The following is a 1,153,433-nucleotide window of genomic DNA, read 5'->3' as shown; positions in this document are numbered from 1 at the left end:
GAAGTATACTTAAAAGTATGTAAGAGGTCGTATGCTTGCATTTGACCTAAAAAGTAGCTCCCTATTAAGAGAGCAGTGGAAGGACACAAGTTCTTGGGCCATGATCCCCGAGAGACACGTACATAAGAAGTGGAGTGACAGTGAAGCCAGCAAACAGTAGCCAACTAGAAGCCTCTAGGCCCGCTGCAAGTAAACAAAATGTCTCACAAGCTACTGCACAGGGGCTTTCTGAGTGGCCGGGGGAGCTTTTCCTCCTGTCAGTTATTTTTGTGTGCACGTTACTAATACCGGTAATGCGGGACTGAGTAATCTTATAGACAAGCAGCAAATCTATTCTAAAGAAAATGTTGTTGTGACCATTACTGGACTTTGTGACTGCCTAGATTTCTTGAAAAAAAGAGCAGATGACAGGGTAGGAATATCCAGATCATCAGGAAGTTGTGAGGGGACCACCCCCAAGTGATTAAATTTTTTTTTTTTTTTTTTTTCGGCTCATGGAGATTGTGGTAATCCTGCGGGGCCCAGCATTGACTTCTTGTGAGGTACCGCAGCAGCTACAGTACAAACCTCCACTCCATGGTGCACACAGGAGGTTGGACATAGGACCTGGCTGAAGGCAAGCCCTGCAGCCAACGCCCCCCCCCCCTTTGAATGGCCGAGCAGGGAATCTCCTTGGCAAGTTGATCTATGCATTCAATCGCTTTGCATTCCACCACCGACTCGAGAACTGTTGCTGTAGCTGGAGGAATACTTTCAGAGGTGTGTGCTTACTAAAGGAGGTGGAGCAGAAAGATGCCAGTTCTTCAGAGCTGGTTTGACTCCTGCCCATGGTGCAAGCAAATCATGAAAATTGGGTGCGATGTTCAAAAATACATCACAAGAGCAGCCATTTCTAGTCTTATGTCAAACGTAGATTTGCAGCATTTAAACACGAAGACCTTTAGGATCAGGTTTCCTTAAAAGCTTGCAACAATGCTCACAAATGCTGAAAGCACTCGACGGGATCTCATGAGGGTAATTATGAAAAGCATAAAGAAACTTAAGGAGAGGCATCATATTGGCGAGGGTAGTTCTGATCATCCCCACTGGAAGGGATCCACAGAGATCAAACTCTTGAACCAGCAAGTCAGAATGGACATAATGTACACACCCCAAACAACCCAAGATAGTAAAAGCAGGAGGTTTCTATCCTCAGCCTGGGAGGCCTATTTAGTCCCTGCTCTACCACTGCACCAAATGGGTAAAAATGTGCCACTGACCCATATTCTGACTACATAGCAGAATGATCCATACTTCAGAAACATAGATCCAATGTTCATTTTCTGGACAGCCACAAATAAGAAGTCCCACGCAAGAGGATCAAATGATTTCTAAATAGCTAAATAGCTATGAACCCTCCACCATTGAGCTAATGCCAATGTATTCTTAAGTAGCTTGAAGTTATGGTGGGTCACTCACCCCAGTACAACCCCACCGATTTTAGTGCGCCACACAACTGATTACACCAAGAAGAAAGCAAACACCTTGGCTTTGGAATTTATAAGGGAGGTGGGCCAATAAGAAGCACTGGATAATCAGGTTTGGGGTGCACTGTAAACATTGCCTCACACAAGTCAGGAGGGAGTTCCCCTGCCACTAGCAATCAAGTTACAGCAGGCCCGGTGGCCTCTTGTGAAAGGTTTTTAAACAGTGCCACATGAACCTGTTATGGGCCAGGGTCTAGTCACAAAGGAATTGACAGAGATAGGACCCTTTAGGAAGTCACTTTCAGCCTGAGTTAAATGCCTCATAGGGTGGCTGAATATAAAAACGTGCAAATTAATAAGGTGCTCTCGACCACTGCACGTCGTCTGTGAACAGATCGCCTGTACCATTTAACAACCGTCGCATATGTCAGCTGTGCTACTCACCAGTGAAACAGTGCATCATTGTTACAACAAGGAAATCATCTACATTGTCCTGCCCTCAGCTAATATGGCCTGTCCTAAGGTTAACTTATCCTACTCCAATTCCCACAGCGTTCCGTCATATCCTGAATCGTGGTTCTATTTCTCAACTTCATAAACTAGCAACTACAGTTTTCCTTAACCTAGAAAGGTACCACGTGGACCTCAGGACCAGGCTTCTAAGCCTCCCATAAGGTATCATTTGCTTGAAGGGGGGGGGGGGGGGGGGGGGGGTTGATGTGGCCACAAATATGCAAAAGCAAACCAACTCCCCTTTAGCCCTTAAGCATGTGTCACCCACTAACCACCCTTGCAATGTCCTTTAAGGGCAGCTGAAACTGGAAATTACAAAAGGGTGTATTCCCCGCCTCCAGGGTTAGAATTCACAACACCGAAGTGATGTTAGAAAATATTAAATAACCAAGAAGCACAATTGTAACAGTAGCCCTTCCCCCTCCCAAAAAGCACCCATTATCAGGACTCCAAATATCATGAGAATCAGACTGAAGCACCACAGGTCAATAGGGATTATCGGTCTGCATGTGTTCTGGGTCTCAACTATTTCGAGATGTTTAAGAGTTCAAATCCATTGCTCCCAAGATTATCTTCAGGGGGTCATGGGGTTTGCTGAATGTGGTTGCCTCTATCTTCGCTTATAGATTCTCTGGGAGGGTTGTAATAAACATCCTTATTGGCTAACCACGTAAAGTCCAAGGCACCAGTGTTCTGTGTGCCCACTCCACCACAAACATATCACAACACCTTCGGCCGAGATTCAAGTGAGGAATGCACAAACAGTGTTACCAAGTTTACAAATGACGAAATAATGAAGTATTACTACTACAAAATGTGCTGCATTATGCCACATAATTTGGCTTTTCGTGCAGCATAATTTACTCAGCCCAGCTGTATGATTTGGCCCTCTCCTGCACATATTTCCAGTGGCTCTGGCAAAAGCAGATCCTCTAAAACCGCTAGCGCCCTGCTTAGACTAATGTTAGAGGTTGTGAGCTTGAGAACTCACCAGCATCTGCTAGGACCTACAGTTTAACAACCAGCATAATAATAATAATAAAAAACAGTCACATATACAACTAACCCCACTACACTCTGCTCTAACTACATAAGCTCCGATAATCCTCCAATTACCGTTTTAACAATAATAACGCAGTCTCATGAATTGAAAAACAGTCCTAGGACAGCATAAGTTGTCTAAAATACACTAATTAACCTTACAGAATGAATTAAATCAATTTTCAACTCCATTCAAGAGCATCCATAAGCAATCAGGCTCAAGCACGGTGCTCACCTGCGCATGAGCAGCAACAAAGAAGGAAGACGGCTTCAGGCTCTGAGTATTTGTGTGGGTCAACAACGTTGATTGTTCTAATTCTAATTCAGTGCTCCAAGCTTGTTGCTTCTGTGTATGGGAGCAATATTGGAACACGGCAGAATACTGGCCACTGAGCTTTGCCATAAAACTGTGTTAGTATAGGTGTTATTTAGTGGAAAGACGATTCATCATGAAAGTACATAAGAACAATTATGTGCAATGTTCTCACTTGGAATGCTGGCTCTTATTCAAAGTCAAATAATTGACTGCTTTTGTGTTCTGTGTGCAGGGAGCTGCGAAGGACTAAATGCTACGTGAACCCGCTTTCTAAGGAAAGCCCGGCCACAGCGAGCTTTGCGTGCTAGCCAAAAGTGGAATAATGTTAAGCATTTACATAACCTAGACAGACTTCCATATACTAGGCCAGTGTCACGGGACAAAAGATGCTGATTAAAAGGAAGGATGCGCATATTTCATTTTACCTAAGTTCTGTAAACCTCACCCCCCCCAAACAAACAAAAAAAAAAAAATACCAACGAATTTGTGTCTAAACTTAATCCAGTTAAAACAAATGGTTTGCAACAAAACGAAGACCCTTGATTGTATGAACTGAAAAAAATCCTGTCGCTCGGCAACCAGAACACATTGTCTGTGGTTATGTTTATTTTGTCCACTGGACAAGTAGACCCAAATCCTTGTACAAATGTAATACCATTTCTCTGTGATATAGTTTAGTAAAATGTGTTTGATGCATATCAATATTATTAAAAAAGAAGTCTGGTAATGGAGAAACAGCGCTAAACGTTTTTGGCCTTCAATATATACGATATTAAAATAAATTAGAGGCCAGATGCTGAAAGAAAGTACAAAAAAATAAAAAAAATAAAGTGCACCTGCAAATATATATATGTGGGTGTGTATATACATTGGCACAAATATACGACTTTCAGGAACTCAAAACAAATACAGAAGTAGGCCTGAAAAACATACTCCTGGCAAATTTTCAAATGAGCCAACATACAGGGAGTGCAGAATTATTAGGCAAATGAGTATTTTGACCACATCATCCTCTTTATGCATGTTGTCTTACTCCAAGCTGTATAGGCTTGAAAGCCTACTACCAATTAAGCATATTAGGTGATGTGCATCTCTGTAATGAGAAGGGGTGTGGTCTAATGACATCAACACCCTATATCAGGTGTGCATAATTATTAGGCAACTTCCTTTCCTTTGGCAAAATGGGTCAAAAGAAGGACTTGACAGGCTCAGAAAAGTCAAAATAGTGAGATATCTTGCAGAGGGATGCAGCACTCTTAAAATTGCAAAGCTTCTGAAGCGTGATCATCGAACAATCAAGCGTTTCATTCAAAATAGTCAACAGGGTCGCAAGAAGCGTGTGGAAAAACCAAGGCGCAAAATAACTGCCCATGAACTGAGAAAAGTCAAGCGTGCAGCTGCCACGATGCCACTTGCCACCAGTTTGGCCATATTTCAGAGCTGCAACATCACTGGAGTGCCCAAAAGCACAAGGTGTGCAATACTCAGAGACATGGCCAAGGTAAGAAAGGCTGAAAGACGACCACCACTGAACAAGACACACAAGCTGAAACGTCAAGACTGGGCCAAGAAATATCTCAAGACTGATTTTTCTAAGGTTTTATGGACTGATGAAATGAGAGTGAGTCTTGATGGGCCAGATGGATGGGCCCGTGGCTGGATTGGTAAAGGGCAGAGAGCTCCAGTCCGACTCAGACGCCAGCAAGGTGGAGGTGGAGTACTGGTTTGGGCTGGTATCATCAAAGATGAGCTTGTGGGGCCTTTTCGGGTTGAGGATGGAGTCAAGCTCAACTCCCAGTCCTACTGCCAGTTCCTGGAAGACACCTTCTTCAAGCAGTGGTACAGGAAGAAGTCTGCATCCTTCAAGAAAAACATGATTTTCATGCAGGACAATGCTCCATCACACGCGTCCAAGTACTCCACAGCGTGGCTGGCAAGAAAGGGTATAAAAGAAGGAAATCTAATGACATGGCCTCCTTGTTCACCTGATCTGAACCCCATTGAGAACCTGTGGTCCATCATCAAATGTGAGATTTACAAGGAGGGAAAACAGTACACCTCTCTGAACAGTGTCTGGGAGGCTGTGGTTGCTGCTGCACGCAATGTTGATGGTGAACAGATCAAAACACTGACAGAATCCATGGATGGCAGGCTTTTGAGTGTCCTTGCAAAGAAAGGTGGCTATATTGGTCACTGATCTGTTTTTGTTTTGTTTTTGAATGTCAGAAATGTATATTTGTGAATGTTGAGATGTTATATTGGTTTCACTGGTAATAATAAATAATTGAAATGGGTATATATTTTTTTTTTGTTAAGTTGCCTAATAATTATGCACAGTAATAATCACCTGCACACATAGATATCCCCCTAACATAGCTAAAACTAAAAACAAACTAAAAACTACTTCCAAAAATATTCAGCTTTGATATTAATGAGTTTTTTGGGTTCATTGAGAACATGGTTGTTGTTCAATAATAAAATTAATCCTCAAAAATACAACTTGTCTAATAATTCTGCACTCCCTGTACATTTGTATTTTTTGCTCAGGTTAAAATCTGCAGATCAATACAAGTACACTTTGCTATACCTCCTTTTTCCCAAACCTTGGAAAAATGTTTTCCTCCTGCTATTGTCGGAGTAAATTTCGAACTTTCTCCTTTATAGAGGTATATTGAAGAAGAGTTGTTAAAATTTTTTAGACATGTTAGCTTGTAGGCGTGCAGAGACTCACTGTGCATTTCAATCCTGGAACTACTGCCATATGAGCCATAACACAAGCAGAGGGGCTCCACTGACAAGGTTTTTTCTTTCTGCAGAACAAGTACATTTCTGAAGCATCCCAATCTTTGCACACGCAGAGGGGCTCCACTGACAAGGTTTTTTCTTTCTGCAGAACAAGTACATTTCTGAAGCATCCCAATCTTTGCACACGCTGAGATTTTTTATAAAAGTGCACCCCTGTGAAACATAAATGTGCTTTAAAAATAGTAGTTATCCTGGTGCGCTTCAGAAACATATCACACTACCGTCAATATGCAGCATGCATGTATAACCCCTCATGTACTCCAACTGCCCAAAACGAAAACAAGGTGTCTATTCAAGCAAAGCCACAATATTTAATTTCATCAACAAGCCCACCTTGAAGTCTGGACACCACAGACTGGGGTCGGGATTTTACAGCGAATAACATAAAAGAATGCAATGTTTTTCTTCTAAGCGAGGAACCAGAAGATTCAGACATAAACGAGCTGGCAAGCAGCTCCTAAGCTAGGATTCAAACGATTAGCTCAGCAAACCAACTACAAAGCAGCTGCTTTATGTTGGGTGTATTTCCAAACACCATTTTTCACGTCCTCTTGTGGCATTCGAGGTCAGAGGAACCCGTGACAGGCATGGAACACGTCTCCAAGTCAACATTCACTGTTTCAAGGCTGCAGGCGGCTACCACCACCAGCTGGCTTTCGCCCCGCCCCCTGCCACTGAGCAGCACATTATCTTTGTCACACTTCAATGACGTGTCCTAACTTCATCCGAGAGGCGTGAGGGGCAGCAGCACGTACTAACGTCAGCATCTCAGTCTCTCAAGCAGACGCTGCATTCGGGCACAAGTTTACCGCGACACAGTGTGTGTTCTCTCTCGAAAAAAGAAAATACACTGATGTTCATCCGTTTATATAAAAAGTCACTACTCTACATAAATAGGCTAAACACAATACCACAAGTTAAATGATTGCACGGTTTATAAACAATGATATAATCAGTTTACATAAATAATGTATAACTTTTACAATTCATAATTTACTAAATATACATTTGTATTAATCAAGCAAAATTATGATTGTACAAACAATGAGAAGTTCATTCATTTAGATTATTCTCCGATTTACTAAATGAATGTATTAAACAACAAATATTGCACAACTGTGATATCAAGGAATAACCAACACTTTCTTGCCAGGAAGGACATGAAACGCCATTCAATTGCCTTGAGCAGTGAAAACAATTAAACGTAAAGACGTTTTCCTTGCCATATCGAATCCTCCTGTGGAGGATCAAGAGCACTGCCACATGCACAATTTCTCGAAGTATAGGAGTAGGAATTATTTCAGTGGAGGTTTGGGTATTAAAAAGTGTTCTAGTAAGAAGGCAACAGGACTATTCAGAAGTAATAAAGTTCTTGGTATGCAAAGCACAGCATGAATAATTAACAGACTTCGGAAAAGCTAGCAAGGAAATGTACACAAACTATTGGATCAAAGACAAAGCTGGAGACATAGTAATGAAAATTTACAAAAACCAGGTAACTTGAAACGTAAAGTTATAACGGTCTTCACCTGCTAGGAATATCTATGCAGGTGAGTAACAGCTACCCTCCTGTTTTCACATAAAGCCCTGTTTGCATTAATCTAAATAGCAATTGTACTTGAAGGACACTGGACAACTGCTATCTTTTGGGTTCACTTATGCCTTCTAGACTTTGGCCCATAATCCAACATAGCAAACAGTGTGTCAGTGCGGACCTGATGGACGTTTATATAGTATAAGTATGCCTCGAGAATTTCGCCTCTATTAGCTCCCCACTGCTCATTACAAGACAAGAAGCAAGAATATGCATATTCTTAGCACTTCTTGGGTAGAGAAAACCTAGAATCTTTCGGCATGTTTCTACACTTCCAATTAGTTTGGCAGTTTTTTTTTTTTTTTTTTTTTTTAAAGAGTTGAGCGCACAAGCGCTCCATCCCTGTTGTAATATCTCTGGGCTTTTAACCACCCCCATGTCACACAAGTCACTTTCATTGGTTTGCAGGCTTGATTTCATTAAAGGAATGCATATGTCATGCCTTTTCTGGTGTTTAGCCCTCCTCGAGCACACCGGCCAACTACTGAAAACATACGAAACTCCAGGTTTTGAACCTGGTTTCTGCACTACTTTATCTTTTTATTTTCCAAGCAGCGTGATTGCGCTGGGATTTACATAGTGCGATTGCGCTCGTTTTTTCTGGTTTTCAATTTCAGCAAATCTTAGCACTGCCATCAATAGTAAGAGTGTCTCTAACTAAGGTGGCCAGGAGAGACAACTGAGACATTGCAATTCCCATCAACAGCTGTGTCCTCTTCATAAGTGGTGGATTAGACTATGGCACCCCCATCAGGAAACCCACAATACAATATACTGTCTATGATAGCACCCTTTCATAAAGGCCGGACTAAGTTTGCCACCTTAAGGCCCATCAACTCATGAACTTAACAAATGGTGGTGGTCACCCTTACTAAAGACCAGCATAAACTGCTGCTATTCTTTTCGGGGTGTTCCATGGATTGGCTACCTATTCACTCTTGCAAATAATACCCACCGCTGGTTTCCATTGTTCCACAGCAAAGCTTTCAGGTTTGAGAATTTAGACATGAAAATTAATTACCATACGTGATGACTTAAGAGGAAGTGATGCCACACCAACAATCTTCAAACAAATCAAAATAAATGCAACAAGAATACCATTACAGCAAAAGCAGTGTTCTGTGCAAAACATGCTCCCCATCAACAAGGATGTTCTGCACAAAGGAGCCCGCGGTAAAAGCCTCTTTAAGGTTCAGATTCTGGCTCTTCTCACCAGGCATAACGTTTTTTTTTACTGTGGAAACTGAATCAAAGCTCCAAAGTGCAACCTGTGAGACTTGGGGGTCTCGGCCACAATACTCATCAAAGGATACTGCAGTTTTTTCCACCTACCAATGACAACCCTTAATTGTAGAACCCAATGATGATACCTGTGCATCAGCATCATCAACAGTTTTAGCTTACCAATGCAAGCCTTAGAAAACAAGCTCAGGTAATAAGAAGACATGAATCAAAACTGTACGAAGTAGTGCAATAGCATAAGGTTATTTTTCTTCGATTACAGCTGCTTGGCCATCCGTAAACTTCCCTAAACTGTTTACACAATATCCCAAAACAGTGTGACACAACACAAATGTCCAACAAACTGCTATTCCCATATAAAATCCACTATAATCCTAGGCACAGACCGGAATTCCATGCCACGTAATGGCCTCAGTGCCCTCGAAGGACGCAGTCAACTATCTATACTTTTAAGGAAGGGTGTTCATTATGGATTATCATACCCACCAGACAGTACCAGTCATATGCAGTACCCATAACAGTGCCACCCCTTATAACGTCTAGCACCTCACAATGCCTTAAACATCACCCCTGCGTGATGACAATGGTGAGAGTCTTTGAATTTCATTGCCCGCAAAGAAGAATCACTGCCCTCCCACAAACACATGGGGTGTCCCTGCCACGCCCACGTGGCGTCGCTCACCTGTGACGTCAGCAGCCAGCTCCCTCCAAATGGGCGCGTAGTTGACGCAGTGGCCGCACCAAGAGGAGTAGAACTCGACGAGCCAAGCGCTCGAGCTGTTGGACAGCGCGCGCCGCACGCTGCCTTCGTCCAGGAGGTAGAGGGGGTCGGAGGGTGAGTAGAGCTGACCAGCCAGGGCTGCCCCGGGGAACAGCAGGGCGGGGAGGAAGAGCAGCGCCCAGCACAGCCACCCGCCTGCCATACTAGAGCTTACTGAGTATCCCGAGCAGGGGGGAGGAGCGACGTGACCATTCACACGTGACGTCACACCAGTGGTCCTCACAGGGGAGGGGCGCGGGGACGCCGCGCATGCGCACTGGGAGGCAGGCGTCCACAGGTGTCACAGGCACTACGAGTCTACCTGTGTGTTTATCACCGATAAGCATTGGAGCGCTTTTCACTGGAAAGAAGTTGGTCGGGAGTCTGAATATCAGGGCGAACTTCACACCTTGATGTACGAAGAGGCTGGTAATCTTATTTCCTTCTACTCTCGAGAAACCCTGGGGGATAAATGATGCGAACGTGAAGGGCACAAGGTGTTTGGGCAGTAGAGTTTGAACTCGTGGAGGATAGGAAAAGGTTGCATGTTAGAAACATCTGGATGCTGTATATGCAATAGGGATCAAAAGCGAGTTTGGACAGGAGGACCATACCCATATTTGGATACTTAAAAAACAAAATTACAGTAAAGAATATATATTTTTATGCAGTTTTATATAGTGTGAACTCTATCCGAAGGCATTGCAGCGCTGTAAATGACCACCAGTTACATTACACAAGGGCACAGTTTTTGTTGTTGTTAGGCACCATACATGGATGCTGTGAGAAAACAGGGCTGATTGCAGAGGCCCCATAACTTTTTGCCCCCATTTTCCACTTTTTGCTGGTGTTTTCCTGACTTTAAAGGTGCCCTGGGTACTGCTAACCAGTCCCAGGGCCTGTGTTCTGTGTAAAATGGATATGCAAATTAGGCTAATTATAAGTGGCTAAGTTAACCTACCTATAAGTCCCTAGTATATGGTAGGGCATGTAGGTTTAGGGACCACAGCATAGGTGGTGCACACCTAGGTGCATTGCGGAGGTGCCCAGTGTCATTTTAAAAGCAAGCCTGCCTTGCTGGCTGCTTTTAAATTAAAGTTATATGCAAATTCGACTTTGGAATTAAAGGTACTTCCAAAGTCTTAAACTACCTTATTTTTACATATAAGTCACCCCTAAGGTGTGCCCTATGTGCCCCTAGGGCTGGGTGCCATGTAACTATAAGCAGGGACTTTATAAAAATAGATTTATAAGCCCTGGTGAGGTAAAAACAGCCAAATTCGTTTTTCCCTCATTGAAGTAAATGGCCTTCATAGGCTAGAATGGGCAGACTTTATTTTAAATTTTAAAGTCTCCTTAAATGTTGCATACCAAGAATTTGGTATCAAATTACAGGGAGTGCAGAATTATTAGGCAAGTTGTATTTTTGAGGATTCATTTTATTATTGAACAACAACCATGTTCTCAATGAACCCAAAAAACTCATTAATATCAAAGCTGAATATTTTTGGAAGTAGTTTTTAGTTTGTTTTTTGTTTTAGCTATGTTAGGGGGATATCTGTGTGTGCAGGTGACTATTACTGTGCATAATTATTAGGCAACTTAACAAAAAAAAATATATACCCATTTCAATTATTTATTATTACCAGTGAAACCAATATAACATCTCAACATTCACAAATATACATTTCTGACATTCAAAAACAAAACAAAAACAAATCAGTGACCAATATAGCCACCTTTCTTTGCAAGGACACTCAAAAGCCTGCCATCCATGGATTCTGTCAGTGTTTTGATCTGTTCACCGTCAACATTGCGTGCAGCAGCAACCACAGCCTCCCAGACACTGTTCAGAGAGGTGTACGGTTTTCCCTCCTTGTAAATCTCACATTTGATGATGGACCACAGGTTCTCAATGGGGTTCAGATCAGGTGAACAAGGAGGCCATGTCATTAGATTTCCTTCTTTTATACCCTTTCTTGCCAGCCATGCTGTGGAGTACTTGGACGCGTGTGATGGAGCATTGTCCTGCATGAAAACCATGTTTTTCTTGAAGGATGCAGACTTCTTCCTGTACCACTGCTTGAAGAAGGTGTCTTCCAGGAACTGGCAGTAGGATTGGGAGTTGAGCTTGACTCCATCCTCAACCCGAAAAGGCCCGACAAGCTCATCTTTGATGATACCAGCCCAAACCAGTACTCCATCTCCACCTTGCTGGCGTCTGAGTCGGACTGGAGCTCTCTGCCCTTTACCAATCCAGCCACGGGCCCATCCATCTGGCCCATCAAGACTCACTCTCATTTCATCAGTCCATAAAACCTTAGAAAAATCAGTCTTGAGATATTTCTTGGCCCACTCTTGACGTTTCAGCTTGTGTGTCTTGTTCAGTGGTGGTCGTCTTTCAGCCTTTCTTACCTTGGCCATGTCTCTGAGTATTGCACACCTTGTGCTTTTGGGCACTCCAGTGATGTTGCAGCTCTGAAATATGGCCAAACTGGTGGCAAGTGGCATCGTGACAGCTGCACGCTTGACTTTTCTCAGTTCATGGGCAGTTATTTTGCGCCTTGGTTTTTCCACACGCTTCTTGCGACCCTGTTGACTATTTTGAATGAAACGCTTGATTGTTCGATAATCACGCTTCAGAAGCTTTTCAATTTTAAGAGTGCTGCATCCCTCTGCAAGATATCTCACTATTTTTGACTTTTCTGAGCCTGTCAAGTCCTTCTTTTGACCCATTTTGCCAAAGGAAAGGAAGTTGCCTAATAATTATGCACACCTGATATAGGGTGTTGATGTCATTAGACCACACCCCTTCTCATTACAGAGATGCACATCACCTAATATGCTTAATTGGTAGTAGGCTTTCGAGCCTATACAGCTTGGAGTAAGACAACATGCATAAAGAAGATGATGTGGTCAAAATACTCATTTGCCTAATAATTCTGCACTCCCTGTAATTGTTGTAATAAATCCTACAACTTCCAGTTGTTGGATTTAATATAACTAGTTCAGGTAAAAAGTTTAGACTTTACCTAAAAAGTTGCCAATTTCAGCTCTGCATTGTTTTTGCTGCTGTGCTCTGATTGGCCAGCCTGCAGCAGCTTCTGCCAGGCTGCCTTGATGAGGTGTGAAGTGGCCAGGCTTCACACAAAGGAATGTGCTTGGGGGGAGAGAATCTCCCCTCAGCAGATGGTGAGGCAGGAAGGGGGAGGGCTGCCAAACTGGTCTTCAAAGGCAGAGAAGGACATTTGCAGCACCCAGCAACACCCCCACATCCTGCAACCCCAGACAGCTAGGTGCCCCCTTGATTAGATTAGGAGAGGGCAGGAGAGGGGTGTGTTTATGATTTTTAGCCACACCAGTGGGTGGGCTCAGCCAGATGTAACCTCCAAAAATCAGATTCATCCATGTTGGATTTTTAGAGACTGTTGCCTTCTGGGATGGATTTTTGCCACACTTCCCAGGAAGTGGTCATCACAGGGGGACGACCCTGTCCCTGATTGGAGAACCAGGGCCCCCCTGCTTTTCACCCAGGAGCAAGGATAAAACTGGCAGACCTGCACCCACACCTCAGATCCCCTCCAGAATTCAACAAGAAAGGAACTTAAGGAGAAGAAGGACTGCCCTGCTGGACCCCAGGCCTGCACCTGGACCCTGCACTCAGAAGGACTGCACCAGCTGCACACTTGGGCTTCACCACAAGAAGGACTTTGCCTGGCTTCAACTGGTTCAAGGAGGGACTCCCTGTTTGCTACAGGTGAAAAATTGCTAACCAGAGTCCCCTGCACCAACTCCTGAAGAAAGCAACCAGCTGACCACTGTCCAGTGGCCAAAAAGGAGTTTGCGCCAGGTGCATTCTGGGAGTTGAAGTCCGCACCCCCCAAGGACCATCACAGAACTTCTGGACCCTTGGGGTGAGCTGTGGACCCCAAAAGAACCTTAAAAGAACATCTGGGTGAAGCCCCAGAAGTTTGGAAAAGATTTGAGAATTTTTGGAAAAAAGCTCCAGAGAGGGACCGACCCGCCGCGGAAATTCTAGCCAGCTTGCCTCAACCGCGACCCGGCCTGACTTCGTGGTTCGTCCCGGTAAAGAAAAACATCCAAAAAAGAGACTAAGTCCGAAGGTAACTTTTTGACCGGGACCTCCCAGCCATCGAATCCGAGAAGGGCTCCATGGACGTCGGATCAAGATCCAGGTTTACCCCGGTCGAAGGATTTTCATCTCGAAAAAACGACTAAGTCCGAAGGTAAAAGTCTCCACCGAGGAAACCCACATCGCGTATCCGGACAAGGGCTCCAGGAGGTCGGATTCAACTGGCAGGTTCGTCCTGGTGAAGAAAAACTTCAAAATAAAGACTAAGTCAGAAGGTAACTTTTTAACCGAGGCCTCCCGCGACCTGTAGCCGAGCAGGGCTCCATCGCGGTCGGCCTGAAAGTTTGACTTTGCCCCGGTCGAGGTGCAACCAGATGACCCGATTGGCGCTTTTTGTTTCTAAGCGCTAGAAAAGTAATAATTCTTTAAAAATTCATATCTCCGGTTCCCCTGAACCGATTTTAATCATTTTTGTGTAATTTTAAAGATAAAAATATAAACTATTTTTATAAATTGGTTTTGGATTTTTAAACTGTTTCCTGTGTTTTATTTAATTACTGTTTTGTGATATTTGAATGCTTTACACTTTGTCTCCTAAGTTAAGCCTTGACGCTCGTTGCCAAGCTACCAAGGGTTGAGCTGGGATTAATTTACTGAGACCTAACTGTACCTATGTGGAGGTTAGTGGCTTGTTGCTAGGTGTAGGTACCTACCTGCCCTACCAATAACCCATTTTCCAACAGATGCCCTAAAACATGAATTGCATTGAGACTGTTTCACTGTAAAATTAAAGCATAGTTGGTATTTCAGAGTAAATTGAGCCAAGCATTTCTTTGAATAGTTTGTACATATGATGGAGGGGGCATTTGATATGCTGACAGAGGGGTGCCGGTGTGCTTAAGAGTGGGGCTTTTGAGAGGCCGACAGCGATGGGGAGATATATTTGGGGAATGATGCTAAAGCACACAAAATGTAATGGAATTTCTAGCGTTTGTTCGGTTGCATGTGTGTGACTGTTTGCTGTGCCAGTGGATTTATTGTTGTGCTTTTTACATGTGCAAAAATGACAATTTAACATTCTCTTAAGTTTACCTCCACTCAAGGAGGCTCCATGCCAAGCATTCATCTTGCCTCGGCCTATCTGTCCCCCTACTCCTTCATGTAGTGCTGTGAAGCTTAGTGCACTAGTTATGCAGTTCTAGCTGACTCAAGGAAGAACTGCGTAACTTGTTGGGAGGTGTAAAGCTGTGGTAATTAATGGTTATGACGTGATCTGGGAATAGTGTGTTATCGCATGCTGAGGAAGAAAGACATCTGTTACAGAGCTGTGTGTGTGTGATATGGTCATTTATGTGATCCCGGGCTAGGGAGGGTGCTAAAACTGATGACAACGGGATACATGCCCTGAAGAACAGAGACTGCTCTCCATGACAGTTTGCAACGACATAGCAAACTGCTTGCGTGTGCCACAGGCCCCTAAATCGACAAGCAATTCAAAGTTGGCGTGTGTGTAGTTGATGCCCCACTCCAGCCCACATACAGCCCTCAAAGAAGTGGAAGGCCCTGAGGATGAGAGCTTTCGAAAAGCGTACCAGAATCGGTTGGCAAGGTTGAAAGAAGAAATACTGAGGCATGCCATAACACGGAACCATCATTGATACGGAACAAAATGCTAAAGTCAGTGACAACCAGGAATTATGAAAAAACAAAACAAATGCAACAATGATCAAGAAGAAGAATTGTTGCAGTCAGAAAGAAAATGACGATCTGTGACCTTCGATCAGGCATGATGTCCCAGGTGCGAGCACACAGCCAGTGCTTGCAGAGGTTTCCGGTCCAGAAGAACAGCAGCAGTCACCTGAACAGCACATGCTCTCAAACATGGTAGAAAAGAGTGCAAGGTATGATGGCTGTGTTTCTGAAACAAACACCGCCAACAAGCAAAATATTGGTGCTAGATCGACCTCATAGGTCGAGGCATTTGATGACTTCATAGATGCCTGAGAAGACGATACAACAAGGCCATCTTTAGCTGACTAGATTGTAGTTAAGGCCTAGTGAATAACTCACCAAGAGTGTGTCTATTTCTTTGTAATATGGGACTTATGGCCCTATATTTTAAAATAAAAATACTAGTACCAGAGTGCAAAGAGATTCCAGAGCGGAGCCATGTCATTACTTATTTCCGCACTGAGACCGCTTGAAGACTTTCAGCAACACTTATTCTGGCTTTATCCTACAATGGCCTACAAGCCCTCTGACAGACATGATTTTTACACAACACCTCTTTACTGTCCTGTTGTATGCCTTTGTGAAAAAGTATTGTGATATCAAATTGCACCTCCACCCTGATTTTTCAGAGCGCCAGTGCAATCACAAAATGAAGACGTTCACAATCCCTTCACATTGCACCTTGATCCTCACTTTCATCGTGCACTGGTATGTGTTAGTACTGGTACACTTGCAGAAGTCCTGCAAACCTGTGTTCTAATTCTCACCTTGTCCTGGATTGCCAGTCCTCAGATACTCATGGTATTATTCTATTTTAATTGGCAATGTGCGCCTCATTATGACAAATGTAGCAAATCACTCTTTCTGGAAAACACCTTCATAGAGTTAATGCACCTGCTGCTGAGGGTTTGCTCTCTCCGTAGTCACACATTTTTAATTCACAGAGAGGCTACCACAGCCTGTCATTCTTTGATGTGAATAGAATGAGTACAGTTGAATATAGTAATGCCACCTGCTGTTGTGTACCTCATTGTAATTTAATTTACAAACATTCTGTGTCCCTCTTACATTAACATATTTACCACTTTTTGGAGTGTGCTATAACAAAAACTTAATTCCTGCGAGCATTTCGTTCTATGTGTAATACAGGCAGCAAAAGAAAATAATATATCTGTGAATTAAGTAGATGACAGTAAAAGCGTAACCTGAAGCTTATTGGTACTAACTCGAATTATATAGCTCTTCAGCTTAAACCATTTAAACAGCAGTCTGTGTATAACTTGCAGGTGCTGCATTCCAATACTAGATAGATTACTTGCTAGTGAATGCCCTGACTGCAGAAATGTTTAATCTGAAGATCACATGTTCCATTTAATACACTGGTGCAAATAGTTTTCTATATTTGTAGGTAACATGTTATAGTCCAAATAAGATGACGTAGAGGTGTGGCTTGTTGTACTGATCTATGTGTAGGTTGCGGATCACAGAATTGAGTCTCAGAATTGAGCTTTTGGTTTCAGAAGGGTTAATAAATTGCACCGTTTAAGTAGGGTAATAATAACATCCGTTTCTCAGATTGAGAGTTAATGTTCTGGTGCTTGTAGGCATAAATCCTGCCCAGTGTTTCCCCATACCTCCAACAATAGAAATGCATCTTCCAATCCATGGCAGAATTGAAAAATATATAAGTAAAATAAATATACTTTGCCAAATACTGGTCTAAAATTCCGGGCGCTGTTCCTAAAGATAGACCCACGGCGTGTATCAACAGAAATGTGGAGGTCTTTTGGCATGTTATTATTTTTTGTAAAAATAACCAAAAATACGTGAGTTGTTTTGTTTGTGTGTGTGTGTGTGTGTGTGCGTTTGTTTGTATGTATATATATCAAGAGAAAAAACAAAGAAGAAAGAATGCACAGGCTCACTAAGGTACTGGAAAAGAATGACAGACACAATGTAGGTACTTGCAGGCTCCCGGGGGACTGAGGTACCCAAATTACATTCAGCAGGCCAGGAAGACTGGGAGTGGGGAAACTGCAAACAGGACATTTAAGGTATGGAGAAAATAAGAAACCCAAGCTTTGAACCTGGTGTACCTGAAAGGTCCTAAATGGGGAAACAGAATGCCTCCATTATCTATTTTTTAGGGCAGTGCTTCACAAACAATTTAGAACCACAATACACTTTTTAGAACAACAAACTTTCATGACCCATTTAGCTTTAAATGGACATGAGACAGTCAATTTTTTAATGTAACTATAGCTTAGTGTGGCAGTGCCCCATCATTTAAAGACAGCACACTTTCCAATGAAATGGCCACTACATTTTCACAGACTTACAGTTTTACTGATACAACTAAATTGCACTCACGATAATGTGTGTAAATTGGATTTCATTGAATTATCACTTGTGCATCACCAAGTAAAGTTGTTCTGATCCTATTAACATCTTTGCTTCTATCACATTTCAGAATTACAGTAAAATAAGCTCCATTTTTGCTATCCTAACTGCTGAATGTGTACAGTTCATTTACAAGTATTTACATTTTGTTGTGGGATATAAAAATGACATCCTACAACCTTTCCTTTCACACTCTGTACCACAAGGTTGTCACAACTCACTTTACTTTTCTTTTTCTGATTGCAAAGTGAGAGGAGTTTGTAAACACCAATTTCCAACTTAAAAAAATAATTATGCAGGACTTTGTCAGACATAGTCTGACATTTGACCTCTGTCTTAGAGGCGCAGAACAGGTTACAAGATAAATACAGGGTTTAAAGACATCTTTATTTATTGCTTATACTTTATGACCTATCAAAAATCTCCTCTTGACCTACAGCTGTGTCACTACTCACAGCTTTGGAAACACTGCTCTAGGGTATATTTTGCTCAGGGCCTACATCCTGACAGAAGACTCCATGCACAAGCACCAATATGGCAGAATGGGGAGATACTCAAATATGGAAAATCTATGGCCTGGAACATATCAAAAGACAGGGTGGTTACTCCACTTAATGATTTGCTATCTGAAAGCCTTTTAAATCGTTTTTAGACTTGAAGCTCAATTTTGTCCTCACACACTTTCAAAAATGAAGACACAGACAACTGCCCAGTTGTACATGTTTTTGCACGTTTGTCTTGGTCAGTCGCACGAAGACATAAATCAGTGTGCTATCTCTAAACATGTACACTCGTGGATTCGTAGATGAGACACTTTTCAAACATACATTTTCACAGCACACACGTTTATACATTGGTGGAAACACAGACTCTCCATCAAATATTCTGTAGAGGAGTGAGAAGATCTACTTCAGCTTCCTTACAGGGGCTGAGGGAGTCTAGACTGAAGCTGAGCAATTTTAAAGTACCGCACCAGTGGCATTGGTTGGTACTCAAGCTACAAACAGCATGATTGAGCCGTCACATCGGCATCCAGAGGCAGATAACCAAAGTTTGACATTGTACATATACTGTGGTAATGCGTCAGACTAGTGGTAATGCGTCAGACTAGGTGCCATCTGAGGCCTGGACATGACGACAGCCTCCGTGGAGGAAGTGCACGATGGAGGGTCTGATGTCCCAGCCTGGGTGACCTGCATGCAATATACTGCCCTGGATTAGTCCCCCTCGCCCCCCGCGGGGCCACCCCCTCCAATGTCCCACCGGCAGCAAGAGGGCAACGCTCTGCACACAGGCAACCTAAATGGGGCTCCCTTCTCCTTGTCCGGGCTCTTCCACCACTGTTCTTATCCAGGACCGCTTTGCACCTCTACTTGGCGCAGTCGCCGTATTGAGGTACTCCACCGGCACCAGTCCAAGGCCCGGGCCCCAGCTATCACTACAGGACGACCACTGTTCCTCAACCACCTCTGGGATCACTCAGCTCAGGTGTCTCATTTGCAGGTCCCTGTATCGGGAGGTACAATTTGTGATTCCTGACTGCACTTTGTGAAGCCTACAATGCTGCGCTATATTGCTTTAGCTACTATCCAGTCTGGGCGGGTGTCCGTGCATGGCACAGTGAATTCCCCCCCAACCCCCCAACAGTATTCCAGGCTTTGGATCGGCTACATTCTTCCCAGCACCTAGACGGCTTGTTACTTGACTGTATGCAACCATGCAGGATGATGCCCCATCTACAAAACCGCATGCCAGATCGCAATGGGCGCATGATTTGGGTATGCCCTTATCAAATGATGTTTGGAAATACTTCTGTGCACAGATGCATGCTCTCTCCCCCAACTATCAGCTGCGATTGTTATATTTTACGTTTGTAAATAGACACTAATACACTCTCCAGCAGCTCTGCCAGATGGGATTGCACCCAGGCACAGGGTGCCCCAAACGTGCAGCAGAAAGTGCGGGTTTCCTGCACTCCGCTTGGAGCTGCAGGGCGATCCACACCTTTTGGTACGGGTTGTTTGATGTAATTGCAGAGATATCTCTCATGCCGATACCGTGCACGCTGTTAATAGCACTCCTGGGGTATGTTAAGGACATACAGTCAGATTACAGGAAGCTAGTGGGAATGCTACTTATTTTAGTGAAGCACAGTATTGCGATGCACTGAGACCGAAGTTGCAGCCCACTTTGGTTGGACTGGCTGAAAGATATGACATACTGCCAGGAGCAATTGAATCTCTATTCGGACTCAATGGCAGCAAATTCGAGAACTGCAGATATATGGGCCCCCCTTCAGGCATATCTCTGAGCGCAGGCTGGAACGCTTTGGACGTAGGCACAGAGATGCCCTCGTACTATGTTGGAACCAACTGAGGTGCTGAGTAATCCTCCCCCCCGCCCCTCGCCCCCCCACCCCCGTAGGTTGCACATGAACCATATGGACGTGTCCTTGCATTTTGTCTTTGGGAGTGCATGTCTTCTCCCCCATTCACCCCCCCTTCCTTTCTTGAAGTTATCCACTCTATGGGGAATTCTTCGTCATTGCTAATACTTTGTAATACGAGTGGTTCCCAACCTGTGGTCCGGGGACCTCTAGGGGTCCGGGAAGCCTGCTTAGAGGGTCCACGACTGCTTAGAAAATTAAATATTAACAGATTAGGTCCCCAGCTTTCAGGAGTGACTTAGTAGGGGGTCCCCAGATTCCAATAATGATTCAGTGGGGGTCCCTGGGTTCCAGTAGTGATAAACTGGGGGGTCCACAAAAGTCAAAAGGTTGGGAACCACTGTGTTGTACGATGTAATTCTGCCAAATTATTTAACCTGTTTGAGATTTTTTTTAAAGTTACGCTATATCCCTAGAGTTGAAAAACAACATTGCATTGTATCAGAGGGACAGAAGAAAACTAAGGTAAATGTCTCGATTTAAGTTCCTCCTTAGGTTCTGCAGCAGAGAATGACCACCATTTGACCCAGCATAACAAATATTTAACCCAGACCTTACATTGGAATGGGTCATTTATAAGGTCGCGAGATGCAGAGCACAATGGTGTTCTCAATAAAAAGCCATTTAAAAGTACATTTTCAAGTGCTGCTATTTTAGAGGTGTTTGCATGACCCCACAGTTTGTCTCAATGTAATCTGTAGTTCAAGTAAGCAACTAATTTGGACAATATGGTAACATCAGCAATACACACACTAGATTCATTATCTAATGGCATACTAATGTAGTTCTGTCAGTGTTTATACTGGCTACAAAAGATTATGTTCTGGCAGTGTTTGCATTAGGCATATATTGGATGACTCAATACCAGCACCACCATTACTGGTTCTGGGAGCTATGACATATTATCAGTAGGGCTCCCGGTTGTAATGTACTTATTTTTTTGACATTTCCATCTGTATTTATCCATATTTATGTTTTGCTCATTTTTTCTGTATTTGTCCATTTTTATTTTATGTTTACTATATAAAGGAAGCTGCAATTGGTATTTTTCCACATTTATTTAACTGATAAATGTATACTCGCATTTGAATTTCCAAAAGGTCTCAGTAGTATACAGTTCAATAGGGTTAGCTGAAAACACTTCCATTGTAGAATAGCATAAATAACTGTACAACTGCTCTTAATTAAGCTTTATTAGGGAATCTATTGTCTTTTCATCTTCCCTGCCTCTCAGTCTGCGTACCCTACTGACCTGGCATTCATGACTGAGAGTAGAAAAAAAGTCATCCAAAGGAGGCCTATTTTCTGTATTGACAAATAAATACAGACAGGAGAATGAATCGTTTTCTGTCTGTATTTATCTGTAAAAATCAGTAAAAACGAAAACGAAGGCCTAATTATCAGGTGCTAAGTTTTGTGGTCAGACCTGGTTGCTATTAAGGTGTTCTTTGTAGGATGTGGTTTAAGTCCGTTTGACAGCACCTTCTCAATAAACATCTAGATTTTTTTATTTTTCAATAAACATCTAGATTTTTTTTCATTTTTCTCCTCCTCACTGGGGGCAGAGACTTCCATTAACTTGGTAGGCCTGCCAATGCCCAAATCTCCAATAACATTAATAAGCAGGATTATTTGTTTGGGAGCGAGGTTTTGTTCAGCTGAATGTCTTAGGAGCTTCAGCAAAATGTCTGACAAAAACTCTAGAAAAAGACAGAAATACCATTCTTCAGTAATGGAAAAATACTCAATGGTTCAGTTCTCAGGCAAGACAAACGGTTGCTCGTTCATTATTAGTGTATCAGTGTAAGAACGCTTTGCTGGTACATTTGATTACATTTGTTAAACCGTGCGTTCTTCCCACTGCAGATTCAACTGTAAAAAGCACTTGGAAATGGCAAAACGATAACATAATCTCTTAATCCTCGGTCTTCCCAAACTATCTGAAGCGAAGCTCTGCATATTTCCTTAAATATTAATTGTTGAAGCTCAAACATGTATTAGTGCTGTAGCAGTATGTTCATGAAACACAAAGAAGAAGTAGTTGGTTCAGTTATTGCGATTGCAGCTCATGCACTCGCATATTTAAAAGTCTGCTTGTATAGCAAACACTCATCCACGGTCCAGATCAATAAATCAGGGTGATAAATGGAAGCACAAAAAAATCCCATACCTCACAGCATTTCATATTATTACAATTGAAGGGAAAAATATATAGTTGACACTTATCAACCATAGCTGCATTTCCTAAAACGTGATTGAACTGAAGTTGGTAGCCTGTCTAGGGAACTGAGTACACCGCTCTTTTATACAGTAAGATTCGATCTGAGGCCCCCAGCAGTGCAGAATCACACCCTATTGTGACTATAGCTGGTGATCTTGCACCTCTCGCCTGGTCATTATTCATTGTCAGATCTTTCCCCTAAGGAGGAAAGCCACTGTCATCACCCCAAAGCATTTCTCTTCATGAGACCCCACTGGTGTTCCTTGACTCGGTTGATGGTGGCTTTGAGATTAATGGACCGTGCACTTGATACCCTTGATCATTCATGCATCCTAACTTCTTACAGTTACCCTCTACCATCAGGCATGCTTTGTGTTGCCAGCCACAAAATTCCACCTGTGGTGGCCACCATCTTGTGTTTCGACTGATGATCAAAGAGTTGGTGTGGTCTACTGTGGCAGCATCCACCAGGATATTGAGGAGAAGCAAGTGGTGAAGTTGTAATCATTCCTAACTTTTTTTTTTTAGTAGGTATAGGATTTTTGTATACAAATATTAAACATATAACCATTACAATAAAAGCCATTAGATAAAATAGGTGTTAATTCCTTCTCCATAATAAATCCCAAAATTAAATCACCAGATCATATGCCATTAAAATGGCTATAAGAAAGGTCTAAAAATTGTGTCTATTTCCCAATTAATTGGGCATCTGTAGTAGGAAAACATTAACCAATAACATCCCGGATAGTTCTGCTGTTGGAAGTAATAAATGCAGGCGTCAAATATTTCCTCCATAAGTCAAGTAGAGCCAGGCATATACAAATAATGTGTTCTACTGTTTCTTCCTTATAACCACATGAATGACAATTCTTTGGCGACAGACACTTTGGATTCCAAGAGCCTTCACATTGTCACAGTGGTATAAGCAGGAGATGGAATAGTAAATACTGTAATTTGCAGCTGGGCACCAAATTATAAGTAAAGTATTTTTGTTTTGTACTAATATCGGAGTCAGTTGTGTAATGTGCATGCTTATATTTTGTTGCAGTTGACAATATCAATAGCTCTCACATTTATCTTCAGGATACTCTTTATTAGATTCCTCATTCAAGCTGAGGCACATTTTTGAGGTGTTAGTGAAGGTAGGTTGTGTTCTATAATTACCCTGCTGATCTTAGCAAGATGGGGATACAAGGAAGAATGACTCTTTGTTGTCACTTCTTTGAATGTCCAGGATCTCAGGGAGTCTTTGTCCGCTCCGATACATTCACACAGATAGTTTACCACAACAGAAAGATGTTGAGAAATTAACGAAATCAATGACAGTTCCAGTCTTATCTTACACCGTGGAACTAAGGAGCGTAAATTTATCAGAAATGTAGTCTTTTTTTTTTTTTTATATATATATATCTATATATATATATATATCACTATTTAAAAGGTTGATAATGTCCAGAAGAACTATGGCTCCGTACAGCAAGGAGGGTACTATTTACACATCTGTTATTTCTAATGTATGACTTATTGCGCACCCCGCAAATACATCTGAGAATCTTTTGATTGTGTGCGTGGTTGCATGGACGCTGGATTTTAAAATGGCAATTAATTCAATTAAACTTGTTGTCCACAAGATAATTGTATGTGGTAACCTCCTCAAGAATGTGGTCATTGATTATTATACTTAGCTGATACCTCGATTTGCAAAATACCGTTTGTTTTGTTTTTCCTAAATTGACTTTTAGATCATTTGCTGAATTAAATTTCTGTAAACCTGATAATTGTGTTTGTAAGTTTGTTGGCATCAGAGAAAATATGATTGTCATCTGCATAGGCTAAGCGCTGATAGCTCATCCTCCTAACCTAGGGGGACAGAGCCTCGCTATGGTTTAGGTATGAGGACAGATCAGCTGTATATAATGAAAAAAGCAGCAGAGCTAGCGCACAGCCCTGTTTAAGCCTGTTAGCAGTAGGAATTTCTGCTCTTAGAGATTTGATTCTTAACTTGTCTTGTAGCCCAGTGTTATCATGCAGTGGTATTAAAATATGTAATAAAGTCCAGTTAACTCCTCACTTTTTAACTTCTCCCATAGTTTGCTCCGATTTACTTTATCAAATGCAGATGAATGTTCTACATAGCAAACGTACAGGCAAAGATTCTTCCTTCAAGTATCATTTTTTTATTATTTAAGAGCAATGATGTTATCTACTGTTGAGCATCCTGATCTGAAGCCAGATTGATTAAAAGATATTACATTTAGATTGGATATGCATATGTATAGAATTCTTCCACTGTTAATTTTGTGAAGAGTTTGCCCTTGCCATCTAAAAGAGCATTGAGGCGAGAATCATTCAGATCTTTCTTTGAGCCTTTCTTATGTAGAGGTTGAATAACGGCTCCTTTCCAGGAAGGCCAAATGACGTCCGATTTTAAATCCTGCGTGAATAGGGCTTCCAACATCTCACTTCACAGAGGAACGTCTGCTTTAATAACACCTATTTTTATACCGTTTGGTCCTAGGACTCTAGAAGAGCGCAGCTTTTTAATTAAAGGCACTATTTCTTCCCTAGTGATTCGTCGCTCAGATTTTAAGAACTGAGGGAGTTCAGTAGACCCAGTCCTTCAGCCAGCATAAAGACTATCAATGTGTGCTTTCCTTACCTCAAATGAAATAAAATGATCATTAGCAACTCTGTGATCCAGTGCCACTCCCTACTAAGGTCTAAAATAAGTTAACATTGGCCGTTTTGATGTAATAAAATAATTTTGTCCATGCAGCATCTTGAGTTCCTGACATGGATTGTATCTTTCTAGGTATTTAAGACCAACACTCCTGCTGTTGACCCAAGTTACATCCTGTTTGAAGATTTTTGAATAATTTTACTTTGTGTAGGTGGTGGTAAACCTTGGTTGTGGATTCTATTTTAGGTTGTATGTGGAGACGGATGACGACGATCATCTTGGCCTGCTTGCTTTGTGGACTGATCATTATTCATTACTCTTGGGCATCAGTGGTCAGATTGTGATGGATCAATGTTTATTGCTTCTTTGGTTAGTATTAGGTATTCATTTGGAATGATGTATAAAGTTGCAAGTTTAATGGATCTTAAGATGCTGGTCTACGCTCTACCTGTCTTGTGGAGTGTGCAGGTGGGGTGAACTTTTAATAACAGGTGATCACTAAAGGTTCCTAAACTCTGTATGTGTCCTATATTCAGCAATAGGGTTGAATGCAGAAAATCATTTGGTTTAATTCGGGGCTCAAAAAATCCACGGGACCACTCGCATTGGCGAGTCTTATTTGCTCAGGTTGAGCCATTTTTAGGGTCGAGCCTGCCTTGCATGCGTATCGCAGCGAGACGCTTTAGTATTTAGAAAAGGGCTTGGAGCCCTGTCCACTTCACGTCAGTGTTTTTGATTGGTTCGTGGGCTTGCCCAATAAAATCTGCTTGCTTTCATTAGTTGAAGGCACGCATACGTCATGCCTTTTCCGCTAGCTAGCCCTCCTCGAGCGCAGCGACCAAGTACAGAAAACATGCGAGGCTCGCTGTTTTCCATCGGGCTCGTGGACTTCTTTTTCTCTAATTTACGAGCATGATCTCGCTTGGCAGAAGTCGAGCGCTTTACATACTTGATTTCACTTTTTCGGGTTATGTACATAAATGTGCTTTTGCCCGATAGGTGAAAAGTCGGGTTAGGAGTTTACAATGCGATCAGCTCTAACACGAGCAAACGCGAGACCCGTTGCATTGTAAATGCTTGTTAATACTTACTCTCCATTTTGGCGAGTTGACACTGAACAGGTGTTCAGTTCAGTTGAAAGGTGGAGGGGCAATAAAAGATGCCTTTAAATCTTGCCCTTATGTCACATTTGCTCTGTGTTCACATACAAAGGTCGAAAGTCAGTTTTTGGTACAATTAATTTTCCTTCTGACTGCAGAGTTCCAGGACATTGTATGGTGAACTGTGTGACCTGCCAAATGTAAAATAAAAGTATAAAGGGTGTCAGGTTTTTCCTAACACACAACATTTAAATGACTAAGTCAACTGTGCAAATATTTCAAAATATATTTCAGTAGTTGTGAAAGCCCTTTTTTACATTTGTGTGATATTTTAATAGGTTGAAAACAAATCAGAATACTTTACATGTTGATATGCAAAGGATATGTTTTCTGAAACCCAATTTTCACAGATTGTTAATATAATATATAGTTTTATCAGTAAAGCTGCAAGTTAGTGGAGAGATATTCGCACATTTCTTGGAAAGTTACTGTGTGTAGATTCCAATATGTTACCACATCATGGTTTAGTAACATATTTATTAAAATTGAGTGTTTAAACAAACTGAGAAACACTCCTGCCCTGATGGCAATGTTGTTAGTAAACTAAAGGAAGTCCTAGGTTATGTGGGCTGGACCTCCATGGGTATGTGGGCTAGATTCTTGTGATGCATGCAGCAAACTGTAGTCTACATAATCAAACAAAAGATTATTTTTTTGTACTGCAGAAATGCTGAGCTCACTTTGAAGGTGCAATCACATGTGAGAATTAAGAAAAAGGCGACCCTGTAAACTATTTGCCTTTTATCACACAATTTGAGGCCCGTTTATGGGTCATGTACATTATAGTTAGGTCGAGTAGATTATTTTAGTTACTCGACCTGCAGGTCTAGTAACATTTTTATGATTTTTCAAGCTCTGTTTATATTTGTCGTAATTTCATGCTACTTCAAGACACCACGAAGAAGAGACTATTAAAAACTGTATTCTATTTTTCCAAAAGGTACCAACACCATATCTGCAAGCAACTGTTCACCAAGGAGTCGACCGTGCTGGTGGCAAGAACTGTGCAGGAGCTGAGCGGAGCAGACCCGCGGAATGATTACTTCCATGACACCTGCAATGCCTTCCTAGTCAATTCCCTGTTTTATTACCTAACCACCCATGTGCCTGACTAAGTTGTTGCACATAATCTTGTCAGCGTACTGAGAAAACCTTTCCAAGGCTGCTTTGCTATTTAGAGAGACTGCCTCATTTCTAGACGCACAGAAACCATTACAGACTACTTGTACCCATTCCCCTCTTGCCAGGCTTCTGACTGTTAATGTGACTCTGCCCTGCCAGCTGACAATGTTCCACTCTGCAGGGCACATGAATAGTCTGAAAGCTGCATCTATGTGGGGCAGGCTGAGGAAATGGAAATTCTCTGATTTAGCCCTTGAGGTGCTGGTCGACTCAGTCCTTAACAACCACGAGAGGCTGTATGGAGCACTGAGTGCAAGCACCTCTTTGGGCCAGAAGACTAAAATCTGGAAGGACATAAGTGAAAAGGTCAATGCTGTGGACGTTGTACAGCGCAGTGTGCCAGACCTCAAGAAGCGCTGGTATGACTTCAAGAGGAAGGTCAAGCAGACGGTGGCAGCGAACCAATCACAGGGGCTTCAAAGTGGCACAAGCAAGGAAGCATGTCTCACAGCGCTTCAAGCTAGAGTCTACGCTGTGATGCTTTCAACAACCGCACGAAGCTCTGATAGACCAGACAAACGGCACAGCCAGGAGCCATACACTGGTAGGTAATGCAAAAGCACAAATCTCAACACCTAACACTATGATCCTAGTTCAGAAAAAGTCATAGTCCTGTGATGTGCATTGGACCATGCAGGCGAGTCATCTCTAACTCATTGCTTTCACACATCTTGTCTGCCTCTCTTCCTTGTCACTCTCTCTATATCTCATTACAAAATTGCATTCGCAGAGAGGGAGCATGAAACCAGAGTAAGATCCGTAAGAACAGATACAGAGAAAGAAAATAAACCGAAGAGAGTATAGTGTGGAATGCAGAGCAATGAGGGAGGTGGGAGCAGAAATGTGGGGTTCGTATGTAATGTCCGCTTTAAGATCTCATATACCAAACCACTGCATAGGCATTCACAGAGAAAGGCGTTCCTCTGTAACGCATAATTATAGCTCTTGGTTTTATTGGATTTGTTTTTTTAACATTTTCCGTCTGTATTTTTCCATATTTATTTTTTGGTCATCTTTTCAGTCTTTTTCAAAATTAATTTTGTACTTTGTGAATACATTAAACAGTAATGAGTATATTTCCACATTTATTTAACCAAAACAAATCCACTAATGCTTTGATGGCTGTAGAGTTTTAGCATATTGAAGGCCAAATATAATAAAGCAATAAACTCAAATGAAAACCTTGCATAATAGCACAAATGTATCTTGAAGTCAGAAGTTACTGAGGGAAATCTCATGCCTTTTTAAAACTCCACATACTCTCAACCAGCATGACTGTTGATTGGGATTCATGAACAACATGTAAAGACATTGAAAAAATGACACATTTTAAATATCTTTCCACTTTTCAAAATAAAGGCTATAGATTGTTTTCGGTCTGTATTTATCTGTAAAAATCATTAAAAACGGAAAACTGGGAGCCTTACTCATAATGAGTGTCTGGTGTGTGAATTAGCTATGTACACCATCCTTGTGGATGTGGTCCTTCAGCAGCTAAGTCGGTCTCTCGCTAGTTGAAAGACTACAACGGGCATTTCATGCCTTAAACATATTGTGTATTTGAGCACCTTTGAGGTTGGAGCAGGCTCAATGAAATGCGAAGGTGTTCCCCTAGAGTGCCGCCTATGTAGTTGGCCTCTTAGGTCCACAGATAGATTGAAATTTTATTATGCATCTATTCCTTTTTCCTCAGTAATAGTCAGCGGCAGTGCAAAACTCAAGCAGAGCCCTATTCTGGGCCCCATATGCCATTCAGACCCTTTCTTTTGGAAATGGTTTTGACAAACCTTCTTTTGTGACAATCACCTTAACGTGTATGTTCGACATCACTGTATTACAAATCTTAAGTCTGTTATGGGGAAAAAAAGACATAATGCCCCAGGGTTGGGTAAGGCACGAATTATAAAAATATCAGATCTACCAATGTTTTTGTCTGGGTGTGTGTCCCCTCTACTGTTCTTCAGTCTTGCCTTCCTCTCTTTCACAAATCCATACCACTGCAGCCCGCCACTTACCAATGAATATGTAAGTCTAGCACAAGTGCACAAATACTTGGTGCATGTTGAAGTGTTGGGGCCTGTCATGCATAACAGACTATACACTTACCCCTACCATGTTTTCTTCTTGCAGGTATACCAGTTAAAATAGAGGTGAAGTCTGAAGAGTGGGATTTGGGATATACCAGCTCCCTTGACGAGGATAAACTCAAATTAGCATCAGGTATCACTCTGGAGGGAAAGCAAACCAGCAGTGTTCAGCCGTCTGCAAGGGTACTACCTACCCCAGTCCAGGCATCATCAGGAAAATCCATCACTCTCAGATCACATTCCCAAGTGAGCATGCCACCACAGCGCCATAACTCCCACCCAGAAGAAGATAGCTCAGTAGCTGGGCCGCCACCAATACTGTCATTGGATTTCATTGGAGCACACCACCCTCTGGCCACAACAACAGCCTGGGTCCAGCCAACTATGGCTTCCAAGGAGGCAGGATCAAATTATTCTGCATCCCCCATCAGCATGCATGAAGAAGAAGAGGAGGATGAGGAGATAGATTATATGGCATCAGTTGACCCTTCCCAGCACACCAGTAGCCAGCATCAGCACCAGCATGGGCATTCTCCTCCGGTACAGTGGCTTGCAGTTGCACAACGCCAAGCTGATGCACTAGAACGTACAGCAGCTGCACAGGAACGCCAGGCTGCTGCAACGGAGCGAGCAGCACAAGCCCAGGAACGCATGGCAGCGGCACAGGAATCTGCAGCAACAGCACACGAACGCACCCTCCTGGCAGTTGGAGAAGTAGCCCGAGCTGTGCGCCTCACATATGCCCAGGTGAAGAACATTAACGTGCGCCTAGGCAAGACAAATCGGCATGCCATTCACCACACCAAGATTCTGGAGGAGTTGCAAGCAGATGTAGGGGCGCAGAGCAAGACTCTCAAAAAGCAGTGTGCATTGATGAGAAAACTTTCAAACATGGCCCAGACCGCGGTTGCTACCAGTCAGCATCACATGGTGGCCACAAGTCAGAGTCTACAAAAACCTGTTAAGAGTATGGAAAGTAAGGAGCAAGTCTGCAATGACTTATTCACACATGTATGCAGTGATGACAGCACTGCGACTACCTCCATTCCATCCATTCTCCCCCTATCATTGGAACCATCACACCAGACACCAGAAACCCTTCTGGTCAGTAACTCCCAGGCACCAACACATGGCAGCTGTGTCTCACCAACCAGCACAAGGATCTAGTGCACTTAAAGAAGGGTGGGAGTGCATACTCGGTGCTCCCTACACCACTGGTCTCAGAACCCAAACAAACTTGTCTGGAGGCAGCCTTTTTGACTAAAAGAAATCAAAAGGACCAACTAAGACTTGCACTGAAATTTACCGTTCTGCACTTATACTCTCAAAGTGTTCTCATTTTCTTTAGAACCGCCTTCTGCAACCTGTGAAGGACAGCAGTGAATTTTATAAATTAATTTCTTATACATATCTGCATTTTGCAACAGACTGGGAAAACGTGGAATTTCTTTAGTAATTATGTCTCATGCACACCTTCTTCCAGGTGCATCCAAACAGGGCTGCTTGGAATTTGTTTAATGTAATGCAGTACACTTTTCCCCTGTGCAGCACACTGGGTCTGCCAAGGACTGATCTCATTTTCTGTACTTCGCCATTGCTATGGCTGTCGTTATGTTAATCAATGTTTTTCTTTTGCCCCAGAAGTCATAAAGCACTGTTGACTAAAGATGATTGTGTGTGGCATGTAAGATGACCTGTCTGTTTGTCCCTTTATACGCACTGCATGGTATGGTGATCTTCCAACATCATTCGCATAGTCTGAATTGTTATTCCTGCCTTTTTTTGACTAGTATTCGTGGGTAATTCATGCAGTCTTTAGAATTGCTGAACAAAGGTATAACTATCCACCAACCAGTTAAAACTGGCAAATTGTCAAGGTGAGTGTTAAGAGCTTGTCCCAGTGGCAAGATTCAGCTGGAAGCACATCTCAGTTTTTGGCCACAGTGGTTAGAAAAATCATCTTGCTCCATGTTTCTATTAAACCACTAAGGGCCCAATTTAGGTCTTGGTTGCGGGAATACTCCGTCACAAATGTGATAAATATCCCGTCCGCCGTATTACGATCCACATAGGAGATAATGGAATCGTAATACGGTGGACGGGATGTCTGTCGCGTTTGTGACCCAGTATTTCCCTCTGCCAAGACCTAAATCAGGCTCAAAGTCTTCACACTGTCCATTAATAATTAGTCAAAACTTTTAATTACTTTCTTATTTGTGTGCCCAAACACTCATTGAAGTTACTGTTAAAAAGTGTTAATATGTTCTAACAAGCATATTTTTATTTCAGCAGACAGGCAGCGGTAGATTGCTTCTCACTACACATATGGCATGAATTCACCCCCTTTCACTACATCTTTTGAGACTCCAATCCTTGCAGACTATGCTGACTCGACCCCCTTATCCTCCCCACTCTCATCATTCAAAGTCATGACCAAAGCAGAAGACACCAGGGGCACGGGCCTTTAGGCATCAGCCTCATCACACTAGAGATTAGGATCTTCTTTTAGTTTATAAACCTTACCTCTTGGTCAAGAGGTGAATGTGCTCACAGTTTCTTTTGTTACACAGTAGAAATCATTAATACCCAAGCACCACAAAAAAGAGCAAGAACACAAATCAAAATATTGGCAGTGGCACATTAAATGAGAAAGGGAAAGTCCTGAGAGTGGTTGAACAAGCTTGGTATGAAGTTCCCTCTCCAGAGATCCTGGATATACTAATAGAGGAAGAGAAAAATTACAAAAAAAGGCATTGACTGTGAAAGAGAACACTAAACCCCTCTCCAAGGATAATTATCAATAATCCCACCACAAACGCTTTGAGACGATTTCTAACCTTTTTTGAAAAAGGGTTACAAAAAAAAAAAAAAAAAAAGACTGAACGTACCCTTTGTCAACCACATGAAAGTCAGACTAGTTATGAAGAGGTTCATAAATCTAAAATGATTTGGTAATTCTTCATAGAAGTCTTACCCACTGAAATACTGAATACCGTTGCCTAAAGGCCACCGATTGTATAAAAGGATTCAGTTCTAAAGAAGAAAAATGCAGATAATGAGGATTCGAAAGTGTTAAAAATTGTGTGATAATAAATCGGACAATTTTGCGCCAGTGGCCTTCTTGATGTATGTTATCTTTTGGTCAGGTTGTAGCAGAGTATGTTGTACTTCTAACGTTCGATGATGGTAAGTTCATACCAGGATTATATATGTATTGGAATTTTTGCAGAGTGCAGCAGCAAATGCTTGCCTAACCGCCCGGGTTCAGCAACAGCAGAAGCTTTTCTTGTGGATCTCATCTGTGCACTATCAACCTCTGCACTCGGGTTGCTGCTGAGTGTCCTCATTGCATGGGTTGTGCAGGTGCTTCCAGGGTCTCAGTGACCCGTGTTTCTGCAAGTTGCAAGGAGCACCAAGGGAGTATGCGGCTCGGCAATTCTACTCTGGATGTCAGACTTGGGCCTCTTCTTTATAGTTGAACAAATGCGATGAGCTCCTGGAAAGGGATGGAAGCCAATCTTAAAATATGGTGGCTACAGATTCCCAGTACAGTTTCCCACCTGGCTAACACCAGTCCTAGTAAAGCACATCTATGCTTCATCTTCCCCCCCCCCCCCCCTTTTTTGGGAATCGACAGAAGGCCAAGGAGGCAATGGTGAGCCGTTAGCTCCAGCCTATCAGCCCCCTATGGAGTGTTCACACCACCCCAGCGAAATAGGCCTCGAGTTTGTGGCACCCCCATGCCACATGAAGAAAAAAACCTGGCGCACCCATTTTCACTGTCTGGGAATATTTTGTGCAAACACTGGCGTGAGATAAGCTAAGTGTAGATGATAGAACTGTGAGCTTCAAACAAGCTTTACTACTGCTGTCTTTCACTTGGGCAAAATCATATTTCCATTCGGCATCTGTAAGCGGGTGATCCAGATCTGCGCTCCAGCGATTGCAGACAGACTCCTTGTCAATGTGTTTGTCCTCTTCCAGAGCTGCATATAGTCAGCAGATGAGACCCCTGCTAAAATGGATTTATACTTAACTAGTGTTGTTCTTACCTGAAAAAAACAGGGATTGAAAAATGTCAATCTACCATTTCCCTGCTGAATCACAGTTTCATTCATGTTCATTCTCTACATCAAATACCTGGCCTCTCTTCAAAACTTCATATCGCCTCGACAGTAATAATATTGCTTCCCAGAATGGCATGTTAGTCCTTGTTCATACTCTGTGAATATGGGGTTTGATGATCCACCACCGCCCCCAAAATAGACCCCTTTGAAACAGAGTTTCTTCCTGATAAGTTCTCCTGCGTCATTTCTGTACAAAACTGGCTCAACGCTGACATTACAAGCCTGCAAGCCACATAATGGAGTCTACGCAAAGTCGAATAAATTTTTCAGTGACAAGAACTTACATTTTCAAGTATGTATCAAAGGGGCTTATTGAAAGAACATACTGTCAGCTGAGATCTCTGCAAGCAATATACTCCTTTTCATTAAAGAAGACTTCAAACAAATAATTAAAATAATGGCAATATAGTGAATGGTCTATGGCAGCTCTGTTCTAATGGGAATCCCTAGAATCCATCTAGCTCTGTTCAAAGCTACTATACACGATGTTGCCGGACTAGCCACTGTTGCAGGGAAATCTGATCACATCTCATCCCTTGTCATCACCATCAAATCGCTTCCTCCAGCCTGCAGTTTGCAGAGTGGGCTTCCATTTCTACTGGAAAGCCACATGTTTACGAAAGAACAAGGTCTAGAATTCAACACCAGTTATTGGGGCAGTAACTTCAATTGAATCCTACAAAAATAACTAAAGCTTACTGCCCCGCTATTCAACTTTCTTTCTTACTGTAAAAGGATCTTCTCTTCCAAGGTGAGTTTTGAATCTGATCCCAGCAACTCTGAGCTTTCTTGCATTAGGTGTTTCAGCTTAATTATTTCATTTTTGTTCGCTAGGATGGCCTCTCAGTGTGTGCAATGTGGTATCTAAATTAGCTCATACCAGTTTTTTATTTCCCCAATATATTTTCCTTGTATTGCACTTTGTAAAGTGTTGTCACCTCTTTAGATCCAGTGCATAGTATATAAAACTGTTAATAAATAATATCGAGCAAAGGGACATACAGATGTAAAAAAAAAAGAAGAAATCACAAGTGCAATCTTTCAGCTATTTCTGTAAATCCTTCCTTAAAACAGCATACATATCTAGTGAATATCATGGATTTTGTCTCGCAGTGTGAAGCAAAACAAAATAAAAATACCCCAGGGAAAGTAGGGTATGTAGTAATGCAATAAAGGCTATTAAGATATGTATATGGAGTATGGCGAAAAAGTCAAGTCTGCAGCTAACAGCACACAAGAGGAGGCAGTCCAAGGAAGTGATAAAATACAAGTTAGATAGTAATTAATTCCCATGATATTCATGGAGGCCTTTCCCCTAACCTCTCAGTATTCCTCCAGGAAGTCAAAACCCCATAGAGAGCAAACACTAGGGCCACCCTTTAACTCACTTGCTGCACATACCTTCCAACCCAAAGTTTTTCCAATGAGATCCCTTTCACATCCTTGCTGTATTGAATTTTGATAGCAAGGAACTTCAGGTGTTGGTGGGCTGCCATTTTTATTGGTAACAATACCAACAAACATAGTGTCTCCTTTCTCATCAGTTTACAGCCCAAGCACTGAGCTAGATGGGACATCTAACTGAAAATCTACTAACAACCTATCATATTTTCCGATAGTCAAAACCTGTTACACCATATCTGGGGCAGCTAAGTACAACTGCTGCACTCGTGTTAAGTTAGCGGTATTTGTGGGTCCTCATAAAGCATTTTTAGTGGCCTTGAGTGTACTCCAAAGGCATTTGTAGTGAGCAAGTTTACATCAATTGTTCATAGGACCCAAATGTTGCATATTCACTTGCACACAGCCATTTAGGATTTGAGAAGTGCTACTTCTTCAATTGATAGATCAGAAGTTGGTCTCAAGACACTATAAATGACAGGCGTCCTTTACCTCTGAAATGCCAGTGCAGCAAGGGTCATGTTCATCTGATGAGATTCTAGCATCTTTGGGAACTTGAGCCATGCATGTCTGGTGCTCGCTGTCAAGTCTGCAAATCGAAGGCCCCCTGTCCTGGTAAAGAAGGGTTCATTCCTGAAGGCGTTGTAATATACGTGCTTTGATCATATCATTTTCACACAGAAAAGGATGTCTCTGTTAGGCAGATTTCTCACGAAAACATCACCAATATCCTTAAGATCTAGAGATGAGCCAGAAAGATGCCCTCTATAAGCGTTGCTTTACTTTGTAGTGGAAGATGCGCTTTTCTAAAGACCTTATGTTCAGCTTCATTTGGACCTTAGGCTGACTAGCAGTTCAGTATTTTCCAAGGCTTGGTTCGTCATCTTGGACACTGAATCCAAGTATCTTGCCACCGCCAGTCCACCATTTTCTGTAGAGTGGCCACTCTTTAATAGGATTTGGATGTGGTTTCACCAAGGCACCGCCCAAATACAGTAAATTGAGCTTTAATATTGATGTTCTCACCTGCCTGTCATTCCCATATAATGAAGCAACATATTGAAAACATTGAAGTATGCTCTAAGAATGCACCTAGGCACCACTGAGCAATGTATAATAATCTGGGTAGTACAGTCATTTTTGCCAGTGCAATTCTATCCAGCAGGGAAACTTTGAGTCTGCCTTAAAATTCCACTGATTTCCCCTACATGTCTTGGCTGCAGTGACATTGCTATCATAGTGGTTTACCTCATTTGCACTGATTCAAATGCTATGGTGTCCAAACGAATCCTTTACAGCCCCAATGGGGAAAAACAGATAAGTCTTCAATGGGAATTGCAGGTAAGGCAGAGAATGCCAATTTGTGGCAGATACCTTTCAAACCAGAGATGACTCTGGATTATTCTCTGAGAGTTAGGAACATGAGAAACCCAACTTCACGGTTTGAGATGTATACCAGTGTGTTACCTCCAAGCTGTGATACACGCGAGATCTCAGTGTACTAATATTATTCATGGCCTTCTTCCATCTCCTCTCCCATGACAGAGGTTTCACTGCCAAGGAAAGCATCACTGGGGAAAACTGACAGGCCTGCCCATGCCCCTGCAAAGCTGGTAACATGGGGATATGATCCCGTTAGACAATGTACCTTTAGCAGTTATTATATACTTACTTTTACCCAGTACAGTAAATCACCACTTAATCGTAAATCTCCAAGGCGGTGTTCAAGTCCTCCAATTCTAAGATGTTGAGCACCTTCTATGTATCCAAGCAGGCAATTGCTTCATGTTACTTTCTACCTGTTGGTCATCAGGTTGAAACGGTCTCCTAAAGATCAATGTTGTATTTTTAATTGGAATTCAATACATATGGACTGAGTGTACCCGATCTTGGCATCACTGTTTAAGAGAGATTGGCCTATATCAGGGTTCTGCAAAGTCAGTCCTGGAGAGCTGGGTCCATGCCAGGTTTTTAGCTTATCCACATTTAGAAAAAAGATGTTTCAGAAATCTACATTTTTCTAAATGTGGATATGCTAAAAATCTGGCATGGACCCGGCTCTAAAGGACCGACTTTGCAGAATTCTCGCCTATATGATCCACACTTCAATTTTTGCCTGGCTTTGGGAATATCATCACTAATGCATCATACATTGGACTGTGTCAGGTAAAAAGACTGTCCAATGCCTCTTCAGACTTTTCTTCGGGGGCAAGTAATATTGCATATGCTAAATACATTTCCACTATGAGGCCACCAGTGCCCAGTGTTTTACCAATGCATGTCAACCTCATAGAATTGGCCACTTCATACCTAGTGATGGCCCAAGACAGTGACTCCCTATCATTGCTGGTGAAGACTGAACAGCTTGCATCTCCTAAATAGAGATAAAAGTCTGTCAGCACGGCTAGCGTGCACAAATATAGTAACATAATAGTTATCAAGCAATTTATTAATGCCAGTCTGTTCTGCTACCCATGTTGCTGTTACAATCATAATAGAAAAAAAGAGTCTACAATTCCCTCTCTCTATTAATCTGTGATACCAGAGTCCTACAACCTTTCTTCTACCTTGTTATGTTGCCAAGCTGAATAATACATTAAATCAAAGTTAATCAGGTAGACCTGTCTGCTAATTTTCATAAATCTTATTGTCCCATTGTTAGTGGGGTGGCCAGATGTATGGCAGCATCGCTGTCTTCAAATGGCACAGCACTAAGAAATGCCCTGTTGAAATATTGGATGATGTCTACTTCATGGTGGGTAAATTCAATACTGGTCTCCTGATTCTTCTTGCCATCTCTATGTCTTTCAATAGAGATGATCAGCTGAGGTTTCAACAGATTCTGAAGACATGAGGTACAAGGGCAGCATTCTAGATTGATTCTCCTAATTCTTAACCATATGCAAACAGAATGGGGCACTTCTCAGACCCAGCTCTTGTCGCAAGTGGGGTTCCTCAAGGTCTCAGTTTTAGCATCAAAATTGTTCATTTTGTATGGGACCCCTGAAGGTCCTGGAGAAGTCCAGCATCTCCTCTTGCTATTATGTAGAGAGAACTCAAATATGTTTTATTTTTTTGTTCTTGCAAAGACATATGTTTTGCCCGTTGTTACAAAATCCACAATTAATTATTAAAAAATTTCCAGATAAAATTCCAAAGTCATGTTAATTTGAAACTGCTGTTTGTCACTACTGGGAAAAAACAAGATCAAGTATTGTGCTTTTATTTCGCCATAATGCCTGATGTTAAATTTGCTTTATTGTAGATGCAGTCCAGTGTTTGGCCTATATTTAACCTTTACTGCGCCTTGGACATTCTCTTGCTTAGGAGCCCTTTATGCAATTTAAATTATGCCTTTGCAAAGAATGTTACTTCTAATTTCTTTTGGATATATGAGTAAATACTGTTCTTTTTTTGTACTTTGTAATTCTTTATTGAGTAAATAAAACATGAATACAGTGATACGTAACAGGAGATTATGCAAATAAGAAGACATTGCAGCATAATGTACCAAATGGAATTAACCAACTAACTAGGACAAGGGGAGGTGGAGGCAGGAAAGTAGAGGGAGAGAGGAGGGGTGGAGCTGGGTTTGATCTAGGGATACGCATGAGGAGGGCATAATTGCATTGGTAGTCGGTGGTGAAAGAAAAGGAGTAGACATTAATGTCTCCTGATCAATAAAAGAGTGGACTGCCTGGTAGCGAGAAGACTTTGAGTAGCATATGGTATTATGGTATGAACTGAAACAATAGGGAATAGCACAGGACAGTGTGGCAGATCAGAAAAAGTCATGCAGGTACAGATGCAATCTGAAGGAGGAAGCGAGAGTAGAGGAGGGGGGAGATGATGTGTTGGGAGCCCATTGGCTGTGCTTAATAGGTTATAGGGTGGCACTGGGATGTAGAGTGACAAGGATTGTCGTGAAGGAATGACGCCCATACTTGTAGAAAGATTTCTGACTGATCCTGGAAATTATAGATGGAACGTTTGTTGGCTGATGTCTGGATCATCCCCACCTTCCAGTCGTCCAATGAGGGTTGGATAGTGGTGCGCCATTGGCGAAGGATGCAAATTTTAGCTGTGGCTAAGGCCATGTGCAAGAGTTGTTTTTGCAGCTGGGAGAGGGTCGGTCAGTCTCCTGTATCATGGAGGAGTATCAGGACGTGGGGCAAGAGCATTGGCAGTGGCATCATGGTCTCCTCCACTGCTCACCAGAAGGGTTGTAGTGAGGGACATTCACAGAGTACGTGGGTTATGTTACAACAGGTGGCCGGACATCTCCAGCAATTCGCGTGCAGTAGAAGGCCAGCTCTATGCATTTTAGCTGGTTTCCAATCCCAATCGTGGAGTGACTTAAAATGACAGAATTTCAGTTGGGCTTCCCGTGTGCCCCAGTCTAGGGCTTCCATGATATCAGCCCAGTCTTCCTCCTCTATTTCAATCTGGTATCCGAGTTGCCACTTGGTTCAGAGAGTGGAGAGGAGGGGCTGTGAGTAAAGGTGTTGTATTAGGAGGTCATAGAAGCCTGACATAACGCCCTTACAGCTAACCCATGTGCTGAGGTAGGACAGTACTGGGAAGGCCTGTAGCATCCACGGTTTCGGCCCTAGGCAGTGCTGTAGTCAGTGCTGCAGTTGTAGGCGCTGCCATTCCTGGTGGGGCCGTAGCCCTAAATCCTCTTGCAATTGCCTAAAGGATTAGAGGTCGCCGTTGGCCAGGATTTAGTCCAGACTGATGATCCCTGCTGTGCACCCTTGGTCCCATTATAAGGTCTTCCCTCGAATGCATAGGCCACTATTATCCCACAAGGAAGCACGCTTGTGTAGGCGTGGAGGGACACCGAGGAGTTGAGTGCTTTGTTCCACGCTTTGTGCATGGCAAGGAGCATCGGCTTTGGAAGGTGCATGTGGGACGGGTCTCCCTTGTAGAGAGGACTGGGGCCCACAGGAGAGAATTGATTGTTCACTAAGTACCCATTGGGGTGGATCCGGGGTTTCTGGCATCATGTATGACAGCTGCGACAAGTGGAGGGCCAGGGCGTAGTGTTCCACTAAAGGGAGTCATAGGACCCCGTATGAGCGACGTGCTAGAAGTTAGGCATAGGCTAAGCGTGGGTGGGAGGAACCCCAGACAAAGGATCGTATCCGCTCATCAATGCAGTGTAGCGTCTGTAAGGGAACCTGGAGGGGAAGCATGCCCAGTACATACGTAAAGCATGGAATTGTGACCATTCTTATTCTTGTACCCTGCTCCACATCAAGAGCCCTAGGTGTGACCACTTGTCGTAGTCTGTCGCCATTCAGGCAATGAGGAGGTCTAGGTTGTCCGGTATCATGCGCTATAATCCCTGGTTGACTAGGATTCCTAAATATTTGAGGTGCAATGGTACACACTGAAAAGGGCAGTCTTGAATAGTAGCTTGTGTGGTGATACAGGATAGGGGTGGAGCTTCACACTTGCCCCAGTTCACCCTGAAGCCAGACAGGACTGCAAAGTTATCAATAATCTCCATTAAGACTGGCAGGGAGCAGGTCAGGTTCACCAAAGTTAAGAGGATATCGTCCGCGTACCAATAGATCCTGGACTCCCCTCGACTAAGGGGTAGCCCTGTTAGATGAGGTGAATGGTGGATCATTGCCAGCAGTGGTTCCAACGCTGGTAGGAATAGGAGGGGTGAGAGCAGACAACCCTGCTGTGTCCCCCTTTGAATCAGAAAGCACAGGAAGCCTCTGCAGTTGACCTGAGCTGTGGGGTTGTCGTACATCAATTGGACCTTGGCAATGAACTGTTCACCCAATCCAAATCTCCGTAGTGTTGCAAAGAGATATCCCCATTCAATGTGGTCAAATGCCTTTTCGGCGTCAAGGGACAGAGCCAAGGCTTCATCTGGCACATCTTTGGCTGTCGACAAGTTGTGGGACAGGGTACAGAGGTGATTCCTAGAGGTGCGCCCTGGCATAAATCCCTCTTTGGTATTGTGTATCAGGGAGGGGATGACTTTGCGGAGACGGGCCGGCAGTACACTGGCAAGGATCTTAATTTCCACGTTAAGGAGCAAAATTGGTCTGTAATTACTGCACTGAAGGAGTCCCTCCCTGGTTTGGGGAAGTCCGATATTACCGCTCTGTTGGAAATAGAGCCTAAGGAGGCAATTGTTTGGCCTCTTGGAATGTACTATGAAAGGTGTCCACTATCTCTTCCCCTGTCCACTTATATCAAATATATTTTTAAAAGCCTCCACCAACGATACTTACCTTCTGAAAACTTGCCTGCAAAACCTTAAGAATTGCATGTTAGCTAACTTTGGCTGCCTCAGCCCTGACATAAAAACTATTTATTTTCCTATTAGACAAACCAGCTCAAATCTCAGTGGAGGATGGCTCACTAAACTTAAAGTCGGCAGATTTGCACCAAATAGCTTCCAAAATGATTTGCTAGGATTTTGTATGAACCAGCATATTATAATAGTCTTAAACCCCTTTGCTCTGGTCAGTCTATATAATTTTCACAATTGGACCCTGAAAGTGCAGACAGATCAGGCTCCCAAAAACTTCACTATCACATCTTAAGGCTGTGCTGCACCCTACCACGAGGCATCTGTTGAGGATGAGGAAGTGTGGTCATATCCCGCGAGTGCTGATAGATCTCCATTGGGTACCAATTGAAGCATGAACAAAGTTTCAATTGACTTGCATCATATTCAAGTTTCCTGCAACCCCATCAAAAGATTGCTCCAGTCTTCACAAGCCTATTGAATGGCTAAATGTTCCTTCTGTTGGACGTAGTATTTTTGTGCACAAACGTAGAGATGTAAAACACCAACAAAATCATCATCTAACCTAAGTTGAAGCACGACCGCTCCCCCATCAATTTCAGTAGCATCCGTCTCTACAACTTATTGTAGAGACGGATCTGGATGTCTTTAAACATGTACTGCTGTAAAGGCTTTCTTTGTTTGTAAGAACGCCCTCTCTGCTCTTTCGTCCCACTGGAACTTTTGTTATACATTTTCTTTTTTTAACAGTCAAGAAATTTCAGAGGTCGTCTGAGCAAATCCATGAATACATTGATGATGCAAATTCCAAGAAAGCACTGCGCTCGGGTGAAAGCCAATCCAAGATAGTTGCAACCGTTTATCAGATCCAAAGCCAATCCAGTGGAACTCAAGCATTGACCTAGGTCTTCACCCTGGGGTTTCTCAAGATCCATTTTCGCATTTTTTCCATGTGGTTTGGAGCCCAAAGATCTTAGTCTGTTGTAGGAAGTTGGCTCTGTATGTGCTATTTCAAAGTAAGGAATAGCATGCACAGAGTCCAAGGGTTCCCCTTAGAGGTAAAATAGTGGTAAAAATAGATAATACTAATGCTCTATTTTGTGGTAGTGTGGTCGAGCAGTAGGCTTATCCAAGGAGTAGTGTTAAGCATTTGTTGTACATACACATAGACAATAAATGAGGTACACACACTCAGAGACAAATCCAGCCAATAGGTTTTTATATAGAAAAATATCTTTTCTTAGTTTATTTTAAGAACCACAGGTTCAAATTCTACATGTAATATCTCATTCGAAAGGTATTGCAGGTAAGTACTTTAGGAACTTCAAATCATCAAAATTGCATGTATACTTTTCAAGTTATTCACAAATAGCTGTTTTAAAAGTGGACACTTAGTGCAATTTTCACAGTTCCTAGGGGAGGTAAGTATTTGTTAGGTTAACCAGGTAAGTAAGACACTTACAGGGCTTAGTTCTTGGTCCAAGGTAGCCCACCGTTGGGGGTTCAGAGCAACCCCAAAGTCACCACACCAGCAGCTCAGGGCCGGTCAGGTGCAGAGTTCAAAGTGGTGCCCAAAACACAGGCTAGAATGGAGAGAAGGGGGTGCCCCGGTTCCGGTCTGCTGGCAGGTAAGTACCCGCGTCTTCGGAGGGCAGACCAGGGGGGTTTTGTAGGGCACCGGGGGGGACACAAGCCCACACAGAAATTTCACCCTCAGCAGCGCGGGGGCGGCCGGGTGCAGTGTAGAAACAAGCGTCGGGTTTGTAATGGAAGTCAATGGGAGATCTAGGGATCTCTTCAGCGCTGCAGGCAGGCAAGGGGGGGGTTCCTCGGGGAAACCTCCACTTGGTCAAGGGAGAGGGACTCCTGGGGGTCACTCCTCCAGTGAAAGTCCGGTCCTTCAGGTCCTGGGGGCTGCGGGTGCAGGGTCTCTCCCAGGTGTCGGGACTTAGGATTCAAAGAGTCGCGGTCAGGGGAAGCCTCGGGATTCCCTCTGCAGGCGGCGCTGTGGGGGCTCAGGGGGGACAGGTCTTTGTACTCACAGTCTTAGAGTAGTCCTGGGGTCCCTCCTGAGGTGTTGGATCGCCACCAGCCGAGTCGGGGTCGCCGGGTGCAGTGTTGCAAGTCTCACGCTTCTTGCGGGGAGCTTGCAGGGTTCTTTAAAGCTGCTGGAAACAAAGTTGCAGCTTTTCTTGGAGCAGGTCCGCTGTCCTCGGGAGTTTCTTGTCTTTTCGAAGCAGGGGCAGTCCTCAGAGGATGTCGAGGTCGCTGGTCCCTTTGGAAGGCGTCGCTGGAGCAGGATCTTTGGAAGGCAGGAGACAGGCCGGTGAGTTTCTGGAGCCAAGGCAGTTGTCGTCTTCTGGTCTTCCTCTGCAGGGGTTTTCAGCTAGGCAGTCCTTCTTCTTGTAGTTGCAGGAATCTAATTTTCTAGGGTTCAGGATAGCCCTTAAATACTAAATTTAAGGGCATGTTTAGGTCTGGGGGGTTAGTAGCCAATGGCTACTAGCCCTGAGGGTGGGTACACCCTCTTTGTGCCTCCTCCCAAGGGGAGGGGGTCACAATCCTAACCCTATTGGGGGAATCCTCCATCTGCAAGATGGAGGATTTCTAAAAGTCAGAGTCACCTCAGCTCAGGACACCTTAGGGGCTGTCCTGACTGGCCAGTGACTCCTCCTTGTTGCTTTCTTTGTTCCCTCCAGCCTTGCCGCCAAAAGTGGGGGCCGTGGCCGGAGGGGGCGGGCAACTCCACTAAGCTGGAGTGCCCTGCTGGGCTGTGACAAAGGGGAGAGCCTTTGAGGCTCACCGCCAGGTGTCACAGCTCCTGCCTGGGGGAGGTGTTAGCATCTCCACCCAGTGCAGGCTTTGTTACTGGCCTCAGAGTGACAAAGGCGCTCTCCCCATGGGGCCAGCAACATGTCTCTGGTGTGGCAGGCTGCTGGAACTAGTCAGCCTACACAGACAGTCGGTTAAGTTTCAGGGGGCACCTCTAAGGTGCCCTCTGTGGTGTATTTTACAATAAAATGTACACTGGCATCAGTGTGCATTTATTGTGCTGAGAAGTTTGATACCAAACTTCCCAGTTTTCAGTGTAGCCATTATGGTGCTGTGGAGTTCGTGTTTGACAGACTCCCAGACCATATACTCTTATGGCTACCCTGCACTTACAATGTCTAAGGTTTTGTTTAGACACTGTAGGGGTACCATGCTCATGCACTGGTACCCTCACCTATGGTATAGTGCACCCTGCCTTAGGGCTGTAAGGCCTGCTAGAGGGGTGTCTTACCTATACTGCATAGGCAGTGAGAGGCTGGCATGGCACCCTGAGGGGAGTGCCATGTCGACTTACTCGTTTTGTCCTCACTAGCACACACAAGCTGGCAAGCAGTGTGTCTGTGCTGAGTGAGAGGTCTCCAGGGTGGCATAAGACATGCTGCAGCCCTTAGAGACCTTCCTTGGCATCAGGGCCCTTGGTACTAGAAGTACCAGTTACAAGGGACTTATCTGGATGCCAGGGTCTGCCAATTGTGGATACAAAAGTACAGGTTAGGGAAAGAACACTGGTGCTGGGGCCTGGTTAGCAGGCCTCAGCACACTTTCAATTGTAAACATAGCATCAGCAAAGGCAAAAAGTCAGGAGGCAACCATGCCAAGGAGGCATTTCCTTACATCTGTTCTGTACAACAATGATGTTTAATAAACATCAGGCACTGGCATATTTGCAGGTCCCGTCTCACAGCAAGATGTTCTCCTCCCTAAAGATAAATGCAGCTCCTTCGTCACGAGGCAGCTGGGCTCATGATCCACAAAACAGGCTCTCTTCTGGTGGATGCAGTCAGTAGTCCTGTTTCTGTGGCAGGCACTGCTAAGCTCTTGTTGCAGCTTCATAGCTAAGTTGTCCCTTCTTGAAAGGAAGCCAGCAATCAAGGATCCTTGTGCTGGAGCTCAACTATTTCTCATCATCACTGCTGTGGGTCCTAGTGTTTGTCAGTGAGATGCAAACTGACCTAGTTTTCTGCTCTTTATTTATCGTAGTTTTACATATGTAAATATGGATACCAAATATCCACATGGGGCTGATTTTGACAGTACCTGACATTCTGTTTACTAACCTCAGACAGATAAGCTAAAGTCTTTTGTCAATCAAACATAGTAGGAAGATGGGTGAACATGCACATGGCCAGATGGGGGAATCTGTGACAGAGGCACCAAAGAGGATGGGGACTTCTACTCACCTACTACACAAAACTGCCTGAAGTAACACTTCTGAGGAATAAAGAAGCATGAAAGGGGCAGGAACAGACCATACACTTAAAAGAGGCATCTGTCTCCCAGCTTCATTGGCCATTGGACCTCAGCCATGTCTGTACAATTTACATCCAAGTCTGGGAGGATCTCTCCATACTACAGTGTGTGTACAGTCCACAAAAAGAAGATCCAGAATGAATCCCTGTCCACATACAGTACACACACAACACAAAAAGAAAAGTGTTTGATAAGACCGAACACTGCCTTTGTTGATTTGTCCTCTACATTTGATCATGGTGGTAATTAAACACTTTGTATAAAACTGAGGCACCTTCTTAGGTTATTGGAGATATTTGACAAACATACTTGATTATGGCCCTTCTTGGTAGCACTGGCGAGCACATTGGGAGGATCCCTGTGGGAAATGGGCTACAGCAACGGTGTGTCTTATCACATCTGCTCTTTTCACTCTATCTGGCAGACTTTCCAGAACAATGATATACACTAGAATCACTGCCCTCCCAAATTATAGCTGGGTGGTGGGAGGATGCATTTGTTGATGGATGCTCATGATGTTGTGATAATAGATCTAACGCCTAAGCAGCCTCAAAACAAAATATTCATGTTCCAGTATTATCTAAAAAACATTCTGCACCTGATGATCAGTGTGATAAAAACTTAAATGATGGTATTTGGTCGACAAACACGTTGCAAACATTTGACATATCTTTATGTAATCAGACTCTTTAAGTAATGACTATACCTACCTATTGCACACCTTTGACAATAATCATTCCACCACAGGGTTTGTAAACAGGGAGGCTGCAAAGACCATTTATTTGTTGGCGTTTGTTTGTTACTTTTTTTACTTCCATGGGAGACAAAACATTGAGGCACTGCTTATTGTATATATGTCTACAATCCAATTAATATTGTGCTATGTGTTAGACCGTTGGATGTGAAAAAAGAGCTGCTCCATCGAGGCTCTGCGGTTGGACTTGGTCATGGTAGAAATATTATATCGTGGCTATGAGCAAATTGTGAGGATGGGGTTCCTTTTGAAAACCAATGACCTCGACTCATTGAAATATTTTATCTACAAGGAATTATTCTCATTGAACCGCCACTCACTGTTCTAATCAGCTGGTCAAAATATCTCTAATTGTGACATTAAACTCTGGCCTTCTGTATTACACCATGTTCTAGAATTTGTTTTAATAGGTGGCAAGGTAAATGAATTAGATTTAAAGGTCATGGTTCTGATTATAACCACTCCATTAAATTCAAAGATAAGATTTACTCTTTCATAGTTAATTTAGATGTGTATGTTCCTTGATTTGTAAATACATTTTCCATGAAGGGGTGTTCAGATTGCAGATAATCTGTGGACACATTTATTGGCATCAGTAAAGAGAAATTGCTAGTTCAGTACTTGTCCACTACAAAACACAATTCATGTAGTATTTTTTTGGACAGAATTAATTAAAGCCTGACAAAGTAATATATTGCCAATTTTAGCAAAACGTGGTTTCCAACATCATCCAAGGCAATGGCTTAACCTTATCCACCTAAACCATGAATAGGTAATTGTTTGTTTACAAGTTTGAATACCTCTTATTGTTAATATTTGTATTTTCTATAGAGTATGTCATAAAATAAGCATTACAATATCAAAAAATTAACCTCCTCCCTAAAGGGCCATCCAGAAAAAAGTTCCCTTTAGCCAGTCCTTTATAACTAGCAATCAGAAAAATAAGGATTTTAGGGCCTTATGTACGAACCCATTTTCCCTTAGAGACAGACTGGGTAAAACGGTTTGCTACATCTGGCCCTTAGAATGTTGCTTGGTGACTTCTGTTGGGCTAGAAGATATATTGTGACACCATTCCCTGAATGGCCTCTTTAATGCCAGACACGTTTGCCATTCCAGAAAACGTGTGCCATGGCTTTAAAAGCTTTCCATGTGGTTCGATTACCAGAGGAAGTAACATTTGTTGCTTTAAAGAATAATTTTACCATGTGCAGTATTCCCTTCTAAAAGAGTCGTAGGCCCTTAATCGAGCATAGATCCTATTTATCGCACCTGATAAATAAAAATACCAAGGGGTACATTATTTATTGGGCGCGATAATTAGCGCCTATTAAAAGTTTGTGGGCAATAACGTCGATTTTAGTGCTAAACATGCCAAAATCCACATGATATGTTAAATACTGTAACTTTTTTCTGACATTAAATTCCATCTGATATGGTTAATGCTGTATGCTTTTCCCTCATTACATTTTGACAGGTTTGACCCACCAAAACAATTAAGAAAGGTTGAGGTGTTTAATGCATGTGATAATTATCAAATAAGTTAAATACCTACCAGCTCGTCATTCTGACCCGTGCATGAACAGGAGTTTACACACGGGTCGGAATGCACCGACCAACCTGTAATCACCATTTAACTATACATTTTGGTAGGGACCGGCATACAGTGGCGGTTAATCAGCATCGTACATGGTCAGAGAGACATGTCCAGATATTTTTTCTCGTAAAAGGAGTAAAAAACGTCAGTATCAGTAAAAACGTGTTTTACCGTATGTTTATGAACAAATTAATAGAGGAACCCCACCATCTTACCATGTTGAACTTCAACCAATCCATTGTTCATCAAGTTAGCAATACACTAGCAGCAGTAGTATGTGGCCTCGCAGAAAATCCAGACCTCTCACTAACTGGGTGTTTCATGCAATTATACTCAGTCAAACAAGAAGTATTTACACACAGTCTTCCAGTATTTTAACCAAATTATGGAAAATTACAGGATAATTTACATTGCGGTAGTAGTTACACAAAACAAATATAGTATTTATATCTCCTACATTTCCCACATATCGTAATCAATCACCCTTAAGCACTGTATGGGTTACACAAATCAACATTCTGCGATACCAGTTATATACCTGGTCCCAAAATTCATAGAACGCTGATTGATTTGCCAGGATGACTGATTATTTCCATCATGGACTTCCAATTACAATATTTGGCCATTTATCTTGATAATGTTCTAAACCTATTGTTCAAAATGTCTGGCACCAACATAGAAGAAAGCATCAACTATATTAGAGAGTTACAGAAATTCCTAAGCCAACGATTGACAAAATACTTTTCACTCTAAAATGCTTCACATAGCCCCCCTAAACCAACTTATTTCTCTCTACTGATCAAGGACTGAATCTAGAAACACATGTCTAGAGATACACAGCACAGGCTGCACCAATAAGGGTGAAAAATGAGACTACTACTGAAGTAAGTGTTATCATGCCCTGCATTTACCATGATGCGTTGGTGAAAACTGAGTGCTAGTATGTGAGGCCGTGTGCTCCCACCCCCTTCTGTTTGAAAAGGCTTTCTTGAGCTACTCGGCCGATGAGCTTGTTGTGATGCTCCTGGGCCAATGAGTGGTACAGAGGCCTGAGAAGATATTGGGCAGCATTTCCAGCACCCCTAAACTGACTTGTTTCTTTCTACTGATGAAGGAATGGCTTTCAAAACATATGTCTAGAGTTACATAGCACATGCTCCACCAACAATGGTGAAAAATTAAAGACTACTACTGAAGTAAGTGGTATCATACACTGAATTTACCATGATGCACTGGGGCAAATTCAGTGCTGGGATGTGAGACCGTGTGCTCCTCAGCCCAATCCTACTATCACTCCAATTCTGTGGAATTGCAATGCGTTATAAAGTTCAACCTCTTGTAATGCCCGCGGGGTAACGCATGCATGGTATCGTCTTCTTTTCCTTCTGAACTGTGCCCACTTTATTAAGTAAAGGGAGCGGGTTGATAAACACTTCCCCAACTGAGCCACAGAGACCTTTTTTGCAGCAGCCTTAAGTTTGCACATATCATGCACCAAGTGGCCTGATAACTGGCTAGTACTACACTGTACAGAAACAATACAGCAAAACATAATATGTGTATACCCACAAACTTGTGTGTGTGTGGATTTTTTGCTCTGCTTAGGAGAGCAGGGACCAGGTATTTCATGTACCTCATTACTCTCAGCCTTGACTCCCCTCAAATGACTTCCGGTGGAGTGGGTGGATCTGTGTTTGTGCACATGGCGTCCTAAGGCATCTGATGGTTGCTTGGTAGAATCAGTCTCATCTGACGTTATCACATTAGTTTTATTCAATTCTTTCCTAAACATCATTGGTGAATTTAACACTCTTCGTACTGCTTTGTTGAGTTTCGGCAGCTCCACTACACATTTTGCAAATGTTCATAAAGATACATACGTCACAAAGTGGAGAGCTATTTAAATGCAGCTTTAGGTGTTTAAGTGGTTAATTCTTGACAGTTTCGAGGGGCCGCTGACAGACACTTCTTTGAACGCATGAAATGTCTGGCTCGTTCCAAACATGCTGTGTCTCCATTATCTGCACATCCTGAATTGGCTAAAGGCAGAACTACAAAATCTGTAATTATTCTTAGACTGTTTCTCCTCCAATGCCCAGAGTAGGTACATTACGTTAGAGGCCAGGTTCATAATTGTCCCGCTCTCCATTGTCGACGCTTTATAGTGCCTAGATAGCTACGTGAGACTGAATGCAGCTCGACGACTGCAGCAAATATGCATTTAAGACTTAAGGGCGATACCTAATGTGCATGAGTACCAAGCCCCCCCCCCCCACACACACACACACGAGGGGATCCTCATACATGTGTCTTAGCTCCGTACCAGTGAAGCTTGCACGTTTACTGGGAGGCCAAGAGTCCTTGCATGCAGTGCTTAATTTGTGCTTGTTGTTTCCGGTGCTGAGCACCGGCACTTATTTTTGAGGGCCGGGGCTTGCTCTTCTGCCTCAAGCAGCATTTGCTGCTAGCAAAAGACACATATGGGAATGACGGATGAAGGGAAAAACAAAAAAGCGTCCCAAAGGGAGAAAGCAGAAAGCTGCAAGAGTGAGCTGAAGGGGCATGGAGTGGCTGTAAATCGATTGAAGAGGCCCGCAATGGCTTCAGGATTACGCCGCCTCAGTATTCCGTGTTCACAAATGTAATTGTAGCAGCTGCTTGTTTAAGAGGAGGGCTTTGAGCTCCGGCACCTCTTTATTTACAAATTAAACACTGCTTGCATGGATCGTGTGCCACCCACAGGGACGCTTCTAATTAGCATGCACTCCCGTGGCCCTCTGGGAGGAGTCATTCAGTGTTTCCTGCGTGCCCTTTGGTTTCTTCCAAAAATCGATCCGAGTTGTGTTGAAACAGACATTTGCAATGAGGCAGGGGCTTTTCTGTACCTGCACAGGGCTGCCCTTGCCCTGAGAGAGCCCTGAGGGCCACGCGAGGTTGGGAGACTGCACCTACCCCATGGAGAGGCCTCCACCGCCCCCTAGTGGACTGTGAGGGCCCCTGCACAGAGACACAGAACAGAACATGTCTGTGAGCTTCACACACTGCTGCCAATCAACGTGTGTGCGTGTGAAGTGTGGCTTCTACGCCCTGTTGCAGGCGTGCTCTTCCCTTTGCTAATTAGGCTCCAGAGTAACAGCTTCGTTTCTTGTTCGACCTCTTCAGGAAGCTCCCGGCAGCCTCCCTCCTCACAGATGGATTTCCCCTTCTAGACAGGGGAGGCTACGTTTCCCTAATAGTTGGAGCGGTCGCCACTTCTCGAGTTTCTGGCTAGGATTGGGGATTCCCCGCCTGCTGCTTTCCATGGCTTTCTCTTGAAGAATCCCCTGTCTAGCTGTATGTTTTTGCACCCTCAGTTAGCAGTCCTCGCTCCCTTTATGCTCCCATATGGGACTCGGCTACCTTTTCTAATTCTTTCTCAGCAGTGTGGTTTGGTTTCCCACGAACTTTGTTCCACCAGATCTGCGAATTTAATCTCACAGACAGTTGCTGCTTCGGGCACCAACCCTCACTTTGTGATTCCATCTGGACTTTGGCAGACCAGGTATATTGTTAAATCTGAATGAAGCATGTTTACACCTCTTCAGTGTACTTTTTTAATGCATCTAACCGTGTCTCCACAACATTGAAGTTAGTTTCTCATTCCTGACTCCCTATTTTCTAGGCCTGCAGGGAGGTCTCTAGTGGACACCAGGGGGTCAGTCTATTCAATGCTTATATGAAAGGTCTTGTGAGATGGCCTTTTCTCCCTTTTCTACTCCTGATCGTTCAGATCCAGCCATCTCTACCTTCTCTATGAACCCACGTGGGCTCCTTCAGTGGGGTCTTAAACATTCCAGCCCTAGTGTGTGTTTTTTCCGAGGTCTTTTTACCCATAAACCAACCCAACTACTCGAGTCTCCACATGATCAGCAGACTCTGCTGTTCTCTTCTGCATTTGTTTTTCCTTGGGCTATTAATTAGTAGAGTCTATGGCAAAAAAAATGTCAGCACCCCTCTGGACCTCTGTGATGGTATATTCTTTGACCCTGCCACACCCATGCTATGGCGTATGATTTAAACATTGCATCATTTCACTGGGATTCCTCCAGCACTATGGCCCATATTTATGGGAAAATGACAGAGCGCAACGCTGCACCAAAATTGTCAGCACGCGCTCCATCATTTTCACAACGCAGGGATGCACCGTATTTAATTGATTATTGCGCACCCCTGTGTTGCCCCCTGCATTGGTGATAAATTTAGCAGCCACGCCAACGTGGGCATCCTTGCACCATCGTGCAAGGATGTCTGCATTGAGGGGTGTGATTGTTTATGTGCGGAAAGGTGTCCCTTCCCGTACATAAACAATCACTAATGGCATTTTGCTCTTTCTATGCGTGCTGCAAAATGCAGCACGCATAGAAAGAGCAAAAAATGAGGAAGAATAAAAGTATTCCCCCTTGTTGTGCCTGGCTAACGCCATCCTTGGGCGTGGCATTAGATTTTGGCACTGCCTCAGGTTTACGAAATCTTGTAAATCTGAGGCGGTGTCAAAATGCAATGGGTGTTGCTGTGGCAACCCCACAGCAACCCCCATTGCACAGCCTTTTGACTCAGATAACTGCGTCGGAGGGGGCCATATTTACAAGGAGGTGTAACACCACAAAAAGTGGCGTTACACCTCCTTGTAGATATGGAGCAGAGGTTAGCCTCCACTGGAGCGTCACTTACAGTGACGCTCCACTGGCGCTAGGGGCTCATAAGTATGCCCCTATATGACCCCCTCAGCTTCCAGATTGGAGCGGCATTATTGCATTGAAATAATCACATCTGCCTCGGGACTGTGGCCCCGGGCCCATATACGACAGCAGAGTACAGCAACAAATACTTTATCCCAATGTTCCTTACAGGGAGTATGTGGGTCACACATTGGATGTGTGAGGCCAGGGACATCTTAAGGATTTTGGGGCCCCTGGGCCAAGCAGATGTTAGAGGCCCCTATTAGGAACATTTTTGAATTTATGATTCAATTTCCCCTCTTCCATGCCCTCCTTGGCCGAGTCACTGACAGACACACTCGTCCAAATTTTAAATGTGTTTACATCTAATCTTCAGGGAAAATGATGTGCTTTTTCAACATTCATCAGTATTATTGCAAACAATCTCTGTGACACCCTCCCATTTCTCATATGTGATGGCCTCTTTTGGTCTAAAAGAAACCTTTTTTTATGGATGGTGCATGTAATAAACACATCATTTCTCTGCACAACGTTTGTAATAGACCCACACATCAACCACATTAAAAATAAAAGCAAAGGAAAACAGTATTTAAAGCAATCTGTTTAAGAATTTTTCAAGGTCCTAAGGGCAAAGCTCTACAGACAGAGCTGGCTCTATCAGGGGGGTCCTTCTGAGACGGGGCCCTGGGCCAGAGCCCAATTTACCCATGCCATAGAACGTCTCTGTGTAAGGCAGCGGAATTGGAAAGCACGCGCTCCCAACTGAGACTGAAAGTAAAACAAAATATCCCCTGCTAATAATTCAGAGTTGGGATGTGTGAAGTACAGATTGAGGGCTGGCGACATCTCTACAGCGACAGATGGTCGAACCTGCAGCACAGGAGCAGGACAAAAAACAGGGAAATGAAATGCAGCGATGAGCAGAGAAGTGATGGCTTCCACCGCAGTGGAGCTGCCTCCCCAGAGGTCACTCCATGGATTTATTAACGCAAGAGCTTCGTATTGATCAGCACAAAGCCAAGTGAAATCGCAGGCCTTGAAGTAGAGTCCTCTTGGCGGTGAAGTCCTCCTGCCGCCAGAGTGGGTCAATAGGTGCCCTTGTCCAGCTTTGTCGCCTTGTTTGATGGGATTAAGGGACTAGCGCCACCATGCACCACATTAATGTAATTTATTCTGACCTTAATGTGACCCTACGAGACCATAATCCCCGGGCCGTATTTACAGGGTGGCGCAATGCATGCATTGCGCCACTCTGTAACCCTTTGCGCTACATTATGCCTGTGCCAGGCATAATGTATGCAAAAGGGGCGTTCCCCCATTAGGGGAGCCGCGAAAATGGCCTACCAGGAAGAAGGAAATTTACGCCAATTTTTACGACACTTTTATCACCTGCTCAAGACCAGGTGTTAAAAGGGGCCTTCCACTCTTTAGAATGGGGCCCTATGACCGCTGCAGGAGTAGCACCAATATTTTTGCGCTACTCCTGCAGAGTACAAAATTAGCGTTATGTAAGATGACGCTATTGTCCCCTACCCTGCACCATGGTGCACCGTATTTTAAATAGGGCACACACATGGTGGCGGTAGGAGGGTGCTAAGGGGCACAGGGAAAGTGGCGCTATACTCAGTGCAGCGCCACTTTCCATAAATCTGCCCCTCAGTGCCTCTGGTATGGTGTTGGGAGACACCAGTCACTAAGGCGCTTCACACATGGTGTTCTTTTTCAGTCCTTCGCCAAGTTCTGTGTGCCAAGCTCCTGGCTTGCCTCACAGCGGTGAACTCACCAAAGTGTCAGGGTAGGAAGCAGAAAGCAGGTCACACGCCATGTGATGCCAAAACAGGGTGGTCCACTGGCCCTCAGTTAAGCTCCTCAGCTGTTCCCACAGAGGAAGGGCAAGAAGTAAGAACTACCGAAGCAAACCAGACTGCACTTCTTGCTGGTAATCTCTTACTCCCTGAGACCAGGAGTAGCAAGGGCAATACCAGTGGTTCCGAAGGGAAACTCAGAGTTTGCAACTTCTATCCCTGGCTAGCACAGTTGACACACATGTTCTCCTGCCATGACTGCAGGCCACTCTTGTGTGTGCAACAAAATGAATGGACATCATTGAGTTGAAATGGCATTGTCACTGTTTTCAATGGTATTGGCCAGATATGCAGTGCTGAAACCTGTGTCCTACTAAATCTGCCATGTAACGAATGGCAAAGCTTATTGCCCAGAATGAGCAATCTAACTTGGTGGAGTCGCCTCCAGGCACTAATTTCTCAAGTTTTAAGTTGTAACATACCAGCTGTGAGTAGCTCTTCCATTTCTGCTTTTTATTAGAATTTTTGGTACAAATAATTCTGGATTTTTAATCCAAAAATAAATGACAAGTTCCAGAATGAAAACAGAAATCAGGTCAGGATGAATTGTTTAGAGTTACTTCCATGCCATACTTTAAAAATGGAATTTTCAAAGCAGCCAGCACTGCACACCTCAGAGCCCTGAGGATTAAGGAAGGGAAGTGGAGATTAATGCATTAAGTACTATCAGTTATCGTCAATCAATCAATCAATCAGGATTTATAAATCACGGCTAATCACCCAATAGGGTATCCAGGCGTGAGCAGGTCCCTGAGGCTTATTCGGACAGCCAGGTCTAGAGGGCCATTCAGGACTCTGGAAGTGAGATGATAGTCCAGAGGTGGATAGGGAGGATGTTCCAGGTTTTTGCTGCAATGCCAGAGAAGATGCTTCGGTAGATGTGGGGAGTATGGGCAAGTGAAAGGTAGGCAGAGTGTAGTCTTCTTGACGGTTGGTGAAAGGTCAGGCGGTGGTTAATGTACATGGGTCCTCGGTTGTATAGAGCCTTGTGTGCATGCCCTGGTCTTTCTTGTCACAACCATTACATTAGAAAGGTTGATCAGGGAAACAGACTGGTGCATTAGCCCTCTAAATTTTACAACACACATTTACTCCCTCCACTTTACTATGACATCATAAACACCTGAGCTTCCACCCGGATGTTATATTTATAATTTTCAAGCAATGCCACGGAATGCGAAAACAGACTGCACAGGAGGATTTGAGTGAGAGAACCTGGGCCCGTAACAAGGAAGAGTTGGCCTCAGTGTAATGAAGATTACCTGTAAGTAAGCAGAGCATTACCACTTCATCCCTCTTCCTCCTCACTGTCATGACATTAAAAGGCTTTAATAAGTGGCCCAAGCCCTTTGACAGACAATCCTTGGCAATTACCCTCAGATAATGAACCACTCAAGATTCTCGCGGGATGCAGGATACAAAACACCCCCTAGGAAGGAAGGCAACTGTCCAAGAAACAAATAAGGAAATGGCTAAAAATACTGTCACAGTTGCCAGTTACACAGTGGAGTTAGCTATGTATATGAAGTTATTGGGAACACAAACACCTCAAGGAAAATGCTGTCATCAGATCATATAAAATTCGGAAATAAACAAGGCCAAAAAAACATATGCTCAACCAAGCCGCAGGGAACGGCAGGCCACTTCTGACAGAACTGCACAAAATAAGAACAATCATATCCAGTGTCCACACTCAAAAAGGACTTGAAGGGGATCAAGTACAGAACTATTGCACTTGAGAGAATCAAGTGTAGAGAGAGATTAACTAGTTATGCAATTACAGTGCGGTAGTATCTAAGGCACCAATGGTAAATGGTGCTACCCAATCACTGCCCCAGAACCTACAGAAAAGGCCTTGACGAGTTGGTTTGTGATTTCAAAGTGAGGTCAGTGTCCAAGTGGACACTTCGATTTTTGGTGGAGGAATGGTCCGGAGATGCGCATGAAGGAGGAAGAGGAGGAGGGCTGTGTTGGGAGAGTTTAGCATGGCGATGGGGGGAAATGGGACTTAAATGAGGATATGTCTGGCTATATTGAGGCCGAGTCACTTATTTCAGTGTAGTCCTCAATGGCAGTGAGTCTTTTGGCTTTTTAGGTGAAGTGGTCCAAGAAGATGGTGACGTTGAGATAGATCTGGATATCATTCATATTAAGGTAGAAGGGTTCTTGTTGGATGTCCCAAGAAAAGGGTGTGAATTCCTTTATTTTACGTGTTGGTCTCTGCATAGGACACCTCGAGGTCTCTACAAGTAAACTCTATGTTCAGTGGTACTTGTGAGGACAATGGACTTGTCCTTCCTCATCTGCAAAAGAGAAAATGTTGTCCACAGTAAATTAGTGTAAGACGATTCCTGCATCTCAATCTAGTGGTGATCCACAGGTGATGTGAGTAGAGGGAGCATGATCAGCACATGTATCAGTCAATAAGAGAACGTATTGAAAAAATCCAAACAAAACATCAAATTAATCATTGATACTCTCCTCAGCTTCACTGGAGCACAAGGCAGAGGAAGCTTGACTCAGGCTACTCTCCAGGAGTCTCATACTTTGACATGTTCCACAGTAGACTAATTTACCAGAGGAGCCAACTTATAATCTATAAACATAAGGTATAAGCACTCTGATACAATTCACACTATTCCCATGAGAATTTCAAGGCACCCAGAAAATTGATGCAGTTTTTTGTAAAATTGTTATGCATTTTATAATGACTACTAAAAGGACACATCATTGTCCCACAGAAGGCACTAGCTGCCCTCCAAAGGTTGCACACCACTAACCATGTAACCGTCTTGTGCGGCGATAGTGTGAGATGGGGCAGAAATTTTATCCTACTCTCAGATGTGCCTTTTATACAGCTGTTTTGTTACCCCCATGAACACTCAAAGTCATTTTTTGAGCTGATTGTGAAGACAGTCACTGAGTTTACATCCAACATTTTACACGGTGATGTACCGAAGTATCTAGTACAGCCTAGAGCCAGCAATGAGGCAGGAGTAAGGAGTTGAGATTTCTTTTACCACTGTGTTATGACATATAAATAATAATAAAACGCCCGAGACTCCAGGTGGACTATCTTTCTGGAGGAGGTCTGTGGGAGTCGCTCCATTGCAATTATGTTCTTCTACAGGGCTGTTTTGATCTTTTTTTCTGGAGTTTAAGAAGTTCTGTTGTTCACTTTTAAGGCTGAGCTTAGTTTTTCACTAACGTTCGGTTTGACCATAGGCTTGCATTTTGAAGGTGACGGGCATCACAACTCGGTAGGTTTAGGTTTTGTTTACCAGGCAGCGCATGTGCTGTCTGTTGCAAGACATCTTGTCAGCCTACATTGAGCTTAGAGCCAGTCCATTGCATTCCATTGGTTGCCTTTATTGTCACTATTACTCTTTTTCCTTTTTGTTACTATATATGGGCTTCCTCTTTGGGCGTCCCCCTCCCCCAGGATACAACATACACATTATTTGTGCACTTCCACTTCTCACTTTTCAGGTGTTACCTTTTTATTGTTTAGGCACTCCACGAGAATGCATGTGTGGTCCAGCTCTCTCCCTTGTGTACTTCCCCTACTCCGCCACGCTTATATCTTTCTATGCCCCTGTGCTTCTCCCCCACGTTTCTTTCTCACCTGTGGGCTTCTCCTTCCCAGCTCCATGCTGCGTTCTCCTGTGCATTTGTTTTCTTTCCGCGCTCCACGTTCCCCTTTCCCCATTGGTCTTATGTGTTGCTTTCCCCACCAGTTCCTCTGTGTTGCCTCCATCCACTCTCTGTGTTGCGTCTCCCCGCCCTACTGTTGCTTCCCCACGCACACCATTTCTGATTACAATCCATCCTCCATGTTGCTTCCCCTCCCCACATGACATCTCTCCACCCATTCACTCTACTTTTTTCTTTAATTGAGCCAACTCTGATTGGTGAACAAAAAGAAAAAAAACACTCACATAATTTTATAGGCACATGCATGCTTTAGGCTCGTGCATGCAAATGATGCAGCCAAGCCAACCTGTCATAGGCTTCGTATTGATCAGCACAAAGCCATCATGTAAACATGTATATATATCTATCTATATATCTATCTCTAGATATATATAAAGCTGTAAAGCATGGCTCAAATCACTGGCAAAGCAAATAGGTCCCAAAGTGAGACCTATTGGCTTTGCCAGTGCTTGTTTCTTTCAGGAGTGGAAGCATGTAGGTCTTCCTCTTGGCGTGGGCTACTCTCCTGGCTGTTGTGTTCTTCATGTTTTGCAGGTGGCCTGTTCCACTTCTGGTGCTGTCTACACACACTGTGATCTTGTTCCCAACACTTCCTGCCTATGCTTCAGGTCTCCAGGTGTGCTTGTCTCAATGTGAAACCTGCCTTCTGTAAATCAACGTGATGACTACTCTGTCGTAAATTGGTGGCACTTAGGATAGTCCAGGGCCTTGTAAGTACTAAATAAACAACACACATCCACAAATCTGCTTGTATGACACAATTAACACAAATTAAACAGCCAGACACAGATGAATTAGAAATAATGTTTATAAATGTCATTAAAAAAATAAAAATTCCATTATGAAAGAGTGTGTAATTAACATTTGTGGTCATAAATACACATGCAAATTCAGATTTACAGTTTTGTATGAGAAAAAGCACAATGTAAGTCGGTAGACAGTGACAAAAGTTACACCTATTTCTCAATTATGGCATGTAGTTTGAACAATTTTGCAATAGTGAGATTGCATAATAATTTTGAGAAATTTTGGAAAGGGATGCATTTTATGGGCTCAGATAAATAACATTTTAAGGTAAAGGTTACTGTACATCAAACATATAAGGAAGCAGTTGCCTGAAATGTTTTGTTTACTCACTGGTACAGCATCCATTTTAGGACATCCTCATTCCTCACTCCTCATCCCTACTTCTCATCCCTCCTTCTCATCCATCATCCCTACTTGTCATCCATCATCCATCATCCTTACTTCTCATCCATCATCCCTATTTGTCATCCATCATACATCATCCCTACTTCTCATCCATCATCCCTACTTCTCATCCATCATCCCTACTTCTCATCCTTCATCCCTACTTCTCATCCATCATACATTATCCCTACTTCTCATCCCTACTATTAATCCATCATATCTACTTCTCATCCATCATCCTTACTTTTCTTCCATCATCCTTACTTCTCATCCATCATCCGTCATCCCTATTTCTCTTCCATCATCCCTGCTTCTCATCCATACTTCTTTTTCACCATCCCTGATTCTTTTCCCTCATTTCTACTTCTCATCCCTCATCCCTGCTTCTCATCCTTCTTCCATCAATTCTACTTATCATACCTCATCCATCATCCCTACTCCTCATTTCTCATCCCTCAGTCATACCAAAACATTTTCACACTGATTGGTTAGCAACAGCCAATCAGAGTTATGAGAGAGAGAGCTGCATTCTATTTCACTGAAAAACAGCCTTCTCATTGCATGTGCTAGGTGAAGATGGAGGAGAGGAAATACAACTGTGTTTTTTGTTTCCATTGAATTCAAGGCTGTACAATGTTTCATTTTATTTAACTAAGTGTTTTTCTGTTTACACAGGCCTCTGCTGAAAGCTCTACTGGTTTGGGAAATACAAGAAGCCCACAGCTTAGGCCATAAATCAGCTCTTGGAAAAATGGTTATACAGTTCATCTACAGTTCAACCAAAAACCTTTCTGGTTTCAGTTTCATATGTAGTAAGAAAATGTTTAAGAAAAAAACAGCTCTCAGGGATAAAAGCAGCATCAGATTTAAACACTTTATTTGTGACAAATAAAAACTAAACCAGAAACGGTTTGGATGAATTGGATTGCACTGTCACCAGAGTTGATTTTTAAAATGTTCTTACTACATATGAAACTAAGCTGCGGGCCCCTTGTATTTCCCAAACCAGCAGAGCTTTCAGCAGAGGCCTGTGTAAACAGAAAAACACTTAGTTAAATAAAATGAAATGTTGTACAGCCTTGAATTCACTGGAAACAAACACACAGTTGCATTTTCTCTCCCCCATCTTCACCCAGCACATGCTATGAGAAGGCTGTTTTTCGGTGAAATAGAATGCAGGCCCCTCTCATAACTCTAATTGGCTGTTGCCAACCAATCAGTGTGAAGGTGTGTTTCACAAAACTGAAAATATGCTGGTATGACTGAGGGATGAGGATAGAGGAGTAGGGATAGTGGATGAGGAGTAGGGGTGATGAATGAGGTATGAGAAGTAGGAATGATAGAATATGGATGAGAAGTATGGATGATAAGCAGGGATGAAAAGTAGGAGTGATGGAAGAGAAGCAGGGATGATGGACGAGAAGTAGGGATGAGAAGCACAGATGGGGGATGAGAAGTAGGGATGATGTATGATGGATGAGAAGTAGGGATGATGGATAAGAAGTAGGGATGTGGAAGAGAAGTAGGGATGATGTATGATGGATGAGAAGCAGGGATGATGGATGAGAAGTAGGGATGATTTATGATGGATGAGAAGTAAGGATGATGGATGAGAGGTAGGAATGATGTTTGATGGATGAGAATTAGGGATGATGTTTGATGGATATGTCACACCGCGGCGCTCGCCGCGGCCGCGGGCTCAGGTTGCCGCGGCACGTTAATTTTGCCGCGGCCGATGCCCGGGCCGCGGTAGACGCCGAGGCAGACACCCAGGTCACGGGGGTCGCCGCGGCTCCGGCGAGGGCCATGAAGGCTCCAGGGAGCCGGTCTGGGGGTCACGGCGCTCGCCGCTCCCCCTTTTTCAAGTTCTGCCTTAAAGGCAGACGCGGCAGAGCCTGAAACCCCGAGGGGGTTTCAGGCATGGCCGCACACAGCGCATTATGCGCTTAACATTTATTTTTCTTGCATGTATTCACCTGCCCACCACCACTTACCGATGTTCCTAGGACAAACCGAACCCTTACACTGGGGGTTCTTTATACTTGCCTTTTTTCTCTTCCCAGCATGCTTACCACTTCCTCTCTACCCAGCATGCATTGTTTAACACACATACCTAATTCATTACTGTTTTCTTTTCCCCAATCCAAGATGGCGGTGTTCTACTTCCTGTTTCCTGTTTCCTGTCCAGGGGTATTTAAGGGGATTCCAACTGCCTGTTCATTGCGTTGCAACACTCCTTGGTGATAGTCACGCTCCTATTTGATATCCTTCTGCGAATCCTGTCTGTTCCTGATTGCTTTGTTTTCCTGCCTTCCTGAACTGCGGTCCTAATACCCTGGTGTCCTCCTTTTCGTTTCAGGGAGTTCCTGTGGAGGTTTTTTACCCTACTGGGGTTTTTCCTCTGGGACTCCTTCTGGAGGGCACGGACTGTAGTGGTTCGCTCATACCAAACAGCACCGTGGCTACCGGAAGGGGTCGCCCCTACCTCGGCCAGAGCAGAACCCGTCGGAACAAGGACCGTTCCCCTACGCCTCTCCGCTGCGAGGGTAAGACCGTTGAGAACCGCGACAGATTGCAACGCCCACAATTCCTGTTGCAGTCCGGAACTATGGATAACCCAGTGGTAACACGGAACCTACTAACCAGGACCTACTGGCGACGATACAACAACAGGCTCAAGAACTCCAGCAATTACGTACTGAGAATACTGTTTATCGACAAGCCTTTGCCTCCAGGACCACAGATGTCCCTGCAGTAGCCGCCTCTACACCTCGATTTTCCGGGGATCCCACCATATTAAAAGAATTCCTGGATGCCTTAACGGTGTACTTTGCCTTTCGCCCCTCGCAATTTGTACAAGATAAGACCAAGGTGGGGTATTTGATTAGTGCCTTATCAGGACCAGCCTTGGCCTGGGCCACACCTCTAGTAACCAGAAACGATCCCTGTCTATCTAATTATTCCACCTTTATCACTACTTTTAAACAGATGTTTGAACGCCCTGGACTCGAGGCGTCAGCAGAAGAGGCTCTTTGCGAAGTCCAACAAGGGAGTCAGGATGTATTACAATACATCACCCGTTTCAGACAATTAGCTGCAGAAACAACCTGGGTGGAACGTACCTTGGTGACACTCTTCCGTAGAGGTCTAAGAGAGGACATCAAAGATGAACTAGTACATTCTGCCAGGATAGAAAACCTCAAAGGGTTGATGGACCAAGCACTAACTATAGAGTATCGGTTAAATGAACGACGAATGGAGAAAAAGAAGAGTCGTTTGCCTTTTCACTCAGTACCATCTCGTCCCTTCACCCATCGTTCCGAGGAAGCCCGCCCTGAATCCAAAGGGAATACCGAGGAAGAGCCCATGCAGATTGACACAGCTCGCGGACCTCTATCCGCCAGCGAAAGGGAACATAGACGAAGGAAGGGGCTTTGCCTATATTGTGGTGCAGCTGGTCACCTAATTCGCGCCTGCCCCATTCGTCCAACCAAGCCCTTGGGAAACGCCAACTCCCGTCCCCAATAAGAAGGGTGAGGACGGGATATCGTGATATACCTTCTATTTGCTCTTCCAGGGAGGAAGGAACTGCTCTTTTTCTCTTACCAGTTACCCTCCATTTAACTGATGGCCGTGAAGCAAGAACTTTGGCTTTATTGGATTGCGGAGCCAGTGGCCTATATTTAGATGAAACCTGGGCCAAAGAACAACAAATAACACAAATACCCAAAGAAATACCAGAACAGGTACATACTGTTGATGGGTCACTCTTGGCCTCTGGACCGGTACAATACACCACCCCTACTTTCTGTTTACAGTTCGGTAAACATCAGGAAATTCTCTCGTTTGACTTAATCTCATCACCACACCATGTCATGATCCTGGGAATTCCATGGCTTACACGGCACAATCCTTACATCAACTGGGAAACAAAAACCATTTAGTTATCCTCCCATTTTTGTCAACACCATTGCTATCCGGCCGGGGATTATTGGTCCCCAAAAAGTCTCTCAACAGCACCTGCCCAGGTGGGAGGATCCATTAATGTTCTACAGGGAGTTCCCAGACAGTATCAGGACTATATTGATGTATTCCAGAAGCCAGAAAGACCTGAATTGCCACCCCACAGAGAATACGACTGTGCCATTTCTTTAGAGCCAGACACTGTAGTCCCTTTTGGGCGGATGTACTCCCTCACCGAACCAGAGAAACAAATTCTGAAGGAGTACTTAGATGAGAATCTACAAAGTGGGTTAATAACTCCCTCCTCTTCACCCCCAGGGGCTCCTCTTTTCTTTGTACCAAAGAAAACCAAAGACCTGCGTCCCTGTATCGACTTCAGAGGGTTAAACAGGATCACTATCAAAGACCGGTATCCGCTACCCCTCATCAAAGACATCTTAGAAGCAGTCAGAGGAGCCAAGAGGTTCACTAAGCTGGATCTCCGAGGAGCCTATCATCTGCTAAGAGTCAGAGAAGGTGATGAGTGGAAGACCGCCTTTAGAACACCTTTTGGTCACTACGAATATAGAGTAATGCCCTTCGGACTCACTAATGCCCCGTCCATCTTTCAAAGATTCATGGATTCTATCTTTTCTGATCTTTTGCAACAAACAGTGGTAGTGTATCTTGACGATATCCTAATTTATTCGGTTCACCCAAAGGAACATTCCAAACACGTCCGCCAAGTCTTAGAAAGACTCCGACAACATCATTTGTTCTGTAAGCCTGAAAAATGCGAATTTGATCAGATAGAAGTGAAATATTTGGGATACTGTATAGACCAAACCGGAATTGCCATGGACTCAGACAAAGTACAGGCTATATTGAACTGGCCATCTCCTTCTTCCATCAAGGAGACTCAATGTTTTCTGGGACTAGCCAACTTCTAACGGCAGTTCATAGCAGATTTTGCCCAGAGAACCAGCTTCATTACTCAAACCCTCAAAAAGGAACACCTAAAGAAAGGTTTTTGTTGGACACCAGGCGCTGAGTCAGCTTTTCAGGACTTAAAGAAAGCCTTTAGTCAAGCCCCTATTCTTCGACACCCAGACACTAGCAAACAATTCATTGTTGTCACAGACGCCTCAGAAAGAGCCATTGGGGCTGCCTTGTTACAAAGACAAGACGATGATGACCTAGAACACCCTGTATTCTATCTATCCCACATTCTATCTGATTCTGAGCGAAACTATTCCGTGCTAGAACGCGAATTACTCGCCTTAAAGGTCGCGTGCACTGAATGGAGACACTTTTTGATGGGATCAAAGGAGCCCTTCGAAGCCCGGACCGATCATAGAAATCTACAGTGTTTAAGAAATTTCCAGTGCCAAAATAGCCGGCAAGCTCGATGGGCCTTCTTCTTCAGCCAGTATGATTTCTATATCACCTACATCCCTGGTTCTCAGAACATCCTGGCGGATGCCCTGTCCCGACGTTATCCTGGGTGCGGTGATTCCGCGGTTCAAAACTTATTCGACAACAATAAAATCATAGGGGTAGCACAGACCTTTTTAGATCAAGTTAAGTCTGAATATGCCCGTCTACACGAAACAGAACTAAAGAGGTTACGTCCACAGCTGCACATAGATCATGACTACTATTATCATGATAAGGCCCTGTTTTTACCCACTAAAACAGTGCAAATCGAAGCCTTACACATGTGCCATGATTCTCCTATTGCGGGTCATCGAGGAGTGAAAGCGACTCAAGATCTTTTGCTTCGCTCTTTCTGGTGGCCAACTCTCAAGGCTGACACTGAGGCAAATGTGTTATCCTGTCCTACATGTGCTCAAGCCAAGACACCCCGAACCAGACCTGTGGGCTTACTCCGCCCATTACCTGTTCCCCCAGGCCCATGGCTTACCATATCCACCGATTTTATGTGCGCCTTACCTTCCTCAATGGGAAACCACGTCATAATGGTAACTGTGGACTCCTTCACCAAGATGGCCCACTTCACGGCCTTGAGAAAGTTACCCACGGCAAAGGAGTTAAGTCAGGTCTTTACTCAAGAAATTTTCAGGCTACATGGGCTACCCCAAGTTATTATATCAGACAGAGGTCCCCAATATATCTCCCGTTTCTGGAACCAATTCTGCAAGATCTTGGGGATCCAGGTGGCCTTGTCATCCGGGTTCCACCCTCAAACCAATGGACAAACAGAACGACTCAATCAGGGTCTCGAGCAGTACTTACGTAGCTTCTGTAACGCTACACAAAGTAATTGGGCTCCCTACTTACCGCTTGCCGAATTCTCCTATAATAACTCTCTACACAGTGCCTCTAAAGTCTCTCCTTTCTATGGCTCCTATGGTTTCCATCCCAGGGCTTTCCCAACTCCCCTGAGAGACAACTCCAACCTTCCCGCCATCTCCTCTTTCGTTCGACAGCTACGGGGTATACAGCGAATTATCCATTCTAACCTTGTGTCCGCCAAGTCCCGCATGAAGACAATAGCAGATAGGAGACGCTGTGCGGCTCCTCTATATCAAGTCCATGATAAGGTCTGGCTCTCCTCTAGATTCCTACCTCTCCGACTCACCCAAAACAAATTCAAGCCCCGCTTTTATGGTCCCTTTCTCATTCTCAAGAAGATCAACCCAGTGTCCATGCGTCTTCGCCTACCTCGGACATGGAAGATCCACCCAGTATTCCATGTCTCGCAACTGAAACCTTACCGTCCTGATCTCTTTCATAGGCAGTTGCCCTGTCCCCCTCCTTTGTTGGTTGACAATGTGCCTGAATACGAAGTGCAGGAGGTCTGTGACTCTCGATTTTTCCATGGGCACCTCCAATACCTTATTCATTGGAAGGGATACCCTTTGAGTGAGTGTTCCTGGGAGGATGCCTCTTCAGTCCATGCTCCTCTTTTAATCCGCCGCTTTTTTCGGCTCTTTCCTCACAAACCCGGGGCCTCGGGGAGGGGGCATACTGATACACCGCGGCGCTCGCCGCGGCCGCGGGCTCAGGTTGCCGCGGCGCGGCACGTTAATTTTGCCGCGGCCGACGCCCGGGCCGCGGTAGACGCCGAGGCAGACACCCAGGTCGCGGGGGTCGCCGCGGCTCCGGCGAGGGCCATGAAGGCTCCAGGGAGCCGGTCTGGGGGTCACGGCGCTCGCCGCTCCCCCTTTTTCAAGTTCTGCCTTAAAGGCAGAGGCGGCAGAGCCTGAAACCCCGAGGGGGTTTCAGGCATGGCCGCACACAGCGCATTATGCGCTTAACATTTATTTTTCTTGCATGTATTCACCTGCCCACCACCACTTACCGATGTTCCTAGGACAAACCGAACCCTTACACTGGGGGTTCTTTATACTTGCCTTTTTTCTCTTCCCAGCATGCTTACCACTTCCTCTCTACCCAGCATGCATTGTTTAACACACATACCTAATTCATTACTGTTTTCTTTTCCCCAATCCAAGATGGCGGTGTTCTACTTCCTGTTTCCTGTTTCCTGTCCAGGGGTATTTAAGGGGATTCCAACTGCCTGTTCATTGCGTTGCAACACTCCTTGGTGATAGTCACGCTCCTATTTGATATCCTTCTGCGAATCCTGTCTTTTCCTGATTGCTTTATTTTCCTGCCTTCCTGAACTGCGATCCTAATACCCTGGTGTCCTCCTTTTCGTTTCAGGGAGTTCCTGTGGAGGTTTTTTACCCTACTGGGGTTTTTCCTCTGGGACTCCTTCTGGAGGGCACGGACTGTAGTGGTTCGCTCATACCAAACAGCACCGTGGCTACCGGAAGGGGTCGCCCCTACCTCGGCCAGAGCAGAACCCGTCGGAACAAGGACCGTTCCCCTACGCCTCTCCGCTGCGAGGGTAAGACCGCTGAGAACCGCGACAGGATAAGAAGTAGGGATGATGTTTGATGGATGAGAAGTAGGGATGATGGATGAGAAGTAGAGATAATGAATGATGGATGAGAAGTAGGGATGATGAAGAGAAGCAGGGATGATGGAAGAGAAGCAGGGATGATGGAAGAGAAGTAGGGATGATGTCTGATGGACGAGAAGAAGGGATGATGGATGAAAAGCAGGGATGAGAAGTGAGGAATGAGGATGCCCTAAAATGGATGCTGTACACTGGTTACTATTTTCTCTGTCTTACCCTTCCTCAGCTATTTGGTGTCATGGTGTATGCTCCGAAAGTGTAGATAAGGTTTTGGAAAAGTATAGAAATTTGATAACTGAAGATCAGGGGTAATGTCATAATAAAAAGAGAAAGAGATTGATGGCCGTCTAATATTAGTGGGACGATCAGTTTATGGGGATGCTGCCGTTTTTTATGTGGCGTGATAGAGAGGTGAAAGTTATTGCATGACTGGTAGGTTATCAACCAGTAGTGGAATCCCTAATAGCCAGCATCTAGACTAGCCATTCTCTTCTTAAATCTTAAACTCCTCTAAATGACGCTGAACATATGGCAGATTTTTCCAGCAGGACATCTGACTAGCCTCTAGATATCTGACGAGCCAAACAGCTTATGCGAGTAGCCAATACCTTGTACTGCCCTTTTACAACCTGCTTAAGCAGTCATTATCCATTGCCCTTTCTCCATCCTTCAAGGGGGCAGTTGCTAGTCCCTTCTTCAAGAATCCTTGTTTGGATACCAAGCCTCCAACCAGCAGTGAGCATGTTTCATTGGCCAATCTCTTCGAAACTGCCACCCCCAGTCAAGTTTCCGCTTTCTAGGAGGAATCTCAAGGAGTCAAGTTTCCACCCCACTGGTGGCACAGGTTTTGTGCTCACTACCATCTTTCGTGAGCTGCGATTAACCCTGGATATTAGTTGTGCCGCTGACCTCATTACACACTACCCTATGAGGTAACCACCAGGCTCTTGCACCCAGCATCCGGGCTATGCATCCAGACACAGCCCTCTGTCAGATGTCTTCCTTTGTAGATCAAAGTGCACATTCAGTCACCCTTGCATGTCTTCCATCTCCTGAACCAATAGCTTAAACGTGCCCTATGGTAATCAGCAAACATGTTCACTAGCTTGTGAAATACACTTCCCCTGTCACGCCTTGCCTCAAAATAGTGGGACTGCAGAATTGCATTATGTGCTTAACAGCGCTTCAGCCCCTGGGGATCAGCTAGATCTGGACTACACTGGTGGCATTCCACCCCAGCCAGTCAAAGTTTAGTGCACTGGTTTATTACATTTGTATTGAAACTTAATTAGATCATGGCTGTTCAGAAATTAGTCCATCAGGCTGTTCATAGGAAATCAAAAAGGTCTCACAGCTAAATTGTGGACTTTGGGAAGAGGAGACTAAAGGCCTGGTTTAGATTTTGGGGGGCATCAGCCAAAAAGTGGCGATGTTCTGTCCATTCTATTTAGTCTCTATCTAATCTTTCAATATGATGGACAGAACATCCATTATTTTTGATGGGTATCTCTAATTCACCAAGCTCTAAATCAGACACTCAGTTATAATCTTGGAATCTCCATTTACATTGCCTGATCCTAGGAGACTTACGATTCTCAGTGTTGTAGTGCACATAGTTGGCAAGATTAGGAGAGCTAATAAAGAATGTACCTTAAATATTTACATTTTTGATTTTTGTGTGTGCAAGTTTTCATTTTAATATGTTTTCCTTTTGGGGGGTTTAATTGCACACCATCTCCTTTTTTGGTTTTAAATATGCTGTCCTTACTTGAATAACCACACAGTTTCATTTTTAGCTCTCACCCCTCGTTCTCTTCTTTCCTTTTATTTTTTCTCAGCTGTCTTTTTTATTGTTGATTTCTGTTTACCATTTTATTTCTACGAAATAGCTAAACCCTATTCCCTCATTTATCCCTTTTCTCTTCTTTTTTTCCTTTTTTTCTCCTCCCTTCCTATGTATCCTATTTGTTGAAGTCTGAAAAGTGTAGAGTATTTCAAAGTTACATTTGTGAATGATCTCTTTACAGGATGCTGAATTTCTAAATTACAATTTCTCAATGTTGAGGTAATACGGTAATAAACACACTGAGTGCCTGCATAGGACACTATATAGGAACTGGGAATTTCCATCACGACATGTTGGGCAAGTTAAAAGCAGGCAGGGCTCGACTTGTCCCACGCTTACAGGTAAGATACAGTAGACTGGTGAGAAGGGAGGATCCTTTCAGGACTGGATAGACTGGACAATCCACAATCTCTTTAGTCGAAAAGTAGCACTAAGGGAGCCGCACCATTTTAATCCAGTCACTCATAATTTACAACTGCAGAGAAATAATGATCCTGGGTACCGTACCAGACCCTGAGTTACTGCAAAACCTGGTACTTTTTTTCTTTAAAGTCTTCTCTGTCTCTTTAGCTAATGTATTAGGAAAACTGTCCTGGAGAGTGAATAGTTTTCCCTGTTTTTTCTAAACATAATTCTTGCCATCTTCTCCAAACCATTCTGGGCAGGTTCTGAGATGCTCAATGCACTTGCTTGCTCAGGCTCATATTAACCCGCGGGGAAAGAGTGGATTTGAATCACCAGCTTGGAATGTGAGCGTTGGGTGAGTCGGTGAGTGATAGCTGAAAGTAGGGTGACCGGGTGGATCCATGTGGATCCATGTCACTGCAGTGCAATCATGGTAGTCATCAGCTTTGCAGTCATTGCCATCAGGTGTGTAACTCTAACTTTTTAGCCCACCAAGGCTGGCACTTCCATAAGGTGCAAGAGGGCAACAGCCATATAGCGGCAACTAGGGTGGCTCCAAATTTTTGTAAAGGCCCTAAAAACTGCCTTCTTTCAGCATATGGTGTGTGTGCCCCAGAAGGCAAATACATATTTTGCAGGGAGCCCTAAAAATAAATCCTTGGAGCCCTGCTGCATATTAAGGGAACATAGACTGCAAGTTTGAGGATGGGCTATTTTATAAATGAAAGTCAGGACCAGAAAAATGGTTTTCCAGTGACATTGGGTATTATGAATAGGGGATGCCTCTGCTTTTAAGGGAGAATTATTGTTTAGTTATAATTAAAATGCTTAACACCATATGAGCATTAAAGGATGGTAGAACAAAACACGTCTCAAAGGGCACATTATTAAGGATTTATATATAGAATACACACATAAAAATTGACACACACCTGCTACGCATGATTGTCAATGTGATTGAGTGCACACAGAAAGTTATTGCTCAGCATGGACAAATGTAGTGAAAACACAATTCGGTGCTAATATCTCTTAAGTGCTTAAACAGTGCAAACAAATTTATAAGATCAGGTACAATTTTCACATTTTTCAAACATATAAACTAACATACATATATTTTGGTAAATTGCAGCATTTAAAGCCCATAACACCACAGCACAATGCAAGAACTTGGGTAACATAAAAACATACTCTTATATGAGTAAAATTGAAAGACTGTCACGTCACCTGATCTGCCTGCTTATTCATATATAAGGTTCACAGTTTTCAATTTTTACAGATTTTTTTACAGAGAAATACAGACATAAACCATCTATTTATATTTTCATATTTTTTTTCAAATGTGGAAAAACATGGCAAATAGGTAATCTTTTGAGTGATGTTTGAGGGTGTGAGTTATGCAGCTAGGCCAATAGCTATGTAGAATTTCACGCAGAGTAGTTAAAAGAAAAGGGACAGGTTTTCCTAATAAAGCTTTAACCTGTTGCAGATGTGCATTGTACGAAATGCTAATGGCATGTGAGTGTATTGCATTTAAATGATGCATTATATATGTCTTCTTGTAGCACTAAAACCGATGATGCATCCAATTGCAAATGAACCTTGATCGGATATACTAGTTTCAGATTAATCTTTTCACAAAAGATAAACTAAATACGGATAAATACAGACAAAAGAGCAAAAAATAAATATTAATTATTCAATATGGAAATGTCTGAAAAATAAGGGGCATATTTATACTCTGTTTGCGCCGAATGTGCGTCAAAATTTTTGACGCACAATCTGCGCAAACCCTGCCCCATATTTATACTTTTACGTCCGACCCCACGGGCGTCAAAGTTCCACCATGTGAGTCATTTTTTGGAAGGGGGAACCAGCCTTGCGTTAATTATATGCAAGGTAGGCGTTCCCTTCCAAAAAATGACTTTAAGGCCTGTGCCCCATATTTATACTGTGACGTCATTTTGACGCACAGGAGGGGGCAGGCCTTAAAAAACGGCGCCCAGCTTGATGGGCACCGTTTTTTAACGCCTGGGTCAGGGCAGGCGTTAAGGGACCTGTGGGCTCAGAAGGAGCCCAGAGGTGCCCTCCCATGCCCCCAGTGACACCCCCTGCCATCCTTGCCCACCCCAGGAGGACACACCCAAGGATGGAGGGACGCATCCCAGGGAAGTAGAGGTAAGTTGGGGTAAGTATTTTTTTCGTATTTTTTTTGTGACATGGGGGGCCTGGTTTGGGCCCCCCTAGATGCCACTATGCCCAATGACCATGCCCAGGGGACATAAGTTCCCTGGGCATGGCCATTGGGCAAGGGGGCATGACTCCTGTCTTTGCTAAGACAGGAGTCATTTCAATGGGGGTTGGGCGTCAAAATAAATGGCGCAAATCGGGTTGAGGCCTGAATTTTGCCTCAGACCTGACTTGCCCCATTTTTTGACGCCCAACCTCCATTTTCGCCTACGCCGGCGCTGCCTGGTGTGAGTCATTTTTTTTGACGCACACCAGTCCGCAGCGCCGGCTAACGTCATTCAATAAATAAGGCGCCCGCATGGCGCTTTGGAATGGCGTTAGCCGGCGTCAAAAAGTATAAATATGGGCCTAAATATCATAACACTGGAAGCCCTATTCACGTTAAACATATTAAACATTGACTAATCAGTGAACCATAATTTAAAGTCAGTTTTACTTATTTTGGTGATCACGTTGTACTGTTTAGTGCATCCTGCTAGAAGCAACAGATCTCTAGCACATTTGTTCCTACATTTCTGGATAATACTGTGAAATCTCCCAGACTCGTTTGTTTCAGATTTAGAGGTAACAGTACTGACAGCACAGCTTTAGCAAGGTGGTTCCCTGCAGAACGCAAGTGTACTAGCCCTTTAAGTTAAAATTATCTTTTACCCTAGATTAGTGGATGCTTTCATTTTAACACTGTGCTTTGTCTTACCTACCTACCTACCTGTAGAAAGAGATTGTAAAATGTTTTTTTTTAATTCTGTGATCAATTGCTGTAAATAACAAGATTCTTCCTGCCTTAATTACAGATCCAGAATAAGTATCGGACAACGGGGAGTAGGTCTCAGCATACACAAGCACCGAGAAGGCAAGACCACTGTGGATGAAACACTTGCCATAATACCAAAAGTAACTTACTCTATTAAGGATCAAGCTTCCCCCACCAGACAACCACCAGTGACACAACCTTTGCAGTACTGGGCATTTGCAATGCAGATCCCTCTCTCGAGCATCTCAGTCCAGTTGGTTGAGTTGAACTGAACCACCACTAGAATAAACAGGAACATTATTTTTTTTCCCAAAAGCCCAGAACACTAATCAATGTTCTCCAGACACACCCACCTCTAGCTGCTGGCAAAGAACATGCCCATGAGATTTTGCACCAATAGATCTATACCTTAGGTAGTGAATATAAGTCTAGTTATTCATTCATTCATTCAATAAATACACATCGTCTTTTCCCGCTGTCGTATGCAAATTAGATTTATAGACTGAACGTCCCTCTCTTGAGAACCATTGGCGTAACAAAACTAGAGGAGGCCCCTCTTCAAAGTACATGGAGCCCCCCGCACACACCTCCAGACTTACTTAGGAGCTCTCTGGCCCGAGTACTGTGCTGAGGTTGCCCCCTGGAGCTTTGGACCTCCCCCGCACCACGGGGGCTGCGGGTGCCTTTGTTACATAACTGTTGAGATCTACAGAGCACAGAAGGCCTTTCAATTTTTCTTTCCTGCACCCATACCAGTGAATGCAGAGTACTAACACCAGTGCGTCTGGAGTAGTAATGAAGTCCATAATCTGTGATTCTGAATACTGTGCATATGGGGCAAGATTTACAAAACATTTCGCCCAGAGATCTGTCACTTCAGTGCACCTCAAGTATCATCTTTGGGTGCTAACTAACCATATTGAACAACGTGCTATTGCGCATCAGAGATGCCTCCTCGACTCTAGACTTCCACAAGTTGAAGACGTAGCTCTTTAAATAGCTTCCTTAATACCTAGCCCTCGACATGACATAACATATAACATAACGTAGCATAGCATTGCATAGCATAGCATAGCATAGCATACCAAAGCATAACGCAACATAACATTGATGGAATCAGCTTTTATGGAAATTCAAACTCACATAGATGTTATCGCTATACAATGTGCCTGATTGGTGGATTCTAGGTGACAAAGATACCGTTGGTCGGAACAGACAAGACTGGGCATTGTGACGAGGCACCGCTCTGGATACCTCAACTCAAATTACACCTGCTCAACAAATCAGCAGTGTGGAACATCCACTTTTATGAGGGTGCTGCTAGGGTGGATTTTGTTAAATAAACAGTCAACCACAGAAATAAAGATCAGCGCAATAATTCCAAATTCTCCACTTGATCAAATCGGGAGATCTTGCTGCATCAAATTTCCTCTGATCTGCACATATTTGGGGCACTCAGGCACAGGTAAGTTTCCAGTATGAAGATATTTAAATTTTCAATAAAAGTGCTGATTTCAAGTGTGATTGCCCTCCAGTTTGTTCTTTGAAAGCCTCAGTCACCATGATCTTGATTGAATTGTTCATTTTAAGCTGACATTTCATGAATGCCTTTCTGAAGGTTGCCTCATGATCCAGGTAGAAGGAGGCCTTCACTGGTGAATTCTTCTGATGCAGATAGTATTAAGAACCCCAATGGTGTCCTGCAGCAGGCAGTCCAAGATGTCAGCGCTGAGTTTCACCTTCACCGCTTGCTCATCTTCTGTGTAGTCAGTCCACTGCTGTTCCTCTTGGTGGAGCTCTTGTATCTAAAAAGACAAGCAGAGACTCACAATGGCAATGTCTGCAACTAGCCTCAAATATGGAATATTCTTGAAAGTATCAGAGGTGCAAGCACATTAAGGGTGTCATTACAAGTCTGGCTGTCACTAGACCGCCAGGCTCGCGGATGGCGGTCAGATCGCCGCCAATGCAGCAGTCCGAGCGCCACATTACAACCCTGGCAGTCAGGCCACCAGGGAACTGCCAGATCAGCCAGGATTGGAGATCCCGGAGGTCTGGAGGTGGTGGCAGTCCTAATCTGCCAGGGGAGCGTTGCAAGCAGCACTGCCCTGGGGATTACGACCCCTTTCTCCATCAGCAGTAGAGAACAGGTGCAGGGGCTCCCAGGGGGGCCCCTCCACTGCCCATGTATTTGGCATGGCCAGTGCAGCAGTCCCCCTGGCCAGCTCTATCCCAGTGTTTAATGTCTGCCCTGCAGGCTACAGCATTGCTGCTGGCTCGATTACGAGCCGGAGACAATGCTGTAGCCTGTTTCCCGCTAGGCCAGCAGGCGAAAACTCAGGTTTTCTCCCGCTGACCTAGTGGGAAACTCTTAATGGGGCCGGCAGGGAGGTAGCCTGTGTGGCGGCAACCTCACCGTCAGAACTTCAGCAGATCCCCTAAGTCTCTGTTTTTGACTTGCATACAAGAACTCAAACAACTTCCAAAACATTTAGGCCAACAACAAGCTTTGTGCATTTGCTGTGCATTCCAATTAAACTAAATTCTATATTTCACAATTTTTTATTGAAAAGTTTAAGTATACAAAACAAAAGGTCAGTGTGCGAACAACAGCAGAGCATCTTTAATACATGTTGATAAGGAATACAATTTACATATGATTTCAGGATTGGGGAGATAATGGATCGCTAGTTCAGCTATACAAGGGCATAATAGTTGCACAACCATGTGATGGGAACTGAAATAAACGAAAAGTAAAAAAGTTAAAAATTTAGGAGAAGAGGAGGAGGGTGGAGAAAGGTGTGGTGATTGACCCTTGACGTTAGGATGGGGTGTGAGTGTGGGCGCACTACGCTAGAGAGTCTCAGCAGGGCATTGTGAAGTAGGGGAGTTATAAGGACTGGGTACTGAATCTAAGTGCATGATCGTATGTGTTTGGAAGAACCAAAGGTAATGTTCATGGGGGGTTGATCATTCCAAATATTTATCGAGTTTGTCCCATATGACCTTTTGGCCGAACTCCAGGGGTATTGTGTTGAAAGAATGGGGGGGGGGGGTGTCTAATGTATCTTAGCCACTCCCACCAGGTGTTGCTAGAGGCACTCCCCAGTGATTCCCAGGTAGCAAAGATAGTTTTGTGTGCAAGAGTAAATAGTAGGTGAGCTAAGAATAGGCAACAGCGGCTCCTCCGCTAAGGCAGAGGAGCATCACCCTGCTGCTTTGTGCAGTGCAAAAAAAAGGAAAAATAAAATGATGATGATGCAATGTTGTTATCATTTTATTTTTCCTCGTGAGGCAGGTTTGGGTGGAGCGGGGCAGGCCTGGGCGAGGCTACCTCACAGGGAGGAGGGATATATGCACAATAAGTGTGCATGACCGTTTGGCCAGCCAAACAAGGGTGCTCACTTAGCATTTCTCCACCCGTCTATATTGCACAGCCGGGAGGAGACCGTGCACAGGCTCCCACTCCCTATTACAGCCGAACCAGGCTGCTCAGACCAGTCATGACACTGCTGTCTTGCTGGTGACAGCAGCATTGTGATTGGCTTAGGGGATTCTAAGAGCCTGTGTGTTTCCATGTTGCTGGAAGGAAGGGAAGAGAAGAGGACGAAGGAGAGACAGAACCGTCTCTCTCGATGAAAAAGGTGTTATTTTTAATTATCTTTTTTTATATCCCCTCACCCCGCCACCTCCTTTGAATAGCAGACGCTACTGAGAAAAGGTCCTCTTTTTTCAGGTCTAGACTGTATGTGGGATGATATAAGTCACATACAGAGAATGAGAAGGTCCAGGGAAGATTGTTTGGTAGGATATTGTAAATGATGTCATAGATTTTGGTCCAAAACTCATGCAGAAGGGGACAGTCATATAACATGTGTCGTAAGTCTGCATGTAGATTATTGCAGCTGCAGCAGTTATCATTGTCGGAGATGCCTAGAGTTGCAAGTCGGTGCAGGGTAAAGTATGTTCTATGTAAAATATGTAGTTTGTTGGAGCGAGGTTTGGGGTTATTTTTTTGGTAAATGTGGAGGACCATCGTTTGTGCAATTTGATCTTTGTGGGGGTCACATAATCCATCCGGAATCCAGTCGTTCTGCCATTTCTATTTTGAGTTTTGCATAGTGAATTGAAGTTAGGTTTAAGTTTAGCATACATTTTGGAAGTTATATGTCCACCTTTCTGGAGGAGTGTTAGTAGAAAGGCGAGGGAGGCTTGTTTAAAGGCGAATGCCAGTTGTTTGGGATTGCAACCTTCAATTTGAGAAAGTTATAAAAATCAGAGCGGGGAAGTTCTCATTTCCTGGAAATTTCCGAGTATGATTGGGCATGTGATCTGGAACCCACGTCATTTATTAGTGCAATTCCTTTTGATTTCCAAGAACTGGTAATGGGTAATTTTGGGTCTAGCTTAATGTATTTATTACACCAAATTGAGGACTGTAGGGAATGTCTGATCTTTATTACTGAAAGGCGATGGTCAAGTAGAAGTAGGTTATGTCTAGTGTGGTTTAGGATTAGGTTGCCCAAGGCAGGGTGGTTTTTACAGACGGTTAGTAGGCTCATCAGAGGGAGGCTGTCTGTTAGTTGACGTTCCAGGATGAGCCATGGTGGTGTGAAATCAAGGTTGTTGGTGAGCCATTTCACTCCTTGAGCAGTTAAAAAGGCTAATTGGTATTTCCTGAAGTCTGCAGGATTTGCCCTGCCCAGATGTTTATTTAAAGAGATGCAAGGTCTCTTTGATTTCCAAAGAAACGTATTGATGACGAGATCTAGATTTTGAAAAATAATTGTCTGAGCATAGAATGGGGGACATGTTGAGTAGGTAGTTACCTATTGGGGTGATGACCATTTTAATTGATTCTAACTTGTCCCACCAAGTCAGGAATTTTGGAGACCAGCTCTCTAGACAGCTCTGTACTTTTTGGAGAACTAAGGATTCATGGTGGCAGATAGATCCACAAAGGCTGTCATTAAACTCAAGTACTAGGTATTTAAGGTATTGAGGTTGCTAGGCGAGGCCGGACGTACCCAATACATCTTTGGTACATAAGACATTTAGTGGGTGGGCCTCCGACCTATCTTTATTGAATGTGTATCAAGACGCAGCCGCATAGTCAGCAATTTTGGTCATCATTTCAGTAATGGCAGTGTCTTAATTTTCAGTAATTATTAGAATGTTGTCAGCGTATGCTGCTGCCTTGAAAGATACTTCCCCACCGTTTATGCCCATGAAATTAGTTTTGTTGTTGAGTGAGTGTAGGAGCGGTTCGATGGCTGACAGGAAGAGAGCTGGGGAGAGTGGGCAGCCTTGCCTCGTACCTTGCTTAGGTAAGAATGGCTTGGACAAAACTGCATTAGACCTTATTCTGGCACTGGGATTGGAATAAAGGGCCATTAACATTTTAATAAATGGCTCACCTAGATTGAAGGGATTGAAGCTCTCAGGAAGGGTCAAGCAACCTTATTGAATGCTTTTTCAGCATCTAGTGCTATGTCGGCTACGGTGACATTTTCGGATTTAGCTATTTGCAGGATATGCCCCAAAAAATTCTAATGTTGTCATTGGAGAGTCTGTCTTTGAGGAAGCTGGCTTGGTATGGGCCGATCAGTATTGGGAATATTCTTTCAATACGTTTAGCCAGAATCTTAGCATATAGTTTACAGTCAAAAATAATATGTGAGATTGGTGCATAATTTTGGGGTGGGTGAGGTCTTTTCCCTCTTTACGGAATAGTGTCATAATGGTCTTGGTTGTGGTGCCTCCTATGTGACCTGTCTCTGTGAAGTCGTGGAGGTGTAACAGGGGGTTATGTAATTCCTCATTAAAGGTTTATAAAATTGTGCAGCCAGGCCATCCAGACCAGGTGCCTTCCCTATTTTGAGGGATTTGAATGCTGTTAGTACTTCGGAGTTGACAATGTGTTGGGTCAGTGAGGAATGAATAGGAGATGTCTAGGTTGGGTAGGTTTAATTTGTTGAGATAGGTCAGGCTGTCTGGTTGGTTTATGTTGGGATTTTCACTGTCACTAGACCACCAGGCCCACTATGCAGCGGTAGACGATTTTAAATCTGGCATGACCTGAGGACGAAGAGGGAATGTTCATGTTCCGTAGTCTGGTTCTGAGGGAACGGAAGCCTTTCCTAGTTTGTACTGTAGATCTGGAGTAGTCTTGTGATATGGTGATTCGGTTGCCCTCCCAGGAGATGTGCTTGTGTTTGCAGATGAAATCCAAAATCTGCTCAACGTGCTGCTATCTGAGGGGTTTGCAGATTATCAGTCTCAGTGAACCGGATGGTTTTATATGGTCAGCATGACGGGTTGGGATGCAGTGCGCTCTTTCAAGTTTGAATCTTTTATCGAAAATAATATTGGTGTTTCGAGGGATTCAATCTTTTACGAATGAGATACAGGAGCCATGATGTTTTTCACAGTTCTGAGGAAATCCAAAGAGTCTCATATTGTCCCTCCTACTTCTGTCTTCCAGTTCTGCAATGGAGTGCTGCATCAAGATTGAGGTTTTGTGAAGGGAGCTGATGTCCTTTTTTGTAGAGCGTGATTTGTTTTCTAAGTCACTGATGCGCTGTTCAGCTGTCGTTAGTTTATCTGTAATCTGTCTGATGTCAGATCTTATGCCAGCCACATCTTGTTGCATTATGTCCATGCTCACTTTTGTTCGTTTGAGCAAGCTGGAGAACATTGGAGAGTTTTTTTAAGGATGGAGTCTATGTTTCCTTGAGCTCAGCTTTACCTTTGACAGAGGACTCTGGGGCAGGTGGCTCATTTTTAGTCATTTTCGTTGCAGATTTCGAGTCCTTTTCAGCCATCTTGGTGAACAGTTGGATCTTGTGTTTTTTAATCGTATCAGTTGTGTGGAGCAGAACTCGGGTCTGCGCTTTTTGGGAAAACCAAGTGGCAGAGAGTGGTGTCATTACTTCAACAATGCCAGCTGTGTGTAATCTGCAATATATAATTTCAGTTCTGTCATTGGCTGTAGTTGTCTGTATAGGCTTGTAGTAGGCTACTACCAAGGAGTTTCCTTAGCTGTAGGAGAACATCGTGTATACTGATGGCCTCAGTTTAAGCCCCTTTGTGGTTACCAGATTCACATGCGTACTTTCCTGAGAAACGTGTATAATCCTACACTCTCTTAATTTTCTTTGGCGTTGCCGTAGAGTGCGATGTAGTAAATATTGAGGCTGAAATACATGATGGTCTCCCTGTTTATGGGATTGTAAAATGGGGAAGCGTGTCAGGGGCTGCTAAATGGTCCTGCCCAGGTCAGATAGTTTGTGACAACTTTCACTGATGGTAGCTCACAGCGGTGGTTTTCAGTGCTGGTGTAGTACTGGTTGTTGGCCCCAAAACTGGTTTTCACAAGGCTGGTTTTCTCGTTAATGGTTTTCTCAGTGCTCAGTGCTTCCTCCATTTTCTCTGTGCTGGTACAGAACTGGTTGTTGGCTATTGTATGAGGCTTCTCTATGTCAGCCGAGCACTATAATGTCGGTCGGGAGCACGGAGCCACCCAACCAAAGCTGCTGGTACACTGCAGTCTGACTGGAGTGCTAGTCCGTTACATGTATTCTCTTTTTCCCTCTTTTAATCAGTGAGGGTTTTCCCCTTTTATATACGAGGACTACTATGGCAGCCAGGTGCGCGGATCAGCCTCACCGGAGTGGGAGGCGATCACCGCCGCAATAAGGTCAGACTGTCAAAGGGCATCCCCCTGCACTAGGCAGTACACAGCGGCGGGTGCGGGCAGCGGATGGCACACACACTAAGGCAGGTATGTTCCAACAGTCAGTGTTTGGAGATTTGACTTGTCGCTAAGGCAAGACTGGATTGGACTGCATTATCGTTGACCTGAGGTGTGGAGAAGGGCCGGTGGCGGTGGGCTGATTATTTATTTAATGGGAGCTTTCATGTCACGATGCGTGACACACTGTTTGTATAACGGGGGCACTCACTTGTATTAGATATAGTAGGGAGGTGATGCCTCTTGTGTGTTATTGAGCTTGAAGATTGCCGTGGATCTTGGAATTCGGGCTTGGCCTCATTGTGCGATTGAGCGAGGCCATGATGGTGTGGGGCAGCCTCCGAGTCCGAACACAGAATAGCGGTTCCGTAGAGCTCGAAGAGGCTCGGTAGGGGCACACTTTCACTCCCACATGGTCAGGGATCTGTCTTCATGTTTCAGGAGTCGGTGAAACTCTCAGCTCTCTGTTATTAGATGATTTGTGGCATCCGGGACATGAAGGTCTAGGCTTAGGCAGCCATATTTTCTCGTGTAAGGCCATGCCCCCCAACTAAACTAAGGGCCATATTTATACTTTTTGACGCAAAACTGCGCTAATGCAGTTTTGCGTCAAAAAAATTAGCGCCGGCTAACGCCATTCTGAAGCGCCATGCGGGCGCCGTATTTAATCAATGACGTTAGCCGGCGTTAGCCGCCGGCGCTGCCTGGTGTGCGTGGAAAAAAACGACGTACACCAGGCAGCGCCGGCGTAGGGGGATATGGGGCTTGGGCGTCAAGAAATGGGGCAAGTCAGGTTGAGGCAATTTTTTCGCCTCAACCCGATTTGCGCCATTTTTTCTGACTCCCAACCCCCATAGAAATGACTCCTGTCTTAGCAAAGACAGAAGTCATGCCCCCTTGCCCAATGGCCATGCCCCGGGGACTTCTGTCCCCTGGGCATGGTCATTGGGCATAGTGGCATGTAGGGGGGCACAAATCAGGCCCCCCTATGCCACAAAAAAAAAACAAAAAAAACACTTACCTGAACTTACCTTAATGTCCCTGGGATGGGTCCCTCCAGCCTTGGGTGTCCTCCTGGGGTGGGCAAGGGTGACAGTGGGTGTCCCTGGGGGCATGGGAGGGCACCTCTGGGCTCCTTCAGAGCCCACAGGTCCCTTAACGCCTGCCTTTTGCAGGCACTAAAAAACAGCGCAAAAGCGGCCGTACGTCATTTTTTTGGACCCGCCCACTCCCGGGCGTGAATTTTGCCCGGGAGTATAAATCCGACGCACATGCCTCGGAGTCGATTTTTTTAGACGTGAACGCCTACCTTGCATCTCATTAACGCAAAGTAGGTGTCCACGCTAAAAAATGACACAAACTCCATGGACTTTGGCGCTAGATGCATCTAAAGCCAAAGTATAAATATGGAGTTAGTATTGCGTCGGAATTGCGTAAAAAAAAACTACGCAATTCCGGCGCAAACGGAGTATAAATATGCCCCTAAATTCTAAGGTCCTGATTGACAAAAAGTAGTAAATAGTCTTCCCTAAGAAAACTGATATGAATGGGTTTAGACTTACAAATGTTTTCAATTTGCGCACTACTGAAAATGCCACGCAGTGTTTTCGTTCATTGCTATTTTTCCTTCGTGCAACTGTACACACAGCACACTATCCTGCATTAGAGCAAGAATCCCACCACTATGCAAAAGTGCAACAGGGAAAGAATTCTCCCCATGAAGGTTATCTCTTCTCTACACCCAAGCAAAGTGTGGGGCTGTTCAGTTCCCCTTCCCATAGTATAAGAAGATTTATTGCAACCCTTTGCTGGAGCAACTTTCTGGCCATTTCCAGAGTGTGAAGAGGTCAGGGATGAGTGTGTGAATATCCAGAAGCTCAAACTTTTGTGGAGGTTCACAAACTGACAAGCCAGGTCTTGATACCCCCAAGGTGCACACCCTAAATGAGGCTTACTACTGTGTAATTGTATTTTGGTTGTGACATACAACTACTTAGGAGTAAATATATTTAAATCTACTGGGTAAACGTTTGGGGACACCTGATAGATGTAAATGAAGACCTTTTGGGCAGTAAACATATATTTACTGCTGTCTTTCCCCTCAAGGAATTAAGGGTGACTTGGCATTCCACGGCAGTGACAAAAATTACTTTTCAGTAGCCTACACACCCTGGAAAAGAGCCAGAGCTGTGTAGAAGTACAGATACGGTGTTCTTCCTAGACACTGTAATCAGGATTTACTCCTCTCTAAGCTTCCAGTGACATGTAGCTATTACTCCTGATACTAACTGTTTTTGGTTCTGGGGTGCTAACTGACTTGTTGCCCTACACACATCACATCACACTGGTGACATTACTTTCTACCCCACAGGACCGTACACTTGTTGCCCTACCTGCAAGTCAAAACATTATGAGTTCTCATGAGTCCTCAGGCCCATTGCCTTATTAACAGCCATTATTGCTTGTAGGTGGAAACAATGATGCTTAATTACTTTTGTTCTTGTTAAGTTAAGAAATATGTTTAAAAATAGTTTTATGTGTGAATCTAAGACCAGAGATCTAGCTGCTGTCCTTATTCTCAAAAGTGAATTGTTTTTCTCCTTTTGGGCTTTCAAGCAGAAATCTGATAATATGAAGCATGGAAAATGGAGCGTAAAATCCCAAACTACTCAAGTTTATGAGATAAACCACAAGCATAAAAAAGTGGAAGTTTTTGCAAACAATGTCAAAGGGCAAATACATAGGGAAACCAATGGTCCACCGTCCTGCTTTCTCTTGACCAGATGCCTAAGGCCAGGTGTCCACAATGGACTATTGCTCTGTCAGAATTTTACCTTTTTAGTTTTTGAACTACTCAACTGATAAATCTTCTTCCTTCTTCTCTGTAATTCTATCTCCCCCTTTCCTCATTTCTGGGCTCTCTTTTTAATCTCATCTTTCCCATTCAGTGTTGAAGGTGACCTTAAGATGGCCTAAAGCAGTATGGAACTAAATCAACATAACATCATTTTTGTTACATTAATACTGATTACAAAAGTACCCCAAGATCCTTCCAAAGGGAATTTCTCCTTTTCATCAACAGTTTTTTCTCTCAACCACACTCAGTAGTAGAAATGGCTCCTCCTATTCTTGATGGTAAATGCATCCTAATGTACTATATTGTCAGGACCAAACCTTTCCGCAAAATGCAGAAACTTTTAGTTGCGTTTGTGAAACCCTTACAAATGCCATCCTTCATGCCATCCTTTATCAAAAGTTGGTGAGCCAGGTTGATTGTCATGTGCTTCCAAACCAGTTACTTAAAGCCAAGAGAAATTTGTAAGGCAGCTAAATGATTCTCTCCACATACATTTGCCAAATACTATTGTGTGAATGTCCTAACAAGCCACCATGTTAGAGTTGTTCAGACTATCTTAAGGGCTTTGTTTCAAACATCTGTACCATCTACTGGCTGACTGCTGCTTAAGACAACACTGTTTTAAACTCTATGCAGACCATGTGTATCTACAGCCACACAAGCTGCAAATGGATAATGTTACTTACCCTATAAGCGTCTGTTCATATTACGTAGTGCTGTAGATTCACATACCCCTACCCGCCTGCCCTGAAGCCTGTGTTTGCTGCAGATATTCTTCTTTTTTCATTTACATAGGCAAACTGATATACACAACGTTACGCATGGTCACCAAAACTGTCCTAGCTACAGCTCCATCACTACACTCACTGACTGTGTGAAAACAATCTAATAATGGAGACGATGCCCATGAGCATTGCCAAGTAAGGGAGGAGTCACTATATGTCATGATTCTAAAGACTTCTTCAAAGAAAAACAAGATACAATTTTTTTAGCCCAAAACTAGATGGCAGGAGTATTTCAGAGCATGTGGATCTACAACACTACATGCTTCAAATGGATGCTAAGTAACATTTTCCTTATTAATGTACAACTCTTGCCCATATTAACTGTTGTAATTAATAAAAACAGGTAAGAATTCCATAATATTGTTTCACCATGGAACATGCATACAGGCTAGTCCATGTTAACTTGCCACTTGCCTTGACTGCAATAGTAATAAGACCACCAAGCCTTACCAGAAGAATGTCAACTCGATCTCTTTTTGGGCTTCCAACCTTCAGCATCCTGCAGAGTTTTCTTTTAATTTCTAGGTCATTCTGTTCTAGATTCAAGAGACGAAGAATCTCTGCCTGTACAGAAGACTAAAGAAGAGAATTTAATGAACCTCTTGATCATCAGAACAAACTCTCTTCAGTCCCTTTTCTGTGTTGCTGCCTCAACTTGGCTCATGCTGGTCTTTGATATACTGTAACACTGTCTCTTGATGTGTGGCGGATAAAGGGACAGAACAGGATTAATGAAATTACAAATGCCACACTGGTGGCATTACTTTCATCCCCACAGGGCCCTACGCTCAGCCCAGCTCTCTCTCGCAGAAGTACCCCGCATCAATAAACCCAGAACAGGAGGACGCTCCTTCTCCTACCTCGCAGCCACCGCCCGGAACGCCCTACCCATCCACATCAGACAAAACACCTCCCTCCCCAGCTTCACAAAGGAACTGAAGACATGGCTTTTTTAAACCACCTCACCGGTACACGCTACACTCCCACCCCTAGCGCCTTGAGACCCTAGCAGATGAGTAGCTGCGCTTTACAAACACTGATTGATTGATTGATTGATTACTTTAAGTGTAGGGATCTGATACCTTGAACACAGGGATGAATGCAGCTGGGAGAAACTACATGAGGACACATACAAATGAAAAAGTGTGTGGGGCTCAATAAATTATCACATACGGAGGACTAAATTGATAAAGTAACTGTGGCGGGTCATTAATCTCATTTGGACCCTTAATTTACCCCTTCATACCTCAGGAGCAAGGCCACATATATAAGGTCACCTTCCCTGTAGTGTATTTTTATGTATGAATTCAGAGTTGCACCAGGTGCAAAGTTCTGCAAATTCCAGGGCTAGCCACAATTTAAAAACGTCATACGAAAGCTAAAGTGCACATCTTCCTTACGATGGAAGGAATAGGTAACCTAAGCAGTATAGGTGAGTATGACTCACTCAGAGTGCTGGATATGACTGCTGAATTTTACAGAAAAATAAGTTTATGTGAAATGTGAGCTTTTCCAGGGAGCAGAGTTCTCCCAGATAATTGAAGAGGAAGGAGTGTTAGGGGCAAGGTGTCGTGCACAGTCTTCAACCCGTTAAGCTTGGTATGAATGGCACGAGAGATCGCCCATTTAGAAGGACGCTAGAGACAGATGAGCGACCCCCCTCCAGGAGAACAAACCGGACACTTTGAGACTCAGGGTACGGAAGACCTGAGTAAGTCACCTTGCAGGAGGCATTTTTGATGAGGCTCTCTAAACTAGACACCCACCTTCTCAAGGCACAGATGGAAACAGAGAAAGGAGAAGGCATACCAGAACTAAGACCTACTGATTCCGGAGTAGGCAAAAACTAGGTTAGGAGATGCAAGTCACCACTAGAGGGCTAAACGCCCATCTTAACAAATTCAGGGCATTGGTTAGGACTCTATTCCACTGTATAAGGGAATAGTACTTCTTCAAAGACTTAAGCCCACAGCCTTTACCACAGAACCCGTGCTATGGAATGGGAAATTCAAGGATCGACATATGCAAAAGGTGGACTTAACAAGGCCTGACCCCCAATGCTGCTTACATGTGCTTGTGGCAGCATTACTGTTTTTGCATTACGGTCCAAGATTTGGCGTAGGACACTTTTTGGTAGTTCTGTCAGGGTGTGGTTGGCCCTTCCCATAATAGAAGAGAGAATGAGCTTTACTTCACATGAGTTTGTGCAAGCTGCAAGGATTTATGATTGAGAGCCACAGTCTGATTATATATTTCTTTGAATGAATGTAAATGTTATCCAACTTTCCAGAAAGCAGTTGCCTGTGAATAGTTATGTTTTGCCCTGGTGCGACAGGGGACATGGATACCTAGTGACATCACAGAAAAGCTCTCTTCCAGTTTAAGATATTCTGTTTTTCACATGCATGTGGTATCCAATGTTGAGAGTGTTCATTGTTATGATGCTAACAGCTGTTCACTAATGTACAAGTCTTGTTTTCGGGCACAAAATTTATAATAATCCGTGCAGTACAGCACAGCAAATTACCTTGCTGCGCTATGCTGTGTGGCAGAGAAAGGGCGGGAATGCACCATATCTAACATTATATGCCACACCCCTGCCTTTTTCCAGTGCAGGGGCAGAATGTGCTGACTAGCACCTATGCAGGCACTCTTGCTCCATGGTGCAATGGTGCCTGCTTTGTAAGCAGGATTGCTTTTGTGCAGGAAGGGACACCTTCCTGCACAAAAACAATCCTCTGAGGCATTTTCCCTTTTCTATGTGTGTTGCAGAATGCAGCACGCATAGAAAGAGGAAAAAACAAGGAGAAATAAAGATATTTCTCCTTGTTACGCCTCACCTGGGGAGACAGCGGGTTTGGCACATTCCTAGGTCTACCACTTATGGTAAATCTTGGAATGCGTTAAAATCCATGGGTGTTGCGTGGGAACACACATGCACCACCCATGGAATGTCTCCCTGGGACAGAGGAACGCTGCGATTTGCCCTGTGTTGCACTACTCTGGGTTTATTAAGCCACTCAGGGCCATGCAAGTGGGCCTTGCATGGCTTGATAATCAAATTTTAAGGGTTGTGTCGCTTTTGCACCCTGTTGGGTGGTGCAAAAGCAACACAAAAAAGCAACACAACCCTTTAATAAATTTGCCCCTTTATCTCCACTTACTGACACATTTAAGAAATAGTCATGATCTGTGGCATTGTTTTTAATGGGAGAGACAATTTCTAAATCCTTTACTGTCTCCCAGAAATACACCCTTAATATGTCTGAGCTCAGTAGGAAAAATACTTTGGATATTTGCCTGTCCCAGGTCATTCACATAATATTAATTGTGACTGTGGGCCGATTCGGCAAACGATTTGCATTTGTAAGATCAACTTGCGTGCATAAATGGGCCCATTTATGAGAGCAAATTTGATTTTTTTAATTTACAATTATACAAAAAAGGGATGGATAGAATGCTAGAATTAATCTTAGCCACTGGTATTTACTCAGGCTGCATCCCAGTCCATCATTATGTTGCACACAATGCCACATCAGTTTGGACCCAGCCATATGCAAATCTGTCTTGACCCTGCTCCAGTCAGAACAGTCCCGCCCGAGCTGCTAGGTCAGGTCCTCCTTGAACTGCAACACAAGCAACCCAAGACCAGTTTTGGATTAATCTCAGCCACTGATAAATACTCAGGGTTACATCCGAGTCCAACTTTATTTTTCACATCATGCCACCTCAGTTTGGACCCAGCCATATGAAAATCATTCTTGACCCTGCTCCGATAGGAACAGTTCATCCCAAGCTGCATGGCCCTCCCTTAAGCTCAACACAAGCAGCCCAAAACCAGTTTTGCCCTTATTACAGCTCATCAATCGGGTATAGCTTGGTTCCAGAATGGAACCTACACTGTATACCCTGGGCTTGCAAGCTGTGGCATGGTGTTCAAAATGACAATGGAACGAGATGCTGCACACTCAAATGATGAACAAGGTAATGTTTTTTTAGAGGAATTATTTTGAAGATGCACTAGTCGTTATAGCTAATGTCATAAATGCAAAGTATTTCCCAATTTTAGCACATTCATGCTTGTATTCTATTGCTTAAAATAGACACTACAGTGTGTTTCTTTCACCAGTGCCCTTTGCTGAGCTTATCCGATTAGAGACAATTTTGAAAGGGGAGAATACATTTGTCTCTTGTATGTCTCATTCCTGGTGCAGTGTTTATTAGGGGTGACAAGTATTTTACAGTATCCTAACTTCTGGCACAGACTCTCTAAAAGTGGATCTTTTCGGATGAGGAATAAAGCTCTTGTTCTTATGGGGCAGACACTACTGTACCTTGACTTCATTCACATCTGGTTTTCTATGTAAACACCTGTAGAACTTAGGGACTGCCTTCTCTTTTTCCCATGGATGAATCATAGTATGCTTTATAAATGGACATTTGGCTTCTAGAACCTCCTGTGCCAAATCGAATATCACCTGAAGAAGAGAAAGAAGAGCTCACACCGATTCTGCTAGTAGGATTCTTTGCATTACAACTTGCGCCTAACCAGGAAACATATAACAAGGTAACTATTCTCACGCCTCTTTCACCCATGTAAAAATGGTTCCAACTGCTGACCGTAGTGTATTAGTGTATGTTGTCCTGCTCCAATCTCATCAGTATATGTAGCGCTGTTTGCTCCTCCTCTGTCCCTTTTTTCAAATTTGGGGAAATATTGGGAGAAAAAAACCGATCTCACTTATAGCATCACTCAGCTTTTTCTACCATATAAAAAGCTGACTCCTACAGTAGTTGTATTGCTATTGCAACAAGGAGTCTGGACTCAAATACTGTACCTGATTATACATTCTCTTGCTCTCTGCATTCAGATGGTTCCCTTCTAATGTATCACACTCAGGTACCCGTGTTTTGGTAGGCCGGTAAGGAAGAGGTGAGTGGTCCCGCGTCACCCATAGTTCATCCACCACATGGGTAACCAGTTCATTTACATAGGCGGCATTATGTGGCACTACTAGAGGAAGCTCCTTTGGACTTTTCCATTGAGATGTACACCAGCGGTCCAACGCATAGAGTTCCACATTTGGCACCCGGGACTCCTCAGTAGGCTGGGTGACAGATTGATCAAGAAAGTCAGAGCCTCCGAAAACACCAGCATCGAGAACTCTCTTGAGGAACTAAAGTGAAAATTGAAAAGGAGGTTTTATCATGATTTTACACTGTATGTTATCTGCAGTTTTAATACAATGGTATCATAAGAATTGGAAAATATGAGTGACTAGAATGACAGCATTTGAACTTCAAGATTAATTATATTCATGATGTTGTTGAGAAGTTGTGGGTTGGTTATTTAAATTTCCCCTTTTATCGCATTATGTATTTAATGATGGATGAATCATTACGATCCAGTTTGCTATCAGCCAAAGGACACGTAATTTAATAGGGAGCTATTCTACAAAATTTGATTTTCCTTCAGATCTGTCTTTCTTTATTTACAGTCGATGTGCCTTCTTTTAAATAATCTGAACAAATGTTGAGAAGCATCCTGGGCGACACTCTTGATAAAGGCTTACATAATGCAGTTGTATGCCAAATATATAGTGAACGTTGTGCAGGGACAAAAGTAACTTGCATTCCGAAGAATGGTTTCAGCCTCTGGAAATATACTTTAATACATGAAACATCTGTTAAAGGTCAGTGATAAACCTGGGAAGGCATGTAACAATTGCTGGGAGAGATGAAATGCTAGACTGAGACAACTGATAGGCAATTTGCTGCTCTGAAAAGCAGATTAGTTTAAAAATCGGCCCCGATTCCCAAAATATGATATTTTACCATCACATCTTGCAGGCATTATATTGGAACATATGTGAGAGGGCCTTGTTGGAAGAGGACAAGTGTGATATCTCTGTTGTAATGTATCAGAGAGAAAGTGTCCCTGTCTCTGTCTTTCAGTCTTTCTTCTCTTTCTACCCCTCTAACTCCCTCTGTCTTTCTCTTTCAAGAAAATAACATCAAAACCAGGGGGAACTGAAGAGCGTTATAAAACCTCCTGAATGAAAATTATTAAATCATTAGGAGTAGGATGAAAGAAACAACCACAAATGGTAAGCAATTGCAGAAGATGCTAGAAATACAAAGGAAACACAAAGATATTCAGGACAAGATTTTTCAAACTGGAAACAAGGAAACACAGAGGATACCAATAACCTCTTTAAAATGTGGTTAAAGCAAATAAAAATCTAGAATATTTTCTTATTCAACATTTAGATACATAGTAAGAACTTTTATTGGTGATATTACGGATTTTAGGGAAATTCACTTGCATCCATTTTAGAAATGTATAGATAATTTTAATAGGGTAGCTGTCAGGGAGATAGCTATCCAATCGGAATTGTATAATTTGAGGAACTGGCTACAAAATGCAACCAGAAATGCCTGGTAGCGGGGAAGCATCCCGAACAACGACTCCTGAACAAGGAAGTCGTGGAAAACGAAAGCAGAACAACACTTTCGTTTTCCACGACTTCCTTGTTCTGGGCCTTAACCAGGCATGTGCTGAACCACGTACATGCATGGTTAAGGCACAGAAGAAGGGAGTCGGATGAGGAGGATGACGCCATCAAGGAGGAGGTAAGTTGGGCTGGGACTAGGGCTGTTTTAAGGGTAGGGGGTCGGGGTATTTTTAGTTTTAGGGGGTGGGGGTCGGGGTGGTTTAGGGGCAGGGATGGGGAGTCGGGAATTTTTAGTTTTAGGGGTGGGGCGGGGTGGGGAGTTGGGGTAGTTTTAGTTTTTGGGAGTGGGGTGGGGGCTCGGGGTGATTATGGTTTAGGGGCAGGGGTCAGGGTTTAGGTTTTAGGGGTGGGGGGTTGGTGTGCTTTAGGTTTTAGGGGAGGGGGGTTGGGGTGGTTTTAGGGGCGGGGTGAGGGGTTTCGGTAATTTTGGGGGTAAGGGGTTGGAGTGGTTGTGGGGGTGGAGGGGTCGCGGTAATTTTTAGGGGTGGGGGGCCCAGGGGGACGCATGCTGGAACCATGCATGCCGTACACTAATGCCTTTACCAGGAATACCTTTACAACGAAAAATCGTTGTTAAGGCATTCGTGGTAAATGCATTAGTGGTAACAACGAGGTCATTGTCCCGACCTCGTTGTTCAGGCATGCGTGGTTCCAGCATGCGTTGCTCCGACGTATAACCCTTGTAGAGGGTTCTAGAATAGGTCTTACCACAAGACCCACTTGAACCTGTTTCCCTGAAAATACAAGTGAGATGTAAACAGTGGATATTTGAAATTGGACCTTGAAAGCCCAGTTTGGTGGCATAAAAGCTATTTCGTGTACAGTGGAAAACAAGCCTGCTGCACATTACAGGTTTTGACGAGGATAAATCCTTCATAAGTGACAAGAGTCTACATCTGTCGGACAAGCTCATGCTTTTTCTACAACGATGATGCAAGGCTAACAATATATTAACTCTGCATCACCTTGTCAGCCTCTAGCCACTTTGAAGTAAAGAATCTACAAATGAACAAGGCCACCTACACCACTACCTAAAATTACTTTGACACTGATCCTTCAGACACTCTTAAAGTTGATTATCCTTGGTTGGGATGTGAGCTTCTGGTCAGAAAAGGAAGTCATCAATTAAACATACATTTTAGCATTAAGCCTCTTTAAGCACTTTTACAAAGAAGCCTCATTGATGAACAGAGAACATTCCTAAAACATAGGCGACAAAAGATTGGAAGACTGCATTTAAGAACCTGAGGATGTGAATAAATGGACTCTCTGGGGATTAAATGCCATATCAAGTCAGGGAGGAGATAATCAGACTGAGATCCAAATCTGGACCAGTAATACTCGTACTGAAGAGAAATTCTGAACTAAAATGGGAACATAATGTAAGCATTCCTTGGTAACTCATTTTCTGGAACACATCAGCAATTAGAGAGTGAACAGATATACACATGTATATTTGCCTTTGTTTATTGGGCCATATATATTCAAGAAACACAGTGCATAAGTGTAAGAAATCAGATTATTGTCTGAGGCAGATGGAAATCCCACTCAGGCAACAACACAAATCCTTGTCAGGCTGAACCTCAAAAGTCACTAAATTAACCTGTGCTCAACCCTCTGGTAGCTTGCCACAAATAAGTCAGGCTTAACCTAGAGGCAAAGTGCAAAGTATTTAGCAGCACACAAACAGTGATAAAGTGAAAGCACACAACAAGACAAATCCCAAACAAATATACAAAACGATACCAGAATGACGCCAATCCAACAAGTGGAACCATAGATATTCAGTTTTAAAGCTATAGCAGATATAGTGCTAAAAGCACAAAGCACCACTGACGGTCATCTGGTCAACACTTCTTATGCTCAATACAATAGCTTTTCAGGAAATGCACAACTTCTATGAAGCAGAACTGCACGACTTTGACAGTTAACATGGCTTTTGGGAATCCCTCTTTCTGTAATATTTCCTCCCAAAAAAATGATTACACCTTGGAATATATGTCTCTCACGTATGACCACTTAGGTTACTGTAAGAATAAAGCAGGTGAAAAAATAAAGAATACCAAAATGAATAGCAAAGATTATAATCAATAAATGGGGAAGAAAGAGTGTTGAATAACGAGCCAAAGAAGAACCTTCCTAACAAGAAGGCACACAAAATGGTATTATGTTTGGGGGAAAAACCTACTAATGAGATAATCATGTGTAGCATATTCGTGTTAGAGACAACTAGATTTAAGAAAAGAGTGACAACTTTAATGGGTAGCCGAAGAGGTATCTGTCTCACAAATTACATCACCTTCATCGTGTAACAAGGACCGGGCCGGCCAAACACACATGCGCACTAGGCTCTCTCCAACCCGGCACTGTGTTGCTGGGCTGGAGACAGCAGGCAGAGACTTCCACTCTGCTTCAGAGCACCCAGCCAGGGTGCTCTGTCAATTCCTAACGCTGCTTTCATGCTTCCAGCAGCATGAAAGCAGAGTTAGGATTGGCCGCAGGGCAGGATGAGAGCCAGTGCCTCCAACTTCTGACAGCCAGAGGAGCGGATCGGAACGTCACAGTGAGAAAGGTACTTTATTTTGTTTTTTTTGTCGTTTCCCCCTCCCCCACACCCCTGCCACACACCGCCCCGCTCCGCACCTTTCCCTCCCACGAGCCGTGACTGTGAGGAAAATTTACAGAATTGACTAAGGTGCAGTGCCCAATTGATCACAGATATGTATGGATGTAGAGGACCTTTGCATGGTACAAATAAAATGCATGAAGATGAAGTTAGACATAAAGAGTCTGTGCTGCACAACTGAATGATCTGCAGCTACACATCTGTTTCTTGTTTACATTCAGTATTATATTGCAGTATCTTGTACTTACTGGCAAAGAGGCCTTAGAAGATCCCAATACACCATCATCATTCCCTCCTTGTTTTCTTTTAATTTTCTTGTATTCCTTTACAGCATCATCTATAAATTTAGCAACAATGCTTTCTTCTATGTGCGCAGCTGATTTTGGCCTTACAAATTCATAAGTTTCATTAGGATTTGTAAAAGTGCCAGCATCCCACACCAATGAATTAAGAGATGCTGCTTCTGATTGTGGGCTGTGAACATTTGCTTCCTGGATAAACACTTTTGTGCTGTTCAGAGTCAAGGCTGGCTCCAAAGGAACTCCTTCAATGGCACATTTATGTTTGAGTTGAGATATTTCAGATAAAACATTGAATGCATCACATAGGAGTTCCCTGAGAATCTGAGTGCTGAGTTCATCAGCAAGCTTCTCTTTCCTGCCTGCTAACACATTCAAACACACTTGGTTATTTGTCATTTTACCCAAGCCTTTTTCGTAATTCATCTGCAGAGTGGCATCTTTTGAAACCTGTTCTGCTGTTCCATTGTCCTGACGATCAAATGATTCATGCACAGATGATATCAACCCTGAGAACTCCAAAGCTGAAGCCTCATTAGTAGAATGTGTGGCATCCTGGCAAAGCGATGTGTTGTTTGTAATTCCTGTTGCCATGGACTTTTGTGATCTGAACATCTTTTCGTTGGATGATGAAGTGTCTTCAGCTCCCTGCTCACTCTCCTTTGTTTTGTCTGCACTAAACATGGCCCACGAATAGTCCATCTTGTTACTGCTCCCTGGTGCTGGTCCATCAAAAAAGGAATCTTCATCCTCACTGTCTGCAAAACTTTTATCTTCGTCCCCCAAAAGGCGTGAGATTTGATGAGGTTGAACAAAAACACCACAGCCTTTCATACACTCAAAGTATTTGACACCTTCATATGTCCCATCATGGTCTCCATCTGGTTTATCAAGGCACACACCAGCCCACAGCCCTTCATCAAAATGTAGCATCCCTTTAAACTTCAAGGTGCCGGGCTGTGTATGTTTCACAAGCACGCGGTCACCAATTTCAAAGGATGACAGCATATCACCATCATCTTGCTCTGTAGATAATATTAGGAATGGCTTCTTCTTGGTACGTGACATTCTGTGGCTTGGGTTTTTTTGGCTTCGGAAACCAGAGTCTCTTGAGTAAGTGGTGGGAGATTGTAAAGAAGAGGAAACACCTTCCTCCCCCTGCCTAGTTGAGTTTTCATTCTTTTGTGAAACATACTCTTGTTTAAAAGGATTGCTTTCAGAATTCTCATCTTCGAACTGAGTAATTTGAGAGCTCACCATAAGTTTTGAGGGCACATTATCTCCTGGCTCCTTTGGAAATGAGAATAGAGGTTTCCTCAACCCTTCATTATCCAAAGTAGTGCATTCATCTTTAATTAGTGTTACGTCTTCTGGAGGAGAGGGAAAGTCCTCATGGCTCAGATCGTCATTTTCTTCTGAAATTTCATCCGGAAAAGACGGCAGGTCATCGCTGGGGCCTGATACATCCTTCTTTGTGGAAGGAAACTCTGAGCTTCCGTAGGAAAGCACTTCATCCAAGGGGGACAATATTTCTGACAATGTATCTGCATCAATAGGAAGAAGTACTTCATCAGTGATAAAAGTTATGTCTTCTTTACTCTGCTGTGGTAGGTTTTTAAGATGAGGAAACAAATCTTCTGAAGACTTGTGAGGCACTGGCTTATTCTCCCTCTCAGTTGATGCTTGGTGTAATGTAGGATGGTATTTTTCAGATTTCAGGGTCTTGGTTTGAGGGTTTTCAATGGCTGATGAAGCTCTTTCAACTTGAGACATCTCTATTTCTGCAACAGCCACTTCAATGGCCTTGCCGGAATCCGGCTTATTAATTAAATATTCCCAATCAGTAGATTTGTCATCTGATAAGGACAGGTCTTCAGGGTCTGATGCAATTGGAGCCATTTTTGACTCTGGGGTTTTAGGTTGAGGGGTGATTGTATGTTCAGGTCTTTTGAAGTCTGGCTCTAAAGATCTGATAACCTTATCCAAAATATGGCTTCTACTTTCAATCGTGGCTTGATTGTCAGATGATAAAACTTTATCTTCACAATTATATTCACCTTTGTCAATTAGAGGTGTAGATGCTTGCCGTTCTAAATTCTCAAACGTTTCTGAAAAGTCACTGCTATAAAGCAAGGAACCCGCTGGGGAAGCCACATTTTCGACATAGTCATCTTTTAAGTAGGGTGAATGCTCCTCTCCTTGAGAGCACCTCTTGAAATCTTCTGAGGACTTGGAACACTGTCCCTCTATCATTCCATCTTTCAGCGGCTCATGTGGTTGATTAATGTTGTCTAATGAGACATCCAAATAAAGTTTGGGAGGAGGTGTGTTTCTATATGAAGGATCTTGAACTTTAGGAATTTCCTTCACAGCTAATGAGGTTCTATCTTTGCATTTATGGGATGTTGTTGTTGCAGATTTGTTAGGAGGCAATAATTCATTTTCTGATTTAATCTGTGTTTTTGATAATTGTTCACATGATTTCTGTTCATTGTTAAACACCTCCGAATCACTGATGTCTGTATCCTCTGCATTATCCAGCCCTGAGAGTGAAGCAGAGCTCCCAGAAATATCAATGCGAATGGCTGACACTTTTTGAAATTCAGACAAAGACGGACAGAATATCATATTTTCTGATTTAGAAGACAAACTATTTGAGATGCTGTCTGATGAGGAACAAGGTTCTGAAGGAACTGTCAGAGAAGACCCAGGGCATTCATTGTCATTTGTAATCAAATGCATAATCGCCTTCTCACTGTCTGAAAACTTTGCATCATCCTTTTCAAATCCATCTGTGACCACCACCACATCTGGAAAAGAAAGAATTTCTCATGAGTATTCATGTTTTTGACTTGGTTGTGTAGAGTGATAAACAAGACTGATGGTAACAATTCATGGAAGCAATTACTTGTTTGAAGTTTAAATATCCTTAAATCATAACATCTCACCACAGGATCACGATCTCAAGCAAACGCGGAAAGTTCTAGAGAACTTTGGAACTCATTATGACATTGGCGGTACCACCACGGGACCACCAATGCCGCGGGGAGGACACCACCACCATGCTGCTTGCATCTCCCCACTTTTGTATTACAATGTTTCCACAGTGCTAACGGGTGGGAACGTTGTAATACGATGTTGCCATGGCATTGGTCTCAGCTCCCTCAAGGTATCTGTAGCCAATACCGTAGCACCACAGCACCCTCAGAATGCGCACCGTCTGCAAAGCAGACAGTGATCATTCCGACGGTGCTGGGCAGTGGGGCCCATGCACAGGCTTTCCACCAGCCTTTCCATGGCAGGGTGACCACAATGGAAAGGCTGGTGGAAAGCTGACTTGTAATCAGAGTGGCGGGGCTGAGTTTAACGCCGCCATGGCTGAGCCCAACTCAGACGGCCGTCTACCTGTCGGGAACCATGTTCCTGGGGGTGACAACGGTCTTTAGGAGGTCCCGCCTGCCAAGGTTGTAATGTGGAGGTGGTCCCATCACCACCACCACTGTGGCGGTCTGAAGACAGCCACACCTGTAATGAGGCCCTTTCTTTTTAACGAATTACCCACATGAAAATACATGTTTTTTGCCTAATTTCAATATCAAAACATATTTGTATAAAGATTTTAAACTTTTTATAACATTTTGTAATGACTAGTGCTGCCGGCCATTTTGTGAATAGCCTTTAATTAATTGAATGAGGGATGTCTATGGGTATAGTCTGGCGATTCTTTATAGCAGCAAACGGGTACAATAAAAAGTTGCATTTTATTTTATTTCAACATGTTTTTCAACTTGCAACCCTATTGACCCCTTAAAGCAGGCACGGAAACAATGAGACAAAAAGCAACATATTTTATATATTTTGTGTTTAAAGGGTGCATACTATTTGTAACTTTAATGAGATTAGAGTCAAAACACATTTTGTTGTGATGACTGTAACTGAAACTCTGAACCCAAGACAAACGACAATTTTGCATCGAGCAGATGTAACTTTTGAAGAAATACATGTGGTTTTGAATCCAGAATCACAGCACGCCTTTATGACATCAAAGTAATTGTGGCGAGTTTGTAATTAAGCGAACCAATGAGAGGGTAATACATCAGTCCCAGGGGCCCTATTAAAACATACTAACTCAGTAGAGGCCAACGAGGAGACTGGTCCCTACTTGGAGTGAGACATGAACCTGAGAAATCTCATCTTGGACAGATTAGACAGAAGTCTGAGGCCGGTGGACAAAATGGGAAGGTTCCCATTCCAGAACAACAAGAGAGTGGCTCAAATGGCTGCTGTGACAAAGGCGTTCTCTGTCTGTAAAGTGAAAAAGAGGGGCTTTTGCCCAACTGTGCTATGGAAACTTCTGTTATATTTTGGTCATATTTACAAAGTACATCGCAAACCAAATGACCTTTGGCATCCCTTCAGAATACAAATTTGGAATGGTAAGTATTAATGTTTTGCAAGCAAAATCTGGTTGCAAAACATTAATGCTTTACCAATTTCGCACATTTAGTGATAAGTCATTTGCAAATGGGGTTTTCTCATGGGAATCCTTCCTCTTTGAGAATTTTGAAAAAATAAAAATGTTAGTTACAATGTTCAGTTTTTTTCAAACATCCCTTTTTCCTTTAAGGGAAACAAGTTGCATTTTTTATTTAAAAAATGATTTACTTAAAAGAAATCACAAACATAGTGGTCTGCTGACCTCAACAGTCCTCCATCGCTGTGATGAAAGCAATTCACAGCGAGTTGCAATTTTCTGCTCAAAGCTTCAATACACTATATAGTAGGAGGAAGGAACTGACCCAGTGTCAACACTATCTGCTGGTCATGTGCTATCGGCATGTCAATCAGAGTGGACTTCTAAACAATATGTATAATGGTTAATGCACAAGGTCACATAAAAAATGGTACAAGGTTTTCAGTACTAAGGCAGAAGTGCATTTGTATCCCCTTCAGGAGATATTTATTTCTAGCTCTCAGCTTCCATGCAGCTCCCTTTGTTGCCCTCTGCTGATGGTGTTTAAAGGCATTACCTCGCCTCATGAATGCATCAGCCCAGCATCCCATAGGCCTAGAATTATATGTTCTAAACACAGTACACAGGCTTTCAACTGCAACCAAGTCTTCTTCTGTGGGGTGACTCTATACGGCAGTGCACATAGAGACAAACAGGGACATAGTGGCCCTAAACCTCTTTTGATTCTGCTTTATACAATTCAAGTATCCATAGCAAGCCTATATGACAGCCCTCCATATGTGGACAGTGGGCCTCACTGAATCCCCAGCATTCCACAGGTGTAGAAATCCTAAGGGGGTTTCTTCCATGTTGTATGGAAGTGCCCACTGATACGGGTCTATGCCATCCTTGATGTCCTTTCGGCTGTGGTGGGCACAGCCATTGACGCTCACCAAAGGATTGTTTTGCTTGATATCCTAGATGATGTAGCAGGGCCTAGGGGGGCTAGAACACTGGTGGGTCTAGTTATGTTAATTGCCAAAAGGGACATAGACCGCAACTGGACCTCTCGTGCGGCCCCCTCGGTTGAGGCTTGGACTCGAAGTATGGACTGGTGCAGCAAGCTGGAGGAAATTATCTACGAGGTCAAGGGATGTCCCAGTAAATATGACAACATATGGAGAAAATGATGGGACTACCACAGACCGGCTGTTTAGATGAAACCCGGGGAGCTACTCGGACCGTTTGGAGGAACACCACGCTGAAGCAGCTCTGGGAAAGTGGGACGACGGAGGAGCAAAATGAACAAGTATCCATACTAAGCAAAGCAAACATTTTGTCGTTAACATGGAAAATGGTAACTAAATGTTACTATAATTAGTTGTAGGTGTTTTTCCAGAGGTCTTCTCTGCACAGAGGGCTCGATTTAGTCAAAAGTCAAAACCTGGTCCTATAGGTTTCCTCCCTCATTAGGAATATATTTCCGACCTTTTGGCAATTCAAAACCATACCCCAGAGTGGTCCTGAAGTCCACAACAGTCATAAACTTCTAAACATATTCTTACTCATCAATATCTACTTGTTTAGAATTTCCATCAGAGGGACAATCTGCCTAATAAAGTAGGGATGAAATAAGTATTGCAAATTTGTTATTATTTTTTATTTTCTTGAGAACGGAAATGTGTTTCTCTGTGGAGAAACCCCTTCTTCTCTGTCCCCAAAGACATTGGGTCTGTTCCTCATCCTTACCCAATCTCGAAACAGAGCTAATCCAACATTTTTAGGAGGAACATTACACTACAATTGTTTTCATGGTCGAATGACCATGCGCAATGTTTGGAAAACCCACAAACTGTCCTCTTTGTGGATATGCCATATATTTCGTGTGCCCACCCATTACCAAACCTGGTCACACACGCCCACATGGAGTTCGGACACTTCACCCATAACATGTTCAAGAGTTGATTCCTTGCTGTGTACCTTAGGTAACCCGGCCTCTTCCTAATGGCAAAGGAAGGGGTGCCTAAGCACTTGTGTTTTTATCCCCCCCAAGACTTTTACTGCCATGCACCCCCTGAATGCTATACTTTCAAGGGACCCCACTCACAAACTTTTTTTTGTACGCAAGCTAGCCTAAAATGAGCAAAAAATGAATTCCACATTCTCATTCACATAATCATGAACTGTGGAAATTTACTAAAAAGTTGATTTTTTAACAATCGAAAAGTGCCAGTGTGGGTCAGGGAAAATATCATGCTGGGGACAGTCAGAGGTAGGTGAACACCCATTAATTCATAACTTTGTGTGTATCACATACCTCTCGCAGATTGTGTTTTACCCCGGAAGTACATACACATTCACTCGTCCCCAAGACAGGAGTATGTTCCTTTGCAGGGGTGATAAAAGGGAATGCGTCCACCTCATCTTTAATGGCAGGGCACGTAAAGGGGTTTCTCCACAAGAGAGTAAAGCTTTTCAGCGAGAGAAACGCAGGAGAATTGACCTATTTCGCAATTCCAGGTGTGTTACTCTATCAACATGAATTTAAGTTTGTCCTTTTGGGTTTTCCTGTACTTCTTTGCAGAAATCTGGGAGTAGACTCGTGAAATGTACTTGCAGAACAGTGTGACTCAGGCACTTTGTGTCTGGGTGAACTGTAGCTGTGGATGTAATACTCTTGAAACAAAGTACATTAGGGCCACCTCGACTGTCTGAAATGGGAACGGGCAGTACATGCGACGTTTGGTTGTCTTGGAAAGGCCCAGAGACGAGCTATCCCTAGCCCTGTTGACATTCCTGGCTCTGTTACCACTTCACACAAGAGAGTGTGCCTGTTCAAACATTGCCTGTCGGTGATCTAGGCGTGTAAACTGAAAGAGTAAATATCACAGTGCCTTTGGGGCTTTAAAAAAAAACAGAATATGATTAGTCATTGAGAATGCCAATTCAGACTCTTTGAAAGCAGAAATGCCATTGCTTCCGTGTTTTGATAATTAAAATGCTCCCAGCACTATTCTGACTCTTCACAAACCAGCAGTTTTCCACCAGTGAGGTCCACTGATGTCCTTGCCACGCAGAGATAACTGGGTAGGTTGAGCAAAGGCTGCAGCCAATCCCGTGTAACCTGCAGTTCATGGACATGAAGCACCGAAATTCGCGAGGGCCTTGAGGAAAGGGGGTTGCTCCACAGCAATTACATACTTTGTCAATGTCGGGGGAAAATAAAAGTAGCAAATGGACTTTTATTAAGCATTTCCACTGGCACATATGCACATCTGTACACTTTATGCATGTGTAAGGGTCATTATGGAGAAAACTCCTGGAAAAGCTCACCAGTTACAGCTGTCCATGACTACTCACAATTATTTGTGAATTCCAAAAATGAATGCAGCGACCCCCAAACAGAGTAAAATCCTAACAGTTTAGATTTACACCTTTTTTGTGACTTGGGCCCCAAACAGGGAGTTTCAGGTATAGTCCTGTGTTACATTTGTGAATTTGGGCCTGATTTAGAGTTTCGTGGGTGGGGTTACGCCGTCATAAACATGGCGTAGATCGCGCCCGCGTAACACGATTCCATGATATCCAATGGAAACTGTAATACAGCGGACGGGATATCTGTCACATTTGTGATGGAATAACCGAACCACCAAAGTCTAAGTCAGGCCCTTTGTTGGTTTTCACAAACCTTTTGTTCTCACACGCATGTTAACTTGAAATCTAGATCAGTCATAGAATTCCAGAAGTACACCTGGAAACCCCAACCTTCTGCCACTTCCAAACTAAAAGAAAGTCATTTGCTCTCTGCCTTTTCCCATTTTTCCAGCAAAGGACACTTGTTTGATGCTGCACCACATTAGGCATGCTGTGCAGCATGGCTAGAACTCAGTGGCAGAAGCCAATGGGTCCAAAAGCGAATAGGTCAGTAAATTCAAAAAATGAAATTTGAGTAGTGTCAAAGCATTTTTTGTGAGGTGAAAGGGCCAGCATTAACTTGATGTTGTGCCCTCCAATAAATAAATAAATAAACATATATTTAAAAGGAACAACTGAATTTTCTCTTATCGGCCTCAGTCATTTACAAATGGGGGCATGTGATGGCCATTTATCAAAAGCAAAATGTTTGTATTTCTGCTTTATGAATCTTCAATTTTTTAGCGAATTGTGTTACTTTGTGAATATGTTACCTTGCATCTATAAACGCCCCACCGCCTCTCACTTAACACTCTGTCCTCCAAATTGAAAGTGTTTTTGCTGTTTCCCTCCTTTTTCCCATCACTGTCTTCCACCCACTCGCAGCGAGAGCATGTGCAACTAATACAAACTCAACTACATTTTACTTCGGGCGCATATTCACCTTAAAGCAACCAGAGCCAGAATAGTTGCACTTCATAAGGAAGAAAGCAAATTAAGGTAAACGAATATCTGAAGAAACTATACAATCGCAATGGCACCGGTGCACTCTCCATAGGCTTCACAAATACAAACAGCCATTTGCAATAGCCAGGACTGCTCTGCAGTTCATCATCGTCATTCAGAATGCTGATGCACTCACTGGAAACCTTTGCAAGTTGCAAGGGACATACAAGGTGGTAGGTTGCAATCCCCACGCCGTACAACGCACACTGCAATGTATCGATGCTTTGCAACCTCTCATATGATCTCAAAGCAGTTTTTGACCGGAAGCTGTCTGCTGTGGCAGGCTTTCCTGTGCAATCGGGTGTTGCTCCAGCAACGCAAAATGTTTCTGCCTATATGACCCATGACCCTTTATGGGACAACAGTTTCAATGGTTGTGCACTGCAAAAAGGTGAACAGATACTAATGTCTGCCATCTGTTGCAAGCCTCCATGCCTCAACAGAAAGCATGTGCAAGTAGCTGACTGCTGCCTCATTTTTTTTTTTTTTTGTTAAATATATTTTTATTAACATTTTGTTTTTACACAGTTTCACATTTGTTCATTTTACATGCATTTTTTGCTTATATTATTATATTCTTCTTTTTTCCCATTGTTTGCACTTTTTATTATCATTGATCTTAATGTTTTTTATTCAATAAATTGTGCACATTTACTTGTTAAAGCATATTTCCTTTCTACAATTCGCTGCTCTGTGTAATCAACAATCAAACAACAAACTTGGACCCCTTCTTCCTTATAACTTGGGAGAATAGAAGAAAGAGGTGAGGGGGAAGGGGAACACCAGGTATGCGATGTTCAGGTTTCTGTTAACAATCGTATTGAGTTAATTGGAGGTAGGGAAAGGAAGAAGGGGAGAAAAAAGAAACCAAAGGACTCCAAACGGTCAACTTTACGGCTTTGTGAAAATGGCTTTTGTGGTTGCTAGCTTGAAGGTGCTATTGAGTGCCCATTTTTGGGTGAGGGAAGATGGCTATCCAGGGCGCACCGGCGCACAGTGGGGGTGGCGGGTCGTTCACGTTCTGACTGCTGCCTCATGAATATTAATGAGGCAGGCGATCTGTGTCTAAGGTGCAGAACAAAGGCCTCTAGTTGTTGCTGCCCTATGCAAATTTACATCATCACTGCTATATGGCTAGGTAGTGCACCAGAATCAAGGTCGTATTTTATTCTTTTACAGAATGCCGGGGAGAGTATATGGGATAACGGCCAGAGTTGCCAACTTTGGAGCTGGGGAACCAGGTGTGAGTCTCAGCGTCGGCTCAGCATCCTGAGGTTCTGGGCAAATCACTTAGGGCCAGAAGTATTAGGCAATTTTGCATTCGCAAATGGTGCAAATCGCAAAATTCTAACATTTGCGAATGCAAAAATGCCTTTCAAGATGTATCAAAGGCATTCGCTGCGCAATTTTAAGAAATCGCAAAAATAGTGATTCCTTAAAATTGCGACCCCATTTAGAGAATCTCAAATTTGAGCTTCGATAAATAGGAAATCGCAAATAGGGAATTCCTATTTGCGATTTCCAAAGCACATGTATCAAGCATTTCCTAAATGTGAATTGAGCATTTAGGAATATATTATCACCAAATCCAAGTTGATGGTATGCATGTGCAATTTTTAAAAATGCATTTTAAATGCATTTTTAAAAATGACATGTAGCGCACACATGCCCTTGGGGCATGTGTGTGCTCCACATTGCCGCAAATATTTTTTTGGGGTGCATTAGAGGTGGCCTTAGGCCCCCAGCACCCTGGGGTTTGCATTACCTAATTTGCAAATTCCTAACTGGAATTCGCAAATTGGGAAATGCAAAACCCTTCACACCTATGGGCCTACAGGTTCATAGGGATGAATGGAGTCCCATTCCCTAATTGCGATTAGGTAATAGCGTTTGTGAATTTTAAGAAATTGCTATTACTGATTAGCAAATTTCATACATCCCATTTTGCATTTCTTAAATAGCAATTTCTTAAAATTCGCTATTTAAGACAGGCAAACCGGGAACTTGATACATCTGGCCCCAAATCTCCCCGTGCCTACAAAAACATGAATCCTTGTGTAACGTAACTGGTGCTCAGGTAAAGCACTCCAATACCTTCGGGTCGAGTTCACGCTATATAAAACTGCAAAACTAAACAAAACAAAAATCTAGGAGCCTAGAGATGAAGGTCATTGGGTGCCATACAAAACTTAATACAGACAACAAAAAACAGCTTTATAAGTCTTCAGAAAAGATATGGTGCCTGCATCTCCATGCTAGCAGCGCTTTGATATTACAAGGCCAGTATCGGAATACTGTTGGTGCGTAATCATTACAAATGTTCCAGAGTTTTGACGGATTAAAGTAAATGTCTACCTTGAAGAGGAGCAGGTTCATGTTTTGTGATTTCCTTTACATCTCCACGGTGGAGCTCAGATTCTTTGTTGACATGCTCTTCAGTATCCCTGCAAATATAGATGGAATGCAGAATTAGTGGACAAAGCAGGTAACAGAACATGAACAGATTCCTTCTTGAGAATTCTATTAAAACTTTGGTCTAACAGTACAAAACACCACTGATTGTCTAACCCATTCTGAAGAGTAAAATAGATTTAACCAACAGTGGTATGTGCAGCAAAAATGTATCTTGTGCCTTCGATATGTTCAAATGCTTGCAATATTCTGATTTTATCCATCATTATGGAAATATGTTTTATTCCAAGATTGAAAACATTCCCACCACAACTTTAAACCATACGCATGGCTCAGCAAGTGCAATTAATAATAATTACAGGAATAACAGAAAAACTATTCTTTATTATTTCTGAACCAGAACAACATAAAATTCCTGAAGTCCAGTTAGAAATCAAAGATCAGAGTGAAGAGCTGTTACAGTGTGATGAGTCACAGCAAGAAGAAGTAATCTCTGATGAAAACCATGAAAAGTTGCAATTAAAATCAAAGTTGCAAGTTCACCCAAAAGAAAGGAGTTCACAGTGAACAGAGCAGACAAAGTTGTTCAATGTTCCGGTTCAAGTTTAAAACAACATTTGTTGGAGAAAAAAAGAGATAAAGACTAATGCTAAACAGAGAATAGCTGAAGAATATATTCCACAAAAGAAATTGCAAATGGAAACACTGTGAACCAGCAGGGAAACCTTAGAGATAGATTCCAGGACTAGTGGTTGTGGTAGTGTTTTAGAGATGAATAGTTTTAGTAAATGATTTTTAAGATACTTTAATAGAGCTACTAAAATAAAATGAATATAATTGAAAATAATGTAAATGTGATGTGCAGACGTAGGTTTATTAATGTAGTTTAGTTGTGCCACATTTTCATACATTTGCCATATTAGGCAGTATGAATGCTGGTTGATGCTGCTCATTTCACTCCCCCCCTTCCCCTCCCATCCTCTTCCCCTGCGATGTCTTCTCTCCCCACAGGCTCCGCAGAACAAGAGACAAGCTGATATCAAAGTGTATTTTTCAAATGTGCATGTATTGTGAATTAACTGTCTAGTGTTTGTTAACAATCTGAAACAATTCAACGTGTTTCCGCTCTTCCATTGTACTGTTGCTGGTCCTAGCACTTTTCTGGTGTATAAGTTATTGTTTTAAAAATGTTGCATTTATCCGTACCTTCCATGATGAAATGTTGCTAAAGCTGCTCATTGTTTTCTTAGAAAATGGGATAGTGCGGGGGCATGGCTGAGGCAAGGACCTGAGATGGCATGCCTCACCTGATCTCAAAAGTTGGACCTCCAGTTGATGCCCGGTACCACCATCTAATCTACCTTGTGGGGACGGAGGGTGGCCGAGATCGCGCCGGAGTGGAGCTCAAATCCGATGCTGCGATGGGCATGGCGGAGATCTCGCTGATGAGTGTGCAACTGCAGCGCATCCAAGATGGCCACTCGCAGGGCCACGGAAGATCTCGCAACAGGTGGCTGGGCTTGAGCATTTTCGCCCGGCCTCCCTTCCAAATCTAGGCCGGGGCAGAGAGGCCTATCCTGCACACTACTCCACTGGGTTGGAGCATTCGACACTCCTGCTCTACTGTGGCACTAGCACGGTCATATGCGGAGCCCAGGGGACAGCACTCCACTCCCTGGGGGGTCCACATGGCCCCTTCCTCCCATTTGAACATTGCAAGCACTTTCTACTTGTGGTGTCACCAACTCCAGTCCTCGGCCAGCGGAACCTCTGAGGGAGCGAGCCCCAGAGGGTATAATCCCGAGGGGCATTAAAGACATGCTAAAACAGTGCAAAGAGCACTAAACCTGGTGGCTCAGCGGAGACTGTTTAAGAAGAGCCACTGGGAAACAAGGCTTTCATGGGTGATCTCTCCTCGCCCGCATCAAAAGGGCACATATAGGCCCTCCTACAGGAAATGAGGGATGTCATCGCAGTCATACGTGCGAACTTCACGAAAGCCCTCCCTGAGCTTGATCAATCAGTGCAGGGAGTTAAGACCCACCTGGATCTGGTGGAGGTGACAGTGGCACGGCAAGATCAGGAACAGGACGATTTAGCCAAGAGGGTCTCAGCACTAGAAACCCAACAGCAAACTTCGACTGACACACTAGAGGATTATGAAAATCGCACTGCTAAACTTTGACGTTAAAATAATTACTTCTATCTTAGTCTTCCACCTGCACTCGGTTTGGCCATTACTGCTGTCTAGTTGTCGGTCTGGTTTCGTACGGGACAGACAGGCTAGGGACAATGTGCGATTAGCAGTAAATGTTGTGGATGTGGCAGAATGCACCAACACCACGACCATCCTTCTCTCTCTGGACTTAGACAAATCCTTTGATTCGGTGGGCTGGCAGGTTCTTCTGGCGGTCCCCTAATGAGTGAGATAGGTTCACAAATGTCACCCTAGGTGTTAGCCGATTACATAGCCAAAAACTATTGGAAACAAATTAATGTATCCTTTCAGCTTGGATTCCCTTTCACAGGGGCACTAGACAAGGGTGCCTCAGTCCCCACTTATATTAGCACTTACACTAGAGCCCATAATTCTCCGTTCAGAATCTATCCCAAAGATCCGAGGGATCGAGGTGGATGGCAAACATTACAAACTAGCTCTCTTCACTGATGATATCTTGTTCTTTCTGACATGCCATGCCACATTCCTCCCTCTTTTGCTAGATGAGCTGAAACAAATTGAAGTTGCCTCTGGCTTTTGTGTTAACTATGCGAAGGCCGCAGTCATGGGGGTGCCAGGTCCCATCAATACTCCCTGGCATCTTCTTTCCGCTTCTGACTTGATATGTCACACCACTTCCCTATGCTTGTTGGGAATCTTCCTCACAGGTTCCTTCTGCACAGTCTATGACAGTAACATACCAGCTTCAGTGGATACCTAGAGAGACCATTCTTGTTACGTTGATTTGTATAGTGTACTAATCACCCAAGAGGGTATCCAGGTGCTTGGACAAAGTGTGTAGGTGTGTGGTACGGAAGTGTTTATATCAATAGCCAGGTCTTCAGCTTCTTGCAGAACTCAAGAGGTAACGAAGAGGCTCTGAGGTGTTGAGGGAGGTCGTACCATGTCTTGGGTGCTTCTTCAAACCCAAAGACATCTGCTCCAATTCGCATGGCGCAACTCTACACCCAGAGACCCAAAGCTACTCTTTACAAGCAAATGGCTGATGGTCTGTTGGAGTTTCCTAATATAGAATATTATGTCCATGCTTCTCAACTTTAGTTGGCTTTGGACTGGCACCACCCTCCCTACACTAAAGCTTGGGTGCTTTTCGAACAAGAATGCACCACCATTCCCTTAACATTTCCCAGCCCTGCAAGCACTACTGTACGCCACTGCCACCCTCCTAAAATATTGGAATAGAATCAACCACCACAGACGGCCACCACATATCCCTCCCCACTTTGCCCTATCAGACGGAATCCTGAATTCCCACCGGGTACGATGGATACACATTTTGAGGACTGGAGAGGGGGAGCAACCCCAGCTACTAGGAGATCTCCATCATGATGGGGCCTACACAGGCACACATACAGACAGCTCTTTCAACTGACCGCAGCAGAAGAATTCCACTGTAACCAACTCCTCCACTGGGTGAACACACAAACAGTGAAGGACAAGGGTAGCTGGGCTTCCTCACTCCTCTTTACATGGTCCTTTGTAGCCTTTCACAACCGCAAAAAACAACCCCACCAGTCGAGATGGATGGATTTAGTGACTCTGCTGCTGGTGCTTTTGTTGGGTGCGGCTGGGGAGAACTTGGTCTCTCCTTACACCGCTTCCAGGGGAAGGCTATTTACTTTCCTTTACTTAGCAGCATGGCTAACAATAGCCCACACCTGGAAGAATCCTCTCCCTCCGAGTTTTGCATTAAGGTGTACCAAGATGTGGCATTTTTACACCATGGAATGCTTGACTGCGATAATTAATGACAGGATGTATACGTTTGAAAAGATATGGTTACTATTTAAAACCTACACTAAGTTTAGACAGGACTCGAATGGATCCGGCAACCACAATGCTGGACATCCTACAATGAGTTCGACTATGAGGACTCTCTTCGTCAGATAGTGCGTCTGAGGGGGCTGTCAATAATCTTTTGTAAATTGTGTTTGACTTTATGCTAATGCAAAATCGAGGCTTTTTGCTATATGACTTTTAAGCCTATATTGTGAGATTCTGTATTAGGCCCATGCACCAAAACCTTTACTCTCTTAAATATGGGATAGTCCTAATGTGTAATGTTATTACATGGATTCCTCCGATTGAATGGAAACGGTATATGGGATCACACCATGCTGAAACTGTGTTTTTAATCATTGTATTTGCAGAATTTGGGTATAAGAACCCCGTGATTCTGGGGATGAGCCACAGATTTTTCTGCACATCTATTATCCGGTGATACTGTCTGTTCCTCTTATGATTTTTGCTGTTCATTTGGACTTGAAATGGTTTTGATTTCTTGACTATGTACTCTGTATCTGAGCCTCCACGGCATATATTTTGAATTTGTTTGTACTGCTTAATTGAAATCTTGTAATAAAACCCTTTAACTTTTCCCCTGATATGGAACTTTTGAATGGAACTAGTTACTTATTTTGGTTAGCTTTTCTGTGCATTTTGTCCTGCTAATCTTGGTGTTAGTTTACTGATACTGTCAATTTCAGCCTGTACCAAACACCAGGTTTCGGCCTGTACTCTTCAGAATGCAAATTGTAAACTATACAATCACCACTTGGTTATGTTTTCTTATTTTATTTTTAGAATACCGATTATACCAGAGTCCTCCTGTGATCTTGGTATGGAGGGCTTCCTGTGGGGCTTTGATATCTTCAGTGATTTAGTTGAACATGAAAACAACCACCTGCATTTAAACTAGTGTACAGAAAGACTACATCTAGCTTGTGGCCTGCTATAGCTGTAGGACTTTCATCAGAAGGCTGAAGCCATGCGTTTCCATATACTTTTATTTTGAAGCATGTACACCTAAGGTACACCTAAAGGTTTAGCCCACAGCACTGGGACATTTTTGGGCTAATATTTCTGGACAGAGACATGTTGAGGTCCTTGTCCAGAAAGGAGCTGTTCACACTTAGTGGGCAAGGCATCACTGATGCTATGAAGGAAATTATTGGGTTGGGTGGGCAATGATAGGTCAAAAACCTGCATGCTTTCCACTGTGATATCTTGATGTATAGCAGCTTTTCTGCATCAAAATATTCTAAATATAATTTACAAAAATATGACAATAAAACTAATAGATAATCTGTACCCAATGGAGCAATATTGAGTAAACTATATATCGGCCACAATATTTATGTAAGACAATGTTTTTTGTTACCAACATTTGTCGTAGTTGGACTTTTGCTCTGGGGGCGAGACTGCAGGTTTAAGGATGACAGTACTTATGTTTGTAGGTGACTATGCCTATCCTACAACAAGTCCCAACTGTAGTCCCAACCCTTCTGGCTCACTAGCAGCACCTCACCAAAACCCAAACAGTTAAAGGTGATTTGTGGCAGCCTTTATGCATGGACTCAGAAGTATAACATCTCAGGGAGTGTCGTGGTTAAACGGAGATTACCCCTTTCTCACAGATACATCATGTCTCAATCAAACACAGGCAATGTCGAAGATGCAGTAAGGATTTAATAGTTTTTATTTAACACAACTGCAATCTGCGATAAGTTATATGGGCTGCAATGATTAGGATAACGAACAGTGCAAGGAACAGAATGGTAAAGACAAGAGTCATTATTATAAAGACCCCCACCATCTTGCAATAATATAGAAAGACATGAAGTGTGTAATATGTCCTAATACCCTATAATGATAGGCCTAACCTTCTACCTAAAGGAGAGCTTGGTATGTTAAACCTAATCTGCCAATGCCATGTCCCTGAAAGGAGCCCCCCACCCTCATTACCTTGGAATGAGGTCTCTAGCTCAGACTCCGTAGGGACGCGAAGTCCATTTCAGCGTCAAGGCGACGTGCAGCATCGATAGCAGCACTGGTATCTGGTCAGAATCCCTCTGATTATCTGTCTCAAGTGTGATGTATCTATACAGATCTACTTGGACCCCTGACGTAGATTGTTCCCAAACAATAGATAATACCGCATGCTTGGGACGGTAATTAATATAAACAATTCCTTCGAAAGGGTGAAGAGGGAAAGCACCTAATGTGAACACCTACAGGTTGTTTGTCTTTGTCGCTTGATTTGACGCCTTAGCGCGGTGGCACTGATAACATAAAGCTAAACAAAATGGCCTAACTATAAACAAGGCAGCCATCTTAGAAGAATTAGTTAAATAAATGGGCTAAGACAGAGAAAGCTAAGTAGGTTAAAAGTCACTAGGTGACGGGGCCCGAGTCTGCAAGCCAAAGGCTAAGCTAACTCCTGTTTTCCCATTAAAACAAACTAGCATTCACTACACATTCTGATATACAACCAAGTACATGGTTGTCGAATGAGTATAACTGAGAGTAATCGAGCAGAGGGATGATCCAGGAGACGATATGCTCACACATGCCTTTTTATGTCTATGTTTAATGCAGTTCAAGTGTTTGTTAAATTAGATCAATGCGTCATTTACACATTGATTGTCCCCTGTGAATATTGTTTAACTCTGGAGTGCACAGCTGCAATTAGTTATCTCACCAATGTGACAACCACAACTACAGAGTTCTCAAAGTATTCTCACCAACTAAAAATAATATCCAATCACATTGTGAGCCTTATATATTCTGAATATTTCCCTAGGTAAATGTTTCATACTACACAGTACACTGACTGCATACCTCTCAGAGCTTTGTGAGGTGTTTTCTTTTGCATCCAGTTGAACAGATGTATTCAGAAGAGGATTTAAAGTACTTTCTTTTTCATAGACATCATTAGCCTGCAAAAACATCAATTAACAGTTTAATAACTTATTTGCACATTATCAACTTGAGCAGTACAGTAACAAATTCAATGCAGATGATATCAATATTTACAGAATAAATCACTCCACATATAGTCAACTGTATATTGTAAACAATTTTCTAGGATGGAATGCTAACTTTAGAATAATCACTGTGTAGGTGACTGGACAAAGCAAAATCCTACCAGTATAATAATGTAAACTAACACCAGTCCTTAAATATATTTAGAATTTACTTTTTGTGTGCTTTCTAAATGTACTGTCATTTTTCTTGGCAATACTTAATTATGTAGATTGTTTTATAAACCTTTTTATTTTGGATCTACTTGATAGAGAATATCTAGTAAGATTTTTTAAGAACAGCAAACCTATATATAAGTGATATTCTATAGCTTCTGAAAAAAAAGTGAACTGCCTGAAGCTAATCATATTTAAAAATTGCAAAAGACACAAACCAGATCCCAGTAGGCAACAGAGTACAGTGTTAGTTACCACGCACATTCCAGAATCCAACAGACAGAAACATAAAAAGTGTTCAAAAACTAAAGACAGAATTCCTTAGTGTAGGAAGCTGGCTCTATATATACCATATCAAAATGAGGTATAGTGTGCACAGAATCCAGGGGTACCCCAGAGGTAATACTAGATAATACTAATGCTCTATTTGTGGAAGCAGTTAGGCTTATCAGAGGGTAGTGTTAAGCATTTGTTGTACACACACAAGCAATAGAGGAAACACACACTCAATGACTTAACTCCAGACCAATAGGATTTTTTTTATGGAAAAATATTCTTTCTTAATTTATTCTAGAACCACAAGATTCATTTAGCAGGTAAGTACATAAAATGTAAGGTACTTTGCATAGTAATACTTAGAACTTTGAATGGAATCAACAATGTATACAGTTTTCTTTAAAATTGCAAAAAGCTATTTTGAAAGTAGACAGTGCAATTGTCAACAGTTCCCGGGGGAGGTAAGTAAAGTACAGTGTTTGAAGTAAGTAACAAACTTACAGGTTCAGTCTCTGGGGCATAGGTAGCCCACTGTTGGGGGTTCAAGATAACCCAAACACCCAGCACCAGCAACATAGGGCTGGTTAGGTGCAGAGGTCAAATAGGGGTCAAAATAACATGGGCGCCTAAGGAGACAGGGGGTACTCCGGTTCCGATCTGCTTGCAGGTAAGTACCCGCGTTGTCAGAGGGCAAATCAGGGGGGTTTAGAGGAGCACTGGGGGGTCCCAAGTAGGCACCAAACACGCACCCTCAGTGGCACGGGGGCGGCCGGGTGCAGGGTGCAAACAGGGTGTTGTGTTCCCAATGGAACTCAATGGGTAGACCCGGGGGTCACTTAGGCACTGCAGGCAGGGCACAGGGGGGCTTCTTGGGCAAGCCACCCACTGGACAGGGAGAGGGCAGCCTGCTGGGCACTGCTCCACCAGTGGTCAGTTTCTCTCAAGTCTGGGGGATGCGGGTGCAGTGCTTCTCTAGGCGTCAGATATCTTCGTCGCGGTCAGGGGGGTCCTCGGGATGCCCTCTGCAGGCGTCGTCGTGGCGGGGTGGAGAGGTCAGCCCAGGGTGGACACTTGGTCTGAATCGCCTGGGGGTCCTCTCTAGCTGGTTGGTTCCTCTGGACACAGGCCAGGGGCATCAGGTGCAGAGTAGTTTTGGACTCACGCTTCTGGAGTGAGGTGGGAGTCCCTTTATAGATGGTTGCTTTTTCTTCTTGTTGGACAGGTCCGCTGTCCACGGGAGTTTCTTGGTCCACGGTGATGCAGGCAGTCCCCTGGAGGTTTTTCAGGGGTCGCTGGTCCTGTAGTACGCATTGCTTCTTCGCCTGCAGCTTTTTGAAGCAGGAGACGAGCCGGTAGGGCTGGGGCCGAGTCAGTTGTTGTCTCCTTTTCTTCTCTGCAGGGTAGTCAGCTCAGCAGTCCTTCTTCTCCTCTTGAGTTCATCAGGAATCTGCCGAGCTGGGTTCAGGGTCACCCCTAAATACAAAATTTAAGGGTGTGTTAGGGTCAGGGGGCAGTAGCCAATGGCTACTGTCCCTGAGGGTGGCTACACCCTCCCTGTGTCCACTCCCTTTGGGGAGGGTGCACATCCTTATCCCTATTGGTCCTAATCCTCCCACGCAAGATGGAGGATTTCTCCAGGAGGGGTCACTTCAGCTCTGGACACCTTAGGGGTGGTCCTGGCTGAAAGGGTGACTCCTCCTTGTTTTTCCTCATTATCCCTCTGGACTTGCCGCCAAAAAGTGGTGGCTTGTCCGGGGAGCGGGCATCTCCACTAGCTGAAGTGCCCTGGGGCACTGTAACACGAGGGCTGAGCCTTTGAGACTCACCACCAGGTGCTACAGTTCCTGTAGGGGGAGGTGTGAAGCACCTCCACCCATGACAGGCTTTGTTTCTGACCACAGAGTGCACAAAGGCACTCACCCCATGTGGTCAGAATCCCGTCTGAAAGTGGCAGGCTGGCACGGACCAGTCAGTCTCACACTAGCAGTTTGGCTAACACATAGGGGGCATCTCTAAGATGCCCTCTGTGTGCATTTTTCAATAAATCCCACACTGGCATCAGTGTGGGTTTATTGTGCTGAGAAGTTTGATACCAAACTTCCCAGTATTCAGTGTAGCCAATATGGTGCTGTGGAGTTCGTAATGACAAACTCCCAGACCATATACTCAGAATGGCTACCCTGCACTTACAATGTCTAAGAATTGACTTAGACACTGTAGGGGTATATTGCTCATGCAGCTATGCCCTCACCTGTGGTATAGTGCACCCTGCTTTAGGGCTGTAAGGCCTGCTAGAGGGGTGACTTACCTGTGCCACAGGCAGTGGTTTAGGGACAGGGCACCCTGAGGGGAGTGCCATGTTGACTTTGTCCTTTCTCCCCACCAGCACACTAAGCTGGCAGGCAGTGTGCATGCGCTGAGTGAGGGGTCACTTAGGGTGGCATAATACATGCTGCAGCCCATAGGGATCTTGCCTGGCCACAGGGCCCTTGATACCTGGGTACCTTTTACAAGGGACTTAACTGTGGGCCAGGGATGTGCCAATTGGGTAAACAAAGGGACAGGTTTAGGGAAAGAACACTGCTGCTGGGGTCTGGTTAGCAGGGTCCCAGCACACTTTCAATCAAAGTTGGCATCAACACAAGGCAAAAAGTTGGGGGTAACCATGCCAGCAGTGACATTTTCCTACACTTAGCTATCATAATCATGCATTCAAATATTTCATAAACAGAGTCATATTAAAATGTTTTCTACAAATCAAAGCAGTAATATCCTAAAGTTTTGAGATAGTCAATTCCATGTTGCCAAGAAATAATCAGAAAAAGTGCTCTTTATATTTCTAAAACTCCGACCTTCTTCACTATAACTTTAAAGTTTTTGTATCATTTGTGTAAATCATGAAGCTTCAGAGTCCAGGAACCACCTAATTTGGATTATCACAGAACACACTTTCTTTGGCTTGCCAATAAAATGCCTTTCTTTTTACTAGATGGTGTAACACATTCACAAAATCGATGCCTGGCGTCAGAGTACCACCAGATTTAACATTTACTATCCTGAATCATGAAACAAAGACTTCTGTTTAGAAAATTACCAGAAGTAAAAAGCTACTTTACAGTACGTAGTGAAAATAGCTTTATGATCCTGTCACTGTAGGAACATACTTAAGTAAATATTAAGCATTTCCTGCTTTTGCACAGTATGTCCCGAAAGCCCACATGCTTATGGATGACTTAGCTGATATTAAATGTAGGTTCTGAAACATGCAATTATGCTTTCCTTTGACATGAGGTTGCTGTAGCATTGCACAGCAGTTCATAGCTGCACTGCCAGGCCTGACATCAAACTTTGTAAGTCACTCATGCCCAGTACTTAATTTGTGATTGTTGTTTCCAGTTCGGAGCACTGGCATTTATTTTTGAGGGCCGGTGCTTATTTTTCTGCCTTAAGCATTTACTGCGAGCAAAAGACACATATGCGAAAGACTGAGGAAGAGAAAAACGAAAAAGGGTTACACAGGGAGAAAGCAGAAAGCTGCAGGAGTGAGCTGAAGGGGCAGGGATTGTCTGTAAATGGATTGAAGAGGCCTGAGATGGCTTCAGGATTACGCTGCCTCAGTATTCTGTGTTCCCACATTTATTTGCAGCAGCCGCGTGTTTAAGAGGAGGGCTTTGGGGCCCGGCACGGGTTTCTTTACAAATTAAGCATTGCTCACGCTGATGGTGTATTGAGACTGATGCATGCGCTTGCACCAATGTACTGTGCCCGTACTTAAAAGTTAAATATGCCAATTGGGGTACGCCAATCCGTTCACTATGCACCAAAGGATGGATTGCAGTTTACCAGTGCTCAGAGCCAAAAAGTCAGTACAAGTCCAGCAACAGTGCAAAAAGCTACATTGCGCAGTTTGGAGACTAATGGGCTGATTTACAGTCCAGTGGGTGTCCCGAAGGCCCTGCACATAGGCAGATGCTGTGTCCCTTGCACTCCTGGTGGAGGATCGCTCACCAGACTTAGAGAACTCTGCCAAATATGTGGCGATGCTTGTGCCTTGAGCAGAGCCCCTGCTGCAATGGCCCCTTGAAGACATTTATCCTTTGCTGATTGGGTATCTTGTTTGATATGCCAAATTGTTTTGTTTTCGGAAAACAAACAACAAACATCCAAAGTTAGAGTTTTATTTATGGTGGTGCTCCCACTCTTACAAACTCAAAATGACCTTATATGTGCCTGATTCACAAAGTCATTTGCATATGTAAGTTCAGCTTCCACATGCAAAAGGTTTGATGACGATTATTCACCAAAGATGACATTGCACTCAAAATTCTATTTACTCATGCACAATTTTACCTCACTAGGCCAATAATGCTGCACATGAGTAAATCCTTCTCTAGTGTCAAGAAGTGAGCATTTTAGGATGGAGATGACCTGGAAGGTTTGGCAACACCACACACCCTTAGGATTTACAAACAGTTCTCCGACTGATTTCTACTCTAGAATATTTACTATTGTGAAGAAAAGGAGTATATTTCTTTGAAAGCGGGGAAGGGAAAGGGTAAACCCCAAAAAGTCAGCAGGGATTTGGTATGGATTTAGATGATGGCATTTATTCATTAGTAAAACATTTCTCCATGGAGAAATAAAAACAAGGAAATTAAAAGGACTGCCATTGTACAATGTGTTGCCAGTTCCCCATGCACAATTGTACCCTATGCACACTTGTGCACCCACATTGTTGCAACAGGTAAAGCCTTTTAATAATGTAATGTTTTGTTCCACTTTTTCATTCCTATCAGTAAAACCTGGTGACCACAATAAACACTGCTCTACTTGGAAAAAAGGTTTAGATCTATCTGTTTCTTGTACTCCTCTCAGGAGTACGAAGTCTTCTCACAGGGATGTTAGGATAAGCCATAGCAGAAGGAATAGCATGGGTGTAAGGGAAAGGAAATGAGCTTATTTAAGTCTTGATCTCCCAAGACCTGTCAAATAATGAATATCTAAAACATATGGCAAATGTGTATATCCACTCCCATCTTCCCTAGAGTAAAGTTTTACCTTTTTAATTTTCTTACTGTTGTTCTCCAATTTTAAAAATACAATTTATGCAATCTTTGTGGTACAAATTAATATATACTTCAAACTCTCTATTTGTATGGTTTGTAAGTGGAAAGTGGGTAGTGGTCCTGTCCCTATATATAATTCACTCTTATATGTCATGTTAGAAAAAAAAAGTCCCTTGAAAGAAATAACAGGCTCCAAAACCAACCAGTTGAACTTGTCTCTTATTATTCACCATCAATTTCTCAGATTCACTGGTGAGGAAAGTAGAGCGTCGCCCAATAAATAGGTAAAAATCTCAGTCATAGAAAGTCAGTGCAATTAAGATCATTGTTGGAATGGCGCGATCCAATCTCATGACATACACCTCCATTTTAGTTTATACCACATGAAGGATTCTACATAAATATTAGTGGTTATTCCTCTGCAGAACAAAAGAGTAAAAACTGAATCCCCCTACTTCCTCCAATATAATCAATTTCACTTGCCTTCAGCTGATCACGCAGATTTTCAATTGACTCTGGGAAGCCAGGAGGTTTGCCAGGCACGCTGTACTCAACTTCGATAGTCGGAGAGTTAGCTTCCTTTATTGACCATTGGGAGTCTTCGGCTTGCTGAACTGCAGTACATAATAAACAACAGTGAAATATGCTGTTCTTTGTAAAATTCTCAGGTACTATCTTATAGAGCGTGACCAAGTTAACTGTTGTGACAACTATGAGTGATATGATTATTTCATTCAGTGACACTGCAGATAACACAATGTAGTCAACTATTAAAAAACAGCAGCATCTATGACTTGTAGGTGTATGACTATGGGGGGTCATTACGACCTTGGCGGGCGGCATCAGCCGCCTGCCAAGATCTGACCGCCATGCGGCCGCCAATACGGCCGCACCCCCGACGCGGCCATTTGGAGATCCCCGCTGGGCCGGCGGGCGGAAACCTGGTTTCCGCCCGCCGGCCCAGCGGGGATCACGGCCGCAACATAGGAGCCGGCTCCAAATGGAGCCGGCGGTGTTGCGGCCGTCCGACGGGTGCAGTTGCGGCCGTGCAACAGGTGCAGTTGCACCCGTCGTGCTTTTCACTATCTGCACAGCAGACAGTGGAAAGCCGCATGGTGCCCTGTCAGGGGGCCCCTGCACTGCCCATGCAAGTGGCATGGGCAGTGCAGGGGCCCCCAGGGGCCCCACGACTCCCCGTACCGCCAGCCTTTTCCTGGCGGTTCAGACCACCAGAAAAAGGCTAGCGGTCGGGGACTAGTAATCCCCTGGGCCTGGCGGATTACATCCGCCGGGGCCATTGTGGCGGAAAACCGCCGGCCCCGGCGGTGCGACCGCGGCGCTACCGCGGCGGTCAAAATAAGCCGGGAGGCACCGCCAGCCTGTTGGCGGTGCTCCCGTCGTTTTGGCCCTGCGGTTGTAATACCGCCAGGGTCATAATGACCACCTATGTTTTGTAAATTTATGCATGTTTGGGATGCACAAAAATACCCAGGACAATGACCAGCAATCTATAAAAATAACAGATTTCCACCAGTAAATCTGCTAGTCGGACTTATGCAGATTATCTGTAGATGGACAAACTGTCAATTTAGAGTTAGGAGAAAATGTAAGACTGCTCATTCCCTAACCCCCAATTTTTCTATATACCTCAAAGATTGTCCATGTTGCCTAATCCATTCACCTTACACTCCCTGAAAATATGAATGCGTAACTTTCTCACTATAAATGCACACGAACTCCAACACTTTTTGAAGTAGTTTTAGGATGGGGATATGTGTTGGGAAAGTTTGTAAATACACCTTCGTTTTTTACTTTCTAGGCATTCCCAGTGGCCTCCTGCTCTTTCCTCGGAATTCTCAATTTCACAACATTTTCTCAAATGTGAACTGTAGTCAACTGGTGGATTTTATTGCCTGAACTTCCACTTCAGTTTCTAAATGACTGCAGGTTTTGATTATGTTTTTCAGGGTCTGGCATATTTGTGCACTGATAACACTGTGTGTGTGACAAATTCAAACTTATATATAACTTATAACTTATATATAAGTTTCCTGAGAATCGGGCATACTGCATGCTCAGCCAATTCTAAGCATGTCTAGGCCCCTGAACACAATGGGATACCAGAATATCTTTGTGAACACTTTAAGAATAGTCTGGTTCTAAGTTCTTTCAGGATTTCTTGCAAATTAAATTTTTGTTTAAATGGTACATACAAAGTCAGTCATACAAGTTCTATTTTTGCCAATAGCCCTTCCAATGGACATTTTTGTAACAATACTATAGACATATTACAAACAAGATGGATTAAAACTTCAAAGTTATCACAGTACTTTTTTTTAGATATTTCAAAATCAACTTAACTATACATATCTAGAAAAGATAACAAAATGATTTCAACCTTAATCAAGGCATCTCTGAATTATGGTAGGGCTTTCGTGTGATAATAATGCATATTTCATGCAAGACAGGCCTGACTGCATGTAAAAATGTGTGTTTAATATTGGAGAAGCATGTAACTGACACAGGGCCCTGAACCCTCGGACTAACTGTTTGAATTGTAATTCTAAGAAGCCCTGTTTTCAGTTTAGAAGCTCCATATTTTCTGACACTGCTCATACTAACAAGACAAAGGTGGAAAACCTTCCACTTATCTGGTGTACGCACTGCAATTGTAGCTGGAGGGAAGATGACCATGTAAAGACCTGCCTTTGAAGGAAGAAGAGAGAATTAGCATTAACTTCCACTGCTGAATAAACTTATGCAAAGGGGCACTGTTTAAACATTTTTGTAGCAAAGCTGGAGCCGAAACAAAAGTGACTTCTCCTTGATCCTTAAGTCATCACTGGTGCTAGAGGTATGTAGCGTACCATTGCAGAAGTAGGGTTAGGTTTGAAACACAGACTGGTTGCTGAGGGGAGATGCTGAAGGACTGAATTCTGACCTGATGATGACATAGGGTTTGCAGCGAAACTACATATAGCCCGGCATAAAAGACGCTTAGTAAACTGATATAGCTATATATGTACGATAGTTGACAGTATCTAAACACTTTCGGTGGGAATAACCTATGAGGTTAGGGATGTTTAATTGGGCCCTAGCTAATATTCACCCTAATAAGCATATTATTATCTGTTGTGTTGCCTATAATAATTATGACCAATATGACACAAATGATTTGTGGACAAACACTGCAAAATAAATGATCATATATTAGTAAAATACCAATCAATGTGTGTGTGTACTGATTCTGGGGTACAATGGTAGGGCTTCATTTATCTTCATCTGCAGAGAAGAGATTCTCTGAAAGGTCTGACTGACTCCTAGCACTCCCTATCTAATAGACCATAACTCGCTAGAGAGGACGTGAGAGACATCTGCCAGGTGCACTTCCTTCCTGGGGCTCAGTGCGCCTTATAGGTGTGACACAATCAACATTGGGGTGAACATGAAAATACATGTTCTATCGTAGCTTGTCTACTTATAACATAACTATTAAATGAATGCCAATTTTCATTGTAAGTAGGTACTTGCAGTGGCGAAGGATAGTCTGTCTTCTTCCCAGAAGTGTAGAAAGCTCCCATCCAACCAGAGTGAAAAGCAATTTCTAAAAGGAACCAGTAAATATTTCCCTACATTTATGGGTGGAATGGGTGGTCTCTGGGTGAGGAGTCACAAGACTATGGAGGGTCAGAAATTGTGAACAAGCTGGAGGAAGAAGTTGGGGAGTGCCACTGAAAGCTAAGATTACTGAGGTCAAGTCACACTTTCTGGCTGCAGGTGGTGCATACCGTTTAAAAAGTTGAATACATGATAGGAGTTTCCAAATCCTGATTTTAAGAATTAAAAGTTGCTGAATGTTCTATACCTACATTCCACTTAATTTAATGGGAAATCCAATAGTTTAGCAAATGTTTTCATGACATGTATAGTAAAAGGATGGTTCTATGGTGTGACCTTTGAGCCTGTTGGGACCTTCCAATCTTAACAACATATTTTCTTTTACAAAAATGATGGAGTGCAAGTGCATTTAGAGTCGCAAAGCAACCCAACCATCCACATTCTCTGTATGGTGTAGAATTCGAGAACAACAATCGAAAAATAATCCTATCAAGAACCAGAGACAAAAACATGTACTATCATATTTCCCCTAGTGCACAAGATTTAGACTGTCTGCCACTGGACAGTTCAAAGGAAGAAGACATCTACAACTTTTATAGACTTTTGAATGTACATAATGGTATTGTTGTGGACCCCAAATCGGGAATATGTATAACATTTTGTAAGCACAATCCTTCAAATCATAGGTGCATTTTAATTTATAAATCCTGGGCAACAAAAAAGAGAATGCAGTGAGGTAACACTAAAAAACTCACATTTGCCCATGCAAGGAGATTGATGGTCCCACAAAAGCTACTTGAAAAATTGTGAACATTGGCAATTGTCTTTGTAACTATTGTTTGGCTGCAAATGCTGGGTGTCTTATGCCATTTTTAAAGACATATTAGTAAGACTCTAACAGAGGGCAGCCACTGTGCAGAGTATGTGTCCTCTAAGATGAAAGGTTCCTCTGTGGACCAAGGCACCAGTAAAGGGACCCAGCATCTTGTGGTTTGTCTTGTTACATAGTGTAATGGGTTTCTGGTCTCAGCTCTGTTCCTCCAAACTTGCTGTCAAAACATGAATCTCAGCCTACTGCTCAGATGCAACCGATGGATTTGTTTGCACTGTTATGGAACAATACCTAGTTTGAAAAACAAGTAAACCGTGAAAAATAAGGGTGCTTACCTTGCAAAACAGAGACCGGATCTTTCTGTTTTTCGAATGAATGGTACCCTGGAACAGTGCAATGAGACAAACGCTCTCCTGTTTCATGCTGTGCCCTGGACACAGGCTCCTTCCATCCGCTGCCAGCCTCCTAAGGTGCCAAGACACACAAACATGTGCAATTTTAACAAGAAACAACAAATGAGAGAGGGAGAACAGCCAGTTTTGCTCTTGTAGCGCATTTCAAACAGGCATGTGGTATCTAAAGCAAGGATAAATTTGTTTTTACATATTTAAGAGCCCCTAGTGCCATTCTAATGCCACTGTGACATTAGAAGGCCAAAAACGCCACACCATATTTACAAAGTGGTGCAATGCATGCATTGCACCACTTTGTAACCCTGTGCCCCACATTATGCCTGTTCCAGGCATAATGTATGCAAATGCGGCGTTCTCCCGTTAGGGGGAGCAGAAAACATGTCGCAAGGAAATCAAACAGATTTCCTTGTGCCATTTTTTTGGCACTTTTAACGCCTGCTCAGAGCAGACGTGAAAAGGGGCCATGCCATTATTTACAACAGGCCCCTATGTACTCTGCAGGAGTAGCGCCAATATTTTGGAGCTACTCCTGCAGAGTACATCAGTAGCGTCATAAAAAACTTACGTTATTGCCCCCTACTGGGCGCCATGGTGCTCCGTTTTTTTAAATGCGGAGTACACATGGTGGCGATAGGGGGGCGCTAAGGGGCATGAGAAAAGTGGCGCTGCACTGTGTGCAGTGCCACTTTTCCTAAATATGTCCCAAAGTCTATCAATAAGTGCAAGTTCATGCCATTTGAACATGTGTAGAGAACATGGGCTCTGTGGAAAATGTAAAGGAAAGAGCCTTTAAAATGCTTTAGAAAAACACCAAAGTAAATTGTGAGAAAGATTTCACAAGATCCAGGATAACACTTAAATAGAGTCAAAAATGATTGTAAGAAAGTGCTCATGTTTGTAATGTATATCATTTCACTCTACATAGACAGCAGTCTACATAAAGGTAACTAACCAATGGAAGATCATCAGTATGCACAGCATATAATTAAGAATACAAAATCAAAGATAACATCTGTAGTCAATATAAGCATGAATATTGTGCTCTGTGTGAGACAGTTATGAACTTAGCTGAGATTTGCTAATGACAGGCACTATTTGGTGGACATACAGAAAAACCTCAAACTCTAGATTGGACCTAACTTTCTAACAGTTTATAGCATTGGCTGGCTCTACAGGTGACTGGATGCAAGGGCCAGAGAGCTAACGCACACTTCGAAAGACTAATGGCCATATAAAGACATGGTTCCTCAAATGCTGGGTTGTCCAATAAGGCCAAAAAGGTGTGAGTCATCACCTGATGCACAGCACTGAAGGTCATGAACTGCAGGGAGCTGGCCACTCATGAAATAGAAGACAGGGCATAGCCACAGGTAAGGCCCGGTTCAAGACAGAAGGGCATACATTGCAGGAACTGGACTCATGCTGGCTTGGAAGCAGACGACTCCAGAGTCCAACCCCTGAAGGGGCCTAAGGCTCTATAAAGAGGGAGATTTCTGGGAGTTTGGCGAGATGGGCCTTTCTTTGCATCAAGGGGGCTGTTTGCACAGAATTGTATATCCATGTCAGGAGAAGGTGAGACGAAAAGTGTACAGAAAAACTGAACCACAGAACATTTCTGGTCTTCATATTAATACAATTCCTTAAGACAGTGACCATCAGCACGGTAAGCATAAGCATAGTTTATTCCATGGATGTGTGCTGCCGAAGTGAGCATTTGCACATGTAAATTTTCAACTCCTTTTGCCGCCAGTCTGCAGATGCCCTGTCCTGACTCTGGCATAGGTCATTGATTAACAAATGAGGAAGTCATCATGTGAGAAGACAAAAGAAAAGGAATATCTATACAAGAATGCACATCGATAAGGATATGGTCAAGAGAGCCCAAAGTGATGATGATGATTCTTCTGCAGATGCTTGAAGATAATGAAGCAGCTCATCATGCAAATCTGTTAATTTCCAGAGATGCATGGCAACTATTTTGCTTTCCTCGTTAAGAGTCTGGCAGGGAAACCAACCATATTAGTACAGGGACATCTTTTTCTGAATCACTGATTGACTTTGTGAAGCATGCATTTAATTTGTGCCTTAGTAGACATAGGCCTCAAGCCCTATGTGAGCTTATGTTTTGTACTACCATATTAAAAAGTTGTCAGGGGATGCAATGTAATTATGACAGGAGTGATCTTTATGAGATGTTCTATCTTCTGTAGAAATAACATTTATTTTTTACATCTACTTTGTCTATTTTTATTGGTGAATTGTCAAATTAGAAAGATTTTTATTAACGAATAACAAGTTATCAATCAACCAATTCTTCTGTATCGAAATACGCACGGTGCTACTACATATCAAACCATATTTTTCAGGTGTCTTTAAGGATGCACATGAGGTGGTCACAATGGTAAGTGTACCTCTAAAACAAGGCACAGTGGCAATGTTTTCAAGTAGCAAACCGAAGCAAGAATACCATAGGTCTGGACTCAATGACTATTTACTATAAATGTGTGGATCAAGTAGTAGTGCATTTAACATTAATACGTGACTTATTTTTCAAAAGTATCCAAATGAACTTAAGTTGCAAATTCAACAGCCAGATGCCTTGCTCAAGTTATTGGAAGATCTACACTCTGTGTCAAAATAGTAAAAGATGTGATCTTACTGTATGCTCTTGGTGATTAACTTCTTTTATTACTTGCACCATTTTAGGAATATTTTCATCCACAGCAGCAGATTTTGACGCCTCTGTTTTGTCCATAGAAACATAAAACTCCTCAGGTATTTCTATAAACAGAAAGAAAAAAAAGTGGGTGGTTTGACAGAATAACCTGTGCATCCTTTTGTAAATCCTAAATACTAACTGATACTTACTAAACATGCAAAAGATACTTCAAGCCAATGAAATTAAGACATTAAATTATTTTTGCATATGGACAGCAGGGTTGTGAACTGAAAGGTATTAGATGGGCAGCACTAAAACCTGCTTCCTTGCACATCGCAAAGGGTGGATCAACAGAAGCACTATAAGTGCTATGATCCTTAATGACATACAGCTCTACCTCCAGATTGTTGGGCCAGGAAGCACCTAATGTATAGGGTAGGCACCAAAAAGTGTCACTAAGCTCAGGATGACCAACAATCATCTAAAGTTGAATACCAGTACGAGCAAGATGCTTAAATAAGTCTCCCACAGTGACCCGTGGTCCAAGAAATCCTGCCCTCCTGTGATGATCTACTGCTTAATTTCTAACAAATACATTGGATAAAGGCTCTTTGTTTCTACTTTGTTTTTACTGCATGTTACTGAACTTCTTCAGAACCTCTGGTCCTAGTTTAGATTACTTTGCAGGGTTTTCAAATACACTGACTTCTCCCACAGGGTCACTGCCTCTTCGGCGCAGTTGTGTCCTGACTGATCTATGCTAACAGAAACCACCTCAGTCTTTCCAAATATACTTTGACCATGCTTTTCGGAATACAGAAAGAGTTGTAATGAGGCCCCTAGTTTGGAATTTTAAGTGACTTTGAATTTTTAATTTCATTGTTATTGGTAATTTATAGTGTTGTAGTGTGTTGTTGGGTTTGAAAGGGGATAGGGTGGAAAGTTAATTAAACAATAATTAACAATAAATTGATAATTAATTATGTAACTGATTATTAATTACTTACATTGTTTAATACTGTTCATATTAGTTATATTTTGGGTGTGTGCTGCTTGGGTTGTAGGGGTATAGGGTGGGAAGTTAATTAAGTACTAATTAATTAGCAATTAATTAATAATGAATTATTTAATTAATTATTAATTATTATGTAAATAGTTTAGTACTGATTTATTTTAGCTATATTTTAAGTGCAGACTGCTGAGTTTGTAAAGGTATACGTGGGAAGTCAAATAAGAAATTAATTTGCAATTATTTATTAGCTGTTAATTAATTAATGAATTGAATATTAATTGTGCAAATTGTTTAATACTGATGAAATACGCTTTGTTAGATGTAGGCTGCTTGGTTCATAGGGTTATAGGAAGGGAAGTTACATAAAATTAAAAGTATTTTCATTTAATGTTTATTCCTTTACATCATGTTATTTTATTTAAAAAAGTAAAGTTAATTAAGTTATCAATATTTGTGTAATTATTTCACTGTTTAATTTATTTTTCTATGTTTTTTAGTATGTGTGTATTATACATGAATTATTCAATATTGTATTTTACTTTTTTGGATGAGTTTTTTGGGAAGAAAATAAATATATATATATTTATCTATAATATTTGATATGTATATGTAATGTATTAATTGGTAATTAATTATATATAACTTTTAATTTATTATTTTAATTTATATATTTTTTAAACATTTTAATTTATTTTATGGTAAATGTTTGTGAAAGTTTGTGCTATGATACTTGTAATTCCATTTTATATGTTTTAATTGAAATTAAATCTATTACTAATTATTTTATATTCTTTTTGGTAGTTAGGGAAGTTGAGTTTATTATATGTAATTTGATATTTTCCTATATTTCTTTTTTATTTGTTTATTTAATTGTTTTTATTTGTTATGCATATTTGTATAATTTTTAAATTTAGAATTTAATATCTTTTCTATATTAGCATGCTAATTCATGTGTATAATAATGCAAGTAAAGTGAAACACTTTCTCTACTGTTGCTTAGAATGGAGAAGGAAAAGTAAATTGAACTCCTCCAAAGTCCAACACTTTCCCTACTGTTGCACTGACTGAAGCAGGAGTAGTAGATCTAACTGGTCTGACCCCCAACACTTTCTTACTGTAGTGCTGTTTGGAGTGGGAATAATAAATGTAACACATGCAGAGTCCAACACTTTCCCTACTGATGTGCTGACCGGAGTAGAAATAGCAAATGTAACTCCTTTGAAGTCTAACGCTTTCCCTACTGGTGCTAAGACTGGAGTGGGAATAGTACATTTAACCCCTCCAAAGTCCAACACTTTCACTACTGTTGCATAAACTGAAGTGGGAATAGTATATCAAATATTAACAGACTCCACTAGTTTTCCTAATATTGGTTAACTATATTTTATAGTACTCTTTCTTTACTTTTCATATTTTATATCATTTTTTAAAATGTTTCTAGTATTTTGGTAAATGTGTTTTGGTCGTTTTAATTTGTTTTATGTTTTACAAAATTAATATAAAATATATATTTTAATACTTGTGTTACACTATACACACACACCCATATAGGTAGGTGTGTGTGTTTTGTAGACATATACATACCTATTCAGTGGTATTTATTTAATTCACATTACATTCATGTTCTATATTAAATATATTTAAGATGAGCTAGTTTAAACTGTATGTATGTATTCAAAAATAAAAAATATTTTAAAATATTTTTGGATGATATTAAGTTGAATGATATATTTTTTGCAATATTTTTGTACTTACCATTACAAGTAAAGTAACACATTTTTGTTGTATGGAATATTTTTGGCACAATATTTTTGTCAATGATATTTTTTAACCACACTATTGTGTCAGTAATTCCAGTTTAGAAAGAACTGAAAGTCCTCAAATGTTTAGAGGAAACCCTAGAGGGATTATTCACAAAGGAAATTATACACATGTGAATTTACTCAGGAGTAAATGCATAAAATTATTTTATGCTGTTCACCAATTCTAAGTGTGGATTTACACCCAAGTGTACACATGCTTGTCCCTACTCTTTGGTAGAGCTCCTTACAACAGGATTTATGAATGAAAAGTCACTACAAGCAATTTTCGAATGTTTGTGGAGATGGCCGCCTTCGTAGTGGTGCTCTGTCCATAGGAAAGTGTAGGTAAAAAAATTAAACTTTAATATTCTTTAAAACAATTGTTAAAATGTTTAAATATGATATATAAATGTAATAACCTAAAAAATCCATATTAAACCTACAATAAACTAAAAGGTTGCAGCACACTAGCTTATTACTTTAAAGGTGAATTAAATAAATACACTTATTTAATGTATAACACTATTTTTCAAAGAATAATTTTAAAAAATGATACACTCATGAACTTTTTTTTTGTTATCATGTATAATTTGTTTTTAAAGTTAAGTGTAGATTTAATTTAAATGATGCTTATTTTGTTTTACCAAAAGGTTAACATTTTAATTCTGTTTTTAAATTAAGTTTATTATACATTACAACAATACAATAATTATGTGATACATATATATATATATATATATATATATATATATATATATATATATATATATATATATGTGAAACTGCTTCATTTACTTAATGTTTGGGGTGTTAGTGTAAGTCATTGCCTTTATTATTTTCTATAGAGGTGTTTTGCAGTACCAATAAGTGGCCATATGCGGTGCACGAGGTACTGCAAGGCTGGGCATTTGCTACTGTTTTGTCACCTTTAAGTGTAGTTCCAGAATAACAATGAGCTTACTCTTGCTTAGGTGGGTGTTTGTAGTAGTAATGTGACTCCCTAAATCCCTCCCTATTTTTCTCTAAACCCCTTCTATTTTGTAGATAGTATTTCTCATTTTCCAGCTACTTACCTTTGTCCTCACACATTTACTACAGAAACGTAGGATTAAGAGTGCAGCAATCTGTGCAATTAAGGTGGAGTTCTCTACACAGAAAAGGAGAGGTGAGTCAGAGTTCTCCACTCGTAGGTTAGTAAATAGAATTGTGTAGTGCATCAGTAGTGCTATGGTAGATGTTCTTCATATACTACAAAATGCAGTTTTTGAATATGTCCCTCAATATGGAACACAATTCACCTCCCAAATTCCTTCCACAATAATATCACTAAGGTGGGAGTAAGCTGGTGTGTTGTAGTCAGTAATTTGAGTGTCCTCTAGAATATGGAGTGTTTTCCACTACTTCCAAAGACTGCTTCATGTGCACCTTTAAAAGACTGAGTTGTATGGGCTACTATATGACTCCTTTGGCTAACTTGGCTTTTAGTTTACTCCATAAGGAGCCCTTAGAAACTAAATGAGAGAGGTGAGAAAGCAATGTTAGGGTTGAGCCGGGCTCAGTCTGAAAGTTGTGCCACTAGCCCAGCCCTTATCCCATGAGGACCTGGAAACCAAAATAGATCCAAGCCAAGCATCCCAGGCACTGCCCATCCCCATACATACTAAACACAGGACAGGTGAGTGCATGAAATACTTTTATGCTGTGTATGTCAGCAGCCACGCTGAGCTGCAATGCACACATGTCTCATTAAAGACCTGCAATCTGAGAGCAACCTCTGCAGAAAGAGAATCCTCTTAGTTTTGCTACTTGCACTAGCATAGGTCATGAAATAATTGAACACGAAGAATTGTCCTTTGGTGGTGAAAGGGTGAGAGCAGCAGATATTCTTAGAGTAGTTGAATTGCATGATGTATTAAAAGCAATTCTGGGTTGAAGTCAAGGCTTCCCTGATTGACCAAACTGTTTGATCCTCTGCAAATCACTCTACTACACTTTTTTTACTTATTTTAATTGAGTGTCACAACTGAAAGTACCTTGAATCAGTACAGGACGTGCATTACATAAAATCTGCACTTACTTGTGGTATATTAGACAGGCATGTTGCTCCACAGAGAATAACAGTATTGCCCATACTTACAGTGCACGACAAACAGACATCTCTTGATTCACTCATGGTGGTGGCACCAGGGCAATGAGGGTGGGGAGAACCGCATGTTTAAAAAGTATTTATTTTAACACGTCAATGTAATAATAGAATCTAATGTACTGAAGTAAAACACAAATATTAAAAAAAGAATCTTTTTTTTGTGAAAGAGTCTTTATCTAATGTTTACATGGCATATGCTGCATCATGCTAAATGTTTGATGGTTCATGTATGAGTTCCTTGCATCAATTGCCCATTGAGACTTCAGGCTCTGCTTTGGCTCAGTGCTCTGTCTAAATCTGAGGGCTTGCCCACTCTTCTAAATTAACACGCATTATCATTAAGAAGGTTTACTACAACCACTCTGTTCTTATTTAAGGATTGAATCAATTGATTGGCTATGCTGCATTGACTGACTGGACGTCAGCTTTACATTTGGGTAACTGGACTGAAGGGTGAAACAGATTGAGTTTTCCTTAAGCTATGTATAAAGATGTGTCTTGAGATAAACTGGTTGGCAGTCATCATCCTCTGTTCCAGAGGTGCGCAGAAAAGGTAGAGTACTTATAGGTCACCTTTCGACCAGATCTGAACCAATGATCTCTAATATGTGCAAATGGAGACACCACAGACATGTTGTACGCTCTGGACAGCATAAGACCAAATGGCCTAGACCGGGCTGATATTGTCACTCATTCCACAGCTAGCAGGAGTTTCTCAGGTGACCCATTAAGTTTAATGATGTCCTTAAGACATAGGAACACAGTACCTTGATCTTCAGCAGATGCCTCTTCTTCAGCCAGACCTGTGAGTCCTTTGGCAGAGTCATGTGGCATTGTGGCCACTGTGTTAAGCACATTTGAATTGTGTGCCTCCTCTGCCTTTGGCTTCCACTCCTGCAGCTCTTCTGTGCCCACTCTGTGCCTTGGTGCTCCGGTGTCCTTCTTTAGTGGGTGACTGCTAAGAGAGGAAGACTATCAGATCTCATCTTCTAACATGCTTAAAAGCAGTTCCATAGACTCAGCAAGGCAAACACAACCTCCAGGAAGTAGGAATAAGGACACATGGGTTACATGAATGGATTACAAACATGGCAGGAGTCTGTCTAAGGGAACACCTATCTGGCCTGTGGAGTTGTTTCTCTCCTTCAGTCCTTTTTCATATGCTGGCTGCAGCTCTAGATGGTTAACATATAATAAATTCGGTTTATGATCTTAAAGTTTGTTCAATTACTCATAAAATAGCTCTATTATTCTACAAGAGCATAAGTGTTCATTCTTTTAATTCTATAAATGAAAATGAGAGTGGATACATAACTGATAACCTTGCCTGATCCTATAAAGCCAATGAGGGGTTCTTGTGACAAATTTAAAATAATACTTGCTTTAGTATGGCATGAAAAAGTGATCGTATGTCTCAGAAATTAAATTTCTCAATACAAATCATCAAATAGAATAATGTAATAAAAATGATATAAAATATGTAATTTATGTTACTGAGATGGTGTGGTTTTGGGAAATCCATTTTGTTGTCTGTCAGCTGCTAGCTAAAAGTATATGTTGTATGCAGGAGGTGTGGATATCACAGCTGCTCTCCCTTAAAAAACAGTTCTTATTTGTTTTTCACTAACCTACGCCTACAGCTTGATACAACATAAAGAGATTTCCAGGTGAAAAAGAAATAATACAAACACACTGTAACACAGTAAAGGTTCAAGTGGCGATCTTCACATCACTTAGGCCCTCCTTTTTAGTTTGGTGGATGGAAAAGCCCATCCGCCGAAATCCATGGGTCAGGTTACTGCCAGTGCAGTGACCTTCCCTTGGCTCCTATTATGAGTTTCCTGCTGGGTCAGCAGGTGGAAACAGAGTTTTCGCCCACTTGCTAGGCATGAAACAGCCCACAACATTGACGCCGACTCATAATTGAGCCGGCGGCAATATTGCGGTGCGTTGGTTGCACAAGCACCCGTCGCTCTTTTTACTGTCTGCAAAGCAGACAATGAAAAGTGCATTGGGGCTGGCCATTGGGGCCCCTGCACTGCCATGGCAAGTGCATGGGCGGTGCAAAGGCCCCCATGGGGCCGCCTGCACCCTGTCTCCACCAGCATTTACATGGCGGTGCAACCGCCATGTAAAAGCTGGTGGAGAGAGGGGTCGTAATCCCCAGGTCAGCACTGCCCCGGCGGATTAAGACCGCCACCACCACCTAGGACGTTGGCCGGTGGAAACGTGGCTGCACCAGCGGTCCGACCATGGCGCGTTCGCCACTGTCATAATTTGGAGGCCGGACTGCCAAATTGGCGGTGGGCCGACCGTCACCGCGACCCTGACGGTCTCAAGACCAGTTATATCTCGGAACAACGAGTGCTTGAACCACTCATGCCTGAACAACGAGGTCTGAACAATAAACTCATTGTTACCACTAATGCCTTTACCACGAATGCCTTAACAACGACTTTTCATTGTAAAGGCATTCCTGGTAAAGGCATTAGTGAACGGCATGTATGGTTCCAGCATGTGTCCCCCTTGGACCTCCACCCCTAAAAATGACTTCGACCCCTGCACAACCACCCCAACCTCCCACCCCCAAAATTACCGCAACCCCAACCCCCTCCCCTAAAACCTAAAGCACCCCAACCCCCCACCCCACCCCTAAAACCGAAACCCTGACACTCCCGCCCCTAAACCTTAATCACCCCGAGCCCCCCACCCCACCCCCAAAAACAAAAAATACCCCAACTCCCCACCCCGCCCCTAAAGCCTAATGTACCCCAACTCCCCACCCCTAAAACCTAGACCCTGACGCCCCCACCCCTAAACCTTAATCACCCCAAGCCCCCCCACCCACCCCCAAAAAAACTGCCCCAGCCCAACTTACATCCTCCTTGATCGCGTCGACTCCCTTCTTCTGTGCCTTAACCACGCATGTACGTGGTTCAGCACATGCGTGGTTAAGGCCCTGAACAAGGAAGTCGTGGAAAACAAAAGCGTTGTTCCGTTTTCGTTTTCCACAACTTCGTTGTTCAGGACTCGTTGTTTGGGATGCTTCCACTCAAGACCACCAAGTCGTAATTAAGCCCTTAGTTTTGCTTGAGGGCGCTTTACGTTATTTGTCCTTAAGGCTGTGTCTGCCATATAGATGTTTGTATTTTATTCATTTTGGGTGGGGTGTATCACTAAGTTACAAACAGGAACTCTCTTTCTCATTATATTCCCTTGTATCAGAGACTAGGGCATTACTCAGTGCTATCCTATTGTGTCTTTGTTGTTCAAAGAACCTTTATTCATCTCTGTCAGATTACAGAAGTCTATGTGGTCTACTGCTGTCAATTTCTAGTAAAGTTCCCTTCACTCAAATAGATCTCTGTCACTTTATCATCTGTACATACTATTTGTACTGGTACTTTGTATTTGTACTTGAGCTCTTCTAACAGAAGTGCCTCCAAACTTTACGCCAGTCATCAAACAACTTTCCTGTATCCCATAGCCAATGTACGGTAATACACCTATTAGCTAGGAATTGTGACAGCGCTTCGGATGTAGACTCAATAAACACTGCTGGGGCAGTAACCTCAAAGCTTTGTCTCACCACACCCCGTACAGCGGTTCTCAAATGTGCCACTACCATTTCATAGATGTGTTGCACTATTCTGCGTAGCCACACCATATGGATGAAGTCTTCATTTGGGGCAGTCCTCCAGGGTAATTACCTCTGTGGTTGGGGTGTATTCTAGCCAATTTATTTGGGATGAGATCTGATCCATATATGAATTTATACTGGGTAAATCAAAGAGCAGCACTACTAGTGACTTGTTTATTATAGAACACCTCCCTTTGCCACTCTGTCTATCCAATTGGGTGTCTGAGATCACTTGCCCACTTATTCCTAGCCCCAAGCATATGTGATGGTCGGTCCGTAGACAGAGACCTATACATTTCTGAAATAAGCTTAGGCTTTCAATCATCTATAAAATTCTGTGAGTGCTTGTCTTCCTGTGTTTTACCCAGGAATCATTCCCATGCGTGTCTGAGTGTACCTGACAACTAAGCACATAGAAGGAGTTAGCCCAGTCATACCCCCAACAGGGTAATTGTTCCTGAATTAATGTTAAAACACTTTTCGCTAGCCAGATCTCCCATTTTGTTACAACCTCCCACTCTCCATTTCCTTACTCTGGAGTGAGGACCTTGGAATTTGGAGAGACCCATATTTCGCCCTCCGCACCAAACAGGTTTTTGCAAATCACCACTCCCTCTACTGTTACAGATTTCAGATATCAAGGGGATAGATAAATGTAGAGACAAGGGCCTCTGGACTGAATACCTGCCATGCGTGAGTGCTGTTGGCTGTGTATCCAACCACTGTGGAAGGAACTGTAGCTGAGCTGGTATGTAGTAATATTCAAGGTAGGGAGCAGATAGGCCTCCTTGTTCTTAGGATAACCTTAATGTAGCTTTTTATATTTTCAGGCTATATAAGAGCAATAACCTCACAGTCGAGTTCTCTAAATGCTTTTCTTGGTACAAGAGATGTCAGACCCTGGAATGCACACAGCTATCAGGAAAGGACCACAATCTTTAATAGTGTTACACATCCCATCAGCAATAATGTGAGTGTTGTCTTGAACTCCACAGTCCCTCAGATGGCCTCCACGTCTCTAGAGATGTTCAGTTTGATATCATTTTGCTCTGTATGTAGCACTTGGAGGCCTAAATATTACAGCCTCTGAGACTGCCACACGATGCGTAAGTCAAGAAGGCTATTGCTTCTACAATGTTTCACCGTGCCTAGAGGGAAAAGGCAAACTTTGGTCCAGTTTGTTTTCAGTCTTGAAACTTTGCTAAAGTCTTCCAGTTATTGGAGGAGGCACGTTACTGCCCTTGTAGGCTGGGACAACTATACAATTTCATCTGGATAGATGGAAACCATGTGTTGTGTCCCCAATTCGGTCACCTGACACCTACATTTCAGATGTAAGAATGCAAGTCAATGGTTCAAACACTGGTGCAAAAAGAAGGTTGAGTACCTCATGACCAAGCTCCCATTTGTCAGAGACATTACTGTTAATTTTGACTCTGGCACAGACATGTGGGTACAGAACTCTTCTCCATCTTAGGTATGAAGCCAAACCCCATATGCCTTCAGCACCTCAAATAGGTGCAGAGATTTTCAGGCTTGAGAAGCATTAAATGAAAATACCCTGCCACCCATTCTGGCCTTTGTGAAATCATGAATCTGAGCCTGAAACAAACTGAGAAATAAAGTATATTTTTCCTCAGTGAAGCAGGGCTATTGAAGTGTAGGTCTTTGTAAACTATCTATCCTCTACAGAGGTAAACAATTCAACTTCCATTTATTAGAGAGATTCTCCTATTTCTTAGGATTTCGCAGTTCTCAAAATACTGCATTATCTAGTCTTTACAGCTGGCAGAACAAGTATTCACAAGTTACAGCATAGTCCCATTTGCATAGCCAAAGGGCGTGCATTCTTGACCCTTCAATGTCATCTTGATGGTAACTTGATAGAGCAAGCTGCCTTTTTGATAAAGGTAATCTGAGGCTCAAGCGAACGATCTGGATCCATCAGAAAGCCAAAGGTGGTGATGGCCTGAAAGCCTGCCAGGTCATCAGATGCCTTAGCCTTCCCTTACCGAACCGCAAAGGACTGTCCACCTCATTTAGAGATCCCCGATTGCCTGCCAGCAATCTTACTGCTGGGAGAGCATCTGATGGTGGTATGAATGCTTTGGAACCAAAGCACCATTTTTTTGCCCTGATCGGACAACGTTTTTGCTTTTCTAAAACAAACTTCCAAAGTATGCTTAGAAAAACAATAAAAGAATGACACTGACTATTAAGGAAGTTTTCTCACTGTACATCTGAATCGGTGACTGGTTTCCCTGCCTGGGTCAACCATGCTTTGCATGTTAGTCCCGGTCACAGAAATCAGGTGATGATTGCTTTGTGTTAATATGCTGGGGCAACCGTCACTGTGACCAGGCAGCCCAGCATCAGATGGACTGCCAGATCAAAGCTTCCCGCTGGCTGAATCTACCAATGGAAAAACTTTGTCATCCTCAGTTTGGCAAGTGGGGTATCTGTTGTTTTTGCCAGATGGTCAGTGTCTGTCAACCTCAATACAGCCCCTGAAGTCCTGTAGTTAAGGCGGTTGGTTGTGGGCTGGATCCAGAGGTGCTGAATTATTGAGTCCAATAAGTGTTTGGGACCCCACCATCAAAATCTAAATTTTTTATATAGAGAGAGTGAGGCCGTTCTCACTCATCAACAAGTCAGTGGTTAAAAGGCACTTTCTAAGGCTTTTTTAAGCAGTGTGTTTTTAGGTAGTGGCACCTAATACATAATCATTAAGGTTTGTAGATATAGTTATATCAGAGTTTCCATTGGAAGAATATTTTATGTTTTGCTAATAGATTTGGTGCTGTTTGACGAATCTTTATGAAACTTTGCCAAAAAAGTGCAACTACCTCAGCTCCTTCCTGAAAAGTTTCGGAGTGATCCATCAAGTGGGGACCAAGAAAATCAGCTGTCCTAAGTCATTGCTTTCCCAATTTAATTCCAATAGGAAACTTCGGTAGCAGCTATAGAAAAAGCAGCTCAACATAATTACACCAAACCTGGCAAAAAGTTTGAATTTTACTTCTAAAGTGTGCTTTTCTTTAGTTGGTGTAAATCCGTTCTGCTGTTTTTTGAGAAATTTGCATTTAAAGAGGTGCTTTGGGTGGACCAAAGAACTAAGAAATAGGTATATCTAGACAGTTGGTCCCACTGGATCCTGCAGAACTGTAATTAAACATATAAGGTCCTCTGACTGACGAGAAAGCTTTTTGTCCCACGGTACCACTTCCCAGTGCATCCTACTGGATTTTTTCTGTTTTCTTTACAACTTTTCATTGTTACATCCAACTTTTTTTGTGATAGTTCTCTTGTCTCAATCGTTTTAACCAACTGGGCTTAGATACATAGGTGATTTATTTCTTAACTATATTAACTTTTAACTAAATAGTATTCAGACATAGCTCGTTCACTAGTTTGAGAGTTAACAGATTTATTGGATGCTTAATCTATATAACATAACGTTCATAAAGAAAGGATTTCTTGTAACATTTAGAGGATGTTGAAAACATAATTATTTATTTTTTAGCCAATTCTCTCTCAGCAATAAATACAGTAACACATGTTCTACACTATTCAATAAATAAAATAAATAAGCAAAGTAAGGTATATTCAAGAAGCAGTCTCAGAATAGCAAGCAAACAGAAAGCTCAGTTTGATAAAATATGCAGTGCTAAACTAGGATTTGAATTTACAGGACTCCTACATAGAATGGGTTGTCCTCTATCCTATCAGCAATGCAGAATATAAACACATAATTAAATGTGTCGTGGCATTACATATGTATATCAAATAAATGATTATATAATAAACAGGGAAAACAACATTTAGAATAAAGTCCTGGCTGGTTCTCAATGCATGACAGATTCTCCCTGCAGAATACCACACTTGTGCAATCCCTGCAGCTCTGCCCATCTTTTGTTGTTTTAATGCAATGGCTGCCACCTCTATGCTGTAGCATAGGAGCCATCTACAGCAGGAAAACCTCTTCACTGTCTGTCTTAGACTTCAACAAACAGTCTAAATGGGTCATACCTGCTATGTATATTTATAAAGCCATGCTGTAATGAAATAATGTTAATCTCCCCCACATTTTGCTACTGAGCATCCATGCAATATGCAGCTATTTACATACCTGCAGAAGTGAGAAGGCATCATTGTGTCTGTACTGTGTAGCATAGATGATCTAAACAGAATACAGCAAAGGCAATAGATTCTGCACTGCATCATAATCTTTTGCTGGCTCAATGTAGCCTTAACATCCTCCTACGTGAGTAAACCATTCAGAAGTAAGAAGGAGAACAGCGGCCAAGAAACCTTTTAGGGGAGTGTGCCAGAGCTGAGATCAATAGCAGAACAAACCCCTCCATCATTGTCACTCAGGGATGCAGAGCGGCCTGCGATGGGTGGTCTCCAGAGGAAGAGCCAGAGTAAATGCAGTAGATGCTCTGACCGGATAGACAGGAGTTGGATCTTTTTATTCATATTTTGGTAAAATTAAGTTGTTATATTTTGGAAACAGCAGTGTGATCTAGAAGGAGGAGGTCTGGGGGGGACTTGTAGTTCTTGAGACCTTTGAATTTAATCCCTTGCTCACTGAGCCACATCCACCCCCACCCCCACCATTATAGGGTCTCATACTCCAGTTTTCTTGCTTGATTAAGCTCCAATCTTAGGATCTCCTGCTACACGAAGACCTATGACTTACTCTACTCTCAGGTCCCACTGAGGAGTCTCCAGCTCATGTATTGCTGTGCACCCAGAGGTAAGGGCCAAGAAGGGTCATCTGGGATCCAAGATATGAGAAAATGACAGGTCGATGTTGGAGAGAGGGTGGTTATATGTGCTCAAATTCTGACATGTTCTGCTGTTGTTGTGGGTCTCTTTTATATGCCCACTAGCTAGTCTCTGGGGCATGTGTGGTGTCCCTCCTGCCATGTAGCATCAGAACAGATACATGTTTTATGGTACAGCATTGATATTGTATTCATTGCCACTTGTTTTTACACTTAGCCTGCTTATGGAGAGAGTTGCTTCTGCCTATGCTATCCACCAACCTTCTTCCTTCCCTGGCCCCTTCTCTTCCCTTTTCACTCTTCCTCTTTCCAATGGTAGTGCAACTTTGATGTCCACCTCCTTTTGGTGGAGGATGTCACTCCACTAAGATGTGAGAAGAAGCCTAGCAGAAAGCTGTAAGAGTTAATATCTATGACGGGCTCCATTAGCAAAGGAGGATGCAGGGCTTAGACAGAGACAGTCACAACAGTACCTGCCAACAACTACTCCGCTCTACAACAACAGTGGGGATAAGGAGCCCCAAAGGCTGGTCCTTTGTGAAAACACACAATAAGGAAAATACAACCGAATTGCCAAATAGATAAATTAGAAAGCAGGTTACGAGCCTAGGAGGGCAACAGGCCTCTCCAGCCCATGTGAAAACAAAAGTCATACTAAGGGATGGTACCATAAGCCTGGTGGTAAAGTGTCTGCTCTTTGTTTACCTCTTAATGCAGCCACTGTGTTTCTGGGTATATCAGCTACCCTATGTGATGGTGACTACCACAATTATCAGTCAACTGTACCATTGCTGGTCAAATAACACGGCACAAAGACAAAACCAAGCAAATAGAAGGCCTCTTTTATATCAGCCTGAGAGACCCATCGGAGGAAGTGTTACACGATGCACCCTCCAAGGCATGGCTCAAGTAATATATGAAGAACAAAGGGAAGTCTGTACCAAAGGTGGAGACAAAACTGTTGAAAACGGAACTAGAGTGAGACAAGGGTGGGTATGTTCACATCCACCATGCTATACTCTTAAATGCTATAGGTCTGAGAATGTCATACACCTAAGTACTTTTACCTCCATTAACAATTTAAAAGACAGACAGAATACAGGACTGCATAAGGGTAATCTTATTGAACTAAGTGGTAGAGCCACACGAGTTCCTAAGGGGAGTTGTTTGTATTTGTTGGTTCTCCGGGACCCCTTTCCTCCACACTCATAGGTGGACTTCAAAGCATCCAAAAAGTTAATGAGTGGTACTCAGCTGTTAATTTAGAAAACACTGAGGCTAATGTATTCTTCACAATAGCTTTACTTCACAATAGCTTTACTAAGCAGAGCATTCTGTGTCATCCATGTATCTGTTCAAAATTATGTGTAAAGGAATATTGTACTGGAAGGACATCGTGGCCGCCTTTGCCCTACAGAAACCATATGAAAGTCTACTGCAGGAGGGATGCTCCGAGAGCTGTGGGGGTCATGCTTCCACAAGACAAGATGTCTGATGTCTTTGCTATGATACAAATAGAACTTAATTGACCATGTCACATCTAAGTTGTGGAGCATCCTGTCCACCTCAGAGGAAGGGTTCAACGAAAGAAAAACAAGGGCCAAAAATACATCTGAGTGCCCTATCTTGGAGTGTGAAAGGCCAGCATGTTTGGGGAAATCCATGCAAGATAAGGTTCTGAGACATCCAGGTTGAAGTTTTTTAGAAAAATGGATGATATGATTGTACTAATCTTGGGAGACCACAGGTTGTAAACACAGATAATGCAACATTGGTATCTGTCCATCATTCGGTAAATACATCATGATTGAATATTTAGCTCTTTGCCAGGAATGAACTCCTTGACAAAGGTTCGGCTATGAAGACTATCACAGAATATCTTTCTTGACCACTGGTTAAATATGCACCATCATGGACTGATGGTTTTCCTCTGGGCTCCAATGTGACACAAACTTGTGTCTGCCACATCTGGAGCAGAGCATTAGATACCACCTGGACAAAGAACATTATTATACCTAAGGAATCCACCAGGCTCAGTGTAGGATAGTTTTTGAAAGTGATATATTTTTGGCGCAGACACTTCAACATTTGCTGTGGAAGAGCCTTGCCAATAACTATGTTCAGAAATGACCCAAAGAAAGTAAGAAAATGAAATATCATCAACAAAAACCCTGGCTTATTGACTGACCCACAAAACAAGAGACAGAATTGGATGCCAGAAGTCAGACAGTTCTTGAGAATAAGATTCTTTCATTACTGCTCATTTTAATTTGCTTTCACCAATCATTCCAATATTTTTATAGTAATTATCCAAATTATTCAAGAATGTTAATGTTGCCTTGGTGAAAAACCTGGAACTGATGTCAGGTCAAAGGGAAAGCTTTGGAAGTATACTGAACTACTTCTGCTTTAATCCTTACAGACTGCTGTGTGGACCCATAATAGAAACATAGATATTTTTTAAAGCATTTGCTGTTTTCCAAAAGTGCAAAGAGTCGGCTGTTATTGATGCCTAAGGAGATGCAAGGGTGCATGGTCAAAGGTTATAGTCTTGCATGATTCCTTGCTGCACGTATGAAATGTAAAAAAAAAGCCATGATTGTGAAGTCAGTGAGCTCCACTAAAGCAATTGTCAGGCTCTTTATAGATAATGAGGAAGGCTTTGCACAAGTCTGTGATGCCCCTGCTGAGTAAACTGTGTGGAAGAAGGCCTCATCTCAAACACTGGTGATGCAGAGGTGAGTCTTTGAACTTCTGCAAAAGCTGTAGATGTGTTCTTCAAGTCTAAGAAGCCATGGGAAAGTGCCCATAGCATTGATCCCTGGACATGTAGTGATCTGCCTTCATAGCAAATGTATTACATGGATCCTAAGGCAAGGATATTTTGAGGGATCAATGTTAAGTTGTAGATTGTTTGGCACTTGTGTATACCTGAATCTTTTGCCATCCAGTCAGTCTATTTGTGGCAGGCTGATATACTATGAACAAGTGTCACCATCCTGAATGATCTGAACAGTATAAACTGATAGGAGAGATCAGGAATCCTGCACGGGCCTTTCTTTCTCTTCAAAAGCATTGGGAACAAAATGTTTAGCCTCTAACTCGTGCGATAATGTATTAGGACAGAGAATGTAGGGACAAAGAGGTGAGTTAATACCCTTAGCACCGGTTCCAACTGATTGAGGGATGAGATCAACACGAACAGGAAACCTAGTTTATAGCTTGATAGAATCTGGCAGCAGATGTCTCCTCACAGCCTGGGGGAAGATTATTTTTCGAAAGATGGTGATCTATATCCACATCTTAAGGATGAGACCCTCTAAAATGGTTCTGAATAAATCTGATAAAATATGTAATTTCTTCCCAATGAAGTCAAGAAATTTAGCATCTTTGTTTAATGTCTACATGATAAAAGATGGGTCTTCTACCACAATATCAACCAACGAGAATATCAACCACTGCTATATCATTGAGGAAAGCATATATATGTAAACATAGATTTGCTACTTACCTTGATCTACCTACTCTGACAGTGTATGAACTTCACCCCAACACATTCTTTATATGGATGGCATCATACGTTTCTACACCAATCAGACCCATTTTTAAAAGACTAAATTCATGTACCACACTGTGACAAAGAATAGCCTCAAATAAGCAGCAGGTTCACTGGTAAAAGGGTTGAACCCTAATTTGGCTGTTTTATGCTACTGCAAATAAAAGGCTATCCCAGGCTACTATAAATTAATCCCTGGACAACACAGTAAGGGAGCACTGAATAAAGCACCTTGGAAAGTATATCAGTGAATGATTGCCAATGACGAATCACTGCACAGCATGTAAGTGGATTAACAAGCGACCAAAAGAGATAATGGAATGTAATCCTGCAGAGAGTCAAGAAAAAGTTAACAAAGGTATTAAACAAATAAAGAGGAAGAATGAAGGTGATTTTAATATCTGAAAACACAACCAGAATGTGAGTTTAAAAGTATACTTGATTATAAATGTTATAAATGCTTATTTGAAATTTTTGTGCACTTGATTTATTCCTAAAGGGCTGTAACCCTACATATGCCTATGTTCTCCCCTAAACTAAAGTATATTGCTGATGTATTTGTATATGTTTATCAGTATTTACTGGTTGCATAATTTGCACCTGGGATTGTGCACAACGTCTTGAGGGCCAATGTGTTCTCATTACAAAAGACAGAGGGTGGGGAGAAGGCAGACTTGAAAATTAATCTCCCTGTGGGCAGTGCCATCAGAAACAATGCCAACACTTCTGTGGTTCGGATAGAAAAGCATTTTGCAGTTAGAGAGCCTATCTGCTACCCAATCTTTGGACCATTCCTGTAATTTAGCACACAAAGCCTGCAGTCTTACCCAGCTGCGGCCGCTGCAAATCTCAAGGGGAGGGGCGTGGGGAGGAATGGAGGGGGTACTGAGGGGTGATAAATAAAAATATAATAATAATTTTGAAAAAGTATCTTTTTCCCTTTGTCGCCACCTCCTGCCGCATTGCTCCTCTGGTCTTCTTGTGGTGTCCCAGCATTCGCTGGAACACTAGCACAGGCTCCCCTGCAATCCTGGTGCTATTTTCATGCTAAACATAGCATGTATGCAGCATCATGATTAGACCAAGCCTGGGGTCTGTGCTGTTCCTCCAACCCGGCTGTGCATACAGCCAGGCTGGGGAAACCTAAGGGGCAGGTTTAAGGAAAGTGGCTCTGCACCCAGTGCAGGGCCACTTTCCTTGCGCCCCTTATCGCCTCTCCTACCACCGTATTTAAAATATGGCACACCATGGCGCAGGGTAGGAGGCAATAGCGTCATTTTTTGTGACTCTATTGATGTACTCTGCAAGAGTAGCGCCAAAATGTTGGCCCTACTCCTGCAGAGTACATACGGGCCCATTATAAATAATGGCATGCCCCCTTTTAACACCTGTTCTGAGCAGGCATTAAAAGTGCTGAAAAAAATGGCAAGCATTGCACCACTTTGTAAATATGGCACGTGGGAAATGCCACCTTAAAGCCACATTCGCGCCAAAATAAATACTGCAAATGTGGAGCAAGCTGGCGCTAGGGGCTTATAAATATGCCCCTAAGTGCGCATGTGTGTTTGGCCGGCCTGAGAGAGCCGGCCCAACACGCATGCGCACTTAGTGCACTCTCCCCTCCAACCCCCCATCTCCCACAGCCCAGCCGCGCCCCACCCTGCTGAGCCAGCAGATAAAAGATAAAACGATAATTAAATATTGTTTTATCTTTCATCTCCTGTCTTAGCCAGGGGGGGGCGACGCTCTTTTGCTATTATGGAAGAGCCGCCCATGGTCTTACCTCATTTGTTGGAAGCAAGGGCTGAGTGTACGCAGCACACAGTTGCTTCGAAGTGCTGAGACATCAACTTCATAATAGTGAAACCAACAGAACTTGTATCCCTGCAGGTCTATGAATGCATGAATAGAAAGACAGGGAGTTCTACAAGAAATATGTGAAGAGTGACTGGTCAGGTAGCACATGGGGGTAGTTGCCAAAGGGCAAAACAAATGTGAAGGAAGGCTGTGAAGTGGGGGGCACAAGAGGATCTGGATGGGAAGGGAGCATAAGTATGATTCTGGGAAAACACAGAGGAAGGAGAAAAAATACACCATCAGGCAAGTGAACGTCGACATTTAGCAATGACTTATGTCTTGACATTGAAACATAAAGCCATCACTAATGAGCGAAAGGGGGTTCCAGAGTTATGTGGATTAAATGTAGGAGGACCAGACTCCTGGCCTCTATATCAGACATCGAGGTGGAATGAATGAAAGATCAGTGGATGACGATAGGTCCCTTCAGATACAGCTAGGAAATAAAGTATGCTGATTAAACTGTTTCAAAATACTTTGTAGGCAACTGTTATGCTTTCAGATCGTACCTGTCCGCTGAGTGTGTGCCAGTGAGAGTGGGAAAGCTGGTGGCACATGGCCTCTGGTCTTGGGGCTGCAGCTAGCCCATGACACTCTATTTTGTATGCACTGATATTTATTTAAAAGCTGGTTTTGAATATCAGTGTATTGGAGGTTTCTGCAGTCCACGAGTGAGGCAACAAGGGCATGATGAAGAACACAAACCTAAGAAAACATTTATATTTTTTAAAGGCATTCAGTTGAACACTCCATGTTTAACTACCGTAAGGATCTGTGCTCACTGGAGACATTGAAGCCGAAGATGACTACAAATCAATTGACAGGCTGCATGGGGTCAAGAACATTTCATCTGTGATGGACCAGGTCAATGGCAGGTCAATGGCACTGTCACATGTAGGTTACTGTTCCTGGCACATTTATAGAAAGATTACTGGCTCACATCAAGCTGAGGGTATCCTCAGGAGACGTGGCGAAGGAAATGGGACTGTGGTGTCTCAGGTGTCTTCTCTCCCAATTACCACTCAATGCATGTACATAGAGTTGCATTTAACAACTAACAGATGAACATGCACAGATGATATCATCAAAGCCTCTCATGTAGGCACTGAAGAGGACAGGAAAGAGGAAGTACTTTCAAGTTACTTCCCAAAACAATGAACCTTTTCACAACTACAAGTCTCACATGGTACACTGCTGTGTGCAGTTTTCTACGATACATCTACGCAGAGAGGGCATGTGATGTCATCTCTTCACACTAACAGAGACAATTCTTGAGACACGAGAACCCCTCGGAGCCCCATCATTTTCGGACATTGCCACAATAACTGTGCAGGTTTCAATAACATTATTTTGTATATTTTGACATCATTAGATAAAACAGAAAACACCTACCTTCTAACCTCCTTGTCCTCCCTCTTTTCCTTGTTTCTATGACCAATTTCAGTCTCAGACACCGGTATAATGTCCAACTGGATTTCACACTTTGGAAGAATGGGAGTCGTCCAACGTCGAAACGGGTTCTCGCTGATTAAAGATGTTGCTTCCTGTTCCGCTGGAATCTACAAAAAACAGCCCAATCAAACTGCGAGATTTAAAATGACAAATGTAAAAAAATCAAACAGTCAAGATGGTAGTTTTAAATTCTTTTCCCTGACCTGAGTTCTGCCAGCTAAAGCTTGCAGCTTCTGCTGTAGGTGAGCCGTTGACTGCTGCATGTGCAGAAGCTCTTTCTGATGCTTGAGTAACAGTTTTCTTTCCTGGTGGGCAGATTTGTAGATGTTCTGCAGGTGACTGATCTCAGTCTGCATGAAGCCAAAGGAGAAAAAGAGAATCAAATCAATGTACTTTACTATAATACATTGCTATTAAATTTTAACCAATTTACACCAGTTCTGATTCTCGAGACCTACACAGGTGTTTGGTTAGAAGTTTATTTGAAAGATTGTCCTTGATAACGTATAGCTATTGACAGGTTTTACATTAATGGAAATGACATAAACATCAAAATAATTATAGTACCATTTGTAATTGTCTTCTTAACAATACAATTGACACCCCTGTAGGTACCTGTGAGTATAGAATTTGACAGCAAACTTGTACCACTAGACTATTCTACCATGCCATTTCCACACCTCTTTAGGCCTCCCAGATCCTACATGGCCTTTAGTTTTATGCTGTAAATCAAACTCTCTCTGCATCTTGTTTTTCATTATGTAGGCTACCTCACTGAAACAATGCATCCGTTTCAGAGGACTGAGTGTATCACACCAGCCTTGCCTTATTTTATGGCTGAGAAAATGTGTACCTTTTTGCTGCATAATAATAATAATATGTCATCAGCACCATGAGCCAATTCCAAATGTAGAGTATGTTTTATATGTTTTTGAACACAATCTACTCTGCAAGCAAAGCTATCCTCACTGCTAGGTGTTATTATTTTTACTATTATCACCTGTTAGCTATAAGTAACATTGAAGTAGTCAAGGTGCAACAGCCATCTTGTCTATGGGGCCAGAAATACCGATTTAGAGTTGCATTATTTAAGTTGGCACCCTTGAAAGAAGATTCTAGTGTTTAGTTTTATATTAATGGTGTGAACTCAGCTGGCCACCTCTTTCACCTGCTCAATTTCCCAAACTCATTCACCACCACCATCATACATATACCCACAAACCTAAACAAATTGCCTGCTCCACTATATGTTGCATATCAAGAATAACAGTTTGAGTATGGTGTCTACAACACCCACAACATCACCACATGTAGTCTTTGCTCCACAATGACATGGTTAACAACTCCAAGAGGCGTTGCTGAACTTATATTTAGTTCAACTAGATCCTAGTGGACAAAAGTGACACTGGTTTGATGCAAATTGAAAGTGGGAGGTTATCTTCATTTGGAATTAAACATATGGTAAAGGTGAATTGTTCCTATATTATATCTAATGTCCTAGACAACTTCCTTAGGATAAATTGTTTTTCAAGAATGTCAAGCCTCACAACATTATCAGCATGAATAGACCTCATTTTAAGTAAAATATTTCATGACATAAAAATTACATGGGCTGAAGGAGTTAGAATTACATTTTCATGATAATGATTATTTTCTGCAGATTTTATATTTAGAACACCATGGTTGCACAGATGCTGTGGTTTCTAACACAAATATATATCAGAACTACAAATATCCAATCAAGATGGCTGCCCTGAGTCACACAGAACATTATTTTTACTGGACTTCCAGGGGCAGAGTCTGTTCCTTCGTTTTTACATTGATGTTTTAACAGGTTAACTTTATTTTTGATTCTTCAGTTAATGGATCGTTGTCCTTTGTATTGCTGGTTATTATGGGCATATGAATGTCACCAGGAAACCTTCTAAACAATTCTTACTGCGAACGTTAATTGCAGCTAAGAGGTTTATCATCATTCTACGTAAGTCTAGGCATATGTTGCATATACATGAATGGATTAATAAAATTAGGGGTTTTCCAGTGACAATTTGAGGTTTAAGAAGGAGGTATTGTCTCTACAGATTTGATAAGATTTGGAGTGATTTCTTTAACATAAATTTGGGATTGGTTAAGCTATTAGGTTTTTTATACTATTAAAGAGACTGTCTGTCTCCCATGTGACAGTCTGCTCTTCTCTTCCCCAGCCCCTTTTATGGACATCTGCTGCTCTTATATATTAATTTTACCATGTTATAGCTACCACATATTTCAGTTTGTATGAAGATTTGAGTTATGGTACCAGAATTTCATGAAGTAAATATCCTCTGAAAATATTGAATTTGAAATATAATTTACAAAATATTGCTCCATTGACATTAATTAAAGAGAATCTACATCTAGTGGGGAAATATTTTTGTTAACAATATTTAGGCCACAATGTTTATGTGAGGCAATATTTTTGTTATTGATATTCTGACACACAACCGGTTTTGAGTTCATGTAGTACTGTTACTGAAAGCATCCTTCAGTTGGATGCCCTTTCGTATATAATTGTGTGCTTTTTCTTTCTATTTATATTTTTAATGACATAGGGGGTCATTACGACCTCGGCGGTCTTTTCGCAAGACCGCCGAGGTACCGCCGTGCTGAAGACCGCCAGTGGTGGCGGTCTTCCGCGTATTATGACCGCTGGCAGGCCACCGTCCTTTTTCGTACTGAAAGCCGCCAGCATCCTAACTGGCGGACGGCGGGAAAGTGTAGGTTGCTCAACCTCCACCGCCATGTCAACAGAAAACCGCCCACTGAATCACGTCCCATGATTCGGTGTGGCGGTGTTCTGTTGACGGTGTTCTGGTGGCGGAGCTGCCCCCATGGATCCCGTCCCCTCCCGGAGGATCAACGGACAAGGTAAGTTGATTGTCCGTTAGGGAAGGGGGTGGAGGGGTGTTGTGTGTTGTGTACGTGCATGGGGATGTGCGTGTGAGAGTGTAGAGGGGAAGAGTGAGTGAGTGTATGCGTGCGGGGGGTGCTGTGTGTATGGGAAATGTGTGCGGGTCGGACGGTGTGCATGTCTGTTTGTATGTGTGCAGGTATGTGTTGTCGGGGTGTATGTGTGCGTGTAGGGGTGTGTATATGTGCATGTTGGGGGGGTGCGTGTAGGGGTGTGTATATGTGCATGTTCGGGGTGGGGAGGGGGGTTGTGCCACCTTTGGGGGTGGCCGGGGGATGGGGGGTGTCGGGAGAGGATTCGTGGGGGTTAACGGGGGTGGGGGAGACCCCTATCAGTGCCAGGGAAGGAATTCCCTGGCACTGATAGTGCCTACCACCATGGATCTCATGGCGGTTCCCAACCACCCGAGATCCATGGCGGTATGCAGGGTCCTGATACCGTCGGCGCTCTAGTGACGACCGCCGGGCTGGAGACCGCAATCTCCAGCCCAGCAGTCTTCACCGCCATGGCGGTCGGAATGGTGAAGTGGCGGATGACCGCGGCGTCATAATTCAATTTTTTTTCCGCCGGCCTGTTTGCGGTCTTACCGCCGCTTTACCACGGACCGGCAGGGTCGTAATTACCCCCATAATGTATTCAAATAGTAAAAATAAATGCAAACAATTTTATGGTAGTTGTGTTGGTGGTGTTGGTACAATGATGTCTTTGACAACGGTCTGAGACAACACCATTGTTTTGTTGTTCTGTCACATTGTCAAGGGTAGGATTTGAACTGGTCAGCTCAGGTGAATGGCCATACTATGCGGTAAAACTACTGAATCCGTTTGTGCATTTGGCTTACCTGCTCCTGCTGCAGCTGGGTCAGGATCTCCTGCTGTTTTTTAACAATGTCAGAAACTTTTCTGTAGTCTCCTTTGTCCTCATAGCGTCTGAAAATCAGGTAAATAAATATCAAAGAAATAAAAAAGATACCTCTAATAGGGATTATCAGACATTCTGATCCTCATAGGCATGTAAAGCTCCACTTTAAAATCACTGACACACAGAATCTTTATTAAGAAGGCATGCTGGTGAGAAGTTAAGACACACATGTAGTAGTTGGGAAAGATGTCTGATGACACCTGATGGAAAAGTATGTTGAGAAAAGATTATATCATACTATTTTGGTGAAAGTAAAGGCTGCCATAAGGACCTATGTTAGGCTACTGCCCACGACTCCCTTCTGTAATACCTATGTGCGGTGTCAAAACTGTTAGTATTGTGTCACATTTGCGCTTGTTGCATTTTTTTTAATTACAGACCCATATCTCCTGCTTCCCAGTGATCCACAATGCTGCAGACAAACTGATAACGGGAAAGATGTCCTGGGACACCATCTCCTAAAAGTCACTCAACTGACTTCTCTCAGCACGTTATTCTCAAGAAACTCTTTCTCACCACGCATGGATGCAACAGATCCATATTAAAATGAATAACTTTAAAAACAAACCACTAAGGAGATCAATAATATCCACAAGTTTGTAAAGTTGACATTCACTTCTACCAATTCCTTTACAATGAAAACATATTTAATTTACATGTTCATACTCACATATTTCAGCAATCCTCTTCTAAAATTATTGTAACTTAAACCCTAACTGCCTCTATCTCTGAACTGAACACTAAAGGCATCATTGTGAGCCTTTAGTGTTTCATAATCAATGATGTAATTTCACATATAATGAGTGATATAATACGTGACACCTGCATAATGCTCTGAACTATAACTTGCAAATTTCAGTGGTTTTGAGGTTCGTTTTGTAACATTCACTGCATTTCAGCAATGTTTTCCTGTGAATTCTTGACATTTTTCAATGGTGTTTTTTCAATGGATTTCTGTGCTTTTTTCTGGACCTCATCACTGTTTATGGCTAATGTCTGGCCAGGCCCTTTGCCCAAACCTCCTGGGTGGCAACCCTCTGTGAGTGGCCAACACCCACTGTACACGGTTGTGGAAAATTACAATATTTGAATCTACCCCCTTTCATTGTTGCCCCCCGCTCCATGGATCTGTGTGAAATCTATCATGAAGGATCCAATTGGCATGAGTTTTTTAGGGGGGAAATTTCCAGCAGATTCAGCAAACAACGCAAAAAGTATCCGGAAAACCAAAAAGGATTTTCTTATGGAAACAGACTATGGCCCTTGTTACAAGCCTGGCGGTCAAAGACCGCCAGGGCTGTTTTGGCGATTGCACCGCCAACAGGCTGGCAGTGCAATCTTGTGTATTTTGACCGCGGCGGAACCGCCGCAGTCGCACCGCCGGGGCCGGTGGTTTCCCGCCACATTTGCCCCGGCGGTGATAATCCACCTGGGCAGCGCTGCTTGTAGCGCTGCCCAGGGGATTAAGAGTCCCCGACCGCCAGCCTTTTCCTGGCGGTTTGAACCGCCAGGAAAAGGCTGGCGGTACGGGGAGTCGCGGGGCCCCTGGCATGGGCAGTGCAGGGGCCCCCTGACAGGGCCCCATGCAGCTTTTCACTGTCTGCTATGCAGACAGTAAAAAACGTGACGGGTGCAACTGCACCCGTCGCACGGCCACAACACCGCAGGCTCCATTTGGAGCCGGCTCCTGTGTTGCGGCCGAGATCCCCGCCGGCCCAGCGGGGATCTCATGATGACCGCGGCGGGAGTCATCTGTAGCCGCCCGCCAAGGTCATAATGAAGGCCAATGTCTGCATTGGCACTATCACTGCCAGTAAAATGTAACACACATATATATATATATATATATATATATATATATATATATATATATATATATATATATATATATATGTGTGTGTGTGTGTCGTGTGTTCATCAACATATATATAAATATATGTATATGTGTGTATAAATATATATATATATCACACACAAATATATATGCATGTGACACTTAATTTACCAAACAATTTGCATATCTGCAGATGTCACAAAACCGTTTCTAGCTGAAATTGGTGACAATAGTACTGCCAGAGAATGTGCCACATAGTTTGCTCTTTTTCCAAATAATTTTGATAACTTTGTAGCACAGTCTGGCCGTCACTGCCATAGAATCCTAGTTGCCCTGATGATAGTCAAGCTATGAATTGAGGTTTGGGGGCTGGCATTATAATGATGAAATCCCTATTTAACACAGAACACAAAATCAATGTGGTGAGCTGAACTATGAATCATCAATCATTTTGTAACTTCAGCCCTACCACAAAGAATCAGATGTTTTTGTAAAGGGTTTGAATCCACGATCCCTTTGAAAGGTCTATCAGAAGGTTTACGCTATGGTCTTAGTCGTCTACTAGGAAATAAAAAGAGAGAAACTTGCAGAACATGGCCACTCAGCTACACCAGTTCACTTACTGAATATTGATGCTCCCTGTTGCCTACTGCATGAGTCTTTAGAGTTGGTTTGCAGGAGGCAGATCGTTGTCAGAGTTGCAGGATAATCACTGATCATGTAAATTTTTGTGGTTTGTGTAATTTCTCTAACTTCCTAAATAGAAACCCTATATGCATATGTAAAGAGAAGACGTATTTTCCTGTTCATACTTTCCCCATAAATTTTTAATATATAGGGGTGTCCTGTGACTTCTCTCACAATTAACTGCACCTCCTACATCCGTTACAGTACATTAAGAACATCGTGGAAAAGTCCTCAGGAGTGTTAGCGAAAGCCCAGAAAGTTATCGCTTATGAAGAAAAATACACATCTAAGGCGAAGCCTGTTTCACAATTGCCCAACAAGAACCTGTGACTGGCAGATTCACAGGCTGGTTACTGTGTTTCAAAGTGCTTTTGTAGCTGTAGGTAATGACCATTACAGATGCAGGCAGGTGCATGTAAATCACAATTTACATGCTAATCTTGTAGCAGACATATAGATGTATAGGATGCAAGGGGGATACACCTCTATGGGCTTCATGCTTCTCAATTAGGCACCAGGCAGCTTCTGCAAGATTTCCCAGCTTAAAATCTTGAATCCAGAGATGGACCCTTATGTGTCACTAGTAGTATGATGACAAGCTACAGCATCAGGACAAGAGAAGGAAAGAGTGGCCATGAAAAAAAAAAAATTACAACACATCTACATTATGTTAATACACACTCAGAAGGTCATGCGACTGAAGATGCCTCAACACCAATCTGCTATTTAAACCTACTGCAAATCAAAAACACTCATATACAATAACAACCTAACTCCCAAAAAGATAGCTACTATCTGCATCCTCCATGCGCTACTTTGAACAAGAGAGGAAGCATTATTAGAAGAAGTGGCTTGGATGCAAACAGAAAGTCTCAAGAAAATTCCCTTGGATAAGAAAAATACCACTCATCTGGATGGTGCCAGTGGCTCTCGATCAACAAAAGAATCACCTTCAAACTCCTCATGCACGCCTACAAGGCTCTCCACAACAACGGACCCGGATACCTCAACCACCACCTGACTGTCCACATGCCCACCAGACACCTCTGCTCTGCCCATTTGGTTCACACCACAACCCCACGGATACGCAAAAACTCAGCTAGAGGAATATCCTTCTCTTACCTCGCAGCAAAGACCTTAAATTCTCTCCAGCTACACCTCAGGCAATCACTCTCACTACCCCAATTGAGGAAGGACCTCAAGACCTGCCTCTTCGACTGAACTCCTACTCCCCCCCAGCACCTTAAGACCCTGATGGGTGATTAGCCGCGCTCTACAAGAACCTGACTGATTGACTGAGTGACGCATAATGTTGCACAGCCTAGTGAACTCCTACTCCCCCCCAGCACCGTAAGACCCTTATGGGTGATTAGTCGCACTCTACAAGAACCTGACTGATTGACTAAGTGATGCACAATGTTGCACAACCTAATGAACACATCACACAGTGCATGAGCACTGCTTGTCTGCAGTGCTCAGTGATGCAGAAGTTACAATGACTCACGTTTTTTGGTGTTCCAACCAGGCCAACTCGGCCAGGGTTTTCTCCTTGAGGGCCTCTTCCCGGAGGCGTAGAAGGGCAGTCTGGTGTCGAGCCCTCAACTCTTCGTCCCTCAGGTACTGCTGGGCCATCTGTAGTGTGAACCGGCTAAACATGTGGGGTCCTCCGTAGTACTGGCAAATGTCGCTCCACTAAAAGGAACGCACTGGGTCAAGATCAACACACTATCAAGGAGTTTTGAATTAAAAGATTCTGTTGTAGCAAACTTTGGAGCCTCATCATTGCCATATAGAATGAAGTGCAAGAATTGTTAGTTCTGCACATATATAAAGGATTTTACTTATAAAACACAATGGAAGATTGCCATACCCTACGGAAATATATAAGTTGTTGACATTTTTGTCCATTCCTGTTTTAAAATTAAAAATGTGCAAGATTTGGTTTTACACTCAACTACACACGTACACACTAATATAGCACTGTTGTCTTTTAAACACGTTTCCACTGACCACACACCCTTTCATCACCCCTTCATCCCTCAAATCCTCCAGCATCACAGAGCTGGACTGTAGAGCCATTTATTTATCAAACTTTGCATTTTGAGGAGTCTCTGCCCCAGGTCAGGTCATTTCTCACGAGGGGTTGTACCACTGGATGCAAGCAGCTAGATCCACCTCCAGCTATGACCCTGGCATTCCTGCCCCAGAAGCTATTTCCCCCATTTACTATGACATGGTCCCATATGATGCCCAGGACAGATTAGGGTCAAGGATGTGGATCACAAGTGCTTAATAAACTGGTGCACAAGGATTGCTTATGTGGCATTCCGGACCGCCTCATAAAGTTTGGGCCCATATTTCACAAGGACAGAATATTTAAGCTAGACAGGACCTTCATTTAAATACATACACTCTTCAATGTCCTGCACCTTGGAGGCAAAGGGGAGTGCAAAGAACTCCAGGGTCTTTGTCACACTGGTTCAAGTTTTCATCTCTTTTAGGCACTTTCAGCCTGTTACCAACACAGGTATGACCTACTGCATTCTTTTCGAAATTCTGCCTTTTATTTAAAAGTCAGACGTTTATTTTAATTCTCACAAAGCTTAATAGCGTAGTGATTTGATGTTTTTGATCAGCCGGCACGTTTCTCTCCACTGTAGCTTTTTCAAGGCCTGAGTTTTGTTTTCTAATACTAAAGTTTAATTTAAGGCAGCATGTACGTTTATATGTTTGTTTATATATCTTGTACTGTCATACATATTGTCTTTTCAATAGTTTAGCTTCCTTTAACTTTCAAATTATTGTTCTGTAGAAATTTAAATGGATGCAAGTATAGTGGAGCAAACTGTTATCGATTCCTGCCTGTTTATTAGGCTATATTATTATAAATCAGGTTCTCACAATAATGTTCAAGGAAGTGGGCTCCATGTACTTGTGTTTAGCAGTGTCATGTAATTCATAAATATGCATGTCTGACCCTAATTTGACATCACTGGTCAGAGGTTACCTTGGAAAGGTATGTCCCTCCACTGGGGACATTATTGGGAGGGGTCTTGCTCTAAGACATACATAGCAACGCAAGCTCTGCTCTGGTCAGTAATACCCAACGAAGACAAGGTACGTGTTCACTTGAATACCTAATGGCATTGTAATTGTTGTTATTGAGCCTGTGACTTTCACAGTTGTTTCCCTTGTGTGGATTTGGGACCTTTTATTTTATTACCATTAGTGCTGCACCGGGGTAATGCAGTATCAAAGCTACCTAGGGTTTTTCCTTTCTTTAAATAACACTGATTTTTAACATTCGTGTAATAAGTTGCGCCCCAACTATTACTCTAAAAATGTGTTATTTTTGGCCATTTTGGGGGATGGTTCTGTTCACAGCTCAGTTGATCAAAGATTTATAAAGTGCCAAAAAGCATAAAATAGCAATTTTTGAGAACCCAATCTAGGTTTCCAAGTGGATGCCATGTTGACAGATGGTAGTTAATGGAACACGGGTTGATCGAAATCTTGAAACATATGTACAATGTCATCATGTGTCAATTCCCTCCCTAAATAGATTGGATGGTCTAGAGACAACTGGCTAGAAGAGGCTGAAACACTGTAACTCAGGCTCCAGGATAAATCCAGACTGTCACAAACCAAAGTGTCTTTCGATCATCAACAACATCCCAAGATAAGCTCTTGGGCCATTGACCGCAAAGTCAATTTTATATAATTTAATTTATACACAGCCAGCATGTCAACAGACCATCTTCGACCTGTTCAGATACATTTTTTATGAGGGGTGCCAGATCTATGGTACGTATTTTGTTTATTACAGATAAGATGACATAACACAACAGAAGGATATATTCGCATTTTAAACTGCACTACTGTACTTTGCTGCTGGTATCTGTGGTGGGTTCGCTGCTGTCTCCCGAGTCTTCTGTCACCAAGATTTCACTTCCTGGGTCATCAGCAGAAAGAGGAGGAAAGGGAAGCAGTGATTAGCGTCTGATATCCCAGAATGCACAGCTCTGCCATATACACAGAGAGCATAAAGTAGTTAAAAACACACAAAGCACTATGAGAACTAACTTTGTCAAGATTGATCCTTTCTTTTCGTGGTGAAACCCTCACAAACCTATTTCTCACCTTACATACCTGTGTAAGGTCACGCTTGGTCCATTCCTCCTCCCCAAAAAATGTTTTTTCTTGGTCGTTTTTTCAATGATATGGATTTTTGGGTTCTGGATTTAAACTTTCACATAATGGCCTCTACAACACACACACAAATGTATTGTAAATACACTTGCACAGACAATGTAGAGTTTGTATGTTCTTTGGAAAAACAGAATGTTGTTGTGTTTTTGGCCGCGCCGCAAACCTTGTCACAGCCAACACAAGTGCAAAGATCTGTTGGCACCGCGATGGAAACTGAAAGGTTTGAACTACCTGAGTCTGTCATTTCTCAGTGTCCTCTGTCTACTCCAGGCCTCCAAAAGTTACACTCTTTCTCTGCACATCTCAAAAGTGCAAGCAACCACTGTCATACATTATGGTTCACTCACAGCGCATTACTTAACAAAGGAACACTAAGTGCAACCACACACTCTACAACTCCAAGACTTAGGGCCTGATTACAAGTAGACCCTCTTGGATGCAACAACTACCGCATTTGATAGAAATCCTACACCGTGGTGTTCAAAATGTATTGGATAAAATAATTATCAAATATTCCAAGTTTTGGGGGATTTAACGTGGATTTTGGTACTTCCAGCACCATAATTCTCATGTCAAAGTAAATCTTGGGCCTTTTCCTCTTAGTAAATTCCAGTAGGTTTGACCTCCTGAAATTGAACGTAGGGTGCGATCTATATCCCTCCTGGTAAGGGTATTTACCACGTGTGATAAATACCTCTCCCTATTCCATCTAAATTTTCATAAGGGCATAAGTTAGTGCGTCACTACTTTAGGTGCAGTTTATATGCTGATGGCAGGCTTTGCACCAAAAAGTAATGTCTCTTAGAGTCGGGTGTTATACTGGAGAAATCTTTTAGAGCCAGATACATCATGCATTTTTGCGATCGCAAACGGCCCAACGGGGTTGCGCCTAAAGGCATTCCTGGAGTGCCACCCAGGTCACCCAACCACTATAAAAAAGAATGAGCCGCCTCTGCTAAAATGATAAAAGTCCAAAAATGTACATGACACATGCACTCCAGAAATAAACTTTCTCAAGACAGCGATATGGAGAGAGGGGTCAACAGCCACAGGGACAGAGGGTGGACAGAAGCGGTGGGGGGCAAAGGCAACCGGGTAGGAGGGAAGGCAAGTGAGAGGAAGGGTGCAACAACAACAACATGAGAGAACGTGCCTGTCTTACAACAAAAACAACAAAATTAAGAAAAATATATTGAACACTCACAGTCTGAAAATAGACTTTCTCTGCCACAGTGAAGCATGTTTGGAGCAGGGAAGGGAGAGGGATGGAAATAGACAGCCTTAAAACAGATGCAGCACTATGAAGTACATCCTCACAGATGCAGCATTATGGGATTCTTCCTCACAGATGCAGCATTATGGAGTGCATCCTCGCAGATGCAGCATAAAGGAGTGCATTCCTACATATGCAGCATTATGGAATACATCCTCACAGATGCAACATTATGGAGTGCATCCTCACAGATGCAACATTATGGAGTGCATCCTCACAGATGCAGCATAAAGGAGTGCATTCCTACATATGCAGCATTATGGAGTGCTTCCTCACAGATGCAGCTTCAGCATTATGGAGTGCTTCCCCACAGATGCAGCAATATGTAATGCTTCCTCACAGATGCAGCATTATGGAGTGCTTCCTCACAGATGCAGCATTATGGAGTGTACCCTCACAGATGCAGCATTATGGAGCGCACCTTCACAGATGCAACATTATGGGGCACTTTATGGAGTGCATCCCCACAGATGCAGCATTATGGAGTGCACCCTCAAAGATGCAGCATTATGGAGTGCACCCTCACAGATGCAGCATTATGGGGTGCACCCTCGCAGATGCAGCATTATGGAGCGCACCCTCACAGATGCAACATTATGGGGCACATTATGGAGTGCATCCTCACAGATGCAGCATTATGGAGTGCATCCTCACAGATTCAACATTATGGAGTGCTTCCTCACAGATGCAGCTTTATGGAGTGCATCCTCACAGATGCAGCATTATGGAGTGTGTAGGAAGTTGGCTCTGTATGTGCTATTTCAAAGTAAGGAATAGCATGCACAGAGTCCAAGGGTTCCCCTTAGAGGTAAAATAGTGGTAAAAATAGATAATACTAATGCTCTATTTTGTGGTAGTGTGGTCGAGCAGTAGGCTTATCCAAGGAGTAGTGTTAAGCATTTGTTGTACATACACATAGACAATAAATGAGGTACACACACTCAGAGACAAATCCAGCCAATAGGTTTTTATATAGAAAAATATCTTTTCTTAGTTTATTTTAAGAACCACAGGTTCAAATTCTACATGTAATATCTCATTCGAAAGGTATTGCAGGTAAGTACTTTAGGAACTTCAAATCATAAAAATTGCATGTATACTTTTCAAGTTATTGACAAATAGCTGTTTTAAAAGTGGACACAGTGCAATTTTCACAGTTCCTAGGGGAGGTAAGTATTTGTTAGGTTAACCAGGTAAGTAAGACACTTACAGGGCTTAGTTCTTGGTCCAAGGTAGCCCACCGTTGGGGGTTCAGAGCAACCCCAAAGTCACCACACCAGCAGCTCAGGGCCGGTCAGGTGCAGAGTTCAAAGTGGTGCCCAAAACGCATAGGCTAGAATGGAGAGAAGGGGGTGCCCCGGTTCCGGTCTGCTTGCAGGTAAGTACCCGCGTCTTCGGAGGGCAGACCAGGGGGGTTTTGTAGGGCACCGGGGGGGACACAAGTCCACACAGAAATTTCACCCTCAGCGGCGCGGGGGCGGCCGGGTGCAGTGTAGAAACAAGCGTCGGGTTCGCAATGTTAGTCTATGAGAGATCTCGGGATCTCTTCAGCGCTGCAGGCAGGCAAGGGGGGGATTCCTCGGGGAAACCTCCACTTGGGCAAGGGAGAGGGTCTCCTGGGGGTCACTTCTCCAGTGAAAGTCCGGTCCTTCAGGTCCTGGGGGCTGCGGGTGCAGGGTCTCTCCCAGGCGTCGGGACTTTAGGTTCAAAGAGTCGCGGTCAGGGGAAGCCTCGGGATTCCCTCTGCAGGCGGCGCTGTGGGGGCTCAGGGGGGACAGGTTTTGGTACTCACAGTATCAGAGTAGTCCTGGGGTCCCTCCTGAGGTGTCGGATCTCCACCAGCCGAGTCGGGGTCGCCGGGTGCAGTGTTGCAAGTCTCACGCTTCTTGCGGGGAGCTTGCAGGGTTCTTTAAAGCTGCTGGAAACAAAGTTGCAGCTTTTCTTGGAGCAGGTCCGCTGTCCTCGGGAGTTTCTTGTCTTTTCGAAGCAGGGGCAGTCCTCAGAGGATGTCGAGGTCGCTGGTCCCTTTGGAAGGCGTCGCTGGAGCAGGATCTTTGGAAGGCAGGAGACAGGCCGGTGAGTTTCTGGAGCCAAGGCAGTTGTCGTCTTCTGGTCTTCCTCTGCAGGGGTTTTCAGCTAGGCAGTCCTTCTTCTTGTAGTTACAGGAATCTAATTTTCTAGGGTTCAGGGTAGCCCTTAAATACTAAATTTAAGGGCGTGTTTAGGTCTGGGGGGTTAGTAGCCAATGGCTACTAGCCCTGAGGGTGGGTACACCCTCTTTGTGCCTCCTCCCAAGGGGAGGGGGACACAATCCTAACCCTATTGGGGGAATCCTCCATCTGCAAGATGGAGGATTTCTAAAAGTTAGAGTCACCTCAGCTCAGGACACCTTAGGGGCTGTCCTGACTGGCCAGTGACTCCTCCTTGTTTTTCTCATTATTTTCTCCGGCCTTGCCGCCAAAAGTGGGGCCTGGCCGGAGGGGGCGGGCAACTCCACTAGCTGGAGTGTCCTGCTGGGTTGGCACAAAGGAGGTGAGCCTTTGAGGCTCACCGCCAGGTGTGACAATTCCTGCCTGGGGGAGGTGTTAGCATCTCCACCCAGTGCAGGCTTTGTTACTGGCCTCAGAGTGACAAAGGCACTCTCCCCATGGGGCCAGCAACATGTCTCGGTTTGTGGCAGGCTGCTAAAACTAGTCAGCCTACACAGATAGTCGGTTAAGTTTCAGGGGGCACCTCTAAGGTGCCCTCTGGGGTGTATTTTACAATAAAATGTACACTGGCATCAGTGTGCATTTATTGTGCTGAGAAGTTTGATACCAAACTTCCCAGTTTTCAGTGTAGCCATTATGGTGCTGTGGAGTTCGTGTTTGACAAACTCCCAGACCATATACTCCTATGGCTACCCTGCACTTACAATGTCTAAGGTTTTGTTTAGACACTGTAGGGGTACCATGCTCATGCACTGGTACCCTCACCTATGGTATAGTGCACCCTGCCTTAGGGCTGTAAGGCCTGCTAGAGGGGTGTCTTACCTATACTGCATAGGCAGTGAGAGGCTGGCATGGCACCCTGAGGGGAGTGCCATGTCGACTTACTCGTTTTGTCCTCACTAGCACACACAAGCTGGCAAGCAGGGTGTCTGTGCTGAGTGAGAGGTCTCCAGGGTGGCATAAGACATGCTGCAGCCCTTAGAGACCTTCCTTGGCATCAGGGCCCTTGGTACTAGAAGTACCAGTTACAAGGGACTTATCTGGATGCCAGGGTCTGCCAATTGTGGATACAAAAGTACAGGTTAGGGAAAGAACACTGGTGCTGGGGCCTGGTTAGCAGGCCTCAGCACACTTTCAATTGTAAACATAGCATCAGCAAAGGCAAAAAGTCAGGGGGCAACCATGCCAAGGAGGCATTTCCTTACACAACCCCCCCCCAAACGAAAGAGGATGAGACTAACCTTTCCCAAGAGAGTCTTCATTTTCTAAGTGGAAGAACCTGGAAAGGCCATCTGCATTGGCATGGGCAGTCCCAGGTCTGTGTTCCACTATAAAGTCCATTCCCTGTAGGGAGATGGACCACCTCAACAGTTTAGGATTTTCACCTTTCATTTGCATCAGCCATTTGAGAGGTCTGTGGTCAGTTTGAACTAGGAAGTGAGTCCCAAAGAGGTATGGTCTCAGCTTCTTCAGGGACCAAACCACAGCAAAGGCCTCCCTCTCAATGGCACTCCAACGCTGCTCCCTGGGGAGTAACCTCCTGCTAATGAAAGCAACAGGCTGGTCAAGGCCATCATCATTTGTTTGGGACAAAACTGCCCCTATCCCATGTTCAGAGGCATCAGTCTGAACAATGAACTGCTTAGAATAATCTGGAGCTTTGAGAACTGGTGCTGAGCACATTGCTTGTTTCAGGGTGTCAAAGGCCTGTTGGCATTCCACAGTCCAGTTCACTTTCTTGGGCATTTTCTTGGAGGTGAGTTCAGTGAGGGCTGTCACAATGGATCCATATCCCTTCACAAACCTCCTGTAATACCCAGTCAAGCCAAGGAATGCCCTGACTTGAGTCTGGGTTTTTGGAGCTACCCAGTCCAGAATAGTCTGGATCTTGGGTTGGAGTGGCTGAACTTGGCCTCCGCCTACAAGGTGTCCCAAGTAAACCACAGTTCCCTGCCCTATCTGGCATTTGGATGCCTTGATAGAGAGGCCTGCAGATTGCAGAGCCTTCAAAACCTTCCTCAGGTGGACCAGGTGATCCTGCCAGGTGGAGCTAAAGACAGCAATATCATCAAGATAAGCTGTGCTAAAGGACTCCAAGCCAGCAAGGACTTGATTCACCAACCTTTGGAAGGTGGCAGGGGCATTCTTTAAACCAAAGGGCATAACAGTAAACTGATAATGCCCATCAGGTGTGGAGAATGCTGTCTTTTCTTTTGCTCCAGGTGCTATTTTTATTTGCCAGTACCCTGCTGTCAAGTCAAAGGTACTTAGAAATTTGGCAGCACCTAATTTATCAATGAGCTCATCAGCTCTTGGAATTGGATGGGCATCTGTCTTGGTGACAGAATTGAGCCCTCTGTAGTCCACACAAAACCTCATCTCTTTCTTTCCATCTTTGGTGTGAGGTTTGGGGACTAAGACCACTGGGCTAGCCCAGGGGCTGTCAGAGCGCTCAATTACTCCCAATTCCAGCATCTTGTGGACTTCCACCTTGATGCTTTCTTTAACATGGTCAGATTGTCTAAAGATTTTGTTCTTGACAGGCATGCTGTCTCCTGTGTCCACATCATGGGTACACAGGTGTGTCTGACCAGGGGTTAAGGAGAAGAGTTCAGGAAACTGTTGTAGGACTCTCCTACAATCAGCTTGCTGTTGGCCAGAGAGGGTGTCTGAGTAGATCACTCCATCTACTGTGCCATCTTTTGGGTCTGATGACAGAAGATCAGGGAGAGGTTCACTCTCTGCCTCCTGATCCTCATCTGTTACCATCAACAGATTGACATCAGCCCTGTCGTGGAAGAGCTTAAGGCGGTTTACATGGATCACCCTCTTGGGGCTCCTGCTTGTGCCCAGGTCCACCAGGTAGGTGACCTGACTCTTCCTTTCTAGTACTGGGTAAGGCCACTCCATTTGTCCTGGAGTGCCCTGGGAGCCACAGGCTCCAGAACCCAGACTTTCTGCCCTGGTTGGAACTCAACCAGTGCAGCCTTTTGGTCATACCAAAACTTCTGGAGCTGTTGGCTGGCCTCAAGGTTTTTGGTTGCCTTTTCCATGTACTCTGCCATTCTAGAGCGAAGGCCAAGTACATAGTCCACTATGTCCTGTTTAGGCTCATGGAGAGGTCTCTCCCAGCCTTCTTTAACAAGGGCAAGTGGTCCCCTTACAGGATGACCAAACAGAAGTTCAAAGGGTGAGAATCCTACTCCCTTCTGTGGCACCTCTCTGTAAGCGAAAAGCAGACATGGCAAGAGGACATCCCATCTCCTTTTGAGCTTTTCTGGGAGCCCCATGATCATGCCTTTTAATGTCTTGTTGAATCTCTCAACCAAGCCATTAGTTTGTGGATGGTATGGTGTAGTGAATTTATAAGTCACTCCACACTCATTCCACATGTGCTTTAGGTATGCTGACATGAAGTTGGTACCTCTGTCAGACACCACCTCCTTAGGGAAACCCACTCTGGTAAAGATACCAATGAGGGCCTTGGCTACTGCAGGGGCAGTAGTCGACCTAAGGGGAATAGCTTCAGGATACCTGGTAGCATGATCCACTACTACCAGGATATACATATTTCCTGAGGCTGTGGGAGGTTCCAGTGGACCAACTATGTCCACACCCACTCTTTCAAAGGGAACCCCCACCACTGGAAGTGGAATGAGGGGGGCCTTTGGATGCCCACCTGTCTTACCACTGGCTTGACAGGTGGGGCAGGAGAGGCAAAACTCCTTAACCATGTTGGACATATTGGGCCAGTAGAAGTGGTTGACTAACCTCTCCCACGTCTTGGTTTGTCCCAAATGTCCAGCAAGGGGAATGTCATGGGCCAATGTTAGGATGAACTTCCTGAACAGCTGAGGCACTACCACTCTCCTAGTGGCACCAGGTTTGGGGTCTCTGGCCTCAGTGTACAGGAGTCCATCTTCCCAATAGACCCTATGCGTTCCATTTTTCTTGCCTTTGGACTCTTCAGCAGCTTGCTGCCTAAGGCCTTCAAGAGAGGGACAGGTTTCTTGTCCCTTACACAGCTCCTCCCTTGAGGGTCCCCCTGGGCCTAAGAGCTCAACCTGATAAGGTTCAAGCTCCAAAGGCTCAGTTCCCTCAGAGGGCAGAACTTCTTCCTGAGAAGAGAGGTTCCCTTTCTTTTGCTGTGTTGTAGTTGGTTTCCCAACTGACTTTCCTGTTCTCTTGGTAGGCTGGGCCATTCTTCCAGACTCCAGCTCTACTTGTTCACCCTGTGCCTTGCACTGTGCTCTTGTTTTCACACACACCAGTTCAGGGATACCCAGCATTGCTGCATGGGTTTTTAGTTCTACCTCAGCCCATGCTGAGGACTCCAGGTCATTTCCAAGCAGACAGTCCACTGGGATATTTGAGGAGACCACCACCTGTTTCAGGCCATTGACCCCTCCCCATTCTAAAGTAACCATTGCCATGGGATGTACTTTTCTCTGATTGTCAGCGTTGGTGACTGTGTAAGTTTTTCCAGTCAGGTATTGGCCAGGGGAAACCAGTTTCTCTGTCACCATGGTGACACTGGCACCTGTATCCCTCAGGCCCTCTATTCTAGTCCCATTAATTAAGAGTTGCTGTCTGTATTTTTGCATGTTAGGCGGCCAGACAGCTAGTGTGGCCAAATCCACCCCACCCTCAGAAACTAGAATAGCTTCAGTGTGGACCCTGATTTGCTCTGGGCACACTGTTGATCCCACTTGGAGACTAGCCATACCAGTGTTACCTGGATGGGAGTTTGGAGTGGAACCTTTCTTGGGACAGGCCTTGTCTCCAGTTTGGTGTCCATGCTGTTTACAGCTATGACACCAGGCCTTTTTGGGATCAAAGTTTTTACCCTTGTACCCATTGTTTTGTGAAGAGGCTCTGGGCCCACCCTCCTGTGCAGGTTTTTGGGGGCCTGTAGAAGACTCTTTACTATTTTTAGTTTTGGTTGTCTCATCACCCTTCCCCTGGGGAGTCTTTGTGACCCCTTTCTTTTGGTCACCCCCTGTTGAAGTCTTGGACACCCTTGTCTTGACCCAATGGTCCGCCTTCTTTCCCAATTCTTGGGGAGAAATTGGTCCTAGGTCTACCAGATGCTGATGCAGTTTATCATTGAAACAATTACTTAACAGGTGTTCTTTCACAAATAAATTGTACAGCCCATCATAATTACTTACACCACTGCCTTGAATCCAACCATCTAGTGTTTTCACTGAGTAGTCAACAAAGTCAACCCAGGTCTGGCTCGAGGATTTTTGAGCCCCCCTGAATCTAATCCTATACTCCTCAGTGGAGAATCCAAAGCCCTCAATCAGGGTACCCTTCATGAGGTCATAAGATTCTGCATCTTGTCCAGAGAGTGTGAGGAGTCTATCCCTACACTTTCCTGTGAACATTTCCCAAAGGAGAGCACCCCAGTGAGATCTGTTCACTTTTCTGGTTACACAAGCCCTCTCAAAAGCTGTGAACCATTTGGTGATGTCATCACCATCTTCATATTTAGTTACAATCCCTTTAGGGATTTTCAACATGTCAGGAGAATCTCTGACCCTATTTATGTTGCTGCCACCATTGATGGGTCCTAGGCCCATCTCTTGTCTTTCCCTCTCTATGGCTAGGATCTGTCTTTCCAAAGCCAGTCTTTTGGCCATCCTGGCTAACTGGATGTCCTCTTCACTGGGGCTATCCTCAGTGATTTCAGAGGTGTTGGTCTCTCCTGTGAGGGAACCAGCATCTCTGACTATTATTTTAGGAGTCAGGGTTTGAGGGACCCTGTTCTCCCTAGATAGGACTGGTAGGGGGGAATTTTCCTCCAAGTCACTATCCTCTTCCTCTGAGTTGCCACCCTCAGAGGGGTTGGCCTTTTCAAACTCTGCCAAAAGCTCCTGGAGCTGTATTTTGGTAGGTTTGGGGCCCATTGTTATTTTCTTTATTTTACAGAGTGACCTTAGCTCCCTCATCTTAAGATGGAGGTAAGGTGTGGTGTCGAGTTCCACCACAGTCACATCTGTGCTAGACATTTTGCTTCTAAAAGTTGGAATACTTTTTAAGAATCTACAACTGGTTCTAGAATCTAATTCAAACTTTTACAAACTTTTAAACTCTAAAAGAAATGCTAAACAGGATCTAACACAAGGCCCTAGCAGGTCTTTTAAGAATTTAGAACACTTTTCAAATTGCAAAAATCAATTTCTAATGACAATTTTGGAATTTGTCGTGTGATCAGGTATTGGCTGAGTAGTCCAGCAAATGCAAAGTCTTGTACCCCACCGCTGATCCACCAATGTAGGAAGTTGGCTCTGTATGTGCTATTTCAAAGTAAGGAATAGCATGCACAGAGTCCAAGGGTTCCCCTTAGAGGTAAAATAGTGGTAAAAATAGATAATACTAATGCTCTATTTTGTGGTAGTGTGGTCGAGCAGTAGGCTTATCCAAGGAGTAGTGTTAAGCATTTGTTGTACATACACATAGACAATAAATGAGGTACACACACTCAGAGACAAATCCAGCCAATAGGTTTTTATATAGAAAAATATCTTTTCTTAGTTTATTTTAAGAACCACAGGTTCAAATTCTACATGTAATATCTCATTCGAAAGGTATTGCAGGTAAGTACTTTAGGAACTTCAAATCATAAAAATTGCATGTATACTTTTCAAGTTATTGACAAATAGCTGTTTTAAAAGTGGACACAGTGCAATTTTCACAGTTCCTAGGGGAGGTAAGTATTTGTTAGGTTAACCAGGTAAGTAAGACACTTACAGGGCTTAGTTCTTGGTCCAAGGTAGCCCACCGTTGGGGGTTCAGAGCAACCCCAAAGTCACCACACCAGCAGCTCAGGGCCGGTCAGGTGCAGAGTTCAAAGTGGTGCCCAAAACGCATAGGCTAGAATGGAGAGAAGGGGGTGCCCCGGTTCCGGTCTGCTTGCAGGTAAGTACCCGCGTCTTCGGAGGGCAGACCAGGGGGGTTTTGTAGGGCACCGGGGGGGACACAAGTCCACACAGAAATTTCACCCTCAGCGGCGCGGGGGCGGCCGGGTGCAGTGTAGAAACAAGCGTCGGGTTCGCAATGTTAGTCTATGAGAGATCTCGGGATCTCTTCAGCGCTGCAGGCAGGCAAGGGGGGGATTCCTCGGGGAAACCTCCACTTGGGCAAGGGAGAGGGACTCCTGGGGGTCACTTCTCCAGTGAAAGTCCGGTCCTTCAGGTCCTGGGGGCTGCGGGTGCAGGGTCTCTCCCAGGCGTCGGGACTTTAGGTTCAAAGAGTCGCGGTCAGGGGAAGCCTCGGGATTCCCTCTGCAGGCGGCGCTGTGGGGGCTCAGGGGGGACAGGTTTTGGTACTCACAGTATCAGAGTAGTCCTGGGGTCCCTCCTGAGGTGTCGGATCTCCACCAGCCGAGTCGGGGTCGCCGGGTGCAGTGTTGCAAGTCTCACGCTTCTTGCGGGGAGCTTGCAGGGTTCTTTAAAGCTGCTGGAAACAAAGTTGCAGCTTTTCTTGGAGCAGGTCCGCTGTCCTCGGGAGTTTCTTGTCTTTTCGAAGCAGGGGCAGTCCTCAGAGGATGTCGAGGTCGCTGGTCCCTTTGGAAGGCGTCGCTGGAGCAGGATCTTTGGAAGGCAGGAGACAGGCCGGTGAGTTTCTGGAGCCAAGGCAGTTGTCGTCTTCTGGTCTTCCTCTGCAGGGGTTTTCAGCTAGGCAGTCCTTCTTCTTGTAGTTACAGGAATCTAATTTTCTAGGGTTCAGGGTAGCCCTTAAATACTAAATTTAAGGGCGTGTTTAGGTCTGGGGGGTTAGTAGCCAATGGCTACTAGCCCTGAGGGTGGGTACACCCTCTTTGTGCCTCCTCCCAAGGGGAGGGGGACACAATCCTAACCCTATTGGGGGAATCCTCCATCTGCAAGATGGAGGATTTCTAAAAGTTAGAGTCACCTCAGCTCAGGACACCTTAGGGGCTGTCCTGACTGGCCAGTGACTCCTCCTTGTTTTTCTCATTATTTTCTCCGGCCTTGCCGCCAAAAGTGGGGCCTGGCCGGAGGGGGCGGGCAACTCCACTAGCTGGAGTGTCCTGCTGGGTTGGCACAAAGGAGGTGAGCCTTTGAGGCTCACCGCCAGGTGTGACAATTCCTGCCTGGGGGAGGTGTTAGCATCTCCACCCAGTGCAGGCTTTGTTACTGGCCTCAGAGTGACAAAGGCACTCTCCCCATGGGGCCAGCAACATGTCTCGGTTTGTGGCAGGCTGCTAAAACTAGTCAGCCTACACAGATAGTCGGTTAAGTTTCAGGGGGCACCTCTAAGGTGCCCTCTGGGGTGTATTTTACAATAAAATGTACACTGGCATCAGTGTGCATTTATTGTGCTGAGAAGTTTGATACCAAACTTCCCAGTTTTCAGTGTAGCCATTATGGTGCTGTGGAGTTCGTGTTTGACAAACTCCCAGACCATATACTCCTATGGCTACCCTGCACTTACAATGTCTAAGGTTTTGTTTAGACACTGTAGGGGTACCATGCTCATGCACTGGTACCCTCACCTATGGTATAGTGCACCCTGCCTTAGGGCTGTAAGGCCTGCTAGAGGGGTGTCTTACCTATACTGCATAGGCAGTGAGAGGCTGGCATGGCACCCTGAGGGGAGTGCCATGTCGACTTACTCGTTTTGTCCTCACTAGCACACACAAGCTGGCAAGCAGGGTGTCTGTGCTGAGTGAGAGGTCTCCAGGGTGGCATAAGACATGCTGCAGCCCTTAGAGACCTTCCTTGGCATCAGGGCCCTTGGTACTAGAAGTACCAGTTACAAGGGACTTATCTGGATGCCAGGGTCTGCCAATTGTGGATACAAAAGTACAGGTTAGGGAAAGAACACTGGTGCTGGGGCCTGGTTAGCAGGCCTCAGCACACTTTCAATTGTAAACATAGCATCAGCAAAGGCAAAAAGTCAGGGGGCAACCATGCCAAGGAGGCATTTCCTTACAGAGTGCATCCTCACAGATGCGGCATTATGGAGTGCATCCTCACAGATGCAACATTATGGAGTGCATCCTCACAGATGCAGTGTTATGGAATGCTTCCTCACAGATGCAGCATTATGGAGTGCATCCTCACAGATGCAGCATTATGAAGCACACCCTCACAGATGCAACATTATGCGGCACATTATGGAGTGCATCCCCACAGATGCAGCATTATGGAAAGCACCCTCAAAGATGCAGCATTATGGAGTGCTTCCTTACAGATGCAGCTTTATGGAGTGCATCCTCACAGATGCAGCATTATGATGTACTTCCTCACAGATGCAGCAATATGGAGTGCATCCTCACAGATGCAGCTTTATGGAGTGCATCCTAACAGATGCAGCATTATGGAGTGCTTCCTCACAGATGCAGCATTACGGGGTGCACCCTCACAGATGCTGCATTATGGAGTGCATCCTCACAGATGCAACTTTATGGAGTGCATCCTCACAGATGCAGCATTATGAAGTACTTCCTCACAGATGCAGCAATATGGAGTGCATCCTCACAGATGCAGCTTTATGGAGTGCATCCCAAAGATGCAGCATTATGGAGTGGCTCCTCACAGATGCAGCTTTATGGAGTGCATCCTCACAGATGCAGCATTATGAAGTACTTCCTCACAGATGCAGCAATATGGAGTGCATCCTCACAGATGCAGCTTTATGGAGTGCATCCTAACAGATGCAGCATTATGGAGTGCTTCCTCACAGATGCAGCATTATGGAGTGCTTCCTCACAGATGCAACATTATGGAGTGCATCCTCACAGATGCAGTGTTATGGAATGCTTCCTCACAGATGCAGCATTATGGAGTGCATCCTCACAGATGCAGCATTATGAAGCACACCCTCACAGATGCAACATTATGCGGCACAATATGGAGTGCATCCCCACAGGTGCAGCATTATGGAATGCACCCTCAAAGATGCATTATGGAGTGCATCCTCACAGATGCAGTTTTATGGAGTGCTTCCTTACAGATGCAGCTTTATGGAGTACATCCTCACAGATGCAGCATTATGAAGTACTTCCTCACAGATGCAGCAATATGGAGTGCATCCTCACAGATGCAGCTTTATGGAGTGCATCCTAACAGATGCAGCATTATGGAGTGCTTCCTCACAGATGCAGCATTACAGGGTGCACCCTCACAGATGCTGCATTATGGAGTGCATCCTCACAGATGCAGCATTATGGAGTGCTTCTTCACAGATGCAGCAATATGGAGTGCATCCCCACAGATGCAACATTATGGAGTGCACCCTCACAGATGCAACATTATGGAGTGCATCCCAAAGATGCAGCATTATGGAGTGGCTCCTCACAGATGCAGCTTTATGGAGTGCATCCTCACAGATGCAGCATTATGAAGTACTTCCTCACAGATGCAGCAATATGGAGTGCACCCTCACAGATGCAGCTTTATGGAGTGCATCCTAACAGATGCAGCATTATGGAGTGCTTCCTCACAGATGCAGCATTATGGAGTGCTTCCTCACAGATGCAACATTATGGAGTGCATCCTCACAGATGCAGTGTTATGGAATGCTTCCTCACAGATGCAGCATTATGGAGTGCATCCTCACAGATGCAGCATTATGAAGCACACCCTCACAGATGCAACATTATGCGGTACATTATGGAGTGCATCCCCACAGATGCAGCGTTATGGAATGCACCCTCAAAGATGCAGCATTATGGAGTGCATCCTCACAGATGCAGTATTATGGAGTGCTTCCTTACAGATGCAGCTTTATGGAGTACATCCTCACAGATGCAGCATTATGGAGTGCATCCTCACAAATGCAGTAATATGGAGTGCATCCTCACAGATGCAGATTTATGAAGTACTTCCTCACAGATGCAGCAATATGGAGTGCATCCTCACAGATGCAGCTTTATGGAGTGCATCCTAACAGATGCAGCATTATGGAGTGCTTCCTCACAGATGCAGCAGTATGGAGCGCCTTCTCATAGAGTAAAAAATATGGCAGGTTTCAAAGCTCAAACAGCAGAAGGACGCTTCGAGGGAATAAAAGCAACACTTTAGCCATGCACCATGGGAGGGACAAACATAGAAAGAGGAAATAAAACCAGCAAAAAGGAAATAAAACCAGCATGCACTAGCCAAAGCAAAGTACGGAAATAAGACTGATGATGAAGCCAGTCAGTGGTAAGGAAAGGATGGCTCTAAGCCCTTTAAGTTAACAAAATGTTTCACAAGTGAGCACGCATGTGCTGTCTCAGGTGAGACCTAAACAGGAACCTGCAGCAGAGCTACCACTTTTTTCAGGGAAAGACCTGCTATACATGCCCAGATTTGTAGTTAAATAATAGTTAGGTTCCCAAAGAAGCCTTGTAATCAGAGGCACATCTTGTCATTTTGATAATTTACAAAGTAAATATCTGGACCGACTCGCTCACCATTTCTGACAAATACGTTTTAGGAATGTCTTTTGCTTTACCTTTCTTGTCGACAGGTCTAGTGGGCTCCTTGTGGCCATCCACAAGAGGCTGATGAAGCTTGGATGAGGTTTTGCTTGTCTCTTCTGCTGTCAGGACATGCAACTCCCTAATTTATGCAGAAAAACATGAAAAACAATTATGCACCATTATGTACTCTGTGCACCACGGATGCCTATCCAAGCGGGCGAGATCCATGCAAGATTTTCAGGATACCCTATAAGTATAATCTTGAACTTTAATGGAAATCAGTTAGATAATCAGTGGTAGCTGTGAAAAAGTTGATCAGGGGATATTTGCTGGACCTCCCGCTAGCCTCACATTTGTCAGTCCTTCTCCATTGTTTTCAATGGGCTGATGCCTGCCTTGCCTGTATCTTGATGTCAGCTGTGGCACTCAATATGAGGCCCCAACAGTATTGCAGTTTAAGCAGAAGGGTAGGCGCAGTTATTCAAGTGATGCATTTCTTCACAATTGCAACATAGTTGGAGGTTACCCCTAGTCACTGGCCATGGACACAGGTTGATACGCCATTGTCGGTTTAACATTAGAGGCTCTTGGTCATCTTCAGAGAGACCCATAAAACCTGACACTGATGCCAATCCTGACCTTCTCTCATTGACATTTAGCCCCACCTACTGGCAATCATTGTGTTTCTTCTATAACTTGCAGGTCCCCTGGCAAAGTATTTATTCTGAAATGCTGCAAACATCTATTGAAGTGTACATATTAGTTTTTCAAAAGCGAAAACTCAAAGTAATTTGCCCAGTATCATACAAATAAGTCAAGTAGAGCAAACCAGGAGTAGAAGCTGTGTCTCCTGGTTTCATTATCAAATGTTTAGCAACCAGCCTCAATCTTTGGTATAGCATGATAAGCAATGTCAATAAAAGATCTACTGGCGAAATATAACATTTTTGTTTGACTAAGTTCACAATTCTTGCAGTGCTTTTTTACATATATCTTAAGTCCCTGCAAGTAGCCACAAAGGTCAATGGGCAGGATTTCCCTTCCGGGGTTGGGTCGTTTCAGTGTCATATAATGGGAATGGATTTACCAATCACCTAAAGAAACTCCAGGGTGTGTCTGGCTCTAGGACGCACTGTCTTGTGCACAGTCCTTTGACAGCAGAAAGACTAGTCCTCACACATTTGCCACAGGGCATTCTCTCCTTGGATGTGGCAATGTCATAAGTGAGACCTGGCTGCCAAGAATGAGACATTACTATATCCTGGACGCCATGAGTAAGGCCTCACTCACTTCTGAAACAGGGTGTCAGTCTTGACTATATCCTGGCTGCCATGCGCAAAACCTATCCCTGAATCTGAGTTGGACCTCACTTCATTCGGACTGCTATTAGTGAGACCAGATCATATCTCTGATGCCATTAGAGAGACCTCACTCCATCAAGCAATGAGGTGTGGGAAATCATTAGAATGCACAGCCAAATCCTTACTGCCATAAATGAGAATTTGTTACTTTCCAGAGCCCAGAAGAGAGACCTCACTCTATCCTGGAACGAGGTGTGAGAGCTCACTATAGCTTGACTGCCATGAGTGAAATCTCACTTCATAGTGGCTGCAACGGGCGAGACCTGACTATATCCCGGATCCTGATCAGTCAACCCTGGAACAAGGTGTGAGACCTCATTCTAGTCCACCACCCAAGAAGGATAGTGCACTGTATTCTAGATGCTATGACTGAGACCTCACTCTACGCACCTCCCAGCTGTGATACTCGACTCAATTCTGGCTACGACGACTGGATGCTTGTTCTATCATGGCCAATGGCGAGGGAGAGACTTCATTCTTTCATAGTTGGTAAGGGAGAGCATTGCCTGTTTAACAGCTGCTGTGAATGGGATTTCACTTTATTCTGGTTGCCATTAGTGAGACTGGACTCTTGGAGACCCCCTATCAAGAGGGAGCATTAATTCTGTATTATTTCCATGAGTAATACCTTGCACTAGTCTGACCTCCATGAGTGAGTTGTCTCCCTGCAGCCTGCAAGAAGTGAATCTTGGTTCTCTCCAGACCGTGGAATGAGGCTTTCTATCCGTGCTGCCATGAAGGAAATCTCACTCCATCCTGGCTTCCATTAGTGAAACTTGACTCTATCTTTGCTGCCACACGAGTGAGACTTCTTATTCTTGCTGCAGCGAGTGACACCTTGCTTTGTCCTTGCTGCCATAAGACAGGCGTTACATTGGCATTGCAACTGTCAGTGAGACTTGACTGTGTTCTTGGTGCCATGAGTGAGACTATGGATGTTCTACTAAATATCGACCCCCGCCCCCACAATATTGTGTCCCAAAAATATTGAAGGCAGAATACTGAAGGTCAAAATATTGAAAGGTAAGAGCGTATATAGAGGAGGTATAGATTTACTAATCCTTACTCCAATGCTACATACCTTTAAGGTGTATATATATATATATATATATATATATATATATATATATATATATATATATATATATACACACACATACCTACATATATATACATACACACACACATATATATATATATACATACACACACACACACACACACACATATATATATATATATATATATATATATATATATATATATATATATATATATATATATATACACATATATATACATATATTTATACCTCACATAGGTACATATATGCGGAGTTAGGAGTAGTAAATTTACACTTACTTCCCTGTCAATATATTGGGTTTAATATTTTGTCCTCAATATTCTGTGCCATCGATATTCTGGTTTGGATAGTCAGGGTGCACACCGGAGATTTCCTATCCTTGTTGCCATGAGTGACACCCTGCTCTGCCTTTGCTGCCATGTGGCAGGCTTTACACTGAGTCTTTGAAGTACACAGAGGTCCTCCCTTCCTGCCCTGGATCTAGACACACTACAAGAGTATATGTAGCCATTTGTGTGGGTACAGGACACAGCGTATTCAGGTGTAAGTCAGGCAGTATCCAGCTCCACCCTCCCCCATCAGCCATTTAAAGGCCCATTGAGGCCCATCAAGTATTTTTGTATGCAAGGTGGGGGCTCGCTTAAGAAAAGTCCTAAGATACCTAAGATACACTGGCAAACCACACTTCCCCATGAAACCGTAATTGCATGACATTTCATTGAATTTAGCAAAATTGTGATGTAAAATCCTGATTTTTGTGAGAAATAATTATGAGATTTCTCACATCCATCGTCGATGTTTGTGCAGGGCTGTATAAGAGACAAACTACTATTGTATAAAACCAGGTATTATAATCTAGTGTTGTAGTCTACTTAGTTCAATTGAAGTGAAACAACAATATGATCTCAGAAACCACAGACGAGTACGAGAGACCAGGACAGGTAGTCATGTGGTCTCTCTACACGTAAACACTCTGTGGAAGTTGCATCCTTTGTTCCTGTAAGGCAACAGTATGAATCTTTGTCATAGCATGATTCGCTGCTGACACTCACCAGAAGTAAACTGCTTTGTGGCAGACAAGCAGTAGTCCCAGCCCTCACCTACAGCAGAAGTGATGGATGGTCCGATCTTGTGGTCTATCTTACATCTTAGTGGGTCCTTCAGTCAGACCACATCCATTGTCTTCAGACAGCTTCTTTCTCTATACTTGGATTTAGTTGTTTGTTGACTCTGCCTTCAGCACCTGTCGTGTGTCAAAGATTACTTGGGTGCTGTCTCAGCCATTTATTTGGAGGTCCACCTTCAGAGTCCTTCTCAAATGGCACATCTTTATCTTAATTTCTCTCAGACTGTCTTTCTTCCACCTTCTTAAATAACATGAATACTAAAGGGGAAGATTTCGGACTTTTATACTTGTGAGTAGTAATTCAACACTTCTTTTGATGGTGTGGTGTTGGAGGATGGAATTAGTTTAGAGAAGGGTCTACACGCACAAGTTTGATTTGTTGCGGAGGACCTTGAGGAGTATGTAGTGGGGGGTGGGATAAATGATGGAACTATTATCTCTGCAGTAGGGAGACACTTGAAACAGTAGCATTGCAGGAATGACTTGGGCCCTGTTGAAGCCAAAGAAAATGGCCCATTTGACTGTTGTTGGGTAATAAAACACATCAATTATCATGGTAAATAATAGGGTCTGAAATTGAAGCCTTCCACCTATCATATTTCTGTTTTCCACATTCACACAACATCACCTTCTGGGCTAAGGTAAATTACCCACTTGCTGACGGTAAAGAACCTAACACACTCTTACCAGGAATACTTATTGGGCTTTTCATACTCGATTTGCATGCTTATCTTAAGTGCTAAAATTGCTGGTGTGATTGTGTAAATTCGGTTTCAGAGTTTCTGCAACACTGCATATTTTAGAGGACAGTAAGGGAAAGAGAAAAGCGTGTAAACAAGCATTTCTGATGTACTATACTTGTGGAATGATAGCAGAATGTCTGGAAATCTATGCCTTCTATAGATTTCTTGGGCTAACCATAGGGACTCATGTCATCTGAAAATCCCCACTAGTGAGCAAGTCTTAAATGTATGCCTTTGATACAAAGCTATTCACATTATTTGTTACGTATCCTCATAAGGATAAAGGTTCCCGTCCGTAGTAGGGATCTGCATTGGTGCTGAGCACTAGTTCTGAAAAGGTGCATCAGAAGATGCGCATTGAACATCACCACTTGTGCACAATACCTTGGCTGTGCAGCCTCATTGATTATTGTACTATCCGCATCCCCACTGATTACTGTACTATCCCCTGCTCTCTTTCCGGGTGTCCCATCCATACCTTGAACAGATAAGCAATGCCTCGACAATCTGCGTTACTCAAAAAACAGCTAACAGTATGATCCTTCCAGGGGTGTTCAAGGTAGGCCTAAGAGTGATAAATATTGCTGGTTTCTCAGGATATCTGAAAAATAAATGTATATATATAGAACTTAAATGGAACTGATTTAGATACTCAGTGGTTATCCAGGAAATCTTTCATCAGTCTGGCCCATACTGTGGATACCTCTGATCCATACAATAACCTCCTCACCCCTTTCCAAATCAATAAATATGAGTGCATAAATGCATAGGTTGCGCCAAACAAAGACCATTTCTGTACACACGCCGATGAAGCCGGGTTGGTACTGGAATGAACACATTTGCACCAGTACCACTTACCTTTCCATATTTAGATCACAGGGGGAAGGCCTCATGTGCTTTGCAGTGCCTGGAAACTTTTGCACTGTCAGTTTCTCACCACCATCTCTCATTTCCCTTTTTTTAGGTTCATCCAAACTCTGGTGAAAAGGAGGGAAGAAAGAGACTCAATTAGTATTGCGCTTTTCTGTTTTGTAAATTTAAATTTCTACTACATACAGGATGGTACCCACAATTCACAGCTTTTTGTTTATTGAACCATGCTTAACTTAGCTCTGAGTGACAGTGCCATCACTGACATATTCACTCGAAATCAGCACCTTTATGATACTTGCGCTTACGGAGAGAACAACACTAACAAGCATTTACAATGCAATAGGTCTCACATTTTCTTGAGTTGGGGCTTTTGGCATTGTAAATTCAGAACTGGACTTTTCTTGCCACATAAATTGGTCAACCCCATCTCATAATTTTTTCTTTTTCTGCCATGTTTTGGTGGTCACTGGCAGCTACTGACATCAAAAATCACAAGCCCTTGAGGAGAGACGAGATGACTGCAGTACTGAAATTTTTTATTTTTTTATTTTAACAGAATGAAAAGTCTTGCAAGCCTTCTTGTCTGCATTTTAACAATCAGAGCAGCCTGAGAAGATGTATGGCCCTAATAAAGGAGATAAGCAATGCCCTGTGTGCCATGCCTCTGAGGGCTGTAAGGGAGGGATCCTAGAGAGAGAGAGACTCCAGATGCAATGCTAAGCAAGTTTCACATCATTGCTTCTAGGTTTAGCTACATTATACCAGAAAGGGTATATTATGGCTTTCATGAGCAGTGAACAACCGGGTGTTTCTTTTGTAAAATAAGCTTATTTTAGGAGCAAGAGGTGAACGTGCAAAGCACTGGAATAAAGCCAAAACAAATGTCAGCGACATGGGAGGAGGTCGGAGGAATGGAATGCTGCAATAAAACGCAGGAGGAACACGCCTTAAACACCCACAGTGAAAGGGGAGCACCAAAGAAATAACAAAAATAGTCACAGAAACAGATAAAGAAACAAGAGTGGAATAATACAGTAGTTTGTCACTGCTCTGAAACAGAAAAAGGAGGGAGAAAAAGGCTGAACTGACCACTAGCGAACAAGAATTTTTAAAGAACACTGCAACCCTCAAATGAAATTGCTTTAAGCCATAAGAAGTATACTAAAAGTATACACGATGTCGAACGTCTGGGTTTGACCTAAAAACTGAAAGATGGGCGGTGTTCTACATCTAAAACTTCTTCATCCTGAGGTGAAATAATGGATCCCGTAATAATACATGCTGCAGTTTTACCATTTTTAAGGGCTCTAAATAACAGGTGCTGCTATCACCCAGTTTAATAGATCTTAATGTACCGACCCGGGAATGATGAAATGTTATGTTAGTTCTAATAGGATTCCTACTCATGACCTGCACACCACACACAGATGTCACCATTGAGGGCTTAACTAGCTGAGCAATCATCTTTTTTTATAATACTCAACAATACTGCACTATGGAAGTGATATCTAACATTCCTCCAAGAGGGGCAGTTCTGTTCCAGATTTTGAGGATATTGAGATAAAATATATTAACATGTAATCTAAATGAGAATAATTTACCCAGTCAATGCTTGCCATGTACATGTGGACCTCGTTTAAATACCCTGCACTAAGACATGCTTGATCTTAGCCAGAAAGATTTCTGCCAATGATTTTCCTTAGTATAAACGTCCGCATCAGCTTAGTCTTAGAAGGGTAAGGTTTTCTGGAGATGTTCTGAGGGTGGACCTGTTTTCTTGAACTCTACAAAACGCAGCCTTCTGAATTCTGCGAAAGGTGAAAACACTACTTCTTCAGAGGTTCATTTCTACCTTGCTGCTTCCCTCTCTGGGGTTGCCTAATTGGCATCAAATCAAACCACTGAATGTTGTGTCTGTCGAGTGTGAATTGGACCATTGACTCATGTACACACAGCTGCACGTTTTATAACTCTGCCAGTGTTGACCCAAACCAATGTGCATTTTTACCTTAGAAGTTAACAAAAACAGAGATGTAAACTCCTGTACACAGTACTGAATCGTGTTTGAAATGTAGAAAACGCAGCAGACGATATAATGAGTCCAGCAAGAAATAAAGCAGTTAAGGATCTCTAGAACAACTTGCATAGCATTACTATATGAATCCATGCACAAGAAGGCCATGTTTGTAACCGTCCAGGCCAGGTTTCCCACGATGTGCTGCTCCAGTACAGGTTTTTTCTTTATTTATTTTTTGTGTTGTAATTTTTTATTGACATTTCAGGGAAGAACAATGCCAACAGCAACCAACAGGGTTACAACAATCCAGGAAAACAGAAATACAATAAACAGGTATGTCTGTCAATGGTAACATAAGGATTCCAGGTGGGAAACACAGCCAAACAATCAAGTAGGTAACGATGAGGGTGGAGGATGGCTGAATGCAAAAATAAGGAATCTGCATGAAGGGGGGATGGGACCAGAAGGGGAAGGCGACAGCAGAGGTGTACGTCCAGCCAGGATACCAGAGTGGAGGAAATGGAGGAGGCAGAGTAGGAAGGCAAAAGTGAGGGCAGGAGTGTAGAGCAGAAGACAGAGGGAGGGGGGTGGGGAAGAGGAGAACAGGAGAGGAAAGAGAGGGGGCTGGGGACTAGGAGTCTTCTGTTGGACCAGGTCGAGAACACTACCGCCGAGGCAGGCACAAAGCTCACATCAGCCCTCCCTCAAGAAATAAGGACCAGATAAGGAGAAACTTGTTGGTTTTATCCAGCCAATAATTTGAGTAATATCTCGTAGGAGGCGGTTCTGTACACTAACTCCTCGTGTGTTTACAACTGCAAGGAATGGCAGTGATGTAGGATACAAATCTTAGCCGCTGTCAGAGTGGTGGTGAACAACCTAAGGCCATGATGGGTCAGCTGGGAAGAGTCCACAGGTTGTGAAGTAGGACCAGCGGGCCTGGCAATAGGATGAGCATGGCTACTGGCTCCCTCAACATAGATCCCTCCCATACCCAGAAGATGCAAATGTCTGGGCATTTGAAGGGCAGATGAACAATGTTGCAATGTATGTGTCCGCACCTCCAGCAGGTACAGTGGGGCAACAGACTTTCCAACTTGAGCCTCACAAGTATCTAGTGCCACACCTGCAGGATTTTGAAAAGTTAGAATTTCATCTGGGCCTCCCATGCGCCCTGACCCAGGCCCTCTAGGAGCTCCACCCCGTCCTGCTCCTCGTACTCCAGTTGGAGGCAAGCCTGTCAGGTTGCCTTCAGATGCACTGCCTGCGGCTGGGAGTAGCAATGGAGAATCAGAGGGTTATACACCTCGGATATCACTCCCTTAGACTGACCCCATGTATGGAGATAGTTGAGAACTGCAGAGGAAGGGATGGGCCAGGGTTGGGGCCCAGTCTGAGTGTTAGGCAATGGCAAAGTTGTGTATTTCACCAGTGTTGGTTATGAGGAAGGCTGAATTATTCTTGTAGCATGGCGTAGGATTTGAGTTCACCCTGCGAGATCAGATGTCTGAGAGTATGAATCCCCACATCCCACCAGGGGCCCCAATTGAGCATGTCCCCCAAGCGGATTGCATCATTATACCAAATGGGCACCTTATCACTATGGTGAACATCCACAGAGAGGAGCTTGGGTTCTGGACATCGTCAGTAGCATGGGGTTTGCCAGCCTGGCCTTTGTGACAATGGCATATATAGGGAACGGAGCCCTGCTGGACTCACCTTGATTCAGTTCCCTAATGCAACCCAAAACTTGGGGTCATGGACCTGGGCGCTCAAATACATCAGTTGTGCCAAGTGCAGGACAATGCAGTAATGCTCAGCCGAGGGGAGGCCAAGGCATCCAGAGGCCAATAAGTTTACCGATGGCAAAGCGAGATCTAATCAGCCCCCAAATGAATGACTTGGTGCCCTTGTCAATCTGCATTAGCACCTTAAAGGGGTGTCAACAGGGGTAGCATGCCCAGTTCACAGGTGAACCTTCGCTATTAGCATCCTCACCCACCGTGACAGATTCAAGCGGGTCCACTTTTTGAAATCAAGCTGCATCTGCACCAGGAGCGGTCCCCGGTTATCCTCCACCATGCGCACCAAATCCCTGCTGACGTAGATGCCTAGGTATTTGAGATGAGAGGTGCTCCACTGGAACCCATCTATGGCAGCACAGGTGGTTAGCCTTGAGAGCCACAAAGCCTCGTTCATACCCCAATTAACACTGTAGCCAGATTTGGCCACAAAAGCATTGATAGTCTCCAGCAATGCTAGGATGGAGGAGGATAGTACAGAGAGTGTGAGCAGGATTTCATCTGCATACAAAAAGAGCGTCAAGGGTCTGCTTGGCCTGAGGATGACCATAATCCATCCCTACTAAAGTATTGCCGCCGCTAGGGGCTCCATAGTAAGGAGGAACAGCAGAGGGGACAACAGGCACCCCCGTTGCCTTCCCCGGTGGGGACCTCAGTCTTGGTCCACTTGTAAAATTCAGCCGTGAAGCTGTCCTGCCCAGGGGCTTTGTGGTAGGTTAGAGATGGCTTGTACAATCTCCTGTTTGGTGATCTCTCCCTTGAGTAATTCCTTACATCTCTAGGAGAGGCAGGGCAGTTGGACGCTGTCAAGAAAGGAAAGGAACTGTGCCAGGTCAGGCACCATTTCAGTGGAGTAGAGAACCTGGTAACAGGAAGGCTAAAAAGTCCCCCAGAGTCAGTGGTGATGGCAGGGATAGCCATTCTCACTTCACTTTGCAGCAGTTGTCCCACCAGGAGCATGCCCACCTTCTCTCCCTGCTCATAATGCCTGTACCTCAATTTCTGGAGTGCATATTCAGCTGTGGATGTAAAGAGGGCGTTGAGTTTCCCGCACACCTTCTCTAGGCCTTAACTAGTGGCGTCAGAGGGGCTGGCTGTGTAGGGACTCATGAGGCTTGTAATGTCTTCCTCCAGCATTTTCTACCACAATTCTCTAAGTTTGGTGGGTAAGGCTGCATCCCTCATCAGCTGGCCTCTGATGGTCGCCTTCTTCGCCACCCACAGAGTCAGAGCAGAGTCCACCAATCCCTTGTTATGTTCCAGGTAGGTGTGAATGTGGGATTTGAGTCATTCCTTACCTGCAGGCTTGTTAAAGCAGAATAGATTAAGGCGTCAGGGCTTGCGGTGTGGCCACGAAAGACCTAGATCAGACAACAAGTAGGGGAAAGAGTGGTCCCAGTGCACGCTCTCCAGTATGGACGCATCACACACAAGAGGGTGCATGGGCTGAGTCATGAGGAAGGAGTACAACCTTGACTGGGTGCAGTGCACTGGTGACAAATAGGTGTATTCCTTGTCCATGGGGGTGCAAGAGGCGCCATATGTCTAAGAGGCCATGACCCACCCTGAGGTCGCCAATAAGAACCCGATCCACATTATTGACCACATCAGTTGGGCTCATATGGTCAAAGATCATATCCCAAGCCAGATTCCAGTCGCCCCCAGTAGCAAATTTGCAGTGTCTATCTCAATCAGCAATTGGGCTAAGCAGAGGAGAAAATAAGCTTTTTGGCCCCATCAGCACATAAATGGAGCCTACACAGAGCACTTTGCCACCAATCTTCAGTTTGGCAAACGTGTACCTCCCTCAGGGTCTATCCAGCACTTGAGCACAGTGTACGGGATAATCTTGTAAATTAGGATGGCCAGATCTCAGTTCTGGGGTGCCGATGGCCACCGACCTGCCGTGAGGAGCAGCAACCATGGCTCTCCTTACCCACCCAGTCCCTCTGCAGCTTCTCCCCCTCTGCACCTCTGAGGCTATATGGATGTGTTTAGAGTTAAGGTATGTAAGCACCTTCTTACACTTGACATAGTGTGTGAGGCCATTCATGTTCCAAGAGATGAAAGTTACTGCTGCCTGTGGAGGCATCTCAAGCACTGGAACACAGGGGGGAGACATGGATACAGGACAAAATGGTGGTTGGCACAGTCCACTAAGCACAGTGTGCAGGCCCCCCAAAAGCTGGGCAGGGAAGGGGGCTGCCTGCAGATGTGGAGTAGGGGTCTCGATCTGGAGCTGGAAGAAGAGGCAGGAAAGGCGGGCAAGTAACAGGGAGGGGTGAAAAAAGTCTAAACATGAGGGAGAAGAAAAAAGAAGGAGGAATAAGAGGCAGAAACAGATGACCAAAAAGTAAAACTATCAGAACTGGTAACACTTGTTACAACTCTTGGCCACACACTGTAAACTGTAAAACGCCAAGCCCAGGGAGGTCCAAGAAGAGTGTGGGATGGGGGAAGCATCCAGCTGTGAACCTAGGAAAAGCACTGAAAATGGCAAACAACGCGTGGACGGGTGAGTGAAGGAAGCCTGGAGAGGGGGATTTTGGGGGGGACGCCGGCCAAGAGGGAAGAGATAGATCACCCCTCATATCACTATCCCAGGCAACAGCGAGGGCGGTAGGCAGAAACGAAAATAATAAGACTAGGTGGAACGGAGAGAGGGAGGTGTGGCCGGCCCAGGTTCCAAGGTAACATAGGAGCATGCAGAGGCATGGGCACAGGGCACCTCAGCGAGGGCAGGATGCCTCTGGGGAAGGGGGGGAGGACCCCCCCTGGAGGTTGGGGCAGCACTAGTAACAGTGAGTCAGCAGAGAGCATGGCCTGGGCACAACAAGAACAATAAACAGGAAACTCTAAAAATCAAACGTTAAACCAACAACAGTGTGCAGCCATGCCAATCTCAGCCTTCATGCTCAAGGGTCCAATGAGCCGTGGACTTCAGTGCCCTCCACCTTCTCTTGGATGCCAAAGAAGTGGACATCTTGTCGTGCATGACCCTGAGTTCCTGGTCCCTATCCAGAATGAGATTGACTCTGTCTTTTAAAGATAAGAGGCAGTGATCCAGACCCTCCGCCTTGTCATAGAAGCTGGTGTTATCTGCCGCCAAGAGGTCGGTCATCTTCATGTTCATGACCTCCAGCCTGTGTACCACTGCAGTGATTTCTTTGAGGATCAGGTCCATTGTGGCCTCCAAGTTGTCCAGTGGAGGGGGCGTCAATTTGGTCTGAGAGACAACCTCTGTGAAAATATGTCTTGTCGACTTCCCAGATGCCATGGTGGTCAGTGCAAAGTGTCCGATGAGGGAAAGATGTGTGTGTCGACAGCAGGCGACCAGTCAAAGAGAGACCCCCCAGCAGGAAAGCAAAGATGAGCCAAATGGAAGGGCTGGAATTGAGGTGGTTGGACAGCCCCTCAAATGCCTTTGTTCAGCCCTCACATGCTTCAGAGAGAAGATGAAGAGGGAAGGGGGAGACGAATGGCTCCTCTGAAGGTACTCGCTCATCCTTAGCTTGCTGCAATCACAAAGGTGGAAAAAGGAGTGGGAGGCCCAACACACACGTGGCAGCGGAGAAGGTGCAAAAGCCAGAGGGTAGAAGTTGAGAGTTGAGTAGCTGCCAGAGTCCAGACCGCCTCTAAACCTCCCCCAGACCACCTTCGCCACCCTCAGGATACTCCGAGGTGGTCTTTGGTGAGCGACACCAGCAGGAACCTCAGGAAGTTGCTGGCTGGTGTCCAGGTGAATGGGCCAACTCTGGCCTGGAGCTCCTGCCATATCTGGTGCTGCCACTGTATCAGGACCATGCCAGTGGGCTCCACCAGCCCCATGGTCCTGCCCAACTGTTTCACCAGTGCCCTGAGCTCATGGGGCCAATCAGGGTCCTCCAGCTTGATGAAAGATGGCTGGCGGGGGGTAGGGGGCAATGAGCCCTATGGCCAGCAGTGCCTCCAGGGTGAGGAAATTGATAGGTCTCCCCTCTACTCACCCTTCACCCCACCTCACTGCTGTCCTGCATTGGTTCCTCAGAGGCCATCTGCGTCTGTATGGCTAGGGGGCCTCTGGAATGGGGGTGGGGGGACTAGGTGTAGAGGGTGCGTTCCCCATTCCCTGCTGATGTGCAGGGCCCTGCAGGTCTGGAAGCCAGGCCAGGGGCAATGGGCAGGATGCGGTGCACCCAGCGGCCTAGCAATGTCTAATGTGCTGAGCGCACCAGTTGCTTCTCTTGGTGCAGCCAGCAATGTGTCTTGTGGGTTGGAGCAGGCCACACACTCAACCGGGAAGCAGGAACACTGCTATATTAGTTGTGTGGGGAGGGACGGGGTACGTTATTTCTCAGGCACCCCTCGCCCTGTGATTTTGCCAGCTAGCAGGCGAGCAGGAAAGTATGCTGCGCCTAGGCCCTTCCTGCAGGCCAGCGTGACTTCTCAGCCAACTGGGGCCGCCATGATGCTCAGAGTCTCTGAAGCCGGAGCTGTCCTGCTGCTATCTGCCCAGTGCCACAAGACCTCTGGAGCAGAGCTTCAACTGCACACGCTTGTCACCACAGCCCCACGGGCCCCCTCCATTGTCAGGGCAGCTGGATGTCGCCTGGTGCTGATGCGACATCCCCCGAGGTCTCCCTGCTCAGCAGAGCTCAAGGTTCAAGCAGCCATCACTGTCAGTGGCCAGGCTCTGTACCCCAGGCATTTCTGGTACTTGTAGTCTTGTTTATTCCATTATAAAAATGGACTACAAGTCACAGGATTTAAAGGAAAAAACCTGGACTGAGGCAGCACATCACACATGGATGTAGGAAACTTTCCAGCTATGCTTTGCAGGGTTTTTTGCCACATCAATGCATCCTGGGAATTGTATACTTAGTTTTTTAAGAGAAACCCCTGAACTATCACACCTAAAAAAAATGATTTAAAAAAAGGAAAGTTTAGGCTATTTGATAGCCTCATCCACCTCGTCCTAACAATACTCAAATTCTGCACAACTGCATACACCGGTTCCTCTCCACGAGTAAAATTAATCAATGTTGGTATTGTATTGGATAATTTATATTGTGCTTTAGGGCCATGACGAGGACTCGAACAGCTGTAATTCACTTTCTTGAGAGCATGCTTGAGGGGTGCTAATTTAGTCAGGCCTTTGTTGGAGGTGTTTAGTAAAACGTGTGAGGTCAGAGATGTGCTCTGTTCGTGGCATGGCCAACAGGTAACTGATCATAGGCAGGAGGTGTCGCAGAAACGTGAGAGGAAAGTCACAGTTATGCATGTGAACACCTACTACATCATTTATTTTTCAATGGATGTTGCTGGGGAAAAAGGCAGCCACCACACCCAATACCCACAAATTCATTGCAGTGTGTGAGGGAGCATGCAGAGCGATGACATAAATAATAAATATTACCTTCATCCTGCTCCTGCGCAGTACATCCAGAGACCTCTGTGTCTCCTGGGTCTCCAGCTCCACTTTCTGTCTTATGAGTGCAATCTCTCGCTCTTGTTGGAGTTCACGGGCCTAAACATGACAGAAAATACTGTGAGATGTAAATCTACTTCATATGAGCATCGTGGACCATCATAAATGATGTCATTTGAGATGTCATAAATGATGTTACAGAACATGTCATGACTGATGTAATACGTGAGGTCGTAAGCATTGCATACCCGGAGCACAAGTTATAGTTAGCTTTCCTGACTATAGCTTGTGAAATTCTGTATATTTTTAGCTCCAAACGTTAATGTTGTCACTGACATATTCACCGAACTACATTACTTTAACCTTTGTTTTTTCAGTGAATATATATAGGAGTCCAGGAGACACCTTAACAAGTGAACAGTTGTGGGGATATGTGTTCCAAAAGTGTTTTATCCAATATTATGCTTTTATCTACTATTTATAAAATTAAAGTTTTTCTTATTAGGATGATTGATATATTTTTGACTAACTATCCATAAATTTGATTATGTCACTTATGGGCTGCACTTCTGGATGTATTCCTTAATATGCCTTTCTCAGCAACAAGGTACCATTTTGCTTACATCTTGAGTAGGACACTCTTGGTTTACATAGATTTGGCAAGGTTGCTTCAGGTGGTACACCTGTTTGTCCCGGTCAGAGATATATAGGGGATGTTATCATGGTGTTTATGGGGACTTGAACTTTGTTCCTGTCAGGATTTAGCAATAAAGTCAACAATGGAATCCAACGGACAGTTAAAAACTATCTCTATGTGCTGAGTTTTCAAACCATTTCTTTTCCTAAATGCTCAACTTGCTAGCAATGTTTTGAATTATAATCTTAAGGTGTTTATGCTTGGCCAAGTCCAACAAGTACACCGACTATGAATGCAACAATCATAAAACATTGCTGATGACCTTGTATAACAGCATAGCTCTGGTCAGTGGTATGTGAGTGCCCGCCACCCACCTGGCTCACTTGCTAAAAAGTTGGGGTCACAGAAGTTTAAATTGTCTTCATTAAACATCTAAAATGTACAGTTTCCAAATTCAGGCATCAGTACATGGTTTGAGTTCCAAAAGTGCACCTACCTTTAATTTCTCAACAAATTGAAGGCTTGTTTGGTTGCCACAGACAATTTGGTCATCATCGCTCTCCCTTAGATAAGCAAGGCTTGTGTCCTCCTTTTCTGCGAAGGAATTGAAGGGGCACAACAAAATAAGTCATGGTACGTCACACCATATCATAACTACAGCTACATCTTGTCATCTAATACTATTTTGGTCCTATATTACCCTCTTGGGGTTCAGGTGACGTGTGGAAAGAAGCACTTTGCTTTCGTCATATATATATATATATACACACACACACACACACACATGGGCGGCTCCTCCACTGTGTTTATTATCGTTGTTTGGTAAAAGGGCGGGCCATGGGGCTGACGAGCACTTGAGGGGACTGCACAGAGCACTCCCCTCAGAGCGCATGTGTGTCTGACTGCTGTCTCGGGACGGCCAAACACACATGCGCTGTAGTCTCTCTCCAGCACAGGCGTGCCCCAAGCCAATCCTGACGCTGCTTTGAGCAGAAACGAAGGGCCACAGGGCAGGCTGGGAGCCTGTGCCTACAGCGATGAGAAGAAGGAGCGGAGCGGCGCGCTGCAGTAAAGGTACGCTTTTTTTTGTTTTTGTTTTTAATTTTATTTCAATCCCCCCGGGGCCCTCCCCTGTGCGCCACCCTGCCCCTTCTACTTGCTGAGAGCCCCTCCTGTGTGTGTATATGTATATATAAAATCACTAGGAGTGATTCTAACATGTCACTTGAAACCGTAGATGGCAATATAGGACCATATTACACCTGTTTCTTGGTATTAGTTTTAGTACTAGAAAGAGTAGAGCATTTGATCCTCATCCTGTAGTATTCTTTGGTTGCCTGACACTGCAGATAACTGTCAGTGTTCTAAGAAATGTGTGTTTTTGTTGGGGATAATGTGTTAATATTTAAAATGTGTTTCAGGCAACAATGTCTGTTATTATAAATCACATTTTAAATGTAAAGTGCATTGGAAGGAAATTAAAACCGAGCATTCCAAAATGTGCTTTAGTGCAAATATATGTAACTCGTGCTCTAAGGTAACTATAACTTGCACCCTGCCATGCAATGCTAAATACCCACATATTATGGCACCCATGACATCTTTGATAACATGATTGATAATATCAATGTAATATTCGCAGTAAAAGTTTTGACGAAAAACTGTGCACGAGTTTTAGTTACCTTAAGGCACTAGTTATAATTAGTTGAGATACCTCTAACCATAACGGGAACATTTCTAAGGTTTTGTACGCTTAAAATGGGAGCCTAACTATAACGTCCCTGTAACCTTTGTTTTTTTACAGTGATTTTATATATAGATATATGTATATATATACATATTGGGTATAAGGTACGAATGATAAGAAAGTGCTCCTCCAATATTTGCACAGCTACTGTGCAACCATAGTAAAATGTGAAAAATTAGGTGCACAACTGCCCCAGCAGTTATGTTTAGCAATATGTGTTGTAACTGAGAAAAAAAATCATATGGGACTTTGGATGGGAAATGCACCTTTTGGGCCTTGGCCCTGAAAGCAACTAGATGTCCTTGCAGAGATTATATATAAAGGGAAGACAGCAGGAATCCCACTCTCAAGTAACTTTGTTGCAGAAACTAATTTCAATTGTAAGGCAGCAGTGTTAGTCTCAGCAGCAAGCACACTGAAAGAGGTGCTCCTGTCTGCCTAGGGCCTCTGGCTATATCCTTTGCAAACTACCCAACGGTGGCCAGAAGCCATGTCCTGTGGTCATTCAGCATAGAGTGGGGACCTTAGCCTCATCATGTGCCCAGTACCACAGCTTCCAGTACCAGCAGGGCGTGTCCTTCTTCTACAAGCAACATCGATGGGGCACAAGAGATGGCTTATGCCAACTACTCCTTACCATATCAACTGCAGACTTTTCCGCTTTACTTGAACCTCGACAAGTATCACTGATCACATAATCTCTGACGTCATAAATTAGATCATGTGCAACACATAAGGAGGCTATGGTTTTGCAGCCAAACATAACTGGCCAAAATCTGATATCTTTAGGTTTTGGCTCAGAATACTCACACACACACACCTGAGACAGCTGATAAGAAATTCATTTATCGCTGTTAGTAAAGATAACCCGATGGCATTTTTATAACCTAAGGCGTTACTAACAGTCCAAAAACTGGATCAAATCCAAAGATAAATCATGAGCTATCTGGTAATAAGCTACATTTGTACGTTAAAAAGGCACGACATCTCTTATTGCATCTCCCAAACCACCCTTTACCTGTGAAATATTTTCAGTTGCTTACCCTTCTACCTATGCCTAAACAAACTGAATCAAAAGAATTCTTTCATGTCACAAGTCTATTCTGTCTATATTTAGATCCGTGTGCTAAGGGTGGATTCCAAACTAGGCACTGCTTCTCCAAAGATGCACCTTCAAAGTGCCAATTCCACAGGAACGTGAACATGCAAAACCTGAATGACAAGGAGGGCAAACATCCACATTCAGAGAGAAAGCAAGACAAATTTTCAAACCTTGGTGGACTCCTATGTGCAGCGAACTGTAAGTGTCCATTTCTCCTTCTTCTTTATATGCGGCAGGTCTTGGGGTTTACTCATGATATAGACGGCTGTAGGGTTTAGAAATAACTTCCTATGCTGTGCCTTCTGTTTTCTTTTAACTTACTATCGCTAGGGTGCCTGACCTGCTTCCTTGTTGATGCGTCCCTCTTTTACGTTGTCGCAGGCGTAAAAGGTGATGTAATGTTTACCAGCGCACGCTGATGTTTACACGCTGCTATGATCATGCTGAGCAAACACTGAGATTCTTAACTACATGGCAAGTCACTGTCACCTGACAAAACCTTTATTTGCTTATATCCAAGGTTGACTCATGCACACAGGAACTGGTGTATGACTTGCCACTGATAGTATCAAACTAGTACTAGAAAAGATCCATGGATTGCCGTTCCAAAACAATGAATTTTAAATGTACTTTCAATGTATATGTATATGTACATATGTTCATATCTGCGATACTTAGTTTTTTAACAAAACTTACATGGTCGATCCTTTTTGTAGTTTATATTAAATGTTTGTACTAATTCTTACCTGTACATTTTTATCTTTTAAATTATAAACAAACCTACTTTATAGATGTAGCTCACTCTACACACTTAGGTTCTGGGACATTTTGAATATTCAAGCTTCAAAGCACTAGATTCAATAAACATCCGAGGGTGGAAAACCATGGATGGTGACCAGTAATTGTGTGATGTCCACTACGCTGTTCGGCTCAAATTCATACCTTTGCATGTGCAAATCTGTATGCAGACCTACCCATTAATATGCAACATATTTTCACTACTATAATGCCAAAGCCCTGAAGGATGTGCCATAGTAGTGTCCCTCCGTTGATAAGAAGTAAACAGTGAGTGAACTGAGTGTTACCAAACTGTTTAAAAAAAATCCTGTTTCAGAAATGCAAACAATAATAGGACATTACTCAAATGTTTACGCCAATAGATACCTAAAAAATACTGCAAGTCCTGGATATCGAAGATATTGTGGATATCTGTCACGCAACTGCTGGGCAAAAGAGATATAACGCTCCATAAACCATTAAGGAAGTTGATCTCAGCAATTTATTTAATTGAATTAACACTCCTACAAGTTATACGCCATTATCTTAATAGATTGGCCAGGAAATAGACATGCCTTAAGTGATACCGATAGCTTTATTGGTAAAATTATGTGGATTCACTGACTATGACTACTTGGTCATTGGATGTTAAGGGTAGGTGTAACTGCATCATCAGGAGCAGAGACAGTGGTGAGTATTCAATAGTGGCAAGGAGCCTTGGGTACCATTTTGTTGGGATGTGGTCATGTGGCAATTACTTGCAGAGCAGCAGTCTCTCTATAGGCACTTTCTGTCAGTCGTCATACTTTAAGCTCAGGAAATGCACAACTTCACACAATAATGCTTCTTTAATATGGTTAGGGTGGTATAACCTCCAAATCATTTGCCTCAAAATGACTGATTTCAGTGCACTCAAAACAACCTGCCTCAAAATGACTCTATTTTAGGAGGAAAAATTGAAAATTTGGCTTAATGGAGGCTGTGCTTGTCCTGTCCACTTGCTCTCTATGTTCCCAACCTGGGGCTTCCTGCCATCTGGTGACAGTACTGGACACTCTCAATGCTGTTTGTGCACAGATTTCAACAGCTGGTACCAAAGTTGAAGTTGAGTGTGTACTCATACATGCCCCGGAGAGCACATTCCACTTTGGGGCTCATGTTCGTTGGGGTGTTTGGATGTTGCGGTGTGCTTGGCTGTATTGTAACTTTGCTTTATGCAGCAGTGCCATAGGTTCGACCGGCGGCCATCCAAACTAAGATGTATTAAAGAGCGGGTAGCAAGTGGTGGAGCATCCGCTCAAACAGTGGTCTGATTCGCTCTTGGGCACAATTTACATCACCTTAGGGGCCGAAAGGGCGTGATGGCACCGTGTGAGTTGCACAGAGGGTGTCACTGTCATGCCGTGTGGCTAGAAAAGCCAAGAAGCAAGGGCCAGCAAGGCTACCAGATTAAGTTCTGATAAGGCAGATCCATTTTCTCTTTAATGCAACTTAATTTTGAACAGTGCCCATGGTAATACACAGGGGGGGCTGCTTCGCTATGGCGAAGGAGCGTCGCCCCCCTGGCCAAGAGCCAGGAGATTAAAAATGAAACGATTGCTTTCTATCGTTCATTTCTCATCTGCTGGCTCAGCCGGCAGTACAGGGATGGGGCGGGGCTGGGTGACGGGAGGTGGGAGGAGTGCACTAAGTGCGCACGTGTTTTTGGCCGGTCGTCTGAGGCCGATCAAACACACATGCGCACTTAGGTTTCTCCCACCCGGTTGTATACATAGCCAGATTGGAGACACTGCACAGACCCCAGGCTTGTGTCTGAGCAGCAGTGACCCGCTCAGACCAATCCTGACACTGCTTACATGCTATGTTTAGCATGTAAGCAGCACCAGGATTTCTGAGGAGCCTGTGCTGGTGTCCCAGTGAATCCTGGGACACCACATGGAAGGAAGAGGAGCTCGAGCCTGCAGGAGATGGCGACAGCGGTAAGGTACATTTTTTTTTTTAAATTTATTTTCCCCCTTCCGTCTAGGTCCCCTTCCCTCCTGTTCTCCCCCTGCCCCTCCCGTTGAGATTTGCAGCAGCGGCCGCTGTAATACATACATTACGAAGAAGACCATTTTGAATGAGAATACAAAAAGTGGATGTATCTAGGAGAGTGTTAGGGGACTGACTTCCAAAGAAAGACAGTTAAAATTAGTTGGCCCTGAGAACTTTAGAGCAGCGGTTCTTAACCTTTCGACTTCTGTAAATCCCCAGTGAATCACTATAGGAAGCCAGGGATCCCAGTGTATGTAATTTCAACTATTTAAGTGGCAAGACAATACACAAAAATACAGAAACAAAGAGGAATCAATCACATACACAAATTAAGAAATCTATTTCATCATCATCATCATTATCACTTTATTCGGTATAAAGAGACCATAAAAGACATCCAATAAATAAAACATACAGGTTTCTTAATCATAAAATTACTAAAAAACGTTATTAATACATATTTCAAATCCCATAAGCAGCATATATAAAATTTAACACAGCCTGAATTATATCAGCATTTCCCAGGTTATATAAGTATAAATAAGCAAGCTGACTAGTTCTAATACTTTTAGATAAAAATAGCGGGCGTAAAAACCTTTTTCTCGGAACAGCATAAAAAGTGCAAAAGAGCATAAAGTGCAATGTACTCTGGGGTGTCTTTCCATCACAGCAACAAGGAGGAGAAATGCTACCAAGTAATGTAATGTATTTAAATGTAGCCTTGTGAGTAGAAACCTTTGTCGCTCGTGGCTAATGGTAGTCAAATATAGCTTTGGTTGCAGTTGTTGTATCTCATTCCTCACCAGTAATCTATTTGCCCCCGAGGCTGGCTCCATGTCCTGGCTTTTCTGCCAATACATATCTTTCACCTTTTTAATGTTCCGTTTTGTTAAAATATCCGGTTAAAGAAAAAATTCTCCTAATCCTAAAGATAGTAGGGAGAGATGAACATATCTAAGCCAAGGTATATCCAGAGATCGTGATAAAAGGAGGCAATCCTGTATCACCTTTCTGCATAGGGATGCTTCTGGCTTAGTCCAAATTTTTAACCATAATAATACAGGTTGAAGCTTTATATAACTAGATATGTATCTCAAACCTACTTCTTCATGACAGAACGTTACTGATGTGGATTGGGGGACTGCTAGTAGCCTTCTTAAAAATGTATTTTCTACAATCTGGAGGCCCGAACATTCTGCATATCCCCAAATCCCGGCTCCAAATGTCGCAATAGAAAGACATTTTGAGGAAAAAACAGACATCATTTCTTTAACAGGTTTGTGTCGCAGTCTTTTCGCAAACCTGAAAACTGCTTCTATGGCTTTTTGAAATTGTATTGAGCATATATTTACTAATAATTTCCAATTGAAATCTACATCAATGGGGACCCCCAGATACGTAAAATGTGAGACCTTAAGTATCTCATGCCCATCTAGAGCGAATTTTTTTGTTTTTGCTAATTTGGGCCCGGTCTTCATCACAAATGACTTAGTTCTATTAATTTTGAGTCCAAGATTCCTCATAAAAGTGTTAAAAGCATTCAATAAAATCTGGAGGCCATTTGCTGTCCTTGAAATGAGTACAGCGTCGTCCGCATACAATAATACAAGAATTGGGGAATTATTAATGACTGGAGAATCCTTCCCCGATTCACAGAGGAATTTCTCTAACCCATTTATATATAAAAGAAAAAGAAAAGGGGCCAGGACGCAACCCTGTCTAACCCCCTTCAATGAGGGAAACTTCTCTGTCAGACCACCCTCCCGAGAATAGCGGACCCGAGCCTCTGTGCAGGCGTGGAGTTTACTGAGTAAAATGATTATGTCTTTGTCCACGCCCATATTCAACATGACCATCCACAGTTTCTCCCTGTTAACTGTGTCAAAAGCGCAGGACAGATCCATAAATGCTAGGTGTATGCACCCCCTTTTAACTTTGGTATATTTTTGTACAATAAGGGTCAAATTGAGAGTTTGTTCTACTGTGCCCACACCGGGCCGAAAGCCAAATTGAACTTCTGAAAGGGAATGAGATTCAGTCGCCCAATTTTCCAACTTGTTTAGGATCACTCGGCCTAAGATTTTAACTGAGCTATCTAATAAAGAAATTGGCCGATAGCATAAAGGATCTGCCCTGTCCCCCTTCTTAAAAATCAGGACAATGATCGCCTCTTTCCAAGTATCTACTAAAGGGCCCGTCACAGCCGACCTCAGGACATTAGTAAGCAGTGGCCCCCAGAAATCTGGAAGCGCTTTATATACATCAGCAGGAATTCTGTCTGGGCCAGGAGCTTTTTCTGAGGGGCAATCTTGAATAGCTTGTTTTACATCATCCTCGCTTATGGTATTACTGAAAGCCAGACTTGACTGATAATTTCCTCTTAACTTCAAACAATTTGTCTTTTCTAGTTGAACATTAGTCTCTATTGCAAAAGTTTTTTTTAAATAGTCCACCCAAATTTGGGCTGGAATAACAGTATCCATGGACATCTCATATTTGTCATTCAGCAATGAAGAATTAACCACACGCCAGAACGCAGTTGTATCTTTAGTTTTGCTTGCTTCCATCAATTCCTCCCAGGCAGACTCACTTAATTCGGCTTTCCTCTTGGCAAGTGCTTCCTTATAATTTTTCCTAGCAACTTTAACTGCTTGTCGATCTTGGGGAGATGCGTTGGTTATTTTCTTTAGGTTACTTAAGGATACGGTACATGTGTGGTTAAACCATCTCGGGCCATGTGCTTTGTTAGTGCCAGAGGGCTGTAATTTCTCAGCCATATACTTTGTCAGAGAGGAAAATGCACAGACAATTTCGTGGGGGGCCCTGTCTTCACCCAAGGATATCATAACATCTGATCGTTTATTCAACATTAAATCTTTAAAGAAGCTATTACTATCTATCTTTCCCCATTTGGTTGTAAGTCCTTTTTGGCCTGAAAACTTCATATCGGGTGTCACTCATCAAGTCCAAATTAATTACAATGGATAAAGGGTTGTGATCGCTAATACAGGTCGGGGTCACCCTAAACTGCCCGACAAGAGAGGATAGTTCTCTAGAGTAGATAATATAGTCAATAATAGTATGAGTATCTCCTCTTATAAACGTTGGTACCCCTCTAATAGCTAGTATGGGAAAAAGTAGAGAATTAGCTGTTATCAAAGAATTAAGAGCATTCCCATATAAAGAGTGTTTAAAATGCTGAATGGGGTTATCATTTTCGTCCAAAAGTCCGCAGCAGTCCAAATACTCTGGCTCACACAAATGAGTATTAAAGTCGCCGACCCAAATTATTCTTAAGTCTTTTCTACTAATGTTTGTTGCCTTATATATTAACATCTCCAAGCTACCAACCACACTGGTGTCTGAGTTATCAAATGTATTATTATAATAATTAATCAGTAGTATATCAAATGGCTCTGCTAATTTCAGAAATAAAGCCAAAAAGAAAGGGGATGTGCCGACAACACGTGCATCCATCCCCCCGGCCTTTACTGATAAGAAAGTAACCAGACCACCCTTAGCCCTACCTGCAGAGGCCTTAATTGCAGGGACACTATGGGGGTCATTCTGACCCTGGCGGCCGGTGGCCGCCAGGGCCACCGACTACGGGAGCACCGCCAACAGGCTGGCGGTGCTCCCACGAGCATTCTGACCGCGGCCGTTCAGCCGCGGTCAGAAGCGGAAAGTCGGCGGTCTCCCGCCGACTTTCCGCTGCTCGGGGGAATCCTCCATGGCGGCGGAGCGCGCTCCGCCGCCATGGGGATTCAGACACCCCCTACCGCCATCCTGTTCATGGCGGGAAACCCGCCATGAACAGGATGGCGGTAGGGGGTGCCGCGGGGCCCCTGGGGGCCCCTGCAGTGCCCATGCCAATGGCATGGGCACTGCAGGGGCCTCCGTAAGAGGGCCCCGCAAAGTATTTCAGTGTCTGCCTTGCAGACACTGAAATACGCGACGGGTGCAACTGCACCCGTCGCACCCCTGCAACTACGCCGGCTCAATTCTGAGCCGGCGTCCTCGTTGCAGGGGCATTTCCTCTGGGCCGGCGGGCGCTCTTTTGGAGAGCGCCCGCCGGCCCAGAGGAAATGTCTGAATGGCCGCCGCGGTCTTCTGACCGCGGTGCGGTCATTTGGCGGCTCCCTCCAGGCGGGCGGCTCCCGCCGCCCGCCGGGCTCAGAATGAGCCCCTATGTGTGGTGTAGCCATTAATATGATGGGTTCTACAAGCCAAGTCTCCTGGCAGCAGATAAAAAGATTTTCCGTCACTAATTTTAACCAGTCGGGGTTTCCAATTTTTGATTTTAAGCCTGCCACGTTCCAAGAAATGATCCCTAAGGCTGTCGTACCCTGTGTGTCATGTATGTCAAAAACTCCCTTAGACTGCGAGAGGGGCTGGTGCGGTATATTTATCTCCAAGGGGCCTTGCAAAGAGAAATCTATTTGATTTGATTTACAAACAGTAAAAATTACAGAAATCGAAATTGTAATTTTTAACGGGAAGTTTAGAGCTTTCCAAAATTTGACTTTATTTCTAAAAGACAAAGTTATATGCTAAATTATAGCACATCACCTTCTCTTCTTGTTGTTAATACTTGTTCTCTTTTTGTTAGTGCATACCAGTGCTTTTATTGAGACCCCAATCATCTATACTAGATTCTGTTTGCTGCACTTACGCAGCTACCATTAATCAAGCTAAGAATACTAGCATACTTTTTTGCCTCTAATTTCAAATCCCTTCACATATACAGAGCATTTTAAAACTTCCAATTTTACACTTTGCTTCTTTAAATAAGTATGTAAATTTATATATATATATATATATATATATATATATATATATATATATATATATATATATATATATATATATATATATATATATATCATTCCACAAAAGCTGCTAATGTTACCGAACAACTTTCAGATGGGTGCCTCCTTCGTGCAAGCAGCAAGCACGTGAAATACAAACACCAAACAGGCTCCACTTCCGAGCCTCCCGGAGCACTCTTGGAATTCACAGCCACATTAATTTCATCTCCCCAGCATGTCGCGTTTCGGCAACCTGCCTTTCTCAAATGCCAGTAGTGAAAAGGACATTTAAACACAGGTGCTTAAATACGTTTTTTTCATTGCTCTTTAATCATGGTACTTGTAAGTGAAAAAGGACTTGCGTTCCCCATTGAAAACATAGCTAAGAGCGCCGCCATCATATTGTGTCTTAAAAGTTGTTTACATAGTCCCAGTCATGATTTTACTCCAGTGGATTATAATACCAAAGTGGTTTCTGGGCACATTCCTTCAACCTTTGTATCCGGTGCACTCTCAGTTTAAACACTGTTGTTAAATATCGTATCTTTCAAAGCATGTCAATGTCCCTTCATAAATAAATATGCTGTGCCTTTTCATCAAACCGTGTTTTTGCCCATAATTTCTCTCCATGCCTGAAAGCGTTTGTTTAGTAACTTACGCTAATCCATGTAGTCATGTCCTGAATTAACAGCAAGCATTTTTAGAGTTGCCAGGGCTACGGTGGTTCTGGTAACAACAATTATTTCATTCCACAAAAGCTGCTAATGTTACCGAACAACTTTCAGATGGGTGCCTCCTTCGTGCAAGCAGCAAGCACGTGAAATACAAACACCAAACAGGCTCCACTTCCGAGCCTCCCGGAGCACTCTTGGAATTCACAGCCACATATATATATAGGTAATGTGCTAATATTGAAGTTTCTAAACAGTCACGGGCCCCCTGACTAGCTGTTGTGGAACCCCAGGAGTTTGCAGTTCGCAGGTTATGAACCATTGCTTTAGAATGTTCCGAAACAGGTAGCACTTCAGTTCACCCGCTGCGCGCACTACAGGCATATCAAACTGATCAGCTGTATCTAGTGCAGAAAGTGTAGTCACACATGCCTATTTGTCCAATTTTTAAAGTATGTTTATAGAAAAGTGCATAGTGTATAAGAAAAAAATAATTATAATATAGGAACAAATGAATTTCGCTTTTTTCCTCAATCAAAAAGGGGTCAGCTACTCACGCACTTTATGAACAGGGCCCAAAGTGTTCTGTGTGCACCTGATCTTTTGAACACTGAATACAGTAAAGGGTCCACTGTTTTCTCTATGCACCTAAGGTCCTGATTCACTGCTCCAATATAAGTAGATTCTTTCATTGTCCACGTATTTAGGATCCACAGGTACTGGATAGATCCAAGGCCAACCATCAACCATGATCAATCATCACAAATTACTGTGGCCAAGGGAGTCTCTACCTTGGTCCTTCTAGGTTTATCTGCAGAATCAATATGGTATCACCCTCCATCTTGAATGCTCGCCTTTGCAAAATCGGTATCAGTACTTAAAATGGTTTCAGTTGTTTCTTTTTGATCGCTCACGGGCTGTCTCGCTTCAATGCTTCAGGTCAAATTTCACTTCTATTAAATTACGGTGTTACTGAAGGCTTCTTACTGAATGCCACTCTCTTCAGTCTTTATGCCTTTCCTAGCACCGCTTGTTCTCGATTATGTCTGTGGCTTTGTCTCCTCCTATGATGTTCAGATGCTAATAAAATGCTAATTCTTGTCCCTACAGTTGTTTTTATTACTCAAGCGCAGCTGAAGAACTGCATGGAGGATGCTGCCAGGTGACTGAATACAAACTATCTCAAATTTAACACAGACAACACCAAGGTCTTTATATTTGATAGGGAGAAATTGATATGGCCCTTGGCCTAGTGGCCTGCTGCACTTGGACAATGCCCCACTCCCATTACAAGGGCCAAAATCCTGGGCTTTATCTTGGACAACAATTGTTCCTTTCAAAGTCAAATGAATCAATTGTCATTTCTGTCTTGTAATTTATTCAGAATGCTATAAGATCTTCTTTCCCCGTATTGCATCACGTAAAACGGTCATGAAAGCCCTTTTCTCCACCAGGTTAGATTATGGAAATGCCCTTTATTTGGAAGCCCCTCAATATATTCCATAGCGCCTTCAAATTGTTCAAAATTCGAGTGTTTGCCTTCTCTTGAATCTCCTTTCTCATGCTTCTATCACTCATCAGCTGGCAGACCTATAACAGTTGCCCAACTGCAAGGGAATATTCTTCAAACTGTATACTTTGATTTCTACGCTATCAACAATTCTGGCGCTCGCTAACTCAGGAAAAGATTCACTTACAGTCACCCTGCTCGTCTTCTTCATTCAACCTTGAGGAATAACCTACAATCCTTCAGGATGAACAGACAAAGGCAAGAAGGATGCTGCTTCTCTTGCTTGACAACACTGGAATTCTCTCCTGGATGATATTAGGAGCTTGTCATCTCTCAGTCCTTTTCACAAGAAGTCAAAAACTTAGTTATTTCAACAGCCATAAACTCTACTCCCGGCTGCCTACTAGCACCTGGAAACCATTTTAGTATCGGTACTCTCTACAAAGCATTTCATCATCATCGTCACCAAACTTGCGAATGCCCTTTCACCCTGCACCTCAGTCTTTAAACCCCATAACTTATTCAAGCGGGGTCTACAGACGTATTTTGTCTTCAAATGCTGTCTGCTAATTTAAGTGGATTAGCAGCAATAATTTCGTGGGATTGCAGCACTGCTCTCCTCTGATCACCTCACTGGCTTATTCTCACCATCAGCGTCTCCAAAAGAGTGAAATGCACTCCCTAATTTAGTGTCTCAAATAGTCTATATGTCTTGAAAAAACATGGCTTTGTTGGTTCCTTTTGCCCTTCTTTTTCTCCTAGAAATATGATGTTGGCCTTTAACTTTCTCCACCTCTGCCTCAGTCCCGGTTGGGCTACAATTGATAGTGTTCCTGATGTTGGTGTACTTACCTGTCCATAGCTCTTGCGGCTTGGGATCTGCTGGGTCACAGACCTGTGTGAGGTCATACATGATGCGGGGGAACCAGGAAGCAGCTCAAGGGAAGCAGCTGCCCTGCCTAGATCTTGGTGTAGGCCGGGTGAAATTCGCAAACCCATCTACTGGAACTTTTATAGCTGTTGCTTCATTTTTGGCAGAACACCTTGAATTTAAAAAGAGCGCTCTGGCTTAAAGTGTTCATGTGTAAGTAACTTGTTGAATTTTCTTTGCATTCTGGTACATGTAGTCCTGTTTATAAATATTATTACAGCCGATGTTTACATAAGGTGCAGGAGGGCAGAAAGATAACTTTGGCCACCAACCTGCTGTGGCGCCAAATTACTAATAATAAAAAATGAGACATGCATATGACCTTTTTCCGTAGGCAAAAAGTGCTCTATCTGAAAAATGTTATTTTGCTATAGCAGTGAAAACCCTTGCACTGTTCCTGAAAGCTGCAGAATGCTAATTAAACAAGCATTTGTAATGCAATGGGTCTCGCATTTGCTAGAGTTAGTTATTAGCGTTGTAAACTCCTAACCGGACTTTTTGTGCCGCATAAACTGAAAATTAAAAGTAAAACAGTTTTGCATAAGCGAGTCGATTCACAGCGCCATGGCCGCCATGAGCATCAGTGTGAAGAGACAGGGAAAAGGAAAAAAGAAGTTCGCTTGCAGTCAAACTTATCAGCAAAAATGCAATTAGCCATGTAACAGGGGCGATGGCCAAGGCGGTAACAAAACCTCCCCAAGGCGGACAAACATAAAGCAGTTACCAGAGTCATCAAAGGATTTTTGAAGGGCAAACCCAGGAACAAGTGATAGTGATGGGCGTGAGGTGGGCGTGGTTCACAGCCCAGATAGAAAGCAACACGTCGGAAAAGTAGCGCTTGCGCGCTGCTATGCTCGACTTAAAAACGTGGGCTGGATGAGCTACTCACAGACAGTCCCAGGAAGCTTGGGAGCTCTGGTTGTGAGTTTGCCCTGACTTGTTGACAGTAGTGTGACCCCCGACCTCATCCTGCGATGCCTCAGCCATTCATCTTGTTCACATTTTATAACGGTTCAATAATGTGACACTGATGCGATTCACTGAATGAAAAGGCCTCCTCTACCTACTCCATGTGCAGAAGAGTGGTCTCGCCCATTTCTCAATGGTCTCCCAGAAGCACAGAGGGAACAATGGCCCATCTGTCCCGGTTGGTGAAGCCACAGACGCTGGGTGAGTCAGGCAAGCTGCCCATTGTTTCTGGAACAGCCTTTGCAACAGAATGCACGAGGCCTTTTATTGACCTGTTCCGGTCGGTCTCACGGACACGAGCGTCACAAGCCACAGTGGCTACCACTGGCCCAGCCGTTGTGAGTTACAGCAGAAGGTCTTGAACTTCCGGTGTATCCCTGCAACTCAAGCACGCGTGGAGGGTTAGTGCACAGATGCAAATAAAAAAAAGATTCCGGGAACCGGAAATTTATACCGGAGGATAAGTGCACAGATGCAAAGAAAAATAGGATTCTGGGAACAGGAAATATATACCGGAGGATAAGTGCACAGATGCAAAGAAAAAAAAGATTCTGGAAACAGGAAATACATAACGGAGGGTAAGTGCACAGATGCAAAGAAAAAACATATTCTGGGAACAGGAAATATATACCGGAGGATAAGTGCACAGATGCAAAGAAAAATAGGATTCTGGGAACAGGAAATAGATACCGGAGGATAAGTGCACAGATGCAACGAAAAAAAAGATTCTGGGAACCGAAAATATGTACCAGAGGATAAGTGCACAGATGCAAAGAAAAAAAAAGATTCTCGAAACAAGAAATGTATCCCGGAGATAAGTGCACGGATGCAAAGAAAAAAAGATTCTGGGCACCGGAGGAGGAGGATAAGTGCACAGATGCAAAGAAAAAAAAATCTGAAAACAGGAAATGTGTCCCAGAGAGAATGCCATTGTATACTTAAAATACCTGAGGACAAAATGTGACAGAACTACTTTGACATGTGGGAGCATAGCCCTGAGCACAAGCAGGCATCTAAAAAGCCCTTCGGATACACAAAAGCAAATATTAACAATTTCTTTATAGGACTTCTCACGAAAACGTTCGATTTTTTCAGGTTTCTCGTAAAATTCCGAAAATATATATTTTAGCAACCGTGCGTGGGTGCAGTTTTAATTATGGTTTTGTGTATCGATAACCTTGTTTCAAAACCAGGGCTTTCCTTTTGCAAATAATTGTTTAGGTGTGTTTGTCCATCTGGTTAAAGTGAAGAGAAGATAAATGAAACCTTAAGAGTAGTAAATTGGTGTCCTGATTACCTGAAGCTGTCCCTCAGCTCCGCGCAAAGTGCAGGTGTCATGTGGCCTGTAGCCACCGAATGTCCGTTTTGGTGACATTCCCCTGACCACTGTTCGTGACATGTATGTGATAAAAATCATGGGACACAATAGTGCAGGAAACCGAATTAATGGATAGAACTAGGACTTTCCTGTGTTCATCATTTTCAAAATTGTGATCGTCCATTGGTATGTTGACTATGGCCTGGAGATGTGATTTGAGAATAATGGGAATAAATTAGAAATTAAATTCTCTCTCAATCTAGTGTGGGCATATACTTAGGGAGATGGAGTGCAAAATACTAGACAAATTAGTTCGTTCAGTTTTAATGCATCGAAGGGACTCTTAAAAGTTCCTCCGAATTAACTAAGCAAGTTAACACTGATTAATTTGTTCTTGGTATGTTACTGGTTGTTTAGGATCAAACTTTATAAATAAATTTAAATAAATAGCGTAGGGGGCGACAGGGGGAGATGGAGCCAAGAACAATTTTCATTCAGGAATCTGATGACTTAATAGTTGAACATAAATGTCCTAGTGGACCTAGAGCGCTGAGGGGTTGGGTGTCACCTGCTCAGGGTACACCCGTTCCATCAAAACTGAGATCTGGACAGTTCCCCAGTACTCTACCTTGGGATAGGTAGATGGGGAACATATACATGCCTGGGCTTCGATCTGTCACAATCAGAGCCTGCAACAGGTTTGTTTATAATTTCTAATGCTCTGGGAAATGCGAGCTTACATTTCTTATCAAAAAAGCAAGGGGTGGAACCAGGCACAGTGCGGCAGGTGCACCACCAACCCCCAGGAGCCATTTTTAAATCACCATGGCCTGAACAATGCACCTGCTCTTGTTGCGCCATCTAATACTAGGGGAGGAAAAGGGGGAGGTGCTAATAGACTTATTGCCCTTATCTACAGCTCAGTAACAAAACTGTAGGGAAGGGCAACTAACAGCCTTCATTGTCCCAGATGTGGGCGACAATGCTCAATTAGGATGCTGCGAGCTCCATCAACAAAAGTGATGTAGAAGAGGTTAATACTTGGCTCTTCACTACATTCAAAATTCTCTTTCCATTTCTCCCTATTTCATTTTAAGCATTTACTTATTTATTTAAATTCTTTATTTATTACGTTCAGGATGTCCTGTGGCAACATATTCTAAACCCAAGTAGATAGAATGTTCTAATAGCATTACAGTTTTTCTACCAAGGGTTATATTGGCCATTAAATGTCGATTGTCTCTTGGGCACATAGGCGAAGCGCCAGCTTATAGCATTTAACAACCAGTATTGTCTTTGGTAGGAGGCTGTAAATTTACAGGCGCAGGGGAGGAACAGGACAATAGTCTTGGATATTGACACACTAACTAGGGCCAAGGGGATGGTTCCTAAGATGTATGCAACCTTTACTGATCTAGCACTTCCTGCAATATGTCTATATTACAATTGTGCACCTCTGGCCAATTTTTTAACCATCCAAGTTATGACATACAAGCGACTCTGTATCTTTTTATGCTTAAGGTAAATGTTTATGCCTGGAATAAATAGCGATCCCATTACTGGAAAAATACAAATGAAACATAATCCGTTCTTACCAGCATCATCTGTGACGTCACACACCATGATCTCGCTTCCAGCTTCAAGGAGATGCGAGCTCTTCTGATCAGTGAAAACTGCAGATTTGTTTAGACGTGAAGATAACTCGACATCCCCAACATTGTGTATGTCAGGAGATGCATCCATCAGTCCATGCTCACGGTTTCTATCTGCTTTTCTTAGAGGACTTCTAAACAATAAAATCAATTTAATTACATACATAAATACACAACATATTGTAGATAACAATTAGGCAGTGCACACCTCCTCCCGCATCACTTACCTATTTTGACCTATCAAACGACAGGGACAGCGGAGGGTGTAACTTAAAAAAAAAAATTATGAGCATTTTTTTCAATTCCTAACTGGTAGTTGGTATCCTGAGAAATGCCAAAGCAAAGGCTACATCAGGTATTTGTTCCAATGTGTTTATTTTAACACAATTCCCACTTATGCACAAGTTTTAAGGGCTATAAATTGATAAAAATGTACCTCACACTACTATGTTGTGGGGTCAGAAGGGGGGACGGCCAACCAAATGCATAAGAATGTTTGATGCAGGTTTGTTGAATTAAGGACATATTGAGGTTGATGGCATCAAACCACAGAGGTCTGAACTTTTGTCACCCTGGTCTTTGCTAAAGGAATATGTTCACTGTTGTTACATGAATAAGGCTATAGACGCCCTCTACCATACTCTGGGGGGTATCCAGAAATCCCAGATTTCGTTACACGCAATTCAATTACACACACCAAGCATACCTATCTCCAGCCAGGATTCACCACATGTTCCCTGGCTCGACGTCGGCCTGCCCGCGGTGTGATGCTTCAGAAGCACACTTCTACCATATGATATGGGAGTGTGCGCACATATATAGGGAATGGAGAGGAGTGGTAGAAGAGGTAGCGGAACTAACAGGTCTGACACTTGCAGCAGACCCCAAATCCTGCTTGCTAGGGCTGAGAACTAGAGAAAAGAAGCATAGATATTTACATACGTTTGTAGACCGAGCATTTGTGATGTACAAAAGGTTGATTGCGATGAACTGGAAGGCGCCCAGGGCACCCGACCTGAAAGCCTGGCACTCCCTCACACTGTGCTGGACTCAGACAGAATCTCAAGTACTGAGGAAATTAGCACGGGCGGGACAAAAACACACGGGAAAGGAAACCTGGGAAACACTGGCAGCCCGACTAGAGGCAAAAACCGATGAGAGGCCGCCTTGAACCAGATAGAGTCATGGCTCGGGTGTCGACCCGACCAGCACTCACTCAGCGGCAGCTTACCTAAATAACACCCACAGAACATCATGCGGAAGCACTGGGAGCCCACACCCGCTTATCAGAGGTCAGTGACATTCATAATTAGCACTCAGGGTAGAGCACACAAGCAGCACGTGCACAACGTATGCTACCACGCCACATTGAACAATCAGAAATAAGCTCGAGTCCCCTCCCTCACAATACAACCAATAAGTGTTATCAGGATATAACATCAATCAGGGGCCCTATGACGGGACCATTAGGCGCCACAAAGAACGCTTCTTCAATCTTGCACGGCAGTTAAATATATATACTGTAAGTAATAATAAAACCTAAGCTATGTTATATGTAGAGTGGGATTTTCGTTTGTTTTTTGTATTGCATATGTATTTTTCTTTCTTTTTCTTGATCTTGCTGTATTCTTCTCTTCTTTTTTGTTATCAGGCGAGAAAGCAGAGATACAACAGATCCACAAAATCCTTTCAATGTAATTACATATTCATGTAGTATGGATTTGCATTAAAAATTTAATAAAAAATATTTTAAAAAAATAAAAAAATGAATAAGGCTATAGACAAAGTCCAGCTCTCCTAAGTAAGTGATTCTTATGTTCCTTCCTTTCGCTTTTATACCAGATTTTTAGCATATCCACATTTAGAAACAAAATGTTTCAGAAATCTACATTTTTCTAAATGTGGATATGCTAAAAATCTGGCATGGACCTGGCTCTCCAGGACCGACCTTGCAGAACCCCGCACTAGGCATTTTCGACTGAGTTTGTCCGCTCTGGTGTTCAGAGATCCCACTAGAGGCTGAACCACCAGGGATATGTCCTGTTGTTCCAGCCATATCTAGAGGAGCAAAGGCTCCTGACAAAGGGTCCATGACCCCACCCCGCCCTGCTTGTAGCAATACCACATAGCGGTGGTGTTGTCCATGAACACCTGCACCATGTTTCCCTTGATAGCGGGAAGAAATGCTTTTAATGCTAGCCGGATCGCACACAGCTCCAACAGGTTGCTGTGGAGTACGGATTCAACCAGAGACCAGATGCATCCGATCACCCCCCTTTCCCAGGTGGCTGCCCACTTCCAGGAGTGACACATCTGTAACTACTGTCAGATCTGGTTGGGGAAGGAAGAGGGATGTGCTCCTGACCCAATTACGCTTCATTAACCACCACTGCAGATCTTTCACAGTTCCTTCTGTGATCTGGACCTTGTCGGAGATATTTTCCTGCTGCTGCGACCTCTGGAAATTCAGGTCCAACTGCAGAGCCTGCATATGCCATCTGGCATGTGTCACCAGCAGGATGCAGGAGGCCATGAGGCTCAGCAGCCTCAGAGTCATTCTCATCAAAATCCAGGATAGAGTCTGAAACATTGGTATCATAGCCTGAATATCCTGGACTCATAGCTCAGGAGGATAAGCCCTAAATTTGACTGTCTCCAGAACAGCTGCAATGAAAGGGAGTTTCTGAGAGGGAGTCAGGTGTGACTTTGGCACATGTATAGTAAACCACGGTGAACGCAGAAGGTTCACCATAGTCTGGAGGTGGAGGCAATAGCCTGGGGTGAGTCCTTCTTCAAAAGCCATTCATCGAGACAGGTGAAAATGTAAACCCCAGATCTCTGCAGATGAGCCGCAACCGCCACCATCCACTTGGTGAACACCAGAGGGATGCTGGCAAGGCCAAAGGGGAACCCAGTAAACTGGAAGTGCTCGTGGCCTATTGTGAACTGCAAGTAAAGTCTGCGGGCAGGCAGGATGGAGGTATGAAAATAAGCATCCTGCATGTTTAACGCTACCATCCAGGCTCCTGTGTCTAGGGCAGATAGGACCTGAGCAAAAGTGAGCATCTTGAACTTCTCCTTCTTGAAAATAGAGATTGAGGAATCATAGTTCTAGGATATGACGCAGGCCTTTGTCCTTTTTGGGAACCATAAACTAGTGGGAATAGGAACCACAGCCTATTTCAGGCACAGGAACCCTCTCTATGGCTCCCTTGGCCAAGAGATCCTAACTTCCTCACGGAAAAGGGCCAAGTGATCCTCTGTCATCCTATTGTAGGATGGTGGCATGAATAGAGGGGTAGTCTTGAAGAGGAGGGAGTAGCCCCTTCGGAATATATGCATAACTTATCTGTCTGATGTGATGAAATGCCAGCGGAGCAGATGATCCTGCCATCTGGCCCATGGTGGGAGAGAGTCAGACTATGAAGGCTTAGAGGCTACTGCAGGAGGGGGGGCAGTGGACTGTCCAGCCCACTGGCCACCTGATCTATGAGGTCAGTGGATCCGGCGTCCTCGCCCACGCAGAGACTGGGCAGCATGCGCAGCACAGTGGCTGGCTGGGAATGGACATAGTTGGAGGCACCTTCCGTAGCCACGAAAGGGGCAAAAGGCCAACTGAGGAGGATGTGGGGCTGCCGCGAGGCCCAAGGACCTGACCATAGCCTGAGAATCCTTGAAGGGCTTGAGTGCCGTGTCTGCTTTGTCTTCAAAGAGAAGAGTGCCATCAAAGGGCATGTCCATTCAGGAAGCTTGAAAAGCCAGATGTCCTCACCCAGGCGTGGCGTCTCAGGGCCACTGTCGATTAAACCGTTCTGCCCTGAAAGTCAGTTGTATCAAGTCTGCAACGGATTGTGAACTTCGAGGCATCTGTCCCATCAACAACAGCCTGAGAGAGATTACAGCCCAGGCCTTCTTCTGGACTTATGTCAGCACTTGCACAACTGTGTCCCACAGCGTGTGAGAATAACGGCCCAAAAGACATGCAGTGTTCACAGACCGCAATGCAAGGCTGGTGGAAGAAAACATCTTCTTATCAAGTGAGTCCAACCTTTTGGATTCCTTATCTGGGGGAGCAGAAGGGAACACACCCTAGGAGGTAGAGGCTTGGACCATTAAGCTCCCAGCGATGGGATGTTGCATTAAGATAATAGGGTCCCCCGGTGCTGGGCGATGGCAGTAGGCAATGATCCTGTTTACAGGAGCCCCTGTGCTGGGTTTGGACCAGGTACCCCTTAGGACGTCAGTGAGGGCCTCATTCAATAGGAGCAGGGGTTCTGAGGCGGAAGCTCCCGGTTGAACCACCTCTGTCAAGAGGTTAATCTTGATGGTCACCAGAGGCAGTTGAAATTCCAGGACCTCAGCCTCTCTTCTCACCACCATAGCATGACCACGGCAGGGGGAGAAAGCATGCAGGTATCTGGAGAAGTATCCAGTCCGCTGGCCTCACCAAGTCTTCACGCCAGTCCATAGCTCCATAGGGCCTGTATTCAAAAGGGTCCAGTGCCCCCTCCCATTCATCCCCCAGGCCTAACTCACAATAAAAGTGTTTAGGATCTGATCTAGGAGGCAAGGCTCCTGCCGGCATTAGAATCGGTGTCGTACGACGCCCATCAGGCTCCTTGTTGGAGTCGGGGATCACAATGTGGATGGCGTCACCCATGGGCAAGGACGGTGCCGAGAGCGCCCGTGTCAGGACCAGCGTCATAGAAGGTCAGGATGGTATGACAGATGCTGGTCTGGATCCAGGACTGGATCCTTGGGTATGCCGAGACTGAAGCCGCCGGCACTGAGCCCAAAGGGGCCCCTTCTGACTCTGTAGGGACTGAATGTGCTCCAGCAGTGTCAGGTTGCCCACAAATGAGGCGCATGGCCTTGTAAAACTGTCTGAGTTGGGCATGTGTCACTCTGGCTTCCAGAAACTCGGGGAGGCACAGAGTTGGCCCAGGAGCAGGCTTCGCAGAGTGTGGCCTAGAAAGTCAATGCTCCCTTGTCTCATCAGCCGACGGACAAAGAGAAGTTGAAGAACACTTCAACTTCATGGACTTCTTCTTATGCCTCGACTTACCCAATCGCCCCGAGGACTTGGAGTGGGACGATGATGATGGAGGACTCCGTGACTGATCCCGGGACCTTCCTCTCGACTGAGATCTCGACTCGCACAAAGTCGAGCGTCGGGCTGCCATCAGCTTTAGGGACCGATCCCTCAAAGCCTTCGAATGCATGACCTGACACTCAGAGCACGACTTCGGGGCAAGGTTGCACTCCATGCACCAAAGTCACATGAGATGCGGATCAGTCACGAACATCACCCAATGACAGGATCCAAAGGGCTTGAAGCTGGTCTTCCTGGGTGACATTCTCGACACATCAGGAGCAGAACACTCGAAAAATTATTGACAAAAAGTTGAAAAAAGCCAGTCAAAAACTGACTGAGTGGTGGCGCTCTTCGAATCTGTGCTTGCCAGCGCAGAAAGAAAAGAACTGACGTCAGTACGCTGGGGTGGTGCCTCATATTCAGATGGGTGAAGAGCTGATCAACGCCACCTAATGGCGCACAGATGTACTGCTCACGAAAATCTTCTGTATCCAGTCTGACGCCTGGGGGAAATTCAAAGGTAAGGAATCTGCAACTTGATGTCTCTATCAGATAAATGCAGCAGCCACGTTTAACTCGGTATTCTGTCTAATGGACAAAAAGCACAAAATAGGTTCCTGATTTGAGATAGTCTGTGCAGTTATTGTAAATATCAGACTGGCTCATAGAAAAGCTCTATATGTATCTTACAATTCTACCCCTTCACAATTGATCTATCCCTCGTCAAAGAAGAGCTGCACCAGCACTCAGAAGCCACTGAGAGCCACTGAGAGTAATTCTGGATAGTTTTCTGCCATTTCTCTGAAACACAAGACATTTTGTTAGGATTTTGAGAGCTAATACAGCATCTCAGCCAGTCTGCATACCTGGGATGTGAACAGGCTGGATGTTGAGAAACCACAGCAGTGAATAGGAACACTTCCCTGGAGACTAGAATTAATCTGACACTAAGATTCATTCTGTTTTGCTCCCCCATTTCCAGGCATACTGAGTACTGCCTCAATGGAGGAATGCACAAACGATGGGGTGAATGTTGGAATTTATTTCATAGATCAGACGCTTGGTCTCTCATACGCCAATGGCCCAGAGATATCAGCCCTTAAAAGAGCAAATTGATCAGGGCCACTAAATATTCCAACATATCACAGACTAAAGCCAGTTTAGGGAGAAATTAAAAAGGCACCACCAGAACCTGGGCTCCAGTGAGAATGAAACTCAAGTAGATTTTAGGCTAATGATTGCGAGGGCTCATTGCTGGTGTTTGTCATTTCTACAGAGATGATACGACCTGGGCATATCCCATCCCCAACCTTTTCCTTTTTTGATAGGCCTATCTATATTATGAATCAGTGACATCAATTTACCCAACAAGGTCCTTTAATAATCATCTTCACACTGGTGCCGTTTGAGTTTAGAGAACACTTCACTGTCACCTCACTGTCTCACAGAGGCAGACACTGAATATAAGGGTAACTGTGCAGACTTTATTTATGAGGTCCCTTAGGTAAGATACAATATCTCTGACGTAACAGCAAGTCGACAAAACTAGTGAAAAGACACAATCGTCAACATACAAGGGGCGCAACCCTTGTGGCAGGTGTGATTTGAAGGCACTATCTCTCTGAATAATACAGTGTGTTTTCAGGCATGACTTCACCATTTACATACAAAGGCACTGAATTGCTCAATCATATGCCTGAGAGAGTTGCCGCTTTGCCCACTCAGAGTGCCAATCAAACATCTCCTAAATGAAGGCATGCTTGAATGATTCCGCAAGGAACACCCACACTTCGGTACTGAGAAGGCTGCACAATTCCATGGGACTCTCAGAGTTCCTGGGAGCAAGAAACATATTTTGGAAATTGAGGTTAAGACCTCATACACAGGGCTGGTTCCATATCAGCATGAACACCATGTTCCAGACCTCAGGCATTATGCAACAGCTGAATGCATCCGGGAGATTCAACCTTGGTACACTTCATATGAAATTAATAAACTGAAACACAAGTTAACAGCGGGTGATAAAGGCTTAGCATCAATCCTTCCCATGTAAGGAACCTAGAATCTAGAAGCTTTCCTTTTTTACCTGAAACAGTCCTTTTTCTTTCTGACTTCAAATCACTCTTATGGAAATGACTCTTTGAAACACAGACTCAGTTGATTTTGTAAATCCTTGTCTTTCTTCCAGGTGCCTGCTTCTTATGACAACTGCCTTTACTTCTGTTACCACTCCTCATTATGACATGGCCATAGTAAGACTTTGTCCAGTATTTCCTTTTTTGCTATTTATTATGTATTATGTTTTAATTCTTGGGGGTCTGCCATCTTCTGCCCTTGTTCTCTCTCGGTTAGTTCTAGCTCTTTCACTGTCGGAGAGTGCAGCTAGGCCTTTCTGCTACAAACCCTCGCCCACACCCTGAGCCTGCTGCTGCATTGTACCTGCCCTATCCACTGTGTCTCTGCTATGACCTTGACATTACTTCTCTACTTCCAGCTTACACTTCTAAGGTTCTCTCTCCAGACATGAACTGGAACAGCAGTTAAGCTTTATGTACCTACTCTTCATAGTCTCTTCTGTAAATTATAGACTTCTGTGTGCACACCTGACGCAACTACTCTATCTCAACTACTCTTATTTCATTCATTTTGCTGCACGTTTCAAACATGCCTAACCCACTTTAACATAAATTACCTATATAAAGAAGGACTAATTTATTCTGAATGTTGCTATCTGCCAATATTCAAAAGACCTCTTGCATCAAGATGCAATTGGTCCCCTAGCCCAATTCATTTAGGGCCTGATTCACAAGGGTAAAATTACTGGTTTGTGTACGTGTATGCTTTTTCAGTATTCACAAAATAGCATTTTAATAGTAAGTTTAGAAGAACAGGCCTATCTTTTTATGTGCAGAGTTCTCCACTCCAAATGGGGATTCTCCACACTCGTAAACTCAGTGCTTAATTTGAGCCAGAGGTTTCTGGTGCGGGGCACCTGCACTTAATTTTGAGGACCAGCATTTATTTTTGTGCCTCAAGCACTTACCGGAAGCATAAGAACCATATGGTGACCGACAGAGGAAGAGAAAAACGAAAAAGAGTCACAAAGGAAGAAAGCTGCAAAAGAGAGCTGAAGGGGCAGGGAGGTGCTGTAAATGGATTAAAGAGGCCCGAGATGGCAGGAAAGGTAAAGAAATAAATAAAACCAAAGCTAAGAAAAAAACACCATGCTCTCTGTCAGTATCAGCAACCAGAGGAGGTAGATTACAAGATAACAAAACAAGGCCTATCCACCTAAAGTACATTCACAAACAATGAATGAATCTACATGGAACTCATTTACGCATTCAGGCCATATTTATACTTTTTAGTGCCGCATTTGCGTCATTTTTCAACGCAAAAGTGGTGCAAACTTGCAAAATACAATTATATTTTGTAAGTTTTTGCCTCTTTTGCGTCAAAAAATGATGCAAATGCGGCGCTAAAAAAGTATAAATATGGGTCTCAGTACTTACCACGAAAATATTGCCTGGATGTAAACTTCCTGGATCTGCGTAGGACAGCGCCGATTCACACAGTGAGATCACAAAAATAACTTGTCTCTTGGTTGGCAAATAAATTTTTTTTTATCAATCACCCAAATGAGAAGTGCTCCTTTCATCTTCGTCTAAAAAAAAGAGGAAACCCTTAGTAATCCTGCTGGCACTTGAACCCTTTGCTCCAACAGATCTACAGGTCATTGCAGTGAACGCTCAACCCACTGAGTCGCCTCACATGACTCGATGTCCTTCAAAGTGCTTTAAAGCAGCCGACGCCCTTATGCACACTTTTGCTGAAAGCATTAACCAAACAAATATATATATATAAATCGGCTTTGTTATCTCACTGTGCTACAATGTTTGAAAGGAACTCATACAAACATCCACAGGGTTTTATTTACTCAATTGGTAAAAAAAAAAAAAACGTATTACATGTTTAGTTTTTAAAATACCACTTCATTTCATTTAAAAATTGATTGAAGTGCCTGGAAAGTACAAAAATGCTAATCGATCTTTGAAAAGCTAAATCTTGGCCAGCACAGCAATCATATTTCTTTTGTAGTGTAAAGCAGGTCACAACAATTACTTAAATAAATGTAATCCGGGCCAAAGTCAGAGTTTAATCCTCTCGAGGAGAGATCAGTGGGTTTAACTAGGCACTCATCGCCTGTTACCATGATAAGCAATTTGTTCTTCCATGGCATGTTTAAGCAGTGCCGAGCTGTGTCTTAATACCAAAGGCAGGCCCAAAGAGGGCACAAACACAAGAAAGAGACCTAAACCTGTAAATATTCACGAAAATCCAAAACCCATTATTTGAGATGTTTAGGAAAAGTGGTTTATTGCATTATCTGATTGGGCTTTAAGTCCAGGGTAAAGGTCACTGCCTCCATCATACGATTAAACAGCCATATGATGATGCAGGTGCACTCAGTGAACTCTGCATTAACGTTAATAATTTTCTTTATTTTATTTTAACCTATTTTTAAGTGTGAAATCTAAACCCAAGTGGGCGGATGAAGGCGTTGGCGCAATAATGCTACCATACACATGGAAACAAACAAGACAAAAAAAATAGAATAAAACTAAGAAACCAAGACTCAGACATCACAAAAATCTAAAAAAACACAGTTTTCAAAATAAAATAACTATGCAGAATAATATAGTATTACTGGGGCAAAAACAGATAAGCAAAATTGTCAAAAATGACTAAAATGCAGACAACGATGACATAATAGAATATATGTAAAGGCAATAGGTCTGACTTTAAACTGCTGACACATGAAAACACATGAATGCTCAAATGTGCACCGACTATGTGTGCTCTGTATCTATGTAACCTGCCTCTTTCTTGCATTCTTTGTTTGTGTCCTGTTTTTTTTGCTCACCAATCTTAGATATAGGAGGCACAAAAAGGGACATGTTGCAGAGAGACATGCCACAAATAATCAGTGTCATTTGTGAAACATGCGTGTGAGACATTTTCAGAAGCCTAAATGTGCCTCTGTTGCAGTGCATGGACACTTAGCTTCCTTTCACCGTCCACCTATCCATCTAACCAGTGCAATGGGAGGCACTCTTTAGACAGGCGTAGTAATATTTGTGACTCAGCGCATAGTGTGAGTGGCAATGGCTGAAGCGGGTGACGAGTAGGATTATCAATACGCTATGAAGAGAATAGTCGAGTTATAACTGTTTAGTGACTCGGCTGGACCTGCTATTGCCTGATGCTCTGATCGGTGGAACGGGAAGTGTGGATGACGTGTGGAGGAAGTATGTCTGGAATATGATAATATATGAGAAATGATTTATAGTGTGGTGGTATTAGAAACCCAGAAGAGATCTGTATTATTATTGTTTGACTTCTGTGATAAATTGTAAGCATATGAGTTGTGATATGAAAATAACAAAAATGGCGAATATGTTGGCTGCAAATATTAAAACAGAATATTATTAATATATGTTTTGCATTGTTACTATAGTGGTGTGTGTTAGTGTTACTTGCGGCTCCAATACACTACAGTACAGATGCATTTGACGTGTCTGAGGCTGCAGAGCTTGATTGTGTTGTTGGTTTCCTCCCCTGGTCTGCAGCTCTACATTCCAATTTCCAGGGGCCTCTTGTGTCTCGCAGAGAGTGAAGGTGACAGCTATGGTAGTGATGAGTTAGAGGACGTTGACTGTGGCGGAAGTGCTAGAGGTGGATGAAGAAGATGTGGTGTCGGAGAATACTATGGAGACGGTGGTGATAACTATGGTGGTGGTGATGGAGTGAGATCACAGGAGAGTTAAGAAGGTTCAAAACCACAATGTGGGAAACGTGTTCAGCTCCCAAGGGTTTGTCCAGGTAATAAATGTCAGAGAGGGGGGTCAAGCACAGGATGCAAAAGGATGGATTTATGAGGAAGGCTGTGTGTTAGTAAAGTTGTTGGCAAGTTAATATGTGGGGAAAATGTGTGAAGTGTCAGTACAACTCATCCGCCCAGCTCAAAGGAGGAGCAAATGCAGTCTGTTCAAGGCGCTGCCCCAGGCCCTCTTACCGTCTGCCGTCAGCCCAGAAGGTTCTTGTTTTCCAGCTAAAATGACCTCTTGAGTCCTTGATATGGTTCTTGTGCTTGGTTTTGTAAGGTGATAGGGGGCGAGCTGGTCAGGCAGTTCTGCAGATGCACACTACATGCTGGTGCAACCAGCGTGAGTCCAACACCATTCTAGTCTGCCGGAGCCTATGGACACTGAGGCCACCAGGCTTCTTTGAAAGCAATCCACTGTCCTACCCTATCTGCCTTGCTGGAGACCTACCAGGGTTTTTTCTGTGGTCACTAAAGGCCAGCCAGGCCTGAAAGGCTATGCCCTCCCCTCAGAAATACTTATACATACCATCCACTTGGACTTATCATGGTCAATGTTAGGACTTGGGTTGCAATTATAAAATATTTATTTTATGGTGTTCTTATCATTATCGACCAATGGACTCTTCCAGTCCCATTGGCAGTGGTGGTTGAAGGCCCTGCTCACTATATCCATGTCAGTTTGGTGCTGGCTGAACCTAAGGGTGTCCTGCATTGGTCCGGGGACCAATGCGAGACATTCAATATAGCTATTAAGTTGTTGATTTATATTCATTCGGCCTGATTCGTAACAAATTTGCAAATGTGCATCTGTAGGTTTACTCCTTTGCATGAGTGCAGATATAAAAATTATTTATTTAGTTTCCAAGAGGAGAGTCCTAGGAGCCTAGAGAAGGTGTACTTTTTCACGAAAACATCTGGAATTTTTGTGAATGTTAAAATACACCCAACTAAAGGCAACTACACATGAATAATTGTCCGTAGTGTACAATGCTGCATGTAAAAATGATTTTGCATGAACTTAAATCCAATTTCACTCATTGATTAAAACGTTATCCACAGTGAAAGTGAATTCCACTGTTCCCACGCCAATTATGGGAGTGTGCCTAACTAATTTCACGTTAGAAATACTGGTACTCCTGCTCTTTAAGGCAGCAAATCTTTTGTGTAAATCTTCAATTAATTTGTGGGTGCGCACAATCTTTTCAGGGCACCACCATCCTGAAAAGGCCACTTTTCTTCTAGGGTTGAGGCTTTGCTGATGTGAAACATTATACTGTGCTGGAGTAATATTATGCAGGAGTAAATGAGATTTAAAAAACAAATCCACCTTTTGTAAACTGTAAAATTGACTCCGCACTTATAAATCATGCTGCGTGCAAGTCTTTGTGAATCGGCCCTGTTTATGTCTCATGCCACCTAGTTACTCCAAGCTCTCTTGCATCATTCTTTGCTAATTTGTAATTTCTCTAATTATGTATTCTGTAATTAATAGGTACGTTGTGAATAAGTAACTCTTGGCATGAGTAACCGTAATAGCTTTTCATTTTGGCCCCTATTACTCTCGATTTCTCTTGTAAGGTTCTTTGTTCTATTTTAAAGAGCTCTGACACCTGTGGGAAATGTCCGCACTATATAAAATTAAATTAAATTAATAAATAAATGTGTCAAATTTAACTGGGGGTCACCTGAAAATCTGGCACGGACTCCGTCGTGGATCTGCCATGCACACACGCATTAAAGGCACCGGCGCAGCGAGTGCTCCCTGGACCTTGATGCGAGCAAGGAAGATACCCAACACCCTGGATTGCAAAGTACCTTCTAACAGAGTGAAATAAGCCTCTCACTCCCCTGGGCCACGGTGCCACTGCACCCGCTGAATTACTGATAGACATGCCTCTGATTTATGTCATGAAGTTGTTTTCAATTACCGCTAACACAGCCCTACAGACACCACTGAGTTGCTTCTCAATATTGCAGTGCTAAAAAACTCCCTCAGAAATAGAATTACTGTGGCAGTAAAATGTGATGAATCTTAAACAAAGTTTCATTTTGTTTTATCCCAGCTGGATAATAATCTCTCAATGCCATGTAGTTAAATGTGCCTGTACCAGGATAGAAGATACAGTACAGTCAACCGTGTAAACCCACGAATAACAAAGACTAACTCCAAAAGGTTAACAGTGCCACCCAGAGGACACGTAGTGAACTTTTTACTTAAGCACACAGCTGAGCCTTAATGCACTGCCTCGGCGAACAGCCGAGCGCCTTTGAGGTGTCTGAACTCATCTCTGCCCAGTTTCTGACTTTCCCTGCCTGCAATTAATGCATTAAATCAGAGAAGTTCCGAGTTATATCTATGAATTTCAGACACCTCCGACACAAAAAGACAGGTGCCTGTCTTTACGATGAGACAGCACGACCCTCCATGATGTGGCCAGAGACGTTTTAAGTAACAATGGACAAAGTGGGCTTTGGCCCAGGGCCCCAGTCTTTCAAGGGGTCCCCTGATACAGCCAGCTGTTCTACACAGTCTTGCCCTGATGACCTTGAGTTATTCTTAAACAACTTGTTTTAAATACCCTTTACCTTTAATTATTTTTTAATGTGGCTGGTGTGTGAATATATTATTGGCGTTTTACAGGGACATGCCGTGTTTATGTTTCAACATCCATTAAAACTTTTCTCAGAAATAGGAGGGCGTCACAGAGATTGCTTGCAGTAGCATTAGTGAACTGCTGTGTTGGATATTAAAAACACAAATCACTATAAAAGAATCATAGATTGAAACACACTTGAAATTTGGAGGAGTGTACCCGATCATTGTCAGTGACCTGGCCAAAGAGGGCATGAAACAGCTGAAACTACATCATAAATTCCAAGCTGTTCTGAACAGCGGCCCCAAAAATCCATTTGGCCCAAGGCCCCCAAAATCCTTGTATGGCCCTTGGAGATAACACCAATGCTTGGGTCCAGATTTAAAAGGCCGTTGTGCCCCTTAGTGCCGCATTTGCAGCAAAAATTGTTCTGCAAATGTGATGCTAACGGGCCACCATTATAGCACCATATTTACAAGGTGGTGCAAACTAGGTTTGCCCAACCTTGTAAACACTTTGTGCCACATCATCCATAATATACACATGATGTATGCAAAGGGGGCGCTCCCTCGTTTGAGGGTCGCTAATCATGGCGCAATGGAATCTACAAGATTCCATAGCGCCATTCCTAGCTTAATTTTTAACGCCTGCTTAAAGCAGGTGTTAAAATGAGGCTCCCATTGATTTCAATTAGTCTCTTAACACTATACTGGATTAGCGTCATTTTTTTTCACACTAATCCAGTATAGCGTGAAAATAGCGTCTAAAAATGACGCTATTGCCCCTAACATGCGCCATGGTGTACCGTATTGTAATTACGGCGCTACCATGGTGGCGTTAGGGGACTCACCACTTTCTTGTAAATATGGCCCTTGGTCTCTTTGAAGAATTTTGCAGCTGCTGCTTTTCTGCGGATGAAAGTATGTTTGTCTGCTGCAGGGTGGATCAATAAATGTTACAATTACTGATGCGCACAATCAACTTTGTAAAGATTTTGTAAACTTGAGGTCACAAGGTTCTTACAGTCTGGGGTGGAGAAATATGCATAAGAAATTGTCTACAGAGAGAAAAAGTCAGCCTAAAATCGCTGTGAGCAGAAGAGTTCAATCCTGAACCAGATAAAGTTGGGTGATGTTCGAAAATTCGGTGCCCATCGGAGAACGGTGCACATCGCAAACAGCACGAAACGTGAACTTTCCCACCAGCGGAGTTTGAAACTGCAACCATTCGGAGAACAGAATGCCTTTCATCTGACCAACGGGCTCCAAGTAAACACCATCTTGAAGTGTAGTGCTTCAAAGGTATGAACTAGACAGGATTTGCAGGAAAAGGTGACCTGATCAGGTAATAACCCAACACAAGGACTACCCCGTGGGCCTCCCGGACTAGGGTCAACATATAATGACCACACAGCTGGCCCGTGGGACTCCTTCAAGGTGGAAGACATCTTCGTGATTTAGAGGAATCCAATAATTCATAAACACCACATGTCTCCATACAAGTGTTTGTTTGGCACTAGAGACCAGATGGAGTAAAAAATCAACGACTCCTGTTATTTGTGTCAGTTGTATGTATTAGTGAGTGATTCACCCAAACAATCTGGAGTTGTAGATACATCCGCGTCACAATATGATCCCTGCATCCTGCGCGCGTAGACTACGGATTCTGTCGCTGGGTGGATCCGGGCCGGGATGGCAACGAACTATATTGACGGTCACATTGTTGAGTTTATTGGGTACTAAGAATATTACTGCTAATTGTTGTCAGAGGCTCATCTAACTTACATGCCGGTTGAAGAGTCAGATGAATTGGTCCTGATGAGACCCCTTAATTTGTATGAGGTCAAAACGTCGACAAACCCTCCCCTCGGTTTTTGTTGAACGAACTCTTTGTAACAGGAGGGAGTGCGGTGTATTTCACAGCATCCCGATGTTTGTAACAAAGCATACGATGTAAAACCAGGGGTTTGCACAGTGTCTTTGTGCATATGTACTCAATATTGTTTCACGGTTGAGCACTGAGTAGTCTGCACTTGGCTCTCCTTTGAGCATCAACGTCATTTAGGGGTTGCCAGAGGTCGCAGCTGCGACCCCTGGCTTGCCCCTTGCGACCCCTGGCCTCAGATGTGGCAAAATCAGTTCCAGGAACACAAGGGTAGCTGGTGCTTATGGACTTCCGATGGAGCTCTACTTTCCATGTTTTTTTGTAAAATTTTTATTGCACTAATAGTAAATAATGCTACATTCTTTTTCACTAATAGTGTAATAAATAATGGACCACAGTTAGTTGGAATACGACCCTCCCTGGCAGCTGAGGTGAGTAAAAAATGCTTTTAAATGTATGATGTGTGGGTGCTTACGCGTGTGTTTATGTGAGCGACAGTGTGTGTGTGTGTGTGTGAATGCGCGGGAGTATTTAAGTGTGTGCGGGAGTGAAAGTAAAGGTCATGTGGCGCGTGATGTCCCTTCCGCAACCCCTTGCGTTTTGGTGAATTGACGTTTATGCCTTTGACTGCATATGAATTAGCATTATGTAAACTCTCTAAATATGCAATAACAGAAATAATAGGAGTCGTCGATTTTCATTCTGTGTGGGCTCTAGTACTACACAAACACTTGTTGCATGGAGAAATGTGTTGTTTATTCATTATTGGATGCCTCTAAATCGCGAAGCGGTCTTCCATCTTGAATGCGCTCCACGGAACCGCTGTGTATTTATGAAATATAGATCATCCCAGCATATATTTTGCACTTGTGCGATCAGTATTACAGAAGGAGCCACAAAAGCCTCTCTGCCCCACTCTAGAATCCCACAGCGCCCAGTGGTGCAAGAAGTGGATACAAATACCCGGGGCACCCTCTGAGAACTTTCTGTTACGTGGCCTCAGGTTTCTTCCACACAGACTCCACCTTCGAAAAGTAGAGAAATAATGGGAGGAAGAGAACAGGAAAAGACAAAAAAATACCAATTCTTCTAGTAAATGTTCATTTCTAATGGACCTTAAGGGTCCTATATCCATTACCCGGTGCCTCTAGTCCTCCTGTAGTTATTGATGCCCCATATGGATAAAATCGGGTGGCAAAGATAACTGGCATACTTTCAGGGGCCTGGAAATGAGGCCTTAATGATTCCATAGGTGCCAAGAGTATGCTATGGGAAGTATACATTTGAATAATAAATAATTGCACTGTGAAAAACAAAGTTCTGGATATAATTGCAGAACACGTAAAGGGGACCAGGGGTCACTCAACAGTGGCAGAAGAAATATATTCAACGCCTTGAAGATGGACCTGTGCAGCATTGCTTGCGCGATATAAATCAATAAACAACATGAATAAAAAGTGAAAACTGAGCCATGATGTGTGAGTTGAGGTGGTACGGTGACAAGTTGACATACAGATATTTTGTCAGCCTATTACACCCCAGTGACCAAATGCTCTCACAAATCATATACTATGCTAATTGGTGAACCGCAAAAATAAAATAAAAAAATAAGGTGATGGCCCTCAGAAGAGTTGACTGAGTAGAGGATGGCCAAAGGTCATGCCCCGTGTGACGAGGCTACTGCATGGAGAGAAACTAGGCTAAGGTTGAGCAGTAGAATACAGGATGTAGCCAAAGCCATACTTTGTTCCCAAAGGTGTTGTCTTGGCAGCAGGCAATGACCAGCAGGTCCTTTATTGCTGGTGCTGGACAAAGCTTTGGGCTAGGGTAATGGGCAATGCATGTGGCCAAAGACTACACCTTCTGGCAGACTCTGTTTTGCCATGCCTAGCAGCCAAAGCAAATGGGTGCAGTTGTGTTCAAAACCACATCACGATTCTGCTAGGAATAGCAGAAAACTATGACCAGTGGGCACTACAAGCAGGGATAGTGGGCATGGCCATAGGCAATTCCCGGTAGATACTGGGTGCATCAATACCAAGTGCCCGGTGTGACTGAAGGGCACAGCCAGATCCCACTGGAAATGGTAACAGGCGTTAATGTCTAAGTGTGGAACCCATTTGGGAATTTTACTTGGGTGCTGATGGCAGGGAACCAAGTATATAATTGCAAAACTCAATAAATTCAATAAACAAATGTTAAAGTTATATAGTTTACTAAGATCATAAGCTAACATAAATATTTAAAAAACCCTTAAAAACATCAATTTAAGGATCATTATATTTATAATCTAAATTGTTCATACAACAAAATTGAAGAGTTGTGGATACCTTGGTAACCATATTTGTCCTTCAAAGAATACCTTCAGCTATGGCTATGCCATCTTCCACACGTCTCTGAACATTGGGAATGACCCTACTAATGGATAATGGAGATGGCCTGTGCCCATTCCCACTGCTCGTACAGCAAGCTGGGCATGGCCTTTAGACTTGCCCTGAAGGATCTGGACAAAAGGTATGGGCTATGGGATAGAGCTGTTCCCACTCCATCTGTCTCCATCCGTGCCCAAAAGGCTCTGAGCGTGGTAGTCGCCTGTGCCCATGCACAATGCCCACTCCCACTGCCAACAGATACCAGGGACAAGGCCTCGGCCAAGTTGGTTGTGGTCTGACCACAAAGGGAGGCTGTAAAGAAATGACTCCCTGTTGCAGTTACCCCCCACTTTTTGCCTGATACTGATGCTGACTTGACTGAGAAGTGTGCTGGGACCCTGCTAACCAGGCCCCAGCACCAGTGTTCTTTCACCTAAAATGTACCATTGCCTCCACAATTGGCACAACCCTGGCACCCAGGTAAGTCCCTTGTAACTGGTACCCCTGGTACCAAGGGCCCTGATGCCAGGGAAGGTCTCTAAGGGCTGCAGCATGTCTTATGCCACCCTAGGGACCCCTCACTCAGCACAGACACACTGCTTGCCAGCTTGTGTGTGCTGATGGGGAGAAAATGACTAAGTCGACATGGCACTCCCCTCAGGGTGCCATGCCAACCTCCCACTGCCTGTGGCATAGGTAAGTCACCCCTCTAGTAGGCCTTACAGCCCTAAGGCAGGGTGCACTATACCACAGGTGAGGGCATAGGTGCATGAGCACTATGCCCCTACAGTGTCTAAGCAAAACCTTAGACATTGTAAGTGCAGGGTAGCCATAAGAGTATATGGTCTGGGAGTCTGTCAAACACGAACTCCACAGCACCATAATGGCTACACTGAAAACTGGGAAGTTTGGTATCAAACTTCTCAGCACAATAAATGCACACTGATGCCAGTGTACATTTTATTGCAAAATACACCCCAGAGGGCACCTTAGAGGTGCCCCCTGAAACTTAACCGACTGTCTGTGTAGGCTGACTAGTTCCAGCAGCCTGCCACACTAGAGACATGTTGCTGGCCCCATGGGGAGAGTGCCTTTGTCACTCTGAGGCCAGTAACAAAGCCTGCACTGGGTGGAGATGCTAACACCTCCCCCAGGCAGGAGCTGTAACACCTGGCGGTGAGCCTCAAAGGCTCACCCCTTTGTCACAGCCCAGCAGGGCACTCCAGCTTAGTGGAGTTGCCCGCCCCCTCCGGCCACGGCCCCCACTTTTGGCGGCAAGGCTGGAGGGAACAAAGAAAGCAACAAGGAGGAGTCACTGGCCAGTCAGGACAGCCCCTAAGGTGTCCTGAGCTGAGGTGACTCTGACTTTTAGAAATCCTCCATCTTGTAGAAGGAGGATTCCCCCAATAGGGTTAGGATTGTGACCCCCTCCCCTTGGGAGGAGGCACAAAGAGGGTGTACCCACCCTCAGGGCTAGTAGCCATTGGCTACTAACCCCCCAGACCTAAACACGCCCTTAAATTTAGTATTTAAGGGCTACCCTGAACCCTAGAAAATTAGATTCCTGCAAACAACAAGAAGAAGGACTGCCTAGCTGAAAACCCCTGCAGAGGAAGACCAGAAGACAACAACTGCCTTGGCTCCAGAAACTCACCGGCCTGTCTCCTGCCTTCCAAAGAACTCTGCTCCAGCGACGCCTTCCAAGGGACCAGCGACCTCTGAATCCTCTGAGGACTGCCCTGCTTCGAAAAAGACAAGAAACTCCTGAGGACAGCGGACCTGCTCCAAAAAGACTGCAACTTTGTTTCAAGGAGCAGCTTTAAAGACCCTGCAATCTCCCCGCAAGAAGCGTGAGACTTGCAACACTGCACCCGGCGACCCCGACTCGGCTGGTGGAGAACCAACACCTCAGGGAGGACCCCCGGACTACTCTCCGACTGTGAGTACCAAAACCTGTCCCCCCTGAGCCCCCACAGCGCCGCCTGCAGAGGGAATCCCGAGGCTTCCCCTGACCGCGACTCTCTGAAACCTAAGTCCCGACGCCTGGAAAAGACCCTGCACCCGCAGCCCCCAGGACCTGAAGGACCGGACTTTCACTGGAGAAGTGGCCCCCAGGAGTCCCTCTCCCTTGCCCAAGTGGAGGTTTCCCCGAGGAAGCCCCCCCTTGCCTGCCTGCAGCGCTGAAGAGATCCCTTGATCTCTCATAGACTAACCTTGCAAACCCGACGCTTGTTTCTACACTGCACCAGGCCGCCCCCGCGCTGCTGAGGGTGAAATTTCTGTGTGGGCTTGTGTCCCCCCCGGTGCCCTACAAAACCCCCCTGGTCTGCCCTCCGAAGACGCGGGTACTTACCTGCAAGCAGACCGGAACCGGGGCACCCCCTTCTCTCCATTCTAGCCTATGCGTTTTGGGCACCACTTTGAACTCTGCACCTAACCGGCCCTGAGCTGCTGGTGTGGTGACTTTGGGGTTGCTCTGAACCCCCAACGGTGGGCTACCTTGGACCAAGAACTGAACCCTGTAAGTGTCTTACTTACCTGGTAAAACTAACAAAAACTTACCTCCCCCAGGAACTGTGAAAATTGCACTGTGTCCACTTTTAAAATAGCTATTTGTGAATAACTTGAAAAGTATACATGCAATTGAAATGATTCAAAGTTCCTAATGTACTTACCTGCAATACCTTTCAAACAAGATATTACATGTTAAATTTGAACCTGTGGTTCTTAAAATAAACTAAGAAAAGATATTTTTCTATAACAAAACCTATTGGCTGGATTTGTCTCTGAGTGTGTGTACCTCATTTATTGTCTATGTGTATGTACAACAAGTGCTTAACACTACTCCTTGGATAAGCCTACTGCTCGACCACACTACCACAAAATAGAGCATTAGTATTATCTATTTTTACCACTATTTTACCTCTAAGGGGAACCCTTGGACTCTGTGCATGCTATTCCTTACTTTGAAATAGCACATACAGAGCCAACTTCCTACATTGGTGGATCAGCGGTGGGGTACAAGACTTTGCATTTGCTGGACTACTCAGCCAATACCTGATCACACGACAAATTCCAAAATTGTCATTAGAAATTGATTTTTGCAATTTGAAAGTTTTCTAAATTCTTAAAAGACCTGCTAGGGCCTTGTGTTAGATCCTGTTTAGCATTTCTTTTAGAGTTTAAAAGTTTGTTAAAAGTTTGAATTAGATTCTAGAACCAGTTTTAGTTTCTTAAAAAGTATTCCAACTTTTAGAAGCATAATGTCTAGTACAGATGTGAATGTGGTGGAACTCGACACCACACCTTACCTCCATCTTAAGATGAGGGAGCTAAGGTCACTCTGTAAAATAAAGAAAATAACAATGGGCCCCAGACCTTCCAAACTACAGCTCCAGGAGCTGTTGGCAGAGTTTGCAAAGGCCAACCCCTCTGAGGATGGCAACTCAGAGGATGAAGATAGTGACTTGGAGGGAAATTCCCCTCCTCCAGTCCTACTTAGGGAGAGCAGGGCTTCTCAAGCCCTGACTCCACTAATAATAGTCAGAGATGCTGGTTCCCTCACAGGAGGGACCAACAACTCTGAAATCACTGAGGACAACTCCAGTGAAGAGGACATCCAGTTAGCCAGGATGGCCAAAAGATTGGCTTTGGAAAGACAGATCCTAGCCATAGAAAGGGAAAGAAAAGAGATGGGCCTAGGACCCATCAATGGTGGCAGCAACATAAATAGGGTCAGAGATTCTCCTGACATGTTGAAAATCCCTAAAGGGATTGTAACTAAATATGAAGAGGGTGATGACATCACCAAATGGTTCACAGCTTTTGAGAGGGCTTGTGTAACCAGAAAAGTGAACAAATCTCACTGGGGTGCTCTCCTTTGGGAAATGTTCACAGGAAAGTGTAGGGATAGACTCCTCACACTCTCTGGAAAAGATGCAGAATCTTATGACCTCATGAAGGGTACCCTGATTGACGGCTTTGGATTCTCCACTGAGGAGTATAGAATTAGATTCAGGGGGGCTCAAAAATCCTCGAGCCAGACCTGGGTTGATTATGTTGACTACTCAGTGAAAACACTGGATGGTTGGGTAACTGGAAATGAAGTGTATGACTATGTTGGGCTTTATAATTTGTTTATGAAAGAACACATTTTAAGTAACTGCTTCAATGAAAAGTTGCATCAGTATCTGGTAGACCTAGGTCCAATTTCTCCCCAAGAATTGGGAAAGAAGGCAGACCACTGGGTCAAGACTAGGGTAACCAAAACTTCCACTGGGGGTGACCAAAAGAAAGGGGTTACAAAACCTCCCCAGGAGAAAGTGGGTGACACTAGAAACAAAGAAAAAGAGTCTCCTGTAGGCCCCCAAAAACCAGACCAGGTGGGTGGGCCCAGAGACACAACCCAAAACAAAGGTGGGTACCAGGGTAAGAGCTGGGATGCCACTAAGGCATGGTGCCATAACTGTAAACAGACAGGGCACCACACCAAGGACACTTCTTGTCCCAAAAACAAACCCCCTAGCAAAATCCCAGGGGTAACCAGTGTAGCCATTGGAGATGACTCCTCAGATGAGGAGGTCTTCATAGCCTTCAACTGGAAAAAGGGCCCAACAGGTGAGTTGGAGATTCCAGAGGGAAGTAGACACTTCCACCACCTACAGGTGAATGGAATCCCAGCCACTGCCCTGAGAGACACTTGTGCCAGTCACACTATTGTGCATGACAGGCTGGTGCTCTCAAACCAGTACATCCCAGGGGAGATGGCCAGAGTAAGAGTTAGCCCAGACAGGGTCACTAATAGGCCTGTGGCTCTTGTGCCCATAGAAGTGGGTGGAACTTTTAACTGGAGAAGGGTGATAGTCAGTACAGACCTCCCCCTTGATTGTCTCCTTGGAAATGACTACCCAGAGGTTAGTCAGAGCCTAAGGGAAGAACTGGTCCAGGGCCAGTCCTCTCCCAAGGATTCTGGAGTGCCTGCCTCTGCAGTAAATGCAAGTAGGCCCCAGAAGAAAAAGAAAAGGAAACAGAGTAGGAAAGGTGGACAACCTTTAGCCAAGGTTCATCAAGCCAAGGAGATTCTGCTCCAGTAGGGGAGAACTCCAAAAATGGCTCTGATAAAGTCCAACCTGACCCACAAGAAGTCCTGGCTAGTCAGGCAAAAGCCTGAGTGGGTGGCTCCTCAGCTAACAGAAGAAAGAGTGGAAGAAGGGTGTTTACTACAAGATGTGGTAACCCCCCACTCTAATACAGCAGACAGGCACCCTGAACCCAAAGAAGCCTGTAACTTAGCCCCTTCCCTTGTAGGTGAAGAGCTAAAGGTGTGGTTCTGGGCACTGACAGCTGTCAGTGGCCTCTGCTGGGTGTTAGCCTTTATGGCTGCACTATCCTTGGCCTGGTGGTCTGACCCCATGCCAAATAACAAGTTAGGCCCCCTGACCCTGTTGGTCATGGTGGGGTTACTCCAGCTCTGGGTAACCTCTTTGGGTAAGCTAGGGGTGACCCTGGCTAAGATAAGATTAGCAGAGGTGGATACCTCTGACCTCAAAATAGAGAGAATGGGTAAAGACATAAAAAGCCCAGACAAGAGGCAGTTCAGACTAGGTCCTATCACTGTGGAAGTGGGTCAGTTCCCCAGAGGGAATGACCTGAACAGGAGGATGTAAGGCAGAGTAGGCCCTGCAACAAACCAGCCATTTCCTCTACTCTTCCTCTCCTGACAGACTAGGAAGACTCTCCCAGCTTTGGCTGAGTCTCCTGGCCTGTGGGCTGGGGGGGGCTTGTGTAAAGAAATGGCTCCCTGTTGCAGTTACCCCCCACTTTTTGCCTGATACTGATGCTGACTTGACTGAGAAGTGTGCTGGGACCCTGCTAACCAGGCCCCAGCACCAGTGTTCTTTCACCTAAAATGTACCATTGCCTCCACAATTGGCACAACCCTGGCACCCAGGTAAGTCCCTTGTAACTGGTACCCCTGGTACCAAGGGCCCTGATGCCAGGGAAGGTCTCTAAGGGCTGCAGCATGTCTTATGCCACCCTAGGGACCCCTCACTCAGCACAGACACACTGCTTGCCAGCTTGTGTGTGCTGATGGGGAGAAAATGACTAAGTCGACGTGGCACTCCCCTCAGGGTGCCATGCCAACCTCCCACTGCCTGTGGCATAGGTAAGTCACCCCTCTAGTAGGCCTTACAGCCCTAAGGCAGGGTGCACTATACCACAGGTGAGGGCATATGTGCATGAGCACTATGCCCCTACAGTGTCTAAGCAAAACCTTAGACATTGTAAGTGCAGGGTAGCCATAAGAGTATATGGTCTGGGAGTTTGTCAAACACGAACTCCACAGCACCATAATGGCTACACTGAAAACTGGGAAGTTTGGTATCAAACTTCTCAGCACAATAAATGCACACTGATGCCAGTGTACATTTTATTGCAAAATACACCCCAGAGGGCACCTTAGAGGTGCCCCCTGAAACTTAACCGACTGTCTGTGTAGGCTGACTAGTTCCAGCAGCCTGCCACACTAGAGACATGTTGCTGGCCCCATGGGGAGAGTGCCTTTGTCACTCTGAGGCCAGTAACAAAGCCTGCACTGGGTGGAGATGCTAACACCTCCCCCAGGCAGGAGCTGTAACACCTGGCGGTGAGCCTCAAAGGCTCACCCCTTTGTCACAGCCCAGCAGGGCACTCCAGCTTAGTGGAGTTGCCCGCCCCCTCCGGCCACGGCCCCCACTTTTGGCGGCAAGGCTGGAGGGAACAAAGAAAGCAACAAGGAGGAGTCACTGGCCAGTCAGGACAGCCCCTAAGGTGTCCTGAGCTGAGGTGACTCTGACTTTTAGAAATCCTCCATCTTGTAGAAGGAGGATTCCCCCAATAGGGTTAGGATTGTGACCCCCTCCCCTTGGGAGGAGGCACAAAGAGGGTGTACCCACCCTCAGGGCTAGTAGCCATTGGCTACTAACCCCCCAGACCTAAACACGCCCTTAAATTTAGTATTTAAGGGCTACCCTGAACCCTAGAAAATTAGATTCCTGCAAACAACAAGAAGAAGGACTGCCTAGCTGAAAACCCCTGCAGAGGAAGACCAGAAGACAACAACTGCCTTGGCTCCAGAAACTCACCGGCCTGTCTCCTGCCTTCCAAAGAACTCTGCTCCAGCGACGCCTTCCAAGGGACCAGCGACCTCTGAATCCTCTGAGGACTGCCCTGCTTCGAAAAAGACAAGAAACTCCTGAGGACAGCGGACCTGCTCCAAAAAGACTGCAACTTTGTTTCAAGGAGCAGCTTTAAAGACCCTGCAATCTCCCCGCAAGAAGCGTGAGACTTGCAACACTGCACCCGGCGACCCCGACTCGGCTGGTGGAGAACCAACACCTCAGGGAGGACCCCCGGACTACTCTCCGACTGTGAGTACCAAAACCTGTCCCCCCTGAGCCCCCACAGCGCCGCCTGCAGAGGGAATCCCGAGGCTTCCCCTGACCGCGACTCTCTGAAACCTAAGTCCCGACGCCTGGAAAAGACCCTGCACCCGCAGCCCCCAGGACCTGAAGGACCGGACTTTCACTGGAGAAGTGGCCCCCAGGAGTCCCTCTCCCTTGCCCAAGTGGAGGTTTCCCCGAGGAAGCCCCCCCTTGCCTGCCTGCAGCGCTGAAGAGATCCCTTGATCTCTCATAGACTAACCTTGCAAACCCGACGCTTGTTTCTACACTGCACCCGGCCGCCCCCGCGCTGCTGAGGGTGAAATTTCTGTGTGGGCTTGTGTCCCCCCCGGTGCCCTACAAAACCCCCCTGGTCTGCCCTCCGAAGACGCGGGTACTTACCTGCAAGCAGACCGGAACCGGGGCACCCCCTTCTCTCCATTCTAGCCTATGCGTTTTGGGCACCACTTTGAACTCTGCACCTAACCGGCCCTGAGCTGCTGGTGTGGTGACTTTGGGGTTGCTCTGAACCCCCAACGGTGGGCTACCTTGGACCAAGAACTGAACCCTGTAAGTGTCTTACTTACCTGGTAAAACTAACAAAAACTTACCTCCCCCAGGAACTGTGAAAATTGCAGTGTCCACTTTTAAAATAGCTATTTGTGAATAACTTGAAAAGTATACATGCAATTGAAATGATTCAAAGTTCCTAATGTACTTACCTGCAATACCTTTCAAACAAGATATTACATGTTAAATTTGAACCTGTGGTTCTTAAAATAAACTAAGAAAAGATATTTTTCTATAACAAAACCTATTGGCTGGATTTGTCTCTGAGTGTGTGTACCTCATTTATTGTCTATGTGTATGTACAACAAGTGCTTAACACTACTCCTTGGATAAGCCTACTGCTCGACCACACTACCACAAAATAGAGCATTAGTATTATCTATTTTTACCACTATTTTACCTCTAAGGGGAACCCTTGGACTCTGTGCATGCTATTCCTTACTTTGAAATAGCACATACAGAGCCAACTTCCTACAGAGGCCTTCACCTATGCCCAGTACCTAGCACTACTGCTTCAGTACCCAGTGAGCATGGATTTTTACAATACCCAGCAGGCCCATTACACATGACATAGTGATGGTAGTACACAGGATAGGCCTTCCGTGCAGTTCTTTTCACCAGAAGGCCCCTAATAACCTTTTCTAGAGATGCCACAACTGGAGATATTTGGAGTGAGTGTTAGCTGCACAGATCAGTAAAATGTTGTCTATTTGCAGGGCATCTCCTTCGCAATGGTGAAGGAGCGTCACCCTCCTGGCTAAGCCAGGAGCTGAAAGACAGAAAGATATTTAATTATCGTTTTATCTTTCAGCTGCTGGCTCAGCCAGCAGCATGTTCAGGGAGGGGTGGGCTAGGCCCTAGGAGGTGGGAGGGGGGATGAGGAGAGAGTGCACCTAAGTGCGCATGTGTATTTGGCCAGCCGTCTCTGGCTAGCCAAACACACATGCGCACTTAGGTTTCTCCAGCCTGGCTGTGTTGAACAGCGAGGCTGGAGAAAGTGCACAGACCCAAGGGCAGAGTCTGAGCGGCAGTCCAAGCAGCTAAGAACAGTCCTGGCACTGCTTTAATGCTAGCTTTAGTATGAAAACAGCACCAGGATTGATGGGGAGCCTGTGGAGGTGCCTCAGTAAATGCTGGGACACCACATCGAGGTAAGAGGAGCAACGCAGCAGGAGGTGGCGGCGAAGGCAAAAGGTATGTTTTTCTTTTTTTTATTCCCCCGTCCCCGCCCTTCCCCTTGAGATTTGCAGCGGCCACTGCTGTCTATTTGGTAATAGTTTGCAAGTACTCAGCACCCTAACTACAAACAATTCTTGTAAAAGTACACGTTGACTACTGGAGTTTACCTTCCAAGGGAGTGGCTGCCCGGTGAAGAGACAGGGGGTGGCTCCTGGCTCCAGGCTTTCTGTAATGATGGTTCCTGGGCACTGATCTTCAGGTCTTTAAAAAGAGAAAGGGATAACTGGTATAAATGCTATAAGATGTCAGAATTTAAACATAAATACATTAACACATTTACATTTTATGTCACCTAAACAAGCATTAAATACGTTGAGTTTAGATGATGGATACAATAGAAGCTTGCCGAGCGAACTGCAGTTTGTGATTCCGTGAAAACTTACTATTTTTCAAAATTCATTCAAATGAAGACCTGTGGTCTCTGGATTGGTGGCATGAATAGTGTTATAGTTTTGTCCAGAAGTAAAGAGAAATATTTTTTCCTAATTGTATAAAACATCTGCCTAAAACGGATTCCACCGAGTTACACCTCAGCTGGGGTTTGGCCAGCTGAGAACTAAGATGTTTCCGTCGCATCCAAGCAAGGAGTAAAGCCAGCTGGTTCACACTTAGAGGCTACCCTGCCCCTCCCCCAGATCTGCCTCTGTTCCCCATGCTCTGCCGGACGCCATAAGTGCATCGAGGCACCCCCAGCAGCACGAGCCATTCCAAACACACACAGTTATAAATAAATACACAGATCTAAACTTTAAAAGATTTCCATTTTTGGAGATTGTGAGAATGATTCAATCAAACGATCAGTAATTGTAAAGCGCACTAATCACCACGGGGGTATCCAGGTGCTGCTATGACTACGGGTTTCACTCCACAAAACTGGCGCTATACGTTCTACAATACATAGTAAATTGGTGTCTGTGTCTACAAAGGTAGCCAGAAAAAAACGTCAAAAGCTCCAATAAATCGGGAGCCCACAAGTTACGAGAGAGCGCCCAGGACACCAGAAGGATGAAATGAACTTTTAACGAGGCACATTATCCGAGCACGTACTTGTCCTGGAACCAGGTGCACCATCCTGTTCTTATCATACAGAAACTAACTTGGAGGCAAACATTTACACCCTGGTTAGTAGTGCACCTTCAATCACAGGCTGTGCACCTTTGCTTGTGTTGCAAAGACTACAACAGGAGTGCAGTCTGCAAAAAAAAAAGTTAACCCCATGTTTTAGAAATGTTTCTGGTGTGATCCTGAGCGTCAGTAATGGGTCACGTGGCTTCATGTTTACATTCATTAATAGCGCTGAAGATGCTCATTGAAGTTTGCACACATCAATGCTCTCCGTTGATGACTTTTACATAGCACTTGTTCATTAAGTTTGCTTATGATGGTAGATTATGCTGTGATTGATTTTATGTGTTTTGTCTATATATCGATGTGCTCATTGATCAAGTGCAATCATCAGTTTCACTAGAGATAAGAGGGTCCTTTTCAATGAAAATTGAAGACAGACGACCTGAGTCACAAAGAAAAACCCAGAAAGTCAAAAATCTGTACATCATAGATCAACACCACTAATTTATATAGATCTCAGACTTTCAAGGATTCACACAGTGCCCCCGGATTGTACATAGCAAAGTGTATTTTAACAATCCTTCCTTATACGTTTTTCAGAAATGTACGTTAGCACATAAACTCTCTTTTTTCTTCAGTTGGATTTTGTTTTCCAAGTGTGGAAACACTTTCTTGTAAAACATGGAGGTGTTTGCATATCCAATTCACACACCTAATCCACCATTATATGGAACTAAATCTAGAGGCATCAAGTGGGTGTCAAAACGATGGGAACACCAAAAAAAGAAACGACCTTCTAGGTATTTACTACCTTCCCAGAGGCCAGCCCACCTGCCTCAACAGGAACACCAGTAATCCCACCTTCACCCTATACCAACTACCCTGAAACTCCTTCATAGTTGCAGATTTTCCTTACGACTAGTGGATTCGGTAGCCGGAAAGACCCACCAATATTTTTCACCTACAAATCCAAGATTTGGCTTCCAATATAGTATGGAGTTCTGGAAAAACATATGGGCAATAGTACCAATAGGCTTATTTTTGTTGTTGTAGATGAGTAAACTTAGGGATACTTTTGAAACTGCTATTTGCAGTGAAATAAAAGATCCTCTTAACTTTCAACTCATTTTGCCTTGCCAAGAAGTGTCAGTGTCAAGGCCAGAAGAGGCAGGGCTAAGAGTGGGAGATGGAAGGAGGGAGACAGGAGGGGCCAAAGACAAGAATGTCAGTGTGGAGGAAGGAAACATTTCTAGAGGGGAGAACTGGATGGAGAATGCGGAGGAAAATATGGGCAACAGGTGGAAGGTGAATATTGAGATATGGTTTGGATAAAGCAGAAAAAGAAGGTAGAAATGAAAATAGGCGTATACTTAGCAATGTAATAAAAATGTAGAAAGCGGAAATAGGAGGCAGGAATGATCTCCTAGCCTTTCTTCTCTGCCCTTCAGTGTAATTACTGAGGTCTTCATTGAGATAGGATGTGATATCATCGTAGAATATTAAATGTTGCCTAAAGGTTGTGCAATCAATCTACTTTATCTACCTGGCATGTGAAATTTTTTATTTGAATACATGGAATACTGTGCAGTGCCTGCCATGTGTAGACTACAAAGGTGCTTTCAGTTTACAAGTTTCACAAAAAATTAGAACATCAGCAGGGCGTCTCACAACTGCTTCCATATACCATTGCCTTATATGTGCAAGTTTGGCGCTATGCAATCTGATTTATGATAGGAAGATTGGGTTACCTTGTGGATTTGGTGGCTCATTTGTACAAAGCATAAAAGTATGCAATATGGCAGATGGTAGGTGGTCTACCCATTCATACTGTACTGCATGATGAAATGAATAGATAACAGAGAGGCTAACCATATATCATCATGGTAACAGGGGGCAACTCTAGCTTACCCACATTTACCTTGTGTGTGTAACAGAAATTAAATAATCTGTTCACAATACCTGGGAACAGGTGACTTGCTTAAACATGATTAAAAGGATGTGTAGAACACTGGATAACTGTGAAGCCAACTGCCACAAACCCCACCAACCAGGGTTTATCCCTGATGCAAGATTACCAGCTGTGATCACCTCAGTGCATCAGGTACGGTTGGTAGTAGTAACATAAACAATGATTTGTCAATCTGGAATGCCTCTAAGTGGGTAATACATAACAGCCATAACTACAACGCCCCTGGCAACAAGTTAATAATGTGATGACTAAATCTCCCCAACGCTGCATGATGTATTACTCACATATCAGCTGTAAACAGATTTTGAAATGCAACAATTTTTCTCCAAACATCAGCTTAAGAGTTCTGAAAAGACACACATTTTTACACTGACACACACTTTTCACTGTGGTACACATTTTCTAATTCCACCAAGCAAAAGCTTCATAATTTAGTAGGCTACGCTGCACCCATTACAGCTACTTACACAGCTGGAGAGCTATCTGTGGCTCACAAGATACTTAGAAAAGACAGGTGTAAGTTATGTCTGCATAGTTGTACTAAGGTCCTATGACTCTGTGGTGCAGTCTGGCTCCCAGCGTGTTCCCCTTCATCTACACTCTGTTTGGTGGGCGGGATGGCACTTACTATGAAAGGCAAGTGCTTTCCTAAGATCCTTAGATCAATTCTCTCACAGTTTTGAGCCATTCACATACAGTTCCTTCTGAGGATGAGAGTACGTAAGCTGAGGTTACTTATCTCGTTGAATTTACTCATTGAAATCAAGATAAGTCCTCACTAGGCAAAGCTCTATCACCTCCCATAGTAGGATGCTAAATGTGTCCAATTAATACATACTAGAAAGCTGCCCACAACTGAAACCACAAACACATATGCTGAACAAGCACTCAATGCACTCTATGCGTAACAGACACAATCTACAGTTCAGTGATTCCAGCTCCCTTAGCCATGATGTCAAAATGCCCTACCTTTTAATTTATCCTGGAGGATATCCTGTGCTTCGTGTTTATCACTTCCGTTTTCCAGCTGTTCAGGAACATCATTCCAGGACAATTGGTCACTGGACAAGGCAGACATGGATGTGTGTGTAAAGGACTCCATTTGTTGCATGTCTGGAGTATCTTTCCCAATGGTACGGTGGGCTCTTCTACGTGAAGGGCTGAAGCCTGGACTGCCAATTTTCCCTTGAACTGGATTTGAAGATGCTTCTAAGCATTCTACGCCAGGGAAGAGGAGAGGTGAATTTTGGCTCAACATTCTGCTTAGTTCATTTTGGAATTTGTCTGGCTTTAGTAAGGAATTATGAAGACTGTCTAGTTCATTGGCCATCACTGATTTGTCACTTTGGTGCTGATGGTCCTTGGCCAGCCTCATTCGAATCGCTTCAACCTGAATTCTCTCCTCCAGTTCTTTAGCCACGGCGTGGATGGCTAGAATGCGATCTTCTTTGCTTCTGTACAGGGGGTCCTCTGAATTTCCTTCCGGGGTTATGGATTTGGTGTTAGTCTTCATGAGGAATGTGACATTTTTGGGTGGGGAGTATTTACGAATATCCAGGTCATTAAGTTTCAGAGGACTGGAGTCAGGTGGCACCACAGAAGGAAACCCAGGCCCGGTTTTAATATCTTTGGCTAATACTTTCCCACTCTTCTTTGCATTCAGGTCTCTAGAAAACAGTAAAAAAAAAAACTATGAAAGTTAAACCCAAAAATGAGCCACAGTGGCAAAATACATTCAGCTCTAAATAAATTGAGAGTTGGTGCCCAAAAAGAAATACAATATAACCAGGGGCTACAGAGCAACACAAAGCACATGCATGTTCAATAGGTCATTAAAATGAAAAAATAAAATAAAATGGCAAAATAAGTAAGTAGTAAGGACGAAGTTAGAAGTCACAGGCATTTTATTTGTAAACAGGATTAAAAACTCTATGACGAAACACCCATAATAATTAGAGTACTAAGGTGAGAAATTTGCAAAAGTGGCTTTTGTCAATTAGATAAAGCTTTTTTTTAGGCTTTCCAATTTTACAAAGGTGTCACAATAATTAATATAGACCTGGTGCAAAGTTCGTCATAAAAATAGGCTTAGTGGGAAAAAGGTCATACAAAAACAAAGATGTCACTGAAGATTAAACATTTCAAGGAATGCTTTTTCGCCAGAAATTGCTATTGCATGAAAGGTTTTGTAGAGGAGACAACTTCTGAAGTGCGAACTATGTCTGCTTCAAAAACATTTGCCAGTGGGAGTAAAGTTTTGCATACCCCTAACGATAATCATCAATGAATAATGTCTGTTCTAGGCTAAAAATGTTAGAAACATACTAAAAACTGGCAACATTGCACTGGTACAGTGTAATGGCCTCTGCTGTGCCCAAACGACAAGAGACCATCATTTGAAATGTTATTTCTTTCACAACATAGCAGATATATTATACATGAAATTCAGAAAAGTGTCAGAAACTATGGAAATGATGAAAGTGAAAGAGAAGTGCGACACAGGGACAGGACATTGCGTAGAAATGTTGATAAAGGCTGTTTTCTGTTGTGATATTGGAAAAAAACCAGACTGTGCCAGCTCGAGTAAAAAGCCTTTGAAATTCCACTATGGTGTTTTTAAACTTTGCAGAATTGCTCTGTCATGTGTGTTCAATGGTGCTCAGATATGACATTTCACAGACCCTGGTTTGGGGCATGCTATTTCACGTACGGTTTGTGACATTGTGCCCATATAGTCTATTACACAAGAAGTAACAACAAAACTACAAAATGAAACATTTTTTATTAAAATCTGAAACAGGACAAAGTTGCATCTCCAAAGATGATGGTGCATCAGATGGGGACAACGTTGACAGTGCAGCCCCAGAAAGGAAGGTGTGTCAGGTGCAAGAAGAAATACAACACTGAGGTCTAGTCTTGCCTGTGTTGGGCTGCACTGGAGGACATGGGTGCACCCACAGTCGTGGTCATGTCCACCACAGGGTGTAATGACGATAGGGGTGCGCGCAATCACTGTATCGTCACAGATTGGATCAACCTCAGTGCACAAGTGGGATAGACACAGGGATGTTCTTATGCATAAAGACCCAAAAAAACATGTTTCACGAGGTGTAACCTAAGGGGTGTGAGCTTTCTTGCTGTTCTTAGCCGTGCTGCTGTGTGTTTAATAACACTCTTGCGACAGCACCAAAAGGGTGTAAAGTAAAAGAGGACTTGTGCAACAGTGGGTCAAGGTAAAGGCAGGACAGAGGGAAAGTGATGCAGTGTGAATGTAATCAGGGGACCTCACGGCTGACCCACTAAGTGCATGTGCAATGCCAGATTTGTAGAGCTGCTGTTGGTGGGATACATTTATATACAATGGATCTAAATGCGACTCATTTATATAGTTTTAAAAGTTGGGCAAGGATATGCCACTCATGGACCAATGCTGGACATCCTCCTTATGTAATAAAATGGCTGTGCAAAAGAAACCAAACTTTTCCCAAGATAATACACACTTCACAAAGTTGCTGTATCAGAAATGTCAATCGTAGGCCCAGAAGAATTGGGTCATGCCAGAATTTCAGGATGTCCACCCAAGATAAATTTACAAACAATTAAACTAAATAGGGTTGGCCTTAGCCCTGGTAGAACTGGGTGTGACAGTCTTTTTTGGCGCCCCCCCAATGACCTTCTTTTCATTGAATTCCCTCACTACCACTCTCCGACAGTCATGTCATCTCTCCATAGCCTCTCTCTGACATACATTTCATTTTTTTATAGCGCTACTCATAGATCTTCAAGGAAGTTCATGTGCTTTTAAACCAATAGTTATTTTTAAACACAGCGCCAACCTCGCCCCACCAAAGCCTGCTCTAGGCACGGTTGCACTGGCACCACCCTAAAGCTGTCCCGAACCTAAATTTGACACATATCCGTGCCTTACGGATGAACGTTGGACACCTCTGCAGTACAGCCATTAACAAGATCTTAGCTGCCGAGCTTCTGTATTGTACGGACCCTTCTAACTTTTCGCAGGCTCTCTTAGGTTCAGCATCTTCTCATTACAATCTGTGATGGGTGTGTGATGTATACAAGACATATGAATGAGTATGTGAAGCACTGTAGGATTTTAGTGCCTCCTAATCTAGATCTGGCAGAAAGTATTTACTAACCAATGATTAATATGACGGCTGGATGGAATCCTACGTATCCTCGTAGCGCATGCTGCCGCATGTAGAATGACTTTCGTGATAAATGTTCAGCCCAGCACTGCCTCCACCGATGTGAGAGAATACAAGATGTTGGATGATAGCTTTGAAATCGTCTTCAAAGTGGAATGGTTTATTTTTTAAGAGGGGGAGCTGGTACCAAGTTATTGTTGTCTTCTTGGTGGTGAGTCCCTTGAAGAAGCTGTCAATGTAGAGAATGTACAAGAGAGCTGGCACTGAAGTTCTTCAGGTCATGCTGGCAAGCCTGTTTTAGTTTAGTTGTTGTTGCTGCTGAATAAGAGGAATTCAGGTCCTGATTTAGAACTTGGCGGATGGAATACTCTGTCATAAACGTGACGGATAAGGAACATTCCCCCAGCTGCTCTATCCGGACAGATGTTTGTTTGTTATGCAAAGTTGCAATGTTATTTGATGACATTATTGTTGTAATTCGATTTCTTTAATTGGCAGATCCTGTGACTAGCTTGCTGTGTCGAGACCTTTCTTTCCCCAGGTTCACGTATGGCCACTTCGTAATAGTGGCCTTGGACTCATGTTCACCATCCGTTGCGATGCCGGCTGTACTTCGTGTGATTTGCAATGTTATGTTGCCTACTGACTATGGCCTTCGTACTACTCCTCTATATGTGTATATAAACCAAAATAACAATAAAGAAATATAAAAAAAGAAATAAACGTGATGGATATCCCATCCGCCGTATTACGATTCCCTTAGGATATAATGGGATCATTTGTGGTGGAGTATTCCCCTCAGCCAGGTTCTACATCAGGCCATTACTCTTGGTGGGGTTGAGTTTCAGGCAGATATTGAACATCCAGATCTGAATGAGTTGGCAGCACTGTCTAAGCTGCTACAGGTTAAAAACTGAGGAGATTTTTATGTAGTGTTCAGTGTCCTCGGCATGTAAGTGTATTTTCATGGTGCTGTCACTAACTACGGTTTCAAGGGCCTCCATGAAGGGAATGAAGATTCTGAAGGACAGAACAGAGCCCTGGGTTGTGGTACAGGTGATGGGGAGCTCATGTGATCTTGGGTTTGAATCTGTATTAACTGGTGGCGGCTGGATATGTTAGAGGAGAACCAGTGTAGGACAGTTCTTCCAAATTCAGTTTAGGAGGCCAGACAACGGATGAGAGCTGGGCAGTTGGCTGTGCCAAAGGCAGAGGAGAGGTCACATCATTTCAGGAGGAGAGGGAGGCATCATTCTTCTTTAGCATGGAATCCAAAATGTGTTTATGTCTGTATTAGTACTTCATTGTGTCCAGGTGCCTCACTTATAGCCTTGAAGGAGATGATTGGCTTTGAAGTGATTCTAAAGCTGAATGTACATTTTTAGAAAATTTTGATAATAAATGGTGGACAACAGGACTCTAGTTGGCTGGGTGAAAGGTGGGTTTCTTTAGGATGGGGGAATGTGCCCAGTCTTGTGGTCTTCCTAGAGGATACCCTGATCTCAAGTAGTGATGAGATAGCTTCTCTGAACCTGGCGTTGATGACGGATAATGGTACAACGCTGTCTTCACAGGAGGTTGTTTTGAGGGAGTAGAGGACAGTGTTGATAGGCAAGCATGAGGCAGACGAAGGATAAGCACAGAGGAATGTTTCTCGTGGAATAGGAGGTGAGGTGGATCTAGATTTGGTGCTATTGATGAGTTATTGGATTTTCTGAGTTTTCCCTGCCACATTTAGATTACTGTTTCTCATCTATACGGTGTTGTACTGAGACACAGAAACATAACCTTAAAGAGGACTGGCATTGTTTTCTTGAGTAATGACCTGCTCTATGTGGGTTAGTTTTTCAAAGTTTTTTTTGCATGAGTAAGAATCATTTACCTCAGGAGTAAACACACTGAAACTAAGTTACCAACAGCCACAGAAAGAATCTTTGTAAATGATGTAATAATAATAACAGCAGCAAATTAATAATAATATTAATAATAACAGTGATGATTATGGTGATATTTATAATAACAATAGCATAGTATTATCATTATGCCAATAATTATAATGCTAGTAATAACATATTGTTATTATCACTCATAATAATAAAAATAACAATAATAAGAATAGTAGTAATAGTAGCAGGGACATAGGCCCTGATTACGAGTTTGTCGGACAGGAACACCCGTCCGCCAAACTCCCAGCAGGTTGGCCCCCACTGTAGAGGTGACCTCCCCGCCGGCCCCATTATGACTTTCCTGCTGAGCTGACGCATGGAAACCAAGGTTTCCACCGGTCTGCCCAGCGGGAAAGTGGCAGCAGCATTGTCGCAATGCTGCCGTCCGCAGGGGACACCAGCACCCATGTAATGCACACTGTCTACATAGAAGACAATGTGCATTACGAGGGTGCTGGGCAGGGGGACCCCTACACTGCCCATGCCACAGGCATGGATACTGCAGGGGCCCTGCTTTGGCCCCCTGGACCGCCATGAAAAGGCTGGCCAAGAACCAGGTTGTAATCAGCACAGCGGTGCTGCGTCGAGCTCTGCCCTGGCTGATTCCAACCTGCACCCGCTGTTAGCCCGTCAGGATCACCGATCTCGGCGGAGATGGCGGTCCCCTGACGGTTGGACCGCCCAGGTCCTAATGTGGCGGTTGGACCACCAGAGCAGTGGCGGTCTGACCGCCACCATGGGTCTGGCAGTCCGAGGACCGCCAGACTCGTAATTAGGCCCATAGTTTGGTCAGTAAGGTTGGGGGTGTGAGTTTCACATTTTTCAACAATCATGCTGGCATATAATGTTAAAATACATGACGCAACAGACAGGGTGCATAAGATAGACCTAAGGGGCAGTAGAAATAGAGATGATTGCGTATTGGTAGGAGTACTAAGTGAGAGAAAGCACATTAATTTGTTAAATAGCCAACATTTTTGAGGACCTTCAAAACAGAGAGGGAGTGTGTGTGCGCTTTTTGTCTGTGTGTACGTAAAAATTCCTGGTGAAATTCATCAGATTCCTCTCTATACCAGACTGAAAGCAGCTGTACCACAATATTTATCAGAAATTACATTTATTAGGGTGGGTGTAACCCCCCCCCCGAAATACACCCCTGAATAGTAGTAGTAGTAATAATACTTTTAATAACAGTAAGAAAATATACCACACTATTACATATACTTTGTTGTAAAGATGTGTAGACAAAAAATGTTGTTCATCATTATTATTATTATTAGTAGAAGTATAGTAGTGGTGGTAGTAGTGTAAGTAGTAGCAGTAGTAGTAGTATTAGTAGTATAAAGAAGAAGCAGAAGGTGAACAAGAAAATGAAGAAGGAAAAGGATGCTCTGGCCATGTTTCCAAAATCTGCATGTAGCGTGAGGCTTTGCACCGCTCGTGTCCAGGATTTGCACCTACATACCTGCTTTCACTGCCTTCGCTTTTCAGGAGCGCTCGTGATGTCAGCTCTACCCATTCAGAAATGTGATTCTTCATACTTCTGGCACAGTTGTTAGCCTGAATGAAGAATAAAGCAGACCCATAAGGCCTTTCTAAGTAGAAAATATTTTCTACATCATTAAAATAGAATCTCTAAAATATTGTATTCTTTAAACGCTTCTTGGCTACGCACACTGCTATTGAAAAATCATTAGAATAGCAGACATTACAATATAATGAAAACTACATTTTGAGATGAAACACATTAGCAATGTCTCATACACAAGACCTAAAAACGAGTGTCTCATCATACAAACCACAATCATTATATTGTGCTGACAGGGTGTCTACCGCAGTGGCATATGAACCAAAGGCACAGACAAATGTCCAGACAGTGCTACGTTTGTTCTTTATTTTTCTGAAACAGACTCCCAAAGTGGGTTTTTATTTCAGGAAAACAAAACCTCAATGACATTGACATGCAGGGAGTCTTCTCTCTGCACATTATGGACATTATTTATTTTTCCTGACTTGCACAGGACACCCAGCAATGGAAATCAGAGATGTAGCCCGTCCTTCGTTCTTCACTGTGACCTGGCAACCCTGTGGTAGATGGTGTCCAGGTCAAGGGTTTGGAATAGTGAAGCCAGTTGAAGCTCTGTTCTAAAATCAACCATAATGAGGTTGGGGAGCCAGGAGTTTGGTGGAGCAAGAACCCTTCCGATTTGCGGTAGAGCTCTTCGTCCACGAAAATCTATGAGAGTCCCTTGGTCTTTACGGTAGATCCTGGATAGATGTGTTTGTAAACATGTTTGATCTAATGGATATTAACAAACCTGCTACTGTTTCCTTATCTATCAGCAAGGACCCAATGTCCAAGCTAGAACAAATTCCCATTCTTCTAAGGAAAGTGCATGTTCTACAAAGTGCAGTATAGAGTGTGGTAGGTCCATTGTTATGTCCATGAGAGTCTGTCTAAAGAGAAATCCTCTTTTGTTACATAACTCCATTGTTTTACATGTTCTTTTGACCCTTGCAGGCCCACTAGCACATGAATATTAAAGCAGCGCTAAGAACGTCAACCACTAGACTAACCTTGTGGGTCACCTCTTAAGGTTTGGCATAGGCGAGAAATTGTGGTATAAGTTGCCAACTTAGGAACCTGGAGACGACAAGACTAAACACTCTGTACCAGCAAGTGGTTTCATCAAACAATAAATAAGGACTTACAAGGAGGCAGTAGCAAAAAAACTGTACTTGGAAGACGATAAGATCAGTAGGATTTTGACCTTTTCTGGGTTTTGATGGGCAAGGACTGTGTGTGGTGGAGTGAAAACATCTGGTCTTCCGATAACATCTTCAGTTTTAATATGTCATAAATTTGCAACCATCACACACTAAAACATTACGGAACCTCCAAAACCTCGCAGAATGGGCTCAAAGAAGAAAGGAAATATATTTCCAACCCAATATGACAACCCATCACTTTAGTAAGTCTCATAATTCAGGGGAAATATGAGCTAAAATACATAGTATTGGTGCCTACTTACTTTATCTGTCCAAATATCAACAATATCCCCAAAAAACATAAAACTTGGAAATGATAGACACCTGGTAGCAACTGTGATATCATATTTGCAGGATTCTTGGAATTTGCCAATTGGATGGCAAGTAAAATATTTTCCCCATAGAAAGAAAGGAAGCCATCTTGTCACAAACTGGTCTGTTTACGCTATCACAGTGTGGAGGCTTAGACAGGCACATTTTAAATTGGACCAAATTGAAGACCTCTCGAAGCAGAAGCATATTTCATTAATCCCAACACATACTACACTGATGATTAACTGTCATCTAACATATAATACACTAACAGAGATTCTTATATAATAGCTTTAGGTTTGCTTATATTACTTTTATAATTTTTAGCACATTTAAGTTCCCCTATCATTAATATCAGGGATTGAAAATGGTCTCAAACCTTTTTACCCAGGTGTTGTCATTAATAGAGACAGTTCTGTATAATATCAGGATTAAAGAAATCACAAATAAACGAAGATGACTTTGATTGGACTCAAAATCACCTAGTGCTTATGCTTTAGAATCTGCTTGGTTTAAAAGAGGAGAATATTTTCTGAAAGATCGGCAGATGGTAAATTAGTCCAGCTTTTGCTGCGTGAAGGGGTTGCTTTGTCCTATGCTGCAGAAAGCAAAACTTCATACTGGAATTCCATGGAAATATAAAAGGAAATTAAACAATCAAACATCATAGAACACACCTTTAGAGTGCTACCAGATGACAACTTTAAAAAGATGATCAAGAATGCTAGTGGCCACGGTTGTACCACGGAACACCGATTTCCTAAACAACTACTGCCTTAACAACGAGGTCGGAACACCGACCTCGTTGCTACTACTAATGATTTTACCACGAATGCCTTAACAACGATTTTCGTTGTAAAGGCATTCCTGATAAAAACATTACTAATAGGCACAATTGACCCTACATCCCTCACCCCACCTCCTCACCCCCTCCCCAAAACCAAAAACGCCCCACCCCCCCAACCCCGCCCCAAAACCTAAAACCCCCTGACCCCCCCACCCCCTCCCCAAAACCAAAAACGCCCCACCCCCAACCCCACCCCAAAACCTAAAACCCCCTGACCCCCAACCCCTCCCCAAAACCAAAAACGTCCCACCCCAAAACCTAAAACCCCCTGACCCACCACCGCCTCCCCAAAACCAAAAATGCCCCACCCCCCCAACCCCACCCCAAAACCTAAAACCCCCTGACCCCCCTCCCCCTCCCCAAATCCAAAAATGCCCCACCCCCCCAACCCCGCCCCAAAACCTAAAACCCCCTGACCCCCTCCCCAAAACTAAAAACGCCCCAACCCCGCCCCAAAACCTAAAACCCCTTGACCCCCCACCCCCTCCCCAAAACCAAAAACGCCCCACCCCCCCAACCCCACCCCAAAACCTAAAACCCCCTGACCCCCCACCCCCGCCCCAAAACCTAAAAACCCCACTTACCTTAGTCGACCCCTTGTCACCTGCGTCCTCTTCCTTCGCCAACTCCCTTCTTTGTACCTTAACCACGCATGTTCGTAGTTCAGAACATACGTAGTTAAGGCACAAAATAACGGAGTCGTGGTTAAAAAAAGCGTTGTTGCGCTTTCGTTAACCACGACTTCGTTAAAAAGACTTTGTAATAAAGGATGTTTCCCAGTAGCCACATTGTTGACAATGGAACGAGAAAATCTAGGCAGATGCAGGTTTCTTCACTTGACCAAAAGTTGGCATCCTACTAAATCCATGTTATATTATTTTTTTAAGTGTTATATTCAGAGCGTAAATATAGCTGGTAAGTACAGCGGGGGCCCACTGACACTAATTTTGCCATTTATTTTCCCTCAACATACTTTGATCCAGAGCAAGACAGAGAAAAACACAATAAGGGAAAAGAAGAATGGAGAGAAAAATGGATAAACAGTGACAAATGAAGAAACCAGGGATGAACACGAATCTGCATGAGACAAAGAGGCAGAGAGTGACTTGTAGTGATTGGAATAGGCACGAGGAAGAATCAAGACTACACAGACCTGGTATTCGGTACCGACCTTTGGTAGCACCGGCCACAGGCTTCTGAGCAAGGCTCTGGACCCTGGCACCACTTCTTTTAGAAATTAAGCACTGGTTATATTCCTACTGACTGTTCAGTGCCTTAGTTCCCTCACCTTAAGAGGAGAGGTATGCTTTCAAATTGTGCAACAACAGCTTTTGCGCACCGTATGAAACTGAACAACGAAGTTAATAACCAAGAGTCAAATAAAGAGTGTCAGCATCCTATATTAACAAAGTAGAGGAAAGCCAAGAAAGAGACCACTAGCTACATTTTACACATAATAGCAATTGGAGGAGTGAGCAGAGAAAAAAAAGAATCTGATGGAAATGGAAATTGCCCACGTAGATGCATTAGTAGTGTAATATTAATGACATAGTAAAGTAGCAATTACTCTTAATTAAACATTATCATAACTACTTTTATAGCTTAAAGGTATGCATTAACAAAAGGCAGCAACAAATTAGAGAACATTTGCTTGTAGACTTGAATGGGTTATTACTTGTTACAGTACCTACATTTAATTGGTCTTTATTAGGTCCTAAAAAGTCCTTTTTAGTTATGGCTGGTTTGATCGGCACATGTTCTCTTGCACTCGGTCTCACAGGCACAGCATCCTTCTGCTTTTTAAACAATTCCTCCATCCTTTTATTTTTCAATTCAATGGCCTTCTTCCTATCCCTTTTAGCCTCCATTTCTTTCTGAAGTCTTTCAGCTGCCTTTCTGTTCATATACTCACGCACTTCTTCGACACTGTAACTGCGAACCTTAGTAGGGTTTCTCCTAATCTCCGTAGATTGAAGATTTTCCTTGTCCACTTGTTTTCCTACTGGGCTAGATGATGCTGACCGATGTCCTTTAGGAGGTGCACTTGTCGCTCTTCTGTCTCTATTTGTTCTTGGATTCTGTCTGACTCCTATCTTTGAACCTTCACATCCTTCCAAGCTTCCGACGTCCTCTTCAGCTCTCCTGGAGTTATTTGCAAGGGGTTCTGGGATTCGACTCGTGCCATGTATGATGCTTTGATTCTGAGAATGGAGCGCTTTAAGCACCTGCCTTGGGTCCTTACTCTGTTTACTACCTGTAGGCAGAACTGTCTTGTCTTGTAGTGCTGGACTGACCTTGGGATTAGTCCCTGGTTTGAGGTTCCGCATATTTAAGGTGTTTGACTCGTTCTGTACTGTGAGTGGATCATCCATAACAGGTGCTGTAAAATAATGGAACATAAAGCAGTGTTTACAGGCATGCCTGATTCTCCTGTCATAGCATTTTCTCTTGGCATTGTCTTTCTAGGGGTACATAAAACTTCAGCTGATGCTATGTTATGGTTACTGTTCAAAACCAAAAAAAGAATAATAAAATTCACCAATTGTGACCTGTCAAGCAACCATAGCTTGCTTCACTGCTCATGGCTTCGTATATGATCTCTCTGATGACATTATCAATGACACCATGGTTACATCACTGCCAACACCACATCACGCTTAATATCATCAAACACATCACTACCTTAAACATAGTTATAAAGATGGAATACTACTTGTTAGAACTAGATATCCATAAAAACTTCTGTTGAAGCATTTTATGGTTAAAATTAAATACTTAAAAAAACAAATTCTCCAGTTATGTCCAAATACATAATCACAACTCACCTCACTGCACTACTCATTTCTTCAAACAATTTCTCTGATGACATTACCAGTGACAACGTCACTGCTAGCGTACAAGTTACTTACCTTTGGTAACGCATTATCTGGTAGAGACAATACCTAGCTGCAGATTCCTTAACTTTGAATTTCCCGGGCATCAGACTGGATGTGGAAGATTTTTGCATGAGCAGTACCCCTGCACGCCGTCGGGTGGCTTTGTGCAGTTCTGCGCATCGTTGGCACCAGAAGTGACGTCGCAGTCACCTACACAGGTGTCACCCATGTGTGTAGATGCCAGTTACTTTTCACAACTTTTCACACCAGGAGCTCAGTATCATGAAGTGCACTGACATTTGTGTGTCCAAACAAGGGCTCTGAAACAGATCATACCTAACACCGGAAATCTGTCAGCCAAGTGCGGAAGCTTGGGTGGGTGAATTATTCAAATATTTATAAAGCGTGACTTATCACCAGGGGGGTGTCAAGGTGCTGGAAGGGGGACTTGGATCAGCCAAAGAGCCAGGTCCTGAGGTCCTTCCTGAACTGAGCCAGCCAAGCGGACTGCCTAAATTGGAGCAGCATCTAGTTCCAGCTCTGCAGGGCGAGGTAGGAGAAGGATCTTCTTCCAGCCGTGCTCTTACGGATCCTGGGGATGGTGGCGAGGGCCAGTTGAGCACAGTGCAGTTGTCTGAAAGGTGTGTAGAAGGAGAGGCAGTGGTTAAAGTAGGTGTAAGGAAATGCCTCCTTGGCATGGTTACCCCCTGACTTTTTGCCTTTGCTGATGCTATGTTTTGAATTGAAAGTGTGCTGAGGCCTGCTAACCAGGCCCCAGCACAAGTGTTCTTTCCCTAACCTGTACTTTTGATTCCCCAATTGGCACACCCTGGCATCCAGATAAGTCCCTTGTAAGTGGTACCCCTGGTACCAAGGGCCCTGATGCCAAGGAAGGTCTCTAAGGGCTGCAGCATGTCTTATGCCACCCTGGAGACCCCTCACTCAGCACAGACACACTGCTTGCCAGCTTGTGTGTGCTGGTGAGAACAAAACGAGTAAGTCGACATGGCACTCCCCTCAGGGTGCCATGCCAGCCTCTCACTGCCTATGCAGATATAGATAAGTCACCCCTCTAGTAGGCCTTACAGCCCTAAGGCAGGGTGCACTATACCATAGGTGAGGGCACCAGTGCATGAGCACTGTGCCCCTACAGTGTCTAAGCAATACCTTAGACATTGTAAGAGCAGGGTAGCCATAAGAGTATATGGTCTGGGAGTCTGTTTTACACGAACTCCACAGCACCATAATGGCTACACTGAAAACTGGGAAGTTTGGTATCAAACTTCTCAGCACAATAAATGCACACTGATGCCAGTTTACATTTTATTGGAAACTACACCCCAGAGGGCACCTTAGAGGTGCCCCCTGAAACCTTAACCGACTATCTGTGTAGGCTGACTGGTTCCAGCAGCCTGCCACACTAGAGACATGTTGCTGGCCCCATGGGGAGAGTGCCTTTGTCACTCTGAGGCCAGTAACAAAGCCTGCACTGGGTGGAGATGCTAACACCTCCCCCAGGCAGGAGCTGTAACACCTGGCGGTGAGCCTCAAAGGCTCACCCCTTTGTCACAGCACCGCAGGACACTCCAGCTAGTGGAGTTGCCCGCCCCCTCCGGCCACGGCCCCCACTTTTGGCAGCAAGGCCGGAGGAAACAAAGAAAACAACAAGGAGGAGTCACTGGCCAGTCAGGACAGCCCCTAAGGTGTCCTGAGCTGAGGTGACTCTAACTTTTAGAAATCCTCCATCTTGCAGATGGAGGATTCCCCCAATAGGATTAGGGATGTGACCCCCTCCCCTTGGGAGGAGGCACAAAGAGGGTGTACCCACCCTCAGGGCTAGTAGCCATTGGCTACTAACCCCCCAGACCTAAACACGCCCTTAAATTTAGTATTTAAGGGCTCCCCTGAACCTAAAGATTTAGATTCCTGAAACTACAAGAAGAAGAAGACTGCTGAGCTGAAAAACCCCTGCAGAGGAAGAGCAGAAGACACCAACTGCTTTGGCCCCAGACTTACCGGCCTGTCTCCTGCCTTCCAAAGAAACCTGCTCCAGCGACGCTTTCCAAGGAACCAGCGACCTCTGAATCCTCTGAGGACTGCCCTGCTTCAAGAAAGACAAGAAACTCCCGAGGACAGCGACACTGCTCCAAAAGAACTGCAACTTTGTTACAGAGGAGCAGATTTAAAGACCCCTACAACTCCCCGCAAGAAGCGTGAGACTTGCAACACTGCACCCGGCGACCCCGACTCGACTGGTGGAGAACCACACCTCAGGGAGGACCCTCCGGCGACTCAGAGTCCGTGAGTAACCAAAGTTGTCCCCCCTGAGCCCCCACAGCGACGCCTGCAGAGGGAATCCCGAGGCTCCCTCTGACCGCGACTGCCTGAACCTAAAGTCCCGACGGCTGGAAAAGACCCTGCACCCGCAGCCCCCAGCACCTGAAGGAACGGAACTTCTGTGCAGGAGCGACCCCCAGGAGTCCCTCTCCCTTGCCCAGGTGGTGGCTACCCCGAGGAGCCCCCCCCTTGCCTGCCTGCACCGCTGAAGAGACCCCTTGGTCTCCCATTGAAATCTACAGAGAACCCAACGCTTGTTTGCACACTGCACCCGGCCGCCCCCGCGCTGCTGAGGGTGTACTTTCTGTGTGGACTTGTGTCCCCCCCGGTGCCCTACAAAACCCCCCTGGTCTGCCCTCCGAAGACGCAGGTACTTACCTGCTGTCGGACTGGAACCGGGGCACCCCCTTCTCTCCATTGAAGCCTATGTGTTTTGGGCACCTCTTTGACCTCTGCACCTGACCGGCCCTGAGCTGCTGGTGTGGTAACTGGGGTTGCTCTGAACCCCCAACGGTGGGCTACCTTGGACCCAAACCTAAGACTTGTAAGTGATTTACTTACCTGACAAAACTAACAAAAACTTACCTCCCCCAGGAACTGTGAAAATTGCACTGTGTCCACTTTTAAAACAGCTTATTGTGTTTTATGTAAAAAGTATACATGCTAATGTAATGATTCAAAGTTCCTAAAGTACTTACCTGCAGTACCTTTCAAATGAGATATTACATGTAGAATTTGAACCTGTGGTTCTTAAAATAAACTAAGAAAAGATATTTTTCTATAACAAAACCTATTGGCCTGGATTTGTCTCTGAGTGTGTGTTCCTCATTTATTGCCTGTGTGTATGTACAACAAATGCTTAACACTACTCCTTGGATAAGCCTACTGCTCGACCACACTATCACAAAATAGAGCATTAGTATTATCTCTTTTTGCCACTATCTTACCTCTAAGGGGAACCCTTGGACTCTGTGCATACTATTCCTTACTTTGAAATAGTGCATACAGAGCCAACTTCCTACATTGGTGGCAGCGGTGGGATACAAGACTTTGCATTTGCTGGACTACTCAGCCAATACCTGATCACACGACAAATTCCAAAAATTGTCATTAGAAATTGATTTTTGCAATTTGAAATTTTTCTAAATTCTTTAAAGTCATGCTAGGGCCTTGTGTTAGTCCTTGTTAGCATTGCTTTTAGAGTTTAAAAGTTTGGTAAAAGTTTGAATTAGATTCTAGAACTAGTTTTGGATTCTTAAAAAGTATTCCAACTTTTAGAGGCATAATGTCTAGTCCAGAGATGAATGTGGTGGAACTCGACACCACACCTTACCTCCATCTTAAGATGAGGGAGCTAAGGTCACTCTGTAAAATAAAGAAAATAGTAATGGGCCCCAGACCTTCCAAACTACAGCTCCAGGAGCTGTTGGCAGAGTTTGAAAAGGCCAACCCCTCTGAGGATGGCAACTCAGAGGATGATGATAGTGACTTGGAGGGTGATTCCCCCCTACCAGTCCTATCTAGGGAGGACAGGGCCTCTCAAGCCCTGACTCCAAGCATAATAGTCAGAGATGCTGGCTCCCTCACAGGAGGGACCAACCTCTCTGAAATCACTGAGGATAACTCCAGTGAAGAGGACATCCAGTTAGCCAGGATGGCCAAAAGATTGGCTTTGGAAAGACAGATCCTAGCCATAGAAAGGGAAAGACAAGAGATGGGCCTAGGACCCATGAATGGTGGCAGCAACATAAATAGGGTCAGAGATTCTCCTGACATGTTGAAAATCCCTAAAGGGATTGTAACTAAATATGAAGATGGTGATGACATCACCAAATGGTTCACAGCTTTTGAGAGGGCTTGTGTAACCAGAAAAGTGAACAAATCTCACTGGGGTGCTCTCCTTTGGGAAATGTTCACAGGAAAGTGTAGGGATAGACTCCTCACACTCTCTGGAAAAGATGCAGAATCTTATGACCTCATGAAGGGTACCCTGATTGAGGGCTTTGGATTCTCCACTGAGGAGTATAGGATTAGATTCAGGGGGGCTCAAAAATCCTCGAGCCAGACCTGGGTTGACTTTGTAGACTACTCAGTAAAAACACTAGATGGTTGGATTCAAGGCAGTGGTGTAAGTAATTATGATGGGCTGTACAGTTTATTTGTGAAAAAACACCTATTAAGTAATTGTTTCAATGATAAACTGCATCCACATCTGGTAGACCTAGGACCAATTTCTCCCCAAGAATTGGGAAAGAAGGCGGACCATTGTGGTCAAGACTAGGGTGTCCGAAACTTCCACAGGGGGTGACCAAAAGAAAGGGGTCACAAAACCTCCCCAGGGGAAGGGTGGTGAGACAGCCAAAAACAAAAATAGTAAAGAGTCTTCTACAGGCCCCCAAAAACCTGCACAGGAGGGTGGGCCCAGAACCTCTTCACAAAACAATTCTGGGTACAAGGGTAAAAACTTTGATCCCAAAAAGGCCTGGTGTCGTAGCTGTAGTCAGTCTGGACACCAAACTGGAGACAAGGCCTGTCCCAAGAAAGATACCACTTCTAACTCCCATCCAGCTAAAACTGGAATGGCCAGTCTCCAAGTGGGATCAACAGTGTGCCCAGAGCAAATCAGGTGTCACACTGAAGCTACATTAGTCTCTGAGGGTGGGGTGGATTTAGCCACACTGGCTGCCTGGCCCCCTAACATGCAAAAATACAGGCAGCAGCTCTTAATTAATGGGACAAGTGTAGAGGGCCTGAGGGATACAGGTGCCAGTGTCACTATGGTGACAGAGAAACTGGTTTCCCCTGGCCAATACCTGGCTGGACAAACTTATCCAGTCACCAACGCTGACAATCAGACTAAAGTACATCCCATGGCTATGGTAACTTTAGAGTGGGGAGGGGTCAATGGCCTGAAACAGGTGGTGGTCTCCTCAAATATCCCAGTAGACTGTTTGCTTGGAAATGACCTGGAGTCCTCAGCATGGGCTGAGGTAGAACTGAAAACCCATGCAGCCATGCTGGGTATCCCTGAACTGGTGTGTGTCAAGACAAGGGCACAGTGCAAGGCTCAGGGTGAAAAAGTAGAGCTGGAGTCTGGAAGAAAGGCCCAGCCTACCAAGAGGAAAGGAAAGTCAGCTGGGAAACCAGCTGCAACACAGCAAGAAAAAGAGAACCTCTCTTCTCAGGAAGAAGTTCTGCCCTCTGAGGGAACTGAGCCTATGGAGCTGGAACCTTATCAGGTTGAGCTCTTAGGCCCAGGGGGACCCTCAAGGGAAGAGTTGTGTAAGGGACAAGAAACCTGTCCCTCTCTTGAAGGCCTTAGGCAGCAAGCTGCTGAAGAGTCCAATGGCAAGAAAAATGGAACACATAGGGTCTATTGGGAAGATGGACTCCCGTACACTGAGGCAAGAGATCCCAAACTTGGTGCCACTAGGAGAGTGGTAGTGCCTCAGGGTTTCAGAGAGTTTATTCTGACCTTAGCCCATGATATTCCCCTTGCTGGGCATTTGGGACAAACCAAGACGTGGGAGAGGTTAGTCAACTACTTCTACTGGCCCAATATGTCCCAGAAGGTTAAGGAGTTTTGCCTCTCCTGCCCCACCTGTCAAGCCAGTGGTAAGACAGGTGGGCATCCAAAGCCCCCCTCATTCCACTTCCAGTGGTGGGGTCCCCTTTGAAAGAGTGGGTGTGGACATAGTTGGTCCACTAGAACCTCCCACAGCCTCAGGAAATATGTACATCCTAGTAGTAGTGGATCATGCTACTAGGTATCCTGAAGCTATTCCCCTTAGGTCGACTACTGCCCCTGCAGTAGCCAAAGCCCTCATTGGTGTCTTTACCAGAGTGGGCTTCCCTAAGGAGGTGGTGTCTGACAGAGGTACCAACTTCATGTCAGCATACCTAAAACACATGTGGAATGAGTGTGGGGTGACTTATAAATTCACTACACCATATCATCCACAAACTAATGGCCTTGTTGAGAGATTCAACAAGACATTAAAGGGCATGATCATGGGGCTCCCAGAAAAACTCAAAAGGAGATGGGATGTCCTCCTGCCATGTCTGCTTTTCGCTTACAGAGAGGTGCCTCAGAAGGGAGTAGGATTCTCACCCTTTGAACTTCTGTTTGGCCACCCTGTAAGGGGACCACTTGCTCTTGTTAAAGAAGGCTGGGAGAGACCTCTTCATGAGCCTAAACAAGACATAGTGGACTATGTACTTGGCCTTCGCTCAAGGATGGCAGAGTACATGGAAAAGGCAAGTAAAAACCTTGAGGCCAGCCAACAACTCTAGAAGTTGTGGTATGACCAAAAGGCTGCACTGGTTGAATTTCAACCAGGGCAGAAAGTCTGGGTTCTGGAGCCTGTGGCTCCCAAGGCACTTCAGGACAAATGGAGTGGCCCTTACCCAGTACTAGAGAGGAAGAGTCAGGTCACCTACCTGGTGGACCTGGGCACAAGCAGGAGCCCCAAGAGGGTGATCCATGTGAACCGCCTTAAGCTCTTCCATGACAGGGCTGATGTAAATCTGTTGATGGTGACAGATGAGGACCAGGAAGCTGAGAGTGAACCTCTCCCTGATCTCCTCTCATCAGACCCTAAAGATGGCTCAGTGGATGGAGTGATCTACTCAGACACCCTCTCTAGCCAACAGCAGTCTGACTGTAGGAAGGTCCTGCAGCAGTTTGCTGAACTCTTTTCCCTAACCCCTGGTCAGACACACCTGTGTACCCATGATGTGGACACAGGAGACAGCATGCCTGTCAAAAACAAAATATTTACACAGTCTGACCAAGTTAAGGAAAGCATCAAGGCGGAAGTCCACAAGATGCTGGAATTGGGAGTAATTGAGTACTCTGACAGCCCCTGGGCTAGCCCAGTGGTCTTAGTCCCCAAACCTCACACCAAAGAAGGAAAGAGAGAGATTAGGTTTTGTGTGGACTACAGAGGTCTCAACTCTGTCACCAAGACAGATGCTCATCCCATTCCTAGAGCTGATGAGCTAATAGACAAATTAGGGGCTGCCAAATTCTTAAGTACCTTTGACTTAACAGCAGGGTACTGGCAAATCAAAATGGCCCCTGGAGCAAAAGAAAAGACAGCATTCTCCACACCTGATGGGCATTATCAGTTCACTGTTATGCCCTTTGGTTTAAAGAATGCCCCTGCCACCTTCCAAAGGTTGGTGAATCAAGTCCTTGCTGGGTTGGAATCCTTTAATGCAGCTTATCTTGATGATATTGCTGTCTTCAGCTCCACCTGGCAGGATCACCTGGTCCACCTGAAGAAGGTTTTGAAGGCCCTGCACTCTGCAGGCCTCTCTATCAAGGCATCCAAATGCCAGATAGGGCAGGGAACTGTGGTTTACTTGGGACACCTTGTAGGTGGAGGCCAAGTTCAGCCACTCCAGCCTAAGATCCAGACTATTCTGGACTGGGCAGCTCCAAAAACCCAGACTCAAGTCAGGGCATTCCTTGGCTTGACTGGGTACTATAGGAGGTTTGTGAAGGGATATGGATCCATTGTGACAGCCCTCACAGAACTCACCTCCAAGAAAATGCCCAAGAAAGTAAACTGGACTGTAGAATGCCAACAGGCCTTTGACACCCTGAAGCAAGCTATGTGCACAGCACCAGTTCTAAAAGCTCCAGATTACTCCAAGCAATTCATTGTGCAAACAGATGCCTCTGAACATGGGATAGGGGCAGTTTTGTCCCAAACAAATGATGATGGCCTTGACCAGCCTGTTGCTTTCATTAGCAGGAGGTTACTCCCCAGGGAGCAGCGTTGGAGTGCCATTGAGAGGGAGGCCTTTGCTGTGGTTTGGTCCCTGAAGAAGTTGAGACCATACCTCTTTGGTACTCACTTCCTAGTTCAAACTGACCACAGACCTCTCAGATGGCTGATGCAAATGAAAGGTGAAAATCCAAAACTGTTGAGGTGGTCCATCTCCCTACAGGGAATGGACTTTATAGTGGAACACAGACCTGGGACTGCCCATGCCAATGCAGATGGCCTTTCCAGGTTCTTCCACTTAGAAAATGAAGACTCTCTTGGGAAAGGTTAGTCTCATCCTCTTTCGTTTGGGGGGGGGTTGTGTAAGGAAATGCCTCCTTGGCATGGTTACCCCCTGACTTTTTGCCTTTGCTGATGCTATGTTTTGAATTGAAAGTGTGCTGAGGCCTGCTAACCAGGCCCCAGCACCAGTGTTCTTTCCCTAACCTGTACTTTTGATTCCCCAATTGGCACACCCTGGCATCCAGATAAGTCCCTTGTAAGTGGTACCCCTGGTACCAAGGGCCCTGATGCCAAGGAAGGTCTCTAAGGGCTGCAGCATGTCTTATGCCACCCTGGAGACCCCTCACTCAGCACAGACACACTGCTTGCCAGCTTGTGTGTGCTGGTGAGAACAAAACGAGTAAGTCGACATGGCACTCCCCTCAGGGTGCCATGCCAGCCTCTCACTGCCTATGCAGATATTGATAAGTCACCCCTCTAGTAGGCCTTACAGCCCTAAGGCAGGGTGCACTATACCATAGGTGAGGGCACCAGTGCATGAGCACTGTGCCCCTACAGTGTCTAAGCAATACCTTAGACATTGTAAGAGCAGGGTAGCCATAAGAGTATATGGTCAGGGAGTCTGTTTTACACGAACTCCACAGCACCATAATGGCTACACTGAAAACTGGGAAGTTTGGTATCAAACTTCTCAGCACAATAAATGCACACTGATGCCAGTGTACATTTTATTGTAAACTACACCCCAGAGGGCACCTTAGAGGTGCCCCCTGAAACCTTAACCGACTATCTGTGTAGGCTGACTGGTTCCAGCAGCCTGCCACACTAGAGACATGTTGCTGGCCCCATGGGGAGAGTGCCTTTGTCACTCTGAGGCCAGTAACAAAGCCTGCACTGGGTGGAGATGCTAACACCTCCCCCAGGCAGGAGCTGTAACACCTGGCGGTGAGCCTCAAAGGCTCACCCCTTTCTCACAGCACCGCAGGACACTCCAGCTAGTGGAGTTGCCCGCCCCCTCTGGCCACGGCCCCCACGTTTGGCGGCAAGGCCGGAGGAAACAAAGAAAACAACAAGGAGGAGTCACTGGCCAGTCAGGACAGCCCCTAAGGTGTCCTGAGCTGAGGTGACTCTAACTTTTAGAAATCCTCCATCTTGCAGATGGAGGATTCCCCCAATAGGATTAGGGATGTGACCCCCTCCCCTTGGGAGGAGGCACAAAGAGGGTGTACCCACCCTCAGGGCTAGCAGCCATTGGCTACTAACCCCCAGACCTAAACACGCCCTTAAATTTAGTATTTAAGGGCTCCCCTGAACCTAAAGATTTAGATTCCTGAAACTACAAGAAGAAGAAGACTGCTGAGCTGAAAAACCCCTGCAGAGGAAGAGCAGAAGACACCAACTGCTTTGGCCCCAGACTTACCGGCCTGTCTCCTGCCTTCCAAAGAAACCTGCTCCAGCGACGCTTTCCAAGGAACCAGCGACCTCTGAATCCTCTGAGGACTGCCCTGCTTCAAGAAAGACAAGAAACTCCCGAGGACAGCGACACTGCTCCAAAAGAACTGCAACTTTGTTACAGAGGAGCAGATTTAAAGACCCCTACAACTCCCCGCAAGAAGCGTGAGACTTGCAACACTGCACCCGGCGACCCCGACTCGACTGGTGGAGAACCAACACCTCAGGGAGGACCCTCCGGCGACTCCGAGTCCGTGAGTAACCAAAGTTGTCCCCCCTGAGCCCCCACAGCGACGCCTGCAGAGGGAATCCCGAGGCTCCCTCTGACCGCGACTGCCTGAACCTAAAGTCCCGACGGCTGGAAAAGACCCTGCACCCGCAGCCCCCAGCACCTGAAGGAACGGAACTTCTGTGCAGGAGCGACCCCCAGGAGGCCCTCTCCCTTGCCCAGGTGGTGGCTACCCCGAGGAGCCCCCCCCTTGCCTGCCTGCACCGCTGAAGAGACCCCTTGGTCTCCCATTGAAATCTACAGAGAACCCGACGCTTGTTTGCACACTGCACCCGGCCGCCCCGCGCTGCTGAGGGTGTACTTTCTGTGTGGACTTGTGTCCCCCCCGGTGCCCTACAAAACCCCCCTGGTCTGCCCTCCGAAGACGCGGGTACTTACCTGCTGGCGGACTGGAACCGGGGCACCCCCTTCTCTCCATTGAAGCCTATGTGTTTTGGGCACCTCTTTGACCTCTGCACCTGACCGGCCCTGAGCTGCTGGTGTGGTAACTGGGGTTGCTCTGAACCCCCAACGGTGGGCTACCTTGGACCCAAACCTAAGACTTGTAAGTGATTTACTTACCTGACAAAACTAACAAAAACTTACCTCCCCCAGGAACTGTGAAAATTGCACTGTGTCCACTTTTAAAACAGCTTATTGTGTTTTATGTAAAAAGTATACATGCTAATGTAATAATTCAAAGTTCCTAAAGTACTTACCTGCAATACCTTTCAAATGAGATATTACATGTAGAATTTGAACCTGTGGTTCTTAAAATAAACTAAGAAAATATATTTTTCTATAACAAAACCTATTGGCCTGGATTTGTCTCTGAGTGTGTGTTCCTCATTTATTGCCTGTGTGTATGTACAACAAATGCTTAACACTACTCCTTGGATAAGCCTACTGCTCGACCACACTACCACAAAATAGAGCATTAGTATTATCTCTTTTTGCCACTATCTTACCTCTAAGGGGAACCCTTGGACTCTGTGCATACTATTCCTTACTTTGAAATAGTGCATACAGAGCCAACTTCCTACAGTAGGGAAGTCCGATGTTGTGAAGGGCCTTGTACGTGTGTGGCAGGAGTTTGAAAGTGATGTGTTCATTGACGGGGAGCCAGTGTGAGTTTCTCAAGTGGGCAGGGATGTGGCTGTGGCCGGGGGGGGCTGTACAGGATCAGTCTTGTTTTGAGTTTCTTGTTGATTCTGGAATAGAGTGCATTGCCTTAGTCGAGTTTAATGCCTGGTTGGCTGTTCTTCTCAAATCAATGGCAATCTACTTGAAGATTTTCCGGAGCATGCGGAGAGTGGGGAAGAATGAAGATGAAATGGCGTTGAGTTGGCGGCCCATAGACAGTGAGGAGTTGAGAATGATTGTGAGGTTGCGTGAGTGGTCGGTAGGAGATAGGGCAGTTCCGAGGGCACTTGGCCACCAGGAGTCATCACAGGCAGTAGGGGTGGGGTCCAAGATGAGGACCTCATCCTCTGTAAGCAATCTGCAGCTAGATATTGCCTCTACCAGATAATGCGTTGTCAAAAGTCAAAAACTTGTTCATTTGATAGAGACATCCTAGATGCAGATTCCTTACCTTTGAATAGATACCCAAGCAATACCATCCCAGTAGTGGGCTGTGGACAAATTTGACTAGACTAAATAGTTCTGTAGGACCAAACGGGGAAATGCCCATCTTTTCACACCTGATTGTCCAGGTAGTAGTGTTTGGCAAATATGTGCAGGGATGCCCACGTTCCTGCCTGACAGATGTCCAGGACTGGAACTTCACGTGCCAACACCATGGTTGTAACCTTTCCTCTGGTGGAATGGGCCTGTATGCCCTACAGAAACTGTTTCCCGGCAACGGTGTAGCAAATTATCATACAGTGAATGACCCAGCATGCAATGGTTCACTTCTGTACAGCCTGATCTTTCTTTGCTCCAACATAGCCCACAAACAGTTAGTTGTCTACCTGGGACTCTGTTGTGTGGTCAAGGGAGAGCAATACGCTCTTTTTGGGTCCAGATGAGGAGTCACTCCTATTCTTTGGACAAATGTAGAGAAGCATAAAATGTGGGCAGGGTGACAGATTGTCCCAAATGAAATGGGGTCAGCATCTTTGGAAGGAAGGGGGCCCTAGTGTGAAGCATCGCTTTTTCTGGAAACACAGTCAAATAGGGAGGCTTGGATGACAAAAACTGCAGCTCACACACACTCCGGGCAGATGTTATTGCCACTAGAAAGGCTGTCTTTCTGGTAAGCACCCGGAGGGGATAATTGTGCACTGGCTTGAATGCAGCACACATGAGGAAGGTGATAACCAAATTAAGGTCCCACTGAAGAATGATAAAGGGCAATGGGGGAAATATGCGTACAAGCACACTGAGAAACCTATTTACATTAGAGGATATAAATAAAGAGGGTTGCTCTGGCAACTGCAGGAAGATGGATGGAGCAGAGAGATAACCCTCAAGAGTATCCAGAGCATAGTCCTGCGGGGCAAGGGTAAGAATGAAGAATAATATCAGAAAGAGAGGCAGAAGGAGGGCCGATAGACTTGCCTGAATAATATAATACAAACTTTCACCATCAGCAGGCGTACACTGTCTTGGTGGGGGGATGCCTGGCTGTCAAAATAACATTAAAAACTTTGGGAGGAAGGTCAAAACGGTTGCCACTCAATCTCCATGCAAGAAGTCATAGAGTTGACAGGTTCAGGTGGAGGACCCTCCCCTGCTGCTGCAGCAGCAGATCCTCCTGAAGGGGCAACCTGATCACTGGATCAATGCTCATTTTCAGAAGCTCCGGATACCAGACTCTCCATGCCCAGTCCTGTACCACAAGAATAACATCTTGTTCCTGATCTACTTGAGAACTCTGGGCAGAAGTGGTATGAGCAGAAAGGCGTACAGGAGGCCTGAATTCCACTCAGGATTAACAGTGTCTCCGAGCGATAGCCACCTTGGAAACTTCAATGTGCAAAACTGTTGATATGGCGCATTCTCTTCGGAGGTGAACAGATATAACTAAGGCTCTCCCCACTGCGGAAAGAGTCCTTGTGCCACCTTTGAACGGAGATGCCACTCGTGATCTGCTAGGCATCAACGGCTGAGTTTGTCCGCCTTGGTGTTTAGTGAACCTGCCAAGTGTTGAACCAACAGGGAAATGTTCTGCTCTTCTAGCCATCTCCAGGGATGCCAGACCTATCAACAAAGGGTGCATGAACCTACCCTGCCCTGCTTGTTGCAGTACCACATTATAGTGGTGTTGTACATGAACACCTGCACTAACTTCCCCTTGACAGTGGGAAGAAATGCTTTCAATGGTAGCTGGATTGCACGGAGCTCCAACAAGTTGATGTGGAGTCCAGGTTCCACCGGAGACCAGAGTCCTCTGATCTCTACCTCTCGCACCTGGCTGCCCCTCCCCAGGAGTGGTGCATCTTTCACTACTGTCAGATCTGGTGGGGGAAGGGAGAAGAAACTGCCTTTGATCTAATCGCGGTTCGTCACTGACCACTGAAGGTCTTTTGGAGTTCCCTCTGAGATCTAGACAATGTCGGAGAGATTCCCCTGATGTGGCACCCACTGGAACTACAGTTCCCACTGTAGAGTCTGCATTTGCCATCTGGCATGATTCACCAACAGGATGCAGGAGTCCATGAGCCCCAACAGCCTCAGAGTCATTCTCACCAACAGGGGCTGAAAACATCAGTATCATAGCCTGAATATCCTGGACTCGCTGCTCGGGAGGAAAAGACCAGAACTACAGTGTCCAGAACTGCTCCTATGGAAGGGAGCATCTAAGAATGAGTCAGGTGTGACTTCAACACATTTATAGTGAACCCCAGTGAATGCAGGAGATACCCTGTAGTCTAAAGGTGGGAGACAATACCCTGGGGTGAGCCGACCTTCAACAGCCGGTCTTTGAGATAAGGGTAGATTGATGCCTCTAATCTCAGCAGAAGAGCTTTGGCCACCGCCATCAACTTGGTGAACACTCGAGGGGTGCTGGTAAAGACAAAGTGGACCTACCTTCCCTGAACCACAGGTAACTCCTATGGGTAGGCAGGATGGAGCTGTGCAAATATGCATCCTGCAAGTCCAATGTTACCAGACAGTCTCCTTGGTCTAGGGCAGCCAAAACCATGAGCTAAAGTGAGCATCTTGAATTTCTCCTTTTTTTAGGAATAGATTGACTGTTAGTAGGTCTAGAATAAGACAAAGACCCTGGTTGGGGGGTTGGTGGCAGATGACTTGGAAGACCACTTCTGGCTACGTGACCCACAAGGTCGTAATTCATCACATCCACGCTCTTGCACAGCTTGGGAAGCTCACGCAGGATCGTGGCTGACACAGGGAAGGTGCAATGGCATGCCCCTCCCGCAGCCACGAAAGAGGCAAAAGGCAGACTATGGATGAGGGTCACTAAGAGGCCCAAGGACTTGGCCATAGACCACAAGACCTTAAATCGCTCCAGTACTGAGTCCGCCTTTTCTCCGTAGAGATGAGTCCTGTTAAAGAGCATGTCCATATGATTGGCCGGGATATTATCAGCCACCCGTGGCACCTCAAGGCCACTGTTGACGAAACTCCTCTGCCCAGCAAATCAGACATGTCCAATCCGCACCTAAAGTTAAACTTTGCTGCATCTCTCCCATCTTTCACTGCTTGGGAGAGGATGGCCCAATCCTCCTCCGGGACCTGTAGCAGTACTTGTGCAACTGAATCCCACAGTGTGTGGGAATAACAGCCCAAAGGGCATGCAGTGTTCACCGACCGCAATGCTAAGCTGGCTGAAGAAAACATCTTCTTTCCTAAGGTATCCAGCACTTTTGGATTTTCGTCCGGGGAGCAGCAGGGAACGCGCCATGGGGAGTTGAGGCCTGCACCGCTAGGCTCTCAGGAATGGGATGTTGGCTGAGGAAACTTGGGTCACCTGGGGTAGGGCGATAGCTGCGGGCAATTGTCCTTTTCACAGAAACCACTATGCTGGGCTTGGACCGGGTTCCCAGCAGGACATCAGTCAGTGCTTTGTTGAAGGAGAGCAGGGTTTCTGAAGAGGAAGCTCCAGGTTGAAGAACTTCTGTCAAGAGATTAGTCTTGACCACCACCGAGGGAAGACTGAGGTCAAGGACCTCCGCTGCCCTTTTCACCACCATCACATATGATGCTCCCTCCTCTGTAGGCATGGTAGGAGGAAAAAAACAAACCAGTATCTGAAGATGTGTCCAGTCCACTGGTATCGCCAAGTTCCTTATACAAGTCCAAAGATGTTCCCAACTGGCATTCTAAATGGTCTAGTGACCCCTACCACTTCTTCCCCTATGCCTGGCTGCTCTGAAAAATGCTCAGGGAATGACCTAGGACCAATGGGCCCTGAGAGATGCCATTCCGACTTCGATTTGTCAGGGGTGAGAATGTGGCTGCCGGCACAGGAAGCATAGGTGTCGAGACTGGTGCCGGAGAAGGTCATGTTAGCATGACCAGTGCCGGCATGGATCCATGATCGGATCCAACGGGGCCCATTGGAGCCGAATTCATGGAACCTAATGTGCCCCCTCTGACCACATGGGGCCCGAAGGTGCACCCATGTGCCTGGCTCACCGAAAAATGTGGTATATGGCCTGGACATACTCTCTCACTGAGCAGGGGTTGCTTCAGCTCCCGGAAATGGGGGAAGGCTCAAAGTCGGACCTGGTAACACCTCCATTGAACCTTGCCTGGAACGCCGATGTTCGGAAGTTGTCACGTCAGCCGAATGATGAGGAGATGCTTCTTGTGCCTCTTCTCTAAGTGTTCCGATGATCTGGAGTATGACGAAGAGGACTTGGTGCTCCTGGAGTGGTCCCGCAACTTTCTCCTCATTCAGGACCATGACCTTCGAGAAGTCATGCTAAGTGACGTCTACTGCCGGATCGCAAGCAGCCTTAGGGATCGCACCATCAAAGCCTTCAGTGCCATGGCCCAGCAATCCGAGCATGACTTGGAGACGTGGTCATGCTTATGGCACCACAAACAGACCAAATGGGGGTGTAACATGATTGGAAACTTGCCTTCTTCAAATACATTACCTCAACACACTTCGAAATATAGTTGACAAAAAGTATTTTTTTTAAACTGTGAAAAAGAGACAGAGGGTTAGCTCTTCTCCGGATCAGCGCTAACTGGTGCAGAAAGAAAAGAACTGAGGTCTGTTTGCCTGGGTGGTGCCTCTATAGGTGACCGCAACCTCACTTCCGGTGCCAATGACACCAATGACTTGTGGAACCGAAGAAAGCCACCTGATGGCACGCAGGAGTACTGCTCATGCAAAAACCTTCTGGATCCAGACTGACGCCTGGGAAATTAAAAGGTAAGGAATCTGCAGCTAGATGTCTTCATAAGATATCTCATATCATCTCACACATGACATCACCATTAAGGTTACTACGGTAAATGTAAGTTGGTTGGGTGAATTTATGATTTTATTTTACATTCTACAAAAATTCCAAGCCTACTTCTGGGAAACTGGGACAGCAGCAGCTTTCCAGGAGACACCACATCTGTAAACATTGTTATATGTGTAAATGCGCATAGTGTGCATTAACAATTGAAAATGCTTGGAACGTGTGCATTTCTACTTGCTAATATTTATTTCCTTTTTTCTGCATGTTAAAATCTCTTTTCTCCACGGAGAAGTCCATTCTGCCACACTTCTGCCAGATTTTAGAGTAGTTCAGTCTCCATTTCTACCTTGGACATTGGTTTACGCCTGCCCTTACTGAGGTACATTTCTGGTGTTAGTGAGGGCAAGTTGAGATGTGAAAACCTTTGTGAGTACCCACAAACCCACAAGCTTGGGTCCATAAACATTTCAAGGAAATCCAACAGTGGAGCGCCTCCTGGCATAACTGTATGTACCATAAAATCTGTTGAGAAGTGTAAATTCCCCTCTACGAATCCAAAACATAAATTTACACTCATAAATGATGCCATTTGACCAACATGCTATACTTATGCACTGAACTAACTTTCTGACTCAGGCTTTCAGTCTCCTGATAGTGGCAATATAATGTTCCATATGTCTAAAAGAGCAATTGTTTACAGCTTTAGTAATGCTGTAGCTGTATATATGATATGCGACGTCACCAATGATAATTTCACTTACGTCCTTTCTGATGTAACCTGTCTTCATAGATAATAAAGGCTGAGGCAATTAAGCTCAGTTTAATAACTACTCACTGTAGTAAGTTTACTTGCAGTAATAACTTGCAGTCCTAATTTAAACGACCAGATGTCCTCACAAGTCTGAACCCGACTGTTAGAGGAACAGATGTGGAAAAAAGCAATCCTGTTCCGTTCGTTATCATGGTTGTCAATCGTGATATGACACGTCTCCCTAAACTCAGAGGTGTGTAACCTATTAGAATGTGTTATTAGTGGCGTGCTGTCATATCATGTTATTTAATGAGATGATATGTCATGTTATTTAATGAGGTGATCTGCTCTGCTAAGTTTGTAATGTGACGCGATGTTATAGGGCTGAAATAACAAAGTTGAAACAATTCAAGCAAGCATGAGAGGGAGCGAGGATGTATTTATTGAAAGATTTGGGGGGGTTCTATGCGATGGCCATCATCCACAATTGAGTGTCTGGAGCACTTCAGTCAGGTTGGTTGTCTGGATGTACTTTTACAGTAATGGATCACAGCAAAAGGAATAAAGGACAGCAGGGCAAGGGGATCCTAAAGGGTATTCATCTTGGAGATCAACTGTTGAAGTCATAGATTGGTAATTTGGGAAGTAGATGCGAAAAGGCTTGAATCTATATCGGATTTGCTGAGGGTGGTCGGTAGTTCCTAGTTCTAATCAGGAGAACGCTATGCCCCATACTGCCTGACTGCAGTAATGGATCAGGGCTTGATTTTTATTTTGGGTGCAACCCACTATATCGACTACACTTCATTAGTACACTGCTATAGAAACACTATAACATCAGCACTTACCTACCCCTCACCTAGATTGACACACCACTACACAGAAGTGACTGCATCAAAACTGCTAGGGTTAGTGTTCGGCTTAGTTTAGGGTTGGGTTAGGGTTGTGGTTAAAGGTAGATTACGGTTTAGGATTAAGTTTAGGATAGGTGTCAGGATCACATTTTAAGTGAACTTAATAGAGGCGGAGTGTTAGGCTTGGAGTAAGATGTAAGCTTAGGTTTAGAGTTAGGTTACTGGCTAGTGTAAATTTAGGGTTAGGCTCAGATGAAAGCATATGACTAGTGCAGATGTTTTGATGATGTAGTGTCCAATTACATTACATACATACTGACTCTTTGTATCAATAGGTAGTAATAATTATGTGCATGTAGTGGTACTTGAGGTAGTAACACACCACTGTATTTTATGGGATTATGTGGGACTATGAGAGTGCCACCTTTAATTTGTGGATTGTGCTGCTCCTAAGGTACTAGGCTTTATGGAAATTGCAAAAGAGGATGATCCATATAAAATAGCTCACATTTCTACATATTTGACTCAATATCTCATGTTGCTACATAGTAGATTCATTGTCTCACATTGCTACATATTCAATTCATCTCACATTGCTACATATCTGATTCAATATCTCAAACTGCTACATATTCGATTCAATATCTCACACTGCTACATACCTGACTCGTCATCAGGGGTCCCAAGTGCATTTTTAGGCAACGAAATCAACTGTGAGCGAGAAACAGGAGGACCGAGGAGCTTTCGGACCAGTTTTTGCCCTTCCCGCCATGCCGAAGCACCATACAATTTAGACACTGGAAAGAAACAAAATAAAAATTAAATCAACTCTCTAATTATTTGCACACTGTAAAGGCGCGGTTGTATGTTTTTATGCTATTTGAGCTTGAACCTCTAAGCGACCTCTCACTCCAATCAGTCATTCATTGTCTTTACCTTTTGAGGAAGCAATAGGAGGGAGTCCCTCTTCTATGTCTTGAAAATACCCAGTCATTAGTCTGAACACAGCTGGCTGTGCTTACTCTCAGATCTTAGCAGGCGTGTAGCTAAGATTTTCAGTCTGTGCACTCGTTTACCCTCCCTCCATGCACGTCTGACAATCCCCCTGTGTTTTTGACATTTTGTCATCCTTACAATGGTCTGTAAAATCCGTCATTTCCGTTTACTATTATCAGCCACAAATTGTTTTAACCCATCTTGTGTTCCCAGCAGAGCTATCCATTGCCAGGGAACAAACTGAGTCGCCTTCTAAGGCATAAATGCCCAACGTAGGTTGAGGAGGGCCAGATCCCTGGCAGATCTTTGTAATATCCACATTAAGTAGATGTACACACAGTGAATCTAAGTGAAATATTTTACTTAGTCAGTAGTTATCTTGTAAATCTGGCATAGATCCAGCCATACTGACCTTTGGCTGGACACCGCTAGCCTAAGGGCTCAGACCGGGTCACCCCTCCAGTGTGAGTCCTTAACACTTTCATGAGAAGTGGATGCAGCCAAGGGCTGTGAAGACCCTATGTCATTCCAAACTGCGCTTAAATGTGCAATAGCCCACTCTGTGTTTTTTTCAAAATCATTAATTTGTCCATCGGTGAGTCTCTCCACCAACACCCACTGGTATCATCATATTTCTGTGATGTTAAAATCTCTCTCACTGTTAAACGAAGCTCATCTAGCCTGAAAAGTTGCTTAGGTGACCCACCCGCCAACTTGAATAAAATGTTGGTGATGCGGATGGCAACTAGAATGGCTGGATGTAAAACTATCTTGAATTTACAAAGTCACAGATGCAAGAACAAGCTTACTCTTTTAATACCATTTCCTGGGTATAGTATAAATATTTCCAACTCTCTCTCTTTAAATCTCGGTAACAGATTCAACTTCCCCTCCTTTGAGACAAACCTGGAGTGTGGCCTTCTTAAAGGCATGCATATTGTTGCAATCCACTTGAATTGCTATTATAATATTATTGATGAGATAATACCTTTGCTCCACTTTTTCCTACCAGCCCCAGCATGGTCAAATTAGTTCTTCATTATTCTCAGGTTGAGCAATTGATTACCATTGATCAAGGTAATATTTAAACCTTTTATATACTACTTCAGTTCACAGTGATATAAAACAGAAAAACTGTGCAAGCAAACACTTAATAACAAAATATACTTATTATTACTGTTAAGCCTGCTCATGGGTCCGGTTCTCCTCCAGTGCAACAGATAATCTGCTGAACTCAACAAAGGCATCACTTTGAAACTCCTGACACATGCTTACAAGGCTCTACACAACATCGGACCTGCCTACCTCAACCACCGCCTCTACTTCTACACACCCCGCAGGCAACTCCGCTCTGCTCAGCCGGCCCTCGCCACCACCCCTACGATCCGTAAGAAGACAGCTGGAAATCACGGTGCATGAGGCTGCTGACTCCTTTGGGTCACCCCTTCCGGATGACATTGTAGCTTCCAAGCTTGGACTGATGTCAAGGAGGATGGTGGATCCAGAATGATTTACCATCATTCTTTTCCACATGGTTATTTACTCAATCACATCTTCTAGAGAGTCTTATCCAGTATCACATATGGTCTGGGCTCTGCAGTGCAGCAGTATTAGAGCTAGGATCAGCCCAGGGCGACTCTTAGCCAACACCACTAAAACTGCATTTAAGTTGCTTCCTGAGCACCCGGATAGACATCAGCCTCTAGGATGTAGAGCGGTGGAATACATGAAGCAACAGAGAATGAAAGGAAAGAAAGACTGGGTGGATGGATGGATGAATGGATGGATAAAGTGATGGAAAACAGGTGGCTGGACGGATGGATGGATAGGAGGACGGCTCAATGGTGGACAGAATGAAAGAAGGGAGGATGGGTGAAGAGAGGAAGGATTTTCACCCTGGACAAGGCTTCTCATCGGGATACTATATCATGTTCTGTCTTTGGACACATAAAATAAGAGATCAGGTCTATCTCTCACCTGCATGCCAATGCCTATGTTCCTTCTGATGTTTATATTCCTTTTTTATATCCTCACAGTCTGCTCCAGTGCAATGATTTTTGGATCCCAGGCAAAATTATATTTTGCCTTTGAACACTTCCATTAACCCCAACAAGAAGACTATTTTGAGACAATTGTTGAATGTATCGCCTACGGTGGTGCCATAAGGTGGTTGCCTACAGTGGCCTTAATGTGGCACCGGACCTGCTCACAGTCTTTTCCCGAATTATAGCACCAAATCCAGTTAAAGTTCGTGACCAATTAGGCGCTATGGTGTAAATAACAGACATGTCTATGGAGACCAGCGGCACTCACACTTTTTATCTAGTGTCATTCTATGTATGTGTGGTTGGGCAGTGTAAAGGCTGAATAAACAGCACCAGCTAAATTACGTTCTCTGTGTGGTGGGTGACGAAAGGCGCACATTGTTATGAAAATGCCGTCTAATAATATGTGAAATCTATAGTAATTGTGGCCTGCTTCGTGTTTTTTTCCCTTAATTTTAATGGATTTTGTGAAAAATGGCCCGGTTTTCCCTCTGAGACCCAGCCATAAGCCCCTGCCACGTGCACACATTCATCACTGTGGCTGCTGGTGTCAAAGCGCCCTTCTCGGCCATTAGTTTCTGTCAGAGATTATGTCAGGGCGGGGCTTAAAGGAAGAGATAAATCCGAGTTCAGAGGTCACCGACACAGCACTTGAAAATTTGATGAATTGAAAACGTGACGCCGTTAACCAAAAATTAATTTGCAATACCTGGGAAATAGCAGTTCATATATTGTGAATTAAAGCGAGTGCACGCGGCCTGAATGGGGCTTATTGAAAATACTGTTCATTATAGCCCGATGAAAGCTTTATTGGCGACTGGCGACGACGTGTTCGACACTGCTATTCACACTCGAGTATTAAAATCCTGAAGATTTCTCCTGCGTCTATAGCATAAATGTGACCCTCCCGGTCTTTCTGACAGGTGGCCTTATAGGTTTGCCTCTTGCATTCTGAAAGTTAATCATTACACAAAGAGAGCACATTTGTAATGTGCAAAAGGCTCTGCTTGTTCTTTATTGGAAGTAATGCACTGCCCTTACATTAGCAAGGTACAGAGAGAGGCTCTGTCCACCCCTTGAGCAGATCATAACCTGGGAGGAGGAGTTTGAGCTTTCGGTGTCCTCACCAGGAGCGAACCTGTTCCTTCCACGCTGAGGATTTTGGACTTTCAGAGCCTTAAGGCCTGATTTACAGTTTGGTCGATGGGTTACTCCATCACAAACTTGATGGATATCCCGTTTGCCCAATTATGATTCCATTATATACTATGGACATCGTAATACAGCGGACAGGATATCCAACTTGACGGAGTAACGCGTTCGTCAAGATCTAAATCAGGCCCTACGTCAGAAGGTAAAACCTCTAACCGGAACAAACCTGGTTTATGTATCTGAAAGCGCTACATCTCGGTCATTCTTAAATCACTCTGAGGTCCCAATAACGAGCAACATGATGACTGGAATTGCTGCTTAACGCTTTTTGGCGCTCATGTGCTATATACCTAGTTCCACCATTGTTAGATTTCCTTGATTATATGTATAGTAATTTACATGAATGTGAATAAGGAGGCTATACTCAGCCACACCATCTAATCAAAGCCATTCTTTTATTCCTTTTACTGAAAATGTACAAAAACGTACCTAACAATTTATACCATACAAAAAGAGCAATTGTATCCCTAGTTAAAATCTGCAAAAATCACTCTGGCTTCTAAAAAACACAAAGAGACACAGTAGTATAGAATTCATATTTAGGCCGGGCATATCTCTGGAATACATTCTACTTTCCTAGTTCAATAAAATGATCATGCATTTTCCCGATTCTTTTTTTTTTTCTAAAATAGGTTACTAAAATGGTAGCAATACTCTAGTTTGTGAACTGTAGCCAGTGTACACCACCAAACTCTAAAAACTGGAGGTTCCTTTAATTTCTAATTTGTAGTAATTAAGGAGAATTCCAAAAGCACTTGTATTAAAAAAAACTTCAAAGGTGCTCTTTGAAGGAAACAAGTTTTTCTAGCCAAGTGCTCCCAAATAAACATGTAATATAAAAACAGAATAGTAACGTGTAAAATATGGCCCTTTGTTGCCATCTTGGGGTTCTGATGACATTAACAAACCACGCCCTTCAGCCTCATGGTTTATCATGTCACCAGAACCTAAATTGAATAATATTACATGATTACCCACCATGTATCGATGAAAGTCCTTCCATCGTAAGCAGCTGCACCAAAGCAAAGGCTCACAGCATTACGGACCCATAGTTAGGCAACTGGACAAAACGGGAATAATTCATCCATTTACTTTTGCAAGAGTGCTTCACCCATAACAAAACACCAACGCGTTTCAGCTAGACGCTTTCCACTGGACAATCCCACACAGCAAAAACATCACAATATAAATGTGCCCTCTGTCATCTCTTCCCACATCCCCCGTACCCCAGCCTATACATCGCAATGCCTAATCACCTAATCCAAAATTGGCGCCATCTTTAAATGCCAAAATACTCCTAAAGTAAAATCACATAGTATGTATTGCGCACATTTTAATGGTGTACGTCGATTTACAGAAGTAGGGGGTCATTCTGACCCTGGCGGTCGGCGGTGAAGCGGCAGTAAGACCGCCAACAGGCTGGCGGTCTTTTTTCATGTATTCTGACCATGGCGGTTACCGCCATGGTCAGCCGCCGATTCACCGTTCCGACCGCCACGGCGGTAACGACCGCGGGCTGGAGACCTGGGTCTCCAGCCCGGCGGTCGTCACATACCGCCGGCGGTATTCCAACCCGCCTGACCCCGGCTTACCGCCATGGATTTCATGCGGTTGGGGACCGCCATTCAATCCATGGCGGTAAGCACTATCAGTGCCAGGGAATCCCTTCCCTGGCACTGATAGGGGTCTCCCCCACCCCCAGCCCCCACCCCGACTCCCTCCCCTACCCCCCCACCACCCCTGCCACCCCCAAAAGGTTGCAGGACCCCCGTCCCCCACCCCGATCCCCAACATATACACACACATACACACATACAGGCATGCATTCATGCACATACACACCCCCCCGCATTCATGCACGCATTCATGCACATACACCCCCCCCCCGCATTCATGCACGCATTCACACGCCCCCTCAATATACACACACGCACACCCCCATGCACGCACACAACTCACAACACCCCCCCACCCCCCTTCCCTAGTGGACGATCACCTTACCTGTTCCTGGTGATCCTCCGGGAGGGAACGGGCAGCTCCGCCGACACCGCGACGCCAACAGAACACCGCCACAGCGAATCACAGGTCGTGATTCGCTGGACGGTGTTCTGTTGGCGTGGCGGTGGAGGTGGAGCTACCTCCACTTCCCCGCCTGCCGCCAGTATGGCTGTTGGCGGCTCTTCGTCCGGAAACGGGCGGAGCGCTGCCAACAGTCAGAATGGCCCATGCGGAAGACCGCCAGCACTGGCGGTATTCCGTACGGCGGTCCCTCGGCGGTCTATTGAAAAGACCGCCGAGGTCAGAATGACCCCCGTAATCTCCACACACCAATAGGTAATTTTCTTCTCAAAGAGTATGCATAACAGATATTTAATAAAAAATAATAACATTATACAATGTTCTATTCAATAAAATCTAAGACACAGCTTTAAAACAAACAATATTCCTATTCTTCAAAGAAAATCCCCCCCTCAGTTGCTACTGACATTTAGGGGGTCATTCTGACCCTGGCGGTCGGCGGTGAAGCGGCAGTAAGACCGCCAACAGGCTGGCGGTCTTTTTTCATGTATTCTGACCATGGCGGTTACCGCCATGGTCAGCCGCCGATTCACCGTTCCGACCGCCACGGCGGTAACGACCGCCGGGCTGGAGACCTGGGTCTCCAGCCCGGCGGTCTTCACATACCGCCGGCGGTATTCCAACCCGCCTGACCCCGGCTTACCGCCATGGATTTCATGCGGTTGGGGACCGCCATTCAATCCACGGCGGTAAGCACTATCAGTGCCAGGGAATCCCTTCCCTGGCACTGATAGGGGTCTCCCCCACCCCCAACCCAACTCCCTCCCCTACCCCCCCCACCACCCCTGCCACCCCCAAAAGGTTGCAGGACCCCCGTCCCCCACCCCGATCCCCAACATATACACACACATACACACATACAGGCACGCATTCATGCACATACACACACCCCCCGCATTCATGCACGCATTCATGCACATACACACACCCCCGCATTCATGCACGCATTCACACGCCCCCTCAATATACACACACGCACACCCCCATGCACGCACACAACTCACAACACCCCCCCACCCCCCTTCCCTAGCGGACGATCACCTTACCTGTTCCTGGTGATCCTCCGGGAGGGAACGGGCAGCTCCGCCGACACCGTGACGCCAACAGAACACCGCCACAGCGAATCACAGGTCGTGATTCGCTGGGCGGTGTTCTGTTGGCGTGGCGGTGGAGGTGGAGCTACCTCCACTTCCCCGCCTGCCGCCAGTATGGCTGTTGGCGGCTCTTCGTCCGGAAACGTGCGGAGAGCTGCCAACAGTCAGAATGGCCCATGCGGAAGACCGCCAGCACTGGCGGTATTCCGTACAGCGGTCCCTCAGCGGTCTATTGAAAAGACCGCCGAGGTCGGAATGACCCCCTTAGTGTTTATGCCCCATACATCACAGAACGACCGACATAATATGCAAATGTGTACCATCGCTGATCCCATAGTCTTAATGCAGTCAACTAGGCAGAAAAATATACAAAATGCAAATCATCACATACATTATATATATATATATATATATATATATATATATATTTTTTTTTTTCCCCTGCCTAGAAAATATATATATATATATATATATATATATATATATATATATATATATATATATATATAAAATATATATGTTATTGATGGTTGAAAGCAACAGCTGGCCTGAGATGGCATGCAGCGACGTGGGAGACTAAAGGTTGAGCAGTATTTAAGATGCTATAATTAAACGCTGCCTACCAGTAGATACCAGGTTAAAGGCTAATGTTCGCTGGACTGACATTGATTTATGGCATGAAGTGACATGTGAGTGCGAGGGCTTGTAAAAGAGGCGTCAGCCTAGCAATGCTGGTCACCTGGGCTCCTTTCACGGAGGGCTCATTTAGCGCGGAGGGCGGCAGGCTGCACGGGGTCCCGCTTTCCATAGTGCAGACTTATGCTTAGAGCGCCCCGGCCAACGAGAAAGCGCCAGAGGAAGACAGAACTAGAAGAACACAGAGAGCAGGAGAGAGAAGAGAGTGGGAGAGACAGACAGCGTCATTAGACTTATTCACAAGGGCGTCATGTAGCCCTCACTCTAGCAGCATCAGGGGCGGGGGCGGAGCCGTCACCGGGCTTGTGTGTAACTCAGTCCTTTACAATGTTGTTTAGGGATCCAAAGATGCTGAATGGCAACACTGGTCCCCAAAACACAAGGTTATACTTTGCAACAGAAAAATGTGATGGAGAAGGATTGCATGAACCAGTGGAGGATGAAAGGAAAGAAAGATAGAAGGAATATATGGATGGATGGATGAATGGATGGATGGATGGTTGGGTGGATAAAGGGACGATGGATGGAGAAAGGAAGGATTGATGGGGAGAAAGGGTGGATGAGTAGATTGAAAGTCACATAGATGAAGATAAACAAGGATGTTAGAAGAAGAATGAAAGATGGAGATATGAATGGATGGATGAGCAACTCCCGTAAGAACTTAGGAGTGAAAGGGCAACACTTGGCGACACTGATTTCATAATTTCTTCACAGAAGCAACGAGGGCATTGTCCTCACTCGCTCAGTCAGTGTCATTCAGAATATGGTTCAAAGCGGAGGCTATTTTGTTTTTCTAGCTACTCCTTTGCAGATTCATCACTGCATTTTTACAATATTTTGTGTTGTGTCAAAATTGTATTTGCTCTTTTATAGTTCTCTTCTTCTTTTTATGAAAAATGTACATTTTTATACTTTTGGAATTGTTGGCTGATTTTTATTAATTTTCGTAACATAGCAACGACTTTCAGTAGTGAGCCACATTACCACGACCACGAAGACATCTTCTTTAATTAACACATTTGCACAATTGTACTCGTATTTTGATAAAGCAATTGTAGTGAGAAATGCTTTATGGCACTTTCGAGAAGTTTATAGTTTATAGATACTGTTCAACTTTTGTTTTTTGTAAAACACTGCAACGCAGGATCACTTGGAACAGTTTTAGCAATCAGTAAAATGATAAACACGGAATGTGTAAGATACTAAGCACCATTGACTTTATGAAGTAACGATGGTGCCCTGAATACAGTTCTACTATCTTTATCTTAATACAGGCATGACACTTCCACACTTCATTTCATATATATCAATTCATGTTAAATACATTTAGTAACTTTACCACTACGTACTGATGTGGATTATACACACACACCAACCTTCCACACTTCTATTCATATATGTCAATTTAGGTTTCACACACTTTATCAATTAAGTGACATTTTGTTTAACTCCACATGCCCTTGTGCGGTCGCACAAATGCCTACACCACAAAGAGCATCACAGAAGCTCTAAATCAAACCAAGAAGTGTTTCACAATCTTCCCTGAGATGACAAACCCAGAATCTACATAAAGTTCTCCTGCCACCACTCATGACCTCTGAGAAGAGAAACTCAAGTTGTTCATGGCTAAGAATGTAAGGAAGAGACTAATGTTTCAGGATATTAAACCCAGTCCCCATTAAACCCAAATAACACACCAGAAAGTTCTGCATTCACTCAGGTGCGCCATCAGCAGGTTCAGCAAGAAGAGGAGATAATGACAGCGTATAGCCTGAAAGCCATCTCCTACTCGCTGCGTTCATCAAAGGTTGACAATGGATAACAAACAGTCTTCACACCTTTCAAGGGCACAAATAACAACTTGGTTGGATTTTGGGAGGGCACCCTTTCATCGCTGACTGCAAACTAGCCAGACAATCTCATCATCCTTGACTTACTTGGTGCATACAACATGGTTGCAGAAGCATTGTGCACCTCCCCTGCTTTCCCAACTTAAACAGGGGGTAGTGTTGACACTGCAGCTCTGCAGACAAAAGCTCTTAAAAACAAAGTAACAGAGGTCAGGGGTGTGAAGCCAATCATAGTAAGAGGATCAAAAGTTGAAATGATGCGAGAAAGAGAGGGGAAGTGTGTGTAGAGGCGTAACCTTCATTGGTGCTGTGCAGATGCATTGGCACCGGGGCCCAGAGGCCTCGGGGGTACTGAATATTGATTATTTGCTGTATTGTGTACTTCAAGGAGAGCTTGGGCCTATTTCCTTCCTTGTATTAAGGTCGGCGATACACCGCCTAGCAACTAAGAGAGAGAGGGGGGCTGCGAGGAAGAGTGAAGTGAAGGACATATGAAAAGTAGAAAGAAACTATGACAAGAAGGAAGGACCAAAAGCATGAGAAGATGTCCGCAAGGGTGAAAGGACTGATGGAGAGATGTGTAAAATACGATTTGCATAGATAGGTGAAATAAACAATGGCTGGAATGATGGAAGGATAGATGAATGGGTGGATGGATGAAGGAAGTCTGGGCAGACGGGTGAATTGCTGAATGGAGGGTGAAATAATGAATAGATGAAAAAGAATGGGTACATGGATGGCAAAAAAAATTGATGAATGGCTGGAACTGTGACTGGAAGGATAGAATAATGATTGGATGAGTGTAATTAGGAAATCTGGATAGACAGAATGGTAATGCAAGGATGGGTGGAATGGTGAAAGATGGGCGGATAGAAACAAAAGAGATGGATACGTGGGAGGATGCATGGGATGCTTAAAGGATGGAGAAATAGATGGATGGAAGATGGGATAAATTTACTTCATCTAGGGTGCATATGGCCCTCTTTCTTCGCTCCCCCTATGTCACTCAAAGTATGGGTCAAGTGGGGGTATTTTAATTTTCCAGTGACTCCCTTGATGTTGGATCATTAAATAGGCCTGCACATCTAGAAAAATGGGGCGGATCAGCTGTAAAATAGAACCAAGCCTTCTTAGAAGGCTGTAGCCAACCGATTCAACAGTGCTATCTCATCAATCAAACGTGTTACATGTGGGATAGTGAAGGATTCTGACATTTTCATACCACCTTACAGCATTAATGAGCGGCATTTGGCAGATGTGATAACACAGCATCAGCCACTTATTGAAATGTATCAGATGACACACAAATCTGCATCAAATCAAGAAGAAACAAAGGCCAACTGGTTAGGATCGCAAACTGTCTAAGACGTATCCACTTCTGGAAAGAGAATTACATTTGTGTCAATGGTTTCAACTCGGAGATCATATTTAAGGGTCTTTCAGCTGCATCATCCTTTCGGTTTGCTTTGCCAATAGCCTGTTGTCACACATTCTCATAGTAAAAAAATCCTAGGAGTTTGTTTCGATTCAAAGCTTGTCTATGGCTAACAGATCACCATAGTGTGTAAAAAAAGCTCCCAGCTCATGATCTATCAAACGGCACTAAAGTTTGCATCAACTGAACCACAGAGTTGAACTGAAGCTGCTAGATTCTGCCTGACCCCAGCTCTGAAAGAACACTTGTCTCCTAGCGCTACAGTAGATCCTATTTAAAGCTCCCTATACTCGCTCCATGCTCTCTGCAAATTCATCAGAGGAACAGGGCTTGAATTCCTCAAAAATTGACTCCTCCGTACAACCATGGTTGAAAAGGGGTTGAGCAATGAAAGTCTGATCAGCCAACTCTGATATAAGAGAAAGAAAAGTTGTGGAAAGGTTTAGGGTCCTCACCTCTGGAACTCATCAGATCCCCACCTGAGAGAGCTGTCTAGGTTATACAAAGGAAACCAACTTATTCCCCATCCACCAGAGTTTCCTGCAAATTTTCTCCCAGCTGGAAATACAGTGTGAGGTCTTGATATACCTACTAACCTCATGGTTGAAAACAAGACCAATTCAGCCTGGTGAAGTGGCTTTCTGTTAAATGTACATTCAATATAAGTAAATAAAAATACATCTCTGCTCCTGTTCCTCAGAACCAAGACACCATGTTCCTCATCATCACTGTGTTTCAGAATTTAAAGAACTAATTTATATGCAGTTTTGCAGGAGTCCGGCATGCATGTGACTGATTTGATCTCAGATGCTCTGTATAGATTACTGTGGAAGAGTCACTAGAGTATATCCTACCTCACTTAGACTGAGTTGAAGTCATGGGAGGAGGGCTGCTTTATACAATGAGCTACTTGATCATGTCCAACGTCTCTCCTGTCTAGGAGCCTGGCAGTGTAGGGTCACTGTCATCATCTATTTCATCCAGTGACCAGTTACCACCCTGCTTGACTAACACCTAGTACTTATTGGCCTCATCGAGTGCAAGCTAATTTGTTTAGATAGGGTGACCTGCTGGAAGGAGGTCTGTATCTGTACATTCAGCATATGTCCAGAGAACTCAGTCCACACCTAGTAAACACACTACATATGTTTGTTTTATTACAAATGCCACCAGCATGTCATGTTTCTCTTTATTATGTTGCTGTTGTATAGTTCTTTCTGTTTTAATTCCATTGGCATGATGCTTATTCACATGTTTGTGCATAATTCAGCTCTCCCTTGGAATGTATATTTTGTTTAGAACTGAATAATTGGTAAATCACTTTTGGAGACCTGCAGAAGACCTTTTGTGTAGGAGTTACTCCAGCTTGCTTCGTGAGAGGATTGTCCTGAAAAAAATCTTCAGTTGCTTCTACAATCACCACCAGAGGTCATGCTTTGCAGCGGTTACCTGAATCTTTCTCTTTTTTGTTGTCGGTTCGGAGTTTGGACGAACTCATTTGCGAGCCACAGCTCCATTGTTTTCTGTTTTCAATGCTCTGTTTTTGGTCTTTAACTGCAAAAAGAATAAAACTGGTTTAGTTGGATTCTTTTGCATCAATCATAGTTTAATACCTGTGTATGTTGTGCGGGCTAACCCTAGAGTGCCTGGACCTACATCACACACTTAGAGGTTTTCATGCTCACGTATCAACCAGATTAACTATGGTTAATTTATAATCATCAATGGAGAACCATAGGTTTGACCACTTTGACATTCTGTCAGAGATAACATTGGTGGCACTACCATTCCTTTGGCGCACCCTTCAGTAACATAGTGGTTCTGTGTGATGGTGCCTCTTAGAAGGCACTAGGCCAACACTCGAGTAGTGGAAAAATAGCACACTCACTATTTGTGATGCTAATTGTTTGGTTTTTCTTAATTCCACGCTTGTTGCATTTGATGTGGCCTCTTGATGTGGCCACGGAGTGCAACCAGAAGTGGTCCTACCCAAAAAAATAGAGAAACTGAAGGGGAATTTTCAGGAACTGAGAGCATCAGTTCTGAGATGAGATCATATAGCTTTTGCATGTTTGTGTAAATCATGTTTATGTTCCAACAGAATTTGTTTTTACTGGGAATGGGGTATTTCAGATAGAACTGCAGTGAACAGTATCAGTAAGGCACCATTGATCATCAGAACTCAATCATTCCTGCTGAAGGTGAGTGGTTGTTTGCGGGCCAATACAGTGAGAGTTCTTCTCATTACAAATATTGCTACTGATGCTGGAGATGCAAGAGAGAGGAGAGAGATGGTGACCATGGGATAGATAGGGGCACCAGTAAGTGGGTCAGTGGCTTGGGTCCTCAAGGACTGCAAGGTTGGCCTTCAGAACACGCAAATTGTATGTTTGGAAAGTAGGTTGCCCAAGGGGGTTGGCTATATGTTTAAGTTTCAATATGACAACAAAAAACGAAATTTGCTGCCAAATAAAGGTTAAAGTGATGTTACGGTTAGGTATGGTAATAGGATCTAGTTTACACAAAAAAGAACCCCAGAAATTCACTGAAAAAAAGGAAAAGGATAAATGAAATTACAGTTAGGTGTTGAAATACAATAAAACTTAGGGCCTCAGTTAGGGTTAAGCGTACACAGTACGTACTGTCAGCATGGAGATGTTCTTTACTACCGACATGCTGAGAGTACTCTGCCTGCCGAATTTAGAGATGTCCGCTTGTCCAGCAGGCATCTCTTGCACTGAGAGGAACCGCCGTCACAGCAGTTCCAGTCAATACACTGAAAGCTTGACAGACAGCTCCATCACCATGAGGAAGTATTGAAAAATTTCAATTTTTTTGTCATTTTCAAAAAGAAAATTCCTAAAGCAGGATTTTGTTTTTAAAAATAAAAAAGTGAATGACCCCCCTCTCCATGGGTGTTTTCTCCTGTGGCATGAGAGTAATTTTGCAGTTTTCGTTGCCCCTCACCGCCAGGTATTAGCTGACAATAATGGCTGTGAACACTTGTCTTTTATTCACCCACTCTAAATATGGCAGGCAGACAAATAGCAAATCCCCCGACAGTCCTTACCCTGTTGGGCTGTCGGAGGTGTATGTTGGTGGCGGAGAGGGAGTAGTCTTCACCTATGACACAGTAAGAGTCTACCCGACTCTAAATCAGGTGTGTGGCACTACAGTTTGGTGGAGAAGGCACTCTCTCCTCTTTCCTACAGAGCACCCTCTCCATCACACTCTACATTGGGCTCAAAACGTTAAAAACCCAAAATATGCAGGAAATTCACTAGTTCATACTTTGCTGAGCTAACTATAACTTGCAACCCAACATGCTTTGTTTTTGACCTAGCAAATTACTGTGGTCCCTGTTCCCCCCGAAATTCAGTTCTAGAGCCATAGCCACTCAATATGTACCCACCTCCTGTCTGGGCTTTAAGTTCTCTGTATCGAAGGTTCTGTGGTCCAGGTGCACCACAACATTCTGTTCCTGGTTTTCTAACCTCCTCGTCTGTGGGAAATGTGCTCAGACTCCCATTCACAGAACTGAAGCCTATAAAGCAAAAGAAGATGTGCATTAATGGATAAGTGTGGAATAACAAATTAGTAACAAAAAAGACACCCTTAAAAAGCGCCATTCACAATGATCAGTAAAATAACTAGCGGCCCCTTTAATAAAATATATCTTTTTGGAAGCCTGTATTGTGTAATCATGGCTGGGATATACCCAAATCTTTCTCGGTTTAGTAGGTATCCCTTTTTTCACAGCTTTATAAGGCTTAATTTGTTTTATTTAATTACCCATGTTTTGTGAAACATCTTGAATACCATTTACAACTTTCTACCCTGATCCCTGCACATGTATTTAATAGAAATGGTGACATGACCTTGAGTAAAGCGCTCTGACAACCCCTGGAACTAGTCCACGCTGGACAGAGCTGCTAAAGAATAAACACAAATAATTAAATAGATCCCTTTCTATCACAGGCAGGAGCTGCAATTAGTCAATTCAAAAGGTTTTGATCAACCACCAGGGTTTAGTGACTCTGGTCACTCTGTGTTAATAGTTTGACAAATTACTTTCTTAGAATTTTCTTCATTTTGTTAAGTTCTTTACAGGACAAACGTGGCCTTTGGGCACTACAGAGGTATATGTTACACATTTTTAAGCACATAGAGACTATGGGCCCAATTACGACCTTGGCGGATGGGATACTCCTTCACAAACGTGACGGATATCCCGCGCGCTGTTTTACAAGTTCCATAGGATTTAATGGAACTTGTAATATGGCAGACGGGATATCTGTCACGTCTGTGACGGAGTATCCCATCGCCAAGGTCGTAATTGGGCCCTAAATGATACGGCAAGAATTACAGGATGCTGAGCCGAGACCTGGACTCTATCTCTGTTCCTAAAGGTCTATGATTGGCAGCTCTATCCATTAGGCCATATCTCCTCCAGCCTCTATGTCAGTGCTTTAAGTGGTACTATAGAAGTGCACGTACATACTCTTTAGAGTATCCTTTTCTTCCTGAGAAGTGCTCACCCATTAATTGTATTGCGGCAGCGCCTAGAAGTGCACTTACTCTCGCTTTCAAATTAAAGAAGAGCTGGTCCTCAGTACCCGACAGTACCGGCCCATTTAAAGCACCGCCCTTTGTAATTAAATGTCTCAACAATGCAGTTTTGTAATTAAAAGGTTTTTGGTTACAGTCACTTGATTCAAACTGACATATCACCCCAGGGCACCTTGTTAGGAGGCTCCATTAACCCTTGCCCCATCGTTACCCATCCCTTTTTACCTCTCGTCTCATTGCTCCTCGGGCAAGTTTCTGCTTTTTCTCTTTAATTTTACTATTCTTTATTTCCACTCTAGGTAGTTGCTTTCACAGGAAATTACTTTGTAATCTGTTGATTTGCCTTTTTTTTTTATTGTAAATTAACATTAAATCTAATCAAGGGTTTCTGTGCACTACAGTGGCATAACTCACTCAGGATAGGTGCTGTTCTGCGGGGGGGGCCCTGGAGCTGGGGGGCCCACTCGCACAGCGGGGGCTATGCGGGCCTTTGTTACGCCACTAAGGCAATATGAACCTCTAAGATCTCAAAATTCTGGCAGAATTAGAAGCATATTTTTGCATAGAAAGAGAGCATTTGAGCTGATCTAGCCAGTTGTAACCTCAATTGATTTATTTAACTCAAAAGACTCAATCCTGGACAAGAGGCTTCTGCAGATTTCAGGACAACCTGAAGAAGGCAGAGCAGTCTGGGAAAATCATATGTGGTTTCACTGTTTTAACACATCCACCCGGTCAAGTCTGAGTATTTCTGGCCTTCAAAGATATGAGAAGAGAGAAAATCCACTTTGGTTAATCGACAGAGATGGAACAGTTACTAAACTGTGCATAGCTTTGCTGATCAAATAGCTTAGTTGGATCTTTAAAAGACCACAATGGTTAGTAACCTAGCTACTATGAATTCAACAACCTTCATCCTCACGAGGAGGAAAATCCTAAGGCATAGAAATCCTGGCTGACGAGACTTGCTCCAGCGAAGTATTTCCCCTGAGGTGTGTGCTCCAACCTTGTGGGACAAGCCCCATGCAAGGCATGGCATGCGCAGTAGCTCCTGGTCCCATATATAAGTTTCCTTTTGGAGCCATGGAATAGCTGCTGTCTAGCAATGAGTCCCATTCATAGACAACAGTTACAGTGTCAATCACCAGGAGCATCAAGACCAGGGACCACCATGTCCCTATGCCAGTAAAAGTAACAACTAGTATTTCTGTTTTGTAACAAATTACTTCAATTTGTTTCTCTTTGGCGACAGTGGCTCCTTCTATCCACCCGTCTCTCTAGCGGTTTCAAATGCACCAAGCGTACTGAACTCTTAAACCGGAAAATGTTGTGGAATTGAACAGTGGTCATGTAGCGTTTGTGTCTGCAGTCGGTGTTGTCATTTGCGGACCACAATTTGAGGCTTGGATTGGAAATTAACCAAAAGCTACAATGATCCCATTTCTTTTAACACAGAGAAGCCAGACTTGATATACACGCGACTTACATGCATGTCCATTCATGTGTGCTGATTCTCAGCAAGTAACCTCTAATCACAAACCTCTTTCAAATGTGAATTACCGATCAGGCAAATGGGTTCTGAGATTTACAAAAGCCAATAGTCACCCTGGGGTCAAAAACAATATACTGCTCTGTCATATTCCAGCACCATTGATCATCAAAGGAATTCAATATTTCCAGTTATGCATCCATCATTGGGCGCACAGAAAAATATATGGATGGGAGGCTCTTAAAAGGCAACTACTTCTGGCCAGTGAAGAGAATGTAGCTTTTAGAATATTACACATAAATTAGAGGTTGCACAATACACCACAGGGTAATGAAAACTGACGTTCAAAAGCATTTGGGTTATGAGAGCGATAAGTAAACAAGCACCCTGTGGACCACTAAATGCAAAATACAATATTACTGAATACGTAACTGACCTCTATAAACCGGCGGAGGAGGGGCAAATGTCACCTTGCGCACTTTTCGTCCGAAAGAGCTTTTATTGACAGTCTCTCTGAGTTGCCAGAGGTTGGAACCATGTTGTCCCACAGGAGCGCCAATAAGCCGTCGCCGCTGCTGTCTGATGAGGTCTTTGAGCTTCTCCAGCTTTCTCTCTGGGGATTTACTTTTGAGACATTCTAGCTTTTGGATGTAGGAGCCGACGGGCGTGCCAAGTGGGACGACCGGGTGAGACTCTGATTGGCAGGGTGGGGACCGCTTGCAAGTGGTGCTGCGCAGCGAAAAGGTCCGGTGGTTTCCATATGCAGAACATGAAAGTTCCTCCATTGTTGCAACAAAACTCTTCTCATTTGTCCTATTGGTGACCTTTTCCCTGGAACAATCCCTCTTGTTTAGTGAGCCAGGGCTTCTGAGATAGGAAGAGTCACTGGGCTCAGTTACGTCCTTTCTCTCTGCCAGTGTATGTTCTTTCTTCAGGGTTACATCTGATTCTCCCCTCTCACACAAGTGCCTCTCTGCATTGGTCCATGAATTTTGCTCTAAAGACTTCTCAGAAGAATAGTCCTCTTTTGAGACTAATGAAATGCTTCCATGATCGCCCCTTTTAAAAGAGAAAAACATTAAAGAGCATTATCACCACTTAGTGATGTAACATAATAGTTACATCAAACTTTAACAATATGTTTTAACCACAGCATCCTTCCCAAAATGTTCACAAGCTAAGAGTCATACAGTTCTACATTTCCATTTGGGCATCATTTCAACACAACTTCATTACTACGTCTTACCAACATACCTTACAGTAGGACCATGTTCACATATCAGGCCTAATTTTGTATTTTTATCTAAAAAGCCACTGGGGATGTCAGTGGCACCAGGGAGTGCAAGCCATTCTGAAGGGAGAACAGATATTGTAGGAGTAGACATTGTGTTGTCTCACACGGGGTATAAGGAGAACATCACATGTGAACGTCTTCTTTATGGCAACATAACTAAGAGGTTTGTTGAACATTTAAGGAGGGAAGGCAAGAAATGTAGTGGAGAGTACAGTGCAACCCATGAGACGCTTAAACCTCTTGTCTCATGAATGGGAGAGGGAGCCGCCACCACAAATAATAGGAGGGAGAAGTCCGACACAGGTGAATCTCTGGCACAAGGACACAGCTGTTTAGAGGTTTCCATTGACTTTGGTACCCCAAGTCCCTGTAGCCCACCAAGAACTCACAACAATGCCTTCCAATCATATGGCTGCAAATAAAGATATTAATTGCAGTATTCTAGAGCTGTGCTGAGTATTCAGACAGAAGGACAGATACAGAGTTGCAACATCCATTGTCCAAAGGCAAGCGGATGAACAAAGTGATGAGTACGTAGCCTCAGCGTAGACTAAGGGCTTGAGTTAGATCTTGGCGGATGGAATACTCTGTCACAAATGTGATGGATATCCCGTCCGCCGTATTATGATCTCCATAGGATATGATGGGATCGTAATACGGCGCATGGGATATCTGTCATGTTTGTGACTGAGAGATCCCCTCTGCCAAGATCTAACTCAGGTCCTTAGAGCCTGATTTGTGGTTTGATGGTAAATGAAAACTATCCACTTTTTAGATGAAATGTCAAATATGGAGGAGAATCCACCGGCTGAATTTCCTCTATGCTTGAGATAACAAGGTGGAGAAATTCAGGCAGTCAGTTCGAGCCCATATTTGGCATTTCCTCCAGAATTTGGATGATGTTTAGTTATCACAAATCTTCGATTCAGGTCCTAACTTAGAAGGTTGATCTTAATATTTACTTCAAAGTACAGTGATAGTGGGATTTTCAATAAAACATGCAATTAAATTACAAATAAATCTATTTACACTGTGCCTGTGGTCCTGATTATACTTGTGAGGTTACATTTCAATGGCTGCACAAATTTCAAGCGCCGGGTGTTTGTCCTGCGCTGAAAAATCAGTGCTAATGGCATCACAGACAGCGCAAGATGGCGCTGCTTCTTTTCTGCCGCTTGAGTAGATTTTCTATCTCTAACCTCCTCAATGTGAATGGAAGAACGTGGGCGGTAGCGACAATCTGTGACCACCTGCATAAAGAAATCTCGCTGTGAGGTGGAGATTTTCCTTGCTCACTCTCGCCAGCTTAACGTTGGCGAGCGTGAACGAGGAAAAAATCTCCGCTCCACTACGCAGAGTTTTTCGGAACTCCGTGCGCTAAGGGGAGCACAGAGTGGGGAAAAACTCTAAAAACTCCACACGGAGTTCACCGCTCACCCCAGCTACTTTCCAGGCTCAAAACTCAGAAAAAGGAGATATTTAGTGGACCTAGTCTTGAATATTGCATCCCAGGATATTGTTATTTACTTTGTGTAGTAAGCATCACCCTCTATTCTGAACACAGTATTATCAGAATTGTAATGTTTCCGAGGGTTCAGATCCTACAAGTAATGCAGTACGTGCAACAGACAAATTAAAGTCATTGGTCATTATTTTGTTTAAATATTCTTGTAGACGCTAAGGGAAGCACATCATTATAATACACACCCACCCCGCATTCCCAGCTATGCAGAACCACAAACTGTGTTAAAAGTTCCTGAGAAAAAGGAGGTCTGTAATGATCCCATTGGAATCCACCTCCCGACCTGTCATGACATGAAATACACCCTGAGCTCCCGACAGGTCCCACCATAATTACACACTCTCGCTTAACCCACCACTCCATATATTTTACCTGCTAGTTCCAACTCTCACCCCTTTCTGCATCAGTGACATGCCTAAGGAAAGCAGGAAGACCACAGTGAGGTGACTGGAAGAACCCTCCAGATGTTGAGCATGACATCATGTGCTTCCGACAGAGGTCACACTTTAGTTACACACCACACTCTCCCATCCATGCATTATAAGAAGGGCTCCAGCTCGCGTGAACAATTATCCCACGCCCTTTTGCGTCACTGACAAGCCTAGCAGTACCAAACTCACAGGGACATGTGTGGAACAACCCTTGGTCCCATACTAACAACAACCAATGCTTCTTACGTAGTTCACATTAAAAGCACTGTGCCAGACGCTCATGTCAGGCAGTGTGGCCTCATACATGCCAGGGGGCAGTGCTACAGGGCCACACCAACTCTGTGATCCGGTTCTATATAATTTGTTAAAATAAATACTCTAAAAAACTAAAGTTAACATGAAGTTAGGTTGACTACCCCACAAAACCTCACAGACATAAGTTCCAGAGTCGAGGTGGGCCATCAGAGCCATATCTAAACAGCCACATAATCACTTAACCTTCCAGGACTTTGTCTCAGCTCTCAGGAACAGATGGACGGAAATTCAAACCAAAAAACACAAGCACCAGCACCGAATGATGGAAAGGACGCCAGAACTTGTGAACTTTTATCCAGCTGATTCTATTTGCTGAGGGGAAACCCATGTCAAATGTCAAAGGGAGAAGTTTGGTAACATCCATTGTAGTTTTGTAACTGATTCCCCGATAAATCTTCGTCATGATTGTGCTCTTGCCTGAGTTTTGAATTCCATTTTCCCACGTTTGGTTCAGATTGGGCAAGGGAGACAAAGGTGTTCGGTGCAAAAATGTGGAGTTGTTCAATGTGGAGCTAGCTGTCAACCTCAATTAATGCAACACAAAACAACAGAACTCAGACAAGCAGTAACCAGCTCTCAAAGTATCTTCTGCACATTAGCTTGGGTTTCATAGCTTCAGTGTATGCTGACATGGCCCTTGTCCCTTACAACAGGGACACGAATTAAAGGCCCCACAGACTCAGACAGCAGGCGAAGTGCCCACAGCCAGGTGTAAATCATCAGCCCCCACTAAAAGCCTTCCACAGAGGAGAGGTGGGGGGGGAGGGTTAATTGGAAAGTCGAAGGGGTGGCTGCAGAAATAATGTCTCTGTCTGAAAGGCCCTTTCCCGTCCTAGATGAGACATATTTACGTCGCAGGAGTCCAAAGGGGTTAGCGAGGACTTTTATCCAGTTCATCTAACATGGCTGGGAAATGAGAGATCACAAGAAACACTCCTGGAGCTGGGAGGAAAAGCATAGACCCCACAAGAAACCAGTTCTGGAGCAGGGGAAACAAACAGACCTCACAAGAAAACTGCCCAGAAACAGGAAGAACAAACAGACCTCACAAGAAAACTGCCCGGGAGCAGGCAAAACAAACAGATCTCACAAAAAAACTGCCCTGGAACAGGGAAAACAAGCAGACCTCACAAAAAAACAGTCCTGGAGCAGGAAGAACAAACAGACCTCACAAGAAAACAGTCCTGGAGCAGGAAGAACAAACAGACCTCACAAGAAAACAGTCCTGGAGCAGGGAGAACACATAGACCTCACAAGAAAACAGTCCTGGAGCAGGGAGAAAACACAGGTATCTCAAGAAAGCAGCCCTGGAACAGGAAGAACAAACAGACTTCATGTGAAAAAAACCCTGGAGCAGGTAGAACAAACTGACCTCACTAGAAAACAGTCCTGAAACAGGAAGAACAAACAGACCTCACAAGAAAACAATCCTGGAGCAGGGAGAACAAACAGACCTCACAAGAAAACAATCCTGGAGCAGGGAGAACAAACAGACCTCACAAGAAAACAATCCTGGCATGCGGAGAACAAACTGAGTTCACAAGAAAACAGCCTTTGAGTAGTGAGATATCTCAAAAGAAAAAGAGGCTTGGAGAAGGAAGAACAAGCAGGCCTCTATGGACTTAACAGAACCCAGAATCTAATAATGACGAACGCATCAAAAGAATGTCTCAACCCAGTGTCCTATCTTTGTCACTGATTGTGTCTGCCTAGTAGTGACTTAAGGACAATTCCTGTAGGACCTTCTGCATGACAACGTCAAGCAGCTGAGTTCAATTCTTCTTTGTGTCATTTCTCAAGTGAACACAAAAAGGGAAAGAGTTCCTCTGTAACATTAAATGACATGATCTTGACACAGAACGTCATCCTAAAGTCTGGACAAGGTCACAAAATGTGGCCATTTTGGGGGGTTAAGACTAGAACGCATTTTCCTGCCTTCATGCCAATAACGTATGGTCAGATTTATATTTAGGCGGGTGGCCTGTAGCTGTGACTGAGCAATGGAGTGAATTACTCAATCACCCTGATGGAGATACCGCCTGCCTAATTTATAAATTACCACCAAGCTGGTGATCATTTCTAAAGCATTGCCTGGATCCATCATCTTGGGGGCTCATGTCAATGCAGTTTAAAGTTTGGTGCAGGGCTCTGTTATTATGACAAAGCCCTGAACTAAACAGTTTTTTGTTTTGCATTTCCCAAAAGATAATCCTGAAGTTGATCTTCTTTATTAAAATACAAATAATGCACCCCTTGCTATGGAAGTCATCCCCATCCTCCATGGCCAGGGAACCATTAAGCAGTTTTCTCTGCCCCTTCTTGCCAGGGTTTTCGTGGTGTTAACGAGCAATGAAAACTGATCTGGTAATGAGCAATGAGAACTGATCTCTAACCACCCATCTAAATCAGGTGGGTAAAGTTGCAGGTCAGCCTTCGATGGCCCTTACTCCGCAGGGCCTTCAGAGGGGTTTAATCATGACAGAGATGGAATAGTCTCTGCCATGATGAAACATTTGGTCCACCTGCATCTAAATCAGGTGAGTGGACCACATTCTTGGTGGTAAGGATACTCCATCACTGCAGTGCTTAATTTGTAAAAAAAATAGTGCCAGGGCCCTCATCAGGAGGCCACTTCTGCTTGCCCTGCCCATTGCTGCTGTCAGCTTTATCAATTACAGTAACAACACAACTACTAACCATCACACACCTACAAGTCAAGTGTGACAATTGTGACTCCAAACCTATAGGAATACCTTTGGTGACAGGGGCCAGTCATTCTTTATGTATATTAAATTAATACACAAATATTGTTGTGCTTGTCTCTAAATTAGACGAACAGCGCCACCAGGTAGAAAACTGCCATAAGTGTTGGTGTAGACAATTAAGTGCCGGTGCCTAGTACCGAAAACCACTGGCTCAAATTAAGCACTGTGTCACTGTTGCTATTGAGGTTTCTTACCACCAATAATTAAGTCAAGCCCTTAGTCACTACACTACATGGTATCCATGTGTGTTATGGCCATTGTTCCTGCTGTGTTTGTTTGTTAATGGCTAACACCAATGTGAACTTGTTGTGGTGTGCTGTAAACACTGTTTATCCAGCACATGCTACAACTGCATTGTGTCCAATGATTAGGAATTTATAGGGCCTCATTACGAGTTTGGCGGGCTGACCATCGGCCCTCCAGACCTGTGGGGAGGAGACTACAGCGAACCTGGAGGTCTCCCTCCCGGCCCTATTACGATGTTTCCACCGGGCTGACCGGCGGAAACCTCCATTTTAGGAGGTTTCCGCCGGTCAGCCAGTGGAAACAGGGGCAGCATTGGCCTCGGCTCCCAATGGAGCCGAGGCCAATGCTGTAGCATAAAGGGTGCCCCCAGCACCCTCGGAATGCGCACTGTCTGGTATAGCAGGGGGGCCCCCAGCACTGCCTTTCTGACAGCCTTTTCACGGCACAGGGCCCATCATGAAAAGGGGGGTGGAAAGCGAAGTCGTGATCAGCATAGTGGCGCTGAACTCAGCACCACCGTGGCTGACCACAACTCTGACCGCTGTCACCCCATCAGGATCTGTGATCCTAGCGTGGTCCCCTGGCAATCTGACCACCAGGATTGTAATCTGGCTGACGGACCGCCAGGAATGTGGCGGTCCAACCACCACCTCGAGTTTTGCAGTCGCAAAACTGCCAAACTCATAATAGGGCCCTTAGTCTTTGTCCGAGTGGTCCTACTTCCGGTAAAGTATATAGGAAGTTCCTGTTTGGGTGATTAGCCACACAAGCTCCAGGCAGGATGTGATCAACACAGTGCTAGACGAAGGCTTGTTTTCCTTTTATTGTACCAGCTCCTACTACCAGGCACAACCTACTTAAGTTGACCATCACACATACAAAGCCACCCACAGGACCACTGGCTAAATTTGCAGACACAAACCCTCTTAAAAACATATACAACCACACACACTGAAATGCATATGCACACACCGAAACCATTGTGTGCACACACACATGCACACACACTTACTTGTGTGGACACACAGATACACAACCACACACTCTCACTTGCATCGACAGAGGTGCAGTTATATATGCATGAACATATGCAGGTGCCCACTATGCTAGGTCCAAATCTGGTGTGGGGATAAGCACATTTCTCCTTCCTATGTTGAAACATACCACGCAAGAGGCCCAATTTTAGAATTATAACGGTGCTGATATTTTTTCTAACCTGCCATAAGCATATACTCAACCATCAGTCACCCTTGTGCTGTCCTACTATAAGGCTTTCTCCTCTGACGTATGAAAGGCTTGGTATAGAGAGACAGAGGGCCCAGCCCTCCCCAACAGTTTAAAAGGTTCTATGATTCTCTAATTGTGACCCTAAAAAACCTTCTAGGGTCAGTGGATTTGCTCACATGAGCCGAATGTATACTTGCAGTAATGACTACTCAGTAGTAATAATAAGGTAAGACATTCCACAGTATCATAGTTACAAACAAAAACAAAATTAATCTAGTTGAGAGTTGAATTACTCGCTGATCAATTTAGCACTTAAACAATAATTTGTAAGGTGTTGGTTATAGAAGGCAAGGTATGAAAGAAAAGTGAGCAGGATATGTGTGCATATGCCACAGCAGGCAAAGGAAAATAATTGCTGGTAGAATTTCCCCCACTATAGGTATTAGGCTCCTGTAGAATATTTATTTTTTGTTCATAAAACACAAAAGCAAAAAAATTGCAACAAGCTGCTTTTTTTCGCATGTGCAAAATTTAGATGCTTCGTGCTCGTTTGTGCGAGTACATGTCTGGGTGACATTCTGCGAAAACTGCATCATTTCACAAATTCCACCCTCTGGAACCAATCTGCAAAGAATTACAAATTTATTCGGTAGCGAAATTTCTCTATATGTTAATTTCAAAGAATTTGCATTTCTTCAAAAACATCCACCTACTACTAATAGCAGTGTTAATCTCCTCTGTATTTAGCACTTCCTGCAGAAATAAAACCATTTATCATTGCCATCTAACACTTAATCAGTGCCCAAATCCTTTAAAAATCAAGATATTGGTCTAAGTTTCTGCAAATTTCTCTTTTGTTCTTTATCATACAACAGTTGTTTCCAGCCTTTTGACTTCTGTGGACCCCCACTTTATCCTTAATGGAATCTGGGGACCCCCCACTAAGTCATTACAAGAAGTTGGGGACCCCGGCCTAAACATTGTCGATGATTTGAAATATAAAACAATACACAAAAAATACATAAACAAACATTCATCAAACACATACACAAACAAGAACACATTTTATTTAATTTTAAAACAAATATAAAATTAAAAAAATTAGAAATATATTTTTAATAGGAAGGTTGGAGCCTTTCTAAATTCAATTAACGCCACACATGGGCTACACTATATTCTGTTTGATGCACCTGCACTGTTCCCACGAATCAATATGAGGATACTAATTTAATTTTTAGCCTACATTTTAAAATGTCTTGACATTTACAGTACGTTTTACAATTTTCAATTGTCATTTAGCCATTTTATTTATATACATTTATTAATCTTTTATTATTATTTAATTTTCTAAGCAGTCGCGGACCCCCTAAGGAGGCTTCCCGGACTCCCACGAGTCCCCGGACCACACGTTGGGAACTACTGCCATACAAGATACTTTGTCGAAGGAGAGGCAATCAACATCTATGAGACCGAGGTGTCACTTTAGAAAAATTAACAGGAAAAACATTAAAATAAAAATACTGAAAAAATAACATGCCACATTTTCTTTTCTGAATTTTTAGGGTAAACATTTTTCTGATTGATAGGAGAAATACCTCTGGAAGGGCAGGAAAACCGTGAAAAATAAAAAAGAGAACATGAAAAATCTTAAAAACTTATATAAAATTTAAATGCTAATGCATCTTGTTGTTTGCACTATTACGATACCACATGTGATGCACTTTCGGAAATGTTTCTTTTGTTCAGAAGGACTTGCACAGTTGGAAAGCTCTATGAATCCGATACTGCCTCTGAGGCTTTGCTATTAGCTAATAAGCAAAGTACATTTTATGTGTTGTTCTTACCTTTCCCATCCTCTGGACAATAGCTTAATAACTGTTATGATGTCCCACGTTGTTTTTCATCAGGATCTGGCTGATTGCCTCCAGGCACCGGCATTTTCTTGTACTTTGCTCATCCTGCCATTGCACTATTCACTTTATCATGGTTTGCTAGCGCAATGTTTTTTGCATGTGGGGTTTGTAAACTAGGAAGGTTCTCTGAATTTGGGAGTGCACTAATGGTTTGCTTTTGATTATTTATGTATTGTATTCTGCTCCCCTTGCTCCTCTCTCATTTGTTTTTAAATTCAAATAAAAATTAAAAAAATTACAAATCAATTAAAAAAAAAATCATTATTTTCACATATCGAAAACAAGTGCTTGTTCAGTCATTTCTGATTTTACTAAGCATTTTTTTTTGGTTTTGTTTACAATTTTGGATTGTCAGATGATGTTCAGAATAACAAGTTCTTTCCTATTAATGATTTGGGTATTCGTCGGCAATCAATACTAATAAATATTTCTTACTAGCATGATGAGACTTTGTGGCAATTTCCCAGAAGATAGACATGGTATCTATGGGAGGGTAATCAATTTCTAGCAAGTACCTGCACTGATTAACCAGGCTTTGTGCCTCTTGGTCAGACTCCAGTACATTTACCGAAAAAGGTGCTCACAGGTTTTACTAAAGCTTAACATCAGAACTGATTCTCTAACAAAAGGCTAAAAGACTGAACCACAATTGTTTATTATTCCTGAACTTAAATCAAAATCCCACCCATGCATTTTTTTCAGCCATGAATGGATGTCATGCTTGGTGGTATGGGTTCTAGTATATTTATGATGTTGTTACCATTCAAGAATTGCGCCACAATAGCCTAGTAGAGAAGACATTTGAAGAAGTGGATTTAAGTGAGACACAGGGGACATGAGAGTTGGTGCAAATCAAATTTGTTTGGATAAAAAGTTCCACATTCGAAGTGCTAGCAGTCAATAAGAATGGTTTCTGGTTCTTGCATTCTTTTTTATGGGCCCTCCAGTCCCAAAGCATCGGTGAGGGGATGCTTACTACATGTTTTTCTATTTCCCCTAACTGTAACAGCTGATCTTCCAGGAAGCTGGGTTGTGATATGTTGACAGTCCTCTATAGCGCTGGGAGGCCTTTGGGTAGCCATGTGCTATATAAGCAACTTAACATAACATATGTTATGCAAGACAAGTTGAGGCAAACTATTCCTCAATGGGGAGCCAGTGGAGAGAGATGCACATGATGGGATGTGCTCCAACTTATAGGCACTGAGGCGAGCAGTGGAGTGAAGTATTGATCTCAAAGGAGCAATTGTAGACTTGGGACCTCAGCAAGGATAGAGCTACCAACATCAATAACTGAGAGGGTTAGCGACTGAACTGATCTGTGAAAGTCTTCATAAGAATTAAAAGCTTACATCTGCGAGCATATGAAGATGATAAGAGGTGGATTAAATTATTTCAGACACCTTTCCTTGTACAGTATGTTACCTTATTCTATGAAGCCTTAATATTTGGTGAAAAGTGGGTTGTTGGTGTTAATTTTAATAAGATGCGTTGAAAGAAACAATGTTGGCTGTGAATAGCAATTCCTCCGGTTGCAGTACTAAGAAGTCTGTCTTTGATACGTTGGGTTTTAGAAAAATGGAGGCCACCCACTGCTTGATATGAGACAGGCAGATTTGGGGGTTTAAAATGTTCTCATTAGATAGTAACTTAAGCTAAAGTAGCGTGCTATCCGTATATCGATGGACAAACACACGCGAGTGCTAGTCCACTGCACTCATTGATTATTATTATATGTTTTCAAATTAGAGTTAAAAAAATCTGATTTAAGAAGCGCTTGCAGTTTTGATGTGTGGTGAATACTCTGTATTTTTAAAATGCCAATTAAAAAGTATTCAATATTTTCAACCTCAGTAAGAAGAAAGGACAATGGGCCCTCTGGGGTTTAACTGTGTGGCTTGCACGTTGCAGCTAGATCTCAGAAGCAGGCAATTAACCCACCGACCATTCTGCAGTAAGAAAAAATAATGAAACTGGAATGTAATTTACTCTTACTATATGCTAGGGCAATGGTACCTTTAAAACAGAGGTTTCTGTGGGCTGTGGGTAGTTGACACAGAATTCAGCATTTGAAGAAAGGGGCTATCTGAGAGGAGCCATGCAGTTATCATGATAAGGTGCTGAATGATCTCCGGTTTTGTTTATTGTCCAAGGGTTATAAGATATTCCAATCATTTTGTTGTGCGCATGGCCAGGCTTACATTCCCTAAAAAGGTTGGACCTCAACCTCTCCAAGAATATTTGAAAAGAAATTTGGCAAGCATACAGCACAATTTCCATAAATAGTAAGAAACGAGCTAAATGTGCTACATATGGTTAAAGATCAGAATTTGCAATGCCGTGTGGCTTATCATTTTTCAAAATGCATAAATCATCTTCCTTCACTTTGTTTTTCATCCTAACCCTATCAGTTGTGCAGTCATACGTTATGCCTGAGAATCCACTTGAGAGAAGCAGGGTGGAAAAATCAATTAGTACACAAATCTCAAAGTACTCGGCCATAGACATTGGAGCCACAGACATCTTCCAGGCTGATACAGAAATGCTACCGCTCAATTATTTGGAGGTTGCGGAAGCAGAGAGCAGACAGACACATAGGGGGCCATTCTGACCCTGGCGGTCGTTGACCGCCAGGGTCAACGACCACGGGAGCACCGCCAACAGGCTGGCGGTGCTCCCAAGGGCATTCTGACCGCGGCGGTTCAGCTGCGGCCAGAAAGGGAAAACCGGCGGTCTCCCGCCGGTTTTCCGCTGCCCTTAGGAATCCTCCATGGCGGCGCAGCTCGCTGCGCCGCCATGGGGATTCTGACACCCCATACCGCCATCCTGTTCCTGGCGGTTCTGCCGCCAGGAACAGGATGGCGGTATGGGGTGTCGTGGGGCCCCCGTAAGAGAACCCCACAAAGAATTTCAGTGTCTGCTTAGCAGACACTGAAATTCGCGACGGGTGCAACTGCACCCGTCGCACACTTCCCACTCATCCTCGTGGGAAGTGGTTTCCCGCTTGGCTGGCGGGCGGCCTTCTGGCGGTCGCCCGCCAGCCCAGCGGGAAACACAGAATCACCGCGGCGGTCTTCTGACCGCGGAGCGGTGTTCTGGAGGGGGAACTTTGGCAGGCGGCCTCCGCCGCCCGCCAAAGTTAGAATCACCCCCATAGTGCTTAATTTGTGTTGGTTGTTTCCGGTGCGGAGCACCGGCACTCATTTTGAGGGCAGGCACTTATTTTTTTGCCTCAAGCATTTACTACGAGCAAAAGACACGCATGGGAAAGACGGAGGAAGAGAAAAACGAAAAAGCGTCACAAAGGGAGAAAGCAGAAAGCTGCAAGAGTGAGCTGAAGGGGCAGGGAGTGGCTGTAAATGGATTGAAGAGGCCCGAGATGGCTTCAGGATTACGTGGCCTCAGTATTCTGTGTTTGCACATTTAATTGCAGCAGCCGTGTGTTTAAGAGGAGGGCTTTGGCCATGGGCATATTTTTATTTACAAATTAAGCACTGCAGACACCAATAATGGATGCCTAGGTTCCAGGCAGTACAGGAGTTCTGATAGCATCATAGAAGGTTTTATGAATGTAAATGTTGAAATACCCCCACACAAATCATGAAATAACAGCCATAGCAGTAAGTGTCCTCTGGTTCCAAGGAACCAAAGTCAGCAATATACCTTCCAATCTCAGCATGAATAAATCATCCCTAAAATACCAGCTTAAATATATTTTTGATATGCAAACATTTTGTCCGAAACACCAGGTTTCCGGTTTCTGAAAATACAGAGATTTCACCAGGAAGTTCAAAATATGTATTTTAGATAAAGAAGTTGAGATTCCACATAAAACTGTATATTCGTCCCAAACTATAGGATTACCATTTAAATAGTTACACGTTTGATCACCAAACATCACCTTCTCTACATATGCAACTGTCAACCAAGGACAGCGTCTGCCTTCCTTTCCCTTTATCATCCTCAAATGACAGTGTTTTTCACCACCTGTGTGGCAGGGATGTCAAAGTTATATCAAGAACTGTCCCAGTAAATCATTTCGAGGGATAGCCATAATGTCATTAAGAAGACCCACAAGTGAAGGATAAGCCAATGTCAGGCCACAAATAGCCGGAATACCAACAAGAATTCCCACATCACGCCAGGTACAGGAATGCCTAGAATATTTAAAGGCTAGGGCATCATGCAGAAATAGCCAAAAGTTACCTGGAATGCCCAATACATGATACAAATAGGTCACTATTAAGCCAGTGGCAGCTAGAAGAGTGACATAAATGTCAACTACATGCCACATATTGATCAGTAGTATATATATTAATCAATATATCCAAGAATGCCCTCAATATGCCAAGTGTGGGCTACTATTATTCGAGGGATAAGCAGAAAGTTGCCAATGATGCCCTAAGGTGAAGATAGACAAAATGCTATCAAGAAAGGGCCATTATGTGAGATATGGGCAGTCCCAGAAGCATTAGGCCAAGCTGGGCTCCTGATCTCCTGTCCATACACCTGAATTATCCCCTACTCCCCTAAACAGACACAGGCATGTACTTATGTCCCTTATGCGCTCATCACACTCATGCATGTACACACCCACCCTTCTTCCATCCGACTTACTTCCTCCTTTCACTAGCACCTCAGGCATCCCTCTGGTCCTTCTCCCACTCAACACTGAGGCCTCATGCTTTTGGAATAGCCGGCGGTAGGGAGAGGTGGAAGCCGCAGTAACTGGGAGGGTGAGGTTTGGAGCGACTGGTGCTTGCACCGCCCCTCACTCAGACAAAACTGCAGGGTTTTTGTCCATGCAGGCTGCATGACGCTGAAGGGGGGCTACGGCTCAGCATGCAGGCTGCATGATGCTGAAGGGGGCTATGGCTCAGGCTGCAGGCTGCCTGCTGAAAGGGGGCTACGGCTCAGGATGCAGGCATGCTGAAGGGGGCTATGGCTCAGCATGCAGGCTGCAGGCTGCATGCTGAAGGGGCTATAGCTCAGGCTGCATGCTGAAGGGGGCTATGGTTCAGGCTACAGGCCGCATGCTGAAGGGGGCTCCGGCTCAGGCTGCAGGCTGAATGCTGAAGGGGGCTGCAGCTCAGGCGGCAGGCTGCAGTCTGCATGCTGAAGGGGCTATAGCTCGGGCTGCATGCTGAAGGGGGCTACGGCTCTGGCTGCAGGCTGCATGCTGAAGGGGCTATAGCTCAGGCTGCATGCTGAAGGGGGCTACGGCTCTGGCTGCAGGCTGCATACTGATGGGCGGCTATGGCTCAGGATGCAGGAAGCATACTCATGGGGAGCTATGGCTCAGGATGCAGGTTGCATGCTGAAGGGGGCTACGGGTCTGCATGCGGGCTGCATGTGCAATGGAACCATTAGAAAAGCTGTTGCCCTGTATTCAAACCCTTGGCTTAGCTAATAATTCACTCCACTGGCAGCTGGCTCCATCCAAAATTCCCGAATAGGACAATCACAACAGACACCGTCAGTACTAATAAGTACACTAGTAGCAGGAAAAGCAGCACTGTTAGGACTATTAGAAGTTCTAGTTTCAATAATAACACTGGTAATGGTAAACATAAGAACAGTAGTGTTGTAGTAATACGACCTGTATTAACAACAGTAGCAATATTTGTAATAATTGCAGGGATATCAGTTGTAACAATAGTAACATTAGCAATACCTGTAAGTGGAACAGAAGAAGGAAAAGTAATAGCAGCAGTAACAGGAGTATTAGTGAACACAGTTACACAAGTACCCATGGGAGTACTATGGTGTCCATAGCCGCAGCAGTAGTAGTGACAGTCATGATCTTTACAGTAGCGACGGTATTAGTGTAACTCAGGTGTCCAGGCGTCCCCAGTGCACTACCCCCAGCACACACACCTAGTCACAACAGACGTCACTACAGCATTATCTCCCCCTACCAGGATCCACATGTCACGAGAGTGCCTACCTGCCCCTACCCAGGAGACACACGTCACTAGAGCATTTATCTGCCCCTACCCAGGAGACACACGTCACTAGAGCATTTATCTGCCCCTACCCAGTAGACACACGTCACTAGAGCATTTATCTGCCACTACCCAGGAGTCTGACCCTACCCGGAGACACACATCACTAGAGCATTCATCTCCCCTACCCAGGAGACACACGTCACTAGAGCATGTATTTCCCTTTACCCAGGAGACACACGTCACTAGAGCATTTATCTGCCCCTACCAAGGAGACACACGTCACTAGAGCATTTATCTGCCCCTACCCAGGAGACACACATCACTAGAGCATTTATCTGCCCCTACCCAGGAGACACACGTCACTAGAGCATTTATCTGCCCCTACCCAGGAGACACACGTCACTAGTGCATTCATGTGCCGCTACCCAGGAGACACACGTCACTAGAGCATTCATCTCCCCCTACCCAGAAGGCACACGTCACTAGAGCATGTATCTGCCCCTACCCAGAAGACACACGTCACTAGAGCATGTATCTGCCCCTGCCCAGGAGACACACATCACTGGAGCATTCACCTGCCCCAACCCAGGAGACACACGTCACTAGAGCATTTATCTGTCCCTACCCAGGAGACACACGTCACTAGAGCATTTATCTGCCACTACCCAGGAGACACACGTCACTAGAGCATTTATCTGCCACTACCCAGGAGTCTGACCCTACCCGGAGACACACATCACTAGAGCCTTCATCTCCCCTACCCAGGAGACACACGTCACTAGAGCATGTATTTCCCTTTACCCAGGAGACACACGTCACTAGAGCATTTATCTGCCCCTACCAAGGAGACACACGTCACTAGAGCATTTATCTGCCCCTACCAAAGAGACACAAGTCACTAGAGCATTAACCTGCCTCTACCCAGGAGACACACGTCACTAGAGCATTTATCTGCCCCTACCCAGGAGACACACGTCACTAGAGCATTTATTTGCCCCTACCCAGGAGACACACGTCACTAGAGCATTTATCTGCCACTACCCAGGAGTCTGACCCTACCCCGGAGACACACATCCTTAGAGCATGTATCTCCCTCTACCCAGGAGACACACGTCACTAGAGCATTTAACTGCCCCTACCCAGGAGACACAAGTCACTAGAGCATTTATCTGCCCCTACCCAGGAGACACACGTCACTAGAGCATTTATCTGCCACTACCCAGGAGTCTGACCCTACCCCGGAGACACACATCATTAGAGCATGTATCTCCCTCTACCCAGGAGACACACGTCACTAGAGCATTTATCAGCCCCTACCAAGGAGACACACGTCACTAGAGTATTTATCTCCCCCTACCCAGGAGACACACGCCACTAGAGCATTTAACTGCCCCTACCCAGGAGACACATGTCACTAGAGTATTTATCTCCCCCTACCCAGGAGACACACGTCACTAGAGCATTTAACTGCCCCTACCCAGGAGACACACGTCACTAGAGCATTTATCTGCCCCTACCCAGGAGACACACGTCATAAGAGCAGTTAACTGCCCCTACCCAGGAGACACACGTCACTAGAGCATTTATCTCCCCCTACCCAGGAGATACACGCAGGAGCTACATGTGCCTAGAGCGCTTACCTTCCCTGCCCAGGAGCTGCACCTCACTAGAGCGCTTACCTGCCCCCACCCAGGAGCTAAACCTCACAAGAGTGCTTACCTGCCCCCACCCAGGAGCTGCACCTCACTAAAGTGCTTACCTGCTTCTACGCAGGAGCTACATGTGACTAGAGCGTTTACCTTCCGTACCCAGGAGCTGCACCCTCACTGGAGCGCTTACCTGCCCCAACCCAGGAGCTACACCTCACTAGAGCCCTTACCTTCCCCTACCCAGGAGCTGCACGTCTAGAGTGCTTACCTGCCTCTACCCAGGAGCTACACCTCACTAGAGCCCTTACCTTCCCCTACCCAGGAGCTGCACGTCTAGAGTGCTTACCTGCCCCAACCCAGGAGCTACACCTCACTAGAGCCCTTACCTTCCCCTACCCAGGAGCTGCACGTCTAGAGTGCTTACCTGCCTCTACCCAGGAGCTACACCTCACTAGAGCCCTTACCTTCCCCTACCCAGGAGCTGCACGTCTAGAGTGCTTACCTGCCCCAACCCAGGAGCTACACCTCACTAGAGCCCTTACCTTCCCCTACCCAGGAGCTGCACGTCTAGAGTGCTTACCTGCCTCTACCCAGGAGCTACACGTGACTAGAGTGCTTACCATCCGCTACCCAGGAGTAGCACCTCACTAGAGCCCTTACCTGCCTCTACCCAGGAGCTGCACCTCAATAAAGCGCTTACCTTCCCCTGCCCAGGAGCTGCACCTCACTAGAGCGCTTACCTTCCCCTGCCAGGAGCCAGACGTCACTAGAGCACTTACCTGCTTCTACCCAGGATTTACACGTCACAAGAGCGCTTACCTGCCCTTACCCACCAGCTACACCTCACTAGACCCCTTACCTTCCCCTACCCAGGAGCTAGACGTCACTAGAGCGCTTACCTACCCCTACCCAGGAGCTAGACGTCACTACAGCGCTTACCGTCCCCTACCTAGGAGCTAGATGTCACTACAGCGCTTACCTGCCCGGCGGAGACCCTCGGCTCAGCTTCTCTCGAAGGACGGCTCTCTCGACGGGCGATGCTGCTCTCCGGGGAGGTGGCGGTGTGGCGCCCCCTCTCCACATCCACTTGATCTCCTCTGCTGAGTTTTCTGCAAAATTTCACAACACGCCAGCTCTATGTTACGTTGCAACAACAGGGAGTCACACCCACCATGCCCTTTCAATGCCGTTTTCTGTGCTCAACAGTGTGATTAGGATGCCACGGGCACCGGGCAGGTCTCAACATGCCCCATGCAAGGCGTTTCTTGTTGGCCAGGCTCCCTTTAAACAGACTTCTACCCAAGGGGCACCGCACAAGCTCGGAATTGACTAAAAATGCCATTGAGAAATCACTGCCATTCGGACAACCTTCAAAAATAAACTAGCAAAATTCAATATACAGAATTTCAGGGATTGGCATCAGTGTGCCTTCTAGTATCTCTGAACCTTCCAAATCCTGATCGGCCATGACGGAAGAGAAGCGCAGGTGGGCACAGTGCTATGCCCACGATCATGCAATTAGGTCGAATAGGGAAGCCAAGATTGGAACTCCAGTGCCCTGGGTTTAAATCCAGAACTGGGACATTGAATCAAAATCCTAAAAAAAGCACCGGCAAAGCCTCAAGGGCTTGCTTCGATGTATCAATAAATGTAAACACGGGAATTCAGAAATGCAGTTTACAAGCATAGTATGCACAAATGTTTTCATCACATTAGATTAAGCCTGCCCTACTGGCTTTGTCAATGCTGCAAAACAGTAACAAAATATTGCTTTCTGTGAAGAATGCACGTAGGAGAAAAATAACTGAATGTGAGAAATAGCTTGAGTTAATATTCAGATTTAAAGTACTCCCTCATTTATTCTAATTTACACATTTCCTTGAAAGTAGTTATTCATCACCAACTGATAACATGAGGTGGGAGACGTATACTCCTCTGGGCAGAGCCAAGCCAAAACCCACTCTATGTATATTTTAAAGAATTAACAAATATGTCATCCGGATAACTGCACTGCCAAGCCAGACCTAAGAAGCATTGGCAAAGCCAATAAGTCTCTGCAATCCAAGAACTATTGGCGTTGTCAATGTCTATTAGCCATGTGTTATGGAGTGGAGTGGATGTATGTGTTGTGGAGTTGAAATATGTGTAGTGTAAATTTGTGACATGGTGTGGAGTGTAATTATGGGAAGTGTAATTATGTTGCATGGTGTGCATTGATGTGGAGCGGCATTGTTTGGTGTGGAGTGGCACGTATTGAAGTTGAATTATGTGGAATGATGTTGAATTATCTTGTGTGGATTGCAATTATGTGGTGTGAAATTATGTGGGTTGGAGTGAACTTGTGTGTTGCGGAATTGTGTAGTATTGAGTGGAGTTATGTGTAGTGGAATTATGTGGCATGGTGTGCAGTGGAATTATGTGGATAGTACTTATGTTGTATTAAGTGCAGTGGAAATATGTGTAGTGGCAATGTGTGTCGTGGAGTGGTATGTATTGAGTATAATTATGCGGTATGGTGTTGAATTCTGTGGCATTATGTGGAATTCTGTGGTGTGGTTTGGATGTATGTGGTGTGTAGTGCAATTGTGAGTTTTGGAGTGGAATTGTGTGGTGTGGAATGGAATTTTGTGGAGCTGAATTATCTTGTGTGGAATTCTGTGGCGTTTAGTGAAATTATATTGAGTGAAATTATGTGGCATGGTGTGGAGTGTTTTTATGTGCTGTGTTGCTCTGTGGTGTGAAGCGGATTTATGTGGAGTGCAATTATATGGTATGGAGTAGAGCGTAATTCTGTTATGTGGTGCAGAATTGTGTGGTGTGGCGCTGTGTGGAATTGTGTGGCCTGGTGTGGAATTATGTGGAGTGTAAATATGTGTCACTTGTGGAGTTGAACTTTGTGGAGCGTAAATATGTGTTTTGGAGCTGAGTGCGTATATGTGGAATGTAATTATGTGGCATGAAGCGTAATTATGCAGGTTGGAGTGCAATTATGTAAAGTGGAATTATCTGGAGTTGAATTGTGTTGAATGGAGTGTAATGGAATTATGCTGTATGGAGTGGTATTATGTGAAGTGGAATTATGTGTCATGGAGTGGAAATTTGTGGAATTGAATTTGTTGGATTGCCATTATGTGGAATGTAGTGGAATGGTGTGGAGTTGAACTTTGTGGTGTGGAATTATGAGACACTTAAATGTGTTGTTTGTAGTGGAATTATGTGGTGTGGATTTGTGTGCTGTGGAATTGCATGGCACTTAATTGTTTGGCATTGTGTTGATTTATGTAGAGTTGTACACTTGTTGTCTTGATAGGCCAGCTGAATGCAGGGCCCAGTCTGCATCAGTCAAAAGCGCTGCTTGTGGAAATTTGCAGTTGCGGCAAGCTCCTTAGACCGGATTGCTTAGGTTAAAGGGCTGGGCTGTGCATTGTTTACATAATGAAGAGGGGGAAGGCGCTACAACATACACTTCTGCAGGCGATGACTCACAGCACAGGGAATAGATATAGGCTATATAAGGTGTCGAAATTTTGTGAAAAATTCATGATTACCCATGCGTATATTGAATTTGTAAAGTACGCTTTTGGTAAATGTCCAAGCAAAGATGCACAAAACTTTTCGAGGAGCTGTATTTTGAAACGGTCTTTTAAAAGCGCTTCAAGTCATCACCTTTTGCATTTCGAACACGAGCCCTCGGGGGACCAGATGAAAGCCAATTATGGAGCTGCGGAAACCCTCACCAAAGAACCCGGACAAAAAGGTCAATTAAGCCGAGCACGTCAACACGTTTTAAAGGAGAACAGAAATGTACTCCGGCGGCTAGTTGCGTGCAAATTAAATATCTTACATTTTTCCTCTGAAATTCGGTTGATAGAAAACCTTTCAAGTAATGCAGTGTTGTGATGTTGTGTTGTTGTGCTGAGGGGGGGCATTAACCAAATTACCACGCACTGCTCCATGCCCTTGAATGGCACACAAAAGATCTGTCTGCAGTAGTACCGGTGGGGGCTGTGGGCACAGATCACACTCCCCGCGGCTGCAGGAGGAGGGCCTGCCAGAGACCTGAGCAGTGGGGCTCGTAGAGGTGCAGAGGCCCTGTCATAGGATCAAATAACAACCTGCTGGGAGAGGAAAAGGGGAGGGGGAGGCAGGATGGGAGAAAAAGAACTGACTGAGAAACAGCTTCAGATTATTTTCAGATTTAGAATACTCCCCCATTTATTCTCATGTAAGCACTTTCTCGAAGGTGGAATTATATATGCATCGCCAAATGATAACATGAGGTGAGCGACTAATATTCCTCTGGGCGGAGCCAAAACCCACTCTATGCTTCTTACACAGATAGGCTAAAATTACGCACAATTTAGAACAGTCGTAAACTATTATTTGGTGTATTTTCTAATTCATGGATATACTACTATATGTATGTATGTATGTCGTATTTGTAAAGCGCATTCCGACTCACGAAGAGCATCAAAGCGCTAATGTAGAAGGAGAGAAAAGAGGGAGATAGCAAGGATCCAAGGAACCCACCCAAGAGACAGCTAAAAGTAAAAGAGAAAAAAAGGAATTACTTGAAGGTACAAACCGGGGTGCAAAATGGATACTATCGGGAGAAGAGCCATGTTTTAACCAGTTTCCTGAACCTTAGGTAACAGGGTTCTTGCCTGATATCAAGGGGAGCGAGTTCCAACTTTTGGCAGCCGCCAAGGTGAAAGCTTTATCCCCCCATTTGACTTTATAAGTGCGGGGAACCTGAATTCGATAGGCTTTGGAGGACCTCAGGTTTCTCTTGGGAGTATGCCAGCAGAGCCTGGTGGTGAGGTAGCGAGGACCAATCCCGTGAGTAGCTTTATACGTCAGACAGAGTGATTTAAAAATGATGCGCTGAGCCACCGGAAGCCAGTGCAATTGTTTAAGGCACTCTCTGACAGATACCCGCCGTGAGAGGTTGAGAACCACTCTAGCGGCTGCATTCTGGACCAATTGCAAACTATAGGGGTCATTTAAAGTAAGTGGGAAGTTGTAAAAATCTGGTGAAGTGTTTGGAAAGTGGTTTTGAGGTCAGTTAATACCATTTCTGCTTATACAGAAACATACTGAATTCTGTGCCTATTAGTCTTAAGAAAAAAGCTGGTGATAATCTTACAACAATAGTTGCTGAATACCAGACATACACAATGGTTGCCCATTTCTCTCTAAATTTGCGATAATGCCGTTATTACAGGTTGTGGTAACAACATTAAGGAATTGTGGTATAAAAGTAAAAAATCTGACATTTTGTAAATGAGTTCCTTTGCGGTTCTTCATTTTGCCCAAATGGAAATGCAGTACAGCTCCAGTGTTCCTTAATAGTAGAATCTATTCCATGAGTCCTAAAAGTGCTTCCGCTGTTGCCCTAAAACATTCTTCTAACTCATGGGTCTTGCAAACATTTTCACAGGAAGAGCAAAAATTATAGGATGTAGGGTGACCAAGGGCAGTGTTGATGCTAGAAGGGTGGGCTCAGGTGAGGTGTGTTGTAAGTTGGGCATAGGTGGAGAGAAGAATATATATAATGTGGACTGTGAATTGTGGAGTTATTTTGAGTTTTTTTTTTTTATAATGGCTTCTAAAGTAAGCCCCTGGTCTCCAGAAAGACACTTAGGTCCTGATTTAAAGTTTGGCGGTCAGAGTACCGTCAGACAGGGCAGCAGTGGACATTATGGCCCTCATTATAAGATCAGCGGTAAAAACCTCCTACAGCTGCGGCGATGGCCGCCAAAAGACCATTGCCGCGGCTACCAGCTGTCTGCCTAATTATGACCACAGCTGGATTTCTGCCACAACAAGGGCGGGAATCCGGCTGTGGCCATCCTGGCAGATGGCGGTAAGGTGGCGGTGCTACCACCAGCAGTGCTACGCCAGTAGACCACTGCCTGCCATATTATGACAAATAATACGACCTGGCGGTGTTCTGCTAGCGGGTGCCACTGGCAGTAGCAGTGCCCCATCCCGTCTCCTGCTGGAAGACCCCGTGGATCCAGGTAAGTCAAGTCTCCAACAGGGGAGGGGGCTGGGGGGTGTTGTGTGTGTATGTGGGGGGGTGTGCATGTATGTGTGTGCGTGAATGCGGGTGTGTGTTGACTGTTAATTGTGTGTGTGCATGTATGGAAGTGTAATTGTGCTTATGTTTGAAATCGTAATGTGTGCCTGTGTGTATGTTTGGAAGTGTGTGCAATGTATGCATGCATGTATGTATGTGTGAATGAGTGTGTGTCCGTGTGTGAAGGGGGGCGTGGATGTAGGGGGGCTGGGGAGTGTTTTGGGAGGTGGGGGGGTCTATGGAAAGGTAGGAGGGGCTCCTATCAGTGACAGGAAACAAATTCCCTGTCAGTGATAGGGTGTACCTCCATGGTTTTCATGGCTTTATGAATGCCACAAAGGCGATAGGTGGGGTTATAATCCCACAGGGGCACAATGGCGGCCGTCGGGCTGGAGATGGATATCTTCAGCCCAGCGGCTGATACTGCCATGGCGGTTGGAGTGGTACATTGGCAGATTGGCTTCAGCCAACCCGCCAATGTCATAATGTGGTGGTAAGTACCGCCAGCCTGTTGGCGGGACTAGTGCCACATTATCACCGACCGCCGGGGTCATAATGACCGCCTATGTCTGACACCATGACAGACTTTTGTGGACAGACATCCACAAAAACTAGAGATCAACGCCAGCCCAGATGTGATCTCTGCAGCTTGACAGGAACTGTTTTCATGTGATCCTGGAGTAGTAATCTTTGTTATTCACCTACAGGTAAGTTTGCAGTGTTAATATCTGCAGATGGACAGTGGGCAGAAATTTCTGAGTGATGTGGTCTCCTCTCACTGTAGAGGCCATAGCAGTAATCAGTGAAAGTTGTGGTTTTCACCTTCAGGTGAGCAGTTTTATTGTAATCTTTGATTAATTTACTATCCGCCAACAGGTTACATTATCTTATCAGCATTTGTATAGCATGCTCTACCATTAGCATGGCACAACAGAGCTTTCATATTCTGAGTGTCCTTTTCATACAGACCTGGGATTTCCATAGAATGGTTGTGTTTGTTGGTTGTGTCTGTCATTGGTACAGTAGTCATTTCTGATGAATAAGCAATTCTCCCATAGGGGAGCTCTATAATGATAAACACTTAGGGATGTGATTTATTTTACATGTCAGCACTGGAGGGGTATCTCTGAAGGATGTGGTATTCTCAAACAGGGAAAACCCTGACTACTAATCTAGGGGTGATGTGGTATTCACCTACATGTGAACATTTCACTGGTAATCAATGATTTATGTGGTGTATGCCTACAGGTGAATAATGTGATTCTTGCCCATTTTGCATCATTTTAGTCATTAGACAGCATTTCTGTATTGCACAGCTTGCCACATAGATTACTGGACCTTCTCTGTTTATCCCCTTATTTGGGTGTACAAGCACAGTAGCTGCCTATATGCTGTATTCTTGCAAGCCTATCTCATCCACCTCATCCACCATCACAGCGCTAGGTGCTATCCTCCCAATACATGATAAAAGCACCTCTCTAGTCAATAATGTATGGCCCAATCATGCATGACCCAGAAAGCTTCTTTCATATGTTCACAACAAATACAACACTGCCAAGCCTCACAGTGTAATGTGCTACCTGTCCGAAAATGTGCTTCAGCATCCTCATACGGGTATAAAGTGCTATATTCTACCTTCCCCCAGGTAACCACAAGAACAGTAATCTCTAAGTATAGTGTATCTCACCACAGGTGTAATGGTATTAGACCTGGCATCCTTGGCATGGTTTTGCCCCTACCATTTTGCCTTCAGATCTCCTGTTTAGAGGACTTCAATTTTGCTGGCCTTAGGACTCTGCGCAGTTTACCACAGTTAACCAGTGCTAAAGTGCTTGTGCTCTCCTTCAAACATTGTTGAATTTGCTTATACCCAATTGGCACATTTAATTTACTTTTTAATACCTAGTAGAGAGGCACTACCTGTGCCAAGGGCCTGTAAAGTAAATGCTACTAGTGGGCCTGTAACACATATTGTGCCACCCACTTAAGTAGCACTTTAAATATGTCTCAGGCCTGCCATTTTAGCCTGTGTGTGCAGTTTTAAACTACCATTTTTTCCTGGCAAAAGAACTTTTAAGTTTTCTATGTCCTGGTAGTGAAAAACTCTTACATTCATTTGTCACTACTGCAAGACCTACCTTTCCCATAGGATAACAATGGAGTTACCATACTACATTTAATAAGTTGTAATGTCCAAATGGGAACAGGTAGCCAATTCACATTTGGTGTCTTTGGAAGTATATTGAAAAATCCTTAATTATGGTGGTCGGATTTTAAATTACAATTTTGAAAATACCACTTTTAGAAAGTTGGCATTTTCCTGCCTTAGTCTTTTAGTGCCTGCAGCCTATCTCTGGGTGACATGACTGGGTGAAGTTGACCTTTGTGTTTTGTGTATTCCACCTAGACAGCCATGCACAATAGGGAGCGTAGGTGTGACTGGATGGGCAATCACTGACCAGATACAAGGGAGGAAGGCAGGGCACCTATACACTTCAAAGGCATGCCTCTAAAAGCTTCTCCCCATTTCAAATGCACAAGTGGGTATAAATACTGAACTCCTGACACCAACCCTTCTGGACATGGGGATACTCTGCCAGGGAGAAGGACTACTGTGCTGCTGGATGGACTCTCCCTCTGCTCAACTGCCACACTGAATTACTTCTGCCCTGCTGTGCTGACCTGCTGCACTCTTGCCTGGTTGAGAAGGACTGGTTTTGCATCTCTTGAACACAGAGTGACTCCAAGGACAAATTGGCTGGCCTCCTGATCTGAAGCCTCATGGACCCAACAGGTTCCAACAACCTTGCACCTGCACCTAGACTCTACCATCTGTGAGCCTACCCTGAAAGTGGTGCCATTCCAGTCCTGAAACCTTGGAAGTCAGATTAAGGTGCTCTGCCAGTCTCTGGATCCAGCGGAACCAACACATCTCCTCTACTGCGCAGCACAAACCCACACATTGCCGCTGCTGCGTGGATTAGACTCATCACAGAGACCCCCCATCACGTCTGCAGCCTCATCGGAACCACCACTGTGCAATGCCTCCTTGGCGCAGGCCCTCGTATCCCTCGTCGACTGAGGGCTCCTCATCTCAGCCTTGCAGCTCCTCGAAAAAGATGCATTGTCCCATCTGAGCACTGCATCCTTGATGCTAGAATTCACATCACACACCCAGTCAACAGGATCCTGGATGACGACACAGAAACTCACATCGCAACCTTAGAGCATCTTGTATCGGACGCATCGCTTCGGCTGCGTGACACATCTTCAATGGGGATCCTTGCAACACTGCAAACCAGGATTTAAATAATCTGTTCAGTAAGACTAACCAGGTCCCCACAGCTGCCTCCCGATCCATTGTGGTTGGCCTGAACTTGTGACTTTGTCCCGGCCCAGCGAGACCAGATATCTACAGTTGACGCTTTGTACTTTTTAAAGCTATTTTCACCAAAATCTTTAAAACTGAATATCCCCAGTTCTCCTGATTAGACTTTTGTTGTTTTGGTCTTGTTTTATTTATTAAAAAGTCCTTTATTTTCTAACTTGATGAGGGATCCTTTTTGTGTGGAGCTTTCACAATATTACTGTTTGAAGAGTTGCACAAATACTGGTGTACACATTGCCTCTAAGTTAAGCCTGACTACTCTGTGGCAAGGTACCAGAGGGGTGAGCACAGGTTAATATAAATTCGCTTGTGCCACACCCTGACAAGGACTGTAGTTGTTGCTTGATGACAGCTCATCCCCAGTCAACCAACAACCCATTTTTTTACAAATGAGGTTGCCATTTCTGCTGACTCTGTTTTCTCCTAACAAAAAACACATTCATCATTTCTTATTGACGTGTCACCTTGAAGAGTTAAACATTGTTGGAGTGGTAAAACGAGTGAAGTGCCCCTCCTCCTCACCAGTAAACATTGGAGTGTACTGTTTTAATGAGGGGATGTCTGCTTACAGGTAAGCATACTGGAGTGCCAGTTTCTAAGTGAAATCATCTCCCAAACAGGTAGATTATGAGTAAGCACTGCAGTGATGACCTTTAACCGAAGTACTGTCTCCTGTAGACAAGCCGTGCAGTGGTGAACTCCTACAAGTAATGCACTGTCCTCCTGTTGGTAAGTACTGCAGCGGTGACCTCCAGAACCTTATTCACTACACTCATATAGGTGAGTGATGTAGTCTAATCTACTGAAACTGATACATTGTCATATGGGTAAGCACCGCAGCAGTGACTCCTGCAGATGATGCACAGTCCACCTTAAATGAGATCCGCTTTAGTGATCACCTGCCATTGGTGCACTGTCCTCCTATATTTAAAGGCTGCAGCAGTGATCTCCCGTAGATCACTGATGCATTGCCCAACTACGTAACAGTGCATTACTTGCTGTAGTGATTTCTGTGATGGGAGGTAAGCAGAACACCAGGGATCTCTTGCAAGCGATGTTCTGTCCTCTTACAGGTTAGGACAGCAGTGGTGATCTCCTGCGGGGTCTTCCTAGTCCTCCTATAAATTAGCGATGCAGTGATGACCTCCTGTAAGTGAAGCATTGACCTATTATAGAAGAGTGCAGCAGGCATGATCTCTTGCAAGCAATGCACAGTCCTCCAGTAGGTAACCGCAGCAATGATGACCTCCTACAAGTGAACCTTTGACCTATTTTATGTAAGCAATTGCAGTGGTGATCTCTTGCAAGAAATGCACTGTCCTTCTCTAGGTGAGCACAGCAGTGGTGATTTACAAGCCATTCTCTGCCCTCCTATAGGTTAGTGCTGCAGTCGTGACCATGTACAAGTGATGTACTCTCTCTGTTATACCTCCTATTTACCTGGTGCAGTGGTAAATGCCTTCATACAGGTAAGCGTAGTTGAGGTGATCCATGAAAGTGATTAATTATCACTCTATTTGTAAGCACTTTAGTGGCCACCTCCTGCAAGTGATGCATTCCCCTATAGGTGACACTACAGAGTACATGCTATGCATTGTAGGAACTCCACCTTTTTCGGCATGGTCACAGCGGATCTTTTGCCTTTTGTTGGACTCCATATTTTTGCTGGCTTTTGAGCACTGTGCACGTTACCCCTGCTAACCTGTGCTCTCCGTTAACCGAGGATAGATTGGCTTAGTCATGATTAGTATACTAAACTTGCCTACATGTCCCTAGTATAAGGTGTACAAAGTGTACCTAGGCTAGGAAGTTAAATGACACTAGTATACTGCAGTACCTATTGTGCTATTCACCACAGAGACACTGCACACATGGTGTCATGCTTATCCTGTGTAGTCTTACTGCTGCAGTGTAGAGTCTGCCATCCCATCTGTCAAAAATAGCTTTGTGACAGATAAAAACCTTCCCCGATGTAAGCATTGTAGCCACAAGACAGGGTGCATGGCATTTAAAAATGGTACATGCAGAAAGTTAATATTACCATTACCCTACAGTAAAAAGGCCAAATAGATATGTTCACTGTGGCAGGCCTAGCTGTCCAAATTAGAAAACCAAAGAACAGATTAAAATACTAATACTATTTCTTGTAAATGGGACCAGCTAGAAAAATGATTGAACAACTATGTTTAACTATTATTAAACATGAAACTAAATTGGGAAGTTGGATTTACCTGCCTGGAGCTCTGGGAGGCTAATTTGCATTGGCTCTTCTGGAGTAGCCAAGAAGCCCAGTGAGTAATTTGTCCTGATGAGGTGTGAAAACTGCTCTCAGAGCAGAGTTAAAGGCTGGATGTGGTGTGGTTGTTTTGTTTCTCTAGCAGGAAGACCACTTACAGCAGACCAATGAATTTTATTTAGTCCAAAGAGGCCTCCTCAGTTACTAGCAAATGTTGGCTGACACCTGGACTGGCTCCTTCTTTTGTAGTTCCAGTAGGGCTGCCATCACACTCTATGTGGGGAGAGCTGCCCCCAGAACTGGTCTGGAGTGACAGTAGAGGAGGGGCTACTCATTACACTGGCCACACTTCTGGGTGGGCACACATGCTTTGCACCAGGGAAAGGGTTTCTCCATCTTGGATTTTGAGAGCGAGGGGCACTCTTTGATTGTTTACAGTAGGGCAAACAGGATCTGTGGCAAATGTGTGTAGTGTTACCTTTGACAACTTTTACCTGATTGGCTAGAGAGGGACCATGAGTCAGCCCCATCCACTCGCTAGTGCCAGGCATAACTATGGCATCCATGTGAAATTTCCATCAAGTGATGACCTGTCTTCCTGCAGGCAAGTGCTGCAGTGCAGGAGGAAAGCAGTGGTGATCTCCTGCAAATGATGTACTGTCCACTGATTGGTGAGCAGAAGAGTGTTGATCTCCTGCAAGTATCACACTGTACTTGTGATGAACATAGCAGCAGTGATCTCCTGCAAGTGATGCACTGTCCTTGAATAGGTGGCTGTTCCAGTGGTGACCTCCTGCAAGCGACACATTATAGGTAAGTGAAGCAGTGATTTCTTAAAAGCAATGTGCTACCATCTTGCAGGTGAGTGCAGCTGTCGTGGCCTTCCACATGTGAAGCATCGATCTATTTTAGAGAACCAAAGCAGTAGTGATCTCTTGCAAGTAATGCACTGCCCTCCTATATGTGAGCACGGCAGTGGTGATGTACAATTTGTGCCCTGCCCTCCAATAGGCTAGTGCTGCAGCAGTGATCTTCTATGAGTGATGCTCTCTCTCCTATAGCTCCTATAAGTAGCATCTGCAGCAGTAACTACTTTCTTATGTGTAAGTACAACACTTGTGATGTCCTGCAAGTGATAAGTTATCCTTCTACATGTAAGCCCTTCAGAAGTCATCTCCTGGAAGTGATGCACTCTCCTGTAGGTGAGCACTACAGCTGTGATCTCTTTCATCTGATGGCCTATCCTTCTATAGGTGAAACCAGCAGTTGTGAGCTGTTCTCCAACAGGCAGGAGCTGCAGCAGGGCAACTGTAGGACTGACCTGCTTTATGTGACAACTGCAGAGGTGAGTTCCTGCAAGTGAAGCACTGTCCTCCTAAAGGTGTGTGCTGCAGGGGTGCTGTCCTTCAAGCACTGCACTGCCCTTCAGGAGGTGAGCACAGCACTAGTGATCTCCTGCCAGTGATGCATTGTTGTCCTACAGATGAGAGCTGCAGGAGTAACCTCCTGTAAGTGATGTAGTGTCCTCCTGCGGTTGATCAGCTGCAAGTGATCACTTTCCAGTTATAGGTGGAAGCTGCAGGGGCGATCACAGATAAGTGATTCGTTGTCCTCCTACAGATGAGTGCTGCTCTAGTAATCGCTTGCAAGTGATATACTGCCCTCCTATGGCTTATCTGCTGCAAGTGATCACTTTCCAGCTATAGATGGACATGGCAGCGGTGATCTCCTGCAGGTGAACGGTGTCCTTCCACAGGTGAGAGCTGTAGTGATGAAACTTCTGCAGGTGGATTTCTGTCTTATAAGTAAATGCTACAACTATGAGTTACTGCAAGTGATCACTGTCCACTAACAGGTGACCGCTGCAGTGGTGATCCCCTGCAAGTGATCATGGTCCCCCTACAGGTGACTGCTTCAGCAGCGATCTCCTGCAAGGGATCATGGTCCGCCTACAGTTGATCATTGCAGTGGTGATCTCCCACAAGTGATCATGGTCCACCTACAGGTGACCACTTCAGCAACAATCTACTGCAAGGGATCACGGTCCTCTTAAAGGTGACTGCTGCAGTGGTGATCTCCCGCAAGTGATCATGGTCCACCTACAGGTGATCATTGCAGTGGTGATCTCCTGCAAGTGATCATGGTCCCCCTACAGGTGACTGCTTCAGCAGCGATCTCCTGCAAGGGATCATGGTCCGCCTACAGGTGATCATTGCAGTGGTGATCTCCCACAAGTGATCATGGTCCACCTACAGGTGACCACTTCAGCAACAATCTACTGCAAGGGATCACGGTCCTCTTAAAGGTGACTGCTGCAGTGGTGATCTCCCGCAAGTGATCATGGTCCACCTACAGGTGATCATTGCAGTGGTGATCTCCTGCAAGTGATCGTGGTTCACCTACAGGTGACTGCTTCAGCAGCGATCTCCTGAAAGGGATCATGGTCCTCCTACAGGTGATCATTGCAGCGGTGATCTCCCGCAAGTGATCATGGTCCACCTACAGGTAACTGCCGCAGCGGTGATCTCCTGCAAGGGATGCACTGTCCTCCAACAGGTGAGCACTGCAGTAATGGCTTCAACGCGGCACACAACAGCTGCAAACAGGGTGCTGGGGCAAGAGAGCCACAACCGACTCTTAGAACCTTGCCCGACTTGTGCCCCGTGGACCACCACTTTGCTATACAAGCTTTTCTGCTGCTCAAATGTGCAAAACTGAGAGGTACCAGTACTCAGAGCATTCATACTCAACAAACAGGGCCAGCCTATACTCTCAGCCGGACAGAACCGGCCGTTTAAAAAGAATTAACCAATAAAGGGGAGTATTCTAGTGACCAGACACCCCAAAAAAAGACCACCATGAACAAGTATGAGGAGTCCCGCCCGTCCCAACTCAGTGTGCTATCTGTGCCGAGAGCCCCGCACAGTAATGACCCGCAGAGTAGAGAAGCGAACAATAAAGAACTGCACCAGCACCAAAGTAGGGTGAGGGCATCTGTTTGTAATCCTTCTGCTCGTGGCTCAACACCTCTTGTTATACGGCGGCCTGTCTAGCACACCACCAATGCCGAAGGCCTCACCGCGGTGACTGCAAAAAAATAACAAACAGAACAGAACTCGTATACATGTTTTTACCCATGGGGTCGAGTTCAAGTTTAAAAAGAAAAGGTTTTACCAGTTGAAGAAATGTAGCATCGATTATTTTGCGGATTCAATGTAACAGGCTCCTGTAAGGAGAAAGGGAAATTGTGGTTATTCCCTTTATTTTTGGAACTTGCATAACCTAGACTTAGGGTGACCTCAACAGTGTAAAGATTGGATGATGATAAGTTTCACCGACAGACAAGGGTTCGGTTTGATTAAAGGCCAGATGTGCATTGCACAACACCTTGAAATCTACACCCTCCGCGTGCAACCACTGTAGGAAGTCAAGAAATTGAACCTTTAACTTCTCTGTAGGTCAAGGGTCATCGTTCTGCAATTTCTTGGGCTCTTTCTAGTTGCTGGATTAAATGTCTCAGGACCCAATGTATATCCTTTGAACATGAGCACTTCATGAGAGAACCCAATGTACTTCGTGAGAGAACCCAATGTATATCCTTTGAACATGAGCTCTTCATGAAAGAACCCAGTGTGCATCCTTTGAACATCAGCACTTCATGAGAGAACCCAATCTATATCCTTTGAACATGAGCACTCCATGAGAGAACCCAATCTATATCCTTTGAACATGAGTACTTCATGAGAGAACCCAATGTGTATCCTTTGAACACGAGCACTTCATGAGAGAACCCAATGTGTATCCTTTGAACATCAGCACTCCATGAGAGAACCCAATCTATATCCTTTGAACACGAGCACTTCATGAGAGAACCCAATGTGTATCCTTTGAACACGAGCACTTCATGAGAGAACCCAAGTATATCCTTTGAACATGAGCACTTCATGAGAGAACCCAATGTATATCCTTTGAACATGAGCACTTCATGAGAGAACCCAATGTGTATCCTTTGAACAGGAGCACTTCATGAGAGAACCCAATGTGTATCCTTTGAACATGAGCACTCCATGAGAGAACCCAATGTGTATCCTTTGAACATGAGCACTCCATGAGAGAACCCAATGTGTATCCTTTGAACATGAGCACTCCATGAGAGAACCCAATGTGTATCCTTTGAACATGAGCACTCCATGAGAGAACCCAATGTGTATCCTTTGAACATGAGCACTCCATGAGAGAACCCAATGTGTATCCTTTGAACATGAGCACTTCATGAGAGAACCCAATGTATATCCTTTGAACATGAGCACTTCATGAGAGAACCCAATGTATATCCTTTGAACATGAGCACTTCGTGAGAGAACCAGTACCAATAATTGGTCAAATATGTTTCATAGAAAGAAAAGGAAGCACATGACAGAGCAGCATTAGGCGAAGAATGCAAGAACTAAGAGCTACTGCAGTTTGTGGGACCATGGTCAGGCCAACCTCAAACAGAACTTATGCTGTATTTGGTTGCTTTGGTTGCCAGAGCTGTAATCCTGCAAACTTGGAGGTATGCAGTGGCCCCAACCTTCGAACTCTGGGGACTAAAATGTCGAAGATAAGGGTTTGGAGGGTTGTTATACATTACTGTCTGTCACATGCTCCAAGTATCTGAGGCTGTGGGAGGGGCTAGGACCACTGTGATGTTTTGTGAAGTTGACTATGTTTTCCTGCATGAGTTGAAAAGATTGTGCTAATACTATAGTTTGGATTTTGGATTTAGGAAGGATTGTGTAGGGGTTGATGTGTTCTTTCCTGTATGAATATGATGCATTTTATGTGAACACTCCCAATAAGTATATAAATAAAAATAGAAACAGAACTGCATTCTTTACCTTTCTTGCCGGGCAGGACAGTTTCCCTTTGGGAAGGTCACCTCGAAGAAGGCCAAGTGTATGAGTGGCTCCCCACCACCGCATTCTAACGTTTCCTAATGTTTAGCTTTAGGTTGGTTGTCACCAACCATTCTTCAGTCACTGGTAGACATTTCATAAAACTCTCAAGATTCTAAGTCTTCCCTGGGTGAAGTTAGCACCAGCCAAAATGTAACCCCAAAGGATGGGGTTAAAAGCACCAAACGTGATGGATGGATATTAGGGAAGGTGGTAAAGGGACAGAACCTTGGGGTACATCACAAAATATATTTTCAAACTTGGAACAGGTAGCAGGGATGCTAGTTGCACGTTCTCTTTTCCAGAAGAAAGGGTTATCAATGTGACATCCAAATCTCCAATATCCCTTAGCTCGATTAAGATGATCTGACGATTGACGCATCAAAGACAGGCGACAGATTGAAAATGAAGACCCACAACACCACCAGCATCCACCTGAGATCATCCAGCATAGCTGTGATAACAGATGCTGCAGGGCTTAATGAAGGGCATCAGTGTGGCATGATGTCGGCTTCGTGAAACCCTTGCAGCTGTCCAGTTACAGTCCGCACCATCACCTTAGCCCTGTAGCGCAGACTGGACAGAGGGCAGAGAATGGACAGCATCCTAGGACCTGCTGAGGCTTCCCAAGCACTGGATTCATTAGGAATGTTCTTAACAAGAAAAGGAACAACATCTCTTTCAAACAATGTACACATCCCCCCAGAAGTCTCTCTTGTATCCACGCATCAGGATCTATGTTGAGCTGACCTGGTTACTCAGAGATGGAGCACCATACAGCAGGCATGGTGGGATATTAAGGTAGGAAGGGGTGGGGACAGGGTGTGGGGTTGAAGTGAGTGTGTAAGGAGGTAGAGGGATGAGGCGTGGCTGGTGGGTACCCAGCAGCTGGGGTGCTGGTGTAGGGTTGGGCCGGCGGATTTATGGGGGCTGAGGGGTACATGTATCGGCATCCTGTCAGATAGCTTGCTGATGAAGGAGATGCATGGATGGGGGAAGCATGGAGAGAAATTATGCAAATAGTAAGGAGGCTATCATCTGGAGGGAGGGAGTGGACAGACACTGAGATTAAAATCGGAAGTTTAACTGCCTGCAGTTATCTCCGAGAATGACATCGCTTCAACTCATTAACAACTTCAGAGCGAGTCCCTGAACTGAGGTGTGTTCACTTGTACAAGCAGCATCTTATCTCTTGCTTTAATTATGGTTATCAGATCAAAGTTATCATAAACTTTCTAGATTTCGCACAGAAGACAAGTAGCAGTGAGTTAACAATGCTTAGGAAGGGATCATTCTCGTTTGTCAAATCTGTGGGCCACTGAATTAATTGACAGTGGGGAACAAATCAATTTAGAAAGAAATTGAATTATTGATCATATTTTGATAATAAAACACTTCTACATTTTAATTTGTGTTTTGCTTATTTTAACAGATTTAAGGTACTTTACCTTACACGCACAGTAGGCAGTAGGCAAGGCCCACTGCAAGCAGTTGTGTTAGAAAACAAATGACCACAAGAGGGTGCCAAATTGCAACAAATGCCCTGAAAAGTCCTTGTTGGCACGTGAAAGGGAGCACCCGAACATCAAATTGTCTGTCTTTTCTGTGAAAATACCTGCACTGGAACTAATAGTTCTAGACCCGAACTGTTTCCAGTCTTCGTTTTTGCTGAATAACTACTACAAGGTCTCTTTTTTTAATCTGAGAGCTGACAGGTTTTTGAGCAGAAACATTTATCTGTGAGATTAAAGTTTAGGGTTGTTTCTGACTTTTTTTTTCGTCGTGACGCGCATTTATGATAGTCAAGACCACTTGTGCGTTTACCAGGCGTTTATCAGGGCCACCCAGTAAGAACGGGTGGTTTTCAGCTGTGGGTACCGAGTAATTATTGAAAATCAACCCAGGGAACGTATGGCCTCGTCGAGGTCCATGATGGATGCTCACCGACGGAGCTCAGGTCCACCATTGTGGTGGCAGACACTAACAAGCATTTGTAATGCAATGTGTCTCGCGTGTGCTCAAGTTAGAGCTATTAGCGTAATAAATTACTAACTGGACTTTTTTGCCACATAATTTGAAAATGAAAAGTAAAACAGTTGACAGAAGCGAGCCGATTCAGAGCGTCACGGCTGCCTTGAGTGCAAGAGTTATTGGCTCCCTGCGTGAACGTCTATAAAGGATCACGGCTGGGACTAAAGGGAAACCGAAACCGGAGGAGGGGCCATCACTCACTGTAACAGGAGGAAGCGTGACCTAGTGTGATGGCCAACAGAAATGTTCACTTACTGAAATCGCCTGGGAGGGAACTCGGAACACAAAGGAGGGACATTTCACAAAGTGCTCCAATAAAAATGAAGCATTTAAAACAAGCACAACAAACAATTTATAGCAAGAATGGGCGTGGTTAAAAGCCCACAGAGAGATTACAACAAGCGAGGGGCTTGCGCTCGACCCTAAAAACGTCCACATTCAGACATTAACCGTCACAACAAAAGGTTGCCGCCCTAAAACATATACTTTATCATGTTTACTGGGGTAGAATGTTTTAAACAGGGATAGTATGAGGTAGGATTACAAATAACAAAAGGTGCAGCCAACAAACTTGGAAAACACCATATGTCCATCGGGGGCCGTTGCACAAGCCAGGCAATGTAAAAGCTGTCACTTAAAAGTGGTATACAAAAGTAAAACATTTTTATTTCTGTATATTGGAAGGTAATAAGGTAACGCAAACTGTATTTCCTGCTCAGTTACTTTCTGGCACCCCTACGCTGTATTTAAGTTCATCAGTGAGCTAGCTAAGTGGTGAAGTGCATTCTACATGGTAGGTGCAGCTTTTCATCCTTCTTGCGTTGATTAAAACTAGGCGTGGGCGGAGTTCGCGGAGTTCTGCTATCCGTAACTCCACGAAGTGATGGAAAAACTCCACTGTGCTACGCGGAGTTCCGGGTGCTGCGGAGTTTTGGTACGTCGTGCTGTTCGCTCTCATTTTCACCACCAGGAGTTTCTCTTGTGCTGTAAAATCAGTGGCAACAGCATCACGCTGAGCACCAGAGAGTGCTAACTTCTTTCTGCCGCTCAAGTAGATTTTGTACTCAAGCGGCAGCTTCCTCAACGCGAGCAGCAGCTTTCTCAACGTGCGCGGTTGTGACCAGCCGCAACCGCCCACATTCAGAAATCTTGCTCGTGCTTGCCAACATAGGGATTTCTCTCTCTCACCAACTTAACGTTGGTGAGCCGTGAGAGGGAAAAATTTCGGAACTCCACGCTGAGTAGGCAAAACTCTGCAAACTCCACTGAGGGAGCGGAATTCTTCACCCAGCCCTAATAAAAAACAGCTGCCTGAGGAGGGCTTCTATAGCTGTGCATGGATACAGTGTTTGTGTAATTGGAGTCAGGGGTGGGTCGGTGACCTATGACCAGCAGAAAATAACCTGCAAAGAGTCGGAATCAAGTTAAGATGCTGCGCGGTCCGCGCCTTGCTGCACCCGTCTCACGGACAAGTCTTTGCCTCCAGAATTCTCCAGCAGGGTGCCGACTCTATCCTAGGAGTATGTGCGACCCTCCACCCCTGGGGTCAGAGGTCGTGATAAAAGAGGCAGGAATGGAAGGAAGTCCTTACAAGTTGAGTAGTTTCCACTTCTTGCCATGACAATGTCAAAGAAAAGCAAATAGGGGGCTGTTCAAGAGCGAAAGATGGGCCAATGAGTCAGACTTGTGATGTCATCATGGAGGTCAAAGAGTATGGAATTTCACTTCCTCTACCCCATGCACCCTTGACGTACAAAGAGATCGGTAAGACCTTTTTTTTTAACGCCCACGAAACACATACGTTTGTTGCAACCCTGTAATAATGGCCAATTTCAACATTATAATTTTGGGGAAACACCTTTGTCAACATTTATTGCAAACTATCTGACATACTTCAAAAAAGACAGACAAAAAAACACGAACCACTGAAGCCTTATCATTTGCCATTTATTTCTAAAGCGTAAAACTAGCTTAAATGTACGCACACAACACAGCTGCTGTGCGCCACCGGAAAGGTCGCAAATACAAGGCACTTGCATGTCATTTACAAACAACTCACTTGCCAATTACCAAGAACTCACCTGCCAGTTCACTTCTGTCCAGCTCCAGCTTCCGCCTGACCCTCAGGGCCTCGGCCCGGCGCCGGCCCTCTGCGTCAATTCTGCTCTCCACCTTCTGGAACTGGGCAAACAGGAGAGACTTTAGGGCGGGCCTCGGACCTACCGTGTGGCTTTATCACACTGCTCCAGCGAGGCTCGCTCGTGATTGGTCGGCAGCCCATGCCTGAACAGCCACTGGCGTGCCTGGCCCTGCAGGGCTGTCTGCCCAATCCAGGGTGACATGGGCACAAAAGTTAATCATGACAAGTTGACAGACAGAGGTGGGCGGGCCAACCAATGAACAGGGCGAGCGGAGCCGAGCCAATATTCTGGTTTGGCTCTGAGACCCCGCACGAGCGAGCCCAGACAAAGTTTGCCATGTAAATCATACAAATAACATCACAGGGAATATGATGAAGTCTCTTCAAAATTTTGAACAAGTGTATTTCTTTTAGAGGGGGAAGCTTTGACATTAATATGTCACATATTAATAGGTCACATTATAGCACTACACTGAGAAGTGTTAATTTATAAACACGAACAGAGAGCCATTCCTACCTCGCCCAGGTGACAGAGGTATTAGTGATTTAAGAGGCAAGACAATTGTCATGTGAACCCAGTATGTGCCCCAGGTTCTCACAGATAAACATTATAGCCTATTAAGTCAAACACAATAGGTTTTTGTACAGTTGGGATACTGAACTCACCTATCTGCAGGTGATGAACTAAAAGGAGGATCGGTGAAAGAAAATATTTGCCTAAAGTCACACAATTTGATTAAGTGGGGAAGCCACGACTAATTCAGATTTTCTGGTTTCACTCTAGGAATCAGTGACTAAATGGACATCTATTTGTCTCTCCTTGTTACTTATAACGTTAATCCTGTGTTTTTACCACTGTGCATAAGAGTAGAGTGAGGGCGAGAGGCAGAAGGCACATGAAAGCGTGGCTCATTATGGGCTCTTGGTTCAAAAGGGACCTCGAGCCGAGGCCGAGCCAGGCTTCAGACTCGACTCAGCCTCAAACTTTAACTGGTTCGCCACCTCTGACAAATATGGCATCATGGCAGGCCCAGCGCCTGCATGTTACCTCTAAGAGGGTCGTAAACATGTACGGATGGGGCAAGAAGATGTATGGATGAGTACCCAAAAATTAATAAAGATTTTTGGGAAGAATTGCTGTTTTAGATACAATTTTAACATATTGAAAAAGCAAAGCTTACATATTTTTTGTAATGTTCGGTCTAAAGAGTTGGTCATGTCCTGTGCCCACTTTGTACTACAAGTAGAGGTATTGGGTACAAAGAATCATTGCAAACCATGCCCACTACCAAATGGGCAATGCCACAGGTCGTTCCCAACAGCTACTGGCTGCATGGCACACACTGCACAGCCAGGCCCAGAGATTACCACATGCATGGGTGGTTTGGCTAGAGGGTGTAGTTTAAGTGAATAAGGGCCAGATGTAGGTAGCCTTTTGCGCCTCGCAAACGGCGAAAAACACCGTTTGCGAGGCGCAAAAGGCCTCACACGATGCAGAAACAAATTTTGCGAGTCGGTACCGACTCGGAAAATGTGTTTCAGACTCGCAAATAGGAAGGGGTGTTCCCTTCCTATTTGCGATTCGCACCGCGATGTAGAGTAGATTTGTGACCGCGAAAGCGGTCGCAAATCAACTCGCAGTTACCATCCACTTGAAGTGGATGGTAACTCATTCGCAAATGGGAAGGGGTCCCCATGGGACCCCTTCCCCTTTGTGAATGCTCAGAAAATTATTTTTTCAGAGCAGGCAGTGGTCCTATGGACCGTTGCCTACTCTGAAAAAAACCGAAACAAAAAGGTTTCGGTATTTTTTCTATTTGCAGCTCGTTTCCTTTAAGGAAAACGGGCTGCAAAGAGAAAAAAAAAAACTGTTTATTTGAAAGCAGTCACGGACATGGTGGTCTGCTGTCTCCAGCAGGCCAACATCCCCGTGAGTGCCTAGACTCGCGATGGGGTCGGAAACTGCGACCCACCTCATAAATATTCATGAGGTGGGTCTTTGCGACCCCATAGCGAGTCGCAGAAGGTGTCTGAGACACCTTTCTGCATTTCCTTTTGCGAGTTGCAAATTGCGAGTTGCTGGGACTCGCAAAAGGAAACCTACCTACATCTGGCCCCAAATGTTGGATTCAGAGGTGCTGTGATGCCCTAGCTAACATTAAAGAGTGAAAAATTAGGTTTCAGATTAAAATTATCCCTTTACCACTGATTTCAAACTATGGGGCAGATTTATGAAAAGTGTCGCTGCACATAGTGCAGCGAAACTTTTCTTGCGCCCCTTAGGACCCGCCTAACACCACCATGGTAGCATCGCATTTAAAATACAGTACACCATAGTGGTAGTTAGGATAACTAGCGTCATCAGTTTTGACTCTAGTCTGGCGCTTTCCAGGATTAGCATCAATAATGATGACGCTAATTCTGCAAAGCACCCAGAGGCCTATTGTATTCAATAGGAGCCTCTGTTTAACACCTGCAGTTAGCAGGTGTTAAAAAAGGCCACTAAAAATGGCGAAAAGGGATCTCATAGATTCCTTTGAGCCATTTTTACGGCCCCACCTCGTGTAGGAACGCCCCCCCCTTGCATATATTATGCCTGGCTCAGGCATAATGTGGCGCAAGGGGTTATAAAGTGGCACAATGCAAGCATTGCAACACTTTGTAAATATTGGGCAACATTTTTGGCCACGTTGGGCCACATTTGCTAAAAAAAAAATGAAACAAATGTGGCGCAAGGAGGCGCTAGGGGCTCTTAAATATGCCCCTATATTTTGCCGGACTTTGGATGTTACACTATCCTTGAGTGTTTTGGGATTTCCCTAAGTGAAAGGCTGAAAAGTGATATTATGCACTGCTGCTTGCCATGGTAACGTGGTGTACATTTTAATGCACATTCACTAGTCTAAAAAATGTAATTGCTTAAGTGTATAACAGTTAATATTGTCTGAAATGATGGTGATACTTGCAGAGTACTCTCCCCTCCTGGTTGATTATCATGTGAAGATAACCGCAAATGGCATTAAATACCTGGGACAAGGGGGTTTGAGGCACACACGTGACTCATGTGTGTTCTGTAGCTACAACTCACAATAATTCAAAAAGTACTAAAATACACACAAAAAAGATAGAATTGTGAGATGCGAGATTATTGGTAATTCTGTTTGATCACTAGTATTCAACAAATATAATCCCCGCATTAGTCAGGAATAGTCATTATATTTGTATAGTGCTCTTTTAATGAAAAAAACACAGTAACGGGTGCCTTGTAATACTTTTGAAATCTGTTATTTTTTAAGCGCTGTAATGTACTCCAACTGCAAATCTAGCCGCTTGCCTGTCCTGTATAGAATTAACATTAAAAAGTGTACAAAATATGCCCTTATGACATATGTAGGTCATTGACACCAGTCACGTTACTCACCCCTCTGTGCATGCACGATCGGTGCAAACACTGGAGTAACTGTCCGAATCAGGAGTGAGCAGACACATGGGCAGTCAATGTGGTAACCTCTTCTGAGACCTCGGCCTTTTTTCATTAAACAAATATATCATAACTCGTTTTATGTAGGCTTTCTAAAGAATATTTTAGAAGTGCAAATAACAAGAGTGCCTACAAGTCAATTTAGTGACACGTTTTTATCACTTTTGTGAAAGATAAAATGGTGAGAGGTCCCCCCAGTGTCCCACAGGTTACACACAATCTCTGTAGAAGGTGCGTATACCCATCTGCCTGCACAGACGTAGGCAAATTAATATTATGGTCTAGGGGGTTTTATTTTTTTTAACCCCATATTTAAGGTCTAACATTATTTTTGTTCAGTTGTTAGGTCCTGTTTGACAGTACAGCTGTTGTCAGACCTTATGTGATAAAGAAAAGCTTTCTGGAGTACTACAGAGTGCGATGGTGGCTCCTTCCAGATGTTGGTTCACCCAAGTACAGCTTTGCGTTTGGCAAAGGCGCTGTGCTTTCACAGAAATGGTGTTTACCCTGCATGCATGTGTGATCTGTGTTTTTTATTTATCAAGCTGCTTGGGGTAGCCTGTTCTCTTACCCACACACTGGAGCCTTCTCTTTAGGTCAGACACACACCCTGCTGATGCTGACATGTCCTAGATAATTAGATAATTATGGCATTTATTGTTCTCTGGCAGCATCAAAGACGGGAGAATTGCAGTCAGGAGGAATGTGTTGCTATATTGAAGACTCGGGGCCTGAGTTACAACTCTAGGGACAGGTTATTCTGTCACAACGGTGACAGATATCCCGTCCGCTGAAATCTAAATCCCATTGTGTTGCATATGGGACACTCGTCACCGTTGTGACCGAGTATCCGTGCGCCAAATTCTAAATTCAGGCCCTTAGCCTCCTTCCCCACTCCCATCAACGTCAGAGTGCAGTTGTGTGCTTGAGATCAGTATGACATGCCCACACTAATCCACATGCGTTTTTGCATACCTAAGATGGCACACCTTAAGAGAATGATGCTTTTTCTTTCTGATTCCCAGAATGAACGTGTGTCCACAAACTTTCATCCCTTATGGCTGCTGCGAGCAGAGACAGAACCTTTTCAAGCCCTCCGTGCTGGGCTACAGTACCAGGCACGTTCAGGGATGGGGCACCTCTTCTGATCTGGCCGAGGCAGAGGGGGGTCTGTAGCTCCCTTTCCTACGGCTATATTCCTGTGAAAAACCACTCTCTTCATCTCAGGATGAGTGACTGCAAGGGTCGGTTGACTGACCTCCTGTGTGAGCTGCAGGGGCATAACAAGTTTCCTGGGTCCTCCCGGCAACTGCCTAGCTGACGTGCTGCACGGGACCTGCCTCGACCTGTAACTGGACCTGCCTAAGCCCTGCTGGACTCAGCAAGAGTGAGTTCCTGATCCCAAGTGGTGCTTCCCCAAGTCCTGGGACCTTGGCTGGCATCTGAGACAGCTCCTCCTGGCCTAATTGAAGGTTCCACTAAATTAGACGTGAAGCGATAAGAAGCACCGCATAGCCTCAACGCACAGCTGCAAGATTCATCACAACCGATGCCGAGCGAGGCGAAGCCCCGCAAAGCCTCACAGCACAGCTGCCAGCCTCATCAGAATCAACACTGAGCTACACACAGTCCCTCAAATTGTTGGCACACAGGTGTCAGCTTCATTGGAACAAACATAGAGCGAGCGACACCAAGGACAGCAATGCCTTGCCGCGCAGCTCCTGGGAACTGACGCCAGACAATGTGAAGCCTCGCAAAGGAACATCACGCAGACGGCACACCCCACACATAAAGTACAATCCTCAGTGGGCCAAACATGTTCCGGAGTCTGGCCTATTGTCAACACCAGGACAGTGCACGCTCTACGGGCGTCTAGAATGCAAAAACCCAACACTCTCAAGATAATGTAATTTATGCATTGTGATGATGTGTTATTGTTTAACCTTTTGCATTGCAGAATTCAATCCAGAAGATTCATTCTTAAGGTGCTTATAAATACTGTTCATTTGCAATGTATTGCTGCAGGCTTTCAGAGTGAGTCAGGGTGTGGTCCCTTTCCAGGGCCTTCTAGAAGCTTTCCCTGCAGCATGCCTGGGTGTGGTTGTGGGCTGGGCCAAGACTCTATAAAAGGGAGTCAGCCCAGCTCCACGTGCTCACTATTCAGAGGTCCCAGTGCAGAGCAGCAACAATTTCCTGAGCTCCTGTTCCGGTGGCCTACCTTGACCTTCCAGGCCTCTGTGCTTTATTCTTCAGTGGTGATTCTTGGTCAGGGCGGTAAGGCTGAGGTTGGGCTGGGCCCCCGACCCCGTATTCAATGACGCTCTAATTCTTGGGTCTAATTCCTGATGTTAATAACATTTTGCTCATGCACGTGTAATTGTGTATTCAGACTTTTCATGGCATTTGTATGCACGCATTCGAATCGGCAAGATGCGCAATTCCTTCCTTGAGATTAATTCATGTTATTCATTGTGCGCTACCATTCCTTGACAGTTTCATGGTAGCATTCGAATCGGCAACGTGTGCGATTCTTTCCTAGTGTGTAATTCTTGATATTCACTGTACGCTACCATTTTCTTGGCAGTTTCATGGTGACATTCGAATCGGCAACATGCGCGATTCTATCCTTGTGTGAAATTCTTGGTATTCATTGTACGCTACCATTTCCGAAGCATTTTCATGGTGACATTTGAATCGGCAAGACGCGCGATTCTTTCCTTGAGTGCTTTTCATGTTATTCATTGTGCTTACCATTTCTTGGCAGTTTCACAGTGGCATTCGAATCAGCAACACGCGCGATTCTTTCCTTGTGTGTGATTCTTGATATTCATTGTACGCTACCATTTCCGAGGCATTTTAATGGTGGCATTTGAATCGGCAAGACGCGCGATTCTTTCCTTGAGTGCTTTTCATGTTATTCATGGTGCGCTACCAATCCTTGGCATTTTCATGGTGGCATTCGAATCGGCAAGATGCGCGATTCTTTCTTTGTGGTTAATTCATGATATTCATTGCCCGCTACCATTTCTCGGCAGTGTCATGGTGGCGTTCGAATCGGCAAGACGCGCAATTCTTTTCTCATGTATAAATAATGTAAATTACTGTGCGCTACCATTCTAAGACATTTCCTTGGTAGCATTTCGAGTTGACAAGTCGCGTGATTTATTCCTTGATTCTACATTGTGTGATTTCATGGTGCACAATCCTTTATGGTGTTTAATACACATATAAAAACCTGCAATGTGCGCAATTCACTTTCCAATGTTTTTGAGAAGAACACAACAAGACCAGAGTTCTAGATGTAATGCTGTGTGTTCCTGATATGTATTCTTAAATGGAGATTCATATGATTGTTTAGAAATTGCTCAGAATGTTTCCTGATTCTCATGCTAAAGAAAGTACTTGAATCTGAAAGTTCTATTGAACTTTTCTTGTTTCCTCCTCAGGTATTCGGCCATCTAAAGCCTAGTCAGTTTTAGGACTATTCTAGGGTTGTTCATGTTTTCAGAAATGACAAAGCTTAGAGTTGTAGCATGGTACTGATTTCATAAGATGTAATTTTGATGTGGTGTTTTAACCTTTTGCTTTCTACAGGTCTCCTTCCCAGCTGTTCCCTTCCTAATCCCCTTTTCCCCACTTGGACTCTCTTAGACTCTGTGACAAATCTAATCAGAGTATTGGAGCTGTCTTGTGGTGGAAGTGTTGGGAACGTGCACAGACCCTGAGGATCTATTGACTCTGACACCTATGCTCCATCACAGTCGGCCTGAACTTGTGACTTTGCCCCAGTCCAGTACAACCAGATACCCTCAGTTGCCATTTTGTGCCTTTTGGAGCTATTTTTAACTAAACCTTTCAATGGTCTCAAATAATTTATTCAAGTTTACTCTATTTTTCAAAATCGGTGTAGGAGTTTTTTCTTGTGTTGTGTTTTCACTTGATTACTGTTTGCGTGTTGCATAAAATCTTTCCACATTGCCTCTAAGTTAAGCCTGACTGATTTTGTGCAAAGGTACCAGAAGGTTCAGAACAGGTTCATTTGGGGTTTGCTTGTGTTTCATTGTGACAAGAATTGCAGTTGCTGGTTGATTAGGCTTTCACCTTCCTCAACCTTTAACCCCATTTCTTACACAGACCACCTAAAGGAAAGCAAGCAGGGAACTGCATACCTTAAGAGACAGTGTAGGTTGCAGAACCAGTTAAAGCGAGTGTGCATGGTGAAGGTGTCCTACCACTTTAAAGAAACCGTGTAGGGCAGTGGTTCCCAAACTGTGGTCCGGGGACCCCCGGGGGTCCGCAAAGCCTCCTCAGGGGGTACCCGACTGCTTAGAAAATTAAATAATATTATCAGATTAGGTCCCCAGCTTTCAGTAATGACTCAGTGGGGGTCCCCAGCTTTCAGTAATAACTCAGTGGGGGGGTCCAGATTTCAATAATGATTCAATAGGGGTCCACGGGTTCCAGTAATGATAAAGTGGGGGTTCACGGAAGTCAAAAGGTTGGGAACCACTGGTGCTGGGTACAGACAATGTCACAGAGGGTGCGCAGGTCTAGAGACCACCGTCAAGGGCACATGTAAAGTGCAGCACGCAAGGAAGTGTATACACATTTTGCACTGGATTTCTCAGCATCACTGAATGAAGGAAGGAGGGAGGGAACCGAGGAGGTGCAGGCAGGGCCGCACACAGAGCTGAGGATTGAAAGGTAAATGAACTGATCAAGACTCTGAGGGTTTCTGGGCATGTTATAACTGTAGAGGTGACTGGCAGGCACTGCACTTGTCCTGGCACAACACTGCTGCACTTTTTGACTCTCATGAATAAATCAGCGTTTAATACTCTGGTAAACAGTGCTCCAGGTCTGAGGCTGCTGCGCTCAAGTCCTGACCCAATGCTCTTCTGACCTCGTTTGTTCCATTTGCAAGACACGGAGCTGCTCGTGTGTTAAACTCCTGTAATGTTCCGGTCCATGCACAGGCGTGGCTGCTGCAGGTAATGAAATGCATTCTAGCGTCAGAGATTGGAATGCGAAGGAGCCGCAGCCAATCAAAACACTTGCTGGGCCAATGACTAAAACATGCAGAAAATGTTGCTCGGTATTTCTGGCGATCGGATGTAAGTGCACGAGTATTTGTGAATAACTTTTTATAAATTGCTTATTGTTGCATTATTATCAGCTCGAAGTACTTTACAGTAACGTGTCACAATTATTCAAAATAATGATACTCAATTTATCAACCCTCGAAGAATAAAATCCCGAGCCAACGTTGTCGGGATTCAACCTTGGTGAGCGTTCGACTGACTGAAAAATTGCGACCATATTACCCACTGAGCCATCCCAACATAGAATGCTATGAGAAAAAACAAATAATAAATGTCACTTCCACGAGTTCACTAAACGCACTCACCACTCGCTTGGCTCGATGCAGACTGTCCCAGGCCAGAGAAACATCTGGGGGGAAAATGTGTACAGAATGTAATACGAATATACCGGTTAAACTTTGCATCACGTTAATATAGACGTTAAATAGTTCCCCTGCTTTTAAACTATTGGTACCATAGACGTCTCTTTTGTTCTGCCGCCCCCTCAGCCTTCCGCCCTGATGCTCCTCTCTACTGAATGGGGCTAAAGCTGGCTCTCGGAAGTAACCGCGAGGCAACAGTTCACACTATATAAAATACATATATAGAATAAATCAATATATGGATCGTGTATCTGGTTTCATTTCTCTGAACTGCATGCGTTAAAGCTCTCACACACGTAGAGAAGTACACAAGTGTGCCACGACACGCCATACCACCACTCTATCACTCTATGGAAGTACCATCCCACGCGCCTTCCCCACTCACACCCCCCGACGCGGGAATGCCGCTCTGCACTTCCACGCCTCGCAGCAGTACGGCTGAAGCACAGTCCCAGAAATGCTAGATAAACTTTCTTCCTCTGATAGGCTACATGAACTTTCTGCACGTCCGGCGTCGCGTGCACCCTGCATGCATTTGAAGTAACAGCACTTCCGGTCCACACCGGCGGTCGTAATGTGCTACAAAACTGCAAAGGCAATGGGTGTTTCCGTCATTTACCATCACTCTTCCTACACAACCTAGAGCTATGCATCCAGCACTCTACTATTCTCAGCTCTATAAATACTATGCCAATGTGCCCTGTCCATGGTTCTGAAGGCGCGCGCGCGCACGCACGCACACTCACACAGAGCTGAGTGCATTCACCTGAACTTTTAGGGACACACATACATATATATGTTAAAATGTTGCGAGGAGTGTCCCTTAGCTTTCCACGGTCCTGCAGATAGGTACAAATAAATAGATCTGACCAGACAAAGACGTCTACATGCACGAGCCAAAGTGGGAATAGAGAATTGGACCTGCTCGGATAGAAAGATGGGCGTATGCCCCTGTCCATGGTGCTGATGACAGAGAGGTGCGTATACCCGGTGATATATAAATACATGGATCTGTTCCTTGGTGCTAACGAGAATGGATCCTAGTCCAGTTTACTGATGGGTGCGTATCCACTGTCCATGGTGCTGATGACAGAGAGGTGCGTATACCCGGTGATATATAAATACGCGGATCTGTTCCTTGGTGCTAACGAGAATGGATTCTGGTCCAGTTTACAGATGGGTGCGTATCCACTGTCCATGGTGCTGAAGACAAACACACATGCATATGTCTGGTTAAAGACGTGTCCACGTGCTTGGTCCATTTACTGACACACATAAATATATGTTTATACATAGTCACCCAGTCCATACTGCTGGAGAAAGGGAAACGTGCCTATATCCGGTTAAACAGAAATGTGTGCACAATGTGGAAACAGAGGGCTGTACCTAGTGAGATATGGAGAGGGGTGCACGCTCCGTTCCAGTGAGATCAGAACAGATTCCTACAGATATAAGTGATCTGTGACTGCACCTGATGCATGGGTGGCCTGTACAGCCACACCCACAGCACTTTTCTCATTACTATTGTTCCCTCTGGGCTGAGACCATCACTCATGAGGGGGAAAGTAATGGGTCATGACGCACCCCTAACCTCCTTTCAGTTTCCCCTCGGGTACCTGTGGTTTTCTAGAAATGGAATTCAGTGAATCTTTACGATGAGATCCCAACAGTCTATAGGATTGGATTTCGTCAGTCAAGATTCTGTGCATTTTTTAAGAATATGACTATGTGCATCTGTAATAGTGGGGTTCTGTGAACTTTTAGGTACGACATTCTGTCAGCCTATAGGAACAGGACTCAGTCTCAGACGGGAGTCTGTGAGTCCTGATGAACTACGTTCTGTGAGTTTTCAGGAACAGGATTCCGTGAGTCTTTAGAAACGGGATTCTGAGAGTTTCTAGGAACGGGATTCTGTGAGTCTTTAAGAACAGGAATCTCTGAGTCTTTAGGAACGGGATCTGTGAGTCTTTAGGAACGGGACTCTGTAAGTCTTTAGGAACGGGATCTGTGAGTCTTTAGGAACGGGATTCTGTAAGTCTTTAGGAACGGGATCTGTGAGTCTTTAGGAACGGGATTCTGTAAGTCTTTAAGAACGGGACTCTGTAAGTCTTTAAGAACGGGACTCTGTAAGTCTTTAAGAACGGGAATCTCTGAGTCTTTAGGAACGGGATCTGTGAGTCTTTTGGAACGGGATCTGTGAGTCTTTTGGAACGGGATCTGTGAGTCTTTTGGAACGGGATCTGTGAGTCTTTAGGAACGAGATTCTGTGAGTCTTTAAGAACGGGACTCTGTGAGTCTTTAGGAATGGGACTCTGACACTCTTTAGGAACGGGACTCTGTGAGTCTTTAGGAAAGGGAGTCTGTGAGCCTTTAGGAAAGAGATTCTGACACTCTTTAGGAACGGGACTCTGTGAGTCTTTAGGAAAGGGAGTCTGTGAGTCTTTAGGAACGGGATCTGTGAGTCTTTTGGAACGGGATCTGTGAGTCTTTTGGAACGGGATTCTGTGAGTCTTTAAGAACGGGAATCTGTGAGTCTTTAAGAACGGGAATCTGTGAGTCTTTAGGAACGGGATCTGTGAGTCTTTTGGAACGGGATCTGTGAGTCTTTTGGAACGGGATCTGTGAGTCTTTTGGAACGGGATTCTGTGAGTCTTTAAGAACGGGAATCTGTGAGTCTTTAAGAACGGGAATCTGTGAGTCTTTAGGAACGGGATCTGTGAGTCTTTAAGAACGGGACTCTGTGAGTCTTTAGGAACGGGAATCTGTGAGTCTTTTGGAACGGGACTCTGTGAGTCTTTAGGAACGAGATTCTGTGAGTCTTTAAGAACGGGACTCTGTGAGTCTTTAGGAACGGGACTCTGACACTCTTTAGGAACGGGACTCTGGGTCTTTAGGAATGGGATTCTGACACTCTAGGAACGGGATTCTGTAAGTCTTTAAGAACGGGACTCAGTGAGTCTTTAAGAACGGGAGTCTGTGAGTATTTAGGAAAGGGAGTCTGTGACTCTTTAGGAATGAGATTCTGACACTCTTTAGGAACGGGACTCTGTGAGTATTTAGGAAATGGAGTCTGTGAGTCTTTAGGAACGAGATTCTGACACTCTTTAGGAACGGGACTCTGTGAGTCTTTAGGAACGGGATTCTGTGATTCGTTAGGAATGTGATTCTGTGAGGCTTTAGGAACGGGATTCTCTGGGTTTTTAGAAACATGATCCTTTGGGTCTCTAGGAACGGAATTCTTTCAGTCTTTAGGAGCAGGTCTATGAGAGTCTTTGAGAACTGGAGTCTGTGAATTTGTAGGAACGGGTCTCTATGGGTCTCTAGGAAAGGGATTCTGTGAGTCTTTAAGAACGGGGCTCAGTGACTCTTCAGGAACAGATTCGGTGAGTCTTTATGAATGGGATTCTTTGAGTCTTTAGGAACGGGATTCTGCAAAAATTCAGGAACGGGATTCTATGGGTCTCTAGGAACGGGATTCTCCGAGTGTTTAGGAACTGGACCCTGTGAGTCTTTATGAATGGATTTTTTGAGTCTTTAGGAATGGGATTCTGTGATTCTTTAGGAATGTGATTCTGTGAGGCTTTAGGAACGGGATTCTGTGGGTTTTTAGGAACGGAATTCTTTGAGTCTTTAGGAGCAGGTCTATGAGAGTCTTTGAGAACTGGAGTCTGTGGATTTGTAGGAACGGGTCTCTGGGTCTCTAGGAAAGGGATTCTGTGAGTGTTTAGAAACTGGACCCTGTGAGTCTTTATGAATGGATTTTTTGAGTCTTTAGGAACGGGATTCTTTGAGTCTTTAGGAATGGGATTCTGTGAGTCTTTAGGGACAGGATTCAGTGAGTTTTTAGGAACAGGATTCTGTGAGTCTTTAGGAACCCGATTCTTAGGGGGCTTTGGATCAGGATTCTATAGATCTTTGGTAATGTGATTCTGTAAGTCTTTAGGAATGGGATTCCATGGGTCTTTATGAACGGGATTCTGTGAGTCTTTTTGAACGGGATTCAAAGGCTCTGTAGAAATGGAACTGTGTGTGTCTTTAGGAACAGGATTCTATGCGTCTTTATGAATGAAATTCTGTGAGTCTTTAAGAACAGGATTCTATGGGTCTATAGGAACAGGATTTTACGGGTCTTTAGGAAGAGCATTCTGTGAGTCTTCAGGAGCGAGGTTCTATGGTTCTTTAGGTACCCTATTCTCCGAGCCTTTAGGAACGGAATTCTATGGGTCTTTAGGAACGGAATTCCATGGGTCTTTAGGAACGGAATTCCATGGGTCTTTAGGAACGGGAGTTGATGGGTCTTTAGGAACGGAATTCCATGGGTCTTTAGGAACGGGAGTTGATGGGTCTTTAGGAACGGGAGTTGATGGGTCTTTAGGAACGGAATTCTATGGGTCTTTAGGAACGGGAGTTGATGGGTCTTTAGGAATGGGAGTCTGTGAGTCTTGTGGAACGACATTTTGTGTGTCTTTAGGAACAGGATTCTATGGGTCTTAAGGAACGGGATTCTGTGAGTGTTTAGGAACGATATTCTATAGGTCTTTAGGAACATGATTTTATGGGTCTTTAGGAACAGTATCTGTGAGTCTTTAGAAATGGAATTCTTTGGGGCTTTAGGAACCGACCCCTGTGAGTCCTTAGGCACTGGATCCCAAGAGTCTTTGGGAATGGGGTTCTGTGGGTGTTTGGGATCGGGACTATGTGAGTCTTTAGGAATAGGATTCTGTGGGTGTTTGGGATCGGGACTATGTGAGTCTTTAGGAATAGGATTCTGTGGGTGTTTGGGATCGGGACTATGTGAGTCTTTAGGAACGGGATTCTGTGGGTGTTTGGGATCGGGACTATGTGAGTCTTTAGGAATGGGGTTCTGTGGGTGTTTGGGATCGGGACTATGTGAGTCTTTAGGAACGGGATTCTGTGGGTGTTTGGGATCGGGACTATGTGAGTCTTTAGGAACGGGATTCTGTGGGTGTTTGGGAACGGGACTATGTGAGTCTTTAGGAACAGGATTCTGTGGGTGTTTGGGATCGGGACTATGTGAGTCTTTAGGAATGGGATTCTGTGGGTGTTTGGGATCGGGACTATGTGAGTCTTTAGGAACGGGATTCCATTGGCCTTTAGGAATGGGATTCTGTGAAGCTTTGAAGTGAATTCTGTTAGGTTTTATAAACTGCATTCTGTCAGTATTAAGGAATGGGATTATGTGAGTCTTACACAACTGTATTATGTAAGCCTTTATAAAAGGATTGTGTGAGTCTTTAAGAATGAAATGTTATCAGTCTTTAAAAACTTGATTGTGTGAGTCTAGCTACTGGACTCTATAAGTCTAGAGGAAATGTATTCTACGAGTTGTTGAAACCGTATTCTTTGAGTGTTTATAAAAAGGAAACTCAGAGTCTTTGGGAATGGGATTTTGTGAGTGTTTGGGACTCTGTGAGTCTTTAGGAAAGGGATTCTACGAGTCTTCGAAACCTTATTCTGTGAGTGTTTGATGAAAAGGAAACTGTGAGTCTTTGGGAATGGGATTTTGTGAGTGTTTGGGACTCTGTGAGTCTTCAGGAACGGGATTCCATGAGCCTTTCAGGATGGTGTTCTGTGAGTCTTTATGAACAGGGAAATGGGAGTCTTTGTTAATGAGATTTTGTGAGCCTTTCAGAACTGGCTTATGTGGGGCCTTAAAACAGGATTCCGTGAGTCGTTATGAATGTGGTTTTGAGCATGGAATGGGGCTCAATGAACTTTAAATACCAGTTTCCCTCGAGCTCTGAGGCCAGGATTCTGTCAGGGTTTCTGAATTTGAATTCCAATTACTGTAGGTGGTATATGCAAGTGTTCACTGTTCATCCTCATGCACGTGTGGGAACCTGGAGGACTGAAACTAATGCAACAAACACTCTTCTTTAGGAAGCAAATTCTGTGGGTGGTTGGAGCAGGATTCTGTGGGTGTTAGGACAGGAATGTGGGAGAGGTTAGGGCAGGGTTATATGAGATTTTAGGATCTGATTCCAAGAGTACCTAAGAAAGGATTCTGTGAGCTTTTGCAACATGATTCTTTCACTATTTAGAAAGTAGACTCCGTTTTTTTAGGAATAGGTTTATATCATTATGTAGCGCAGGATCATGCCAGGCTCTAGTACTGCAATGTGCCAGTCTTTAGCAGAGGATTTTGCCACTCTTCTCCAAGCAGAAGTTTGTGAGTTCTGAGGACTGGAATCTGTGAGTCTTCTATAACAGGATTTCCAATTACTGAAAGTTGATGTATTAGGACGAAAATTATATTTATGAGGATATGGGGATCTGTATGATACCGTTTAGTGTAATATATCAAACATGCGGAAGGTAGTTTCCTAAGTCACTTACCATCCCAACGGCTTGACTTGTTCTTTGACAAAGTGGCCGAGTACACTTCAGAGGACATTTTCCAGTTTTATTCTTTTACAGTGCTTGCAGCAGTCCCTAAAAAAGAAACAAGAGTAGGCATTTTATTCTCTTTCATGGCTTTAATACTAATTTCAGAAACTGTTCAAAGCAGAAACTATAGCTTAATACAGAAAATAATAAATGTGTAAGAACTTGTGTACACATGAAAATGGAGAAAGGGCTCTTACTTTGAAAGATTATTAACCACAGTATTATTGGAAGATAAACTGATTAAAGTTGTCTCCCCGACAATTTAGTCTGGCTATGACAGCCATAACTGTCTAATGTGATTCCCTGACACAATATTGTTGTACAAATATAATTGACAAAAACATTGTATCAAAAATATAATTTACCACAATATTGTGGTCCTAGCCACATAGTGGAAATTACAGAATATCTGCTCAAAAATAGATGGAAGGAATTTTCAAGCAAAAACAGGTAAAAATATGGCAAAGACGTCAGTTCCAAACTGCAATACAATTAAAAAAAAAAATAACAATAAATATGCAATTAAAAGAAATGGCATTTAAAATATTATGAGTTAAAAAAAGAAATAGCACACATATATACAAGCAAAAAAATGCCAAATGTAATTATTTACATAAACATAGAAAAATAATGGTATTAAATATTTAAAAGTCAATATGCAAAGTAAACATTAAATAAAATGCACATATACTATAAAATATACACATTATGTAGATGATTAAAGAACTGTATAGATAATATAAACAGTAAAAAAATAAACTGTAAACATTTCTATTACAAAATGTAATATGAATTAGCCTTATATATTAAATAGTAAATTATTAAACATCCTAAAATACATGTTAGTGAAAATGATAAACATTGCTAAAACAAAATTGAAAAAATAAAACAAACAATATTAAAAATAAACAAATAAATAAATAATAATATAAATCAAGTTTCACCAGCAGCAGGGAAAGTGTTTGAGTTCAGGCAGCTTAGATTTACTTTTCGGATTCCACCCTAAGCAACACAAAGGAAAGTGTTGGACTTCTGAGACATGAGTACTATTCCCACTCCAGACCAAGCAACAGTAGTGAACAATATGGAAAGTGTTGGACTTCCGAGGGGTTATATTTACTATTCTGACTTCAAACTAAGCAAAAGTAGGGAACGAGTGGGACTTCTGATGGGTTAGATTTATTGTTCCCACTCCAATCCAAGCAACAATAGGGAAAGTGTTGGACTTCAAAGGTATTACAGATAAGATTACAAGCCCTAATTATTTTCAAAAAATATTTTAATACCAAATAAAAATTATTAAGTTATAGCACAAAGAAAAAATTAGCCTTATATTTTTAAAGACAGACAAAAGACATTTTCAAAATATAAAATAACATTTTGAAATAATATTATAATAACATTCACTTGCCTAACTACAAAAAACACAAGTACAACACTATCAAATTATTTTATTTAAATTAATACTAAACAAGGAAATAAAATTAAAAAAAGAAAACTCCTTACACATACAAAATTTCAAAAGCACTTACCATTAAAGTAATAAAAAAGGCAAATAAAAATAATTAACATATACATGTATTCAAAATTCTAAATTATAATTATCAATTAACCAATTGCATTTAAATAACAATATAAAAAATATGATAACTTTAGTATCTTTAATATCTTCCCACCTTATTCCCCAACAAAAATAATACGATAAAACATACATACATACATATACAACATAAAAAACACAAAAAAGAAATAAAACCCTTCAAATTAAACAGCAATGAAACAATTAAGTAATTTACATAATTAATATTCAAATACATATTTAATTAACATAAAAATAATAATGAATTGAAATACATTTTAATTAACTTTTTATTAAACTTTCCACTCTATTCCCAGACAAAGCCAATGACCCCTACTGAAATATACTAACAATTAAAATACAAGTTAAAATTAACAAATTAAACTGAAACATATAATTTAACAATTAACCAATTTACATATTATTCAATTAAAAATATGTTACAATAAACATTACGGTTACATATAAATTATTTCCCCTACAAATCCAACAATCTGCTAATACACACTAAATTAATAATTACATTTAAAAATAAATTACTAAAACATCTAAAAACAAAAATGATGCTCCGGTGGCCAAAGTGCCGCTAGGGCCTTGTAAATGAGGCCCTAAGTATTTTGTTCAAACCACAGTATTTGGCTCTATGGACATTAGGCTTAAAGTCAGTGAAGCTGGGTGTAGGGGTGCCGGGTAACAATGCACGAGTTGCTTGGCCTTCAGTAGCACACAATGATTTCCACTGATCATAACTAGCTCTCGCTACAGAAAAGGTAGGAGACCCCTACACTAACGATCTGAAGCTCTATTTGTGGTCATACATATCATGTTTCAGCTGCCAATAAGACTTTCCCAGCTTTGAGAAAAAAAGTACAAAATTAACCTCAGTGAGGATAAAAACACTTAGGCCCATATTTATACTTTACTCCAAAATCAAAACAAGGCAAGTAAGCAAAATTCAGAAGTCTGTACACACATCTAGCACACAAGCTCCCCTCGCTGCCCCAGAAGTCAATGCCAAGCGCATCATCATTCATATGATCAGGGTTGGGGAATTCCTTATTGGAAGGAAATCAGACCAATCTATAATAGATTGCTTCCCATGGTTTTATGAACTCTGTAATTGAAAAACAGGCTCTTTCCTCCTTCAAAATTCCACACATATCATAACTCTTGACAGAGCTTTCGGGAGAGTGGAACCTGGGTCCATAAGATTTGCAAAATCCAGAAACAGGTACTGTTTTACCACTGGTAGATCTAGAAGTCAGGGGTTGCTGAGCCCTACAATATTCATGAAGACTGTGAGGAAAAAATAAACAAAAAGTAGACCAGTGTGAAACCAAGGCTATGCTAAAAAAAGGCTCATCCCTACTGGCCAAGACTTGGGGCCCTCTTAGGCTGGGTGTTTACAGAATTAAACTCCCTAGGCCATGTGAAGGGGCCCAGGAAGAATTTGTGGCCCCACCCCTGGCTTGGCCAAGGGTAGAGGTGAAGAGAGGAAGGGTTTATTTAAAGTCCCAACCCCTTCCTGGCATTGCCTATGGGGCTGAGATGGCGAGAGTGAACGAGGGGGATACAATCCACTTTGCCCCGGCGAGGAGGGCCTCCAAAGAATTCTCCCTTGCCTTGCCAAAACATGAGGGGGTGAATAGAAACCCACCACACTGCCTAGGTGGGAGGGGTTCCAAATCAATCCACTCACTTGACCTTACTCGGGGGTAAGGGAGAAAAAATGCATCCTCCTCCCACATTTAACAACTTTTAAGGCAGAGGAGGAGATAGGCACTGCCTGCTGCTCACCATGCACCCAAGGATACGGGTGTGCAGCAAAGAGTCTCAAAGCATCTGTGAGGTGCTCAGCTGCCATCTTCACATTTTGGAGAACAAACCTGAGGAGTTGCACTCTGGGTTTAGACCCTTGTATCCTGCTGACTGTTGTAGAAAATGCAAAGAGTTCCAAAACTTGAAGACATTATTTAGCAAGAGTGTGTTGGCCTGGTGCTCTGTCCCGTTCAGCATTAAGATGGTCACTGATGGATGGGCCAGAAGACTGGTGCTCCAGTGCCACCTTCCAGAAGTTGAGGACGGTAGCAGAGCAGCAACTTACTGGTCAGGCATCCTCCCCATCCCCGTGCATATCAGCACTATGCAAGGCATTGTGGACCAGGCCAGCACAGTCCTCCTTTCGTGCTGTTTTAACATTTGCATTTTTTGCTTTCCTCTTCCCCCTTCAGCATGTATGACTATGCGAGTAGAACAACCCAACCCTGCTGTTGTGCAAGGCGGGTCAGTGATGGTTGTTTGCTCCCACTCACCCATGAGCAGGGCAAGGCGATGGGGAGAGCACACACCCCAGTATACCCCCACTACCTCCAGGTCAGTTCGGGGGGAGGGGGAGTAATAGAGTCTCTTGGGTATTCTTTCTAAATGTCTGATGTTTTGCAACCATGGGAGATATTAAAAACCTTTGAAAATATATGTACCTTCGGGCAAGACATGGGTGACACAAAACATCACACTTGGCTTTCTCCTTTACCACTACCACTACCACCACCATTATCATGACCACTCTTGGCAAAAATCATTACCACCACAACCAATACTATAACCACCACTTTAATCACTGCCAACGTTACCAAAACTATTACCACCATCACCATTATTATCACCAACACCCTAATAACCACAATTGTCAACACCATTATCACCATTACTATCACCAACAACATTAATAACACCACCATCACCAATAGGACAACCACCTAACATCACCATCACTACAATCCCCACCATCATTGTCACCATTAGCGTTTCATCACCACCACATTAGCTACACCACCATCACCACCAATATTACCATTACAACTACTACCATCTCCACTGCCACCATTACTACCATTACCAAACACACAACACATCCACCATATTACGTCAACACAATTAGCATCATACAACAATACACTGACCACTATACATTCAAACAACCAACAACATTTGCCAATGCACCCATCATCATACCCAACAGACCCACTATCATAGGTTGACGCATCCAAGATCACAGACCAAGACAAGCATCATTACACTCCAAAAAATATTTGAGTTCCTTTTGAGTGCCAGAAAGCAGGTGCCCTTGCAGACAATGGTTCTCCTGTTAGAAACTTTAATTAATGTAACAGCTCCACCGTCAGAGCTCACAACAAACTGAATTACCGCTTGCGCTTACAATGGGTGGTTTCATCACTAAAGCAAATCAGGCTGCTTCATCGACCCCAGAAAGATAAAAAGGGCTGAGATGCATAGGAGCCCATTCTGTGGCCCACAGGTTAAACGTAGATGTTGGCAGCAGGTGCTCTACCCAACAATGCAGATGCATTTCATAATTATCCAGACCACTGCTAGATATGGATTATTGAACCCTGTCTATTCTGGTCCATCGCAAGAACACTCTGGCTTAACTTTTCACAGGTGAGGATGCTGCAGCGATCCCGGAGTAAGCAAGACAGAACAAGTATATGTTTACGCAAAGTCATCAAAGACTCAAAGCAGGTACCAAACATCATTATTATCCAACTGAAAGATACTTATTTTACCGGCTTGGATTAGGGAACAAAACACGTTATGTACACTGGCTTGGAATAACAAAATGTCAATTTAAAACATTGCATGAAAAAAGTAATAAGAATAAGAATCAGAATAAGAATAAGAATTTAGGGTCTCATTACGAGTCTGGTGGTCTTAGGACCACCAGACTCTCGGTGCCGGTTGGACCCACGCACGCCAGGCAGTTCAACTACCTAATTATGACCCTGCTGCTCGGACGGACAGGGGACCACCATCACCGCCAAGAACTTATTTCTCGATTGGGTGAAGGCAGTGAAAGTCGTGCTCAGCCAAGGCAGCGCTGAGTTAAGCGCCGCTGTGCTTATCACAACTTCACTTTCCACCAGCCTTTTCATTGCAGGGTCCCCACCATGAAAAGGCTGGCGGAAAGCCAGTGTTGGGGGCCCCTGCACTGCCCACGACCATGTTGTGGACAGTGCTGGGCCCCCCTTCCTAGCACCCTCACAATGCATACTGTCTGCTACGACAGGCAGTGTGTATTCCAAGGTCCTCTGTGTGACAGCATTGGTCTCCGCTCCAGGAGGAGCAGAGGCCAATGCTGCCACACGGTTTCCACTGGGCTGACCGATGGAAACCGCAGATTTCTGAGGTTTCTGCCGGTCAGCCCAGTGGAAACCTTGGAATCAGTTTGGGGTATAGACCACCAGCTCCACAGCGGTCTCCTCTCCACGGGGCTGGCAGGCTAGCGGTCAGACCGCCAACCTCATAATGAAGCCCACAATCTTGAAATCACAAAGGCTGAATCAGGGATGCCAGATTTTTCAACTTGATAAGCTTAAGCTGGCACAAAATTTTGTTCCTGACATATAAAGTCACTAAGCTATGTCTCCAGCTTAGCTCCTCGTGCTGCAAGTCTGCATTCTCAGATATATGATGTTAGTTCAATATTTATTTTTAGAACCATAAAAACATGTGGTGTGCTAAATCACATGGTGCTTAAATAGCAAACCAAACTTTTCATACAGGTTGTTTTATTTGTACAACATTGGAGCAACAGGACATGTGGCTTCACCAGATGAGATTGAAACTCGTCCTAAAAAGATTTAAACCCCAAGTGATAACTTTGTTTGAAACTGTACAAGGGACACCCGTATAAGTTATGAGAGGAAAACAAGTTCAGAATGTAAAAAATTCTAGCTAGTAATGCTGTATACGTGGCTTTAAGACTAACTCTAAAGAAAACTGATGCATTCTAAATATATACTTAAATGAGCACAAAGCATTGTATGTTCCCTTCTTGTACACAAAGTAAAGTAGGAAGTTGGCTCTGTATATACTATTTCAAAGTTAGAAATAGTGTGCACAGAGTCCAAGGGTTCCCCTTAGAGGTAAGATAGTGGCAAAATTAGATAATTCTAATGCTCTATTTTGTGGTAGTGTGGTCGAGCAGTAGGCTTATCAGAGGGTAGTGTTTAGCAATTGTTGTACACACACAGGCAATAAAAGAGGAACACACACTCAAAGTCTTACTCCAGGCCAAATGTAAGGTACTTCACTTAGATACTTTAGGAACTTTGAATAAAAGCAATATCATATACAGTCTTTGTAAAAATGGCAATAAGCTATTTTCAAAGTGGACACAGTGCAAAAATCAACTGTTCCTGGGGGAGGTAAGTAAAACACTTATAAGTCTCAGTTCTGGGGCATAGGCAGCCCACCATTGGGGGTTCAAGGCAACCCCAAAGTTACCACACCAGCAGCTCAGGGCCGGTCAGGTGCAGAGGTCAAAGAGGTGCCCAAAACACATAGGCACCTATGGAGAACAGGGGTGCTCTGGTTCCAGTCTTCCAGCAGGTAATTACCTGCATCCTCAGGGGGCAGACCAGGGGGGTTTTGTAGAGCACTGGGGGGGACACAAGTAGGCACACAAAATACATCCTCAGCGACAAAGGGGTGGCCGGGTGCAGTGTGCAAAGCAGGCATCAGGTTTTAGGTAGGAAACAATGGAAGGACCCGGGGGTCACCTTAGCGGTGCAGGCAGGTAAAGGGGGGGGCTTCTCGGGACAGCCACCACCTGAGCCAGGCAGAGGGTCGCCTGGGGGTCACTCCTGAGTTGAAGTTTGGTTCCTTCAGGTCCTGGGGGCTGCGGGTGCAGTGTTGGTTCCAGGCGTCGGGTCCCTTGTTAAAGGCAGTCGCGGTCAGGTGGAGCCTCTGGATTCTCTCTGCAGGCGTCGCTGTGGGGGCTCAGAGGGGTTGTCACTGGTTACTGACAGGATCGCAGTCGCATGGGAGTCCTCCCTGTGGTGTTTGTTCTTTAGATCTTGAGCCGAGGGCGTTGGGTGCAGAGTGTGAAGTCTCACGCTTCCGGCGGGAAACGTGCAGTGTTTGAAAGTTGCTTCTTTGTTGCAAAGAAGTAGCTGGTTTTGAACAGGGCCACTGTTCACGAGAGTTTCTTGGTCCTTTAGTCCAGGGCAGTCCTCTGAGGCTTCAGAGGTCGCTGGTCCCTGTTGGATGCGTCGCTGGAGCAGGTTTTCAAAGTTGGAGACAGGCCGGTAGAGCTGGGGCCAAAGCAGTTGTTGTCTTCCTCCTTCTCTGCAGGCTTGTAGGTCAGCAGTCCTTCTTGTTTCTTCAGGTTGCAGGAATCTGATTTCCTGGGATCTGGGGTGCCCCTAAATACTGAATTTAGGGGTGTGTTTAGGTCTGGGAGGGCAGTAGCCAATGGCTACTGTCCTTGAGGGTGGCTACACCCTCTTTGTGCCACCTCCCTGTGGGGAGGGGGCACATCCATAATCCTATTTGGGGGAATCCTCCAAACTCAAGATGGAGGATTTCTAAAGGCAGGGGTCACCTCAGCTCAGGACACCTTAGGGGCTGTCCTGACTGGTGGGTGACTCCTCCTTGTTTTTCTCATTATCTCCTCCAGCCTTGCCGCCAAAAGTGGGGGCAGTGGCCGGAGGGGCGGGCATATCCACTAGCTGGGACGCCCTGGGGTGCTGTAACAAAAGGGGTGAGCCTTTGAGGCTCACTGCCAGGTGTTACAGTTCCTGCAGGGGGAGGGGAGAAGCACCTCCACCCAGCATAGGCTTTGTTCCTGGCCACAGAGTGACAAAGGCACTCTCCCCATGTGGCCAGCAACATGTCTGGTGTGTGACAGGCTAGCAGAAACTGGTCAGCCTACACTAGAAGTCGGATTGATATTCAGGGTGCATCTCTAAGATGCCCTCTGGGTGTATGTTACAATAAATTGCACTCTGGCATCAGTGTGCATTTATTGTGCTGAGAAGTTTGATACCAAACTTCAAAGTTTTCAGTGTAGCCATTATGGATCTGTGGAGTTCGTGCTTCACAAACTCCCAGACCATATACACTTACGGCTACCCTACACTTACAATGTCTAAGGTTTTGCTTAGACAGTGTAGGGGCATAGTGCTCATGCACATATGCCCTCACCTGTGGTATAGTGCACCCTGCCTTAGGGCTGTAAGGCCTGCTAGAGAGGTGACTTACCTATGCCATAGGCAGTGTGAGGTTGGCATGGCACTCTGAGGGGAGTGCCATGTCGACTTAGTCATTTTCTCCCCACCAGCACACACAAACTGTGAAGCAGTGTGCATGTGGTGAGTGAGGGGTCCCAAGGGTGGCATAAGACATGCTGCAGCCATTAGAGACCTTCCCTGGCATCAGGGCCCTTGGTACCAGGGGTACCAGTTACAAGGGACTTACCTGAGTGCCAGGGTTGTGCCAATTGTGGAGACAAAGGTACAGTTTAGGGAAAGAACACTGGTGCTGGGGCCTGATTAGCAGGGTCCCAGCAGACTTTCAAATCATAACTTAGCATCAGCAAAGGCAAGAAGTTAGGGGGTAACCATGCCAAGGAGGCATTTCCTTACACAAAGTTTACATACCGTTGACAGTGTTACATTCCCAGGTAAGACACAGAAACACCCTTGTTCAGGTCAAAACTAAAGGCCTTCATCTAGGCATGACTTTGGAGCTGTGGAACCAGGCTTGAGGACCGGCGTCGGCTTAGTATACTGTGATTCTGGGCACAGGACTTGATCTCGCCATGCATAAAATAAAAAAATAATAATGTGACTGTACGAGGATGGCTGTTATAGAGATCAGACTGTGCGGGTTTTCCTTATTGTAGAAGGTTTAATTTATTTGGTTGAATGAGTATTATATAGAAATCAGTTTTATATAAGTCTTTTTTTTAGGGCAGATAGATTGTGGCGTCTTCTCCTTCTTGATACCAGCTTGCGTCCTCTTCCTCTTCTCTCTCTCTCTCTCTCTCTCTCAGGACCTCAAGCGTGTGGAAAAAGAAGAATATAGTACTGGTAAGTGTGGGGTTGGGGTTTCGTGGGTTTTCTTCCCTTTCTTTCCTTCACTAAGTATCCTTCTCTTGTCTTTTCCTTTTTACTCCCTTATTCTTCCCTGGCTCTCTTTTGGTGCTGTTCTGTTCCTGTCCTTGTTGTCTTTTCCTTCCTTTCTTATCGTTTTCTTGTTTTCCCCTTTGTCTCTGTTTCTCTGGGTTCATATATATATATATATATATATATATATATATATATATATATATATCTCCTTGCTGTTTTTCTCCTTCTCGCTCTCCCGTCTGTCTTCTTTTCTTCCCAGTGCTCCCCGTTTCATGCCCCCCCTTTTGATTTCCCTTCCTCCCAGTGCTCCCCGTGCCGTTCCTTTTTTGTTGCCCCTTTCCTGCCCCTTTTCGTACCCCTTTCCGTACCCCTTTCTGTATCTCCCGCCTCCCGTCTCCCGCCCGGTTCCCCTTGTTCCGCACACCGTACCTGGAGAGGCCACGATTCTCCTGAAGCATGGCGGCTCTTTCGTTCGGCTCCCCGGGGTCAGCGGCCGTCTTCCAGGGTTTCTGGCGGTCCCGATTCCGGCGGCGTTCCGTTCCTCCACGAAGCGGCATCTTCGTTGGTCGTCTCGGCGTCTTTTCCCTCCACGAACTCCGGTGCCTCCCAGCTCCTGTTCCCGGCGCTCCCCTTTCGAAGGGAAGTAAGCTGTCTTTTAAATCCCCTCAGCTCCCGCAGTGGTGTGCGGCATCCAATGCCAGCGCTGTGATCCTGGGCTAGCTCCGGTGCAACAACGGCAGAGTCAGCACAAGTCCGGGAAGAGTGTGGGTCGGAGTGGAGAGACCCATCACAAACACTCCCCCTAGAGAGCGTCTGCCGATGACACTCAGGAACGGGATGACGAGAGAGAAAATCGGCATTGACCAGGGCCCGGCCAGGAGAATGAAGCACCTGGAAAGAAAAAGGTTGCAGAGAAAGAAACCATCTCAGGATTCTAGGGTTGGTATCCTTAAGACGAGCGAGCCAGGTGAGAGGAGCATGATCGGTCACGAGAGTAAAGGAGCGGCCACTGAGATAATAACGGAGGGATTCAATGGCCCACTTAATAGCCAGACACTCCTTCTCAATAGTCGGATAGTGTAGTTCCCGGGGAAGTAACTTTCTACTTATGTAAAGGACAGGACGGGTAGAACCATCAGGCTGTGGTTGGGACAACACAGCACCTAACCCCACTCAGTTTGTAAACAGAAGGGTTTATGGAAGTCGGGACAACATAAAACGGGGTCCGTAGAAAGGGCATGTTTGAGTTGGAGAAAGCTACGCATACAAGCCCCTGACAAAGTAGTAAAGGTTTTTGGGGATGTATTTTTTAGGAGGTTAGTAAGGGGCTCAGCAATGGTAGAAAACCCGGGTATAAATCGTCGGTAGTACCCGACGAGGCCTAAAAAGGCACAAACGTCTTTTTTTGACGAAGGAATTGGTATATGTTGTATAGCCTCCACTTTCTCTATTTGGGGACGGACCTGCCCCTGTCCTAAGATGTATCCCAGATATCGTATAGTCGTACACCCCAGTTTGCATTTCCCTGGATTGGCGGTCAAGTGGGCTTCTCGTAATGCCTGTAAGGCCGCGGCTATGTGTTGGAGGTGGTCGGACCATGTTTCACTAAATATTACAATGTCATCTAAGTATGCGGCTGCATACTGGAAATGGGGTCGTAAGACCACGTCCATCAATCTCTGGAAGGTGGCGGGAGCTCCATGTAACCCAAAGGGTAGTACAGTAAATTGATATAACCCGGAAGATGTTGCAAAGGCAGTTTTCTCTCGGTCTGTTTTAGCTAAAGGATCTGCCAATACCCCTTGGTTAGATCTAGGGTAGACATAAATTTGCCATGTCCAATCCTCTCTAATAGTTTGTCTATTCGTGGCATAGGATGTGCGTCGAAATAAGTAAGTTCGTTGACTCTTCGGTAGTCTACACAAAACCTGGTAGTCCCATCCGGCTTGGGTACCATTACCACCGGGGAGCACCAGGGACTGTTGGAAGGTTCAATAATACCTGTCCGTAACATGTTTTGCACTTCTTGTTCTATGACTGCTTTCTTGGCCTCGGGGATTCTGTAAGGCCTTTGTCTTGCTATTGCCTCACTTTTTGTGCGGATGCTATGCTCAGTTAAAGTAGTATGGCCAGGTTGCTGGGAAAAAACATCAGTGTAGGATTTAACCATCTGAACGAGGGTCTCTTTATATGGGTGTAACAAGGTGGCGTTGATCTGGGGTAAGTCTAACTCTGGGGTCCGGGAGGGGAAAAAGGAGGGAAATGGAATGTCGTCCCTATGATCGGTTGTGATATATTGGAGTTTTTGTACGTCTTCTGTCTCCTGCCATTTTTTTAACAGGTTGATGTGATAAATCTGATCTCGATGTGGTCTGTGTGGAAGGGCCAATCTATATGTTGTGGGGTTGATCCGTTCAAGTACTTCATAGGGTCCTTGCCATCGGGCCAGCAATTTATTTTCGCTACTGGGGAGGAGGACCAGCGCCTTGTCCCCAACATCAAGAGTACGAAGTACGCTTCTAGTATCATGGTATTTTTTTTGTCTTTCCTGTGCTTCTCGAAGGTTATCATGTGCCCTATCCCAAACTGACTGTAAATTTTCTTTTGTGTACGTCAGAAGATCCTTTGTTTCCTCACCTGTCTCTTCCCACTGTTCTACTAACATGTCTAGGAGAGTACGAGGGGTTCGTCCAAACAATAGCTCATAGGGACTATGTCCAAGGGAGGATTGAGTGTGGGTTCGTATTGCGTATAATACAAGGGGCAACTTTTTCTCCCAATCCTTTCCGTCCTCCGCAACACTTTTCCTAAGCAACGACTTAATGGTTTGATTATAGCGTTCCACCAGACCATCGGTTTTGGGGTGATAAACGGAGGTTCTAATTTGTTTTATTCCCAATAATTTACATACCTCACCCATAAGTCGGGACATGAAAGGGGTACCTTGATCAGTCAAGATCTCTTTAGGGAACCCGACCTGTGAAAAGAACTCAATCATAGCCTGAGCAACTACTTTGGTGTGCATACTCGGGAGGGGCATTGCCTCAGGGTATCGAGTGGCATAGTCAACTAGTACTAGGATATATTGCCTCCCCCGAGTGGATGAAATGAGGGGGCGAATAATGTCCATTCCCACCCGAGAAAATTGGGTTTCTATGATAGGGAGGGGCTGTAACGGGGCTGGGGGTTGGGAGACTGGATTATAAAGCTGGCATTTCTGACAACTTTGACAGAAACTGCGTATTTCCCCATAGATGCCGGGCCAGTAAAACCATTTTAGGACCGCCTCCTCAGTCTTATCACGTCCGAGATGTCCTTCTCCTGCTCCCCCATGTGCTACCTGCAGTACCTGTATTCGATGGCTGTTCGGGACTACCAATTGTCGTTGTAGATTGTCACCTGCCTGGGGTTTCCTATACAACAGATTATTATGAATGAGAAATGAGGGTCCTGCTCCTGTATTCTCGTTACTAAGTGCTTTTTCCCACACATTTTTCAGTGTGGGATCCTCTCTCTGACTTCGTCTAAAGTCACTCGCTACAGTATATACCTTTCTCGTGACTTCTGATTCATCTTTGTTCCCACAGTTCTCTTCCCAGTGTAATTGTCTTTGATTTCTTTTCTGTCTTCTACTCAGGTGGGGTTTGAGGGGACAAGTTTCGGCCATCTCCGTATCATGCGCTATTTCGTCCCACCATTTCCTCATGGAGTGTTCCTCCCCAGCTTTATTCAACAGTTGTGTAAAGGCCGTGTAATTAGTCCCAATGATAATGTCTTCTTCGAGATGTGGTAACACCCCGACCCTGAGGGGTTCTTCCTCACCCCTCCACTGAAATGTAATCATAGCGACGGGTGTAGGAGGCTGGACTGGCTTGTAGTGAGTACCTAGGGGTACTTGCACCTTGCACCAGGCCCAGTTATCCCTTATTAGTGTATAGGGTGTCTAGCAGCATAGGCTGATAGATAATGGTAGCTTAGCAGAGCAGCTTAGGCTGAACTAGGAGACGAGTGAAGCTCCTACAGTACCACTAGTGTCATATGCACAATATCATAAGAAAACACAATACACAGATATACTAAAAATAAAGGTACTTTATTTTTATGACAATATGCCAAAAGTATCTCAGTGAGTACCCTCAGTATGAGGATAGCAAATATACACAAGATATATGTACACAATACCAAAATATGCAGTAATAGTATTAGAAAACAGTGCAAACAATGTATAGTTACAATAGGATGCAATGGGGACACATAGGGATAGGGGCAACACAAACCATATACTCCAAAAGTGGAATGCGAACCACGAATGGACCCCAAACCTATGTGACCTTGTAGAGGGTCGCTGGGACTATTAGAAAATAGTAAGGGTTAGAAAAATAGCCCACCCCAAGACCCTGAAAAGTGAGTGCAAAGTGCACTAAAGTTCCCCAAAGGACATAGAAGTCGTGATAGGGGAATTCTGCAGGAAAGACACAAACCAACAATGCAACAACGATGGATTTCCAGTCGAGGGTACCTGTGGAACAAGGGGACCAAGTCCAAAAGTCACAAGCAAGTCGGAGATGGGCAGATGCCCAGGAAATGCCAGCTGTGGGTGCAAAGATGCTGCTACTGGACAGTAGAAGCGTAGGTTTCTGCAAGAACGACAAGGGCTAGAGACTTCCCCTTTGGAGGACGGATCACTCACACCGTGGAGAGTCGTGCAGAAGTGTTTTCCCGCCGAAAGACCGCCAACAAGCCTTGCTAGCTGCAAATCGTGCAGTTAGTGTTTTTGGATGCTGCTGTGGCCCAGGAGGGACCAGGATGTCGCCAATTGCGTCAGGGGACAGAGGGGGCGTCGAGCAAGAAAAGGAGCCCTCTCAGCAGCAGGCAGCACCCGCAGAAGTCCCAGAAACAGGCACTACGAGGATGCGGGAAATGGTGCTCACCCGAAGTTGCACAAAGGAGTCCCACGTCGCCGGAGAACAACTTAGGAGGTCGTGCAATGCAGGTTAGAGTGCCGTGGACCCAGGCTGGACTGTGCACAAAGGATTTCCGCCGGAAGTGCACGGAGGCCGGAGTAGCTGCAAAAGTCACGGTTCCCAGCAATGCAGTCTGGCGTGGGGAGGCAAGGACTTACCTCCACCAAACTTGGACTGAAGAGTCACTGGACTGTGGGAGTCACTTGGACAGAGTTGCTGGATTCAAGGGACCTCGCTCGTCGTGCTGAGAGGAGACCCAAGGTACCGGTGATGCAGTTCTTTGGTGCCTGCGGTTGCAGGGGGACGATTCCGTCGACCCACAGGAGATTTCTTCGGAGCTTCTAGTGCAGAGAGGAGGCAGACTACCCCCACAGCATGCACCACCAGGAAAGCAGTCGAGAAGGCGGCAGGATCAGCGTTACAGAGTTGCAGTAGTCGTCTTCGCTACTATGTTGCAGTTTTGCAGGCTTCCAGCGCGGTCAGCAGTCGATTCCTTGGCAGAAGGTGAAGAGAGAGATGCAGAGGAACTCGGATGAGCTCTTGCATTCGTTATCTAAGGAATCCCAAGAGACAGAGACCCTAAATAGCCAGAAAAGAGCGTTTGGCTACCTAGGAGAGAGGATAGGCTAGCAACACCTGAAGGAGCCTATCAGAAGGAGTCTCTGACGTCACCTGATGGCACTTGCCACTCAGAACAGTCCAGTGTGCCAGCAGCACCTCTGTTTCCAAGATGGCAGAGGTCTGGAGCACACTGGAGGAGCTCTGGGCACCTCCCAGGGGAGGTTTAGGTCAGGGGAGTGGTCACTCCCCTTCCCTTTGTCCAGTTTTGCGCCAGAGTAGGGCTAAGGGGTCCCTGAACCGGTGTAGACTGGCTTAAGCAGAAATGGGCACCATGTGTGCCCATGAAAGCATTTCCAGAGGCTGGGGGAGGCTACTCCTCCCCTGCCTTCACACCATTTTCCAAAGGGAGAGGGTGTAACACCCTCTCTCAGAGGAAGTCCTTTGTTCTGCCATCCTGGGCCAGGCCTGGCTGGACCCCAGGAGGGCAGAAGCCTGTCTCAGGGGTTGGCAGCAGCAGCAGCTGCAGTGAAACCCCGGGAAAGGCAGTTTGGCAGTACCAGGGTCTGTGCTACAGACCACTGGGATCATGGAATTGTGCCAACTATGCCAGGATGGCATAGAGGGGGCAATTCCATGATCATAGACATATTACATGGCCATATTCGGAGTTACCATTGTGAAGCTACATATAGGTAGTGACCTATATGTAGTGCACGCGTGTAATGGTGTCCCCGCACTCACAAAGTCCGGGGAATTGGCCCTGAACAATGTGGGGGCACCTTGGCTAGTGCCAGGGTGCCCTCACACTAAGTAACTTAGCACCCAACCTTTACCAGGTAAAGGTTAGACATATAGGTGACTTATAAGTTACTTAAGTGCAGTGTAAAATGGCTGTGAAATAACGTGGACGTTATTTCACTCAGGCTGCAGTGGCAGGCCTGTGTAAGAATTGTCAGAGCTCCCTATGGGTGACAAAAGAAATGCTGCAGCCCGTAGGGATCTCCTGGAACCCCAATACCCTGGGTACCTCAGTACCATATACTAGGGAATTATAAGGGTGTTCCAGTAGGCCAATGTAAATTGGTAAAATTGGTCACTAGCCTGTTAGTGACAATTTGAAAGAAATGAGAGAGCATAACCACTGAGGTTCTGATTAGCAGAGCCTCAGTGAGACAGTTAGTCATAACACAGGTAACACATTCAGGCACACTTATGAGCACTGGGGCCCTGACTAGCAGGGTCCCAGTGACACATACAACTAAAACAACATATATACAGTGAAAAATGGGGGTAACATGCCAGGCAAGATGGTACTTTCCTACAACGGGATAATAGGATTGGTCCCCATGGACGCAGGCAATTAACACATGGGCCTGGGACACGGTTTGTCTTGGGCTCACCAGATCTTGTCTTATCACACTCTGACTGCAACCCGAATCAACCAGAGCCACCCTCTCCTGCCCGTTCAAAAGGATGGGTAAAGTATATGTGGGCTTGGTCTCCCCAGCCCAGAATACCCTTCCTTTAGTAACTCCGAATTCCATTGGCTCCTCTACATCCTTCTTTTGTGGACAGAACCGTGCAATGTGACCCCATTCCGAGCAATTATAACATTGTGGACCATTTGTGGGATATGAGACAGGATTTGGATGTGGCATTCGACTTCGTTCCGTTTCATGAGAAACCGGAGGGCGAGGAAGTAGTCCCTTCCCCTGTCCTGGGCGCATAGCGGCTGGTACAGGATTCCTGCTGGGAGTGGCTTTAAACTCTGGGCTCCTGTGAAAAGCACATGCTAACTCAATGGCCGTTTCATTGTTTAGCCCGGGATGCTGGCGAACCCAGTTTCTTGTAGAAGAAGGCAGGGCATCCAGGAATTGTTCCAGTACTACGACATCAAACATCTCTTCCCGGGTTCTTTCTGTGGGTCGCAGCCATCGCCCTGCAGCGTGTTGAACCCGATAATATAAGGTACGAGGGCTCTCTTGTACCATCCATTTCATATGTCTAAACTTATGTCTGTAACTTTCACTGTCCAAGCCCACTCTTTCCAGTATAGTCTTTTTAATGTCCTTATACGGTAAGGTACCCGTAGGGTTTATTGCCTGATACGTTGCCTGTAATTGTCCGGTCAATAGGGGAGCAATATATTGACCCCATTTGTCTTCGGGCCAATTGGCGGAGCTGGCCACCCTCTCAAAATTCAGAAAGAAGGAGTCAGGATCCTCCTGTTCCTGATATTTTTGGAGTACGCTGCTGAGCACGTTGGGGTGTACCTTCGTGTGAGCAATGGTTTCTGTTAACTTACTTAGAGCAGTTTCGTGAACGAGTTGATTGTTGGCCATAATTGTGGCCTGACTCTTAAGCGCGGTTTGCAATGCATCTCTCTCCTCCTTGGCCTCCTTCATTTGTTGCTCCCACATCAACTGAAGATGCCGTTGCCCTTCTGCAAGTTGTGCGATAACATCAGCCATAGTTTCTTTTTCCTCCATGATCCCACTTCTGACACCACTTTGTACGAGGATGGCTGTTATAGAGATCAGACTGTGCGGGTTTTTCTTATTGTAGAACGTTTAATTTATTTGGTTGAATGAGTATTATATAGAAATCAGTTTTATATAAGAGTCTTTTTTTTAGGGCTGATAGATTGTGGCGTCTTCTCCTTCATGATACCAGCTTGCGTCCTCTTCCTCTTCTCTCTCTCTCTCTCTCTCTCTCTCTCTCTCTCTCTCTCAGAACCTCGCGGGAAGCGTGTGGAAAAAGAAGAATATAGTACTGGTAAGTGTGGGGTTTGGGTTTCGTGGGTTTTCTTCCCTTTCTTTCCTTCACTAAGTATCATTCTCTTGTCTTTTCCTTTTTACTCCCTTATTCTTCCCTGGCTCTCTTTTAGTGCTGTTCTGTTCCTGTCCTTGTTGTCTTTTCCTTCCTTTCTTATCGTTTTCTTGTTTTCCCCTTTGTCTCTGTTTCTCTGGGTTCATATATATATATATATATATCCTTGCTGTTTTTCTCCTTCGCGCTCTCCCGTCTGTCTTCTTTTCTTCCCAGTGCTCCCCGTTTCGTGCCCCCCCTTTTGTTTTCCCTTCCTCCCAGTGCTCCCCGTGCCGTTCCTTTTTTGTTGCCCCTTTCCTGCCCCTTTTCGTACCCCTTTCCGTACCCCTTTCCGTATCTCCCGCCTCCCGTCTCCCGCCCGGTTCCCCTTGTTCCGCACCCCGTACCTGGAGAGGCCACGCTTCTACTGAAGCGTGGCGGCTCTTTCGTTCGGCTCCCCGGGGTCAGCGGCCGTCTTCCAGGGTTTCTGGCGGACCCGATTCCGGCGGCGTTCCGTTCCTCCATGAAGCGGCGTCTTCATTGGTCGTCTCAGCGTCTTTTCCCTCCATGAACTCCGGTGCCTCCCAGCTCCTGTTCCCGGCGCTCCCCTTTCGAAGGGAAGTAAGCTGTCTTTGAAATCCCCTCAGCTCCCGCGGTGGTGTGCGGCATCCAATGCCAGCGCTGTAATCCTGGGCTAGCTCCGGTGCAACAACGGCAGAGTCAGCACAAGTCCGGGAAGAGTGTGGGTCGGAGTGGAGAGACACATCACAGTGACCTTGTGTAATGTAACTGGTGTTCATATACCCCACTCCAATGCTCTTGGGTGGAGTTTGTGCTTTTTGAAACCTCAGAAAAGTCCTTCTACACTAGAAAGGGAGCCCAATTGTTTCACTATTTTAAGAAATTCTCAAACTCTTCAAAAGGTTCATGGTTACATCAGAGTGCTGTGAATTGACTGGTTTGACAGCTCAACATTTGAGTCTGGGTTAGGAAGGCAATGGTCAGCCTTAATACACTAGTTAATCTATCTCTCTGGTGGCAACATTATTGAATTTAGAAACAAAAGTCCTGATTTAAAGTTTGGTGGATGGCTACACTGTCAAAAATGTGACGGATATCCCGCCCACCTCATCACATGTGACCTAGGATATAATCTATCTAACTCTTGTGATAATGCTCAGTGCATCATGCTTTTGGTAGTTTCATATTTCCCTTTTGCGTACCTGTTAACTCTCCCTCGTTTGTGTGGGTCACCCTAGTTTCATTCATATTTCTACACTTTACAAACAAAACACCTGCATGGAATTTCAGTGGTCACCCTCTTTTCAAACCTATATCAACCTCCAAAAAAGTGTGTGTTCCCTATTCACCTTAATGAGATCACTCTCTTAAATGTCTGAATTCACCATCATTTTAGAGTCCACAGGTTAACAGTTATATTCCTAGTGGGACTGGTATATGCTCTATGAACATTGGTTAGTCACTAGTGAGGTATTGACAGCCATTAATCAATGAGCAATTTTTATAGTATGGTCTGTACTTTCACGACCTCACACAAGCCTGTAATATTATTTTGTTTCTAATCAATTTTGAGCCCTCTATCCAGAATTCTCTTTTCTCTACATTATGCATGAGGGCAAACATACCAAAAAAGCCACATATGTAGTGGGCGATGGGAAAATGTAGTTAATTTCTCAAATTAACCACATGATTGGACTGATACTTCCCAACAAATATATATTGTATCACTAGTGTCAGCTCTAGGGCAGTACAAATGGGGCCACTGCGCCGGGCGCCATGCTCTTTATGACAGGCTGAACTTAGATAAGAGCATTCTGCAGCGATCTTTGTGCACACATCATTTTCCAGGAGATATTACAACGTCTTAACGTTGGTGGTTAATGCACTTGATGGAGATCAATGATTTGTCTAGTCACAGCTTTCAATCGTGATATAGTAGCATACAGAGTAAATGTTCCAGCTCCAAAGCGCAACGTGTGACATGAAGGTCTCTGATTAGTATTTTATGTTGATAGCTCAGTGGGTTACTGCTTTTGTCACAGAGATTCTTTTGTTACATAGGGTTCATAGGTTACAATCCTTCTAATTAGCACATTGAGCTATGAACTGGCATCAAAGTGCTGTTTGCAAATTGAAAAGCAGAGGTTTAGAGCCTTATTGCTTTTCCCTCCATCTTCCATCTTTCTAAGGTTGCTAAAAAGGTATCCTTTGGGTAGAAATAACATTTTATTAGTATGACACCCCATCATTGTGTTGCATTTATGGGGTGGATTCACTAACACGTTGCCCCTGGTTTGAGTGTGTTGTTTTGGGGTTTACTTTCCAGGAACAATCCTGAATTGTATTGTACAGTAGCACTATACGCTACTTTACACCAAAGAGCCATACCAATTGCAGCCACCCATGGATTTTGACACTAGTCCCTATCTACCAACTTTGAAAGCAATTGGCATCAAAAAAAATTACGGCTCCTTCAGGCAGGAATAAAATTGGAGAAAAACGTTATATTCTTCAAACTTTTCCAACTTTGCATGTGTGCTGCACCGTACAGCAGACATACAAAGTGGTAAAGTGGTAAACTTCGTCAAAGCATAGAATTTTGGGCTGGCAGAGCACTCTTCCAGTATAAAACCTTAGCTTGACATCAAACAACCATGGTGCAAGGGTGTGTGCATTGCTTCAAGGCAGCCTAAGACATGCCAGCAATAGAGCAACTTTGGTTACTGCGCATCGTAAAAACTTACTTTATCTGCCTTTTCATTTTTCCAGATCAAACAGCCTTTATATGTAACACCCACCAGTATGGATGACGTGACTCCTACACCTTGTAGCCCTCAATATCTTAACTAACATTTCCTGTTCGTTGATGTACACACTTGTTTGCTACATTGTCTCTCTATATCAATTTTGTGATATCAAGCGCTATATGACAGTCTCCATTGGGAGGAGTAGAGCTATAAGACACATAAATGTGAGAGGGGCCAAGGAGTGATTAGGGGTGCAACCGGAGAGTGGTAGTGAGGGAATCCCTGAAGAAAGAGATCATTGGGGTGGGCGCCAACAAATATTGTCGCACTAGGCATCACCAACGCTAAAGCCGGCTCATATTTATCCTAGTGGTTTAAAATCTATACTACTCCGACATGTCCGCTACACTGGCATATAATAACAAGGTATTTTACTCTTTGTATTAAACCTCATGTCACAGTTAAGATCCATCTCAGCTTGGAGCCATTTTATAGTGATTTTTATATTCGTGTCAATGACACCTACTTATGCTGGAAACCAGTGCTTTAAATGGGCAGGTGCTGTCCGGTACTCAGTACCTGCAGTTCTTCCATTTGAAGGGTAGAGTGTCTGCACTTCTCGGCACTGCTGCAATACATTACAATGGATGCGTACTGGCACTTCTCAGAAGCAAACAGGAACTATTTAAAGCACTGCTGGAAACCAACAATTTACTTTCAAATTAACCTGAAAAATGTCAAATATATGAATTACGGCAAATACTGCAGCCACCTAAAGTAGATTTGATAACTAATACAATTTGATATCTAAAAACGATTTGGGTAAACTATTTACATCCCGCGCCAATGTATTTCTCATTAGAGGAAGTAAAGCTCGATTACCTCTCTTTTATGATGAGAGTGTAAAGCGTTCTTGGAAACCGAGCAGAGGGTTTAATTTCTCAAGATGGGCGCCGCGCGGACGTGAACGGTGCTGGGCGCATCCCATGCCCACCGCCCCGCTTCCCCTCCGTTATCCTGGTGCTCGGTGGCTGGCGGTGGCCGCAGGGCGCGCGTGATGCCCGCGCGCACTTACCCCGTAGGATGATTTCTCCCCGAGCCCGTCAGTGCGAGCCCAGCTCCTTAGGCACCGCGCGGCCCCTCATGCCCGGCTCCGGGGGCTCTTCGCTCCTCCAGGCCGGAGCCGCTGTGTGTCCCTGGCCGTTTCCTGGGAGCTGTGAGGCGGCCTCGCCCTGGGCGCTGCGGGCCGGGCTCTCCATGGCGGCACCAGAGGCGGGAAAACCGGTCCTGCTACCCGTCCTTGCAAACAGACGTTTCACAACCACTGCAGGCTGATGCCGGCCACCAAACATCACGCTTTATTTCAGCATCGAGTGGCTGCTTAACTACACAACACACTGCCGCAGAAATAATACGGAATATTTTGTAAAACTGAAGGCAGAAAGAAATTGTTGGTTATCTCATGCTCTGATGGCGCGGCCTCGCAGAGCTGGCCACTTTTGTTCAACAACAACTTACTATTAAATAGGTAACTTTTTTAAAGAACCACGCGTTTTTTTAGTGCAGACAAAGATTTAGAACAAGGCTAATGATGTCTTCTTGCTTATTTCTGCAAAGAAAGGATACACCCACGCCTTTTAAATAAGTAAAACCTCTTTAGTTTTCTACAAACGTACTATTTTTCAACAAAATGCGGAGCTATGATCTAGAACAGTGGTTTCCAGCCTTTTGACTTCTGTGGACCCCCACTTTATAATTACTGGAAACCGGGGACCCCCACTGAGTCATTATTGAAATGTGGGGACCCCCAGCTGAGTCAATACTGTACACTGGGGACATAATCTATTAGTAATATTTAATTTTCTAATCAGTTGCAGACCCCCTGAGGTTGCTTAGTGGACCCCTAGGGGTCCCTGGACCACAGGTTGGGAACCACTGATCTAGAATATTTTTTAACACAAATATGCTTTCCAGTAGATGTCAACCTGGCTGTTCACCATTTGGCACTTTTTCAAAAACGTTCTTGTAAACAGGTTTGGGAAAATAACTCATGATTTTTCAGAGGTAATGGGTAGCTGTTAGTTTGTTGACGCACTGTTCTCAATTCAATTCGGTTTTATTTAATGTTTAAGTAGGTAGCCATAACATGATCTTATAATAAATAAATAAAAAATAGAAAAAAGTAACTTGTACAAATCCGAACCAAGATACGTATTCTAATATATAAAACTAAAAACAATCCTTCTAACTATATGTAGAAAATTCATTCCATAGCTTAGCTGATTTTATCAGATGTACAAAACATTAAAACATAATGAATTTTTTTTTTTTTTAACCTGCAAGGGATAGAAACAATTCCAATATTGACCATTATGCCAAGTGATTATAAAAATAGCCGTCTTGTGCTAGGCGAGCAATAAACTACAATTCATTCTGGTAGCTGCGATTTGCAATTCCGGTTATTCATAAAGAATTCAATCCAATCCTTTTTGGAAGATAAGCTATGCAGACCAAATATAAGAGGCCACAGAGCATACAATATCAAGATTGTATGTCCTGTAGCCTAGTGAAAGAACGTCTTAATAGGCTCTTATCCATCGATTTTTATAAAGGGGAGGAGCCAGTTCTGTCTTGGGCCAGAAGGTTTTGTGCAAAAGAGCACAAACTGCGTTATCAAATCTTTACCAATGCACATGTGCAAAATTGAAACAAATGAGCATCCCATTTGGCACGATGCAATTGACGGGAAGGTCTCTAATCTGAGCTTTATATATAGTGAGCGCTTCATCCCTGGATATAATGTATCAAGGTGTTGCAATTGACCTTTGTTATAGCACTCCAAGTAGTTAGCAGTCAAGGGCCTAGCAGTACGTTTTGTAATGGCGGACTTTGATTGGCCAGTTGGCATACTTGACAGACTTTGAACTCCCAGCATTGAACAGGCAAGTCCTCACATAGATAGTTTAAGCACAATGGCTCCCAAACCTTTTTGACCAGTGGCTCCCTTGACCTATTGGCCTTTGGCCAGGGCTCCCCAATATGTTACTTTTTTTTGGCGGGTGGGGGGTTGTAAGCCTGACCTTGGGAGTACATCAATTTTTCACCATGCAAATAATTGGGATGAAGCTGACAAAGGTATTATAATCATAGATGTAATCCTATCCTATCCACTGTGGAGCCCGATGCAATGTCAACAACTCATTGAAGAGACTTCGGTCTTCTCGGAAAAGTGAACTATTGAGGAATGCCAGATGCTAGGCCACACCTCTAGCAATACTTCTTTTTAAAAGCTGCTGGGAAACTGTTTTGTGTGGCAGATGCTGGAATAATGGGAGGAGATTTACGCACATTTTGTTCAGTCAGATTAGTGAGCCTGCTTTTCCAGAGGGGTGGTGTGGTGGGTTTGGCTTAGGATTCGGTTAGGGCGATGTATAAAGGATCCAGTAAACAAGGTATCATGCGTAAGTGCTCTTTATTATTCTTCTGCATGTGATTTTAACACTTTCTGTCTCTTTATTTCTTCGGGGAAGTCCCAAGGACTTCTCCTCGTTGGTTCCCGGAATAATACTTAGTTCTCCTTTTCTTCTTACAGGCTCGTCTCCCCAGGATGTCGGGAAAAGGGTTGGACTGTGGCCGAGATGACCCGGGATGTCTCAGTTCCCGGTGTTGGTGGTTGTCCCCAAGAAAAACAGAAAAAAGGAGGTAAGTGTGGGTTTTCTGGGGTTTCTCATAAGATATGGTTAGTAGGCGGGGGAAGTGAGACAGAAAGGGGTTGGTTTGGACCGTGCAGAGGGTGATAGGTGATCGGGTCAGAGCGGGTACGTGCACCCAATACCTCAAGTGTTCTTAGTGTACTATCAATTCATGTAATAGTTCTATAGTTCTGTTACTGGGCTGTTTTTTCTCACAGCCCCTCCCCGTGGGTTGTTAACGTTTACATGCACTCTTGTCAGTTGTCTTCGAGACCCTTTCCTCCCGGTCCCTCCCCTGCAAAACCCCTCTCACTCCCATTCCGGGCCCACAGTGGGAAATAATTAACACAAAGGAACGATGTACCTGGGATAGCCACGCCCCTCTAGGGACGTGGCATGTCCGGCCGTCTATCTCATCTGGTTGGATCGGCGTCTCTGTACTCAGGTCTTTCCTCCGGTTCTTGACGGGATCGTCTTCTTCATCCTCCGGCTTCGCATTTCTCCTCTCCTCCGGCTCCCTGGAGTTGCACGCCTCTTCCCTCTCCGTCGGCCCTTTATTTTCCTCTTCCGATGCTGTTATCACCCGGATATCCGGGTTCGGAACTGCTTCCGGGTGGTTGTCATCCTGAACCATACCCCCGGGGAACCACTCGGACGGTTCAGGGGCTTGTATTGTAGCAGTGGCTGTGACGGCCCGGCTACAGATGGTTTTGGGGCTGATCACCGTTTGAAGATTTCGTTTTCACTCCTCACCAAGACCCACATGGCTTATCTTGTCACTAGGCATTATCGTCAGAAAACTCAACCACTGAGAGTCACTCTCACTTTCATCACATTAGATTCCAATACAACAGATAATGAAATATTTTGAAGCCAATGCATTATAAAATGTGTTAGAAATGGGGTCTTTGGTTGGCAATCAGGTTAAGGTTTCTTCTCTCCGCAGGACAGCGATGCGTCGATCTAGTCAGCACTCTCAGTCCCGGGCAGGCATCGCGTTGTTTTTACATGCCCAGCGGTGCTTGCGTCGGAAATCCAGCCGCACGATGATCCAAAAATCACGCAGCGCGTGTTGCGAGTTCCCAGCCTCCATCAGCGATGCTGCGAGTCGTTTCTCCAGCTCCGTGCATCGATTCTTCAGTCACGTTACAGGCGAGCGCCGATTTTCAGCCGCGAAGCCGGTGGCGTGTCGATTTTCCAGCCACAGACCGGAGTCGCGTCGATCTTTTCCCCGCACGGCGTTCTGTGCTTAGATTTCTTCCTCTTAGGTTGCCAGCTTCTTCTTTTAGGGTCCCAGGAACTGGATGGGCACCACAGGGCACAGTAGGAGTCTCTCCAGAGACTCCAGGTGCTGGCAGAGAGAAGTCTTTGCTGTCCTTGTCAAACAACAGGAGGCAAGCTCTAAATCAAGCCCTTGGAGATCTTCACAAGATGGAAGGCACACAAAGTCCAGTCTTTGCCCTCTTACTCTGGCAGAAGCAACAACTGCAGGATAGCTCCACAAAGCACAGTCACAGGCAGGGCAGCACTTCTTCCTAAGCTCTTCAGCTCTTCTACAGGCAGAGGGTCCTCTTGGTTTCCAGAAGTGTTCTAAAGACTGTGGGTTTGGATGCCCTTCTTATACCCAATTTCTCCTTTGAAGTAGGCCTTCTTCAAAGTAAAGTCTCTTTTGAATGTGAAATCCTGCCATGCCCAGGCCAGGCCCAGACACTCACCAGGGGGTTGGAGACTGCATTGTGTGAGGGCAGGCACAGCCCTTTCAGGTGTGAGTGACCACTCCTCCCCTCCCTCCTAGCTCAGATGGCTCATCAGGAAATGCAGACTACGCCCCAGCTCCCTTTGTGTCACTGTCTAGTGTGAGGTGCAACCAGCCCAACTGTCAAACTGACCCAGACAGGGAATCCACAAACAGGCAGTCACAGAAATGGTATAAGCAAGAAAATGCTCCCTTTCTAAAATTGGCATTTTCAAACATACAATCTTAAAATCAACTTCACTATAAGATGTATTTTTAAATTGTGAGCCCAGAGACCCCAAACTCCACATGTCCCTCCGCTCCCAAAGGGAATCTACACGTTAATCATATTTAAAGGTAGCCCCCATGTTAACCTATGAGAGGGGCAGGCCTTGCAACAGTGAAAAACGAATTAAGCAATATTTCACTGTCAGGACATATAAAACACATTACTATATGTCCTACCTTATCCATACACTGCACCCTGCCCTTGGGGCTACCTAGGGCCTACCTTAGGGGTGTCTGACATGTAAGAAAAGGGAAGGTTTAGGCCTGGCAAGTGGGTACACTTGCCAAGTCGAATTTACAGTTAAAACTGCACACACAGACACTGCAGTGGCAGGTCTGAGACATGATTACAGAGCTACTTATGTGGGTGGCACAACCAGTGCTGCAGGCCCACTAGTAGCATTTGATTTACAGGCCCTGGGCACCTCTAGTGCACTGTACTAGGGACTTACTAATAAATCAAATATGCCAATCATGGATAAGCCAATTACACACACATTTTGTACAGGAGCACTTGCACTTGCACTTTAGCACTGGTTAGCAGTGGTAAAGTGCCCAGAGTAAAAAAACAGCAAAATAAGAGTCCAGCACACATCAACAACCTGGGAAACAGAGGCAAAAAGTTAAGAGAGACCACGCCAAGGATGAAAAGTAAAGTCTAACAACATGCTACTTATTTACCACAATATGTAGGAGGCCAGCCACAAAGCACCTATATGCTGAATACCCCCTTCGCCTTGTGTAAAATTTATTGTGTCACAGCACTGATGCTGTAATCAGGTACTTCCTTTACCAGCAACAGATACTCACCTTACCTTCACTTTTTACTCCAGGCTTTGAAGCCTCAACCCATGCGTTTTCACAATCAAAGCATCTTGGCAGCAGGTTGCATCAAACTTTGCATATCACAGAATGAAATGGAATGCATATCCCTGCCAACCCTTAGCAACAAATATGACACACCTAATGAGCTTATGCAGTCAATTTAAACATTTATTTCCTTTAGAATTCTGGCATTAACATCAGCAATCTGAAAAGGGCTAAAAAAAGCCCCTCCAATACAAGTTCAACAGAGACAACATCTTCCCTGGATTTTGTTCTAAACTTCTCTCTTCTCAAATACTGGCATGTATGGTACACATTATGGATGTGAACTTTATAATCAGATTAACCAGCAGTTCCACCTGCCTTCTTTGTAAAAGAAACAGAAGAGAACAAAAAATAAAAGCAGATATTTCCTAAGAAGTCAGCGGTTTCAGCAGATTCCAAAACCTGTGCACCCCTCCACCCTGCCTCCCATACCACACCTCAGTTTGTGGATTGGGAAATTGTCCATTATTTACCATATATGGCATATCTTCGTCTTCAAGTCAAAAGGTGGTCTGTGGCATTAAACTGTCGATTCTACCTTTGTGCATCTTGAACAGGTCCGGCAGGCAGATGATAAACATAATAACTTCTGCAGTGAGGAGTTTAGTGGGCGTGGACGTGGCGCCGGCTCTGCACATGTCACACAGTAAGATTGTTTTTAAACGCTTCCTGGTTCAGCATGTGTTTTAAGTGAAGTTGAAGTTGCCTGCGCTTTGTTCGAAGTCATTTCCTTTTTGGGAGAAACTTTTATATACATCTAAGAATGTTTCTTGCATTGAGCTCCATCGGCTCACTGTGGTTCCAAAACTGTATGCTTTGTGCTTGGCGCCCCTGGCTAGTTTTCAGAGCACACTGTGGGGCCGCATCGCACAGATTGGGAACCCCTGATTTAAGCCCAAGTCTTCTAGGGCCTGATTTAAATCTTGGCGGACAGGTTACTCTGTCACAAATGTGACGGTTGTTCCATCCACTTCATTACAATTTCCATAGGGTATAATGGAATCGTAATACCGGGGATGGGATATCCTTCACGTTTGTGACGGATTAACCCCATCCGCCAAGTTCTAGATCAGGCCTTAAGTATCTTGCTTACATGCCCAATCCAACTGTAGTCTTTCCAGCACCCTAGAGCTAGTACTTCTTTGGCTGGTTCAAGTTATACTGTCACCAAGTGATTTCTGTTCAGCCAAATTCATTATAGGACTGGGCAGAGAGCAGCAATATTGGAGACAGGCTATATTCCCAGCTCTGCATACCAGGGAATTAATAGTGTGCCAGGACCAAGTTTTAACAAGATGTATATGACTACTTTATGCACCCTAGCTTTATGGCAGCCTCAGATCTCAGCGCTGTTAACTGCTGTTGCCATTGCGTTCTGTCTGTATACTTTCAGCATGCAGTTATTGGTTTGCTGTCTATTCTCTTAGCAAGTCTTAATGCAGCGTTACAACATTCTGTAAACTTAACTATACATTTTTCTAAGTGATCACTTTAGTTGAGGTTACGTAGAAGTGCTTGGATATCAAACTGAGCTACCTTTTCTAATGGCTATCAATCTATTTTGAGTGATCTCTTTACTGGTGGTCCTGATTTCATCACCATGATCTTGTTTTTCCCATACTAATGGACAGACATTTTGACCTACAGTTCCAGAGATTCTCTCAATTATGGCATGCTTAGAGTTTTCCATCAGCGACAGCAATAATGCATCATGTGAATATAAGAGAATAGGGACAGCGCATCAAGCAACTTGGGAGAATCCAAGCCAGGACCCTCCAGACAGACGGTAATGTTGTTTATAAGTTAAGTAAATAGGAGAGTGGAAGGCATGACCTTATTATACTCTTTGGAGATGGAGAGGGGAGGGCTACATTCTCCCTTCAGGCCAGAGTGGACCCTCACTGTATTATGGTACCAGAGACTTCTGATGGCTGACAGCAAAGATGGGACAACGCTCAACTGTTGAAGACGCCTTAAAGCCTTGATCTGCATTTTAGGACAAAAGCAGGCCCTAGAACAATGAAAGTAAGGTATAACAGGAATTTCTTAATTATAACATATTTGTCACATATTAGGCACTACCGAAAAGCTTCCTCTGGAATTCCTATCCTCTTTCTAATGCCTGCCTGGCAATTAGTATTTGATGGGCATCTGCCCATCTCAGTAGGCTATTTAAAAACACCCTTCCTAATATGTTCCCAGACCCATCCAAAGGGGAGAGAGGACTATAAATAGCGGTGTTGATATGGGTACCTTTTTTGTGTAGGGGAACCAAGATGATGGATCACCACGGTTACCGAAGTTGGTGCGCCTTAACTGCTGCCTCATAAACCCTAACCAAAAGACCTGCCCAGTATATGGGGTGGACCCAAAATAAATCTAAAGGGATCAGGCCAGGGCCGGGAGCTTTGTTAACTTTCTGTTGCTAAATGGCTCTTATCACCTCAGGACATAGAATGCGCAGAATGGCTTAAAATAACCCAAAAGACCACCTTTGACATGTGTCTCTCAAAACCTTCAAAAGTTATTCCTTCCGTAAGCCTCCAGTCATCCTTATGAAAACTGTTACTGGCCTCTTTGACTGGAAAAATTCAACCAATGCAAAACCCATTCCAATTATGTTGATCAATCCCTTTAGGAGGTCGGACATCCTGCTCAAGAAATCACCAGTTAAATTATTTGTCCCAGGAATGTGGTAAACATCATAAAAGAAGTCTTGCAAACGTATAGAAAGACTTGCAATTCTAGCAAAACCTCTGAATAATCCTGCTGTGGTTAACAATTTCACCAAAGGCTTGTGGCCAGATCTTAAAAGAAACTTTCTGCCCCACAAGAATTTGTGGAAATGCTGTAAAGCCACACACAAGACAGCGTTTCTCTCAATAACAGAGTACTTCTCCTCTGTATGCAATGGCGATCTAAAAGCCAATGTAACAAGCACTTCTATTCAAAACTCATTTTTTGCATAAGTACACTACCTACACCTTTGCCACTGGCATCTGTGGTGACACTAGTAGTGGTTAATGGATCAAAACCCTGTAAAGTGGGAGCTTTACTGATTGCAGATTTATGCCCTGATTTATACTTTTTGGTGCAAAACTGCACTAATGCAGTTTTGCACCAAAATGTTTAGCACCAGCTTGCACCATTTCTGTGCACTAGCCGGGCACCATATTTATGGAATGGTGCAAGCCGGTGCAAAGGGTAGGCTAGCGTAAAAAAAAAAATGTCGTTAGTCAGGTGGGGCTGGCCGTATGGAAGAAGGGGGTTTTGCACCAACAAATGACATAAGGCAGTGTGGTCGGACCGAGCCAAACTCACCTCTCGTACCGGCAACAGTCTCTGGAACGGATGAATCCGAGACGTCACTTCCGCGTCTTCAGGTTGCCTTGGGAACGCCCTCGACATTGCTGACGCGTTTCCCTGTTGCCAGGGAAACGTCAGAACACATCCGGGACGCCGAGTACGGTAAAAGGGAACCCCGCGGACAGCCCAGGGAGAGAGAAGTAGGAGAGACAGAGGACGTACAGAGCAAGGAGACAGAGGACGTGTGGAGCGAGGCGAAAGAGGTTGTACCACGGACGGAGACGGAGGAGCGGAGTGTCGAGTTCCTGGAGGAAGGAGCCGAAGGAGGAGCCACGGAGAGGAAAAGACCGGAGCAGGAACACCCAGAAGCCAGCCACGGCCCCGGAGGGTCGTGGCTTACAAAGGTACGGTCCATTCTAGGAACGGGGGAATTTAAAGTAAAGAAGACAGGGGGGAAGGGAACCGGGCAGTTGGGGAAGGCAATAAAGGAGGGGCCCCTGGGCATGGCCACTGCACCCAGTGCCATGTAGGGGGGCCCATTTCAGGGCCCCCAATGGCACTTAGAAAATATTTCAAAAATACTTACCTATACTTACCCTACTTACCTGGGATGGGGTACCCCATCCTCCGCTGTCCCTCTGGTATGGGTGGCCATGTCCCTGGGGCATGGGGAGGGCACCTGTAGGCTTATTCCATGGTTTTCCACCATGGAAATAGGCCCACAGGTACCCTAATGCCTGTCCTGACCCAGGTGTTAAAAAATGGTGCAAAGCAAGTTTGCACCATTTTTTGACCCCTCCTCCCCCGTGCGTGATTTTTGCACAGGACGATAAATAAGGTGCTAGGGCCTTAGAGTCATTTTTTGCACGGGAACGCCTACCTTGCATCTCATTGACGCAAGGTACTTTTCCACAGGCAAAAAATGACTTTAACTCCAATATTTTGGCGCTAGACAGGTCTACCGCCAAAATCTAAATATGGAGTTAAGTTTGCGCCGGATTTGCGTCAAAATAAATGACGCAAATCCGGTGCAAACAGAGTATAAATATGCCCCTTAATCTCCTCAAATGACTTCTGAAAATTATCAGATCACCCAAATTTAGATTTGTCTTTCAGAATTGCACGCATAGTTTAATACAAAAATTCTCTACAGACTTTTAGTAAAACTCCACAAAAAACAAAAAAGATCTAAGATCATCCTTCAATTGAGGTAAAGGAGCTTTAATCATAGCGTAAATTAGTTTTTCCTGGGGATCAATACTAGAAGTGGGCAGAATGTACTGTTCAGCCTGCGGAATTGATGAAATATTGGCCACGCCGTGTTACTCTTTAATGCAGCGTTCTGGCGAAATTCCGCCAATCACCACAGGGTGGAATTTTTCTCCCGCGAGGCTACAGAATATGCAAGCTGGTGAGTGCCGTGAGATTTGGCGTCACCTAGCATGATTTTCTAATGTGGGCAGTCACCAGCTTGTGAGCTGTTGCAGTCAGAGGGCTGCTGTTCAAGTAGATTTGCTATCGTTCGATTAGATTTTGTACTCAAGTGGAAGCAAAATCAACTTGAATGGCCGTGCACTCTTGTGCATCACCTGGTGCAGTTCTTGCTTATTTTCAGCACTGTTGGCGCTACTGGAGCTAACTTGCAATGCGAGCAGCGTGAGCTGCATATTTTTCACGCATTGGCAGAATTCTGTGGAATCTTGCTGGGTTTTTTCTGTAACTCAGTGGAATTCGCGAGTTCTGCCCAACCCTATTTAATACTACAATCACTTATCTCATGAGCAAAATCAGTAACTTTTCTTTTAGCAAATTTACACTTGGTCATGTTATCTGTTAAACCCTTTCCTTGAAGGATTTATTTTCATTACATTTCTTAAAGTCTTGTCATGTTCTTTCTTGTTACATCCCATTATCAAAAAGACATCCTGCCACACCAGGCATAGCACCAAAAATCTACATCATAAGCCTTTGAATTACCTCAGCAGCAGACGCTAATCCAAAAGATATATGACAAAACTGGAAAAACCCAAACAGGGTACAAAAATGTGGTAAGATGTGCACAAGAAGGGTGTAGATAAATTTGGTGATGTGTCAATGATAATTTAATGTAGAAAACCACTTGGCATTTCTGGTAAGTGAAAGCATCTCATCAATTCTAGGTAAAGGAAATTGATCAAGAATTATATTGTTTTTCAATCATCTTAATTTCACACATAAATGGACTTTCCCATTTGCACGTCTGGCTACCACTAAAGGAGAAATCTACTCCAATACTTCAATGGGCTCAATAATTTGGGCTTCTTGTATTTCTCAAGCTCCCTTTCTACCTCCAAATAATTGCCAATAACAGGTACATTTTTCCCCAAACAGATTGGGCCACCTGCAAAATCTGTGGCCACCTGCAAAGTAATCCCACCCCCACCAAGTGATACCCCACATAGTGGTTTTCACTGCCCTTCATTTTTAACACCATCCTTTTTTTTTAAGTTGCACTTTAAATTTACATCTTCCAAGGTATTCTGACGAAGAATCCGTTTCTTTTTTTACACAGACGCTATACTACTCTTTTTCCTAGATTTTTATTACATACTTGAGCAAAATGAAGAACAATCTCCCACTCTAAAATCTTGGCTGTCTTGGCTGGACATTTGTCATATCTAGCAGAGTGTGACTTGCTTCCGCAATGACAATACCCCAATGTTTAAAGATTTCCCTTGGTTGAATGTGCTCCCCTTGCGAGTCTCTTCTCTTTGACTTTCATGATTTTCTCGCCAAACTTTTTGAAGATGACACTTAGGGCCTAATTACGTGTGGTGGTCCTTGGACTGCCACTCTTGCAGTGACTGTCGGCCCGCTGTGCTTGTGGCGGTCTGACCGCCACATTACGAGGTTGTCGGGCAGCCCTGCCAACTTATCGCTATCTCCTCCAGGATCGGCGATCCCAACGGGCTGATGGCGGTGCAGTTTGGAATCAATCAGGGTGGCGCTGAACTCAGCGCCACCCAGCTGATTACAACCTGTTTCTCCGCCATCCTTTTCACCGCCATGAAAAGTCTGGCGGAGGACAGGTGCAGGAGGCCACAGGGGGGGCCCTGCCTTGCCCATGGCATGGGCAGTGCAGGGGTCCTCCTGCCCAGCACCCTCGTAATGCGCTCTGTCTGCTGTGCAGACGTGTGCAATACGAGGGTGCTGATGCCCCCTGCGGGCTGCTGCATTGCCGCTGGCTCGATCAGGAGCCAGCGACAATGCTGCCGCCACTTTCCCACTGGGCTGACCCGCCAGTCAGCCCAGCTGGACAGTCTTAAAGGGGCCAGCGGGGAGGTGGCCAGCACAGTAGCAACCACCCCGTCTGGAGTTTGTCGGACGGGTGTTCCCATCTGCCAAACTCATAATCGAGCCCATAGTCTTGAATGGTTTCACACGTCTCCTGTTTTAGTCGAAAAATACGTGCGTCGTCACGGCAATACAAACAATTGGATGAAAATGTATCATCTAAATCTAAATTGACATTTTTGAAAACATCAACATCACCAGAACTTCTCTCCTCTTTCTGTAACTGGTTGTAAATGCTGAGACCTTCAGGGCCCAGACAGAGCATTAAAATTATTATTTTTCTTTCTGCAGATAATGCACTGCCATTATCCTTAAGAGATGCAATATGATTAAGGAAATCTTCTTTCTACTCTACCCATTTAACTGAGGGTTCACTTGGCACTGAAAGAAATCCCTTGGGTGTGTTGAGATTTAAGGTTAGTAGAGCAAAAGCAGTCGCCCTAAACCAGAGACAGAAACAGTTTTGCCAACGTAAATGATGCCAGGATATGTTTGCAACAAAATAGATATTTAAAATATGTACCCTTCTCTCCTCTAGAGCACCCCTCAATCAGTGAGAAAATTGCAAGAGGATAAAACAAAAATGTAAGTGTGTCATTTCAAAGACAACCCACAACCGATGAGTGAACTGCAAGAAGATTAAGCATGAAATGTGAATGGAGGAAACTGAACAAAAGCTGCCACACATAAATGTTCTTGCAAGACGTTGATTCATAAGTGTTACGTAGCATGATCCTGCTTGATGACGATGCTGCGTACAATCGTCAACGCCATGAAGCACGGGAAGAAGATCGTCATTGAGTTGCAACAGAATTCCACATGCGCGGCTCATCCTTTGAAAAATGCAGAGAACTGCCACGTTCACAAGATCACACAAGTCAATGGTAAGGGCAGCTCTGAATGAATCAACAACCAAGAGTGAAGACAAAAACACCTGTAATGTTTCACCAATAAGATAAAAAGCAGATATATCCAGAATAATAGTTCAAGATTTATATCTTAAATAAAGAACCATAGAAGACATCACTAGAAGCCGACACACAATATGTAGAAACTTGCGCTCTGGATGCTGTTCAAAGACTGTCGCCAAATTCTGTATTATTGACTCTTGCAGATATGAAGTATATGAGTTTCCTTTATTATAGAACAGCCTCCGGTCTGCAGTTCCTTCCCATCAGGACACTGTAGCTTTTAATTCACTACTGCCCCAGTCTAATACTCCCCTAAGGCTTCAACCCACCAACATAAACACCAAGAGCATATAACACTGCCACGTATACATTCTATATGAATTATTCTACACTATACCACACATTTACTACTCAACTCTACACATTCCCTTTCCTTTAAAATAAATACATTCATCAATAAATAAATACATCATGGATATAAATGTACATCTACTTACAATCACATACTTTTACATTTTTAGGCTTTCTACGACTGGGTATTACACCCAACCTGGCTTTTCACCATTTGGCAGACATTTTTAAAAGTTGTTGTAACAGCTTTAGCAACATAACTGGTCATTTTTCAGAGGTAATGAGGAGCTGTCAGTTTGTTAGCACACCGTTTTCGTTTTTAGGACGGCTACGACTTGGGTAATAGTTATTTACAGCAAGATGATTGGCAAATCCATGATAATGGGGCAAATTAGCTGGATGATGCAATCACCACAATGATGCAGTTCACACTGGAACGCTAAAGTTGCATTGATGGGATGCCAGTGCGGCAATCATTGTCGCGCCCTTTTCGTTTAGTGCTTCATGCCCCACCTGTACCAGTTCTGTATCATATGCACACGTACCGGTGGTAATGATGTTGTAATAGGTTGGTCCCTCATTACGAGCGGCCGTGTAACTGCAATATGAGTGGTAACTCCTGCTATGACACATACTGCAATTAGAAGTTGTCGACTAACACAGTCCTGCTGATTTCACTGATGCATTTTGCAGATCAAACTTGCCAAGATGTATCTGGGAAAAGGGACAGAGAATCAAAAGGACATGTTCTGGGTTAAGAAGCAAAATCTGTTTGTTATGCTGCTTAATCTGGGGGCAAACTCGTAATTGGGAATTAAATATAGGACCTAATACATTCTGACCCAGCGGAATAAGGCCACTCATAATGAGGGCCTTGATGTTACCTTCTCACAATTTAAAGGCACTCAATTTACCCACTTTGGAAGAATGAGGGGCTGAAATGACCTTGTCTGGATTTGAACTTGTGACCCATTGATTACATTAGCGGCAGACTTTAATCGACAGGAACATGTTTCTGGCAATGCTCTATGTTCTCTGTTTAACTTATTGAAAAATAAATATAGATGGCAAAATATAGACTGTGAAAGAACAGACCTCATATATTAACCTACAAAATGTATTTTAATATATTAATCTACAAAATTTTAGATGTGTTTTAAATTCCTAAATCTAATTAAAACATATGTCATTCAATAGTATTTTTTACGTGTCTTCCACTCATAGCTCATTTACGAGCAATTGCTTCAAAGTACATTTAGATGCAGACGAGTATTTCTGAAATTACATTATTGCATCGTCGATATTTTCCAGTCTGTTTTTTGGGGCTATGTTTTTGCAGATTAGGGCTACATTTACCATGTGACATGCAACCCAGCACGGACATCTGCATACTAAGTTGTGCAAATGGCCAAAATAGCTCAGTTGCATATTTCTGGGTGTCACAAGCTGATGACGCCATTGTCAATGCTCAAATAAAAAGTGCTTTGATAGAGCAACACTAGATGCAGTTTAGCAGGAACAGGGATGCACAACCTTGCAAATCAAGACTTTTACCAGCTCTGCCAACTGTCCCAACCAGCTCTACCATGGCAAAAGAAAATTTCAGAATACACCAGTAACATGGATGTAAGGATTTGTCTCAGCATCCACATCACATAAGAGAAGATCACTCAATTTAGCACTTCACCTTCTTTTACACTAATACAATATCCTTAAACAATGCTACAGTTCTCTTCACTTATACTTAACAAGGTACAATCATTGTCACAAAATTAAATACTACAATACTCCCTTACATTTAACATCAACGTACTCATTCTAGAACATCAAACTTTCCATCTTCGAACTCATCCATAAGAATACGTACAGAGTAGGATTCGCTGCGGCCAGGCCCTTTGGCAAACCCGTGCCGCGCATGACCGAAGGCTCCGCATAGCATGTTGTTGACTACCTTTGGAGGGGTGGTCACAGGGCCTGGCCGCAGCCTCCGGAGTGGGACATGCACAAGAATAGGGAGAAAACCATCCAGCAGGAGCAGGTAAGTGACTTTGAAAACAAAGCCACCCATTTAGGAAAGAGATGCTGGCCCAAAGCCCACTCTAAGTATATGTAATATATTGTAAACAGTAGGTCTTGGCTACAGTCAGCTAAACCATTCTATAGTCAAAACCCAGAAATGATAGCCCATGGCCGAAGGAACCCTCGAATAATATCTCAGTCCGTGTCTACTGTCACAGTGTGGCGGCTGTTAGATTCAGAAAGTGGGCATGGTCAATCACATTAGCGGGGAAAGTTCAGCAGAGGTGGTGGGACTGGGGCCACAGAAAATAACTCATCTGAAAAATGAGTGCCTTCTAGTGTCAGAGCTTCTTCAATTGGACTACTGTTTAATTAAAACCCTGCTAATGAGAAAGAATAAATCATTTTTCATTCTTTTTTTAATCTCTTTAAAAATGTAGATTTCTGTTCCGCCTGAAATCAAAACACAAACCCGCTTCCTCGTTCGTCAGATGCTGGGAGCCATTAGCCCTATAAGAAACATTATAATCTCTTCAATGCCTGAATACAGTAATCAACAAATTCCAGGGTTAGAAACTGCATTGAATGTCAAATGCTTAATTTTCATCAGTCTGGACTGCAAACGCTTGGTTTTGCTGAAATCTGCAGATTACTCAGCAGATGATGAATTAGGTTGCAAATGCAACTGAGGCTGAGGAGTTGCACAATTCCAGTTGCCATGAATAAAAAGAACATGCTGTTTAGTTCAGCATCTCTGGTGTGTCTCAGGGGTATTAACACACTGGCCACAAATTGTGAGAACCCTAGATACTTTGGTACACGGGTACTTCAACACAAATGTGATGGATATCCTGTCCGCCTTATTACTAGTGCCAATGGATGTAATGTACTTGTAAGAAGTAGGGGTGGGCAGTGATCTCTGCTCTGCTCACAGAGTTTGCAGGGTTTTTCCCACTCTGCACTCTGCTTAAATTGAGGAGTTCTGAAAAACTTTGCCTAGTGTAGCGGAGCAGAGTTTTTTCCTCGCTCGCCAACGTTGAGTTGGAGAGCAACGAAAATGTTACCCAGGGCCACCTCCTGGTGAGATTTCTCAGTGCGGGCAGTCGTGGATGAATGTGACCACTCGCATTGAGAAACCTTCCGTTCGCGTTGAGAAAGCTGCCGCTCGAGTAGAAAATCCACTCGAGTAGCAGAAAAGAAGCAGCGCCCTCTTGCGCTGTGTGTAGATTAGTTTACGCTGATTTTTCAGCGTGGGCTAAAGACCCGGCCCTAAAAATCAGCGTGAACGGCACGACCTAACGCACTCCATTGCTTGCAGAACTCCACGTAGCACGACAATGTTTTTTGGTCACTTCGCGGAGTTCCGCATAGTGGAACTCTGCCCAGGCCTAGTAATAAGGTGGACAGGATATCTGTCACGTCTGTGGCGGGAGACCCATTATTGTTAAACAAGTATAAGGAAAGAAGCCATGCGAAATAAACACATATCTTATTGTCATCTTTGCCATTCTACAATGCCATTGACTAAAGAATGTGGTATATGTATACTTTTCTACATAGACACTTCTCCAGGAAATAAAACATAAATTATGTATCTAATACACAAATTAAATTTCCATGGATATAAGTGTGCAAGTAGCAAATGAGAGCTAATTGTGAAAACCCTGTGGACAGTGGTGTGTGCACATCAACATCAGCCGTTGGGGTAAACACAGAGGTTGCACATTTATACAATCTGTGGCTGGCTTATCGGGTATACCCAACATATAGGTTTGTGTATCCCAAATTTACATTAGTATCTATCTGTACAGTGTAACAACACTGACACATTGTTATGCTGCAGAACAAGCCCGTATTAACCTATTTGCAGTGAACAGCCCTGTCTGAGACTGCAGATTGAGGGAATACCTCTGTGTTGCTGGGGCCACAAGGAACCCGTCTGTCTGTCTGATGTGATCTCTCTGTTCCTCAGCCTCACCCCTACACTTCTCATGAGTGGTGGTTACCGCATGCACACTGGAACAACAGTGTCTTCATCATTGCATTATGGTTTCATTGTTGTCAACAAAATTACATCTATCGCTTACATGGCTTGCAACCCACCTCAATCAGTCCATGTCTGTGATGAGTCGTCCAGGGTGCTCTATGTGACGATGGGCGGGAACTGGGTGTTGGAGGTGGAGTGGGGTTTCTCCTGGATCAGTGTCCTCATTTTCCAGTGACAACAGGATTCAGTGTCCAGAAATATAAAAAGAGTTCCTAGTCATGGTGGGCCATCCCTCTATACCGTGATCTTTGATTCCTTCACATTAGTGAGCAGGTATGGGAAAAGGTCGAATAGTGAATCATTTTTATGAGACCTTTTCAATGTATCCAGGAACTCCTCTCAAGTAACTATTTCGAAGATACTTTACATCCCATTGTACTACTAATGGATTAGAAAGCATTTTCCTTAAGAGCCCAGTAGGACTGCCTTCACTCTAAGAGTTTGTACACATTTCCTTGTAATTTTGTCCTGATGAGGTCTCAATTTGATATGCCAAAATGCATATTCCCCTTATTTTCTGAGTTCACATTGGAAATGAATGTTTAAAAACATTCACATTGATTGCTCATTACAAAGCACAGTGGCCTGCAAATGGGATTGGCCAATAGACTGTACTTTTTGCCATGAAATATCCCAGAATGTATTCACAGGCACTTGAAATATGTGTGTACACCCAAATCAATGTTTGCAAGGATTGTGCCACTTTATGCAGTATCAAAATGTATTTTTCTTGGCATGTCTTTTTCAACAAGACAAGGTACATTGCACTTTAAAACTAACCACATGCACAATATGCATATTCCAGCACAGTATGTGTTTTGGAGATTCATGACATGATACAGTATATTTATAATAGATGCCAAGGACTGATCATTGAATTGTGTTAAAGATTGTTGTAAAGGCCATACGGCCTCAATTATCTCCTAAGGAACCGTTATACGAGACACATTTGAGCCCAAATTCTAGGGGGTTATTTGGGCTGCCCCTGTTGTCCATGTTTTCAATTTGGACAACACTGTTTCCCCTTGGCCTAGGTGAGATGATTTTTTTTTTCTCTCCCCCTCTTTCTGTACATTCTTTCCTGTGTCTGTTTTTGTGGGTGTCTCACTGCAGTAATTGTTCTTGATTCGAAGGATCGGCAGATGAAGCCTGAGGTATGTGGTTGCAAATCTTTCTCGTAAACAGTAGCATCACAGGAGATCTTCAACTCTGACTGGAGTCTCCCTATGGTAAAAGATAGAGAAACGTTTACAAGTTTATTTCACTAAAAAAAGAAAAGTAAAAATATTTTATGTTAAATATTAATGTAACTTAATTTTATTTTTATATTTTACATGCAGAACACACTAAGAAGTTCTATAGTTCTATTAAATTAGTATTCAATGGAATTTTTAATTTATTTAAATATATTAAACTAAATACAAACTACTTTTTTAAGTTTAAATTAAAAAATAAATTTCAACCTAAAGAAAAAATATTTTTATTATGCATTAATAATTATTAAAAGTTGTGTATACAACTAATTAAATGTAATTTAAATAATTAAAAAATTTTACATTATTTTATACATTCAAAACAATTGTTAAAATATGTTCTAATTAAATCCTAAATACATTTTATTTGTAGATGTTTTAAACATTGAATGAAATTTCTTTATATTTTTAACTATTTTAAGTAATCTCATTTAATTTAGCATTATGTCCTATGTGTTTTATTTACAGTGCCTACCTCTATTATTTTTATGGGAGGGTGATGCAGTACCAGTGGTTGCCCTTGTATGGTGCTGGACTTATTCCAGTCCTGAGCTGGAGTAATTTCCTACTTTTATGGGTCTCTATTTGGCTATGGTAACTTTAGAAGTGCAGTTTGTGAATAGCAATTAGCTTGCTCTTTTGTGGGTTGGTGCATGGTCCTCCCTAAACTCCTCCTGAACCCTTATTCAACCCCTCCTTACTCTTCTCTAGACCATCTTGTCTAGTGGGCCCCTTTTTTCCAGCCATTTTCCCTGGAATCTCCTGCATTTACTACTTCGTAGTAAATACATTTACAGGTGTGAGGATCTCCCCATAGAAAAGATGGGAGAGGTTGAGGTCGAGTTTTACACTTGTGAGTTTGTGAATAGCTTTTTGTACCATTTTAGTATTTTTGCTTTAGTAATACTAAAGGCACTACAAAGTGCAGTTTGTGAACAGGTACCTAAGATGGCACTGCTGTAACTCACGCAGTTTAGGACGTCTTGAATGACTTTGCAAATTTTCTCTTGAAATAGTCTGCAACCGATGAAATGCAGAACATGTGCTATTTTTATCAATAGAGGCTGCTGCATGTAGAGAATTCTTATATTTCTAACGGATGATAGCCTTTGTTCAAATCCACTTTTGGTAGGACCTGTTCCCATTTATGTCAAAAGGTGTCAGAATGCCTAGGGACATAGCATCGGAGGGAGAAGGAAAAGCAGCTTTGCAGTATCACTGCTTCCGCTTCACACCACTGGAACTTGTCAGTGCAGGTTCCCATTTGACACCAGAATCACTTGAGACAGCTTTCAACTGGCAGATAGAAATGTAGTGGCAGATACCACCTTGTTGGCAGTGTACAGTCCAACAACTCTGATAATTTAGTATACTGCAGAACCAACCTTTCATAAACTATTTACAGCAAACAGCCCTGTCTGAAATAGCAAACTAGTGGTTTCAGCTTTGCATTGCAGGATCTACGGAGAACCACATCTGTCTAGCTGGTCAGGTTTCTCTATTATTCCCTTGTCCATAGGCGTGTACTTCTGATGTGTACTGGCTATAGCACCTGCACTGGAATTGTGTGTTGTCATAGGTGTGCCATGATCTCACTGTTGATGACAACACAACAGTCTCTGCCCACATATGCACAAACCCAGCCTTTCATTCTCCTAATTACAACCCCATGGATGGAGCTCCTTGGAACTACACCTCTGGACTCCAAGAGTGCAGCAATTTTACATTTTTGGGTCTGGCTTGACAGCACACCTGTTAGCAGTTGTTAAAAAAATACATAGAGTAGGTTTTAGCTCCACATAGGGAAATATTATTTTCTCATTTGAAGCTATCGCTTGGTGTATCATTCTCCCTTCCTTGAAGGTCTTCCATAAGCACACATGAGGGACTAATTCACCACTAAAAGTACACTTGGTCATCACGTTGTTTGTCCTACATGCATTCTATACAGAAGGTGATTTTTTGCTACTTTTTCCTAGCATTGGCAAAGCCAACAATGCAAGCTTTAATGTAATAAATATAATTACTTCATGCAGCAAATGTAAGCAGCATTTTAGAATGTCTTTTTTTTTTTTTAAAGGTGTTTTTTATTCAGTCAAATACAAGAACATTAACTTAACATTGCCAGGACAGAGATATGCAGTTGTGAATATATATGCATAAGGAATATTGTACTTATAAATGCATATTAAACATGTACATGAATTAGGCATATACAGCAATATAGTATCAAAGACTCCAAGTTTGAATAAAGAAAGAAGAAAGAGAGAGGGAGAGGGAGAAGAGCTATAGGGATAGAAAAGGGAATCAAGTGATAGTCATGTGGAGAGAGAGGTAATAGACATTAGTTACAGCGAATGTAAGATGAAATAAGTATATATAAGAAGAAAAACAGGAAATATATTGACATTTTTTAAAAAGGAGGAGAAAAATCAATTTCCATTGCAGTGCGTGAGAGATAGTTACTTAATGGCAACCATAGCTGATGACGTTTGAAGAAAGTTCCTGTTGAATCAAGCTTGTAGCTGTCAAGTCTATGATGATAACATACAGAATTCCACCACTGTCTGAGAGTAATGTTCTCAGAAGATTTCCAGTTAGAAGTAATAATAGAGATTGCAATAGAAAGCAAAAAGTCCACCAATTTTCCAAGTGGCCTGAATGAACTCCAGATATCGTGTATGGCACCCGAAAACAGTAATTCATATGACATTGGTAAGGAGATCTGAGCTATTGCTGAAATGCGAGACCATATTGAGGACCAAAAAGTAGATAGGGATGGACAGGAAAAAAACATGTGAAAGTCAGTACCCTGCTGAGTGTGGCAGTGCCAACAATTGTCATTTTGTGCAAGTTTGAGTTTTTAAAGGCGTACAGGAGTGTAGAAAAGTCTATTATAAAAAAAATATAGGGTCTGTGTGAGGCTTGCAGTACGTGCAGTGGAATGTATCTTATACCATATTCTATCCCATAAAGAAGTTGGCCAAACAACACCAAGATCTGATTCCCACAATGTCTCAATAGGTGATTAGACGTTCTTAAAAGTTTATAAATTCCAGCTGCCCTAGGATAATTAGAAGTTACAATCGGGTGAGGAGATGACGCAAGAGAAGAATGATTATGATGTATAAGTTTATTGTGGGCCTCTTGGACTAGAGTAGAAAGAATGATATATTGGTATTTCATGCAAATAGGGAGATTATAAATTGTTGAGAGAGTAGTAAAAGGGATGATAGAGTCTTTATGATATAATTGGGAAAAGAGAAAAATACCTTTAGTCATCCAAGCCTTCTAACACAAGGTTTTACCTTGTTTCCTAAGCGAACTATTGTGCCAAATAGGACTGTTAAAGAATTGATTAATGGGGGTAAGATGCGAAATAAAAAAAGGTTTCAGTAAGTTGACTGAATGGGAGATAGTGCTGGGCAACCAGAATTTTGGGGGGTTAGACATAAATATAATGTGTTTATGGGAAAAGGGAGAAATAAATGTTTCTTCCAAAGAGAACCATAGCTTTTGAGGGGCATCATTGAGTGTAGATAAATAGGGATGTATTTGCTTAATGCCAAAAGATTTGTGATAAGTTATAAAGTCAGGGAAATTAACTCCACCTTGTACTTTAGGAAGTTTTAATTTCGAGAGAGAGATTCGGGATTGTTTACCATTACACGGGAACTTGGATAGAATTTTATCAATTGAACTAAAAAATAGTTTACATATCTTAATAGGAAGCATCATAAGGAAGAAGTAAATGATAGGGAGAAGCATCATCTTAATGGTGTCCAAGCGGCCCCACCACGTGAGATATAACGGAGACCATTTCTGTGTGAAATCTACAAGCTTTGCAGATAAGATTTCTAAATTAGTCCTTAATATATCCTTGATAGTAGTGCAGTACCATACCCCCAGGCATTTAATCTTAGAAGAATTCCAAGATAATCCTGCATCAAGGAATACAGAGCCAGTGCAATGAGCATTAAGTGGTAAGACCACTGCTTTGTCTATATTAAGTTTATAGCCAGATACATCAGAATATAAGTTGAGCTCATGCAGGAAGAGAAGTGTCAGGTGAGACATGAACAAAAGAATATCATCAGCATATGCCATAAATTTGATGTGTGCATTATTCATTTGAAACCCCGTAAATTGTTCAGACGTTTTTAATTGGTATAGAAAAGGTTCGCGAGCCAAAATAAATAGTAAAGGAGATAATGGGCATCCATGACGAGTACCCCTTTTAAGAGGGAAAAAAGGAGATCGGATACCGTTTGTTATAACCGAGGAACATGGTGAGGAATAAAGAATGGATATAAAATGTCGGAATTTAGTACCTAGTCCATGCCATTCCAATGCTTTCGACAAGAAACCCCAGTAGACCCTATCAAAGGCCTTTTCCGCATCCAATGATAAAGCTGCCAGAGGAATCTTAAGTTTAGATGCCTTGTTAATAATATTTAAAAAAGTACAGGAATTATCTGCTACATTTCTATTAGGGATAAAACCATATTGATGAGAATCAATAAGGTCAGGTATATATGGGAGTAAACAGAGAGCTAAAACTTTGGCATAGAGTTTACAATCAGTATTAATTAAAGATATGGGTCTATAACTTTTACAGTCAGTCGCATCCCGATCTTTTTTGGGAATAAGACAAATCATGGCCTCTGTAAATGAGCCAGATGCAGAACCTGACATTATAAAGTGATTAAATAATTGAAAGAGTTTGGGGAAGAGAGACTTAGGAAACTGAATAAAGAATTCTACTGTGAAGCCATCTGGGCCTGGAGCCTTACCCTTGGGGAGAGATTGTAAAGCTGTATATAGTTCGGTAAGTTGTAGGGGTTGGTCTAAAGATGAGAGTTCAATCTGCAATGGGTCTCTTGGTTTGAGATTTGAGAAATATTGGTTGAGAGATTCAACTGTTGGTATGTGTTCTGGAGTGTAAATGTCCTTATAGTAAGAAGCGAAACACAATGCTATATCTTTATCTCTAAAGTGTTTAACACAATTGTTATCTGTGATAGATTTAATAGTTGTTTTTTCTTTTCTTTGTTTCAAATATCGAGCTAGAAGAGAACTAGCTTTATTGTTACCACCATAATATCTGGCATTTATTTTCAGGAGGGTGCTGCATGCTTGTTCAATGGTATATTGGTTAAACTCCATTTTAGCTGAGACTAGTGCTTCAAGATGTGATTTACTAGTTTTGTGAGTGTAGTATTCATGTTCTAGGGACTTTATATTTTCAAGGATGGAAGTCGATTTTTGTTGAGCAGACATTTTTTTTTGAGTGAGCGTAACTTATGTGAAATCCCTAGAGGCTGTTTGAATGCACCCCACACAAAATGAAATGATAGTTGATCACTATCGTTGATGTGTAAGTATTCTTCTATAAACTTACTGTAGGAAGCGATGAAAGTAGCATCTGAAATTAGAGAGTTATTAAACCTCCATGAAGATGTTTTAGAACCATTAAGAAAAAGATCAAGGTCAGTAATCACAGGTGCGTGATCTGAGATCAAAATAGCACCGATTTCAGAGTTGCCCATATGTTGCAATAAACCTTTACTCAGAGAGATATAATCAAGCCTAGAATGGGAATGGTGGGTAGGAGAATAAAAAGAGCATTCCAAGAGGTCGGGATTGCATACTCTCTAGGAATCAGAGAGAGAATGCTGTAAAATAAAGTTTTTAAAAGCTTTGTGGGAGGCATGTGGAATGAAACGTGACGTGGAACGTCTGTCCAAAAATGGATCGAGAATTTGGTTGCAGTCACCACCTATTATAAAATTGTTTGACAAATGTTCAGAGACAATATGTGAAAGATTCTTCCAAAAATTTGGATCTGGATGTGTGGGGCCGTATATATTTAGGATAGTAAGAGAAATATTGTCAATTGTAAATGTAACAAGTACCCAGCGACCTTCTGTATCTTGATGCTGTGAAATTATGGTAGGTTTGAGAGATTTATGACAGAGTATAATTACCCCATTTATGTTTGTGATGGAAGGGGAGTAGAAAATGTCCCCCACCCATTGTATTTAAGCTTAATTGCCTCAGAGTTGTTGAGGTGAGTCTCTTGCAACAAAGCAATGTGGCATTTCAAACGACCTAGGTGAGATAAAACACGCTGACGTTTAATGGGGTGTTTAAGCCCCTTAACATATCAAGTAACAGTTCTAAGTTGCATAAAAAGAAGTATTAATAAACAACTGCTGTAACAAGGAAAAAACTAGGCATATCAATTTTGCAAAAGCAAAGAAATGCGAAAGAAACAAGATAGTAAAGAAAAAGAAAAGGAGGAAGATGACCTCCAGAAGTTGTATATACATGGATGTGGCAATACAGGGACTAAAGTCCACGAAAGCTAAAGAAAACAAGATAGAAAGTGAATACCCCGAAAGGTAGAGGGACAGCGGAGAACCTGAAAAGAAAGGCAGGAGTGGCTTCAGCACAAGAAAAGTGATATTAGATATTAAAACATATGAAGGCGAGTTTCATGGAAGAAAAAAAAAACATACTAATGAAAAATGTACCATTCAGGAGACCAAATAACGTAATAACTACAGTAAAGGACTGTGACATGAAAAACAATAAAAATCAAAGCTTACCAGTGGAACGTGTAGGAGAACAGTTTGGATGGTGAGAAAGGGATACAGTTGGGAAAGGAACATGAGGATTGCACAAAGAACACTATCTAAAAAAATATATATATATTTAAGAAAATAAGAAGATGCAGAGAAGGAAAACCATGGATATAAATATTAAACATAACCATTACTATTAAACTGTCCAGAAAAAACAAAGAAAGGACATTAAAGACAAATTAAATTATTTCTTCAAGTAATTGCAGATGATCCTAGTTCCATTGCTTCTGTTTTGTGTTGGTTAATAAACGTTTGTAGTGCTGAAGGTTCCTCAAACGAGTAAGATTTGTCCTTGAATATAATTTTGAAAAGGCATGGGTGAAGAAGACCATATCGAATATTCAAGGATTTGAGTTGTGGACGTAAGTCCAAAAACTGTTTGCGACGTGCAGCTGTAGCAAGAGAGAAGTCTTGTGTGAAAAACACTTTATGACCAGATCATAGCAAAGAGCCCATCTTTTTGGCTTCCGAGAGTATTTGTATCAAGTCAATAAACTGGAGAAAGAGAATAATAATTCCTCTAGGATGTGCACGAGGGCCAGTTGAAGTCTGTGGACCTAAAAGATGTGCCCGTTGGATAGAGAGGGGAGAGATAGGAGGCAAGCAAAGAATTGAAGGTATTGCTGTTTGAAGGAATGCAATCATGTTAGAGCCTTCCGAACCTTCTGGAATCCCAAAAAGGCGAAGATTATTTCTCCTATTTCTGTTGTCTAAGTTTTCAGTAAGACTTTTAAGTTGAGCTATGTCTTTAGAGATCTGAGGATTGACAGTGTTACAATCTTCAAGGTTACTGACTCTCTGTTCCAGAGTATAAATTTGTTGTTCGTGTTGGGACCATTGCTCCTCAATACGTTGCAAAGAGGCATTAGTGTCCATTATAAAGGGCTTTAGTGCACGCAATTCCTCCATGACATCATCTAGAGTAAGATGTGTAGGTGACAGAGGGAGAATCAATGTCTTTTTTGGGGCGCTCTGACGGAGGAGGTGTTAGATGTTTTTTTCGCAATTGCGCCAGCAGCATGAGATGAAGAGGCGCTATCCTTTAAAAAGACTGCAGCACTATCCATTGTTAAAGCTGATGGTAGAGAAGATTTAGTTATATGTGTGCACACCACTCGAAGAGGATTATTAGACTTGGAGAAAGATGATGACTGGCAACTCTGAGAATTATGTGGTCTCCGCATAAAAGCCAGCAGCAATTTGGTAATAGGAAGCCAGCAATGTGAGGTGTTGATGAAATTATATTAGATGAGAAGCTGCTGCCAGAAGTTTCCAACAACAGAGCAAAATATGATAAAAAATATATAAATAGAAAACCCTAAATTATTATCTCATACCAAGCATGACAGAATACCACAAGAGCAAAGCACTTTACTGCACATAGTCAAACAATTGGTGACTAGTTTTAAGGGAACCTTCTGAAAAGGAAAAAATCCCCTCCTTCAAAGGAAAGCATTTACCATGTTATGAAGAGCAATTTGAAAGAGCTCTTTGACAAGAGCTGCCAGTGAATACTGAAAGTTGAAAACCTCAGCTAAATGTGTTTGAAGAGAGAGGTCAAAAATTTAGCTGGCTGTCAGAAGGTAATAAATATTCCATTGCAGAGGAAACTAGGGGGCATATTTATACTCTGTTTGCGTCGGAATTGCGTCGTTTTTTTTTACGCAATTCCGACGCAAAACTAACTCTATAATTATACTTTGGCGTTAGACGCGTCTAGCGCCAAAGTCCATGGAGTTTGCGTCATTTTTTTGCGTGGACACCTACTTTGCGTTAATGATATGCAAGGTAGGCGTTCCCGTCTAAAAAATTGACTCCGCGGCATGTGCGCCGTATTTACACTCCCGGGCAAAATTCACGCCCGGGAGTGGGCGGGTCAAAAAAAATGACGTACGGCCGCTTTTGCGCCGTTTTTTTGCGCCTGGACAAGGCAGGCGATAAGGGACCTGTGGGCTCGGAAGGAGCCCAGAGGTGCCCTCCCATGCCCCCAGGGACACCCCCTGTCACCCTTGCCCACCCCAGGAGGACACCCAAGGCTGGAGGGACCCATCCCAGGGACATTAAGGTAAGTTCAGGTAAGTACTTTTTTTTTTTTTTTTGTGGCATAGGGGGGCCTGATTTGTGCCCCCCTACATGCCACTATGCCCAATGACCATGCCCAGGGGACAGAAGTCCCCTGGGCATGGCCATTGGGCAAGGGGGCATGACTCCTGTCTTTGCTAAGACAGGAGTCATTTCTATGGCGGTTGGGAGTCGAAAAAAATGGCGCAAATCGGGTTGAGGCGAAAAATTTGCCTCAGCCTGACTTGCCCCATTTTTTGACGCCCAAGCTCCATATCCCCCTACGCCGGCGCTGCCTGGTGTACGTCGTTTTTTTTCACGCACACCAGGCAGCGCCGGCGGCTAACGCCGGCTAACGTCATTGAATAAATACAGCGCCCGCATGGTGCTTCAGAATGGCGTTAGCCGGCGCTAATTTTTTTGACGCAAAACTGCGTTAGCGCAGTTTTGCGTCAAAAAGTATAAATATGGCCCTAGATTTGTAGAATCACATCCAGGCAAGCAGTTAAAAGTCAAATAGAAACATCTCTGTGAAAGTTTAGGTTTGTGCAGAGGCTTATGGAGTGAAACGCAAATGACGCAGATAAATAATTACCTCAGGCCCTCACATGAAGTCTCTGAAATGACTTCAAAACTCGATGTCTCTGTAAGATAAAGGCATATTTATGTAGCGGCAGAGCTCCGGTGCTCAAAAATGCTGAAGAAATTAATCATTTTGATGTGAAAACATCTCCTTCTTTGCAGGAAGTGCTGAAGCCTCACGGAGCTCTAAAGAGCAGCGGCCCTCTTGCGTGACCTCTAGCCACGCCCCCCTCAGAATGCCTGTTTTTGATGCTGTTTTTCTTTCACTAATGACCGAGCTGACAAAAATCTCTGGAATGCACTTCTTAGTTTAAAGAACACATTTATTATTACTTCGCCACAAGGTTCCCGAGAAAGGAGATTAGTAGGTTGGAGGCACACGTTTAAAAATAGTCACAGCAATGAAAGGAAAATATATCAAAGTAATTCTCAACTGCAATGAACACAGCAAATATATGTGAGTATATTATAGCATAATTGCAAAGCAAAGATTAAAGTCAAAATTCATCACCGTAGGGCATGTCAATGCTCTTCATCTTTCTCATGCCAGCAAGTTGATGACCTCTGTTCAACTGTGAGAAAGAGTTTTCCACCTTCACTGGAAAAGTGTTGTCAGGCATTAGACGTCCAATCCTGAATGAAGTCTCGGAAAAGTCCTCTCGCTGCTGCCCAGGGACACCTTTTATAGGTTAAATAATCATGGGAAAAAGTCTTCTGAAGGCCCTTCCCTCTCAGATGTGAATTATTATAAAATGCTGGCTTGTTTAGGTAAACCTTGACAGGAATGTGTTGAAAGCTGGCCATCGTTCTGAGACAAGCCTTTCAAGGTCAAACTGTTTTCTGCACTAAAGAAAAACACAAAATATGCACTTCCTTATCATGCTATCGTGTTCGGTAAGAGAAAATACGAAAAACCCAGGCTTAGTTTACCATGTGGAAAAACAGAGCTCGTCTGCAATGTCTCAACTGCAATGTCTCACGCCACGATAAAGCCAATAGGCAGCTAAACTGAATACAAAATGTAATGTCTAACGCCACGATAAAGCCAATAGGCAGCTAAACTGAATACCAAATGTAATCTGCAACTGGTGAACATTGAACAACTAATATGCACAGTGGTGAAACACAAAGTCAGTGGTCAAACATACTTATTTTCACTACAGATGCTTTGGCTGAGAAAGCCAAACCTACTGGTTTTGCAAATTCTAGATCCATCTGCACCCTTTTATTACAAATGGAAAAGCGGATTGGAGAGGAGGGTGCTTTTAAAGGCTGTCCTCTGCACTGGCCTACCTCACCCACCTGGCCTGAGGGCGACTGAAGTGCTAACAAAATGTAGGCCTCTGTCACTCCTCGCCCACACCAACGAATGCAATAGGAGCCAATGAACAAGTGAGTTTGCAAAATACTCAGTTACTCATGGAGGTCCAGGACTAACAATGGTAACAGTGGTCCTGTTCACAGCACAGCCTTCGTGCAGCCCTCCCACAACATGCAGGTCCACGTTTTGAATTCAGAAACTGTTCTGCTACCCCGGTGGCAATGTTAAGACAGCATTATGCATATCAGTCTTGTGGCAAGGCCTTTTGTGAATCAGGCCTATGCCTCAGTTGTATTATTGTGGTCTTGGCATGCAAAACCTGTGCAGGAGAAAATGGGGGTTGTGAGTGGTGGGGGTGATAAATATGATGAGGGAGACTGTCTTGTGGTTTTTTAGGTCAAGTTGAAATAGTGTGGATCAAACTTCAATGGCCAGTAGGGGAGCTTTACTGAGAAAATTACTGAAGCGAACTTAAAAATATGGTTTGAAGGGAGTGAGTGAATGTACCAAGGAAACTACAAAACAACACTTCAGTTAGGTTTTTACATTAAATATATTTTTGCATTTAATAATTTTACTTGCAAATTCACATAACAATGAATAAACAGAATTACAATTGTTTAGAGTAATAAACTTTTTTAAAGAATGGAAGGAATCTTTTATTTTTAAGAAAGGAAAAGAGAAAGACTAAAGAGGATAAGGGAAACAAAATAGTAAGGGAATGGAGCGAAGGAGAGAGAGAAAATGAAAAGGACAATACAGGGAAATAGTAACAGAGCAAGAGAAATATGAGTGCTGAGAAAGAAAATTAAGAGGTAGCCAAAATAGATTAATCATAATCTTTTGTGAAAGACTAAAAAAGAGGCAATGTGTATTACAAACAAAATGTCACCAAGTGAAAACAGATAAATGGGAAACGTCATTCCAACAGGAGAGTATTAGTTTAAAGGTGAGTGCAATTGGTATGAATTCAGATATACTCGTCTTGTAGGGACATCTTGCAGTGTTTTCCAACTTGCTGTACCAGAATCCACCTCCCAAAAGGAATTCACTGTTGTCACGGTAGAATGCCGGGGGAAGGGGATTTGGATAGAGAAAAAAGACAGCTGGCTCAGGTGTATGTCTCACTGGAGTGCTGATTTTCTAGTCTCTCTTCAGTGGTAATCTAAAATAGAAGAACAGTATTTTACTAAACATGCTATTGTAACTTGGAAAGTTCTCTCACTTGGAAAAGTGCTATACCTGTTGATTTCTGTGTTATGTTATGTTACGCAATTTGTAAAGCGCATGGCTGCCCGGAGGCTTCCCAGTGCTCAAAGGACCGGATCAGGGGATCAAGATTGACATGACGAACAATCGCTTCTAAAACAGCCACGTTTTAATTTCCTTATGGAAACTGAGTTCCTGGCTTATAAGCCGGAGCCTGAGGGGAAGGGAGTTCCACAGTTTGGCCCCCAAGTAGGACATAGTTGCCCCACCCCATCTAACTTTTTTAAATCTGGGTCGGGAGGCCAAGGCTAAAGAAGTTGATCTGAGCGTCCTATTCGGCCTATGAAAAGATGCAAGAGATCTTAAAATCGGAGGCCCACAGTTGTGAAGGGACCTGTGAATACAGCATAAAGCTTTAAATTTGATCCTCTGTTTCATTGGCAGCCAGTGCAGGGAGGCTAATGCTGGTTTTGCCGATACATGTCTAGGGATATCTAGCAAAAGGCGTGCTGCTGCATTTTGTACACGCTGCAGCTTCTTTGTCACATAAAGAGGTGAGCCAAGAAATATGCCATTACAATAGTCGAGTCTCAAAAGAATGGTAGCTTGGATGATCAATCATTTTGCCAATAAGGGAAGGATAGTAAACACCTTCCTCAAAAGTCTCAGTATGCCAAAACAAGAAGCCGATGCACGCCTGGCATGCTGATCCAACGTAAGCCAGGGATCCAGCCATATCCGTAAGCTCTTAATGCATTTCTTTGGGGGTGGAAAGTCACCTAAAGCCCTAGGGCACGAGTGACTTATTCGGGCCTGGGTCGTATCCCAGGATCATCAGTTCTGTTTTTCCCCATTAAGTTGGAGTCTACTGTCCATCATCCAACCTGTAACTGCCTGTAGACAAGAAGTCAGAGAGGAACCCTCCCTATTGGTGTCATCAGCGAAAGACACCACCAGTTGGGTGTCATCCGCGTAGGACACCATAGATATGGCAAAAGATTCAATTAAGTCTGCCAGGGGAGCCATATATATATTAAAAAGCGCAGGGCTGAGTGACGAACCCTGGGGGACCCCGCACCTGGAAAAAAGCTTGTGTGAATAATAAGATCAATCAAGGACCTGGAAAGTTCTCCCCTCCAGAAAGGAGGTCAGCCATGCATAAGCTTGCCCTTCTATTCCCATATTCCTCATCCTCATACACAACACTTGGTGGTCTACGGTGTCGAAGGCTGCGCTCAAATCCAAAAGTATGACTGCAGTTATCTGGCCAAGGTCCATGGCTTTCCTTGCCGCTTCCATAAATGTAATCAATGCAGTTTCTGTACTATGCCGGGATCTGAAGCCCGTTTGTGTAGAATGAAGACAATTATATGTTTCCAGAAAGGTGGAGAGTTGGGTTTTAATATGCTTATCTAGTATTTTAGCCGATGTCGGTAATAGAGATATCGGTCTATAGTTCTTTAAGTCTGCCGTATCTAGAGATGGCTTCTTTAGTAGTGGTTTAACCACAGCGTGTTTCCATTGATCCGGGACCAAGCCTCTGGATACTGAGGCGTTCAACATATCGGTCAGAGTAGGACCTATCACTGACCAACCCTGCACAATTATCTGCGGGGGATGGATCCAAGGGGGATCCTGACTTAAGTGATTTGAGCAAAGTATCCACTTGCTCCGGGAGAAGGGGGGTGAACTGGGCTACAATAGCTGAGCCCTTCCTTGTGCTAGAAATTCCCTCTTCTGGTGAAATGATCTTCTCCGGGAAATTAGAGTAGATATCCATAATTTTTTGTGGGAAAAAAATAGCAAACTGATTGCTATATACTGTAGACGCTTTAATAGGGTTGTCTTCTACCGGGGCTTGAAGGATTTCTTTTAGCACCTGGAACACCTCTCTAGGAGAGCTAGCGGCATCTCCAATTCTGTCAGCATATAAGAGCTCTGAGCTACTTTTATCTCCTTCTGATACGCTCTAATGGCTTTCCTATAACTATCCCTACCTTCTAAGGCATAAGATTTACATCTATTTTATCAGCTATCTCTTTTCTGTTGTTTTCTCAAATATGGCAATCTGCAAAATAAACATATCCCTATAATATGTGAACAGAATTAAATACACTTACATCCACTTCTATGCCTGGAATACCTGAGAGAAAAGAAAGGTTCATAACACAAAATCTGTTAAACAAATAATTCTCTCATCACACTGAAACTGCTAAGAATTAGCTCTGAATATTTTTAAAGAAACCTCTGAATACTTTAAGTTCATTCAGTGTCCTTCCAACTGCTATGATTTATGTCTTGCAGTCCTTTCACAAAAACTAATCACAAATTAAACAAAGTTCATATGCAAGTTCATAGAGTATTTCTCCAGATGTCAAAATTTAAATTACACACCAAACTAAATACAGTTTTTTAAAAATATATATTTTTATTAACATTTTGTTGTCATACATTTGTATGTCTGTTCAAAGTAACATCTTGTACTCATTATACATGACTATTGAATAATTCGTATTTGTGGTATACATCACTTGTGGATTGTTGCTTATTTCTTTGGTACTGTTAATGTTCTTTATGCGTTCATTTGATCTTGCCACTAATAACCTTATACCACTGACAAACTATGCTATGTTCCTCGCCATACTATGATATCGTTTTGAGTCACGTGCATAAACGACCAATTTAAACCCGTTCTAAGCTATATCTTGAAGTAGAGAATGGCAAACGAAAAAGAGGGGGGGGAGAAAGTAAATAAGCAAAACAAAAGGTCAACTTTACGGCACTGCGTGGGTGGGATTTGTAGCTGGTAATATTTAAGGCACTAAAGCATAACAACCTAAGAGGGGAGGCCAGGCCCTAGACGCACCAGTGTACAGGGGGGCGGCAGCCCACTCGCTCTACCTCCCGTCTCTGATGGTGATGTGGCACTTAGCGGCTTGTCCGTTTCCATATTATGTTACTCGGTGCGGTCTATTTATAAGTTCGGTCACCTTCGGGCACCTGTATGGGAGCCTTTCCCCCTGAGTCAACCTCATAGAATCTGCTAATCATCTCCTACTTCTACTACGGGATCTGCTGATCTCTTGAGTAGACCATCCCAACTCATCACTAAATCTTCCCACTCCGGGGCGATAGGAACCTGCCGGGTGCCCCTGGCCTCCTCCGACTTCAGGACCTGCAGTTCAGCCCAAGACCACTTCATAACATCCCCTTTCTAAACAGTCAGTGAGGGGTGGCCTGAGGCTTTCCAGCCCTTTGAGATTAGTCTTTTATAAAGGGCCAGGCTCAGGTCCAGGAAACGCCCTCTTACCTTCCCACTTAGCACAGCCGGTCTGAGACAATTCCAACCCAAACAACTCAGATAGGATAGACAGTATCTCCCTCCAACCAGACTGAAGTACCGGGCACCCCCACACCATATGGTCAAAGTCCGCGTCACCTCCCCAACATCTCGGGCATGTCCTGGGGGGCCCCTGTATATACGGAATAGACGGTGAGGTGTAAGGTACGTCCTGTGTAGGTAATTGTATTGAATGTATTTTAACCGCGTGTTACGCAAGATCAACCGGGGGTAAGCCAGAGTTTTGTTCCATTCTGAGTCAGACAAATCCCGCCCGATCGTGTACTCCCATCGTTCTCTCAAGGATTGTAATGGATCTAACACTGCCTCAACCTGGGCCCGGTATATTTTGGTGATCAAATGAGATTCCTCCCCGGAAGTCATTAGTAGGTGCAGCACCCCGTGGGCAGCGGGCTCCGCGTTTATCGTGTTCCAGTGATCTTTCAGAGTATGCACCAGCCTCCCGAAGAGCAAAAACTGACCCCGGGGAACACCCACGCCTGATAATTCAGCGAATCCCCTCAGCACTCCCCCCTCAAAGAGCCCACCCACTGTCTCAATCCCCGCACTAGTCCAGGGACCAAGCCCCAGACTTCCCGGTCCCTTCCCCCCAGACTCCAGAGCCAGTGTCGACAGCGGCAAAGCCGGGGAATATGGCGGGCCCACTCCTACTCTTTTCGTACACCTTTTCCAGCATGCCATCGCAACACTCATCATTATGTTGTTTCCAGGTAGGGCTATTTTCCTGTCTACCATGCGTGTCGCAATCCATGCCGTATCCACTACCCCCTGGGTGGTACACAAGTCCAGGTGTCCACTGCCCCCCAGCCAGCCGGACACCCACTGTAGTTGGGATGCCAAGTAGTATGCCTCGAAGTCAGGGGCACCGAGTCCACCCATGCGGGTCGGCCTACAGAGGGTCGTGAGTGCAGTGCGTCTACGTCCATCGTCCCATATTAGCTCCCTGAGCAACACGTTCAAATCGCGGAACCATGCCGGGGGGATCAGCAATGGTAAGTTGGCGAAGTAATAAAGAAGTCGGGGAAGCATACTCATTTTGGACAGCGCCACTCTGGCCATTATTGATAATTTCAAAGAGCGCCAAAACCCAACCGAGGACCTCAGGGATCGAAGCGCCTTGCCAAGATTACCATCTCTAATATCTCCCAACTCGTGGAATATTTGAATACCCAGGTACTTGAAGGTCCATGGGGCCCAGTTCACGTCTATCGGACATACTGCTGGGCGCGTGCAACCAGGTGTCAAGGGAAACACATACGTTTTGCTGCGGTTAAGGCGCAGTCCCGATACTTCCCCAAAGTCCTCCAAAACCCTTAGGGCCCAGGGGAGACCACCAGCACCGTCCCTAAGATAAATTAATATATCGTCTGCATACAGGGAGACAATGTGCTCAGTTAGACCCTATTCAACCCCTTTACACATACCCTCCCCCCGCAACCGGGCCGCCAGCAGCTCAATCGCCAGGGCGAACAGCAGTGGGGACAGGGGGCACCCCTGTCTGGTTCCACGAAACACCAGATACGCTCTAGAGATTGTACTGCCCGTCATCACTCTTGCGAGTGGGGAAAAGTACAACAGGTCCACCCATCTAACCCAGCTCTCCCCCAGGCCCATTTTTAACATCACCGCCCTCAAATAGTCCCACCTAATCGAGTCAAAAGCCTTCTCGAAATCCTTGCCAACAGGATCCCCGCTGGTGATTTCAACTCTTCGGGCGTGTGTAAGATAGAGAAGATTCGCCTAAGATTCAGGGAGGTGCTGCGGCCAGGGATAAAGCCATTCTGGTCAGCATGTATCAGTGTGGACAGGTGGGGAAGCAGTCGGCCAGCCAAGATCCTGCTAAGGATCTTGAAGTCGCTGTTTAACATCGATAACGGGCGGAAGTCGGCCACCAATGCTTCCCTATTGGTTGTCTTGGGGAGTGGCACCACCAGTGCCTCGCGCATTGTGCGTGGCAGCTCTCCACACTGTATTGCCTCCGCGTACATCTCCGCCAGATTGGGAGCCAGTAAGGATTTATATTTTTTGTAAAAGTCCATAGGAAGACCGTCCGTTCCAGGGGGCTTCCCAGGGGCCAGCTGTGCTATGGCATCGTTTATCTCTTCCGTAGTCACCGGCCCCCCTAGGCCGTCCCTATCATCTAGACACAGCGCCGGCAGCGGGATCTTCATCAAATATTTGTCAAATGTCGCCGACTCTAGGCTGTTAGGTCTCCCATATAGGTGCGTATAGTAATCTCTGAATGCGTCATTGATGGGGCCTGGACTAAGTCTACGATTTCCCCCACTGTCTAATACACTTGTGATGGGTTCGCTGTCCCCACCCGGGCGCACAAGCCTTGCTAGAAGTTTACCCGACCACCCCTCCTCTGATTGTAGGGATGCCATGTATTTTTGCATGTTGTGACATCTGAGCCGCTCTTCAGCCTGTGAGTGTTCTCTGCGGGCGCGGTCATATTCTTCCTCTCCCTGCGCTACAAGGCTCTGCCTCAATTCCCCCTCGTGTATGATCTTCTCCAGGGCAGTTAATTCCCTCTCTAGTGTACGCCTCACCCCCGCTGACTGCCCAAGACAGAAACCCCTCGTTACCACCTTGAGCGTCTCCCATTCCACGGCCCTGGAAGGGGTTGATCCCTTGTTAGTTTCAATGTGTTCTGTCAGATGGAAGCGCAGCGCCTCTCTGTACGCCTGATCCTCAAGCGCCGCGGGGGCCAGCCTCCACGACGGTATGGGGGGTCTGTCCTGTGATACCCTCAACGTTAACAATAGTGGATTATGATCCGATATTGTGCGGGCAAGGTATTCAGAATGGGTCACCCCTCGAGTCAGCCTTGGAGTGCAAGCCACCCTGTCTATTCTGGTGTGCACCCGGTGGAGGCCCGAGTAAAACGAGTAGTCCCTGGCGGTCGGGTGCTGCACCCGCCAGACATCCACTAATCCCCAAGCGCCCATCCACTTGGCTAGGCTTTGTGCTATCTTAATTGATATTGCCCCTTGTAGTGGTGGGGTGGACCTTTCCAAGTGTATATCTAATACTGCGTTAAAGTCCCCTCCTATTAGTACTTCCCCTGTGCGTTGGCGGGTAAGGTGTCTTGATAAGCTCGTCAAGAATGAAACCTGGTCTTAATTAGGGGCATAAATGCAACTCAAAACCAACGGGGTCCCATGTAGCTTCCCCTCCAGTATCACAAACCTGCCCTCCTTGTCTGTGTTGGAGGAATCAATTGTCAGGGGGACCCCTGCCCTAATCCAAATCAGTACGCCTCTTGCATAAGCTGAATATTCTGTAGCAAACACCTGCCCCCTCCACCTCCGTCTTAGCTTCACTCCCTCCCCCGGTGCCAGGTGGGTCTCCTGTAACATTGCTACCTGCACCCCCCTTCTCTTTAGAAAGGAAAGAATTCTATGTCTTTTGGCCGGAGTGCCCATCCCCTTGACATTCCAGGTTATAAAGTTGTAGTCTGCCATCTTGTTCTTAGAGCCTGGTAAAAACGGACCTGGTGCGCTCGGGATTCTAATTGGCCCCCCGTATGTTCGTACCTTTACTGTGGTCGGATTTCTTCACCCATGTTGCTGATTTAACTCGTAACTGCAAACCCCAACTCCCCATCCCCAGGGCACCTCCAAAACTGTAGGTTGCCCAGTAAACTGTGCAACAGTGCAACTTGTTCAAACACATAACTGCAGTACTCGCCAGCCAAGTCGGACAGGTGAGAATCAGGTCAGGGGGGGCCGCCAGGTCCGGAGGGGCCGTACGTTCATACAGCATGCCATGCCTCCGGGCGCCACCACGGGTCCAGGCTATCCAAGATCGTCTGCTGTTTGTGGGGTCACCTTCGGTGCTCGAGACAAGCTCCCTGAGTCCCCAGCGGAGGACATCATCGTGTCATCGGACTCTTCTTCCGAACCCTCTGGGAGGGACACCTCACCACCTACTCGGGCCGCCACCTCCAGGGCCGCCCTCCTGCCCTTTTCTCTCTGTGTTTGCGTTGGCGCTAGCCGTGGGCGATCTCTGGACCTCTTCCTCCTCAGTGCCCGGTGGGTCCTGCTCGCTCCAGGGTTCTCATGCGCAGGTCGCGCCGTCTGGGACCCGTGTCTCTCGAGCCATTCCCATGCCTGCTCCGAGGATTAGAAGAACGTGGTCTTCCCCTCCACAATCACTCTTAGTCTTGCTGGGTATAGTAGCGAGTACTGAATCCCTTAGATTCGCAAGGCCCAGGCGTTCTCGAGTGCACTCCTTCTGATTTGCCCCTTCGTTAGGACTCCGCAGCTTTAACTGCTGCTCCCGGGCAGTCCAGGCTGAGTTCCAGGTGCCACGCCGGTCGTCCCCGGCGTCCAGTTCCAGAGGCAGGAGGCACTGCGGTAGCCGAACGTGGCCGATTGCCACCTGCTACTTTTCTAGCCCCTCTGCTCGTTCCTCCCACCGGGCCCCTTCCCACTAACCGGGATCAGGTATATGCCGTAAACCCGGTTGGGCGTCCCCCCACGCGGGGCACTCACCCACTCTCCAGCACCTCTTCCGTGCCCATGGCTACTCTTCTGGTCGTCCTCGGTGTCCTCGCTCAGTGGTCGATGGCGCCCCAGGACGTCCTGCAGCTCCATGGTTTCCCCATGTCGGGCAGCTGATCAGCACCTCCCCGCTGGGTGCGCTTTCCCCGAAGAATGACTCTTGGGGTCCCATGCCCTCTCTCAGCGATTCTTCAGGTGGTCTCCCCTGGAGGCCTGCAGTCTGTGTCTCTCTCTCGGTTCCCTGGTGCTCCGGCTGGTTAAGAATCCATGCACTTGGGTCAGCCCCAGCAACATCAGGGCCGCACCCGCTCTATCAGCACCAAGGAGAGGCGTTCGTCGGGGCGGGGACCCACCAGGGCCCCAGCCCCTGCCAGACGCTCTGGGTCCCTCGATCCAGTAAAGAGAACCGGGCGCGGCCGCCACCGCACGCGGGCCGCTCACTCTGTTTTCGCCGCGGCCGCTTCCCCACTCGAGGCCGCGGCTCCAAGCGAGAGGAGGGGCCGCAAGCCTCCTCTTGCGCTGAACGGCTCACCACGGTCCGCAGCTCGCCTCAGGCCCGCGACGGGGGCTCGGCCGTGCCGTCCGATGTTCTGCCTCGCAGCGCCCGCGCTCCGAGAAGGGACGGCCCAGGCTGGTGCGTTTGTCAGTCGTTTTACGGCCGGCCCCTCCGGAGCTGGCTATTTAGGCGTGCGCCATGTTCCAGATCCTGGCCACACCCCCTCACCAAACTAAATACAGTTCAGAACCAAAGATGCACTTGCAGTTCCTTATCAACGTAATTATACAGAAAATGAAGTTTTAGGAGCATCAGGAATGTTTTGTCCAACTTATTTAACTTTTGGACAGTGTTGTTCAAACAGTTTGTATTTTAAACAAAGACTTAATGGAATCAGAAATCTTCAGTTTAATTGTCTTGAACCAAGTGCCGAACGTCAACACATTTAACTCCTTGCCAAAAGGAATTCAAAACAATTCTACCATGCGTCAACGTTACATACAAAGATATCACAAAATTATATCTTCTATTTGAAAGTTCTTCTGAAGCATGCAGACAGACTGACTATGATCTTGACGGATGGGGTTACTCGGTCACAAATTTGATGGATAACTCAGCTGCCATATTACAATTCCATTATATCCTATGGAAATCACAATTTGGGGGATGGAATATACGTCATGGTTGTGACGGAGTATTCCATCTGCCAAGATCGTAATCAGGCACAGAGACAACAGTCTGAGGAAATTAAACTGCCAAACTGTTCTCGACTGCCCACGACTGCAAAGAACTCTTCGGCATCGTGAAGGAACTCTCCAATCCGAAAGCCAACTCCAACGACATCCCGCCCTCCCAGAAACTCTGCGACGACCTCTCCACCTTCTTCCACCAGAAAATCACCACCATCCACGACAGCTTCATCACCGGTCCACCGCCAGACCCCACCCCCGACGTCTCCTCCCGCGACTGCCGCCTCACCGCCTGGACCCACGTGGACGAGGCAGAAACCATAGCAACCATGAACACCATCCACTCAGGCTCCCCCACGGACCCCTGCCCCCATCATGTTTTCAACTCAGCCAACGCCACCATCGCCCCCGAACTCCGCAAGATCATCAACCTCTCCTTCACTTCTGCCACCTTCCCGGACAGCTGGAAACACGCAGAAATCCAACCCCTCCTCAAAAAACCCAAGGCTGACCCCAACGACCTCAAAAACTTCCGTCCGATCTCTCTCCTCCCTTTTCCAGCGAAAGTCATCGAGAAGATCGTCAACACTCAGCTCACCCACTTCCTCGAAGACAATTCCATCCTGGACCCCTCACAATCCGGATTCAGACGAAACCACAGCACTGAGACCGCCCTCCTCGCCGCCACAGATGACATCAGACATCAATTAGACAACGGCGAAACCTCAGCCCTCATCCTCCTCGACCTATCAGCCGCTTTTGACACCGTCTGCCACCGCACCCTACTGACCCGCCTCCAGGAAGCCGGCATCCAAGACAAAGCCCTCCACTGGATCTCATCCTTCCTCTCCGACAGAACGCAGAGAGTCCGTCTCTCCCCTTTCCGCTCCAAAGCCACCAACCTCATCTGCGGCGTCCCCCAAGGATCCTCCCTCAGCCCCACGTTGTTCAACGTCTACATGGCCCCCCTCGCTCAACTGGCCCGCCAACATCATCTCAGCATCATCTCCTACGCCGACGATACCCAGCTCGTCCTCTCCCTGACCAAAGACCCGCTCACCGCCAAAACAAACCTCCACGAGGGACTAAAATCCATCGTCGATTGGATGAACAACAGTCGCCTGAAACTCAACTCCGACAAGACGGAAGTCCTCATCCTCGGACGCACTCCCTCGGCCTGGAACGACTCATGGTGGCCCTCCGTCCTCGGACCCCCACCCACCCCTGCCAGCCACGCAAGAAACCTCGGCTTCATCCTGGACTCCGCCCTCACCATGTCCAAACAGGTCAGCGCCGTCTCCTCCTCCTGTTTCAACACCCTTCGAATGCTCCGCAGAATCTTCAAGTGGATTCCAACAGAAACCAGAAAGACGGTGACCCAGGCCCTCGTCAGCAGCAGACTTGACTACGGCAACGCACTCTACACAGGCATCCCAACCAAAGACATCAAACGCCTCCAACGTATCCAAAATGCCTCCGCCCGACTGATCCTCAACATACCCCGCCGAAGTCACATCTCCCCTCACCTAAAGGAACTCCACTGGCTCCCGGTAGACAAGAGGATCACCTTCAAACTCCTGACCCACGCTCACAAGGCACTTCACAACACCGGACCCTCCTACCTCAACACCAGACTCAACTTCTACACTCCAACACGTCAACTCCGATCCGCCAACCTCGCCCTCGCCATCGTACCCCGAATCCAGCGCAAGACATCCGGCGGCAGATCCTTCTCCTTCCTCGCCGCCAAGACCTGGAACTCTCTCCCCGCATCTCTTCGCCAGACCCAGGACCTCCTTGCATTCAGAAGGCTCCTCAAGACCTGGCTCTTCGACCGCTAAACCAGCAGCGCTCCCCCCCCTCAGCGCCTCGAAACCCTGACGGGTACATAGCGCGCTTTATAAATACTATGATTGATTGATTGATTGATCTTAATATAACTCTCAAGTGGACTACTCCCTCCAACATCTCATGAGACAAATCTGACTTCCTTAAAAACGTGTATGCGGCTTGTCTCACCACCTTGTCATCTTTTGGGCACCATGTTGAAAGTATTCTCCTTCCGCATGTTATTAAGGAAATCAACTTTCATTTTGTCAAATGTCACAACACCTCTGTATTTTTACATAGACAGCGTATGATTATTTGCTGTGACAGCCACACTATGCATATCTGCATCTTTATTAACAATATACACAGCAATTAAGAGGTCTAAAGCGTGAGATCTACTGTTGAGGTAATTAAAATCAGTTGATTAAGGAACCTAAGAAAAGATTCATAAAATAGGAGGCATATTATAATTGAATTGAAAATGTTTAAATTTAGACTAAATAGAGGTCCACAAAATTTTAAGAAGGTGACAATCAAATAGCATGCAAGCTAACAGACCTGTGTGAACAGTGCAAGACCAAAAACAAAGGTGAAGAAGAATTATCAAATTTAGTAATGTATTCATGTGTAAAAACAGCTGTATTACAAAGTAAAGCGATTGAGTGTGCCACTGTAGAGATTTGAAATAATTTAAGCCATATCTTACACATAGCTGAATAGAAAATAAAATATTTAAATCTGCTTCCCATAGATGGTCCAAGTACTTTTAGTTCTAGTTGAATTAAGAGACAACAAGGTTTTATACAAAAAAGCAGCTTTGTGGAGAGATCCAGAGTGAATAAGAGTAAGAACAAACAATAAATTACAGGTGACTTGGAGACAAAATGTTGGAGAGAATTAGAAATTAGATTATGCTCAGTTATAAATGATTTAGGTAGCGGATATTTCTGCTGCAAAAAATCGAAAGTACCAATATTATTTTCATTCTAGAATTGGTAAACATGCGTAATGCCTATTTCTTTCCAATGCCTAAAGTAAAATGATCTGTTACAAACTTTAAGAAACTTATTATGCTAAATGAATGCATTAAAAAAACATTATTTGTGTGAGAATTTATCAAATAATATTCTATTTAACAGGAAGTAAGAGTATTTTAAAATGCAGAAGAAAAATCATTAAGTAAAAATGTTTTAAAGTAATCCAGGTGGATATAGGTAGATCATGAAAATCATGTGTCACAGCAGAATATTGTCTAATAAAAAAAGAGTAGCATAATTGAAAATCTGTGAATCTAACACCATCTTCAGAGTTAGGCCTTCTTTTTTTTTTTTCTTTTTTTTTTTTTTTCAGCAGGTGTAATATTAGCATAGCATGAATATAAACATCCAACTTTCCTCATTGCATACATGGCTGTTGTGACATAGTACCGTACAATGACATCTTTCATATAGTTCAAAGTTCAGAATTCAGAATTAAAAAATTGAGTTGCTTATTCTCCTTCTACAACTGCCCCTGGCCTCCACCTGAACTTTCGCCTGATCTACCGCTGGCTTGCTCATTCTGTCCCAAATCGCGTGATATCTTTTCATGGCTCCTATCCTCTGAGCATACAACTTTTCTTTAACCCTTGTGGATTGCATTTTCGCCTCCCATAGTTCGTATGTCGGGGGGCCTGGTGATTTCCATACCTATAAGATAAGTGATAAGGCTACCACTGTACCTACAACTACCATTTGTCTGGATGCATTAGAAAGATTTATATCCTGCGTCATGCCCCGAAGTGCGACTAAAGGACTAGGATTAATCACCTGGCCCATCACAAGCTTAGCTTATGAAAAATCTGCTGCCAGTACCTTGCCAAGGATACGCAACTAAAACAGATATGTATCCAATCCCCCTGGAAGTATTGACAACGTGGGCAGGAACCAGATGACTCGATGCATATCCCTTACAACAGCAGGAGTATAGTACATCAGCCACTTGGAAAACAGAGCGATCTTTTTAAAATTAGCCCCTCTAAGTGCTTTGTACGACACCTCGTTATGTTTTCTCCAATACTGTAGCTCTACCTTGCATCCTGTCATGTTGGTTATTCGCACCAGAATTTGGGCGGTCAACTTCGATGTCCCTGTATCCTGAAGTAGTTTATACCATTTCCCAATACCTATTTGGTTATTATAGAAGGCCTGAGCAATATGGCTATTTGCGTAATTCAGTGGTTGTCGCACTGGATGCAAAATGTGTTGGATTTGACAAAATGAAAATTTGAACTTATCTGGGATATTGCTTACACCCATTACACACTGAGCCCATGTTTTCAAACGATCAACTACGTAGAAATCCTCTAGGGCAGTGGTTCCAGATATCAGTAATGACTGAGTGGGGGTCCCCGGGTTCCAATAATGATTCAGTGGGGGTCCCCGGGCTCCAGTATTGATAAAATGGGGGTCCACAGAAGTCAAAAGGTTGGGAACCACTGCTCTAGGGTTTGAAAACCCAGCTCTTCCCATTGCCGTATCATGGTTTGACTTAATTCTACTCCTAAGCAGCCAATATCCCTTACTCGAAGGAACGAAATCGCCTCGTCTATTTGATATTTACGCTTTAACTGTATCATAGTTGTCTGGATCATAACTGGTAATTTATACCTCACCCTTTTTGGTAGATGAGGAAATTTCAAAAAATGCGAAAGACGGGTATTCATTTCTAACATCATCTGATTAAGATAGAAATTACTTTTTGGCATTTGTGCTACCCCTGACACCCAATCGAGTACTGCTTCTTCGTAATATGTTGCCATATTGGGAAGAGCTAACCCTCCGTCTTCTACTGACAGAGATAACTTAGCCAATTGGAGCCTGGGTTTCTTGTGATTCCAGATACATTGTCTAATTAGTACATCTAAATTATCGAAAAACGTTTTCGGAACTCGCAAAATCACGCTTGAAAAGACAAACAACAATAACGTAAGGATCGACATTTTACCCAAGGCAACTCTTCCTATAATAGACATAGGAGACTCCTGCCATTTAAGTAGCAATCCTTGTATTTTTTTGAAGACATTCAAATGATTCAGTTGGAACAAGTCTGCCGGGCTCGGAGATACGTATATACCAAGATATCTAATGGGATGCGAAGAATAAGATGCAACGCGAATACCTTGCGGCAACACCGACATCTCCGTATTAAATAACAAAGCTTCTGATTTGGATTGATTGATTTTATAACCCCCTAGCTCAGAAAATGCCCTAATTTTGACATCTCCGTATTAAATAACAAAGCTTCTGATTTGGATTGATTGATTTTATAACCCCCTAGCTCAGAAAATGCCCTAATTTTTGCGAGTGCTCTATCAATATTCTGATGTTCTGCCTTAAGATAAAGGATCATATCATCCACAAATATTTTACTTTGGGTGCTAGGGGTAAAGGGGATAGAATATTTGAGTCCTGTTTAATTGCTGCAGCTAGCGGCTCGATGAATAGTGCAAACAGAACTGGAGAAAGAGGGCAGCCCTGTCTCGTACCTCGAGGTATTTGAACGGATCCTACTGTCCGGGCATTAACTGAAATTATTGCTTGAGCCCCTGCATAAATAGTCTGCATAATCTGGAAACATTTCCCAGGAAACCCAAATTTTGCAAGCACCATGAATAACACTTGCCAATGTACTAGGTCAAACGCCTTCTCGGCATCGAGCCTCATGATTATCGCCGGATGATGACTATGTAATAGATAATCTATAGTTTGTATTAAAAAAATTGTATTGGTGGATAGTAGCCTACCCGGTAGAAACCCGCACTGATCCTCATGTATCAATACTTGAGCAACCTGGGCTACACGACCTGCCAGAATCTTAGTAAACAATTTGTAATCCTGATTCAGCAAACTAATTGGACGATATGAACCAGGATATTCCGGTGGTTGGCTTTTTTGATGAAACTGACCACAATTGCTCTTGTAAATTTGAGGGGAACCTCGGTTCCTTCTAGTATTGCATAGAATAAATTTGTTAGTATCTCAGCAATTTGGTCTTCTAATATTTTGTAAATTTCTGCAGGGAGGCCATCTTCTCCTGAAGCTTTGCCATTGGAGGCTGCCCTTATTACTCTAATAACTTCTTGAATGGTGATAGGAGATAATAATAAAATCTGAGCCTCCGTATCTAACCTGGGTAGAAGTATTGTGTTGAATTTGTTTTTTGAATTTGTGAGTTATGTACTTGTTTTTCCTCTAAATATACCTTAGCATAATGTGAAAGAAATACTTTTTTCAATCTCATTAGATTGCATAACCATCCTGCCCTGTTCTTCACTGAAGATGGCTTTTACCAAATTAATACTAGTGCGCTTTTTGATTGATTGACCAGGCTAAAAATCTACCGGCATGCTGGTTTTCTTCGTATTGGCATTGGTAACTAGTATGTCTGTTAAGTATTTCCTTAGAAACAAAAACATTTTTTAGATTAGCCTGAGCCCTTGCCAACCCTTGAATTGTCTCCGGACTAAAAAGTAGTTGTTTTTTCCCTAATGCCTGTTCTAAATCGTTTTGCAGTTTGGAGCTCTCTTCACAAGCTATTCTAGCTAGATGGGCTTTGAATGAGATAGCCTCGCCTCGTATGAAAGCCTTGACTGCCCCCCAAATATAAAAAATAGGAACGGATCCCTTATTTAACTTCAAGAAGTCAGTTACTAGTACTTTGAGAGTAGTTACGCAACCTTCCTCTGCCAGAAGTGACCTATTGAGGCGCCATTGAGAACAACACTGCTGGTTAGCCAAGTCCTTGAAATCGTCAATATCGATCCAAGGAACTGAATGGTCTGAAAAAGGGTTTGCAAATATTCCTGTTCTATGCCATTCTAATCTGAACGAGATCAGAATGAAGTCTATTCTTGACGCCGTATTAAACCTTTTCGAAAAACATGTATACTCTTTAACGTGCAGATGATCAGCTCGCCACGCATCTACTAAACCTAGCTCTTGAATCAGTCTTGCAAATAATTGAGAGGTTTTGGTTTTTGCTGTGCTTTATTCTTGCGTGATGCGTCCCACATGGTATTTAGCATAACATTAAAGTCCCCACCTATTATAAAATACCCTTGAAGAAGAGAAAGATGCGTATATAGTGTCTGGGTTGGCTTTATATCATCTTCTTTCGGACCGTAATAGCTTATGAAATGGGCCTCTTTATCTGCTTTGCTTGTGGAGACTATTATCCATCTTGCCTGTGGGTCTCGAATAACCCTGTTTATTTTCCCTGTGAATCTCCTGGAGAATAGAATTGCTACACCTCGTACTGCAGCATCTACTGAAGCGTAAAAATAGTTGGCAATATACGGCGGAGGTCTTGGTAACTTTGTGTTGAGCTTTAAGTGTGTCTCCTGTACCAAAGGCACTTGACCCTGGGCTGTTGCCAGCCAACTAATCGCGGCACGGAATTTCCCATTATTATTGGCCCCATTCAAATTACAAGAGGCTACTCTTAATTTAGATTCCATCCTTGCGCAATGTTGTGTTCCTTCCTGGCATGTCCCATCGCCTTTATACTGCAAAATTCGACCAGGCTTTTATCTTGTATCTTTTCCTGGGGCTAGCAATTTAGTTGGATGACTAGCACCTGCATTTTTCGTTCTGCCCCTCCAGCCCCCTGTGAAGCTTTACCCCCCTCCCCACGCTACCCTGACCGATCCAGCCTGTCATGAACCCGTCGGGCAGTTCCCCACCATCATCCCTATGCCCAAAAATCCCAACATTGGGGTGCATTGACATGGCACCTGATAGAGCCTTCGCTCAAGGAGCAGCAAGGCGGAGGATTCGCGCTGACATCGGTGTATCAAATCTAGTTGTGCAATCCGAGAGAAAAAAAAAAGAATTGCACTACTCCGGCGCTTACCCCCCATCCTCTCCCCCCGACCCCCTCCCTAGTGCATTTCCCAACCCCTGCACCTCCCGTCCATACCTACTATCCTTTACCTGATTAATGAGGGGAAACGGATATCGGTTACTACTAAACCATGAAAGACATATACTATTGACATGCACTATTGAGACATTAAAATATCTATACATCATATGCAAGAAGCTGGCCTATTACATTAAACATGGAGAGTTCTGCCATCTATTTCCTTGTTCTTTTAGATGCGACAGAAAGTTCCTTGCTTCCTGAACATTTTGAAAAACATTCGCCTGACCCTTGTACAACACTTTCAATTTTGCTAATTGCACTATACCAGCAGGGGCCCCCAATTTTTTGAAATCATCAATTAGTCCGACAAACTCCCGGCGCCGATGGGCTGCTGCCACTGACATGTCTGAAAACACACAAAATCTAGAACCATCGTCCAATTTAAATTCACGTGCTTTCCTGGCTTGAGAGAGAATTTGCTCCTTTATTCTAAAATCGCCAAAATTAACCAGAATAGTACGTGGATATTTTGAGTTGGCCGGGCGCACGAAGGGTACCCTGTGAGCCCTCATGATGGATAAATCTCCCTCTGGGTTTACCCTATCCAGAAGAATACTTTTGTTGATGAGTTCAGTCACCATCTTGACAACGGATGACCCAGCGTCCATCTCCTCCGGTACCCCTACAAATCGAAGATTGGAACGCCGTGATCTGTTTTCGATCTCCTCCAGTTTGTTTTGTAAATCTTCTAGTTCGGATTGAATCTGAGATGTTGCTATCTCCGCTTTAATATTAATGTCCTCTAGATCCAAAACCTTTTGCTCCACCTGTGATACTCTAGTTAAAAGAAGGGTTAAATGAGTGTTGAGTTGGCTGAGCTATTCCCTTGTTTCCCTACGTGTTTCTTCCTGCAAGACTTTTATGGCTCGAAGTTCGATTAGGATCTGGCCCATCAGCTCCTCCATTGTTGCTGTACCTTTTGCGGTGCCCTCTATATTTCCCGTAGTGGGGGGCTCCACATGGAACCGGGTGTTGAGGGCAGAGTATTGGTTGCTAGGTTCTCTGGAGTAGAATTAGGTGTCCTTGATCCGCTTGGCACCCCATCGACGAGATCCATGGAAGGTGCTGCATTACTACTTCCAGTTGCTAGTTCTTCTGGCCGAATTGTGCTCTCAGATCCCCTTCTCTAGATGAACCTCCTGTGATGGCTTTAGGTGATGAGAGCTATGCCTAGCCCGGGCCAAGGCAGGGGACAATAGCTTAGATTTTGCTCCTCTTGAATGCTTTGACACTGTTCGTGCTTTAAAGCCACCATCCCGGGTCATACGTTTCAGCGTGCTCTGGGGGGGGGTAAGTCGAAATGAGATGAAGACGGAGGTGTAGTGGCAGCCAAATAGAAAACTTGATAGGCAACTTGAATGACTTAGGTGTGAGGAGTTTAGGACACATAAAAAAAAAAAAATCAGCGGCAGGGGTGGCAAGAGCGGCAGGGCAGCTGGGCAGCAGGGCAGCAGGGACTACCAAGAAAACTCCGTCACCTCCGCAAACACTTCCATCATACCCCCCGGACCCCTACTAATTTTGGAGGAACCTCTGATGACTGATGACTGACGGCTGTAAAAAAAACGTCTTATGCCACCACCCTTGTTCCCCTAAGCCTCATGCCCCATTCCAGCGTTCCACTTGTCTGACTGATGACGATGTTGTAGTCCATGTTGTAGTCCATGTCATTCGCCTCCTCTCTGTTGCTATTTGTAGAATAGCAAATTTGCCTCTCTCCTCTCCTCTCCTCTGTTTTACTGCAAGTCCATGCCTCGGTGCCTCCTGCTTCCTACTCCAGGTATGCCCTCAAGATGTACGATAATTTAAAAGATAATTGACATGACCAACTTTAAGGCCAGGTGGCCAGGAGGTTCCCAGCCTGCGCCCTTTGATGTGTTGTGCTCCACCTGCTCTGCTTGTAATTTTATTATTATATATTTTTTTTCCCCCTCTATCTTCCTACACCAGGGCTGGAGACCGCTATTTTGTAGACTGGTTCATACTGCGAGGTGCCCTACTGTTTGCCTTCCTTGCTCGCAGGACACTCTGAGCGGTTACCTGTAGAGGAAGGTGCCTTTCCTTGCTTCCGTTACACCCCCTTTGTGCTGTCAACACCAGAATCAAACGAGCTCTGGTTTCCCACAGTACTGTGCCCAGTCAGACAACGTGACCCGCCTCTCATCACTCACATAGTGTTATTCATTGTATGTAAAGTGGTGCCTCTGCTGAGAAAAATCGGGCACGGAGTCCGCATTCAGCCTCCCGAGCCACCTGGTGCCAGCCGTGCTGTCAGTTGCTACACACAGGCCATTCCAGAAAAAAAAAAAGCCTCCGCGACGCAGAACCAAATGGGGCTGGGAAGCAAAGTCAAGCCGGTTGACAGAAGCGAAGCGCGGTCGAGGAAACGTTCCCCTCGTGCTCCGATGCAGCTGATTAAAAACAGGACCCGCCGGGCACGGAAAAAACTTGCCTCAAGGGATCCTGGACTGTAGAGCAAGGCAAGGGGGTGGGGGTGCTCCATCATCCGCTTACTTTTCTTCGGCTCTAGTCACGGAGCATGACGGGAGCTCCACGTGACTCTCTTCCAGTACAGTTAGGCCTTCTGAGATTGGAAAAAGCAATGCACAGAGGTTGGTAATTCCATAGAAATTTCAGACAAATAAGTCAATTTGCCTAAAATAGTACTTAGTCATTTTCAAAAGGAAAATGGGACTAGTATATAAAATATGAGGTACTATCATCATTTTAATAGTAACTAATCTGCTCCATCAAATGTAAATAACTTGAAGGACACGGAAACAGTGTGAGTACAAATGGGGGGGTGGACAAGTCACTAAAGCTCAAGCCTGACGCCCGGCTCTGGCTCACCTCGAGGTCTGGTTGGAAGCTCGAGCCCATAATAATCCAAGCTTTCAAGTGGCGTCTCTACCACTCTACCCTAATACACAACAATGTGAAAACAAATCATTAACATTTGAGGTAACCGGGAGAAACAAACAGAGATACATTACGCGGCTGATTAGACAAAGTGAAAGCAGAAAACCTGGATTAATCTGCTTCAGCGCTTAACCAAACTGTGTGATCTCAGGCAAATATTTTTATTGCAAATGAAAGTGCTTTCAAATACATGAGTTCAGAATATCAGCTGTACAAAAACCTATTGTGTCTGATATAAGTTTAAAGAGGCTTTATCATATTTTACATGATGTTTGTTCTGTGATTTATATGGCAAACATTTTCAGGGCTCAGCTGGCGCACGGGCTCCAAGAACCTTAAAATATTGTTATTCGTATTATTATTAATAGAAGTAGTTTCATTACTACTACAGCTGCTACTACTACTAGTAATAATAATAATAATTATTATTATTATTATAATTTCAGTTCCTTGGCTTTCAAAGCAAAATGAGTCTTTGTAAATTGTGCAGATAGTGTATATATGTGGACTCTGCCTCCGTGTTTGATTTGGGGGCAGTCTGCAGGGATCTGGATAGCATCCGTTATCTAGAGAGTGACATAGTGGAAGCTTGAGTGAAGAGTAATCGGCAGAGGGCCAAACTCAGACACTGCATTGTAGTTTCACACCTCGGATCCACAGAGATTCCAGCAAGTTTGTTTTTTTGAATCACTGATTTCCAAGGGGTGTACCTCGGACGTCTGTGACGTCACAGATTTACAGGCATATTCACAATGTCCTACACTTACCCCCAGTGCTTTAAATGGGCAGGTACTGTCCAGTACTGAGTACCTGCACTTCTTTCATTTGGAAGGGAGAGTACCTGCACTTTTCAGCACTGCTGCAATACATTTAATGGGAGAGTACCGGCACTTCTCAAGAGCAAACAGGTACATAGAAGAGTGAGTACCTGCACTTCGACATTTCCATTTAAAGCACTGCTTGCTCCTGCAGATTATCTGTAAGGTGGAAACATCTCTGCACATTTTATCAGTTGCCAGGTTTTTTGCTAGATGTAGGAAACACTTATCCACCTGAAGAAAAGAAAATACGCACACACACATGCATGCACTCACACACAGTGGCGGCTCCTTCTCTGGAGCGTTTGAGGGTCGCTCCCCCCAGTGGAGGCAACAGTGTTATACTTATAAAATTAAGTGCTATCCAAGGACTATTCAGTGCTCTGCGCTGCTCTGTGCAGTGTTAGGTGATAGAAGTATGGAGTCTGTGGGGGCAGAGCGTTAACGTTGGCCAATCCAGTTGATTGGCATACCATGACAATGCTTAGCAGACATGTGGAGTCTAGTGTGCATGTCAGGTTGGACAGGTCTTTGGCCCACCCAACATGCGCACTTCAGGCTCCTTGAACCACCGCTCTGTTAGGAGCATTGAGGAACACAGCGCAGTTCCCCTGGTCTCCTCAGGAGCGCTGGGTTTGCCAGCTTTAACCAATCCAGGTTTCGCTATTGGGTTCAAGTCCCGGCATGCCTGGGGTGGCCTGAAGGCATGAACTCCAGATGTGCGTCCAGGGGCCCAGCATGCGTAAGAAGAGCACTGTGGTCCAGGCAGGGATACCCCAGCTTCTTTTACAGGCTAGGCCCAGGCCGTGGAAGCCCAACACGCCCACTCATGGGTCTGGCCTAGCACCTAGCAAATACCCAGCTCCCTGGGGACAGTAAGCGCTATCTTTCTCTTCTTGAGTGTATTCATTTGTAGGCCTCTGCATAGCAGTCCAGTTGCACCTGTGTGACTATTGATTTTATACTGTAAATCACTTTTTACATAAACCATTGTTTGTAAACTGCCACGTAGCACTACATTTAAACCGATGAGTTGTATTCGCCTCATTAGCTTATATTACGTTACACTGCGCATTGTAAATCAGTGTTTTCTTCCCAGTGGTCCTTAGCACTAGATTATAAATCCATGTTTATCATCTACCTATAGGATTACATTCTAAATAATTGTTTTTCATGCGGCACGTTCTCAACCTGGTGGTGCCACCAGGCGACCGTGCCTGTTCTTGGCTGAGTGAGGCTTGTTGTGAACATTGTTTTAATGCGCCCCATAGTGTCACATACTAAAAGTGAGCTTTTACTTAAAACATAGCGTGACACTATACACACATACTTTTCATGGGCCTCAGTTTATTGGTGTGTTTTTTTATCACCCTTAAATGTACTTTATAAATCTGCATTGTAATGTTTTCTGTGAGACTGTATTGTACATGGGAGACCTTTTCTTGTACCTCACTTGGCGCACTATACTGTCCGCACAACTGTGGAGAGACCGGATGTCAACGCCACGGGACAACATATTGGGTAAAGTGTTGGCTCCCGTGATTTGACACCCCATGTAACCTGAGAAGAAGGGAATCTCAGGTGATTGCCATGGGTTAAAAATATTTCGTCTTTCAGAGGCCAAATCCACCACCTCCCCCCCCCCCCCCACACACACACCCCCCCTCCAAAAGCGCTTCAAGGCTCCATCAAGAATAGTAACCGCTATTTACATGTGAATGTAACACAATAGAAGTAAGTTGGCCAACGCGAGCACCCAACACTGAAAATGCCCCCCCCCCCATCCAGAATATATCGAGGAGCCCATGATTTTGCATAACTGTGCATCCATTAGTGCGTGATGCCCAAACCATCTTTGTTTAATGACAACGCACTTCTGGCTTGTTACATTTCAAGTTTGGGCTCTAAAGCCGTTAGTATGAAGATGCGAGCAGACCTAGATAGACTAGAAAGGGCTTTGCATGAACTCCAGTAAAATAAGAAGTGCATTGCACATTCTTGGAAAGACTTTGGGCGCTGGCTGAGAGCCCCGCTGTGATGGCTAGCTGAGGTGATGTCGGCACCCCGAGGAAAGAGTGTTGTCTCCCTTCCACACCACTTCTCCCATCTCCCTTGCCCCTTTTCTTCCATCATAAGGAGCTGCGATTGTGTGCTGGCACCAATATGGACCCCATGTGAACCGGAAGTTGAAGGGGGTTATCGCCGAAGGTTGCATTGTGGAATGAGGTGAAGTACTACCGAGTGACGTTTGTGGAGCATACTTTATGCCTGTGGTAGGTATCCTGGGGGTGGGGTAAGTTGTGTTCATGCAATGGGGATAGTAACATTGAAATATTTCTTTGCAACCAATGTTTCCTTTGTTATACTGAATACTGTCATGGTGGAAAAATACCTCTCTACATTGTTTTTTTTATTTATATAAAAGTATAAGGGATACTGTTGGCTCTCAGACTTCAAGGCATACAGGAGCATCAGAGGGAAAGCTCATTTCCCACAGTTCAATAAAACATGCATGTAAATTGTATGACCTGCGAGAACAATAATTTATGTAGGATGTTAACATCGTAAAAAAATATCATTTTCCTTACAAATAAGGGAGTGTGCAATTTTGATGACATTTATTTGGAAAGGGGCTCTGCCTGTTTTGGTGAAACTTCTGTTTGGATTACTTGTGGACATACTTTTTCAAGGAGATGAAAACCAACATAAAATAAAAATTTGCTTTTTTGTGCATTTCATGGGTGTTTGTGGCTGTTCTTGACACCGTTTAAATGAGTATTGTGCTGATCCGTTTCAGCCCTTCTGCTTTGACTAACAGGTATGCCCCATTCCAGACCAGCATTAATCAGGCTCTGTGTTTGCAAGTCCAGGAACAGCCAAGTGAAATGGCTGATCTGTGCAGAGTGAGGCAACTTCTTGATGAACAACAAATGAAGTAAGTCTTCTTCTGACAATGGATGTATTGTACTTAATGGCACCTGTACAAGTGCTTGTTGTGGTTGAAGAGGAAGCATGACCATCGTACTCTTCAACATTATAATGGTAAATGCGGAACCAATCACATATGAACCTGTGGTATACTTACAGTTTATAAGAACATTTTTAAAAAAACAACAACAAAAAACAATCAATGGTCTATATAGGAGCATACACGAGTGAGTAATATTCACTTTTCGGGACACAGAATGATACAGAAGCTTGTGCTTTCTACAAAAACATTTAATTTGTTTCAGTAATACCAGATCATACTTCAGTCTAACGGAGTTCCATCAGGATGGGGGTGATGTGATCATATTTCTTCGACCCCTGAATGAGACTTAGAGTGTCTTGTAGAGTACCCTACTGCCTTTTAATGTTTATTCCTTGCTGTCTCATTGTGTCAAGTCTGCCAAATCACACTAACTTGTATTTTCTCAGTAGATTTAATTTGTAAAGATATATCAATAAATAAAGCAATCTGTGCGGTACTCAGCGTTGTTATCTCAAAGTCCGTTATGAAGTTCTGTGGTTATACTGAAGAAGCAGCTACCTTTGTTATTATCATATGAAATCTCTTTATTGATGTCATAACTTCAATTTCACAATTGCTTTATTAACCTTCTTGCTTTCTCAAATTTGCTTGAAAATGCACCATTTGCCCACTCTCTTTTCAAAAGGTTCAACAAATGTGACGGCAGGGCATGCTTGCTACGCATGCTCGCCCTCCACAGGCCACTCATCCCAAACTTTTACGCCCCACCAGTTTCTAATGCCACCAGCCGCCACTGCTCACACCCATATGCACGCATGTACACATACACCAATATCTACACACACAGGCACACACGCATGTCTTTAAGAAATGGTTCAATTCTACTTACACTCTTACTGCAAATATTATTAGTAATAAAGTTAAATATGCAACAAGGTGAGAATATTTATTAAGAATGTATATGCAGCATTGTAGGTGTTCAGCTGAGCCCTAAACAAAGAACTCCTGCCTCTCACCTGGTGACATTCATCTTCAGCCCTAATAGTGCGCTACAATTGAGCATCATCCGTTACACTGACAGACTGTCGCAGAGTATGAGGAATCTAAGATTGCAAAAGCCTACATATCCCAAATAAGACCTCAAATAAAAATTTCTGTGTATTTTACAAGGGAAAAAGTTTCACGTGAGGCCCGAAATGACCTTTTTAAGGTATGTGTGCAGTCCTGCGCTCAGGTGGAGAAGGTTGCAAGGTCCTTTGCAATAGTCACCATAAGGCAAATGGACAATCACCATGTGTAACATGTGCTGTTTTTAAAGACATAATGACTTTATATAAGGAAATTGGAATGAATCAATAAAACTAATGACAACTTCAGTAACATTTTTGCCTGTGGAAGCTATAGTGCACATCAAAGTGGATAACAAAATCCGGACATCCTTTGGTGAACAAGTGCACAGAGAGACAAATCATGGGAACATCTTTACAGATTACATGCAAATCTGAAAATGTTTGGAACAAATGGCCCATCTGCCCGGCTTACAAGGACTGCTCAGAAATGTATCTGTTCAGCAGTCACTATGGATAGCAGTTTAATGCTACATTTCTTATACAACTCAAGTCTAGTGGGTGACCAATAATGGCAAAAATTATTGGACTTCTGAAGTCTAAAAAAGTATATCTTCAGGAAACGTCATAACACCAATCACAGGAATTTTCTAGGACACGTTCGGTACATTAGACAAACCGCATATTCAGAATTCATGTATGCTAAAGGAATAAGGAAGAAACATGAAGGCCCAAATTTATAATTTTTTTTGTGCCGCATTTGCTCCGCTTTTTGACGCAAAAGCGGTTCAAACGTACAAAATACAATTGTATTTTGTAAGTATGCGCCACCTTTGCATCAAAAAATGACGCAAATGCGGCACTAAAAAAGTATAAATATGGGCCTAAGCCGCCTTGTTCCAAAGGGGCGTGAAACAATGCCAAGGAGCGCACATGACTCAAAGCAGCACAAAATTGCAGTATTGATCAACTTTGATGCATCAAAGGATTTTTACATCAAAAGGTGACATGCAGGGCTGAAACAGCAATGAAAAGTGGATGTGGTGAGTTGGGAACAGGGCAAGCAACCCAGAGGGTCCTCGCAAACCATAGTGTTTTGCCCGTGGTCAGGCATTCCCATGTGGGGTCCATTGAGAGGGGGATATTGCCACCACCCCTCTCCATGTACTTTAGATGGTTGGGCTGACATGGCTTCAGAAGAGGAACGGGTAAACAGCCGGTGACATAAACAGGCGGGATCTTTATGAAAGTACGGCTCTCTAAAATAAAGTTCTGACCTGCACACCTGGCTCATTGTTGTCATTTGGGGCCTAGGCTACACAAATCACAAAACAAAATCAAGTAGCGTAGGGTGATCCTGCCATGCATGGTACTACAGCGCCAAAGGGCACCAGGAGCAAACTCTGAGCAGGCCGAAAATCACTGGATATGTCGATGCATGATGTGAATACTCCACAAAATTATACACTTTATAAGGCTTGCCCTCGTGCGAGTGTGTGCACGAGTCGAGTACAAATGTCACGCATTCGCTGCTTGTTCCCCTTTGTGGCATAATGCAATGCTTCAGCTTTATAGCATTTTTAGAAGAACATGGCTGATGACTTATGTCCATGCAACTTTTAGTGAATACAGCGCTGCACAATTGTCTCCTGCAGCACTCTATGATTTCACACAGCGCTGTGCTACCATATTTTTTTTGTAAATCTGGAGCATTGTTTTATTTTTTCCCTTCCATTGTCTTCTCTGTCCATGCGTAGATCATTAACAGGATAGGGTCCAGTTGCAGCTTGTGGTGTGCTGGAGGGGCGGGGCAGCACGCGGGGGGAATAAAATGAAATAAAAATAATTGTAAAAAAACACCTCAATAATCCCCGCCGCTGACTCCACCGCGCAGTTCCTCTCCTGCATGCAGGCTGCATGCACAGGCTCCCAGCAAGCCCTGCGTCAAATCCTGACGCTGCTCAGTGCAGCGTTAGGATTGGCTGGAAGCACCCAGCCAGGGCGCTCCCAAGCAGACTGGGAGTCTGTGCATGCTCTCTCCAGCCCGGCAGCACAGTGCCGGCCTGGAGAGAGCCTACTGCGCATGTGTGTTAGGCTGGCCCGAGATAGCCAGCCAAACATAGATGCGCAGTGAGTGGGAGCGCTGTGCACTCCCCCTCAGTGCGCATGAGGGAACGTGGCCCCACCCCTTTACAAGAAAACAATAATAAACACAGTTTATTATTGTTTTCTTGTAAAGGTTTTGCAGCGCCGCTGCTGGCGGAGGGGCAAGGATCCCAGCGAATACATAAATGGTGGTCGCCTGGGCCAATCAACGCTCTTGTTTATAAGGACGTTCAGCTGCCGCCAGCATTTCTCTCTCTCCGGGTTCGAATCTTGTGATAAGACTCTCCACCTGCAATGGCTGCGAGCAGGGACAGGTCAGCTTTATGTAACTGACTTCAGAATATGGTATGAAGAGTAAACAATAGAAACGTGCATTTTTTTAAACATATCGTTCAGTACTTTTTAGACATTCTCAATTTTCCCTGAGACGGAGAGAAATAAAGTGACTGGCCCGAGCAGCAAGGCCATAAACTCAGAGATCGGGCTTCCTAGTCCGCAGTTAACAATGTAGCCACTGGACTGCATCATTTTTGCATCCATTCGTTCGGTTATTTAGAGAAGGCCAGTCTGCCTACGATCTTGGTGAATAAGAACTCGGCAACGGCAACAGTTTATCCAACTTTGTAAATAAAAGTTAACGTACAGGCAGAATGCTAGTAAGCGGTATACTTATTTATGAACAGCAGAGGGCGCGCATAGATCATGTTACAGATTCAGTACCAATTTAAAATGTTGGTGGGAATTTTGTGAGTAAAATCGATCAGCAACAAAAACACGGCTCCCACGTGTTTTGTACCCTTGTAATCTTTGTCAAGAGATGTCGAGTCGTCGACAGATTGGAGGATTAAGGCCCTCATTTTGACACTGGCTGTAGAAACCACCTACCGCCGCGGTGACAGGCGCCAAAATACCGCCACTGCGGCTACCATCCGTCCGCCAAATTATGAGCACTGCCGGACTTCTGCCACAAGAAAGGCGGAAATCCGGCAGTGTTCATGGTAGCGGACGGTGGTAAATTGGAGCTGCTACCACCAGCACCGCCACGCCAGTAGAACGCCACCAGCTGTATCATGACCCGTGATACGGCCTGACGGTGTTCAGCTGGTGGGCGCTGCTGGCGGTAGCAGGGCCCCTTCCCGTTCCCTGCCAGAAGACCTCCTCGCCCAAGGTAAGTTGGGCTTCCGACAGGGGAGTCTGGTGTGTGTGTCTGGTTGTGTGCATGAATGTGTGAGTTTGTGTGTGAATGTGTCTGTGTGTGTTGTGTTGTTTGCATGGGTGTATGCGTGTGAGTGAATGCATGTAAGAATGGTGAAATGAGTGCATGTCTGCATGTCAGTGTGATTGTGTGTAAGAATGTGTGAGAGCATGTCTGTAAGTATGCGTGTATGAATGCGTGTATGCCAGTGTGAGTGATTGGGTGTTTGTCTGCAGGTGTGTGCGTGTATGGGGGTAGGGGTGTGTGTGTTAGGATCGGAGGGGTGGTGGGGGGCTTTGGATGGAGGGGGTGGGGGACATCTGGTGTGTGTTGGTGGGTGGGGGAGCCACCTACCAGTGACAGGGAAGGAATTCCCTCTCAACGGTAGGGCCTACCGCCATGGTTTTCGTGGGGTTGCTAATGCCACGAAAACCATGGTGGTAGGCAGGCTCATAATGCCACCGCCGGTACTGTGCCGGCACCCGGGCTGGAGATTGATATCTCCGGCCCAGCGGCTGATACTACCATGGCGGTATGAGTGGAGAAGTGGGGGGTTGGCTGCAGCCAACCCGTCATTCTCATAATGTGGCAGTATGTACCGCCAGGTTGTTGGCGGTACTACCACCACATTAACACTCTCCGCCGGGGTCATAATGACGCACACTGTCGCCAAATAAACACCCAGAAAAATAAAGTTAAAATACATCTTTAAATTTTCTGTAGTAATTTCCTAGATGCCCACAAGCATGACTGATTTTCTATGCAAGTGTGCAAGGTACAATTATGCATGTACACACCCTACATGCCTCATTATTCTGGACCTATACTCTGTTGAGTCACCATGCATGTGCAAATGGTTAATGCAGCGTGAGACGCGCTTATAAAGGATGCACCAGGCCTTTTCCAAGACAACTTAAAGGTCACCCAGCAGTGTCAAATGTGAGACTGCGTATGATCCCCACAGCAAGGGGTGGTGGGTGCTTGGCCAGAGACAGTATCTCACACTTACCAAACCTCCTTCCCTCACGGTAGCAGCTTCTTTAAAAGACAATGCATAGCTCAAGGCCTGCCTTAACCATGATGCTAGTCTGTTAGAGAATTAACCAAATAACCACTGAATCCATCCTCTGGACTCCACCACCCTGCCCAGCACAGTACAACTCCTCCATAGCCCACCACTAATGTGTAGACCCCATTCAGCGAAAGTCCAGCCAGCATCTGTTTGTTCACTGCTTCTATTGATGTCCAGCTTCAGTCATTCTCCCCATTAATGCTGTGTCTTCCATGGCCAACTCTGCTGGCTCTAAATATGGGCTGCCTAATTGTCAAATGTCTTTTTTGGACCTGTTGGAGCCGTACATTTTGGCACATTGGCCGACTCTTGACCTCTTATCCCTGGAAGGACAAATCACTTTACATGCAAAGGAGAGAGCTACCAACAAGGTGCAGCTCACTTTCAGCAAGAAACATCCTGGCCCAGATTTATTAGGAATGCGAATTGCCCCTTCATGACACAAGCCATCACAAGGCAACACAAGTCCTTAAGTGGGATTTACAAAGCCAAGCAAGGGGCGACTTGCTCCGCCTTGTAAGGCTTTGTAAAGTAATGTAATGCAATCTAGCAGATTGCTCTGTGTTACATCATATTTCCAACTGGGAGGCGTTCCAAGGGTGGAGCATGGGCGTTCCCATTCATTCACCCATGGATTTAATACATTTCCTGATGTACAAAGAGTTGTAAACTTAGGACTGCATCAAATCAGTATGTCGCCCAGCGGATGGTTTAACAAGGAGAAAAAACATATTTTTTCTCATTGTTATTTCCTCTACGTATGGTGCATTCTGCGTCACACACAGAAACATGAAAATGCCTCTTTGGATTGTTTTTGTGCAGGAAGGTATTACTTCTTGCACAATGCAACCCTGCCCATAGCACAGGCATCCAAGCACTATGGTGGAAGGATCTCTGCTTTGGCACTTGGCAGCACACACAGTGCAGCAGTAGAAGGAGAGAGCAGAAATGCTCCATCTTTGTAAATATGGAATATTTGTGGTCTCACCCTTTCACACAATGCAAGGTCCCTTGCTGTGCCATATTGCACAAAATAATAATAAATATGCTGCCCATGTGGACAGCACAATGACTGCAGGATAAAGTGGTAGATGGAAGGTAGGACAAACATAGTCAAATCTCTTTTTCAGATATAGTACATGCAGAAAATACTCAGGTCCTTGGAAGAAGCTATGGGAAATCCATGCGACGGCCTTAACTTTGGTGCAGCTAAGCAAAATACAGCACTTCAAATCCAAAGGGCGCTTAACTGAGTAACAGTTGTGGATTAAATGCAATGTGTAGTGCCACAGTAGCCACTTAAAGGTGGTGACACACTGGCTGTTGCCAGTACCACCTGCCATCATATTCTGTGTGTCAGCCAACCTCCTCGCATTCACATGAAGACAAATGCAGATCTGCATCACTGAAGCAATGCAGGCAGAGGTCAACGTCCAAAGCAGTATGTTTAGCACATAAAGCTCTACCCATGGTCATAGGCCAGAGTTCTTTAGAAAGGAGTGTAGATAGTATTGGCCAAAAAGAGCTCTACGAGCAGCATCAACAGGATCTGTGCCTGTTTCCAGGTTTAAGAAAGCTAGCTGGGGTGGTCGGAGTTTTGTTCATTCTACCAGTACGCTCTGGAATAGGATGCCACTTGCTCTTAAGACACAAGATAATTTCTCCTGTTCCCATAAGATGTAAAAGAACTGGTTGTTCTCAACATCTATTTAATATCTGGTGATACACGAATCATCAACTTTCTGGTAGGACACAAGAGAAAGGCTTCAGCTTATGTTAGTGCCAAGATGCCTTAGGGCATTCACGTGCTCTATAAGTTTCCAAATCAAATGAAATCAAAACGATGCTTAATATCTCTCAACACAGGGGACAGCACAGAAAAGGACACATGCAACTTGCTGATATTGAGACTCAGAGAGACAGCACATGCAACACACATCAGCAGACCAAGCACACATGCTCCCACACCGCTGACACACCGAGGCACACATACACACATAGCTGTGGACACACACACACCCTCCAGATGGCATGCACACATGATTAAATATTAAAGGCAGCTGCAAGCAGCATCCGACACAATGATGCAGTGAATGTGTAAATATCTTTGATGCAGCACAACCCCCGTGAGACTTATGCTCAGAAGCACCTAGAAAGACATTGTAGTATAAAAAAGGAAGGTTCTGACAGTGTATTTGTATTTGTAATTTATAAAGCGCATTGTACCAAGAAGGTATCCAAGAGCTAATCAGGAAGAGACCCCTGAGGGGAGACAACAAGAGAGAAAATATTTAGGCAAAGGAGCCTCCCATAGCAGGCAAGCCATAGCAACAAATCCGGAAGGATCCAATTTTATGGACTATTCAGATGCAAAAACCCACGTCTTCACCTGTTTACGGAACAGCCTATGAGCACATACATGTCTAAGGTAGGAAGCAAGGAATTCCAAAGCCTAGCAGCGGCAACAGTGAAGGACGAGCGCCCAGCTAGTTTTTCCTGCACCGTTGGACTGTTACTTTGAACTGGCCTGCAGATCTCAATGCTCTGCTCAGTACATACCAACGTAGAGCTGACCTGAGATCATGCAAAACTTGTCCATAAAGAGCCTTATGGGCAAAACACAGAGCCTTAAAAATCACCCTCTTTTTTACTGGAAGCCAATGCAGGGATTTAAGCCTTTCCCTCAGTGAGCAGTGTATGGGAAGTCCTAGCATCAGCCAAGTAGCTGCATTTTGAATTATTTGAAGCTTCTTCCAGTATCTTGGAAGAAGGACCGAGACCTTCTTCAACATGCTAATCAACCAAAACAGCTCACAATATTGTTTACCTGGCCCTCAAAAGATAAAAATATCATCAAACGGAATGCCTAGGTATTTGGCAGCTTTCACAGGTACCAGTAAGGTACCACAATTGGCTGGCCTCCACCAATCATTCCAAATAGTGCTGTCCATTCCGAACAGAATAATCTCTGTTTTCTCAGCATTCATTTTCAACCAGTTCATTCTCATCCAACAGCTAACATCCACCATACACAGCCTAATACAGTCAGCCACCTCTGAAGTCTCCACAGCTGACAGTGACAATCCCATCTGAAAGGAAAGTCTCCAGCAGCTCCAGGATCTTACCTCTCAAATCAACCTGTTGTAGCATTTGCGCCTTCGAAGCAGATGAAATGGTGTCAAACGCCGCCGATAGGTCTAGCAACACCAATATTGCTGACCCCCCCGGATCTACTTGCCTCCGGATCTGATCCGTCATAGAAATAAGGGCGGATTCTGTACTATGATATTCCCGAAAGCCATATTGTGATGGCTACATGGCATTAGTATCAAGCAGGAACTCAGACAGTTCCTTATTGATGTGTCGTTCCAAACTTTTTGCTGGCAAAGGCAACAGAGAAATGGGGCGCAAATTATTCAGCTTCTTTGGACTTGCGTCTGGGATAACAACTGCCTTTTCACAGTCCGAGGGATATTCTACGGAGTCAAGGATCTCCTAATAGATCCTCTCAAGCCCTTCTGAAATCGGATCTGATGGTAACTGAAAGACTTTAGAAGGACAGGGGTCATCAGGTGAACCAGAATTGCAGCTGCCCAACAAGGACTTGATCCTAATGGCAGGGAGAGGTGTGAAATTGTCCAGACATTTACTTTCCGACAAAACAGCCAGCTCAGCCCGCTCCTTGCATGGGGAAATCAATTCAGTGGCCCCAGCATCTGTCTCTACCGTCTGACCAGAGGGCTCAAACATTTCAAAATTCTTCAGCATCTTTTTCTTAAAAAACGTAGCCACTTCCTTACAGAATACTTGAGAATTTTCAATTCCCTGTAAAGGCCGCGGAGCGCTCAGCAACCGCACTGTGTTGAATAGTTCTCGTGGGGCATTAATAGCTGACTCAATTTTGTGAACAAAATAGTTGGACTTGGATATTTTAGCCCTTTCATAACTGACCATTAGCTCTCTCAATTTAACTGTTTCCTCCTGACTAGGGTCCAGTCTCCACCTCCGCTCCTGTCTTCGGCGTTGCCTCTGAAGTTCTTTAAGCTCTGCAGAGAACCAATGTGCAGAGGTTGTCGACCTGCGCCTAAGCCCCAACTTCATTACAGGGGTTACTACTTCTACTGCCTCATACACCCAGTTGTAAATTTTCTCAGCAGGGCAACCATGTTCAATCAACACTTTTTCCTTATTACCCTCCAACCTTTGACAAAATTCCCTTGCATTACTCCTTCCCCAATTCCCGGCTTTTTATTAAGACACCCTGCCTACTCTCCCTTCCCTGAACCCCCACATTAAAAGAAATAGGAAAATGGTCAGACCAGTCCAGCTGCAGACAGTCCCTTATTGTTAATGTATCCAAGGAGGTAAAAATCCCATCTAGAGTGCATCACAAAACACACATGCACACTACAAATACCTTTCTCGGGTCTGCAGATAAAGAGCACCAGCCAGGGTGATGGACACCAGCAGCTCCTGGGAGGATGGAAAGTGTGGAGCTAATGATGCTGTGGTACAACACTCACCTCAAAGAGGAGAGCACGTCTAGCTCGGGTAAAGATGGAAGTGAGGAGGGCTATTGGCTGCACTCCAGACATGATTACCACATCAGCCTCCAGCAAAGCTTTTCCTGCACTGTACAGTCCAGCCAGTACCTGGAGAGTACAATGAAATAGCAGCACTGACATGGAAGAACCCTGCTGGCCCATGACCCATGCTGCATCTTCACTGCAGTTGCTAGTAACAGCCATCACTCTCCAAACCTTCACATCTTCCATGCACGACCAAGCCCTGCAGGGACCTGGTCCCCAGCCATAAAACTCCAGCATGGCAGCAGGCTCTCTCTCTTTCTCTCTCTCTCTCGTCTTTGGGCACAGACCCAATAAATGTCTTGACAGACACAAATACCATGGCCCTAATACATAAAGGTAAACTTACACTTTTGTGTGATTTTACTATTTTTTGGGTATTCAGAAACTACAAGTTTAATTTTAATAACCATAATTTTACGACAGCTGAGTAATTACTAATATAAATTTTATGACAGTGGGGACTCCTACACAGATAGGACAGGCCTATCTTTTTATGTGCGGAGTCTCCACCACAAGTGCAGTTGTAAATTTTACATTAGTAAAATTAAACTTGTAGCTTGTGAACAGCCAAAACAAACAGTAAACTTAACAGCAGTGTAAGTTTACCTTTGTGAATCAGGCCCTAAGTATATCTTCAAGCTATGTAGATGTGAATGTAGGAATAGTAAATCTACACTTACCTATACATACTTACCTTCATGATCTTTTGCCACTCGATATTCCGACTATGATGTTTTTGTTGCACAATATTTCTTTCCTAAAAATTCTGACATAGAACCTTCTGGAAAAGGACGACTCAACATGTGAACATCTGTCTTGACCTACAGCTGGCTATAGGTTGGAATGTAGTATGTACAGCCACAGACATCCCCTCCAGGTTACAAATATGAATAGAAACATCATGTTACCAACAACTTATAATCACAAGCTACTTATCAGCCTCAACCCAAAGGAACCTTCAAAGGATACCTCTAACCCCCCTCCTACACCCTCCTATGACCCCACCTGCATATGTTGCAACCCTTGCAGCCCAACTCACTCTCTACTGGTAGTTGTATTCATCCACTGTACACAGAGGACTCTTCTTCTTCCTCACATGGACGTCCATCAAAATCCCCTTAATGTAGGTAAGGGTGGCTCTCAGGGTACCATGTGTAGAACGCGCTAGACTTAAACAACCTGAGAACTGCCGCACCCAAATGGAACCCTTTGTAATGAGAACAATGTAAAACGTTTGACCTTTATCATTGTTATTAATAATTGCAAACCTCAATAAGTTTCATTAAAAATTACATAACACACACAAACTTCCAACAAAACAGAGAGAGCACCCTTTACAGGCCACCCTTCATACACCTAACACCAATCTGGCTGTGACAGACAGCTACGTGCATGAGGCTCTCAACACCATTAAACACTTGGAATCAACGCTTACTAAATGCTAAGAGAACACATTAGACTGAATACCTCACATCATTTCAACAACTTGCAGATATGGCTTGTGCTTGGCTATCACAATACATGCAAGAACATTTTCCACCACGACCCCCCACTAATTTCCCGGACAACGCACTGGAGTGAACACAAAAAGATGACCCACATTTTTATCGGTCAAACACCTTGGACGTCATACAATTCAAGTATAATAACCAGGACAACTAAATCATTGCAACTAAAAACCTCAAAGGTAAGTGTTAGTGATGGAGTGGCTTCAGTGTGTATTAAGATGAGGTCTGGAGTTTCAGTTGAGTTAACGTAAAAGCTTAGAGGTGCGGTATGAGTTAGAAGTAGGTTTGGAGGAGGGGAGCTGGCGGTTTAGGAAAGGGTTAGGCTTTGGTTTGAATCAAATCAAATCAGGGTTTATAAAGCGCAACTACTCACCTATAAGGGTCTCAAGGCGCTAAGGGAGATTGTCCTCTGAGCATCAGTCGAAGAGCCAGGTTTTAAGGTTCTTCCTGAATTGGGGTAGCGATGGTGCCTGCCTGAGGTGCAGGGGCAGGGTGTTCCAGCTCTTTTCCGCAAGGTAGGCGACAGATCTCCCACCAATTGAGGTCTTCCGAATGTGGAGTACGGTGGCGAGTGTTTGTTGAGCGCAGCAGAGAGGTCTGGTGGGGGAGTAGAAGGTGATGCAGTGGTTGACGTAGGCGGGTCCTAGGTCATGGAGGGCCTTCTCAGCAAGGATAATGAGCTTGAAGTTAACTCTCTTCTCGACAGGGAGCCAGTGGAGGTCTCTTAGGTGATTAGAGATATGTTTGTGGTGGGGAATGTCCAGTATGAGTCTGACGGAGGGGTTTTGGATGTGCTGTAATTTCTTGAGGTTCTTCTGGGTGGTATCGCTGTATAAGTCATTGCCATAGTCGAGTCTGCTGGTAACCAGGGCATGGGTTACGGTTCTGTGGCAGTCTTTTGGGATCCATTTGTATATCTTACGGCGCAGTTGGAGAGTGTGAAAGCAGGAGGATGTTGGCGGGTCATGGTGAGCGATGAGTCCAGGATGAGACCGAGGTTGTGTGCGTAGTTTGTTGGGGTGGAGGCGGGTGCTGTGGGTCGATGGCCACCAGGAGTCATCCAAGGCTGATGTGGATGTTCCCAGGATGAGGACCTCTGTTTTGTTTCCGTTTAGGGGTAGGATTAGGGTTAGTGTGATGAGTAGGAGAAGAATAGGTTTAGTGCCATTTCTATGATGAAGCTTTTGGGCAGGGTACATTTTTTGTTAAGAGTTTCAGTAAGGGGTGGGTTTAGTGTATGAGTGAGTGTGTTCAAGGGATAAGACCAATGTGAGTGTTACAGTGCATGTCAAGGTCAGGGAGGTCGTATGCATATGTTAGCAAAAAAAAAGGTAAAAACGGTATTCAAGATTTTTCCAGGAAATCCTCAGCCTACAGCTTGAAGCTATTGTAAAAATAAGAATAGTGGGAGGTCCTCGAAATTAATCTCTCAAAAATTAATCTTCTGAGGTTTATCTCAAAGCGGATAAAGGGCCCAAAAATAGTAGGTAACCCTCCTAATACATCCAACAAAACCAAAATGCAAAATATAGTCAGCCTTAGTACTCAATCAGCACCCACTGTTAGGGTGACCACCATACTCAAGGTCAAAAGAGAGACTGGTTCCAGTCCTGAACTTTCTCCTACAAATCATTGCTATGGGGTGTGTCTTTCTAATTAGTTAAATGGAAGAATACGTAGACTACAACACCGAGAATGCACTAGGTTGGTACACAAAGGCCCAGGGCTGGAAACAATGTCCCTAATGACTTGCAGTGAGGTGGTCAACGACCACACCATCAAGAAACACCACACACAGACATCTTCCACTGACGATAGGCATTTCTATTGACTTAGAAAATGTGTAAATAACTGTTAAAGCCCCCTGAACAAAGCCCCTTTGTCCCATGACTGAGAACATGGCCAGAACACAATACCCATAATGTTTCTTCAAAAGTGTAATGAGACCCAGAATCACGTGGAAAGTAATCGGACTACAGAAAGCTCTATAATGCTGCATCAGCTTTTAAAATGCCAATATCATAACGTAGAATGCAAGCTTTAATTATGAAACATTTGTCAATTGACCCCTTTTTCCACATGTTTCAAGGTGAAGAAAGGAATTCACCAGAATGCTTGACACTTAGAAAGAAGTGACGTAAACATCCAGCATCAGTTCTGAGAAAGAGATCACCATGGAGGCCTTTGCATGAATAAAGCATTGCTCGATTGATCATGACAAAAGCAGAGTTATTTTGGTTTAGGCGATGTCAGATCGATAGTCCTCATTTTGTTTCGCCGTACGCATCGCAAACATACATTCTTCCAATGCAAATGAAGGACCTGGATGATCTCCCAGATGCAGTTTTGTGTTACTATGACAACATCTTTCAGCAGTCTTCAATTGTCAAAAAGCTAGCATTAAAATTCAATAACCTGGCAACAGTATGCTGCCTGCTCCAAGAAGCTATTATTTCAAATATAGAGATTTATGTGAAGGTCTCTGCTTTCCTTGTGAGATTAATGACTGTCATTAATTATCTACAGAGGCTGATCAATGCACTTTGTTTCACAAAGATGGCTTAACCATTTCACGTGACGTCAAGGTCTAACTCGGTAGCTGACTGTACAGACCATAAAGCAGGCAAGAAACTGAACCAAGGCAGAAGAGAGCTGGGAAAGGACTTTCTGGAATTTGTTGTGAGCCCGACCCTCACAACACTTCCTGCAAGACACAACATTTAACATACGCTATACACATACTTGGATCAAGGGCAAGAGAATTCTTACATGTTTTACGACTCTGACATGAATCAAAAACAACTCCAATGAAATCTCTAATTTGAAAAATTTTAATCAAATTGTGGCTGGAAAAAACAGGCAAAAGTAGGTTTGGCCGTAGAAAAAACAGGCATCAACCTGCTTTTAGATGCACTTATTGCACAAAAGAAATCTTTTTTCTGGAAGAGTGCCTCATTTTTGACTGCAGTTTCTCCCGGGCATAATGAATGCGTCTAGCAGTCATTCTGTCCTTGTGAAAAATTCCACAGTAGAGTTGTTTCAGCAAATCTTGATGGGGCCGCTAGCTCCAGTTTGAGACCCCACTGGGGTTCGTGGAGCCCCACAAAGAGAGTGTGGGCATATAACCACCCTAGCATTCTATTTAGTCACAAACAGTGTAAAAACCACACAAACGTGTGGGTAGACCTCGCATCCTACCAGCTCTTGAAGGAGGTGGAAGTGGGTGGAGCTGGCTTGATACCCTACTGTAGAGAGTCATGATGGCTCTACAATACTTTGTTGCCCCGCTAGGTCGCAGGGGCAGGCTTTGGCCCGAGTCATTATATAAAGAAGAGGTCTGCTGACCCGGCAGTCCTCAAGTGGCGAACTGAGTGTCCTGTCTTGGTGTCCACGAGCGCGTACGCTACAGTGGCGACGAGGTGGGATACGTACACTGCAGAGATTCGAGAGTCCGCAGAAACACAATGGGCATCCACGGGGGCTGCAAAGCGCACATTTGCTCTTCTGCGCTAAGCGCCATGCGAGGACGGAGTTGGCGGCGGCTTACCACGTTGCAGCACCGTGCATGAGAAGTGCACCCGGATTGCGGGCGAAAGGCTGTCTCGGCCCGCTGCTGGTGGTCGGATAGCCCGGGAGGAGCAGAAACGCCCCTATCCTCTGGAGGCCCTGCTTACTAGGACCCGGTAAGGAGCCCTGCTCCATGCCAGTCTGAATACTGGATGCACGTGGTGAAAGATGTTTTGGCTCTGAGGAGGGTTTTCTTCTTTTATCTCCTCTGTGTCTGCCCTGGGCGGGAACTCACTGTTTAATTGCCCACAAGGGCTGCCTCCTACTCCATCCACTGCCTCTCGGCCCTGTGTTTCCTGAAGACACGTGTCTCCCAGGCCAGGGTGGGCTGAGACAGTGCAGGCTGCATTGCAGTGAGGACCATGTTCTTCCAGAGGTGTATCTGCGTTGTCCTGTTCGAAGGCCCGATGGGGGCAGCACACTCCCAAGTGTCCTGAAGGGGGAGAGACACCAGGAAGGGGACGCATCTACTATATACCCTACGAAAGGAAAAATAAAGTACACAAGAACTAAAGGGTAAGAGACACCACAGACAATGAGTGCGGCAGAGCAACAGCCCGCACCTGTTCCAGCTGGAGTTCACTCGTCGATGACGGCACTGCCCCCTTTCAACCAGCTAGCTGACCCAGCCACGGCTGCGCCACGGTGGCGCCTCTGGCTTGGCCGCCTAGAGAAATACTTTTGTGCCAGAGGGGAAAAAGACGGCTCCCTGCGCAGATCGCTAATGCTACACATGGGAGGTGATGAGCTCCATGAGTTGTTTGACTCCTTACCTGACACGGGAGACCCAGCGGATTTCAATGCCGCGGGAACAGCGCTGAATAAGCATTTCGATCCTCAACTTAATCCAGATTGTTCAAGATTCAAACTGCGCCAGGCCCAGCAGATGAAGACGGAGTCGGTCAATATGTTCTACGCTAGCCTGCGAAAACTGGCCAGAACGTGCGTAGGACTGAACCAGCACGAGGAAATAAGGGCACAAATAATTCAAGGATGCCATTCCAACATGTTGCGCAAATTTATTATGCTGCAGCTTGGGATATCCCTTGACGAGATCCTCATCCTAGCGTGCTCTCATGAGCTCTCTGCTGTCCGGGCGGATGCTATGGCAGCGGTAAGGGGACAAACTATGTCGGCGGCACCATCCCCCGCGGCAGGTAGCCGTCAAAGAGGGGCAGGTGGATGCCGTTCACACTCGCCAAGACCCGGGCGGCAACCAAGCACCTCCAGACAAGGAGAGGGGGTCTGTGGCAGCTATGGGTATGAACATAAGACACTGGGCGGCTGTCCAGCGAGGGGCAAAGTGTGCAACAAATGCAGGAAGGGGAACCATTTTGCCAAAGTGTGCAGGATGGGGAAAGGCAGACAACGAGATTCCAGAGGGAAGACTGCCACAGTCAAGAACATAGAGAAAGAGGAATGCACACTCCAAAAAACAAGGGGACACTAAGTTGCCAGCATACGAGGAAGAAGAAGAGGAAGATGTGTTTGTCATATCGTTCACAGGAGAAAGTCAGCATAAACGACGACCTCCCCCTATGAGTATGGTCAGGATCAACAACACCCAGGCCACCATTCTCATTGACACGGGCACCTCAGTCAACGTGATGGACAATACACTATACCAGCAAATGTCTCCCAAACCACCGCTATCACCCAGCAACACAAAAATGTATACGTATGGAGGACGAGACCCACTTCCACTGCAGGGTACGATAGAAGTACCTGTCACTAACGAAGGGCACAGCACCCAAGCAAAGTTCTATGTAGTGAAGGGAGACCACGGATCTCTGCTGGGATGCCATACAGCAGAAGACCTAGAGCTTGTCTTTTTTACACGCCAAGTGTACAAGTCACATGCAGAATCTCTCCTAAAAGATTTTCCCCAACTGTTCACAGGGCTGAAAAGCTCAAAGGCAAGCAATTGAAGCTAGATATCAACGGGGCTGTGATGCCTTTAGCACTGCGACACTGAAGAGTGCCTTTCCATCTGCGGCCGGCTGTCGAGAAGGAATTACTGATGTTGGAGAGCCAAGGGGTAATCGAGAAAGTGGACGGACCCACTCCTGGGTCTCGCCGCTGGTGATCGCGCCGAAGCCGAAACAACCAGGGGCCATCCGCCTCTGTATGGATATGCACCTACCCAATCAGGTGATTAAGCGTGAGCGCCATATCATGCCCACGATGGAAGATATTATTGCAGACCTGAAGGGTTCACAATGGTTCTCAAACAAAGCTAGATTTGAATTCTGGCTACCACCAACTAGAATTGGACCCCGACAGTCGGAATATCTCCACCCATGTGGGACGTCGACAATTCAAAATGCTGAGTTTTGGGGTGTCATCAGCAGCAGAAGTGTTCCAAAATGCCATCAGAGAGACACTGTCTGGGTTGGCGGGGGTGATTAACCTGAGCGACGACATCCTGATCTTCTCGGAGACGAGGGAAGAACATCATCTCCGCCTTAGGGCCACCCTACAGAGACTCTCAGATGCAGGCCTAACACTTCATAAGAACAAATGCGCTTTCTACAGCACATCCATTGACTTCTTTGGGTACATCTTTTCGAAGGATGGGTTGCAGGTGGATCCCAAGAAAGTGGAAGCCATTCGCCAAGCAACGACTCCACAAAATGCCACAGAAGTCAGGAGTTTCCTAGGAATGGCAACTTACTGTGGCCATATCATCCCCCAACTAGCCACGATGGCAGAACCACTAAGACAGCTGACGAAGGTCAACCGCAAGTGGGAGTGGACTTCCGAAGCAGACAAAGCTTCCAGGAAATAAAAGGGGCGCTGTTGGACAAAGTAACCATGGCGTACTTTCACCCGGAGAAGAGGTGGTGGTGGATGCAAGCCCTGTGGGGCTGGGAGCGGTACTCATGCAAGAGCAGAGTCACCAAAGAATGGGCCCCGGTTGCGTACGCCAGCAGAGCTCTGTCGGCAGTAGAGATGCGGTACGCTCAGGTAGAACGTGAGGCGCTAGCAATCAGGTGGGCGTGCAAACATTTTCATCTGTACCTGTATGGCCAGGAATTTCAAGTTGTCACAGACCACAAGCCGTTGGTGTCCATATTTGCTGGATCTATGAGGCTAGCCCCTTGAGAATCAAGAGGTGGGCGGTCTTACTACAGCTGCATCTCTTCACGGTCGTCTATCGCCCAGGGCCGAGTAACCTGCAGACTACCTGTCAAGGCATCCACAAACAACACCCTTGGGGGTGCTGGAGGGCGATGACGAAGAGAAGATGGAAAGTTTTGTTAACCTGGTAATACAGGCAGCATGTCCGGTGGCCTTAGCAGTGGCATAGCTAGCGTAGGAGTCAAGCAAAGACCGTGTCATCACCCGAGTAAAAGAGGCCCTGAGTCAGAACCGGTGGAAGCATTTCCTGTAGGGGGTTAAAGCCTATGATTCTGAAGAGAGAGTAGCCATGTAAGGAATGTGGAAAGTCAAAGAGGAGATGTCCATCTGAGGTGATGCTCTTCTTCTGCGAGGTCAAAAAATAGTAATTCACCACAGCCTGTGGGATAGAGTGGTGAAGTTGGCTCATCAAGGCCATTAAGGAGCGGCAAAAACAAAGGCGCGTCTGTGCGCTAAGGTGTGGTTCCCGTCTATGGACACGAGGGTAGACTCGTTTGTAGGGAACTGCCACTCGTGTATTATAACATCTATTGAACCAACCACCAGCACTGTGATTACTGAACCGCCCTGCTGCCAGCCGTGGTCTAAGTTAAGCATGGACTTTGGGAGCTTCCCAGATGGCAAACTAACAGTGGTTCTGATTTTAATCATTCACAAAATTCCCTGAAGTGGAGACCTGCGTTTCCACCTTGTTTGGGAGCCTGAGACCAGTCCTGGAGTGAGCGTTTGCAACATTTAGCCTTCCGGGTGAGATTCGAACGGACAATGGTCCTCCATTCCAGGGGCAGGACTTTAGGACTTTCCTGGACGAACTGGCTATACAACATCGCAAAATAATGCCATACTGGCTGCAGGCCAATGGCGAAGTGGAAAGGTTCATGCGCACTCTGAATCGAATGCTGAGAATAGCGGTGGAAAGGGGCGAAGTCCTGGAAAGTAGCCTGCAACAATTTTTGCGTGCCTATCGCCAAACACCTCACAGCACCACGGGGTGTGCACCAGCCGCCCTACTGTTCAAAGTCGCCCCGCATGATTGCATCCCAGCGGGCGCTCCATGGGAACCGCCTGCACTGGATGTGGCTGCCACGCAACCACAGAGGAGGCAAGTCAACAACCAAGCCACGGCCCGAAGACGAACGCGACGCCGGGACTTTCAAATAGGTGACAGGATTGTTGTGAGACAGACAGCCGGGAAGAAAGTTTTTGATACCTTTTGAGCCCGAGGTTTGGTGCGAACCCAGGGGTCCATGGTAACAGCCCACCGTGGCAAGAGGCAGGTGACAAGGAACATTTGCACTTTAGATGAACGGGAGTGCCCGTGGATGACCGCCAAGAAGCAGAAGAAGAAGATGTGGCCAGAGAGGCTGGGGGGGAGATCAACGATGGGTCGGGAGGCCAACCGGCATCCAATCATACTCTACATCAGCCCGTAAAGGATAGGGAGACGAGGTTGAGTAGTCGGAGTGAGAGGTATCATCTTCGGCCCAACCCGGCTCCCAGCCAGCGCCTCTGAGATTTTGCATGCCACGAGACACCAAAATGAATAGGTGGAAGGTGCCCAGGAAAAGGTGACGTCGAAACAGAAGGCGAGGGCTGCATATAATGGAGTGACCTGAAAGGAAGCCGGCCGGCTGCTACGACCGGCCCGAGGATAAGCTGCGTGCAGAACATTTATCCTTTGGTATATGTCCCTCTCTCTCTCTTTCTTTCTCTCTCTTCATTGCTCTTTTCATCTTTACACACCTCTCTGTTTTTCCTCTCTGCACCTGTTTTCCGTCCTCACATCTCACCTTATTGCTCCCTACGACAGTCTGTGTTTAATGACTGGTTCAGTTCTGTTTGTTGGGTTTTGGAATAAAGTCCTGGAGGGATGTAGAGAGCCATGTGGGCTCTACAATACTTTGTTGCCCCGCGAGGTCGCGGGGACGGGCTTCGGCCGAGTCATTAAATAAAGAAGAGGTCTGCTGACCCGACAGTCCTCGAGTGGCAAACTGAGTGTCCTGTCTTGGTGTCCACGAGCGCATACGCTACACCTACCAGGTGAGTGAGGGGAGAGTGAGCCCAGTGTATTTCTTCATCACTTTATGAAAGGGTGTGTATTAGAAGGTGTGCTGCCACCCAGCAGGCTGGCAGGGCACCATTTTTTGCATTGAAAAGGCTGGTGCTGGTGTCTCAGGTGTGCGGAGAGGCTTTAAAGGCACAGTCTCCTTACCCGGGCCCACCCCTGGGGTAACAAAGGCACCTGGGTGCCTCCAATGTCCTGGGGCGGTAGCAAAACTCGGAACGGATTTAGTCAGTTAAGGACCTCCTCGTGACCCCGTAAGCAAACTCGCAGTTACATTGGGTTCCCTGTATGACACTGAGGGTCCAGTTTTCAGACAGGATTTACTGCCTTACTCTGGTGTAGATGAATGTGTGACTCCAAATCCCATACTCCAGGAACAGTTTTGTGAAGTTTTTCAAGGGAAAATATACGTGTATATTTGCCTTTGGTAAAAAAAGAACAAGCAGAATACACTTGTTAACTCCTTCCTACCCCACCACCCGTTGAAATTCCTTCTAATTTGGGGAGTGTTCCCTTTCCTATACTAGAAAGACATTTCATCCCTGCCAAGTGTCCTAGGTCCATGGGTGATGTGCTGCTCCAGTCCAGATTTTTTTTACTGTGAATTCTGGGACTTCTATGTTTCATTATAAAACAGAACTACAAGTCCCAGAATTCCAAGGAAAAAAATTTGAACTGAAGCAGCACATCACGCATGGACCTGGGAAATTTGGCATCTATGAGATGTACCACATGCAGCCTTAGTTAGGATGAAATCTGTGACTGTTTCCAGAGCAGGGGGTGCTGAGAGAGGAGTTTCTAACCACAAACCTAGAGGGGATTCCTGTACTGCAACCTCCACGCTCCTCCGCAGGGGGGAGATTTGTTCACATTAAACCCTATGTCTGAGTAACTTTTTTTCTGCAAGCGCAAAAACGACGTTTGTGAATTGCGATATCTTTTTAGCACTTGTAAAAACAGCCATTGCAGGAGTAAGACCGACTGACATCATGTGCATGTAGATTGAAGAATGGAAACTAGTGGCATACAGTGGTAAGTGTCAGTTTCTACTAAGCCCCCTTACAGATTCAAATTTTATCTCATGTTGATGCGCGTGTTTCCATTAAAAGGGAGCAGTTTTGATAGTTCGAGATATAATTAATTAGTAATGTAAAATTAATCTCTGCATGACTCTGCAAACCTGTTTGTAGGATTGTTAGATATGATCCCCGCCCCCAATCATAATTTTTCTGGATTCTGGGCTTCCATTTGCAGCTGGTTTTGTGGGCGTTGTGATGTAATCATGTGCCGTTATTGTTATTGGACGTTGACTATTCTCTAGCCCACATATGCAAATGAACATGCAGGGATCTAAACAGAAGCTGATACTGTGATACAAAAGTAGGACTTCATATTCATTTGCGGGCTCTGATTGGACAGAAGCAAAATCTAAAGGCTGAGGGAATGGGATGAGAAAGTTGGGATGCTCATCCCTAGCTTTCAAGGATACTTTTAAAAGAGGCTGGTATCTTTTTTCTACTTTGAAGGCTGGCAGTAATGAGCTGAGAGTCAGGAACTCATTGCATGTATGCTAATGATTGCGTGATGCCTCCATTTTGGCTATTTGATTTGCCTATTCCTGGGGGCCAGATTTAAGAGCCCCTAGCGCCACCTTGGCGCCGCCATAGCATCATTTGTTGGATTCCACGGTCCATATTTACAAAGTGGCGCAATGCATGCATTGTCTACAGGTGTAGTTCTGATGTATTTAGGTACAGCAGATCTACACCTTAAGTATACCAATAAACCACGACTCAGTCTACCCAATAGTTTTGAATGTTCCGTACTGATGTCTTTTATGTTTCCTGTAAACGAATAATATCATACGCATTCAAAAAGCTTCAAAGTTCCTGATAATGTTTTTTTTTCCTTGCCTGTCCCAGCCAGCAATATCCCAAGAACAAATCTCCAACAAATATTTAACACAACTTGAATCTTCTTTGCCTCTGTCAAGTATGCTGATGTTGCTGATCTCATAAGTATGACTTCTGGGCGGTTAGTGATGCAAAACGGACAGATCTTTTTGTCTTGCTATTATTATTACAGCCTTCAGTTATTGCCCAAGTTGTTGACGGCCATGATGCTTTTATTTTTGGGTCCTTAAAATAAGTCAAGTTGGTCAAGGTGGTGTTAGGAGAGCACCTAGTGGAATAACTGGTTACTTATTTCAGGAAGTAAGGATATTTCCTCTCCTCTGCCATTTTTATGCTTATCCCCCAGTATGATAGTGTGTTTGCTTCCTCAAGTATAGTTTTATAGAGATGACGGTTGGATCAGTTGTATCTGTACATCCTCTTTGAGCCTTACTATTACTCAGTAATTGAATGGACAAAGATCTTCCAAATCAGGGAAGCGATGCAAGACCGTGAGAATATTTTGGTGGTTAAAGATGTCAAACAGACCATCAGATACATAACATGGACAGACGTCGATTTGCATCAGAGTGTCCGTCTCCCTGGTTTGAGATCTTCAAAAATAATAGAGCTCCTGGTTATTGTTCCGAAGTTTTTGCCTTGTATTGTTGTTAATAGTATCCGTTGAGACATCAGTTTGTCCATTCATAACCAGGGAAGACACACTGTTAATGTATAAGTTCTGCTCTTGAGGAACAGGATCCCTACTCATGGAAATTACATTGGGGGACATTACAACATTGGCAGTAAAAGCCGCTTACCACCGTGCAGAAGACCGCCAATACACCGCCGCGGCCGCGGAATTCCGCCACAGCTATTATGACCCACAGCTCGGAATCCGCCGAAATTCAGACACCCACACAAGTCCGCCACACCAAAGGTCAGTGATAAACTGGCGAAAACAAAACCTCCACCGTCACACCAACAGAAACACGCCCATGCTATCACGACCCACGAATCCACGCAGCGGTCTTTCAACCGCGGTATTCCATTGGCGGTACACACCGCCGCGCTCAAAATACACACACATCTCCAAAACACTGCCACATTGGACAATTCGAATTACACACACCTGAGACACATACAAACACCACTCCCACACACTCAATACAATATAAAACACACACCCACATCACCCACAAACCACTACGACCAAAAATTAGAGACAAAGGCGATAGAGAGATAGGACAGCAATAGACAACCCCACCACACAGAGGCACACAACACCATCACCCATACAACATCCACGCACAAAACACCCCACATCACTACACTCATCAACACATACACCACCCCACACATCACCTACACCACCCCATGTCACGCCAAAGACACCCCAGGTTTACCAAGGAGGAGCTCAGGGTCATGGTGGAGGAAATCCTACGGGTAGAGCCACAGCTATTTGGAGCACAGGTGCAGCTCACCTCCATAGCCAGGAAGATGGAGCTATGGCGAAGAATCGTCGACAGGGTCAACGCTGTGGGACAGCACCCAAGAAATCGGGAGGACATCAGGAAGAGGTGGAACGACCTACGGGGGAAGGTGCGTTCAGTGGTCTCCAGGCACAACATCGCGATTCAGCGGACTGGCGGCGGACCCCCACTTCCTCCCCCACAACTAACAACATGGGAGGAGCAGGTCTTGACCATAATGCATCCAGAGGGCCTCGGAGGAGTCGGTGGAGGAATGGACACTGGTAAGTCAAATCTTAACTATCATATCCCCCACCCTACCTGCATGCTATCACACACCCCCACCCTCACCCCCTCCCCTATCACTCCAACTCCTCACTAATGTACTAATAACACAAACCACACATCCCAACACCAAGCCCTGCATGACACAACTAAGCATGGACACACAGCACTAAAGCATGCACACTGCACATACCCATAACAACCCCCCTAACCATCATCATACAAGCCCCCACACAGGAATGCTTGCACAGGGGGACATGCACACCCACCCATTGTACACCATGACACACACACATGCAATAATCATGCTCTTATACCCCTGCAGGACCACTACGTAACGTCACCACACAGGAGGGTCCAGACATCTCCACCCCACCCACAGAAGAGGCCCACAGTGACGACAGCAGCTCTGGCCAACTGGATCCAGATGACCAGCCCAGACCATGGTGGGCCTCTGGACAGTTGGTTCCACTTGCACAGGCACAGCCCAACACTGACCTTCCACCCTCTGGTAACACCAGCACAGCACCCACCCAGCGGGCCCATACCTCCGTACCCAGGACACGTCAATCAGCGGTGTGTCCACCACTACAGGGAACCCAGGGTAACCCACCACCCCAACAACAACAGGGACCTGGGGGCAGTGGGAGTGGGCACACGGTCCAGGGGATGGAGGCACAGGAACACAGGGGAACTGGGAGGGTTGCTGTGCGACAGGGGACAGACAGGCCAAGGGAACCCACCCTCTACGAGGCCCTCTCCTCCATCATGGGAGCCTACCACCACTCCCAGGAGACAATGGCTACGGTCCTGGCCAAGTTTCAGGAGACCCAGCGCCTGCAGGACGAACAGTATTTGGGGTTCAGGGAGGAGCTCAGAACCATCAGCTCCGCCCTGGGCACCATCGTAGAGGTGCTGAAGGACATACAAAAGACCATGAGGGACACCGTGGCACTCCAAGGGGCCCCTGACACTAGCATGGACGATGAACTGCCCACCACCTCCGCCGGCGCTAGTGGACAGTACGCCCCGCCACAGGACCACCACACCAGCACCCCACCCCCTGCAGACGGACAATGTAGGAAAGTACCATCTTGCCTGGCATGTTACCCCCATTTTTCACTGTATATATGTTGTTTTAGTTGTATGTGTCACTGGGACCCTGGTAACCCAGGGCCCCAGTGCTCATAAGTGTGCCTGAATGTGTTACCTGTGTAGTGACTAACTGTCTCACCGAGGCTCTGCTAATCAGAACCTCAGTGGTTATGCTCTCTCATTTCTTTCCAAATTGTCACTAACAGGCTAGTGACCATTTTTACCAATTTACATTGGCTTACTGGAACACCCTTATAATTCCCTAGTATATGGTACTGAGGTACCCAGGGTATTGGGGTTCCAGGAGATCCCTATGGGCTGCAGCATTTCTTTTGCCACCCATAGGGAGCTCTGACAATTCTTACACAGGCCTGCCACTGCAGCCTGAGTGAAATAACGTCCACGTTATTTCACAGCCATTTTACACTGCACTTAAGTAACTTATAAGTCACCTATATGTCTAACCTTTACCTGGTAAAGGTTAGGTGCAAAGTTACTTAGTGTGAGGGCACCCTGGCACTAGCCAAGGTGCCCCCACATTGTTCAGAGCCAATTCCCTGAACTTTGTGAGTGCGGGGACACCATTACACGCGTGCACTACATATGGGTCACTACCTATATGTAGCTTCACAATGGTAACTCCGAATATGGCCATGTAACATGTCTATGATCATGGAATTGCCCCCTCTATGCCATCCTGGCATAGTTGGCACAATACCATGATCCCAGTGGTCTGTAGCACAGACCCTGGTACTGCCAAACTGCCCTTCCTGGGGTTTCACTGCAGCTGCTGCTGCTGCCAACCCCTCAGACAGGCATCTGCCCTCCTGGGGTCCAGCCAGGCCTGGCCCAGGATGGCAGAACAAAGAACTTCCTCTGAGAGAGGGTGTGACACCCTCTCCCTTTGGAAAATGGTGTGAAGGCAGGGGAGGAGTAGCCTCCCCCAGCCTCTGGAAATGCTTTGTTGGGCACAGATGTGCCCAATTCTGCATAAGCCAGTCTACACCGGTTCAGGGACCCCTTAGCCCCTGCTCTGGCGCGAAACTGGACAAAGGAAAGGGGAGTGACCACTCCCCTGACCTGCACCTCCCCTGGGAGGTGTCCAGAGCTCCTCCAGTGTGCTCCAGACCTCTGCCATCTTGGAAACAGAGGTGCTGCTGGCACACTGGACTGCTCTGAGTGGCCAGTGCCACCAGGTGACGTCAGAGACTCCTGCTGATAGGCTCCTTCAGGTGTTAGTAGCCTATCCTCTCTCCTAGGTAGCCAAACCCTCTTTTCTGGCTATTTAGGGTCTCTGTCTCTGGGGAAACTGGAGATAACGAATGCATGAGCTCAGCCGAGTTCTTCTGCATCTCTCTCTTCACCTTCTGATAAGGAATCGACTGCTGACCGCGCTGGAAGCCTGCAAACCTGCAACATAGTAGCAAAGACGACTACTGCAACTCTGTAACGCTGATCCTGCCGCCTTCTCGACTGTTTTCCTGCTTGTGCATGCTGTGGGGGTAGCCTGCCTCCTCTCTGCACCAGAAGCTCCGAAGAAATCTCCCGTGGGTCGACGGAATCTTCCCCCTGCAACCGCAGGCACCAAAAAGCTGCATCACCGGTCCCTTGGGTCTCCTCTCAGCACGACGAGCGAGGTCCCTCGAATCCAGCGACTCTGTCCAAGTGACCCCCACAGTCCAGTGACTCTTCAGCCCAAGTTTGGTGGAGGTAAGTCCTTGCCTCACCTCGCTGGGCTGCATTGCTGGGAACCGCGACTTTGCAGCTACTCCGGCCCCTGTGCACTTCCGGCGGAAATCCTTTGTGCACAGCCAAGCCTGGGTCCACGGCACTCTAACCTGCATTGCACGACTTTCTAAGTTGGTCTCCGGCGACGTGGGACTCCTTTGTGCAACTTCGGCGAGCACTGTTTCACGCATCCTCGTAGTGCCTGTTTCTGGCACTTCTCCGGGTGCAACCTGCTTTAGTGAGGGCTCTTTGTCTTGCTCGACATCCCCTCTCTCGTCAGGTCCAATTTGCGACCTCCTGGTCCCTCCTGGGCCCCAGCAGCGTCCAAAAACGCCAAATGCACGATTTGCGTCTAGAAAGGCTTGTTGGCGTCCTTTTGGCGGGAAAACACTTCTGCACGACTCTCCAAGGCGAGAGGGATCCGTCCACCAAAAGGGAAGTCTCTAGCCCTTTTCGTTCCTGCAGAAACCTCAGCTTCTTCTGTCCAGTCGAAGCTTCTTTGCACCCGCAGCTGGCATTTCCTGGGCATCTGCCCATCTCCGACTTGCTTGTGACTTTTGGACTTGGTCCCCTTGTTCCACAGGTATCCTAGATTGGAAATCCACAGTTGTTGCATTGCTGGTTTGTGTCTTTCCTGCATTATTCCTCTAACACAACTCTTTTGTCCTTAGGGGAACTTTAGTGCACTTTGCACTCACTTTTCAGGGTCTTGGGGAGGGTTATTTTTCTAACTCTCACTATTTTCTAATAGTCCCAGCGACCCTCTACAAGGTCACATAGGTTTGGGGTCCATTCGTGGTTCGCATTCCACTTCTGGAGTATATGGTTTGTGTTGCCCCTATCCCTATGTTTCCCCATTGCATCCTATTGTAACTATACATTGTTTGCACTGTTTTCTAAGACTATACTGCATATTTTTGCTATTGTGTATATATATCTTGTGTATATTTCCTATCCTCTCACTGAGGGTACACTCTAAGATACTTTGGCATATTGTCATAAAAATAAAGTACCTTTATTTTTAGTATAACTGTGTATTGTGTTTTCTTATGATATTGTGCATATGACACTAAGTGGTACTGTAGTAGCTTCACACGTCTCCTAGTTCAGCCTAAGCTGCTCTGCTAAGCTACCATTATCTATCAGCCTAAGCTGCTAGACACCCTATACACTAATAAGGGATAACTGGGCCTGGTGCAAGGTGCAAGTACCCCTTGGTACTCACTACAAGCCAGTCCAGCCTCCTACATTGGTTGTGCAGTGGTGGGATAAGTGCTTGAGACTACTTACCACTCTTGTCATTGTACTTTTCATAAGAGAAAAATATACAAAACAAGGTCAGTGTATATACACATAGCCAAAAAGTTTTGCATTTCCTCTTTTCACTCTTTTCTAAGTGCTGAAAAGTACTTCTAAACTTTCAAAAAGTTCTTAAAAGTTAAAAAAGTTTTTTTCTGTCTTTCCAAAAAGTTCTGAAAACTTTTTCTCTTTTTCTATCACTTTAACTCTCTCTAAAAATGTCTGGCACAGGCCAAAGTGTTGATCTGTCCAAACTTGCATATGACAACCTTAGCTGGAAAAGAGCAAGGAGTCTCTGTATAGAGAGAGGTTTGAGTGTAGGGAAGAATCCTGCCTTGGAACTGTTACTTAACATGCTTAGAGAACAGGATAAGGCCATAGGTGCCCCATCTGTTGAAAAAGTACCTAATAGTTCCCAATCTGATTCAGGGACTCCCCCAGGAAAAGATTCAGGAAAGAAACTTCCTAGCCTGCCCATTACTAGACAATCTAGCATAGATGGTAATGATGATGAGCCACACCAAATAAATAGTGTTGTCTCACATCATAGCAAAAGCATTTATTCTCACCATACTGGTAGTAATGTTTCTGTAAACCAAGCTGTTAAGTTGGCTTCTGTAAGGGACAGGTCTCCTTCTGTTCATTCCCATCATAGCTCTGTTTCTAGAAATGTCCCTCCCACCAACCCTGATGACAGAATGTTAGAGAGGGAACTCAATAAGTTGAGGGTGGAACAAACCAGACTGAAGCTTAAAAAGCAACAGCTGGATTTGGATAGACAGTCTTTTGAATTAGAGAAGGAAAGACAGAAGTTGGGTTTAGATACCCATGGTGGCAGCAGCAGTATTCCCCATAGTCATCCTGCAAAAAAGCATGATTCCAGGAATCTGCACAAGATAGTTCCCCCTTATAAGGAGGGGGATGACATTAACAAGTGGTTTGCTGCACTTGAGAGGGCCTGTGTTGTACAGGATGTCCCTCAAAGGCAGTGGGCTGCTATCCTATGGCTATCATTTAGTGGAAAAGGTAGGGATAGGCTCCTTACTGTGAAAGAAAATGATGCTAATAATTTCCAAGTTCTTAAGAATGCACTCCTGGATGGTTATGGCTTAACCACTGAACAGTACAGGATAAAGTTCAGAGAGACCAAAAAGGAGTCTTCACAAGACTGGGTTGATTTCATTGACCAGGCAGTGAAGGCCTTGGAGGGGTGGTTACATGGCAGTAAAGTTACTGATTATGACAGCCTGTATAACTTAATCCTGAGAGAGTATATTCTTAATAATTGTGTTTCTGATTTGTTGCACCAGTACTTGGTGGACTCTGATCTGACCTCTCACCAAGAATTGGGAAAGAAGGCAGACAAATGGGTCAGAACAAGAGTGAACAGAAAAGTTCATACAGGGGGTGACAAAGATGGCAACAAAAAGAAGGATGGTAAGTCTTCTGACAAGGGTGGGGACAAATCTAAAAATGAGTCTTCATCAGGCCCACAAAAACACTCTGGTGGGGGTGGTGGGTCCAAATCCTCCTTTAATCAGAACAAGGAAAAGAAACCATGGTGCTATTTATGTAAAATAAAAGGCCATTGGACAACAGATCCCAGTTGTCCAAAGAAAGGCACCACAGCTCCTACCACTACAACCCCTACTGCTACACCTAGTGTCCCTACTAATAGCAGTGGTGGTGGGAGCAAACCTACTAATAGCCAATCCAAGGGAGTAGCTGGGCTCACTTTTGGTAATTTAGTTGGGGTTGGTCTGATTAGGGAGACCACAGAGGCTACTTTAGTCTCTGAAGGGGCTATTGATTTAGCCACTTTGGTTGCTTGCCCCCATAACTTGGAGAAGTACAAGCAACTAACCCTAATAAATGGTGTTGAGGTCCAGGCCTACAGGGACACAGGTGCCAGTGTCACAATGGTGATTGAGAAACTGGTGCACCCTGAACAACACATACTTGGACACCAGTACCAAGTAACCGATGCTCACAACATAACACAAAGCCACCCCATGGCTGTTGTAAATCTCAACTGGGGGGGGGTAACTGGTCCAAAGAAAGTTGTGGTAGCTACAGATTTACCTGTAGACTGTCTATTAGGGAATGATTTGGAGACATCAGCTTGGTCAGATGTGGAGTTGGAGGCCCATGCAGCAATGCTGGGCATCCCAGGGCATATTTTTGCTTTGACAAGGGCTCAGGCCAAAAAGCAAAAAGGACAGGGAAGCTTGGATCCTGGAACAATGGACCAAGTGCTCCCTAAAGCTAGGGCTAGTAGAAGCAAACCACTTCCTACTATCCCTCCCTCTACAGTGGATTCAACTTCTGAGGAAGAAGAATTCCCTCCCTGTGCAGAACCTACACCAGAGGAGCTGGAAGCAGACACTGCTGAGCTTTTGGGTGAAGGGGGGCCTGCCAGAGAGGAGCTGAGTGTGGCACAGCAAACCTGTCCCACATTAGAGGGTCTCAGACAGCAAGCTGTCAAACAGGCTAATGGGGATGTCAGTGACTCTCACAGAGTTTACTGGGAGGACAACCTCTTGTACACTGAGCATAGGGATCCTAAACCTGGAGCTGCCAGGAGATTAGTGATTCCTCAGGAGTACAGAAAGTTCCTCCTAACACTGGCACATGACATTCCCCTAGCTGGGCACCTGGGTCAAATGAAAACTTGGGACAGATTGGTTCCATTGTTTCATTGGCCTAGGATGTCAGAGGACACAAAGGAATTTTGTAAGTCCTGTGAAACCTGTCAAGCCAGTGGCAAAACAGGTGGCACTCCAAAGGCACCCCTTATCCCACTGCCTGTGGTTGGGGTTCCCTTTGAAAGGGTAGGGGTTGACATAGTTGGCCCCCTTGACCCTCCTACTGCTTCAGGCAATAGGTTTATCTTGGTGGTAGTGGACCATGCCACAAGATACCCTGAAGCAATTCCTTTAAGGACCACTACAGCTCCTGCAGTGGCAAAGGCCCTCCTGGGAATATTTTCCAGGGTGGGCTTCCCAAAGGAAGTAGTATCTGACAGAGGAAGCAATTTCATGTCTGCATACTTAAAGGCCATGTGGAAGGAGTGTGGTGTAACGTACATGTTCACAACACCCTATCATCCACAAACAAATGGACTGGTGGAGAGATTTAATAAAACTCTCAAAGGCATGATTATGGGACTCCCTGAAAAACTCCGCAGGAGATGGGATATCCTTCTACCATGCCTCCTTTTTGCCTACAGGGAGGTACCCCAGAAAGGAGTGGGCTTCAGCCCCTTTGAACTTCTTTTTGTACACCCTGTTAGGGGTCTACTCACACTTGTAAAGGAGGGTTGGGAACAACCTTTAAAAGCTCCTAAGCAGGATATTGTGGATTATGTACTTGGCCTCAGATCAAGGATGGCTGAGTACATGAAAAAGGCCAGTAAAAACCTTCAGGCCAGCCAAGAACTCCAGAAGCAATGGCATGATCAGAAGGCTGTTTTGGTTCAGTACCAACCAGGGCAGAAAGTGTGGGTCTTGGAGCCTGTGGCCCCAAGAGCACTCCAAGATAAATGGAGTGGACCCCACACAATTGTTGAAAAGAAGGGTGAAGTCACCTACTTGGTTGACTTAGGCACTGCCAGGAGTCCCCTTAGGGTACTCCATGTCAACCGCCTGAAACCCTACTATGACAGGGCTGATCTCACCCTGCTCATGGCAACAGATGAGGGACAGGAAGAAGACAGTGATCCTCTACCTGATCTCTTCTCTTCCACAGAACAAGATGCTCTTGTGGAAGGTGTAGTTTTGGCTGATTGTCTTACTGCTGAGCAGAAAGATAATTGCATAAATCTCCTAGGACAATTTTCAGAACTCTTCTCTACTGTGTCAGGCACCACTTCTTGGTGTGAGCACACTATAGATACTGGAGACAGTTTACCTGTCAAAAGTAAGATCTATAGGCAGCCTGACCATGTCAGGGACTGCATAAAGCAAGAAGTTCAGAAAATGTTGGAACTAGGAGTGGTTGAGCACTCTGACAGTCCATGGGCTTCTCCTGTGGTACTGGTACCAAAACCCAATTCTAAAGATGGAAAGAAGGAAATGAGGTTTTGTGTAGACTATAGATGTCTCAACTTGGTAACCAAAACTGATGCTCACCCTATACCCAGGGCAGATGAGCTCATAGATACACTGGCATCTGCCAAGTATCTAAGCACTTTTGATTTGACTGCAGGGTATTGGCAGATCAAATTGTCAGAAGATGCTAAACCTAAGACTGCATTTTCTACCATTGGAGGACATTACCAGTTTACTGTAATGCCTTTTGGTTTGAAAAATGCACCTGCCACTTTTCAGAGGTTGGTGAACACAGTCCTGCAAGGGCTGGAAGCTTTCAGTGCAGCATATTTGGACGATATAGCTGTCTTTAGCTCCAGCTGGGATGATCACCTGGTCCACCTATGGAAAGTTTTGGAGGCTCTGCAAAAGGCAGGCCTCACTATCAAGGCTTCAAAGTGCCAGATAGGGCAGGGTAAGGTGGTTTATCTGGGACACCTTGTTGGTGGGGAACAGATTGCACCACTTCAGGGGAAAATCCAAACTATTATTGATTGGGTTCCCCCTACCACTCAGACTCAGGTGAGAGCCTTCCTAGGCCTCACTGGGTATTACAGGAGGTTCATTAAGAACTATGGCTCCATTGCAGCCCCTCTTAATGACCTCACATCCAAGAAAATGCCTAAAAAGGTATTATGGACAGCAAGCTGTCAGAAAGCTTTTGAGGAGCTGAAGCAGGCCATGTGCTCTGCACCTGTCCTGAAAAGCCCTTGTTACTCTAAAAAATTCTATGTCCAAACTGATGCATCTGAATTAGGAGTAGGGGCAGTCCTATCACAACTTAATTCTGAGGGCCAGGATCAACCTGTTGCTTTTATTAGTAGAAGGTTGACCCCTAGAGAAAAGCGTTGGTCTGCCATTGAGAGGGAGGCCTTTGCTGTGGTCTGGGCTCTGAAGAAGTTGAGGCCATACCTGTTTGGCACTCACTTCATTGTTCAGACAGACCACAAACCTCTACTTTGGCTAAAACAAATGAAAGGTGAAAATCCAAAATTGTTGAGGTGGTCCATATCCCTACAGGGAATGGACTATACAGTGGAACATAGACCTGGGAGTAGCCACTCCAATGCAGATGGACTCTCCAGATATTTCCACTTAGACAATGAAGACTCATCAGGTCATGGCTAGTCTTATTGTCCTTCGTTTGGGGGGGGGTTGTGTAGGAAAGTACCATCTTGCCTGGCATGTTACCCCCATTTTTCACTGTATATATGTTGTTTTAGTTGTATGTGTCACTGGGACCCTGGTAACCCAGGGCCCCAGTGCTCATAAGTGTGCCTGAATGTGTTACCTGTGTAGTGACTAACTGTCTCACTGAGGCTCTGCTAATCAGAACCTCAGTGGTTATGCTCTCTCATTTCTTTCCAAATTGTCACTAACAGGCTAGTGACCATTTTTACCAATTTACATTGGCTTACTGGAACACCCTTATAATTCCCTAGTATATGGTACTGAGGTACTCAGGGTATTGGGGTTCCAGGAGATCCCTATGGGCTGCAGCATTTCTTTTGCCACCCATAGGGAGCTCTGTCAATTCTTACACAGGCCTGCCACTGCAGCCTGAGTGAAATAACGTCCACGTTATTTCACAGCCATTTTACACTGCACTTAAGTAACTTATAAGTCACCTATATGTCTAACCTTTACCTGGTAAAGGTTAGGTGCAAAGTTACTTAGTGTGAGGGCACCCTGGCACTAGCCAAGGTGCCCCCACATTGTTCAGAGCCAATTCCCTGAACTTTGTGAGTGCGGGGACACCATTACACGCGTGCACTACATATAGGTCACTACCTATATGTAGCTTCACAATGGTAACTCCGAATATGGCAATGTAACATGTCTAGTATCATGGAATTGCCCCCTCTATGCCATCCTGGCATAGTTGGCACAATACCATGATCCCAGTGGTCTGTAGCACAGACCCTGGTACTGCCAAACTGCCCTTCCTGGGGTTTCACTGCAGCTGCTGCTGCTGCCAACCCCTCAGACAGGCATCTGCCCTCCTGGGGTCCAGCCAGGCCTGGCCCAGGATGGCAGAACAAAGAACTTCCTCTGAGAGAGGGTGTGGAAAATGGTGTGAAGGCAGGGGAGGAGTAGCCTCCCCCAGCCTCTGGAAATGCTTTGTTGGGCACAGATGTGCCCAATTCTGCATAAGCCAGTCTACACCGGTTCAGGGACCCCTTAGCCCCTGCTCTGGTGCGAAACTGGACAAAGGAAAGGGGAGTGACCACTCCCCTGACCTGCACCTCCCCTGGGAGGTGTCCAGAGCTCCTCCAGTGTGCTCCAGACCTCTGCCATCTTGGAAACAGAGGTGCTGCTGGCACACTGGACTGCTCTGAGTGGCCAGTGCCACCAGGTGATGTCAGAGACTCCTGCTGATAGGCTCCTTCAAGTGTTAGTAGCCTATCCTCTCTCCTAGGTAGCCAAACCCTCTTTTCTGGCTATTTAGGGTCTCTGTCTCTGGGGAAACTGGAGATAACGAATGCATGAGCTCAGCTGAGTTCCTCTGCATCTCTCTCTTCACCTTCTGATAAGGAATCGACTGCTGACCGCGCTGGAAGCCTGCAAACCTGCAACATAGTAGCAAAGACGACTACTGCAACTCTGTAACGCTGATCCTGCCGCCTTCTCGACTGTTTTCCTGCTTGTGCATGCTGTGGGGGTAGCCTGCCTCCTCTCTGCACCAGAAGCTCCGAAGAAATCTCCCGTGGGTCGACGGAATCTTCCCCCTGCAACCGCAGGCACCAAAAAGCTGCATCACCGGTCCCTTGGGTCTCCTCTCAGCACGACGAGCGAGGTCCCTCGAATCCAGCGACTCTGTCCAAGTGACCCCCACAGTCCAGTGACTCTTCAGCCCAAGTTTGGTGGAGGTAAGTCCTTGCCTTACCTCGCTGGGCTGCATTGCTGGGAACCGCGACTTTGCAGCTACTCCGGCCCCTGTGCACTTCCGGCGGAAATCCTTTGTGCACAGCCAAGCCTGGGTCCACGGCACTCTAACCTGCATTGCACGACTTTCTAAGTTGGTCTCCGGCGACGTGGGACTCCTTTGTGCAACTTCGGCGAGCACCGTTTCACGCATCCTCGTAGTGCCTGTTTCTGGCACTTCTCCAGGTGCAACCTTCTTCAGTGAGGGCTCTTTGTCTTGCTCGACGTCCCCTCTCTCGTCAGGTCCAATTTGCGACCTCCTGGTCCCTCCTGGGCCCCAGCAGCGTCCAAAAACGCCAAACGCACGATTTGCGTCTAGAAAGGCTTGTTGGCGTCCTTTCGGCGGGAAAACACTTCTGCACGACTCTCCAAGGCGAGAGGGATCCGTCCACCAAAGGGGAAGTCTCTAGCCCTTTTCGTTCCTGCAGAAACCTCAGCTTCTTCTGTCCAGTCGAAGCTTCTTTGCACCCGCAGCTGGCATTTCCTGGGCATCTGCCCATCTCCGACTTGCTTGTGACTTTTGGACTTGGTCCCCTTGTTCCACAGGTATCCTAGATTGGAAATCCACAGTTGTTGCATTGCTGGTTTGTGTCTTTCCTGCATTATTCCTCTAACACGACTTTAGTGCACTTTGCACTCACTTTTCAGGGTCTTGGGGAGGGTTATTTTTCTAACTCTCACTATTTTCTAATAGTCCCAGCGACCCTCTACAAGGTCACATAGGTTTGGGGTCCATTCGTGGTTCGCATTCCACTTCTGGAGTATATGGTTTGTGTTGCCCCTATCCCTATGTTTCCCCATTGCATCCTATTGTAACTATACATTGTTTGCACTGTTTTCTAAGACCATACTGCATATTTTTGCTATTGTGTATATATATCTTGTGTATATTCCTATCCTCTCACTGAGGGTACACTCTAAGATACTTTGGCATATTGTCATAAAAATAAAGTACCTTTATTTTTAGTATAACTGTGTATTGTGTTTTCTTATGATATTGTGCATATGACACTAAGTGGTACTGTAGTAGCTTCACACGTCTCCTAGTTCAGCCTAAGCTGCTCTGCTAAGCTACCATTATCTATCAGCCTAAGCTGCTAGACACCCTATACACTAATAAGGGATAACTGGGCCTGGTGCAAGGTGCAAGTACCCCTTGGTACTCACTACAAGCCAGTCCAGCCTCCTACAGACAACCACCCCGCAAGCGGTCCCTGAGATCCAGGAACAGGACAGAGCAAGATGGCAAGACCCCCGCCAGGAAATGAGACCACCCTGATTGTCCTCCCACTGTCTCACTTTGTTACCCTGTCCAGATTGGAACTGCCCCAGCTCCACTTCCTATGCCCATATGGGCAGTGCACCTGTGAGACTAACAGACTGGACTCTGCCATGGACATTCCTCCACCATCACCCATCACCATTTTACCACCCCCTCCAATAATTAGCAGCTCAATAAACACCCTTGAGCCACAAAACAATCTGGAGTCAGTCTGTGATTTTGAAAATGTGTATTAGCAATGACAGTGACAAAATGCGTTTTCAAATGTAATGCCAACATACCTATGTCACACATCACAAGTCCATGAAGGATGCAAGCAGATGACACACGTTGGTAACCACACCTGTGAAACCGTAATGGAAATGTGCAACTCAGTTACCATATACTGGTTGAAATCGACAGACAGGATAGAGGTAGAAGTGCGAAAGTGAATGTAATAGTAAAAAAATTGTTCTCACTTGTGTGTCACTGGAAATATTGCTGTATGACTGACTCCCTGTTGTCTATGTCTTCTTCCTCAGCTTCCTCCTCATCACTGTCCACAGGCTCCAGAGGCTCCACAGCTGCCACAACACCGTCATCTGGACCATCCTCCTGCAGAAAAGGCACCTGGCGTTGCAAGCAAGATTGTGAAGCATTGAGCAGGCGATGATGATCTGGCACACCTTCCTTGGTGAGTAGAATAGGGAACCACCTGTCATATGGAGGCACCTGAACCTGGCCTTCAGGAGGCCGAAGGTGCGTTTGATCACCCTCCTAGTCCGCCCATGGGCCTCATTGTAGCGTTCCTCTGCCCTGGTCCTGGGATTCCTCACTGGGGTCAATAGCCATGACAGGTTGGGGTAACCAGAGTCCCCTAATAGCCACACACGGTGCCTCTGGAGTTGACCCATCACATACGGGATGCTGCTATTCCGCAGGATGTAGGCGTCATGCACTGAGCCAGGGAACATAGCATTTACCTGCGAGATGTACTGGTCTGCCAAACATACCATCTGTACATTCATGGAATGATAACTCTTCCGGTTCCTGTACACCTGTTCACTCCTGCGTGGGGGGACCAGAGCAACATGGGTGCCATCAATAGCACCTATGATGTTGGGGATATGTCCCAGGGCATAGAAGTCACCTTTCACTGTAGCCAAATCCTCCACCTGAGGGAAAACGATGTAGCTCCTTACGTGTTTCAGCAGGGCAGACCTCACTCTGGACAACACGTTGGAAAACATAGGCTGGGACATCCCTGATGCCATGGCCACAGTTGTTTGAAATGAGCCACTTGCAAGGAAATGGAGCACTGATAGCACCTGCACTTCAGGGGGTATTCCTGTGGGATGGCGGATTGGTGAGATCAGGTCTGGCTCCAACTGGGTACACAGTTCCTGGATTGTGGCACGGTCAAACCTGTAGGTGATGATCAAATGTCGCTCCTCCATTGTTAACAGGTCCACCAGCGGTCGGTACACCGGAGGATTCCGCCATCTCCTCAAATGTCCCAGCTGACGGTGCCTAAGAAGGACAACAGCGACCACAGATTCAACAAATTCTCAGGTATGTACCCACAGCTACACAGAACACGACACCAAATACTAAACTCCTCCTGTATGTGTGTTGAGTGTAGGCCTAGGTATGTGTGACGCAGTAGTAAATGAAGCCATGTGGGCCCCTGAAATGGCGGCTGCCTGACCTCTAAACTGGGACAACGGGATGTGAGGTAACTGCGCTGGCGTTGTACACCGTCGCGGTAGGCGGTCGTAGACCACGGCGCAATGCTGCATTGGTTAACATTGGACCCTACGGGTCCCAGGAGCCAATGATGAATTGCGCCGGCGGTGATGATAAGCACCGCCGCGGACGTCACCGCCGCGGACGTGACCGCCATTTTCTATCTGTTTAATCACTCGATACCTGATCTTCGACAGGAGAGGACCTACACTGCAAGTGCTGCTGTGACCTCGGTCTGGAAGAGACAATGGCTGCTGCGTCTGGGGAAAGGGCCCCTGCCTTCACTGCTCAGGAGTTGGAGAAGCTCGTGGACGGGGTCCTCCCCCAGTACACGCTACTCTACGGTCCTCCAGACCAACAGGTAAGTACACAGGGAGCACGTTGTATGGGCTATGCTGGGTGGAGAGGGCTGGATGTCAGTAGGAAGGGGGCAGATTTCTGCAACCATTAAGGACTGTGAATGCATGTGCCACCTGGCAAGGGTAGGGATGGGGGCCAGTCACTTCGACGGTGCAGTTGGTAATGACTTCTCTTCTTCCCCTGTACATGTCATGTAGGTCAGCACCCACCAGAAGAAGGACATTTGGCGTGCCATCGCCAAGGACGTCCGGACCCTGGGGGTCCACCAGAGACGGGGCACCCACTGCCGTAAAAGATGGGAGGACATTCGCCGCTGGAGCAATAAGGTTGCGGAGGCTCAGCTGGGGATGGCCTCCCAACGTGGGAGGGGTGCCCGTCGCACCATGACCCCCCTGATGTTCCGGATCCTTGCGGTGGCCTACCCTGAGTTGGATGGGCGCTTGAGGGCATCACAGCAGACACAAGGGGGTGAGTACACTCTCATTCTGCGGACTTAGCACGCAGTGGAGGGGTCTGGGTGGGGGAGGAGGGCTGTGGGTTTCCCTAGGCCAGGGCGAGTTCCGTAGGCTAGGCCCCTTCATAAGGCATGGCCCTGTGGCCCCCCCACCCCACCTCTGTAGAGTGCCAAGTACAGGTATACATGCCCCTGTGTCATCTATGTGGACAGATGACACTTATAGCCATGTAGGCCATATCCCAGAAATTGCATCTGTAGAGGCCAAGAGCACGGCGTAGTGCAGGGGAATGTTGTGTCTGTATTGTCCGCCACCGGTAGCGGTAAGCCATGCACTCAACCTGTCTTTCTTCTGTTTCCCCACCCCTTTTTGTGCTCTCCCTGTTCTTCTGTGCATCAGCATCATCAGGCGGAGGTACAGTGGCACCGGAGCACGAGGGAGCTGCATCCCACATGGCCATGGAGGGCCAAACCACGGACTCCGAATACACCAGTGGGACGGAGGGCGAGGGGAGCTTCACGTCGGTCACCGGATCAGCAACCAGCGACACGGACTCGTCCTCCGATGGGAGCTCCCTTGTGGTGGCGGCACCATCTGTGCCCCCCACTTCTACAGGTACAGTCGCCACCCCCCCCCTACCAGCACCGCCCTCCCAGCAGCCCCTCAGCCTTCGCTCCGTGCCCGCTCACCCAGGGGGTGGGCATCACCTTCGCCCCAGGCACCTCAGACCCTGCCCCAGTCACCCCTGCTGTCCTCAGTGAGGAGGCCATTGACCTCCTCAGGTCACTCACTGTTGGGCAGTCTACCATTGTAATGCCATCCAGGGTGTAGAAAGGGAGTTGCAACACAGTAATGCATTCCTGGAGGGCATTCATTCTGGTCAGGCTGCCCTTCATCGAACCCAGCAATCTCTGGCCTCAGCACTGATGGCAGCCTTTGTCCCTGTGTCTAGCCTCCCCCCTCCAACTTCCTCCACCCAGACCCAATCCCCTGTACCCCAGCCTATCCCAAGCACAGCATCAGCCCAGCATGCACACACCTCAACACCCAAAAGTGGCTCTGGCACACATAGGCACCACACATCCCACAGGCACTCACACAAGCATCACCCACATACAGACACAGCAACATCCACTGCCTCCACTGTGTCCCCCTCCTCGTCATCTCCCTCCTCCCTCCCAGTGTCGTCTACACTCTCACCTGCATGCACTACATCTACAGGCACTAGGACTCGCACCAGGACACCCAGCACCACACCCCGCTCACCTGCACTCACCACCCCCACTACCATTTACACGTCCCCTGTGTCCACTCCCAGTGTGTCTGTGACGCCCCCTCCCAAAGTACACAAACGCGGGCACCCACACACCCAACATCCATCCACCTCACGACAGCCTCCAGTACATGCACCTGCACCCAAATCACCTAAAGTTACACCTCCTACAACCACCTCCTCTTCCTCCACTCCCAGACCCCCTCCAGCTCCCATCCCAGTGTTCGTCAGAGACTCTTCCTGAGCAACGTTGACCTCTTTCCCACCCCCCCCCCTCCAATTCATAGGTCCCGTAGTAGCACCTGAGCCAAAAAAAGTCCGGTACCAGTGGTGCGTGTTAAAGGTCTGTGGAGTGCACCGTCCACCAGGGCAGCCAGTGTGACACGGAGCCAAAGCACTGCCAGTCCACCCCCTGTAAAGCACCTTAAGTTGGAAAGTGCCCGACGGGAGAGGGCGAAGACTCCTGCCGGCAAAACAGCTCACAAGGGTCCCGGGGGGAGTGCCAAGTCAGCTGTGACTCCTCCCAAGGTGGTGAAGGGGCAGAAGAAGTCTCCAAGGTCTGGTAAGAGCAGCACGGCGGAGAAGGCCGCCATCCTCCCCGCCGGCCGGGACGCCACCGCCAGCAGTATTGTCACTGGTCCGGAGACCAGCGCCAGAGTCAGTGCCCTGGAGAGCAGCAGTATCGTCACTGGTCCGGAGACCACCGCCAGAGTCAGTGCCCTGGAGGGCAGCAGTATCGTCACTGGTCCGGAGACCACCGCCAGCGTCAGTGCCCTGGAGGGCCCCGGCAGCCACAGCCCTGCTTGGCACTGAGGGACCGTCATGCCACACACCGCTGCACAGGTCAGAGACAGCTAAGTCAAGCACCGCTGAACAGGGCAAAGACCGCCATGGTGAAGACCGCTGAACAGGGCAAAGACCGCCATGGTGAAGACCGCTGAACAGGGCAAAGACCGCCATGGCACTGCACCGCTGAACAGGTCAGAGACAGCAAAGGCAAGCACCGCTGAACAGGGCAAAGACCGCCATGGCAATGCACCGCTGAACAGGTCAGAGACAGCAAAGGCAAGCACCGCTGAACAGGGCAAAGACCGCCATGGTGAAGACCGCTGAACAGGGCAAAGACTGCCATGGCACTGCACCGCTGAACAGGTCAGAGACAGCACAGGCAAGCACCGCTGAACAGGGCAAAGACCGCCATGGCAAAGCACCGCTGAACAGGTCAGAGACAGCAAAGGCAAGCACCGCTGAACAGGGCAAAGACCTCCATGGTGAAGACCGCTGAACAGGGCAAAGACCGTCAAATCAAGCATCGTTAGCCCATGTGCTGCTGGGACAGTGACGGAACTGGGACCGTCACGGGGAGCGTGATGCACTCTGGGCACCAGTCCCCCTCCAGAACCAGTGGAGACCTGCATCCACTCTGTCTGTCCTGCACAGGATGAAGCACTTTGGGCACCAGTCCCCCTCCAGAACCAGTGGAGACCTGCATCCACTCCGTCTGTCCTGCACAGGATGAAGCACTCTGGGCACCAGTCCCCCTCCAGAACCAGTGGAGACCTGCATCCACTCCGTCTGTCCTGCACAGGATGAAGCACTCTGGGCACCAGTCACCCTCCTGAACCAGTGGAGACTGTGATCCACTTGAGAGACTGTGGCTTTGCACTCCCCAGGATGGTACAGTGGGCAAACCACCCACTGAAAAGACTTGTGAGACTGTGGCTTTGCACTCCCCAGGATGGTACAGTGGGCAACCCACCCACTGTAGAGACTTGAGAGACTGTGGCTTTGCACTCCCCAGGATGGTACAGTGGGCAACCCACCCACTGTAGAGACTTGAGAGACTGTGGCTTTGCACTCCCCAGGATGGTACAGTGGGCAACCCACCCACTGAAAAGACTTGTGAGACTGTGGCTTTGCACTCCCCAGGATGGTACAGTGGGCAATCCACCCACTGTAGAGACTTGGGAGACTGTGGCTTTGCACTCCCCAGGATAAAGCAGTGGGCAAACCACCCACTGAAAAGACTTGAGAGACTGTGGCTTTGCACTCCCCAGGATGGTACAATGGGCAACCCACCCACTGTAGAGACTTGAGAGACTGTGGCTTTGCACTCCCCAGGATACATCAATGGGCATGGAGCCCCGTCGTGGATCTGGCGTGGTGCAGTAATGCGGCAGAGGTGCCCCCCCGTTCCCTTCCCCCTGAGGTGCCTGTTGTATTTCTATCTGATGCCCCTGCAGTGTTCTCTCTGTTTGTGGTCAGGTATCTAGTGTGGGCCTCGCCCATGCATTGTGGGCCCAGTGGTCCACGGACATTGATATGTGCATACCTGCAGTACTAATCATGATGTATGATTTTTATAATGTTGATATATATTTGTATATCATTGGTTACTGTATTTTGATACATTACTAAGTTTGAACTGATTTCCTTTTGTCTTTGCATTCATCCGGGGGGGTTGTGGGTTGTTACTGTGCTGTTTGGAAATGCATTGGTGTGTGTGTTGTAGTCGGTGAGGGTCGGGTTGGGGGTGGGGGTGTTGCATGGGTGTGCCCGTGACTTTTACCTCCCCCCTCCCCTATGTCGTAGGTGCAGTACTCACCGTTGTCTTCGGCGCCTATGTTGCTGGTGTTCCTAGAGGAGCAGGAAGACTAGAGCAGGGAGTATTTGTAGTTCCGGCTCCATGGTGTCCTCCTTCCTCGTGGAGTGTGTAGAGGTGAGCGTTTTCCCTTTGAAATGGCTGTTTCCGCCGTGTTTTTATCCACGGTGAATCCGCCCCGGAAAAGGTGGCGGATTGGCGGGTTGTGATACTGTGGGTGGTACATTGTCTTCCGCCTGTCTGTTGGCGGTGAGCGCCGCGCTGCTTGTCTGTACCGCCGTGGCGGTCGGAGTGTTAAAGTGGCTGTCTATGTTGGCGGTTTCCGCCACGGTCATAATTCCCTTTTTTTTCCGCCGGCCTGTTTGCGGTATTACCGCAGCTTTAACACCGTCCGCCAGGGTTGTAATTACCCCCATTGTCTTTAACAATTGAGGAATTCAATATCACGTTTATTTCTTGGTGTTGACAGGACCTTTAGTATTTGTTAAATTCCTTCCATAGTTTTCAATATCTCTTCCACCGCATCTTCCATGGCCACGTGCTTATTCAGTGGGCCTGCCATGTGAACCGGGTCAATCCCTCTGTTTCTATAATTTTCACAATTGAAAAGCATATTGGTCCCACTAGTATTGAGCTCCTTCGTGCCACGGAAATAGTTGCCACCTTCCCTAATTCAGGAGGTTGTGTTATTTACCTGAATTTGTATGATTGTTTGTGGTACTCCCGGCTCCTACAGCAGTAGTTGAATTGTCGGGTTTTGTCCTCTGTTGGCATTAAGTGGTACTATTACCAGCATGACTTTTTTAGTTTCGTGGTTTCACAAAAATGGCATCGTTTTTTTGTCCGTTGGCTGCTTGATGAAGAGCTGTCTGCTTGTTTTGGTTCCTAAGATTTTTTATTTAATTTAAGCAATTTCTTCAGAATCTGTTTGCTTACATAAGGCTTAAAAGTCTCTGGTTTCCTTCCTGACCTGTGGTGTTACTAGGTACTGCGGAAGTGAGATGCCCTTCCCGTTATGTTTCTCAGCCATTGGTAAATAGTTGCCTAGATGTGTCTATGCTAGTGTGTTGTGGGGCTGTTGATGCCATGAAGGCGTCATCTGTGAAATGGCTATGTAGTGTTTTCTCAGTGCTAGAGCCTGGTATTAAATCAATAATGTCACCAATACGCAAAAGTTCATGTGTTTTTGTCATTGTCTCTTTTGAAAAAATTCCATGCATTAGCGATCTCTGTAGGTTTCTTAATGGGATTGTAGGGTTGGGAGACTCTCCTTTAGTAATATGGTTTGATTGGCCATTGTGGTGGCCTTTTCAACCAGAGATGCCGTCATTTTAGCTAAAGTTTTGCTAATTGCGGGTAAGACTGGATAGGTCGGAGGCACCAAGTCTCCCCTTCAGTTCCCATCGAGTTTGAGAGGTGCTGCTTGGGAATAGATGCCCGGGGGACCATGAACATCTTTTTTGTGAATCGGGAAATCTGTCTAAGATGGTCTCCTCTTGTTGTAGCTGCTCCAGGAAAGTTAGTAGAAGGCCTTCTGATGACCATTTCTTTGAACTAGTCAGAATGTTCATTGAATTCAGGTCATCTAATGAGTTGCAAATGATGCCCTTTGCATTAACATCTGAAATAGGGGTAAAGTTTTCTCCCGGCAATGCCTAAACATCATATACAGATCCATTGATTAGTTTGTTCAGCTGAATTCACCTTTGGTTTCCTCCCACCACAGCACAGAGTAATGGGGGAGCTCACTTCAGCCAATACCTCTCTTGCATTATGAGTGGTGGCATTTTCTTGATGACATGTACAGACCCACCTAAAAAGTAGCGCACTATTGAGCCAGGACACCACTTTACTTTGCACATGTTTTTTCCTTTCCATTCTTTATTCTTTTTGTAAATTTCTTAGTCATCCTCTTGTGTTTAAACTATGCCTTTACTTTGCAGTAATTCAAAGCTAACAGTACCTTTTCTTAAGAGACATATGTCCTGTGATGTGCCTTCAAACAGAAGAGGGTTTCATCAGCTGGTCTACGTACACACACTGGCTAGAACACTCCTCTACTAGTCAAACAAAAGTATATGGTTATTCTTTTTTTAAGTTTAAAATTGTTATTGTAGGGCAATGGCTGCGATGTGTAGGCGTCAGTATATTTTTAAAATATTTTTATGGCATTCTTTTTTATTCATTTAATTTTATGGCATATAATTCCAAAAATAATAAAACAATCTCCCACAGTTTGCCAGGGACACTTGTATTTGTTTTTGCCAATGCTTGTTTTCATTGGAATTGGAGTGATGACGTTTAAATGCTGACAAGTGTTTCCATTCTGGGTGCCTTCATGCTGAGCAGTGAGAGCGATGAAAGAAATACCACCAGGAGTAAATTACTACTCCAGCAAGATTAACACTTTGTTGGCGGGTAATTTAGGCATTTCCAGTACTCCATATTACTGCTGGTGGTTGGCATTACTGCCAGTGGTAAATATCACCTGAGCAAATGACAGCCTGGGTTTCAAATACCACCAATAGAGCACATAGGTGACTGGAGTATGGAAATTTAGACCACAGGGGTCTTAGTTTATGCTCCGGTTATTAAAGGCCAACGTTGAGTTAATGGCAGTCCCACTATTGGCCTGTAAGGTGATGATAAATCACCCAGGAGTAAAATGATCCATCATGGTGGATAGATTGAGAGATGCTGCAGCCACCTGCAAGAGAGGCAGGGAAGGACTGGGGATACAGGACAACCATAGAAAATGTTTAATACCTGCCCCAAAATGCAAAGATTGAGGAAGCGTACCAGTGGCATGGCCTCCTCAAAAGGGAGATTGGGGATTATGCTGTACGCCCCAGAAAACTTCAGAATGGGATGGAATGGTGAATGTTACAGCACAATTAAGCAAATATGAACAAAGAAAAATATTTTACAAACAGTTCTGGAGAAGAAGTAAAGAGAAATTAATATATTTCCAGTATGTAAAACGCCATGAAAGGGCCAGTGTGCAGTTCTCCTGCATGTATAGCACAATCATCAGCCAAGTGGTTGCAAACCACCAGCATGTGCCGTGCCATAGCCAGGCAGTTTCCACAATGTTCCATTCTGCAAAGAACCATAGGCAGGCAGTTTCTACTATGTCCTGGAATGTGAAGAACCATAGCCAGGCAGTTTCTACTATGTCCTGGAATGTGAAGAACCATAGGCAGGCAGCTTCTACTATGTCCAAGTATGTGAAGAACCATAGGCAGGCAGCTTCTACCATGTCCAAGTATGTGAAGAACCATAGGCAGGCAGCTTCTACCATGTCCAAGTATGTGAAGAACCATAGGCAGGCAGCTTCTACCATGTCCAAGTATGTGAAAAACCATAGGCAGGCAGCTTCTACCATGTCCAAGTATGTGAAGAACCATAGGCAGGCAGCTTCTACCATGTCCAAGTATGTGAAGAACCATAGGCAGGCAGCTTCTACCATGTCCAAGTATGTGAAGAACCCTAGCCAGGTCAGTTGTCACAATCTTATAGTTTGCAAACCATCAAACCTACGGCAGTTTTCACACTGCTTTAGGTAACAAAGCACAAACAACAGGCATGCATTTCCTATAACAGGTCAGTGGTTCTCCAGTATGTAAATCAGCATGGCCAGCCACTTTCAACGATGCTCGTGCATGTACATGATCACAGTCATGCAAGTTTCCATGGTACATCACTAGGTAAAGAGCAATAACCAAATTGGTATTGTTCCTGAATGTACAAAGCTTATCCAGACTTGTTTTCACAAAGCCTCTGGAAGGAAAGCACAGTAGGGAAGCCAGTATTTCCCCAGCATGTAATTAATGTATCTAAGTCAGTTTGAGCAGTTACAATGCATTAGTATGTAAAGCACAGTTAGACCCAGGGATGCGCTCCTGTGCTTGAGTCCGCCACTGCAGTGAATGACAGCAGCACAAACAGACTGTGGGCACCACATGGTGTAAGGCTTCACAGCTTCGACGATTGTACTACATGAAATATACAAGTGGAGTCTAAACACACTACATGTCCCAGAGCGCCACTCAACACTCATAAGACTTGCAGTGGTGGTGGCTTCAGATCCATAGAATATAAGATCCTCATGGTTCAGACTGTTTCTTGTCAAGCAGTCATGATACTTAGTTGGTACAGAGGGAACCTTGTTGCTAGAAGATTGGAGCTCATTGCAGTATCATCTGGAGATATCAATGATAGGTGTATGTCTTTACAACACGTGCCATTACCACACATGCCTCTAACATGCATGTAATATAACATGCTGCATTACATCATGGACCTTCCCCATGCATTTCTGTGGCGTTAACTATACATTTGTGTGCGTTTGTGTGTATACTACATATATATGATATATGCACACATGTATATGAATGTGTGTGTGCCCACACACACACACATATACAAATAAATATGTGTGTGTGCACAAACACACACATATGTACGTATATACACACATACATATATTTAGCATATTAATCTATAGCTCTTGGGGTTTTCATTGTGTCGTGTGCAGAGTATGAGCAGCAATTGTTATCATTGTCTACAGGGGATGTGCTACAATGGTTGAGTTGCAAGGGCTAACATTGTCTGCAGTGGATGAGTAGATGAGCTGCTGGGTATCAGTCTGCAGTGGATACGGTGCAAAGGTCATCCTTATCTGCAGCGGATGCACTTCAATGGTCATATTTTTCTGCAGACGATGAGCTGCAAGTGTTGACTTGATGAGTTATCTTTCTCTGCGGTGGATGAGCTCCAAGAGTTATCATTGTCTGCAGTGGGTGAGCTCCAAGGGTTATCATTGTCTACAGTGGGTGAGCTCCAAGGGTTATAACCATAGGCAGGCAGCTTCTACTATGTCCAAGTATGTGAAGAACCATAGGCAGGCAGCTTCTACCATGTCCAAGTATGTGAAGAACCATAGGCAGGCAGCTTCTACCATGTCCAAGTATGTGAAAAACCATAGGCAGGCAGCTTCTACCATGTCCAAGTATGTGAAGAACCATAGGCAGGCAGCTTCTACCATGTCCAAGTATGTGAAGAACCATAGGCAGGCAGCTTCTACCATGTCCAAGTATGTGAAGAACCCTAGCCAGGTCAGTTGTCACAATCTTATAGTTTGCAAACCATCAAACCTACGGCAGTTTTCACACTGCTTTAGGTAACAAAGCACAAACAACAGGCATGCATTTCCTATAACAGGTCAGTGGTACTCCAGTATGTAAATCAGCATGGCCAGCCACTTTCAACGATGCTCGTGCATGTACATGATCACAGTCATGCAAGTTTCCATGGTACATCACTAGGTAAAGAGCAATAACCAAATTGGTATTGTTCCTGAATGTACAAAGCTTATCCAGACTTGTTTTCACAAAGCCTCTGGAAGGAAAGCACAGTAGGGAAGCCAGTATTTCCCCAGCATGTAATTAATGTATCTAAGTCAGTTTGAGCAGTTACAATGCATTAGTATGTAAAGCACAGTTAGACCCAGGGATGCGCTCCTGTGCTTGAGTCCGCCACTGCAGTGAATGACAGCAGCACAAACAGACTGTGGGCACCACATGGTGTAAGGCTTCACAGCTTCGACGATTGTACTACATGAAATATACAAGTGGAGTCTAAACACACTACATGTCCCAGAGCGCCACTCAACACTCATAAGACTTGCAGTGGTGGTGGCTTCAGATCCATAGAATATAAGATCCTCATGGTTCAGACTGTTTCTTGTCAAGCAGTCATGATACTTAGTTGGTACAGAGGGAACCTTGTTGCTAGAAGATTGGAGCTCATTGCAGTATCATCTGGAGATATCAATGATAGGTGTATGTCTTTACAACACGTGCCATTACCACACATGCCTCTAACATGCATGTAATATAACATGCTGCATTACATCATGGACCTTCCCCATGCATTTCTGTGGCGTTAACTATACATTTGTGTGCGTTTGTGTGTATACTACATATATATGATATATGCACACATGTATATGAATGTGTGTGTGCCCACACACACACACATATACAAATAAATATGTGTGTGTGCACAAACACACACATATGTACGTATATACACACATACATATATTTAGCATATTAATCTATAGCTCTTGGGGTTTTCATTGTGTCGTGTGCAGAGTATGAGCAGCAATTGTTATCATTGTCTACAGGGGATGTGCTACAATGGTTGAGTTGCAAGGGCTAACATTGTCTGCAGTGGATGAGTAGATGAGCTGCTGGGTATCAGTCTGCAGTGGATACGGTGCAAAGGTCATCCTTATCTGCAGCGGATGCACTTCAATGGTCATATTTTTCTGCAGACGATGAGCTGCAAGTGTTGACTTGATGAGTTATCTTTCTCTGCGGTGGATGAGCTCCAAGAGTTATCATTGTCTGCAGTGGGTGAGCTCCAAGGGTTATCATTGTCTACAGTGGGTGAGCTCCAAGGGTTATAATTGTCTACAGTGGGTGAGCTCCAAGGGCTATCATTGTCTACAGTGGGTGAGCTCCAAGGGTTTTCATTGACTGCAGAGGATAAGCTGCAATGGTTATCATTGTCTATTATGGGTGAGCTCCAAGAGTTATCATTGTCTGCAGTGAGTGAACTCCAAGGGTTATCATTGTCTACAGTGGGTGAGCTCCCATGGTTATCATTGACTTCAGAGGATGAGCTCCAGGGCTTATCATTGTCTATTGTGGATGAGCTCCAAAAATTATCATTGTCCTCAGTGGGTGAGCTCCAAGGGTTATCATTGCCTACAGTGGGTGAGCCCCAAGGGTTATCATTGTCTGCAGTGGGTGAACTCCAAGGGTTATTGTTGACTGCAGTGGGTGAGCTCCAAGGGCTATCATTGTCTAGAGTGAGTGAGCTCCAAGGGTTATCATTGTCTGCAAAGGATGAGCGTCAAGGGTTATCATTGTCTGCAGAGGATAAGCTCCAAATGTTATCATTGTCTACAGTGGGTGAGATCCAAGGGTTATTATCTACAGTGGATTAGAGCCCAGGATTATCATTGTCTACAGTGGGTGAGCTCTGAGGCTTATCATTGTCTACAGTGGGTGAGCTCCGAGGGTTATCATTGTCTACAGTGGGTGGGATCCAAGAGTTATCAATGTCTGCAGTGGGTGAGCTCCAAGAGTTATCATTGTTTGCAGTGGGTGAGCTCCGAGGGTTGTCATTGTCTACAGTGGGTGAGATCCAACAGTTATCATTGTCTGCAGTGGGTGAGCTCCAAGGGTTATCATTGTCTACAGTGCGTGAGATCCAAGAGTTATCATTGTCTGCAGTGGGTGAGCTCCAAGGGTTATCATTGTCTACAGTGGGTGAGCTTCGAGGGTTATCATTGTCTACAGTGGGTTTAGGTAAAGTATGCAACAAATACTCAAATTCACTTGATCAATGTCTACTTTCACCTTTAGAACCCTGGGATAGGAAGAAACTACCAACTATCCTGAAAGGATAGGAAGCTACACTCGGTTCCATTCCAAATTCTAAGATCGTACTGGCAGGTGACTTTAACAATAACCTATTCCAACCAGGGCATAAAGCTCCCCAGGCAGATGGTATAGACCAACAATTATTTGCCCCAATTCTGATCTTTAACCCTAAGAAGTTCACTTGTCTGGGTAGATTGGTTAGTTCCACGCTAATGGACCTGGGGCTTTGTCGTTTAAATGGTAGATATGTGAATTATCAACCTGCTTAAACCTAATCTCAAACAACTGGAAAAAAATCAGTCATTGATTATACATTTTTGCACATTAACAACTTTGATATTTTCCAGGATTTTAAAATAAACCCCAGACCAGAGAGTGAACACAACCCACAACATATCATCTTAAGTATTGACACTGTGGAATTTAAGGCAGGTAAATATTTAGGCAAGGAAGATCTCACAGTGAGGAAATGGAAAAGACTAGTTTGGAATCATGGATTTAATCAGCTACAACATAAGATCATGGACCAATTATTTTTATTAGCTTCCTGTCAATTATAAAAACCCGAATGGCAGCATGTAAAAGAGATACTGATTTCTGCATCGCTCTTCTTGCCCAACTTTTTGACTTCCTAGCTCCAGCTCCCTTACCACACGCCCATAAGGAGAAACGCAAAAGTTCAAAAGAGTTCAAAATAAAACACCCAATACATGGTACAGAAAGGAACTAAAGCAGCTGCTGAAGGTAGGAGGGAATTTGTGTATTGTACCCACCATAAAAAAATCTAAGCTAAGAACTAAAATCCATCATAATAAAAAAATTTAAAAATTGGTCCAAGGTTAGTAAGGGTACTAAAACCTATAAAGCTCGGTGTGATTATGGTATGGCAAATGAGCAATGGGAAGAGCATCTGATGGCATTACTAGGAGCTTTGGAAACAGGTGTTAAATTTAAGATGTGCACAGAAGACAGTTCACAACTTAGAACCAGTGCACCTGTCTTGAAAGTTATTAAAACCTGTAAAACTTTACATGCACCTCGACCTAATGGGCTCCCCGTTGCCCTAATGAAGCTCATTCCAGATAGCTGGAGTCTTTTTCTAACTCCTCTGAATAACACAGCCATACAGATGGGCCTGTTATTAACTTCATGGAAAGAATCAATTCTGCATCCTATCTACAAAAGAGGCCTGAAACATTCTCCAAGTAGTTACTGCCTTCTAGCCCTACTGGATGCAAATGGGAAACTATTTGCTAAACATCTCTTATCACATCTGCAAGCATGGGTTGAACAATCTAACTTATATACTAATAAATGTGCATGGTCCAATAGGTACACGTTGAAAAGAAGCAGGGCTAGAATGCATTCCTGCTTCAGACTGCTGTGAGTAGGGATTTCTGAGAACATGTGACAAACTGACTGTAACCCAAGTATTACTGTGGAGTTGTGTTATCAGCTGTAAATGACTGGGTGGGATACCCTCCTCCCGAAACTTCCCCTGAAACCGGGTTCCAGCCACCCTATCAAAGGCTGTCGAAAAATCTATAAAACAAGCAATGGGATTGTTTTTCTGGGTACAGGTTTTCTGTCGGATCATTGTTAAAGCAATGATATTATCAGCTGTGCTACATTTGGGGTGGAAGCCTGACCAGTGGAAGGTTAATCTATTTGATTATACCTCCAAATTTGGGGGGAACAGAGTTCTCTTTTTAGCTTATGCTGATGATATGGTCATTTTGGTGACTATTCAGACTGGCCTACGAAGGCAACTGTATCGAATGCAGCCATACAATGTAGAAAATAACCTTTGCATTAATAGTTATAAAACTAAGGTAATGTCCTCTGGTCTAAAAAGTTCTAAGATTATCTGGAAGATAGGTAGTATTAGGTCCAAGGAATACACATACTTGTGTGTTACAATAGATACACATTTAGGGCCTGATTCCCAAATGTAAACTTACACTTTAAGTTTACGATTGTTTGCTACTCACAAAGGGATTTACGAGTAATATCTTCATGAGCGCAGAGTCTCCGCACATAAGATAGGTCTCTTTACGTGCGGAAATGAACTACTCATAAATCCCTTTCTGAAGAGCAAACACAAGTAAACTTACACAAAAAAGTAAGTTTACCTTTGTGAACTAGGCCCATAAATTGGGAACGTCATGCTGACAAATTAAGGTGCAGAATTATTAGTACTATTGGAGCATTAAAAAGATTTTACACGGGTGGAAAGGCCCTTTGTTGGATGTTAAAAAAGCAAAGAATATTCCTGTTCTTTTATACGACTCATTAACTTGGATGTGTACAACTCACCAAAAGCTAGACTCAATATTTCTAAGTTGGATTCGAAAACTTCTACATCTAAGGCAGTCTACCCCTTTGTTCCTTTTTAGGACTAGAACTTGACTCCTTTGTCAGCTATGGCTGATATTAACTGAATTGTCTACTTTTTTAGATTCTAACGAGGAAGGAATTAATACTGCAAGAGCACTTATTAACGAGGTTTTACCCGCACCTATTTTTCTCCGAAAAGCCAGTCGCAAATTTGCTGGTAGATTACAATCTCCCCTTATGGCGACATTAGCAAGCATTTCTAGAACAGCTCCGAAGTTAGTGGTGAAAAAGGAAGTCAAAACCTGGAGTCTGCTCTGGGACATTGAGGCTGCAGCAAGATATAAGCATAATAAGTACATCATCAAAACATTTACTCCTTCAAGGCAATCTTACCTTGATTTCAATATGTAGCCTTGGGAGAAGATTGCCTTCTTCTGTTGTCAGGCTTTTTTATATCCCCTTCAAGGATTTCAAAGGTGTTTGAAACCCAAAGGGTCAAACTGACAGTATATACCGGATGTGTAGGTTACCTTAGGAGTCCATCGAACACATGGGGCCAGATTTACAAGGACCTAGCGCCACCTTGTGCCACATTAGCATATTTTTTTTTAAAGCAAGACAAGGCAAAAATTGCAGCATCCTATTTACGAAGTGGCCCCTTGTACCAGGCATAATGTATGCAAGAGGGGCATTCCGGCATTAGGAGGCCCCGAAAGATGGTGCAATGAAATCTACAGGATTTCATTGTGTCATTTTTGGCGTCATTTTTAACGCCTGCTCAAAGCAGGCGTTAAAAGGACGCACCCATTAAAATCAATGGACCTCCTTGCACTTTGCTCCACTAGGGTCAAATTTGTTGACGCTAGTGGAGCAAGGCGCCAAAATAGTGTCAAAAATGTAGACACTATTGGCCCAGCGTGCGCCATGGTGTGCTGTATTGCAAATAGGTGGTAGGGGGTACAAAAGATCTGGCGCATCATTACTTTACACCAAAATTAGTGGGTAATACTGTAAAATGTTTTAATCTGGCCCTTAAACTCTGGGAGGAAACAGTCAGCCCGACTGAGTAACACCGGCCTGACGTACTAGTATCGATATAAATCCTGTTTCTAACATGAAATGTACTAGTTTTAAACTTTTTTATTGCTGTTTTAATTATTTATTACATGTGGATTTTATAGGTTTTATAGGTTTATGTAAACTTAAACAAATAACCTTTCAAACTTTCAGCCACAGAGCAGCTAGAAGCAATTGCAGCTGTGCAGACAGTCAAAAGATTTATCAAATAAAAAGCCATCAAGGAAAGAATACCAGTGCCGTCACTTGCTTGTTGCATTTCATTGGCCAAGGGCGGAATAACTCTGTGGAAGGACTGTATAGTATAATTTGGTTATGTTGTGAGTTGTATGCCAAAGTTTGAGGCAGGGTAAGTCAATTTAAGCACTACTTCCACCCTGTTATGAGCCACATGCCACAGAAATGCATCCTCTGATTACAAAGGATCTATGGAAAGAAAATTCAGCCATCAAGGAATCCATTTGCACCACCAATGGAAACCATCTATTAAAAAGCTCCAGAAGATAACATTTCGATAACAATTCTGGAAAGACAGGGCATTTCATCTCTTTCTATCCCCTAGATAGCAGCTTACAGACACACTGTGTAGGAGAAATTTCTCTGTTTTCTATCTTTGATAAAGAAGAATAAAACATCCTACTTGAACAGGGTGATGTAAGGCTAAGCTGGACCTTATGTGTTGTGAGACCTTACTGAAGTCCCTTAGATCAAATGCAAAAAGACTCCTCCCTCGTTCAACAGGGAAATTACTATTTAACTCCCCTGGACCACTGGGTGGAGAACAGATGACCGATGATCCCAGTGCCTACCCAAGATAGTAATATGAAATAGGTAAAGGCTGTAGGGCAGAACGAGGAGCAGATCAAAGCTCTCTAAGTTAGAGCCCTTTTGCTGCAGTTTTATCAAAAAGAAATAAAATTTTCTCCCCGGTTCCAGTTAACTCACACCAAGTAGGGAAAAAGAATAAGTAAATGGATTATTTTTTTAATGATAAATTAACTGCTAGAAAGGGAATATTCATGCATAGTATATGGGCATACATTCCAGCCTGAGTGCCCCAACTGCATGTGGAAATGGTAGTCTGGCTTTTTAATAGCAGAGCTAAAATGTTAATCTATTGTGTGCTGTGGCCTGGGCCTATCAGTGGTACTGCCAAGGTCCAGACCTGTTTCTGTGACTTGGGAGGCTCATCAGCCATGCCCTTTTTGTCAACATGGACTACTGTCCATATTCTGTGAGGTTGACTAGAAGTAGTGGTGGCAGCATCCAGATTTCCTGTGGAATATTAGTCGTGTACATACCTTTTTCAGTGTCTAAGAGGAGTGTGGCCTACTGACCCATTCAATTAAATTTCCATTTCAGTATAGAGCTCAGACCCTTGCACTGACATTCTGTGTGTGCTTCAAGTGCACGCATACATTTTGCATATGGACCCATTGATGGCAATAAATCCCTATACTCAATGTTAGTTTGTTTGCTGTGACCAGTGGAATCCATGTTGGATGGACCCTGGTTTAGCATGGCAGAAGATGAAGGGTGGATACATCTACCACAGACAGTGGATGCCTATTGAAGGCATTTCTGTGGCAAGATGTTGGCGGCCCAGACACTGATGTGAGGACACAATTGTATGAGGCCCTTTTATCAAGGAATTGATGATTAGAATTTCCTGAGCAGTGCCATTTTGTGGATAGTGGGGGAGGGAGTGAGTCAGTAGAATATGTTGCTAAAATTGGGGGTTTATCGAGCAAGAACGTGTCCTTCAATCTGTCTTTGACTGCTACTTCAGGAAGACTGATGACAGCCAGGTGAAGAGACTTCACACTTCAGTGTGCTCATGTTTTGGATACTCCTGCTTACAGGCTGCATCATTACTACCTGCTGTAAGAGCCATCACTTTGCACAAATGTTGTGTCAGTACTACTGCCAGAAAATGGCATTTGAAAAGGAACTAACACACACTGGTTCCAGGACCCCACCCCCTATCTAGAAAGTGATTTTAATAATGGCACCCAAGCTACCACACTTAGTTCTGATTCCAAGTTCTTCTTGACCTAGAAAGGGAATGCTCTGCAGAGTAGTTGAAGAGCTGCCCTGTGATCAAGGGTTATGTTTGCATGACTTCCAGTCTCCCAGAGGTGAGGGGATATTCCTCGAGGTCACTATGTTCTGCTGGAGGAGATGAGAAGATGTGGGACTGTCAGAAGAAGCCTAGAAGCCTGCTTACCTTCTTAGAAAGGGAAGGAGTGTTTCAGGCCCTGCAGGATGAGAGACTGTCTAGGAGGGAGATGCCTGTGTGTTCCTGGCATGAGACCCACCCAGAAGAAGTCGGTGAACTTCAGAGATCGATGCAGGATTGACCCATGGTGAGAGGGGATTGCCTAGTTTCTCTTTGCAGTATTGGTGAAAGTTTGCTTAAAACTCTGCCTAGAAATATTCTACTGTGAAATGATACAGCAGTCTGTCCTCAAAGCAGCAAGAAAGACCCACATAAGGCTGATGGCTGCAACTGGTTTGTCACACAAAAATGACTCAGCCTGGAGGCAATAACCCCTGCAAGCTGATGTGCAGATTCAAAGCAAAACCCAGACCACTGCTATTCAGGACTGGTACCATTGTGGCAGCTTTCCGGAGACACATCCACAGTACAGCCCCCACTTCTGTGGAGTCTGAACTAAATGCGCATGAACACCCTTGCTGCAGAACCTGGACAGCCACTAGGCAAATTCAGGTATCCCTAGTAGACAGGACAGTAATAGAAGCATCCCTGGCTCAGTGGGAGGGAAGATTGTCACCAGGGAAGAGAGGTGGTACCTCTAGTTCAGTGCACTTTACAACAACCCTGCATAGTGGATTAGCTGAACTGTCTACTGTTTCGTTTTGCTAAGATGAAAACAAGCATAGTTTTCCAAAAAGATAAGAACTGCTTTTCACAGTATATTAGTAACCCTGCTGTATGATTGTTGAGTTCTAAGCTATTGCCCCACACACTACCTGCCTGATAAGCCTGGGACTGCTTGCCCTCACTACCCTAGGAGTCAAGTGCGGATGGGTTGTACTTGGCCCAAGGACGCCATCAGGGGTAAATAAACACCACATTAGGGGTCCAGTAGCCCCTGTCTAGCCTGTGGCCCCCAAACAATGTGTGATCATTTCACTGTGGTTGTCCCGGTATGCAACCCCATCTGGTGACTAAATCTGATGAATAGTTTGCAGTTGTTGCAGGATCTCAGGGGTGTACCCATGATCACTGTGTTGATTTGTGGGAAGAATTATATGTTTGCATCAGGGATCACTCATAATTTAAGTTTTTGTACTTGAGCCAAGTGTCCCCCATATCTCTAGTACTAATGACTTTGTTTTAGTGCGTTTAGTCAAAAAGTAGTTTTCCTTTTCCAGTAGCAAAAGTGGTCTAAGCAGTCAGTGATGCTTGCCCCAGCTCATGTTATGTTACCCTCTTGAGGGTGGATTTGGGCGTTTGTTAGCATACAACCTCAAAAGCAGAGGTTGCTGTTCAATACCCTGGGCCAGTAGGAGCGCACACATGCAAAACAGCTAGGAGCTTTCTGAAAGAGCCAACTGACCCAATTGGTTTGCACCAGATCTGCAGAAACTCTAGCGAGACCCTAGGATTCGTCGCCAGCTGTTGCTCATTTCTCGCGCGCGCACAGTGTTTGGGCCCGGAAGTGGCTGCAAGCTGACCCTGAAAGCGGCGGGTTGGCTTTCGCTCTGTCAGCGTTTCCAGCACTACAATTTAACCGCTATGAGAGCACATCCAAGCTTGCAGTACTGCGAAGTTCTCGCTTTTCTTAAAGTCAAACCGCTGGAATACGAAATATGAGAATTCAGTGGCCGCGGAGGGTAAACCGTTGCTAAGAAAACTTCACCGTACTGGGGCAGATGGCGCCAGTGTGGTTGCTGGGGCAACCCGGTGGTATCTGTGCCACAGAGCCCTGAGATTAACAGACCCCCCATACACTACCGCACATGTGCTGTACAATGGAGGCAGAATTCTGAGATAAAACTTTTAACATACAAACCTGCTCGGCTTCGGGGGTAGGGAGGCCACAGGTTGCAAAAAGCTCGCTCCACCCACCAAAAGAGAGTCATTCCAAAAACGTAGTCAAACTCTATCTCTGGATGCCCCCATTCCCCTATGACACCCCTGTTTTCTTATAACGTACCTGTGTCCTACTCTTGCATGTGCTCATCGGTCTTTATTACAAGTCAAGCGATACCTTAGTAAGTGCCTTATATAGGTTAGCCAATTGGAAACTGTCACAACCGTGACATCCTGTTATACGTGCATTATAGCCAGGGCCACTGGAATTATCAGGCCTGAGAGGGCCCAATTATGCAACAGGGTTTAGTAAATTATGCAGCAGGAAAAGGCAAATTATGCGGCATGACGGGGCACACTTGGTAAATATTAGTTCATTATTTCAACATTTTTAAACTTGATAACACTGGGCATTGGTTGCCCCTCATTAGTACCATTTTAATCCATAAACGTAGCAATAAGCAACAAAAAATGGTGACCAGTCAAGTTTTGGAAATGGCCTTTTACTGCTCGGCAACACATGTCGCTGCACTTTTAGTAACTTTTGAACCATTTGAGCTACAAACTTTTTTGGGGTAAAATCTGCAGATTATGCAACAGATGATGGATTATGTGGCAAATGTGGCAAATCTGTAGTTGTGTGAAAATCACCACGGCCGCACAATCGAAAAATTCCAGGGGTCCTGATTACAGCCTATACCACTTGTAATGCAAGAAATTTGTCACGTTTTAATGGATATTCCATCCACCAAACTCTAAATAAGGCCCCAAGTTATATTCAACATACAGACCTTCATCTGTCCTCTACCTTCTTTCCTCCATGAGACTGCCTACAATTGGGCCAGAATTGCGTCTTCTTGCTTAAATCTTTTTTTTAATCTATAAACTTTTAACAAACCATGTTCTTCCTCTTATCTATTTCTCACCAACCAGATAATCCCACCCCATAAGTGTTATTTCTGCCTGCACCTCCGGACCACCCCCCAATTGTGCATTCTCATGAGTCCACCATGTGTTACTAATTTGTTCAGAGTTAAATACACATTTTTTACTTTTCCCTATACTTTAACATAGGGAAACTGCACAGTTTGGGTGGAAATTACCCTGTGGTAAAGTATAGGGAAATTTAAAAAAGTTTATTAACCCTTATAATAAATTAGTAAAAATCGTTTTTATGTTAATTATTTTTGCAAATTAAATTTATATCTTCATTTTAAATATGGAACAACAGAAAAATCCTACAGCACTATCAACATAATTTTCAATTAAATCTTTACTTAATTTAAATATATTACATTAAATTAAATGTATTTATCTGAAGTTTAAATTAAAATGTAAACTCCCACACAAAGTAAAAAATTTAAAACAAGTTTAATGCATTAATACTTATTAAAAAGTGAAGTATAGAAATTATTACAAGTGGTTTAATTACATAGTAATAAAAATGAAAGCTATATTGATTTATAATTTGAAAAAAAGTTGGTAAAATGTTTTATAATTAAATAATAATTGGATTATTTTCAGATTTTTTAAACTAAATTATATTTATTTGTTATTATAAGCTACTTTAACTCATTTAATTTGATTTACCAATATCTCCTGCTTGGTTTTATTTTAGGTCCCTGTCTCCATTATTTTCATAGCATAGAAACATTTAAGTCCACACTTTTGAGTAATTTTACACTATGATTTTGTGAACAGCCAAAAGTAGTAAAGTTACTCAAAAGTGCAAGAGTAAATTACACGTGTAAATTATGCACAAGTGTATGTTACCTTTGTGAATAGCCTAGTTAGAAAGACAGCAGATGCACAGCGTTAGAAACTGAGTCTCTAGTTGGTAGAGGTATGCACCTTGTCCAAGTAGGGGCCACAATCCTTGTCAGGGCAAGTCAGATACACACCCTAAATTAACCTGTGCTCACCCTCGGGTAGCTTGGCACACAGCAGTTAGGCTTAACTCAAGAGGCAATGAGTAAAGTACTTGTGCAACACATAATTGCAGTAACACAAAGAAAGACACCACAAAAAGACTCAACACCGGTTTAGAAAAATAGATAACATTTATCTGATTAAAAAAAGACCAAACTGAGAAAAATCCAACAAGCAAAAGTCGAGATATGAATTTCTAAAGATTAAATGTGAAAACAGTGCTTAGAAGTCAATAGCGGTCAAAAGGTTACTTCAAGTCACGAGGGACTGGTGCAAATCAAAAATGAAGGGTACGTCAGCTGCAGAGTGTTGTCGTCACACCTTGCAGTCTGTGATCTGCTGTTGCAGATGCAATGCACCAATTTTTCTGCCACATTTGGGGCGATGCATTGCCTTCTGAAGCTTGTAGCTGCAAAGCCCACTTCTGAAGCGCAGGACTGAAGGCGGTACCTCAGGTCAGGGTAGGATTCACAGGGCCAGAGCCCAGCAGCACCAGGAGAGTTGCAAGCTGTCTTTGATGTCCATGAGACTGCAGAGAACAGGGGGCAAGCCAACAAGCCCTTGGTGAATTTTAGTTGCAAAGATGTAGAGAGCAAGACCAGTCCTTCTTATTGCAGGATAGAAGCAGCAGGCCAACAAAGCAGAGCAAGTAGCAAAGTGGCAGTACCTCCAGACAACACAGCAGTCCTTCTTCCTGGCAGAGTGTCCTTGGTTCCAGTAGAGACCTGATCTGGTGGGGTTTGGGGTCCATTATTTATACTGTGGTGCCCTGGTTCTGGGAGAAACGTACTGGCATTCCTTTGAAGTCCACAAGGTCCCTGTCCTATGCTCCTTGGCTCCAGGCACTCTATAGGGGGTTATGCAGTCATTTCTGTGGGGAGAGGTACAGCCCTATTCAGGTGTAAGTGAGGCAGTGCTAAGCTCCGCCCCCATCAAGCCATTTAATGGGCCAATAAGGCTAATTAAGTCACACCTAAGCTCCCATTATGTGACTGTTTAGAGGGAATGCACAATGCCCAGCTGTCATCTACCCCAGATGTGTATTCAGAGACAGAATGGTTAACATAATTTTAAAAGTGCCATTTTCAGACCTATAATTTAAAATCTGATCTCACCATAGTTTATGATTTTTCCATTGTGAGTCCAGGGACACCAAACTCCATTATTCTGTTTTTTCCATTGTGAAATTACACTTGAAAGATTTTTTTAAGTTAATCTCAATATTATCCTATGGGAGAGATAGATCTTACAGTAATGAAAAAATAATTTAAGAGCGTTTCACTATCTGGACATGTTAAACTTAAAAGTACAAGTCCATCTTTTTAAATAGACTTCACCCTGCCCTTGGAGCTAACTAGGGCCTACCGTAGGGGTGACTTACATGTAATAAAAAGGATGGTTGGGGCTAGGCAAGTGGGCACACTTTCCAGGTCGAAACAGCAGTTTAAAATTGCACACACAGACTCTGCAGTGACAGGTCTGAGATATGTTGGAAGGCACAATTAGTGCTGCAGGTCCACTAGTAGCCTTTAATTTACAGGCCCTGGGCACAGGTAGTGCAGGTTACTATGGAAGTACAAGTAAATTAAATATGCCAATTGTGGAAAAGCCAATGTTGCCATGTTTAGAGTACAGAGCACCTGCACTTTAGCACTGGACAGCAGTCTAAGTGCCCAGAATCCTAAAAGTCTGCAAAAATGAGTCAGAAAATCAGGTGGAAGAAGGGAAAAGGTTTGGGGGTGTATCCTAAACTATTGCGCCAAAGGAGCAAATATTCGCCACCAAGAAAATAATCTCACCATACCATAAAGTCAGCCTATCTGATGGTACATGGCGAGTCTCACATTAGCTAAAATAGGGAATGCCCATTGCTTTTCTAACATCACTTGACATTCACTTTATTGTTTTCAGCTTTGCTTTCTTGAAAAACATAGACTGATTATTTAAAAAGAAGACCAAGCTCACCTACACAGCAGTCACTAATGGTTTGACTATACTATTTGTTACGACCACATAGTCCTATTTTCTTATGCAATCTCCTCTACTTCATCTAGGCCACGCAAAAACCTTTTGGCACTCAGGTAATGCTATTGACTGTTACCTGAATTTTAGTATTTTCAGTTATGTAGGATCAATATCTTTTGCAAACTGACTCTAATATAAATTGCAAGAAGAAGATGAGTATACCATTTCAATCTTTTTTGTCATTTTTCCTAAGATTAAAGGAGAATAGGGTGTTTAGCTATCTTGTGATCTCATTACCTCGGATCTATATTGAATTTGTTCTTATTAACTGAGTAGTCTGGGGCTGAATATAATGACCAGTTATCTCATTTATTCAGAGGATGTTGTTTAAAGAGAAGGAGGAATAAACCATTTAGTAATTAGAGGTGGTGGTGATGTATGTTTTGTTGATGCAGTGGTGCGGATGTTGAGGGGGAATAACATTGTGCATCCAAGCGAAAGCTCTCGTCATAAGAAAGCCATACCACCCCACCAAAGGTTGCTTTTGGTTTCCATGTCACATCAACTCATCTGAATGGCCACATGTTCTTGCCTAGGAATGCTCACAGTACATGCTAGCATATATTACGTATGTTGTCAGTCATATTTTTGATGCTCAGAGCACCCTGAGCCGACCTGCCAACTTTCATTCTTCTTCCTTTTGCACCCTTCACATCTCACTTCTCTTTGACTATATCCACATTCTCACTCTCTCAGAGTTTTTTTTGGCGAACCTCATTCCATGTGCTCTCCCTGACTTTGCATCCAATATGCACAAGCTCCTCATTACCACCTCACTGTCTCCCCTTTCCAGTTGTTACCTTTGTACTTGCCTATGTGGTTCCTTACCCATTCCCTCATCATCCTGCTCACTGTTGGTAAGGTGACAGGTGGTTGTTAGGCTTTTCTGTTGCTCTGTCTGCTGGACCTGCTGCTTGTCCTTCTTCTGGCTCTCAGTTCTCTTCCTGCTGTGTGCTGTGCTTCTGGTGATCAGACTCTTACAGCTGCTTATGCCCATCCTCTATGTTCTAGATATTTCTCCTATGTATCCAACCACATTCTTTGGCATTCTTTTCTGCTTCTCACACCACCTTAACCCAGGGTTCTGCAAAGTCGGTCCTGGAGAGCTGGGTCCATGCCAGATTTTTAGCATATTCACATTTAGAAAAATGTAGATTTCTGAAACATCTTTTTTCTAAATGTGGATATGCTAAAAATCTGGCATGGACCCGGCTCTCCAGGACCGACTTTGCAGAACCCTGCCTTAACCTATTGGGTCCCTTTCTGGCTTTGCTTCCTTACCTCCCACCAATCATTCATCTTTCTCTTCCCAAATCAGCTGCTACTCATCTGTCACTTGGCTGTCAACTGTTGTCCCCATTCATCTGTTCTCCCTGTCCAACTCAACTTATCTTCTTCAGATGCCTCTCGATCTTCTTTGCAATCAACAATGTGACTGGCTTATGTTTCGGGTGGCTCTACTACAGCAATGCCCCTCTTGTCTGGAAACAGACTGAAGTAGAATTTAGATTTAACTACTCAACAAGAGTACAATGTGAGAACAATCTGACTCTTTGTTGATGAATGGCCCAAGTTAGTACAGTTTTGGGGTTGGGCATACATACCATCAAAGTAGAACAGTTGTAGAATCGAGGGTACTCTGCTCTGTACATCATTCTGCAGAATAGAAGACATTGGCCCAAGTTTAAGGATGGCCTTGTGCCATCTAATGTCACATTAGCGTCATTTTTCTTACACTAGTGTGGTGTTAAATTGCCAAAAACACTGCACCATATCTACAAAGTGGCGCAATGCATGCATTGCACCACTTCGCGACCCTTTGCACCACATTACGCATGCACCATGCATAACGTATGCAAAGGGGGCATTCTGGCGCAAAGAGGTCCACAAAAATGGTGCAATGAAACCTACAAGATTTCATTGCGCCATTTTTGGCATCATTTAAATGAATGGGTGTACCCATTGGCAATGGGGCTCCTTGCACTTTACTCCACTAGCGTCAGAATGTTTGGCGCTAGTGGAGCAAAGCGCCACAATAACGTAAAAAATGTGGATGCTATTGTTCCTAATACCGCCATGGTGCGCTGTATCTTAAATACAGCGCACACATGGTGGCGTTAGGGGGCACAAAAAAAGTGGCGCTTCACACACTTTTCTTAAGTCTGGGCCATTCTACCTATTGTCTTTTGCCCCTCCCCTACCAAGTGTGTGACAAATGAGGACTGCTTTTGGTACCCGCCTTTCCACTTCTAATTGTTCATTGGCTAGTGAGCCCCCCAGGGGAGGAAGACCACCAAATGGGAAGAATAGCACTCTGTTCCTTTGTTCACATGAGTTCTGTTCTCTGCTTTTGAGTTAGCGCTCTTGGATTTCCTGCTCCCAGGTTTGCCTCAAAGTACTCAGCGGAAAGATGGCCATTTTTTATTAATGAATTTATAAATATATCACTACGGCATCATGGCTCTCGCCTATTCCCAAGCAAAGCTTACCCTGCACATATTGGTATGCCTGTTAACAACTTCTGAAAGATGTCAAAATGACATCCGCTCACATTGTGTGCCAAGTCTCCATGTGTGTCTGTATAGGGCTCATGGCCAACTTCCCCTCCCCTACAAGACTGTGAACATTTGCTGGCTCCCTGTTTTTTCAGCTAGATTGGAAGCTGCTTCCAATATGTTCATCGTTTCATTACTGAAGGGCAAGCTCTCTGTCGATTTTTAATTTTTTTTATCTTTCTTCATTTCTTTTCCTTGCTCCAGATCAGTCTAGAATACTTCAGGTTCAAGCCACGCATTCTGTGCCACATGTGATTTGCGCAGTTGACTCTCATGTCCTGCCTGGGGAGTGGTGCGTGACCACTGGTGCATGTCTGCTTCTTGTATACTGACGTCATGACAGAGAATCTCCCGCCATTTATGCAGAGCCAAGATGCAACAATGCTGCAGCGGAAGCTCAGTTTTACTTTTAAGAGGAAGGATCATGGGGTGAGTTTAGGGGCTCAGAAACTGAGCATGGTACGAAGCTCCTCCACTCCCAGTGAGGTCCTAAGAAAAATCTTCTAGGGATCCCGCTCCACCCACATGGAGACCAAATGTAGCTGCTGCACGATCCCGAGGGGTTGAAAGCAACCAACCTCCACAAGTATCAAACCAGGGGTACTGCCTAAGGTCTGAGGAAAGTATATTTGGTACCTAGGAATTAGAAAGGTACCTAAGGGTGTCATCCTCAATGAGTCCCTTTCCGGCCTATCTTTGCCAGAATCCGCCTGGTTGTGATATCTTTAGTTCACCAGTTTGCAAGCTCTTCACCTAAGGAACTAAAGGAAGAGCATCAGTCCTCACAAGCTTCTTAGATCTTAGTGGGGGTGCCATTTGCACAGTAGAGGGTGAAGCCTTGTGGACTCTATGTCCACAGGGTGATGGTGGCCCAGTAAATGCTGGCCCAGGAGTGCCAGATTCCCACGATCTGCACTTTGTAAGTAGCTCCTTTATGGACTGATTATACGTAAACATATCCCATAAATCTGAACCAAAGGAACACACAGTTTATTTGGTGACATGAAAAAGTGACACGTGTTTGGTCTGAGGCAAACATCTTCTTGATAGAGCAACACAACTACATTTTTACTTGCGTCAATCTACAAAATGTGTTATGCTCTTTACGCCCAAAATGGCCAACAAGGTACATTCTGTTAAGCACGGTCTTCCTCTTATGTTGATGAAAAAGGAATGAGTGCATTTATGTAACATAATTACATAACCCTTTGATCGTCATCAGGCAGCGCACACACTGCAGGCGACTGTTAAAGGTCAACTTTGTCCTACATCGGGAGTCAGTTGTTGCCTTTTTGCCACCTCACGGTGGGACCAGTAAATGTGCGAGGTCCCGGATACAGCCCCCTCCCCCTCCACGCGCCGTCCTCATGTACTCCAACACCTTCATTGTCTGTCCCCCTTGCTACATGACGTGCAGATCAATGTCCACCAGTCATTGGCCACAGGTCAGCCCAGTTCTTGCTCATCGGTCCTATGACAGAGCTGCTGCTCCTGGTTGGCTGCAGACTTTGCACACTGAGGTGGGATTTAACTCAGACAAAAAGACTCTCTGGCAGCGGCATCTGTAATTAAGTGTCTCGTGCATGCAGGTGACAGGCTGGTGTGTTGGTGCAGGTGATGTATATATCTTTGGGATGTGAGGGTTTGTTGTTATAAAGTGGGGCGGAGGAGGGTGGGTGTTGAAAAGACAGAGATTAATGTATTTACTTTAAACAACGGGCTGCTAGCAATTTAAAGAAAATGTCTTGCTGCTGTTCATATGACAATTTATCTTTACCATCTGGCTCTATAGGTCACCGTTTACCTGGAATCCGAGTTTAACGTTTACATAATTCATATTTCTAGGGACTGGGAGGGAGGGGGGCTGAGCTTTATTTTTTTGCACAGAAGTAGTATAACCGCATTATATGATGAACACCCCTTTCTATAAATAGAAAAAAGTGTTAAATATGCAAAAAATGTGCCTACTGTACGTTTAACAAGATTTTGTCCATTGCTGATAACATTTACTTCAGGGAAAAGAGTGGAAGTGTATGGACAATACGCTTGTACTTCGTGGGCTACAGCATAGATGCAACAGGTACATGTCAGTGCTACCAGGTGTACGTGGGCCAGAGTTTGAGAGGAACTGAAAACAGGGCGGCACAAAAAATTTAAATGGCCCCATTATCGAATCAGATAGCTGAAAAAAAAGTGGCCCCATCATCAAATCAGATAGCTAAAAAAAAGTGGCCCATTATCGAATCAGAGAGTTAAAAAAAAGTGCCACTATTATCGAGTCAGATAGCTAAAAAAAAGTGACAATATTATCGAATAAGATAGCTAAAAAAAAGTGGCACTATTATCGAATCAGATAGCTAAAAAAAAGTGGCCCCATTATCAAATCAGATAGCTAAAAAAAGTGGCACCATTATCGAATCAGATAGCTAAAAAAAAGTGGCACTATTATCGAATCAGATAGCTAAAAAAAAAAAAGTGGCCCCATCATCGAATCAGATAACTGAAAAAAGTTCCTATTATCGATTTAGATAGCTAAAAATAAGTGGCCCCATTATCAAATCAGATAGCTGAAAAAAAGTGTCCTATTATCGAATCAAATAGCTAGAACCGTGGCCCCATTATCGAATCAGATAGCTAAAAAAGTGTCCTATTATCGAATCAGAGAGCTAGAACCGTGGCCCCATTATCGAATCAGATAGCTAAAACAGTGGCCTCATTATCGAATCAGAGAGCTAGAACCGTGGCCCATGTCTGCCATCGGGCAGTTTTGCACGTGTACAGACTCGCTGTGTGAGTGTTTTGCAGGGTTTGAAGACTGCAGGGACCTGAGCTGCCGCAGGCGATGTTTGTGGTAACGTCAGTGAAACACTGAACACTGGCCCACCAGGCCCACACACTGACTTATCAGGCAGCCCTCCTGGCACTGCAGGACTGCCATATTGACCAGTCATCCCCCACTGGCACCTTAAAACTGGCACATACGGAAGTGCCAAACTGCACAAAAGGTCAGTCCCTAAACCTGGAAACAAGCTGAACACAAACACTGCCCACAAAGGTGTAACAATAAAACACGGTTTGGCCATGAAGTGCCCCTTCTTCATTCTAGGTGAATGCATGTTTCATGCCCAAACATCAGTTTGCCGTTTTCATCAAGTATTCACTATTTATCACTATCACATATTACCAGGCCCCATCATGCATGCGCAGGTATCATCTTTTCATGCCATAGATGCTCAAAATATATAATGAATTACCGTGATTATGCCAGGGAGGAGCATCGTTCCCAAGATTGACTAATATTAATCCAGAGCCAGCATTATCCCTGGCAGCAGCATCGTCCCATTGGTGCCCATAATATAACACAAGTTATGACCATTATGTCAGGGCCGGCATTATCCCAGTGACTGGCATCACCATGCCATGTATGCCGGAAATATGTTGATATGATAATGGAAAGGCTTGTTTTAGACACCAAAATGTGTGTGTTCCCATAAGTAGCGAAACAGGTTCGGGGAAAAATAATGGTATTTTCAAACATGTGTATATATGAAAATGATTTTTAGCTGTTACCATGGCTGATGGAGATCCTACCTTGTTCGACTGCAGTATCTCATCTGCTGTTCCAGTCTGTAAGCCTGCATAACCATAAACTCTAAAGGATGAACTTGTGAAATTCGGAGCCTTCCACCTAGAGCCGGAGTTTATTAAATGTTTTTCACAGTGCTCCTGCCAATTAGATTCGTGACTATAACAACTGATTGAGAATCCCTTTGGAAGGCACACCGTGAAAAAATGAGAGGAAATACAATGTGTTGTGAAAAATGATTGGTTGTGGGAATGGCCATTTCCTGAAATTCTGAATCTGAATCAACCATTACATTTTAGATATTTTAGGGAACTTGTGCAGAAAATTTCCCAATTTCTTTACAATGTATTCACAAGTTTTTTTAGGGCTGTTGAAATCCAAGATCCTTAGTTATAATCCCTTTTGTTTGCTAAACTACTAAATGAGTGGGTTATTTCACACATGTCCATTCAAAACGTATGGCCTTTGAGCAAATTTGTATGAAAAATATGAATGTATATGCCCTTTTTGCTCTGATTGTTCAACGTTTTGTTGGAAGGTGGCTTCATTACAATCAAGGCTGGATTACAGAAACATCACCTATTTTCAATCACCAAAGAAACTTTATAGAAGGCTGCAGCTTCAGCAAAATGCAGCTGCCCAATTACTGACAGGGGTTTGATGCAGAAACCACTGCTACTCTATTCTCAGGTGGCCTCAGTGGCATCCTATAAAGGAAAAACACAGTTTAAAGCCTTGGTCATGGTACATTAGATCCTCCCGAAATCCCCCCCTCTTTCCCTGGCTTCCAGGTTTAAACTCTGCATTCCAAGGTGCACTCTGGGTTGTTTGCAGGCCCTGCTGGTCACTTTATACTGGAAATACCCAAAAGCAAATCGGTTTACTTTGGGGACAGAGCCTCTTCGGTGGCTGCTGCAGTCAAATTGAATAAGCCTCCTTTGGAATTATGAGCAAATCCTTCAATTCCTCATTCACAAACAAATGAGCTCTTTGCTTTTTTGAAGTTTGAAAATGTTTTATTACAATATCAGAAAAATGAACAACAATGAACTTACAAAAGACCAGCATGGGTACTGTAATAAAATACAAGGAATCACTACCTGCAACAGATCTGGTTATGTCAGAGATATCATATCACTATTACGAAAATTAGTGCTCCAATCAACAACAAACTGATGAAACGTAGCATTTTATATTTTTTATGTTTTGAAAAGAATAGAGAGAAGAAGGTGAGAAAGGAAGAAGGAGAGAGGAAGACTAGACTATTTTGAAAAGGAAGAAGACAAAAAAACTTTACATAAACATTTATGATTATCAATGAAAACAGAATGAAGGGCAGTCATAGAGGATCAAGGATCACATTTACATCATGAGTGGTATTCTGTTGTCTAGACAGGAAGGAATAAAGGGCAGCCATAACAAATCTTGTTTAATTCGTTTTTTTGTGTAGAGCTTAGATTAGCACAATCCAATCTATGATGACGACAGTGCAAATTCCACAATCTAATTAAGGTAATTTCCTCAGCATTCTTCCAAGGAGATGTGATAATCTGTAATGCAATTGGCTTGCCAACAAGCCTTCTCAGCATGACCTTATTGTGCCATATTGGAGAAGAACCAGCAAGGAAGATGTGAAGTTTGTCAAATGTCAAATTTTAGTATCACTTTCTGCGGACCTTAGAGTTCACTTTGTCGCAGCTCCCTCAAACCCTTCATTTTTATCACTCCTACACGAGAAGGACAAGTGACAATGATGACTCCTTCACTCAGGTTCCTCTGATGGAGTTCCTGTGTCCAAGGTAATACCTAGAGGGCTATTGTTCTGGTGGATTTTTACAAACACTGCATATTGAAATGGGTTTAATTTAAATTAATCATATGTAAATGTTATCTTGTGTGGATATTCAGAAAATCAATTCACCCTACATGACCGACTTGGACACTCCTGTGTCAAATCAATCAAAACTGGGTCAGGAAGAGATTTCATAATATTTGTTGATAGTGGTGCAAGTATTGTAAACTATACCTCACTGTCACAGATATGCAGATCCTTTTCATTAGGGCTTCACTCTATCCAAACTATGGGATGGAAACAGCACATTTGTTCACATTTAGGGCATCCAGTGGGAAGAACCAGCATATTGGGATCTTGATAGACTTGCCACTGTCCCGAATGAAATCCACTCCACGTCACATCAAATATTAACCCGCCCAAAGCTACATACACAAACATAGAACTAGACTCAAGAATCTGAATTTGAAATTAGGAGGTGTAAGCAGGGATATTTTATGGATTTTAGGGCTCTAGGCCAAACGTATTTTGGGGTTCCTCTGTTCGAAACAGCTTTAAATGTATGACCCTATTTAGCCCTCTCATGCCTTCTAAGGCCAGGTCACCGACAGTGCAAAGGAACGTCCAGATTCTAGATATGTTTGCATCTAGTATTCAGGAATAATGACATGCTCTTTAAATATTCTAACACAGCTCACTAGTATTACTGCAAATAAAGTCCTCGTATGCGAGGTCCCCTGTTTTGAACTAAAATAAACTTTTTTATAGATGTTGAACAAAAATAAACTGAACATTTCTCTGCAAAATGTCTGTAATAGGCTCTCACATTACCCAAATCAAAAATAAATACAAGGAAACCAGTATTTTCAACAGCGCAATATTCTGCATAACAGGGCTGGCTGTATCGGGGGGGGGGGGCTAAAAGGTTGGGGCTTTCGACCACAGCCCACTCTGCCAATGCCTTAAAACGTCTCTTGGTGCAAGGCCAGATTAGAGTACAGACTTCCCTAATAAAAAAGCAATACATGTAAAACCACTGACTCCAGAAACAGAAAACTTCAGAAAATGTATTACAACTTGAAAGACAAAATACTACAAATACTACTAATAGTAATAATAAAAATAATAATGGTAATACGCTAATGCCATGAGAAAGTTAATAAGTCTCCTCGAAAAACAAATAAAATACCTCAGCTGAAGCTTTAACATATATATATATATATATATATATATATATATATATATATATATAAGCACAATTGAGCCCACACAGAAAGGTATTCTCTGCAGTAAATGTAAGTTCACATCCTAAAATACCTCGTTTACACCTGTCAGAAATTCAAGAAGAGGTTCCTTTGGGTGTAAATGCATCTACTACTGGGGATTTCTCGGCCACATAGCATTTGTAATTTCCAGTCAAGCGGCAGTTGTGGGCCTTCTAAGCATGGGTTGCCTTGGACGTTTGAGACACCCACAAGCCCACAAACTATTGTCCAACTGCTTGCTTCCCTAGAAATGGTTGATAATTTACTTCGCCATTGGCTGGAGTCACTTCCTTCCAAGATGGGACCTAGTGCAGATCACTCTGAGATGTTTCAGTGGTGAAGGCAAAAGGGGAACATGTTTTTCCCATGGAGAAAAACAAGACGGAAACAGTGTCGTCACGCTGGAGTCTCCACTTCCCCGCTGCAGGCTTCTACATTTTGTAGATTTCCAGGTAGAGAAGGAGCTGTAATTGTCACATGTCGTTCTTAATAGTACATATAAGAGTGCTTAATTTGTAAAAATGTAATGCCAGGGCCTTGCTCTTGAGGCTACTACAGTGTGCTCCTCCTATTGCCCTTGTCAGCACTGCCAGTGATGGTACTAACATTACTAGTAACCATTGCACTCATGTGTGTGACAATTCAGACTATCCCAGGCCATCCGGAACTACAGGAACAGTGTGGCCGGCAGGTATTTTTTTTTATTTTTATGTATACTGACTTATTAAACATTGTTGCATTTCAAAATTAGACAGACAGCACTACCAAGTGGTGGACTGTCATTATTGCTGGTGTTGAGAATTAAGTACCTGTGCTGAGCACTGGAAACCACTGGCTCAAATGAAGCAATGACACCTGAAAACCTGTGCGTGTCACTGAGAATGCTGGTAAACTTCAAAAAATGTAAAAATAAGTTCAGGCCGAGATCCAAATCTCCACCCATACTTTTATGTTTTTATTAGTGAATGGGACCAAAAGTGAACATCGAGGGAATTTTTTCATATGCAGAATCAATAATAAAGATTATTTAGAGAGCTATACTCATAATACAATATGTAGCAAAATGCCCAATTTATAAATTGAAGTTGCTTAACATAATAGCTCAGAGTGTTCACAGAAAACATCTGCAGCTATGTAGCTCCAGATCATGCATGTGGTGAATTTCTGGAATGTCTTCTCAGGCATAGTAATTCCCAGCACAAATAAAAGGACTGTAAAAAACATGTTTGTTTGTGTAAAATGAGCAATTGGGTATATGCTAAATATAAACAAAACACAGTGCACACTTTAAAACCAATAAACTTTACTTATAATATTATATATCGGATATGAAACAGACATTTGGGCCCATGTTGTGTCGAACCTTGCTGGCACAAATTTGTTTACTCGAGTTTGCAAACTATGACGTCTACCCTACAGATTATGCACCCAGGTGTGATTCAATCTTTTGTTGTATGTTGTCACCTGCCCAGACATGCGATTTTCCTTCTAGCTAACCCACCAATTATCCATATGTCCTTTTATTCTATAGAAAATATCACAAGAGTCCCCTGACGTTGTGTGACTAGGATAACAAAGGTAACGAAAAACAATCCTACTTCTTATTTAAGAGATTCATATTTTTTCCAAGGTATTTGCCAGATATTCTTCTCGTTTCATAAGGATAAAAGATACACCATATTTTGACAGTATGTGGTGTAAGCATCACACAACAGCTGATCAACAACGGCACATTTACTGTTAAACTGCAATTACTGTGCAAGCAAAAGACCCTGCTCTGCTCAAACCACATCAAAACAGCCACCTTCAAGGTGGCTTATTGCAGGCTCCACCCCTGCAACCCACTGTATGTGGAGCACTGAGAAGCCAGTCTCCATGCCTTCAGTGTGGTCCAGAATGCAGACCCGTGACTGTACCTATGATCCTAACCACATCACACACTGCACCATCTGCCCTGTATGTGTTTGAAATCAGTTCACATTACCTGTGCATCACCTGCAAAGAAATCCGCAATGTAAGTGGAAAACCAACTTAATCAGGAGTTGACACCAAACCAGCATTTCCACCTTAGTTCTGTTAGCAGTCCCAAAGCTGTAATATGGCCACCCTCATCTCTACAACTTTACAACGTTATACCCCAGCATGCCATAAACACTAAAGAAATACTTTTTATTCCTGGAACATTTAAAAGTGGACCTGATCTCATAGGCCCTGATTCCCTTTCACAAATCCTGAACCATAACCTGTGTGGACAAGATTGTCTGAACAACTCTGTGCACAACCCCGAAACCCCTCTGCCCGGCTACAGGCACAACGACCCTCACTGCAAGTGGACCAAAAATCCCTACTATCTCACTGTAATGATGTATGTGTTATAGTTCAATGTGATCCATGAGCGTGGGCAGAAGGGTGGGCAAGGATTTTAATAGCAACCCGCAGTGGCAGTCGGGATCCAAGCCGCCCTGACGCTTCACGTTGTGGGTGCTGTATATTTTAATAAAGCTTTTTTTCATCTACAGCCTGGTGTTCAGCACTATTTACTACATTTGGTGACAGAATTCAGCTCTCAGCAGTCGCCCACTCTATTGCATTGTCTTCTTGAACCAACGTAGTACTTCAGCCTCCTTCTCCATCCTGTCGTTGTGCTGGTCCAACGTTGTGGTTTTCCCGACACAGCATTTTGGCCTCTCTCTTGCCCAACTCTCCCTTTGACGTACACATTTGGATTTTAACCCAGGTCCACACTGCATTGCATACTGTATCATGCAGCGCATTCGCGAGCTCTTGCGACACACACCAGCCGTGCACACCCTAGTCAAATGACAGTGGTTCCAAGCCTCATCCATAGTGAGCGTGCGCAACACCAGACGTGGCGGCCATCTTGAGTTGAGAAGCAGCACATATATGAGCCTTAGAAATGCAAGCAGTACCATTTTTTGGTCGAGCGCATCTTGGCATCGACCCTGTTACATGGATAATTGCACGTTTGCCAATACGTTTGACTGCGAGCAAACTTATTTTTCCTTTTCTGTCTCTCCTTCACGCTCATGGCGGCCATGGCGCTTTGAATCGTATCACTTATGTCAACTCTTTTACTTTTCATTTTCAATTTATGTGGCAAGAAAAGTCCAGTTAGGAATTTACAACGTTAACTGCTCTAAATCGAGCAAACGCAAGACCCACTGAATTGCAAATGCTTGTTTTTTGTGTTTTCTCACCCTTGCCACGACTAACTGCTTCCTGAAACAGTGTACTTCACACACACAAGCAGTGTCATTCCTGGCGTGCTTGCAACAACTGGGTGCTTTGTTAATGGAGCAGCAATTCTTTAGTTGAAACACAGTTGCACATTTGTTTGGTTTATATGCATGACTATTGTAACATTTTAATGATACAAGAGTAGCAGTTCTTCTAGGTTTCCTTGGATGCACTGCAATTAATAATTGTCAAGATGTCTATGTCTTATCCAATTAAGCAGCCACCTTCGTTTTTGGCTCGTCCTGAAACCACCCACTAAATGGTCACAATGGCTGAGACTTTTCGAAAATGCTTTAATTGCCATTGATGCTGCTAGTTCTAGCCCTGCAGACAAATTTGCACTTTTGTTTAGCAGCCCTGGCCACACTGCTCAGCAAATTTGTGGCAATTTGCCAGTGGTACCTGCTCCTTAAGGTCAGTCCGGAGGTGTTCAGTGGACTATTTATATTGAAGCTGTCGAGAGACTACACAAGCAATTCTCTGATAAGACAAGCATCATGCTGGAGAAGCACAACTTTTATAAAAGTAAACAATTTGCTGAGGGAGCAGCAGAGAAATATGTGTCTGCTCTCAGAATCTTGGCTGCAGCGTGTGAATTTGGTGCAAATTTAAATACATACATTTGTGATCAATTTGTATTTTACTGTTTTTAGAGGAAGATCCCAAAAAGGTTGTTAAGCTGTAGTATTCCTACGCTTACACAGGTCACTGACGTAGCCAAAAGTCCCGAGTGATCCTTGATGGTATTAAATGCATAAACTACAGTTAATGCTTTCTGCAAACAGAGTCTGTGTGTGTAGCTGACACACGTAGAAAAACTGCAAAGAACACCAATAAGAGATCTATAGGCACTTGTTACCGGTGTGGTTCAAAAACTCACAATTACAATTTTACAATGTTTATTGTGGAAAAAACAGGTCACTTTCAGGTTGCATGCAAGAGTGGTAAAAAAGCAAAAGAGAACTGGGAGAACTGGATTTGAGGTGAACTCTTGCCCTGAAATTCTCAGCAATGTAGTTATCACTATTGAATGTAATTCTGATGCACACCTGTTAAATGTCGACTTTGTGATGCAATCATTGACAACATTCCTTTACAGGTGATGGCTGGTTCGGGTTCCCATATCACCATTCTGAGAAATACCACTTTCTAAAACAAGTGGGGCAAGAAAATGTCATTGAAACCTACTGATGTGAATCCCAAAGCGTTTCTGGAAAAGATATTGAGATGTTAGGGTATTTCACATCCAAAATAGAATGCCTTAGGTAGATAAACTAACACCAAGATGTATGCAGCCAATAAGGGTAAGGACAGGGTTTGTATTTTGTACCAGATGCAGACAACCCAGTGGTTGTCGGTGAGTTACTGATAGCCTATGTCGGTGGAGTCAACGATTGAGGACATCTTCTCTGAGTTTGGAGAGCTGTTTTATGAGCAGGTGGGTGTAGTCAAAGGGACTGAACCCCAGATTAGACTCAAACCCCAGGCACAACCTGTAGTACACAAGGTTCACCCTGTTTCACTTAGCGTAAGAGAAGAACTTAAACTAACACTTAAGGATTTGTGTTCCAAAGGCGTCACTGAGCCTAATGATTTTTCACAGTGGGTTGCTGTTGTGGTGGTGGCACAGAAAACGTTGGCGGAATTCAGATAATGTGCTGATTTATACACTCTCAACAGGAACATAGTGGTAGACTGTCATCCCCTTCCCAAGATACACAATCTGTTAGCAAATTTGGGTGGGACGAAGTGGTTTTCTATCGTACACTTAGCATCATCTTATCATCTGGTTGCACTGACCACTTCTAAAGAACTGACAACCATTGTAACTCCGTTTGACACTTCTAAATATCTCAGTTGTCATTTGGTTTAGAGTCAGACACCAGCCTATTTCAGAAACTAATCTACAATCTGCTCAGGGATTTAAAGGGAGTGCAGGTATATCAGGATATCTTGTTTTTGGCTGATAGTCTGGAGGCACATAATCAGATTTTAAGGAAAGTTCTATCAGTTCTATTGCACAGGGGCAGGACCCCCAGATGAGACAAATGAACGTTTGCTGCTGGGAATTGGAGTACTTTGGTCACACTATATCCTCTGCAGGCATAAAAACTAAATTTCCTCTGATTAAGGCCATCGAAGAAGCCAAACCACCTTTGGATAGAGATGCTCTATGCTTCTTTAGGGCTAGCAGAGTATTACACATCATTTGTACTAGGATGCGCTCAGGCTGTTGAACCGTGAAGAGTGTTGCTCAGAAGAGGTTAAAATTGTGGACATGGGAGTGAGAGGCTACACTTGACAACTTCACAAAACTGATTGAAAAAGAACCAGAATTAAATGCATTTCATGAGGGTTGCACTTCTGTAATTACGGTGGATGCCGGTTTACATGGGTTGTTTACTGTTCTGAGCCAGTGGGTGGTAGGAAGGGAACAGATGTGGCTTTTGCATCTAGGTCACTAAAACAATGTGAGAGTCAGTACAGTACCATAGAGCGTGAAGCACTAGCGTGCGTATGGGTGGTGCAAACATTTAAGATGTATGTGTGGAGCTGTAAATTCGAGTTACACACATCACAAACCGCTGGTGCGTACCCTCAATGTAGTAATCTGGACAATGTTTCAGCTAGATTGACTAGGCTGGTTTCTAAGTTGCAAGAGTACAATTTTGTGGTCAAACACCTGTCTGTCGGAAAAAAAATCCATGTGGATTGCTTGCCACACATGCCACTGGTGGATACTGGTAAAGAGTGTTATGTGGATGATACTCAATGCGTTACAGCCTTCAAGGATGAAGTAAACTAATATGAGACTGTTGACAGAAAACGACTGGGTGGAGGAATATTAAGATGATGACGTTCTAAAAAAACTAAAAAATCATGAAATGTATAGCATGTGGTTGGCCTGAAAGTAGGTGCTTGTCAGGGGAGTTGAAAACTTTCTCAGAAGTTTCAGGGAAAATCTCCGGGAAACTCTCCGGGACAGTGGTATGATTTTGAGGGGTGACCAATACGTTCCACCAGTGAAGTTGCATAACAGCATCATATCCAAGGCTCACCAGGGACAGTGGGGCGTGACGAAGACTTGCATGAGAATTAAACAACGCCATTGGTGGCCAGCCCTAGACAGCCAGATCAGGTTTGTTATAGACAAATGTTCTGAATGTTTGCTCTCAGATAATCACTGGAAGAGTACTCAGCCAGTCTTGCACTCTGTTTGTTTCCCCAATGGAACATGGGGTCCAACTAGTACTTCTGTGGTCTGTATTCAACCTTTGCAAGCAATATGAGATACCTGATCCTTGGAGTCGATTTAATTTCAATGTGGATGCATTTTTCTTGTGTTGTTGCCATAAACGTTCTTGAACAAGTGTTGTATTGGAAGGCTCCTCAAAGATGATAGTTACCAACAGTGGCACGTATTCCATGTCAGGCCGCATGTGCAAGTTTTTGTCACTTGGGATATCAAACATTTGAGGGTGGCTCTGTACTCACCATCATCTACCGGTTTTGTGGAGAGGAGGAATAAGCTTAGAAATGCAAACAAACTGCCATTGTATCAGGCCAAGACGTTTGTAACTTCAATAAACAGAAAGTACAGGTGTTACTCGTTTTTCCCTACTTAGGGAAAGGGAAGTTCACACTGCGTTGTTTCCTAAGTGGTTGAAGGAACAAAAGAAAATGTCAGCATACACAAAAACATTGAAAATCTGGCTTCAAAAGTGATTCTTTGCCAAGCTAAAATTAAATGTGACTTTGTTAAAAAACATACTGTGTGCGATAAAATTATGGCGATAAGGTGCTCATCAAAAATCCAAAAGTGAATCAAAATTTTCGTTACCTGTGAGAGTATGTGAAGTTGGTAAAAGTGCAGTCTTGCTTGAAGGTAAAGGATGGTGGAATAAGAGACAACTGGTAACCCTCACTTAGCAACAAGCTAATAACATTTGTATGAGAACTGGTTGCAATGCTGACTCTGATGGTCATGTTGGTTACACAGGAGAAGTTGTGGGCAAAGACCGAGGACATTGATTCTGATTTGAGAGATTATGTTGGCGATTCTGCAGCTTCAGCATTAGCAGCGGCCCAAGGCCCTGAGGGTGGTGTCAGGAGATGCGCCGGGTCTCACGAAATAAAGGTGCCTAGTACGTTTAGTGACTATTCAATGAATTAGCAAGGGTTTACAATTAGGCTTGCATAATTGTGTTTGTTTTTTGTTTATGTTATTGGTTTAAAAGGAGGGAAGGTGATGTATGTGCATGTATATTTGAATAAATCCTGTTCTCGTCTACTTCCTGGTGTTCAGAACCACTTACTACACTCACCCCCTTGAAATTACTGTTAACAGTCGTGGATATAACACCAAGGGCAGAGGACAAACTTTGGAAATTGAATTTACAGTGCCATTTTTTTGATGGTTTACCTCCGGTACTCAGTATGTGAAATCTCCAGGTGGAATACCACTGAGAAAATGACATTTCTGCCATTCTCTGTTATACCATTGGAGTCAAGGGGTCACTTGTAATGAGGCTTCTGTGCACTCTAAGTAAAAACCAGCTTCAAAGCACTTACGTCACACTGTCGGACAACTTCGACTGATAGTCTTTGTTGAATAGTCACTTTATAACTGGCACAGAAAGTTATTTGTTCTAGCAGTAGCATGGACCATGGGGGTGTATTGGTGACCGGTAAGACTTTTCTACCCATGTGACAAGGAATGCCTCGTCCTTTGAATGTATCTCTCATCACAGGACAATGTTTTTTGGACATTATGGTGTTTTGGGTTTGGACTCCCACAGTGTTTTGGCCTCCAACGTGGCAGCTGTTTTTAAAAAAGTTTGAAGAACCAGGTTAAGACCCGGACTATTGGTATTCTCCAGTTCTATAGGACATTATTCTGGACTACTTCTAGGTTATTGCAAGCTGAGCTAGCATAATTAGACATCCTAACTTCAGAAACATTGACAGTTGTACCAGCTAGCCTCACCAATCACTCCAGTTCATTGGTACATATGTTCTTTTTCTTGTGTGCCCTTTCATTTACCTTTAACTCTTCTGAAGACATATTGACTCCCTTCCTACACCACTGAGCCAAGATTTCTTTGGACTTCTGGTGCTGTGGATGGCTTCCCGGGCATCTGGCAAGCTACATTTATTTGGGCAACTAAGAGGGATTTGTTGATTTATCTATCTTTGTGTACTATTGCTGTGCTCTATGCCCAGTGTGGTTCCAGAGCTCCAGTGTCTCTTTCCCTACCCCTAGTATTTCCACCTAATCTTCCTATGTTGAACACACTGCTCTCTCTGTCTTCTCTGTGGGTCTCGATTGCAAATTTCTTGGATGCTAACCATTCACCATGCGTGTGTTAAAACTGAAGATACCTCCTAGTAAGCAGAAGTCAGGTAGGCATCTCACGTACATAAACCGGTTCACATTGTAAATCAGAACACATGTATCAATGGTTTGAAACCATGTGGGGCTTCCCAGAAACATTTTTGTTGTAGCTGCCAATACCCAACATCGTGCACCGTGTATGAAAAATAAACCAAAAGTGCAAGTTTTATGTTGTTCCCAGCGCAGAGAGTGGTCCCGTTCAACAAGGGCATGCAAAACAATTTTCTGGGTGCTGATTGGCAGCTGTTTGAACATCCTACTTAGCATATTCACTGTATGGAAGCATGAGGGGGTGACAGCATTGACTTTGGCAGCTATGTCGAGGTTGCTTTCAATGATGATCCTGAGGTTCTTGGAGTGGATGGTAGGGGTGAGTGTTGGCCCTAGCTCTGTTGACCACCAGAAGGATTCAAGACAGTTGATTGTCATCCAGTGGGTGATTTCAGTCATGCAGGCATTGAGCTCTACATGGGTACTGAGAATCTTGCCTGTGAGGGAGAGAATGAGTTGCGGGTCATCGGCATAAGAGACAATGTTGATGTGAGAGCGGGTGATGCTTGCTAAAAAAAAAAAATGTTATGATAGGATCGGGGGGAAGAAACTGGTCACTGCACATAAGAAAGTTACTAACTGATTTGCAGTTGGGGTTTTTATAGGGGGGATCTAAGCCAAGGTGGCCCAGATACACTGGAAATGGTGAAACAACACTATTAGATGTCAAAGTGGGATTCCAAGCTCACCAAAAAGAGGCAGTTTATTTTGATCATCAGATGGATCTTGGGTTCAAACATTATCTGGACCAGATCATTCTTGAACAGAAACGTACCTATATATTAAGCATACAATGAGGAATTGCCCTACCAGAGAATATCTCTTAAGATGCTCAAGGCTTACTGAAGGATGTGAATTTTTCAACTGTATGTTTGAGGAGGAAGATAGCATCATGCAACATGTTCTATTTTGTACTGCGGTTGGAAGAGCTCTCGAACATTGTTTTTTGCCCTTGTTTCAATCCTATGGGATACGCTCAACGGGAAAGCTTTAAAGCCTTCTGTCATAGTACAGATGACAGGTGAAGATATTTTTTTCTGTAGCTTCTTATTAATGGGCAGTATACCACTAGTCAGACATACATTGGTAACTAGAAACAATCACTATAGCACTGTAGTCATAAATTGATAAGAAGGCAGAGGCCATATCTAACTGAATAACAGTTGCTAGCATTAGTCAGCATCCTTTGTTGATATTTCTGCAGCACGAGATTTTATTGTTAGGTGCATTAGGCTGGAATAATAGCTGCCATATTTTATTTGTTGTAATGATAAAACGATGAGAGAACATGTTTTTTATTAACTTGCTAAGCTGTTATACCTTAATGAAAACTGCCTTGGACATCGTGAAAAATTATGGATTTTGTTACCTTGCACAAATATCAACACATTATTGAGCTTTGCACTTTTGCACTAGTACTGGCGAGCACTTCTCTATCGCTTTAAATGATGAGAAATTATGGATCTTGTCATTTTGCACCAACATCAGTACTTTACTGAGTTCTGAACTTTTGGAGTAGCACTGGCAAGCACATCCTCATTATTACTATACATTTAGGGTCAACTGCTAAGTGTAGGAACACTATGAGTTTTCTCTTGGTACTTTAATAGCTTTCATTGTATGATTTTAATTGAACATGTAAATGTACTGTTTATGTACTGTTCGTGTTTTCAAGTGTAAGCCAAATTGCTAAAACAGTAAAGAATGTTGTTGATGTATGAGCTGAAGAGGGTTGGGCTCAGGGAGCATGCTTGCGGAACTCCTCAATGAGGGTTAGTTGCATCTGCAGTTTACAGTGCCAGTCTGACTGACTGGGCCCTAACCAGTCAGAAGGAGAAGATCCATCAGAGAGCATCAGGGGCGGCTCCTCCGCAATGGTGGAAGGGCGTCGCCCCCCTGGATGAGCCAGCAGGAGAAAAATAAAACAATAGAGGGAGGAGGGGAGAGTGCACTGAGTGTGCAAGTGTATTTGGCCGGCCTTTACAGGCTGGCTAAATACACATGCGCACTTAGGTTTCTCCAGCCCGACGCATACACAGTCGAGCTCGAGCAACTGCACAGACCCCAGGCTTGTGTCTGAGCGGTACTGACTGCCGCTCAGACCAATCCTAGTGCTGCTTACATGCTATGTATAGCATGTACGCAGCGCTAGGATTGCTGGGGATCCTCTGCTGGTGTCCCAGTGGATGCTGGGACACCATCAGGACCAGAGGAGCGAGGAAGCAGGAGACGGTGACAGGAGACGGGTGGCGAAAGTTATGTATTTTCTTTGTTTCTTTATTTAAATGTTTCCCCCGTCGTCCGATCCCACCCGCCTCCTTGACATATGGGGCGGCCGTTGCTGGAGAGCATGTCCTTGGATTCTGAAGTTGTGTAGGTGTTTGATGAGCATGGTGTGGGAGACCATGTCAACGTCTATAGAGAAGTCCAGGAGGATGAGGGCTGCCATGTCTCCTGCATCCACAGTCATGCGGAGGTCATCCGTGTTGCATATGTGGGCAGTTGCAGCTGGGTCTGAAACCAAACTGAGTGGTGTTGAGATGTTAATCACCACAGTTCATATTTTTCTCTTTTTCTCTTTTCATTGCCGGTGAGGGCAACCCAGAGTGTTTTTAAAAGGGCATTCCCCTACTGCGGGTTAAGAATGTGGTGCCACCTGAAATATGTAGTGTCTTGTACTAGCAGTATTAAACATTAACTTACATCACTCAGCCCCGAGCCACATCGGAGATCGGGGCAGCTATGTTTAGAGTCATTCTAGGTATAACACTCTTTGCATTTTGATTCACCTGTTCTCTACCTGCCCCTCACACCGTGGACAGATACATTTTCATGGTCTGGGGAGGTCAGCACCAACAACATTTTTTTGCTAAGGCTTACAAAGGTGCTCATTGTTATCGGGGAGCCAATTTCATAGAGCACTTGGTTAGTCAATTTGAATACAATTGAGTTGGGTAACAAGAAACATATTTTTTCAGTGCCAAGATGCCCAAAGTGGTAGGTATATTATGTTATATTTTTTAAGTTATGTTACGTTACATTACATTATGTTCAACGGCACGCATCCATCCCTATCATCGGTGTACTTGTATGGATTCCCGCAGTGCACCGAAAGGAGGCAGTTAACGAATAAGAGAGATGGATCACCTCAAGCCTGGTCCAATCCTACTACAAAATTTGAGGTGGCTTAGAACTTACTGCTTCTCGTGTCCTTCTTCCTCCTGGTGAGTAAACGTTGTAAATATAACTGTTGTTTGTATAAGACCCATATGTGCTGTCTAATACATGAGTGCCCAAAATCCAAACTTGATCCAAGAGGGCCATATCCGTGCCATCATGTATCTTCAGCCTTCAAGTAACTGTGCACCATACAAATAAATAATATAAAACAAGAAATAAACAAGACTATCGAATAAGATGTGTTTAGACCCACTGTTATCTAAATCTAAATCAAACGTATTTACTTAGTTAACTCTTACCCTGAAGATCTAACAAGGGAGCAGCCCTCTTCGGTCTATGTTGGACACCTTTGGACCTTTGCTCCTCCTACAAGTCCTCTGAAGTTACCATTTGGCAGCATGTTTAGTGCTACATAAATACTTCTAATAAAATAACTAGGATTACTAGTGTCATGCTTCATCATAGCGCCATTGTCCAGATACCTTACATTGTTATTCTTAAGCGATCAGAGAGAAAACATATCTGTAGTGTCCTAATACTGGGCTAGAACACCCCCTTCACATGTAAAAAAAACACAAGAAGCAATGCTATTGGAGAGCATGAGTATCTCCAACAGCTGCTGGTCATGAATGGAAAAAAGCACCACGAGTAGTGCAGTGTGGAATTGCACAATAATAGTAATAATAAGAGAACCTGATTAGGTAAACTTAGGGATCCATAATGGGTACAGAAGAAAGGCAATTCACACTTAAAGGCAAGGTACATTGGCTGAAACACGTTGACCTGCAGATGCATCCTACAACTCTCCAACAGCGTTGCCACCTGTGTTCCTAACATTGTGAAGGGCCCTTCGATGAAACCAGTAATAGGGCACCGTAGATAATTTTACTCCAGGATCCCTTAAAAATAACACAGAGCAACCCCCCTTGAGGCTCAAGGTTGAACCTGTTCAGATACAGAAGGTATCTGGACGAGGTCTATATGATGAAGCACTCCACTAGCAACCCCAGTGGGTGAGAGCCCTTTTAAAATACAATTGGGGAGCCCCCTACAGGTCAGGGAAAGAGAGAAGGATGAACTGTTGTTAGTGGGTCCCCTCTTGGTTGACTTGATGCTTGCACAAAATTTGGAAGCTGAGGCAATCCCCTTGAATGCCTCTCCCTCCCTCATTTTTGACTTAAGAGTAGTCAGACAACAGACGATGATGGTTGGTACCAGAAGCTACACAGATGAAATGCTTGGTGGTCCATGCGATGCTAATCAGAGATTCAGATAATGGTTCTAGCTAATGTTTACCTGCATTAGGCAGCAAAGCAGGGATAAACTATGTCACAGTTTCTGACCTGAAGATGAATCTATGTAAGTACTATATTGCTATGCCTGTCAGGCTCTTTCTGGAAGCTGGGATTTATAATTTTTCTTGGCTGTCCAAAAACCTGTGATCCTCAAAGCCTTGAATAAAGCCACAGCTCATAATATATTTTTATTTTGTACTAAGCATTCATCACTTCATAAGATAGTATCTAAAGAAAAAATGTGGTAGGAAAGAAAAGGTACTAAGGAATCAGAGTTTAGTTATTGGGTTCGTTGGGTCTCTCTAACTTTTGAATTACCCATAATGGCAGGTAAGTCTGAGGGCATTTATTTTAATATGTTTTTTTTTAACTGTCATACAACTGGAAGCAAAACAGAGAGAGAAATTCAATCATCAGTAGCGGCTGCTGCCGGAAAGGGGTGAGGAGGTAGGGGGCAGCGCGCAAAGTGGGGGGGGGGGATATAATTTACAAAAAACATACCTGCCGCCTCAGTGTACCGCTGCTCCCCCCGCCTCGTTTCTTCCTATCTTCTTCCTCCCTGCCCAATCCTGACGCTTCTCTCATGCTTTTACCCAGCATGAAAGAACCGCTGGGATTGGCCTGAGAGGGCTGAAATGCCACTCAGGGAGCGAGTAAGAGGCTGCGCTTGGTCTCCACCCGGCTGTGCAACAAGAACCAAGTGGAGAGTTCTAAGTGCGCATGTCAGTTTGGCCGGCCTCAGACGCCCGGCTAAACTGACATGCACACTTAGAAGTACACATACCACTCCACCTGCTCACCTGCTGACATGGAGGATGCTGGCCCCACCCTGCCCTAAGTGGAAAAATAAAGTGATAATAAAATACTTTTATTATCACTTTATTGTTCTGCTTTCAGCAGCAATGTGACGCTCCTCCACCACAGCGAAGGGGCCGCCCCTGTACATAATAAGAATGGCCTGCCAATTCTAGTTTCACATTCCTCCCGAAAAAAGCAGAACCCCCCATGTGTGGCCGTGGCAAATGCACTGAACCTTCCCCCAGTATGCACGACAATCATGTGTGCTGACTGAGGGTTGTCCTGTTAAAATGGACAACGACTGTAAAGCAGTACTCTGGAGTCTCCCCTCTTTGAGGCAGTGACTACAGTTCTTTTGAACCAGGCTTTACAGGTAAGACAGTGTTGGCAACATAACTGTTATTGAAATGACAAGCCCTTTACTTGTCTGCTACAGGAGGTGATGCCCGCTGGACTCCTATTTCTACCAGTCTCCCTTTCCTGGGACTTTCCTTTTTAAACAATTCAGATATGTGTAGAAAAGTGGATGTGCACTTTTATATGGCATGGGTTGAATATGTGGACTCTGGACAGATCTGGAAAAGTGTAGAGAGGAATCAGTTTTGGGTTCCATATGAGGAAGACTAAAATGCCTTGCTTTGCGCAGGGCTTTGTGTGAGGCTGCACAGGTCAGTACTGACCTGGAAGCCTGGTCTTGTGCACGCCATCCTTTCACCCTATCCTGGGACACAGTGTCAAGTGGGTGGGCGTGACATGCTACCATGCCTGTTCCAGAGCACCACCGGCCCCCCTCTTCCTGCCTGATCTGTATTTACAAGAAATATGACCTGCAGCATCTACAAGAGCTATGCTGTTTGGGCCCAATAATCATTACTACAGGGGCTGTTGAAACAACCCCAGAGAAGGCTCCTGTTGTCAGCGACCTTGGCACAATCTTGGCATGAGCCATGCAAGGTTTGATTGGAGGAGCCCCCAGAATTTGAACTATGCTCAATAGATCTGTGGGTGGCTCTGATGATAAATATTGTCCAGTTTGAGAGTTTCTAAATTCAAAGGAAGGGGCTGTGCACTGAGGACACAGTTCCACTATCTGCTTGACTGCTTCCCCCTGGGAGACTAGGACAAAGTCTGGGGCAAGAATTGGGCTAACATTGCTGCTGTAACTGCCAGCTTCTTGTGAAAGTGGGTGGAGGACTGCTGTATCCAGAGGAGATCTTGCTAGTAAAAAAATCAGTTTGTCAGTCCAGATGTCTCTCACTAACATCTGTGAGCCATTGTGAGGTCTGCACCGCTCCAGGACATAAGGTCATCCAGCTACAATGCAGGAGGAAAAGAGATCATGTGCCTACATTGCCTGTGGCCGAGGAGAAGCATCTTTTCCTCTCTCTTGGTCATTGAACCTTCTTTGCCCCAACACCGTCTGCTGTACGCAGTGGTTAATTTGTAAAAAAAACACACACATATATATATATACATATATATATATATATCTATATATCTATATATATATATAGATATATATATAGATAGATATAGATACAAGGGCCCTCATCAAAGGGCCACTGCAGCTTGTACCACCCAATGCCCCTGACAGTGCTGCCAATTACATTACTCACACTACTAACCAACACACTCCTACAAATGTCACCGTTCAGCCTATTCCAGGCCCCTCAAGCTGTAAGAATGGCTTTGGCGTCCGGATTTAATACTCTTTAATGTATATTGAATTATTACCAACTGTTGTTAGGCTCAACTCTAACCTAAACAGACAGCGACACCATGTGGCAGATTGTCATAATTGCTGGAGTTCACAATTAAGTGCTGGTGCTGAGTACTGGAAATCACCAGCTCAAATTAAATAATGGCTGGCAATACCTGGTAAACTATCTTGTGCAGCCTTGGAGTGATTACAGGATGAAAATGTCATGCAAAGAAATTAATAACACATTCTGCATAACAGGGAAACTGATACAAATAATAAAACGTAGCCACTAAAATGAAGCCCTGCTAAAATAATAAGAGGAATAAAATCACAAATGAGTAGGTGAGATGGCACAGACCCTAACTCAAATAATAAATGTGCCTACATAAAACCTAAAATAACCTCATGATGCTTCATGTTGTATTATTTTATTGTGTTCTGTTGTGCTCTGTATTTACTTTAGAGATGTCTACAAATCCTGCTACTTTTCCAGCCAAAAGCAACAGAATCTTTTAAAGATTTAATGAGAAAAAACATTTACTTCTTTCCAAGTTCTCCTGCTGTTCAGCCACATTAGGCACCAGTGTACCTAAAACTGTGGCAGAGGCCATGTATAGAATCACCACTTCCAGTGCTCCCTTTATGTGATGCGATCACAGAGGCAATTGGAGAGTAGGTGCCCATAAATCTCACTTCTGCTTCAGTGTGACCTTTACCTCACCTTGTCCTTGTAACTCTTGTTGGTGTCTGTCTCCTGACTGAATTTCCTGTTAATTGCTCGTTCTGCCCCAGACTCTGTAACTTCTCTTTGTTTAAGCCCTCTGTTCTATCTTCCCCATCTCTGTTTAACTGCTCCTTTTAGCATCCTCTGTTTATCACAACTGCCCTTATTGCATCCTTTGCTCCTATGGCTCCGTTTTGCATCTTGGCCTTTTCTGTCAGTTCAACCCCGCCCGCTTGCTCTGCCGGTCATATTTTCCCACCTGGCTGCTCCTGGCAGACTTTCCTACTCTTGCTGAGCCTGTCCACCCAACCCCTGGGGTCCTCCCACTCTCCGAGGCCCTACTTCAGTGGTTCCCAACCTTTTGATTTCTGTGGACCCCCACTTTAACATTAATGGAATCCAGGGACCCCCACTGAATCATCATTGGAATCCGGGGACCCCCACCTAAGTCATTACTGGAAGCTGGGGACCTTATTTGTCAATATTGATTAATATTTTTTAATTTCCTAGGCTCTCGCGGACCCCCTGAGAAGGCTTCACGGACCCCCAGGGGTCCCTGGACCACAGGTTGGGAACCACTGCCCTACTTAATGGAGGGCAAAGCGTGGGCATGCAGCGGATGCATGCAGCAGACGCGCCAAAGGCATGCCCACCTGAGCTCATCCACACCTAGTGCTAGAACCCTGGTCTAAACAGCTCCTGCAGCTACACCACTGATGAACTCCACCTGCCCAACCCTTGACGCTGCCACAAACCCTGCTCCTGAGCTGTACTTCAGTCCACGGTGGGCTCCACTGCCTGCTCGCATTGCCATTTCACATGCCATCGCCCACACACACATGCCCCTCACCAAGCCAGAGCTCAAGACCCACACTCATGCAGCACCACACACCCACCCCGCAAAACAATACGCACTCGCATGCATGCTTCTCAGCACATACTCACTCAGCAAGCATTCCAGCGAGATTTGAGATCTCATCAACTCCAACACACCGGACTAGCTGTTCCTCACCGAAACCTGGCTCAACGCCACTTCAGTGCCAGGCATTGCCACAGCCATCTCTACTGGATACAAAATCCTGCACAAGGACTCACCCCATAAACTAGGAGGAGGACGTGCCATCATCCACAGAGACACCATCAAGTGGACCTCTTACACTGATCCACAAGCCACTTTTATGGAGCACATGCACTTCAAGCTTCAGACAGACAATAAAACAACTATCAAAGGCAACCTCATCTGCCGGCCCCCAGGACTTCGTTCCCACTTCAGCAAACTCTTCACTGACCTCACAAGACCCTCGCCATGGACACCAAAGACATAATGCTCCTAGACTATCTCAAGTTTCATCTTGACAAGCCCACAGACTTCTACTCCACAGACTTGCTCAAAAGTCTACAGAACATCGGCATCACCCAGCTCGAACAAGGCCCTCCCACAGCACCGGACGCACCCTGGACCCCATATTCTCCTACAGCGACAAGGTTAAAGTCAGCCACATCACTCCACTCACATGGACGGACCACTCCATCTTTCACTTCCATTTAACAGGGCCATCAACCACCCCTATGGAGTCTAGCAACACCTTCGGCCGCTACTGGAAGAAAGTTAAAAAAATGAAATGGCTCAATGCCCTCCAACTAAATTACCCAGACCCCACCAATGACCTCATCAGCACCACAAACAACTGCTGGATCATCACCTGCGCCAATATTCTGGCACCCCTGAGAAACACCAAACCCAAAAGATCCAACAAACAAGCTAGCTGGTACAACGCGGACTTCAGAGAGTCTAATAGAGTTTGCAAACAACTCAAAAGGAAAAAGAGAACCACCACAAGAAACACCTACAAGGCTGCACTTAGACACTGTCACCATCAAGTGAAAGTGACCAAGAAATAGGCCTTGACCTTGAGAATTGAATTTATCTTCAACAACTGCAAAGAACTTTTCACCATTGTCAAGGAATTCACCAACTCAACCAGCACCATTACGCCTCCACAAGAACTCTGCAACAATCTCTTCAACTTCTTCCATGAAAAATCAACAAGATATACAGCAACTTCAAACTCCAGCCACCTTCATCAACATTCCCAGCCTGCTAAGCTCATCAACCAAAGACTGCTAACTAATAGCGTGGAACCCTCTATCTATTAAGGACCCTGCAGCAATAATAAAGACAGTCCACTCAGGGGTGCCCACAGACCCCTGCCCTCACTCTATATACAACCTGGGAAGAGCCACGGTCAGTGCTGCACTCACTTACATCATAAACACCTTCCTCAAGACATCCACCTTACCAAATAGCTAAAAACATGCCAAAGTCACCGCCCGCCTCAAAAAACAACCCAGCCAACCCTGAAGTATTCAACAACTACTGACCTATCTTGCTGCTTCCCTTCCCAGCCAAAGTCATCCAAAAGACCATCAACAGACAACTCTCTGCCCACCTAGAACTCCACAAACTCATGAACAACTAGCAATTAGGATTCCAAAACAGCAACAGTACCTAAACATCCCTCATCGCTGCCACAGACGAGATGCACACCATCCTCGATTGTGGATAGACCACTGTCCTCATTCTCCTCGAACTCTGCGCCACTTTTGGTGCCATCTCCCACCACAGACTCATCACCAGACTATAAACAGTGGGGATACAAGAACCAGCACTCAAATGGATAGCTTCCTTCCTCTCCAGAAGAACACGAGTTAGGCTCACGCTATTCAGATCAGAACCCAAAGACATCATCCGCAGAGTCCCACAGGGATCATCACACAGCCCCATACTTTTCAACATGTACATGACTCCTTTGGCTAAACATCATCATCATCCCTTACACTAATGACACCTCGCTTGTTTTTTCCCTCTCCGATGATACCCTCACCACCAAAACAAATTTCAAACAATACATGACAAGCACGACCAACTGGATAAAAGAAAACTGCCTCAAGCTCAGCATCCAAAAACTGAAGTGCTGATCTATGGGAATAAGAGCTCACCCTGGGACTCAATCTTGTGACCCTCCCCCAAAACTCAGACTCACACCCAACCGACCATGCTAGCAACCTTGGTCTCATCCTGGACACCAACCTCACCATATAGTCCCAGGTCAACACCGCCACCTCCTCATGCTTCCACATCCACATCCTCCGCATGTTAGGTAAAATCTTCAAGCAGCTCCCACTGAACACCAGATGTACCATCACCCAGGCCCTAATCACAAGCTCATTGGACAATGGCAATGCACTCTATGCCGGCATCCAACCCATCTTCTTCACAGACTTCAAACCATCCAAAATGCTCCCACGCCGATTCCAAACCACACCACTCCTTTCCTCAGAGATCTTCAGTCTCCCTATCCAAAAGCGCTGCCAGTTCAAACTTCCCACACACACATTCAACTCACTATACAACATTGGACCCACATACCTCAATCACTGACTTCACTTCCAACCCAACAGATAACTTTGCTCAGCATCAATCTCACTCGCACACACACACACGCACACACACACACCCACCCACCCCACATCTACAGAAGCAGAACAGGAAGTCATCATTCTCCTATTGAACTGCTAAATCCTGAAATGACCTCCCCCAACACATCAACACCTCCTCCTCACTTCTTGAATTCTGCAAGGAGCTGCAGACCTGACTTTTCAATTAGTCTTCATGTGGGCCCATCAAGACTTCCTATTCTCAAGCCCAACCTCACCACATGCCTGCTCTCACCTACTCAGCCCCTGGCTACTCTCCCAGTTGACAGACAACCTCTACTAATCCACCTTTCATTACGTGGATTGAGTATCAGAACCACTTTTAGTCCTCCAACAAACTCTGTGAGCTAGTGAAGATTCCAATGACTCATGCCTCCATCATGGAACACTAGACAGAGCTTCTGCATTCCTGTTTGGGTGACAGCATGTTTGCCAGGCTTTTGAATATATACTCTATCACTTTTTTAGGAGTTGAGTCTGTGACTAATTCAGTGGGTCTGGAGAAGTTTCAGAAGTTTATCAAAACTTTGTAAGACTCTGGAACACTCTAAGTAGGTGAATAAAGCTCAACCAGTACCAAGTGTAGCAACTAGGACTGCTGACTGCAGAGGGGTAGCAAAAGGAAGGCTGAGATTGTGTGTCTGTATGTAACTGTGAAGACCACAGACTGTGGACCTGGGGCTGGTGAGCATGCACCATTTAACAACACTGTTCATAGACTCAAGAGTTGAAAATAACTTTAGTGCTTAGCACATATGGCCTACAATAACATTATAACCAAGGTTGTCCAATGTAGGTTCTGGAAGGCCAGATCTATGCCAGATTTTCAGAATAGCCAGAGAAGATCCATTTACATACAAATTTTAACGATAGGCAGTTACCGTTAAACTCTACATCCTACCCTCCAGGGCCTGCATTGGATACACCAGATGTAGGGTCTGGGTAGTAAAATGAATTGCCCAGGGACTGTGTGAAACCTCAAGATGAATTCAAACACGAGCGGCCAACAAAACAGCCAACTTGGGATTGTGGCTTTAAGGGGTTAAACCCTCTGGTTCTCTGTATGTCTGTAGGTTTTAGCGACCAAGTCCACGTGATTCATTCATACACCCTAGATGCTTCTTCAACAGATCTGAACCTCGTGCTTGGTCCTGGTATTTATGATGTGTTTTTCTCAGTCCATTTGCCTTCAGATAAGACCAAGGGAACATTATAACTTAAGGCAAAGGCTATCTTTAAAATAAAAATGGAAAAGGATAGGTAAGGGTAAGTAGGAAATCTAAAGGGGCTTCCTAGTAAGAAAAAGAACCAGGAAGTAAAAATTAACAGAAATAGGAAAAAAGATACAAATGTTAAAAAAAGCATGCCAGTCCGTGGCCACCTGGCCGTAGAAAATAAAAGAAAAAATTGCAAAAATGATATGTGAAATCTAAGATTTACACTGGCTGTTCTGAAAAAATGGACCAGGATTTATAAATCTGTTAAAAACAAAAACTGAACTCCAAGATTAATCACCAAATAATCTTGAAGTATGCGGCCCTCAAAGAATCCTGCCTTTTCCCACATGGTGAAACTAAGGGCCAGATTTAGAGTTTGATGATGGATGGATATCCCGTCTGCTTTGTTATAACTGCCATGGGATATATTGCATTCAAATTACAGCAGAAGGGAAATCTGTCACATTTTTAGTGGAGTACCCTCTCTGTGAAACTCTAAATCAGGCACCAAAGAGCCCAAGTCTCACAAAAATGTAAAAGTACACACAGAAACTTACATTTCTATATGAACATGTTTGATGGTTGTTGTTCCTTTGAGTTTACAAGCATTACCAGTAGTACCCCTGAAATCCTGTGGCAGGTGCAGGATTCATGCTGTACTAATTGGAATGACAAGTTACATCTTCCACCAGCTCCTATTCCCCCGTAAAAAAATCTCCATCCTTCTGATTTAAGCACAAACGTTATTGAGCCCTCTGTGCAAAAACACACTTCTTTTCTGTTTCTGCCTACCAGACAAAAAGCCTTTCCCCTACACCCACACCAAATCTGAGGGTGATCCATTCAACTTCCCATCACGGAAGAGTGTTGTAGTCTAAATCTTCAGGTAGATGTCAATAAAGATCTCCCCACAAATCATTTTGAGTTCACAAATCCAGTGAGAGTAGAATGTTCTATTCTGACAGCTGACTCAGAGGGGGAAACCATTTACAGGAAAAAAAGGAGGGGGAAAAGAAAGGAGAGAGCAAAGAATGGTAAATGCCTGTGGATGGAAACCCAGATTACAATACACCTCCTGGCATAGTAACAAAAGTCAACAAAGGAGGGAAGCCAAAAGAAGACAATATAACCATATGAAATAACAACGATGGGTGCAAGGGATATGTACTCATATATATATGAGTATAACTGAAAGAGACCTAAGAGCACTACCGGTAGAGTGTAACATAACATGCCCAAACTGTTATTGAAAAATAGATAACAAATTTATGAGACATTCACTGTAACATATACATTGCTTGAGTGCAGCCATTCCAAAAATGCACTGATGTAGTATGTATATTCACCCCATCATATAATCCTTCTGCCACGCCGGAGTTACACGTTGTCTCACAGTGTGCCCAAAACGTTCATCCTCTTCCACCATGTTTGGAATAGGTTCTCTTACTGAGTAGTTTTGGGGATCACACTTGACAAACTGTATCCATTCCCCACTCCTGCCATTCTCCAGTGTCACCACGTTCCTGCCAACCGTGAAGACAACCTACTACCATAAATTTTCTTTCCTTTTTGTAATTCAACTTGAACCCAATCTCCTTTAAGGAAAAATGATTTCAATACACCCTTCATTCTGTTGTACATTTCCTTGAACGTAGCTTGCTGGTTAGATATGTTCTCTGCAATGCCAGAATAGTTCAATACAGCTGATCTTGCTCTGTTTACCCAAGAGGCTGTGATTTTAGTGCATGGAACCCTCCCTTCAAGATATACAAAAGGAGATAGTCCTGTCACACTATTCAGTGTGGTACAATACATCCAAAGAGTTTCTTCCAAAACTTTTTCAGCAGGCACACCCAACGTCTTGGTTCATTGCAAACATTCTTGTACTATCCTGTTCATCCTTTCCACAGTCTCATGTGCACGCATGCAGTAAAGAGCAGTCTTGAGATGTCCATTCATCCAGGAACTTATTCATTTGGTCAGAAGTACACTGCACCATGTTGGGGGTAATTATTACCTCTGGGGTACCCTCCATATAAAAAGGGTCTCTCAAGAAGGTGATAATACTTGACCTATTCACTTGATATACACATTTGGCACTTACCCAATGTGAATGGTAATCAACAAGAACAATAATACATTTTTCATGCAGTGTATTAAGATTGAGTGGACATATAATGTCTAAAGCCACCTTAATCCAGAGCTTGTCTGGTACACTCACAGGAGAAAATTGAGGTTTCCTTAACTAGATTGCTTTACCACTGTTACTGCAACTCATACAATGCTTCACTGTTTCTTCCACCATAGCATCCATGGCGGTTCTGCCAATACTCAGAACTTAATTTACTCCTTGGGAGATTCTGGCTTAACTGACCCTCATGGGCCAGATTACTAATCCTTTGTCTCATGACTTCAGGAGGAATGATCCTGCCTCCATGACACACTACAGAGTTAATGATGCTTAGTTCCCACCTAACTTCCCAAAAGTTCACTAGTTCACTAGGAAGATGCTGGCACACTTTGGACCATCCTTCCTATATTTGTCTAATGAGTCCTTCCATTTCTTTATCTTCCTCCATTTTTTCTGTCCGCCCCCTTTCCTTCACCCCTTATTTGTATGATGCTAACACTACTTCTGTCTCTAGCAATTCTTCTTCTGTTGTGATTGTGCTGTGACAGGTAGTTGGCAACCACATTCTGTGGATCAGGTATATATTGAATTTTGAAACTGTAAACCTCTAGTACTAACAACCAGCAGGAAATGCTAACACAGCATTCTCTTTCTCGATAGTAAGTTCTGCTTTTTTTGAGTCTCTCTAAAACTTCTCTTAGGGTTTTGTTGTGTTCCTCCTCATTTGTGCCATAAATCAGTACGTCATCTTGGAAGCAAAACGTGTTCAACCCCACCAAAACATTTTGCGTAATTCTCTGGAGAGCTGCTGCCATGGAGGCTAGTCCAAATGGCATGCGTATATATCGGAACACTCCTAAAGGGGTCACAAACAAAGTGAGGTGTCTTGAAGAGGGTTGCAGCTTCCACTTGGTGGTAAATTGATGAGAGATCTAGGACACTAAAACAACTGGCATCTATTGTCAACTTGATGATCTAATTTATGCGAGGGAACAGGTATCTACCCACCCAAATATTAGTGTTCAAATCTCTGAGATCCACACATACCCTTATCTCTTCTCCTGAAGACTTAGTGGAAATCACCACTGGAGCTACCCACTGTGAACTCTCAATCGGTTATATGACTCCTGACTCTAAAGGCCCATCTAATTCCTCCCTGAGAGGTTTGTATTGACAGTGGGGGGTGGCTTTGTTTGTTATAGGTTTGGCATGGGCTTAACTTAGGCACCTTCAGATCACTTCACTACACTTCGGCACTTTCGCTAAACCTCTTGCATCCAAATGAGATTTAGAAACAAAGATGCCCCACAACTGAATGAAAACCAAAGATGGCTGCTGATGGTCAGTCAGGTATATGGTGCAAACAATATCTCTCACAACTCCACGATGATGTAAATTTGACTGGAAACTACCTGGGGGTGATGGCAGCACCAGCCCCACCCGGCTCAAGTCATTGCAAAAATGTTGTAGTCTAACTCTTTAGATAGGTGTAATAAAGATCACCACACAAATCACTTTGAGATAGCCTCCTTCATCATCACAAATCCAGTAAGAGTAGAATGTTCAATTCTGACAGTAGAAGCCAGTGGGAACCATTTACAGGAAAGAAGGGGGGAAGAAAGAAGAGTGCAAAGAATGGTAAATGCCTGTGGATGGAGAACGAGGTTACAACACAGAGTTACTCCAGGTCTTCTCTAGAGTACATTTCTGACCATTTCCAGTGCAAGAAGGGGTCATATCAGGTTTTGCAAATGCACAAAAGGCACATGTTTATGGATGTTCACAAACGTACAAGGAAAACATTTACTTGTAATGTACACTTTCCACCCCATGCGCAGGATTTACCAATACAGATAACTGCACACTCCTGGCAGCGAAATCTATAGAGGTAAATCCATTTGCAACTGAAGAGAATTCTTTTATAAAATGATGGCAGGGTTACAAATAGGTATTTTGGGCTATCTGGATCATCTGGGGTTATTATTTGGTGAATACATTTAGATTGTCTTTGGGAGGTACCATTAAATCCCAGATGGGCTTTTTTTTAATTTGTAGGATTTGAACTTTATTAAATCTTCTTTTTAGATCTGGCTTGACAGCACAGCAAATGTTGACTGTAAGAAATTGGGTATTAGTTATATGGCCTGTGTTAGAAATGGGGTCTTTGGTTGGCAGTCAGGTTACCCCCTGTCCAAGCAAGGACCCTCACTCTAGTCAGGGTAAAAGAGAATCACCCTCAGCTAACCCTTGCTTACCCCGTTGGTAGCTTGGCACGAGCAGTAGGCTTAACTTCACAGTGCTAGGTGTAAAGTATTTGTACCAACACACACAGTAACTTAATGAAAACACTACAAAATGACACAACAAAAGTTTAGAAAAATAGGAAATATTAATCTAAACAAAACAAGACCAAAACAACAAAAATACTTAATACACAAGTCAAGTTATCAATTAAAAAGCAAAAAGAGTCTTCATGGAATTTTAAACACACACTAACACTGTTAGCATGAAAATGTACCTTGGGTGCGTCAAAAATAACCACGTCTGGGCTAGTGTGCGTCACAAAGGGCTTGCGATGCATCAATTTCACTCATGAGCGTGACCTTCCGTCGTTTCTCCTTTCGTCAGGTCGGGCGCGTTGTTTCTTCTCTCCGCAGAACAGCGATGTGTCGATCCAGTCAGCACTCTCGAGACCGGGCAGGCCTTGCGTTGTTTTTACACGCCCAGCGGTGTTTGTGTCGGAAATCCAGCCGCACAATGATCCGAAAACCATGCAGCGCGGGTTGCGATGTCACCAACCTCCGGTTTGGCATGCTGTGCGTCGTATCTCCAGCTCCGTGCGTCGATTCTTCAGTCGCATTACAGGCGAGTGTCAATTTTCAGCTGCGAAGCCGGCGGCTCATCGATTTCCCAGCCGCAGATCAGAATTGCGTAGATCTTTTCCCCGCATGGCATTCTGTGTGTGGATTTCTTCCTCTTAGGCTGACAGCTTCTCCTTTCAGGGTCCCAGGAACTGGATGGGCACCAAAGGGCAGAGTAGGAGTCTCTCCAGAGACTCCAGGTGCTGGCAGAGAGAAGTCTTTGCTATCCCTGAGACTTCAAACAAGAGGCAAGCTCTAAATCAAGCCCTTGGAGATCTTCACAAGATGGAAGGCACACAAAGTCCAGTCTTTGCCCTCTTACTCTAGCAGAAGCAGCAACTGCAGGATAGCTCCACAAAGCCCAGTCACAGGCAGGGCAGCTCTTCTTCCTCGGCTCTTCAGCTCTTCTCCAGGCAGAGGTTCCTCTTGGTTTCCAGAAGTGTTCTAAAGTCTGTGGTTTTAAGTGCCCTTCTTATACCCATTTTCTCCTTTGAAGTAGGCCTACTTCAAAGCAAAGTCTCTCTTGATTGTGAAATCCTGCCTTGCCCAGGCCAGGCCGGAGACACTCACCAGGGGGTTGGAGATTGCATTGTGTGAGGGCAGGTACAGCCCTTTCAGGTGTAAGTGACCACTCCTCCCTGCCTCCTAGCACAGATGGCTCATCAGGAAAACTGTCTAGAGAGAGGTGCAAACAGCCCAACTGTCAAACTGACCCAGACAGGGAATCCACAAACAGGCAGAGTCACAGAAATGGTTTAAGCAAGAAAATGCCACTTTCTAAAAGTGGCATTTTCAAACACACAATCTTAAAATCAACTTTACTAAAAGAAGTATTTTTAAATTGTGAGCTCAGAGACCCCAAACTCCACATGTCTATCCGCTCCCAAAGGGAATCTACACTTTAATCATATTTAAAGGTACGCCCATGGTAACCTGTGAGAGGGACAGGCCTTGCAACAGTGAAAAATGAATTTAGCAATATTTCACTGTCAGGACATATAAAACACATTACTATATGTCCTACCTTAACATACACTGCACCCTGCCATTGGGGATACCTAGGGCCTACCTTAGGGGTGCTTTACATGTAAGAAAAGGGAAGGTTTAGGCCTGGCAAGTGGGTGCACTTGCCAAGTCGAATTTACAGTTAAAACTGCACACACACACTGTAGTGGCATGTCAGAGACAGCATTACAGAGCTACTAATGTGGGTGGCACTACCAGTGCTGCAGGCCCACTAGTAGCATTTGATTTACAGGTCCTGGGCACCTCTAGTGCACTTTACTAGGGACTTACTAGTTATCAAATATGCCAATCATGGATAAACCAATAAACCATACAATTTACACAGAGAGCATATGCACTTTAGCACTGGTCAGCAGTGGTAAAGTGCTCAGAGTTCAAACGCCAACAACAACAGGTCAGAAAAAATAGGAGGCAAAAAGATTGGGGATGACCCTGCAAAAGGGCAAAAGTCCAACAGCCTTCACAAGTAATAGGTCCACAGTTCCACTTACTGGGAACCAAGCACTCCACTGTAGCTCTTGACTCTCTCAGCATACCGAGGCAGAACAATCCATGGCGTACTCAGGGGAGGTGGTCTGGGCTAGTAATCACTATTCACTGGCATGCAATAATAACACTCAATAAATTATTGTCCAGTCAGTACTTTCTTTAGAAAAAGAAGAAGTATTTTTATTACACACACACACTACTAAATGCTATGCAGTAATTTACAAATATGTACATTGGCAGATGGAAAATACCATAGATGGCATCGCATAGTGACTACTGACCCCTAAAGAGGTCATGCAAACATATCAACTAAGTCTATTGGCTTTGTCAAGTGTCAAGAGTAGCACACCTCATGTTAAAATCATCATTTTGTATTTCACTTAAATGCAATCACCAAAAATAATAATGTGTAAATGGACTTATTAATGTTACTAATGCTTATTCAGTGTGATCAATATTCATTGTTAACATTGTTAAATCAATAAACCATTTAAAGTGAGCAATACATGTTTCTGTATTTTTTTATAAGTTTTCCAATCATAAAAGTGCAATTATAAAACCAGCCCCTGGTGAGCCTCACATTTTTGCATTATGTGCAGTCATAGACTTGGCCCCAGAGGGTGTTTCCTTACTGTACTGTTTTTTTATACATTTTAGGTGACAATAGCTGCAATCATAAGATAAGCTAAAATAAGCCTAGAGCCTGTGACATAAAAGATCCAAAAATACACTGTGGAGATATTGACATTTCCTGTAAACAAAAATTATTATTTTTGGCAATTGGGTTAGCTGTGGTATTTGGGCTCTGGCTCGGCCGCCATTGAGGGAAATCTACCAAACCTAAACATTTCTGAAAACTAGACACCTGTGGGAATTCAGGGTGGTATATCTTGCGTGGTGGTTGAAAGTGTCCTTACCTACAATGTCCTACAAACCTCACCTTTACCTAAATCATGCATTTCCCTAATATTTCAGTCATAGAAACTTCTGCAATGTGTGGGGATCCACAAAATTCCTACCATGTGGAGTTCCTACACGTGTCCTGATAAACACACTACACCATTTGCCTGGCTTGGTCTAACGTTTGCGAAACAAAAGACCCCAAAGTGTAACATGGAGACAACAACATTTCCTGTCAGAAAATGACCTTTTTTGGCCATGGGGTAGCTATGGTATTTGAGCCAGGGCTCAGACGCCACAAAGTCAGACATTTTTTTAAAACTAGACACCCAGGGATCCCACAAAGTTTTCTTACCCACAATTCCCTGAAAACCTTGAACTTTGCCTGTGTATGCTCTGTGTCCCAGGTGGTCAAAAAGATTGTAGTGGTTTTTGGGGTGGGGCATAACCCTAACGCCACGGTGGCCCTAAAACAAAAAATGTATCTTTGATATGAAGTCTGCTTTTTGCCCCACCAAAGAGGGTAAAATTGTGGTGGTCCCCCAATCAAGGGGGAGGGGACTGAAACTATGTTTGGCCCAATCTAATTTGAGAGCAGCCTGATGCATGATTGGGTGCGACCCCTACCCTTTTTTTTCTGACCATATTTTCCTGGTCTCTAGCGAGCTTTTATGGGAGGGGGGGTAAAAAAACGTTTATAGCCCATAGAGGTGCAGAAATAATCGTATGCCAAGTGGTGGGAGGTGGAGCACAAGCTCATGTGAGGCGGAAGGCACTGTTCCCTAAAATAATAAATCTAAAATATTCCCTGGTCATCTAGTGGACTTTTTGGACCCCAAGTGCTGGTGAGGAAGAATTGGGTAAACACTCCCTATTCACCCCTCAGGCGGCAGAAAGACTCTTGTGACTGGGGTTTGGGGGAAATACAGGCCTATACTGAGCGGGCTTCTGACCACGCTACCCAAAATACTAAAGTAATAGCTTCCCTAGTGCCAAGTGAGCTTTTTGCCTACTGGATAGGGCCAGATTGTGGGTAAACACCCTCTTTGCATTCCCTGGGGAGTATGTGGGCAGAAAGCCTTATTTGCTTAGGATAGGGTGAAGCACAGGCCCATGCCAAGGGGGTCTCTCTCCCTCCTAAAAAAACAGTAACGTTTTTAATTGCCTAGTGGGCTTTCTGTCCCCTGGGAGGACAAAATGGGGATAAACACCCCCCTTATCTGGCCACCAGTGGGACAGAAAGATTGATTTGACCATGGGCTGGAATGAGCACAACCCCATGCAGCTACTCACCCACAAAAAACACAGCGAAGGGCCTAATTTCTTGGTGCTTAGTGGGCTTTCTGCCCCTGGGGAGGGCACATTGGGGGTAAACACCCCATATAAGGCCTGGTTTGTCCCAGGGATTGGGGTGCACAGGCCTTTGCCCAAATAGACTGTCCCTCTGCATAAATATGTTCCTGGTGCCTGGTGAGATGGATACCTACTTGGTTATCATGTGCTCAGAGTGACCCCAGGCAGGGATCCACTAGGGAGGGACAGCGTTGGAAAGGGAAAATCTGTCCCAGTGATTTGTAAACCGTGTACCATATAACTATGCAGTACATAGCTATGGTGTTACCAGTGATGTCATCAATGATTTAATGTGAAATGTCATCAGTGATGTCATCAATCACGTCAATTAACATGTTATGAGTGATGTAATATATGAGGTGATAAGCAGTGCATGGCAGGAAGCAAGTTAACGTTTGGTCAGTAAACTCTGGGTGAATTTAAGTTTTTTTTGTATTTTAACGTTAGTTTGTATGTTATTTCAACACCTAACTATATTCTTTTTACATGAGCTAAAATCTTATTACCATCCCTAACTATATGGTAACTTTAATCTTTTTGTTTTTTCAGTGAAAAAAATCCATATCTTTACATAGCTATGTATTTATCTAAATCTATATCATATATGATGTCAGTTTCATCTGTGGCCCAAAAGTGCACTCTTAAAATTCACTTCTAGAGATGCCAATGCTCTTAACAAAATGTATCTGATGATATGTGAACATCGGTCTAAAATGAATGCACTTCAGTGCTAGGGCTGGTGGGCTAGTCCTTTGCTTTACAATACCTCCTGTTTAAAGTTTCTCTTTCATCTCTACCCTTATTCATTTTTTATTTTCATTTTTAGAGCAGACTATAGCTCCCCAGACAGTGCTAACAGATAGCTTGCTTACTAGCCGCACCTTGCGTGGCCACTGCCTTTAAAAAAGTGGTCATCAGGGAATTAAATTGCCCATAGTGTATCATTGTTCTACCATTCCAAGATGACCAACATGTTCGTTCTAAACCTGGCAGACATGCTGGAACTTTAAATCAATGATACACTATGCACAATACCATTGCAAGATTGCCATTTGCTGCTATGTATAATTTTATTTGTTATTAAAAGAATATAATCACCATGAATATGTTGTTGAGTTTGCATGATTTTTATTGTGGTTGTGAAAGTGGGTGGAGTCAAGTATGGGTCAGTGGGTGGATGAATGTATGCATGAGTGCAAGGATTCGTGAGAGGTTCAACTATGATGACTTACTGAGTGCCTAAACCCATCAATGACTGAAGAGGCAGTGTAATTTATAAGACAGACCTATTGGCAATGCCAATGCCTGTTCTTTTTTAAATGGGCTGCCTGGGCATTCTCTATTTTGGCCATATTATGTTTACCTCCCCAGCATCTTCAGTTATGCCATGCACACAGATTCAGGAGATTGGCTTTGCTAATAATCCTCTACCAGAGAGCCAGTGTACTATTTTGAACTATTATTCCATGTATGGTTGGATAGACGTATCCCATTTATCTTCATCTGGAAAATTCCGAAAGGTGGTTATGAGTATGTGTAGTGGTAATGTTGTAGTCCTACTTCACTTACTCATAAATGCAATTCCCAAAGGTGCAGTCACAGATCTATGTACGCTGGCCCTATCGCTTATGTGCAGAGTTCTTTGACAAGAGTACCAAGAACTATGCATAGATAGTTCTACATTCTGTGTGTTAATGTGGTGTGGCAAAGAGAAGTGGTTGCAAAATTAGGACTATATACGAGAAGTGGGAAGAGGAAAGGGACTATTATGGACAGGCACAAGGAGGGGCATGCAAAAACACATCTACAAACAGGGATGTGGAATTCATATAGCCCGACACCTAGGTCATCCTGTTTGGGGTAAAGGGCAACAAATTTCCATGTTTATTTTGTCCTTAGGACAAGTAGGCCCAACCTCCTACACCACAAACCCTTTGGCTGCCAGTTTACAGTACCACATTATGCATTAGGGAAGGGCACTGTGTGCAGTAATAGTAATATTTGTGTTTATATGTTGATGCTGTTCAAACTTGCATTTATGGTTCATTATTGCAAAGCCTTTATTATTGGGTTGAGCGCTCCAAGGAAATGTTGTAAGCCTCGGACTGCACTACTGACAGTGGTTCTAGTATAAAAATGTATACACCCATTTGCAAAGTTTAACAATAGGAGGCTACATATAATGCTCCCATAATGCTCTGTGATTAGCTGCAAATATTTGCAGACTCTTGAAAGCAAGATTGATGATTCTTTGCTTTCAAAATCAATTGCTCACAAAAAAATGCAACTAGGGAAAAAAATGTTTTGCTAAACTAAGGTGAAATTTTAGGAACCATTTTTTGATGCATCATCTAGTAAAATGTGTTGATGCATGCTAGAATTTTTAAAAAAATATATTCGTAGTTGGAAAATCAGAGTAACATTTTCAACAGGGTTATAGGAAACATGAAAATAAACAGGCACTGGCAGTTTAGTCCATGCATGTCTTGTTTTGCACAACGTTATGGTTGTGAAAGCTGCCCGGCACTCACCATTATAACAAACATTGGCAACATTAAAAATGTGTTTTTGTTTTCAAAAAGCACACATTTCCACAAGGTTCCTGACACTGAATAAAACTACTTTGTGTGTTGATGTACTCCTTGGGAAAGAACAGAATGCTCCCACTTCAAGTGAAGCCAAGTCAATAGATAAATAGAAAGATAGAATTTTAATAAAAACAAAATGTCTTGGATAATACGGACCTAATTAGGGGCACAATTTTTAAAGAAACTCACAAAAGTGCACCATGTCATTGCATTAGTGCAGATGTACATTTTGAATGAATTCACAAGAGTTTATAGAAGTAGGTCAGGAAATCGCACTCCTAGAAAATATTTGTGAACTGTATTTTAACACGACCAAATAAGCATGTATAGATTTGCTCATGTGAAAATCTTTGAGAGTTTACAAATTCACTTTCCCTCCAATCACTTTTTTCCCAACCCTGAAAGAAATTATACTTCTGCCCTTGTCAGGAGTAAATTTCCAACCTTTTTCATTATGGGAAAAGATTAGAGACGAGCTGGTAAAAACCTATAAAACATGCAAGTTAGTAGGTTTGCACAGACTCAAAGGTTTGCACAGACTTAACTATTGGTTACCACTACCTCCAGCCCCAGTATGTAGATCTTCAGGAAGGTGGCAATAGATGAGAATTTCTGGTATTCATACCCTACTATATTATGAGCCTTGGCATAATCAGAAAGGCTATAATCAGATTGATTATATAATGAAATTGCTTCCATAATTTGTTGCCAAACTACAAGGTACAACAGGACAAGTGGATTTTTTTACAGGACATGTAGATCTATGAAGCAACTTGTCCCATGAACAAGTAGATATTTTATTAAATTCAACACCCCTGTAGAAAAGGGTAAGTCAGTTGCAAGTCATTAAAGGTGCGCCCACCTCTACCCCATCAGTACAACAGCCTAAAGAGGTTCAAACATACTCCTGTGATGCCTTTGAGTAGGTCACTCACTACCCATCACCACTCTCATGCAGGCAACAGAACCACAGTGAAACCAATGGAGGCAGGAAAAACAATGCGAGCACAAAGTCCAAAACCATAAAAACAAAAAGAAATACATTTTTCAAATAATTTTACACATGCAGACATCCATCCAAATCACATTGAAAGGTACGTTGGAAATAAGTTAAACAAATACAAGAAGTAAAATTACATTTACAAATTGTCATATAACTTTAGACATTGCAGATCCCTATTCAACAATTTTAAACATAACAGATGCACATACTTGGACAGTTAACAATATACACTATTGATAATAAAAATTAAATATATATATATTTTTTTTAAACGCTACTCATGTCACATGTAACACCATTGTGCAGAAACTCAGAACAGGTCATAACACACTGCATGTACCAAAACATGCAATGCACATGCACACATGCAATGACACTCAACACAACCACCTGATGTATAGTTCCATGATGCCTTGTAGCACAAGGGGAGAAGGCAGAATCCAGGATATGGGTTGTACTTGAGAGGTGTGTCAGGTGTGTGTTACTTTCCTCGGATGATGCCTGGTCTCTACTCTTTTCAATTTGTAGTTGTACGTAGCATGGAAGGAGATCTCCTAAACTATGTAGGGCTAGATTTGGCCGATTTATACTTAACATGACTGTAAATTTATGACTAGTATTTTTACAGTCACTTTTGAGTCAATCACGTAAGGAGTAGCAACATGTATCCCTACAACTAGGCGTACATCGCTGCCTGCTGTTTGTGAGTTTCATCTAGATGGAAATTTACACCCAGGCATAGGTGGAAATATACATGTGCTGAGATCACCCCAAAAAATCTATTTTTTTAATTCCCCCCAGTTGTGCATGAATACATCTTATGTGGCTATTCAGAAAAACTGGCATGGACCTGGCACTCCTGTTTATTTATTACTTTGCACTCATTACAAGAGGAGCATAAATACCAGTCATTTCTGGTTTTGTGAGAGCAATTTCCCTCCAAGTATGATCTGTAGGAAAGTACGGACAGGACATGTCAAAGATGCCTCTGCATAAATCATGGGCCCAAGTTGTGGAACGTACTCCAAGCTACAATTAGGCCTTGGTGAAATTGTCATTACACCGTCATAATCTCAAGTAATTTCCAAACTCTGCATTATGCTTGCTATGCAAAATTTCTGAAATTACACCATTACGCCATGTGGCATGTGGCATAATTCTGCTGCATGCAGCAACATTTTAATGCGAAGCATGGGAAAACACAAACGACCAGATCACGAGTGGCTGTTAGTTGCGGCACCTGTTTTTTTTGTTTTTTTGCATTATTTATTTTATCACAAAATGCGTAATTGTATCCAAAATGGACGAGAGGATGCATTTTGCACTAAAATATATTGCTAAATGTTTGTTGCGCAATTCATGTGATTTTGCAGAATTTTGAGTAATTACACAAAAGCAAATTACACAAATTTCACACACTACTAGCCACCATCCACTCTGAGCCACATCACCAGGCTTTCAGGAAGAAAGTGATGAAGAACCTTTTATAACTTTTTAGCATTGCTGTCTCATCATTTACAGTATGCCTGGTGGAAACCCAGTGTACAGTGTTGATTATATAAACAAAGCTCAATGGACTCCCCCATCTCTCTGCCCACACAGTCACAGCAGAAGGATGCAGATGGCCCCAACCCTCAGGTCACCAATGCTGAGCTGCAGTGGTGAGTGAGCTATGCAGGTGAGTGAAGGTCCCAAAGCTGGAATCTTGGCATATTTAGGCAGCGTCTTTGGCACACTGAACTTCATTCCAGGCACTTAGCCAAACTTCTAGCACATGAGTGGCAGTTCTGGCCAGTAAGCTGAACCTTCAGATCATTAAGCAGCACCCCTTGCATGTAAGCACTAGAGGCACATATAAATCAGTGTCACACTAGCTCAGAGCAGTACTCTTGACACACTCAAATGAGTGTCACACTAGCTGATTAGCAGCACTCTTGGCACACTCACATCATTGTCACACAAGCTTATGAGCAGCACTCTTTGCACATTTATGTGAGTGTCACGTTAGCTTATGAGCAGCACCGTTGTCACATTCACATCAGTGTCACACTAGCTCATGAGCAGTACTCTTGGCACACACATCAGTGCCACACTAGCTTATGAGCAGCTCTCTTGGCACATTCATGTGTGTGTCACACTGACTCGTGAGCAGCACATTAAATATGAGTGGCACTCTTGTCATATAAGTAGCACAGTTGGCACATCCACGTCAGTGTCACACTAACTTAAGAACAGCACTATTGACACACTCACATCTGTGTCACTCTAGCTCATGATCAGTACTCTTAGCACACTCACAAGTGTCACACTGGCTCATATGCAGCACTGTTGGCACATTTACGTGAGTGGAACTCCTAGCACATGTGCAGCACTTTTGGCATTTTGCACGTTAGCACTCCTGGCACATGAGTACGACCCATCAAAGATTGAGCGGCACTTCTGCCACACTGCATATGAATGGCACGCCTGGCAAACTGAGAAGCAATATTAGTACACTGCACATGAATGCCACTTGTGTCACATGAGCAGCACTGTTGGCACACTGCATAACAGGCATACCAGGAGAAATATCTATGGCACATAGGCATCATGCCTGACACATGGGTAGCACTGCTGGAATATGGAGACACACCCTTGGCATGTTATGTAATACCCATTTCACTCAATCGACAAACTTGACATATTGAGAAGCTCTCTTGGCACAGTGAGAAGGTCCCTTGACAAGCATGGCAAACTAAGCTGCAACCATGAAAATTAGGCTGCACTTCTAACTTTTGGTAAGAAAGAGCACACTTAGCACTTGAGCAGCACACTGGCTTATGGTGCATGCATTGGCACGCAAGCTACACTCTTGTCACACTGCCTAGCAACCCAGGACCTTTGGACAGCAGCTTTGGCACTCTGAGGGTCACCCACTTAGATGACACATTTAAGGGAATTTCTAACATATTCTTCAACTCCCCATGCACGTGTGGGGGCACCATCGCAGATCTAAAATGGTATAGTGAACAGCACCTCTGGTTCCCTGGCACAGTGAGCAGCCCAACGCACATTGAAAAGCACCTAAAGACACCATATCAACATTAACAATGGGGCATTCAGTAGCTCCCTTAGGGACACCGAGTGGCATCTCTGGCACACTGGCCCTTCCCTCTGCCACATTAGGCACCATCCTTGGCACTGTCATAGGACTTTTATCATGGGGGTAAGACTGATGGTTTTGGGCAGCAGCGCCACCGTGTGTGGGTGACTGAGTTGATCCCACACTGTCTGGAAGCTGCTGGCCTAACACTTTCGGCTAGCTAGCAGCATCTCACCCAAACTTAGATAGTAAAGGTGATTAGTGGCAGCTTGACCCATGATACTCGGACTCCTCAAGGAAGTTGTGGTAGAACAGATTTTACCCCTTTCACTCAGTTAGATAAGTCTCATACTGCCAAACATACAAAGAAATGCAGAACACGTTTCAATATGTTTTATTGAAACAACTACATTCTACGTAAAAAAGCAGGAGCTGTGATTATTAGGAAAATAAAACACAGTACAGTTATTATTGTGACCATGAGCGTGAAACAGATGATACTTCCCAGCATCCTGGTACACTAGTGAATCTAAAATTCCTACCTATACTTCTAGCATCTACGTGAGAAAATAGCAGTGATAGCCCTTCTCTTCCCGTACTAGTAACGGGAAGGAAACCCTGACTCCATACCTGAATAATCAAGCAAGGGTTTTTGCCTGTGGTCTGCTGGAAGTCCTCCCAAGTGACTGGAGCAAATAGGCCAAATTCAGCAGAGCTGCAACAATATGGTACAGCATAAGATGGAGGGCTGGAATGTCCCCTCTAACCTTATTTTGCCAATGTGGTGTTTTTTTTTTTTTTTTTTAAATAAAATGTATTGTTTTCTAAGAACTGGCTTGATGTGATAAAGTGTCTTTCTGTATTAGGTTGACTTTGTACTCTTGGACAGGCGATACTTGGTAAACTATCATGTACATTGGCAGATGCACAAGATGAAATTTTGTGCAAAGGAACTAATAACAATGCCTGCATGGAAAGACAGATGGTAAAAATAATAAAACATCACCACTAAAATGAAGCCATGCTTAAATAATAAAAAGGAATAAATGAAATGACCTAGGTAAAAGGGCACAGGCTGCAGGCCTGAAGCTAAAATAAGTGTACCCAAGCAAAACGCTAAAATGACCCCACAACAGCGCACTGAGGGGAATGCTGGCGCATTAAGAAGCACACGGTTCATTTGAAATATTGTACACCGAGCACCAGCAATGGGACATGAGTGACATCTTCGCACATTGGGCAGCATCCTTCGAACGTGAGTGGCACCTTCTTATTTTGAAAAGCATCACTGGAACATGAGTGATAATGCTGCACAGTGATTGGCAGCACTGGCACTTGGAGCTACACCAGTAGCACTTTGAGTGACACACTGGTACACTGACTATCATCTCCCAAACATGAGCGACACTCAGGTACATGGACCAAAACCTGTGGTACACCCAGCAGCAACATGGCACACTGACTCATATCCCTGGAACATGGAGCATCTATGACACAGAGAGGGGCATCCTTGCATATGGAGCAGCATTCCTGAATACCACTGACACTATGACATTGATTTGAAAATATGTTCCTTAAAGAAGCACTTGTTATACATTTAGTGGCACCCTGAGCAGCACAAGTGGCATACAGACCAGCACCACGGGAGAATGACCTGATTCACAGAAGATTGAGCAGCATCCTTAAGACTATATGAAGTATCATAGTGCACTGAGCAGCATCCCTGGTCCAGACGTGGCACATTGATAGGCATAGCTTGCACACTGAGATGCACCTGTTGCATACAGAGCAGCACCATGGCAGAGTGATCTGCTCCAAGGCAGATTGTGCAGCATCCTTAAGACTATATGAAGTATCGTGGTAATCTGAGCAGCATCCCTGGTCCAGATGTGGCGCATTGATAAGCATAGCTTGCACTCTAAGCAGCACAGTGGCAGAGCGACCTGCTCCATGGCAGTCTAAGCAGCATCCTTAAGACTGTTTGAACCATTGTGGTATTCTGAGCAGCATCCCTGGTCCAGATGTGGCACTGTAGCACATTGATAAGTATAGCTTGAACACTGAGCAGCACCAGTGGCATACAGAGCAGCACCATGGTACAGTTACCTGCTCCATGGCAGACTGAGCAGCATCCTAAATACTACATGAATCATCAAAGTGCACTGAGCATCATCCCTGATCCAGACGTGGCACTGTGGCACAGTAAAAAGCATACATTGCACACTGAGGAGGACCAGTGTCATACAGAGCAGCACAATGGGAGAGTGCCCTTCTTGATAGATTGAGCAGCATCCTTAAGGCATTATGAAGCATCATAGTACACTGAGCAGCATCCCTGGTCCAGATGTGGTACTGCGATAAGCATACCTTGCACACTGAGCAGGACCAGTGTCATAGAGAGCAGCACCACGGCACAGTGATCTGCTCCATGGGAGACTGAGCAGCATCCTTTAGACTATATGAAGCATCACAGTACACTGAGCATCTTTCCTGGTCCAGATGTGGCCCTGTGGCACAATGGTAATGATAGCTTGCATACTGAGCAGCCCTAGTGGCATACAGATCAGCACCATGGAATAGTGACCTGCTCCACAGAAGATTGAGCAGCATCCTTAAGACTAAATGAAGCATCATGGTACGCTGGGCAGCATCTCTGGTCCGGACGTGTCACATTGATATGCATATAGCTTGCACAATGTGCAGCACCAGTTGCATACAGAGTACACCATGGCCCAGTGACATGCTCCATGGCAGATTGAGCAGCATCCTTAAGAGTATATGAAACATCATGGTGCTCTGAGCTGCATCACTGGCCCAGACATGGCACAGTGATAAGCATACATTACACACTGAGTAGCACCAGTGGCATACAGAGCAGCACCATCGGAGTGTGACCTGCAGGATGGCAGACTGAGCTAAATCGTTAAGAGTATATGAAACATCATGGTGCTATGAGCAGCATCCGTGGCCCAGGCGCGGTACTGTAGCACTTTGATAAGCTTACATTGCACACTGAGCAGGACAGGTGTCATAGAGAGCAGCACCAAGGGAGAGTGGCCTGCTCCATGGCAGATTGTGCAGCACCCTAAAATTATATAGAGCATTATGGTACACTGAGGAGCATCCCTGGTCCAAACGTGGCACTTCGATAAGCATAGGTTGCACACCGAGCAGCACCAGTGGCATACAGAGCAGCACCATCAAATCAAATCAAATCATTAGCATTTATAAAGCGCACTACTCACCCGTGCGGGTCTCAAGGCGCTAGGGACAAAGGGGGGTGGTTATCGCTGCTCGAACAGCCAGGTCTTTAGGAGTCTCCGGAAAGCGGAGTGGTCCTGGGTGGTCCTGAGGCTGGTGGGGAGGGAGTTCCAGGTCTTGGCCGCCAGGAAGGAGAAAGATCTCCCACCCGCCGTGGAGCGTCGGATGCGAGGGACGGCGGCGAGTGCGAGGCCAGAGGAGCGGAGGGGGCGGGTGGGGACGTAGAAGTTGAAGCGTCTGTTGAGGTATTCCGGTCCCTTGTCGTGGAGGGCTTTGTGTGCGTGGGTGAGAAGTCGGAAGGTGATCCTTTTGCTGACTGGGAGCCAATGCAGGTGTCTCAGGTGTGCGGAGATGTGGCTGTTGCGGGGTACGTCGAGGATGAGGCGGGCTGAGGCGTTTTGAATGCGTTGCAGGCGATTTTGGAGTTTGGCGGTGGTCCCAGCGTAGAGGGTGTTGCCGTAATCCAGGCGGCTCGTGACGAGGGCGTGGGTCACGGTTTTTCTGGTGTCGGCGGGGATCCAGCGGAAGATCTTGCGGAGCATGCGGAGGGTGAGGAAGCAGGCGGAGGACACGGCGTTGACTTGCTTGGTCATGGTGAGAAGGGGGTCCAAGATGAAGCCGAGGTTGCGGGCGTGGTCTGCGGGGGTCGGTGCGGTGCCGAGGGCCGTGGGCCACCAGGAGTCGTCCCAGGCGGACGGGGTGTTGCCGAGGATGAGGACTTCAGTTTTTTCAGAGTTCAGCTTTAGGCGGCTGAGCCTCATCCAATCTGCGACGTCCTTCATACCCTCTTGTAGGTTGGTCTTGGCGCTGGCGGGGTCCTTGGTGAGGAAGAGTATAAGTTGGGTGTCGTCGGCGTAGGAGGTGATGATGATGTCATGCTTGCGTACGATGTTAGCGAGGGGGCTCATGTAGACATTGAAGAGTGTCGGGCTGAGTGATGAGCCTTGAGGTACGCCGCAGATGATCTCAGTGGGTTCTGAGCGAAACGGAGGGAGGTAGACTCTTTGGGAGCGGTTTACGAGGAAGGAGGCGATCCAGTCCAGGGCCTGGTCTTGGATCCCGGTGGAGCGGAGGCGGGTGATTAGGGTGCGGTGACAGACGGTGTCAAAGGCAGCCGAGAGGTCGAGAAGAATGAGGGCGACTGTTTCACCGTTGTCCATCAGGGTTCTGATGTCGTCTGTGACTGAGATGAGGGCGGTTTCAGTGCTGTGGTTGGTTCGGAATCCGGTCTGTGAGGGCTCGAGCAGGTTGTTGTCTTCCAGGAAGGTGGTCAGCTGTTTGTTGACGGTCTTCTCTATTACTTTGGCTGGAAAAGGCAGAAGGGAGATGGGGCGGAAGTTTTTCAGGTCGCTCGGGTCAGCCGTAGGTTTCTTTAGTAGGGCGTTGACTTCGGCGTGTTTCCAGCATTCGGGGAAGGTAGCAGAAGAAAAAGAAGAGTTGATGACGGTCTGGAGGTGCGGGGCGATGATGTTGTCGGCTTTGTTAAAGATGAAGTGCGGGCAGGGGTCCGAAGGGGCGCCGGAGTGGATAGAGTTCATGATGGATTTGGTTTCTTCCGTGCTGATGTGGGTCCAGTTGTTGAGGGTGATGGTCGGGGATGTGGGTTCGGTGGTGTTAGGTTGGGTCTGGTGTCCGAAGCTGTCGTGGAGGTCGCTGATCTTGCGATGGAAGAAAGTGGCGAGGGATTCGCATAGATCCTGTGAGGGCGTGACGGCGTTGGCGCTGGGGTTGGAGAACTCCTTGACGATGCTGAAGAGTTCTCTGCTGTTGTGGCTGTTTTTGTCCAGTCTGTCGGTGAAAAAATTCCTTTTGGCAGTGCGGATCAGGTGGTGGTGTTTGCGGGTAGCGTTCTTGAGGGCGGTCATGTTGTCAGCGGTGCGGTCCTTGCGCCAGGCTTTCTCAAGTGCGCGACAAGTTTTCTTTGATTCTTTGAGGGTGTCAGAGAACCAGAGGGGTTTCTTGGTGTTGTTCTGTCGCTGCGAGCGTTTGAGGGGAGCAAGGTTGTCTGCGCAGTTGGAGATCCAGTTTGTGAGGTTGAGGGCTGCGACGTTGGGGTCGGTGGTGAGGGTGGGTTGGTTGGCGGCGAGTGCGGCGAAGAGTTGCTCTTCAGGGATCTTGTTCCACTGTCGGCGAGGGATGGGTTGAGTGCGGAGGTGGCGGGTCTCGCGTCGGAATGTGAAGTGGACGCAGCTGTGGTCGGTCCAATGAAGGGCGGAGGCGTGGCTGAAGAAGACGTGTTTGCTGGCGGAGAAGATAGGGTCGAGTGTGTGTCCGGCGATGTGGGTGGCAGTGTTCACCAGTTGTTTGAGGCCGAGGTTGGCGAGGTTGTCGAGCAGGGTGTTGGGGTCGTTGTTTTGTTCCAGATGGAAGTTGAGGTCGCCTAGGAGGATGTAGTCCGGTGAGGCGAGGGCGTGCGGGGAGATGAAGTCGGCGATGGTGTCGCTGAAAGGGGCGCGAGGTCCGGGAGGACGGTAGACGAGGGATCCTCTGAGGGTGGTCTTCGGGTCGGTGCGAATCTGAAAATGCAGGTGTTCAGCGGCAAGAGGGGAGTCTTCAGTGGAGGTGGTGACGCTGATGGAGTCTTTGAAGACGATGGCGATACCTCCTCCTACTTGGTTGGTGCGGTCTTTCCTGGAGATCTTGTAGCCTTCGGGGATGGCGGTGGCGATGTCTGGAGCAGAGGAGGCGTTCATCCAGGTCTCCGTGATGAAGGCGACGTCCGGTGCTGTGGAGTCTAGGAGGTCCCAGAGTTCAACGGCGTGTTTGTGAACGGAGCGAGCGTTGACTAGGATGCACTTGAGGTGGTTGATGGCGCGTGGGCTTGTGGTCGTAGTTGTTGCGTGGTGGAAGATGCGTTTGCAGGAGTTGCAGGCGAAGGGTCCATGGGTGCGTTTGGGGTGAGCTTGGAAGCAGGTGTTGGAGCGTCCTGGGTTGAGGGCATGGAGGGTGGTGGGGTCATAGCGGATCATCGGGGCTTGGGAGCGCTGGGGACAAGGGGTCATGGCGCTGGGCGCGGGCCAGGCGCGGACGGGCGCAGACGGGCCAGCGGCGCAGTCGCGCAGCGGCCGCCATATGAGGTAGGAGGGGGGGGAGGGGTCAGCTGGGGGTGAATGGGAGCTGGGGGGCGGGGCGTGCAGGAGGTTGCGGCGGGAAAGCGCGAGGGGGGGGGACAGGTAGAGTGAGAAGAGCTGGGGGAGGGGGGTTTAAGGGTGGAGGGGGAGAGTGTTAGGAGGTTTAGGACATTAGGGAGAAAGATAGGTGTAGGGTTGTGAAGATAGGGGAGGGGGGTTGTAGAGGTGGGTGAGAGGTAGAGTGAGGGGATAGGAAGATAGGTAATAGAGGGGGGGGTGGGAGGGGGGGAGAGATAGAGAAATAGGTAGAGAGAAAAGGTAGATAGAGAAATCGATAGATAGGGAAAAAGATAGAGAGATAGGAAGATAGGAGGAGGTGGAGAGTGAGGGAGTTGGATAGTGGGATAGAGATATGGAGAGATAGGTAGATAGGAGGAGTGAGGGAGGTAGAAAGTGAACGGGTTAGATAGGGGAGATAGAGGGGGGGATGCGAGTGGGGGAGGGGGATGAGGCAGGAGCAGGAGGGCAGGCGCGGGGAGAAGAGGACGGAGGAGGCAGAAGAGCCGAAGGCAGAAGACAAGAAGAAAAGAAGAACAGAAGAAAAGAAGAACAGAAGAGCAGAAGACCGGAAGGACTGAAGACCGGAAGAGCAGAAGACCGGAAGAGCAGAAGACACACAGAAGAACACAGAAGAACAGAGAGGAGTACAGAAGAACAGAGAAGAATACAGAAGAACACAAAGGAAGACAGGAGAAGACAGAGGAAGACAGAAGAACAGAGAAGAATACAGAAGAACACAGAGGGAGACAGAAGAACACCGAGGAAGACAGAAAAACACAGAGGAAGACAGAAGAAGACAGAGGAAGACAGAAGAAGACAGAAGAAGACAGAAGAAGACAGAAGAAGACAGAGGAACACAGAAGAACACAGAAGAACACAGAAGAACACAGAAGAACACGGAGGGAGATACAAAAAACGAAGAAACAGAGTGCAGAATACCACAGCAGAAGATGAGGAAGAAGAGAAGAGGAGAGAAGACGGGGAGAAGAGGAGTACAGAAGAAGAATACAGACGAGGAGCGAGGAGGAAGAACAGAGAAGAAGGAAAGAGGAAAAGAAGCAGGAGCAGGAGAGAGGGTGAGTAGCGCGGGGCAGAACGAGGGGTTGGGAGGTGGGGGGTACTTACTGTGGGGTGGGTCTCAGGAACTCAGGAACCTGGAGGAGCTGCAGCGGCAGGGGGAGCGACCTACCCTTGGGTCAAGGGTCGCTACCACTGTCGCGCAGCGGCCGCCATATGAGGTAGGAGGGGGGGGAGGGGTCAGCTGGGGGCGAATGGGAGCTGGGGGCGTGCAGGAGGTCGCGGTGGGAAAGCGCGAGGGGGGGGGACAGGTAGAGTGAGAAGAGCTGGGGGAGGGGGGTTTAAGGGTGGAGGGGGGAGAGTGTTAGGAGGTTTAGGAGATTAGGGAGAAAGATAGGTGTAGGGTTGTGAAGATAGGGGAGGGGGTTGTAGAGGTGAGTGAGGGTGAGAGGTAGAGTGAGGGGATAGGAAGATACGTAATAGAGGGGGTGGCGGGAGGGGGGGAGAGATAGAGAAATAGGTAGAGAGAAAGGGTAGATAGAGAAATCGATAGATAGGGAAAAGATAGAGAGATAGGAGGAGGTGGAGAGTGAGGGAGTTGGATAGTGGGATAGAGAGATGGAGAGATAGGTAGATAGGAGGAGTGAGGGAGGGAGGTAGAAAGTGAACGGGTTAGATAGGGGAAATAGAGGGGGGGATGCGAGTGGGGGAGGGGGATGAGGCAGGAGCAGGAGGGCAGGCGCGGGGAGAAGAGGACGGAGGAGGCAGAAGACAAGAAGACAAGAAGAAAAGAAGAACAGAAGAAAAGAAGAACAGAAGAGCAGAAGACCGGAAGGACTGAAGACCGGAAAAGCAGAAGACCGGAAGAGCAGAAGACACACAGAAGAACACAGAAGAACACAGAAGAACAGAGAGGAGTACAGAAGAACAGAGAAGAATACAGAAGAACACAGAGGAAGACAGAAGAAGACAGAGGAAGACAGAGGAAGACAGAAGAACAGAGAAGAATACAGAAGAACACAGAGGGAGACAGAAGAACACCGAGGAAGACAGAAGAACACCGAGGAAGACAGAAGAACACCGAGGAAGACAGAAGAAGACAGAGGAAGACAGAAGAAGACAGAGGAACACAGAGGGAGATACAAAAAACGAAGAAACAGAGTGCAGAATACCACAGCAGAAGATGAGGAAGAAGAGAAGAGGAGAGAAGACGGGGAGAAGAGGAGTACAGAAGAAGAATACAGACGAGGAGCGAGGAGGAAGAACAGAGAAGAAGGAAAGAGGAAAAGAAGCAGGAGCAGGAGAGAGGGTGAGTAGCGCGGGGCAGAACGAGGGGCTGGGAGGTGGGGGGTACTTACTGTGGGGTGGGTCTCAGGAACTCAGGAACCTGGAGGAGCTGCAGCGGCAGGGGGAGCGACCTACCCTTGGGTCAAGGGTCGCTACCACTCCTTGTGACCTGCTGTATGGCAGACTGAGCTGCATCCTTACGATTATATGAAGAATCATTGTGCACTAAGCATCATCCCTGGTCCACGCGTGGCACTGTGGCACAGTGATAAGCATAGCTTGCACACTGAGCAGGGCCAGTGGCACACAGAGCAGCACCATGGGAGAGTGACCTGCTCGATGACAGATTGTGCAGCACCCTAAAACTATATAGAGCATTATGGTACACTGAGGAGCATCCCTGGTCCAAACGTGGCACTTCGATAAGCATAGGTTGCACACCGAGCAGCACCAGTGGCATACAGAGCAGCACCATGGGAGAGTGACCTGCTTGATGACAGATTGTGCAGCATCCTTAACACTATATAAAGTATCATGGTACTCAGAGTAGCATCCCTGGTCCAGACACGGCACTGTGGCACAGTGATAAGCATAGCTTGCACACTGAGCAGGGCCAAGCCACATTGACTCATACACCAGGGGACCCCGAGCAGCGTCCGTTTTAAAGTGAGTGGAATGCTGCCACTTCAAGCAGTACCACTTGCGTACCACGGCATGTTAGGCAACACCATGGCACGTTTGGCAGCAGTCCTGTAACAAGAGAGCATGTCGTTTAGCCGTGTTCGCCCACTGCTTGCCATCTGAGCAGCACCCATGCCATACTCTGAGTTGAGATGCCGCACACTGAGTCATATGGCTGGCACAACGAGCAATCTTGGCATGGTAGACTTCACCACTGTGGCTACCTCTATGCCCGAAGTTTGGAGTTGGGGAAACCAGGCTCATCATCCTGTGATTCTGGGCAAATCGCGTAATCTCCCCCGTACCCACCAAGAAAAGAATGTTTCCTTGTGTGCAATGTGCCTGTTGCTCATGTAAAGCGCCGAGATACCTTCGGGCGAGGTCGGGCAGTAGTAACTTTCAAAAAGGGGGCTGGGAGATGAGAAGAATGAGGATGCCCAGTGCGCAAGTAAATGCCTAGTCTTTGGGGTACGGGATGTATATAAACCAGCACCACTGGTGCACTGTGCCATACCTACAGAGGCAGGCGTCTTGGCATCATGAGCAGATGTTGATTGCACTGGTAGCAATCTGTATCGTTCTGGAGGTCCCACCTACTACTGCCACACATAGCGCTTTAGACAAACGAAGGAAGCGCTAGAAATGTTTTTTTTAATTTTCTGCCTTGTAAGTTGTGCGTATTTCCCAGGCGCACTGAGGGCATTATAAAATCTGCTGAAAATCTCAGTATTGCGGCACCGGTGCTGGTTGTGCAGGCAGCTTTAGCACGAGGATGGGAGGGCGGGCTGGTGGGTGTCCGTCCGTCCGGTGGTCACGTCAGACGGGCACAGATGAGGTCCTTCTGGGGAGAGATAAAGAGGACGGAGGAGCCCGGCCCCCTTGACGGTGTGAGCTGTGGTGACGTCACAGGCGCGGGGCGGGGCCTGCTGCAGTTTGTGTGTACTACACACCCCACTTCCTAGCTGCCATAGCATGAACAGTTAGACTAGGGACCAGGAACTGGGCGCCTGGCACGCTCCCTCCCTCCCCGGGCTGTCTGCTGGGGCTGGATTCTGCCTCCTCGGCTGGCCAGTGCCTGGAAGGCTGTCAGCTGCTTTGTGTTTCCTCCTCCAGTTTATGGCTCTCCTCCTGCACAGCGAGCACCCGGACCCCGGCGCCAGGAGGCTGCACTCGAGGTAAGGCAGCCATGGCCCTTGCACCCCTTCCCGTTGTGGGTCTGGCTCTTCCGGGGATCGCGAGGTGCCCTGCGTCATGTCATAACAGCTCATACGGCCGTGATTCCGCATTGCATTCTGGTACTTGTAGTAACAGCTACAAGGGCCAAAATGCAAATAGACGTCCATGATTGAAGTACCTCCGAAGAACAACTTAAGATTTACGAGGGTCTCAATTATTAAGCCATTCATTCTAGGAGAAGGGGTCGTGGGAAAGTAGGAGCATAGCTACTAAAGTTGGTAGTGTATCCGCACTGGTAATGGGTTTTCGGACGGTGTGTTCATTTCTTTACAGTTTTTGTCGTTTGTTCAAGAGGAGGGATGTGGAGCGCAATCATGCGGATTTATAATGAGCCCGTGCCACCCTAGCCCAGTGGGGCAAAGCGCCTGCTGCTAATTTGTTTCAAAGTGGCGTTTGGAAGCTTCAATCCCAGTGAGACTCACCCAGTTTTTCATCCTTTTGCGTTGGTTAAAAAATGCCGTTAACCACAACGCCTAGCTGCGGTTCAGATTGAAGTAGGAGCTATATATGGTATTCATTATAATAGAGAATAGATACAACACGGGACTCACCATCACTATGAAAATGCGGTTCGTTGTGTATGTTGTTATTATAAAATGCTCAGCTGGGTGTGCAGAGATGCTGCCCAGGGTTGGATGTGTGAAACTGTGCCTGGCTTTCTGTCGGTGCGCCATACCTTTCATTCTTCACTCATATTGCCACCTTATGTTTCTAGAACTCTGGTTTTCTGGGAGAACATCTTGTCAGTAGCCGTCTTCTTTCAACAGAATCTGCTTTTTCCGGTGCACCTTGCACGACTTGTCACACAGCGTCGCGCTACGTCTTCCGCGGCAGTTTTGCGAGCATTCATTTATTTCATGACGTTTCCTGGTGATACAGTCTCACACAGGCCATGTACTCAGAGCCCACGAGCACTCCACGTCTGCCAAGCGTCTTGGTTTCAGTCCTAAGCTACAGTATTCAAATAGGTGCATTCTGGGAGTCGTAGTCTTGGTGTGTTTACATCAAACTGATGAAAATATTGTCCTGTCAACTTGTAGTTATCCGGAAAGCCTTAAAAAAAGTGCTACTGTTGCCCAGCTCAGCGCTACCGACTCCAAGGTTCTCAAAAGGATGAAAGATGAAGTTGCACTGACGAATGTGGGAACACAGATCTCCGAAACAGTAACACAACCCACCGAGCTACTATGTGAGAAATGCTGTTCCTCTTCCTAAAAACTATTTGAATGCATCTGAAGTTGGGGGTTGGGGTGGGGGAGGATTCCAATAGTCTGTCCAACAAAACTCCCACTTTTTCCGGTCCATGCGTGAGTAGCTTATCCAGTCAAGGTGTTTTACTCTGCATTCTGGAACTTGTCATCCTGATTTTTATTCTGGGATACGCAGGAGTACAGGTATAAGAATGTAATGCAAACCCTGGACTGGGGGAGTTATGCGTGTAGGGCCCGGGAGACCGGAGGACTTTGACTGAATACTTCTGGCAACAGTTTGTTTTTGTAGATGCCATTGTCTGGACCTCTCAGCATCTGCAAGAAACCCCTGTATCCCTGTTGCTACGGGTAACTGACTGTGTTTTCCAAAGAGTGGGGTCATGACTAGTTTCTCCATTTTTGAAGCGTGGTCCTCGTTGTTATAATCCACTGTGATCCTCTCACATCACTAAAGACCAACGGTGCTGTCACTTCCATTGTCTGACCTCAGACTGGGGGTGCCCACGAACGGACTAAGTGCTGTTATGATGCGCCCTATGTAAACAATCCTGGACAATGTCACTAAGTAGAAATAACTCAACACCTTCTGTTCCCCTGCCCTCTCAATACTCTTCCCACTCCCTCGATCCCTGCCAGGCGCCTAGGGCTGCCCCCTATAGCCCTCTGTCCGGTGTGGTATTAGTGTTTTGGGGCGACCACGTCACCCACAAAGCACCTTCCTCCTTATATCGTGCCGCCTCCTTTCCTCTCCCCTGTTTCCTCGTTTCTGTCTCTCCCGCCCCTGCTTACCTGTTCAGCACCTTGAAGAGATCTTCTGGGAGTGTCAAGCGCTATTTACATAAGCGACATACCCCTAACAGAGCATAACATACCACAACACTCACCTGTGGAGTGTCAGGCCTGCCCTACCCCAGCCTCCCTTCAAGCCTGCAGAGCTCTTGCCTATTCATCACACACAATGCTGCCCTTGAAGGGGACATGACCCTGGGATGCCGTGTGAGGGTTTGTGAGCATCCAGCGCTGTCCTTGTTGGGGGGAAAAAAAAACCTAGCTAAGCATAAGAGACGTGTCAAGGTGCCCTGCCTGACTGTGCATCGTGTTCCAGCCAGGCATCGCCCACTCCAGCTCCCTCCAGAAACACACAGCGGAGAAGGCACATCACCCAGTGTCTATTGTTTGTGTGTGTCAGGTGCACTCTGGAGAGATGAGTGGCCAGTGGCACATGGGGATAAAGTGGTTTATATTTGGATACCTGGTTAAGCCGTTATTGGCACTCGGATGCTTGCTTCCACTAAAACTAACATAACCAAAAGGACACATTCTGTACCTTCTATGAAATGTAGCTGATAGGATGCTGTGAGTGAGGGTCCAGGGGAAGGTCGTTTAACACTCGATGAAACAAATTCCACTCTTTACCCTGGAGGCCAGGGGACACTGCATACGAAACAAGCACAGGCAATGCCAACAGGCCTGGCTTATAACTAAAAGTGTCTCTTTAATCACGGTGAGTTTAGGCATACGAGCACTGCCAATAATCTTCGCACTCGTATATTCATTCATCCACCCACCGACTCATTCTTGCATTCGCCCACTTACCCACCCACAATAGAACAGGCACACAAAGTAAACAAGCAAATAAAGCCTAAATTAAAAGAAGAAAAGTTGGAAGAAGAAAACATGGTGTTGCCTAAACTTGGTGGGGACTTGTTTGCTCTACCCAGAATGCAATGAAACAAAGCATTGAGTGGCTGCCTTGCAATGATATATATTGTATATAGTGTATTATTGATTTAAAGTTCCATAACAGCAGCCACGTTTACAAGATGTTGACCATCTTAGAACAATGTTTCACCGTGCACAACATCCCAAGATGGTCAGTCAGTAAACTGCGGCCATCTTTAAATGCTAAAGTGAATATTGTTTCACTGTTGCATTGATCCAAAGTGACCAAAATAATGCTTCTAAACACGATGGCAATCTTGGAACAGTAATAGTGATTTACTATGAACAATACTTTTCCACGATGGCCACCCAGTTTAGAAATAGTGGCCACACAAGATGTTATATGCTACAGATGACACTTCATGCATAGTCCGGGCCTCTGTTGGTGATTCATCCACCGCCTGGGTCTCCAATGTGCTTCATCCATGGTCTGTATCCCTTGTATCTTCTGGAGCGTGGAGTAGATGTTGGTGGTTGCGCTGAATGAGTATCTGGGCGCACAGTGCCTAGTGGCTGGGGATCGTCAGTAGAAACATTTATGGGTGAAGTTGTCAGAGTGGGTTTGAGCATTTGAAATGCAAAGGGTCTCGCGTTTGCCCAAGATAGAGCTATTAGCGTTGTAAATTCCTAACTGGACTTTTCCTGACACACAAGCTAAAAATAAAAATGTAAACATTTGACAAAAGTAAGCCGATTCAAAGCGCCACAGCCGCCATGAGCGTGAGCCAGTGTTTAATTTGAAAATAAAAATGTGCTGGTGCCCAAAGCCCTCCTCTTAAACACGCGGCTGATGCAATTGAATGTGCGATCTCAGAATACTGCCATAGCGTAATTCTGAAGCCATCTCGGACCTCTTCAATCCATTTACAGCCACTCCCTGCCTCTTCAGCTCACTCTTGCAGCTTTCTGTTTTCTCCTATTGTGACACTCTTTTGTTTTTTTCTTCCTCCTTCTTTCCCATATGGTGTGAGGGCAAAGAAGAGACACAAAAGGAAAAAGAAGTCGGCGCGCAAAGTTTTCTGCAAAAGTGCAATTATCCATGTAAAAGGGTCGGTCCGCAAGGTGGTAACAAAACTGCCCCAAGGAGGGACAAACGTAAAGCATTTACCAATGATAACAAAGGATTTTTGAAAGGCAAGCCCATGAACGAGTGATAGTGATGGGCGTGTGGTGGGAGTGGTCAAAAGCCCAGATACATACCAACACGTTGGAAAAGCAGCGCTTGCGCACAGCTATGCCCATACTAAAAATGGAAAACTAAAGACGCGGTCACCAGCCCAGGCAGTGACGTACCCTCATTTCAGACAAACTGCTGTTGCTCACTGGGCAAGAGAGCCAATGGCAGAAATAGGCTAATCCTTTGTCCCATGTAGTATGCTGTCAGGAGAAGCAGAACGTGAGCAACACTCAAGCAGAATAAAAGAGTTGACCCAAAAACCCTCTAATTGAGTCTCTATACGTAGATTATTATTTTTTTTTTTTTTCTTAAAGGGGCCCTGCAGACAATTACACCTGCCAGGTCCCCTGAAAAGGTTATAGAAGGGGTGATCACAGTGCAGATCTTCTACCCCAGGGTTTGTCATACGAAGTAACTAACACAACCCTTGCTTACTACAGTAGTATGTGAGATTCTATGTAGGAGAGTGCCCACCAAATGCACCATTAAATCCCTCTTGGTTTTAACAGATAATTTTCACAACATATGTCAGGCCTTCTGCCTTTTGTCATTTTCTATACTAAACAGGTTAGACTTAGGGTATCTGACATAACTTTCCCCAATAAACCTATCAACCCTCTAGCCTTTATTGCTGGCTAGTCACCCTAAACAAGAGTAATTGTACTGAGCATAGACTTTCCTACTAGGCGTCCATCAGGCATAAAGTCATTAAATTACAAGTGTTCGCAAAAATATACAACTTCCACAAGCCCTCCTAAAAGGGCCTAAAAGGATTAGCACAGTGCAAATATTCTAACCCTAATGTTTGTCAAAGTGGGTAACCAGCACCAAACCCTCAACCACTAATTACTCTTGTAGATTCCCTGTAACAAAACAACTCTCTACAGGCTTTAACTCAGTGAGATAACAATCCACCCTCTAAGACCTTCTGTATTTAACATATGATTTTCACAATAAATATTACAACCCTACTGCTTTTGCCATACATTTTCATAACAAACAGATCAGACCCTGCTGTGCTTCATCCAGCATCACCTATAGTCTGACCCCCCCCCCCCCCCCCCGGCGGTGCTTCATGTATAGTCTGACCCCCCTGGCGGCGCTTCATGTATAGTCTGACCCCCCTGGCGGCGCTTCATGTATAGTCTGACCCCCCTGGCGGCGCTTCATGTATAGTCTGCCCCCCCCTGGCGGTGCTTCATGTATAGTCTGACCCCCCGGGCGGTGCTTCATGTATAGTCTGCCCCCCCTGGCGGTGCTTCATGTATAGTCTGCCCCCCCTGGCGGTGCTTCATGTATAGTCTGCCCCCCCTGGCGGTGCTTCATGTATAGTCTGCCCCCCCTGGCAGTGCTTCATGTATAGTCTGCCCCCCTGGCGGTGCTTCATGTATAGTCTGCCCCCCCGGGCGGTGCTTCATGTATAGTCTGCCCCCCCGGGCGGTGCTTCATGTATAGTCTGCCCCCCCGGGCGGTGCTTCATGTATAGTCTGCCCCCCCCGGGCGGTGCTTCATGTATAGTCTGCCCCCCCCCGGGCGGTGCTTCATGTATAGTCTGCCCCCCCGGGCGGTGCTTCATGTATAGTCTGACCCCCCTGGCGGTGCTTCATGTATAGTCTGACCCCCCTGGCGGTGCTTCATGTATAGTCTGACCCCCCTGGCGGTGCTTCATGTATAGTCTGACCCCCCGGGCGGTGCTTCATGTATAGTCTGGGCACTTGTTGCTGCATCAGCCATATTCTGGGCTCCGGTGGTGCTTCATCTGTATTCTGGGCCCCTGATGGCTCTTCTTCCGTAGTCCCGGCTCCTATTGGTGCTACTTCTAGTTTTATCCCATGGGGGCACTTCTTCCGAAGTGTCCATTCCCCTTTTAGTTCTCCATCCATATATGGCCTCACTGTGGCACTTTTCCATAGACTGCGACCAAGGTGGCACTTCTTCCATACACTGTGCCCCTTGTGGCAATTCTTCCATAGTCTTAACATGTGGTGGCACTTCTTCCACAGTCTCGGCCCATAGTGGTACTTCTTTCATAGTGTGGCCCTCTGTTGGTGCTCCATCCATATTCTGGGCATCAGTTGGGTTTTACTCCATAGTCTGGCCCTCTGTTGGTTCTTACTCCATAGCCTGGACCCATGGTGGTACGTTTTCCATAGTCTGGGCACAGGGTACCACTTCTTCCATTGTCTGGGCCCCTGTTAGAGCATTATCAACAGTCTGGCCCATGGCAGCACTTCAATAGTTTTTACCTGTGGTGGCATTTCTTCCATAGTCTGGGCTGGGTGTTGGTGCTTAATCCTGGGCCCCTGTTGGTCCTTCTTCCACAGTCTATGTCCCTGTTGTTTCTTCATCCATAGTCTGTGCCCAGGGTGGCATTTTTTCCATAGTCTGCACCCATGATGGTATATTTTGCATAATCTGGGCCCCTGTTTGATCTTCATTCATAGTCTGGGCCCACTGTGGCACTTCTTTCAAATTCTGGGCCCATGTTGGTGCTTCATCCATAGTCACTTGTGGTGGTATCTCTTTCACAGTCTGGGCACAGGGTGACACATCTTTCACGGTCTAGGCCCATGTTGGTGCTCCATCTGTAGTCTGGGCCCATGTTGGTTTTTCATCCATAGTCCTGGCTCGTGGTGGCTTCATCCATAGTCTAGGCCCCTGCTGGTGATTCACCTATTGCCTAGGTCACTAATGTGCTTTATCCACGGTCTGTATCGCTTGTATCTTCTGGAATGTGGAGTAGATGTTGGTGGTTGAGCTGAATGAGTATCCGGACGCACAGTGTCTAGTGGCTGGGGATCATCAGGAGATATATTTATGGGTGGAGTTGTCAGGGTGGTTTTGAGCAGTTTCAATGCTTTCATCCCAGATATCCCTTTCCTGTGCTAATTGACAAACTCTTGTTATCTATGGTTTCTCCACAGTTGACCCTGGATGGCCATGGTTGACCAAGGTTACAGTGTATCAGTCTAACTGCAGAATTTTGGCAGACCTCAGAACAGGTGAACTGGTAAAGAGGCAAAAGTTGGCACAGCGAAGTTCAGATGGTGGTTGCCACTACTGTCATCTCGTCTTCCGTACTTTAGGGAGGCGGGTGGCATCAGGCATGTCTGAAGAGGGATGACGCGACGGGGGGCTAGCCAAAATATAGAATAGACTCTGTTTGCACCCTGCATCAAACATTGTTTTTCAGACTGTGCACCCTCCCAGCCTCCGTGGCACAAAACCCACCCCTGGCACCCCGGAGCCATCCAGGGCCATTTCTGGCACTTCCCTTTTATTGAGATTCTGCGCCTCCTTTGCCGGGTGCCTCCCCCTGCGCCTCGGTGTAATTTGAATAAATGAATCCATTATTCATTGTGCAGCGCGCTAGGACTGAGCATGCTGCTATGAGGCACACAGACGCATTTTTGTAATAAGCGAATCCTAATTGGGTTTTGTGCTGGCCGGCCGGTGGGGGGGTGGGGGAGGGGTGGGTTACTAAATTACTGCAAGGCTCTCTCGAGAGGGCAGAGAAGGAAGCATTGTTATTAAAAAAATAAAAATAAACTTTTGTGTGCGGAGGGAGAAGGGCTGCTTTGAAAAGTGGTCTTCAGCTTCTGCAGAAAGCATTTTATATGTAAATAAGCGCCTCTTCGGGAAGGCAGTGCCAGCTTCGCCTACTGCGGATGGAAGGTTCAACCCAGGGTGATGGGCAGCTCCCCTAGTGCACTGGGAATCATTGTTGGAAGAGACACGAGCCCCTCACATACAGAATGATGGGCCAGGGGCACCCGCCCCAATGATAGGGCAAGCTTCTCCGACACACACACTAAAGGTATATCATGGGTAACAGCAGCATTGAAAGATTCTCATCTGGTACATCATTAGCAGCAATGGCAGGGCAAGCGTCTCTAGCATACACATCAATGGGTACATCATGGGCAGCAGTGGCATTGCAAGCTTCTCTAGCACACATTCATCTAGTACATCAAGAGCAGCAATTACATTGCAAGCTTCTCTAGATTACACATGAATCTGGTACATCATGGACAGCAGTGGCATTGCAAGCTTCTCTAGCACACATTCATCTACTACATCAAAAGCAGCAATTACATTGCAAGCTTCTCTAGATTACACATGAATCTGGTACATCAAGGGCAGCAGTGACTGAGCAAGATTCTCTATCACACACACTCAATGGGCACATCAGGGACAACAGTGGCAGAGCAACCTTCTCCAGCACACACATTCAGAGGGTACATCAAGGGGCAGCAGTGGCACTGCAAGCTTCTCCAGCGTGCACATTAATCTGGTATTTTCTCTCTAACATATAACCTCTACATCTTAACCAGTATCAGGGCGCATTCTTTATTTCTAACATATAACCTCTACATCTCAACCAGCAGCAGGGCAAGCTTCTTTCTCTCTAGCTTATAACCTCTACATCTTAACCAGCAGCAGGACAAGCTTCTTTCTCTCTAGCATATAACTTCCGCATCTCAACCAGCAGCAGGGTAAACTTCTTTCTCTCTAGCATATAATCTTAACCAGCAGCAGGACAAGCTTCTTTCTCTCTAGCATACAACCTCTGTATATTAACCAGCATCAGGGCAAGCTTCTTTCTCTCTAGCACATAACCTCTGCATCTCAACCAGCTGCAGGGCAAGCTTCTTTCTCTGTAGCATATAACCTCTGCATCTCAACTAGCAGCAGGGCAAGCTTCTTTCTCTCTAGCATAAAATCTCTGCATCTCAACCAACAGCAGGGCATACTTCTTTATTTATAGCATATAACCTCTGCATCTCAACCAGCAGCAGGGCAAGCTTCTTTCTCTGTTGCATATAAGCTCAGCATCTTAACCAGCAGCAGAACAAGCTTCTTTCTCTCTAGCATACAACCGCTGCATCTTAACCAGCAGCAGGACAAGCTTCTTTCTCTCTAGCATACAACCTCTGCATCTTAACCAGCAGCAGGACAAACTTCTTTCTCTCTAGCATACAACCTCTGCATCTTAACCAGCAGCAGGACAAACTTCTTTCTCTCTAGCATACAACCTCTGCATCTTAACCAGCAGCAGGGCAAGCTTCTTTCTTGGCAGCATATAAACTCTGCATCTCAACCAGCAGCAGGGCAAGCTTCATTCTCTCTAGCACATAACCTCTACATCTTAACCAGCAGCAGGGCAAGCTTCTTTCTCTCTAGGATTTAACCTCTGCATTTTCACCAGCAGCATAACACCTGTGCATCTCAACCAGTAGCTGGGCACGCTTCATTCTCTCTAGCATGTAACCTCTGCATCTTAACCAGCAGCAGGGCAAGCTTCTTTCTCTCTAGCATATAACCTCTACATCTTAGCCAGCAGCAGGGCAAGCTTCTTTATCTCTAGCATATAACCTCTGTATATTAACCAGCATCAGGGCAAGCTTCTTTATCTCTAGCACATAACCTCTCCATCTCAACCAGCAGCAGGGCAATCTTCTTTCTCTCTAGCACATAACCACTGCATCTCAACCAGCTGCAGGGCAAGCTTCTTTCTCTGCAGCATTTAACTTCTGCATCTCAACCAGCAGCACTAGCAGCAGGGCAAGCTTCTTTCTCTCTAGCATAAAATCTCTGCATCTTAACCAACAGCAGTGCATACTTCTTTATTTATAGCATATAACCTCTGCATCTCAACCAGCAGCAGGGCAAGCTTCTTTCTCTGTTGCATATAAGCTCAGCATTTCAACCAGCTGCAGGGCAATCTTCTTTCTCTGTAATTTATAACCTCTGCATCTTAACCAGCAGCAAGGCAAGTTTCTTTCTTTGTAGCACATAACCGCTGCATCTTAACCCACAGCACAGCAGGCTTCTCTATTTCTAGAACATAACCTCTACATCTTAACCAGCAGCAGGACAAGCTTCTTTCTCTCTAGCATATAACCTCTGAATATTAACCAGCAGCAGGACAAACTTCTTTATTTCTAGCATATAACCTCTGTATATTAACCAGCAGCAGGGAAAGCTTCTTTATTTCTAGCATATAACCTCTGTATATTAACCAGCAGCAGGGAAAGCTTCTTTATTTCTAGCATATAACCTCTGTATATTAACCAGCAGCAGGGCACTCTTCTTTATTTCTAGCATATAACCTCTGTATATTAACCAGCAGCAGGGCACTCATCTTTATTTCTAGCATATAACCTCTGTATATTAACCAGCAGCAGGGCAAAGTTCTTTATATCTAGCATATAACCTCTGTATATTAACCAGCAGCAGGTCACACTTCTTTATATCTAGCATATAACCTCTACATCTTAACCAGCAGCAGGGCAAGCTTCTTTCTCTCTAGCATATGACCTCTGCATCTTATCCAGCAGCAGGGCAAGCTTCTTTCTCTCTAGCATATAACCTCTACATCTTAACCAGCAGCAGGGCAAGCTTCTTTCTCTCTAGCATATGACCTCTGCATCTTATCCAGCAGCAGGGCAAGCTTCTTTCTCTCTAGCATATAACCTCTACATCTTAACCAGCAGCAGGGCAAGCTTCTTTCTCTCTAGCATATAACCTCTACATCTTAACCAGCAGCAGGGCAAGCTTCTTTCTCTCTAGCATATGACCTCTGCATCTTATCCAGCAGCAGGGCAAGCTTCTTTCTCTCTAGCATATAACCTCTGCATCTTAACCAGCAGCAAGGCAAGTTTCTTTCTTTGTAGCACATAACCGCTGCATCTTAACCCACAGCACAGCAGGCTTCTCTATTTCTAGAACATAACCTCTACATCTTAACCAGCAGCAGGACAAGCTTCTTTCTCTCTAGCATATAACCTCTGAATATTAACCAGCAGCAGGACAAACTTCTTTATTTCTAGCATATAACCTCTGTATATTAACCAGCAGCAGGGAAAGCTTCTTTATTTCTAGCATATAACCTCTGTATATTAACCAGCAGCAGGGAAAGCTTCTTTATTTCTAGCATATAACCTCTGTATATTAACCAGCAGCAGGGCACTCTTCTTTATTTCTAGCATATAACCTCTGTATATTAACCAGCAGCAGGGCACTCTTCTTTATTTCTAGCATATAACCTCTGTATATTAACCAGCAGCAGGGCAAAGTTCTTTATATCTAGCATATAACCTCTGTATATTAACCAGCAGCAGGTCACACTTCTTTATATCTAGCATATAACCTCTACATCTTAACCAGCAGCAGGGCAAGCTTCTTTCTCTCTAGCATATGACCTCTGCATCTTATCCAGCAGCAGGGCAAGCTTCTTTCTCTCTAGCATATAACCTCTACATCTTAACCAGCAGCAGGGCAAGCTTCTTTCTCTCTAGCATATGACCTCTGCATCTTATCCAGCAGCAGGGCAAGCTTCTTTCTCTCTAGCATATAACCTCTACATCTTAACCAGCAGCAGGGCAAGCTTCTTTCTCTCTAGCATATAACCTCTACATCTTAACCAGCAGCAGGGCAAGCTTCTTTCTCTCTAGCATATGACCTCTGCATCTTATCCAGCAGCAGGGCAAGCTTCTTTCTCTCTAGCATATAACCTCTGCATCTTAACCAGCAGCAAGGCAAGTTTCTTTCTTTGTAGCACATAACCGCTGCATCTTAACCCACAGCACAGCAGGCTTCTCTATTTCTAGAACATAACCTCTACATCTTAACCAGCAGCAGGACAAGCTTCTTTCTCTCTAGCATATAACCTCTGAATATTAACCAGCAGCAGGACAAACTTCTTTATTTCTAGCATATAACCTCTGTATATTAACCAGCAGCAGGGAAAGCTTCTTTATTTCTAGCATATAACCTCTGTATATTAACCAGCAGCAGGGAAAGCTTCTTTATTTCTAGCATATAACCTCTGTATATTAACCAGCAGCAGGGCACTCTTCTTTATTTCTAGCATATAACCTCTGTATATTAACCAGCAGCAGGGCACTCTTCTTTATTTCTAGCATATAACCTCTGTATATTAACCAGCAGCAGGGCAAAGTTCTTTATATCTAGCATATAACCTCTGTATATTAACCAGCAGCAGGTCACACTTCTTTATATCTAGCATATAACCTCTACATCTTAACCAGCAGCAGGGCAAGCTTCTTTCTCTCTAGCATATGACCTCTGCATCTTATCCAGCAGCAGGGCAAGCTTCTTTCTCTCTAGCATATAACCTCTACATCTTAACCAGCAGCAGGGCAAGCTTCTTTCTCTCTAGCATATGACCTATGCATCTTATCCAGCAGCAGGGCAAGCTTCTTTCTCTCTAGCATATAACCTCTACATCTTAACCAGCAGCAGGGCAAGCTTCTTTCTCTCTAGCATATAACCTCTACATCTTAACCAGCAGCAGGGCAAGCTTCTTTCTCTCTAGCATATAACTTCTGCATCTTATCCAGCAGCAGGGCAAGCTTCTTTCTCTCTAGCATGTAACCTGTGCATCTCAACTAGCAGCAGAGCACGCTTCTTTCTCTCTAGCATGTAACCTATGCATCTTATCCAGCAGCAGGGCAAGCTTCTTTCTCTCTAGCATATAACCTCTACATCTTAACCAGCAGCAGGGCAAGCTTCTTTCTCTCTAGCATATAACCTCTACATCTTAACCAGCAGCAGGGCAAGCTTCTTTCTCTCTAGCATATAACTTCTGCATCTTATCCAGCAGCAGGGCAAGCTTCTTTCTCTCTAGCATGTAACCTGTGCATCTCAACTAGCAGCAGAGCACGCTTCTTTCTCTCTAGCATGTAACCTATGCATCTTATCCAGCAGCAGGGCAAGCTTCTTTCTCTCTAGCATGTAATCTCTGTATATTAACCAGCAGCAGGGCACGCTTTTTTATCCCCTTTCATGCACATACCCTCTACAACTTAGGCAGGAGAGGGGTAGCTCCTGTACATCCTACACCCAACCTCTACATCCCAACCAGCATTTGGACAAGCTTCTTTCTCTCTAGCATATAAGCTCTACATCCCAACCAGCAGCAGGGCAAGCTTCTTTCTTTGTTGCATAACCTCTACATCTTATCCCGCAGCAGCCATGGCAAGCTTCTTTATACCTCAAAAGTAACGTCTACATCTTAACCAGAACAGGGGCAAGCGTCTTTATCTCTCACACGTAACCTCTACATTTTAGCCACCAACAGGGCAAGCTTCTTTGTTTCTCGCATAATACGTACATTTTAAGCAGCAGCTGGGCAAGTTTCTTTAGCTCATGAGCATAGTTTCTACATATTAGCCAGCACAATAGGGCAAACTTCTTTCCCTCTCGCACATGCCCTCTACATCTTCGCCAGAAGAAGGACCAGCTTCTTTCTCTCTCACATAACCTCTGTAGTTTAGTCAGCAGCAAGGCAAGTTTCTCTCCCTCACAAACACACAGAGTATAGACAACATCGAAAGCAGCAATGCAAGCTTCCCGTTTCCATACATAAACTGTTCATCTTCTGCAGGCAAAACTTTACAAACCTCACACGTGTACAAAGAGAAGGCCATGCTTCTCTCTCACATACATGGAAAGGTACAGAATAGGCCTCTGAGATGTGAGAGTTTGTCCAGTACAGTCAGCCAATTCTCTTTCCTCTTGGTACTTTTGCTTTGCCTGCTTGGCTGAAGGAGGCTTGTTCGAGTGGCCATCTGAACAGACATGATATTAAGATGTCACAAGATGCAATATATCTTGCCTCTGTAGGCCAGATATCACAACTCACTGTGTACACAGCGAGGAACGATTAGATTTAAGAGCAAATGTTACAGCCTTTACTGCAAGTTTGTTGTGTATCCTTGGAGCACAGAAGTAGTCTGATGATTTTCCTATTGACTCTACTGCGTAAATCCCAGGACCTTGAATTTGGTTAGTGACCAGGATTGTAGTTAGTGGAAGCATCTTATCGTAGAAGTTATGTGATGCCAAGTTTTTACTTTTCCTGTGAGGTTTACCAGCCATATTTAGTAGTGTTTGGAAATGAGAGAAAGGTGTGAAGTAGAAGCCGGTGTAGAGTTGCTCTGACCACATCTACTCCGCTCAGACATACTTACTACAGGTTTATTCGTGGAGATGTGTCTTCGTGGGGTAACTGAAAGACCATGCAAAAGCTCAGCTATTCAAACAAGTATGAACCCCTTATGCAGAGCAAATCCTGGGTTTTCTTCCAATTGGCTGTGGACTACAAAGTTTCCCAGTAAAGGCAGGAAGCTGGATATAAGATATGTTTGACTATCATGCTATGGGTTCAGCCTTTGATTTATTTAGGTTTAGAAAACTCTATCTGCCATCCAGGTCTGGATTACAAAAAGATATTTCGCATTTTGAAATGAATTTCTACACTGCCTAACTTTGAAATACAGTGTCATATTATCTACATAGGAAAGCGGGTGGGTTTTACATGATCATATATAACTGCAGAAGGGCTCTAACACGCTCACAACTAAGGTTAAGTCACAGCAGCGAAACCTGAGTCTGAACCGGGGTTGTTCAGAAAGGAGTTGGCCAATGTGGATCTCTGTTGCCCATTTCTTTTGAACGACTACATCTAGGTCCATCTATTAAGGGGGATTATCCAACTCTGCTTGAATAGAATGAGAAAATCAAGTGGTCCACATTGTTGATCGGGGGCATGCTGCCGAACTTTCCCTGCCTAGTTAAGGGCACGTTGTCCCCAGATGTGCAGCCGACCACTTTCTTTCTTCTGGAATGGTTTAAATCCCGGCTTAAGAGAGTGAATGAGCTATGGGCGTGCCTGCCTTGGTCTAACTACCAATTTCCAATTCTCTCTGCCAATTATTCACAGTTTCCACATGGTATAGTATTCAAGTCGTTCTTTTCTCAGGGCTCCTTGTGCAAATAAAGACTTGAAATCAAAAATATAAACCGCATGCAAAACATCTACCTCTCCCCATCCTCACTTAGCTCTGCCTTATTGTCGTGCTTGGAGTGTGTTAGTTTAATTGCACATAACATTTAATTTGCATATCACGTTTGTTTGTATATTCATTGCTAAATATATGCTAGACGTCACACAGGGCTATCTGTAAGACAAATATATTGTTGCAGTGAAAGAATCTGATACAATTTGTACGCCCTAATATATATACATTTTTTTTTTTTTTAAACCTCCAAAATATTTGAGCCTAAGGAAAACTTCAGAATTCTGCCAAATGCACTTCTCATTGACTGTGGGACTGAGTTAAATGACACTTGAAACACCACCTACCCTGAGTGTGCTGGTTTAGGTGCATGCCATTATTTGTATGTATGGACTTTACTTCTTGACTCATTATTGTTGTAATCTGTGCTTGATGGTCTGTACTTAAACATGCTGCCAGTTTGAGAACAGGTGTGATTATGGCTATTTTAACTGAGCTCGCCACTGTCTTCTGATTAGAGAAGAGTTGATGATAAAGTTGATCGCAGAAGGATGCACAGACCTCAAAAACTTGTGACAGTGCTAATAGTGGACGGTGGAGGGGCTCTGGGATTCAGAGATATGCAAAGGGGTAACAAGAAAGATTGCATCTGTGGATATCTGAGTATTGACGTAGCACATTATGTAACAAACACAATCTTTCTACTGACCAGGTTCTGTTTCCGGTGGTTTCAATCAGAACTAAGGATAAGTCGGTCATTTTGGCACAAAATCCAGACTCAAAAAATCCTCCCTAGTCATATGTGGTTGGCTAATTATAGGGCTGCATGTAAAAGTTCTATTTGGCTGTATATTGTCCTGGTATTCATATTTAAAACGTAATATTATGAGGATACATCTGTAAAATGTGGTGCTAAATGTGTCACATAATTAAATAGTAACTGCACTAGGAAAATGCTCAAACATTAGTAGGCCATACTGAAAATGTGTGTACACACACACACACACACACACACCCCAACAAATCATACCAGTGACCTCCACACTATGATTAAACTACATTGGAGGCGGACAGGACCCAGTGGCAGGTTAGAGCTTCCTGCTTCTACACAGAGGAGGCGGGGCATAGAGAAGAGTGCTGCAAGCTTCCCACAATCACACAGTAGGTACATCAAGCAGAGTACTGGGGCAGGTTCACTTTCAAATAGAAAATGCACAACCAGGGCACTGGTATTGCAAGCTTCACTCGCACACCAGGGTACATCGTGGCGAAGGGTAGAAGCAGAGTATGCTCCATTTGCACTCACATTTGCACCATTAGTAGTGTTTTGGCAATCGTTTTCACATTTAACTACTATGAAATGTGTAGTGGTATGGCAAGCTTCCCTCACACGCAGATCTGGTACAACAGAGCATGGTTGGTGGCCAACAAAAGTCACACCGATCCACACACACGTGTAAAAGCAAAGTAGAACGGGACGTGCTCACAAACATATGTAAATGTCAATCTTTTGAAGACACCATTACCCTGCAAAGCAAAAGTATATAGTATATCACAGGAACCTGGGTCTCCTGGGTCCGGCCTCATATTTACTACAGGAATCCAATCAGTAATTGTATTTGTAAATGGTATTTATATAGCGCTTACTACCCCTGATGAGGAGTTTAAGCGCTTTGCAGTGAGTAGCACACTCCTCCTCAGCTCACAATTTGAATTTAATAGCAGATTACTACTAACAGAACTATTTAAAATAATAGTAAAATAAAAATAGACGGAATTGACTCTCAAGAGAATACGTTCTTTGTGTGAGTGAAAGACCTCCTCAAAGTCAATGGTTTGAACAAAGCATTTCGAGATTCTGACCCATCCTGGGTCACACTTTGGTGGTCTGTCCCCACGATTTGAGCAGTGTGCCTCCTGTAACTGAGGTCCTATCAGGGTCAGATCACATTGACATTAACCTTGCACTGCACAAATATCATCTGAACCACTGGAGTTTCCTTCAGCAAAAGAGAATAACCAACAGGATCTAAAAAACACAATGGAAATATTTTGCAACTTTCCTAGTCAAGTTGACACGAATGCAATTCAAGGACCATACAACTACACTGTTAGTAATATTTACATTACATTTGCAAACTCTGTATCGGTCTTAAAATTCGATCAAGTCAATTTGGAACAAGCTACACAAATGATCCATGTGCCAAAGCTAACTTCTTTACCATGTGACATCAGAAACTAAAGCATGCATTAGAACACTACAACATGATTTGCAACATTATCAGTCTTTTGTGTCCTACCCTTCCAGAGAAACTCAACCATAATTACTTCTACCGGTGATTTAGCCCCATAATAACTCCACAGCAAGACCTTTAGAGCAGCAACCGTTCGAACTACAAGAAGTCGTGTTAAGTCCCAAGAAGGGAGCTGAGTCCCCTGTTTAGACTTTCAGAAATAGTCACAAAAGCTTTAGGTGAAGACAATGTATACATTCTCGTTTAGCTCAACATTTTGGCAGACTTTAATTCTGTCCATCATTACATAGGTCGTTTGGAAAGCTCTGAAGGAATCTTTGATTTTGCTCTCAGCTGGATCAGACTGTTCCTCTTGGCCTGCACCAAACTAGTGAAAATAGAGGAAATTTACTACTAACTTTTAAAAGAGCGACCATTGGCTGAAATCACTGGGTGTCGCACTGGCACCTTCCAGATGTACGCTGACATCACAGAGTGAGCGGTAAGTGTCAAGAGGGAGTCTTTTCACAAAGCTGAGGGGAACCGTACCAAGACTGACATTTCATGTGCTCCAGCTGATGTCCAGAACTGAAAGCACCAAAATGTGCTTACACTAAATATCTCACTGACCGGGATCATGATCTGTTTCTAATATCACAGTGAATTTGTATTCAGAATTTGTATATTATTCATGAGTGACACTTTCAGGGCAATTATGATACTCTGAAACAAAACTGAAAAATGTGTATATAGTTCAGTATATACTTCTTGACAGGTGACGTAATTTACAAAATCAACACTCCTAACCGGAATTCTGCTGAAGGTTTCAGGGATTCATGAGCTTCAATACTAATATAGCCTTTACAGCCTGCCTTAGCGGGCTATACCGGCCATTAAAGGCCTGCTCCAGCATTAAACAAGGGAGCTGGACTTTACTGCAGGTATAGCCCAGATATGGAGGGCTATAAGGCTATTAGAACACTCTGCCACGAGAGAGCAGAACGCCCTAATAATAAAACAAAGGCCTCAGGGAGCCCGAGGGGATTCAAATCCCCTGTCTCCCTGAGGTCTTTGTTCACAGCAATAGCTGTGGAACAAAACATTGGAATGTTGGCGCTCCGGACTTCTACCTGCCATTGGAAGCGCAGAGCACTCCACTATTTTCAATGGCGCTCCCAACATTCCAGTACAGAATAATAAAACCTTAGTAAGTTTTATTGAGCACACCCACCCCCATTCCCTGGTGGGCAGGTAGTTCAGTTGTGTTCCTCAGACAGATCCCAGCAAAGCACTCTGCTGACAGGCCTCTGGGCCACCCACTCCCAAATGCCCCCGAATTACACAAGCCTCTTCCACATCATACTTGTCCCTCTCCCTCCTTTCTCAAGACTCCTTCCACGAAACTAGGTGGTATTTTGTTTTTAACCAGGTGGTAATGCTCACTGTAACTTTCCTCAACTCTATCCTACAACCTACAGTCTTACTTCCTGTATTCCCTCCTCACTGTGTTGAGGTTTGGAGGTTCTGCATTTTCCTAATGATGCAGTCTTCTCATGTTTCAAGTATTTGCCTCCACTTGCTCAGTTCTTTATCTTAACATCAGACACTCTCATCTGGTCCTCTTTGGTTTCTAAAGCCACCGTCCTCTTTTCCACATTGTCACTCTTGTCGTCCATCATTAGCAGTGATGTTATGTTTGCCTTTTCGTCCTTTGTCAGACCAGGCCCATTGTCTGCCTATTGGACAGCTTCTCATTGATGTTACCTCGAGGTGGTGAACATCCATTAGAGAAGTGTTCTGGAGAAGCTTTGATTCAGACCATTACAGAGCAAGCCCTTCCTCATTCAGCCATTTGTGAATCACAAGCATAGTTGTAATGAGTCTCTATGCATGGCAATTTAAACATCAAACAATATCCCACCACCAGTCCCCAGGAAGAGCCTCGGTTCAGCCTCTTGAGGTACCTGCAGAAGATCCCACCCTAGGAAATAGGTACTGAGATAACTACACCCTCAATGCTTTAGGGTCATGTTCTCTGTGTGTGTCCTTCCTCATCCCTGAGAAGTGCAGTCTAACAGTGCTGATTCAGTTGTGTGTCTCATGCTTTGTTTCTTCTGCACTGGATCGCCAACACCCTCGTCGGCCTCTTCACTTCTGCAGAAGTTGAACACTACCATTTTTATCTAAAGGTGGCAGCGTGCCGTTATTAATCCTACACATAGCTTGGAGGAGCTTTAACGCCTCTGGCGGAGTTCTCTGGATCTGCACCATTAGGAACACTTCCAAGACAAATGATGGGTGCCTGGCCAGATTGTAAGACCTCGAAGGTCACAGCATCCAGAAAGTCTATTTCAGCTTTGGACTAACGGGGGTAAGCAAGGAACACACAAAGGTCAGGCCCCATCCTACTGCTTTTGCAGACACACGTGTTGGAGGCATGATCGTAAGCCCTCCCTGTCTCGAGGATCTTCCATTGCTTTGGTTTGCTTCATTAGGAGAGACTCCATCACCTGTGGATAGATTGAAAACAAACTCAAATTCACAATAGGCAAAATCAGTCCAACGATGAAAACAAAATCAGCCTCCAACTAAAAGAGACAAGAAATATAACACATTTTGCTTTCTCCACCATACACAAAAACTCCCTAGTTACAGTCCTAGTTCAAACAAGGCTGAACTGTGGAAAAGCTATGTACGCGGGTCCATATGCTGAGCACACACATGTAAATTTCAAAGCAACCAGAAACAAGCATTTGCAATGCAACGGGTCTCGCGTTTGCTCATGTTAGAGCTGATCGCGTTGTAAACTCCTAACCGGACTTTTCACCTATCGGGCAAAAGTGCATTTATGTACATAACCCGAAAAAGTGAAATCAAGTACCTAAAGCGCTCGACTTCTGCCAAGCGAGATCGGGCTCGTAAATTAGAGAAAAAAAAGTCCACGAGCCGGACAGAAAACAGCAAGCCTCGCATGTTTTCTGTACTTGGTCGCTGCGCTGGAGGAGGGCTAACCACCGGAAAAGGCATGCCATATGCGTGCCTTCGACTAATGAAAGCAAGCAGATTTTATTAGGGAAGCCCACCAACCAATAAAAAACACTGATGTGAAGTTGACAGGGCTCCGAGCCCTTTTATAAATACAAAAGAGTCTCCCTGCAAAACGCATTCGCGAGCGCATGCAACGCAGGCTCAACCCTAAAAAAGCAGCTCAGCTCATCCCTCAGCAGTCCGCTAACCACGTACACCTGGCATATACAAGGCATGTCATGTTTGAGATGCTTCGATTGGTGCAACAGTAGCCCAATGTACATCTGATCCCGCTCCTCAAAACACCAACCATAAACAAAACTTAGGTAGAGCGAGGGCTTCAGGATAAATCATCAGAGAAGACTGTTGCAGTTTCTTTTCGCTAGCCATCCTGTAGGCCCCACCAATATCTCAAAACATTAGGAAGGAGCTCAGATTGCACTCATTCAATCAAGCATCCAAAAACTAGGATACATCAGATGCCCATAATGGATCTTTCAATTTTATAGTTTTTCCAGAAATAGCTTCATATCCTTCTAACGCCTTTCTTGAGTTTAACGTCTACTGAGTGTAGTGGTCACTGACTGTATGCACTAATAAATTCTGTTTTTAAATCCTATATATAACGTGGTGACATAAAAAGTTATTTTCTTTAGCAAGTTTCAGTATGAATTTAGTGTAACGTAACTCTGTAGGACGAATAAGAAGATTATACTGCGTACAAAAATAAAATGTAGCAAAACATACAAATACTATAACACAATGGCATAACAAAACATTTAAAAAAAAGGTAACGTAGAAGCGCCACAAAGCATGCAATAGTGTGATGCAGCATGACAACATAATATATTGTATGACATTGCAAAAGATACTATAGTTTGCATACAATAATGTAATGCAGGACAACATAACATATAATGAGCAAAAAGTACAATTAAGGAAACTGAGCATGACCGTATTTCGCATGTTGGATAATACAGCATAACAAACCATAGGACAGCGACATACCTTAAGGCAACATAACATAAGACAGCCAAATGTGACCTGCCATACCACAAACAGAATAAAATGTTTCACATGACATAGCAGAGGTCCCAGTGCGTGTCATCTGTGCCCGCGCTTCCTAATAACCAACGCGAGTACAGATGTTTAATTCCTAGAATTTGCCATTTCCTGTGTATTCTTCAGCGCGCACATTTAAAAATAAACCTTTGCTCTTCCTGGCGCACAGCGCGCGCCCCCGCCCATTATCTGCGTTGACATGTGTGGTGCGCGCGAGCACAGGAAGGATGCTTTACGATAGCACACTACACACACATTAATGGAGCATGAAATGGAATGCGTCATTATTGCTTTTAACCCCTCGGTTGACCTGCCAGGCCCAACAGGCGGCCTGGCACAGCGGCGGCAGCACGCAGGGCCTGTTATCAGCGCTCGTGGTGATATAGATCCTTTTTGGCCTCCTAGTGAAGCCCGCGGCCTCCCCTGGTTGTTATGGTTCCCATAAGCCTCTGGCCGGCTGCTTCCCTGCATTATCCCCTCCATCGCTCCTTTTCATTGGGGCACGGATGCGCCTACGTAATGGCTGGGTCCACCGTTCCCTTCCCAGAACCCTCCTGGGCAGCACCCGTGCGCAGGCGCGGGCAGGGACATAGCTTCTGGGAGAGGGTGTGTGGGGGTGGGGGGTGGGTGAGAGTTACACCCCCTAACAAATGCACCTTGTGATAAATAGTTGGGTAAAGGCGCTTTTTAGTCGGGTATGGCGGGGTGTCTGTCGGATTTCACCATGAATTTTACACACACAAACTAGAATGCTCACACACTCTCTCCCTCAATCTGTTTGGGAATACTTCACAAAATGCTGTTATTTCACAAAATATTGTGCTTTCTCTCACTTACTGCCTCTACCAATCTTCATTCCTCTCCCTTCACGCTGCCCCAAGCCCCTCTTGTGCACCATGCTTGTGTTATAATGTATTTTAACTTTGTGTGCCAGCGCAGTTGTTGGGAAATCTCAAGCTGAGTCAATGGGAAGGGGGGACCTGCAGCGTGCACGCGCAGTAGACGTGGGTGGGGGGTGGACAAGAAGGGAGAGGGTTGCTAATCCTCCGAGGCCAGAGACACATAAGCACCAGTGCCTATCTGTAGGGGCTGACATGTCTCCTATAGGTACAATAGCCTGTACCCCTGCCTTGAGTGACCCAACTGCATGTGATAACTGGTGTTTTGACAGCTTGTGTTCCACCTCACATCCCAATCCAGCGTGCGTGCTGAGGCCTAGGACTGTCTTTTGATCCGGAGGTCCACATCCTGATTCTGAGATTTGGAAGGCCTGAACCAAGCATGTCCTATACTTGACACACGGCTGCTGTCCATGTCCTGGGTTGTTAACATTAAGCCGTTGTGGTAGTGTGCCTTCTTGTTATAATGATGACAATGCTGAGCAGACCCATTTCTCTGATTGACAAGTAGTGTAACACCTACCTACCACAACTTTTGAAAAGTTCCATTTGTGTGAGGCTCCCAGGCCCTTGTGCTGAGATGTGTGCATGTTGAGTGTGTGTTCTGTAAAGCGTGCATGGTTGCAGAACTCCAGGTGCATGTGAGATGTAAGATTGCAGAGACAGGTGGCTCCATTTTGGATTGCCCCTGATGTTACATGGCATTAGACAGTGGTTGGTGTGCAGCCCCAGAAAGTGGAAGTGCAACCACAGACACTGAAGTGTGGGAGGATGGAGACAAGGACGCCTTTAGAAGTTCTATGGTGACCTTTTAGGGGGGCGTGCTGATTAACTCTTGCTTAGCACTGACATATGGGTTAATAATGGGGTAACGTGGTGAGTCAGCAGATTGCTATTAGAAGGTGGGAAGCTTTTAGACAAGGCACACCCCCTTTGTCCCTCCCGGAGTGCTGCTTCTAGGATGCTGATATCCGCCAGGTGCAGAGGTTTCGCACGACATTGTGCTCCTGCTGTGTGTAATCCTGCCCAAAGAGAGCTGTGTCACTACCTGGTCTAAAAGTCATCGCCTTTTATAAAGACTGTTCGTACTGCAGAAAGAACATTAAATATAAGAAAAAGGAATCACCCCAAGCCAGTTCCTGGGCATTGACACTGGGCTCAAGAACTCTTGTCTGGGAAGTGCATATAAATGTGGCACCCACACTTCTCCACTTGTGATTCCTTTTCTTTAAGACCAAGAGAGGGAGTGCTGCACAGAGTACGCAAACAGCTGCTGAAATCCAGGGCTGATGTCTGCATAGCTTGCTGGAAGAGCTGTGGGACTTCCTGTGTCCTGGGAGCCATCCTCACCTACTGCGAAGAGGGAGCAGTGACAATGACGGAAAAGGAGATGACTGAGCGTCACAAGGGGTTCTACTTGTTGGACAGCATATTTATCTTGAAATTTCATATAGCGCGTGCAAGGGTTATGGTTGACAGAGCTCTCTGCACAGTACATTAATTCTAAGAAGTGTAATGCAGGGTAACAGATACATTATGCATATACTTTACGGGAATAAAATAAAGCAGTAATAGAACCTAAATAGAAGGGGTTAAGGAAGACCTGGGATCTACTGGACATTAGAATCTGCAGCATTTGCTGTGAAGCATCACGCCTGGCGTGCTAGCGTGGTGGACCAGGAGGATTGGGACGTGTGGGACAGCAGCGGCCAAGGGTGGGCGGTGGACGAGAGGAAGTGGCGATAGCACAACTACTCTTTTCACAAGTTTGGCTGTTTCACAAAGGGTTGTGTGCTAAGTGTTTGTGTCGGCAGTGAATTTACCATGTAAGTGTTCAGCAATCTATAACAAAAACGTAATCAATCAATTTGTTGATCATATTAATCAATTAGGAAAGGACCTTAATTTTGTATGATTGTGCATTGAATTAATTTGGATGCCAACAGTTTGACATGGAAGGACTGGTGCTTTTCTACCTGCATTTAACAAATTACTTATTTTTTTCAAAACTCAGCATTATGGATCCTGATTGTAATTACAGTGAATGTCTATTATGTCACACCTGGGAGCTTTGTAAGACTTTTATCTCCATTTAGCATTGTCCGGGATGCTTGTGTCCTGCTTGGTACGCTTTGTTTCGACCACGAGTGAGCATAGCTCCCTCTGGAGTGAATGTGAAATGTCTGTCATAGACATACTACCTTTCTTATCACCAAAAGTATTTAGCTTTAAAAAAAATATTTCTAGTCTTTGAATATATCACTCTAATAAGTGGATGTTATTGATACTCCCAACATTGGTTTCAAGGGTTAAGGCGCCTAATTTTGGTAACATTATGGTGAATCATTTACTTAGAGGTTTATAGAACGTAACTACTGAACTCTACAACTGATTGTGATGAGCTAATGCATCATGATAACTTTTAATATTTGTTTATATTGATCTGTGACCAACGAAATGTGTACCTAATTATGATAAACTGATGTATTATGAGAACTATCAACAATGTTTTTATTTATGCATGTCTGTGTTTACACTCCATATGCCAATTTAGATTTTTGCAAGCTTGCTTTAGTAAAAATTTAAAAAGGACTAGTTAATAAAGGAAGTGGGAGTGTGAAAAGAGGAAGTTGTTGCGTCATGTGTGCCTTTGCCATGGTTGGGTCTTGTGGGTGATTGTGGAGGGCAAAGGATGCCCTTGGATCTACATGACGTGATTGATGTAGCCTTACACTGGGCTACTCTCATCTTCTCCCTTCAGTACATTTTGTAATACCAAACTCCTGCTGCCCCCTAAATTCGAGCATAGTGAACAAATTAGAGCACTAGTGGGGCTCGTGACACAAACAAATTTGGAGAAAATTTGGCCCTTTCTTGAGGGTCCATCATGATATAAGGCAGTGATACTCAAAGTATGGTTTCGGAGCGGCATGCGACCCTCATGACATTTACATACGTCCTCCTGGTACTGGGCTGCTGTTTACTTGACTCAGCACTAACATTAAAAAGATGTTTAAAAGGACAGGCAAGCATTTACTTAAAGGTTAATTGAAATTAAAGAAGGGGTGTAATTAAGTTGTCCTGCACCACCTAATTTCACCTTTATTCATAAAGACATTTTGCAGAAAAAAGTGTACAAGTATGATAAAGTCTGTTAATAATCCAATTGGTGTATTTCATTAGCATGCAGAACCGTTTCACCTGAGTACATCGGGTTATCAGTGCATTGAGCAGTATTTTTTTAAAGTGATAGTTTTTAAACATGAATTGAGAAACATTCATTCTTTCCCCCACCCTGATAACAATGCCAATAGTGTACTAAGAGGTAAGTCTGTTGGGGCACTCTTTGGGGGTCGGGGTTTCTATTATGCATGAACAACATATAGGGGGTCATTACGACCTTGGCGGGCAGCATCAGCCACCCGCCAAGATCTGACCGCCGTGCGGCCACCAATGCGGCCGCACCCCCGCCACGGCCATTTGGAGATCCCCGCCGGCCCAGCGGGGATCACAGCCGCAACATAGGAGCCGGCTCCAAATGGAGCCGGCGGTGTTGCGGCCGTGCGACGGGTGCAGTTGCACCCGTCGCGCTTTTCACTGTCTGCATAGCAGACCGTGAAAAGCTGCATGGGGCCCTGTCGACTCCCCGTTCCGCCAGCCTTTTCCTGGCGGTGCAAACCACCAGAAAAGGTTGGCGGTCGGGGACTCGTAATCCCCTGGGCAGCCCTGCAAGCAGCGCTGCCCTGGCGGATTATCACCGCCGGGGCAAAAGTGGCGGAATACCGCCGGCCCCGGCGGTGCGACCGCGGCGGCAGCACCGCCAGCCTGTTGGCGGTGCTTCCGTCATTTTAGCCCTGGCGGTCTCGTACCACCAGGGTCAAAATGACCCCCATAATTTAGTGTATCAAACACCGGAGAAGGTTTTGTACAGCTCGCATCCCTGAAGTCATGTATTTCGAGGTCCTCATATGTGTTAATGAAGAAGAAGGAGGGAAAGTGAAATAAAACAATTGCCTAGAACCACACAATTTGGTAAAGTGGAGAAGCCGGGATTAATCCCAAGTTTTTCGTTTCACATTGTGCAGTTCAGATACTAGATGTATATGCCTCACTTCCCTTACAACCCTTCTTACCTGCAACCTCTTCCCAACCCCTGATCACCACCCTTCTGGTATCAGTGCGGCCATCAGTTACATCACAGAGAAACTTTTGTGGCACCTGGGAAAATGTTTGCGAGTACCCATGATCTAAAGCTACATTATTCCTCTGCAGCGCAAAGCAGGCCCATAATTGCATAAATTCACTGGGACGCTTCCCGCTTCCCCGTGCCCTAGTACGGCAGTGCTAGGTGGCCAACCCCTGGAGGCTTCCCTTCCTCCCTGTGGCATTGCAGCTTTCTATAACTCAACAATAGCATTTCAGCTGCCTCGGCCCTGACCTAGATGCCAGGGGGTAATTAGCCAGCAGAGCTGTCGAGGCACCTGGCAGCATCTGTAAGACTCCATGCTGGACAACGGAGCCCAGCAGGCCACCTTTCTGCGCCCAGCACTGATCTGTCTGCAGGCAGTGGAATCACTGTCACCCCCATCAATTATGCATCCAGGAAGTCTGAGCTGCTACAAGGGCTTCCGAAATGCATTAAAGGGGAAAATAATCGCAGTGCCAGGAAACCGCCATGATGAGCCAGGCTGGGGCCGGGGACGTGAGCAGGACATGCTGGAGAGTGGAGCAAATGCAGTGAACTGGCAGTGCGCGCGACGAACAGTAACTTGGTGCAGTGAACATACAGTGGACATGGTGAGCACCGGCAGGGGCGTAGTGAACAAACATTGGTTGCTGTGAACAGGCGGTGGGCGAGGTGAACAGGCGGTGGCTGAGGTGAAGAAGCAGCAGGCAGGGTGAACCAGCTGTGGGCAAGGTGAACAGGCAGAGGGTGAGGTGAACAAGCAGCAGGAAGATGAACAGGCAGTGGGTGAGTTGATCAAACATTGGGTGCTGCAAACAGGCAGTAGGTGAGGTGAACAAGCAGCAGGCAAGGTGAACAGGCAGTGGGTGACTTGATCAAACATTGGGTGCTGCAAACAGGCAGTAGGTGAGGTGAACAAGCAGCAAGCAAGGTGAACAGGCAGAGGATAAGGTGAAGAACCAGCAGGCAATGTGAACAATCAGTGGGTGAGCTGAACAACCAGCAGGTAATGTGAACAGTCAGTGGGTGAGCTGAACAACCAGCAGGTAATGTGAACAGGCAGTCCAGGAGGCAGACAAGCAGCAGGCAGTGTGAACAAACATTGTGTGCAGTGAAGAGGCAGTTGGTGATGCTAACAAGCAGCAGGCAATGTGAACAGGTAGTTAGTGAGGTGAACAAACATTGGGTGCAGTGAAGAGGCAGTGGGTGAGGTGAACAAGCAGCAGGCAAGGTGAATAGTCAGTGGGTGAAGTGGACAGGCAGGAGGTGAGGTGAACAACCAGCAGGTAATGTGAACAGGTAGTCCAGGAGGCAGACAAGCAGTAGGCAGTGTGAACAAACATTGTGTGCAGTGAACAGGCAATGGATGAGGTGGACAAGCAGCAGGCAAGGTGAACAGTCAGTGGGTGAAGTGAACAGGCAGGAGGTGAGGTGAACAAGCAGCAGGCAAGGTGAACAAACATTAGGTGCAGTGAACAGGCAGTGGGTGATGTTAACAAGCAGCAGGCGAGGTGAACAGGCAGTGAGTGAGGTGAACAAGCAGCAGCGAGGTGAACAGGCAGTGGGTGAGGTGAACAGTCAGTGGGTTGAATAAATTAGCCGTGGGTGAGGTGCCCCGCAGGATGTGTGGTGACAGTATGCAAAGGCAGGATGTGTGGTGAACAGTATTGGGGTGCGGTGAACGTGGTGTGGGAAACATGCGGGGGTGCAGTGACCAGCCACACCCTTTAAGATTCACCTGCCCCTGGCATCTTTGAGCCCCTCTGTTGAAGGGCGGAAAACTAAGGGTCATGTCTTGAGCATCCGCTGTTGCTCTTTCTTTTCAAAATGTATTAGGCTAATGAACTGTTAGAGGAAGTTGAGGGCACTGGAAATGTACATCCTTGGCTTCAGAGAATATATGCTCTGGCCAGGTGGAGGATGGATACAAAAAGCACTTGCCAACATTGATTCACCAAAGTGCCAGTGGTAGCAGAAGTGACATCATATGCTTTACCCTTTATGACAACACAGAGTTAACCCTTTAGGTCTTACCCCTTTTTCAAATAGGTCTCTTAAAGAGCGTTCACAGGCCTCTTTACTTTCTGTTTCTGCCTTCATAACCACTGTGACTATCAGAGGCAAAGGCGATGCCAGTGGTACCAAACGGAGATTATACGATGACTCCATGTCATTATGGACCCCACTTTAGCCACTTGTGGTGGGAAACAGAAAGATGGGTCTCCAAAGACTCCTTCAGTCTCTGAAGAGCGTGGTCTAGCTAGCGTTGACGCCTCACTCGAGATGTAGTGTGAAACAGAAAGACTGGTCTCCAAAGACTCCTTCAGTCTTGAAGAGCGTGGTCTAGCTAGCGCTGACGCCTCACTCGAGATGTAGTGTGAAACAGAAAGACTGGTCTCCAAAGACTCCTTCAGTCTCTGAAGAGCGTGGTCTAGCTAGCGTTGACGCCTCACTCGAGATGTAGTGTGAAACAGAAAGACTGGTCTCCAAGGACTCCTTCAGTCTCTGAAGAGCGTGGTCTAGCTAGCGTTGACGCCTCACTCGAGATGTAGTGTGAAACAGAAAGACAGGTCTCCAAAGACTCCTTCAGTCTTGAAGAGCGTGGTCTAGCTAGCGTTGACGCCTCACTCGAGATGTAGTGTGAAACAGAAAGACAGGTCTCCAAAGACTCCTTCAGTCTTGAAGAGCGTGGTCTAGCTAGCGTTGACGCCTCACTCAAGAGATGTAGTGTGAAACAGAAAGCCGGGCCTTCTAAGACTTCTTGGGACATCTAGGGTTGTGTGTACTTTCTCAAGTGTTTTTTTTTTTTTTTTTTTAATCCGTTGAGAACTAAGCTAAGTTTTTTAAAAAAATACACTGAAAAATCATACAAAATAAATATTTTGCAATACAGAAACCTAATTTTAGTGAGGAGAATTCTTCTGCAAAAAAAGCTTTTTTTTGATGAATAACTTCATCACTCTTCTGAAGTTGGCAATAATTCTGAATTTAAATGTACAAAATTCAGAAATATTCGTTACAGAACTCCACTGACAATATAAAACCCACATACCCCAAGTATTTACCTAAGCTGAACGTCGGAACAGCCCCTACTGTCATCTGAGTAAAGTTTAGCTGATTCAAAAAAATATGTTTAGCAAACATTAAATACCGTGTACGTTCAGAACATGCAGGTGGGAGCTGGTCCCGGACTGTGTGACTGTGTGACTGGTGGCGTTAGTGGTGCTGTTAGGTTCTGGCTAACAAATTCTTCTTTGTATGCATGGCTTACAGTACACCAGTCTGCATGGCCTATTGCCTCCGGTTTTTAAGAGTACACTTCGTTGGCTTTGGCCCCACTAGAGGACCATTTATCCTCCATTGATGCTATTTGCTCGTTGGTGTATCATTCCACCTTCTATGGCGTGCTTCCTTTGCCTTGCACGAGGGGCTATTTTACATCTCAAAAGTACACTGAGTCATCACATACTAAATTACCTTATAGATGCATTGTGTACAGAAATCAGTCATTTTGTTTCTTCACTGTAGCATTCTATTTCCTATTTTTTAGTCAGCACTCAAAATTCAGGCCGGCTATACTGGATTTTGGTTTTGCCAGTGCTTCTTTTTCAAAACGCACCTCTCTACTTAAATCTTTTTTTAGCAAGTGAACTGGAGAGGCAACAGAGCTGGTGGCCTGAGCCAGCATAAAAAATAACATATTGTGACTTTGATTGTTTTTTTAAACCAGTTACACTATAGATGATTGGAAACACATTCTGAAACCCTGCTCTGGCATCACAAGCTTCTCAATACCTCTCCTCCTTAACTAGTAGAGCATGTTCCCTACCCATCATTTCTAGTTCTTTGATGTCCTACTCTACTCCTCGCCTCGTCATTGCTGTCGCTATAAATCTGAGGTGTGTCCGCATTGTGGAGCTAAGATCCCACTATCATGTGGCTAACCCTCCTTTTGTATAACAATGTTATAGCCCCAACCTAGAGTTCTCCAGTTTGCTGAATCCATGCTTCAGCAGCTTATCCAGGCTTCTTCTTTGGATTCTGGTTCTTGTAGTCCAACAACAAGTACCACAGTGCAGATAAAGACCCCGGTCTGGTGAGCTTAACTTGTGTCCAGATGACCCATCTCCCCTATTCATAAACATCTCCAGACAATAAGTGCTATCGTTTCCGTACCCATGGGTAATGTCCCGGTAATTTAAATATGTGGTCAGTAGGGTGCACCTACATTTCAGAGCAAAAGCATTAACCCACTAAGCTACAGCTCCACTTTTGCAAATAATCCACACCTCTCAAATAACATCCTTTCTTTCCCATTCCCTTTCACGTCTCATATGAACAATTACCTGCTTCAGTGGCAGATCCACAGATGCATTTGTAATTGTTATTTCGAAATGAACAGTTCTCCTCTACCACTGATTTGCTTCTGCAGCCTGTAGTTGGTAGCTGGTTGGTGCACGGATAGGTGGGTGCGTATGCCAAGGTTGGTCTATACGAGAATCGTTTACCCTTCCATGCAAGGTGCCTAGTATACGTGGGTCATGTACATAGATGCTGCTTATAAGTTCACTCATGTTAAAAAGAAGTTAAGCAAATAGGTTGCTTCCATACATATAACAAGCATTTGCAATGGAATGGGTCTCGCGTTTGTACGAATTAGAGTTATTAGTGTTGTAAACTCCTAACTGGACTCTTCTTGCCACATAAATTGAAAATGAAAAGTGAACAGTTGACATAAGCAGGTCAATTCAAAGCACCATGACCACTCGTACAAAGTCAACCAAAGTTCAGGAACAATTTGAAACTTATGCTCATTTTCTTATAGACATAAAATTGGTAAAACCCTTTGATACATCTGGCCCCTAGTTCTTAAAATGTTATCTAGCTGGGTGATATTCCAATATCCTATCCAGGAGTGTGAGAGTTACATGGAAGCTGCAGCATGGGCCTCACTCATCCTCCCTCTATTTAACATGGGCCAAACAGTACTGTTGTGCAGCTGTGAAGTAAACGATTCCATCATGGACTAAAAATCAATATAGTGACGAGGTTATAATGTCAGTGTGTAACTCTAACTCTTCGGAACTTCATTGACTACCAAAAACACCCTCCAATTTGTGGAGTTGATTTACAATTTTGTTGACAGGTTATTCATTCACAAATGTGATGGATATCCCATCCATTACTGCACGTTCCATGGGATATCATTCACCTATAATTTGTGATGGGGTAACCTGTCCATCAAACTCTAAATCAGACTCTCAGTCTCTGTGCATCGACTGCCAAAACAAAGAATCCAGACTAAGGCCCTGCTTTAAGTATTGGCAGATGAGTTACTGAGTTACTCAGTCACCACGGTGATGGATATCCCATCCGCCGAAACCTAAATAACAGGATATAATGGGATTTAGATTTCAGCGGATGGGATAGCCATCACCATTATGAAGGAGCAACACACCCACCAATATCTAAATAAGGCCCTTTGTTTGGCGAGGTTCTCCACCACATGGAACGCCACCGTGAACAGACCACAGATCCAAGACAAGGTCCATGTAAAGCAAAAAGTAAGGACAAGGAGGCGGGACTCCTCCCGCTACGCCCTGGATTCTGGAACAAGCTCTCCTGAGACAACTAACGGTTCAACAAAGAGACAAGGACTCTTCTTTTGCGTGAGCACCTGCTCCTAGTTTGCATGTCCATTTTCATCATCAGTGACCCCGTCCCTTACCCACCCCTTCGTAGCCTATGCATAGCGTATATATGCAACCGTATGTGCGCTCTGTAACTAGTCACTGCCAGGACTTCTGAGGTGCAATGGCGCCAAATTCACCATATTTGAAGCTTCTGCCAACCGGCCCCCACCCCGGTGCAACACTTCTCGCCCAGACCACATGCGGGAATGGAAGGGCTTCCTTCCTGCTCAGTGGAGCGGAAATCCTACCTATCCTGAAGCTGATCTCATGCTGGTTTCAGCATAAGAGCAGCTCCAGGATAGGTGGGAGCAGGCTAACCAGGTGTTCATTTTGAGGCTAGGGCCTGTGCCAGCAATCCCCCAGGCAGTTTTACAACCCTGGGATTCCTGGGTCTACAGTGCGCATGTCGGGCTGGCCGTAGCAAGACACCCTGCAAAACCTAAATGCACACTGAAAGGCGCAGCAGTCATCGTGCAATTGCAGGCTTCAGCCTCGTCCTATTCACTCATGCTGTACACAGCACAAGCTGGTGGCATTATTATGCTATTTTATTTATTTGTGTTTGTCTGCTGCGCTCGCAGCAGGCGGGTCGACGTATTCTGCTCTTAAGGAGGAACCGCCCCGGGCCTTTCCCTTGCAAGGATGGATTTACCACACTTAAAATGGTTTCTAGCTCAAACTTGTAAATGTTACTTAATTAAATGCTTTCAAAGCTTACCTGTTCACCATTTCGTTTTTTTAATTGTCTATTCAGGAATTACGTAGGTACTAATGAGGTAAAACCCTTGTCTGGACGATGTGAATGTCCTCATTTGATGAGCTGAGATAGGGCTATTGTGTGCAGCATGGAAAAGGCTGTGGAAATAATGATTTCTGCTTCTTCGTAAACAAATTGCTATATGATTCATAGAAAATAATTTGACACCAGAACACTGTTCTCAAAGGAAAAAGAAATATTTAAAACATTTTTCATGACAGAATTCATAAAGTCATTATTTAATGGCGAATAACACTTTCAATAGGCCCTGGTAAGTAAATGTGATTTTCTTTCTTAAGAAGTCTTTGCCTTTTACATAGTGTTGGCATGCCTTTTGCACCAATTTATATTAAATGTAACATAATACAAGTGCAGAATGTGCCACATAATTTGCCTTTTCTTGTTGCATAAATTAGTCACACCTGCCTCATAAATGCAGGAGCCACGACTCAACACACCTGTAAGGCTGTTTTCCAGTATGTCTGCACCAAATCTCACAAGGTGTTTGGAGCGTGATTGTGGCTACATTTCCTCCCTGAGGTTCTAATAGAGGGTTCTGGTCCACTGCAGTGTAAATCAAGGTTGCAAGGGATAACGTGAATAAGACAATAGAGGGTGAAAGGCACTCGTTCATCCTTCTTTGGGTGCCTTCTAGCACTGATGGCCTGTCCAGCTTTTCTGGAAGGTAATTTGCACTGTGGCAGGTCCCCACTTCACCAGATGCACTCCAGTCATCTGCCTTGGGTGCATCTAGGGGCCTCTTTTACCATCCTCCACAGTAGTACCTTGGCCGGACTTGGTATTCTTGCGTAGGTGGTGTTTGACCTTCTAACCACGCCAAGGGCATGCAGTAGATTGCAGTTTTTTGGACGGCCCAGAACTTTCAGGCAATATACAAATCCTGTTCTACTTCCTCTAGTCTGACATCTTCCCATTCAGTCTCATGTTGACGCCTAGAACATTCACCTTAATGGAGGTCTTGGAAGGCTTTTGGGATGAAATTGTTTGCCTAAGACAGGACAGCTTTGCATGCTGCGGTGGTGGATTTTCTTTTATTTTCCTGGAGTGTCTGCCTATACTTTGGAAGCTTAGGATAGAACCTGTCCTCTCCTAGTAGACATTTGGATTTGCTTCCAGGCAGTAATAGTCACCCAAAATCTATAGCTATTGGTTGGCTTCCTTCTGGATTCTCCACTGCAGAGAAATATTACCTAAGCTGGCAACACTCATTAACGTATTTGGAAACAACGTTAATGAGACTTTCCTCACGTTCTGTAGTATTCCTGGGGTATGGCCCACATTGTTGACTGTATGGAATTGCAACCGCAGTGTTGGTTCGTAGAATATTTAAACATGTTTCTCTTGGCATGGCTTTGGTAGTGTGAGGAACAGTTAGGTCCAGGGGCAGCTCCTCCACTAGGAAAGAGGAGCGTTGCCTCCCCCTCCGCCAGCAGCGGCAGCTGCAAAACCTTTAAACCTTGTTTATTATCCTTTTCTTTTAAAGGGGCGGGGCCACGGGGTGAAGAGCAGCGTGAGGGAGTGCTCAGTCCACCTCAGTGCGCATGTATGTTTGGCCGGCCATCATAGGCCGGCCAAACACACATGCGCAGTAGGCTCTCTCGAGCCTGGCAACACAGTTGCTGGGCTCGAGAGAGCCTGCACAGGCTCCCAGTCTGCCTGGGAGAGCCCTGGTCAATCCTGACGCTGCTTTGAGCCTGCCTGCCTGCCTGGTCTGGAGCAACGACTGACAGAGGAGTCGCACGCAGCGGAGAAGGTAAGTGTTTTTATTTTTATGTTTTTAATTTCATTTTTATTTACATCCCCGCCTCCCCCGTGTGCGCCCTCCCCTTCTTGTTATCGGGGCCCGCGACTGGTTAGGTCACCAAGCGTTTTCTGCACTTGCCAAAAACAGTGTTCCAAGTCTCTACTAATTCTGTTTTCCAGTCAAGGTGTTGTCCCTCTTTCCAGTGCTTTCACTATCACACATGGATGACAACTCCTCGGAGGAAAACTGAAGGACAGGATACTACCACTGCCCTTCCCACGCCCCCCCCCCCAATATTCATGATGGATGCTTATTATGAGACCAGAAAGGGAGGGGCTCGAGACATTTTAACTTGGTTCTTTTTTAAATCCGTTGTCTTGGCCCCACTCATGACGCAGGTACTCAGTAATAGTCATTGGAGAGAGACTTTCCACAAGTATCCACTCCTCTCAGTTCACGGCCTTCCACATTCCCTGTGCATGCTACATATGCGATGGTGGAGTACAACCGTATGGAGGGTCAAAGGACAGAGCCCTGTGATAACTACATACAGGGATATTGGGCACCCAGGGCATGTCTGCTGCCCAGTACACATAACAGTACTTCATTTATGCTTGTTGTTTCCGGTGCTGACCACCAGCACTTATTTTTGAGGGCTGGGGTTTGCTCTTCTGCCTCAAGCATTTGCTGCAAGCAAAAGACACAAATGGGAAAGACGGAGGAAGGAAAAAACTAAAAAGCATCACAAAGGGAGTAAGCAGAAAGCTTCAAGAGTGAGGTGAAGGGACAGGAGTGGTTGTAAATGTATTAAAGAGGCCAGAGATGGCTTCAGGATTACACTGCCTCAGTATTCCGTGCTAGTACATTTAATTGCAGCAGCCACGTGTTTAAGAGGAGAGGTTTGGGCACTGGCACGTTTTTATTTACAAATAAAAATAATTCTAGCTTACGTGTCAAGAATTTTCAATTCTATTAAGGACACGGAGGCGAGGATTATGCTTTCTCTTTCTTTTACTGTTCCAAACAGAAGCCAATAAGATAACAGTAAACAAAAAACTTCAATACCCATGATGCACAGGTATATTTACATGGTCGAATCATATCTCAGGACCTACACACATAAAAGACATGACCTCGACAGCCACTTCCTCTTTCTTTGTAACAGTCAGATAATAACCAAACACAGAAGGAAACGAAACTCCTTACAGAGTAACAGTCCATGGAAAAACCCATCTGCAGTCCAACAACACGGTCCCAGCTCCACCAGCAAAAAGAAAAAACTGCATCTTCAACCAGGTCCTCCGGAAACAGGAAGTTCAAGAACTAGCCTTCCTTCAGCTCATGAGATGAACAAACCAAAAATCACAGAGTCTTCTGCAAGTAATATCTTTGTTGGAGATAACATCCACTCAGAATCACTATATTGCCATTATACTCTAGGGCGGGATATACAAAACATAACAAAATATCCTTTGAATGATACCATTTACATTAAATAAAACACCAATGATGCATACTAGAATAAGGGTAGGATAATCCTCGCCTCTGTGTCCTTATTAGAATTGAAAATTCTTGACGCGTAAGCTAGAATTTTTTTTTAATTCTATGTCAGGACCGGAGGCTCCGATTATGCTTGTTTAAAGCTGACCAACCACCACAGTCACCACATCAACTACCGGTTTGTGATAGAATTTTCTAAATGTAGATTCTGAAGACCAATCTGCGGCACTCATAATGTCCTCCAGCCGAGAACCTAGCGCAAAGGTCTTGGAAGCCATTGCTCCTCTAACTGAATGAGCTTCATATTTAGAGGTGTCTATTCCTGCCTCATTCATCAACCACCTCATCCATCTAGCCAAAGTAGCAGCTTAAACCGGTTTAAATGTTTCTTGCAATTATATGAACAACTGACCTTTAACATCTTGTCCAATGTCAACTGTAGCAATTTCATAAGCCTTCAAACATTGAACTACACACAGTTGTTGATTATCAGGAAACCTAGGATATGTTACCAACCTGCAATTGGTCTTTGTTCTTCTGGTGAAACTAAATGTAACTCCTTCTGGCAAATAAGTGCTGCCCGCCAAGTCCAAAGCTCTAACGTCTGAAACACGTTTACAAGAAAAAGGCAAAGTAACATAGTAAATTTTGCTGAAATTTGTTTCCTAGACAGATAACGTTAGAAGGCCATTTATCCAAAAAAAATAAAATTACATCCACATCCCAAAGAGAAGTATATCTTTATTGAGAAGGAGACGTCCTGCGAATCCCTTTCATCACCTTACAGACTAGAGGATGTTCCCCTACTGGTTTGCCTTCTACCTGAGTATGTCCTGCAGAAATAGCTGACCTAAAATTATTCACGGTGCGATAGGCAAGGCCCGAACTCGCAAGTTCTGCCAGAAAGTTCACAATCATGTCAACAACCAACCCCCATGGGATTGATACTCCATCCGTCACACCAACTGGACCATCTCCGCCAGGCTGAAGCATACCGCTTATGCGTGCCCGAAGACCAGGCTTGTTTAATGAAGTCTGTAGCCTGGTGCGAAATGCCTGGGGAACTCCATCTCACCCTGAAACCATCCAAACCATCAACCAAAGTTGGTTTGACAGAACCAAGGGATGTTGAAGGCCCTCCAGACACATCAGAAGATTTCGACAAGGCGGAGTGAGAAGAGGAGGAGAGCAAGCTAACTGCAGAGCTACAGGGAACCAGGGTTGAGCCCTCCAAATAGGGGTTAGAAGCACAATCTCCACTTTTTGTCTTCTCAACTGCGCTAACACCCTGGGAATCATCACAAATGGCGGAAAAGCATACCCCCGAAATTGACTCCAAACCTGAAGGAAGGCGTCTGTCACCAGAGCCATCGGATCTGGACACCAGCTGAAGAAAATCGGAATCTGGAAATTGAGACATGAGGCAAAGAGATCTATGTCGCAAGGACCCTATTCCAGAATAATCTGGTGAAAGAGATCCTGATTCAACCTCCAATTGCTGGCGTCCCTCAAATATCTGGAGTTCCAGTCCGAAATGGTGTTCTGAGCCCCCGGGAGATACACTGCCGTGACACTCAGGCGGCGAAGAAGGCAATAATGCCAAAATTCCTTCGCTATCTCCGCTAAAATTTTGGACTGAGTTCCCCCCAGTTTGTTGACATATCTCACTGCTGAGATGTTGTCCATCCCCAATAAGCTACAACAATCCCCCTTCTGGGAGAGAGACTCTTTATGGCAAAAGAACCCGCTAGCAGTTCTAGACAATTTATGTGAAGTCCCATCTCCATCTGGGACCAGCGACCTCCCACCCCCCCCCCCATCATAATCGATCCACAACGTGCCTCCCAGCCCCACTGGCTGGCATCCGATTCTGTTACTACGTCTGGGAGAGAACCGAATATGGTTCTGCCATTCCAGGATTCCATATGGTTCATCCCCCAAAGGATCTCTGACCTCACCTCCTCAGTTAAAGGAATCTGTTCTGAGTAGGAAAGGCCCTTATGCAGATGTTGCATTTTTAACCTCTGGAGAGCACAGTAATGAAGGGGAGCTGGAAAAATGGCTTGAATGGAAGAGGACAGGAGCCCCACTATCCTGGCAATTGCTCTCAAGGTCTGGTTGGCCTAAGCTGACCTTGGCTCCTTCTTGATATTGCGAATCTTGGGAGAGGGCAGAATGAGTTGGGCTCGCACTGAGTCTATCTGAAAACCCAGAAAATCTATCACCCGGAAAGGATTCATCAATGACTTCTGCACATTGATAATGAATCCCAGATCCTGCAACAGCTGAATAGTCCACGATAAATGACTCAGGAGAGTCTGAGGATCCTGAGCCATCAGCAATAGATTATCAACCGGACCCCTTTGGCTCGAAGCGTCTCAACCACTGGTCTCAATAGCTTTGTGAAGCACCAAGGGGCAGACGACAGGCCGAATGGAAGAGCTTTGAACTTTAGACAGTGACCCCTCCGCAGAAACTGGAGGAATCATCTGTGAGGTGCAAAAATAGGTATTGAAAGGTAAGCGTCCTTCAGATCCAGACGAACCATCCAATTGCCTTCTAACAGAATGTCCCTCAACATGTGAATCCCTTCCATCTTGAAGTGTCTGTATAAAATCCAGGCATTGAACTCTTTGAGATTTAAGACAAGGCGGTGACCTCCCCCCTTTTTGTCCACAAGGAAAATAGGGCTGATGAAACCACCTGGATGAGGGGTAGAAAACTCCACAGCTCCCTTTTCTAACAGGGATTGCACTTCTTGATCTATAATGGACAGATCTGCTAGGAAAAAAAACATTGGAGCAGGAGAGTGAGTTTGCTTCGGGGTACTGAAAACCTCCAGTCTGAAACCAGTCACTGTTTGAAGAACCCAAGGGTCCCCAGAAATCAGCTTCCAATTGTTTAGGAACGAACTGACCCTGCTCCCCCAAAGTCACTTGTGAAGAGGGAATAACACTTGCCAGAATATCCTGCGTCCTGAATTGCACCTTGTTGCCCCCGTCTGGGACCCCTGTAGAATCTGGCCTGCCCGCCACGAGAACAGGTGGGATAGAAGGTGGTCTCCGCAGGTTCTTCATACCAGTCTCCTCTACCTCCTGAGTAGTAGACACGAGGGCTCGTGAATGCTCCTCGGCCGGGCATATGCCCCCCGTAACGACCGGCCCTGAGAAAAAGGCTGCGCTTAAATACCTTTTTGAGGGACATCTGGGCTTTGTCAAGTGAGGAATAGGTAGAGCAAAATCTTGATAATTCCTTCACGAAAGGTGCTCCAAATAGCATCCCATCCACAGCAGGACATGCTTCAGAAGTAGACAGATCATTAAGCTTGGGGTCAATGCGCATCAAAAAAGTCTGTCTGCGCTCAGTAGAAATAACAGTTAGTATTGCCAAGCCGGCAAATAGCCCTCTGTGCCCATCCAATAAGGATGTTAGTGTCCACCCGAGGCTAATTCAAGAATTTTAGTAAGAGGACCAGACATGTCCAAAAGTTTATCTTGGCAATTACGGCAAGCTCTGTCTAGACCCTTTTTAGGATCTTTTGAAAAAAAATTCATAACATCACCATTGTGCGATCCACTGCCAATTTCCCATCTAGGTCGGGTCTAGGACATTCAGCCCGGAGACAAGCGCGAACCTCCTTGTCAAAATCTTTACTCAAATGGGATTGCACGTAATTGGCCACCTCAGGAGGAGGAACCCAGTTGGATTCCCTCGGGTGAACGTTATCAGTGGGATCAAAATCTAGAACCTTGGGAGGAGACGACTGTCTTTTGGATTTTTTGCTGGGCCCTGGCACATCAGGGTCATCTGAATCAGAAGAGGCGTTGTTATTAGAGGAAGAAGGGGTATCAGCATCCATTTTATTGCTGTAGTTGTGTTCGCTGCTTCTTTTGCAGCATAGTTTTTCAAAGGCATCAGCCTGATCATTAGGGGTTGTGGAATCACTCTGTTTCCCCTTGTCCTTGTGTTTAGGATGATCACTAGGGGCTGGAAGTCCCGGCATCCAACCTTGATTACGAGCGTAATCAAGCAACTGACCAGAAAAAGGTCCTAATGCCTTCACAAGGGCGTCAATAACTGATTGTTGTAACCTAGTGTCAAGGGCTTCGACCAGATTCATTTCCAGATGGTCAAAATTATCTTCAGGATAATATCCTGATTCTTCACCATGCCATTGATCCATTCTCCTGAATCAAGAGTAATATTCTTGTTGAGTAAATGAAATATAATATATAATATACTACATAATCAGGAGTTCAAAGCAGGAGTGCAAAAAACCCTGCCAGGCCAAAACAAAAAGTTTTTGAATAGAGTGTCAACTCAGCAGTGTAGCAGTTTCCTCCTCCTGCTACAACACCCTCCGCATGCTCCGTAGAATCTACAAATGGATCCCAACGGAAACCAGAAGCATGGTGACCCAGGCCCTCGTCAGCAGTAGACTAGACTACGGCAACGCTCTCTACACAGGCATCCCAGCAAAAGACATCCGGCGCCTCCAACACATCCAAAACGCCTCTGCCCGACTGGTCCTCGACGTACCCCGCCGATGCCACATCTCCCACCACCTAAAAGACCTCCACTGGCTCCCCGTGGACAAGAGGATCACCTTCAAGCTCCTCAGCCACGCTCACAAGGCACTCCATGGCGCCGGACCAGCCTACCTAAACAACAGACTCAACTTCTACGTCCCCTCACGCCATCTCCGCTCCACCAACCTCGCCCTCGCCATCGTTCCCCGCTTCCAACGCAAGACCTCCGGCGGCAGATCCTTCTCCTACCTTGCCGCCAAGACCTGGAACACCCTCCCGACCCCCCTGCGGCAGACCCAAGACCTTCTCACCTTCAGGAGACTCCTCAAGACCTGGCTCTTCGAACAGTAGCAGCACCCCACATCCCCCCTCAGCGCCTTGAAACCCTAGCGGGTATGTAGTGCGTTCTATAAATATTGTGATTGATTGATTGATTGAGTGTGGAGGGAGGAGCCTGGAGAAAAAAGCACTCTAGGCAGAGCCTATTGATTTCTACAACCCTAAGCAATGCATTTGGGGAGCACAGTATGGGGCCACAATGGAGAGGCAGCAAGCACTGTCGTGTCGCAGCAACGAGTCTGCTCCTCACAGAAAGTGAAAGGGAAAGAGCCGGCTCGCACGTGTGACATGACGCGATCACCGAAATAGAAAAAGGACTATTCGATTAGCACATAGTCCGCCCGGTTGCTCCACTGAAAACGTACGGCGCGGGTAAAGAAACACACGCGCGCTGAAAGCGCCAAAATCAATTAAGCCAAAAGCGTCTTACAACAATGCTAAAACAGAATAAGCAATAGAGAAATACAAGTTGTACTTATCTGCTGCGGAGCAGCAAAGAAAGGGGAAGTGACTGTCTAGGTCATGGCTTTTATGGGTGTAGGTCCTGAGATATGATTAGACCTTGTGCCTATAACTGTGCATCATAGGAATTTAAGTTTTTTGTTTACTATTATCTTATTGGCTGCTGTTTGGAGCAGTAAAAGAAAGAGAAAGCATAATCGGAGCCTCCGGTCCTGACATATGTTATGCGTCAGTGCTTAATTCTATCTGCACCTAGATTTAAAATTCTAACCATAACATCTCTTCATCATAGGTTTTAAAAAAAAAAAATCAGTAAGATATCTTACAAAGTAGTATTTGATCTCAGCAAGAGTCATAATATCAGAAAAAGTGTTTTAGTGAATTTCTAAGGTTTGGAATGATGATGTACTTTGCCCACTGCCGACGTGGTGAGAGTGACATGTTGGTACTGGCCACAGAAGTGATGGTGGGTGACTATGCTGTTTGTCCAGTTGCATGCCAAAGGTTTCTTGGTGGAATTGTGGGTTTGGGAGAAGAGGCATTTGTGTGTGATGTGTGCTTGTGTACATGGTTGTTGGTTGTGTAAGTTAACTATATTTTGTATGAATGGGTCTGTCTTTCAGGGATATTGCATCAGGGTGTCTTTGTGGGGTCCAAGAGATCGAATGTTGGGATTTTTGAGTCTGGTGTTTTGGTGTGTTCACTTTTGAAAGGCAGTGTTTGGTTGTGTGACTTTGATTGCTGATGTGCCTGCAAAAGATGCATGTCACCTTTAAACCATTGCATTGCTTGTGCCAAGTAATCAAGAATTTGTTTATTGAGAGTGTAAAGAAGGATAGGGTGGAGAAATGTTTATAGTGGAGCCACTGATTTTTGGTGGGGGTGTGTTATCGTTGCAGTGAAGTCGAAATTTTCCATTTTGGGCTGTCCTTACAAGTGCGGATGCTTTTTCACTTGCACTGTTTATTTGTTATCATGTTTCTAGAGCATGGCCGCCCCATCAGCCTAAATCACCTTTTATTCACCCCAGTGGTTAGCATTTTAGGGTTTGCAATTTTCTAACCGTTACCATAGCAACAGAAAGAAAAGTCTTAATTGGCGGCTTGGCTGTGGTGTTCAGCTGAAGGAGAGCGGCTGCCTGAAGGGCAAGGAACGCCCATTTGCGTAGAGAATTATACGTCTTGCTGTTCCAAAGGGCTCAGCAAGCTTCTTTATTGATCAGTTCCACCCAAGGTTATGGGTGCTCCATCTCTAATGACATTGGGCCGGTTGTCCAGGTCTCTCTTCGGTAAAAGTTGAGTTTCGTGACCAAGGGTCTCATTAAGGGTTTGACGGTGGGTTACTCTGCCATAAACGTGACAGACATCTCACCTGCCTTATCACAAGTACCATAGGATATAATGCACTTGTAATGAAGCGCACAGGATATCAGCCACGTTTGTGCCAAACTCTAAACCAGTCCCTTAGTCGGCAAAGCAGGAAACCATAAGGAGGTGCGCTGCACATTATTGATTCATTTTTCTACCAATGTTTACTTGTATTTGCCGTTTGATTGACAAACACATGTAATCACAGAATTGAAAGGACTTAACAGAAAAACTAGAAACAATTCTATATTTATAAGCGCTGGTTTCTTCAGTTGTGTCCTTCGAAGAGTAAACTCTGTAACCAGTAGGTCTTACCACTACTCAGTTTAACGGTATTCAGTTCGTGAACCTCACTAGTTTGAAAAGTTGAGTTAAACCCGCGGGGATACAAATTTTGGATTAGTAAACTATGTTCATATATCAGAAGTTTGAGCTTAACTCAATGAGATATATCAGCGGCAAGAAAGCCATCGGTGACCATTGAAAAGATATACGGTTTTAGAAAGCCTAGGTGGATGCACAGTGAGAGAAATCGGAATTTAATATATTGCAGGTTGGTTCAGATCAAGGTATATGCTGCAATATTTGTATTATTCCAGCAACACAACTTTCCCATACACGATATGCGCTTATGAATAACAAAACAATGTAATTTCTGCTTGTGCCTGTCCTGAGAGTGTTAATGTGGTAGAAAGAGAAGGAAGGTTCCAGAAAATGATGTATTAGTGGATGTTCTTACACTTTTGAGTGACAAGTAGAGTCTCCACTCACAATCGGTCTTTCAGCCCACTTCTTTGAGATGGGGATTCAGCTGAACCTGGGCTCTTGCGAGGCACAGTGCCCAACATCTATCGACATGAGGAAATCTTTAATAAGCAAAATGAAGGTGTTGCATAGTGAAGTGCCACAAAGAATTACTGTTTCCTGTTCTGTTGTGCTGTGTATATTTGTCCTGTATTGGCTTCTGCTGGTTATTGAGGGTTGTTAATGGGGGCCTGCATGGGATCCGTACAGAATGCATGGGTGAACTACTACACCCATCATCTCAGAACAACATTAATGAGCCCACCATGCAGACAGCAGCAACTCCCTCCTCCAGTGCCATCAAAAGTGGCAAAGCTGAACCCTGTCCCTAAATTCAAAGTCTCCAGGACATCGTAATGCACATGGGTATGTACTTCTTTGAAGAGACAGAACCGAATACCTGTCACAGACTGACAGATACTGCCTGAACCTTGAGTAATGATAATACTGAAAGCCAATTGGCTGGCTCCCCTTTAAGAATCCTCGGCTACTGACTGGATAACCTTGTGGTGCTTCGTGTAGCATGGGAGCAGCAATGCCCAGAAAATGGGTGTGGAATCAGGTCAAAACACAGAATTTAAAACCAGGTCCAAGACAACACCTGGAGGTCTAGCTCAAATCTGGTTTGTAGTTAGCCAATGGCAATTCATTACTGACTGTTCCGGGTTGCCTACACGTCAAACCAATCTTCTATTAAATAGCTGTGCATCAAAAATTGCCATTTGTAAATAAAATTGGTGTGGATTTTATGTGTTTGAGGACAATGTTGTTAATTAGGGTAAGACTGAGAGGTGTTCTGGCTGTGATGTAGCAGTGCTGTGCAACAAGGTCCTGACAACCAGCATTCCCCTGGTGAAAATAGATAAGGATATCAAATTTGATTGCTCCCTTTGGTATTTTATAGACTACACATAAATACACCCTTTCAGATGGCCTAGCACCTCCACCATCCAGTTCTGAGAATAATATAAATCATCCCTTTTCCCTGTGTCCTGCACAGTAACCTAGTCTTGATTTTTAGCCACACCCTCCCATTGGCTCGCCCCAACATATGTGGTTATATAACATTACCACATTGATTGCCTTCTTCAGTAATGAAGTCCGATTACTTACTGGGGCTAATATGGCTGACAAATCTCCCCCATCTTTACGGTTTACACTGGTACCAGATGAAGCATTGTTCCTTAGCACAGTCACACAGTAAACACCCATACAATCATTGACCTGTCACTGTTGCACAAAATACACTGTAATTTAGAACCTCTTAATGCCTTCCTAAGAAATAATAACCCCCTTCCTTCACCACACAGGGGATCATTATGAGTTTGGTGGATGGAAAAGACCGTTTGCCAAACCCCCTCGGTCAGGTTGCGGCCAGTGCAGCCGCCTTCCTGGAGGCCCCATTACGAGTGTTTCCTCCCGCTGGTCCAGCAGGAAACAGCCTACAACATTGATGCTGGTTCATAATTGAGCCGGCGACAATGCTGCAGTGCGTTGGGTGCCTCGGCACCCGTCGTGCTGTTCACTGTCTGCAGTGCAACATGGCTGGCCATGTAAAATCTGGTGGAGGGGGGGGGTCATAATCCCCAGGGTTTCGCTGCATGCAGTGCTGCCCTGGCGGATCAGGACCGCCCCCACCGCCAGTCCCTTCTGTGGAGGAGAACTGGCAGTCAGACCGCCGCCAAAGCTCAAGACCGCCAGGGTCGTAATGACCCCCACAGTGTGATTCTTGCAAGAAGTGCACACGATCCACCAGAGAATACATCTTATGCCCACAACAGATCTGTCCACTAACTGTTACTTATAATCTCTGAAATAATGAATTTTGGTAAGAACATGCCAAACAAATGAAATACCCAGATATACAACCAACCACCCACCTTCTTCAGCAATGAGCATGTGCACCCCTGAGATGTCCTTCCCTTTAAGTTGTCATATTCTAATAATGATAAATACAAAAATCTGTGCCATGAATGTGCAAGGCAGAGAGACATAGTACAGTGTCCAGTGCAAACTCAGGAATACGGTATTGGCTGCCAGCTTTTTGGCTTTGTCAGTGTCTGTTTTATTTATTGAGTGGTAATCGCTGGGCCCTTGATAATATAAAAATAAAAAGCATTGGCTTTGATCTCAAAAAGCACACATTGCCATAGCAGTCCCTGACATTGAAGGGTGCTGCTTACTGTGCAGATGTGCTCCTATTGAAAGAGCAGACTGCTGTCACTTCCAATCAAGTTAGCCAATAGCAGAAGTGGGCTGACCCTTTGCTCCATGATGTATTCTTTGGTGGGTGGCAGAAGAATGCAAATGGTATTACAGACCAGTGGATTAAGGGGACTTGCTGAAAAACACTGTAGAAATACTATATATATAATTTTAGTAAAACCAAAATGTTTTGGCGAAAGCCAGACCTAACAATCAGCCAAATCCAATGTGGGCACATGCAATATGGGGTTTGCACTAAAAAATATTCAAAGTGTTTATTATTAGTTCTAAATAGTATCATGCTTGGCAAACTCTGCAAGCCATCACCACTCAGTGTGAAAGATGGGAAACTGCACAAAATCTGTCACGACCAAACACATAGAGCATTCAAAATGGATTGTGTCACAGAGAAATACCTTCAAATATGGCACCGCTGTCTTACCATTCAGGGTTTAATAAGGCACCGTGGCTAAGAGGATATGAAATCCTTTTCCTAGTTTACAAGATAGCCCAGGGAAGAGTTACTTTTCCACCTGAAGTGCAATTTAACTGGCACTTTATTCATTGTTTGGGGTTAAGGGTACCCGCAGCACAAGACCTTTCAGTTTACAGCACCGCAGCATAGATCTTTAAAGGAGTATTCAGGGTTGGCTGCTTCCAGGAAGGGCTGGTGGGGCGGCGCACGGACTGGAGAGGGCCAATAACAAAAAAAATGAGAAATGTACTTAACTGCCGCCTCACGTAATCTCCGCCTGTCCCGCTGCTTCTGTGCGTGCCTTGCTTCCCCCCCGACCCCCAATCCAGATGCTTCTCTCATGTTGTTACACAGCATAAGAGAAGCACTGGGATTGGCCTGAGCGAGCTGAAATTCCATGAAGGGTGGGAGTGGAGCCTGCACCTGATCTCCAACCAGCTGTGAAATACAGCCGGGTGGAGAGTTCTAAGTGCACTTAACAGTTTGGCCAGCCTTACACGGCTGGACAAACTGACATGCACCACTACTCCTCCTCCATTATGACGAGGATGATGGCGCTGCCCCGCTCTAGACTCAGCAGAAAAATAAAATGATAATTTATTAGCATTTTATTTTTCGGCTGCCTTTTAGCAGTGGGGCGGCGCTCCTCCACCATAGCGGAGGGGCCGCACCTGGGAGTATTGCCTGAGACTAAAAGAAAGATTTGAATATATTTGTGTGAGTTACATAAACCTGTATATATTGGTAAGCAAAGCCGTCCATGGTATCACGGTGCACTTTTACTGATGGTCCTTCAACTTGAAAAGTCTTTTTCATAGTACGTGAGTCTGTCTTTCATGTCGTTTATATACCAATTGGTGTTTGCCACATTTTGCTTCTAATAAACTAATTTACCTGGAGTTCCTGGAGTGTGGCGTAATAATTTTTTTTGTGATAAACCTATATATATATATATATATATTTAATACTAAATACTTTATTATTATGTTGAGCTCTCTAAGGAAATGCTACAAGCCAGTGGTTCCCAGCCTGTGGTCCGGAGACCCCTTGAGGTCCGTGAAGCCTACTCAGAGGGTCCGCGACTGCTTAGAAAATTAAATAATATTAACAGATTAGGTCCCCAGCTTTCAGTAATGACTTAGTGGGGGGGTCCCCGTATTCCAATAATGATTCAGTGGGGGTCCCTGGGTTCCAGTAATAATAAGGTGGGGGTTCAGAGAAGTCAAAAGGATGGGAACCACTGCTGTAAGCTATGCTTGCATCACTAATGATGGATCCAGTTCAAAAATGTGTTCACGTTTGCAACATTTAACAGTTTGAGACAGCACACAGTGCTCCCATAGTGATCTCTGAATATATGCAGACAGGTGCAGAAGCATGAAAGCTATTGCCAATTTATTGCTTTCAAAAGCAAATGTACATTAAATACATGAAACTTGCAGCTTGGAAAAAAAACTGTTAATCTGTTGTGCAACTTTAGATACCAGAAAACGAGATTGATGCTTGCTAATATTTTTTGTTTAAAAATAATGGAAAATCTGTGTAAACCCATTATGGGTAACAGAAACATAAGCTGGGGTCCAGATTTTAAAAGCAGTCACAAGAATGCACCTGTAGGCATATGTCAATGCACTGGGGCAGAGTTACTACATGCAAGAATTCACACGTGTTTACAGAAGAAGGCCTAGAAAGTGTACACCTTGCAAAATGCTGTGATTTTCGTTTTCACCTGAGCAAATATAGACATGTATATTTTCTAGAGTGGCAGCTGGTAATTTTAGGAAGGAGGGGGAAGACGGGACACACATACAGACTCACACATTCATTCACACACATGCACGCAAGCACCACCAAAAAAAAAAAAAATCACACACACTTACCTACAGCTTAGCCTCGGAGGTCCCTGAAGGGTTTTCTCATTGGTTAACCAGTGAGGGAAGAGAGCAGTCCTACCTTGTCACAGAGTGGGATGGGGTCATTGGGACTGCTCACCCCACCCCACTCTGTGACAATGTGTCACTGATTGACCTTGAGTCAATGAGTAGCACTACCCCTTGTCACCGAAGAGGAGGGCCTCCAGGACCTTAGCTGATCTGCAAAAGTCATGCCCACAGGAGGCATCCAAGAGCCTGGGCAAATAGTGCATGTCTCGCTCCTGGCTGCCTGACCTCAAAATGAAGAGTCTGTCAGGCTGACCTTTGCTCAGCCTGACAGACACTCTTCCTGAAGGGCAAAACGCAAGGGGGCGTAGCTCCTCAGCCCCAAAGGACAGGCCGACTGAATTTTTATTTACACAAACTCACTATTACTACTCTACCTTTTCTCAGTGCTGGAAAAAGTTTGACCCCTAACCTTGCCAAGAGTACATTTTCAAGCTTTTCCATTGTGGAAGAGATTGGCGGGAAGTTAGTGATTACCCTTAAGCATGTATGTCTGCGGCTGTGCACAGACTCCCAAGGCTTTCCAGTCCTGGAACTGCTGATTCCTGCCCACTTGCAGCCCCTGTCTATCAATTTGTTTAATGGTGGGAAAATCTTACACTTTGTAGATCCAAATCCTGCTATCTTGCGAGACCTGGCTCAGAGAGGTTGTTATCAGAGCTGTGATATAATGAGAATGCTGCTATAATTTGTCACCTCACTACATGGCACCATTGGGAAAAGTGGATTTTTTTACAGGACTAATTGACTTCTGAAGCGTTCTTCCACTTGGAAAAGTGTATATTTTATAAAAGTCCACTCCTCTGTGAAGGTTCTGCACCCTACACTTAGTGCCTCTTTTTTCAGTCTTGCAGGCTTTTTTGCACCCTCGCTTGTTGTCTTTCTTTCTCTTCGTCTTTTCCATCCTTGATCTCTCTTGATCTGGGTCAAATTCTGTTATGAAAACTAATACTTGGTCCCAAAAAATGATAACTAGTGCTACATACCTAACTTCGCAAGCACAAATTAAGCATTGATTTAAACCCATTCTACCAGACCTCTACTCTCTACAGTTTCCATCTTCAAACTCCCTCCTGCATGCCACCTGCAGAGTTGGTGAATTCCAAGCTGGATTACGGTTGCGCCCTCTGAAGGGGTCTTTCCCACTTCCGGGTATGGCTGTCGCTCATGTGATTTCTTCAATTGGAATTTCTTGCGGGGATGACAGATTTTCTAGGCCCAGACTCTGGAGCAGACTCTCCCTTCTCATTAAGAAGATCATTACTTAGATTCATTTAGGAAAGGATTAGAAATCTGACTTTTCTGGTGACTTTTTTCTGTGTTCGTGATAGCCTGCGCCGCATATGAGTTATTCTGCGCAATTTAATCTGTTAGACATAATTAAATAAAATCTTCTATGGTACTGCCATAACAAAAAAAACACTCCTGTGCGATTTAAGGGCCCACAATCATGAAAGGAACTTATTAAAAAGTTTGTCTTCCAGTTGCTATTTAGTCAGAACTAGTCTCTTGTTTTAATTCGTAGAATACTGACTTGCAAGGTTTTACCTCTAACTTTTTTTGGTTTTTTTTATCTTCGAAGTCTGCACACATTTCCTGAAGTTTGCAACAATTTTTGTAAATCTAATGCCCGGAGAAGACTTTCAGTGATAAGTGGTTGGTGGAAGAAAATACTGCATAAAACACTTTGGGAATTGTTTTGGGTGGGGGAGAGAATTGATCTTACAAACTAAGTTGGAAACCTCGCCAGTCTTTGCAAATCTCTCGAAGTGGGACAGTTTTGTACAACTCGACTTTGCCCACCTATAGTTTTACAATATGTGTGTGTATAATTATAGGGGTTGAAACCCTTTGCCACAACCATCTAATCTTTATTCAGTCATCCGTAAGAACTTCTGGCCGTATTATGTCCTCTGTGCAATTAATTAATTCACTGTGGAAATTCCAGACAGCCTTGGGATACCGAGGTCACCAGAAAAGCACATATTTTAAAACAAGCACCCAATTTTTGCAGCATCAAAATTCGCATTTTATTGCTTGGCTCCTGAATTCTATGGCATAACTCTGTTATTTAGTGACCAAATCATATATTGATTTGAACATCATAGTTGGCTAAATATATTTATGTACAAGATACCTGAGAACCTCGGAATATTTAATGGCTCTCAAATGTGACTTAAGATTTTACGTATTGTTTTCCTTTGCTATGTTGCCACTGGCATTCCCATTTGATTGTATTTTTTGAAATTCAAATGCTTTATATGATTGTAGTGGTATGTAGGTCGCAGTTCTTCCTCTCTCCTTGTACAGTCCTGCTTCATATCATCTCACTCTCAGATAAACTTGTATGCCATCCTCTTCACAGTACCTTGATTTGCAGGTGGAAACTGCATAACACTACCGTATGCCGAATAGACGGTGTAGGAAGTTGGCTCTGTATGCACTATTTCAAAGTAAGGAATAGAATGTACAGAGTCCAAGGGTTCCCCTTAGAGGTAAGATAGTGGCAAAAAGAGATAATACTAATGCTCTATTTTGTGGTAGTGTGGTCGAGCAGTAGGCTTATCAAAGGAGTAGTGTTAAGCATTTGTTGTACATACACACAGGCAATAAATGAGGAACACACACTCGGAGACAATTCCAGGCCAACAGGTTTTTGTATAGAAAAATATATTTTCTTAATTTATTTTAAGAACCACAGGTTCAAATTCTACATGTAATACTTTGCATGAAAGGTATTGCAGGTAAGTACTTTAGGAACTTTGAATAATCACAATAGCATATATACTTTTCAAATAAAACACATATAGCTATTTTAAAACTAGACAGTGCAATTTTCACAGTTCCTAGGGGAGGTAAGTTATTGTTAGTTCTTGCAGGTAAGTAAACCACCTACGGGGTTCAAATTGGGGTCCAAGGTAGCCCACCGTTGGGGGTTCAATGCAACCCCAAAGTTACCACACCAGCAGCTCAGGGCCGGTCAGGTGCAGAGTTCAAAGTGGTGCCCAAAACGCATAGGCTTCAATGGAGAAGGGGGTGCCCCGGTTCCAGTCTGCCAGCAGGTAAGTACCCGCGTCTTCGGAGGGCAGACCAGGGGGGTTTTGTAGGGCACCGGGGGGGACACAAGTAAGCACTGAAAGTACACCCTCAGCAGCACGGGGGCGGCCGGGTGCAGTGTGCAAACACGCGTCGGGTTTGTAATAGGAATCAATGGGAGACCAAGGGGTCTCTTCAGCGATGCAGGCAAGGGGGTGGATCCTCTGGGTAGCCACCACCTGGGCAACGGAGAGGGCCTCCTGGGGGTCACGCCTGTACTGGGGTTCCGATCCTTCAGGTCCTGGGGGCTGCGGGTGCAGGGTCTTTTCCAGGCGTCAGCATTTTGGATTCAGTCAGTCGCGGTCAGGGGGAGCCTCGGGATTCCCTCTGCAGGCGTCGCTGTGGGGGCTCGGGGGGGGACAACTTTGGTTACTCACAGTCTTGGAGTCGCCGGGGGGTCCTCCCTGTGACGTTGTTTCTACACCAGTCGAGTCGGGGTCGTCGGGCGCAGTGTTGCAAGTCTCACGCTTCTGGCGGGAATTGCAGGGGTCTTTAAAGTTGCTCCTCTGGAAACAAAGTTGCAGTCTTTGTTGAACAGGGCCGCTGTTCTCTGGAGTTTCTTGGTCCTTTTAGAGCAGGGCAGTCCTCTGAGGATTCAGAGGTCGCTGGTCCTGGGGAAAGCGTCGCTGGAGCAGTTTTCTTCCGAAGGGGGGAGGCAGGCCGGTAGGGCTGGGGCCAAAGCAGTTGGTGTCTCCGTCTTCTCTGCAGGGTTTTTCAGCTCAGCAGTCCTCTTCTTCTTAGGTTGCAGGAATCTGATTTCCTAGGTTCAGGGGAGCCCCTAAATACGGAATTTAGGGGTGTGTTTAGGTCAGGGAGGGCAGTAGCCAATGGCTACTAGCCCTGAGGGTGGCCACACCCTCTTTGTGCCTCCTCCCAAGGGGAGGGGGTCACATTCCTATCCCTATTGGGGGGGATGCAGATGGAGGATTCCTAAAAGTCAGAGTCACTTCAGCTCAGGTTGCCTTAGGGGCTGTCCTGACTGGTCAGTGACTCCTCCTTGTTTTTCTCATTATCTCCTCCGGCCTTGCCGCCAAAAGTGGGGCCGTGGCCGGAGGGGGTGGGCAACTCCACTAGCTGGAATGCCCTGTGGTGCTGGAACAAAGGGGGTGAGCCTTTGAGGCTCACCGCCAGGTGTTACAGCTCCTGCCTGGGGGAGGTGATACCATCTCCACCCAGTGCAGGCTTTGTTACTAGCCACAGAGTGACAAAGGCACTCTCCCCATGTGGCCAGCAACATGTCTCGAGTGTGGCAGGCTGCTAGAACCAGTCAGCCTACACGGGTAGTTGGTTAAAGTTTCAGGGGGCACCTCTAAGGTGCCCTCTGGGGTGTATTTTACAATAAAATGTACACTGGCATCAGTGTGCATTTATTGTGCGGAGAAGTTTGATACTAAACTTCTCAGTTTTCAGTGTAGCCATTATGGTGCTGTGGAGTTCGTGTTTGACAGACTCCCAGACCATATACTCTTATGGCTACCCTGCACTTACAATGTCTAAGGTTTGGCTTAGACACTGTAGGGGCACAGTGCTCATGCACTGGTGCCCTCACCTATGGTATAGTGCACCCTGCCTTAGGGCTGTAAGGCCTGCTAGAGGGGTGACTTATCTATACTGCATAGGCAGTGTGAGGTTGGCATGGCACCCTGAGGGGAGTGCCATGTCGACTTACTCGTTTTGTCCTCACCAGCACACACAAGCTGGCAAGCAGTGTGTCTGTGCTGAGTGTGCTGAGTGAGGGGTCCCCAGTGTGGCATAAGATATGCTGCAGCCCTTAGAGACCTTCCCTGGCATCAGGGCCCTTGGTACCAGGGGTACCAGTTACAAGGGACTTACCTGGATGCCAGGGTGTGCCAATTGTGTAAAACAAAAGTACAGGTTAGGGAAAGAACACTGGTGCTGGGGCCTGGTTAGCAGGCCTCAGCACACTTTTAATTCAAAACATAGCATCAGCAAAGGCAAAAAGTCAGGGGGTAACCATGCCAAGGAGGCATTTCCTTACAGACGGTAAAGAGACTGTGGGTCTTATAAATGTATTTGTTGCCTAGTCGCCACTGTAGCAGACGCAGAACCTGATTAGACCTTGGCGGATGGGATCCTCTGCCACAAACATGGCAGATATCCCACCCACTGTTTTACAAGTTTCATGGGATATAATAACACTTGTAATATGGCAGACGGGATATCCGTCATGGTTGTGACGGAGTATCCCTTCCGCCAAGGTCTTAATTAGGCTCATAGTGTCTCTACCATACCGGCAGTTGCTGGGCCACCACATCTACAGGTGTCACATGGATGGGTAAACAAGTCATCATGGCTGCAGGTCATCCATGCCAGCATGGTGTTCTTGTCATCACTCGTGATTCCTGAATGTAGACCTCCCAAAGCAGAAGGTGGTGAGCCCCAACTAAACTAACGTCTCCCATGCTCTGGTAGTGTTCTTCCTTGGCATGGTGTTTTTCTGCCTTGGACCACCATGGTTACAATGGTAGTTCTGCTCAGAAGGAATAGAGAAACTACCTAAATTGGGCAGATCCACCCAAACTAATTGCCTCACCTTTGTGCCTGCTGAAAGGGTTTTCCCGATGCCAGTGCGGCCGTGCCATTGGCAGCTCCTCCTACATCCGCATTCTAGATGAGGCCACAAAATAAAGAAAGGGGGGACAAAGGCAGGTGTCCCATTACCATCTTCTTCTTAATGAAGTCTTTTGTGCCTGAAGATTCCACCAACTTTACTGGACATTTTGAAAACAGTTTCACTATATTGCATAGGGGCAGTCATCAGTAACAGCTCTGTTTCGTTGATTTGGGAGTATTTCATTGTAGTAAACCTTGTGGTTTGTTTCTAATAGCTTGAAGTCCCCAAAGGATGTCTGGAATTGTGGGGGTCCAATGACTGTCATAAATTCCAGCTATCAGATTTGTCATTTGTGTTTCTGTTTTGTTGCAACTACAGGACTTTTTGTGTAATGACACATCTCCGATGAATGATCTTCCAAAAACCTGGCTTGGCCTAAGGAACATGCAGCTGCCCCATTTTGGCCTTCATGTTGCATTGCAATTGCATTTTGGAAGTGTTTCCTACCCCAGATAAGGTGCTGGAGCGTATTAGTGCATGGATAGCAAGTCAATAATGGGATAGTGCTTGCTTGTAAGAGTGTTGGCTATCAGTGGACCTATCTTGGAAGTGTTTTGTTGCTGTGTGTGAGTGGCACATTTATCCTGCCTTATCTCACAGACTCTATGTACATAGCGATGCTTAAGAGTGAGAAAAAGGACTCAAGCAGACTTCATTAACTGATTGTTGAGAATGGTTGAACTATGTCGGCACAAAATGACAGTGGAACAGCTTATTCCTCGTACTGGATACAAGCAGTCATGGCACAAGATCTATACTACCTAGATTGATAGGAAAGTGACCAGCAGGCATACAAAGTAACCCACACGAGAAATGCAATACTAGTAAATGATATTTTGGGACTAACCAGGAGCACGTGAGGAGCTTCCTAATGAGTGCACTGCTAGCAAGCAGCAGCAATAAATCCTGCATAAGGTCCACCCAGGAGCCATGGGATGGTGACCTTGGGAAGGCACACTCTACCGGTCGACAGCATATCTTCCACATAGGGTCCACCCAAGAGTGAAAGCTCAAGGCATATACTGCGTAGGAAAGAGGATTATTATTTGGGATGGATAGTCGCCCAACTTAAGAAGTAATAACTTTATCCCTAAATTTTCAGAAGTCTCTAAATTTATCTTAGCTCATCCCCCTGTTAACTATAGCACAGAGCAAACAGGCTTAATTAAGGGAAATGTGTAAAGTATTTATGCAGTAATAAAGACAAAACACCAAATAATAAAAATCTCAAACCAAATTAGAAAAATAAAGTATTTTTATGAACAAAATGACACCAAAACAACAATTCACTCAGGAGTACCGGAGGCATGAGTTTTTAAAGTTTGATGCTGAAATTGTTAACGTTCCCATTCATTAAAACCACAAAAACATACAAAATGTAATAAACGACAGTTTAATTTTAACCACACTACACAGAGCATCCCAAACAACTGTATGTATGTGACTTACAGATAGTAAGCCCTGCTAAAAAGAACTGAACAAGCTCAAGGTCTTACAGATGCTGTAGGCAAAGGAGCTAAGACCCAGTAATAATAACTGTAATGTATTGTAGTATTTGTTCAGCTACAGCGTGTGGGAGTGTGTGATTGGGATGGTGCAGGTTTTGTGCCTGTGCTGGAAGTGTTTTCAGTTGTACCAAATTACCTCCAAGGTGTGGTCATGTTATGGAAACCATCGCCTGACAGTGTGATTGGGGGGGGGAGAATGTGAGAGATAGGCATTCAAATTATATTTATAATATAATAAGTTCTGATCAGCTTAACCCCAGGGGTAATGTGATGCTGTGTGACCATAAACAAAAAAGGTGGAGGGGTAATCTGATAAGGCCCAGTAATCCTTACAGCGACTCGTGCCAGGCTGAGATACTGTCAAATGAGTAAATGGATACCAAAAGTTTAAGGATGAGGATTGGCAGTGGCCGTGCACTATTTTATCATATTTATTTATTTTTCTCCTGCTGAAATACATCCCATGGAAGAGAAATGATGGGGATCAGTAATTAAAGCTGGCAATATGAGCAGAAGCTAAACGCACTTTAAAAGGCCCAGATTTCACCTACTCCTGCCAGGGAGTAGGAAGTCAACATTTTGAGCAGGGGTTCACACCCCAAGACCGTATCTGACTCTCGGAAGGTTATCAAAGAGGCATGGGCCCCATTTGAATGACCCCAGTCGGGCTATAGCTCCAACCTCAGCTAGATGGGCACTGTGCACATGCGAGAGACAGACAAAGCCCTTTGGTAGGTTGATGCTCTAACCATGCAAGAGTGAATCTGCCTCGGGTGGCCCTGCTGGTGTCCCCTTTCCACAGAGCCCGATATTTTGAGTGGATCCCAGAGACACTTGTTCTTTCTGGTTTACGTAACCAGGCATCCTCCTCACCGTCTAAAGTTTCCTCCCAGAACAACTTCCACTTTCAATGTTAGTACTGAATGACAATGCAGGGTAAAAAATTAACAATGAGGTGAAAGGGGACTTTGAGCCTGATTTAGAGTTTGACGGACAGGCTACTCTGTTACAAACATGACTGATATCCCGTCCGCCGAATTCCGATTCCCATAGGATATAATGGAATCGTAATACAGCAGACGGGATATGTGTCAGAGGTAATCCTATCCACCAAACTAGATCAGGCTCCGAGCCTGAATCCATTTTTTTTGCTAGTACAGCAGGATGTTAATGATTTGGTAATTCTCAGTTGTTTGTTGATAGCCCGGCTCTTCTCTGACCTGTACGGCTTGTGAACAATTTGTGGGTTTTTTTGTGTAGTGTATAGTAAACATTATGTTGTTATTTCGCAATTCAACTGTTTTTAGTTTACCTACGAAGTTCCTGATGCTGAGTTAGCATTTCTGGGATTCGAATTACTGTAACCCACTGCATGTTTCAGCAGCGAGCCACACTACAAGGGCGAAGGGATGAGAAGTGGGATGAGATTTACAGGGAGAGGTTGGACAGCCTGTGGGGGTTCAAAGCTGGCAGTGGAAGAAGGGGAGGGACATTTTCAGGGGTGTTCCTGCTTAGCGACCAAGCAGGGCTGTGGAATAACGTCACCAGGACGCACCAGGTACGTGCGGAAAATGCCTCTTCAAACCACTTAAAAATGACCTTGTAAAAATGTCAGGTCTTTTGATGCTGCTCAGCCCTGCTGCGCCATCTCTGCTCAGAACACACTGCGCTTTAATAATTCTCGCGCATACAAATCATGAACAGAGCTGAGGCAACCAAGACATGCCCTTGAAGCGGAAACAAAAAAACGCGATTGAAAACGACCAAGAAAAAAACTAATGTTTTGGGCCTGTGCGTCTAATTTTTTTTTTTTTTTGGTTTAAGACTTCTAAAGGGCGGGTAAAGGCCGTGCGGTAGAAAGTGGTTTACGTGCAGGTGGGTGAGAAAAGAGCGTCTCGAAGCATGGTGGGGCCTGAAGAGGGGATTCCGTGCCAAGGACCAGGGCGAGCCTCCGCCTGGGCGTGACGGTGACTCAGAGGCCCTGGCCCCGTCCCAGCTTGCTGCTCTCCAGCGGTTACCAGATTTGAAAATGGGCTCTGCGCTCGGCCATGCCTCGGAGTGCGACCTGCAGGAGATCCCCGCACTTCAGGGCGCTATGGAGGCTGTGGCAGTGCTTTCTCAGGCCCAAGAGGCATCATGGCGCTGGACGCGGCCGAGGAAGGTAAGCGCTGGCTGCGCGGAGCCTGAGGGAAATGGCGGGAATTCTAGAAGTCACCCTGGGACTAAAACTGTGAAACATGCAGAGTGGGCGAGGGATGCTCGCAGGAAGCTTGACGCGCCAATGCCGTTGGAAAAAGTTGTGGAATAATTTTACGGGTTTGTTGCTAAACACGAAAAGCATGTGGATTAAGGGTGCACCTGATGCATGCATTCAGGAAAAAGAGGTGGTTTAAATACTGTACCCCCGCGGAAACGCTTATTAAACGGGGTTCCCCTGTTGGAGCACAGTGTTTTTGTAGACTACAACTCTAGCAATGAAAAGGTACACTTTGAAACGTGTCTAGCGCCTCATGGAGGCTCGATGTGCTCTGTGGCGCTAGGAATTTCATAGCCAAACTGAAATCACAGCCAATTCGAACTGCGGTGCCATGAGGCACCTTGTAGCCACTAGTAGCGATGGGGTACATCAGTTACTGAGTGTGAGACATCTAAGCTTTTAATTGGTAACTCAGATTGGACTATCCGTTTCTTTTACAGATGAGTCACCAACCCGGTTGGTTGTCCAACTAGGCAACTTTCAACCTTGTATACAACTCAGTCTTTAAAATGTTCTTACGAACCTGCCTTGTGAGAGTGAACTTCATTTTCCATTATCCATCCATACGACTGAAAGACCAGCTTTGCCGTGCTTAGTAATAAATGGTAAATTTCCATATCTCCTCATTTTATGAAGCCACTGGCAAATGTACAATGATACACGTCAACCAGAAGGCAGAGGAAGCTCAGACCAACCCTGCATTTAAAATTTGAAACTCAGATTTCAAAGGAAGTCTTCCAGGACTGGAAATGTCCTTACTTCTAACTAGTTGGCCACCAATTCACCCAGTTAAGAGAAATTCATCAGTCCTCTTTCAGGAGACCTTTTTCCTCTATGATGGTCTATGTCAATTTCTAGTACCGAAGAATTTTACTTCTTGGCGGCCACCAATGTTCCATTCACATGTAGACTACTTTTTGGGACTAGCTGTGCTAACGTATCCCTCCAGTTCGGCTTTACTCCCACTAGCTAAATCCTCTTCAAGCCATATTTTATCTCTCGTAGATACCTTTAACAAGACTGATTCAGCATATCTAATGCCCAAGTGTAAGTGGTATATCCCAGAATGAATTGTCAGACATGTTGGGGTAATTTCATGGTGGTCCTGTGATTCCGGTGGAACAGACCCTGAAAAAGTGCCTTCTCATTGGCTTCCGCTTCCCCCTCAAATGATATTTTACAAAACATACACACTGTATGTATTTGATTATAATCAACTCCCGCCTTTTTTATCACAATTCTCTCGATCTGGTTTGGGTTATAGGTTTAATATCAAAAGGCTACTTAATTAAGTATAATCTCCTTGTAAATACTAATAGGTTCTGAGACCTTGCATTCTGGAAGCATAACAATTTTATACAGAAAATCAAATATTACGTTTTAAACTAAATTTGTAAGAAAAAAAACATATGTAAAATTTAAATGATGCTTGACACACAATCGAAAAAACATGGCTGCGAGGTGAGTTGTAAGGATAAAATGGGAATGTGATAGGTTAAGAATATATGTGTCAAGAGTGGACAGAAAGAGACCCGAGATGCAGTGCAAGGGATATTAGAGCTGATGGCATGAAAATGAACACAAACTACTAAAGGGAGACATAGAACAAGCCATACAAGAGAAGTCTGATGGGTGACGAGGGATGTCAAAGCCATTGACACATTTTAAAAGTCACTCTAAGGAAATATAGGAAGTGAGGCAGATGGCAGAGTGAGCCGGGGTAAAAGCAGAGGGCGGACAGATCAGAGGACTTAGGAGTGGCAAGGAGCTGAGCTAGATTGCCCAAGCAGAGTTTAGAGAAGACTGTTGTAAGAGAGGATTGAGGCTCAAAGATCAAGCAAGTGGAGCAGACAATAGACAAAATGGAAGATCGTTAAAACTGGAATTCTCATTAGTGGAAGAGGAAGCAGGGAAAGTTCCCATTTTGCATAAATTGTATAGCGGCAGGTTTTCCACTTGAGAAAGGTTAAATGATCAGTGATTCAACCTGCAGTGGGTGGAGAGCAGAAAATTCACTGTGGAACAAAGATGTTGACTTATTAGAGCTTGCATGATTATCTCACTGTTTCAAACAAGTCAAGACCTAATGTCGGAAGTTCATGTTGATGTCTATTTTCAAACATTTAAAGGTCTTTTAGTTCAATCAGTTTGGGATCAGTTGTACTTTGGAGTACTCTACTGATTTTTAGAGCAGTATCTTCTTTTTGTCTTTTTCAATTATACTCTGTAGGTAAATTCACCCTTCTATGGTCTACCTAGATTTTTTGCTTATATGCGTCTGGGTTTACTGGCCTGTTTTGACTCTGAATACTGTCAGGCTGCTAAACTCCGTCATTTCCTGTGCTTAAAACATAGGCCAGCGGTTAATGGAAAAGCCACAGAATACGGCACAGAAAATGCACCAGTGGCAGAAAGGTACACCACTGACATGAGTGACTGTAAAAGCTAATAACAAAACAAAAAATAAAAAACTTTTATGAAATGTGGGAAAACTCCTTTATCCATTAGGTAAGTCACCCATGAGTAGCGCATTGGGGGGCTACAGGGCCTGGGTACAAAATGTTAAAGGGGAGACATGCATGGGATTGGCATGTCCCAAACACAATGGCATGATCAAACATGCTACTTCAATGGAAAGGCTGCAGTGGCATTTCTCTACTGTAAAAGCCTGCATAGGAATAAAAGTCATTTTTGTACTGATTGAGTGGGGAAAGGTCTAGGAAACAACTGACGTAGAGTTGTAACATTATCAAAGATCCCATACAGTGGTAACACTGGATGTTTAATAAGCTGGCCAGAGATGGTTTTATTAAATGCTGTCCTTTGGCTGAATCTTTGATAGTAAATCAGATCCAGTTCACCCATCCCCCAGTGGCATTACTGAACTCTCCCAGGCTGCAAAGTAGGTGTGAAATTACTTCCTGGTAAGAACAAAATGCCCCGGTCTTCCAGCTGCTCTCTGGCAGCAAGGAAGGGGAAGGTTAATTGTGGAATGTCCTCTCCTAGTTATTAAAGAGTGCAGGGGACAGACAAGGGCAACAGATGGACCACACAAAGGGACACGTAGTAACTCCAAAAGAAACATGTGTATAGTAAATAGGGTTCTGCCACACTTTTGATGATGGTCTGCTTCCATACCAGCTGTCTCCCTTCATCCCATTATGTGGCTTGAGTTCTGAACAATACTGGGTTGATTGTTAAGGATAGATTCCTCACTTTACTAGGACCACTTTTCGATGGGGATGTGCAGCTACTGGCAGTGGCCCTGCCAACTATAAAATCCTCATTAGCAGATTTTGTTTTGGTTGAAATTATGGTAAAATGGCAGGCAGGACTTAAAAACAAGCTGAAGTGACCATGGGACCTCTCACAACACCTGGTCAGTGACCAAAGGTGTCCATCTGCTAGCACATCAGAACACAAGCTGGAGTCCAAGAGGAAGAATTTGTTGCTATGGGCTCTCCATTGTACCCAAACCTTGAAGTGCTTCCCAGGGGACAGCCTGGTCCCTCTGTTCCTCTAAGGGCTAAAATGACAAGAAGGACATCTTTTCTCTGATAATCAGCAGATCTGTGGGCACTGATAACTATGCTGGAGCAGTGGCTGAAATGAGTGCTCAAGTTTTCCTCCTGCTGCTGTCTGAGATATCATTCCTTAGAGGCTGCCCTTGAGAATTGGGAACCTTGGGGGGAGGGGTGTGGAGTGGAGTCGGGGTGAACAAGAGAAAGAACATCTGCGTCCAAAAATATGTTGGCATATACCAAAAATGTCGACATCAGTGGATCAGTCCATGGTGTCAGGTGTGTCCAGAAAAAGTCACGACCTCGGAGAGAGGATTTCCAGGTTTCCAATGCTCTGATAATTTTTCCGCAAGAAATAAAACTTCAGTGGGACTTTGCACAGAAGGTATCCAGTCTTGTGGAGCATTGCCCGGCTGTGGCTTTCAACCTTGTCTGCTGGAGGTATTTGAGCTCTATAGTTTCTTCCAAGTCCAAAACGTAGGACTCGAGAGTGTGGAAAGGTGGGCTAAGTCATCCTGGCATTGTTCTTCAAGTTTTCCTCGCTGTGAAAGTTTGGTCTAAATGCTCAAGACTAAAACAGGACCACACGTTCAATATATCCAACTTTTTCTATGCCTCGCTGGCTTCTCTGGCCACAACGTCCTGTGTTGCCCCATTGGAACATTTTGACTACCATATTTTTTAGGTGACACAGTAAAACGGCAGACCAGGGCGAACTACTGGGTTTTATCCCTCCCCTCTGCGGGTGTGTGCAGTGTGTGACTGCACCTACCTGTAGGTGGTGGTATTCCCTGAACGACTTCTGGGACCCTCTTGCCTCCCCACAAAGATACCCCCTCAGGAGGTTACACAAATTGTGCTCTCCAATAACCTGCTTCCCCGTGCACCCACATATGCAATATGGTGCAGGGATGACGGTGTTGCCTTTTTTTCTCTGGGCCCTCACCCACATGCAAATGAGTGAATGGAATGCTTCTGTAATAAGAATTGATAATTTTGCTGAGTGCAGCAGAACCTGCACCCATGGGTCACAGTTATGTCTGGTAGCCACCATGCAAGTGCCAAGAGGTTTAAACTAAACAATGGTTCATCTCCATTCTCCACACAGTGCATTCTGCAACATTTACTCATGCCTCTTCCATTGTATATGGACTTTACTACCCACACAATTAATCAGTGGTGGGCGGTAATTTTAAGAAGGAGGGCGGGATGTTACACCTGCACATGTACACCTCACTAAACACCCAATCATTCACACACGCACTCACACACCCATTCACAACACTCATTAACAAATACATTCATACACACATGCACCAAATATTACAAAAAATAATAAAATTTACCTCAGCAACTCTGACCGGGAAGCCTCGGAGGTCCCAGTAGGGTTGGGAATGCTGCCTTCCCTCGTTGGCTGACCTAAGCTCAGCCAATGAGGGAAGGCAGCAATCCCAACTCGTCACAGAGTGGGATGGGGTCAGTGAGACTGCTGACTCCACTCCACTCTGTGACGAGGTATCACTGATTGACACTTGGCCCTGGGCGCTTCAGGGCTTAAAACTGAAGCGCCCAGATCCGAAGCAATCCGTGGCGTTCCCCCCTCGTCATGAGGGGGAGGGCCTTGAGGCACCTTTGCAAGGCTGAAGAGGTCACACCCACTGGGCTGTGACTTCTTCAGCCCAGCAAAGTTCAGCACAGGCAGCCAGGACTCTGCGCACTTAGCGCATGCCCAGCTCCTGGCTGTCTGACCTGAACCAGAAGAGTGTCTGTCAGGCTGACTTTTGTTCAGCATGACAAATACTCTTCACTTCAGGAAAAAGGTGAGGGGGCGTGGCCCCTCAGCCTGTATGTACGGGCTGCTGCTGCAATTAATTGGTTGGGAGAAAAAGGCCTGTGCTAGTCACCATGGGAACATGTATAACCTTGTGATTTTCCCCAAATCTGCCCTGCATTAAAAGCTGAAAGGATTTCATAGAGTGGTTTCTGAATGCTCACAAAAGGCAGCTAGGCTTTCTTGGTCCCCCTACAGTAATATTCTCTGCTCTCTTTTAGTGCTACTGTGCAATTAACCAAGTATATTTTTAACAAATATTCAAAATGTATGTCTATATGCAATATTCATTTTAACTGATGTCAATGACCTCTCCTTTGGCAGTGCAGAAAATGTAACAAAGAAGTTTACTTTCTGTACAGAGTTGTGGTTCAGAAAGTCATTCAAAGAATCAAAGGTTCTGTTGGTGTTATTTTTTGTTTAAATAATATTAGTTTAGTGACATGAACATTTAAAATTGAAATTACAATTCTATTATGACGCACAGCTCTGTATTTTCTTAATATAGGCCTACCGAGACCTCGACTACATCTTGGTTTTAGAAATAGCCATGTTTTAATTTCTCATTGTCATTGCACACTTTAAAATGTGCATTGATGATTTGTGCTGATACACTGTTCTTGGAAAGCAATCTTTGCTCTCCAGGGTCTCCTCCTTGTCTGTTCACTGTGGGCCTATTCATTCACAAGACTTTTATTGTTTATGTAATCAGATTTGTGTTAACAAGTCAGATGACATTAGGTCAGTGAAGACTCATTATTATTCGTTTAGGGAGATGGGGCTAGGACAATGGTATTTTATGCTATTTGTTATTGCTTTAATATGATTTTATTATATTTTGTAACATTTGCTTACACTATGGTGAACCAGTTCTTGTGTGCCATGTTCTCTAGGAGTGTTGCCATATTTTCTATTGATTTGCTGCATATTCTGAAATTGGACTATTTCTCAGATTTTGCTGGTGCTGCATCTATTTTAAATGTTTAGCCTGATGGCGAATGATTTCTGATCTTTATGCTTATGACTAAGTATTGTGAATTTCAATTGGCTTTCATATATGTTTGTCTTCTGTAGTGCACTTTAATATTTTAATAAACCTCCATAGTTTTTCAAATTACTGATCTTGAGCCCCTTTTGAGTCCAGGCTAATTTGTAGTGACTATTATTTGAAACACCTTTTTCAGATCGCATCTTTAGGGACAGCTTTCCTCATCTATTCTTGAGGACAACAATGTCCCAGACCCTGTTTTAAGTGCTTTATTTCTATTATAGTGACTATGAGAAATAGCGCCAACAGTCTACACCTGAGATTCAAAAAATAGAGAGCTCAAAAACCACAGGGAGCTGTTATTAAGACACTGTCATACATAGTCAAGAAGAAATTAGAGTCAATCTGTGGGCCTTCTGGGAGGTATGACATTTGGTATGACTTCAGTCTGATGGCCACTAGGATGAAGCAAGGTGTAGGGCCAGTCAGGTAGCCAGTGAGGTGAAACAGGGTGTGTGACCAATCAGATGGCCAGTTAAAGGAAGCAGGGTAAAAGACCAGTCAGAGGGCCAGTGAGATGAAGCAGGGTATGTGACCAGTCAGAGGGCCAGTGAGATGAAGCAGGGTATGTGACCAGTCAGAGGGCCAGTGAGATGAGTTGGGGTGAGGGACCAGTCAGAGGGCCAGTTACGTGAAGCAGGGTGGTGGTGCCAGTCAGAGGGCAGGCTAGATGAAGTATACTGTGAGAGAGCAGTCAGAAGGCCAGTGGGATAAAGTGGGGTGTGAGATAGGTCAGAGTCCATGTGATGAAGCAGGATGCCTACACGACTGATAGAATGACAGGTCGCTGACACGGGGTATGCGGGAACATGGAACTGACACCAGGCCTACATTAACATGTTACTTCCACCGAATCTGTAGTCACGGCTGACACCAGGCCAACCGTAATACAACATTGACACCAGTAACTGCATGGACATATCACAGACTTACAAGGGGTAGCTTCAGGGTGGCTTTTGGGTGTTACACACCCTAATGTATTCTGTAATAAATAGTTGAGTACAGCTGGTTTAAGTCGGGTTATGGTAAGATGTTTGTTGGATTTCACTTGGGACTTTTACATACACATTGAGACAAACGCACACACATTTGTCTCTGTTTTAAAGGGCTGAAAAAATTGATATTTTACTAAATATAATTTTTTGAAGTACCTCTCTTAAAATCCGCTCTCCTCTCCCGCCCTACTGCTCGGTAAGCATCACTCCTGCCTTGCTTCTCATACAATGTATTTTAATCAGCCTGATTGTTGGGAAATCTGAAGCTGCTACACCCCTTCCCTGATCCACCCCCCTCCAGTCTTACTGACCAAGCTGCGCCCCTGCAGATATCAGACCTTTAGTGGCATGTCACTGACATTGGTTCAAGAGTAACATTTTATAGACACTGGCTCTGCAGTGACTGGGCCTTGACAAGAGAAGTAACGAGAAGTCTTGCAAACGAACTGCAGACATTCAGTCTTCCCAAGCCAGGTAAGGAAGGGGCCTCTTTTTTTTTTTTTTATACATCCGCCTCAACCATTGTGCACTGTAAACGATCAAAGGAGGAGTGAAAAAAGAATTTACAGAAGTAGAGGGGCCAAAAGAGATACTACTCTGTTTCATTTAAAAAATATATATTTTGGGTTGCTGGTATCGCAGTACCAGCACCTGCTTCCACGATACCCAGCATGGCCAACCTTCTGGTACAAAGGTACCTGTAACTGTACTGCAGTACCAAAAAAAAGTTTAACATAAAAAAACTCAAGCACTGCAAGTAGCCCCTCAAATTCTGGTTGTTTCCTACTTTACTGTGCACTAAATAGTTACTGTGAACTGCTTGACTTGGTGTAAGAGCATGATATTGGGAATATTGGCATAACAACAGAGATGTGGAATTTAACAAACTATCTACTTGTCCATGGGACAGGTTGCTTCATAAATCTACTTGTCCATTTGGTGCCATGCAGCGCAGCAACAAATTATGGCAGCAATACCATTATTTAAGGGCTCTGATAATAGCTTCTCTGATTATGCCATGGCTCATACTGTAGTAGGGTTTGAATACTAGCAAACCCCTTATTTTGCCACCTTCCGACAGATGTACATACTGAGACTGTAGGTAACAATAAGCAGTAGTTCCACGTTTAGAATGCCTTTTTGAGTCTCTGCAAACCTATGAACCTGCATGTTTTAGTGATTTTTACCTGCTCTTCTCTATTTGTTTTCCATACTGAGAAAGCTTGTAAATTTATTCCTGGCAGTTGGCGAAAAAAGTAATTGGAGGGAAAGTGAACTTGTAAATGCTCAACAGATTTTCGCATGAGCATGTCCAGACATAGATATATGCTTGAGCTAAAATGTGGTTCACAATTATTCTTTTCCTAGGAGTACCATTTCCTGGCCTATTTCTATAAATTCTTGGTCATTCATTAGTCATAAATCTGAGCTAATGCAAGGACATATACCATGGGTTCCCTTTTGTGACTTCCTTTAAGAATTGGGCCCCTAATTATGTCTGGCGTTAACCAAGACATTTTGTTTTTATAACAGTTCTGTCTCTCTCTCCGTCTATAGGCTGACTTCACTGTGAGTGGCAGCATTGTGTTCTTTCACAAGGAGCATATTGGCACACAAAGTAGTTTTGTTCAGTTCCAGAAACTACTGTGGCAATGTGTGCTTTTTGAGACCAAGAAATATTTTTCCTTTCCAAATGTTTGTTTTAATAGTGAGGGCCCAGCAGCTCCCACAACAATAAACTTTTCCAAAAAACATGCCAAAACAAGACTTGCCTTAAAGAAACCAAAAGGCTGACAACCAATGTTGAATCTACTGACTTTGACAATGCTCGTTCATTTTCATGTTTCCTATAATCTTTTTGAAACTGGTTACACTGATTTTTCCATTATGGATATATCTTTTAGAACTACCAGCAAGCATCAACACATTTTACTAAATGATGCTCCAACTAGCAGCTTTTAGCTAAACATTTTTCCCTCACTGTAGTTTCTTAATGAACGTTTTGATTTGCATCTAATTAGAGAGCATTCTGGGGGCATTATATGTAGCCTCATATTGTTTAATTTTGCAAATGAATGTTCACATTTTTATACTGGAACTACTATCAGTAGTGCTGCCCCAGCTTACATTTCCTTAGCGCACGAGCTCACCCTAATAATAAAGGCTTTGCATTAATGAACCATAAATACAAGTTCAAACAGCATTAACATACAGACATAAATGTTACCTTTACTGTAGACAATGCCCTTCCTTGATCTGTAATGTGATATGCTAAACTGGCAGCCAAAGGGTTTGTGCTACAGGGGGTTGGGGCCTACTTGTCCCAAGGACAAAATAAATATGTAAACTTGTTGTCCATGACCAATATGTCCGGGGCATCAGGAGATTGGAATTCCACACCCCTGAGGGGTTTGGGCCTACTTGTCCCAAGGGCAAAATAAATATGAAAAATTCTCCTTGACCCCCAAATAATACATCCAGGGCATCGGGCGATAGGAATTCCACACCCCTGAACAAGCGAGAATTTTGCTGGGAGAAGGAAATTGTGCATGGGCCAGACTGTAACATGCATATTTGTGAGGCAGTAAACAATGATTTTCTGTGTGAATTTAAAGTGTCTGTTGAAAAAATGGGAATTTGACCTTTGTACTGCTGTACATATGCTTGAATCTGAGTTTATTAGTAGAGTTTTTCTGCATTACATGTTATTCATACACCTCTAAGTCTCATGACATGAGAGGCGGAGGAGTATGTGTAAGGGTCCGGCAGAGTGAGAGGCAGACAGAGGTGATGAGTGAATGGCATACAAGCAGAGAGAGTGTCAGAGAGGGAGAGAGAGAGGGAGTATTTAAAGGAAGAGCGCTAGAGAGCGAGGAAGAGAGGGCTGGATAAAGACTACTTCTTGGTGAGTCAGAGGTGATCAAAAGAGAAATTGATAAAAAAAAAGGGAACATGGGTGGGTAGGGCATGGAGAACTAGAGCGACAGAGGAAGACCGTGTGAGAGACTGGAAAGTAAGAGAAAGGATGGAGAGAGCGAGCAGCAGAGAGGTCTGATAGACAGCGAGAGAGAGGCGACCGGCCTGGTTTAGTCATTGGTGGCATGGAGGGTTCCCTGGTTTCTGGAGGAAACGCTTAGTTCAAAGGAGAGTTTGCAGGTGGAGTTCCCCTCGCCATTGTGAGGAATAGTCTCCTCGCGGGCCTTGCCTCCCCGATAAATAGAGGATTAGCAGTTACTTTCTGGTCTAGGCCAGACCCAGTATAGATTCTTTGTCGCGTGTTGGCTAACCATCATGCTTACTTTCCCTGCGTTGGGTAAGTTATCCAATCTCCTCTTTCTTGTCTGGTACCAATGAAGTTCCTTTCATAATCGTATTGGCCTCACGTTACTGATCTTTTCCCGCCCAAAAAAACCCAAAACTTTTCATCGTGGAATTTAAGACAAGCAGGTTTATGCGGGTACAGCCAAGGGATAACTAGTCCTTTAATCCGAGAATGAGCCTCTCCCAGGCCTCCAGACTCCTGGACTGGCACTGCCCGCGCCTCTGCCCCGTGGAGAGCCCGTTCCCACCACATGCCAGTGAACTGAGGGGCGGGGCGCCTATAAATAGCTTCCTGTGTTTAGCAGCGCTGGCCGCGGCCACGAGGGCGGATGCATTTATTTTCGTTTGTCAGCAGAAAAACCTGCAGACTTGTTGCCTCGGTGCTCGTGGGCTACAGGCCCCGAAGCAGCCGCCTCCCCGGACGCCTGCTGCCCTTTCAGTGTGTAATGTGACAAACCACACCTGTGGGTTCTGGGGTTCTGTCGGTGTCGCACCGTCTGCCTCACTGAGATGGCCACAGGAGGGCTCCTGGGTAACGTGTGGCAAACCAGTGCCCTGGGTGTGTGTGGGTGTGTGTGGGTGTGTCGGTGTGTCGGTGTGTTGGCTGTGATATGCATTGCTGCACGGCACAGGGCTGTCTGGACTGTGATTTCTTCTGTCTCTCTCTGAGCTGTCTGTATTGGGCATCAACAACACTAAGTCTATCGGCTGTCTATGTTGTGTGTTGATGCACACTTCTGGATAGTCTACATTGTGTGTCGCTCTGTCTCTGAGCTGTCTGTATGGGGCACTACTATAAGTCTCTCTGCTGTCTAGGTTGTGTGTGGCTGCACAGGTCTGCATTGTGTGTCGCTCTGTCTGTATTGGTAGCTACCATAAGTGTCTGGGCTGTCTAGGTTGTGTATTCAGGCTTCAGAAGTCCAGACTGTCTGGATTGTGTGTTCCTGTGCGCATCTGGACTGTCTGTACTTGGCGTGCTGCGAGGCTCTGGGCTGTATGAGTTGTGCGTTGCTGCAAGGTTATGGACTGCCTGGGTCGTGTGTTGGATCTGGGCTTCCTTGATGTGCACTAATGCCCAGCGCTGCACTGATTGGGTTGTGTGTTGCAGTTCGGGGCTGGTCTGTCTGGGCTGTGTTTTGCTGTATCTCTGAGTTGTTTGTATGGGGCGTTACTGCATGGTTCTGTACTGTCTGGGTCGTGTGTTGGATCTGGGCTTCCTTGATGTGCACTGCTGCCCAGCGCTCCACTGAGTGGGTTGTGTGTTGCAGTTCGATGCTGGTCTGTTTGGGTTGTGTGTTTGCTGTGCACCTCTTAGCTGCCTGGGTTGTGTGTTTGCTGTATGCCTCTTGGCTGCCTGGGTTGTGTGTTTGCTTGCTGTATGCCTCTTGGCTGCCTGGGTTGTGTGTTTGCTGGCTGTATGCCTCTTAGCTGTCTGGGTTGTGTGTTTGCTGTATGCCTCTTGGCTGCGTGGGCTGTGTGTTTGCTGTATGTCTCTTGGCTGCCTGGGTTGCGTGTTTGCTGTATGCCTCTTAGCTGCCTGGGTTGTGTGTTTGCTGAATGCCTCTTGGCTGCCTGGGTTGTGTGTTTGCTGGCTGTATGCCACTTAGCTGCCTGGGTTGTGTGTTTGCTGTATGCCTCTTAGCTGCCTAGGTTTTGTGTTTGCTGTATGCCTCTTGGCTGCCTGGGTTGTGTGTTTGCTGGCTGTATGCCTCTTAGCTGCCTGGGTTGTGTGTGTTTGCTGTATGCCTCTGGGCTGTCTGGGTTGTGCCTTCCTGCACTCCTTTGGCCCCTCTGATTTGTGCATCCTACGAAACTCTGGTCTGTCTCTGTTGTGCATTGCTGCACGCTTCTCTGCTGTTTGTGTTGTATGTTGATGCAAGGTTATGTCCTCTCTAATTTGTGTGGCACTGCACACTTCACTCTGAACTCTATTTACCAAGCTGCCCGACTGTCTTTCCCCAAGAAGCTCTGTGACCATGTGCTTTACAAACCTACCTGAACCAGTACATTGAATGCTCTACCACTGCACCTTACAATGTGATTGTACATTTCTGGAGGAAACTCTAAATTCGCAGTAGAGCCCGTAAACTGGAATTCTCCACAATTTGGATATTATTTTGGAGAAAATTCAGCTGGTGGTTTGAAGTCAGGATTTAGAATTTCATCCAGAAATTACGGAATGTTTACTTCCCACCAAACTCTAAATGAGGCCCTTATTACAAATGGGCCTACACCATCCGTATTCGTCAGGTAGGTTGCAATTTGGGAATAGCCAAAATCACAGAGATGGTGACCTAGTGAGGTCAGCAGACCACCATGCCTGTAAATGCTTTTTCAATAAAGCTATTTTTTTTGTAATGCAGCCTCTTTTTCTTTAAAGGAAAGCGGGCTGCGTTAAGAAAATGAAGTTTTCTTTCCATATTTTAAGAGTAGGCAGTGGTCGGTGGGACCACTGTCTGTTCCTAAAAAAAATGTTTGCACCCACATTTTGCAAATGGGAAGGGGTCCTTCCGGGACCCCTTCCCATTTGCAAATGGATTACCACCAACTTGAAGTTGGTGGTAAATTGTGAATGTTTTGTTACCATTCCGGTTGCAAAACAATCATACATCTCCCTGCGACTCACTATTAGGAATGACGCCCTTAACACACCCCTTTCTAATAGTGACTCGCAAAGCCTATTTTGCGATTCAGTAATAGGTTGCAGGCTTGCAAAATATGGTTAGTACATGCCAAAAGGCTACTTAGCGGCCACAAACAACCCGATTGCGACTGCTAAAAACTTGTGTACATGTGGCCATTAGTGAGCAGCTGCCATGTTTCAGGTTTCCTCACTAAACTTCTTGTTTTCCATAAACAAACTCCCAAACTGGTAGCTTGTTTTTGAACAATAAAAAAAGTAAACAATTCTAGGAGTTTTGTTCCTGGGCATCATTTTTCTATATATATTATTTTTTTCTGTTTGGGACTGCTAGGAGTACCCTGGCGGCCCCGAACGGACAAAAAAGTATATCAGACTGTCCACTGAAAATAGGGAAGATATTCTAATGTTCCTACACTGCTTGCCCCAACACTGCCAAGCCATGGGGGTAGGGCTTGCCACTTCAGAGCCAGTAGGGGCACTGCTGTTGAAAGCATGAGTGTCCGTTTGATGGTTTGCGTGCCAAATCTGGAATCAGTTTGGCGGACATGATATTGCACCCCGTTTGAGGACTTCAAATTGGGTCTTAACTTCTGAAACTCTACCTTACTTCTATATAAGAAGGCTCCGGGCAACACATTCCTGAACAAAACACGTCATGTCTACTTCTTGTGTGGATTATCTGCTTAGAACATGTCTCTACCTACTACTCTATTCATTAACAAGTAATGAAGTCATAAATGTAAGTTTCTTTTTATTTATTGATGAACCACCAATTCAAGAACTTGGATAACTGAATTGAGTGCTCTTAGGGCTAACAAGTAATAGACTTTTAAGGCATCCTGGGTAGGTGGGTCACTCCAGGCAAGGCCAGTAAGCACAATCCTTTAGCTGAACCTCAGTGTGAAATTAGTGCCACCCAAAGACGTGAATACTAACAATAGGGCCAGACTTGGATAGAAAATAGGCCCCAGCACCAAAATAAATGTGGCCACCATAAGCGAATCAGATCATGGCCAACCTTTAAATATCAACTTATAAAGCCACTCAGGTGTTGAGCAAGGTGTAGGAGGCTGCATGCGTTTGTTGTGGTTGCAGAAAATGTTTATGGTAATATCAGAGAAAAAAGGCCCTTCAGACCATTAAACACACCCTCAAACATGCAAAAACTGGCCCACACACTGACCCATCAGAAAACAAGCATTTGCAATGCAATAGTTCTTGTGTTTGCTCAAGTTAGAGCTATTGTAGTTGTAAATTCCCAAGTGGACTTTTCTTGCCACGTAAATTGAAAATAAAAAGTAAAACAGTTGACATAAGCAAGTCAATTCGAAGCACCACTGTTGCCATGAGCAGGAGCGTATGGGAAAGACACAAAAGAAAAAAGTTAGCTTGCAGTCAAACGTATTGGCAAAAGTGCAATTTTCCATGTAACGGGGTCGATGGCCAAAGCGGTAACAAAACTGCCCCAAGGGGGGACAAACGTAAAGCATTTACCAGTGATAACAAAGGATTTTTGAAAGGCATGCCCATGAACGAGCGGTAGTAATGGACGTGCGGTGGGCGAGGTTAAAAGCCCACAGACAGATAACAGGCCAAAGCGCTTGCACCCTCGCCCTAAAAAGAACCATCAAACCATATGACAGACCAACAAACAGGCAAAGACTGGCCCACACACTGACCCACCAGGCCATTAATTGCTACGCCACTGGATTTAAGCTAACCTGGCTGATGAAGGGTGATACCCTGAAACCGGACCCAGGATGCTTGAATCCTGTCCAGGGAGGACCTGGTTTGGCAGTTCGGGCTGGAATGCTCCTATTGGGAGCAGGGTCAAGACTGATTCGCACATAGCTGGGTCCGAACTGGGGTGACGTGGCAAGCAAACTAACGAAGGATTAAACCCAGATCTGTGATTTGGGGTGAGTGTTTGAAAAGGTTCAACACTCCGCCCAGCATTTTATTTTGTGATATTGCATCCCGCTGGCACTGCCAGCTTGCCCTATCCACCAGTCTGACCTTGACGGTCAAGGTGTTTTTCTCTCCTTTGAAGGTGAACCCCAAGCAGACCTTTTCTTCCTCACAATCTTTTTCAGTAGTTCCGGATGCTCCTTCATAAGTGATTAATACCTTGCATCACTAACAGCGCTCCTGGGGAGATGGCTCATTTGACTGGAGAATTTGTGGAGAAGTGTGGCTCAATGGTTAGAGTGGCAGACCCTGAAGCAGAGATCTGGCTCAAGACCAGGGTTCAAGTCCCGCTTCGGCAGGTCTTGGGCTCAATTCCCCTTGACCAGATAATTCTCGCCTCGGTGCCTAATCTAATTCATGGGTCCCACTCTGCAACTCTGGGCAATAGCTTGCTTAATCTCCACAACGGCCCCAACAGCGCTTGGATGCCTGGCTTCACCCTGGGGGTGCTCAGGAGTGGGTGCCTCACAGGGAAAAGCCAGGAGGGGTTCCATAGCGGTATGAGTACAGCGCCTTGAGACCCTAACGGGTGAGTAGTGCGCTATACAAATGCTAATTTACATTTACTGGCAGGTCCCTCTGGCTAGTCCAGAAATGAATGACGCGCGAAGGTCCTTCCAATACAGGGTGTGATGCGAAGTGATAACAGCACGAGCCAGTCAGCCATGTGCTAAGTACATGACCAGACTCCTGGCTGCAGCTTTACAATTACCCACCCATCTGGCTAAGTGTAATCGATGCAGTATTCAATTACTGTTAAATTTTGCTTCACGCGCGCCTCTCCTGTCACCAGAAGATATTTGTGTTTGTTAATCTTGGCAGGGCTCAGTGCAATCTAGATTGATGAGCGGAAGTTCTCAAGATAACGTGCCAGGCGTGCATATATAGTGGAGTAGAGCACCGCATCCTGGTGGCGATTGAAAATGTCCCAAATGACCGATGCAGTACTCGACGCCATTTTCTCCAGCTGTTATATATTTACTTATGGTGCCCAAGACAAAAACAAGTGACATACTGCAGTGCACACATAACTGATGTGAAACTATCTCTTGCAACGTCATCAAATGTTACACATCTTCTGTAACCATTGCAGCTCCTTACTGTAAGCTGCAAAGCTCTTACTCCTTTGATATGTAGCAGCATTAGAGAAGTGTGAACATAAAATATTTTAATTTAAGCCACCACCTGCTCCTCATCTCCTGATATTGGAAAAATACTTTTTTTTTGTAACGTGTAAGTGAGCTTCTTCCTAAAAGAATGTGGAAGTTCATAGTGGTGGGCAAGAACACACTGAGACCAATTCACAAAGGCATTTATAAGAGCCAGAAGTATTACTCCAGAGGTACTATCTCACACTTAAATGCCTTAGTAACGTGGTTCTAGTCTCTTTAAGCTAACACTAAATTAATGTTTCTGCTTTGGTGGCTTTCTTTTTTTAATGGCCACTGTTTTAGCACTCATGAAAAACTTTTTTCTTATATGCGTATATTCCAAACTGTGTGGCCAATTCACGAAGGCACTGATGAGTGCCATGGGCTGTATTAAGTAAAGGGCGCATTGTCCCTCTTTGTGCCACGGCGCACCCTCAAGCAGGCGCCCTAGATGCAAACACGGCGCACCCTCAAGCAGGCGCCCTAGATGCAAACCGTGACCGTGAACCCTATTACAGACGTTGTGCATCCCCTAGAGCCGCTGCAAACGTGTGGCTTCCTGGGCAGCAATGCATTAGTGGAAGACACAGCCGGCGCTTGAAGTATCTGCTCCATCAACCGCTGTACAGATGGCATACGGCACCCTTTAGGGACCTAGATCCACCTGCAGGGGATGTCCAGCAACCAACGGACTCCAATTCATCTGTTTAGAGGGCACACTTGGGGGAGGGGTGGGTCCACTCACTGAGCACCACCTTTTTGTGTCGCACAGTCAGTGCGCCTTCTGATGTCGTCTTTGCCTCGGCGCCTGTGTCTATAATAGAGTTTAGGCACAGATCAAAGAGTTTCCCAAATTAGCATGGGACATGCAGCAGTGCAAATGATGGAACACTCCTCCTGGGATCACACTGATCCAATATGTACATCGGTGCAATATGTACTGTATGTAAGTAAGAGGCCGCACAAGAGTGCACTTAGGTAATATGGTGCCAGGAGTCAGGGCCAGCTTTAGAGCGTTGGGGCCGCACCAGGTGCTGATCTGGATTGAGGGTCGCTGACCTCAGGGGGACGCGGTGTTTAGCAATACCTTGTGAAACTTGCCATTCAAAAGCAACTGATGAAAAGTTCCTTTTGCGTCCAACCGTCAGGAAGCACTCAACATGTCAAGATACCTCTTGTGATTAATATTCCTGCTATGGAGAGAAGGCAGCTTTGACTCACATAAAGTAACAAGGAGGGTTGATCTGCCTGCTGCAAAGAACAGAACTATATTTTATGTGGACAGCTGAGTGGATTACCAAAGCCAGCCCTTACCGGCCCCTTAGAACAATTGAATGTATGTGAGAGAGTGGCTATGGAGAGATGAGGGGCGCATTTGCAGGGTGGTAGTGAGGGAATTTGAGGAGGTGGTCATGGGGGGTGCCAAAAAAGTCTAATGCACAGGGCGCCACCAGCGCCAAAGCCAGCCCTGTCAGGAGTGCTACGTTACAAACTCTTAAATTACTTTGTTGATTGGCTGTATTGTCTTTGACACTATTAAAGTTCTTTATTGAGGAGTTTTGTAAAGTGTCACAATCTCAACTTGTGGCCGGTGACAATGTTATGTTCCGAAGGCAGAGAAAGGGGCACGGGTAGGTGAAGCTCAACTGAGTGAGAGGTGCTGTGGCACTGTCTATAATTCCCTAGCATTCCCCTTCCATTGCATGTGTTCAGCTGGGAGCTAGCCGGAAACATAGGCCTTTAAGAGATTACTGCACAACAGACTCTTGCATTCTGCATTTAAGCAGGGGTTCAAGGTATTCCAGAGTTTAGAGTCAAGGATCAATATCACAGATAGGACACACTCCCTGGTCTGCGCTACAGTGCACAGTTAGCCACTGTAACCCATTACAATGGAACAAAGGCCACGAAGAACCACTACCAGGTATCAGCCACAGTGCATTTTCCACCACAGTGAGGTACAGGTCTGATATAGAGTTTGGCAGAGGGTTTAATGTCCATCAGGACAATGGAGTACTTTACTTGAGTTGAAGGAACTGTCATCCTTCAATGGCATTTTTAGGGTCGAGCCTGCGTTGCATGCGCTCGCGCATGCGTATCGCAGCAAGACTCTTTTGTATTTAGAAAAGGGCTCGGAGCCCTGTCAACTTCACGTCAGTGTTTTTTATTGGTTCGTGGGCTTCCCTAATAAAATCTGCTTGCTTTCATTAGTCGAAGGCACCCATATGTCATGCCTTTTCCGGTGGCAAGCCCTCCTCGAGCGCAGCAACCAAGTACAGAAAACATGTGAGGCTCGCTGTTTTCCATCGGGCTCGTGGACTTTTTTTTTCTCTAATTTACGAGCGCGATCTCGCTTGGCAGAAGTCGAGCGCTTTACATACTTGATTTCACTTTTTCGGGTTATGTACATAAATGCACTTTTGCCCAATAGGTGAAAAGTCGGATTAAGAGTTTATAACGCAATCGGCTCTAACATGAGCAAACGCGAGACCCGTTGCATTGTAAATGCTTGTTTCTTTTACCTCTTCTGCTATGCAAGTCAAGAAACTATTCCACCAGTTAATTTGAAATCTATAGGGTTTTATGTTATAATTACAGCTTATTTAAACTGCTCAGTACCTCTCCCTTCAAATTAATATAGAAATGCTGTTATATTTCCCTTATTTTCAGTATAATATTCACTCTGGCACAAAGCAGTATAGTGTTCTTCAACTTTCTCTAGAGGAACAGAAGCCGATGATGTTGTATTTTTTAGTTCATGCTGTATTTTACTTCATGATGTGTATTCTTGTACATGGTTGATTTGGGGGATTTTTCTCCACTCAGTCTGTCCAAATCAAAAAGCTTGTATTTGAGCTTTGAAGTAGATTTTTCTCAATGGAGTTTGCATGGGCAGTTTATAGTCCATTAGAATTTTTGATGGGATACCTTTGTTTTTCTAAATACTCAAATTAATAAATCTGAACCCCACAGAGTACTTTTATCAAGCAGCAAAGCATGGTATTTTTCTGTATATTCCTTTGTTGTGTGTAGATTTCGGATAAGGGCGGTGGACAGGCTTTGAAGTTACAATCCCTCACCCAACTCTAAGTTTGGTCTAGTAGTAAATTTTTAGTTCTTGAGAATATTAGTACATTTTATGTTGTTATCATTATAAATTGTTAGAAACTTTTGTTACTATGTTAATTCTGAACCTTCAGAAACTTACATTTCAGAAAATGTTAATCATTGAATGAGATCGTTTTTGACTTTATTTCTTTTATTTATTGTATATTCAAGGTTATAAATGGATGGAAGTTTCCCAGCACTTCTTGGGATATGTCAGTATTGTGTTCTTTAAGGATGACACCCGAGGACTCAGTTGAAGTTGATGTTGTTTCTTTTAGGCTGTCGAAAGTCTCACTCACTTCTTTTCCACAGCAGAAGCTGTGAGGTCGCGATCTGCGACTTTTAGTACTTTAGCACTGACACCTGTCACTAAATACTTAAGACGCCTCCAATGTGCCCGAGGCTGGATTATTCCTTCTTTTCAGTATATGTCGCATTTAAAAGCTAAAAGTGTGTTTCATCTTCTTGAGTTTTTGTATGTTGCATCTTCATTGTTTTCCATTTGCTTATATTTTATGACCGTAAAAAATTTATTTAGGATGTACCATATTTAAAAAAAATACAATATTGTTTTTTTATTTAGATTGTTTTCTTCCTTAAAAAAAATTCCAACAAATTTAAAATGTAGCCCCAAGGTTTCTTCCTAAATTTGGGATTAAAGTTATACGATTTTGGAATTCCAAAAAGTTCCCAGCAGTATGCATGGGAATCAGCAGCAGTTGCAGGTTCCCAGTACTCCTGGTAAACATTTGTGAATTTCATTCAGGGAAATGTGGGGACATGTCCCCATATGAAACAAGCATTAGCAAATTCAATAGGTATGGCATTGACTGCAGCCTCTAGTGTGTGCTGAGGTTCGTTTTTTATTTTTTGTAATACAGTTTTATTTAAAAAAACATAGAAATGGCTGCCTGTGCTTGCACACTCGTGCCTTTTTAATGTTTTTGTAAAAATGTTTTACACAGATATTCAGAGATCGTCGAACCTGAGTATGCATGTGTACGCTTTCGTAAGCGGATGTCTTTGAATAGGTTTGTAATAAAGTTTTACGAAAATATTTAAAGATGGCCGCTCTTCCCTGCACACGCATGCATAAGTATGGGTGATCATTTTGAAATGGCTAAAAGCTAATTTATAGTTGGCTGCCATTGTGTGTGGATGTGCACCCAGTGGCAGCCATTTTGGAATGGGTCAAATTGGATGCCGAAGTAATGGTGGCTTGGGCCTGGTTGCAGTGTATGGCAAATATGACACCTCAGACACTGAATTGATCAAAAAGGGAAGGTAAAGATCGAAAAAGACTCAATCTTCATCAATCTGCTTTTAGTAAAAACTCAGGGTAATTCTGTAGACTAGCAGCATTAAGTTGTGGGACAAAAAAGAATACTGTTGCCTCTGTTTTGCCTCAAGCATGGTCCAGCTACATCAACGAGGTGTAGGCAGGAAATAGAATTGAGCAGACTAATGAACTGTTATTAGATATCTTTATGCCTCAAACTCAATTTTTTCAGGTGACCATTCTACTCCTGGGCAAACAAATAGCCAACCATATAAAAAGGCAGGACATTCTGGGGACGTGAGTCCAGATCAAATCATGATCCTAGTTATGAAAGATCGTCGTTTTTCTATAAAACATATACTGAGTTTGTTTAAAGGAAGCATTGAAACATAACGGAATTTAAAAAATAAAATCACACAAATTGCTCCCCTTATGACAATAGGCAGGATCTCCTTAAGAAGAGACTTACAAGATCTAAAAAAAACTGGGCATACGAGAAAGAAATTATTCCCCACAAACAATCGGGTTTCAGACCAATATGAAGCATTGATGCTGTTGTTTAAACATTAATTGATAAATGTCTAATTTCTAAATCTCACATAATCTATTCAGTTTCATAGACTTTTTCCACAGCTTTGCTCGATTAGACAGACCAGTCCATTGGAGGACACACTTTGAGCTAGGCATCCCTCCAAGTATGTTGAGTGTTAATTGCATTGCATGCCACAACACAATGCACAGTACTGATGGGAGAGGACAAGGGATTATCACCGGAGATAAACACTGGTAATGGTTTCAAGTAATCCTTCATATGGACATCGGTCTTGTTACTCCTGTTTTGAAGGTGTTCCATTTCCATTCCCTACTTGGAAGTGGGTTCATTCCTGCCCTTGACAGGAGTAAATCTCCAATCATTTTGAGGAAATGTCTTTGATCACCGCCTCATCCTGCGGTGAAACCCAAGCTACCAAGACCTTACTAGTTAAGTGCGAGTGACTATGAGAATGAATTGCTACCTACCACATCACCAGGGGTAAACTCATATGTATGTGTGCACTGGTTGTACATTAGACGGGTGGGCATTAGAATCTGCACCTGAGTTAGTCATTCTTGTACCACATTTGTTGAGGGGGTGCAAACTTATCAAGGGTCGCCCGGGTGGGAGATGGCATGGAGAGATAACAGTGGTGTACTGCCAGAAAAAAAAAAAAATTACTGGTACCACTACCCTGTATACTGGATTGAGTTGTGTAGTATTCAGTACTGCTGTGAGATTAAAAAGTACTTCCTCTCCTAAAAAGACAAGGACCTGACTGGACATTGAGTTATTATGCCTGCTGATTGTTGAGTTCTGCACCCGTGCTCCAAAACCCGCCCCCATGGGAAGGCTGTATAACTGCTCCCCCTCACTGCCCAAATCAAGCACTGAAAGGGCTGTGCTTGCCCTAGTGCACAGAGCATGGTAGAATGGACCCCAGGACACCGGTGACAAACAGCGTCAACCACCACGCTGAGCCCAGAGCCTCTGCCTGCCCTCAAGCCCCCCCAAATGGGATCTGCCACAAACCACGTGATATTGCAAATCTCAAGAATGGCTGTCACATATTGGTCTATTACATCTGGCCCTGAGGTTCTATATAATTAAATAATATATTAGTATGTGTATGCATTTTTATTAAACTGAAAATACACAGATATTTTAAATAAGTGAATAAAACTGATGTCACTGCTGCAGCTGCATTTCCCCTAATCTTCCATCGAGGCAAAGATATATAATGCATTTTCATAGAAAATAATCGCTGGTTGAATCGCTCCTATTCAGAGGCAAAAGAAGTGGGTAACAGTTGGGTCAAGCACATTTTTATGTTCCTACCTCCTTTTTAATTTATTTATTATCATTTTTTTTTTTTTACACAGCTTTACCTGTCTCGCCAGGCTATTTTTTTCAAAAACATACATAACACATTATATAGAAGGGCTTTAGTCAAGGGCCTTCATCCATTGGTCTTTTAAATTGTCATTCACATTTGGCTCCTGCTCCCACAGCACACAGGTGGGTATCTGTTGGATAGTCCACTTTTCTCATTGACTCACATCACTTTGACTGATGGTACAAAGCCTGTGCACGGTGTTCTTATCTGTTTAAAAATAATTCCTTTCTCCTCGGTGACAAAGGTGGTTCAAAGTGTTCTTTCTCATTGTATTTTTAGATTAACAATATTATTTGTATTTATTTTGCATGCAATTTGAGTGTCCAGATTGATGGTAATTTCTTGTCCCTTTTTTAAAGTTGTAATAAAGTATCTATGTGACATTGTAACATTTAGCTGCCTACACTGTTAATCCTTGTTCAAGTGCTGTATTCTTGATTCTTTCTCAAACAATAATGATCAAATGATTGGCACAAGTGAAAGGTTTGCCATTTGAAAACCATCTCTAGTAAAACAGCCACATCAGTGATTTAAAAAAATAAATACATTGCAAGCATATGTCAGCCGCTCTTAGAAAGTGGAATGTTTTATTTTATTTTTGCGACACATGCTTGCAACAAAACCATAACAAGATAAGCTTGCAAAGGCCAGACCTATCAGCTTTGCCAATGCTTGTTGAACATTGGTAAAAAAAACGGGGCAACGCTACATGGTGGTACTTCTGAAGTCACAGCTCCTCCCTCAGCCAGGCACCATTTGTGGTCTTTACATAGAAACTGTCTTGTTTGCCCTCGGGAGCCAATGGAAGAGGGGGAGGGGTCAGTAACATGGCTGCCAAGAAAGGTTTGCGTGACAAAAAATTTATTGGGGCGCAAAAATACCTTGAAACTGCCTGCTCGGTAACCCTTTTTCATTGAAAACCCGTATTTTTATTTCTTTCTACGTTACTGTATTTAAACGGAGGCAAGGGTGCTCAGTGAGTTAAACACTCACTTCTGACATCTGCAGTAATCGGCAGGCCACCGGGTTGAACCGTGGCAAGACTAACTCGGCCTGACATCCTTAGCAGGTTGGTAAGGCGACTATTACTCATTTCATTGGGTAATAGTAACACTTGGTACTTACAGTGTTTAGAAACATCTGAAGTGTTGTACGAAGATTTACATATTAAAATTTAGAAAACAGTTCACCATTATTAAATGTTTATCAAGTGTATTAATACGTGTCCTCGGGACCAAATCCTACTCGATAACAAATCCTACAAAAAAAGTCGAAATAACTGGAAACCACCTTTGCCAGTAATTGAACATGAATTGACACAAATGAACCCTAAATTATGTATTATATTTAATCATATGCCTTAAATTAAATATGTTACATGTTTTGTCTCCTTTAGCACTTGGGAGGGATTTTAGGGAAGCTGCAGGTGCTATGTAAATAAACAACAAATGAAACCGAGAGAATTTTACACAGCACACACCCCTTCTGTGTGCTCCATATTGCAGGACCACTGGGATTATGCGGGCGCCACGTGCACGGCGACTGGGATTATGCGATTCTGCAGCTGTGGCGTTTGTAGATTTTAGCAAAAAAAATGTTTCTAGCTCAAACTAATCAAAAGTTAGTAGAAATGCGACTACATGTGTTGTTGTGCAGTGGAAGGTACTTGGCAAAGATTGACTCTTCACTATTCAGTTGCATATTGCTTTATTTGTGCGCTGTACTAGTAAGGTGAAACGTGTTCATGTGTGAACATAACAAAATTAACTGAATTTATCACAAAATACGCATTATTATGCCGCATAATTTCCATTTTCCTGCCGCATAATTTAGTACACCGTGCCGCGTAATTTGGTCTTTCCTCCCCATATCATTCCAGTGACCCTGTTTATTGGAAAAGCTTCTGAGAGCGGGGGTGAACATTTGTTTGAGAATGTAGAAATGCAGCCGTTTAGTTCATATTCGATTTTGGTAGAAATAAACACTCATTAAGTCGAGTGACTTCAAAGCTCCCTTTTAATGACACCATATGGCCGCCCTGACCAAAACATCCGCTGTATTAATGTGCTGATATCAGACGTTTGTGGGATGAGAGGAGATTAGACCCGCTCAGCTGCATTAAGGATAGCGAGCTCGCCCCAACGGAGGCTCGGGCTCGCGTGTGCACCTGTCAGGTGGGCCCGGAAGGACCGCGCACCGGAAGGTGAGCACCGCAGGGACGGCCCGAGCATCCAAACACGGACCACCTGGGAGCGCACCCCAGCATGGAGCTCCGCTGACTACAAGGCAAGCGCCTCAAAGCAGAGCAGCCCGAAGGAATTCTTTAAACGAAATTCTCTGCTATCTGAACTCTTTTTTTTTATCTTTTCAGACATTAATATATGTTTTTGTGTCAATTTTTTGTATAAAATTTATGTAGCGCCGGCATACCAATGAAGTGGCCTCTTGGAGCTAGAACGTCCGGGCATCCAGCCAGATAGCATTAGAGCGGAACGGTGTTTCCAAGCCAGCTGCCTTCCAGAGCTGCACGGGTCCATTGTTGCAAATAGGCCAGGGGAGGAAACCGAACATCCCAGATTCACCATGTCTAGGATGTAATAAAGGCTTCTAGTGAGGAGGATCCATCCAGATATGACCGGGGTTCAACAAGTGCTGAGCTGTATCCACTGCGCGGTGGCATCTTCTAGAATAAGACCAGCGTACACTGTTGCGCACCCATTGTGGTAAGGCGGGGGCTTTAAGAAGATGCTTTCTTGAGCCTTGTGATTGTTCTACCCGAACATACCCATCCTTCCTTCAGCAACCAGGAGGAGCTGGAAGAGACCACCTTCAGTATAGTGGATGGACAGTACGTCACTACAGGGCAGGATTTTGGACAAAAAACATCTAATTCCCACTTTCAGAAAGTACATGGGATGCTCTCTTGGAAGCTCAGGAACATGTTTACATAAGTTAGACTTTCAATTTAAAAACACATTTTGTACTACCAGGTCCACACTTGGTCAAGTCAGGCAACATATGTCACTTTTGTAGAATTCAATCTGCAAGACATTTGTTCATGCTTGAAAAACACTGTTTGCCATCATTTACCACAAAACAATTGTGCCCAAGATCTTTATTCGAACTTGCACATCATTTATGCAAAGAGCAAAAAGAAATTGTCAAGGCTGATGCCAAATGGAAAAGTGATTAGAAGGTCAGTCCTGGATTTCAAGAGATTGATGCCAGTAGGGTATAACTGAGGTACAATGTCATCAGTGCCCATGGAGGGTGAGTCTTCGAGCCTAAGCCTGGCGGAGAAAGCGGTGTGCCGGATTGTCCATAGCGGGCCCAGACCGCGGGTGCTGCTTCTGCCACTCGCCCTGGAGCTGTGGCCCTATGTTCAAAAGTCACAGAGCCTGCAGAAAAAGAGGTAGGACAAGACCACCTTCTTGTGTGCTTTTCTGCCTTCTTTGTGCCACAATTATTTTTATTTCTCACCTGTGTACAGACCAGTCCATTTGGTGGTCAGGTTTCTACTCAATTGCTGATTGTTTGTGAAGTGGTGAGTTTTTAGGAGTTTCTGGAAGCCAAGTAGGGTTGGGACCTTTCTCAGAATGGGGCGGTGTTTCAAAGTCTCTCATCTACTTTCTAAACTGTCTCTCTTCTCCAGGGCAGATTTCTTGTAGTTGAGATGTTCCACATTGACAATGTTGTCACGTGGAGGCATAAGGATAAGTTTTATTTTTTTCATGGGATTTGTTGTGTTGCTTTACAAATTGTCATGGTTGACTACTACACCTGTGAATTCTCTCTGGATTCTCCTTTTGGCTTCTGTAGGTTCTTGGGGATACGTTTGTGAGTGAACATTTGCTGTGTGCTATTTCTCCCTGTCTTGTGTAGCATTCTTTGCTTTCTAGTTATTTGGTTTGCTTAACCCTGGATAAAGTAGATTTTATGATCTATTTTTACTCCCATGAGTGACTGAGCTATAATGACATAGTTCCTTTCAGTTTTGAATTTGTCATTATGTAGTTACCCAAGGTATAAGAAGGAGTTTTGTGTCGTCTAGGTCTTTCCTTTTTACGTCAGTACTAGTGGTATTGCCTTAGATTAGGCTGTGATCCTGGAGCCGGACCATGTTGGATGACGTATTTGGGGAGTTGACCTTTTGCCCCAACAAGAAGGACTTCTGCTTTATCAATGGTGTTGGTCAGCGAGTTTGGGACCAGATGGTTTCCTTAAGAAGGACGAGTGCTAATAGTGACTGTATCATGTGTTTGGTCCTTGGTTATTTTAGTAAGCAGATCATGTTATGTTGAGGTTTGCTGGTGATCCTAAGGGGGACTGATATAGTTGTTAAAGAAGATGGGGACTGTTGGGCTGGTTTTTGCTGAATCCCTCTGGTGGACGTTGTGTTTGGCAAGTCTCAATTGCTCAAGTCTACTTGGAGCGACCTATTCATTGGAAAGGAGGAGAACCGAGCGTCACAACTTTACTTAAATTAGTTGCAAGTAAGAATGAGATGGATCCAGAATGGGTCAAAATGTTTTTGCTCAGTCAAAAGTTTGCACATAGTAAAAGTTAAGTTTGACAAATGGGACCTAGGAAAATTGAAATCGATTGACAAATGTAGTTGTAATGAATGGCAAATTAATTTTGTTAGTACTGCCCAAAATGTAAGCCTCCACTGAGAGAGTGGAGCATACCTAGGAAGCCCTGCGCGTTCACAACTCCCATCCTGACCAGACTCCAGTGGTTTCCAGCTGTGCTCTCCATGACTCTAAACCTGCCTGATCTCTCAGTTTATTTATTTTATATTAATTTTTTTATACCTCAAACTGTGCCTATGACCAATGAAACGCTGAATGAACAATGACGTGTACAGTGTAGCAATAATCCAAAAGATTAGCAATCAGTCAGTGCCACCAGCCAATTAATAGTCAAACATGAGCAGTACTCAGACAAAAATGGCTTCAGTACTTATTAATAAATCAGAAGTGTCAGTGCAAGGCTGAATGTGGAAATAATTTGTGAAGGCCCCAGAAGTCTGCAGTATAGTGGAAAGATAGGATGGTTATTGTCAAATGCAACCGTTGTGAGCAATACAAGCCAGGACAGGATTCCATAGGCGGTCAGTATTAAAATATCTACTCCAAAGATAAGAAACGACACTAAAATATCTCAAGTGAAAAACATGGACTGCAAAAAGATACAAGACGGGGAAGCCAAAAACATACAATACAATAAAGAGGCTAGCAACTTCTGCTAAACCTTCAATCTGTGAAAAAAATGTATTTTTTTTAATGTGAACAATTATACCCTCTATGCCTTTACAGTGGTGAACTTTGCTTTCACAAGTATTCCTCTTTTTCCGACAACTTTTTAAAAAAAATCATTCCTTTTGACTAAAAGAAATTCCAACTCCATCTGTTAATGATTTTTTTGAAAATCTTATATTTTTTGTCAGAAAAGCTTTCCTTTTTAACCACAATATTTTCTTTTGTGCCCCCAAAACATTGTTACCTCATCTTTGCCTCAATACATTAAAGCAGAATCTGCCACTACCTGTAAAAGAGGTATCCCATTACTTATAACCCCCCCCACATCACCTTGAACCCTGTTTCTCTCTTACCTCACATTTATTTTAATGATTGTTTCTTTGTTTTAAATTACGATAATTCAATCACTTTTTTGTTATACACGTCTAGCGCACTATGTATATAATGTAATCATTCTGCACTTGTTTAATCCTTAAAAGAAAATATTCAACATAAAACGCACTTCTCTGTCAATTGCATGATTAGGTGAGTCAGTGTGTTCACAACTATATGTACTGTGGCTCTCATTGTGGGGCCTAGTTAATCCTGATGTGACTGGTGATGGGACCAGAAAAAGATGGCTCCTCACAAACTAAAAAAAGATTGACAAAGCCAATAGGTCTTGACTATGGAAAAGTAATTGGCTTTGGCAATGTGTTTTAGCCATGTTGTACACCAGTGTCGCTGCAGTTCAGCATGGCTAAAAAATAGAGGCCTAGAGTGAAGTGGGAGCAGTAGAGTGTTGTGGACTGGATTTGTTGAAGTGTCATGGAATGGAGTCTGGGGGGAGTAGAGTGTCATAGAGTTGAGTAGAGTTCAGTGGTAGAGTGTGTCATAGAGTGCAGTATTGTAGAGTGGAGTTGACTGGAGTTGGGCGGAATAGGTTACAGTGGATTGATGTAGTGGGGTGGATTGGATTGAAGTAGATTGGGGTGGATTGGATTGGGGTAGCATGGGTTGTATTGGTTTGGGGTGGACTAGAGTGAGGTGGGTTGGATTGAGGTGAGTGGATTCCATTGGTGTGATAGGACTGGGTGGATTAGATTGGGTGGGGTGGATTGGATTAGAATAGGTTGGTTTGGAGTGGGGTGAATTAGAGTGGGGTGGATCAGACTGGACTGGAGTATGGTGGATTGGACTGGAGGGGTGTGGATTGGAGTGGGGTGAATTGATTTAGAGTTGGGTGGTTTGGATTGGAGTGAGGTGGATTACATTAGAGTGGAGTGGATTTGAGTGTGGTGTGCTAGATAGATTGAGTGGGGTGGATTTGAATTGGGGTGGATTGGATTGCAGTTGAGTGGGGGGATTGGAGTGAAGTGGATTGGAATGGGTTGATTGAAATTAGGTGATGTGGATTGAAGTGGGATGGATTGGAGTGGTGTGGATTGAGGTGAGGTGGATTGTATTGGGTGGGGTGGATTGGGTTGGAGTAGAGTGGAGTGGGGTGTATTGCATTGAGGTGGGGTGAATTGGAGTGGGATGAAATGGATTCAGTGGGGTGGACTGGAATGAGCTCGATGGATTGATTGGGTCGGGTGTACTGACCTGGGGTGAGGTTGATTGGATTGGGGTAGAGTCGAGTGGTTTGGAGTAGGGTGGGATGGATGGATGGATTGGATTGAGTATGGTGGACTGAACTGGGTGAGTGGATTGATTAGGCTATAGCGGGGTGGATTGGAGTAGAGTGAAGAGGATTGAACTGCAGTGGAATGGGGTGGCTTGGAATGCGGTGGATCGAAGTGCAGTGGGGTAGATTGCATTGGGGTGCGCCGGCTGGAGTTGGGTGGATTGGATTGTGATGGCTGGATTGGATTGGATTGGGGTGGGTTGGTTTGGATTGGGGTGGAGTTGAGTGAGGTAGATTGGAGTGGGGTCGATTTCATTGAGGTGGGTGGATTGGAGTGGAGTGAAATGGATTGAGTGGGGAAGGTTGGATTGTAGTGGGGTGGACTAAAGTGGGCTGGATTGGAGTGTGTTGGGCAGATGTATTGGATTTAGTGTGGTGGATTGAACTGGGATGAGGTGGATAGGATTGGGGTAAAATTAGGTGGATGGGAGTACAGTGGGGTGGATTGGACTGGAGTGGGGATGGATTCTGGTGAGGTGGATTGATGTTGGGTTCATTGGAATGTGGTGGATTGAAATGGGGTGTGGGGTGGATTGGGGTGGGCTGGATTGGATTGGATTAGATTGGGGTGGGTTGGATTGGAGTGGGGTGGATTGGAGTGAGGTGAATTGCATTGAGGTGGAGTGGATTGGAGTGAGGTGAAATGGATTGAGTGTGGTGGATTGGATTTGAGTGGGGTGAATTAGAGTGGGGTCAATTGGATTGTGTGCGGTGGGGTTGATTGCAGTGGAGTAGACTGGATTGCAGTTGGGTGAGTTGAATTGGAGTGAGATGGGGTGGATTAGATTGGGGTGTGGTGGATTGGACTAGGGTAAATTGGATTTTCCTGGATTAGGTGGATTGGATTGTAGTGAGGTGGGGTGGATTGGATTAAGGTGGGTTGGGTTGGGATGTGATGGATTGCTGTGGGATGATTGGATTGGATTGGAGTGGCATGGATTGGATTGGGATGAGGTGGATTAGATTGAGTGGGGTGGATTGAAGAGGAGCTGCTTGTTTTAGGATTGGAGTGGGGCAGACTGGAGTGGCGCTGCTGGAAATTGCCTTTTTTGCAGGGTTACCCCCAAACTTGTTGCCTTCTTCCTCCTATTTTTTCAGGTCTGTTTTTGCTGGTTTATTGTCTCTGTGCACTTTACCGCTGCTAATCAGTGCCTAAGTGCAAGTGCTCCCTATAGAAATTGTAATGTTGATTGGTTTATCCATGGTTTGCATATTTGGTTTACTGGTAAGTCCTTGGTAAAGTGCACTAAAGGTGCCCAGGGCCTGTAAATCAAATGCTACAAGCGGGCCTGCAGCACTGGTTTGCCACCCATATTAGTAGCCCTGTAACCATGGCTCAGACCTGCCACTGCAGTGTCTGGGTGTGAAGTTTTAAATTGCCAATTCGACTTGGCAAGTGTACCCACTTGCCAGGCCTAAACCTTCCCTTTTCCTGCATGTCAGGCACCCTTAAGGTAGGCCTAGGTAGCCCCAGGGGCAGGGTGCAGTGTATGTTTAAGGTAGGACATAATCTAGTGTGTTTTATATGTTCTAACAGTGAAATACTACCAAATTTGGTTTTCACTGTGCAAGGCCTCTCTCTCAATAGGTTAACATGTGGGCTGCCTTGAAATATCCTTAAAGCGCAATTCCTCTTGAGAGCAGATACAAATGTGGCATTTAGGGTCTCTGAACTCACGATGTAAAAATACATCTTTTATTGAAGTTGGTTTTTAAATTGTCTGTTTGAAAATGGCACTTTTAAAAGTAGGCATTTTCTTGCTTAAACCATTGTGTGACTTTGCCTGTTTGTGGATTTCCCGTCTGGGTCAGTTTGACAGTTGGGCAGTTCACATCTCTTCTCTGGACAGTGACACAAAAGGTGGCGGGGTGTAGCCTGCATATCCTGATGAGCCATCTGAGCTAGAGGGCGGGGGGGGGAGTGGTCGTTCACACCTGAAAGGACTGTGCCTGCCGTCACATAATGCAGTCTCCAACCCCCTGGTGTGCATCTGGGGCCTGGCCTGGACAAGGAAGGATCTTGCAAACACTTGAGACTTTGCTTTGAAGTTTGCCAACTTCAAAGGCAGAACAGGGTATAAGAAGAAGACCCAAAACCCCAGACTTTTAGAATCTTTCTGAAATCAAGAGTAACCCCTGCCAACGAGAAGAGGTGAAGAGCTGGAGGAGGAGTACTGTCCCTTTGCTGTGCTGCTTTGCTGGACTGGCCTGCAGTTGCTGCTTCTACCTGACAAGAGTGCAAAGGGTGAACTTTGCTGTGTGCACTGCTTGAGAAAGTTCTCCAAGGGCTTGGAGTAGAGCTTGCCTCCTGTTGGAAGTCTCATGGACACCAAAGACTTTAGTTTCCTCGACCTGCAGCACTGGGAACTGCATGTTTTGTGCTGTACCCACCGCTACGCTGCCAACGACGCCGCTGGCTGTGCACCGTGACCTGTTGACGCTGCACGGAGTCGCATTGCCCCGCTTCGCACCGCGACCCTGGTCTCACCGACGCCGTCATCAGACGACTTCACTGAGCTGCTGCTTGCACCCCAACCTGTGGGCCCTGCACTCCGGCATCACCTACTCACACCGCATCCTGGGCCTCCCGATGAGGACGCTCCTGCAGACACTGGTGCCACTGCCTGCACAGTGGCCTGTGGACAACACTCGTGAGGAGCACGAAGCACCATCCCTCACCGCAGCCCCGGTCCACCGACGCCAGCACCATCGACTCCAGTGTCCTCACCAGGCATCCCTGCCTGCACAGTGGCCTGTGGACATTGCTCCTGAGGTTCACGAAGCACCGTCCCACACCGCTGGCTTGGGCCTACCAGCAACAGCGCTTCCGCAATGGCGATACCGCTGCCTGCACCATGACCTGTGGACACCACACATTGCACCGCCCCGATTCACACCGCAGCCCAGGTCTCACCGACATCGCTGGACGCTGTCACCGAGCCGCGGCCTGCACGTGACCTGTGGGCACCGCACGTCGCATTGTCTCACTTCGCACCACAGCCCCGGTGCCATCAACGCCGGCACACCTGACTTCATCAGCCTGGAGTTCGATCCGCAAGGCGTGTGACTTCAAAGGCCCCACGACTCCTACACTGACTCTGGAACGACACTGCAATGTCAGTGACACCGCTCTCCAGAGCTCACCACGAGGATCACAACACCCTACAAATCCAAGGTTTGCGGGTCTTCCCGACACAGTAGCTAGCCGACGATGCTGCGGCCAGCCTGAACTGTTGGTTTTGTTGCTCATGATGCCATGATAGCCCCAGGTGGAGCTATCACCTTCAAGGAACTTTATTTTTAAGAAAAATTATTACAAAATTCATATCTTTATTACTCTATGTTGGATTTTTATCGTTTTGGTCTTGTTTTACACGAATAAATATTGGCTATTTTTTTTCTAAAACTGGTGTGGTGTCCTTTTGTAGTGTTTTCACTTATTACTGTGTGTTATGTGCAAATGCTTTACACATTGCTTTTGAGATAAGCCTGACTGCTCGTGTCAAGCTACCAAGGGGTGAGCAGGGGTTATCTGAGCTGGTATCTCACTTATCCTGACTAGAGTGAGGATCCCTCCTTGGACAGGGTGAAAACTGACTGCCAAATAGAGACCCCATTGCTAACAGGCGCAAATTATTTTGTATTGGAGTGGGGCAGATTGTAGTGGTGCAGTTTGGAATGGAGCAGATTGTTGTTGATTGGAGAGGGGCTGATTGGAGATTGGAGTGGGGCCCATTGTTTTGGATTGGAGTGGGGCCCATTGTTTTGGATTGGAGTGGGGCCCATTGTTTTGGATTGGAGTGGGGCCCATTGTTTTGGATTGGAGTGGGGCCCATTGTTTTGGATTGGAGTGGGGCCCATTGTTTTGGATTGGAGTGGGGCCCATTGTTTTGGATTGGAGTGGGGCCCATTGTTTTGGATTGGAGTGGGGCCCATTGTTTTGGATTGGAGTGGGGCAGATTGTTTTGGATTGGAGTGGGGCAGATTGTTTTGGATTGGAGTGGGGCAGATTTGAGTGGTGCAGACTGAATTGGAGCAGATCTCAATGTGTGTAACTGATTGGAGTGGGTCAGGTTGTTTTGGATTGGAGTGGGGCAGACTGTTTTGGACTGGGGTGGGACAGACTAGCGTGCCGCAGATTGGTTTGGATTGGAGCAGGGCAGATGGTTTTGGAATGGAGCGGGGCAGATTGTTGTGGGGCAGAATGTATCAGAGTGGAGTGGATTGTTGTGAAATGGAGTGAGGTGGATTGGAGTGAGGTAGATTGGATTTGGCTGGATTGCGGTGGATTGGCTTGGGGGGAATTGGGATGGATTGGGTGGAGTGGGGTAAGTTGGAGTGGGGTAAGTTGGAGTGGGGTAAGTTGGAGTGGGGTAGATTGGAGTGGGATGATTGGAGTGGAGCAGATTGTTTTGGACTGCAGATTGGAGTGGGGTAGATTAGAATGGGGCAAATTGCTTTGGATTGGAGCAGGGCAGACTGGGGTGGGTCAGCTTGTTTTGGATTGGAGTGGGGCAGACTGAAGTGTGGAAGATTGGAGTGGAGCAGATTGTTTTCGATTGGAGTGGCTTGAATTGGAATGGGGCAGATTGCAGAGGGGTGGTTTGGGAGGATTGTACTGTTGTGGATTGGATTGAGGTGAGTGGTTTGGATTGGATTAGTGCGAGTGGATTGGATTTGTGTGGGTTGATGTGGGTTGGCTTGACGTGGATTGAAGTGGGGTAGATTGGAGTTGGGTGAATTGGAGTGGTATGGATTGGATTGGGGTGTTCTGTACGATTATGTGTAAAAGCATAATTTCAGATATTACTCATAAGAAAGAAACAATGTCACTTTGCAGTATTACGAACAAGATAATCCTCTTCTTTTGAGAACAGCGCCCATGAGCAAAACCAAGAGATAAACATGAGTACAAAGTGAGAAAGGAAGACTTGGCAAAATAAAATAAAGTTAACTATAGAAAATAAATCTTTGTAGTTTTGTTTGTCCTGCTGGAGATGTTTTTGCCAGTCACACGCCTTCTGTTTGCATGGCACTAAAAGTTAAAAGAACAAAATAGTACCTCAATCCTGTAGGGAGCAGCGAACGGGCACTGATTACGTTGAATCAATCAGTGCTTGGTCCCTGCGCCACTGGGACGGGATGGAAATTATGCTAGGCCAGCAGTGATGAATAAGTGTCTGTAAAGAAGAGTGCCACACAAGCATGTAAACATTGAGCGGGCTCCAAGCCCTTTTCAGTTAACAACCATGTTTCACAAGCGAGACTCATGCATTAGCGCATGCTCGACCCTAAAGATGCATGAAAAATGTTTCTCACACCATTGTCATGTGAAGGGCAGGTACACATTTGTTATTACTTCCCAAGCATCATGACTGCTTTAGCAGGGGGGTTTATATGATAAAATCGCTCTAACATACATATTTACTTTTTGCTTAAAGTTGTATTCTCGTTGACGTTGAGAGGTGAATAGAGCCCTCACTTTGCTTACTCTTTGTTTTGTATACAATATGATGTGGTTGCTCTTCATTTTTAGCATTTATGCAACTCTGATTTTTGGTAGAAGATATATTTTGAACAAATACATTGTACTGAGATTCCTTTAAGGAGTTGGTGATCTGTCTATACACATTAAAATGAAATATTAGAGATAGAGGGTCCTTGCTGATCCTTATGAAAGGTCTTCTGGTAGCATTCTTGTCTCTACTAGACATTTAATTTGCACAAGTTCATGGAGAGAGCTTTCTGCTTAACCAAAATTTGCCCTTCAGCTATAACTAGAAGGCATGTCATCTTTGTGTCAGCCATCTTCCTGGTGCACAGTCACACCAATATCCTCTCGCTTTTAGAATTCAGCATCGGGGAGGCCTGCGACTGGTCAACGGCCTCTGCCAACCTGTTGGCTTTGTCATTATTCATAAAGACTTTATGCTCATGTTTCCTTTAGGTTAGATGTTTTGTGGTAGACTCATTTACTACAGGACCCAGGTACACCTGATGTACCTGACCATGCAGATCACCTTCTACCTAGTATTTTCCCAGCCCTCCAGGACACCTGCATCCTAGTTGAAGACCAAAATACACAGTAGCCTCAGTGCATGGATACCCTCACGAGTGACAAGAAGCGCTCTGCAAATCTACTGACTGACTGATTGATTGATTGATTGACTAACCTCGCTGCTGTGCCACTGGTATCCCCTAATCATTTCCCTTCTCCTCTTTAAGTGGTGGGGTGGCAACAACTGTGTGTAATAAGTCAGAAAAACAAAGATAACTAACTTTACAAACAATCTGGAGCTCCATGGAAGAGTTGAGACTTGGAAATGGTTCAAGGTTTTCCACGCCTGGTCTACAGGACTCCCCGTCTAATTTGTTTCCATGCTTACTCTCGGTCCGTGGATTCCAAGTGATGGAGAATTTCTGAAAACGTGGTTGATTTTGTGCACACTTCCATCTAGTATGCAAGGATCCCTATGTTTTGCACCATTTCACAGTGAAACTTTCAGAGACAAGACTTCATTATGTTAAAGAACTGGGGACACTTTTGAAGAACTTTGATTCCTAGACCCCTTTTTAAAGGAATGCAAACCATTTTCAGAATTCAGCAGTACTTTTAAAAATTTTGTGTGCTTTTTAAAGCATTTCTGCACACATTTAAACTATATTGAATGTGAACTTACCGGCGTTCACATTCATTAAACATTTATGGTCAATTTATTTTAAACTGTACTTTCCCCAGCATTGTGAGTACTTCTGATATAATTATTTGTAGATTTGGGGGACTCACATCCAATCTAGTATTTTTTATATATCGCTTACTACCTCTGATGAGGTGTTGAAGCGCTTTTCGGCGAATAGTGAGTGTCACTATCTAGCTCGTCATGGATAGCACTGTGCTGATCCAATGCTTAAAAACTTTGCTAGATAAAGAGACATTTGAGGTGAGCAAATCTAGAGTGTCGCTGGTGTTGCAGGGTGCTCCTTACTAGAGCTGCTCTCCACCTAAACTTGGGAACTACTCCGAGTTCTCTATTCTTCTTTTTTGCATAATTTATGCCTCCCTCTAACCCTGAAAGGGATTTGTTTTGAGATATATATATATATATATATATATATATATATATATATATATAACACATATCCTTAATATATATACACATACAAAAACATACATATATGCATTTAATTGAAGTAAAATATACAGTTGTTAAGCAGGCCTAAAGAGTATGTATATGTTTTAAGATAAAATAGTTATTATACGTATTTGTACAAAGAAGTACACATATCTAGATACATACACATAATCAAATTATAACATGTTTACATACACCGGGATATGCAGTCCATTGCTCTCTGAATATGGTGGTTATGTAGGAAAGCGCCAACCTTTGAGTAGTCTTCTGAAGGTAAGATAGTTATCCATGGATGTTATACTTGGGGTTAATGAATTCCATAGTTTGGCTGCTTGAACAGAGAAAGATGTACCATCTTTTGTCTTTTTCTTGCAAGTTGGTGTTTTGAGGCGGGGTGCCAATTTTGAGTGGAGGTTTCTTTTTTTAATGTATCTGGTAATTTTATTCCTGATGAAAAGCGGTCCTGTTCCATGTATTGCTTTCTGGGTGACACAGAGCAGCTTGAAGGTGGATCTTCTGGCAACCGGTAACCAATGTATGGCCCTCCAGGCAGGGGCGATGTGGGTTAGTGGCTTTTTATGTAGGAGTAGTCTGGCAGCCGAGTAATCTAGTTTAGGTAGTACTAGAGAGATAGTAGCCTGTACCTTGTGTAGAAATCCGAGGTGGGGGAAGATGCGTTGCTGAGTTTTCATAGTTATGTTAGGATATGTCATGGCATGCTATGATATGCTATGCTATCTTATGTTGTTATGCTATGCCGTAGTATGTAATGCTTGTTATAAATATGTTATGCTACGTTCACTATGCTATGTTACGTTATGCTGTGTTCTGCTAGGCTATGTTGTTGAGGTGTTGTAAAGTGTATGACCTCCATAAAGGATATCTTGGCTGTTGTCTACGTGAGAGCATAGTAGCCCTCTCCGACAGGATTTGTGATATTCCTACACATTATGGGTAGATTGGTCCATAGATCTAGACAAAGGACTAAAGCATCCCTGCCTCCTTTCCTCCTCCTGCAAAGGGTTGGACTACCAAAAGCTCTGGGGCATCAGATAGAGGATGTTGACTTGGTAATGAAGCAGACGGTAAGGACTCACAGACTGAAAAATAATCGTGCAGATTCTGACTATAGTATAATACATTGCAGAGCGTAAGTCATTGCATTATTAGTTCAAGTGGAATCACACATTCCAAATTTCTGGGCTTTGGCTAAACATTCTACACACAGGACCAATTACATGGAAATCCTTCATTGTCCCGAAATGCAGCATCTCTCCAAGCAACTGAAATGCAAATAAAAGCTGGAGTGGAATCATGTTATTGAGGTGTAACCTTATGTATTTTATGTATTTATTGAGAAAAGTTGCACAGTTTGAAAGGCTCAGAAACTGCTAGTTTGTCAGCATTCTAGGATGAAAATAGTGCTTTCTTTGGAAATAAAAGGTAAGTGAAAGGGGGCAAAGTTTTGCTTATTAGCAGCCAGCCAGCAATGTGAATGCCCTAGTTGTAGAAAACAAAGGCTGCCTAATCTTGAATGCACCTCATGCTGCCTCTTTCACCGCCCTACACGCAGTGTTTACTTTGTGAAAAAGTAAGTGCCAGGGCCCCTGTCAGGTGGGCACTGCAGCTTGCATCCCCCATTGCCCCTGCCAGCGCTGCCAATGACAGAACCAACATAACTAACTATCATATGCCTACAAGTGTGACCAATCAGACTATTCCAGCCCCCCCACCCCCCCAAAGCTATAACAATGGCTTGGAAGCTAGGTATTAGGGTACATTGAATGAACAAACAACTGTTATTGTGCTTGTCTCTAAATTAGACAAACAGCGCCCCCATGTGGCAGACTATCATTAGTAATGGTGTTGACAAGTGCGGGTGCGGAGCACTGAAAGCCACTGTCTCAAATTAAGGACTGCCTATACTTCCTGTCTCTATCTCATTTCCTTCTGCAAGTTCTTTTTTCATCCCAGTTTCCTCCCTTTTTCTCTTTTGATCCCTCTTTTTCTTCCTCCTTAATCCCTTTTCTGTGTTCCGCTTTCTTCTTCTGTTTTTTTTTTTTTTTGGTGGGCCAATTAGCTGACATTTTCCGCCAGGCCACTTTGCATTTAAAAAAGCACTTTCTCTCACCCAAAATGATTGATTTATTTTGCTTACACATACAAATGGTGTCCAGCGGTGAATAGATTTAAAATAGTCCCTGCATCATTCTCCTTCCACACCCATGCATCGTGATGCCTACAGACGTGTACCATGTCTCACATGTGCCTGCCTAGGATATGGTGCAACCTCCTGCAGTGGCCCCGTCATAATGCCAGTTTGTTTTTCCTTTTTTTCTTGCCAACACTGCACCGCATCTGCAGAAAGCATTGGCAAATCAAATGGGTCAAAAAGACACATCGTTTTGGCTTTTCCAATGCCTGTTTGTGGTGCATCGATTTCTATATGAGGCCATGCGTGTTGCCAGAGATAGGCGGATGTATGTTTGAGGAGATTCATGTGGTATAGTTGATTACTATGTCCAAAGGGGAGAAAAATAAACTTAGGAGGCTGAACAATGGACTGTTACAGCAGTCCAGCAGCCAAACTTTTTAAACTTATGAAATGATAATAATACTAATAATTAAGAGCCTGCTAACAAAGTTCATCCTACAGCTTGGTTGCATATTGATCAGGCAGTGGACTGCAGACCCATTCAGTGAATCATAGCACCTGCTTGTTTTCTGTATTCTGGTGCCCAGTTGCTGTATGAACAGCTGTCCACCATAGTTACAGAGGTGTGCAAGTCAGCCAGACCTGTTAAGTCCACTTTTTCCACTGTGAAACTGTTTGCAGGAGTGCCTTCAGCAAACAGTGACTCCTCCATTAGTGCAACCAAACTTGCACCTCACACGGAAACACTGCAGAAAAGTAAACTTTGAGTTAACTAGCTATCCTGGGCCTCGTTGTGAGTGATGTGGTTTTCACTTGATCAATAACTCCCCATCCAGAATTACTGGCAGGGCGGGGTGCAGTAATTCTGGAGTACATGACTGCTAGGCCAGTGAATGGGGAATAACTGTGGGTCAGATATTCCCACACGGATGCACACAGGTCTTTACATCATTGTGGCATGCTTCATCATTGGGCTTGCTCCTCGTTGGGCCGCAACTGCAATGCCCGACAGGACCCGCTAGGGGGCTCTTTGCTGGAGATCTTTTTTTAAAGTGCCGATGTCCCCTATCGAGATATTCTAACAACTGTAATTATGTGTGGTGAAAGGCTGGAATGTGTAAGATTAAAATGTACTATAGGCAGTATAAAGAGGTATTTTATTATAACCCAAAGTGCCTATGTCAAGGTTGAAAACAAAGGGAGGGGGGTCCTGGAAAATAATGTTCCTATACTCTCTAATTGACACTGTATATAAAAATTACTGCAGTATACTGGTAGACATGTTTCATGCCTCTAGCATCCTAATGGATCGAGTGGCTTGTCTTCGAGACCAACAAAACTATATAAACACCAAGTCCTCACTGTTAGGCGGGAAAGTGTACTCTCAGTGTCTGAATATGCCATGCAAGTGTAATTTACAGTAGTGTATAGATTCTCTAATTAGGATGACCCTCCTAAGGTAAGTAAAAGGCCCCTTGGAAATTCCAGAGCTGTTGAACTGCTGCAAACGTTTTGCCTGTCAGTTGAAGCTGGGGCAATCTAAAACAATGTTTTGTAAAGTTACAGTACATTATATTACATGCATTTTAACATTCCTCATGGTAAAGATATATGTGGTAACATATAGCAGGAGGTAAAGCAACATGGTGGAGGGAGGCAGAAGTGACATGGGTGACTAAGAGGCAGAAGCAATACTGGGGTGAAGGTCGGGGGGTTGAAGCTGCCCAAGGGCGAGGCAGAGGGGAAAGGTTACACAAAGAGAGAGAGAGAGAGCACGATGAATCGCGGATAAGGCGCAAATGGGCAAAAAAAGTACAGTGGAGCTGGCGGGCACATGGCAGGAAAAGAACGTGGCGGTCAGTGGTAGAGAAGTACACAGGCAAGAGAGAGGAACACCAGAGCACAGCGGAGGTGGGGGAGTGGAGTATACGAGGGAGACAGCTGGAAAACACATGCACTCTAGTGGAGTGCTTAAACAAAAAGAATAAAGTAGTGCCTGAAAGGTGAGTGGGGATAAACACAAGTAATGGTTCCATGCACCAGGAGAGAAACAAACACATGAATATGAAGGGAAACCTACACGTGCTAACAAATAAAATGCATGCTAATGTGATTGACAATGAAACCATCCAATGGTTAGCTATGTTCAGGCTCCAATCCCACTGTAAACTAACAATTAATCTCGCAACACACAGCGCACGTGCTGCCTAGTAGGCGATACCTTCTTAGGAGTGTGGTATTCTCACATGCCAGACGCATAGGGGTTACCTTCTGACTCATAGTGAGGGCCAGTGTGTGGTAGCTTCACAACAGTCCGGGGCAGAGCTCAAATCCCACTGTGTGACCCCTGAAGTCCGTCTTCGCTTTTTATCCAGCGGCGTTTTACGTCTTCAGATTTTTCAGACCAGACTTGCATTGCTAAAAGTGAAAACCTCTCGTCCAAGAATACAACAGGCTCTTGGCTAACAAGGATACACTTGGCTGCTATGAGTAGGAAATCATTAAATACATAAATAAACCTGCTCCTCTGAGGACAGGATGGAAAGAGAGAAAGATTGAATGTTGATGTTTATTATTTCAATGAAAACGGGTCACGATATGAATCTGAAATATGTGCTGGCACGTGACAGAGCACAGGGAAGCTTTGTTCATGGAAAGTGCAGGGGGAGAGTGTAACGGGCACCGTGGTTGTGGTAGGGGGAGGGGCTTCTTGTCTCCATTCCTGTGGTTTCCTTAGTGGGGTTGCTGCCCTCTCTGAGGCCTATGTGAAAAGCCGCGGGTTCAGTTTCTGTCAGTAGGCACGTGCATATTGAAAACGCCGCAGAGGGGTTAAAATTGCCTTGGTACTAGGGGATTGAGAGCAAACAAACAGCAAAATATAATTTTGCCTGATGCTTTGAAAACCTTTGCAGTAGAGTTGTGTTCAGATTAATGTAGATTTTCTACCAAGGGCCCTATACTCTGAGTTTGCCGGGAAAATGAGGCATTATTAATGGGGCTGTTACCAATCCCAGCAGATATCGCCTCCCCCTCCCCTCCATTTTACCTGCAGAACGAGTTTGAGGCCCAGAATGTTGAATAACATGAGGGTGCAGTAATTACCGGACACTTTACTGCATATTGTTTCTGCATTATGGGTAGTTTTCCGGTCACATTTTATATCCGTAAGGCGCCAGTGAAAAGTAGTTGTTTTTAGTGGGTGCAATTCCGGTTAAACTTGTGCGGCCTGGTAATTCTACAAAAAGCCTGCAGAATAGCCACAGGGCAGAACTTGGGTGAGGTAGTAAATGCTGTAAGTTACACTTCAATTGTCACACCACCCGTGTCGTCTCCACCAGTATTTAGCAAAGGGCATTTCCAGGGCAGTCACCTTGGCATCCGTGTAACCTTTTGCCAGTGGTGTTCGTTCTGTCAACATCACTAAACTAGTTGGGACTTATATTTTCACGTTTCCCATTGTAAATACTGTCATGTTTAGTGCAGGTCACTGAAAATATAGAACTGGCTGGAAGTGACCACCATATCGGTGTTTTGGGGGGGGGGGGGAGCGAGTTTATAGCAATGCTTTTTACTTGATTAAAAAAAAACTACAGCCAGTGATAAATAACCACCGCAAATCCTCTTTTTTCAGGACCCATTTTTTGTATTTTTATAATTGTTGACATATGCATGCAACTATATAATCAGTACTACTAGTATGGAAAACAACTGCACTGGGCGAGCTATTCCATAGACTCGGGAACCCTGAGAGCTCTCCCAGTGTGGTGAGAGAATATCCTTTCACTCGTCTGCAATCTTGACATGAAAGCAAGTTACCACTGACAATGTGGCGCAACTGTTCCCGGTAAAGAACTCTGTTTTTAAAAACACAGATGAAAGAACACATAAAGATCCTTTTATGGGTCATTACAAGTCCACAAGTTGCTAAAAAGAGACACATTTGAAAATAAAAATATATTACTAGACTAGTGGAAAATGAATGACAAGATTTATAAAATGTATTTAAAAATAATAACATCACAATAGTTAAATTAAATGGGATCAAAATAGACCTCACCGATGTAAAGACAGATTTACCTTGAGGTAAGTTGAGATCTAATCAGTGCTTCGAAACATGCCTCCTGACCTGTCGATGCAGTGTCCACTGCTTTGAAACATGCTTCCTGACCTGTCGATGCGGACTCCAGTGCTTCGAGATATACTTGTTCACCTGTCGATGCGGTGTCCAGCGACGTAAAACATGCTTCCTGACCTGTAGATGCAATATCCAGCGCTTCAAAACATGCTTCCTGACCTGTCGATGCAGTGTCCAGTGCTTCAAAACATGCTTCCTGACCTGTAGATGCGGTATCCAGTGCATCGAAACATGCCTCCTGACCTGTCGATGCAGTGTCCACTGCTTTGAAACATGCTTCCTGACCTGTCGATGCGGACTCCAGTGCTTCTAGACATACTTGTTCACCTGTCGATGTGGTGTCCAGCGCCACAAAACATGCTTCCTGACCTGTAGATGCAATGTCCAGCGCTTCAAAACATGTTTCCTGACCTGTTGATGCAGTGTCCAGTGCTTCAAAACATGCTTCCTGACCTGTCGATGGGGTGTCCAGCGCCGCAAAACATGCTTCCTGACCTGTAGATGCAATGTCCAGTGCTTCAAAACATGCTTCCTGACCTGTTGATGCAGTGTCCAGTGCTTCAAAACATGCTTCCTGACCTGTAGATGCGGTATCCAGTGCTTCAAAACATGCTTCCTGATCTGTCGATGCTGTGTCCAGTGCTTCGAAACTTACTTCCTGACCTGTGGATGCGGTGTCCAGTGCTTTGAAACATGCTTCCTCACCTGTCGATGCAGTGTCCAGCGCTTCAAACCATGCTTTCTGACCTGTTGATGCAGTGTCCAGTGGTTTGAAACATGTTTCCTCGCCTGTCAATGTGATGGCCAGTGGTTTAAAACATGCTTCCTCTCCTGCTGATACAGTGCCCATGGTTCGAACATTCTTATCTTCCAGCCAATGCAATGTCCAGTGGTTCTAAACATGCTGGTTCACCTGTCTCTGTCAATGCAGTGTCAGCGGAACGGTGCAACAACCGAGGGTACAAGTGTTGGGACTTGCTTGCCAGGGTCTGGTAACGCAGTCAAATTACATAGAGGTGGGCGAGCCATCAAACTGATGAGAGTGGAGCCAATGATTTGACTTGGCTCTAAAGGCTGAGGCACGAGCAGAGCCATGAATATTTAACATGTAAATCGTGCAACAAATATGCACAAAATATGAAGTCTCTTTAAGCTTAAACAAGCAGTGGCAATGCCAATAGGTCACGCTTATGCAAGAACTGTTGACTTTGCCAATATGTTTTAACCATGTTGTATGCCAGTGTGGCTGCTGTTCAGCATGGCTAAAAGCTAGTGGGGTAAAGGAGAGTTGAGTGTCTTAAAGTGGAGTAGAGTGGAGTGTTATGGAGTGGCAAAGAGAGTCGTGGAATATTGTGTAGTTTCATGGCGAGAGTAGTATGCCATAAAGTGGAAGAGCGTGGAGTGAAGTATAGTGTTGTAGAGTGGAGTGGCATATACTGTGTAGAGTGGTTTAGAGCTGTGTAGAGGGTGTTGCATAGAGTGGAGTGGCATATACTGTGTAGAGTGGTTTAGAGCAGTGTGGAGTGGCGTAGAGGGTGTTGCATAGAGTGGAGTAGAGTGTTGTAGAAGAGAGTGATGCAGAGCAGAGTAGATTGTTGTAGAGTGGAGTGGCATAGAGTGGAGTGGTGCTGAGTGGAGTAGTGTGTTGTACAATAGAATGGAGTATAGTGGCATGCAGTGGTGTAGAGGGAGTTGCAAAGAGAGTAGCAGAGTGGAGTAGTGGCATAGAGTGGCATAGAATGTAGTAGAGTGCCATAGAGTGGAGTAGGGTTTAATGGAATGGAGTGTTATAGAGAAAGTATCATGGAGTGTTGTAGAGTGGACTGTGTAGTGAAGTGCTGCACAGGACAGTGATGCAGAGCAAATTGGCGTAGAGTCCATTGACTTTGAGTAAAACGGTGTAGAGTCCATTGGTGTAGAATGCAGTGATGCAGGTCAGAGTTGTGCGGAGTAGAATGTAGTGTTGTGCAGTGCAATGGCGTAGAGTGAAGTGACGAAGAGCTGATTGTTTCAGAATAGAGTGAAGTAGCGTAGATTGGAATGGATTCATGCAGGGTAGGGTAAAGAGGAGTAGAGTGACACAGATTGTAGTGGCCATGTTGAGGAGTTCAGTGGTGCAGAATATATTAGCGCAGCATAGAGTGGAATGATGCAGAGTGTAGTGGCTTAAAGTATATTGGTGTAGAGTGTAGTGGCATTGACTGTAATGGTGTAGAGTGCAGGAGGGTGTTGTAGAGTTTAGTGGTGTAGAGGGAAGGGACCAGACATCTGAGGCAGTTAGTGGCTGGGCTAAAGCTCTTAGAGAACGTTTTTCATTAGAAAACTTGACAGTGACACCTTTAAAATTCTCTAAATGCTCAAAAAGAGCGTTGGGGTAGGGATGGAGTAATGATGCCATCCTGGGATTTGGCAAGGAGGCCTGTCCTCTTTCCACCTCCCCTTGAAGACTGCGCATAAGGGAGATACTTTGGAGAAGAGTCTGGACCTAGGGAAAGCTGCTGCAAAGATGGACTCAAGGACTTCTGATTTCTGTTGGCACACTGAAACCAGGACTTGTTTCTCCAGGGCCAGAGGTGCTGTACCCCTACGCTCTCTGGTGACAGTAGATGATGGATGGACCTGCTGTGGGGAGGCGAACCCTGGAGGGCTCCCCTGGATCATCTGTGGACTGGTCCCTAGGAGATCTCCAGTGATCTCTTGGGGTGGCTCCCACTCCCCCAGGTGCTCTTCAAGTCGCCAATAAGGAAGCAATGTGACCAGGGCCCTGGGATGCTGCTGAGAAGGGCCCCAGGTCAGGAGGTGCCCAAACAGGAGACAGGTACTGTGTGAGGAGACAGAGCAGTAAAAATCAGGCTTCCAAAGGACTACAAAATTCGGAGGTCAGAAGGGTTAAAGAAACTACTCTTGTTGGCTGGAGTGAGCCACTTGAAGCAAAATGCAACTTTCCCTGTGCCATGAACCATTATAGATAATAATTAATGTTATTGTAATTTAGTGCCATCCTTAGTGGTTTTAAAGGAGTTGCATTGGTTTTTCATGGCATATTCCAGTTTTTATTAAAGTGGTGACACTCTGACAAAGCCAGGAGGTCTACGTTTTGACAACACCCAATGTAATGTGTTCCAATGCCAGATGTCTGATTTAGAGGCTCTCGAGGGAGTGGAAAGCCTTGGATTTTGTATCAAGATCAGCCCTTACTTTTCATTTACACGCAGTCTTGTTTATCGCTCTCCTGGGCATTGCGCCTGCTTTTTAACCTCTCTCAGGGACACCATTGCTCCACCAACTTTACGCTATGCTAACTTCACTATACATGGATACTTCAATCTCCATTTGGAATCTAAATCAAGCATAGAGATGTCCAACTTTATTGACTCTTTGGGCTTGCTTGGCTTATGACACAGTTTATTACGTTTTTACTGTAAAAGGTTTGCAGATGCTCCTGCGGGCGGGAGGGCGAAGCTCCTCTGCCATAGCAGAGCAGCCGTCCCTGCCAGTACTAGGCCCAACTGTGTTCAAACAACATTAGCAGTATATAAACACATGAGAAAAATAATACTTTCCCTCCCAGTACACTCATGCGGTGCCAACACACTGTCAGCACAAGACCCACCCTTATGATTTCCCCAATTCAATGTCGCTTGATTCTAGGATGCACCCCGGTTCACAACGATAGCAGCAATGTGTACATACCTAGAACAGTATCACTCTTAGATAGTTCCGCAGCCTAGGCCACACAGGTAAACCCAATGTCAACCGTGATAGTCCTCAGACCAAGAAACAACGTGTACAACACACTGCTGGGTGGTGTAGTCAATCACAGGTGGTCACTCCCACTCACTTGCTCCGCTACGTGGTACCACGGATATCAGGTAGGCTAGTATAACACACATGCAGTCACACTCACTCCAAGCACCCTAATGCGGTGCACTGATATCTGGCAGGCTTGTGGTCACTACACTCACAGACCCCACTTTGGGTCCAAGCCTTCCTCCATCCAGTTCCTACTACCCAGTCTCCTCACGAGCTGGAGATGATGGTACCCTTTCCACTGGATAGTAGGAAATACACTTATTCAGGACGCCGGGGCATAGACGGTGGGAAAGCAAAGAGATAACCGCTGATCAGGCAATAGTTAACAAATGGAGATCTGGCCACCACTCGTGGAGTTCACTTCGGGGGTCTCCGCACTGTGCCTTCTGGCGCAGGCCCCAGCCTGCCAAGCACAGGGGGAAGGTCACTCTGGGGACAAACTGTTCACAGTGGCGCGTGGCCCAGCCAGATTCTCCAATATACAGATAGTTACCAAATCTGCACATCCCTGGTAGGAGGCACAACGTCTGGGGCGCAATGAGTTGTCTCGCCCTGGACAGTTCCAGTTGCACACGAAGAGTTACCAAATCCGCAACACCCTGAAATGAGGTCCAGAATCTGGTGCTTGATGATTTGAGTCGCACCAGACATATTTGGACACACACACACACAAAGTTACCAATGCTGTACCTCCCTGGAATGAGGCACAACGTCTGGTGCACAATGACTTGAGTCACACCAGAGAGATCAGACCACACAATGAAAGTTACCAATGCCATACGTCCCGGGAATGAGGCACAGCATCTGGTGTGTGATGACTTGAGTCACACCAGACAGATCCGGTCACACAGACGCAAGTTCAGTGGTGCCACATGAGGTAGAATGCGACACTGCTCCAAGTACTCCCCCACCTCCGAGGGTCGCAACCAGTGAATCAGACACCGCAAACAATGAGCATGCAGTCAGGTGTTGCACGAGAGAAATGCGGAACGCTTGACAAAGGTGGGCCACGCGGGGTCCTGCAACCGGTAAATCCACTCATTACCAACCAGATGCCTATGCGTGCCGTGGCCCCATGATGAAAGGCCACACTCCATGAATACGGGCAGTACTTTGAAGGCTCCGCACCAGACAAATCCAGTCTCCAGGTGCAACCCTTGGTTCCAAACCCGCACTGCTACTACCAGGTGACATCCAGCAGATGATGTAAGCATTTAAGAGGGCACCGCTCTCCAGATGACACAGGTAGAAGGTGTAGGACCCTCGCAGGAGGTCTTTAATGTCCCTGAGACCTTCACCGTGAACAGGAGGCAAGCCAACAAGCCCTTGGGGAGCACACTTCAGAGTGCCACACAGCAGCAACCATATGCACCAGCCCAGCCAAAATGCAGGAAGAGTGTGCGGTCCCTTCCTAGGGCAGTAACATGTTCTTCTGGCAGTGTGCACCACTGCCCTACAAGCATATCTCTACTTTGCTATAGTGTGGCACCAGTAGTTATCCTGTAGAATGCCTTTGAAGTTTGGGAAGAGTTAGAGGGTTCCTGTTTGAACCACAGATGTCTCCCCTAAATTTCAGTCCTGTCTGCCTTTGGACTGTGGAATGCAGATCTTAATCTTCAGTGGGGCCATGATCTGACTCCGAGAGGCCAAGTGTCAGAACCTCTTCCTCCAATCTATCCAGACAGACCCACAAATGGCAGAGGTCTTCCTTCTGGTTGTGTGCCCAAGTTTAATAGCTGTCAATGGAGAATGTACAGATGTGCTCCACCATCCCCCAGTGTGGACATGAGTTGAATTAAAAAGCACACAAAGCACTTTAGGGCAGAGAAATGTCCATTTTTAGAAATGGCAATTTTCCATGATTATTGCCAAAACCATTGAAAGGGATTTGTCAAGACGAATCCAATGATTGTAAACAACATGAGGTGCTCTGCTGCAATCCACTCTTGAAGCTTGGAGTAATTGTAACACTTCTCCCATGTTAACCTGTGCACAGAGCAGCTCTCCTATGCAGTGAAAACACACATGGGTATTCTTCACTTTCTGGACATACGTGCACATGCGCACATACAAGCATACATTGGCAGGCTGGACACATGTTTAAAAGCACCAAATATGCAGGTGCCCACACAGGCCCGATAGGTCAGGCCAGTTACATGTTTAAATTACCATAGGTGCTAGTGCGCACACCTAGGCCTGCTATGACAGGCTGAATACATATATATATGCCCCCCCCCCAGGTGCTAGTGAGCACGCACAGGCCTGCTACAATAGGCTGGATACAGGTTTAAAGCACCAATGGTGCTTGTACTCACACCCAGGCCTTTTATGACAGGCTGGAGACATACTTAACCCCACCATAGCGGCCAGTCAGTGCGAACCCAGGTCTGTTATGGCAGGCCCAGCACATGTTTGGTGCCCCAGTGGGCACATGCGCCCACACTGGCCAGCTCCCCCTTCCTTGTATATGTAGGAAGGGTTGCCCACTTCCCCAATGTATTGGCACAAGGAAAGGGCCCAGGGCCCTAGGGCCACCAAGTAGGGAATAAGCAAAAACCTGTAGGAAGAGCTGACCCCTGTAGGTAGGGAGAACCACCATGGGGGTTCTTCCCTACCGGGCATTGGACACCCAAGTGTACCAGCCCAGCCTCCTGTCTACCACTTGCCGCCCTTCAGGGGTTGCTCTAGGGGTAGCAGAGGCTCCCCCCAGGATTGGCTTTGACGTTAGTAGTGCCAACCTAAGCCCAAGTGCAACTGCACCTCCACAGGCCTGAATTGGCAGGCCCGCTACATGCTTCACAGGCTATTCTAGGGGGTGGAATACTCAGTGCAATGTCCCACTAGTAGCTAGGGCTGTACCCAGTCCGGATATGTGGTGTCCCTTTTTACAGGGCACTCCAGGGTGTGAACCAATCACGTAAACACCCCCTCCTTGCGTGTGTAGGCAGGGCATGTACACTTTCCCACTGCAGTACAGTGGGGAAGTGCCCAGAGTTCTAAGGCCAAGCAAAGACAGTCAGCAAAAGACTGGAAGGAAAAAAAACAAAAAAATTCAGGGAAATCCCCTAAAAAGGGCCATCCCCAACAACCGGCATCTTTATGTCTAAGGATTAATGTATCATGGTTGACGGGGTCCACGAGCTGTAGTGCCTTTACCTCATGTTTGTCTACTGTGTTTTTAAGGGTCATCCAAGAATGATAATTAGGGCGGATTCAATTCTTCTTCCAGGGTAGCATTCAGTTTGGAAGCTTGAGAGTAAGGAGTTCAGTGAATTTTGACATCTAGGTGAAAGATGCTCTTTCCAAAAATGCACTATGGAAGTGTCCATTTCCTATTGGTCTTTAATTGCTGGGATCTTGAGAGTCCAATGTATTTTTGTTAGTGGTGGCCATATATGATTATTTTTAAGTCTACTTATGAACAGAAGTTTTTCTAGAAGTTGTTGGTCAAGTTTCTGACTGGGGCGGCTACTGATGTTGATTGGAGGATGCTCTGGAAGACTTGTGGGAGACCAGGGTCAGAAGAGCAGCCAGCTGGTGTTCTAGCTTTCCTGGAGTTTGGCCACTGATAGTTCTTGGGCAGATTTAAGAAGCAGGATTAGCCTTTCACTAGAGTTGTTTATTGGAAAAGGGTTGTGGCAGGTAATAATAATTGTGTAATAACTATGAATTCAGCATGCCTGCTTTGGTTCTGTAATGGTTTGCCAGTTCATTACAAAGGTACTGAGAAGGATTGGTTCCTTAGGTGCTTTCTGGGGTGCACAATTCTGATGGTATTTTGAAAATCTCCCAATTGGAACATTTTGCTTTGGATATTCTGTTTCAATAGTAGCATTTTTGGATTTTTTGATTAGTGACTTATGCATACTATTATGTCTATGTCGGAGTATTGTGTCCTGTGGGTTATATTTGTTCCATATCCGATGAAGTGTCGTGATTTGTTATTTTAGTTTCTCTAGTTCTGCATTCACACTAGGGTCTTTTCTTTTGCACTGTTTTGAATTATTTGTGGAATTGCAATTTCAAGTGCTATGCGGAGCCAGTGTTCAAGTGGGAACATCTGACCTTCTGAAGACTGAATAAGTGCTGTCTCTTTCATACAGGATTACAAGTAAACAACTACAGTCGATGATACCCTAGCAACATACAGCAAAAGAATGAGTGATACCAAAATAGAACCCACTTCTTTTCGTGCCAACCTACCATTCAAACCATGTAGCGATGAAGAGGTACTCCAGCTCGCAGAAGAGCCCAGTTAACCTCAGATGGAACATCATCGCCCCACACATCAAGGGACTTAGGGCCATATGTACGAACACTTTTTCCCATAGACACAGAATAGGTAAAAACCTTTGCTACATCTGGCCCTTAGTTTCATAAAAGAGGGCACTGTTCCCCCAGTACAAGTACATTTGTGTGTATGTATTTGCTTAAATACAGTATGTTGTCTGTACATATACAAATGTGTGTGTCTGTATATGCATATGAGGACATGTTTGTGGGCTTCATTGAATTAAAACACCTCTATTCTGCACTGCCAACAGTGGCCTTCATTATCTGTGCCCCCATTCTTTGCAAGCACTCCTGTTTCCCCCCCACAAATCTTCCTTTCTTCCTCTTCTGCACTCTCCGCACCAGTAATCCCTATCTTTCAGTAATCCTTGGTTTGGGCATCTATTTCTTCACTCAAATCCTCCTTCTATCCCCTCTGTGGTTCCTCCTACTACCTTTAGATGTCCATGGTGTCTCAAAATTACATTCCAAGCTCCTCTCAATATCTCTACTCGACCAACTAACATGGATACACCTCACACCTACCCCATTAATGGCTTACACCCAAACCCTGCTAACCCACTTCTATTTCATAAATTGGCAGTGGATGCTTGGGATGTCCAGTAGCACAAGAATAACCAAATAAAAACTGCTGTCCTACCACTAACCTTGGGTTCCATAGTAATGTGCTACTTGCCCCGACATGCTTCAGAGCCTCATTAAGGGTAGTAGGCGCTATATAAATGAAATAACAATTATGATGACAGCACACATTCTACAGGATATTACTTAATCTCCTTTTGTTATGTAGTGCATCATAGTTGAGTTGTGTTTCGAAACGCATCCACTTTAGGGCATATAAGGCCGTTGAGGACTAAGGCAATAAGTTGATTTGGTGAAGAGCACACAAAGCTGACAAGGGGGGAAGCTGTGACTTGAACTTAGGTGTGCAAATTCTATGTTTATTAACAGAAGGGCTATAATTTAACTTCAGATACACACATGTTGTTTAGCATATGCCTTGACTCTCTATCTTTTTTCTTTCTATAAAAGGATTGTCTTCATTTGCGAGACTTCAAGAAATATTTTTATTTTATGCTGTAGTTGGTACTACCTTTTATTGTGCTAAGAACATAAAATAAGCTATTGTACATTAGCATTTAAAGCCTGCAGTGCATCTCAGAAGGGACGTCTGCGAACCTGAAAATGAATGTACACAGTAAACACTGTGTTTTTCGTCTTCTTCTTGGTCAAATGAATGATTGCAAACAATAGGATTATTTTGAATTGAACAAATTATGTCTCTTGTATATTTGGCTGAAACAATATATTGCTTGGGATCAACCGTCCCAAAAAAGCAGAGTAGCTAAAGGACTGCTCCGGTATAACCCCTGCACAATTCCTCTCCACCTGCCCTGGCCAGTTCAATCAATCAATCAATCATTAAATGTATAAAGTGCGCTATGTACCCGTCAGGGTTTCAAGGCGCTGAGGGGGGCAGCTGCTATCGGTCGAAGAGCCATGTCTTGAGGAGTCTCCTGAAGGTGAGGAGGTCCTTGGTCTGGCGCAGAGAGGTCGGGAGTGAGTTCCAGGTCTTGGCGGCGAGGTAGGAGAAGGATCTGCCGCCGGAGGTCTTGCGTTGAATTCGGGGAACGATGGCGAGGGAGAGGTTGGCAGAGCGGAGTTGGCGGGAGGGGACGTAGAAGTTGAGTCTGTTGTTCAGGTAGGCGGGTCCGGCATCGTGTAGTGCTTTGTGCGCGTGGGTGAGAAGTTTAAAGGTGATCCTCTTGTCCACGGGGAGCAAGTGGAGGTCCTTCAGGTGGTGGGAGATGTGGCATCGGCGGGGTATGTCGAGGATCAGGCGGGCGGATGCGTTCTGGATGCGTTGGAGTCGTTGGATGTCTTTTGCTGGGATGCCTGTGTAGAGTGCGTTGCCGTAGTCAAGTCTGCTACTGACGAGGGCTTGGGTCACCGTTTTTCTGGTTTCCATCGGGATCCACTTGTAGATTCTACGGAGCATGCGGAGGGTGTTGAAGCAGCAGGAGGAGGAGACTGCGTTGACCTGTTTGGACATGGTGAGAGCGGAGTCGAGGATGAAGCCGAGGTTGCATGTGTGGTTGGCTGGAGTAGGTGGGGGGTCCCAGCGCAGTGGGCCACCAGGAGTCGTCCCAGGCCGAGGGGGAGCGTCCGAGGATGAGGACTTCCGTTTTATCGGAGTTTAATTTCAGGCGGCTGTTTCTCATCCATTCGGCAATGGATTTCAGTCCCTCGTGGAGGTTGGCTTTGGTGGTGTGTGGATCTTTAGTAAGGGAGAGGATGAGCTGGGTGTCGGCGTAGGAGAGGATGCTGAGATTGTGCTGACGGGCCAATTGTGCGAGGGGTGCCATGTAGACGTTGAACAGCGTTGGGCTTAGCGAGGAGCCTTGAGGGGATGCCGCAGATGAGGTTGGTGGCTTCGGAGCGGAAGGGTGGGAGTCGGACTCTCTGGGTTCTGCCGGAGAGAAAAGAGGAGATCCAGTTGAGGGCTTTGTCTTGAATTCCGGCTTCGTGGAGACGAGTTAGTAGGGTGCGGTGGCAGACCGTATCGAAGGCGGCGGATAGGTCTAGGAGGATGAGGGCTGAAGCTTCGCCATTGTCCATTTGCTGTCTGATGTCGTCTGTGGCGGCGAGGAGTGCAGTCTCGGTGCTGTGATTGCGTCTGAATCCGGATTGGGAGGGGTCTAGGATGGAGTTGTCTTCGAGGTAGTGGGTGAGCTGTGCGTTGATGATCTTCTCGATGACCTTTGCTGGGGTGGGAGGAGGGAGATCGGGCGGAAGTTTTTGAGGTCGTTGAGGTCAGCCTTGGGTTTCTTGAGGAGGGCTTGGATATCGGCGTGCTTCCAGCTGTCCGGAAAGGTTGCGGTGTCGAAGGATAGGTTGATGATCTTACGAAGTTGGGGGGCGATGGTGGAGTCGGTTATGTTGTAGACGTGGTGTGGGCAGGGGTCTGAGGGGGATCCTGAGTGGATGGAGTTCATGGTCTTTCGGGTTTCGGCGTCATCTACGTGGGTCCAGGTGGTGAGGCGGTCAGTGTGGGAGGAGTTGTCGGGGGTGGGATCTGGCGGAGGAGTGGTGTTGAGGCTGTCGTGGATGGCGGTGATTTTCTGGTAGAAAAAGGTGGAGAGTGCGTCGCAGAGTTTCTGGGATGGTGGGACGTCGTTGGCGTTGGGGTTGGAGAGCTCCTTCACGATGCAGAAGAGTTCCTTGCTGTCGTGTGCGTTGTTGTTTAGGCGTTTTGTGAAGTGGGAGCGTTTGGAGAGTCGGATAAGTTGGTGGTGCTTGCGGGTGGCTTCCTTGTATGTTGCCAGGCTGTCGGATGTGCGCTCGAGAAGCCATTTTTTCTTGAGTTTCTGGCAGGTGCGTTTGGAGGTGATCAGTTCGTCTGTGAACCAGGCTGCTTTTTTCTTTTCTTGGTTGACGGTGGGCCTCTTGAGTGGTGCGAGGGTGTTGGCGCAGTTGAGGATCCACTGTTGGAGGTTGATGGCGGCGGAGTCCGGGTCGGTGGTGTCGGGCGGTGTGTTCTTGGCGAGGGTGCTGGTTAGTTGGTCTACGGTGACTTTTCCCCAGCGGCGGTGTGGTGGTAGTGGGGTGCGGTGGTGTTCGGTGTTTTTCTTGAATGTGAAGTGGACACAGTGGTGGTCGGTCCAGTGGAGTTCGGTGGTGTGGCTGAATAAGATGTGGTTGCTAGCAGTGAAGAGTGGGTCTAAGGTGTGACCGGCGATGTGGGTGGGTGTGTTGACCAGTTGTCTGAGTCCGAGGTTGGTGGTCAGTGATGCGGTGTTGGCGTCGTTGTTGTTCTCCAGGTGGAAGTTGAGGTCTCCAAGGAGGATGTAGTCCGTTGAGGCGAGGGCGTGGGTGCTTGCGAGTTCGGAAATGGTGTCACTGAAGGGGGCTCTTGGTCCTGGAGGTCGGTATATGAGGGTTCCTCTGAGGGTAGTGTTGGGGTCCGTGTGGATCTGGAAGTGAAGGTGTTCAGCTGTCTTGAGGGTGTCGTCTGTGTGGGTGTGGATCTTGAGGGTGGATTTGTGGACGATGGCTATTCCTCCACCGATTCCGTTGGTGCGATCTCTTCTGGTGGTCTTGTAGCCGTCAGGGATGGCGATGTCCGGGGCCGAGGAGTCGTTCCACCAGGTTTCGGTCAGGAAGGCTACGTCTGGGGCGGTGGTGTCGAGCAGGTCCCAGAGCTCAATGGCGTGTTTTTGTGTGGAGCGTGTGTTGAGGAGGATGCAGTGTAGGTGGTTGGTGTTGGTTGTTGCAGGCTTCGTTGTTCTTTGCAGGTGAAGTTGCAGGTGCGGCAGGAGAATGGTCCTTTGGTGTGCTTCGGAGTGGCCTGGAAGCAGGCTGTAGAGGAGCCAGGGTTAAGGGCGAGGAGTTCGCTGGCCGAGTAGCGAAGGCTGGTGGTGCGGGGGGCGTGCGGACCAGGGGGGGTGGCGCGGTCCAGGCGCGGACGGGCGCAGACGGGCTTGCCTCTGGCGCGCCCGCTGCGTGGACGCGCAGCGCCAACCATTAAGAAGGGAGGGGGGAGGGAGGAGCAGCTGGGAGGCGGGAGGGAGCGGCAAATGGGGGCGCGAGGGGGGCGGGGCCGCGGGGAGGCAGCGGCAGGGAGAAAACGGCAAGGGGGAGCACACAAGGGGCGAAATAACCAGGAAAAACAAGGCACAATGACAAAAATAAGGCACAAATCAAAAACAGTCACAAAGAACGATAAATGGCACAAAATACAATCGGAATACAGCAATCAGTAGGGGCACAAATGGGGGCAAGAGCGCAAGGAGGCAAGGCGCTGAAAAGTGGAAAAAACACTCACAGATACGGTGAAAGCAGCAGAGAGCCTCGGGCCTCGAACGCGCTACCAGCAGCGTGGGCGGGGGTCAGGGGCATGAGATATCAGGGTGGTGCTGCGGACATGGGGGGCGAGCTCTAGACCAAAAACAGGTCAGATGTCGCTCACTCGCGACGCGCAGCGCCAGCCATTAAGAAGGGAGGGGGGAGGGAGGAGCAGCTGGGAGGCGGGAGGGAACGGCAAATTGGGGGGCGGGGCCGTGGGGAGGCAGCGGCAGGGAGAAAACGGCAAGGGGGAGCGCACAGGGGGCGAAATAACCAGGAAAAACAAGGCACAATGACAAAAATAAGGCACAAATCAAAAACAGTCACAAAGAATGATAAATGGCACAAAATACAATCGGAATACAGCAATCAGAAGGGGCACAAATGGGGGCAAGAGCGCAAGGAGGCAAGGCGCTGAAAAGTGGAAAAAACACTCACAGATACGGCGAAAGCAGCAGAGAGCCTCGGGCCTCAAACACGCTAGCAGCAGCGTGGGCGGGGGTCACTGGCACGAGACAGCAAGGTGGTGCTGCGGACGTGGGGGCGAGCTCTAGACCAAAAACAGGTCAGAGGTCGCTCTTCTCACTTGCACTGCAGGACTCCTTTAGCTCCTCAACTAGCTGAAAAAATGGACGCAAGGTAAGTCTCCTTATGTTTAAATGCCTTTTACTGTCCTTCAGAGCCTACCGTGAGAGAGGCCCAAATACTTAGGGGACAGAATCCTTCCCTATAGCACCTCTAGAACTTTGCGAAATGTGAATCAACGCCTGTTGCAAGTCCCTAAAGGAGTCTGGTTCCTTGGGTAAATCAGAAAAGATTTGCCTTGAGACCCTCACGGGTAAGTAGTTGTGCTTTATAAAAACTGATTAATTGATTGAAAAGAGTAAAGGTCTCTGGGATCTGAGAAATAAATATTGAGCTTATGTGGAGAGGTGAAGACAGCAGGCAGCTGATTATTCTTCTGCTGCAAGGGCAGCAACCTACCAAGCACCTCATCTCTCACCCTCTCATGGTCAGGGTGTCACTCTGGCTGCGGTAAGAGCCACAAAGTGACTAGGGCTTGACTGCTTTTAGGAGCTTTCATGAGACCTCATGGTCCAGTACTTTGGCCATGAGCCTCTACTCAAAATGTTGGCCTCTTCTGCCTGGCAGCAGTAGGTGAAATCTCAGCCTTTTAAAGATTGTATAGTTTCTGCTCCGATCGCCAACCCGGATTACTCTTCCACTTTTTCCCCTCACGCATGAGATGTATTTGTGCAGCAGGCAGCTGAATTCCTTCCTTTAGGGCGGTGCATGTCACCGGTTCATGTCACCAACTCCTGTTCTTTCCTAGCTGGCATTACTGTTTTCAGTCAGTTTTGCTGTCTGGTCTTGTTGCAAAATACCTATTATGGGCTTACCAAGAGCTTACAGAGGCTTACAGCCCACCCATTGTTTACCATTGGTTGGCTTTATAGTCACGCCCATTTGCTTGCTTCTTATTTTATGTATTTTCTTACCCTAGCTTATCCATCATGTGGTTGTCCTTCCCCTGGGGCACAGGCTTTTTATCATCTCTCTCATTAGCTGGCTTCTACCCTTCCACTGCTCACTTTTAAAGAACTTTTTTTCTTTTTGGTTAAGTACTCCAAAAGAGTTTCAGTATTTTCTAACTCTCTCCTTCTCTCCCCAGTGCTCCCCATGCTCCATGTTTCACTTTTGCCTTGGTGTAGGGACAAGGAGATTTAATCCCCCTTAGACATTGATGTGGGGGTGATCTAGGAAAATATCTCTGCCCCTAGATTTTTAAGTGGAAACTAAAGAATAAGAAATTGCAGACAAAACATGAGCCTGGAGCCTGTCTCCTTGAAGTGCAGTAACCGGAGTAGCAAAGTCTGTGGGAACTGCAAAACATCTTTGTTTTTGATAATTATTTAATTGTGGTCATTGTGGTGTTGTCCCCCTCTAAGGGGGTTTCTGTTTGTAATACCAGGTGAACCAGCAGAGTAAGGGAAGGCAGGAGATGCTGTTTATATTATGTTGCTGCTGGCTCAGCTGACTTGAGAAAAAAATCATTGAAGGAGGGGCTCCAAACCTAAATGATAACAGTTAAATAATTAGCTAAATAGGAGGTCTTCCAGATTCTCCCTAGTCTGCAGCTCCTGGAAGAGATGGCTTTGAAGTGCAGCATGATTTCAGACAGGTATGTCTTGTCACTATGTTTGATATTCAGTGTCTGTGGAAGCAATGACAACTGAAAATCACACTTTTAAATCCTATGACTGTGGACATGTATATATCTCTGTATAGTGCCCATTTGATTTAAAGTGTGATAAGTATATTTATTGAACTTCATATACAAACACTGATTGTATAACAATAAATGAAGACAAAACACTGACCTCTGTTGTTAATCAGAAGAGAGAAGACTGTAACCTCATAGTAGCTGAATTGCACAATGAACAGCCAGGGATCCTTTGCTCCGATCCCAGTTTCCCCACTTGACCAAACTGTGTGATCCCCGGCCTGTCAGTTTCCTTCACTATGTACCTTTTTCCTTCGCCCGCCAGCTTGTGAACTCATTGAAGTAATTCAATACCGGATCTGCCCTATACAAAGATCTCACATATGTGGTCAATAGAAAATAATCCTACTTTACACTTAATAACAATATTGGCTACATAAAAATACAGCATGACACACTGACAAATCTTCATGTTATTTACTCAATCCAAGTGGCTTCCTCCATCTTGGACCAGTAATGGCCACCACATAGACATGCATGTATTAGTGGGATGACCTAACCACCAGTAGCAGTTACATCATCTGCCCTTTTTAGATTCTTTTTTTTTACACATTGCAGCACAGCTTCAGGAAAAAGGCCATCGCCAAAAGGTATTGGCAAAGCCAGTAGCTCCATACGCAAGAGCTATTAACTTTACCAATGCTTTTTGCTCATTTGAGAGCAGCTCTGACTTGTTTGTGTTGACATTTGAATCACTGAGCCTTTTTGGAAATCGCCCATCTTTTGGCCATCTGGCTAGGCTGGTGATTTGTCTCTGTCTATATGTTTTAGTTCTAACTATAAATATAATAATAATAATTTATGCACCTCTTTCTCACACATCCACCTCTATCGCAGTGGTATGTGCTGTGACACAAAACATGATGACAGCAAATATTTGGTCACTACCGTACATTAAATGTTTCCCTCCTGAGATCAAACCAAATAAATACTCTGCCAACCATCCACCTTCCTCACTCTGTGACGTGCAAGCTGCCTGAAAATGTGCTTGGTTTCCCCACAAAGGTGGTAAGATACACTGCATAAATGCTACAGTAATACAAATAGCTCCTGGGCCTACTCTAGTGCAGAGAGCTTTAACCCTAGTAGGCCCAACTTCCCAAAGAAAATTAGAAAACACACAGCCTCAGTGGTACCTCTAAGAGTATGGCAGCTCAGTTTTAAACTGCTTACAGTCAGACCTACCTCAAAGAAAAACCAGAGGCCTGGATCTCAGAACATGTTTTTTGTGTGATGGCTAGCTGCTTTGACTGAAAGCGAGACGGTGGTGGTATAATGCATTAGTACATTTGTGGGATGAACTAAATAATTTAGTATATGTCTAGCGGTCTTTCAATACATTTCATCTTCAGTCATCTGCTGCTGTCTGTAAATCCCAGTGATGGATTATTCCTGGCCCCTTAATGGGCTCTATTCTTTCCTGTTTAGCTTATTATCAGTAAAACCTTGAGTTCATTTCAATAGTCATACTTGCATAGCTACATCCAAAGTAAGGAAATAGCAGGCAGTGTGTATTTACCCTAGATCGAGCTGATTTTGCGGGCTTACTACGTTCCAGTTAACCAAACTTTTCTACTGAAGCAATTTGGGGGTGTACAATGCAGTTGCTTCATTAAAGTGACTGTAGGCAGCTGACTTACAGCACCATCACAATGAGCCACTAGAGGGCACCAGATTCCAAGAAATGGCCTCAAAAAGGTCTTGTTAGGAGGAGCGGGGTGCCAAAGCTGATCCTATCCATTTTTTTAAACAAACCAGCTCATATAAAGAAAATTCTAGTTGATAAAGGGAGACAGGTGTACCAAGCATTTTTGAGGTTGCAAATGGCCCGTTTTGCAGAATCTGCCATTTTCTTATGCACAAACCCCAAATTGTGATTCAGGAACAAGTTACAAAAGTACATTTAGGTTTGGGACCGAATATCGAATCTGTATTCGGAAGAGGCGTGATTATGGTGTTCTTTTCCAAATATTGAATCGAATTGGTATGTATGGAAGTTTTGCGATTGAATTCCAGTTGCAAAACATTCATCTTTTACCACATCCTGAAAGGAGGTGGCAAGCCATTCACAAACGGTAAGGGATCCCCAAAGGACCCCTGCCCCTTGTGAATGCTGCCAAAAACATGTTTTTAATATTAGGCAGTGGCCCCATGCACCATAGCCTACACATAAAAAATGAATCTTGAACTTTACTTTTTTTTCACGTCCTATTTTCCCTTAAGGAAAATGAGTTGCATTTGGAAAAAAAAATTGCTTTGTTCAAAGGCAGTCACAGACAATGGTGGTCTGCTGACCTTAGCGGGCCACAATCTGTGATGGCTGCGATTTGTAGTGGGTTGCAATTTGCGACCTACCTTATTAATCTCTGAGTGGTAGGTCCATTTGTGAGCCACTAGGAATTGATTATTTGCGAACTGACCTATTAGTGCATAGGTCGGTCACAAATTACCACACTGATCCCAAAAATACTTGTTGCAAATTGGTCTTTTTTTAGAGCTGCCAATTAGCTTTTTGTGATATGTTGGTTTCAAGGACCATTTTCAGCAGTAAAGTTTTTGCTTGGTTTTTCCTTATCTAAGTGTATATAGCTCGATGTGACTAATTCTAAATATTACTGCTGAATCCCATGAAGCCCATCTGTAACTGGTCTTTTTGAATTTTCATCAATTATTCCATCAAACCCATTTCATATATTATAGCAGATACTATATACACCCCCTCCCCCACAAGCGATTGAATGATTGATTGATGACCAGTTGGCGCTTGGCACATGAGTCAGGGGAGGTGTTCAGCGAGGAACCACACTTGCCCCACGCTGCAATGTTTGGGATGGAACAGTCCAGGAGACTAAATATGAAACCTGGAGGTGACAGATGTGGGTTTTCACTGCCCTGCACCAATGTGTGCAGACAAAGTCAAAAGTTACACTTGATGTGCATCCTATCCTGCCAGATAACCAGTTACATATGAAGCCACTTCCTGCAGTTCTGCAACAATGTGTGGCAACCAGGCAAAGTTTCCCTTCATAGTAAGAGAGACTCATTGTTATTCTTTCTGCAAACAATGGCTTCTGAGTTTGTGTTTTATGGAAAGAGGTTACAATTTTGAAGTTGCAGTCTGAGTTCAGTGGATCAGAGATTTTATTGTAATTGCAAGTACTTAGCGCTTCATATCCCTGACCAGGTACCAAAGCACCTTGTGCAGTGGCTGGAAGAATGCATGCACTGTAGGCTACAGAGGTAGTGTACGATATTGTGCTTCAGGACCAGAGCTGTGCTCATAATGTGTTGTTGCTACACCTATCAGTGACTATGAAGAGGAAAAGAGCGAGGAATAGGACAGTTAAGAATTAAGAACTGGTGAATGGATGAACAGGAAGTGTGTTAGAGCAAGTGTTTTGGTGTTGTGCAAGTGTGTCAGACTTCTTGCACCATGTCACCGCAAGTGTGCCTTAGCACAAGTTTAGTGCATTGGTTCTGGGGACTCCCTGGGAGTTTGTGAGGCCTGCTCAGGGTGCCCCGACTGTTTTACAAAATTAAATAATATTGAAATTATTAAATTATAATTGTTGAAGTATATAAAAATAATAAGCTACATTTATAATTTAAAAAAGGTTTTGTATATTTGATTGTGAATTAAACAATATATTTCAGAATTTGGTGTACACTTGTTTTTATATTTTTGTGTTTTGTTTTGAGGTTCATATCACAGAAATTACTTATGCCGGGTCCCCAGCTTCCAATAATGACTCAGTGAGGGTCTCTGGATTCCAGTAATGATTCAGTGTGGGGTCCACACAAGTCAAAGGTTGAGAACCACTACTGTAGGCAAAGGGAATAGTGTGAGAATAGACGTGATCATTCATGCGTATGCACACCTACCATCAGTGGAGGTGTTTGACATACTGATCATTTCAATATACTATGTGATTAGGATATTACTCCACCCACCGTTCTGTGTGCTTGGATCGGTCTATCGTGGCGTGAGCAGCGATTACTTGGAGCAGGTAAGTTGTAAGTTTTGGTGGATTCTCTCAGCTGTAGAATGGATCAACCCATAGTAATGGGCCACCATTTTTGGGGTCAGAAGGGTCCATTGTAGCTTGAGAAGCGATTACTTGGAGCAGATGCGTTGTATGCCTCGGTGACTCCTCTTACCTGTGAAATGGATCGACACACAGTTTTGGGTCGCCATTGGATGTGCTTGTACGAGTCTTTTGTGGTATGAGTAACAAAATACATGTAGCAGATAACTTGTATGTCTCAGTGGCTCCTTTTAGCTGTGGAATGGATCAACCCACAGTTATGGGCCACCATTTTATGTGCCTGGACGGGGTCCATCATGGCCAGAGCATCAATCATCAGACACACTGACATGCTTTGTATGTCTTGGTGCCTCCTCCTAGGTGAGGCAAGGATCACATGGAATGAGAATCCATGATCACAGGCTTTGACATCATTACAGAATGAACCTCTTTCTGTGATCCCTAAAATCATGGATGGGTGGAGGAAAGGAGCCTAGGCACATACTGTAGAGTTTGGAAGAGTGTGTTAGGGAGAAGTGAATTTGTATGTACCCACGACAACCTCCCCATTGAAATAATGATCAGGAAACGATTGCCTGAAGTTATTGATGTGAGCGGGTGAGATGGGGGACGAAGAAAGTGCATAAATACTCCCCATTCCTCCTTTTGAGTGGTTAAAATGTCACCACAAGCTGCTGCCCACTGAAACAAGGGCCTAAACGTAAAGCTTATGAGTTATGACGTGATGGAGCAAATTCATATTAATGCATCCTTTACTCATACTGGAGTTTCCACCAGGTGGAATACTGCATGAGTGAATTGGGGCCATCGATGCACTGCAATTGCACGACTTTCGAAGATTTTCACACGTGCTCTGAGTGCCTGCAAAACCCATGAGAAGGGTAATCTACCCCTTACATAAAAGTAATTTGAGCAGACCTGGGAGTGCTGGGCTTTGTGAATCAAGCCATGATGTATTTAAAAGGCGAACACAGAAGACCCCCGTGCTGTCGGTGGCCATGTTGGCAAGCGGAAGCCCCACACCCGGTGAAAGGGGCACCCAACTCTCCACGTCGATGGGCGGCGCTGATTGGCGCGGGCAGACGCGATGCCACTCTGCCTCCTGAAGGACGAATAGATTTCAATTAAAGCTGCTTGGAACAGAGTGAATTCTGTTGTCGGTGTCAGAGGGCTCCCGAGCAGTAGCCATGGCAACGCCGGTGATGCGCCCCTGGAAGGGGTGCGCATGAAGTTGTCTCTTCGCTGGCTGGCTCTGGAGGGCTCTTTGCGTGCGCAAAGCAGCAGCACCGGCGGTCCCCGCAGCCGGAGGGCGCCGGGCTTTGCTTCCAGAAGAACAGGCTGGGCTGTTACCGGCAGGTACTTTCTCCGGTTGATTTGTTTGCTTTTCATTACCCCCGCCGGTGTTCCTTTCTCCCGCACTAGCGTTTTGCTCCTGTCCAATGCCTTTATAATTTTAAAGCTTATGATCTCAAAAATCCGGGCACTTGTCGGGTATTCCGCACAGGCCGCTGTTCTTCTCCCTGTGACGTGGCAAATGTGTCTTGGGCCTTAATGCGAGTAAGGTACATGGTATCCTTGTCCCCTGTTAGTAAAATGCAGCCCTATTTAGAGTGCATTGGGAAATTAAGAATCATGGCCCTGGTGCGACTGCACCTGCTGTTCTAAAGATAGCTAAGCACCTTGTCAGGTCAGCAGCGCTCCTGCAGAGGCCGTCACGTGTGGCTGACTCACCCCCAGCCCTTCTGGTGTTCTAGAGCAGTGCACAGTTGGGATTTTTGACGACGCTTCTAGCAGTACTGTTGATCAGCCCTTAAAAACTGAAAGCCGAAGAAGCGGTTTCACAGCGAAAACATCGTATGTGCCAGGAGTCCCTGAAAGGCCACTTAAACTTAGCTGAGGCTTTCGGTTTTGGACTGGCATTTCTGACAGTTTGGGGTTGCCCGATGGGCCACCTTGATAGGGCGAGCGTGTGGCCTTTTTTTGGTGCCATCTCAGCCTACGGGACAAAAGAAAACAGCCCACACTGGCCATTTCGAGCTGGTCCACCTGGCAGTGGCAGGCGATCCAAAAAGCCGCCTTAATACTGCCCAGCATACAACCTGGACCCGTGCCTCAGGCTCCCCACTCACCTTGTAGATTCTTTGTGCATTGGTTCATTGTATGTGGCTGCCCTGAAAAGCTAGCATGGATCTAGCCCTCTTGGGCTTGGTTGGACACCCTAGTTTAGGCACAGCAGTGAATTGCCTGTGACTGACCCTACCCAGACTAATAGGCCTTCAAGGCTCACCAGAATGGCAGGCTTCTGAGGGACATTTGGCAGCTGTTGCCGCTTTTATTTAAAACGCAAGGGCACGGGGGTGGGAGGGAGGGCTGGACTGAATCCTAGGAAGTCAGTGGACCTGGGGCAGTGTGGCATGTGACCGACTGTTATCTAGAAATTGTGCAACACAAAAAGATGATGGACGGAATGCTGAACATTGTCAAACATTCACCCTCAGTCACGGATCTGGTTTAATCCATTCTTGTTTTGCTCTCCACACTATCCCAGTTTGGAACCAGCCGTATGCAAATCAGCCTTGAACCTGTGCTCCATGGGAACAGTTCAGCCCGAACTGGTCCCAGGACACTTTTTTCCATTAAAAGGGGGACCTCGCTCGGCAGCTCGGGCTGGACTTTTCCCATGAAGAGCAGGGTCAGGACTGATTTGCATATGGTTCGGTCCAAACTGGGGTGCATTGGCAAACAAAATAATAATGAATTAAATCCATATCTGTGCCTGGGGGTGTGTTTGAAAAGTTTCAACACTCCGTCCATCATTTTATTTTGTGGTGTTGCTATGTGCGCCCTAAAGTGGCTAGGATATGCCCAGATGCGGGTCCCGTGCTCGCTGCACCACTGTATTCAAGCTAGCCTGGCTGATGAGAGGGGATACTCTGAAACTGGTCCCAGGATGCTTGTTTCCGGTCCAGGGAGAGACTGGCTTGGCAGTTCGGGCTGGACTGTTCCCATGGAGAGCAGAATCAGGACAGATTTGCATATGGCTGGGTCCAAACTGGGGTGACATGGATTAAAACTTAAAACAGGGGTCCCTAATCTAATATGGAGAGTGATCAAGGGCACTACAATAAGAGTTAAACACACAACACTCTCACATCTTCTTTAATCTTTTTCTTAGTATCCACATGGTTTGAGGGGTGTTCTGTTTATCTATCTTCTGTCACTCTGTGTAGGGGTGTTTAGTGTCACGGGAACGGACATGACAATCCCCTTTATAGTTGTAATAGTATTAATTGAGATATTTACTTTTTTGTATGTGTAGATATGACTGTGACACAGTGTATCAGTTTCATAATTTTTCCATAATGCCCTGATGAAGGTGGCGTCTGTATTTTCATACATCAGAATTTGATTGTCCACTGAAACGCGCGTCGGCTTTAAGGATAATGAAGGATGACTGATGAATTTCGACATTTTGGCCGTGATGAGAATTTGCCCTTGATATTAAGGATTACCTTGATGAACTTCGAGAGTGTGGCTTTGATGAAAATTAAGGATTATGTTTATGAATTTTGAGATTCTGATAAGTATATAAAGTGGATACTGGACAATATTTATTTTCATTCGTTTTCTACATTTGCTCTGAATATTTCTTATTTTGTGTACATATATATTTTTGATTACTAGCTTCTCTATGTATTGGAAACTTATTATATGAAAAACTGTCTGTAATTAAAATAGGACTGCATTCCGATTAGTAATTATATATATTTATTATTCTGAGTATGGCAGATGAAGATTATTGTTTGTAGTTGGGCTTTGAGGATAATGAAGGATGACCTTGATGAATTTCGAGATTTTGGCCGTGATGAGAATTTGGCTTTGATATTAAGGATTACCTTGATGAACTTCGAGAGTGTGGCTTTGATGAAAGCTAAGAATTATGTTTATGAATTTTGAGATTCTGATAAGTATATAAAGTGGATGCTGGACAATATTTATTTTCATTAGTTTTCTACATTTGCTCTGAATATTTCTTATTTTGTGTAAATATATTTTTTGATTACTAGCTTCTCTATATACTGAAAACTTATTATATGAAAAACTATCTGTAATTAAAATAGGACTACATTCCGAGTAGTAATTATATATATATATATTTATTATTCTGAGTATGGCAGATGAAGATTATTGTTTGTAGTTGTTTGTTTATATTGTTATTATTAATTGTCTGTCCAGTGTTTCGATTTTTGATTTCCTTTTTGTCTGTCTTATATGTTCGTCACTCTGTGTTGCAGTTGAATTTGTCATTATTTTCTAATTGTAATTTACATTATTGAGTTTCATGTTTTGTTTGTGGGGGAATTGTTTGTCAATATATGTGTTGTTATTTTTTCTATATTTATAATTGCATAATAATAAAAAAAAGTTTTGCTTGAAATACGTATTGATACTAGATTAATTCATATGTCAGATCCTGATGTGAGAGTGTTGTGTGTTTTACTCTTAGTGACATGGATTTAACCCAGATCTGTGACTGGGTATAAGTGTTTGAAAATGTTCAACACTGTCCATCGTTTTATTTTGTGGTGTTATCTAGAAATTGTGGCCTTTGTGAAGTGTCACGACTTTCCTCTGGCCAAGTCCACTTCTGAGGAGCTCAGTGGTCATCCATTGTACAGAGAGAACCTTTGTCTTGTCAACACAGCAAAGATTTATCTGTGACATCATAAGTACCGACTGCCAGATCTGCTGGTGACGCATTTATAGAATGATCACTCCTAAGCGAATGATTGAGGGAGTTGTCTGTTTTTCTTCTTTTTCCTGTAGAATTGTGACATTTTTTTTTACTATGGTATTTACTTTAATGTTTATTAAGATATGTTCTGACTAGGAAAACATGGCGAAAATTAGAACATTGAAAAGAAAACTGTCCATATGTCTGTCTTAGCTATTGATCTCCATCAATCCATCCATCCGTCTGTGTCTTCCTTTTCCTGCATCCCCCCCTTTTGTCTCTCTCTCTTTCTCTCGTTGCCTGTCTTTCTTCCTCATTATGTCTCCCATACTCCTAATCACAGTACCTATGTCTCCCCTCTCACCCCTCATGCTGCCCAAACTGGGATCCAAGCAGGTTTCTGGAAGGCACTTACCACTCCTACCTGCAGACACCATCACAGAACGATTGTAAAGAAGTAAACAAAGCTGCCATAGAGGAGACTTTTATTTTTGTTGTTGCAATTCATATAGCACAAAGGTGACCAATGGTATGGCGTCTTAGCACTTCTGGGAGTCCAGTGATGACCTTCCAGGCAGGTCTGGGGGGGGGGGGGGGGGGGTCCATCCTAGGCCGGAGTGGATTTGTGGATATGTGCTCTGGGTAATGGCGATGGACAGGATTGTTTTGAGAATGAGTGTGCTCGGGGGCCCAGCTTCTGTTGGTGCAGCAGGTGCAGTGGCACCGGGTCCCAGAGGTCTCAGGGGCCCACTGAACACTGATTATTGCCCTGTCACCCATGGCACGCTAGCTGCACCACTGAGTGAGTTGTTTCGTTGAAGGGTGAAGTCAGGTAGGTGCACGAGGACAATGTATGCATCGTCTCGTTCGGTATGCATGCCCTTTGCCTGGGCGGTGCATAAGGGCCACTGGTATCTACTGAAAGTCGTGCTTTGCGTTCACTGGTGTTGAATCAGGTGCATATTTGTGCAGTGTTGTGTGAATGGTCACAGGTCTGTCACTGCACATTCGGCTGCATCAATGTTTGAAATGGAAGTATAAAAGTGCTGGCACTCACTATGCATGGTATGGGTTTGCTACTGAAAGAGTTGCTACCCTCCCATTAAAAGTATTGTATGCACCTATGCTGAAAAGTGCCCGCACTCTAACATTAACCTACACTGTGACGCGTTATGTTATCTGCACGTTCAAAGGGACGTGTGCTGCTCTGAGCAGGTGGGCACCCGCCTAAGTGGCCTATCTGTTTGCAGTATTTCGTCTAGTGTGTGCTGCTGTGAGTTGGGTGTGCTGCGAAGCTTCTAGCGCTATGTGCTGTTAGCGGGGCATTGTTACCCAACCCTATGTCGCTTCTGTGTTTTGGTACATGTGTGAGCCGGGTTCTTCCTGAATTGCCCTGTTAATGGTGATGCTCATAGAAGGATATATTCACAGAAAAGGCTACACAACATTGTACAGGTGCCAGAAAGTCAGCTAAACTGGACACTTAAGTTCAGTAAATGGGCTGCTGTGGGTTTTTTGCAGTCTACTTGTAATGCTCCAATGTCTCCTTTTTGGGGGGAGGAGAGTTCCTGTGAGAGCCGAGTTCGTGTTTTGTGCCAAGTAAAACAGCGCAATGGGCCTGCTTCTTCGGATGGCCAGCGTGTCTGAATCTATATATAGGATGGAGGCCACTCCAGGCCTCTGCAGAAGGCGTTGGCTGCGAAGCACATGGACGCCTTTTCCTTCAGTCCATTCCAGGAATCTGAGCTCAAAGAAAACCACAATTCATGGAATAATGTTGTTTCTTTAAAAGCCTTGCATCTCTTCGGGGAGCATGCTGACTACATTAACTCCGTCGCTCGGCCCACGCCAGATGTGCTACTTTGGGCGAGCTTAAAACCGCTTCCAGACTTAGTCCAGTTCGACTTAGTGTGCCTTAAGTATTATTTGTTAAAGTTTAAAAGGACTTCTAATTAAGTGATGCTAAAATACCTTTTGGCGATTGCGGGTTGACAAGGTGAAGGAGTGTTCACAAAAAGCGCTTAGTCTAGTTTTCATAGATCGGGAGAAAGTGGTACCCAGCGGATCGCCCCCCACAGTTGTGGAGTACTTAACATCGCACAGTCTAACCCCTATTAATGAATGTGATCACATCCACTTAAAAGAACCAATATGCTTTCATCTACGAGATGTACTAAGGCACGATGGGCTGGCCATGGGTCATTAGGCACTTAAATACAGAAGTGTGGTAGCGCACAACCAATGGAAGAACGGTGCCAGGGGCAGGACTGGAATACGCTATTTTAGGTATTGCAATGTGGGCTAATTCCATCTGTAGTTACAATCACCATGTGCTCTCCCGCTACATAGCGGGTGGATTCATTCCATCTTTTTGTTACAGTCAACATGTGCACTCCTGCTGCCTGGCAGACAGGATCCAGCATCCTGTATCCCGAGGTTAGCCATCGGAGCATGAATCATGCGCTAGAACAGACTGGCCCCTCATGTGCTCATCTGCCCCCTCACGTTTGGAAAATGTGGAGCGGACTGTACCGGGTCGCCTGGGCCCTTCTGATTGCACCTCCTCCCCTCTTACTGGAACGGGAGCATTACAGTTTAGCCACATAGTTTATAGTTTGCTGGAATATCATTCGCTGGTCCAAGTTTGGCCTTTCAGTTAATATGCGTCAAACATTGATTCAGCCTGGGCCTCCTGTGCGGTTGTGTTTCTGCCTTCTCCTCAGCTTTCTCTATAGGTTTGCACCCTCACTGTAACTTTATCTTTCAAGTTGTCTGTGTGGTCAAAAGTGTCTTTAAGTACCTACGCAACTGAGGGGTGGAACCACATGGCTCGGTTATTGCAAAACCACCAGCTGAACCATCAACAAACTGTTTCGGCTCATAATCACTCAACATGCCTCATCTTGAGGGTGCACCGATGAGACCGTGCACCCTCGATGGCAGGCACTGCACCAATGAGACCGTGCACCCTCGATGGCAGGCACTGCACCAATGAGACCGTTCACCCTCGATGGCAAGCACTGTACCGATGAGACCGTGCACCCTCGATGGCAGGCACTGTACCGATGAGACCGTGCACCCTCGATGGCAGGCACTGCACCGATGAGACCGTGCACCCTCGATGGCAGGCACTGCACCGATGAGACCGTGCACCCTCGATGACAGGCACTGTACCGATGAGACCGTGCACCCTCGATGGCAGGTACTGTACCGATGAGACCGTGCACCCTCGATGACAGGCACTGTACCAATGAGACCATGCACCCTCGGTGGCAGGCACTGCACCAATGAGGCCATGCACCCTCGCTGGCAGGCACTGCACCAATGAGACCGTGCACCCTCGGTGGCAGGCACTGCACCAATGAGGCCATGCACCCTTGGTGGCAGGCACTGCACCAATGAGGCCATGCACCCTTGGTGGCAGGCACTGCACCAATGAGGCCATGCACCCTTGCTGGCAGGCACTGCACCAATGAGATCAAACACCCTCGGTGGCACGCACTGCACCGATGAGACCATGCACCCTCAATGGTAGGCACTGCACCAATGAGATCAAACACCCTCCGTGGCAGGCACTGCACTGATGAGACTGTGCACCCTCGATGGCAAGCACTGCACCAATGAGATCATACACCCTTGGTGGCAGGCACTGCACCGATGAGACCGTGCACCCTCGATGACAGGCACTGTACCAATGAGACCATGCACCCTTGGTGGCAGGCACTGCACCAATGAGGCCATGCACCCTTGGTGGCAGGCACTGCACCAATAAGATCAACCATCCTCGGTGGCAGGCACTGCTCCAATGAGGCCATGCACCCTTGGTGGCAGGCACTGCACCAATGAGACCATGCACCCTTGGTGGCAGGCACTGCACCAATGAGACCATGCACCCTTGCTGGCAGGCACTGCACCAATGAGATCAAACACCCTGCGTGGCAGGCACTGCACTGATGAGACCGTGCACCCTCGATGGCAAGCACTGCACCAATGAGATCATACACCCTCAGTGGCAGGCACTGCACCAATGAGATCATACACCCTTGGTGGCTGGCACTGCATCAATGAGACTGTGCACCCACGGTGGCAGGCACCGCACCAATGAGACCATGCACCCTTGCTGGCAAGCACTGCACCAATGAGATCAAACACCCTCCATGGCAGGCACTGCACCAATGAGACTGTGCACCCTTGGTGGTAGGCACTGCACCAATGAGATCAAACCCCCTCAGTGGCAGGCAGTGAACCAATGAGACCATTCACCCTTGGTGGCAGGCACTGCACCGATGCCACTATGCACCTTCGGTGGCAGGCACTGCACTGATGAGACCATGCACCCTTGGTTGCAGGCACTGCTCCAATGAGACCATGCACCCTTGATGCAGGCACTGCACCAGTGAAACCGTGCACCCTCAGTGGCAAGCACAGCACCAGTGACACCGTGCACCCTAGATGCAGGGACTGCAGCAAGGAGACCGTGCACCCTCGATGCAGGCACTGCACCAGTGAGACCATCCACCCTCGGTGGCAGGCCCTGCACCAATGAGACTGTGCACTCCTGGTGGCAGGCATTGCACCAATGAGACCGTGCAACCTCGGTGGCAGGCACAGCACCAATGAGACCATACACCCTAGATCAGTGGTCTTCGAACTTTTTAATGCCGCGCCCCTCCCCCAGTTGGAAAATAAAAATCTTTGGCCCCCCCCTCAGAATTTTTCACAATTATTTTAGAAAGATGGCAGTGTTTAAATATGTCTAAACCTATTTAAACATTGCAGTGAAGTGCTGTTACCTTTTTAAACCTGCAATAACATGCTTCTGCTTAAAACAAAGGCATGTTATCTGTATAATATTTCTTTTGGCCAGCATTTGGCACCCCCCCCCCCTTCCCCGGGATCACTTGAGGCCCCCCAGGGGGGCCCGCCCCCCAGTTTGATGACCTCTGCCCTAGATGCAGGCACTACACCAAGGAGACCGTGCAGCCTCGATGTAGGCTGTGCACCATTGAGACCATGCACCCTCGGTGGCAGGCAGTGCATCAGTGAGACCATGCACCCACAGTGGCAGGCACTGCACCAATGAGGCCATGCACCATTGGTGGCAGGCACTGCACCGATGAGACCATGCACTATTGGTAGCAGGCACTGCACCGATGAGACCATGCACTATTGGTGGCAGGCACTGCACCGATGAGACCATGCACCCTCGGTGGTAGGCACTGCACCGATGAGACCATGCACCCTCGGTGGTAGGCACTGCACCGATGAGAGCATACACCCTCGGTGGTAGGCACTGAACCGATGAGGTATGCACCCTCGGTGGCAGGAACTGCACCAATGAGACCGGGCACCCTCGGTGACAGGCACTGCACTGATGAGACCATGCACCTTCGGTGGTAGGCACTGCACCGATTAGAGCATACACCCTCAGTGGTAGGCACTGCACCGATGAGAGCATACACCCTCGGTGGCAGGCACTGCACCAATGAGACCGGGCACCCTCGGTGACAGGCACTGCACCGATGAGACCATGCACCCTCGGTGGTAGGCACTGCACCGATGAGAGCATACACCCTCGGTGGTAGGCACTGCACCGATGAGAGCATACACCCTCGGTGGCAGGCACTGCACCGATGAGACCGGGCACCCTCGGTGACAGGCACTGCACCGATGAGAGCATACACCCTCGGTGGTAGGCACTGCACCGATGAGAGCATACACCCTCGGTGGCAGGCACTGCACCAATGAGACCGGGCACCCTCGGTGACAGGCACTGCACCGATGAGACCATGCACCCTCGGTGGTAGGCACTGAACCGATGAGGTATGCACCCTCGGTGGCAGGAACTGCACCAATGAGACCGGGCACCCTCGGTGACAGGCACTGCACCGATGAGACCATGCACCCTCGGTTGTAGGCACTGCACCGATGAGACCATGCACCCTCGGTGGTAGGCACTGCACCGATGAGAGCATACACCCTCGGTGGTAGGCACTGCACCGATGAGAGCATACACCCTCGGTGGCAGGCACTGCACCAATGAGACCGGGCACCCTCGGTGGTAGGCACTGCACCGATGAGAGCATACACCCTCGGTGGTAGGCACTGCACCGATGAGAGCATACATCCTCGGTGGCAGGCACTGCACCAATGAGACCGGGCACCCTCGGTGACAGGCACTGCACCGATGAGACCATGCACCCTCGGTGGTAGGCACTGCACCGATGAGAGCATACACCCTCGGTGGCAGGCACTGCACCAATGAGACCGGGCACCCTCGGTGACAGGCACTGCACCGATGAGACCATGCACCCTCGGTGGTAGGCACTGCACCGATGAGAGCATACACCCTCGGTGGCAGGCACTGCACCAATGAGACCGGGCACCCTCGGTGACAGGCACTGCACCGATGAGACCATGCACCCTCGGTGGTAGGCACTGCACCGATGAGAGCATACACCCTCGGTGGTAGGCACTGCACCGATGAGAGCATACACCCTCGGTGGCAGGCACTGCACCAATGAGACCGGGCACCCTCGGTGACAGGCACTGCACCGATGAGACCGGGCACCCTCGGTGACAGGCACTGCACCGATGAGACCATGCACCCTCGGTGGTAGGCACTGCACCGATGAGAGCATACACCCTCGGTGGTAGGCACTGCACCGATGAGAGCATACACCCTCGGTGGCAGGCACTGCACCAATGAGACCGGGCACCCTCGGTGACAGGCACTGCACCGATGAGACCATGCACCCTCGGTGGTAGGCACTGCACCGATGAGACCATGCACCCTCGGTGGTAGGCACTGCTCCGATGAGAGCATACACCCTCGGTGGTAGGCACTACACCGATGAGAGCATACACCCTCGGTGGCAGGCACTGCACCAATGAGACCGGGCACCCTCGGTGACAGGCACTGCACCGATGAGACCATGCACCCTCGGTGGTAGGCACCAACGCCTGTCACCAGTAAAAAAAAACCAGAGATCTCAGTTTAAAAATGTGTGCATACAGAGTTGATGCATGGGAGGGCTCTGACCCCAGGATCTTCCAGAAGCTCCTGGCCCGTCATGCAGCCCGATGGTTACGTAAGAGGCTCTAGTGGCAGATCCCTCCACTCTGAAGTCCCCACTCTTCCGATCACCCCTCGCCTCCCCAACTGAGAATTCGATAATTTCTTGAGATTCACCTGACTGTGCGGTAGGAATGGTTCAGTGGTAGAAAGATTCACTCTGAGGACGCCTCCTACCTACATCCCCTTTGAAATATCCTTCCTTTCACCTTAGAACCGGAACATTTTCTGAGATTTAAGAAAGGCCTAAAGTCCTCCTTTATAGACAGCCTCCAGGAGCTCGGTGGCTGCATTTTGCCCTTGGCATGAGGTCAGTGTTTTATATGACTATCCCCTTGCAGTTAAATAACAGACCTGACAACTTCACCAAAAACCTCAGTGCGAGGAGGGGGCGGAGCTTTGGAGGGGGCGTGGGCTCGTGTGGAGAAGCACCTAAGAGGCACTTTTGTCCCCACCCCGGCCCCCAAACCCCTCCTAAAAAAACAAAAGCTTGCTGAGGCTGCTGCCGATGTCCCGGGGTGCCTTCAAACCCTTTAATGGACATCGGCTGTTAAAAGCCTCCAAAACTAGCTGAAAACTACTGTTTACAGAGGTTTTCAGCTCGTTTCCCCTCCCACCGTGTGGTATTGGCTTCTCACCAAGAGACCGTGTGAGAGGAGCCCATATCGTGTCCCACGGTGGCGTCGCCGTGTGAGTTGGCAGGTCTGATAAATATCTTTTAACAAAGCACTTTTTAAAAATGAATTTTGATGTTATTAATTTTGAATGTAGCATTACTTCGCTCTTGCTGTACACCACTGATTTAATAAATTAATTGACAAATTGTCAATTAAAGTATTTATTCACAACCAGTCCAAGTAAAGTATTTATTACCCACCTGGCCTTGCTACGGGAAGCCCTATACCCGAGGGGTTGAGTCTAGGAATCTGAGGCTTTGCACTTAATCTGTGGTCATTCCATGGAACTTCTTGTGCATAGGTGAGGGTGTTTAATTAGCATCGTGTGCATGTGTTTGGCTGTTCAAGCTGCACTGTGTCATGGGCTGCGTTTTTGGAGCAGCATTGTGTGCATAGTGTGTGGTGTTGGATCACTATTGTGTGCTTGGGTTGGCTGCTTGATCAACATTGTATGCATGGGTTGGGTTGGTTGAGCAGCATATGGGTTGGTTATTCGAACAGTATTGCGTTCATGGGTTGCGGTGTTGGAGGAGCACCTTGTGGATTTAGGTGGTGTTCATTGCATGCATGGGTTGGGCTGTTCGAACATTATTGTATGCATGGGATGAGTTCTTTGAGCAGCTTTGCATGCAAATGTAGGGTTGTTTGAACAGCATCGCGGGCATGGGTCTGGGTGTTCGAGCAGCAGGGGTGCCCTGTACTCGAGGTGTCGAGTATGGGAATCTGAGGCTTTGCTCTTGATCTGTGGTCATTCCCATGGAACTTCTTGTGCATAGGTTGGGGTGGTAGATCAGCATCATGTGCATGTGTTGAGCTGTTCAAGCTGCATTGGGTGCATGGGTTGTGTTTTTTGAGCAGCATTGTGTGCATGGAGTTTGGTGTTTAATCAGCATCAGGTGCTTGGTTTGGCTGTTCGAGCAGCATTGCATGCATGGTTTGGGCTGTTCGAACAGCATTGCATGCATGGTTTCTGCTGCTCAAGCCCCCTTGCATGGGATTGGTTGTTTGAGCAGCAGCGCATGCATGAGTTAGTTGTTCAAACAGTATTGCTTTCATGGGTTGCAGTGATGGAGGAGTGCCTTCTTCATGGATTGTGGTGTTTAACCATCATTGCATGCATGGGTTGAGTTGTTCGAGCAGCTTTCCATGCAAGGGTAGGGCTATTCTAACAGCATAGCGGGCATGGGTTGGGGTGTTCGATCAGCATTGCATGCATTGATCGGGATGTGCAAACAGCATTGCGTGCATTGGTAATGCTGTTCGAACAGCATTGCATGCAGGGCTTGAGGTGTTCAAGCAGCATCGCTTGCATGGGTTAGGCTGTGCAAGCAGCATTGCATGCCTGAGTAATGCTGGTTGAACAGCATTGCATTCAAGGAGTGGGCTGTGCATCGCTTGCATGAGTTGGGCTGTTCGAACAGTGTCGCTGGCGTGGTTTGGGATGTTCGAGTAGCAGTGTATGCGTGGGTTGAGGCGTTGGAGTATCATGTGTATGGATTTTGATGTTTGACAATCATCTCATACATGGGTTGGGATCTTTAACAGCGCAGCTATAGTTTGAACTTTTAGAGCAGCATGCGCGTACGGGTTGTGGTGTGGGAGGAGCAAAGTGTACGTGGAATAGGGTGTTTGAACACGTAGTGCATGGCATTGGTGCAGCTTCTCCCATGAGCTGGACTTCATTAATACATTTATAATTCTCGCTCCCATGAATGATGCCTGGTGTGTACTTTGTGATTGCACCACAAGTGATGGCTTCTTTTTAGCTCGTAGTTGTACAGGATGTTGAATGATTTGCGCTGAGGTACCCCTGTACTAGAGTAGCAGGAACCTGGATCCGTATTAAAATCAGTGAGTAGAGTTTTGCAGTATTGCAACCACTTGAAAACAGAAAAGCATGTGGTTATGACGGGAGTTTTTCGAATGATATGACACGATTCTCAAAACTTAAAATATAAAAGTCCAACGTGTCTCCCATTGGGTTACTCTACATTTGAAGTTCAGGTTCCGAATCTTTCAAATGTTTCCTTTCATTTTCTGTTGGATTTCATAAAGGCCTGTGTTCACCATAAGCTGTCTTGACATTAAGGTGTACTAACAGATTATCAATTTTACTGGGGTAATATCCACATCTGAAATGCCTTCCTAAGTTTTAGGAGGTCGGGAGGAGCCAGGATGTCCACAGATAACTGGTTTCACAGTCAAGCAGTATGCATGGAAGATCTTTAGTTAATAGGTCGGTTCCTAGTAGTTGGTCACAGCAGATGTGACTTTAGAGCGTAACTACTGGCCATGTAGGTGAACCTTGAGTATGGAAACCAGAAATTGAAGGCGAAGGTGATATAATGCCTTGTTCGTTCAACCTAGGAATTCAGTGTCCTTCTTTCCTGAATTTGCAGCCAATGTAGTTGCTTCAGTGCCAAGTAAATATTACTGCTCTATTTTAATTATAAATGCATGTGCACTGCTCCATTTTGAATCTGTTGCCGCTTGGCGATCGATTTCATATACAGTTTTAAAAAGCTTATTGCAGTGGTCCAAACAAAGCAACACAGAGGCATTAATTATTGTGGAAAAGTAAAACACAATGAAGCACCTTTCTCATGATGTACAGTGGACAGAACATGATTCTGAGATCACTTTGATCTGATATTCACAGGGAACTTTCAATCTATTAAAAATCCCACCTTCTTGTCAGCTGCTCCTAGGCATGATTCTAATATCTTGCAGTCTCTACAGGAGTCATTAATGGTTCATGAAGTCAAGCAACACAGACGGGTCCAACAGGACCAAGGCTGTGGTCACTGTAGCAACAGCTTGCATTCTTAAGTTGTTAGAAGAGACACGGTGGCCACCTCTGTCCTCATGCATGGTTGAAAGTCTGCTCTTTGAGAATGAAGCCAACTGTTCAGATATACTACTGCAGCGCTGTCAGTCACTCTTTTTGGTCATTGAGATGTGTGGACCTCAGGAGATGGGTCTATGACTGGTCGGGATTGCTGGATCTAAAGTGACCTTTCTAAAGGGAGAGCAAAAATAGCTTTTGTTTCCTGGAACCACTCTACTGCTCATTGTACAGTTCGCCGCCATCTTAACTCTTCTCCCATAATTCGCCAAAGACACGTAGCCATCTTTTGTGGACCACGATCCAGAGGAGATCCAGAAGGGGATCAGTTTGCATTGTAACATCATGCTGAGTCTGACCAAGCGACATGCATGATAACCACTTAGCTTGCTCAAGAGCCCTGCTGCTCAATTCTGTAACATGCCTCTAATGTATTCCATGTTTTTTTGGAGTATGGAGCTGTGGGCTCACAAATGTGCGTTGATGCAGTGAATTAGGGAATGGCCTTCTTGGAATCCGTGAGTTCACCACTGATACTAGATAGAACCAAGTTAAAATGTTTTCAATACTATCACAGGCCAAATATTTTCCAAATATTATCTTAAGGCTCATAGTTTAGATACCAGGTGCTTTTGATTGGAGGTATCCACCCCCCTCGTGACATTTCTGGAGTACAATGCACCATGTGTAAACATGATGCCAAATCGTAATTGAAATCCTTTAATTCCTCTTTTTCTCCACAGCCAAGGTGTGTTCCCCATTAAGAATGCATTTCCTCTATACTCTGAGAGTGTTCTCTCACCTTTCTCACTCCAAACCACACCTGAGCCTGCCCTTCACAGGAGTACATCTGCGTGTGTTTCAAGTTTGGAAACTATCTGCAAACTATTGGTGAATATCCCGAAACACATGGTTCTGTGCTGTCGTCATCTTTTGCTGGTGTTCGCACCCAGAAGCAGCCCTAACTCTTGTTTTAAGTTTTTTTTTGTTCTTTTTTTTTTGTTGGTAAGAGTGAAATTCCACCACTCGTGATTCTGCGAATAGGAAATAGGAATTTGTTTCTCCTCAAGTGAGTATTTTTGTGTACCTTGTTGCACTGTGCAGGCGTTTGCTCAACTGTCACATTTTGTTGCTAGTGTTATTTACACGCAGAGTAATAGCATTACCAATTAAATAAGGATTCACAATCAAATCTGAACATTCCGCGACAATGCGCTATCCCCAGCAACTGTACCCGTTGATAATTTAAGAAAGGTAAGAAATCTCACAGGTATGCCAAGGGCCAGCTGGCTGCTTCTGTGTGTGTGCATGTGGATTATTTCTCAATGTGGTAAACAGGACCAGCTGAGAGCAGGAATTTACAATGCACTCCATCACATCAACACTCAAGAACAATAAGCAGTGTTAAAGGATGCACTCTTAGGGGTTCCGATGTCTCCCACATAAAGCTTCTAACCGAGACAAAGAGGAAGACATTGATCCAAGTTCAGACAATGTATCAATTGGCCAACTGGGAATTTGTCATAAATCCTGCTGAGTAACTTAATGCTGGATTCAGAGTTTGATGTTAACTGACGTTCCTCCAATATATAAAGAGACTATTAAATACTGAGTGAAATTCACCGTCTTAATTTGGCTCACTTTACTAGGCCCATGATGGAGGAAATTGAACAAAGAAGTTCCTCCTCCATAGTTTGCATTTCCTCCAGAAAATGGATGATTTTCTTTTAGTCCTGAATAGTAAGTCAGTAGTGATCATATGAGTCTCAGGTGACTTGCGAAGGTTCGCAGAAAGCGGAAATCCATGAATCTTGGAGATTCTGAAACAATCCTCCTCCGATGTAGGAGATCATTGTATCTTGTTCAACAGTCTAGCACACTGTAGTACACGGTTTGCTTCAGCACAAGATTAGCTTTTTCGGTCTGATGAACAATAATCTACAATACTTCAGCTCTTTGAAATGTCAGCTGTGCCCGCTGTCCGGGAAGTATTAACATGGCTGCCTTCATCCCTTTTGCACCCGAGATTCTGACCAATATGCCATTGGAAACCCATTCTGAAGCACAAGAGGATGAAATCACTTGATGGAACTAAGCCATTTGCAAGAAGCAGCTTGAAAGATAACTACAAAATAGATCATTTTTAGAAACTTTCTTGAGACCAACAGTTTTTGGTTATTTATTTTAAGGGCTATTCTGCAGCCCTGAAGTAGGGTGATCCCTGACATGCATGTGCCCACAGCTAGCCATGATATTGCACAACTGACTCAGCAAACACCTCCGTTTCCTCCCTTCACTGCACCAAATGCGCAGAAGGCCTCCATTTAACCTGTGCTTAATTACTGCAGTTGAGACTGCCCATGTTCAAATTGAAAAAACTTCAATGTGTTCATAATGAGGTAGCCAAACTTGTTTCGAAGTTAGGTGTAACTTCAAAACAAGTTTGGCTACCTCATTATGAAGCTCTGCGGTCACTACACAGGTTCACAGTGGAAAAACATACACAGTCGGATTCTGAAAGCTGTTGGCATGTATAAATTTAGCTTACACATGCAAATACCCCTTTTACCTTACATAAATCCAAGTTTGTGATTCACAAATCATGGCTTTAAACTTTTTAAAAGATTTACTCACATGTTGATTTTTTTACTTCAGAAAACCTTCACCTAGTAGTTGGGGTTGGTGTTCTGGGATGGAATGATTTGGAAAGTTTGTGGGCATTCACAAACTTTTTCTTGGCCTATTACAACCCTGGGAACAGTTAGAGAATCAGTCCTGTTCATGTCAGGAGTATACATGCGTCGAAGAGGGTGGAATGGAAACGGAATTAGCGAGGATGCAAAGGAAAAATATTTTCCCTTTAGAAAAACAACGGAAAAAACTAGCAAGTGCATTTCCGTAGAAATCATATCAAATAGGAATAAGCATATGTTTATATGCTCATGTGAAATAAAAATTCACGAAAGGATTTCGAGAGTACTACTGGGAAAACATTTGCATCTTTCATAGGACTACTGCACGAAACCTTTGCGAATTCCACATCATTGGTGAATCTCCTCCAAACATGGATGTACATCTAAGGCAGTCGGTGCGTGGTCTTTTAATCGGGCCCGTTCATTGGACATCATTGTGCCTTATGCATGAAGCATTGCCCGGGTGAAGTCCACTTTGTTTGCAAAGTAAAATTTTCAAGTAAGTTTCCAGCAAAGCTCTCGGGTACACCAATCTGATCTGTTAGTTGCGCCTACCTCTCCAGTCTCCTTTAGTATGAAGGCACCTTTATTTCTTATCAAATTAAGGAATACCTGCCTATTGGTCTGAGAAAGATCTTGGTTCACCTGCTAATCAGGCGTACTGTTGAAAGACAACTTTTCTTAAGCCCTTAAAGGCATCTAACAGTATTCTCAGGACCGAGATAACTCTAGGCAAAAGTTGCACTTTACAAGAATTTGAACATATCCAAACATAACATATAATAATATATAACATAACACATACCATATAACATAACATATCGTGATACATAACTATAAAGCCAGTGGTCTACCAGTCTATGCCATCTCATGCCATCATAGCATCCAAGGTGACAAGAGAGGTGGTGGAATAATTTAATATCCATGTGATGATGGTGAGGTGCCCGCACCTGAAGAATACGAAACTGAAATCTAAGCCTTATGTGATCTCCAGGTGAGCGAACAAACAGCAAAGTGGGGCAGCTTATGGGAGAGACCACAACTCCCCCGTTAACATTTATTCCTTGACTGAAAGAAGGCCATTGATTTATCAGAATATAAAACATTTTGTGACGAATAATGCACATGACCGATTCTGAGACACTTTGCAGCCTCAGAACCTCCCTTAATCCAGTTCAAGAATTTGTGATGAAATCTTCATCGTGGATCCTTCAACATTAAATTTAACTCTGGAGAGTGTGTCAGAGGTTTAAAAATATCTGGATTACTCATGTTTCAATGATGGGATCACTTATTCTCCGGTGGTCGTATTTAGAATTCAAGCAATGTAACTTTAATACTGAATATGCTAAGATATTTGATCAAGAGCCCATGAGACCTCGGATGCGTGAGAAAAATGACTCATAGGATTAATATTTGTGGCAGAGAATGAAAAAGCAGGAAAGGCATGTTGGATCAGGCTTGAGGCCAGGTGAGGCGTGGCAGTGAGCCAAGAATCAAGATAAGCAGTCGTGTTTGGAATGGCCATTCTGGTGCTTTGGCATTTCCCGGTAGGTTGCAGGCTTGCGCACTGCGTTGAGCTGGATGGGCCGCCATGACCCAACGAAGCATCCATGGCCCCATTGTAGTTGAAACCTCCTGCAGTGTAGGGCTGGTACGAGTATTTTTGCCAGGAATGATTTTGGTTCCTAGGCTGTCTCTAAACACAGGCAGAACATCTCTGCCACATAGCAGTGTCCTCGGTCAGTATCTCACAGTGGCTCATCGTAAAGGCAATGAAGGATGCTCTAGAGACTATGTGAAGGCAACGGAGGCTAATGGAACTGCCCCCTGAACTGTGCAGAGCTTTCACTGGAGGCATGGAGAGGGAACACTCTGCTGTGAGTTAGCGGTCCCTCTAGTACTCCCATCACAGACTGGTGCAAACTAGAGATGTGCGAATTTGCAACGATTTTGTGTTATTTGCAATCTTCACTAAGGCTTATGGAAAACGTTGCTAATTAATGAAGATTGCACCGGTTTTTGCTTTGTCACTGACATCTTGACTTTTCTCATGATTTATGTTATAAATATAAGATATAATTGTTGGACGGGAAATACTTCTCATAAAACAATTAGGACCTGATTCCAAAAGGGCTGCAAATTGCGCAGCCTCCTGAGGGCTAATGCTGTGCCAAGTAAGGATTGCTGACTTGAGTTACACTTTATATTGGGTGCTCAGTGTGCAACTATTTCTGCTGAATGGGCCTTAGAATGGAGAATAATGCACTTATTCATGCTAGTCCACAGGTCAACATTCGCAATAAATGCATGCACGCTGTTTACTAGGGGCGTGCAAAACCATGTGTTCTTTTCTCCTACAGTTAGGCAAAGTTCCACTTTCATGGCTAAATGTTGTTTGCAAGTGTTGGAAATAACTTTTTTAGGTAAGTGTACACCTCACATAAAAAAACACACAATATTTCAAACCAGTTTCCCTGATCTGATCTAGGAAGAATTGTTTTAAGCGAGAGTCGCACTTGCGCAACAAAACGTATACAGAATTGTGTAATGAACATTTTGAGAAATTTCATAAATTTACAGTGCGAATTTCATAAACTTTTGTGCTTGACTATTTTTACTCAGGTTATTACTAACTAAGATGCAACATGACTTTAAGTCTAATTCTGTGTATGCACAATAATTGGAATCTGAGCCTTAGTGTTTCTTTCTTGGTATCTGCCATTGCACATTGACAAAATGAACGAAAAGTTAAATTGGAGAAACAAATTCTGAAATCTTTGAAGTTATGCAGTGAAAAGTTCTGCAAAAGATAAATATTGTGATAAATATTCTGCATACATTTTCCAGCTTGGCTGGATTTAAGTAAATTGTAAATAATCTCACTACATGGAGGAAATAATTTATCATTTTCTTAGGTATAGGTGAATTATGTAACTTTACAACCTTTGTTAGGAATGATAATTAGGAACTTCACAAAACTTCACAATTAAAAATAAAACTTGGCCCTTCCCAGTGTATACCTCAGGGAGATATCTTAGAATTCTAGCCAAGGAGGCAAAAGCATTAACAAGTGAACCAGGAAACATTCTGGGCTTTTGGAACTGAAGTCAATTTACATGACCCACAACTAAACCCCAGAACTTTGACTGACGATAACAATTGTAATGTGCTCACCACCCAACTGAGCTTTAGTTGTCCTCTGGCAACTGTAGGTCTAAGGCTTAGTACCTTAGAACTAATTCAGCAGAAGGCCTTTAATGTATTGGTTAAAGTGCCAGGCAAGAGAAGACATCTTCTTGTCCAAATTAGGTTTGATGAATTTGTGTCAACCCGGCTGGACTCAAAACATAACCATTAATGTTCATTCAGATACAACTTGAGGCAATGTATTTGATTAAGAGGGACACAAATCCTTCATCTATGACAATGAATTCCACAGTTGCCAAATTTTGATTGAGGCACAGATGCAGCAAGACTATATGGTAAGAAGAAGCTACTGACAGCGTGGATTCCTCTGGTGACCTCAGATGAATATAGACCATGTTTACAAATATTCACGAAACAGCAAGACGTTAAACTTGTTGCATGAACTTGTGGTAACCAACTTCCCCTTCATGCAGCAGTGGCTGGAATTCCATACTGGCTCAGAAGAGGAGTTTAGTTAGAACATTCCATACAAAGAGCTATATTTATTGGGTGAGTAACTGGTTCTTCTTTCCTATAAGAAGTCCTAACAATTAATTGGACACAAAGATGTTAAATAGCAAATCCTACAAAAACACTTCTCCCTGTCTGAACCCCCCCGAGGACTGGCTGGTTGAGAGTGGCCTTAGGCCACCCGTAGGTGTGTGGTCCTCTTCTCTGTCCCAAGTTTGTGGTGTCACCTCAATCTAAACGATACCTTAGCAGTTGAGATCTTTACTAGTACAAAGAGCAAGGGATCCAGTATTTTAAGCGCATGCCACCTCCATTGGCTACCTGTTAGATCTGCATTTATAATTTGAATTCTCTGCGTGCATACAGGTGTTTCACAGGTGCTGCTCAGTGAAGCCTCCACTGAAAAAAATCCCTCATGACACCCAGTCACCCCTCTGATCAAGGGATGGCCCAGAAATTAGTGTCTTATACCTTCAAACTCATGGGAAAGAAATTGCAGACACTTTTTCATCCACCCCCCAAACACTGGTAAAACGACTCTGCCACATCCAATCAGTAGTCCTCCCTTGCTAACCCTCAAAACCTCCCTTTTTTCACATTCACTGTAACACACCTCAACCCATATATTGTGAGTAACCGCACTAAAATCTGGTCAGACTATAAACCTATCACAAAAGGAGGAGGTAGCCCATTGTTTGCATACCAGCACACAATTCTCTCTCAAGTATTGTGGTAAATGCAGTGCAGAATAACACCCACTTTATTGAAATCCTTTAGTATTCACCATTGTGGGTGCAGCCAGTGCTATGCATCTCTAAAAAGACGTGTTTCAGAATCTTTGTCCTTCTTCTGTAGGGAGTAGGAAATACAATTTGGGGGTGTTGGCAATGCTGCTTCCAGTCTTCACAGGTTTCTGTCCCACTCCCAGTCCACAGGTGCATCCCAGAGCTCGTCAACCCAATGACTCTACAATCAGCCAATCACAAGAGTGTGTGGGACCACACTCCATGAGTTACCCATTAATAGGAGACGGCAACCATTATGTTAGCATTGTAATCATAGATCAAGGTCATAGAAAGTGATTGCTGAATCTGGAAATCAATAAAAAAAGAATGTCTTCATATTGTTATACAAACAAAGCAAGTCAAATGTATACATAACACTTCACAGGCAAATGTTTCAGCTATGTCATACATTAGTTTCTTGCGGTTGACGGGCATGGGGATGATGGTTACTGTTTCCTGTATGTTCTTTGTTGTTCAAAAAAGCAGACAATCCCTGTAGCTTTAGATAAATTCAGTATTTATTAAAGTTTTATTGGTTTAGGTACTTGAGTGTGCTAACAAGCTTTGCTGAAACTTAGTCACTAAGGGCCTCATTTAGAGTTTGGACGAGGGGGTTACTCCTTCACAAGTGTGACAGGTGTCCCGTCCACCGTATTGCAATTCCATTATAGCCTATGGAACTTGTAATATGGCAGACGGGAAATCTGTCGCAATTGTGACGGAGAAAGCCCTCCGCCACACTAAATCAGGCCGTAAGTGATCTGTCAGACCAAAGTAGTCATTGGAACAGGCAGGACTACTTAACAGTGATGTTGGGTGGTCCAGCCAAGTGTGGCTTTGAGTTTGGCTTAACGTGCCTTTCACTCTGTGGATTAGTGCTGGTTCCGCCAGAGGTGAGACTTGAGCATCAACACCTGTTTGCCAAGTGAAAAGCGTCACCCTTAACTCCATGGAACTTAGCTCACTGGACCCTCATAAAAGGATGTCTGGCTGGTCGTCTAGTACACATGCATCAGATTGTATCCCAATAATTTATTCAGCAGTTAATAAGGCCAACAAATTACAGTCCAAACATCATAATCATGATTTGAGTCGTCATTAAAATAGTCTTCAGTCCTACTATAACAATCCAAAATATTATACAAATAACAGCCAGTGGTGAAATTCATGGCCTTTGATGCAGGTTTGTATACAAATATCTTGAATTTCCACCAACTTTATAAACTACTTCACCAGGATGTGCAGTACCTTCAACACATCCGCCAGTAGGTAGACTTTGCACTAGATATCAGGGAACTGCATATACGATAAACCTATGTTGCTGTATTCTTTCTCCAATAATACAATTTTTAATGTGCAACATAGAACAGTTTATCTTCGTTGAAATCCTAAAACATAGTTATGAAGTATAAATAAATAAAAGTATAAATATATTAAATCACCGTTTACAAATACTTGACTTGCTCTTCTAGCACTCTGAAGTAACCAGAAGGTGGCCTTTTAGTATTTTACACATCTCTTAAATAAATACAGAATCAAAAACATACATTGGTGTCTTGATGCTCTGGGTCTTCAAGTAAAAGTAAGAAAAAAATAAAAGCATATATAAATCCATGATTTCAATCCAGTGCTTAATTTGTAAATAAAGAGGTGCCCGTGCTCAAAGCCCTTCTCTTAAACACGAGCCTGCTGGAATTAAATCTGCCAGCACTGAATACTGAGGCAGCGTAATCCTGAAGCCATCTCGGGCCTCTTCAATTCATTTACGGCCACCCCTGCCCCTTCAGCTCATCCTGCAACGTTCTACTTTCTCCCTTTATGGCGCTTTTTAGTTTTTCCTTCTTCCGTCTTTCACATTTTCTCGCAGCAAATGCTTAAGGCATAAGAATGAGCCCCGGCCCTCACAAATAAGTGCCGGTGCTCAGCACCGGAAACAACAAGCACAAATTAAGCACTGTTTCACTCAAAAGGAAAGGAGTGGTTTGATCCTCTGAGACAGCGGCTGTTTAGTTCAGTTAATGATTTCGCTGTTGCGTGGAAAACATGCGGTAAAAGCCTTTATCATTCCAAAGAGCTATATTGAAGCAGCAGGCAACGGTGCCGCTGACACGGAAAACCAGGCTCGGGGCGGTCGCTGGGAAGGGCCCGCGCGCCCCGTCCTCATTAGCGAACGCGAGACTTTAATGTTAGACGAGGAACAGATGGTGGCTCAGACTTGTTACGTCGCTGTTGGTGCATGTTCTACAACTCCAAAATACAACAAACAAGCTGGTGCAATGCGTGGCTCATTCGCTGTCTGGTCGCCCATTATGTAAAGAACATATTCTCACCCAGCCATTGGGATGGTTGGGGCATCTGTGGGACCAGGTTGAGCATCACACGGGGGCCATGCCAGTTTATTAGGGAAAAGAAAAGGTGTTGCATGCAGGGATTCATCAGGGACTTCTTAAGGATTTTGGGGGCCCTGTGCCAAGCATATTTTGGGGGCTCCTGTTCGGAACATTTCTGAATTTATGATCCAATTTCAGCTGTATCCTGTCCTCTTCGGCTAGGTGACTGTCAGTGCACAGGCACAATGTCTAAATTCTAAATGTGTTCGCATTTAATATTCATGGATAGTGATGTGTGTTTTCAATATTGTAACACAGCAGCTGCTCACTAATTTTATTGCAAACAATCTCTGTGACACCCTCCCATTTCTCATTTCTGAGATCCTGTTTTGATCTAAAATAAGCTTTTGTTATGGATGTTGCAGGTAACATGACCATACCATTTCTTTGCAAAATGTCTGTGATCGACACTCACACATTTCCCCCCCCCCCCATTAAAAATAAAACAAAGGAAACGGTATTTAAAACAATCTGTTTCAGAATTATTCAAGATCATCAGTGCAAGATTCTGCAGAACAGAGCCGACTATCATCGGGACGCTGAAAGAGCAGGGCCCTGAGTCAGAGCCACTTTGTCCATGCCTTAAAACATCTCTGGGATAGATGTCATGTGGTAGCAGCATTTGAAGTCTGGTGGAATAGAGTTTCTGACTGCTCTCTACAACAAAGAAATCTATAAAATTAGTGGAAATCGAATGTTACGCTCTAAACAGTATTGAAACATCCACCATAGTTTTTAAAAAATGAATACACAGTGTTATGATTGATGGTAGATGAGGACCAAGGAGGTACTCAAATGGTTGAAGAAGGTTTAAGAAGAGATCAAGAGGTTATAAGATAAATCGTCTAAGAAGGTCGAAAAATGGTACAGGAAGAAAGGATTCAAAACAATGGTCCACAATGGTAGAACGCATGTGCATCTGAGAAAGTATACTAATTGTAGAGCAAGCAAGGTAGAAAAGTAGTCCAAGACGGTAGCAGAACAGCACAAGATCATAAAGGAATATTTTAGAACAGTCTATAGAATAGACCCTACAAACAAAATATGTCCATGATCCATCATAAACAGTAGAAGGATGTAGAAGGTAGACAGATGATACATACCAGAAGACCGAGGGATGGTCTGCTCAAGAACAGAGAAGATTGACCAATCCAACATGGTAGAAGAATCGTATGTTTGAGGTGATAGATGAACGGGCTAACCAAGACGAAAGTACAATGGTTCAAGAAGGTAGAAGAATGGTTGTTGGAGTAAGTGTTATTCACCTCTACTCAGTATATCAACAGCATTTAACCACCTATGCATGAGGTTATTAACTGGTGTTAATTATCCTCCCCACAATAGTGTGTCCAAATCCAGACTGCATTTTGAGAAGCCTGATTTTATGCTGGTTTTAATGTTATTGGCACATGCCCCATATTTCATCCCTACACAGGACAAACACATTTCCCCTGTTCCTGCTTGCTTCTTGTTACTGCTCTACATTTTGAGTGGAATAATTATAGAGGAAAAAAACAGTTAATGCCAACATTCCTTAGAGGGTGGACATTAGGCAATATTTTCCAAGGGTCGGCGCCTCAGGTACGCAATCGGGCTGGATTCAGAAGACGCCACATGAAGCTGAGGACCCTTCTCCGCACCAATGAGTTACTGCCTGGACATGCCTCCTTGATAGATTTTTGGTTTGGTCCTCAATATTTTTGTTAGATGCGTGTTTTTCATGATGCTGCATGAGTGGAAGGTTACATGAAGTATACCCGCTACATTGATTTGATGATTAAGCACTGCCATTTGTTTCTCCCGGACCACACATAATTTTATTGTAAAGTGGAGCAGCGTTAATGCAAACCTTTTTAGGCTCATAACAGTAGAAGGAGCTGCTGAAAAAGAAAAGTTATTTATCAATAGAGCTTAACTTGACTTTATGATTTGTGGAAAGTTTTTTAAGGCTTTTTTTTAACCATTTTAAAAACTTTTTTGACAAAACATATTTTTTACTTGTATGTTTCTTTGGTCAGGTGTAAATAGTGCTCTGGAAATGTGAAGTCAAGGTACATTTTCTATGAATTACTAACGGCCTGCCTCATCTTCTTTGGATAAAAACATCTAGGCATGTTGAGCGGCAGGTACTTCCCACGTACTTCCCACTGTGGTGGTCTCTATGTTGCTCCAACAGGCTATACTTTACGTTCACTACTGAGTCCCACTGATGAACTAGTGTGCTAACACTTCATATTGACGTCAGCAGGGAAGCCACCTGGAGGCCATGCTGGTAGAACAGGAGATTTGGAATTCACAGCATTTCCTGTGGAGCAGTCTGCAAAAAATGAGCAGAACAGGGGAGATGCAGTAGACGGCAAACCATCTTCTAAGGCCTTGGTTGAAAAGCTCTATTGTGTGGCAGATGAATGAGACAATTTTGAGATAGTTAAGATGCAGTGACCTAAAAATGTGTGAGAATCACATTTTAGTTGTCTGGTGGAATATCAGTACAGCACAAACTTCAGAGTTATGAAAAGCCACCCAATATTTATTTTCTTTAAAATTCTGTTGCTGCCAAATAAATAACTACATTATCACCAGTTAAATCCCTGGTCATGAGCATTCTGATTGGTTGGAGTGCTGTACTCAATGTGATGTTGAATTTCTTTAATGGCACTAGATTTTTCAACAACAGACTTTGATATGGATGTGTGGAAGTTATTCCACATTTGAATTATACATGTGCATTAGTATCGGTTGCTTAACATTTGAATTTGCATGTGTGAAGTCACGTGAGGTTATTGCAATTGAAACAAAATAGTTATGATGTGTTTTTTTTTTTTTTTACATGGGCTATTTAAGCCTCACGTGACTCCATCTTTATTAAATGGCTGCTATTTCATCATGTTTATTGCGTGTTTAGATTTATTTTCTGACCTCACCCACAGCAATATGCGCACTGCTTATTTTGTTGAAGAACTTGCTGGAGGGAACCTTTTTGCAACTTTCCAAGGCTCTTCCTGCTAGCACATTGTATTTTCTGTATTCACAATTGTTTTTTGTTGTTTATGTAACTAGTTTGTTATGACACCTCTGCATGACATTAGGTCAGAATCAATATTCATGTAGTAGGTTAGTGCTACGATGGTAAGGTTATATGATGTTTTAGAATATTGCAATGTGATCTGTTGGAATTATGATACTTCTGCTCACACTATGCTGACTTTGAACTTTCCATGTTTTTTTTATGTTGAAATTGGCTATATTAACTCATGGATTTGGGGTGAGGCGGAGGCTTTGGGTTCTTGCCAAGTTTGCAGTCAGATTCTCTGTTGATTTGCTGCACATTTCAGACTTGGTATTTTTCTGATTTTGCTCAATATTGTATTACTCATGTAACTGAGATCCTTCAGTCCAAATGATTTCTTTATATCGTTACTGAATTTATAAGAGTAATGCTGCATTTGCATTTCCCTTATTGCACTTTGAATTTTAATATATGTTCATGTTTTTTTAAATTCTTGATCTCAAACTCCTTTTTTGATTCTGTCCTTTATTTGACTGATTTTTTAAATGCTTTTTTAAATCTTATATCTAGGGACACATTACCTCATAGTTCTTGAGGGCCACCACCATCCCAAACCTACACAATTAGGGCACCACTATCATGCAAATTAGAAAAGCGACAGCGGGCCCACAGATGGGTATGGAAGGTGGTTACCACACAGTGCAACACTTTCAAAGAGGACTTCAGTTCTTTTGCTTGTTTCCGTTTATGTAGTTTGTTTTAGTTTGGTTTAAAGTGATGAGCAGTTTTCAGTGTGTGAGGATTTCAATACGTCTGGAGTTGAATTAGTTTTGCAATATAGTTTCACCTCTGCATGAATAAATCCTTTTGTATTATTCAAAATGTAATATTAGTGTATGTTGCTGTATTTGATGGTTGTTAGTTTTTGTGGTGAATGCTTGTCAACAAAAGACGTTTAGATGTGGTTGTCTGATATTGTTAGGGCATCCATGTCAGATGTGATTGGTGCAGTGGTAATCAGGTTAATGAGATTTTGAACAAGAAGGTCTAACTGAAATTTCATGAGTGAGCTTGAGGGCTGTTTGATGTGCTTGAGTTAATTGGTGTTAGAGAGCACAGTTTAGTGCAGTACTTCCTAATCTTTTGACTTCTGTGGGCTCCTGCTTTATCATTACTGCAACCGGGGGACCCACATTGAATCATTATTGGAATCCGAGGACCCCCACTGAGTCATTACTGGAAGCTGGGGATCCCGGCCTAAACACTGTCGATGACTGAACCACAAACAATACTCCAAAAAATACATCAACAAGCATTCATCAAACAAATACACAAATGATAACACATTTTATTTAATTTGCAAAAAGAAAAAAAAATAATAGGAAGGTTGGAGCTTGTCTATATTCAACTGAAGCCACACATCGTCCATACTATATTATGTTTGATGCATCTGCACTGCTCCCATGTATTAATCTAAGGATTGTAATTTAATTTTTAGCCTCCAATTTCAAAATGTCCTGACATTTACACTATGTTTTAAACTATTCACTGGTACATTTGGGCACTTTATTTATGGTCACTTTATTAATCTGTTAATATTATTTAATTTATTAAGCAGTCACGGACCCCCTGAGGAGGACTTAAGGGCCTCTCTGGGGTCCCCGGACCACCGGTTGGGAAACATTGGGTTAGTGTACTGTCAGCAGAATTGTATTATGAGATGACCAGTCTGGTCATACTTGCTTGTGCTATTGAGGGGAGGACAGAAATAAGAGTGACGATGGGTAGAGCCATAGCTATCATTAGTGCAGTAGCCGTGGAAGTGGCACCTGTGTCCAGGTGTTTCAGGGGTCCACTGTCCCCTAATCATGGTCGTCCATTGCCAGCAAATCATTAGTTATGGAGTTACTTCCTATTCATTGCTTGCATTTCTGCTCACTGTACCCCTATCATACTACAGGTCCTAGATGTAATTATATCTTTACAATAGGCACCTTATACGCAGACAAACATAGTGTGCTTCTTCCGACTCCTTCTGCATCCCCTAGTTTCTGTCATTGTTACCAAGTGATTTCTCTTCCAACCAGAGCTTCTGCTCTCAGGACTTCCTACCGAGGGCCACACCCACTTGTGTATTTGGCTATTTCTGCACGCACCACCAACTGCTTATCATCCATTCAAGAGTACTGAGATATGTCAAGTCTAGTAGGGTAGAATGGAATAAATCAATCAATCAATCAATCAGAGTTTATAAAGCGCAGCTACTCACCCGTTAAGGTCTCAAGGTGCTAAATCACTGCGAAATAGAGATACTGAAAAACATTTGCCACTTGGCCAAAGTCTATTTCCAGTTCCTGTTTCATCAGCCATGAAGCAGTGGCATAGCTAGGATGGCAGGGGCCTAATGCCCACATGGAGAATGGACCCCTATCATTCGTTGAGTAGCGGACCCTCAGATCATGGGGACCCGGTGCCACTGCACCTGATGCAGTAATGGTAGCTACTCCCCTGCCATAAAGCTGTGGCAGATTAGTATTTGAGCTTCTTTAGGAATAGATAGTGGGTCTAGTGAAGTTTGAATTGTAGCTTTAAAATGCTTCTGCTGTGGATTTTGCTTGAAATGGTGATTTTGGCCTCTGCAGCTGATTCAAGGTTGTAGGTTGGTCTCTAGTACTGATAAATTTGCTCAAGTGATTGGAACTCTTGCATAATATGATTTAGGGGGATAACACATCTTATAATGTATAACTTAGTCATTGTTAGTGGGTGTAAGGACTTCAGTGCTGCAGTAATGTGACAGGCCTGTGTAGTGTCCGGGCTAGCAGAAGAGGTGTCAGGCTTTTGTAAAACCCTATGTGTATGTTGCTGCTATAACGACTGTGAGTACCCAGGACATACTGTATGGGGGTCAATGACAACAAGTTTTCATGTTTATATTGTCCTTGGGACAAGTAGGCCCAGCATCCAGCAGCACCAACCCTTTGGCTGCCAATTTACAGCATCACTTAATGGAGCAGGGATGGAATCGGTCTGCAGTTGAGGTAATATTTGTGTCCATATGTTAATGCTGAAACAACAATGTGATGGATGGAATGCTTTAATTAAACTCAGGCACTGGCTATTGCTCGGGCCTCATCCCAATCTATCGTGTTTTTGCCCTCCATGTTACCCCAGTTTGGACCTGGCCCTGACCAGGCACTGACCAAACAATGCCAGCCACTGGAAAGGTGGCGTAAAACCTTAAGGAGCCACCAGGAGGCACTCCCAGTCCTTAAGAGACACTTGCATAATTCTCAGCAGGCAGCCCCGAATAGAACCTCACAAGGTCTCCAGTCTACCCTCCCATAGCCTCAAACATGAGCTCAAACAGCATACAACAGACCGTTGTGCATCCCTCAATTCACCCAGGCAAGCTTTCAAAAACACTCACATAGACTTCAACACCCATATCATTTAGCAGACCTAGCCTGCAAGAGACCCTGTCATAGTCCTCAACAGACCTTCACACAACTATCAACAGACCCTCACACAGACTTGGACAGACACCCAAGTGGCATCAACAGACACCAACACAGACCTCCACAGATTCTGGTTTAGTCTTCAAGAGACCCTCTTATAGCTCTTAGCCTTCCTTCCTTCCCAGGTTAGTAAAGTGACTGTCATGAAGTGGGTAATAGTAACAGATGTTATTAAAGCTCTTATAAGCAGAAGAAAAGTGCTATTTTAAAACAAGCTGTTATTATTATTATTATTCTGAACCCATTTTTTTAGGGTCGAGTCTGCGTATTGCTCGTGAGACACTGTAGTAGTTAGAAAAGGGCTTGGAGCCCCACCGATGTCACGTCAGTGTTTTTCATTGGTTCGTGGGCTTGCCTTTTAAAATCTGCTTGCTTTCATTAGTGGAAGGCATGCATACGTCATGCCTTTTCCGGTGGTTAGCCCTCCTTGAGCTCAGTGACCAAGTACTGAAAACATAGGAGACTAGCTGTTTTCCGTCCGGTTTGTGGACTACTTTTTCCCTTTTTTCGCAGCGCGATCTCACTTGTTTAGCAGCGCGATCACGCTCATTTGTTTTCCTTTTAATGAGGCAAGAAAAGTCTGGTTGGGAGTTTACAACTGCTAATAGCTCTAACTCGGAGAAATGCGAGACCCGTTGCATTGCAAATGCTTGTTTTACATTTGTTATTGTTTGTACTTAGGTGTATTTACCCATTACTGACATTGATCCCAGATATGCATTCTTTTTCCGTAAATGCTAGGGATTGCAAAGATATCAAGGGTTCTTGATTTTACTCGTAAGGGGCACAAGAAAATAACTAAAACATAGAATTGTTTAAAAAAAATAGGAAAACATGCAGTGCAAGAAAGAGTGGGCCCTATTCACCAAGGTAAACTTAGGCTTTTGGTCTAGGTTTAGACCAAAAGTCAAAGTTTGCGATTTTTCGGTATTCACAAACGTAAATTACGAGTAGTATCTTTATATCCGCCCTCGGGTGGAAACTCTGCACTAAGGGCGGAATCTCTGCCCCGAGTGCAGAGATTCTACTCCACACCTGGAATGTACTCTCCGCACCCAGAGTTGAATCTTCGCACCTGGGGTGGATCTATGCCCTGTGTGTGGATATTGAGCCAGAGAGCAGACGTATAGATACTATTCTCAACTTACCTTTGTAAATACCGAAAAGTTGTGTAGTCACACTTTTGGTCTAAACTTAGACCAAAAGCCTTAGTTTACCTTTGTGAATAAGGTGTGTGTGTGTGTGTGTGTGGTGTGTGTGTGTTTTTTAAATAAAAAATGGTACAAAGGTTTGCTTTGGAGATCTCTCTCTTTCAGAAATAGGCAGAGACGAAAGACATTTCTTCTCCATTATTTTAGCAGTTTTGTAAGTGTTCGTCAAAGTTTATATATTTGTGATTTCTACCTATATGCAATGTATGGAGGAAATAGAGTGAACTCAAAAAGCTGTACATTTCTGAAAAATCTGAACTCAGAAGAGGGTAATGTGTGTGTGTGTGTGTTGCTCAGTGTTTTTCCAACTAATTAACTAATTGCTGTACTGACAAAACACTAAATGTTAATAGGCAAAACTGCAATATTTACAACAATCTTTCAAACTGTAACTTTTCGTATTTTTGGCTGATATGTAAAAGTAACAAATAGTTACTTCTACTAAACTGACAGATATACATAGTGCTTGAAGTTTATTCAAACACCTGCAATACTCAGAGCCAAACACTTATCTGTTGCTTACAAATATATTTTATTAGGGGTCAACAATGAATAACTTACCAATGAAAAACCAAATGAATAGAAATTGGATACCCAGAAAACATAACGAAAAATTTGAGTTTAGAGACAGGTGTTATTGTACCAATTCATATTCCGTTTTGCACTTAATGTCAAGCAAATATGAGAGTATTTTTTAAAAAGTGTTTTTATGTGACATCTTCTACAGTTGGAAGCAGAAAAGCTTGGGCAAATAAATAGAGAATAACACATTCTGCCTGTTCTTAATTCCTACCCTTGTGATAAAACTGCTGCCCCACAAATCCTGTAGCAATTTCCCGTGGGAGTTGTGTTTTCTGCAGCCAATCTTGATATTTCAAGGACATTCTGGGTAAGATAAGGTGGAGGAATGGACTTTCTGGGTAAGATCAGGTGGACTGATCCTTGAAGCTAAACCATTATGTACTCCCTGGTATCTAATTTTCGTAAACGCCATGGGACTGTGGGATTTCTCTAGATGTCAATGACCATTGGCCCACATACTACAGCAATCCCCTGTAGGAATTGTGAGAAACTATGTGTTATGTGCATGTAGTTGATGTTTGGAAGGCTTTCTGTACGGGAAAATGTGGCATGAATGCTCTTGGTCTCTAATTTAAGAAATACCTGAAGTTGATATGGCTTCTCGCACCATTCAACACCGGAATCAAATACTAAAGGTATACCGCACAGGAATAGTGATTTATGTGTTAATTGTTGAAATGCATTTTGAGTATGAAAACTTGGTGTGGTTTTTCCCAACCAAACCTCTACAAATTCTCCCAGATATCTAGTTTTCAGGAATGCCTGGGGTTGGTAGAGCTCCCTCAGTATTGGCAGACGTTGGGTCCAAATACTGCTATTTCACATGTTCCCATTGACTTTACTCTTTTGCAGTCGTGGCTGTTTCCTGACCCATACAATAGACCTCCCCACACATGTGAGATACTGTTTTTATCAGTAGAAATGAGTGAACACTGGATGGTAGGACATTTGACTTTGTAGCGAATTCTGCATGTTATTGGTATTTCAATGTGAAGCTTGAAAAACTTTCCCCAATATTTTAAGTTTGCTGGATATTATAGACAAATACATTTTGTGCAGTGCATGCAGGCTTTATCTCCCTGGATTCATCAATGTATTTGCTGTTTTTTAGGCATGGGGGTGGAATGGTTTCCTTGGTGCAGTGCTGCTTCTACCTTAAAACTGCTGATATACTGTGTTTCAAATTCCAATGACAAACTGTACATCCAAAATGAATATGGATGTGGTTTATATCCATTTGTCTCCAGTGTTCTGTTGCCACCCCTACATATGTTCTCAATTTAAAATAGTGATAAGTGGAAAGCTGGGTTGGGGGAGGACAAGAGACCAAACATTATACCATGTTGTACAGGTGCTGTAAATTCCAGAATTAAATAAACAGATGTTTCTAGTTATTGGGTCTCAGCTAGACGAGAGTACAGATCAGGGGCATCGGAAAACACCCCCAATCTACTCCCTCAGGGGAGCTAAAAAGCACTTTATTGGTACAGACCAGAGAGGAGTGCCATGTAGTAGGACTCCTGCTCCTCACTCTGTTTCCATTTTTGCTTAAAAATCAACCCTCTTGTTCTGTATTTAGTGGGCTAGCTCACCCCCCCCCCCCACCAGCCCCTCCCCATCAATATCCACTCCCCACGGCCTAGCAGATTTGGGTGCAGTGTGCACCCAGGAATGGCAGAAAGGTATTTGTCCCAAGGAGGTTGTGGGTGAGAGTGCAACCCAATACCTGGAAAGGCTGCTATCCATTCTCATTTTTTTTGTTTGCCTACTGCTTAATGGACGTTTCTGCCCACCTATGGGCAGATTATATGTAACCTGCTCCATTTCCATGCAGGGGGCTGTAAGAAGCTGTTTCCTGGTTGACGTGCCCCCCACTTTTTGCCTGGTGTTTGACAAAACTTCCTGCTAACCACGACCCCAGTTCCAGTGTTCCTTCCCCAAAACAAGACACCTGGTCACTTGATTCCCGAGTGACCAGGGCCTTTAGCACCTATAAGTCCCTAGTAAATGGTACCTAGGGCACATGGGTACTGAAGAGGTGCCCTAAGGCCTGCAGCAGAACTTGTGCCACTCTAGGGGACCCAGCATTACACTCATGCCATATTGTCATTGCAGGTTGCATGACAAGGTGCTCCCTAAAAGTGAAAACACAACATGGCACATACACTGTGCATCATGTCCCCCAAACACTGCATGTAATATTTGTAAGTCACCCCTACAGCAGACTTTACAGCCCTAAGGGGTAGGGTGCATTCTATTACGTGTGGACATATCTGCAAGAGCAGATTTGCCCCTGCTATGTATTTGTCGATTCTCAGACATAGTAAGTGAACAGTGAAGCCATTTTAAGTACATGTGCTGGACACTGGTCAATATAAGTTCCCTAGCTACATGATGGCTGCACTGAAAATAGGTGTGTTTGGTATCAAACATCTCGTATCAATAAAGCCTCACTGATTCCAGTGATAGGTTTATTAATGCATGCACCCAGAGGGCACCTTAGAGGTGGCCCCTGAAAACCTTCCAACTGCTGGCCAGTTCTAGCCAGTTTGCCACCAACCAGACGAGAATCTGATCTCCAGGGATGCGAGCCTTCGCTCTCTGGAGGTCAGAAACAAAGCCTGCTCGGGCTGGGGTGTTGCACACCGCTCCCCATAGGATGGTCTACATTTCAAGGCAGGAAGCTTCAACGATGCCCACTGCCTTTGGTATGTAGATCTGGCCTCTCTAAGAGGGAGATGTTGACCCTGCCCCTGGGCCTATCTGGCACCTGGACATGTGGGAAAATTAGTTATGCAGAAGGCGTGTTGCCTTTCCAAGCTGGATCCACCCCAAGGGTAGCCGGCATGAAATGCACACAGCTTTAGAAATTCCGTCCTCTTGTGTGTGGTGGAACTTAACAACTCTGGGACAGGGTGATGCCCACTTCCTATCTAGGGGGTGTAGTGACCCCAAAAATAGCCCATTCACTCCTGCTCTTCACTCCCCTTTTGCCCCCTAAATTGAGAATTTAGGAGACCCCCTGATACCAGATCCTTAGATCTTTGCCAGACAAAATGAAAGGAGTGGACAAGAAGCCTGCTGAACCCAAGAACCAAGGTGCACAACTGACTTTGCGCCGACCCTGGCTGCACCTGACCCTCAAGGAGCAACTGACCTGACTTGCAGCTGTAGCCTCCAAGAACCCTGTGACTGGGGGGGTGAGTGTTTTGAAAAGATTCAACACTCCATACATCATTTTATTTTGTGGTGTTGCTATGTGAGCCCTAAGTGGCTAGGGTATGCCCAGAGGTGGGCCTCTTGCTCGCTGCACCACTGGATTGAAGCTAGCCTGACTAATGAGGGGTGATACCCCGAAAACGGTCCAGGGATGCTTGTTTCCGGTCCAGTTCGGACCTGGTTTAGCAGTTAGGGCTGGACTGTTCCCATAGGGAGCGGGGTCAAGACTGATTTGCATATAGCTGGGTCCAAACTGGAGTGGTTTGGCGAGCAAAATAACAATGGATTAATCATAGATCTGTGACTATGGGTGAGTGAAAAGTATCAGCATCATCATCTTTTTTTTTGTGGTTGTGATGACATTGGTGCACAATAATCCATGCTCCTGCCATCAATCCACCAAGAGGGTGCCCAGGGACTGACTCAGAAGGACTTGTTTGTCAGCCCTCAGTAGAAAACAAATAAACCTCTGGGTGGTGGGACATTTGACATTGTGGTGAATTCCGCATGTTATCATTATTTAAATGTAAACATTGAATAATTTTACCCAAAACTTACGTTTGCCGGATATTATAGACAAACCAATCTTGTGCAATGGATGCAGGCCTAATGTCCCTAGATTCTCCAATTCTTTGCTGCTTAAAGGTGTGGGGATGGCCTGGTTTCCTGGGTGCAGTGCAAATACTACCTTAAAGATGCTGCTATACCGTGTTTCAAATCTTAATCACAAACATTGCTTCCAGAATTAATCGAGATGTGATTTATATCTTTTCAACTCCTCTGTGCGATTGCCACCCCTATATATCTTCTCAAATTAATATAGTGATCTGAGGAAAACTGGGTTGGGGAGGGTGATGATGGCGAATACAACAAACATCAGATGGTTAACCACGCTATTTGCAGTCCCTTGGTAGAGACACCTCGGGGTGCACCATTGGCTTCATGAAGGCTGAGTGTCAGCCACACTAGAAAAGGCCGGACATTAGCCATCCAAACGAGGGTGACTGAACCCCTTACCATTTATGGCTGTTAATTCTGTAAAAGACCACTATGGAAAGTGCCACCGACTTTTAACTTAAATTCTAACATAGCACCCTTGACATCCTACTGAATACCACCTGAGCTTAAAGATGTCCAGATATGTGGCCATTGGAAATTGACCTTCAAATGTGGCCACAGGTACATCTTCAGTACCCACATTTGGAGGCACACATTTCAGCATTCAACACACTCAATGTTTTGTTTTTCTGCCAGTTTGTTTTTTCCTTGTCAAATTCTTTCTTCCTCTGGAAAAGACCCCAGTTTGAATGGCAAAGCGTCAGGTGCCACAGTTGTGAAGTCCAAATGTGGTACATTTGTTTCTGCCAATGTGGCAGAAGGTATAAATCCATCACAACGGGAGACCAAAAATGCAACAGCAAAACTAAGTCGGCGCTAGGTGCCGAAAATGTGTCGGTAAATGAATGGTAAAGTGCCAAGAAAACTCCTGACTCGCATCTTATCGAATTAGGTTCTCATGTTATCTTTACGTTTTAATTAAGCGGCTCAACTGACTTAATATCACTGACAATGGGGCCGACAGTTTAGTATACAAATATTATTGACTTGAAGCTTGGCAAAGAAATAAAGTCCGAACCCTCAATAGTTGCCAGGGCCTGTCTGAAGGGTGCCATCATGCACGAGTGCATTCATTGGTGGCTTTAATGTCTGTGTTTCCCTCGGGAGCACAGCTGAACGGCAGATAAGGTTCACACCTGCGACAGTAGCCGGGCAGCCGCCACTTATCTGCGCCGGATTATGTTTGCAATGTGTCAACTCTATTACTGTGTAGGTGTACGTTAAAATCGAGGAACGTCATTGTTTGCCCGCAGGCTTTATCTTTAGGCCTCATTACTGCTGCTCCTGTTGATTGGTCCTCCCAGTCTTCATCAACCAATCAGGACCTGTTGCCAACCATGGGAAATTGCACATGACGTTATCCACAATGTGGCCTCCCGAAAATTTTATTGCAATTATACAAGCCTAAAGAGCCCTCAGTAGTCCCAAAAAGCCGAAATCTCGCGATTTTTCTATTAAATCATTTTACTTACACATTGTCTTAATAACAGTGTGTAAGACCACACGTCTCCACAAGCAATGGGTGGACTTTTGTATTCATACGGTTGAGATATATGTTTACAAAGTACTGAAACCAAGTTCTGGTACCCAGACCATGAGCCTAAAGCCTGCACTTGAAGACCACATCTCTGCTCTCCATGTCCACATCTCGTGGTACCTCTGAAGGCCTGCCAATGGTTCTATCGTCTGCTGGAGAAGATGGAAAGTTGGAAACCAAAGGGATCACGCATTCAGTTCAGAGTCACATAATACTCGACTAGTAAGTGACGGGTGAGGATTTGGGAATGATGTGTGAGGAATGAGAAGTGAAAGATGAGTGTTGGGGAGTGAGAGGTAAGGTCTGAGAAATGGGATCCATTGATGAGGACTAAGGAATGTGGGGAGGGAGGACCGGGGGAAGGGGATAGTACCTTGATCCATGTTCCATCCTAGACGTATATGTAATGCACCCCTACATAATAAGAGGCCTTAGGAGTGCGAGATTAGTAGTAGGAAATGAATAATATGGGATGAGCAGCAAGGAGGAGACGAGAGGGCTGAGATATGAGGAATAATGAGCATGAGATGAGAGACAAGGAGAGAAAATGCGTAACTAGTGAAAACAAGGGAAACACAAATTGAGAGTAAAGGTTTAGTAAATGATGGGTAAGTGTTGATAAGCGAAGAATAATGAGTGAGTAATGAGCAGTCACGGCTTGCGGAAGGGCCATGGCAGCGTGCGGAGGGGGGGAATAAACATTAAAAAAATGTTTTTAAAAACATAAAACAGCTCTGTTGCCGCCGTCATCACTGCGCTGCTCCTCTCCCACAAACAGGCAGCAGGCACAGGCTCCCAGCCTGCCCTGCGGCCAATCCTGACGCTGCTCAGAGCAGCGTCAGGATTGGCTGGGAGCGCCCAACCAGGGCACCCCCAGGCAGACTGTGAGCCTGTGCAGGCTCTCTCCAGCCAGGCAACGCAGTGCTGGACGGGAGATGGTGTACTGCGCATGTGTGTTTGACTGGCCCGAGATGGACGGCTAAACACACATGCGCTCTGAGGGGTAGTGTTGTGCACGCCCCTCCACTGCTCGTCATCCTGAGGCCCCGCCCCTTAACAAGAAAACGATAATAAACCTAGTTTATCGTTTTCTTGTAAAGGTTTTGCATCTGCCGCTGCTGGTGGGGGGACGAGGCTCCTCCGCCCTAACAGAGGATCCACCCCTGGTAATGAGGAGTTAATGATAAGGAGCCAAGTATGAGGAATTGAGGAGGAGGCGGACTTAGGGATGAGAAATGAGGAATGAAGGTTGAAATCCTTAGGAATGAGAAGTGAGAAATGATGATACCTAAAATAGATGGTTTGCAGCTAGGCGCTATCGCACGCAAACCTTTTAGTACTTTTTGTAACCCATATTTCAATGGTCCCGTAATCATTAAAAACACTAAAAGAAACATTTATAATTGTGTCCAGTTTTTGAAGTTGCTTGCCCCAGTGCCCGGATTTACTGATCTGAACTCCCTGAAGAGTTTTCAACTTTTTTCATTGAAAAATGCACCAGATTCGCCCTTCTTTTTCTCCACAATCTTCCAGCTGGAATCCGGCTGATTACTCGGGTTTACTGAACTCAGACTCTCGGATGCAGCTCCTAAAAGCGTTTACTCCTCTCACTCTGGACTGAGTGTGGGTAAATCTTCTGGCAGGGATTTCTGGGCCCCCTTTGGATTCTCCTGGCGAAGATGCCGCTTCAGTGACTCCTCCTCTTGCAAAACCAGGTCCCTTTCTACTGTTTCTGGTCCATGTTCTTGGAAGAAGGTCATTATTTCGCCCGGGCTCACAAAATCAAATGCAGATCGTCTGGTTCATGCCAATTACAGGCCAGTCTTGTCCCTTCCTCATACCGCCAAGATAATTCAAGCGATGCCTTATTTCTTGGAAACGTGTTCTTTCTGTTAGATGCCGCATGGCCAGGGTTTCATCCTGGAAACTGGGCAGTTAGTTGTTACTTCAAAAGCAGGGCAACCTCCTCCCCCCCCCCCCCCCCCCTCCCCCGGCAGACAAAGGCTCATAAATAACGTGGAAGGGTGGGTGGCTGCGTGAGTAAGTGAGTGAAAGTATGGAGGGGAGTGTGAGTGAAAGGGTGGATGATCGATTAGTAAAATGTGGATTGATAGTTGGATGGACAAATGAGTGAAAGGATCAATGGTAAGATGGATGAGTGAAAGAATGGATGGATGAGTGAAAGAGAAGGTAGATGGATAATAGGATGGATGGATGGGTGGATACGTGAAATAATGGATGGATGAATGAAAGGGAGAATGGATGGCTGGTGAGAGTGGATGGATGAATGAGTGAAAAAATGGATGGATGAGTGAAAGAGAGGGTGGATGGATAACAGTGTGGATGAATGGATGGATAAGTGAATGGTTGGATGAATGAAAGGGAGAATGGATGGATGATGAAAGAGTGGATGGATGAGTGAAAGAATGGATGGATGAGTGAAAGAGGGTAGATAATAGGATGGATGGATAAGTGAAAGAGTGGATGGATGAATGAAAGGGAGAATGGATGGCTGGATGAAAAAGTGGATGCATGAATGAGTGAAAGGGTGAATGGATGCTGAGATAGTATGGATGCAAGAGAGAGAAAAAGTTTGGATAGCTGAGTGGATAGAGAGAATGGATGGATGTATTAACAATGTGGACGCATGGACGAAGGGAAAGGGTGGATAGATAAATGAGCGAAAGGATGAATGAATGAGTAAAAGGATGGATGGTGGGGCGTCATGAACCCCCAACTTTAGCAGCTGCAGTGAGGGCCAAGTTCTTGATGGGTTTCCTCAATTTGCAACTTGGAATACAAAGATGAGGGAGTGATAGGATGGATGGATCGATGTGAATGAAAAGTTCGATGACTGGAAGAGTGGAATGATGGATGTGTAGCTGGATGAATAAATGAAAGAAAAGATGTAAGAATGCATGAGTTAAAGAATGGATGAATGAAAGGGAGGGTGGATGAATGGAGGAAAGGGTGGATGGAGGGATGAGTGAAAGAATGGATGAACGGTTGAAAGGATGGATGAGTGAAAGGATGGATTGATGGGATGAGCTAAAGGGAGAATGGACAGATGGATTAGTGAAAGGGTGGACAGACGGATGAGAGAAAGGATGGAGAGATGAGTGAAAGAATGGATGGGCGATGGAAGGGTGGATGGAAGGATGTGTGAAAGAATGGATCATAGATGAGTGAAAGCATGACTGGATGAGTGTGAACGGATGGATGAGTGAAAGAGTAAATGGATGGAGGGATTGAAGGGTGAATTGAATAGTGAAAGGATGGGTAGGTGAGTGAGAGGGTTGATGGATGGAGTAAAAACGTGGATGGATGGAGTAAGGATGGAAGGATGTAGTGAAAGGGTGGATGGAGAGATGGATAGGTGAAAGGGTGAATGGATAGATGGATGGATAGATAGGTTTAATGGCTAGGTTTGGAGATGATAGAAAGGTTTGGACATGGATGGGCGGACAGACAGAATGGTAAAAGGAGGAATGATGGATGAAGGGATTAATCTATGACAGAACGTGAAGGTGAAATGGTAGCTATCAGCAGGTGGATGAAAAGGATGAATGGATAGATGTTTGGATGAAAGAGACAAGAGAACACTCCTGGGGGGTCGTGATGACTTTTTTCGTTTGCTTGGCCTCACAGCAGCTTTGGTTTGAAGGGGAGGGAGTATTTTATTTTCCGACTACCCCCTTGATTCAGTAGATTATATAAATCTCATATTGGACTCCGGAGAGCCGGTAGGTTGTCTCTGTTTGGACATTTGCACCACATCTGGCCCCTCTGCCACCCGTCCTTCTACCCCAAGTGGTGGAGTGGGGTTCAGAGACGGATGTCCAGTGGCTGCAGTCTGTTTATGACGGGGAGTAGGATGTTGCAGTATCCTCTTTTTGTTTTACCTTTTGTTCTGTCCTATGCAGGGCTCTACCCTCCTATACTGTGTAACATTTACACCCCCCTTACAGCCTTTATAGGATTTCACGGCCTTTAATTCTATTTTATGCGACTAATACTTATTTTGTATGTCCATCACCGGATTTTCAATCCAGCCTCAAACAATTTCTACGTGAGTCACCTCAAACAAAATGAAAGTGTAGGTCCACTTCGTCAACCTGGTGAAGTTCTTGGAAACCGTCCCACGGGCCAAAGACCTTGCTATTGGGATCAGCGACCGACTACTGTTTACACTCCAGATTCCACGCGCGTCTCTGCTGGTTACTGCTCTTGCTAAAGTTCTTTCTCTCCTCTTCTCATCACATTAAATGGTGCTCTGCCCCTGTGATGAGGTTTCCACTAAGACTGACACACTTTATCTTTTTCTGTAAATATTATGTGTCCCCTAAACATTACCAACTTCAAAATTAAATGTTTTTTTTCAGCACAAACCTGCACTTCATTTTTTACGTATGTTATCAAGTCCCATGGTGTGTTCTGCAGTTGGTGACTTTTTAAAATGTGCCTCGATGAATTACAAAATAATTGTTATCCTAGTATTGACTTTTTTATGATTATGCCTAATAGCGAATATATTTTACGTTTATTATGCATATTTTTTATTTTTTTAATTTTTTTATGAGCTTTGATGTATTTGTATGATGGTAGTTGTATTTTTGTGATATTATTGTCTTGTGCTCGAATGGATTTTTCTAAAATCCAAAATAAATATTTCAGAATTTGACTGAGGACGTAGGGCCTGATTTAGAATTTAGCGGGCAAGATACTCCTTCTGTGGCAGAGAACCCTGCTAAACTGCTGATAGAGCGAACCGTAGTAACAATTTACCTGTGTTCGGACGCTCTTTAGGCATTCGATAATGGCAATGCAAAGCACTAATACGATAATCTGTAATGAACTAATTGAATACATTTAGTCAGCATAACAAGATCTCAAATTGCATCGTGCGACAAAAGGAATCCTCGTCTAACCTCAAATTAGCATCAGCATGTGGGACTTCATGCAAAACAATTTAGCAACATTAATTTAGAAAAACTCCTAGCTAGGGTCCTTATCAAAATCAGAAGTTGGTTACCTAAAAGAAACACAATGCAATTTTACAATTTCCTTTCATAATTACCAATTACGATCAGCAATCAATGAAGTCTTCGTCTCACAGGTACCGTTTCTCGATCAGCATGGGACGGGACAAAGGGGCAGGGGTGAACGGGACAATTGCCTCACGGCGGCAAGGTAAAACTACTACTTCATGCAAAGGGACAAATCAAAGTTAAAGTCTCTAGGGCCAGAATCATTTAAAGTCTCTTTCTCTCGATTAGAGAAAGCATCAAAGTCTCTCAAAATGGCGTCGCAGCAAAAATGGGCCATAATAGCTACGAAGTCTGCAAAATGGCGGGTATCGAGCTGGTAATGGCTGATAATAGCTCCCTTCTTCTCGTGCACCTGGGTTTTATAGACAACAGTTCGAATCCAGTAGGGTCTCCATTGGAGGGTTCATAGGTTAGCTTCAAATTGTCCAATCAAAAACGACAGTTCTCAAGCTTTTACTTAAGCATACATTATCCTTGGAGATGGGTACGCAAGTTGCAACATTGTCTATCAATTAGCTCACTTTCAGAGCCTCCATTGTCCGCACCTGCAAGTCGACCTTGAATTAAAGAGAAAATATGCCAGGCTGGCACGAAACTTTAAGATAAGCATGTGAACAGTTTCTGTGGAAAAGTACAGCTTCAAGCAGAAATACACGTTTAATAGCACATTGGAAAAACATGAGCATCTAAACCGTGAGACCAGGCCACTAGGCCAAAGCCTCCGCTAAAGTAATGCTAAGCTAAAGCATTTCAAACCAGCTAATCGTAGCACACGTTTATGATTATGTCAGATTAGTGCAATTCTAATACACCACGTTATATAAAGCACGCGTATAAATGTTGGCAAACTACTCTAAGGGCACATTTTGTCCCCGTACAATCTTTATTAGTTCGGTTAATGTCACACATGATTATTTCACACTACGTTTATGCGTAAATAAATCAAAACCTTCATTTTCTGCTTCATCACTGCCAGTCTGGTAATTTCATTTAGAGATGGACAGATCTAAGTATTCCGTTATCCAAGCCAATGGGGACCTTTTCGATGGAAGGCTTCTTCCGAGGGCCTGAAAGAGTAGGGGATCATCCAAGGCTGTACATTACACCACCCACCCTATTTAGGGTGCACAGTGTAATATCTTTTTTTTCCTGTCCTAGGCATGGGGTCATCCGTTTTTTGTTTTTTAGAAACAAACTCCCACTTCAGGTGGGTATTCTCTGCCACCATTTCATAACTTCAGCAATGTCAATTATTGTGATGTCGTCTGAGTCAAGGTCATGTGACATTACTTTTGCCAATTATTCAGGGTCAAAGGTCATATGATGTCAATTCCTGTGAGGTAATTGAAATTAAATGGTATGTAACATCACTTCCGCTGGCATCTTGGTAAACACCCATGCATAATTTGTGCAAGCACAAATACGCTTTGTGAATCAAGCATATTGAAAGTTCATTTTTTTGCAATATGGTTACACATAGCACACACAGTGAATATCATGTTAATGAATTGGCTCCTCTGATGATGATGAGAAAGAAGAAGTTAATTGTATGTCTTTAGTGAAAGTATTGTTTCTTCTTTATTTATGTTTGGCGATTTCATTGCATTTCATTCTAGTACAAGTAACAGAAAAATGCTGCAATCATTTATTCACATAGACAATAGGTTTTCATAACCAAAACGTAAATTATTGAAATAATGAACATGCTATTTTCCTCATGTAATTTCCGAACGTTCATCTATATTTCCTAGTCTTAATTAACAATGTGCAAATTTCCAGGTCTTGGCTTCTGTAAAAGAATCAGCAGAGCTGAGTTCTGCAGGAGATCAACCTAGCAAATTATAATTTATGAATGTTTATTTCAGAAAATAAGTGTATCAGAACCTCATTAAGAGGTCCATGGGGCAAGCAAGAGCTACTGGGCCCAACCCTGGGGGTTGAGGCCTTTTACTCCTGATGTCCTGGGGGCTGACCTACTATGACTCAAGAGGAACTGGGCCAAGTACCCCCTCAGCACTTGACTATGAGCACTGTCCATGCTAGCATGAGTCAAGCAGTCCTAGGCTTCACGGAGGAGGTAGATGCAGAAAGGAGACCACAGGCTCACAACTCAAAATACATTCTGCAGCAGCAATAAGTGATTGTCCAGTCAAATACTTGCTTTTATGAAAGAAGGATCATTTATATACGAACACAAAGTAAAATACAACATTCATGAGCAATGCGTGCAGTCCCTTGAGACCAGGGCTCTAGTGTTTCACAGGTGGGTCCCAGAGTCCCATTCCCCTCTTGTTGGGGGCAGTGGTTATTCTCTATTCACTGTATGCGAGTCCCACTCTGACTCCTTATTAAAGGCAAAAGTGTTTGAGAACCGACGCACTATATGGCAGGCATGTTTCCCTAGGTTGCCTGGCCCATGTATCTGTCTTACCCGCACAAGCAGAAACCGAGCTACTGGAGTCTCTGAGTACACCCCCTTGCGGGTGCTGAAGCTGCAGTGTCTGTCTCTCGTACGTTCCTCACATGCGGCCAGCAGAGGTAGTGGCTAGCAGGTTCTTGATGGTCCTCTGATGCTTGTAAGTTTCTTTAGATCTTCCTAACAGGTAGGGGGGGAATGATGCTGGCAGGTGGTGGTCCTCAGTCATCGGTTGGGTTTGCTCGGGTCACCACAGCGGCCTCTTTCTTATGACTTGATCATGACCAGACCACGTGCCTTGCCTTGTTCTGACCCTGTATGCACCCTGGCATACGGGGCCACCGTCCACACTCTGTACACAGGCTGTGGGCCGATCAGCGCAGGAGCAGTCTTCATGGTGACTCCATCTGTCATACGAGGTCACCTACTTTGCTCTGCATATGGGCTACAGCCCACTTGGGACAGAAGCAATCTTCATGGCAGCCCAACCTGGCATACGGTGTCGCCGACTCACAACTTGCACTCTGGTAATGACCCAATCTGTGCAGCAGTGCTCAAAGCTCACTTCATGACGGACCTCCTGTGGAATACAGGAGTCACTGATTTTTCTGTGCACAGGGCAACATCACAATCGATGCAGCACTGGTCTTCTCACAACTCGCTACAAGGATCCAATCGCCAAGATCCCCCACTGGATCTCTCTCCCTCCAACACCCGCCTATTCCTCACAGGGCACACTGGTCATGGCAAGGAGACAGGCTCTGGTGCTCCCGTAGCAGGTGGTCTTGGATTCTCTAGATGATGTCCCGTCACCCAGCTAGGAGACTGGCAGGCATAGCCTCCAGTTCTGGTCACAGGCAAAAGCCTTGTAGAGCTTCTCCCCCTACCACAGCCTGACTGGCTGATTGACAGTATGGCAATTTTCGGGACCTCACTCTGCTCTTCTTCTAGTCCATTTCCGGATGCCAAATGTGGTTTAAAGTCTGAGTCTTTGAAGTTTATGTTGGGGAGACTGCTTCTGTTTGAATGCCCTCTGATCTCACCTGTTCTTCCTCCAGAAAGAGGTCTATCACAGCAGGAGCAACTCCAAACATAATAGTCCCAACACAGGCCATGGTAGTGGCTAGAGGTTCTCACCTGAATGTTGGCCACAGTGATATGTGTATCAAAAGGTTACCCCAGGGCGTTGGCCCTGCGCTTTGATTCTCTTATCAGCCCCATCCCCTTCCTGACGTGTTCCCAGGCCCCTTACTAGTTACCTCTCTCGAAATGAAAGAGCACCATTTGAAGTGTACTAAAAAGCCTGGCTCTCCCTTCCTGCATTGTGTTCCACCAAGCTTACAGGAATGCAGCAATCCACAAACCTGTCTGGGTGGGCTCCTGCACCTCCTCATGTTCCTCCAGTGAGCCCAAGGGTTTCCCAAAATGGAACGCGGAGCCTTCCATTTATTGTACCATTCACAAGCACACATCCTCCCAACACACGCATACAGAATACATGCACTGAACATCAATACATCCCTCATGTTTTGTAGCATTCAGAGGCACTCATACACCCAGCATATGCATAGATAGAAGGGGGCAAAATGTTTCATTCATTTTGCAGAATTAGGCGACTCCATATTACTCTTGTAATGCAGAATTAAAGCCAAATTCTGTCAATCACTGTGTGGTGGAATTTGTTCCCAGAGAGGCTCAGAAATGTGAGCTGGTTAGCTTGTGGGCGCAAGCAAAGATTTGGTTTCCCCAAGTTCTCTAATGCAGGTGGTCGTGGTCAGAGGGCTGCTTCTCAAGTAGATTTGCTGCCGCTCGAGAAGGTTTTCTACTCGAGCAGCAGCAAAGTCAACTAGAATGGTCTCATGCTCTTGTGCACTGCATGGTGCCATTTGCGCTGATTTTTCAGTGCTGCTTGCGATACAGTGCTAAGTTGCAACACAAGCACTGTGACATGCAAATGTTTGACCCATTGGCAGAACTCAACGAAATCTAATTCTGTTTTTATGTAACACCGCAGAATTCTGCAGAGTGAAACTCCGCGAGTTCCACCCGTCCCTAATAATATACACACACTGTACAGCACTGCATTATCCCTGTATTGTACCATTCACAGGCACACACAACACAGCACACATATACCACACATGTACTATACAGTGCTACACTCCAAACCGATGTAAACAAAGGGTTAGTTAAGCAAACCGCAGCGGAATGTTTAATGAGTGAGCCTATAGGCCTCACTCCAGTGAAACATGTAAAAAGGACTTGTTCAATCCTACTGATCACCACACAGTATGCTGCCACCATCATCTCGTGCAGTGTAACTACTACTAGAGGCAGTAGCCTTTCATTGCTATGAGGGTAGCCCTTTGGGAACCCCTCCCAACAAAAAAAAGACTGCAGTCCATGAGGAAGGCCTATGTCATGGTGCACAAGCATGATCCATGTTCCCCCATGACAACAAAAATCAGCATCAGGGATCCGACATCATTACAGTTAGAACAATTAGGGCAGGGGTGCACATCCATCACCATGCATGCAACTTTTCTGTCCCAACACAGTGAAACTAATTTCTTTAAAAACATAATCTCAAATACAGTTTTAGCATGAGAATTGCAATGGAAAATAATAGCATGCATTCAAAATGCAAAAACATGGGTGTGTGCGCATAATCAATAAACTGCACTTGCAGAGACCTAGCCAGTCTATTGGAGATTTGTGACACACTTTACCCTTAGGAGTTACTAACTGCATATATACGTTGGTTACATGTAAAATAAGTCACTTTCCACTTCACCTCCTAAGCCACTCCCCTCAGTTCTACACTCATCATTGGCATCATGTCTCCAAAATCATTAGGTTTGCAGATGTGACAAAATATGGAGTTAGACCTTGATGAAATAACAGTGAGTGAAATCACAGGATGTTGAGTAGAATAACATTTGTAACTAAGAGCACAAACCTTGAAAAATAGCAAATGAAAGGGGGTAGACCACGCATGAGCGGAGCTCCACTGTGTGGTAAGGATCGGATACCTCCATTCTGTGATGGCTGAACGAAATCCATCTTCACTTGTTTTCTTTTTTGTAGCACGAAGGCTCATACCTGATGCTATTTTATATTCTTGGTCTCCACCATGTGAAGTGTTGGCTTCAGCATTTCTCCTTTTTTCACTTTTTTCAGTTCCATTCTCATGATGTTCTGGCACCTTGCATGGTACTGGCCTCCGCAGATGCAGAGTTTGTCCTCCAGGCAGGGAGGTGCTTAATACGTCTGGCTTTGTATGCGAGGCATTCAGTCTTGGAAATGATGTAGGCTTGTAGGTGCAGCCAATGTAGATCTTTTAGGGTGTAGAAGATCTGGAATTTCTTTTCAAACCTATCTTTTCATGGTGGACGTTCTCAGTGGTGTTCAGGTGGACCCTGGATTAGGGTGAGAAGGGAGTGTCCATCAACCAAGTGCTAGAGAACCTGACCTTGCATTCAGCTCTCATTTTCCCAAATTCAGCTTCAGACAGATGAAATTTGACTGTCTGCAGACGTTTGAGAGTTGGTACCAAGCTGTCTACAGCTTTTTGGTTGCATGGGGTTTGAAGGAGAGGCAGCAGACAATACTGAAGGCCAGTGATTTTGCGGTTTTGGTGATTTGTGGAGTGAATCCTTCCAAGCTGGCGTTGGAGAGCAGTTTCTGGATCCATGTTCATTTAGTATCAATCTTTGGCACAGATGAGGGGCTGCCATGTGTGTTTGTGGATAATAGTTTTTGAAACCTTAATGCTACATTATGTCAATAACTAGTAATAAATAGCCAGCACAGACTGCCATCTACCAATCAGAAAAAGCTGAAAGCAAGCCCGCTTTTAAACTATCCCCAGTCAGGTTGGTTCAATCAATTTTTTTAAAGCTGCCCACCAAGTTTGCAAACAGCAACACAGCAGGGGAGGAGCAATTATTATTACCTCTAGCTAAATTCTGCCAGTTCATGCATCTTCTTTCATCTTTTTACAATGAATGTTATTGGTGTTTTTTTACTATGACTGGAGGAAGTTAGTGATTTGTGATTTGATATATATACGATTCAGCACAAAGTAATTGAATAGACAGTGTGAGTTTTTATAGTATGTTTTATGGTAATGTGAGATAGGCTTTATATATATATATATATATATATATATATATATATATATATAGCCTATCATGTGAGGTTTGAGGGACAATGTACAGAATATATTATTTTTATAGTATGTTTTATGGTAATGTGAGATAGGCCTTATATATATATAATGTGAGGTTTGAGGGACAATGTGTGGCACAGAATGTATTATAAGATAGGATACATCAAGTTAAAATATGACAAGGAACAAACTTGGATAGACAAGTGTTTTTTTTAAACAAATTGAAGAAACCACACAAAAGCTGAAAATATCATGGATCCTCAGTGCTCAAATCAAAATGTTTTTATACAATACCCAAGTAATGATAACTGGTGACATCTCCTTTGCAGCTAAAGTGCTGGTAACTAGGGAAGCCGAATATCGCCTAGGACCTTGGGTAATCTAATGCATAAAGAACAGTGGCCCTAAGACCACAGGTATCACAGTCAATGTACAAATACATCAAATGATCAATTTATTCAATCATATGTAATATAGTTCTGAGTATGCAGGAGTAAAATCCAACTTATAGAGGTTCTTCATTGAGTTAATGTGTCCTTTGACTATGACAATACCATGCAAGAATTAAGAATAACATGGCCCCATGGCATAAGACCCAAGGAAACTTAAAGTCCACTTCTCTGGTTTCTCCTATGGCTTCTAGGCACTTCCACCCAACTGATCCAAGTTATCCCTAATTCCTCTCATAAGATGAAGCTGGACTCATTTTATTACATGAACCGTAAACTCATAAAATACTAACAATGAACAGTGAACACATAAAGAACAGAAATTGAACTACACGGAAAACATTCACAGAAGTAAAACAAAATCATACAAATAAAAATCACAACTCGGCAAACTTTAGAGAGAAACCCAGTGTCTCAAAACTTAATGCCAAAGCAGAACTGCACTATGTTCATCTTTGTTCAGACCCATCCTGGAGGCTGCACATGGCTAGATGATTCCTTTGATTCTTCAAAGTTGTATGCAGACCTAACACCGCATAGTTCCTGATGAGCAAAGTGTTTCCTCGAACCCTCGGAGATCAATCCAACTCCTAATGTTTAGGGACACTCATTAATAGGTGACACCCCTAAGATTAAGGCCTAGAGTAATGCGCAGGAGAAGAGTACAGAATGCTGCATTAACATGGATTCTAAGTTATGCAAACAAAATGCATTAGGTGGTCAAGTTGGCCAGGAATCCCGTACTGTTTAGTTGAGAAAGTCTCCTGCATGTTGCTAACTGTTCTCATTTTGATATTCACAGGATGGAGGCCTCGTGCCTGGAGCTGGCACTGGAAGGGGAGCGACTGTGCAAATCGGGCGACTTCAAGTCCGGTGCCGCCTTCTTCGAGGCTGCAGTGCAGGTCGGGACTGAGGATCTGAAGACCCTGAGTGCAATCTACAGCCAGCTGGGCAATGCCTACTTCTACCTAAAGGAATACTCCAAAGCCCTAGAGTACCACAAGCATGACCTCACGTTGGCAAGGTAGGCATTTGCTTCACACGAATCATAATGAACCAGCACAGAGCCCAGGTCTCCATCTGATTCAGGGAGTGGCCCAGATTTGTACCATAGTGTTGATCCTCGAATCTGTAGCACTTTCTCACATCTGACTTGAATGAATAAAAGCCCCCCTCGTCTCCCTTTACATTGGAATAACCATGTGCAATAGGCGTTTTGGGATAGTATCTATGAAGTTAATTTCTGCTGCATCAGCTGTTTGATTGGTAGGAAGGTGCGTCTGGCGCGACCGCCTACACGCGAATGTGGATGGAGATGCATCTTGCCACCTTCGCTGTCTAAATAAGAAAACTATTTGCTCACAGAGGTGAGAGGGCACAAGGGGGCCTTATTTCAATGCAGGCAAACGTTTATCCTTGAAATGACCATTATTTAATTTTTTCACTTTGTAACAAAAGTCACTACTTTCAATTTGATTAAATTGTAGGCGATGCTGCTGTCCATTAGCCAATTAAGGTTTCTGATTTTCAATTAAGCAAAAACATTCCAAGCAGAGGCTACACACCTAAAAATTAATTGTGTGTGATGGATGTCTCATCGTATGTGATTTTATTGTTTGTAGAGGGAGTCGAATGCATACATTTTATCAATAACCATTGATGCCATTTAACAAAACTGCAGATGCCCTTGCTATCTACCGCTCTTCAGCCTGAAAGGTTAGGTTACAATCAGTATTCACTACAGCGTATACTGTGATCAAGGGTGCTAGTTATGAGCAATGTCCCCTCCAGTGTTTCTTCCTGTGTTTGTGACAATGAAAGGTCTCTGTGCACAGCAATCAAGGCTACATGCGCCAAAGTGACGCAACAACTCACAATGCGAGTGCAGCAAGCGATCTAACAAAACCAGTGCCGTGCACCACCCCAAAGATTTCATTGAAATCAGAAAAAAATGTGGATTTTAATTAATACTAGATGCAGACAAGAGTCACCTTTGAGACAGTTTACTAATGTCACGGTATCAATGTCTAAAGTGGTCTCACAAGCACCCCAAAGATGACATGCATAACTGACTCCAGTAGCACCTTAAAAATTGTACCAGGCAGAAGGTGACTTGGAGAACCTAGCAAACGTGCATAACTGTCTGGCATGTTGGGTGCTTGTGAAATGCTTATGTACCACCAATGCTACTTCAAAGTGCCACTAGGCCACAGCATGTTAGTGCTCACAGTGTTTCTACTCATAGGAGGATCTAGACGTTCTCATGAAACTAACCATGCAATTGGTCAGTTTTGTTTTTTTACTTGAAGTGGGTTTATAAGGATACATGTAAGTCCAAACAACTTGCAATGTCCTGAAGTAATGTGATATTAACATTGAATAAATGCGTGGGAAATCCATATTGCAACACAGACCCAAGCCAATATTTGAGAAAGAAAAGGCAGAGATTTACAAACCTATTTTAGGGAAATTAATTTCCTCATAGACTTACACTGAAATTGAGGATTGTGTATTTGATTTAAAATATCAGGACTTTTGACATGCATGCAGCGCAAAAAAAACTCAGAAAAACGTGTTCCATCTCTTTGCAATGTCTACTAACTCCCTGAAACTATATTTCTCCAAATGATTTCCAAACCGAGTTTCTACCTGGCTGTTTTCTTTACTGGCCTGGCCCGTATTTGTATATCCAGGATAGTAAAAATATTGGGGAAAAGCCTTAAAATACAGTATTTTTTCTCTCTTAAATATGAATCTAAATAGCAAACATAAAAAATAGTTAAAAAAAAATAAAAGCTGACTAAATTGTTTCAGAGTGATTATTAGAGAAAACAGGGAGATATTTGCCATGTTACCAAAGAATCTCGACCATTTTACACACATTATTTTCCACCTAGTAACTCTTGGCTCTACTTTAACAGCAAAACAAAAAACACATGACCAGCATTTTCTTTTCTAGAAATGTAGCAACCCCAGATGTATCCTTTGAGGCAACACTGTTACTGAACCGCAACATCTCTCTAAATGAGACCTCTTGATGTGAATTTCAAATTATCTGACATTTCCTGCAGGATGAGACATGGGCACCCTACCATAGTGTTACATAAATGAAGAGGCTGTGAAGGCCTCCTTAACTGTCCTTGATATGGAGCATAAATGAATAACTCACAGTCTGACAGCTGCCTGCTTTAGTGTGCTGTTTGATAATCTCATCAGAATTTGCACGTAGAATTCAAAATAAAACCAGCACACTGGCTACTGCCGGTCAATAGACTTACAAAGAGTCTGAAATTATTGCTTTTCACTTTGGGGCCACTTGCATTAGCTAAAAAGATATTGTTGAATAGCATCTGTAAAGGTTGAGGCTGCAGACTTGATCATGCAATAAATGCATGCAGTTGCGGCTGGTGACTGGGAAAAGTGGTGGGTGGGGGTAATACAACAAAAATTTAAAAAAACTTACTTGAACCTCACCTCTGCTGCACTCCAGGCTCAAAGCAGCGTTATGATTGGCTGGAGCGCCCTGGCTGGGTGTTCCAATGCAGACTGGGAGCCTGGGACGGCTCTTTCCAACTCGGCTACACAGTGCCAGGTTGGAGATAGCCCTTGTGGAGTGATTGGCCGGCCCAAGACAGCCGGCCAAACATACATGCACATTGAGGGGAGTGCCCTGTCCACTCTCCTCTGGGCTTGTCACCCCCCATGTACCGCCCCCTTTAAAAATAAAACGATAATAAACATTGTTATTGATATATTTTTTTTTTTAAAGGTTTGCGGCTCGTGCTGTTGGCGGGGGTGGGGGGACGACACTCCTCCGCCATAGGAGAGGAGCTGCCCCTGAATGCATGCCATTGGACCAAGGATGTGAGGTTAAAAAATTAAAGAAAAAAACATCTCCGTCGTTAAAATAAAAAAAAATGCTTTGTTTGAATTTCAGGTTGCTTATTTCTCTGAGACTCTCTGTTGCCTGCATTAAAAGTCCTCTTGACAGCAATGTATTCAATAATGCTAAGTGAAAATGATGTACACATATTCTTTGTACTTTGTGCTGCATCAGTCTGCTAAATATAAAACCCACCTCACAATCCTTGATGTTTTAAAGTCAGTTTTGCACTATTATGCCCCTTGTGCTCAAAACAGAGGTGAAAAGGTGGAGATTAAAGGGCGGTGTATGGGCTGAGACAGTATCAGGAGGATCTTTTGGAGGCAAATGAAGCATTCGGATCTATGATAATTCATCAGCCTTCATTTATACAGACCCTGCAAAGAAGAAGAGTTCTGTTAACAAGATGCTTTAGTGTGTGCAGTGTGAGGGCTACAAGAAAGACTCTGGGCGCTTGGGCACAGTAGGCTGCCAGCTTATAGGGAACATAGATTATCTGTTCTCATGCTGGTTAGGATGGCCATGTAAGTCAATATCAGCAAAGCTACTCTTTCTGCCCCTGGGCTTTCATTTACCAAACTAATACGTGGGGGGCTGGTGGGAGGTCATACCCTTGGTTTATGTAATTGCATCCTGTTCTTCTAAATTATTACAATAGAAGTAAATGAAAGGTTGGGACTGAAGTGTCTTCGTAGGTTGGTTGGTGACTTTGTAACTTGGCAACCCATGTTCTAACTCTGTGTTCAGCCATTGCCAACACATGGAGTGATCCTGTAAAAACATGTTCCCACTTCCCACAATACCCTGGTTTCGCTCATCCTGTTTCAGCCACACGCATACACCCCACACTGTTCATTAAACGGCAGCTTATGTTCAAGGCACTACTGCTACAGTAAAAATGTGTTCTGTCAAGCGCTGTGATGTTTCTTGGGGCTCGGTCTATTCCACATGAAATAGTAACTCTTTGTCATTTTTTTTTGTTTTGTGGTACATGGCTGCTTTTAATATGCGTGTAACGAAGGTGGCCATCCTTGAACAGAGTTTTTAGAAAATAAATAAAATGCATTCAACAACGGCTGCCGTGAATGTACACATTCACTGAGCACTCTTTGGAAGCACATTTTATGTTCACAAATCTTGTTCAAAGATGAAGACTGTGGATGCACATACATTGATATTGGCCAGCTTTGAGCGCCTTTTTTTTTTGTGTACAAATCCAGTTCAGAAATGGCTGCCGTGTATGTGCCTATCACCGTAACAGCCAACTTTGAATGGGATTTGTAAAAATAAAAGCAAAGACATTCTAAGATGGCTGCTGTAGGTGCCAGTGCGTGAGAACATGCAGGCAGTCATGTTAAAATTGTAAATAAGCGTTTTAAGATGGCTTCACCCCAAAAGCACAGCAGGTGGGCAAAAATTAAGGGCACTAGAGGGCCTGGGGTGGCAAAAGAATGCTGGGTTTAGGGCAGGCTTAATTTGTGCTTGTTGTTTCCGGTGCTGAGCACCGGCACTTATTTTTGAGGGCCAGGGATTATTCTTCTGCCTCAAGCATTTGCTGCTAGCAAAAGACACCTTTGGGAAAGACGGAGGATGAGAAAAACCAAAGAACGCCACAATGAGAGAAAGTAGAAAGCTGTAGGTGTGAGTTGAAGGGGCAGGGAGAGGTTTTAAATGGATTGAAGAGGCCCGAGATGGCTTCAGGATTACGCCGCCTCAGTATTCTGTGTTCGCACATTTAATTGCAGCAGCCTCTTGTTTAAGAAGAGGGCTTTGGGCACCTGCACCTTTTTATTTACACATTAGGCACTGGTTTAGGGTGACAATAGAGAATGTGTCTTCAAGAGACAGGGAAGAGGGTGCAGGGAGAGAGATAGGCAGGGAGACAAAAAAATCCCTCACTGCAATGCAGTGCTAACACTATGAGACAACCGTGCTCCTGGGCAGGACAAACACAAAAATAGAGAAAGCCATCAAATTAGAAGCAGGGAAGTGAGACAGACAACAAAGCCATCCAGCCGTGAGTAAGAGGCTGACCCAAAACTGACTATTGTGCAAGCCAACTTTGAATGGGATTTGTAAAAATAAAAGCAAAGACATTCTAAGATGGCTGCTGTAGGTGCCAGTGCGTGAGAACATGCAGGCAGTCATGTTAAAATTGTAAATAAGCGTTTTAAGATGGCTTCACCCCAAAAGCACAGCAGGTGGGCAAAAATTAAGGGCACTAGAGGGCCTGGGGTGGCAAAAGAATGCTGGGTTTAGGGCAGGCTTAATTTGTGCTTGTTGTTTCCGGTGCTGAGCACCGGCACTTATTTTTGAGGGCCAGGGATTATTCTTCTGCCTCAAGCATTTGCTGCTAGCAAAAGACACCTTTGGGAAAGACGGAGGATGAGAAAAACCAAAGAACGCCACAATGAGAGAAAGTAGAAAGCTGTAGGTGTGAGTTGAAGGGGCAGGGAGAGGTTTTAAATGGATTGAAGAGGCCCGAGATGGCTTCAGGATTACGCCGCCTCAGTATTCTGTGTTCGCACATTTAATTGCAGCAGCCTCTTGTTTAAGAAGAGGGCTTTGGGCACCTGCACCTTTTTATTTACACATTAGGCACTGGTTTAGGGTGACAATAGAGAATGTGTCTTCAAGAGACAGGGAAGAGGGTGCAGGGAGAGAGATAGGCAGGGAGACAAAAAAATCCCTCACTGCAATGCAGTGCTAACACTATGAGACAACCGTGCTCCTGGGCAGGACAAACACAAAAATAGAGAAAGCCATCAAATTAGAAGCAGGGAAGTGAGACAGACAACAAAGCCATCCAGCCGTGAGTAAGAGGCTGACCCAAAACTGACTATTGTGCAAGCCAACTTTGAATGGGATTTGTAAAAATAAAAGCAAAGACATTCTAAGATGGCTGCTGTAGGTGCCAGTGCGTGAGAACATGCAGGCAGTCATGTTAAAATTGTAAATAAGCGTTTTAAGATGGCTTCACCCCAAAAGCACAGCAGGTGGGCAAAAATTAAGGGCACTAGAGGGCCTGGGGTGGCAAAAGAATGCTGGGTTTAGGGCAGGCTTAATTTGTGCTTGTTGTTTCCGGTGCTGAGCACCGGCACTTATTTTTGAGGGCCAGGGATTATTCTTCTGCCTCAAGCATTTGCTGCTAGCAAAAGACACCTTTGGGAAAGACGGAGGATGAGAAAAACCAAAGAACGCCACAATGAGAGAAAGTAGAAAGCTGTAGGTGTGAGTTGAAGGGGCAGGGAGAGGTTTTAAATGGATTGAAGAGGCCCGAGATGGCTTCAGGATTACGCCGCCTCAGTATTCTGTGTTCGCACATTTAATTGCAGCAGCCTCTTGTTTAAGAAGAGGGCTTTGGGCACCTGCACCTTTTTATTTACACATTAGGCACTGGTTTAGGGTGACAATAGAGAATGTGTCTTCAAGAGACAGGGAAGAGGGTGCAGGGAGAGAGATAGGCAGGGAGACAAAAAAATCCCTCACTGCAATGCAGTGCTAACACTATGAGACAACCGTGCTCCTGGGCAGGACAAACACAAAAATAGAGAAAGCCATCAAATTAGAAGCAGGGAAGTGAGACAGACAACAAAGCCATCCAGCCGTGAGTAAGAGGCTGACCCAAAACTGACTATTGTGCAATGTACTGAAAACTGTAGATCTGGCCAACAGAGTACTAAAGTTGTCTGTGGTGGTAGCCTAAAAAGGAACTCCAAAACAAAGCTGATACTCCATTTCTTGGTCAACCCTTGGTAGGTATTGTATTGTATTGTATTAGTACTTCTATTGAGTTTTCCATACCTCTTGCAAGGCGTAAGGAACTTTCTCGGGGTTAAGTAAACGTATTCTCTATGTTCTACTCTCCCTTACTTTCTGCTTACAAACTGTGAATTTCAAGAATACTTACTGCAGTCCAAGAGAAGGAAAAGAGAAGGATTGATGCGCAGCTGCTGTTAGAACGTCGAAGATCCTTCTTTCCAATCCAGAACTGTCACCTTCTCTCAACGAGTGCCAAACATGTCCCAATGGGGCTTCTATTCTATAGCGCACCCCTGTGTCCAGGACTGTGTGCAAAGTCCTGAGCCACCCCTGTCTTTACTCAACCCTCATTGTGCATTCTCTCTCTCTCTCTCTCTCTCTCTCGTAGAACCATTGGGGACCGTATCGGAGAGGCAAAAGCAAGCGGTAACCTTGGCAACACGCTGAAGATACTGGGCCAGTTCGAGGAAGCCATTGTTTGCTGTCAGCGGCATTTGGACATCTCCCAAGAGCAAGGAGACAAGGTTAGTGAGTATCTACGTCATCTGATCTGCTAAACACATTCCTCGGTTTCTTTTTTGGAATCATCTCCCCTTGAAACAGCGGGTTTTAAAAAGAAGGTGTAGCGGCAGTATGTGCAGACTTCAGCACTTAAGCACAACTTATTTCAGAACTATTTAAAAATATCAGGAAAGTGTTTTTTTTTTTTTAAATAGATCATATCATTCTCATCCTCAATAATGTGTTTGTGTGTTGTCTTGGTATGAGCTTTCCTGTATCGATGATTACTCTGTATGTGTTAGGGTTTTCTATAGTACTGAGGCCCTCATTACAAGGCTGACGGTCATCAGACCGCAAGCCTCGCAGTGGCGGTCTTAATGCCATGGACCCGGCGGTAAAGACCTCTGCATTACAAGTTGTGGGGTTTCACCGAAGCCAAACCGCCACAACGCTGCCTTCCCTGCCGGTTCGATCGCACCGACGCGGCTGGCGTTGAGCTCATCCGGGCTGGCGGCTGGCCTCAGACCGCCGCCCTCATCACAAGGCAGCAAACCGCCAGGATTTTCATGCAGGTCGCCCGCCACGAAAATCCTGGCGGAAAGGTACCCGGCGACAGGAATCCCCATTCCTGTTGCAGGCACACACACCTCCATGCACCCCCAACCCATCAACACACCGCCATGCATCCCCCACCCGTACACACACTTGCAAACACTCCCCCCACCCAACCGCACATATCCATAAAAACACCTGCACCTGCTTTCACACTCACATACACCCCCACCCCACCTCCCCTCCGCAATCATTCATACCCCCTCTGCATTCATGCACACATACATTCACACACCCTCCCCTCCGCATATGCACACTTGCACACACCCCCTCATCTGCACACACACGCACACACCCCCTCATCCGCACACTTGCACACTGACACCCCCACTCACTCGCAGACTTGCACACATGCACCCCCACTCACATGCATCCCAATACACACACCTACTCACTCACATCCAGACACCCCTCTTCCCTGTGCGTACATGCAGACACAGAGCCCCAACCGCACGCACACATCCAGACACACACACACACCCACTTGCTCGCTCACAAACATGCACTCAGACACCCCCATTCACACACAAACATGCACTCAGACAGATACCCCATCCCTCTGCATACAAACACACTTACTCGCACTCCGACACCCCCCTCCTCTCCGCATATATGCAGAAACACACAGCCTCACGCACACATACATACACACACCCATTCAGGCACACATACACGCACACATCACACACATGCCCCCAACATCCCCCACTGCCCCCTCTCAGATGATCAACAATTTTTCCGGTGAGGTGGTCGTCCGGGAGGGGATGGGTCCTGGCGTTTCCACCACCAGCACCCCACCGCCGACAGGACTCTGCCACGCCGTATTATGTATCGTAATATGGCGGGAGGAGTCTTGTTGCTGTGACGGTGCTGGTGGTGGGACCGCCTCTTCAACTCCGATGGCCAGGCCGACTGAGTCAGATTTCCACCCGTAAACGGGTGGAAGTCCTTTCAGGTATCCAGCACTGGAGGTCTGTTGACTTCAGCGGCTTTGACAAAGACCGCCGAAGTTGTAATGAGGGCCTGAGATTTTGTTTTTACAACACATGTATTTGAGGACTATATGTAGGTCAAAAAAAAGCCTGATTCGCAAAATTCAGTATCTGGAAGGGGTGTGTTTAGGGCATCCTTTCCAAAAACTGATTCACAGTGGCATGTCTTAATGCTTTGTGACTGATTACGGTCGTGAAACATTAAGTTTTCCTCAACTATTAAAAAGTAATAGTAACCATTCAGAAATGGGAAGGGGTTACAGGAGACTCCTTCCCCTTTGAAAAAAGAATATATATATATTTTTGAATGAGCAGACAGTGTTCCCATGTACCCCTGCCTTCTCTCAAAAAATTAAACTTAAACATTTTGTTTTTCTTTTGAGACATGTCACATTTTCATTTAAGGAAAACAGACTGCATTTCAAAGAAAATTTGTTTGCTTTATTTAAAAGCGATCTCAGACATGGTGATCTGCTGATCCCAGCAGGCCATCATCCTTGCGATTCTTAGTGGGTCACAAATAGGGACATACCTCATTAATATTCATGAGGCAGGTTGATTTGCGACCGGGAATGACACTCAATTTCAGATGCACAAAAGGCCACTGTCAATTGTACTGTATTGTTTTCCAAATTGTATGCAATTCTGTTCTGTAATTTTAAAATTACAATTGAAAATCTATGGTACAAAGGGGGAAAAGTCTGTACACATTTGCAGACCAAGTGATCTATGGAAAGGTGATTGCTTGTTGGGGATATACTGGTTCTTATCGCCATTTTTTCGTTGTCGGACCATTGAATAACATCAGAGGACAATGCCTTACAAAACGACTCAAAAAGCATACACTTCACACTGAAACAGCGAGAGGACACAAGCATACATCCCAGAGGTAAGAAAGGTTGGCACAGTAAGAGGATGGATGGATAAGTGAATGGACAGGCAGATTGATGAATAGATGTATGGATGGGTAAGTGCATGGGTGAAAAGATGGCAGAGTGGATGGATTGATGGAATGGGGAAAGACTGAGTGATGCATGAATAAATGGATGGAAGTAAGAATGTAAAGGTGAAATAGTGGCTACAAGCAGGTGAATGGAAGAGTAAAAACATGAATGGATAGATGCTTGGATGGAAGAGGGGTGGGGTCGGCTCACTTCCGTTGTGTTTTCATAGTGGGGGAGGGAGGGTACTGTAATTGTCTGGCTACTCCCAGCAAGTGGTTAATGAGCCCATCAGTACACACCCCACACTCGCCCTGTACTCAGTACCCACTGGGCACAGTCTGTTGCCAGACCCAATAGATACTACACACACCAATGTTTAATTAGTGAAAAATAGATGCAGCCTAAAGTATTTCTTTGGAGCCAGCAGGGCCAAATGCTGGTTTTTACAAATACTCTCGCTGCTATGTTTTGATTCCACCCCCTCCCGCCTTCGACTGCCAACCTATCCTTGCTATTTACTCACGCCTCCAGGATCTTTTCATCCTAGCTTTCTCCCTTTGTCACGGTGTCCTGTCTTTGACTTCCTCCTTGTTTTCCCATGTTCTACCTTTCCCTCTCTGGCCATAAAAAAGCCCTATTCACAGAAATGAATGGCAGTGCCAACCACATCCTCATACTCCGCATGCTGCACACATGAGGACTGACTACAAGGACTGCCTTAAGCCAACGCCTTGCTTATAGAGTCCGCAGGACATATCAGTGGCCCTGGTGGTAGCGCATGGGCCGACTATGCCCTTGGCCACCTGCTTTTAGAGGATGGCTGTAGCCCATGCTCAGTGGGTGCTGCTGGCTGTTGTTCTAGAAGTAGGGTGGGATTGAATACCCTTGCATATTACCAGTACACACTGAGAATAGCCCTAGGCTTTGCCCAGCTTCAACCAAGGGCAGAGGTATTTGACATTCATCCATTTCTTCTATCTAGTGCTTGGCTGGCATGGCTGTAGCCAATTCCCAATGGATGTTCTGACTGGCAGGTACTGAGAGTAAAGGTATTGGCTCCAGGGTTGAGCCGAAGGCAATAGTGTATTGCAGTACCCGCTCTGATTAGCAGTTCATTGTGCCCTGGATGGCATTACTGGCATTTGTAATGAGCACAGGACACCGCCTGTGGTCATTGTTTGTATCTATGTTCTGCTGGAAATGGACATAGGCCATGGCCAGTGAGTGTTGAAGGCCAATGAAATGCGCATAGGGCATGTCCTTAGGCCATATCCTGTGGTCGGCACCAAACTCTACAGTGCCCTGCAGGACACAGCTACAGCCATGGCCAGGCGGCACTGTGCACAGGCTGTGGCCTTCAGCTAGTCCCGGTGTCTGGTTCCCATAATCATAAAGGTGGCTTAAACCACAGTTGCATGGTGCCTGGTGGGCAAGGAAACTGAAGACATGGCTATTGCACCCAGAGTGAGATAGATAGGCATGTCATCAGTCCACTGAACACAGCCACACCCTCTACCCAGTGCTTAGTAGACATGACTGATGTTAGTGACTAGTTATAGGCACATGTAGTACCCAGTGGGTTGGCGGTAACTGGGCTTAACACATGTTGTGCACACAGTGGCATGCCAAGTGCCATGTCATGTACACAATGACGACAGGGCATGGGTGAAGTTTATTCCCCTCGGGTACTAAGGGCAGAGGTACTAAAGGCATTCTGTGTGCAGTGTTCACTGAGCCTGGCTGTAGATTTGTAGGTTACAAAAAATGGCCTAAAAAACCTTCTACGGTCATATACTAAAATATGTTATAGGCGAGCATTGGCTTTGCAGTTGTTTTAGATATCTGTAACTGCATCACCAAGAATGTGCGTGCCTACGTAATCAAGCAAGAGTTTTTTTCTTTCTTTCTCTAAACCGAACCAAATTGGATTTGTAAAAAAAAAAAAAAGTATCTTAAGCGGGTGGAGGAAAGAGCGCGGGTGGGTGAACTAACATGGAACGCAAAATCAACAAAAGTGCGGGGGAAGCAACATGGAGGGCGGGCGGAAGCAACATGGAGGGCGGGCAGAAACAACATGGAGGGTGTGCGGAAACAACATGGAGGACGGGTGGAAGCAAGATGGAGGGCGTGCGGAAACAACATGGAGGATGGGCGGAAACAACATGGAGGGCGTGCGGAAACGACACGCTGCAGGGAAGAAGTTGTGCGGGGTTGAAGTAACACTGGGGCATGAGGAGAAAAACAAAGGGAGACAGATCAATGTAGAGTAGGGTGAACAAACAAGAGTGAGTGCAATGTGGAGTTAAAATGCACAGGAGAGTGGCGCATTTTTATAATATTATTATGAAACAAAAGGTTCTGGGATCAGTGCGAAAACACAAAGAATGGGTGAAATGTATGTGCACTCATGGAGTGTTTTTACGTCCCAAAAAGAACACACTTATGGAAAAATCAAAGCAGCCATCAGAGAGCTGGTAAATGGGCTATGCCCCATGGGAGGGACAGAGACCAGACGGACAGGATAAACAAAACCACTGGATAGAAAACAAGTAAATAAGAGTAGCAAAACAAAAAGTCAATGGAAAGCAATGGGTTTTGTTGCTTTCCAGGTCAGCTATCGACATGTCCCAATAGGTCTTTTGCAGACAGACAGCTGATCTGTCTGGCAGGCTTTGGCCTTAAAACAGAAATTCCCCAAAAGCCTTCAAGTGAAGAATCGCTTTAATTATAATGTAAAGCCTAAAATGCACTGAAATTGTTACATTCTGATTGGCTTTGCAACCATACCCTCGCCTAGTTTATTGCTCATGACCACTTAAATGACACCATCTCAAATGCTAATGCCAATAACTACATTGGTGACATCACATGTGAAATTGCAAGTGACGTCACTGATGTGCTAAGAGTTTCTACTTTTCCAAATGCGAATTAACAAATTAATCATGTGTCTTAAAGGTTAATGTGCGTGGTTTAAAACGGAGTGAATAATGTGGCGCTTTGGCAAATGTCACGCGTCTTCCCTGACATTCGACGCCAGTCCCAGGGCTTATAATTAAATGTTCAGGAACATGGTGGCACTTGTTCAGACTATGGGGCTCAGGATAGCTCTCTTTGGGAAAATGAAGCTTCCTTTAGCCACTTGACAGCATTTTCTTGGCTTATAGTTGCATGTTGTTGTGTATATATAAACTGCACCAGGGTATCTGTTGTTTGTCAATTCGGGTTCTGTTTTCAATATCCACAATGGGCTATGGAAAACTTTTCAACTTTGCAAAGTTAGAGAACGTGTTCACTTTTCCACATTTATGTGAAAGTCAGGACTTTTGCAACAGTGTAGGTTGCATTTTTTGTCAATAAATACTTATAAAACGGTTACATACAAGACAAGCTTTTCAGAAAATGGTTAGACCTTCGTTATGAGTTGGGTGGATTTATAACTGTTAGATACCAGGTCCGGAATTAATGATTCTGGTCGATATCTCCTTCAAAAAGACTGAAATTAACCTTGTAGTCCTGAATAAGCTGCTTCTTTTCGGCTGGCTGGCCCTGATTCATCTGAGGATGGAAAGGTACCAGACTACAGGGAGAACTTTTTAATACTAATGGTACTTCGTCCCTCAAGGGAAGTGGAGTGGGTGGTCTGGAAGTGTCCAAACTGTGTATGGCACGGCCATTGAGGGACGTGGTGTGGGTGGTCTGGAAGTGTCCAAACTGTATATGGCAAGGACATTTTCTATGTTCTTTCTGAAGACAGGTCGACATGGTGGTGCCCTCTAATCTGGATTAAAGGAGGTCTCTTCACCATGTTGATTATTCATCCATGATTATTTCTCATGCAGTAAGTCCGACAGGTGGATCCCACGGTGATGGCTCTCAGGTGTGTTCGGCTGATACGTAATGGGTACCTAGGTTTTGAAGGTATCCCGAGCTTGAGCCCTCCTCCCGTCCGAATCCTTCTGTAAGATGTAGAGGATCCTGAACTTTATTATGTGTTCCCTCAGGAGCCAAAATAGGGACTTCACAGCAGATGGATGAGGTCTCAGTTCCTTAGGTCAATGCACAGCCTTGGAGCTTTATTTTAGATACTTTGGAATTGCTGCAATTCCCTTTTGGGAGCCACTGTATGTACAATGGCTTAATAAACTCGGTATGACCTGTGCCCATGGTAGTCCCTCTTGATTCATTGCAAGAGCAGAAGTCCCCATAAGGGCGACAGGGACTGTAAAATGGTGTTTTTTTCCTACAGTGCTGTTCTGAAAGGAAGGAAGTTCTACCCAGTGAGGATTACTGTTCTTGGTCTCTTTAGATAGTTCTTGTTTGTGTAGAGGAAAGTACACAAGGCATAAAGTGATGTGGCAGGAAATCTCTGGATCATTTATCAGCCTTCAGCGGATTGTAGTACCATTTACTGATAGTTGGGGCTGAGGTTGGCATTCCATATTAGCCAAATGAGATCAGCTAAAGCCCTTTTGTCGATACTGAGAAACAGCAGGGAGGGAAACAAGTCCTAGGAGGCCTGCAAGTGCGCTCTTCATTGAAGGCGTTCAGGTTTCAGATTTGACCTATTGACTGGGATCAGAAAGTAAAGAATAGATCCATTCTAAGATCAAGCCAATCTCAGAGGATCTCATGATCTATGGCCCCTGAGATCTTACTCAGCACCAGTGCTGAGGAGCGGCTGTCATCAGCTAAGGAAGGTCTATCCTCAAACCGACAAAGCGTTCTCAATTGCGCAGGCAGGGCAAGAGCTTGTCTTTGAAGGCTCTAAGCAGCTGATGTCCACTAAGTAGTGTGAAAACAGCCAAGGACATCAGTGGCAGCTTAAGCTAGCCTTTATTTTTATTTTTGGATGGGATGAGGTCGGTGAAGGGAGGAGGCCGAGGTGCCTCACAGACAATTGTCAGCATGAAGCATCATCCCCATAAGGCCCCACCCCACCTCACAGAGCAACATTTTATTGAAGTTGACTGGTGTGCTGCAGCTTTCAGTGAGGCATGGCCGGCAGTGACTTAAAAACACTGTCACCCCTGGGTCTGCACTGACCCATCCCCATGTTGCCTTTAATGGCACAACATGGTCCCCTGCCATTTACCTGTCTCCCTTGGGTCTATCATACATAAAAGCACCCATTATTTAAGCGCCTCTTCTGGTGGGAGTGAGCGGCCCATGAATTATTGTAAATAAATGGTGGCCGTTGATTAGGACGACAAGCAAACAGCAGATTAATCATTGCAATGAAGATGCTGACGTATTTTATTTCATATGGAAACCTTTTCGTGATCACTGAAGGTTTAAATGTTTTTTAGATTTATTGTCTTGGCCTATGAAAAGTTTATTAATCTTGGTCATGACCTGGTTTCCTTGCCAGTTTCATTTGTGTTTTGGGCCATCACAGGATCATGAGGCCACTTTGCCCCAATTTAATCCATCAAGAGTTGTATGCATTGAAGTGAATCTGCTCTGTCTTTGTTTCATACTCTAGGTGGGCGAAGCCAGAGCCTTGTACAACACTGGCAATGTCTACCATGCCAAGGGCAAGCAGATGTCATGGAGTTTGGCGCATATTCCTGGGGACTTACCAGAGGAGGTCAAGAGGACGCTGCAGAGAGCAACCGAATTCTATGAGTAAGGAATCTTTGCATCTCATGCTTCTGGTGTCTTTTACCCACTGACAATAGGTACTTAGGTATGAGCTGCAAATAAGATCTCACTGTCCATTTAAGAACTTGATGATTCAATGCAGTCACTAGTTTTGGGACAGCACGTAGCTCTATTTGTTCACTTTGTCTCTCGGGGTCCTAGACCGCTTTTTGTATGTCTCTTTGTCTTCTGTGCATGTCTAAAACCAGTTCGTCTTTCTTCCTTTGTCTACAACTTTGTCTGTTGTGCACCTAGGATCCTTGCATGTCTCTCTTGGCTGCCTCTGTACGAAGAGGGCCAGTTTAGCTTTCTTCCTTTGTCTGTGTCTGTCTCCTCTGTCTCACACTTTGCCTCGCTCCCTGTGTTTGTTCCAGATGCCTTCATCTGTATTCCTTTGTATGTTCCTTTGTCTATCTCCCTGCACCTATTCCTTATTCACTTTCCCTTTGTCCTATGCTCCACTGTCAGTCTCTTTGTCTGCTTGAGTATCGAAGGATAGTGTGTCTCTCTTTGTCTCTGATTGTTAACCCTGGTCACTCCTTCAGCAGGTTTTACCTGCTCCTTAACTTGGAGGAATCTTTTTTACTGAGTTCAGGCCCTTAAACTGCTTTATAAGACATGGAGTCTTCTCCTGTGGCTGGTAAGAATCATCCCTATGCCATTTGATCAGCGGCCATGGTTTGGTACTGGAAACAAATTTCTGTACCTCATGGGCTCCCTTTCTCCTGTTAAATTCAGGGTCAAAAGACCCAGTTTGTGCACCCAGTAGTGCTTCATGGATTTACCACTGCAGGAGCTCTAGAGATGTAGTGTATCTCCTACCAGAGTATACTTCCCAGAACTTAGCCTTGAAAAATCCCCGGCCTGCGTGCAACAAGGGCCAAAACAAAGGTTACCTTTTCAGCTGTTTCAATGATTACAACTAAGCTGTTACTACAGAGAAAGAAGAAACCCAAAGCACAAAGATAAAAGGTTTTTTGCACTAACCCAATGTGATATGCGCTTGTGACAATAATTTTGTATGCAACTTTTATTTTGGGCGAGTCCTCTCTTACTTACACAACCTAATATATACGGCAGCACTTGGCTTGCCTTGCTACATCCATCAGTGTCAAAATATTTCCTGACTACAAAAGTGTAGTCCAGGTAGATTTCTAAATCTGTGGATACGGTTAGAACTAGGAGGAGAAGATAAAACCAAAGAGAAATCAAGCAGACTAGAGACAAAACAGGTCAGTGGGTTAATGTGAAAAAAGAGAACAAATAAGACGAAAGGAGGGAGGGAAAGTAGAACACAGGATATGGGGTGCGGGAACAAAGGAAAAAAAGCTGAAGTAGGTTCTTAGGGGTCTCATTGATGAGTCACTTGTTGATGACTTGTGATAAATCAGAAGCCAAGGATTAATTACCAGCCAGTGATTGAAACCCACTGAGCTTGATGGGATGATCTAAGAACCTCCCGAGTCTGTATTCATTTAAATCCGATAGATCCAGGTATAGCCTCAAAGGCCCAAGCGCTACCATGAACGGCCAACCTCAACCATCATATGCCAAGCACGGCTTTTATATGCCCAAGCACGGCAAGATTAAGACTTGTGTCGACACCAGCCTCATATATGTAAGTATCGCTTCGTGTACACAGTTATACGTTACTATAACCACTCATAGCCTCATATATGCAAGTATCGCTTCATGTGCACAAGTATACGTTACTATAACCACTCATAGCCTCATATATGTAGGTATCGCTTCATGTGCACAAGTATACGTTACTATAACCACTCATAGCCTCATATATGCAAGTATCGCTTCATGTGCACAAGTATACGTTACTATAACCACTCATAGCCTCATATATGCAAGTATCGCTTCATGTGCACAAGTATACGTTACTATAACCACTCATAGCCTCATATATGCAAGTAACGCTTCATGTGCACAAGTATACGTTACTATAACCACTTATAGCCTCATATATGCAAGTATCGCTTCATGTGCACAAGTATACGTTACTATAACCACTCATAGCCTCATATATGCAAGTATCGCTTCATGTGCACAAGTATACGTTTCTATAACCACTCATAGCCTCATATATGTAGGTATCGCTTCACGTGCACAAGTATACGTTACTATAACCACTTATAGCCTCATATATGCAAATATCGCTTCATGTGCACAAGTATACGTTACTATAACCACTCATAGCCTCATATATGCAAGTATTGCTTCATGTGCACAAGTATACGTTACTATAACCACTCATAGCCTCATATATGCAGGTATCGCTTCATGTACGCAGGTATAGGCTTCAATAACCTTGTGTTGCCTCATATTTGCAGCTATTGCCTCATGTACACAGGTATATGTTACTGTAACCACACGTAGCCTCATATATGCAGGTATTGCTTTATGTACGCTGGTATATGCTACTATAACCACACGTAGCCTCATATATACAGGTATCGTTTCTTGTATGCGCTGCTAAAACCACACGTAGTCTCATAGATGTAGGTGTCGCTTCATGTAAACAGGTATACGTTACTGTAACCACACGCAGCCTCATATATGCAGGTATCGATTCATGTATGCGCTGCTAAAACCACATGTGGCCTCATATATACAGGAATCGCTTCATGGTCACAGGTATACGTTACTGTAACCACACGTAGCCTCATATATGCAGGTATCGATTCATGTATGCGCTGCTAAAACCACATGTGGCCTCATATATACAGGAATCGCTTCATGGTCACAGGTATACGTTACTGTAACCACACGTAGCCTCATATATGCAGGTATTGCTTCATGTATGCGCTGCTAAAACCACATGTGGCCTCATATATACAGGAATCGCTTCATGGTCACAGGTATACGTTACTGTAACCACACGTAGCCTCATATATACAGGTATCGCTTCATGTACACAGGTATACGTTACTGTAACCACACGTAGCCTCATATATGCAGGTATCACTTCATGTACACAGGTATACGTTACTGTAACCAGACGTAGCCTCATATATGCAGGTATTGCTTCATGTACTCTGGTATATACTACTATAACCAGATGTAGCCTTGTATATGCAGGTATCGCTTCAGGTGTGCGATACTAAAACCACACGTAGCCTCGTAGATGCAGGGATCATTTCATGTACCCAGGTATTGGCTACAATAACCTTGCGTAGCCTCATATGTGCAGGTATTGCTTCATGGATGCAGGTATAGCCTGCTATAACCATGCATAGCCTTGTATATGCAGCTGTGTACCACGCATAGCCTCATATCCCTGTCTATACTATTTGATGCTAGTGGAGACTCATTTGCTATTTCCACTTAGACTGCAAGATGAAATAGGTATGAAGGTTTGGAGAGAGTCTGTTACCTTTGATGATGAGAGTGAGACACGGATGCTTCAGCGAAGTGGCAGGATGTGCAGGTTGTGATGGGGGAGACGGGCCTGGGATGGAGCAGTGTAGCTCCTCCTTACAGAACCACCACTACCTTTCACCCTCCTGTGGAGGTACCAGTGACACTCGGATGGCTGGTAGTGCCACCTCTGCCTCCTGCAGGAGAGCAGGTGGCACGATTTATCGGGACTTCATTCTACCAGGGGTAGGAACCCTCAACTATAGTAATCCTCTCAGCTTAGCACAACTACATTCAGCCCCATCCCAGGCTCCACCATGACCATGGAGAGTCTCGTTCCCTGACGCTGATGTCCTTTGTGGTGGCATCAACCGCAGTCGTGGTGCTTGAGGTCACTTTGCTTGCAGTGTTCCCCCACTGCTTCCACCATGAGCCCCTCTACTGCAAACATGGGATGCCACAAGACTCCTGCAGAGAACAGGAATGAAGACTGTTTGTCACGATGGACCAGAGAGCTAGGACCCTTAGAGAGGAAAGGGTGCTTTGGAACAGCACTGGTTACTTTCTGTCGCTGATGATTCTTCCTTTGTTTCTGAACTAGAGGTCATAAGTGTTGTGGCAGGTGTTGCAAAGGGAAGGACATTTGTAGAAGTTCCCTTCTGCCCCTCAACACATCTAACCTGTGTCCATGGCTAAACCCCTGGGCTGTCGGGTGCTCCTTCCAGCTGGTTCCTGATGTCCTCTCAACATACCATGACTTAGAGTTGTGTTACACCTGTCCCCTTGTCACCTGACATTTACAGGACCAGGACTCTCAGGAGGCTCCATATGGCCCATTAACTACATCCCCCGCGACAGACACTTTGCCAGTGGATATGTGTTGCTTCTGTGGCGTTCCTCATCTGAAGAATCCCCAGGAGAAACCTTAAAAATAACACTCACGCGACTAGAATGAATGTTATAGTACAGCACTCACCTATGTCCTCCGAAGATGGGGACTATACAATCCCTGCAATGTTTTCTTGCTATATCCCTCATGAGAAGCGAGCCTGGAGATGCCACGGGTAGTTGAACCTTCTCCCGTGTCAGAACCTTACTTTGGAAGATTCAGACACACTCACCCACTAAATAAATGCCAATAAGGGAAATAAAGGCCGACATCAGTTGAAAGTTTATTCTACCCTGACCTGCACAATTAAAAAAAAAAATTAAACTGAGGCTCTGAGGAAGCCTTTAATTAGGCCTTTGGGCATCAGTGCTATGTAAGCTGATGATATGTCTGAGGCAATACCCCACAGCTCAGAGGCAGCTCCTTCCCTAATAACAATTGCAGGGCTAGTGGTAAGGTAGTCATCGCGAGCACACAGGATGTCCCACCTTTTAAGATGTTGGCATCCACGGAGCGATGTGGAGCCTTTCCTTCCTCAAGGATACCCCCTACGTTGTGCATCACTGAGCGTGCGATTACCAGTGGTTATCAAACCTCAGATGAAGAGGGCACACTGGACGTCGATTCACCAAAATTCTAAGGGCAGTGGGTGTGACATCACACACCCTCTGCCAGTGACGTCATGGAAGTGCCTCCTTATCCTGCCCTTGGCCCCTCATCAGCCTCCTAAATGCTGCTGATGGATTATGAAATAGGCAACAAGTACAAACTTAAAATATATAAAATACACCGAGGTTTTGGTGTCGGGCGTATTTCTTTATCTGTGACTGTCTTCATGACGCCTGGCAGTAGAGGTATGAGGGGAGTAGCAGGGGTAGCTGAGGGCAGCCCAGGGGTAGCATCTGCTACCTCTAGTTAATCTTACTTGAGATCCATGGAAGGCAGCCAGAGAAGCATCAATCACACTGTGTCTGCATGGAGCACTCGCCTTCCTGATTGAAGGAATGACAGAAGAGTGCATAATGTCCATAGAGCAACAGGTTAGGCACAGATGCATCTGTATGTGGGGAGAAGAAGTGGGTGAGACTCTGAATGCTGTGGCGAGGCTCAAGCCAGATGCCCGACTCTAGATCAGCTTGCGCTGAGCCTTCGTGTGGCTTCAGCCCCCACCCTGTTTCCTCAACCACCACGCCTCCTCCCTCTCCCTGTACCCCCTGGAGCTCCTGCAGCAGAGGAGGTGCTGTTCATTGTGCAACTTGGCTGGCAGTGAACACCCTACAGAGTTCTGGGAAAGTGCTCAGGCAGGGATGCTTTTTATGCTAATGGTTTCTCTCAATTTACACAACGCTCTTCAGGATCTTAATTGTCAGCCCACCTTGAATGCAGTCTCCAGCCCACCTTGAATGCAGTCTCCAGCCCACCTTGAATGCAGTCTCCAGCCCACCTTGAATGCAGCCTCCAGCCCACCTTGAATGCAGCCTCCAGCCCACCTTGAATGCAGCCTCCAGCCCACCTTGAATGCAGCCTCCAGCCCACCTTGAATGCAGCCTCCAGCCCACCTCAAATGCAGTCTCCAGCCATGCAGTCTCCGGCCCACCTTAAATTAAGTCTCCGGCCCTCCTTAAATAAAGTCTCCGCCCCACCTTAAATAAAGTCTCCGCCCCACCTTAAATAAAGTCTCCGGCCCACCTTAAATGAAGTCTCCGGCCCACCTTAAATGAAGTCTCCGGCCCACCTTAAATGAAGTCTCCGGCCCACCTTAAATGAAGTCTCCGGCCCACCTTAAATGCAGTCTCCGGGCCACCTTAAATGCAGTCTCCGGGCCACCTTAAATGCAGTCTCCGGGCCACCTTAAATGCAGTCTCCTGCCCACCTTAAATGCAGTCTCCTGCCCACCTTAAATGCAGTCTCCGGCCCACCTTAAATGCAGTCTCCAGCCATGCAGTCTCCGGCCCACCTTAAATGCAGTCTCCAGCCCACCTTAATGCAGTCTCCAGCCCACCTTAATGCAGTCTCCAGCCCACCTTAATGCAGTCTCCAGCCCACCTTAATGCAGTCTCCAGCCCACCTTAAATGCAGTCTCCAGCCCACCTTAAATGCAGTCTCCAGCCATGCAGTCTCCGGCCCACCTTAAATGCAGTCTCCAGCCATGCAGTCTCAGGCCCACCTTAAATGCAGTCTCAGGCCCACCTTAAATGCAGTCTCAGGCCCACCTTAAATGCAGTCTCCGGCCCACCTTAAATGCAGTCTCCGGCCCACCTTAAATGCAGTCTCCGGCCCACCTTAAATGCAGTCTCCGGCCCACCTTAAATGCAGTCTCCGGCCCACCTTAAATGCAGTCTCCGGCCCACCTTAAATGCCGTCTCCGGCCCACCTTAAATGCCGTCTCCAGTCCACCTTAAATACAGTATCCAGCCATGCAGTCTCCAGCCCAGCTTAAATGCAGTCTTCAGCCCATCTTAAATGCCGCCCTGGCCCAGATGGAGATGACAAATTTAAAAAGCCCCCACGGTGTGGGCTCTGTAAGAGCCTGCTGCCAGCTTAGCTCTGCACTTCACTTTTGACATGTGAACTCCTTTGGTTTGTTAATGTAATTGCCTTCGATGGAGCATTTCCTGAAATCTCCGGGAGCCTGTCTCTTTGCTAAGTCAGGGGAAACAGGTGATGGGAACAATAACATAGAGTACCCTGCATTCTCATAACTTAACCTTGTAATTATTTTCTTTAAAGTATTCTTTTAATTTGATTTAAAATGTAATGCATGTATGCATTGAACACTGTGTACTGATGCATTAGGCTTTGATGTACAAGGGGACACAGAAAGTCCAACCACATTAGCAGCTGGATTGCACAATAGGAACCCTTGGATTAATCCCAGCTTCCCTGCATGACCAAACTGTGTGATACTAGGCAGTTGCCTTATTTTACTGCGCCTCCTTTGCTTTAGCATCACATCAGCTCAAGCTGTGCGCTATACAAAACCTCACTTGCAAATGTTTTAATAAGGAATATCGATGCTAGACGTATAACAACAACACAGTCTATGCATAGAATATTGTTACACATCACCACTGACTTGCTTCTTTGATCCCTAATGGCTTTGTAAGAACGGTGGGGGAGGGGCATGAATGTTTCTATGCACATGTTTAGAAACTAATACTTGTGATAAATACCACTTAATGCGGTGGCACAACCTAATGTACTAAAGAGAAATATGTTGCATGTTAAATTAATGTACTTTTTCTGAATTTTCAAGGCTCTTTATCATATTTTTACATGGCATTTGTTGCATGCCTTGCATACCCAATATGTTAATGGCTCAACTTGTGATTTGGCTCTTAGAGCCACGACAAGCCCTTGGCTCGGCCCCAGTAGGGAGCTCACTTTACACTACACAGATAGCTATGGAACCGAGCCAGGGAGTGCCCAAGTGGGCTCTGGGACCATAAAATGTACTCTTGGGTGGGATTAAGCCTTGCCATACCACGTGAATGATAACTTATTGTGTCTTTGTGTTGCATGATGTCTGCTCGACCAGTGGCGTAGCGTGGGGAGTGCAGGGGGGGCCGGCCACACCGGGCGCAACATCTGGGGGGGTGGGCGCGCTCGCACTCGCGACTGCAAAAATCCACGGGTTAGGGGGCGCAAATTACTTGCCTTGCCCCGGGTGCTGACAACCCACGCTACGCCACTGTGCTCGACTATATGACCCTCTACGATTCCATAGCAGAAACACAATGCGAATGACATATTAATGTCAGCTTTGACTTATTGAATCTCTGAGCCTGGTTATAATTGTATTTGTATCTTTTTTCCTCAATTTACAGGAAGAATTTGTCTCTTGTGAAGGAACTAGGTGACAGAGCAGCACAAGGCCGTGCATATGGTAACCTTGGTAACACACACTACCTCCTTGGCAACTTCACCGAGGCCATCTCGTTTCACAAAGAGGTAAATAAAGTCTGGTTGCAGCTGGCTCATCATTCTGATGGAACAGTAGTTTAACACACCCATGCACAGACCAACACATGGAATAATTGGCGTGGATGTAATTAGCAGCGTCTTCTAAGGTTCTCGGGTGATCGGTGTTATCATGTCCCACCATCTCATCTACAGCTCTGTCTTATTCTTGTAAAAGGTATGGGTGGGTGAAATTTTCTGCTCTGCCGGTAGAATTTGCAGAATTTCGGCCACTCGGCTTTACTCTTTAACATGGACTTATGACCAAATTCTGCCAATCACCGCATAGCGGAATCTTTCTCCTGCAGGGCTCCAGAGTTTGCAAACTGTAGAGCGAGATTTGGCGTCCTCTAGCAAGATTTTCTAATGCAGGCTATCGCCCGCATTCTCAAGCAGTCACGGTCAGAGGGCTGCCGTTCAAGTAGATTTGCTGCCTCTCACGTAAATTTCCTACTAGAGCTGCATCAAAACCAACTTGAACGGCCGTTTGCACTTATTTTCAGTGCTACTCACATGACCAGCGCCAAATTGCAGCACGAGCTGCATATTTTCTGCCTGTTGGAGGAATTCCACAGAATCTCACAGAGTTTTTTGTAACAGTGGACATCTGCAGAGTGAAACCCCTCGATTTCCACCCACCCTTAGTAGTAGGATTATGAATGCAGGTGAGGCAAGCCATGACTAGGTCATTTCTTAGCAGAGGGGTAACTATTCTACCTCTAATGGCAAACTATTCAACCCTGAGGCCTTTGCTTGCTAAGAACATGGCATTCTATTGTCAAAAAGTGAAGTCTAATGATGTAACCAAAATAGTCAACACTCTTGTACCATGAGAGCAAGAGAGCTTACTTCCAAGCAAAAGAAGCCCCACAACTGCAAGAAGCCTTGATACAAATCAGTGCAGACCCATTTATAGGCCAGAGTGCAGGTTATTCCATGGTCAAAGTGACATCATAGCATGGCCCTTTGGAAATCATTCTATAATAAAGATATATCACGCTACATCAAATGACTACATTTCCTTGGCAATGGGATGCCAATTTTATATCCAAGACTAAGGGCCAGATTTTATTTTTGTCAGACGGAGTATTCTCAGTTGGCCTGGCCAAGGAATTAACATCCTTCAGGTTGATTATGCCACCCACCAAATTTAGGAAAAAAAGCCAAGCAGGTGGTCATTTCTTGAAGCGTTGGCAGGAACCACCGTCACAACGGTTCCTGTCAATCCTCTTTAGAATTTTGTGCAGGGCTCTTTAAACATGATAGAGCCCTGCACCAATGGTGTATTCTTTTTTATTTTCAAAAAAGAAAATCTTGAAACAGGATTTAGTTTTTGAAAATAAAACAAAAATGCTCCCCTCACCAAGGCAGTCCTTTCATATGGAGAGGGGTGCATTTAGCAGTTTTCACTGAATCTTACTGCCATAGTTTTTCCGACAGTGGCTGGCAGTGAAAACTGACCTCTAATTCCACCTATCTGAATTAGGTGGGCGGAATTCTGCCTCCAATGACCCTTATTCCACAGGGCCATCAGAGTTTAACCACGGTGGAGACAATGTAGTCTACACTGTGATTAAACCAAAAAAACGCCTGCATCTAAATTTGGTGGGCAGAACGCATTGTAGGCGGTAAGGACACTCTGTCACCATTACCATGGAGTATCTTTACTGCCTGGAATTAAATCTCGCCCTAAATTATCCAGCAATAAGAAAAGGCTGTTCAACACCGTCCCAAAGCTAGAGGGAAGCAGAGCCACCTGTTTGATAGCACTTCCACTCAACTGTGACAGCTGAGGGCCACCAAGGACATGGACTCCCGAACCTAGAGTTATCGGAGGGATTGCTTGCCATTCTGCCGTGGAGACAGCAAAGCCAAGGACAACAAAGACTTTTGTTTGATGATGGAAGACCTTTATAAACATGAGCGCTGATTTTCCAAATTACCAGGGATAGAGAAGTGATATCACACATCCTCTCAACCCTGATGGCATCACAGGATTGACTCCCCCGCCACACTCATAATCCATCAATAGCTTCCAGTTTGTTGTCGCGGAGATGGTGAAATGTTGAGGATCGGAAAATGCTGGAAGGAAACTGCCTTCTAAATTCCTTATTCCTTCCTTTTCCTACCTCTACTCTCGTGCCCACCGAGACAGTAATGGCAGGGCTACCGACGGCAAATCGAAGGAACTCTGGTGACCCTTGAGGTCCGCGATCATTCAACTGAGAGTTAGTGAAAGATATTGATCCTGCAGTATTGGGACAGTTACTGCCCTGTTGAGAGTTGGCCAAAGTACAGGTGTTCTGTTTCACAGGAAAGGCAGTGTCTTTGCCAACTGAGAGCATTTTAATCCTCTGATCAGTGGAAATGCTGATCCTGCTCTCTGGTTGGTCGCTCATGTATACAATTCTATCCAGAGGGTAAGGAGTGATTATATTCTGTGAATGGGAATGGATGTATTTATTCTGTCTGTGTGGGATCCTTCTCTGTGATTGGTTACCCATGTTTTACATTCAATGTATGGTTGGGACTGAACCTTCTCTGATTGGTTACCCATGTATTACATTCTGTGTATGGTTGGGACTGAACCTTCTCTGTGATTGGTCACTCATTGATGATTTTCTGTCAGTGGCTGAGTCCTGTCCTTGTATGTTCTTGGTCCATTATGTATTGTTTGTCTGTTTATGGTCGAGCCTGATCCTCCTCTGTGATTGGTCACCCCTGTTTGATTTTCTTATAATGGTAGAGTTTTCTCCTTCTCCTTGAAAATCCCTCTTGTGCTAAATTCTGTGTCTAAGGCAGATGCAGCGTCTTTCTTCTAACAATCCTCACCCACCACTGATTAATTTTCTATTCAAAACCATTTGTGAATTGCCTTTGTATATCGCCTTCATGCTGTAACTTGAATACAGAGTGCGATCACAATTATGGCAAGATCTCAGATTTCCAGTCCTTTTACAAATTGTTTGCTTTCATGTGTCTTAGTCCAATTGGTCAATTTATTTATTTACTTATGGTGATTTTTTTAGAGTGCTTTTTCAAGGAGAAATATTAAAGCAATGTACATTATAACAATATCAGCATATTGGGGAGAGAATATTTATATAGAAAACATCAAGCCAGTCCATAATTAGAAGAGAAACCTATAATCTGAATCTCCCATTTGAAGCGAATACTACAACTCCTAGAATGCATGGATTTGTTAAATGAAACTCAATCACTGAAAAAAGTTCAACTTTCAACAAAGACTGATGTGGAAATCAGACGAACGTTGAGACGGAGTTATTTTGTACACAATATCTACAAGCAAGATATACTTATAATACAAGGGATTCTGTAATCCCTGCATGCACGGCAGTCTCTAATTTCTTCATAATCAGTGACTTGTGATGTACTGAGTCGCCCCTTATAAGGAAAAGACATCAGAACTCAGCTATTATAAGTTATTATAGTTGAGTTCTGATGTCACAATGCCTGATGCCAAAGCCAGCAGCCGAGATGAAAGGCAGGTCAGTTCATGTAGCAGAATTTAAGCAACTGTTTAAAGCAACAAATAGAACATTGCCTTTCTTTCTACTGCTCTATTTTAATAGCTTACAATGACAAGCAGAGAGACTGTTTATTTATCGCACTCCTTACATAGCGAAAAGCTAGTCTGTTAATGCATGTTGCTACACGTTCCGGTCTAATGGAGTTTTTTTTTAAACAGCCTTATATTAAGCTGTTTCTTATATCTGTTTGCAACAAATATCTAACAGGTTTTTGATGTGTTTAATTTTGCACTAGAGGTTTTATTTTTATTCTTCATATTTGAAAACATGCTCGTTCTTTCATATAAAAGAGCTACGCACCAAGATTTTAAGTGGTTTGTGGGGAAAGGTGTTGGTTGGACCATGTATTATATGACATAAAGTACCCCCTGCCATACATTGTAATGCTATTATAAGTCACCTTGGAGTTCCAAATCCTTATAAAGGAACTCAACCTTCAGCATCGTTCCTCTATGTGGTTATGGAATACCTCTGTGACTTGCAATACCCTTATAATATATGGCAGGGGGTACTTTAACTCTAATATCTTCTTCTCAAGTATTAGTAAAATGGATCTCATTATCTTACTGGTAGTCGGCCGCTGATACGTACAATTTCAGTATGTCATTGTCTCCTGAAGGCCTATTGAACCCCAGAACATAAAGAGAGGAGATGACACGTATCAGCAGCAGATCACATGCAACAAATAACTTCTGATACGGGATACTCCAGAGTCTTAGCCCACTTAGCATTCCTCAGCTGGCCAACTATAATCCACCTCACTCTACCTGAAGCCTACATTCCTGTTTCACCCTCTAAGGTGGAGCATTACCTTTCTCCAACTCCCAGCTTACAGTTGGACGCATCCAGAAGCTAGAGAGGTTTTTCTCACCATTCCGGAACGTGATGAAAACCCTTTGAAACCTCAAGTAAAGCAAAGAAAGTTAATTGCTGAGACTGTGTCAAATCATTTCTCAAGATAGACTGCAGGAGGAAGATCAGCGAATAATTGAGTCCATTGTTTTCCAGAGCTGCGAGAACTTGCATGATTCTCCAGGGAGAAAAGAACTTCCTGTGGTTAGTTCCTTAGAGTTGCCTAGGATACGGGTGAAGAATTAAAAACCACAAAGGAGAGAAGTATTGTAACAAAGATCTGAGAAACAGCTACAGGGTAGACATCAAAGACTTTAGGAGGTGTGCTCAGTGAGCGGCTGGGGCGGAACTCTTTTCCGCGAATCACTTCCCAATTAAGAAGCAATCAAAGATGAAACAAAGGGAGCAGGAAATGTTAATTGAGAGAGCTTTAGACCCTTCGCTTTAAACATTAATTAAAAATTGTTGTGTGGGGATAATGACTTGCTCTTTGCTTGAACACTGACTTACAAGGCTTGCTTTTCACCTCGTTTATCGGGCATGTGAGAGTACTGCAGAGAAAGCTGAGTTGCTAATAATGGCTTCCACATAAACCTACGGTGGAGAAGGAGACGTTTATGTCCATTCTCTGATAAGGACCTCCTTAATTTCTTCCTCTTCTAGACAAAGTTACTCTCACACAATGATTCTGTCCATCCAGAGCAGCTCCCTGATGATGCTGTCTGCAGCAAGAGTTTCAGGGGATGGTGTTAAGATGATCAAACATCCCATGACCCTGACCTGGAGCCCAGGATGAAACATCAACTGAAAGCCCTTCGTCCACTGACTATCCTCCCTTGTCAGCCCTTTTCCACCCACTGTCAGTTGTTCTGCTGCAGCCTCACTGGTTCCTCCCATAGAGTACCACTGATGGCATCTCCAAACAACCTTGGACAAATGCACTGGCCAATAGCCATGGGAGCGGAGCAGCGCTTACTGATTGCTGCATGGACCTGGAACCCAGGAGAGGGACTGAAGCCCTGATCCTCACAAGGGGCAGCGGACCGTCCTCATCTCGAGCACATCTGCATTCAGCCAACTCCCACTAAGTGCCACCTCTGGAGATGAAATCATCCCGTACCACTGAGAAAAAATGTGGAGCAATTAGGGAGTATGAAAAGGCCCTGGAGCTACTACATACTGCTGCATGGGGCCGGAGTCAGGATGAGGAAGATCGGGCTGTCAGAAAGCCTGCAAGCCCTCCTTCTTCCACTCTATATAGTTCACTCTCATCAGCAGCTTCTGTATTCCAGCACTTGTACTAAAGCCACTAAGGGGGGGGGGGGGCACTATGCAGGAGATGACCTCCAGAAGATAAGTGGAGTCAGTACAGACAGTTGAATGGACCTCAGTGATGGAAGAGAAAAACACACACTTCCCCACTGCCAGTCCACTAATGTTCACCATTGCCAACTGCTAAAGCCATTTAAATGAGTTTTTATTTTAGAGAAACACAACCTACTCTATGGACCCTCAGCAACCAGGGTTAGGTACAATGTGCAAGCAGCAATGGCTCACTCTGGTATCTAGCTAGTTATGTGTCTGCATTAATTTCATGTGATGCACGTTATACAATATTTGTGACTATAACCTGACATAGACAATATTACACCATGCATAGAATTCTCAGAAAAAGGTATATTTTACCTTGTTATAACATTTGTCATGAATTATTACTTAATGCGAAGAACAATGCAATGTAGTGATCCATAGTGCTTGGTGCTCAAGTATTTATAACAAAGTAAATACCCTTTCTGCATAGCGTTATATACTAATTTCACGATTGGCTATACAGTTACAAGATATATTTTTCACGAATCAGATTAAATTAATGCATAAATGTTATTGGCATAAATATTCCACAGTGTGGAACCACAGTAGAAGAACGAGGACACCATGTAGGGGTTGAGAACCAGAAGATACATGGATATAGTAAAACCTTCAAGAATCTCAAGATGTTATTCCATCCTGTGGACCTATGATGGAACACAAAATGATGGAATATTTCTAGAGGGCCCCAGAGATGTCCATCACCCATAGCTTAGATGCACTGCCATGAGGGTGCATCCTTCCAAGAAGTCTCTAGTTTTCCAATCTGCAGTCAGTGTCTTGGGCCATCAGCTTTGATACGATGGGGTTCTTGTCTCCTTATTACAGCCACACATTCACCTTTTGATGAATCCTGGTCCTCTGAGACTACAAACACTAGGATTTATCAGCCTCCCGAAGACGTTTGAAGGACGCTTCGTCCCTGCACAGTTAATCAAATGAGCATCACAGTGACTACCTCGGGTATGAACTGTACCCGCTTCACTGATCAATGCCATGTGGCAAAATGTACGCAAATTGAGTGTGCAATCTACACGTTTTATGTCTCAGTGCTAGCAAGAAAACTCACAACAGTAAGGTGATTGTGTGCCTTTTAAGTAGCACAACAGCAGAGTCGTGTTTACCCACTGAGCAATTACAACCCGGGGTTGCTGGCCAGTTGTAACAAGGCACGATCCCGCGTTTACGTTTTCCTCACACTAGGACATTGCCCCGTGTCGGCTGTGGACATCTTTGATTTGGTTGCTGACTTTGCCTACAGCACTTTGGTTCTGTCCAGCTTGTTAAAGATCTTAAGGGAGAACCCAGTGAACCTTACCTTTGACTAGATCTTCTTTCCTCACTGTTCATTTATAATTTAATGTACAAACTAAAAGTACTATGTTGCACCGCAAAAACCCTCTTTTCATTCTACCCGGCCCTACATTGCATGCAGTTTGATAAACTTTCTCCCACCAATGTTGCAAAAATCCATGCAATGAAATTAATTCATGACCATCATTTATGGTCAATAAATATCTGCCATCCTGTGCATGCCCTACTCTCCTTATTCGACTCCTATTCCAAATAGCTTTTTATTATTCAACTTTTACTCAAACCTACATGTTCTACTTTCTGTTCGTATTACTGTGAATTGCACACATCTTGACCAGACCCCAGAATCGCTCTGTTCTTTAGAAAATTGAATTATCATGCCCATGATCTCTCAGTGGTCCAATCTTCCTGCCCCGTTTATTGACCCACCAATCTTTTGCATGAACTAACATAGCTCCCACCCAGACATCACATCTACTTCCTTCTAATTACACCACGAATACAACTGAGGTGAATGAAGGGCAGACCTTCTTTTGAGAGCATAAGGTTTAACCCAACAATCAAAAAACACAAATTGAATTGCTATTCTTGGGGACAAGAGTAGCGTGCCGCTCACCATAAAGTGCTACAACACCTCATCAGGGCTAGTAAGAGTGATATAAATGCAAATACTGTACAGTACATTGCAGTACTGCAGTCTTTTCTACTGAAAGCTTGCAGGACTATTTGAATCACAGATGTCTGCAGCTTCGCAAAGCACACACCTGAACAACTTGGGATCAAACACCACGAGACTATGAGCACCCTTCTGCCTCTCGATTCCAAAGAGAATGGAGTGTTAAGTCTTTGTTCCCGTGTATTATTATGGTGGGAACAAACTTTTAAAATAAAGAAGCAGGTGAACCTCCATGTGCCTGTAAGGCTGCGTTGCTAAGCTACAATCTGGACCATATATTGTCCAGTGTACCCCACATCTAGCCAGGACATACTACTCAAGTGCTTTATCTCACATTTAGTCAAAGAATATCAAACTAAATTGGATTATCTAGCACCAACAATTGAATCATTGACTGCTACCCATCACCTTGCTGTTGAGTGAGGTAAGTCTTAGGGCCTGATTATGAGTTTGGCCGTCCTAGGACTGCAGCAATCCTGGCAGTCAGACCGCCAGATTATGATCCGGCTGCCAGGAGACCGCTGCCACTGCCGGGATCATGGATCCTGGTGGGTGGGTGGGTGGCAGTGAAAGTTGTGGTCAGCCACTGCGGTGCCAACTTCGGCACCATCGTGCTGGTCACAACTTTCTTTTCCTCCAGCCTTTTCATGGTGGGGTGCCCACCATGAATAAGCTGGTGGAAAGGCAGAGTTGGGGCCACAAGAGGGCACCTGCACTGCCCACGACCATGTCTTTGGCAGTGCAGAGGCCCCCCTTTAGCTACGGCAGACAGTGCGCATCCCGAGCGTGCTGTGTGCAACGGCATTGCTGAGGCCAGTACCGCCGACCTGATTCCACCGGGCTGACCGTTGGGAACGTGCTACTACGACGTTTCTGCTGGTCAGCCCAGTGGAAACTTCGTAATCCACCGGTAGTGATATGGCCGGGGTGACGACCGACTCCCCACTGCTGTATTAGAGTTTGGGTGGTTTAACCTCTGAACTCATAATCAGCCCCTTAGTTGTCCAAAAGTTCATTCCAGAAGCCCTGCAATGATAAACAGGACACAATAGCCCATTTCATGCTGACTGACCATGAGGGGCATCCTGATATTGAGATGCTAAGGGACGCTGTATGATCCGAACCCTTCAATGGGTTTGGATCATCCTCACATTCAAAATCCAGTGAGAATGTCATGGCAAAATACTAACTTTTTTATCCAGTGTTTAGGAGTGGGCGGAGCTCATGGAGTTTCACAGAATTCTGCAGAGTTGCATAAAAACTCTGCAAAAGTCCATAAAGTTCTATGAGCTAGTTGACATTGGTATGTCATGCTGCCCGCGCTGATTTTTAGCACCAGCTACTTGTTCCGAGCTATAAAAGTCAGTGTGAACGGCATCATGTGGCGCGCCAGATGGTGCTTTTGTTCGAGTTGGTTTTGCTGCCACTTTAGTAGATTTTCTACTCAAACAGCAACTTTTTCAATGCGAACTGTCATGACCACCAGCAATGGGAAAATCTCGCAAGATGCCCTCCTAGCACCCGGGAAATTCACTAATTTACCGTTGGTGAGCTGCGCACAAGAAAAAACTCCACCACATGGCAGAGTGCGCAGTTTGGCTGGAACTCTGCCTTATATATGTAACGTGAAGTGGCCAAAACTCATCAAACACTGCCGGCTGCGCAGAATTTTTTACCCACCCCAACTTAAGACCACATTTCTTATTTCATTGATTGAGTTTCATGGTACTACGTTTAGAGAACTTGGAAGGATGAATGGCTTAGCTGGCACTATAAGCATTTGGCTCATAACTCACAGTTCACACCGCTGTCATCTGTGAGAGCTTAACATACCAGACTTACTACATCCTGTGTAAGATCCTTTAATCAGTACACATAATTTTCATCATGTTTCGGTACCGATTGCAAATAAACAAATCTGACTAAACTGACTAACTCATGGAGACAAATGATTTAATGTTGTATTTATTAACTCTTCTTACAACTACACTCTCATAAATGTTCAATTTATTGTTAGATACCCATTTAGCATGGCTGGATTTTATTTTTCTAAAATGTGAAATAGTATGTCACCAGAGTTCCTCTACATGGACATCACAGCCATGTACTCCACTTCATTCATTAATGTAAATTTTAATAGTCTGCAGCCATAACCTATGTGATGTAAAATGATTCCTTTACATTATCTTTTCATTTTAAAAATGCATGCATGTTTCACCCACCATACTGGCTTAATCAAGGAAAATGATGGCTTACTCATAGACATCACAAATACATGTAATATTACAAAATATCTATTATTTAATTACAGAATATACTACTGTTTTTGAACATAAAGTTATTGTAACATTATTTGTGATTAAAATATAATTAAACTACTTTTAAATAATTCTATACACACCACCTTTAATGATTATTAAATCATAATAAATTTTTACTTTATGTGAGAATGTATTTTTTAATTTAAACTTCAGATAATATTTTTATTGAATATATTTAAGTTAATTCACAATTTATTTCAAAATTAGGATAATTATGTCGAAAGTGCTGTAGCATTTGTGTTTAATTTTATCCATTTAAAATAACTATAAAAATATATTTACAAGAACATTTAAAATAAAAATATTTTTATGATTTAATAAAACGTTTAATAATACGTTAATAATACACTTTTTAATCTTCCCTGTACTTAACCATAGGGAGATCTTCACCCCGATGTTGAAGCCTTTCTATGGTAAACTACAGGTAAAATTAAGAAAGTGTACTTTATGCAAAAAACAGTAAGCATATTTTATGTTAACTATTAAAATGATAAATCAGTTTTTTTTGTCAAAGGCCTTACAACTTTAGAAGTTTTGCGACCAGTTCATAAAGGTAAGTTAGAGTATGTAAAAGGGTACTACAGTAGTACTGCTGTGTGTACTCACATGAATAGACCCCACAAGCCCTTCAGAGATTAACCACTATGTCATTCCCAGATGTAGGCAACTTCAAGCCTATAGTAATTTTTTACAACATGATCTTCAGACTAGTGGAACTGACCATCTGAGAATATAAGGGCTCTACTACTTAAAGAATAGCTCAAACACCTAATTCTTCTGAATATTTTTTAGTTAAGGGCCACGTAAGCGTCTTGCCTCTGCCTGCAGTGGGTTTGATGTCTTTCCGAGATCTGCTTGTTCGTATGGCCCAGTCTCCTCAGTTCTTGGTGTGCCCTTAGGTGAAGGTTGCTGGTTGAGGCCAGCTGCTTCCATGCTCTAACTGAGTGGTTCCCAACCTTTTGACTTCTGTGGACCCCCATGTTATTACTGGATCCCAGGGATTCCCTCCACTGAATCATTATTGGAATCCGGAGACCCTCCACTGAGTCAGTGCTGAATGCTGGAGACCTAATCTCTTAATCATATTTAATTTTCTAAGCAGTCGCAGACCCCCTATGGAGGCTTCCGGGACCCCCAGGGGTCCCTGGACCACAGGTTGGGAACCACTGCTCTAACCAGTTGTGCCATAAGAAACTTATAAGCAAATGATGTACTTCATGGTTACATGCAAGCGATAGTTGTCTTACCTCCAAGTAGTATTCCAGGCTGCAGGAATAAGTTATACTCCCTTTGTCCTTTATCCTCTCTGTGCTCCTGTGACCATTAACACAGTTGTGCATCCTTTGTTCATTATACATTACCCCTGTCCTTCATCCACGAAGACTCCTTTGTATCCTGATTCTGTACTCTTGCGTCATGTATATGCTCTGTGCTTCCTCCCATCTTTTATCCATCAAGAATCCTTTGTATCCTGTATCCTTTCTGCCCTCCCTTTTATCATGTAGCCATTCAGTACTCTCCTCTGTCCTTTATCAATCAAGACTCCTGTGTATCCTGTATCTACTTTGCACTCCTTTGCATCCTGTATCCATTCTGTATTCCTCTCTATGCTGTATCCTTTCAGTGTTCTACTCTGTCCTCTATCCAGCAAGATTCCTGTGTATTCTGTATTTTATCTGTCCACCCTTGTATCCTGTATCCTTTCTCTACTCCCATGTATCCTGTATCCCCTCTGTGCCCCTGATACCCTTTACCCAGCAGGGTTCCTGGTGTATTCTGGATTCTTTCTGTACTCCACTCTTTGCAGGTACCATTTTGTGGACACCGCTGAGCATACCTGCAGGATTCTCTTGTAAAAATATTGAAAGAATACAAAGCTGACAAGTACTGAAATCACTAAACGATCACCGGCAGTGATTGGGTATCTACTTCGTTAATGCTCGTAAACAGCCCCTTTCACTAGCTGCTCATGTTGTACATTGCTACAATTAAACCCTGCTACCACCTCCACAGTCCTGATTGGCTGTATGTTCCACCAAAGGCACAAGTATTGACAGAGACCTTTTGGCCAACCGGTTTGCTGGACAAACTACATGGAGAAGGAGGATTTGAAATTCATTTTAACAGCCAGAGGGCTTGTGGAAACTGCCCCACTGCTGTAAGGTTGCTGCTGATCTTATGCGTGCAGCCCAGAGAGAGGGTGAGCAGCCTGTGGGGCACCAATTAAAGTATACAATAATATGGGATGGCCAATGGCAGGGCTCTCTGTTCAAACTCACAGTGTGACAGTGATGGATTCACAACATTGCAATTCATCATGCTGCTGGTGGCACAGGGGATTGGCCGTTTTGCAGCTGCTGACATTCGGTTAGCAAGACAAATGGCCCTTTTACGAGTATGACGGTCACAAGACCGTCAGACTCGCGGTGGAGGTCTGACCGCTGTGGCTGTGTTGGTCCAACTGCCACATTACGACCCTGGTGGACAGACTGCCAAAAGACTGCTGTCTCTGCCCGGATCTTTGATCCTGATGGGAGGACAGCGGCCGTGGTTGTAATCACCCCACCTCAGCACCGTCGGAATGCGCACTGTCTGCTGTGCAGACAGTGCGCATTCCGAGGGTGCTCAGGAGGCCCCCTGTGCGACGGCATTGGACTCGGCTAGCCGAGTCAGTGCTGCTGAATGTTTTCCAATGGCTGACCAGCCCAGTGGAAAACTCGTAATGGGGCCGGTGGGGAGCCCCTTCAGCACCATGGCTGTCTCCTCATTGGGAGTTTGGTGTCAGGTTTTTCCGATCGCCAAACTTGTAATCAGCCCCAAAATGCCTCTGAAGGGTTGGGACAGTGTTGAACCTCAAACATGTATGAGGCAATGTATCTCTAAACTGCACCCAAGTACAAAAGAGATCATTAGCATTTCATGGACATAAATCCTCTGGAGTCAGTAGCAAATCATAAACCACAAAGGTTTATTAAAATAATTTGGGCTAAATATAGATGACAAAAAGTAATTGTTAGTCAAAACGCATTCACATTCAATCTAGAGAATTTGCTTAAGGCTCAGTCAAATGTAGCAAGAAGGCATGACATGAAGTCAAGATTCAGAAGAACATATTCCAAGTCCAAAGCATGAGACAGACTGACAAGGATTCAGTCTGTAGAGTTGGGGCGTCAGATGTCCAAAATGTGCTACCTTTAAAGAGAAATTCACACTGGAAGTCAATATAAAGCACACAGTGAGCATGTGGTGAGCAAAGCTAAATGAACTGAATAAATTAATATACAGAATTAAAATTAAGCAACATCATCTACTGCCTCTTCTCTAAGCACTATCCCCTGGCTGAATATTATGCGCCATATTCTAAGCTAATTTCATCGGCTGTGGCAGTACAAACCTAGTTCCACAAACAATGGAAGTCTCACAAAGTGAATACAGGCGTGCAGGAAGAGCCTTGAATGTTGCAAAATGCTTCCTCTGTGGTTCTTTGAGAACAGCATGTGAATACAGAGCATTTCAACAGTGCACATTATGATTATGTGCAATGAACAGAGAAATGAAAACAGAATTTTACGACTACAACAGGAACCAAAATAGTCATGCCTAGTTTGGGCTTAGGTGGCCAAGCACAGGAAAATGCAATTTTGAAAAGTGTGGTGCTTTCATTTTCGTGCTGAAATGTTCACAGTATTAAGCACATCTTTTTATTATGTCAAAATCAGCCTTATCACAGACATCACACTGTCAATCACATAGAAAGAGGGCAATAGATTTTGTATGTGTGTATGTGTACACGTGTGCACATATGTGTCTGTGTTGTTCTTTATGTGCATTGCTAGGTAGAACATAGGAATAGTAGTAAAATAAACATAACATAAATATATCCTGAATATTGTTTACAAAGTTAGTGCCTCATTGATGTTAATAATAGAAAATATCCTCCTAATGGGAAGATATTTAGAACATGAAATGTATCTCAGGCAATATTTCGATAGACAATATTATGACATAGAACTAGTGCAAGACATAAAGATGAGCACTGAGTGAGCTCTCTGTGCCTCAGTGGTGGGACAGCAGTGTAGGGGCCATTGTGCCTCAAACACTATCTTGGGTCAATAGAGTGATAATTTGTGAGATCTCTGGGGCTAAATACGAGTTTGGTGATCGGTTAAACCCGACTCCAGATGAGGAGACGGCCACGGTGCTGGCCGGCTCCCCACCGGCCCCAGTACGAGTTTTCCACTGGACTGACCAGTGAAAACAAAGGTTTCTGATGGTCAGCCCAGTGGAAAACGTGCAGTGGTATTGGACTCCGCTCCACATGGAGCCGAGTCCAATGCTGTCGCACAGGGGGCCTCCTGAGCACCCTTGGAATGCGCACGGTCTGCTAGGCAGACAGTGCATATTCCGACCGTGCTGGGGAGGGGGGCCTCTGCACTGCCCACAACAATGTCGTGGGCAGTGCAGAGGCCCCCCTGTGGCCCCCAGCACTTGTTCTCTGCCAGCCTTTTCATGGCAGTTGAACTGCCATGAAAAGGCTGGGGGAGAACATGGTTGTAATCAGCACGGCGGTGCTGACTTGAGGAGTGCCGTCATCCCGTTGGGCTCAAAGACCCTGGCGGAGACGGCGGTCTTTCTGTGGTCAGACCACCAGGGTCGTAATGTTGTGGTCCAACCACCACAGCCGCAGTAGTCCGACCTCCACCACGAGTCTGGCAGTCTTCAGACCGGCAGACTCGTAATAGGGCCCTCTGTGTCTTTCCAGAGAAGCAGAGTGCATTACATAGGCTCCACTTTGCCTGTGACACAACTATACAGGGAGTGCAGAATTATTAGGCAAGTTGTATTTTTGAGGATTAATTTTATTATTGAACAACAACCATGTTCTCAATGAACCCAAAAAACTCATTAATATCAAAGCTGAATATTTTTGGAAGTAGTTTTTAGTTTGTTTTTAGTTTTAGCTATGTTAGGGGGATATCTGTGTGTGCAGGTGACTATCACTGTGCATAATTATTAGGCAACTTAACAAAAAAAAATATATACCCATTTCAATTATTTATTATTACCAGTGAAACCAATATAACATCTCAACATTCACAAATATACATTTCTGACATTCAAAAACAAATCAGTGACCAATATAGCCACCTTTCTTTGCAAGGACACTCAAAAGCCTGCCATCCATGGATTCTGTCAGTGTTTTGATCTGTTCACCATCAACATTGCGTGCAGCAGCAACCACAGCCTCCCAGACACTGTTCAGAGAGGTGTACTGTTTTCCCTCCTTGTAAATCTCACATTTGATGATGGACCACAGGTTCTCAATGGGGTTCAGATCAGGTGAACAAGGAGGCCATGTCATTAGATTTCCTTCTTTTATACCCTTTCTTGCCAGCCACGCTGTGGAGTACTTGGACACGTGTGATGGAGCATTGTCCTGCATGAAAATCATGTTTTTCTTGAAGGATGCAGACTTCTTCCTGTACCACTGCTTGAAGAAGGTGTCTTCCAGGAACTGGCAGTAGGACTGGGAGTTGAGCTTGACTCCATCCTCAACCCAAAAAGGCCCCACAAGCTCATCTTTGATGATACCAGCCCAAACCAGTACTCCACCTCCACCTTGCTGGCGTCTGAGTCGGACTGGAGCTCTCTGCCCTTTACCAATCCAGCCACGGGCCCATCCATCTGGCCCATCAAGACTCACTCTCATTTCATCAGTCCATAAAACCTTAGAAAAATCAGTCTTGAGATATTTCTTGGCCCAGTCTTGACGTTTCAGCTTGTGTGTCTTGTTCAGTAGTGGTCGTCTTTCAGCCTTTCTTACCTTGGCCATGTCTCTGAGTATTGCACACCTTGTGCTTTTGGGCACTCCAGTGATGTTGCAGCTCTGAAATATGGCCAAACTGGTGGCAAGTGGCATCGTGGCAGCTGCACGCTTGACTTTTCTCAGTTCATGGGCAGTTATTTTGCGCCTTGGTTTTTCCACACGCTTCTTGCGACCCTGTTGACTATTTTGAATGAAACGCTTGATTGTTCGATGATCACGCTTCAGAAGCTTTGCAATTTTAAGAGTGCTGCATCCCTCTGCAAGATATCTCACTATTTTTGACTTTTCTGAGCCTGTCAAGTCCTTCTTTTGACCCATTTTGCCAAAGGAAAGGAAGTTGCCTAATAATTATGCACACCTGATATAGGGTGTTGATGTCATTAGACCACACCCCTTCTCATTACAGAGATGCACATCACCTAATATGCTTAATTGGTAGTAGGCTTTCGAGCCTATACAGCTTGGAGTAAGACAACATGCATACAGAGGATGATGTGGTCAAAATACTCATTTGCCTAATAATTCTGCACTCCCTGTATTTGCCTGCTGTGCACCCAGTATTTATCATCAGACACACAATGTTCATGATTAGCTGCCTTTTAACACAGAGTACCACTGTGTACTGTGGGGAGCTCTGAATTATTATTAAATAGTTAATGCCATTGCTTTATTAGTAGAGTGTCCATCTTGAATCAGCATTTTACCAGGCCTGCATGTGGTTCAGCCCTTAAGGTGGAATTAGTGCACAGAACATGCTCAGAGTACTCTCTCCTTTGGTTTTGGAGAGAGATATAATTGTACACAATTTGCTGCTGATGAACAGATTTTAAATGAACAAAAACAAAAATCTCAGAACTTGACCATCCCTGTCACCACCCTAACCTTTCTTAGGGCCATAAACAAAAATTTCAGAACATGACCACACCTCTCACCCACCTTAAGCCTTCTCAGGCCCATAAAGAAAAACTCAGAACTTGACCTTCTCTTTCTCCATCCTGTGCCTTCTGGGGACCACAACCAAAAACAAACGTTATAGAAGCTGGCCATTTCTTTCACCACCGTAAGCCTTCTCATAGAAATAAACAAAAAATTCAGAATGGACAACCCTGTGCGGTAACCAACTCGGATAATGGAAATCATGAGAAATAACCATAATTGATGTGAATTGCTGATCAAAGCTGCCACTTTACTATAAGTCATAAACAGTGTGTCCGTTTCTTACACTTATTTACCCATCACACTGCCAAGCACTGCGTCCCAGAACATGATAACTGCACCTTGGTGCTCATCACACACAAAATATCAAAGTCAAGCCAACACTCTTCCAACCGCACACCTACAGGGTGTAAATCACTCCCCATTTAGGCAAGTGCTTGTGCTCCCAAGATAGGGGTAGTAAGTGCTATATAAATGTTACAATATGTTATCGTCTTGGACTTTCACTTGACAACTTAGGGCCATATTACTTATAGAGCTCACTTTCCCTGTTTGCGCCACAGTGCACCTTTAAATATGTGTGCAGTGCGCAAACTGGAAAACTGTGCATTACTGTGAATGCGCTGCCCCAGGGCTGTTCTGGGGGCAACACTCAAGTGAACTGGAACGGACTCACATGTTTAACAGTGCAGGCGGCTCCCGCCTGCACTTTTAAGAGCCCTTTGCATGCAGTTGCAGTGAGTGACTGCACCCAGCTGCAAGGGGGTGTCAAGGGGGTTTTCTCTCCTCCATAGGGCAGCCTTTAGGAGGCACACTGAAAGTGCACCACCATTTTGTGGAGCACCTTCAGTGCGTCTCCTAAAGGCATGTTTGCCTCTGCACCCATGTCCATAATACAGCACAGGCGCAGAGGCAAAGAGATTTCCTCGTGTGCCTGGTGCCACTCGGATGCAAATGAGGGAGCGCCCTCCGGAGAAAGTGCTGGCGCTACATGTGCGTCAGCGCTATCTATATTACAGAAGGGTCCATTCAAGCATCTGCGGCCCCTTCTGAGATACAAAAGTGCCGTCGGCGTCCACAAAGCAGGCGCACTTGCCTGTTGCACCCCCGGGCACTTTCTATAACATGGCCCCAGATGTCTTCTCGCAGTTGTAGTTTTTGCTTACATGACAACAATTAGGCAGACACACTTGATAACAGCAAGGACTTTTAACAGGAAGGCTCAAGTTTGGAAACATGGCGTCCTGACAACAGAGAGTAAACAGTAGAGCTATTATCCTTTCGCTGCAAACGTCCTGTCCGTCGTGGCGGCTAAGAGCATAATTCCAGTGCGGTTCTCCGACAACTGTAGTTTTTTTTTTTTTTTTTTACTGAAGCTGAATTTCAACAAACGTAAGTGTTGTGCGAAATCAATTGTCACTGACAATGCCGGTGGCCGTGGTATCTATCGCACTTTTTCGAAAGTAGACGGTCCCATTTTCTCTGCTAATCTTCTTCCAGCCACAAGAGGGCGCCCGCGTTGCAGCAGCCGATGACGGGCTTCCTTCGGAGTAGGCCATCTCTAGCTTTTAGAGCTAATCTGAATGGCAGTAAAGAGATGCCCTGGAGTCCGCCTATAGCCCCGCAGTTACTCTGCCTGGAAAGTGAGGAAGAACTTGAATACATTTTGTGACAACAAGGATGATGTCGGCAGCAGAAGTTAATTTATCGCGCAGATTCACAACTTCAAAATCTGGAGGGGGAGCAGCCTCTGTCCTTTCCAGGATATTAGAAAAAGCACAATTGAGTTCAGTAATTAAGATAACACTAGTTACTAACTTTTGATCCGCTTTAAATGTGGTATCCAGATGTTGTTGCATAACCACGCACCCATATAAACTGCTGTGTGGGAGCATTGGCACACTCCACAAAGAAAGTGCTTAGGCCTGGGCTGAATTTCAATTACGCCGGAGTTATCAGAGTAATTTCATGTTTTTCTTTCACGTTAAATTACTTGTGATAATGTGATTACAAAACGAGAATTCGAGGGGAAAGGGGCAAATGTATTTGAATCCATATTAAAAGCACATAGCACCATTCTGTGCAAGACACGTTTTCTGCTTTACACATCTTTACCCTTTTAAGTTCAGGGAGTCCTCGATTTTTATCAGATTAACATAAGTGATTTTTGATCACATCCCAAAGCAAGAATAAGAGCCTAAGTGAGCAGATTCAAAAGTCCATCTGAATATCTTTTAATATGGTTAAAATAAAGCATTTTAATGACTTGGGATGTAGTACAAAGTTCTACCTCTCCCCACTACAGCATTTGCCAGAATTGTTTTTTTTTTAATGTAGGTTTATTAGTGTAATACTTATGCACAGGATGTAGATCGTAGTTATGAAAAACAATAAGCATTCATCTGACATCTATTATTCGTCCAAAGGTCAGTGATGCAACAATAACAGCCCCCAGCTGCCACCCTCCCCCTTACTCATACTCCACTCTTTCCTCCCTGCTGCTCGATGTTATGTACAATAATTGTATATCAAATCAGAATCTTTTCAGAACCACCAATACAACTGCCCCATATTTTATATCTTTATAAATCAGTTTTATGTCAGCGGCTTTCAGCGTGCATCTCTGCCTCCCTTGTGTCCAGGGTCTGCCTTGTCCTGAAGGCCCCTTAACCAGTAGCAAGGAGGACCCCCCCTCCCCTCCCCCACACACACACACACACACACCAGCAGAACAATACACATCGGCAAATTCTCCATCTTGGCTTTAATTCTTGTAAAAAAAAAAAAAAAAAAAACCCTCTCAATTCGCTATGACTTCAGGACCCGCCACCCAGTGCCTCCAGGACAACTTCCAGCTCCGCAGTTGCTCATTTGTGCACCTCTGTCACCCGCTGTGCACTTGATGGTGCCATCCTCTCCTTCTATGGCATCGCCTTATCCCGTTTACCTGAGATAAATACCAAGTCAATCAAACAGCGTTTGTTTTTCTAAGATTTGCACCGTTTCATAATGCCCAGCAGGCAAGGAGAGGGGTCGATAACAATTGTTTTCTCGAATATAATCCCCACTGTCTTAACCACTGTCGGCCAGTGTGTCCAGATGTGCCCACAGGTCCGCACCATGTGATAGAAATCCGCCATAGGCTGTTGGCATCTAAGACAGAAGCCTGCACTCCAGGAAAAATCCTGGCCACCTGGTGTAGTCGAAGATGTGTCTGATGCAGGTGGTTAATATGTGGGGAGGTTCATCTCTGGTTCCTGGTAACCACTTTAGGACAGCAGGGGACGGTGATCCAGTAAGGATCTGAGGTCTCCTTACCAACATCTCACTCCCATCTAGCTTTGACTGGGGAAGGGACAGTATAAAACATGGATTCTAAAGTCCGATATGTAGGATGGTCATCGCATGCCTGCTGTTTCCCAGCGTATGTTTGTATCAAGCAGGACAGACCTCTCTAGTTTGGCTTCTTCGGTTACAGACGTGAGTCGCACCGCCCATGTTAATGCGGCATGATCCATAGAGTGGCTAGCCACCATTCGTGTTTCTTCTTGTATTGTGTGTTAAGGATCTCTGGGCTCAATCTAGTGCCCTGGATAGACCACGGTTTATGCACATCAGGTCTATGCTTAGGAAGCTGGGGATGGAAACGTTCTGGGCAGCACTGGAGGATCTTGCCTCCATCTCTAAAACAAACATTAAGTTGGCCTACTGGCAGGATGCTTAGTACTAGTAGGGGCACCCTGACTTTGGAGTTTTTGAATTCTAAAATGCTATCTAGCTATGAGGGGTCAATTAATGAGATTACCCCCACCTCTAGCTCGGAAATTGTTTCTGCAATTCAGATATCAGACTGTACCTGTTAGGGCTTTTTGTACTAAACGGGCCAATGCGAAAAGCAAGAACACGGAGTGGCTGTGTGAATCCATATCCCATCTTCTAATATTCTGTCCAGCGTATGGTTCCCAGAGGACACAATGGCTAATACCCCGTGAAGGATGCTGGGCACAAGGAGATACCGGACTGCTCTTAGGATTCTAATGACTGATACCACCAGGAAGTGGTATTCTCTTTTGCAAGATACCTCCAGGAAGTTTTGGATGTGACTTAAAAAGTGACTCTGTGCTTAAAATGATAAGGTCTCCGAGGACAAGTAATAAGGGGGAGAGGTGGTGATAATGTTCCCTTTACTCCTTGATGCAACAAATGCATGCTGGAGGATTTGCATTGTTAATTGGCTTTTAACTTTGTGTATTTTGATTGACCAATCAACTGTATTTTATTTTGTTGTTTTAATTTTGTCTCTTTCACTCTTACCCAAACACACTGACATTTTACATGGCCTTGGTTCATTTTGGCAACCCCGGGGGAGCGGGCGTTACCTGAACTAATGTGGTTGTACTGAGACATTTGTTTTGGTCTATGCACGTTTGTTGTGGGATCTAGCTCGACAATTGGAATATAATCACTATGCTAGTACTATGGTATGGTGGTTTTTATGCGTTTTGGGGGATTTGTGTAGTAATATAAAATATCTGTTGGACGCGAGTGGGATGGGTATTGCAAAAGTACGGACGTGTGTGATTCTAATGTGAAATATCTGTTTCTTTTAAGAAAAGGTTTTATTTTTGGACTTTTATGACCTGTGTAGATCGAAATAGTTATGACTGAGTATTGTCACACATGGTCAATGCACTGCCCAGATATAAAGCTCCCAAGTCAGTATGCCGGCCCCACTCCATGGTGTACGAGTGAACTTTCCCGCCAAGATGGAAATTCAGACAAGCATCATAGGGGTATGTTGGGTCCATGAGGCGCTCCACCTCCAATCCTGGCCAAGTAACTATGCCAGCAGAATTGAGTTGCCGTAGCCGCTCAGTTGACCATCAACAATCCCAGCAACCTCCGTGATCCCGGAGCCCCGGCGATATCCAAAGCCTCCTGCAAGTGACCACGATCCACCTCATTGGCCATATGAAATTCACCGTGTAATAGTATGCTTCAAAGTCTGGTGCACCCATAACACCTTCACATCAGGATCATCCCATTTTAGCATGTGCCAAATGTTTCCTCTTATTTGCTCAAATTAATTCAGTGAGAAGGCCCGCTAACTCTCTAGTAACTACTTCCTCAACGCCTACGGAATTGCTATGAACAAATCTAGTAATTGCGGTAGTATGACCATTTTAATAATGGAAACTCGTCCCATGGGTGGAAGGCGGAGGCGGGGCCAAAAGGGTAAGGGCGATCTGATTCTGGTGACCGCTTTCCCCACATTACCAGTCACCAAGCATTCCTCCGTGTGATGCACCTCCACTCCGAGATACCAAAATGTGTTGCTTCCCATTTCACGCAAGAGGTCGTAGCTTCCTGTCCTCCCCCAGTAAGACCGGGAACATGCAAAACTTTCCCCAATCCTCCTTTAAGCCAGAGAAATATCCAAAATCCTCCAGTACTAAGACTGCTCTGGAGTTCCCCTAGGTACAAAGCCAGGACTGATTTTTAATAGGAAAAAACAAGTAAACACCTATATTGTTGCTGATACAACAGGTCTGAAAGGGCCAGTCTAGGTCTAGACAAGTTTATCAAAAAACTTAAATATCATACACATCCTTACATATATTCATCTATTGGTCTGTTCATCTGTCACATTTTGCTTTTACCCACCACAGCATGGAGCAATGGGTCAACTCACCTCAGCCATTGTCTCTCTTCTACTGTGATTGGTGGCATTCACCTAGTCACAAGTGCGCATCCGCCTAAAAAATAGTGCACTCAGGTGCAACGGATAGTGTGCCAATACTTTCCTCTGCTAATGCTTTTTTTTCTTCTGTTCTTTACCTTTTTTATTTTTTAGTCATCCTTATGTGTTTAACATATCGCTTTATGTTACAATTATTCAAAAACAGTAGTACACGTCTTGCTTCAGTATAAATAATATTTTCCTGTGATATGCATTAAAAAAAAAACGTTTTCTATACCTCTTTTAAATATACCTGCCTGCTATGAAACAACCATACCGTTCTAATGAAATGGTAATTTTTAAACTACTTGTAGAATTTAAACTACAAATATGTGACTAGCACATTTAGGAAGCTGCAGGTATTATTTTGTTTTCTTTTTTTCTTTTTATTTAAAATAAACAATTGTGCCAGCTTGTTTTATTGAAATTTCATGCCACTTCCTCAAATACATGAGCATAAGAGTGGTGAAATACACAGAACCTCCTTGGGATTTCTCCTACTCTCCCTGTCCCTTGCCTCCCCTCGCCACATCACAGCAAAGACATCTTACCCCTGTGCTCCTGTGAAACTTGAATTAGGTGATCAGAAAATAAGTGAACATTTCTGTCAGGGCCGGAAAGGGAGAGAAACACATTTTTAAAATTCTAAAAATGTATCTGAAGCAGCTCCTTGCTGGGGAATCAGCAAGGCCTCCTACATTTTCACTGCCCTATTGTGTACAGAAGTGCAGGAGAGGTTGACTGAAAGGAACCCTTCCAAGGGACTAGTTCCCTAGCTCACTAGAGGTGAGGCCTAAAACATACTTTGTCACACCCAACTCAGAGTTCCCAGACAACTAGCACAAGAATAGACAACTGAGAGAGGAATGCCATTTACAGCCAACCCACAGCTGAAAATACACCCATGGGTATGAGCACCAGATCTCACCTAAAGAGACCACCCATCCTGGAGATCAGGAACGGTAGCTCTTTGCTGCTCAGCATCTAGTGTAGGACATCTTCATACATCACTTCCAATTCCTCAGTCCTCATCTGTCACTTCTTATCCATCATTTGGCATCCATAATTCCTCATCTATCATCCCTCATCCATTATCGCTCATCCATCATTTGTCATTAATCGTTCCTTATCTGTCATGATGGACAATGTATCATGGACGAAGTGGTAAAGTTTAAGCTTATTTATTACTGAGATGAGCAGGTAACATTTCGTCCATATGTCGCTATACCCAGTACATTTTGTGTTTAGGGTTATGGAGCTCTCATCAGGTTCTCTCCATTCTAATTCATTATTTTCTAATACTAAACTAAGAGATTTCCCATCTTTTGGAATCCATTTGCACCAATTCCGATATAAATGAGAAGTGTGATTCAGGCAAGCGTGACAGCTCCCTGCTTATCCAAACCCATGAATATTTGATGCCTTAACTGGCACAATACAGTTTCCATCTCAAAACATTACCGATTTGACGATAGCATAACTGGATGGGACACAAATGTTTTCTTAGTTATCTCTATGGCCCGAGCACCACTAACCTTGCATAATATTTGAGCTAGCTCTTCTTTAAAGATCTCACAAGAGTAGAAACCAATCTGCAGGTAGAAGTCAGCCAACCTCTTCACCACCAAAAAAGTCTGTGCCTTAGATATGAAATGCAGAATCTTGTTGCTAGATGTGTTTTGTCAATATACACCTTCATTCCTCACCTCCACCAGACACTGCGTTCTGAAACATTTAACGATTCTCTCAAAGTGACTCTTTGTGAATCTTTTTTCTAGCGACTCTCCATCGCAAAAGAGTTTGGGGACAAAGCAGCAGAAAGACGGGCCTACAGCAACTTGGGCAATGCTTACATATTCCTGGGAAAGTTTGACATGTCTGCCGAGTACTACAAGTGAGTTTCTTGCATGCCCATCCTGATATGGTCACCAGCTATATATTGTAAGAAATAGTGAGTAGTGTTCACCAGCTGTATGTTGGCAGGAAGCAGAAGTGCTGTAGTTTGCAAAAGAGAAATAATATTAGGGCAGGGGACCATTGTGGGGGTTGTTACAAAAGAAATAGATTTGGCAGAGCGCCGGCTTGTCGCTTGAGCTCGTCGAGCGCCAAACTGGACCGGCCCACTTTCACCAGATAGCCAGATTTTGGGGAGGCTCCAGGGGTTGGTGGCACCCTTGGTGGTCTTTGACTTTGTCTTGAAAGCAACAGAGGATCAATCTCAGAGCCCCAGCCCAGAGGGAGGACCATTCTCTCCAGACAGTATAGCAAGGCCCTCCATTAAAAAAGTGACAATCCAAAAAGATGTCCAGGAGGGAGCCCCTCTGCCCGGAAGCAGATGGCTCAACCATGGCCGATGTCGAAAGTAATATCGTCAGGGTGGGATTCAATGATTTGATAAATCCTCCCTGGGTATCTTTTTTTATCACAAGTCAAAGAGCTCAACAAAGCTAGCCTGATCCCTTTAAAAGACAAAATAAGTAATCTGGAGACGAAGAGCGCAGATTTAATTAACCTACATAATAAAGTCTTAGCACTTAGGCCCACTGACGGGATGGCCTGGGCTGTTGGTGACCAAATAGTCATAGGCCCTAGGGGCAATGAGTCTTTGTCTTCTAAGCCCTCTAGGGTGCCACTGTGTGTATTTTCTGACATATGCACAGGTAGCCGTCAGAATCCATACCAGAGCCAGACCGTGAGAAGGAATATGACCAACCTCATGCAAGATCCTCATTGTTCTTGTCGTACTCTGACAGAAGAAATACCTGGTCTCGTTGAGAGGAAGGAGAGCTCCACCTTTCTAAATCTACCTCCTGTGCATTGCCTTTGTGTTGCTGTGCTCACCAACATGCCATATTTGCCATCCTTAGTTGAGGAGTGTACAGCCCAGCTGAAGAACAAGGTTTGCCACTGGCTAACCCAGAACTCACATTTTCATTTAGGACAATAAAATGACATTTTATTTGTCAGGAGAGTTGGCTGTGTTGGTCCCCTGACTAAAGAGCTAAAAGGGGATTGTGTGGTTATAAATTGTCACTATCCTGGGCTAGCTCGACATTTGATTTTTTCTTTTGCCCAGATGTACAATGGTATTAATTTGGTCCTATTAGGGTTTTCTACAGGCATTTACAATCTAGTGGGGAGCCAGGTTTAGTGCCCCCCATGACCCTGTTGAGACCTGAAATTGGGAGGCCATACCCGGGGTTCAGACACAGGTGTGCAATTGTGGTTAGTAATAGGTTATATGTTGTATCAGGCTTGGAGTATAATGATTGAGTCAGTAATACCAACAGCACCTCTGCAGGAGTCGGGCCTTTTGTTTTTGGAAGCCCGGTCTCTGCTAACTTGGTACCCACGGGCGCTTCTTCAAAGTCAGCTGGAGCTTAGGTCTTGGAACTCTAGAGATTATGAACTTGTTAACTCTATATCTAGGGCAGCCTCCTCAATAACAACAATTACTGCTCCTCCTTGTGTCCTGGAACATCGCAGGATCCCAATCCAAACTTGCTGATGAGGGCTAGATCAGTCTTACCTCGAGCCTTGACATAGTTAGGATGCAGGAAACATGGACATTGGGGGATATAATTTGAGATGGTTTTTGGGATGGTTTTGTTAGTTTTTCTGTTTCTGCTACTGAAGTTGTGGGGCGGAGTGCCAAGGGAGGCCTGGTGACCCTAATAAGAATTGTCAAAATTGACAAGGCTGTACAAGTGGATTGTAGGCACCAGAGAATCTTGATTGTGTGGGTAGTCCTTTCTGATAAACACAACTGTGTTTGTAATTAACTGTTATAATGCGGTTTGTGAGTTAGTATGTCAGATTGGTGCATTACTCTCTTCTGTAGATATTGTCAAGAAGAAATCTTGTTGTATGTTTAATGATTTTCAAGCCATAATTGGAGGGGATTTTAACGCCAAATCAGGTACCCACTCAACTTTAGTTGATCCTTTTATGTTGAAGGATAATTACTCTTATGATCAAAAGGTGGACGGTGTTGGGGGTGGGACTGCATGAAGGTGTTACCAACCTGGGGTTGTTCAATATAATTAAAAACGTTGTTGACTTACACAGAAGACCACATTTGTAGGCTGGGGACAAGGGACTGTGATCAATTGTATCTTTATCACCAAGGATTTGAGTCAATTCGTCACGTCCGATGGTGTAATGGAGAATAGGCACAGTCACCATAACCCCTTATGGATGGCCATGGATATCCCAGCCCATTCTCATCCAAGAAGGCTTGTTGGGCCAAAGGGTCTAGTTACTAAAGATAAGGGGCTTAACTTTAGCTGGCGCAGGGCAAATATCCCCTCTCTCTTGTCCTCTTTGAGAAGATCTAATTGTAGACAGATATTTTATTGGTGGATAGATTTTCCAGGCCCAGATATTTTAATTCACCGCTTTGAATAGCTCAGTAAGGGGCTTAATTAACCACGCCGGAAAACCTGCAAATAACTCATATCCAGGGTGGGCTGATAGTACTTGCAGGGCTATGAAAAAGAAGTTGCGCATGGCCCTTAGGCAGGAACCAAGAGACAAGCTGTTAGTGACAGCCGCTAGGCATGACAATACACAAGCTATCAAAGAAAGGAAGAGGGAGATCAAGACGGAGACCTTGGATAACCTGAAACAAGCTTGTAAACATAAGGATGCTTGAGTTTTTGGAGCATTATGAATAAAGTGAATCCTTATGTAGCACCATCTGAGGGTCTAGGATCCAGTATCCCACCTGACTGGTGGCATGACCACTTCAGTAATATTTACTCTTATGAGAATAACCCAAGGGAGGTTGGGAGTGATTATATCCCTAGCTTACAATTGGACATTAGTTGCTTCCTAGAAGAGGTCGAGACGGCGATTGCGGAAAGCCCCTCAAGGAAGGCGTCAGGTCCTGCTGGGGAACCAGTGGATTTGTATAACGAGAATATCCATCTGTGCGCCCTCATCATCACTAACATCCTTAACACTGCTGCATGTAGGAGAATACCTACCTCTTGGCAATCAGCCTGTTTTGTTCCTGTTTTTAAAAAAGGCAACAAAAAGGATCTTAGATGCTGTAGACCAATACCTTTATTGGACTCGGTTGTTAAGATTCTAGGTCGCGTCATACTCCACAGAATTGAAAGATGGGCCCAAGATATTGACATATTCAGTTTTACACAATATGGGTTTCTGCAGGGAATGGGAACCCAAGAGCTATGTTTAAACTTAAATGTTATGATTGGGAAATATACAATTGCTAAACACTGAACCCTATACTTGGCGTTTATGGACTTTAGTGTAGTACCTTTGATCAGGTGAATTGCTCCAAACTCTTGCGAATATTGGCAGGGATGGGTCTGCCTCACTCGGTCATTGATTTTTTAACAGGTCTGCATGAGAAGGTGAATGTATTGGTAAGGTATGGATTTGCGGTGAATGCCCCTTCTCCGAAGGGGTGTGAGACAAGGATGTGTATTGGCCCCAAATTCTTTTCCTTTTATACATCAATGGCTTGCACTCCTTTTTATTGCCCCAGGTCTTTGATTCTCCAATAGTTAAGGGTAAGCAGGACCCATGTCTTTTATATTCCGATGACACTGCTTTACTCTGTCGGACCACCAGTGGCTTAAGGTGCCTTATCAGCATCTTTGTCAAGCTTATGGACGACCTAGATGTTAATACATCAAAAATGCATTATAAGGTGTGTGGTAAGCCAATGCGGAATGTCGGGCCAGTGATGATAAAGGGGCAGCCGATTAGTCAGGTTAAGCAGTTCTCATATTTGGTTGTAATCTTTGATTTTAGGGGCAGCTGGTTACCTTGCATGTCTATGTGATGCTCCCGCAGATGGCTTCTATAATGGGAAATAAACCAATTCAGCCTTTATTGGAGGTGTTTCAGCTCAAATGTCTCCCTATTCTAATCTTTGGGGCTTCCATATGGGGGTTTTGAGATGGTCGCAATATTGCAGCAGGAGGAGAGTAGGTTCCGTAGGTGCCTGCTTGGGGTGGGACCGGGTGGCCCACAGTTCTTTCTACAGGAAGAACTCAGTCTAGGTGTTTTGGGTGACTGTATTAAGCTTGCTCCTCTATTCTGGTTGTCTGTTTGGGGTAAAACACATACAAAATTGAACAGGGAGGTGATTTCTGACTTCCTGTTGTGTGGTTTGGGGCACAAGACCCCCTGGCTAAGTTATATCAAGGCCCTGCAGATTGGTTAGGAAGGCCAGAGCTGTTCACATCTCCACATTCGTTGCATAAGGGAGAAACCAGCTGGGTTAAGAAATCATTCTTGAGATTAGCATCTGTAGCTAGACAGGCGAAGGAACTTGGTAAGCCCTCTGTGAGATCTTATATAATGCACAAGACTTGTCAGGGTATTGAAGCCTATCTCTTCCAGGTTGACAACGTCTGGGAGAGGACACTTCTGACTAGGTTCAGGTTGGACTATATCAGGTGTGATCTCTACTTTCCCTCAGGGCGCTTTGATTTGCACTGGATTTTGGTATGCCCCTGTGATAACTCTTCTTTACAAACTTTGATGCATTCTACCCCTTTCTGCAAATACTATGCACCTTTTAGACAAATATATCCGTTACCGCTTCTTAAAACTCTTCCGTTCTGGCAATGTAGGCCTGCTTCTCATTATTTGTGTATGGTCGCTTATCCTGATGTGGGGTCTTCTATTGGGGCTTTTTTGAAAAACTATTTACGATGGCGTGAAAATTTAGAATTTTAAAATCATTATATTTATTGTTTAATGTATACTGCGTTTTGCTTTTTTCAATCTTATTTTTTTAATAATCAAATAAAGATTAACTAACTAACTAACTAAAGGAACAGGTTATGGTGATCACCAGCTGTATACTTAAAGGAACAGATTATGGTGATCACCAGCTGTATATAAAGGAACAGATTAATGGATACTGCGTTTTGCTTTTTTCATGCTTATTTTTTTAATAATCAAATAAAGATTAACTAACTAAAGGAACAGATTATGGTGATCACCAGCTGTATATTTAAAGGAACAGATTATGGTGAGCACCAGCTGTGTATAGAAAGGAACAGGAAGCAAAATTCACAAAACTTAATACTCCGAGGAAGAAAGAGTGGTGTTCATGCATCTCTATATTGAGGAGAACAGAGAGTGGTGTTAGCAGGACTCTCATATGTACTTTGATTTTCTACAAAGCAATATTTATGTTGGAACAGAGAAGGGTCCCCAGCATGGCTGTGTATAGTGTGTGCCCAACCTTGAAGTTGCCTTAGCAAGCAGTAGTGTTTTGACCCCATCTTAGCACACATGGCGCTCATACATGTGCACAGAGGGCTTTCCATGATATGGAATGAGATCCAGAGTAGGGATCTGTGTCGGAGAGGGCACACCAAGTACATCTCATATTCATAGGAGAGTGGCTACTTTCATCTACCCAGGGCCTACAGGACTGATTGTGGAGTCAGTGAAATGTTTATTTTTTATCCTTGTTTCCGGTTTCAGAAGAGAAGCCTAAATACCTCTCTCATGCACTTGAAATGTTTCTGCCAGTCCCCTCTAAGCAGGCCCTTCATATATATCCATGAAGAACTGATGTTGCGTGTGCGTGTACTACAGACATGTACATGTTGAATGTGCACGCTTTGCCTCCGTGTGAAGAATGCAGATGGAGACCAAGGCTGTGCTTGTGTCTACAGCCACAGTGTGTTCTATTCTGTATCATATGTACTTTGTATGGTACCTAAGATGGAGGCTTAGAGCGAGAGCCCAGGCCCAGGCATCAAATGTATACTGCTGAACCTTCCTAGAAACATTTCAGGGATTCCATTCAGAGGTCGGACAGTGAAGTGTTCATTAGAAGCTAGGGATTCCCCTGCGCCTCCATGGACCATTGTTCCCTGGGAGGGGCTAGCCCTCACAGGTTAACAGGTTGTTAACTGGGGCAGGATACCTTGCTTTTGTGTTGTTGTTTTGGGTCGCTTCTGAGAGGAAACTCTCAGCTCCACTCTGCCTTTCGGATCACACTTGTCACAAAGCACTAGTTGTGCACTCTGCATAGAATTCAAATGAATGCAGAACTGTCCGGAATCAGTCACAGAACTGAAGAGCTGGAATACACAAGGACTGAGTGCACTTTTGGTATTGAGGTAAAAACTTCCAGTCCGTGTGCCAAACTTTCCTGCCCAGAAGGCTGCGGCCCAGTACGAGTGGAGATGTCTTTGAGCTCCATAGTCGGGGCACTAACTGTCAACCCTTGCCAGGTTCAGGATTAGTAACCTGGGAGGACTCGCTGGACTTGGCAGAAGGACTGTCTGCATCCCACTGCGAGGGAGAGAATGATTGGCTGCTCCGGTGCTACTATCCTGGGACCGTTCATTACAATTGAAAAGGTTGGTGACTTACTTACACAGAAGCCCACGCTTGTAGGCTGGGGACAAGGGACGGGGATTGATTATATTGGAGTCCTTCCACAAAGAAGATTCTGCTCAAAACAGGCAAATGCTGCAAGGAGCTGAGGCGAAGCAACTGATGAAACCTCCATCAAAAGGCTGTGATGGAGATCTAGATCTGAGGGTGTCCCGGAATGAATCCCAAAGAGAATTCTACTCTGAGGCTTTTTGCCTTGAAGAACTAAGGGCCATATGTACGAACACATTTTCCCATAGACACAGAATGGGTAAGTTCCTTTCGTACATCTGGCCCTAAGTGCGGAGGGAACTGCAATCCTCAACATGATTGGACTTTGAGAATCTCTGATTGCCGAGAAGAACCCACCAACATCTGGAGGAGGGACACTGCTGCGGTGTGGGGTGGTCGCTTGTTTGTTTCGGAGAGGACTTTAAGGTTGGACCTGAGAAAGCCCGAAGTGATAAGATACTGGTGACCACAAGCTCTGCTGCCACCCGCACATCACCACCAGATTTTGTGCTGATGCTGCTGTGACCATCCTTTGATTTATGCTGGCATGAAACGTGAAGAGGGAACTCCGCCCGTGGGCCAAGACCCCCCTGAAGTATCGTAGGCTGTACAATGTGCACATCATTGAAGTGACAGCCTCTACAGATAGTGGTGCTCACAGGGAGCACCTTTGAAAGGATTTCACCAACTTCACCATCCGGACAAAGAAAGGGAAGAGATAGGTGTGCTCGAGTGTGGGCTCATTGAGTGACAGGTGTAATTGAGAATGATCAGAGCACCAAGAAATGTCCCCCTCCAGCTCTGTAACCTAGCATAGGGCCACTGGACAATGTCTGCATCAGAGTAGACTGTCTCGTAACATACCAAGGATACTGCTCCCATTGATTCCTGATTAACCGTCCTCTACTTAATTATGTACAGTGATACTTTTTATTCTAATAAACTTGTAATGCTTAGTTTTCTACCAGTCAAAGCACAATGCAGACAGTGACTTATTACACGTCACCCAATGACTGTTGAGAGCGGAGTCTTTAACCCCACCCCACCTCCTGAGTAAGGCTTGGACTCCTCTTCTTTGGTTCCATGAGAGTCAAGTGCTAAAGGGGTGTATGTGGTCATCGATTGTGGGTCTAACCATAAGATTTAGCCCCTGGCTCTGTTTGCATAAAAAAAAACATGTGTGGTTGGAACACCCAAGTATCACTCTAGAACACCCCTTTGACACAAAGCAGTGCTTTATTTGTAAAGGAATATGAACAGGGGTCCAGAGGTTTGGTCAGAGCACGCCACCCGCACTACCAAAGTTTAGGATGCCAAATGCCAAGGCTTGGGTAGTGCTGATTCCACCCAATGTCTATTTAATTTATCACCAGACACAGCCTGCCACTTTATCTCACTCTAACATGTCCCTTTCCGTCCCTGTTTTCTCCCTTTGTCATTTTTTCTGTCTTTCTCGTTCTTTTCCTAGTTTTGTGTTTTTTCTCTCTCGCTCTTTCTCTCTTTTTTTTTTTTCTTTTTTTTTCTCATCTGGATCAAAGTCTCTTGAGGAAACCTAAGTCCCAGTCCCCAAAAATGAGCGCTGGTGGGCCTCACTTCCAACCACCACCTCAGATTAAGCACTGACACAAAATAGCGCATAAGAGGGCAAAACTCTAAGGGCATTTTTTCCAGAACAAAAATATTGTGCTAGAAACTAAATACCCTGTCAGTTCTTTGCATTGCTTTGTGTCACATTGCGCTGTCTTGATAAATCCCCTTGCATTCTAAAGGCCATCATATTCCACAGCCTTCACTGTCATTCAGGATGTGTCAGGGTTGGTAGGCTCCTCACTGGATGTTCTAAACTCCAGATACTCCGTCCCACGATTAACTATCCACAGGTCCGCCAGCAGCTTTTGTGGGGCTTGAGTCAAAACCTGCACGCAGGAGCTCTTTTTTGGCTTCCCAACATCACTAGCACCTCCTTCAAAATAGAAACGGTGTTCAAAGCATTTGATGGCAGCTCCAGCAAAGGCTTCCACCTGCCTCATCATGAATATACCACAAATGCAGGGATGGCGTGCTTTTGTGATACATAATTACATCTTGCAACAGCAGCACCGGGCCCTGAACAGTGTTGGGTTGGGGTAATTAACCACAGTTCCCCCTCCCTGTCTCTACTCAGAGGGGCTACCTCACAAGGACTAATTTCCACTGAGCCTAGCTCTATTAGTCATTATTAGTCATTGCATTGGGGACTATATTCCTTCAGCCACCCTAGGCAAATTTACCCAGACAGTTTAAGACCAGACACACCCTTCTACGCCTTCACATGATCAGCTACATCTCCAATGCACAAGCATAACATCATTAGCCATGTACTTTACTTTCAAATCAAGCCAAGCTGGCTTCAGTCCCTTTTCCCTGCTCCAAGCAGTGATGATGCACGTTCAGCCTTCTTCACTTGGTTTTCTTGGCTTAGTGCCCTTTCAGTCTCCCCGCCCACTTAAATCATATGGTGGGTGATCAGAGCCCACCCAAAGCTCTAATACAAAAAAGCACTGGTCCGACGCCAAGGGAGTTTTCTTCCTGTGCCTGGGGGCCACTTCTGATTTTTCCTGTCTGAGTCTGCTACACAATGTATGATAGAACAGGACAAAAAATCTGTATTGTGAGGCCTGAATTTAGTGGGTTCTTCTGACATGTGAAAGCTCATGGTGACTGGGCCACTGACTAAAGTCTTCTGATGGCAGAGCCAGATGAGGCTTCGCCTTTGCAAACTGTGTGGACCCCACACTTCTAAAGGAGGCGGGGCACAACAGTTTTGGCAAATGTGGCATCTGCCCAGTTTAGGTACAGCATCTGCTCAATCTGCTGAAATGTAGCAGATGTATCAGTCCAAAAGAACATTACATCATTTACTCCAAAGAGAGGAAGTAGAGCTAGACATAAGCAACAAACAGAAATGATCTATCTATCTGTCCACATGAAAAAACAAAGGTTACAGGGACGTGATAGTTAGGTTCAGATTTTACACACACAAAACCATAGAAATTCAGCAGGTGTTTTTGATAGAGTAAGCCATATTCAAAGTCAAATTTCCATGATAGTATAGGTTGAACCTTTTCAAGGTTTGCCTAGAGTCCTGGTCATGAGAATCAGGCTTGGTCCATTGAAAGTCCATCTCCTTGAGATTCTCCTATCTGCTTGTGGACGTCTGCTTAATGAATATTTAGTAGAAGTGAGTTAAGCTTTATGTTATTATGCTTCAGCTTTTGAGCCACTTCAGCAATGGATAATTCATCCTGTTTGCAACACACACACATTTTCTTTATCTCTGTTCTTAGACGGTCAGATGCTCTATGGCCTTGCTCATTAATTATTTTAAAATAATGTCATCCCCTCCTCTCTGCTGCTGCTCTCGATCCTCCTCTGTCTTCTTTCTCTCCAGGGCCTCTGCCCTCCTCTTAATCTCTCACTTCTCCCTTGTGTGCCTTATGTCCTCAGTTTTGTCCTTCTCATGCCACTTTCAAACTCCTCTGCCTCACTTTATTTTCCTTTTCTTCCCTGTTTGTAGCCTTTTTGTGCCACTTTCATATTCCTCTCTCTCACTTTTTGCGCATTGTCTCACCTATTTTTAGCTTCTTTGTGCCACTTTCAAACCTCTCCCTCACACATATTCGTACCATCCCTGATCCATTCTAACCTCTTTGTGCCACTTTCACTCATATACCACACTTTTTGTGCCTTTTACTCCTCTGTTCTTGGCCTCTGTGTGCGACTTTCCTTTCTCCTACTCACGCTCTTTTCAACCTTTTTTGCCACTCCCACCACTGTCCACTTTCTGCTTTCGCGCCCTTTCTCCCCTCATGCCTGCATCGCGCCCTGCACCTCCACCCCTTACCATGCTTCCTGCCAAAGACAATCTAATCTGCGCCCATCCACGCCTGGTCTGCATCCGGCATCATGAACCCTGGTACTATCGGCCCTAACCACTACACTGCAGCAATCGTCTGCTAGTTTGATCTGGACCGCCGCTGCACCGCGCAGCACCTCACACCACAGTAAGACCCTTCACATGCACCCACTGCAGCGTACACCTGTAGCAGCACACTGACATACACCCCCATGCACCAGCAACCTCACCTCCCACTTGGGCTAATGCCACAGAAAACACCTAACCAGCACCACAAAAAGCACTTGCATGCATGCTTCCCAACACCCGCTCTGTCAGCAAACATGCTGCCGAGATCTGGGATCGCCTCAGCAACAGTACACAAGACTTCTTCCTTACGGAAACCTGGTCCAACCACGCTTCAGCTTCTGACATCACTGGCTGCCCCACTGGGCTAGAAGACTGCACAAGGGGACCACCTTCACAAGCCAGAAGGAGGACTTGCAATCATTCACAAGGACACCATCAAATGCTCCACATCCACGGAAATCAACACCCTTTTCATGGAACACATGCACTTCTCTGGATCCAATCTTCGCCTCCAGGGACAGGATAATATACAGCTCCACCTCACCGCTCACACAAACTGACCACTGCATCACATACTTCCAGATCACCACACCACACTTCAACGCACCCACCAGCACTAACCTACCCACCCAGAACTGGACCAAAGTAACAGAGGCAGACTGACTCAGCACCATCAAAACATACCAGCCCAACACCACCAACAACCTCGCACAAGCATATCACAACTTCAACAAATGGATCAAGAACTACCCAGACTCCCTCACACCCATCAAAAGCAAGAGACAAAGAAGAACAATTAAACAAACCTGCTGGTATACAGACGACCTCCGGAAATCTAAGCGCTACTGCAAGCAGCTAGAAAGAAAAAGGAGAAAAAGTTACGGTCCTAAAGCCAGAACCACCCCAAGGCCGTACTCAGATGCTACCACCAACTTCTGAGAGACGCTAAAAAAAGGGCACTGCAACAAGACTAATCCTCGACCTCCCACGGCACACCCACATCTCGCCACACCTCAGAGAGAGCCACTGGCTCCCCATCCAGAACCTCAGCCAATTCAAATTCCTCACACACATAAACAAGGCACTGTAGATATCGGACCAACATACCTCAGCAACCACATACACTTTCACCAACCCTCCACACACCTACACTCCACCACACACTCACTCGTACAAACCCCCCACATCCACAAAAGCAGAACGTGAGGTTGAACATTCTCCTACATTGTACCCAAGACCTATAACTACCTCCATCTACACACCTGCGCCTCATCCTCACTTCTTGAATTCTGCAAGAGGCTGAAGACATGGCTCTTCGAACAATTCTATGGGGTCTGACACTGAACATCTTTCATCTTACGCCTACACACCTGCTCCAGCGCCCCTATACCCTCATGGGTGATTAGTTACACCACACAAATCTACGTAGGATAACATAACATGGCATAACATAACAGAGCATAGCATAACATAACATTATCTAGCATAACAACGTAACATAACAGCACAGCATAACATAAAATAACATAACAGAGAATTATTTTTTCTTCTCCATTGCCATCTCCCTTTCAACCTCCTTCTTTGTGCCTTACTCCCTTTTATCACAGCTGTCTCTTTACTCTATCAGTCACTATTTCAGTATATCTCCTTATTGGTCTTTCTTGCTTTGCTTTTCTGTTTTCTCTTGTTTTTCTTCCCTCTCCTATTTTTCCTTCTTTTCTCTCTATCATTATTTGATTTTTTTCTGCTTGTTTTATTTCTCGCTAGCACTAGTTCTTTCCCTCTTCCCGATTCCGTCTCCCCTTTCTTTTTCTTCTCCTCTTCATATCTCTTTTCATTTTATTTCTTACTCTCCCTGCCTTCACCTCTACTTTTTTTGTTCATTTTCTTCCTTTCATTTTTTTTCTTTGTTTTTCTCTTTGTTTCACTCTATAACACCCCCGGCTGCTGGTAGTTAGTTCTCTCCTTTGCCACCCCACAGCAGCAAGTCTCTTCCTAGGTTATTAATGACGCTCACCCAGGAGATGGGCTCACATAAGGGGCGGGAGTCTGATGAGCTCCTTGGACCTAGCCCCGTTGTGCATGGGTAGAGCCAGTCACGTGGTGCAGTAAAAGACCTAGATATGTAGTGACACCTCCAGTGCCCATATGATGCACACTCTTGCTGAGGGCATCCTGTGGCAAGGGCACATTTGTCGCCTTTGTGGAAGGTTTATGTTTGCACGTCAGAGCTCTCAAGAAGGCATGTTCGAACATCACACACTGGATAACACAAGCCGCTTTTGGTTTTCAGATGGGCAGGGTAGGACAGGACACTTGTCCTCAGCACTGGTTGTTTGTGTTCTTAGAACAGTGCTTCAAACGTCACACCGTGTACTCTGGTGTCACCATACAAGGTCTCAAGGATTAGTCGAGCACCTTTTATAAGGACTCGATGCCGCGCAGATGTTAACCATATGCTCCGTATCCTAGCGAGAACCAGTCGCGAACACCACAGAGGAGAAAGATCCGATTGCGGCTCAGGTACGGCTCACTGAGCGGCCTTTTACGTTTTGTCTAAAGTACCTTTTATCTTAAGTGTTTGGTACAAACCTGGAGAATAGCTCTTCCCTTCTCATCCCATTTAGTAGAAAGTCTTGGAGCGTCTCCAAAATAGAATTATCTCCAAAGGCTCATATTAGTTGTCTTATTAGACCCACTGCCCTTCTCACTGTGCTAAGTCCAAACTGACGTTCTGTTGTGAAATGTATGAATGTGAGTCTTTTTTTTCCTGTTAGTTTGACTGATTTTTCTGCCCTTCCTGGGTTCTTACCAAAAGGTGTTGCTATTTACCTCATGTTGGTTGAGGCAAGAGAGTTCAATAGTGAACCTATACAAACTTTTTAACCTCTAGGTGCCTAGTTCGGTTGTGTGATATAGCACTTTGAACTGGTGTTGAGTCACTTTGTAAGCCCTCTTAGTACCCAGCAGATGAAGGAACTGGGCACAGGGCGATACAGTGGTTCGTCCAGGATCACACAGTTGTAGCCATGTCGATCAACCTTTTCTGGATCCCAGTTTAGAAGGATAAAAATTCGTCATTTTCTGCCCGACAGGAAGTGCCACTTGTGCCCAACAGGAAGAAAACCAAGCACGGCTACTCGTGCAATATGAAAGTGTGCAGGACCGAATTATGGAGTAAAGCTGCCCCAGAAATAAAGCTGTAAATAGCACTCTCGTTTGAGTGTGCAAAAAGTTCAATTTACATTAGCTAATGTCAGAATCCTGATTTGCAGAATTAGAGTTGTGAATGTTTTTTTACAAAAAGAAATTGACCTACTTGGTTGACTTTTCTGCATGAGGAAGGCAGCAGAATTCCACATGCCAAGTACAGATGCAAAATGGCACATCTTAACAGTTGCTCTGGGAGGATGCTATCGGCATGCAATGGTGAAAAGTTCCACCTGTACCAATGTGCAGCATCCGCACGGGTTGTGACAGCTCCACGTCCTCAGGTGTCTCTGCAAGACCCCACAGCCTCATACAGGTGAGCGCAGAAAACAAACACACTTAAGTCAGGTTACACCGAGTTTGCAGGGATGAAGTTCTACTGCTAATCCTGGAATGTTGGAATTTCAATTTCGCTTCAGCAAGTCGCATTTAAGATATCGAAACACCTAATGAGAGGCTGGCCTCATTCACTATATATATATTGAATGAGTGAACATTTGTACGTAAGTGTGTGTATTTCGTGATATAATTTCCATATATATATATTGCATTTCCAATCGAAGTTGGGAGCCCGTGCCTTGGTAGATTTGTTTCAGCACTGTCCGGTCCCTCCTAATCAGTTTGCTGGTGGCACAGAGGGAAGTATTGTTGTGAAGAGAGCAATGCTGAGCTTGGAATGTATGTCCCAAGCCCCCACGTCTCTACTTGTAGTTATGACTCTTTGGTTATTATATGAAAACCCAGCCCACTCCGCACCCATCTGCCAGGTGGAGATTCTGAAAGACTCTGATCACACTGTGAACAATATGTGTATCTTTGTTTTGCAGAAAGACCCTGCACCTCTCGAAACACCTGAAGGACCTCGCGGTGGAAGCCCAGGCCTGTTACAGCCTCGGGAACACCTACACCCTCCTGCAGGACTACGAAGGGGCCATCGAGTACCACCTGAAGCATCTGCTGATAGCGCAGGACCTGGGGGACAGGTAAGGGCTCTGATGCACCTGTGAGGGAGAGAGATGCCAACAGGAAGAGGGTGTAGGTTAGAGCAGCATAAATAATGCTGGCACAAACCATCCCACGACTTCAGATTCAATGAAGCAGTTCTGGACGGTGCTCTTGGAAACATTTAACAAAAGAGGAAGTACAGTAAATATATACATATATATATAATCTTTATCCCCCCCCCCCCAAAAAAAAAAAAAGATGAGCATTATATTAAAAACAGGAGGAGGAGGAGGTTTACCCTCATTAAAACACACACTCAAGTTAGGCTTTTGTTCCGTAAAATAAAAAAATACACTTAAAATAAACTTACAGATACTTAGGTTAATTATATTTATTGAATGGGAAATTACTTAAAATTACATTAAAGACCTATCAATACATCCATATGCATAATAAATACATTTTAAATTATGATGTAACAAAGGTGCAAAGTAAAGGTACTCCTGATATTATAACTCCCACTGTAAAGGTACTCCTGATACTATAACTCCCACTGTAAAGGTACTCCTGATATTATAACTCCCACTGTAAAGGTACTCCTGATATTATAACTCCCACTGTAAAGGTACTCCTGATACTATAACTCCCACTGTAAAGGTACTCCTGATGTCCTTACCGTGATCTAATGACTCCGCATGTCATACCTGTGCACGCACAAGTGGCATTCATAAGACAGCTGAAGAAAACTGCATTATTTCTTGTTAGAAGTGGGCAAAATGAATTATTTTACTTTTGATTTCCAGAAAACCTCTGATTATTAAAACTAAAAACAAACCCTACTTCAGGAGCAACATTGAAAAGTTTGCTTACAGAAGGCTTTATGAGGATTTTTGAAAAATTTGGAATGCAGCATGCAAAGAACTTGTGGTCTCCAGCTTGCCATCACGTCCATTTCAGATGAAAATTCGATTGTGCCATGCAGATATTGATTACTAAACTTATTAGGCCACTAGCCACTTCTGAAATAGCTTTATTTATTCCTGCATTGTCGGTGTTGATCCTGTGCAGGTGGGGAAGAAAAGACATGATGAAATGCTTAACTTAATCTCAGCCACTGGCAATTACTCAGGAAAACACCAATGAAGCACATTTTTTTGTAATTCTGAAGTGTGGTGGAAACAAATATTCTAAAAGGATCAAAACAAGTCAATACACTCGGTGATGCCGATTTCCACACATTATGCGCTGTATAGTTTTATCGGTGGAAGGGTTTGTCTGTGCAAATATAATGGTCATTGCAAATGAAAATGTGTTCACTGTAATGGCAGTGTGCTACAACACCTCCACTCAACGCAACTACACTCTACAACACTCTACACTACTCCACTGTACGAGACTAGACTCCTCTCTCCACCATTCCACTCTGACACTCCACCGTATGCCACTCGACTATATGCCACTCGACTCCACTGTACGCCACTTGACTCCGACTCTACTCCATCCCAATCTATGCCACTCTACTTCACTCAATGCTCCTCCACACTACAACACTCAACTCTAGTCTTTGCCACTACACTTTACTTTCACACTCAACTCTGCTTTCCACCACTCTACAATGATCTACTCCTCACCACGCTCCACCATTCCTTGCCGCTTTACTCTATACCTCTTCTCTCTACTTCATTGTATGCAACTCTACAACACTACATCACTACTCTACTCGACTGCATGCCACTCAACTTAACAACATTACTTCTCTCTACTCTACTGTAAGCCACTCCACAACACTCCTCTCCACTGTACGCCACTCTATGCTGCTCCACTCTATGCCAGGCCACTCCACGACACTGAATACACTCTGCGCCACTCCACTCTGACACTCCACTCTATGAAACTCTACTCTATGATGCTCCACTGCACTTCACTCCAACCTACCGCACTGTACTCCACTCTATGCCACTCCACTTTACTACACTCTACTTCACTCTACAACTCTACTCTACACCACTCCACTCTGTGATGCTGTACTTCACTTTATGCCACCCTACACCACTGCACTCTGACATTCCACTCCACGACTCTCAGCTCCACTCTACGGCTGTCCACTTGAGGGCACTGTATGCCAATCTACTCCACTCTACGACACAATGTTCTACATAACCTTATAAGACTATACTCCATTCCACTCTTCAGCACTCTGCTCCACTTCACTCAATGACACTCTACTCCACAACACTTTACTTCATTTTATACCACTTCACCCCACTCCACGTAAACACCACTCTACGCCACGCTACTCTATGGCACTCGATAGAGTGCTATCATACTGGCAAATTTGACTCCAGCCTATGTGACACCTTTCTCGAAGTAATATGCCTATCCCTCTGCGCTTAACAATTTGTCTCTATCAGGTGATCATCATTAATATTCATGGACACGAAAAACCTCCTCCCACAACCCAAAACACTGTGACTGGACTGTTGCTGGTCACAAAACCATTCATCGATTCAAACTGATACCAGGAAGGAGATAAGACTTCTGCCCCTTTGCACATACGGACTGTACCCAAGTCTATCTTTGACCTGAAATGGGAGGTTGATGATGGAGATGTCTGAGCACTGACGTTTCTTGACCCTTCCTGGTCCGCAACATCTTCAGTAGGGACATCCTTCAAAGGCTACAGAAGATTGAGTAAATAGGCATTGCCTTTGATGGGTTAATACATTATGGGCTCCCAGCTGCAAATTGTTCCCATCTGTCACCTATAGCCCTTCTGCACAGCCTGTGTCCACCTCAAAGGTCTTGCCTTTAACCCAGTGCTTTTAATGTATATTTGAAACTTTTAAAAGGCCTGAACTCTGTTTTTGTTGCGGACTTTGGTTCCTATGTCAATATCACACAGCCCCCTGTGAAAGTTGGCTCCCTGTCTCGCTGTTCATTTCAAACTTTCCACCTGCCTTGATTGTATAAAGGATTTTGTGAGAACAACCCGTGAATGAAGATTGTGGCATTGATGTCCTCGATGTGGGGTGCCTGCAGCTAGCCTGGTGGGTACATGCCCGGCCAACTAGGGGAATGTTCGGCCCCTGATAAAGTAGCTGAAAAGATAGACTCACTTCTTCAATTTCGTTATTCTATGAGACCACACTTCTCAGCAGCAGTAAAAAATGTCAGGCAAAATGTTTCCTTTCCACATAGGAGTCAGCTAACTTGTGCTGTGCCTCCCTCCCCATCACCTCGTCAACAATGTGTATCTGGAACTTTTAATCACTTGACAGATGGCAGAACACTCAGCACGGAGGCTGCTTCATCCTTGAAGTGATATGACCCATCATCTTCCTGCTCAAGCAGTGACACTGATCTGAGCTGACGTCGTGCTGCTTGGCCTTCAGGGCTGCCTGTAAAGTCCATCAGGCCTTCGATAGCGAGGGCGATCTGTACATTTATTAAGAATAAATCACCAATCTATCCTCAAGCAGAATCTAAAATAATTGTGAGCTCCTGCCTGGGTAGAAGCAAGTGTCTGTTAGGTTCTGAGTTCTGTCTGGTGGCTGCAGAAATGTGAAATGTCTGCACTTTTCTCCTGGAGTGACCTTCGACCTAGAAAAAACCTTGTCTCCTGTGTCTGTGGCAATGGGATAAGAGGACGGCACAGAGTCTTCACTAGTGGAAAATAACGAATATTTACAAAGTATTCAAACATTATAAATATCGTAGAACGTGTTATATATATATATATATTATTATTATTCTTTTTTTTTGTTTGTTTGTTTTAAATAAATTTCATAGGAAGGTGGTCCCTCTTGGTGGAACGAACACAGTGGTGACTTTTTGAGGAAATTTCTCTACAGCGCTCCCTACTAGAAAAGTATCTATTTTCCTATTATTTACTTTCAGACTGAATCATCAGATTCATGGAAAGTGTGAGAATCTACACGTCTTAGATTGATGGCTATGACTGGCATATGTTCAGGCACTTTCTTTTGAGCACAGCATCTCAACTGGACATTGATGGAGATCATAGTCGTTCAGGTGCATTTATGATGCATTGTTCATAGTTAAACCGATTTTTCGCCAAACTGACATTCCTATGGAGTACACAACGTCAAAATATCTAAAAAGTGCATTTTTTTGTACTTTTGTCTGGGTCTATTTTTTTCTTCTCCATAATGAAAACTTTCTCCTTTTTGAGGAACCCCTTCTCTACAGCATCGCAAACGTCAAAACAAAATTATATGTTTTAAAATAATTCAGTTTTATTGCTCAGCCATAAGCTGTTTGAACTGTTCGTTCATCGCGAAGGCTGAAGAGTCGCCTCTTATTCGATCCCCCTCAAAAAATAAGGGGGATATTCTTAGAGAACGGTCTTCAAGTGTTTTCAAGCCTGAAAGTGCTTTTCTGCCTGAAAAATGCTCCGAATTAGTTTTTTAAAATGTTTTTGGTGCAGGTATCGCCAGTCAATCCTCCCCCCTCCTTCCCGGTATGGAGAAATAATGTGTTTTGCGTCATTTGAAATAACAAACGGTTTAACGGAAAATCATACCAATTTATTTGAATTATCCTTGTACCTGCCTTCTCAGGCACGCAGCTCGTTGATGTGATGCAGTTGGCAGAACCCCAATATGCATGTGTCTGTATTCAGTCATGTATTAATGCATTGGTTTCTACATCAGTAAAGACTACGGCCGTCAGTCCGGGTAGGCTGGGATAGCAGCTACTGCCCTCGGCTTGCCTCTTGTTACCCCTAACACTGGTCTTAATACCCTCAGGTCTCTGGGTCATGAAGACCGCAGCAGGAACATGGAGTACCAAGGCTGGAAGAGCCCTTTTTATTATTACTTTCTGTAGATTGTGTTGCCTGCCCTTTACCTAGTTCAACAGCAAGTAGGAGGCTATTTGGGGGGGCTAAAGGGTCGGTCCCGCCATCTTAACAGGGTCAGTCTGGGTCTCACGTCACTTCTGTTTCAGGGATGGCACTTGACTGTGTTTTTTTACTGGCCTGACCAGTATTTTTAGGTGCTGCATGTGCTCTCACTTGCAATAGATTTTGTATACAACAAGGGGCTTGCAGCCCGCCGATTGCTTAGCATTCATTGGCTTCATGGTCACTCCTATTTCCCATTTTATTTTGTTTTGTGATGTTGCACTCCTGTTTCCTGCCTTCTAATTGGCATGCTGGCTTCACTTTCTCTTCTTTCGTCTGGAGCATGGACCAAATACTAATTTTTTTTTTTTTTTTAAGCTTGATTGCTGTCCTTCCACCGATCATGCTGTGATTGAGGTGCTACTTCTGTTTTTTCTTCTGCCCTGTCATCCTTGTTGGACCTCTTGCCATTTGCAGATATATTTTTCTGTGCCACATGCACTTCTAAGCAGCCCTTTTCTCTTTTGAAACAGACGTTTATTGTGACAACAGATGTTATCTGCTTTTACTGTGATAACAGATGATATCTGCTTCTAACAGTATTTTCACATAGACGCAATTTCTTTCCTTATGTCATTGGATTTTTTGACAAATAACACATCTTTTTTTTAACCCATTGGGAGATTAACTGATTGCTCAGAATGACAGGGGTGTTTTACTGAAACATAACAAGCATTGACAAACCAGTAGGTCTCACGTTTGAGACTATTGGCTCTGCGATTGACTTATGTTCCGGCTGTAAATCATGGACATTGCCAACTTTGGTAATGATTTGTAGCCAGGCTGTACAACATCATGGCTAAAAATAATAATAAAAAAGACTACAATGCATACAGCACTAATGTACTTTAACAAAACAACTCAATAGCCCCGGCTGCATCATAGCGCTTATTAAAATTAGTTTTAGCCACTTTGCAAAGCATCTGCACTGCTGTACGGTATGGACTACAAAACATTGCCTAAGCCGATAGCTCTCCTAGACAAGACTTATTGCCTTTGCCAATGCTGGTTTGTCAATACCAGTACAAAACACTTGAAATTTAGTGAAATCCCCCCTTTAAATATAATCCTAGAACAATAATCACATGAAGCAATCTCTCAAAAAGTATTTGACAGCTCACTAAATTATTTCTAAATTATTATTAAAGCAAACAGGGAGATAGTTGATATATTAAAAATAAATGCTGACAAATTAAAATTCATATTTAATTATTGGCTCTTGGCTCTTCCAAAATAATGAAAGGTAAATACATGGCCAGTATTATTTAGTAGGAAAGATGGCAACCTTGCCTGTCCATGGTAAAGGCGAAGCTGAGAACTCAGGCCAGAGGGAAAAGCCTTCCTTCAGGCAAGTTGCTCTGTTTTCAGTTTTATAACCAGGGCTCCTGGTTTTATGACATTTGTGTTTTTGGCATTTCCATCCGTCTTTATCTATATTTCTCTTAGCTCATTGTATTTGTAGTCATCAAAATCTATTTTGTGCTTAGTGTAAAAATAAAGCTGCATTGGGTATATTTCCACATTTATTTAACCAACAAATATTTACTTATGCTTGACTGTCCAGTGGGATTTAGCCATTTACAGTACAATTCAGTCATATGAAACCAGTTGCATTGTGGAGCAACTTAAACAGCTGTAATGCTGCAGTTATTTAAGCTTCCTTAGGATTTTGTTTTATTTGTTTTTTTTAAATCTCCTTTACCTGTCGATCTGCACAACTATTGGCCTAGCACTCATGGTTGACAGTAGTGAGTCTAATTAAAGGACTCAGATTTTCGGCAAGTATCTCCATTTAAAGATAAATATAGATGAACAATAAATGGGTTTCTGTCTGCTTTTATCTGTAAAAACAGTGGAAAGGGAAAACTGGAAGCCTTATTTAAAATGCGGTTGTGTTTGCAGAATTGAAAAGTAATCTTAAAGCTTGGCACTATATGCACTATAGAGTTATAGATGCAACTTTAACTGTATGGAAATGCATATCTATTGGGCCAGATGTGCAAAGTGCTTCGGTGGTCATAAGCCCTTCGACTCACAAGATCACAGGATTTCTAACCAGAAAACTGGTTCTATGTACTGAAACCATTTTGGGATTCAGATTTTTTCGACTCGCCAAATAAATTTACCAACCCATTTTAATTCACAACAAGGGGTGTGAAAAAGGGATGTCCCCTCCTGATTGTGATTCGGAATGGTATGTATCAACTGTTTGCGACGGCAGCTGCATTCGCAAATCACTGAATTGTTACTGACTCCTCAGAGGAGGCCCTATCAGATTCTTTGAATACACTCTCAGTGTGTTCCCAAACAGGACTTGAAAGAACAAAATGAAAAACAGCACTGGTTCCATTAAGAAAACAGACTGCTTTAAAAGTAAAGTTTCCTGTTTGAGAATGCTGATGGCCTTTTTGTTCCTTGATAGACACCATCCCTGTGTTTGCAGCCAATCACATGGGGTCGCAAATATCAACTGGCTCAGACAGGTCACTCTGCCAACCTTTGCGACTGGACATATTGTGATGTGGCGTGTCGGTACATAGGCTGCATCGCAATATTTAAGGCTGGTTGCAAAAAGTAGGTGCGCAGTTTGGAACACTTTTTGCTACTAGTCTTTTCATACATCTGACCCTCTGAAACCTCTTTTTTTCAGTCTTTGATGGCAGCTTCTGTATAACATGTTGCAGACAGGTGTTAACCATCCTCTTTCATATGGCTCTTTTGCAACTGGGAAGGTGCAAGTCCTATCCCACCGGCTTTCAAACACTAGCTAAAGGAGTGAACTAATATTTAGATTTAGAAAGCTGTTGTATAGCGAAACAAAGTCCTGGGGTATGACAACTAATCTCTCTGGGACCTGCTCTCCAAGGGCACATGGTGGAAAATAAACACAAGGCATGGAAAATACGAGGGAAGTGGGTGCTTCGTTGCTGACGTCACAGTGGTGGGAATAACCTTTTGATTTTTACTGCCCTGATGTAAGAACAATGGCCTTATTTCAAATCCAGGGATTCATGCTAATGTCTCTCAATTAAAGTTGTACATAACAACAATGATCACTAAAGATGGATGCCATCCTGTACCGTGCTGCCCTAAACCCCGCCCTCTGCTGGTTCATGCCTCCGCTCACTGAGTGCCCTGGCGCCCCACCTGGGAATTTCTGATTGAGACACCTACCACTGGTAATCACTCTGGGCCGCTTTCTAGTTCATCATTTTTAGTTTGTTTGTGTCATTGTGTGTTTTCTGTCTAAACATCTTTTGCATTTTTTCTCTCTTGAACCTCCTCATACTAGGCTGTTAGTAAGATTGGGGAAAGAGTGGTCACTGGATTATCTAGGAGATAATTTTAATGAGGGCACACACTGGGGCACAGATAAAACTGCAGGGGCCCCCAACAAAGGTTATATATATTATATATATATATATATATATATCTATTCACTGAAAAAAACAAAGGTTACAGGGTCTGAATTTACTTGTACAAACCATAGAAATTCAGCAGTTATAGTTAGTGCTTTCAAGTAACTATAACAAGGGGCCCAGAGGTAACTATAACCCGCACCCTTGCCATGAACAGTTTTCTTATCAATAATGTTACTGCAGGCATTGCAGTCTTATCAAAGATGCCATACAAGATCTCATCAATGACATAATATGTAGAGTAATTAGCTGTGCATGGCGAAGGCGCAAGTAATAGTTACCTTAGTGGGAAGTTGTAATTACTTGAAAGAACTCTAACTATAACTGCTTAACTTCTCTGGTTTTGTACGTGTAAATTCAGAACCGAACTATAACGTTCCTGTTACCTTTGTTTTTTTCAGTGAATTTCTCTGTTTTTTAATGTTAAGTAATTTCAGATACTATACGTTATTCCAACCCTGCTGCGCATTGCAGGGGGAGTTAGTCGCAAGGCCTGGCCTTGCAGCCAGGACTTGCAGCCAAGCCCTTATAACCACCCAACCCTGCGCCACGCATGGCGTTTGGCCATGCGCAGCGCAGGTTGGCCACAGTGCCTGTCTCTATCAGTGGATGTGTGAGTGAGTGTGTGAGTGGGTCTGAAAGTGGGTGTGAGTCTCAGTGGGTGCATGAGTGTCTGAGTGGGTGTGTGAGTGGGCGCCTGAGCCTCTGGCTGCATGTATGAGTGAATGAATCAGTGTATGAATGAGTTTGTGGTTTTTCTTTCAAATTTTACCATAATCATGAATATTTTGCAAATAATTTGCAGAAATGCAGGAAAAATTCACGAATTTCAATGAATATCACATACTGTGATGCAGAATTATATTAAACCTATAATTTGCCCCTAAAACACACCTATGTCACCCCCCTGGGGTCAGGGTACCTTCACTCTGACCTCTTATGCCACTTACAATTTGAATTTTCACCCCTCGGTATCGTGTCCCATGAAATAAAATGGCGGTCGCAATTTTTTAGTCAGGTTGTGGTCAGCCAATTGCAACGCTTCTTTTTGCATGCGTATTCGTGAAAATTCCCGTATTTCGCAAATTATTTGTGGCCAGAGATGTACAAATTGATTTGCCTTTACATATCTCCTAAAATACTGAACGGATTTACGCCAAATAGCAAAAAGCACAATCTGCATACCGGCAGCTACCTTGCTGCCAAATTTGGTGTAATTCCGTCCAGTGGTTGAAGCTGTAGACATGGTGACAGGTCCTACAGGCATTAACATGGGTAAAGCAATGTTTTTTCGCCCCCTTTTTCTCGGCCCCCGCTTGACGGATCATCCCCGAAACTCCCCATGCGCAACAAGAATCACCAGGGCACTTTTTTGGGAAAAGTTTGTGTAAGATTTGTGAAACAGTGCCAACGATATAGGCAAGTCAAAAATCACTTTTTTTCTATTGAAACTTGGTCCTAACTGTAACTACCTAGTGGCACCTGCCACTAGGTAATATATATATATATATATATATATATATATATATATATATACTCACATAATTTCAATTTGAGTTTGTATATCTGTATGCATTTATATCTACATACATATGTTTAGATACATACCCACATACATACAAAGCCTGATTTAAACATTTTAAGCAAACTACACTGCTTTGCAATAAAAGGTAGTGGGACAAATTACTGCGTGAGGTTTGGTGCAGTGTCGCTTTTTAGGGTCGAGCCTGCGTTGCATTCGCTCGCGCATGCGTATCGCAGTGAGACGCTGTAGTAGTTAGAAAAGGGCTCGGAGCCCTGTCGACATCACGTCAGTTTTTTTCATTGGTTCGTGGGCTTGGATATTAAAATCTGCTTGCTTTCATTAGTCGAAGGCACGCATACGTCATGCCTTTTCCGGTGGCAAGCCCTCCTCGAGCGCAGCGACCAAGTACAGAAAACATGCGAGGCTCGCTGTTTTCTGTCTGGCTCGTGGACTCCTTTTTCTCTAATTTACTAGCTCGATTTCGCTTGGCAGAAGTCGAGCGCTTTACATAGTTAATTGCACTTTTTCGGGTTAGGTACATAAATGCACTTTTGCCGATAGGTGAAATGTCGGGTTAGGAGTTTACAACGCGATCAGCTCTAACCTGAGCAAACGCGAGACCCGTTGCATTGCAAATGCTTGTTTCCTGTGTCGCCTCCTGGTACATTCAGCAGCATGGGATGGGGGGGTGGCACGATGGATAGAGTTGGGGCATCTGACTCCCCCTCTAGAGACGCCACTTAGAGTAGTTCCTACCTATTCAGTTTGATTTGGCAGCCTCTTTCTCCACTGTCAAACGATCTGCGGGACTCTGCATTGCCTGTGAACTAATATTTGTCGTTTGTTAGTCAGCTGCCAATCAGTTCATGTTGAATGTCCAATCGAGGATCCGGTTACAGTATTTCCGCTAGGTGGCGCTAATACCCTGTGAAAGATGAGTGTTTAATTGGCAACAGGAAACGCACTTCGGAATGCAACGTGTGACAGACTGACTTGAGCAAATGTATGTTTGCATTAAAAAGCCACTGTTGACTGGTACAGGTTAGTAAAGTTCGTTTTATAATACAAACGAACATGCTTCTTGCAGGCCTTGAAATGCATTAGTGCCACTTGGAGAGAAAACCATCCACTTTTCAATCAGTAAGCAATAGTCTGACAGAGATTTTTCTCAAAACATACAATGCAAAAACAAGAAGCACTGCATTATGTGAAAAAGTTGCAAAAAAAATCAAATAAATGTGCTCTCATAGAATTCGAATTGTGACTTATTTTTCTGTAATATTTTAGTACTTTGTAATACTTTTTAACATTAGTCGGACTTGTGAAGGTCGGCGTTTATCACCGGTGAAGAACGAGTCTGCCCTGCATGTAGAAACAAATGTATGCACAGTTCGTGCCATCCAATTGTTTCAAACCCCTCATTTTTCACACGTTTTCACAGCAACAGACACAATCTCTGGACATGGATTATAATGATGGGATTCTAAAGTCTGCCCTGTATCAATTCTTAGGTTGTTAAATTTGACTGAAAAGAGATGCATGTTGAATGCGAGTTGTTATTCATGAAGAGAGACGTCTTGAAATGAGGGCTCTAAACCAGCCTTGGGAACCTCCAGCGCGCCCCCTTCAAAGTAGACAAGCCATTATTATCCCGTCATTGGCAAGAATCTCAAACTTATGTCATAAACAGAGACAGACCTGAAGGCTGTTACACAACTGAGTCAATCAAAGAGGTCCATTGTCTGAAATAACGTCTCGGTTTCAGCAGTGACGTAGCAAGAGTGCCACGAGACGGGGCGTAACGAAGGCCCCTGCAGCGAGGGCGGGCCCCGGCCCCCCAGAGGGCCACCAACTCTATAATGGGGCCCAATTCAGCCCAGGGTCGATTAATATATGTGAGATATAGGTGACTCCGGGGGTGGGCGGTCGTCACATTCTGTGATGGGTAGTGGGCATCATTTTTCGTTAACCACTGCCGAGGCCCCTAATGCAAGAATGGAACCTCCAGCAGAGTAGCAAACATAATCCATGACTGCTGCTCCATTGATAGCTGGGCCCCGGGTTTCACACCTCTCAGTATTTGCAGGCTGCGAGGAGGGAGCTCTGAAGAGAAGTGTGGAGATTTCATACATAATATGAAAAACACTGAAAACTCAACTGAAAATTTCACCCGTAAAAAATAAAGGCCGTCATTATGACCCTGGCGGTCTTAACATCAGGGTTGTGGTGGCGGCTGGGCTTCCACATTACGACTGCAGCAGTAGCACTGCAGTCGAACTGACAACACCGCCAGTTTTCCTCCACTGGAGGGTCTGGCGGTATTGGCAGTCCTAACCCGCCAGGGCAGCGCTGCAAGCAGCGCCACCCTCAGGATTACGACCCCCCCCTCTGCCCACAGTTACATGGTGGTAACCCCGCCATTTAAAGGCTGGCGGAGACAGGGTGCAGGGTACCCCAGGGGGACCCCTGAACAGGCCATTTCCTTAGCATGGACAGTGCAGCGGCCACCCTGCCAGCCCTGTCGCAAGATTCACTGTCTTCTTTGCAGACAGTGAACTTCGCAACGGGTGCTGGTGCACCCTATGCACTACAGCATTGCCACTGTCTGTTATGAGCCGGCGACAATGCTGTAGTGTTTTTCCCGCTAAACCAGCGGGAAACTTGTAGTGGGGCCTGCGCGGAGGCACCCGCACTGGTGGTAACCTCCCCACCAGAACCTCGGTGGACGGACTTTTCCGTCTGCCGAAGTCATAATGACCCCCATAGTTTTCCACAATGCAAAGAGTCGCTCTCATCATGAGAAATCCGGTCCCCATTTGAATGTAAGAAATCTCCCTCAGCAACATCTGGACTTTCTTCTGGGTATAGCTCTTGAGAAGTCTAGTCACATGTCCAGTAGCAAAAGTCAAACTCCAGAAAAATCTGGCCTTCTGTCCAATATGTAGAGTCTCTCTCATGAGCAGTCCAATCTGTCGTCTGCTGTAAGAAGACCAATTAAAGTAAAAGCTGGCCTTCCAGCCGAAATATAGTTTCTCTCACTAAAACGTTCTAGTCTTTTGTCGGTGTCATGTCACATGACACAGGAGACACACAAGTAACGTTTCCAGGCATTTATTGATAAAGTCCCCGCCTCTTACAATGACCTACTAACATGAGAGCTGTTTTCCCACCAGAGAGGTTGTACGGCATGGGCAAAGTGGGCGCTGGCCCTGGGCCCCAGCCTTTCATGGGGCCCCTTGATGGAGACAGCTCTGCCCCACACAGTCCTGCCCTGATGATCTCGAAAAATTATTTAAGAGATTGTTTTAAATACCATTTTCCTTCAATTGATTTTTAATGTGGGTGATGTGTGGGAGTTTATTACAGACATTTTACAGGGAAATGTTGTGTTTATATTTCATGCAACATCCATAAAAAAGGTTCTTACAAATCAAAACAGGACCTGTGGCCCGTGTTACTATATTGAAAACACACTCACTAACCCTGAATATTAGATGGAAACGCATTTAGAATTTGGACCATTGCGCCTGTGCACTGTCAGTGACCAGGCCAAAAAAGAGGGCATGAAAGAGGTGAAATTGGATCATAAGTTCACAGCTGTTTCAAACAGGGGCCCCAAAATACATTTGCCCAGAGCCCCCAAAATCCTTAAGATGTCCGTATCTCCCACATGTATTGCTCTGGCTTACTAGTAGTCTATGCGTGTCATTCCCCAGGCACTTCCCAAGTCTGGTCTCAGCCCCGGAAGTTAGGTGCTCCAATCTTCTGGAACACTGACCTAGTCTGGTTCCCTTTTATATGGCTTTTGCCAGGGACATGAGATCTCCTCCCTCCTTTGAATGAAGAGGTCCCCCTTGCAGTTCCCTTGTATCTCCCCAATTATTTGAGGTATACTCTTGTTACATTGTTTGGATTAATGTTTCATGGGCGGTGATTCTGCCTGTCTTGCGATTTGCTGTTCTTTATTATATGAGTCTGTGTGTCCTGGGAAACTTCTATCTACATGGTCGGTCTTCTGATGATACTTCTTGAAACAACAGATGTTCCTCGTTATTTATTTGTCTCCTGCCCTGGCAGGCACCATGGATCCCTTTCTTTCATTTACTTGGAATGGCGTAATGTAATATCAGGCCTCCTATCTAGCGTCCACTTTGCATCGTCAGAGTCCGCATAGCTTTCAATGTTTTGCTTCTCTTAGGGCCAGATGTAGCAAAAATCCAAATTGCAAGTCGCAATTTGGTATGCAGAAAGGTGTCTCAGACACCTTCTGCAACTCGCAATGGGGTCGCAAATTGCGACTCTGGGCACTCACGGGGATGGTGGCCTGCTGGAGACAGCAGACCACCATGTCCGTGACTGCTTTTTAATAAAGCAGTTTTTTTTTTCTAAGCGCAGCCCGTTTTCCTTATAGGAAAACGAGCTGCACTTTGAAAAATAAACCGAAACCTTTAGTTTCTAATTTTTTCAGGGCAGGTAGTGGGCCATTGGACCACTGCCTGCTCTGGAACAAAAAAAAAAATTCCAGTCACAAAGGGGAAGGGGTCCCATGGGGACCCCTTCCCGTTTGCGACTGGGTTACCATCCACTTCAAGTGGATGGTAACTGCGATTCCATTTGCGACCGCGAAATTGAATTGCATTGCGAGTCGCAAATAGGAAGGGAACACCCCTTCCTATTTGCGAGTCGAAAATGCATTTTGCGAGTCGGATCCGACTATCAAAATGCATTTCTGCATACCGGAGAGGCTTTTGCGTCTCGCAAACGGCGTTTTTCGCTGTTTGCGAGGCGCAAAACCCTTTCTACATCTGGCCCTTAGTCTTTCTCCTCACTTCAGAATCTTCCTTTCATGTTCACTTGTTATTTAGTTGAGTACTCAGTTATGTATTCTTGAGTTTCCGGGCCAACATGAGGGTGGTTAGACAATGGCCCGTCGTGCTTTGTGGCGATATTCTCTGACTACCATGTTCAGCATTGTCCAAGTCAATGGCGATGTTGCCCCTGATGCCCTCCGATAGTGGAGACATTTAGCGTGATGGTTGCTTTGGTTTCCTACTCTCTAGTTGGTATTGAAAAAAGTCCTAAGGTGTTTCCAGCACAATTTGGTCTAATTCTGGAATCATGCTCGTTCCCTGAGTGTTCACTTTGTGCCAACTGTCCGTCAGTGTCCTTTCTGGGCCAGGTCAACCACTCGCCTTTGGAGTGTTGTTGACACAAAAATGCGGGTGCCCCTTAGATGGATGCCTTTGGTGTTGATGTGAGTTTGTCCTGAATTTGTAAAAGTGCCTATAGTTCTTTCTAGTTCACTCCTAATAAAAATGCGGATTCATCCACATCGCACCATTCCCCATGCAGTGTTCTTCTCTTGACTTCCGTCAGTGTGAGGTTCGCCTCCGTGGCTTCTTTGATGGAGTGTAGTGACTTTGACAAAGGTATAGCTTAGCTCGTGACGAAGCAGAGCTATTCCTCCCCTGGTGATGCGTCCACTTCTGTCATCCTACAGGATGCCTTCATATGTAGTCACCGTGGTTCGGATACTTTCCTGACATTTAAGTGATTGTATATGAGTATTCATGCAGATGAAATCCCATCTTTTGCTCTTTGGCAGCATTTTGGGGAGAGAATGTGGTAGTGTGGCCAGAGCTGCTGACTTTGGAATGGGGACCCAGGTTAGTGTCTTTGCTTCAGCTCAACATCCTTTGATTCTGGGCAGATCACTTGATCTCCCTGTGACTAAAAAACAAAAACAAAAAAGTGTCCTTGCATAATATAACTGATGCTCATGTAAAGTGCTCCAATACCTTTGAGTCGAGTTCGTGGTATATAAAACTGCAAAAAAAAAAAATCTTGACTCCGGGGTTCCTGAAGATGGTCAGTAGATCTTGGTGGCCAGTCACGATGTTGAAATGTTTGCTGTAGAGGAAAGTGTGAGAGTGCTCGCACGCTCACTCTAATGCTAGGCTCATAATCTCTTCTTGAGAATGTGACACTTTCTTATGGATGCTTATGAGTAATCCATTTCTCATTTGGGACCTTTTTATGTCTATATCTATTTCATTTTGAATTGCACTTCCAGTCACCTCAAAGAACACCATAAAATTGTTTTGGTGACCTTTCCTAAAGGTTTGATAATTTAACATACCATGACTATTTCCTATCCATATTTGAATATAAAAAATCTCATTTACATTCAATCTTGACAAATTGCTTTTCATGAGATAGAATTATCAATATCTACAAAGTGTATACTTGTTTTGTTTTAAATGATAACGTGTTGGACTTTTATTGCTTATCTCCATAATTTACTCCATCCTTCTGAAGTTTATGGATAGCTCCTGTGGTTTTCACATCTGAAAGGCTTTGTTTGGCAGCCTTATATTGACACAGAGTTGTACTTTTCCATCAGCATTGTGCTTTGGACCACTACTAGTGGGGTTACCCACAGGCTCAGGCCTTGTGATTTCTCTATGATGTCTGCCATCATGAGCTCTTGTAGTTCTTCTACAGCAGCCTTCTGTAGGTGGACTAGTGTCTTCCGGTCATTCTGAGCCACTGGCCTAACATTTTTGTTTAATTGTAATTGTACTGGGAAGTCTTTTATCTTTCCCAGTCCGGTAAAGCAATTCAGATATTTACGTACAATAGGTGTTATGTCCTCTGTCATGTAGAGGACAGCAATGAGGTTCAATTGCTCTTCCACCATCAAACTGTGGAAACTGTCTGCCATAAAGGGTCCACTTAATACAGGGAGTGCAGAATTATTAGGCAAATGAGTATTTTGACCACATCATCCTCTTTATGCATGTTGTCTTACTCCAAGCAGTATAGGCTCGAAAGCCTACTACCAATTAAACATATTAGGTGATGTGCATCTCTGTAATGAGAAGGGGTGTGGTCTAATGACATCAACACCCTATATCAGGTGTGCATAATTATTAGGCAACTTCCTTTCCTTTGGCAAAATGGGTCAAAAGAAGGACTTGACAGGCTCAGAAAAGTCAAAAATAGTGAGATATCTTGCAGAGGGATGCAGCACTCTTAAAATTGCAAAGCTTCTGAAGCGTGATCATCGAACAATCAAGCGTTTCATTCAAAATAGTCAACAGGGTCGCAAGAAGCGTGTGGAAAAACCAAGGCGCAAAATAACTGCCCATGAACTGAGAAAAGTCAAGCGTGCAGCTGCCACGATGCCACTTGCCACCAGTTTGGCCATATTTCAGAGCTGCAACATCACTGGAGTGCCCAAAAGCACAAGGTGTGCAATACTCAGAGACATGGCCAAGGTAAGAAAGGCTGAAAGACGACCACCACTGAACAAGACACACAAGCTGAAACGTCAAGACTGGGCCAAGAACTATCTCAAGACTGATTTTTCTAAGGTTTTATGGACTGATGAAATGAGAGTGAGTCTTGATGGGCCAGATGGATGGGCCCGTGGCTGGATTGGTAAAGGGCAGAGAGCTCCAGTCCGACTCAGACGCCAGCAAGGTGGAGGTGGAGTACTGGTTTGGGCTGGTATCATCAAAGATGAACTTGTGGGGCCTTTTCGGGTTGAGGATGGAGTCAAGCTCAACTCCCAGTCCTACTGCCAGTTCCTGGAAGACACCTTCTTCAAGCAGTGGTACAGGAAGAAGTCTGCATCCTTCAAGAAAAACATGGTTTTCATGCAGGACAATGCTCCATCACACGCGTCCAAGTACTCTACAGCGTGGCTGGCAAGAAAGGGTATAAAAGAAGGAAATCTAATGACATGGCCTCCTTGTTCACCTGATCTGAACCCCATTGAGAACCTGTGGTCCATCATCAAATGTGAGATTTACAAGGAGGGAAAACAGTACACCTCTCTGAACAGTGTCTGGGAGGCTGTGGTTGCTGCTGCACGCAATGTTGATGGTGAACAGATCAAAACACTGACAGAATCCATGGATGGCAGGCTTTTGAGTGTCCTTGCAAAGAAAGGTGGCTATATTGGTCACTGATTTGTTTTTGTTTTGTTTTTGAATGTCAGAAATGTATATTTGTGAATGTTGAGATGTTATATTGGTTTCACTGGTAATAATAAATAATTGAAATGGGTATATATTTTTTTTGGTTAAGTTGCCTAATAATTATGCACAGTAATAGTCACCTGCACACACAGATATCCCCCTAACATAGCTAAAACTAAAAACAAACTAAAAACTACTTCCAAAAATATTCAGCTTTGATATTAATGAGTTTTTTGGGTTCATTGAGAACATGGTTGTTGTTCAATAATAATATTAATCCTCAAAAATACAACTTGCCTAATAATTCTGCACTCCCTGTATGTGTACTTCAGCGTCAATGGTACGGTCATCGACAGTACTTTCTAAATAGCTCAGCATTGTTGTGAATATGGCAATGCATGGAAGACATTTCTTTCTTATCCATGTGTAGACCTGATAGCTTGGCTTAGGGCTTCATTTTATGATAGTCAGCATGCAGATATAGTTTAGTGTTGCACCGCTGTGTAGCATGAAATAGGAGGGATCTTTTCACTTCGGTTGTTTAGTCAAGAGTACTTCTCTCTTGCACTGTCATAATGGTGACCATGAGCAAGTCCTCATCACTTCCTTGGGTATAGGAGCACCTTGAACTGCTGGTGGAGCTAGTGGGTGATGATCTCCTTGACTTTACCCTAGTGCGTGTGATAGCATATGAACACAATGAGCTGCTGCTTTTGTTCATGACATTTCCCAGGTTATTGGGTTTCTTTTTCTTTGCAAACTTTTTCAAATAAATTGTCTTTGCAGATTTGTGACAATCATTTCTCGTGATGGGGCATGCACCTTCGTGTGGGTATGTCTATCTGCATTGAAAGCATTCTGTTTCATTGTATGGGCTGTGGTCCATGTCCTTGTGTCGGTCTTTTGATCTGGATCGCTGTTTGTGGTTTTTGGTTGATCTCATGTAGGTATGGGCTGCACACAAAAGGCTTGTTCTTTCTTTTCCAACTTCTACACCTTTATCTTCTTTGCTTGAATTGATTATTTATGCATGTTAGCTTCTCAGTTTCTTCTAGGTTGTAACTCTTTCTCAGTAAGCGACGTGTAAGAGATTCAGATTGACATCCTTCTATGATTCACAACCAGATGGCCTCTTCACCTAAAAATTTGTTGAATTCATAGTACTTGGCTAGGTGGTGCAATCATGTCATGAAATCATCTGAGGGCTCACCTTTTTCCTAGTAGTCTGTGTGTAATTCCCTATGCATTTCCCATTTTTTACCCTGGAAGTCAGGTGCTTTAGTTGTCTGGAACTCTCACCTGGTAGGATCTCCTTTCTTATGTTGTTTGGCAGTGACATGACAGTCCAGAATAAGAAGTCCCACTCCAGTTAAATCTGACCTTTCATCCGATATATAAAGACTCTCTTGAGCAGTCTGGTCTTTTGTCTGCTACAGGAAGATCCACTCCAGCACAATCTGACCTTTATCTGTTATTGAGAGAGTCCTGCTCTTGAGCAGTGTAATCCTAAGTCTGAATTTGAAGTTCCACTCCAGTAAAACTTTGCCGTCCATCCAATATAGAGAGTGTCTCTCTCCACACCTCTTTCATCCAGTACAGAAATTCCCACTCCTATAAAACATGTCTATCCATCAGATAGAGTGAGTCTCTCTCTCCCTTTCTCATTTGAGTAGTCTACTCTTTCTTCCTTTATGAATCCCCACTCCTGTTAAATCTGGCCTTTCATCAGCTTTAAATTCTCTTCTCCTCTTCTCTCTCCTTGAGCAGTCTAGTCTTACTCCCAGTATAGGAAGTCCCACTCCAGGAAATTTTGTTCCTCCATGATCTTGTGTTTTGCAGTTTATACAAAGATGTTTTCAGCTGGAGCATTAACCCATTGGGAGTCTGATTTGTTCAGTTCATGCATTAGCTTTTTTTTTTATGCTATCTCAACTAAATGATTTTGCGAAAAAGTGACCGATATTGAATAGTCCCTTGAAATCCTGAATGCAGTAAGAGCCAAAGAATAAGCTGAACCACAAAGAGAGTCACCATGTAAATGACAGTAGATGTCAATTAAAAATATGACAGACTCTTTTACGTTAAAAAGATAGCTTCTCGAATGCTTGTAATTCACTATAGATAATTAAATTATATCACTGCTTTGGCATCAGTTAAAAGTACTTTTCCCACCTGTGAAACCCTGACAACACTGCCATGTGTAAACCAAGAGATGTCGGTTTGTGAAGTGCACTGCATTTATGACCAATATTGTTGTAAGTGGAGCAACGTTATTGTCCATTAATCCAGAGGTAAGTGGGGTTTTGATATAGGACACATCCTAAGCTGAATTTCTTCAAGGTGCTCTCTGATTTGCCTCTCATCTAAAATGAGTCACAGTGAAGTAAAATGATTTGCATACGATCACACAATTTGGTTGAGTGAGGAAGCTGGAATTTGAACCCAAAGTTCATGGTTACACATTGTGCCACTCAGTCAATGGATGGGTATCACCTTCTCTCTCCTGTTTATTACCGAAGGTCAGTGCTTTGTGTTTCTTTCAGGGGCAATACCAGTACAACCTATTTCATTTGCAAAACTCCCTGTATTTTTGTACTACTGTATGATGTGGGCTGCCTGGTAAGCCCAGAAGTAGGGGGCTTTCTCCGCTGACTCAGTTCATTTTGGGATCAAGAGTCCAGGAGGAGTTCAAGTTGAGCCACAGCCAGGCATCTCATTAGAGCCTGGTTCAAGCCTTCTGTGGCTCATCACCGTCCACTGTAGAGGTGCGGTGACTTTGGCAATCCTTGGTTTCACCTAAATTCCATTCTGCAGTGGAATACTTGTAATGTTAAAAAAAAATGGTAGAGTTCAGGAATATTTTTCCTAAAAATATTGACATTTAAGCATTTAGTTTCAGCTTCGGCCGTGCACATCAGGGTTTCGGTGCAGTGCCTGGCCTCCAGCCAGGCCCAGCGCCCAACCCCCACCAATGTAAGAAAATGGGTTAATAGTTAAGAAGAATGTGGGTACTCCTCAAGTATTACGTTTGCAACCTTCCATCTACTGGAAACCAAGTAACCTATTGTAACACTTGACTCTCTCAGGGTAGCAAGGCAAAGCGTCCAAGGCCTACTTAGGGCAGATGGTGTCAACTAGCACCCTAGTCCGCAGGTACTCACTGAAGAAGATCAAATATAACATTGTCTATTCAGTGCGTTTATTTATAAAAAGGAAAAGTACTTTATTAGACACACACTACTTAACACTATGCATAAGTGGGCAGGTAGAAACACCCATGGTGACACCCACCTGACAGTCCGTACCTCTAGCAAGCCCTGAAGTTTAGGGCCATGATGCTCCCACAATACTAGACTCAATATAAGGTGGTGTCATTATCAAAAGAGATGCCTACTGACTTTGCTGTGGTGTCATCACATTCATAAAAACAGAGAAACACAACTTAACAGACCAAAGCAACACCATTAAAACTGATGTGATTAGTACCACTTCGCAGTGACATTCATTAGCACATTTAATGGCTCGCTGTTAACCTAGTCATAATCAATAAAAAACATTCCTTTGGCCTTCTTGAAGACAGATAAAGTGTCATTGCCAATTTTGTCATTGCCAATAAAGCATTCCAGTTTCAATAAAATATGAACACAAATCTATCTTTTACTTTTAACATGCTGCAAGTGCAGATGTAGGACCTATGAGTAGGAGTCCCCCAAACCCCAGAGCCTCTGAGCTAAACAAATAAATAAAATAAAAAACTCTAAAAGTACTTGAAACGGTGTAAAACCTCTCATGCAGTTATCAATTTAACCCCCAAGATACTTAGTGCTACTTTAACAAAAAACACTGCACTCCTGGCAGCATAAAAAACATTCAAATACACATTGGTAGTGCCTGAGCCCTCTAAGTTACCACAAGCAGAATATGCAAAATGTAAAAGTCGCTTGCAAGGGCTAATGGGGCGCATTACGTAATACTGTGCAATTATTTACAAATATGTACAAAGTAACCTGGTAGAAATACCTGTAGTGACACCCTCCTACTAATCCATACCTGGATGCAGCCCTGAACCCTAAGATCATGATACCCCCCACATATACAAAACACAATATAAAAAGGGTGGAGTTATCAAAAGGCTGTCCTACGCACATTAATAGGATGTAACTATATTCATAAAAGCAGAAACATATCATACTAGACCAATTTAGTTTACTTAAAACTATTAGAGATGGAACCACCGTACAAGGACATTCGTTAAAATATGTAATGACTCACCTTTAATGCAACATTCTTCTGACATTTGATAAGATATATTAAGTATCACTGTCATTTTTATCATTGTCAATAAAGAATATTAATGTTAATAAAACATTAACACGTACATTTTCTTATTTTCAACTTGCTGCAAGTGCAGCCCTATGACCCACCAACACGATTCCCTACACCGCAGAACCTCTGCGCAAAAACCCAATCTCCAGGAGTGTTTGAAACTCTGTAAAAACGTTAGGTATTTCCTTGTGCAAATACGAGAGGTTTGGCCCTCTTTGGGGTTTCAGGAGGCTCTGGGAGCAGAGCGCTACCAAGTTTCTTTTGGGGTTTTCTCGGCCCCAAGTGGGCCATTTGGACGTTTTTGGTGCCCTTTTGTTCCTGGTGACACACACTATTCACCAAGAGGAGTCTCTTCAGTCCTTCTGCTCCCTAAGATGGCCCAGGGGATCAGGGTGTGACCACCCTGCCCCGCTAAGAGGCCTTCAATTTTTTTTTCCAGAGTCCTGTAATGGCTGCCACACATATTTTCATATTTGCCAAGGGCAGGTCTCTTAGGCACCGTCTGAAACCTCTTCTTTCTGAAGCGACCTCAGACTCGAGATTTGCCACATGTGACAAAAAGTGATGCACTATGGAAGAAAAAAATTAATGCTGTGAAAAAAAAACGTCAACTAAGCCAAGCAGCAGAATGAGCAGAGGAACGAAGCTTGAGGAAAGAAGCAAGATTCAAAGGAAAACCAATGAGTCCAAAGAGCAAGCATCAGGCAAACAGGCATAATTGTCACATGAGTTGGAAATGATCTGGTCTCCTTCTTAAAGCCCAAGACTGAAAGTAAACCTGTGGAAAGAATCAGGTAATAATAAGCCGTTATCTTACCTTGAGAGCTCAAAAACTAAATGCATGTACGTAGGCCTGGACAAAAATTTAATTATGCCAGAGTTACCCAAGTAATTTTGCATTACTCTTTTTATGGAAAATTCGTGAAAATTATGTGATTAGGCCCGTTTGCGTAATTATGAGTAATTTGGCACAAAAATTGCACCACAGGAGCACAGGGATAACAAACATTGCTAGTGTGAGTGGCTGCTGGCTGGTGGTGTTAGTGTTCTGTTGAATTTAGCTCTATCTTGTCCAAATGCAAAATGCAGTTTCTGGTCCATTTTGGATGCAAGAGTGATTTTGTGCTAATAAAATAGTTAGAATCCTCACATAATTCTGCTTAATCTTGAATAATTTTGCTGTAATTTCTCTTAATTATGCTACAGCAAATGTACACCCCTACTTGTAAGAGGATACTTTAATTAGAGGAAGAAAATCTGACACAGATTACCAAATTATTAAACCTTAATCTGTATTAAAAAGATGCTGGCAACAACAGGACACACACCGTACAAAGTTGTGTGACCTCAAACAAAAAAGACACTGTATGGCAACGGAACACCACAAACAAAGGAATAGTGCCTTCAATGGTGTCAGAAGCGCCAAAGTCTACCTCCAGGTAAGTGGGAGCTATCAATTTCATGGCCAGCCAATCAAGGTCCACATAAACCACAGAGAAACTCCGAGCACTCTCAGTAAATTCACATTGAGATCATAGTTTCAGCAGGTCTTTATTCTCATGCTGTTAAATCACAAATGCCCATGCCAACACGTGTTTCATCATACGCTGCAGGTGTCACAGCAGACTTCTTCAGGGCTATAATAGAATTTGAATATGCAAACTAAATTACTTTCCAATATGGCGCCAGTCGAGACTGCTCGCTTCCTAGTCCTACTTTTATGCTCTGTCAATTTCCGTGACTCGTGTCAAGTATAAATGGACACTTCAGGATGGTGCCTGAGTGGTACGCCACTTTCTTGGGCAACACTCTGCATGGATTTGATAGTACGCTCCCCAGGTATGCAGCTTGAGTTGTTTTGTTGTTTGTTTTTTGTTGGATATACTTGAAGCAGGTTTTTCCTTGATTTCAGACAAGACTACATACAAGTATGACTTCTGGTTCAGTTTGATTAGATTGAGTGAACTTTACGATTGTGCGCATGAGACATATGAGGGTGTTGTAGTTCTCAGTGTATGCCCGATTTCTTGATTTTGCAGACTCTCAGGGCGAGAACGCTATTTAGTTGGGATGAGTACACTTAGCAGAATAGGGCATGAGACGGTTACGTTTTGGCTGACTGAAGAGAATATGTATTCTATTGGTGCATGTTGCTTACTGCGTCCACACTTATGATATACATATAGCTTTATGGCTCAATTTTGGATGTTGGTGCAATGTTTTTTGTGTACTGATCCAACATCGTTGTAGGACGTGAATTAGTTATTATGGTCATTATCAAAGATAGCACGGATCAGGTGTTTTTTGCTCTATTGAGAATGCCAGTTTCTTACATGGATATGCATTGTATTTCAGGAATGCTTGAATACCTAATATAAAAGAGGGACTTTTTACACATCTTTATATTGTTTTGTGCAGGTACAAATGAGTGCCAGTTTTGATCTTATAATGGCATATAAGAATACAATAGTATATCATTGTGGATCCTTTTCACTTTTTAGGTTACTATTCTAATATACATAGTTTTCATGATACTCAGATATTCAAGAAAAGAGGACATAAAACCAGGTATGCCCGGTTTGGTTGTCAAGTTTTGGGTCTGAGGGCCATACTCGCACTACTGAGATTGTTGGTATCCACTTTGGGCGATCATACTTTATCATGGGTTCATATTGACCAATGTTCTATCTGTAACTATCCCTTTATCTGGAGCACCTTTTTCTCCTATTCACTAGTGAATCGGGTTGTTTAGACCCAGGTGACGGTTTGTACTACTCTAAAAATAGGGACTCCTCCCTAAGATTTTGCATATTCTAATTCTACGATAGCCCTGAAGAAGTCTGCTGTGACACCTGCCGGATATGGTGAAACACGTGTTGGCATGGGCACTTGTGATTCAACAGCACCAGAATAAAGATCTAATGATACAATTATCTCAACATGGATTTACTGAGAGGGCTCTGAGTTTCTCTGTGGTTTATGTTGACTTGTCCCAATTAAGGAAGATTGGGTGGCTCTTCCTCGTCCTTGAGCACCTGATACCAGTGAACATTTTTTGTGATGTTATTTATTACAGTTGTGATAATAGTGTGCGCGTCTCCAGTCCCAGCCACCTTTACTTGTGGTTTCTCAATCAAGGTCCATCCATCCACTCCTAATGGACCAGTCAGAGCATCCTGGACACCAACAGCCCATCTATCCCTAACTTTTTACTAGAGTTAAGCCCTTCATGCTCACTCTGAGCACCATTAAGACACTTATTTCTTGAAAACGGCTAGACGCATTTACATCACATCACCAAATGCATGGTTTCTGAGTAAAGTGCTCACCTGGTTCCTTTTTACCCTTCTCCCATTCTACTTTTTTCTTTGCTATGCCGCTCTTCCATGTTTATGTGGAAGAGTGGCATCAGCATTATTGTGATGTATCATACGTTGCTTTCTCTGACTTTCTCAGTCTGTCTTTTTTTATATTAAAGGGGCGGTGCTCTATTTTTTCTCTTGTGAAGCACCACCCTGTTTTTGTGTCTGTACAAAGGGTCATGCTCCATGGTGTGTTGTGCCCTGGCAGTTCATTGCCTACATATACCTCATGTTTTATTTAAGCGATGCACTGCAGGCAACAATCAATCAATCAATCAGGGATTTGTAGAACGTGGCTGTTTGCCCATGAGAGTCTCAAGGCGCTGGGGGAGGGAAAAGGGGGGCCGGGCAGGGGGGCCGGGGGGTAGATGAGGATCAGTCAAAGAGCCAGGTCTTGAAGTCCTTCTTGAACTGAGACAGGGTGGGAGATTGCCTGAGGTGGATGGGGGGGTCTTCCAGGTCTTGGCAGCGATGTGGGGGCAGGATCTTCCTCCAGCTGTGGTTTTCCGGATGCGGGGGGCCTTGGAGAGGGCCTGGTCGGCGGAGCCGAGTTGTCTGGCGAGAGTGTAGAAGGAGAGTCTGTGGTTGAGGTAGTCTGGTCCGGACATGTAGGGCCTTGTAGGCGTGGTTCAAGAGCTTGAAGGTGATTCTCTTGTTGATAGGAAGCCAGTGTAGGTCTCTTAGGAGGGCGGAGGTGTGGCTGTGTTGTGGGGCGTTCTTGATGAGCCGGGCAGCAGCAAAATGTTAAGCAGTGTACATAATGCGGCACCAAAGCCGTGTTCTTATATATCTGTGTTAGTCACTGTCCCAGTTTGTATCTGTGTACATGTAATTAAATTAATTTCTCTACTTGATTCTGTGACTACATGATGAACTGTTTGATATATAAAACGAAAATATATAATTTTTTGTTTGAAACCCAGCTTCTAAAATACTTATGTTAATTTAATGAGAATGGGATGGTTGCTCAACCCACAAGAAAATCTTTAAACAATTATGCATGATATTGAATGCTTTTTCTGGGTAGGTTTTATATTGCAACTGCATTTTGGCAGGTTGGTATTTAAATCTTCAAACCATAGGAGAAGCCAGGTATTCCCAACTTAGCAGAAACTGTCAATGCCAGAAGCTACAGAAGCCCACATTCTAGGATTCAAAAACTACATCAGATGAGGTCTAAAGCATCGAGTCATCGCAGTAATAAAGTCCGGCAGACTTCAACGCAGGCTTACTCCTTTTTGAGGGGAAGGAAATTATGTTTTTTAGTTTACTGTGAATCCTGTTCCATGCTTTTGCTAAACTTTGTGCCAGACTTTCGAGCACTTTGGCACATATTGCTATACATTTTTAAAAATATTTTTGACTGAATGCCAATATTCTAACCTGTTTTTTGTCCATGAACATAAACCAGAATTTAGTGGTGCCCACTTTGTCTTCTTGTCCCTCTGGCGACCAGGCTACAGGGTGGGCCGCAATCCTTCTGTATCTTCTGCTTGAGTGGGCGGTGCACTGGCGCGAAGGGCAGGGCACAGTCATGTTCTCCACTGCTCTGGTCCAGAGGACTTGTGAGGGATGCAAATCATCTCTCTAGTGAAAGTGGCTACATTGTTTCACTCTGAGATTATCTTGCTCTGTGTTACAGCTACACACAGCCAGGAGATAGGAGCTGTGCTTCCGAACGCATGCCTGTTAATAACCAGCCCATACTGGCTTTTCCAGAAAGGAGAAAGGAGCTGTTATACATGCCACATGGAACAGTTGTTTAACAATCAAGAGTCTCTTTTCCTATAATAGTCTTAAGGATTTTTGAGGTCCTGGGCAAGGCATATTTGTTTTTGCTTTTATAAGCACTTTTTCTTGGTTTCTACTAATTAGCAATAGAAATAGTACGCATTTCCATTAAGATATTCACCAATCATATTTCAACAGTTTCTGAGCGACTCTGATTTCTGCACCTGCGCCTGGCATCGTGCTTGCTTCAACTAGCAGAAAACGGGGGGAAAAATTAGTTGTTGCCAACAGGGACCCCAAAATATGCCTTGCCCAGGGCCCCAAAAAACCTTAAGACAACTCTGTTAACAGTTCCTCTTCAGCTGCTCCAGACTAAGGAAAACTACACCCCTTAGCACAGGGACCATTGTTAACTGTCCCATATCAACAGTCCAGCCCGAACTGCCAAGCCAGGTCTTCCCTGGACCGCAAACAAGCATCCAAGGACTGGTTTCAAGGTTTTACCCTTCATCAGCTAGGCGAGCTTGAATTCATTGGCTCAGTGTGCATGGGACCCATGTCTGAGCATACCCTTCACACTTGGGGTGACAAATACAAAAAGAACAAATGATGGACAGAATGCTGAACAATGCAAACATTCACCCCCAGTCACAAAGATCTGGGTTTAATTGTTTTTTTGCTCACCACGCCACCCCAGTTTGGACCCAGCCGCATGCAAATCAGTCTTGACCCAGGGAACAATCCAGCCCGAACTGCCAGAAAGTTAGCATTTTTTGTCCTAATCATGTGTGCCATCTGCCAGTGTACTGGGTCACATGACTGTGAATGGCACTAATGTCTGGGTTTGTGTATTCCTTCCAGACAGCAACACAAAGGGGGTATCCTGGCAGGATGATGGGAAGAGCTGCATACAGCCCCACTTGCACTACAGAGAGCTCTGCCCCCACACATACACATACTCTGACACTAGGCCCACCTGCTTTTTGTCATCTCCAGATAGTTTGGAGCTTTCACAGGGGAAGGTGAGAACTTTCCAGAAATAGATGTGGGTTTAGGACAGGGAGCCACCCACAAACAGACTGGTACCAGAGCCACTCATAAGAACACTCCTCGGCCTATGACATTACACGAGGACTCCATTGCCTACTGCTCGAGGACAGCCTTCCTAACTGAGAAGGAAGACTAGACATGCTTACCTTTATCCTAGACTAACCTGAATGCCTTCAAGGGGCAGCTGGCTGACCTCATGTCCGAGCTGCAGGGACACAACCAGCTCCAGAGGAATTCCTGCAACTGCCCAGCTGACCTGGTGCACTGGACCTGACTGGACCTGCAACTGGACCTGCCTGAGCCCTGCTGACCTCTGCTGGAGTGAGTTTCTGGTCCCCAAGAGATGACTCCCCAGGTTTCGACCCTTGGATGGCATCAGTAGGGTCTCCTGCTGGTGCAATTGAAGCTTCATCGGACCCGACACAGCACGATGCAACTTGATGCAGGACTTCACATTGCAGCATTTGGCAGCTCCTGACTGGTGTCTAAAATTGTATATCTCCCTTTCTGCTGATTGGATTTTTGTCATTCTGGTATCATTTTATTTATTAACATTTAATTTATTTCTCTAAATCCTGTTTGGAATTTTTCTTGTGTTATGTTTTCAATTTATTACTGTGTGTGTGTGTGCTGCATGAATGTTTTACACTTTGCCTCTAAGTTAAGCCTCACTGTTTTGCACTGAAATACCAGAGAGTTAAGCACAGGTTAATTTAGTGAATTTGTGATGACCGTCACACAATAAACAAAAGCATGACAGGCTTATGAGGGATAAATATACAGGAATGAATCAGTCAACAATAATACCTAAATTATTATTGGACTAAAATACTTATTTATTTTATAAACTATTTATATATTCCACAAGTCATACTCCTCCCAATGAGGAAAACAGGACTAGACAGTGATCAACACCTAGTGGTGTAAAAATACAGAACAAACCATCATTCATCACAAAAACAAATACATTACGAACAAAAACACACTGCATGGACCGGATACTAAAAAATACCCATGTAAATACAAAATTGTGTTGTCAATTCAAAGAAGATTTCTTTCACATGGTACAAACTCCTCAAAGGTCATTCATACTATGAGGGCAGTCCAATAGAACCTTTTTTGTGCCTGGATTCATCCCACGGTAGTCCATGAACCACCCTAAAAAAACGTGCACAATCCAACTTTGTGTGCTGAGGATGGACTGGTCTAATCCATTATTCAATAAAGAGCTCCTTGTTTTGTTGCTGGACTCCTAGTTTGTAGTGTCAGCTCATTTCAGCCTTTCTTATTATGGCCTCCTCAGGGCGGGATGAGGAGAGCGAGCCTGTTTCTTGAGGGCAAGAGGCATACCGATACGTGTATATGCATGAATGCATGACTCAAAGTAATGCCCAGCAATATATCTGCTGCTTTCAAATCTGGAAGTCTTGTGTGGATACGCTTGGTATCAGTGACTTAAATGATGTCTCCCATTCATCGGGACGGGGTCGAGCTGCTCCTGTCTGCCATTGCCTGTGATAAAATCATCAGTGCACGCCGGGTGTGACGACCCTACCAAGGATTGAGGTTGTGTGGGGCTTTGTCCCAGCTCAAACAATAATCTTATTTTTTACACATAAATATAGTGTACAGACTGTGCATAGAGTCCACTCCTTTAGTTGGACAAGCCTCTACTAGGCACAGTCATCCCTGGGCTGGCAGCCTTCCTGCAGAGACCTAAGCCCTATTAGGCTGGGCAAGCCCTACTATGCACAGTCTGTGCTCAGTGTACAGGATTTGCATAGCCCACTTCTCTCTGACATGCAAGCATTATTAGGTAGGCAAGCCCCTAAAAGGCACAGTCAATAGTACGTGCACACACTGTGCTTACAGCCCACTCCCACCAGAGAACTAAGTCCTGTTAGGTGGGCAAGCTCCAATTATGAACAGTCTGCGCACAGTACACAGACTTTACATAGAGACCACTCTCTTAAGAGACACAAGCCTCTAATATGCATTGTAAACACTGCGGCCCTCATTTTGACTTTGGCGGGAGGCAGAGGGCGTCCGCCAAAGTCCTGCGTCGGGATGACCGCATATGTGGCCGTCCCTCCACGGTACCTATTAGGAGTTTCCTTCTGAGCCGGCGGGCAGAAACAACGCCTGCCGGCCCAGAGGGAAACACACCACAACATTGACACCGGCTTGTAATCGAGCTGACGGCAAAGTTGTGGTGCATCGGGTGCAACAGCACCCATCGCGCTTATCACTGCCCGCAAATGCTGTTGAATTTACTCTACCAACCATTGCAGCCTTTTAAATATGTAAATAAGTACTAAATGGCAAGGAATCAAGTAAAGCATAACTCACATAAACATGGGTGCTTATATAAAATAATCAGAATATAGTCCTCTATCCCATTGTGTGCCACACTGGCCAAGCCCCAGCTACGCACATCCTTAGCAAAGTGCACAGAGTTTGATGGAGAGTCCACTACATCCAGATGCCCCAGCCCCATTAGCTGCCCAAGCTCCTACTACACACATCCTTCACGCTGTGCAAATCTCTTCAGAGGCAACCCGCTTCCTTCAAGCAGGCAAGACACCTGAAATGGCCCAGTCTCTCCTACGCATAGCCTTCGCCCTGTGCACTGCTCACCACAGAGAGCACACTCCCTGCAGACAACCAAGCTCCATTAGGTCACCAAGCCCCTTCTATGCACAGCCGTATCCCTGTACGCAACCTTTCATGGAGAGCCCGCTACCTACAGACTCCCAAACTCTGTTAGGTTGTGAAGACTCAGCTGTGTCGACAACTCTTCCTGAGCCCAACCCCTCCACGCATGCAAGGCCCCTTAGGTGGCTAAGCATTGTGCAAAAGGTTACACTTATTAGTGGTACAGAAGACATTGAAAATGTGCTCTATGTTTAGCTCACTAAATATCTTTCAGTTTCAGAAGTGTGTCACAACTGTCACACTTATCAGTGATGTCATCAATGCCATTTGAGATGTCATCACTGATGTCATCCATGATGTGTCTGGACATGTCATGAGTGATTTAATATGTACGGTCACAAGCAGTGCATGCCGTTTGCGCAAGCTACATTAAGCGATGATAAACTGAGGAGTCTTAGCAGCTAAAAAACTTTCTTTTGTGTACACACTGTAGTGCGAGTGTGTGCTCCAGAGGTATCTGACCATGTGTGCTGGAAATCAGTCAAAAGCTGACAGAGTCACTCAGTGCAACATCCACCTGTTCATGCTCTACACCTATGTTTAATTTAGTAATATATTCAGTAACTATAGTAGTGGTAGCTCGGTGCTAAACCAGTCCTACCAAAGTGTGCCCATCACTGACATGTAATGCTTCGCCGGGACCCATAGGTGGGAATTATTGAAAAGCTTTCTCAGTTCTGAAAATATTACATTTTAATATCAGTCTGATGGTTGAGTGGGCACTACCCACAACTTCAGTTTCTGCACCTGCATAGCTCTTTTGTTTCAGTTTTGTCACAAGATCTGCATTGAAGTCCTGAGTATATAAACTTATTAAATTAACATTCTGTACACACAAGCTTAAGCTTTGATGCCCAGAGGGTGCTAGGGGATCTCCTGGCCACCCAGCTCTGTGATTCACAGATTATTGTTGGTGTTAATAAACATTCTTAGACCTCTTGTTCATTGTGATTGCAGATTTCCTCCACACCGAATTTGGTTCTAAGCTCACACGATGGCAAGTGGGTGAAGCAGTGATGCCCAGAAAGAAACCAAAGTGTTGTGGACAGCTTGAGCAAAGCTTTGCAGAACTTGGGCCCAAGCTGCATAGATAGGCACCGCATGGGACAGCCCCAAGGCTTCTTGAAAAGAGGCGGCATTGATGTCAAGGTCCACGTCTTAGAAACTGAGCTCCCTTCACTTACAGCGCAGCTGTCACGACACACGAATAAATATGGTGTTATCGCCACTGAAATAATCACAGGTTGTCAGTAATTGACAACAGACTTCGCCAAGATCTCTGTTAATCCTTAATTTTCCTCCCTCGCAGAAATCCCTGTTGCAGAAACTGTTTATTTTGGCAGACTGTGTTTTCACTCCTCTCAGAAGTGGGCGAGTGGCCAGCCATCGCTTGGGCATCATTAGCAAAAACTCTATAATGTTGAACATGTCTTTGTCAATCCAAACCCGGGGAATGTGTCTGCTAACAGCAGATGCTTTCGGCGGTGATGGACCAAGGCCTTCCCATCCCTTCCCTGTTGATAGCGGGGGCTGTGGGTTGTCCAGGATGCTAACGTTAATGGGCTGAGGCATCAGACCACCTGGCACAAGCGTAGGCTGTAGTCAGCAGATGGGCGGGCACGCTGGCATACATGTAGCATTATTTTCCACAGCTGTTCGGTGCCAGTGTATTGTCTCATTTGATCGTTGGACAAACAAATCCCTCATAAGATGGAATGGTTAACAGGTGTAAGCTATGTTAAAGTCTTCAACAAGGATCAGCTAAAAATTGTTTCTTAGGTTAAAAAGCACAGCTCTTTTTCTATTTATCCCAATCTGGTGCCCGGGCGATGGGGTCAAGACTGGTTTGCATATGGCTGGGTCCAAACTGGGGTGGCCTGGTGAGCAAAAAAACGATGGATTAAACCCAGATCTTTGTGACGGGGGTGAATGTTTGCATTGTTCAGCATTTCATCCATCATCTCTTCTTTTTGCATTTGTCTCCCCAAGTGGGAAGGGTATGCCCAGACGTGGGTCCCATGCGCTCTGTGCCACTGGATTCAAGCTAAGCTAGCTGGTGAAGGGTGATACCCTGAAACCAGTCCTAGGATGCTTGTTTCCCGTCCCGGGAGGACCTGGCTTGGAAGTTCGGGCTGGACTGTTCTCTTGGGGAACAGGGTCAAGACTGGTTTGCATTAGGCTGGGTCCAAACTGGGGTGATGTGGTAAGCAAAAAAAAAACAATGGATTAAACCCAGATCTTTGTAACTGGGTTTGAATGTTTGCATTGTTCAGCTTTCCGTCCATCATCTGTTCTTTTTGCATTTGTCGCCCCAAGTGGGAAGGCTATGCCCAGACCTGGGTCCTGTGCTCACTGCGCCACTGGATTCAAGCTAGCCTGGCTGATGAAGGGTGATACCCTGAAACAGGTCCTAGGATGCTTGTTTCCAATCCAGGGAGGACCTGGCTTGGCAGTTCGGGCTGGACTGTTCCCTTGGGGAACAGGTTCAAGTCTGATTTGCATATGGCTGGGTCCAAACTGGGGGGGCATGGTGAGCAAAAAAAACAATGGATTAAGCCCAGATCTTTGTGACTGGGGGTGAATGTGTACATTGTTCAGCATTCCGTCCACCATCTGTTCTTTTTGCATTTGTCACCCCAAGTGGGAAGGGTATGCCCAGACGTGGGTCCCGTGCTCACTGCGCCACTGGATTCAAGCTAGCCTAGCTGATGAAGGGTGATACCCTGAAACCAGTCCTAGGATGCTTGTTTGTGGTCCAGGGAGGACCTGGCTTGGCAGTTCGGCTGACTGTTCCCATGGAGAACAGGGTCAAGACTGGGGTGGTGTAGTGAGCAAAAAAACTATGGATTAAACCCAGAGCTTTGTGACTGGGGTGAATGTTTGCATTGTTCTTCTTTCATCTTTCTAAAAGTGGCATTATCAGAACTGTAACTTAAAAGCTGACTCCACCATTAAAACAGGCTTTAAATTACAATTTGTTTGAGTGCAAACAGCATATTCATATCTACTCTCAGTTTAGAGTTATCACTTATTAGATGTAGCAAGGAAACCCAGTGTTAGTTAATAGGAGAGTTAGTCCTTACAACAGTGAAAACTAACTTTAGGAGTATTTCACTGCTAGTGCATGTAAAGTTTAAACACAATGCCTTGCACATGTCCTACTGTTTAAATACAATGACCCCTGCCCTATACCCCTTTAGAGCCTACCGTAAGGATGACTTATAAGGATCAAAAAGCATTGGCAAAGCGATTAGGTCTTGCCTATGCAATAGCTATTTATTTTGCCAATCTGTTTCTGTCACTATGGCTGCTGCTCAGCATGGATATATGTTAGTAGCATAGACGAGAGTGTCAAGAAGTGTCATAGAGTGGAATGGCTAAGGGTGGACTAGAGTGAGTAGAGTGGAGTGGCAGATAGCGTTGTGTCTTGGAGTGTTATAGTATGGGGTCACATAGAGTGGCATTCACTGGGGTGACATAGAGTGGACTGGTGAAGAGTGTAGTGGCGTAGAGTGTTGTATAGTATAGTGGTGTACAATGCAGAGTTGTAGAATGCAGTGGTGTAGATTAGAGTGGTACATAGTAGAGTGGAGTGTGCAGAGTGCATTGGCACAGAGTGGAGTGGTGCAAAGTAGAGTGCAGTGGCGTAGAGTAGAATAGAGTGGTGCAGAGTGGAGTAGCATAGAGTTGTGTGATCCAGAGGGCAGTGGTGCAGAGTAGAGTTGAATGAGTACAGTGTTGTAGAGTGCAGAATAAAGTTGAGTGCCATAGAGTGCAGTGCATAGAGTGGTGCAGAGTAGGGTATAGTTCCATGGAGTGCAGTGGCATAGAGTGCAGTAGCGTACAGTGTAGTTGTGCAGTGTATAGTAGCGAAGAGTGCAGTGTTGCAAAGTAGAGTGTCCGAGTGCAGTGTTGTAAAGTGGCTTAAAGAGCAGTGGTGTGGAGTACAGCGATGAACAGTAGAGTGCAATGACAGTGAAGTTGTGTAGAGTGCAGTGGTTAAGAGTAGAGTGGTGTAGAGTGCAGTGGCATAGGGTAGAGTGTTGCAGAGTTGGATAGAGTGGTGTAAGAAGGTGCAGTGGTGTAGAGTGTTTCAGTGTAGAATGAAGTAGCATAGAGGGGAGTGGTGCAGGGTAGAGTGCAGTTGCCTAGAGTGGCATAGCATGTAATGACATAGAGTAAAGTGGTGTAGAGTGCATTTGCATTCAGTGTAGTGGTGCAGAGTAGATTAGAGTGGTCTACAGTGGATTGGCGTAGAGTACAGTCGCACCGAGTGGAGTTGTGCAGAGTAGATTGGGATGTCCTAGACTGAAGTGGTGTGGAGTGCAGTGGCGAAGAGTGCAGCAATGTAGACTAGAATGGTAAAGAGTGCTAGTGGGTAGAGTAGAGAGGCATAGCCAGTGCTTAATTTGTAAATAAAAACATGATGGTGCCCAATGCTCTCCTCTGAAACTCGTGCCTGCTGCAAATAAATGTGCAAGCACAGAATACTGAGGTAGCTAAATCCTGGAGCCATCCCAGGCTTCTTTAATCCATTTACAGCCTCTCCCTGCCCCCTCAGCTCACATGTGCAGCTTGTTGCTTTCTCCCCTAAGTGCTGGCCCTCACAAACAAGTGCTGGTGCTCCGCACTGGAAACCACCATCTCAAATTAAGCACTGGGTGTAGCATGAAGTAGTATAGAGTGCAGTGGCATAGAGTGGATTCGTATGGAGTTCAGTGGTGTGGAGCAGTGTAAAGTGGATTGGTGCAATGGTGCAGAGTTGTGTGGAGTATTCATGGTGTGGTAGCATGCTGCCACTACAGACAACACATTTTGAATTGAAATGGCCATTAAATTTGCAAAGACATGCCATTTTATTAATAAAACTTTACAGAGCAGGGGGGAAATGTATGGAAATTGCATCACCTTGTGTAATGATTTGTTTTTATCATATTAAAGTATTTGTTTTCAACACACTTCAGAAATAACAAAAATGTGCTTCATTTGTGTCACCAATTCTGATATATTTTGAAATACCTACACAGTTCATTTAAATGTTGTTGTGTGCTAAAAAATAAAAACTCTTTCCTACCCCTTGTATCCAGCATCATTGTCACATAAATCCTGTCACTTTGAAGTCAGATAAAGGAAAGTAAACAAGGGCCCTTGGAAGACAGCGCCTGACATTTGACCTCGGTATTTGAACGTACAGCAAATGTGACGAGATAAGAACATAGGGCCACATGTACGAAGTTATGAATTAGAGATTTCCTAATTGGGATTTCCTGCGAATTGCAATTAGGAAATCACTATTTGAAATGTATGAAACCCTTTTGAGTTTAATTTGGGATTCGTAGTGGGTCACAAATCAACATAGCTCATGAATATTAATGAGATAGGTCACAAGCCGCGACCCATTAGGACTCACTGAAATTACAGAGATGGTGGCCTGCTGGGGTCAGCAGACCACCATGTCTGTGATAGCTTTTAAATAAAACCGTCTTTTTTAAAATGCAACACGCTTTCGTTAATGGAAAATGGGATGTGCTTGAAAAGAAAAAAATGAAATGTTTAAGTTTAATTTTTTAAGAGTAGGCAGTGGTCTGTGGAACCACTGCCTGCTCTTAACAAATATTTTCCCAACCTTTCTCAAAGGGGAAGGGGTCCCAAAGGGACCCCTTCCCATTTGCGAAAGGGGTTACCTTCAACTTTCTATTGGGGTAAACTGAGAATGTTTTGCAAAGGCATTTTGGTCTCAAAACATTTGTGCATACCTTTCTGATTCTATATTAGGAAGGGATACCCTCAACACGGCTCTTCCTAATACCGAAGTGCAAAACCCAAATTGCAATTCAGTAACGAGTTATTGAATTGCAATTTAGGCTTTGTACATCCTAAAATGCATTTTATCTGTTGCAAACGGCACAATTCTGTGAACCAGGCCATTTGTGACAGGAACATTTTTTCATACATGTGGCCCAAGATTTAGAGGTCTGTTTACAGAAAGGGAGGACTTAGAGGGGTACTGTAAATAAGGTTTGGGGAAGGGAAGGTACACACTCAACCGTGGACAGCCTAAAACAAATAAAGACAACAAATGGTAAGCAAGAAAACGTGAGTTACAAAGCCAATGGCAAGCAACGTGCAGAATGCATTCCTACTTCAGCTTTCTGAATGTCTCCAAGATGACTTTAGCAAACCAGACAGCTGTGCTATCTATTAGGCTGCGACCTAAAAATCAGTAGTGAGTTGTGCACCACACATGGCAAACCACTGCTACTTCAACATCCTCGCATTGAAAATATTAGTGGTTGGGAATTAAAATAAATCTCCATACGAATATTACTAAATATTTTTTAATTTTTAAAACAATATATAAAAATGGTGAATATTTATTATTTAATTATAAAATATTTAAAAAACCCTAATTTAAATCTAAAAAATAATGTAAATATTTTTATTAAAGTAAAACTACATTATTTTAATTACTTAAGTATATTATTTTTATTAACTGGCTATAACAATACTTACCTGTGAAGTAAAGTAGTCCCAGTGTAAAGTACCACGTAATGATACTCCCAATGTAATGGCTCCAGATGAATTCACATGCGAAGTAAAAGCTGACAGTTGTTTTTCAACATTAGGCCCTTCAAAAGACTTTAGACTAATTGACACCTTAAAGGGCGAAACATGTGTGGCTTTCACTATATATTTTACTTCTTGTTTGTGAAACCTGCTCGAGTTATTATTATCGGTGAAATTATAGGAATGGAAAGCAAACTGACAGTGAATAGAAATATTGGTTTCTTCAGTAATTTAATACAGTCACAGAAGATGGCTAAATGTGGCCCTCATCTTCTGTAAATGAAGGTGTTGCTCGCTTCAAGTACTTTTGGTCTGGGTGGAAGGGCCAGGCCAGGCTACACTAGAGTGCTATGTTGACACATCTTGAAACTAGGGGCCAGATGTACCAAAGGATTTTACCCATTCTGTGTCTATGGGAAAAAGCTTTCGTACAAATGGCCCTAAATCCAAAATCTGTCTGTTTCTGCTGTAATACTGACGCTTTACAGCCCAATTTGTGCATTTAGACCTAATCATGTAAACTTTGTTTTCTGATTACTCAGTGCATTAATATAGCATCCTCTAAGTATGAAACCACAAAAGTCATCCTAATTATTTTGTAAAATACATTATTGGCATTAGTTGCCTCCTTCTCGGCTGATCAGCATGGTGGACAGCAGTTATCTAAGCAAGGGCTTCAATACCCATCTTCTCCTTGGATCTTGGCATCGTGGAGTACAGTTTGTGATCTAGTGGGGTACAAAGTTGCTGCCCCTTTTGTATGTGATATGTTGGGGCTGTATGAATGCATATCCCATTACAGTGAACATTGATATGTTACTTAACCACGAAAGCCAACATACAGGGAAGCCTTGGCAATGCCAATATCTCGCTTTAATGTGCCTACGTATGTGAACACAAGCATGTAAGCATGCTGTTTACATGCATTGCTTGCACAAAGGCTGTGTTACGTCATACTTGCAAATGGTGACTGGAGGAATGATTGCAATTAGTCTAACCATTGGAAATGATAATTTCCATTGGCTAGACATATTGCAAGCATCCTTCCTTTGCCTTTTGTGTGTTCGGTTTATTACTTCATGGTCTGCTCTCTTGGCTTTGCCAGTGCTGGGGAAAAAAAACAAAAATTGATTCTTTCTGTATAGAATGCAAAAAGGAGATAAAACACTTCGTGTAAACATTGTGATGCCCGAGCGTCCCTTTCAGGTGTAAAATAAGCCTTCGTGATTTGCAAAGGAAGTGCTGCCTGGGAGGCAGAATGAAACTTTAGATAGCCAATCCCATGAAGTAAGAGGGTAATGCTCCTCAGGGTGGAGCCAATTACAACTCTGTATGTAAATAAAACATTGGTAACAGTGCATCTAGTGGACAGCTGCATTTTCAAACAAGCCCCAAAAAAATATTGCCATGAAATAAAGCTAGAGACAAAGTTCTGACGCATCATTTATACCATGAGATCCGTGAATCGAGTCCAGTGAATTGATTTGCAATAAAATAAAAGGACTGCAATGCTTCTGTTAAGAACCCTCAAGAGCCATCGTGTGTCTCACTTCAGCCGTCGCCATCAGACATGTGCGTGAGCAGAAGAGCGAGCAGGGAGGACGGGGTTTATAAATACACAAGGAGAGGGCAGGAGGACTGCGCTTTGGGGCGACGTGTGTCAGATTTGATGCTTTCTGAGTATTAAAATGTGCACTGCCCCGGGATCCAAAGAGAAACCGTGTCAGGAGCTGAAGGATGCTGACGACTCCATCCTTCACTGGCAGGGCGGTGGGTCCACAGCTGCCGCCCCGGTCCCTGCGGGGTAGAGAGACGGGCAGCCGGAAGCAGGTGCGGGGGCAAGGACGTCCAGGTCCCGGGGCAGCCAGGCTGTGGCGCCGCTTCTTGCGGTACCCGTCGGAGAAGGGAGACGGACATCGGACCATACGAGGCAGCGGTTTCCATCCAACCCCGGGGTGTAGTCGTGCTGTGCTGCCCTGGGCGCTGTATTTATGGCTTCAAGGAGCACCGTATATATATGTGTGTGTGTGTATATATATATATATATATGTAACATGTGGTGTCATGGCTGCATCGCTGACCTTGCAACCACAAAACCTGAATTCTAATCCCGGCTTTCACTTTCTACGAAAAAAAATATCGTGATTCTGGACACATCACTTTGTTTCCATGTTCCTCAACTTGTTAATACACACAATGTAAATAAGTGAAATACATTTTTGCTGTGTGCAGTCTAGTTTTGCCCTTTTATCTGTTTTCACCGTCATCCGCATCCTAGGTTCTACAACTGGTCTCTATTGGAGTCTGCCCACATGTTCTAAATCCATAATCTCATGTTCGAAATGTTCGTGCTGCATAAAAAGAGCCCTTTGTAAAGTGTTCTCTGCTCTTTGGAATTAAGTCCACTCTACATCACATACTTAAAATAAAAATAAAATAATGCGGCATCTTCAGGAATCCAGGAATAATATCAGTACTTCTTTGGGGAAAGAAAGCCCGTCCTAGCATCGTTTCCTCTCGGGGTTCCAGACACCCAAAGAGCAGCAGGAGATCACGTTTCAGAGAGGGGCTTTTATTAAAACCAACCCCATCTCCTGTGCACAGGTGGATCTTCCATTTTGGACAAGAGACCCATCCCTGAGGATACCAACATGTGAAGACATCACACAGGCTGCAGGCCAACTGCCTGAATTGTGAGCTTTCTTGAGATCTGAGGGCAACAAATGATGCCTGGCTCTTTCTAGGATTTCTAAGGCCTTGATTCCGATCTTGGCGGATGGAATACTACAACACAAATGTGACCGATATTCCGTCTGCCGTATTATGATCTCCATAGAAGATGATAGGATTGTAATATGGTGTCACATTTGTGATGGAGTAACCCAGTCTGCCAAGATCATAACTATGCCCAGGATGTTGTTTGGAAAGGACTCGCAGTTGACGCAGTAATCACTGGCTGAGTTAGCGTTCCTTGAAGACCTAAATTATTTGGCTCAGGCACAGGGCTGTGGTCATCTGCATGTATTCTTCACACATTCCATAAGGCCTTGGTGTCCCCTTCAGTTATAGAAACGGAAGAACAACACCAGTGGAAAGCACTCTTGAAGACGAGCTATGACAGCATGGTTCATACGTGCAGCTGGTGACAGTAACCGCTGTCCCCTACTCCATCCCTAAGAAAGTCCTGAAAACAGCCATCTTCAAGGAGGAGCCGACCACCTGCCGAACAGCACTGCGCCCACCCAAGCCCTCAGTCCTTCCGTGCAGGGATAAGGCCACAGCATCCACGTATTAGACCGCCGTGACTAGAGATTACTATTGTCCTGCTGTCTGTTTAGACACACCGGTCAGTCCATTCCACTTGATCATATCATTTAACACCATTAAATGGCCACCTGTCCACTAGTCTCGCATTTTATAAAAGATATAAAAAAAAAATAGAAAATTGGCTAACAAAAAATTCTCTCTGATTCCTCAGGCGTAGCATTGGTATTTCTTATAAAGAGCCCCACGTAATCTTAGGCTCAGCCTCCAGAAATGTGAGTCAAACATTGCAAGCCAGCTGACATGTCCTGGCACGAGAGCGTGGCCATTGAAATAGAAGCAGGACTAGGATGGGAATCTCTACTAGGGCATCCTCTGCACCTGTACAAGCTGACGGACTAACTGTTGAAATTATCATTTTACGTCAGTTTTCACTAAGCACCTTATATTATGGTGGCACGCCAATGCTGATGCAGTTGCGTCAACAGAATTTGCTTAAATAGATGATTCATTTCTTAGATATGAGGAATATTTTTGGAAGATCTTTCCTCCCCTCTAGGACCATTAGAAAACACCCCACAGTGTTTTGAAGAAGCCCGTGAAGCATGTCAACCTCAACCAACCTTAATTGTATTGAATTGAAGTAAATAATTTATTTTGCTTTAACAATACCCAATAAATAAGCATTTTATACATACATGAAAGAACAGAAGCAATCTAAAAATAAACTGGCATTAGCAAATGCAACACGTTTGGTTTAAATTCTAAATATGTCTGCAATGTACACAACTTGTGCATGGTGAATGTTAGAAGGTAAACCTGCTTTATTTATCTAAAAACATTGACTTTAAGTCAGTATCTTAGGGTCTGATTTAGAGTTTGGTGGATGGGGTTACCCCGTCACAAATGTGACAGATATCTCGTCCGCCGTATTATTATTATTATTCCATTATATCTCATGGACATCATAATATAGCGGAAAGGATATCCGTCACGTTTGTGACGGGATAACCCCTCTGCCAAACTCTAAATCAGGGCCTTAATGTCTAACCAGGCAACAATCCGCAATATGCCAGCACCCTGCATGATAAGACATTGTGGCTCAGCAGAAGACTGCTAAATCTGGAAGTTAGTCAAATCACTGCCCTGCTCTAATAAGGTACCACGTGGTGCCACATGTTTAGGTTTAAGAAAAATATTGCTTAATGCAAATACTATGGCTGTTTTTCATGGCTGCCTAAAGAAATTGTGCCATCCTTGATAGCGACCCTTATCTTGAACTCCCCACCAAAAAAATCTAGTTACCCGTAAGCACACGTGGGGCACCTCTGCACCAACAGATGCAATAAGGCTGATTTACAAATATAAAACCCCAAAACTTTTACAGCACCACAAATTGTTTTGTTTTATTAAAAACTAAAGAAAATGCACTGTGGCCTGAGCAGAGGCTTCGTCTTAAAAGACATAACATAACTCTTCGCTTAAAAGAGGAGCCCTTTGCTATGCGAAAGAAGCTGGGTAAGAAACAAGAATAGACGTTTGTTAGCAAGACTCTTAAATGGAGGTTTCTCGCCCCTGATATTCAATCTTCTGGCCCATAGGAATCCTTTCCCGTGATGTATGTCTTCACTGTAGATTTGACCACTTCGCATGGTTCTTGTTCCGTGGTACTGCAGGTGGGAAGGCACTCGCTTGTTCCCTTCTTGTCTCTGGCCACTAATCCCATGAGATGTTCAAACAACCTTCCATTTCCCAGTTTAATAAGCATTTCATTGAAGTATGTAACCCAGGGAATTGAATGGGCTTTGAATAATCCTAGTACATCCATCAGGACTGACCTAGTGAGATAAGGGTTGGTCCATGCTGAAGCCCAAGGGGTTAATGGTTCCAGTCTACTGGTGTTTTCAATGCAGGTAAGCCTGAGCGCCTGGTGGATTGAGCATCTGGGAGTTGACTGGCAAACCCCAACATGATTGTCAAAAAACTGTACTATCTCCTGCATGTAGCAAAGCAAGATGCCCACACCTTTGTTGAATCACCAATGGTGATAGAAGTTAGATTGTGTTTATCGCGTTAGACACTTGGCATAGCACATCCACACACCCCTCCCACACATGTTTGTCAAAATTCCAAATGGTCCCATATGCTTGGCCTGGCTTCATTTTCTGAGCCGACAATAGGGAGACAAAGCTGAAAGTGCCGTCCACCTGGACCGCTACGTATGTGAACTCTTTATACCATTTCAAAGGTCGCCAACGACCAGGGATACATTTCCATATCCTGCTTTCCATGCATCGACTAATAAAAATTGAGGCTCAGAATTGAGTTGCTTGATGTTAATTGTAAACAGAAAAAGAACAAACCTAAAACTTTGCTGGACTCCCTTCTCCACACTGACAGGAAGAGTGCATTCCCCTTCTGGGTTCAAACCTGTAGAATGTGCACATCTCTTGTGTAGTGTTTTGATAAGGGCAGCAATGTTCTCTTCAAAGCTCAGACCCCTCAATATGACCCGGACGCTCATGCTGCTTTACCATATCAAAAGCAGAGGAAGGGTCCCTAAAGGCCAAGTGAGTTGACCCCTACCTGCAATAGTGTTCTTAGACTCTATCAGGTAGAGGATTATACATGATGGTGTGTATCTGGGCCCTCTCTAAAATAGTATTGTGCCTTCCATGCTCCCAGACCCAGCCCTGTAGACACCCAATAGGATGCTAGCCGTGAGTTTCAAAGAAAAGTGAGGTGGGCAATGAGAAAACTAGCTTGTTCTCTCCTTCCTTGATAATCAGTATCATGACGCAGGGAACCCTGGCCAGCGCGAAGTCATAGGTAGAGATGATATCATTATATAGCCTGATCAGGTATGGACCACATAAATCCATAGAAAATGTATACAGATCCTTGGGGACCCATCTGCTTCTGAGGCTTAGTGGGGTGTCCCTAAGTGCAAGAGTAACCTTTTCTAGATTATTAAACACTGGATGGCAGTCCCTACTCTGTAGGAACACAACAGTGACATCAGATGTTCCATAGTTGTAGAGATTTGAAATGCGTGGTACCCCACATCCCACCTCTGTACAACATCAGTGGAGAATAACTGTATGCAGTAATGATTATACTGGGGAGATCCTTGGTAGTCTCAGAGTGCGGCATACACACAGGTGGAAATGTCATGTATATTGTACCTCTACAGATAAGATCCTGTCATAGATCCCAGTGAGCAAGACAATTCAGTAAACAATGGGTGAATGACAAAAATGCCTTTTTTGGGAGGGGGATTCCATGGCTTTTCTCCTGAAAACAACTGTAGTTGGTGCAGTTCTCAAACACTGCAGACTTGCAGCTCACAAAGTGCATAAGCTGTGACCGTTACTCAACTTCTCCATCAGTATTTTATTTCTACACAGCAATAGTGCTTAATTTGTCCCATATAGATGACCTGTTTTCTTCTGTGTATATAAGCTTGAATGCAGGACTGGGTGAGTGATGGCTTCAAGAAATCTTGAGATGAGTTTGGATGTCTTAGTCCAGTTGCAGGTGGCTGCGCTATGGCCGCCTGGTCCACAAACACCCTCAGTTTACAAAACTACCAGCACCATTGCTTTGGCACAACCTATGGAGTTCTGATTTGAGGTAATATGTAATTCAAGGGCTAGTCTGACCATGATAACAAACAGAATGATGTTCTAACTGTCCCCTGGTAGAGACTATCTGTTGTCTCAAGGCACAGAAGGTCATGCAATAAGTGGATTACGTGCTGCCGCTATTGTGTGTTTCGCACTTGTGGCTAGAAACTGTGCATGCTGTTCAATATTGTGAGCTCACTGGCAAATAACCTAGGAGCTCTTCTGCAGTACTTCTTTGTTGGCAAAAGCTGTTGATGAAGGTATTCAGTGCTATTCGATGCCTTGCATTTGCAAGTGGATACATACGTGCTGTTCTGTATTGTGTATTTGTTGTTAAAAGTTTTGAGCTCTCTATTGTTCATTGTGTATTTGTCTTTGAAGGCCTAGGATGCTCTTTTACATTGTTTATTTGTTATTGAAGGCCTTGGTTGCTCTTCTGCGTTGTGGAAGGCCTTGTGTGCTCTTCTACTTTGTGTATTTGCCAGCAAAAGTTTGCAAGGCCATTCTTTGTCATGCATTTGAGGATCAAGGGCACTCGGGTACTTCTCTGCATTGTGTGTTCATTGTAAAGTCTTGAGCGCTCTTCTGCAATGTGTATTTGTCATTGAAAGCTTTGGTTGCTCTTCTGCATTGTATGTGTATCACTGAAAGCTTTCCCTGCTGTTCTGCATTGTGTATTTGTCATTGAAAGCCTTGCTTGCTCTTCTGCATTGTGCATTTGCTAGCAAACGATTGGAGCGATGCTATGTGTTGAGCATTTGTTGGTTAAGGCCACGTTGGTGCTTTTTTGTAGCATTGTGTATTTGTAGTTAAAAGACTTGAGTCCACTTCTGTCTTGTGTATTTGTCATTGAAAGCTTTGGTTGCTCTTCTGCATTGTGTATTTGTCATTGAGAGCATTGGTTGCTCTTTTGCATCTTGTGTTTGTCACTGACAGATTTGCTTGCTCTTCTGCGTTATGTATGTTTCATTGAAAACCTTGGTTGCTCTTCTGCATTGTATGTTTGTCATTGAAAGCCTTTGTTGCTTTTTTGCATTGTATGTTTCTCATTGAACGCCTTTGTTGCTTTTTTGCATTGTATATTTGTCATTGAAAGCTTTGGTTGCTCTTCTGCATTGTATGTTTGCCACTGAAAGCCTTGGTTGCTCTTATACATTGTGTATTTGTCACTGAAAACCTTGGTTGCTTTTCTGCATTGTATATTTGTCATTGAAAGCTTTGGTTGCTCTTCTGCATTGTGTATTTGTCATTGAAAGCCTTGGTTGATCTTCTGCATTGGGTATTTGTCATTGAAAGCCTTGCTTGCTCTTCTGCATTGTATATTTGTCATTGAAAGCCTTGGTTGCTTTTCTGCATTGCATATTTGTCATTGAAAGCTTTGGTTGCTCTTCTGCATTGTATATTTGTCATTGAAAGCTTTGGTTGGTCTTCTGCATTGTATATTTGTCATTGAAAGCCTTGCTTGCTCTTCTGCATTGTGTATTTGCTAGCAAAAGCTTTGAGCAATGCTCTGTGTTGAGCATTTGTTGGTCAAGGCCACGTTGGAGTTTTTTGTTTTTTTTTAGCATTGGGTATTTGTGGTTAAAAGACTTGAGTCCTCTTCTGTCTTGTGTATTTGGGTTCAGGTCTGTGTTGTGTATTTACTGTTTAATGCTTTGTCTGCTCGTCTGTGTTGTGTATTAGTTGATGAAAGCCTTGGGTGCTCTTCTGTGGTTCTTGTCGTGAGTGGCCCCTTTTTCTTGCACATTGCCTATTTGTAAAGCCATGGACACTCCTTTATGTTGTGTTGGTAAAATGCTTGGTAGCTATTCTGCATTTTGTATTGGTTTGTGAAAGCCTTAGGTGGTCTGCTGCATTCGATAAAAGGTATCAACACATCCCTGTTTATACCCTTTGTTGACTTAGTAGATATCACCCTATGATGGCATAAAGCATAGACTTTCGAAGTTGCACACTCGTATTGTTTAAAACCGGTGAATTATACTCAGTGTGTATTGTTATTGGATACAAATTACCACTGCTCTGGGTGTGGACATTGCCTTTATAAGCAAGACTGGTTGAGGTGCTACTTGTGTTTGCACACATACATCCTGGATATACCAGTTGTGTTCTATCTTACTGATCTCAATGAGCTGTCTTGGACTGTGGTGATTGAACATGGGAAACAAACTTATTTTGTCCATATGCAGTGAAGACTGCATTGCCTTGTGTGGGACACACGTATCACGAGTTCCGGTACAATGAGAACACCTTGTAGAAGACGCCTCAGTATGGTATCTTCCTCTTCTTCCAGACTTAAACAGTTACTCACCGTATGACAGACTTCCGTTAACCCTCCTACCTGGAAAAGAACAAATCAATGGTCTAATGTAAATAATCCTTATTAACTACTCTTGGTAGCCATGTCCTCCATTGGGTTTAGTAATTCAGGCTGTGAAGACACAATGAGTAAATTCAACATACGTACCTCATTGATGGGAAATTGTCTCTACTTGCAGGGTTGGAGAGGGGCGAGCCTGCTGGAGTCTGGGGAATGCCTACGTGTCGCTCGAGAACCACGAGCAAGCATTGCGCTTTGTAAGGAAACACTTGGAGATATCGCGAGAGGTAAGATTAGTTATGTCCATGGAGATTTATTTGTGATGTGCCTGTATCTCCAATGCCTGGGGCTGTCTATGACTGAATCACACTTTGGACTTCAGTGAGCTGCAGGCCACTAAAACACACCCCGCAGAAGACAGACCTGAGAAGCGTTCCTTACCCCAGACTATTCCTACCTTCTGTCGAGAATGATTTCCTTACCTGTTCGCCTAAGTGTCCTATTCAGCTTCCTTCTCTGTCTCACTCTGTCATTTACAACTCCTCGGTAGTTTACAAGTACAATAGCTCAGTGCTCGGAGCTCCACAAAAAAAACCTAGCAGAATCATCCACTGTTGCCATCATGGCACATGACTGAATTTGTCAAACAGGATCCTGTGACAGAATGCATGAAAGAGCAGCTCATCATATGGTATGTCAAACATGCACTCGTGAAAGAAAATATCACATAACAGCTCTTCATTTAATATACCAAATAATAGCTCATGAGCTATTATGTCAAAAAAGTATTTCATGAATAAAATGTCAGTTAAGGGCTCATCCTCTCTAAGTCAAACAAGAGCTGAATTATTAGAAGAAGAAACTCATGATCTAATATGCCGAATAGGAGACCGTGATCGAAGGTGGGAACTAAAATCTCCATGTAATATGACAAATACTAAATCATTATCCAATATAGCCTATTGGATGTCATGACAGGATATATAAGGAGCTCGTTTTTTTATATATCGAGTAGCATTTCATACTGTATGTCAAAAGATGGATATATCTATTGGTTTGCCCAGAACTGCACGACTGAGTCAAGTACTTAAGTAAGTTTGGATTGAAGCGCGGTGACCCCACCAGGTCCAGGGTTAGTGAGTTGACCTCTGTAGTACATCTAATTCTGATGTCTATCATTTCAGGAAGTGTGGGAATGGTGAGTATTCAAAACCTTCACGCGTTTCCAGGCTCCATAAACTCTGTGCTGTCAGTTTGCGTTACATATTATGAATTTCCATATAATATGTATTGATGAATCAATATTGGTACGCATCTGGGACAGGTGCCAGTGCTTGAAATTAATGGTACCTTTCAAAGCGCTTGACCCACAAGGTGTGTATTGGATCAATTTCAAATGACAATTGGTGCAGCAGAGTATCGACCTCAGGAAGTAAATGAGACTGGAGGACCTTGAAGACCTTTGAACTCCTGAACTTCCAGGTTAATCACTGATGACAACCCAACAATGACTCCAGAGATATCAAGTCCTCTCCGGTCAGGCGTGAGTTTTAAATCCAGTCCTGCCTTTTTCCCTTAGCGCACTGGTACATGCATCTCTGCTTTTCCATTCTTATTTGAGAAATACAAGTACCAGATGTGTAGAAGGGAAAGGCGAATGTCATAATCTAAAGAAAATAAACAGCACTTGGTGAGCTGCTCACACCTGACACAGTGTATGTTGAGATCTCTGAGATGGTATATTTTGAGTTATCTGACAAAGTATATTTTAAGATCTCTACCATGGTGTATTTTGAGATCTCTGATATGATATATTTTGAGTTTTCTGATATGGTATATGTTGAGTTCTCTGACATAGAATATTTTGAGATCTCTTTCATGGTATATTTTGACAACTAATATGGTATATTTTGAGATCCCTGACATGCTATATTCTGAGTTCTGTGACATAATATATTTTAAGATCTCTGCCATGGTATATTTTGATATCTGTGAAATGGTATACTTTCAGTTGTCTGATACAGTATATTTTGAGATCTCTGACATGGTATATGTTGAGATTTCTGACATGGTATATTTTGAGATCTCTGATATGATATATTTTGAGTTCTCTGACACGGTATATTTTGAGTTCTCTGACACGGTATATTTTGAGTTCTCTTTGAGTTCTCTGACACGGTATATTTTGAGTTCTCTGACATGGTATATTTTGAGATCTCTGCAGCTGTTCTCTCCATCGAGAGGCTTGGGTCAGCTTGCAGGTCGTTCATCCTTCCGATGTCACATGGATGAGCCTTCAGTGCTGTATTTGCAGTAGTGAAAGAGAGTATTCCTTGGCACACAAGGAAGTCATGCTGAAATGTTTTGTGTATTTATCAGACTTATCTCTATCAGTCTAGACCACCTTGAGGAACCGGCAGTCACTCTCCTAATTATATAGTTAATTAGTTTTTACAGGCGGTTCATCAGATTTGTTAATTAAAGGATAAATTAATGGGTGAGAATCTTGTGTTTCTGAGCCGTTGTTCTGAGATATCTGGACAAGTCGGGGGCTCGCTGTGGGGGTGCGCTCTTCACGCAGAGCAAGAGCTACTTCCTTTTAGCAACCTTTGGCAAATAAATATGTCTGGCTTGAATGCTAAGTCCTGTGTAAATCATTAAAAAGCCTCTTGCAGTTGAAAAACAAAACAAGGAACAAATTATTTCTTCATACAGTACGTATGAAATAAATCATTTAATGTCTGATGATTCAGAGTACTTTTGAGGTGTAACATAGTCCCTCATTTACTCCAATGTAAGCACTCCACCGAAGGCGGAATGATACATCAGACAGCCAAGGGCATGGGGCGAGAAACAAATACTCCTATGGGTAGAGCCGAAGCCCACTCTAGTGTATTTTAAAGAATCAGTAAAAATGTGTCCTTCAGACAGCTGTTCTCTCGAGCCAGACCCAATGAGTCAGAGAAGAAAATGGCATCTTCTGCTTCTTCTTGTAGGTATTTTATAGAAGTTGGTTCTAGCTGGAATGCATTTACAGAGAACAGCGCTATTCTGGGAGGAGCATCTCAACCACTATATGGTGAGGAGAGCAGTGCTTAATTTGTGCTTGCGGTTTACGGTGCTGGGCACCAGCACTTATTTTTGAGGGCCAACGCTTATTTTTCTACCTCAAGCATTTGCTGCGAGCAAAAGGAACATATGGGGAAAACGGAGGAAGAGCAAAACGAAAAAGCGTCACAATGGGAGAAAGTAGAAAGCTGCAAGAGTGAGCTGAAGGGGTAGGGAGTGGCTGTAAATGGATTCAAGAGGCCCGAGATGATTTCAGGATTACACTATCTCAGTATTCCTTGTTGCCATATTTAATTTCAGAAGCCGCGTGTTTAAGAGGACGTCTTTGGGCACTGGCACGTTTTTATTTACAAATTAAGCCCTGGAGGAGAGTATAGTCCAGACAGCATTAAGGTAAGCAGAATGAGGTAGAAGATACAAATGAAGCACAAGGACGTAGACTGCTTTGCCCAAGTAACACTGTTTTGCTCTAGGACTGCAACCAGGAAGCCAAGTGGGAGGTGAGTATTTTACTTACTAGACTCCAGCTGAACCCAAAGGCCCCAACATTTAAGTGAAACATTAGGTATTTTCAGTAGGAGATAGAAAATTCTTACCATAATGGATGCCACTTCCTTCTCTGACCCATGTCCGCAATAGTTTAAGAAATTATCATGTTTTTGTCCTTTTTCTAATTTCAATGACCTCACAAACTATTTTGCTACTTTTTAGTGAGCCATTCACCTGGTTGCCATTTTCGACTAGAACTTTTTTAAGTTCCCTTCAAAGCACTCAGCATTTTCCTAATATTGAGCATCTCACCCATGTTCATACCAATTTTTCCTATTTAGATGAAATATACTAGAACCTGACATTATTTCTAAGCTCGATGGTGCTTGTTGCATTGACCTCATAAGTAAGACAGGCTGAGTTGGCCCCACTGAGATTCAAACATATGACCTACTCGTTGCACACTTATTTCAGCAAAGAGCACAGTAACCCAATGAGCTACCTTAGAGATGACAGCATGTGCTAGGGTCGAACAGCAAGCAAACCATTGGCTGTTGGTAACTGGAGGGCTCTCTAGCTACCACTTCATTGCTTACTGGCCCATCACGCAGAACAGCTGCACCTCAGCTGGCTTCTTTTGGTAGCGGCAGCGGCATGGTTGCCGGGTTGCTGCATGCTAGCAGTATAGGCTGTTACTAGCCCTGCACCTTCATTTACAAATCATTAGTATCAAGTTTGTTCGTTTTATTAGATCAATGAAAGCGTACTACAACTCCCAGAATCCACAGCTGTGTTAAATAAATAAAAAAACAGCAATCTCCTTTTTAAACTAAATTTTATTTGATTTTTTGTGACTCCTTATGTTTTTGAGAATGGTTTCCCAAACGTGTTAGATATTCATTTGGAGCGTGAATGGAGTCTTTTGTCTATATTCATAATATTTCCTTGAAAACTAGTAATGGACATTAATCTTGTTTCAACATAATTGAGAATCAACACAAAAAATAGTATTTACTTACTTCTGCGAAAAAATTGGCATTTATGTCTTGTTAACACTCTAAAACTGCAAGGGACTCTAACTTTGTCATCTACACCAGTGACGTGGCAAGGCTGTCATCGGTGCTAATGCAAGCAAGGAAAATGAGCTTCCATCCCCTGGTTTGGTAGTAAAACACAGCTATAGTAGGGGTGCAGTGGACACCTCAGACCACTGGGCCCTGGTGCTGCTGCACCTGCTGCTCTTTTGGTTGCTATGCTCCGGACCTAGGCACAGATGAAGACATGGGTTTTTTCCCCCTGGGCGATAACTGAAGGCCAGATTTGGAGTTTGGTCGGGTTAGTGCGTCACAAATGTGACCATTATCCCGCCCGCCGTATTACAATTTCTATAGGCTATTATGGGATCATAATACGACGGACAGGATATCCGTCACATTGGTGACCGAGTAACCCCCTCTGCCAAACTCTAAATCAGGCACTAGGTGTGAAATGCCCCAAGCTGCAATATCAGGTGTATGAGGCTTTGAACTATAAGGCCGCCAAAAAATGTATACTCTGACATTTAATTGTCCATTGACATCAGACCTGTTAAAGTTGCTGCAGGGCAGGGCCTGCGGACAGCAGAATTGTCCTGCCCCATCCACCTCCCTCCAGCAGTTCAGAAGGCGCACACAGTGCCCCCACTAGACGCACACAAGCATACTCTTCACCTCAAATCCCCTCCCACGCCACGCTACCACCAGTGACGCATCATTCGATCATATCAGCTTCTACCTCTTTCCTCTCTTACCGCTACGTTTCTCTATGAGAGCTTGTCTATAAGAAAATGGAATATTATTTTGGGTGGCTGACTACACACAACACAGAATAATCACTAACCCTGTCAAAATAAACCCTCAAAGTCCCTCAATTAACCTGAGCTCAACCCCTGGTACCTAAGGAAAAGAGCAGACAGGCTTAACTTAAAGCAATTCGTAAAGCATTTATGGACTACCAAACAGCAATAAAAGTAAAATGCAAAACAATAAAACTTCCAAAACAAATTAGAAAAAGAGTGTAAAATTTAAAAAAAGGAAAGGAAAAAAAGCACAGCAATGGGAATTAGAAATATTAATTCTTTAAAGTTTTAAGTAGAAATAAGTCCAAAAGCACAAACTGCGAGTGATAGCCAATGTTCACATGAGACTGTGACTTAGGTGTTACATGAGGCTGACCACAATGGCGCACTGTTTGGATACACCAACCAGATTTGTCCAGGTCAAATATTTTACCTTTTGACACAGTCCTTTAAGTCCCAGGAATACACTTTTAAAGCCTCCTGGGTGCTGTGGAAGCACTTAGAAACTCACAAGATGTTAAGCAACAGCCAAAAGCAGGGACCAGTCCAGACCCTGTTGCCATTGGTCAGCTGGGTACTTCCAGGAAACATACTACTGTAGATTGTTGTATCCTGGTACCTTGTACTGGAGGTCAGCCTTACAACCATTTGAATACACTTCTTTCTCCTGGGTACAAGCGAGCAGCTCCAGTCCTTGGTGGCTTCTTTCAGGTCACATACAGCAAGCCAGGTCCTCTTTTGATCTTCAGCAGGTCCAGGAAGTGATCTAAAGTGGGTGCCTAGAGGTGCCACATTTATGCTTAGCTCCAACTAGTGGGTGGGAATGACTCCTGGGCATGCCCTAACCAAATAGATTAACAATTCCTGGCACCAACCCTGCCCACTTTGAGTATTTTCAAGATGACAAAATGATTTGGCCACAGTAAACATTGGCTCTGGGGGCTGGGTGTATTTGGGGAGGGTACTATGGTAATCCTAGTGTCCTCTCATATCTAACAATACAATACAACAAGAGGCAGCCACTGTAACTACAATAAACCCAGAGATAGAAGTCCAGTTGGACAAACGTAGAGTCCTGCAGCAAGCAGACATTGGATGCACAAGAGTTGTCTTGGCATCCTGTTCTATCCCGTTTCAAGTGCGCTAAGCGTTATGTAAACCAGCAGATCTGTCAAGCAGGATTTGACACCGCAGTGTCTAACGGAATGCCCACAGCCCCACCCTGCATATTCTGTGGGGTGCAGAGGAGTCATCGCTGCCCAGTCAGGTCATCATATTGTTTGCTCCTTCGAGGCGTGCCACATCTGTTCAAGGCTCATTACTACCTGGGAGCTGGCAGAGGCTTATGTTCATTAGCATTCTGACAGTTCAGACAGATAAGTGGTAACTTTGTAAAAGTTGATTTTCCTTAATATTTATTTCCAAATCAGATTTCACAATAGAATTGGATTTTTTATAACCAGCAAAAATAGTTGTTTAATTATTTTTGGAGCTAATTTATTTCCTAAAATACAGTATTAGCACTTTAATCTGTACTCTCATTTTCTCCATAGGACAGCTAGGCCTGCCATTGTGAGATATCTGTTGGGTGCTAGTCACTTTAAGGACATGTTAACATTAAATTTATATTTATGCTAATTTTAAATACCATGCACTCTGCCTTGTGGGCTTCAAGACCTTAAGGGGTGACTTTTTAATATTTAAAAGAACATTTTTGCCTATTAACGGGATTTATTCTGCCAGTTCAAATTGCAGTTTTGATAGTGCCCAGTCAGGCTACAATAAAAGGCCTGAAGCCATGGTTGCACTGCCACCCTAGTGGATGGCACAATCGGTGCTGCAGTCCACTGGTGGCATTTAGCTTCCGGGCACTGAGTACACTTTATACCATATATTAGGGACTTATAAGCAAGGTAAATATGCCAAGTCGGAATTTGCCAAATTAACCATATTTAAAGAGGGGTCCCGCACACACACCTTACTAATGTTTTGAAGGGGTAAAGTGCATAGTTCTAAACCCACCAAAAATATAGGGCCTGATTACAACTTTGGAGGAAGTGTTAATCCGTCCCAAATGTGACGGATATACCACCAGCCGTATTACGAGTCCATTATATCCTATGGAACTCGTAATACAGCTGGTGGTATATCCGTCACATTTGGGATGGATTAACACCTTCCTCCAAAGTTGTAATCAGGCCCATAGTGTCCATCAAGAGGCGCAAAGTCTAGGATGACCACACAGAATGTCCTACATCTTCTCACTCATCTTCATATTTTTGTCTCTCTCTCTCTCTAGATCCTTTATTCTTTTCTCTCCTTTTTTTTATCTCCCACACCTTCCTGTCAATATCTGTATTTTCTTTTGCTGTCCCTTAACCTCCGCTCCCTTCGTATTCTTCCCAGCTTCCTTTGCGCTCTGTTACATTCGGTCCTTCAGATTAGATGAGTCGTACTTTTGCCCACAGTTTCATGAAAGTTATTTTTTCAACTCTTGAAATCCACAGCACAAACTTCCATGCACAGAGAACAAACTGAACAGTATTGTCTCACAACATTCTCAGTCCCCCTCTGACCTCAACAGTTCTGTATTCTATACTGCAAGAGCCCACAACAACCCCCCTCTGTCCTCCACTTCACCTTATCATGTTTCTTCTGTGAAGCCCTGTTTGACCATCTCTCCGCCTGCTCCTTCTCTCGATTTCTCACTTCCCTTTGTTCTTCTGTCTTTCTTTGTCTCACTGGCTTTTGTCTTCCTCACTCATTCTTTCTCTCCTCTTTGTTCATTTCTTTTCAGTTTGTCCCCCTTCTTAAGCCCCCTTTACCCTTTGTCTCTTTCCTCACTCTCTCTTGTGCTTCATTATTTCTTCCTCTAGCCCCTTTTCATCTTACTGTCAGTCATTTTTTGTCCTCTTTCTCCCTCCCTCCCTGTCATCTTCTCTCTCTTTCTGTGACCCCGCCTTCCAGTTTTTACTCTCGCTTTCTCTTCGTCCCTCGAGTCCTACTCTCACTGTTACAAATGCCTTTATTCCTCTCTATTCGTCTTCCTCCCTCTTCCTCTCTACCCACCTTCCCTTGTCCTCTGTTGTACAGTGTTACTAGGACAGGGCACCTGGGACTATTGTAATTTTCTGTGAAACTCTGAAGTCGAAGATGTTCTGCCACTCATCAGCATTATCATAGAGTTGGGTGGATGAGTGCTGTCAGGTGGTAATTAATGAAGAGGTTTATCACACAAAAAGTCCTCCAGCCCAGCAGGGCTCAGCCAGGTACATCCCTACTGGTGAGAGGGTTTGACCCCACTCTTCCTCTTGCAGATTGGAGACCGGAACGGGGAACTGACTGCCCGTATGAACATAGCGCAACTCAAGACTGCGCTTGGCATGAACGCAAAAGAGGAAGACGGGGAGGTGTCCCCGCAGTATGACGGCTACGAAGCTCAAGGTAGGTGAGGAAAGTTCTTAGACTGCATGGGGTGGTGCCATTTGGGCACCCATATTTTTCTAAGGTAGCAAGTTTTTTATCGTTGCAACTGTTTAAGAATGCGCCTCTCAAAAGTAATCTTCGGGACACAACTCGCGGGTCCAGACGTTAAAGGGAAAACAACTGGGAGCAACCAAGACCTATTTTTTTCCAGATTATTAACATGTAATGAGTTTTTGATGACTGCTGGTAGATAAAGAGCTTCTTATTATTTGGGCATTAAATAATCCATCACAGCAGACCACAGCTCCCTAATGCGATACGAGGCAATAACCTGAACCATTACAAGATGGTGATTTGCCCAGAGATTATTGCCTCAAGCTTCCAATTCTTACAGAGTTCAAACTTTCCCTGTAAAGTCAGTTCCTGTTTGAACCATGCGTAATGAAGCCTTGGCAAGAGCAAGATACTTCACAACACATTCTTCCCCTTATTTTTTGTTGTTCATTGCCCGCTTGCTACTGTGTTTTATCCCTGGTTTTTGCTTCTTACGGCCATGTTCCTACTGGATTTCGTCTGGATGGTCTTGCTTGGCTCTGCTCCTTGCCCTGTTGTTCAGGGAGGATTTTGTGCCTTGTATATCTAGTGCTGCATTTACTATAACCTATCAAGAACCACAAGATTGCCAATGAGTTTTTCCTGCTCTCTTTTATCTTTCCTAATAACTGGGAGAATCTTGAAAAAGAAACTGGAGAGATCTTTACAGTATCTAGTCCTTGAGAAACAAACTGGCTTGGTGTTGTGGTTTGAATATCAGTTCCCTTCAGTTCCTTGCTAAAGGTGAGATGTCCAGGGCCTCTTAGATCTTGATGTTGCACTGACAAGCATTGAATCAAATGAACACCAAGTTTTGGGGAGTTCACAGGCCCTTTGATGGAAGGAACAAGTGATTGTAATAGTTTGCGACCATGATCCATGACCTTATTAGCTAAGAGTGTGCTGTGAATTGAGCCTCTGGTCCCTAAAAGTAAACTTTTATCAAACTTTGTCTAATGACCACTGTGTTACCAATATTCTGGTGTGGCATCCTAAGGTGCTAGTGTCCCAGTATGACAACGAATGTCCGTCAGGATAGAGTAAGCTCTTAAATTTCCTGGACCGCGGATAGCACGACTTTCTGAGAAGCTTGTGGTTTTGGTGTGGTCTTTAAATGTGTAGTACCGTTATTTTCACCCCACTCTCTCTAATAAATACAGACATTCAGGCAGATCTGCTTTTCGGGAAGGTCTGACATTAGATCTCTAGTACAACGGTTCCCAACCTTTTGACTTCTGTGGACCCCACTTTGTCAGTACTGGAGCCCGGGGACCCCCACTGAATGTTTATTGGAATCTGGGGACCCCCACACTGAGTCATTACTGAAAGTTAGGGACCTAATCTGTTAATATTATTTAATTTTCTAAGTAGTCGCGGGCCCCCTGGGGAGACTTTGCGGACCCCCAGGTGTCCCCGGACCACAGGTTGGGAACCACTTCTCTAGTACATTACTTTGTAAGTAATTTTATGTGCTGTAGCCATTGTTTGTTATTTCGCACGTTGGATACGATACATATGTGTGTGCAAAATAAGATGTGTGAGTTATGTTAGGGGATGTGAAATGTGTTATCTCACAAGTGAAAATTTGTGTAGTTTCTATGGGTTACTCTAGTTTCATGTATTTTCTGTTGTATTGTCACTCGTTGTGATTGCAAACTTTTCACACATGGGAGAGGGTTCAAGCAGAAAATGTCAACAAACAGTGAAACTGGATGTGTGCTACGACTGCACGAGCTGCATACATGCAGTATCCTTTGCATGACGAGAAACTGTATGGGCAATAGATGGCCTGATGAACCTTTTCCATGCAGGGGCATACCTGGTGCACAATGTTTACTGAGACCACCCACAAAATAAGAGGAAAATACAACCTTATTTTGAGGCTGGCTACTCCGTTCCAACTCGTGCCTCTTTCTTCCACCACCATACACTTCCTTCGTCTTTGCCTCGCTCTCGCAGGCTCTTTTTCATTCCCGCTGTCTCCCTTTGTCACTGTTTGACATCTTTCTCCTCCTCCTCATTTCTCCCTTTTCTTCCTTTCTCACTCTCTGTCAAGGTCTAAAGATGAAAAGTAAGTTGTGATCCACAAAAATGTGCGCACCGGCACAAATTAAGCACTGCCTTTTTTCTCGGAGCCGATGGATCTAGCAGTTATCAGTGTTTATCACTTACTGTATTAATAATTTACAAGTGGCCCTGGGTCTCACGTGGCTCCCTCAGTGGCCTACTGTTCCACAGGACTAGCATTTTTGAACCTATGCCTTTAATGTTAAATTCAAACTTAAAATCCCAGCATGCAGTGCGCTTATAGCTAAAATCCCAGAAGCAGCTGCAGGTATCACATACTTGACAGCTACATATACTACGTGATAGTAATTTTACGTGTTTTTGCTATTCCTATTGGCCTATAACTTTACATATTGGTGTAGTGTTAATATCGGCCTTCAGTTGTTGCATCACCGGGCCCTCCTAGCGAGGACGCCGCCTCCCCAGTAACGGTGGAAACAGCAAGATGTCGAGGCCCCGCAGCCTCCTCAGGGGTCCTGGGAGGCGGGTCTGTAACCTCGTTAGCATCGATGCCTCCCTTGAATGCTTAAGTGGCCGGCGGCCTGGAGGCCCTGCAGACGTCTCGGTTCACTTCCCAGAAGCCGGGAACGGATGGGGCAGCCAGTGTGTACCGGCCCTTCATGTGTAGCCAAGGAAGGGGGGGCGGGCAGGGCCTCTTCCAGAGAAACCTGCCCGCCGGGGCTCTCAACAGAGGAACATCTGTGCGCGCTAAACTCCTGGGAACTGTGTTTAATGTCAAATACTGTCCGGTCTTCCGTGAGAACGCATACAAATACCAGAACTGTCCTGCATTAGAGGTGTGAAGTCCAGTCCTGATAATACATTTAATAAATTAGTGCATTCTGGGATATGTAGTCTTGGTTCATTCATTGAAATGAGTTAACTGACACACCTGTCTGATTTGTAAAAGGAACGTCCAAGGCTTAAGAAAAAGTGTGCGCATGGGCTGTGAGAGGTCCAGGTAGGTACCCAGCAGCCCTGGGGCATGTAGGGTGTGTCCGGCCACTGCTAGGGAGGGAGTGGAATCGTGTTTATGATACTAAAAAGAAACTACCTGGCCTAAAGATTCTTCCCTCAACGAGACCCCAACAAAGCTCCCAACAGACTCTCATGTCCCAGCTGGCCTTCACATCACCTGTGCCTGGTATCTCCTTCCCAGGCTCCGCTTGGGCTGGGGCCACTGGAATTATGCGGCAGGAGAAGGGTAAATGATGCAGCAGGGTTAAGTAAAATATGCGGCTAGAAAAGGCAAATTATGCAGCGTAATGCGGCACATTTTATTCAGTATTCCCTGCCCGCACGTTTAATTACAGCAGCCGCGTGCGCTGCTTTGGTATTCTGAGGAAAAGCGAAGGCCCTGCTTACACCAACAGGTGTCCAAGAAGTGCCTAGAAGTTAAATTCTGCACAGCATAACCAGGGCATGCATATGAGCAAAGGAGATTTGGTGTAATTCCCAGAACAGCCGTCTGTGGAACTGAGGAACCAGCTTTGAGTCTCGGCGTCAGCTCAACATCATGTGATTCTGGGCAAATCTCTTAATATCTCCGTGTCCCGAATAAGTGAATGTGACCTTGTGTAACGTTGCAGGGGTTGTCGTGTAAAGCGCGCCAGTAGCTTCGGGTCCAGATTGCGCTGTGTAAAGCTGCCCACTAAAAACAAGAAAGACGAGCAAAGCGCCCCTTCCTTTGCTTGAGCCAGATCCGCGCTGGTGAACAGTGGTTGCACTTGCAGGAGAGTGCATACCCACGTGCGCGCGCCTGCGGAGCGTGGATGCTGGACACTCTGTACCGGCACACTTTTGCTCCAACCAGCGAGTGCACAACTCTCGATTACCCTTGTGCACACAGAGCACTTTGTGCAGACATAATTCCCACTTGTGAAACCAGCCGTGCACAGTTTACTGGTTTTTCAGTCGGTGCACTCCGGATCACAAAAAGAAAAGTCTGTGAATCGAGCCCTTTGTGTTTCGGATATTATCCTTTTACTGACTTTCCTTTTCTGTATTCTATGATTTTGTTTATGTGCCATGCTCGTATTTTAGCTGGTACTCGGAGGGTGTGTTGCACTGCTGGTCTGTACTGGCCCTGTCCGACTCATGGCCTATGTGACTGGCCTCCTTGTCTGGTGTAGTGGGAGCCAGAGCTTGTGCCAGGCTGCCATGCTGTGGTTTATGCAAGCTACAGCTTCCTTGTGTGGTTGCCATGCCCAGACCTGATGCATGCTGGACCTTGCTGAGTAATGAGTAGTGCCCATGGGTGGAGGGTGGCCTGTGTGGCTCGTATTGGTGTTATGCATGAAGTTTTAAAGGACACACGGCACTTCTCACTGCGACTTGGCACTGTACGTGTACCTGTTTTTATCCCGAAGTGGAGTGAGGTGGTTGGGGTACGACACTATTTAGACTGAAGACATACCTCTGCATCAGTACTTGGTTGTGATTGGGCACTATGCTAGCCATGCCCAATCTGATGCAAGCCAGCGCTTGCACGTCCTGTTGTCTTGTCCAATTTGGTTTGTGTGGTTGTCTGTCTAGGGTGCCTCGTCCAATGAGGTGGAAGGCTTGTATGCTTGGATCTGTCCTTGGGTATGCCATGAGTGTGCGGAATCATAGTTCAAGCAGATTCCATAACTGTCCACTGTGGTGTGGCGAGTTCAGGATCCTTAACTGACCACTTGACACCCACTCGCACCATACAGTCTGCCACAGTGGAAAATGGGTGTCTGATCAAAGCAGGAAAATCAAACCACCAGAAGCAAATTCCAGGGTTTCATAGGTTTCCAGAAAATAAGAGGGTCCCTCAGTTTTATCATTTGCAAATGTAAAGCCTAGTGGTGTGAAGGGAGCAGTAATGGAGTAAACATTCATAGATACGCTTCTGCCATTACCAGACGTGCAGGCCTTATAGTCTCCTTGGAGGTCCTGGGAGGTGAATGTTTAATCTCATTAGCATTGATATCTTGTTTTCAGTGTCTAATTGGCCTAGCAACAGCTCAGCACTTTTTGCAGAGGTCTTGGCGCACTTCCCAGAAGGAGGGGCTGGATGGGGCCACCAGGGCTTACCGGTGGATCCTTCACGTATGGCCTTGGAGGTGGGGAGCCTGTTCCAGGAAAGCCTTCATGTGGGAGGATATTTCACTCTGGTTGTTCGTCATGGCTGTCCTAAGCACAGACATGCTGTCCACACATCATCTGGGACACGTCTACAACACGGTTGCCGGATGATTCACCTTCACCCAAGCACAACGTACTCCACTCCTTAGGGTTAGTTCAACAAACACATGAATTCTGGGAGTTGTAGTCCTGGTGCACTTCAGTTGATGCTATTGAGCTAACACACCTGAAAACAATGGTTTACGAAAATCAAAGCCCAGGACAGGGGCGTGAGCCCTAGGTGGCATGGAGTCATCTGGTAACTTTAGACTTCAATTGCAAAATGTGAACTTCTGTTTTCAGAACCGGATTTAGGGAGGTACACATAAAATAAAAAATAGCCCTGAATGTTAATTATGTAACTGGATCACTTTATGTGAGCATGACATCATGTTTTAAGTGGAGTAAGGCTTTCATTGAACAAATCAGTGTATTCCATAATAACCCCATAGGTAATATTGGTTTACGCAGATAACAGTGATTCTTAAAGAGAAATCCCTGGTGCAGAAGGACGTCTCCTCCGTTTAAAGAAGAACTTGAGCGGTCTGTAGTGTATGGACTAAAGGTCTGATTCACAAACTGCATTTTGTAGTACCTAAAGTATTGCTACACTAATACTGCTTACTTACTACAAAATGCAGTTCACAACCCTGGGGGCGGAAATATCCACCTCCAGCCCTCCAGTCTTTTCTAAGGGGAGATCTCTATGCATGTATGTTTACTACTTTGTAGTAAATGTTGGCGGGACTGGAGGAGGGGTGGGAAGATGAGGAATATCTACTACAAAATGGGAGGGGTTTAGGGAAAGTAAAGGGAGGTTTAGGATGCTACTAAAAACACCCATTCACAGATTAAGCAAATTGCTGTTTACGAACTACATTTATGGGTCTATTCATAAAGGTTACTTTACATGTGAAAAAAAACACCCATTTAAAGTACTCTTCCACTTTGTAGTAAATTTACTACTTTTGGCTAGTCTCCATTTACCAGTGTAAATTTACTACAAAGTGTGGATTTACATGTCGTCACCCCCTGGAATTTTAAAAAGAATAGCCAAAATATGTTTATGTGAAACGAAAAGCCAAATTAATTTGTACATGTTTTTTTAAAATATAGAACAAAATGAAAAGCAACAGCACTATTAACTTAATTTTGAAATAAATATTTAATTCTATATAATAAATTAATATATATGTATTAAAATTAGTGTTTTTGTATAGAATTAACATACTTATTTTTAGTATAATCACACTCATGTTTAAATTAAAGATTATTAAAAAATTTCAAATAAAATAAATTTTATTTTTTATTTATATACACATTTTTAATATTAAATCACATTTATATATATTTTTAGAAAGTATAAATAAAATATTTGTTTTTTAGCATTATTTCCAGTAGGGGTCTTTTTTATATCCCTGCCTTGTCTGTGGAAGGGTGTTGCAGTACCAGTGGGTGGCCATGTGTATGCTAGACGTAAGGCAATATCACAAAATAAAGCCAGGCCTGAGCTCAATTACATTTAAGGGGGTGTAGAAATTTAAGCATATACTACACTTAAATGCAAATGTACACTTGGAAATGGTGAATATCGCAAAAATATAGCGATACACCTAAGTACAAGAGTAACTTTACACCTAAGTAAATCTACACATGTAAATTTACCATAGTGAATAGGGCCCTAACTGTAAATCTGAGAGATGATGTATGCACTGGCAACATCATACTTTGTAATCTGCTGTTCTGGGTTTGCGAGAGTGATGTCTCGAGCTCATCTATGACTGGCGGAGTTAGGAAGTTAGTGTTTGCACTGAGACAGCACAATGTCTTAGAAAAATGAAGGCGTGGCTCCCTTCCAAGCCAGTATAGTGAATGCATTACAGTAAAGCCCGGGACTTGAAAAATTGTGTTCTTTCATTATAAAGACATTTTGCAACCCAAATTATAACAGCAGTGACCAAAATGATAGTGGGATTTAAAGCAGAAGCTATGTAGATGCCACGCTGCCAAGTTTTAAGTATTACACTTAGTCACTTCTGCCTTTTAAGCCAACAATATTGCTTGTTGTAGGCCTTTTCTCTTCTAGATACAGTATGAAACTACAAGTACGAGATTTCAAGGTGTCTTAAGCTGAAAACTCGGGACTGGTTGAAATTGTCTCATTTGGGACTTGGCAGCAATGAAGACCATTGTGTTGCCTCCCTCGTCGTCTCAGCCCAAGCTATACAGCCTGAGATCAGGAGAGAAGTAAACATTGGCATGTACTCTGAAGTAGTCCCCTGTTATGTGTGAGTAGATGTTGCAAATGGTAACTGCGCACAGGTAGCCTGGTGCAAAGGGGACTCTGCAAGGTTTGATGTTGGCCTGCGATAGGTCTTATAATATTAGTGGGAACTCATAGGCAAAGTCAATAGGGTTTACTGTTTTATCTGCAGTGACATTGTAGTATACACATAAGGGGAAATCTGCCTTAGAGGGCAGTTTTGCTTCCATTAGGCCTACAAAGTTCCGTAAAGTATAAAACCGGGGTGAAACATGCATCCAGTTTGAATACACAGGTCCCAAGATCCCACAAATACCCTTTATGAGTCATCCAGAATTTTCATATTTCTCCAGATCAGGATTAGAGTCCAGGTCTTTTGTCACCCTATTTTGCCAAGTTCATTACTCTTCCCCCCAGCAGAGGGAACAGAGGCCTCCCTACACAAAAATAGCTATTAACAGTGCTTCACTCATTTCCTGAGGAGGAAGGGGTGGGGAAGAAAATCTGCATCTGTTAATTAGCTGTCACACTGTACCAGGGTTGGGATCGCCAGGCCCACTGAAAAAAGGAGGAAGCCCAGGCCTCTGGAGCCAAAACAGGAGGGGGCTTCCCTTGACATTTTGGTGGGAAAGTCCCTGGCAGTGATGTCAGCTGGGGTGGCACTCAGGTCCCTAGGGGAGATGTTAACAACCACTTTACTGTACCATCTCAAATTGTCCCAGCATGCTATAAAGGAGGGATGGGACAGGGGTGGAGGGGTGATGTGGCAGCCTTTGATTGGCCAGGGATGCCTGGCTTCTTGAACTTTCCACTGCCATTTAAAAAATCTTGTACAAGGGAGAAAGACTTGTTGGGCTTGGGCTTGGACATGGACATGGACATGCTCCTCAACAGTGGAAACACCATTGAAAACTCGAAGGACAAGCCCCTGATGGACTAGGGACTCTGCCCACAGCTGACCTACAGTAGACCCCAAGAGAAGTGAGGCTGGTTCCTTTACACCTCCTAAGGATCAGCAAGGGAAGATCTTGACTTATGTGCCCCAGAAGAAGGACAGCTCCAGTGACAAAGATCAGGAGAAAGGCTGACACAGGGAGTCAGTGGACCAGCCCCCTGCAAAGTGTGCCACCGCATAGGTCAGGAGGCCTGCTTGAAAGGCTCCCAGTGGCTGGGGCTTGCCTTTCAGGAGAAAAATGAGCCCAAAAGTGTGCAGATTGGCCCAATAAGACCCAAGATATTGCAGGAAAAAGGATTTGACCTTTTATTTTCAGCAGGGAAAACAGAGTCCATGGATCTCTGCTGCAGTCCCTCGAGATACCTTCAGGCTGGCCCGTGTTTGGGGGATGACGCAAGGTTTGTTAGTTATTGATGAACCTGACTGGAGGCATGCTGGGGGCCTATCTCCAGAGCTCTTCAAGGTCCAGGGACCCCATTCTCTGGGCCGGTTCATCAAAGTGGGCCCAGGACCCCATCTCCATTCAAGGAAGACAAATGGGGAGTACAGTTGAGTCCCACCCCACCACCCACAAAAGAAGAAAGGGGTCTGGGACTCCATCTCTGAGTTCCAAACAACAGAAGAGGGTGAACACCAAGAATGAAGGGGGGGGCATCTCCAAGCCCCTGCCAACAGAGTAACAAGAGGGAGTACAGTGGTGAGCTTGCCCCCATTCCCCATGCCTGTGGGGAAGCAAATCAAGGTGCTGACTCTCTCTCTAGCAGAGAAGTTGGCCGGCCAGGCAGGGCGCTGGCAGGGGCAGCCGAGCTGTGGGCTTCTTGTGCTGCCCCAAGGAGAAAGCACATCTGGGTTCCCCTAGGAAAAAAAGAAAAATGTACAGAAGACACGAGGATTCCCCCCAAATAAATCAAAGCTATGGCCAAAGCTGCTTAAATAATATCCACGCTTGCTCAGGGGAGCACCCCATAATGCCCTGTGGGGCCCAAGTAGCCCAAAGGGTTCTCTGGCTGTGGTGGGCCCAAGAGGGCAGAAGCACCACCAACATTTTAAGGAGAATGTGGGGGGCTGCAGGAGTGCAGCAGTCCTCCTTCCCAAGGTAATTTCAAATGTGACATTAAGTCTGCAGAGTCACAGGAAATATGACTCCCCTAGCTTCTCAGCCAAAACGTAACCACTCCTAAGGCTAGAAATGTTGTTCTACAAACTGGGGGTGCAATAATCCCTATTAGTTGATTCTTTGGCTGAAGGTTTTGTGGTCCACACTGGTTAAAGAAAGACAGACATGATTATTTCAATTGCTTTATTGATAATATGGTGGTTTTTTTTACATGTGGATTATTTAACTTTTAATGTGGTGAACCTTTGATAGAGCCAGTGCACCTGCTTTGTTTAAAGAGAAACCGCCAATATTGTGATGTTCAGTCTGGTATAGGTAGGGGAGTGGAGTATTGTGATTTTGGGGGGTCAAATGTGATTCTCAGAATGTCACCTACTGTATTTTTATCTGACTGGACAATTGTTTATTGAGTGTAATGATTGCATGCTAGCGGATGGTAATTACCAGCCCACATCGCCTCCCCAAATCAGGCATTAGACTGCTCTGCTTCTCTACACTGCGAGAGTCAAGCCCTGGAATGGGGTGCTTAGTACCCAGGAAGGTAAAAATGTGGATCAGTTAGTGGCCTCACACCCTGCACAATCAATAACCGGATTTCTAACAGTAGCTTATTCAGTCATGTTGGATACTTTGCATGTTTAGCCATAAAGTCCTTCATTTGTAAAGGAAAAACTCTACAACTGTTATGATATGTTTTATCTTGCACATCTGCTCCTGCTTCCCCTTCACTATCTTGCATTATGTTTCAAACTCTGTATAATATTTATATTCGACCTCCTCTTCACCTGTCTCCCTCTCTTCTTGTTCAGTTGATTATCATCCCACCTGCTTCAAATGCTGTTAAAGTAACAACCATGCAACTCCCTCTTCCTCCATCACCACAAGCCTATCTTACTTGATTCTGAAGACTTGAATTGGCTTCTAAGAGTAACCAACCATACTCTTCCTCGAACAAAGTAACAAGTACCAGACTGATTATTACATTTGGTCGCACAATTATGCTGTGACAGTTCGGCTGCCCCTTACCTATAAACACAACCCTCTTGCCACTACACTTTAGTCTGTAATTTCTGTGACTGTCCATGCCGTGACAAGGCTACCCATGATGATGTTTCTGGTAACAATAATCATTTCTGTCTAGGGTGAATATAAAGGCAATTTCTTGGGCATCCTTAATATACCTAACAGTTCAGACTCATCTCTGTATCTTGTATCCCTTACTCATAAGGTTGACTCAATGATTCTTATGTTGAACCAGATAGTCTTCTCATTTTCTGATATTTCAGCCATTCTTGAGGCCACCGTTCGCTCTCTCATCAATGCGTTAAGTAAGCTCTCCTTATGATGGCGGTACTCTAAAACAAACAGGAACATTGTCTATGGGGGAGGTATGTGCAAGTTCTTTTTTGAATTATTTTTTATTTTTTGCTGAAAGTGAAACATCATGCTGACTTACTTGTTTAGCTGTTTTTTTCACCCAGGAAACACCTAGCAAATCCTCGCGAAGTGCAAAATTAGTGCTGGTTTGCCATTTTGCAGATTATACTTCAATCTGTCCAAAAATATCAGAAATCCAAGAAAACCGTGGAACAGATACATGAAACATGCGTCAAATCTGTTCCACATGCAAAATTCCCCCATGAGCCAATTTGCATGCTTTGCATTTTGCCAAAACATTTCACCCACTGCAGCTGGCAGGACTTTCTCTGAACAGTATAAATGGGATTTGCTTGATCGTCTGGTCCACTAGACTATACCTCTGTCGATCTTGTCTATTTCCAATGTAACGCACCCGAAGCCAGCGCACAACTAGTATCTGACAGATCCATGAGTTCGGAAAATTCCCATCAAGATTCTTCTAGGTCCCATTCCAACAACTTTTGCTAAAATGGTGGACTCTTCTCTTCATTGTCTATTTCCTATTGCAGATTACTGGTGAAACACAGACTGTAAATTGCTAAAACATCTATAAACTGAATCTTTACTAATATTAAGGAAACACGGCCTAATGGCACTTCCCTGAATGCCATAGATCTTTTTGTTTCTTTCAGGCTATTCAATGAGATTGGGAACAGAAAGTTATTGTGAATCATACAATGCAAGCTCATTGCAAACAAACATTACTTCTCGTTCCAATGCTTTGTCTTTGAAATTAAATCCACAATCTTTTCTCCCACTAGAAGTAACATATTGTGTTATGCCCCAGGGGCAGCAGAACTTTAACTGAGTAATGCATTGATCATGTCACAAATCAACATACTAATTCTGATGAAAACATCTTCTTAGGGAACTCTATCCTGCACTGGGGAGTACCAACAATACCCTTACCTAGAGGTTAACTCCTCTTATCGTGTTCTGTGTCACCAGGACAAATGGTCTATCCGTGAAGGAAACGATGTGGATTCGTGAAACCAGAAATATTGATCTCAAGATTCAAACCTTCCTTCCATCTCCACAATGTTAATCATGCCACCAATTAATTCAGTGAATGCATGAGAGCACCTTGCTGATGTCATAGTTCTGCTAATGATGAAAATTCTGAAAATTAAACCCTATGCTTAATAATTATTTCACCGATGAAAGAAAAATCCATCAGAGCCTTGAAGAAACTCTGGAAATATTCGCATCAGTTCTGAATCTTGAAACACTTAAATTAGCTGGAAGACTTTATTAAAGGAATATGTGTTTACTTCATTAGGGACTTTTTAGGATTTAGGTGTAGCTATAATGCAATTCACCTCCCTTTAATACCCAAAAGACCTGCAAAGAATCACCTTAAAACATTTTAAACCCATTAAGCTTTTTCACGAACCCCTTCCTACTGGGTGAGCACATGTCCAAATGTGAAGAATGTGTGCAGTTTTTTTAACAAGAAAGAACAGTAGAAATCTATGAAGCTCTCGCTGGTCCCACTTACCATGTCACACTTATCCCTGGTTAGTGTGGGCAGGAGACCTAGGAATATTTGGTGTCAATTCAATGACATTGATCCAAATAATTACATTGTGATAACGCCAATCAGTTCTGTGACCTAATTCCAGCATCCATAGCTAAGAACTGAAATCACATCTTCTGTCTTATTGGGCGAATCTAGTGAATGCATCTGTTCCACAAGGAATATTCCCCGACTGTCTTAAGATCAGCCTACTAGCTCTGCTGCTGAAAAGACCAGCTGCTGGCGCGAAATATCGCAGCAACATACTGCGCATGTCGAGCTGAGTAGCATCCTCACTGAGACAACATCTTTTACCAATGATGTTATGACGGAACCGCGCAGGCCTTTTTAACGTGTGCTTGTACAACGTGGTTTAACCAACGAATGTGTCTTTACAACGCATTCCTGAACCAGGCAGATCATTACAAAGACTTGCTTTAGGGGGCGCTGGACTTTGGAATAGTATAATTTACTATTCCAACTCCAGTCTGCGCCACAGTAGGGAAGGTGTTGGACTTAAAATGCAACACCACTCCAACAACGCGTTACCTAAAACAAATTGTAAAGACCTGCGTGGTTCAGGAATGCATGGTAAAGATGCATTTGCTGTTGAGACTGCGTTGTTAAGGAACTGCATGGTTCCCATTGGCTGTTTCCCTTTACCAATAAGCTATGGGGAAGTTCCAATTGGGGTTCAGATTAGGGCGTATCACAGAGACCCTACTCCAAGTAGTAAATTATGTTTTATGTATCATGGACTCTCATAATTCCTCTCTACTGGTTCTTCCTGACCTCTCAGCTGCTTTTGATATGGTCATCCTCTCCTTGTCTCATTAATACTCTAAGAATGGCTGGATATAGATTGCACTGCCCTTAATTGCTTCTCAACATAGTTGTCTAACTACTCTCAACAGATTAAACTGATGAATCCTTTGGTAAATTCTATCAGTATCTTACAAGGAGTTCCACAAAGATCCCTATTGGTTTCTGTCATATTTATTCTTTTTTTTTTAACTTCTTGGAGACATCAGCAAGAAATGTTTCATTCTATATCCTCAATAAACTGATGAGACACTGCTTTATCTGAAGCTTTTTTAATCTTGTCGATATTTCACACTTAGAGAAGACACTTGCTATCCAAGACTGGCTTCATCACTTGAGCCTTAACTTCTCAAAGACTGAATTTTTGTTATTCTCTCTTACATATTCATCGTGCTAGCACTAATCTGGCATCACTTTTTCAACATTCTAGACTGCAGCTTGTTATCATATACTGTATTAAATCCTTAGGCATTACGCTTGCCAGAAGACATTGTACAGGTCACATCAATGGCATGGCTAGAAGTGCTTAATCTCAATTCAGACTGCTCTGAGTGATTGGACACCTTATCCCTGAACAACAGTCTCAAGATACAGTCCTCCAGACTGGACTGTGATAAATCCCTAACTATCATACTGAAAGTTCACCTCTAAAGGCAGCTCTCATGCAGCCATATGCTTTGTGAATGGGAGCCAACAAAGTTGGCCTCGTCCAGTGCTTAATTTGAGCCAGTGGTTTCCTGTGCAGGGCACCAGCACTTATGTTTGAGGGACTGCACTTATTTTTCTGCCTCAGGCATTTACTGCGAGCAAAAGACACACAGGAGAAAGACGGAGGAAGAGAAAAACTCAAAAGTGTCACAAAGGGCGAAATCAGAAAGCTGCAAGAGTGAGCTGAAGGGGCAGGGAATGGCTGTAAATGGCTTAAAGAGGCCCCAGATGGCTTTAGGATTACACTGCCTCAGTATTCTGTGCTCGCACTTTTAATTGCAGCAGCCGCATGTTTAATAGGAGAGCTTTGGGCACCGGCACGTTTTTATTTAGAAATTAAGCCCTGGCCTTGTCACTCCTGTTCCATCTGTCATAGCCCATTCCATGTATGAAAGGGCTTGCATCAGCCACAAATGTATCTACACGAACACCGCCCTTGACTTGTCCATGCAGTTGAAATTCTCTGGAGGCCAACGTCTTGCCTAGGACTGGGCTGTCCCTCCCGGAGGTCCCTTCATTCAATAAGCAACACTTGGCTCAGTCCTTTGCAGGACCTGCTAACACAACGTTGACCCTATTTTCAGCATCCCTCCCTACTGCCTCTTCCAATGTGACATACAAGAAAACTTTCAAACAACTACTGTTTAATCAACTCTTCCTACTAAGGGCTTCCTGGTGCCCTGCTGCAAGATGCTCTTTCTGCGTTGTTCTCTTGACCTTTCTGAGCCCTTTGTCTATACCATTGTAAATGCCCTGCTGTAGATCTGTTCACATGTATGTTGTCCTTCTCTGCCTATATTGTACATTGTGTACCTATTGTGATGGGACCTAAACATTTCCTTTGTTGTGTAAATTTAGCCTATTCTGGGATGCTGGATCTAGTGCCTCATTGTCTACGTGTAATGATTTGTTTGTAAAATGATCTTGAACTGTCAAGAAGCTTCTTTATTTTTTCGCTTTACAAGTAATTCTCCATAGACCACTCAAGAACCTGGGAAATGTCCATACTGTGTGAAACCAGAAAGTAAAATAATAGATATGTGATGCTATTGGTATTAGTAAAGGGCTTATCTGTCATTGGTACAGCCTCAAAGCACAAACGGCTGCTAGGAAGGTGCATTATTAATGCAATGAGAAAACCACAACTGATGTGCAAAAACATGAAATCGTTGACAAGAAAGCAAGTTCACTGTTTTATATGGGAATGCCAGGGTCTACGATTCCTCTGTAGTGAGCTGTGAGAATCTTGGTACAAACCGTGAGATTTTTTTAAAGAAAAAGGCTTCCCATGGGGTGACTCCATGAAAGTCAGAAGGGCCCTTGACACTGCTGAGGAGGGACATTGACGCGTGGCTGACTCCAACAGAGATCTCAAGCTGTCCCATGTCAGGTGTGAGTTGCTGCTTCATGTTTAGTGTTACTTTCCTGTTTTCATTGGGGACTTGTAGTCTTGAATAATGTATGGGATGTCAAAACTAGAAACAGCAGAGTGCAAAGAAAATCCTGAATCAGATTACCTACTTGGCCCGACACTGAAACCACGTGAGAGCTCTACAGAGTTCCTAGCAGGCTACCATAATGTGCTGGCATAATTAGTTAACTTGAGGACCAGCCTATGGGACCCCAATATAGAACATTAAAGCATGAGAGCATCCAATCACTTAAAGAATGACATGCGCAGATCATCACTGCTGCTGGAATTTCATGAATAATAAAAGATTTTTTAGGTCTCTCCTACTGGACAGCGGACTGCCACATTATGACCGCGGCAGTAGTGCTGCAGTCGGACTGCGAGTAACGCCACTTTTCATCGACACGACGGTGTGGCGGTGCTGGCGGTCCTAATCCTCCAGCGCTGCCCTGGGGATTACTACTCCCTTCTCTGCCAGCGGTTTCATGGCTGTAGCACTGCCATGAAATTGCTGGTGGAGACGGGATACAGGGGCCCTAGGGTCGTCCCTGCACTGCCCATGCATTTGGCATGGGCAGTGCAGGCCCCCACCGGCGAGCCCCGTTGGATTGTTCACTGTCTGCTGTGCAGACAGTGAACATTGTGACAGGTGCTGGTGCACCCTGCAGGCTACAGCATTGCCACCGGCTCGATTACGAGCTGGAGACAATGCTGTAGGTTGTTTCCGCCCGCTGACCCAAATGGAAACTTGTAATGGAGCTGGCGGGTAGGCGGCCACACTGGTGACAACCTACCTGCCGGGACTTAGGCAGACAGGTTTTTCTTTCTGACAAAGTCATAATGACTACCATAATGTGGGCTTACCAAGAATTTGCAGGGGCTTACGACCCTCCCATTGCTTACCATTGGCCGTCTTCATTATCGCTCTTGTTTTCTAGCTTCTTTTTTAATGACTTTCCTTGTCCCAGATTGTCCATTTTGTGTGTGCCCCTACCCTGGAGCATTAACTCTTCACCTTGTCTCTGATTGTCTAGCTTCTATCCTTCCACTGCTCACGGTAAGGGAACTTTTTCTTTGGTTAAGCGTTTCATAAGCATGCATGTGTTTTCCAGTGTTCTCCTCTCCTTTTCTGCTACCATCAAATGCCCATTTCCGCACTGTACTCTGGGTGTCTCTGATGTCCTAAACCCACCCAAACGGGAGAACCATTTGATTTGTCACCACTTTTAACTCCTTTGAGTCAAAACAAAATGTATTCCCTCAATAATTAAATGATCAAAAATGAAAGGGTGAATCTTGGTTGTGGGGTTAAGCTGGGCGAAGATAATGCTTGACAAATCTGTGTCCCTCAGGTTAGCCTATTCAGTCGGACAATAGGAAATTGACTTGTTCAGTCCTTATAAACAGGGTCTGGCAAGGCAAGCGCCTAGAGTTTGACCATCTTCCAGTCTACCATCCGGTACCTTGTTTTGAATTCAGGGTTTTAATTTGACAGCCTGATGGAGTGAAGTTGTTCTAATTGTAGTTGGTTCCATTAAACTCAATAAAGTAACACATTTGATAGCAGCAATTTATAGAAATATAGGGCCCAATGTAATAACGTAGAACATCTTTTTTCATTTTGCAAAACTGAATTTACTCACATGCAGATCTTCTTGCTGTGGAATTTTTGCATGACTAAATATACATAATTATTTTTATTCCCTTGGAAACTGTGACAGTTGCAGCATTCCAGGAATGCTCTCGGAAACTATTGCCCATGGCACAAAAACAATTATAAATCTGTCCCAAGCGAGGTGTAAGCACCAACGAGAAGTTGTATATTATGAGTAGATTTCTATAGTGTCCAAGGTTGGAGAACTGTCACTCTAAGAGATGTAGCCTGTGGGGAAAAACACTGGCTTCACAATATCCTCCTCCGATACAAAGGAGTACATCGGGGTCAGGTGCAATATAATGTGTTGTAGGAAGACTCTGTGATAAGTAGACCAAATAACTGAGGTGCACAATTCTCTCACATTTCAGCAGAAGTGCACTGCACTGTATAAAAGAGTTTTAGGAAACACAAACTAAAGAATCATCCTCCAAAAGAATCACAACCCACCCCCCTGCAAAGCTGACCGAACTAAAGATCCCAATCGCAATGGTACCTTCAACCATGGAGTAGGCTGGATGCAAAGACCTCCAATCAGAGGCTGCTACAGGCTTCCGAAAGGCCTCAATGGCAAGTCAATGCTCCCCTAGTTTGCAAGGAGCCACCCTCAGTCCACGATTCTTCTACATAGGCTTGAGGACTAGGACTGAATCACAGTCCCCTAGATACATGAACTTCCTTGTGCATCAAGACTGGAGGAGGCTCAAACCAGTCACTGCTGGTCATAGGACGAGCACGGTGATCTGTATAGAAGCTTGCATAACACATCCAAAATCCCTGGGAGCCCTTTGCACTGCAGCCTATCATTTCAATGTCCACATCATTAGGTGTAGTCTCCTGAGATTATCAACAGATCTAAGAGAAGGAGTACATCACTTGGGAATGATTTGGAAGGAATAAAATGCATTTATTCGAAAGGCAAGGTAACAGCAGAGAAAGATAACAATCCCTTAAGCCCTTCTAAGGGAAATTAGGAGGGAAAACATGGAAGATGTGCATTATTTCTGGAGGCAAAGTGTTGAAGTGGATGCAGATTTTCTGGCACGTTTACCAGAACATCATTAGTCCAGGAAAGAGGGAAGGATTCGACTCAGTATAACGTCCGCTGAGGTGTCCACCAAGAAGTGTGGACACGTCAGTAGCAGACAACCTGAGTCAGATCCTGAATGTAAAGGGCAGAGCTAGTGGAGAGGTGTTTCTCCACCGGTCACATTTTATAAACTGCCTCTCCCAAGGCTTTAGAGTTCATTCCCTCATATGGTTACATGTAATTTCTACATTATCACTACAGCTGCATTGCATTGGACTGTGTACAGAAATTGTTGGAGAGCTAACAGGATTGCAGATAGTTCCTTCCAAGTGAAAGACCATTATGCTTTTTGTGATCTGACGAAAGACCCAAGTTGTTCCTCACCACAAGACACACATTCAGATGGGTCCAGGGTACCAAAAAGGTTCATGCAGCCTGCTGCATAGGGGCATTCAGAAATCAAGAGAACATCCATAAAACTTCCAGAATATTATCCCATGTGGAACGGTTATTGACAGCCCCCACCACCACTCCCCGTAATGCATCCAGTCTCTTGCTGAGGCTGAACCTCTCCCTATAAATGGAGCATATCACCTTGGACTGCTTGAATCACACAGAGGCAGCCTTTGCCCAACCTTCTATCTAAATACTCGAAGGCCCTAACATGATTGAAGTCAAGCTTTGGCCATATTTATAGTATGGAACGACCTGAAATTACAGAACACACTGACATTACCTGAAGCTGCTTAAATCTTTACCCTACTTAGGCTCTCTGCTATTCTGTGTCATTGGTACCCTGATCATTCCTGCCAGGGGACTCAATTGGGATTATTTTTCAGTAGAAAAGGTCTATAAACTCCAGGGCTGTTTTTGTCAACCATAGCCTAATCCATCATTGATACCAACCTAACACCATAGACATTCGCCATGTCGAGTTCGCCAACAAATCCAGAAAGAGCAAATGACCTTCCTGCCTAGCCAAATGGCCTCTACCTACAACCCAGTCAAATAGTTTTCAAATATCTGCCTAGTCCTACTCACGCCAAGGAGTAGATGACTCCTCCACTAAGGCTTTCTGACCGCTCCAGTAGGCCTAACAGACCACCACTGGGGATGTCATGCATCCTGACCCCAAGCACATTAGGGCCTCTAATGGATGCAACCCCAGAATCTGAAGTGGGCACCTTTGGGTGATGCTGACAAATGCCTTGGGTTAAAGTTGAACATTTCCAATGAGCTCTTCTTAAATATCACTCTTCTCCCATGAAATAGTGGAAACAATTATTAAAATCAATATCACAAATGTATTGCTTTATCAATTCATCAACGTGAATGCTTTAGTTTTTCCAGCTTATCACATTCACAATAGTCAATTCTTCAAAACCATCACTTTAGACAATGTTATTGATTTTATTTATTTTTTCCTTCATAATCAGCCTTCTGACCAACACTTCAGAAAATGGCAACTGTAATATTATTATGGCTGCAAAAAGTCTTCATATGGCACTCATGTGCCAAATAAAGGCATTGTCTGTCCACTTGTGAACCCACATTATTGTTTAGCTGGCCAGCGAACAAAACGTCGAGCGATGTGTGGAAGACTCCACTATTGGGATCGTAACTGGTTCTGAACAATACCGACTTTAATTTCCTGGGGAATATTTACAACTTCACACAGAAGTTTTTAGGAATGTAATTTTGTTCGGAGATTTTACTGAGACACAAGTTACACACAAATGTGCCCTCTGAGAACCTCTGCAAAAGGTGAAACCAGGCCAACTGAACCTACCTAAAGCATCAGGAGCGAAAGAGGTGCTCTTGCATCACTGGCCAACATAAGGGTTTATACCAGTGACTCAGAATTCATTGCAAAGTCAGGGTCATGCCAGTTTCCAATGACAGATCATCCTACATCTTGGGGGCTTTGGTATAAAATATACCCTCATCTTCACTTATCTTCTTGGTTTTGAAGCATTGGTAGATGTTGTAGTCCATGGTATGTTCAGTATAAGGTACTTAAAACAGATAGCATGGTTCAGAAAGGTGTGGGCGTAGGTTTGAGAAGAGTGATGGAGATGAAAGGCCGTTGGGTGACAGTGACAAGGTGAGTGCAGAGGGTAGACCACGCCCAATGATTTTGAGGACTTTGAAAATGAATTCTGCTTCTATTCAGCACGTTTCTTCTCTTAAAATACTACTTCGAGGTTAATCACTTTGAGATATCAGGCTGCTTATTCAGGCGCAGTCTTGTGATATCTGAATTAACATCACCATTGCGTTTAATAGTGTCTCATTGTTCTGAAATAAATTTCAGACTGCTCCATTGACAGTAGAAGATGCAGAGAAACACCTATTTGCAATCCAGATTTTTTTTTTTGCCAAAGAGGGATGGAAAGTAGACTTTTGACCGTATATACGATTGGGACATCCTCACGCAGGATGCTGACCAAGCCTGAGGTGTTCACTTACTCCACCCAAGCACTGCTGTCTTTCAAGCACACCAGTCTGGCTGGAAAAATCCAGATTTTTGTGTGTTTATTTTAATTTCAAACGAAATGTGAAAAATAAGCAATGGGTCCCCGTTTGAGCAGAAACGCCTGCATGCAGGATACCGTCTGAGCCTGTCACGTAAATGATTTCTCCCCAGCCCTACTAACCTTTCAAAGACACCTACCTGTTGACAAATATCATAATTTCTCAGCCCATCTTTGAGTGGCATTCTCTCAGTTTGTTTAAATTTATCTGAAAATGGAGGAGATTGAAAATAAACCTTATAAGATACACCTTCTCCTTTTACCCAGCAGTAATAAAGGTTAAAAACTATACCGCCCTGCCAGTCCTATCTCAATGTGACCAAAACTCTGAATTTTGGGACAGTGTGTTGGGTTGGAGCGCAGATTTCAAGTTCAGTTTCAGCAGATTGGCTAGTCATTTTGGGCTGTAGCCAGTGCTTGATTAGTAAATAAAAACGTGCCGGTGCCCATACCCATCCCCTTAAAGACACGGGTGCTGCAATTAAGTGTGCGAACACGGAATACTGAGATAGCAATCCTGAAACTATCTTGGGCCTCTTCAATCCATTTACAGCCACTCCCTGCCCCTTCAGCTCATCCCTGCAGCTTTCCGCGTTCTCCCTTTGTGACGCTTTTTCGTTTTTCTCTTCCTCCGTCTTTCCTATTTGCGTCTTTTGCTCGCACTAAATGCTTGAGGCAGAAAAGGAAGTGCCTGTGCCCCGCACCGGAAACGACCAGCACAAATTAAGCACTGTCTGCAGCCAAATGTAGGCCGGATGTAGCGCGTGGGCTCTGATAATAATAATACCAAGTGTCATTTGATGTTCATCGTTTCCTCCGGCTCTTCTGGGGACCAGGGGTGATGTTAGGGGAGCCGACAGCATGCAGCCTCTGGCCCTCGGACCCCTGGAGAGGAGCCGCCCTCTCCCGCAGTCCTCTCTGCAACTGATAAGGGAACGTACTGTACTGCGGCCTTCTACTAAGCGCTGAAGTTGCATAATTTCGGCACATTTTCCCCATCCTGGATAGCAATGGTCCATGTCCTAGCGCCTAAATTACTTTATTTATTTGTACGTTTTATATAGCGCCTCTACCTTGTTTTGCTATGTCGCGTACATCGTATCCCGCACTGCCACCATTTCTTTGGGTTGACTCGGCTCAGTAAGGAGTGGGCTATCTTAGAAGGAAGAGAGGTGTGTACCATCTCATAGTGGGGGTGGGACAGTGAGCGAGTCCCTCACAAGGCAGAGAACGGGGGTCTGTACGTATCTGGAGTGGCCCCGTACACGGAATAATGAGCTGAGACACCCACCAGGAGAAGAGCTGAGGTAGCAACTGGGAGAGTGGCTCAGGGACAAGGCCGGACTGGCCCTAGTGGGCATCGGGCGTTTCCCCGGGAGGCTGGGGGGGGGCACCCAGTAGCAAGATCAGCAGGCCTGCATAATCCTCTCTGCACTCACGTTAGTTTCCAGCCCCCAGGGGGCAGCCTGGCTCCACAGGTGCACTCCCCTTCTTGTTTAAACATAAAAAATGAACACTGGGTGAAGACCCCTTGCTCACAGGGCCGTCAGTCTGTAAGCGAAAGCGGTACCAGTGTCTGCCTGTTATTAATACTTTGACCTGCCCCGGCGCTCTCCGCCCTCTCACCCCTGCCTCACCTGGTCACACAAGGCCTCTCATTGGTCCTCCTGGTGCTGCTCGGCACGGGGTCAGTGCCCACCTGCGGACAGCCAGCCGGGTCCAGGGCAGCAGCCAAGCCTGCACCAGCCACCACCAGCCAGCAGAATCAGCCACCTTCAGCGACAGGCACCTACCAGCGGGGAGTGCTGGCTGGGTGCATGTGCGACCTGTTTTACATTTATGCTGATGGTGCCACGTGCCTGTGGCCCCCCTAGCAGGAAGAAACAATAAAGTGTCAATCTATTTCTGGTCATTACTGCTCTTGCTGGAGAGAGATGCGAGTTTTGTCTAGGGTCACTTTTGACATCAAGTAGTGCAGAGTTTTAACATGCCTGCTGCAATGAACGTGTACCGTGCAGATCACAGAACTGTATTGTACGCGCATAGCTCAGTGGGTTACTGCTTTTCTCACACAGATCCTTTTGTTACTGTGGAGTTCATAATTTACAATTGTAATATAGCACAGTGAGCTATAAACTACCAAAGAGCTGCATGCAAAGCTACCTTTGATTCCCAGACCTCCCATTTGCACGTGATTGTGCCTTAGAGAGAAGAAGTGGGGCGCCCATAGAGGTGCGCTTCCAGCCTAACATATCATGTGGCCTTGGCTGTCTTGTCTGGGGCTGGTTGTAGGGCAATGTGACTGGTGGCACGCCACGCACAGAGTGCTGAGCACAGGCGGCCCCTGCGTTTTGAAACATGTTATGGTTTTAAAAGCACCTGCTGCAGAGTTCCTTGTATCCAGCAGTTTTCAGGCAACAGTGAAAGTGTCAAGCTATCTCTGGTGATCAATCTTCCTGCTGGAGAGAGCTGGAGTTTTGCCTTATCTAAGTTAGCTCAAAGGGTTAATATGCCTGTTCAAATTATGTGTACCATGCAGATCACAGAGCTGTATTTAATGTGCATAACTCATTGAGATACTGCTTTTGCCACAGAGGCCTGCTTGTTACTGGGCAGTTCATAAGTTACAATTGTAACCTTGCACAGTAAGCTGTGAACTGCCATCAAACAGCTGCATGCAAATGGAGGACACAGGTTACAAAATTATGTTTTTTTTCCAGTGTTTCATTATCCTATTGCTGCTGAAAGGAGTTAGTTTGGGTAGAAATGTATTCTTATAATTAAAGCCAACCCCAGCCACAGTGTTATGTTTTGAATCCTGAGTTTGTGCAGTGCTAGATCAAGCACTGTTAAAAAATGCCTTCTCTTAGAGATGACCTATGAATCCTACATCTTGTAGTCCCTTTTGTCTAATGTAACATTTTCCATACACTGATTTACACATGTATAATTCATTGTCTCTGTATTTTTGTGTAATGTAAAGTGCCCCGACAACCTACACTGGTATAAGATATGCTACAAAACAAATGAAATGCACGTAAGAGAGGGCCTATGGAGAGATGAGGGGCACTGTTGGAGGGTGATAGTGAAGGAATTATTGCTGGGGCCCACAAAGATTGTTGTATCCTGGTGCACTGCAAGGTGATTGTTTGCTATACTTTAAAAATAAATACAATTGAATATATGAGGAAAACTGAGCTGTAGAATACACCATTTTTGCCATTTTGTCACAAATTTTCTTGGAAGGGAGAACCCTCCCAAAAACCCTCTTGTAGTGGTCAGGCTGTCTCTCTGCACTCACTCGCTGCGCTTGCTCACTACACACCATACGGGTGCTGGTCTGACAAATTTGCCAGGGCTGCTTTGGTTTATTGGTCTGGCCCTGTTCAGGGAACCACTCAGAGAAGGTCTGAGACAACCACTGGGTGTGAGGCTGAGACTACCACTGGGACAGTGGCTGAGAAAACCGCTGGGAGCCAGGCTGAGGCAACCACTGTACCGGGTTGAGACAACCACTAGGATCGGGGGTTGAAACATCTGTTGAGCCGGGCTGGGATGATCACCGGGAGCTGGCTGAGGCAATCACGGGAGAGTGCCTGAGGTAACCTAACCACTGGGAGAGGGTGTGAGACAACCACTGGGGGGATCAAGACAACCACTGAAGGCAAGACCAAAACTTCCACTGAGAGAGCGGCTGAGACAACCTGAGAGTGGGACTAAGGCGACCCTGGTGTGGCTGAGGCAACTAACGGGAGCGGGTCAACCAATAGGTGTGTAGCTGTGCAATTACAGGGAGGGACATTGCTGAGACAACTACTGAGAGTAAGGCTGGGACTGCCACTGGGAGAGTGGATGAGCCTACCTCAGGGTGTAGGGCGGAGACGATCACTGACAGGGACTGAGAGAGCCACACAGAGCCGGGCTAAGACCACCACCGGGATCAGGGCTATGACGGCTGCTTAGAGTGGCTGAGCTAAGCAGTGGGCGTGGGTCTCAGGCCACCATTGGGGGTGGGGCAGAGGTAACCACTAGGGGCAGGTCTAAGACAAACATTGGAAGAGTGGCTGAATCAACCTCTCTGAACCATGCTGAGAAAACCATTGAGCTGGGTTGAGTCTACTGTTGAGCTGGGCTGAGAAGAGACAACCACTAAGCTGGGCTGAGACAACCACAGATTTGGGGCTAAGGCAACTGCTGGGAGCCTGGCTGAGATAACCAGTCCACTGGGATCAGGGCTGTGACAACCACTAGGAGAGTGACTGAGGTAACCAGTGGAAGAAGATTTGAGACATTTACTGGAGGCTGGTCTGACACAACCACTTGGAGCAAGGCTGCGACTACCACTGGGAACTGAGCGGAGAGAACCATTGAGGACTGGCCTGACACAACCACTGAGGCGTGCTGAGACTGCTTCATTAATCTGGCCATTGCTATTTGACTGCATAGAGCATTCAAGTATTCAACAGATCAAAAAAGTTCCTATGTCAATGTTTCTCATCTGTTCACAGTTAACCCTTCCATGATGCCAGAACACAATCAAATGAATTAGGGTTCTTCCTAGGAGTGTGCAAACTTTGCATCATTTGCTTTTGTGTAAATATGCAAAATTTTAGGAAAATGACACGTAATTAAGCAAAATGCAAACCCCGTAATTTTGTGCGAAATACATCCTCCTGTCAATTTTAATGCAAGAATGTACTGTGCTAAAAAAGTAGAGTGGAGAAAAAAAACTGTGTACCAATGACCATCTATTGCATAGCGTACTCCCAAATTTTTACCTTGACTATATTTGCTGTTTTAGAACTCTGTGCACTTTAACCATGCTAACCACTGGTAAAGTGTCTGTGTTTTCCTTTTAAACATGGCCAAATTGGCATATTTGTAATTGATCAATTTACTTTACCTATATTTCCTGTAGGTTAAATACCACTAGTGGACGACAGCACCTATGGTGCAATCCACTACAGTGACAGAATAAAACATGGCTTCTGGCCTTCCATTGCAGCCTGACTGTGGCAGTTTAAGCACTGCAATTCGACCTGACAAAATAAACCGTTTTGACAGATCAAAACCTTCTTTTAAATATTAATAAGTCACCTTTATGTAGGCCTTGAAGCCCACAATGCAGGGTGCATGGTATTTAAATGTAGGACATGTAGTAATTTATTGTTAACAGGTCCTAACCACGACCAGCGCCCAAAAGCTATTTTTCACTGTTGCAGTCCTAGCTGTCATATGTAGAAAACAAGAGTACAGATTAAAATCCTCATACTGTATCTTGGGAATGGGACTAGCTAGAAAAATAATTGAACAACTATTTTTATTGGCTATTTAAAATCCAATTCAATGGTGCATTTAGATTTTAATAAAAATGAAGGAAAAGTAACTTTTAGAAAGTTACCCTATCCCTGCCTGAAGTCTCTAGAGGCTAAGTTTACATTTGCTTTCCCACTTCTGCCAGTAATTAACATTTGAATAGATTTGAAAAAAGTCTGAAATGCCTTCTAGGAGCAAACAATAGGCTGATCTAAATAGGAGATATGTCTCCTATGAATCTAATACAATATGCAGGGGGTTGTGATCATTCTTTTTGACATTTCCGTGTCAAATTCTGCATGAGTGTCAAAGTCTGCTTAACAGGTCTGGTGGGTTTACGCATAACATTTTATGGTGCAATTGAAAAGCAGAAAACAGGATGCCAAGATAATTCTTGTGTATCCACTATCTGGTTACTGATGGACCTGCTTCGTCCCACCACACTTCTGTTGCTTGGTCTTCATATAACAATGAGGATGCACTTAAAAGGAAGATACAACAGGATGCCAAAACAATTATTGTGTATTTTAATGTTATTTGTGGGAGGATACTAGGATTGCCATAGTATATTCTCCACACACAGACCCAACCCTCTGAGACCAAGTTTGGTGTGGCCAAAGACTTTTGCCATCTTCAAAGTGCCCACAGTGGGTAGGGTTTGCTCCAATAATTTTTACCCCAGTGATTAGGCCATGCCCACAAGTCATTCTAACCCATTAGCTTGTGTGCGGCATAAGTATGGCTCCTCCAGGTATCCACTTCACAACACTCCTGAACCTGAGGAAGAACAGAAGAGGATCCGACCTACTGGCTGCAGCCTGGGAAGAGCCCTGGAGGGCTAGATGTGCTCTATCATTCTCTTGTACCCAGGAGAAAGAAGTGGACTTGAAGGGTTCTAAACCTAACGTTCTGTTACAGCTACAGACACAAGCTACAAGAGACCTTTTCCTGTTACTACCCAGCTGACCAGTGTCAACTGGACCTGGCCTGGACCGTCTGATTGGCCTCTGCCTGAAACTCTGTGAGTCTCTAAGTGCCTCGCCTCAGGCTATGGGGGAGGGGGAGAGCTTTATAAATGTACTTCTGTTAGGGATTGGGACTTAATGGTCTGAAGTCAAAAGGTAAAATATTTTGCCCAGGTCAAACCTGGCCTGGTGTATCTGGCCCACGCTCCATTGCAATCAGCATCCGTTTGTGCCTAGCTCCTGTTCTACTTGACCACTGACTATCTTTGCCACTTTGTGCTCCTTGCCAATATTGTTATTTAAAAGTTTTTTAAAATCACATCTCCGGGTTCCCCTGATTGAATATGTGTCATTTTGGCATAATTGGGTTTATTACATTTTACTCTATTTTTTTGTTTTGTTTTGGGATTTTTATTGTTTTGCATTTCGATTTAGTACTGTTTTTGTACTTCATAAATAGTTTACACATTGCCTTTAAGTTAAGCCTCTCTGCTCTGTCATAGCTACCAGGGAGTTGAGCTTAGGTTGATGTAGTGACCTCAGTGGTCCACCCCGACAAGGAATGGGATTATTAATTGTGATGGGTGTTTATCCCCCTCATATAATAGCCCATTTTCATACAATATGCTTATGGCAGTTCAGGCAGGAGGGGGGGAGAGTCAAGGGAGTTAATAGGTAAGTGGAGGGAAGGAGGCGTGTAGGGTTGAAAGAAGGGCCATTCTCAGTTGTTTTTAATTTTAGGTTCTTTAGTAGAAACAGATTATATTTTAACTGGGTAACAGTGAAGCATGAGCAAAAGTGAAATAATTAGCTTTAAATAAAGTTTCACTTTCAATTATAAAATACAAACAGTAAAGAAAAGGTCTTAACTGAGAGAAAAACACTGCTTTAGTCGGAAAATGCTTATAAAATGTGTTGAAACTAAGAGCAGAATTAAAAGGTTCTTATTAGGTTCCCCTCTTCTCCACCTCCGTGGCAAGTGATCGAATCTGGGAGCCATTTGATGTATTTTTGGCACCAGCTGCCCCCACAAAACACACAAAGTGGGGGCTCAGGAGTAAAAACGGGGCTGGTCCTCGAGGGGAAGAATCAGTGATGACTTTTTCGTATTCTGCCCTTAAATTGACAAGAAGAAAAAATGTCGTGTAAAGCCGGTCTGATCTAATGTATTCATCCCAAACAACCACATTTTAAGAGAATTTGGATTGTTAGGGTCCCTACTGCAGAGCTGGCGCGTGAGAATACGGGTGAGTTCAGGGATCAATGCACATGAATTAATCAAGAGCAGTTTCAAGGGTTAATGTGCCTGCTGCGGAGAGAGGCGTATAAATCTAGGTGACAGATACATATTTCACATCTATCATTGGGTACCAAAAACAAGTACATTTGAGGTGAGCAAATTTAGAGTGTCGCTGGTGTTGCAGGGTGCTCCTTACTAGAGCAGCTCTCCACCTAAAATTGGGAACTTCCCAGAGTTCTCCTTTGTTTTTTGCATAATTTATGTGTCACTCTAACCCTGAAAGGGCCTTGGTTTGACTTGTACTGGGTTGCTCCCTTGTGTCTGGACAAAGCTATACCCCTCTGAAGAGCTCTAATGAGAGCGAAACACGTGTCAGGGGTTGCTTTACTCATTCCAGGTTGGCTTGGACGGTATTTGACCAGTCCAAAGCTGTAATACTGTGCCTGGAGTGGTAAATGGCTTTTGTCATTTTACAGCTCGGCGAGGATGACACTGTCAATCCTATGCTTAAAGATTTTGCTGTACAAATGGAAAAAGACTTTGTCACTATCTAGCTCGGCGAGGATAGCACTGTGCTGATCCTATGCTTAAAAACTTTGCTAGATAAAGAGACATTTGAGGTGAGCAAATCTAGAGTGTCGCTGGTGTTGCAGGGTGCTCCTTACTAGAGCAGCTCTCCACCTAAAATTGGGAACTTCCCAGAGTTCTCCTTTGTTTTTTGCATAATTTATGCGTCACTCTAACCCTGAAAGGGCCTTGGTTTGATACATACACACACACACACACAGACAACCCACCCCCTCCCTCCTAAAGTAAAAATAAAACTTTCATACCTCTCTTTATCTGTCGGCCTACTTGCGGAATAACAGACTGTACGTCCCTCCTCATGTTGATAAGCCCATGGGCACATTAAGCGGCGTCAATCTCAGCCTCCTTTGACCAAAGTCTTCCTTGAATGGAAGCTTTTAGGGCCTGGTGCACTGCAGAGGGAGGCAGAGAGCCTTCGACCCACTCAGCTCTCCTGCAGGTCTGCAAGGCACAGCACTCACACTGGACGTACACGAGGGTGGCATGCCACTGTGCCCTGGTGGGGCACTCTGTACACAGTCAGTACAACCCATCCCAAACTGTGCTGTGATGGGAGTACAGCTGGTCCCACCTCAGTGCCAACCCCAGAGGCACCCCAGAAGAATGAAGGGTGTCCTTACTGGAGCAGGATCCCAGATGGCACTGATACTGCAAGGTTGCCTTAAGAACGGGGGATTTATCTACAGTGTCAGTGCTCAGGGGGCACCAGTGATGCTCAGGATGAAGTGATTACTGTAGCAGCAGGACTAGTACTTGGACAGGACAGTAACATCCCCAGGTCTCCACAAATAACAGGAGATAGCATTGATGGAACAGGGTGAATGGAACGTGGAGAAGGTACCAACCTTCCTGGATACCCCCAAAACTAAGAGATGTCAGTGATAGAGTGGGGCGACCAGTAAAAAAACCAAGGTCCACAGGTACCACCTCTTCCATTCGTAGCAAGCGGGAGCAGGGTCACATATCAGTAACCATGGGAACGATGCTGAAGGACCCCCTAAAATACAGAGGTAGGGAGGTCACTGCTGCAGAGGGTGAGGGGCTTCTGGGCTGTGACAGACAACTGTGTCTAGACGTGGGCGACCCAACAGACTAACAAGGAGATCCGAGCCAAGGGTCGGCTCTGGCTCTAAGAGCCACTGCACGAGCCGAGCCCTACAAATGTTTCATATGTAAATCATGCAACAAAGATCACGTTGCAGTATGATCGAGCTGTCTTCAAAATTTAAGAAAGTTCATTTAGTACTTCGATTATCTGAAGAGTATATTTAAGTGGGCGTTTTTAAATGAACTGAGAAAAAGTGCTGCCCCCTCCTCCACACCCTCCTGCCCTGATGAAAATGTTATTTGTGAATCAGGAGGCAAGTCAGTTTGTCATCTATACAGTGTAGCGCCTACATGCTTATTAAAGATCGAATAACTTTATAGGCTACTAAATCAAGCACAAGACGGGTTTTTTGCAGCAAACATCCAAGAACTCAAGTATTTGAAGGTTTTCTCATGTGTGGTGATAGAGGATGCTCCCCGAAATAAAGTATTCGCCTTAGATCACACAATTTGGTTAAGCACGGAAGCTGGGATTGGGGACGATAAGTGGAAATGAGTGAGTGAAGCAGGTAGAATGATAGACTAATATAAGGGGGCAGGGAAGGAGACAAAGGGTCCACAGGATTCCCAAAGGGGAAGTTGTCCAAACGGAAGAACTTCTCATGTGAGCATGGAAGTGGGCAGAAATAAAATACCCTCAGCTTTGAACCATGTCTGGAATGGAAGCGAGCGAGCGGGTGAGACTGGCAATTACTCAGAGCTCTTGCTCGCTGCCGGCGAATTCGGGACAAACATACATTGACACTCATTTCTAGTGCAAAAGGTCATTTATTTAGGACAGGATTTAACATAAACAACAACAACTTTGAACTGTATGAAATCCCTTCTCGCCCAACTTTCAACTTAAAAGCTTCCTCATGCCCTTCCTTCTTTTCTAATAGCTTTCTTCCAATCCCCTCCCCTAGACACTCCCCTCTTCCTTCCATGCCCTCCTTGTTTGTAAACAAACCTCCCCCCATTCTGATCCTTCACCTCATTTTTCCCCCTGGAAGGGGGGAACAAGCCCGCATCTGGCTCTCCCCCCTCCCCCATTTCCTGCCAACTCTTATGCACCGCACCTGTCCTAACTGACGTCAAACCTAACCCTACCTACCTAATCCCGCCTTTCCCTTGACAAACCCTCCCCTGCTGCCTACCTTCTATGCAGGGTGGGTGGGTGGTCCAAAACTTCCTCCCTGTAATGGTCGGCCTGGAAAGAGGCCGACCCCACCCCTCTACCCCCTTTTAACCCATCCCTAACGCCCACCCCCACTTACCTGTCCGCCAATCCTGGCGCACCCGCGCCACTTCCTGTCGTCCCGAAAAGACCCGCGGAGAGACTAGAGCGAGTCTCTCTCTCCGCGGGCCCCCCCATCGGGACAAACATACATTGACACTCATTTCTAGTGCAAAAGGTCATTTATTTAGGACAGGATTTAACATAAACAACAACAACTTTGAACTGTATGAAATCCCTTCTCGCCCAACTTTCAACTTAAAAGCTTCCTCATGCCCTTCCTTCTTTTCTAATAGCTTTCTTCCAATCCCCTCCCCTAGACACTCCCCTCTTCCTTCCATGCCCTCCTTGTTTGTAAACAAACCTCCCCCCATTCTGATCCTTCACCTCATTTTTCCCCCTGGAAGGGGGGAACAAGCCCGCATCTGGCTCTCCCCCCTCCCCCATTTCCTGCCACCCAGAAAAACCCATGTGGCGTTTTTCTGCCCCACCCGGCAAATCTTCGTTTGCCCCCTGAATTCTACTCATTTTATAATCCACAGGTTCTCCCCGCATAACTTCTCTAGCATCGGCCTCAAACCCATCCAATAATACGCATTTCCCAATTGCGATAAATGTACTCCATCATCTCTGAACAATGTCCCCTCATGTTCCGTAATATCCTCGTGCCTCCGCACCTTAATCCCTTGTGCCCAGCAAAATCCCCTCATTGCCTTATTCAACTTTTTCCGAGCCCGCTCAATGGCTCCATGATTGATTGCCCCTCTCCATACCCGCCTGGGTATAAACTCTGTCCATACCAGACATGTCCCCGCACAGGTTTTGCTTCAATAGCACCAAATCTTTTTACATAAATTGTATCAATGTGGGCCCTGATTGCCTCACCAAATCATTTTCTCCCAAGTGTATCAGCAACAAATCCGGACATCCCCACTGCAGCAAATTCCCTGTAATATATGGTAGTACACTCCCCCACCTCATTCCGCTCTTCCCCACCAACGCACTTCTTGGTGTCTGCTGGGCAGTCCCATTGATCTGCCGTATATCTGTTTCTCAGCGAATTTTGCCGCCCAATGTACGAATGAATGGCCGACCAGCCAAGTCACTGTCTTATCGTTCCTCTGTCCGGCCACACACCCTGTAAAGAAAAAACACTATAACAACTGTGATGTACTTCTAAACCCCCCCCACCCCTGGGTTTCATCATGGCCTAACATAGCGCTCGCAGCATCTGGATTTCCATCTACCTATTGCTTTAATCTTAGCCCAATCCCATCCTAAATGAGCTGCTGCTGTTGCTGCCCCGATCCTAAAGGAGTGCGTTCCAAAATCCCCTGCTTGCCGACCAGTCCTATCCAAAGCCGTCCTCAAAACCTGCAGGAACTGATAGCTAGTGGTTTTTTTTTTTTTTTTTTTTTTTTTTTTTTTTTTTTCCTGAAGCATGCACAACACCCCTGCTTCCCCCGCCTGTCCCCACTTTTGTTTGAAAACCATCCCCTCCTTCACTGGGCATGCTAGATCATCACCTCCTTTCTCCACCCATACCCACTTCCCTTTCCCTAACTGGTCCGTCTTGGACTTCCTGAGCCATATGCCCAATCTCCCTTGATGCATGCCGATCTCCCTCTCCTTCACACCACAGTCCTTGCCTATACCCAACAATTCAGATACCCTAAAAACCCCGAAAAACATCCACACCATACGCCACCTGAAGAGTCCTGCTTCGTGTTCATCTGTGCCACATACTGGCAAAACATGCAAAAGTTTTTTTTTTTTTTTTTTTTTTTTTATTATCCCACAGGTAATGGGCTCTCTTGCCTTACTTCCCTCCCCGGCCCTAAACCTGCCCCATCCTTTCAAAAAATTTTCAAGTAAATCATTCCGTGCTGGATCCGTACCGAAGAAAAGCTTCCCATAAAATGAGACACCTGTTAATTTCCCGCCTATCGTGGCCGGGGATAGCCCCTCCTTGATCAAATACAGCACAAAGCGTAAGGCCCGTGCTTCCAACGCTCAGACCCCTGAGCCCAGAAATTGCCCTCAAACTCTTCAAAAGATTGAAAGTCCAACCATGCCAGCCTGTAACTTTGCCGCGTAGAGACTGCCAAAGACATCTCCACCAACCCCGAGATCATCCTGCCCCCCACTCCCAAATGTCTGCCGGGAACGTAATGTTGGACTGCTCCGCTCCTGGCGCCAGGTCGCGAAACGCCGCCACTGCGAACGAGATAGGGAGTCTATAATCTCATTGTATACCCCTGGTATGTGTGCAGCTTTAAAGATAACATTGAGAGATAAACATTGCAACATAAATTGACGCAAAAAACCCAAAACTCTTAAATCCCTGGCTCTCTGTCTGTTTACCAATTCCTCTACTGTCATATTGTCCACCTGGAAAACTACCGTCCTGTTGGCCAGTTCCCATCCCCAGACTGCCAGTGCCACCAACAAAGGAAAAAACTCCAGAAACGCAATACTCCTCCCTTGTTGCAACCACTGCCGTGGCCATGTCTCTGCGCACCACCTACCGTCCCAGTAAATGCCAAAACCCGACGCGCCTGCTGCGTCTGAAAATATTTGAACTTGCCATACTGTGTCCGCATCTCAAAAACATTGGTACCCCATTAAATTTCTTCAGGAACAACTCCCATACCTTTATGTCCTCCCTCAGACCCAAAGAAACTCATCCTATGGTGAGGTAACACCGCCCCTGACATGGACAGTCCGAGTCCTCCACAAAAATACGTCTTCCCCTCCCTACTCTACAAGCACGGTTGAGATAACCTAGTAGTTTTTGTGTAGTCCGTAACTCCCTTTTGTGCCGAGTTCGCACAGATGCTAGGCATTCTAGTATTTCCTTCACTTTTGACGCTGGCAATCTTGCCACCATTAGCTCCGCATCTAGCTCAATGCCCAAAAAAGGTCATGATTGACAGCGGGCCCTCTGTCTTTTCCGGTGCCAATGGCACTCCTGTCTGCTGCATTAGACTCTGGAAAGGCTGCCAAAGCCCATCCACATGCCCCATATGCCGCTTCCCCTACAAACAGAAAATCATCCATATAGTGTGTCACTGCTTCGTGGACGCTTGTTTTCACAACAAACCCACTGCAGAAAAGGTACTGAAAGTTTCAAATAGCACGCATGATATCGCGCAAACCATAGGTAGAACCCTGTCCACATATATGGCTCCATCTAACTGCATGCCTAGCAGGTCGAAATCTGCTGGATGAATTGGTAACAGACGGAAAGCAGACTGTATATCGCATTTCGCCATCTCCGCTTTTAAACCGCACCTCAATACTAATTTTACTGCATCCTCCACAGACGCATAAATTACCTTGGTATCTTCCTGTGCGATAAAATCATTTACCAACGCCCCCTCAAGCCATGACAGATGATGTATAAGCCGGAATTCGCCTGGCGCTTTCTTAGGTACTACCCCTAGTTGGGATATCATCAATTGATCCGATGGCCAGTTGAGGAATGGACCTGCTATTCTCCCAAGTGTCACCTCTTTATCTATTTTGTCGCGTATTACTTGCGGCTGCTCTTTTGCAGACCGCAAATTGTCTGCCCATCGCCTCTGCCGAGGACCTTGATAACCTACCCTACAACCTTCTCGAAAACCCCATTCCAATTGTCTGGCCCTATTCTTGTCCGGGTACCTGTGCTGCCACGGCAACAAAAAACTTCTAACCTAACTGGTGTAGGCCCCTTTTGACGCAGGAGCACCTTGTGAGCCTCTTCCTCTTGTCGCCCTCCATTGCTCTGCTGGGCTGTTGAGGGAGAAACATTGTATGACTGGATGACGACCCCCGCACTTGGAGCAGTCATGTTTGACCTACACTGAGCCCTTGAACAGCAACCCTTGTTGAAGTTCCAAACAAGCCCCTGTGTTACCCACCTGCGTTTTTTTTTTTTTTTTTTTTTTTTTTTTTGGTATTTCCCGCCCCTCCCAAGGCGGGGCGCGCCTGAAAGGGCTTATATGTTGCCGGCAAACCGCTCGCCGTATGAGTGGATGCCGCTGCCTGTGCTGACGCCATCCATTGCCTCCATCGCTCCGTATCCCCGTCCCCCATGGTTTCTCGGGGTTGATGCTCACCCGGGCCCTAAATTTCTCATCATAGTTTTGCCATGCAAAAACCCCCAAAATACATCTGGGCCTTTCTAATGATGTCCATGTACTTGAATGGCGCTATGGCCCGGTCTGGGTATTTTTCGCAGCATATACTAGCAAAAATCAAAAAGTGCGGACATCCAGTTGTCCATGCGCGTCACCTTGCTAGCTACACCCCGTCACCCCAGACTGACCACCATCTCCCCTTACCTCCAATTGGTTCATCCACGTAACGCGGTGGTTGCCTTGTCATTCCGCCCCATGGCCTTGCTGGCCTCACACTTGACGGCCCTTCGGCCATGACGTCGTCCTGGAAAAGAAAAACAGAGGCAAGGGGTTGCGCCGCACTTGCGCCCCGCTCCCCCCCCCCCTTTCTTCACCCCGATCACATTCTCATCACGCAATTCTCCATCCTCCCAATCTCCTTCCTCTTCGTCATAGACCAATTCCAACTCATCTTCCTCTTCCCAACCTCCTTTGTTTTCCCTATACCCTTGAGATTTGGTCGCCGGTGATTCTGTTGTACTTTGCCCCACATGGCGTCCGCCAACCTGCTGCTGTCCCCGTTCCCACGGTGTAGAGAAGGCCGCCGTAGACCCCTCTATTGCTTCGTTCCAACGCGCTTGGGCCGTGTTGCGCCCCGTTGGTACCCCTTTTACCTTGCCAACCTCTGACGTTGACATTGTGCTGCCTTTCCCCACATGGCCGCCTGAACCACTGGGGCTTCCCAAGCCAACCTGTCCTTCGGCCGCACCAGCCTCTTGAACCCTACCTTCTCCTGCCTGCGGTACCCAGACCCAGCTTCCTGCTCCAGCCCCTGCTGCCTGTACCCCCTTCCTGTCTGTGACTTCTCGTGCCGCCTCCCCATCTCCTCCCTGTCCCTGCATAATTTTGCCCACCTGGCCTCCGTTTTCGCCACGGCCCTGCGCTGCTCGCGAATTCTAGTTTCCAGGTCCCATGTGGACGGGCCTGCGCAGCCCGTTCCTGTGTCACCTGTACCCGGGTCCTGTGTGCCCTGCGACTCCCCCCCGAACATTAGTGGGCTAAATGTGTTAGGGAACTCTGGCCGTACCTCTGTAGCCTGTTCTTGCCTCACTGGGACTTCATCCTTGTCCCCTTCAGAAACCTGTGAGTCGCATGTTGCGATTGCCGCCGCTACGCTGCTTGATGCGGCCCGCGTAGGACGTGTCATGCCCACCCAGGCCTGATCTAATACCCCTGGCCTAAGCAAGTCCGCCCGTCAGGCCTCCCCCAGGACCCGGAGCGCCGCCCTGGCCGCCTCTACATCATGAATGTTGGCCATGTCCCCCACTACACTGCCCTTGGCCCTTCCTTATTGAAAAAACCTAAAGAATGTACATATATATATGTTTTTTTTTTTTTTTTTTTTTTTTTTTTTTTAGGGGCCCCCAATGCTGTGACTCTAGTCCCTGTGGTGTGGCCCGTGTGTCCGTTACCTATATACATCTGCTGTGGGCTGCCGCGCCTCAGGCTCCCAGAAAATATACATATATATATATATATATACATATACATATATATTTTTATTATTTTTTTTTTTTTTTTTTTTTAAAGGGCCCGCCCAGGCGCTGTGTTCCATGAGGGCCCTAGTGGCCTGGCCCTATTTAGGAACTTTGCGCCGCGTTTCTGACGCGCGCGCGTGTCGTTGTGGGCCCCCGGCGTCTAAGCGCCGGTAATTATACCTAATCTGGCCGGGGGGGGGGGCCTTAAAACCCCCGGCGTTGCCCGAGGCCGTCTCGTGGCCTGGAGCGCGTCCTCTCGTGCACCGCGTTGATGTCCGCGGTCACTTGAAAACAGGCCTTCACGCCTGTATCTACAAAATTATTTGTCTCCCTGCCTGAGCAGGGAGCGCCCCCGCGTCCTCAGAGGGCGCGCACCGGGGCGCGGCTGCGGCCCGCGCCGACCGTAAAAAACCTTGCACGCCGCCTCCGTGCCTTCCCTTGCACGGCCAGGGAAAAAAACCCTGGCGTGCACACACTCCCGTCTCCCACCGAGGCCCCCCAAGGGGAAGGTGAAAGAGCCCGGGTGCCCTCCCCGATTCCCCCTGACACGCCTGACTAACCTGGCCTGGGCCCCGCCGCGAAATCCTCCCTACCAAAACTTCCTCCCTGTAATGGTCGGCCTGGAAAGAGGCCGACCCCACCCCTCTACCCCCTTTTAACCCATCCCTAACGCCCACCCCCACTTACCTGTCCGCCAATCCTGGCGCACCCGCGCCACTTCCTGTCGTCCCGAAAAGACCCGCGGAGAGACTAGAGCGAGTCTCTCTCTCCGCGGGCCCCCCCATTGAAAAACATTTCGCCCAAGTGGTGCATTTTTAAATAATTTTGTGAAAAGTCAGACATTTTCCAGCTGGTTGTGTGTGGACACTCACGGGGGATTCACAGTTATGAAGGGCTTCCTACTGTGGCTTCTCTGTTCCAGGGATATTAATGGAGTGACCAGAGCTTCATTTATTAAAGGAAGAGTGTTGCATCCCAGAGCTCTGATCCGGAGCTCTCAGCTGGCACTGGCGAGCTCAATGCCAAGGATGGAAGACTTAAGCCGCCTTGTGTGTCTTGTATTAATGACCAGGCACTCCTTGCCCCTCTGTCTCACTCTTGCAGGCTCCGGCTTTCTTCCTGGTGGTGGTTTCAGCATCTTTCTCTTCCTCCTGATCTGTGTAATTTCCATCTCGTCCGCACGGTAAATATCTGATGCGGAGAAATAAGTACAGGCCCCCAAAAATAAGTGCAGGTGCCCCCCTACTGACAACCACCGGCTCAAAATAAGCACTGGGAGTGACTCCTAAAAGAGGGTTTTAAAACAAATGGGACACATTAGTCATTTTAATATTTTACAGACACTTATGCAGGGCACTGTTACAGAAAAAACGAATTTCTTTATCCATCCATCTTTCATTTTCTACATCCTTATTTCTATCAATCCATGCATCATTTCCTCTTTCTCTCCATCATGCTTTCTTTTTCCAACCATCCTTATAAACTTTTCTCCTTCCTTTTTCTTGCTCTCTCTATCACGGATCATTTATTCCTTTGTTATCATTCAATGCATCTCTTATTCTTTCATTTTCATCTGCCCATTCATGCATTCATCCTTTCCTTTCTCCATTTCCTTTTCTAACATTTCATCAATGTCTTCTTTCTTCTCTTCATCCATCCATCTTTGCTTCCTTCACCCGGCCATTCGTCCATCGCTCAATTGGTCCTTATCCCTATCTTTTTCATTTACCTGTCCTTGTCTTCATTCATCTACTTTCTATCTCTCCATCCATGCATCCATACGTATCTCCATCCACCCATGCACTCTTCTCACCATCCATCCATCCATCCATCTTTTCATCTACACATTTCTCTCTTTAACCCCATCGATCGCGTTCATTTCTTGTGCTCTTCTGTGCAGCTGTTCCCCACTGCCCCATCCTTGGTATTTATCAGTGTCTGCAGACAGGCATCTCTGGTTACAGACAAAGGAGCAATAAACAGCAATTTAACAACAATTTATGTAAAACACATCTGCCTTATGTCACTCACCCCTGCCTGAGCTGCCTTATGTCACCCACCTGTGAGAATCAGTTATCACTCAAGAAGACTTTTTAATACTCGTATGAGGGCTTATATTTTTATTATAAAAAGTAGTTTTACACTTTGTAAAAAACCCTTTTGTTATCACAACTCCTGTGCTTTTCTGAATTGCACTGTTCACTGCTGCAAAACGTCTTAGATGATGTGGCTCAAGGTGGTCAAAGAAGGAAACGTAAACAAAGGCACATTGATATAAACTGCGGATTGAAGAAAGAATTCAGGGACATTGTACACACATAGATTTACAGTTATAATGCAGTCCTCCGAAAACACCGCGAGGCAGAGATGAAGCTGTGCGGGGCGGGTGCTTCCGGTCTGGGAAGCTGCAACGAGGCCTCGTCTCACCCGCTGGTTCACTTACACACTTCAAATGTGATTAACCTGCAGACGTTGCCGCCCCCTGGCACCAAGTGAAGGTAATGCAGGCTGTTAGAAGCTGGGCCGGCGAGGCTTTCTCAGCACCCTACAGCCTCATTATCTGATTTTAATGCACTTACGGGCACATTATAACTTGTCCCGTTAGCAGCATTCCTTGAGCCCTTTACCGGGATCAATGCCTTCGAGAAATACATCGGCAGATTGAAATTAGGCAGACATTTAGCTCTGCAGTGTCTTGTTTTTGACGGCAACTTGCGCGCTGACGTACAGGCTCATGCCTATTGTCCTGTGCAGACGTGGAGGGCCTGGTATACAAAGCTATTGTCACATGTAAGTCCAATTTACTGCCCCAAGAGGCTCAATTTAAGTGCAAGGTATTTGTAAGGTGGCACTGGACTAGTAAATCTTTTTTTATCAGTGCTTAATTTGTAAATAAAAACGTGCCGGTGCCCGAAGCTCTCCTGTGAAACACGCGGCTTCTGCAATTAAATGTACAAACACAGAACGTCAAGGCAGCGTAATCCTGTAATCCTAAAGCCTTATCGGGCCTCTTTAATCCATTTACAGCCGCTCCTTGCCCCTTCAGCTCACTCTTGCAGCTTTCAGCTTTCTCCCATTGTGACGCTTTTTCGTTTTTCCATCCCCCTGTCTTTCCCATATGTGTCTTTTGCTCGCAGTAAATGCCTGATGCAGAAAACTAAGTGCCTGCCCTCAAAAATAATTACCGGTGCCCTGCACCGGAAACCACGAGCACAAATTAAGCACTGCTTTTAATTTATGCTTATTATCCCAACAGAGTGTAATGATGCTGCTTACTCGGGAAGTACTGTGTGGGCTTTCCAAAAAGAAAAAGTTTGGGATGGAATTCTCTAACTTTTTAATTGACCTGGAACTCCCTTTAGGTTTCACGGTCAACTACAGTGTGTAAGTAGGTGTAATGTGCCAGGACACGTCACCAGAGAAGCTTGTACATAAGAGTCTACATAACAAGGGGTGTCATTGGGAGTTGTACATCTTTGTGATTTATTCCTGAACTTTTCCCCAACCAATCCTTCTCCTGGAAAAAGTTTGAAGCTCACTCCTGCCAAGAACAGTGGAATTTACTGTGCAATTTCAGACCTAACAGCAATGTATATTTTAGTGTTTACTTCAGATAGAGCAGTTTGCATAATTTTTGGTAAGTTGTCATATTCAGCCTAGTTAACATTGTGGAGACCGCTTGTTCCACTCTGAAAGGCAGTCAGGTGGACCCATGGTTGAAACCTGCTGAGTCGAGAGGTGCAGTTTGGTGTCTGCTTCAAGGAAGGTTGCTTTTTGGGTCACAGTGGGTAGAGGGGAGATCCCTAAGTCCCCCAGCACTCCATTGAACCTTGTTACATCTATGCCAAGATCATAACTCACCATGCAACTACTAAGAAGAAGACAGTGCACGTAACTTGCAGACAGGCCAGGTGTTGTAGGACATCACACTCCATGCATGGCTGGGCATCCTTGTGGCCTAGACCCAGCTGGTGTTTCAGTGGTCAGGGACACCTAGAGTGGTGTTCTGTGAGCAGTGCTTAGAATTAAACAGGCAGGGCAGAGACGAGACTCCAGAATTCTGAACCGGGCAAAGGATGTCAAAGTTGGACAAGCCTTATGAACATCCATCATAGTGGTCTGTTTAGCAAACTTTGCCTGAGGTCTCCAATCTAAGATGAAGCTGAGTCTTTTCCTGTGATATCATTTCCTGTTTGAATCATACATAAGGAAGTATTTATGAGTGATGAATGTGTCACAATGCATTTGTTTCCTTCATTGTTATTGCTTTCATCGGCCTCTTGCTTCTGTGCCCCAGACTTTTGCTCCTTGCAATTTGGATCTTCCTTTTGATCTCCTGTTGCATGACTGTGGCCATTTCCTCTTGACTGACGTCCAGGAGAAACTGCTGCATTGCTATTGACTTCTGCATTATTCTTCAGTCAAAAACTACATGATTGCCTAGGAGGACTTTGCCCTTTGTGGTTTTTTTCATAGCTGGATCCCCTAAAGGAGACACTGACCAACTTTCTCGTGAACTGTTCTATGCGTACAGGCCCCGTGGCTGCTGCGAGGAAACATCCTTTGCTGGGTAATCAAGAATGAAAATGATCAGACCTTCTCATCCTCCAGTCTGTGACACTCAAGGACATCCTCTAGTGTGTTCTCACACACACCACCCATTACTAGACAACTGAAAGGCTGACTCCCACTCTGGCTTCATAATACCAACTCCACATCTGAGGAGGGTGGAGAAAGACGCTGGACTGAATTTTCATTGACCACACCCCTCCTGAGTTAAATATCCTATTAATACTACTACATTTCTCTGGTTAGCTTTTCATTGGCATTATTATTATCCCTGATGCCTGCATCTCACCGTCTCATCTGGGTGACGTCTATTATCGACTTCCCTATTGCCTTTCGCAATCAACATTGGCTACTGGCATTGTCGATAAACTTTGTTCTAGGAAGCAGCAGCCTTGCAGTCCATCAGTTGTCCTACTTTGAGACCTATGTTTTTTTGCTCCCTGCTCCCTTGCACATTTGGTTAAAAGCACATTCAACATCATGTAGGTTTGCATTCCAATTTTAATAAGATTATTTTACTTTTTTAGTTTGAGTGTTTTAAGTACAATATATCCTTTTAATGCTGTTTCTTATTGCGGGTTGACTAGATTCAGGGACATTAAAAACACATTTTATCTCTTCTGTTACTGCCTCTGGGAGGGGTTTCTTGCCAGTTTCCTCATTGGCTGTCCCTGTGTCAAATGGCCGCCACATTGTTGGTAAAAATGAGCTCATTCATGGCCGCGCGAGAGGCGTGCAGGTGGTGTGCTAAATACAAGTCTATCTGCTCCTCTGCACAAAGTACACTGATCTAGCAGGTCACACTGTCTCACAAATATCTGTTATCGTGAGGCACGCGTCTATGAGCTATGACGCTCCTCACTTCTCTGTGTCTTCGCTTGCTCCTACTGCTTTAAAGTGTGTGCCAGCATTTGGAGTTTTGAGAGATTCTAGCCAAAATCCTTTCACCCCAATCATTAAAGCCAAGATGAGATTGCTCAGAGACTACTATATTGGGCATGTGAGCTCTTTTCCAAACTTTAGGCAGATCTATTAAGACTTTGTTGCACAGCGAAGTGACATAACGTGATTGGTGCAAACGTTTGATAAACTATGTATCTTCCAGTGCAAACCTTTTTTTGTAATAGAAAGTTGGATTTAAAATAAGAGAAAGAGTGCTTTGCTCTACTTTCTGTCAAGGGGGCACCAGTGGGTGGTACTTCAGCATTCCAATATTGGCACCCATGGATTTTGACAGAAATCCATATCTACAAAAGTTGTCAAACCTTATTTTGCATCACAAAATAGTTCTTCCTTAAGACAGATGTTAAGTAGGTGAGATGAGTGGATTTTTCCGAACACTTAACACATCACATTTGTGTTGCACTGTACAGCACGCACCCAATGTGTGAAATGTGTTAGAGTTTGACTAATCCGAGGATTTTTACTGTAAGGGTACCCTATCCTAGACATTACACACATATCTGTGCACTATAGTGCAAATGTGTGTGTGTGTGGCACCAAGGTTGGATTGGAACTCGAAATTGACCCAGGCACCCAAAAGAAAGTGGCCCACATTTGTGGATCACCACCTTTCATGAATCAGGGTGTCATTAACATCAGGAACTTATATAGGGGAGAAGTGTGTGGTAAATTATTCTTTTTAGCGTTTTAAAGCCCAGTAGCATCATCCGAGACTGTAAACACTGTTATTCCAGTACATAACACCCTCCAAGGCAGGCCTTTGCTCAAAAAGCACCCTGGACGAAATCAAATTTGAGGCTCCTCCCTCCTCGATTTCCACCCTCCCCTGACAATTCAATTTCTACCTTTACTTATTGGTGTATTTAACTCTACCTTTATCAAAAGATCCCTAGCAGTGGATGTTCTGCACCAAGACCAAGGGTAGGAAATGGAACAATTTGGGGTTATGAAAAGTCTATACCCTGCCCCCTTCAATGCACCTGACCTTGTTTTTAATATTATTGCTGCAGATTATCTTAATATGGGGAATTTTATGTTCACTGGTCAGTCAAATCCTAGCTGATTACCTTAGCAGTGTCCAGCCTCTGAACACACATTTCCCATCCCCCCTCTCCTGAATCACCTGTTTATATGCTAAATTGGAGGTGAGACGTTTTGGGAGGGGGTGAGAGTGAGAACGGGAGGGGGGGGAGGAGGAAATAGAGGAAGACAACTGAAGAGAATGTTAAGTTTTACATAGTTCATGAACAAAAGCTGCCGGCTGAAATAACAAAAATAATAATAATAATTAGGTGAGCTCACTGTGTGCCTCTCTAAACCTGGACACCCTGGGCCTCAGCCCAGCTCACCCATGCCCGGCCCTGTCTCCATCCCCCCTTTGTTTCATCATTCACTGTTCCCTGTCCCTTTGCCATCTCCTTTTCTCTTTACTTCTGTTTCCCATGCTTCACTCTCTGTCTATACCAATCTATCATTCATAGCTTTTCATCTGCAATCCTTTGTCTTCCCCACTCTGTTTGTGTCTCCGCTCCCTGTCTCTCATTTCCTTTTTCTCTCACCTTTCCCTTTTCACTCTAGGATGGAGGGTGAATGAGATTTTTTTTGTTTTATAACAGCAACACTGCCAAAACCGTGTTTAATTTTAATCTGTTTCTATTCCATTGCACAGTATTTGGATGAATCTCACAATCTGAAGCAGAGAAAAGTGGCAGCAGGCACCTATGACTTTTTTAGCCAATCATTGTGACCGTCTGTGGGGGGGGCAGAAGCCTCCTCCCCCCCACCAAATCCCTGTTAATTGTGCTTCTCAAAGGCTCACTGTCACCTCTTGATCCCTGTAATGGAAGAAGGCATCACATGATGTGCGTCCAACAGCTGCCCAATTGTCATTCTGCAAATACCATTTAATGGGTGTAATATGTAGGTCACTCAGACTACCTCTCACCTTTAGCTGCAGCAGTCTATTTGTTAGAGAAATCAGCCTGATTGCCCGCCCTGCCAATCCGACCCTGCGTGGCACTAGGCAGCCACTGCAAAATATATTTATATATCGTTGTAGCATCCCATACCTCAGTGATGTCCGGTTTTTACAGGGCTGTTTGAAAAATGCAATGCCCCACATAGTATGAACAGCCGTTTCTAAGTTTAGAAATGTGTGTGTGTGTGTGTGTATATGTATATATATATATATATATATATATATATATATATATATATATACACACTCTCTCCTGGAAAATAGAAAACATGGCAGCTCCAACATCTACCAGGAGCTAGAGCTGCCTCACCCTTAATAAACAAGGTAGATTTACTTCAAATTCTTTAAATACATTTTATAGCTTGAGCACAGGCCAGGAAAAAATAGAGCCTGGAGAATAATCCTCGCATACCTTCTTCATGGTGGGCTAATCTTGCCTTCCGATATATTAATAATGAGTAAGGTGAAGGCAGCTGCCAGTAGGTGGCGCCATACCTTGGAGCTGCCTACATGTTTTCTCAAATGTGAAAACCTGCTGGGCCCTCGCATGAAGTTTGTGACCTGGGCCCCACAAAACCTTCCGACTGGCCTGATCCCACCACCACTATCCACACAGCAGAGACCAAATGGAACATTCAGTTCTTTGCAGTCAGTGCTTTTTATTGTGCTCTAAAATGTTCATATCCGACCATATCCAAAGTATGGCCTGAATGGTTGTTCAGAGAGTAAGATTTTTGAAAACAGAGGCGTACTTTAAAAAACAATTTAAAAAACAGATGTGAAACATGGGAAGGATTTAGAAGATTATTATAAAAAGAAGTTGCTAAATAAGCCAAATTATTTATCGTTCAAACTTTATTTTGCTGAATTTGACTTAACCATGTAAGCATCCATGCCTTACACTCTACACTGCTGTAGTGCAACGTTTAATAGGGATAGTTCCCTTATTTGTCTATTAGACTCTGTTTGGTGGTTATGTGGCCATTTATTACACCACTACAGCTCCTTGAAGCCTCCTTCCTGAGATGCCTAGGTACTGCAAGACGCATGTATTTTTCATTGCTTTTCCAAGGGCGCTCCAGTGATGTCATTGTCACCCAGCAGCACGTGATAAATCACAGGTGTCCTCGTGACCAGCAATCACCCTTGCACAGTCCTTGTGCTTCTCTCTCTCTTTTTTCGGGAAGGGCACAGACATAGAAATAGGACTAAATGTCCTATTAGGTCACAAGGCATCATTTTTATTAAATATATATATATTTTTTTTTTTAGCATTTCCTCCCAATTCTTTGTAGAGGTCCTAGGTCAGGCTGGTTGTCCCGGCTTTGACGCATGCTGGCTCTGATTCACGCCTCATTAAATCCTGCTGTGCCGCTTGAATGCGGAGAGGCAGCACAGCAGGAGAGTTTCAACCAGTGAACTTCTGTCCCGGTTTCTGGGAGGACTGGTTGAAATGTGAGCCTGTACAAAACCATGAATAATGAGCAGGTTCACCAAAGCCTCCCTTAAAAACCGGGACATTTTTTGGTTTTAAAAGAAAGTGTTGGGACACTCCTTCAAAAACCGGGACTGTCCGGGCAAATCCGGGACGTCTGGTCACCCAAAAGTAATGGGACAGGCCATGCTTGCTTTGGGGTGCTACCACTCGCAGCATTGTAAGACCACAGCACAGTGGCGTAACAACTTGAGGGGGGCTCATGGACGTCATTTAGGGGTCGCCAGGGGTTGCACCTTTGACCCCTGGCATGCCCCTTGCAACCCCTGGCACTGCCTTTGTGACCCCTGGCCTCAGAAGTTGCAAATTCAGTGCCAGGAACTTGGAAGCTATGGACATCAGTTGGAGCTCCACTCTTTGTTTTCTGTCAGTTTTTTATCTCACTAATTGTGAATAATAATTTGTTTTTCACCATTAGTGTAGCAAAAATGGAGTACTATTAGCTGGAATATGTCCTTCCATGGCACTTGAGGTAAGTAATAATGCTTTTAAATGTATGTTGTGTGTGCGCTTGTGGGCGAGTGTGTTTATGTGAGAGTGTATGTAAGTGTGAATGCATGTGCATGTGTAAGCATGTTTGTGTGAGTGAAAGTGGAGGTCAAAGGGCGTATGATGTCACTTCCGCTACCTCTGGCATTTCGGTAAATTGACGTCCATGGGGGGGGGGAGACCCCTGCAAAGTACCTGGAGGGAGCCCCCTCCCCCTTGGACCCAGTCAGGAGTTTGCTGCCCGTGCACAGTGTACTGTGCTGAGGGGGGCCCTCTGGGGCTCGGTAGCCTCCCCTCACCGCTGGTCTGCGGGGACCTTTGGTACGCCACTGCCACGGCTAGTAAAATACAATTATAGAACGTGGCTTTTGACTAGAAACGCGAATCGCAAACGCCTAAATGAATAAAAGAGAACACGGCGTCACTCTTATACCTACCTACATTTTTGTTTGCATTAAAAAAATTCTGCAAGCGAATGTTGAAGGGCCAATCAAGTAGCGCGAGAGACATAATTATAACAAGGGAGTGGGGTGCGGGAAATTTGTAGGCTGCCTAGCTTGTGTCTTTAAGAGTGCGCGCGACAAGGATAGACTTGTTCATCTGATGTCCTTCCTGCCCGAGTGAAGGACACGCATGAGGCACGAGACGACGGTGACGTGCCTGTAAAATGTCTTAACTATGAAATATTAGTATTCCGTCCTTCAGGGACTCTCACTGATGCATGTCAAGGCCTTGCAGGAACACTGCAGGCCGCAAGTGATCATTCAGAGAACACCGTGGGTGGGGGTGCAGGGGAACCCACGAATACACAAGTCCACAAGGCTTGTGTGATGGAACAAACTGGAGTTCATCTGAAGGGCTGTCCTTTCTGCTGCCCCCAGGGTGACTCGTAATCCAACAAATGTCTGACAGTGACAATTTACTTATGGCAGGGCATTGCTAGCAGAGGGGGAGAGAGAGAAAGAAAAAAAAGAGAAACATAATTATGACGTAAGCCCCCACAAGGATGGTAACACATGTTCAAGTCCCTACATGGATGGTTCTGTGCGCAAAATTAAATAACAACTTATTCACAAATTTGAAGCTGGATCCTGTATTTTGACTTAAAATAAAATATTTTTTTGTTACTGGTATATTTTGAAACATTAGGAAAGGTTAGTCCCCACAAGGCGAGTGTCCACACATAGGGCCATATGTACGAACACATTTTCCCATTGACACAGAATGGGAAAAACCCTTTGCTACATCTGGCCCATAGTCCCCACAAGGATGATAATGTGTTTGTGTGTGTGTGTCCCTGTGAGCATGAGAGGGTGTGATACGCACAGAGAATCCAAATCAAAACATAATTAAAACATCTGCATTAATAAAAGTTACTGACTTTCCTCTAGAATGGGATTGTGCACAGCTCATGAATACACAAACAAACTCTAATAATATTGTGTAATAGATGACTAATTACAGCATCTACACTAAGACTACAAGCTAACTCTGGTGTCACAGAGCAGTGTACAACCTGTCCACAGATTGCTTCAACTTCTTGTCAGGAGTAGCAAGCATCTTATAAATCTACAATTCAATGCAAGGGACAAACTCTGATCAAAGGCGCTACACTTGACCTCATCATTGCTAAACTGGGATTAGTAAACATGCTAGACATCACCCTGACAGACTGGTCAGACCACCATGAATTTCTTTTCCAAATACCCATATCAGTAACTAAAAAGCAAGGGTCAAACAAGGAGGGATAAAACTTGGGTAAGGGATTACAGCCACATAAACCGAACCGAACTGGTGGGTCTATGCAAAACTTCCTTGGCACTGCTGACTGATCAAATAGCGGTTCAAGAACTGCCCCATCTCTACAACAGCAGTATGACTGACATAGTTCAGAAGGCTGCTCCTTTACATCTAACAAGGCAAAAAAAAATCTCCAGGTCTGTGGTTCAACGAAGACAGAGGCCCTCATTTAGAGTTGGACGGGCGGAAAAGGACGCTCACCAAACTACCGCGGTCAGGTCACCGCCAGTGCGGTGACCTTCCTGCGGCCCCTATTACGAGTTTCCCACTGGGCCAGCGGGTGGAAACAGAGTTTCCGCCCGCTGGCCCAGCAGGAACCAGCCCACAACATTGACGCTGGCACGTAATTGAGCCAGCGGCAATGTTGTGGTGCGTAGGGTGCAGCAGCACCCATCGTGCTTTAAGCATTACGGGGCTGCCTTGGGGGCTCCTGCACTGCCCAAGCCAAGCGCATGGGCAGTGCAGGGGCCCCTATGGGGCCCCCAGCACCCCATCTCTGCCAGCTTTTACATGGCGGTGCAACCGCCATGTAAAAGCTGGCAGAGAGGGAACTTGTAATCCCCAGGGCAGCGCTGCTCACAGTGCTGCCCTGGCGGATTAGGGCCGCCAGCACCACCAGGCCGCTGGCTGGCAAAAAAGTGGCAGTGCTGGTGGTCCGACCGTGGTGCATTCGCCACAGTCACAATGTGGAGGCCGGACCACAAGTCTGGCGGTCCTTTGACTACCATACTCGTAGTGAGAGCCTGAATCTATGAAAGAAGTCAACTAAGACACCTGGAATGACTATGGAGGAAGTACCCAAACATTACCCGTCTTGAACAGCTAAGAAGTCAGACTCTCATAGAAAAGGCTATCCAGAATGCCAAAACAACAGTAATCAAATCACAACTAGACAGAGCAAAGAACAGGCCCAGAAAAACTCTTTAACATCATGAAACAACAATCAGGAATAAATGCAGAACCAATTGCAAACAATTGGACGGACATCTGCAACACGTTCTCAACTTTCTTCAAAGATGAAATCGCAACTATATTCCCTGCCAAGCTAAAGCCCAACCTAGGGAATCACTCAACACCACTCTCAGAACCCATAGCTAGATCTCTGACCAACACAACCCTACTGTTTCAAGTAAAAACAGAGCCTTCTGGAACAGTTTCAGATCCCTATCTGAGGGTGAGATCCAGAAAACCATTAAGTCAATGAAACCTACTACACACTCCAATGACCCTGTTCCCTTCCACTTTCTGGAAGAGATTCAACAATCCGTCAGTCCCCTATGGACTAAAATTGTCAAGGCACCTCTCTAACAAGGATCCCTCCCAGAATGCCTGAAGATGGCCTAAGTATCTCCTCTATTAAAAAAGGGCACTGACCAGGAAGACTTAAACAACTTCAGACCTGTACCCATTCTGCCTTTCTTGGATAAATTGATTTAAAAAAATGCACCCATGACCAGCTATGTGAACACATCAAGAACTTTGACCTATTTGACAATCATCAATCAGGTTGCAGACCTGGGCACAATACAGAGGTTGCCATTCTAAACATTATTGATGATATGCAAACATCATTAGACTAAAACAAATTCTGTCTCCTAATACTTCTGGATTTATCTGCAGCATTCAACGCGGTCAGCCATAAACGTCTCAGCGAAACTCTGAAGTTAGAATGGGCATATCAGGAGCCATCCTTAACTAGCTCACCTCCTTCTTGCAGAAATAACAGAGTCACAATTAGAAACACATTATATGATATAACAGATATCCACAGGAGCATTCCGCAAAGATCAACAATTTACCAAAGCTCTTCAGTCTATACATGGAATCACTCACTGAAATCCTCAATCAAAAATCTTGTGCCACATGCGTACTGATGATACACAAATATACGTCAAACTCTCCTCTCAAAAGGATATCCAGAAACTGAATGGCACCGTGAGGAAAGCACAGGACTGGCTGTCACAAAACTATCTAAAACTAAATCCGCTGAACACTGACTTCATTCTTTTCTCCCAACCCCTTAGATCCCCACAACTTCAACTATGGTCTTATAACCTCAACTCGCTAAACCTTACCCCAACCAGCTGCAACTCCATAAAGTCACTAGGCATTGTACTAGACTCAAAACCAAACAAACAAGCTCACATACACATACCACTAACCTTCATCTGCAACGTCTAAGGAAAATGTAACCCTTCATACCACTTGGAGAATTCAAAACAGCAGTTCAATTTCTAGCGCTGTCAAGACTGGACTAAGGGAATGCCATACTCAAAGGTTTTCCAAAAGCCAGAGGAGCCCCAATGAAAGCGACAATAAATGCAGCAGCAAGATTCGTAACAGACACACAGCGTTATGATTGCATCCCTCAGAGCCCTCAACTGGCTCCCAGTCAAAGCTATAATACAACTGAAGGTTGCATGTATAATACACAAAGATCTGCAAAATTCTGGTCCTAAATACATGGCGAATAGGATCAAACTACCTGGAGTTAAAAGGGATTCTAGAAGTGCTAAATCCTGCATCCTCAAACCAGCCAGATTAAAAGAAACGAAAAAACACAGTCACACTTTCTCCGGATCTGCTACAAAAATATGAAACTCCCTACCGCCCTCAACGAGAGCAACTACTTCCTTCAGACTTTTCAAGAAGGAAGTTTAAGCCTTCCAACTAGAAGAACATCTCTTATAAGAGGATCTTTTTTGAAACTGAGGTTCACCCTATTTCAAATATGTATACTTTTGTTTTTGTACCATGCTTTTTGACTGCTACGTACAGCGAATCATAAGAGTTTTGGTGCCTTAATGTACTGCAATGCACATCAGCTCTATTTGTACAGCACTCTGATACCTTGCTGGTCATGTCAACACTTTATAAAACACTATAAATAAATAAATACATTCAATGTTGCAAATAGAAGCCCTAATCTGCGTGCTTCACAGTAAGTGCCTACACTTCTGAATGGTCTTTGTCAGTTTTGGAATCTCAGGTCAGTATTGACCTCTGAATCGCTAGTAAGATACCTGTCCAACCGGCCACTACTACCTCTCCTTTTGTACAAACTTCAGCATCAGAAGGGCTCTTGGAATGGAGACTTCTAGGTACCTCATTTCCAGCTGCGGCCCGTCCTTTAGGGCGGAGGGGCCAGACCCTCCACCTTTTGCCCCTCATGAAGAGTGCCTGTCAGGCTGAGCAAAGGTCAGCCTGACAGACACTTTTCATGTTCAGCTCAGGCAGCCAGGAGCGAGACATGCACAATTTGTGCAGACTCCTGGCTTCTTGAGCTGAACTTTGCTGGGCTGAGGAGGTCACAGCTTCTACGGGCGTGACCTCTTCAGCCTAGCAAAGGTGCCTCGAGGCCCTCCCCTGGGTGACAAGGGGAAGCGTCACCCATTAACACTCGCCCTGGGCGCTTCAGGTTTAAGCCCGGAAGCGCCTAGAGAAGAGTGTCAATCAGTGACACATCGTCACAGAGTGGGGTGGGGTCAGCAGTCTCACTTACCCCAACCCACTCTGTGACGAGGCTGGGACTGCTGCCTTCCCTCATTGGCTGACCTTAGGCAGCAGTCCCAACCCTCCTGGGACCTCCGAGGCTGAAGGTAAGTGTGTGTGTGTGTGTGTGTGTGTTTTTTAAATGGATATTTGGTACGTGCATGTATGTTTGAATGTTGGAGAGTGTTGTGAATGGATGTGCGTGTGTGAATGAATGAGTGTGAGTGTGCTGCCCGCCCTTCCCCTCCCTCCTAAAATTAACGGGCGCCACTGCTCATTTAGTTGCCAATGTATACTGAGAGTCACGAGTTGCTGAGGCTGGAAGAAAACTTAACCCAAAATGCTACAGACGGCTCTTATGAGTATGTTTAAGACAGTGCTACCTGGTGGCATGGCACTTTCAAATGACAACACTGCAGCCGGATGACCAAGTGTCTCTAGTTGAAGACTTGACCTTCCAGGGGTCCCAAGGTTGAACAGTCAAGGCTTACACTAGATAGAGGGTTTGAAACTTAGACACAGAGTGACCAAAGGGATGACACCCAATAATTTCAATGCAAGGTCGGCGTAGGAGGCTGTGGGAATAATGTTTTTTATGTACACAAAGGAACATGAAATAGTTAAAAAAAGAAGCTCTTGGAAAAAAAGCAGAAAGTCCTCATACATTCAGGGACAGAGATATGAATCCTATTTCAATTGTATAGCTTGAGCTGTTCAAACTAACATCAGAACCCCTCTGTCCAATACGAACCTGGATTGTAAGGTTCATCTGTACCCAGCCTTCTTCAGAAACCCTTGAGTCACTAAACTGGCAACAGTGTCAGGCAGAATGTTACAATGTACCAGGTCAGCTATGATGCCTTTGCCTTAGTTTCGCAGAGATCAAAGGCATAAAGGTACAAGGAGAGATAACTCAGTGGGTTACAGCCGAGACTGAGAGTCTAGAATATCCCAAAGATCTGAAGCTCAAAAACCAACCACGTAAAACGCTCAGGTAAAAAAACATATGGGTTTGGTGTGTGAGAGGCTCCTCTCAGAAGCCGTGATGACTGTTTTAATGAGGCCTTCAACCCTCCAGAGGTCACTGCGGAGTGGAATATGTTACCCTTCTAAATCCCTGAGCCATACTAAACCTAATGACCTAATCTGCTATATCTCTGGAGCCGCCAGGTAGTTCAAATTAATCCGAAATCATGGCACCAGGCCTGGCATGCAGGACACTGCCTAAAGACCTCGAGTACAGCAGAAAAGGTCTGTGACTACCTTCAGCCACAAATGGGGGTGAAATTGACTCCTACAAACTGAGAGGTCGGGTGGAACAATGTAGGTTTAGCACATTCACAGTCCTGGAAGTCTGACTCTATTTCCTTGTCCACTTGATGTTGCAGAGGTCCTTAGGTTAGTTCTGGCCAGCTGTGATGCAAGGTCCTAAGGTCCTCAAAGCTCCAGGATGGATAATCTCCTAAAGACAGCCTCCATGCTGGCATCATTAAGGTGGACCTTGCATTCTGTGCTCCTGATCCTGGGGACACTCCTCTCCAAACTGGGAAGTTCAGCTTCCTCATCTTCTAGGGAAGGTCCCCACAGCCAGGTTTTACCAGATCTTAAATGCGTCTACATCCTTAGCAGACACAGTGGAACTCAAAGTTCTAGACTGGTCAGAGCGTATCCTCAAAGTCCAGATGAAGTACTGGGGAACTAACACGAGAGTGCAAGTAGTTTCCCCACATTGTGAGCACATGCAGGAAGCTACGGTCAACCAAAGGCAATGCTATCTTTAAAGTTCCAAATTTCATCCGATCCCATCTGAGCGGATCTTAGCAGGTTTACATCTTCAACTTTTGTGGGACATGAGATAGTGGGTTTCTGCAACGCAAGTAGCCTTTTTGACTCGAGCCTCAAAGTGAGAGTTTTGGAAGTGGTTGTTGGTTTGAGAGTGTAGTCGTCTTGTGACAACCACGTATCACCTTTTACATCCTGTGTAAATTAACAGCATTGGTAGCATTTCTCTAAATCATATACTTTTATAAATGGAGTGAGAGCAATGCAGTCACACTGCAAGGACACCCGGGCACACATGAGGTAGTTGTGGTTTCCAAACTTTTTTTATTAAGTGTATTTTACTTCCTGGAGGAGAGATTGAAATACTACAAATTAAATCAATCTAAATTGAAATTTCAAATGGAAGCTAGCAAATGTACACTCGGAGACCATGCACTAGTTTGAAAGGGAGATGCTATATGAATATGAGACTATGGGCCACATTGAGTCGCAAATCCGAATGTAGGGCAGTGTCCTTGGCACTAATTGCGATTCACAAGGGGGTCGCAAATGCCCACCTCATGAATATTCATGAGGTAGGTCGCAATTTGAGACCCCCGTGGGAATAGCGGCCCTCACAGGGATGGTGGCCTGCTGGAGACAGCATACCACCATGTCTGTGGCTGCTTTTCAATAAAGCTGTTTTTTTTTTGTAATGCAGCCCGTTTTCCTTAAAGGAAAACGAGATGTATTACAAAAACAAAAAATGAAACGTTTTTTGTTTATTTTTTTCAGAGCAGGCAATGGTCCATTGGACCACTGCCTGCTTTGAAAAAATGTTTTCTGTGACATTCACAAAGGGGAATGGTCCCAGGGGGACCCCTTCCCTTTTTCGAATGTGTTACCACCAGTGTGACACTGGTGGTAACTGATTGCTTTGCGACCGCGTTCGTGGTCACAAAGCAATCCTACATTGCACTGCGAGTCGCAATTAGGAACGGCACACCCCTTCCTAATTGCGAGTCGCAAACCCATTTTGCGATTCGGTAACAATGTTACTGAATCGCAAAACTGCTTTTGTGCATCGGGAAGTGCTTTTTGCATGTCGCAAACAGCGAAATTCGCTGTTTGCGAGGTGCAAAAAGCTACGTACATGTGGCCCCTAATTCCAAATTTGCTTCCCATGAATTATAGAGGCGGGGCATTGTCCGCTCCAGTGCCCGCAGAGCTTGTATCAGTCTCATCAACACATGATTTAACTCCACCTGATTGTTCTCGCTAGCGCCGTGAAGATTTCACACTCAGATGAACATAACCCATTGAAGGTAAATGACCAGGATGTTGATGCCTGTGATCAAACTAATCTTATGAAGAAACCCTGCAACAAGAGAATAAGACTTCCAAAAAACAAAAGGGAAAATCTAGAGACTACACTGAGAGCAAATAACCTTTCTTCTTGGGGAAGGAACAAAATGCTTGCATTGTAGTGATCATGACACATAACAATGCTGTTTATGACAGGTTCTTGCCAGGATAAAGTGTATAAGACATAAAGGATCTTGGCGTCGTCGTTGGCCTTCCAGCCCCTTTAACTCTGTTTAAGGATATTGTTTGTTTGGAGCAGGATTTGCTAGGCTTAACATCCACCCAGTCTGTCTCTCCTTCCTACTGCTCTTTAAACCAGCCACGTTTTGTGCATTATAATGTAAACATGTACACAATACCTAATCCTCGCTGATTCTCAGCAGGTGGACGTTTCCAGGTGGTTGCATCCTTATTTTAGCACTTCACGAACAGAAGGTACTTTCTGGATTGCACTCCCCTGATTTGATATTCTACGTGGGCATGGTTGGCTTACAGACATATCTTCACATTCACATTCATTTCCTTTAACAACATATGGAACTCAGAAATGCTAATGTGTTCCATGTTAGAATTTATATTCACACGTGGTATCCAGGAATTGTGTTCATGTCTGTGCAAACCCATGCCTGAACGTGCATAATTATGGAATTATTTTAAAAAGAAGGGTGTATAGTTCGTCATTTTACTTTGCCTACAGATTGTTAAAAGAGAACTGGGGAACTATAAACTCTATTATATTTACTTTAAAGGCAGAGGACCTTATTTAGAGTTGGGCGAATTCAGGACTTCTGCCAAAAAGTGGTGGATCTCCCACACTCCACTGATGTCAGTGGCACTCTAAATACAGTGGACAGAACATGTGGCCAAATGTCCCACTCTGCCAAACCCTATATAATGCCAATAGTCCTAATAGCAAATTGAAGTGAAGCATATACTCCAGTGACTGCTTTCTGTTTGTTGGACTTAGGTAGAATGTCTGTTCTAGGTTGCTTTGTGCATAGTCTGAAACCTGACCCACATCTGTGTTCCCCCTGGTTTCTTGAGTGTTAAGCTACCAGACATGCATGGGCTTTCACTGGTTGTGAGTAGGGATTCACACATTAGACCCTAAGCATTGTGTTTGATGGGGAAGATTTCATGAGGCATGTCTGCATCATTTTCATCCCAGGGTGAGTCAGCAACCAGGGAAACCTACCAGAAATGTCTAAAATGTAGACAACCAGGAAAATAAAACACGAAATGACTAGTATGAAGCCCATCATATTTTATTACCCAAAATGCCTTGCAAATGTGAAATTATGGGTAAAAAAATCAAAATGTCTTCACTTTTCTATTAAAGAAAACTCCATGTCACCAGGCGAACAGCAAAGATCCCTCCATCCAACATTCTCTCACTTCTACTGATTAAAAACAGAGCCCCACATGTGTGGTGGGCCTTACACAAGAGCGAGGAATCAGACACATCTTTGCTAGTGTAAAAACCACATTGTCAATACCTTGGCCTGCGGAACATTGTCCATTAGGATAGGCACATCAACACATGGAAGGTGCTGATTTCATTGGTATGAGCATGGAAACACTGGGTGGTGAGGCGTTTCTGTTCACCACAAATTCAAAAACTTTCTTTCAAAGAAATGTGGGGGAATTCTCTTTTTTTCAACCAGGGGTTGGCATTTTCAGGTCATTCGGAGTAATAAAAACCACATGAAGGACGTTCCTGGGTGTGTAGTTTTCAGAAATGTCTGGGTTTGGTAGTTTTCACAATTTTTCTCTAGGCCGCTGACCCTGGGCCCAAGTATCATAGCTGCCCACATCCGAAAAAGCAACTTAATTCCAAACTTTTTTGTTGTGCTTTCCATGGTAGTTTTCTCAGGCTGATCCTGTCCCAGATATTGGGCCCACTGGTACTTATGTGGTGTTGTTTTAATCAAGAGAAGTGTAGGGACACAAAATGGTATTAGATTTGCTATTATTTTTTTATTTTTCCCCATATTTTTGGCTTCCTGTTGTAAGCTATTGTCTGCATAAACAGTTTAAAAAATAAAAAACTTAAAAGTGACGTAATGGGTAATTCAGTATTTGGGGTGAGTCAAATGACTTCCTATCCCTAAAATTAGATTCTTGGTGTCATTTCAAGCATATATCGTTTTTTTACCCCAATTTGTATCCATTATAGTTTTCATTATCAAATGATTCGTGGTCACTACACAGTAAAAAAAAAAAAAAAAAAAACAGTGTTTACCATCACGGGCTTTTGAACAAACTATAAACACTATGACTGCAGCACAAAATTCTGTGCCTCAGCAATGAGCCAGGTGTTGTTTGGATTTAATTTTAGCCTAAAAGAAAATCCAAATATCATCTAGCTCATTATGCAACAAAAAGGAGACAGTTGCTTTTTGGATTTTTCATAGATTTAGAAGTAATCCAAACAGCATCTACATCCTTGCTGGAGCACAGGTTTGTGTGTCTGTGACACAGCAAGGAGCCGGACACTGTTTAGATTTTTTCCTTGACTAATGCTGTGCCATACACCCACCTGTTTGTCTGTGCCTTAGAAAGAAGAAGGTGCTTAATGAATATTTTCAGTGTTCTGGCTCCTTTATGGGACACAAACAAATAGGGCATTGCCCAGACAATGTGCCAGGCTCTTATTCGATTTTTTCACAGCGTAAGAAAAAAATCTAGTATTATCTGGTTTGCTGCTGGGACACAGAATGTTGTGTCTGCTCTCCAGAATAAAAGGAGTTAGATGCAGTTTTAAATTTTTCTTGGCTCATGAAAAAATTTCAAACAATTCTTCCTTCGTGCTGGGACACAGAATTCTGTATCATTGCAATGGAAGGGATGCAGAATCTTACTGGATTTTTTTCTTGGGCGAGGACAAAAATCGAAAGAGTACCCGGCTCCTTTCTGATGCTAAAACAAACTGCTCCTTCGTCTTACAAGGGGCACATTCTGAGTTGAATGAGGCAATAGAGATTGAAAGAGAAGAGACTAGGGTCAATCCTAGTCCAGTCCATTTCAGTCCTGACCTCCTGCAGCATTTCTCCTGTTGGTGCGGTGGGACAAGTAGTTAGGAGCCACCTCCCTACCGCCATAAAAAGAGACGTTTTGAAGTGGTGCGCAAGGCTGTGGAGGGGCGGCACCCATTAATAGCTGCCGCTAGCCCCTCCCCTTTCCTTCCCCAGCAAATCGATTAAGTGAAGGACCCGGGATGGCATAGCGAATCACGCCAGGTCCATCTGATATGTGTGTAATTCCAATAGTGACATCACATGCATATTAATGAGGTGGCCAGGAAGTGAGCTCCAGATCCCTGATTCCAGAGTTTTCAGGTACTCAGTTGGCATTGACCACTGGAAACCTTGTTAGCAACCCCCGCTGCCCCAGGAGGAACTTGTCCACCATTTAGGGAGGAGGAGGAGGGAAAATGAATTTCATAACAGGTGTGGTTGGTGCTTGGTGGTATTGATGTATGAATACGTCATAAAGGCAGTCTGCAATTGCAAGATATATAATGGTCAATAGGGCAGCCCAGGTACTAGCAATGATACTAAATGTAACACGTCTCCTATTCCTAACTCTATCTTCAGCCACAGAACTAGGTCTAACTTAGCGTCTAAGTTCTGAAAATAACCCTACTTTCAACTCCCCGCACCATTTCCACATCCCTCCTTTTTTTAAAACAATAACAACATTTTATATATTTTCCATGTAATGAACATCTCCAAAACTCAAAGAAGCCCAAGTTCCACATGCTTGGTCCGCCTTGGGTGACTATTTCCTTTAGCTGGATGTCTCACCCAGGAATGGTGGGACATTTCTTGGGGAATTATCCCTAAACATCAGCAGTCACTGCTCGGCAGCCTCACTGCACCCTGGTGAATCACTGCGGCCTGAAGTCCCACGCAAGGAAGGAGATAGCCTGTCTGTGGCTACTGACTGCTAGGAACCCGTCGGATGATGCTTGAAACCCTGCGAAGCACATTCAAGTTTTCCTGTTGGGCTCCTAAACCTTCCCTTCTTTCTTTTTACCTTTCCAAGCTTTTCGGTTTAGGAAGTGGGTATTTTTTTCCCCCAAAAAATGACATGGAATTGCAAGGGAGCAGAACCCTCTACTTTCCATTCCCCAGTGTTAAGAGCAATCCCCAGTTGCCACTAGGTGTGGCCTGAGGAGAAAGCAGCCTTTTCATTCCCATTTCAGCAGGGGGCGTCTTTACCAACTAGCATGAAGGAAAAATTGAAAGCGCCCTGATCAGGCTACAAATTTGCATATGCTTGTGTCACGTGACCCCTTTGCACACTCCAGATTCAGAAGTGGTCGGCACTAATAACTTCTGAATCCTGCCTACTTCATTGTGTTATTCACTTGCCTGTAGGCGCAATTTGAGCTCTCAGCTGCACACAACACACACATTACTGAAGCAAGGCGCGAGCTACGCGTGGCCTACTAGGCCAAGATACACATAAGAAGCTACAACTCTGTGTTTCCCTTGAAAGGAAGGTTTCTGTCACAGGAACAGAATGTGACCATTTCTTAGGCTTATACCTTCCTACCTAGCTGGGAAGCTTGTGTACTGTTTACTCAGCTGCGGCGGCTTGCGCGGCCAAGGAACACAGGCTCTTCCGCCCAGGCCTGCGGAGGAACCCTACCGTCTGCTTTTTGAAAGACTCAGCCTACAGTGACTGGGCAGAACTACAAAATGTATTCATTGATATGCCTGGGCTAGTCCGCACTTCACACCTCTGCTGACCACTGCACGCCACTTACAAGGGGGGACTGGCCTTACCTCTGTTCAAGAACATTGCCGTGTTGGACACAGGAAGAAGGAAAGTTGTGAGACCTGGAAACTCTCAGCGGGGGTCATCGACAACCCAGACAGCCTGGATCGCTGAACTTCCTAACTCCATAGAATCCTGGCTGACGTGTGTCTCACCAAATCGCCCTACCTACTGCAGTAAAGCTTCGGCTGACATCTACAACTCCCAGGGAGGTTAGTTGTTGTAACTTTTTCTATTTCAGTCCCAGACCTCCCCACCCTTTTAGTAAATGTTATCACAAGAGTATTGCTTTAAAAATAATAGGGATCATCAGATGATCAAATATTGTGTTGCTTTCTGAGGTGTACATAATGCGTTATGTCCCTATAAAGAAACATTTTGAAAGAATACTGTCATAAAGAAACTACAATGCAATATAAACCATTCAGTGTTAAGCGGTTTAAGGGAAGGCTCCTTGCATTACAAGAAATAAAGTACCCTCTAATGTTCTGTAAATGGATAGTGCAAGTCACCTCGAAGATCCAAGACTTTATAAAGGGACCATGTCTTTAGCATCATTCCCTTCGAGAGTCGAGGAATATTTTCAATATTCTTATAATGTATGGCAGGGTTACTTTATCCAATCTATGATCAAGTGACGAGCATGTAATCTCAAAAGTGGAAACGATCTAACGCCGTTTACTAATGGAATAATAGCTAAATAATGGGCCTGCTCTAGTAGGAGCTTGAGGCCATGATAAGGCTTGAGTACATTGATATAAGATTGTTTCCTGCACATCACATTGGATGTGACATGACGATTCAGGAAGTGCTATTCATAGCTAGAATCCACTAACAAAAGGATTTTGCAGTAGACCCAAAATTGAATTATCATGTTTTTAATCATAAAATCTTTGGTGCAGAATCCCCAAAACCAGCAGAGTGCATAAAGGTGGGAAGAAGTCAAATGACAGGCTGGTATGGGGAATAGATGGGAAAGCGACGTGATAGGGACAAGGAAACTGCCTACCACCTGGAAAGTTGTAGGGGGCAGAGTCTGGTTTGGTAGGAGATGTAGGGAAGTGAAGGGGGCATTGTGGTCATCACGTAATAAGTGAGTGCTAAGTCGGTTGGCATACAAAATCAAGACAACAAAAGGGAGACAACCAGTGCTTAATTTGTAAATAAAAACGTGCCGGTGCCCAAAACTCTCCTCTTACACGCCGCTGCTGCAATTAAATGTGCGAGCACGGAATACTGAGGCAGCGTAATCCTGACGCCATCTCGGGCCTCTTCAATCCATTTAAAAGCACTCTCTGCCCCTTCAACGCACTCTTGCAGTTTTCTGCTTTCTCCCATTGTGACACTTTTTCGTTTTTCTCTTTCCTATATGTGTTTTTTGCTCGCAGTAAATGCTTGCGGCTGAAAAATAAAATCCGGTAATCAGCAACGGAAACAATAAGCACAAATTAAGCACTGGAGACAACAGCCAGGTAGTGCTTGAGATGATACAACTCTTCCCATCTCCTGCACTTAGGCGACTATTTGAAACATTGTTGCCAAGTCTCCCTCCAAGAAATGTGGAAATATAGCCAATTAACTAGATGCTTTATTGGGAAAAAACTAAATTGTCTTAGCTTACCTTATTTTGTTTACTGCTTAATTTATAGCAGAAAAATATTTTAAAGTCTGCTTTGTTGTGTCACAACCATTATGGTTGTTTTTGAGGATCTTGTGTTTTTTCTCAAATGTAAACGTAATGCTTTTCTTAAGACAGTGAAATTTAAACACTGAATTTAAATTGTCATCCTGAGCTTCTTTTTCTCTCTTTAGTCTTAACTAATGTTAATGTCTTGTCCCCTTACCTGTGCTTCTTTCAAGTTGCAAACATGGAATTTTAAGGATAATTTAATTTATGGGACACAAGTAGATTTCAAACACCCCTGTTAGTACAACTGGAATTAATATACTTGTTTCTGGAATAAATATTGCCCTACGGTATGGAGTTTGCAAATCTCACACACAGATGATAAGACTGTACCTAGTGCACACCATTACTTTAACAACAAGTGAGACAAAGTCTTTGCATTGACGTAAGCATTCAACTTATTTGCCATGACCTCTAGAAGTCTCTAGTGTGCAAATTACTAGTACTGGATATAAGGTAGTAAATCTGCTCGATCGAGGTCATGGCAAGAGCAGATAATGACTGAGCCAACATAATGAGCTTTGTTGACATGAAGGTTATGTCATAGTAAAAGTTGTCGACATAATGATGTATATAGGTATAGCCAGGTACGAGCATCCCTTACGGGAAGCACATAGTACCATGGCTAGCCTGTGGGCGTGCAGTATTTGAATATATCCTCCAGGGAAGCAAAAGTGCCTTGAAATAAATGGCCTTGCCAAGTCAGTCTTTATTTGGTTTATATATAAACCATAAAAGACAATACACTATAATACAAATAATAAAGATTAAATAAATAAAAATAACAGTTTTAATCCCCCATTAACAAATATGTGTGACTATCAATTGCTTAAACTCCTTCCATAAGTGGCAGTGATTTTCTTATCCTCATTGCTGCACAGACATAGCCCAATACTGCAACACGACATGACATTGAATCAGGGACTGAAGGAAAATAACTGGTTTACGGTGATTAGATTTAAGAACCTTGACCTCGAAATATTATAAAACTCGCAGAAAAATATGAAGTGCCTAGTGCTTTGTAGTGTACATCCATCACAAGGACAAGGTATACTTGGTCTGGTCCATTCTCTCAGTTAGTGAGAAGGTCATGTGGGTGCTCAGTCTTCTAATGTGTGGGAATGTTATTGTGTCCATTGGCTTCCTTGGATCTGAGGGCGAGAGAATATTTCTGAGACTGATATGTCTGATGATGTTCTTTCTTAAAACCATGGGATGTTATGTTAGCTGTCGTTTTACCTCGTGATTAAGAATGGCCTTACAATCCCCCCGTAACAATGCTCCTCTGTGGTTATAGATACCGGGAATGTTGGTAACACCCAGGGGCATGTTACTGGGGGACTTCAAGAGGACTCTCAGGGCCCCCTCAGAAATGAGGAGTTACCACATAAGGAGTACTTCTGCCTTCATTTCCTTTAGTAAGTCCTCAGTTTCTCTTGTAATTTCACCTTTTCAACAGCCGGTATCTTCGGGTGAAAGTAAATAGATCCCAGAATTTCATGGGAAGCCAATATAGATGGAGCCGATTGCGTCCATAACAGCTCCTATCTCAAAAAAAGACTCTTCGTAATGAAGCCCACAGTTTATACTAATTTAGTAATCCAGAATTTATCATGTAAATAATGTAAATAGATCTTTTGATGATTAGTATAAAACACTTCTCAATTGTTTTGCATGCAGGATATCATTTCTGATGTGACGCCCTATCAATATGTGAAGCTCACTTTAAGCAGCTGAATTTTTATCCATCTATCTATCTATTGGTGTTATAGCTGTAGTGCACAAACTAAACAGGAACATTTGTAAATTACTCTCCTTTAACATTTATAATGCACAAACCTTCAAACAATATTTGCACTTTTCATATGTTCAGTTTTTGTAAATTGTACCTTTTTACTTTGAGTGAATAAATTAACTTTCACACAACGATCATCAGCTAAGTACAAACTGTATGTTATTAATTCAACTGCCTAGAAAACAAATGCTTACAGTATGCAGAATTTCAAATAAAATAAGTCTGAAATATAAAACAACTTACAATTTACCATGCTTAATTTTATATAGTAAAAAATCAATTTAATAGGCTAAATTCTATTCCGGTACAAAACCATAGACCTCTTGTGTTTAGAATCTATGCACTAAACTTAAAATATAACTCATTCACTTTCATTAAACATTTGAGCACCCACATGCAGCAATGTACACCATGGTCATGTACGCATGTCCCAGGAGTACTCCAGTTAAGAATTTCAAATCATTTGTAAATCTACTCCAGGTTTAAGTCTGCAGGAGCACATTTACTTTTTGGGTGGAATTGGACCACATATTTCTTCAACTTGCATGGGATCCATAATTTCAGTAAGTTCCATAAAACAATGATGGCCAGGCTCCCAGAGGAAGAATATACAGAGTGGTGTGAGCTGCAGGGGAAGGTGGATAGTGGTGCTCAAGGAGTGAGACCAGAGCACGGGTTGGAATTCTACGCTTGCTTTTCCTATGATATGTACGCCATCCCTACTCAGAAGCTGTTCCTTCACTCAGACTCTCCCTTCAAGTAGGAGGGTCCTAACCACCATCACCCCCCGCCGCCTCCCTCCTATAGAGCCTACACCAGGGGCGGGGTTCTTTATGGACCTCATCTGTCTGCAAATTGGCACATAAAAGTTCTAAGGAAGAAATAAACATGGGTCCATAGAAAATGCAAAGAAGGATGGATGGATTTGTGTGTGAAAGGATGGGTGAATAGGTGATTGGGTGAAAGGCTGAATTAGTTTAAGGATAAAGGGTGATGGATGGATGAGTAGGTGAAAGGATAGGGGGCGAAAGGATGGATGGGAAAATGGGTAAAAGAATGGGTGTGTGAAAGGATGGATGGTTGAGTGGGTTTTTGGGATGAATGGGTAAAAAGAAGGATAGGTGGATGAAAGAATGGATTGATGAGTGGGCGAAAGATGGGTGAAAGGGTGGGTGGGTGAAAGAATGGTTGGAGGGGTGGATGGCTTGGTGAAAGAATGTGTAGATGAGTGGGTGAGAAGATAGCTGGATGGGTGGGTGAAAGGACGTCAGAGTCAATGAAAATCTGAGAGAATGGGTGGGTAGGTGGGTGACTGGGTGAAAAGTGGGCAAAGTAAATGATAATCTGAGGATGGATGGATCAATGAGTGGGTGAAAAGATGGGAGATTAAATGGAAAACAGAGGGCGGATGGGTATATGGGTGGGGGGTGAAAGGGTAGCAATGTAAATGGAAATCCGAGAAGATGGATGGATCAATATCTAGGTGAAATGATTTATTGGTGGATGGATAAGTAAAAGTGATGGATGAAAGAATAACCATATGACAAAGTTTAACGTGAAATGGTAAATATCGGAGAGTGGATGGAAGGGTTGAAAGTATGAATGGGTAGATGATTGAATGGAAGAAATAAGGCAGGTCTTCTAGTGTGGGTTGGACACACTTGCTTTGCTTGCTTTGGTTCAGAGTGGGGGTATTTTAAATTTCTGGCTACCACTTGCTTCCAAGGGTCTTATTCTGGGTGCCCCTAATCCAATTGGGGCCAGTTACTAGAGTTAAACATCTGTAGGACCGCCAGTAATCTGCAGCATGTATCCCTGAGACTGTAGCTGCTCTGGATGAAATAGAAGGCAAAAACGAAAAACGTGGGGCTGGTGATGAAATAAGATTCTTGCATGTTATTCCCCAGAATCCCATTATCAGGACTGGTCCTGACACTCCTCTTCTGCACCCCACAGAGTTACAGACAACCCTGGGATCAGTGACTCCAGGTGAAGGGAGCAGAGACCAAAAAACAAATTCTCATCTTGTGAGCGGCTGAAATGGCCAGCTTATGCACTAAAGGGTTGCAAAAATTATGTATTTGTTCTGATGCAAGTCTTGTGATTAGTCCACAAGCTTTACAGTCAGCCCCCATCGCAAGTGTCCCAGAGTCACTATAACAGGACTCCAGAAGCCCAAGATCTCCAATAATTGTTCCCACTCTATATGTGTGTTGTCTTTATGGTGTCTGAGTTGTCGCTAAAGTTCTGAAGTATTTTGTGTAAGTGTTGGTTACTTGTATCTATCCCTTCTGGTGTTTTTCTTGTCTCTCAAGTGTGTGTCGAAAAGGTGCTTGGTCTGCCACTAATTTCTCTCACCTGACACTCATGCCTTCAGTTAGCATCACATGCTTAGTCTGTCAGTCGCACATCTGACCTCAGTTAATTGGCTTGTCCAACTAGTATCCTGCCAATTACCCATGTGGCCTATCTCTCTACTACCTGGTCCACAGGTCAAGAATGCTGCATGTTTATCGAGTACCTACTGAGGGTGATAATCTACCTGCCAGTGGTGGCTCCTCCGTTTGGGCGGGGGAGTGTCACCTGCTCCCCCACCAGCACCTGCAAAACCTTTACCAGAAAAACATCATAAACTTTGTTTATGATGGTTTTCTCATAAAGGGGGCGGGGCACGGCACTCCCCCTCAGAGCGCATGTGTGTTTGGCCGACCATCTCAGGCCAGCCAAACACACATGCGCACAGGGCACTCTCCAGCCCAGCAACACGTTTCCTGGGCTGGAGAGAGCCTGCACAGTTTTCCAGTCTGCCTGGGAGCGGCCATCCTGGGCGCTCCCAGCCAATCCTGATGCTGCTCTGAGCCTGTGCCTGTAGCGCCAGCGAGGAAGCAGCGGAGCGCGGTGTCAGAGAAGGGAAGTGTGTTATTTTTTTTTTAATTCTTAATATTTCTTTCCTCCTGATTTCCCCCCCGTGCGTGTGCCGCCGTGCCCCTTCAGAGCACGCAAGACACTACTGCTACCTGCAGGTCATTACAGGTGTGTGTTCCAGTCCTGGACTCGTGTGTGATAACCTAACGCATTCTGGAAGTTGTAGTCTTGTTTTGCTTCCATCGAAGTATTCTGGGCCCAAATACAAGTGGGTCAGTGTATTCCGACTCATGTTCAAATGAGGTGCTTTGAAAGATGCTCGACTTTCTGATACTTTACTCCAAACCATCTTCCGGCTGCTCATGTTTCTATGAAACTGGTAAGTAAAGCCATATTTGTGTCTTTGAAAGGTCCATTTCTGCATAGTAGTTTGTGTTTATTTATTGAGTTTTAATTTGAGGTTGGTTACCTGTGTAAATTTTATGGTTTTGTTACACCGAATAAATAATAATTGATTGATTGAGTTGGGTGCTAAGAGGTGGCCACAACTGGGGTGCACTTGGTCCCTCACCTCTGGGCAACGGTGCCACTGCACCTGCTGCACTGGTGATAGGTAGCTCCTGTTTTTGCAGCATGAAGCTTTACCGGTTGTTGAGCTAAAAGACTGACCTTCTCTTCACCGATTCTTTGCCCTCATAGATAGCGCCTTGGTAACCAGATTCAATAGGAAAGATGTGCGCTATGCTGATTACTGCACCTATTGAGCATTTATGCGTATTTAAAACGAGGGCCATACCGCTACAGGTGATGCAGTTTTACCTTCTCAGTGATGTGATGTAACAGCATGTGCACAGTAAACGTTTGTCATTACCTCGAGCAAAGTGTTGAATGAAAAATACACAACATTTCATTTAAATTAGAGTTAATACCCTGGGAGTACCTAATCACTGCTAATGGGTATTACCTTCAGGATTTTGAGATATAAATGGGACCATGATGGTTGCTATTTTATTATATATTGAGGCTTTACATCTGCAGTGCTGGGCTCTGCAAGCTTAGGGGGGTACACTCAAAGAAGGGGGTTAACTGCTGGTGATGTGAAGTGAGATGACTACAGTGGGAATACATACAGAATATGTTACGTGGTCTGCTGGTTTGCATGCAGGGGCTCTTGGTGGTTAGGAAAGCTGGCACTCAGGATAGATCTCCAGCCAGAGAAGAAGGACTTGGAAAGAGGCCTATCATGTCTTGCATTGTATAGTGGTGTTTGTGTAGAGCTCACTACCTCTATTTGGGCTCTGAAGCCCTTCACCATCCTATGCCGTATTGGTGTGTGGTTGGAAGAGTGTTGTCTTTGCTTTGAGTAGGGCTGGGCAACATTTAAGTGGCATTGGCATAATGTACGTAATTTCAGTAATTTTGTGTTATGTTTATTATGCAAAGTTGCCGCAATTGCGCCATTATCCTACTTTGCATCATTACGCACTATTTTCTGTTAAAATTTGCCATGAATTGCTGGGAACAAAAGAATGCAAGCAGCATTGGTTTGTGTTACTTTGTGTGTATATATATATATACATTGTCACACCAACAATTGAAGCGAGGACATATGCTCTAAAAACTAGGACAAAATGACGGATTTGCATTTCACGTAATGATGAATAGTTTTGCATAATTTTGCTGAAATATTGCTTAATTATGCACAGCAGATTAAGAACATTTTGCACACCCCTGGCTTTCAGCCTACGAGGCAAGCGTGATGACCACGAGGTAGGCTATCTGCCCACATACCCGGGAGTGGAAGATCAAAGCTGAGAGGGACCATGCACAATATTCCAGGGAGTCCAGTGTTCACCTGTGCTGCAGCTGAGGGTGCTGGGACTTGGCGGTGGGTGGCCACCAAGGTTCTGCAGGTCCATTCATGCATTGTATGCAGGTCCCGTTGACAGTGAGGGATCAGGTAATGAACTGGTCTGTGATATAAATGTTACTTCCTCCATGAGATACATCTTTCCCAGTGGGTCAGCGCTTCTTTGACAAGTCACAAGGTGGCCAGATATTCTCGGTTTTGGAGCCACACCTTGCCATCGGGCGCTTCTTCTCTGGACAGAACAATCTCTGCTGTCCTGGAAAGCTCTAAAAGTTTTCTACTGAACCTATCTCAAAGGACCTTTCAGAACATTGTTTGTAGCGCCTGGATATGGTTAGATCCGCCTGTGCGCTTCACAAATACATCCATAAATAAACCTTACATGAAAGGGAGAGGCAACGTGTAGTTAAGTGAAGGCTTGATTCCAGGGGGTGTTTTACTGGGTTGTACCATTCTGCTTCAGAATTGACGTGATCCTTTCTACGTGACCCCTCTGGCGTGCCGCGTGCCCTCGCTTGTGGTGCACTTGTGCGTGTAGACGTGGAAGAGCCTGACCATGTTGAGCACTGAAGGGGTTAATGCGGGCCTGCTGCACCATTCCTCCCCTCCCGCCCCCTCATAAATGCTCTTAAAAAAGCACTCATGGCTTCTCGCCAGTGCTCCCTGCAAGCTCCATGCTCAGAGTGCCTATAAAGATGCCCTAATGCAGTTCACAGGAGAGTACCTATGGTGGGTGCCAGCTGCAGCCTGATTGCAGCCGTGCAGACGTCACTCTGGAGCATCAGTGCCCTCAGTAAAGCACTGGATCTCTTCAGTGGGACAAGTGTGCAAGGCACGTCTGTGGGCGTTCTTCACATAGGGTGCCACCACTGAGGAAGCCTCAGGGGTTAAGGACAGGAGGCCGTGGTGCTGCTTCAGGTTTGAGTTTGCATGTCTGTCCAGAGCTCAGTGGATCTCTGTGGTCTGTTGTTCTTGAGAGAGCGGCAGTGTATGAGAGGGGTTCTGGGATGCTGCTGGTGTCGGGGACAGAAGTGAACCCGCATCTAGATGTTGTGGTGAACGAAGACCTTTAGGAGGGTGTTGCAGACATATCTCTGGGAGGGTTGGGTTTGTGGCTTATACGTGTGCTCTGCACTCTACAGGTAATAAAAACCTGAAACTGCAGACAAACACAAACGGATTCAGACCAAACATGGTGGTATAAGAAAGCACGTCCATGGGGACATGAGCGGGCAGACAACACAGAAGCTAACAGACATAGGGCCTGACTTAGATCTTGACGGTGTTACTGCCAAGCCGCAATGGTGGCGGACCAAGACAACTGTCATGTAAGTGGTGTTCCCCCCCACCGTATTTAGATGTTTCAGCTCTGCAAGTGTTTTGACTTGTGAATGATTGTTGACAGAGGGAAACGGTGTCGGGACCCAATGGAGTTCGTACAATGGTCAGGGGTTATGGAAAAGAGGTAATTGACACTCACAGACTGTCCCTTAGCCATATGTGTACCCCCTGCACTACACACTACACAACACACCACATTCACACAATAGCCCACTGGCATTCCAACATAACACAACCAGTACATGCTGAAAACACACATTGACATACATCCATGCCACAACATACACACACCATTGACACTGCACTCTCACACGACACAACCACAACAACCAACACAACTACACACTCAGCTACACAAACACACACGCACAACTACAAACATCATGACAACGTCTGTCACACAGCAATAACACTCACACGGTAACATTCACAACATCGGTTTCACGTGCAAGTTCTACACATATGGACACAACCACGTCACCCGCCCCAGGTACCTCCAGCTCAACAAGCCAATCCACACACACACACACGTACTAAATCACGTACACATCAGATGGCACAAACCTACCCGAACAGGTTCCCTTGCAATGCGTACACATGAACACGATTGTCCAGTGTGAGTATACCGTTATTGTGGTGTCAGAATTTATTTTGCAATTAATGATGACACCACAATGACAGTTGTGTATGAGTGCAATATGCGTTTTGTGCCAGTGTGTCCAAAGCCATGTGAAGCACCATTGTGTACCTCACATATGCATGTTAGTGATTTAAAACAAATTACTGTGTCATGTATATGCCCGACCTCCCGTGCAGAGCCCACCCAACATACCCTGGCAATGCAGCATCCCTACCTTCGAGTCTGGCGACGGATGGGGGAGGGGGGAGGGGGTTGTGTTTTCTCTGTGGGCAGGTGTTGTCTAGCTGTGTTAAGTCGAAGACTGGGGTGGAATGGGGGAAATAGAAGAGTTTTCAACCCCTCCCCTCCCTCAATCCATCAACTCAGACATGGAGGACGGGCCGCCACTTTTTTCTTGCCAGCAAGGCGCATCCAAATCGCACAGCTGGGTCAAACTTCTACTTGTGCTACTAATGTGTGCAAAGTTGTAATGTTTCTGCCAGTAACGCAACAACTGCTGATCCGACTAACACAACCACTTCTATTGCCACTATTCAGGCTGGTGCTACCAGTTTTCATACTGCTGTTACCACCAGTAAGTCTTAGCAGTGTTTCAATGGAGAAGACCTGTGTTTGTCTCTCATCATTGTCACATGTGCTCCTTTTTACTGTGTTGTACATTTGTGTAGTGTCTCACGGCAGTGGCGAGGTCCCAGGAGCTTCCCGATGGATGAGTACGAGGCTGCTTCACTGTGATTGGCTGGCAGAGTGTGGGTCTAAAGAGCAGCCTATCACTAACTAATGTTCACAAGTCAATGAAAAGTAAACTCCGGTATCTCTTTTCATCGGAATGTGTGGGTAACTCCCTGAAACTGACTCCAGGTGAAGTGTGCCGGATGAGTTACACCCCTGTGAGTTGACCCAATCCCAGAGGGGGGAGATGAGAATTCCAGGATGGTTTGTGGGATGCATATTACATCAGAGCACAAGTATATCACTGCACTGCATTACGTTAGAGCATGCATACGTCACTGCACTGCATCAGAGCATACATATATCACTGCACTACACCAGAGCACATGTACATCACTGCACAGTATCAGAGCACATATACGTCACTGCAAATATCACTGCACTACATCAGAACATGCATTCTTCACTGCACACATCACTCCACTGCATTACATCAGAGTATGCATTTATCACTGCACTGCACACATCACTGCACTACATCAGAGCATGCATACATCACAGCATTACGTCAGAGCATGCATACATCACTACATTGTGCACATCATTGTACTGCAATGCATTAGAGCGTGCATACATCACTACACTGCACACATCACTGCATTACGTTAGAGCATGCATACATCACTACATTGTACACATCATTGTACTGCACTGCATCAGAGCGTGCATACATCACTACACAGCACACATTACTGCACTACATCAGAGCAAATGTACATTGTTGCACTGCATTACATCAGAGCATACATACAGCACTACACTGCACATATCCCTGTACTACATCAGAGCACATGTATGTCTCTGCACTGCATTACGTTAGAGCATGCGTACATCACTGCAATGCACTGCATCAGACCATACATACATTACTGCACTGCACACATCACTTCACTACACCAGAGCACACGTACATCAATGCACTGCACAGTATCAGAGCACATATACGTCACTGCACTGCAAACATCACTGCACTACATCAGAACATGCATTCTTCACTGCACACATCACAGCACTACATCAGAGCATGCATTTACCACTGCACACATCACTGCACTACATCAGACCACGCATACATCACTGCACTACGTCAGAGCATGCATACATCACTGAACTGTACACATCATTGTACTGCACTGCACCAGAGCGTGCATACATCAGCACATTGCACACATTACTACACTACATCAGAGCATATGTACATTGCTGCATTGCATTACGTCAGAGCATACATACAGCACTACACTGCACATATCCCTGTACTACATCAGAGCACATGTATGTCACTGCACTACCTCAGAGAATGCCCAAATCATTGCATCACATCAGACCATACATACATCACTGCACTGCACACATCGCTGCACTACACCAGTGCACACGTATGTCGCTGCAGTGCACTAAATCATAGCCTACATGCATCACTGCACTGATCACTGCACTTCCTCGGAGCATGCATCTATCACTGCACTGCACACACTACTCAGCTACATCAGAGCATACATACAGCAAGCACTACGTTGCACATATCCCTGTACTACATCAGAGCACATGTATGTCACTGCACCACCTCAGAGAATGCACGATTCCACTGCACCGCGTCAGACCATACATACATCACTGCACTACATCAGAGCATACATGCATCACTGCACTGCACACATCACTGCACTTCATCGGAGCTTGCATCTATCACTGCACTGCACACACTACTCCACTACATCAGAGCATGCATACATCACGTCACTGCACACCAAGAATACCCTAATTTGTGTTGACCAGAAAATACTATTTGCGCCATGGGTGTGTTAATTGGTGTTAACGCTGTCACTCGGAGCTCGGCCTTTGTGAGCCTGCAGAGCTGCCATAGATTGAACCACTCAATGGTGGATGGGATGGGGGGAGATGCACAGAGGCGTCCAGGAAGAAGGGAAACCGCAGGCTGAAGAGCGAGAGGCAGAATCCGGAGGAAGGAGGCATCACCCTGCCTGGCTGGGGTCGTCTGTCCAGCTTAACATGGACAATCACGTGCCTGCCACCAAACGTATCCCAGCCCCGACTGAAGCGTCAGCCCGAGGGGGGGTACAGCAGGTGCAGTGCAGCCGAGATCTGAGCATTTCCTGGATATGAATAGAATACCAAAACCTTCTATGGAGCTTATTGCGCATAATCAGAAGTAGAAGCAAGTATTACTGTTGGCTGCCAGGTGCTCCAATCAAATGGCTGGAATTGTGCTGACACGCAGGTCACCATTGTGAGCTGTTAGACAACATGCAGGGCCTTCGCTTTCTTCAAGTCCGGACCAGGGCGCTTTATTTTTGTTGCTGCCAAAGAGTGTGATGTCCTTCCTGTCTCTTTACCTTCACAAGCACCCCTTGCCCTTTTTAGGAAGCAGTTTAATGACTGTCTGTTTAATTTATCCTACACCTTTCCTTTAAGAACAAACGTATTCACCAGTAAAAAGTTAACGGATTAGCGCCTAGAAGCAAGTCTGCTTGTTGAGTTTAAGAAATATTATGTAACATAGCCTACAATACGACTTGATTTCATATACCCCCTGCCCCCAGTGCTAAGTAAGGAAAAACACTTAGGCCAGTTCTCAAGCAGTGTCGACCTGTCTTCCATACGTTTGAATAATTCCCTTCAGATTTCAAACTTGGATGTACACAGTCCAGTGCATGAAGAGCCGTGATTGGTCTATCCGCCCCTACAGACCACAGCTCGGAGCTTGCTTGAATAATTAAAAGATGTGGAATGGAAGACGCAGGCGCAACCTGTTTATTTATTTTTAACAGGCTCGGCCCTGTCAGCAGGCCGTCCGTTGAGGTGCTCGGCTGATTTCTCGAAAGAAAGTTTAAACTCGCAGGATTGGCGACCTCAGCAAACCTTCAAGACAGAGAGAGCATTTAGAAATGCCCTGGAGGTTTCCATTAGCCTGCGCCGAGCTCGGCAGACATGCCAGTGGGAGCTGGGCCGAGGAGGGAGCCGGAGGGCCGCTCGGGCTGCAGCCCCAGGCTTCTCGCCGCTATCCGAAGGGGACTGACCCTAGGTCCTGTCTGCAGGCCCGGGTCTGTGTGCGCACTGCGGCCACCTGCGGGGAGACCGACACGGCCACCGCTGCCCCGCCACCCCTATCCCTCGACGGTGCTTGATGGAGCCACTGAGGCATGGCGTAGCGCTTAGAAGCATGAACTGGGCGGATTACAAGTTCGGGCGCGACGGTGAGTATCCTTGTCTTCTAGGCACTGCTGGGCACAGCCAGAGCTGTTGTGTGATGTCAGCAATGGTCGGAACTCAAACGGGGATGAACTCCGAAGGTGTTCTATTCGGTTTTAAATGATTTTCTTGACGATCATATTTGATCGCTTTACTATTATCGGAATCTAATGACCCCTAAGTGGGAGAGCAGGGATCTCTGAAGCACCCCGTGGTGCGCGGACAGGCCAGGGGGCCTTGTGTTACACCTCTCTAATACATGTATTTTTTTATAAATAGTTGGCTACAGGTGCTTCCAGTTGAGTACTGAGAGGTGTCGGTCGGAATTCATCTGGACTTTTCACATACACACATGCAAAACCGCACACACTGTTTGAAAGGCCTTTAAAAAATTGGTTATTTTACAGAATGTTGTATTTTCTCCATTAGTACTCCTACCAAACCGCACCCCTCTTCATTTCCAGTCCATCTTAGGCCCCTCCCATGCACCCCGCTTGTCGTATAATGCATTTAAGCATTATATGCCATCCTGATTGTCGAAAAATCTGAAACTCATCCCCCTCCCAATCTTACTGACCAAGCTACGCCTCAGCAGACAGGGCAGCACTGTGGTAGAATAACATCTCCAACTGCCCATCGCGTGCTTTGCTAGGCGCTAGGAGGATGGATGGGTGGGTGTGAAACTGCAATGCAAGTCCCGTGGACGTTCACAATTGTGACTGTTGTATTGAAATCACAATTGGTCATCTGCATTTTTGCTTCTTAATGAGAGAAATTCCTAATATCGGGAGCTTGACTCTAAAGGCCTATATTCTAAGCGCTATGATTATCAACCCGCTTTGAGTGAGACTCCACTCTATGCCACTCCACTACACAACACTCTACGATACTTGACACCACTCTACTCCATTCTGTGCAATTCCACTCAGCGACAGTCTAATCCACTCTACACACTCCCTCTTTTCCACTTTACTCCATTCTCCACCACTTCCCTCCCCTTTGCTCTACGACACACTACTCCACCCCACTCTACTGTACACCACTCCACTCTACGATACTGTGCCGTTCCACTATATGACACTCCACTCAACTCAACTTCATGACCTCCACGACACTCCTCTCCTCTCTGACACTCTATTCTTCAACACTACACTCTACAACTCTCTGCTCTTTGCCACTGCACTCTACAATACTCCGTGTTACTCTCCTTTATGCCTCTAACTTTTAGCCATGCTGAACAGCAGCCACGCTGGTGCACAACGTAGCTAAAACACATTGGCAAAGCCAAAAGCTAATGCATAAGCAAGACCTATTGGCTTTGCCAATGCTTGTCCTTTTTTACCACAGCACAAGTGTTTAGCAATTCATTGTATTACAAAATAATAAAACTCACTCTTCCAGGCCATCCCTAGAGTTCGGGGAGACCTGCAGTAGTCAGGATGTCACACTTGGTTAAGTGTGATGCTTAGTAGATAACGATGGACCTGTCATTGTCAGCTGTGGTCGCAGTTGCTGGTAGTGAAGGCTGCAGTGGAATACCTTGAGGCCTGGCACTTGTATCTTTACAAATAAAGCACTGTTGTGGCTACACCCTTTCCTCCCACGGGGCCCCATATTTACTGTTCCATGGCCAGAGGGGGGAAGGGGGTGGCACTTTAAATATTCAGGGTCTCAGTATCCTGTTTACTTCTGCATCAGGCCACTAGTAGCAATGACTGTTCTAAGGGTCCAACGGGCAATCCAGCAGGTGGGTGCAATCCTTCTCAAAGGAAGAGCTTTCTAGGGAGAGTCGCCGGAGTGTAATCTCCCCTCTCCACAATCCCAATCCAATTCTGTGTGCATCCCACCCAAGGTGGAATCCTTATCCACCCTTCTCAGTGCATGGCATTCTGCACTTAGTTTCCCCTACAGATCCCAGCATTCTCACCACGTCCCCCAGCACTTTCTCCACATGCCTCCCAGACTGCCCTTCACATCTCCCGCAGACTTCTCTCCACATACCTCCTAGACTTCTGTCCACATCCCACCCGACTTCCCTCCACGTCCCACAACAGCCTTCCCTCCACATCTCACAGATTTGTATACGTATCCCACCAGGCATCCCAAAAGCCTTCCCTCCACATCCTATATAGGCTTCCCTCCACATCCCTCCTAGACTTCATCCCACCCAGACTTCCCCACACATTCCACTCAGACTTCCCTCCTCATCCCATCCAGACTTCTCCAAACATCCACCCAGACTTCTCTTCACATCCCATCCAGACTTCCATACTCCTCCCACCCAGCGTGCCCTCCTTAACACAAAGACTTTCCTCTAGAGCCCACCCACCCTTCAGAACATTTCCATCCCGATGCAGTTTTCTATGTACACACATTGCACACACACATCCCTGCACATCCCACCCAGACTTCCCCACACATCCTCCCGCTGGGGAGCCTTCTCCATTATTACTTCTCAATGCATTGCATTCTGCACACAGCCTTCCCTACATATCCCACTCAGCCTTCCTTACATATCCCACTCAGCCTTCCTTACACATTGCACACACACACACACATCCCTGCACATCCCGCCCAGACTCCCCACACATCCTCCCGGTGGGGAGCCTTCTCCATTATTACTTCTCAAAGCATTGCATTCTGCACACAGCCTTCCCTACATATCCCACTCAGCCTTCCTTACACATTGCACACACACACACATCCCTGCACATCCCGCCCAGACTCCCCACACATCCTCCCGCTGGGGAGCCTTCTCCATTATTACTTCTCAATGCATTGCCTTCTGCACATCGCCTCCCTACTTAGTCCATCTATTGGAAGATCACGTAGGTATTGTTTTATCAACAAGAGACTGTGCAAGACAGAAGCTCCCAGTCCTGCCAACTTTGAGATAAATCTGTCAGAGAGGAGGCCGGTGCTTGAAGGGGTGGGGTGTGAAACCAGTAGCGGGCCTTGAGCCAATTACTTTTACGAGTGGGCTGGCCATGGATGGGGATGGATCTTTGTGCAGAACAATCACCTCTCGCCTCAAAAGCTTCTACGGCTGCTGCTTATGTCCTGAGGAATTGGCAGATTCCCTCATGGACTTCAGCCTTGCCCAGCCTCACACACAAGCTGGAAACCCACTTTGCACTGGTGTTTCCAACTCATATTATGTCCCACCGTGTGATATCAGCTCCACATCAGTAGATCACATGTGGAGAGCCGGTATCATGTAACGCACACTGGCACCATGTGTGTTGGCAAGTCTCGACTTAACACAGTTTCAAAGTTCCCAGATGTCTGTTTCTAATGGGAGAGGCTCCATGTACTGCCTTCTTCATCGAGCGCATGCTGACCTCCATTTTCACTGCCGCAGGAACCCACTGATGCATGGGCTCCCCCTGCTTCCTCCACTACGCATTTCAGCACTCTGCCCTGTAGTGTCAAGGGCGTGGGAAAGGCTAGTTAGAATAGCTTTCCACAGTGCTTTAAATAGGCAGGTTCTCAGAAGTGCCATTTAGTGGTCGCCTGGGTCGCAGCTATGACGCTTGGCTTGCCCCTTGCAACCCCTGGCACTGCCTCTGCTACCCTTAACCCCCAAGGTGGCAAAATCAGTACCAGGAACACAGTGGCAGCTCGTTCAATGGGACTACACTCTTTGTTCTCTCTCATTTTTTAAATTACACTATTACTGAATAATATTTCATTATTCACTATTATTGTAATTAAATTAAGAAAATGGAGTACGATTTAGGCCTGTAGCAGAACTCCGCGAAGTGCCAAAATCCGCCGTGCTACGTGGACTTCAGCAAGCGGCTGAGTTTGGGTAAGTCCCACTGTTGGTGCTGATTTTCAGTGGCAGAATTTTCTCTGGTGCTGTAAAATCAGCGCGAACTGCATCACGTGGAGCGTCAGAGGGTGCCAAGTTATTTTTCCGCTCGAGTAGATTTTTTACTCGAGTGGCAGCTTCCTCGACGTGAGCAGTAGCGACCTGCTGCAACCGCTCGGGTTCAGAAATCGCTCTTGCCAAATTAGCGATTTCTCTTGCTTGCCAACTTAACATTGGCGAGCCGCCCAAAAGAAAAAACTTCTCTCCGTGTCGCTTAGAGGAGTTGTTTGGAACTCCGCGCGGAGTGCGGAAAACTCAGAGAACTCCACCAGCGGAGAGGAATTCTTTGCCTACCCCTTGCTGTATTATGTCCTTCTCTGGCAGCCGAGGTAAGTAAAAAAAAATGCTTTTAAATGTATGTTGTGTGCGTGCTTGCTGGTGAGGGTGTGTTTACATGATAGCGAGTGTTTGTAAGTGTGAATGTGTGTGTAAGCATGTATGTATGGGTGAAATTGAGAGTCAAAGGGCGCTACCCCTGGCATTTGGTGAACTGACGCTCATGCAGGTACTCTATTGTACTGGATACCTGCACTTCAATAATTTGAAAGGGGGAGTGCCTGCACTTCTCAGCAGTGCTGCAATACATTTAGTTGGAGAGTACCGGCACTTCCCAGGAACAAACAGATACTCTGGTCCCTGAGTACCTGCACCTCTGTATTTTCCAGTGAAAGCACTGGTTCACCTCTAGCATTTCGCCGATTGCATATCATCTTCTATCGCTAGATCTACCCTTCGCATTCACTTTTTTCTTTTTCTATGTCTCTCCCTAGCTCCTTTTTCTCTCTTTTTTGCTTTCATACTCTCCCTCGAATTGGTCAACTCCCTCTATCTTCCTCTCTCTCTGTTACTAGGTCTCACTTTCTCTCTGGTTCTCTTTGTCTCGTTTTCTCTTATTCGCTCCATGTCTCTCTTTTCATCTATCTTTCTTCTCTCACTCTCCCTATCTCTCATACATTTTTTTTACCACTTTCTCCCTTTCTCTTAATCTCTCTCTTTCTCTAGCTCTCCCTCACCTGTATCACTCCAGCCTAGACCCGATGCTAAACCACCCACACCACATACCTGAATGCTTCTAAAAATACTCCTTATCGTGAATTAGTTCATTTTCCGAATATCTTCTTTCCAGGCTAAATTAATCTCTATTTAGTGCCCTAGGGATAATTGTGGCTAATCATACTGGGGGAGCAAGCATGCCAGGGATAGATTATGTAACTTATCAATGGAAAACGCAAAATGAAAGCATCCTCTGGCTCAGAATTGCAAGGTCGAGGCTGGAGCTGACGGGGACCCTTCAATAGGGAGTTCCAAACACAAGCCCTTGTAGACCACGTCCCAGGAACCAGGCCTAAGGATGGACTGCAGCACCAGGAAAGGACAGGAATATCTGCTGGAGTGGTAATAAGAAACAGAGGGGTCCACATGAGCTGCTGACCCAGTTGAAACAGATATTTGGGAGAAGCACCCCAGGCTTTAAGAAGCATGCAAGCTTGGCCACACCACCTGCAGTGCATGTGACCCCGAAAGCGACTAGTACTGGCTGGTTAGTAGCACACAGCATCTCCTGAAGCTTGGAGCTCTGGGCTTCAGGCAGGGTCAGATCAGCATTTGGAAGGCTATTGATGAGTGAATCTGCTTATTGATATAGGCCACTGTATAAGAAATAGCACAAGCGATTTTTCTTTCAAACTTTTAGGGAATACTGTGATCTTCAAGAACAGATGGCTACATTGGACCTGGATTGTCGCCAAGAAACAGGCATTTAAAGTTTGTGAGGTTAAAACTAAACATTCTGTAGGAGACTAGGTGATAAATATTGTTACTTCTTCAGAATATGAGGATGCAATGGATAAACAAAATAACGTCTCTGAAATTTATGGTTTAAATCTGGTATGGTTTCTGCAATCCCATTTCCTATCACTTTGCACCAGCACCCAACTCGATGCTTTGAATAAATGGATAAATCTAGCTCTAAAATCGAACTATTCCAGTCTGAACCAAAAGAGCCCTTGCAGAGTAGCATCCCATTCTTTTGGGTTAGTCATCTGTGCCGTCACAGAAAGAGGGCAAGTACGTGCAAGTCGGTCTTAGGCTTGAAGCAAGAGTGGCACAGCTCAAACTTCTAGGCATCGCGTTACATGTACCATACGGTCTGATGGAGCACCTTACTTATGGGTCCCAACGAGGCCGAAACACATCCTCTTCACTTCAGCTTCCATTCAGAGGGGTTACGGCCTGTCTGTGTGGAAGGGCGCATACTTACCCGAACATGGTGCTGCTTCCTTGATGACTCAGACTAGGGAAAGGCATTGGGGTGGAATGCTGTAGGAGGAATTCTAAATTCCATCGGTTAAGATTGGTCGCAACATTTTTGTTCATTTTTTTGTTGTCCATGAAGTATCCACTCACCATTTAGGGGATGTTTGATGTAAGGCTTTAGTAGTAGAAGTATTTGTACTAATGGTATTATAGTCCCAGCTGTGGTTGCATTATTGGAACATAGGATACTGAATTGATTGATCGGAAGATTTGTGAAGTGCAATGGTTACCCTTTATCAGAGTGTACTACACTACAGAAGAGAACTGCATAGGGAGTGCTATACAAGGTAAAGAGGCGTGCTCTTAGGACTTTACGGGAAATCTCCAGATTGGCTCGAATAGTCACTGAAAAGAGTATTCCAGATCTTGGCAGTGGTGGCCGATAATGAGCGGCGGTCTCCCATGCAAACATTTGGACTTGGAAATTCTTGCCAATCAGAGAGTCCTGGAGCAAAGGACCCTTGTAGGTTGGTAGAATGAGAAAAGGATGGGTGTGTAACTTTCATAAACGGGTTATAAAGACCCCTATGACAGAAGCAGTGATCCTTGAAGATTGAGGGCCTCATAACGAGTCTGGTGGTTAACAGATCGGCAGACTTGTGGTGGCGGTCATGACCGCCGTTGGTTTGGCGGTGTGACCGCCAAAATAAGAGTTTGGTGGTCGGACTACAAAAACGACCGCCAGGAACAAAGTTCCAGACGGGCTGAAGGTGGTGCAGGTTGGAATCAGTCAGGGCGCGGCTGAATTCAGCGCTACCCTGCTAATTAAAACCTGGTTCTCCACCAGCATTTTCATGGTGGTTTCACCGCCATGAAAAGGCTGGCAGAGAACAGGTGCAGGGGGCCACATGGGGCCCCTGCATTGCCCAGGTCAATGGCATGGGCAGTGAAGGAGTCCCCCTGACCAGCACCCTCGTAATGCGCACTGTCTGCTGTACAGACAGTGACCTTTGCGAGGGTGCTGGTGCCCTCTGAGGGCGGCAGTATTGCCGCCAGCTCGATTGCGAGCAGGCAACAATGCTGCCACCACTTTTGGAACCTTGGTTTCCACCCATCAGCCCAATGGGAAAGTCATAATGGGGCCGGCGGGGAGGTCACCAGTAAGGCGGCAACCTCTCCATCTGAATTTCAGCAAATGTATCTTCCCATCAGCCGAACTCATAATCTGCCCCTGAGTGTTTCTTAAGAGGCAGCCAGTGGACCTTGGCTAAATCGCTAGACATGCTGAGCCTTCGATCAGTACTTAGGACCTGCGGCCGGTGGGATTTTGGATGAGATGAAATCTATTGATAAGAAAAGGGAGGAGCCCAAAGTTAAGGGCACGACTAATGATCCGGACCATCTGCAAGAGTGAGTGTGGAGGAGTTAGCGAACAGGGGAACATTCTTTTTTATCATCTTCAGCGTTACAAACATGGTCGTTAGCTTGTTGACATTGCTTCGAAGGATAGACCAGAGTCAAAGATGATTCCAAAGCTGCAGGCAGCGTGGGTCGAGGTGGGAAAGACACCAGTAGAGCCGGGCAACCAGTCAGCAATCAGATAGCAGGTTTACCAACAATGACAACTTTGGTTTTATCTGCTTTCAGCTGTAGAGAGTTGTCATCATCAGCTCCAGGCCCTGGCAGTCACAATGTTTAAACTGAAGCTGAAGACAGGAAAAGTCACCTTTCAGCTTTAGGATGATTTAATTAGCTTACAGGATGGCCCAATGAGATAATGCTTGTGACTGAGATCTGATGTGATTTGCAGGTTATGTAATTCAATTCTGACAATGCCAACTCCGCCTTCCATCCTTCTGAGGTCCATAAATTGAGGATCAAGAAATTCAGTAATAGTAATGTCTCTTGATTAGAGCCCTTTGAAATGTTAGACATTTGGTATAAAGCACTATATAAAAAGTTAATAATATTTCAGGTTATAAATCAGCTACCAAAATATCCAACTAAATAGAATCATGCTGATTTATTAATTTGAAGTTGAAGGTGCAGAGTTCTTTACAGGATCTCTTCATACTTTCTCTGGACTTGTTCATGGAATATTGATGCATATATTGCCGTGCCATTGAACCCAGGCGATTCGCTCCAATTTCTGCATCTCTCTTAGCAGCTTGCTAGTTAGTGCATGTTTGATGTTGACTTATGGTTGCACGTTGATTGATATCTGTTTTGCCTTTGCAGGTGCCAGACCTAAGAGAATGCAGAGGAACAGCATGGACAGTTTGGACTTGATAAAGTTTCCCTCGGAGAAGGTGAGAGCTCAGTCTTCCGCATCTGTGGGTGTAGTGGGTTTCGGACACGCGAAGATGTGGTCAGGTTAATTCGGAAGGTGCTTATCTGCGAGGGCTTGGAGACAGGTGGACTTCCAGTTGTGGTTTCAATGTCCTTTAACCATCCTGTGGCCATATTTCCATGGTACATGTGTAGGAGGCTGGCCTGGCTTGTAGTGGGTACCAGAGGTACTTACACCTTGTGCCAGGTCCAGTTATCCCTTAGTGTAGAAGAGGTGTTTCTAGCAGCTTAGACTGATAGAAGGTAGCTATGGCAAAGCAGCTTAGGCTGAAGTAGGAGACATGTAAAGCTCCTACTATACCACTTGTATCATATGCACAATATCATAAGAAAAACACAATACACAGAGTTACTAAAAATAAAGGTACTTTATTTTTATGACAATATGCCAAAAGTATCTCAGTGAGTACCCTCAGTAGGAGGATAAGATATATACACAAGTTATATGTACACAAACCAAAATTAGGTAAGTAATAGCAAGAAAAGTAATGCAAACAGTGTAGAATTACAATAGATTGCAATAGGAGCACATAGGCATAGGGGCAACACAAACCATATACCTCAAAAGTGGAATACGAACCACGAATGGACCCCAAACCTATGTGAGCTTGTAGAGGGTCGCTGGGACTGTAATAAAACAGTGAGGGTAACAAAAATACTCCACCCTCAGACCCTGAAAGGTAGGTGTAAAGTGCACCTACTACCCCCAGAGAGCACAGAAGTCGTGATAGGGGGATTCTGCAGGAAGAACAAACACCAGCAATGCAACAACAGTAGATTTCCAGACCGGAGTACCTGTAAGACAAGGGGACCAAGTCCAATAGTCGCGACAGTGTCGAGAGTGGGCAGGAGCCCAGGAAATGCCAGCTGAGGGTGAAAGGAAGCTGCCACCGGGTGGAAGAAGCTTGGAGTTCTGCAAGAAAGAAGAGGACTAGGGACTTCTCCTTTGGAAGATGGATGTCCCACGTCGCGATGAAGCTTGCAGAGGTGTTCCCACGCAGAAAGACCGCAAACAAGCCTTGCTAGCTGCAAGTGTCGCGGTAGAGGTTTTTGGGTGCTGCTGTGGCCCAGGAGGGACCAGGATGTCACCACTTGGAGGAGGAGACAGAGGGGGTACCCAGCAACTCAGGGAGCCCTCACAGAAGCAGACAGCACCCACAGAAGTACCCTAACAGGCACTTAGAAGAAGAGTGAACCAGAGTCCACACAAAGTCACAAAAGGGAGTCCCACTGTGCCGGAGGACAACTCAGAAGGTTGTGCACTGCAGGAAGGAGTGTCGGGGACCCATGCTTGGCTGTGCATGAAGGAAATCCTGGAAGAGTGCACAGGAGCCGGAGCCGCTGCAAATCACGCGGTACACAGCTTTGCAGTCTAGCGTGGGAAGGCAAGGACTTACCTCCACCAAACTTGGACTGAAGAGTCACTGGACTGTGGGAGTCCCTTGGACACAGTTGCTGTGTTCCAGGGACCACACTCGTCAGGATGAGAGGGGACCCAGAGGACCAGTGTTGCAGTCTTTTGGTGCCTGCGTTAGCAGGGGGAAGATTCCGTCGACCCACAGGAGATTTCTTCTGAGCTTCTGGTGCAGGGGGAAGGCAGGCTACCCCCAGAGCATGCACCACCTGGAAACAGTTGAGAAAGCCAGCAGGATGAGGCGCTGCAATGTTGCTGGTAGTCATCTTGCTACTTTGTTGCGGTTTTGCAGGCGTCCTGAGCAGTCAGCAGTCGATACTTTGGTAGAAGGTAAGAGGGAGATGCAGAGGAACTCTGATGAGCTCTTGCATTCGTTATCTAAAGAATTCCCCAAAGCAGAGACCCTAAATAGCCAGAAAAGGAGGTTTGGCTACCAAGGAAGGAGGATTGGCTACCAAGAGAGGTAAGAGCCTATCAGAAGGAGTCTCTGACGTCACCTGCTGGCACTGGCCACTCAGAGCAGTCCAGTGTGCCCTGAACACCTCTGTTTCCAAGATGGCAGAGGTCTGGGACACACTGGAGGAGCTCTGGGCACCTCCCCTGGGAGGTACTGGTCAGGATCCTTTGTCCAGTTTTGCGCCAGAGCAGGGCTGTGGGATCCCTGAACCGGTGTAGACTGGCTTATGTAGAGATGGGCACCATCTGTGCCCATCAAAGCATTTCCAGAGGCTGGGGGAGGCTACTCCTCCCGAGCCTTCACACCTATTTCCAAAGGGAGAGGGTGTAACTCCCTCTCTCAGAGGAAATCCTTTGTTCTGCCTTCCTGGGCCAGGGCTGTCTGGACCCCAGGAGGGCAGAAACCTGTCTGAGGGGTTGGCAGCAGCAGCAGCTGCAGTGGAGACCCCGGAAAGGCAGTTTGGCAGTACCTGGGTACTGTACTAGAGACCCGGGGGATCATGGAATTGTCTTCCCAATACCATAATGGTATTGGGGTGACAATTCCATGATCTTAGACATGTTACATGGCCGTGTTCGGAGTTACCATTGTGACGCTATACATAGGTAGTGACCTATGTATAGTGCACGCGTGTAAAGGTGTCCCCGCACTCACAAAGTCTGGGGAATTTGCCCTGAACGATGTAGGGGCACCTTGGCTAGTGCCAGGGTGCCCACACACTAAGTAACTTTGCACCCAACCTTCACCAGGTGAAGGTTAGACAAATAGGTGACTTATAAGTTACTTAAGTGCAGTGGTAAATGGCTGTGAAATAACGTGGACATTATTTCACGCAGACTGCACTGGCAGGCCTGTGTAAGAATTGTCAGAGCTCCCTATGGGTGGCAAAAGAAATGCTGCAGCCCATAGGGATCTCCTGGAACCCCAATACCCTGGGTACCTCAGTACCATATACTAGGGAATTATATGGGTGTACCAGTATGCCAATGTGAATTTGTAAATTTAGTCACTAGTCTGTTAGTGACAAATTTGGAAAGCAGAGAGACCATAACCACTGAGGTTCTGGTTAGCAGAGCCTCAGTGAGACAGTTAGGCATCACACAGGGAACACATGCAGGGCACATACTTATGAGCACTGGGGCCCTGCCTGCCAGGGTCCCAGTGACACAGAGACTAAAACAACATATATACAGTGAAATATGGGGGTAACATGCCAGGCAAGATGGTACTTTCTTACAACATGTATCCATTATAAGGCACATTTCAATCACATACTATTTACAGCAGAAAGTCTAACACAATGGATGAGGCAGGCTACCCAAGGTCACAAGGTGTGTAAGCAATGGACCAGAAAGTTGTCACAATGATAATTATACCTGCCCCGAGGAATGGTGCACGCCTACAACGTGGTAATTTGCGACTGAGCACCTTATTCAAAACATACTCAGTCGTACCTGCCAGTCCCCGTCCCCCCATATCTGGGTGTTAAACAGAGGCGTTAGAACAAGTCGAAGAGTTGGGGTGCTGTCCATCGATATCACCTGACTTTGTAACTTAAGCATGTCTTTTTTTATAAGTATTAGAAAACACCTGGAACTCTGTGACCTTTTCTTCTCACCTGTAACCCAGCTAGAATGTAACTAGTAAAATTTACAAAAACCCGAAACATGTAGTCAGATTAAGGAATAGTAAACAGTCTTCCATGTTCAAAGGATTAGCAGCACTTTGTCACCCAAAATTGCCTGTCATGAAGTAGTTTTTAAGTCTATTTATTGTTAATTCTCTATCTGAACTCCATCAGGGATATATGGGGGTGCTGCAGCACCCCGACAGTCCTACTTCCAGGGTCATTGGTGTTAGTCATGAAAATGTATGGTATTCTGATGGACGTCGGCACAGATAGACAATTAATCTAACCTTTCATGCACAAAGTCTCCAATTCCAGTGAAGGTGAATGCATAGAAAAATTGTTACATTTCGATAGTATGCTTTTTCCCTTTTAATTTTTCATGAAAAATATTTTCTACAGCACTTACACATCGATTATTCAGTGTAAAATTAGAACTAAGACTAAGGGCCTCATTACGAGACTGCCAGCCCCGCGGTGGCGGTCGGGACTGCCGCTGTTGTGGCCGGGGTTCCACCAACACTACCAGGATCCATGATCCCGATGGCCTGGCGGTGGCAGAGATCATAATCCGCCAGGGATTACTACCTTGTTCTCCGCCAGCCTTTTCATAGCAGTAACACCGCCATGAAAAGGCTGGTGTAGAACAGGTGCAAGGGGCCATGAGGGGCCCCTGCATTGCCCATGCACTTGGCATGGGCAGTGCAGAGGCTCCCTGCCCAGCAAAATGGCAATCTTCACTGTCTGCCTTGCAAACAAAACAGAGATCATCATCTTCGGCCCCAACAAGACAGCATGGAATGACTCCTGGTGGCCTACCACCCTTGAACCACCCCCACCACCCACGCACTCAACCTTGGCATCATACTGGACTCATCCCTCTCCATGACCCAGCAAATCAACCCCATATCATCCTCCTGCTTCAACACCCTTTGCATGCAACGCAAGACTTTTAAATGGATACCTTTAGAAACAAGAAGAACAGTCACCCATGCCCTCATTAGCAGTAGACTGGACTACGGCAACGCCCTCTACGCAGGGACCACAGCCAAGCTTCAAAGAAAACTCCTGCAAATCCAGAACGCAGCTGCACGTCTCATCCTCAACCTCCCTCGCCACAAACACATATCCACCCACCTCAGATCCCTATACTGGCTGCCCATCAACAAAAGGATCATTTTCAAAGTCCTCGTCCACACTCACAAAGCCCTCCACGGCACTGGACCGGCTTACCTCAACGAACAAGTAAACTTCTGCATACCAACTCGCCAGCTCCGCTCCACCGACCTTGCCTTCGCTACAGTCCCCGGAATCCAACACACCACCTCCGGTGGTAGATCCTTCTCCCACCTCGCCGCCAAGACCTGGAACTCCCTCCCCACCAACCTATGCAAGACCCAGGACCTCCTAACCTTCAGAAAGCACCTAAAAACATGGCTTTTCGAGCAGTAAATGCCCCCCCCCCCCCATCCCAGCACCTTGAGACCCTACCGGGTGAGTAGTGCGCTTAAGAAATTATTTGATTGATTGAACATTGAAAGGGTGCTGGTGCACCCTGGGGGGCTACAGCATTGCCGGCAGCTTAATTATGAGCTGGAGACAATGCTGTAGCCTGTGTCCCGCTAGGCTGGTGGGCGTAAAACAAGGTTTCCATCCCCCATGGCCTAGTGGGAAACTCCTAATAGGTCCTGCAGGGTGGTCGCAACGAAGGCATGGTCACACTGTCGGGAGTTTGGCAGACTGGCTTCCCAGTTAACCAAACTCGAAATGGGGCCCTGAATGTACCACTAATTTTATGGCTGTGTTGGTGTGTTTTTTTTTTTTGCATTTCAGTTACCTGGCTACTCCTCTGATAAGTTCTATAAAATGCCCACTATTTCTTCAATGAGTACCACTGGTGCAGATGTAAAGTCTGCAGACTTTACAAGAATTCCACACATGTAGGTGATATTTCTGCATGAAATCTTAAACAATTCGGACTTTGTAAATCAGGTCCTGATTTGATATGCAGCATTTAAACTTCTAGCAGGTGTAAGTTACACATACACCTGAAAAAAGCTTTGAGAATCGGGCCCATAATTCCCGTTTCCAAACACTGGAACTTCATCACTGGTCCACCCCCTTCCCCCCACCCCAATTTATCACCCATAAAACCGGAAAAGAATACTATAGATGCTCGGATAAACCTCTAAAAATACGAAAGAATAGTTTATTGGGATCTTCAGTTAACAACAAACATAACCTCCTATTGTGTTGCTTAAGGGCCTACACGGTGATGGAAGAATACAACATTTTTACATTTAATTAAAAAAATATCTTAAACTATTGCCCTTACATTGTCCGCTTTACTGTACAAAGAACACAGTCTTATTGTGAAATTGCAATTACACCTGGACCTTATCTGTAGTTTATGATTTTTGTGTATGCTGATTTTGTTCTCCCACTCTGATCCCATTCTAAGCCAAGACAGAAGGAATTTTATGGTTGCCAACACAAGCGCACAAACACTCAGTTATAAAAAGACAATGGCCTTTATTACAACCCTAGCAGTCCACGGACTGCCAGGGCCGCAGTGGCGGTCTCACTGCCGTGGGACCAGCAGTGAAGATCGCCATATTACGACTGCGGCGGTTTGGCCACTGCCAAACCGCCGCGTCCCCGCCCATCTCGCTGCTTTAACACAGCCCGCGGGGCTGAAGGTTTCTACCTCCAGTCCGGCGGGAGTCGAATAACCATTGATGGTTATTTCGACTAGGGACACTGCCAGCATTTTTCTGCCGTTATCACCACCACGAAAATGCTGACACACATACACCCCCTCAACCCCCTCCCCAGGTGGACTACACTTACCTCGTACGACAAGGTTCTTCTCCGTGAGGGGACGTGACCCGATGCTCCAGCCTCTGGCAGCGCCCCACCACCAGAAGACCACCACACAGAATTACTGGTCCTAATTCTGTGGGTGGTCTTTTTCTGGCGTGGCAGCCGCCAAAGCGCCGCCGACTGCCATTGCGAATGCCGCCGGATATTTGACTACCGGCGGTGCGGATATCCAGCTGCAGTCATAATACGGTGGTCGGAAGACCGCCAGCACTGGCGGTCTTCTGGCGGCTGCGGCGGTGTTCGGAAGACACTGCTGCAGTCATAATGAGGGCCAATATGTGGTTTCGCTGACTGACCTCAAGCCCTAACAGTCTAATTCTACAGTTGCTACAGATGTCGACATATTTGACAATCTGTAAAAAGCCCATGCATACACCTGGAAAGGTACCTACATTTGAGATTTCCACATGTACACCTTCTGTATTACCTCCTGTTGCGTACACACCATAGGCGAAACTAAGACACGTGTATTTGCACCTGTGATGGCCTTTCCCTATATGGAAAGAAATGCTAGGGCGCTTCTACACATAAATTGCATGCTTACGCCAGGCTCTTTTGGCACGAAAGACACTATGATAGTCGTTTGTGAAAAATTATTGGAACAGTTTGTGAATGCCCTCAAAGGTATGGATTTTTGGGTGTTCCCACATTCACATTTGCTACCCTTCTGTCTTCTCATTGAAAAAACAATTTTCTCCACTGTTAAGGTGAACTTATGACAGCAGCAAAGCTTGCGTATTTTACCCGTGATGAAATACTTTCCACACAAATTGACAAAAATATTGCCAAAAAAATATCAAGGACACAAATACCAACTTTACAAATCTTACGTGTAAATTCAAAAATATCGACAACAATATAGAAGATAACATTTTCATCAGAAAATAGGTAAGTATAACGAATTTTAACTATTGTAGAGTATATTATCTTCAAAACGTACTGTTTGAAAATATAATTTAAATACATGTACTTATGATATTAATAAATAATATTTAAAAGCATTTATCTTACAAACATAAAATATAAATATATACTGTAAAACAATTGTCCCAAAATAATTAAAACAACAAAAATACAGTGTCCCTGCACCTGGATGCGGCTACTCTGTGTTTGTCTCCGGACTGGGGACAACGTGCTGACCCAGAATTTGTGTAAACACGCACACGTGACTTACTGCCTCAGGTAGTAAGGTTAATGAGGCATCAAAGGAGCCTGATTAAACAAACATGGAGCACGATAACAGGCCTGTTGTCCGGCGGAAATATTCGCCTACGTGTCTTTAATCAAATTAGGACCATTCACCATTAACACTTGGAAAATCAAGCAAATCCATTCCATTTACCACCTGCCCTTCAAGGGGGTGCAGGGGAAGCTGTGAGGCTGGCAAGAGAGAGCATTCCACACTCCCCTGTCCCGTAGGATGGAACTGGCCGACAGCGGAGGCCTGGCCTAGTCGCTGCCCATTGCATGATAGTAATGGGATTTTACTGACCACATTTTCCAGCTAGTAATATCAGTCTTATTGTTTCTGCAGCCGGGAAATCTGGATGCAGAAACATTGGGCTAGTTGTGATCAGCAGGACCGGACTGGCCACAGCGGGCATCGGGTGTGTCCCCGGGAGGCTGGAAGGGTGGGGGGCAGTTTTGCAGTGGTGAGGGCCGGTTTTGCAGCTGTGGGAGCTTGTTTTGCAGCGGTGGGGGCTGGTGGTGAGGGCCGGTTTTGCAGCTGTGGGAGCTTGTTTTGCAGTGGTGGGGGCCTGTTTTGCAGCAGGGGGGGCCGGTTTTGCAGCGGTGGGAGCTGGTTGTGCAGGGTGGGGGCCGGTTGTGCAGGTGTGGGGGCCGGTTTTGCAGCTGTGGGAGCTTGTTTTGCAGTGGTGGGGGCCTGTTTTGCAGTGGTGGGGGCCTGTTTTGCAGTGGTGGGGGCCTGTTTTGCAGCAGGAGGGGCCGGTTTTGCAGCGGTGGGAGCTGGTTGTGCAGGTGTGGGGGCCGGTTTTGCAGCTGTGGGAGCTGGTTGTGCAGGTGTGGGGGCTGGTTGTGCAGGTGTGGGGGCCGGTTTTGCAGCGGTGGGAGCTGGTTGTGCAGGTGTGGGGGCCGGTTGTGCAGGTGTGGGGGCCGGTTTTGCAGCTGTGGGAGCTTGTTTTGCAGCGGTGGGGGGCGGTTTTGCAGTGGTGAGGGCCGGTTTTGCAGCTGTGGGAGCTTGTTTTGCAGTGGTGTGGGCCAGTTTTGCAGCTGTGGGAGCTGGTTTTGCAGCGGCGGGGGCCGGTTTTGCAGCAGTGCTGCAAACTCAGCACCCAGGAACAAAAGCAGCAGTGCTTCCCAGTTGCACCTCCTCCCCCCGACCCGGGGGTTGGTCTCACAAAATTGCCAGGGCTGCTTTGGGTTCCCAGTCTGGCCCTGGTGATCAGGTGGATCATTGTCTCCCCAGGATATACCACTCTGCCTGACTCATAATCAGTCGTGGGCTGCTCTTCCAGAGGGCAAATGAGTGATCAATTAAGCCAAATACTGTCAGAACAAACCAAGGAATCAGGTAACTAACATTACTTTCATCACTATTTAAAAAAACAAAAAAAACAATCAACCGACCAGGGGCACAGGGGCGGCTCCTGTAGGGGTAAATCGGCGGGGCGGGGGCACAAAACAAACATAACATAAATAAATGTAAAATAAAGAAACTTATCTGACCTGCCGCATTGCCATCACCACCTCTGCACCGCTCTTCTGGCTCCAGTTGCAGGCACAGACTCCCAGCCTGCCCTGCGGCCAATCCTAGTTCTGTTCTCACATGAGAGCAGCGTTAGGATTGGCCGGAGTGCCCTGGCTTGGCGCTCCCAGGCAGAATGGGAGCCTGTGCCTGCTCTCTCCAATCCAGCAACACAGTGCCAGGTTGGAGAAAGCTCAATGCGTATGTGTGTTTGGCCGGCCCGAGACGGCCGGCCAAACACACATGCGCACTGAGGGGAGTGCACACCACTCCCCTCCATCCCCATCATCACCCGAAGCCCCGCCCCTTGAAAAATAAAAACAATAATAAACGTTTATTGTTGTTTTTTTTTGTTTCAATTTGCAGCTGTCGGGGGGCGACGCTCCTCCCCCATAGCAGAGGAGCCACTGTTGCAGGAGCATGTACCATTTGGCGATATTGTTAATTATTTCATCTTTTGGGGTTTCCAGAATTACCACTGGAGAGCCTTTGAGATTTCTCAGTAATGGATTTCAGGGGTGTCCAAGGGAGGTCCAGTAGTTACTGCACCATTTTTAAAATGTCTACATGAGATATAGTTTCGTACAAATAATCTTATTTTAAGTCATTTACATATTCACTTGTAATCCCGAAAGTTTAACAGGGAACCCCTAGTTTAGCTGGTGCCCGAAAATATGACCCAGTTTTAAAACACTAGGTACATGATATGATGGGCCTGTCAGGCAAATTCATGGTTTCGCGTGAAACCTCCTCTGAGCCTCAACTACGTCACTCAAAAGAGAACACTCCCTATCACTCCTTTCACTTTTGTCACAAAGAAAAGGTTTAAAAGCAGAGCGGCCACTATTACAAAGCCCCTGTTCAGACTGTGGTTTGCAGGGGTATCAGAATCATCCGAGGCAAACCACTCTTTGCACTGGAGCCGGAAATATAAAAATCTAATGGTTCGATTTCCACTCCATTCATTTCTGCAGGTGAATAAATGGGACATGTCAATTTTGGTGCCGGAAACACCAAAACCCGCGCGCTACGCCCCACTTTCATAGCAAAGCTGACAATTGCTTTTTATTGCATCTGTGAAATAACAGACAAGCTTATCGCTGTTTATCTCATGATGAGGACACAGAGGATTCGGAATTGTGTTTTAGGCCTCCTGGGTCATGGGATCTTGTACATTTAAAGTTACTGGGTTATGAAGGAATGGGAGAAAAGTATAAAATAGAACACATAATTACCAGTACTTAATTTGTGAATGAGAGAGTGCCGGTGCCCTACTCAGTCCATGGCCAGGGCAGTTAAACGTCGGCCTCTTTAATTCACTAACAAACACTTCCTGCGACTTTCTCTGACTCTCCGGTGTTCCGGATTTCTCCCTTGCTGACACTTTGTCCGTATTTGTTTTCCTCCGTGTTTCCTATTGATCTGTTTTTTCTCCCTCTTTTGCTTTCCAGTAATATCTGATGCGGAAAGCTAAGTGCCGCCCACTCAAAAATAAGTGCCGGGCCCCACCGGCTCAAATTAAGCACTGATAATTACATGTCCATACCACTTTCATGTTTTATAATGGACAGACGTATAATCACTACAGTGCTTTGATCTATTGTTAGTCTGCATTGTAAGGGAAATATCCAGAACAACGCGTCCGGAACCACGCCTGCGTTGTTCACCTAAGCAGAACAGCGCTTGCTTGAACACCGCTGGCCTTTTTCTCTCCCTTAACCACACATGTGCTGAACAACGCACACACGCACATGCATGGTTAAGGCAGAGAACAAGGAAGATCCATCGGGAGAGGACGAGGTCAGGTAGGTGGGGCTGGGGCAGGGTTGGGTGTAGTTTTTAGGGGTGCGGTCAGGGGCGAAGGGGTTGGGTGGTTAGTTTTTTTTTTTTTTTTTTAAGGGGTGGGGGTCGGTGCTATGGTGGTTAGGGTGGGGTAGGAGGTCGGGGTAATTTTGTATTTAGTGGGGGGTTGGGTTTTTAGGAGCGGGGTAATAGTGCGGGTAGGGGGGTTGGGTTTTTAGGAGCGGGATGGGGGGTCGGGTAATTTTGTATTTGGGGGTTGGGGTAATTATGTTTTTAGGGCAGGTGGGGAGGCTGGATTTTAGTGGTGAGGGTCAGGGTAATTTTGTATTTAGGGAGTGTGGGGTAGTTTTGTATTTAGGGTGGGTGGGGGCGTGTTAGGGGGGGTTGAGGACATTTTGTTTTTAGGGTGGGGGTGTGTTTTTAGAGGGTAGGCGGCCGGGGTAATTTTGTATTTAGGGTGGGTGGGGGGGTTCGGGTTTTTAGTGGCGGGGTTGGGGTAATTTTGTATTCAGGGCAGGGGGGGTCAGGTTTTTAGGGGCAGGGGTGGGGGATCGGAGTAATTTTGTTTTTAGGGGTTGGGTAGTTTTATTTTTGTGGGTGGGGGTCGGTTTTAGAGCTCAAGATGGGTGGGGGTATTGGGGTAGTTTTTAAGGGTGGGAGGGTCTGGGTACTTCTTATTTTAGGGGTTGGGTATTTTTAATTTTTGGGGGGTGGAGGGTCGGTTTTAGGGCTTAAGGTGGGTGGAGGTATCAGGGTAGTTTTTAAGGGTGGGGGGTCGGGGTACTTCTGTTTTTAGGGTGAAGGGTGGCATGCGACAACCACACTTGCTGTTTCCACACATGCCTTTACTAGGCATGCCTTTACCATGAAAAATCCATGTAAAGGCATGCGTTGTAAAGGCATGCGTGGAAACAACGCGGTTGTTGTTCCAACCCCGTTGTTCAGGCATGCGTGGTTGCCGCATGCGTGGTTCCATCATACTACCGCCTTGTAAGTGTGTATCAGTTGTCAGTCATGTAGTACATTTTGTTGGAGTGACCTTACAACATTTCATTGGTCTAGAATCAAAAGTTAATATCTCAATCCTAGTTGTAGAAACAGTCTATATCCTGTAGACCTGTCCAAAGTTGGGCTCCTGATCACCAGCTGGCAAAGCCGGAGCATAAAGGGTAACATCCTGTGCTTAATTTGTAAAAGACTAAGGGCCGGGGCAAAGGTTTGCTCAAGAGCCCCAGGCCAGCGCAATTGGGTGTTGGTGACCCCAGTACCAAGGATGCATGGTTTGGCTCTTTCATCCACCACCAGACCCTCTCAGCCTCTTTATCCCACTCCCGCAGATTATTTTTCATCCCTGCTTTCTCCATTTGTCACATATTTTTGGGTAAATCTCCTCCCTTTCCTCCTTGTGTGCTTTTCTCTCTCTTGCTCTGAGTCTTAAAAGAAAAAATAAGTGCTGTTACCCAGAAATGAGTGCCAGTGTGACCCAGCCTTATCCACCCGCTCAAATTAAGCACCTTGAAATCCATGCCTTAAGATGACACCCCATTCAAGAGAGGTGCCTGGAATGTTGAAACAGGCCCTGGATTGGCCTTTGTGCTTTTGGTTTCTGTCGCAAGGTTTCCTTACTTGAATAAATGCTTAATTTAAAGGATGGAAAGGATGCTAAATCTAGGGATGCCTGACGGCCCCTATACTGGGCAGGGAATTTACTAAAGAAATACGGCTGTCCTATTTATGGCATGTAATGCACAACAACGGGTGTCCTACGTCCTTCTAAATCTAGAGAAAGCGGTCGGACCCAGTTCACAGAAAATTTGCAATTTTCCGGTACCACCACGGATTACATCTGCACTAAAAGGCCAATGCACACATGGACTATGCTTACAGAATTTGTTCACATAAATGTGTGGTATTATCATACATTTCAGGTGTTGCCTTTTAAAAAAAATGTATTTTGTTTATTTATGTTTATTTACAACCCTACAGTCGCAGAATTAACACAGGTAATTCCACATGGGTAGAGTACAGAAATGTTTTGAAGTTTCACCCAAAAAACTCAATGTACTACTTTAATTCACAGAAACACATTTTTCACTAGGTGAAATTTCCTTCACTTCGACCGAAAAAATGCTAAATTTGATTATTTTTTGCATTTTCCCAGGTGTCCTAACACCTGGATCATTTAGGTGTGAGTGTAGAAATGCCGATGAACCCACCTGAAAATGTGTGTGAATGATGATAAAGGCGCAATTAGACTGATGTTCACCTCTTATGAGTTCCATTTCTTGACCATCTCCTGATACTCCCTTTGAAATTAGACCTTAGGGGCCTCATTACGAGGCTGGTGGTCTTATGACCGCCTGCCTCGTGGTGGTGGTAAGAACCGCCGCTGCCGTGGCAGTCTGACTGCCACATTAAGACCCTGACGTCAGACCGCCTGGGTTCCGCCGCCTCCACCGGGATCGGTGATCCTGATGTGTTGACGGTGGGTGCAGGTCCGAATCAGCAGCACCGCTTTGCTGATTATGACCTGGTTCTCTGCCAGCCTTTTCATGGCAGTATTACTCTCATGAAAAGGCTGGCAGGGAACAGATGCAGGGGGCCACAGGAGGGGCCCTGCACTGCCCATGCACTTGGCAAGGGTAGTGCAGTAGTCCTCCCTGCCCGGCACCCTCGCAATGTTCAATGTTTGAACTTTGCAAAGGTGCTGGTGCACCATGCAGCCGACAGCATTGCCGCCAGCCCGATTGCGAGCCGGAGACTATGCTGCCTCCACTTTCCCGCTAGCATTGACAAGCAGAAACCTCGGTTTCTGCCAGGCAGCCTAGCGGGAAAGTCTTAATGGGTCCGGCGGGGAGGAAGCCAGTGTGACGGCTTCCCATCCACCGAACTCCTAATGAGCCCCTAGGTCTTCTCTAGTTTCAGTAGCAGTGCTATCTCCACATGTACATTTATGGCGAGCCTCCTTTTGTGAATCAGATAACACTTTGTGGGAAGTTCTGAAGTGCTTTCTGTGAGGAAGCCTAACTTTGATTGATTGTTATCCCCTTATGACGACAATGTATTTTTTCTAGATGTTTTTTGGCTGATGGAGATAAAAGACCCCATTCACAAAGCCATTTATGTAATTTTATAAATCAGGTTTACAGTTGCAAATTGTAGTATTTACAAATGGTTTCGCTTTCACAAAATGTGACCTAGCAGGCGTAAATCCATTTACTCCTGCATAATGGTACCCCACAACAGAATAGATGTATGCATGCGTAGATACCATACATGAAGACGGAAGTGGAAGGACCAGACCATGGATCACTTGTATGAACATCCACTCATCTGTGAGTTTGGGAAATTTCGAAAAATCCTATCTGACCTCTTTCCACCCTGATAATAGTCTGAAATTTTGTACTGGAAAGAGCAAGATTAAATCCCCTCCAGGTTAGTTTCTCTATGGGTAAAACATAAATAAAATGTGCAATTGCTTAGTGGGGCTACCATTTCTCATGGTATATTTGCACTTTGAATAGGATTATGCAGTAGCTCTATGCGTACACCAAAAAATGTCACATCTTACTCCTAGTAGGACACATGGAAAGCTGTGAATAGGGAAAACTTCATATATTTGTACCATCATGCAGGTCCCAGTCCCAGGCCAGCGCTCCCCTGTTGCTGCATCGCTCTCTCCTGTTTCTTGCTCGTTGTCACTGCCTTTTCCTCCTACCCCCTGTCTTTCTGAGTGCTTTCTCCTGCTTTTTGCCTAATTTTCACTGCTTTCTCCTTTTCCTCATGTTTTTCAGAGTGTGTTCTCCTGCTTTCTACCTCGTTTTCACTGCTTTCTCTAACCTTCTCCCCATTTTTCTGAGTGGTTTCTCCTTTATGCCTCGTTTTTCTGCTTTCCCTTCTCTCCCCCTGTTTTTCCGAGTGCTTTCTCCTGCTTTATGCCTCGTTTTCCTGGCATTCTCCTTCCCTTCCCCTGTTTTTCTGAGCGCTTTCTCCTTTTTGCCTTGTTTTTACTGCTTTCTCCTCCTCTCCCCCTACTTTTCTGGGTGCTCTCTCCTGTTCTTTTCCTTGTTTTCACAGCTTTCTCCTTCCTTTCCCTGTTTTTTTATGAGTACTTTCTCCTGCTTTTTGCCTCCTTTTATCACTGTTCATTCCTTTTTTCCCCATGGCTCTTCCGCCTCCTGCCATTTTCCCACCACCCGCCGAGCCTTGCCCACTACCTCCCAGCACCCATCCTTCCTCCCAGGACTTCTTAATGAGCGCTGCAGCATGAAGCCCCTCTGCATCCACCTGCACCTGGCTCTTCCACCCCACAAAGATACACAGCTGCTGACCTCCAAGCCCCAGACGCACCAACAACCACTGCTGCCGCACACCCCCGCGTACCACCAGAGGACCATTCTCCTGCAAACACTGCCGCCTCACCTTCAGCACCGAAGCAACCAATGACAACAGCAAAACCACAAATGCGGCCGCACCCGACACATCGACCGAGACCACCATGCACGTTCATGAGACCACCATGCACGTTCACTAGTTAAACACACCACCGAGGGACACAGTCTCCTCCCGCCCCCGGATGTCATCTTCCTCACAGAAACCTGGCTCAGCCCCACCTCTACACCAGACATCACCACCTGCATCCCCAAAAGTTACAAGATAACACACCGGGACCGAACCAACAAGCACTGAGGTGGAATTGCCATCATCTACAGGGATACCATCCGCTGCACGACATCCCTTGACGACCAGACACCAGTAATAGAACACCTCAACTTTCAACTCCACACAGACGGAAAAAGCACCCTCAGAGGCACCCTTGCCTACAGACCACCAGGACCACACCCTTGCTTCTGCAACAGCATACCAAAACTCATCGCCCCGCAAGCAATCTACTCCAAACACTATATATTACTAGGGGACCTCAACTTCCACATTGACGACCCCAGCTGTGCCAACTCCACTGACCTCCTAGATGGTCTCAAGCAGCTCATCACTGATCCTACCCACATCTCAGGACACGCTTGACCCCATCTTCACCTCCAGCGACAGAGTAAGGTACATCCACACCACACCACTCACCTGGTCCAACCAGCACAGCGTACACTTCACCATCTCAAGATCCACCTACCCGGCATCACACCCAAAGGTTCACGCAAAACCACTCGAAAAGGGTATCAGAAGACCAGTGGAAGACACTCTCTGCTCCCACCTCCCAGACTTCACAGATGACCTGAACAAGCAGCAAACAGCTTTTTCCTGTGAATCACAGAATGCAGCAAAGGTCAAAGAACAAACCAAAAGAGGACCTGAATTCCACCAAATGCAACTGCCAACAACTTGAAAAGGAAGTGGTGCATCACAAAAAAAAACAGAAGACTGCGCTGCCTTCAGGACCACTCTCAACCAGTACCACTGCATCCTGAAAGAAACCAAGCAGAACGCACTAGCAGACCGCATTAAAGCCAGCACAAACCACATCAAATAAATCTTTGCCATGGTGAAGGAGTTCACCAATCCCACAGCCACCGAGAACGACATCACTCCCTCCTAGGAACTTATTCCACGACAAGATCTTGTCCATCTATAAAAACTATGAACGCCAACCCTCCGCCGCAGACAGAATCAACCAGCTCACACGCACAAACATAAACCCAGAACACCTTACACACTGGGAACTCCTCACCACGCAAGGCACTATCTCCATCATGAACTCCATGCACTCGGGAGCACCCTTGGACCCCTTCACGGACCCTTGCCCCCACCACGTCTTCAACCCCGGAAGCAAGACAATCGGTGATAAGCTCAGGAAGGTCCTGAAAACCTCCATCACTGGGCCTCCTTCCCGGAAGTCTGAAACCATGCTCAAATGAGGCCCCTCCTGAAAACAAATCCGCCGACCCATTCGAACTGAATAACTACCGGCCCATCCCGATGCTCCCCTATCCAGCAAAAGGCCTCGAGAAAGCAATCAACCAGCAACTCACCCAACACCTAGAAGACCACAACCTCCTGGACCCCTCCCAAAGCTGGATTTCGAGCTAACCACAGCACTGAGACAGCCCTGATTGCAGTCACGGATGACATCAGAGCCCTTCTGGAGTGTGGGGAAACAGCAGCTCTCATCCTCCTGGCCCTGTCCACCACGTTTGACACAGTTTCCCACCACATCTTGATCAACAGACTCCACCACATTAGGATTCAAGGAAACACCCTCAAATAAATCGCCTTGTACCACACCGGCCTCCACCCAAAAATGAACTTCCACAGATGCATGATGAATGTAGCAGACTGGATGAAGCATAACTGTCTGAAACTCAACACTGAAAAAAATGGAAGCCCTCATCTTTGGGAACACCTCGCTATGGACTGACACATGGTGGCCTGCAGAGCTCCACACCCCCACCTCAACAGACCACGCCCACAACCTCAGTATCATCGTGGACAGCAAGCTATCCATGAACAACAAGTCGACACAGTCTGATCCACCTGCTTCCACACCCTTCACCTGCTCTGCAAGATCTTCAGGTGGCTCCCAGCAAACACCAGAAGGACTGTTATGCAGGCTCTCATCACCAGCAGACTGGACTATGGAAACACGCTCTATGTAGGAATCACAGCACGCCTTGTGAAGAGATTCCAGACAATACGGAACTCACTGGCAAGACTCGTACTCGACCTCCCCAGAAGGACCGAGATCACATCAAACTACACTCGCTCCCGATTCAGAAGAGATACCAGTTCAAGATGCTGACCCACACCTACAAGGCGCTGCACAACTAAGGACCAGCATACATCAACGAACGCCTGACCTTCCACCAACTGTCCAGACACCTCTGATCAGCTTCCCTCTCCCTCGCAGACAACCTACGGATCCATTGAGGTAACATCGGAGGAGGCTCCTTCTTGCACATGGCAGCCAAAGTTTGGAACAACCTCTTCAACCCTACACCTCAGGACCGCACCATCACTCCAGTGATTCTGAAAAGAACTAAAGACCCGGAAGTCAAATGATCATACCTCCCGCAGCAGCTTACAGCTCCAGTGCCTCAAGATCCTCACGGGTGATGTGCTGCACTCTATTCATGTTTGATTGATTGAGTTCTACCAACATGCAGGAATACGTTTGACAGGTGTAGATTTAAGATACTCCATTCTAAATTGGTACCAAAGTATCCATTATAACAGGAATGCATGTTGTAACATGTTCATTATAGTAAAAGCTTTGGAAGAGAAATACCTGCGTTTTGTGGAGTACAGACACACAGGATAAAATTAACAATGATTAAGCTGTAGGTGGTAGTGACTTACTCTTGTAGTACTCCTGGATTTCCGAAATAAGCGCAAAGTAATATAGGAGTACATCACAAGAAACTCTTCATGAATCGGGCTCAAAGTCTGAGTACTTGAAGGCTGCAGACTAATTAATTAGGTGTTTTAAATGTAAAAGACGGTCCTGTGAAAGTACAATGCACAAAAACTAATTTTTCTTTTTTTGCCAAGAGCAATTTTTCAAAGCGAAGGCCATTTTAGCATATGAAATTTTTTGCCCTCATACTTTGGCAGTTCCTGGTGACAATGTCTAAATAAATTGGAGTAATGGGTGTCGGTGCCCCAATTTAATGATACTGAAATTACCTACCTCAGAAGGATCTAAGGCTGAATTGGCTTTGCAGAGGTTCAAATTTGTCACCTGCAGATGTCAGCAGTGAGTGTTTGACCCACTGAGCCTCTAGCTGCCACTGCTTGACTGTACTTCAAACACAACATAACTAGACTGACCAACATCAAGCAACCTTCTTGAACTTAAAATTGATCAACTTTTTTTCTTCTACAGGAGAAGAACGGTGACAGTCACCACATGGGTGATCTCAAAATGACAGGGAAAGAGTTGATGTCCATACCTTTGAAAGGCAAGAAATACAGAGATGGCCACGTAAATTCTGAGAGAAGGCCACGGAATTCTGTGGACTCAGCGCTGGATTCCAATGATGTCAGGGTTCAAGTAACGCATTCGGTAGGGCAGATTTTCTTAATTATGCTTGAGATGATAGTGAGAAAAGTTGGTCTTTTCACTTCAGATTTGATCATGACAGTAGCATTTTGGATCCTTTTTCTAATTTACAAGTGCTCCAGACTTTGTAAAATGTAATTTGTTTTCGCTTAGTTGAGCAGCCTTCATATAGATTAAGGAAGCACAACACAATTTTTTATGAAAATGTATGATAAGTACAAAATTGCACTTGCAAGTGCCTGTGAACATTGAAAGCGAGGGAACACGTCATATTTAAAAGTCAGACAACACATCAGCTGGAGTTTGCTTTGAAGGTACAATAAATTCCTGCTGTGATTTCACTGTTTCCACAACTGCGTTCTACTTGAATTTTGCAAGATTTAGTTGATATAACTAGACCATCACCCACAAATGTGGTACCCCTTCACCATAACCTTGGCTTTTTGTAAACAGTTAACAGGCATTACAAACATCTATAAAGCTAGACAAGTAAAGAACTTTGAAGTAGATTTTTGCAAATGACCTTGCACTACAACTTTAATTTAAAATTATTTGTTGCCCTGTTGGCTGTATTTACTGGCAAATACATTGAACCTAGTGGAGTGCCTGTTACATGTACAACTTTCCATGTAGCGTACAAAGGGGAGAGTTGTGATTGTGTCATTATCATATAGGCATCCAAAGTTGACATGTTTGTAGAAATGACTTCAGGAAAACCTTGAGTGTCCATCATAGGTCCAGGAGGGTTGTATGCATGATAAATGTCCAGGATATCCACCTAACTATGCATGATAAATGTCCAGGATATCCACCTAACATACATTTACAGACAATGGATCTAAATGAAACTAATTCCCATAGTCTATGGTTATCCTCAAAACCTGGCATAGACTAGCCAAATGCTGTCCCACCCCCCCCCCCACACAAAGGTGGCATGTAATTGGGCTAGGTTTAAATAATAGTTAACATCAAATCAATTTAAAAGATTATGGGGGTGATTCTAACTTTGGCGGTATGCCGGAGGCAGCCCGCCAAAGTTCCGCCGGCAGAATACCGATACGCGGTCAGAAGACCGCCGCAGTAATTCTGAGTTTCCCGCTGGGCTGGCGGTCGACCGCCAGAAGGCCGCCCGCCAGCCCAGTGGGAAACCCCTTCCCACGAGGATGCCGGCTCCGAATGGAGCCGGCGGAGTGGGAAGGGTGCGACGGGTGCAGTTGCACCCGTCGCGATTTTCAGTGTCTGCTATGCAGACACTGAAAATCTTGGTGGGGCCCTAGCAGACACTGAAAATCTTGGTGGGGCCCTGTTAGGGGGCCCCTGCAGTGCCCATGCCATTGGCATGGGCACTGCAGGGGCCCCACGACACCCGTTACTGCCAGCCAGGTTCTGGCGGTCAAGACCGCCAGAACCAGGCTGGCGGTAAGGGGGTCGGAATCCCCATGGCGGCGCTGCTTGCAGCGCCGCCATGGAGGATTCCTCAGGGCAGCGGAAAACCGGCAGGACACCGCCGGTTTTCCGTTTCTGACCGCTGCTGTACCGCCGCGGTCAGAATGCCCTGGGATGCACCGCCAGCCTGTTGGCGGTGCATCCGCGGTCCCCGGCCCTGGTGGTCCATGACCGCCAGGGTTGGAATGACCGCCTATGTCACTTTCTAGATGCAATTTGTCCCTGTGCACAAATTTCCATGCTGTTGGAAATCATGGTAGTTCCTAAAATGTTAGTTTGCTGTCCTTTTGTTAAAATGTGCTCCAGACTAGGACATTTCTGTAGGAGGCTGGCTCAGTTTATGGTGTACACCTATGGTGTGGCACCCTATACTGAGTCGAGGCAACCCTTAGTGATAGTGTTTAGGGGTCCAGATAGCCAAAGCTCACTAGAGGTAGCTGTGGTGAGCAGCTAAAGCGCATCCAGGAGGAATGTAAATAACCTACAATACCACAATAGTCAGTCATTATCCAATCACAAGAAAGAATGACCCCAGGTGTTGCAAAAATAAAGGTTTCTTTATTACAACACTATAGCTATACCAACATTGGTATATCTCCAGTCAGAAAGATGCTACTTTCCTACACTTTCAGCATAGCAACATAAGTTAGGTTTTCATAGAATTAATCGAAAACGACATCATTTGCATACTTAGTGGTTATCCTCAAAGTGTGGCACGCAGCTTGGGTTTAGGGACCTACTCTGGGCAAGCCTTTTTTACAATACTCTGTTCTTTAAGGTATCCGTGCTATGTGCTTCTATCACAACATGTGCTGCTTTGCTAGATGCACAGGTCTGATCAGAGCTGGCTATATTTTACCATTGAACAGCGTGCCTGAGACTATGTGGGTCATTCTGACCCTGGTGGTAGACTACCGCCAGGGCCAACGACCGCGGGAGCACCGCCAACAATCTGGCGGTGCTCCCATGGGCATTCTGACCGCGGCGGTACAGCCGCGGTCAGATACGGGAAACCGGCGGTGTCCCGCCAGTTTCCCGCTGCCCAGGGGAATCCTCCATGGCGGCGCTGCTTGGGATTCCGACCCCCTTACCGCCAGCCTGGTTCTGGCGGTTTTGACCGCCAGAACCTGGCTGGCGGTAACGGGTGTCGTGGGGCCCCCTAACAGGGCCCCACTAAGATTTTCAGTGTCTGCATAGCAGACACTGAAAATCGCGACGGGTGCAACTGCACCCGTCGCACCCTTCCCACTCCGCCGGCTCCATTCGGAGCCGGCATCCTCGTGGGAAGGGGTTTCCCGCTGGGCGGGCGGGCGGCCTTCTGGCAGTCGCCCGCCCGCCCAGCGGGAAACTCAGAATAACCGCAGCGGTCTTTTGACCGCGCAGCGGTATTCTGGCGGTTCCCGTTTGGCTGGCGGCGCACGCCGCCAGCCAAAGTTGGAATGACCGCCTGTGTGTGTTTTTCTCCAGAAAGGGCTTTTGGTAAAGTCACGTTGCACCACAGCACATGTGATATGGACAGCTAGCCATGGATTTTTAGCACACTTCACGTTGCCACATGGTACTTGTAGTCCCAACTTTTTAATGGGAAAAAAAGTATTTGAACATGGACTGATGTGAGGGAAAAGTGCTTAACATTCAACAACTGGCATTGAACAACTTGAGATCTCTGAAATGTAGAACATTTGCATCTTATCTTTCAATGCAACATTTCTACTATTATAAGATGAAGAAGTATGGTCACAAAATTCAAACCTTTTAAAGCCATAAAGTTTATCACTTCGCAAAAACTAGCTGGCATAATTGTAATTTCAAACACCCTTTCCAAACTCTTAAATAAAATATATCTGTCTATATCCACCACAATTGCAAAAAGAACAGTTGATGGATGGAATATAGACCAAATCAAACATTCACCCACTGTCACAGATCTGGGTTTAATCCATCAGTTTTTTTTGCTCACCATGCCATTCCAGTTTGGACCCAGCCATATGCAAATCAGTCTTGACCCTATTACTCATGGAAACAGTCCAGCCCGAACTGCCATGCCAGGTCCACCGTGGACCAGAAACAAGCATCTGGGGACCAGTTTCGAGGTATCACCCCTCTTCAGCCAGGCTAGCTTGAATCTGGTGGCATAGTGAGCACTAGACCCACATCTGGGCATACCCTTGCCACTTGGGGTGACAATTGCATAAAGTACAGTTGATGGACCGAATATAGACCAAATCAAACATTCACCTCCAGTCACAGAACTGGGTTTAATCCATCAGTTTGTTTTGCTCACCATGCCATTCCAGTTTGGACCCAGCCATATGCAAATCACTTTTGGCCCTGTTACCCATGGAAACAGTCCAGCCCGAACTGCCAGGTCTGGTCCTCCCTTGACAAGAAACGAGCATCCTGGGACTGGTTTCGGGTTATCACCCCTCTTCAGGCAGGCTAGCTTTAATCTGGTAGCATAGTGAGCACGGGACCTATGTCTGGGCATACCCTTCCCATTTGGGATGACAATTGCAAAAAGAACAGTTGATGGACGGAATGTAGACCAAATCAAACATTCACCCCCAGTCACAGATCTGGGTTTAATCCATCAGTTTTTTGCTCACCATGCCATTCCAGTTTGGACCCAGCAATATGCAAATCAGTCTTGATCCTGTTACCCATGGGAACAGTCCAGCCCGAACTGCCAGGCCAGGTCCTCCCTTGACCAGAAACAAGCATCCTGGGACCGGCTTATTTTTTAGGTTGATAGGCTGGTTTTACCAGTAGGAGTCCCATTGTGAATTGCCTGAATTCAGGGGACTTGACATGGGTCTGATATTAATGATGCAGGAAGTCTCCTCACCTGAACCCGGGCATTACAAGTTAATGTTTTCATGTTGGGGAATAACAGGTGGACCCAGTAAAACTAGGCCCTTTCCTGCATGCAGATTCCTGATCCCAGGAAGGTACCACAGACAGTTTTCATCTCTTATGGGCAGGATTGATATGTCAGTGGATCTGAGGATGGTTTTACCAGGTGCAAAATTCACCCATGAAAATCGTTCCCAATATTCCTGCATCTGGTAGTGCTGAGTGAGGGGACACCGGCTCATTCAGAGTTGGTGGGAGCGGTACCTCCAGATTTACCGCTCCGGTCAGCTAATAATGGGGACCTGGGGACAGAGACGTTTTTAGGCATGGGCAAAGTGGGCAGTGGCCCAGAGCATCTATCTTCAAAGGAGCCCGGTCAGTCTCAACTCTACCTATTTCTATATGCAAACCTCTCTTCTTTCTGCCACCACATTTTTCTCTTTCTCGGGGTCATCGTAAGGATTTTGGGGTCCTGGGCAAGGCATTGTTTTATATATATATATATATATACATATATATATATATATATATAATTTTTCATCCTTACACAAATAAGGCATATTTCAACTGTGTTTAAGTGACCCTCATTTTTTAAAGTGGGGTCCCAAAAACTGTATTTCCCGGGCCCCCAAGAGTCCTTAAGAAGACACTGACTGAGGAGGGTGTTCGCAGTCCCGGATAGTGCCTAAATCTAACTTAGAGGAAGTAATTTTCAAAGAGCATTTTGAAATATCAAATTCTCATTATTTCCTCTGCAGACTGTAATATTTTAAGAATCACGTGGCTCCCTTCCCTATTAAAAGTAATTATAATACTTGGGTATATAAATAGCACTGTGTCACCTTGCTTCTCATGTGCTGTGATAACAGATCTGACTATTGCTTCACTCAGTGGTGCTCGTTGTATCAACCTCCAAGGATGAGTCATTCTGACATGTATAACACACACAGTGCACTCAGCTCTCTGAAGCAAGCACATTAACCCGCACCGCTGCCCCACTCATTACTCTGGGTAGATCATTCTGATGACAAATGGTCTTGTTAAATATTCTTTTAAACTTACTGCATCACAGAATGCCACAAAATAGCGGCCAGTGCATCAGTTTTCTAAATATTGAAAAAGAGGACCCCAGGGTGCTGGCCTGCTGCTGAGCTGCGGTATCTGGAAGGAAGGGTCACCTTGAAATATGTTCACCCCTTTGTGATGTGAGGCGGTGGGATCCACAAGCTGAATGCACGTGATGGGGAGCCTGGCACACATTACAGATGGTATAATAAGTATTTTTCCCATGGAACAACCCCTTCACCTACACCCCTTGGACTTTTTGGCATATTCCTGCCCAGTTACCATCTTGAAACATACTTATGGCTGCCTCGCCAGGAGTAGGTTGGCATACTCACACACTGGCGCGGGTGGGAGTTTACCAACATTTGTACATAGGTCCGGGCAGAACCCACATTAACTTTCTACCATGCCTGAATCTGCAAATGCTGAATTTCTACCATTTGTGTGGACTTTTAATATTAACAAAACCTTTTTGCATAGGTAAAAGCATATTCCTCAATATGTGGACCAGGAATGGTGGTTGTTTTACCCTTGCAAACGTTGCTTCTAGGCACTCTCATGTTAAACGTAGGTGAGCAGGCATCCAGACATAACTACAGCCATATTCCTCACAGCATATTATTTGGTAAAAACCTTCACAGCAGGTTTATGGTAATGGGGTGTGGATGTAGCGGGAAGTGGTTAATGACCAAGAGGATGGAAGCCTTTTATATTGCCATTTTATTGTAAAGAGTAGTAGCACAGTGCCCATCTGGGGGGCAGAGAGTGCCTGTGGGAGGACACAGTAAACACAGGCTTTACAATAGAAGCCAGTGGAATGGTTACTGTTTTATGCATGCTGCATTGTCAGCACCGAGTTTAGTAATAACAGATGTTACATATACGCAGAATGTAATAAACTTGATATTATTAAGAGTAGTACTAATTCAAAGTCATTCTTATTGTTATTTTATTATGACTTGTATTAGAGATGTCGTAATTGTTAGTATGAGTACTATCCTTATTATTCTGTATATTATCACATGTGGCCATATCACCATACAGTATATAGGTGATGCAGACCTAGTGGTCCTCTTAGAGAGATGCCCACAGTGAAGTGAATTGTTGGCAATAGATAGTATAATCTTCTCTAAGGGAAGTCATTGCTCCAAGAAGTAGGCATTCCCACCCCGTGCACCTCCTCTAGCCCTCATCAATGGCAAAGGACAGAAACCCACCCCGTGCACCTCCTCTAGCCCTCATCAATGGCAAAGGACAGAAACCCACCCCGTGCACCTACTCTAGCCCTCATCAATGACAAGGGACAGAAACATTTCTTGACTCTGATGTGTTGGGTTAGAAAGGGGCGTTTAGTGTTATCTATGAGCATCTTGAAACGATCCGGCATTTAGGGCCTACCTGAGACTATAGTGAATGTTCGACTGTGTCCGAGGGTGTAACTTGGTTATTTGGCATTAGCTGGATATTTGAGCTCTGTATGGACATTTGAGGCTGTATCTGGACATTTTAAAGTTTTATTTCGTAATAGGAGGTTTCAGGGGTATCATGACCGCTGCCACCCCCTTCCCAAACCCCTCCCCCCACCTACACACACACACACACACACACACACACTTTAGCAGCCTGATTGGGAGTGAATGCCACTGGAAAGTTCTGATTAACATAAAACTTGAAATATTTTGTTTATAGTTCAATTTCCTTGGCGCAGAGAGTTCCTGGCCTCCAAACAGAAACTCATAAATACTAGTGTAAGTGGATAGTGTGATGGAGCTGTGAGGCGGGGAACAAATGAAACTGGAAACAGGAGAGCATGAAAGGGAGGGAGGAAAGGATGAGAGAAAGATGAATGGCTCGTAATATGGGTGGATGGTGAGATGAATGGAAAGGTGGATGGAAGACAGCTGGCCTGAGAGAAAACTGTAGAAAGGGAGAGAAGAATGGATGGATGCAAAGAAGGTTGAATGGATAAAGAGAAGCATAAGTTAAATAATAGATTTAAGGAAATATGGATAGATGTTTGAATGGAGGGGCAATGTGAAGGAAGAGCTAAAGAAGATGTATGGCTAAAGGGTGGATGTATGGTGAAAGGAAGAAAAGAAAAAGACAAAGTGGGATGGAGAACTAAAGATGGTCGAAAGAAGCGTCATCAGAATGAAGGATGGGAAATGGTGGAAAAACATAAAAGGAAGGACAGAAAGAAGGAAAAAGGCTGGAAGAAGGATGGAGTAAAGGATAGACATTTCGGAATTCCCTCTGGGGGAGCAATACTCTGAATGACTGCTGGGCTCACCCATTTACTTGCTCATTTATAGCCATTTGTAATGGGGGTCAAGGTCAATGTGGGGGTGGGATTATTTGTATGGCTACTCCCTTCGGAGGTTGTGTCAAACCATTTTATTCTGTGCTTGGATATATAATGTCTTTCTGAGGGTATATGATCACTGACCCTTTGCATGTGATGGCTGCGCCTGGATCATTAAGGCTAAAGCTTGGTATTTGAAGCTCAAATTGATCACTGGAGGCCACAGATGCACATTTGGGGCTTTGATTAGACACTATACAGACTATTAAATTAATCCTTGATCTATATTTTAGCTTCAGTGATGTCACTTCCTGTCATGTCTTCATGTCATTGGTTGCCTGGTGGCTCTTCCTGTTTTATTGTAATCCTCTCCTGTCCGCTACATGCTCTTCTGTATCACGGACCTGAACTGTTTTCAAGAGTCACAAGAACCAACTTTGTTTACAATCCCGTTTCCAGCCTTTACTTTATTAAAAGCTACTTATGTTCAATGAAAACCATTCCAGCAAATATTGTCGGTTTAGTAATAGTGACCACATCAGACAAGTTAACATTAGTGGTTACTCTGCACAAGATTACCAGTAGCGAGGACCTCGATGTATCAGCAGAAATATTTTTAAAAAATGCTTTATCAGTTTGGAATGCCCAAACTTAGGTAACACAACAACCATAGCTGCAATGCCCGCGGCGACAAGATTTATAGTTCAAATATCAGCTTTAAACATATTTTGGAAATTCAACAATTTTCTCAAAAAATCAACAAAATAGTCCTGAGATTGCACACATTTTTATATTTATATTAAACCATGCAAAACCTTCTAATTTGCTAGTCTCCACAAAGGGGACCTACTTACTGATAGCTGGAGAGCTACCAGTAGCTCAGGAGTCACTCGTCGGAGACGCCTGGTCTAGTTATCTGCTAACTTGCCAACACATGACTGGCATAACAGTTTCTTATTGCTCGCTGACAAAGATCAATAGGGACAATATACAGTGAGGAATCGTGCATGAGCGAAAAAATATTGTAAAAGAGATAGGTAATGGGAAGAGTTGAAGAGGGAAATAAAAGAAAACATGGGAGAGGAAGATAGAATGAAATGACTAAAGACAAAAGAAACTGAGCCATAGAAGAACATATAGGGCCTGATTTAGGGTTTGGTGGATGGTGTTACTCTGTCACAAACGTGACAGATATCCTGCCCGCAGTATTACGATCCCATTACATCCTATGGGAATCATAATACTGCGCATAATACTGTGCACGGGATATCCTTGACAATTGTGACGGAGTAACCCGTCCCCCAAACCTTAAATCCGGCCCATAGACACAAAAGTAAAGAGTAGTAGGAAAGGCAGAAGAAAGAATAAGGAAAAGAAAAGGATTAAAAAGAAGAAGAGATAGGCGGGGAAAAAGAATCAGACTTTAAGAAAAAGAGAGAGAAGCTGACTAAATATATTGGGATAAAATGCATCTAATCTTACTAAGAGAGAGTGACATCTCACTTCATGAACACTTGGTGTAGCAGTCTGCCACCCTGAGAGGGCACCCTTTGTTTAGCAGGCCAGTGCCATCTCCTCGTTATCTACGGTTTGCCTCAAGGACCAGGTGAGAGGACAGCAGAAATAGATGGGCCGGAGCCGAGCGAGCCTCAAACAAGATGGCGCCTGGCCATTACACCATTCAACGAGAAGAGGGAGTGAGGAGTTTTTGGGAGGGTTATTCATCTTCCTCTGACTAATCATAGGTTCAGGCAAACAAGAAAGGTACCTCCGAAGTTCCTCAGCCCTCTCTTTTTTTGGTTTTTCAGTCCAAACAGGGAAGCATCCATTGTTTTTTATTTAGACCTTTCACTCACACACGACTGTGTAGCATGCTTCATCCTCGAGTTCACGTTCAGTCGTCTAGTATCCCCGGCCGGACTTTACCCTCATCCTTTCACAGATGGGAAAAGGTGTTTTTTCATTTATATTTTGATACGGTTTTTAAAAATATTAAAATAGTCTTCAGGCCCCCCCCATGCTACTCTTATTTACCCAGGGGCCCTAGATTGGGTTAAAAATATAGCAGCGATTGTAAGCTGAGAAAGGTATATCTCTGACATCTAAGTGGGACCCATTTAGCGGGAGCCACACGCGTGACCGCATCAGGTCCACTTTGCCACTGAAGAGTGTTTGTACCAATTTCTTTTATCTCAGAAAGGTAAGGAAGACACATATATTGGGTGCACGTTTCATTTACAGGGCGCAACTAAACTTCTATTTGGATGCTTGCTTGGATGGGAAGAGTTTTGGTTGGTGTCACCTGTATGTGGAGAGATTGTTGGTGTATGTGAACACCTGGGAGGTGCTCCAGACGTGTATAGAGATATTGACACAATGTCGTGCTGCTGTTAAGCAGGAGGATGTCTTGAGGAGCGCTTAAGAAAGTAGGCAACCAAAGCAGTGATGTTCAATATGGAAGCTGGTAGCGCTTGAATATGAGAGAGAGGAGCTAGGCGCTGACTGTACATGTCCTACTGTATGTTATAATAACTATGTCTTGAGACGTAGGGATGTCGATGTGGCATCCAGAGGAAAGAATCAGTGAGTGTGAACTGAGGATGGGCACAGCCAGGGCATGTGAGCGCCCACTGTCCTGCCTACCCAGCTTCGTGGGACAGGATGGACTGATATACATTATAGTGCCTTGCAATAATAACAGTTTATTTCTGTGCTAGGAGCTTAACCCTTATCTATCCAGGGATTGTAGCATAAACTTACATCCCTCTACCCAGTAAGGTACTGGTATTCTGGTGAAGGGTGCTCCATCCGAAAGGTGCGTCGATATTCCTTCTTCAAAGCCCCTTTCTTTTCTCAATCCTAGGTCATCTTTCTGTCCCTCCGAGCATAGTGCTGAAATTAGCTTGGCCTAAAGCGCTACAGCGATACTCAAAGTAAGATAACCCCAGAAGATTGAAAGGCCAATTCACTCCCACCATGGAAGATTGCACACATTGTCTATGCAGTGGGTGCATTAGCCCGCTGTTTGTTTAGCTGATCACTTCCATACAGTCACACAACCGGCAGAACCGCTTCAGGGCGCTGCCTTACCAAGGCCACCTCAAGAGCTTTCAGCCCAAGCGGTTGACTGATTCAGATTGGTTCTTTGTTTTAAGAAGGCCCAAGGCTTCCACGTGGAACCACGAGCTGACGCGTGCAGGCCCACGTGACTGCACCTCCGCAGCTGGTGGGCCACGGCTGATACTCTAGCGCAGGGGTGCTCCGGAAGCGGAATCAGAGAAGTATACCGTCTTCTTCAGGGAAGTCTTGACCTGCAAGCCCTGATCTCTTGCAGCCTTGGAGCTGTCAGTAACCATCTAAATACCGCAGACCACACAGCCACTCACAGGTAGTGCCACACACTCCCATGGAAAACAGTGGAGACGGGGAATTAAAAAAACACCCCATAGGAATTATTGTTAAATTACATAAATGAAGGAGTTTGCCATTTAAATTAGATAACTCGATATACTGATAAACTAATGTGCTGTAGCTTTTTATTTTGTTAGATCCATGTTAATGCTAAATATTTTACGTTATTTCACATTTATTTTGCACATTAAAATAGTTTCATTTAAAGGCAATAATAAACTTTATTAAATTTCCCTATGCCTTCCCATCGGGAACTCATCACCCAGTGATCGAGATCTCTATCCACGGGTGTAAAGTTAGCAGTGGTAACTTTACACTCATAAATTATTTTCTAAGGCTCTACCATCGCATATGATTTTAAGTCTGCCAAATACCAACACATTTAGGTGCCATTTATAATACAAAAATTGGATTATGTCTCAAATATGGGGATTAAAAATAAGCTAGGGTGAGATTGTCTTCTTGGGGTTGCTTTTTGAAGAACTCACCATTTTTAAAAAAAATGCCGTTTCCTCAGTCTCGAACCCCAGTTGCCAGACCTTAAATTCCTTAAAACAAGAGTAAGACTTCCTATGAAATCCTTGGGTATGTATCTGAGTCTTCTGACTTTTAACAACGTAAAGAACATCCTGACGCCTTCATTGGCTGAAACTTCAAGCATCCTTCCGCCGCGTCAATAATAGCTTGTCCGATAACAACAGGGGCCATTTTGTGAAGAGGAGGAGACCTCGGCCGGTGCTACTCTGTCACTGATGCTTTCTGCTATATTTTAAACCTCTGTCTGGGAGGAGGACGCGGGGTTCCTGGACCATCCTCTGCTCTCCAAGAGGAAGAAGTCATTTGTCCTGGGGAGAGTGTGGAGCAGACAACGTATCTGATCATGAGGGTGTTTTAACTTATTACCGAGCAAAAGACACACTAAACCGGAGGAGGATGACCTGCTGGGCAGAAGGGTGTGTGTATACTAAAGAGGCCACTAAGCCTTAAGAACTTCAAACTTGAATTGACCCCGGAAGTCGAAACATGAGAACGAGCATGTCAAGTTCCTGGATAAAGTGAATAAAAACAACCCCCAGCAAGCCGGGAAGCCTAGAGGCCAATGGCGGTTCCTCCATGGGAGCGGAGGAGCGTCGCCCCCCTGCACTGCTGTGCAGAAAGCATAAAAAATAAAATGGTAATAAAATAACTTTATTGCCATTTTATTTTTGACGCTTTCAGCCAGCAAACAAAGTGCGAGTTCAGGGCGGGGCCAGCGCGTCTCTGCTGCCAGTGACTGGCACAAGTGATGAGTGGCCCCTTTCTTTGAAGTGCACAGGATGGTTTAGCTGGCTACTTTGCTACGGCCAAACCGACATGCGCACTTCAAAACTCTCCATCAGGCTGTCTTGAACAGCTGGGCTGGAGCGAAGGCACAGGCATACAGTGCCTTTTGGAGCGTGGAGCCGGCCGACCATCACAGAAAATGCCATGTGTGAGAAAGAAAAATGTTAAAAGTTTAAGTGGCCATTCGACACCACACGTGCCAGGAAATACAGTAAAAAACACAAAATACCAAAGAGAGCAACAAAATAAAATACATGACATTAGTTAAACGAGTGAAGAAGGGGTTCGTGTAGGGGTTGAAGCTGTGAACTGCACCCAGGTTCGACACTCACAAATTACCCTTCGTTACAGCAGTAATCTGTATTTCTAGCAACCTTGAAAAGATGACTGGGTGAGTAGACCCTTCTGAATTCAGCCCTGTGGCCGTACAGACAAACGCAAGCCCCTGTTTTGGATGCACGATCCTCTGACTGGCAGTGGACTTTTGCTCGTTTAATCTCTGGGACAACTGCAGTGATTTTACTTATCTAAGTGCAGAGAAACTATTTTGGATGAGGGCTGGCTTTAGCGCTGGTAGCGCCGTTGTGACCATCTCCGCCTCCCGCCCCCAACCACCAATGACCTCCTCGGATTCCATCACTGCCACCTGTCAAAAGTCCCCCTCATCTCTCCGTAGCCTCTCTTGCACATACATTTTATCTGTTTTAAAGTGCACTTTGCAGCAGGCACATTAACCTTTTGTGCTACTTTGTGGTGAGTTAAAATTGCCGTTAGGCCAAACTCTGTCTCACTCTCTAGCAGGAATCACACGAATTATCTTGACATTTTTATTGCTGCCTGAAAGCTAGACACACAAGGAACCCTGCAGAAGATGCTTTTAAATCGTAAATTATTGCTAACCCTCCCCACTCCTTGAGTTTAGTGCCCTCCCTCCGTGTTAGCGCCCAGTGCAGCAGCACAGGCCGCACCGCCCTAATGCCAGCCCTGCTTCGGATGCCAAGTCATTTAAGAGCTCGGTAACCTCTGGGCCTGCAGCCAGCAAGAGAGGTTTACGCACACTTCTCCTGCATCCTGCTTGTTCTGTGTACTTTGGCAGTCCCCTGTACTCCCTCATTGCTGCTTTACGCAGGAGCCGTCTCCTGCGGGCGTCTCCCCGACTCGCCCCCTGTTTGGGGCCCGTGGGTGGTATGTTTGCACTCATACGTAGACCCTTTCAGTGCACCACTTTGCAAGTGCCTTGAATCAGTCAGCCAATCAGAAATAGTGTCTTCTGTGCCAGCGGTAGCGATTTAGTTATTTTATAAATGTTTCTCGGCAGAATACAGACCAGTGCTAGAGGCCTTGGTTTTGGGTAATTATTGGAAAAAACCTTGTGTGTGTTTTTTTGCTTGTCAGCTTGTGCAGCAGTTTCTTCAGACACAGCTCGGCGCCGCCAGATGCCAGCAAGGCATTCTGGGTAATTCCATTGACAAGTTTAGCAAATGGAACATTTTAATGTATTGAAATCAGAAAATGCAGGCCTGCAATTAAAACTGCAGTACTTTATGATTATGGGTGTCACGGACAAGCATTGTGGAAAACAAAAGCAGGGAGAACGGAAGGAGGGCGGGAGGGAAGGAGATAGGGTGTGCAGGAGGGAGGGAGTACACATCCAATCCAGGCAGCCTGCAGAAGGGCTGTGACTGGCAGCCCTGGCTGGGGCACCATGGGCTCCTTCAGTTGCTCGAAGGAGCCCGCCTGCCCCACTGGTCTGCAATGTCCCCTCTGCCCTTCCTGGCCGAGGGCTATGCTGCTGTACAAAAGGACCAGACTGTGCACCATCATGCATTTATTTATTTGTTTTATGCTGGAAAGGCACCCTGCATTCCCTCTGCTCTGGAGCGAATAATGGCCAAAAAGAGTCCCACTGCATCTGCTGTTGATGGGGGCATCTTCTATGTCCCCCTCATTGTGAGGACACTGGCTGATCACAGTGAATTGTTAATGTTTGGAGGCAGAGTATGACTTCAAACTCTGGTCGAGGTTCAAAGACCCACCCATATTAAGTTCTGTGGGATGCTGAGGACAGGGGTTAAAGTGTACCCACGTGCAACAGAACTGTCTGTGTGACAACTCGGCTGGTGTGTATGTGAGCAAAGGCCAGAATCCTCTCTCTACAGACCACATCTAATATATTGGCTTCTCACTTGGCTCAAGTTGACCTCACTGCTCACGGGCTGAGAGAGATCTCCTGAAGCTACTTTGTCCTGGGGCGCAAACCTACTATGCCATCCTCTCATTCCCAGGAGTTGTGGAACACACAAACCTTCCCACCAAGAAAACTCGACTTGGAAAGACCCAGTAAAATCTGTCTAGCAACAGGAGTACATCGCCTTAGTGACTTCTTTTTCTATTTCCAGCTATGATTTGGAATACACACTGAATCCAGCCCAAGCCAGCCCTAGACTTCCAGTGGTTCCCAATTGTATAAACGCTGGTAACCACCTGATTGGCAGTGGAGTGGTGCCAAAACGTCATAAGCTAGAGCCCCACTACAGCATTTAGACAATCTCCACTTAGCTGCATCTTCATGGACTGTTGGCCCTAATTGGACTTGAGTCGTGTGTCACGTCTCTAGGCTAGGATCAGTCTTCAAGTTCCCTCTGTGGTTCTGTTACTGATCCCGTGGCGTGACCACTGCCTGAGCCGAGACGCTCAAGGAGACCAGAGGAAGCACGCAGAGGACTTTAACCCGGAATTTAGAAAGGACCTCAACACCTGGCTTTTGGACTGATCCCAGCAAGACCTGGTGCCTGGATACCCTCCTGAGTGATTATCCGCGCTCTAAAAATCCTGATTAATTCACTGAGAGACCCCATTACAGACGGCTGAGAGCTAGAACAGCAAAGACAAAATGCAGATGGGATGGCCATTAGTGGAGGCTCGGTCTTGCAGACTCACAACTATGAACTACTGTATAACATTTTTTTAAATGAAGGTACCCTTTTTGCCAACCAAGGACAATTTCTAACACCCGTCTCCAGTTCTGTGAACATGGACCAATGCCAGCCTTATACCTGGGTGCAACCAGAAGAGCCCTGAGCTAAATTAGGGACCACCAGACCCCACCAGGATGTGAAAAGGCCCAGAAACTGGTCGAACACAGCCCCTTCACTGTTGCTGTGAAGTCCACTAATTAAAATTTGGCCCACTTAAGAATTTCTTCTTTCAGGCTGAGCCACCCGAACCAGCAATATTCTCAAAAACGTCTCTCAAGGAGGTGTGAATCTAGCTATCGCCAAAATGATCTCGGCTACATTGTCATAAAGGCTGTGGCATACTTAATCACAAGAGAGAGACAGCCTGTGGAGTCCCGAATCACAAGTGGGAGGCGGTCGGTACCACCATTACTGAACCACCGAACATCGGCTATGCTGTTGTGTGTAACAGTTGTGTTACAGAACATCTAGATCGGCCTTGGTGCCACCTCCTCGGAGCTAGGCTTTGACTAGGCAAATAATCTACATAGGAAAGGCAAAGAGTCTTTAGGGACCACCTTTCCATCCCAGGCCCTTCAGCCTGGTCCACTGACACACCTTGAAATAAATCAATGGATAGCTACATCTCCATGAACGCATCTGAATGAAGCAATGGGGCACTCAGTTGAATTTATCCACCTTCCAACGCTTTTCCTCAATCTGGTTTTGCAGCTGATTGGCTAACTAGAGCTAGGGCGTGTTCAGAAGCAACTTTTTCACTATTTAAGAGCATCTCTGCTAGAGACCTGAACGTCCTTCCTGGACCAGACGGCCAAAAGATGGATAAACAGAGTGCTCAAAGAACCGCTGGAAAAGGTGGTGGAACCCGAAAGCAGAATAACAAAGGGCAGCCAATGAAGATACGCATGGGGACTAAAGAGAGAGACAGCAAAGTGTCAGCAAATCGAGGTACACGTGGAAAATAACAAGAGAGAGAATCAGGTGAGGGTGAATAGTCTCCAGACAGAAGATGAGGTTGATAATTTAATGATGTATCTTTCACCCATACCTTGAGTCAGAGGCAGTGTCTGTCAATGCGTTAACTCATTGAGTCAGTCCCATCAATGTCAAACTCGGAGACTTTCCTTTCTCTGTGGAGGGAGACATCCTTATCACTGTTTCTATTCGCTCTCCCTTCACTCATCCCTGCTGCCTCCTGCGGTCTCCTCTATGTTTGTTCTTTCTTTAGGAGGGAAGCCTCCATCCATAGCCCTCTCAATCAGGCTTGTCTCAACTCCTGTGATATCCCTTACTTGTCTCTTTTTTCTGTCTGCCCCGTTGCTCCATGTTGACTCACCTCTGCTTTTGTGCCTTCTCTCTTTTTGTTTTATGTTTTTTTTGTTACTTTTCTTGACTCAGCAGAGGTGTTTATCAGTTCTTTTAACGAATTATCTCAGCATTTGCAAAAAAGGTGATCAAACCCACATTGTGTTTGACTCCATCCTGATCTATAACCAGCGTGATAACCATGTATGAGAGATTCAATAGGTATGTCCTACAGTACTCAGTCCTAATCTCGATGGTTCATGACCAAAAGGATAAAGATCGCCACAGACTATCAAGCGGCGGCAGGTACAGCTCAGGAGACCTTATAGTGAACCAACAAACTTAAGAAGAAAGAGGGAAGGCTGAGATGTGGTCTGGGGGTTAAGCTGCTCTCCTTGAAATCTTTCACAGTGGATAATAATCCAACCTGCGGCACTTGATCAAAAACATTCCAGTCTGGGCTGCTTATTTAGGAGTCTTGCGTAGCTGTGTGGATCTACTTTCAGTAACTTCATATCACTGCACATGAACAAGCGTCTGAATTATATGATGATGGGAAAGTTAAGAGTCCAGTCTGCACAAGGTGCCTTAAATCCAATATTCTTAATTTGCTAAACCCAAATGGATCTCAGGTCAGGGTGATCAGTAACAGTTGGTTTGGGTGTTTTTTATTTTTTATTTGTCTGAGCCGTATGTGTGTCTCGTGTAAAGAACAGCAGGGTGCGCAGTCTTGCAATGTCCCAGTTACATGGTTCCAGATATGAGGATACTGTTGGCGGCGCCATAGGTGTACGAGAGAATCCTTGGATGAGATGATGCAGAAGACCAGATGCTGTGCCTCATAAATTCTGATTCCCAATGTATGGAATAGGGATGGGGCACTGGGAACATTATGTGAGCTGGCAGAGACTTCCCAGTCTACCGATAGTAATAAGGCCATTCCCTCCGGAGTCAAAAGCTGATTCCAAACACATCCAGGACCCACTTTGGTAGTGACACGAGTCATAAGTAAAAAAATAACCAAATATAATAAGACGATCACAGGATTATTCGTGATACAAATTTGCCAAAGGAAGGAAAGAGCAGCAAAATAATTTACTTTTATTCTTTCACCAAAAAAACATTTTGGAGACCCTTGTGAAATCTCACTACTTGTACAAAGTGTGCAGTTTGCCACATGCACAACTTCAAGGGTAAAGTTTCAAAGTTCACAGACTCCTTAGCTGAAAAGCAGTTATGTCATTTTCGACAGTCAATGGATAGGGTTTAGGAATATGTGAAACTTGTGTCTGTCAAATATTTATCAAATATAATTTAGCTCTCATTTACCCATTGAAAGCTAGAGCAACCACTCCAGTTTATTCCATATTTTGCAAAGAGCTTGGAACGGATCCTGATGAGAACTGTGGTTCGGCTCACTCTAACTTGGGTATGGAATTAATCATATTAGAGGGCCAGCTCAGTTGACTTAGAGAGAAATCTCACAAAGATTGGAAATCTGGTTCGGGTGAGTTGAGTCAACTATTCACACGAGCCAGTTCACATGTTTGCGCACGTTTGATCAGTTCGTATTTTCGGTGGGTGTGATGAAGATCCAAGTTTTCAGCAGGTTGCCTTGTACATCATGCTTAATTTATGCCAGAGGTTTAGGTGGGAGGCACCGGCACTCATTTTTGGGGAGGAGGATTGATTTCACATCATCAGGCTTTGGAACCGCGCATGAGAGAGAAATGGAAACATTGGAGAAAGAAGAAGGAATAGAGTCAGAGAAGCAATGACAAAGGGAGAAACCGGGTTGAAAAAGAAGATACAAGATAAAAATAAAGTAACAGGAATTGTAGGGCGGTGAAGGGAGACCCAAGCGCTAGAGCCAAGGTTAGACAGCCGTGTTGCTCGGCGGTGGGCTCCTTGCCAAGGTCACTGTGATTACAGACTCTCCTCTGCTGTTCTAACGTGAGCCAGAACGCACACTTGAGCTCCCACCGTGGAGGCTCGGAAGGCCCGAGCTGTGACACTGGTAAAGTGTTTAATCACATCCGCCGCCCTCTTTCCCATGTGCTCGCTTCGCATCACCTTCATTCTCCATTAGATCGAGTCAGCCCCGTGCTCCTGGGAGTTTCCAGCCCTCTCTTCCCAGTTAATGATGGCAGCGGCTCAATAGCCCAGTAGCTTTGCAAATAATAACCCAAGCCGTACCCCTGAGGCTTGGCTTTTGCCTTGGCTGTGAGTTCTTCCTAATCATTTCACACACATACCGCATGTTAAATGCATATCAAGTATGCATGCCCTGCTCTTTATTCAGTGGTGTTCTGCACTCCTGGCTTGCCGAATGGCCACCACTTCCCACCTACCACTGACGTTCATCGTTCGGTGCCTTAAGTTGCATTGCCTTCTACTGTAGCGTGCATCCAGGGGAGGTGTCTCCCGTGGACCCACCACTCGTTCGTGGACGAACCAGTGCTTAATTTGTGCTTGTTGTTTCTGGTGCTGAGCACCGGCACTTATTTTTGAGGGCCGGCGCTTATTCTTCTGCCCCAAGCATTTGTTGCGAACAAAAGACACATATGGGAAAGACGGAGGAAGAGAAAACGAAAAAGCGTCACAGTGGGAGAAAGCAGAAAGCTGCAAGAGGGAGCTGAAGGGGCAGAGAGTGGCTGTAAATGGCTTAAAGAGGCCCGAGATGGCTTCAGAATTACGCTGCCTCAGTATTCCGTTCCCACATTTAATTTAATTACAGCAGCCGCTTAAGAGGAGGGCTTTGAGCACCGGCACGTTTTTATTTACAAATTAAGCACTGGGACGAACATCAGTGAAAGTCTATGATGCTTCTGTCCTTCACAGAACCAGCACTTATAGACTGCATAGGGGAACAAATGTTTAGAACTGATAACATCCTACGCGTTCAATGCAACGTCCATTACACAGAAGGTACAGCAGAATATTTTGATTTTTTGGAAAATTGCGCAGGGCATTTCTCCGAATGTTTTTGAACATTGTTATTCAACCCCGACCAGTAATTCTGGCAGCTGACAAGTATCACCAAGCCCTCTCCATCCTTCATTACCTATGTCCAGTCATGCCCAAAGTCACCGCACGTGGGCCTTGCTGCTCTTCACTGGATTGAGCTGGCTATGCTCTAATGCCTTTGCCCAGCATCTAGGAGACCACACCAAGGTCGAGGCTTAGCTGTAACCTGCAACGAGACTTCCATGGCTCTCTAGACAGATGCCCTGTGACAGAACTACTTGTCCCAGAACCCACTGGATCATGAGTTCCCCTGATAGGTCCTCTCACCTCATTGACCTCTTTAAAGATCAGTGGCTGAGTTGAAGGTAATTTTCGCTCCCCACTTGAAGAATGTGTCTGCTTCTCCCGGGGCATCATGCCAGCTGCACAGTTCTACAAAGGTCGCCAGGCTCTCAGATGCTGTTAGCTGTTGTTTACTGCTGCTTGTGCTGGGTGACTGCCCTTCTCCGTGTCTGCTTTATGGCTGACATTGATCTCATCATACACCCTGGCTGTGATCCAGTCACTGCTCTTTCACCGCACAAACCGTGGATTGTACCACTCTGCTTGCATCACTGTGGCTCCTAAAGTCTCACATCCCAGTCATGTTCGCTCCTACCACTGCCTTCCTGCCCACCTGTGTGATGTACCCAGGGATGCACGGGGCATGCTAAGCACCCAATCTGCCAACCATCCTGCATTCCAAATCGCAGACACAACCTCCCTATTCCAGCTGAATGATTTATGACTGATTTACACATTGCTCTATTCAGCAGGAGATGACATACTCAGTGCCCTGGTCGTGACCGCTGGTTTCCCTTTTTTCAGGGTGAAAAGAGATGTGAAGCCACAAGTGGCTGAAAATAATTTATTCTTCCACTTTCTCTGTACTCTAAATGTAATACCCCTAGCGCCTCCTATAGGAATTCCAAGTGGAATGCGGACCACCCTGATTCCCAGAGAAGAGTGGTGGTCTGCTTTATCCTGAACCACTGTGTCGTGCGCGCCTGGGTCCGTATGCCATCCTCGTCGCCAATGTAATATGAAGGATCTCCACACTTCCAAGTCAGGTGCAAATGTGCAAAATTACCGCAAGTCGAGGCTCTATTGCTTCCAGCTTTACCACATCTTAATGGCAAATCTTCATTGCACTCTTTACGGGAGCCAAGTAGGTGCTTTTGAATTGGCCAGACAACACTGAAGACTGATGTTGACATCTTCTGTTGACAGATTTGCTGAATTTTTGAAGGTTGAAAGGTTTTTGGGGTATTATTTCATGATTTTCGCTTTTAAGTGTTACAACTGCCATTTTAATGAAAGGTTTATATACCATGTAAATCGCAAACGTAAATTAGGTAAATGTATTTTGTGTCCACCTAAAAGATGAGATACATAGAAGGATTTGGCTGATGTCCCACACTGAGCCTTATTATTAACCGTAAAGAGTCTGACGGGTAAATCTACCTAAAAATAGGTATCCAACATGAAATGGTATCTCCTAGGGAATGGTACCTGAGAAGAACGTGACTAAACATTCAACGATGCTTGTAGGTCACATGTATGACCTTGAGTTAATTGGAAAAGAAAAATAATGATGGTTGAGTGGTTGAATAAAACCCAACCAGTGGTAATTACTCCAGGCCACATTCAATTCCATTGTTCTTATTTTTTTGCTCACTTTGAAACTCTAGGCAGGGACTAACCATATGTAAATCAGCCTTGGTCCTGGTCAGTAAAATTAATTCTGAACGAGAAAACACAAATAAACTACAGACAAATTTTTGCCTAGCTGAGCCTCATCAGTGAAGGGCAGTTCCAAACGAGCACAGTATCCACCCACGTCTGTAATATACCCAACACACTGTGGTCATCACACTGAGAAAATGAATGTAACGTGATGGGTGGAATGTTTGTCTTAATTTAAATCACTTGTAATTACTCTGGGCTGCATTCCAGTCCCTCTTTTGAATGGTGAGCTGTATACGAAGGTCACTATAAAACATTACTATCAGTGCGTTTACTGTGTAGCCACGAGTTAGTTGTGGATTGAGCCAAACACCCTCATACATTCCTCTCATAAGCAATCCAACAATCAAAAACCTGTCACTGTTGATGTAGCGTCTTCTTGATTCAGTCAGCTGATGATCTGCTGTAGCCAACACGTTTCGTCATCACTGACTTCATCAGGGCTATTTGCATTAGTCTTTTGATGTCAAACTTTTTCAATATCACACTGAACATATTTTAGTTTCCCATAAATCCACAGTTTGAATTTGAATACGTTAGAAAATGTGCACCCACAGCTTCCTATCAAATTTGGATTAATCAATTATGGATCGATGTGAGGTCTTCCAAAAGCTCTCAGTCGCTGAAACAGATCCCTATTTGCAATTCCATTTTATGTCTCAGCTTTTTATGTGTATGGCAGGTGTTGACAACTACTTAAATCACAGCACAAATGGACATTCCCATTGCATGTTAGTTGACTGCCAGATGACCGCTGATACAGTCAGTACATCTAAACGATTAGTAGTGGTGGTCATTAATAGATGCATGAAGTGTCGATACATTTCGGCTCTAAGTTTGGGTGTCCAAGGCCTTCATCAGGAATGGTAATCAAGGCAGTTCAACAGGGACTTTTGTCCAGACTCAAATAATACAATTCAAGTTAGTTGATTGATAGGACTCTTGTTAAGAAAACAGTATACATTTGCTGGTGTACAGCAGTCCACAGTGGACTGGCATCTTGTTTCATGCTATGTAGATCTGGCTTTTGTACAATTAATGTCGGAGGGCAGCAAGAAAGGCTCATGAAACTTATGCTTTCACTTATGTTAAGTGTTCCAGTCATTGAATGATGCCCATGCATAGCCCAGTCCATAGCTCTCCCTATCCGCTCATCTTGACAGATGCTTTCGGTCCTACGGTGCCCTCAATCCCCTCTCGCCTTTGTTGCTTCTCCCACCTTTTCCTATTTCACCCTGTATAGTCAAGTTAAATAAATTTATCTGATCATCCAAGGGGTATGATGCTATATTTGGATGCTGTCAGCTTTCCTGGCACAACCACCTTCTGCAGAACCAAACCAGACCTCCAGCCAGAGGCTAGAACAACTCACCGCTCTTGATGTCGTGCAAGGCGGTGACCGTAATGTATACAAGCATGCATACCCTTATTCACACATACATCACGATTACAGTAACTTGAACTACAGTGGAAAATTCCATCTACTCTCCAGACTGCAGGAGAGACCTTCACTGTCCTTAAAGGCTGGCCTGTAATAGAGCAGGTCGGAGCAACAAACTCCCTCCCAGAGCCCGCTGTTCTACCAGTAAAGGAAGCCTCAAACTGTGTCCATGTCTTCCATGTAGGTAGGCTTTTAAAAGGGCCGCCAAGCCTGCCTAGATGTCTCTCTGTTGTTATTCCTTACGTTTTAGTTGATCTTCAGCAATAGATGGACAGACTGGAGACTTTTCACCTCTGTCTTTGTTCGTGAACTATAATCGCCCACTCGGGTCTTGTTTTAGGACTTCACCACATATGTATGAGAACACAAATTGTTTGTCTTATCCTCTAGGATTTGTTATGTTCTACGCATTTGTATGTTGCTTATTCTGCCATTGGAATGGCTTTGCTGCACCATTTGGGTCTGGTGCCTTTTCTCCCAGGTTTCAAGGACTCAGCACAGACTGCAGTGTGTGATTGTTTGCGAGCTGTAATAAAAAGTACGGTGGTGAAATGTGTTATAAATTGGTTGGTGGAACCAGAGGAGTAGCCAAGACACTTTGGTGCTAACTGGGTTATGTGGCATTGAGTGCTTTGTGGTAGGTTAGCAGGTCTCCCACTCTTACCCAGTGCTTCCATTCCGTGCAGCTCTTGAATCCATCTACTGGCTGTCTGGAGTTTGTTAGTGGTGTTCTGGGTCCTGTACGATGGGTGATTATGGTACGGTTTGATGCATTTTGGGTACACTGATGACCATTAAGGTGGTCTATCTGTGCCATGCTGGATGTGTGTGAGGAGTGCTGTGTAATACGTTGTGCAGGAGTTTTGCGTGTGTTATTGTTGGTATGTGTAGTTGCAAACACGGTGAAACCCAAGTATATGGTATGTTGGTGTTGTATTGTCTTTATGCACAGAGTTATGTGTTTTGTTGGAGGTTTTGTTAGTTTTGAATGATGCTGGTGCTGCGGGGTACATCTGCCAATCTCTGTTCTTGGTGTACTCTTGGACTGCCTTATGGGGCATCCTAAGGAAATAAACTGATGGCTTCAACAATCAAAACTGAACCACAGACTAATTAGCATTCAACTCGATTACTAGGAGGCTTTGAATGATTGATTGAATGATTCAGGCTTGGGACAATAGATTGAGTGATGAAGAAGGCAATGACCCGGACATGGTCAGCATATAAATCATTCACTAGTGGGAGAGATTCATTTTACTCCGGGGGCTATACATCTGTCCCTTGCTGTATCTCCTGGGCTCCACACAGAGCTTCACTACACTCAGGGCGGATGATTGCACCCTCAATCGATAAACGGATGATTCAGGTCAAGTGGTTTTATTGTAACACTGTGGCATCGAGACCCTTCAAGGCCACCCGGCCGACAAGCGCAGAGGACGGGCTCAACAGCCGATCTCTCATGTCAGATTCCACAGGCAAACTCCATGGACTCTTCCTGTGAGCTTCTCTGCGCTACACACACATCAGGCACTCTTTTCAAATGCAGCGCTCTCTGCCACAGTTGTTTATCGTGTTATGTCACCCGCATTTCTATAGCGCCTTCAACCATTAGATTAGTATGGCACTGAAGAGCTCCCTTCATCTGTTCACTCATCTTACTGCTCTGGGCTTCGCACTATGTATGGTTAGAAGATATTTATCTGGTAAAAGGCTAGTTTACTACTGCCCTATAGCTCACCGTAATGGACCAGCCATTAATCCCTTTGCTGCCAGGCCTTACCCCCACTCAGGTGCCAGGCCTTTTTTTTTGGCTATTTGGGGCAGTTCATGCTTAGGCCCTCATAACTTTTTGTCCACATAAGCTACCCACGCCAAATTTGTGCCCTTTTTTCCCAAAATCCTAGGGATTCTAAAGGTACCCAGACTTTGTGGGTTACCCTGAAGGAGACCAAGAAATTAGCCAAAATACAGTGACAATTTCGTTTTTTTTTTTTTTTTAAATGGGGAAAAAAAGGGCTGCAGAAAAAGGCTTGTGTTTTTTTCCCTGAAAATGGCATCAACAAAGAGTTTGCGGTGCTAAAATCAGCAGCTTCCCAGCTTTCAGGAACAGGCAGACTTGAATCAGAAAACCCAATTTTTCAACACAGTTTTGGCATTTTACTGGGACATACCCCATTTTTATGGGTGAGCGCAAGGCTCTCCATCTCATTCTGTAATCTCTCTTTGGGTTTCCAACCACGCCCATGTCACGTCAGTCACTTACATTGGTTCGTGGGCTTGCCTTTTAACATCCGCTTTCATTTGTGAAAGGCATGCACTTATCCATTGTAAGGGGACATGCAGCCAGTGTGGCAAGGCCAATGCCACTAGGTGTGACAGAAACTGTCTTGGGACTGACTTCCCCAGTTTCTATGATGGGACCCATAAGTGAACCCAACTACACCCTTACTTTGACTGTTGCCAGCAGTCCCACCACTATTACCCCTACTGCTAGGGGCACTAGAGTTTGATGTATTAGTGGTGGTTGGCTCCGGGGGTTTACCTGAACAGGACTTATCCCCTTGCCAATGGCCTTTATTTTTACACACATTGCACCAAGGCTTTTTAATGTGTGTGGGTTGTGAAGAAGAGGAAGAAGTTGATTTATCCCCACCCCCTGAAGAGTGTTTAGGATTTGAAGAAGGATCTTTGGTTTTACCTTTATCCCCATGCTTATCCTGAGATTTTTCATCATCTTTCTTCTTGCCATCCTTGTCACCCCCTGTATGAACTTTTCTGTTCACTCTTGTTCTGACCCATTTGTCTGCCTTCTTTCCCAATTCTTGGGGAGAGGTCAGATCTGAGTCCACTAGATATTGGTGTAACAAGTCAGACACAGTTATTCAGAATATGCTCTCTCAGAATAAGATTATACAGGCTTTCATAGTCCGATACTTTACTGCCATGTAACCACCCCTCCAAGGCCTTCACTAGGCTGACAAGTGCAGCAGAATATTTATCGGTATAGATGAGACAATGCTGGGTGGTAGGAATTTTGTGGATTTCTCCAGATTCCGGAAGGTTCCATCACAAAAATGTGGGAAAAATGTGTGATTTCCAGCAAAGTTGGAGGCTTGCAGGGCATTGTGGGTAAGAAAATGGTGCTGGGTGAATGTTAAGCACACCACCCTGGACTCACCCAGATGTTTAGTTTTCAGATGTGTCTAGGTCTTGTGGATTTTTCTACATGGCAGATTCCCAAAGTCCAAAAAGTGCAGCCCTCACCATTCCAAGTGGGACGATTTTGCGAGTCAGCTAAGCTTTCATGACCGAAATGTAAAACCAAAACACAAAATAGTCAAATGTCCTCTTGTTTGCCATGGGATAAGATGTTATAGTGTGCGGGGAGAGCTGAAAGACTGTTACCCCTTCAGTTGGGGTGGGGGCATAACCAGGTCCATACTGGTTGGTAGCCATCAACCCACTATTTTATATCTTTTTTTTAATTCCCTGGCATCTAGTATGCTTTCTGACCCCCCCCCCCCCCAGGAGTGGATCCGGGTTAGAACAACTTTGGCCCCATTTATTTGGGGTGGGGGTATGGCCATACCCCCACCCTCTTATATTGGAAAAAAATCTTCTCTGGTGGGCTTTCTGCCCCCAAGAACCCCATTCTACAACCCGCCAATCCATGTTACACTACTTCACTCTAACACTTTACTGCCCTCTATTTTACGCCATTCCACAGCACTCCACTCTGACACTTCTCTTCACTCTATGCCCCTCCACTCTACAGCACTCTACTACATGACACTCCACTCTGTGCCACACCGCTCTATGCACTCCATGACACTGTATTCCCCATCGCCAGCACTCTACTCCACACCACTCTACACTGTGAGATTCTACTCTACTCCACTCTGTGCCACTCCACTCTACACTACACCGCCATTGACATTCTGTGTCACTGTATGAAACCGAACTCTAGGCCCCTCTACTCCACTCTATGCCACTTCACTCTAATCCACTCTACTCCACTCTGCCACTCCTGTCTGCTCTACACTGCACTCTAAGACACTCTGCTGCACTCCTTTCTGTGACACTCTACTGCATTCCACTTTATGACACTCTACTCCACTCAACGCACTCCACTCTACAACACTCTATTCCACTTTCCTCCACTCTGCGCCAATCCACTCTGACACTTTACTCCAGTCTATGTTATGCCGGTCCATTCTACTCCACACTCCGACACTTCACCTCACTCCACCTCCCCCACTCTACTCTACTACACTGTGCACCACTCTGCACCACTCCATTCCATTCTTCAACATGCCACTCTGTGACAAACCTCTCCAGTCTACTCCACTCTGCCACTCCACTCTACAACACTTTACTCCACGCCCCTTCACTCTACGCCACTCCACTTCACACCACTCTTCTCTGTGCCACAAACTTTTAGCTCTGCTGAACAGCAGTCACGCTGGTGTACAACATACTAAAATCATTGGCAAAAGCCAATAGCTCTTGCATAGGCGAGACCTATTGGCTTTGCCCAAGCTTGTTTATTTTTAGTGACCCACTGTTTTACCTGGCAGGGACAGACAGCAAAAAAAAAGGCATCTGTCTGCCCACTTTAAATTGTGCGGACATTCAAATAGCTAACCTCCGATAGTCCATACTCCAGTGGGCCATGGAAGGAGTATGTTGGTGACAAAACCGGAGTATTCTCCATCGTTTTTATACTCTTGGTCCTCTTAAATCGGGTCGTTGGACTGTAAATTTGCCGGAGAGGGTACTCCGTTAACTTTACGACTTAGGGACTGATTTAGAATTTGATGAAGGGAGTTACACCCGTCACAAATGTATTACAATTCTGTTATAGCCTATGGAACTTGTAAAACGGCGGACAGGATATCCGTCACATTTGTGACGCGGTAGCCCCTCCGCCAAACTCTAAATCACGGTCAACACCATCAATGAAATGACTATGAAAAGAACATAATTTGATGGGATTACTCCTTACCAAGACATAAAGTTCAATCTGGAGGACCCCACTTATCGCTCTTGTGACCTTTGGCATCAGCCAAGGTTTGTTGCTGGCAAAGGTCGCTCAATAAATGTCGTGCATTGTCGTGTTTGCGCCTAGAAACAGTCACAAAGGCACTATTCCTAAATCCTCACACAGCTCCACTGTGCAAAATGGTAATAGTGTCACACCACTGATCCAGGGATGTCACCTCCACCCCCCCCCCCCCCCTGCCCCCCCGCGTCGCAGGTGCCTCTAATTATACTCTGACAGCAACCACCTTCCGCGGCCTCGGATTCAGAATAGAATCTGCGCGGTTTTTTCCTGGAAAAGTCGAAAAGTCAAGAGGTTTTTAATTTATGTGTCTAATTCTGAAGTGTGTCTTCATTTCTGCCTCGTCGAGCGTGGGTTTCGGTGCAGCCGGCAGGTTTTCCTCGTTTTCTCGTCCCCACGTCAGCGTGTCTGTAATATTAATGGTTGTATTACAGCGCTTTGTTCATTGGGAGTGTTGTCACGTCAAGGCCGTGCGTGTAATTACAGCGCCCGATTATCAGAACCGATCGTGTGTGTAAACTTAAATTATAAGCGCAAAGTGCGTGATTGACAGGTATTCATCTAATCAATGACAGCGGGAGTGCACGCTCCGGGGGGGGGGGGGGGGGGGGGGTGACCTAGAAGATGTAGAAACACCCCCACCCCCGGCAGATTCACAGATTTACAACTGTCAATGGCAGGAGTAAACACCTCCCATGGATGGGAAGGGCAAAACCACCAAATGTGTTTGAGGGAAAAAAAATTACAAAAATCTGCCTCTGCATATTTGCGATGACGTTTTCTCATTCGCGGTTGTGCACCATACAAGTGCGTGTCCACAAATCCCTTTGCAGAATGTTTCATTTGCACTGGCCTGAAGGGTTCGAATGATGTGCGCCGGATGCAGTCGCTTTTTGCTCTGAACTCGGCCTAAAAAAAAGTTGATCCTGCACAACTTCAGCAGCGTCCCACCCACCATGGCTTCTCATCACTTATTGATAGGCAAGATGGGGTACTGGAGGCCAGGGAGGACTGCTGAGTTTACCACCCCCGCAGGGTCCCACCACCCATTGGTTCACAGTATCTAGTGCTAGGCAAGATGGGGTACTGGAGGCCAGGGAGAGCTGCTGAGTTTACCACCCCTCCCGCAGGGTCCCACCACCCAGGGGTTCTCAGCATCTAGTGCTAGGCAAGATGGGGTACTGGAGGCCAGGGAGGACTGCTGAGTTTACCACCCCCGCAGGGTTCCACCACCAATGGGTTTTCAGCATTTATTGATAGGAAAGATGGGGTACTGGAGGCCAGGGCGAGCTGCTGAGTTTACCACCCCTCCCACAGGATCCCACCACCCATGGGTTCTCATCACTTATTGATAGGCAAGATGAGGTACTGGAGGCCAGGGCAAGCTGCTGAGTTTACCACCCTCCAGGAGGGTCCCACCACCCATGGGTTCTCAGCATCTAGTGCTAGGCAAGATGGGGTACTGGAGGCCAGGACGAGCTGCTGAGTTTACCACCCTCCAGCAGGGTCCCACCACCCATGGGTTCTCATCACTTATTGATAGGCAAGATGGGGTACGGGAGGCCAGGGAGAGCTGCTGAGTTTACCACCCTCCAGCAGGGTCCCACCACCCATGGGTTCTCAGCATTTGTTGCTAGGCAAGATGGGGTAATGGAGGCCAGGGCGAGCTGCTGAGTTTACCACCCTCCAGCAGGGTCCCACCACCCATGGGCTCTCAGCATCTGTTGCTAGGCAAGATGGGGTACTGGAGGCCAGGGAGAGCTGCTGAGTTTACCACCCTCCAACAGGGTCCCACCACCCATGGGTTCTCAGCATCTGTTGCTAGGCAAGATGTGGTACTGGAGGCCAGGGAGAGCTGCTGAGTTTACCACCCTCCAGCAGGGTCCCACCACCCGTGCGTTCTCAGCATCTAGTGCTAGGCAAGACGGGGTACTGGAGGCCAGGGTGAGCTGCTGAGTTTACCACCCCTCCCGCAGGATCCCACCACCCATGGGTTCTCATCACTTATTGATAGGCAAGATGGGGTACTGGAGGCCAGGGCAAGCTGCTGAGTTTACCACCCTCCAACAGGGTCCCACCACCCATGGGTTCTCAGCATCTGTTGCTAGGCAAGATGAGGTACTGGAGGCCAGGGAGAGCTGCTGACTTTACCACCCTCCAGCAGGGTCCCACCTCCCATGGGTTCTCAGCATCCTGTGCTAGGCAAGATGGGGTACTGGAGGCCAGGGCGAGCTGCTGAGTTTACCACCCTCCAGCAGGGTCCCACCACCCATGGGTTCTCAGCATCTAGTGCTAGGCAAGATGGGGTACTGGAGGCCAGGGCGAGCTGCTGAGTTTACCACCCTCCAGCAGGGTCCCACCACCCATGGGTTCTCAGCATCTGTTGCTAGGCAAGGTGAGGTACTGGAGGCTAGGGTGAGCTGCTGAGTTTACCACCCGCAGGGTCCCACCACCCATGGGTACTCAGTATCTAGTGCTAGGCAACATGGGGTACTGGAGCCCAGGGCAAGATGCTGAGTTTACCACTCCTCCAGCAGCGCCCTTCACCTCTTGGTGGCCCAATGACCAGAGACAAGCATAATAGGAAGCAGGATGATTTCTGTTGCCTTAAAATCTGCGTTAATCTCCTAATGATTAAATTAATGCAGGGTACTAAAAATGTGTTGGCACTTTCTTGTGGGAAACAATACTTTTAAAGAGAGAACATTCTTGTAGATTTAAAAGTAATGTGGCGCAATCTACTTCACTGGTAGCCATAGGCATTGCTTAATTTGAGCTGGTGGGTTCCTGTGCTCAGCACCAGCACTTAACTGTCATCACTGGCACTTATGATAGTCTGCCAAATGGTGGCGCTGTTTGTTAAAAATTAACACAACTTTCTTTTATTAATTCAATATATATTAAAAAGGACTGATACCTGCCGCTCAAGTTGTTCGTGCATTTGGGCACCTAGAATAGTCTGAATTGGCACACTTGTGGGAGTGTGATGGTTGGTAGTTGTGTTGGTACTGTCATTGACAGCACTGGCAGTGCATTGGGTGATGCAAGCTGCAGTGGCCTTCTAATGAGGGCCCTGGCACTTATCTTCTTTTACAAATTAAGCACAGGCACGAGCCGTATGACCACAGGTTTCTCTGTGCATGTACGCTGGAGGGTGTAGATTAGAGCACCCAAGGCGCTACAAGTGAGCACCTGCCTCCAGGAGGCAAAACCATGCCTCCCAGACCGGTTTCTCCTCTTCCCTACTGCACGTAGCCCAGCCATTCATCGTCACACGAGGGAAATTCTAACATCCGCAACAAGGTAGTGGAATATACATCCTTTCAGAGACAGCATTTTCTTAGCATCCTTATGCAATGGTTCGCCCAAAAGATTCCTTGTCTCCCCCAAAGTGACTAATGTCGTCCCAAAAGATTCCTTTCAGGGTTCTGATTGGGGAAATCCTCCTGTTTAACAGAGTAAAGAATTTTAGAAACAGAAAATCAACAAATCTCTATACTTAAATCTCAGCTCAGTTTCCTCTGCCTGGTAACTGATGAGTTAAAAATCTGAACTGGCAAAGAATTAAAACAAATAAAGCTTTCCAGGTGACTGTGTGTACAGCAGTGACTCCTACCAGGATCCACGTACCGAGGCCCGTGAGAAAGGCCAAACTCTGATACTCAGATAGTTGTTGGATCAGTCCCAATAGTGGGGAGGTCTCTTCACTACACGCTCACAAAGCCAACAAACTCTAGAGTGAGTTCACGTTCACAACTTAAAATACTACACCTGTGATTTTCAGGTCTCCAGAAAGTTTCAGAAATTCTGCTGAATGTGCGAGATTCAGAACTTTATATAGTGAGCCCTGAAGGACAAGCCAAAGTCAGTGCTCTGTATCTGACGACCTCAGCTCCAGCTCCATGGTTTAGATAGACCAGCCAGCTCCCTCTGGACTCATTTTAATAACCAGAGCTTTAATGAAGTCACCCGCGCTGGAATTCTCAAAGCTCTATGTTCAACATTTTCAATTAAGCATAATTGTATTTTTTTTTTTTTTTTACATTTTTCAGCCCCTAGTTTTAGGTCTGGAGTTAGTCAAAACCTTCTGATATTATTATGATGTGCTATACTTAGTTACAGGAGGTTGCAGCCAGCCTCCCCATCCATTGTTGTTTTGTTGTCATTCACGTTTCTCTTCCACCCTTTACTTTACACCGTGATGCAGTGGGTCAGTCCACTTCGGCCAATGACTAACCTTACTGCGAGTGACAGCATTCAGCACATTCACACACAAATCATCTCCCTTTATTACCAGACACTACTCTGGAAATGTGTGTATTTTGAGATCAGAAAAATATTTCTGCTTTGGTCAGGCAGCTTTCCCACAATAAAGTTGTGCAAAAACCATCACAAAAGAGAGCAAGCAGGAGAAAGTGACCTCTTTCTTTGTCCACCTGAAGCCATTCCCTCTCTGCAAAACATACCTGATGTCAGAAAGCTATTGAGAAAAAAAAAAAATATATATATATATCTACAAACAAGAAGAGCGAACTCTGGATAGTTCTGAAGTTTAGGTTGAGAGCAGCTCCAGTAAGGAGCACCCTGCAACACCAGAGACACTCTAGGTTTGCACACCTCAAATGTCTCTTTATCTAGCAAAGTTTTTAAGCATTGGATCAGCACAGTGCTATCCACACCGAGCTAGATAGGGACAAAGGCCCTCATAATGAACACGGCGGTTTTCACCGCCGTGTGCAGGCCGGCGGTCATTCCACTGACCGCCAGCCCCCCTGGGACCCTGCCGGCCATATAATAAGCATTCTGCTGGGCCGGTGGGCGGAAACATTGTTTCCGCCTGCCGGCCCAGCAGAATGCCTGACCCGGACATGTCAATGCCTCTGTGCGGGAGGTGTAGCTGTCGTAAATCGGGCAGTGACCTGCGCGATGGGGCCCCCAGGGGTGCCACGCAGCACCCCTTCCGCCAGCCTTTGAAATGGGATCATTATCCGAGGGGCAGCAGTGCTGCCCTGTCGGATAATGATGCCGTCCACCGTCAGGCTGCCTGTCGGTGGATGAGGCCCTCACGCTGTTCATTATATGGTGGTTCAGCCCACCATGCCGGTGACGGGATTTTCAGCCGCCGACGGCATGGCGGGCTGAACCGCCGGGGTTTTTAACGACCCCCAAAGTCTTTTGCCCTTTTGTACAGCAAAATCTTTAAGCATAGGATTGGCCCAGTACCATCCCCGCAGAGCTTTAACATGACAAAAGCCTTTCACCACTCCAGGCACAGTATTACAGCTTTGAACTGGTAAAATACCATTCAAGATTACCTGTAGCGAGTAAAAGCAACCTCTGGCACTTGTTTCAATGTCATTACGTCTCTTCAGAGGAGTTTAGCTTTGTCCAGACACTAGGGGGCACCCAGTATAAGTCAAAACAAAATCCTTTCAAGGTTAAAGTGACGTACAAATTATACAAAAAAAAAAGAAGAAAATTCTAGGTAGTTCTCAAGTTTAGGTGGAGAGCAGCTCCAGACAGGAGCACCCTGCAACACCAGCAACACTCAAGTTTTGCTTACCTCAAATGTCTATCTAGCAAAGTTTTTAGGCATAGGATTAGCACAGTGCTATCCACGCTGAGCTAGATAGGAACAACATCTTTTGCCATTTGTACAGCAAAATCTTAAAGCATAGGATTGGGATTGGCCCAGTGCCATCCTCACCGAGCTGTAAAATGACAAAAGCCTGTCACCATTCCAGGCCCGGTATTACAGCTTTGGACTGGTAAAAATACCGTCCAAGACAACCGTGAACAAGTAAAAGCAGCCTCTGACGTGTTTCGATCTCATTGCATCTCTTCAGGGAGGTTTAGCTTTGTCGAGACACGAGGAAGCACCTGGTATAAGTAAAAACAAAACCTTTTCAGGGTTAGAGTGAGGCATACATTATGCAACAAAAAAAAAGACTCTGGGTAATTCTCAAGTTTAGGTGGAGAGCAGCTTCAGTAAGGAGCACCCTGCAACACGAGTGACACACTAAGTGTGCTCGCCTCAAATGTCTGTTTATCTAGCAAAGTTTTTAGGCATAAGATCAGCATAGTGCTATCCACACTGAGCTAAATAGGGACGAAGTCTTTTGCCATTTGTACAGCAAAATCTTTGAGCATAGGTTTGGCATAGTGCCATCCCCACCGAGCTGTAAAATGACAAAAGCCTTTCACTATTCCAGGCACAGTATTACACCTTTGGACAGGTAAAATACCCTTTAAGCCAACCTGGAATGAGTAGAAGCAACCTCTGACACGTGTTTCAATGTCATTACATCTCTTCAGAGAAGTTTAGCTTTGTCCGGACACAAGGGAACACCCAATATAAGTAAAAACAAAACCCTTTGAGGGTTAGAGTGACGCATAAATTATGCAAGAAAGAAGAGAGAACTCTGGGTAGTTCTCAAGTTTAGCTGGATAGCAGCTCCAGTTAGGAGCACCCTGCAACATCAGCGGCACTCTAGGTTTTCTCACGTCAAAAGTCTGTTTATCTAGCAAAAGACTTTGTCCCTATCTAGCTCGGCATGGGCAGCACTGTGCTAATCCTATGCCTAAAAACCTTGCTAAAACTAATATGTGCTGCAGACCCACACTACAAAGCTTTGGTAGGGAATTAGTGGACTCCTTTGGTGCCAGATGCCAGAGGTAGGCCAATGCAGTGATGATGACCTCGAAAAAACCCAAGAAAAATCAAGCACAGAAAAAGAGGCACAACAAATGTGATATCTTTCTTTCTAAAAGTTCTAAAAGGTAAGCCAAGCCGTATTTAGTAGGGAGCTTTGGGGCAGGTTTAGTCTGAGAAGGGCTCGGGTATGGTTTTCACATGAACTATCGAGAGCTCCAGGACCAGCTAAATAAGTGAGATGAATTCCAAATTATGTCACTTTGGTACACACCATATTATCTTCTGTGCCTTGGCAACACCCAAGGAAGCACAGAAGTGAAATTGTTATGTTATTGTGGTGAACAGTAGGTTGCAGGTGATGTAATCAGCCCCACACCTCGAGGAGGCGGAGAAGCAAAAGGCTTGTTATTGTGAGACAGTGTGATAGTGTCATTTAGAGAACCGAGACTAGCATCCGACACTTTCAGTGTTAGACACGATATGGATGTGGAAGGAGTAAGACTGTCAATTAGCATTCACATGAATTAATTGTTTTGGGTGTTAATAGCCTTGTGCATGCACTGGAAACCGATGTCTTGATGATGGCCTGTGCTACCAGGCTACTCAACATCTATACTGTGCCCGTGAAGCAAGCCCACCAACAACCTATAACATTTCTGCAAAAAATGTGGACAAATGTTGGATTTTTCAGCATAATGTGCAATATTGTGTTCTTCTTTTTGTTTAGGGGAGAATTATGAGATTTCGGTTGAAAAATGCGCGGATATTATTTCGTGCACAGGTCCTGCAACGTTAGTGATACCCTGTGTTTGAGAGATGCCTCTGTATTAATGGCCATTGAGTGTGGTCAATGTGATGAAGATTGTGTTAGCATCTGGCCTCAGTGGGACACCCCCTCCTCCCAAAAGATGTAACCAAGGATAATGTTCTTGTAGTGTGGTAAGTGTGGTGAGGGATTGTGTTAGTATCTGGTGTCACACATCTGCGAGGATGCACCGACGGGCCGTGCTCATAGTGTGGTTAGTATGGTAAGATTTATTGACAGCATCCTGTGGTAGACGTCTTCTCTGGTACACACAGACGTGTAAGAGACTAAGGGGGTTATTACAACTTTGGAGGAGGTGTTAATCCGTCCCAAAAGTGACGGTAAAGTGACAGATATATAACCAGCCGTATTACGAGTTCCATAGGATATAATGGACTCGTAATACGGCTGGTGGTATATCCGTCACTTTTGGGAAGGATTAACACCTCCTCCAAAGTTGTAATAACCCCCTTAGAGTTTGAAGAGGTCTGTGTTAGCTTATGATGCCAATCATCCTTCAATCCCGAAAAATACATTGAAGAAAAACAATTTAAAAAGCTATTTGGGTGGGTGAGTGCTACATGAGTGGGTTAGGACGGCTCCTGAAGATGTACGGATGCATGATGTTGAAGTTTCCCTAGATTTAGGCAGCCATTATCCCTCACTAAAACACTAAACAGATCTCCAGGAGTCAGGCCTGATTCACAAACTTCAGATCAGAACCTATCCATACAATCATAGGTGGATGATATAAAGTTTGGCATGGCAATAGGACCATATTAATGTTATGTGTATTTGCATGGCGCACTATCACCCGCGAGGGGGTCTGTATATCATCTGTAATGCCAACCTGCCAAACTTGCAGTCGCATTAAGGGCGGGCAAGCCGGTGACTGACTGTTGGTGGAACAATCTCAAAGGCAGTCACACATCGACAGGATGACTACCTTCCAGGTCCACCCTGGTCTGCCATGCATTGAAGAGAATACAAACTGTACTGCACCAAACGCAAGGAGAAACTAGTCTGCATGTCCCGCCCATTGATTTTTTTTTCCATAAACAAACCCCTACTTTGAAGTTTATTTCTGTAAAATGAAACAAGCATTGACAAAGCCAATGGGCCTGAGTCTAATGTGCTAAAGCATGACCCGTTAGCATATTAGAGTAAAACACATGTGAGGGAGACAGTAGGGGCAGACAGAGAGGCCTGTGGTTGAAGAGTAGATACGCATGCAGTTTAGTGCAAACACTCAAGTGAAGATGGGAGGATCCATCAAAAAACCCAATAGCATTTAGTGAGAGATGAGTACTCCACTGGGCCGAGCCCAGTTGTGATTGACAGTTTCAGGCCAATGGCTGAAATAAGCGGTTTGAAGAAAGCTAAAGATTGAAAAGGGGGGGCAAAAGCCAAATTTATGTATATTAGAAGCAGTAGGCCGGTTTGACAGCATTTCTGTCAAAACCTAGAACTAAAAGTGAAAAATGGCCCAAGAAAACATGGCTTTCCACTTGGCATTCATCTTTGCCGAAACTTAATCCGCCACTTTGCCACATGCACTATAGGTATCACGATCCTCACCATTTAAGTGGAGATCTCTTAATATGGCAAATGCCTCAAATGACACGTGAGCTGCTGCCATTTCTCCTAAATATTCTTAAATGGTAACATGGTATATGCTGCAATAAATATGTTATTATGTATCTGTTCATTCTTGATACCACCAGCATGAACGAGGCCTTGACTGCGCAACCAAGCTGTATCGGAGAGCCAAGAATGCATTACATGCCTAAGTATCTTTCAGTCCAAATACCCAACATCCTGGTTGATAAGGGAACCCAAGCTGTTTCACCTTTAGTAGTGCTCAATGGTCCCTACTGCTTTGGATTCAGGGACCCGGCCTCACATTGGGCTAGTGTGGTGAGGTGAATTTTGTAATGTCATCGTAGACTGCCCCATCCATACACAGGAGTGGAATGGCTAAGAGTGCGGCTTGTTTGAGTATTATGTTAGTACCTTACGTTCAAAAGTGTAATGGCTTTAGAGTATGGCAAGTAGTGTGTATGTCTGACTCTGATTAATCACTGGGTTAGCGAGTGCCTTCCACGCCAAGCTGAAAAATGACAAAAGCCTTTTACCACTCCAGGCACAGTATTACAGCTTTGGACAATACACAAAACCATAGAAATGCTGCAGTTGTAGTTATACTTATTTGAGGAAACTATAGCTCGTGCTGGTAACAGGCCTCAAAAAATCTACTCACCCACTCACTATGGAGAGTCACATTTTATAACATTGAGCTATTTTTCTGTTCTGGCCAGTGAACATAAGCTGGAAGGAACAAGTGTTCTGTTCATTCAGAAAGTGAATGAGCAATACAACACCTATAAATCTGTTTTTTATCATGATACATTAGGTGTCTGTTCAAGGACAAAGGTCAAATGTCAGTTTGTATTTTTACTAATTGTTTCATATCTTATCCTGGAAATGGTGTTTACTTTTCTTCCTCTTATTACCTTAGAGGTTTTTGTCAAGTAAACTGTCTGACAATCATTGTGAAGCAAAAGGCTATAAGATGGCTCTTTTTTCTAACACAGAACATGCGAAGCAGCTTGTAAATGAATAGTACAAGTATTTCAAAATATATCAGGAATTACCAATAACCTTTTTTTAATTCTTAAGTGTGATGAATAGATTTAAATATGAGCAAAACAAATCAGAACACTAGGTGATGTGCAATTGACAAATATTTGCATAAACTTGATTTCCAAACATTTGTACACTACATAGTTTTATCAGTACAACCACATGCCTGTGGGAAATGTTGGGCCTTTTCAATACGAAATCTGCTGATTGTAAACAACTGTGCTACCATTCATGGTTCAGGTAAGTATTTAATAAAAGTGATAGTTTTTAAACATGATTTGCAAAACATTCCTGCCCCCGACTCAATGACAATGTGTTAAATGAACTAAGAGTTTAGTCAGCGGTCGTGTGTCCTATATGTGGCTAGGTTTGTATTATATATGCAGCAAACGTTTAGTCTATTAAAAAAAAAAAAAAATTTTTTTTTGTACAGCAGACATGCTGAACTCACGTATTTGAAGGTGATGTCACCTATGATAGAGGCAGCTCAGTGAATTAAAATATTTGCCCAGGATCACCTCATTTCAAACCAGTTTATGGCTCAAGAGCATTCTAATTAGGTGGAGTAGATTATTTAAGTCATTAGACCTGCAGGTCTAGTACCATTTTTAGGATTTTTCAAGGCCTGCGGTAAGTAAATTTAGGCCATGAGTTATGGTTTCTTAGCATAAGTATAACTATAAGTGATTAATTTATATGGTTTTGTGCATGTAAAACGTGAACCTAACTATAAGTCCCGGTAACCTTTGTTTTTTTCAGTGTGTGTGTGTGTGTGTGTGTGTGTGTGTTTATATATATATATATATATATATATATATATATATATATATATATATATATATATATATATATATATATATATATATATATACTTATTTTGTGGAAACCCCCACAACCTACCCATTTTATAATTCACTCCTAGCATTCCTTAACCCTAAAATGACCCCTCCCACTGCTCAACCCTAAACCTGTCACTGGTGTTGTGGGGTGTTCCATATATATAGGAGCTTCTTTCCGTCTAAACTTGAGAACCATCCAGAGTCCCTTGTTTCAGATAGATGGATAGATAGCTAGATAGTGTGTGAACATCCACCTGAGAGACGGTGTCCTGTAAAACCTCAGCAACAAATTCTAAGTGCCGCAAACAACTAATAGGTGTACAGAAACAGCCAACACTATTATTAAATAATTTACTACTGCATAGCTGGAAGGAATCTCTGTCCACCAGAATATTTGGAGAACTTAAAGTTCTGCCTCTCCTGGTTGGCACATAATTAGAGTTTGCAGTTATCTAGAGTGCTCCTGCGAAGAAAATGGGGGAATAAGAGCAGAAATTGGTGCAGAAAAACCTTGCAGAGAATAGTTAAAGTGCAAATGTTAAGTTTTTTCATGTATTGCGCCTTGATACTGTTGTTCATCGTTTGAACACAACTTCCCAAGTTTTCACCACAGGCAGCTTGTCCTTGGGTAGGTCATAGTACAACGCATCTGATCTTCTGTCTGCAGCCTGACGATGCTAATGCAAATCTGTAGTTTCTCTGATTACTGCACATTAGTGATTACACACCTGACATGCTGATGAAGCATGTCCTTGACATGTCCTTGAGGGACACCCTGCTAGGCTTTTGTGAGAGGCCCTTGGCTTCGGCTTCAAGGAGCAGATAAACTGACCTATTTTACCACCTTGGATGTTTGTGCCCTTGGCGAGCATCATGTTATCCTGTAACCCTAACAAAAGCGACATCTTCAAAGAAGGCGCAGAAGATGAGGGATTAACAGCAGCCACCTGGCAGTCTTCAACACCCACACTTGGCGAGCACTCGTGCATCAGCCCAGGGCATTTCGTGGATGTGAATAGATTTAAAAAGTAGTTCACGCATGCATTTCGCTTTAATTTCTCATTTTTCCTTTAATTATTTTAGGGGGGGTGGCACCATTTCCCTGTCACTCTCTCTGTGTGTTTCTAATATCTCCCCCCCCACATGTCCAGCTCCAGTATCTCTATCTCTCATCTGGCATTTTCAGCCACATTTTTTTCTGCAACGCTCTGGCAGCTGCAAAATGCTAACAGGCCACACTCTTTACTTTTAAGCACCTGCACTATATATATATATATATATATATATATATATATATATATATATATATAGAGAGAGAGAGAGAGAGAGAGAGAGAGAGAGAGAGAGAGAGAGAGAGAGAGAGAGAGAGAGAGAGAGAGAGAGAGAGAGAGAGAGAGAGAGAGAGAGAGAGAGAGAGAGAGAGAGAGAGAGAGAGAGAGAGAGAGAAAGAAATACACACTCACACACACATATATATATATATATATATCTTAACCAAAAATTTTTGTTATAAAAACAGCAGCACTCTCAGGAGGTCAAAAGAAAAATAAGTTTATTCAGCACAACGCGTTTCGGCTGACTAGCAGCCTTGATCACGTGCATAATCCAACCAATACAAACATCAATATATAACTAGTGATCATGGTCATAGAAATAGGACTTCATTATATATTCTCAAGAATCACTATTGTTATATAATGAAGTCCTATTTCTATGACCATGATCACTAGTTATATATTGATGTTTGTATTGGTTGGATTATGCACGTGATCAAGGCTGCTAGTCAGCCGAAACGCGTTGTGCTGAATAAACTTATTTTTCTTTTGACCTCCTGAGAGTGCTGCTGTTTTTATAACAAAAAATGTTGGTTAAGAAGAAATTAACCGGAGTGCTCTGCCGGTCTTTTTGCAGCACCACCCCTCTTGGGCCACTTGGAGCTCTTGTGTGAGCAAGTGTATGAAAAAAAATATATATATATATATATATATACATCAACAACCTCAACTTCGTCTACAGCTCAACAATCACCTGCCCTCCGGGTTTCGGTCTGAGAGACCTTGATCACAGGCATTTCCAGTAGGGGGTTTCTGTTTCCACATTTATATCTACAGATAACAATTCATTAAGACTCAACATATTTCTAAATGCACTTAGAAAATACTACTCTCTGCTTGTTAAGTTTAATAACTGCGGTCTACACAACTAAAACTCTCCCATAATTTCCAAATAAATCCAATTATTAACTGGTGCACTATAAACTCATAATGCTGCATTCTGGGAGTTGTAGTTAACGCAAAACAAAACCAATTTAACCAATCTGTTGATACACCTCATAAATGTGCGTATGTGACATACTGTCCATGTCTCCCCCCATAATAAAAAAACTAAAATATTAACCAAACTGAATATTAGCTGCAAGTGCTGCAGAATAGAAAATAGAAAATAGAAAAAACTGTGTTTTATGATTATTTGCAATGGCTGCCATGTAAAATTACAAATGTACAAATAACTCCTCATCCTGATTCATCCCCATAGGGGTCAAGGTTCGAATCTCCAAGATGTGTTTAGACTCCAATTGTCGTAGTCTCTTTTCTCTGTCCCCTCCTCGTTCACTTATGGGGACATGGTCAATCGCATAAAAAGTCATTGTTTCCCATTGGCTATCATGTGCCAACTCCATATGCTTAGCCGTGGCGTAACTTCTATCTGTGTTGACGATGGCACGAATATGTTCAAGGATCCTTTTCTTTGTTTCACATATGGTGCTCCCAACATACTTTAAACCGCAGGGGCATTCAATAACATATACTGTGAACCGGCTCTTACAAGTGATATGTTGTTTAATGCTTTTTGTAACACCATTACCAATGGTGTATTCCTTGGTGTTTTTCGCAATTTTGCAAGCCTTGCAATTGCCACATTTCCAAAAACCTGTTTTTTTGAGCCAGTTACCCCTTTTCTGAGAGCTAAAGTGACTTTTCGTGATTCTGTCCCGCAAATTTGGTGCTCTTCTAAAACTCATTCGAGGAAAGTCTCCCATAATCTCCTTTACTATAGGATCCAATTGGAGACTAGACCAGTGTTTGGTTAGAATCTTCCGTAACTGGGAGACATTATTGGAGTATGTTGTGATGAAACGTATAGGATCCTCCGATTGGCCTTCCAACACAGAAGTTTTTTTATGAACTAATTCTGTTCTCGAAATCTTTTCCACTCGCTGTTTTGCCTTATTAATACATTTCCTGGGGTATTGTCTGGAGATAAATCTTTCTTCTGAGGCCTTTATATGTTTAGCAAATTCTCCAGATTCTGAACAAATTCTTTTTATCCGTAAGAATTCACCATATGGTATGTTCCATTTAGTATTAGGTGGGTGAAAACTATTGGCATGTAACACTGAATTTGTGGCAGTAGATTTTCTGTGTAATGTGGTATGTATCTCTCCTTCTTATATAGATTTCTGTGTCCAGGAACGTCACTCGTGTGTCACTGATTTCATAAGTGAATTGCAGTTTGGCAACAGTATTGTTCAGAACGTTAAAATATTCTTTAAATTCAATTTCTGTGCCATCCCAAATTAGAAATAAATCATCAATGAATCTTAACCAACTAATGACTTTCTGCTGGAATCTTTCATTTTCTTCTGCCCATGCTATTCTCTGTTCAAACCAGCCCATTGTTAAGTTCGCAAAATTAGGAGAGAAGGAAAAGCCCATGGCTGTTCCTTTTATCTGTAAAAATAACTGCTGGTCAAACTGAAAGAAATTATTGGTAAGGCAGAGATGGATCATTTCTAAAAGCATTTCATTATGTTGGGCAAATTGAATATTTCTTTGGCTCAGAAAGTGCCTACATGCCTGGATGCCAATCTGATGTTCAATATTGGTGTATAGTGAAATGACATCCATTGTTATCAACTTATATGAGTCCTGCCACGGAATGCCATCCAAATGTTTCAATAAATCCCCTGTGTCTTTCAAATATGAATTTAAGTTACACGCCACTGGTGCTAAAAAGAAATCAATATAATTTGATATAGGTTCCAATAGAGATTGATTCGCTGAAACTATTGGCCTCCCAGGTGGATTTTTTTAGATCTTTGTGAATTTTGGGAAGAAAATAAATTGTGGGAGTGACCGGATGTTCAACTGTCAGGTATTTAGCCTCCTCTTGATTAATGAGGCCATGTTCTATCCAATTTTGTAAATATGTTTGAATCTGAACTGCCACATGTTTCGTAGGATTGCTATTTATGGGTTGATAATAAGTTGCATCTGATAGTTGTCGCATTGCCTCCTGTACATATCTGTTTTTATCTTGAATTACAATATTCCCGCCTTTGTCTGCGGGTTTTATTATTAAAGTTTCATCTTTTTGTAAATCACACAAAATTTGTACTTCAGTTTTTGTCAAGTTGTTTTTGCCACGAATCCATTCTGTTTTATACAAGTCATCAACAACAATTTCAGCAAATAAATCAATTTTATTTCCTGCTGGTAATGCTGGGCAAAACTTGGACCTAGGTCTTTTATTAGTTAGGCCTGCGCCTAATGGTATTATCGCCTGTGATTCGCTAATCGGCTCTTCCTCTTGCGTGCAATCCAGATTTATTAAAGTCATTAAGGTATCTTTATCTTGTACTGTTAATTCATAAATTGGCGTGGTGATACTCGTTTTACTAATGAGATTTGCATCTCTGTGAAACTTTGCCAATTTGATTTTCCGTATATATTTGTATAAGTCAATCCGTGTCTGTACTAAGTCCATGTCGATGGCAGGACAAAAATTGAGGCCTTTTTTCAATAAGGACTCTTCTTGTGATGACATTACTCTATCAGAGAGATTTATCACATTTAATTCTTGAATAATGTTGCGGTTTTCGCTCTGGTGTTTCTTTGAATTCCCCCTCTGTCCCCTTCTTGTGCGTTTGTTTTTCTTTCGCCCCGTCCTCGTCCTTTTCCACGTCTGCTGCTCTGTTGGTCCTTGGATTGTTGTTGGAGGGCGAGGCGCATTTCGTTTAAAAGTGTTGGATTCGATTCATGTGATGTTGCACTTCCATCCTCACTTGCTCTGGTGTCACTATGCACAGAAATAGATTCAATACTTGAATTTTCCGATCTTTGAGATTGAGGCGAATCAAGTTGAGCTCCATGTTTTGCACTCTGAAATTTGCGCGAAAATGTGAATATTTTTCCTTCTGCATAATCCTGTTTATCTCTCTGAAATTTAAATTGCTTGCGCGCTATAACAGTTTCCTCATGTTGCTGTACTTTCAAACTTAAATCATTTTTAATTTTCTTTTCTTCCTCAGTCAGAGTTAGAGAGTCCAAATCTTGTTCAAGATTTTTTAGCTCATTTGGAATTTTATCCAATGCTATCTCTGCATGCTTGATGAGGATTTCAACCAAACCTCTCGATGACTCCAAAATATATGTTCCCCATTCTTCCTATAGGGCACTGCTGGCATCTTGGTAGCTTGGCATAATTCTTATTCTCAAACCTCTAGGTATACGTTTTACTTCAATGTATTTTTTCAAAGTCACCACTTCCCACCATTTATTTATTTCCTTCCGAGACAGTTTCTCCCATTCACGTAATTTAGCTTAAACGCCGTTTTTCTGTTCTAGAATCCATTGCATGCTAAATTCAATTTGCTTTAAAGATGTAATTCAAAGAACACAAGCCTTTCTCTCCTCTTTTATTGCAGTGAGATTCTCCAAAACTATTTGATCAAATATTGTAACCATTTAGTTTCACAGTGCCGCAAGCAAATATTCACCGGCTTTTCATTCAAGGAAATGCTTTCCTTCGGTGTTTATACAACTCTGGTAGTTAATCAAAATGTGCTTACTTGGAATGGTGGCTGCTCATGCCGACTTGTCTGCAAGCATTTCAAAGATTGTCCCTGTTTTGGCATGTACTAGCGCACGTAATTCAGCGGTGGTGCTGGTGACGGCAGGACACTCCGTAATTTATCAACAACATTCATGAAATACTTCACGAACGACCGCACTCTGGGATCTCTTGTTTCACAAATTTCATTTATTCAGGCTCAGTTAACTTCGTCTACAGCTCAACAATCACCTGCCCTACGCGTTTCGGTCTGAGAGACCTTGATCACAGGCATTTCTGGTAGGGGGTTTCTGTTTCCACATTTATATCTACAGATAACAATTCATTAAGACTCAACATATTTCTAAATGCACTTAGAAAATACTACTCTCTGCTTGTTAAGTTTAATAACTGCGGTCTACACACACACATAAATATATATCTTAGTTCACCCTTTGGACATGGCAGGCAAAAATGTTGGAATGGTAAAGTAAAAATACGTAAAAATGGCTGCCAACACGTCATGCACGAACGCATGCAGGAATAAGTGCACGTGTCACAACGGAGGTGCGTGTGTGCATCGCGACACCATTGATGCCATTTTGCCTATTTTTAACTTTAACATGCCAGGACCAAGTTGGCCATTTGTCTTCCTGCAATGGTACACTTAAAAAACAAAAACAAAGGCACAGTGTGCCCCAGTGCAAACAAGCACTGGCAAAGCCAATAGGTCAGCACTCCATTCTAAAGGTACCTTTTCTAACACACAGTTCTGACAGGTATGAAAATATATTTTCAGTAGCAGAGGCACCAGGCTTCTAGATACTGTTACACGTGTTAAGGTTTGAAAGTATAACAATAACCCTGGACATAACACATCACCCTGTAACAAAAATAATAATCAAAGAGTAATTAGAAATTAAAATTATTAACATCATGTGCAAAACTCGCTATGGACAGCCTAAATGGGGAAATATGGAGTGCTTGCGCCTGCCTCTTCGCTCTTCCACTGCCCATCTGTATATTATTCCTATTATTCCTTCCCGCCTGATACAACCACTCCAAACATTCTCTTTGACAAGATAGAGGCTCTTTTATCTCTGCTGTGAAATACCAGACCCTCTACAGTAGACACTACAACTTCCATCCCCCAACCAAAATCCTATGCTCTCATTCCATTCTTTCATAAGGTAAACTTTCCCCACAAAGACTAATTTCAGAAATCCAGTCACCATCCCAATTCAAGGAATAGGGGAAAACTTTACTAGCTGTTGCTTGGACAGAGTACTCCTTGCAACCATCACATACTTCGTTTGTGGATTTGCCCCGTAAGAACACGCTAAACACCATTGGTCCCTCCTCCATACATTAGGACTCCTCAGTGGTTCAATATCAACGTCAGCCCTCAGTCTTTAACTAGAGTCACCTCTTTGCACCTCACTCTTTGTCCTCTGCAGAGGCCTCTACATCCCATGTGCCCCAACCTTGCCACTCTAGTCTTTCTAAGCCCACCTTTATGGAAATCCCAGGATTTACTACTCTTCCTGTGTCTTCTCACTCTGAGTGATCCCACCCCCACTTTATGTCCCAACATCAACCTTTGTACCCTTTGATCGGTCCTCCAAAGTACAGGACCTGCTTTATTAACTACTTACAATTTACTAGCAACCGTTAATCCTTTAATAATATCCAAGCACATCAACCTTCTCTTTGAACAAACCACCTTGGTGTGACTCTGGTCAGTCTCATCTCACACAGCACCTCTTTTCAAGTTCTGTGTAGCTGACTCCTCTGATGTGCAGGGCATGTCCAAGGCTACCAATATCCTGACCATCATGAGCCAAGGTTGCTTTCTACCTCTGTAGCCTGGGTGGATCCTTTTACTCTTCTATCTCCATCAATAACCATACATCTGTCGGCCAATAAGAAATTAGTGCTAGGACAGCTTGCAAGTGGGGGCACGTATCTCACCTCCTGTTCATGATATTTTTTTTTCATCGGGGGGTAAGGGGATCCCCCCAAAGAGGCAGATTTGACTTGGTAGTCTCTTGCAAGTACCACAGTCTAAAAAATGAAATCCCCATCCCTACTCATAATGTGGCACCATTTCTGGTGCAAATCTTTCAGTTAATTGCCCATTTTTCCATTTAACATAAACCAGGGCTACCCATTGTCAGCACTACGACCCAGTTGCAACTGTTACCAAATCAAGACAATGTATACACACACAATGTGACTTTCCTCTAGGTCTTTGGTTTCGTGCTTCTTCATTTCCAGATGCAGTTACGAGACAACACACAACGAAGATGTGTATTGTCACGATATAGGGTCCCTTCTTACACTTCCAACCTCCTCCCCCACCTGTCCCCTCCCCACCATTCCATCCATCCTCACAAAAAAATGTAACCTAACACCCCACCCACTGTACCCAGACTGTAACACTAACCCACCCTTGCGCACTGAACCACGTGACACAAGCATCCTCGTTAGGTTTGAAGGACTCAAGCAGACTCCGCATCTAATTTTAGAATATTAAGCCAGCATCTTTAATTGAGGTTGTGCCTAAAGCCAAATGGTTGAAGTGACTTTTGAGATTTTGGCATAAATGATCACTGTCAGAGCACCTTTATTTCTGTGCATGCTTTATATGCTTACAGTTTGGTGGTTGGTATAGTTATACCATGCCTTCTTTATAACTAAACCCGTGCTGGATAGCACCCCATGTATAATTTCACTTAACCAGCAAGTATTCTATATCATGCAATGTGATACTTTTGTGAATTATAACTACAAGGTTCACAGTTGTAGCAGTCTACAACAGTGGTTCCCAACTTTTTTACTTCTTTTGACCCCCCCCACGTTATCAATACTGGAACCTGGGGACCTCCACTGAATCATTATTGGAATCTGGGGACCCCCCAGTAAGTCATTATTGAAGCTGAGGACCTAATTTGTTAATATTATTAAATTCTAAGGAGCCGAAGACCCCTGAAGAGGCTTAGCGGACCTGCAGCAGTCCCAAGACCACAGGTTGGGAACCACTGGTCTACAGCATGCAGCTTATTGCCGACACAATTAATATTGTTGGTGTGAGGTGGGCCATGACTTACGAGTGGGGAAGCCACAAATTCCTTGATCAATGTTAATAACTAAAATATTACTCTCCGTGACCACATATATGGTTTATGCTATGAGGTATTTTCAATGTGTAGAAGTTAGAAACAAAGGAACTTGGATAAACTGTGATAAATACATGCACAGTGATAAAATCACAAAGAATAGGCCTCATAACTATTGGCCATTGTCAAGTCATCGCGACCTGCACTCTGTGGCACAGTAAGCAGTGTTTTCTCATAATAAGATATAAGCACCTTGGGACCCCACACCTACACAACTTGCCCAAGCGCCTGGATGCCCTCTTGGGTGATGAGTGTGCTACACAAATCAACATATCACAACAATACCTCTCACGTGCTCAGCTGGGATTGTGAGGCAGGTAGTAAGTTTAATCTAGACTTCTAGCCCACTGCCAAGCGCTATGCCATTTGGTAAAAGCCCTGAATCCAAGTTTTAGGCCTGAACTGTAGCGAGGGCCTATAACAAGGGTAAGGGCCTTTAACAAACAGTGCAGTCTTTGGCTATTAGAACATTCCACCCACTAAAGATAAAATGTTATAAATTATAAAGGGAGAAACAAAGTCCAACACATGAATGCTGGAGCAGAAGGCTCTGTGGTATTCTATGCAGTCCGTACGCTGAGGTTTCTTATATAACCATGAGTCAAGTGCTGTTCTTACTTCTGTGCAGTACCCGGAGGCAGGTAACACCCATATATCTCTGCAGTAACTGTGAGGCCATTAGTGTCTTCACCTCTTGACAACAAGTGTGAAGCTTTTAGTACCCTAACCTCTCTGCAGTCACTGTGAAGCAGTGACCTCATCTCTCTGAAGTAGTTAGTACCCTAACCTCTCTGCGATCACTGTGAAGCAGTGACCTCATCTCTCTGAAGTAGTTAGTACCCTAACCTTTCTGTGGTCACTGTGAAGCAGTGACCTCATCTCTCTGAAGTTGCTGTGCTTTAGTCAGTACCCTCGCTGCGCTGCAGTCAACGTGAGGCATTAACCTCACCTTTCTGCAGTAAATGTCAGGCAGTTCGCACCCTGACCTCTCTGCGGTCACTGTGAAGTGGTGACCTCATCTCTCTGAAGTAGTTAGTACCCTAACCTCTCTGCGGTCACTGTGAAGTGGTGACCTCATCTCTCTGAAGTAGTTAGTACCCTAACCTCTCTGCCGTCACTGTGAAGCAGTGACCTCATGTCTCTGAAGCTTTTAGTACCCTAACCTTTCTGTGGTCACTGTGAAGCAGTGACCTCATGTCTCTGAAGCTTTTAGTACCCTAACCTCTCTGCAGTCACTGTGAAGCAGTGACCTCATCTCTCTGAAGTTGCTGTGCTGTAGTCAGTACCCTCGCTGCGCTGCAGTCAACGTGAGGCATTAACCTCACCTTTCTGCAGTAAATGTCAGGCAGTTCGCACCCTGACCTCTCTGTGGTCACTGTGAAGTGGTGACTATACGCCATTGTATGCAGTCAGTGAGCCCTTCTCTGTAGTCACTGTGGTACAGTTGCACTTCTATCCAGTAGTTGTGAGTACCTGCACTTCTCTCCAGTAGTTGTGAGTACCTGCACTTCTCTCCAGTAGTTGTGAGTACCTGCGCGTCTCTCCAGTAGTTGTGAGTACCTGCGCGTCTCTCCAGTAGTTGTGAGTACCTGCACTTCTCTCCAGTAGTTAAGTACCTGCACTTCTCTCCAGTAGTTGAGTACCTGCACTTCTCTCCAGTACTTGTAAGTACCTGCGCTTCTCACGAGTAAAGTACCTGCACTTCTCTCCAGTAGTTGTGAGTACCTGCACTAATCGCCAGTAGTTGTGAGTACCTGCACTTCTCTCCAGTAGCTAAGTACCTGCACTTCTCTCCAGTAGCTAAGTACCCGCACTTCTCTCCAGTAGTTGGAGTACCTGCACTTCTCTCCAGTAGTTAAGTACCTGCACTTCTCTCTAGTAGTTGTGAGTAGCTGTGCTTCTCTCCAGAAGTTAAGTTCCTGCCCTTCTCTCCAGTAGTTGAGTGCCTGCGCTTCTCTCCAGTAGTTGTGAGTACCTGCACTTCTCCCCAGTAGTTGTGAGTACCTGCGCTTCTCTCCAGTAGTTAAGTGCCTGCACTTCTCTCCAGTAGTTGTGAGTACCTGCACTTCTCCCCAGTAGTTGTGAGTACCTGCTCTTCTCTACAGTAGTTGAGTACCTGCGCTTCTCTCCAGTACTTGTGAGTACCTGCGCTTCTCTCTAGTAAAGTACCTGCACTTCTCTCCCGTAGTTGTGAGTACCTGCACTTATCTCCAGTAGTTGTGGGTACCTGCACTTCTCTCCAGTTGTGTGTACCTGCACTTCTCTCCAGCAGTTGTGAGTACATGCACTTCTCCCCAGTAGTTGTGAGTACTTGTGCTTCTCTCCAGTAGTTAAGTACCTGCACTTCTCTCCGGTAGTTGTGATTACCTGCGCTTCTCTCCAGTAGATAGGTACCTGCACTTCTCTCCAGTAGTTGTGAGTACCTGCGCTTCTCTCCAGTAGTTGTGAGTACCTGTGCTTCTCTCCAGTAGTTAAGTAACTGCACTTTTATCCAGTAGTTGTGAGAACATGCACTCCTCTCCGGTAGTTGTAAGTACCTGCACTCCTCTCCAGTAGTTGTGACTACCTGCACTTCTCTCCAGTTGTTTTGGGTACCTGCACTTGTCTCCAGTAGTTGTGAATACCTGCACTTCTCTCCAGTAGTTGTGAATACCTGCGCTTCTCTCCAGTAGTTGTGGGTACCTGCACTAATCTCCAGTAGTTGTGGGTACCTGCACTTCTCTCCAGTAGTTGTGAGTACCTGCGCTTCTCTCCATTAGTTAGGTACCTGCACTTCTCTCCAGTAGTTGTGAATACCTGCGCTTCTCTCCAGTAGTTGTGGGTACCTGCACTAATCTCCAGTAGTTGTGGGTACCTCCACTAATCTTCAGTAGTTGTGAGTACCTGCGCTTCTCTCCAGTAGTTAGGTACCTGCACTTCTCTCCAGTAGTTGCGAGTACCTGCACTTCTCTCCAGTATTTTCGAGTACCTGCACTTCTCTCCAGTAGTTGCGAGTACCTGCAATTATCTCCAGTAGTTGCGAGTACCTGCACTTCTCCCCAGTAGTTAAGTACCTGCACTTCTCTCCAGTACCTGCACTAATCTCCAGTAGTTGTGGGTACCTGCACTTCTCTCTAGTAGTTGTGGGTACCTGCACTTCTCTCCAGTAGTTGTGGGTACCTGCACTTCTCTCCAGTAGTTGTGGGTACCTGCACTTCTCTCCAGTAGTTGTGATTACCTGCGCTTCTTTCCAGTAGTTAGGTACTTGCGCTTCTCCCCAGTAGTTAGGTACTTGCGCTTCTCCCCAGTAGTTAGGTACCTGCGCTTCTCTCCAGTAGTTGTGAGTACCTGCACTTCTCTCCAGTAGTTGTGAGTACCTGCACTTCTCTCCAGTAGTTGTGAGTACCTGCACTTCTCTCCAGTAGTTAAGCACCTGAGCTTATCTGCAGTAGTTGTGGGTACCTGCACTTCTCTCCAGTAGTTGTGAGTACCTGCACTTCTCTCCAGTAGTTGTGAGTATCTGCACTTCTCTCCAGTAGTTGTGAGTACCTGCACTTCTCTCCAGTATTTTCGAGTACCTGCACTTCTCTCCAGTAGTTGCGAGTACCTGCAATTATCTCCAGTAGTTGCGAGTACCTGCACTTCTCCCCAGTAGTTAAGTACCTGCACTTCTCTCCAGTACCTGCACTAATCTCCAGTAGTTGTGGGTACCTGCACTTCTCTCTAGTAGTTGTGGGTAGCTGCACTTCTCTCCAGTAGTTGTGGGTACCTGCACTTCTCTCCAGTAGTTGTGAGTACCTGCACTTCTCTCCAGTAGTTGTGAGTACCTGCACTTCTCTCCAGTAGTTGTGATTACCTGCGCTTCTTTCCAGTAGTTAGGTACTTGCGCTTCTCCCCAGTAGTTAGGTACCTGCGCTTCTCTCCAGTAGTTGAGTACCTGCACTTCTCTCCAGTAGTTGTGAGTACCTGCACTTCTCTCCAGTAGTTGTGAGTACCTGCACTTCTCTCCAGTAGTTAAGCACCTGAGCCTATCTGCAGTAGTTGTGGGTACCTGCACTTCTCTCCAGTAGTTGTGAGTACCTGCACTTCTCTCCAGTAGTTGTGAGTATCTGCACTTCTCTCCAGTAGTTGTGAGTACCTGCACTTCTCTCCAGTAGTTAAGCACCTGAGCTTATCTGCAGTAGTTGTGAGTATCTGCACTTCTCTCCAGTAGCTGTGAGTACCTGCACTTCTCTCCAGTAGTTAAGCACCTGAGCTTATCTGCAGTAGTTGTGGGTACCTGCACTTCTCTCCAGTAGTTGTGAGTACCTGCACTTCTCTCCAGTAGTTGTGAGTACCTGCACTTCTCTCCAGTAGTTGTGAGTATCTGCACTTCTCTCCAGTAGCTGTGAGTACCTGCACTTCTCTCCAGTAGTTAAGCACCTGAGCTTATCTGCAGTAGTTGTGAGTACCTGCACTTCTCTCCAGTAGTTGTGGGTACCTGCACTTCTCTCCAGTAGCTGTGAGTACCTCCACTTCTCTCCAGTAGTTGTGAGTATCTGCACTTCTCTCCAGTAGCTGTGAGTACCTGCACTTCTCTCCAGTAGCTGTGAGTACCTGCACTTCTCTCCAGTAGTTAAGCACCTGAGCTTATCTGCAGTAGTTGTGAGTACCTGCACTTCTCTCCAGTAGTTGTGAGTACCTGCACTTCTCTCCAGTAGTTAAGCACCTGAGCTTATCTGCAGTAGTTGTGAGTACCTGCACTTCTCTCCAGTAGTTGTGGGTACCTGCACTTGTCTCCAGTAGTTAAGCACCTGAGCTTATCTGCAGTAGTTGTGAGTATCTGCACTTCTCTCCAGTAGCTGTGAGTACCTGCACTTCTCTCCAGTAGTTAAGCACCTGAGCTTATCTGCAGTAGTTGTGGGTACCTGCACTTCTCTCCAGTAGTTGTGAGTACCTGCACTTCTCTCCAGTAGTTGTGAGTACCTGCACTTCTCTCCAGTAGTTGTGAGTACCTGCACTTCTCTCCAGTAGCTGTGAGTACCTCCACTTCTCTCCAGAAGCTGTGAGTACCCACTCTTCTCTGCTGGGATCTTGATTCTGAGAGTACATGCACTGCCCATTTCTCAAATGCTGAACAGATGACGTCATCATGATAATGTTATCAGTAGATAGCAGCCCATTGCCCCTCCCCTACCCTCCCTGAATACATATGAAATAAAAGTCCCGTGGGAAGGACGGACAAACTGTGAGCAAACACTCTCACAAACCCAGGGATACAAACATTCAAGGACACAGTCTGAGAAAACACCGCATGCTCTCAAGGGTATGCTTTGATCATACATAGACAGGGCTTCAGAGACACACACATACACACAACTTCTGGAAGATGTTGTGGCTTCTGGTACAGGATGTCTAGACTAAGTCCCTGCATCCTGAAAATAAATTAAAGGAGGCATAACGGAACAGGGAGAGCATATGCCGATGTCCTGGCTCTGGTCGGGGCCGGAGGGACCCCTCTGTGTAAATTAAAAAAACACACTGATTTTGCTGTTGAGTTCACGGACACCAGTGTGGGCCACCAACGTTCCTGGACCCGGAGTCATCTCTGCAGACCCCTGTAAGGCTCAACAGAGGTCCATGAAGCTTTCTGCAGGTTTCTGGTTCTTGGCCATGAAGGCTGCAGCTGGTTTGCATACTGGTAAATCGGGTTCACAACCACCTAAAATAAAATTAGGGGGAAAAGGGGGTGGCCAAAGGGAGTTACCTGCCCATGGAGGGTTGGATGCAGAGCTGGGACATGGGCCCAGCCTTCCAGTAAGCCCTGGCAGCAGGTCGGGCACAAGATACAGGTTATGGCTACATGTGGTGGACAGGCTAACACTCGCTCTGCCTGGGTTAGCCACGCGCGGTGGTTGGTTTTAGAGTCTGGCCGAAGGACAGAACATTTGACCTTCTGCCTCTGCGCACTGTCCAAGGTCTTGTGCAGTAGGGACTATCCACCTGCAGTGGCGGCCAAGACCCAGTGCACAGGGCCGAAGGCAGTTCACTGAAAGGGTCGGCCATTGGTGGATTGGAAAACTATTGGATGTGTATATGATCAAAAACTCCAAAGTCACTGAAAAAAAGATTACTGTGAAGTTATGGCTAACTTTGGTTATAGCATCTAAAAGTATGTTTAAAAAACTTTACAAATTCACTCCAAAAAATGCAGTTTGTGTACTTATAGTTATTCATTAAAACTGACAACACTAAAAATGAAAGTTCTGGTTAGAAGCACAAAATACAATTAACAGTCATGCAAACCTTAATTTTCACACAAAATGCAACATACTGTCTGACAAATTTCATGTATATTTCTCAAATGGTGCAAACTTACAAACAACTGAATTATCTGAACAGCTGGCTTATCAGCTGACAAGATCTACAAAAGCATTACGCTTTCAAGCCCACCCAGCATATTTTACAAACACTAATATCTTAAAACCTACTGAACCAATGTACACCAAACCATGAAAAGCATTCTTTCTGAGTAGATTTACTTTCATGACAAATTTGACTTGTGCTGTAGCAGCAATCAAGATTTTTTTTATGGGAGCGAAAATAGGAAAACACATCCTTTTTCAGTCCCCACCCCCCATTTAACGTTTTGTCCCCTGCATGGAAGTGCATGAAAATTGTCATGTAGGACTTCAGATTCTCTAAGTGAGTACCATGAGGCAAACGAATGAAGGCAAGTCACAAAATACCTTTTCAAAGCAAGTGTGGGTGTACCATAACTACACAGTGGCAAAACAATACACACAAGCACAATCTTATGGGTGCAATATGATCAAACAAACACATGGTTTAAAAGGTACACATTAATGCCCACAAACATACAAACATGATCAAGAGCAGACCGTGATTGTATACACTCAGATGGATGTATGGTGATCATACACATGTTCGATAAACGACTTTGATCAAACACACACAATCTCTGAAGGATGTGCGAAGATTGCTCTCACACAAACACAGGCAGACAAAGGTTCCACTGCATCATATGTTCAAACCCGCACATGATACACAGTCAGCACACAAGTGCATTTGTTCAAATCCACACAGAGAACACACTTTCTCAGGATACATTGTGACCACACATGCAAATTCGTAGCCATGCTTTGCTCATATTGGGGGTGTCGAGACAGTTTTTTAGTATTGTAATCACACACCCAGGTTTGTACTAGGTTCATTTAAACTGAAAGACTGAAGTTCTCAGTGTGGTCTGTGAAAAGTTAGCACATAGATGTTAACACCATTACCCACTATGTTCCCCAGACACCACTCAAGTATGCACTCACATGTAATTGTAATAGTATTTATATAGCGCTTACTACCCCTGACGAGGCGTCAAAGCACTTTTTGGCGTGTAGCACGCTACTCCGGAACCCAAAAGGAATTAGTGGTGGATTAGTATAAGGAAATATTAGTACAGTTTTAGTATTATTATAAGTCAATTTGAGCCGTGGATATGTGAGTTTGTTAGTTGGATTGACTGGAGTAATAGAGGGGTGGAGGAGGGAAGAATCCAGAAGTGTTAATTGGGAGTTTATAGAAATATGATTTAGGCTTGGGATGAGTAAAGGGGGGATGAAGGAGGGAAGAGTCTGTGGAAAGGGTGAGGGAGATCATAGTAGCAGGAGGGGCTTTGGATGAGTTAAAGGTGAGATAAATGAGGGAGAATTTAGTAGGGTTGTTTGGGAGATCATGGTAGTAAACTGAGGTTTGGGTGAGTTAGATGTCGAAGCGGAGGGAAGAACTCAGGCAGGGTTATTTAGGGGATGAAAGTAGTAGAATGGATTTGGGATGAGTCAGAGTGGGAATGGAGGATAGATTGATAGAGACATGACATATGGTGATGGGTAGACAAAGTAAAGCTTACAAGAGAGTAGAAATATAATATTTTGTATTTATAATTTTTATATATATATATGTAAATATATATAATTATATATATAGATATATATATATACACACACACACATTTTTTAGCATTATTTGTATTTATATATATATATATATTAATAAAGAATAAATTATATATTTTAGATTTATTTAGAATTTGAATTTTATTTATAGATTTTTTTTCTTCTTTTTTTTTTCTCTAGTACAGTAGGGCTAGAGTAATAAATAAATAGATAGTAAGTACATAGTAAGGGAATATATACCCAAGGAATATAATAATGGGTATAATATGAGAAGAAAAGTAGTATTGTATAAACACAGACTTTCAAGATTTGTAATATTTGAAGTTAATTAATAACTGAACTTTTCTAACATTTATTTATCTTTACTTAATTTTTGAATAGCCAAATACCTATAATAATAAACATTTGATCAGTGTGATATAAAATGAGAGCAGGGATTCATAAGTATCTAATATAACAACTTATCTAGGAGCTATGCAATGACCTATGAACATATTAAGCATAGAATAACATACACATATATATGTATATATACATACATGCACACATGACTACATACACATATACACACACACATATACACACATATATACATACATATACATAATTAAACCATGAGTAAATATATATTAGTTAAATAGGTTTAAAGAGTATGTGTGTAGTTTATTGTTATGACATAGTAGCGATACATATTTTCTAAAGAACTACATATATCTAGAATGTACACATAATCAGATACAAAATATTTATCAACACAGGCATATGCAGACCATAGCTGTTTGAATATGTTGGTTATGAAGGAAAGAGCCAACTCTTGAGTAATCTTCTGAAGACAAGAAAGTTATCTGTGGCTCTTATAGTTGGGGGTAATGAATTCCACAGTTTGGCTGCTTGAACGGAGAAGGATGTACCACCTATAGTCTTTTTCTTGTATGGTGGTGTTCTAAGGCGGGGTGCCAATCGTGAGCGGAGGTTTCTTTGTTGAATGTATTTGGTTATTTTGTTTCTGATAAAAAGTGGTCCTGTTCCATGTATAGCTTTGTGGGTGATACAAAGCAGCTTAAAGCTGCATCTTCTGGCAACGGGTAACCAGTGTAGTGCTCTCAAGGCATGGGAGATGTGGGCTTGCGGCTGTACATGTAATAGTATCCTGGCTGCGGAGTTCTGAATACGTTGTAGTTTTTTCATAATAGATAGAGATGATCCGTGGTAGAGGCCATTGGCATAACCCAGTTTGGATAGTACAAGCGAGATAGTAGCTTGCACCTTGTGTGGAAATCCGAGGTGGGGGAAGATGTGTCGTAGAGTCTTCAAAGTGATGAAGCTTGTTCAATGGTATACAGTGATTACAAGCACACACACAATGTTCCCTAGACACCACACAAAAATGCACTCACATTTAATAGTATACAGTGATTACAAGCACACACAATGTTCCCTAGACACCACACAACTATACACTCACATTTAATGGTATACAGTGATTACAAGGACACACACACACAATGTTTCCTAGACACCACACAAGTATGCGCTCACATTTAATGGCATACAGTGATCACACACACATTCTCAGGTTTATGCAGTGAGTGAACACAAGTGTTCTAGAGTACCCTGATCACAGAAATGAGTGTGTGTGCTCACTTGGCACGCTCAGACCTGCCACCGGATACGGTGCCACTGTGTGACACACATAATCGCCACCCTCACACTGTCTCCTGGCGAAGATACCAAAAGGTGGGCCACAGGACCACAGGGAATCCCCTTCACAGAGTGGGTTTCCGCCAGTAATTCCTGTTTGGAAGCCTTGCACAACCAATGTCCATTATGGGGTGTGGACCCACGCAGGGATATCGGTGCTGGGATTAGAAGGTTTAGTTTTTGTTTTTTTACATCAAGCTTACTAAACAGTAAACGCTTGTCGTGAGGCATATTGTGGCTTACCAGCAACATAGCGGGGCTTGTAGCCCGCCCACTGCTTACCATTGACCGCCCTTCTTTGTCACTCTCATTTGCCTGCTTCTTGTTCAGGCCTCAACTTGTCAATTTTGAGTTTTTCTATTACAAAACATTGCCTCTATACTAGTACTTTTATTGGCTAGCAATTTTTTAGCTTGCTTTGCAAGCACAATTTTTTTCTTTTGTGTATTGAAGGGGGGGAGCTCAACACAAAGCCCCACCCCTCCAAAGCCCCACCTTGCACATGGTGAAATTTGTTTTTGCGAAGTTAATAGGTCTGCAGACTGATCGTTGATTAAAAAGGCATGCATGTCCTGATAAAACACTGTTAGCACTGTGATATTTGGCCATGTTCCAGTGCATGTTTTGACCCTAAACTCAGGGTGTCATTTGTCAAGGGAAAATGCGGGAAAATTGTGAAAGGGCACTTTGCGAGCACACGTATACTCAAAGGCCAACAGTGATCACACACGCAAGTTTCAGGGCACACAATGGCCTTCCACAGGTGTTCATGGTAGAAGGCTGTGATTACATGTGCATATTCTAAAAGTTTTCACCCCAATCACATCTATTTGAGCAACTTCACTCATTTCCATGGCTACAGGAATCATGCAACAGGGAAGGATAACATTATGTGACAGTGTTGACTACATTATGCGGCAAGAAAAGGCAAGTTATGCTGCAATATCCTGCACATTTTGTGATAGTATTATTTTATTCTTTTGTATTTTTACTCATAGGGTCAAAGGTTTCACTTCATTAGTCCAAGTGTTACACAGAAATACATCAATAAGCAACCGGAAGGTGACCTGTCAACCTTTGTAAAGGACCTTCAACTGCACAGCAACAAGTGTTTGTGATTGTATTTTAGTAACTTTTGATCAGTTTGGTTCTATAAACATTCTTTTTGTTAAAATCTGTAGATTTGTGCATCAGATGATGGATTATCTCACCAATAACGGCAATCCATAATAGTTCAGAAAAAGCTACATAATCTTATAATTCCAGTGGCCCTGCTTGTTTCCAAGAGACAGACACAAGCATGCTTTGCTGGGTGTATGGACCTCTCTCTCTCTGTTTCTCCCCCTTTCCTTCCCTCTGCCCCTCACTCTCACCCATACAGATTTCAAGAGCCCACTGTTACCACAAGGCATGTACCAAAGAGGACATGGATCCCTGTCTCCCTCCTCTCTCTGCCCGTCTCACCATCTCTACCACACAGATGCTGATGTTCATGAGGCCACTGTACTGACACAGGCATGAAGGGCACATAGGCTAGCGGTCTCCTTCGCTTTCTCTCGCGTACTAATGCTTTTCTCTCCAGTACTCACACGAGTATGCTCCTGGGCACACGTTTTCACAGTGTAACTCTGGTGCTAGCTTGTACCCCAGCATCCTTTCTGTCTAACCGCGACCATGACAGTATCTGTGTCTGCACTGGTCTCTCTCTAACACACACATGTGCTCCTTGGCACACATTGCCACCCTAAAAGTCTTGTGCTAGTCTGTGCCCTAGCATTCTTTCTGTCTGATACCATGACAGTATGTCCTTCTGTCTGATCTCCATCAGTATAGTATGTCTTTCTGTCCTACCTACACCACGACAGTATGTCCTTCTGTCTGAACTCCACCATGATAGCATGTCCTTCTGTCTGATCTCCACCATGACAGTATGTCCTTCTGTCTGATCTCCATCAGTATAGTATGTCTTTCTGTCCTACCTACACCACGACAGTATGTCCTTCTGTCTGAACTCCACAATGATAGCATGTCCTTCTGTCTGATCTCCACCATGACAGTATGTCCTTCTGTCTGATCTCCATTAGTATAGTATGTCTTTCTGTCCTACCTCCACCACGACATTATGTCCTTCTGTCTGATCTCCACCATGATAGCATGTCCTTCTGTCTGAACTCCACCATGACAGTATGTCCTTCTGTCTGATCTCCATTAGTATAGTATGTCTTTCTGTCCTACCTCCACCACGACATTATGTCCTTCTGTCTGATCTCCACCATGATAGTATGTCCTTCTGTATGACCTCCACCACGATAGTATGTCCTTCTGTATGACCTCCACCACGATAGTATCTGAGCTTATTCTACTCTCTCTCTCTCTCTCTCTCTCTCTCACACACACACAGACACGCATGCGCTCCTGGGCATCTGATACCATGACAGTATGTCCTTCTGTCTGATCTCCACCATGATAGCATGTCCTTCTGTCTGATCTCCACCATGATAGCATGTCCTTCTGTCTGAACTCCACCATGATAGTATGTCCTTCTGTATGACCTCCACCACGATAGTATCTGAGCTTATTCTACTCTCTCTCTCTCTCTCTCTCACACACACACAGACACGCATGCGCTCCTGGGCATCTGATACCATGACAGTATGTCCTTCTGTCTGAACTCCACCATGATAGCATGTCCTTCTGTCTGATCTCCACCATGACAGTATGTCCTTCTGTCTGATCTCCATTAGTATAGTATGTCTTTCTGTCCTACCTCCACCACGACATTATGTCCTTCTGTCTGATCTCCACCATGATAGCATGTCCTTCTGTCTGAACTCCACCATGATAGTATGTCCTTCTGTATGACCTCCACCACGATAGTATCTGAGCTTATTCTACTCTCTCTCTCTCTCTCTCTCACACACACACAGACACGCATGCGCTCCTGGGCATCTGATACCATGACAGTATGTCCTTCTGTCTGAACTCCACCATGATAGCATGAGAGCCTATTCTACTCCATATCTCTTTCTCTCTCCCATACACACACGCACACACGTGTATGCTCCTGGGCACACACTGTCACTTATTTCGTCTCATGCTAGCCTGTCCTCCAGCATGCTTTCTGCCTGACCTCTGGCATGACAATATGTGTGTCTGCACTGCTCTCTCTTTTTCGCTCTATCTAACACAGACAGACACAAATGTGACCCTGGGCACACATTGACTCCTACTATATCACGTGAAACACACACGTACTTGTGCTCATGGGCACACTCTGTCATCTTGTAAGTTTTGTTCTAGCCTGTCCTCACCATGGTTTCTGCCTGACCTCCACCATGACGGGATGTGGTTCTGTTCGCCCCCCCCACCCCCTCCCATGACAGTAAGTCTTGCTGTCCCAGCTCCACCATGACAGTATGTGAGCTTGTTTCACTCTCTATCTCTCTCACACACACATGCTCCTGGGCACACATTGTCACTTATTATGTCGCATGTTAGCCTGCCACCCAGGCTTTCGCATGACCTCCAACATGACAGTATGTGCGTTTGCACTGCTCTCTCTTTCTCCTTCTCTAACAGACACACACACACACACACGTGTGACCCTGGGCACACACTGACTCGTACTATCTCATGTGACACACACACACGTAGGTATGCTTCTAGGCACGCATTGCCACCTTCCAGGCCTTGTCCTAGCCTGTCCCGACCTCCACCACACAGGCCCTGCCAGCGCCCTGAGGCAGCTCGGAGTCTGTAGCGGCGCAGAGTTAAAAGTCCACTGATAGCTCCTATTTTCAGCCTGTTTGATCTTAACATTTCCTATTAGAACCAGTGCCCTTTAACCCTAATTAACCTCCTTTCTATCTCCTCTGTTCCGAACGCGAATCTTTGATCACAAGATGTGTACACTTGTCTATTGTGTCCAGTAATTGCATTTCTGAATCCGTGAAATGCCCTTGAGCGGAGGAGAGGCTGAACAAGGGAAGCACTGGGAGCTGGAGGGTACTAGAGAGCTTGTTAAAGGGCGCTGTATCAAGTATCCTGGGAGAGCATCCTCGGCACAGCGCCTCCTACGGGCAGCCAGCTGACACTGGGTCCTATATAGTGCTATAAACCATCAGAGTGGGGTCAGCTGCCATCTCAGATGCTGACGGACAGGATGGAGAGAGCTTCATCAACATATCAACATACGGGTTGTCCAGTCGTGCAACATAACCAACCACCTTTGGCCACAAAAACCAGAACCACCACTTGACTTCTGGTAGGACGAACCACATAGCCAGCAGATAAGGGTATAGCCATGACAATACAGGATGTGCATCATCAAACACCGCCTTTAAGACACCAAACATTATAAGTGAAAACTGCCCACATCTCACATGTCCTATTTGCATCCCTTTTCAAGGGCAGGATGAATGGTGAGTGCCAGCCAACATGTCAGAAAGATACAAGCATGGCAACAGCAATAAATCACTTGACAGATTACTGTTTTCTCCGGAGAAGGCGTATCTCCTCGTCCCTGCCAGGGCACCTTGTGGCATCTTGCTCCTCCTCGTCCCTGCCAGGGCACCTTGTGGCATCTTGTACCGTCTCATCCCTGCCAGGGCACCTTGTGGCATCTTGTACCGTCTCATCCCTGCCAGGGCACCTTGTGGCATCTTGTACTGTCTCATCCCTGCCAGGGAACCTTGTGGCATCTTGTACTGCCTCGTACCTGCCACGGCAGCTTGTGGCATCTTGTACCTCCTCATACCTGCCAGGGCACCCTGTGGCATCTTGTACCTCCACGTCCCTGCCAGGGTACCTTGTGGCATCTTATACCTCCTTGTACTTGCCACGCACCTTGTGGCATCTTGCACCGCCTTGTTCATGCCAGTGCACATTATGGCATCTTTTACTGTCTGATCCCTGCTAGGGCACCTTGTGGTATCCTCTACCGCCTCATCCCTCACAGGGCACCTTGTGGCAGCTTGTAACTCCTCGTCCCTGCAACGGTACCTTGTGGCATCTTGTACCGCCTCATACTTGCTAAGGCACCTTGTGGCATTTAGTTCAGCCTTATGCCTGCCAGGGCACCTTATGGCATCTTGTACCACCTTGTCCCCGCCAAGGCACCTTGTGGCATCTAGTTCAGCCTCGTGCCTGCCAGGGCACCTTGTGGCATCTTGTAGCTCCTTGTCCATGCCAGGGTACATTATGAAATCTTGTACCTTCTCATCCCTGCCAGGGCACCTTTTGGCATCTTCTACCTCCTTGTCCCTGCCAGGGCACCTTGTGGTATCTTGTGCCGCCTCATACCTGCCACAGCACCTTGTGGCATCTTCTACCGCCTGGTCTCTGCCAAGGCACCTTGTGGCATCTTGTCCACCTCGTACCTGCCATGGCAGCTTTTGGCATTTTGTACCTCCTAGTCCCTGCCAGGGCACCTTGTGGCATCTTGTACCTCCTCGTTCCTGCCAGGGTACCTTGTGGCGTCTTGTACCACCTCGTACCTGCCACGGCACCTTGTGGCATCTTGCATTGCCTCGTCCCTGCCAGGGCACCTTGCAGCATCTTGTACTATCTCGTCCCTGCCAGGACACCTTGTGGCATCTTGTACCTCCTCGTCCCTGTCAGGGCAGCTTGTGGCATCTTGTACCTTCTCGTCCCTGCCAGGGCACCTTGTGGCATCTTGTATGTCCTCATCCCTGCCAGGGTACCTTGTGGCATCTTGTACCGCCTCGTCCCTGCCAAGGCACCTTGCAGCATCTTGTACCATCTCGTCCCTGGCAGGGCACCTTGTGGCATCTTGTACCGCCTCGTACCTGCCACGGCACCTTGTGGCATCTTGTACCACCTTGTCCCTGCCAAGGCACCTTGTGGCATCTTGTACCACCTTGTCCCTGCCAAGGCACCTTGTGGCATCTAATTCAGCCTCGTGTCTGCTAGGACACCTTGTGGCATCTTGTACCACCTCGTCCCTGCCATGGCACCTTGTGGGTTGCATGACAGAACCACGCATGCCAGAACAACTCCTGCCTTAACAACGCGGTGGGAACCACGACTGCGTAATTTCCACGGATGCCTTTACAACAAATTTCATTGTAAAAGCATGCCTAGTAAAGGCATATGTTGTAACGGCGTGCGTGTTTCTGCCATACAACCCCCCCACCTGCCCTTAGGCCCCAAACTACCCCCCACCGCCTAATTAGCTAAAGTACTCTGACTCCCCCACCCGCCCTGAGCCCTAAAAAGAAACTTTCCCAACCCCCCCCCCTAAAAACTAAATAAGCCCGACCACCCCTACCCGCCCTGAACCCTAAGAAAAAAACTACCCTGACCCCCACCCGTCTCTAAAAACTAAACTACCCCAACACCCCCACCCACCCTGACCCCTAAAACCTTCTCCCCAATAGTTAACTACCTCAATCCACCCACCCACCCTAAGCCCTAAAAAAAACGATCCCGACCCAGCCCCTAAAAACTAAATTACCCCGACACCGCCTACCCGCCCTGAGACATGAAAAAAAAACTATTCTGACCCCCCCATCCCTGCCCCTAAAAACTAAACTACCCCGAACCCACCCTATGCCCTAAATCCAGCCCCACCACTAAAAACTACCCACTAAGCCTGCCCCAACCCCACTTACCTCACCGCGTCCTCTCCTGATCCTTTCTCCTCTTCTCTCCTCCTGCCCTTCATTAAACCTCCCCCCACCCCTTTAAAAATAAACTACCCTGTCCCCCATCCGAAGCCTTAAATACAAAAATACCCAAACCCCGCCACTCCCGCCTCAAAAAAAAAAAAAAGACATAGCCTAACCCCCCACCCTAAGCCCTAAAACAAAAAATACCCAAACTACCCCACCCCTTAAAAAAAAAAAAAAGACCCGCCCCCCCACCCGAAAACCCTAATCCACCCCCCACCCCTTCCTCAGCCCCACTTAACTTACTGCGTCCTCTTCTGATCCACTCTGGCTTTTTCTGTGCCTCAACCAGGCATATCCGTAGTTTGGCACATGCGTGGTTAAGGTACAGAAAAAGCCATGCATTGTTCTGGCAAGCCTGATTACACTTGCATGGGAAACGTCTGTGTTTTTCGCAACACGTTGTTAAGGACATTTCCCCACCTTGTGGCATCTTGTATCGCCTCGTCCCTGCCAGGGAACCTTATGGCATCTTCTACCGCCTCGTCCCTGCCAAGGCACCTTGTGGCATCTTGTATCAGCTCGTGCCTGCCAAGGCGGCTTGTGGCATCTTGTACCACCTTGTACCTGCCAGGGCACCTTGTGGCATCTTGTACCACCTAGTCCATGCCAGGGTACCTTATGGCATCTTGTACTGCCTCGTCTCTGTCATGGCGCCTTGTGGCATCTTGTACCGTCTCATCCCTGACATGGTACCTTGTGGCATTTTGTATCCCCTTGTCCCTACCAGGGTATCTTGTGGCATCTTGCACGGCCTCGTCTCTGCCATGGTACCTAGTGGCATCTTGTACGGTCTTGTGCCTGCCAGGGAAACGTATGGCATCTTAGTCAACGCTCCAACCCTGCTGGTGTACAGGAAGGAGAGCTAGAAGTCCAGGGTTCACAGGCAGGCCAGGCCTCCCTTTTTAACCAGCCTCATCCCATAGATAACCTCTCCTCGTGAGCATTGGTGATTGCGTGCTATGACGGCCCCAAAACACATGGACACTTGTCTGCATATTCAGGCCATCGCTTCCTCTAGGGGATGATGGACAATGTTTCTTTGTATGGCGACTTGCATCTCCTGAACTAAAGGGGGACAGTGAGGGCATCTTGTGGCCCACGCCCCTCCTTATACTTCTTACCGTGACCCCAGACCGCCTATCTATTACCCTTTTCGTCCACCATCTGGCAAATCAGTGCCACAGGAAGGGACCTTGGCCTTGTCCTGGCCATAAACGTGGGTCCATCCCTCCTGCGTTCCACTGAGATTGTGTAATAGCGCCCTTCCAAGATTATGCGGCGGGCGTGCTTCCAGGGCCACAAGGTGTGGAGTACTGGAGTATTTAGTGCTTCTCGAAGGTACCAGCGAAGTTAGGGGCGAGCACAGGTTGCTGAATAGGTGCGGGGCTGGTTGTGTAAAGGAGAGAGGTTGGTTGTCAACAGTTCAGGTGTTTTGCTTTAAGATTGGCAGGGTAGATTGGTTTAATGGGTGAGAAAAAGTTGTGAAGATCTTGCTAAGTGGCCAGAGATGAGAAGTTATGAATGATTGAGTGGGAGTGGACTCGCTGCCTGAGGCCTGCCCCATGTCACTTACAAAACGTGGTGCGTGGAAGTTCTGAAGAATATGCAAGGCAAAGGAGCAGCGTGAGTGAGGCGATGATGCAAAATATGTGAATTTGTCAAAGGCAACCAGAGACGAGTGCTAAGTGATGAGGAAGTGGTGAAAACAGGCAAATCACCTTGGAGTATATGGGAAATGGAGAAGGTGTTGAAAGAGAGACGGTAAAAACTTGTTTAGGCAAGATTTCCCTAGGAGAAAGATTATGGGCCTGATTCTGACCCTGGCGGTCTATGACCGCCAGGGTGGAGGCCGGGGGTAGCACCGCCAACAGGCTGGCGGTGCTACATGGGCAATTCTGACCGCGGCGGGAAAGCCGCGGTCAGAAAAGGGCAACCGGCGGTTTCCCGACGGTTTACCCCTGCCCAAAAGAATCCTCCATGGCGGCGCTGCAAGCAGCGCCGCCATGGGGATTCCGACCCCCTTCCCGCCAGCCTGGTATTGGCGGTTTTAACCGCCAGAACCTGGCTGGCGGGAACGGGTGTCTTGGGGCCCCCTAACAGGGCCCCACAAAGATTTTCAGTGTCTGCATAGCAGACACTGAAAATCGCGACGGGTGCAACTTAACCCGTCGCACCCCAGCAAATCCGCCGGCTCCATTCGGAGCCGGCTTCATCTTTGCTGGGGCTTTCCCGCTGGGCCGGCGGCCGATCTTTTGAAGATCGCCCGCCGGCCCAGCGGGAAAGTTAAAATGGTCCCCGCGGTCATTTGACCGCGGGGCGGTGTTTGGGCGGTTTCCGCCCGGCGGGCAGCGCCCGCCGGGGACGGAATGACCCCCTATGATTGCTTCTTTGAGTTGAAGTTATTTGGAGACCGTGGGAACGGACATTTTGAGGATGGGTCACTTCTCTGGTTCCCAGCTTCAGCCACTTGAGTAAGGGTAAGCCATATCTCTGGTTCTCGGGTTTCGCCGCTTCAATAAGCATAACTCACATCTCTAAAACCTGGCTGTAGCCACTTCAGTGAGGGTCAGTCACATGTCTCGTTCCCATCTTTTGCCATATCAGTAAGGAAAACTCCTATAGCTTGTTCCTGACTTTGGGCAGTTCATTATGGATAAGTCCTGTCTTTGGTTACTAGCTTTAACTATGTCAGTAAGAATAAGTACCATCTGTGACTATGGGCTTTAACCACTTCAGTAAGAAAAAATCACATCTATGGTACATCAGTCACACCTCTTGTTCCCGGCTTTGGCCACTGCAAAAAGGATAGGTTACATCTCTGGTAACCGACTTCGAGCACCTCAGTAAGGATAAGTCTTATCTGTGCTTATTGGCTTTAGTCACTTAATTAGGGATCACGCACTTCTCTGGCTCCTGGCTTTGGCTACTTCACTGAAGATAAGTCGCATCTTTGGTACCCAGCTTCAGCTACTTCAGTAAGGATAAATCATATTTCAGTTTTTTGGCTTTGTCCACTTCATTAAGTGAGAAGCCACTTCTCTGGTACCCAACTTTGGCCTCTAATCAATTTTGTGGTTCCTGGCTTTGGCCACTTCAGTAGGGATATGCTATATATCTGTATCTGGCTTTCTGCTTTAAGGAAGAATAAGTCCGATATCTGGTTCCCTGCTCTGGATACTTCAGTACAGATAAGCCACAACTTGTTTACCAGGTTTTAGCAACTTCTTTGGGAATAGGTCACATCTCTGGTACCCAGCTTCAGCCACTTGAGTGAAGATAAATCACATTAATGGTACAAGGCTTTAGCCAGTTCATCAAGGATGAGTCACATCTCTGGTACCCATCTTTAGCAATGCCAGGAAGCTCAAGTCATATCTCTGATTCCCACCTTTAGCCATTTCACGGAGGATAAATCACGTAATTGGCACCTTGCTTTAGCCAGTTCAGTAAGAATGAGCCACATCTCTTGTCCCCTGCTTTAGTCACTTCAGACAGGGTAAGTCACTCCCCTGCTTCCCAGCTATGGCCACTGCAGTGGAACATTGGTTGAGAGCACAGGTCGTATTGTTGGACAGGTTAAGTTTTTCTTCTGTGAAATGGGGTATTGGAGGGAAGTTGTGAGCGAGAGTTGTGGCTTGATGAAACAAATATTATTTTGCAGTAAATATTGGTGAACCTTCAGCAGTACAAAATGAGTGACTGAATGAATATCTCCTTTGATTTTGGTGTTGGGCTCTTTTAACACTCAACCGAGGTTCTGGCATTGTGGTCCACTGTGGGCGATACAGAGACAATATATATTGTGGCAGTGGGTGCTAGGGTGTGTTAGAGGAGGCCGCAAGATGGTGTGAGAAAGGTGTGCTTTCACAGAGACCATCCCATGGGTATTTTCTGTTTGCACATTTATGATAATGCTTCTGATCTGCCCCGAGCGCGTCTCCAGAGTCTTTCCATTGTGTGACCCTTTGTTTAAAGCCTTTGACCTTTAGGAGAATACCAACAATTAAATGGGTGACACTCTAGTTTCTTTCAGAGATCTAAAACAAGGTAGGATGAGGAATGGGATGCGATTGTAGTTTCAACTGATCTTCAGGGATGCCTCATGAAGGTGAGAGAAGGGCTAATCATGTGTATATCATCAATGGGCATGGTTTGGCCTGGTCCGTGAAAATGAAGGGATGTCCTGTTTAATGGCGGGTCTTTCCTCCAGGTCATGAATCAGGTGTGCAGTACTTGTCAGTTTCAAGACTCCTGGGGCTGTGACAGGGTCAGGAGTCTGGAGACACTTAATACTGTGCTTGAAGAGCCCAGCTGAGACTCTTGGTTTCCTTAGCTCTCCAGTGGTGGCGTCGTTGAGCAGTAAAGGCTCACTGTAGGAGGTGTTTAGGCTTTTGGACTCTCATACAATATGACACTGCACCTGTCAAAAATGATAGATATTAATGTCAATCTTGATGTAGTTCTTCGAAAGGGAATACATCATTGTTATGGGCTACAATATATAACTCAGAGTAATGCTATGGTTGATGGTTTTCTCAGCACTTGTCAAAGGGCTTAAAACCTTGTGGGTTCCAAGCCCTACTATCACGTGACTCTACATCCATGACTACATGTCCTCAGTGCATAAATGTTGTGAGGTACCGCTATCAGTGTGGAGAAATGTGATGGTAGGGCCACATGTCTGAGGAGGAGGCTGGACCTGCACGTCTTGGATTGTTGTACAGTACTTCTCGCAAGCAAGTTGTTGTCTCGTTTCTTTGTTAGCTATGAGATGTGAGAAGCTTCATGTCTTGACCTGTCGTAGAGTTTTAGTGGCTTCTATTTGTTGTCTGTGTCTGCGTGAGTAATGGAGAGTTGTTGGGTGAATGTGACATGTGTGGGAGACCAGGTACTTGTGAATGATTGTCCTTGTACTTTGTATACAAGGGGATGGATATTCGTTGTTTTGTTGTTTGTAAGAATATTGACTCCAGACCAGCATCCAGCTCGGAAAGGAACAAATAGCGGACCACTGCAAAAGGGCTTGAGATACCTATGGCCTTCCATTGGTACAGGGATGAACATGCCTGTCAAACAAGGTCATTAATCAAGAAGTTGGCTCAGCTGTCTTTTCCAATTTTTATGAACCTCTGGATTTGTTCCTCCGCCGTTGCCTTCAGGCAGAACTCCAACCCGCATAGGTCCCAGCTGAGAGAGAGATGGAGAACAGAGTTTGAATCTGGTTATGAAGAACCATCAGGTCTGAAGGACAAGCTGGAGTCAACATATTCTTGATGTACCATGTAATAGAGATACAGTATAGATTAAAGTTTGGGGGGAGGTATCACAGGGCTCATGAACTATGATGGTTTAGTAAAATCTGGCTGAAGCCTATCGGGGGCAGGTCTGGTTTTACTCGCTTAACCCCTGGGTGGTTATCCATTGCCAGTTTCATCTGAGAATGAATGTGGATACTAGCCCTTAGCCAGACATGTAGCTCTGCTGCTTCTTCATGATGATAGGCTGAGGAGATAGATGGACACAGGGAACAAACTGGACTCTATCACAGCTTCACCCTTGGAGCCAGTGATAAAAGACTTGTGAAGACTCAATTTCCCTGTGTATAAATGTGTGTGAATATATGTGCGTGAATATATGTGCAGGCTCACACATGTGCACACTAACACACACATAGAGATGAGAATACAGTCGAGTTCCAACAGCCGCTTACAGTTTATTTACCATTGCATGTACTCCTGGGTCTCAACATGTGGGCGGAGTCTAAGCATCCTTACGTTTAGGGATACAGGAAAAAAGACTATACTACACCTACTTCATTTTGATGATGATTACAACTGGCCAGTGCCTATTTTGAGTCAGTGCTTCTTGGCGGGGTTCACCTGCACTCATTTTTGGGAGCTGACACTTCTTTTTTCATTAACAGATTTTGTTTCAGAGCAAGTGAGAGAAAAATACAAAGGGGGAAAGGATGAAGCAAAATACAGAAACACCGTGACAAAGGGAGAAAGCAGCGAAGAATAATACCTTGCAATAGCGAGATAAATGGGTAGGGAGTGTCTGGTGGTGGATTAAAGGCGAATAAGGTGGACTCAAGACTGTGAACCCTTGGTATTCGGCACCCCGTGTGGCCGGCTGGAGCTTTTATGAAGTTTGTAGAACAAGAAGCTAGAGTCCACTAGAGACTTATGTCCTGATGGCTTCTATTAAACTATGAAATCACGAACTGTGAACTTTAAAATATTGATTCAATATTAAAGAAAAAGATCAATTTCAAGAATCAAATGATTCACAAATTTTAATATTTATCAAATTTTCAGTTGGTGGTCCATGAGGTGCTCTCTTGTTTCATCCAGGGTGCCCCTTTGCCAGCCCCTATGATAACAAGTTATGTCATCACACCTATGCTGTGATGGATGTGTGTGATTTTTTTCTGTCTACTGTGTTATGTTCGATGTTTCTGTTTGTGTTGTTAAATGGAGCATTTGAATTGCGACAGAAGTTATGTTTACTGTTTTCTAAGACATACTGTGGAGAGCACCCTTTGGCCAGAAGTGTATATTCCAGATTAATGTAGCAGTTGCTGTTGTTTAACTTTGAAAGTGGTGAGCCTGAAATCCTCTCCCGGAATTTCATCGAGCAAGGGAATTGAGTAGACCTGACTGCATCCAAGGAGGCTCAGTGAGTTCACCCCTCACAACATTTGTAAAACAAGCATTGGCAATGCCATTAGGTCTGGCTTATGAATGAAAGTGGCTCTTGTGTCACTGATGTGTTTAAGCACTCAATAGGTCATCATCATACATGTACTTCATCATTCATCTTTGCACTCATGCATCCAATCATCCATCCATTGACTCATTCTGGCATTCACCCTCACATCCAGTCACAATAAAACACAAATTTAACAACATATAGAATGGTGTACTTTCCTCATGACTGCCCTCTTCCTATCAGTGCTGCTGCCAGAGAAAGACAAACACCACAAACGTTCTAGTTATCTAAGATAATTTTACGGCATTCCAGTGTTGTGTGTGTCCCTGAAAGTTCAGCACAAGGGAGCTGGGTAAATAAACAAAATGATCACAGTTGTGTGGAAGGCAAGCACTTTTTTGTGGAAGCACACAACGTCTGCCCAGTCAAAGCATGTACTCCTGGGTCCCAAAATGTGGGCGGAGTCAAAGCATCCTTCTAGAGATGCTCACATAATTGTCTGGAGACAAATGTGGTCTCATGCCAGGCCATGAAAAATAAACCCAGGTGATGCGTGCTGCACTACCGTTTTCACATAAATTGACTAAAAAAGTATGGTTCTGAAGACTCTTTCATATTGCATTACGTTTATGAGATTTTATGGTGCGAGAAGCAAGCCTGGTATTTTTGGGGGGATCAAGCCCCCCTCTAAAATATCTTTAAAAAGTAGCAAAATTGTCCGTTTTGCTGCTGTTTCCACAAAAGGTGGCTAAAAACCTAGGAATTAGAGACGGATCAAATATTTGTGTATGTCATTTTAAATGCCCTGTTATTTTTCAAAATGTTTATAGCATACATTATCAGTTCTACTTTGCACTTTCTTGAATTTTTCCATCTCACTTCTTCCAAGTAAATTATCAGTTACCCACTATTACAGAGAATTAACTTGGAATGGATACCATTGAAAAGTTGAACGTTGCACAGATCTCACTATATTAGGCCATAGACAGTGGTGAAAGATGGGCATGAAAAGACCAAACAGCAGTGCTTCTACTCAGGTTGCGGGGATTTAACAGGTTCCGGCAGTAACCATACCACACCAACATTTCCAGCCTCACACAGCAGTAGCTATAATGTCATAAAATGCTTTCCTAATATATGGATGACATTTCTGTCCATAAATCATAAAATCACAGCCAAAGCAGCAAGTGTCCTCTTCCACCTAGGAAACAACACCAGGAATAAGTGTAATAAAAATATTGTTCAAAAAGCTGTAAATACCTTTTGGAAATTCAATAATTTGGCATTAAACAATCTGCTTCTCACTTCCTGGGTGCACAGTTTTAAATGTGAAAGAAAGGCTTTTGATTTTAGATACATTAACTCAGTGCCATAAAAGCACATCTTTTAAATGGAAAAAATGACCTTGTCCATGAAGATCAGCACTTCGTTTACACATTTCGTCCCCAAGCAATAGCTTATCATTTTCACAAAATATTAACATGCTTAACCACACCTGAGAAGATTCTGCTAAACTTGCCCACAGTGGTGACTGCTGTGAAATAAAATTTGGGGAAGGGCAGCATGGGGGCAGCGCAGGGGTCAGCATGGGGGAGAAAGAGAAGAAAAAAATAAAATACTGTTTACCAGACGGCCGCAGCCGCTCGGTGCTCTTCTATTCCTCTGGACTCCCGGCAGTCCATGCACAGGCTCCCAGACTCCCTACACCAACCCAGACGCTGCTCTCATGCTGGTAACACCCAGCATGAGAAGCACCGGGATCGGTCTGAGCAGTTTGGTGTGACACTTAGTCAGGTCCCGGGAGCATGTGTCTGTTCTCCACCCGGCTCTACAGCTCAGGTCGAAAGATCTAAGTGCGCATGTCGGTTTGGCCTTCCTAAGATGGCCGGCCAAACCGACATGCGCACTTGCAGCAGTGTCCACCTCTCCTCCTCCCTGCTGCTGTCCATTAGGATGGCCCCACCCTGCTTTAGATTCGGCCCAGCAAGGAAAATAAAATGATTATAATCTGTTTTATTATTCTTTTATTTTCCATGTTTTCACTGCTGAGAGAGCAGTGGGGTGATGTTCTGGAGGAGCCACCGCTACTTGCCCAAGTATAACCGTCACATACAAGAAATGTCCTTCTCATACAAGAGCATGCAACAAACATCCCATGGATGTCAACGTTAGGTACCATTTAGGCAAGAGGACCATGATGCCAGGTGGCTCACATTATACTAAGGGTGGGCACTGTCATGCTAAGGATGTCCACAATATACAGTGACCACCTCTATGGTAGTTGTAGCAAAATGCCAGATGTATGCACCATAATATCACGGATGTCAGTAGTATGCCAAGGAGGACCACTAGCATGCCACCATACTCCAGAGCTCGTCTAGTGCTATGCTAAGGATGGCACTCTTCAAAAACACACCCTGCCTACAATGGCTATCAATATGCCAGTGACTATCAAAATCATGCCATAAAAGGCCCCTGTATGATGGGAGGCCACCAGATGAAATGAGTGCCTTTAGGTTCCAAGGTCATGTAGCTATGGGTACCTGGGAGGAGCACTGTTAGCTTGGAGGAGCTTACATTCTGTCACTCACATGCAGATACACACAACCACAGAGACATAAATACCTGAATGCCTAGCCAAGCCCTCCCTAGTGCTCAGACTCTAGCTCTGATTTCTCCTCCGCCCGGCCCCTGCGCTCATCAGTTGTGATTGACAGCCTGCGCCACCCATCATGACCAGTCGCCATACAGCATTAGTATTAGCCGCTGTTTGATTGGAAAGGCTGCAGGTTCCGGTTTGTCAATTACGCCACGTGAGTGCTCGCGGAGTTCAGTGCCACTGGTTGCCCTTTGGATCGTGAATATGTAGCCCTCTGCGCCTGTGCAATGGGCCTTCTCTTCATCGCGCATGCGCAGTTTGGCTGCGCGCGGCCGCCTCCTGCAGGCTACACGTAAAAAGTTTTGGGGCGAGCCAACTTTGTCCTACATTTCCAAGCATTTGTCCTTATACCCTTCAGCCCATTAATAATGTAATTGTTCGTCATCACTGGGTCGGGCTGTCTCTGACTGAGAAGGTCACCTTTAAAGTGAAACTTCCTCCCCGCGCTTGTCGTGCAATCCTTGAAGCGGAATAAAGCGCATCTCCGTCTTTGAAAATCCTGCATACCCAGCAGCTTCTGCTGGTGCCTTGATTCTGGGGCGAGAACCCTCGGTAAAGAGCTGCTGAGCCTCTGTGCTGCGCATATAATTACGGGTAATGTGTTTTTTCTGCTGCTCGTTACAGCGGATGCCTTCGTTTTTCATTTTCCTTGCCATGTCCTTGAAGTTGTTTGGAGGAGAAAGGATTAATGTGCTGCGGGGCTGGGGTTAGAAGTCCTCACATGCTCCATGCATCACTAATGCCTTTGCCCCTGCCTTTTCTTGGCATCGCCCCATATGCTTGAGGCATGCCAGGTACCCTCCTGTGCCAACTCTGGGTGTGGGGGGCCTTCGAGACAAGGAGCATCAGCACAGTGTAGCAGAAAAAATGAAGCACGGTCGCTCAGTGGCAAGGTAGCTCAGTGGGTTGGGAGCCTATTGCGACAATCTGTCTGTGTAACCTGCAGCTCACAGACAATGGCTGTCTTAGCCTTTTATCCTAGCAAGGCCGAAAAAAATGAACACTACCGAGTTGATAAAACGTGACACTTTTGTCATGTGTGGTTATTTCCATGGTCTAGATTCATGAACTGGAATGACTGCGGTAATGACACTCACTGAGCTGGCTATAGCTTCTATGTTCACGGCCCCATCCCTTGAATGCTGTCACAGGTAAAACATTCTCTTTAATATAGTATTATTAATACTCATAGCTAGTACTATTCAAAATTGTAACATTACTTTATTCTTCCACATCTGTCGTATTTCTTTTTACTTTGTAAACTCCTGACTAAATGTATATCTGAGTACTGACAGATAACTTTTGCTCTCTAAAACTTCCAGGTTTTATTATCCACATTTCAGCATTGACTCGTGAAACATTATTCACTATTAATGAATTAAAAAGAGAAGAGAATGGAGCCCTAACCGATGTTCATTTTGTAGTACACCAATAGTGAATAATGCTTAATTTTTCACTTTGTGTGTAATTAAAAAATGAAGTACAGGCAGTTAGGTTATACCCTTCCCTGGCAGCCGAGGTAAGCAAAATATCGGTTTTAAATGTATGCTTGCTCCGGTTTGATTGTGTGTTTACATGAGAGAGAGAATGTGTGTTTGGATGTGTTTATGTGTAAGCATATGTGTGTTACTGAAACTGAAGGTCAAAGGCCATGTGATGTCACTTCTGCTACCCCTGGCATTTTGGTGAATTGACGTTCATGGCGCTGTTGTCAAAAGACAATTAACTTGTTCGAAATGTGCGAGAGCTGTTGCGTTGCAAATGCTTGTTCAATCTTACTGTTGTGCTCGCATTGGTTTTCTGTCTGTTGGCCAACACTATGGCTTTCACCTTGAGGTTCATCTTACGAAGAATGAATGGCCCCATTAACTCGATAAAAAGGATGAAAGGCCTCCTCGGCCAAGAACTTAGAGGGTGACACCATCCAACCACCGGACACACAAGCAGAGGAAGAGATTGGGTGGGCCTAGAGCGTCATAGTTGCTGTTCACCAAAATTATGGGTCAGAAAAATTACTGGAAAGTGAGATGACTAATACCTTCCTTAACTGATAATCGCCATCACTACTATCCGTGACCACAGTGTTTAAAGAGGTTTGTCTTGATAAGGAGTACTTGACCATGGACTGTGGGGATATAGTTAGAGGAGGTCATTTTGACATTGGTTCCGGGGGACACAGGAGCAAGGGCATTAATAAATAGGATTGTGAGAAAAGCAGGTTCCTTTTTCTTCTCTTAACCGGTTGAGTGCCATCGTATTTTATAAAGGAGTGTGATTTTGGAATTTCAAATTCAAAATTTCTAAATTCTCAGTTTCACTGATTTTAGGCAAGGCATTGCTAAAGAGTGTTTAGGTGCAGTTAAAGATTGAAATGGCATTTTGTAAATACTCTTATATTAGGAGTTACATTTAATGTAACTGACAATTTTATAAAGGAGTGTGATTTTGGAATTTCAAATTCAAAATGTCTAAATTCTCAGTTTCACTGATTTTAGACAAGGCATTGCTAAAGAGTTTTTGGGGGCAATTAAAGATTGAAATGGCATTTTTAAATACTCTTATATTAGGCGTTAAATTTAATGTAACCGACAATACTGGTGTCGTGCATATTTCAGGCCCTCTGATTTTGATACAGAATGCATAAATGGGGCAATGATGCAAAGCCTTCTCCCCGAAATGTTTTCCCTGTATCACTCAGTTTTTGTCAAGTGTAGAAGCCAGTAATAGATCTTTTAATTATGTATTCACAACCGGGGCTCTGCGCCACATCTCCTTCAAGTGAGCCTCATTTGTGCAGTCAGAAGGTTTCATGTAGGAGATACAAACTACAAGCAAAAAAAAGAAAAGTAAAGATTAAATGACTTTCATTGAACCATGAAATGGATGCATTTACATCCACTCTAGATGCAAAATCAGGTGGCCGGAAGGACCAAAGGGTTAGCGACGCAACAAAGGAACCTGACGTGGCTGTGAGGATTCTGCGTCTCTGGGGATCGCAGTGTCGCGAATGATAATTTTCTGAGGACCCAATTAGCCGATACAATTAAACCCTGAATTGGATCAGCCCCTAATGACCTGGTGCACACAGCCAATTACTTGCTGCCTGCTTTGATGGGACCGTTGAGGCGTCAAATGGGTAAGCGAGCGCTCTCTGCGCATCCCTGGACAGTGAAGCCAGCCTGCATCCTTCCCTCTGCTGCAGTTCACCATTGCAACTCTTCTGCTGTTCAGGCAACATTTCTGCAATTTTAGAGCTGGGGGTCTTCCTTGCTGCTTTTCTACTGAAGACCCAACCTGTGGAAGAAAAAGGCACATGCAATTTAAGCCAGTGGTTTCAGGTTGGGCCCTCGGCTCTGTTTTGAGGACCAGGACAAATTTCTCATCATCAGACTTTGATGCAGATCAGCAGAGTGAAAGTAAGAAAAGGGAGAAAGACCAAGACGGCAAACCAGTGAAACAGGGATAAACCAGGGATCTAAACAAAGGACGAGTGGGCAGGGAGTGCATGGTGGTGGATGAAAGAGACATGAATAAAATCAAGACCAGAAAACCTTAGCATTTGGTAGAACTGGTAGAACGGCTCCTGAAAAACTCAGAACTTAGCATTTATTCTTTTATAAATTAGTCACTGAAAACATTCACTATTTACAAAAAACCAAAACACAGTCAGCCGCATCCCAGCATATTTTTGAGTGATGCTAGGCAGTGCTCGGTGCTAGCACCATTTATCGCTGCATTATGAAAGCAGATTTCTGGAGGTGGTACTGGTAATGTGTGACAAGAAGGTTTGCGAATGTTTGTTGTGTAGCATTTGTTTGTGGCAGTCATGTGTTCTGTTGACTTTTTTGTGCATTGTGCTTTCTGGAGCAGTACTGCAGTGTGATTTTGTTGTGATGTAGTGTGGTTGTTGTGTTGCATTTTGACTGCATTGCAGTGCCCCATCATGTTTTGTGTTTCTTTCTGCATGTTGTTGAGTTATGTTCTGTTGTTTACTTGTTAACAAATAGCACTTTTCCATCTGTTCAGCTATTCTAAACACGAGTCAGTGCACAACTGTGGCACAGACCTGTCATAAAGTAGCTCCCAGAGCTCACTTTGTCACAGCCCAGTGCTTCTTTCCCTTTTTGTTTGAACCTACACACCACAATATTTGCCAATCAAAAGCACATCTTCTTCCTAAGGGTTTTTTGCTTGGGCTGGTCTTCCTTTTGTGAACTGCCATCAACCCCAGAAATAGAACAATTCTGAAAAGTGGGGCAAAGATACTTTACCTTCTTGTGTATGAACTCGGTAAGGACAATACTGAAAACTAAGGGTCTGATTTGGTGTTTGGTGGACAGGGTGCTACCCCACAGGTGAGTGGCTGAGTATCCTGTCTGCTAAACCGATAGCCTGCCCAAACTATTTAGATTCATACAAACCTTACACCAATAGTCGACAGACTTGAGGTCGTGGGTACATTAGACTGGATGCTCTGTTTAGAGCAGACTATTAAACATATTTTTTTCCCCTTCAGGACTGCCAGGTTTCTAAGAGTACACATTGCCACACCAGTCTCTGGCATTGAAAGGAACTACTCTGAGTGCAGATGTGCTCCTTGTGAAAGAGCAGAATTCTCACAGGGACCGCACAGTGAATTTAGCCAATAGCTAGGATGGGCTGGTCCTTTGCCCCATGCTTTGCTGACAGAATAAAATTGTGAATGACACAATAGACCAATGGATGAAGAGGCCTGTGAGTAACGTTATTTATTTAACTTTAGTAAAATCAAAAGTTCTTGACTAATGCTATATCTAACAAGCATTTGCAATGCAATGGGTCTCACGTTTGCTCGAGTTAGAGCTGTTAGCGTTGTAAATTTCTAACTGGACTTTTCTTGCCACATAAATTGAAAATGAAAAGTGAAACAGTTGACATAAGCAAGCCGACTCACGGCCTCCATGAGCACAAAGGAGAGACACAAAGGGAAAAATACGTTTTCTCACAGTCAAACGTATCGGCAAATGTGCAATTATCCATGTAACCGGGTCGGTGTCTAAGGCAGTAACAAAACTGCCCCAAGAAGGGACAAATGTAAAGCACCTACCCATGATAACAAAGGATTTTTGAAAGGCAAGCCCATGAACGAGTGATAGTGATGGGCGTGCAGTGGGTGTTGTAAAAGCCCACAGAGATTATAACACGTCAGTGCGCTTGCCCGCTCGACCTAAAAATGACCCCCACACCATGGGGGAAAATTCCTACAATGTCAGGGTCATTAGTTATTTTGTTTTACAGAAACAAACTCCTCCTTATGGTAAAACAAAAAAGATTGGTCAGCATCGCCATGAAACATGGCATTCAAAGAAGTCGCCATGTGGCGGTCCTCTGTCTGGCGGATATCTGTATGCCGTCAAATATCACCAGATATGGTGGGCAGTACTCCGCCAGGGTAGCAGAGGTTATTACCTACATGCCGCAAGACGTTCTCTAAGTCGGACCCTAGGTTTGCACTGTTTTGAGCTCTAATGCACATTTTTCTATAATGTGTCTCTTTTTTAGAATTAAAAAAATAGATATTTGCGTGAAAGGTGAAAGTAGAAATTGCTGCATTTTTTTGTACCAGTGCAGACGTTTTTAAGGGTGATCCGCTACACAAAACCGTTAACACAGCATCTACCTAAAACTATAGTCACCTCAGTTGACAGGGTGCTTGTCATAAACCAAGGCTCCCTGTTTTCTGTTTGTACTGAATTTTAAATATCACCACAGATGGACAAACCTGAAACTTGTTCTCCTTTTTTGAGTGACTCTAAGTGCTGTCTGCTGGGACTTCCAGATGAGCACACTCAGTGAGAAATGACAAAATGTTAGTTGAGAAAAAATTAAATATTTCCTACTGACTCTTAAGTACTTCTAAAAATGCACGTGTTGGTGTCAGTACTGTGAGTCTACAGTACGTCAGATGAGTGTATTGTTGCAGTATATGTGGTTAATTACACAGCTTAGGTTCTCATCACGAGCTCAGTGTGCTGGCCCTGTTAACCCCGTCCCCGTGAAGTACCAGGGACTCTGTGGGGGTGGTATTAACGGGGACTGAAAGTATTACCTGGGGTTCACCCTAGAAATTAGGCAATATCCGGATGATCCGTATTTCCTGTCCTGATTCCCACCAACAATTCCGCATCCTGCTTTAGTTTCACCCAGAGAACGTGTCTGCATTTAGCAGACCATCTGCAGTTTTGGGGACCCTGCAGTAGGCCCCAGAACCTGGAGTGACATCTACATGGCAACGTTGTACATTTTTCAGTTCAATTCACGTGGACAGATACTACAACTTTCAGCTTTCAGGAAACAATATAATTGTGGATAAACTGATAAAATGAGCAAATGTCTGAAAAATACAGGGGGCAAAAATAGATATCAGCAACCAAGGAGGCTTAAAGTTAGGTTTTGAGTTAAAGGCCTCCTGTGCCCCTGGGTTGTAAAAGATCTTCCTCTCCTGGCACCGTCTGTCATGTGGGGAGAGTATTTATGTGTTCTCGATCAGCGTTTCTGAGCCCAGTCACCCAGATCAGGGTCATCATTCATACATCTTTAATAGAAACTGGTGATGAATAAGGTGAACCTTTGATGCTGATGAAGATGGAGGTCCCATTAGCCATTAACCTCTGGTCGGCTGCTGCGTAAGGAGATCTCAAGTTTTCCTTTATTGATTTATTAGGTAGCGCTCCTTAATAAATAGGAGGTATCGCTGACCTTCACAAGACAGGTCGCATAGGCACTGGAGTTTAAATGATGCTTGCAGGTATGTAAAGCGCAAATAGTGTGAATAGCAGATACTGCAGGTACTGTTTGTGGCACTTGCTGCACCGTATATTAGGGGTGCTGACGAGTAATGCAAGTTCGTCTGAGCCCTCACGTCTACTGCAGTCCCCGGTGGGGGGACTCGGAGGTACTGCAGGTTCATCAAAGACCTCACGTCTACTGCAATCCCTGGTGGTGGGACTCTGAGGTACTGCAGGGTCACCTGAGCCCTCACGTCTACTGCAGTCCCCGGTGGAGGGACTCTGAGGTACTGCAGGTTCATCAAAGACCTCACGGCTACTGCAATCCCTGGTGGGGGGACTCGGAGGTACTGCAGGTTCATCAAAGACCTCACGTCTACTGCAATCCCTGGTGGTGGGACTCGGAGGTACTGCAGGGTCACCTGAGCCCTCACCTATACTGCAATCCCTGGTGGTGGGACTCGGAGGTACTGCAGGGTCACCTGAGCCCTCACGTATACTGCAATCCCTGGTGGTGAGACTCAGGGGTATTGCATGTTCATCTGAGCCCTCACATCTACTGCAGTCCCTGGAGGTGGCACTCGGGGGTGCTGCAAGTTCACCTGAGCCCTCACAGGCACTGCAAGAGCAGGTGGTGGGACTCTGAGGTACTGCAAGTCCAGCTGAGCCCTCACAGGCACTGCAAGAGCAGGTGGTGGGACTCTGAGGTACTGCAAGTCCAGCTGAGCCCTCACAGACACTGCAAGAGAAGGTGATGGGACTCTGAGGTACTGCAAGTCCAGCTGAGCCCTCACACACTGCAAGAGCAGGTGGTGGGACTCTGAGGTACTGCAAGTCCAGCTGAGCCCTCACAGACACTGCAAGAGCAGGTGGTGGGACTCTGAGGTACTGCAAGTCCAGCTGAGCCCTCACGGGCACTGCAAGAGCAGGTGGTGGGACTCTGAAGTACTGCAAGACCAGCTGAGCCCTCACGGGCACTGCAAGAGCAGGTGGTGGGACTCTGGGGTACTGCAAGTCCATCCGAGCCCTCACGGGCACTGCAAGAGCAGGTGGTGGGACTCTGAGGTACTGCAAGTCCATCCGAGCCCTCACGGGCACTGCAAGAGCAGGTGGTGGGACTCTGAGGTACTGCATGTCCAGCTGAGCCCTCACAGACACTGCAAGAGCAGGTGGTGGGACTCTGAGGTACTGCATGTCCAGCTGAGCCCTCACAGACACTGCAAGAGCAGGTGGTGGGACTCTGAGGTACTGCAATTACAACTGAGGGCTCACAACTACAACAAGCTACAGCTTGCGGCACTTGGAGGTACTGCAAGTCCATCTGAGCCCTCAGGTCACAGCAAGCGCAGGTTGTGGGACTCAGAGGTACTGCAAGCACAACTGAGTACTCACAAATACAAGTTACAGCTTGCGGGACTGAGATACACTGTGCATACAACAAAATACTTGCAGCGAGTGGGACTTGTGAGTCATACAGGTACTGCAAGCGGAGGTGGCGGGACTCAAAGGTACTAAAGTCCATCTGAGCCCTCACAGACATGGCGAGCACGGGGTGTGGGACTCGGAGGTACTCAAGCACAACTGAGTACTCAGGAATGACAGTTACAACTTGTGGTACTCATAAGAACTAGTAGTGAAGGTGAGTCCTTACGGATACTATGTGCACAACGGTGGCGCCTGAAGGTAAATCAAGTACAACTGAGTACTCCTGGGTACTGCAAGCACAGATTGTAGGATGTGTAGGTAATACAGGTGCTGATAGCACAGGGACCACAGGTAAACCTTGCCTGTAGATGCATCAGGTAAGGCAAATGCATCGGGTGCAGATACTTTAAGGAACTCCAAGTGGTATGTATACAGTTTACAGAACATGCTTGCAAGTATACTTTGTTACTGCTACACTTGGTGATGAAAGCAAGTACTGCAGACACAACTGGTGGCCCTCGCAGGTACTTCATGCAACACTGATAGCTCCACATCTCTCGCAGATCAGGTACAGCTGGGGATGATGGGTCTGCTGAATGGTACTGATGGTACACATACTGCTTAGCCTGTTAGTGGTACTTGCAGGTATTGTTGGTTCGTTGAGTGTTACTCACAGATACTGCAGTTATAGTAGGTGGTACTTGACGAGTCCACCTAGTTGGATGAAGGAAACAAACATCCTGCAGATGGTACTCACATGTACTGGGGTTATAGTTTGCAGGAATAAGTGATGGACTGAATGAATGAATTCATCTGAGCCTTGGTATTTACTTGGGCCGCATTTCAGTCCATGCCATCTCAGACAGGAGGAACCAGACAAATGCAAATCACCTTGATCCTGCTCCAATAGGTACAGTCCAGTCACCCCCACCCCCTGCACAGGCCCCCGTGTGAGCTACTCGCGTTTCCCTCAGGTGTAGTTGGTGGAACTGCAGGTACAGTCAGTGTTACTGGCAGGTGCCGCGGAGAGGCCTACAGAAACTATCTGGCACTACAAAATACTGCAGGTCTAGTTGGCGGTACCTACTTGTATTTCACTTACAATTGGTGCTACTCCCAGAAATTGGCTGAGAGAATCTGTGGCAGTGACCTGTACTGCAGTTATAGTGGGTGCCACTGGGAGACAGAACATGTAAGACTTGCAATTGGTGGCACTCACAGATAATGCAGTTATAGTTGGTGAAACCTGCAGGTATTGCAGGCATGAACCGTGATCCTGCAGATACTGGTACTTACAGCCACTGCTTTTAAAGTTTGTGGCACCCACATACTCTGTAGACACAAATGGTTCATAGAATAAAATGGTCCTTTGGAACATGTGATGTCTCCTAAACCTGCCAGGCAGCTCACAGACTTTGTGAACTGCCAGAAGGCTTGAGGTGTCTGTAGATCCTAATTTCTTGCCTGTATACCAATACCACGGTCCAGGTGCTGGATGGGCCTTGCCATTGCCATTCAATTACAGCCTTTGAGAAGTGCCTCAAAGATGCAGGTCATTGCATGAGTAATCCTCCAGGAAGAGCAGCCATCCCCTGCCTAAAGATGACTCCACCCAGAGAGGTATGGAACCACCTAGGCACATTGGGGTATGACGAGCCACTTGCACAACTGCCTAGTATGGACATGTTCCTGGAGCCCCCCATTTTATAAGGCCAGTATGAAGAGCTGGACATCTGTTTAATTTCACCCATGAAGTTTTGCAAAGTTCTCAGACGTTTGCACAATGTAGCGTGATTGCGTGCAGAAGACATTTAAAAAATAAAAATTGCTGAATTTTTCTTGGAAATCTTTTTTTGTGCAAGAAAGTAAAGGTTTGGGTGGTTAGGGAGCTGTCCAACAAAACGTCTTTTTGGTTTTCATTGTAGAAAAATGCAACATGCGCGAACTGAGCAAACACGTTTCTTGAGGTCTTTGGAGAACAACTCCAGTAAATAATGGCCTTTCAGAAGGTTGTGTGCTAGCTCGCCCTTTCTTACCACAGATGCTGTTGTACACTGACTCATTCTCTCCGAGGACGGCTGCTATCCATATTCCATGTCTGCTGTATGCTAATGATTTCTTGAGAATGTGCTCCACCCACATTGGGTTGCAGAGGGGGGACTACAGATGTTTCATAAACATTGTGAGTGGAATATACGAATAATAAATATAGCAAACAAAATTTAACATTTGGTCTCAAATCTAAATCTTTCATGTGTTATCTTTTATCTGGTTAAAACAAAAGGAGTCTAAGTGATTAACCGTAAATATTTAGGTATGATCTTCCAGAAAATCCTAAATTGGAGTATAGAGGAAGAACAAAAGAAATCCTGAGCTCAGACTTATATAGTGGGCTTTCAGAAATTTGACAGATATTATGGCTTCCCATCTCTAGTTCCACTTATAATGGCATACAAAGCAATGGTCTATCCTCAGTCCCTATATAATGCATAGATTATTTGCATTTATAGGAAAATTCCAGGGTACCATGGAGAGGAATGTTGGCTCAGTTATTTGTTGCACTTCCGAAGTCTTCAATGGTGCAAGCGACACGGTTAGAATTAAAATGAATATCTGGGCAACATACAGCCCAAATTCAAACCAATAAGCTTCTTGCTAGTATACAATTGTTAGTTGCCAACTGTTGCTTCAAAGAAACACAAAAACCGAATTACAATGGTCTGCAGTCCTTAAAAAGCAGATTATTGCGGTTAGGGGGTGCTCCTTGTACATCTGACAAGAGAAAAGCACAAAATCAGAATTACGAGCTGCGTCACTTGAGAAATCTAAACGGACATCTGTTCAGATCCACGAAGAAGGAGTATTTCCCTATGTTCACGGTTACCAAATCCAGTTCTGACAAGAGATTTTAAAATGTTGGATAAGCTTAAACCCTTTCATGCATTTCCGGAAACAGCAACCACGCAACAGCTAAACAATGGGATTTGTTGTCGTGCCTTAGGTGGGAAATCTGCTTGTACATATAGTTTGATTTCTTGGATGTTCTTGTGGAGTTTGTGACAAAGTTTTGTTTTTTGAAAAACGGTTTTAATTAAGTATGAAATTAGAACACAGAGAGCAGCCAAGTAATTTTTAACAGAAATGCTCTTTTAGACGTGCCAATTACCAAAAAAATAGGTCAATGTTTCCCAGAATTGTAGTGTCTATTTAAGATGGAAATATGTGTATTTTTAGAACCCATAGGGCGATAATTGGAGAGAAAGGGTTCGATTTCCAAAATATAGTTAAAGCTGATATTTGAGTCATAAATCCTGTTGGGTTGTTGAGACATATTACTAATATTATTATGTTAATGATAGTGCCGTTGCCGTTATGGCCGTCATTTATTAACTGTGTAGAGGCACTTTAATTTGATAAAGCCATTTTCACATAACTGCTGGAAACCCTGTCTGATGCAATGAGGTGATCACTGCGGCTAATTTTGCATGGGGGTGGCCACTTACCTCATCTTATCTGGCGTGGTCACTATTACCACACTCATTTTAGTAGCTCAGTATGATAAGTCATTAGACATAAGTAACTCTTATTACAGAAAGGGCTGGAGACCCCTGATCTAAATAAACTAAATGTGAATCTGAAAATCTACTTATAATTCTTACTTTCACAATTATTCACTAGTCGATATTCTAGCTGCAATATTTTTGTATCGCAATATTTTTCTGCCTGATATTCTCTCGCAAAGTCCCAAGTGGAACGTCTACAACTCTTTACTTTAAATCGATATAAGCTCTGCGACAAAATGCTGTAAGAGCACAGTTGTGGCCCTCCTGCACAGCATCAAAACACTTCCCATGTGGGCCACGTGATAAGCTCACACGTTTCCATCCATAGCACCTCCATGGAGTAGCAAGTTACCTGTCCACAAATGCGTTAAGTGCTTCGTGAGGGGTATGAAGCACTATATAACTGTAACTACCAAACACCAACCACCTATGTGGACCCTGCCATACAAACCAGGCCACATCCTGGCAGAAAGGAGCTGAAAGAAACAACAAAAACAAAAAGCAAAACATGATCAAAGGCACACGTATGAGCACTGACTGCGGCACTGATGCCCCAGTGTGCTGATACTTCAGTCACAAAAGTCCAGGATAGTCAGTGGTTCTATAGTGTATTAAGTTGTCTAAAAGCCCTGCAGAACTTCTAATGCCATTGTTTCATAATTTTAAACCACAAGTTTTATAAGAAGTTGCACGTGGAATTAATTTTATAATGTACTCTAGATCTCTTTAACAGCACCATGCTTGTGAGTTGTTTAGAATATGTAATTAGTTATTCCACTGACTTGCACCCAGGCTGCTGAGGTGTATCTCTTAGCCTGGGCCCTTGGGAACAGCTTCCGCAACACTGGTGCTGCGGCTGTGCATGCACTGTTCTGGTTGCTGGTGTTGCGGAACTACATCCCCCACAAACCCACCCTTACGCCTGCTGACCGGTGATGGTAGTTGGCATATCTGCCCATCCAACGAGCGAACAATGTTAGCGTAAGCACACAGCGACGATGTGAGCATGTTTGGGCCTGGTCCTGGTACACCCCTCTCTCATCTTTTATTGGCACAAGATCTGCTGCATGGCTGGTTTTTTTGACTTTATTCTCTTGGCATTGAGCTCTAGCCATGCTCTCCGCTGTCCTTTTGTTAAAAGTGTGTGACCAAGTAGGACCAGGAGCCGCACCCGTATCAAGGTTCGCGATGATTAGTTATAATAACTGCAGCAATCTAAAAACGATCACACCTTTGCTCATTTACTTATTAAAACGTTTTTAAAATATAACATTTTCAGATCAGTTAATCATCCAGATAAAAAAACATATTAAGGACTTAGATGCGATTAGATTGACGCTAGAAAAGGCAAAGTCAGCGAACGCCTGCACCACCAGGATATGAGATCTGTCAATGGAAAGGAACATTGATGTATTAGCTATTATTGAAACCAGCTTTAAAAACTTTTCCGCACCACATATTCCTGCTTTGCACGGCTTTCTGTATAATTCACCATAATGTGTGAAGATTACTGATGTTGGTGTCGATTAATATTGAAGAAGCATTATAAAAAGTTTGAGGTTTTGGTAACAGCATAAGGCAGATTTGATTATTGGCTTTGTAAGTGGATCACACCCTGTAACGAGGCTCCTACTGTTTCTGTGATTGATAAGCCCCAAATATTAGCATCGAAAGTTTTGAACAAGACCCAGAAGGCTTAGGGGTTATTGTAAGTGAATTAGGAACTAGGATCTAACTATGGGGTAATGTGCATTTAGGTACAGAGCATGTGGGACATTCTCAGATTCAGTCACTCATCTGTTTGTAGGCTTTCGGCTCCGAACACCATATAAACGTATTTCTAAAGCAGGACATTCACTGACAGGCTAAACAGCAATTGAACAGAACTGTTTCCCAACTTGATAATACAGATCAATTTATCAATGGACATAGAAGATTCCTAAATGATGTCTGGGATCCGTAATTCTGTCTGGACAGTTTAGTTCTATGACATGAAAATCTAACAGTAAAACATAGCTCAATTAATAAATCTTTCATTTACGAACCAATGGTCTTTAATGAGCTCCACAGACGAATGAGAGGGGATGATATTGGCTTCTTAGAAGAAGAGTTTGATGGAAACTTAGTGTGATGGACCAGAAGCCCCTCTAATAGGAGCTTAACTCTGCGTACAGGCCCCTTTCGTGCCTAGGTTACACCACAATTCTACTTTTTGAGAAGGGAATGTGCGGTCTTGTGACAATTGTATACAAAAAGCATTGAATCAAACCTGTTGTTAAGAAAAGCCTACAAATGCTATAAAATGAAGATACTAAAAGAAACAAATAATTACTATGACAGTAGAATAGACCAAGGAAACCATTCCAACAAAGAGCTTTTTTGTGTGGGTGTGTGTGTGTGTTTGTGTGTGCGCGCGCGTTACTCTCCCATATGAGTTCTGAGTAAAGCAACACCTGTCTTCCACATGAACTTTGGAAGCGAATCACAAAGATGGGTTAAAGGGCGGCTGCCAAGCTTAACTTTTTGCTTTAAAATGTGTTTAAAAAGGTAAAGACAGAACCTAAAAATAATTAAGAAAAAGGATTTCACACTGTGGGTTATCCAATACCCTAAAACGTGTTTAGTGGAACTTGCAGCTTAAACAGAGTATAAGAGTATCTAGTTCATCTTCCAACACATTTCCAAGTTATATGATAAATAATATTAAAACCATTAGATAACATCACTTAAGATGCAGATGATGGTCCACAGAGTGTAACCACAATTTCAAAGCCAATTGAAGAATGTGTCTAAGTAGAAGCTAACTAAGTCTACAGCCGTGCCACCTAAGCCCAGATGAATTTAATTTATCCATCGCCACTCTCAATAGAGGGTCTGGAGATGTTACTTAATAAATGCAGACCAACTGGTGGTAAAAAAATGTCCTCTTTCACTAAAAGCTATTTAAAAAGTTCTGATGTGATTTTTTTCCACCTAGTTTTACTGCCAAAATCAACAAGTCCTTTTAAGAAGGATATTTGTCATATCAGGGCCACAAAAGCCATATCAGGGCCCAAATGACCAAGCAGATTGTCATCCAACAGAAAAAGTTAAAGGTCCTTGCGGAGACAAAGGGCACCCCTACAGTACAATACATTTGGAGAAGCTGCAGGTCCCTCCAGACAAACTGTTGTACATTATTATCTTGCCGCAGGCCTTCATCAACCTCAGCTGGATTGGGGAGTGGGGGGTTCCACAATTAATCTTTTGATACAGATTATTTTCTACCCTACTAGAAACTCCCAAGCTGATTCTGAATAACCACTGCAATGATATAAATAGCTAATGGCCAAGAACTAGTTTCTAATGAATGTCAAGTAAAAAGAATTACTAATTGTTAAATGTTTCTGGATATGTTGCTCGCAGATTATAAATCCTTTAAGGTGGGGGACTGCAAAAAACAAAACTTTCAGAAAATTTTAAATTTTAGGAGTGACTGTGGATCCTGGAATGATCTTTTAGCATGCGGCCTGTCACTCAAAAGAATGTAAATGTCTGAAAGCTGTAGCTCCTGCCCGTATGTGTTGTGCTCCCAAAGAAGTTCCTGTGAAGGCTGCATACAATACACAAAGCATGAGCAAGAACTGTGACGACGGGCCATGTTTAAAGGTTGTTGGAAGAGATACTTCAAACATGGTAGATGTTCTGTCCGCTGTATTACAAATGCATTATAGCCTACGGCACTTATGTCAGATGGGATACTCATCCTGTTTCAAAAAAGTGTCCTATCTACCAAATTCTAAATAAGGCCTCTCCATCCCAAAAAGTGCATCGGACATTGGACACTCAGCGGGCAACGTATAAGGGGCCGGGTTTTACCCATCGTCGAGGTGACCTGTACCCCCAGCATCTATAACTCCAGGTGTGAAGAAAATCCAGCCCAACCCAGACCAGCATTAATGGGGGCCTCTGTGCTGTGTTACTGAAAGCCCACTGGTTACCAGTTTGTTTTTCCTACTTTTTTTTCAGGCAATTATTTAAATCTATTTTACAGTTTTTCTGGTTCATGGATTCTAATTACTTGTCAGGTTCTGTTTGATTCCGTACTGTTGTGTAGAGCCCGGGCTCCCACAGGCCCATGGGCAACTGCATTAATTACACAAAAGTGCCACAGTGAGCCAGGGTGGTGTCTCATGTGTGCCTAACATTGGCAGCTCACGCAGACGTGTCTTTGTGGTTCACTGAAGCTGTGTAGAGGGTCACGGTGCGCCCCCTGCAGGCAGGGCCCGGTGTCACCTTCACAGACAGACAGACAGACAGACAGAGCTCTGCAGTGGCGTAGAGTGGGTTGTCAGCACCCGGGGCAAGGCAAGTAATTTGCGCCCCCTAACCCGGGGCAAGGCAAGTAATTTGCGCCCCCTAACCCGTGGATTTAGTATCTTCCAAGATGGTGCGCCCGGTGCGGCCGGCCCCCCCTGCACCCCCCACGCTACGCCACTGGAGCTCTGTGCCTCCTGGGTGCGGCTTGGGAGAGAAGGTCCCCACGAAGTCACCAGTCGCCGAGACTTCATGGGAATGCCTGGACTTTACAGCAAAGCGTTAACAAAAAACTGTCAAACTCTCCGAAGACTCTGTTTACAAAAAAAATATATATGCAGCAGAGTTATTTATAAAGCAGTCTCTTCTTGCTTCAGGAAAACCAAAATAGGCGCACAAAGAGCAATTAATGCTACTGGTGATTGAGGCTTCTCGCCGAGCACTGCAGGGACTTCAGCCAGTGTCTGCACGTCCCTGTGCGTGCGCCCCCGTACCCCGCTCCGTGCGCGCCCCTCTGCCTTGTTCTCTCTTGTAATACGACCGTCTGTGTGCTCCTCCCGTCTCTCCGTCTGTCGCTCCCTCTCTTTCCACCTCTCTCCGTCCCTCTCTCTCTTCTCACCTCTCTCCGTCCCTCTCTCTCTTCTCACTCCCTCTTTCTACCTCTCCCCCTTTGTCTCTCCCTCTCTCTCTGTCCCTCTCTCTCTTCTCACTCCTTCTCTACTTGCCTCTCTCCCCCCTCTTTCTCTCTCCTCTTTCTACCTCTCGCTCTCTCTATACCTCTTCTCTCCCCCTCTCTCTCTCTCCTCTTTCCACCTCTCTCTCTCTGTCCCTCTCTCCCTTCTCACTCCCTCTTTCTACCTTCCCCCGTTGTCTCTCCTTCTCTCTATCTCTCTCTCTGTCCCTTCTTTCTTCCTCCTCCCTTTCACTCTCCTCTTATTTTCCGTGCCCCTTATCTCTCCTCCTCCTCTTTCTGCCTCTTTCTCTGTCCCTTTCTCTCTTCTCACTCCCTCTCCACCTGTCTCTCTTGCCCTCTTTCTCTTTCTCTTTAGACCTCTCTCTTGCTGTCTCTCTATACCTCTTCTCCCCCTTTCTCGCTCCTCTTTCTACCTTTTTCTGTGCCTCTTTATGCACCCCTTTCTCGCTCCCTCTTTGTACCTCTCTCTCTTCCCCTCTCCCATCTTTCTCACTCCCTCTTTCGACCTCTCATTCCCTGTCGCCCCCTCTCAGTCCCTCTCTCCCCCACTTTCTCTCCCTCTCTTTCCACCTCTCTCTCAGCCCCTCTCTCCCTTCTTACTCCCTCTTTCTGTTTTTTCCCCTTTCTCCCCCTTTGTCTCTCCTTCTCTTTCTACCTCTCTCTTTCTCTATGTCCCTTATTTCTTGCTTCCCCCTTTCACTCTCCTCTTTCTTTTTGCCTCTTTCTGTCCCTCTCTCTCTCTGTCTTCTCACTTCCTCTGTCTCTTTATACCTCTCCTCTCCCCCTTTCTCGCTCCTTCTATTTCTACCTCTCTCTCCTCTTTATGCCTCGTCTTTCTCTCTCTCCCTTACTCGCTCTTTGTACCCCTCTCTCTCTGCCCCTCTATCCTTTCTCGCTCCCTCATTCCCTCTCTCCCCCTCTCAGTCCCTTTCTCCCCCTCTTTCTCTCCTTCTCTTTCTACCTCTGTTTCTTTTTCTCTCACCCTCTACCTGCCACTTTTCCTGCCTCCACTCTCCCTTCCCTATCCTCTCTTCTCTCCTTCTCTCTTCCTTCTCCTCTCTCTCTCAGTCCCTCTCTCTCTCCTCTCACCTGTCCCTGCATCACTCTCTATCCTTTGTCTCTGCCTCTTTCACTTCCTTCTTCTCTCCCCTTGCATTCCTTGCTGTCCTCTTCCCTCTCACACCACAGCATTCTTTTCCCGTGCTCCTTCCCCTCTCTCACTTCACTCCCTCTCACCACCTGAACCTCTTGCTCCACTCCCTCTGCCTCAGGTCTGGTCTCCCTCTCTCCGTCCCTCTCTCCACCCCATCGATTCCTCCCTTTAACCCTTAGTGCGCTCTGTCACACAGCTCTGCTGGTACCTCACTCTCCCTCCAACCCAACTCCCTGCTCTCGCCTTTCACTCCGGTGTCTCTCCATCCCTCTCCCCACCCTCTAAAGTCTTCCATTGAACTCTTTGTGCGCTCTGCCAAAGCTCTGCTAGTACCTCTGTCACACATCTCTGCTGGTACGTCTGTCACTCATCTCTCCTTGTACCTCTGTCACTCATCTCTGCTGGTACCTCTGTCACTCATCTCTGCTGGTACCTCTGTCACACATCTCTGCTGGTACCTCTGTCACACAGCTCTGCTGGTACCTCTGTCACTCATCTCTGCTGGTACCTCTGTCACTCATCTCTGCTGGTACCTCTGTCAAACAGCTCTGCTGGTAACTGACACTCATCTCTGCTGGTACCTCTGTCACACAGCTCTGCTGGTACCTCTGTCACACATATCTGCTGGTACCTCTGTCACACAGCCATGCTGGTACTTCTGTCACACAGCCATGCTGGTACTTCTGTCACACAGCTCTGCTGGTAACTCTGTCACACATCTCTGCTGGTACGTCTGTCACTCATCTCTCCTTGTACCTCTGTCACTCATCTCTGCTGGTACCTCTGTCACTCATCTCTGCTGGTACCTCTGTCACTCATCTCTGCTGGTACCTCTGTCACACAGCCATGCTGGTACTTCTGTCAAACAGCTCTGCTGGTACTTCTGTCAAACAGCTCTGCTGGTACCTCTGTCACACAGCCATGCTGGTACCTCTGTCACACATATCTGCTGGTACCTCTGTCACACAGCCATGCTGGTACTTCTGTCACACAGCTCTGCTGGTAACTCTGTCACACAGTGTAGGAGGCTGGACTGGCTTGTAGTGAGTACCAAGGGGTACTTGCACCTTGCACCAGGCCCAGTTATCCCTTATTAGTGTATAGGGTGTCTAGCAGCTTAGGCTGATAGATAATGGTAGCTTAGCAGAGCAGCTTAGGCTGAACTAGGAGACGTGTGAAGCTACCACAGTACCACTTAGTGTCATATGCACAATATCATAAGAAAACACAATACACAGTTATACTAAAAATAAAGGTACTTTATTTTTATGACAATATGCCAAAGTATCTTAGAGTGTACCCTCAGTGAGAGGATAGGAAATATACACAAGATATATATACACAATAGCAAAAATATGCAGTATAGTCTTAGAAAACAGTGCAAACAATGTATAGTTACAATAGGATGCAATGGGGAAACATAGGGATAGGGGCAACACAAACCATATACTCCAAAAGTGGAATGCGAACCACGAATGGACCCCAAACCTATGTGACCTTGTAGAGGGTCGCTGGGACTATTAGAAAATAGTGAGAGTTAGAAAAATAACCCTCCCCAAGACCCTGAAAAGTGAGTGCAAAGTGCACTAACGTTCCCCTAAGGACAAAATAGTCGTGTTAGAGGAATAATGCAGGAAAGACACAAACCAGCAATGCAACAACTGTGGATTTCCAATCTAGGGTACCTGTGGAACAAGGGGACCAAGTCCAAAAGTCACAAGCAAGTCGGAGATGGGCAGATGCCCAGGAAATGCCAGCTGCGGGTGCAAAGAAGCTTCGACTGGACAGAAGAAGCTGAGGTTTCTGCAGGAACGAAAAGGGCTAGAGACTTCCCCTTTGGTGGACGGATCCCTCTCGCCTTGGAGAGTCGTGCAGAAGTGTTTTCCCGCCGGAAGGACGCCAACAAGCCTTGCTACACGCAAATCGTGCGTTTGGCGTTTTTGGACGCTGCTGGGGCCCAGGAGGGACCAGGAGGTCGCAAATTTGACCTGCAGAGAGAGGGGACGTCGAGCAAGACAAAGAGCCCTCACTGAAGCAGGTAGCACCCGGAGAAGTGCCAGAAACAGGCACTACGAGGATGCGTGAAACGGTGCTCGCCGAAGTTGCACAAAGGAGTCCCACGTCGCCGGAGACCAACTTAGAAAGTCGTGCAATGCAGGTTAGAGTGCCGTGGACCTAGGCTTGGCTGTGCACAAAGGATTTCCGCCGGAAGTGCACAGGGGCCGGAGTAGCTGCAAAGTCGCGGTTCCCAGCAATGCAGCCCAGCGAGGTGAGGCAAGGACTTACCTCCACCAAACTTGGGCTGAAGAGTCACTGGACTGTGGGGGTCACTTGGACAGAGTCGCTGGATTCGAGGGACCTCGCTCGTCGTGCTGAGAGGAGACCCAAGGGACCGGTAATGCAGCTTTTTGGTGCCTGCGGTTGCAGGGGGAAGATTCCGTCGACCCACGGGAGATTTCTTCGGAGCTTCTGGTGCAGAGAGGAGGCAGGCTACCCCCACAGCATGCACAAGCAGGAAAACAGTCGAGAAGGCGGCAGGATCAGCGTTACAGAGTTGCAGTAGTCGTCTTTGCTACTATGTTGCAGGTTTGCAGGCTTCCAGCGCGGTCAGCGGTCGTTTCCTTATCAGAAGGTGAAGAGAGAGATGCAGAGGAACTCGGCTGAGCTCATGCATTCGTTATCTAAAGTTTCCCCAGAGACAGAGACCCTAAATAGCCAGAAAAGAGGGTTTGGCTACCTAGGAGAGAGGAAAGGCTACTAACACCTGAAGGAGCCTATCAGCAGGAGTCTCTGACGTCACCTGGTGGCACTGGCCACTCAGAGCAGTCCAGTGTGCCAGCAGCACCTCTGTTTCCAAGATGGCAGAGGTCTGGAGCACACTGGAGGAGCTCTGGACACCTCCCAGGGGAGGTGCAGGTCAGGGGAGTGGTCACTCCCCTTTCCTTTGTCCAGTTTCGCGCCAGAGCAGGGGCTAAGGGGTCCCTGAACCGGTGTAGACTGGCTTATGCAGAATTGGGCACATCTGTGCCCAACAAAGCATTTCCAGAGGCTGGGGGAGGCTACTCCTCCCCTGCCTTCACACCATTTTCCAAAGGGAGAGGGTGTCACACCCTCTCTCAGAGGAAGTTCTTTGTTCTGCCATCCTGGGCCAGGCCTGGCTGGACCCCAGGAGGGCAGCTGCCTGTCTGAGGGGTTGGCAGCAGCAGCAGCTGCAGTGAAACCCCAGGAAGGGCAGTCTGGCAGTACCAGGGTCTGTGCTACAGACCACTGGGATCATGGAATTGTACCAACAATGCCAGGATGGCATAGAGGGGGCAATTCCATGATCATAGACATGTTACATGGCCATATTCGGAGTTACCATGGTGAAGCTACATATAGGTAGTGACCTATATGTAGTGCACGCGTGTAATGGTGTCCCCGCACTCACAAAGTTCAGTGAATTGGCTCTGAACAATGTGGGGGCGCCTTGGCTAGTGCCAGGGTGCCCTCACACTAAGTAACTTTGCACCTAACCTTTACCAGGTAAAGGTTAGACATATAGGTGACTTATAAGTTACTTAAGTGCAGTGTAAAATGGCTGTGAAATAACGTGGACGTTATTTCACTCAGGCTGCAGTGGCAGGCCTGTGTAAGAATTGTCAGAGCTCCCTATGGGTGGCAAAAGAAATGCTGCAGCCCATAGGGATCTCCTGGAACCCCAATACCCTGGGTACCTCAGTACCATATACTAGGGAATTATAAGGGTGTTCCAGTAAGCCAATGTAAATTGGTAAAAATGGTCACTAGCCTGTTAGTGACAATTTGAAAGTAATGAGAGAGCATAACCACTGAGGTTCTGGTTAGCAGAGCCTCAGTGAGACAGTTAGGCACCACACAGGGAACATGTACATGCACACCTATGAGCACTGGGGCCCTGTGTGACAGGGTCCCAGTGACACATACATATAGGCCACAAACCTATGAGCACTGGGGTCCTGACCAGCAGGATCCCAGTGACACATAACAACCATACTGAAAACATAGTGTTTTCACTATGAGCACTGGGGCCTGGCTATCAGGATCCCAGTGAGACAGTGAAAACAGTGACAAACACCCTGACATACACTCACAAACAGGCCAAAAGTGGGGGTAACAAGGCTAGAAAGAGGCTACCTTCTCACACAACCCCCCCCCCCCCCCCCAAACGAAGGACAATAAGGCTAACCTTGGCCAGTTGAGACTTTATTGTCTAAGTGGTGATAAGTAGAGAGTAGCTCTGCAATAGACTGGTTACTCCCTTTATCATCCACTATATGGTTACTTCCCTGTGGGGATGTAAACCACCCTGTTTGAAGTTTTTTAGCTAAGCAACAATGTGAAGATGTATTTTCAGAGTTTCTATCAGTAAGTTTTAGTTTAGAGCAGTGGGAATTGTCCACTGAACCTGTTTGTAGTGATGGAAATGCCAGACAGGGATGCTGTCTCAGAAAAGCCATAGCTGGGCAAAAAGTTTGTCCATCTGGCTGGAAGAGAGAACAGGGATGCTGTTTCTCTTGAGTTGGAGCAGGGCAGGGATGCTGTCCTATCAGCTCCACACTAGGGCAGGGATGCTGTCCTAAGTGTTGTGAGGCAGTGCAGAGTTTCTGCACTAAAGTTTCTCTGGGAGGGTTGGAGGGATGCTCCATGTTAACTAAAATGGTGCTCTTTTTCTCACCAATGTTAGTTATCCCACAGAGAGGTACTTCTACCTCAGGGAGTCCAGCTTTGCCAGCTGATGATTCCCTTGGAACAGGTGCCACCCCAGGAGAGGTTTCTCCCACCACAGGAATAGTATCCTGAATGGTAGGGTGGTTAGGGGATACTGTGATACCCTTTTTACCTGTTGATGGAGAGGGATCCTGAGTTTTCAGGCCTTCTCTCCTTTGCTTTTTCATTTCACTAGAAATGAGAGGGAACAATTCCTCAGGGATGCCCAGCATGGCTGCATGGGCATAAAACTCTACATCAGCCCAACCTGAGGCCTCTAGGTCATTACCTAAGAGACAGTCTACAGGTAAGCTAGGTGATACCACCACCTGCTTAGGGCCAGTAACTCCACCCCAACTAAACTGAATTATAGCTAAGGGAAGAAACTTAGTGGAGTTATGGACATCAATAATCTTATACTGTTGTCCAATGATGTGTTGATCAGGGTGCACTAGGTTTTCAGTCACCAAAGTGAAACTGGCACCTGTGTCCCTGTAGGCCAAGGCCTCAACACCATTTATTGAAACTGTCTGCCTGTACTTATCCATTGTAAGGGGACAAGCAGCCAGTGTGGCAAGGCCAATGCCACTAGGTGTGACAGAAACTGTCTTGGGACTGATTACATCAGTTTCCACTATGGACCCATAAGTGAACCCAACTACACCCTTTGCTTGACTGTTGCCAGCAGTCCCACCACTAGTACCACTACTGCTAGGGGCACTAGAGCTTGATGTATTAGTGGTGGTAGGCTCAGGGGGTTTACCTGGACAGGACTTATCCCCTGGCCTATTTTTACACACAAAGCACCAAGGCTTTTTAATGTGTGCAGGTTGAGAAGAAGAGGAAGAATTAGTTTTATCCCCACCCTCTGAAGAGTGTTTAAGATTTGAAGTGGGATCTTTGGTTTTACCCTTATCCCCATGCTTATCTTGAGATTTTTCACCATCTTTCTTCTTATTGCCATCTTTGTCACCCCCTGTATGAACTTTTCTGTTCACCCTTGTTCTGACCCATTTGTCTGCCTTCTTTCCCAATTCTTGGGGAGAGGTCAGATCAGAGTCTACCAGGTACTGGTGCAACAAATCAGACACACAATTATTAAGTATATGCTCTCTCAGGATTGTGTTATACAGGCTTTCATAATCAGTAACTTTACTGCCATGTAACCACCCCTCCAAGGCCTTCACTGCCTGGTCAATGAAATCAACCCAGTCTTGTGAAGACTCCTTTTTGGTCTCTCTGAACTTTATCCTGTACTGTTCAGTGGTTAAGCCATAACCATCCAGGAGTGCATTCTTAAGAACTTGGAAATTATTAGCATCATTTTCTTTTACAGTAAGGAGCCTATCCCTACCTTTTCCACTAAATGATAGCCATAGGATAGCAGCCCACTGCCTTTGAGGGACATCCTGTACAACACAGGCCCTCTCAAGTGCAGCAAACCACTTGTTAATGTCATCCCCCTCCTTATAAGGGGGAACTATCTTGTGCAGATTCCTGGAATCATGCTCTTTTGCAGGATGACTATGGGGAATACTGCTGCTGCCACCATGGGTATCTAAACCCAACTTCTGTCTTTCCTTCTCTAATTCAAAAGACTGTCTATCCAAATCCAGCTGTTGCTTTTTAAGCTTCAGTCTGGTTTGTTCCACCCTCAACTTATTGAGTTCCCTCTCTAACATTCTGTCATCAGGGTTGGTGGGAGGGACATTTCTAGAAACAGAGCTATGATGGGAATGAACAGAAGGAGACCTGTCCCTTATAGAAGCCAACTTAACAGCTTGGTTTACAGAAACATTACTACCAGAATGGTGTGAATAAATGCTTTTGCTATGATGTGAGACCACACTATTTATTTGGTGTGGCTCATCATCATTACCATCTATGCTAGATTGTCTAATAATGGGCAGGCTAGAAAGTTTCTTTCCTGAATCTTTTCCTGGGGGAGTCCCTGAATCAGATTGGGAACTATTAGGTACTTTTTCAACAGATGGGCCACCTCTGGCCTTATCCTGTTCTCTAAGCATGTTAATTAACAGTTCCAAGGCAGGATTCTTCCCTACACTCAAACCTCTCTCTATACAGAGACTCCTTGCTCTTTTCCAGCTAAGGTTGTCATATGCAAGTTTGGACAGATCAACACTTTGGCCTGTGCCAGACATTTTTTAGAGAGAGTTAAAGTGATAGAGAAAGAGAAAAAAGTGTTTAGAACTTTTTGGAAAGACAGAAAAAAACTTTTTAAACTTTTAAGAACTTTTTGAAAGTTTAGAGGTACTTTTCAGCACTTAGAAAAGAGTGAAAAGAGGAAATGCAAAACTTTTTGGCTATGTGTATATACACTGACCTTGTTTTGTATATTTTTCTCTTATGAAAAGTACAATGACGAGTGGTAAGTAGTCTCAAGCACTTATCCCACCACTGCACAACCAATGTAGGAGGCTGGACTGGCTTGTAGTGAGTACCAAGGGGTACTTGCACCTTGCACCAGGCCCAGTTATCCCTTATTAGTGTATAGGGTGTCTAGCAGCTTAGGCTGATAGATAATGGTAGCTTAGCAGAGCAGCTTAGGCTGAACTAGGAGACGTGTGAAGCTACCACAGTACCACTTAGTGTCATATGCACAATATCATAAGAAAACACAATACACAGTTATACTAAAAATAAAGGTACTTTATTTTTATGACAATATGCCAAAGTATCTTAGAGTGTACCCTCAGTGAGAGGATAGGAAATATACACAAGATATATATACACAATAGCAAAAATATGCAGTATAGTCTTAGAAAACAGTGCAAACAATGTATAGTTACAATAGGATGCAATGGGGAAACATAGGGATAGGGGCAACACAAACCATATACTCCAAAAGTGGAATGCGAACCACGAATGGACCCCAAACCTATGTGACCTTGTAGAGGGTCGCTGGGACTATTAGAAAATAGTGAGAGTTAGAAAAATAACCCTCCCCAAGACCCTGAAAAGTGAGTGCAAAGTGCACTAAAGTTCCCCTAAGGACAAAATAGTCGTATTAGAGGAATAATGCAGGAAAGACACAAACCAGCAATGCAACAACTGTGGATTTCCAATCCAGAAACAGGCACTACGAGGATGCGTGAAACGGTGCTCGCCGAAGTTGCACAAAGGAGTCCCACGTCGCCGGAGACCAACTTAGAAAGTCGTGCAATGCAGGTTAGAGTGCCGTGGACCCAGGCTTGGCTGTGCACAAAGGATTTCCGCCGGAAGTGCACAGGGGCCGGAGTAGCTGCAAAGTCGCGGTTCCCAGCAATGCAGCCCAGCGAGGTGAGGCAAGGACTTACCTCCACCAAACTTGGGCTGAAGAGTCACTGGACTGTGGGGGTCACTTGGACAGAGTCGCTGGATTCGAGGGACCTCGCTCGTCGTGCTGAGAGGAGACCCAAGGGACCGGTAATGCAGCTTTTTGGTGCCTGCGGTTGCAGGGGGAAGATTCCGTCGACCCACGGGAGATTTCTTCGGAGCTTCTGGTGCAGAGAGGAGGCAGGCTACCCCCACAGCATGCACAAGCAGGAAAACAGTCGAGAAGGCGGCAGGATCAGCGTTACAGAGTTGCAGTAGTCGTCTTTGCTACTATGTTGCAGGTTTGCAGGCTTCCAGCGTGGTCAGCGGTCGTTTCCTTATCAGAAGGTGAAGAGAGAGATGCAGAGGAACTCGGCTGAGCTCATGCATTCGTTATCTAAAGTTTCCCCAGAGACAGAGACCCTAAATAGCCAGAAAAGAGGGTTTGGCTACCTAGGAGAGAGGAAAGGCTACTAACACCTGAAGGAGCCTATCAGCAGGAGTCTCTGATGTCACCTGGTGGCACTGGCCACTCAGAGCAGTCCAGTGTGCCAGCAGCACCTCTGTTTCCAAGATGGCAGAGGTCTGGAGCACACTGGAGGAGCTCTGGACACCTCCCAGGGGAGGTGCAGGTCAGGGGAGTGGTCACTCCCCTTTCCTTTGTCCAGTTTCGCGCCCGAGCAGGGGCTAAGGGGTCCCTGAACCGGTGTAGACTGGCTTATGCAGAATTGGGCACATCTGTGCCCAACAAAGCATTTCCAGAGGCTGGGGGAGGCTACTCCTCCCCTGCCTTCACACCATTTTCCAAAGGGAGAGGGTGTCACACCATCTCTCAGAGGAAGTTCTTTGTTCTGCCATCCTGGGCCAGGCCTGGCTGGACCCCAGGAGGGCAGCTGCCTGTCTGAGGGGTTGGCAGCAGCAGCAGCTGCAGTGAAACCCCAGGAAGGGCAGTCTGGCAGTACCAGGGTCTGTGCTACAGACCACTGGGATCATGGAATTGTACCAACAATGCCAGGATGGCATAGAGGGGGCAATTCCATGATCATAGACATGTTACATGGCCATATTCGGAGTTACCATGGTGAAGCTACATATAGGTAGTGACCTATATGTAGTGCACGCGTGTAATGGTGTCCCCGCACTCACAAAGTTCAGTGAATTGGCTCTGAACAATGTGGGGGCGCCTTGGCTAGTGCCAGGGTGCCCTCACACTAAGTAACTTTGCACCTAACCTTTACCAGGTAAAGGTTAGACATATAGGTGACTTATAAGTTACTTAAGTGCAGTGTAAAATGGCTGTGAAATAACGTGGACGTTATTTCACTCAGGCTGCAGTGGCAGGCCTGTGTAAGAATTGTCAGAGCTCCCTATGGGTGGCAAAAGAAATGCTGCAGCCCATAGGGATCTCCTGGAACCCCAATACCCTGGGTACCTCAGTACCATATACTAGGGAATTATAAGGGTGTTCCAGTAAGCCAATGTAAATTGGTAAAAATGGTCACTAGCCTGTTAGTGACAATTTGAAAGTAATGAGAGAGCATAACCACTGAGGTTCTGGTTAGCAGAGCCTCAGTGAGACAGTTAGGCACCACACAGGGAACATGTACATGCACACCTATGAGCACTGGGGCCCTGTGTGACAGGGTCCCAGTGACACATACATATAGGCCACAAACCTATGAGCACTGGGGTCCTGACCAGCAGGATCCCAGTGACACATAACAACCATACTGAAAACATAGTGTTTTCACTATGAGCACTGGGGCCTGGCTATCAGGTTCCCAGTGAGACAGTGAAAACAGTGACAAACACCCTGACATACACTCACAAACAGGCCAAAAGTGGGGGTAACAAGGCTAGAAAGAGGCTACCTTCTCACACTCATCTCTGCTGGTACCTCTGTCACTCATCTCTGCTGGTACCTCTGTCACACAGCCATGCTGGTTCTTCTGTCAAACAGCTCTGCTGGTACCTCTGTCAAACAGCCATGCTGGTACCTCTGCCACACAGCCATACTGGTACCTCTGCCACACAGCCATGCTGGTACATCTGTCACACAGCTCTGCCGGTACCTCTGCCACACATCTCTGCCGGTACCTCTGTCAGACATCTCTGCCGGTACCTCTGTCACTCATATCTGCTGGTACCTCTGTCACACAGCTCTGTTGGTACCTCGCTCTCCCCCCATCCAAACTCCCTGCTCTCTCCTTTCACTACGCCCCCCCCCCCCCCCCCCCCCCGTCACCGCAGCTCTCGGTCCTGGGCCCCGAGCCCCCTCTTCGTCTCTTGATCTCGGTTGCCGTCTCTCGTTGCTGCCATGTGGGGCCTTACAGGGTCTCTCTCTAGTTTCCTCGCTGACATCTTGCCTCGGTTTGTTTCGTAGCGCTCTATGCTTCGGTCTCACTCTTCAGCACTAGTCTCGCCTCTTTCCTGCAATCTCCATGTACTTTATCACTAACTCTCTTTCCTTCGTCTACCTCTCTCTCCCAACAACTCTGTTAGTCTCTCTCTCTTGTCTCCCCTGCATCTTTCTGTCTTCCTCTCAGTCTTCTCCCAGCTCGACCTACCCCTTTTACTCTGTCTCTCCGGCGCTCTTTCCGTCTTGTGTCTCTTTGTCTCTCTCTCTCTCTCTCTACCCATCTCATTTTAATTCAGTAATGTTTTCTCTGCGGGGTTTCTAGTGTCCGAGTCCGACCCGAGCTCTGCAGCTCGCCGGGTTTTCTAGTCTGCTTTCCATGTGAATCCTTGGGTCTCTGACACGTGCCCCTTCTCCCAGGAGGATGCTCGCCCGCCTCTTAGAATCGGCTGTGTGGCTCGTGATATTCTGGCCACAATTTCCCGTTTTGGGGCCAGTGAGGGAGGAGACCTGTCTCGTTTGCTATGAGGGTCTCGTTGGCTTCCTCATCCTGTTCTACTTTCAGGCCCAAATCTGTCCCCCCTTGGTGATGTACAGCTGACCCTGGATGTGGCCTCCGTTTGTCTCTGTTCGTTTCTTGGCATGGATGAGCAGCGTGCATGCTGCCTCTATTTGGATCTCCTACTGGATTGTGTATTTGTGTTTTCTTTCGTTAACAGTTGTACGTTCTGTTCGGGATCTTGTTGCAGGTGTTGGCAGGCGAGCAGCCCTTCTGCGTGTGGGGTTTGCTTTCCAAGCGGTTTATTGCCCCGTGTTCCAGGGCGGGTAGAGGCTTGGTTTCCCTTTTCTTGGGGTGTGTGTATGTGTTTGCGCTGCTAGTTTGTATGGCAAGCACTCGCGGGAGTCGTCATAGTTGTGTTGTGTGTGCGTGTATGTGTGTGTGTCTCTATTTGCTCGAAAGTCACCAAACATGGTTACCACTTTTCAAAGCTTTCATTTTTTCTTCCAATCCTTCAACCATTGAAGACCAGAGATGATGACGATGACGAGTGGACTCGGGGAAGGGCAAACTTAGGGAGGAGCATATGGTCCTTGACCCGAAGCAGTTTCAGCGTCTTTTGACGTAATAAACAACATGGCTGGCGCAGTCTGTTAATGAATGGGGTCGGATCCTCGAAATCAATGGGGTGCCAAACATCTCCAGTCATATCAGTCACTGACACTGTTTACTGTTGGTGGTTGTCAATAGGCAAGTGTTATGTCACTGTCACCTACGCACGATGTGACAGTGCCCTTCAGAGTCTACAATTAGTTAAGTTAAGGTTCCACAATTCCCACCAGTGACGTGGAGTCTCCCTTGATTCCCAGTCATGGTTGAGATCACAAGAAGAGCAGTGCAGGTCAGTTTCTCCCCTACTGCTGGTTATAGTAGATTATTTTTCACTGTGGTCCACCCTGTCTTGGTGCTCAACACGTACTAGTTGGGTAGCTCCAGGAGACAGGCGACCTTAGTTAATGTTCGAACCAATCTAAGAGTTTGCAATCAATCAGTCTAGGAGCTATTGGACCTCAGCACCCCATTGATCGGATGCCACAGAGGGTCCAGGTGGCTCCTGACTTTTTTTCAGCCCAGCTGGGGATCATGTGTTCCAGCTTGATGCCCTTCAGGGTGCAGGGAGTGTTCTGCTACATGGAGTGGGAGATGGAACCCTGGGGGGGCAGGCCTGGTTCTTCTCCGATGCTAACCTGGACTTGTCTCCCAGTTCATCAATCAGGATTTCTATAGCGCTCTTCTCACTCGTGAGAGTGTGCTGGCACTTGGTCAAGGCTCCTCGTGATTCAGTCAAAAAGCCATGTCTTGGGTCTCCTCCTAAACTCGTGGAGGGAGGGAGAGCTCCGAAGGTGGATGGAGAGACCTTTCCAGGATTTTACGGCAAGGTAGGAGAAGGAACAACCTCCACTGTGGGCGTCCTGAGGACATCCAGTGGGCCTCTTGACTTCCCCATGACACAGGTCTCATGATGCTGGTTCTAGGTGACTCCGAAGTTCCCCTCAATTTGGTGGTGCTTCCTGTTACAGACAAGCCACCAGGAGTGACCTAGGGTCAGGGTCCATTCTGAACTTCCAAAGTAGTCCTAAATGGTGAGGAAATGATGGCTTTCACCTCTTGTGGCCAAGAAGCTCTCTTTGGACCGCACAGGTCTTGGACCTTGGTCTGTTGGAGGTAAAAATGGATGAATAACGGAAGGGAGAGAAAGAGGCGTGAAAAGAGAAGTGTGGGAGGGTTGGATGGATGGATTTAGAGAGGAAAGGCAATAACGAAGAAAATTAGGGAATAATAAAGCGAAGAAAGGGCAAAGTGAGGATGGGAGCTGTGGGTTTAAAGATGTGTGGGTGGAGGATGGGAGGAAAGGAAGAGATGAGGGTTGGGGGAGGGAAGAACGGGAGGGAAGAAGGGTAGGGTGTTCTAAAGTGGGAAGGGAGGGATGAAAGGATGAGGAGCAGATGTTTGGATAGTGGAGAAGATGTAACAGAAGAAATGAGGGAATACATAAAGAGTAGAAGAAAGGACACCGAAGCGTGGAGGAGGGTCGAGGAACGGATAGAGGCCAGGTTGTGTGTACCTCAGAGGAGGGGGAGAGGGCTCCAGCATCCTGGACGCCAGGTTTAATAGTGTGGGTTATCCTAGGGCGTGTGGGGTACCCTCCAACCCCAAGTTTTCACGTAGGGTTAATGTTTTCTTACGAGCTGCAACACTCTTCATTTAGCGTGAACCCCAGCCTCGGGCGCCATGAAGCGTTATCGTGGCATTAAGGCGCTCGTTCTGGCTGCTGCGGGTTCAGTGTTGTTTTGGTTTCAGTGACAGGATTAGCACAAACAGGACAAAGCTCTGTTGTGTACAGTAAACTCCGGGCGATGGCACAGCAGGTAGAAACACAAGGCCTAATCCAGGAAAACTGAACATCCTTTCATTTACCCCGAGACCTGATGTCGCCAAACACCGGGTCTGTTTTATTCTCTGTGTATTGTGTTTACCTTGAGCACCCCACGCCTCCATGTTCTACTCAAGGCTTTATGGGCGTAACTCCCTCCCCCACCCCTACAGGTCAGCTGTAGGTTTACCCCAGGACGCATTACCGGGGACCAGGCTTAGCTCGAGCATGGCCTCCTGTTGTATGCACGCCTGGTCTGTGATTGTCTTTACAGCCCCAACTGAGGGGATTATAGACCAACAGCCTTGAAATGTCATTGGGGACTCCTTCTTGTACGCTCCCTGCGTGCAAGTCGGATCCCAAGTTCCAGCAGAACTGTAATGTCACGTGTGCTGTTGCGGAAGTGAAAGAGGCTGCAGTGGAAGGGATGTAAGACTACTGTGACGTCAGAGCACTAGACTAACATACCCGTTGTGCACCCGCAGCACCTGTACCACTACTGACTGTGGGCGATATGGAGATACTTTGGATGTTTTTTGTTAATACTACTAAAAGCATTAGTGGTGTGTGATGACTTTTTTTTTTTTACATCGGTACGGGTGTAACGTGTTTCTGCGCTAGTAGGTTGATAACAAACAGCAGGTACGGTATGTGTGATTGAGTTGATTAATTCATCAGCAGTAGCAATAGTCCTGTTAAATAAATAACACCATAGCAGAACAGCATGGCGGAGATTCCAGTGCATCAGCCACCTATGGGCCACACGCTATTGTCACGGACCAGGTGTTTATCCTCCTCAAGGACGGCGCCGATGACTACGTGGCAGCCATTTTGAAGTTTCATTTTGTGGGCCCGGCTGAAACAAGTTCTCATTGAAATAAATAATTATAGTGGCAACATTTATTTTTCGGGACTTTGCGTACCTTTCATTGCCCAAATGAAACAAATAAGGAAATATTGTTTAGTGCTCTGCTTTGTGTTATGGTGTGTGATGTTATATAGTTCATAAATGTAGACATCTTTGAAGTGGTGATGGTGGAAGAAAGACAGGAACCACGGTGAGTGCAAGTCTTCTTTATTGAAGTAAGCGGGTACAGTAAGGGAACAGGTCCGCTCCGTGGTGCACTCAGGCTCAACTGACCTAAGGGAACCCCAACGTCATAGACCGTTGGACTTCCCTCGAGCCACCAGCCATAACATTCCAATAAGGAATGCACATACGCATACACAACACATCCCCCTCCCTTATTTTTAAAATAAAGAAAACAATTTTTTTTAAAAACGATACGTAGACAAAATGATGGAGAAACTTCCCATTAAGTGTCCGTAGTATCTGCTACAGTAACTGCTATATGCCCTAACACCTAATCTTTCAACCAACACGGACGTGTCACTCTCTTTTTCTCTTCGTTCGCCCCATCTACCCCATCAAGGTCAGATTCACTACTTCCGCACACATCACCTTTCTCGCACTCATTAGTCATCTCCTCTCTTTCACTGATGGAGCTATGTTGAGCCAAGGAAGAAGGGCCGTCTTCTTCCCTTGACATTCTCAATCCCTTCAACTCATCCTCTAGGCAATCATTCTTCCCTTCCCCATTCTTAGTTCCATTAACATCGCACATAATATCTTGCTTATTGTTAAGTAAGGCAATACATTTGAGATTCCAAACTCTACCATCACTCAGTTTGACAGCATTATGTAACACTTCCGTCACCTGTTCCGGTTCAAAATATTGGCCCTCACTCTTCTTAACTTTATAAGGTTTCTTAACCCGCACCCAATCACCCACAACAATCTTGACGGATTTCACATGATGAGATTGGTCGTAATATAACTTGTTCTTTTCTTGCGATTTGTCCAAGCTATCTCTCACCAATTCCATAGATCAGTGTTTTAGACCAGCATCACATAACCACGCAGGGTTATGCTTACCTCTAGGACTTCTTCCTCTCATAATAACAAAAGGACTCAACCCTGTTGTTACATTTTCAGTGATTCTGTAAGCCCACACTGCCCTGAACACAGGTGTGTGCCAATCACACTTCCCCGTAGTGCCTTGAATAATGCCTTTGATGACCCTATTAAATCTTTCTACAGTACCATTACCGCTAGGATTGTACAGAGACATAGGGGGTCATTCTGACCCTGGCGGTAATTACCGCCATGGCGGAGGTTGGCGGTAGCACCGCCAACAGGCTGGCGGTGCACCGCCGGGCATTCTGACCGCGGCGGAACAGCCGCGGCCAGAAGCGGAAAGCCGGCGGTGTACTGCCGACTTTCCGCTGCCCATGGGAATCCGCCATGGGGATTCTGACACCGCTTACCGCCATCCTGTTCCTGGCGGTTCGCCCGCCATGAACAGGATGGCGGTATGGGGTGCCGTGGGGCCCCCGTAAGAGGGCCCCACAAAGAATTTCAGTGTCTGCTTTGCAGACACTGAAATTCGCGACGGGTGCAACTGCACCCGTCGCACCTTCCCACTCCGCCGGCTCCATTCTGAGCCGGCTTCCTCGTGGGAAGGGTGTTTCCCGCTGGGCTGGCGGGCGGACTTTCGGCGGTCGCCCGCCAGCCCAGTGGGAAAGCCAGAATGACCGCACGCGGAGCGGTCTTTCGGCGGGAACCGCTTGGCGGGCGGCGACCGCCGTCCGCCACGGTCAGAATCACCCCCATAGTTTTGTGTTTGATTCCCACTCTCTAAAAATACTTCCTTGCTAAATCAGAAACAAACTGCACACCATTGTCACTCAACAATTTTGCTGGAATGCCTTCAGATAGAAATACTTTGTCCATAAACTCCAGCACGGCAGCAGTGTCCGCTTTCTCTATTATTCCAATCTCTGGCCATTTAGAAAACAAGTCCATGAGAACAACCACATACTCCTGATCATCTCCCACTGGACCAAACAAATCTACCGCCACACATTCCCAAGGTTGCCTTGGCAAGAATGTTTGATCCATAGATGGTCTCAAGGTACGCAAACTTTTATCCGCTGAGGAACATACTTAACAAGATCTTACAAATCTTTCCACTGCTTTGTCTATTCCTGGCCACCAGAATAGATCTTTAACTACTGATTTAGTCCGAACAATGCCAAAATGCCCTTCGTGGCACAAATCCAACACTACATTCCTCATACCACATGGTGGAATGATTTTATCCCCTCTCAGAATGATGCCCCCTTCTACAGAAAGTTCATGCCTAACTTCCCAGAAGTACTTACCCTGCTCAGTGAGCTGGTCTTTTCTAGGCCAAACTTCTAACACAATTTTTAACACAATGGCAAAATGGAATCATTAATCATCTCCCGTCCCCAAGTGTCCTTATCAAGTGCAGAACTGCCGAAATCATGTACTAGTGCAACACTAAAATCACTCCATGGATTGTCTACACTCTCCTCCAACGGACTAGGCAACCTGGATAAACAATCCACCATCAAATTGTTTCTCCTAGGAATGTACACAATGCGGTACATGAAATCTTTCATACGCATGGACAACCTCAATATCCTAGCTGATGCAAACACACTACCTTCGGATGTAAGTAACTTGATCAAGGGTTTGTGATCGCATTGAATTGTAACGTTTTTACCCCATACAAATGCACGGAAATGTTCCAAAGCTCATGCGCAAGCTAAAGCCTCCTTTTCAATAACTGAGTACTTCTCCTCAGAAGGTGATAACGACCAGGAAGCGAACAATATTATTTTTTCCCTCCCATCTCTATCCCTCTGAGATAACACAGATGCTAGTCCTTTATTACTTGCGTCAGTAGCCACCAAGGTATCCAATCCAGGGTCAAAACTCTCTAAGTTCGCCACCTTGCTCAAATCTTTCTTTATGTTTCCAAACTCACGTTCACATACATCATTCCATGCAAAACGAGAATTTTTCTTAAGAAGTAGTCTCAAGTTGTAAACCTTCCCTGCAAAATTTGGAACAAACTTCGCACAGAATTCCGCCATACCCAGGAATGACCTTACTTCTTCCTTTGTTGTAGGGGTTGCTGCATTAACGATAGCGTCAACCAATGATGCCTTTGGTTTCACTCCTTCACCACTGATTTCGTGCCCCAAATACTCCACACTTCTCTCGGCAAACTTACACTTGCTCAATTCTACTGTCAACCCCTTGCTCTCCAACACCTCTAAGACAAGTCCCAATCTTTCATTATGCATACTCCTATCACTTCCAAATACCAGAATATCATCCTGGAAACACATCACTCCTTTTGACTTCCCGAACAACTTATACATTAATCGTTGAAAAACTGCAGCCGCAGACGCTAGTCCGAACAGCATCCTCTTATACTGAAAACACCCAAAAGGTGTAATGAAGGCCGTTAATTTTATTGATTCAGTTGTCAGGGAAATCTGATGATAAGCTGCAGATAAGTCAATCGTGGAAAACCAACAGGCACCCTTAAGACTGGAGACCATCTCAGTGTTTTTCGGTAGTGGAAATCGTTCAATCACAATATTATCATTCAAATATCTTAAATCAACGCATAAGCGAATCTTTCCATTGCTGCGTCGAGCAATTACCACTGGTGAAATCCACTCTGAACATTCTATTGGTTCAATAACGTCCATTCGTATCAGCTTCTCCAATTCTTTTTAAACTTCATCACTTATCATCATGGGCACCGGCCGTACTTTATGGATCTTGGGTACTGCATCTTTCTTTAAAACTATTCTGTGTTCAAAACCCACTAATTTTCCCAACTGTTTATCAAAGACTCTGGGAAATTTCCTTTCCATCTCCGTAGCCAAGGAAAACCCTCCACTGACCACCAACACCTTTTCTTTGCTGTTGGGATCCAGGACCATTTGTAATCTTCCTTGATCTTTCCATCCTAGAACTGAAGGGCCCTTCTTTGATACATATAGCTTTCCCCTGGCATGTCTGTTTTTGAAGGAGAACAAAAGCCATCTAAAACCGATCAGGTCAATTTTCTCTCTTATGTAGCTCTCAGGTCGGACGTCTGGTTGTAATAACTGTTTGCCTATCTTATCCACCAATGTTGTATTCCATACTTACTCATTTATGATGGTGAAAGGTGAGCCAGAGTCTGCGTACATTGTAATTGGAATCCCACCAATCTCCATATCGCACACTGGTTTCCCTTTAGTTGCCCTATCAGTTATGTTCAGAATAAAATTTCCATCCTCCGCGACTTCTCTGAACTCGAGGGTGTATTCTTCGTTTTCACTTCCCATGTGAACATTACCCTCTTATATACATTTGACAAGTTTCTTTTTACTCCTTCACACCCTTGCAAAGTGGCCCACTGTACCACATTTGCTACATTTCACCTTTAGGGCTGGGCACGTCTTAGCGTAAGCTAGATGCTCCTTGCTCTCACACCTGTAACACCTTCTCTCACCGTCTCCACCTTGTGGGTTCTTCTGTTCCTTGAACACCTTGCGATTAGTTACTTTGTAAATGTTGTCAACACATTTCTCTGTTGATTTTAACTCAGAAACACACCTTTCTGAAATTTCTGCCTTCCTCACAATGGCTAATATCTCCTCTAGCGAGGAATCACCATTAATCCACAATCTTTCCTGGATGGATTGGTTGTTGCCATGCATAACCACCTGATCCCTTATCCGGTCATCATGAATCACACCAAGCTTGCAGTCAAGGGCCAATTTTTTTAAGTCCGCCACATAGTCATCTACAGACTCCCCTTTCTCCTGTTTCCTTTGGAAAAACTTGTATTGAGTAATTCCAACGCAAACTTTTGGTGCAAAATATTTGTCAAGATCTTGCATCGCCGCATCAAATACACATACGTCTCCACTCAAAGGACATTTCTGCATTTTATTATATGTTTTCAATCCAATGGGCCCCAACGAATGCTGCAAGATTCTTTTCTTCTGTTCTGCAGGCATTTTATTCTCTACACCAATGGCACCCATATAGTTCAAGAAATAATCTTTCCATTCTGCCCATTTAACAGGTGGCGCACTTCCCGCAGCCCAAAATGCTTGTGGGGGAATAATAGTAAAATTAGGCTGTGCCATGTCACCCGTGCCCTGGTGCACAGTTCCAGTCAATTGGCGCAACTAAAGTGTAGTTACTGGCCTGCCAACAATAAACTTCTAGGACCGGTTCCCTTTAATATTGCTTCTTATCTCTTCCTTTCCAGTTCCAGTGTTGAAGAAAGGAAGAGAGATTTTTAAAAAAACTATTGTGCGCACACCACAAAATAATTTTTTTAAAAATCCTCCGACACAGTGCAGAGCGTCTCCTGTTACCTTGGAGACGCTCCACACACACGCTCTTGCGCTGTGTCTCCGTTTCCCTGGAGACGCTTCGATCCTCCTGTGTTGACGCTCTCCTCGCGCGCCTTGATGTTGTGTCTCCGTTCCCTCGGAGATGCAATGCTCCAGTCACGCGTCTTGGTGTTGCGTCTCCGTTCCCTTGGAGATGCTCAGCTTCTTCCGGGTTGACGCTCCTCTCACGCGTCGCGGTGTTGCTTCTCCGTTCCCTTGGAGATGCTCGGATTCTTCCGGGACGCGTGCTCGTTTCCTAGGGACGAGCACGTGACCATTCAGTGTGCACGGCTAGTAACGGTCTCCGCTCGCGTGCATTTTCCTGAAGAGCGCATAGCGGCAGATAAAGCGGAATTCCCAATATTAAATATACAAAATTGTGGGAATCACCTGCTTCGCCGACGACGCACAGAGTCCACAATCACCACTGGTAGTGAAGCAAGGAGATAACCCAGTACGTCAGTCGCCAGGCCGCTACACTTCCACCATCCTCGTTGCCAAATTGAAGTGGTGACGGTGGAAGAAAGACAGGAACCACGGTGAGCATAAGTCTTCTTTATTGAAGTAAGCGGGTACAGTAAGGGAACAGGTCCGCTCCGTGGTGCACTCAGGCTCAACTCACCTAAGAGAACCCCAACGTCATAGACCGCTGGACTTCCCTCGAGCCACCAGCCATAACATTCCAATAAGGAATGTACATATACGCATACACAACAATGGTGCCTGTGCTTTAACCCGTACTCCAAGAGGGCATACATGCCAATAGGTCTGGTTGAGGCGGGAGACTTCAGATTTTTTTAAGCCAAAAATAGCTTTATTTTGGCTGTCTATCCCCGAAAATTGCCTCTGCTTCAATAGAAGTGAATGGAGAAAATACCCTCTCCCAATTATATTTTTAACATCTCCCATTTTCCTCTTTTTAAGTTTTGGCCAGTGGCGGCTCCTCCACTGTGGCGGAGGAGTGGCACACCCTCCCCCCCCCACCCCACCCCACCCACCCACCAGCAGCAATCGCTGCAAGTCCTTTAACAATGAAAGGATAATAAACTAAGTTTATTATCCTTTTGTTGTTAAAGGGGCGGGACATTGGGAATAACAAGCACTGAGGGGAGTGCACTGTGAACTCCCCTTGGTGCACATGTGTGTTTGGCCGGCCGTCTCGGGCTGGTCAAACACACATGCGCACTGTGCTCTCTCCAGCCTGGCACTGTGTTGCCAGGCTGAAGAGAGCAGGCAGAGGCTCCCAGTCTGCCTGGGACGCCCTGGCTGGGTGCTCCCAGCCAATCCTAATGCTCCTCTGAGCAGCATCAGGATTGGCCACGGGCAGGCTGGGAGCCTATGAGGAGACGGGACGAGGCGGTGTGGCATGGTGTGAGGGTACTTTTTTATTTTCTTTTTTAACCCACCCCCCATCATGTGCCCTCACACCCCCAGAAATCCCCACGAGCTGCGACGGGTATTTGCATGAAAGATAGAGTAGCAGGAAAATTAAACTACTTCCCACTTCAAGCTAAACTTCTAATGACCTTGATTGAGAAAAGCCAGTAAGCCCAAGTCTTCCTAGAATAGTTCCCTTCACCCTTAATCAGTTGAATCCATCCATTCATCCTCTCATCCGGCCATCCATCCTTTTACCCATCTATCCTTTCATCCATCCAAAAGTCATTTCATCCACCCACCCATCTGTCCATGTTTTCACTCTTCCATCTATCCATCTTCCCAACCTTCTGTCCATCCTTCCATCTACCTACCAATCCATCCATCCTTTCATTATTACATCTGTTCAACCTTCTGCCCACTTACCTCGCCATCCATCCATCTATCCTTTTTTTATTCCATGTATTCATCCTTACACTCTTCTGCCCACTTGTCTCACTATCTATCCATCCATCCTTTCATTATTCATCTATTCATCCTTCCACCCTTCTGTCCACTTACCTCGCCATCCTTTCACCCTTGAATCTGTTCATTCATCAGCCACCAGCCTCGCACTCTTCCTTCGTTCTTTTTACTCTATCTTGCTTCGTTTCACATTTCTTTTTAACTTTCCTTTCTTCCTTTCATACTTCAGTTTCCTTTTCACTTTTACTTTCTTTCACCCTTTCTCCCAGCAGTCCTTTCCAGTTTCCACCTTCCATCGTTCTCTCATGCACGCACGTTTGCTGCTCTCCGTCCTTTTGAGGTGTTTCACTCTTTCTTCCGGTCTCCTTCACTGTCCCGGGGTCGTTTAGTAGCATTCCCCTCCCCCACCCCACCCCACCCCCACGCCCTTTAGAGACTTTTTATGAGTTTTTTTTATCTGTAGAAAGAAGAGCCTGGTATGAAAGTAATCAACTTTATGCGGGACCCAGATTACCGGGTCACAGCGTCACTGCAATTTACGTGTATATTGGAGCAGATACGTAGTCCCTGACACGCCACATTGTGAACTTTTGTTTGACACACAGATGCGACGTATTCCAAATATTACGCTATACCCTGATTTCATGCTGCGCCGCCGTGGTGTGTGTTAATATATTATAGTTATTTTGGTATGTCGTGTCGTATTGCATTTAGATAGCGCTTACTACTCCTAGCGAGCCTATGTGTTGTTTTGTGCTATACTATGTTTACTTTTGATGTTAGAGTTTTGCTGTGTTGTGTTGTATGTGCTGCGCTGTATTAAGCAGTGTTTCTAACCACCCAGCATGCCACAAAGCGCCTTGATGCGATGTTGCTTTAGCAATGTTTTCGCAGCCGATATTTTGAAATCGTAATTTTCAGTTATTATTCCATTCATCTGTCACGCTAACCGACTGAACTTTTCAAAATAGTTTGGGATCTGTCACCTGCAGCAGGTGCATTAATCAGACGATCTATTTTTCAGGGCTGGGAACATTCAGTGTGTTCACACACACATACACACACGTCTCTGCAACAGGCGCTCAGCCCGCGGAGCTAACTGTAGTCTACAAAGATAATACGTGCCTGAGTCGGTGCAGGGAAAGGAAGGGTCGTGATTAATCTGAGAGAGACGGTTCAATCTATTTATAAAGGTGTGTGTAGACGTGGGAGGATATCCCGCCCCCGGAGACTTCATCTGATGTAATTACAGGCTGTGTAAGCGGCCGCCTGTCACTTTAAAGAGCTCCGATCCGCGAGCCGGTCACTGACACCCTCCACGCGCCGGAGCAGCTCTCGCGCTGCACACCCAGGGCTCGTGCAGAAGGGAGCAGAGGCTCCCCGGTAGAGAGGGAGACTGTGTCTGGGGTCAGTCTGCAGCACCTGGGACCGAGGGGAGAGACCTGTGTCTGGGAGGCAGGGCACAACATCTGGAGTCAAACCCGGGAAACAGACCTGTGTCTGGGAGGCAGGGCACAACATCTGGAGTCCAACCCGGGAAACAGACCTGTGTCTGGGAGGCAGGTGACAACATCTGGAGTCTAACCTGGGGCACAGACCTGTGTCTGGGAGGCAGGTGACAACAAAACATCCGGAACGAAAACGGAGGCAAGAGACCTGTGTCAAGGAACCAGGTGTCAGAGACCTGTGTCTGGGAGACAGGTGACCACCACACATCTGGACGCAAAAGTGAGAAAAGAGACCTGTGTCAACGAGCCAGGTGTCGGAGACCTGTGTCTGGGACACAGGTGACCACAACACATCTGGAGGCAAAACTGAGAAAAGAGACCGGTGTCAAGGAGCCAGCTGGCAGTCTACAGTAGTCGGGATCGGGGGAAGATTGACCTATGTCTGGGGGAGGGGAAAATGACAGTCCGCAGCAGTCGGCACAGTGAAGAGAAACCCGTGTCTGGGGAGCAGAACAACATCTGAAGGCAAGCTGAGGCGAGAGACCTGAGTCTACAGGCAGGTGCCAGTCTGCACCAACCGGGACCGGCAGTAGAGACCTGTGTCTGACACTCAGCTCACACCTGGAGTCAAAACTGAAGCAAGAGACCTGTGTCTGAGAATCACCTAACAACAACATCTGGAGTCAAAACTGAGGCAAGAGACCTGTGTCTGAGAATCACCTAACAACATCTGGAGTCAAAACTGAGGCAGGAGACCTGTGTCTGAGAGGCAGGAGGCTGGACCGAGGGGAGAGACCAGTGCTTTTTAAGCAGGTGCCAATCTCCCGAAATCAAGACCCACAGGAGAAACCTGTGTCTCGGAAGAAGCCCGCGCGCTTTTGGAGTCCAATCGAAGGAAAGAAACCTGTGCCTGTGAGACAGGTGAAAATCTCCAGGTGTGAGGAATAGAGAGAGAGAGACCTGTGCCTGTGGGACAGGTGACAATCTCCAGCTGTGAGGAGTAGAGAGAGAGAGACCTGTGCCTGTGGGACAGGCGACCATCTCCAGGTGTGAGGAGTAGAGAGAGAGGGAGAGAGACAGGTGACTATCTCCAGGTGTGAGGAGTAGAGAGAGAGCCCTATACCTGTGAGACAGGTGACAATATCCAGATGTGGGGAGTAAGGGAGAGAGAGAGACCTGTGAGACAGGTGACATTCTCCAGGTGTGAGGAATAGAGAGAGGGAGAGAGAGACCTGTACCTGTGAGGCAGGTGACAATCTCCAGCTGTGAGGAGTAGAGAGCGAGGGAGAGAGACACTTGTACCTCTGAGACAGGTGACAATCTCCAACTGTGAGGAGTAGAGAGAGAGAGACCAGTGTCTGCCAAGCCCCAGGAGCTAGGTCCGAGGGGAGGGGTGCGCGCCTTGGAATCAGCTCCCAAGATCCGGGAGTCAGGACGGAGGTACGGAGGTACGGGGCAGTGTCTGGGAGGCAGGTGACATTCTCCAGGTGTGAGGAGTAGAGAGAGGGAGAGAGACCTGTACGACAGGTGACAATCTGCAGGTGTGAGGAGTAAGGGAGAGAGAGACCTGTGCCTGTGAGACAGGTGACACTCTCCAGCTGTGAGGAGTAGAGAGAGAGAGACCAGTGTCTGCCAAGCCCCAGGAGCTAGGTCCGTGGGGAGGGGTGCGCGCCTAGGAATCAGCTCACAAGATCCGGGAGTCGGGACGGGACCCGTGTCTGGGAACCAGCTGACTCGCTTCAGACTCCTGGCGAGAGAAGAGACCGTGCCTAGGAAGAAGTCCACAGCCTCCGGGAACCCGCAGAAAGGTAGGAGACCTGTGCCTGGGAAACGAATGAGTATCACTCGCAGTCAGAGTCACGGGAAGGGACCTGTGTCTGAGAGGTAACGATGCACCCATGTCTGAGCAGCACCTTGCCCTGGGGTGGGGGCACAGGAAGGGACCCACGTTTGGAAGGGTGTAGGGGCTGGCGGGAGGCGGGGTGAGCTGCCCAGGTGTCCAGCGGTGCGCGTCTTACACCTGGCAGGGGGGCACAGCTCCGGCGACCACCCACCGGTGCCCCTTCCCACCTCCGCGGACGTCCAGGTCAGGCGGACTCACGTTGTGGGGCTCACCACAAGGGTCAGCTACGTTACCTCGGCGGGTTCATTCATGTGGGGTGGGGACCAACGTGTCACCTACAGCCCCCAGGTCAGCATCAAATGTGGGGACGTCTCAGCATTTCATCCTTTGCAGGGGATAGCATGAGTACCACTGACAAGACACAAGGGACATCTGAAGGTCTGTCATTTACAGCGCTGCGTGGCAGTGAATGAACCAGCCTGCCTGCGGAATAGCGTTTCTATTTAATATTGTTTCACCCAGATAACTGAGTTACCGACTGACTAGGTAGCGTAAGTGCAGACTGCTTCAAGGCGCTGTCCTTCAGTGACATCAGCGTGCCTGTCTGTCTTGGCCAATATACGTATTTGTTTAGAATGCTGATCGTCACTTGGGGTGAACCACCGATTGCTCCCCCCACCTCTCAAGTTCCCCCACCTCAACCCCGCAATACCTGTCCCATCCAAGCTGTGAAGACACCCGGGCTTTCTTACGGCATTCCATATTCCTTACTCAGGGCCAGTGCTTAATTTGTGCTTGTTGTTTCTGGTGCTGAGCACCGGCACTTATTTTTGAGGGCCGGCGCATAGTCTTCTGCCTCAAGCAATTGCTGGGAGCAAAATACACATTTTGGGAAAGACGGAGCAAAAAAAATAAAAAAACGAAAAAGCGCCACAGTGAGATAAAGCAGAAAGCTATAGGTGTGAGCTGAAGGGGCAGGGAGTGGCTTTATATGGATTGAAGAGGCCCGGGATGGCTTCAGGATTACGCTACCTCAGTATTCCCTGTTCGCACTTTTAATTGCAACAGGCGCATGTTTAAGAGGAGGGCTTTGGGCACCGGCACCTTTTTATTTACAAATTAAGCACTGATCAGGGCTAAGCTGCACTTGTCAGTGGGCACACTCAATGCACCTAGAGGCTCGCACTCTTGTATCGTGACGCTGTGTACAAGACCAAAACTGGAAAGTGCCAACGCGGTAATGTGGGTTCTAGGGGCGCCTACCCGGGCTCCTCAGTAGGTAATCCATAAGTAGAGCATTAGGCCTGTCCTAAGAGCCTTAGTTTATTTGAAAACTTCGTGTAATAAAAAATAATCTCAAATACAAAGTACTGACATATATTATATATACGGTCAGTAGGTCAGTCCTCTTTAGCCATTGGGTTGTTGAAGTGTCATTCACAATTTGCTTCCACTCACTACAGCATACATCATGCATCCATGGGACACCCCACTACAGTCACTGGCAGTATTGCACTAATGTGATGACACTTTACCTGAATCACATGAGCAAATCCACCTGAAAATAGCGCGCTTCAGCGCCAGAGGTGTCAAACCAAGCCTGTGTGCCCAATTATGTATTTATTTTATTGGAAAGCATATGCTTGCCACTTTCAGATGGCATTGTTTCTAACAGTTTGTGTGTAATATTTCAATTTTTATTACAAGTCTGTGCAAAAAAAGTAAAAACGTAATAAAAGCATGCTTGCTTGGTTTTGCCAGTGCTTGTTTATTCTTGCTACAAAGTTTCTGTTGCTCTGTGCGATTGCCCACTTTCCCTACTGGTTTTACATTTGTTTTTAATTGTTTGCTTGTCTACTTCGCAACCAGCAGTTGTTTAGGGGAGAGCTTTAAACAAAATGCTCAAAATACAAAATGTTTACATACAACTACGTTTACTTATTTGAAATTATTAATCATTTGATTAAATTTGGAAGGATGAAAGTGTTGCCTCTGCCGGGATTTGAACCTATCATCTGTCTATTAAGACAGACCCAATGAGTTTCCCTGAGCCTCGCTATCCCCACCCTAATCCTCGGCTAGAATTCTTAAAATATTGTAAATTTTTATACGTTGACTACAATTCATGTTTCTTAGCAAAACTTATTAGACAACGTAATCGTGTCCACTGCAGGCATTATAAAGTTCTTCTAGTGATCCCATCCCTCAACCTGGCAATATTACAACATATATGGGATAAAGTACCCGGTACTGTACATTACAAGGATACTGCATATCATTAAGGAGTTCATTTATGAGGTCATGGAACACAAAGGCAGGGGCGGCTCCTCCGCTAGGGAGGAGGAGCGTCAACACCCGCCAGCAGCAGCAGCTGCCAAACTTCTGCAATACAACGATAATAAACTAAGTTTTTTATTGTTGTATTGTAGAAGGGGCGGGCCACAGGGCTGACGAGCACAGAGGGGAAGTGCTCACTGTCTCAGGCCGGCCAAACATACATGTGCACTAAGCTCTGTCCAACCAGGCACTGCAGGCAGACTCTCCCAGTCTGCCTGGGAGCGCCCTGACCAATCTGAATGCTGCTGTCATGATGCTAACTGCATGACACCAGCGTTCTGATTGTCCGCAGGGCAGGCTGGGAGTCTGTGCCTGTGGTGAAGGAAAGAGGAGCTGAATGGTGGTTGCAGTAGCGGTTTCAGGTGAGTTTTTTTTTTTTTTTTTTTACATTAATTTTTTTCATCCGCCTAACCCCCGCTCCCCCCCCTCCCCCCCCCCCCCCCCCGCCCGCCGCCCACTCCTGCTCCAAGGTAGCTTACAATATCCTTATATTGTACATCAGGGGGTACTTTATTCCTTATAATTCATGGTCGCACAAGCTGCCTAAATCCTTTGTGTGTTGCTCTATTATGTGAAGCAAATAGGATGTTTGTAAACCCAAAGAAAATAAAATAAAAGGAGAATCTGTGATGCAAATAACACACACAAAAAAGCAGTTAGATATGTGTTGCAAAATATAGTGGAATGAGTTTATATAAGCCAAATGAAAAAGCTGTGGCTCAGAATGTGCAGAAGCAGACAGAGATTTTCTATCTTGCATATACTTATCTAAAGCCAGCAAAAAATAAACATGTTGATATAAATATCACTTTTCCTGTGATCATCGTTCATCTAGAAAAGAGAACGGAAGTAGAAACAGCTGGTTTTCATTTTGCTGTTAAAACTGTACATTTAATTATGCTCAGTGTCTCTGTGCCTTTCCCCTTGGACACTGGCTCCGACAGCAGCCATTATGATGTCACAACTCAACTGTAATAACTTGCTAAAGAAATTAGAGCCAGGCTTCTGTACAGGGATTACAGGCTCCATGCATTGTGAGACACCTTAAACCCCTTTCCCAGGTGTAATTGGAGCACGGCTGAGATTTGCCATAATATAAGTCTGGCACAGTGATGCTTCGAATAGCTTGTTTTTATAGTGCTTTTACAGTTCTTCTGCTGTTTCCATATAACAGGTGGTACTAATGTCCAGTTTAATTTCAGCGGTGAGTTTGCAGACCGCTGAAGCGTATACGCCGAGTCAGCTGTGCCAGTTCGAGCTTATGATCAGCAGATCACTGCACATGTTTGCGGCAAAGGTTTATCTCAGTGGTTCCCAAACTTTTGACTTCTGTGGACCCCCACTTTGTCAGTACTGGAGCCCAGGGACCCCCACTGAATGTTTATTGGAATCTGGGGACACCCGCACTGAGTCATTACTGAAAGTTGGGGACCTAATCTGTTGATATTATTTAATTTTCTAAGTAGTCATGGACCCCCTTGGGAGACTTAGCGGACCCCCAGGGGTTCCCGGACCACAGGTTGGGAACCACTGGTTTAACTCACTGAGCCATCCTGCAGGGGTCTACTTCAGAGCCAGTAGCAAGTTCCTTTTCAGTACATTTTCCCATCATTGGCTATTATTTGCTCGTTCCCTGGTAGATTGAAAACCGACTTGATTCTACTGTGTCAAGAAGACCCTCTAGAACAGAAAATAATTGGAATAAGTAGAGGGCACTTATAATAGAAATACTCGTGCATTGATTTCGATTCAACAGTGAGGGAGAAGGTTCGACCACGAGGATACCTTCTTTTCAAGCACCCCTAGGTCCACTGACAGCAGGCCAAACGTGGCTGCCTAAGATACCCTGTCCACAGACAGTGGCACAGCAGCTCACCATCACAAGAAATGACAAGTGAGACAATGAACAGAAAAGAAATACTTCTGATAATATAGCTCAGTCAGTTGAGTGACCACTGCAGAGACAAAACCTAAGTGTTCACACCTCAGCAAGGCTTTCTACACAGGAGCAAGAAGCTGGTTTGTGCCAACACCATTAACACTTATTAAAGTGGCTGAAGAAACTCTCTTATAAAGCTGAAAGTTAGTGAACATTAATACTAAACTAAAACATACCCGTCCTGCCAGCACAGTATGCGTGTATGAAAACTAAATAATAGACAGATATCAGGGCTCATATTTTTTAATGCCCTGGATACACTCCACTCCAGTTTACGTGGTCTCCAGGTTTGCACGTTTTTTCAAAATTCTATCATTCTGCTGAGTCTGCGCGGGGATTTTAAAAATGAATGTGCTGTTTTTGTTTACACTGCCTGTACTATGATTATTCGTATATCTAGTTAAGACAGGCAAATAAACATTGCGTACCCCTTCATTGTACCAGGAACACTCCTTCACTGGCAAAATACCCAGCCTAATTTCCTGAAGTGCAAATATGCCTTCAACCAGAAGTACTGCAGCCTTCATTCAGCCCATGCACGCCAACACCTAAGGCATATGGGTCTAGATATGAGCCTCTCTCAATCAAATAGTCTAACCGGAAGTCAACTATATTGACTCGCAGGAAGTGCACGTCACGTGACAGGAAGTTGTAAGAAGAAACTATGCCTCAGAACAGAAGTCACTGTAATTGGATGTAGCACACCTTTCGGTCTTTGTGTGTCTGCCTACAGTTAGCACATCATACAAAGGGGCAGTTTTTACAGCCTGTTACTTGAATTTAGCTGCACTACTTGAAAGATACACATTGATAAGCGATTCCAGCCTTTTTCAAGTGTTAAACACATGATGCATATAGCACAGTGTTTATACTTGTCTCTGCGTGTAACTGTACTAATCACACAATACAAAAAGAGTTGTATATTTGAAGGCAAGCCAAATTATTCTGTCTGGTAATAATGTGTAATGCACACCACAGATAATGCTACATCAGAAAGATAAATGTATTTACAAGTAAAATTGTGTGACACACAATACACACCACCAGACAAGGCAGTATAGTACTGGAACTTTCTGAGGAAATATAGTAACAGTTTATAATTTAAAACAACAACACACAATCGGAACAATAGTTTGGAGCGATTGCAAATAAGGGCGCAAAGTCTTCCTTCGGGTAATCTTGCTAATAATTTTGTATCCTGGTTCACATTTGCATGTTTTGTGAATGGCTTTGTTCACACGTTCTGAACAAACCAATAGGTTTAGACTATTGTGAATGCCTCATATATTATTTGCACCCTTGAAAAAGTCCTGATGTGGTAGGTCGAAACACTTGTCGGCTGTATTCAGTCTAAGAAATATTGCGATTCTGCTATAAAGAGTCAATGGAGAAGGAAGACTTCACGTTATGACTGCTATCACTTCGACCTGTCAAACTATTCCGCTGACTGTGTGCTGCTGATGTTATTGAGGGTCATATTTACTGTTATAGGTGTAAAGCCCACTTCACAGAATGCAGTTATATATATATATATACAGAGAGAGAGAGAGAGTCTCATGCGAGTACACGTTCTTTAAGGACAAGACTTACAAAGATACTTTGTTTAAATTCACAAAGTTTTTCATGGCCCATTCAGCCCTAGAAACAGTTGTAGATTTCTTCCTGCCAAGGGCAGGAGTACATCTGTTTCCAGGGTAGATATGGAAAAGAGATAATTGTAAAAAATGTGTGGATGTGGTGGAGTGGGTTTCTCTATGAAAAACAATATTTTCCAAGTGAAAAACATAAGAGAACAAAGATAAAAAAGTGCAGTTATACTCGTGTGAGGCGTTTTTCATGTGAAGTAGTCCACTATGTATAAATACATATTTGAACATGCCTGTGCGTCATGGACCTGTTTTAGCGATCGCCAGGGGTCGCAGCTGCGACCCCTGGCTCACCCCTTGTGACTCCTGGCGCCGCCTTGGCGACCCCTGGCCTCAGAGGTGGCAAATCAGTGACAGGAACACAATGGCAGCTCCACTTTCTTTGTTTTCCGTCAATTTTATATCACACTAATAGTGAATAATATCTTATTATTCACTGTTAGTGTAATAAACCATTAATTACAGTTTGCTGGAATAGGACCCTCCCTGGCAGCTGAAGTAAGTAAACAAAGAGTTTAATTGTATGTGTGCGCGCTTGCAGGGGAGCGTGTGTTTAAGTGAGTGTGTGTGTGTATGTGTAAATGTGTGTGTAAGTGTAAGGATGCGTGCGTGAGTAAAAGTAAACGTGAAATGGCGTGTGATGTCCCCTCCGCTACCCTCGGCAGATTGGTGAATTGACGTCGATCCTGTGCGGGTGAGTAACTAGGAAATCACAAAAGTTTCACGGCATAGTCCTGGCAGCCTTTGTGTTCCCTAGTAATTTATAAATCTGCTCCCAGCTGTAGGAGTAAACCTAGAGATGTAGATATATATTTTTTTGTTAAAAATCGACCGAATGAGTAAAGTGCTTAGAGTAAGGGCATGATACCGATATTTTCCGTTTACAGTGAATGTTTCTGTGTGCCCCCAGCACATGATGGCACATGGCGATGTGTACAGTCTCTGCACCGATTCCAACATGGACATACTGCTCCGTGTGCTTAGATGTAGGTCTACGATGGCTGGGACTTACGGTTGTGTGCGTGGTTCACAATTATGTTTTTCATCATGTCCGTGGTGCAAATCAGTTTTCTCGATCCTTCTGCAGATTCAGTGCACTGCAGAAAACGTATATGCGTAGAGTTAAGACGTTTGCAAAATGCAACAAATAATGTGAGAGATTTACTGACAATTTGTGCTGGGTTTGCAGCACAAAAGTGACGCAAATTGTTGCAAACGTGATTTGGGATTTACTCCCCAGCGCAAACATTTGTCTGCGCTGGGTAGGAGCCCTGCAGTGGTCTCCAAACTTTTTTATGCCGTGCACCCCCAGTTGAAAAATTAAAAACATTGCCCCCGTCAGAATTTTTCACAATTATTTTATAAAGATGCCAATGTTTAAGTATGTCTAGAAGTATTTAAACATTGCAGTTAAGTACTGTTACCTTTTAGAAAATGCAATAACATGCCTCTGCTTAAAACAAAACACTGTTATCTGTGTAATGCTTCTTTAGGCCAGAGCCTGGCACCCCCACCCCCCCCACAGCCCCCCCCGGGATCACTTGAGCCCCCACCTTTGAAGATCACTGCCCTAAAGTAATGCAAAGTATTGTTTGCTCTGTTTTACGTTGCTTTGCGTCCAGAGGTTTCCTATAGGTGGTACATAGGTGTTTACACACTACTACCCAGAGGTTCTGATACACATCCTTCCTATTAACAATAGTGGGCAGGGTTTTGCGTAAAAATTACGCTGCCTCGAGGCAGGCGCGAATAAATTGTGAATTTTCTCCAAATGTTTTTGACTTTGTATGTCCTAAGTTTTTAATTTCTGCCCTGCAAAACCTTCTGGGAGGGCTTGATACGGAGCTGCTCTGAAAACAGCTATCATGCGGCGTTAGCTGAATTTAAAGGGGTTCCCAATCCCCAACCCAATAAGTTTGTTTTTGAAGTGGGATAACTATTTTATTTCACTGAACAGCACAACTTTGCATCATTCTTGTTTAAAAAGCTACAGGTTTTATGGGAGTTCCGAAAAGTTATAAAATATTGCACTACTTTATAGTGTAGCACTCTGACTGGAAGCTTTACTTTTCAGGAGCAGCAAATCATAGATGCGCCTGTGAGAAAGGTTTGTGCTCTTCCACCCAAGCTGCTTTCACGATTGGCTGGGCCGAGGATCCCTCCGCTCATCAAGTCCTGCACACAGTCCACTCAGTGCTTCACGTGGCAAGTCCCGACCTGATCACCTGGGTGTGCATCCCCTGTGAGATGCACATGGTTTCCATAGTTCCCTGTACCCCGAACGACCCCAGCCTCTGCGCGGGAACCCGGCCCCACAGCAGCAGCGACAGGGACACTTTTGAATACTTCCTGGTCGCCTTAGGCTCCAGCAGGGCACCACTAACCAGCACCCCCTCCCCCCGTAGACCAGTCCCTAAGGGCAGGGATGTCATTCAGGGGCGCTGTGTGGAGTTCGGGTCAGAAGGCGACATCCCCAGAGGACTGCAGGTAGTGGGTAACTCAGTGCAATCCTGCCAGACCTATGAGAAGGAGCCCTGCGCGCGTGAAGACAACAGGAGCATGAGGGGGGCCCGTACACCTCTCTTAGGGGGTAAAGTCAGAGCTCACGAGGAAGTGTGCTCCACCGGCGCCATGCAGTCAGCCGAGCTTGCAACCCCAACAACACTCACTTCTTCCCATCCAACCTCACTCCACGGAGCCAGCAGGAGAAGCTAAACACACAACACCACACCTGCTTGTATAGGCCAGTTCTGCAACTGTGTAAGCCACACATCATGAGATCCAACTGCACTCGGTCCCAAACACAGCATTCCAGCTATAAATAATACACGAGCAGTCCTATCTTTGTTTCACTGACAGAACACGCTACCAAGCCACACTGTTGGTCTGTGTGAAATCCCAGAACCATTCGGAAATGGCCTCCCAAATTATGTGGCAGGGTTGATTAATTTATGCAGCAACAAGAGGCAGAATTTGTGGTGTAATGCACATTATCACATGGTAAAACTGTCTGGTCAAAAATTTCAACTTATTGGTACCAGTTTAACCCCCAAACATAGCAGTAAGCAATTGAAAGATGATCTGTCAACCTGTGTGAAGGGCTTTTCACATGTTGCATTGTTTTTAGTAACTTTTGATCCCTTTGAGCTAGAAACATTTTTTGTTCAAATCTGCAGAATATGCAGCAGGTGATCGGTTATGTGGCAAATCCACAGTTATGCAGAAAGCGCTACACAATGACATAACTCCCCTTTCCCTGGTTATTATAATTATTCAGAAACAGGTGGAGATTGGGTGAGTCTAGTGCGGTAAAATCTCCCTTTCACTGCTGCACTTCTAGGTCGTGTTTGTGTCCCAGAGAGCTCGGCAACCAGCCCAAAGGTGTTCCCTGCAGAACATAGCTCAAAACCTGCCCTTTCCTTAAACACCTTGGCATCTAAAGAGCCCTTTAATCACTCAGAAAACACACGTAGGAGAGTCCATTATATCACATGTACAAGGTACAGCCAACATTTATCCTGTGCCAAAATATGTGCAGCGTGTTTTGTCCAGAAGGGTTCTGAAGTACAAGGGCGTTGGTAGTTTGCCCAGGATCACACAATGTTTACAGATGGACTTAGAACCTTTGACTCCTTATTTGACTTACAAGTGTAGAGCCACATCACACTCCGTGATGCCCCCATCTTTTGAAAACAGCCATGACCTGGACCAGTGATGCTTGTACGTCTCTGACCCCTTTAAAAGGTCTATTTCTGTCACCTGTACCCAGCACTTCAGTAACATTTGGAAAATAAGTCATGGAGCCTTTTGGTAATTGGACAGAGGCACACCGGCGGGTGAAACCTACATGAAATGGCTGCACACAATGAAATCCCAGCATATTGTGTGTTTGTGATGAAAGGGATTGTTTGGAGAACAGCACGCAGTCTGACCTTTCCACTGAATTTCTTGTAGCAGTCTCTTCAAGGCTGCCCTCTGCTCAGCACAAGTCAAACTGAGCTGCAAGAAAGACCCAAGCGGGTGTTTGACACCACCGAGGGCCAGAGAATTACAGGCTGAGAGGGGACAATTAGAGGTAGGCCTGTCCTATATTTGGAACTCTCAGGTGCCTGCGAAAGCCAGATGTGCAGCCGTGGACTGTCAAAGGCAAAATGGCGTCAAAGAAGGTGCAAATCCCTGGGATCCTAAAAGAGTCAGAAAATACATTTCTGTTGGGGACATCTTAAGGCATTTATTCAGCCTTTCTCTGGGATTTCAAATGAACCTTTTCGTCTTCGAGAATATATTTAAATTCAGATTTTTGGGGGGGGATGACTTGCTCTGCGGGTGATCCAAGGGCCTGCTTCACAAAGCTATGCACCCACCTGAGATGCACTTAGGTTCACAAATAAATGCATTTAGAAGGCCCATTTCACAATCCTGATTCAAAGAATCAATACCAGTAAAATAATTTACCCTCGTGTTTGGCCTGGCAACGGTTTAGTGTAAATTCTGCAGTTGCAAATGTAGGCGAAAGTTTGTGAGTGTTCCAGGGAAGCAATAATTACGAAAGAAGTAAACCACAAAAACTCTTACGTTTTTGTGTATTCATTAACCTCTTATAGACAGTTTTCACCCTAAAACATAGGCACATTTACTTTTGTCGATTGGGGGAGGAGTTTGTGTATTTTTAGGGACAGATCTTTATATTTAATAGACTAAATGCAAGGGTTTCTCAACATGGAAATATGTTTTTTTGTGAAGAAACAATACCAGGGTCTGAGTGCACAGATGCACTTTTTCCTGCCTGTAATTTTCTAGCTTGAGGAAATTCCACCTGCATGGGTTTTCAAATGTTTAACTCATGGAAAGGGGCGACAGTCATGGTTGTTCCAGAACACTCCTGAAATCCACTGACAGCTCAGGTAAGTCAGACATTGTCTCCTGAATGATACATTTCTGGGGGCCAGGCAGAGCCAGGCTGACTCTACTGAAGGCAGGTCACTGCAATGGAAATGCAGCTGCCCTCCTTTGCAAATCAGAGATTATATAAAACGTTATAACTTCTCCAGCGAGAAAGAGATGCCAACACAAAGAGCTCTGGGAAAGTCGCCTTCCTAAAATTCTGGGAGCAACTGAAATCCATTTTGTAACACTGTGTGTCAAGAATTTACCGTCAATTAATAAGGTGGATTTTAGGGCATAGGCCTTTAAACATTTTATGTTGAGTGCCCACTTTTCTCTTTAGTGAAACATGGTTTGGTTGTCCCATAACAAAACTGTTAATGTTTTTAATATTTAATATGTAAAGTGTCAAATATCCTCTCCTCATCAGAGCATTCTACCTGAGGGATCCATTTTTTGACCCCCGAGGGGTGCCTGCACCAAATTTTGAAAAAACTATTGTTGTTAGGTCAAGGCAAGGTGAATACCGAGTACCCTACTGCAAGGGGGCACTGATTTCTTAGATGGTGCCATGCAGTGGGGAGTGGGATTTGCCAAAATGTCCCTCTGCCCAGGGTGCCAAAATTCTTTGCACCAGCTTGGCCCCAGTATTTTGATAATACACCATTGCTTAATTTTTGCAAGCGTTTGCCAGTGCTCGGTACCAACTCTTATTTTTAGACTCTGGCATATGTTTATGAGAGCACACCACTGGGTGACGCTCTCAGGCTATGTTTTGAACTCAGCACAAGTGTTTAGCAATTCATTGTGTTAAACAATGATAAAATCTGGACTTCCAGGCCACCCTTACAGCTTGGGGACCTGCAGTAATCTAAATTGTCACTCTTTTCTATTCAGGTGGTGCCCGCTACACTGGAATACCTTGGACCCTGGCACTTCTATTTTTGCAAATTAAGCACTGAAATACATGGAAGTCTGTGTTATCTGTGGTCGAACAAGATCTAATGTTCATATTACAGTGTAATCGTGTAATTACTATTCACCGGTAAATTATTACACTAGAGTTGTGATGTAACAGTGCCATCTGCAAGAGCCAGCATAGAGCGTGAAAGGCAGGTCACCCTAGAACAATACATGAGATTATTAGGTTTTTAGAGCCTTTTATTCGGAACTTTAGTTCCATGTAAATCTAAAGTGACTGCTGAGGGCAGGCTGCCCTCACTGCACTGCTGGGGTTCATCTAAAGCAAGGAGGGGCGCATCTGCATCTTTCTACACCCTTTACACCACCAAACACCATGATAATCATTTAAAATGAACTTTTTAAATTAAATGTTTAGAAAGTGTATGTTTTTCTTCTTCGGTTTTTTTGGGTACGGATTTCATAGTTTATAGTGCATAGTTGCAGCAGAAACACCCCTTTAATTTCTGAAGGAGCGAGTCAGCCCCGATTTAAAAAGAGGCCAGGGGGAGGGTGATTATGTGGCTACGTATTATAAGAAATAAAGTGCCCCTTTCGTACCTAAAGTCGTTTCACATGTCGCCTCAGAGTTTTGTGAGCATGAAATGGAAGTCAGGTTTCAGCCGTGTTCTGTGCTCGGTCACAAAACTCCCCAGTGACTTTCAGCGTTGTGATTATAAACTATCGGGGAGACCCATTGCAAACAGTGCGGTCTCTTGTGCTGGGATAGTCTGTTAGCAGTTGGAGTGCCCCAGAAAACATCTCCAAGACACCTGGAATGGAAAAAACCCTTTACTGAATACACCCATGCTCTGATTGGCTGATTGTGAGTACTTCCACAGCGCTCCTCGTCCACTTACGGGCCTCTAGGTGCCGATAACATTTGCTTACATCACCCAAGGAGTTTTGACCTTGTTGAGCCTCATCAGTGAAGTACAGCTTTGTACCACAGGTCTGGAATGTGCTCTGCTCCACGTGGTACATTTTTGTCCAAAGATGTGCAAAAACATCTGGGTTGGCAATATCCCATAGGAACAGCTTGCTGTCAGGGAGTTCTACATATATCCTCATCCTTTATGAAAGGGCCTCCCATTTGGGCTTTAGAGAATGCGATTGTGCTTCAAACACAAACTGTAATATTTCAGACCCAACACTAGATGGCAGGAGGGTGCATAGCATGTCAAATGACAACAAGCTGAGGGTTACAGTTAATTAATATTTTCCTTCTGTAGCCCACACTTGCCCCATTCACTCCAAAAGCCTCACAGGTATCCCAGCTATTAGGTTCTTAAGAGGACCCCCTTACTTCCAATCTCCACCACCAGCGTGGTGTGTTACTTTTACCCAGTGTGCACCTCTTCCTGGTGCCTTCAGTGCTGCAAAATGGGGCTATGTCATTGTTCACCAGGACCACTACCTTTGTTAGAGCACTGAGAATCTTTAATCTATCATTCATGATTCCGGGGTCGAATCCCGAAAAGAAAGGACATTGATCTCATGTCATCAATATTGCAATTGATGACTCTCATGTGCTGGTTGTGTGCCTCTGATAAAATGATTTATAATGACAATGTGTTTTGCATAAAGCTTAATACCACCCTTCTGCCATTTCTAAGCACTCTTAACTAACTTGTGTTATTCATACCCAGTTTTGCTGGTACTCAGTTTACAAAACTTGGAAGAATTAAAAGCTGAGATTCAAAGTCATTGTAGCCCATTGATCATAGCAAATGTTAGTGGGGAGCACTTAATCAAATTAGCTGTTTCGATGAGAGCAGTTCTTAACAATAGAGGCATCAGGTGAAGACCTGACTTGGACCATCTGTGGAAATATTATGAAGTATACTTTTTGACATTGCCACTTTGTAAGAACACACAAAAGTGCCTCTTCTATCATCCAAATTAGGTTTCAGACATTTCGTAGGCTTGAAATTAATTTCACGCTGGTGGTAAATGTCCCCCTGTGAAGACAAATACGATAATTAATTGGCCAAGGCTAGGTTTTAATGGCCTGCGCAGGCAGAACATTGGTGGTCACCAGGCATTGCAGAGGATGGGCTGGTACCATTTATTTACTCAGCAATATCTCTGATATTTAGAAACGCGGTGAGAACATTGGACCTGAAAATAAACTCCCCTCACTAGCCATTTTGTTGTAAAGAGTGTAAAAATATATTCTGAAAGAAGTAAAAACCGCAACCTCAACTCCAAAAACATTGGCTCGCCCAGCAGGTCTGGGTTTAATATATTTACGCGTGAAAAGACAGGCATGCATACGTGGGCATTTGTGCATGCGTTAGCAATGAGGAACAGTAAAATAGTCCCTAAAGAATTGGAATGTATCCACTCGTGGCGGAAGGATATATCCAAACTGTTTTAGGATTAGGTGAGACTAATATACTCCCATGAGATTGACAAAGTCTTAAGCCAGTGGTTGTAAGAGGCTGGTCAAAAAAGCCTACGGTTGAGAGTGGTGGCCCCAAGCCCCTTGTATGTATTCTGCAAACAATAGCTGTGTTGAGACAGCTGCGCTGTCAAACCCATTCTTAAAAACATACCTTAAATGCAGCCATAGTTCTCCAAGCTGGATCCAAATGCTGCTGAATCCAAATGCAGAATCCGCGAAGGGAAATGGCGGGAACTCGATAAACCACCTGGGACCTCAGCTCTGGAACACACTGATTCCTTGCTTGAGGGGCATCTCCAACTTTCAGGTCCTTCAAGAAAGCCTTAAAGACACATGTTGTCAAGTAGGTTACAGGCCACCATTCATGAATTGACCTGCCACCACAGAAGGAAGTATAGAGCCAACATTGCGACTCACCACAAATGCAACACACCAAGGCAGTGATTCACATCACCTTCAAGCTAACAAGAGGTCAGGTCAGTATTCGGCTAGTTTCAGACTCATTCTCCTCCAAGTGCATGAAAAGCAAAGGTAGCCGAACATAACCGACAAGAATTTGCAAATCCAGTAGGTTGGCGTTTAACGTGCTAATGCATGTAGTTAGCACATTAAAGCCAGGCACACGGGAGAGCCGACAGAGAGGCCCAGATGAACTGTTCACTAATTGTCCCCATTTTTTCCCCGAAAGGATTCCCTGGGCACTGAAAAGCAGGCACCGCTGAGATGTGTTAGAATTTCCCTGGTGTTTCCTGGACAAGAAGTCTCTGAAGCAGTGGCCATAAATTGGGGCCTACTAAATGCATATGCTGGCTTGGACTACCACATAAATTCCTGTCCCCAGAACATCATGTTTCAGCCCTGGGCTTTAATTTATGATACTTGTGATACGGTAATATTAGTTATTTTTAAAGTTTTCTTAGTGAACAAAGACTATAACTCCAAGAGTAAATTGGTTTGTTAAATGAAAGCGCAGATATGGCATATGGTGTCCTCGGTGGCACGGAGTCATCTGGTAACGCCAACGATGGCCTACCAGGGAGGAAGTAGTTTACAGCCAGAGGTAGTTCAACTCCACAGCTGTTCCTTTTCCCTTACTATAAGAGCAACTTTCAGCTACTCCTGGGTGTTCATCCAACAGCACTAAGCATGATGGGATTTGTAGTTTACGTTTTCCTATTAAATTCAAGCATGTTTTAACTGAAAGTAAGCTGTTTTATGAGGGTATGCTGAGAACCTCGCTGGCTCTTGCAGAGTGAAAGACATACACTAGAGGGGTGCGACCCCTAACTACACAAATGTACCTTCGTTTACTCTTCCGTAGGGGACACAGCTCAGCTCAAACCCTGTGCCCATCACCACGAGGTAGAGAATATTTACTGCATCCCACTAGGGGCCTGATTCCCCTAGAGCTGTGGTTGCCAACCTGTGGTCCAGGGACCCCGGGAGGTTTGCGGCTGCTTAGAAAATTTTATATTAACAGATTTGGTCCCCAGCTTTCAGTAATGACTCAATGGGGGATCCTCAGATTCCCATAATGATTCATTGGGGGGTCCCCCGGGTTCCAGTACTGATAAAGTGATGGTCCACAGAAGTCAAAAGGTTGGGAACCACTGCCCTAGAGCATGCTTCTTGAATAGCAGACTATGGGCTTGACCTTATTTGCTTGGGAGAAGCCCCGTATGAATGCTGGAACATCCCCTTTGGCATGTGCGCGTGCTGCTTATGAGTGTCTGTTTGTAGGGGGCGCACTTTTTATTATGTATAGCCCGGGATCTTCCAGATTTGATGTCTCAGTCTCAAGCTGTCCCACTTCAGGGGTCTAGCGTCATCCACTGTGTATTTTTTTAACTTTGCAATTTGGAACTTGTAGTCCTGCGCTTAATATAAGGAGAAACAGGAAAACACACAAGTCTGAGTCAACAACATTATCCATGAGGTCATAAAAAATTTATGTGAGACAACATTACTACTGTATTACTTATGTACGACAATAGCCATCACCCTGGCCCGTCGATGGGTGGGGGGTCATTATTCCATAGGTTAACAACTATTTACATGTCCAGTCGGCTGTAGTTATCCTGATGAGGCTGTTATATGAGGCTAAGACCAGTAGATGGCGACAGAGGCTGTGAGTTTGTTACCCCAGGCCCCGAACATTGTTGACGTGTTTGCCATCACCGGGCCTTGTCAGCAGAATGTACATGTACTGTAAATTGGGGAACAATCGCGAGCTGTTTCCCGTTATACCGTTTTAATTAAAAAAAATGCTGAGCGATTGTAATAAAATGTAGGTAAAACAAGAGCCCCGGGATACCACAGACGCTGAGATGAAGCTGAGTGGGGGCTAATTAGATTCCCTACTAATTGTCTACTCTCAGCAACTTTCTTTATATTATTTAATATTTTAGGTATAAATGTCCACAAAATCAGTGAGGGCACCTTCTAAGAATACTTCTTAGCAAGATAAACATACGTCGTCATGCTTTTAATAGGCCTTCTTTGGAGCCCTTAAGCCTCACTTTGAAGACCGACCTCGGTTCGCGAGTGGCGGGGCTATGACGTAGTTTGAGGTTTTCCCAAAAACAAATTTGAGGAGAGAGAAGGGGAAGTTCGTCTGTCTTCCCTACCTTCATAACTTCCAAACATATAGGACGAGCATCATTACCAACTTAACAAAGGAAATGTCAAGAGTCTCTTAATCAGAGGAGGAACCCTCACTCATCAACCTGGTTGGTGACATGCTTCACCACGGGGTCCCCCCCCTGGGAGCCGGGTCCCCTCAAGGTGTGCTTCAACGCCAGATCTACCGCAGAGCAGTGGTTTTTTTAAAAAGCGTGAGGTGCTAGTGATTTAAAATTGTTTCCAGGCCTCCCACCCAATATGGTAATTTATTTAATGGAGACCTTGGACAAGATAAAAAACGTGGGGGATATTTCTTAGGGACTTCTTTGGTGTTCCTATAGCACTTTTTGTGTGGTCAACACGTTTCAGCCATCTTCCATGTGCCCATCGGGGTCAACATGGCTTCCGTGAGGACCGTATCATACAATGCACATGCACCCTGAGGCATGCACCCTAAGTGTCTCATTCACTTACTTCCGTGTGTCAAAGGAGCGCCTCCTGCATCTGTACCTGTTGGGCCGTCTTTTCTGGCAACATGGTAGCTCCGAGGGGGGTGGACCCTGTTGTCAAATATTCATCAAGGCGCCTCACCCTCTCGTAAGCCTTTGGTGTCTTTCTCCTTTGATTAAGAGGCTCTAGATATTTCCAGTGTTAAGTTGGTAATGTTGTTCGCCCTACATGTTTGGAAGTATTTTGAGGATAAACACAAAGGGCCTCATTCAGGCCCAGCTATAAAACCGAAGGCAGATACAAACGGTGCTTATGCTTGATTTCCATATCGAAACTGTGCGAAATTACCACGGTCAAGGGATTTTTTTCCCCACACAAATTCCTCTAAGGAATAATCTTCAGGGATGTGAATGTGCACAGGGAAAACCGGTTGAATCAAGAGGAAATGAGCAGAATCTTGGTGTGGTAAAACCGATCCCTCATAATATCCCTCATTCTGATCTTCTACTTATTGCATTTTAGTGGAGATTGTTGTGCCATGAGACCAGTAGTGCTGCAGAGCGCTATACAGGTGTTAATAGGCAGGTGCATTAAGGAGCCCGCTGGTAGTATATCATGAAGTGTTGGTGCGTCTGTTTTCCCCCAGCAGTTAGACCCTCATTATGCGTGTGTTTTAAGTTTTGATGGGACCGGTACTTCCACTCACCAGCCCTATCGGGAGTCACAAATGATGCCGTATTGTCGCACAAAGTATTGACGGTGCAGTAGCACAGCATGGTTTACCATAGGCATACACAGGGACTTAGGCCAGATGTAGCAAGCAGTTTTGCCCATTCTGTGTCTATGGGAAAATGTGTTCGTACATATGGCCCTTTGAATCAGGCGTAGCTCCTCCGTCTGTTTATTATCCTTTCTGTGTAAACGGGGCAGGGCATTGGGGTGACGAGCCGAGGGGAGTGCTCTGTGCACTCCCCTCGGGCGCATGTGTGTTTGGCCCGCTGTCTCGGGCCAGCCAAACACACATGCGCTGTAGAATCTCTCCAGCCCAGCAACTATGTTGCTGAGCTTGAGAGAGCTTGCACAGGCTCCCAGTCTGCCTGAGAGCGCCCCGGCTGGGCGCTCCCAGCCAAGCCTGACGCTGCTTTGAGCAGCCTCAGGATTGGTGCAGGGCAGGCTGGGAGCCTGTGCCTGCAGCAGCAACGGGAGAGGAGCGACAGGAGAGGGGCGGTGCATGGCGCGGGAGTAGAGGTAAGTTTTTTTCTGTTGTTTTTTATTTTTTTATTTTATTATTATTATGTTTATTCCCGTGCCCCACACCCCTCAGCCCCACCCACCCCCAGCCACGCGAGCTGCTCCTGCTTTAAATCCGGTAAAAACAATCCAATCCAGGATGACAAGAGGAAATCCCTGCCGCATCAGTTTCTATAGGTTATTCCTCATTTTATCAGCCTGCATATATCATCGACTCATGATTACCAGTTGTAGAATTATTTATTGACGTGAGTGGAAACATTGTAGCACACTATGGGTGTGTAGCTAGAGAACATTTTTTTGCTGTGTATTTTACTTTTAGTCGACTCTAGGCTAGCAATGTCCTGACTCCTGGAGAGTCCAGATGTATGGAAGTGTCATTGCCAAAGTCTTTTTAAGTTACGCAGTTGAACCTGAAGATGGTATGGTTGTGGAGGGGCAGCCAGTGTAGTTCCCTCAAAATTGGGGTGTAGTGCCCAAACTTCTTCAAACCCTTTTATAGAAGTGCTGCTGCTTGGGAGATGCTTTTAAAGGTACCACTCTGGAGTGGAAAGCCATTGAGCAGAGTGTTCCCACCATCCAGAGGGGAGAGGGCCAAGACTTGCACAGCTGCTCTGAAAGCATCCTGAACCTGTGACTTTTTGCACTGTCAGGGACGGAGGTATCCAGTGCTTGTCAGGTTGAGCTTTAAGTGAGTAGGTAACATCCTATTCCGGATAAGTTTGAGACAGAATTTGACTCTATGGATCCCCTGATAGAGCCATCTCTGTTCTGCACAGAGTCTTGCCCTGATGACCTTGAATAATTCCTAAACGGATAGCTTTAAGCACCATATTCCTTACATTTATTTCAATGTGGGTAATGTGTGAGACCCGCAACCCACCTGTGTACCATGATTATTGCCTAACTAGTAGCATCTCAAACAAGGTTCCTAAATTCATCCTGTATTCCATTCGCTATGACTTGTGTGATATTGTATGTAACTTCAAGGTGACACAATACAATACCATGGAACATTAGGGATTTGACTTCAATTTGATTTAGACTCGAACCATAATCTAAAACCGGGAATATTTTATCCTATATATTGCTGTACGAAATGTACACATACGCAAGCATCCACACATTATATAGTTAATTAGGAAATTGACAGAAAACCAATTTTGTTTACCAATCCAAAGTCCCTGGCCGACTTCTATGGATCAGGGCTTTAAATAAAGCATTAAACAATGTATGAGAAACATGCAAACAAGGTTTCCTCTGCAACTTTACAAATCTTTTATTTAACGTGCATTAAGAGCCAACCTAATCAAATCAGAAATGACTCTATATTCACTATGAGCTGAGCAAACCGGTCTGACTGGACTGTAATTCGCATAAACCAGTTTAGCCTTTCCAGAACAGGTTTACAGCTTTGCATCCTTAATTCTATACTGATGTCATCAAACAGGGCAGTCCATATTGCATCACACATGATAATGTCTGTGGCATTATTACGGGGCTTTTCTTACGGAATACATGACCATTAGTTGTGACGATTATAGGGTCACCAGGTGCCCCCTATAGGAACGGGGTTAGTCGCTGAGAATCAATTGTGAAGGGAATGGGATTGTTTTAATTATGTCCAAAAGATAAAATAAAAATACTAGATGGAGCCCAAAAAGAAAAATAACTGAAGTTTCGATTAGTTAATAACGTATCTGTGACCCCTCTTGCTTATTTTGTAAGACTAAAGAAAAACGCAGTTTTGTTCATTTACGAAGCCAAGACAAAGTGCTACATAAGTGCAATCTCTGTGAGTCTGGTAGGCTCATGTGTAAGTGCAGAGGTGTCCACGGTAAGTTCAGGAGGGCCAGACCAATGGCGGACTTTGAGGATTTATATTCAGTGAATTTGAAATGAAAACATTTACTCAGTGGCTACCTTTACAATCCGTCCGGATTCCGGGTCCAGCTTGGTACACTATTACTGCCAGGTAAGTGTAGAGATGTCCAAGATCCTGGGGGGGGCCTTCTATAGAGAATCCATCCTTGGCCTTCTCTCTAATGCCCCCTGATGCCCCCACCACTTGATGCTGATGCTGCATGCGCATCAGTTTTCTTCTCATTCAGTCCCTCATCCTTCCACGTTCACATGTCTGGGAGCTGCCCATGTCCATGCTCATCACCCACAGCATCATTCTCAGCTTGCCCCCCTCTGGCTCTTGAGAGTCAAGACTAGTTATCTTTGAAATCATGTCTGTGCTCTTTGCTTCGTCTTATTGAAATAAAAAGACTTAATTGGATAGTGGAGATGTTCATGACTCTGTTGGGAGCAGCTGAGAAGCTGCTGGCAGGACCCTCTGGTGGAAGCCCACCGGCGGGACATGAACCCTTGTTAGAACCTCACCCGAACCCCCCACACCATGCCTGTCCTCCTCACATGGGCATGGATTCAGGGCAGTGTTTAGAGGGGCCCCTCCCCAAATAAATGTATTCTTGGCTTGGTAGTTGGGTTTGGGGACCCTAAGTTGGGTTTGCTATGTCTGGGTTGGTTTCTCTTGTCAGTAAGAGTTTTAAGTTGTTCACTTTCTGGATTGGGAACTTCCATTTATATAGAGGTCAGTTTACTCTAAAAGTAGTAGAAGTACTCTTTGAACGGGTGCAAACACTACATTTTGGAATCCACAAACATAGGCAGTACTGGGATTGGACAGCTCAACCAGTCTCAAGTTTCCAGGCATCCTATGGCAGAAAGTTAGAACATTTCTCAGAAAGCATGCTTTCAAGTATTTGGTTTGAATCCATGTAGTAGTTTTTGCAAAATCTGTCTTTAAAAGGGTCATTTGGGTGGTCATGAAGGGGCTAATCTCTTAGAAAAGTCTGCGATATCTGCACTGTTGTGTACTGCGGGACTTGTGCACAGCTCGTACAGTACTGAAAATGTAAAGAAATACTTGAATCCCTTTGGCTGAGGGAGGATATTCTCCCATCAGCCAATGGGTTACCACGGTTCCAGGCATAGCACAAATTACATTTTTATTTTATTTTTTTTAAATAAGATTGCATGGTACCACGTGGAGGATGCTTGCTGGCAGGTAATGCACGAGTACCAGGGAGTAAATTGAGAAGACAATGCAGGTTGGACACGCTTGGCCAAATGACATGCATAGAGGGGGTTGGCTGTATGCCGGGGTTAGACTCAGAGCCTGGCATTCGCCAATGCCAGTGTGCAGAGGGTGGGGGGCAGATGGGGGTTGGCTGCTTGTGAAGGGTTGGCCATTTGTCCAATTTAGAATAAGATAAACAAAACTGAATTTCACTGAAAAAACAAAGGTCAAAGTGACATTATAGTTAGGTTAATACTTAAATCTTAAGTTAGAAAACACAGAAATTCACTGAAAAAATTAAAGGTAAAGTGATGTTATAGTTAGGTGTTGGAATGAGACCTGAGTTAATGTTAAAAAACCTTTCAAACCACTGAAATACATGAGCTATATTTTAGTTAGGTCAACCGACTATAACTTGGACCCCCATCATGCAGTGCTTGTGACCTCTCATATCACATAACTTATGACAACTTTTTTAAAAAATGGGACGCAAATGCGGGTTGGGCGTTTTCTGAGGGATGGGTAAAAGACCTGCCGAAAATAACCCATTCAGCACACAGCCAAGGGTATAAGCGTATGCAGGGTTGGCTGCAGTGCTTGCCCAAAGGCCAGGCCCTGTGCCTAAGCACATAGGCACAAGACGTGTGCAGCAGGGTTTGGGCATATATGCTGGCATGCGGGTTGGCTATACACGATGGGTTGGGCGCAGTGCTTGGCCAAAGGACTGTGCACATCAGGGGTTGGGTGATCTTCAAGGGTTTGGTGCATAACATGGCTGAAGAGCCACCCAACAATTTAGGTAGTTATATTACTGCTGTCTTTGGAAAACCTAGTGAGAATTGTTTAGGAATCTCATTAGCAATGTCATCACTGTTGTTATTTAAATATTATAAGTGATGTCAACAATGATATAATTTAACATGTCATGAGCGATGTAATATCTGAGGTCTTAAGCAGTGCATGATGGGGGCACAAGTTATAGTTAGTTGAGTAAACTATAACTGGTGTATTTCATTTTTTTTTTTATATATTTTTTTTTTATAAACATTCACTCGTCTCATTGCAAAACCTAACCATAACATAATTTTACCTCTTTTCAATAATGTAATATACATATACACACACAAACACACAGATATATATATATATATATATATATATATATATATACACATACATACGTACATACATACATACACTTTTGTAGGTGGCCCTATCAATTTTATTTGCTGCCCAATTTGTGCCACCCCTCTAAAATGAACTTCTAGAGTTGCCACTGCTGTAATCTCCTCTTATCTTATCATATCTTTTATGCAAAACTTGAATATTCACACCTACGTGCAGCACCTTCTGCAGGAAATATGACAGTGTGGGCCTCCTTGATGTCATATTAGGTATGTTGGTATTGCTGTTCTTGTTATGTGGCAATTGTGTCGAGAACAATCTTTCTTTAGTATGACATCAAACCCTTTTCGATAGACCGGGGTGATTTTTCGTGCAGTTTCTGAAGTTTCCAACTCAGTCGTGTACAGCGACTTCAACAGCCATCTCATTCATTACGTCCTGTGAGATTACATTAATGATGGCACATGTGCAAAGCATTGGTGGGGTTAAGCTTCTTTTTCTCGTTTGTGCAATATATATCATTTGTATATTTGACACATACATTTAACATACTAACTTGATTATTTCCATGAATTTTTTTAATCAAACCCCCAATGCAAAGTTCACTAGTCCACTGAGTCCTTCTATCCAGATGTCCCACCCAGAAAGGCCACCTCGGCAGGCTACAGCCAATAATACATTAGCTGTCTGCTGTGTTTTGTTCAATGCTGCCACAGAGGTTTTTAGCCTTCAAAAGCAGAGGGTTTAGAGGCTACTACTCTGCATTTTGGCATTTAGAAACCTCTGCCCAGGTCAGATTAGGAACCCAAAGCAGCCCTGGCAACATTTTTCAATACAGCACACATTACATCCGGCCTGCATAACAAAAGTGCCTAGTGTTATGTATATTTTAATAGTGCACAGCCAGGAGGGTGGTGGTGAAACAGGAGCTGTATGGGCCAATCAAGTGTTGGGTTTAGGTAAGAAGCCATGTCCCCCAATTTTTGCAGAATTAAAAAGCTAGGAGGCTGTTATGTGCAGGGGCAGGACGTTCCAGGCTTTAGGAGCAAGGTAGAAGGCACGACTACCGGATCTGGTTCTGCATGTGCTGGGGTGTGTGCGAGTAGGAGTCCAGATGAGTTTTGGTGTCTGGTAGATTTTTTGGAAGTTTATGTGGTTGTTTTGTGTGGCCAATTTTGTGTAAATCTTTGTATGTGTGTGTGAGAAGTTTGAAGGGAGCTTATGTGTCAGTTGGGAGCCAGTAGAGCTCTTTGAGGTTTGGCATGATGTTTGTGCAGGGGTGAAGGTCGGGATGAGGCTGGACACTTTATTCTGTATGATCTGAAGTTTTCTGGTCAATTAAGTGTTTGTTCCATTGTCCAGCTTGCAAGTGATGAGGGATTGGGTGATGGTTCTGCGAGTGTTGGTGAGGAGCCATTTGAAAATCATCTTGAGCATCTTGAGTGCGTGGAAGCAGGCGATGTAACTGTATTCAATTGACCACTGATGCTGGGTTGGTTGTTAGTTACTATTCCACGGTTCTTTGCGTGGGTTGCCACAAGGGGTGTGGGTCTATGATCAGCAGGCGAAGTCCCAGAGGTGTCTTTGCCAAAGATTACTACTACTGCCTTGTCCTTGTTGAGCTTGAGGCACTGGGTTTTCATCCATCTGGCAACTTTGGTCAAGCATAAGAAATTAGACTGGGTGCTTGACGTCTTGTTAAAGAGGGAGAGTATGAGTTGGGTGTAGTCAGCGTAGGATATGATGTTAATTTCATGGACGCAAATGATGTCATGAAGTCATGTCTGCGTTGAACAGAGTGGGACTGAGTGAGGGTCCTTGTGGAAATCTGCAGAAGTTGATGCCGTCTGAGGTGAATGGGCCCAGACTCACAAACTGGCCTATCAGGAAGGAGCAAATTTACCAAAGTGCATGTCTTTGGATGTCGGCTTTGTGAAGTCATTTCATAAGGATAGGGTGGGAAACTATGTCAAAAACTGCAGAAAAGTCCAGTAGGAAAAGGGTCGTGGTGTCATCTCTGTCCATGATGATCCGGATGTTATCCAAGGCGCGATGAGGGCAGTGTCTGTACTGTGATTGGGATTGAATCTAGATTGAGTGGTGTTGAGGAGGTGATTGTCGTTGAGGTGGTTGTTTATGCTCCTTTCTATGACTTTTTCCAGGTAGGTTAGCAGGGAGATAGGCTGGTAGTTGACTCCTGTCTTCGGGTCTGCTGCAGGGTTCTTGAGGAGGGTAAGTACTGTGGGTTGTTTTCAGGCATCTGGGTAAGTGGCTGTGATGAATGAGCCACTCAGGATCGAGGCTTTCTGTGCATTTGGTGGAGGGCAGAAGGGCATATTTGAATGAAGCAGAGGGTTTTTAAATGTCTACACATGTTCCCACGGAGGCATTGCACATGAACTGAGCAGCATGCTGTGCCAAGCACCACCTTAGGAGGTAAGTAAACCCCATCTTACAGGACCAGTCTTGAGTTCCACTGAGTCACTCTGGTGCAGTGCCGATTGCCAGGTCGGGCAACCTTGACACCCTCAGGAGCTATAACCAGCCTGCAAGCTTAGATGATCCCTGTCGCATACAGCCAGATGCACTTCAAATTCATGTTGTTTCTAAGCTTGTTCCCCGTAAATGAATCATAAGAGGATGAGCCTAACGACGAAGTTTAAATATTGTAATGACAAACAGGCAACCACTACTCTGTATGAGGCTGAAACCAGCCTCTATCCTTCCAGGAAATTGCCTGGGTGATATAAGGTCAAACTAGCCTTGTTCCCTGCTACCAGAAACCCCCCTCCTTAGGGTATAAAGTAATAATCCTATACATACAAACCATTCTAAAAATGTTCTACTTGTATCTTTTTAATTTACATTGCATTTGATTGTTAAGCTCGTGTTTTTGTGGCTTCATGAGTGCATGAATTTGTAGTCAGTGGGTGGATGAATGGATGCGTGACTGCAAGAATGAGTTATAGAGTGCATGTACGTTGAGTAACTGAGTGCCTCAACTCACCATTAACTGAAGAGGGGCTATGAACGTAAGCCACGCCTGTTGGCATTACCAGTGCTTGTTCCTTCTCCGTTGATTTGCCACCAGCCCTTTTGAGGCAGACGTCCAGGTCTGATGTGAGGTATCCTGAAGAACCACGTGCTCATGCTCTAGACAGCAGACATTCATATACATTATCTTTTTCTTGCATCACTGTGCTGTTTCCTTTAGTCAAGAAGATGCGATTGTTAGTATATGGAAACAGAGATAAATGGGCATGGGTGTTCAGAAATGAGAGCCTGGCCGCTTTGTCATTACTGGTCCCAGCTCCCTAACTAATACAAAGAGCTTCCATCACTCCTGGATGGCACAAAATCAGAATATTGGCTCCTGGAGGCTTCTGATGACACACTATGCATTCCCGCCTTGCTTGTGGCATCTACTTTTGTACAGAGAGACACCTGAACATAACATCACCTGCAGCCCCAGGTGGCATCCAGCAGCATCTTTAATCAAAGGGAACTTCTTCCTTGTGGCAGACCAAGGTGGAGAACCAAGGATGCCTAATCATGACTCAGTCCCGTGCCTCTTTCTTCCTCCATCCACTCACTGTCTGTTTATGTCACTCCTGCAGGTTCTTTTGATCCGTGCTGTCTCCTTTTGTCACTGTTTCCCCATCTTTCTCTTCCCCCTTCTTCCCTTATCCTCCTTTCTCTCTTGCTCTGGGCAATAGTCTGATGGTAAGAAGTCCAGGATGTTAAACATGAGTGATGGTACCCACCCCTTCAACTACAGCCACAATGAAAGCACAGCATCTATTTTATTTTTAAATTGCTATATTTGTTTTGTAAGAGGGTGAAATTACCAATGGTGTATTTTCTCTATTAGCTGGGGAGATGTTGCAGCGACAAATACTCCATAACATGAATATGTTATGTTATGTTAATTATAAACTGCACTATCACCCAGGAAGGTATCCTAGCACTGAGCAGATGTGAGTCTAGCCAGACCTAGGGCCTAGTGGGACTACTCGAAAGGCTGAGTCAGAAATTACACAATATGGGACGATCCTGATAGGTCAACAAACGATGCTGTGTTCTAAAGATTACCAGGACAGACCTCTGTTCCCCTGGGTCCAACTTTAAATTGTAAACAATGATATCACTCTAATTTATTCTTTCACATTAATTTATGAGTTGCCACGGTAGACCTAGGAGGGCTGGGTGGTTCAATAGTTTCAGGATATCCGTTGATATGGAAATGGTTCCCATTCAGGTACATTGTACATAAATCTACCTGTTTAGATATCCTGTTATTCCTCGTGCATCCTGGAGCTATGCTGTGCATCACAGTTTTAGCGTGTATGACCTTGGCCCTCATCTGTCTCGCTAGTCATAACTTGACCTCGTTGAGTCAGATTAACTCAAGCAATCCTTCACTATTTTAAGTCCCTGCTCCTGATAATTGTCTGCTTTGCATATATTATCTATCGGCTTAACAAAGTAAGCCTGTGGTCCATATGTGTGTGTGCGTCAGTATCGACAGAGCACAAACCTAGCTGCAAAGGATGGGAGACCTGCCCATATTTGTCCAGGAGTTCTACCGGCGATGGTAAGTCCACTCGGTAATAAACATAGTGCATGGAGACCCCAGCGCAGAAAGAAATTAGGTGTGAGAGACCCTATATGTGTCCAGGCTATTCTTCAGGTGGAGTCTCTCACCGCCATGTCTAGGGGCTCAATGACCAGAGTGTACAGTAAGGGGGTCATTGAGTGGATGGGATCTCCTCTTCAGTTGGCACCTCAAGGTGGGTACCTTCTTGCATACTTGCAGTGACAGCAATTATTCTTGTTCGCAAGTCTTTGTACTGTAGGATAGACGATGATTTGAACTGAAAGTATCAGACCAGCAACTCCTTAAAACAGTCCATCATCCACTGCACTGCTACAAGCCTTGCGCCCTGCAATATTCATGTTGCTACTCTTGGTGCTGCTGCCTTCAACAGACCTTGCAATGGATGAACACCACTCAGCTTCTCTGCACTGTTCAAACTACGCATGCCTCGCCAAGTCTCCAAGCTGGAGGCGAAAGTCCCTTCTTAGTGGATGTTGTGCATCAGTACTACACCCTTGCTCAGACTTCACACAGATCTTTCAGAATGAGGGCCACTGGATGAAGGTACTCAACAACATTAGGGAATTCTTCCTGGACAAAGTGGCGGGGAACAAAAAAACAAACAAAAAATGATGTAAAATAAGCTTACCTTGACACCGCTGCTCTTAGCTCTCCACTGTACTGCAGGCAGGCACAGGCTCCCAGCCTGCCCTGCGGCCAATCCTGACGCTGCTCTCATGCTGCTGGCAGCATGAAAGCAGCAATAGGATTGGCCTGAGCTCCCTGGCTTTGTGCTCCCAGGCTGGGAGCCTGTACCTGCTCTCTCCAACACGGCAGCAGAGTGCTGGGTTGGAGATATAATTTATTATCGTTTTATTTTTAAAGTTTTGCAGCTGGTGCTGGCGGTGGCAACGCTCCTCACCATAGCGGAGAAGCCGCTGCTGCAGAAGTCCCGCTTTTCCAAGGACTGGCCCAGTGTCCTAACACTCTTCTTAATTTAAAATAAATGTCCCAGTTTTTGTGACAAAGACCAGATCATCTAGGAAAGCATATGTAAAAGGTATGATCTCCTTTCACAGGCACTTACAAATTCTGAAATAATAGAAATGTATCTTTTCTGTCAGGCAACACAGTCCGCTGTCTACTCCCAGCAAATAAACAGAGTGAGGGAGAGAATGGGGGAAGAGGGACAGGTTGGGGGCACGCAGGGTACACACACACATTATATATATATATATATATATATACACACACACACACGTATAGACGCCCATTTATAAGGCTACGCAGAAAAAATAAAACGGGACAGGCCAGATATACAAGTGAGACTAAAAACTTTAGTCCGTCTTTTATGTCTGACCAGTCCCAGTTTTTGCTCCACAAAATCTGGGAACCCTGACCTTACAAACCCGAAGGACCCCCACTGGCAGCCGTTAACAACGTATGAACTATGCACAAAGAGCTTGCTTAGAATCTCCTAAAACTGAAGTACTCCCTCAGTCAGCTCTCTCCCTCTGCTCCAGCTCTCCGTCCATTCTCCCTTCGGGAAGCGACCGCCCTCAGTTAGGTTGGTCTATCAGTCGTTTTTTCCCAGTTTATAAAGTTCACCCAGCAGACACACTATCATGTCCGATGTTTTTGCACGGCCGGGGCCAAAATATAATACGGGGCCCTCTGGGCGCTTCTGACATTTTTGTCAGGGGCCATAAGCACATGGTAATGCATTCAGTTGTGCGTGACAGCAAGCTCCCAGGTCTGGAGAGGAGCGCCCAGGTACCACCCTGTTCACCAATATGTAGACTTTCAGCATCCCAAGGGGGTGGGAGGGGGACTTCTACTCCAGGAGTCTCAGTGCACCCAGAAGTACATCGGGGAATGAGATAGTTTGTGCCTAACAACACCAGCACTCCTTTCCTCTGACTCAGGAGTTCAAGATCAGCGAGAGTCATTGCTGCCAAGTTTCCCAGGTCCATGCCTGATGTGCTGCTCCAGTCCGGATTTTCCATTGAATTCTGACACTGTCCTGGTTTTATAATAGATCAAACAAGACTACAAGTCCCAGGATTCAAAGAGAAAACTTGATCTGGATCACCACATCAAGTAATTGACAAACTTGGCAGGGCTGGAGAGGTAAACAGAGAGGGAGACAGAAAGTGAGCAAGAAATAAATACTATTACAATACAATACAAGAGAGCGAGAAAATATGTCAACAGACGTGGTACAAATCAAAGCAATGTAGTTGATTACCTGGGGTCTGTTTTACAAGGCATGGTAATCCCACGTGCTGTGCCCCTACCTTTTAGTAATTCACGATCAAACCCCGTCTAGTCTCGGACACTTTCATCCTCTTCCATGCCAAGGCCTGATTCTTACACCCCCATGTGTAATAAGAGCGTAAGGCAGCTGAGCCCTCTCCCCACAGTGCAGAAACGAATAAACTGAGGGCCCAATTCACAAATATATTTGGTAGGACTTACTCTTGGAGTAATCCTCGATTACTCTTAGAAATCACAAATATGTTAGTTGCACAACCAGAGTAAGTCACACCTCCTTCTAAAGGTGCCTTAAATGCATGAATGTACATTTGGTTCAAATTTGCAGAACTAATTTCCAGCCTTGTGGAAATCTCTGTGCCTGTATTTAAGAATGTGCATACTAATGGAAATCTACAACCAACATAGATTACTATGAGTACTTCTAGGATTCTTTGTTCATCTTGGGAAAGTCAGACCTTTTATCTTTCAAAATCTTTCAAAGTCAGAACTTTTCATTTTTCGAGGTCACTGATGCACAAGATAAATCGATGGTTATGTGTTCACCCCTTTTTTGTAAGAATAGACCGGGAACTTTCACAAGCACATAAGTAAGTGGCCGATCAATTGGAGGCACTTTTTCTAAGCGTAATGCTATTGTACCCATTTAAAAGGGATATTTCACCTTTCCTTAAGTCATGAGGAAGCCCAGACGAGTAAAGGGCTGAAACGCATAAACATCTGTGTTTTGGAGGAGTCAGGCTATCTCAGACTTCACGATTCATCTTGTGGACGCATACAATGATAATTAGAGGCATGGTTGCTGCCCAATATGTTGCCATCCTATGACTACCTCCTAAATGGACTGTTGTATATATTAGCAATGCATCCATGAATGACCGGAATGAGGAGAGGGGATATAATTTAATGTGTTTTATGTTGTAATTTATGTTTGCACAATTTTGAGTCATATATTTAGTGTCTTTGTTTAGGAAATGTGTAACCATAAACGAACCCAGTGTCTGTGAGCAAGCAAAGATCACCACCCTTGATACAAGCACTAAGAAATAAAGGTCTTTTTGACACTTATTGGTCTAACCAATCAGTGCTTAATTTGTGCTTGTTGTTTTCGGTGCAGGGCACAGGCACTTATTTTTTGAGGGCCGGCACTTATTTTTCTGTCTCAAGCATTTACTGCGAGCAAAAGACGCATATGGGAAAGACGGAGGAAGAGAAAAATGAATAAGGCACTCACAAAGGAGAAAGCTGCAAGAGTGAGCTGAAGGGGCAGGGAGTGGCTGAAAATGGATTAAAGGGTCACGAGATAGCTTCAGGATTACGCTGCCTCAGTATTCAGTGTTCTCACAATTAATTGCAGCAGCTGCATGTTTAAGAGGCGGGCTTTGGGCACCGGTATGTTTTTATTTACAAATTAAGCACTGTAACCAATGACTGACTAATACAGGTTCTCACTGTGGTGAATTATGATGTATGTATGATCTTTACCTAGTATGTCGTTTCATCTTTTGCTGTATTTTCACTCGAACCTGGGCAACTCGGAGCAAATGTCCATCCTCGCAAGAAAACTCTGTGCATCAGGTCGATTTTTTCTACACACTCGGGAGCATTTGTGGCTTTTAGAGGGAAACAGTGAGGCCGATATTGCTGAAGTTTATACTTGAGAAGGTCGGGCCCTTACGAGGCTTCTCCTGTAATTTGAGTGCAGCCAAATAATAGTTTACTTTGTACAAGTTTCATCAATAATTCATTTCTTTCAAAACAATATTTAAAGAAATACGTGTAAAAGCATGATCGATTGTTTTTTTTTTTAACTATGATATTGAGTGGATGAAATCAATGACATTACCAATTTGGTTTAACAAAGAATTGCAAGCAGTGCATTGCATTACTTTTATGTACCTGCTTTTTAGGTCTTGGCCTATGACAGTAAAATCCCTGGAACAGAACCAGATCCAGCTCAATAATTTCAAGAGCCACAGGCAAAATACAATTTTGCTGTTCGGGCACTCCTTTTCCATAAACAACAAGGTATTTTTAAACTATTTTTTTAATCTGGTCACAGAATCCAGTTTCTTATTGGAAAAGAGTAGTGGGAATTTGTGATTGGGACAGTCCTAGACACTTCACTGTCAAGTTGGCACCAGGTGCACTAGGATTTTGTTGTCAGGGACGAATCATCTTTTTTGGCGAAGCCTCACACAAAATCTATGTTGGTATTTACAAGCCCACACAAAGCCTGATTTACGTGAATTTGTTTAAAAATAAAAAAAAAGAGCTGAGCAGCTCAGAGCTGGCAGCGAGGCATACACGTAGAAGATGGGAGTTCCTTTGTATCAACCCATGTATTTTGAAGTAAACTCAGCTTTACTAAAGTCTATAGACCTGGGTTTGGTCCAAAATGTTGAGCCTACCCGAGACCGGAATAACAAGTAAAATATTTGTATTTCTTCCCGTAGTGCAGCACGCATACAAAGAGGAATACAGGCTTTGGTTTTTACCTACTTGCATTAAACACGTTTACAATTTAAAGACTAAGGAGATAACATAATTTGGCCAGACTGACACACTTTGATTACACGTCAAAAGCCGAATTAAAAGCCTAGGTGCAGCAGCTGTGATAGACTTCTTTTCAAATGGCGAAGGATTCATAAAAATAGTTAAATGAAACAAATGCACAAGTGGTGGTACACAACTGGCTGATAACAGATGTTTACAAAATAAACTATTAAACATATGCGAGTAGGAAGATTATTGGGGTGTGTTTGATTGCTGGCAGATTGACTTCTTGTCGGCTTGCCAGTGGCATGCTGCTCTTTCCTTGTCTAAGCAATCAGTCAGTAGATTTGTAGAGCGCTACTTGTCACCTTCGACGGTATTCAAGCACTGACAGTGTCCAGTTGATGAGCCGAAAAGCCAACTCTGGAAAAGATGGAGCGGTCCGTAGATGAAAGGGTAGCTCGTTTCATGTCTTCTCTGCTAGGTAGGAGGAGGAGTGATTTACACATCTAATATGTCAGATGCGGGTTGGGAGGGTTAGAGAGGGGATGCAGAGTGGAGGTTTCTGGTAGGCTGATGGAAGTTCAGACAGTGGTTCAAGTAGGCAGGACCGGAGTTGAGTAGGGCCTTCTATGCATGGGTCATAAGCTTGAACTGGCATATTTTCTGTACAGGGAGCCAGTGGAGTTCCGTGAGATAGGGGGGATGTGGGTTCGTCTAGGGGGATTCAGACAAGTCTGGTTGCAGCGTTCCAAATGGTCTATAATCATCAGAGGAGATGAGCTGCTATCCCTGTGTAGAGTGTTGTTGTAGTCTGGTCAGCTGGAGATGAGGGCCTGGGTGAGGCAGTTTTCCTTCATCAAGTTAGTGACATCTGACATGCAATTGTGGAAATTGGTCTTGGTACTTGTGTTGTCTTCGGAGAGGATGATTTGTGTCGGCGGCATAGGATATGATGTTGAGTCCTGAGTTTTTGCTATGCTGGCCATTGGTGTCATAAGGGTTGAAGAGGGTGGGGCTGAGCGATGATCCTTGGAGTACTCCACAGATGGGTTCAGAGGTGAAAGGAGGAAGGCAGACTTTTGACGTTCTTCCAGTGAGGAAAGAGGCAATCCGTCTGAGGGTGGCTCCTTGGATGCCTTTGTTGTGCAGCTCTATGATGAGTGATTGGTGGGAGACCGTATCGTAGGCTGCAGAGAGGACTAGGAGGATCGGAGCTTCGGTCTCTTCTCAGTCGAGTAGGGCTCGGATTTCATCTGGAGCTGCGATGAGGGCTGTTCGGTTCAGTGGATGCTGCAGAATCCAGATTGGGATGAGTCAAGTAGGAGGTTCTGTTCCATATATAAGGAGAGTTGTTGGTTGATGGCTTTTTCTAATACTTTGGTAGGGAATGAGAGCAGGGAGATCGATCAGTAGTTGCTGGGCTCTGCTGATGGTTTCTGCAGTAAGGTGTTGATTTCTGCATATTTCCAGTCCTCGGGGAAGGTGGCTGTTGCAATCGAGGTGTTGAGCACGTGGCTAATTCTGGCTTTGCTTAGGCTGAAGATGTGGCGAGGCCATGGGTTGGTTGGAGCCCTTGGGTGGACCGAGTTCATGATGGAGACCATGTCCTGTAGGGTGAGCTGGCTACATTCTGTTACTCAGATGTTTGTGGTGGCAGCGGGGTCATTGTCTTGGTTGAAAAAGGCGATGGCCTTGGGCTGGGGTTTGAAGTTTCTGTAGATGTTGGCAATCTTGTTGAGGAACAAGTTTGCAAGTTTGTCTCAGTGTTCCAGTGAAGGGGTAATGTTGTTTGTTGCAGCTGAAGGGTTGCACAATTCTTTGATGATTTTGAAGAGTTCTTTGCTCTATGGAAGTTGCAGTGGATGTACTCAGTGCTTTTTGTGAATTAGGATTCATTTTTATCATCATACTTTAACCAGAGCATGAAAGAGGAAGGCAGAAAGTTAGAAAGAAGACTCAAGACAACGATTGGAAAGAGAGGCAACAGGAGAAAGCAGGGGTGGGTGACTCTGCAAGAGTGAGGTGCAGAAGAGGACGTGTGGGGTGGTGGGAGGGAGAAACCTGAGGTGGAGTCCGCAGTAGGCTTACGGTATTCTGGAAGGCCGGTGGAGGGCTCCTGAAAAAAAACTTTGGCTACTGAGTGCATATGTATTTATGAATTGATCACAGGATGTTCTACCCCCTTTGACGGTGCCTCACTATTGGGGCTGCAGGCTGCATTTGGCCTGTTCTAATGGGGTGTCCCATTGCAGCATGCTAATAGCAAGAGAGCTTTCTGCGCAGGTACGGGTCCTGATTTAGGACAAAATACAGGAGAAAGAGCCTGCATGTTGGATCCCATTCTGGGCTTGTTGAAGGGGTGGGAATACCAGTCGGAAACCTGTGCCAGCCCTTGTTTTCTTGTGCCCCTTGCACCGTGCAGTTTGTGCTCTGATGTTAAAGGGGGTACCTGAAACGATGGGTAGGCAGCAGGTTCTAGATGAGGGGTCCTAGGAGCAACTAACTCTGCAGCGTGACGATGCTCCCCCCAGGGACAAGGAGCAGCCCCCCCCCCAGGCAGGTCGTGGTCCCTGGAGCTGAAGTCTTGTGCAAAAAGTCCTAGGATTCAAAAGCTGGGCTTTATGTACTGCCAAGTTTGAACATCCCAACCTGGGCAAACACTCAACAGAATCCCTGAGCCTCACACCCTTCCCAAAACTCTGTGCAAGCAGTTTGATGTCACTTTTTGACCTAACGTGGAGCTCTCTGCCATTGACTTGTGAAGTGGGAATCCTTGTTAGATGTTCACGATAACTACAGGATATGTATAGCCTGATGTTTGTGAATTAATGGACGAACGAAAATTGAGAAACCACATTGGAGGAAACTAAAATGTGGAAAACCAATTTCAATGAAAGACAATTTTAAGGAAAAACAAATTAATAGACAATTAAGAGAAACATTTTAAAGGAAATATAATTTTATGAAAACATCTAAAATCCCACCCTTGGGTGAAGATTAGGGGTAGTGAGGTTTTTTGTGGGTTCAGTGATGGGTGATGTTGAGGGGAGATGAGGTTTTTAAGGGTTCAAGAATGGAGGGTTTTTAGGGGCAATGAGGGTGTTTTTCTGTTCAGGGTTGGGTGGAGTTTAAGGCTATGGGTTTTTTTTAGGGATTATTTGTAGACAGAGTTTAGGGCCATGAGGAGTTCTTAGGGTTCACTGATGAGTGAAGTTTAGGGGTGGTGATGAATTTATAGGATTCAGGGATGGGTAGCATGTAGGGGTGTTGAGGTTTTTTTAGTTTTAGTTTTTACAGATGGGTTGTGTTTAGTGCTGTTGAGTTTTTAATAAAGTTCACTTATAGGTAGATTTTTAGGCTGAATGATTTTTAGGGTACAGAAATGAGTGGAGTTTAGGGTTGTGTGGAGTTTTAAAGGTTCATGGATAGGTGGACTTTATATTTAGAAATGATTTTGGGGGTTCAGAGATGAGGGAGTTTAGGTCTGCCGGGGAGCTCTAAAGGTCATTAATGGGTGCTTTTCAGGGGTGGTGAGGGTTTTGTTTAGGGTTCGAGGATGAGTGGAATTTAGGGGCTCTAGGATGGGGGTTAGGCATTGGAAGGAGGTTTTTTGGTTTCAGGGATGGATGGAGCTCAGTGGTAGTGAGAGGTGTTAGGTAAAGAGGAGGAGAAAGGGCTTTAAAGGTTGAGGGATGGGTGCCGTTTAGGGGTCAGAGATTGGTGTAGTTCGTGCAAGGGGGAAACATTTTTAGGGGGCAGAGGTGGCTGGTGTTTAAGGGTGGTAAGGGATCAGCGACTTAAAAGCAGACAAAGTAATTGCCCGACAATGTAAAACATACAAATCCAAAATAATGTCCGTTGATGTAAAGGATTGAAATAAATACCTTTACCAAAATTGTTTCTGGAAGAAAGGCCCAAAAGCATTTCATTTCCACCTTAAAAATAGATATGTAGAAGCCAATTTCGAAGAAAAAAAAGACTTTCTATGAATTGGTTTCTATGAAATGGTAAATGCCGCTCATTCTGAAAATTTCCATTAAACCATTTAGATGGAATGGTTTCTCAGTAATGGTATTCCATTAAATCATTTTTCTGTGAAATTACATACAACCTTTAGCTCCAATACTGGAAAGGCCTTGCCTTCCCTCTAGAACAGAAGCACCTGCACAAATGTTGGCGATCCCGGTGTTGGGTTCCCACCCCGATAAACAAAATGGAAGTCTGTACAGCCTAGATCCATCAGCCGCTGTCACATAACATTTTTGTCTACCCATTTAGAACACCTAAATACCTTATTGCTAATTGAGTGCTGCTGTCTTTTACTTTTGCAGAAAATCAAGCGGGCGCCGTCTGATGAGCAATGCTTCTTCGACCTACTCAGTAAATTTCAGAGCAATCGAATGGATGACCAGAGGTGCTCGCTGGAGGAAAGCCCAGGAGGAACGGGAGAATCTGCCACCACGCCAGTGCCCACCCTTCGTAAGTGCTACCACTAAACTTTTGAGGGCTGCATTTACGTGATGCAAAATGTTTCTAAGAGCACTGCAACTAGACACTCTGACAGACCAAAGTGCCCCTCATCAAGACATGTAGTCAAAGTCCATTTTCTACAACCAATTTTAATCCTATTTTGTTTTCTTTTATCTTACTTGTCTGCCACAGAGGTGGTGTAATGATGGAACTTGACATTTCCAGTTGGATATTCATGTTTACCATTATGTGATTGGCCAATGCTCTCATATTTGTAAGGCCTGGTAAATGATACATAAGTGGTCCATGGTACTCATGGACAAGAATACCCGGGCACAATACATGATGAGTAGGCATTCTGTGGCACAGCAATAGCTGGGCACGCGTTACGTGGCAAAGCCACTAATGTTCAGGCATAGGTTGTTATAGTGACTGAGTGGCAGAAATCTTGGGACACATGAAATGATGAGCAGGCACTCAATGGCGCAGTAACTGACGGGCAGCCATGCTGTTGACGTTTCTTGTGAACATGTCGTGTGACACATAGAGGTGGGTGAGCAAACAAATTAACAGGGAGAGCCGAGCCACAGCCCAACCAAGGGTCAGATTCGGATCTTAGAGCCCATGCACGAGACCAGCGCTCTCAATATGTGTTGTTTAAATCATACAACCAACCACGTAAAATATGATAAAGTCTCTTCAAAGGCCATTAAGTGTATTTCTTTAACATGTGGAAACTTTGCTATTAAAAGAGCATATTATAACACTACGCTGAAAAGCACTTATTAAAAGTGATAGTTTTGTACAACTGGTAGTCCGAACTGCCATATTGAAAAGCGCTTACATACGCGATAATGAAGAAAAAAGCGTTTTGGCAAAATAAAACATTTGCCTAAGATCACACACTTTACGTGGAAAAGCTGTGATTTATTCAGGTTTTCTGGTTCACTTTGTACAATTCAGGCAGTAAATGGGTTTCTATCTGTATTTCCTTATGTTAAGGCTTTGTTTTTACCACGTAGTGCATTTTTCTATAGTTTTTAGATAAAGCGCGAAACTCGCCCTAAAGACCGAGCACTTTACCTAAGCACTAGTTACATTACACAAGGTCACATGCATTATTTAAAGGTATGGGGAGATTAAGTTGTCTGCCCTGAATCACATGATAACGAGTCAACGCCAAGACACATCTGGCTCTTGAGTTCCTGTGTCAGCAGATCTGCCCGTAACACCACATCCCGGGTAGAGGGCAGAAGCCACATAAAAGCTCGGCTCGTTATGGGCTCGAAGTTCCAGCAGGACCTCGGGCTGAGCAGAAGCCAGGCTTTGTGCTCCAGCTTGGCTCGAGTTGTCAGTGGCTCGCCCACCTCTAGTGACACAGTAAATGATTTGCAGAAGTTTTGCTACAGCTACACAGCACTGATGGGGATGTTGTTTGGGTGAAACATGTTTTATATATTTTAGACATTCTGATATCACACTAGATCCAGAACGCCGTCATCATGTAGGTCTATGTCTGCAGTGACGGTCATCGGCAGAGGCGTGATATGGGGGCTGACTGTCACCTCATGTGGCATATATGAATCCTGATGGACTGTTCTCCATCACACTGGTTTGATGGCCTTTATCTCTTGACATAATGTATGATGTGTGTTACTCATTTTAGTACATGAGGAATGGTTGTCACTGGTTGTGTTAAGTACACTTTTCAGAAAGTCATGGTTCCACTGGTTCAAAATTATTCTGCTATGAACTGTTGTTTTTTCAAACATATTAGGGTTACCAAGTGACTAACTTTTCCAGTCCTGGACATTCGTTTTACAAATCATTAGTTTTGAATGTGATTGGCGAATCGGTTCATGCAAATTAAACTCAGACTACGAGTCCCAGAATGCACTTCTGAGAAAATTGAAAACATACAACTAGGAACATGGTGCCATATGGGACGTAATACAATGTTATATGCAGGTCTTTTCGCTGGGAATGTCACCGTGGAAGATTTTGGAGTGCCAGAATATTGTCTCACCTCTGCTTTGGATAACACTTATTGCTTCCTAGACAACATAGTTAGAAAATGTGCTTTAAGGGCATTGTTTTGCCGTTTTTTCAGAAATATCCCTTTACACTTTTACCCAATTAACTAGCCATTACAGGGATATTTTGCCAGGTTTACTAGTCCAGTGACCACTTTGAAGCCATTTTCGTTTTGGTAAAATAACAGCAGTTTATCCTTATCGTGAAACTTTAATTTATCGTGGCTTGATGTGTAGTTTCCAATGTGTGGTTTTTCTCCAGCTGCCTACGACTGGCATTCTTAAGGCTGACTGGGTATGTGTTTGTATGTGCCTTCGTTGGGTTTGGCTATGTGCCTGTATGCATCATGGTGGTTACATTTGGATATATGTTTCTATGTATGTTGGTTGGTTATATGTTTGTACATGCCTTAATTCAGTTTGAATGTGTTCTTGTATATGTGTTAGAACGCTGGATATGCAAAAATGTTTGTATTTGTGTTTTTGTTGGCTGGGGTTGGACATGTGTTTGTACTTTATCTCGTTGGGTGTGCACATACATACATCTTGTCTAGGTTTAGATATTTGTTTCTATATGTCTTTCTTGGTTGAGTTTATACCAGAGCTTAATTTGTAAATGGAAACGTGCAGGTGCTCAAAGCTCTCCTCTGAAATACGCGGCTGCTGCATTTAAATGTTCGAGCACGGAATACTGGGGCAGCGTAATCCTGAAGTCATCTCGGGCCTCTTCAATCTATTTACAGCCACTCCCTGTCCCTTCAGCTCACTCTTGCAGTTTTCTGCTTTCTCCCATTGTGAAGCTTTTTCGTTTTTCCCTTCCTCCGTCTTTCCCACATGTGTCTTTTGCTCTTAGCAAATGCTTGAGGCAGAAGCATAAGCGCCGGCCTGCAAAAATTAGTGCCGGTGCTCAGCACCGGAAACAACAAGCACCAATTAAGCACTGGTTTATACACGTTTTTGTTTGTATCCTAGCTGAATGTGTTTGAACATGTGCTTGCATGTGTCTTTGCTGTCTACATATGCTTGTATGCGTCTTACCAGAAGGGATTTGCTAATGTGTTTGCTGGATTTGGATATGAGCTCAAATGTCTGTTTGTAACTGGTGTTAAGTATACTTTTGTGTGTGTCTTGGTTCAGTTTCGATATCTTTTTGTATGTGTTTCAGGTGATTGGGCTCGAATATGTTTTTGTCTTCAGTAAGTTTTTATATGTGTCTTACATGATTTGGTTTGCAAATGTTTGTTCGTTTCTCCTATCTGGCTAAGCGCTTGTAGGGGCCGTCGCTGCTTGGGGGTCAATGTATGTTTGTGTGTGTCTTGTTCCAGTTTGGATATATGTTAGTTTGTGTCTTAGATGGGTGAGGTTAGTGTGCATGTTGGGTTATTTATTGGTGCCTTAGCTCTTTTGTCATCCTGTTCAATTAACCACTTGCTGTGAATGCTCTTCCATCAAACGTGGCCTTACTGATATAGAGTGTTGAGACCTCCTCCTCTTGGATGGACCTTGGAATTTGTGTGCACTACAGTTTGCACAAGTCTAATCATGGCAAAAGCTTCACCCAACCATGTACTTAAGGTGTGTGTCTGAATGCGATGATTTGTGTGATACTGTTTGAAACAATAAACTGTGTTAGATTTCAGGATGTAGCAAAAGCAGTGCTTAATTTGTGCTTGTTGTTTCCGGTGCTGAGCACCAGCACTTATTTGTGTGGGCCGAGGCTTATTCTTATGCCTGAAGCATTTGCTGCGAGCAAAAGACACAAATGTGAAAGAGGGAAGAAGGAAAAACTAAAAAGCGTCATAAAGGGAGAAAGTAGAAAGTTGCAGGATGAGCTGAAGGGGCAGGGAGTGGCTGTGAATGGATTGAAGAGGCCGAGATGGCTTCAGGATTACGCTGCCTCAGTATTCAGTGCTGGAAGATTTAATTACAGCAACCTCGTGTTTAAGAGAAGGGCTTTGAGCACCGGCACCTCTTAATTTGCAAATTAAGCACTGAGCAAGAGGTAGTGGCCAGGTCACAGGTGGGCACACCTGGAATTGATCCTGTTTCCTAGACCACCAGTAGCACATTCTGGGCACATCTGGCTGTATTTGCCGTAGAGCTCTAGCAGTAAGCGAGCACTTGGAGCACGGGGGAGGTATGATATCAAACAAAAGGCTCTACATTTCCAAGCCAATGTCTCATCACCTGACTTCCAGACAGTGGTTTCTGTGCCAGTGCTCATCATAGCTTCAATGATCTCATCTTGCTTCTTGTCAACTCCCTACAGAGATTTACAAGAAGCAGAACAATATATCTCACCTTCCGCTCTGTGCATTAAAGGGTCTGCTCAGCAGCGAGGGCTCCTTTACACCACATCAGCAGATCTGTGTCTTGGCTTAGGAATGCACTGAGCAAATTTATAGAATTATAGCTTTTCTAGTCGATGCTCTGAGTGGTCTCCACCCAAAATAGAACAACATCATCCAGTGCCCGTACTGGCAGAGGTTCCTCTTGTCCTTACATAAGCCTGGAGTTGGTAGGGAAGCTTAAGGCAGAAGGATGCCTGAGTTCAATTTGGTATTTTGTTTACTTATAAGGTTTTGCGATTAAATAGCATCTGAATCCATCCCTTGGAAGAAGTTGCTCAACTATCAGTGGTCGATGTGGGGTTTTTGAATGGAGGGGTGGGGGTTAAGCATGGAACTGAGATTTTGAGTTAGATTAGGATAGCTTAAAATACACTAGGTAAAGGGGTGAGATGAGCATTCTTGCTCCAACCACAAGTTTTTTTGTAATTGGCACTATAACCCCTACACCATCTCAAAAGCGTTTTTTGTAACCAGTTTGTGGTCTTAGTCATGCACTTCTGCTGACCTGACAAGGGAATAAGGCACATGTAAGTAAAGGTGACTTACGGTGACATGCGTACTACCCCTCCCATGGAATAAGCCATCAACCAGGACTCTCCAGCCACCTCTGTCTTGGGCTTTTCTTTTAATCTGACTCCAGGTGTAACCCATCTCCTTGCAGTCCGCCTCAAGACCTTGCCACCTAGGGGCATATTTATAGTTGTTTTGCGCTGAATTTGCGTCATTTTTATGACTCCAATTCGGTGCAAAACAAACTCCATATTTATACTTTGGCGCTAGACCCATCTAGCGCCAAATTTATGGAGTTTAAGTCATTTTTGGTACATGGAAACCTACTTAGCGCCAATGAGATGCAAAGTAGGCGTTCCCGTGCAAAAAATGACTCTATGGCCTTAGCACCATATTCATCCCCCGTGCTAAAATCACGCACGGGGGAGGCGGGGGTTAAAAAATGGTGCACGACTTGCTTTGCACAATTTTGTAATGCCTGGCTCAGGGCAGGTGTTAGGGGACCTGTGGGCCTATTTCCATGGTGGAACACCATGGAATAAGCCCACAGGTGCCCTCCCCAGGCTCCAGGGACACCCCCACCCACATCAGAGGGACAGCAGAGGATGGGGGACCCCTTCCCAGGTAAGTATAGGTAAGTACAAGTAAGTATATATATATTTTTTTAAGTGCCATTGGGGGCCCTGAAATGCCCCCCCACCCTACACGGCACTGGGTGCAATGCCCCTGGTTCCCTGTGCTGGCCATCGGGGTGGTGGGCATACCTCCTGTCTTTTCTAAGACAGGAGTCATGTGGTATGGATGGTTTTGCATCAGAAAATGACTCTAGACAGGTTAAAATTATTATTATTTTTTTCTTTTTACTCTAACCATCCTAGCGGCATTTTTTCGTGCTAAACACCCATCTCCCATGCCGCCACCCCCCACCCGGCTAACATCATTTTTTTTTTACACTACCCCTCCCATTGCGCCGGATTGTGCCATTCCATTAATATGGTGCCCGGCTGGCATCCTGGAATGGCGCAAGCCGGCGCTATACTTTTTGATGCAAACCTGCGTTAGCGATGGCCTCAACCTCTTCCCGTGCATCGCCTGGAGGAGTGACTGCAATTGTTCTGGTCCTGCAAACCTTCAGAATCTTGTTTTTTTTCCCTGTGGATGTTGAGGCCAAGTTGTGCTAATGTGACTACCGCATTGTCAGTCTTTTATTGCATCTGCAGATGGGTATGGGAGAGTAGGATAATGTTGTCTGCAAAGTCCATGTTGAGCTGTATACAAGTTGTCCACTGGATTTCATTTCATCTCCTTACTGTGGATGTCTTCATCATCGAGTCCATGGCCAGCAGGAAGAGAAAAGGTGAAAGCGAACAACCTTGGTGGGCTCCAGTTCTCACTTGGACAGCATCCATGCATCGTCCTCCATGGACTATCTTGCAGATCATTCACACATAAGAGCTCAGTTGCGAGTCCGGCAAGCTGGCTTCCACAAAAATAGATCCTACACAGACCAGATTGCAACACTACGCATCATCATTGAGCAGTTGATGGAATGGAACTCCTCCCTCTGGGTCAATTTCACTGACTATGAGAAGGCATTTGGCAGTGTGGCCACTACAGTGTGCCAGATTGACCTGTAAGAATCATCCAGTTAAGGTGACTCGTTGGAAAACTGGTATCAGCACATCACATTGTCTGCCAGGCAGGCAGCTCCTCTGAAGAACTTTCAGACGCTAGGCTATATTTGGACCACTCTTTCCTGCCACTTCCAGCTGCTGTTTGAAGCTCATAATCTGGTAGAGGGAGCTTATGTCTGGACTCACAGCTGCTGCATGATGGTCAGCATCTGGCAAGAGGGGACTTACATCTGGAAGTCGCCCCTTCCCTATAAGAACACCACTGTGATTCCTGCATCCCTCTCCTATGCTCCCCAACTCCACTGCTAGAGGGCTCCCCACCCTTGTAAAGATAGTACTGATAGAAGAGGCATCGTTAGATCACCAAAGTTTTCATCCTTCTGCAGGACAAGTATTTTTCTATTCTAAAAGGATTCCATTCACAGGCATTCGATGTAATGTTCAAATGCATAGGATGCTGATCTTCAAGAATGTTTTCATCTGACAGTGCTGGCTAGTTTTTAAAACATGGTAAAGCAGCACTCATTAGGTCTGGTTACTGATAGGAATAGCTGTAAGGTGAAGACCTTTTGTTGCAAATTCAAATAAAAAATACAGACAATTGGCTTCCAAGAAGGATGACGTTTTCACTACATACTATTGAGTATTTGGTTTATCAGTCCACCTCCTCTGGAGTGCTATTATTGCAATGAATGAGGGACAGTTTAAGGTCTCAAAATTACAATGAATCATCAGTCTCTCCATTATACTCAATCCTACAAGTCACTGATGGATTCTAAATACAAAGCACATTTTTATTTCCACAGCAGCTAATGAACTTAGGTTTTTTTGTAATTAAAATGTTTTTCCGGTTCGAATGTGAGCCTGACACGAACATGGCTTCCTTATTGCCTTTTCTATGTAACCAGTGGAACGGCCTGATGACCATTCCGAACTATCTGTCCATTTTTTAAGCTCACAGCAGCTTGTCTTCCCTACTACAGTGCCAAGTAGTTTTTTTCTTTCATCTGCTTGTGTGCCAGGATATTTATTAATTTTGACTGATATTTTTTCCTATCTTGTTACCTTCATGCCAAGAAAGCCTTGATTAAAGAGATGCTTTCGTTTCTAAGTCATAAAACCAAAAGCAAGCACATGAAGTTACCCTCTACTCTCCCGCCCTCTCTTACTTAGAAAGTAACCGTAGACAATGATGGAAACCCCATAATTCTCAGACCTTCACTTCACTTGGTTGACTAGCAAGGGCACCTTCATAATAGTCCTGCTTTTATATCTATTTGAAATAATGTTTGGATAACAAGGAAGCCTTCATTATGGTATGGCTTTCTTTGGACATGACATTTGTTTCGCACAGTACCTGAATGCTACAATACCCGCTCCTTGACCTTCACTGTACTTGATAAGATGGCACAGGATTCCTATTTTAAGTCCTGCTTCTATTTCTTTCTACAATAAAGGGTGATGCAACGTACATTTTCATTACAGTTCTGCCTTCTGTCACAAAAACTGAAGCAAGACTATAAAGAGGGTGCACTAGCTATCTGATATTGTTGCTAAATCCAATTGGTCTGCCTTTTATCCACTAACACATACTAATACCATGCTGTTTAAGCATTAGTATATTAAGCCAGACTTATTGGCTTTGCATTGGTCATTTTTAATAAGGATGCATACTTTTTAAAAATAGGGTGTTCTTTCTGTATGGTTAACCGTGATGAAGTTCACAATCGGGAAGCAACATTTTTGTTTCGTTTTGGGTAGGTTTTGAGGTAGCCCCCTTTCAATATGAGAACTAGAGCGCGGGTAGTGAGTGCGCATGCTGTGGAACTGGTGGGCAGGTTCACGGTTTGGAATAGCGCTCCAGCTCACATTGATCCTGGTGTGCAGCCTCTCCCATGTTTTGCCTTAGAGGGCATGTTTTCAATATATAAAATATGCCATGCAGGATGACTTAGAACCACATAACCCTTCCTCATGCAGTCACTTCTCCGGTATCTGTATGTTTTAGCTTGAGCACATGTGCTGGCAGGCTTTGTGTTGATAGGCATCTGCCACACCGGTTTCTGCTCAAATGGATGTAATTTCTAATTGGGGTGTGTGTCTTACCGGATGGCCCTTGGCAGGCAGTTACACATGGTTGTAAGAACATGTGGCAGGGTGTATTAGTGGATAGTTTGCATCACATGTGCTGTTTACACAACATCTATGATGCAACCTGGCCAATCCCCAGCAACCAGTTATAAATGCGGATATGGAGGCCCGCGTTGGACAGCAGACCTCCATCTTGGTATTACAGTACTCTGCAAAAGGAACATCAGGGTGTAGAGATGAGCTTGGAGCTGGTCCCTGGGACCACTGACACTCATTACATGCGGCTGTCATACATACATACAGTGAAACGTTCATTGTGTGCAGCTTCAACTAAGGGAATGTATATTGACTGACAAGACCACTTAGCAAACTTTGCAATGATGTGGAATACATGTACGATGCCAAAATAATAGATACATTTATTTGCAAATCCCCTTGCCGTCCCATTCACTTGCAATTCACAAGGAATTGCAATATTGCAATGTTAACATTATGAATTACAAAGATAATTACACTGTAGTGTAATTTGAATAATATATGTTTCTATTTCTCAATCAATTTATCCTATGCAGTGAGTCCACCGTACCTTTTGTGTGTTTTTATTCCATTTTTCACTCTTGCAAAGCCTGCCACTTCATGCACTGTAGCCTTCGGAAGGGTGAAAAAGCATATAATGTATCCAGCCTCTGTTCTGGTACATTTTGGACTCTGTTTAACATTAGGTAATTAGTTGTGCTGCTGAGCTGTGACAAGGGTGCATGGCTGTTAATCATTCTACTGATATCAGGAAACACTTTTTTGTAATTCTGAAGTGTAATGGAAACGAGCATTTTTAATAAGATCAAAACAAATCAAGACACTAAGGGCCCAATTCACAGAGGTAAACGTAGACCTAAGTTTAGACCTGAAGTCTAAATGCCTGATTTACAAAGGTAAGCTTTATTTTCTTGCATAAGGGCACTTGTCATTCTTAATATGCCAATGACCAAGAATCACTTCTGACTAGAAATACTTCATTTAGAAAATTGAAATACAAGCACTGATGTGCTGAAAATGACATTTAATTAATACTAAGTGTAACAAATTGGATTGCTATTTGGGGTGGGTGACGATGCACCTGAAGGAACAATCACAACACTTGTCAGGGTGAATGTTCAAAGTCACTAAATTAACCTGAGTTCAACCCCCTTGTAGCTGCACAGAGCAGACAGGCTTAATTAAAGTTAATGAGTATTCATGCAGTACCTAAATAGTAATACATTTGATATGCAACACAATTAAAATCCTAATTAGCAGAATAGAGTAGAACTTAACAAGGGGCACCAAAATAGCAAAATCAAATATTGAAAATCAGCAATATCACTTTTTACAGTTTTAAGCAGGAATAGCGCCACGAAACAGAAAGTGCCAATGATAGTCAATGGTCATGGTAGACCGGGACCTAGGCACAATTTAGCACTGACCGTGATAGAGTGCAGGTTGGATACACCAACTAGGTTCATCCTGGTCAGAGATTGTACCTTCTGATTTGGTCCTTTAAGTCCCAGTCCACTACAGGAGTACACTTCTAATGCCCTCCCAGGATCAGGACCTCAGGGAGGCACTTAGAGACTTGCAGGTTGTCAACAAAGGCCAAACAGCAGGGTGCAGCCAAGGTCAAGTTGACACTGGTCAATTGACCAATTGCAGGAAAAGGACTATTGTAGCTTGTTGTGCCCTTGTAGCTTTAACAGGAGGCCAGCTTTATGACCCTAGGAGTTTACTCCTTTGTCCTGGGTACAAGAGAGAGCAGGCCCAGTCCTTCCAGGGCTCTTCTCAAGTTGCAGACAGCAGGTTCAGTCCTATTCTGATCTTCCTCAGGGCCAGGAGTGCTCTGAAATGGGTGCCTGGAGGTACCACCTTCATGGCTGGCACAAGCTATTGGGTAGAATGATCAGAGGCATGTCCTTACCAATTGGCTAAAAGTTCCCTGGCCAACCCAACCAACTTTGGGAATTTTCAAGATGACAAAAGTCTGAGGCCACACTGAACCAGGGCCCTGAGTGCTGGGAATGTGTTTGTGGGGAGTGTACTATGGTAACTACCGTGTCCTTCCACATCTAACACTAACATCCAGTTTGAAATAGTCACTGCACCTGTCATAAACCAAAAGACAGAAGTCTGGCAGAACAAAGCAGGGATTTCCAGCAACCAAACAGTGGGTACACAAGAATTGTTATGGCATCCTTTCCTCACACCTTGAGGTGCATCTCATATGTTATAAGTAAAATCCCAGCCGGCCTTTCATGCAGGATTTGACACACTCCAGCAGGTGTTGCCACTGTAATGTAAAAAAAGGCCCCCTGTGTTTGGAGTCTGCCTGGCTGTAGGGACAAAGGAAGGGCCCTACCCAGGAATCACCTAAAATGTGCCTGTGGCAGGGGAGGCCTCTTTGAAGCGTGTCCTAAATAAAATATGTAAAACCACAGCAGGCTTGTTAAGCAGGAGTTGACATTCAAGCATGATTTGACACAGTAATGTCAAAAAAGGTGCTTACAATCACACGTTGCATATTTTGTCAGGTTCAGAGGCTTCATTTCTGCCCACTCAGGTCAGCTAATTGTTTGCTCTTGGGAGGCATTTCACACATATTCACGCCTATTTGAATGCTAAATACTGGCTAGCAGAAGTTGGTGAACTAATGCAAATGGGCCACCAGAGGCTTTAGGCAGGGACGGCTACTTTCTAAAAGTACTTTCTTCTTAATGTTTATCAAACCTCAGATTTCATATTTTAATTCGATTTTTAACATCTATTAAAATACTTGTTCAATTGTTTTTCTACCTGTTTCTTAACTAAATTGGCATTACTAAATATAATAACGTAACCCAGAGTTTTCCCATAGAAAGGCCAGTCTTGATACCAGAGAATAGCCTTTGGGGCTTTAAAATGTTTTAAGAATTCCTATATATCCTACTTTTAAATAACAAACACCCTACCTTACGGGGAATAAGGTCTTCATAGCAGTGAGTCATAAAGGCCCTGTGTACATTGTGTGACTTATTTTGGCAGGTTGAATTTACAGTTTAAAACTGCAAGCCAAACTACAAATGTTAGGCCTGCAGCAATGTTTACAATGTTTCTGTAGTGGATGGCACAATGGGTGCTGCTGTCCACTAGTGGTATTTAACTTACAGGCCCTGTGTACACTTTGTCCAATATGCTGGGGGCTTACAGGTAAGTTAAAAATGCCATTCAGGTGCATATGAATTAGCAGGGGTAAAGTGCACAGCTTTCTACAGCCAAAAACAACCACAAAGGCATAAATCTGGAGGTACACTTTGCAACTAATGGGTAATTCCTACAGTATGTGAGTCAACTTGCCACATTTTCAACAACAAGTTTTCTATTCACACAGATTTTTGTAAGCGTACTTAAGGGCCATAGGTAGGAATAAATAGCCGAAACACATAACATGAATATTTAATAAATTCATCTGTAAGTGGATATACATTTTAGAATAGAGGGTGGATTTAGGATTTTAATGTTGTGATTCTCACATGACCCTATCTATAGTAAACGTATTAGACACATTTTAAGAGCTGGAAATGACCACTAGGTAATATTGAAATGATGCTGTCAACAGTATTTTGGCAGATCAACAAGCAACTACTTGGAAGGTTAATTCAGTGAGGCCCTGAAGCAGAGGATTGAGTAAACGGGAGACATCTTCTCATATGGAAAAACCAGCGCATGGACCAGCGGGGGGAATGTCCTAATGTTGCTGGAAGCTAGAGCAGAGCCTGCATGAGGGTCACTTTTGGTAACTGCTCTACAGAGCTCCCCACAAGGCCATAATAGGGTGTCAGATGGCAACGTAAAAAACAGCCTTGTTGCCCAGAACAGTTGCCCAGTGACTGTCATTTTGACTGGTTCTCCAGAAATCAATGCACAGGAAGTACAGACAACTACTTCATATCAAGGTTTTACATGACAGTGATAAAGCAGAGGTGCAATAGGTCCTAATGCCCAGAAGGATGGACCACATCGGTTCCTGGTTGGAAAGTAAAAGACAACAATACCTGGGGTTAAGTTGACCCCGCTCCGCACTCTGCCACTGCACCTCCTGCACTGCTGATAGCTATGCCCCTGTTATTGTAAATTAGGCCAGGCATTTCTCAGGGCCCATCCTGGACACATGATCAAACAAAAGCATCTCCAAGCCCAGAAGGTAACAGTGCGGTCAAAGCCTCAGTGAATGCAGTGGTTGTTTCTAAAACTGGTTGCACATGCTTAAGCTTCCCTCTAACAAAGTACTAGTTGTCACAGTAATATGATTACTGCGATTGGTTTAAACTCAATCTTAACGTGATTAGTGATTGGACAGATCCCAGGAACTGTGAAAGCATCCTTTGCTTACACTATGTGGGCTGTTCTGCATCACCAGCGTAGTATGCACTCTGGGAGCCATTAGTACCTTCTTACTATAGACACAAATGCTGAGATGCAGGTAGGGATTGGATCCAGTATCGTAGCAGGCATCAGCAAAGGATATTTAAGTACCTGAGCTCTCCAACACACCTGTCGGGTTCCCATGATGTGCACGGACTTAAAATATCTTCATGTCTTTTGAAAGGGACCATCTATTCAATTATTATAACATTATTGTCACCCTTGACTTACTCATCCACCATCATCTACTTGACAGTAAAAGCCGTCTTAGAGATACGCATCCGTGCAGCCAAAGTATCTGTGTAAGTGGCATTAAAAAAAAAAAAGCCATCTATGTGGAACAATAGGGCGCATTCGAAAGCAGCATTATTTTGCCAGTTTGTCGTTTACCACACATTAACACTGCATGAGTAAAAGAGTCACCTTACTAATACTACACAGAAATTAGCAACTCAGAGTTAGCCGGCTAACCTTTGGAAAGGTTTGTGGACTGTGCAGCACCACGTCTCACTCTTTTTATAGTAACTTTTGATTTGTTTGATCTAGAAACATCATTTTGTTGAAATCTGCAGAAGATGGTAGATTATGTAGCAAATGCGGCAACTCCGTAACTATGCGGAAAAGGCCGCAAAATGGCATAATTCCAGTGGTTGTGAAAATTCTGAATATACCTCAGTGTGCATGTTCCACTGTTTGATATACTGACTGTTTAACAGCAAGAGTGCGCAAGCGCTATATATGGTGAGCGTGTCAAGGTGATATACCTCTGCTGTTAAGTATACTGACTGCAACAGTCAAAATACAAAAACGTTCGAGATACAGAATGTGTGAAAGTGAGTTACAATGTTAGATATATATGGATCTTTTGGCACAAGTGAGTGCCAGTGTTACAGTGTATCAGTGTGAGTCCTGCACTCTTAGATAACATCTGTAACAAAGAGAGCGCTACGGTCTTCGGTGTGCTAAGTGTGTAACATAAGAGTGCTCCAGTTTTTATAAACTTCATAGTAGTGAAAGTTCCTCCATGTTTTATACATTACCTGTCAAACATCATATCTCAGTTCTAAAAAAAAAAATACATATTTGCAGCTTGAGTCTATAATTGATTCACATTTTGTGCATAATTCCGCCTTCTAGTGGTTTGACTCAGAAAAGCAGGGTGTATAAATCTTTCAAGAAAGTCTAAAAGCAGCTATGGAGTGTGGGCGTGTCTAAAATGAAACATTACGATATATATTCTAAGCCCACAATGCCCTTCACCGGAAAATGCATTCTCGTAATGTTATCCCCGCCATTGGGCTCTAAGGCGTGAGTGGTGTCGGGCAGAACAAATCAATGAGAAGATGTTCACTGTCCAGGGAATGCAGCAGTGTGGTTAGGCTTTGACATGGTACGAGGGACAAGATAGATTGCTAACCCTATCAAATTTGAGAACGAGAATGACTGCGAACTATAAATTGTGGCTTCTTTCCACCTTTTCAGTGTTGTTGGGTTTTGACAAAACCCCCATTTAAGTCTTGCCCAAATCATCAAAGTATTTTCCCACAGCTAGATCTACACAAGATTTGGAATGGTTGTCTTCCAGTGGTCATGACTACTAAAGCCTGAGTGCATCGAAGACGTTAAAAGGACCGATAGTAGTGCTGGGTGTTCTAGGCAGTGGTGTTATCACTGAGGTCAAGATTTAGCCAGTTTTATGAAACTACATAACTAACCCTGGGTGAAATTTGTATAATTTCCTTTGTGGATATTACATAAAATGCCTAGATAAATTTTGCACGACTGTGTTACGTGGCGCACTATCAATTTTGTGCTAGTTTTTTTGTTTTTGTTGCAAAAATTGCATCCTTAGGCCTAGTTTGCACGCAAAGACTCATTTCTCGCTAAAATATAGTGCATAATTACACGTGATGCGAGCCACAGCATCTTCCATTTGGTTAATCTGCGTTGTCCTGCGCTCCATGTTAGGATTTTTACCGGACAGCATCTCAGTTATGCAACATGGAATAATAGCATGATATCAGATATTTTCTGTCGCAGGCATAACATGAAATGTCAGAAATTATGTGAGATTATGCCGGAATAACTCAATTTTGCACAAACCTAAGCATAACAGGAACCGACCTTTGATTCCCCAGCTGATCACCCGAACTTGGACAACGATGAATCCAGACAGAGGCCCATACAAGAGGTGGGGGTGAAAGGAAGGATATGTTACTGTATCCCAACATGGTAGCCCCCCCCCCCCCCCCCCCCCCCCCCCCGGGTCCTACTGGACAGCGAAAAGACCGCAAAGCTCCCATTCTTTGCCTATACAGTATCATGGCATAGGTATAGTCTCAAATGTCATTGCACAGTCCTCTGCCTCAAGGCAGGTAAACTCCTGTCCCTTTTGACAAAGTTCAGTTGTTACACCAATGTAGTGCCTCCCGATGGTGTGGCGATGTGGTGGGGTCTACCCTTCAAGGACCGATTCCTTGAGTTTGAGTCAAAAAGTACATATGTTTGACCCTCAAATAACTTTGAAGCTCTATTTCAAGCTTAACATTAAATGACTAAGAATTGAAAAGACTGGAAATCTCACTTTCCCTAAAAAGAGCAAACTTAATTTTTGAGGAGATATTAAGTACTACACCAGTGTGTGAAACAAGTACCACCAAGAGTGGACGCTGAGCATCAGTGGGATGTATATCCAATCCCTGATGTAAAACTTGTTCCAGACGATGACCCGCCCCAGAATACCCATGAAGACAGGTCAGAAACATAGGATTACTATTAATGTGTGCTAGAGACTTATCAAATGGAGAACATTGTTTAACAGGATGATGACGAGGTCAGACTGTGGACTAGTTTGGGAGTGATTGGTGGTACTTGTAAGCCATGCTGATGTACAGTCTACAAGCAGTGGCCTTACCTGCGTAAGCGTATTTTCAGTTGCAGGTTCTGACAGGTATGGATAAACGCTTTTGCAGAGCGGATTGAGATCTCCACAAGCCAGAATCTGAAGTCTCCTGGTATAAGTCTATGGCTGCATGCGAGGCACAGGTCAGTCACCAGGGTGGAGATGTGGTCCGCGAAGTTTTTGCTGGACCCAGCAGACTGACCAGCTGATGTTTGTGAGAAATTGCGACTCTGGGCCCCGTCTCACAGCTTTGCTTTGAGCTAGTATGAGCAAGGAGGCGGTGGGTGTCTTTCTATGTACCACTGCTACACCTACCCTGTGGCCTGTGAGTCTTTCAGTATGTGTGTGTATGTCTGAAACACACCGTGTACTAAGGTAGGGGCAAAGGAGTTAGTTAGCCATGTTTCTGTGATGTGGAGGATGTCTGGGCTGTAGTGGTTTATGAGGCTGTGCATGTCTAGAACATGTTTCACAGCCAATCTGGCGTTCATGACAAACCATTTAAAAGGTCACATCTTTACTTTGTTAGTGTTCACAGATTGCAGTTATCATTGGGCTTTCATGGCATGTAATTGTCCTTTAGGCTCCTATTCAGGTTAGGGTTTATGCTCATTGTGTGGTTGATGATGCTTTCTGGATCTCCAGTGGTCCAGCTCCTACTGTTTTCTTCTTCTGCTCAGGACCTCAGTCTGACCTCTTGACAAGTCCAGCCAGGTGTTCCCGGGTCTCTCCCATCTTCACCATCTCTGGCCCATGGCACTGATGCCCGGCCCTGGCTCGCTGGGATTGGGCTCTAAACCTGTCATGGGATGAGGAGACCCTGTTTGAAAAGGGCCTCCTGGCAGATGCGGTAATGAAATGTTGACTCAACGCAGACTCCTTTTTGGCGTTTCTCCCCACTTGCTCTCATGCCTTACCTTTACCCCAGATGTAAGGAGGGCATTAGGATCAAGCAATCATCTCAAGTTTTAAATGCAAGGCTTCAGGATGTTTTTCAGATTCTTCTCTACTTTTGGCATGTGCAGCCACCAGCAGTGGTAGGATGCTGAAGAAACACTACAATATCTCACGACTGAGCACAAAATAAAGCGCTAGCAATTGGCATGAGGAAAATATAGGGGCTTATTTAAAATATTTAGGTGCCGGGCAGCGCTGCAAGGCTTCCTGCTGCACTGCGATGCAGTGCGTCAAAAGAAATAGTCAGGAACGCACCATATCTATGAGATAGAGTGCATTCCTGTTCTCTTTCCACTGCGCTTGCACCTAATGGGCCTCCAGGCTATAATGCAGGCACCCTTGTATCAAGATGCATGCGCAAGAAAGCACAAAATCTTTGTTTTTCCTTTTGGGAGATAGGCTGCTCTTAAACAGGTCATCATTTTCCATGGTGGTGGCTCACCAACGCAGTGAAGCAATCTGCTTGTATCTCTACCTGGAAGATTGTTTGGTGAAAGCAAGTTACATTCAGCAATATAAAAACTTACTGAATAGGATAAGGATAGGATTACTGTCCTGCAATTGGACTTCATGTTCAACAACCAGAAACCCAACCCAATATCAATACGAAAAAAGAAAAGCATTTTTTGTCCTAGACCGAGATATCAACAAATCCTTGGCTTAGACCATGACAAAAAGAATCTGATTTTCCAAAAGGACATTATACTATACCAGATGTCACAGTCTCTAACAGTCAGAGCAGTGCTGGAAATAATGTAATTTCGCCTAGTGACCGATGTGGAATTCCTATCTGCCCGGGACATCTTGTTTGGGGTCAAGGGCAACAAGTTTTCATGTTTACTTTGTCCTTGGGACAAGTAGGCCCAACCCTCTGCAGCACAAACCCTTTGGCTGCCAGTTTACAGAAAGTGGAACTCTCTGCAGTTGAGGTAATGTGTTTCCAAAAGATAATGCTGTTCGAACTTGTATTTATGGTTCATTATTTGAAAGCCTCATTATTAGGGTGAGTGCTGTAAATAAATAATTTAAGGGCACACTTCACTACTGACGTTGGTTCCAGTACAAAAAAAAAAATGTGTACACACATGTTTGAAAAGTTTAGGCTATGAGGCTAAGTATAATGCTCCCAGAATGCTCTCTGATTATATGCAAATGTTTGCAGACGCTTGTAAGCAAGAGAGAAGAGTCTTTGCTTTTAAAATAAAATGTTCAGAAAAAATGCAAGTAGGGAAAAAGTTTTGCTACCATGACATTTTAGGTGCTATTTCTTTGAAGTTTCATTTAGTAAAATGTGTTGATGCATGCTAGTATTTCCCAAAAATATTTCTAATGGAAAATCAGTGTAACCATTTTCAACACGATTATGGGAAGCATGAAAATAAACAAACACTGAAAAAAGTCAACTGATCCGACATATTTTTATAAGTCTTTTAGTTTCATCAATGCGTGTCTTGTTTTGACATGGCTTTTGTAACACTTTATTGTTGTGGGAGCTACCAGGCCCTCAACATTGTAACAAACACTGGCAAAAAAAAACCAAAAGTTTTTGACCTCTAAAAGCACATGTTGCCACCAGTGGCATAACAAAGGCCCCGCAGCCGCCCTCCAGGGGACCCCTTCAGCACAGCACCTGCCCTGAGTGAGTCTGAAGAGAGGGCTCCTCCATGTTCTTTGCAAAGGGGCACCCTCCAGTTTCGTTACGTCACTGATTGCCGCTGTAGTTCCTGACACTGAACAAAACTACTTTGTGTGCCAATATGCTCCTTGTGGAAGAGCAGAATGCAATCACTCACAGTAAAGCCAGCCGATCGAGAGTGAAATAGAAGTTGAATAAAAACAAAATGTCTTTGTTAACGCCAGACCTAATTAGGGACCAAGACCCACATGTAGGTAGCTTTTTGCATGTCGCAAACAGCGAATTTCGCTGTTTGCAACGTGCAAAAAGCACATCGCAATGTACAAACCCAGTTTTGCGATTCGGTAACCTGGTTACCGAATCGCAAATTGGGTTTGCGACTCGCAATTAGGAAGGGGTGTTCCCTTCCTAATTGCGACTCGCAGTGCAATGTCGGATTGTTTTGTGACCGCGAACGTGGGCGCAAACCAATCGCAGTTTGCACCCATTTCAAATGGGTGCTAACACTTTCACAAAAGGGAAGGGATCCCCATGGGACCCCTTCCCCGTTGTGAATGTCACTGTAAACATTTTTTCAGAGCAGGCAGTGGTCCTGTGGACCACTGCCTGCTCTGAAAAAATTAAACGAAAACATTTCATTTTACGTTTTTGTAATGCATCTCGTTTTCCTTTAAGGAAAACGGGCTGTATTACAACAAAAAAACTGCTTTATTGAAAATCAGTCACAGACATGGTGGTCTGCTGTCTCCAGCAGGCCACCATCCCTGTGAGGGCCGCCATTCGCAAGGGGGTCGCAAATTGCAACCCACCTCATGATTATTCATGAGGTGGGCATTTGCGACCCCCTTGCGAATCGCAGATGGTGTCAGGGACACCATCCTACATTTGGATTTTGCGACTCGAAAGAACCTACCTACATGTGGCCCCAAATTCTTAAAGAAAGTCACAAAAGTGCACCCATGGTACATGTCTTTGAATTAGTGGCTTTCAAGAGAAGTATACCAGGAAATCGTATCCCAATAAAATATTTGTGAACTGTATTTTAGCATGGGTAAATACGCATGTGTAGATTTGCTCATGTGAAAATCTACTGAGCATGTGCAAGTTCATTTTTCCTCCAGCCACTTTCTTCCCAACCCTGGAAGAAGTTCTAATTCTGCCATTGTCAGGAGTAAATTTCCAACCTTTCTTATTATGGGAAAATATTAGAGAGAAGCTGGTGAAAATCTTTAAAACATGCAGGTTAGTAGGTTTGCAGACTCCAAGGCATTCCAGCCCTGGAACTATTGCTTACTGCTTCCTCCAGCCTAAGTATGCAGATCTGCAGAAAGGTGGCAAAATAAGGAAATTGCTACAGTAGGGATTGAACATTCAAGTATTCAAGCCCTACTATGGTAGTAGCCCTGGCATAGTCAGAGAGGCTATTATCAGAGCTCTTACATAATGAGATTGCTGCCATAATTTGTCACCACACTTAATGGCACCAGAGGGACAAGTAAATCTTTTTACAGGACAAGTAGATTTGAGAAGCAACCTGTCCCCTGGACAAGTAGATATTTTAATAAATTCCACACCCCTGTGACCTCTACAAGAAGGAATCAACAGTCAGTAATTGCAGAGTATGCTCTGCACTTTGCTATTATTTGGCACTTAAGTCTAGATGCTGCAAGTGAGTGAGACTATCAATGGACAATTGCAAACAGTGCAATTTACTTTGTAAAAACAAAAAGGATAGTACAGATAATCTTGGATAAAGCCACCAGGAAACGCCTCATGCCTTAAGTGAGCTCTGTAGTGTGGACAGTGTGAGAGGAATGAACAGCAGACAGTAAAGGGTTCTGCAGTTTAAGGCCCAGCAGAGAAAATTATTTAAAATGAGTGGAGGCAGAAATGGGGCAGTGAGGAGAACTTGGGGATTAATGGAGATAGCAACACAGAAGGAATGATGGAGCTATTCAAGAGAAGAAAGGCAGGGAAGGGCAAGAACAGGAATAGATTTAGGACCACATAAGAAAAGGAGAGGAGGCCAAAGCACAGAAAAAGAAGCCAGTGTAAGATGGGCAGTGGCCGTGGCACTGGAGAGAATAAAAACAAAAGGATTGATGAGAGACCGCAAAGGAGCAAACATGCTGAAAAGTGAGGAAGGAGAAGGAATATTGGAGAAAAGATGAGTCCAAAGCTGGGATGTGAGCTTTAACAGCAGGAAAGTTTCGGTTTGAATTTTGCGCAGTAAGAGAACCAGATTGAATAAGTGTGGGGAAAAAAGAGAGGTTCGGATCAATTATGAAACTGAAGGTGAGATTGTGAAGTAGGAAGAGCAAAAGAAGATGGAACAAGAGTGAGGGAATGAATGTAAAAGTGCGACAAGGAAGTAGAAAATCTCAGATTTACAGGGATTAAGAAATAGCGTATGAGAAGAGATTCAAGAACACGAGAGTTGGTAGACAAGTGAAAAGTAGAGATAATCTTGTGAAGGGCAGGAGCACAGAAGTTCAAAAGAAAAGTTGTGAGTCATCTGCTCAGAAATTATGAGGATGGAAGAGGGAGGTGACGTATAAATAGAGAAACTAAGCGGTACAAAAGAATGCATTAGCAAATAAACGTGAACAAATGTGTATTTGGATTAGAAAAGAGAATGGGGACTTTTCTAGGTTTGGCTTCCATGTAGTGTGTCCAATCTGATCTGTAAAATACTTGTGAGCTTGTTTTGATTTTTAGTAGAGCAGAGTTTCACCTGCAGCGGATTTGTCACCACTGAAGGTCAGAACATGTCAGGGATGCTCAAAAAACTTTCTTAGACCTACAAATACTTATATTTTTTGTTTTTAAATGATTTATGGAGGCAAAAGGGTCTTTCTATTACTCTTCCTTCTACAAGTGTGACGAAACACCACGTCAAATTGACCTCTACAAAGAAGGAATGCATTCAGTTTGCTATAAATTCCTCCAAAAGCACTACCGTGGTTTCGGTGTGGCCATTGCTTCCTGGTTGATTTGTCGCCCTTCAGTTCTGCGACTCTTAGTATGCAAAAAGATTCCCTTCTTTGTTTGCAGGTAAGAAGCCTAAAGAACGAATGGGATTGATAATGCAGCATTATTTGCTATCACGGCTCAATGCAGAGTCAACTTTATTCAATAGTTGTGCACTTTGATCGAACCAGTTATCATTTGAATTTTCTGATTTAATCAATATTTTAGAAGAGACATCAGCAACACACAAGTCGCTGGTTCATCATCACTTTAACCATTCTCAGACAACTTGTTATATATTTTCTCCATTCATTCCAAATGGTAGACTAGTGTCGAAAAAACACATCCTTTAAACTTTACTATTGTTGATGATCTGACAACACTCCTAGATCAATTTCACAGGTAAACTGTAGGTATTAGCAGCTTCTTTCCTACTCCCTTGTGACATCTCAAACTAACTTGCATAAGTACTTCACCACTGTATCAATGCTCTTACATACATCGCCTTACTTAGGTGTGAACTTCTAATGACCTTGTTCACTGTAGTCCTCTTCTGCTTAAGGCAGGAGTACAGAACATGGAGTACAGAGTGATAACTTTTCTGAGCGTGTCCTCTTCCTGTACGCCCACCAAACATCATATGCCCTTTAATACATCCAGACTTGTACCCATGAGACGTTGAGCTGGTGTCTGCCCACCAAACATCCTATGCCCTTTAATACATCCAGACTTGTACCCATGAGACGTTGAGCTGGTATCTGCCCACCAAACATCTCCTGCAGTGGACGTTCATGCTCTTGTTTCATCTGGGCCTTGTGCAGTGGAATGTCCAAGGTGATGCATGAGGATGGCAGCTGCACCTTTCCTGAACGTGTAAGTGAGGATTCTGGGACAAGGTCTGAAGGCTCCGTTAGTTAGGGGATGAACACTGGGCGAGCTGTACGAACAATTGCAAGTGCCACACAAGATCCAGAAGGTGGTTGCTGCCAGTCAGTGTCCCATTGCAAACTATAAGGCACAAACCAAATAACTAAACATTGAAAGTTAAATGTACTCTGTTGCATTGTTTTGCCCTGTAGCATTTATAGTGTGCTACAAACCTCTTATGGGGCCTTCGATTGCTACATTTGGTATCAGGTTCCAGTTCCCGACACCCTCTCAGTGTGCGTTGTTGGAAAGGGTGTTGGTTGTAGTTTGGCCTACGTGGGAGGTTTGTACGTATGGTCTAAATATGATGTGGCATGAAGTGTTGCAGAGAGTGAGAACAGATGTAGTCACATAAGTGGATACTTACCATCGCTGGGGTGGTCTGTATCTTAAAGTAGAAGCTGACACTGGAGTGATTTGTGAAGCCCACAAGTATTAATACTACAATGACACCCAGAGCATGTCAGAAGCACATCCCTGTAGAGCTCTTGAGTCACTAGCATGAGGTATATGCAGTCCACCCAGGAGCCCCAGCAGCCCAACCCCTGAAGGCAAATGAACTGGAAAAACAACACTGGGTAGCCCACAAGAGTACCAAAAGCCCACCACTACTAAACCACCAGAGGACTCTATAAGGCTTACACTCACGAGCAGCAGAAAACAACCTCCGTGGGGCCAGCTAAAGCGAATGTCCAAAAAAATGTGTGTTTCATGTCTAGCCGAGACCAATGGGCTGCCAGCTCCACCCAGAAGAGGGGCGTGGCCAGTCCTTTGCTTGAAGTGGCATACACGGAAGAGAAAAGAAAGGGTGACCGAGTTTCCGATGAAGGAACAGAATTAGATTATTGAACACGAAGCTCCACACACCTCTAAATACCAAGGGAACCACATTTACTCACCTTTAAATTGATCAATTCCAGATGGTATTTCAGCCACATAAAGAATTTTGTAGTTTTGTCAAATTACCCTATTCAGACCAATGACATGCCTCAACATTCAGAAAGTTTTTTAAAAGATTGTGTTGAAAGCAAAAGGATAGCTGTTCAATTAAAAGCATTCCCTTTAAGCAAGTATGTTTTTAGAGGGGAAAGTGAGGGGACTGCTACAATTCATCAGCTTCTCTGAATTGGTTGGAAGAAACAAGGAACCCTTGAATAAAGGGTTCTGGGGGGGTGGGAGAATTCCACCCACTCTTCCACACATGCCAACTTTCTTATTTCTTCTCTAGGTTCAAAACAATCCTAGCCAATTATTGAGAGCTCCAGACCACTGTTCTGCCAACTCTAAAATTACCTTCACTAGACAAGAAGGGACGGGGCCTGGAAGGGTCGGAGTCTGATGATGGTAGAGCACCTTGGAGCCCATCACCAATGACAGCAGAGGTTTGGGGTGGCAGGACCAGGTAAGAGTGGAAGGGCTTAGAGCTCAACACTTTCCGTGCAGACCCGCCTACTCTCTTCTGAGGTTAACACTGACGTCCTGGAGAAGTTTATAGCTGCTGATGGACATCAGCTGATGAAAACCTCCACACAATGAGCTGTGTGCACACGGTGTGATATTGGCCCTTCATCTGGAGACCTTGTGAAGAGAGCCAGTATTGTGTGACACACAGTGGCACTGTCTGAGTTGGCAAGCCTGAGAACGTTAAGTGGTTATTACAGTTTCATAAATAAAGATTGCTTATCTATGACTGTAACTGGCACCTCTTTGTGATAGACCTGTTTGCATTAGCACTGAAGGATGCTAATGTCACTTTAAGTGTGCATATGTTGTTTTCTTAATATTAATGTCCAATCCAGGGGCACCCAATCTACCAAACTAAGACAGTTGAAACATTAAATTGACATTCCCAGCTCTGGAGCGCCCCTCTTTGAAGACCCCAGGAGTGCACTTTGTTCTGACCGCCTCCCTGAACTGTAATCATGTGTCTGTCTCTGTTAATGAGAAATGGCTGCTTCCAGCAGAGCGCAACTTGGGATGCAATTAACTGTGAACAGCAAAACTGGTGCATAATTTGTGCTTGTGGTTGGTCAAATGCCACCAACACATGTCTGGAGACCAAAATTTGATCCAGGGCGATAAAGGCGAGAAAGGAGGGACAAATTAAAGTTGAGAAAGCAGCGCAAGTAGAAAGAAAGAAGGGATGAAAAAGATCCTACAACACTGAGATCAGGAGAGAGGAAGTGTTTGGTAGTGGAAGAAAGAGGCATGAGATAGAGTCAACAATGCAGCTTTGGTGTTGGACAACTCTAGCATCTGATACCACTGGTGGTGGGTATTTATGACACACTTTAGGCCCACTTTACTTATGTTTTTTCTCAATGTTAAGGATGCCAGCAAAAAACACTTAAGCCCGGAGGATGCCTGGTATCTACTTCTTTTATTATACCAGTCCTATGTTTTTCACTGGAGTGGCGTGCAAGGTTTTATCACAAGTGTTTGACATATCTTATTCATCTGCCCCATATCATGTGAGACACCTTCAGCCAGTCATAGTTTTTTAGCCAGAAGCACTTTGCATCCTTGTACTTTTAAGCCCCCGCTTAACTGCAAGTTGCACCATGCATGGGTTGAAACGTAGTACTGACTAAAGACTCCTGCTCTCTTCTTGAATTCTGCAAGAGGCAGGAGCGGCTCCTCCACAGTGAATAAAACAGTGGCCTGCTATTGTTTTATTTTTCAGCATTTTTCATTTGCTGGCTTAGCCAGCAGCGTGTACAGGAAGGGGTGGGGCTGGGCCCCGTGAGGTGGGGGGGGGAGCAGGGGAAAGTACACTAAGTACACATGTATGTTTGGCCGGCTGTCTGAGGCTGGCCAAACACACATGCACACTTAGGTTTCTCCAATCTGGCTGTATACACAGCCGGGCTGGAGAAACAGCACAAAGCCAGGCTTGTGTCTGAGCGGCAGTCCGAGCTGCTCAGACCAATCCTGACGCTGCTTTCATACTATGTTTAGCATGTAAGCAGCGCCAGGATTACTGGGGGGCCTGTGTTGGTGTTCCAGCGAATGCGAGGCACGAGGCAGCTGGAAACGGGAGGTGCAACGGAAACGGTAAGTGTTTTCTTTTTTTTTTTTTTTACATTTCCCTGTCGTCCCCCGTCATCCTCTGTCCTCCCCCTCACCTCCCCTCTTGACATATGCAGCGGCCGCCTGGCTTTTCAATTAACCAACCTACCCTAAACAGGCATAGGCACGTACTCCCTTGAGGGTATTAGCACACTTTACAAATACATATATCATAACATAACTAGATGTGAAGGGCCCATTGAGTACCTATATGAAAATAAAGAGGAACTAAAAAAGGCATGATTCCAGTGATGCAGCAGAATTCAAGGCATAGCTCTTAACTTGTCAGTTGCACCTGGCTTGTAAATACAGTTTCTACAGGAACTTTCCATTGAAGTAGAGGCCGAGGAAGGGAATGAAAGCTGGAAACAGAGTGAGTTGTGATGTCAGATTAAAGACTTTCTTTTCAACCTCCGACCCTAACTTAGAACCCAACGTAGACGCCATTCAATGTGGTCATTAACTCCTACTTACCAAATGCGCTTAAAGTTTACCACTCCCTGTTCCAAACATCTTTGGGGAGTATTCCCAAAGCTGCTAATGAATTAGTCTTTAAATCCTACAAACCTTTCACAAATGTTATAGGCTTAAAATGCCTAAAGAGGCACAATATGTCACTAAGGGCCATATGTACGAACACTTTTTCCCATAGACACAGAATGGGTAAAAACCTATGCTACATCTGACCCTTAATCACACAAAATAGCGACCTTCAAATCAGGTTTCTGGCCGACTTCACCGCATTCATAGAACTCCTTGCATTAACTTTGCATGTATAAAATGCTGAAATGGCACTGTGGATATTCAAGCCCATTCCGTTCAGGTTGTTTGCAGAGGTCAGCAGCGAGTGATTTTCTCATGATGCCTTTGTACTGACATTTAGAGCTTTCCTTCATCCATCCATCCATTCATCCATCTGTTCATTCATCCATCACTGCATTCATCTCCTGTTACTCCTTCTTTGTTGGCCAGTCTGAGAAGTAAATCCAAATCGCAGAGAGCCAGACGCATTACAACTATGTAGACACCTTTTTTAATCTGGCCTTGTTTACTGGGGGAGAAATGTCCTAAGAGATATGGCGTTACTTTTCCTATCTTCGATAATTTAGTTGCTTCTATGGAAAAAAAACTCTAGGATGGAACTGTTGCTTAACAGTACCAAGAATGTGGGAGACATAAAAAATAAATTGTTCTTAGTCAAAGAATAACATCAAAATGAGCACTGGCAATTGAAGCACTGGCAAAATGAATCAATTTTAAAGATATCCTGAAAATATTAACTGCTGGGGTTTAAGTGATGTCCACGAAAACGGGGCTCTTGGTTGCAACTTCTGAATCCAGGAAGGCCTTTGTCAAATTCAGAAGTTTTTCTGTCACTTTGGAGCCTAGCTATAGGGCCACTGGAATTATGCGACTCTACAACAGCGGCATTTTCCGCATAGTTATGGATTTGTCGTATTTCCCACATGATCCACCATCTGCTGCATAATCTTCAAATACTAACAAAAAATATTTCTATCTGAAACAGATCACATGTTATTAAAAACATGGCACCAACACGAGCCTTTCTGCATGGTAGAAGGCCCTTCACAACGGTTGACGAGCCATCTTTCAGTTGCTTATTGCCATATTTGGTTGTTACACTGGCACAACAAAAGCGGTGAAATATTTGCCCTGACACAGTTACCATTTGAAAAAATTACAAAATAATGACATAATACTATCACAAAACGTGCTGCATTACGGTGCATAATTTGGCTTTTCTTGGCTCATTATGTAATTTAAATTCCGCGGATGCATAAATCAGTGAACCCACCCTATATCATCAAGGTTGATTTTGTGAACAGTCAGCAAGAGTATTTCGAAACCCAGGGCCATGATCCATGTCAGATTTTCAGGATATCTACTAAGGATCTTATTCACATATGATGAATTTAAAGGTAAAATATTTAGGGTGCGAATGGATATCCTGAACTCTGGAAACATAGATCTGGCCCACCTGGACATACGGTGGACTTTCCTGGCTTAGAGGAGAAACCTGTCTATGTAAAAAAAAAAAAAAATGTTTTTTAACTTTTATGCTAGGTTTGTATACAAAGGTGGCTTATCCCACCTCCCATGGGTTGGGGCACTAATTGAGGGAGAAAGGTAGACAGCCTCAACTCAACTTCCCTGGGACCTTCCTTGAGCGGGAGTGTAAATTTGGACCCTCAGGCCTGACATGCCTTGTGAGTGGTCCACAGCATCTTGGGGGCCGTGCACAGCTTCACTGAAAGACAACGTAGAATCCCAGAGCAAGCATTAAATGAAGTGTAACTCCAGGCCCATGACCAGTTTTGCCTTTAAAGATGCTGCTACTGTTGTGATGAATGAATGAGTGAATCTGGTGGCAGGTCACAGGTAAGGGTCAATATTAGCAGACCTGCCATGTCACACAGTGCTAACATGGATAATATGGTTTAAGCACTCTTCATATGGTGGAAAGACATTATCACATGGTGAGCTCTAAAGAGATATGGATAGTGTGCTTAATTTGAGCCATTGGTTTCCAGTGCTCAGCACCCACACTTAATGTCAACACCAGCACTTATGACAGTCCGCCACATGGTGGTGCTGTTTGTCTAATTTAGAGTTGATCATAACAGCAGTTTATTAGTTCAACACACATTAAAATGACTTATACCTGCCACTGAAGCCATTCCTATAGCTTTGGTAGTCAGGAATAGTCTGGGTTGCCACACTTGTAGGATGTGGGTGATTAGTAGTTGTGTTGGTGCTGTAATGGGCAGCACCGGCAGGGGAAATGGGTGGTGCAAGCTACTGTGAACTGCTGATGAGGGCCCTTGAATTATGTTTTTTTGCAAATTAAGCACAGACCGGAAACCCCTACAGGGTTGCTTTCCAGCTCGTGTGTGGAGTCTCTGCTTGGTCATAATGAAGCAAGGATTTTACAGGCTCCCAAGGTGCGTGAGGCGGCCCACACACATTTGTTTCTGTTGGTAGCTGATGTAGGTGCAGTTGCTCAACTGCTCAGGCAATTCGCGGCTCCAAACCCAGGACCTGTCTCTAGGGCCACAACTAGAACCCGCCTCCAGACCCTCCTCTTCCTCCCATTTGGAATCACATTGTCAGACCCGCCAACCATGAAAAGTTTTTCATCATGTTTTTATTTCCACTCTTCATATTACGTCAATAACAGAACCTCAGTCTTGGAGCCATTTGGGCACAACCCTCTTCTTGCCATTTGTGTCTGTGGGTTAGCCCATCTAAGGTTTCTGTGGGGTGTTTAGATCTTCTTCCTAGCCCAAGCAGAGTTTGCATTTCATCTGTGTACATTGCTTAACATTGTTTGCACTCCATCTTTTTAATATTTCTTCGCTTGGCTCAGCGGTAGTTAGTTCTAAAGTTGTCCCCCTACTCTGAAATGACGGCCCATGCACAAGCTTCCTGTTGGCAGTCCCACACCTGACAATGAGGGAAGTTGGAGCATCAAATGCTTCATTTGAGGACTTTGGGTTAACGGGTTGAGGTAACCGACACATGCCCGATTGGAAAACCAAACATCCTCAAACTTTGAAGTGTTGATTTAGACCCCAAATAATCTAAACTTAAATGGCTCTGGTTTCCACATTTTTCGCAGTTCCATAAGCCATTTTGTCGTGTGCGAAGTAGGTGTTTAGCAGTCGCACATCTTAATTTTGAGTCGAAATAACTTCTTAAAGAGAGAGATTATCGAAGCACTCCTGTTTGCACAGGACATTCATCCTTGTATGAAAGATCTAGCTCAGTGATTTGTGTCTTGGAATTCTTATGAAAATAAGGAAAATCATTTTCTTTTTTTGTATACAATTTATATTCGTTTACACTTTGTATTTTGCACTATGAATGATGTGCATTTTTATATGATTTTGTGGAGTACACCTGAAATAAAATATTAGAACCCAATCTCATCTGGTAAAAGTACACTAATGGCCTGATTTATAGCTTGGCGTAGAGAAGCCCGGTGATGAAGCATGCCACGATTAGTTGGTGAGGACATTTTTAATCACCCAGCATTTTTTCCCTCCAAGGCGGAGCTCTCATTTTGTTGGTGAGCATCAGCCATTTCCTCCGTGTCCTATTTTGTGCATGATGGTCTGAGTATTTAGGGAGGCTGGATAAGGAGTTGTACCTTGCTCCCCTCTTTGGTGTGTTTGCGTAGAGCGTACTACACCACAAATGTGGCATGGTGCCTTGTCCATCAAACTGTTGGTGTGCCCTGCATATTTGGAGTACAGTGGACTGTCAGGTTTCCAACTACGGCCCCCACAGGCTGAACCGTCAAACTGCGCACTGACCGCCTGATGGGGCAGGGACCCTCCTTGTAAGAACACCAGACCACTCCCCATACTTACAGCTGATGGTAATGGGTCTTTTTTTCTGTTCAGTACTGCCAGGTAAAACAAGTTAGTCCAAACAGAAATAAATGCTATTGACCCTTATACCCTGGGAGAAAGCTTACAGAATGTCGAGCTCATTGTAGTTTGTTTTTGAAAAACAAAAAAAGTTGGTGGGCGGCTGCTTGAAACATGTCGGTCGCTCACCAAACCTTTCACGCAGTCACAAGAGCAGCCTTGTTGATCCTGATGTCATAGTATGGCAGACAGTAATACATGATGTGGCAGACATATTGTCCTCCACCACTGTGACAGACAGCAATTGTCCCTCCAAACAATAACTCAGACCTGAAATCTCCAGGCAAGTGATGTCCTCCTCAGAGACATATGATGTAAGAGAGTGGTGATCAAGTTACAGTGATCGTGATTTCTCAAGTGAATATCTCAAACATTCCCAATGCCCTCTGCACCTAAGGTCAACATTTCCTTTTGGCACATTTCATGTTTCAGTTCTTTAGGGAAAAACTATAATTGGTTATGTGCAAATCCTGAGATCCGAGTAACCTATTTCAAGACGTGGGACCCTTGCATCAGTGCTTAATTTCAGCCTTGAGTTTCCAGTAAGGGGCACCTGCACTTAGTTTTGGGGGCAGGCACTTATTTTTCTGCATCAGGCATTTACTGCAAGCAAAAGACACATGGGAAAGACAGAGGAAGAGAAAAACTAGAAAGCGTGACAATGGGAGAAAGCAGCAAGAGTGAGCTCAAGGGGCAAGGAGTGGCTGTAAATGGATTGAAGAGGCCCGAGATGGCTTCAGGATTACTTTGCCTCAGTATTCTGTGCTTGCATATTTAATTGCAGCAGCTGTGTCAGAAGAGAGCTTTGGGCACCAGCATGTTTTTATTTACAAATTAAGCACTGTCATGTGTACATGTGTATTCTACAATCTTAGATTACATTTGCACGGGATGACCGCTGGATTCAGGTTAGTCGTGACCAAGCAAGAGTTAAAGGTATATTCCAAGTCAGCAAAAATATTTTACTTTAGTTATTGTTGTCACTATAATGGGAACCCAGTAACTCTTTGACTTATGTAGATTTAACATTATAGAGAGTTTTCAGCTTTCATCAATTATTGTTTTATGAAGTCTAATTGGAATAGGACATATGGGCTGCCATATTATATATACTAGGTCTGAAATGAATCACTGATGAAGGTTCACATAATGTCTCCTCCTCTCATCTTTTGTTCAGCTCCCTCTGCCTTGCTGGCATCACCACAGACAGAAGAGTTCTTTGACATGATTGCCAGTTCCCAAAGCCGGCGCCTCGACGACCAGCGAGCGAGTGTCGGGAACCTACCTGGGCTTCGGATAACGCAGAACAACATGGGTCATTTGATGGTTGACGGAGACCCCCAAGAGCCCGGGGACGAGTTCTTCAACATGCTCATGAAGTGTCAGGTATGAAGGCAGGTCTATGGCTTAAGACCAACACTTTGATGAGATGGGATGCCGCAGGGAGAACCATCTCAAAAGGGATTTTATGGGGGTGAACGAAGATGAAGCTGAGGGTGCTTGAATCGTGGTGAATTGAGCATAGATCCGCCGCCTTGGCTATAGAGTTATGAACAGTTTTCCTTTAAACTAGTGCATTTAGCAAAGTTTCCTGTTTTCGCACTTAAAACACTTTACTAAATTTCCCTCTTTAAGATTGCCTTTGCCTTATAAAGTTTATGCACATTGTGAGGTAATTTTCACCATATTGTAAAAATAATTTCTACTCTAACCATCTAACAAAGAAAAACGTATATCAGTTTGTCATTTGCAAGGTTACCTTTTACAAACGTTTTCTCCATGATGGCACAAGGAAGCAGGTTTTTCCCTGTGTGTTTCTGTCGTGACATAAAATCCGATTTTCATGCAAATGAGGTAAAGCATTAAACTTCACAAGTTCATATTTCCTGTTTCCGGCAGTGAAGATTGAGGGAGACATAAATATGAGATGGTGGCCATGAGAGGAGGGCAGGAGCATTTGCACGGAGAGAATGTGTCAGGTCCTATCACAGGGCTGTGGCATGTGAAAGTTGACAGTATATGACGTGGCAAGGGAACTTAAGCTACAATGAGATAGTCGCAAAAAGAACAGATGATGGATGGAATCCTGAACAATGCAAACATTCACACCCAATCACAAAGATCTGGGTTTAATCCATTGGTTTATTTGCCCACCATTCCACCCAAGGGACCTGATTCTTGTGCTGCACTGCCAGTGCGCTTACAACACTATTTTTTTTTTCAGATTGGACAAACTCTTAATCCCATCTCCCCCAGTATCAAAAGACTTAGACTACAGCTTTCTACAGCTTGCACTATTCATGGCCTGCTCACTCTCCCCCTGGTCCGGAAGGTGCATTGTGTATCACGGATTACGTATCGTAACTCAATTTCTGTTGTGAATATTGATGTTGCAAGGTCTCCCATGTACTGCTCCGTACACAATGAGAATAGATATTTAGGAACATATTTACAAGAAAGTGGCGCTTCAGTTCTGATGCGCCACATTTCTTGCATCCCCCTGCACCCCCCATAACGACATCATGGTTGCGCCGTCTTTACAGTACAGTGCACCATGGCCCTCGTTACCACGGCATCGTCTAGATTTATCACGCTAATGTGCACTAGTGCAGCAAAGCACAGGGAGGCCCATAGGCTCATACAGGAGCGTCACTTTGACGCTTTCCCTGAGCAGGCATTAAAATGATGGGAAAAACGGAGCAGTGAAATCTTGTAAATTTCACTGCGCCATTTTTTCGGGCCTCCCTGCTTGGGAACGCCCGCTTGCATACATTATGCCTGACCCAGGCATAACGTGGCACAAGGGGTTGCAAAGTGGCGCAATGCATGCATTGCAGCATTTTGTAAATATGGAGCAGGGGAATGGCCACCTTAACACCACCTTAACGTAAAAAAAATTACGCTAGGGCGGCACTAGGGGCTCATAAATCTGCCTGTTAGTATATTATTACAAAGCAACATTCACTTATGTCTTTGTCTTTTACAGTCTGCTCGAATAGACGACCAGCGCTGCGCCCCTCCAGATGCCGTCCCACGCGGGCCCACCATGCCCGACGAAGACTTCTTCAGCCTCATCCAGCGAGTTCAGGCCAAGCGTATGGACGAGCAGCGGGTCGACCTCCAGACCAACCAAGACGAGGTCGAGGAAGGTGAAGGAAATGACGACGTACAGGACCAATCAGAAAAGCCGAGGCGGCCGAGCTGCAGCTAAGACATGGGTTCGAGGGGGGCCTCCAAGCCTCAGTGCCAACAAACCAACATGTCACCCGCTCATAGAGCAAGGCTGCTGTCAAACATTTTAAAACAAGGAACATGTGGAAAACACAGTGAGAAATATGATAATAAAGAAAATCTTGCCATCCAGGCACAGACTTGTGTTGCAAGCTAATGACAGCTAAAGGAACAGGTACTAAATCTGGCTGATTCAAGTTTTAGGGACAACTAAACTGCCAGGCTCTTTTTATAATCAGCTTTTATAGGGGAAGATGTTTAAGTTCCAATAGCACCTGGAGCGAACCCAGGGCTGCACAATTATCCTGAAGTGCAGGGCGGAGGACAGAACACCAGCCAAACCATGCACAGCTCAGTCAATGCACTGCCACAGACATGGAAGAAATACTCATCTCTTGAAAGGGGTGGAAGGATCGGTCCTGTCTGCAGGAGGGGTCCTGCAGGCTACACATGGCACAGAGCCACTAGGCCAATATATTGCCCGGCGATTCAGCAACCACACAATAGCATTTGTTACAAAGCTTTGAGCCCCGAACCATCCGTGCTGCGGATCCGGGCTCATGCCCAGAGACTTTAAAACCAGGGGCAGGTAACGTGGTGTCTGCTGCAGAAGGCTAATGAAATTGCAAAGAGAGTGAAACATGCTGACCAGCACCAGCCGAGTGTTTGGCGCATCTGCAGTCCGAGTCTAAAAAAAACCGATCCTGAGCAAAGCGGCCGAGGGAGAGGATGTTAAAATGCATCAACCCCTTTGGGGTCACCGACTTTATGCAGGGATCACTTCACTTTGAAGCAGATTGCACGGATGCTGTCATACTCGCTGTTCCGCCAAGATGAGAACTATACCGAAATGAGCAGTTGTTTTCAGAAATTGTGGGAGCTCCTTCGTCTGCCGTTGAATGCAAATATCCTAAAACATTCGTGCAGTGAGCGGGCAACCCTTCGACGCAGATTGGCTGTGAGTTTTGGTTGGATTGCTGCAACCAGACTGATTCCTAGATGCTGGCGGCGGAGGCACTCAAGGACTCCATATTTGAACTAATGCTGCCCTCTAGTGGAATGTTAACGCCCGAGCAAGTATTTACAACGTTCTGCATTTCTGTGCCACGTTTAATATCACGGTTCTTTTTAATATCTAATTAGATGAAGTCATCTGTTTTCTTTGGGGGTCACTTTTCTGAAATAGATATTGCACATGGACGATTTTCGAGAGGAGAGTGTCCTGGAAACCAAACAAGCCTGCATCGTCGTGGAAGAGTGGGTGTTGAATGAGTGAACAAGCATTGTGCAGTTGCCAGACAGTTAATGAATGAATGAGTTGGTCGGATAGCGAGCGCGTAGAGGCTGTCACAGCTTGCGATACCATTAGACATACGTAGTCTCAGTACGTTAATATTTGACCACCACCTCGTCGCATTTGCAGCTAAAGTTTTCACACAGAGGTGGCCATTTCAACAGCTGTTCACTTTCACGCAGCAAGGGCACCTGGGCCACCCAGTTATCTCAGAGCAGGATATTTCTGCTGTACAGTGAAAACACTTCCCTTCAGAATAGTGGTCTTCAAACGTCTACAAACTTTTTTCATGCCAATCCTTCTCGTACAGTAATGTAGGACTCCCTCTTTTACCTACCCCCCCCCCCCCCTTACAATTAATGCCTAAAGATTGTAGCGCAGGATTGGGGCATTTCCCCTGAGGAAAGTACACAAAGGTTGATACTCGTCACTTTTCATTTTATCCCAGTAAACGTGTATCATGTAAACGTTTGACAAAATACATCTCAATCACAATCTTTGACATATCTAACCTTCAGTATTCCTTCTATCCAGAGCTCTGTGGCCCCAGGAAAGCTTTTTTTGTATCCACTCGCCCCCAAGCCATGGGGAAAGGAAGGTTGCAATACAGATCGACCAACCCTACTTTAAAATAACCTTATTACCAGTAACACATTGGGGGTCATTCTGACTTTGGCATATGGTTTACACTGTCTGCCGAAGTCCCGACGAGCAGGTTGCCGCTAGTGAAGCCGACCCGCTGGCCCTATTACGAGCTCCCTGCTGGGTCAGCGGGCTGAAACAGAGTTTCCACCCGCCGTCCCAGCGGGAAATGGCCTACAGCATTGTCACCGGCAACAATGCTGTAGTGCCTAGGGTGCACCAGCACCCGTCGCAAAGTTCACTGTCTGCAAAGCAGACATTGAGCTTTGTGACGGGGCTGGCCAGGGGGGCCCCTGCACTGCCTATGCCAATGGCTTTGCAGGGGCCCAGTGGGGCACCCTATACCCCGTCTCCGCCAGCCTTTACATGGCGGTGCTACTGCTGTGTAAATGTTGGCGGAGAGAGGGGTCATAATCCCCAGGGGCGGCGCTGATTGCAGCGCTGCCCTGGCAGATTAGGACTGCCAGACCCTCCTGTGGAGGAGAAGTGGCGGTGCTGGTGGTCTGACCGTGGCACGACCGCTGCGGTGATAATGTGGCAGTCCGACCGCCGCAGGGGTCAGACCGCCACCGTGACCCATTGTGTTGTGGTGGGAGTAGAAGAGAAAATGTTACTCAGGGATTGGGTGGAAATTTAAACACCGTACAAAATGATAACAAGAGAGTGTTAATTTTCACATAGAAGCTTAATTCTACCATGTAACTCATTTCTCACTGCTCGTTCGAGCAGATGAGAGACTGGGGCACAGGGAGATAAACGGATGTGCCCATGGTTACACAGCTGCTCAATCAGAGAAAATCACGAGAATAATCCAGGTCTCATGGAACTGCTGGCTGATGTTTGTCTACAAGCTGATGCCAATTTGGTTCAGCAACAAAATAAAGGGGCCAATAAAGTTGTTGTTTGGAGGCAACAACATTGTACATGTCTTTGGTGTATTCAGGTTGCATTTACATGGTTCAGTGATATGACAATGCACTTCCATATTTACAAAATAGGGGCATGATATAGAGTTCTGTGGACAGGATATTATTTCACAAAATCAACAGTGTATCCTGCACATCAAACTCTTGGGACCAGATTTAAGAAAAGTGGCACTGCACCCGTTAGCACCCCCACTTATGCCAACATGTGTGTGCCGTATCTAAGATACGGTGGACCATGGCAGTAGTTGATGCTAATTCAGCAAAGCCCATTGAGGCCCATTGTAAACAATAGCATGCCTCCTTTCAATGCCTGCTCTGAGCAGGCGTTAAAAGTGCTGAAAGAAATGACCCAAATAAATCTCTGAGATTCAGTAGCGGCTCGGAGCGAGCAGAAGGGGCAGTGCACAGGGGAGGTAAATACATTTAAAAAAAAAAAAAATAACACTGACCTCCCTCACCGCACAGCCCCGCTCCATCTGCTCCTCTGCTGGCTGCAGACCAATCCTGACGCTCCTCAGAGCAACATCAGGATTGGCTGGGAGCGCCTAGCCAGGGCGCTCCCAGGCAGACCGGGAGCCTGTGCGGACTCTCTCCAGCCCGGCAACTGTGTTCATGGGCTGCAGAGAGCCTACTGCGAATGTGTGTTTGGTCGACCGAGACGGCCGGCCAAACATACATGCGCACTGAGAGGGAGTGCTGTGCACTCCCCCTCAGTGCTCATCACTCCCACTGCCTTGCCCCTTTTACCAAAAAACAATAATAAACACAGTTTGTGTGAAAAGTTTGCAGCTGTCACTGTGATCGGGGGGGATGCTCCTCCTCCCTTGCTTAGATTTTTTGGCCCCCCCTAACGGGGGAATGCCCTTTTTGCATACATTATGCATGGCACAGGCATGATATAGCGTATAGGGTTACAAAGTAGCACAATGCATGCATTGTGCCACTTTGTAAATTTGGCGCTGCGGTTTTGGCCTCGTTGGGCCACATTAGAGTAAAAAAAAAAAATGACACTGAAGTGGTGCAAGGAGGCGCTAGGGGCTCTTAATTCTGCCCCTTGGTCTTATTTAAAGATGGGCAGACTGTAATATTTGTGTCAATGAAGCTGTCGTTAACTCTGCCAAAAGACAGTTCAACAGAGTAAGGGCCAACTGGGAAAGGGCATTACACTGCCTGACCTTTTTAGGGTGGATGATGTAATGTCCTTTTTTTCTGTCCATTCCCACCAGGAAAAAACAGCGAGGAACAAAATACAAGAATAATGACCTCACAACCTGGGAGAAAACTCCCCCGCACTTTGGGAGTTTGTTTTTAAAAAAAACAAGAAAAGATAAAAGTTTGGTGCATGGCTGGAAAAAACGAAGCTGGCAAATACCAGACCTTTAACTTGAAAGGAACTGCTGTGACAGCAGTTTCCTTCAAGGTACAGAAATGACCACTGGGCTGGGGTCATCTTTAAATTTGATGGACAATAGTCCATCAAGATAGTGGAGGGAATGTCCCCCTCCACCTTGACGGATGGAGTACCATCCATCAAAGCGGTGGCACCATGCAAAATGATGGGGCCCACCTGCAGAATGTGATGAGGGGCCCCTGAGTCTCCCATATCTCACAGATGTTCATTGGCCTTCAGTTAATGGGGCCCCCTTGAAGGGTTGTGGGTCCCCTGGAGGGGTGCCCCACCGTGCGCGGCACGGACTGCAGGAGCTTCTGTTACACCTCTTCATGGTCAAAATCTAACTCTGGCCCAAAGAATCCTTTCAAGATTTGTTGATTTAAATTCAAGATGTCCCAGCTTGTTAACTTACTTTAGTGTTTCTCACTTATAATGCACACCAGTATGGAGCCCAGTTTTGAGGTGCAGAAACAACACAAAAACAAAAGTTAAACAATAAACAAAAGTTACAATCACAAAACTGTAAACAAATCAGCGCAAGGCAGCATAGCTAGTTATAATTTAGACAAAAGGCAAGGACCAGGGCCTAGCCATTAATGCCCAAGGTGCACCGAAAGTTATTGCAGGAAAATCTGTATTAGTGTCACTTTAAAGGGTGACAAATCAGAGACCATCACGGAGTTCTTTGGAAGTTCATTCCTCAGCTCGGCTTCTCCCATGTCAAGTAAATTGCCCCCAAAATCTTTTAATCACCATTGAGGCATTGGTAGAACAGATGAGTCTCAATGTTTGATTGGAAAAAAGGAAACAGAGGAACAAGTCTGCAGAGGGAATCATTTCTCTGCATGTTCCTGCCAGTCACTCATTCCAACCCCAAAGCCTTAATGTACAGAGAAAGGAAACATCAGCCAGATGTGTGGTGGTGAGTGGGAGGCTCTCCAGTGTTGACAAAAGATCTGAAGGGGACAGTCTCAGTGGAACCTCAAGAACCTCTGTAAGTCAGATCCGTATGTCAGAGCTCTGCACCCATGAAAGGAAGTGCATGCTGGGGTTCTAAGTGTTATATTATGTTGAATTATCCACGCTACTCATCGAAATCCTACCATTTCAAAGATGGTCCTGCGCTAAAAGTGTATCCTTACCGACAACAAGGCTGTCAAACACAATCTTATTATGAAAATAGTGAATACCTTGTACGTTGAGACTCTTACAAAGTGATTAAATGGCCGAGCTCTTTACACTCGTCAACCACACTTTCTGTGCTCTGTAATGCTTTCTGGTGACTTTCCACACACTTCAGGGAAGGTTGAGTGAATCCAAGGAATGATCTATTAACAGCACAGATTCAATGAGTGGTGTGTTACAGTTGACCTGTTGAAGATCCCCGTCTTCTCACAAAATGTACATGTATCTCAGTTTTGAACTAAAATCAGGGATGTGTCCAAAGTTGATCCGTGAGGCCTCCACGCATGCCAGATTTTCAGTATAACCCCACACTAGCAAATGATTCTGCTGATGAACCCTTTCAGAAAATGACTCCTTCTCTCACATAGGTTGGCCCTACGATAGCGGTTAATGATTTCATCAAATGTATATTAGTCGGGGTGACTGCCTCTGGGGCTGCCAGATTATCTATTGCTGCTCGAGAGTGGTCACTGGAGTAGGAAACACAACCATGTTTCCCTCAAACTGGAATATTTGCTCTATCTGCTCATTCTCCGGGCAGGCGTCTTTCATTCAAAGTGCATCACCCAGAAAAGCATACTTTGTGGTCCCCTATCTTTTATGAAAGGTTAACTTGTAGCATATAGCCCGGCCAAAGTTTTCGCTCAGATGGCAATTTTCTGTTGCACGTCTGATGTTCTTCTCACACAGGACAAGGGAGTCACTGAGCTTCATTCTCTTAAGACGTGAATGTCCTTGCCCTACCACGAAGGCTCTAACATGCTCAAATTTAGGAAGTAACTTAAGAAGTTGTTCTTGAGTTATGGTTCTAGTCAGATTATACTCAATAAGTGCTCAAACCCATGGTTTATAGAGCATTTCGCCTAAAAAATGTAATTATATAAAACAAAATATATTGTTACTTAATGTTGTCTGTTCAAGCAGAGCTTATAAAAATAAACCACACGTGCTGGTGTTCCCTGAAGGATGGCGCCTTAGACAGCTGCCTAAAACACCTTTTGGGTTGGTCCAGCCTAGTGTGAGCCAAGAGTACGTATGTATTGCAAGTAGGACAGGGCAACAATGTACAGACTGGAACCTGGACTTTCACCTCTCAAAACAGTGCTCAAAATGCTGTCAACTTGAATGTATTAGTAGCTTATTTATTTTCAATGTGCATTTGTTGAAGTTATTGATGGCATAAAGTTCAACCCAAAAGGTACTGTCTGTACACATAGCCAGGTGTAATTGTAAAGTATACAACCTTTTTTGGGGGTGAGGGAGGGTGGAGAGGCATAATTTGTGCTAAATAAAAAACATATTTTATGCTCAAATCTTCAGTCTCCGTCTTGCCTTTTTCATGCATGTCCTTGAATTTCCTTGTTAAACCAAAGCTCCACCTCCAGCGCTAGTGATATGCTCTTCAAGGCCAAAAAAAACATTAATGTAACCAACATTTTGAAGTCAGTTTGTGAATTTTTCAGTTTTGATTTCACAGATGTTTACAAAAGTGAAATGGGTCATCACAGAAACTTTCAACAGATACAGTGGGGTAAAAAAAACGTACATTTTCATGATGCCTGTCACAGGAGGGACTGGGGGGGGGGACGAGAAGAAACAGAATGAGAAATATTGGGAATTGACAGAATAGGGACCTCAAGTTCCACACCTAACGTGTAATTTTTAGACTGTGAGCATAAATATAGTTTTTTTTTTTTAAATCTACTGTTATTTAAGTTCACACGTACAGCCGCCAGGTGTGTATTTAATCTAAAACTGGTGTTTCCTGATTTCAATTTCCCAATGAAGCTTGTATTGTTAATTCACTGATCCGTCCGAAATTGTATTTTTATGCAGTGGTTACTTTTCCATGGTCTCAGAATCAGCTAATGGACCCATCCTAAGCCTTTACTGATTCATGAATGCATACGTGCTCAAGCCTTCACTTGGTAATGTTGGTTACACCTGAATGTCTGGGGTCAAGGAGACCCAGAGCCTAGGACCTAGCACTACAAAGTTGTGTTCTCCTTTCCATTTTAGTAAGAAACATGGAAAACAAACTCAGATTGTATCACAACACAAGAGACTTAAAGGAGCAAGTGTTTTTTTCTGTGAATATAGTGGGGTTTATTTTTAAACATTTGTACTTTGGGCATACCTGACCATGAAAGGTTGCATCTGAACATAGATCATCAGTAAACAAAAAAAAATCAATAATTCTTTCAAGGGGAGAAAATTGAAAAGCTGAAATTAAATTCTTATGTCTGTAAATTCAATATGATCCACATACAGACGACATCCATTGTAGTCTTTCAAGCCTTCAGGAAATGCTGGTCAAACTTCCTGATGTTTAAAAATAGGTGAGCAGTCAACTTCTAAACCCCCAGTCAGTGGCAGGGGAGACTTGGGGAGACTCCTGTGGCTGCATCTGCGTTGTCTAATTAAGCACGGATCAATGAACCCATAGTTGTCTGGTCCTGGGAATGATCAATAAAACAAACTTGCTTAGTTTGATATAGGCTGAAAAATGCCACGCTCACTCCTGAACTAATGTGTCTCAAAACCAAGTTCAGCATTCTAGATTACTGACAAAGGTACAGACATAAAGAACTAACCTCCTCCTGCTTCCACACACTCTGCACTCTAAAAAAAAAAAAAATCCTTCAAATGGATTCTCCCAGAGACCAGGAAGACAGTCACCCATGCACTCATCAGTAGCAGACTAGACTTCGGTAACGCCCTCTACACCGGCACCACACCTTAAACTCAAACGCAAACTCCAGAGAATCCAGAACACAGCCGCGCGCCTCGTCCTTGGCCTCCCCCGCCACAAACGAATCTCACCACACCTCAAATCTCTTCACTGGCTCCCCGTAGACAAGATAATCACTTTCAAGATACTCATCCACGCACACAAATCCCTCCACAACACCAGCCCGACCTACCTCAACGAAAGAGTGAACTTCCACACTACCATCCGCAACCTCCGATCAGTCGATCTCGCTTAGCTCGACTAGCTACAGTCCCCCTCATCCATCAAACCACCACAGGAGGCAGGGCCTTCTCCTACCTCGCCCCCACAACCTGGAACTCCCTCCCCACCAACCTCCGCAAAACCAAAGACCTCCTACTCTTCAGAAAAAACCTCAAGACATGGCTGTGTGAACAGTAACCCCCCCCCCCCCCAACTAGCGCCTTGAGACCCTCACGGGTGAGTAGCGCGCTCTATACATTTTTAGATTGATTGATTGATTGAACTATTCTGGAGGTTGGGAGAGTAAATTGTACAATCGTAACGTTTCTGGAATTGACCCTCCCAGCAGAACGTCCTTCTTTGACGCAGGCTGCCACTACCTCCACCCCCGTCAAGAGCCTCCAGGCTCCTCCTTGGGCTCTTTTGCACAGAAGATAAATCTGTGTCACCCGCGTAGGACTGAGGACCTAGCTCTAAGTATTTGACATAAAGGTCTGAAGAAGGGTGATCTATGTGAGACACAGCTGCTAGCAGGAGGCCATCTGATTTAAATTCAATACTCTGTACCGATGGAGAGTCCTATGGTAGGAACACCTCTACAGTGGCGTGGATTTTGCCAGTAGTTTCCTAGCTGATGATGAATCCTTAAATGGAGAATTTACCTCTTCCTCACTGAACTGTAGGGTTTTCTGCAGCTACTGAACTCTAAACCTGGTCCTATTTCCCCTCATACCAGGGATCCGAAAACCTCTTAAAGCAATCCTATACTAAAGGGTTTAGGCACAGATTTAATAAAGCTTTGCCACGGCACTAGTCTGATGCATGCTATTCTCTCTCCAGAGCAATATGGGTTTTGCCCTGGAAGGTGACCTTTTCACAGTGCAAAACATTCTTTGTCCCACTTTGCGTTCAGGGGACATTACTAGGGTGGATCAACAAAAACAGCCATAGGTTTTAACACTAAGACTGACCAACTAAAAGAGCCAGACTGGGCTTTGCATCAAAATATAACTGCTACTTGAAGCAGGCACAAGCAAGGGCAAATGTGTTAATGTTTGAAAAAAGAACAACGCATTGCATGTGCGCTGAAGTGCACAGCAAATGTCCACTGCAAATAGAGCAGGAATGCTTCTAGTACAAATCCTATGATAGATAGATAGACATACAGCCTGGAGCCAGTAGGTTGGTTGCAGTGGGATCTGATGCAGCGAAGCAGAGCGAGGAACGGGGAGCAGCATTTGTGGCAATTGGGCAAAGGGGCTGTGGACCGCTTAACTGCCATGCCATTCACTCCTTACCACACCGCACTCTGGCACTGCCTGCCCCTCTGTCCCCGTTGTCCTGGGAGATGGACATCACAGGGGAGGACTACGCAAGAAGATTCATGGGCTGTGGGTTGCCCCGGCCTGGGTCCGTGGAGGAGGGTGGAAAGGGGGTTACTGCCCGGTCCCTATGCTGTGAGCACTGTCTCTCCCTGATTGATGAATCGAGTCAGCGAAGGAGACACTCATCCTGCCTCCAAGATCCTAGCCCCATGCTCCTAAGTGGGAATCCCTGGCTAATATCTCCTGCACTTGCTTTGCGATCACTTGGAGTACCCTCCAGAGGAGAAGAGGTGAGCAGAGGAAGGGGTTCTTTGGCTGTAGTCCCCCTGGCTAGGACGGTTGCATTCCTGGCAGTGGAGGCAGCCACATTTAGTACGCAGTGCAGCTTGTTGCCCCGCACCCACTTTTAATTTAAACTAATTTCCACCCTCTTACACCCACTTGAGTTGTGCAGTTGCCAGAAAGGAATTTGGGAAAAGGGGCAGCAGTCTAATCTTCAGAAGCGGGGTATTGCTCAGCTCTCTGTAAGGAAGTGCCTTCAGCAAAGGCTGGAGGCTGATATCTATAGACTCAACTTTTGGTAGGAACCATGCCGGTGCCCCGGTCTGCAGAATTCTAAAACTCGCCTGCAAAGGAATTTTCAGGCCGTTGCGGTGCTCCTGAGGTTCATGGAGGTGACGAGTGACATCAGAGGGCAGGATAAGATGCCCTCAGGGTGGTTTACTGACCAAGATCTTATGTTATAAAAGGTCCCAGGGAAACATTTTAGTCTCGGCGTGGAAGGGCAAAAGCCAAATTTGTACTCTCTGGGGAAAAAGAGAAGGCATTTCTGGTGGATTCTAAAACTAATATGACCTCCTGTGAGGGATCAAATGGGGCTATGCGGCTTGAAGACCCTAGCAGGTCAAGTTCCAAGGGAGTTGTTTCAACAGTTATTCTTCGGGAGATGGACAGGGTATCTACATTGTCCCATGTGTCCCCTTGGACGTGGCAGCCAGGCCTTCTACTCTTCATCTGGAGAGTCAGCTTCAAAGAATAGATACTGGGTCTCGGGTTGAGAATTTTATATTGCCAGACCTGGCTATGGACTTATGTAGGAGATATGGGCCACAAAATAAGGATCATAATGTGCAGACTGCGGTGTTTCCTCCTCAGCTGCAGCCCGTGGTGTCTCCTCCTTGGCAATTGTCTACAGGCTTTCAACTCTTCATTAGTACTCCTTCAAATCATCCATTGTTGTATTCCCATCTATCTGTGACACCAGACTTGGATGTATGTGATAATCTACCTTGTCATCCCCAGATCAAGAAGTAAAGGTTTCTGCATCGCTTCTTAGTCTAGAAATAGTTCTTTCCTCAATCTTAAACTTGTTGGAAAGATTTGCAGGAGGGACTGATTGTATCTTTGACACAGTGATGGCAATACTGAAAGAACTGACCAGTGGTAAGGGATCTAATCATAGTCGTCACCCTCTATTGAAGTGGCACCAACGTCATCTAGCATGGCTGGGAATAAAGACAATCATCTCAGTATTGACTTTGGCTTTCAGGCATGAAACTAGCAGTGTAAAGAACTGCCCATAAATGTCTGGCCTGCCTAAAGTCCAGCTGTCTACATAAGATTTATGTTTGATAATATACCTGCCGGGAGGGGCTCAGGTGGAAAACCCCATGTGTGGAGCAGGAAGTATTTCCAATCTTTAATTCTCATTCCAGGGTGGATATAGGTGTCGGTGAGACATGTTCACCTGAGCCAAAGCCTATGGGCAAGAATCAAAAACAGAGAAGGTAAAAAAAAAAAAAAACACCATAAAATTTTGCAAAGGGGCCGGATGAAACTTCGATTTAGAGAGGAGGTTAATATTCCACAATGGCCATAAAGGTCAGAAGGGCAAATGAGAAATTGTCAATCTGGCCCTTTGGAAGTGGGTGCACTCTCTGGTCTCTGGAGCCCCTCACTCGAGCAGATAGAAGAGGTGACAGTAGTCGAGGATTGCACGGCCCAACCTCCTTGTGTTAAATCGCCACTGAACCCAATGGCAACAATGTTTGTGGATCCAGGCAAGAAGAAGGGCTTGCCTGAGCGGCCTCATCTAGAAGGGAAAGGTCCCAGGCGGTGTAATGTGGACACTTACATGTTAGACTTTATTCCTCTTTTTGATGTGGACTTAATTTAGAAAAGATCCTCTTTGCTAAAATGCTTATTGGAGACACAATCTTTGAGGTTAATCCAAAGTAGTGATATTAATATCGTATCTCTGTTGGACTTAGGGTCTGGTTCTAAAAGAAGGGTGTCCTTTTACTCTAATACGATTTTACAAAATTCTGAATTGCTACAATGTAGCAGCATTCATGTCATCCCAATATTAGAGGGGAAGGGGAGACACACTGATGGTTTGGACTCCTACCAGAATGGTGAGGGGGTTAGTGGGCGTGCACCTCTTCTGCCTCTGCTCCACAATAGTGGGTCTTTTTGTGACCAGCAGAGGTTCTAGAGAGGAATGGTAGACAGGTGTCACTGAGGGAACCTTCAAACTCCTCCACTCGAGTCCTACATGTTGGAGCACATACTTGGAACTGGTTACTAGGTGTTCTAAATGGTGCATGTTCAGCGACTCGCTCGCTGCAATTACATCACTAGCAGTGAGCTTAAGGTTGTCTCCTGGAATGCAGCTGGAATAAGGAAAGGCAGGGACATATTGTATGTTTTGAATTCCCTAAAGGCAGATGCGCTTTGTCTCCAGGAATCATGGTGTGATTGGGAGCTCTTGTGTGAAGATTGCTTTGCATTGTAATGCTAGGCCCTCTAGGAGGGGCCATGCAAAGGGGGGAGTGGCATGCCTGTTGACCAATAGGCTAAAATGGAAGTACGAATGCTATAGAGACCCCAGTAATCTGTTTATGGCTGTAACTTTGTTCAGCTCAGGAGAGGAGTTGGGTGGTGCACCCCTCTTTTTGGTAAATGACTATATTCCCCCAGATGCCACCTATGATGCACTCCTACCTAAGGTTTTTTCCTTCACTAATAAATCTTTTGATAGGGAGTGGGCTCACTACGTATTTCTGGTAGAGGATCTAAACTGCAAAGTATCCAACTACACCCTGCACCAACTTTGTCACGATGAAAAAGAGGAAGCATTGCAAATTCCCCCGTGTGTCTTTCCCCCAAAGACCAGAACGGACAAGAGAGGGAAGCTCCTTCTTGAGCAACTGAAAAGTAATGATTGTATTATAGCTAATGGGAAACTTCCATCGGATTCCCCGGTGCTGTTTACATATAAATCTCCAAGGGGAGGGGCAATATTGGATTATGTGGTGGTACGCTGCACTGTGTTTTTTGTTGGGCAGTCTAAAGGTATTGGATACTGCTTTTAGTGACCATAGTCTGTTGCTTTTCTCCTTGGACTTGCAAGTGCCACCCACCAGTTCATGGGGTTCGAAGGGTCCACATCTATATTTTATTAAAAAAACAGGGAGGACACTGTGGGAGAACAGGAGGATTGTGGGTTTAAAAAAACAAATTAGAAGCCACGTTTGGAAACCTTGAAGTCTGGGTGGGAAATAAATTGGACATTTTTTTATGAAGCAGCTGCTAGTTGGCACTAGCCACAAAACTATTGAGGGTAAGTTTAAGGTGGTACCCCAGCCACTCCTCCAATTGAATAGGTAAATCAATGCCCTAGTTAGGAAACTATATAGGGTATACTCCCTAGAAAGAAACACCAGAGTGTCTCTATTGAAAAGGAGAAGGAGGCGTCTGAAGGCACGTATCAAAAGAGAGGCTTGTGGCAGACTCCGCATTAGTATAAGAGAAGCGGCAGCAAAGGGCCAGACAAGGCGATTCTGGTCACTAGTCGCAGGAGGATGTGGGTCAGGAGTCAGATCTTGACTCGCGGTCATTGGCTTGGCTGGATTGACTTTGTTCGGGTCTTCATGCTGTTAGAGGGGCAGAGCTGGAGCAGCCTGTGGCAGTAGTGGGTACCCGCGTGTATGATCCTCCACCTGAGAAAGAGTCAGTAGAGGAATGTGCAGCTCGGCCGCCAAGGCGCCAGATGAAATTCCAATTTCGGCAATAAAACAAGATGCACTTAGTTGGAGTAAAATACCATACCTGGTTTTAAAAAGTTGTTATGAAACTAGAAAAATCCCACCTTCCTGGACGGGAAGTATTATAGTTCCATTATACAAGAAGGGTGATCCAAAGTGTCCAGGAAACTACCGTCAGATCGCCCTTTTAGATGCAGTGCGCAAAGTGTTTTCGAAATGTTTAGTAACCCAGATAAGCGAGTGGGCAGAGAAAAACAAAATTATTCCTACTGAGCAAACTGGGTTTAAGAGAAAGCATGGAACTATTGATAAAACAGCGGCCCTACAGGTGATTAACGAAAAATATGTCTTCGTGACAGGAGGAATGACTTATGCGGCCTACATAGACTTCTCCACAGTGTTTGATAAAGTGTATCACACCTTGCTGTGGAGAAAGCTTTCTAAACTGGGCATGCCATGCACTCTGTTAGATCTAGTTATCTCCCTACTCTCTTGCATCTGGTTCAGAGTACTTTTAGGGGGTGACAGAAGCCTTTTTCAAGAAATATCCTCTCCAAACGGGCTAAAACAAGGGTATCTGTTAGCCCAGTTACTCTATAAAGATTTCAGTCCTACCTGCCATCTTACTCAGAGTGAGGGATGGGTGGAAAATCAATAGTTTACGCTCTTTATGCGGGCAACATAATAATTTTGGATATCACCCCGAAAGGGTTAAATAGTCGTCTGCGGGCATTGCAACAGTTCACAGAGTCCCACTATCTAAGGATTAACATTTCTAAAAGTAAGATCATGTGCTTTCATGGGTATAAGAAACCTCAATATGGTAATTTTACTTGGTTTCTGGGAGCGCAAAAGTAAAAAATTGTGAAATCGTACAACTTTCTGGGGAAGATAGTGTGTGGGAACCTAAGCGATAAGGCCTATATAGAAAACAACATGAGCAAGGCCCAGTCTCAAGCCAAAGGCTTGGGCGCTCTATTTAGGGTGACCGATAGGAGACACTTTATGCATCTTCTAGAGGCTTATCAAGCAAAAATTCCAGCCTCTTTGCTCTACGGATTGAAGCAGATTGAAGTAACCAAATGGGGGGGTTCCTGGATAGGATGGAAGGACGGGTTATCAGAAATCTATCTTCTATTAACTCAACAACCCCAGTGGCAGGCTTAAGGCTGGAAATTGGTTTAATAAGTGTGTTTGTGCAAGGTCTGGCGGGGGTGGTAGGCTGGGTTGCCAGCTTAGCGAGGAGCAAATATGAGACCTTAAGGTCTCTAACAAAGAAAGACATTTTGGTTGGTAACAAGGAAGAGTACACAGTTGTAGAAAATTTTCTTATGCCATTGATATGTTACAATTAGATTACAATATTGTATTCACTCTTTCACTGCCACGATTAAAAGCCAAACTAAAGCCGGCCACTTGGTACTTAAGCTTTCGTTTATACAGGGAGGCCTGCTTAAAAAGAAGGGGCTTTCCGTTTATACTAGATTCTATAATATTTCAAAAATGTGCAACCGCACCTCACCTGGAATATGCCGCATGGGGTGAGACGATCCCACTTAATGCCCATTTGGCCTAATGGTATGGTATCCCACCTGTATCTAATCTCTGTCGAAACGGCCTCCAAGGCTTGAACCATGTTCTCTTTGTTTGTGCTGTTTTGCTGCTATAGCTTCATAAATGGCTGAGACTTAAATGTCTTCAATTATCTATAATCTCTGTATCAGTGGTACTACAGTCACTTTGGCCCAGATTTATACTTTTTCACCCAAAACTGCGTTAGCGCAGTTTTGCGTGAAGTATAGCTCCAGCTAGCGCCATTCCAAGATGCCGGCCGGGTGCCATATTTATGGAATGACGCTAGCCGGCCCTAATGCCCTGTTAGCGTCCTTGTAAAGGATGCAAACAGGGTGGGGGAGGCGTAGGGGAAACCATTTTCTGGTGCATAACCCCCATGGACATGGCTCCTGTCTTAGTAAAGACAGGAGCCATGCCCACCACCCCAATGGCCATGCCCATGGGACGAATGGCCCCTGGGCATGGCCATTGGGGCCAGCGCCATGTAGGGGGCCCCAAGTCAGGGCCACCAGGCATAATATATATATATATACATACTTACCGGGACTTACCTGGGATGGGTCCCCCATCCTGTGGTGTCCCTCTGGTGTGGGTGGGGCACCTGTGGGCTCTTTCAATGGTCTCTGACCATGGAAATATGCCTACAGGTCCCCTAATGCCTGCCCATACCCAAGCGTTAAATAATGGCTCTAAGCAAGCTTAGCGCCATTATTTAAGGCCCCCATCCCGCGTGCTGGATTTTAGCACGGGGGATAAATATGGTGCTAAGGCCATATCGTCCTCTTCTGGACGGGAACGCCTACCTTGCATCTCATTGACACAAGGTAGGTTTTCACGTCCAAAAAATGACGTTAACTCCATTACTTTGGCGCTAGAAGTGTCTAGCGCCAAAGTATAAATATGGAATTAGGTATCCGCTGAATTAGCGTAAAAAAAATGACGCTAATTCAGCGGAAACGGAGTATAAATATGGGCCGATGTTAGCTTTATCGTATTTATAGTAGTGTGACTTGCACATTGTTCTGGTTTTCATTGTTCTCTGAGGAATATGACGATTATGCGTCTTTTTAGGTCTTTGGAATGTGTATTTTTGCATTGGGTTTATGTGGATCTCCTTTGGTGCTCCGGATCATAAATAAAATAAACTGAACCGAAAACTGCAAATCCTATGCTAGACAGCGCACACTCGCCTCTGCATCATTGTGCATGTCTGTGCATTGGCTTCGTGCGATGCAGCCTTGTTTGAGCACCAGTGCAGGGGATGGCGGCAGCAGCAGTCAATCGGGGCATATTTTATTCAAACCTAGTTTCTTTGAAGTGAACCATTTATACCACGTTTTTCCAATCCAGTAGGTCGAAGATTCTTTTGAAGTGTAATTCATACAAATATTCAAGCCTTTCAGAACGTGTGCTTTTAATGGCAACTAATGGAGATGTTTGCCCAGTGCACTCTAAACTGTTGAAAGTGATAACCGGCACACTGGCCAATGCTGCGGTTGTGTGTACTGGACCAACCTTACATTTTGTAATTCTACATTTAAATAAATCTTCCCCCATTCTGATTTTTGAGCAAATGTGACTAATAGGTCGAAGGATATTGTATTTCTTGAACAAAGCCTATCAGTCTAATGAGTCTGGCATTGAATAGTTACCCTTTTTCACCACATGCCTAAATTCAAATGCTTGCTAATTACAGCTAAGTCACACACAGCTAACCTTGACTTGGGACTTAGAAAGAGCACATGTTTACAATTAAAACAGGAAAATAACTGTAGTTCCTATTTCCACTTTTTTCCATTTCTATCCAGGTAAATCCGTAGGAATTGCACAATATTTAAAAAAAAACTGGCAAATACAATCAGGCTCCTTTTTTAAAAGCAATTGCACAATATGGGCTTTGCCACCGCTTGCCACATTTGGCAGCTGCTAAAAAAAAAAAAATCTAAATGGCCACCAAGGCATATTTCGTGGCGGCCATCTTTGAAAGGTGTTTTCTGTGAGGAAATACCATTCCAATATGCAAGTGGCTTTTTCTCAAAGAAAACACATTGCAAGAATATCGGCAGTGCATGCCTGTGCATCCCAAACGGCCACAGCAATTTGGGAATGAAAGAGGACTTTATTTTACTGTTCAAAGATGGCTAAAGGCCATTTTTATATGGTAATTAAAAAAATATCTGTACAAAAATTAAAACAAACGAACGGCCTTAAAGCAGTCCAGACCTGCAAAGTCCACTGCAAAAATGTAGATTTAAAAAATTGATTGGGAAAGAGAGAGGGCAGCTGAGCTGTGGGAGGAGAGAGATAGAAGCAAGTAGCTCAGTAGCGGTGTGCCACTGTCAGGCCCTCCCCAGAAGTGTTTTTGTATTTAATGTAATTTACTAGGGAGGGTAGCAGAGCAAAGGATAAACAGGTGTGCTCGGGAAGTGAAGCTAGAAGAAAGCACCCCAGCAGCAGTGTGGAGCTATTGGTCCTTCTCTAAAGAAAATGTTTATAAAGAAAACTTAGTAAATAAAACTTGAAGCATTAAGAGGAGGGGGCGGTGCGCAATAGGGGAGATAACATAGAGAGAGATGCTCTTCCATGGAGTGCTAAAATTCAAAGAAATAAAAAAAAACATTGATGTCAGCAATGGAAGGGCACGTGACACAAACAAAACATGTTAAAGATGAATGGGACGAAAGCCGCTGAATAAGAAGCAGAAAAATGAGATAGACAAGAAAGCCATTCAATCAATAGCATTGGGCGTACCCCAAACCCACCACCTGCATATATCTTAATGTATTGGAGATCTAAAACGTAATCAGCTAGGAAGTACCTGTCGCCTACATATATTCTTATCATAGTATTTCCGCACACCAACACTATTCCCATAAATCACCTCCAAAAACCAGCTCTAAATTTATGTACATTTGAAGACATGGCGTGTGGACATTAAAGCATAGCTTCATAGAAATGCTACTGGGTTGAAACGTAAATGGACTAACATTTCAGTGGGACCTTTAAAGGTATAACTCTTCTCTTTTTCTAGGGGACCGACTATAACACATTATAAAGCTTGCGACAGAGTACCTTCTCTGCCAAACTGAAGGTCTGCCTGCTTGATTTACACTTAGGGGGGCCTTAAGTGTATCAGTGAGAAAGCCTACTCCAGCTCAGTCGCTGACATACTGCCCCAGTGGCCCGATGGAGTAACGGCCGTCGGAGGTCTGGTCCTTCGACCACCCATCCAATTTAGAGTTGGTGGTCGTAAGACCAGATTTTACTCTCTTACTGCCATGAAAAACCTGATGGTAAAATGTTTAAATCACCCCTACACTATGGAAGAAACCTGCTATGATGTGGGGATCATTAGTTATTGTTTAAACAAAATCCTGCCTTAGCATTTTGTTTTCGAAGAAACAAAAAGAAGTTAAAAGTTGGGTGTCTGTCATTATTGCCAGAGACGTCCGTTAAACTTTTAACTCATTGACAGAAACAGCTGTGACAGCAGTTCCTGTCAATGACTAAAGTTGCCCGCAGGGCCAATGGACAACTCCACGTATTGAGTAATGGTACTCCGTCAGGGCGACAGAGTATTTTACTCCATCGCCCTGACAGCGTAAATACCATATTCCGATCTTTAAATTAGGCCCTCAGGTATATATTAAACAAGTAGAGGACAACTTCGGAGCTCATCGTCTGAGTTTACAAATATTTTTTCAAAATGATGTCTTAACTTTCGACCTTGTTTCTACATCCAAACCCTGCTTGTCTACAGGTCACTATTAAGCTATTCAGCAGTTGCATACCAGTTCTGAATTCACCGAACTGCTTTTCCTGGCCCTGGGTGACCTCTCAGATCTGGAGGTACTCCTAAGTTTACTCTGTTCTGGCAGAGCTGTGCTCAAAGGAAAGATCAGGTCAGTGACCAGTGGGGAGATCCAATCACAACGTTCGGGTGGGCTTAGTATTGGCGTCAATCTGTGTCTCTTGAGTGGGTTGCTGTCTCCCCTAGTGATCATTACACTATAAAGTCTCTTTTTAGCAATTTATTTCCAGCATTATTCCATAAAGTACTTCATAGTGCAGTAATTAAAAAATAAAAGGATTCTCAGTTAATTTGACAGTAATGTTGGTATAGTGTTTAAAAGCAAATCTACCACATTTTCTGTAATTTAGGTACCAAAAGGTACTGTGGCATCAAGGAATCCTGTGACACATTGCTCTTTTCAGTCAGCAAACTCACAGAGGAAACTATATTTTTAGTAGTGTTGACTAAATAGTCAGAGTAAACAATTGTACTGTACTGCTTTCTTTCACGTTGTGCCTTGTTTCCATGCAATGTCTTAGAGTCTAAACTGCATTAATATGAACTTGATGACTGGTGTATTAGAGTGGCATTACCCTGCTAAGGACATTGGCAGAACACTACAGGGTCATCAACCATACCCTTCGCCGTACATCGAATTCCTCTGAGTTCTCATCACTGATTGAATTCTTACTGACAGTACAGACTACAATTAACAATGAAGCCACTAGGAGCCACCATGAAGAATGAGTAAATCTCTGCCCTCAACATTGGAGAAATCTCAGGTGGTGGCGGAAACTTCCCTGCTTACCGAACTATTCGAAATCTAGGCAGTGAAAGACAACACTAAATACATCAAAACTATGATGTCCATCTTCAGAAGGCAGAAAGCACACTTAACAAAGAACAAGTCCACTCTGGAAGTCAAAATCAAGGAATGATGCAGTGGTTCTTCTTAAACACGTTATAAACATGCTTCTGGCATTTAGAAAAATAGTTCTCGATCTCAAAAACCAAAATAGATTGCACAACATTCTATTTGCGGACTCAAGGAGGGCATAGAGGGTGGTGAAAACTATTCACTCTTATAGGGGTTCAACCCTTAATTGCTTAACTTTAAATGTGCAACACATTTTCAAATATACAAAGCAAATTATGTTCCATCAAGGGCTGAACCCACGTAACAGAGTGCAGCACAACTCACCCACAAGTTACTCGTCTATAACTCTGCAAATCTATCCTCATTAGTGCCTACGGTGGAAACATTTTGATCCATCAGAATTTTATTAATCAGATAATCAAAGTAAGGTTAACCTTCGGACCACTGAAATCCCACCTCAATGTTCTCCAGCCAATGTTTTTGGAGTTCTGGTTACAGATTGTGCTCCTATCTTGTTTCTGAAATATCTCTCCCAAAACTGAGTAGAAGAGCGTCAATTAGTGCAAAGACACCCTTACATCAAGTGAAGGGACAAAAAAGTCCAGATTGAATCAAGTAAGGCCTGTGGCATTATTCTTTTACAAGAGGCCACATAACTAATAGGAAGTTATTGTTGCCAAACATCTGTCCCTCGAATGTAATTTTTTCTTCAGACAAAGGTAATAATAATGAAGTTTCAATCTTATTTAATAAACTAATCACTACAAAAGTAGACCCAAATTTACATGCCTGTTGGTGGGAGCAGATATTAAGCCCACAAACTCTGGATATTGCAACTTTGTTGGCCAACAGCTCCTGTGCTTTAGGGATCCCTTTCAACAACTGAATAGAGTACTCTGTCCCAATTAGTTGTTGGTGGCAACCCAAAGTTTACATTAATTTCCACTGGACCCTTCAAAAACCCACTGAGGTAAATGCTACCTTCTTGTTGTGACACCAGGAGGCCAATTCACAAAAGCATTTATGAGAATGGGAAGCAGCACCACAGGGTACTCTTGTACGTAGTTTTACATGCATTTGTGAATCGGCCCCAAAATGTCCAACTCCTTATTAGTAAAAGTGCAAAAAGAGCCCTTTCTATTTGTACTCATGTTGTATGAATGTTCCTTGATTACACCCATTTTATTCCCTTTGTAGATGTTTTGGGGTCTATTCACAAAGGCATGTTAGAGTATGTAAATGAGTGGTACAGGAGTAATACTCCAAAAGGGCTTTGTGAATAGGCCCCTATAAGTCATACTGAGGCTAGATTGTCTGATAGTTTCCTGAGACTTGGTGTAACTTATCTCAGCTACAAGGATTGAACTTTTTGGAATCTCAGATCACACTATGGTACACGTGCCTGTTGCCACTGATTGTTTTTAAAAGCCTGGTTCTAGATGATGAATCAAAGCAATCATTGTCTTATCTTGGTTCAACAAATGGAAGGCGGAGATTACAATTGAACACTTTATCAAAGAAAAGTTAATTGAAGATACCTTATGCTCAACTAAATGGGACACTTCCGAAGCTGATAGGATCTCAATAATGCTACGTCAGTAAGAGGGTCAATCTCCAGAATAGTTCAATTAGAAAAAATGGGATTTCTGACACTTTCACATTTCCTCTCATACTCATTGTTCTTTTAAGTGCTTACAAAGAATGTGATATGAACATAACATCCTCACTGGGAGCCAAGTTTATAAAAAATGTGAGCTTGTGCAAAGCCACCAGGAGTGATATAAAACTGGTGCAAAGGCTGATAGAACTCAGCTGACACCTTTTCAGCATGGATTGAACGTGAAATCGGAGCAGGTTTTGATGGTTCGGAACTGCTAAAATAATTTTCTGAACTAATTGACTGAGTGCTGTTATTACAACGTAGATTACAAGAGAGATGAAGTAGATAGAGTAGGAAGCCCCCAGAAACTTATTCTAATCACCCTATGGTCTCTTTGCCTGCCTGATTAGAGGATTAAGTGGATGTGTTGTTCCAAGAAGTCTATGCAAGTAGGACATGTGCGGGGTCCTCTGGCTGAAAGTTAGAAGACGTGCCAGCATAAGTCTGGGCTTTGTCTATCTTGTGGTGATGTGGAACATATGTTTAACATCTGATAGAGACTTCTAGTTGCAGATTCCTTACCTTAGAATTTCCCCCAGGCGTCAGACTGGATCCAGAGACTTTTCTTCGAGCAATACCCTTGCGCGTCAGTAGGTGGCGTCGGTCGACTCCGTAGGCGTCGTGGTCGCCGTGATGACGTTGGGAGTAGTACATAGACGCCGTCCTCGCACAGTGCCATCAGTTTCTTTTAACGACTTTCCACGCAAGAGTGCAGAGCTGCTAAGAACACTGAGATTGGTGCGCCAGAGCTAAGGACCTGAAAGGGGGTAATCCCTGTCCCTAGAAATCAGTTCGCAAGCGGGGAGGATGGGTGGGCGGTAAGGAATCTGCAACTAGAATATGTCTCTACCAGATATTTCGTTACCGAAGGTTACGTTAGAATAGATACCCAAGCAATGCCATCCTTGGTGGTGGGCTGTGAACTAAGATCATACTAGAAAGTCCTGCAGGACCGGACAACCAAAGTAGCCACCCCGAAGGACCTGACTATCTAGGCAGTAATGCTTAGCAAACGTGTGCAGGGATGCCCACGTAGCTGCCTGACAGATATCCAGGAAAGGAACTCTGCGTGCTAACGCAGTGGATGCAGCAGTGGCTCTGGTAGAATGAGCCCGCAAGCAGTCAGGAGGTTGCTTTTTTGCCAAAACATAGCACATTTTGATGCAAAGAAGCACCCATCGAGAGATGGTACACTTCTGCACCGCCTTCCTTTTCTTAGCACCCACATAGCCAACAAAGAGTTATCGTTCACCCGGAAATCTTTAGTACGATTGAGATAGAACGCCAACGCTCTTTTTGGGTCCAGACGGTGGAGTCTCTCCTCCTCATGGGAAGGATGTGGGGGTGCGTAGAAGGTAGGCAAAGTGATGGATTGGCCTACATGAAATGGTGTAACCATCTTAGGAAGGAAGGAAGCTCTAGTGCGTAACACCACTTTTTCAGGGGACACAGACAAGTATGGAGGCTTTGAAGAAAGGGCCTGAAGCTCACTCACCCTGTGAGCAGAGGTGATAGCGATGAGAAAGACAGTTTTGAATGTGAGGAGCCGCAAGGGACAATTATGCATTGGCTCAAAGGGGGTACACATGAAGTGAGTAAGTACAAAATTAAGATCCCACTGAGGCATGATGAAGGGAGTGGGAGGAAATAAGTGGGTGAGCCCCTTGAAGAACCTACTCACAAGAGGAGATTTAAAGAGTGAGGGCTGATCAGGAATCCAAAGAAAGGCGGAAATGGCAGACAGATACCCTTTAAGGGTGCCCAATGCAGAGCCCTGCTGGGCTAAAGAAAGAATGAACAGAAGAACCTCTGAAAGAGGGGCAGAAAGGGGGTCAACAGATTTGTTGGTGCACCATGCCACAAATTTATTCCAACGACTGGCGTATAGTTTTAGTCGATGGACGCCTGGCTTCCAAGATAACATTGCAGTAGGGGGTGGAGGGTTTCCTTATATTGGACCATCCATGATAATACTGATATTCATATGATTTTGTTACCAACTGCTATCAAGACAAAAGAAGGAAAAGTACTAAATAACTCTATATTGTTGGATTGTGGTGACTATGAATTGTTTATAGACCCAATAACAGGCCACAAGAAATAATACTCCTAAGAGTAGAGACTCATGAAGTAATTCAAACCATCAAAGGGTCATAGTTTACTCTGGTCATATACAAGGGCATTTTGTTCCATTGCAGGTCTCATTTGAGGGATCATACCGAAATGTAATCCTGCAACATTACGGCCTCTCCTAATTACCATGTAATATTTGGAATTTTGGAGTTAAAGAGGCACAATTCACTGATGAATTGGTACACATAAACCATTTCAATTATCGTGAGTTTTGTCAGGATCATTGCAATTGTTCTGGAAATTATTGGCCTCTGAATGATGAGATAAAGATTTAACAACTAATTTAATAGGGGCTAAATTACCATCTGTACCACTATGTACCCTTCTTTCCCCCATGTAAGGGATCTGATTATGCTATACCAGTTGTGCATGGTGCGATCATTCCCTTTTAACATAATTAATCCTAAACCAAGAAAGCAAGACACATTAATGGCGTATTTACAAAGGAATTTGCTAAATGGTTTATTGTTCCATCTTCAGAACCTGCCAGGGTGACTCTGCTTTTGGAATCCAAGAAAGTTCAAGCTCTTTGATCACACATGGATTATAGGGGTTGAGGTCAGACCATGCTTCAGGGCACTTATTATTTACACATATAAAGGATATTTTTTAGACAATTCATGGTGCATGGGCCCTTGGGAAAGTTGACTTAAGAGGCGCTTAATATCTGCTGTGCACAAAGGAAAAAGGAAGATGGGAAGTGGAAGCAGCGGTTGGGGACACGTTTTGAGCATTCTGAATATCATGTAACATCATTTAGGTTGTCCAGTGCTTCAGCAACTTTTCAGTTCTTCATGGATTCAATATTTTCTGATCTGTTGAATCAGTTTATACTGCTTTATATGTATGGTGTTTTGAAGGACTCTTGCAGAACATCAATACCATGTAAATACAGGGCCAGATTTACTAAGGGCTTGCATTGCACTGGTATCACGCATGACCACGCAAAGCCACCTTGCATGGTGTGGGTGGTTTAGTAAATCTAAGGTAACCAAAGACATTGTATTTTGTTGCCTTGCACTTCAATGGGTGAAGTGTGGCTGTTCACAGGCATCCACCCATGGATGTTGGTGTTTTCTCACATGTACAAAGATTTGTAAAACTGGGAATGTGTCAATATGGTACGCCTCCCAGATCCAGGTGTAACAAGGAGAAATATGTTTATTTGTCCTTGTCACTTCCTTTTTCTATGTTTGATGCATCCCATATCACACACATAACAAAGGAAAATGCCTTTAAGGATTGTTTTTGTGCAGGAAGATATAACTTCCTGCACAAAAATAATCCTGCCCATAACCCAGGCACCCTTGCACCATATAGCAAAGGTGGCTGCGTTGTGCACAGACAGAGAGCAGAAATGCATCATACCTTAGTAGATATGGTGCATTTCTGCTATCTCCCTGTCACATTGCGCAGCAAGTTGTCTTGCTGCGTAGCACAATCAGCTGCATTGCATGCATAACTTCTTAGTAAATCTGCCCCTAGTGTTGTCAAGGCTCCAGCAACATAATTGTCTTGTGGCTGGAGTATCCTTGATAGGCTCCTGTCTTGGTCTGTTGAGTTGAAAATTTGCTCTGAAGTCCAACAGGGCTTTAGGCCTGGGCTTGGTACTTTGGAGCAATGTTTAAATCTACTTTTGCTCACTAGTAAATATACAGTTGCTAAGGGCAGCCCTATTTATTTGGCTTTCTTGGACCTATCTGACACCTTCAACATCGCTGTTGTATAGCCATTTTTAGTGATGTCTCTGGGCTAGTTATGTTAGCAAATAGGCCTACTGCTTGTGCCCTTTAGCCTAGTGACATTTTATTCTGCTTCACTTTATTATTTTAGAATCGGCCACATTTGTGGTGGTGTTTTATTTTCTTTATCTAGTTGTTCTTTCGCTGAGGAAAGCATTACATTTCTTAGCACAACATTCTTTTTACTTTGAGCGAGATAGGATTGTCAGCACAAGTGGTACACTGCATCTCTAACATTCACAGAAACACACTTATCTTCACTTAGGGACATTTTCTCAGAACATCAACTGTTTTATTATAAAAACACTTCCCTGCCCATGCATGTTAGAGGAAGGTTCTAGCAAGATGACCACAACTGCATGCTGTCTGACTTCATTACAGCTGCTTGCTGAGACTACCGGTTCCCTGGCCTACATGGGGATGGTGCATCTATAGATAACCGTCATTTTCACCACTGTCATATTCAGGTATGGGAAATTATGTCTTCCCAGGGGGGAATCCTGAAGGGCAGATTACGGCTTATCCTGCTGTGCTCTAACATAGCTTAGGTAGGAATCGCATATATTGTGCATTGACAGTATGGTGGAACCTTTCCTGTGTTTCACTTTCCTTGTCACCATTTTGCTTCAAGTGTGTTTCATCATTCTAATTATTGCATTGCATGCCATCTTATCTACGACGCAGCTGATTCAATAAATCTTAGTGAACCATTTCCTGCCTCTGTATGTCTTTGTGTGAGACTAATGTAACTGAGAGAAAAGGATGAGATCTGATGAACCACAATTTCCCTGAGAAGTCATCATGTCATGCGCCCGGTTGCCACAAATCATCCCTGCTCTTGGGTGGAGATGAGGCACTGCTAGCTGGCCGGAGATGGATTAGGCCGACAGTTGTCACATGATGTGGGATTGGGCTCAGTTCCCCACAATTCAGGTGATGCTGCCGCCCAAATCCAGCAGCCTCATTAGTATAATGTGATCCAACGCGACATCGTGAACTGGTCAAAGTTGTGGGAGATCTTACTCTTCATGGGTGTTGACGTTGGGTTGGTGGATTTTCTTCATGCACCACATTTAGACTTTTCTGCCACAGTGTGGTGAAGGGACAGCAGATAGTGTATCAGCTCTTTCCCACTTTTGCACGGAGTGTGCCCGGGTTGTGCCCTTACCCAATTCTCTTTCTGCTTTATATCAACAGCTTTGAGGCCACTTTAATAGGTAGTGGGCAGGATAAACTGCATGTCAAGTGTAGACCTGTACCTGCACTCATGTATGCAGATGATGTGATACTGATAGCAAGAACCCCTTAAAATTTTCCTGGATACATTTGTCGATTTCATGGAGAAGTTAAACCTGGAGACTAATTGATCCAAAACCTTTATAATAGTACTTGGCCCCAAATATAGCAATGAAACTGGACAAGAAAACTATTGTCCCTCTGCCAGAGAAATATAAAAGGAAATGCATCCCAGTTTTAAACAATGGCGCAGATTATGGAGCTTAATGGATTTAAATGCCCTTCAAATACAAGAGAATGGGTTCTGCAGGTGTTTACTGGGTATCCGAGGTTCTAGCCCTCAAAATGCAGGTCATCAGGGTTGGAATATGTGGAGGACAACATTAAACTTTCATGATGTAATATGTAGAGGGCAGCAATAAACTCATCTATATTACTTGGAACATCAGTATGGAACAATGACTGTGCCTCTTTAAATAAGGCAGTTATTGAAGATTGTTTAGGATGCAATGGGGGTGACATTATCTGGACATCCCCTGGATCAGGGGATTAGTATTAGGGTATTAGGGAAATGTCAATAGAGATCAACATCAACATACGCATTTAAAAGGACTACCAACATAAAAGATTTGGTGGCCCATGCTCGTCCCCGCCCAAAACAGGATTCGTCCTTGCAGACTACCCTATGGAACATTCCCCCGGTCACTGGCCACTATCCTTGTGGCACATGCCATGTCTGCCCCCTTACAAAACAACTGGACAAATTGGATTTGGAACATATCGGAACTTGGTATCTTAACAGGCATACCAACTGTAATACACGACACTGTATCTATATGATCACCTGTCCCTGTGATCTGTGTTATATTGGTATGACCACAAGGCCTGTGAAACATAGGATCAACAAACATCATAGTAATATCAGGTGTTCCCGTATCACCACAAAATTGAGTGCCCATATTTTGGAAGCACATCATGGTCCTGATGATGTATGGTGGGTTGTCTTACAAGCTCCGAGGACCGTCAACAATGACCCTACAGCTTTGTTCAAGATTGAACAACGCTGGATTTTCAGACTGAAGACATCCAATATGGGTTTGAATGATGATATTCCTTGGTGTACTTTTACTCCTTAACTGCACTCTGTGACATGATGCTAATTATGAGCATCGACGCTTAACTTCCCCTGGACATAATTATCCATCGCCTTTTCTACCGAGGACTTCACCTGTTTTAGCCATGATATTGAAAAAAACGTTTTTTTCAAATTGGTTAATACCATTTTTTAAAGCTTTTTTGATCAGGGGATGTTTTTTCATTTCTTATATGTGTTTTCTGCCCGATCAGAGCTGGGCTATTCTTCCAAGATGGCCGCCGCGTAGGGCCGACACATGGGTCCTTCTTCTTTTTCTATTTTGAATCCCGGTGATGGGGCCATGTCTCATTGACGTTAGACCTATCTGGCTTCAGGAATTACTTCCTGGTTTGACGCGCCTGACCGCGGCGCTGTGTGTTTTAAACACGGGGACCACGCTCCCTCACTGTCTACAGGAGCACGGCCCTGGGTAGGTCTCCGTTTAACTCCAGGAAGAAGATACTGTGAGTATGATCATTCCTTTTGGAAAAAAATTGACTTTAAGGACCGAAGTGCCTCTTCCTGAATTACAGGACCAGCGTGTTGTAATTATTTATCTCTTTACCCGATTTGACCATCGGATTTACATTCTTTTACCTCGATTGTTGGGTCCCTAGTTGTTTCTAAGACCTACCACCTGCGTTTGCTATTGGACATGACATAACAATTGCTTTTCCATATACGAAATTATATTAGAATTTGCATTAACTTTGGATGAGCATTTTGATTTATTTAATATGACATGACAATATTTTTACCATGATACATGTTGGTGGTAATTTTCAATGTGCAACCGGTATACATGTGTTTTGTGCCTTATCCCTGTCTTTCTGTCCAGTATTACACTCTTGGGTTTGAGGCTTGCGTACTCCTAGGAAGCCCGTACTCTGTGATGGGATGGTAAGCCAAGTTATTATTTTTTTATCTACCACGCTTTGGACTGGTTTTGAACCGTTTTTGATCACTGTTTTTAATTTCACTGTGCACTACAATTGCTTTGCAAACAAACCTTCTGTTTTCACTTTTTCACAGGGCGACTTGCTGACCAAATTGACTATGACATAAGTAAGTGACCGACCAGTACTTTCTTTTTTCGTATTGGTATGGGAGAAGTAGTAGTACCGGTCCTGAAGAAGCGTCACTGGATCAATAGTGACCACTTAGATGCAAAACATGTTGACCTAGTATCACAGGATTTGGGGCACTACCTATTTTCCTTTATTGGAGTGCAGCTGACCATTATCTCCACCAGCACTCCTCGTTTTACTTTTAATCTTGGCCTTAACCTATTCCTGAATTATTAAACATGATGTCTATGGTTCTGAGCCAATTTTATCTTTCATTTCTTCCTCTCTCCTACATACACCGATAGACAGTATTCATCCTACATCTGACCAATTCTGGTAGATGGTCTCCAGTTAAGTACCACCACCTTCATCAGGTGTGGCCCGTCAGACATTGCAGCGCCGGTCTGATGACGAGGTTGCCCAGTGATGAAGATTGACATCCTATTGGGTGTGTGAGGGCTCTCCTAAGCTACTGACTATCAATAGCCCTGTGTATATCTGTATTCTTTTTCATTTATGGAACAGTGTACTTCGTAAATTTTTCATTAGCTGTATTTGGGAGAGTGTACACTGGACCAATAATCTACCTGTTCCCTCCTTTATTGTAATTATCATAGAGATCAACAACCCGCCCCTTTTTTTCTCTGCCACAAGGGACAGGAAAATTGGATAGGGGATGTACTGTTAATAGTTTCTTGTCCTCTAGGAGCTACCATAGAGAAAATGTGGAGTTGTGTAATTTGTATATGCAGAACTATATCATGATTCTGGGCCAGATTTATCAAAGTTTTGTGTCACCCTTTTGCTATGCAAGAAGCCACAAGGGCAACGCAAAATCTAAATGAGATTTATAAAGCCACGCAAGGGCAACTTATTATGTACGTATGTTTTTCTAGATGCATGCTTCCATGATTATTTGCTAATCCTCAAATAAAGACTTTTTTACTGTTACTGACTTGTAAGCCTGAGAATCAGGCATTTGAAAAAAGCAGAAGTGGAGTATCCTGGGTTTAGACAGAATGCTTCTGGTCATTCTATGGATTCCCAAGAACAGTCCAGCTATTTTGGAACAACATTCAAAGCTTTGCTGGACCAAATTTTATGGAGAACATACCAATAATTTTATAGAAAAAATTGAATATGAAAAGAAGCTTTTGTTGGGATAACCAACAAAAATGAACTTTCAATGTGTTCAGACAGATGTTTACTCAAGCCTCAATCTTATGTCATCCTGATATAATACAATACACTACAATATGGATTTGTAGAGCACCTGGCTGCCTCTGAGAAAGCGCTCCAGCCCTAGAAACTGAGACACCATTCACAGAAACTGAGACACCACCACAAGAAGTGCATAGATATCAAACAGATAAGTCTTCGAGAGTTTCTGGAAGATAGATCCAGAAAGAGCAAAGTAGAGCTAGGAAGGCAAAGAATTCCTCAATTTGGAGGTCATGTAAGAGAAAGAACAACCGCCTCTTCTTGCCCTGCTAATCTGGGGCGTAAGAGATTTTTGTCAATTGGACGGAAGGGATTTCTCCTGACAGTAAGGCAGCAGTCACTTCCTCAGGTAACAAGGGCCTTTCTGGTCACAGGCTCTGAAAGCGAAGGTGAGGACTTTAAATTTAATATGACTACCAGTAGGTAGCCAGTGTATACTGCATAGGGAAAGTGTTCCCAAGGCATTTGCAGGAATCTTCAAGATAATCCAGGCTGCCACATGCTGAATAATCTGTAAACGATGGAGCTGAAAGTGTGGTAGGTATTCACATAGTCTAGTTTCGATGCTGCCAAGGCATCAATTACAGCTTTGCAGCAAACCTCCGGAATCAGATGGGTCAATTTCCTGACCGTTTTCAGCATGAAGAAGCAGCTGGCAGCCACTGCGCTGACCTGGGGTTCAAACAATAAACTGCAATCAAATTTAACACCAACGTTTCTTTCCACCAAAGCAGGGGAAGGGGAAGACCCTAGTTTGGAAGGCCACCAATTGCAAGCATCAGGATGACAATTAGTCCCGAAAAAAACAACCTCAGTTTTAACTGAGGTTAATTTGAGGAAGTAGCACTCATCCAGTTGCTGAGTGCCCTCAGGCAGTCTTTAAACCCAGTCAGTGTGCCCAGTTCCTTTTCCTAGAATGAGAGCATTAACTGCATGTCATCTGCATAAGAGATAATTCTTATGCCCCATGCCTCCACTAGTTTGTCCAAAGGAGCAAGGCAGATGTTAAAAAGCATTGGCCAAGCCGAGAGAAACCCCACAATCAAAGGGGTTGCCTGAAGATGTAAAGGGAAGAAGAAATACCCTTTGAGAACGGTCCTCCAGGTTGAATTTCACCCAATCCATGCTGTGCCTTGGATACCCACTTCCAAGATTCTGTCTAAAAGGACAGAATGGGAGACGGTATCGAAGGCCGCTGACAAATCAAGGACAACCATGGCCACAAAGCCCTTGTCAAAATTGTCCTTAATGAAGTCAGCGACTTGCAAAAGAGTGCATTCCATGCTACAACCTGCACGGAAACCCGAATGGGTGTCCTGGAGTATGTCGTTACACTCCAAAAAGCTGGAAATTTGATGGCTGAGCTAGCATTTTAATGGCAGATAGAAGCAGGGAAGTAGCGCGAAAGTTGTTCAGCACCTGGGGGTCTGGGTTAGCTTTCTTCAATAGTGGGAGAAGTATAGCCTGCTTCCCGCTCCGAGGCACCATTGCTGCTTCCAGCGAGACACTCGTCAATTTAAGAAAAATGGGGTAATTAGAGGTGCAACCCGATTCAGAATATCAGGAGGACATGGGTCCATCGGAGACCCAGATTTGCAACTAGCCTAAGAGGCAGACACATCCATGAGCGCGAGAGCATCAAACTTGGCTAACAAAGGGCCTGAGTAAGGTTTTCTGTCAAAAATCGGTACTGAAGTTCCATGTACAGGGAATTTACCATAAATTATTTTAATTTTGTTATAGAAGAAATTCAAAAGTTCTTCACATATTGTAGCAGGAGGAGTCAATGCATTTTGCAAAGCACTTGGTGAAAAAAGAAGAGTTAACAACCTTAAAATGTTCACAAGGTTTATTAACTGCCGTGATGATAGAATCCGAAATAAACTTTGCACACTGAGTTGTTCTGGCGGTTTAGTGCTGGTTTGTAAATGGCCTTTGAGCCTGGGCAATAAGATTTCTTCTACCTGCGTTCAAGGCTCGGAGAACCACAGGGCAGACAGCATAGCTCTCATCTGGGAAACTTCTCTCACCGGAGCAATACTATCCAGGGTAAAGGATAAACAATCATCTACTCTGGCCAGATCAACACATTCTGCACCCCTAGGTTCCAAGGGAGTTTCCTGAAGTGCCTCCGAAAGCGAAGATTATGACATTTGCTTCCAAGGCCTAGAACTTTTCTGCGGCGGGGTAGTATGTTCTTAAAGCAGGCCACAACCAAATGAAACTAGAAATTGATCTGCCCAAGTTACTTTAAGGACGGATCCATCTGGATATTGAGGGAATGCGAGAAGATCAGGTCGAGGATGTGGCCCGCATTATGAGTCAGTCCAACCAGTGCTTTAAATGGGCCGGTACCCTCCGGTACTGAGTACCGGCACTTTTTTATTTTGAGGGGGAGAGTACCGGCATATCTCAACAAAAACGTAATACTTTCAATTGGAGAGTACGGGCACTTCTCAGAAACAAGCAGGTACTCTGGTACAGAGTACCTGCACTTCTATTTTTCCATTTAAAGCACTGAGTCCAACCACATGTTGGATAAGATTAGAACCCTCAAGGGCATTTAAAAAGTGTTTAGCCTCAGTGCAGCTAGGTTCATCATTATGTAGAATTGAGGCCCATATTTATACTTTTTTTGCGCCGCTTATTAATGCAAAAACGGCGCAAACTTACAAAATACAATTGTATTTTGCAAGTTTGTGCTGTTTCTGTGTCAAAAAATGACGCAAATACAGTGCAAAAAAGTATAAATATGGAACTGAATGTCTATTGTTGAAACAGATGCTTCAAAAAGTGCGGCTAGAGCTGTTGTGTTAGAGCAAGAAGATAGCGTTTAAAGCCGTTTATCTCATGTTTTGTCGCACTCTAAATGGAATTCTCCAGTACGCTGTGGCTTCACTGAAGCTTTGCTATGTAAGCACCATGTTTAATGTGCCTCCTCTGTATTATATAGTGCATCATAGTTGTTGCTGTTGTGTGCCACTTTTTATCACGCTCGCACTAGTGCAAAGACTTGGTAAATCTAGGCATTTGTATGCAGGATGCAGCTTTTGGTTGCCCCATTAGGGTTGTGCATAATACCGTGCAGCCCCTCCCATCAGGTTTAGTCAGTTGGGCCAGTGTAAGACCCACTGCTACGTCAGTGGATCCTTTGCATTTTCGCAAGCATGCTTCCACGACCCCTTGATGGGTATTCATTTTCCGGTGTACTTTTGGTGAGCATTGTTGCCATCTGCTAACCTATGATGATCCAGCCACTTTATTTCTCCCAGCAGATCCAGGGTGAGCACTGGCAGGCAGCTGATGATGGATGACAATGGCCAGGTAAGGCATCATTCCTGGTGGCAGACCTTAGGTGGTACACAGACTACACAAAGCGCACTAGTGACTCACCTCTTCATAGAACCAGATGCCAGAGGCTGGCTTCTCCAAGTCCTAGAAAATGGAGGTGGAATCCTCATTCCCCTCTCAAAACCAGATGGGGACCCCACCCTCCTCTCTTTATATTGCCCAATAGCCATGCTGGGCGTGCACTACAAGATACTCGGCATGGTACTTGCCGAGAGGTATCTACAGGTGCTACCCGCCATTGTACACCCAGATCAAAATGGATTTATCCCAGGCCGTAGCAGGTCCAACAACATCAGACAGCTCTTCCACGTTATGGACCAGGCATCACTGAGCTATCCACAAGCTGCATGTCTTATATTAGACCTCAAGAAGACCTTTGGGCCCTGATTATACTTTTTCATGCAAAACTGCGCTAATGCAGTTTTGCGTGAAAAAGTATACCGCCGGCTAACACCATCCCAAGATGTCGGCCGGGTGTCATATTTATGGTATGACGGTAGCCGGCGGTAAGGCCCAGCTAGCGTCTTGGAAAAGGACGCTAGCCGGGATGGGGAGGCAAAGGGAGAACTGGAGGTTGTGCGTCAAAGGATGATGCTAGTCTGGTAAGAGGCATAAAAATGCCTCTTACCAGACTAGCGTCGTCCTTTGACACACATCCCCCATGGACATGACTCCTGCAGTCGTAAAGACAAGAGTCATGCCCAACACCCCAATGGCCATGCCCAGGGGACATATGTCCCCTGGGCCTGGCCATTTGGTCAGTGCCATGTAGGGGGCCCAAGTTAGGGCCCCCTGTGGCTTTAAAATAAAATTGTAAATACTCACCTGAACTTACCTGTGTGACCTGGGATGGGGTCCCCCCCATTCACTGGCGTCCCTTTGGTGTGGGTGTGTGGGTCTTTGGGGCTAGGGAAGGGCACCTGTGGGCAAAGCACCAAAGTATAAATTTGGATTTAGGTTTGCGCTGAATTTGCTTTGAAAAAAAATGAAGCCACTTTGGTGCAAAGCAAGTATAAATCTGGATTCCTTATCCGGGCCAAGGTTCTGCGGGCAATGGGCTTTGGTAGACACCTTCTGGCATACACGAAGCTGCTGTATACTAGCCCAATCTCACTAGCACATGTGGGTTGCCTTATTTGAAACCCTTTCCCCATCGGCCTTGGTACGCGTCAAGGCTGCCCCCTATCACCAATCCTTATTACCATGGAACCACTAGTGCACTGTCTCCAAGTGAAGGGTCGACGTTGGGGTATCCCCCCTATATGACACTATCCATAATGTGTCACTATACGCAGATGATTTGATACTATACCTTCAAGACACAGCAGAGGATGTGGAGTCAATTTATGCGACTTTCCGGGATTTTGAGGAAGCAGCAGGCCTCCGGGTGAACCGGGGAAGTCATACATCATCGCATTCCACCGGGACGTGCCCCCCAGATCATAAGCCTGGTTGATGAGCCATTAATATGGACAACGAAGGCGGTCCGATACCTTGGTATCAGGTTATATCGCCCACAACAAGACTTGTTCAAAGACAACTTACGGCAGTCATTCACGGCCCTCTCGTCCCAGATGTGATTCTGGCAGCATCAACCGCTTGCTCGCCCTCACAGGTGAGATGTCACCTTCCTGCACAAAAACATTCCTGAGAGAATTAGGAAAAACAAGGAAAATTAAACATATTTTTCCTCACTACGCCTCTCCTGGTAAATCATATCTTTTTGGTGCATTCCCAGGTTTACAAGTTCTTGTAAATCTGGAAATGTGTAAAAATCGATGGATGTTGCATGGTAACATCCATGTAGTACCCGTGGAAATGCCTCCCTTGCTTGGCTTCATAAATCTCACTTAAGGTTTGCGTTGCTTTTGCACCACGCTGCATGGTGCAAAATTGATGATACCGGGTCGTAAATATGGTCCTAAGTCTCTGTGCCATGCTGTGATTAACTGGGGAGGCTTACATCTCGGCAATACATCTTTTATAGCCAGAAATAGGACTAAGCCATGTATTTACAGTTCGTTTTAGGGAAGTCATGTGCATATCACAACCAGGCCACCAGAGGATGTAGTGTTGTTTGCACCCGTCATCTCTGTAAAATCTCTACCTGCGCCCAAAATTGTGCCATAGGAGGGCACTTTCATGCTAGATGTAGAAAGTTAGCTTCAGTACAACCACAATGTACATAATTAGCATCAGTGCAGAACTTTAAGCACCAAAGCCCTGCTGGAGTACAGTAGACCCAATGTAAATATCTATAATGGATTGCTTTATGACAGCTGCCATAGACACCCTCCAAGTCTGTCAACAACAATTCATCTATTGTGCTCTTGTCAAGTGCCTACCCAAATCGCCCTCTCATGTTTCCGGGGGAGTCCTATGTTTACCCAACACCACCTTACTATAAATTTTGAATACTGGCTGCTTGATCCAGGAGCAACAACAAGATACAAGAGCTGTGACACTTTCGCTGGTGCCTTTGCCCACCAGTAGGCATATGCATGTCATTTTAAGTTTGTTATAAAAAAAAAAAACATCCAGTGAGGAGCTGTTACCAGGTTCAGCAAATTTCATGACTGTCATAAAAAGATTCTGCTATGAAATACTTTACCCAGCATCGAGATCCCCTTTACGCCAAGTTGGAGGCCAGTTTTCTCTTCTCAATCAAGGAGAGGTAAATGAGGCAAGTATCGGCAAGAAGCCTCAGAATATTTTGTAAGGTAGAGCCATACATTAACTGTGCTAGTGACTTGGTTAACAACTTTGTGGAATCCATTTGATGTTCCCTCAACCCCCAGCTGACTGTAATTCTCCCTGGGAGGGGTCCAGAGGCATTAAGAGTAGATGCTGTGCCCTCTTTTTGGATTCAGAGCCTTCTGTTTACTTACCCTATTTTTGGTTTGTCACAGAAGGTTCTCGGAATCAAATGGGAGCTCAAGTTATCCTGCTGGCCCCGGCTTGGGAAAGGAAGATTTGGGAGCATATTTACGAGAGCCTTGCGTCACATTTGCACCACGCAAAGTGGTAGCCCTATGCCTTAAATACAACGCTTCCTGCCCTTTCCCTGTGACTCAGTGTAGCACAGCAAGGTGACTTGATGCTCTGCACTGCACCACTTTCCCATAAATACGGGCCTTGGTTTCCCCTACTTTGGGGACTAGCGGAGTGTACTTTTACAATGCCCCATTCCCGTCACTGGCCCAGTCTTCATCACGTATCTCGCCAGCACCAGAAGTTGACGTCCCGGATCCTGAAATTAAAGGACTGTCTGGTTTGGGCTTGTCCCTTCTGAGATATTTTCCCTTATCCTTACAGCGTGGCAATTTATTCCCTTTAGCCTGTAAAGGAGAGTACTCTTAAGATATTACTTGATTGGTGTATTCTGTCTCTGCTTTCCTCTGATCCTTACCTCTACTTTCTAAATGAGGTTCTGATCTTATATCTCACCTCTGAGTTTCTAGCTAAGGTTTACTCTGACTCTCACCTGAACTAGGAAATTGCCCGTCCTTTTTTATATTCTTCCTTCTTATCTGATGAGGGTTATAGTTTACATTTGTTGTTCTGACTCTCTTTTTGTGACCTCTAGCACTAGTCGTTCATGTCATAAGCCTTCTTTTTCTAACTATAGCGTCTGGATATGCACCACCATATCTATGACCTGAGAGTTGGCAGAAGTTCCCATACCAGTCCAGAATTTAAGCATCTGAAGTAGGGACATCGCTGTTTCACAGGCTTTCTATTGTTGACGTATGCATGGCCGCCACTTCAGCATCCCTCGGTTGATTTCATAATCCACATCAGGGTTCAGGCTGTGGGATCAGGTGCGATCTATGGTTCAGCTGTCCTTGCTTACGTCGCCAGGTGATTCTCTGTGTTTAATTTTATTTATAATAATAAAATCAAATGAGCAGCATCATTAACCTAACCTTGGGCCTCAATGCCCTTTGTTTTGCTTGTTATATCCTCGGGATTAAAAGTAGGATGAGGAAAAGTGATGAAGTGACGATGTCCTTATTACACAATGGTGTTTTTCATTACACTGAGATGTATTCTTCCTTGTCCAAGCCTGCTTCCCCCGATAGATATTTCTTCTGGCTTCCTAAAGTACTTAGGTATTGTGGGGAAAGGGACCTTCTTTTACCACTCCTACATAATGAGAAGAGCTTTCAGCACTTCAGTGGGACACCAAGATACGCCATTTTGGGTTGGCACTCTAGTGGTTCGTCCACACTATGGGCCATATTTATGACCCAGTTTGCGCCGCTTTTGCACAGGAAACGTTAACCTCAAGTGAGATTTATGAAGCCACACAAGACCACCTTGCATGGCCCTGCGTGGCTTCATAAATCTCGAGTAATGTAACAAAGCACAAGTTGCTGCGTTACATTACGCTACACCAGGGAGGTGTTCGCACGCAACATCCATGGATTTGGACACATTCCAAGATTTACAAGAACTTTTAAACCTGGGAATGTGCCAAAAAGATACGCCTCCACAGAAGAGGGGTAGCAAGGAGATATATGTTAATTTCTACTCATTTTTTCCTCTTTCTTTATTTCCATTAAACAGCAGATATAGAAAGAGGAAAAAGCCTCTCAGGATTCTTTTTGTGCAGGACGTTGCTCGCCACCTTCTGGCTTTCTGTTAGATGTTTCATTTTTTTGACCATCTTCCCGTTCCACTGGAGTGTGTAGCTGAGTCCACCCCTGGCCCCTATCACTCTCTGTGATGACCTGTGGAAGTTCTATTTGTCTCTGGTGCTATTAAAACTGTTTCGCCTCTTGACCTGATCTCCCCTAAATATTGGAAGTTGGCCAAATCTGTTCTTCTCCAACCCACATTGGAGGTGCGCGTGAAGGCTCACAGATCAATGCCTGGGTCCCCAGTGAATGGAAAAGGGCATTCATTGTACCACTGATAAAGAAACCAAGGCCCTGATTTATACTTTTTTTGCGCTGCATTACCGTCATTTTTTGACGCAAATACGGTGCAAACTTAAACAAACGAATGTATTGTGTAAGTTTGTGCCACTTTTGCGTCAATAAATGACAATAATGCGGCACAAAAAAAGTATAAATTAGGGCCCAAATGCTGACCAATCAGTTCTTTAGAATTTCCCTTGACTGTCTACACTGGTTGCGAGTGATTTTGGTAAAATCTCTGTGCATAGTCCAAAAGGCTCTTTACAAACATGGCACAATGTATTTGGAAAACAAATTTAAGTTTAATGTTCCTGGTCGCCACATTTTCTCTCAGTATTCTTTCCTTCTTTGTACTCCCAGAGGTAACCAAGTCTGCTCTGGTGGTATGGCCTTCTGCGTGGCTGCCGCCAACTTGTGGAATTCTATGGCTCTATCCTTGCATAGGACGTCGGTCTGATCAAATTTAGAAAAGCCTTAAAGACCTGACTATATGCCTACTGACGTGTTCTCTCTTCTTGGCAGTAGGATTTCTGTGCTCAGTTCTTTAGCGCCAGGACTCTTTTCTGGTATTTCCGTGCTCAATCAAAACCCTTAACATACATATCTATATATTTTGTGGGATGTGGTAATTTAGGGTTGTCTGATGTTGAGAGTTGGGGACTTTCGTATAACAAACTGAGATGGTGTAGGCATTTGGATGATTTTGTGGTAGGTATTTTGGGTGTTTTATTTAAGGTAGGTATTTCCTCACCTGGAAGGCTTCCCTGTAAAAGTGAATCTCATTATCTTTAGGCATGTTGGACTCTATGCAGACAGACACACCTTAGTACAACACGTGGATTCCCTGCTTTTTACTAATTCTTTTTTTTTTCTTTCAGTCTGGCATTAATTCTTCATATTTTTTGGAGCCCCCACAGAACATGGTCGGTTTTATATCCAGGGAGGTGTTTGATGCCTCCTCTGCAAAGTGGAAACTTCAACTGTGCAGGTAAAGAATTAGTGGCCTTAGTTAATTTTCTGTAAGGTAAGGACACATGACATGCACCCACCATGGTCAGTAAAGATTGAGAAATAACTAGAAACAAAAAAAATACCATTTGTCCCCTATCAGGGTGAGATCCCTCAATTTGAAAGTTGCCTTTGCAGTATTCATGAAGCAGCTGATACTACCTGGAAATTCACAGAAACCAGAGTCTGGAACTACAGGAGAGGTCATGCCAACCTTTCCTTCCGACAGCGGTTACTTCGCATGCATCAGCAAGGCGCGCCACATTTATTTCGCTCTCTCCGCTGAATTTGTTCTTGCTGTATCAGTCAGCTGTGGCCGCAAGGCTGAGACAATTAATTTATGTGACAAATACCTCTGCCCTCTGTTCTTGGGAAGATAGACTGCCATGTCTACTAACATAGCAGGGGGCATAGACCAAGGTGCCAAAATAGACCAAGGAGAGGAGCCCAAGGGCACCAGGAGGTAAAGCTCTGCATCATATACATTCTTCCAGAGGGAGCGAGATGCACCTGTATAGAATCATCCTGCTGCAGATCACCCCCTACCTCAAAGTCATTTTATATTAGACTTTGTTCTTATTTCAGTGCCACTAAAAAGTCCATTACAAAGCAAGCCTTCTTTTGTGTTCATGGACAACCCATCTTAATGCAAGTTTTACACATGGTCAACCATGGTTTAACTTGGCTTTATATAAGAGAACAATTAATCACCATGATGACTGCACCCACCCTGTATCCTTTCACGGGGCTCGGCTGAAGGAGCGAGTCATAAAGGAATGCAAATATACATGAGTACATCTGCTTTTGCATCCTCGCCCTTTGCCCAACCCACTTGTCCCCAGTATCCAAAGGACATGGCCTGAGACCATCCTGAATGAGCTGAGGGTGGAGGGAGTGTCCTCTGTCTACTCAATGCACCTGGTCCTCCTTCGATAAAGCCCACAAGGCAAGCACATCAGCCACGCCGGACACTGGGCCACCGGGCACTAGGCCACATGCCCTCAGGCCTCGCAGGACACTGCCTTCAGCGTGTCTGATGATGATGATCACAGAGATGAAAACATAATTACAGAGTTTTGCAGTTGCTGGACTACTACCAGGGGGAGTCTATCAAGAAAGTGGGAAATATTTCTGGAAAAATTATTTGATTTATGAAAGCGGGTGCTCTCAAAACATAAGGAACCAACTCCCTATTGAATATTTACATCTCAGACACCTTTCAGAGAGAATGGGATTCGTTTATTCAAGTTTTTGTGGGGTTACAATATATCCACTACATGAAATATGTCATTCATTATTCATTTAAAATGAGCGGAGTGTCATGTGTAGTCTTATGTAGGTGATTGCAAGTCAATCAATCAATTTTAATTCTTATCCGTTTTTTCAGAATATTGTTTAAGTTCTGTGTCATTCTTTTAGACTTCTTAGATCAGCATGTATTTAACTTACAATTTTTTTGGGTGATCCCAGTCTCACACAGCGCTCTATCCAATTAATCCTTTGAAACTATGAACCTCCTTAAGAGTTACCCGGATATAGTTCCAGGGATTTCAGAGGGGAGGAGTCCCAGAGTCCAGACAATATCCACTGCACCTATATCCATGGATCACAAGTTATTTTCCTCACAATAGGGAAAGACGGATGGACTTGGGGATACTGTATACCATTCCTAATCTTCTTACTTTCAGGGGAAATAATGGGCCCAAATATGCACTCTTTTCCCCCCACGGTGGTAAATGTGTGGTGGATCTTTTCTTTCACCTGTGGTAGTGGTGGGGGTGGGGAACAGGAGGTTAGACAGTGTTGGATTTCAGCCCCTAGTCCTTCATTTTTGGTGACATGTCTGGCCCCATTGCCTAAGGGCCCAACATTATCAGGTCCTGAGTTGGCAGACCCAAACTTTCCAGAATGAAAACTTGTAGTTGCCCAGAGAGGTATCCTGCCCTGGGGATACCTCTCCAGGCAACTCGCAAAGAGATGCTAATGATCTCTTAATTCAAAGTCTTATTTCAGTTCTTCCATAGCTCATATCCCTTACCCACTTCTCTTGTTCAATCCAGATATATTTCAGGATCAGAAATTAAGGTCCCAGCCTAATATTATGGGGCACTGAACTGTTGAGGGTTCCAACATACATTCAGATTCCCTAATAATCGGTCCACAGAGGGGCATATTTTAGAAAAAGATTTTTACGCTATTAATGTATTGTAAAGGAGTAGCGCCAATATTTTGGTGCTACTCCAGCAGAGTATAGAGGGGCCCATAGTATTCAATGACATGCCCCCTTTTAACTCCTGCTCTGAGCAGGTGTTAAAAGTGCCAAAAAAAACAGATTTCCTCGTGCCATTTGTTCACACCCCCTAGCAGGGGAACGCTGTAGTACACGTCTGCACATTATAATATTGCTGCGGGCGCGTCTGTTATGTTATTTTACTCTTTATTGTACTTTGCCAATGTTTACTTAAGGTTTAGTTTTAGTTATTGTAAGTTCTGAACCGTTAGGCGGGTAGAACCTTCTGTGGGTTCTAGATCCTGGTGCGGCACTGATGTTCTTATCTTCATGCTGTACAGTCGTGTCCTGTGCCTGCCGTGGACCCATGTTAAACACAGCGTCTAGAAACCAGTACTTTGTATCTGAGGATTCATTTGATTGGTGCCAAGCCATTTCCCCTCCTACATAATATGGTACCAGGAGTGGGGTTGACCTTCGAAGAAGATCTAGGAGGCATCCAAAGTTCGTCCGGACACTGACGGGTCCACCGACCAGCACTGAACGATCGACCCCTGAGGTTATGGTCTCCTTGACAGCCTTGAGGATATGTAACTTCGCGCAGCGCTGCTTGGAGCAGATAAAGTTTGTTTTGGACGTAATAGCATGATTGTTTGCTGACCGGAGCTTCCCTGCTGTACGTGCGGTATGTACGCCACGCGTGTCCCTTTGCCTAGATACACAACGCTCTGCGGGTGCCGGAGGCTGAGGAAATCCTGCATTGTGTATCAAGGAAACCTCAAGTGGTCTATGCTGCGATCATTTCAAGTTTGCCGGAGGGTGCCACAAGTGAGTCTCAATTGTGTTAATCTCTGAAAAGACTTCAAGATTCCGCATGTTGTTCTAAAGACGCTGCGAGTGAGTTTCGCTCACCGAAACCATTTCAACTTTCGTTGACTAAGAAAAAAAAAAAATACTTGATAAGCTTACAGGTGGAGCTCCTAATCTTACTTGTTTCCAACATTTCTTTTGGCTCATCTCACTGGAACTTTACACTTACTCACAATATCACTGGACAGTGTTCTATGTGTAATGTGTTTGTAAATTATATAATATGGCTTCTAGTAATTTAGTGGTTCAACCACCACCTTTTTATACCAAGTGGTAGGAAACCAGACATCAAGTGGAGTGAGTGGGTAAGAATTTTTGAAAATGATTTAGTTGTGATTGATGCTAATGACTTTTCACCTACAAGAAAATCGCCCCTCCTCTTTAATCACCTCGGTGTGGCTGGGCAGCGTGTGTTTGATAACCTACCTGCTATACCTCCACCCAATGGGAGTAGTGGTGATAATGCAGTATGGAATGTGTATATTGAAGGGAAGGAGAGAATTAGGAAACAATTTGCAGATGAATCCAATGTATTACTTGAGAGGTTCAACTTCGCAATGTGTAAGCAAGCTATGGATCAGTCAGTAGAAGAATATGTGGCCAATCTACTCGTGCTTGCTCCAAGGTGTGACTTTGGTAGCAATGTGGCTGTGCACATTAGAGATCAATTTGTGTTTCATTGCTATTCAAAAAAAGTTCAGGAACGCTTGTTAGCATGTCGTAATCCTTCTTTAGAAGAAACAGTTGACATAGCTAAGGCCGTTGAGAGGTCCATCATCACATCTAAAGTGGTATGTGGGCAGACTGAACACGCAAGTGTAAATCAGGTGACTGAGGACTCTGCAGTCTGCTACATTAAGGAGAGAACTATGAAACAAAGTAAAAAAATTCCGTTGTGTTTCCGCTGTGGTTCACGCAATCACAGTGGTAATAGTCAATTCTGTCCAGCTTTGGGCAAGAAATGCTTAAAATGCCAAAACGTAGGTCATTTTCAAGTAGTCTGTAGACAACTCAATCGTACCTACAAACCTGTAAATAGTGGTACAAGAATGAAAGTTAACAATGTTTACACTCAAGACGAACAGGCAGCCAAAGATTGTATGGTGAAGGATTGCATTACTAAATTGTCTAACGTTGTTCTAACGGTAGACATTCCTATGGTTAGGAATGTCGAGGGACCTATTTGTCAGGCAATTATTGACTCAATAGAAGTTTCTGTCATGGCTGATTCTGGCTCAGCAATTACTATACTTGCAGTTGTGACTTATCGCAAGTTCTGGCTGGCAACAAAGGTGTTACTACATGCTGACATCAGTCCCAAGGCTTTCAGGGATTATGACATTGACCTTTTAGGATATATTTTGGCTACTTTATCTATCTTAGGTAGGAGCACGGTAAGCAAACTCTATGTGGCAGTAAGTGGCAGAGACATTGTGGGGTGGAGAGATCTAGCGAAATTGGGCATAGTGCTCCGCCCTGGATGTGACACCCCTATATCTTTAGGAGATATGCTTGTGGAAGTATCTGAGCTTACATTGTCTAACACTGATATCATCGCAGAGTCTTTTGTAACGAAGTATCCTGAGGTATTTGCTGATGAAGTTGGCATGGTTAAGGGTTTTGAACATTGTATCAGGTTCAAGGAGGGAGCTATTCCTATTTCACATAAAGTAAGACCGGTTCCCATTTCTGTGAGGGGACAACTTAGAAACCTTCTAGATAAACTTGTTAAGGATGGTATAATAACTCCCACTGATTTGCCGGAGTGGGTTTCGCCGGTTGTACTCACAAAGAAAAGAAATGGGGATCTAAGGCTATGTGTAGACTTAAGATCTTTGAACAAGAATATACTTGTGGATTGTCATCCCCTTCCTCTCATACAAGAAATGATCTCTGGTTTGGGTACCTCGAAGGTTTTCTCCACAATAGATTTACAATCTGCGTATCATCAGATTGCTCTCAGTGAATTCTCTCAAGAACTCACCACGTTTGTAACCCCTTTTGGTGCCTTTAAATATCTCAGGTTACCTTTTGGTCTGGCGTCTGCGGCTAGTGTTTTTCAGAAAATGATGGACTCTTTATTTGGTAATCTCAAGAACGTGTGTGCTTTTCAGGGTGACATTCTGATACATACTGAGGACATGGAAGAACATAGAACTCTTCTGGATAGAGTATTTTCCATCCTCAGAGATTGTGGTATGACTATTAAAAGCGAAAAATGTAAATGTTTGGTGAAGAGTGTGGAATTTCTTGGCCACACTAGTTCTGCAGAAGGCATTAAGCCTAAACAGGGGAACTTATATGCGATTACTAATGTGCCCTGCCCCACCAACAAAGATGAGCTCCACTCATTTTTGGGTTTGTGTGAATACTACTCGAGGTTTGTTGAAGGCTACGCCATGCTAGTACAACCTCTCAGGTCCTTGTTCAAGAAAGGTAGCAAATTTGTTTGGGGTGAGCAAGGACTTGAAGCATTTGCTGCCATCAAACTATTAGTCTTGTCAGCCCCAGCATTGAAATCTTTCATACCTTCGGCCAAGTCCTTTATTACTGTTGACGCTAGTCTGAAAGGTCTAGGTGCGATGTTTGGGCAATGGGTTGGTGGACAAGAACACACTATCGCCTTCGCGTCCAGATCTCTCTCAGAGGCCGAAAGTAATTACAGTACTATCGAGAGAGAAGCTTCAGCATGTGTCGGGGCAGTCCATAAATTCAAAACTTATATTTGGGGCACGTGCTGTATTCTATACACTGATCACAACCCCCTTGTATTTCTTATGGATGGCAATGGCCTAGGAAAAGGATCTTCAAGATTAGTAAGGTTGCTTTTCAAACTACAAGTATACAATCTGGAGGTCAAGTATCTTCCTGGTGGGAAAAATGTTAGGGCGGACTGTTTTTCTCGGTTGCCGCTGCCTTTTTCCCAGCTAAATGCTGAAGATGAAGACTCCGAGTGTGTAGTTGGAGCCTTAGACATGGTTTCTGCTTCGGATGGCTTATTTTCTGAGCAGGATTGGAATTCAGGTATGTCCAGAGATACACTATTGTCAGAAGTAATGTACCACATCAAGCATGGTTGACCCAACAATAAGAAACTTAGTGGGGAACTCAACACATTTCAGCAGCTAGCTGCTGAACTGTCCTGCGAAAATGGCATCTGTATGAGGGATTCTGTTTGTATTCTGCCCTGTGAGTTGAGGCCCCTATTGATAAAAGCTGCACATGAAGGTCATCTGGGCATCTCAGCCACTTGCAGGAGACTTAAGGAGAAGTACTGGTGGCCAGGTCTTGATAAACAGGTGTCAGACTTTGTGGGTCAGTGCTCTTCGTGCGTAGTGTCTGATAAGCATTGGAAGTGTCACACTAAACCCTTACATACTATTCCTTTTCTTAATATTGCTTGGGAAAGCGTTGACATTGATTTTTCAAGTCCTTTTCATATGCTACCAAAAGACATGAGACACATGATTGTTGCCATAGATTTTTTTTTTAATGGATTTATTACACCTTTGTTGAGCATGCTGACACAGAATCTATTATATCATTCTTATCCTATTTATTCTCTTTCGAGGGTCCACCGTCTGTTATTGTCACAGACAATGGTGTACAATTTACTTCCACCAAGATAGAGAGTTTTATGACTAGGTTTAACATCAGACATTTGCGTGTAGCCTTGTATAGTCCAGCTTCCAATGGATTAGTTGAAAGGGCCAACTGCATTTTGAAAGAGGGTATCCAAACAGCCATAGCAACTAATTGCAATGTGATTGAGTTTTTGAATGAGAAAATATGGGCATACTTGAATACTCCACATTCTACCACTGGCTTCTCTCCTTTTGTGCTTCTCAGGGGTAGGGAATCTAGATCTCAGTTATTACCAACATGGATGGCTTCCCTTAGTAACAAAAGTGTGAATGTGGATTTAAATGAGTTGAGACAGCAAGTTTATAGAAAACAGATGGTGCAGAAGCATGACTATGATTCACGGAAAAATGTGAATGATGTTCAACTCAATGTGAATGACTGGGTTTTGATTAAAAAAAACCTTACAAAGTGCCCAAAGGAGCATCAAAATTTTCTCTACCTGTTAAATGATTAGAGTTACGAAGTCTTCTGTTCTGCTGGAAGGTAAAGGATGGTGGAACAGAAATTGCGTTGTTCCTATATCCTCGCCACAAGCAGAGATTTTCAGACGTGTGTATGCAGGGCGAGAGGACGACGCCAGCTCTAGTGGCACATTTATTGAGGATCCTCCAGATAAAAGGACAGAAGTCAGGAGGTCAGGTCACGAAGATGGTGGCAATCATTGCCAGGTGGAGAACTCTTGTGATGATGATGGACCTAATTCTTCTTCTTCTTGATTTCCGGTCGCAGACCCTGTATATACGAGCAGTAGCAGACTTGTTAAAATTCCATCAAAATTTGATGATTACATTCTAGGATACGCTCTTGTTCGTTTTTGTTTTGTTTTGTGTTTGTTCTGTTTATTGTAAAGGAGGAAGATGATGTAGTACACGTCTGCACATTATAATATTGCTGGGGGCGCGGGTGTTATTTTACTCTTTATTGTACTTTGCAAATGTTTA

The 1,153,433-nt window shown here is 44.7% G+C and overlaps 4 protein-coding genes and 1 long non-coding RNA gene across 12 annotated transcripts in view; 3 read left to right on the top strand and 2 right to left on the bottom strand.

Annotated features, from left to right (window-relative positions):
- The window catches only part of QSOX2 (quiescin sulfhydryl oxidase 2), a 214,702-nt gene extending 204,771 nt beyond the window's left edge, over positions 1–9,931 (bottom strand). Inside the window, exon 1 of the mRNA XM_069241624.1 lies at positions 9,660–9,931. Coding sequence (XP_069097725.1) covers positions 9,660–9,900 — 241 coding nt within the window. The 5' untranslated portion in view covers positions 9,901–9,931. The remainder of the gene's footprint in view (positions 1–9,659) is intronic.
- On the top strand, positions 9,694–32,851 carry LOC138301307 (uncharacterized). 3 transcript variants are annotated; one of them, XM_069241626.1, is made up of 3 exons: positions 9,694–9,812; positions 27,412–28,197; positions 29,784–32,851. In XM_069241626.1, exons 2-3 carry the CDS (start codon positions 27,759–27,761, stop codon positions 30,905–30,907), a joined length of 1,563 nt encoding a protein of 520 aa, XP_069097727.1. In that variant the 5' UTR covers positions 9,694–9,812; positions 27,412–27,758; the 3' UTR covers positions 30,908–32,851. The 3 variants fall into 3 exon arrangements, with proteins under 3 accessions (XP_069097727.1, XP_069097729.1, XP_069097728.1); XM_069241628.1 differs by lacking the exon at positions 9,694–9,812 and adding an exon at positions 10,006–10,152 and having other exon boundaries at positions 29,784–32,597; XM_069241627.1 differs by lacking the exon at positions 9,694–9,812 and adding an exon at positions 10,006–10,166 and having other exon boundaries at positions 29,784–32,597.
- Positions 32,852–67,403: 34,552 nt separating this feature from the next.
- Positions 67,404–357,286, bottom strand: CCDC187 (coiled-coil domain containing 187). 4 transcript variants are annotated; one of them, XM_069241620.1, is made up of 33 exons: positions 357,090–357,286; positions 335,350–335,445; positions 328,936–328,979; positions 319,989–320,088; positions 300,213–300,342; positions 282,360–282,982; positions 279,278–279,409; positions 277,315–277,419; positions 265,121–265,255; positions 245,206–245,894; positions 241,052–241,146; positions 234,444–235,141; positions 230,545–230,638; positions 203,319–203,509; positions 186,353–186,450; positions 185,208–185,318; positions 175,979–176,097; positions 170,839–170,945; positions 155,562–155,629; positions 153,182–153,369; positions 149,077–149,164; positions 145,489–145,635; positions 145,226–145,392; positions 130,758–130,948; positions 125,031–125,152; positions 122,294–122,423; positions 117,992–118,122; positions 111,808–111,905; positions 104,892–104,980; positions 93,614–96,474; positions 89,063–89,401; positions 84,675–84,800; positions 67,404–74,634 (listed from the first exon to the last, which is right to left on the bottom strand). In XM_069241620.1, the coding sequence occupies exons 2-33, from the start codon at positions 335,405–335,407 to the stop codon at positions 74,479–74,481; spliced, it is 8,430 nt and encodes a 2,809-aa protein (XP_069097721.1). In that variant the 5' UTR covers positions 335,408–335,445; positions 357,090–357,286; the 3' UTR covers positions 67,404–74,478. The 4 variants fall into 4 exon arrangements, with proteins under 4 accessions (XP_069097721.1, XP_069097722.1, XP_069097723.1 ...); XM_069241621.1 differs by having other exon boundaries at positions 130,758–130,945; XM_069241622.1 differs by lacking the exon at positions 328,936–328,979.
- Positions 357,287–528,948: 171,662 nt separating this feature from the next.
- On the top strand, positions 528,949–1,110,118 carry GPSM1 (G protein signaling modulator 1). 3 transcript variants are annotated; one of them, XM_069241618.1, is made up of 14 exons: positions 528,949–529,172; positions 700,779–701,000; positions 708,010–708,145; positions 716,153–716,295; positions 724,396–724,519; positions 748,892–749,007; positions 763,506–763,661; positions 810,616–810,724; positions 819,150–819,276; positions 901,282–901,352; positions 920,115–920,294; positions 1,072,929–1,073,076; positions 1,104,210–1,104,418; positions 1,106,019–1,110,118. In XM_069241618.1, the coding sequence occupies exons 1-14, from the start codon at positions 529,114–529,116 to the stop codon at positions 1,106,241–1,106,243; spliced, it is 2,025 nt and encodes a 674-aa protein (XP_069097719.1). In that variant the 5' UTR covers positions 528,949–529,113; the 3' UTR covers positions 1,106,244–1,110,118. The 3 variants fall into 3 exon arrangements, with proteins under 3 accessions (XP_069097719.1, XP_069097718.1, XP_069097720.1); XM_069241617.1 differs by lacking the exon at positions 528,949–529,172 and adding an exon at positions 586,620–586,813; XM_069241619.1 differs by lacking the exon at positions 528,949–529,172 and adding an exon at positions 612,892–613,118.
- Positions 1,110,119–1,139,739: 29,621 nt separating this feature from the next.
- LOC138301303 (uncharacterized) overlaps positions 1,139,740–1,153,433 on the top strand; it is a 28,963-nt gene continuing 15,269 nt past the window's right edge. Inside the window, exons 1-2 of the long non-coding RNA XR_011205081.1 lie at positions 1,139,740–1,139,790; positions 1,145,618–1,145,727. This is a non-coding gene — a long non-coding RNA (uncharacterized lncRNA). The remainder of the gene's footprint in view (positions 1,139,791–1,145,617; positions 1,145,728–1,153,433) is intronic.

The sequence above is a fragment of the Pleurodeles waltl genome, chromosome 6, assembly GCF_031143425.1.
Source record: "Pleurodeles waltl isolate 20211129_DDA chromosome 6, aPleWal1.hap1.20221129, whole genome shotgun sequence".
Lineage (NCBI taxonomy): Eukaryota > Metazoa > Chordata > Amphibia > Caudata > Salamandridae > Pleurodeles > Pleurodeles waltl.
The sequence above is the reverse complement of the archived record's forward strand: the minus strand, read 5'-3'. Positions and strand labels throughout refer to the sequence as shown.

Bases quoted from the DNA above. Each gene is read 5' to 3' on its own strand.
- LOC138301307 (XM_069241626.1), top strand. From the start codon at position 27,759: ATGTTCCACTCTGCAGGGCACATGAATAGTCTGAAAGCTGCATCTATG. The intron at 28,198-29,783 runs GTAGGTAATGCA...TTCTTCTTGCAG, and splicing joins CAGCCAGGAGCCATACACTG to GTATACCAGTTAAAATAGAG.
- CCDC187 (XM_069241620.1), bottom strand. From the start codon at position 335,407: ATGTCCTCTGAAGTGTACTCGGCCACTTTGTCAAAGAACAAGTCAAGC. The intron at 153,370-155,561 runs GTACAGTAGTGC...CGTTCCTTTTAG, and splicing joins CCACAGATACCAGCAGCAAA to TGGAGCGACATTTGCCAGTA. The intron at 145,636-149,076 runs GTAAGCCAAATG...GGCTTCATGCAG, and splicing joins CCCAGCTGCAGCAGGAGCAG to ACTGAGATCAGTCACCTGCA.
- GPSM1 (XM_069241619.1), top strand. From the start codon at position 612,955: ATGTCATCAGTGCCCATGGAGGGTGAGTCTTCGAGCCTAAGCCTGGCG. The intron at 724,520-748,891 runs GTAAATAAAGTC...TCTTTTTTCTAG, and splicing joins CCATCTCGTTTCACAAAGAG to CGACTCTCCATCGCAAAAGA. The intron at 1,073,077-1,104,209 runs GTAAGTGCTACC...TCTTTTGTTCAG, and splicing joins CACGCCAGTGCCCACCCTTC to CTCCCTCTGCCTTGCTGGCA.